The sequence below is a fragment of the Anser cygnoides genome, chromosome 1 (genome assembly GCF_040182565.1).
Source record: "Anser cygnoides isolate HZ-2024a breed goose chromosome 1, Taihu_goose_T2T_genome, whole genome shotgun sequence".
NCBI classification, from domain to species: domain Eukaryota; kingdom Metazoa; phylum Chordata; class Aves; order Anseriformes; family Anatidae; genus Anser; species Anser cygnoides.
In genome coordinates, this window is record NC_089873.1 from 116062712 (window position 1) to 117207008 (window position 1144297).

Consider the following 1144297-nt stretch of genomic DNA (forward strand, 5'->3'; position numbering starts at 1 on the left):
TTTAAAGAGGATATTAAAAAAAACTTGTTTCAAACTGAAGTAGAAAAAAATAGGTGTCCTCATTAGATACAGACAGAATACCTTAACTGCATTTCCTCTTTTGTATATAGGGGATACATTTAGATAAGACAATTCCTTCAGGAAGAGAAAAAATTGCTTTTTATATACCAGGTATCTTTTCTACATAAAATTGCTCCTGAAGAGAGTCTCCCATCCCCTGCAGAAGAAATATACATGTTTGTATTGATGAATTAGAAAGTACCAAAAATGAATTCAGAAGTAAAAATTGAGCAGAATTTATTCTACTTTTAAGGGAAAACTACAATTCCAACATGTCCTCTACAGAAGAAACAGGAGTTTAAAAAAGTGCAGTCTGTGTTGTAAGTGTCCTCTTTAGATATAGATATTATTGTGATTTTCGTTGGTTGTCAGCAACTTCTTCAAACTCTTCGTGCTTTCAGATACATCCTAGGAAAAGGAAGAGATGATCAGCATTAGCTACGTTAATGACAAAAGCAAACCAAACAAAAAAAAAACCCAAGCCCTCACTGTCACCCATGCCAATTTTCAATACCATGAATAACAGTTTGGTTAACATGTTAACTGTAAGCAAAGCTCATGTCTTCTGAATGAAGGTATCCAGAAAACTGCTAAAGGCTCCAAAGGAATTTGCAATTTAACAATGCAATGGGATTCCTCAATTTGCGTTCCCCCTCCCTCGTACAGTGGAGGGCCTGCATTTCTGTTGTTTTCCTCCAAAGCTTAAACATTTACACGCTAGTCTGGTAGACTTACTTAGCAGACCTGTAACTCCAATTCCTGCACTTAAAGCTGAAGTACTTCAGTACCTATAAACCTCTTCTGTCACTGAAATAGAAGTCCAAGTGGCAAAACTGAGGAATGGATTTTGAATCAACTATACTTCAATTAAAAACACTTCAGAAAGCAGCAAGACATCTGCTTTAGTAGGCAGAACGCCACGATTTCGGAGCTGTTTGGTTAGTGCAAAACTGCAAAATCATCTTTATGGATTCAGTCTTGTAAGTCTAGTAAAAAGCTGTAGGTTAAAAATTTCTTAAGCAGCTTTTGTGTATCACAAAAGGCAGTTAGATACAGAGCGAAAACAGAACTATCTTCCATATGCACGTAGAATGTCAGAAAAAGATACATATACTGAGACATTTTGGACACTTCCAAAGGAAGCTGTAGCTTGAATAATCACAAGAAATTACTCCTTGATATACCAATACCACTGCAAGAGCCTGAAAAGTTGCAGCGAGTACTATTCCAGAAATCACTTCCTACATTAAGGAATTCTGTCAGTAAAGCCTGCACCTTTCTGCACAGTACACACGCTCACTCTTACTGGTGGGTCACATCACCAGCCAAATACAAGAAATGACAGACTGAACAAGACAGACCAAATCTCCCATTAATTTTGCAATATGAGATCTTACCTTGACTAAATTCTTCAGGGTCTCAGAAGAAAGCAGAGGCTTGAACGCTTCAATTGTAACCGTGTCCAGTTTGATGACATCAGTGTAACACTGATACAATACTGCAGGAATCTGCCATACTTGACAGTAACTCAGAACTAAATACAAGTGAAAAGAAAACGCGTATTACATTCAGCAGCGAAGAAGCCTTACTTCTAAGTATAAAATCACACTTGATCTTGCCAGAACTTTAAAAGCATGAAAATTTATAAATCAACTACTCAGGATCCTGACTGCTAGAGAAGCCATCCCTCATTCCCCAGTTACACAAGAAAATAAACTAACAAAAAGCAGTAAAATGCAGTTCATCTTTCTTTCTGGTAAATACCTTCACTGGAAATCACGTATTATTAGTAAACAAAAGTAATAGGAGTTTCTGTTAAAACAAAATCAAAGTGCAAATGAGATAAATTTTCTTTTTCTAGAAAAAACATCTGCTTTTAGCTCTTGCAATGCAAATTTTTCCTCGTGATGCTTCCATTAATTTGGTCCTCCATAATGAGTACACAATAGAACTAAATTTAACTTTTTCATGAGGTCAATCAGTAGTATCGAGGAACCTATTTTAACTTTAGAAAGGAGAAAGGAGTTTATAAACCTCAAATTGGACACTACCAGAGGGAAATAACTTACCAGAACATGTTTATTTCACAAGAAACTAAAATACTCCAGAAAACAATATACAGTACACTTCGCATAGTTATGCTGAATAATTTGCTAGTACTGATGTCACGCACATAAGTGGTAAAAGGCATTGCGTGTGTTTTTTAGATCTGTCCTTATTTTATGAGGCAACAAAAGATGTTGAATAGTTAAGAATAAACTTTCAAAAAGATAACTTGCTAGACACTTCATATAATTAACTAAAAATTCTAATTGCAATGGGATGCTCTTCAAAAAAATTTATATATTGCTACCAGCAGCACAATAAATGAGATTGCAAAATACCAGCAGCAGGCAGATCTCGCACTATGTTTGGTTGTTCCAGCAGTGGGCAGCAGACCTGCTCTTTGAATTCTTTCGTCTTTAAGGCTTTCAGAAATGGAGATGGAAGTGTTAAAGTGGATTCCTGAGTTTTATAATCAGCTACAGGACACGTTGAAAGAATGGTTACTTGCAAGCCTTCCTTTCGTATATGGCCAAAAACCTGAAAAAAAATGTTAATACATCAGCCAAATTTATCTGCTCACAGTAACGGTGTAAAAACACAAAGACAAATTTCATTTTCAGTTTAGGTAGCAAACAGCTGCCTTCTGCTCCAGACACTCTCCTCTCCAGGATCGTGCTCAGCAATGAAACCAAGGGGAGTTGGCAGGAGGGCTGCCGCTGCTCAGAGACAGGCTGGGCATTGGTTGGCTGGTGGTGAGCAACTCTGTTGTGTACCACGTGCTTTGTATAGTGTTTTTGTTATTTTTTTTCCTGTTTCTCTCCCCCCCCATCCTATTTGTATCCCATCCTATATGTATCCCCTTTCTTATTAAATTGACCTTATCTGAAGCCATGAGTTCTTGCACTTTTTAACTTTCACTTCCATCCTGCTGCAGAAGAATAAAGGGTGTGAGGAAATGGCTGTATAGCGTTTTGCTGTCTGCCAGATTAAACCACAATGGTTTATTTTGTTGGAAGCACCAGCTAGTACACATTTCTGCAAAACTTCACTTTCTGCGTTCTTACTTCGTCTGTGATCGCTTACTGAGAAAGCACAAGAATGAAAAGATCTGATTCATGCAGACTGTGAGGATGCACAGTTAATGAGAATTTACACAGCATACAGAACAGGCCCATAACTCACACTGAAAGCAAAAGCACAACACTTCAGCTGTATGTTTAAAACTAACAATAACCATAACTTCTAAAAATACACAGTAACATTGGCTCGGTAAAAACTGTTAATTCTTCTGTTCAAAACCACCTATGTTTGTAATAATACATATGCAAACAGCTGCAAAAAACAGCAGCGGAGAAGACAATGAAGCTACAATAATCTTTCTTTTCTTATACCAATTTAAATGAAGGGGAATATAGCAAAACAAAAACGTTTAAGGTCCTAAGGTTTCTAAACTTTGAAGTCAATCACTGACTGCCAAAAGTGAATTAAACTTTTCAGCAAGCCACGGAACAACAAAAAGCTCGTTTTCCACAAACCTCTGCCTGAAATCTCTAAATCACTCAACGAAGTTACCCCAGCTTTTCGTCCTCTTTGCCCTCCCACAATCTCTCTGGCTGTCTCACAGCGGCAGCCTCCTACAGCTCTACCCTGCTCCCAAGGTAATCCTTCTCTGGTGCCAGCTGCCCCAGCTGGCAGGCTGGACAAAGCAGGCACCGCTTAGCTTGGCCTGAGGCCTTGGCAGACACGCTGCTCTGATCTCACACCACAGACCTGCACAACTTCGGCATGATGTAATGGCTTTCGAATCAAAATGCTTGCTCATCGGATCAGTACAGATTCAAAGGAAGGCAGATTAGCAAACAAGCAGCAATACAAAATAAGTCCTTCTTGCCTGAGGCTAAGATGTGACCCAAATTCACACAGAAAATCAACAGCCAGAAAATTCCCCCTGGTTTTATGTTATTAAAATCAATGTGGTGTTGTCTGGGGCGATCTGAACAACCAGCAGCATTCGTGTACTTGAGTTTGTGTACGTGGGGCAGCCCACATAGCAAACAATATATGACAAGAATGGGATAGATACTGCTTTGGAGGCAGCTTCCTTTAGAGTTCCACCTTGTGAACGAAACAGATCACACCCATCAGTAAGGACACTTTCTACCATGAGTTTCACAACATGTTTATCTGGGAACTGTACACATTGTTATTTTTTAGGGAAGAATTCTCCCACAGCTGCAATACAGTTGAAACAAGCCATGGAAAGAGATCGGAAAACAGAAAAGGAACAAAATTGGAACTCTCTAAAAGATGTAACTGCACAGTGAGTTACAGCAGATATAACTGGCAGCACTAAAAAATTAAATCAAAGGATTTGCGAACAGATTTGTTCATTTGTTGAGTACTCAGGAAAGAAAGCCACAGTAGAAAGTTACTTACAATACTGTTGTGTTTAGAAGAGTAGAGAGAAAAGAAGCAAATGCAGTAACTTAAAGACCCCCCAGTCCTAAGATTTCATTGCTCTATAAATTGTTTTGACAATCATACCTTTTCAAGCCACTGGAACTGTTGATCCTCAGCAACATAGCAACTACACTGACACAACAAAACCTGAAGGGAAAAAAAAAAGGTTGTGTGAGCAAATGGTTTAAAGAACATAACAGCTCATGATCGCATATAAAGGTGGTACGACTGCAGCTGACAACTTGTTAAATATTCTTGGGCTTCTTCACCTTTATTTCAACATGAGCTTTTCATTCATAACTGGTATTAAAACATTCAGCCATGCAACGCATCATCTTTGTACTGAACTTCCTCGGACAGAACTTCAGGTGATCTCAGCGAGTGTAACAACCCTTCAAACCTTCTGTGAGTTTAATCCAAATACAGCACCATAATCCTTTGTGCTCAGTTTGCTCCTGGCAGGGTGGGGGTTGCAAGGTGGCTGCTCGCTTTTTCAGAAAGCTAAAATGCAGAAGAATTCACGCATAAGTCACTTACTGTTGGATCTGATATTAATCGATAGAACAGGCAGAAAGAATCTGTTGGGAGGACGTTTGTTGTATTGGATGTTCGACACCATTCATTCCACAGTTTCACAGCTCCAACTACTTCCCAACACGTAGAATCCAGAATAAAAGACGACAGGAAAGCTGCAAAATAAATTCTGTTAATTTATAAAGAATAAAATCTCTGTTCTACAAATAAGTAGCTGAACTAGCTGTATTTCTTTACAACCTCCTCAAATTAAAATGTAATAATAGCGTATTTATTGACCACATCTAGCAAAGATCAAGAACATGAGTAATCTCATTGTACCAAGACTTAAGATAAAGAGCAGTTCTAGATATAGGTAGAGATCCCTAACATCAAAAACATGTACTACTAGGAACTGCATTGCTACAATCAACTTTGATTCTGTTAGCATACAGTAAGAACAAATGCTACTAAATATTTAATGCTATTAATTGTTAAGTATTAAATATTACTAAATATTATTAAATGCTACTCTAACACTTTTTTTGACATTTACCAGATTTCTCAGACAAAACAAACACTGAGCCAGCAAGGCAAAACTATTAGGCTGTCTCTAGGAAGCAGACACATGAGTACCCAAGGCTTTGTGACGAAAGAGATACTAAATCAAAAGATCATAAATCAAATTAGTTCCTGTTAAACATATGGCAGGTCTAAAATATATCTTTATTTTTAAAGGAAAAACCTGAACGACAAATGTATTGAAAACTTAAAAAGAAAACTACAAAAAACTTTATATCTACAGGAAAAGAGCTACTCAGAAGCTCAAGACCATGGTGTGGGGAGGAAGGGGGAAGGGAGAGGTTACCTTAAGACTCTGGACCTAATGAGTAAATAGCCACCTCAAACAGGACATTATGAACAATCGTAGAATTAAAAGGTAAAAAAAAGGACTGATCAAGAAAAAAAAGATGTGCAAAACGATCATTGTTCATTAGTAAAGAAAGAAGGTGAGGAAGAACTAAAGTCAGAAGTATTCACATTTAAGCTAGACTTTGCCAAGGATGTTAAAAAAAATGAAATGGACTTTACAGGAGGACATGGAAAATTTCCAAAATTCGGACAATAAAACCTCAGATATATTCTTATACTCACGTAGGAAGAGTTAATGCACATCCAAAAACTTTAAAAGAAAGTGGTGAGTGAAAGAACATTTGCAATTCTAAGAACGCTAACCAAAATATTTGGTCAGTTCTAAACGATCTGAGGACAGCAGGGATGAAGGCAAGTTCATGTAACTCCAGGCCATCTCATGTGTATATTGAAGTATGGACAGAAACGTTACAGCTTACTGACATGCAGTTTTATAATGTTGATAGTCACCTAACTTGTAAACACCAGACTGCACTGAGCAACCTGTCATCACTGGAAGGAAACTTCCAAATTAACAAACTATCCAGACACCAGACACAAATCAGTTGAAAGATAAAGGGCGCTGTCCCCATTAAGGTCCAGAGAGAAAACAATCTCTGCTTTCTCCCTCTTTACTGAGAAGAGATTGTTTTTCCACGTAAGCTGCTGGAACAAGAACCGTGCTTTATAGGCACAGCCTAACTTCGGCTTTCTCTGGACAGCTCAGCAGCCTCGGGGTTAAACCTGTGCTTCCTAAATGACGGGCTGGACACCCGTGAGGGCTGCAGCACGCAGAGAAAACACCTTCCCCAACTCCTCGCTTTGCGAAGCTCGCACCACACGCCACCCCGTGAGGACCGACCGGCCGGCTTCCCGGCGCGCACCGCCTACCTGCGGCGTTGTGTCCCACGGCGACGACGAACCTGGAGCAGGGCAGGGGCTCCGGGGCGACTCCCGGCGCGGCTTCTCCCGCGGGCAGCGCCCAGCGCACGGCCACCTCCCTGCGACACAGCCGGAGGGGCCCTGCAGCAGCCCGGACACCGCCGCCGCGGACCCCCCCCTTCCTCCCCGCCCAGCCTCCCCTCGCCGCTACCTCTTCTCCTCCACCCTCCTGCGGATCTCCCGGTCCTCGGGCGTCTCCTCCAGGGCCTCCCCCGCCGCCTCCTCCTCGTCGTCGTCCACGCCGGCCCGGGACGGCGCCGCCACCACCTCCCCGAAGAACGTCGCCATGGCCGCCCGCCCCCGGCCTCTCCCCCTCAAGGCCCCGCGCATGCGCGCCGCGCCCGCAGGGCTCCCCTCAGCGCCACCGAGCGGGCGCCCGTTACGGCCGTTAGGGCCGTTACCGCCGTTAGGGCCGTTACCCGCCTCAGCCGCCCCCCCCCCCCACCCGCACACCCCCTCAGCCCGTTACCAAGGAGGGGGGGGGAGTGGAGGTGCCGGGCGTTCGCAAATAATACAGTGAGGTTAGGGTTGAGACGTATAGCTTTACTTTGGTCCGCGTCTACATGTACAGCGCAAGTCTTCGGGACTAAGAGTGATTTCGCCTAACGCTTTTGGCCTGCGCTTTTAGTATTGCCCGCTGTTGGTGCTGTTAGCCTAGTCAGGTCCTGCTTTAAAAAGCAAAAAACAAAAAAAACACCCAAAACACAGAAAACCGGCATCACACATTAAGCAGCTTTAAATAAAAGATACTACTTTTTTTTTTTTTCAGGTCTACTTAAATCACTTTACTTCCCTGAGTACAGCTAGACCAAATAATAAATAGTGTTGAATGATTGCGGTCACCAGGAAGAGGGCAAGGGGGGCTTCTCTGCAAGACTCAGGAGACCCAGTTCTCAGAGTAACCGTGCCCCATTTACAAATAAATAAATAAATACATCCAAACTCATAGGGGGTGAAAGAGCAACAAAAATCCCTTTACCATTTAATCGTCTCCCCTCCTCCTGGCTCCGCAATCTGGATATAAAAACAAGAAATACAAAACAGTATTTGCTTTGCTTACAAAAGAAAGTGTTACGACCCCTAAGCTAGTAATTTCCTCTTGGATAGACAAATACAGAGGCCAGAATCTGCTCTCAGTGGTCTGGGATCATCACGAACATACAGTGCATGAGTGCAGTATGACAGAGAATACAACATCTGAATGGCAAGAAAGAAAACCTTCTTTTTAAATCTAAGGCTGAATTATAAGTACAAACCTAGCAGCCCAATTTTAGCTGTTTGAACTTAATAAAAATTGTGATGATCACTTATAAAAGCTCTTATATCAGTTTTTACCCCTATATTGGAAGTTATATTTCATAGAACGTTACTTATAAGCAGCTGCTAAACAAAGTACTCAATTTATGGATAACACAAAAATACCAGTTGACTTGTTCTTTTTAACAGAGATGCTGATAAGAGATAAAACACACAAAGCCACTTTGAAGAGTCAGGTTTCATCACTAAACACAACTGTGTTCATATTTTATAAACCAACTTAAAGATTTCAAATAAACATGTACGTTGAATGTACAAAATTCTGCTATTATATTAAAGACTATGCACTAAATAAAGAAAATTCCTGGGGCAAGAATGACATAAACTAGGTTAATCTTGGACTTCATACAGAAGTTTTAAGGAAAAAAAATAGTACTTCTCTATACCGAGATGACATTCTAGATCCAAAATGCTGTGATGGTCAATGCACCTTTTGGCACAATGTCAGCACCACTGCTGGAGACGTGGTTCTCACTAACTGCTGGTAGGCAGCACTTGGTCCTTTTTCCATTACTTCACTGCCATTTGCATAAGCACTTGTTAATAAGTCTGATTATAAAGCTGCACTAACATTTTTTTTTTCCCCAAAGCCCTTCCAGATACTATCACCTGTCCAAGCTGCTAGAAAACTAACTCACAAGCTTGCTAGTTCAGTTAAAACGAGCTAAGCTAGGACAGATCTAACACTACCGTATCCCCTATTGAACAAGGAGATCAGGAACTGCATACATCAGCTGTGTGAGAAACTGAACCAGCAGAGGAGAGGCAGGAAAACCTATAGCAGAGTGGGACAGGAGCTGAGATTGCCAAGCACCTCGTGTTGGATTGAAGGCAGTGACCTGGTGGCTTCAGCCAGCACAGCTCCACGAAAAAACAAGGGAAGAATTTAGAGGTGCTACACATTCCCGTTTGATACACAGGCCAACCAAGAATTTATACATTTTTTCCCTGGAGAAATTTTCTCTGATCTCCTATGCAATAATTATTTCTTGACAACAGGAGCCACCTCAAGCATTTCAAAAATCGGTAGATATACTTCAACAGTCCAAACTGATATGTTTAATCAATGCAAAAATCTAACATTAAAGCACTTAGAAGTTTAAATATGGAAGAACAACAGAGATATAGCAAAAAGGTCTGGAATGTAAGAATCCTGCACCTCAAACTTTTCACGCATAAAAAAAACAGAACAAGTGTTTTGTTGGTTTTTCTATTTTATAAAGAAAACACACAAAAACCCTTAGGCCCAAGAGTTCACCTGCATTTCATATTCTTAAGTTTAGTTTACAGGATAGAAGTCACATTAATGATAGTACTACCTGTCAGCATAAACTCTCTTCACCAGCACCAATATGCCTTTTTAAATGGCAAATACACTTTTTCACTGGTAACTGGTCCTAGTTGTATGTTTTCAATTACGAACGTACAGAACATTTAGCATCTGTACTAATACAAGCTGTAATGTTGTTACCATAGTGACTGCTCATTACGCTTTTGATGCAACACTAGCATCCACCGGATTTTTATAGTGTACATTATTATTTATAAGCCTGTTAATATTGTATATGATTTCATACAGCATTAGAGATGTTTGAAATCTGTTCTTGAATGTTGTATGACCTAGGTAGTATTCCATTGCAGCACCCATAACAATAATACTCAACATACTGCTATTAACCTGTTGCGCAGTGTTTTAACTTCGTTTTTTTTAAACTCTTGTTATATGTAATAAAATACCAGTAAAGACAAAAAAATTGCCCCTATAATGAGGCACATTTTGGCATCTGTGCTAAATGCTGCTACATGGGCAGGCAAGTGCAAGTCAAAATATGAAAAGGAGAAAGTCATGATCTAATCACATTCATAACTTTTTCATAGAAAAATATAAATATATTCCCTGAAATGTAGGACAAGGAAGAGCCAGCATCCGTCGTGAGTTCTAGTGCTATTACCATAATAAAAAAAAAAAAAAAGTGGGCTGGCTTTTCCTCTTAAGGTTACGTTTCACGAACTACGTCACCTAAACCTCTGTCATCGTCGTCGTCATCGTCACAATCGTCGTATCTCACAGTCCGTCTACCCCTATTTCGAGTTCTTATCTTAGAACGCCGATTAGCTCTTCTATATTTGGTGTAATCCAAATCTTCAGAGTCATTTTCTTGATTAGGTTTCCAACGTTTCCTTCGCTGGGGTCTTCTGGAAGGCTTAGATAAATTGGAAGTTTCTTTTCTAATGACGTCTGTTTTTCTTTTTCTCTTTTTTGTTTCTGTGGCATCACTGTAGATACTGTTATCAGTTCCAGAGTCTGAATCAGAAGAACAATTGAAACTGGCTTTTGAGCTTCCTGCAGTCTCAGGTGTTTCCATGTTCTCCGATACTGAGCTTTTTTCATCTTTCTTCCCCCCCGTTTCAGATTCTGGTGTTTCTTTTAAGTCATTTGATAATTTTGATCTTTTGAAGCGAGCTCTAGACTTTCTTTTTGGTACTTGTCTCATATTTTTAGTTTCACGTTTACCTAACTCAGAATCCACCTCCTCCTCAGAGTTGCTCATATGATGGTTGTGAGCTGAAGTTGACTGACCAGAAGTTCTCCAGTTTCTCCCGTTTTCTACCTTGTGGTTTGTGGAATCCTCCCCTGAAGAGTGGCATGCGTTTTTAAGAGCTGCAGCACGGACAGTTCTATGCGTCTGCTTGTTGTTACCATCATTCTGCTTCTGAGTCACTTCTACCTCCACCTCAGATTCCGTTTTTTCATTTTCAGACTCGCTAATATATTTTCTCTTAGGAGCAGATGATTCAGGGCAAGAAAGCTTTTTTCTGCCAGAACACTGTTCTTTCTCATTTTCAGACATTAAGCTAACATCTACCTCCGAGCTGCTGATTGGTTTCTTCCTGGATGCTGCAGATACACCGCCATGAAGCTGCCTCCTGTTCTTTTTCACTGTGTAAACACTTTCTGAGCTTGATAACTCTTCCTTTGTATCACTCATTATCTTTATCTTATTAGCTGCCAGAGTGGCACACCTTCGTGGATTTTTTTTCTCCATCACATTAGACAGCTTTGTATGTTTCTTGTAGTTAATGATACATGTCCGGCTCCTGAGCACTTTTCCGCTTTGTCCAGTCTTCTCAGACGTTGATTCTACAAAAAAGATTGAAAAATGCCTTTTAATAACTTACATTCCTGCAACAGCTAGTTCATTAAGCACAAACACTCCCATGTTTAATGAAATACACAAAAGCATTTTTTGATTTCAACTGTTATGTGGAATTTACCTTAAGCCTTTATTAAAAATACAGCCACCGAGTCCCGAGCATATATTTAACTCTCAGGATTAGTCTTTTGCTTTGAGATGATGAAAGGGTTTTAAATTAACATTCTTTAGCATCCCTCTAGAAATTAGCTTACAAATTACCTAGCTTAGCAAACACCTGCTTTCACACTACTAATACTTCCATCATTAAAGCTGTAATTTTCATACCAAAATTACTTTTTAAAATGAATTATTACACTTTTTAGACTCTCTGTTCAAAAAAGAGATTATTATTTCATGCAGATACAAGCCCTGGATAGATTTCACAATTTTAAGCGCTTTCACATACAGAGAAAGCACTTAAACCGTTCAGTTCCTTAGAGACTGAAACTGCAAGATTACTTCTAACAGGGAATCTTCCAATCAGTATTTTTATTTTTAATACAACACTTGCTTCTTAAGCTGGGCTTTAAAACAGATATTTGATCAGTAAATACCATGAATGATGCTACTAAAATAAATGCTTTAGACATTTTGCATTCTAATGAAAACAGAATTGTTGATAAGATACTGCCAAAAATTAACACCAGAAGTTCTTAAAATAGATTTGCATAGATTTGATTTTTTTAAAAATCGCTGTTTTGGTGGAAGTGTCTTTTGCAAAGTTCACTTTCCTCAGAATTGATGCCTATCTCCTATTTCTTTGGAGCCATTACTGATTTTTTCACCAAGATGGGTAAACATGGGAACCACAAAATCATCTACATTATATTACATGACATTATTTCCTGATAACAGAATGAACAGCCAATTTTGTTCTAGCTCGGTCTCATTGCTTTTCATGATTCTCTACCTGTACTCTGCAAACAGAGGGAAAAATCACAGCAGCTCCTGTGTATTCCTTTGCAGAAAGGTAGGCAACTAAACATTTTTTCAAGCAAACATTTAGGGAAGAGGAGGTTTTACAGGGAATGCTCTAATTTCACAGCAGATGAAAAAAGCTCGTCTTGCTAATGCTGTTCAACTGTTGGAATGAGTGGCCCAACGTCTTTTGAGAATGATGGCTCCTCAGGCACTGGAACACCGGCCCGAGACAAACCTGAGCAAGGTTCAGTTCCTTGCTCCTGGCCAGCTTACTGTGTTTAGCACTGGCGAGGCATTTGGTCTTTTTATTCCCCAATATATCACTTGTCAAGCTAGGATAGGGCAACATTTTCCCTAAATTCTGTCAAGGATACATGCAATGAAGATGTATTCTAAGAGACTGGGAAATTATTTAAGTTAAAAAAGAAGTAATAGGACAAATCCAATATGTCCAACTTGAATGCCGATATTAAAAATCTGTTCAGATGCCAAACCTGGTCTTTATGTGAAGGTAGACCCTCTTATTTACTGCTCACATACAGTATTCCTCTTTCAGTATTTCCAAAAGTTAATTCATTTACTGCCTGTTTTAATAGCTTCCAGAAATTACACATGGGTGTTACTATTATTTGTACTGTGTGATTTTATGGCCAAAATATAGCACGCTGCTGAATACTGCATAAAAGCTGAATTAATCCACATGAAAGTGAAGAGCTGAAACTTAAATTATACACTGTCTTCCAATACTATCACGTAGACAAATAGCTGCTGCCCATAGCAGTTACTATATGAAGTAAGGCTGAACAGGCAGATGCAAGACATTTAATGTGGTAAGTTATACCTGAAACAGGAAAAGTATTGTAAATACTTGTAACAGTATATCATAACATACTAGTGGCACACACGTTACTGGTTCAAATTGATCATTTTGACCAGTTCTTAAGTGTGGATGAAATTGCGTAACCCAACCTTAGGGTTAAGATCCTATATAAGATCCCTATAACTGCTTTGACACACTCCCATTCTAGAAGTGCAATACAGAAAGGTGCAAAGGACAGCATTCAGCATTAAGGTTGAGCAAAACTTAATCCGCTTTGGCCACCTGAAGAAATGACTGTTTAAAAACTTAGATATCGTCTGGAAATATCCCAATAGAATCAGCTTTAAAAGAAAAAACTGCACACAAACTTTTTAGCCATTTTTCCACATAGAGAGGTGTTTATAGGTTCATTCTTTTAAAACAAAACAACTTTACCATAACAGATTATGCGTATTTTCAAAGTTTCAGCAGCTCATTCATAAAACCAAATGCAAGACTAAAGGATAGAGCAGCATTGCAATCTACTTGGGAGAGGAGTCCAGCCTTTCTGCAACACACTACAAGAATATTAAACCTATACTTTGTACACAAATTGGCAGTAAAATAGTGGAAAGCTCTTCCCCCTCCCCATTCTTTTTCTTTTAAATTAAAGCTTCTTACTAGAATTAAAATCCGCTCTGGAATAACTTCAACATCCCCCCACGCCACAGTACTAAAAGAAACAAGCTCGCATCAGCTTAATGAAACTTTAAAACAAATATCCAGAATTAAATGCTGCAAACAGATTGCATGGGCAGGAAGAGGGAGGATCAAATAAAAAACTCCATTTATCACATGAACTGGGAGAGCATTTACAAGAAAGGCACCACGATACGAAGGCCTTGTCCATCAAGTTTACTACTGTGACAAGGAAGGCTGGTGTTCGTGCTACCAGACTCCAAACCTGGTAGTGTGGGCTGCAGCACTGGGCAGAAATATCCAGCCACCCCTTGAGTCATATACAGTCATATATTCAAATAAATGTATTATATACATACGTAAGTATTTAAATAAAAGCATGCATGTACTCCAGCAGCACCTAATGAATAACTTTCACAGGTACAAACAGGTTTAGCTTCTTATTTACAAGCAACTATCAGCCTCTCCAGAGAGAGGAACACACACACCAGTTTGGCAAACCACAGTAAACTAGGCTGTGCTAGCAGCATGCCTGTTGTACCTGTTATCTGTTAAGGATTAAAATGGGCATCTGCTAATATAAAAATAGTTATTTGACCACCTGTGGTAATATCCCAAAATAAGGATGAGATAAACGGAAATGGAGAATAAATGTGGTTTAGTGTAGATATCCAAGTCTATGTATCAGTTCACACAAAGGACAACAGTTCAACAACACCACGCAGGGAACATCTCCCAAAGTAAAGTAAATGCCCAGAAGTTGCTTGTCAGGAACTCTGTACAGACAATGACACGTTCCCCTTTCACATGAGAGGTCTTCACTTCAGCCCTTTGTCTTTAACCATCCTGATTCTGCACATATTGGAAACAATGGTGTGTGTTTTTTTTTTTCTTTTCCCCCCTAAGCAAACAGTTCACTGAGCCCTCTTCTCAAATAACCATTCTTACTTAACAGTGAGACCCAAACAATGCAAGTATTCATTACCGTATTTCATCCTTATTTAAAGAACATATTTCATGGCCTCGTAGAAGTTTAATGATACTTGCTCTTGCCCCATATTTATCTCACATATAAGAATTTTCTAACTTTAGATGGGGCCTCTTCATTTAATGTACGAGTTTTAAAAGGGCTTCACCTTAAAAATGTTGTTGAAAATGACAAAAGAATAGTCTACTGCATGTGCACCGCACCATTTGGAAGGTTCGACATGGCAGAGAAGTTAAACATTTCTGTAGAAAATAAGACTGCTCTATAAAAAAATGCAAAAATATTAAAGTAAAAAGTATGTCATTTATGCACTAATTCTTATAAAAGCCATTAGTAGTTTTATTATGATCATGTAACAGATGCAGCTCATTAACTACTAATACATCCTTGACAGTGGCACCAGTTACAGACTGAAAATAATGCTGAATGTGTTTTTATGATTGGCAGTTTTACCTAATAGATGAACATTGACTACTAATGAAGCTAAAGGATAAAGTAGAAAGAAAGCATTCGTCATCCAAAGGAACAGGATATTCACTCTAACCTGAAAACTGATGGAAGAGGAAATCATCGAGGAAGTTTAAGAAAATAATAATGTGAGTAAGAGGAGTTCTGCTCCAAGTTATAGCTAGAAAACAATATAACATCACACCCCCAGCCGTAAATGGTACAATACAAGAGAAGCTACAATTTAACCGGAGTGTTAAAAAGCTGGCAGGAAAAAAAAATAAATCACATTTTCAGCAAGCTTTAACCACTCCAATAAAAACAGTTAAGACACCCATGTTACATTCAAAGGACAACCTAAAGAGACCAAAACCCTGCAGTTCACACGCTGGCTACTCAGTGTGGCAGTTTCTACGTATTTCATGGAGAAACGTTTACATTAAAAACATGTGTAATGAAAGATTTGTAAGTTGACCAGTGCTAATTTCCCCTTAGAAATGCTGTGTTGGACAAATTTGGTACGGAAAATGTTACTGACTACCCACTTTTAAAAAATACAAATCTCCACTACATGAAGTATTTGAACAGAAATACCTTCTCTCTTTGCCATATTAAAAATCTCTTCAACCTCAAAGTAAGGATGCACGTTTAAAAAAACTAGTTAGAACAGTGTCTTATGCTTCAGTTAGTTACAACATTGCAAAGACACCTATAAACCCATGAAACTAGAGAAAGCAAGGAACAGAAGAGTCACCCCCGTATTTGGTAACAGAACCCCATCCACACGCTCTCCAAAAAAACCCACCCAAACCTCAAATACTCCTAATCTTAAATGGGGGAGAAGCCAGACAAGCATCAGAACATTACCATCACAGCATCAAAACATCTCTACCTTGAAAAGGAGACTACGCATCACTGACAATAAATTCCAAAAGGCAAATTAAGTTAGAAATTCCAGTATATGCCATGGAAGTAAAAAAAAATAATAATTAAAACATCTATCAATTTTATTTTGAAAGATTACAAAGGTACTTCAGATGAAAAAAATGTCTGTACATCTGCTTTCACACGGAAGTTTGCCAACAGAAAAGGCAACAATCTAAATAAAGAACTACTATCTTGAGTTTGTGGGTGAAGTAACAGAACTACAACTCAGATTTTCATTACTGAAATTCTCCAAACAAGCAGCAGGCTGATGAAAGAGAGTGAACTTTTCTTTTTGAGATTTTCTGGTGCCTTGACCTACATGCGATAGCAATATTCTGAAGGTTGCTGTGAACGTGACTTTAGTTTTGAGCCAACACCCTGAAAGCCAGTGGTTCTTTATCTGTCAACACACACACAGTAATGCTACTTCAACACAGGAATTTTAGCATCAGTTAATATATACTGCTACATAGGTAAGGAAGTGCAGATTAAATATGAAAACAACAATCATTATTTAATGACAACTTTTTCCACAGAAAAATGTATTCCCTGTATTGCTCGAGAACTGCCAGAACCCCTCATGAATTCTAAATACCAAAAAACTGTCACCACAGAACTGTAATACTTTTCTCTCAGTGCTGTTTGGTAACTCCCCAGTTCTCCTGTCAGGATCACCGTACCTTATAATTCACCCTCCCTGATATCTAGTTCAGATTTTAGAACAGCGAGAAAGACTGTTACACTGTACAGTTCAAATCCCCCCAGTCATTACCCATTTTAATCCGACTTCGTTTCCTCCCAGTCACCATTAGAATCAGACACACTAGCTTTAGTAATTTTACCTTTTCTGAAGATTTTTGTTTTTCCTTTCCTTCTCCTCTTTCTTGTTTTTGTAGAAGTGTCGCAATAATTACTGTTATTGGAATTTGCTTCAGATTCTGTATCAGAAGAGTCATTGTAACTGGTACCAGGTCCAGATTTTGAATTCCCTGCAATTCTAGATGGCACCAAGGTCTCCGAAATATAACTTCTTCCATTCTCTCTGCCTTCCACTTCAGATTCTGCTGTGTCCTCTAAGTCACTCAAGACTTTTGCTTTCTTTAAGGGAGCAACAATATGCAGACTAGTCATTTTTTTGTCATTCCACCTATCTGATTCAGAATCCACTTCATCCTCAGAGTTGCTCACTGCAAGCTTATGTGCAGACGTTGACTCATCAGCTTTTTGACTGCTCCCATCCTCTGAATTATGGCTTTTGGAATCATCTTCTGAAGAGTCTTGCGTGGGACTTCTCACTTTGGGAGACGCAGAATGGAGTGTCCCACGTAAATGTCTGTGGCCATTGCTTTGCCAGGTTTTCTGTTTCACCTGCATGTCTATCTCAGAATCTGAACTTCCATTTTCAGATTCACTAACAAATTTCCTTCGTGGAGCAGATGAACCAGGAAGAGAAAGATTTTTCCTCTTGGTAAGCTGCTCTTCATTTTCTTTTTCACTTTCAGACTTCACACCTACGTCATCCTCAGACCCCTCCAGTAACATTCGCCTGGCTGCAGCTGAGGCATTTCGGTGAGGCAGTTTCCTGTTTTTGCACCCAATACCAATACTTTCTGAGCTTGAAACCTCTTCTTCCACATCACTCATTAGCCTTAACTTATTAGCAGCCACAGTAGCACTTCTGCGTGGAATTTTTCTGTGTCTACCAGTACTATTACTCAGAGGCTCAGATGTCACCACTGAAGTATTTTCAGAATCACTTCCATATAACCTTTTCCTGACAGTTTTTCTTGTATTCCCATTCTCCTGCAGAAGTGTTCCTGTAAAGTAGAGAAGGGATTAAAATCTTAAAAGAGTAGAAGCTTCTTAAGCCTTGTCAAACCTGGAACAGATTCAACCTACAGACATGACAAATGCAATACACCCCTAGTAGTAGTTACATGGTTTTGTTCTCCGGCAAGAAAAAAAATGTCAAATTTTGGATTCATTCTAGCTCTGTGAAAACTAGAACTGCTTTATGAACTACTGCTTTTACTTTAAGATATAAAAAGTTGCAAGACATATCCTCTCAGCAGGCTCTTGGCTTCTGCCCTCCTACCCTAAGTACTGAAAGGGATCCTCTGAAAAGTTCAGAAAGTAGTATTTTGAGAGCAACAGAACTAGTACTAATCAAACAATGCCACATATACAACAATTAAAAAAAATACTGATTACATTTAGTTTTATACATACACACCTGGATTACTGGCCATTCGGAAGAAGACTGCTTGAATCTTACCTGTTTGTTTTCTTTGAGCAGCTCGATTCCTAGTTATTCTACAGTTGATGTTCTTTCTCCTACATACACCATTGTGTAGTGGAGGTGACACAAGAGCAACAGAGCTTTCTTTGCTCTCTTCCGAGCTACTTGTAGAGGATGAAGATGAAGAGGATGTAGATGAAGAAGCTAAAGAACCTTCTATTTCACTTTCTGTTAAAAAAAATAAAAAAATTGTCAATCAGAATTCTAACCATGCAGTTAGCTTGCAGTTAAGGGCTACATTTTGCTCATCCAGGAAATCTTCAAGTTTCCTCACAGTATTATCTTACAGTACACTGGTTATCATGCTGTAATGTCTTGCACATATGAAATTGCTAGTTCTACGAAATATACCACTCCACATTTATGAGATTTCTGGTGATAAGTTTCTTTGAGCTGCATTTAAGTTTCAAGTAAAATAGCAGAGCTGCTCCCAAATAGCAGACTTAAGAGAAGAGCATGTTAAAAAATCCTGAATCATCTGATAAATCCCTTCTTTTGCCAGGACTTGCATCCTTGTTCTTTGAAAGGAGATGAAGTTTTGCCAAGGTAAAGTGTAGGGGGGGAAAAAAAAGAGACAGGAAACATTTTATGACTCCAGAAACTTTTGCCATTTGCTAATTTTGGATTTTAATTTTTGTGTGACATGCATGGGTGTATAACCTGTATTTTAGATCACATACAACGCATTTTCCTCTCAGATAAGAGGCATCCATTCCCCACAACAATTTTCCTAGAAGATCCACTTGAAGAAATTCTATTACTGTATTTGGTAAGAGTTAAGAACATCAAGTAATCATGCAGTTTGTATGTCAGCTTATGCTTATCATTAGTCTTACTCAATTCAGCTTTTCTGTGAATTCCCACACAAGGCCGTAGAAAAGTACACTTGACTGCAAAATGGATATATAACCAAGACAACCCTGCCTCCATGTAAATTATGCTAGTAATAAATTTCTGCTTAGGAGCAGGATTTATCATTAACAAAATTAAGCTAATTGCATTCTATGTTAAAGAATGTTAAAGCAGAGCATTCTTTAGTACACAGAACTTTTTATAATATCCACAGATATAAACAAGCATTAGTAGATAATTCACAGATAAGACAGATGAAAATCCTCATCTGAAACAGATCTTTCAAACATTTCTTACCTGATGACAATGCAGAACAGTTTGTTAGTGTTGTAGATCTAGCTTTTCCATTCCTTTCAAAAGATGCCAGGCATACAGAATCAGAGGATTCACCAGAGGAACTATGGTTGTAATTGCTAGCATTTGTTTTATGGCTTGCAACACAGGCTGCTCTGCTTGAGGTAGGTTGACTAAAAGCATCTTCCTGCTCAGATTCAATTTTTGCCTGAGACTTTAATGGTTTCTGCTTCACATTTCTGCTGAAAGGGGAAAGAAGTAAAAGCAACATGGGTTGTAAACTATGAAAAAATATCGGCAATTAAGTATTTCAAAAATTATGTTCTCTGAAAGCTTAATTAACCATATACCATATGATTTTACATTTATGGAATGGTAGTTAGGTTTGTGAGCTAACATGGTATGGGACAATTTTGACAAGGATAAGCATTAACTACTTTCATTAAAATAACAGTCTACAGTCCTAGCAAAGTTCCACACGAAGAAACTTTCTATCTCTAATCAAAACCAAAAAAGGTAACACTGAATACCTTTTAGGTCTATGTCCTCTTATTGTTTACCAAGATATTGCAACAACAGCCTCAACTTCTGGTGAATTCAGTCTCTTGTTAATTGCACATAAGCCTCAAAGCACAAATTAACATTATTCCATGATAAACTGAGTTCTAAAGACATGAAGGCAGCACATTTTTCAAAGTCTACAGTCTAAAATAAAATGCACATTTGGAGAAGAACTCACTGATTTGATCCTTTCTTTAAATGCATGCTATATGTAATCCTGACATCATTTTTGACTAAAGTAAAACAATAGTGATCTAGATGGGATTATTCCTATCCCTTCACTATCAGACAAAAAAGCTGGACAGCAGCAGAAAAGTATACGCTCAGTTCCAACAATTTAGCATGTTTAGTTTTTGTATTTTATCTCACTTCACCCCATATACAAATTAACAACAAGAGTTAATCATGTCAACCAACAGTGGTGTCAAGCGTGTGTTTTCCTTCAAAAGAGGAGATGCATACTAAATTAGCAACAGAATGCCACAGTAAGTTAAAATCCACAGGACTACCTTTCTTCTGCTCATAGTAAAATAACTGCAATACATGCAGCAAGTTTTGCTAATTATTACAGTCAGATTAAACACTGATTTTCCTCACTTAAGTATTTAAAACAAAGCAAACAAAACAAAGCCACCCCTATTCTATTTTTCAGTCCTTCCACTGTTCCATGGGCAGTTTACATTACAACAGAACTTTTTAAGCATGCCTGCCCTACTGAAAAAGGATTCTAAAAATTCTCACCAAAATTAGCTAACCACTTAATAAAACAATTGTTCTCTTCTTGTATGTCAGTGAATATGAATATTAGTCAGCTGTGATAAGCCTCCACATCTTCATAATTTTGTTACCTGAGCATTTTGGTAGGTTGCTGCATCGAGCTTTGATTCTGAAGTCTTCTAGTATACCTCTGGTTTCTTCTTAGTTTTTCATTCTGTTTTTGACCGTTTTTGAAATCTGAAACAATTCTTCTTATTTTCTCTTCAAATAATGCTGACAATCTCAAGGTCATACTGTAAATCTAGGCAAGAAAGTGGCTTATATTAACAACCAAAATTTTCATGCAAGACTAGCATTTCTAAAATGTAAAAATGTACAGAAAAAAGATAGAAAAAGTCTGGCACATGATGGACTGTAGCACTAGATAAACAAGACATGCCATGCACAAACTAATGTTTAATATAATTTATTGCACTTCTCACCTATATCTAATCAACCAGAAACTTTATTCAAAATATTGATAAGGAAGCTAATTCCAAAATAATACTTAATTGCATTAAAAAAAAAAATATTAACAGGTACCTTTGACTTTTTGTTTGGAGTATAAGACTTGGCATTACTAAATATTAGTCTTATATCTTTGCACAGTTCCATTGGAGTGTCATAATTTCCAGCTTCCAGAGTTTCTTTCACTGTACCAAAGTCCATTGGAGTGTCTATAATATGTCTGTAATCCTAGATAAAACATGAAAAGAAATAGTTCAAGAAGTTAGAGGAAAAACACTTTTGAATTTTACTCCTAGAATTTAAGAGGAGCTCAGATTATCTTAACCATCAGCGCTCAAGACACAGACACGTACCACAGCAGAGAACTAAGCTGTTGCAGAAACTACTTGACTTAAAGTCTCTATGTTACCCCCTATAAAACCTCGCTTATTTTCAGTGTCACCTTCAGAATTTATTAAAGATCACTGTTTAATACAATGCCATGTGCTTGTACATGCAGCTTTGCTGTTTTGTTTCTCCTGATTTACCTCAGTATCTACCGACTGACAATACCATGCAGGTTGACCTTTTTATCGGTAATCAAAACGGGAAAGAAGATTCACTGCAGACTTAATTTACTCATTTCATTGATGCATTTTACAATGAGAAACTGATCTGGCTTTAAAAAAATTATAATAATTAAGAAAGCACTATAACACTGTTATGTAACTTCTTCTCCACTGTAAATGAGTTTTAGAGAACCCCCAACATGTTCTTAAAACCTGACGTGAAACCCAAACTCAAGATGTGAAGCCACAGGAAAACAGCCGCATGCTTATGCTTGTTAAAAAGTTTTTTTTCCCCCCTTAAGTTTCTTTTTCTTTTGGTCTAAATGCCCAATAAAGGGCTTGAAACCACTACTGTAGCAAAGAATAGCAAATTTTACAGAAGAGAGAAATGAAATTCTGATATCAGATAAATTGCTGAAGAAAGTACACCATGAGGCTGCAGAAGGCCTTCAACAACAAAATATTTTATTGATATGGAAGAGGAGCCATTAGAGCACAAAGATGTTCTGAGATGCATTTTAAACAGAATTTAAAAGAATATGCATACCAGATTGGACAGAATCCATACTTCAGAGGTATATATGAACCAATGCCTACATTCTACCTAAATGTGAAGCTTCAAAGTGGGGACAGATTCCTAAAAACATACAGTGAGCTGAAGAGCAGAAAAAATAATAATGGCAGCAGTGAAAACAGGAAAACTAGAAAGTCATGGGACTACAAATAACAAGTTCATGTTTGCAGTCCATTTTTTTGTTTTTAATTTTACCGTCAGAGTTAATAATTAAAGGCAAAACAAAGAACTCATTTAATATATCACGACATTTGTAGACATTATACTGCTGCTCTACAATTGTTTTGTGCTGTCTGCTGTCTCAATACTTTGATGGATCTTACCTTGATGCAGTCAAGCATCAATGGTTGGAAACTGAAACCCTAAAGAGAAAAAATAGCTCCAAGAGAAATGTGGAGATCTTATTATGACACCAAATGCTAAAAGAAAGAAACAAATTAACCTTGTAAGATATAAATAATTATAAGAACAACTTACAGGATATTGATCCAAATCAACTGGCTGCCTAAAAGGTTCAGAATCTTCACACTGGAAAATTAAGTTCACGAGTTCCATACACTGCTTTTTCCAACAGTTTTCATCATAGCCGTTTTTAATGCCTTTTCCTTTTTTCCCCCGTCCCTTGAAAAAAAAAGTCAAAAAACATTACTGAAACCCAGCCTGAAAAACTAAACCTAATAGTCTTTCTGGAATTATTTTGGTATTAAGAAATGTGCTTCCAAAAATACTGTTTTGTAACAAAACTTTGCAACTCTACTACTAGAAGATTTTTTTACTGATGTTTATTAATAACACTAACAAATCACACAACTTTTTTGAATTTGTTTTTAAATACTAAATAAAGCACACAAAAAGATACCTCCTGATTTCTTCCAAATTATTCTTAAGAGATCTGAATAATATCTATCGCTCAAAATACTTTTTCCTCACATCTCAGCTGAATAATGCTTTTACTTCAGTAGCATACATATAATTGAAACCTGTTAAACTGAACAGTATTGGTATCAAATTTGTAAGTACAGAAGCATTAAAATAACAATGAACTATTTAGGCAAAGTGTATAATTCCTTTTTATTCCTTTTTATCATCAAAAAAATCTGTTCTATCTATGACTATTAAAAAACAAAACATCACTCCCATAGAATTTCAACAGTCTGCTAACCAATCCCACCAGACCTGAATTGGGTATATATGGTAAAGATTAGCCAACTCACTCTTCTCCTCCTATATGACGTTCTCGGACGACATTTTTCATCATCCTGCATAAAATAAAATTAGTTATGAAACAATAGGCAATGTTTGCTCAAAGCAACATTGAATTTTACACCACAGTTAAAACAGACTTTTATTCTAATTTCTCTCAATGAAACAGAACATGAGTGTATCAAAAACTACAGCACAGTGATTGAAAAACTAGGAAAGTAAGATCCTAAAGATGTCCCACCACTGAAGACTCTTCACTCCAACTCTTGACCTTAATACAAAGGAAAAACCACCATAAGAAGTTGCAAGTTCTCTTTTCGATAAGAATTGAGAAGACATCCACTAGCTTTGAATCTCAATGACTAAAGACCATCAGTAATTCAATTAACATATAATAGAAGTCAAAGAACTCTTTGAATTTTGCTTGTCCTGAGTTTAGGATGAAGAAATCTTTGTGATCAATTTACTTCTGATAAAAGAAGAACATTACAATACGAAAGTAATAAGATAATGCTGAAGTAGAGCGACTGCTCAATGTAATTTCTTCCCTAAATATTACCCTGAAAGAGAATGCTGCCACTTTGTGGTTTTCAGAAGTCTAGCTGCTGAATTAGAAACCAAAATGCGTAAAAGACATTCAGATTAGGTAGTTTGGGGTATATTGTTAATAAATGTAAGATATTGTAGACAACATGCACTGTTATGCAGTGAATGCTACCTCTCAGATTTAAGATAAATATACTTCATTATATTCTCAATGAGGCATGCAAAACTGATGCATGATCATAGCTGGGTATACAAAGAAACTGCAGTGTATGTTACTGCAAAGCACCACTGCAGTAGTCATAACTTGCCAACTTTTAGCATTTACCACTGCATGCCAATTTTACCCTTAGCAATAACCAATTATGCGTATAATTAAAAATATAATGAAAGATATACATTCATACACTCCTGAAATATTACATTACTGCATATTAATATGCTTCAGAAATGTATCACTCACAAAACATCGAAGTATTGTTCTATTTGATGGCAAATAGTCACAGTAGAAAATGCATGTTTGTTGTACTTCTGAACAAGTATTGACAACTCAAATGTTTTCATTAAAGCATCTCCCCATATCACTTCTCACATTCCTAGTATATTAAATGTTTGTATTAGCTACATAAGTAGTTAAGTACATGCAAGGATCTTTATTAAAAAAGGACAATTTTGTGCACTTTAGTACTTTTAGTAATTTTAGTACTACAAATACTTGAAGATGGGCGTTATTTTCTTACCACTGCTAATGCATTATTGCAGTTATTCACAAGAAAAGCTTACCAGATCATCGTCATCAAGACAATCTTGCTCATCATCTGTTGTGCTACATAGTTCAAAAATGTTTGTACAGTCTTGATCACTGTAATGCAATTAGGTCTGTTACTGGAATAGCAAAAACATACCTATCACTTCCTAGATTAAATCCAGACATGACCAAAAGCTACATATAAACTTAAAGACAGTAACAAAGAATTAACTGAAATATAAACTCACAAGGTGATTATAGTAATCTTTGTACTATAAATACCAGTGAATGCTACTATGAGAAAAAGTCAAAATGTCTCTTTGCGGAACATTTCAGTATTTTCCCCAGTTAAAATAATACTCAAGAAGAATTATACAACTGTCCTGCAGTGCATGGAAGAAGAGTAGGAAATCAAAGGAAGCAGGATTTTCAAAGGGATCTTAGATGTTCATGCTCCCCCACAGTTTAAGATCGCAAACATTCAAGCACTATTTAAATTAAAAAGCCACTCACTTGATAAATTTTAAGAGTTGTGTAGTGATCTTTTTTGCAGCTCTAGCAATAGCACTCCCAGGTTCATTGAAGGTCCTGGCATTGCTTTCAATGTATCTTACTTCCCAAACCAATGCAGAGATTCTCCTTAAAATTAAAAATAAAAATGCACCTTTAAACTAAGCTGAAAAACTGTGAAGTTATTCTCTTAGTAATTATATGTCTGTTATATATATATATATATCCTAGTTCAATGTCCTTTGTTTTAATTGAAGTTTTATTACACTAGACTCAAACTTCTCGTTCACATGGAAAACTGAAGTGTATTCACATATACACAAGCACACACAATTCAAGATAGTGAAATCAACATTGGACACCTTTGTTAACTCATTTTCCAACTAATTACGGATAATTCATCTTCAGAAAGGTTGCAAAATTCTAACAGTCTTCGATTTCATTCCTAAAATTCTGTTAATACAACTAGCCCAGTAAAGCACTGGCTTTTGATACCACTGAATTATGAAATACCACTGAAATAATTTAACTAGTGAGGAATTCCTTGGGTCTTTAAAAATCCATGCATTTTTATAAAGCTTATATTTGACCCTATTCAAAATGGGAAGAAAAACAGAAGTAGTATTTAACCACTACTTTAATTTACAACATTTGTTCTGGAAACATCTAACAGCAGTTGCCTGTGGAACTGTCCTCTCAAATGGAACACAAGTTGTGTAGTACACTAATAATTCTTAAGAACAAATAAACACAAGACACAAGCAATTAAAAAAGCAGTGAGAAAAGGCCTGACCTAAATACATTTTTATATACACCTATTATGATCTTTTCTGTCTCCCCTCAAATACTTTCCTTTGAGACCAACTGATCAGTCATGAAGTAGTTGTCCTCTGTAAGATACACTTGTAGAAACTGCTACAAGCTAACACTATGGAAGTGAGCTAGCACAACTGTATAGCTTTTCTATCATTTCAGTTTCCAATTCCTTGTAATTTTGAAGCCATAATACCCCAGATTTGCAGCTCTTCATCTAAAAAATTTCAAACCATTTCCCAAGTCATTATTTCAGGCTCGCTGAGGAGAAAAACAACCATAAATATCTTTTCATTTTATTTACAGACACTCTGAATGCAAGTCCAGATAAGGAACACCCTTTAATTTCTATTATCAAAATTGATAAGCTGCACATCCAACAAATCAGAACTTTATCAACTCCACACTGAAGCTTCTTCCCCCCTTTCTTTGTGGTGTTTCTATCATTTAAAGTATTGGTGGTAATATTTAACATTTCACCTCTGTGTTTAGACTTGTTTCTGCAAGTACTAAGTGTCTAAGAGCTGAACCCTCTTCAAGTTCAAACTAAGTACAGCACCTCAAAACTTGAATGAAATTGAAAAAAATAAGACAATCATTGAAGTATTTACTCATTTCAAATCGCAAATTTCACAAAAAAAATGTCAATGTTCATTGTAACTCTGAAAATAGTATCAATATAGGCTGAAATCAATTTCCTTGAGAAATAAGAAACTTAATAAAATGTACATTAATGTTGCTACAGAGTACTAGTAATGCTGAATTCAGGTACTGGACTGCTGGTTTTCAAAATGTTTATTAAAGGAAAAAGAAAAGTTTAGATCTTCTCACAAGGTACAAACCTAAGACCATATTCCCCCTTGTTTCCGCTGCTAGTACTTACCTGTAAAATCGGTTAGCCAGTCTTGTTCGAATAGTGTTCAGGTCTGTTGGGTAAGCAATCACTGTACAGTACTTGGGATATGTACACAGGTCAACTGGACCAGCAAAAGCTGCTGAAATGTCTGTTAAGAAACAATAAGATTAACTGAACTATTTTGAAGCTTGTATGCATACAAAAATTGAGTCAGACATTCAATTGCTATGCATAATTATCCTTGATAAAACCAATGATGTACAAAAACAAATCTGAGCACAGAGACAGTGAGAGGATTGCACATAGAAATGTGTAAACATTTACAGTACTTTATTATAGGACATTTTTAAAGGATGCCATGTATATTCTGCAGACCTGTTTATAAATTTAATGCGAGGAGAAAACTCCCTAAAGCTTGGAGGACATGCTTACCGAGAGTCAGAAGCTGATCAATACCACTGATAATCCGTTCACAAGCTTCATCACGAGACCGCATCCCCCACTCCCCTTCTTGGGGTTTGTATAGTAGCTTCTCCATTTCTTCAAAAGTCACGGAAACACTAGCTCCTAATTCTTCAGGCTGGTCAACTGAAGAGTAACAGCAAATAGGAAAAAGTGTGAGCAGGGAGAACATGAAACAAGACAAACTGTTAAATATTCATGATCATATAAGTATTTAACAAGAATAACCAAGAAAAAATATCTTGCCTTAAGTGAAGTTTGACACTAATAGCATGGGGAAAAGGAAATACACAAAGAAAATACAACAACGATATCCCTTATTCTCCTTTTGTGCAGTTCTGAATTTCCTGAAGACTTTTTACTCTCTTGATTTAATTACTAGCCTGAAAAGAAGACTTCAACTCTGAGTTAATCACACACTTTTGTTTTAAAATGCATGCCCCAGACTTCACAGTATCATAACTTAGTTTAATGAGTCCATTTGTGCCCTCAACCATTAAACATGTGCAAGATAGGCAATACACTGTGTGATGTCCTTCCCAGAATTACTGTGACCTTTAGGGCATTTTTAAAAAATGTGTGCTTTGAATATGGCAGATCAATTGAATTTCAAAGCAAAAATTACTAGTATACATGTAAAGCTGTGATGGATGGTTCCACAGAAAGTCACGCTTCCAAAGATTAATGCAACCCAGCTAATGCAGAATGACTGAGTAGATAAGGTTTTACCTCTGGGTATCTTTCCCCTCAATTCCACAGACTGTTTTTAGTACATCTTCAGTCTCAGTTTCTGTACTTTATTTTTGAAAAACCAAGTTCCTCATTTTGTTTAAGCACATAAAAAGGAACAAGATCATGAAGGCTCCTGATCAGACACAGTAAGTCCTTCAGTCCATCTTTGTACTGATTAGGACAACTGGAATAGCAGATTAAATTCAGCAGTCTAAAGCATATAGGCTTACAGCTAGAAACTAACAGTAGGAGCTTCTATTAGCATCTGAGAGTCTGTCCATTAAAATGAAAGCAAGAAAGATGATAGGGTACTTGCTAGCATTATGAAGACTGCAATCCACAAATAGGTTACAAATTCTAAAACATTTCCACTCCAACTGTTGTAGAGACCAAAACAAAACAAAAAGATCTAAACAAGTTTACCGGGGATCTTCTAAATTTATGAAAAGGACTGTTTTTTCCTTTGGCTGAACATGTATTAATAACCCAAAGTCTTTTCTAGTTCTTTGTTCATTACTGCATTGACAGAGCCCTAACAACATTTGTTATCCATTCAATACCAAAGATGAGGCAGGTCTTCAAAAAACAAATGGATAAATAACAAAAAGGCACTAGGAAAAGCTGAAGAGAGGGAGGTGACTCACTTGTATTCCTTCTAACTCATCTTTGAGCTGAAACACTTCTGCAATCAGACTTCCTGAAGACAACACTAATAGAAAGCAGCAAGTAATTCTTCTACGCTTACACTTGTATCAAGAAGAACTCTACATCGTACGTGGTACTCCACTGCATAAGCGCTCAAGAGGGACATTCTCCTGCAGGAGTAACATCTAAAGGAGAATGACAGACTAAAACAAATCTCTGTCCTACTCAAGAAGCATGGGAAGATCACTGCTTTGTGTTTTTTTGCAGCACCCCGGTACATGTGAAAGAAGACTTGTCATAATTTGTAGCACATTATATACATAGGGTGACCATATGGTCCACTCTTCAGGAGTAAATGGGTCATAGACAGCTGAACCCTCCGAAGGAGGGTTACAGTGCTCACTGCACAGATCGGTAGTACAGACTACAGACAGTCCACACCAGTAACAGTTTAGTAAGCAGGCTGCTGAAAACTGAGTTTTCATATGCATATTTATCCTGATCTTGACAATGTTGTGCCTGCCAAGACAAGGGTTGGACATCTCATACTGTATCTCGATAATCATGAGACAGAATTTATGCCTGCAGGTTAAAAAAAGGTAATAAATTAAAGTTGTGACCTGCTAGTCAATCCAACTTCAGTGTTGCTCTTGTCCCACACATTTATCTTAGTAAACTGAATAAAGAAAATTTTGAGAGAAGAGTGGCAAATGTAAGATGCAATTTCAATTCAATTTGTAAGTCATTCAATTGAAGAAGGAACAAAAAGCAAAGGAGAAGGGGTGTAACCTGTTTTATATTATATTACTAATATAATAATGCTTTCTAGGAAAGCATAAAACTTTTCCGTAAGAGCCTTATTTCCCTACTAAATCAAAGAAAGAAGTTGCAATTTGCCTCTGATACAGCCAGTAAATGACAATGTACATACATACTACTACCCAGATCTAGATAAGTGTCTGTAGGATGTCTCTGTCATTACATTGTCACTGTAGCAATTTCAGAAATTCTGGTTCCTTGATATCAAACTTAAGTGGTTAGGAACACTACATTTTATATTTCAAACCACAGAGGGAGAACATCATTAATACTCTCATAAAAAGCAACTTAAACCACTGTATAGAATATTCAGAAGAAATTGATGCTGTTTGTCCTGTTAGCAAAACATAAATATTCTGACCAGTTCGCACGTAAGGCTTGTTATAGAGCTTCTGACAATCATATATGGTAAGCATTAACCAGATCATGATGAATAAGAAGAAAACAGAGCTTTATGTTTGAAGGAGACGGATGTTGGTGATGATAAAATGGAGTGTTTCAATTAAATTTCTGGGGAAAAGAGAACACAATCCTGCTGACTCCTTGTTTTATATAAACTGAAATGTATAAAAATTTTAATTCCATATTTTGAATCCAGACTTGCGGCATTCCTCATCACAAGATGCAACTGAAGCAGCCAGCTCATACTTCAAACATTGGATGGTCAGGTGGCTACTGAGAACATCAAAATGTGTGCAACATAATGGTACTTTATTTATATATGTATATATATATATGTATATATAAAAATGTATATATATAAATATCATAAGCCTTAATATAATAATATCATATATAAATAATTATCATAAACCTTTCTGGCATTTGGGAAACAAGCTAACTCCTGGCAAAGGTGATTAGGAAAATGAATAAATATCCTGTTGACAGCTTATTCAATGATTACTCTCTCAGTATTTCACAAACTTTCCTCCCTTCTCCAAGCTCTTATCATTATCAAGAAGCATTGGAAAACTGAATTGAGTAAGATAAACTAGGAATCCAGCAATTTCATTTAGAATTAATTTGGGTTTGACCAGTAAACCTTGCAAACCGCTGTTTTTAAAGTAACAGTTAACATTTGCTGACTGGAAATTATTTCATATATATTCTTTCCTCCTCCTCCCTCCTATACTGTACCATATTATAGCTAACTATTTTTTTGTTACTTGGGACATTTGCAAAACTTGGCTTTTAGAAATATCAGGCTTTATTGTATTTCAACTATTTCCTTCAAAACTACTTAGGAAGATGGAAAGTTTCAGGGGAAAAAAATAGAGATATATTCAAGATATTTCACCAAACCTGAAGTGAGACTATCTTAATGAGCATTCTTGACTAAAGGCACATAAAAAACCTGCTGATGTTCTTGACATTTCAAAGATAACTACTGCAATACCAGTTCCACCTGTTACATAGATATGCAAAATGGATACTGTACTCAGATGATTCAGTGGCAAGAGTTGCAAAAAAGGTAAGAATCATCTAAGGTCCACTACCCGCATATAACGAAGGGTCTGGAAAGAGAGAGAAGCATATAATTAAGTGAATTTCTACCTACCATTCTCAGATATTGGTTCCATGTCCCACGGACTAAGCTTTTCAACTTCACCGTTGTCCCATCTGATTCACCAAGTTAAAAAAAAAAACAACATACAAGTTAACATTACCTTAAGTTAGAAGTATTTCCTCTGAGCATATTTAATGAAATTCTCCATCACTGCTATTTTTAGGCATTAATAAAAATAAACTGTATGAGTGTATATAAAAAAGCATTAGTTAGTAACCAATTGTGACATAAAAAGGAAAACCTCTTCATAATGAATTTCCAACTAAAATTGTACTCCTGATTTTGGCTTTGCACAACTTATCCAATATAAAAAATCGGTATTACAAATGCTATATCAAGAAGTGTCAGAAAAAATAAGCCATACACTTGGAAAAAAATGAGAACATCAAGCAGAAGACATCAAGAAAACAAAAGGGGAACAGACTTTTTTTCCCAACCACAACAGTAGTTGTGTAAGTCTGTGGAATGTTTCAGAGAAAGGAAGAATAAGAATTGAGGTATCGGGCGTATTAATATTTCATTATCTAAGGCATATCACATTAAGACAAAGAAGAATAAAACGTAGAAACTAAAGTTAAGAAACAGGAAGCAAAAGCAGAGCTAATATTCACAGAGCAACTGCATATTCACTCCGATATTTAACTATTACAGCATTAACATAATAGTAGTCTCCCCAAATCACAGAACATTCAGGCAGATTTTTACATGCTTTTATCAACATCAAAGTTACCAATGAATTTTAGTATTTCAAACATAAGAAATAGAAGAAATGGCCTACTGGATCAGTTCAGTGCCCTGTAGGTCCAGCTACACCAGTAATCTGTCTTCCAAAGTATTAGTCTGAAGCCAGTCTGATCCAGGTACAAGTGCATTCTACTCATACATTCAATATTCACTATCACTGCGTTCCTCTAGGCATGTTATTGAATACATTCCACGTTATTTCCTTTAGTATCTATTTTTTGTCTAATACCTTTACCAGCCTGCTAACACTGCCTGTTTCTGTCAATGAGTACCTCAACACTTCCTTCCTCAGCTGTAGCTACTACAAAGAAAAAAGTCACAAGCATAAACAAGACTACTATTCCCTCAGATGTCCTATCTAACATACCTGCGCTGAAAATTACGTGGAACTTTTTTTAACTAGTCATTCATTTTTATTGGGTCTTTGTTAGTCATTTCTTATAGCATTTTGTTTGTCTTCCTTGAAATGACTTGCATCTTCTAGAGACTTGGGTAGTTCACTACTCACGCCCTACAACATGCTTACGAGGACTCTGGGTAAAGCTGGTCCCAGCTCTGATTTGTGCAGGAGCCCATTACCATTGCTCTAGCCTTAAACATGATTGTTAAGAACCGTTCTTTTGCTCCCTATCATTTAACCAGTTTTCAACACACAAAAACATTTGCTCCAATGCCATATCATCTTAGTTTCTTTAACATCTCTTGGAGAGAAATCCTGCCAAAGGCTTCTCTTAAAACAAACAGAAACCAACAAAAAAATGAACACACAAATACTATGCAATAAAGTTGATAAAGTAAGTATATGCTTACTAAAAAGTCACAGAGTTGCAAAAGGGCCAGAGGCAGAACCTCCCTATAGAGATGCAATGCTAACTCTCTCCTACATCTGGGTTTAACCATACGCTCAATGGTATTATTATCATACATATTATGTATATTATATGCATATACCAGAAACTGCAGTCAAATACATCAGTCTACAGTTCACTGATTTCCCACCAGACCCTTTTCTGCTGGCAGGAGCTACAATCTGCTTGCATACCAGTGCATGATCCAACGGTAGCATAGGTTGCAACTTTGCCAGGAGTTTCAAATTAGAGTTCTTCACATGCCTGATTACATGCCACCTACTTTTGATGACTTAATACATCTAATTTAGTATTGGTCTAATACTTCTTGCATATTTATTTCAAACACAAACTGAAAATTTAGATGATAATCTTCATAATATTTATTAACTAAAAACTCTGCTCATGCAAGAAAACCTCTCTACTATTTTGGACAGTCCATTGATTCAGGAAAACTTTGCTGCATCTACATTCAGCCTGTTTGATTATTTATGAATTAAGAGACTTCTGAAAGCTTGTCTACTGAGTTCTAATCTCAATTAATTCACAATACCTCAAAAGTTATTGTCATAAATAAATTTATACACTACTTCATAATATTTTATGAAAGACCCATTCAGTTCCGCTTAAGCACCATTCATCCAGACAACACAACTTACATAATACCCAGAGCTACTTCTATATAAATACCTATTTTTATGGGGCAAATAAAACAAAACGTTCAATTTATACAACTTCTGTCTATTTATTAACTATTCTACAGTGGTGATGATAATTTGAGATGATGCCTATGTGTGATGACCTGGTTACTGAGAAGACTGACTTTAATCTATTCAGAAGAATAAATCAGGAGTAAGCAATTTGAAGGTATGTGTCAAGTACTCCCTTTCATCTCATTCAAATGAGGTTTCCAACATTCCTTGTCATTGACTGTTCTGAAACCATCTTTTGAAGGTTGTTTTTGGTATGAAATAAAAAGCACTTCTATTGTAATAAAGCTCTGACTCAGAAGCAGTGAACAACTGCAGATGCCCAAAATCTGCTGGATTATCAAAATTACGCCAGTTTAGGAAGCACCTTAACCCAAATCCTGCATGACAAAGACAGACAACTGATTGCAGTTTTTCCAAGACAGAGTTGCCTCCCCCCCACACACACTTTAAATAGATGTAAAATGAAGTGAATTAAAAAATTTCTTTGCATCCAATTTTAAAAGCCTGTGAATGCAAATTAGGAAGCCACTGTTACTGAACCAGATGCAGATACTTTGACAAACAAGACATGAGGTTCTCTAATAAAGGATCATGTTTACAAAAAGAGCCAAGAATCCAGCCAAGTTACTAAATCTATCTACACCTGCAAAACACTCCAGACATTTTCATACAGTGTTTACCTATACAAATGTTAGAAATCTTTTCTAGACAAGTTGTTTGAGAGTCACATTCTTGACAGAAGTACCACAAATTTAGGAAGAGCTCTCTTTTGAGAATGATCTTTAAACACCACCGAATTCCTTAACTATTAAATTTTTAAGCCAACTTCAAAGCAGCTCTGGACTGTGCTCTGTTAAAAGCTAGTGCATTGAAAATACTGAAATATCCTTCAGCACTCAAAGAAGAAAGGAGTCTAGGAAGTTGGCTATAGGCTCTTTTTCATAACTAAAAATGTTATTTTGAACTGGCCAAAAAAGAAACCAAAAACTCATCTGAACTTACTTATAAGGAACAACTGTAATAATATAACAAAACACGTGAAAGGTTTACTGCATGTTCCCCACTGCAACATATCAAAGGGTTTGAGCTATCTTGTAACAGGTAAAAATCCTCTGAGTTCAGATACCAGAATGAAAAGTATTACTACTACCTTTTATTTCAGAGTACTATTTTTTGTTTTTATTTTTTAATTATTTTGGAGTACTTTTCTGTACTGGGGCCTAGTAGGGAGTCATTTTTCAGCACATGCCTACGTCCAAGTATCTTGCTACCAGTTTGAATCTGATGTTCTGGCGTTTCCTGTTCAAGCAGGTTTTTATCCCTACTCTAATATCCCCGTATTTGCCATATTTTGAACAATGCATTTGACACCATATGCCTTCACCTATGCAGTATTATCTCTTGACACGCAGACTGGTCAAATGGATTTCTCTGTCAGACAGTAGCAGGGGGCTACTTTACCTGCAAGTTCTCCTGCTAAATACAACCCAAAGAGGAAAACGCAGGAGAAACCACAAGCCGAATCTGCATAATAGCAAATATGATGGAATACCAATAGGCAGTGAAAGGACAAGTTCTGTCTTCATATTCATTTAGCAAGCATGAGGATAGAGCAACACTTAGAAACATCCTTTACACGAGGCTCAAATGATGGCTTGAAATAAAGTTACAGTTATACTTGTTCTTGTAGACTCAGTGCTAATAGTTCACATAATACACGAAAGACAAAAGTGGGAGAACTTGAAGTGTAAGAATCATGATGTTAATAACAGGAAAGATTCAACATGCCCCATCCAAAACCAATTATCAATGAAGAATAATAATTTATATACATTGGAAATTGCATGGTTTGCTTCATGGAAGATATTCAGCAGTAGTTGTTACAGATCATTTGCAGTTGTGAGAGGTCAATAACTTATTCTATCCTGTTATTCTTCATTTAAAAAGTTGCTTCAAATTATTACAAATTCACATTATGCCAGATTAGCAACTTTAAGGCATTCAGAAGTGATAATATGGCCAGTAAAATCATTAAACAACTTTCATATTCTTATACCAATAGTCTAGCTACATAAAAGGCAATCCACACTACTAATATCAGAAGTCTAAAACCCTTTTATACTTACTTTACACTGTAACACTGAAAATGACTATCTGGATATTGAGGCTGATACGGTTCTTGACCCAGCACTGTTCCAAACCACCATGCATCATCAATAATGGATCGGAACCTGTCAGCTAGAACAACACCAACAAAAAAGTCTGATCCTGTATTCTATTAACAAGAGTTACTTAAATACACTTCTTCTGTTCGTAATTAAAACCTTTTTAACAATGTATTTCAGTTTAAAGTCCTAAAAATACTGATACTCAGTAAAGATGAGACAACCTATTATGCCAAAAAATGTTACGTTAAAACTGCTTGCTACTTAACTACAAAACAAGAAAAGACAACACTAGAACCTCACTTTATGTTTTAAAGACTTCATCTTAGATCTGTGGTAACCCCTCCAAAATACTTAGTACTGGCACTAGTAGTTTCGTAGTTCAAAAAGGCAGAAGAAACTTACATAACAGAAAACCCTTTGAAATTACAAGCAAATAACTAGCATATCCAGTAATTAGACAAGGATATTTTTATTTATTTCAGAGTTCTTTTGTCAAACATTCAGAGAACAAACGGACTTACAGGCTTGCCAGTTCCTTTGCCGTGCTTCATCATAGAACTGACGTAATATAAGGAAGTCGATAACATCTGGCATATCATGGTATCTAGGTTAAAAAGAAATTGCTTTCAGATGTGTACCTTGGGGTTTTAGGAAGAAGCTTTAAGAAATATTTTTGAATACTTTTCAGGAAAATAAAGATGCACATACTTGATGGAGAATGATTTGTCTGTATGTTTTCCAGTGGCATGATCTATAAAGGCAAGCTTGAGGCAACACAACGTGGGAGGACCAACCTCGTATCTAATTCCAACAATTTTTACCAACTCCTGATCCTACAGGCAAGAATGAACAGTTTCAGAACGTATTACCCTTTGGTCTATGCACAGAACTATTAACTTAATAATAGTTTAACCAAACACATGATTTGTACCCACATCCAAAATGGCAAAAATATTGACACAATTTTTGAGATTAATGAAACACGCCTATCAGACTCAGAAATATTAGAACAACTATTTATAGTCAGGCTTCCCACGTGTAACTTCAAAGCTATTCTAATAATTGAAGACAATTCTCCCTCTTGCTTTCATAGGAAAGCATTATAAGGCAAATGGCATAACCTCAGAAATTAATATTTTGAAACAAATTTAACACAACACTTTTCATTCACAGACTACTAGTACTGAACTCACAACATCTTCAATGCAGACCTACCCTAAGGACTACTTTTCTCCAAGGCTCCTTGTGGGGATTCAGTTCATAAATGTTATTTCTTCTAACTGCTTCAATGTAAGCTTCATGTCCTTGTCGAAAATATATTACCTTAAAACAAACACAACAACACAACAAAACAATAGTAAATGTTTCTCCATATTTAGTAACAATAGTAATATGTAAGTAGCATAGGAGATTTTAATAAATATTCTTACTTCATCACCCATCTGAGGGACAAATGGCGATCTCCGAAGAGCTGTGTCTGTTATCCAAACTGGAGGATGCCAGTCATATGACAGTTCCGAGTTTACTGGTTCTGATGGAGCATTAGCCTTCACATTTAAGAGACAGCAAAGTTAGACATGAAACCTTGCTGACAGGACATGAAAAACAACAATTTGGCAGATAAAAGTTTACGTTATGAAAGACAGATGTACATTTCTGAAACTTGTTATTAAAATTCCTTCAAGGCTTTCCTCAAATTGTAACTGTATTTGTAGTACTCACACCACGTAGAAGATTTGAGTGAGCAAGATAACTATTTTGTAGCTCTCCAGAGAATCAAAGCCTTATAATTTAGATGGCATTCTTGGTGCCCAAAAAAAAATCTTATCAAGCTGCAAGAAACTATCTGAAGATGGAAAATTATGAGAGAGATCACAAAGTCATTTCAAAGGCCTTGTATACTTACATACTTGACAATATACATCTTTAATTCATTCAGTTCTGGGGGCAGATAAGTTACTTCTGCCCACCCAGAGCATCTTAAAATAGAGCTATAACCAGATTCTTTTGAAGCAGCATTAGCCTAATATCAGAAGCAACAGCGTAATTAAATAAACCAAGTACTTATTCAGTAAATATTAATATTAAAACAGTTGCAAATAATTTAGAGAAATATCTTGAAGAAAGTGAAATGATTGAGAGAAAATGGCCAAAAATAATTGTTTCAAATTGAAAAATAGAACAACTATTTAACTTAAAAACTTAAGGAACTTGAAAAAAAAGTAATTTTTGTAGTTCACAAAAAATAAAAATTCAACTCAATCAGTAAGTATCCTGGATTTTGAACGTTATCAGATTAATCAAGAGCACACTATTTAGTGATAACTTTCTTGTCTAATGGCAAAAGCCATTACTTCACAAGTTTCCAGTGATAAAGTCTAAAACCTAACAGAAATCTATTAAAAAGATAGAAGAAATCAGTTGTATACCCCCTCCTGCTTTTTTGGTCTGGGCTTTTTTCTCCTTTTTCTTCTTCTTCTCTTTGGAGGAGATGATTTCTCTGCTGACACTTCATCTTCTGAAGTACTGCAGTATCTGATAGCTTTCCGTCGAGAAGTCCGTACAGGAGGTTGCAGGTTAATCCCTGCATCAGCGATCCAGTCAGAGTACCTGCTTGAAGAATCACTGACAACAGTGGACAGGATCAGGGAAGAATACAAACGCAGAATTGAGTTGTCAACACTTTAGAACACTAAGTTCTCTCTGACAAATATCTGCCAATACAGATTATTTTAGAATGTAATATCAGAAGAATTATCAAATTTCTTTGAACTTTTTAAAATTATTTGATATTTTGCTTAATTTTCTGTGAAAACAGAAATTTAAGGCATGTTTTCCACAGCAAAGTCACCCAGTAAATTCTAAAATTATAAATTTATTCAAGAAAGTTGTGCATTGACAGTTTCGGGGACTAGTTAAAAGCCATGCCTACAGAAACATTAAAGCCAAGAGTTACTCAAATTTTTCAAAGACAGTTCAGTTATACAAATCTCACAGGTTCACATTTGTGTTTACCAGTGTTTTTTAATCCTACTACTACACAGTTCTAGAAAGAATATTTAGAAAGCCATATTAAAACCATTAAAAATGCATCTGCTACTTCAGTTCTAAATAAAATTATAACCTGAAACAAACAGAAAAAGTTTGGTTTTGATGAATATTTTCAACCAACCATTTTCTTAAGCACAAGCAACTGACTGTTGCTAGGTTCTTCAAAAACAAAAAATAAAACCAAAATCCCACAGCATTAGAAACATGCTAGTTCATCGCCATTTGCCTTGCCATCTAGCAAGAAAATCCAGCAAGTGAAAGGATTAGAAATTACATTAATAGACAGAGGTGTTTGTGCAAAACAGAAGACTAAATAACGACAACAGCGACACTGCAATATTGTAACCTAGAAGTATTACATATGAATCACACTAGAACTTCATACAACTTTGACTTGACAAAATTCATGTGAAATTTGTGACAGTAAAAGTTAGAATTTGTTTGCTTTTACCTAGAGCTATTAGTGTTGCTTTTCTTGTCACTTCTCCATTCTTCCTCTTCATCAGATGAGCCAGAGCCCTCACTTTCTTCAGCTTCCTGAATTTAAAAATACACATCTGAGTCAAACAAAACTTTCTCACAGCACGTTTTAGTGGTTAAACATAAAACAAGTTCTCCATTCATGTTTGCCTATTATCAGGTTAGGAAGAAATCTAGTAAAAAAGAGCTGTTAATACGGAAACAAAAGTACTTCCTTCTTGTAACTTACTCTACTTCAACTTAACCTATTAACCTCAAGACTGCACTATTAATCACTAACTTCTATACATCCACTCCTTTTATTAGCCAAGAGTGGATCTACCTGCTGTAGCCTGTCTTCACAAAGCAATGCTTTCATCCCCCTACCATATGATAGGCCTATTTTTTTTTTTTTTTTACTAATCTAAGTTCACACTGTTTATCAGAATGAACTAGATTGTGATTTTGATTGTTTTGAATTGCAGACTGACGCTGCCACCAGGTCATGTAAAACATACAATAAGATCTAACTCCCTAGAATGCAAAGGAAGAATTTAACAATTGCAACAGGAACAAGTCAAGGAAAGCTGTTATGTCTCCCATCCAAACACAGCCTGGGTATATTCTGTTACAGGAGAAACATTTGTATATTTTTCTTTAATTCAGGTGTTTTTTTTCTCATTTTAGTATTAACTGATTGGTTATTTTCATGCATACATTTAAATGCAAAACTAAGTAGTCCAGATATAGTAAAATATATGACAACATAAGCAATATCCTGACTGTTGTTAAACATCTACATTAACTTCACGTTTAAATAGTTTCCATAACTGAAGTGACTAAATATAATGCATTGCTCATGTCTCCAGCTGTATACTGTCAAGAAAAAAAAAAAGATCTGACTTGCAACTTCAAGTTCAATACTGTTTGAACTAGTCCAACATGATAGTTTGTTCAGTTTGTCAGAGTAACTGAGTCAACAGTTTCCCCCATAAAACCAATGCTGTTCATACAGCATATAGGATCTTTTATCCTACAAATAGCAGGATTTAAAAAGCAACCCTTTTTCCTACATTTACCAAAGCTCATTTTTGTATCATTCATTTTCTTTTTTTTGTTTGTTTGGTTTTGTTTGTTTGTTTGTTTGTTTTTTAATAGACATTATTTTCACAACGTAAGAGATTTCAAAAATTGATTTCTCTGCCATAAGAAACTTGTATAATAATCATGTTACAAATTGGAAAACTAAAAGCACAGAAGACTGGATGTCAGAAGTTCTAACATCACTTCAAATATTCTTAAGTGTATGTAGTATTTACATGACAGTGCATACTGCTCACTTACTTGTTTGCAGTTTGAGTGCTTAGAATTTGTCAGGTGCCAGAAGTCTCCTGTCAACTCCCCTTCCACCAACTTCCCAAATTAAATAAATTTAATGAAAAGTTCAAGTTTCCCTTAACGTTATTTTTTTTGTTTGTTTGTTTTTAAACACACTGGAGTTCTTCATTAAGAGGCCAAGAAAAGAGTCTTTTTCCAAATAAAAACATCTTTCTTACAGCATTACCTTATCTCCTGAATGACCCCGCTTCATTCACCATTCTCCGCCACAACAGAGACTAGCAAAAAAAATCTGTCCTTGTCAACTCCTTCCCTCTTTTCCAGTTTGAGACTATTTACTTGTGTGCAAGGCAAAACAACTGCAGTGCAAACAGCCATAGCACTCATTTACAGCATCTGATACCATAACAGTCAAAACCTCCTGTTATTCACAGCAAAGCTGTGCTTCATCCCTTAAACTCTGAGCCAGGACTCAGCCAATATAAACAGACTCTGCAGAAGAATTCCTAGACCATAAAAACTCTTTAAATTTAAAACTTTGCAGTTTTAGGTATGCACACAAATTTAGAAGGTTTTCACAACGAAAAAGAAAAAAATCTAAAATCCCAATCTCAGCTTAAGCCAACCTCAGCACTGTACACTGGGTTTTTTTGCATTGGTCTGTAGATTTGACTTAGAAGGTTCTCAGCAAAAATGGTTTAGTCATTTCTGAAGTAACATGAAAGATTATCACTATTAAGGCAACAAAGAACTAGGTTCGAGAAATATTACAGTTTACATTAACAATAATGTTGCTTACAGAAATTATTTCCCTAAAATAAGAGGAGGTTTTGTTACTACTTTGTCTTAAGAGAAAAATGACATTTTTATGAAACCTCACTTATTAAGAAACTTGAGTTCACAATACAGAAGTTAAAATAGAACTTACCTGCTCCATCAAACCAAGGCAGTCCTCTCTCTCCTCATCAGAGGAATCAAGTTGTTCAATGTTATTCCGTGTTCGGTAATTTGGATATTTCCGTCTATGCAGTCTACGCTTAGACTGTATTAATGAAGACTCGGAGTCACTCTAATTTATGTAGAAAGTACAAAAAAAGTTACACAAAAATATATACTTGGCAAACATCTTACGGGGGTCAAAGGGTGTATAAAAAGCACTGATTAACATAAAAACTAAAATGGCCTCATTGCATCACAGCCTTATCACATCACAATTCTTTTTCACAAGAAATAATTTTACTGTAAGCCATTTGTTTTAAATTCCCAGCTCCCAATTTAAGATTTGACAGCTGTTCTAAGAAATTGCTCTTTCTAGACTACTGCAAGCAATAGATCAATTCACATCACTTGACAAATATCAAGAATCAAGATCAGAAATCCTCAACTCCTCCCAACTACGGGAATCATGCAGTACAGTTCTTGTATCAAGCTGTTCTGTACTGCAAGACACAATGAATCAGGCCACAACCTTATAAAGCCAGGCCAGTAACCAATTTTTCCTTCTTACTGATCTCTTCCAAAAAATAGAAAATGAAAAAATTGTTCAAAGTAGGGCAACTCTGATAAAAATTAACCATACACAAAACATTGTAAACTAAAGTAAAACTGCATAGAGCATCACAATATAGCCTATAATTCTTCTTCAAACATAGGATCTTGAACACTCTCGCTTGCATGTCAATGCTTTAGCGTGGACCTGCACAACTGGAAGCAAACCTCGACCTGCAATGAGTGGAAGATGATTCACCAGGAACCTTTGAAGACTATACCTTCAGGAAGTGTCTGCTTTCATTTTTTTAAGAGCATGATTTGTCCTAATCCCATGCAGAACACCTGTTTTCCTAAAAGATGCTGCATACCTTTTCGAATGACTGGAATGACTTCCTTTTCTTCTCTGCCGCATAAAGATCTCTCTCTTCTTCCCCTTTTGCAGTTCGATATTCTTCCTGCTTCCTACAAGGATGGCAAGAAAATCTAATTCTTTATCTCTTTTAACAATATTGAACTTAAGCAGTCCATTTTCTTAAAAAAGAGCTATATAAAAAGCCCTAACACCTAATTCCATTACATTAATTCCAGACATTAATTATTGTTCAAGTGCCTAAGACATAACACAAGTCCTCTCACTTCCAGATAGGGTAAAGAAGTTGGATATTAAAAAAAAAAATCTTCCTCACAAATATCAGAATATAATTAACTTCTGCAACCCCATTTTGAATCTATATTCTTCCCTTTGTAATCTTTCTACCTCCAAGTATTCAACACTGGGAAGGCTTTTTAAAAACTTCAGCGTTGTTGGAACACGTGGTTGTATCATTAAGAAGAATTGTTTACATATCAATATTATTTCTCCTTTTTCACAGATGTGGACTGATAGTACTTTTGAAATCAATCTAACTTCTTTTCCATTGAAGAACCTGTGCTGTTCTGAATTTCACAGTACACCTCTTGGCTTTAGCATATCAAGTGTGCAATGTTGCTTCTGGTCATAACACATTGTGCTTTTCTGAGACTTAGCAATGGCAATCTCTCCAAACTCTTCCACGTATATAAATTTAACCTACACCCCTTTCTTCTGAAAAAAGCATCTTGGATATCTGTCCTTTGAGATGACTCGAAATATTGAAATGTTGGCGAATCACTCTTTAATAAACTAATTTTCCATTCTTTTTGAATGGACTTCACAGTTAAGAGCTTTAAACACAGCTGTCCATTAAATTATTTTAATTCATACCATATGCCTACTTCAATTTAGTTAATAACACTAGATTTAAAAATAATAGCATGATACATTCTCTCTAGTCATGTCAGCAGCTTAGTCAGCTGTCTACAGACCTGAGTAAGCTTGGTGGTATTTCTGGTACAACAACTCTTCGTCTCCAAGCCTGAAGGTCTCGCTCAGTAGCCATCTGGCTTCGTGGAGCATTTTGATGCATCTGACGCACACCTTCAACTTGCCCACTACGGCGCAGACCGATATTGGGAGGAGACTGGATGTCCAGACTTGGTCTTCTAAAAACTAAAATGCACAAGCAAAAACATTTCTTCTAGACTACGCAGAATGGGAACCTTAGTTTTTATCTCTAGTAAGAACAAACAACACTTTTTTTTTTTTTTTTTTACCTCCATGATCCTAGAGCATAGGGATCATATTTAGGAAGTTATCTGTCTTGTAGAACATGCAGTGACAGTACACATATGCTTTTTAAATGGTTGTTTCTACTACTACTTTAAAACAAGTGAAAGTAAGCATAATGTGACAGGTGTTTTTCTGAACTATTTCAGGCAGTGACGTTCAAATAAGCAATCTTCCTGTAGTTGACCGTATGTAATTAAAAGTACGTGGACACGCATCATTAAGTTTCCAGTTTAAATTTGCAAAGATGGAAGAAGAGACCCCAGTTTGAATAATAGTAAAATACTGGTTCTCTTTTAAAGTTTTCAGAATAAATGTAGTTCCTGTAAATGACATCTGCATACTCTACGCATATTGCTAAAAGCACAGCACTCTACAATAAATATAATTAATGTTTTTTGAAAGGAACAGTGAAAGGCTTTGTTTTGCAATTTAATCACAGCATTAACGGTGTTTTAGAGAAGAAAAAACATCTTAACCAGATATCACCGTTAAGAGAAAGTTGGTCACCAAAACAATGTCCAAGTTAAAGTCCTTTGGAAATAGAACAGAATAATTCAGTTGGAAGGGGCCTACAAAGATCATCAAGTGTAACTGCCTGAGCACCTCCGGGCTACCCAGAAGTTAAAGTATATGAATGAAGGTACTGTCCAAACATCTCTCAAACACTGAGAAGCATGGAGCAACCACCACCACCCTAGGCAGCCTGTTCCAGTGTTTGACCACACTCACAGTAGAGAAATGTTTCCTAACGTTCATCCTGAGCCTCCCCTGGTGCAGCTTAGTGCTGTCACCACGTGCCCTACTGTTGGTTCCCAGGGAGCCGAAGTAAGCACCTCCCTCTCTGCTTCCCCCCTCAGGGAGCTGCCGAGAGCAACGAGGTCACCTCTCAGCCTCCTTTCCCCCAGACTGGACAACCTGTGTCCTCAGCCTCTCCCCACAGGAGATGCCTTCAAGCCCTTCTAACAACTTTTCTGCACTCCTCAGGACACATTCAAGTATCTTAACATCCTTTTTATATTGTGGAGCCCTGAGCTACACACAATATCCAAGGTGAAGCCACACCAACATTAAATACAGGAGGAGGATCATCTCATGACTTACCTGTCCAGAAAACTCTAGTGGATTTTATAATCCATTTCACACAGTAATACAAATGGAGATAAAACAAGCAGCTAAGAACATATCAGCAAGTACTAACCTCTTCTAGGCGTTCCTTCATTCTGTGGGCCACCTGAAGCAGCTTCTTGATCTGCTCCAATTCTTTGATCTTGTTGTAGCTGTAATTGTCTAATCATGCCATCAAGAATGCTGGGCTCCATGCCTTGTTCATCCTGATCAACCGTCTGTTGGCCTATAACTTGTTCAACCACTTCTCCATCACCTTTCAAGTGTAACAGAATGACAAAATGAATGGGTTACCTGACTGATGATGGCAAATGATTTAATCTTTGTTCACATCACAGTGAGACACGTTCTGCAACTAAACACAACAAAAACAACTCTGGAAATGATTCAACTTACTTATTCTCAAATGAGACATTTATGGAGCCTAAAACTCAAACACAGTTTATGCATGCCAGCTCCAGGAGGAAAAAAAAAAAAAAGACATTCAGTTGAGCTCCTTTTTTTTTTTGGTTGTTTAAAGTAGTATTCACTTTGGGATCCTTCAGCATCCCTAGTGAACAAAAATACACGTGATAGTTGTAAACGTGCAAGAAAAACACCGTATTTATATCACGTGTCATATCTACTTTCTTCCCACGCAGAATTACTGCAGCACGGCTAAGTTTTGGATGTACATCTTTAGCAAGAACGTTCTTACTTGTTGCTACATATCCAAGTTGAGGAATCAAATGTTCATCTGCACAATTCTCTCTTCCTGGCACCAATCTTTGATATCTTGTTGGATGAGGGTTTCCATCCACATCTACTAAGAAGGGAGGGGGCATGAGATGAGGAGCCTGTTGAGTCTGCTCATCTAGGACATAATTGTTAGAGTCTCGAATAAGTGGCCGATAGTCAGTGTGGAAGAACATCTGATCAGGAATCTAGAAAGAAATGAAGAGTTTATGTTGTCAGTTGGAAAGAAAAAAAAAGAGGTGTGCTAGAGAACATAAAAGAACAAGTGACACTAACTGAAATATCTAAAGCCACCTTAAAAGGTAAAAGGGTAAGTTCTGAACTAGAAGAGTTATGCATCACTACTATAACCTGTGTGTTGCAGTACTCTCATTTTTGATAATGCAAACGCTTTTAGAAAACAATAAACTGCAGTAACTTTAAACGGCACTTAAAACCTCTACACTTTAAACTCAAAATATTTTACATCCCATTCTAATTTTTTCCACGCAATTAAGAAAGCTTCCTTGATTTCTGTGCAAGGAAATCATCATCTCAAGTTCAACGTAAGTTCTCAAAGTAAAGTTCTTTCTTAATCATGCAACGTCCACCAGAAAAGTTTTCTGCAACTGAACAGTCTGTTAAGTCCATGCAGCTGAAGGAAAACAGTTACACAAGTATTAGATCATAGTCAGAATCTTTGCTCCCAGAGATGATGAGCAAGATGAAGAGAGTAAGTTTCAATTTCAGCTAAGAATGTAAAACAAGAAAAAAAATCTTTAAAATGACAAACATAGAATTACCATTGCAACTTTAAAAAAATTGAGGGGGAAGTGAAGAAAAGCATAGGCCAGAACTGCACTTTTGAGAGCTATTTCAAGAGAACAGAAACACATGTTGATACATTCAAAAAAGCAAAGCATTCGATCCTATATACATTTTCCTAGTATTTCAAAGTCAGCAGTGTTGGCTGCATATTTACTTTTGCTTAGACTGCTACAGTGAATTTGGGTTTGAGTAATAAAAGGTCTAAAGAACTGCAAGTTCTAATAATGAAAACAAAACAGCACATTATTCTTAACATAGAAACATTCTGCTTTTTGTTAATTTGGTAGGAGTGCGGTAAACTTTGTGATACATTCCAGCCTTCAAACATTAACCTATTTTGAGAAATCAGAAATAACAGTAATATGTTCTCAAACAATTAACATGCAAATTAGGTGGCTGGGAGATGAATAGATTTATTTCAGGAAAAGTTTACTAACTACTCCCCAGAGGAATGTTATGACACTGGTTGTTTCTGCCGTGCCAGGACCATATATATAAGAGAACTCACAGGCATCAAGAAACATGTTATATTTAGATCCACTACACATATAAAACTCTTTTTTTACATGCGATGTTTTAGAGGAATTAACATAACTAATCTAATTTCAGTTAGAAGCTTAAATAAACAGTTCTAATAAAAAGCTGAACTTACCTTTTCATAAGGCCTGCTACAGCCAAAACCAAATATCAACAGATGCCCATGAGAATCTGTACATGCAAAATGTTGCCCATCTGGTGAAAATTTACAGTCAAAAACAGCACCGTGTCCTTGGCCTTCAATCTAGATTGAAGGAAAAAAACTCAAGACGATTTTATCAAATTTTTTGAGCAAACAATAATGCAGCATCAAAAGTTAGTTATTCTATCAAAAGCAGCCAAGCACTTCTCAGATACCTCCATTAAAGCACAGATAATGCTCTGTCACTTCAGTTTATTTCGCCTCCCTGATATATTAAGTTCTGAATTATACAATTTTAAAAGGTGGGCACTAAAGGGTATGGAAAACCTACTGTTTAAAAAAAAATAATCTTTTTGAGGCTTTTTAGCTGTTAGTATACTACTGAAGAGTAAATTGTAGCTAATATAAACTGATTGTTAAATCACTTTGAAGAAAAGTACAGGGAATCTTAAAGCTTAAGAAAAAAATCCCTTCCTATTGACAGTAACCAGAAAAAAAGATTAAAAAAATTAATATGAACACTGGATCATACTGAAGCCTCGGAGACGATAACCTACTTATAAGCGTTAATCATAAAGCTGTTAAATATAGTGAATATCACAGGAGCTCTCCAAAAGCACTAAGGTTTATGGTAATAACATTATCATTTTTAGAACAGTTGAGGATACCAATACTTGTCTGTATGACTCCTGAAATGATGGTCTGAAACAGGACCCTTTCAGTCTTTTCCCTGAATCCACCTCATCTCCATTATCAACAGTTACTATGAATGAGGCGCAAAATGATCTCTAGGTCAGCAGTAACAAGGAATGGAAAAGTCCCAGTGTTAACTATCTGCAGCACTCACAGATTGGGAAGTGCTGAAGAACAGGTAAAATCAGAATAGCTGAGACCTCAACTATGATGAAAGCAGTATCTTACTTTGCTCCCTCATGCCTCACATTCTTCCCACCTGACTATAAATTCTCACAATTCATCTTCCTTGACTCAGAAGCTTATCAGAGCACCCTGACCTGACTCAACTCAGAAGCCCTAGAGTAAAGAGGTAGTAGTACAAGAAAGAGGGAAATACTTTTCTAGATTAGTGAACTGACTCAGCTTACTAAATGGTCCAGTGATAGGCATCTTATTCAAGGTAGAAACTGGAAGTTGGGAGCAGACAATGGAGGCTACATCAACCTCCTTTTCTGCCACATTACACTATTAAAACTGGCTTTTGTTTACACTGCACATGTAGTTACAGTAGCCACGGAATTCAAAGGTAAAAGTTCTACAAACAAACTGAACTGAATTTTTGCTGGTGTTGCTTTCTGTTTGATTGTTTTCTAAAAAGGTCCAGCAGGTATGCCTGTTGATGACAATTAATTCTCTAACAAGTAACTGAACACAATGCTGTGCGCTGAGAAAAAGTGGAGTTAAAAAAATGTCTTACCATGTTAAAATAATGCTTTGTTTTTGTGCCTTTTGTAATGTCCCATATGAAGATGTTGCCGTCGTGACCTGCAGACAACATTATCCTGGAATCAAAAGGATGGGTCTCCAAGACAAATACTTCATCCGCATGCCCCTAAAATTCAAAATTGCAAGTCACATGCAAACAAAAGGACAAATCCAAATCAACAGGATATTTACAGTAGAGCCTAAAACACTGTACTATCCCCCCCTCACGCTCAGCCTTTTTGAAAGTGAGATCCCTACAAGCTGCCTCCAAAAAATATATGGATTTTTAGAAACTTCACAGCAATTCCACACTATCTGGATCGCTACCTGTATGATTAGAGTAGCATACAGAAAGCAGGGCAGAACTTCTGGCAGCCAGAAACTTATTATCATTTGAAATTTAATCATTTCTTAGATTCAAACGAACTCTGGAAATATGGAGCTTCTACCAAATCAACGTGAATTACTAAAAATAGGCAAGGCTTTTTATTTGTTTGCTTGGTTTTTTTACTCATTTTAATGGAGAGGCAAGTTCAACAAAGTACCTAGGGAAGTCTTGTTCAAAAGCAGGAGAGAGCAGTTAGTTTTGGTTAAAAAAAATAGCTCCAAGAAACACTACGCTTGCCTTACCATTCATATAGAGCTTTCAAGACAAATCAGACCTAATAATGAACTCAGCATGCACATGCCATTCTAAGTATGGAAAGACCATCTACTCCAAAAAGCAAGTAAAATTACATACCACCAAATCATGAAGCAATTGCCCTGTAGAGGAATTCCAAACTTTGAGCAGATGATTATTTACAGCCGTAACAACATAGTTATCATTTTGGTTCCAAGCTATCATGGTTACTTTTGGCTTCATAAATTTGTCCTCTTCTGAACATGTGTCACTATTTTAAAGAGTTACACAGGTATGAGATATTTTTATTAGCCTATCTCAATCTCAAGCTAGAGAAAAATAACCTATTTTTCAGTGTTAACAATCAGGCAAACTATTATTTCCTTATTTTTCTCACCAAACCACATGTATAGGATACCAGGCAGTTCCTCTCAGCATCTTAATTACCTGAAGGAATAGGCTGTCTTTAAAACATACTTTCACACAGAATATTTACATTCCGCATCAACTAAGTAGCCCACCTTACAAAGACTCTCTCAATCATACACAACTATAATTTTACCTACTATGCCAGGAAGATGCCAGTCAAGTCTCAAATACTAATAACTCTATTTCTACCAAAACCACTTACATTTATCCCCCAATCACCTAGTAAAACCTAGGTATCCACCCCCCCAATCTAATCACCTCCAAATTAGTCTCTACAAAAGGTGACTGAGCTTTCATCCACCCTTCAGGTTTATTCAGTGCTGTGTAATATCCCGATCTTCATCTGTAAGGATACTATTCAAACTGCGTGCCACCAGCATACTTCATTAATATGCTTTTTAAAACTGCAAACAGTCAATGAAAATAGTTGGCAAGATCAGTCCTTGATGAAATCCACCTATTATCTTTCATCACCTCTCCTAGAAAAAGCTTATCAAATATATTATTTTTATAAGTTTAATAAGTTCCTCCTCTGATACCATATCAGATGTCTGGCTGAAGGCCAGCTACAGAAAAGTCCTACTGCATTTTCTGTTAACTTTTTGCCTTAACAAATGCAGGCCTGTAATTAATCTGGTTCAGTGTACATTTGAAAGCTATACATTTGAATGCATATTTTTATGCAAGCATAGACAATAATTTAACAAGTTACTACAACACTGAACAGACGTTTCACCCTCCAGAGACCACACCACCCGATCATAACACTGTTAAGTTCTAATTTGTAAGTGTGCTTCATAGTTCTCCAAACCTTCTGACCTCACACAACAGATTAAAACAAGGCAACACTTCACCTACCCTGGTAATCGATCAGACATATCCAACAAAATACTCCTCCATTCTGCTTGTTCAAAACGCCAGATCCGAGCTGTTCCATCTCTACTGCCACTTATGAACCTTGAAGAAGTATTAAAAGATAGTTAAAAGATTTTGTTTTAAAGTATTTTCAGAGGTACACGATGCTACAACTTAAAATATCACAACGAAACACCGGTAAAAGTCGTATCTTCGATTTATGCATGAGAGCTCTTTACAGTTACCTGTTATTAGGTTTCTTTCCAGAAGCCCAGGAAAGCCCCCCAGGGCTCAGCACTGGGATGGATTCAATGCAATATGTTTGTCAAAGATCTGGATGAGGGGATCAAGTGCTCCCTCAGTAACTCTGCAGACAACACCAAGTTAGACAGGAGTGTCGATCTGCTCGAGGATAGCAAGGTTCTGCAGAGGGAGCTGGATAGGCTGGATGACGGGCTGAGGCCAATTGTATGAGGTTCAATAAGGCCAAGTGCCAGGTCCTGCACTTGGAGCGCAACAACCCCATGCAATGCTACAGGCTGAGGAAATAGAGGCTGGAAAGCTGCCCAGTGGAAAGGGACCTGGGGGTGCTGGTCAATAGCTGGCTGAACACGAGCCAGTGGTATGCTCAGGTGGCCAAGAAGGCCAACAGCATCCTGGCCTGTATCAGAAATAGCACGGCCAGCAGGACCAGGGAAGTGATTGTTCTCTGTACTCAGCTCTGGTGAGGCTGCACCTTGAATATTGCTTCACTTGGGGGCCCCCCACTACAAGAAGGACATCGAGGTGCTGGAGTATGTCCAGAGAAGGGCAATGAAGCTGGTGAAGGGTCCAGACAGCAAGTCTTATGAAGAGCAGCTGAGGGAGCTGGGGCTGTTTAGTCTGGAGAAAATGAGGCTCAGGAGAGACCTTACTCTGATCTACAACTACCTCAAAGGAGGTTGTAGCGGGGTGGGGGTCAGTCTCTACTCCCAAGCAAGAAGGGACAGGACAAAGGGAAATGGCCTCAAGTTGCACCAGGGGAGGTTTAGACTGGCACAACGTAAAGGGTTGTGAAGCATTGGAACAGGCTGCCCAGGGAGCAGTGGAGTCATCTTCCCTGGAGATCTTTAAAAGACTTGTAGATGTGGTGCTTAGGGACATGGTTTAGTGGTAGACTTGGCAGTGCTAGGTTAACAGCTGGACTTGATGATATCTGAGGTCTTTTCCAAGCTGATGATTCTGTGATTCTAAAGAGTTTTTCTGAAGTTGAACAACTTGTCAAAACACTCCAAATAGAGAAGCAACTTCCAAAGCTAAACTCAATTCACAACTTTATCCTCAACTCCTTCTCAATTACAATTCTCTAAGCATGTATTTTAAGTAAACTGTTCTGAAACTGCAAAGTATCAGATGCTGATGTAGAGGAAAGGACAGGTCAGCATAACAAAAGCTGAGATGTTCACCCATAGCTGTGCACAGAAGAGAAGACCACTAGGGGTTTTCTCTGAGATATTGAGGTGGAAACCACAGTTCAGGTTTCCATTTCATCAACTGCTGAACTATCAATATAGAAGAATGGAAGTTCCTGAAAAGAGGAACCAAAAAAAACCCAAATCTATCAGACATACAAATCACCTCCCTAGTCCATGACTTATAATCCTGAGAAAGACCTCCCACAGAAAAAGTCTGTGTCCTGGGTATATCATGACTATGTTCTAATTAGCTAGAATTCACTTTAGTAGTATTTTAAAATCCTAAACATATTCCATAGAAAGAGTCACCACGAAAAAGTGCAACAGGGGTGGTGTCCTCAAAGCTGATCCATGCAAGTGAGAGGGATCAGTGCAACACAATGGTACCAAAGGTGAGTAATTACAGAAAACCACACTCAAAATGAAGCCACAAAAACTTATTCTTTTTACAACTTCTAAGCTGAATACTGACTGTTAGCCTTCTTAGTCATAGATGCTTGGCTTTCAGAAAGAGAAAGGACACAAAAATATAGCTGCAACTGATGGTTGCAAATGGAAGTCTGCCCTGAAGGCTAAAATCCCTATTTTAATTTCTGATAGGCCAATGAGAGATCAATTAAGACATTACTCTGAATTTAAAGTATGGATGAAGATTTACAAATGGAATTTACACAACTACTTTTTTTTTATCCCCCAGATGAGCTGTAAAATTGTTGAATTCATTTCCATAAAGAATAATAGTAAGCTAGAAAAAAAAAAGAGCATTAAAACTTATTTTAGACAATTTGCATTGCATTTTCATTGCTTCATATCTTGATCCAATACTTGTTGAAACCAAAAGGGAAGGAGAAGGAAAAGGAGGTTTATGAAGCCACAAATGCATCAGATATGTTAAGAAGTGGCAATATTCCTCCAGATAAGTACAAATTCAACTAGTCCGAAGAGACTGTCTAAAAAAGATCAATAGAAAGCTGAGGTGCACAGCTGCAACTTAACTATACTCTCCTGAATTAGTCCAAGCCTGACCTTTAAATTCAAATAAAATAAAAACACATTATTAATTCCAAAGCAATGTATTGTCTGTTTACATTTGAGTATATTTAACATACCTATCACCACTGTTAGAAAACTGAATGCTGTCAACTTTGTCCTGTAAGAAAAACAGTTTGTTAGAAATTATAAACATGAAATATGGTTTTGACAAATCTAAGATTAGGAAAATCTGAAATGATGAAAAATGCATACTGTACAACTTCTAACAGTTTTACTACAGCTTGAGCCAAGCCAAAAGACTTACAAGAACTCACTAATCATTAATGCTATATTTAAAATGCAAGCTTTACAAAAACATTTCTTTTAAATGTGACGTATAGACAGATTAAATAACTGTCCTTTAATAACTTGGCAGCTAGTTAACTTGCATTTGAACATATACTTCTAGTCCTAAACCAATTATAATCTAGAGAAACCCGTTGCCCCCTCTCCTACTTACATATTCCTCAAAGAAATATAAGATTGTATTTATTTTATCAAAATAAAAACAACAGGAAAAGCAAATACCACATTCAAATTAGTTTATCTTACAGAGCTGAAAGTCTTCTCTACAGACAGAATGTGCATTGATCAAATCTTATCACTATAACAAATGGTTAAACTCAGATTTGGTATTAGAAAAAACATATTAAAGCAAATAAAATAAGGGGAGTATTTGAAAAGCTGCCTTTGAAAGAGATTTTAGAGTTCAACTAAATCTAAATTCCCTGTATTAAAGCTAAAACTATGTGGAAAAAAATTAACTGTCTTAACTGATGTTCTATCACAAAGAACATCTAAACAGCACAAAATTCTAAGGAGATTTTAAATCATGTGTTAAAAATATACCTGGCAGAAAAGCTGCCTTCTCATATGAAATATAGAATCATCTTACCAAGCTACACTGGCCTACGAGCAGAGCAATACAAATAGGTGTAAATGACATTATCCAGCAACCTAAGAACCGTATTAATGATTAATTTTACATTCTTATGTTCACATTCAAAAATGACAATGGGGAGCAAGATTGAAATACATTAACAGTGACAGCTGTAAGAAACAAAGTTAAATGCTCAAGTTAAGTGAAAAAAATCCAAGCATAAAATTATACAAATGTAAGGACCCAAGTCCTATTCATGGGAAAATTCACTGTACTAACTGCATAAAAGACACATTAAAAAATATTCCTTAAAGATTCTTTGAGCATCAAGTACTGGAAAAAAAAAAAAAAAAAAAGAAAAAGTGACTCAAACTTCATCATGTGAATGCAAGCCAAGTTTCCCTTAGATTCTTTAGAAGGCAGAATCTGCTAGACTAGGCTACAGAAAAAAAAGTAATGGTTCTGGAAAACTCCAGAACCTCAATTCCCAATTAAAGATTTAACACAAAAGGTGTCAAATCATAAATAACTGCATAATGAAATTCATATTCTCAGTATATATACTTCCTGTATACATCATATACTATGTGGCTAGGCACGCTCACATCATAAAGGGAAACAACTGAGCAAGCCACATGCTTTAAAATCGGAGATCCCTGACACCCTTTAAAATGGTCAAGTCACATTGAGATAACTGGCTGAAATATATGCAAGTTCTAAAAATACTTTCAATAAAAACATTGTTAAACATTCACTAACAACATTAATTTGCAACTTTAATACTGCTTTAAGTGACTAACCAGTAGATTTAAAAAAATCTTACTTACAGCATGACTCTCCAATTCAGCTATTTTCTCAGGTGTTTCGGAGCCAAAAAAATACATCCTTATAACATGGTCAGTACTGCCAGTTGCTAAAAACATGCCACCTGTGAAAAAATAATCAAGCCACCATGTAAGAAATTAAAACAGATCACATTTCTCAAATCCTTAGTTCAAATAACTAAAAACTTCCACTGACATCCAGATGTGGAGTGAAATCCCCCCTCTCAGCCTAGAAAGCCTTCTCAGACACTGTAAAAACAAACAGTCATGCTCAATGTTACAAATATTTGTAAATATGTAACTAGGGGAATGCTGAAACATCTACCACCACTGCTTGTGCACACGGGTGTTAGATTATAAGGAATATAGCTAGTCATCATCAGAATTATCTATATGATTCTTTCCCTGTAGCATGTGTGTTATTTGTGGCCTAAGAATCGCTTCACAACTGTGTGGAATTACAGGTACACCAGGATAAGCAGACCAGTGCTTAACTGTGGTACAAAAATATTATCATCTGCTTCTTGGCTCCTGCAAGTCTTGTCCAAAACATTTTGTTGTGAAGAGCTGACAAGCTACACTTCGAGTTGCATTTTATTTCTTTTCCCAAGTTCCTTCTGACATTCATGCTGCCTGGTACAAGCAAACATTCCCACAAAAGTCACCCACGTGATTAGAATGAAAGGAGACTTTCAAGGCCAGGACTGAAGCACTTTTAGAGATACATTTATGAATTCTTAAGTAAGAAGGGATCTTTATGACAATCCTTGCATACAACTGGCACAGAATCAGGAGTCAAATATAAAAATCCAGCAAAGACACGCAAAGAGTAAACAAGCATCAGGTTGACTTTTCCTTCAACAAACCACCAATGGCAGTTCGAAAATAGCATTACTTAGTTCCACAGTCCTTCACCGTCAGCTAAGGCAAGACAATTACGTCCCAGGCTAACAATACACCTATATACAAATACAAAGTACACGGTGCCTGTTCTTATATATTTTAAAGCTGTCACCAGAAGAGTATTATAGTATGTGCTCATGGAGGAAGAGAAGTCACAGTGCTAAATTCAATCTGCGCATGACTTACCTACGCTGAACGAAGAACAAAGCATCTGAACTCCTGGTCTAGGCTTCTCTGTGAATTTCACTGGCCGATTGCTACAAAAGAAAGAGTTGCTTGAAACAGGACATGTCACACAACTTGGCTTTTCACATAATTTCAGAACATAAGAGTGTGTTTCTTTGAACATCTACATGACAGGTACTTCTTAAACATCTGGGCATCTTGTGCAGGAGGATGAGCAAAAAGGTTTACTTTTCAAAATTCCTGTACAACACAAATGGTATTTGAAGCCCACACACCCAGCAGCTTATGACTCTTCCTGCAAAATGTTGTTACCTAGCAAATATAAGATGACATGCCAAAGAGCATGTATTCTCTCTCATCCTTTGATTTGTATGATTTATCCCCTCCAAAACATATCCACGAGGTACCGAACTCGTGCTTTTGCATTACAAATCACCAGTGGTACTTCAAATAAGGCCCACTAGGTTTTGTTACTGCAGAACACCAGGCAAATTCATAACATTTTACAGAAGTAAATACAAGTTTTGCAATACTGCACAATGTGATTTAAAAGACTGGTTTCCTGTTCTGCCAGTCATGTGCATACTCTTCCAGTTGACATGGCCATAATCTCACAAAGCAGCTACTAAGAACAACATTAAGCAGAAAATCCAGCAAACTCAATTAATTTTCCCAGACAACAGAATAACAAGTTTGTAAAGAACATAATTAGTGATCATGCTTTAAAGTAATCATGTCATAGATTATTCCCACAACGTTTTTTTAATCACACAAACAAATTTTTGAGCTAGTTAAGCCAAAGTACATTTGCCAAAGCACCCAACTTATTTTAATCGAAGTACGGCATAAGAGGATGTCATCAGCAACCCAGTTACATACTTGAATTTCATGGAATCTGTATCCCATTGCCAAAAGCAAACAGTTCCATCTGCACCCGTAGAGACCATGTAACGCATGGAGCCTTTTACCATTGGACTAAACTGAAGGGGGAAAAAAGCAGAAGTCAGAACCATACAAAACCAGATATTTTAGAACTTTTCAGGATCTTTAAAAAATGCTAATGTGAAATATTGCATTATTATTAACTAAAACTGTTGAGATAAAGTTTTAACTAAAGCAGTTGTTGATAACTGACAATTTTTTAATGTTTCAAAAGTAACACCTCCTATACTCTAAAAATAAGTTTGTGTCGCATGTTCCAATTATTGCATTATATAACAATTCTCTTGCTGCTTTGTTTTGGAAGTTTTAACTAACCACAAGCACTCACTAAAAATTTTTGTCAGAGAAGTAACAAGCAGACAGAGCACTGGAAAAAAATGAAAGCAGATTTCACTAGATAGGCTTTCTTTTTAAATACTATAATTAAACACAGCCTAAGTTATGAGATAGCCTGAGTATGCGTAACCAAGCACATACGACTTCATAGGAAGCCCTCATACACGCTTAAGACAGTTTTATTGCTGTGCACAAAGCCACCCTTTCAGAAAACTTTACATGACAAGTTGATTAAATTGTTCATCAATTACTACTACCACTGCAATCAGCCATATAAATCTATTTCAATTATAGCCTTACTGAGAACTATTAAGAAAAAAAACAGCATACTACAATAAAAGAAACAAGTGCTTTGCGAGAAACAAAGAAAAAAATAACAATGAATACAGCAGAAACTGCAAATATTAAGATTGCTCTTGAAGGCAGCATTTTTTTTTTTTTGAGAAAACTGTGAAGTTGTATATATTTTTAATTGAACTGCAAAAGCTGGCAGGTAACCCCTCTTCAGCCTTCCATGTAAGCCTGTTCGTCTTGAGAAACACAGCAAATCTGGATAATGAGCTGCTGGTTTACCTGATAAATAAGGAATTACAAAGCCCTAAACGAGACTGAGTCCAAAGGGCCACCTTTGGACTGGCACAAGTATCAAAACGCTTTCAAATTTAAATATGCAACATAAAATAATAGAATCACTGAAGTTGGAAAATGCCTTCAAGATCAAGTCCAACCATCAACCTGACCTACTGAGTCCCACCAAAAAATGATGTTCCTCTTCGCCACATGTCTCTTCAATACCCCCAGGGATGGTAGCTTCACCACTCCCCTGGGCAGCCTGTTCCAATACTTCACAACCCTTTCTGAGAAGAAATGTCTCCTTGTTTCCAATCTAAACCTCCCCTGGCACAATCTGAGGCCATTTCCTCTTCTCCTATCACTTGTTGCTTGGGAGAAGAGACTGACCCCCACCCTGCTACAGCCTCCTTTCAGATAGCTGCAGAGAGCAATGAGGTCTCTCCTCAGCCTCCTCTCCTCCAGATGAAACAGCCTCAGTTCCCTCAGCCACTCCTCAGAACTTATTGTTTTCTAACATATTACACTAGACATCTTTGCACTTTTGAAATTACATAGTTTTGACAGTAAGACAAATATCCAATCACCGAAGTTGTAAGAATGACCTACTGGACCAGAACAGCCACCCACATAAACCAGCACACCACATCTCCAGGAACTGACACCAGGAGGGCGCAGTGTCACCCAGAACGTCACCCAATGTCACTCCAGTTCCAACAACTCAAACAGTACAGGTAGAATGTTTGGTGGTTGCCTGGGAACAACTCTCTTAAAGTATTTTAACAAACTGGCTTTACATGTCTTTCAACATCAATGTAGTTCATCTATGAAATTATAAAGTTTAACTTCAGGGGGATTCAGCACTACCATCTTCTATTCAGTGTCTCTAAGTGAGGATAGATTCCTGTCTTTACATTAACTATTCAGGAACTTCACGGAAGCAAGGAACCTATTTTTAAATAGGTTGGTTTCTCTTGTGGTTTTAATTTTTGGCATCAATATTTAAATGTTCAGAAATAATATACACGGTAACACCAAAATAATTTTAGTCGTGTAAAAACCACAGAGACATATGCAGTGAAATTTATTTGCCATTCACATGCCAACTGTCACGGCAAACAGAACATCAGTTCCTTGCATTAGGACGTGAAAAAGTAAGATAGAACAATTGGTGAACTACTTCTTAACCCAGTAACAGCAACCACAAAGTACTTTTCTCCACAAACTGAACATGAGGCACTAATTTTCCTCTCAAAGAAGTAATGACACAAGGACAGATGGCAGTATTCATGTATGGCTTTCATGTAAGTGTGTTTCCCAATATAAGTAAGCAACCAAGAAAAGTGGTTATTTCCCTACCAATATGATAGCTAGCTAATCTTAGGGCATCCCACCAACCTAAATCCTACTACCACACCTGACTCTAAAGTCAGGTGCAAAAATCCCAGCCCCCTCCCCCAAATGACTTCACGTTTTCTACAATTTAAATACCTTCAAACCTTCCATACCATGCTGTCAAGCGAAACTTATCTTTGAGTCTCGCGACCTAGCTGCTTCTTATAACCTATCCACATTTTAAGAGTTTCTACCTGCTGAAGCACAAATAACTAGGTTACATGTATAGTCCTCAAGGCCAAGAGGACTTTTTAAGATTTAAGCCATGCACAAGAGTTTTCTAAAAACCTCTCTAGTCACCCAGTGGTCTGGCTGTCCTCACAGTACATTGGCACGCTGGTGCTGGGTAGAAGTGCCAAATGAACAGTAAGACAGGAGGAAAATAACTAAGCAAAACCCCAGAACACCCAAGGTGTATATTCAGTCAGAGCCAAAAACTTCACATTCAATATTAACAAAACAAAGTACTAAATTCTGCTTATGGACTCCTCTTGCACTTCTGTAAATTTACCACTCGCTGATTTGTATGCAAGTACTGATTTTTACTTAGAGAATCTGCAGTACTTACTAAAAGAAATAAAGTTAGCACTAGGCCAAGTTGCATATTTTTTTATTATTGCATACACCGTTTATTTTACAAGCCTGAAGCTTTATTTTCAAATGTTCATTTTTAGTATCCATTTTGTTCTACATTAAGAAAACAAGCATTGTTTGTTCAATACAACCTCTAATACTGCACAAAGTATCCAACAATCAGAAAATGTAAGCATTAATGCAAAACATACCTGTAATGAGGTAATGGACCCTGTGTGTCCGTGGAGGACAGCAACTGGTGCACAAGTCCTCAGACACCACACTCTGATCATTTTATCACAGCTTCCAGCTGCAATCATAGTGTTCTCATAATTGACAGCCATATCAGAAATCTCTGCTGAATGTCCACGTAATGTGGCAAATAACCTGCCATTATGAGTTGACCAGATCTTTACCAGACAGTCATCTGAACCCTAGAAAGAAATATTTATTATGCTCAGCAAGGAGTTTAAAAGACATTCAGGGTGTTTAGGTGTTCTTTAAAGAACCTGTGCTTTTTCAGAGCTTGGTAAAATTACAAGTCTGTTTAAAATTCTGTATACTAATTAAACTGACAAAAATAATGTCATATGACCCACACTAAGAAATAAAATTTTAATTATGGTTCAAGATTACAGATCTATGCCATATAAAGCAAAAAGTTTGGGCTAAATTTGAGGAGATTCCTTACAGTAATGGCAAGGACCAAAAAAAGGACTGTAAAACAAATTTCTCTTCTACCACTTTATGAAGAACATGAAAAATGCTGAACACACAACTACATCACCGAAGAAAGCTCCTGCATCAGTATCTGGTCAGGTGCTGACATGAAGTACAGCTATTTCTTAGATGCTTCTGACCTTTTACTTTACCAAATTGTCACACTTGAGCACTGAGATGGAGCTCATCAGCTCTACTTTAACAGCATTGATATCCACTCCGAGGAGTTTTAGCATAGCCTGCATTTCAAAGTACTTTTCCTAGCATCCAACTATGATTATTTTCAGATTCGGATTTATTTCAACTCACAGTAAATATTCTATGTCCAGTCCTATCGAATGCAACACAATACACAGCAGAAAGATGGCCAAGAATCCGTCTGTGCATCTTTACGTGCTGATACATACTTCCTGGAAACGAAGTACTGAACTTTGCATATCCAGTTAATTGCTTTGCTCGATATACTTCCACTAGAACACAAAGAAATCAAAGAATTAACATGTTAACGTGTAAAACAAGTCTACTCTAAAACATCATTATTTACCTTCATTAATACATTACTTAAGGATTTACTAAGAGTGACTTTCATATTTCACAAAGTCAGGGTTGTTGTTTTTTTGAATTTCCAATTTTTTTATCTGTATAAGCAAGACAGTACTTTAAACTTACTTGAATCCAAACTTCTGCCTCTAAATATGAAGTTCTAAATGTTATCTTTATTTTCCCTTGGCTTTCTATATGTTAAATCGTACGACAGCCCTTCCATCCAAAGGTGAATGATTCACAAATACATACTTGTTGGTTTAACTACTTAATACACAGGCTTTATTAAAAGAGACAGACCTCACCTAGAGGCTACTATCTCACAAGTGCTGTGGGCAGGCCTTTGTACCCATACCTAACTCCACTGAAGGCATACAAAGTTCTCCAGATAAGCCTCCAGATCCAGCTGAGGTGCAATTTTCAGTGTCATAGCAAGACCTGTATCAAGATACACCTCATAAGCGCATATCAACAGAGATGGGTGTTGAACAAGGCTTACCGAGATTTGGTGGTGTGCCATAGTTTACAGGAACTTCAGGAGGTCTTCCTCTATGAAGAGCAGCAAATGCAGAGCCCTTCCAAACAGTGTTCCTGCAGTCTTTAAAATCAAGTGGAAGTTTGTCACAAGCACATGTTAAAAATGCTGTTCAACTGCGGCTTCAAAACATGGTAGTGAATACACCTGTAGACGGTCTTATACGTAGTATTGAAATAACTTAAAAAAAAAAATCAGAAGACTGAAAGCCCCCAAACTTTTGATGAACAGTACAGCACCAGAGAAAGGGAGAGAAAAATTGATATAATAACGAAAGGGAAGGGGGGGGGGGGGGGGGGGGGGGTGGGACAGGGAACAAGCTTAGAACTACTTCTGAATGGTGATGCCGCTGCAATTCACATAGCACAAAACTAACTTTTCATCTGAAATTTTCATACTCATTTTCAGAACAAAGTATTTAAGACAAAAAAACAAGCAAAATATACAGCACGTTTATTAATACAAAATTATCAGACTAGATGATCTCAAGAGCTCCCTTCCAATCTTGCAATTCTGTGATTCTTAACTTTACCACAAAGTCATTTTGACTGACTCATGTTGAAATAACTGCAATCCCAACTCTAAGGATAAAACAGTCACCGCATCAGTGTACGTCCTTTAAAGCAGTTAGGACAGATAACTGAAAAACAACTGCATCCAGTAGACCAGTCCCACAACGTAGTATCTAGCTACCCAACAAAACTTTCTACAAACACATGAACACGCCCCTCTCTCCCAAAATGTTCAAAGAGGGAAATTTTAAGCCAAAATCTATTCTGTAAATATCAAATAAACCACATGCTTTTGTATTGCCAACCATTCCTTTAAATTATGGACATGGACTTTCTTTCTGCATACGTACAGAATTTGCATGTACTAATTTTGATGCCATTTGCATTAACCAAGAAAACTTTCAGAAAACTGGTTTTACTGCCTCAGATTTGCACTGAACACAGTACAACAGCAACCACAATCAAAAACCACAGGGGCCAGCGCACTACTCAGAATGCTGGGGGAGGGGAGAGAAGTAGCACCTGTCCCCTGATGGTTCACTATATTGCGCTAACACTGAAAACTGGCAACATTCAGCCCTCAGAGTAACAGTAACTGTCGCGATACAAGTTAAAACTTCCTTTTCACAACAATCAGCATTTAGTTACTCTATTAAGACATAAATCACTGCTGTTTTGGTTCCTTAAGCACAATGCAGGAGTAGCGTGGGTTGCTTTGGTGAAAGCTCACTGCCTTTAAATAATCCAAAAATCTTTACCAGATACTTATGAAAATGTACCATACCCATTTCAAATAATAAACAAACCATACCTTTTGCTGTACGTAACAAGGACTGTCTCCCTGCACCAAGCAAGGAATTCACTCTCGAAATGCTGGGTGGTATCTCTTTATCCAGTATCGGGCCAATACGCTTGCAAATTTGTAATAAATGGTCTGGAGCCACATGTTTGTTGGATAGCACCTGACAGAAATTAAAGTTTTAAACATGTATATGGTACATCCAGAACAGATTAATCTAAAAGTATCAATATTCACATAAATATTTAAACAATGTTTAATATACCCAAAATCAGATTACAAAAAAGCAATTCTGTAAAACTCTCATCTACTGAGCTAAGCAAGTGCTCTTCAGGAATGGGAGAGCTGTAGTAAAAACACCTTCAGTAAAATTACCTACTGCACATCAGTATTTTACTATGGAAAGGCCGCAATATTCATGCATATGGTGTCCATTTCTGTGGTACCCTACAAAGGTTGTCTTTGCCTAACTCACCCAATTATTTTTTTATTAATAAAAATCAGGCACTCGTAACTCTGCATCGTGGAAAATTTTGTTGTAATCAAGCATGAGAATTCATGCAACTAGTACTTCAGCACACAGTACTTGTTCAGTAAAGTGCAGTCTAGTAGGTTTGAGTACAGTATAGTTTCCTTGAAGAACCAGTACTACACAATATAAGACTGACATGCTTCCTTAAACCAAGTGGATCAAAACAATCACCTGTCGAGTCGGGGAGATCCCATGTTATTTACAACTAGCAGTCTAAAAAAATACTTCCCCACATACACTCAGATGCCTCAGTCAAGAACAGATGTGTGGTTTGGGGTTCCCCCACCTGCCCCGGAGGTCAGTCAGAAGAACTCCTAAACTAGCGATGAAGTCAATCACAGTAATGCAGAAGTTAAATGCACAGAGTTTCTACAGACTTGAGTAAACCAAACCAAGAGGATGATAAATTTAAACTAGCGGCAGGTCTGAATCAGCAGGTACAAACATACCCATGGTCACTGTACTCTGTGATCGGGCCACACAAGAACCAGCCAGAGCCAGAAGCCGTGCTGCTGCTCCAGCAGCGAGGCAATTCCCTGACATTGAAGAGAGGCAAAGGGCCACAACAACATCGACATGCGGCCTCTTGCCCATGTTGTTGAAAACACAGGCAGGACTAGCTCATGATGCTACTCCCTCAGCCTCGTGACTGAACATAAATGAGAAACGTCTTGATAAGGCTGATCCCACAATCAGAAGGGCAGGAAAAAAAATACCGTGCGCTGCCAAGTAAGATCTGCTCAACGAAAAGTTGCCCAAACATAAACAGAGTATTGAGAGCAATATGATTTAAGCCACAACCCAACGTGCTTTAAGAATAAAAATCCAAGATAATGTACAAAGTTTGCGGGATTATCGGATGTATTCTTTGGGGAGTGGCTGGTAACACCAGTGAAACAGTTAACATTACTACACAGCCAAACATACTGAAGTAAATCAGCTCAACAAATGGTTACGGTTGATTATGAGAACAAATTTAGTTGGTAAGACTACAAAAATGCACTTTTTCGTCATTTCTTTCTAAATTTTGCCTCTTCAACTGGCACAGAGTAGTACCAGCCAAGATATTCAGGACAGAACGCTCAGCATAATCTATGTCAAGTATTATAAACCGTTCTGCTTGCACGCCATCATCGGGAATCACTTACAGAAGCATGCTTACCAAACCTAGCATCTTTTTAAAAGTAGCTTTACTCAGATTTTGGAAAGATGGTTATTTTAAACTCTTGCTCCAGTTCCATGATGAACAAAAAGGAAAAGAAATAATCGTACCACTTGATTGTTATCTATCTGCAGTCAATGCAAATTCAGAGTGAGACAGGCAGGACAAAAGGTTCCCAAAGCCCCTCAAAAGCAGAATCTAAAAGCTTCAGAAGATGAATTTTGAGTATTCTGAAATACAACTATCCTGCATACGTACTTCTTGTAAATTGTACGTGGAAAAGAGGTAGAAGTGGCACACATTAAAGAATTCATTTGAGAACTTTATATGCATGAACACAGAAAACTCCTGAAGTCCCAGAAGAACCGGGGTCAAAAAACAAACAACCAAACAAAAAACAGACAAAGCCCTTTTAAACTCAATGCTACTTTCATGTCTGCTAAATTCAAGTCAGAGCTTGAAAGTATTCCTGTTTAGCAAGACTTGGCCTTTTAGTGACTTAAAGCATTAATTTAAGACCTCATCTGCTCAACTGACCACACTGACAACTAAAAGAAATGGAATCCAGTTTATCATTTTAAGCAGCAGTTAAATAATTAAGAAAACGTTATAAACAAAATATCATTCTTTCTCTATACAAGCACTACCCGGAAGTGTTCAAGAAGTACACCCGAGGGACAAGGAGGGGATCTAACTGTAACAGTACACAAGCTGACAGGTAAGGGTCAAGTCCATTAACCTGGGTGGGGGTGGGGGGTGAATAAACATTTGTCTAAAGAAAACACGACCAAGAACAATAAACCAGCACAGAACTACAGCGGCCAGGCACCACCAGGCCATCACTTCACAAGGTTCAAACTGCCAAATACATTCTGCAGTTTAAGAAGCAGTAAAACAAAACGCCAAGATAAAAGCAGCTTTCCATTCTGAAACAGGATGGAAGAAAACATTTGGTGCAAACAATATCGGCGGCAGAAGGCATTCAAGTACACGCCATTGAGAGGTCACTCGTATCTTTGTAATGTTTAGAAACAAAGCTATGACCAGTGAGTGGCCAGAGAAAGAGCGCACACTCGTAGGAACCACAACTGCCAAGCCTTGATTTCTGAACAGCGATTTCATTTCCTAATCTGTTGAAGGGGACCGATGAAGGAAGCCAAGCAGAAAATAAATACCGTCAAATCAAAACGTGCTTGACAAACTTGCTCGCGAAACTCTGAAATGAAACCGTGCTCCAGATTGGCTCCTGCCCGTCTGTAGGCAGCGGCATGTACCAATGCACAACGCCAAGCTCCACCTCTGCTATGTAAACAATATCCTCAATTTAAACCACCACTTGTGTTTTTGTTAGTCTAATGTAAAGACATCAAACGCCTTTCCCAACAGGGACTCCAGTGCCTTAACAGAACAGGAATGAATCTGCAAGTTAAAGCTTTGGGCCTAGCTTTAAAGGTTAAAACGTCTTAACATCAGCGTTACCATCATAATTAAAAGGGCTTTTTAAAGAAAAAAAAGTCTCACCAATTCTTCGTAACTTCTGTAATGCTCATTTCCTTCCCAATCCAACCGTTTAGGAAGTAACTAAACAGAGAAGGAAAAAGATAAGTAAGCTAGAGGGGAAGGAGGGAAGAGATCACATCCACAACAATGTGTGTGGAGAGGGGTAAAAAGTTGGGACGTGGGAGCGGAAGAAACTTGAGTGACTTAAGAAGCTTTCTACTACAGCGAGAGGGGTGAGACCGGCGGGGATTCCACACAGACCTGGTGCTGCTCCAGCTCCTGCACCAGCACCTGCGGAGACACGGGAAACAGAAGAGGAAAAAAAAAAAAAGAAAAAGAGAAAACAAGGCATCAGCGGGGACGGGAGGCCGGGGGCTGGGGCTTGTCAGGCGGCCGCCGAGGGGCCGGGGGATGGGGGTACCGGCCGCTCACACCTCCCCTGCAATCCTCTCCGCAGCAGCCACCGAACGGCCGAGGGCTCCGAGCGAGCGTGTGCGCCCAGGTGAGCGAGCGGCGCCCCGGTACTCACCTCCAGCGCTCTCCTGCAGGGCCCGGTGGTCAGGAACCGAGCTATGAGGAAGTAGAGCTCTGCGGGAGAGACGGGGACAGAGAGAGAGACACGGGGTGGGGGGGGTGGGGGGGGTGAGGCTGAGCGGCGGCGGCGGCAGCGGGAAGATGGCGGCAGGGAGCGGCGCCGGCTCCCGCCGCGCCCCGCCGGCGTTACCTGATTCAATGAGCGGCACGGACGCGCCGCCGGAGCTGGAGGAAGGCGAGGGCTCGGCCATGGCTCTCTTCGCTTCCTTCCTTCCCTCCCTCCCTCCTGCGGGCGGCCGGGCTCAGGCGGCGGCAGGCGCGGGCCGGGCCCGGCTCAGCAGAGCCCTGTCAGCGCCCCCTCCCCCCTCCTCTGCTCTCCCCCGCCCCCCTCGCTCGCGCTCCCCCCCCCCGCCTAGCGCCTAGCGCAGCCTCAGCGCCGCCGCCGCCGCCTGCGCCGGGCGGAGGGGAAAAGTAGTCCCCGCTCCCGGTGAGGGTGGTTGGCCGGGAAGGAAGGGGGTCGGCGGGGACGGAGCGCGTCGCCGCGGTGAGACGTGCGGCGGCGGAGCGGGAGGGGAGAGCGGGACGGCGCGGCGGGGGGGAACGAGAGGGCCGGGCGCGGAAGGATCACGGCCGCGGCTTTGCGCTGCGGCTCGGCGGGCGGGGCCGTTCTGTCAGGAGCGGGAGGGGCCACGGCGCGCGCCGGGGCCGTTACGGCCGTTGGGGCGCTGCGCTCGCGCGGCCGGCAGCCGGCGGCCCGTCAGCCCCTCGTCCCCTGAGGGCCGCCCGCACCGCTGAGCAGGGTTACCGCAGGGCTGAGGGGTGCTTGGCGCTGGAGGAGGAACGGCGGCAGGGCGCTGCCGCGGGGAGCACGTTCTGGAGATCAAATAACCTCGTGGAAACTGGGTTTGCTCTCTAGATGTTGAAGTGGCGTGTTACGTGCAGATCTTCATTAACCGTCACTCCATTCTTCAGTCACACAGAGCAAACGTACCTGCTGTCGCAACAGGAAGGAATGCTACTTCCAAAGTACAGCCCTGGAAAGTGTTGTCAGACCTATTTACGTACCTCCCAGTCCAATTCTCCACACGCAGGACTGAGATCTCGTGCCAACACACACAACTCCTCACTCTCCCAGTAGCTGAAGTGTTGGGTTTTGCTGTAACATGCTGACATTTCAAACCATGTGGAGAAGGGCCATAGTAGCTACTGCTTATATCACCTTACTTTTCATGGGGTGTGACTGCCTAGCTTGAAATTTCTTTCAGCTTAAGTGGACTGCTTATGATGACTAACAGTGCTTCTTTGAGAGCTATCGTTTTTCTCCCCCTCTTCTCCCAAGTCTGCACCACCAGCAGCTCCCTTCGCAGGTAAAGCTAAGAGAAGCCTTTCAGGCCTGAGCTTGTGCTGCTCCGAACAGATGTAAGGTTTCCGTGTTCCTGACACAACTACTCTTGTTCCTTTCCTTCTTTCAGTGAGGAATTTCTGTCCTGTGAAAGGCAGGCTGCCCCCGATTTACCTGACAGCTGAGTCCTTTCACTTCCACGATAAAATGAGAAATAACTTTGTCCCCAAGAGTAAATATTAGGGAACAATTACGATTAATATATGTTAGAGACATGCTGGAAGTCAGCAGGATCTCGACATTAGAGACTCAAACCACATGAGAAGTAGGCATTCAATAAGAAGGTAAAAGAGGTTATTTCAGGATACTCACTTGCAAGTTTATTAGTCATTTAACTGTTTTTGACTTGGTAAAAACACAAAGAAAGCAAATAGGCCAAATAAGCAGCCATTGCACCCTACTACTAAATTAAACTAACAAATAAGATAATGGAAGGCATGGGAGGTGTTGTAGAAAGAGTGGCATAAACTTAGTTCAAGCCTTTTAAAATACCACAGGATTTGAAGTCAAAACCAGGTGTGTTCTGCTAGAAACACACCTGTGTCAGGATTGGACCAGCAGCACTTTGTGGTCCAGTGTTGGAAGACATCCTCTGTATAAGGCAAGGAAAAACTAATCTTTTCATAAATAGGTAAGAAGTAAAAAGGGTAAAATGCTTTATTACATGAAAGCATGTGAGAAATTACTCAGATGAAAGTATTCTTTGAGAAAATAAGTCAGAGGTGAAACTTGGGTATCTTTTTAGAACTATTAGAAGTTGAAGACAGCACCAAAAATGAAGAGGACGCAGATACTGTACTTGTAGGTGTTAAGAGCATAAACATCAAAGTGAAAAAAAGAAGAAACAAAGACAAAAACGTTACTTTTTGACCTTGACTCCCCCCAGGAGAAGGTTGACAGCTGACTGGCATCACGCTGATAGGATAAAGCTCTACTACTACGCACAGCTGCAATACAGCAAAAATTAAGTGGTGGTGGGGGGGGGAACAACTGCACTCTGGGGGAGCTAAAGTGATACTGTCATAGGTTCTCCCAGTCATAGGTTTCATTTTTTAAGATAAAGTAACATATACTTTATATGTCCCCTTCTGATGAAAGGCTGTAAATATATACGTTTTTTAATACAGTGAGCGAGAATCAGGACAGTTTTGTACTGCATGAATGAGCTCTCAGCATGGTTACATTTTACTTTTGTTTGAAACCATGCTCCGTCAGCTTGCAACCCTATATAGCAGGCACAGCTGCTCACAGCATGGTTAGCTTACCTAAACAGATCATCAGCATGAGAACAGTCTTCTTGCTCCTCCCTTGCTGCTCCTGCCCGCACTGTTTCCCTGCTTTTCATCTACGGGTTCCACTGCTTGACCCCAGCTAGCTAGCCAGGGAAGTTCACAGCCTAGCTTCATTTCTCTCATGAACAGGGAAATCGAAAAAACATTGGGTGTCTTAAAGTCACAAGTCAACTTTCCCCAAAAGTTGATTGGGGAAATTCCAATGCAGTTCCAATACATTCCAAAAGAAGTTCCAATACAACAGGTAACACTCAAGAGGATTGCTTTTACACATCTTCCCCAGAGCACTGTTTCCACACAAGCGCACGTGCCATCTCTTAGATGCCAGACAAGAAGATCCGATGCTGTTTTTTTTAAAAGCAGAAGCAGCACCACTACACTATCAACTTTCCATCTAAGTTTCCATCCATTTTATCAACTTTCCAACTAAGTCCACTCAAGACTGCAACTACGGTTTTCTACTTGCTGCTCACTGCCTGCGTTACCACCCATCTCTTGGAAAAGTATGGGTTTTACCAACGTTAAGAATACAGTTAGGAATCAAAACCAGGAAGGTATTTATTTATTCATTGTTTTCCAACAGAAACACAACGTGTTCAATGACTACACCACTTATACTGTGAGTTCTCATAGTCAATGCAGGAGCTACAGAAACGTCCTTTCTTAATCAAGATTTATTTGGCTTTTGTTTGGTGATCACAGACACTACAAACAATTTTACAATTGTTTTTATTCACATAGGGTTTTTTAATCTAAAAACTATAGGTTTTTTTCTAAGCCTATTTCAAATATTTTTCATCTGATCATTGTAGACAAGCTGTCCTTTAAAATAGGATGTGAAGTACCAGCTGCCATTAAGTCTACCAATCAGAAACTTTTACCTATTCAGCATTTAAAGTAAAAATTTCCAATCTTTCACACCACAATTACAAAGTTGTTGAGAAAAATCAAGCTGTACCTACCAAAAATAACTTTGTCACAGATATACATCACTCAGCAAGAAATCCAACACTAGGGAGCAGTTTATTAGGTAAGCAATTCTACTGATGGTACAACCATAGATAAATAACTACCATGTTAAGACATCCTCAACATATCGTTACGAACTCTGAAGTCCAACCTGTGTTATGCTTCATTCAATAGGATAAAAAAATTGTCCCTCAATCTATGGAACGTGAAGCCTCATCAAGACTTCAAGAAGCCCCCTCCTTTATGGAACATTCCAGTAATTTCTGGTTTCATAGAAAACAGACAACCAGTACATGATTTTACCACTTAAAAAAAAGCATTTACACTTATCTAAATATGTAAAAAAATGGGTTGGGTTGGGATTCTCTCCTTTTTAAAAATGTGTTTTCTACAACTACTAAAAAACTTGCATTTACAAAATAGTTGATAAAAATATTCCTCTGAATTGTACAAGAAGAAAAGTATAAGGACCACCAATCGAAGACTTGGTACCAGATGTTAGTCAGACTTAGCTTCTTTCTCTACAGCTGCATCAGATGCTTGGGTCTGCAAGGGAGAAAACAAAACACTTTAACGCGAAAAATTTCTAAGCAATGAAGTCTTTTAGTTCATAGCATTTTTAACGTGCAATTGAGTTAACTTGACATACAGAACAACCATGCCTTGTTTCTACACACCATGCTTTGTAGTCTTAATTAATCGGTGCCATGATCTGCTTACTTCTCTTGGACAACAACCTACTAAAACCAAGCTTTCTTGAAAGGCCTTTTATCTCCTCAGATGCATCAGTATGGATTTCAGAATGTTGATATTGTTACTACTCAATATGTGCTGAAAAGGATTTTTTTTTTAAACCCAAGTCTATTTCAATAATTACTGCCTTTATGAAAGAAAGAATTGTTTAAGTTAAAATCCTTGTATAAAATTGTGCTTAGAAAAAACAGATGCATTTTATGCACCCAAGTGCAGCACTGAACATTTTCAAATCTTAGTACATTTTGAGGCAAGCAAGATTTAGGGACTCAGTACTGCACTGAACTAAACATCACTTTGTAAAAATACACTGAATGTAGCAGAGCTACATCATTTTTAAGTCAAGCTTCTATATATTGTACTTCAGAACAAGTTCATACAAACTTAATTGATTACAACTGTAACCCCATTTGGATTGGAAAACTCACTGCTTTTGCAGCATACTTTAAAAAAAGGAATGTAACATTATTATCAACATAAAAACTATGCTTAATTTAACTATTCCAAAGCTTTGCAGCACCAACAGAAGATATTTAATCACACTACAACCGAAGCAGGAACCCTAACACCAGCTGTCTTCAGTGCCACCTGGGGGAAGGCTTTGGAAGGATGAAGGACAGTAGCCATTTTTACCCCATGGGCATCACGCTCTTTTTACCATAAGAATTCACTGTCTGTCCAGGAGACTGTGAATTAACAACAGCTTCACTGATTGTATTGGTTGATAACAGTAGTATCTAATGTCAAACAGGACAGACTGCCTTGTCTAGGCTTGGGTATTATATTAGTTCAGTGATTTTGACTGGGGTGACCAACATAAGACAAACATGAAGATGTGCCCCAAAAATCATCATTCATTTCTTAGGTTTATGTCATCTTTACACCAGAGTATTAAACAGATGAGTAACATCACCAAATTTCGATTTGTTATTACTGACATGCCACGTGCACAAATTGAAGGCCTGAATTATGCAATGGTGATAGACAACGAGAGCCATATACAAACTCCAGCCTACCAATGAATTGCTACTTAGAGCACTTTTTTATGAACATCACACCATAAGCTTGCAAATGAAAAAACATTACCCCAAGTAAGTTGTCCTGCATGCTCAAATATCATCCTGTACCTTCCTTGCCCACAAAACCCCACCATCTACCTAAGAAACAAATACACTTTTCCCCTACTTGAAAATACATGTGCACACTGAAAAAAAGAAAATTTAATACACAAACCAGACAGGAAGAATAAATCACATTTAAATTTAAACCAAATCCAAAAACTCAACTAACTGAAGCAAGCAAGGCAGTCAACACTGCAGAAACCTCAGAGTAATTCTAAGCCTACATGAAAACCTGCTTTATCCAATTGTTAACAGCTGCCATAGGAGGCACTGCTGCTCCCTACAAATCTCATCCTGAATTTAAAAACAAGTGATGCCCATCTTCCAGAAAAGGAGTAGCGTGAAGGATGTTTTAAGTTAAATGATCACTAACTCCAAACAGAGAACCACAGCCATTTTAGCAAGGTATTACAATCAAGACTAACTTGGCACGTTCCTCAACAACTATGAGTACTTCTTGCAACTTTCTCTACCATCCCTGCATCAGCCTTTCCCTTCTTCTGGCTGGCAAAACAGCTTCTTGGTGAAGGACATTACTTTAGTAAAATTCTCACCTTTTTCCATAATTTCAAGGACTTACCACATCACTGCAACTCTTTTTGGGGCAACTAGAATTTACCTGGCTTATCTACTAGTGTTTTGATAACCTTTATCTTTCTTTGCACAGAAATAGAATCTAGTAAAAGAACTGCATGTGTTTCTGACAGATGTTTAGGTAACTAGTACAGTAAGTTATCCAGCTGTTTTAGAATAAAGAATACAGACAACTTTACCTCCTCACTTTTCGTTTCCCCATTTTCTGCAGGCAAGTTGTCCTTTGTCTGTTCTTGGTTTGTCTCTTCAGTCTGTTTTCCTTTAGGCCCCTTTTTCCCCTTTGACTGAGCTTTCTTGTCCTCAGACTTATCCTACAATTAAATCAATTTTCAGTAAGTTCATATAACCTACAAGGTAAACTTTGAAAACAATTAAACAAAAACAAGATGGACTTGCCAAACAGCAAGAGCTGCTACCAACAACCAGTGAGCTAATACATAGTTGAATTGCCAAAAAAGCCTCTTCCAAACTACATACAGACAATCCCTATTTCGTGTAGTCAGTACAATGAGAGAATCAAATCAGGACAAAATAAACCTCTCCTGTTCTCTTCCATCCCTCGACCCTGAACAGCACACATTATGACAATGTTAGGCTCACAGAATCTAAAACCACCACATTATACAGTAAATAAAAGCACTGCCCAGAGTGGTACAAACCCATCCGAAAAAGCCTATCAGAAAGAAAAGTGGTAGTACTTAATTCTAGCAGCAAGGCAGAACAATTTGTTGTATGTGCTCTAAGTTCTTGCGGCAGAACTAAAAAAACCAAACCAGCAGTGAAGTCCTTCCACTTTGTGTATCACATCCTCTCTACCTGGCGTCACTGTTGTTAAACAGACTGGAGAAAAGTATTTGCTCAGAGCTATTTTTGTATAAACCTGTAACATATCCTCCCAGATACTCCTTACAGCAACCAAATGCTACAAAGTTTGCCTGTCCCCCAGCTGATCCTCAAAATATTTATGTCAATGAAGATTGACATAGGAGCACTGTTTTTAACACCACCTGTCAAACATTAGCGTCACAATTTAATGACGCTAACAAAAGTCTTCCGTAAATGACAAACTAACACTTTTTCTGGGCAGGCTCAATTTGAATAAGTGACAAGAGAATGTAATGCATTTATTTATACTTCTAAGCTGAAGACTACTACACTGATCTCCCTTAAGGTGCATCTAATCTCATTAAAAATACTGCATGCACTCAATGGAAGGATATTCTTCAACTTATGGCCTAATTTATTGTCTCTGACCTAAAATTCACTCTGAGAAAAAGAGTTTTCACTTTTGTTCATTCCATGTACTGTAGAAACACGCAGTTCTGATTAGAGACCACTGGGTCACATGTATTCCATACTTTGTGAGGAACACTTGGAGCGAAAACAACAAAAAAGCATCAGGCTACTGGGCTACTTTACACAGCTTTTTACTAGCCGTTTAAATACATTTCCTATTCTATACGAATGCATATGCAAAATATTGTCTTCATCATACAATCTTGCCAAATGATTTTAACTACTGAGCAAAAGTTTTAAATGTTTTACACTGCTGGACACAAACATGCAGTAAGATATGCACATATACAGAGGGCATGATGTAAAAAACAAACAAAAAACACTGTAGCATCTTCTATCCACTAACTACACTGTCAGTGTCCACAGAACTTCAGAAAGGCTTTTGTACTGTTTTTAGAAAATGATTTATTAATTTTAAAATCCCCCAGAGCACAGAGACGAATTAAAATACACTGAAGGAAAAAAAAACACCTCAGTAGAAGTAATAAATGCTCAGACTCAGTATTACAAAACCAGATAACAATCTCACAACACGCAGACCTCTGTGTTTCAATTTTCAAAATAGCAGTCTCCAACTAGTGGCATCAGCAATTAGATGCACTGCTGAGAAAAACACTTGAAAAAAGGAACTGAAAATCTGAAAGCTTTCAGAAACCTTTAGGCTGTAAACTCAGAGAATGGGGGTACACCAATATTCAACCCATTGGAATGAAGGTGTAGTACTGATCAGTTGAGGACTATAGAAGGGAAGACATCAGAAGGCCCAAAAAGCAGAATTCTGTACTAGTGTCTCTGAAACACTATAAGCCATACATTTGACAACAAAGTTAAACCAAACCCCCTTATAATCACAAACGAACACACAAAAATGCATACACCAACATGCCAATAGATACAGAGCCTCTTTATTTCTTTGAAAATAAGATTTTACACCTCAACTATTGAACTGCTCAGGCTATACTTAAAATTTGGATGATTATACTAAACCACAACACACACAGACACAAAGCTTGACTACATGAATAGAAGCGTGGATCTTTTTCAACAGCTTGTGTAAGTACTTCAAATAATGTTTTCCTGCTGTAAGACACTGCTTTAATTTGAAAGCATATTCTATCCCCTTCTGTTAGGCAGCAACAAAATCCAATTCTGTGCACAGCTGTCACGATCAGCACCAAAATATCACCTAACAACCAACAAAGCAGCGCCTGTGTTTCTTCGCAATACTTTTGATTACTTTGCAATTATTTTGAGTGCTTTACAAGGGCCTAACCAGGCAGGGTGGAACAAAACTCTCTAGTACACCTGCAGGTCCCAGTACAAGCATGCCAAACCTATCCTTTAGCTGAAAGGAGCACTCCCACAGGGAACGGGAGAAGATGAATAAAAACGTTCAGACACCGGGCATCCGTGCTTCGAGGCGGGAGGTCCCCAGGCGCCTGCACAGCCAACCGAACCGCCACCTCCCCTCCCTCCCCTCTTCCTCACTCTCTCACCTTTGCCGCCAGCTTTTTGGGTTTCGGCTCCGCTTTGGCAGGAGCGGGTTTCTGAGGAGACACAACGAGTCAGGGCCCGGCCGCGAGAAGCCGTCAGCCCTCCCCTAGCCCCGTCAGGGGCCGCCTCCCACCTCGCACCCCTACTCACAGCAGACAGCCGCGCCGATCGCCTCTTCGGCTACAGGGAGAGAAGGACAAAGACCCGGCGGCGTCAGGGCCGGCACCGGGACCACCCCCCTTACCCCCCCCCCCCCCAATGACTTACCTCCTCAGCGGCCTCCCCTCCCGCGGCGCTCACCTGCCAACACAAACACCGCGCGTCAGGGGCGCGGGGGCGGGGCGCAGCGCCACGAGACACCGCCCCCCGACACCGCCCCCCTTACACCCCCTCTCGCCCCCCTTACATCCCCCACCCCCCCCCCCGCCCCTTCCCGCCGCTGCCTTCGGAGCAGAACCTTCCAGACGCCGCCATTGGGTGCTGTTGAGGGGAACGGGCGGGGTCGCTCCGCTCCTCCCTTAGCCGCCCCTCCGCGCCCCGCTGCCCCCTCCCCAGCGGCCCCGCTGCCCCCCCCCCGGCCCCTTTCTCCCCCCCCCCCATGGCTTCACCTTTCTCTTCGGCATGGCTCCAGCCGCGGCCCTGCGGCGCCCGCTCCCTCCCTCCCTCGTTCCCTTCCCCGCTGCGCGCCGGGTGCCTCACGGCGAGCCGCTGCGGCCGCCCGCCCGCCAGCCGCGCCGCGCAGGGAAGCCGCCCCCCCCCATCCCAGCAGCGCCAGCGGCGCCGCAACAGGATCCAGCCGGATTGGAGGCGGGGGGGGGGGGGAAGGAAGGAGAAGGGGGGCGCCCCGCTCCCCGCCCTGCCCGCCGGGCTGACCCGGCCCTCCCGCGGGGCGCCCCTCAGCGCCTCCCGTCGTGTGCGCGAGTGTGTGAGGGGAGGGCGGAGCGGCGTGCTGATTGGCCGGCGGCCGTCACGTGGCCGCGACAAGCCGTTCGCCCCCTCGCGCAGGCGCCGTTGGGGTTTTGGCGGAGGGAGGGGAGTGGGTGTGCGCGCGGCATGGCGGAGAGCGGCGCGTGGCTGCTGGTGCTGAGCGCCGTGCTGGGCTGCAGCGCGCTCAAGGTCCTGCTGCCCTCCTGCTCCTCCGCCGTGAGTGACGTCACCGCCCCGCCCCGCCCCGCCGGCCCATAGCCGCCGGCCGCCATTTCGTTACTGAGGGGGGGCTGGGGAGGGGGCGGCCTGGGAGAGGGGGGGCCTGGGAGGGGGGGAGGGTGAGGAGTCCCGAGGTGTTCCTGTGAGGTGTGGGTGCCGAATAAAGCTGCGTGTGACAAACAAGTGCCCTTCTGCTCGCTCACGTCAATAAATCGGTGTTAGGTGGATCATTGCATGCTGTCGGATTATGGATAAGAGTCCTTTAAAGCATAAATTACTGGTGTCCTTTTGGGAATCAACTTGGTGTTACCATCCATCAGTAGTAAAAACCTCGACTTTCTCCAGCGGTTGGTGACAAAGTAATGCTCTCGTTGACTGCGCTACTGATAACACAACTTTTAGGAAAAATGGGTAACTGTGTTGAGAAAGCTGGGAGCATTTCCTAAGTAACCGGAGGGGAAGAGATGTTATGTCCCTTGTGTTTTTCTTCCCAAGATAAAAGAGGTCATGAACCAACCTCATGAAATTAAAGTGGAGAAGTTTCTTTTCTTTAAAAAAAAAAAGAAAGAGAGATGCTTGATAACATGATGCATAATTGCATTTCTACACTTCTACTACTGGAAATTAATTTAAGAAAAAAAAGGTAGAAAAATGTTATGAGAAGATTGCATTTACACGCATGGCTAACATGTAGATATAGCAAGTGCACATTCATGTTTCCGCTTTTGAGACAGCGGTGAGATGCTGCACTAGAAGGATCACAGCTCCGGTTCAGTCCTTGTGCTTCCAAGAGCCCAGGCTGTAATCTGTAATCGAGAGGAGTGATTCCCGGGTTCTGAGCCTTATGTTATTGGTGAGGTCTGAACTGGGCTCCTGTGAATAAAATTTGGCCACGTTAATCAGTTAAGACTCTTGCTGCAGCTCCTGAATCTGGAAATGGGAACAATGAGTGTAAGAGGTATCGATGGAGCTGGGGAGATGAAAAGGACTGCTTCCCTGGTCCTCCTTCTGCAAGTCTGTGATCCAAGAAGTGCAAGATGAGAATTGCAAGAGGGAAGACAGCACGTTGGCTCAGGATGCAGGGACAGGGTCCTGCGCAGTTCAAAAGGTTTCAGAAGGCAGCATCACTGAGAGTGGGGAGATGAAGGTAGAAACAGAGACAGAAAAGGCAGTTAACCACAGTTACAAAAGTTGAAAATCGCTGCTTTATGGGAACAGTTTCCTTTGACCCTTTTTGGTTTGTTTCTTAGCTGAGAGAGTATGATTTTTTGACTCTTAGAACATGTTACACTTGTGAAGGTTTTCATATGTATTGGTAAAAGGGTCTTGTTTTATGGGGGCTTTTGAGTATGTAAAAGGGAGATAATGCGTTTATACATATTGAAATCAGCAGAATTCTGGATAAATAAGTGGTATTATTTCTTTACTTTTTAGATATCCAGGTTGTTACAAAAGGATGCAGAGCAGGAATCCCAAATGAGAGCTGAAATCCAGAACATGAAGCAAGAACTCTCAACCATTAGTATGATGGATGAGTTTGCTAGATATGCCCGTCTGGAAAGAAAGATCAACAAGATGACTGACAAGCTTAAAACTCATGGTAGAGTGCAATGTTTACTCCCTTTTCTACTTCCTGAAAAAAAAAAAAAAATTTACAAGCATGTTTTCATTTTTTAGTATATTTCTCTTTCAACTCTCCACCTCCCCTTATCCATCTCCAGTGTTCCCCCCCCCCCTTTTTTTTTTAACCTTAAGTAGTGCATGGCTCTGTATACACTGGTAAGGGAGTAATTTAAATACAAATTTTTTCTTACAAGGATTTTTTTCATCTTTCTCAGTAATGCTTATTTCTGAATCATATTTTGAACACTTTGGCAAAGTCCTTTGCCATTAACAAAAGTAGTGTAGTAAGGCTGCATATATTCATTGCAAAAGGATGAATTGCTTGGTTGGGGCTGTTTGGTTGCTGTGCTACAAAATTCTGGAGAGAAAGTGTTGATCTGTAAGGTAACCAGACGAGATCTTAGCTGTCATTTTGCAATCCCGTTTGACCAAATGCAGTGGCTTTTATGATAAAGCTGTACTGGTGTGTCTCCACTGGGATGATCCATTATGTGATGGCAGAAAGTACACGTAAACCTTTTGCACCAGGGCTTTTGTTCTTGGCTTTGTCCAAACTCACTAACTGAACTTAATAAGATAGGAGAATGCTTGCTTTGTCTGCCTCTTCAGTGGAGAATGCCGGGATGTTTATATGCTTCTTGCTGAGGGAAAGGACGGTCTTTACAACTGGCAGTTTTGGATTGTTCTCAGTAGCATTATTCTTTACCAGTAATTTCAATTAAACTAGATTTGAGGAGTATACTTAGCAGCCAACAACATTGTTCAAGAAAACTTCAGGGCACCGTTATGTTTGAAGACGTGCTGTCTTCACTGGGCTTCTCTATGCTGGTCTGGGTTCTGCCACAGAAGACAAGCAGGCATGAGACTTTCGGATATTGAATCTGGCCAAGACTCATTCAGTGCAGGAATAGTCTTCTTGTGAATAGTCTTTAACTGTGTTCCTGAATGAAATAAGGCAACAAGTGCATCTGCTAAAACCACCATTCTCCCGTTTTGTGAAAGGGGAAAACTTGTATTATGCTCCATCTAAAGAAGGGTCTTAAATTAGACAAGACAGTGACTACTCTCATTTGGGAGCAGCATTCTTTATTATATGTGACATTTCTCTGTCTAGGATTTCAGTGTTTTGCAACTTTTCATGGTATCATTAACAAAAAACTCGTGTGTGATATGGACCTAGCACTTCCTTACTTTCACTGTACCTATGAGTCATTTCAAAAGAGATTTTTAAACAGGTATGTGATGTTTAACAGTAACGTGATGGGATGTTTAAACAGGTATGTGATGTTTAACAGTAATGTCCTGATTTGAATACTGTAATATTAATAATTTACTAGTTTTATGTAAGTATAATTTACTATTATACATAATGCAGAGTAATATTTTTTCTTTCAACAGTGAAAGCACGAACTGCCCAATTAGCCAAAATAAAGTGGGTTATAAATATTGTATTCTACATCTTACAAGTAAGTAAATATTTTATTATGAATACAAGCTACTTAACTAAATCCTTGGTAGTGTTACAAATCTCTTCTGCATTTACTGGCTGTATGGTTCTGTGTCAGTAGTTCAGGTCTTTGGCATCCCAATGACACAATTCATACCAAACAGAAACAGTTTCTTGGATGTAGAAAGGAGAGATGCTGCTGATATGCTCTGGTAGTTGTGGATGAAAAAAGTTTGGGGTTTTCTTGAAGCTCTGTTTTTCCAGTTTTGTGATGACAAAATAGGAGTTTGTCATAGCTCTTTTATCACTGTTGTTTTGTTTGTTTCATTTATATGTAGTGTTAGACACAGGAAAGTTCTGATACGTGTATATGTATATTTTGCTTATAGTTTTGAAAACATAAAATGTGCTTCAGCTGTGGACGCAAATCTCCTTTTACAGCTGCCACAGCGCCTCATCAGATTATCTTTGTAGTTCAGACTTGATGCCAAAGAATTGTCTAATAAGGAGAAGAGTGCTTAACCTGAAAATGTATTTTGGGTAACGTGAAAGCCAGTTGGATTCCTAGCAGACAAGGATTAGGGCTAAAAACAGTCATCAGAATATAACAATTTGTATTACTATTTTTATCTATGCTAGATTTGACCCAAGGTCTCACAAGAAAGCAGTAGTTTTCAGTGTTGTACTGCTACCTCTTAGTATTGTGTGTAAAGTTAAGGTCATACCCAGTTCAAAACGTTTTGAATTTGCTCAAGGACGATATAAAATATCAGAGAAGCTATATTCTTTCATTAGAATTGGAGATTTACTGATTCAAAATAGCGGTGGAAATCTACTTTGATGTTTTGATTGCTTTGATTGTTACCCAAGCTAATACGAATCTCCACTCTAGGCTGCCCTGATGATCTCTCTCATTTGGAAATACTACTCTGAGCCAGTTACAGTGCTTCCAAGCAAATGGCTCGCTCCACTGGAGCGCTTGGTAGCCTTTCCTACTGGGGTGGCAGGTAAGGACATTTTATGGGGTATTTTACAGTGGAAAACATATTTCCCAAGCCCGTATGGATGCCAAGAATGTAATGATAAGGAGCACCCATGGACTTAAAACACTGCTTCTGTACATTTCATAATAGCAATGTGGCAAGCTTGAGACATTCTTTGCCATGTGTTCGGCTCTTGTTTAACTCACAATGAAATGGGATATCGGTCTTTTTCATCTCTTCTCGAACAGAGCAGCTTTATCTTAATATGGAATACACCCTTGAGAAGACTTCAGAAATATGTTATGTCAGGAATCCACTGAATTAGCAAAATTGGGTTTAGAAATGGGCAAATACTTCATAGGTCTGGATCACTTACATGCGTTTCTTATAAACTCCAGAGGTTTCATAGCGGTGGGACCCTAGAATGATTGAGGTTTGCTCTCTGGTTGGCACTTTGTCTCCTCTGTTCCAACCCTTTTTCTCATTGCGTTTTTATTGCATTTTTACTTAATTAAATCATTCTCTTTTGGTCAGTTTGATGGGTTAATGATCAGAAGAATATTATGAATTGTAGATGCTGGTTTCTGAGTGAAACGTATGCTGGCTGTATGCCAACAGGATAAATAGGCAGAATGACAGGACAGTGTAGTAGGGAAATCTACCATGAAGCTAAAATGCTGCTCATGAATCATCGAATTAGGCTTTTAAGATCCAGCTGCCTTAGAATGAATTCCATATTACATCGTTGTTGTACCATCTTTAATAGCTGTCTAAGGAGTCGTTTGTATCCAGCATGCTGGATACTGCACAAGATGAGTCTGCTTCTGTGCAGGGTAGAGGAACAGTCCTTGGAAAATACTTATTTAGGTAGACAAGGGTGTCAACCTTGATGCTGCCTTCAAATCTCCTTTTTTCTCCCGGCTGATAATCACAGTATGACTCCGTGTAGTCTGTGACACAGATACACTGCGTGTTACGGTTAGGGTGCACCCTCTGTGCCGTCACACCGATAACAATTTCTACACTGCTCGTTTGAATGACAGCACTCTGTACAACAGAAGTGAGAGGGGTCTGGGGCAGCAGTGAAAGTCTCAGTAGGGGTTTTATGTAGCTCTGGGGGGAGCAAGGGCAAAGGACAGAAGTATGGACTTAAGACTCTTTAAAAATACTGATGTAAGTTTCTGAGAAAATTTACTTTTTTACTTCTCTAAAGTTTCTGAATTTAGGTTCCAAAGCGTTCTGTTATTTGCCATGCCTTTGATTTCAGTGACTTATACATTTTTTCTTAGGTACATAGTGAATGTTTTTAGAAGTTGTAGGTTGTATATACCACACTTTGGCTCACATTCGTGTTATTTGGTGCTCTTCTGCCCCGACAGTCTTCAGGCTCTCTCAGAACCACCGTGGGGTTAACTGCTGTCCCGCGTACCTAGACAGAAAGATGTTCTGTTCCTGTTGACCTGATAACTCTGTGTTTCATTTTTGACACTACAGGGTGGTTTTCAGAAGCTGGCATGCTTCAGGGTTATTGATGCAATAACTTCAGTCGTGTTTTGTATCTCTTTCAGGTGGTGTTGGAATTACCTGTTGGCTTGTGGTTTGTAATAAAGTTGTCGCTATCATGCTTCATCCCTTTCAGCTGAAGAAGTCCCAGTAATTCATGGAGTCCTAAAATACGTTTTCATTATTGCTGTTTAAAAAAAAAAAAAAGTTTGTCTTTCATGACAGACCAGCTCTGAGATATCTTTTGTTAACTTCAGTCAGGTATCAGTCAGTATTCCTTTTGATTTATCTTTCCTTAGTTTGTTTTTCAGTTTTGTAATCAGCAATGTTCAAAGAATGGCATTGCTATTTATAAAACCTCATTTTGACAAGTATGAACATTTATGGTTATGCCATGAATCAGACTTGCCATGGCATATTCACCAAGGTCTAGAAGTGTTTGATTTTTATAACTGTTAAGGTGGAAATGCACTGGCACTAGGAATTATTTTTGGAGCTTTGTTCGTTCTGTGCTGTATAATATGGCAGTTTCACCCAAAGGTGGGTTTATACTTGGTGATGTGGTTCTAGGTAGAAGTAGGTGATTTGGTTGGCTTAGAGCAAAACAGAATTTATTTCCTCCTTGTTGTTGGTTTCTTTTTTTTTTTTTTAAGTCTAGAATTGGGGTATTCTCAGACTGTCTTAGAAAATATTACTGATATATATGCAGAATCAACCTTTTATCTCTTAAGTGACTTTCTCAGTTGACAACTACAGAACAGCTGGCTACTTTTCCCTCACAGAATTTTAAAATTCATTGAACACTTGAATTTCTTCCTACTTTTATTGATAACTGACCTTTTGTTCCTTGACATTTCTTCTGCTTCCCAAGCGGAGTGAATATCAGTGATAGTGCTTCCTTCCATGTTTTGGGAAGAAAGGTCTGGCCAATCTTCTCAAGCTCCACATTAAGAAAGTAAAAGACAGCGCTGTTCCTGCATTCCTAGGAACTACATTCCCAGGGTTTCGGCACATATTAATGACAGTCTGGGACAGTCCAAAACAGCTATGTAAATGTAAAGAGGCAAATGAGTGATTTAACTACCTCAAGTAGTAACAGAATGGTAGCGAGCAGAAGGAGGAGGGAAAAGAATTTTCTGTTTTGTAGTAAATGCTTCTTGCTGTATATAGGTAAACAGCCACATCATTTTGAATATAAAGGAGAACAAAATTCTTCCTGGTACCACGTCTGTAGAACAGGGACGAAGCTGTGCTACCTCCTGTGCTGCAGTGCTGCCCACAACTCTGCCCTTGGTGTTCCGCAAGACAAAGCAGTGGTTTTATAAAGCTCTTCTGCGCCTCCCTTTTCTGATGCGAGCCTGAACAAAACTCTCGATGGGCACCCTTCCCTCTTCTGCGGGGCTTTGGGATTCTGGTTCAGCTTCCCACTCTGTACAGCGTTGTGTTATTCCAGGTCCTTTGCCTTCCTGCAGGAAGGCATTAGGGCCCCTCCATAATTAGCATTGTATTTAGAAATTAATTCAGAAGGTCATGATACATTTTCTGTGTCTGTGTATATGTACATGAATTTTTTTTCTTAAATGTTAATTAGATTTTTTTTTTAGATTAAGGATTACATTTAGCCAACAGAAAACTGGATGCATTAAATATCAACAAGAACAAAATGTCAGGATTCAGTCTGTTATGTATAATGGTGTTTTTATTCATGAAATAAAGCTGTTCAGTCCATCTCAGGTTTTCTAATCAATGCTTTTTTAATGTTACAGTTTTCCTAAACAAAGCAAAACACAAATACAACCCACCTATATTTTTGCCTAAGGAGGTACTGTTGGAATCCACAGATTTTTTTTTTAAAGTATTCAGAACAGATTTTTCTAACTGTGACATTGAGGTATTTCTGACTCTAAAGATGTGAGTAATGATATTTCCACTTAGCTTGTTAGAGAGTTTAACACAGTGAAGTCAAGAAAAGCAGTATCCTTTCAAATCTTCTGAATGGTGTTTGCTCTGTATCCACACTTAGCATGAGGTAATCAAATACACAGTTTGGTGGCAGCTCTAGTCAAACATTTGAGTAAAGGCAGAGAGGCTTTTTGTGATTTAGACAATACAAACAGGATTGTTGCTGTGCTTGTTTACTCTTGACTTTGGTGGCAGCAAGAAAGGCATTATGGAAGTATTAATAGTACGTAATGCAGTCAGAAGAGTGTTTCTCTTTTAAATCATTTTTTAAATCTGTCCACTGCATAGCTCAAGTACTACTTGAAAAACTTCAAAATTGAAGAAAAGTATGCTTCAAGTAGGTTTGGATCAAAATATCTTAATGGCCTTTAAAAGCTTTCGTGGTGTATTTTTTTTCCTTTATGTAAAATTCAGTAAAAAGAAATACACATTTTTTTCCTAGCTTACATTTTAGCAAACGTCTCGTGAATTACTATGAGGAACAAGACATAATCCTCCTACCCTCACTTACATAACCTTGAACACAAGATTTTTAAAGGCTTTTTGAGAATTGGATATGCCTGACTTCTCCAAAACAATACTTTACTCTTGCACATTCATCTTTGGATGTCAGCTGTGGAAGTTACCAGGCAAACTGCTTTGATAAGTTCGAACAGCGGAAAAGAACGAAGCTTTAGAGCTTCATAATGCTAGTGAAAACAATGTAATAGCAAATTATTATGTGTGAATTCTGGAAGCTAGTTCAGGAGTGAAGAAAATAAAAAAATATTTTCTTTTAGTGCGCTGTTGGTACTAATCCAATAAAGAACCTTCTGAAAGCAGACTGCTTGCTTGCTGCAGCTAGCTAACAAATAGTCAACTTCAAACTGCAGAGAAAACACACACAAAAAAATGAAATTTCCCAAAAAGGACCTACTTGGACACCTCTTGATAACAGGTAAACATGTCATATTTGGTAAGGCACTCCTAGTTGCGAAGGTGCATACACATGCACAAAAAACAGAATAATGTTCTGCTGTGACAACTGATTTGCCTGTCATTTTGGAAGAATCATGGAAAGAAATTCTAAAAAGTTATAAGATTTAATATGTGTTTTATGATGTTAGAAACATTGTTTCATTAGGTTTAAAAGATTTAAAGTGCTGTATATTTTAAAAGGAAAGATAAGTTGATATACTTACTGAATATCAAAATAATTATTTGTGTATTCTTAGGACGTTATTCATGATTTCATTGGTGTTAGACACTACATTGTAAAGTAGTGGTGGTGGTTTAAAATTTGGCTTGTGTAGTCATGCATCCCTTCACTGCTTTCTCTCCACTCCTCTCATGCTTGAACTTGAATGGTTGTCTTTTCAAACACAGCTTGGCCCAAAGAGCTCTTCCATAAGACTCTTTTTCCTCTCAGTGAATGTCTTGTAAGCACAGCCTTCTGCTTCAGCTGAACTGTCCCTCTGCCTTGTTTTTATGGCTTTACCAAAAGATGGTTCATACAGCGCAAACGAATTTTTCACTTTGGATTCAACTCCTTCACTGCAGTCCTGACATGCGTGTCTGTGGTTGCAGTGACTGCACTTCCTGGGTTTTGTACCTGATGCAGGAATCCCATGGTGCAAATTTTCAGCAGCTTCTGAGAACATGTATTGTTTTTTCAGCCTAGTGGGTGATTTGTTTTTTGGACCTGGAGTTACAAATTTACTCCCTGCCTTCCCACTGTTACTTAGTTGTTCATCTAGCTTTTTTTCTTTTTCATATTCTTCCACTGCATCTTGCTCTTGACTGTTCTCTTTTACACTGTCAGTTAGAGGAGTTCGTTCAGTTTTTATCATCTTTTTCAGTTCCTCTTTAAGGAAGTCTCTCTTTCTTTCTTCTTGTTTCATAAATTCCAGACAAGTGTGTTCCTCTGTCAGTGGTTTGTCTTCCTCTAAATATTCTGAAATGGAATATTGTGGTTTTTAGAAATGTTCTTAAATTGGCTAGGATCATAAACTGTCATGAAGCATTAATGAGAGCACATTTTACTTTGTTATTTCATTTCTTAAGTTGTTATTGATGGCTCTTCAGCCTTGAGGGTTCTGACAGTGCTATTTCCTAATACATATAACAGGATGGAGCAAGATTTAAGCAAGATCATTTTCATTGACCTTTTCCATGACACTTAAATGAATTAGCATGCAAATATAATCCGTATTGAATATGTTGCAGTTTCTTAAAGGCTAAATATAGTAGCAATATAGTTGTGTACAAAGTGTCACGGAAACTATATGAGATCTAAACTCTACTTGTCATTTTATTACTATAAAATGGAATTTAAATATAGGTATGGTTTTCTTTCCCTTAGTCGACAACATGCTTCTTGCAGAGAGCAGAATATACTGCAGTTCTCTAACATATAACTGAGTTGGATCCACTTTTTAATGGAAAAGGTATGTGTCTACTGAATGCCTATAAAATGCATTTCTCTGCTATAGGGGACAATTTGTAATAGCTCTGTGCTTTGGAGAGACTCAGAGTACCTCCAGAATGAGACAGAGTCCAAGTTTAAAAGAGAAGTAGGTAGTTGCAATACTGAAAATAACTAAATAAGACTTCAATAAGTCAGTCAAATACTGGCAGTGGGAGAAAGCCAGAGGAGAGACTGGCAAATGGGAGTTAGGAGAGAGTTTTGCAGGCAGAATCAAAAGACCTGAGTTTTCTGTCAGTTTTAACAGGGGATTTGAAATACATAGGGTGACTTTGGCTGTCTGTTTGGGTTCACGGGTGGGCTCTGGAAAGGCTTCAAGCTGAGGAGACGGAATACAATGTACAGGAGTTAAAGCTTTCCAGGTTACTAGCTCTGTTACTGACTGATCTAGTAAGTGACCTCACCAACCTGTTAGTCCTCTGTAAATGTGTGGCCTTCTGGTCACATAATGTCTACCATTTGCGAAGAATTGAGCATGACGGCACTCAGATCTTGGTTGTATATAAAACCCTCACTATAAAAATATGTATAAAAATCTATTTACTGTGATCACTGCAATGAGGAGATACTCCCAGCCCTTGAAGAACTTTTCTTTTCCTTTCTTAGCAATTGATCCTGAGACAGAATTATCTGTTGACATTCACTATGATGAAGATTCACAACCAACAATTTGAGATCAGTATTTGATTATTGGGGAATTAACAGGCAACCATTAACTAAAGTATATTTTTACAGATGAAGCACTGAATTTTTACTAACACCATCAGGAACTGCTTTTAGAAGTACAGCAGTATAACGATGCCTTATACTGTGGAGCTCATCTGCTGTCAGTGTAGCACGACCAGCAGCTGGGTGTCAGCAACTCAAAATACTGCTTTGTAGAGCTAGTTACTGACACTCAGGTGCCAGCTAACGGGCTCTCAGACCCGTGTAACTTACCAACATCAGCAGGTCATTCAACTTCTGAAAAGATCAAAGGCATTTCTGAGGAAAATGTTAAAATGTACCTCCATGCATTCTATTGAATGGTTCTGGCTTTGGTGTTTTCTTGGCTGATTGCTTCTTGGTTTTCTGTTGTGCATCTGTGTAAGCTTCATTTGCTTTAGCTTTTTGGTTCTTATCTTCTGAAGGCTTTTTCACCTACAATTGACAATTAAAGGTAAAATACTGGGGAAATAACTTTAGTGACTTTTTAAAGAATACAATCAGTGCAATACTTATAAAAAGACTGATATTTTCTGTTAAGTTCTTTGTATCACAACTTTTGTCCTAGGTATTTTCTGTAATAATTATATTCATACAAAATGCACATCATGAAAAGATAAGATGACTGATAGGTCTGTTACCAAAACTGAGGAAGAACATACAATTTAGTTGAGAGTTTAAGCAAGGGATTGGATCCAGATCTTTCATACCTCCGATAGCAGAATTGGACTTTTTTCTGTTTCCTGGGTTTGGTGCTGTGGCAGCAGCAGTGATCTAAAACTCTGTTTATCTACTTGCACTGATGTGTTTCTGCTGAGACCTATTGAAAAAAGGCAATCATTAGAAATACAGCAGTTTCTGGAATTACATAATTGGTAAAAATAAAATATATGTTTGATGACTAATAATATTGGTATGTGATCTAGGATTTAAGCATCGTTTTGCTGCATGTCTTAAATGCCCTTTAATAAGGGAATTCTTTCTTACGAATCTGGCTGAAATTGGAACCCACATATAGTAAGAGTTAGGTTTTATTAGTTAACACCTGATGTTAATGAGAAGTTTGCAGTTTTAAGTGTACGTCAGTAAATTAAAATCCCACAATGTATCCCACGTTTTGAATATATATCCTTGTATTTATTGCTATGCAAGAGTGCAAACAATGAAAACAAGGAAATAACTAACATAGCTAGTGCACTCTTAGCTGAGTTTGAGGCACAAATGTTGTGGCTTTCCTTTCCAAGGATGTAGTAAAGTTTCATTATCTAAGTTTTCTTGGAATTTTTATTAGAGATTTTGAATTCAGCTACCTAGAAATCCGAGCATTTTCATCAGTACATCAGTGCACTGTAAATATACTTACATTTTAGATCTACAAAGACATCATGATCAGATAGGACACGTGAAGTCAAGACAAATGTGTCTATAGCCTTAAGACCATATTGGCTTAATTTGTGTGGTAACATCCTAATGTAGATTTAACAGGTCTGGGAAAGGGCCTCAACTTTCAGGCTCCTACATTCAGATCTTACAGAGTATAACAAGCACGCTTGCTTTCATGCCTTCCGACTTGGTTACTCACCTTGCTCAAAGTTAAGCATTTCTATAAGGCTTTGTAGAACCAAACTTTGGGGGCAATACTTCACACTACCTGAAATATCACTGCTATTTGAAAAGGGATTCCAAGGGAGTGATTGAATGCTCCGTTCAAAGAAATACCTGAATGGAGATAGGACAGGATGACAAGGGCAAGGCCAGTATATTGTTCTTTGATTGTATTTTTAGAATAATTTGACATGAGTACAATAGCTAAGAAAGTTGCTAGCACAGGAGCAAGACTGTGATCTTACCTACATCAACATTCAACCTTACTCCCAGTTTTGATATCTGAAATCAGAAGAAGAGTATCCACAAAATGATGATCTTCACATGTTTGTAGTTTGGTGGTAATAAGGATGTTGATAACTAATTTGAGAATAACTTCTGAAATAATGGCACTGATGATGTGGAGGGGAACTGTTTTCTTTTTTGAACCAGTAAGTTTCTTCAGAAGCCTTTTCAACAGGAATCAACAGAACATTCCTCAGATCCAGAACTAGGGGGAGCTGTACCTCTAGATGAGCTGGTGTGACCTTCCAGCAACTGATCAACGTTTGTTCTCACGGACAGCAAACAACGTTAACTAATTTGCTCAAAAGAACAATTTTATTTATGTATATAGAGCTTTCTGATACCCTAAGCCTACCTTCAGTTCTTCATATGGAGTATTAAAAACTGCAGCCCCACAGTTTTTTTTCTTTCCTGCTAAGTAAAAATTTTTACAAACGCAGAAAGGAAAATAACAACTTTAAGAGGTAGCTCTTTCCACATCTGCAAGAGGAAAATTCAGGCCAACAGTGAAAAGGAAAAACAATTCTCAGTAATTCCAGTTCTGGGTTTCTAAATCATCTGTTTCCATTAACTGGCAAAGAATGAAGCACTTACTGGGCAAAAATAACGTAACACCAGACAACTTTGCTGAGAACCTATTCACATTGCAAAATATCAGGTCTCTGTTCAGCTAAGCTAACTTAAGTAGTAATCAATGATTTAATAGTGTAATTTAAATAACAATATTGTAAACGTCCACATATGAGTAAAGTTAAAAAAAAAAAACCACCACAGAGGGTGATGTGATGCAACTGATGTTGGAATTCAGTGCTTCACAAAATAAACTTGTCTGACTTGGAATGAGAAGTAGGAATTTCTTTCTAAATCTTAAAACTTGAATTACCAACTTTATCCCTGTAGTTCACTTATCACTAATGCACAGTAATGGATTTGCAAAAACAATATATTAGGAAAGAAATAAGCATCTGACTACAGTAAGACTTCATACTGATATCATATTTCTAAGAATTCTGGGGGCATGTGCAATATTTCCAGAATTTGTTTGCTACCAAGTAAAATTTAAGTGCTCTTGTGTACCCATGCGAAGAAAGTTCCAACTTCTCCTTTAATATAGAAGCAGGAATATCTAGTATTTTAAAGAGGTGCTTAACGCAGGAAACTCCATGTTCAAATCATTATCCAAAAGTAAAGGGTATTAGGGTGGCTGTGCAGAAAGCTCTCCCACAGAATAGTGACACGATGTTTACAGTCTGGAGTAGGAGACAAAATGTTATTTTCAATGTGGGGAAAGTACTTGAAATTTGTTATTTCCTGTATAAAACACATTTATTAGTAAGTGCTAGATACTACATCTAAAGCATATGTCAATTATTAGAAATGTATAAGTGTTTCAAGAAAACTATCTGCTTCAACATTTTTGTCCCTGAAGAATACAGTGCGCATATGGGCAACAAAGCAGGTTTTGGATTGTATGATTTGTGATTGTTTTCAGCTGCTGTTCCCTCAGGTCAAGGGGTCAGATTCACTTGTCCGAACATAGGTGCTATTTGAGACGCCCTAGAGTATCCAAGGTATCCACATAAGGCTGGCCAACATTACCCAGGAGTGATGGGACACCCGTGTCCTTCTGGAACAGCTACAGGGCCAGGCAATGTGCTGGGACATCTCAAATGCCACTAGATACCCATAATTAGGCAACTGAATCCCACAGAAGGTACCTACTCTGGAAATGGTTGATAGACAAGATTGCGTATGGTAAATAATTCTCTCCAATACCTGTCTGAGTATCAATATGAAGAAAATACTGTTTAATAAAGACTTTTCTTCCTGTTGATAGAATTAACTTTCTATTATTTTATTCCGTCTTCCTACACTATTCTAAATAACATCGATTTTGTCGATGGAATTAATTGAGAGGGTATCCAATTACTGGGTTATTATAATCTCTGGTTGCCCATTTGAATTTACTTACACTAAATAACCAAAAGACTACTAAGGATAAACACTCGTTTCTCTCAGATATGCTGACAGCATAACCATCAGACTAGCCTTTAAACTTTCTAAACCTTGTATCTGAAAACAACTCCTTTCCTTGCATCTCAACAAAACGAGAGTCGCAGAGGCTTCAATAATGGGCATTGAAGTCTCTCTGCTATTTATAAGCTACAGGGTTTAAGAATTTTAAAAATGAGTGAACAGCTTTTAAAGACCCAACTAAATTCATTATTTTTGGTAATATAAGGGCACTTTGAAAGTCTGTACTAACACTAGCAACTTGCTACAGGAGGATTGATTGGTCATGAGGTGCTTTGATTTAGTGAGGCATGTTGTAGGAATTTTAACTCTAGATGACCACTTCTGGCCAAATCAAAATGAACAGCCTGAACAAAAACTAGTCTTCAAAAGCTATGTGGAGTGATAGCTTCATGCTCTTAAAAACAAACTGGCAAATGTCTCTTGATGCAAATAGACACTTAAAATAGCAACACTACTTCACTGTCACTGTTAGAATACTAAACCTGTGTGTATCCTAAAGGTTACTCATGATGAAAATTGGGTTAAGTATTAAAAACAGGTCATGTATTTGTATTTATAGAATAAATGAGCAAAAAACAAGCACTTCTGTCCAAAGTGTATGTACGAGAATATTTTTAGCCTATATAAAAGTACCATATTGGCTTTTATTTTGGCATACCTATCCCAGTTATAAAATAATACTAAGTTTCACATAACTAAGGAAAACGATTATACTCTTACTTTTTTCATGAGGTACTGAATCACCTCTGTCCTTTGGGATTTTAGGCATCCGATTTGCATAGATATTTTTTACATAAAGTTGCCGATCCTTTTCCTAAGAAGAAATTAATACTATTAAGTTTCTAGTATGCATTGAGAATTACTTTTTACCAAACTAATTTTCCTATGCTGGGAGAAAACTGACATCAATTTTGCTTTGTGCCAGATCATTTGGTGACTTTGTCATTTAATTAAACATGGATCAATCATTTTCTTTCATAAGCCAAATCAAAATTCTCCATTTTTAAGGCTAAGAGCACATCTTAGCCTTATAACACAATATTCGGAAGATGGAGCCTTCTGTAACATGACATAAACTTCAGAGGCACACTTTTAAAAATTATTTTGCAAGAGTCCTGCTTCCATACTGAAATCTATCTTAAAAAAGATTTCAGTAACATTCTCACTAATCAATTCTTAGTGTGCAAAAGGCCCTGCGTTTAATTTGGACATATAGACTGATCTGAAAGAGAATTGTGTGTCTGGACACCCTGAATGGTCTGAATAAGCCAGCTGCGCAAAACTACAAATGTGTGAGTATAAACTCCGTTCTGGCACAGAAATAAGGTTAATAAGCATGATTGTTCTTTGTGGTAAAACAATAGAAGGCTTGGGGAATCTAAACAACATTAAGAGAACTGAACATGCACAGAAAACTGTGGAAAACACATGAAGTAGAAATATTTAGAGAAGTCTTAAGGTGTGAACTATACTTTAAAATAATTTGCATTCTCGAACAGTTTTACATTAGTGTTCCTGGGACTGTAGTTATTCCCATCTCCCACATTTCCACACGTAGAACAGACTCTGTGGCAGGGAATTAGCACATGCTGTTCAGGGCACATTGGCACACTAGGTACGGCACTGTATGTCTTCCTCTCCCAGCAGTTCACTGGTTGCCCAGGTGCGACCCAGGGATATTTGTTCTACTGTACGTTTAGTTTACAACTGTTACAGTATGTGCTGAACTTGACATATTTCTCCCCAAAACACTTGTGTAAAGAACGAGCTGGAATTTGAAACAAACTCTTGAAATATTTACATAAGACTTTTTGTTAAACTGTAGTTTTCCAGATCGCAATATTTGGCTTATTTTGATTGCAAGGTATTTCTGTAAAGGAGCTCATAAAAAGTTATTAGATGGATATATTGGCCTACATTTATCCAAACGGTAACAGGTTGCTGGGGGTTGTGTGTTCAAATTGTGATACATTAGTCTGTTCCAATTAGCTACTGAACTACTTTTAACTTTTGACAAATAGACCCCACAACAATCTCCTTGTATTCTGACTTTTTTTTTTTTTTGGTAGACTGTAGACTCAAACAGGAAACAAAAACTCCGTTAGTAAATAATAAATGAGGCAAAAAGAATAGATAAAATTAAAGACTTGAATCTTCCTGCAGCAGCAGAAACCTCTTTAGAATCTGGAATACCTTAATTTTTTGGTGAAGAGTGCTAATTTCCATTTGCAAGTTCTTTGTAATTATCCCAGCTTCAACAGCTTTTTTACTCTCCTCTGCCAGCTGACGACTAAAGGTGCCATTGTTCAACTTCAGCTGCTTTTCTACGCTCTTAAAAAAATTACATATTTTACAATATGGATATACTCAGCATGACCATTTAAAAAAACCAATTCTTACCAGATCTAGAAAATAAGCACACTAATATAATGAAAAGTAAGCTTCTAATTATTGTAAACAGTGAATGACATTAAGGAGCATCTCAAAATTTACTTTAAAAATGAGCAAAAACTGGTTTAAAATCTCATTGTATTAAACAAAAAAATAGATATTTGGCATTCAAACATAAAAATTAAGCCTGTACATGAATTAATGAAAATGATAACTTCTGAGACATTTTAAGACATTTCTGTTCACACTGAGATGTATTAACTATGGCAGCATAAGGAGGTGTAAATGAAGAGTAGCTACTTTACTGAGCACTTTATCACCAGAACCCAGTGCCATGCACTGAAGTGATAGTTACTAAAATTGTAGGGTGGGAACCCAATCCTGCAAGCTTTTTATAGCTTCTCACTGGGACTTCTGTAAATAGAAAGTTTTCAAAACAGTGTCTGAATTCAGCTGTTTATATTTTCTTTCATGTAATAAAAGTATTTCAGACCTAGCTGTTCAAATGGTTGATTACCTGGCTCTTTGTTTAATTCTATGAATAATGTACCCAATAGAAAATAGAAATTAATTCCCGGAGGACAATGGAAATTTCACTCTTCTAATTTTGTAGTGAAGAGTGTCTTCTTGTGAAAGGTTCGTTAAGACTAAAGATGCATGAAATAAAAAAGACAAAATGAATTAACTCCTCTTAAACTCCGACCTGGCTTCTACTGCAGTTGCATAATAAATCAGCCGTAGAACCAACCCTAAAAGCTGCGACTCCGGACTGCTGCCTCATGCAGCAGCTGCCGTCCAGCCAACTGCAGAGAGCAACATTAATTAGTGAACTGGGGATGTAGTTAAGCCCATGCTGCCCACAAACACTGCTTTAAAGGCAAAGTGCACGTTCCAGGTTAGGCAGCTTCGGCTGTACAGGTAGCTCAGCAGCGGGCAGGTGTGCTCTGCCTGTCACGTTAACCCCAGGTTTCACCTGGGTGAATCAGGGCTCGCCGAGGTCCACACCATTGCAGCTAGACTGCCCAAGCAAGGCTGGGTAACTCCATGCTGCTGGCAGAGAGCAGAGCAGCAAATTTGGGATTAAAACAAAAATAATTTGAGGTTCTCTACCTTCGGCAAATTGGCATTGCCTGCTCTACTGAAGATCACCTGCTCTATTGAAGATTGCTCTCCAGCTACATGCTATGCTTCTCACCTAACAGGGGCAAGACAGAAAACTTAAGTCTTAAAAATTGTTATTGCCGGATTTAATTCAGTCACTCATTACTGACAGATTTTAAAATATTGGAAGGGGGTCCTACTTCCTTTTTTAGTACCTTATACTCTGGATTAAAAAGAATGCTCAGTGTTAAAGGACTGTATCAAAATCATCAATGTGACAAGAAGCAGCCAAAACATTTCCACTGCTCATGTACAGAAACCTCTCCTGTTATACTTCTACAAATACAAACATATGCACATATTACCTGTATTCTCTTATTATTCTCATCCATTTTTTCTGTAAGGGCTGATAATCTGTGATAAAGTTCCTCTCTTTCTCCAAGAGCCTCATCTTCTGAAAGCATATGCAAGGCCTGCAAAGCATCTTTAGTTTTTAGCAGCTCTGCTTCAACTTTTCTAAGCTTCATGGATGTGCTTCTTTCTTCCTTCTGAGACATCCTCAGATGTTTCCTTAAAGCTCTCACCTCACTGTAATGCCTTGCTAAAAGATGGGGCAAAATGCTTTCTGAATTTTCATATCCACCTATGGCCTTCAAGTGCCGCCACTGAAGCTGTTTCAACACCTGGTTTTCTAAGTTTGATGCTCTTAATTTCTGTTGTAAATCAAATATTTCATTCTTCAGCTCTTTGATTTTGTGAAGTCTTGCTGATAATATTCGCTGGGCCACTGTATTTTTTTTCTGGGAAATCATATTATTCTGCAGGCTTAAAAATGAAGGATTCTGATGTGGTTTCTTCTTAGCTGGCAATTTTTTTCCCCCTGCATTCAGACCAAAGTAAACTGACATTGATATATAGCAATCATCTGAGACAGCAAAATCACTGTACTTCTTTACTGCCCACATAAGCTCCTATACTACTCATCCAGGCTACTTACACGTGGTACATTTGACAAAATGCCCAAAATCTATACTAAGACACCAATGTTCAAATATTTCATAGATAACTCCATTACAGATTTTATACCTGTGTGTGTATGCATTTATGTGGCTGTACTGGGCTAGAGCTAGCTAAGTTCCCTCCTTTCATTCTCAGAAGCCATTTTCATTTAAGAAATGCCATTAATAGCATGGCATCATGCTCACTTTCCTTTAATAAGGGTAACTAAGTAGGTGTCATCTTCTGGGGCAAACACTAATAAAACTCTGTGAATAATTTAGTGAAGTATGCTTATAAAGTACACAGTACTCCAGTATCAACAGAAAGTTTCTCCTTCTCTGTAAATATTCACTTAACTAATGTATTCATCATTTGGGGATTGATGAACCAAATGCATCCCATCTAGAAAGATTCCTACAAGCTTCAAGAGCGGGACCTGTGACTTGAATAAGGATGTGATATAAGAAAAATAACAGTAATCTGCAGGTCTGCAAGAACTCAGAAACACGACGTGGTTAAATTTCTCTGCAGCTATGACTTCTAACCAGCATTCTAGAACTTTTAAGTCAGCTTCAAATTGAATTAGGTTTTTAACCCTTACATGCTTGTAAGCATAGAACAATTACGCAGTTGTGTATGCTGCTTCTATACAGTAATTTAAAAAAATCTTTATTGCCTTGCTTTCTAAGTGTATCACTGTCATTTGCCTTTCTGTCTGGCCAACATTCTAAGTGAATTATTTTCATTTTCCTTTCCTGAAATCTAATTAGAATTTGAAAATAGTCAAGGCTGTAAATCTCTGTGTGTTCTTCTTTTTCAGGGACATACTCAGTTTCACTATAGTTCTCAAGACATTCCAAGCTGTATTTTGCTGAAGTTTATAATAATAATTTATAGATCAAATAACATTTTAAGTATAAACCACACAAGGTCCTAACCCCAAAAATGAACAATTGAAAAGGACAGATTTTTTTCAGAACTTCTGTTGAATTCAAGGGGTTTCTGCACACAAACTATTTAGGGGAGCAGGCCCTGACTAGAACGCCCTGTGGCAGAAGGGAAGCAACATCAAAGGCATGGCAGGAAAAGGCAAAGTAGGACATTGCCTCTGGCAGCAGAAAGCCACAGCCTCACTCCTTCCGTGACCGCAGCTAGAACAGTGGAAAGCTGTGGAAGGAGTGTTACCTAGGAAGACAGAGGTGAGTGGGACAGTGGCTTCTTTTGGGGGAAAGGTTCTTCCTGCAGCAGCACTTATTCCTATCTTTCCGCTTCCCTGCTGGGGACAGCCAGAACAGCCTTCCTGGTCTCTGCAGCTTCTGTCCAGCTCTGGCACTCCCCTTCCTAGGATGTCTCTTGCCTTGGACCTGACACTGATACCTGATTTTTAAGGCAGGAAGCTAAAAAAAAGTATTGAAAGTGGTCAGCTATATAATTTGGATACAATAAGTAGGCAGATGATAATGGAGTTGGAATGGCAGGAGAGACTGTGATAGGGGCAGGGCGGTTTATTTTTTCACTTGGGCTTTAAATGAATTAAGAAGGATTACCATGGAGATTCAAGTAAGCAGAGAAGAAATTATAGCAGTGACCTAAGGTCAGCGATGTTTAAGACCTTCTGCAGCGAGGAAAATTAACAGGTGCTGTGAAAAAAAACCTCATCAGTTGTAAAAAACAAAGCAAATATGCAATTATCATGCCTGCATGTTCTCTGCAATATGATTCCACTGCAGAAAGACTACAATAAGACCACAAATATGGTCATGCAAATATTTGTAAAATGAGAACAACCATTACAGTACTATCTTATTTTTCCAGAATATAATGACAGGATGTGAATCAAACTGGAGAATACCTTCCTGAAAAAAAATGATGAAAATGCTGTGAAATCTATACAGGTCATACAGGACAAAAAATGTGGGTTATAAGCATCTTCTTGGGAAATTGACCATACCAAGTAACCATGAACAAACAAAAATAATCACTTAAAATATCCAACACAGCAGTTAGCCAATAATAATATTTCTGCTAAAAAGATTTTAAAAACTGGTTATTTTTTTGGTCCTCTAGTTTGATGCCTGTCTGACTTGACACCAGCACATAACTTACATAATAGAAAGATAATCAGTGTTTCTTCTCTCCTTTTTGGTAGATCTAGATGAAGTTTCAAAGCTTAACAGGAAAAAGGTCAACGGTTTGACAGTCATTCTTTGACCTTGTATGGTGGGATTTAGGAAAGCATAGGTCTAGAAATGAAAATACACAGGACAGATTCTTCACTGTTAACATGTACATAGAGGTAATATATTTGTGCTCTGTGGTCATTCAGTTAAAGCATAAATTTAATTTTTACATAATATACTATGATTAAGCTGGCCAAAACATGGTGTTTTGTGTCAAAAACAACACATTTGTGCAGAAATGTCAATTTTGAGTAACCTTCCTCAGGAAAGGCTTTTTCAGATTCGTCATCTTATGAATGGTCAAAACCAGAGCAATTGGAATATTTGCAGGAAAGCTGTTTTAAAAATGAGGAATATAGACTATAGAGGTGTTCTTGCATCTCAGCTGATTATCCTGCCTCTTGGATCACTGAACTTTGTGGAATAACATGATAAGGAATCCCTACCTCTTTTTCTCCCCTTCCCAGTGTTTGAAACATGATTTATTATTTTTATTCACTGTCAGAATGTTTCCCTTGCCTTTCTAATTACTGAAAAAATGCCAAAAAGGGGGAGCAGCCATATTTCTCAAGACAGTTTAATTTGCCTACTAACAGAAAACAAATTACCATTTTGGGAGAAGTTATGCTGTCCTTTTTTCTTCTTTTTCTTTTTTTCATCCTTCAGTGTTTTCTTCTTTTCATCTTTCGGTGTTTTCTTTTCTTCAGTTCCTGATAGTTCTAAACAATCACTGCTTCCAGCTGTTTCAGAGCAAGTCATTGACAAAGCCCTCTGAATAGTTAGCGTGAGGATTTTTGCTTCTGTATTCTCCACTGCGTCGCATACAATCATTACCTCTGCTACAGCTCCTGCTTCTGATACTTCTGTGCTTTAGGGAGCCATATGTCCCTGACTTCTCTGCCACATACTGACTTCCTATGACTTAGTATCTTCTTGCACTAAAATGGGGAGGAAACAATCATCCAAGTTCATCACTGTGTTGAGGTAGAAGTCTTAAAAATTAACCTCTATAACCTATTAGGAATCATAACGTTTGTGAGTTGTTTACACTTAAATAATACTAAACAGTATGCAACTAAATTAAGCAGTGCTAAGAAACACTAATCCATTAAAATAATTCTGTAGTCTGTAGGAAGCAGCAGGTTTATTTACAGAAAGAACTGCAATATGAGATTCGATAATTTTTATCTCAGAATTTACTGTAATACTGGCATAGGTTTTCTGAAGGTTTAAGAGAAGGTTTTCTAAAGGTTTATTACTGTTCAAATGTAATCAGATAGCATAGTTTGTTTCCAGTAACGTACGCATTTTCTCCATGATTAGCATTATTTAAAAGAAGTGCAATTGTATTTATGTTCAATGTCTAAAAAGTGCTTTACAATATTAAAAAAATAATTGTTTCTTAAGTGTCTAGATGCCGGATATTGACAGTATTCTTATATTATTTTTAGCTTTCCATTCATATTATAAAAATATCATTTAGTCATATTTTTCAATACTTAGATCACAAATCAGATCACAAAATAAAGTTATGCATTAAAATAGGAAAAAATCTTAACCGGCCCAGTAACCCTGTAAGCAGAGGATGTAGCAGCACATAAAGCTTTACAACAGAGTATTTTATGACTGAAATAAAAGTCTTTTTGAACTCTCGTGTGTTATTTTATCTATTTTCAAACAAAATCAATCAATCAAATAAAAAAACTTCCCAATGTAATCAAAGTATCTCTGCACAATTTCAGAAGAACCAGTATGGAAAACTCTACTGTTGCTTAACGAGGCAATTTATTCACACTCTAACTACACTTAGTACATTTATTTGCTTTTGAAAATGCTGTAAGAAATTTGATGACATATCTAGGCACTCACATAACTCTGAAAATACCACTTGTAATGCACTGTTGCTGTCAAAGATGTGGAGATCTTATTTTGTCTATGTTCTAAGTAGTATTGCTGCTTCCTTTGGAACTGTCTTTTTTCAATAGTCAATTTTCAAATAAAATGATTTTTCCTAATTAATTTTTTTAAAGAGAACATAATTTGCATAAAATATAAAATGCTAACATTTTCTGTTTCTTTGTAAATATGTTATACCTCAATTTATTTTGCTTACTGAGTCTACTGGAGCATAGAAGAGATCAGTTTGGCAACATTATTTAAACACTGTAGTTCTGTTAAAAAAAATATTTCCTGGGATACACTTCAGTCTCTTTCTTAATATGACACAAAGACCACCCAGACCATAGTTTTACAAATGCAGAATTCTACCCACTGGTATAATAAGGTGTATATTTTGGGGGGATTTAGGAGGGAATATCAATTACGTAAAAAAAATTTGAGGAGAGCTTAAAATGATATTCTAGTTCAGGTAAATTTTAACAAGTGGCTTCATCTTAAAAAAAAAAAAAGGGGGGGGTAATGTTTATAGTACATTCTAACTACTTGGTTGACATTTTTGCTTTGTGGTAGCATTTTAATTAAATTAAATTTCTTAAGGGGAAGAGGTGAATCTCCTAGCTCCCCCCTCTGCCCCCCCCCCCCAAATAAAAAAGAAAAAAAAAGTGTAATTTAGGATTGAACAAAATATTTTAGGTCAAATCAACACAATTTCCTTACTCTTCATTCCCTTATACAAACTATTCCTCGTTATGGAAGATTAGGCAGTGCCCACGGTCCTGCTAAATTTGAGCCGCTGCCAGAAGCCCTGGCTGATGGGAACTCATATTTTGAGGATTAGACAAAGGACAGCCTGGTACACAGATTTGTAGTTCTGTTTCAGATTGATTTGGCACTGTCAACACTTTCTGGCCAAATTGTGTTTAAATCAAATAAGCTTAAATTAAACTTGAAATTACTGCTTTAATTTGATTTGATGAGAAGCGTGGGTCGAAACTCGCTATCCGACTTCAAAAAGCAGACATTGGGAAGTAAATAAAACAGAAAAGAAGAAGCCAAGAGGCCACCTGCTGACCACCACCCTCCGTCCAGCCCCACCGCCCGGCCCCTCACACCCCTCCTGCCGCCATTACCGGCCTCTTCTGCCCACGGGGCGCCGCCGTTGCCATGGGGACCGGCGGCGGCCGCAGGGCACCCTGGGACTGGTAGTCTCAGGCGGCTCCGCCATTTTCTCTCGCCCCCGCCCCGTGCAATGTCCCCAGATGAATCCCCCTTCCCCGGCCCCCGCACATACGTGAACCCCACTGATGGGGGTACTGCCCCCACTTTTAGGGCAGATGCTCCACATTGGCCGCTGGGAGGTCCAGTGTGCGTCCCGAAACAGCACAAGGCCTTACGTGGAGGGGCGAGGCTAACGGGGGAAAAAGGGAGATCCGAGGGGGAAAATCGCCTAGAAATGAAAGCAGCCATGCTGCGAATCGTGCTCTAAAATCCTTACCTGTAAAGATTTCTGGGGACAGAGGCCTTGGGCCGTATCCTGTTTTCTCCCCATCTGTTTCAGGAGGGGTTTTGGGTGCGAAGGACAGGAGAGTGGCATTTACCAGTTCTGTCCCAGCTCTGACCATGTGGTGGTGCAAATATTTAGCACTTTAAGTATTAATTATTAATATTGCAATATTTGCAACAGTTCATCAGTACACTTTGAAGCAAATGACCTCACCGTCCTTTCTTGCTAACTCTTCAGGGCATTACTATCCAAATTAACTAATTTGGAAACAGTATGTTCCCAATCGCTCATCATTTTCATTCAATTTACTAGAGTGTACTTACATACAAATTTTCCTGAGAAACAGTCACATATAATAACGCCTGGCAAAAATTTTATGTTTTCAGACTAAGTTGTTTATCTTCCTTTGCAGGTAAATACTCTGTGAAAATACCCGATTCTAACTGGCTTTTCTTTTTGCTGGACCTCCTGTTGCCTCTTAAAAGAAGAAAAAATGACAGATGGTGAGCTACAGTAAACACCGCAAACTATCCATAGCATTATTTTTAGTTTTCACTAAGGTTTCTCAGGATTCCTGTTCAATATAAGAAATACCACATTTGCTGCATTTTCAGCTTCATATAATGGTTCAAACATGAAAAAAAAAAACAAAACAACAACAACAAAAAATCTTAGTTTCAAGGGTAGCACTGCTAACTATTGTGTTTTCAGCCCTAATCAACCTTAAAAAGGAATTTCTATTTAAAGGATTTTTAGGATTGAACACTGCAATGTTCAATCTTAATAATTAGTCCTGCATGAACACTTTTTGAAACCTAGAATTTTCATCTCTGACACCAGGTCAGCTTGCTGAACTCAATATCATGGTGCTCGTTTACAGCAAAACCGAACTTGGCCCTTAATACTTGAAAGTTGTCTGTTAACGTTTAACATTCTCAAAATAACTTTCATGCTCAGAGACCTTCTTAAGCAAATATGTGCAGGCAGACACTGAATTGTGTCCATCTCTGGGACAGAAGGCAACAACCAGATGGAAAAAAGAGCATCCTGCATACCACAGCAGAACGGAATATTTTTTACCAAGAGTTCTGGACCTCTTCTTGTGCCTTGGGAGTTTTCACTGATGATGCAAAAAGAAGGAAAAAAAAAATCCAGTAATAGAGACTGGATACATACAATCGACAAAATCACCCTCCTCAGTATCACGAAATATAGTGACATACTCATTTCAGATAAGCGCCTGAGCCCTGCCGTTTGGATCATGATCTGAGTTCTTTACAGCTGAGAGCGTTTGTTACAGAGGCTTATTTCAATATGATCTCTACTAGAATTACCTCTGATCCTATGCTCCCCCTACTCTCTCTCCTCCCCTCCCCTTTTTAACGTGAAATTTGTATCTACTACTCTGAAATCTCTTTGTTGTTGTCAGGGAGAGGGCACAAGCCCTTTTATGCAGGAGGTGGCTGTGACAACACCGATGCAACTTTAAACGTTACCCTACGGCTCTGTGATCCTGTTCCCTGTTCCCAGTCCCTTCTCCCTTGTCCCTTCCCCCTCTCCCGAACATTTCTGCAGCCTGCCTCATTGGTGCAGGACTCTCCTTTGCCTTTTACGGGCTGCCATCCTGTCAATCTAATGCAATAAGGCCAGGGGCAGGTGCAAACCTCTTGCTATGGCTCCTCTTACTAACCAATCCTTTACTGGCCCCTCATCCCAAAATACCTACGAGACAACTGAGTGGGAAAACCCGGGACCCCCAGGGAGAGAGAGAGGCCAAAGCTGGTGGATTGCTGTGGGGTGCACCCATTTAGGATCCGGGTTAGCCCAGGAGCTGCCGAAGGCTGGGATTCCTCTCGGGACTTTGTTGACTTGTGGATAGCAGGCGTGCTCTGCTGATTCCTTTTCATCACTGTCAAAATGGTGATCAAAGTCTTTGTAGCCACATCTTCGGGGTCTACAGCGGTAGGTGTCTCATTTAACATACGTCTCTTTCTGGCTCAGGTTGGTAAATTAGCCTAGAAGATCCCAGGACAGCCTGAGTATGCATGTAAGAGAAAAACACCAATTTTCTTCTGGACTGTATTTAACACTTTATTCTTGAAAGCAACTCAAAATGTAGAGAATTCGTGTTAATGCAGGCTTGCTTGCATGCTATATTTTACTATAGGTATAACACTTCCATATGAATTATTTGCCAGTTAATAGATTTAATTCTGAAGGAAAGGAAAGGAAAGGAAAGGAAAGGAAAGGAAAGGAAAGGAAAGGAAAGGAAAGGAAAGGAAAGGAAAGGAAAGGAAAGGAAAGGAAAGGAAAGGAAAGGAAAGGAAAGGAAAGGAAAGGAAAGGAAAGGAAAGGAAAGGAAAGGAAAGGAAAGGAAAGGAAAGGAAAGGAAAGGAAAGGAAAGGAAAGGAAAGGAAAGGAAAGGAAAGGAAAGGAAAGGAAAGGAAAGGAAAGGAAAGGAAGAGAAAGGAAAAAGAAAGGGAAAGGGAAGGAAAGGGAAGGAAAGAAAGAAAGAAAGAAAGAAAGAAAGAAAGAAAGAAAGAAAGAAAGAAAGAAAGAAAGAAAGAGAAAGAAAAAGAAAGAAAGAAAGAAAAAGAAAAAAGCAATATATATTCCCTGAAGAAGGAAAAAGTGGATATTGTATTTGCACAAATACCGAGGTAGATTGTTTACAGTAGAAATGAATCTATTTATTTTTAAAAGAGACTTTAGGACACTGCACCTGCTGAAGGGGAACTGTGTCTAGTAAAGAACCTGCAGTCAAAGTAAGCTGAATGAAGTTATGCAGATAAAAATGTCTTCCCATCCTCCTCCCTTTCCCTAGCCCCCTTTTTTTTATATGTATATAATGCCTCTTGAAATGGTGTACTGATGATTTTTAGTATTGAGCTCTACTGCTGTATCTGTCAGTATAGTGTATCAGCTGAAGGAAAGGGCATGTGAATAGTAGAGAGATTGGAGGTCTGTGGGAGGTGGAAACCGGGAAAGGACTGTTTCCTTTTATATCCAGTTCCCATATGAGCTCAGATTGCAGCTTTCCTTTGGCGGTCATTCATTCCCAGTGACATGGCTAAACAAATTGGCTGGTGCTTGCACATAGCTTAACTACATCTCTGTTTCTCTGACACCAGCTCCATGTCTTTAAGAAGCTTCCAGAGTTGAACAGTTCCAAAAACACCCCCTGTTCACAGGGCTACCATCTCTAGAAAATGAAATGGGAAACATTCACTAAAATTCAAACTGGAACACAGCTAAGGCAAGTTTGCAGTTCCCTCATCAGCTTTTTTTTTTTTTTTTTCTTTTTTTCTTTTTTTCTTTTCCTTTGCCAGCCTATCTGTAAGCCTGACACTGAATTTACTATTGACATTTTCCCATTCCTTTTTTGCTCAAACAATGTTGTAAATTGCCACACATTGTGCATTGGCAGTCTTTTCTCTCTTGTTTGGTCTCCCGTTTTGGTTTCCTTTGGTTGACCAAACAAGATCCTTACCTGCCTCCTTTGCCAGTCATCCATTTCTGGGGAAAAGCTGTGACCGTGACTGGAATCCCACTGCAGACATCCTGGATGTGTGTCTTGTGGCCATCGCCTTGGTTCTCCTTCAAGACTGATGCTGTGCAACGAAGGCATGGATTGTTGCCATTGCAGCTACAGAAGTGGGGCTGTAGTTCAGCAAGTCAGTTTTTTGAGTGCTTCGATTAAACACCGGCATTTAGGAGATCGCTTATGCAATTAAAACTAAGTATATTTAGCACTAGCCAAACCCAAATCTTTCCTACGCCGTACATGTTTCTTGTATCTCCCTCCCAGCGAGCAGCTATAGCTAGCTCCTTTCCTTTTGGACTGCAATGAAGGGCTGTGTATGCTACGCTGTGCAACATGCAAGCTTTCTCTGGTCATTTTGAGTTGTTAAGCATTGCTACTGTAGTTTATTACTGCAGAGAAAGATAACTAATGTCAGTGAACTGTAATAGGTCTTAAGCTTATCAATGCCAATCTCTACTATATGTTAGCAGCCTACAAAAGCTGTCAGTGGGATCCTAGACACATACTGGAAGGAAGAGTATGGCATCTTTACATGGTAATGTGCCTCTATATTTCCTTCTTCCTTGTGCAGTGGGTGTATGTATGGCTATAATAATATGAGTAGGTAGCATGTGTTCAGCTTATTGATACATAACTGCAATTCCAAGTAAACACCATGTTCAGCTGAAGAAGTTTTCCACATTTACTGATGAAATAGATGGAAGGTATCCTTTCAATGAACCTTTAATGAGTTTTGATATATATAAAATAAAACTCACTCCTGCAAGGAGCCAACCCAAACCCTAATATATCACTAAAATCCTATTAAAAACAAATTTTCTATTGGCCTTGTACAGCTTCTCCCTGAGAAGTATGAATTTCATTCCTGTGGAGCTTAAATTGTAAGACTAAATTGTCCTAGTATCACTGATGCTCTCTTCATTGTGGCTGATCTCCATCAAATACATGTTGTTCATTTTGAATTTCAAAATATGATGGGCCTGTATCAGCAGAGTATCATTGGTAAAGAATGAAAATCTTTTCTATTTTATGTACTGTACAATTGCACTACTAATTGCAACTGGTTATCACATTATTAAGTACTTTTCCAAAGTGAATATAGTGAACCCAGTAACATTCTTGTGCTCTGGATAAGTTGCTTGAACGATGTAATTCGGTGTTGCTCTAGAGCAAACCTGAGGTCTGTACTTTCCCTCTCAATGATTCAGAAATGTATTTTAAATAACTTTCACTTTATTATCTTTGTTTGCCAAACATAGCTGATACTGAGCTATGCATTAAGACAAGCAGAAGTGGAGACACTCATAGCCTAAAAGGGTACTAAATGGTTGTCTTGAAATGTCTTTAGTAAAAACTAAAATAATTTTGGTACTAGCTGCAGAGGTGTTTAGAAATGGGTAATGTCCTGTAAGGTTCTAGTCTACCATAAACCATGAGAGAATTGGGTCTTACACAGAGGATGTCTTCCAAAGTCTTGCTTACTGCTGCTCATGGTTAGGACACCTCTAAAATCCCTTTTTATTCTCAGTGTTTCTGCAGTCATTTTGTAAACTTGCCCATGTTCAAATCTGCAGGTCTCAGTTTTCGTGTAATCCATTCACATCAGAAAGATTGAGCAAAACACAGACTAATGAGACTAACACCTCACTAAATAAAGAGCCATAGCAGAAGTTAGAATCTAATAAATAAGAACAGTGATCAAGAACAGGTTGTCTCTGTCTCAGAACGGAGAGCTGGGGCAGCTCTGCCTGCTGGCATTAATGTCCCTGCTGCGGTAAGCTGTTGACTAGATAACATTTGCTTCTGCCATGGGCAGCTGGTCAACGGGAATGATCTGAATTGCAACAATATAGAAGATAATAGCCAATTATGCATTAGGTGAAATTAATATTAGCTGTAGCTCTTACACTCTAGCTAGGTAATATTTATTTAAAACAGTTCTTTCTTAATGTAAAGGACTATCAGCCATGGGGGAATTTAAGCTCTGTTGAAAGCCAGAATGGCATTGATGAAATAGTATCATGCTCACCACTACTTTCCAGGGAATCTATGTCCAAGTTATCTGAATTCTCCCCATGCCATCAGACACAAGTGAGGGCACAAACAAGCTCCTGCAATCTCATCCATTCTGGGAAAACCTTTGCATGTCCTCTGTGTTGTTTCATCCTGGAAGATTTCCCTCTCTGAGTGCTGCTTGCTGGAGACCCTTTCAGCTGCCAAGCAACCTAGCGCCAGCCATGGCTTTATGGTTTCATGCTTAATGTATGTCCCAGAAACTAAATCTTTTTCGCTGCTTAAGCCCTAGTAATTGTTAAGACACAGCTCATCTTCTGCATGGTTTATTATTATCGTCATCATGAAAAACATCTTGCCTTATCTTTATTCTGCATAATTACATATAACTGTTTATTTTTCCTCAGCATTCATTTTTCTGGTGCTGTCTGAGCCTCTTGGGTATTATGAACTTCAAACTGAAGAAAAATTGTTTATCCAGTTTTAATGCTACAAGTTATAGCTGCAGCCATAAGCAAGGGAGCTCAGACTCAGTGGTTCCATTTACCTTATCTCCTCAGTGACGTTATCTGTCCAGGCACTAGCTATTCCAGGAGCCGTATCTCCTTCAGTGCCTGTGTCCAAAGAGACAAGCTGATGCTGAAATTGCAGCTGACAGCACTTGAAAGGACTGGCTTTCAGAGCATGTGGTAGCACTCTTAGTACTGGTTCAGGCAGATTTTTTTAACTATTTATGCAAACATTATCCTGCCACCTCCTCCAATGAAGTGGGCATGTGCATTCCTCAGGCAATTCTTTCTGCCATCTGAATGTGTTTGACAAATAATTGTGCGGCTAAATGGCCATTAGGAAAATGACTTCTGTTTAAAAAGTGAAAATAAGAATATATGTGAGATCTGTCAGCTGTGTGGCTTGTGAACACATTAGAGTAGTATTTCCATTCAAAGTGATTTGCTTTTTCTAGCTCACAGTAAGCCTCTCCTGCTGTCTTAAAAATGTACAGCATTCTATGTGTGTTATTTTTTGCAAGCAAACGTAGCTGTATGGATAGATATTTCCTCACTTAAACAAGAACAAGAAATTGTATCCTTAATAATAAGAATGAAAATTAACTCCTCCAATATAACAGGCTATCATTCTACTTCTTCAGCTTTTCAGGTTTATTAGATTACAGAAATACATAATCCATGGGTTATTTCTCATCTCATTGCATGTCTCAGACTGATTTACACTGGTCTGGTGTCACTTTAAATTTAGGTGTTCGTATTTCTGATTTGTGGAAGACCTGGTTTCAAGTCATAGGAGCAGTTATATGTAAAAACTACATGGATACATCATGCTGGCTACCATCTCTATATGACACTAGCAGGCTGCATGGAGTAGCATAACTGGGAGGAGAAGAGAGTCATCTCTGGATTGTGCTAGGTAGTAATGTGGTTGTGTGTGACCAAAGAGAAAGGTGAGAAAGATTGTACAGATCAGTTAAACAGCGCTTGCTTAGAATACAAACAGAACGTTGCTGTCTATAATGTGGGACATATTCAAGTACAGGAATTAAGCTGTACTGGATTTCTGTTGACTTTATTTAATTATGCCTAGCATTTAAGAACAGGGACAGAAAAACAAATGTGGCTCAGTGAAATCTAAATGTCACATGCAAAGAGTAAGAAAAAAGTGTGTATGGTATATTGGGGAGAGTATGTACATATGTAGGCAGGATTAGTTTAGCTGTTTGTACGTGGCACTCAGATCTGGTTCAGAGTAGGAGGCTTCCTGCTGAGTTTCTTTTCAAAGATGGAGGTACCACTGCTTCCAGGGAGGAAAGAAAGAAGGTGAGGGAAAGAGAAGTAGTGGCAGTGGTCTGGGTGCTGAGAAGCAATGTTGAATCTCGGTTTCAAAAGTGTGGGGGCTCCTGGAGCACTGGATCAAACTTGACATACTTGTATCAGCTCTGCTTGTAATAATAATCACTTTTGGAAAACATACTGCAATTTTATGAAGCAATTCTGTTTTCTTCTCTTTCCTAACCAGATCAAAAAGAAACAGCAAGAAGTAGTGGGATTTTTAGAGGCCAATAAGATTGACTTTCAGCAAATGGACATAGCAGGTGATGAGGACAACAGGAAATGGATGAGAGAGAATGTCCCAGGTGAAAAAAAGCCTCAAAATGGAATTCCTCTCCCTCCACAGATCTTCAATGAGGAGCGGTACTGTGGGGTAAGAAGCTGTTTGGAAATTTAATGCCTTCAGAGGCACTAAATGTCTTCTTACACAGAAAGTCACTCTTTTCCATTAGTTGGAAGTGTCCAATTTAAGATTCAGTTTGAAAGAACAATTGTTAGAAAGTGTTTTTAGGCACAGAAAGGAAATTAAAGACAAAAATATTCCTTTTTAAGACAAAAATACGGTTGGAGGGAAAACTGACTAGAGAAACTCTGCTTAATAGGCTGTGTGTATTATCCCCCCCCGACCCAGAGCCTGTGCAGGACCCAGAGCCCACTGCAAGGTGTGGAGTTTGCTGCCTGTGAGGAGCTCTGTGTTTTTCCTCTCACATTCTCCTACCTCCTGCTGTGTAGCTCACTCACAAGTTGGCCTGCTGTTGGCTCACTGCCTACACTCTCACTTCAGCTCCTGAAGACCAAAGGCAGTACTGGCTAGGTGATACTATGGCTTCTTTACACAATATCACAGGATAACCAAATGTAGACTGTAAAAACAGCTCAACTGCGTTTGGAGTAGTAAGTGCTCAGTTGTGTGGTTTAACAGTACTGACTTATTCAAGACTAGCTGTATGGCACTTCCCTTTTCAAACTTTCAGTTAATTTTGCATGCTGTGTGTTGGTCTTTTGTCTGTTTGACACGGAGCCATCTGGGGTGCTGGGATGTCTGAGACACCAGAGGCCATGAACAGGCATCTTTCTTTTCCGCTATGTTATAAATATAAATAAATAGGAAATGCATTTGACTGGAATAACTCTAATATGTGGTTTGAGTTATTGAAATTATATTGCTTATTCAATAAATCCAACTCTTCGTAACAGAAATTTTAACACATTTTCATATATACTTGTAACAGGTTATTCTCTTGAAAAAGGTCAGATCAGTGGCACATAATACTGCAAAAACATTAATATTAGGACTTGGAATCAAAGCAGATATCAGAGACAGTTTTTTGCTCATAGTCTGTATGGAAACAGACTGGAAAGTACTCTAATATGATCTCTGAAATGAACTTGCAAAGTACTATGAAACGCAGCTCACATAGTGAGTCCAGTTTTAGGTTACTCAACAAATCCACTGTGAACTACTGTGAAGGTTGTTTTGGGAGAGAAGGGATTTACATGCCACTACGTTTTCAGAATTAACTTAAGTGCTTTGAGAGAAAGAGTTGCTACTATGAGTAAAGAGTACAATAATTTCCTCATTTTATCATAGCAATCTTAAAAGAGAACTTGGTAGGTTAGAGTTCATGTAATTTCAACATCTAATCGGTACCAATAAAATGTATCACTTGATATATCTTACTCTGAGTTTCGTGGCAGCCAATGTTGCCATAAATATTTCTGAGATTCCCTAGAGAGGTTACTTAGTGAATTAAAGAGTTATTGCCTTGCAGAGCATTGCAGCCAGTCAGCCTTGTCAGTAAATGATAAATATACAATTTTTACTCCATGTGTAAAGCTATTTCAGGAAGCCAAATAATCTGCATCTTAAAATAAAGCTCTGTTAAAGAAGAGTCCTTTGCAAAAACACCCCACATTGGAAAGGTGTCTAGAAAGCAATTGTAGGTACTGTTTTAAAACTAAATCAAATTTATAATTAGTTTGAAAGTCTCCAGAGTTCTCATGTGGCCAGCTCTCAAAGCTCATAGCTAGTGATCCCAGTGGGTGCATAACGAAGATTCATTTTTTGCATAGTATCTCAGCACACTTTCCAAATAAATGATGTAAGGATATCAATACATGATCCTTACCCTTCTACACGGGAGGAGGTGCCTTCAGGGAGCTGCACAGTGTGTGCGAAGTGGGATTAGGTGGGCTGCTTGAGAACAAGGCAGGTGGCTGGCAGACTGCTGCAAAATTCCTCAGACATGCACGATGTCTTCCACAGTATATCTACAGCACAAAGCTGGGGATTTGCATTCTACTTCCCTGCAGAGCCTTTGCAGACCCAACAGACCAATCATTCTGAAATCAAGGACTGTTTCACCCTGTTTGAGGTTTATATAAGGTATATACCTTAACTCTTCCCCTGTGTCCCAATTCCTTTGTCATTGGCCACTTTAGGAAAAACAGCATTGAGGATAAAGAAGATCAGTCTAGGTCACGGACTCCAGTTCTGTGTCCTGAATTCATGAAAGTCCCTTTAAAATATGTTGTCCTTGTTACAACAGTCTTCAGAGATCTCAGCTTCATCAGGAAACCTTAGAATTTCTAGTCTGGATATATGCAGCAAATTTATACACATTTTCTTGTATGACAAGGTTGCCCTTTAGCATAAGAAGTTCACATCCAGTGTATTTATAACTGGAGATTATATCTTCTTTTAATCTTATTTTTGCAGTGTTAAACAAGTCAAGCTCTTTACGCCATTTTTATACCTTTTTTTTTTTCTTAAGTCTTTTTTTTTTCTTCTTCCTACTAAATTTTTAATTCCCAAATAGTCTTTATTATTATTATTATTATTTTTAAGGTTAGAACTTGTTACATTTCATTTCTGCTCATTCTTCGTTCTGAGATCTGCCCTTTCCCTCACTTCCTTTCTAACTGATCGTCCTATATGTTTTGTTCCCATTCACATATTTAAGCCTATAACATATACATATAAGCAACATCTTGGTCTGGGGGCAATGGGGATATGAAAATTCAGGATAAAAGGTTTCTTTCCTCACCCAAAGAAAGAGAGATTTTGAGAGAGACACGACAACCTCCAAACACTTTAAAGGCTGAGCCTGTAGCAGAGAGGAATTTGTTATTGGTCTGAATTAAGTAGTGAGCGTGCTATGAGGAGGTTGGACTAGATGGTCTCCTGAGGTTTCTCCCATCTGAATTACCATGTGGGTCTAGGATTTTGTAAAATATGTTCTGTTCCATACCCACTAGAGACAGAAAAGATGTAATGGGCAAAAAATAAAGCAAACGAAGTTTAAATCAGGCACCAAAAAAAAGAAAAAGAAAAAAGAAAAAAAAAAGTAATGTTATCTAGTAACCACTTGAAGAAGCAGATTAGAAACATTCGTTTTCTATGCCTGGCTATACCACCAGTCTCAAGTATCCATTCTAATCCATCAGTGTTGGCAATTAAATTCTTATCTGATCTTTTTCTTAAGCTGCTTCTTCGCTCATGTCTAGACAGACGTCTGCATCTGTGTCACTTTCTAAATATACTGAACACTGTTGCTCTTGTCTAAATTTCGCTTAAAAAAAAAGGAAAATAGGAAAGAAATGTAAAGTAATCTGATCTTCTCTGTAAACAGAAATCTATGATTTTCTCCTTGAACTTAAATCTATAGACTAGCTTACATTGCATATCTTATAGCAAACAAACAAACAAAAAACAACAACACACAACTGTTTTTTAGGTAAGACTTTTATTTCATGCCTTGCATAACTGCTAAAGTCAAATATGGAGAAATCATAGGAACCTTTGGAGGTCTGTGGTCCACCCTCCTGCTCAATTCAGGGGTAGCTGTAAAGTTGTAGAGTGTGTTGCTTGGGGATTTGGCTGTCTGAGTTCCCAAATGCGCCAAGGATGGCGTTTCCACACCGTCTCTGTGCACTCTGATCTGGGGCTGTACCACTCACTCTGGGAAGAGCTTTCCACTAATGTCCAACTGCAGTTTACTGTTTTGCTGTCTGGCATTTCTACAGTGGCCATATAAAGGATGATATGTAGATTGTATGTGTGCTCATTTCGTAATTTTGTTTTGTTTTGTTTTTATTTTTATTTTTTGGGGGGCAAAATATATGTTTTGCTGTATTTTTCAAAGACTCATTCCAAAGACAGATGACACCCCCACCCTCTGCATATACAATTTATGTGTTCTTATACAGATGTAATATTATTGCTTACCTGAAATAAACCGTTGCTGCTTTTTTTTTTTTTTTCTTACTGCCTTCCTTGGGAGCAGTTATCTTCAGTGGTTCAGTGAGTGGTGATTTGAACGAGTCACCATTAAGAAAGCAAGAGTGCAAATGTACAACACAAAAACTGTTCCACAATCACTGTAATCCTGCTTTTACTTGATTTACCTTACAATTTACACATACCTTACAATTACCACATTTACTCTTTCATATTGTGCACTGCCTCTTGCCAAGGAGTACTTGATATGCTGGAAGATTGTATCCTTCATTGATAAGGGGTTCGTGTGGTCATTCGCACGTCTTGCTTGTGACCTCAGGTCTTGTTATCTACAAGGCTACGTGCCTCTGGAGATTTTTTGTGCATTTGCAGTCTGCTGCTTTTGCTCTGGGGGAGAGCTAACAACATAAAATATCAAGTCCACTTCATGGCCATTCCTTGTTACAGTCTTCTCCTTATTTCCCACCTATTGATACGCTGCGCCATAGTTTGCTCGGTCTGTTTGATGAGTGTGTGGTATGCAGAAGGACACAAAGGTTTCATGTGTTTGTATGGCTTGTCAAAGGCCTGTGTCAAATTCCAGCCTTTCGAATTGCAGAAAATCTTCATGCTCTTGTTTGCTGTAGCACTCTAAAATGTATGGGTCTTCAGACACTTAAGGCAGACTTGGATTAAATAAGAAGGGGAACCCCACAGCAACATGAAAGCAGCAAAGAGGTGGTTTGAGGAATGAATGACCCAGAGCAGCAACAGGTATTCTGCCTGGTCAGGGCAAAAAGTGTTCTGGGGCTTCTCCCAGATGGGGCAGTTCCCACTGCCTGTAGCCAGGTCTGTGTGAAAACCAAGCTGTCCCTCCGATAAATCAGTGAAATGGGCTGTCATTTAACCTGGCTGTTAAGCTATGTTGCCTCTTCCAAACTGGACTGAAATGTCATTGATTCCAGTCTTGTTGGTGTTAGAGTGGCTTCTAAATCATTTGCTGCAGCCCTTCCCTAGGATAGCCTTCGCCAGTCATTTATGGAAATACCAAAACAGCCCAATAAAACAACTCGGGTCCTAAGTCAGCTTTACAAACAAGTCTCAATGATGAGTCATCACCTTCTTATTTACAGGGTTCTATTTTTGGAGTTATTTGGGATGAGAGGAAAGATGATAAAGTGGTCATGGCAGTAGTCTAGGACTCAGCAGATGTATTCAGTCCCCTGTCCGATACAGAGCTGCCTTGTGATCGTGGGCCAGCTACTTATGACCAGAGTTACTGTTAACTTCTTGCACACGTGTTGACTTTTACCTGCCTGAGATGTGAGTTGTGAACTCCCCAGCAACACGCTAGTGATAGCAGAGTTTCCTTACTTGATAGGAAGGTTGTACGGATGAATACAGGAAAGACCAAGTGAGTTCTAGATGGTAGGATAGGAGCCATCCATTCCATCTTTTCAGTTAGTTTTCATTTTTCAGCACTGAAGAGAAAATGGACATTTTTGATACTGACTTAGCTCTTCAGCTCACATATGGACAAGACATTTTGGCTGGTACATATATGTCAGAGGGAACAACAAAACCCTTTGCTAAGTTTGTCTGAAAAGATACTGCATTTTCTGATTAGAGTGCCTTTCTTTAAAATAGTTTTCTCATTGCCCTTTCACTTGTGCCATTATGTTGACTGTTCCCTTTTCTTTGTCATAAAGCTGTCTAAGGTTTTGAGGGCCTATTTTGTGTTCTTGCAGCAAGGTTTATTTTAACATTTAAATGGGAATAGCTTTGCTTTGGTGTGTATAGCTGAGGCACATTAAAATGAGACGCTTGATTTTATCTGATTCTGACATAGATGTGATATAATTAAAGTGTAAGTCTCTGGAGAGATTTGCCCATTTGTTCATTTTGCCAGCCAGGATGAAGCTCCCTTTATCTGAATATTCTTCCTGGGGCTTAGATAATGCAGGCACTGCTACAAATGCATAGTCATTCTCATCAATATAAGAAAGATGTGCCTGTACTAGTCTCTTCCTCCTGTGCTTTTTGTTTTATTGTTGTTACCAATTCTCTGTTGTTTGTTTGTTCCATTTTTAGGACTTTGAATCCTTTTTCTCTGCTAAAGAAGAAAATATTATTTATTCATTCCTGGGTCTTGCTCCTCCTCCAGGCACAAAGGTAGGCACTGCTGTCCTTCCACGGGAGACATATATTTTATTTTCGTAAAAGATGAAGAGAAGCAATGACTCAGCATGTCAAATAAGGGACGGTGACAAGCATTACATTAGACGCTGGTGCATCAAAGTGTTCTTAAGGGAAAAAAAAATATTACTGGTTCAGTACTAAAAAAATACTTTTCTCTTCCCTTCTTTCACTAAAAGCTTGTGACCATGCCTCCAGCTGATGATTTTCTCTTTTCTTTTTCCCCTCTCCTCTCCTCTCCTCTCTCTCTCTCCTCTCCTCTCCTCTCCTCTCCTCTCCTCTCCTCTCCTCTCCTCTCCTCTCCTCTCCTCTCCTCTCCTCTCCTCTCCTCTCCTCTCCTCTCCTCTCCTCTCCTCTCCTCTCCTCTCCTCTCCTCTCCTCTCCTCTCCTCTCCTCTCCTCTCCTCTCCTCTCCTCTCCTCTCCTCTCCTCTCCTCTCCTCTCCTCTCCTCTCCTCTCCTCTCCTCTCCTCTCCTCTCCTCCTCTCCTCTCCTCTCCTCTCCTCTCCCACAAAACAGTATTTTATCATGTTCAGCTTTTAAATGATGCAGAATTTCCAAATGAAATTTATAGATTGTGCTACTTACATGAAGCATTCACTTCTCCCTGACTGCATCAATCTGAGCAAACCAAGTCTGTACACCAGCAGAGGGGCCGAGGTGCTGGACCCATTCCATCCTGAATGGGTGCACAAAGACTGGCACTATAGGGTTCCCTCCCTCTGCCTTGAGATAAGTTAGGGTCCTACCTAGGGCCTCACAAACTCTCTTTGGCAAGTCTACCCCTTTTTCTTCATCCACTATGTTTTGAAAATGTTCTGATATATTTCTGGCAAAAGAATTAGATTTATTTTTCTTTTTCATTTACAGAAAGCAATATTTTGTCTCTCACAAAGGCTTTTCCTAGGTAGAAGCTTTGTAACTGGGAGTCTCTATTATAGCTCTCTTATCTCAAGATCATGCTAGATCATAATCAAATGTTACCATCTTTAATACGGGTGATTCAACAAACAGAAGGAATCAAGAGAGTGATGAGTCAGTGACAGCAGAGGACCTGCAGTGTTGTGGTGACCTGGCTGAAGAACTGCCCCGGAGCATGGGTTCTGCTTTCTGGTCTAACTCTGCTGCCAACTGTGTAGCAACTCTGAGTAAAATGCCATTGTAAATGCCTCTGTTCTTCCTCTTCTATAAAAGCAGAGAGAAAAAACAAGCCTTTTCTTAGTGCTTTGAGAACTACAGATGAAGAGATACACAGGGGAGAGAGACAGTTGCTATAAATGTTGCCTTTGACACTGAGTCCCAGTGTGATAAGGAACTAGTGATTTAAACCTTCTGCTTTAGCTGTCCCATCACCCACTAAGGGAAATAAAAAGTACTTGCCTACCTCACAAGGGTCTTCTGAGATTTCATTTAATTAACATCCACAAAGCCATGCAAGGCTTAAAGGACTCCAGGTATTGCATATAATAATCATTATAAAAGATATGCGAAGAATCAATGAGATAAAGAAAATTGCATTTTTCTGTCTTCCCACTTCATACATTATCTGCTCCTTCATGCAAGGTTCTGTTAGATAGCAGGTCTTGAAGCAAAGTAGCGATTTTTTAGAATTCACTCATTCCAAGATGTCAGCTAAGGCTGTTACAGTTTCTACTTCATGACAACTTTGTAAATGTTGAAAACAATATGTTCAGTAACTTCTTCTGGGCAGATAACTGTTAGTGCTTTTGGTAGAAAACAAGCACGGTTCATACTGATTAATGGCTGCATTGGTTTGGTGATTGTTTCAGTCCAGAAAGGGGAAATAAGTGACAGTGCTTTTAAAAAATCTTTGTAAAGAGTGAAAGTATGCATCCATCCTTTTGGAATCTGTTACTGAATTTGAGAAAGACATATAAAATCTTTTAGCATTTATTTCAGAAGTGTTTCTTAGCATCTTCACTGCATGACAGTCTGGCTGTGCTTTGTCATACAGATAACCTTGCTGCACTGCTTCTGCTTTCCTTTCATTAGGCTGTCAATTCAGCCCTAGCATGAAGTACAATGGGTGGCTCGTGACATTGCTTTTCAGCGGCATGAATCTAGGATAATAAGTCAGGTGTGAAAGAAATGCTAATGATGACACATATGAGAGGGTTTCCTACTAATTCCTTCATAATCAACCTTCCTCCCTCCCTTCCCTTCCTTCCTTCCTTCCTTCCTTCCTTCCTTCCTTCCTTCCTTCCTTCCTTCCTTCCTTCCTTCCTTCCTTCCTTCCTTCCTTCCTTCCTTCCTTCCTTCTTTTTCTTCTTTTCTTTTCTTTTCTTTTCCTTTTCCTTTTCTTTTCTTCCTTCTTTTCTTTTCCTTTTCTTTCTTACTTTTCTTTTTTTTTCTTCTCTGGAATATGGTGATAATTTAAAACTATAAAGCATGGAAACGCCATAAAACAGCCAGTGAGCATTTGCTTTATAGGTGTTAATACTTCATGGAGTCATTGTAAAGATTAATATGAAGCTGATATGCCTTTTATATTGACTACTCTTGCCTCAGAAGATTCTCTTTCCTTTTCCATTTTTTGACTCATGTTGCTCCAGCAGTAAAAAACCTCTTTAATGACCATGTTGTTTCACAGCACAGCCCACTGGGAACTCGACCAAAGGCTGTTCTGAACTCCATTTCTAGAGCAAGCAGAGAAACTTTTTTGCTACTCCCTCAACAAACTCTAACTTCCCAACAAAATAGTTGGAGTTAAATTCCTTGCTGTGTCAGCCTGCTGAGTGCAAAATATGTTTCAATTTTGCAAATTCTCTTTCTTGTAGCCTCCATGTCTCTCTGAATTAGGTGGCTACAACTTGTCACCAGATAATCATCCAGTGTTTACACTGAACTGTTACTGCTAGGTGTTGCAGCTCTGATGGTGCCAGAGCCTAATGTGCAGGCTTACAGCCTGAGTCTGATATGTCTGAAACACATCAAGACTGTCACCAAGGTGCAGATTGACAGTAAGACACATGTAAAGATTCTTTGAATACACAGGTACATAAAAAAGATCCTTCTCAAATCTGCAGCACGTTCAAATTGGTCTTCACGCACTTATTTAAATATTCTTTTACTTAAGAAAAAGCTTTAATTATTTCACTAGGAAACTGCAAATCAACAACAAAGTTAACCAGGCTGGTTAGCAAACAGTCTGCAGGGCAGCTGCTTAAGAGGCATCTACTACTCCCTACAGTCATGTCCTGACCTATGCTAGATAAAGGGTCTTGGTAAGGTACCACTGTGCAAGTAATGACTTCATGCTGATCTGTGTTCCCAGTTCCAATACAAGGAAGTGTTTTGATGCATGAATGGCACATGAAAACTTCTGCAGATCTCAGTGGAAAGGATGATGCTCTAATTGCTAAGTATTTGCGTAGTCCACTGTGGGAGTTGGGCAAAGATCTTCAAACTTCTTTTCCTATAAACCAAACATATTACTATCATTTTCACAAAGAGTGCCATGTGGCCATAAAACACAGTGACCCTACCAGGAATCAGTGCATGTTTTTGGTACTTCTGAAAGAGTCAATTAGCTCACACAGTTCTCTCTCCCCTGTTGCCTCGCCATCACACTGGTTACCATATTTTCTAAAGCATCATTTAACAGGAATGATAACACAGTTTTAAATCACAGAATATCCCGAGTTGGAAGGGACCCACAGGAAGATCAAGTTGAATTCCTGGCTTCACGCAGGACCACCCAAAAATCAGACCCTATGTCTGAGGGCATTGTCTAAACACTTCTTGAACTCTGGCAGGCTCAGTGCTGTGATCACTGCCCTGGGGAGCTTGTCCCAGTGCCCAACCACCCTATGCCTAAAAGAAGAAGCTGGCAGGGTGTTTGTGCTATAAGTTTTTTAGTCTATTAATATGAAATAACTTCCCACTTGAAGGAATACATGGACTTAAATACCTCTATTGTAATTTTTAAACATCTTTCAAGGCAGGCTGGCACTTATGCCAGACCCAAAGATCACTTGAGTTAGTGATAAATTTCTGAAGGATCCCATTTAATCTTGGATTAAGGGCATGAACAGATAATGATGTGCTAACATGTAAACATATATACAGTTGAGCTATAATCAATGTACTTTTTATGTCTAGGGTCATGCATGTCATTCTCAGCTGCCCCCAAAGCTTTCTTTTTGAAACCTTCGTCATGTTTACGAGCCTGAGACTGTTCTCAATGTTCTTGAAAATGCTCTGAAATATTGTTAATATATAAAAAGCCCATTAAAAGCAATGGCTACACTATTTTATTTATTTATTTAATTAATTAATTTATTTTTGGTAAGATGACAAACAGCATGCTGTATTATTACACCTTTGAGTATCTTAACAAGGTTTGAATGCAGGCAATTAATTGCTTTTTATTTTCAGGGAACAACAGTTTTTTTGACAATTGTATTAACCAAAACGCAATACTGCTTCCATTTCCCTGAACTCCAGAGAGCGGGTAGCTTGTACAGAGATCATTTACGTTTGCGGCTGTTCTGTGAACTCAAAGAAGCTGCTTTACTCAGACTGAAGGTCTTGTTTCAAATCTTGCATAAACTTAAATCCTTAATCTTAGTATTCTTAATCTTAATACCTAAAATCTTGATATCCCAAAACCGATAGATACTTGAGATTTAGTCTTTTAGTTCAAGAAGACTTCTAGTAAGACTGCTTTGGATTACCAATTTACAGTATGTGTATTTTATTTACAGGAAAAGTAACTGGTCAGCCAATCTTAATGAAAGGGAGTTCATTTTACATTAATAAAAAAATAAATAAATTTTGTATTGCTCTGAAGAGGTAGTATGATAATGGTATTCCAAATGCCACAGTTCTCCATATAATTAATGAGAACAATGTGTGTGCATGCGTGTGCGTGTCCTTGCTAACAAAAAACTGCTTCTAGAGTTCAGATCTCTCAGCCATCACTTTTATTTGCCTTATGTTCTGAGTGAGTATATGATTCATCTGAGGTAGTTTTACACAATAGGTACATTTGAATTAGAATGCCATCTTCACTCTTTATGTGTTTTGTGTATCTGCCAAAAATATTGACTGCAGGGATTTTGCAATGAAATGTTAAGATACATGCTGAAAATAGATTTCTAACCAATTCAGTTTTCACGAATACTAACCTTTTTGTTTTAGGAATTGCTACAAAGAAAGGATCTGCAAGGATGTTATAGTTTTCTTACAGAAACAATGTATAAACACAGCATTGGACAAGAGAATTTCAATATCTTATGTGTTGCTACATATCTTAATCTTCAAATATTTTGTTATCTTTTGGGGGAAAGTAAAAGATAAATTAAGCCAAACAGTTGTCTCTGTGGATCTGTTTTTCATAACAGTGCCACCAGCATCAGAGTGCAGTGAGCCCACAGTTTTATGTACGTTTCAGATGAGACAGCATTGGCAGAAAAAGTAGTCTTTGGTCCTTCCTCTGTCCTCCTTCTCCTGCTTACTCATCGCTGGCCCCAGGCATCATCCACGTGCTGGCAAAAACATTCATGTGGCTGTGTAATGGAGGGAACAAATTGTGTGAGGTGCTGGAGAAGCTTTTCTTTCTAAAGCTTTAATCTTGATCAGTCTCCCACTACAATTCACCTTGCAGCCCCGCAGAGGTTTTTGCTGACGGTGGGTAAGGGACAGGGCAGTACTGGGAAGGGCTGCTGGGAGAGCCTGGCAGCTTCTGCGGTGCTGGCTGCTGGTAGTTTACTTGCTGCTGTTCCCAAGGGAGAGGCATGGCAGCCTCTGTGCCCACTCTCTTTTCATTACAGGCTTCTTACAGATGAAATATGTTTTCCCTGATTCAGGAAAAAAATGACAAAAAGAGCATCAAATCTTACAGACAATGAAGTTTTGGGAAGAAAACACATCTGCAGGATTATTTTGTCTATTTTCACTCTATCGTGATACCTGCTTCCAAACATTCCTGACCTCCTTTCTATCATTTTAATCCCAGCTCAGCAGAGCATCTGAGCAGGAGGACATGTCTTGTATTGCACTCCAGATTTTGGGGATAAAGATGTCAGAGTCAGAATTCACTTGAATCTGCACTGGGGCTAAAAGCCAGGTAGATGCACTAGTGTCATGCTTCCACAAGCTAAGTACAGTGGCTGGGGAAATCGTACATGATCATACACAATAAGGACACCAGAGGAGGACCTGTGAAGCTTAAAGGCCAGGGGATCATGACCAGTGGATTTTGTGTAACACTAGGGACAGAGATGAAATTATTGAAAAAAATAAAAAAAAAAGAAAAAAGAAACCCCCAAAGCAATTGGGTGAATGAGTTGTAAGGGTTTGGTCACAGGGATGAGAAAGGAGCTTCTCTTCTGTTCAGGGATGTGCTGCTCTGCCCATAGTGTGTAGGACTTCATATGGCACAGGACAGGATCTCTGAACCCAATTTTCTGTCGCTGGAGGAAACCACACCAGGTAACACTTCTCAGAAGTGGTCAAATTCCCTTTTAATGAATGAAGTCGATTGCCTCCACTTCTCTACTAGAAACCTCTTCCAGTTTTACACTGCTGATGGTTAGAATTTTTATTTACAGCTGGTTTTACTCATTTTGCGTCTACCTCAGTGCTCTTCTTTATCCTATCCCTCCCTGATATTATTCTGATATATTTTTAGAGAGCCATCACGTCCTCTCACTGCATTGCATTCAATAGATTAAAGTAGTAAAGTTGTTTTTTGTCACCCTTTCATAAGACAGGCTCTCCACTCCTTCAGATATTTCTGTGACCCCCCCCTGCACCTGTTCCAGGCTAAATCTCTTTCTTGAGCCTGGATGACTGGAATGGTACAGAGTGATCCAGAGGAGGTTTCACTTTTGCTTCATACAATGGCATTAGTATTTGCTTTCAGCTCCAGCAGATATAATTCACCTCATGCATCTGAGGATCGTGTTTATTACTGCTTTCACTGTTGCATCATGTTTGTGGCTCAGTTATTCTGTCATTACTTAAATCCATCTATCTTTTTCTTATTTCATGATCATCAGCTAACAAGGTCCCAAAATACATTATAAACATCTGTTTCTAATATCTGTCCCAGGACTACCTCTCCCAAATAATGTGACTTTGCACTTAATGCTATTGCAGTTCATCCTATTTCGATTATTCCACTCAAGGCCACACAGGTCTCCTTTTATCTGACACAGTGTGTAATGCAGTGTGACCTTTCACAGCTACTTCGCCTGGGCAGGACTTGAAAGGAAGAGTTTTCTGGAAGCTGCTTGGTCATGCTGCTGCTGAATAAATAGATATGATAGATTGGTGTGTGAATTGAGGGATAGTTACCTAATGGTTTTAAAAAAAAAAAAAAGACTATTAAGAGACTGTGCATGAAATCCTTTATTACATCTGCTTTTCTGTAGCCTCCTGGTGAAGTTTAATTGGAGTGCATGCTGGTGAAAAAGCTTTTTTCCTCTGAAGCCATCAGGGTGAGCATCCAATTCTATTAAACTTTCTACAGAAAAGTTAGGGGATCTGCTATGCTCTGAAAAGGAAGAGGTGCTTCAGTTCTTGTTTTCTGTATACAAACCCCAGGCCTTTACCAACAAAGCAACATGCCAACACGCTTCTTTCAAAGGAAAATGTCTGAAAGGGTCGATTTTGATTTGACTGCTGAAGTAAAATTAGAAAAACACCTCCCCAGACCATGAAGTCAAGAGTTGTATGGAAAGGAGTTGTTGTTTATGTGTCCTGAGGTTAATAATGACTTCTTCTTTGCTGCCAGGAAACTGAAAAGTCTGATACCACTAATGAAGCTGTGGCACACACGGAAGACAGTGCAAATGAAGGGACTCATGAAGAGTCTCAGTCTGCTCAGTCACCATCAGAAGATCAACAGGTAATTTTTCCTTTTTCACTTTGTGATTTGAGGATTTCACCTGTGCTAAGCTCAAGAAACAAAACCCCACAGGCCCTCCTAATACATCTTAGGGTGGGAAGACTGATTGCAGAGTGCTCCTGCTTGTCTTTTGGATGCATTTTCTTTGACATCATGGTGATACTAAACAGGTGAAACTCCAGGGAACCCTGCTCTGAATCATGGATAACAATTGTCTTTCTTTAGCAGTTTCCTTTTGCTACTTGCTATCGTATGCCACTTGCCACTTGCTATCATACGCTTTTTTTTTTTTTTAACGCTCACTTGGATCTCAACTCTCATTATGGAGAATAATTTAGAACTAGACATCTGAGTCCTATCCATGTGGAAAAATTGGCTGCTGTCAATGACCAGCATCTGCAGTGCTCGTAAATCTATTTGTTAATGTTTGCTGTCAGGTACCAGCATTGACCACTGCCACAGCAAGCCGTATCTGACAGTGTCTTCTCTAGTCCACGCAGGAGCCCCTGCAGAAATGGAGACCACTGTTATCCTTCCTGCATGCCTTATGGTATGATATCAAAGTCAAACAGGCGGATCTCAAACTGCAGTGCAAGAGGTTCTTGGAAGAAATCGTCTGAGTTCCTTCGACTTTCTAAAATAATAGCTGCAAAACGTAACATTTACGTTCCCCTGCAGTTAGCTGACATCAGTAAAGTAGTTATGGTTAAAAGCATAGATGGATCGTGTGAAAAGGGGCAATTCTCTTGTGTAGTCTTCTTCCTCAGTGGGATGTTTGTGTCACTGGCCAGGGTCTAGACAAAGTAGAGACTAAGCAGAAATGGGCCCTGTGTCTGGAGATAGGAATCCTGATACTTTATTTCTCCTGCTGCTGTGCTAGTTTGGCATTTAAGGATGGCTTTGGTTTGATCTTGCAGTATCAGGTGACTCTCTTCCCAAAGAGGCAAGCCTACTGCTGAATCAAGCACTTACACATCTTTTTTTTTTTTTTTTTTTGTGGTTTCAAATCAGACAGTCCTTGTGGAATATCAGTAACAAATGCATCATCTCTCACTAATTTATTTATGTATTTATTTATTTTTTACATCAGTTGCAATGTTTTTCCAGAGTAAGTACCTCAGTCTTTACAAATTTCCCCATTCCCATTTTTAACAATGACTGAACCATTAGGTTGGAAATGCACCCTTTTGCACAGCCTCATGCAAGTCTGAGGCACTGGAAGTCCCATTTAACATTCCAAAGTTGATCCTACATGATGATGAAAAGAGACACAGTCCTCAGTGGGAACTGAAATTTCTGCTTAAATTGTATCTAAGCACTTTTCATGTCTCTATAAATTCAGCCAACACATGAATGCCATCGAATACCTTTTTCTCTTAAGAGAAATGCCAGCTTTTAAGAGAAACCCAGCATAAAACAGTAGTGCATCCCCTGGCTGGATTAGATTACTTGCCGTTCTGGCTGGCAGTCTACTCTAATGTTTTTCAAATGAGGACAAACTGCTGGAACACATCTGCAAATATGTCAAGCAGCTACGTATGAGCAGTTTTGTGATGGCAATGCAATGCCGCTTCTATACAACAAGCACCTTGCTCCGTTTCTCACTGAACAGGTAGGAGCTGTAAGTGGAAAACATATTGCCCTTTAGTTTTGCAGGGAGGGGAGTGGCAGAGGAGTGAACACCAGGCAAGAGGGTGCATTTGAACTGATATTTCTGTTGTTATGAAGACATAAAACACGATTAGTCTTACAAATCCTCCTCTTTCACCTGCATGGTCTTGGCAATGTTGAAATGTTCTTACACGGTCTTACGTAAGGGGGAGGAAAAGCCTTCCTGAAATCGCCTGGCTCTGATACCCGCCTTCATTTTGCCAGAGGTGCACTAGCTCCTAGGGAAACTAAAAAACACTTTTTCTGTTCCTGTCCCAGTCATTGTCAGAGAGGGTACTCACAACTGCAGGCCACGAGGTATTAGTAGCTCATGCCAAGGATGAACAAAGAAACATCTTTCATCCTGTTCTACCGCCCACTTCCCATGTCACATAGGACAAATCACTTCAGTGACGTGGCATCTGTCTGCCTTGCCACAGTTCATCGTAATTAGCACTTCTGTATGGATGGCATGAATCATTCTTTAGAAATTCTGGTATTTTCATTCACTACGGTGAGCATGCAAAGGACTAGTTTAGAAGAGAAGAATAACTTTGAGGTAACTACGGTGGGATGAATTCTGTCTTTTGTGTCTGACTCTCATTTTTTCCCCTGCGATAGAGAGCTAGAATAACATTTCCTTACCTGGCCAGGGTTTTATGAAGGCAAATACATTTAAAGATCATGAGACTGCCGTTGGAGTATCTCCATTGGATGTTGGTCCCTAAAGGACACATGAGGTATCAATGCAGTATTTTTAGTATTTCCCTCTCCTCTCATTGTGCAGCCCAGCACGTCTTGTTTGACCACTTGACCACACTGAATAGATGTTTTCTGTTTGCTCTACCCACCCATGTTTTATTTATTTATTTATTTTCCTTCTGGCTTATTAAAAGTTGGTTTCTGTGTATCAGGTTCTGAAAGGATGGCCTTTTTATCAGTGGCCCATGGTGTTTTGCAGCCACACACTTTCGTCTTTTGAACTGTAGTCATGTCCTATTTGGAATGTCAACTTATTTTCACAGACTCTCAGATCAAATTGAGGCAATGTAAATAAACATCACAATTTTATGTTCTGCTACTGAATTAAAATATATTGATGTGAAATTATTTGTGGCATTTTGGCCTCATTTAGCACTCTGTTTCAAGCAAGGTTAAAAACGACTCTCCTGTGTAGGCGTGTAACCCAGCCTGCTTTTCTCCAGTGACTCTGCAAGAGAATTGCAAGTGCTATGGAAAAATTCTAGAAGACTCTTGGCAATGTAAAGGTATCTCAGTCTTCTCAGTCTTTGCCAATGAACATATGACAGATGACAAAATTTACTGTGGCTCTCTCAATTGTGGAGCCGCACGGAGGTCCCAGGTTTCAGAAGGCTTCTCCAAAGCCTCAGTGGCAGGGCTGGTAACTGGTGGCCAGTGTGGGTCCATGTGGAGGCTGCACCCCTCCCCTGCTGCTTCTGCTGCCCTTGCTGGGAGAAGCAGGAGTTCAGAAGCCCCATCTCTGTCTCAGGCAGGTAGGACTCTGGGGAAGACAGCGAGAGACCCTAATCCTCTGGAAAACAAATTTCTTCCATCAGAAGCTGCTTCCTGGAAGCAGAAGGAATAAGTGCACAGTGCAACAGGTTGTTCTTCACGCACCTCATGTTAGACCTGCCAGCAGCTTTTCAGACGGCCTAGGATTCAGGAGCTCCAGCTCCTCATTCAAATGTGTGTCCAGGAAAGCCCAGAGCAGATGTTGAAATAGAAAGTCCCTTACACAGGGACTGTAGTAAAGGACAGGAACAGCTCTCAGTCTGTGTTGCCAAGGGACGGGTGCACTTGGATTTCTTTTGATTATAATTTCTTTCTCACTTTAAACCTGTTGCATTCTTTCCTTCCCTAATCACTTCATCAAGCTTATCCTTCTTAATAATTAGGACATCCCCCTAATCTTTTTTTTTTTTTTTTCATTCCTAATCCCGCAGAGATGGAGAAGGTTGAGGAACCAATTTGCTTGGATATAGTGCCCCTTTCCCCTACTTTGTTTGTCCTTTCATTTTTGAGTTTTTGGAGGAAAAGGCTGTGACCTTCTATGCACTTATTTTTCATTATTTTTACTATATGATTTTAACTTTAGTTTTTAGCTTGGGGGGGGGTAGAATCTTTTTTAAAGTGGTGTCCCAGTTAAATCAGTTTGTGGTACAGATTAGGCTCACTTCAGGGCAGAATTATTTTAGAAACATGTTCAAAAATCATATTAAAATGCAAGTCTGTATCCTGTCTCCACAATTCCCCAGGCCATATATAAACCCTGGCACTGCAGCTCGCTTCCTTATCTCAACTCATTCTGTGTAAAGTTGTAACAACTGCTGACACCTCCTGCATGGTGCCGCTGCATTTGCCCTTTCTCTTCGAATTTTTGTGAAAGATTAGCTCTTCTCTCCAGCAGTCGGCTTGGTATCTAACATCAAATATTATTCACTGTACATTTATATTTTCTCTCTTTTATCCCTCTTCTCTTCACCACTTTGTCTCGATCTACAGTCAAAAGCCAGTCTGTAGTATTCCTTATTCCTCAGTACTGTTGAGCCAAGGCATCTGTTCCAGCCTACAACAGTTAACAGCATTGCAAGCCAGATCCTGAGAGACAATATATAACACAGATAGATCTCTGTATAATTCTGATTTAACTTTGATTTTGAAGACCAGCTAATTACCACCACCACCACCCCCCCATGAAAAAGCAAACAAAACTCAAGCTCTAATGCTTTGCTTGCAAATGACGCAGATTTAACTGGAAGTAATTGAGAAAAAGGGAGCTGTGTCTTAAGATTTTATGTCCCCTTTACAAAGTAAATGCTTAGCTTAACTGTGCTTTGTGAGCTAATCTGGAGGACTTTATCCCAAAATAAATCCACTGAATTCCATGTAATTTCCGAAATTCCCTGTGTTTTGCCTGTATGACCTTTGAGGTTTTCTTTTTGATCTATCTTTTAAACATTTTCTTTTGTATCTTTCACTCAGGAAAACAAGGAAGAAGATGCAGCAACAGGGGTATAGTATATTCTTTGGACATTTTGCTTTCAGTATTTGTTTGTGTGCGCTTCATTCCTTTCCAGTCTCATCAACGCTCAAAAGTTAGCAAATTCTTATTCATGAAATTGAATATACCAGTTATATATTCTGATAGAGAAAATTATTGGTCATAACATAGTCATACTTGGTACCAAAAATAGGTCATTAATTGTTAAAAGCTGTATATTGAAGAGAAGTTTTCTTTCATGGATTCTTTAATAAAATTCACCAAGGGCTCACAAGACAGCTAGGTCTTTGGAAATCTCTAAATGACACCATGCTGATTACAGTGTTATGCTGACAGTTTAGGCAGTTCTGCCTACAAAGGGTATATATTCCTTGCCAGAGTTTGTAAGGCCCAGGTGCAAATCCTTATATGCTTTTCTGCTTTGCCCAGCATTGTGAGTTTATGCCTTGAATATTTCTTCAGTCTTCTCAGTAAAGCTAATTATTACTTTAGGCGGTTTTCCACTACAAGCTTGCAATTAGTGAAAGGGCACATTTAATCTTCCCACTTCCAAATGGCAATACATGCATATATACGTGGGTATACATACAGATGCCTCCTGTCAGAGTTGTGAATTGTGGGCCTGGAAGCTGAAATGGAGCTCCTGAGCTCATGGGCAGAGCGTGGAGGTTTCTGGTGGTGAGGCAGGTGAGGGCTCTGAAGGCTTGGTAGTGCACCCTGACACCACTACCTCATGCTTCAAGCAAGAAAAATGCCTAGATCCTTTTGTAAAGGGTAATTGAATTCTGAATTAAAGTTGTTCATATTTTAAAAATGTTGCTTGTCTTTGGGTTTCCCAAGCTCCATTTCAAAAACAGTGAAAAAAAAAAATCAAAGACAATTTTTCTGAGGAAAGACTCAGAAAGATAAAATATTTCACTGGAAGGAGAACTTTGGCTGACCTGTGTGGAAGTTCATATTCCATTTCTGGTTTTGTAAGGAAGATCCCCTAGTGCAATAGTTTTCTCTAAAAACATCTACTCAAAACAGGATTCTGATTACAACAGTTCCATTCTCAAGCACATGTTTAAACAGGTTTTTACTTCAGTGACTCAGATATGATTCTCATACAGAAAACCTAAGTTCTGTGCTTATACACTACCAGAAATCTGACTGAAAACTATTTATGAAATCTTTAATTAGTTGATTGCTCCGGGAGGAATTTCCCTTAGTTTTTGTAATCAAGATAGTAGATGTAAGTATGACACTTTTGAGATAAAACTGTTTATATTGCAGAGGGAGTGCCTTTAGGCAAGAGTTTGCCAGAAGAGAAGGAACAGAGAAGACTACAGTGCAATTTTTTTTTTTTCAGAGTAGGACTATACTTTAAAGCTTCATTTGCTAGCTACTAAAAAACAGTAAACACAGACATAACATCTCTGTTATACAAATGCTACCATTCAGATGACTGTTCATTTAGTTTACTGAAGGAAAGAAGGAAAGGGCTATTGCCTCTAACTTGTACCTTTTCTTCTTTATAAAACAAAGAGAAAAAAAGTACTTTAGAAACAGAAATAAAGCCTTGTTTTTTGTCTCCAAATAATTTTTGGGTTATTTGGGAGTTTAGTTCCTGTGCCATGAATCTTTATTTGTTTACTCCAAGAAAACATCTAATTCCAAATACATTAAACTCTTTGCCATATTTACATATATTTCATATTATCATTTTAATCCTAACCATCTATTTACAACTGAACTATGAACTGTGTTCTAACCTATCTCAGAAAAGGATTCTTATATTCCTTTTCTTGCCTATTAACTGCACAAGGCTAGAACTGTGGCACGTTAAGAATAAAGACTCCATACATCACACTACTGTTCTATTTTTTAAGCTTTATTAAGATTGATTTTGCTAGAAACATAGCAGTTGCAAAGGCAGAGCTCTGCATTTCAAGACTGTTTATTTTCCTTTAATTCCTAATTGTTCAACTACAACTCTTTTCTGTTTAAAAAAAAAAAAAAAAGGAAGAAGAAAAGCAAGAAGAAGAAAAGCAAGAAGAAGGAGAAGAAAAGGAAGAGGTGGAGGAGCAAGAAGAGTCTTAGTACACTTCCTTATGACACATTCTTTCTTGAACAGGTTTTCAGGTAACTATTAAGATTTCCAGCACAGTTTCTAAATCTTCTAAAAGAAACATCAACTTGAAAATTTTGTGTATGTTGTTATATGCAATGCCTGCAATACAAGAATGGAAAGAAATTACCAAAACCATACATATGCCCTAGTCGTCCAACTGGCAGGCCAAATGTACACTTTTCTGCTTATTCATTGCAGCTTCTCTTTTACCTCAGGTAAGAATTCATCTCTCTCCTCTTTCTAATTTCACTGACACTTTTAAGAGCTTCATGTTTCAAAAGAAGTGCTCCCTCAGATGTAATTGAACTTGGTCAACATGCTCAAAAAACATTAATGGGGAAGGGTGAAGAACCTGACCAGAAGTATGACACACTATAATCTATTAACTATGATTGCTTAGAAACTGGGCCAAAAGTGAGTTTGAGTTTAAAAACTCAAAACAGGAAGCATCTGGGAGGCACAATTTGTACCCATACAGATGTACAAGCATCCAGCACAGCTCGTTTTGTCAGAACAGGTTTTAATCTTCAGATTTCCTTCTTCCTTCTACTATCTCATCTCCTGTGCACAGAAATAAAGATCAAACAATCTCTTATTAGGGAAAAAAAATTCATCTACAAGAAAGTTGGAATTTCCAGCAGATTTTCCTCTGGGTGGTGGGACACCCTCCTGACTGCAGACACAAGGTGTTATAAGCTTTTTCTAGAACTGGTGGGTTTCCCAGCTAACTCTGTTTCTGAGTTAACTGCCATAGGTTTCAGCAAATGTGCTGACACTGATGTGAGACCTAGTGCCTCAACAGGACAGAAAAGGTCAGCTCTTCCACACTGCCTCTCCCAGATCTGGGCCTGTTTCATGGAAATTAATTCAGCCTAATGCTGTCCAGTGTTCAGATATGTCAAGTCACAGAAGGAATGCTAAACTCTGCTCTACTTTTCCTTATTTTTGTTCAGGAAGCACAAACTGGAGCAGCCCTGCCAAAGAAAAAATCGCCCTCTCAAGCAAACTGTCACTACCTTTCACACCTGTGTACATGTGAACATATAAATATGTAGCAGCAAAGATGCCACCCTGTCCTACCTGCGGCCTTTATATATATATTTGGTATTACAATTGCTTGTTAAAATGGGTCTTCTTATATCTGACTGATGATATTTCAGTTGATTGTTATATGTTGGAATAGAATTGTCCTTGTCATATTTTAGATTGTAAGCTCCTCAGGGCAAGAACCATGTCTTTCTCCATGTTTATGTACTGCCAAACACACTGCTGCCACTCAGCAGATAACTGCACTCACACAAGTGATGTTGTATTCAGAGAAAATGAAATTCAGCACTGAAAACTACAAAGAGGCTTCCTGCATGCAACCTATGTGAGTCACTTCTTCCCCAACTGACTTTTGAAAATGATTAAGATTTCCATTGTACAGAAGTTTAAATAAACATTTTCTGTCACAACTATTCTCTGTCTGTAAAAAGTATTAATTTAATCCTAGAAAGCTCCACCAGCATCTGTAAAATTACGTTTTCTCCATCATTAGAGTTTTAGTTTATACAGTTTTTCGCCTCGCCTCATGTTCCTGCTAATGTTTCTGGTGCTGTGTATACATTTACCTGAGTCCCAAAGGATGTACAAAATACATGAGCATGCTCCTTTCTCAGCAGAGAGGCAGAAACAGATCAGGCACGATCAGAAGCTCATACAAAACAAGAAAAGAAAATAAGGTACTTTCTTCCGCTCTTACCTGGTTGAACCAGGATTAACATATTTATTTAGGACATGGAGAGCACAGGTGTTTATCCTATCTTTGTTTATGAAGGCATCAGCAGCCCAGCTGCAGAAGACCCTAGCCACAAAGATACATGATCTTCTTTGTAGGAAAGAGATGTCCCAGCCTTGTCACTTTTCATGGATAGATCTGTATTCACTGGGTCGGAGAGGCAGAGAAAATTAATTCAGATTTGTGTTCTAACTGTTAGGTAGAAGTTCACCAAGCAGGATGGAGCTTGGATTTCATCCCCTTGTCCAATTACTTGCTAGGAGATTTATAATAACTGCTTACAGGGGAAGTGAGAGGATAAAAAGTACTTATTGCCCAAGTAGCCCATAGCTACATACCCAAAGGAACCGTAACTTTGTGTTTAACTCTGATCCAGAAGAGGCCGGCTTTTTGAACAGAAATTTCCAGTGCTGTGTGTGAGCACTTTAAAAATAACACAACAAATTAGGTAGAAGAAAAAAATGGGGAGGCTTCCTGAACTGCTTGAGCGGGTCCATTTGTTTGTTCAGGATACATCTGAAGTCTGCAGAGCGCTGGGAGGGGAAAGATGGGTAAGCAGTTCTCTGCCCACGCTGTTCTTATGCTTGTAGGTGATGCGGAGCTCAGAGCTGCCAGCTGCAGCGAGGGAAGGACCTTGGAGCCCTCACTGACAGCTCACCAAAATCATCAGCTCAACCTGCAGCAGCAGCCAAGACCCAGCAAAACGCTGGATGCCATCAGGAGACAGCATGACTCTGTTGTCATCTAAAGCCTTGCTGAGTTGACATCTTGAGCATTTTGTGCTGTCTGGGCTCTGCGTTTCGGGGAAGATGTGGTGATATAAGTGGGACAAAGAAAACAACAAAACATCTCGAGAGAATGGAGCAGCTGCTCCACGAGGAGACTAAAAAGACTCTTATATTTTGAGAGGAAGCCAAGGCATTTAGAAAATCATAAAGGCACTGAATAAGATGAATGCAGAACTGCTAGTCAAAAAATACTGCAACACTGTAAAGAAAATCAGTATACACAGCTAGGATGCACAATGAAATTAGAAGATCAGTGTGCGAGACACAAAAGAGAGGGCTTTTTTAGACTGTGGGTAGTGGACTTTTGCAATTTGCTGTCACAGGAAGTTATGGAGACACCTGGAAATACAGAGTCACCCTGGAAATGAGATAAACCCAACACAGTGAGCTTGTGCTGTGTGACAACCTGCACATTTGCAGTAGCCTTGTTGCATCCCGGGCTGCAGAGCTTCGTGCGGCTGATGTCCCCGTAGGCTCTGCCTTCCCCCTGCTGTGGTGCAGAGCCAAGAGCCCCAGCGTACCCAGTCCATCGGGCAGACGCGGCAGCTTAGGTCGTGAAACAAAACGACCACACCTCACATATACAGGTATTACTTTTTAAGGCAGAAATATGGCAACCATCTTCTTGAGAGCGCATAATCTGGCAAGGCCCTCAGGGAATGTGAGGAATGCTAAGCCTCACCTACAGACGCAGTGCACTGACCCAGTCCTAGGATACTCTCAGTGCCTAGGGAGAAAGCCAGCGGTGCACAGCCGTACCTACCAAACAGACCCTCGGGGCTTTCCTTGGGATAACACTTTTTAGCATTTGCTGATCGCCTTTTCTGCCAGACGAAAGGAGGTTGTGAGTATGCAAAGGATAAACTCACTGAAAGCCAGCTGCTGCTCTGCAGGAGTGCCCTGTGATTTTAGCCCTAATGCTACTTCTGCTTGCGTAAGCTTAACACTTTCTGCAGTCGTTTGGTGCAACTAGGAAAAGCATTAAGTCTTTTCTGACTCCACTTTTCTAACAGCAAAAATACGAGAGCTAATGAATTAGATGCAATAGAAAACATACTGTCTGCATTATTCTATCATTTATTTTTTACTGGGAGAAAAAAAAAAACAGCTGGGTAGCAGGGACTGCCTGACACTGCATCTCACTGTGGATGCAAAATCATTTCTGGTGAACCATGGTTAAACACAAAACAGCATGCTGCTTTTGGTGACACTTTGGTATGTAGAGTATTTTCCTCAGGGATTGATGCTAGAAACGTCTAGTATACTGAAACAAGCTAGCATTAGAAAGGTTTCAAGCTGTGCTTCCTACAGACCCATGCATGACATGGGGTGGTGGCTGTTTGCACTTTAAATTAATTGATTGCCAAATTTAACAGACTAATGAAATACGAAAGAAATGACAAGTATCATCATGAAGCACCTGGGCAGACAGGGCTATTCAGTGGCTTGTTTTCCATGAAAATGAGTATTAGGGGCTTCAATCTGTTGCTAGCAATATTGGGGGTTGAATTACAGGTCCAGAAGGCAACCTCTGCCATGTTTTCTCTTGCATGAGAGCACTTCGGAGACACCAAATCTTGTAAGAGGTTTTCTTCTGAGAAAACTCTAAGGGAAATTTATTTCAGAGAAACAAAACTACTCGGTAGTTTTGGCAACACTGTGCTAGCCTTCAGAGTGTGTTTCTGGATGCATTTCCAGCCCCCTTATCTGTTCACCTGCCTTCCATCTAATAAGACTTGCTAATAGTCTTCTGTGTACTGCGAGAATATCGGTGTTAAAGGAGATAAGCTATTTATCGGCATCCTTTGACAACTTCAGAAAGATGGAGATACACTTGACAAACAATCTGGGAAGCTGAAAATTTGACAGAGTAATTTGTTCAGAAGACAGATTGAAAGTTTATGGTTTGATGTCAAATATCTTGAAGAATGAGGACCGTTCCTGCAGTCACACAGTCATTGCCATGCACACAGCAAACAGGGAAACATCAACACTCAGCTGAGACTCTCATCCTTAATGAGTTACTGTCTCCTTCTTGCTCATGGGAAAACAAGTTGCAGAGGTTGGATGATGTGCTTCATGCCACAGGTCAAGGGTACTGGAGTCCAAATTAGATGTGGACTACCTGGTGTGTATCCCCCTGCTTCACAACATATAGCACCCATGGTTTGAAGTAGGAGGGAGCTGTGCAATCCTTACCTCAGAGGGACTACGGATGAATCTGAGAACACCGGAACCTGCATTATGGTGACCACAGCTTCACTGAGGAAAAGTATCCTTCACTTTCAGGATGCTTTGCAAGGAATAAAGTTGTCATGACAGTAAACAAGTTTAAGAGAAGCTGAGTTTTGATACCAGCCTGTCCAAAAACATTTTGGACCACAGACTGTCCAATTAACTTCCTTACACTTTACCTTCCCTATGAAAGCAAAAAAATTCTTGTTACAGAAAATTTATGGGCATAAAATCAAAGTATCAATACGTCAATCAGAAGATGGAATTATAACTGCATCTTCTTTCGTTGATAAGCTTTTATGTGTCTGAGTTGTCCACTCCACATTAGAAAATACTCACTTCTACTTTTTTTTCAGTACAGTGATACCTGACAGCTATCAAAACCACCTTCTCCTCCACATTGTATCTTCAATGCTTGCCATCACCTAACTCTACACAGCCTGCAGAATAAATGGTCAACCAAATGGTCATCGGGTGCTGCTGCGCTGGTGGCAGGGGGCGGCTCTTGGTGCTGTGCTGACTTCCAGGATGGCATCCTTGATGATTGTTGTTTTCCTGTCAATGCCAATTTCCAGCCTTCTGGGGAAGTTTTTGATTTCTTTTTGACTTTGAAACTTGATGATGTTTCAGCAGAAACCCCCCAGCATCCGCGTGGGCTCAGAAGGGCAAGGCAGAGGCAGAGGTGAGCGCAGAGCAGAGCAACTGAGGGGCACCTGCTGCTGCTGGCCTTAGCTTTTGGAGCCACACCACCCTGACAAAATTAGCATCCTAGGCAGCACAAGGCACACCAGTGGCTTTCTTTCTTGCTGCCCAGCCTGTACTTCCTTCTCCCACTGTGGGGATAGGTTTTTTTTTTTTCATTTTTGTTTTTAATTTTAGCAAAAATGAGTCACCCACACAATAAGCTCCAAAGAAACAAACAAAACAGAGGACACATCGTCTTCCAGCATCCTCTTTAGCATCCCTCTGGCCAGGGAGACCCCACAGCAGCAGCCCCAGCTCAGAAGCATCCTCTGGTTATCCTATGTGTGTGGTTGCTAGCAGTCGAGGATGGAGCACGGATTATCAGAGTCTTTTTGGCTTCCCGTGTGCTCTAGTACTTTTCCATAAGGGTTGCAAGATCTCTGGATTTTAATGATGCAGCATGCTGTGTTAATGCTGGCTGCAGGCAACTTAAACGGGTCTGGTACCAGTGTCTATGTGCTCCTAATCAGATTTTGATGAAAGCTAGAGGCAGTGATAGAAAATGATATCCAACCTCTGGCCAGCCTGGGGCTGGTTTCAGAGAAGCAGCCGGTACATCCCATCATGGATGCCTGCAGCAGCTGGAAGAAACGGCTCCAGCAGGACTGTGGGGGCCTGAACAGCCAAAATCTGCTGCCCTGGGGGCTGAACAGGATGGGGACGAGGCAGAGAGGATCTGCAGGGATGGGTTTTGGGAACCACGCTTAGCTGATGGCCTGGCACAGGATGAAGTGCTGATGAAGTTCAGCACTGGCGAGAAGCTGGGAGGTGTTGTGTGGAGGAGAACAGGGCAATGGGCCAGGCCAGCAGGCCCTGAAGGATACAAACGAGGTAAAATTTGACAGTATGGAGAACCAGCATCACACGCTTTGGGGATAAATAAGATTTTCTGCTACAAGCTGGGTGCTTGTCCTGCTGGGGCTGGTCTGGGAGGAGAGGGGCTGCACATGCGTGTGGCACGGGTTCATCTGGGAGCCAGGAGGAGCTGTAACGTGATGCAGTGGTGGCAAGGAGGAATGTGATGAGTGGATGTGTTCAGGAGCTATTTTCAGAAGCGCAGGGTATTACATACCAAGTAATGTTGCATAAGGCTGCAGCGGCACCTTGTTTGGGTATGGGGTGGTGTTTGATCCTCTGGTCCAAAAGGATGAATTCACACTGGGCGATCTGGAAAAAGCTGTTCCAGATACCTGGGGCTTGCGCGGCCCAGTTTACCATAGGAGGCAACAGGGCCGTGGTTGGTTCAGTCCAGCAAAATGGTGGGTGTTGAGAGTTGCTGTGTGATTGGTGACAGAGGAAGGATGAAGCTGGAGAAGGAACTTGATGCAGAGAAAGGGGAATATGAATGTTCAGCAGATGCACCTGGTGCATCATGCATTGCACGTCATGGGGAACTGCATGAGAGATAAAGCAAGGAGAAGGTATGGCTGACTGTACAACAGCACATACCCAACACATAAGATGGGCCGCCTGACGTGCTGAAAAACAGGGTCTCAGCATGAATATTTCCAAAATCTGGAAATGTCTCTCACCTGAAGAGAGGAAGCAGATGGAGAGACACAAGCATGGGGAATGAGAGGCCTCCTTTACACTGCTACATGGCTTTTCTGTGCAGTGAGAGGGCCAATACTTTGCAGGACTTTGTGAGGTGGCTGGGAATTTCCCTTAAGCAGCTGTCTGCTGTTAGCAGCTGGGGTTTCACGGGTGGAAATCTGCCTGTGGTGCTACCATCATGTCAGAGGTGGCTCCAGAGAGTGAGCTCAGGCAGTGCAATATATGTGGTAATGCACTAGCGGTATGTTTTTTCCCCCGTAGAGATCTCAGCCTGACTGTTGCTATTCCTAATGTCAGCACCACCATCTTCCCCCAAGTGACTCATGCAGAAACCACAGGTATCTCGGTGCATGATGTCTTGAAGGCGCATGTTGAAGCCTCGTCAAGGCTGTTTGAACAGCTCGAGGGCCTGGCAGACACTTGATCCCTGTCAGCCTCAGCAGGTGGGCTTCAGAAATGCCCAGGGTGATAATCCCCGTTGAGGCGACGAGCCTCTTTGGGTTACAGAGGGACCCGTCCGGCGGTCGCCGCGGGGTCTGCCGGCGCTGCAGGAGCTGGCAGCCAGCTTTATCGCCGTGGCTGGGGTGAAGGTCAGCCGCTTTCAGAGGACGGCGCCTCGGCCTGCCCTTCGTGCTCCCAAATTAGAGGTGAGGCCTGGGGCAGGCTCCCCGTGTTGGGGCAGGGCATAGCATGGGAGGCCAGGCAGCGGCTCCTGCCGTGGGATGGGGGCTGCAGTGCGGCAGCCGCTGCCCCCTAAGAGCCAGCTCCTGGCGCCTGCTGTGCCATGGCAGAAGTGGTATGGAGCAGGAAAGGAGCATTTGATCCTGCACCATCAATGACAGACCAGTCGCTTGCCTCCGAAGCTGTTGGTCTGGCCCCTCTTGCTGTATCCTGAACCTACAAGTCCTCGGGGCTGGCTTGAGCCATTGTCTTGCTTGCCTTGATTTTGTGGCTGATGGTAACGAAAACTTACTGCCCAATGTGGGAATTGTTTTTGGTGCTGAGGGAAACAAGGAAGAAGAAAGATGCTTGCTGTTTTCTACAGGGTAGCAATGGAGGGTGCAATGGCTGTCTTGCAAAGTGGGGAGGGAAGTGATAGATGATGCTAAGAAAGTCACTTCATATTAATGTGCTGTGCTCTAAGTGCATTGCAGAGGGTGTGCGTTAACCTTCAAGATATAGCAGAGAAGTGCAGTGTGTACCTATTTAAAGTTTCTGAGCTATCTATGTTCAGCCATTAAAAATCTTCTTAGACATCTGAGAACATGCATCAGTTTTTTATTTTTATTTTTTGCCCCAAGTGTCTTTTCCTATCGTAACCAGTAGCATGGCTTCATGACTTCCTCCAGGACCACAAGTGCAACACCACGCACTGATGAGTTTGGAGGAGGCTGAAGGCAGTATAGGCATTGGCACGTTTCTGAGCCCAAGGACCAAGGGGGAAAACATGAGCTGGACGTGCAGAATTACCCAGAAACATTTAAATAGCCTTAGCAGAAGGTGCCTGCATCTTTGGGAGATGTGGGTGTCTGGATGTCCTTGGCAAGCAGAGCCGGGAGCCAAAGCCTGGCTGTGCTGCCCTCGCTGGGCTGTGTGTATGGGACTGCTGCAAAAACCCCGTGGTGTTAATTGATGGAGTAAGATGTTAGGGGATATGCTTTGTGGTTGTTAACATGGGGACTGCTTCCAGATAAAAAGCTTTTTTCTTTCTTAATTACAACTCCATTTCCTGAATCCCGTTCAACAGGAAGGAGCATGGAGTGGATTAAGTGGGCAGGAGGAAAAAAGGCCAGGTACATTTATTGCTCCTCTGCGTTTCATGGCATGGTGCTAAAGATTAACAAGCTCCAAACTGGCAAGTGAGGAATCAGAAATAACACAACAGTACTCAACTGGATACCGCGTGCACTCCTGAGATACCCATGTCTAACAGCTAGCTGTAGGAGGGTCAAGGGGAACAAGGGCTAAAGCCAAACCACCAGTCACGAGCACCCTGGAGGCAAACAGACCTGCGCTCCCCAGCTGCCCTTATGCTGAGAAGAGCTGAGGGTGCAGAGGCATGGAGCAGGAGGAGCGGGGCTTTTTGGTGTCATGTCTGAGCTGCCTGCTTGGACAGGGTAAAGAAGAGAGCAGGGTCTGCTCCTGGTCTCACTGACCGCTTGCTTTACGGAGAAACTCCTAAATGAGCTCATGGTGCCCCTTGTAAAGGCAAGTGCTGTAAGCACCAGCCCAGCATATAACAATGAGGGAAGTCTCTGCCCCAAGGAGACGTGCCCTAGGAGGAAGGAGAGTTTCTCTGCTGTGTGAAGGACAGACTGAGTGCACCACTGCCCTCCGTTTGTGTCTGTCAAGCAAAAAAAGAAGAAAAGTTGGAAGCTGTTGATGTAGGAGATTTAAGGCATGAGTTAGATACCTGGAAATCAGATGGAAGATGGACACCAATCAATCTAGCAATAGTTACCCTCGTTCATCCGGGAAAAAAAAATGGAGAAGAACCTGTACAGTTTCTTAAGTATAATATCTAAATCTCTGTGAATGTTACCTCTCTGAGGCAACAGAAAGGGTCAGAGTGCAGCAGAGCTGACCTGTAAACAAGTGGATGAGAGAGAGCAGTGCTGATTAACAGGGTTTCCCTGAAAAAAAGTAGGTGAAAGTTTGCATTTGATTTCAGAGGCTTATGTGGCAAGGCTTTATACATCCATTACAGGTTTTTAAGGAAACAAGTGTTCGCTGAATGGCCCTTTTTTCTTCGGGGAAAAACATGTTTCACTTCTTGAAATTCTGTTTTAAACCAAGTGGGAACATTTCAAAAAGGAATGATGTCAAAAATGATTTCATTTGTGTTGAGCTTTCAGGATAACTTTTTTCCTGAATTTTAAATCTCGTTAAAAGTAATATTGGGCTGGATTTCCTTTGAGTCCTGTCCACTGCTGTGTCTGACAGCAAGTTAGCTTAGTGCATTCAGCTGGATTTGCAGCATTTTGCTGCAGAAAAATAGTGTAGGAGCCACTTCTGCTGGTGCTGCAGTACCCCGGTGCTTTTTTTAAAGAAACCCTTGGCTTAGACCAAAACCACCTGCTGGGGTGCACTTGATCCATTAGGGCAAACACATAACAAAGCACCTGATTTCTCAGTCAGCTTTAAACTCATTGAACAACATCACACACTGGGGCTGGCTATACATAGCACCTGCTGGGATGGGCAATTGCCCAGGAGGTAGGCTCACCCTGCCTCTGGGCTGTCCCTGTGGGCTGCTGTTTTTTTAAATGTGAAAGCTTTGGTATACTTGGTTTTGATCCAAATGAACAGAAACTTTCCTGTTGACAGCCTTCGTTTTGAGCCAGATCAAAACTATGCTCTTTGGATACATTCCCCTTGGCATTTCCTCTCTTGCTGGCCCAGCAGAGAAACAGGCTGATAATAAATAAATAAGTAAGAAACTGCATTAAACGCAGTAGCTCAGAGGGATCCATTTGTCAGAGACACAACTGAAGGGTTGGCTTTCTGGCACTGCAGCCAAGCTCCATCCAAGACTTCATCCCAAGCCACGTACCCGATAATGGTGCTCGGATCAATCAGCACTGAGAAAATGCTTGCAGGCAGATGGGTCAGAGGGGAAGGAGTGGAGGCCATGCCAAACCTGCTTCTCAATCATTTTTTCCTCAGGATCACACCTCTGCCCGGTGGGACGGGGACGTCTGGATGCCTACCTGGGCAACCTGCTCTGGGGAACCTGCTTTGGCAGGGGGGTTGGACCCGGTGATCTCTTGAGGTCCCTTCCAACCCCTACAATTCTGTGATTCTGTGATTCCCCGGGGACCTGGCATCCTGGTCTCTCTGTTTCTTATCATCTTCTGGATGCTCACAAGGCTATGGCAGAAGGAGAACGCCTTCCTGATCAGGATGGGACCAGAAGGCAGGCAGTGGATGCACAGAAGGCCGGGTGGCGGAGCCACAACCTCTGGTGCAGAACAAAAGCAAACCCTCCACATCTGCCCCGGGTCAGGCAGTGGGCTTGGGAGCAGAAATCTCTTCCTGAAAGGAAATCATGGAGCAATGCACGCACTTTTTGGGTTTGCAGCCATTCTGGCCCAGTCGCCTGTAGCTGATCAGGACAGGGTTTTAGTGTCTTTGTTTTGTAGGTTTTTTTTCTATTTTTTTTTTTCTTTTCTTTACATTCACTTTGGAGAAAAGCCTACAGAAACAAATAAATAAAAAAGCTCCACATACCTCCCATTAATTACACAGTGAGCAAGGGTGAAAAAAATGCCTTTCCTTATTCCTGTCAGTTGAAGCCCTGGAGCATGTGTTTGATTATCACCACTGTTGTAAAGCAGTGCTTAGCACCTGCTGCAAGACAGCCATGAGGAAGGACTCTTTTGGGGGACTCAGAGGGTCACAGGCTGCTGAAGCAGTGGGGCACCCCTGGCTGTGTCTCTGGAAAGAGCCCACAAGAGAGTAGCAGAAGCACAGTGTAGGAGGTTACAGTTAATGGGTCATAGAATCAGAGAATCACAGAATGGTTTGGGCCAGAAGGGACCTTAAAGCCCACCTGGTTCCACCCCCTGCCATGGGCAGAGACACCTCCCACCAGACCGGGCTGCCCAAAGCCCCATCCAGCCTGGCCTTGAACACCTCCAGGGATGGGGCACCCACAGCTTCTCTGGGCAGCCTGTGCCAATGCCTCACCACCCTTTGAGCAAAGAATTTCCTCCTAAACTCTAATCTAAATCTCCCCTCTGTCAGTTTAAACCATTACCTCTTGTCCTACCATGAGGAAGCCGCAGGAGCCCAAACCTCCACACCACAGCCAGGATCCCATGGCCAGGGGTTGGAACCAGATGATCTTTAAGGTCCCTTCCAACCCAAGCCATTTCATGATCCCGCAGCCTCCCATGCTGTGTAGACACCCACCAGGTGTAGCCCTCATCTTGACCTGTCTACCATGGAAGAAGATTGTGGGGAAAATATTGGGCAGCTTATTAATAAGAAAATCAAAAGGCAGCTTCATTGCAGCCTACACTCTCCTTCTGAGTGAGTGTTGCTGTACATGGTGAAGGACCAAGCTCCAGACCTCAGCTGGAGATGCTCTTTGGCTCTCAGAAGGTCTTTGTGCTTTGCAGGAAGGATTAGACAGCAAGAGTTTCACTTAGCTAGCAAAAAAATTTTAGCAATGTATACCAAGAGAAATCAGAACATTTTACTTTTCTACATCTGAATGCAGTTCTCTTCACATATCACTAGCAGGCTTTCTTACGAATAATGGGTAGAAGCTGGTATTAGGCACTCAAACAAAATTAATGCTAAGAACACTATCTACATTGTGAAGGTAAATTAGAGAAACCTTTAAATCAGTATTGGTTTATTTGAGCATTTATTGCCTTTTCTCAGTAAGTGACTTGTCCTTTTATCGATTACCTTAGCTCCTGTATGCAAAATAAGGTGTGAACTGCTGTGGGGCAACTTAAGATTTTTCCCTCTGAATGAAATTCCTATGGGAAATTATTTGTCAGAGTTTTGCATCTGACTGTTCAGTCTTTGGCACTTTCATAAATGGCTTCTTGTTATGTTGTGGTGTGCTACGGCTGAGGTTCACGGGCCTGGGCTCAATCTGCTCTGTAAAAAATGTATGAAGAAACTGCATGAGTATAACACTTAGGGTCATAGTGTGCACATGTTTTTCAAATGGGATGCTTGCTTTCCATAAGCCCCCTTTAAGATGCACTTAAAACATTTTCATTCACATGCAGTGGGCCCATAGTGTATCTGCTGCAGCACTGACCCGAGCCTGGCCAAGGGAGCATAGAGTCCCCTCCCTCCCTGTCCCCATCCCTGTCCTTGTCCCCATGCCACCACAGGAGCAGCTGTGCCCAGCAGAAATTAATGAAATGGGGATATAAAAACAAGTGATGTCCTCTGTATTCCCGCATTCACCAGGCAATGTTTCGACAAGCAGATCCTGGAGTGAAAATACTTTGTATTTTCAGGTTTGCCTGCAGACAGCCCCAAGCCCCGAGCTGCTGACTCCCTCGGGCACCGTGGAAGAGCGGGGCAGGGCGTGCAGGAGGCAGGGCAGGAGCAGGCCAGCAGAGGAGGGATGGCCCCGTGCCCGCGGGCGGCTGCGGGCAGCGATGCGTGGCACAGGCCGCACAGGTAGGCGTCAGGTATTTAAGGCCTTGTTTGGACAAGTTGTGGTGAGACTTCTAGTATTTTGGTATGGTTAAGTGAGCACGACTCCCACCTTCATTTATCAGGGATGCCATTATGTAGATGAAGGTACACATATAGCGAGGTAACTGGCGTGCCTAGCTCACTGACAGAGCTTGCTCTGTCTGTCAGAGGAGCAGTTCTGCATCACTGGACTTACAATACTATAAATATGAGGGTAGAAGCCATTTGGCTACTATACAAATCGGTTTTATTGGTACCGCTGCTCCTTGCATGAGGTTAAACTGCACTGCTATTAATGTCATTATGACAAACTTTGCCCCGAAACTTCCAACAGCGGTCCTCCTCCTGACTGAAAAAAGTCTGCACATAGATTCAGTGTAGAAAAATGCTGAAAAGTTCAACTTGAAAATTGGATTTCATGTTGCATAAAGTGAATAACCTTGAAACTCCCAGTGCATCCAGTACCTCTTGCTGGTACACAGCCCGCAAACCACTCACCCTCTTCAGCTGCAAGCACTGCTCTGCCTTCACCCATCTTATCAGCACATGCATTCAGAATAGCCCAAGGACATAGCTCCTATTCACTTTTTCATAATGTTAAAAAAAAAAACCAAAGCAACTACAAAACAACACCACAGCAAATCAAAGCTAATCCCCCACCAAACAACGGCACCTTCTGATGGGTGACTGCAGTTTGACCTTCCCTCTGCCTGCCTTGTGCCGCAGCGAGCTGCGGAAATATTGCCTGTCACTTTTTAAGGGCCCTTCCAAACCAAATCACTTATCCGAGGAGATGACAACACAGAGCCACCAGTGCAATCAGTGCTTCAAGCTCCAGTGTCCTGCTGGAAGGAGAAAGGAGCTATGGGGAGTGCTGGGGGAGAGGGGCTTGGGGACAAATCTGGTTTGGAAGGCAGAAACTTTCCTTTTCCAAGCCCTCTGTGAGCCCCTCTGTGAGCTCCTCAGCCAGCTGAGCAGCATCCATGTTTTCTTTCCTTTTTTTTTTTTTTTTTTTTTTTAATTTGATCTAGCCTCTTTTGATGACTAAGGGAACAGGAAGATTATAGTTTAAGTATATAATTTTCATTTGATGTGACAGGTTAAAGCTATGTGCTTTTTGAGAAGGCTGAGGATTATTTTAGTTCAACTACAATGCTGATTTGGGCCCTGACTCACTCTTTGAGAACCGATTTCATGTAGACATATGTTGACTTAAATTGAAATATAGGCATATGTTTACATTACTCTGCTTAAATGCTTTCCCGGCGTAGGGGTGGCCCTACACACCAAGTACAGTGTTGAATCAGAGGTGGGGTTTGCCTCATTTTCCCAGCACCAAGGCTATGTTTCTCTGAGTTCCCCTTTATGCCTCACCTCCCCAAAAGACGCCAGCCTCTCAGCCTGCCGTGAACAGGAGCCCTTCAGCGTGTGACCCTTCCCGGGGCTGTGCGTGCCCCATCGGAGCAGTGCTGTCTGCAGCAGGTTTGGAAGTGGTTCCCAACCTATCCTCTTGTATTTCCCCTGCAAAGGAGAAGAAGGAAACGGCGTTTTGTGCATCTCCTACGTGACGTCTATCTATCTATACCCTTGGAGCGGAGGGGGAGGAGGAAGGGAGCTGCCAGCAGCCCGTGGTGATTGATTCGTCCCTTGTTCTTATGCTGCACTGGAGCAACCCATTTCAAAACCTGACAGTGACTAATCAAAGGGAATATTTCTTGCTGGAAGTTCAAACTCCCTGAGTTGTTAGTGGGAAGGCAGCTGTTAAATGGGCCTCTTTACCCATAACGTCGATCTGGAAGCGTTCGATCCTGCTCGAGCTTGCAGCCCCAAAGAAAGAAATGTATTTGCCTGAAGCCATTTGCTTCAGTAGCTGTTGTCAAGTGAAACTTTCACCCACTGATTGCAGCCACGGGGGTCGATGTGCATCAGTGGAGGTAAAAATCCTGCGCGTCTCTCTTTTCTGCCGAGGTCCCGGAGGCGGTCCTGGGGCAGATATGGGGTGCTCTTTGCTCCTCCTTGCCCTCCTCACCAGGTTGCCGTGGCTCATAAAGGGAAACCCCATGGCTCAGAGGGTGCCTGGGTGCAAGATTTCCCTCGGGCTGTGAACACCGAGGCAGCCTTGCTCTTAACCCAGAGCACGGTGCCCAACTTTCCCAGCGCTGCAGAGGGCTAGCCCCGCTCCGGCAGAATTTGCGGCTCCGTTAGCAGGGCCGGCATCACCACGGGGGGTCTTTGCCTCCCTCCCCCCCCCAGATAAATGCGGAATAACCCCATTTGTGGACAGTTGCTAACTTTCCTTCCCCTGCCGATCCCACTGCAGTGGCATCGCGAGGCTGTTACCTACGGGTGGGAGGGAGAGAGGAAGGGAGGGAGGGAGAGGGAGGAGGAGGAGGAGGATAGAGGGAGGGAAAGAGAGACAGGCAGAGAGCTCGGGTTTCCACCGCCGCAGCGGTGCCTTCCCCGTCTCACCCCACAGCCCACGAGGGGCCGGAGGTGGCCACGCAGCAGCCGCCGTGGGGTCGCTGGGCGGCGCGGGGAGGAGAGCGGAGCGCAGGCAGCGCCTTGCGACCGCCGTGGGAGCCCACTCGCCGCAGCTCCGCGCAGCATGGCCCTGAGAGCCGGAGGATGCTCGTGAGGGAAGGAGGTGCGGATCTCCAAGCGCAGGTACGATCGTGATCACGCGTGGGGCCTCCGCTCGCCCGCCAGCCTTCCCCCGCGAGAGCGGGGTAAGACGAGGCAGCAGGTGCCGTCACGCTTGCCGGGGAGCCGGTGGCGAGGCTTGCTCCGAAGAGCGGCGTCGAAGTCCAGAGCCCACTACCTGTGAAATCCCGAGCTGAGCCCTGTGCGACCCCAAAGTGGTGGGGAGTTCGTCCCAGGGCTCAGGGCTGCAGCTTCCCTCCTGGGGTAAAAGGGGCAGGAGGTGCACTGCACTCCTTGGCAGGAGAGGCACGCTGATCTGACAGGAGGCAGGTAGCAATCACCGCTCTCGTTTGCCGGAGCGTTTAGGGTAGGTTTTAATATCGAGGAGTGCTTTGGCCGCACCTGAACCTTCCCCCCAGCTACAGAACAGGTTCTGTTTGGGCAGATGAGGTGCGATGTTTTTCTCGCTGTCCCGTGTGTTTGCTGAGACCTTGGAGAAAATGCTTTAAAAGATTCGCGAGGTACAGGTAAATAATTAAATTGGGCTGCCTCTGTTCTGGGTGGGACTATATGGTGGAGGAAAGCATATGGTGGTGGGAGCTATAGGATAGGAAATATATGATGCCCGGGAACATCCTCCTAAAGTACTGGTTTGCCTCCTTAGTAGGCACGTAATGCAAAGACTTAGTTAAACTGTTATATGGATAGGGGAAAAATTAAACTTCAAACGCTGATAAAGAAATGGTGCCAAGAGGCAGCATGAAAGGAAAGGGCAGAGAAAGGCAGAAGGGCTCACCTACTCCGTGCAAGTGCTGCCCCAGGTTAAAATAGAAAATAAAAACACATCTAAAGGGTAACATCCTGCAAAGTCCTCATTCTACAGTGGCACTGGCTGGGCTGAGAAGCACTCTGTCTGTAAAAGATTTGAGTGACGTTACAATGTCTTTATTGGTAATTTTTCTTGGTTCAGACATTTTCTGTACAGTGTGCATAGCTATTTCTTCTCCGCATTGTTCTTCCTTCTTCCTTCACGTATCTTGAGATTGCTTCTGAGGGAGAAGAGCAGGACCCTCATCCTGTCTCAAATATCATTTTCAGGTTTGTTTTTCAATTTCACTGAGATGAGAAATCCAACTTGTAGCGCTACTTGTAAATGAGGGTGCAATACGTAATTAGTTTTGGGGGACACAAACTCATAAGTATGATTTTTGAAGCACAGTGCTCCCACAGATCAGTGAACCAGGCTTTTGGAGTCACAGCACTGAAATCAAGAGCTGAAGGAAGAATTGTTGTCATTGATTTATTTCATTATGAAGGCAAGAGAGTGGCTGTGAGTTGTACCTTACTCCTGTTCAGCACAATGAACCACACTGGCTCATGCTAGGGAAGGCTGCTCTGGTGCATCCAGCTGCAGACAGCCACTAAGCTTTGGCGTGATCAGAAGTTTGGTACGTAGCAAGTGAAAACAGTAATTGTACTACACCCATTGATTCACAAGGTAATAATAAAAAAGGAAGAGAGCGCATTGGCATTGAAGAGAAATCCAGAAAGGGACATTTGGCATGGAGGCTGTGAGGGGAGGACGGAGACAGAAAGTTTTCAGACCAAACTTTTGGATGAAATGACTACCAAGAAGGGTAAAGGTCCATCTGTGAGGGCGAGGAGGCTGCGCCCAGAGGCGCCACCATCTTCTCCATCTGCGAGGCAGGACGCCTCTCTGCTGGTTGCCTGCCAGCTCTCCATTGATCGCCCGCATTCAGTAAAACCATCCCAATATGCTCCTAAAAATGAGGAAAAGTGACAGCTCTGGGTGCTGGGCTGCAGTGGCTGCCCCTGCGCTGACAGCCTGAGCTTTGCGCAGGGAGCTTCTGCCACAGCCTCTGCTGCCCTGCTGTCCTCCTGCCTCCTGAGAAAGGACTTTGGCCCCATTAACTGCCCAAACTGGTATTTTGGTGGGCTTTTTTCAGAGCCAGGATGTCATCAAGAGGATTTCGTAGGAAGCTTGGAAAAGCAAAATTGTATTTAAAACAGAAGTTAGTTTTCCTACTTGGCTAAGTTCCCTGGAAGTGCATTTCTTTTTGACTCTTCAGGTGCAGCATTCCTTTCCTGTGGTGTTACGGGAGCAGCTCCACCTCCTGCCAAACTTTTTGCTGGTTTTGAGAGCAACGGTGTGTTTTGGTCTGAGGATGCTCTTTGGCTTTTCCCAATGAGTGTTACGAGCACGTGGTCATGGCTGTGTCAATGAGGTCAGCGTGCATCAAGAGCATGCAATTCTTGGTGAACTTTTTAACAAGGAGAAAGATGCAGCCTCTGATGCAGAAGGCCCAAAGCTCTGTGAAAACATGCTCGCCCTGGTCTGTATTCTCCTGTAGGTATTGGCCACCAGGGTACTAAGGTGTGCACCTCTGGCCTGGGCCATTTCAGGAATGGAAATCTGCACAGGTGGTGCTGCTGTGTCTGAACTGGGAGGACTGTGTCTGGCGGATGGGAGCCATGAACCTTTGTTCTCTCCTCACGCCCCTCTTGCTTGTGAATGCTGTGTGGCAAAATGTTTGTGTGCCTGGATGATGCACCTGAGAGAGCTGCCATGCTAAGGCTGTGCTTATATGCATGTGCTCGCTCCTTTGCCTACCGGTGCTGTAGTTCACCTCTAGTATATTACCTTGGGTACTATGGGAAACATCATTCAGAGAAGGAATTGGCATAAACTGCTCCCTGAAGAGGTAAGAAGCGAGAAGGAGCTGCAGCAGGTCAGGCAGCTATTCTAAAACTGTCTGTGCTATAGCACAGGCATAGGAGATCTAGGGCAAGCAGGTGAAACCTTCAGAGGCTTTTCCTCCATTACTGAATTTTAAAAAGTTTTATACTTACAAGTCTCTCTCTCTTTTTTTCTTCTTCTTCTTTTTTTTTTTTTTGGTCATGTTCTTTCTTCGATTTTTAGGAAAAAAGTTTCTCTACTTATTACAACTGTAACAGTGTTTAGGCTATATTGATCATGATGCTTCAAAATACAGCTGTATGCATATATCTGAATGCAGATCCTATACGCATAGAATTTCCTTGGGATGAGTATTATTCTAGAATTTAACGCATCTCTCGAATCTGTTTTTTACCCTAGAACTACTTAATTTTTCAAAGATGGACTTGTTTCTACTCTTCATTTTTTAAAGACAAAAAATGTTTTTTATTCCTCGTAAGATCCAAAGTAGTAAATAAAACAAGCGCAATCTTCTACGAAGGCAATTCAAGTTGCTGGTACATTTACATGGTCAATAGGCCAAATGTGCATTAGCAGCATAATGACGGTGAACAAGCCAGGCAGCACAGTAGGATTTGCAAATTGGTGACAATAACGCTCCTTCTCCATCCGTCATGTAGCTGCTCACTTGTGGCATAGGAGGACTCTTTGGATAGGCAAGGTTAGGGAAGTCTGTAACTCTGTGTAGGACTGGTAGCACAAGCACCCTGGGTTGACGTGTGATCCTGCAGCACAGAAAGGGTTTTCGGCTGCCCGGCTCTCTCCTTCCACCTGCCCCTCAGGCTATTTAACCTGCAGTGCCACCTGCCCCACAAGGAAGAGTCTTCTTTAAATGTTTTTCCATTTAAAAATAGTAGGAAAAGCATTCCTTGTGAGGGACCAGAGTCCACAAGTCTTGTTCATGTGGCTTCTATCTTGTCCTGGTGGCAATCCCATTATGGTTACTACCGGTAGAATAAAATACTATTGTTTGTGAAAACGAAGAGAAAAACAAAACACAAACCAAACCGAAACAAAACAAAACAACACCAGGATTTGGCTGTAAATAAAGTGTCTAACAACTCCATGTTTCAGTGACAGAAACTGGCTTGTATGAAGCACAAGTACAATGTCTTGCATAGATTTGCTGATGGACTGACGAAGGGAGAAAATTCTGATATTGAAGGTTGATGACAAGTAGTAGGGAGAAAAAGGCTTCCTGTGATCTGACAGAAAGACCAGAAGACGGCTTTCCCCTGTCCTTCGCCCTTTTTGGTTTTCCATCTTCCTTGCCAGCCAATCTTGACTTTCAGTTTGGGTGAGGATGTTAATGTATGCTGCCGTGCGTAGTTCCTTCTGAAGTGAAAAGAGATGTTTTAAAGCATCGTGGAGGACACATTTAGCCACACTGCCTCAGCTGCTACCTGCGTTCAGTTGGAGGTGGCACCACGGCCTAGATCGGCCACCATGGGTGGTGGCCCCGTGGGATGTGGGCACCAAGAACATTCTTGGACAGGGGTCAGCCGGTGCTTCGAGGGGGCAAGGCAGAGTTGTGTGTCCCTGGGCATTGCTTTATTTCAGATACAGGTCAGATGGGTTGGCCGGCCCTAGCTTCTGAGCTTGGCCTAATGAGGGAACCCAGCTGCCCATCAAAGGAACAATTTTTCCTCCCCTTGAAATGTTAGCCTAGCCACTGCCTCGCCAGGGACCTTGACTTTGGGAGCTCAGAGCTGGCCCCCGCTCTTCTAAAATGCTTGTGTTTAGGAAAAAAATAAATGTTTCCTGCTGTACTTGACATTTTCTAATTATCTATGCACATTTAATCTCTCTGTGTGTCCTGCTGAGCTTCTGAGAAAGCAATTTAAAGACTTTGTCCCAGTGAAAATCAAAATTTAGCAGGTATTAGTAGTGCTTACACCAGGATACACGCTACTTTTGCTTATTAGGAAAGGCAAATTGGCATTCCTCTGCTGGCTTTAGCTGTGCCCGAGGTTCCAACTCCCATTTGCATGTTTCAATGGCAGACAGGCTTTTTTTTCAAGGGTCTGCCCTGTAGCAGCCACGTGCTTCTCTCTTGTACAAGGTGGTGACTGCTGCTGACGGTCAGAAGTGCTTGGGTTGGCTTGTGCTTTGGGTCCTTCACGGCCACTGCCTGCAACCTCAGTGCAAAGCCAATGGTGATCACCCACTGCACTCAGTAGTATGAGAGCAGCAGCTTTGCCCCAGAAAAATTTAGCAACCTTCAGTTCTTTAAATTGGTATTTTGAATCTTTTTCTCATGGGGACTCTAGACCTACTTACCTCCTCTGCCGCCAGCCAGATGGCTTTCCCTGACCCATATGGCACGTAGCCCTGATCTCCTGGTGCTGTTTAGATAATTATACTGATTAACAGACCTAAAGGGGGTGATGGATTAATTTTGATGGAATAACTAGGCTCAGTCAAATGAGTTAACATGGCCCATTCATGGCAGAACACAAAGGAATTTATCAAGGGTCAGTGTTGTAGCAGACACCCTAGAAAATTTGCTCAGCATGGCAAACTTCCACCACGCTTGGGAAACCTCCTGGGACAGCAGAGATGCATTTTTCCCTTTCTCCTCCTTTGCTGAGAGAAATGAAATTCAGGGAGGTTTTATCTTGGTGAGTGCCAGCGAGCTCCAAGTTGCTGTTTTGCTGCTTTCCAGATCACTCTGAGACTTAGGCTGGAAGTGGCTCCTGGTTCTCCAGCAAAGAGCTGCCACTTCAGGCCCCCGGGGATCTTCCCAAGCCGAACTGCAAATACTCCCAATACCTAATGAGTTCAGCTGCTTGCAAGGCAGAGGGCAGCAGCTCAGCTGTCTGGGATCGCAGACCTACATTACCTTCTCCTTTCCTTCCTTTGCTCATTTTAGGTGTGTGCCAGGACAGTGCCCAGATGCAGGCTGCCGTAGCTCTGGTCCCAGGCTTTAGCACAAACCTGGCTGGATCTACCGGAGCCGTATCGCACCCTGCCAGGCTGGGTGAACAAACCCCTCTCTAGGACATGAAGCAGGTAATTTTTTAGCAACGCGCTACATAAAAATATTTTGCAGTTGCAACAATAGGAGATGGAAAAAGCCTTGAGATAATTACAAACTGCAATTTCTGACTCAGATCAGAGAGAAAACTCAAATAGACCTTAATGCAAAAGGATTTTCTGTAAAGCCTAAAAGATTTATTTTGATGCTAGGGTGCTCTTCAAAATAACCTATGGAAAAGAGACTGTTTGCTAATAAGTCTCCATTGTTTTCTAGACCACCTTCTGTAGACTTATTGTTCACTTCACATTAACATTTCCGGGACTCTTCCATAAAGATAGCTGCTCACCGGCTGGAAATCTTGAATCACAGGCTGTATTATTTGTCAGATGCAGACAAAGGAGAAAAAATACAGTGGAAGTCAAATTTAATTTAGCAACCACGTGTCTTGTCACACCTAACCCATGCTGTAGAACAATATGCTTTAGGCTGGATGACTGCTAAATGCACTCGTGGCCATATTGTGCTGTTTAAACACGACAGAAGCCAGTGTTTTCCACCCATCCTTCATATAATAGCAATTTTCCCAGGAAATGAGGGAGACGGAGCATCTGCTTCACCCATTAAGCTAACCCTGCTGTTTACAGGTAGGATGAGGGTGAGATGGGGGCTCAGGAGCCAATGCTGGTAGGATTTAATTCCCTGATAAGACATTTTATATGGTCCCTTGAATCTTCCTACCTCTGCGAGAGGGAAGGAGAGAAGAAGCACCTGGTCTGGGGCTTGTGGGGGTCTGCGGGGCTGGGGGCAGTGGCATGTTGCTGCAGCCAGGGTGAGCGCCCGGACCAGGGCTCAGCATGGGATGCAGACGGGTCGGGAGGCAGTGAAAGGTGAGCCCCCAGCCTATGAATGCCTGAGGTGCTGCTCATACCTCTGAGGGATGATGTAGAAATTTCATTTGAGAAAAAAATAATAAATAAATAGTTCACAGTTCCACAGTTCATAAGTCTATATTTGCTTTTGGTGATTAAACCTATGACAAAAGCCAGCATTTCCCAGCTCTCAGAAGAGACTTTGCTCCAGGAAGTCAATATTTCTTATCAGAGGCCACTGCCCCACTGGCAGTAGGCAGGGACCTGCTGTGATACTGCATGTTTATGTTACATGACTTTCAAAGTTTACAACTACCTTTTACAATTAACATAAATATGCAAGCACTTGCATAGCCCGCACATCTATAGGCAGTATGCTTCTTCATCTGCAGACTGAAAAGGAGGATGGATACTTGCCAGGATACCTGCCAGGATGTGTGCTGGGGACTGCTCTGCCAGACACCCACCCCAGGGGATTTTTGCCTTTTTTTTTTTTTTTTTTGCAGATGTGTTACCAGTGACCAAACCCAGAAGAGATGTGAGAGGTAGCTGCAGTCAAGCCATCATCAGTCTGATTCTGCTGAGATCAGGTAAAATGAGCGTGGTGTGTTATGGTTGCTTGCTTTTGAGGATTTCCGAAGAAGTTTTAATGGGCTTCCACTGAAGGAAGGGCTTATCTGAAGGGCTTCTGTTTGCACATGTCCTGGAAGTCCTGCTACAGAGCAATGGCAGACCCTTGAACAGCCTCATGAGAGGCAGTGACAGGAGCAGACCCCTTCTGCAGTTCTGTTGGCATTCTCAGAACATCATAATATATATATATATATATAATGTATATATATACATATATACACACATATATGCATATGTATATATACATATATACAGACATATGCATATATATATATGCATTTCCTTCTATCTACACTCTCACACAATTTTAGATGTGCATTTAGTTAAACCAACTTTTGAGTTAATCCCAAGTAAGCTATATATACATGAAAAAAAAAATCAGATTTGAGGAATATTCAATTTAAATACAATATTTTCAATACAAGTGGCAGAAGAAACGTGAAATTTGTTTGCATTTTCAAAAATGATTAGTGAATCATTACAGAAATACATTTCACTATGGGAGGAGTATCAGGATCCAGGACTCCAGTTCTGCTCATTTCATGCTTTTGTGGATACCTATCAAAATTAATGGGACTATTCTTACAGGTAAGGTGAGCTGGACTTGGTCTCAGGCACACCTGGCTGGACTTTAAAATATATTTACGCCTGTAATGAAAAACCTGTTCATTGCATGGAAAGGGAATAAGCTGTGTCTGGATTTGAGCAATTTGAGGGCACTAGAGTGGCTTGGGGGAGTCCAGGCAGAACTGTCCTACTCAGAAGGCAGAGATCAAGTTTCCCTGAAATCTGCATCTCTGAGGCTTGTCAGCTCCTTTTTTTTGTGTGTTTTTGGATGTAAGGCCAGATCAAATTCGTTGTTAGGGAGGGGGGGAAGAGGAAGGGAAAGCTTTTCCCCCAGTGAGAATTCCTGGTGTTCTGAAACAGGAGCTGGTGGGGTCAGGGACTGCGGAGCTCAGGCATCAGGCTTTTCTCAACAGGTTAATTTATGGAGGTATGTAATCCTTTTTGGCACTGTGGCCTTTTTGGCTTTACTTCCATTGTTTTTGTCTCTCTTAAGATTTGTACTAGGTTTGTAACCAGTTACGCAGCACGTTAATCTGTTACAATGATGACCGAATGAGTGTTGTTGTTGTTGATGGGACCGCTTTCACCTAAAAGCATAGGAGTGTACAGACTACCCCCTTTTCCCCTCAGCATGCCCTAGTGAGTCACCTGAATTCTGCAAAAGGGGAAAAATCCCAGCAATCTGACCCACTGCTTTTTTTTTTTTTTCCAAGCAGCTGACCCAATGTCAAATAAACGGCTCATGGCCCTTCCAGCAGCAAGACCGGGAGCAGTCTCCGGGTTGGTGCAAGAGTCCCACAGGATGCGAAGAAAATGAAGACGGGAGGAACCTGGTTAGGTCTGCTAATGGGCCAGGGCTTGCTGGCTTCAAGAACCAGACATTTTTCCAGTGAATGGATAAATATGGTATTTAAAAAAGCTATTACTGTTATTCTCTCTCATCTGGCATGAGCACATATCTGCCTCTTCCCCACTGTCTGGCTTGTGAGACAGGTCTGAAGCGTTGGTCAGGGTGGCCTGGTGTTGGTGAGCCCTCTTGTGTGGGTTTGTGAGGATATACCGGCTTGGGGCCAGGTTCAGGGAAGCACAGGTGCAAATTTGATTGCCAGCAGAATGCCTTGTAGGGACGATCCTCAGAGAAAAAGTGTGTAGGTGAGTGCCCTGAAAAAGGTAGCTTTTAATTAGAGATGACCTGGCTTTAAATCCCTACACAGGGAGTTCTGTATACAGCACTGAAAGGAACCAGATATTTTTTAATATGCCATTCCTTCTTGTTTCTTTCAGATGGATTTCACAAAACTCAAGATTCTTGTTTGCCTTGTAGGGCTTAGTTGTGCCAGCTTCTGGTTTTCTTACATGAATTTGACCAAACTCTGTATATTCTGTGAAAAAAACCAGAATTTCTTACTACCTACACAGACTTTTAGGAGAATCCAAGGAAGCTTCTTGCAGCTCCCAGATATAGATTGCCATAAGAACCCACCTTTTCTCGTCCTGCTTGTGGCATCCTCATACCAGCACAGCAATGCCAGGATGGCCATCCGGCAAACCTGGGGGAAGGAGAGAATGGTGGCCAGCAAACGCCTTGTGACATATTTCCTCCTGGGAACCACTGTGAATCTCACACAGCAGGCTGACATCACTGATGAAAGCCAAAAATACAAAGACATTATTCAAAAGGACTTTATAGACACATACTACAACCTGACTTTGAAGACCATGATGGGAATTGAGTGGATTCACAAGTTTTGTAACCAGTCCAGCTTTGTGATGAAAACCGACACAGATGTGTTTGTCAATGTTTTTTACCTCACTGAGCTGCTTCTAAGGAAAAATAGGACCACAAGGTTCTTCACAGGCTTTTTAAAACTGCACGAGTACCCCATAAGGGACAGAGGGAGTAAGTGGTATGTGAGCATAGAAGAATATCCAGGAAAGACCTACCCACCGTTTTGTTCAGGGACTGGCTATGTTTTATCCACTGATGTTGCTAGTCAGATCTATAATGTTTCAGAGAGCATTTTGTTCATCAAACTGGAGGATGTATTCATAGGACTGTGCCTTGACAAATTAAACATTCAGCTGGAGGAGCTTCATTCAGAGCAGACATTTTTTCCAGAAAAGATTACATTCTCTGTTTCTCGCTTTAAGAAAATAGTGATGTGCCATAAAGTAAAACCATCTGAACAGCTGAGCTACTGGAATCACTTAGTGACAGAAGAACACAGAGGAGTGCTCTAGCACATTCCCTGATTGAATTAACAAGCTGAAATGCTCCGAATTTACAGGGCTGCTCTTAACTCCAGCAAAACTCCCAGTTAATTCTAGACCCATCATGTTAAAGACAATTTTCATGGTTATTTTAATCTCCATTTTTGCCTCAGAACACTGTAACCTCTTTCTCTCCTATTCACTCCCATATCTTTCCATCCCTTCTCTACATAAGCAATTATTAATATTTTTTTTTTTCTAAGAGATGCAGGCACACAAAACTGTCCTCTCCATGGATCAACTCTCCAAATCTTGCTGCTACAGGACTGGGAACATATCTACGGTGAAAAAAAAAAATCAAGGTTCCTTCATTCAGAGAAAAAAATTGCACTACCTTCCCTGTCTCCCTTGATAGATTACTGTATTTGCACTCATCTGTGCAGGCATTTAAGAAAAGGTGATTGCTGCTGTCAGGGCATTCCCCTCCTGGCATAGGGAACCACAGCTCTGCAGTTGTGCCTTTGCAGTGAGCTCTGCGAAGGCAAAACTGCGTAGTGGCACAGATACTTCCTTCAATCTACACATATATTTTTTTTCAGAGATGGAAGAATTTTCCCATGCAGCACTCCTGGGATAACCCTAGGTATTGCAGACCATCTTGTGAACATGTAAGACTACACATGAAATGCGTGACATGAAATGTGCATTTGTTTCCCTGTACATGCCACCCATTTGAAATGATCATATGGTAGAGATGGATCCATATCACAGAATCACAGACCGGTTGAGGTTGGAAAGGTCCTCTGGAGGTCATCTGCTCAAACAGGGCCACCTAGTTCCAGTTGCCCAGGACCACTTGGGTTTTGAGTAACTTCAAGGAGGAGACCCCACAGCTCTCTGGGCAGCCTGTGTCAGGGCTCCTCATCCACACAGCACAGAAGGGCTGCCTGGCGTTCAGAAGGAGGCTCCTGGGCTCCACTTTGTGCCCACTGCCTCTGGTCCTGGTGCTGGGCACCACTGAGAAGTGCCTGGCTCCGTCCTCTTTGCACCCTCCCTTCAGGTATTTATGGACATTGATGAGATCCCCCTGAGCCTTCCCTTCTCCAGGCTGAACAGCCCCAGCTCTCTCAGCCTCTCCTCACAGGAGAGGTGCTCCTGCCCCTTCATCATCTTGGTGACCCTTCACTGGACTCTCCCAGATGTCCATGAGGAGTGTCTTTGCAGACTGTCCAGGTCTCTCTATTGCAATAGACCCAGGAGATGCCATTTACATTTATGCCTCGCTTTGATTGATTGAAAGCTACTGTAAATGGTTTATCAAGGCTAAACTAGATTCCTTAAAGTGAACTAAATAATATATCTGAGATAGATGTTTTCCCTGTGAGGAACTGGGTGTGTATGGTGGAAAAGACAGCAGGATTTTTCTTTTATAAACAAGACCTAGTAGGAGAATATGGCCAAGTAATCATTCAGGCTAGGAAGCTCATTTCTTATTTCATTACCAACTAAACACTCAGGAAATCACTGGGATGTCTGTAGGTTTCATAGGTAAGGAATTGAGTCCTCACAGCAGATGCAGGGAAAACACATTTGGGCAGGGAGGCAGGAGTTCATAAATTCATGAGTTATTCAATACTCTTATTTCATTTGATCCACGCAAAGAAAAGGTCAGTTTTACCAGCAAAGAAAGATTGAATGCCTGTGGAGTGCATGAAATATATTTTCCAGAGAGCAGCAAGAGTGGGGCTTCTCCCTAGGAGAAGTGAGCTGGGATCTGAGCAGATCCCTGCCATGGCTGGCAGGGTTCAGCCCTACACAGCCATGTGAGGGAGCAGAACCGCCAGACCCAACCAAGAGTCCAGATCGTAATGGTCGTGAGTTTGGTCCTGAGATCAACGGTGGGCCATAGCGATGACAGGTGGGGTCAGGATTAGGACCGGTGAGGGGAAGCAGGGTCAGACACGGCCCTGGGATGGCAGAGCAGAACCCTCCCTACAGAGCGGTGAGGTTGTGCTCCGCAAAACGCCCCATGGTCCCAATCCCCACGTTACCCTGGCCCAGACAGGCAGTGCTGGGCTCTCCTTCTGCCTGAGCCTCGTGGTTTCCTCACGGTGAAAGCCAGGAGGGGTGGGAAGTGCACTTCTGGCTCTGAGGGCTCCTGGCCACATTTGGCCTTCTTGGAAGCAATGTGGTTGGCAGGTGAACACCACCCACGCTTCCAGCCAGGGCAAGGATCACGCAAATAAAGTTAGGTGTCTAACTTGTTATTTAGGATGAGTGAAGAAGCAAGAACTGCCAGCCTTTCTGAGTCTTTTTTGAGGGGCTCACAAGGGAAGATCCAGCGATGAAGAGAGCAAGGAGTGGTATAGGTATTCTGGTCTTTCAAGGTTTTCTATGACACTCTTTCAAATACAGAAATTCTAACACAGAATACTTTTATTACTTTAGCTTTATTTATTTTTATTGTTTCAGTTCTTTTTATTCATCTCAGTGACCATTGTCCAAGTGTCCTTTTTCACTTGCTTGTGGGTAAATATTTTCAGCAGAAATATGTCCCATCCTGAAAAATATTTAATAAGAGAGTTATATTTATATAGAGAATATAATGTAGAGAATAGAATATACATTATATTATTTATTTTCTTCTGATGTAAAGTAAACTGAGTCCACAGATTATGATGAAAGAAATACAGGAAAGACTTTTATTTTTTTTTGATTGAAGAATAATCTCTATTTTAAGTTTCCCATTCAGAAAATAGCCATGCACATGGTGTTTACAGGGACATGGCTAACCAGGTGGTTGGGTGGGTGGCAAAGGAGGTGTTTGCCTTCCCCTAGCACATAACCTGTGCCAACGAGTGGGGAGTCCAGCTCCAGGCTGAATGGCATCTCCCTGCCTCCCCTACTAACTTTGCAGGTGTATCTGGCCTTGGACTCAAAGCTCTGCTGTAGCACATCTACTTGTGCTGCTGCCTTCAATACGTGCAAAGGGTCGGACTGGACAAGCCTAGCAACAGCATTTAAATCGCTATTCTTTCCATGTAAACAGCAGAAAAGTCTTTTTGCCATTCGTTGTCATTGTACCTAAGGTGCAAGCTGGCAATTGTACTGCTTGAATTACTTCATTTGGCTCTGGGGTCCCCAGCACAAGGACGTGGGCCTGTTGGAGTGGGTCCAGTGGAGGGCCACGAGGATGCTCAGAGGGCTGGAGCACCTCTCCTGTGAAGACAGGCTGAGGGAGCTGGGGTTGTTCAGCCTGGAGAAAAGAAGGCCCTACAGCGGCCTTCCAGTACCTAAAGGGGGCCTGCAGGACAGCTTGGGAGGGACTCTGTGTCAGGGAGTGCAGTGACAGGACAAGACAATGGCTTTAAACTAAAAGCGGGGAGATTTAGATTAGATATAAGGGGGAAATTCTTCACTATGAGGGTGGTGAGGCACTGGGACAGGCTGCGCAGAGAAGCTGTGGATGCCTCATCCCTGGAGGTGTTCAAGGTCAGGGTAGATGGGGCTTTGGGCAACCTGGTCTGGTGGGAAGTGTCCCTGCCCATGGCAGGGGGTTGGAACTGGATGATCTTTAAGGTTCTTTCCAACCCAAACCTGTGATTCTGTGATTCTGTTATTTTATTTTATGGAAAAATACTGATCATAAAGGAAAGTTTTCTGGCCTCTCCTAGCTCCCACTCCTGTGGGGCAGGAGGGGCTGTGAGCTGGGACAGCACAGTGCAGCCTGGTGCTCACACTGGCCTCTTCTGGTACACAGAGAAATAATCCTTCAGTCCCTGGTGGGTCTCTCCTCCCTTTACACACCACGACATGTGCTTCACTTCCACCTCTGGGCCTGGCGCCAGCCTTACCCCAGATGGCAGGGCCAGTCCAGTCAATGTGTGTGGGCAGAACAGCCCTTTGTTTACATACAGATGAGTTTACTTTTTCACCTTCACTAGGTGTTGAGATCCAAGAGGTATGGTGGCACCTGGCTCCTGGGACGGTGCCGCTGCTGGTCTTCTGTCAGGCTGAGTTGGTGGCCATGGGTGAAGTCTCCTTTCTGGAGACATTTTGTGTTGTTTACTGAAGGATGGCTGTTCTTGAATAGCATTAAAATATGTCTTACCCTAGCAGTTTGTGGCCTTGTACCATCACGGAAATGTTGCCCTTGACAGACAGGTTCAGCTAGCCTTATAGACTATGGGTTTAATTTTAGTTAGGAGTGTTCCTGCTTACCTGAATATAGCTACTATGAGGGAAGATGATTCTAGTCTCTGTTAATCACATTTGCAGATGCTAACCCTGTATTTTTGGGCTAAATTCATAGCTGCTGTGCCACTGCTAATAAGGTCCTCAGGCCTGTTTTTGCCCCATTCTGGATGCTGTTTCCTGGGAGCATATTTGAAATTTCTAGCAACCTGTGCAAGATGACTACTTATTACTGCATTTCAAATATTTTGTCCCCACTGAATATATGTTGTTAAGCATTTAACGTCCTGCCTAACTGAAACATTTGGCCTACCACCACTAAATCTCCAATAAAAAGCAAATGAGTACAGGCTGAAATGTTACGGATTCAGGTAGTTTTTTCCTCTCCTTTTTACAAATTGGCTTCCCAAGTGAACGCTTTAGGTTGCTGCACATTATTTTCCTCAACCTATGATTTTCTGTGTGCTCACATAAATTAGAATTTGATTTCATAAATCTACCAGTTCAATAGACTACTTTGAATTAGAACATAGTAAATGAATAATTAATTATTCAAAATATAAGATTATACTGCTGTAAAAGGTGATTTAAGAGAAGTAGCTGATTGCATGTAAGGCAAATTTATTTACTGAAACAAAGCCACAAAGATAGTCAGTTTTCATGTATCAGCTAAATAAAATGAGTTTTTGCTGCTTCAGCCACATATCATAACTTTTAACACAATCAAAACTGTTCAGTGGCCTTTTGCCAAAATATGTGTATTTTCCTATGATAGACGACCAGAAAAAGAGTGGAAATATAACTAGGATGATAAATAAAATACTGCAGTGTACATACACTTATCTTTCTAAATTTTTTTATAGACTGATAAGAGAACGTAGACAAATTCTTGGAAGCTTATGTGCATTATCCTAACATTTTTATGCTGCTTGGGTCAGTAGATCATTAAATCAATTTTTTATGAATAGCTTTGGAAAGTTACTCTGAAAAGTTACTTAAGTGCTTCTCGTTTAGTAATAAGACATGTAGAAATCAACAGAGTTTATAGTGTCTTAGAGCTGGTTAAGTGCACTTCAGCATAATGTATTTCTTCCAATGCAAGATCGGTTTTTGAATACAGAAAAATGAATATACTTTTCACAATCCTAACTCATCAACTAACTTATTCTTAATTTAGGTTAAGATTTTCAAAAATGTCCATGAAGGATTTGATCACATACCTTGTCTGATTCAGCATTGCTGAAGAGGTATCACCCTTCCAAGATATTTTGAGAATACGGGGTAGATTTTTGCAATCAAACATTTGCCTTATGTAAAAGCTGAGTGGAACACAAGGGCTAACCACTTATAATGGATCTGGCAGAGACATTGCTCTTCTCGGATTTGTGCAAGATACTGTGTAATGTTTATATAAAACACAATGTTTGCATTATTTGCATAGAACCTGAGAATGTTGAGCTAACTATTCAATGTATAATATTTTAGTAAAATATTTTGTTACCATAGATTTGTGTGTTCACTTCTTTTTCAGTTGTGAATGTATTGACATTTTGGGATGAAGTCAAGTCAGGAGGTTTGCTCTTTTTCCAATTAAAATTGACTTTCTTCTCTTCTCTGAAACACTTATTTTTCACATCCTAAAATAAGAGTTGTTGGTTCCTCTTCCTAAGGCAAGTGCATAATTCCCATGAAAGACAAAGTGACCAAGAATGGGAATGTTTTCTCAAGTATTAAGCATGCAGTCCTGCCACATGACACTCTTGTCATTAACAATCTGCACATGGTACACCTTTAAGTCAAAGGCAGCTTAAAACAGAATCTTATAAACAGGCTGTGATCTGAAATACAGAGTAGTTTTGTTTGTTTTTGCTTGTTTGTTTTCAAAAATGACAAGAACATCAAGTACGAGATTATTAAAACCATAACAAAGGTAGCAATAAATAAATAAATAAATACAGTTTTAACCACAGTTTATACCATTTTGAAGATCCAGATCCAGAAACAACACAATCCTGAAACTGTGTTGCCTGTGTCACAGCAGCCAGTAGTGTTTGACTGTGCTTGACTGGCATGCTTCTTCGGATCAGGAAGAACAGCTCTGCCCCCCTATCACTTACAAGGGAAGTGTCAAATAACTTAAGCTAGTCAGATTGCCTGCCAAACACAAGCAGTTATGAACTAGGAACTGCAACTAGAAAAGTTCTCCCTCACTATCTGTATCTTTTGATTTATCTTTTTTTTTTTTTTTCCCTTGTTTAACTTTCTGGAATGTTTTGCCTTTTTTTTTTTTTTTTTTTTGTAGGTGGCCTTAACTTTTTTAGTTCATTCCAACAATAAATTTCCCAAGTATTTACAGATAGTATCGCACTACATAGAGGGAAAGCATCTCAGTCACAAGACAGAGATATGCAGGACATATGAGAGCCAATCTGAAAAAAACAGATCTGTATTTTGAACATGTTCTGACGGAGAAAATAAAGATTTTTTTTTTTCAAAGTCTAATAATACAGTGGTCTAAGGCTATCCTTTTAAAAAAATTACTCAAGTACATTTTCACTGAAAAATGTAATTGGACAATTTCTCTTCTTCAGAAATGCCCTTGTTTTTGCCTTATGTTTCAGAAAATCAAAAGCTCATTATTTCTGTGGAAAAAAAAATATCCAAGTCCCCTCTTTGGATTTCTCCAGCTGAACCACTTACATGATAGCCCTTGTGTCTGGCTTCTGACCTAACCTGGCCTTGCTTCCTTTGTGGCTTTGGGTGCAGGGACAGAGGCACACGCAGTCAGTTTCCTGTTCTTCCGTCACCAAAAACACTTAGAAATCACAGCCGCCCTTACACTTAAAAAACATCAGCGTACAGCTGTAGGCACAGAATGTCATAAATTAGTTATGTGGTGTGATTTACACCTCCAGCTTGTAGATCTTCCAGGCAGCTATATTCCCTTCATGTTTAATTTAATTGTTATTGCTGGAACAGTGGTTGTAAGTAAATGTTTGACTCCAGTACATAAAGAGACCTGCAGCTTTTACACGTGCTTCTGCTAGCAAAGGTGCAACGAGGGAATTAAAGAGGGAGCAAAGCCAGGAGGCAGGAGCGGGAGTGAGCTGCGGTGTGCATGAGCCATGCAGCTTGCTCCTGCTGGGGAGAGGAGGCAGCCGAGGAGCAGCACTTGGTGCTGGCATGAAGAGCTCTGTGCCCAGGGTGAGGATGTACAAAGGCACCAAGGCTGGGCTCACCTGGGCCCCCAGCCCATTTTGGGGGTCCCGACCCCTCATGCTGAGGCCAGGTCCTGCATGCATTGCACGTTTATCTTGAGGGGCAGAAGGGTTGCTGCTGGAGACCAATGTAGCTGAGCAGTACTGCCTTCTGTAGAAAATAGTCCATGAAATAGGTGAGAAGAGGGACTGGAAACTTTAGCCTAAAAACACATAAATCTTTACGATATTCTTGAGATCTTTCCATACTCATCAGTTCCCTAAGCTTCTGGGGAATCTTATTTTACATATGAGTGTTGCAAAAGTAATGGCTAAATATCAAAGTAAGTTTTACTGCTCCCATATAAGAGAAAGCCAAAATATAGCAGTGAACACAAGCATAAAGAGAAGCTGAATATCTGAAGCAACCTCTGCTGGGGACTGAGGTTTTCTTACTGCGAAAGGGCAGCTTTCAAATACAGACTCTCTATCACAAGTGCAGTGCATAGGAGACATATTTCAAAGTAAAAAACAAAACCACCACCACCAACAACCACAACAAAACACAAAACCAAACCTGCCTTTTATACATTGTGATCTTGACTGAATGCCCAAAAGGCATTCAGTTAACTGCTGTAAGATGCCAGTCATAAGGATGTATTTCATGAAAATGCAAAAAGGACAGAGCTCTTCCTGTACAGTGTCTACTTTTACGGTGATAATCTGCTCTCTCATCTTTGCAGTGTCAGCTTGGATCATGCCTGTAGGTCACTTAGGGAATATTCATTAATATTCTATTTTAAGAAGAGTAAGCATTAATGTTTCTCATAACCGTCAACCTTGCAAAAATACCAGCAAAGAAAGAAAAAGGGTATAATTTCATACCCCATGGTAGTTTTCCTGGCACTATCAGGGATGTCCAGGGGAATTTGGAACCCTGGAAATAGTGCTTATGAATGCATATCACTGATGAGGCTTGTGCACTGTTCATGTGATGCGTGGAGTTGCACTGACTTATTGACAGGTATTGAGAGCGCCAGGTTTAAGGGAGCTCTGGGTAGAGCTGTACTTTACCCAAACTCATTAAAGACTCTTATTATGCATATAAAACTCAGAAGGGAGTCTAAAATCATGACCCTAAGCAATAACGAAGAATGTAATAGTGATTATAATGAGTGTACAGAATGATGTTTACATTTTCTTGGCATGCTACCGTGCATTGAGAAGTTCCTTAGAATAAAGTGAATGATAACCAAAGCAATTAAGCTAACGGTTTGGACCGGAGACAAAACATTTCTAAAGCTGAAGAAAATGTTGCTAGGGTAACTGATATATTAGAGTGCACTAAAAATTTCCTTCTCAGATTTACATTCCTCCTAACAGCACCAAAGCTGCATCTTCTTTCATCCTGTGATTAACTTTCTTACTTACTTACTTATTGTTGCCTGGACTCCATGCTGAATGTTTTCAATATGTTTCCTAAATTATGACATTTTCGTTTTAACAGCTACAACTCATCACCAATTTCAGTACTGGAGAGGAGCAATATACCTGCCAAAGGGGAAGCGAGGAATGATTTTCAGAAGGAATCCTGTCCAGGAAAATACTGGAAGAAAATACTGCAGATGCGCAGGCTTATTAAGGTCAAATAAAAACTGCAAGGATATTAATTCATATAAAGTGTTTAATCATGTGGCCTCCTGTGTGTGAAAATCTGGGAAAAGATTATTTTTAAAGCTCTCCTCATAAAGGGTCCAAGGCAATTCTTCACTGAGTTATGGCTTTATAATAAACTCTAAAGAAAAAAAATCTAAATGAAAAAAATCAGATGAGCTATATTAGTATGATGAGGACTTACTGAGGCCTAGAATTATGGTAACATCACTTTATGAATCTTTAGGTCAAGACAAAAATGACCTGCCTTCCTAGGCAGATAGGACAAGGAGAAGGAGGTAGGACAGGGTGCAACAGCCCACTTCCTCAGACCAATGGGAAGCATCTTCTGTTGGTGGGATTGGTCTCATCTAACTTTTGCAGTCTAAAACAGCATATCCAGTCCAATCCAGTCTTTCAAATTATTCCGTAGTCAAAATAATCTGGAAAATCTCACCAAGTGTGATTTATTTCAGGTTGGAAATTTCTTCTCAGAAAGAGCAGTCAGGCATTGGGACAGGTTGCCAGGGAGATGGAGGAGTCCCTGACCCTGGGGGTGTTTAAGGAAAGGTTGGACGTGGTGCTTAGGGACATGGTTTAGTGGGTGATAGTGGTGGTACAGGGATGGTTGGACCAGATGATCTTGGAGGTCTTTTCCAACCTTAATGATTCTGTGATTCTGTGCTTCTTTATCTTACCTGCCTTAGAACCCTCTTTCAGGATAGGAGAAGTATCAGCTGGTAGTGGTTTTCTATCTTTAGTGACTACAGAAAAACATCCATGATAAATAGTTTAGGATAGACAGGTCTTAGCTGGCTAGCAGCAGTTAAGGGGTGTCCTGCATGCTGTGTACTGTTACTGGTATTCATGAGGATTGTAGCTCCTCTGGAAGTGTCCACACAGCCACACTTTGTAGCACATCAGCTGTTCAAAGGTGGTGTCACAGGAAACAGCCCTGTCTTTCAGACAGTTAATTTATCTGTCCAGTAATTCTCTTTTGTTCACTCACAAAAACATCTTTTACAAATTGACATTTTATTTAAAATGTGAGTTTTTCCTCCAGTGCATCTGGGTTCTGATTAAGGAGAATAGTGAAACAAAGCTTAAAGCGATTATTAGTCTTCAATATATTAACAGATGAATTAAAAAAATATATTTAAAACTAAAGCTTGTGAGAGCAGGAGGGCGGGATCTGTATGTCTCACTTAGACTGCTGTAGCTAACTAACACAAACAAAAACTGTTATGAATGAGAAACACCTTACAGAGGGCAAAATATTTTATCAAACAGTAGAAAAAATATGAGTAAGAGCATAGAGAAAGAAACAAAAATGTGGCAGAATTGGAAAAGTCATGTCTTAGCATCACTTTGTCCTGAGCAGCTACTAGACAGAAGGGTCATGTAGGTATCAAGGTAAGAGACAGCTAATTCAATTCCTAGGTCAGCTTGTCTCCTACCCCAGCCTTTTCCAAAGGTTTCACTTCTCCTATTCTTCACTAGAGAAAAGAACATGTATTTCTTAATATACAGCTATTTCTCAAAATCTTTATAATGTTCAAACCACTTTTCAAGCCAATTTCCATAGGAAAATGGAGAATTTTATTCCTGCTTTTAGCACTGATGCTAAGTCAGCTTTAGTGTTGTGTTTGTAAGTGCCTCTTCCTTATTTCAGTGCTCCCATTCTCTGATCATACTTTCTTTGATAAGTATGATCAGACTTTAAGATCATAAGTATGATCATACTTTCTTTGATAAGTATGAAGCTTTGATAAGCTTCTTTCTAAATAAGCTAATGTACAACATGGAAGTGCAGGGACTGGTGATTTCCCGCACTGTGTTCTTGCTTATTAGAAGTAACTTACAAATGAAAGGAGTCTAACTGCTTTTCAATTCCCATCACGACAATTTGTCCAATTCTCCTGTGAGGAAAAAAAAATACACTTATGGCCACAGTAACAATGACAGAAGCCTTCACTAGGCAACTCTTTAAAAGTCCATTTCACTCAGAGTGTGGCTTGGCACAGCAGGCTGTATAGACATATGTTCCAGACTAACACAGCCCAGAACAAAAAAATTCTGAGGGTTGCTCCAGCAGCTTACACATTTGAGTAGCTGTAGAAGAAATGATATGGTGTATGAAAAAGACTTTGGAAAGGTTGGAAAAAATGGGCAAAAATCCTCCTACTCACAGGCAGAAGAAAAAGGGAGAATTGGAAAGAAGTGTCTAGAGAAACTGGAGTGGGAGGAAGGAATCTGCATGGTACACAGGCTGATGATTCACAAAATGATTTTCCATTTGCATCAGGCTGGCAAACTTAGGACTTGATCTTTCAAACACTCATGAGTATGGGTAATCTTGTATGTGTACCTTGTTCTTGGTGGCTGGGGATTTGTACCCTTTACCATGCTGCGTAATGTCTTATCCCACGCACATACTAACCAATGCCAATGGCTGCATTCATCATGATATGACGGTTCATTAGAAAAGTCAAAGTAAAGAAGGAACTAACAAGGGCAGTGAAAAATAATAATAAAATACTAATACATGTGTTGGTTGCCTAAGCAGCCCCAGGGAAAACAAAGGACATTTGAACCCAGTCACTGTGCACCAGATGCACCCAGGAGGATTTCAGCTGATGAGATCAAGCCAGACAGTGCGTGGGTGGAGGTGACAGGTGCTTTTCTGATGACTCCCACTCGGGTCAGATCCAGAACCAGACATGGTGGATGCTCTAGGCCACAGTGCACCCAGTTCCTGCTGTGGGCTTCAACTAATCCTATCTACATCGAGGGGGTGAGAATGATATGCCTGTAACCGAGGCCAGCAGGCTGTGTGAGGGGACAGCAAAACCAGTGAGGTACTGAACAGATGAAGCCTTATCTTCTGCATAGATGGAGGTGCCCCAGCAGAACTGTGAACGTGGAATGTCGAGCTAAAAACCACTTTCCCTGAGCATGCTGGTGGTCTATTGTGCAGTAGTCATCAGGTAATTTTTTCATGAGGTGGGAAATGTGAGTCTTCAGACCACTTTGACCTGAAGAACTCCAAAATCAGAAGGAACCCAGCCTTCCAGGAGAGTGCCTCACCAAGGTACATCTGGGCCTTTGGAAGCAAAAACCTCCTCCCAGACCAGTGGTGCCCCCTGTACGTGACATCTGAGCCTGTTTGGAGAAATCTGGCAATGCTCAGAGTCCTGCGGGCAGTTCCTCCCACTCCCCGTACTCCACTTCTTCCAGAATGGCTGCCAATGTATCTTCACCTCCTCTGTGCTGGCCCTAGTGGCATGAGTACTAAAGCTCATATAATAAGTCCAGACTGACTCAGAGTCTGCCTACAGATACAGATTTATATGTGTTGCATCCACCAGTCTGCCTGGTTTGAGAAGAACGATGGACCCTGATGCAGATACATGCCCAAGCTCCATGGACATGTTTCCAACATGGTCTGGCCAAATTTAGGTGCTCAGGCACGTCATCTGGTAGGTACTAACATATAAAGCATTCATAGACTGGGGACCACTGCTCAACTCGTCCTGTCAAAGATGGGCCAGAGCATAGCAAATACCAGTTTGCTCATTTGTGGCTGTTTTCCAAGGCCCGATCAATCAGAAACCCTCCCTTTAGAAAAAGGAGAAGGGGGAATGCTGTGTTTGAAAATTCCCTCCAATACTTAGGCATGAAGTAGTGTTTTGGTTTTTTTTTTTTCTTTTCCTTAAAACTTCTGTATGAAGCCCAAGATTAACCTAGTTTATGTCATTCTTGCCCCAGGAATTTTCTTTATTTAGTGCATAGTCTTTAATATAATAGCAGAATTTTGTACATTCAACGTACATGTTTATTTGAAATCTTTAAGTTGGTTTATAAAATATGAACACAGTTGTGTTTAGTGATGAAACCTGACTCTTCAAAGTGGCTTTGTGTGTTTTATCTCTTATCAGCATCTTTGTTAAAAAGAACAAGTCAACTGGTATTTTTGTGTTACCCATAAATTGAGTACTTCGTTTAGCAGCTGCTTATGAGTAATGTTCTATGAAAAATAACTTCCAATATAGGGGTAAAAACTGGTATAAGAGCTTTTATAAGTGATCATCACAATTTTTGTTAAGTTCTATTTGTAAATATGACAAACCATGTACTAGGTCATGTTCAGAGATGAGCTGCCAGCAAGTTCTTAGAAACTATTATGCTCCTTACTAGACACATCTGGAAATCAGTGTATGTCTTCGTGTCCCTCAGTTCAAGTAGGGCATGGAAAACCTGGAGAGGGTCCGGTGACAGGAGGTCAAGTGGTCAGGAATCTAGAGCACAGCACTGGTGAAGAGATGCTGAGGGGGTAGAGCTTTAGTCTGGCAGAGGAGAGGTTAAAGGGTGATCTAATAGCAGCTTAAATCTACCTGAAGATCAATTACAAAGATGACAGCCAATCTCTTCTTGGTAGTGCCAAATGATAGTTTTGTACAAGTTCTAAAAGCAGCTATTATCCTTTCTGAAGCTTTTTTACAAAGAGTTATCTTTATTAATCTAAACTGAAAATCCAGTCAATCCATTTTAACCTTCTGCACTTTTCCCACTTGAGCAACTAGAGATGGAAACTGTTTATTAGATGTTTCCCTTTTTCTTACTATAGTTCTGTTTGGATGGAAATCAAAGTATTCATAGAAAGTATCTCAAGAAAACTGTTATGAAATTAGGGCTTTTGGTTGAACAAGAGTGCAATATTTTAGACTTGATAAAAGAGACATGTTTGGAAAAGCAAAGATGCAAAATGAAAAAAAGTATAATTGCTCAGAAAGTCCCAGTAGGTTTGCTCTTTGTTTGTTAACAAGTCAGGGTGATAGTTTTTCTAATAAGGTGAATTTTCTGAAATTTAATTTTGGAAATTGATCAAAATTCCCCAAACAGAATGTTTTGTTTCCCTTTGCTGAAGTGAATCTTTTCTTTTTGAGTCAGCATGGCATTAATTTCTACTTGCTAGAACTGTTACTGTGCTTAGTAGGAAATACAGTTCAGGAAAATCATATGTCCCTTCTTTACGATTTAAGCTTCCCGGCAGAGGGAAGTACCAGTATCTCCTGATGTGTCACATTCATTCAACTTACTGGCCAATGTTGGTGTAACATGAAGGATGCAGTTCAGCTCTCAGAGGAAGAAGACTGCAGCAGTTGCAAGAGCGTCTCTCACAAGGCAGCACTGCAGCTTTGATGAACAGAAATGACTATGGATGTAGCAGAAAAAAGGTTTGGTTTAACCCTGCAAAGTAAATCAAAATATTTTAGAATCAAATAAAAATACATGAATGAACATTTTCTTGACATAGTGTAAAAAAATCCACAAAATAAAAACTGGGAGGCAAGGAAGATAAAAAACGAAAACCCAAATCACTTGGGGACTGTTTTCTCCACTAGAAGATGGGAAAACAGTCTAGTTTTCTCACCACCTGCTTATAAACTTGTACTTCACAGGAAGGGCCCATTTCGCCAGGTCCCTGAGGGCACTCCCTCAGCAGCCCCCCACTGCCAAGGACCCCATCTCAGCCCTTGGGGCCATCATTCCCTGCCCCAGCAATGCTGCAGGCTGGCCCTGGCCCTGGCCCAGTCCCCTTGGTGCCATGTCGTGGGTCTTGTCTCCAGCTCTGTCCCCAGCCCCACCTCTCAGACGGGACCCCATGCTTCTGCTCCCTGCCACGTTGCATGCAGCACTATGATGGTGGCACTAGCTCCATCCCGGGCACACAGCACCGGTGCACACTCTCCTGCCTACAGAATGTGATAAGTAAATGTCACCGAGTCCGTCACTGCGCCCTGTGCAGGCAGCCCAGCAGCCCTCTCCCGAGACATCAGGTGTCGTCGCCAATCCAGCTTTTCAGGTCGGGACGGTCCGCAGCTTTCTGCTGCCAGCCTGCCATCAGCATGACGCCCTTCCTCCTGCAGGGCCGGTTAAATATTAACACCACAATATGCATATTGGGGCGGGTGGGAGGAGGCTGGTGGGGGGAAGACACAACCCTTTCCTTATCTACCGAAAGGACAATGTCACACCGAAGCCCAAGCCCAGCGGCAGAGCGGGGAGAGGTCGGCACTCCTGGCCAGAGGTGGCGGCGGCTAGGCCGGGGCCTGGGGAAGGATTCCTCCAGGAGAAAAGGTGAGGGCTTGCCCAGGGCTGGGAGCGTGGCTTTGAATGCTGGCGGTCTGTAAAGGAAAGTGGGCGGAAAAACTCTTTTTGGCATTCAGGGGAGGTGATCCAGAGGCACTGCGCTGTCTTGGCAGAGGGAGTGGCTGGGAAACACAGCTTAACCCTGTCCCCGGCTCCTTCCTCAGTTGGGCTGGCGGTGGGACGTCGGCTGCCAAGTGTTTAGGCAGATACTGTCCCCTTCCTCTGGTGTGGGTGCGGGATAGGCTCAGGTCAGGGCAAGGCCAGCGATACCGATCACCAGTGCACCTGTGGACCAGGAAAAGATCACGACCGGAGATAAAAAAAAGTGGCTGGGGCTAGCCCCAGGCATTTAATTTACCATGAGGCAAAATACTCTGCTTCAGAATATTTTCCCTCTGTGGGGATGAGATCGTTTTTCTTTGAAAGTCCATTTCGAAATGTACAAGGTAAAACTGAAAGCTAGGTTTCCCTTCTTTTCCCTGGTCATTTTATGTCACCCCAAGTTATTTACTGATCTTGGCCTGAATTGTACGGAAGGTCCTAGCACATTTGTTTTCCTCCATAACAATTTGCTCTGCTGAGTTTATATGGGTGCAACTGAGTTTATAAGTGGGATTACGAGCCACGGCTGCTGGCTTTAGGGATATGCTGGCTCCCGGGGTGCTCTCTGGACATGCAGATCCTCCCTGGGTTGGTGACTTCCTAGAAAAGGACACGACACCGTCTTTTGGACTTGCTTCCTGGTGTTTTGCTTGGGCTGTTTCAGTTAACACCACAGATAATACTAACACTGAAATGCCACCAGCTAGCGTGTGTACGTGCGGAAGGCTAGGGCAGTGAGAGAGAAGGGAAAAGCCCCTGCAGGTCTCACACCCTGACCCTCCCCTCAGCTGCCTGCACCGGGCTCCTCGGCACACAACCCTGCAGGTGAGCGTGTAGCCAAGGAAACACACAGGCTTTCAAAATACCTCAGGAAAACCCAAAGCAACCTGCAAACTAACCCCCTTCCCAACCTACAGATGAAGAAATCAGCACACAGGCTCGGTTTAGAACGTTGATTAATTCACAGGGCTGCCCTTTTAGATTTGTGGGGCAAACTGAAAGCTGGCAAAACGGGGAAAAACAAAGCAAACTGCCAGCCGGTCACGTCACAGCTGCCTCGCTCAGCTCAGCCAGACCCCTGTGTCCAAAGCACAGATTAGTGAACTGAGCTCTTGTGGTTTGTCCCTTGGCGCAGTTTTGGTTTAAGCAAGAAGGCGATTAAATGTACACTTTTGACAGCAAACTCACAGTCTCTGTGGTGACACTAATATTTATGCACTGCCACAATGAACACTTCTGAAATCAAAACCGCTTTCCTGACAAGACGTTTGAGCTGACCACAAAACCGCAGCCTCCGGCCTGCATCCCTTTCACGAAGGAAAGCTTGAATTTCCCAGCTGAGAAGTTTGTAAACCAAGCAGCTCAGTCAAACTGCCTCCCACATATTTTGAGGGGGAGGAGAGTAGTATCACAGAAGTGAATCAGAAAAGCTGGAAAAACAGAAAATGCAGAATTAAGGTGATGGCTCCCACCCAAGCTCTGTATCTTATCTCTGTCCACTGTGGAAAGCTGATGGTGTTTTGTTTTGGGGAGTAAGAGCATAGTTTTTGAATCCTAGTTTTGGAGTAAAACATACAGAAAAGCAATACAATATTTTTGGGGGTGTAGGGATGCATCGGGATGTATTTCTACTTCCCACCCCAGAGGCTGCCTGGCACAGAAGGCATTCCTTCGCGCCTGTTTCCCAGGTGGGAAACAGCCCCTCCATCCACAGGTCTGCTCCTCTGCAGCCCCAGGGGAGGCTGTGGCCCTGTGCAGTTGCTCTGCGTGACAGTAAGTGATGGAGCACAGGGTTCATTAGCCTGCCAGGACACCGCCGCCGGCACAGGCAGGGCACCCACCACACACACGCAATTGCAGGCAACTAAGAGAATTATTTTCCCCGGCTGCTCCTGATTAACTTTAATGATGCAGATGGGGCTACCCTGACACAGTCAATCCTGAAGCAGTAGCATTGTAATAGCCAGGATGGACTGGGCCCAAGGTCTTTCTATGCTGAAGAAAGGTCTGTGTGTTGAAAGCTCATCTACTTCTTTTCCAACAGTTTTTCTGAGAAAAGATACTGTTTTTCTCAGACCAACTGTTCTACTACTGTTTTTCTCCCCTTGTTTGTAATACAGGTCACATAAAGTCACGTTTTGTCAGAGGACACAAAACAGCAGCTGATTTCCAAATTCCTTGACAAGTTCTGTCCTTGAGCTTCTTCTCAAGCATGCAATGACCACTGGTGGCTTTCTGCCTTAGGGACCAGGAGAGAATGCTCCAATGGGGAGGTTCCAGAAATTCACTTTACTTCTTTTCATCGTATCTGCCTCGCTAACAGGTAGGACACGTTCATAACCCTTGAAGTGAGCCACCGTGGACTAAATGTGTGAACTAATTTTAAAGCTATGTAAATGGCAGTTACTGGCAATATCAGATTAAACAGTAAGTCCCAGAGGGGGATTATTCAAAGTGTTTCAAGTGGATAAGTTTGCATTTGAAGTCTGAATGTTTTAATGGCTTAGATTATAGTATGTATGAATTGGGTTTCAGTATACAGGACTGAGCAGTGGGTGGGGTGGGGAGGCTGCCTTCTCACTTCCAATGAGCTGGGATGTCCCCACTCATTTCTCCTTCTCCTTAGCTCATCCTTCTCTTGTCCGTTCAGGACTGCTCTTGAGGGGGTGTCTGCAAAGAACTCAATATCAGCAGCTGATTTTGCTTCTAGAAAGACATGTAAATTATAATTTTCCTATTTGGCCTCCAATTTACATTTCATTTGCCTGAATCTCATACTGAATTCAGATAAAAGGTATCCTGGTGGCAGAGCTTTAAAGAAAATGTGAATATAAAGTGACTAGTTGGGTAATGGAGACAAGGCTGATTTGTTTCCTGTAGTCTGGCTGGGGTTTTAAGAGGCTCTGAAAGGAGAGAGCTGCAGTGGGATGAGAGGGAAGGTATAACTGGTGAAAGGAAACACTATGCAGCAGTATACGGTGAGTTCTCTGAGCAGAGTGGTGTTCCCAGTGGAGTTGCACTGGGATGTGTGATATTCAACAAACTCTTAAACAACCCCAGGAAGAGGAGTATGAACTGTGAGGTGGCAGACTTTGCAGGTGGTGCGGAATTACTTGGGACAGCCAAGTGCAAAAAGAGACTATGGGGATTTGTCAGAAAATGTCACAATGCCAAGTGAGTAAGTAATAAAGGAGGAGAAAATATTCAGTTCAAAGCATCACTTAACTGAAGATGTATAGTGGGGGAAAAGAATAGACATCTTTGGAAAGAGAGAGCAAATTACTGAAAAAGAGAAAATTTCACCACTTAGTGTTTTCAACAGGGGAAATACAATGACATTAGAAAAATCCACAGAAAGCTTTTATCTCAAATACTGGATGTTGTGTTAGCCCTTCCATTTCAAAGTGGATATACTAGATCTGAGAAAGGAGTAAAGTGTGACAGAGGTGATCAAAAGGATAAGAAGAGGATTCATTAAACTGGATTATTTTTCTGCTTGTGAAGAAAGAAATAGTAAAGATATTTTAAAATAATTATATGGAGGTGAATAGTGGAGTGGCTACTCACGATTTCTCTAACAAAAAGAACTAATGGAAGGCAGTAAAATGACTAGAAAGTAGATTTAAGGCAAACCAAAGAATGTTCTTTTCCTCACAGAATGTCATCAAGTTGTGAAGCTCACGGTCACTGGATATGGGTGATACCAAATTACAAAGAGGCTGAACAAAATGAAATAATTATCATGGAAGGTAGATCCATATGTGCCGATGCAGTTGTTGGCTTGGGCAGTTCCTAAATCTTGTAATTTTGGATGTTGAGTAATTATTGCAAGGAAGCCTCAATTTTGTTCTCTTTTGCCACAGTGGGGTAGCAGGCATTGCCCACACTGCGCCGTGCAGCCGTGGGATCACACCCCAAAGCTGGGAGAAAAAGTGTATTGTGGGGAGAGAAAATGCTATTCTTGGAAGAAATGTTGCTGCTCTTGTGATTTGAGGAGGTGTAAGGCCACGTGATGTGGCTAGGCTGCAGAGATAGCTGCATGGCACAGCTGGTTTGAGCATCACCCTGGCTGGCACCACATGCTATTCATCATCAGTAGCACTGCAGATCGCAGGGTTGATGTGCAGTGCAGGGTCCCAGCTTGCCGTCAGGATGCTGGAGGTGCTCCCAGCACAGGGACCTTCACGACTGGAGACAAGAGACTGTGCAGGAGGAGGAGTAATCCAGGGAGAGGTTGCATTAGGCATCTACCAAATAGTGACTGAGAGAAGAGATTGGGAAGACACTCTTGGGGGCTATGGAGAGGTTTGTGTGGGTGGCAAAATGTGTCACTGAGTACCAATAGACCAGTGTTACTTGACAGAAACATCCTATATAAATATTTTAAAGCCTTGTTAACATCAAAAAAACAAGCTAGTCCTTCTCTTCAGGCTTTGACAAGCTCTAACCTATTTTGGTTTTCAAAAAGTTCGGCTTTGGGGCTGTTGGTTTGTGAAGTAGACTTGAGATGTGCTGAAGAAAAGTCTTACCAAATCCAAAACAATTTATTGCAGAGCTGTTGCTGGAGCAGTGGGCAAGCTGGGAGGTAGGGGAGGCAGAAAGCAAGGTGTGATGAGCAGGAGACTAAAGAAAGAGTGAAAATAAAAAGGAATTTAAAACAGACTGGAAGTAAAAAATGTAGAAAAGCAAATAAACAGCAGAGAGAGAAGGGAAAGAGACTAGATACAAAAACTGAAGGATAAAAGGCAGGGTTTATGGGAGGTTGATAAGGGAGAGAGGGGGAGAAAATTTTGGAGTATGATAATGAGGCTAAAAAAAGGGAGTCATTATGGCAAAAGGATAAACCCATCCTGTCCTTTGCTGTGTTGCATCCAAATAGACCACTTATAAAAGGAGGACAAACTGACTCAGCAGAGAAGAGGGAAGGAAGAGAAAGGAGCCATGTCTCAGTGCCCTTGTTACTGAAACCTTCATCATGAAAAAGTGGTTCTTTGGAGTTAGTTCAGGTGGGGAAGGAAAAATGTTGGTGACAAAGGGCAAGGGTGGTTCTTCAGGAAATGACATTCCCTCGGTGCAGGCATCACCTGCCACAGCCCCGAAAGCTGAACAATGCACTTCTGTTTCTTCAAAACCCACAACGATGTGACAGTGAATTCATGCAACAGGAAGGAATAAGCAGTTCATACAGGTATTGATGTACATTCAGCCTGCTGTTGGGAAGGACTGAGCAACAAACACTTGGCACTTAAACTTTTACCATTGGTGGCCCCATTCTAAGGGTATAGTGATGTGCCTCAAAGAAGGTGTCCCAACAGAGCTCTGTGTTTCAAAATTCAAGGGGTAATGCAGTATCACAAAGACTGTTTGAAATTTCCCTACTGCAAAGACATCAGTGTTGTTATTTGTCTGGGTGGGATATTTTACTGGTTGCGTGTGGGAAAGCAGATGTTAAACCAGCTGTTAAGAGCTGAACACATAATTCCTGTAAAGTGCGAAGGCAATCTAGCCTGAGGCCTTAATTTGTCTGAAAGCAACCATCTGCGAGATATTTTTTAAGCAGTATGCAAATGAAACCAGTGCTGAAATTTTCTCCCTAGTGCAGGAAGCAAAGCCCAGCAAAAGGACTTAGAGCACTGATTTAAAGCACTGGTAACTGTGTTCAGATCACATTTCTGTCGTGAATGTCCTCTTTGACCTTACAGAAGTTACTTTATCAGTGTTTGTATATGGGTTGGACAGTGGAACCCACTATTGGTTTGGGACTTGGCATGCTATTGCAAGATAAAAATTTAAAGCAAAAAGATAAAGAGACAAGGTTATAATTACAAAAAATGTTTTGGCAACAGGTGGAGAAGGCTCATAAAGCTCCATTTTGGTTGTGCTGGGGCTTTACTGAGATCCAAATGAAGGCAAAGTTGAGCTACTTTCCATTTCTTGATTCTCTTGCCACCCATAGGATCCCCATCCAGGGCTTATGGATCTGTTCTCTAGCTCAGGAAAGTCATTGGAAAGCTGTATGTTGCTCCAGCAGGCCTGGTTGGTGGAAAAAAATGTAGATCCCACCATACCTATGGACTGATAAAAAATGATTATATTAGATAAATGAAGGAGTAACTCATACCTACCTGCTATAGTGTCCTGACTGCCTGAACAAGACAAAAGCAGTATCAGCCATACTTTTTTTTTAGAGCAGATGATCCCTCACTGTTCATGTTTAGGGATAAATTTCAAGACTATAGTGGAACTCACAGACGTGATCTCATAGCAAATGATTAATTAACAGCTAACAGAGTACTGAAAGTCATTTATTCAGAGCCATGCCAAACCATTATACTCCTTAAGAAAGAAAAGTGTTTACACAGGCTAAGAAATAAAATACAAATGCACAGATACCAACTTGCATTAAGGGGGGCAGTGTGAATAAGTACTGCAGCTCCTGCTTCGTGAGCAACTAAATTCATTTTAGTGTTAATTCTAAGGGTGTTTGTGGACAGCTGAGTCTATCATCATGGTAGCTGTTTATGTCTACTTCAACCAAACGGGAAGAATTCAAACAAAGTGTGAGAGTCAAAAAGCTCAGTACATCAACTTGTAGGCACCATAGATGTACAGGGAGCAGTATTGTAAAGGCTGGTTACAGTATCCGTCCAAAAATATATATATAACTCAAAGATGAATTTGAGCTTAGAACTGTGTCTCAAGCCCAGTAATATCAGTTATGAACAGAAATGGTGGCAAAAAATATCAAGGAAAGGGGGCGTATTACGTGATGTATGGTCTCACTGGAGTGCACTTTCTCAGTGCACTTTCGAAAGAGAACTGGTAGCTCTGCAAATGATGCCATCCACAGACGTGAGCAATCACTAACATTCAGAGTGACAAAGAGAAGAGAGACAAAATGGCTTTTAAGCATTTTGTTGGGTTAACTGTTTATAAAGCAATGTATTAATGTATGTGTATAGATTTGACTGCTGAGTTAGTCTTCAAGCTGTATCATGATTTAAAGCATTTCGGTTCACCTTTACATGACTGACGAGAGCTTTGAGTAAATGTTACTGGAAAAAAAGAACCATCTAAGTCAAACATTTAACGTATCTTATCTGGCTTTATTAACTATCAGTAGAAGTGAAGTTTGCTTTTTATTTAATGTTTTATTGCTCACATACAGATATACTTTGGAGAATGAGGTGCTTGACAGAGGTAACATAACCCAGGAATGTGCAAAATTTTTGTGAAGGTTTTTGTAAACAGGAGAGAACTTGGAGTCAACCATACACTGGTCCAGGGAGAGCTAGGTTTGTGTAAACCTGCAAAACAAAGAATGAAAAGACTCTTGTCTGTAAACACATGCGGTGGGTGGGAGGAAAGAGAGGAGCTATTTATATTAAAGAACGATTCTTGGCACGAAGCTGGGTAGATATAAACTCCCAAGGATTAAGTGAGAGCTGGGAATTAGAAATTAATGTGCACATTGGAGCAATGAGATTATGGGCCATATGTGTTGGGTGCATGCTCCAAGGTTCTGTTTGCAACATCGTAACTGAGACTGGGCTCTGGTAGCATTTATGCAAGCATTAAACATCTCTTTTGTGTGAAACAACACAGCATATTCTCCCCTTATCGTGGGAGTTAATGACCAAATGAAAAATTACTTTTTCAGTAATTTGTGAATTAATCCATTAATAATTAAACTACCTAAAATGAACTAAACCCAGGTTGAATGAAATCTTTAAAACCACTTCATTGCCCTGACTTAGCAAGGGAGTAACAGCCATTTCACTCTCCCTTTCTCCTGGAAAATAGCTGAACACTTAGGCTCAGGCTGAATTTGCAGACAGGGGTTTTAGTTACACTGCTGTGGACTGTAGTGTCTAATTGCTGTAACTGTGCAGAACTACAGCTTGAATCATTAGGAGTAATGCTGGCAGTCCTGGTGCTTCTGCGGGATGAATGTTTGCCAGTAAGTGATGTAAAACTTACTGGTGAGTTAGGTCTCACTGGCAGGTCTGCAGGGAGCTCATGAAATCTCTGTCCTAGGAGACATTCAGCATTTTTGACTCCTTGAAAGCCATTGATATTACCTCTGCTTTTGCTCTACTGCACCTGGACATAGCATGTTCTGGAGAACCTAGCCAAAACCCAAAGGGAGTCACAAAGTACAAAGACCCAGAGAAGCAGGCTCTTAATTTCATCCAGTGCTGCTCACTCTTAATCTTTGAAGGTTTGTGCCTCAGAGTATATAATGTTATCTCCTTGACAAATATTTAAAGATTTGCCCACTTTCCCTGGGTATTTCAGGGACTGAAGTTGCAGCTGCCATTTTGGAAAGAGGCTTAATCCTTTACTTTCTGCTTAGTAGAACTGCATGCTTCTGCCTTCCCACGCACACGGGATCCACCACCTGCCTGGGCAACAGCTGCACCTTCGCTTCCTCTGAGGGCAATGAGAGGCCCTGGGTCTGCTGACAAGGAGGAGAAAACAAAATGCCTTGATTAGAAATAAGCTTTCATTTCTGAAAGATAGTATCTAAAATTCATGGTACCTTTTAAGGAGAAAAACTCATGAATTCAAGCAGCTCCGGTTAGCAGAAAGCCTGGGATGGTGGGAAGCAATGTATGGGGTGCATGCAAGAGAAATGAGCGAAGAGGCAGGCAAATAGGGGAAAGAGTATGGAAGGAGGCAAAAATTAGTGGCAATAAGAGGTTTGGAGAAAGGACTGGCTACATACTCCTTTATTCATTCAGCATCTAAAGAACTCATGTATTTTCTTATCTAAAAGTGGATTTTTTTTCCTTCAGCAAAATGGTAATTCTGCTCTTTAGTGATCTGCTGAAGAGAGAAAAGTAGGTGATTTCAGAATAGGAGGAGAGACAAAAAGTCACATGCATCTTTAAAGAAAAGCATTTAATCTAAGACACAGCTGAAAGATATCTCCTTTTCTGTTAAAAAGGTTTCAGGTTAAATTTTAAAAAAATCCTTGTAAACCTATACTTCTAGGGTTCTAGGTTTAGGGGTCCATTAAAACAACATAGCATTTGATCACTGCTTATGGCTGTGTGGTTAACATTCCTAAGTCACAATTTCAATTCACCATTAATGACTTCAACTATTTACTGCTGGCCATTATAGAAAATGAGATAAGAATCTTCTTCTGAAAGCATCATGTACTGTTGGCTGTCAGAGGGGAAGTGGTGGCTCAGTTGAGTCAACAGCCTTTTCCAATATGTAACAAAGTGCTCAATACCCCAGTGCCTCCAATTAAAAATACAATTTCAACCAGGGCTCCTGGCTTTTGAGCCTTAAATTGCTGGAAGTAAAAATTAAGTCAGATGTCTTTGTTGGTATTTATGTATTTACAGGTTGTGTGATTTTTTTTTCCTTCCTTCCAGGTCTTGGCTTTTGTTATTCTATTGTAAATGGCCCTACTAATGCAACAGTCCTTGCTGGTTCAGAAGCCCGGTTTAATTGCACTGTTATGAAAGGATGGGTCATTCTCATTTGGTTGTTCAAGGCAAATCCTGTCCTCACTGTCATTAGTTCTCAAGGACCTATTGAAACATCAGGCCGCTTCACCTCTCAAAATTATACCAATAATGATGAATTTACCTCAGAGCTGATCATCCACAACACCCAGCTAAATGACTCTGGAAAAATTGAATGCAGCATCCAGCAAGCTGGTGAGAGCAGCTTTGCCTTTCTTTCTGTTCAAGGTGCGTATAACTGCCAATAGAAAGCTATTTTATTGTACCACACTTAAAGATATTCTCTGACGGATTGCCCAAATTATCTCTGTCAAGGAGTACATGCCCTCATTCACCATCATTTGTCTTCTTTCTTCTTTATCTTAATTTTACTGTCAAAGCAGGTTTCAGAGTCACATTCAAAGTGCCATTAACAAAGGTTTGAACTGTCCTGTCTTTTTTCCTATTATATCTCTTATTCTTTATTGGATTTCATTAAAGTGCCTGGAGGCTGTAGCAGGCCCACCAGCAGTCAGTCAAAAAGAATCTTTTGGCTAGAAACAGTATGGATTACTTCCCTCCACACATGCACGTCTTTGTGCATGAACCTTTACTGTCTTTTGGACAGATCTCCCTCCTGCTTTCTAACTGAGGGATCAGTCTGTGTGCCACTTATTTGAGTTTGATTTAATGGTGTGTAGAAATAAATCCTTTGAGACACAAAGCAATGCTCTTCATGTGATTGCTGCTGTGAGCTACGATTTCCAAGGAACAAAAAGATCCTGCATATCAAGTCCCTGTGTATGAGACCTCTTCCTCCTCTCTGAAGCTTTAGTGGTGACACAGTGCAGGCTGTAAAGCAGAATCTAACCATCAGACACCATCCGTTTGTCAAAGAGGTGCTTAGTGCAGTGAGAACATCTCATCGTCTGTCTGTAAACTTTTCCCAAGAAAACCCAAGAGCTTACTTAAAACTTACAGAGAAACATTGTTATTTCATTATGTTGTCCTTCAGCTATAAATATAAAAGGATGCCTAAAAAGTGTAATTTTCTGCTTTTTATTGAAAAGATATTGAAAGCTGAGACTCGTGCTGTAGACACACTGGACAACATGTCTATGAAGTTGCAATATCTGCATGTTTATATCATGCATATGGTATATCTGTGTTAATAATGACTGTTTTTAAATTCATATCTCAAGATATAGCTAATTTTGGGTAGCAAGGTAAGATTTAAGACTGTCAGCAGGAAAGCAATGCAGATAACTATTCTGAAGGAACAAAACATCTTTTCCCTCCCACAGTTAATGGATCTTTATTCATCAAAAATAGCACCTTAACAGTTAAAGAGAATGAAACACTTGAAATTGTTTGTGAAGCCTTAGGATGGGCTCCAGCTCCAGACATTACTTGGATGACAAATGACTCTCTGATTGATAAGTCGAGGTATGTTACCCAGCAAAGTCAAGGATCTAATGACCTCCACAATGCCTTGAGCGTCCTGACTTTGACTCCAACAGACACTGAGATTTTGACTTGTTTAGCTGATATAGAAGCACTCCCTAGACCTCAGAATGCAACTATAACTGTTTTCTTTGTCAACTCTACTCTAGGTAAGTGAATGTTTGTTGTACTTTGCCTATACTATTTTCTCAGAACTGTGCATTATGCTTTGTATTGTTTTGAAAAGTATTTTATTTGCGAATTAAATACTGTGAGATATGCAAAGGTGATAGAATTAGGACTTGATAGTCACAGCCTGACACATAGGTACAGTTCATTTCACCTCTGTGAAAGGACTGGTACAAGTCTAATGAGCCACAAAGTCCACTTAGACCAAAGAGCCATTGTGCCTGCATTCCTTTATCTGTCATGTTCTTTTTTACATCCTAGAGGAAAGTAAAAATTGTACTACAGCAATATACATGGAATTCTTTGGGCAACGCATTGGTTGCTTCTTATTGCCTTTTATTTAAGGAAATTCAGTGTCTAAGCCAAGCATGAATGTTGAGCAGATCTTTCAAGAACCGCTCGCAAGACTTTGATAACCCTAAGCATTGTTACTAGTGTTGTCAACATATATATATATTTTCATAATACCACAAATCTTTAATTTAATACATTCACAGGTTAGTCGGTAGGTTCATTAGGAAGTTCATCAGTAAAAGGGTGCTTTTATCTGATTTGCTCTGCTAATGTAGAGCAAAGCAATGACTATGATTAAAGATCTGCTTCATGATCTAACTGAATCCTCTGAAAAATATTTTTCTTTTCCAAACCATAACAAAGTAAGAGCAAGTAAGAGAAAGTCTCTCTCTGTGGGTTGACAATGTTTAATGCAGATGAGGGAGACAATACCAGATCATCCTTAAGAGCATTTATCTGTTGGGACTGGCCAAGTGTCTCAACTGTAAGGGAGAAGACTCTCAAGACAAACTGAACTTGAAGGACTAATCACGTGGCAGGGAGCTGAGGTTACTGGGCATAAGTACACTGCCACCGATGGTGACATAGTCCACCCTATGGTGACATCCTTTAAATTAGCCTTTAAATTAGCCTTAGCGTGTGGTATGGGAAATGCACGGGATGTGTAGGGTTTGCAGTGAGTCTATACAACCCCAGCTGCCTGCTGTGTGGAGTTGGGCCTAGAATCTACATTTCTTTTTATGATGTGGTAAGCATCATGAGCTTCTATAATCACATTGACAGCTTCTCTTGATGAACTGATTCATTTTCTGCAATGGGTGAATGTGACACATACAAAGACATTCTCATAGTGGATTGATGAGGGGTATGCTATAGAAGTTTTTACATACAAACAACTGAGGAGGCTGAGTAACTGTGCCTTTTATTTTATGGATGAGTCAATATTAGAGTCTTTCCAGAAGTACTTGCTTTGTAAAGCAGTTGAAAAAGGTCATTTCACCATTCTTAATATGACTATTTTGTAGTCAGATTGCTCGTAATTACTGACTAAGCAAAATAGAACTATCCTGAGGAAATTAATAAATTCCCCTGCCTACTTGTTTGTGAAGTACTGAGGTATCCACCCTCAGTTTCCATAGCTACTCATTGTAAATCAGAAGAGGAGAAAAACAGATGTCATGAAGCACAATTAGTGTATAATTAGTGATTGTATAGGACCATCATTCATTGCTCTTTGGAAAAATCATTTTGCAGCATCAGACACTCAAAATTTGTCAGCAGTTGAGAATATGAAGTCTTCAGATTATTAGAATGAAATAAAGACATGACATTTATGGCAGAAGAAAATTTCTAATGTATGTCACATATGAAATCTCAGGGCTTGTCTGACTTTTCATATGCAGACTCAACCTCAGCTAGATGGTGTCAGGAACGAAGATTAGCTTTAAAAATTTAAGAAATCCTTCCCCAAAACTGTTGTTTTATCAGTTTCAGTTGCTCCTCCTCCAGAGGTACCTCACTCACAGCAGAGTTTTGCTGGGCCCCAGATTTGCAAACTTCTATGGAGTTATCCCAGCAGATGTATTCACAGAGCCATTATTGGAAAATGAGGTCCTCAGTAGAGTCCCTTAGCTGGTCCCAAGCTCTTTGAGGCTTCAGTGTTGACTGCATGCGTTCTTTGTACTGCAGAAGGTGAATGTAGGGAATCCACCAGGAGCCTGATCTTCCTCTGCTTTTTATCTTAGCCAGAAAACTCCAAAGTGTCCAACAAGTGATATCCAGTTTTGTCCAGTCTCTCCTTTCTCCTTGGTCACCAGCACGTGCCTGGGAAAATTCCCATTTCTGCAGATACTTTGCCCAAGTAAATTCTTAGGTTGCTTTAGGAGGAACCAGGTGTCAGAACAGCAGCTGAGAATGGGCCCCATGGAATGAGGAGGTGGCTTTGTACACACCAAACACCTAACGTAATGTGGTGTGGATTTACTCCTACTTTCACGTTGAGCTGGCAGCTCCTGTGTTCATACCTGCTGGTCCCAGCCCCAGTTTCTTTCTGGATCCTTACCAAAACTGGGAAGAAGCTGCAATGCTGAAGAGCCAGAAGTGTTTGTGTTGCATTTTTTTTAGCTCTGTAGAGCCTCTTTGGACATGTAACCTGAACCTGACAGGGTGGAAAATACCTTGGTCTGACAGCCAGCTTGGACATATGGGCCTGTGTAGGTGTGTTTAGCTCCACCCTTCATGCAGATGTTAAATTTACCTCTATATTTAAACAGCTATGTGTTTCATATCTTAGCCATCTTGAAACCCTGTGGCATGTTTTATGGAATGAATTAGGATAATATATATGTGTATTTGTTGTGGTACTTCTGGATAAAAATATAATGAACAAGTTTCTCATCAATTGTAATCACAACTGTTTACAGCCTACTGATTTAACTACTAGTCTGCAGGTTAGTGAGTGCTTGTTTTCTCTAATTGTCAGAAGAAATTCAAAACATGCTGATTGTGCATTATGATTAAAGAAGACTGGAACAAATTGCTTAATCATAATGACCTGAGCTTTGGATAACTCAGACTCCTAACAAAGGTCCAAGCTTCATAGGAGGCTCTGCTCCTGTATCTTTGTCGTCTGAAGCCTCCAAACCTCAAGCAAACCAGGCAAATTTGTAGATAGAATGGATTTGCTTCTTTATTCCTTACCATAAGTAAAGCAGTGGGTACCCTGGGTCACGCATCAGGGGAACAGCTCTGACACTGTGCAGCTACCAGCCATCTACATGGCTGCGGTACCTTTCCCAGAGGCTGCCAGCTAAATATAACCATGCAGTTGTTAACTGTGACCTCTAATGAGGATGTGACAATCATGAGCCCAGTGTGACAGAAGGGGTATTGTTGAGTTTGGATGTGTTTCACACCCGTAATTTGGATTGAAATGTTTCTCTAAACAACTGTCAAAATGATTTGGTGGCTGCTTTTCAAAGGGTAGACAAATTAGATGTAGTTCTGAAATACCTGGTCAAAACCAAAGGGCAGGATGATGTGGCAGGGAGAACTGACACCTTCCTTATGCATCCAGCTGTGTAAGAAACGTGGGGTATTTTTAAAGTTCTGTGATGTGGGAGCTCTCTTAGGAAACCTGCTCATAGCAACCAGGTTCACCAGGATGTTGAATTATCTTGAAATCACCTCATTTAGCACTGTAGTTTACAGCAAAGACAAAGGAATAATTTAATGTTGTTAAAATGCCAGTAGTGAAGATGGGCTAGTAGCTGCAGTATCCCAAACTGTGCTACTCTTTACAGTTTTTGGTCGTCACTGCTCTTTAAGTGAAGACCAAACAGATGAACTACAAAGTATGTCCCAAAATCAAACACCTGCTTAAATTAGTGGGAGAAATTCCAAGGTGGGATTCATCAGAAAGTCATATTTACAGGCTAGAGATCTCCACCTGTACCAGGTACCTGAGACCGTTACTGTGGTCAGTGGGGAAAAATGGACACTTCTTCAGAGCTGACCATCTTATCCAGAGGGACAAATACACATTTGGCCAGGTGAATTGTAACCCAAAATACCTATTTTCTCTCCAGTGACAAATGTAGTTAGGCAAGATGCTTAATATCTTCAGTATAGATATCTAAATTGGATCTTGACCCCTATCCCCAGCCCAAAAGGTCTCCAAAGGATGATGGGAGACTCAGCATATCTGCAAAATAAAACTTTGGGTGGAATATTACAGCTGTATATTCTTCTGAAAAAAAAAAAAAGCTGTCGGAGAAGTTACCATTGCAATAAAGAAATTTCTTTTGGAAACATTTTGAGTGCTTGGCCACCGCCCATAAATAGAGACCAGCATCAGGAAAACACAGCCTCCTTGCTAAATAGACAAGAAGCAGTTAATAGGTTCTCACAGAAAAGTTAAAAAATATTTTGAAAACAATGTTTTGAGACTCTGATAAAACAATATTTATCCATTCTGATGAAACAATATTTATCCATTTAATTTAACAGAAAATGGTTACAGTGAAGACAGCATAAGCACATGGGTTATTGTACTTGCAGTCGTGTTTTCAGTTGTTGGTTTTATTCTCCTGGTCATTATTATTGTGGTTGTCGTACGCTGCTGCTGCCTGAAGAAAGGTAAGTGGACCTTCACAATTGGCCTATACATTAAAAAGTATCTTGAATTAGGTATAAATCTACTACTTGTGACAGTCCTTGTGTAGTGCAAAGACCTGTAAGCAGAAATGCAAGCAGACCGATCGTGCTTTTAACCAAGACCTCCTTAAGATGCTCCTTACTCTCACCTTGCTCCTTCTCCTATAACTCGGTCCCAAAGTAGTCTGTGGTACAGTTTTGCTACCCACGTTAACGAGAAGGGCATTTCAGGAGCACGTTAACTTCCAATGACGTATAGTTCCTGTGCCGAGGTTCTCTGTTTAAACTTATCTTCAGGGCTGTGATCCTGATTTCCAATTAATTTGTGAGCTGTTCTGCAGGACTATTGCACAGTCCTGGAAATAAGGAGGAGAGATGCTCCCGTGGTAGCTGGAGCACAGTGCACTCTCGGAGAGGAGCTCTCCAGTAGGTCGCGTTTTATTTTCTAGCATTTTAAATACATTTTTCTTTCCCCCCCCCAGGATCCACGTACGAAAGCGAAGCAAGGTAAGCTGAATAAGGTGGGAACAGCAGGCTGCCTGCCGCCGGGTCCCGGGCGTTTGCCGGCACGTCCACAGGAGGTCACTGTGAGCCCAGCAGCGGGGCCCGGGGCTCCGCGGCACATTGGCAGGCAAATAAATTAATAAAATAAAACAAAACATAACAAAACAAAATAAATAAGATAAAGTAAAACAAAACTAAACAAAATAAAATAAAAATAAACAAAACAAAATAAAAAATGTAATAAGCTGCCCTGCCGGTGAGTGTTGACGCTTAATCAAGTGATTACCAGGCGCGCTTGAATACCAAGCTGTTGGTACGGCATTGCACAGAGTTGGAAAATGTTAAAAATCGTGAGCTGATGAGTTTAAATATTAAGGTCCTATCCTTCAGCGGTAGTGCAGCTCTAACAGCAATGTCAGTGGGCTTACCGGAGTTATTTTTCTAAGCTGCTAGGGAGCGGTGTAAATTCATGCACAGCTTGAGCTTGCGGGGCGTTTATCTCCCTGTCTCTTAATGAGTTTACAAAACGTTACGACACCTTGCCTCTCAATTTGGTAATACCTAGCTTCATTAACGGCCTCTTGTGGGGAAATTTTGTGAAGGTCTGTTGGCAGATTTCCATTTATACACTATTTTTGGACATGAAATAAAATAAAAACAATACTGTTTTCTCCTGAGGAAACAATGCTAATCATACCATGCCATGCCAGTAAGCTTCCATGTGACTTCTTAGTTTATGATGCTTAATCGATCATTTTACCAAGTGCAGCTATATAAACAGGGCAGGACTACATCAGCAGGGAACGGGAGGTCAAAAGCAAGCGCAACTTACATATTGGTTTTGGTACGAATACGACGCTACAAAGCCTTTTTGCCTCAATTCTGACCTGGTTGTGCCAAAAGCCCTTTGCAAGGGTCAACCCTGCTACGACAAAATCAATTGTACATTCAGGGAGGCATTTACCCAGTCGCAGGGACTGCTATGGCCAGGTCCGTGCCCTCCCTGGGTCCCTGCCTTGCCAGTGCTGCCCCCGGAGGGTCTGCACACTGCCTTCTTACAGGCAACATGAACAGGCCCAGAGGAGGGCTTAGCATTACTTTTTCCCTATGTCTTTGAATGTGGTCTAGAGCAAATATCGTTATATCCTCATGAAAAAAATCTTAGTACAGTAAAGCTCCTATTTTCCCATTAACTTGAATCATGAGTTATCATTCCAGCTTTGTAAAAGTTGCTTCCAGCCTGAGAGTTAAGCAAAAGCTAAAGCACATACTTAAGCACTGGGATGAGTCCAGGCTTTATGGATTAGCTGGGACAAGTCAGTGTTGACAGTTGCGCAAAGGCTTAGTGTTTTTTTTTTTTTTTTTTTATTTTCTTGGGGGAACCTACCGGCAGTAAAAAGAATTATGACTGTCCAGACTGTGGAAGCTATGTTGAGGTAGTAGTGAAGAAATAGTGAGACCAAAGATATATTGTTTTAATTCCTACAACATTTGTTTTTAGCTTGGCTGGTTATTTTTCTGTACCTCCCACAGTTTTTTGTAACTGATTTTGGCTTAGCTACAATGCTGGATTTGTTGAGACCTAAGGATCAGATAAAATAGACTGAAAACCATCTTGTGGAGGTAGTACTTCTAAACAATTGCTATCTCCTATCAACCATGACAGATTTCTTAGTGGTATTTAACACGTTTATCTCCTAAAAAAAGCAACCATGTAGTCACAACTGGCTACTCAGACTTCCGTGTGCATCAGAAATACTCATCTGAAGCTCTACAGACCTGTAAAGTGATTCTTACTGAACATAAATAAGTTGATGCAACAGTTTCCACAAGTACAGCTAACCGAGAATATTTCCCTCTTTCCCTACAAGTCCCTGGATCATCATAGTCCTGCCATCAGTTTATGCTGGCCACGCTATAAAGCTAGGCAAAGATGGACCTGGGATTATCCCAGAGGGGAATCTGTGGTTAGAACAAATGAATAGTAGCGTTTTTCCTAGCATAAGTTTTGAGTAAAAATGCCCTCTTTTCTCAGCGTGTAGCTCTGCAGGTCACCTCTGCAAGTTCAGAGATGTGTAACTTTAACCAAAGTTCTATCAACTTCCCTGTGACTATGTTCACGTGCACAGTAAATTAGCTCTGGGGTGTACAGGTGAATCACCTGGGAGCCAAACCGTGTTGATGTGAGCTGGCATGCTTTGTTATTGCAGTTGGGTGGGTTCAGTCAAAAATGATGACTCGCTGTAGGTGACTTGATTGGTGTTCCCTTGTTGGGCCACTGACTATCCGGTCACTCAGAGATAAAAATTAATTTCCTACAAAGCCTGTGATCTGGAACAGAGTCTTCACTCTGAGAAGATTGCCCACTCTATTTTCCTTCTTGCTGGTAAAGCAGCTGATGGAAACTTTCTATCGAGAACTTCATAAGTAGTATTTATATAGGACAAGATTTGCAGTAGCTAAATATTTGTAAGGCCCAGATGTATTTTGCAGCTATTTTTTTAGAAGTAGGACATATAATATTTTCTCTGTTGCCTACTACCCAGGAGTTCTCATATGATAATGAAGTTCTAATGACAGTATTTTTTTTTCTAGGAAAATTTCAACTACAAAGAAAACAGATGGCCGTGCAGAAAAAAGGCAAAGGAATGGTAGCGAAAATGAGGGATACATTCCAGAGGAACCACAGCACACAGAACGAATCCCTGGTGAGTGAATTACATATTGTCAAGCTGTTTCTCAACACGGGCACACACATTTGGATAACGCATCATGTAATTAAATAACAAGATTCCACAACTACTTGTGAAGGACGTGTTCTCATAAAATTTTGGATCACTAGAGTACAGTCGTTCAAAAGTATTGAGAAAACATTCAAGTTCTTTGGAGCTGAATTTAGTTGTAATTATGTTTTGGTTTGTTTTTAATGACTTTGTTCTTCCAAATACTTTTGAGGGCTAGTACTGGACTACCATGATTGTTGATTTAGGCAACATTTTGCACATGGGACTGAAAAACAAACAAACAAAAAAAAAAACAAAAAAAAGCAACAAAACACAAACCAAACAAACAAAAAAGGAATTAAAAAAGAAAAAAAGAAGAAAGAAAATGAAAAAAAAATAATCCATGGGAAACACAAGAGACATGACAATTGACATTTTGAAGAAGTTCTTTTCATTTGGTTAGCTCCTGGGACTTGTGCTACATCCCTGACTACAGCTGAATCTCTGAAGGTTTTAATGCTAGTTCATTATTATTTTTTTTTGATTTTTTTGTTAATAGCTTTTTCCTGCCCATGCAACTGAAAAATAATAATATTTTTGTTAATTAATTCAATCAGTTATTGGAAGGTCCGTCTGTGCAACATTATTGTCCGAAGTATTCCCTTTGGTAATGATATTTCAGGATAGCATATCACTATCCTCACCTTACTTCCAGAGAGTGTTTCCATATTCTTGGGGAATGATATAGCCATGGGTAAGAGAATGCATCCCTTTGTTGTGCTGAGTAGCATAATGTGTTGTCTCCAGCAGTTATACCATAACAAGACACATAACAGAGGAAGGAGGTCTTTATACATGTCTTTCCTTCCACTCCTTTCCCCTGTCTCTAGCCCAAGTAATTCCATGAAAAAGAGAAGCAATGAAGCCCGGTTTCCAGTCTCACCTGTTGACATGAAAGACTGAATATGTCAAAATTTCTGAGACTGTCCAATAAGTTCAAATGCTATTGAGTTACTGAAGTGGGTGGAGATTCACATCCACGGTGAGCATAAGCAGATATTGTTAATTTCCTTAAGAAACCAGGCTTGCAATTACATTTTATGGCAATGGTTCTTACGAATTTTATTCATCTGTGGTCTCTATAGAATAGTTGCTGCACAGTGACTGCAGAGCCATGACTGGGTAGAACATACAGACAGCTAGAGAGGCAGGGATTGGAAGAAGTCTTATTTTCAAATGGCTTATGTTTTCCACATGAAAACAGTTGAGCAACCATTCTTTACAGTCCTTTTCCTCACATTGCTGACTTCATTAATAAAAATATGCTAGTGAATTACGATTTTCCTGATAAATTAAGGCATTATAAATTCTAGTCCTTAAGCACAAAGCCTCTTCAAAAGCAAATGTAAATCTCCACCAAATCTTTACCCACCACTTGCATTTAGAACTGCATTATTATCAAAACGTTTAATCAAACACTTAATGGCATAAAATTATTGTGCAGAGTCTATAATCCAGGCATATACCCTTATCTCTCTAACAAATAAATTGTGAAGAAATAAGTACAGTGGAAAGATTTCAAGAGCATGTGGTATTGTAAAATGTAGCAGGTTCAAAAAATAAAAGGAAAACTAAGATAAACCCAGACAAATTGATTCTGCTGGCTTCTAGATAGGCTTCTTTCATATTCATTAACTAGTGTTTGGCTGACAGTATTAAAGCATATTTAGCTGTATTCCTGAATGGCTTGTGGTTCATACTATAGTGGATACTGAATAACAGTAATTTTGTATATTCTTATTACAGGAATTGTCTCTCCTCCTCCAATGTCTACAAAGTTCATTGTCCGTGATGCAGATTTACAAACCAGTTCTGTACTAAAGGTAATTGTAATGCTGATACCTTGATTTTTTTTTCCACACAGTGCGTATTGTACTTTAACCAAACATAGATTTTGGGTGGATGTAGATGTTTAAAACTCAATTACAGCTGTAATTGGATAAGTGGAATGATCCCTTAAGCATTCCTGAATCTTCTGTTTATAATGATGCATGCCTTGTGTTTTAGTCTTGCATTTAGATTGATTTATTAGTAGGTGGGAGGAGGGGGAGAAACAGACACCCCAGGTATTTGGAAGAAATGTCTAATAATGCTTTAGCCACCATCTGGTCTCCCCAGATCCCTGTTACATCTTTCTCCCTACCTCCTAGGCTAAAGATACAGAGTCACAGACTGCTCCTCCTCAGTCTGTCTGCTTTTTCATTTCCACTGCTGCTCATATTTTTCTTCCTCCAAATGTCAGGGAGGCCTTTCTCCCAGCACAGTGGGTAGCCCTGACTAGGACAGACTTGCCATAGGAAAAGGCAGTTGTCTTCTCATCATTCCAAGGATTAAAAAATCACCTTCTCTCTCACCAGTCCACTTGATACCACTAATTAAATCTTCCAGCCTCACCAGACAGAATAACTCTGGCTCAGCTTTTGAGATTTCACCTCTGCATACATTAATGTGGAGGTTTGCTTTGCTCCAGGTGTGTAATAATGCTGGACAGCTGTTACACATGTACTGCTGCAAAAGTAGATGTCTGCAATGTTTTTTTTTTCCCCCAGTCACCAGGCTGGACAAGGCGTGGATATGAGATGGAAGCACAGTTGAGTGTGGAGCTTGATGTTCCTTTATAAACAAAATCCAGTGCAGATGCAGTCGATAAATGTGCTTTTTCTCTGGATAATTTAAAGATTGCATTTTCCAATTGCACTTCCACACTGCAGAAGTTTCTTCAGTCAGGAACTTTGCACCCATCTAAGAGACCTTTGGTATCTCAGCAGAAAATGGTGGAAGGGGAAGCAAGGAGCTAACACCCAGTCCTCATGTGTTTTCCCCTTTCCACAAGGCTAAAAGCATAAAGAAGCAGGGTTCAGTTTTTATTCCTCTACTTCTTTCATCCTCATCTGCCCCTATTCTGAAGCATGGTGCTAGGCTCTCAGCTTCTTGCACAACAGCAACATGGATCTTAATTTATGCCATACATTTGTAAAATAGATTTAATATCTTCATGATGCTTTTTTTTTTTTTTTTGCCAATATTCTCTTGGGAAAGTAGCAGTGATGTGGTACCAAGTTCACCATTCAACACAACGATAACTCGTTTATTTTTGAAGATATGTTTCAACATGTGCAATGCAGAAATCTGTCTTGAGATGACATTGCATATAAATCATAGCAGAGTATGTCTAGTTCTTGCAGCACACAATGAAATTTAGGAAGTACTCAATCGATGATTAAAGCAATGATCACAATAATCACAGTAAAAATAATAGGAATGATAATGATGTATCTGTAGCTGGTAGTTATTATGTTTGACATTAATTACTTGTTAAACAAAATATTATTAATGTGAAGCTGAAAAGCATGCACAACACAGCTGAGGGTTGAAACATGAAACTGAAACACAAAGGTGCAGCCCTCTATGTCAGATGCTAGGTGGGATGGCCTAGGAGGTCCTTTGCAGCCCAGTATCTAGGGAAACTTTGAAATCCATCAGAGGGACACAGCATAGAGTTGAACCATTTCTGTTAAACCACTTGTCCCTGGGCAATGTTTGGTAGTAGTCTGCTAAGGTGGCTTCTAGTTGCTTTGGTAACTGCATGCAGATTTTTGAAAGATACCGAGAGATAATTTGCAGGTGAAAATTATTTATATGTTTTTTTAATATGTTGAAAGAATATTTAGCAATCTAAAAATGGCTTGTGAACACAAACTATTTCTCAGTGTGAAAAGGCTTCTCAGAATTTTGTGATGGCACCATCTTGTACATACAGGAGCTGATAAAGGAAATGCAAATATTGTCTGACGAATATTTACCTAAAACTGTGGATTTACAGTCCATGATTTAGGTTTACAGGATTATATAGAAACATAGTGAAACATTTCCCAGGCAAAATACAGTGTTTTTGTCTTTTACATTCATAACCTTCCCTGATAAATGCAAAAGCTCTCTTTTCTGACAAAGAGGTGAGTTACTGGATGCGTTTTAATAAAGTTCAGTCACCACTGTAGCCAATATATTGCACAATAAACATTGTGGTGCTCCTTCATTATAACACATTTCTCGTCTAGCAGCAGAAATCAGGTGGCAAGCCATTTAACTGTTTGCTGATAAGTTGTGTCTCTTTGTTCCCTTTCCCTATATGGATACTGGAAAAATTCACAAAGGATTTTTTGGGAATTTTTTTTTTTTTGATTTTTTAATGAGAAATGGATGGAGAACCAGGACAAAGAGGGGTTGCTCAGACAATTTTCTGCAGTCAAGGAGGTTTTATAGGGGTAGACTCCAGCAAGCTACCATTCTCTTTCCTGGGTAATCAGGAAAAATGAGCAAACATCTGTGTGGTGCTTCCATGGGGGTCAATAAGAAGTGAAGAACCCAGGTTCTCCCTCAGGAGCAGTGTGGGGAGGGAACAAGGAGCCCAGCTACTGATGGGAAGAGTCACGGAGACCGAAGACCTAAATCTTTGTCTCTCCCTCTCTGGAAGGTGAAGTTAAGATTTTTGTATCTGGCTTCCTTGAAACCTTAGGGGATCAGGATTCACCACAGCAACAAGGCCAGAAAATAGGGCCAAATGGGCAAAATTTGAATGGAATTCAGAATTAAAATTAGAAGAAACTCATGGATGTGGGGACAAGATGGAAAACAGGGCAATCATGGTGAATGAAGATTTTTCGACTTAGTATTTTGAATGGGCAAGGGCAAACATACTTGCTACACAGTACGTTTCCCCCACCACCAGGAGAAAACTAGATGGAAAGTTTCAGCTTGTATAAGCTCCACCAGCACAGACTGGAGGCATTAGAAATCTCCCTGGGTCTCTGAGGGTATCAGCTTTAAATTTGATACCTTCTGTTCCATATGTAAAAGGATCCAGTTTTAAATGATTTGAGAGATTAATGGGGACTCAGTATCAAAGATTTTGCTTCCTCAGAAGTCCTTGCCCATTGACCCAACCTGGTACAAAGCCTGAAACAACTGCTGGGTCTCACAGTAAAAGGTGACAACAGAAATTCATGTAGGTGTAGGCCAATCAAACTCATTGAGTCAGAAACTAAAGCAAAATGTTCACAGAAGATAAATGTTGTCCAGTAATTGCACTGATAAATTCACAACATGAACAAAAGATCTGGCAAGTCATCTCAGGGAAAAGTAATGCGTAAGTGAAGGAGAAGGGGAAAAAAAAAAAGAAAAGAAAAAAAAAAGATGTGCTAGACATTAAAAAAATGAGGAATATCGAACTAAATTATTGAGCTGAGGAAAAAATTACCAGCCACTAGAAGAGGAGGCCAGGAGCACCAGTCAGGGGTGCTGGAAGGTCCTCTTTTTGATTACATTAGCCAAGAAAAGGTCAAATGGAGAGCAGAGTTACCGGCTGCTGCTTAATTGCATATTTTGTTACCGTCAGCAATGGCAGGAGAGCAATCCTTGCTCCCAGTACCAGGGCTGAGCTGCAGGCCAAGTGCCCAGGGGGCTGTTTCATACTCCCTGACCCACTACAGAGAGCTCCTTCCAAAACCCAAGTGCAGTGTGGGGCATCCTTCAGTCCGGCTCCGGCAGATTTTGGGGTAGCCCCATGACCAGCTTAGCCTGAGCAAGGGCCATAGGGCCACCTCAGAGGAATGGTGATGTTGCAAGTCCCACTGCTAGAAAAGGAGCTCTAGGGACTCAGGATCTTGCAGGACTGGACAGTCTCATACACAATAATCATAATTAGTCCATTTAATATGCCATAAATGTCTATGATAAATCAGACCATTTTGTTAAAGGGAGTGCTCGTTTACAGTGGGACAGCCTCACCCCTGCTGTAATTCAGCTGACTTCAGCAGAGCTACCCAAGGCTTGGATTGACCACCACAGCCACACTCTTCAGTCCAGACTGAGTCACTGTTAATGGGGACGGATCTATTTTTCTCCTTAACTACTCCAAATGACACTCTATAAACTGCAAATATTATGTAGTTGTGGTTGTGGTTGTGGTTTTATACCGAGGAGGTAATGAGTGATGGAGTGTAGCTACATTTATTGCGTTGTATATAACTGCTCTGACTTCGTGGATTGTTTGAGAAGAAAAATTAAGCCATCAAAATCAAATTAAAAGACCAATAAAACAGAAATATAAACCAATGACAGCAAATAATTTTACCCTTCCTGGTGAAATGTACTATAGAGTATGTCATGTTATGACATTCATTGGTCAGCATACCTTGATTAAGAGAGTAATAAATATTGATGATACAGATGTGGAAAGGCAGGTGCAGCTTGAAGACTGAAGTATAATTTTTCCCAAGTGTCTGTGGCAGAAGGGGAGGGGTGAAGCTCCATGGGTGGGAACAAATGACAAAGAAGTAAGAAGGAATTGCCAGTTTGTGTGTCTGTTGATGGACAGGGAAATGCGCTGAGTGTACTGAGAGCTGACAGGATGGAACTGGTTTGCTATTTGAAGCAATGGTGTATCTAAAATATTTTGAGGGTATCCAGAGTTTTTGGGTGGGTGTTTTCCTGTAAATGAAGTGAATTTAGAAAGAGAATTAAAAACTGAGGGAAGGGGGAAAAATAACCTTCAGAAAGCTGTGCCTCCATGATTTTTTGTTCTAGCAGTTAGCAGAATGTGTGATGCATGCAGACACATTTGGAAGTACTCCTACCACATTAATTTCAGCAATTTGTTCTAATGCAGTTAGACTTGGATTTTTTTGGCTGGCTAATAGCAGGCAAAGCCTTCAGCTTGTCACATATTTCCACAGCGTCAGTGTCTGAGGAGCTGCCATCTGTCAAATCAATTTAGAGATCAGAGCCCTGTTTCATAATGCCAGATGTGTGTTCATCATTCATATGACTGATGTCATATGGGTTGCACAAATGACTACAACATGCTTGCAGTAGCAGAAGTCCTTTCTTCATTGACTGAGGAACAGTATCCAAGACATCACCAAAGGATTCAACCCTGCAATCAGCTGATACGCACACTCATTTTGCCCTCTGATTCACCCATGTATTGCTGGAAGAGCTGAAAGAGATGGAAAGATCTGGGCATCTATTTCCCCAACCAAACCACCAAACTATGCAACACTTTTCCCAGTGTAATAGTTCCTTTATACTAATCCCTATAAAAAGGCAGCCAGGGCAGAATGACAGTCAACAGGCAGGTTTTGAAATGAATCAGAAAATGAAGTTTAGGTCAGTGAACCAGCAGCCCCAATTTCAGCAGAGTTATACGTAATTAACTGCAACCTCAGTAAGGCTATGCTACTTCAGAGAAAGCTGCACAGAAAATGGGACAGTAGCCATCATGAACTGATTGGAATTCATGAAATTCTTCATTAATTGATATCACAGCACAGTGAGAATAAAATGTAAGTAACACAGAGCATTTGCTCTAAAGCAGGTAACAATGGAAGATGGAGCAGGGCAGAGAGGAACTTGGTCCATTGTGGGCACAGTCCCCAGCCCAGCAGCAAATTTGCTGCTCGGTTCCTTCTTTGGTGGAGAGGAGAAGTGGCACGACAAGGTAGGGACTGGAAGGCTCAGCTTTGCAGATGAGATTTTTAAGGCAAAAGAGGAATACAGGGGTTACATTTTCCCAAGTGCTATCAGATAGGGAAGAATAGTGCAGTTTAGACCCAGCTGGTGCAAGTCCTCAGCCTGCCTCCTTTTCATAAGCACACACAAAACAGCATCTTCTGTAGTATGGCCTCCTAGTGGCCATAAACACTGCCTCTTTCATTGGCATTATCTGATGGCCTTCCTGGTTAGTGTCTTTTTCTTCCCTCTGTAAATCTGGGTGCAAGAATATTTTTGTACAACAAGTTCTTGGAAGTGTTCCCACCCCCATATTTTGTGAAATATAGGATTCAAATAATTACCTATGCCAGGAATTTTCAGAGACAGCGTTCAGTGAGACGTTCTTGGACTCCCTCTGCAATTTTCCAGTTATTCTGTATGCGAACTAGTTCAGTATACTTTATACTCAAAGGACAATGTAGAGTATCTGGGAATGCTTGCTTTCCACAAATATAGCACTAGCCTTCAGCTTTTTCCAGCTGTTCTTTTTTCGTTGTTCTACTCTACTTGTTAATTTTTCTGAAGGAGCGGTGGCAGAGAGCATCTCGAAACCTCTGCCCTAGTGAGAATGCCAGCCTTAACAGACCTGTCACTGAAGGACCAGGAAATGCCAAATAACTGTTCTGCAATAAACAGAGCAAATCGCATCATATATTAATCTCCCGGGTAACACAGACCAGAGGAAACTTCTCATGTGCTCTGGAAATGAATGAGTGATGTCTCTGTTGAGCACCACTAAGGTCTTTGGGCTATCGCTGAACTATAAGAAATTAAGAGCAGCAGAGAGATCTTGGAAAAGGTCTTTTGAGCAGAGACAGACAATCCTGTTACTTCCCAGAGCACCGCTCCTCTCTGCTGAAATAAACAGTAAAGGAGGGTAAATTTGGAAAACAGCAGCATGTTCTTGCAACAAAAAAAAGAGGGGGGAGGGCAGCGAACAGAGTTGTGTTTAGAACAGAAGGCATCTGTCTTATGAAATGTTTCTAGGATAGTTATATTTATCCCATGGTTTTCCTTGAGGTGCTGGGACTCATTAAATACCAGAGAAATGTTGTCCACATTAGTTATCTAACATTTTCCTCTATGGCTTATTCAATAATGTAGAGGTACCAAATACATTATTAATGATGTTTCATGCTGGAAGAACACCAAGGCAATACAGGCTGTACATGATTAATGATTGAGAAACAAACTATATGAAGTTTGGTCAATAGTTGGGAACCAGCGTAGGCTTGATAAAAATTTCGGCTGGGAAGAAAAGCGAAATTTCCATTAATGCCCAAGGGACTGAGACCAGGTGGGAAAATGCAAGGAACAGTAGCCAGCAGCAGAAGCATGTAAGTAACTGGGACTGGAAATCCACAGCATTGATTTCGAATGAGGACAGCGTTTTCAAAACTGCCGAGCTGATCTCACTGGGGTCAGCTTGAAAACACTGCCGTTGGTGGAAGCAGAATGATGCTAGTCATGGGAACTTTAAAAAAGCCAGCCTTGGATAAACATGGAGATGTTGAGAATGTTCTTTCAGGTGCATGAAATATTGGCATGGTTATTGTTGCAATTTCCAGTGTATTAGGAAAGCAATGTCAGATGTTGAGCTTTTATTACAGCTTATGGGTTAGTTTCTTTAAGAAACCTGGAGGGGAAATGCCCAACACCACCTTCTGCTTGGAATAATAAAGACTGCAGAGCACACAAGTTCTTAGATAGCATAAGACCAATTAATGAATTCCCAAAACTGCCACTGGTGCGTTGCACGTGAGAGTTATATAAGTATTTTTTTTTTTTGGTTTTGTTCTGCCGTTCCTCCTTTTCTTTGTATTTAGATGTTGAGTGGGTTGCTGATGATAGATTTAATTTTGTCATAATGCTTTGGGGTGAGGGGTGGCAGGTAACCTCCTGAGGACCCTTGTGGGACTGCTTTTCTAGGATTTATTTTAGTTCTATAACTGCTTTTATTCTGTCCTAGGGGCAACCTCAAAGACGTAATGATCATCCAGTCAGCCCAAAGAAAATTAGAAACGTGACACATGTTTAGAATGGACTTCTGGAAATTCCTCTGTCAGCTGCATTTTATACATTTGGATGGCTTCCTGTGACCAAGAAAGGTCACCACCAGTTCTCTCAATTTATAGATTATTTTTGTGTTTATTTATCATGTAATGAAATAAAATTGCAACCTCTGCAATGTAGCATATGATAGCTCAGCAAAATAATGGACACAAATGGCAGCCTTAAATTCAGAGACAATGAGTTTGATGGGACTCTACAACAACAAGAATCTGGTTTGGAACTCGAAGGAATCACCAAAACTCCTATCAGACAGAAATATCAGGTTATCTACAGCAAGTTCAAGGACTGGAACTGTTAGTGATTGATTAGCTCAGAAGAATACTGGTTAATAAACTATCTATTGCTTTTTTAAAATTTACATACAGCTGATCATCTCAACCTCATAGATCAACCGCATTTTTCAGTTCCTGTTCTGTAATAAAACCAAGGGAAGTTTTCATCAGGGCTGTTTCAAAATTTCTAACAAAAATATCTGTGGATCAGAAGTGATTTTTTTTTAATAAATGAATACATTCTTTTGTTAAAGGTATTTGTCTTAAAAATGTTGTTCCAGTGTTAATTAAAAAGCAATTACCCATATGCCAAAAATCCTGTTTTGACTGAAAGGCAAAAATCTTGAGCTGAAAAATATGGATCTGAAAATCCTGATTTTTAAGAGTTGCTGCTTAATGCTTTATGTCTCTGTTCTACTTGTGGGCTGAGTTTGGCAGCCAAATGATGTGGGTCGCAACAAAGGGTGGCTGTTCCCAATCTAAAAACGATGGTTTCATTAAAAAAATGCTTAAACATATCAGTTTTTATTTTATTTTATTTTTTTTTAACGCAAAGACAAACTTCTTTCAGAAAAACAAGTTCTTTTCCAGTGTGCTCATCCTTCTACCCACTCAAGGCATTCTGAATTATTCAGCGTTTTGCATGCTAATCTTTTGTATGAACCAATGCAGGTGCTCTTTGAATGCCAAAAGAAGTTGCTGCATCTCAGTGATAATCTGTGTAATGAAAATAAGATATTTGAAACCTAATCTCAGGGAAAAAAAATTGTTATTTTGCATGTTTAGCAGTTAAGATCTCATTAAATTGTGACGGATTTTGCACTGCTAGTCACATTTTCATTCAGTCTGTCAGAACAAGCACTGGGACTAATTCATCATCTGCCATGTGCAATTGTATCAAAAGCTCTTTCAGATTCTGTCCATCTCCACTGTTTCTGTCTTGTTTGGTTAAGGAGGAGCTTTGAAATGTATTCCCTTTGAATGTAATTGTACCAAAAACATGTTATGTAAATAACTATAGTGTTTTACAGAGAAAATATAAGTAATTTACACTGTGAAATGTGTCTTTTTTTTTTTTTTTTTTTTTTCTGAAATAACCATGCATTGAGAGAAAGCTCTGTCATATTCTGGTACGAGTATTGGTATTGCTGACAACTCCTAGTTGCTCTTGCAGCTCAATGTAGCCTAAAAAAACAACAAAAATCCGCTTTATTACAGAAATACCCATTGCACAAGACAGACGGGCCAAGGGTAACACCAGCCTGTGACCTGGGGGTAAAAGCCATAGACCTTTGGCTTTCTGTGCACATGCATGGTTAGCAAGCCTCCTCTCATCAGAAGAGTAACTGTGCAGTACAGAAATGAAAACTGGATGGAAGCAGTTGTTTTCCTCCAGAAAGTGTTCATTCATTAGAATGCATTTTGAAAAGGAATCAAAATAGAGTGTGTTGCTTATCTCAGAGTCCTTGTTTTCAGGCTTAGCTTTGATATTGTTTGGTGCCACATTAACGTAGCCAACCTTGAACTGAAGACAATTTTTTCTCCATTTAATCTGTATCCTTCCACATTAGTCAAAAAATGGTTGCGTTGAGGACAGCAGCAAGAGGACACATGCTGTGAGCCAAAAGAGGGACTCCTGTGTCAATACCATGGTGCCGTCCATGCTGGCGAGTCCTCATGGAGACCTCCACGCTGTGCTACCTGGTACTTGCGGCTCCTTGGAGGACACCAGCAGTGCTTCCTGAATCATTTCTTTGGCTGTGGTTGGGCCAAAGCACCTCCCAGCACTGCTGTCGAATGAACGAGCCGATGTCAGATCCCTCATCTGGGAATTGTGTGGGAGACCCTTCCCAGCCGACAGCTCCGAGCTGTCACAGTCAGATGTCCAGGGCCCTCCAGCAGTGCACCTTGCTCCAGAGTGCCACTTTTGCCCTGGGGACCACTTGCCAGCAGATGATTGCCAGTGGATAACACATGGCATCTACAGGAACTACACCTCACTGACTGCACACCTCGATGACTATGGCAAGTGGGTGGTTTTTTTTTTTTTTTTTTCACCTATAGGTACAACAACCATGGAAACATGCCTGATAAACAGAGTCTGGAGCAGTTTTCCTTCCTGCGAGCTACAAGAAAGCATCCCACACAGCTATGGTATACTCTTAACAGAATTAGCATGAGGTTAAAAATTCTTATAGTGTCCTTGAAATTTATAGTTGGAAGGTTCCAGCATTTGTATGCTTCCAGATTTGTTTTCCTCAGGCATGCTATACAGCCTGTATATCATCTCCAGTACTAGCTGTTAGTTATGTTTGCAAATAGAGCTCTACAAACAACAATACATAAAATACAGAGACAATTTTTAGCACTCGGGGAATATAAAATATGCAGGCACTTTCAGAAGACAGAGTAGGCTAAAAATATTGAATTTCAGGCACTTTATGGAGACACCAATCTTTTGAACACATGCATCTAGATTTATAATTATGACTTGGGGGACATTTTAGTAATCTAGAAGTACCTAGTCTTTTACTGCTCACAGACTGTGTGCACAGTTTGATCGTATACAACCCTTCCACGTTCCCTTACAAAATGTTCTGATTTGAATTCCACTTGTGTGTACAATGAAAAAACACATCAGAGACATCCAGCATTTCATTCTGCAGCAAGGTTTCCTAAAGTTGTCCCTCCGGTTTTATATTTCACAGAGAATTCAGGCTACCTGAAGAGAAAGCCACTTAAAAATAACACTGGCTCCATGTGAAGGTTTCTTTTTACAATGAAAAAGCACCTCGTGTGGGGTGAGCACAATCAACAGATGCACTCTTAGGAAAGGGTATGCACAATATTGACCAAACACTTGGTTTCTTACTGGTCTGATTGAACAGAGCTACTATTTTTGATATTTGTTTGGCAGTATATATAATATGCGCTGTTGCAAACTTACAATAGACCACTCTCAGTCAAGTACCTGGGCATCCCAGGTGGGTACTCCTTGCTTACCAGCCAACGAGCCTGGCTATCTCTTTCCTCACAAGGATGGACATCATCAGGAAGGACACAGTTTCTTACAAGCTCCCCTGAAACCAGACTATGGTCCCCTCAAAGTGTTGCAGATAACTCATCTTATTCCCCTGCCCATCCCAAGTGGGGCCCACCTCGTAACTCTCCCTCCCCAAATTTCTCTAAATCCCACACCTGCGTTCCCAGAAATACAATAAAATTAATCCAGTGGCCTCATGGTGCCTGTGTAAGTAAAACTAAGCAATCTGTATGCTCCAGAATGGTCTCTCATGGCCAACCTGTAACTGAAAGATTACCCAGGCTGCCAATAGGGGAACGCTTCCCACAAAACATCTTTGGTATTTTAGTGCTCTTTTTCAGATCAGTCTCCAAAAGTCTGTGCAACAGAAGAGGCTGAGCAGAGAAATTCGTAGAGCCCCTTGACACGAAGGCGCACGCTCCCAGTAGATGTGACTGTCATGATTATACTCTCCTCCTACTCACCACGATCCGCTCTTGTTCCCCAGGCTGTGAACTAGCTGTCTCTTCCCCCCCTAGGTGATAAGTAGCTTTCTTTAACTTTCTAAACTTTCTCTGTCTCTCACTTTCCTCCCTCTTTACCATCCTTTTTTTTTTTTTTTTTCCTCCACAGCTACTGAATACCTTTTCTTTAAACAAAGGGCTAATTGATACATATCTAATTAACATCTGAGCATTTGTTCTCAGCTTGTATTTAGCTTCGCAAATTGCTGCTTCTATTTCAGACCTAAGGAAGGGCTTGCATGTCAGAAAGCTTGTCTAGTATTTTCAGCGATGCCAGCTGATCCAATAAAACACACAACCTCTTCCTGCACGCTCTGTCCTGCCTATGCACAGATGCTGATGCCCGCGTATTTCAGTCATTGCACCCACTGGGATGTCAGGAGGACACTATGCAAATTTAAACTGACCTTCCTAAATTGCTGTCGGGAAAAAGTGGAGAGGTAACTGAGGGGATTTCCACCGTGACAGTAAAAGGCAGCCAGTCACTGATTTCTTAAATTCACCAAGGTGATGGAGAAGGCAGGGAGCATAAAAAAACTTGAGCTGGCTTCCCACATACTCAGCCCCTCCAATCCCAAGATATTTAGATTAATCAAGGTAACCGATTAGATTAACCAGATGTAACCAATTAGAGAAAGAAGATGGTAAAATTAACCCAACATGGAAGCAAAAGCTTGTCAATAAAGAGGAAATAAAACAACATGTTATTGGTGGCGTGACGACAAGGAGGTGCAGGTTGCTAACAACTCCTTTACATGATCCTAGAAATCGCTGATGGTTTATACTAGATTAGCACAGCTATTTATTTAAACAAGCATGGATATTTGCTGGCTAAAAGGCTATACAATAGGTTATTCCTTCTCAGCTCAGAGTGAATTTCAGTGTTCTCTCTCATATCAGAACTCATGTCACACAGATGCTATTTATGCTGCTTATTTGCTACTGTGGTATGATCACTCCCTCAAATGAGGGCTTACACTAAGTGCTTTTTCTCAAATAACGTTCCAGCAAAACGCTCTGTTTGTTTTTGTTTTGGGGAAAGAATGCCAAAATCCAGGGAAAACAATATTGAGATGTTTTGACTCGAGAAGCCAGCCAGAGCCATCTTTGCTCTGCCCCCATCTCATTAGCTTCTCGGCACAAAACGCCCAGGGGCTGCTCTGACCTCGGATCGGCTCAGCTGTGCTATCGATCCCCTTCATCCCAGTGACGTCCCAGCTGGATACGGCTGCTGTGGTCTCAGCTCCACCGGCTTGGGCCACGTGCTCCCACTCCCCGGGTCCCTCTGCTGCACACACCAGTGTTGCTACCACTCATTTTAGACCTAGTGTGCAAGGGCAAAGGGAGACTTGGGAGTCAGACCTCCTGCCCCGCGGCTGGCAGGCTCTCAGAGATAGTGTCAGGCTGCATTTTTCTTTCCCAGGTCAGCAGGGATTCCCAAGGGGCGTTGAGCTGCCAGGTGTTGGGGCAGCTTCATATCGCTCTTCAGAGACACGGGGCGTCATTTAGATGTTTCCCGACTGTCCTTCCAAACAACAAGCAATGGATTTCCCTTGATGAGGCAACACATCTACTTGGTTTTACCACAAAGCTATACAATTTGATAAAAGAGCCCCATGCCCCCACGGGTTTGTCTCAGCACTTCTCTTGCATGTTGCAGTGTTGATGCTGAAGCCAGTAACCACCATGAAGATGGCTAGTAGACAGCAAGAGTGGCGGGGCAGCAGCTTCTGCTGGAAAATTAGCCTGATGGATTCTCCAAGCTGGGCAGCCGCCTGCTTCATCACACAGCATGGGAGCACAAATAGTCTGCCACGTGCTCATGGAGGGAAGGATGAGACAAGCCATTTGTCTTTATTAATCTGTGCTCTCTGAGCAACCTGTGTGTATCAGTGCAGCCCCTCACTCCTGTCACGCCGGGGTGCTGCCCTTAAACAGATGTCTGATGAAAATTGCTCATGTCCAGAAATCTCTCCCGTGCAATGCTCTCCTGCTGAGCAGCTATGGCTGTCACCTCTGAGTGACCCACATGTGAACTGTGCCACTGCAAATGTTTCATTTCCCTCAAGAAAGGTTTCCTCTTTCTTCTTGTTTGCAGATGTTTCTTCTCTCCCCCTCTGCCCTCAGTTTGCTGTCACCTCTCCTGGCGCCATGTGTTTAACCAGGAGCCCCGGGCCTGCTCAGCTGGCTGTGAAGCACTGCAGGAGCCACACGGCACCCTGGAAATACCAAGAAAGGACATCTATATTTCTTTACCCTCAGTGGCCAGACTGCGGACAAGTTTTGCCCTGCATTGCAGATGCTCCTCAATTACTGCAATGAACCCCGTCACCAATAATTAATGAAGACTTTCTAATGCATGTTGGGAAGATCATCCAACAAACTCGGGGAGGTTTCCTTTCATCTCTTGCTACACTCAGCAGCTTCACAGCTAATAAGTTACAAAGCCTTAGCTTCCTTAATTTCAACAGCTAATTCCTTTTAACAGAGCAGAGGTAGACACAATTAAAGCCAGACGATTATGAAGCCGGTGATGTTGCCCTGAAATGGAAGCTGTAAGAAGAGCCACGAGCTACGGTTACTGACAGCGCATGACTAAAGTCACTCTGCTCCTAGTTGTTAATTTTGCTGTTGGCTAAGATTTGCTTAGCAGACACCTATGTCCTTTGTGCCCTTTGTAGCTGCTTAATGGCCAAAGCTGACAGTGGGCAAGCGAGTGACAGCGCACGCCGCCTCGTATTTTCTGTATGTTTAGTCTTCCAGGGGAGCACTGCTCCCAGACATGCTCATGCGTCATTGACCATCTTAACTCGAAACACCAACTCAATAGCCTATAATTGCAACTATTTGCATGCAAGTGCTAGACTGTAGCTACGCTATTTTTTTTCCTACTGTAGATGCACAGTGCAGAGTATTCAGCTCGCACTGCCTGAGCTGATGTTATGCTGGAGACCGCATAGGTAAGAGTTCATTGAACTCGCTTTGCTCCTGTTGCCGTGTTTTCTGCTTCACAAAATGTTGTCAAATGAATAAAATTGCTAGCACAGGGTTGCTGGCTTTTTTCCTGTGAAGGAGAAAGAGGACTTTATGAAGGCGTAGTGATCTTACAAAAAGGTCAATTGGCATAATCAACAATTTAAGGTTACATCTATTATCATGCTTTCAATTTCATTACCCCAATTAATGATTCCTCCCTCTGGGTTAGAACTGGCATTTCAGTGCACAGAGCACAGCGATTCTCATCAGTCAGGTACATTTTTGAATGTACTTTATGGCCAAGATAATTTATAATATGAAAACTCAAAAGGACATAATGGTTACTTTGTTCTCTAGGCATCAGTCATGCACTTCCGTGAATTAGAAATGCATAAACTGGAACAAGGGGAATAAACATCTAATATGGAAATGGGCCCGACTTGGGATGTTTACGTACTTGCCCATCTTTTTGCATTATATTAACTGAAACAAATAAGAAACATTCTGCCCAAGCTTTTAGTGACAGTCCAAAATAGTTCCCCCTCTTTTGCAGCACGGAGGGAGGAAAGTGAGCAAGGAAGGGGAGGGAAAAGCACATTTCAGCAGCAGAAAGCAGAAAGAAGCTGACTGTCATGTCTTTGCTGTTGCAAATCAAACCTCGTTCATTTGAAACCATTTTGTTCAGACACTACACCGAAGATCCTCTGGAGTGACTGGGCCAAGATACCGGTGTGTTCTGCTAACAACTCTCCCAAGAGTCAGTCATGCAGGACTTGCTTTCTAGCTTTATACTAATCATAATTGCCTTTTCCCATTGAACCCCATATATTGCTGATATGCTGTCCATAGGGCAGTGATAGCATTTTCTCACTGCTTTCTAATACAGAATTTAAATGTGGTCTGAGCAGATAAGTAGCAAACTGTTTATGGATGCAGAACAGAGAGCTCAATTAACCATCCTGCTTAATGAGGCACTAGTGGGTATCACCCAAGAGCTCCAGGATATGTATAAAGTATGCTTTCACCTGCCTCTCACTCCTTGTCCTGATCAGTGCCTCGCCACGCTGAGCTCTCAGGAATGAACAACAACAAAAACCCCATTGGGAAGTGAGGCTTCAGGATTCATTAAAGACACTGAGTCAAACCACAGGCTAGGCAGGAGCAGCAGAGTTTTCTCACCGCACCCAGGACTGATATTTGGCAGCCTTTGCCCTCAGGGCCTGGGCTGGGAGGTTTCCTGTCTCCCATACAGCTCGGGCATGGGTCAAAGCCCTAGATGTGCTGTGGCCTCCAGGGATACACTGAGGGGCACTTCTATGAAACCCTTTGAAACAAGAAGCAAGGTAGGTTTCTGCTCACCAAAATGGCAACGCCCTCTGTAAAAGCAGTTAGCAAGTTTTTGGCCTTCCCTGGATAAGAGATATGTTATTTAATATCTTTCCTCAATATCAGGTGAGCTGTACAGTTGCATAATGTCATTAAAGTTTCAGCTTCTGAAGCTTCAAATACAAACAGATGATAAACTAAATATTTAAGAGAACCTGGGTTTAGATTTCACTGACCTTCAGAAACTCCTAGTAATTTCTATAAACTGATCTACTAATTATTCATAAAAACAAAATGCCTGAAAAGAATGTAAATACAGGACTATTACTGAATTTTACAGCTGGGAAAAGAGTTAGTCTGCATGTTAGTACCCTGCCACTCTGCCAAGTCCACTGAAGAACCTAAACTGCTTCTAATTGTCTTAAAACAACTTATTATTATTATTATTGCCTGGTAATATAGGATGTAGGGGGCACTGGGCTTTTGTTTTTGTCAAATCATAGTGTCCCAGGGTTAATGCCAGACCCTTCTATACTTCATCGCACTACAGCCGCCCAGGGACGAACTACAGGAGAACGCATTAAATCTAAGGGTGCTTTTTTTCCTAGTGCTAAGTAACACGAGGCAGCTATTTTTAATTTCTGTGCAGCAGCAAGTGTTGAACAAGCTACATGTGACCTAGCTTGCATTTTTATGAGGGAGGATAAGAAACAAAGTTTGTAGAAACTGCACAGTGCCAGTTACCCAGACCATGAGTCTGGAATTGGCGGATCCCATGACTTGGCCTTCTTCTCACCCTCTCCCATTGCCATTTGTAGAAGTTTTTCATCTTTTTGGGGAAGGGTTTCTGTCTGGCTCCTAAGGGAACAGCCACAATAGCTGAGAAAAAAGCTTGAGTGCTTTTTTTTCCCTCAGCCAACTAGAAAGTTAAAGGAGGGGGAGAGAGAGCAAAAGAGAGATGCTCTGCTGGGACACAAATCGAGGCGATCACTGGTGTCCTGAAATTCCTGGAGGGAAACTTGTCCTCTCATGGTCTGTGGAGAGATCCCCAAGGGCTCAGCCCTCCAAGCTTGCCATTGTTCTTTCTTCTGTGCTTTGGAAATGCTGCCGAGGGAAACTCTGTGCTGAATAAAATGGCACTGTGGTGAGTCAGGACAGAGAACCACGTCTCTTTTGTGTTCACGGATCTATTTTAGAGTTATGTTGACCTTTACAAGAACCTCTACTTAATAACACCTCAATTAGAGATACTGGGTCAGAGAGAGAGCGCTTTCTAGCAGGTGTGGAAGGTAGACAAGGCCCTCCGAAAAGTCATCAGCCATTCAATTGAAATGTCACCACTAGCCCATAGGAAATGGCTGAACAAGGCATTATTATTGATAACAGGGACATTATAGAAGAAAGATGAAGGAAACAGATCTAAGCATTTATTCTCTTTTAAAAGTGAGATGCTTTTGCTGAGAAGTCATTCATTCCCATTAGTTTGCTGTTAGTTCCTTTATTTCCATCTCTATTTTAACATTTCTAAGGAAAACTAAACCAAACCCAAATAATTTCATTTAAAAAGACTGTCAAATGAGCCACATCTGCTCGTCTGGTTACTCATACTGGTAGCTCATCAGAGCTACTCATCTGGTTAGGTCTTTAGATGCTGAACACGCATAGCTGTTTTCTTCTCTCAGATTTTGTCTTCTTTCCCTTCCCTCCCTCATACTCCTCTCAGCAAACTAACCATTGCCATAAGGAGAGATTTAACTCAGTGACACGGAATGGGCTACGTTAAAGTGCTTGTTTTTGTATCTCTGAGTATGCCCGTTCTAAATGGATATTTCTAGAAGCCAGTGCAATTTATCTTGGTCTGTTGTCGCACTTCACGGCTCAGAAATCAAAAACTGATCCTACTTTTTCTTTGACCAGCTCCCTTTCCGAATGGTAACTAAATATTCTTACTTTGATAAGTGGAACAGATCCTATTTCATGAATAAGCTGAAGGTACGAAATAGGCCTAAGAGAGACCTCTTGGATAATCGAGTCCGTATTAGTTGTGGATCCCTGGAGGTGTTCAAGGCCAGGCTGGATGGGGCTTTGAGCAGCCTGGTTTGGTGGGAGGTGTCCCTGCCCATGGCAGGGGCTGGAACCAGGTGGTCCTTAAGGTCCCTTCCAACCCAAACCATGCTATGAAATTATCCAGCTTCCTACCTCCAGCCAACCTCTTATACAATGGTAATTTTAACTAGCTCCATTTCTAAACCAGGTGCATAAGGGTAAAAAGGCACCAGAAGCTGAAGCTGAGAACTCCAAAACTTCAGATATCTATAAATATACCAGAAAAGATACTAGGCAACAGAGACAAGTCTTTCTTCTTTTTATTGACCTTTTTTTTTGTGTGAGCCCTAACATAGTAAGCTTTTCCCTATCCATCTAACTATTTGCTCTTGATTCATGCCCTAAGCTGGAGCATCCTGCACAGCAGAGGCAGGCTCCTGCCCTCTGAGACCATGAAGAACCCCAATTTGTGTTTGTATGAGGTAAGAGCAGAGCTGGAATACATTTGCACTGGGATCTTCATTTTGGCAGCCACCAATTATGGATCGCTTGACCTGATGACTTTAAATTCCTTTTACTGGAATATGTTATGTATAATTACTATCAATACAGCACTAAAATGTTTCTAGGGCAAGTGGAAAGAAAGGGTTTGGATGTCTTGATTTTTTTGTTTTATTTTATTTTATTTTATTTTATTTTATTTTATTTTATTTTATTTTATTTTATTTTATTTTATCCTGTAAAATGTCTCACAAAACTTGGGAGTGCTGTGACACAAAGATCAGAGGTTGTTTTGAAGCTTTTGCTCTGTCTAAAGATGAAAAGCAAACAGCACAGAAACCTTTCTGAACCTCAGCACTACGCTGCGATAGAGAACAAGAAGAAGGAATCCAGTGGATCCAGCAGTTACTGTAGCAGTGCTGTGTGGTGCACAATGGAGAGGGTCGTACAGCACTAGCACCACCTTTCATTTTTTGGTCAAACCAGCTTTCTGTAGTTGGGGTGGGAGAGAAGACTCCGATCCCTGAGCACTGGTTACCTTTGCAATGTACCTCAGCTCTTCTGAAGCTGGGAGCCTTCTAGATCCATCCTCTGAGCAGAACAGGGATTTAGCGAGTACACAGAGGGGAAAAGGCTCCCTGAACCCTGGCTCCTGTGCAACAGCCCAGGACCAATGAGACCCTCCTAGATGTCTTATCTCACCTTGACATTTGCTGTGTAAATTCATATGTGTACATATATATGGAACGCCTAATGCTCTCAGCTTGTATTGCAACAAAATCCTTCATTTTTGTAAGACACTACTGAGAATTTTAGGGGGACCAATTCAATTTTTTTCTTTGCTTGTTTAATCTAAAGGGCACAGAAAACACCAAGAGTTTGCCCTTAACCTTAATTTCTCCAAAGTCACTGAAGTAAGGGAAGGAGGTATGCTTTAAACTTCCTTCTCTCTCCACACTGCAAACTGTAATTGTTGTGGATCTTTTTAATCACATTAATTTCTTTGTCTGTATAGAGATTGAAAATTGTTAACTGATAATTAATATGTCTTTTTACCATTTAATTAAAAAGTTAACTGCCATGGGTAAGTGCCAAGTAACACCTGAATACTATACATTTTCGTATCCTTTCTCCTCTGCAAATCAAAAGCCAATAAAAGAGTCAAAAACCCACAGCATACTTCAGGCTTTGAAAGGTTTTGGGAATTTGACTTAAACTGAAAGAGTGGCTTTCTTTACACCAAAGTTCAGGACACTTCTAGGAATTACATCCCTCAAAATTCTTTGTCCAGACTGGAGAATTGACACTTATATTTGGGTATTGCTTTTTTTTTTTTTTTTTTTTTAGGATAGAAGATGACTCATACTGTACAGTAAGTCATGTCATGCAAATCTCTGGAGAAAAGACTCAATTTTTCAAGATTATGTTTGAAATTATACTTGTGACACCAACAGCGGTAAGATTTTGTTGGAACCATTGACTCATTGCTCTTGCATGGGAACAAAGGCTAGATTGTAACAAAGGCCCTAAGGCCCAGATCTTCAAAGGTATTTTGTTCCTCAACTACCCACAGCCATTAGCTTCTTAATTAAAAGGTAAAAAGGCATACTAATGGGAGCTAAGCCTGTGGAAAGTGCTTTTATTCTACATTTGCAATTTTTTAGTTGGGCAAATTAGCTGATATGTATGAACGACCAGTCACGCGGTCTAGGGCTATGCTTGTTAAATCTATTGCTATCAAGGAGCAGACCAAAGCCAATAATTACAGCATGTTCTTTGTAATAAGGTCATGTTCCAGATCCCCTTCTGTTTTCCAGTATTCAAATGCATGTCTTTCTGAAACAAGACCTTCCCATTTGAAATCAGCATCCCTGATTTCAGCTGCAACACAGATTTCCTTTTCTGAAAGTTTGTGTAAAGTTGTTCTACCCATCTCTTGAAAAATTCATAAAACGAAAAAGAGAAAGAGGCACTAGTTTCACTTCAGTGTACCAATCTCAAGCACTTGGAAACTTCAGTTTCTGCAGTCACAATCAAAATTCAAATCTATTTTAGCACCAGAGGAATATGGAACACCTTTCAAGGCACAGTCATATTTCTTTTTTTCTGGGGGGGTGGGGGATGATTTGATTTGAATCAAATTTTGACTGAAAAATAGAGCAGCCTAAGAAGTTATCTTCCCCTGTGTTTTCTATTACTGTTTCTTCTGGAGTGATCCTGCAGCTAGCCATACTTCTAATAAAGCCACCCCACTTCCTAGGCACCTCCAGTGGTGGGGTTTGAAGTGAAGCAAGACTGTGCAGCCACATGTCATTGCCACAGACAAAGACTGAGCGTACAATTACTTGTTTTGTTACATATATGGAATATATGGTTCTCCAAGCAGGCCTCATTCACACTTGCAGAGAAGAGCCGTCTTCAGTCTTCTTGCACAGGTGAAACTCCTGGGAAGTCTGTGAGCATTTCTGCTTCAGAAGCCAGCTCAGATGCTCTTCTCTGTGTTAATTCGTTCAGGTAAGTGGGAGTGAGAGGCAGTAAAATTGTAGTCATATGCCAGCAGACAAGATTGAATGCATAGCAGGTGCAGACATGATGAACAAGAAGGTGGTATTTTAATAGTCAATTTTCAGAATATAACGGCTCTGGAAAATAGAATAGCTTAGAACATTTTCTCTATTTAGAAGTGTCACTACTTGGCAGTGCACTTTAGTAAAAGCTGAGCTTTGGGGCACCTTTAAGGTAAAGCATTGCCAGAGGCTAGAAAGGCTGTCAGCGAAGCCTGAAAACTTAAAAAACTCAAAACTAAAACCTGGTGCCATCAGATAGCATAAATGACAGAACACAAATGAAAAAGAATATTAGAGGTATCTTTATTCTAAGAAAATTCAACTTGCTGCTGCATTTAAAGGTTGGACTAGATGATCGTAGAAGTCTTTTCCAGCCTACATGATTCCATAATTCTATGCTTTCCAGAGCAAGAGATATGTCAAACTAAGCTGGCTCATAAACGAACAAGTCAGAACTCAGGTCGCACCTGGGATAGGGTGGATCTGTGCGTCTGTGTGTGTGGATGTCCAAGAGCTGTGAAGTTCAGTAGTGCCACTCTAAGAACAAGGAGAGGCACATTGTGTTTCAACCCCCAGTTTATACCTAGATTGCTTTGGTTGGCTGTGGAAGTTTTCTCCAGGGTATGAAAAGTAAATCCAGGAGGCAGGAACGAGACGTTCAGAGAGAGAGAGAACAGGAGCACAGCTGGTGCATCACATACTGGGACTGCACGCTGCAGTACATGCAAGCTGTCCCCAAAGCAGGGAGCTAGCACGTGGAGGACATTGCCATCCCCCTCAGCATCACTGCTGTGGAAGAAGACTGCTGTATTTGCAAAGAGCAAGCTCGGCACCTGGCTATGAACTGCAATTTAACACAGCGCCCTGAGAAGCGAGGGGCTGCCACCCTCCTCCACGTCTCCCACTAGATAATCTAGGCAGCTCATTCCTCAAAATGCCAGCTCATATCGACTCATGCCCTGAACTGGGACCTCTGGGCTTTCCTGGGTGCAGCTCAGTGTGCTCTGCAGAGTGCCCCTCTTGAAGCCTGGAAACTCCTCAACGCGGGTCAGAAAATAAAAACATTGTATGTTCCCACGCTGAATCTGGTGGGAAGTGCCTTCCCTGGTAGCACACTTCTCTGCGCACAGCGGAGTACAGCCTGAATTGTAACTCTGGGCTTTTCTGCTTGAATCTGACATATTTGTTTCGATGATGGAGAGACCAGCTCTCGGACAGAAATTAAATTTTTATGTCATATCTCACCAGCACACGTTACACATGCAGTTACAAAATGAACACAGACTACCTGCAACCCAGCTGGCTAACTGGCAACCACCGCGGCCAGTGGCTGTACCCAAGGAGGACATGTGGTGGCCTGTGTTTATGACCCACCTCATCATCCTGCTACTCCTTGGTGTGATTTTGTGGGATCGGATGAGCAAATATATGGAGGGGAAAGAAATGGATTCTGTTTGGGCATGATACAAAAGGAGGCTGTGCCATGCTCCTGGCATTTTTTTTTTCCTCCACTGAGGTAAGCAGCAAGAGGATTTCAGATCCAGCTTTATTCTTCTGCAACTAAACGGGCTCCCAGCAGTGTCAGTGGAAGCTGAAAAGATTTTCTCTCAGCTGTCTGTATCACCTACCATGTGTTTGTGAGCTCTTTGGTCAGAAGTAACCCTTTAAGAATTTTTTGTTCGCATTGTGCCTTGTACCCATAAGCTCACAGACCAACAGCACTCTAGTCAGAATACAAGTACTAATGCAATATGCCAATGATTACTTTTCACTGGAAAACGTTGTCACATAATACAAAGCTGCTTCAGGGGCTGAACTTCGTCATTTTTACTTTGTGTCCTGACACCGTACTGACACTCCTGAAGCTGCAGAACAAACTGCTACCCATGCAATGAGCTCTTACCGTGCTTATTGCCCACTTGGTCCACTTGCTACAAGACCTGGGACAATTAATGTCAGTTTTGTAAAATGCCAGATGCCAGTGAAGGTCCTGGTGAAATTAATATAATAAAAGAAGACTGAAGATGGTATTTTAAATAGGGTCTTCCCCCCCCCCCCCCCCCACATTTGCTACAGCCAGTAACCTGGGACAGCCTAAAAAAAAATTTAAAAAAAAAGAAAGAAAAAAAAGGGACCCTGCAGCATTGTGATCTCCAGTTATAAATGGCAGGATTTATCCATGCATTTGGTGAGGCGATTCTTCTCCAAACACTTCATGTTGTGAACCGTTTCTTTTAAAGAATAGGAATAGCTGCAAACACATCACGGGCTCAAGTTAAAGAAGATCAAATGAGAAACTACACAAACTGCAAATGCGCCACTGTGTTTAACAGGGCAAAAGAAAGCTCTCGACCTGGTGCTGGATCGATGCTGCAGAGATTGACGTAGTTCTGCTTCCCTGCAAGACTGGGATCCCAGGTAACCTCACTGAAAATCAAGACGGTGACAGCCCTGACGGCTGCCTGAGGTTAGGAATCGACTCTGTGACTGAGAAGAGCTACGGTGGCTTTTACCTTGCTGGGAAATAGTAAGTTTATCCAGAGTATGGATAAAGCACCATTTAGCATTTAATTCCTGCCCAGAAGTCAGGGCGGCAAGTTTCTGGGTTGGTACAAGATGACATTTATCAGTTCAAGCAAATGGATGTAGAAAGGCTTCCGTGTTCTCCGTCCTCCACATGAAGGCTAAACTGCACCCCTGAGCCTCTGCAGGTAGCGTGGTGAGAGGCAAGGGCGGCTTCCAGAAAGGCCTCATCACATTTCTTCTGCTGCCTTCACCAAGGCTGGCCCTGGACATGGGTCGTGTAAAAAACCCTGGGCGTGCAAAGGTTGGCAATCCTGGGCTCTCCAAAATGCTGCTTTAACTTTTTTTTTCATCGATTTGAGAGAAATTTGAGGGAGTTGAGTGCATTCCCAGAGCAAATTGAATCTATATTTCTTCACAGATACATGAGTCAGAGCATCTGAGATGTGTATTGCCAAATATAGTAATTGTGCTCCATCAAAAGATGGATACAGGAGTGGAACCGCATAATTTCCAAAGTTTTAATTATTTTTTTCTGAGAAAATTATTGAAAGCACTCTTTTCCATCTTCTTTGGCAAGCAGCCCAATGAAGTAACAGTGAAGGTTTTGAGAGCCATGGCAGCGGGGCTCGCACCATGGCTGACCCAGCTCAGCTGTAAGAGAGGACAAAGCCGGGTGACAAGAGCAGGGCCCTGAAACTTTCCCCACTTCGCCTCTGACAGCACTTCACGTTTTCAGAGCGCTCCGCCACACGGGCTGGGGAGCTCACCCCTCGCCTCCCCCTGCGCCTGGCAGGCACAAAGCCAGCAGCCCCAGCTTCGAGACCCGTTTTGAGGACGGCGAGCAAACCGCCCCAGCCCCAGCCCCAGCCCCAGCCCCAGTCCCCCCTCTCCACCCGCCGCCATTTTGTCCCGGCCTCCCCGCCGCCACCAGGGGGCGCCGCGGCCCCTCGAAATGGCGGCCGGGGGGGCGACGGCGGTGAGGGGGGCGCAGGGGGGCTCGGCGCGGGGCGCGGCGCTCATTGGCTGGGGCCGGGCGGGCCGGGCGCGCGGCGCCGCTTCTTAAAGGGCGACGCGGGGCGGCGGGCGCGCGGCGCGGTGCGGGGCGGGTGCTGCCGGCGGGGCGCGGGCGAGATGAGCGAGGTGGGTGAGCGGCCGGCGGGGGGCCGGGTGTGGGGCACGTCTGCCTGGGGGGGGCTGAAATTCACAGCGTCTTTTAAAGCTTCTTCTAATGAACCTCCACAGGTGTCCGTGCGCCTTCAAGGCACGAACCGGTGCAATGCTTCATGCTGTGAAGGAGCATGTGCACCGCCGGGCGATAACTTAACAAAAAAAACCATACTTTAAAGATGTATTTATGGCTTTGCACAGGGACAGGGTGTGTAATGAGTTGTGTGGGCTCACGGAGGAAAAATGCCCTGCTTGTAGTTGATGCAAACTTTGTAAATATTGTCCTGGGGAGGGTTATAATTAAGGGGAAAAAGTGCAAACAGTGCCAAGCATGAAAGGATCGCTGTGTGCTTGTAAATAAATAAGCTGAGAAATATATATATATTTTTTCTGTGGAAGCATTCTTGGGACAAACTAGTATTTTTTTCTTAAAAGTGTGTTCAGGCAGGATGGCTAGTGACAGTCAGTGGATCAAGTGCCTGGTGGAGGCAGCTAGCAGAATCCCAAATTCTCTAGTGCACCTTTTTGGGGGATCAGGAGAGAGATCTACAATTACACCTTATCCAGCACCCTATTCCTAGGGGCTAGCTGCGGTCATAGAAGACCTGCTGCTGCTTTAACAAATGGATGTTCCTTTCTTAGCAACCTGCAAAAAGCAATGCCAAGTAAGTTCAGGCTGTAGTTACTGTGCAGATGTTACACTTGGTGTATTTTTAGGTAAGCGACTTGAAGAGTAAACCTGAGGCAGATGGAGAGCAGTGTAGCAGCATGGTCTCTGGCTAAGAGATTTGTGAGGAGCAGCTTACCTTTTGGTTTGCAGGTCAGGCTAAATGCCGAACACGGAGGAAATCCTCACTGTGCTTTTCTGGTGCTCGCAGAGATCAGACAGTCCAGGTGTAATGCAGCATGCTGTCCGTGACCTCTCCTTGCTCCTGCCTGCATTTGAGTCAGCTGGATAGAGTTCATGCAGTAGGCTTTTAATGTAACTATACTTCTGCCACTCACATTGGCTACTGCTTCAAGATAGCATTTTGGGGGAAAGAAATTCTGAAGAGGAATGGTAGGGTGATGCTGCTGTGCTTACTGCAACTGTGCAAGGCACTGTTAGGTTATAGTCCTGTGCCCGGCTGTATTTGCTCAGTAATTACCCCTTGATAGTTTGAATTATAAGGCTCGCTTTGTGTGCGGTAAGTCCCAATAAACATCAAGATCAGTACTAATACCAGCACAGGGGTTCTCTATTCGTAATGTGTTTCCCAGTGCCTAACAGAATAGCATTCCCAGCACACCTCCAGAGCCAGAAATGATGTCTCTCTGGTGCAGCACTAAGCCCTATACAGATGACACTTAAGAGTGCAGTCAGTGTCTTCGGTCCTATCGTCACTGTCATTCAACAGATAACATTAGAGTGTTTATTGCCCACAGCTCCAGTGAAGAAAAGCTTCCTTGCTGTTACCTGCCTGCCAGCTGTTACTCAAAAGACCATTCTGTTTCCGACGGGCAGGGGAAAGCAACTGGACCCGTCCAAACCACTTCAGTGTGAAAGACTGCTTAAATACAGAGGCAAAAAAAGATCAGCAGAAAGCAAGCTCCTTAGACATCTGTTTGCTGTATTTTGATGGGGGTTTTGGTGGATTTTGCTTGTGATGCTGTAACTGAAAAATATTTTGATTTTTCTCTGTTCTAATCTGCCAGAAAATCTGAGGACAGTGATTAAAAAGGGCTCCTGTAGAGCCATGGAAAGATTACTTGAAAGTGGTGCTGAGATGGTGAGAAGGTTCTTGCTTATGTTAATAATTGTTAGGATTTGAGTGGAACTTAAAATGCGGTTGTAGAAGCCTCTGAAGGGAGCTTTCAGGTCCCTTGGAAGTTACTTGCTGAGACTTTGCATGGATTCTTATTTTACTGCCTCCAGCTAAACTAACTTATTTCCTGTTTGTTTACGGTGATTACCAGTCTCCTGATGGAGAAAGCTGAAGAGAAAGCAGCTGTTAATCTGACTATAGTACTTTATTTTTTAGCAGCTAACACCTTTCAGAACAGATAAAGAATTTTCTTCTGCAGAAAAAAAAAAACAAAACAAAACACTTTCACTTCATCTGCAGTTTGTCTGAATGTTTAAGATTCTCTGACTGCTGGGCTAAGCTCTTGCACTGTAAATAGTTACAGGGAAGCTGAGGTATAAGGGCTTACCTAGTAGTATTGTGCAAGTGTCCAAACAAATTTAGTACTAGATGCATCTTGGTTTGAGCTGGGGACGGTTCACTTAGCTGCATGGGAGCTTCTCAAACTTCATTAAGTATTGAAATGCATTTTTAGGTGTTGAAGTAACTTGGAAAATCTGTCCTCAAATAACTGAGGAGCCTTTTTTCTAGGTCTGTAGGTGTTTTCCTTCATCTTTAATGAGCCTAGAGAGAACGGCAATGCTGTAAAATGTCAGCTACTGTCAGTGAGCATCTAGGAGACAGGTGCAGCACTTCCATTGAAGATCTCTGGTCACCTAGGGTGAACTGGGGGAAGTGATCTTGGGTACTGGGTTCATAGAAGAATGCCAAATAACTACTCACAACCACCAGTGAGCCTCTGTACTCAACAGTGGCATAAGCTTGATTCACCTCAATGAATCCTGTCATCTTGTCAGAGACTTAACTGATGCTCTGGGTATGATGCCTGGTCATGGTGAGAGTGCCTCTCACAAGAAGTATTTTTACAACTTCACACAAACACTTTTACAACATTCATTGCCACACCTGCCCCCTGTGTTGAATGACTCTGGCTTTTGGAGTCAGATCTGGACTTGGGAAGGAGCACATGCAAGTGATAGGGTATTGACAACCCTGGATGCTGTTCCCGTGGTTCAGGGATGAAGCACATGTGTAATGAGACTGCCTTGTTGGATGAATTTGTTTCCTTTTGTTATTAGTGTTTCCTAACAATTGAAGAGTTAGAGTGGTATTTTTGGGGCAGGGGTGGAGTTCAGCTTCAATGTGTAATCTGTGTGCCTAGCTTCAGGAGACCCATTCAGGAAAAATACCTAATCAACACGTGCCCCAGGCTCCTGTGGCTTAGGGGAAGAACATGCCTTGGAAAAGCCTTACACAACCTGACTGACGTGCTCTACTGATTGCCAGGGTGCTGATGTACCCACCTAAGGCAGGGTTTGAAACAGCAACTCTGTATGCCTGGGGAGCAGTCTAGCTAGCAGAGAGCAGCAAGAATATTCCATCTCGTCTTCTGCAGCAGATGCCAAGCAATGGGGCACGTATAATTCACTGGGCACATGTAATTCATAAGTCACCAGAAGAGAGCTATTGGGGTCTCACTCTGTAGAGTGCTTAGGTCTCTTAGCTGGGGACTTGACCTGTGCGTAAATGCTTTTTTTGTCACACTTTGAATACAGACAACCCCAGCTTGTGCATCTCCCTTGGTGTGCAGCAAGCTTCATGTTGTCTTACATTCCTTCTGGGCTCTTCAATTCTGCACCACCTGCTGTGTTGTGCCCACCTCCTAAAGGATTACAAAGGGGTTGTGTGTGGTTGTGTGACGTGCGATGGGGATGTGCAGGGTATTTCTGGCTCATCAGCTGTCAGTTCAGATCTCATGGGATGTGCCTAATGGCTCACATCTGCAGCCCGAAGCACTTACTTGGTGTGTTCTGGTGCTCAGATCACCTTCAGGTAGGTACCCAGGCAGTCTAATTGGCAAAGATGGAGGCATCACTGGAAACGTGGTGTGCCATTACACAGGGGTCAAAGACTTCTCAGAAATCTGAGCTTCACCCACCTTTGGGGTGGGAGGAGACACTTGCCACCAAGGCAGTCTCTCTGTCTGTCTTCAAAACTGGTGGTGTGGGCATGCCCCCAGCTTGGCAAAGCAACATAAGGTGTCTGCTTCCTTCCAGGTTGAGGGAGAACCTGGAGGATGTTTCCATCCCTCCAGACAAGTACTCTCGCCAAGAGGCTGTTACAGAAGGAGAGGAATGTGGCCAAGAATGAAATGCTAGGCAGACGTGGAGGTTTCTGCCTGGAACTGTAGCTGGATCAGGTGGTTAAGTGGGAAAACTGTGTCGCCTTCATGGATTGCTCTCCTGAATGTGGCTTAATATATTCCTGAAACAGAGGAAAACTTGTGGGGTCTTGGGTTATGGGACCAGATACGTTTAAACACTGAAGTGAGGATTTTAACACCAATCCTGGATAGCAGTAAATCAAAAAACTGGTGTTTGTAGGGGGGACAAGATGCAATGTTAGTTCAAAGCAGCTATTTTCCTCTGAGGTGCTTGCAGTCCTGGGGGGTGTCCGAGCAAGCCAGACTTCTATGGTATGTGCGGGAAGATGACACCCTTCTGTATGCATTTTTTTTCAGATACTGTGGAGACCCCCAGCTGTTAAACTGCCAGCTTTGCTGAGGGTATAACCACAGCAGTTCTGAAGTACAGCAAGAGCATGGCAGGGTTGAGGAGGAAACTGCAGCTGTTGTAGGATGGGGGTGGGATAAGGAAGGCGCATGAACATCAGTTTTTAATTTTAGCTCAAATCTATTTATTAGCTGGGTGGTAAATTGCAGCTCAGAAGAGGAGGAAGAAGGGAGAACAATAAGTTTTTATCTGTCACTTTGCCCACTCCTTCCATCAGAGTGGATTCAGTGGGATAAGGCATTTTCTAAAATAGCACTTAGAAATGAGGTTGGAAGTTAATCTCCTTAATTTGGTGAAGCTGGCAGATGCACTCTTTAGAAAGAATCATGTTAGTATTCTTGCAATGTGTGTAATGCCAACAGATTAAAACAATGCTCTAATAAAGGACAGTTAGCTTTGGAAGTATGCTTCAGATCATATTTCCTTGTAAGAGTAACTTAAAAACTGCTGCACTTGTAGAATGGGAAAGCTCCATCCAGCACTTCAGCATGAAGATTAATAGAATATTGTTCCAGGCTGCAAAAGCATATTACTTTCTAGTCAGATGTCCCTAAATCTAATATATTGGATAGCTTACAAGAATCATCTTCCAACAGTTTCTGCGCTGGATCAAGCTCACGATGACCCATGTCATATGGTAGTAGGCCACCACTGTTCCTGCTGAAGTTAACTGCTATCAAAGCTTTCTGGATATTTCATTATTGACTTTAATAAAATATTTCATTTCCAGGCCAATGTTTGCTATTGTCTGCCTTGCCTTTTTTTTTTTCTTAGGGATGACTTGGAAGATGTCTCAGTGTTTACAGGTTTTTCTCTATAACTGCACTACAAAAGAACTTGTAATAGAGTGGCTAGACCTAGACACAGGGTATGTAAATCATGAGACACCCACTTCTTGGCTGAAGAGGACTGGGAGAAGGCTGTGTGCATCATAGGAAAGCGATGCCTTCCTTCATCCTGTCAGTTGCAACAGAGCCTTAAAATCGCAGAGCCGTGTAGCACTTAAAAGGATCCTACACCTTGCAGAGAGTAATGATGATGAGTAACAGTCTCGTTTTTCTAAGAAAAGGTGTTCCGTGTTTTTCTCAGTTGTTTGGACACTGGTTTAACAAAAATAGACATGCTAAATAAACAGAAACCAGGTAAAATAACCAACATCCTTCTTCCCTTCTACTTTTAATAGTGACAATTATTCATTATTTCTCTTACGGAAACAGATGCAAGAGAGATCATATAGTCTACTTGTCTCTTGTTAGGAAAATGAATGGCAATCTTCATGGAGTAAGCTCAGAGTAAGCAACTATAGAAGAGCTGCGATTGCAAAACTTGTTTTTAATGACAGGATTTGGGGGGCTCACAATTCATCCCCACTCCAGCCTAGTCTTGGGTCAGTCTCCAGATGGGGAAGCTGTGCAAGTGTCACCTAGGCCAAGTTCAGCTGGTGCTTTCTCATCTGCTCTGTTCATATCCCGTGGCATACAGCCTCATTTATGCGCCAACATGGAACTTGGAGGAAGAAGCACAACTTTAGTCAGAAGTGAAAATTGTCTGCCTACATGCCTTGAAAGCTAGTTAGAGCTGAATTGTCTTTCCTCTTGAAAAGTATTGTTTTACAGACACTGAGCGTTCCTACGTTACCACCTTAGTATGCAGTGCATGAAACGTGACCCTGAGCAGAGGTGTAGCTGATACTGTGAGTACAGCAACAGCAGGCAGAATGATGGTAGGGATCTTTTGTTAAAGCTGAAAGTAAAAAAACAAAGGGTGAGGAAATGCTGTTAAAAGGTGGTGCCCTCCTGACTTCAGAGATTCCCAGATTAGAGACAGCAAACTGGTGAGGAGGGTTGTGCTAGGTCATCAGGTGGGAGAGCTGCAGATTCTCTCTTGTGGGGAGGGTGCTAGCTATGGCAAAGCATGTGCAAGCAATTGTATATTTAGTGTCACAAACAGGGTCTTGGTGTCCAAGTGCCTGGTGGAGAGGAGTGCAAGCTGCTTTGTCACCAGCCTTATTTGCTGCTCTTTGGCTGGCTGGTTTGATTCTAGCGGCACTGTGGAGCCAGCTGCCCGATAGTGCCAGCAGGACCAGGAAAATGCAGTAGCAGAACCAGATAAACAGGAAACAAATGTTCAGGCTATAACGGCCTAAACTCAAAGGCTGTATGCTGCTGTGCACTTGAGCAGGGGAAGGTTATGTGTAGGATCACCACGCAACACGGCTGTCCTAAAAATGGAGAAGAGCAAAGATCTGCAGGGATCCTGGCTAGTTGTATGCTGATGTAGATGCATTCGTAGCGATTTTAGGTGCCTTCTGTCATCACCAGAAAAGGTGCAGTTCAGAAATGCCCAAGTAAACGCTGACCAGACCTATCCATGGAAATAGGACAACTCTCAGTGCAGTGTTGTGCTTAAGTTTGTTAATCTTGCCAACAGTTAGTAGGCTCTTCCCAAGTGAATTGGTGAGACAGCTGAAATGCTCCTGTTAAGTCAGCATATCTAGCAGGAACTGGTAGGTTTGTGTATGAGAAGCAGCGTTTGATAGAAAGTGCTTTAGTTTTGTAGGGGATGGAAGAGTAGTTTGAGGGAAAATAGGGACTTGTACAGCTTCAAAACCCCTGGAGAGAGCACTGGAAAGCAGACAGTACCTGCTGCTAGTGCTTGGGGATGCTTTTCATCTGCATCTACCCCCTGAGACATCCAAATTAAGTTTTCCAAGACAGCAGATATCATGACCGTTAATCTGCTTTGACGGTGCTTTGTTCTCTACAAATCTAACACTAGAGGGATTACCAAGCGCTGAGATTGTAGTTGGTGGCATTCTGACTACAGAAGATAAATTTCAAGGAAAAGAGTATCGAGATCATGGTAACTCCCAAATTGGTGCAAGTGTATTTTGGGTATAAAGTAGATGACAGAAAGCTGAATAGATCTGAAGGCATCTCTTGATTCTTCGAGGATTTTTGTGAGATTGGACTTTTTCCTAATAACACGCAAGATATGAAGGAAGACCAGTGATTTGTGAGGATCTTTTTATAGTTACGGTAATACTTTCCCACAAAAAGTTTGCCATTAGTGGATTAGTGTTTCCAAGCCAGAGGTATTCAGCTGATTCATGTCTGACCAGACCTACTACCCACATCCTGCTTTACATGCACATCTCTACAAAGAAGTGGTGTGTGTTTCAGCAAAGCCCCCAGTAGGCTCTAGGGTGAAGTTGTGCTGAAGAGAGGAAAGAGTGCCCTCTTCTACTAGAGGGTGGGGGAGCTGGGGTTTGGATGTGCAAGGTAGGCTTATCTTTAGAAGCGACTCACCACTAAATCAGACAAGGTGAGAGTAGACGTCAGGAGGTAGCTGCAATGCTATCTTGTGTGGGAGAGAGGCTGGCCTGAGATAAGCCAAAATGTGTAACACCTAGCTAAATATGAAAACGTGACAGTGCTCAAGTCCAAGTTTCGGGTGGAGCAGTAGCGGACAGGTACAGAGACAGAAAAATAATTCTTATAAAGATCACAAGCATGCCTTTCATCTGATTTCTCATGCTTTTTATCCTCTAGTTCTAATGGTATAAGTAATGAGATTACTGCTGTCTCTACCTTCCCGCTGCAGAAAATATGCTTCTCTTTTAAATCCCAATGATTAAACTATTTTTAGTTTAAGACACTGAATATTCTGCATACTGAATTTTTAAGCAGAATTTCAACACTAGTTGAAATACCCTGTACAATGTCTTTTATTGGAGCTTGAGATACTGTGTGATGTTCAGGAAAGAAATCTGAGCAACACTGAAAGCCAATTCCTTGAATTCCTAACATGTATTAGTGAAATGTGAGGTGAAGGGAGATAGAAGATGGAAACTGCTACAAATTAGGCTAGGCAGACAGCTTTCTGGAAATGGTGGAAAAATAAAACACGAAGCTTCATAGCTACTTCATACATATCACTACTCCACTCAGATCTGACAGATAACTCAGCAACAGAAAAGAGAGCAAGCACATTGTTGGCTTGGCACACTTTTGAAACACATGTGCCAGCACACGTGTGCTGCAGTTTAAGCAGGTCAGCCAAATGCCTAAGGCAGGCCAACTTCATGCCAATTTTAATTGTCCAGTCAGACGTGGCTAGCTATCACTTCAGCTCATTTCCCAAGCTATGGGACAGCGCTGGCATCCAAGCCAAGCCAAAGGAAGCTCTCACGTAAGGTTGCAGGAGTGTTTGCAGTGATTTCTGAGTGCTGCCTTGTATTCCTGGCTTTGGCTAAAAGCTTGGTGTGCTTGGTGGACATCCTGGAGCTCGGCTTGTGACACAGACCTGCAAATGCAAAAGAATAGTTAGCTAAGGATCTAGCATTAATGGTGTGAATTGCAATACATATATATATATATCTTGCAAATCTGAATCCTAACTGTCTTTTGTGGTCATGTCATGTAAGACTTAAATTAATAGATGTTTTTGTCAGACTGCAGTGTGTCAGACAGCACAAAGCTGGATCTAAATGAGTGTTGTAATCTGCTTTCTGCGTGAAACTTCTCTAAGGAATGTATTTTCTATCTAGTCACAGGATGGGTCTGTTAGGATATTAACAAAATGAATGCATGGCTTTATTTCCTGGAGGAGCACTTTGAAGTCCTCTTTTTAATGTCTTTGCATGATGGGTTGTCATGTCTATGTGTTAGTAAGGTGAATATGTCTAGTTGGGTAACATTGTTCTTCCACTTCATATGCAAGGCACAAAGTGCAGAAGGGACCTTAGTACATAATGGGAGACTGATGATGGAGTGACAGATAACTATTTGGAGTGCAGAAAATGCAAATTTTCGTTGAACTTGCATTGGAAGTCACAGTACTGTAGAGGGGGAGTGTTTGAAACAATGCGGTGGGGAAGCTTTTGGTGAATCTGTTTGGCCAGATTTGAAAAGGTGGATTTGAGCCAGCAATGTGCACTTGCAGCCCAGAAAGCCAACTGTATACTGGGCTGCATCAAAAGCAGCGTGGCCAGCAGGGCCAAAGAGCAGTGGCCAGCCCCTCTGCTCTGCTCTTCTGAGACCCCACCTGGAGCAGGTGGGTACATTTGGGGCCCCAGCACAAGAAGGACATGGACCTGTTGGAGCAAGTCCATAGGAGGGCCATGAGGATGCTCAGAGGGCTGGAGCACCTCTCCTATGAAGCCACGCTGAGGGAGCTGGGGTTGTTCAGCCTGGAGAAGAGGAGGCTCCAAGGAGACCTTAGAGCGGCCTTCCAGTACCTAAAGGGGGCCTGCAGGAAAGCTGGGGAGGGACTCTTTGTCGGGGAGTGCAGTGATAAGACAAGGGGTAATGGCTTTAAACTAGAAGAGGGTAGGTTTGCATTAGATATTAGGAAGAAATTCTTCACTCAGAGAGAGGGAGGTGAGGCACTGGCACAGGTTGCCCAGAGAAGCTGTGGATGCCCCATCCCTGGAGGTGCTCAAGGCCAGGCTGGATGGGGCTTTGGGCAGCCTGCTCTGGTGGGAGGTGTCCCTGCCCATGGCAGGAGGGCTGGAACTAGACAATCTTTAAGGTCCCTTCCTGCCCAAATCATCCTGTGGTTGTGTGATTTCCCCTGGACTCATTCCAAGGGTAGGGCACTACAGGAACTGGAGAACGTTTAGTCCTAGAGCGGATGAACTTGGTGAGTCTGTGCTAGGTCCAGGGAGCTTGGGAACTACCTACAGCTACACTGAAAATTGCTTTCTTAATTTCTCTGCTGCTATTAATAATGAAGCTGATAGTAGCATCAATTTCACTGAGCAGATGCAGGGTCATGGGAACTTCTGATATGTGGAAATCCCGATTTTCCAGCCAGCTCTTGGACAGAGCTGGTGATCTAGCTTTTTTTCTGCTTTCTGTGGATGAACACGTATGATTGCTGTCCCTGACGCTTGGCAATCAAAGTGACCTTGTGCATCACCCTGTTCATTCTCCTTCTTAGTGTGGTGGGTTTATTTCTAATCGCTTGGCTGCTGTTTAGACCCGCGGTGCCAAGGCAGCTTTGTTCTGAGCTGTGTCACACTCGGGACAAAGCAGCTCCCCCAAAGTCTCAGCGGGCTGGTTTCAATACGGGTTTCAACAATGCGGGACAAATCCTCCATCGAGCGCGGCCCAATTTCAAGGCTGCTTCAGCTGCCAATTCAGGGCTCCCCGTGCAGGGATCCCCTGGTGGCACGGGGCCAAAGATAACAGGTCTGCGTCATCTCTCTGTGCAGCTGGCCCCTGGGCAGGGTGCGCTGCCAAGGCTGCTGCGTGCTCTCCGTCCGTGTCCAGTGATTCCCCCGCTGCTGGAACAGCCTGGCAAGGAGCTGCTGTCGTAGCTGCAAATGGCTCTGGGGATGCTTGTGGTAGCTGCCTGTGACCACGCAGGCTGCCCAGGGGGGTAAAGTGATGCATAAACGTCCGTGCTGCTTCCTCTTGCTGTCGTCTTGAAAAATCAGAAGGCTTTGCCTTATGGCGGGGGCAGAAAGTTGCTTTGTATGGCAACTGGAAACTGCCGTAATTAATACCTTTTCAAAACCCAGCTGGCCAGTTCTAGCAGGCTGTAATAACATCTGTAATAAGACTGTAGTAACATCTGTTTACCTCTGAAATATATAGGAAAAAGGAAAGAGAACAAATTTGGTTTGAACTGTACAGCTGGAAATGAAAAAAGCCAACAGCAAAAAGACCAGAACTTCTGCAGACTGGGAAGACGCACACGCAGTCTGTTTTAATAATGTTAAAGTCGATATGATCAGATATGAAGCAATTTGTCAGCGCAGACTTTTGCCATTAATAACCAAGCTGTCCCTTGAAGACAGCCTCTAACTCAATTACAGCTGGGCTTGTATCTCAGTGAATTAAATTACCCTGAATTTCAGAAGGGTTTGGAAGAATGAAATATAAAGTAAATACTTGTTAAAAAAAAAAAAAAAAAAAAAACAACACATCCATAATCAGTTATATCATGCCTGAGCAAGGAGCCTGACCCCTTAATTGGTTTAGGGCACTCTTCCTATCCAGGGATGCTAATATTAAAGGGTACCCAGGATCCCTTCTGAATCCAAACACTTGATCCCCGAGGTTCTGAATTGCTCCTAATCAAGTGCCACAGTCAGCTGCCATTATCTGTCTGCTCTGCCTGCACAGACGGCTGAGGCTTACAGCTGAGGCATGCTATTTGAACACGACTAGACTGCCTCTGTCTGTGAGCTGTTTTGGTTCTGCCTGGCTGCATGGACGCAGCCCTTCAGGTACTTGTGTTGCTCTATGTTTTGTTCCACTGCCAGGTGGAGATTTCTAGGAGGTGATGCAACATCACAGGGAGATGCAGATCCGTGTTGAGCTGACCAGTGATTGAATTTTGAGGGATCTATGCAGCAAACAAAATATTTCACATCAGGAACATTAAAATAATTTAAAATTTAAAAATTTTAATGACTCCAAACCATTTTTTGATTAGAACACCATGGCTTCCAAATCCTTTTTATCAATAATTTTTGATTCATCTACAGTCCAGCTCTTTAGGAGGAACCCAGCTCAGAATAAAAGTAACTGCCCAAATCCTTGTGGGATGTAAAGAGTTGCTTTCCCAGCAGTGCTGGAACAGATCTCCCAGAGGGGGGTTTGGATTCTCTGCCCTTGGAGGCTTGCAGGACTTGGCTTGGCATAGAACTGCAGTGTTCCCCTTGGGGTGTTTGTGGGGCCAGGGACTAAGAGAGGTACCTTCCAGCCCTGCTTACAAGACTGAAATTCTGCTGTCTTCCAGCTGTACTCCCTCATTTTTGAGCTAGGGCTATTACATCTTTGTTCCCCTGTGGCCAGCAGCCTAAGATTATAGTGGTTCCCACTGTGCTTTAAAGAAACAGAGAAAAAAAGGTTTCTCAAACGTTTCAAAGCAAGGTATGGTTTAGTACTCAGAAGGAAGCACTGACCTGCTCAGATTTTCGGTTCCCAGAGCCAAATTGTGGTGCTTTCTCCCCACGTTGCAGGCTGTTGCCTGTTCTGTTGGACTGAAACAGCTGTGGGTGGGAGATGTCAATTACATTACTGAAGTGATCGAAAGAGACAATTAAGCTCTATATTTATTTATTTATTTCAGCTGGACCATTTCGATGATTGTTTTCAGCACAGCTCTGCAGAAATCTTACTTTTCACTGCAATAATCGTAGTGCTGCTATTTTCTATATGACCTTGCAAACAATTGTGTCCAGACAAATGAGGCCTTGGGGATGGAGAGGTGTGGCTGGATTGGGCCAGACGGGGAAGTGGGAGTTCTCAAGGCTGGTTTCCTGCCACAAACAGCCCTTTTATAGGACTGCGGTACCAAATCTGATGCTACCAGTAGATAAGAAATAATAGGAGGAAAAAAGAAATAAAAGGAGAGACCACCTTAAAAACCTCAGTCATTTTTCATTTATACCACTCAGCTTAATCAATCTATTTTTATATAATTGAAATACTCCTCTTGGGTCACCTTGATGTTTCCTCTTTATCAATTTGCAGGGTAATTAGGATATGGGCTGTATCAGCCTTGTCCAAATGAGAGCTGAGGTAATTTTTTGGCAATTGGTGTTTGAAGGCTTATTCCACAGTTAATTTTATTCTGTTTACCCGTTGCTTAACAAAACCTAACATGAAGTTTAGAGATTTCGCAGTACTGCAGTGAGGTTCCAGCTCTTACTAAAGCAAGTAATGCTGCTGAAGTAAAGACAAGTACTTGTCCACGTGTGAGTTACCCCTGTAAATAAGCCTTGCAGGATCAAGCCCTGTGTTTCCTGCAGAACAGATGAGGGATTACTTCTCATGGCTGGCATGGTAATTAACAGGATTTGGAAAATACATTCTTGCAGCTGCTTTCAAAATTAACTTCAAAGATTCCATTAATCCCTTCCTCCAAAAAAAAAAAAAGTGATTACAATGTCTTTGGAGAAATATCTGCTGAATAATGTTTTAATTCAAGATATGCTAATAACCTAAATATTAAGCAAGCTACCGTTTTTGCTAATGATGTTGATTACGTTTGGTGTTGGTGTAAATACTCTGTTTAGAACATTATATTGAATTTGAATACAAAATCAGCAGGTTCTCACTGTGTTGATTTATAAATTGCAGCGCAGCGTTGGTGAAAGTGGGGCACAGGGAAAGTTCCCCTCCGTGCTATTAGGATCTATAAATACAGCACTGTAAGTGGGTTCCTGCATCCCAGGCAGTGATGCTCTGCCCGCCTTCTCTAGCTGCCTCCCTCTTTGCCCTGGAAGCGTGCTGGGTGCTCCTGCTCTGCTGTCCACGTACGCTTAGAAGTGCCTTTTCTGAGGGCTTTTCTCAAGCCAAAAAAACATCTCTCCGGCCCGAATTTTCGGTTCCCATTGCTTTTCTGTGCCTGGCTGTCAGTCCAGTGGTTCAAGAGGGGGGCCAGGACCTCCACCAGCATGCCTCCCTGTGCTGTCCCACGGGAGCTCTGGGTTCACCCGACATAGGCAGTGCTTAAACAACCTGCATGGCCTCCTTCCTGGGGAAATGCGGCACCCCGTGCCTCTCTAGTTATCCACAGCTGTGTTATTAATTTCTGAGGAGTACCTTCTTTGCTAGGATGTCAGTGTGCATGTGTGTGCATGTGTGTGCCCCCGTCAGTGACTCCAGAAGTTACAGAAAATCATTACTGCTCAAATGTTAATTTTTAGCTGCTGCAGCTTGAATCACGTCACTTCATCTCAGCCCACTTGTGGGGTTTTAATTTATAAAAAAAGCTATAGGAGATCCTTAATAAAATTGAGGACAATCAAGAGCTAGTCAAGTACAACACTGCTTGACCCATGAAGACAATTACAGAAATAGTCAGGGTGCCAGGGATCATTTAATTTTGACAGCCGGTATTGAAAGATGGATTCTGGCACTGCTGCTCTGGCAATATTACACTGCCCTGGCAACACACGAGCCAGAAAGCAGCCCGTAGAGAATTCCCATTGTGTAAAGGGACACGTGGAGAAAGTGCCAAGTGGGTTTCTACTCTTGCACAAAGAGCTGAGATCCTAGGGTGAGAGCAGCCAGGAAAAAGTGGTATTCTCCAGAAAGTCACTTCTACCAGAAACTGTTGGTCATAAAAAGGAGTGGACTGCTCTGTACTGAAGCCTGTGTTGATAAATGCTTTTCCTTTCTGTCAAGTGCACAAAAGATGATCTGTGATTTCTTGCAAAGATGTGTAAGAAGTCATCAGACTCACCCCTCATTCAGACAAAATATTGGCTGGATGTTCTGTGCTTGGTGCTGTTACCTTAAATGTGGGCTTTGAAGGACGCTTTCATCTCATAAATATTCAGTACAAGGTCTGCAGTGGGGAAAAAAAAGTGGGAGAAACTTCTTAGGGTCTCAAATAGACAAGTGAGGAGAGTTTACTTCTAGTGCAGTTTTCATAATGATATTCAAGCTTCTCTGGGATTCTTCAATTCTGCTTGTAAGTGTTTTTCGGTGACTGGCTGTTACGGATGTGAATGAACCTGTATTGCCACAGCGGTTTGTTTGGGATTTACCACCTGGCTATACCACAGACTAGTTTTGGAGACCTACAGTTGGAGAGAATGAGTGTGACAGTAGAGGTTGTGCATGGCTCTCCAGTAATACACCTCGTATTGCTCACCCAGTTGCTCAGCTTTATGCTCTTTTATATATAACACCTCCCCTCTCCTTAAAAAAAAAAAAAAAAAAAATGTGTCGCTGCAATTTGGGCCCCATTATTAAGAGGCGAGGTATTCTCTGGGAACTTTGGTAAACAGAAATCTTTCTGTCACAGAACCATCTTTTTTCCTATTCTCAACTTTTTAACTTAAGCATAGTAGTATCCTTTGTCCTTATTAGCAATGATTTACTGAGATATGGTTAAGAGTGGCAAAGAGTGATGTTTTTCACACCTAAATGTGCAAATGCTGAGTGCTATAGTTTCAAGCCAATATATGATCCTAAAAAGGTTGTTGAACACAACAAACCAGAAATGTCCAGTAAATAACAATGTAACCTAATTAGTTATATGAATTCCAAATACTGCAGAGTGTATCTCTACATGTTCCAGGTCGTAGCTGCTTGATTCTTGCCCATACTTAAATTCCGGGTCTTCATCTAGTTTCTGACATACAGTAGTTCTTTGCAAGAGCTTGAAAGAACTTTGTTTTCCTTCGTTCCCGGATGAAGTCCACACCAATTGTAATAATTCAAGGTACTGTACAGGAAATATTTAGTTCTGAAAAACAGCAGGTATCAATTGCTGTTACCTCATTCTGCTGAAGACTAGGAAAATTACAAGCTGTACTTACATGGAAAACATGGAAAGTCCTTAAGCAGGTACTTAACATGACATTTTTATTTTTAGAAAGGTTACAAACTTTATAAATTTTCTATAGTGTGTTTTTCAATACTTTTTTTCATTCTGATGCTAAAGCAGCTGAACTCATTGATTAAAGCAGAAGGCTATGAGAAAAGACACTGACGAAATAGTTAGGATACAATTTATACTTTTTACAGAGGATTCTGTACAGAGAACAGATGGTAGTGGTGGTAGTACGGATTAAATTCTTCCTTGCTGGCTGACCCCTGACAGACGTTTTTGTGCTGTATTGTACTAACATGTACTTCCTTCTGTCACACACCTAATGACTTTTGTGTTAGAGATGGACATGGTAGCAAAATGAGGCTTAAAAGCTTAGGATATCCACAGATTTCACTGCTGTCCCTTTAGTCAATGAGAACAGAACATCCTAATAACATATTTCATATGTCAGTGAAATTAATTATTTTTATCCTGAGTCAAGGCTACACCGGCCATTTCTGATATTAACTTTACAAAACCTTTCCACTGTTTTTAGTCTTTTAATTTTACCCTTGTGTGCTCTTTTTACTTCGATGCAGAAATAAAATACGTCTAAAAATCTGCAGCCACCGCTTTGCTGGGATACAGCATGCTATACCTTATCATCCCTGCACTCTGACGAAAAAGTAGAATAATGTTATTACTGTAAAGCCCCATTTGTCAGGGCTTTCTGGCAGTTTCACCTCCCTGATCTTGGGCTTTCTGAAGCTCATCAAAAAACAAACAGTCCTTCTCCCCCAGGAAACTTAGTAATCAACACCTGGATTCAATCCTTAATGCTGAGGTGCTATAGCCTAACTGAAAAGGTCAAGAAATTTCAAGACGAGAAGGGAATGTTATAAGATAAAAAGCAAAAATTAGGCTGGGGAGTACAGGATGGGTTAGAAGAATGAATCAAAAACCCTACTGCAGTAATTTAACTTTCTTACTGAAACGTCCTCCTGGCTGAAAACTCCATGTTGACCTTAGTTTGTACACCTAGGGGACTAATTTGTGTAGTTGTTATACAACATTATCTAGCTGTTGTGCATAGCAATGAGAATTTATCAGGAAAGTAACGCTGTTCTTCTCTTGCCGTGGCTTTTGGCATATGGTGGGAGCCCTTCTTCCTTCCTTTTCTGACAAACTGGGAGTGACTTTGATTCTGGAGACATTTTTAACGATGTGCCTTTGATGTTCTGCAAAACCGCTGAGTTAAAAATTAATATAGCCCCAAGCAGTCATAAACTATGTTTCCTCCTACGCAACACAGCAACAAAATTGTTTATCCCGTTTTAGTGGATAATCATGATGTTTTTGCCCTCATGTTCATTTTAGCTCTGATGTTTCTTTTTTCATACCTAATGGACAGTTTCTTCAGTGTTTCTGTCCTAGTGCTTGCCTTAGAGGATCTAGAAAATTTTAGAAGCTTTGAATGAGGGAAGCTGGCTACAAGTTATAGAAAACAGAAGAATTAGACTGCTTTTAGCTTTTAAAATACGGTCTGCAACTTGGAGATTGCCTGTTCAAAAACAAAACCAGAAATACAGAACAAAAACCAAAACAAAACAGAAATAAATATTGTTTTTCTTGTATTTCAGTGTTTTTAATTTGATCTCTCGTGTCTAAGGACAATATCAGTTATACCAGCTTTTGAAGGGTTTTCAGCCATTGCTTCTTGAAAATACCCCCAGCAACTCCTCCTGGTGTTCAGTCCTCCTGTGCTTTGGATGACATTAAAAAGCTAAGCCTTGTTTTGCAGCCTGTGGTGGCATCAAGAAAGGTGATGAAAAGAGCAAGAGGCTCCAGGTGCTAATAATATCAGCATCTTGAAATTGTTTTTTAAAAACAGGTTCACTGAATGTACTGAAATAAAAGGCTAAAGGCTTTACAGGTGGATGACCATGCCGTATATGGCTTTTTCATAACAGTTGCAATGTCTTGTTAACAAGAAACTGATTCTTGCTTTCAAATCCGTTGCACTCTTTGGAAAACAGTACAGTGCTTATAGATAGAAATAAATATGTATGTGGCAGAGAAGGAAAGGCTTTCAGAAGCTCGTTCAACAGACTTTCAGGCATCATTCTCCGTATGTCCAGTGGCCTCCAAACAAAGGGCTGTAGTGTGCTTAGACTGATTTCAAACTTACAAAACAATATTGACCTTATGCATGGAAAAAATCTTTATCGACTGAAGCTGAGATTTCATTTGTTTTCTTTATGAGAACTTTCCCCGCTCCCAGAGGGGAAATCCTGAGACACAAAATGCGTGCATCCGTATTCCAGCACTCCATAACAGCAGACCAACCCTGACAGGTATAGCCTAGGGAGGAAAGAGAAGCCTTCATAACAGCTAAGCAGCACAGCCTGAAACACTCAGGAGGACAGACAACCTGGAAAAAAGCATTTCAAAATAAATTTAAAAAAAGCAATATAGTTACCATTTTTTAGATAGTAAAGATCAGTTATATTATTTTTTAGGAAGTCTTGGTAAATTCGCATGATGAAATCTGGGTTGAGATATGGATTGGAACTGAAATATTGGAATATTAATCAAACTTTAAATAAAAGCATAAATGTTAACGTCTTTAGCAAAATTGTTTTCTGGATCGATTTATTGACTTCTGGCTGTTCTTAATTTATACTTTTATAAAAATAAAATATTTATCCCTTTAGGATCCCATTCTTTGGCATTATTGGCCAAGTTTTCTCTGCTGTCTTAGGCTCTAGGGCTCCAGGAAGAAACAAAAATATATTTCCATTGCACGGGGAGACAGTAGCTGTGATGATGGACTCAGAGTTGTTTTCTGGAGCGATTCTGTCTCATTGCACAGAGTGTGAGATAAAAGGCAAAGGCAGTGGATCAGAGACATGCACTGGAGTCTGCTGCAGAGAGGAAGATGAGAAACCCCACCATGGGCATGTGGATGCACGATAGACCATATGTAGCTCTTTTCAAACCCCTCAGGAGGATAGCAAGAACTTCTTTCTCCTTCTGGCTTTCTTAATAAGAGCTAAGAGTGGACATGAAGGTTTTGTACTTATGCCCTGATTAGCTCCGTATACACAGAATACCCTGAAAATTCAGCCTCTGTGAGAGATGAAGGACAGAAACCAGATCAGTAGAGGAGGTTTTAACCAGCTATTCTAGAGTAAAAACTGAAGGATAAGTATGCCTGTATGATTTTTCGTAGCAGAACTAATATGACTGTCCATATTTTGACACAAACCGTTTGGTTTGCAGTGCAGCTGCGGTTGTTAACTTCCCTGATACATGAAGATGTGCTGCCTCTGAATGCAGCTGGATTTATTCCCTGTGAATTTAATATTCCCGTTTTTTCACATGGGCAGCCCTAGAGGATGGATTCTTTAATCCGTTTCTGTAATACACCGAAGTATGAATAATTTTGCATAAGAAATGCAAATTTTACCATACTAGTTTGCTAAAGTACCTTAATTCTACCTGCGAGATGCTGTCTCTGGGGGATGCAGCATAATTTCCATTGAGTAGCCATTCCTAAGCTAGTAAATTACAGAAGTGTAACCACACCAATACAGTTTTGCCACTGTGAATGCCACTGTTCGGGGCTGCGCTGGTATTTGCCACATGTCACTTAGTAAAGAGACATCACAGTTTGCTTCATGGAAAGTCTTGGGGCTGTTCCTTAGACTTGGTGAACTTAAGTGGGAAGTTCCATCTCTGCTTGTGGACAAAAAGGGAAATGCAAGTCTTCTGACCAAGGTCCGATCAAAAGAAACATGGGAATGGAGGCACAGCAGAGACCTGAGGGAATGTCCTACTGCAGTTCATACCCTTGCATTTGACTACACAAACCCCGTCGTTAACAGGTGCTAATTGAGTACTATTCCATGCATGGTTATACAGCTGTGCCGAGGTGGTACCAAGGATTTCTGTTCTGGCTGGTAGTTTTTCAAAGCAGCATTACATGAGGGTGAGTGACTATCCAAAGTACTGAAGAAAAATCAGGCTGTAACTGCTAGTAATTCCAAGGGGAAAATGCACTTCCAAGTTTGTTCTAACCACTTCTTTTTTTTTTTCCTCCTCTACCAGAGACAAGGAACTGGAGCTACAAATGGAAAAGACAAGACATCTGGTGAGAACGGTAAGGGTAGGCTATATTTCTTGATGGAGAGTATTGAGCCAAAATGAGTCAAAATCTGGTTTTACTATAATGACAGATGTCAGACAGCATCAGCCTTGTTTTTTCTGTTATCTCTTGCATGTGTTTGAAAAACTAGAAGGACTTAATGGGATCTTGTCCTTTGTATATTCAAGTCATGTATTTAAGAAGAGACTTGATTGTGAGCTTGTACTATGGTAAACCAAAGGACTCTGTATAAGAGAGTGCAGATGCAAAGGAGGCTAGAAGAAAACACTGTTTGGTGTGTGAGAAAAGAACACAAGAGATTAGGTTCAATACTATGAGCAGTTGCTCTGTGGATGGGGAAGGTGAGCAGAAGTAAACTAATTATGAGGACTTACATAGTTTTTGTGGTCTCATTCATGCCACCTAATTTTGGGCCCATAACTGAGCTACCAAGGTTAGAAGCCACTTGCACAGGCTCATTTGAGAGTTGATAGAGAGAGGCAATGGATGGAGCTGCTCACAGGGAGGGAACATATGGCAAATAGGCTCCTAACTTCAGCATTCCATGTAGTTGGGTGAATCCAGATGTGTGCTCTGCTGTTATAAGAGGTGTTTTGTTGCTTTTTTTGACCTCTAACAAAGGGGCAGGTAGGGATCAATTTCTGCCCCATAAATGACACAATCAATTCTAATTGGATTTTATTTTTATTTTTTCTAAGAAAGAAGAAAATCAAACAATTTTCAGTAGAAACAATTGTTATTTAGTTGAGAACTAATCTTATTTCCTATAGGAGGCAGAAACACTTTACATACAAATGATCACTTGATTAAAATCCAATTACCATCAGAAACATTTTTCAAAGGAAAACATTTTGATCAGCTTTAATTATAGACTCAGCCGAATATGATGCAACATTAGTTTGTAGACATTCATGAACAGGATGAGGATTGAGCTATATAAATATTCTGTTTGCTTCTGTTTGATCATCCAGTTCTAATCAAGAGAAAATATGTTCTGGTAGTCTGTCTTCTCTAGTGAAAAGCAGGAAAAATGTAAGTCTCTTTTCTGAAGAGCCAAGGGTTTTCTGAGATGAGATTTCTGAGCAGTTGTTTTGGATATGCACTTTGGCCTTTGTGTTGGTCTGAACAGAATCTTTGGGCCCTCTGAGGCAACGCATCCTAAAACATCAGCAGTCTTCTTTATGCTTAGTTTTCCTACTACAGAGAGGTGACTTTCCCATAAGGGTTGTTTGCATAACGCTACCGTAAATGAAATCAGTCAACGATGTTCCCAATATGATAAAATACAAATTAAAGACTGGAAAAAAGAAATAAATATTTTGGCTTGTTATAGTGTCTTGAATTAGTGGGAACAAATGTACCCTGACAACAAAGCCATTTGCATCCTGAAGTTAACAGGAAAGGAAAGCAGCAAAATTATGCCAGCCATTTGGGCAGCATGGAAAGCATGTTTTTCTCTTACTGTTAGAGCACATTATGAACTGAGCTCATTTACTTTGAATTTCTTTACAAATAAAATCGTCCTGTTGTCAAATTTAGCTAAGATTTACTGACCCTGCAGCCTTTTAGAGGCAAGTTCTTTTTTTTTTTTTTTTTTTTTTTATTTTTTCTTAAGGGGAATTTTGACTGAGAAAGAGCTGCATTATTAATTCAGAAATATATGATTCTAGTTAGTTGTAGCATAGTTTTATGTATAGTATAGACAAGCAGATGCACGCTGAATCTTGGACAAATAGATGTCTATTATTTTTTATAATGAAGTTATAACCAAAAAAACCCTGTCACCTACTTAAAATAAAGGAGCAACAGGGGAGATGGAACAGAGTCCTCTGTCCTCCTAAATCCTTATGCTTGCATGAAAATGAAGCAGAATCAGAACTTTCAACCTGAGGTTGGATTATATATCAAAGAAGCAGAAAATGTATAGCTCTTTGTACTTATTAGCTGTGTGTAGTTAGAACTCAAGCAGAAGTGATTTATTCCTTTGGAAATTGTGATGTGCTATAAACCTACTTGCACAATATAAATCCTCCATAACCTGTTTTTTGGCCAGAAGTCTGTGATATGTTCATGTCTTAAATTTCTATTGTGGTCATTATTATCAGGCACTTCTGATGGTCATTTCCCTATTAAAATGAAACTTTCCCTCTTGTTGAAAAGGGGGAGAGGGGAGGGAGGAAGAAACCAAATGCCCTTCGATTTTAGTCTAAAATAAGGAGTCATGCTATGAAACTGTTTGCAAAGTTGAAGTGGTCTGGTCACTGTCCTTGCTTTTGATTACACATTCAGGAAAAGCTGCTGAAAGCTAACCCTAACAACGAATAATGATGCTCAGTTGTTTTTAGGGTTGTTGATTCACACAGTGGAGACGCTGTTTGTGGAAAATTAATTTGGGGCCATCTCTAGGCTGAGTCAAAACTGGAGAAAATAAAACCAATGACCACTACAATCAGTACCCTTCCTCTTTGAAGGCGCGTATGGCATTGCTGTCACTGCAAAGTGTTTAGGGAAACTAAGTCTGTGGAGACTTCTTTTATAGTAGTGGAAGGTTTGGTAGGCATCTATGAATGCATGCTCTTGTTTGACCTTTGTTAGGGAGCAACACTATATCCTTAGTCATATTTACTTCGTATGACCAAAGCAGTGGCCTCTCTTAGTCTTGCTTCCAGCAGAGGTGTTTGTCACACACAAAATGCAGGCACAGTCCCAACTTCTACTGAATTGACACTGCCTTGTTTCGGTATCCTTGCTTGTTGACTTAGGGGAATGTGCAGTGGGAAAGACTGAGCTTCAGAAAAGCCAGTATCGTGTGGAGCAGTAATATGCCACAGTATATGTAAGAGTTTGTGATTACAGGAGAAGAAAATCTGTGCATGAACTGTACTGGTTATGTTGATGAATGGAATGTACCTGTACTATATGGGACCTTCATTCATCAGCAGTATTTTCCTTCAGCTGCCTTCCTGAATTCTCTTCCAGACTGCAAGGTGGTAGCATCCCTCTTCTCTTGCAGAACACTGGGCATTAGCAGACTTCCACTGTATTTTGGATAGTATACACTAGTGTATCTTCCCGTTTTTATGCAGCAACAATCCAGTAGTTCTTGAAGATATATCTGGATTATAACTACTGAATAATCACTTGGGATGAAGCAAGTTTCACTGACACTGAAGGTTAACAGCAAAATTCTCAATGACTTTTGTCTGTCCTGACCTTTTAAACAAGTTGTAGTTTGTCCTCTTACAGGTTTATGATCAAGACAAGATGATGATTCATTTCTTCCTAAGGAGGAACAACTATTGCATTACAGCGTGCTATCGTGGTACATCCGTGGTTTGGAAAAGGCTAGTGAAGTCAGTGGAAAATCTCCTGACAACTTCAGTGGGCACTGTACAATGCTGAGTAGCTTTTCCATCCAGTAAAGTACTATATTGCTCTAAGGAAAGTGTATATAATCTCATTCTGTTGTCAGAGTGGAAAGAACAAAAATACTATTAGGAGTAAATTATATAAACTAGCTTTCCTGGGCAAGAGCTAGTTGAAGGACTATTCTTACAAAAACACCACCCTAGTAGATCGTAATTAGCAGTAATAGTTTGCATATGGAAGCACCTATATGAAAACTTGTACATAGGAGCTATATAAGTATAGCTACCATAAACCTCACAGGGTCTTGAAGGACCTTAGTCTATCTGAAAGCTAGGTCATATTGTTAGTATGTGCCATTATGAACTTGGAATCTCTATTACATAATGCTGTTCTCTACGGTCAAAAATCCAAAGGGAACCAAGTAGCACTATCCCCGCATGCCCCTTCTGTTACAAATCTGGCTTAGTCCAACAGAATCTGCATAGGATAAGATGCTGTAATTTCTTTTTTGCTTACCTAGCTTGACTAATCTGGCCCATCATGTTTGCAAATGCATTTTAAACGAAAACAAGATGGTTCTACCTTCCTGTTCTTACCGCCTTGGCAATGTCACACTGTTTCTTTGTAAGTTAACATCTGTCACTTCTCATTTTGTTTTGCATTCTCCTTCATTTATCCTATGTAACTTGCAAGCTGGTATCATGCACTCTACTTTTAACAGTGTAGCACATCTAGCAGGGTAATGGCTGCATCAGAGCCAATTATTTTTGTCTTCAAATTTAGAATCACCCCTTTTCCTATTAGTAGATTTCTTCTGAAACTACATAAGGCACGTGGTTATTAGCTGATATTTGTGAATCATTTTCTCAGAATATTTCTCACAATATTAGATTCAGCAATATGAATATTTGCAATAAAAAATATGTTTTTTGACATGATGAATTCTAAAACTTTCTGGGTCTAAATGAAAATGAAAGGTTTTGCATTAAGTTGCATGTCATGGTGGAGTAGGCCTATGCAGTAAAGACAAGATGGTCAGTTGTACCCCAAAATCTGAAGCCATTCTTTTCAGTTTCTACTCTGTTCTCAAGCATTTGTCCTGTGAGTACATGATCTTGGCCTTGGGTGATCAGAAAACTATAAAGGAATAAACTCTGGATTTCTTCCTCTCCCTAGGGTATACCATGGGTTGGCTCTGTGTAAGAGTTTACTTTATGAACTCCGTTGTTTCTTTATCCTTCTCCTTTACATCTAAAATGGAGGCCTCTGAACTCACTTAAATCTGAATGCTTCTAGAAAACATGTACAGTAACTGTAAAGAATTGTGTGTGTTGGGGTAGAGATATCTCATTAGTAAGCTCTTCTGCTTGTGCATCTTGCAGGGCAGTCAACTGTGCATTCACCAACTTCATCTATTCAAGGAATTCGGGAAATTCTGCACTTTGTGCACAGTGCATGTAGAGGAGTAAAGAAACTTGATAGGTCCAGCAGAGTAAATAATTATCTTCATAGTTATTTATGTGGAGTGCTTATATCAACAGAGCTTTAATTCCTGGCCAGAGCCCAGGATCATTATTGTAGTATGCTTTAATATAAATATTTGTTTAAGAACTCAAAATCAATTTTCCACTAATATTCTCGGATGACCATTTAAAAATATACTGGTTTTGGGAACAGCCCTATGAATGAACTTGTGGAAAAAAGGAAGGGAACACATGAGGCTAATTTGTATAAATATTAAAATGTGCTCATGGAACATGGTTTGCTATATCCACCCAGGTCTAGAGGTCACATTCTTTAGTCACAGGGAAGGACAGTGACTGAGCTGTAGCATTGCAATGCCTTGTGTATTTTGTTTTTCCCACAGAGTATGACTCTTGTGGCAAAAGACAAAATAGGTCTTGCAAGGAACTGCTCAGTTTACAACAAACAAAAACAAACCCCCACCACTACCACCACCACTACCAACAAAACCTTTCCAGAGTGCTTTTCTCTCTCTTTGATACTTCACCCCCCATAGCCCTAACCAGAAGTTACGAAGGGTAGCACTGTATGGAACTAATACTAAATTTTCCTGGATACTATATTGAGTATTGGGAGGAAATGGCCTTGTCCTCTTAACTCTCTTCTCTATGGTACTCCGCTAAAATACTTTTGTCCTTTGAAAGCAGTGCTTCACAGAATATGATCTCCCTGCGAGCAATCCTGTCCCCCTCCCCTATTTCTTTCCATCTATGCCCTGAGCCAAATTTTGTCCTATCTTATAAAACCCACCTGGTTCCAGTGGGGATTTAGGAAGTGTGAGAGGAGAATTATTTGCTGTACCTCAGCCCCCGTCTCTTAAAATAGGAAGTCTGTGTCTCAGCAACATTCCTCGATGTATATGCAACCATCAAATAATGTAACACCTTCACAGAGCCTAAATACAAAAGTGTATGAACCCTTTGCATAGTTACGTAAGTTGTATTTCATCATGTACAGATCGCTCAGGCTCAGATGAAGGTGTAAAAATCCTGTGTGAACTCAGTGCCATGATCCATAGCTGAGGGCGTTTCAGATGAGTACTGGCAGAAAAAAGTTAAGTAGTTCTAGATGAATCCCCTCTCAAAGGCATAGCTACACATGGCAGAAACACCACAGGCAGCCTTATCCACTGAATTTCAGGCAATTTCCTGGGGATAGCCACACATAAAGTGTAGCCAGAACTAAGCCTATTATGTCCCAGGTCCTCTCCTGGCCCGTGTCTCCTCCTTTGCCCAGACTCGTCTGTGTATCCAGGAGTCCAGTCATCTCCTCAGGCAGCTGATGTATCTCAGCTAAAGACAGATTTAGCTTTTCATAACAAGGCTCTCAGATAGTTCACAGATCTTCCCTAGAGAAGATGCTGAAAGGAAAAGAGGGGAATTATACATGAACTTCATTTCCTCTCCTAGGTGAATTTCCATTTCTTGAGGCCAGGGATTAGTATAAGTTCTCTCCAGAGTAATGCTGTGTGCTTATTTATCTGGAGCAGTGTTAACAAGGACGGTTCACAAAAAAAATTCATATCAGCAACTTCTGATGGTTTTCTAGCAACAAAAGCTTCAAAACAACAACTTTTTATGTGTTTTTGATAAACTAAACACCTTCCATACTGAAACTTCACCTACCCCCACGTCTGCATACACACATTTGGCCATCTGGTCTCCTGGGAAGAATTGTCTGCTGGAATTCAAAGTAATGAATATACCTGACTGAAACTGAAATAGTACTTGTGAGAGACTAGATACTATTCTCATTCTTCTGTTGTCTGACATATCTGGTGTCACACTGTGTATTACTGCTGCACTTCAACCGGTAAGCAGGAGCTTTCGTTTTTAAATGTTTCTTAAAGCATCTTAAAGCACCTTGTTAAAAGTCTCAGCAATTGACAGAGCCAGCTGTGCTGATGCAGTCTGGCCAATGTCCTGTCTTTGGACTTCCCTGGTAGTTTTCGTTTTGTGTATCATTTATAACCACTCATGACTACCAAATAAGTCCATCTCCTGACACAAAGAATATGGCATTATGCACAAGCACGTCTGCATGTATGTTGATACATAATGGTAGTTATGCAGCTTCTTTCTGCCATGTTGTTTGTTTTTTAGAGATTTTTTTCCTTATATTTTTGTATTTTTTTTCTCCTAGAAGAATTGCACTGAAGAGGAAAAGAATGGTTTCTTTTGAAATGAAAGAGTACCAGGAAAGCAAATTAAATGCAGAAGTTCCCTAGGGAAGAAAAAAAAAAAAACAAACCAGCACAACCATATAAGAACTATTTCAGTTTTTTAAGCTCTTTTAAAAGACTGAAAAATATGAAATGATTTCAAAATAGATTTCTCCCTTTTTTCCCTTAGAGGCCCCTTCAGTCCCCAGCTAGCTGGCACCTTTGAGATGGAAAAACCCTCACGCTTAACACTCCTGCCACAAGTGAATCTGTGTAGGTACTTATATGGTCCTCACCACCATAGTAACTGAGTGCCTTCCAAGTATTTAAAAATAGAGATAACAATAACAATTTCTGCCTCGGTCCATCTCTTTCTTTCCAGCTTGTTACAAGAATAACTTGATTAATTTATGGGATCTTTGTTGTGCACACAGTGCCTACATACAAACCGGGAGACTTGCGTGTGTGCCTGCTTACATGTGATGTTCTCAAACTAAGTACACTCAAAAATACAGCTGCATTTCTGAAATGTGAAGTATACACATGTACATAAGCATATACTTATGGTCACTAATACAGTCTGGTCCTTTACACAGCATTTGCAGTAGGTAGAAATCAGTAGAGATGCAGCCATCCTGCAGCACTAAGGTTGGAAGTAGCCCAAGGAAATAAACATGAATTATGCTCACTGGTGACTTAGTTTCAATAGTTACTAGAGGATCTTGTTTCTATTGTGTTAGTTGTTGTGCACATACTCCAAGAAAGCTTATATAATGTCAGGTAAGCCAAGTTGGGTGAGGACACGGAGGAACAGTGAAATTGTCTGAAAGAAGGGAGCCCTGACAGCATTGTGTAAGTCCCAGACCCAAGCCTCTTCAACATACTAAAAGGGTCTTGGTATGTTCCTGTGTCCTCTGGTTTTGAAATATTTGCACTAAGTGTGCCCTTGTCTTCTCGTACATTCAGGGTTTGGACTTTCTGACTTCCAGTTTCCTCCCTTAGCTGGTGGCCACCACTTTCCTATTTGGTAAAATTTTGTCTCAGTTCCTTTGTCATTGCCATGATGACAATGTGAGTTGGATCCAACAGCATTTAGGACCTCAGGCACACAGGGGGTGTCTAATTCTTGCATTTTGGTGGGCATTTGAGCACCTGAAAGGTGGTAGGAGCTCTAATCCTTTCTGAGAAGCTGGTGTGTAAAGATCAGGATAGGGCACTAAGGGGAAAAAAAATCCCACAAAACAACGGTTGTAAATTAAGAAAAAAATACTACAAAACCTTTGGTGATGCTGGTGGTTTTTGCCTTTTAGATGACTCATAAATATGCTGGAGTTCCTGTCAAGTGTTAATGAGGAAAGTCAGAACTGAAATTATGCCTTTGACAAGTGCCATAGTTCTTTTGGAAATCAGTCTGTAATTATCAGTGCTCTGTCTGACTATGCACCAGGGAGAACGAGACCTCTTTCCATGACTGGCACGTAGCTGACATGCACTGGCTTGCTTCCACAAATGAGTACTCATCTAAAACCATGCTGTCATCAATACTCTTAAAAGAGGAACATTTAGTTCTGCTTTGCTGCTGATAGGAACCCAAATGAAGGACAGAGGTCAAGGTTGTTCCTAGATAACCCTAGGAAAACCAATAACGTTATCTCTGAAATGAATCTATCCGTACATCACCAAGGATGGTTTGGTGTAGTATCAGTGTTAGAGTCAATGGCATATGAAAGCTGGCATATTTACACTGGAAGTCCATGGAGCTAGGCTGATGCAAGTTACAGATCTTTCTCTCTGTGTTCCCAGACTCTAACAAGAGGTGATTAAAAGGCCACAAGAGGTGGATGTAGCTCAGCAGCATGACTTTTTAATTAAGAGGAAGCAAAAAATGAAAGAGGAGCACAATCAATGCACAACAGAGGTTACCAGAATTTACTGTTATGGAAACATCACTTTTCTTTTTGACTACAAATTATCTGCCTTACTTCCTATGATAGATTTTTGGTTTGTTCTGTTGTTTTTCTTTTCCAGAAGACTTGGTTTTGCAAATGAAATGAAAATGCTTTTCCACTTATGAGTTCCTTGCATATGACTAGTTCAGTAAAGTATTAATCATTTTCTTCTGAAGGTTTTTAAGATTTTAATTTATAGCACACGGCTTTCTTAATACACTTAACTTGATGCTCCAAAATTAGCTTGCAATTTGGTATTATCAGGCTCCCTTATGCAAGCAGGCACTAGAATGTAGAACAGCAGGAGTGTTACAGGCATGATTAAAGTTTGGTCCTTAGCTGAACTAGTTACCAGAACAAAGTAGTTAAGGCTACAGAAGTGAATTTGACACTACAGTGTGAACCAGTGCAACACTGCACCTCCAATCCTGGCACTCAGAGTGGATTTCAGGACGTTATATAAAATGCCCAGGAATGCAAGAGAATTTTTTCAGCCCATTATATCTAGGGTTTCTGTGCTGAATAAGAGCCATTAGAATCAATTAACAGTAAACTCTTTTCCTCTCTAGAAGTTAGGGGTTGAATTCCTCTTGCCTGGCTGTAAACATGTATGTATGAGAGACCTAAAGCTCCAGTTACTGACATCAGAGAGAAACAGATTCTTCTGTGACATGACACTATTTGAATGAGCTTCTCTGGAGAGCTGGGTGTTCAGAGATCCTAATCTTGTTTAGGTATAAAATGGCTTCTGACTTGCTCAGCCCTGTCAAGGCTGAAGAATCTGTGGATAATACTACAGAGCCTGTGTGTCTCTGGAATTAAGTGGATGCTAACCAGGGTTTTTCAGAACGTCAGTTTTGGACATGGGCATTTAATTTCTCCTCAATCCTACCTCAAGCAATTCATCCTTATTTAGATCTTAGCTGATCTTAGCTTCTTCATGCAAGCTCTTCCAGACATTTTCTGTATGGAAATCTGGATGTGAAAACATAAAAATATTTCCTGGCTTGAGATCTTTTGTTAGCTAAGATACTGGATCTGAAAGCATTTGCTTTGGTCAAGCGCACTTGGTTCATTTTTCCCCAGTCTGCACAGCGTTAGGAATAGGAAGGACTGAGAAAAATACATATTTCCAAGGAGGAATTTTCAAGAAAAGAAAAAACTTAAATAGCACCAGATACGGAAAAGTCATTTCAAGAGTTGCAGTGGAAAATAGGGCAGGGTGCTCTGGCAGCTCGTGGGAGATGGTGCGGGTAGTCCAGGGACTGGAACTGAGCTCTCAGCACTTCTGGGGTCTCGCAGTAACATTATTTAACAGCAGCTGATGAATGAGCACTCTAACTGCATTTTGAGTATATCATCTTTCATTCTAATTTATACCAAAGAAAACGGGAGACTGCTGGTTGACTCTAGGTAGGGAAAGCATTAATTATTTGTTAGGTATTAGTGAAACACTGGCACTCCACAGCGACCAATTTACCAGCTCCTCTAAAAGCTGCCAATAAAGAATGGACATGTACAAATGTATTCATTAGTGGAAACTAATTAAAATCCAGGCTAATAGCCAGAAAAACAATACATTATTGTAGGATTTTGGAATTCATTATGTGTCTGTACTAATCTAACAGTAACTATCCTGGCTCCACAGTTTCTAATCTTAGTTACAGATCTCATGATGATGGCCAGACCAACAGCTAAGAAGAGTTAGCCTTTTGCATTGCTAATGACCTTTTTACTCCAAGTCATTTCTGCTTACATAGATATTTCAGAAGCTCTCCTTCCTGAGAATATATTGCAACAATTGTCTCTTTGAGACACAAAGTGTAGGACAGAGTCCCTTGTCTGAGCATCTTTAGTTTGATTGCACAGTGATGGTGCATTAACTTCTGATACACTTTGACTTTTATCTCTGTAGGTTACAGCTTAGGTTAGCCTTGATCAGCTCTTTACTTGTGTATTTTTGAGGGCTTGTCCTGTTCATTGTGCCTGCTTGATACACGTGCTGATTTCTTCAGCTACGTAAATGATTTTTACTAATAATATTCTATTTCAGTGTTGATAGTATAATTTAATTCTCATTAAGATTGGCAGAACCTTCCATTATTATTTTTCTGACTTCATCAATTTAGAGATTTTAAATATATACTTCAGACGAAAGGGTGCTTAGATGTGAAGAGGATACTGTTCCTTTCCTCCCTCACCCCTCCATCCTTTCCTCCACACGCTGCAGCATCAGCCTTGTTTTAGTGACAGTCCATAAGCTGCTAATTGCATCGTGTCACTCCCATGGGGAGGGAGGCAGAGTGGAGAGGAAGGGGCACTCTCACAAATATTGCAATTACACCAGGGCCTCACCCCATTTCAGGGTGAGGGCGTAGGGCCAGGCAGTACCGACCCTGAGTATTGCACCCAACACTGCCCTGTCTGTACAGTATCACCACAGAGTGCATGAGACATGTCTCAGATTAAATTAAAAACGTCAAAACTCAAACCAAATGATAGAGGTTCTGAAACTGATACTTACCATTAAGTTCAGGTAAAGAGATGTTTGCTTTAAGGCTTTGGGGCAGATGTCCCTGTAGCCACTGCAGAGAGATTCTGGCTGTTTTTAAGACAGGAAGCAAAAATTAATTATGGAGAAATTTTTCAGTTGGATTCTCTGGTTTATGGCAGATGTGGTACAACTAAACAGAAGGGTAGGAGGGGAGAGATTAATATAGCTTGAAGATATGCTTACTCTTCTGGCCTTGGATTTCACCGAGTGAACACTCGGGATGATGTAGAGTATCAGGTGTGGTACCTTTGAGAAAAGATGCTGATGTTGAAGTGCACATGTAATAGCAGAGCTTCAGTTATGTCTGGGCTCCGTCTTGGGGTATGAAGGGGATGCACGTACCCCCCATACTGGTTTACACAGCACAGATGAGAACCAGATATCCCCTTGCCCCCTCACCCCAGATAACGAGGGAAAGAAATCTAGACAGAGCCTGAGGCAGCTGGATTCAAGGCTGTTTGGCATCCTGAAGCAGCTACCTCCTGGTCTAGCAGCCAGCAGGCTAATTATTAGCAGACAGTGCAGAGCACAGGTGTAGTATGATCTCATCTAATGATTTTGTTCATAAAGCAGACAGCAGGATTTTTCACTAGCAGAAATTTCTTGGTGACCTTTACAATGGATCTATTCATAACTAAACCCTGAATATCTCTTGTGAGGTCTGCCTTTGGGTGCCAAAGATGTGTTGTGCTACTTAGCAGAAGTTGAAAAAAAAACACCACATTCCTGGCTTCTCTTATTCAAGAGGGTAGGAAGGCAGATGGAAGATGTGTGGTTTGGGACCTCTTTATCAGTGGGTGACAGATGCTGTCAGTGGAGGGCACAGACACAGGCTTTGCCAATCAGTCATGAGTCATTCTATCAATAAGCACCACTTTATCTCATCTGAGACAAACTTAAGCCCTTGGCTTAAGTTCCTTTCTCTATTGAATTCAGGAGAAAGAAATAGCTCTGCTAGACTCCAGTGCAAAGAGCTCTGGAGATTAAGGATCCATAAACAGCACTGCCAGCACACTGGCAGACAAGCCCAGTGGGACCAGGTGCGTGACTTGGAGCTCCTCTGCCCACATGCAGGAGGTCTGATGCGCCTAGCCTGCAATGACTATGGGACCTCTTTCAAGCCCTATGCTAGAGAAAAGCATCATAACTGTCTTTGAAGTATTTATGGTTTTCGAATAAGGGACCACATAAATAAAAAGCAAGAGACTGAGTCATAAGATGGAGTCCTCTGGGGTCTTTCAGCTAAAAGCCATCCCGTTACAGCAGAGTCTCAAAAAGAAACTAATTTTTAGCTATTCTCTCCATACCTGACATGCCACAGGCAGGCCTTGTGAGCAATGCAATCTAGAGGCTGTTCTCAGATGCAACAACATTACTATAGAATTTTGGTGTTTATTCATCCCTTTTAGATTATTGCTGCTAACGTTAGCATTTTCTTTATTGCATGGTGGACTGGCTGAAGTCCAGAGTAAGTTTGAATTAGAAAACTTATTTTTTTTTTCTTTTTGTCTTTTTCTTCTCACAGCAGAAAGTGCTACACACAAAAATCAGTGAAGTCAGTTACATTAAGGGATACTAGTGTTTCTGTGTAGTTTCTCCTCTATACATGTTTGTGTGAACTTCTAATTCCCAGTGCATTTGGTCCTAAGTTTCAGGTTTTTAATGAACCTAAATGCAAGCACAACCAAAGCTGCCATTATTTTTGGAGTGGGCACGATGCATTATCACTAAGAAGCGATTATTTTCCTCTCCAAAGTATAAATAGATCCAAATTTACTTGAAACTTGGTATGGAAAGATGGTGTAACTACCATAAATATGACTTCACACAACTCTTAGGAAATCACAGTAATTCCTAAGCCTGTAAGTAGTTTTCTCCAGGATTAAGTAGTACCATGCAGCATATTTAAGGGCATATATCTTGACTGAACTTTCAGAATAGAAACTAGCATCTAATTAACCTGAGCTGAAATAGACTGCAGCTGGGTCTGTTCTGCTGTGTTTGTGAGGTTTCTGGCCTAGAAGCGTGAGGCCGGGTACTGCTTCCACCATTGTTCATCACAACTTAACATTTCAGTGTAATTGCTGAGTTAGTGAGTGATCTGGCTAGAGCTGTCAGCCTCCTCTTCGAGTGTCAATTTACAACAACCTTTTGTTGTTGTAAATGATGCTGCCTGGATGTGACAAAACAGTTGTTATGCTTGACCAAGCATGCCAAAAAACAAAACAAAGAAAAACAATGTAGAATTTCAGTTCAGTCAGTCCAAGGAAAGCAAAGGTGTTTTGTTTCCCCCTTGGGGAAGCGGCTTGCTTCAGAGGAAAGTCAGATCAATTTGGAAAAACAAAAATGTTCTACTAGTCAGAAGAGGTTGCGTAGATTGAGGTAGGCAACAGAAAGCAGGATCAGATCCTGGGTTGGTGCAGATTGCCACAGATGTGCTGGCTTCAGTGATTCCTGCTGGTTTACACGAGGTCCTAGAGGCTTTCACCATCCTGAAGCTTTTTACCAGTCGTTGTCTTGTGTAAGCAGATAGCTTTCTGCCAGTATGTCCCCTTATTCTCACAGGGAACATGAGTGTGCCCATGAGAGTGGGGTGAAGCCCCCGATGCAGTGGGATGTCCTGGTATGATTCCCAGCTACTGGTCCTACTGCTAGGCAGACCATGCTGCTGTGATGGGTCAAGTTAGTTATTCCTTACTTTATTCCCATCTCCATAAAAGCTGAAGTTTCCCTTTCATCTTTTATGCAAGCTGTTTCTTTTCTGGCATACTTTCTTACTGTCTCCCTGTGAGAGGGAGACTGTATTTCTGTCTCATTCCTCATTCTTTTCTCCTCGCCAGGGAATTTCTTGTCTACAGCACAGCTAGGTCAAGTGCTACTTCTTCCTCTAACTGCCTAATTTTCCCTCCCCTTATTTTGCCAGGCAAACTTCCTGTTTGGGTCTGTGATGAGGAACATAGATTCATCAGAAGAGGGTAATTGACCAATGCTCTAATTTGGAGTCGCGGTCGATCCTCACCTGAAGCCTGTTATTTCTCTTCACTCTCACAAAACATTTACTGTTTCCTAAACTAGATTTAAGCAGGACCCAGGTGGGTAGACAGGAAAGAAATATCTGGAAGAAGAGCATCACATTTAAGGAAGAGGCAAAGCAGTCTTTAAAAGTGGAAGATCAGAAACAAGAACACTTTCAATTGTCCTCTCTTTTCTTCCTTGTCAGCTTGGGAAGGAGGGAAAGAAGGAGTAAACACTTGGTTTCCTGAGGAAAAGAGAAAAAAATATTTAATTTGTCTTCTTTACACTCAGGTCTGAAATTCAAGCAGTGTAGAAAGTAGAAAATGAGGTGGTTTTAGATAGAGCAATGGGGACTAGTTCTGTGATGTGCTATATACTGCATATACTGCATTCTGCATATGCCAACACTTGAGGTGTCAGTCAGTGACTTATGTCCTAGCCTAAATTCGTTATTGCACTGGCCCAGCTTGTGTTCTCTAATGCAGAGGAAAGGCATGAAATTTCTAGTCATTCTTCTAGATGTTGACATTGTAAGCTTATGGGCCTTGTAATCCTCAGAAACAGGGGAAGTAAAAATACATTCATACAGGTTAGAAAAATCTGGGCTCGAGTGATGATCTGTGGTTGGTCAACTGTGTGTGTCAGCTAAGATGCTGGTTTTGATTGGTTTTATTGACAATCTGACATGTCTGTAAATCCAAGCAGAACTCAAAAAGTATTTGTCAAAGCTTATATTCATACAAGGGAAAGTGATTTGTATACAAGTTTCAAATAAGCAGCAGAGTTAAGTGCTAGAGTAATCCTCAAACACAAAATGTATAAGGGAGAGCTTTGATTAACTTTCGCCTTCTGTGTAATCATTCTAAGTTGCAAACTATTTTCTATTTTTTTCTGAGGTTAAAACTTCACGGAATCATTGGCAATTCTCAAAAAAAAAAAGCACAAGAATATTCACGTTCCATTTTTGGCACATATAAAGATTTTCCAGCTTTCTGTAACTTTTATCTTTACTTCATTTAATTTACAACATTTTACTCACTTTATATACCCTTATTTTGTTTATTATTTTCTGGACTGGTGGCAAGGTCTATTCATAGAACTGCTGAACTCTGCTGGTTAAAAGCTCCCTTTTCAGTTGTATATAGCCTTGCCAAAATTTTGCTAAAATTTGTCATGTTGATTGCTTGCCTCAAGCAGAATTATTTTGGACGGGTTCAGCAAAGTCATTCCAGTTGTTTCCAGAAATGAGGCTTGAACAAAATGCTAGAATGTCTACCAATTAAAAACAATTTCTGGTGGCCTTTTTTTTGGATTGTTCTGAGCCCTTGTCGTTTTGAACAGAAACTTAAGATTTACCATCTGGGATGTGACTTTTCTATCTTCAAATGTTGCCAAGTTATAAATGCTTGGAAAGACGAGCCTTGCGTTTGATGAAGCAGTTAATTTTTTTTAATGAAAACTCAACATTACTGAGCCAAATACTACACATCAAGACAACTAAACCATTGCTGTCTTTGCAGGGCTTGAGAAAATTGCAGTTTAATTGCTGCTGCTTGCTTCTGTAAGCTAGACTTTGGCCAGGAACTGCAACTGAGAGCATGGTGTTCCCAAGACACCACGGTTGCTTAGGAGGAAACGTACCTTCTTCCTTGAATCCAGAGAAGACAGAAGATAGAGCAGGAAGGTCAAAGGATGTATTGATGATGGAGTTCAGTAAGTCTTGTCAGGAAATTACAGCCCCAGAATATTAGGGAGGGATTGGTACTTGTGAATGGAAACTTGGACTGGGAGGGAGGAATATGGAATGGGATGAGAGAATTGGAGGAGACCAACAGCCAGCTGGTGTGGGAAGGGGCCAGGATGGAGTTCTGAGGTTAGGGCATGCCCTAGTACAGTTGTGGGGATTAAGACTAACCAGATAAAGAAAAAGCATTATTGAGATCTACTGGGAACCATAATGAGGATCTAGGCTGGGGAAGATATGGGGCTAGGCCTGAGTTATACAAGAGGTAGAACAAAAAGGGCCACCACATCTGAAGACATCAATAAGTGAGGAAATCTCTGTCTCTGATGCCCATACCCTTCATCGTCTCATTGTTCCTTTCCTGTTAGCCACATGAAAACCAGTGGCAAAACACGCAAGTCATCCCATTTGCTGCTGACTCAAGTAGAGGACAACAAACTACTGCTGCTGTCAGCTACTTCATTAAAACAAGAGGTCCGTGGGGTGGATCTAACAGTTCCAAGCAGTCATGCTGACGAGCCACGTGGGTGTCCATATGTTGCAGCAGAATATATATATATTTTCTTTAAATCTAGGAAACACATGCTCCTAAGACTATAAAGGTTGCAAAGTCAAGAATTTCAAACAGAATTTTCCGGAATTAAAGTCATCTATGCAAAATTAACTGAATTAATTGCACAGTAGTTTGTCGTTTACTAACTTTTTTGTGCTCAACTTTATAACCTTAATATTCTTTCAGGATAACTTTATGTGTGCAATAAACACACAACTTAAGCAGGAGGGAAACTTTAATTCCCTGGCCTCAGTTAGATTTTCATGTCAATTAGACTATCTGGCACTGGGTTTAATAACTGTCTAATTGCAATTGCAGCACTTGGTTAAATCAATGCCCACCCTTCCTGATAAAATTGTTTTTAAATAGCAGTTGTTAAAAGGCGTCAGGTGAAAACTTAGTGAGGTGAAAAGAAAGGTAGACAGAATGGGAAGCCTTCTTGTTGTCCAATCTCACTTTAGTAAACTTTTTTGTGTTTTCTTTTTAATTTAAAACATTTTGTATTAAAAAGCAAACCCCTCCATCACCTTCTGAGTTGCAGGGAGACCATGAATCCACAAGGATATAAAACATTTAGTATAAATTTATAGCAAAGAATTTCTTTTTGAACCTTGCTGAGGTTTATTGTGCTGGCACTTCCCAGTTCATTGTCTGGATGTTGGTTTTTTGCTGTTGATGTTGTTTGTTTTTTGTGTTTGTTTGTTTTAATTATGCTTGAGATATGCGATCATGCCTCCCTCCAATATGTAAATATTTTTATTAAAAAACAAATGAAAATCAAAGTCCCCCCTCGAATGAATGAACATGTGCAGTGGCCACCTGCTGAAATCTGTGCACAGCTTAATGCCCTTTCCCTGTCTTGCTGCGGCTGCAGTTCCTTTCAGCACAAGGCAGAGATCTATATGCAGAGGGGACGAAAGCAGTCACGGACAGGTCGCGGTTGTTGTCTCAGTCTCCTATTCCTCCACTTTGAGGCCATGTATACATACTCTGTAAAGATGAATGGGGCTACGCTAAGGGTACTCTGGTAGGGTGGTCGTGCTTTAACCCTTTTAGCTGGGACTGCCAGGCAAAAGGAGGTGCTGCTGGATGAGGATGGGAAGGAGAAAAGGGAGGACAGTCCCTCCTGGAGAAGGAGGCAGGGAATACTCCAGGTGACAGAAGTCTTTAGCTGCAGCTCTGAGGGCAGGGAAATAGCTTTGATTGTGGGCCAGTGTAGTACTTCATAGCCACTGCTTTATTGGCAGCTCAGGAATGCACTGTGCTTTAGGCACGTACAACCTTTCCTTGTGTCCTCGGTGTACTGCGTTGGTTTGTTAAGTGGACCATCTGTCAGGAAAATGAGAACATTTTACCCTCCCTGCTCCACAGTCTACTGATATATATAAAATGCTACAAATACGGGCTTACCTTCTCCTTTCACAGGGACTTTATTGGAAAATCATGCTTGCTTCTACCAACATAAAAAAAAAAGTTGGTATGATTACAATAAGCCCACTGCAACCTAGCCTTAACGATCTACACATTAGTTAGATGCTTGTCAGAACATATAGCTATGTTCTAATGGGAGAAAAAAAAACTCTACCCTTTGTCTGAAATAGCATCAAGCTCAAAAAAGGATGTTGCTGAGTCGGAGCCTGGGACCTCAAAGGTTTGGAGTTTTACTTTTTTTTATGGGATGGTCAAAGGAAAAAAAAAAAGTAGAAGCAGGGTTTGAAGTACTGTCTCGTGCCTTTGGTGCCCGACCTTGCTCATTAATCTCTGCTACTTTGAAAAAGCTTGGAAAATTACATTACCCTATACCATCAGTCCTCACTCAATAAATACAGTCACTAAAGTCAGGAATGAGAACTCCCACAGAGCTTTGGTATTGACTTGTTAGAATTCCAGGCTTCAGCCTTGCCGTACAGGAACTGTCTATAAGTAATGAGCAAGCTGCTGAGAAGGACAGTTTGCCCTTCTTGATTTGTTCCCCACTCTTTCAGAGAATCTATTCATTGCCATTTTTTACTCCCTTATGCCTAACAGTATTGTCCTATGTGCCAGTAAGGCCTTTTCTATTAGTCTATGAAAAGAAATCTGGAAGAACAGAGCTATGTTCTGTCTCAGAGATAACAGTCATGTTATTAGCCTTAGCATCAGTTTCTACAGTAGGAAACAAACAAAAATAAAAACAAAACAAAAGAATGTAAAAAACAACAATGATGTATGATATTTGTCTATTTCTTCCATTAAGGAGTGATGAAGGATTAATTTGTGTTATTTGACATTTAAAGAGCATAAATGTATCCTTCCCCTGTAAAATCCAAATTCTCAATTGAGTGCTCATCAGCTAGGGTTTCAGTGCAGAAGCCGTGCCTCCTTCTCACCCACAGATGCTGCATGGGACTGAGGAGGAAAGGAGAGAAGATTTGTGTTGGGGAACTGCACAGGGAGGTGGTCCCTACGGTTTTGTGTGTTCTCAATGCAGATAACTTCATGTCAGTGAGGGCCTGCCTTGGCTCAGATCAGCAATGAGAAGCGCTGCTAGCAATACCTTTAAGAAGGTACTTGTCTTCCTCAGCACATCTGACTCACCCATTTTATTTCTTCTCCTTTATGTGGTCTCATCCCTGCAATCAAGCGATGGCTGCCTTTGACACGTGCTAGGTGTAACAAAGTTCCTTGTGAGCATCTCCACTCTTCAGGAGAATGGCAGCAGCCATCACTTGGCTCATTAGCTAAATAGCAGAGCAGAGATTTGGTGTTTGCAGAAACTTGCAAATTCAATTATAGTTCTCACAGTAACTGTCATTTGTCTGCTTGTTCGTATGAAGTATTCAATATTGCTTGTCATGGTGTTAACTGTAATCCCTTATTAGGGAAATATAAGGAGTCTTAATGATGTACACTTAAAAAAAAGGCTTCTGTGCATGAAATAGTCTCTCCCTAGCACAAAGAAACACATGCATGCAAAAAAAAATAAAAATCCACTCTTCTTGAAATTAATGGAAATGATGGCAGGAGGTGCTGATACAGTTTTTTTTCTCTGTTCAACTATTTATCTGTAAAAAGAGGAATGTATGCAGACTGTTCAGTCAGCTCCTGAGGGATCATGAGAGGATCCAGATCAGTTGCATGACTGGCAGCTTCACTGGCAATCTCAGCGGAGGGAACAAATGCTTATTTTGACCCTCTGTTGAAGGTGAGCTGTTCTCTGCTCACTGTCAGTGGGATGGAAGCACACAGATGGAGCAGTATGAGAAGGCTTGCAGTACTTCTCTTTATTTTGTCTTCCTTCCTGAAGCAAATAAGGTTTCTTAGCTGCTACAGTTTCAGCATAGTACTGTTCATTAAGGTCTAAATAATTTATTTGATGAGAAGGAATTTCGTGTGAAATAGCAGGTAAGTTTGTCCATATGAATTTTGACAGTTGATGTACCTCTCAAAGTCAGGGAATGTGATCCGTTTGATTAAGTATCAATATCTACATTGGAGCTCATCACCATGAGCTCCCTTTACAGCCGATAGAGAACTAGATAACATAGGAAGAGGATTTGAGGGTGAGATCGATGCTATCCTAAAATGGATGCCTAAAGTAGGTCAGATGAATTGCACCCTCTGAGTGCCTGTTTTCTCCAGTGGGCAGTAGGTTTCTTTCTAAAGCAAGCTGCTGTTGAGCTCTGATGTAAACAACTACAAGTTAGGTTAGGCACATTCTGCTCAGGAATCGGAGAGAGCTTTTAATCTAGAATCCATTTTGTAAATGTTTGGCCTAATGAGTTTCTGCATGATGTGTAACAAGGCTTTCCAAGTGGCTGCTGGTCAAGACAGCCTGCAGTACGTTGACAACACCCTCCAGCATATAATTCCTTCTCATCCTCTTTCAGAGCCATATTGCCACAAGATCTCCATTTTTCTCCCCCTTATGTCTATTTCAGTGCTATCATATATTCTCCTGAGGTGCCTCTCTCTTCTTTAGAAAGTCAAGCAAACCAGCCTGCAGGGGAAATAAACATATAATGCAGCTTTCTGTGTTCAGTGGAGACATAGTAAACTCAAAGTAATGATTCTGTTCAGATAACAGCCCAAGCAAAAGAAAACAGTGGAAATTTCCTAGAACTCTCCTGCTACAGAATTGCTTTTTTTTATGGTGGAAAACTACATCTGGGTAGCAGCTTTCAGGAGCCAGAGGAACTTAAATTCTGTACCTTTAGTGAGAGAGTTTCTTTACATGGCACATTCAGCAAAAGACTACTTCTGGCCGAACTGCATCAATCCAGCACCGTACTGGTTGTGCTTGTGGATGCTGGAAGAGAAGTTACAAAGCCACCTGCTGCAGGAGTGTGTAAGGTCTACTGGTGTGTGACGGAAGTCAGCACAAGCCTGAGTCTCTTGATAAATTCACGTCTATCAGAGTATGCTGGTCTTTACTCAGACTGTGACCTTAGAGTTGCTCTAGACTAGAGTTTATATCCATCACATCTCTGGGGCTCTACTGATAGCATGTGTTTGGTTTATGGAGGGATGACAAACTCTTTTGCTAAATACACTCCTAAAAGAATCTCTTAGAAGCAAGACTGTTCAACTCTGTGAGCTGGATCAGGTACTAAACGACAATTTAGTTGTCTCTAAAGAACACCAAATACTTCCCAGGGCATTTTTAACTTTACGATATCCACTTGTACCTGCAAGACTTTGAGAATGGCCCAGGCACCCCCAAGCTGCCATGTAATGCAAGACGTTAAAAAACACTGTACATACTTGTATTAAAGCAGTGGCTTTTTCATGGTGAGGCTGTGTCAAAGTAATTATCCTATTACCAACACAGAATAGTGCCTGTATTTGTGCAAATTAAAGTCACAATGTTTGGACATAATTCATTTCTTTTGCATTTAATCTCTGCAGTAAAGTAAATGCTTCTTACAGCTAATCTTATTTATAAGGCATTTCTAGATACCATGTGATAAGACACAGAAGATACAAAGGTACTGAAATGACTCCTTTACTTAAGTGTATAATGTTGAATGGCAAAGCTCAGAGTTCCTACACCTTACACTGCCCATTGCTGAGTAAGCAGTTAAATACTTCATAATTAAAATACGACAATGAATTTTACAAGAGGAGAATCTCTTCTCACTGTGACTTTCCAAGCTCTCATGTAACAGTTTTTGTAAAAGTTACTGTGAAAACTTAAAATAGAGCTCTCATTAGTTGCTAACAGAGCTCTGCTGGTATACAATGATGCCTGGAAATTGCCCTCATTTTACACTTGGAAGATGAGCAGGGCAAAATCACTCTCTTCCTTTTCCTTCATTTTGTGCGTGAAGAGAAACACCTTCTGACTCCATAGCATGGTTCTTTTGATTGACTCCCCTCCTTCTTCTGATTGACAGGTTTTCTTCTGTAACCTATGCCATCTTCCCCAGCTTGTCTTACTTTGTCAGTGCATGAATTTGAGCCCCCTTTTTGCTACTTCTGTGTGGCATATTGTGAACACTGCCATTTCTGTGAGCTTATTCCCTAGCTAAACTGCAAAGAGAGAAGGATTAAAAAAAAAGAAAAAAACATTCCTGGAAAGTGCTGCCGTTATGCAATGCAAGGGAGGCAGTGTCACGTTTGAGGATGAACACCCCTCTTTTGCATTTTCCTTGCAAGGGCTCTCAGTTACCGTCGGTCTTCATGCAATTAATAGCATGTGCCAACTCATTTTGAATCAGTTCCCAAGTGGTCTAGAGCTACAAAGCCTTTTGAAGTGCTGGAGGCAACATCTCTATTAGAAAATAAAATGGGCTAGAGCCTTTTCACTGATGCCAAGTGGCGCAGCACGGCTCGTATCAACAGGGCTAGACCTGTGGCCCTGGGTAGTGTGCTGGGGTAGCCACAGCCTGGGTGGCAGCCTTGAGGAGGTTCTCCAGCCTTTGTTTTAAACATTTGCAGCTGAGGACGCTTTGAGGAAGGTCACAGTGCTGAGGGGTGGCGGAGGGGGGAGGAATTTATCATTCTGCAGTTGTAAGTGCCTACTACATTAGGGCTCCTATCTAGGACTTGGAGTGCCTGAATGCTACCATAATAGGGAAGTTGCTGATCATATATTAATCAAGCGGTTGACTAGCGAGGCAAGAGGGCGGTTTGCTTCACACGCTGCTGAAATGCAGCTCTTTCCACAGCAAAGCTGTTTAAAGACACAGTGTTGACTGAGGATGGGAGAATTGGAAATAGCACAGGACATTAAAACCACATCATGACGATTCACTTTTAAAACCTGACTGGGACGGGACACTGGGAGTCACATTCAAGCAGAAACTCCCGTAAATTTGGGATGAATTTGTGAGGAGGATCGTGGCACTTTTTCCTTAAGGATGGGACTCGGGGCATCCCTGCTGGTGGGGCATCATTCTGCAGCGAGACAGGGTCATGGCTGTGCCATCACTTGGTCCCCAGCACCACTTCATTTTCGCTCCCAGAGATTCCCATTGGATTTGGCAGTCAGTCTAGCACTCCTCAGATGCAGATTTAGCTATTAGAGAGAGCTAATGAGATTATGCAGCTAAAATGGACATTTTAATTTGCACTGTTCCTAGCCAAACTTCCACAAAGTTTCATTTCCCCGTAAGAATGTGAATTACGGCTTATATTTTCATAGCCAGAATACCTTCTAGATCCCCATTAACACTTACATACCTATTTATGCATCAGTTATGCAGTTGTAAGCCATTTTCAAAGTCTGTAAATGCTACGTAAATTATTTTGGAGATGAGGAATGATTGTTTAAGTAATATTAGCATTTAAGGAAAAACAGTATTTGCTTCCATATTAACTGTTGAGCAAAATCAATTTATCTGTAGTTTGCTATGAATTACTTGAAAATACAATTTTTGTAAATTGAATTTTATTACTGTTCCTTTCTGTTTCATTATATTTTACCCCAATATGCGTAATTTTGCTCTACTTCATTTATCTTATGTCAGAAATAATATTTCTGCTTTGCCACATTATTAGAGCTAGGAAAGAAGGATTAATCAGACACTTCAGAAGCCTCATGCTGAAATAACATTCTAAATTTATAGAAGACAACCACTATTTTATACAGCAAAACTAATTTTTCGAACTTGAGATAACAACAATGTATTACAAAAGTAAAGGTCAATTTGAAGAAGAAAGGATTATGATTTTCTAATGAAGTCATCTTCTTGATACCAAATTGTAATTTACGGTGTAATAGAAGGATGTTAATTCTTCTCTAGCTTGCTTTGAGTGACATTAAGGGGCTGGTCGGTGTGGTTCAGATAAAAATAGCTGTTACATTTAATTTGATCCCTAATGATAACCTTTATTTTTCTTCATAGTGTGCTTTTGAAGTCCCAGGAGCCTGCTGAGCTCCAAGGTTTGCTCTTTGGTTGCAGAGATGATTGCTGTGTGGACACTGCACTTCTCCAGTACCTACCATCTTCAAATAACTGACTGTGAAAAATGAACACCTTTGTATAAACTCATAACCTCCCTCACTGTTGAGTGCCTGTTTACTGATACAGAACAGAAAGCCTTTGCCTTTGGAAGGTGGCCCTTGAATATCTGAGTTCATTACGAAGTGAAGAAACAGGAATGAATGTAGTGATGCCTTCCGTGTCACAAAATGCATACCTCACCCTGAGGCATTTTTAATGAGTAAGAAGGAAAATTAAGATGTTATTCCAAAGCTAATTTATGTCCTTAAGAAATGTTGTAGCTGAACATTTGAGTTGGATTATCTATTTGAGGCAGTCGGTGATACATGGTTGTGCAGACACGGATAGGAAGGGGAAGAAGGCAGAGTTGCGTAGTGTCATGGTCACTGCTCAGAGGACTGAAGGGATTGTGCTTCTTGTGGCTGAGGAGGCGATGGGGCCACAGAGCTCATGTGGAAGCAGTTGCACAGAGGCCTGGTACTGTGTTGGCGTTATTGCTAGCATGTTGGTAAAGCAATTAATCACAAGAAACATTGACTTTAAACTGCTCCATCAGTCTAGGAAAGTTAGACCAAAATTTCGTAGCTTTGTGTCATGACATCAGCAGCATGCATGTGAAATTTGTAATCACCAAGTGGTTTGTACCTAGGTATTAGCTCAGGAGGCAGGCTGAGCTGACTGAAAGACCAATAACATCCTGATCTTGGTTCAGTAAGGTAGTTCTAGGTGACAGGAATTGAATAATACCAGCAATATCATGGAGGTCTGTCCCTCAACATGCATAGGTACTGTGCTAATAAACTTCCATCAGCCCACTGTGCTGTAACAGGCTCTTTGCATAAGCAAACCCCTTTGAATCATCCCATCATTGGAGGGTTGCTGAGGCAAAGCCCTCACAGCAGCCTGCCTCAACAGTTGCAAGCTGTTTACACTAGGCTAGCGAGGACGTAGGACCGGTACAATGCTGAAGGATCTGAGAGATGTTTGTTCCTGTTATCACAGAGAGCAACAAGCTGTAGCGGCTGAGCTGATGATCTCAGAGAGGCCTCGATTTGACATTTTATTCAACAAAAGGAGAAGTTAAGATATAAATCAATAAAAGGAGGCAATAGCAGATTAAGGCTCTCTTCCGCATGCCAGTACTACCTTCCTTTCTTCTTCTGGGCTCGGGCAACATCCACTCCCCCAGTGTTCCCATCTGTTCAGATGCTCTGTGAAGTGAGAGCCTGCCTGGGAGCAGCCGGGTGACCAAAGCAAAGGCTCAGAGCCAACTGCTGCGTAATTTGGCCCTGGCAACTGACTGGAGAGGTTTCGTTGTTGAGAAGTAGGCTGTCTCCTTTAATCAGCCATAAGGTCAGTTTTGGTGTTACTTTTCCTCGTCTTGCAGGGAAGGAAAAGACTAGGTTGAGTCCCCTAGCTCTCCCTCCTTTTTGTCCCTCTAAGAGAAGACAAGACCCTGTCTTTCTCTTCCTCACCTCTCAGTTGAATATGGAGGGGAGAGAATGACCACATCAGCTCTTGGCTTTCAAACTGGCAGTTACGTGGACTAAAACATGGCTGTCCATACACCTAAGCACCCGTGTTTTCTGTAGCTGGCTGGTGGCTTTGTGCAGTCCTGTTGGAAAAAAAAATGACTCTTCCCATCACATAAAAATAATGCTCCACATGAATGTCAATATCCGTGAGATTCCTGCCCATTTTGGTCCTCTTTAATTAGGGACTGCTCTGCCTCATTGGGCAGCCTGGTGTAATAGCTTGGGATCAGGGTGGCATAAAGACTGTCACAGCTTGAACAATCTTTTGAACAGTGGGAGGTAATGATCCTGCCTAAGGCAAAATACTGCTTCCAGCATGTTAAGGGGCATTGTGATTCTGTCCCACATTTCATTTAGTCTTTTTCCAAATGCTGCAGTTTACCCCCTGAAAAATGAAGTGTTTTTATGAGTATATTCCACCTCCAGCATAGTCCCGTAATTCCTATTGGATGTGGGCCGGGTGAGCAGGGGCGGAGGATAGCACTTAAGATGTGAAATGCCACTTAGAGACTCCAGCCCATGCAATTTTTCATGCTGAATATTTTTCCAGGCAGTGACAAACAATCTTTATTTCATCTGGAGGGTGGAGAAATTCTGAGTATAAAAAGTGAGTCCTCTTTTCCCCCAAATCCAGCCAACCAGCTTTCATCCATCAATGAACACTTCTAGGAAACATTAATCTCTTACCCCTTTATTCAAAGGTCACAAAAGACTTCTTCAGGCTTTTGGCACGTAAGGAATAAGCCGTGTTTTCTTTTTCCAGTGTTGTCATAGTTCGTTTTTCTTTATAGTAAAAAAGTAAGTGAAAGAAATAGCTGAAGGCATACTTGTGAATAATTACACTTGCACCACATTTCTCCAGAGTTTGCTGGGTATATTTGAACATGTAAGATTTGATCGTTTTCCTTGTTATAGGCAGTTTCATTATCCATCCAATGTTTGCAATGGATTATGAGGCACTGTGGCAGATTACAGAGAGAGCTTTCTAATGTTTCATCTAGAAATGGAGTTAAAATAGATCTTTTTCAATTTCAACGCTGTGAAATGAGCTTTCAGGGTATTAGATTTGGAAAACAGCTAATTAGATGCAGTTTCAGGCTCTCCTGCTGGGACGACTATTGCATATACAGAAGTAAAATTTGGACCGTGCAAGTTGTCTCAGTCTGTAGTCCTACAAAGTAGTATGCTGGCGCACGGGTACTCATTACGATGGTGGGGCTCGTCAAGAAGTTCATGTTGCACTCCTTGGAGTTCATTCCACCGGAGCTCAGATTTGCCTGACATGGCACATGGCCAGAGTTATCCTACAATAAATATATGATTTTGAAAAACTCAGCAGATGATAGACTTTTCTTATGACCACCCTGTGACAAGGGCTGAGACTGTTCTTTTCACCTCCACTGTTGGTGGTGATCAGAACCCATATGGGACACGTTGTATAAAGGACTCCCTGTTTCTTACAAACTAGTCTCTACCAGTTTGTCATGGCCCGTTCATAAGAAAAGTGGAAGTCACTATCTAGAAGAGGGAATTTGGACCAAGTCTGAAGAAATCTTCCATGGAAAGCCTTGAAATACCTAAGTGTGGTGAGAAAGGTTAGGATTTTTTTTTTTTTAATTATGCTAATGAAACCAAGTCCCCTTAGTAAGTGGAAGGTGCAGGCTAGTGCTTATCAACCCTTTTTAATTTCTGAACCCCTCAAAATCATGACTACCTTGTGAATTGAAGGCTACTGAATACAGTCTTGTTCATCCTACTTTCCTCATGTGGGCCTGTGAAAGAAGACCAGAGATCCTTTGATATCCAAGTGGAATTTGCATCTAAGTAGAAAATTATCGTTTTCCTAATTTTTTGTTTTCCACCTAAATGGAAAAATCTACACCTAAATTAGTCTAGAAAGTGTGGTTATCAACAAAAGTGTGTATGTGTGACAGGGAGGGGAGGGAATTCAGATCTACCTTTATGGCTTTGTAAAGGTAGCTTAGATAAAGGTGGCTTGTTATCAAACAATTGTTGGCCCAAACTGGTACAAATGAAAAACAACAACAACAACAACAAAAAATAAGTCCAACTGTAAACTCTGTGCAAGAGCTTGCCTATACTCTGGCCTGCTGAGGGTGAAAATTGTCTGGGTTTGCAGATCACTTCCAAGCTAATGATCCCTTATGAAAGAAAAGCTAACAATGAGAGATGGTGTATGAAAGAGGGACATTTGTATGGGCTTGCATTCAATTCTCTGCATAAATTCCATGATTTGAACATTCAAACTTAGCAGCCTGCATGTTTGAAATTTATGAGCGCTACTGATGGGTAAAGCTAGTGTGACATAAGTGCATGTATAGTAAAAAGGGTACAAAAAGGCTTTGTCACTCCTACTGGTGAAGTGAGGTCATCTATAATCTGTTCAAGTCCCATGTACAGGCAGGGTTTTTGTTGTAATTAAGTGGGTCAATTCTTAACTCCTGCTTTTATCTCTGACCATCCAGTAAAGCAGAAGCAGTGGAGTTAGTGGGGAGTGATATATTTTGAATCATTAGGCTACTTTTAGTAAAGCAACTCAAGCTAAAAGCTAAAATCTTTTTCCCGTAGCATAGACAAAGTCAAAGAAGGTACACCGCTTCATTCTCTTCCCAGATTGACAGTCCATCTGTTAAAGTGTCTGTGTTTTGACAGTCATCAATAGAAACTGTTTCGGGGAGAACTGCAAGACAATCCACTCCCACCATTTACGGAATACCCCATCTAGCTATTTTCATTTTAACACGGGACTTAAAACTCTTTAAACAAATATGTCTGTGTATTTCTCTATAAATTCACTTACATTCTCTATATATTCAAATGTGGATATACACATATATGCCTATAGAAAGATAAGGATGGACATAGGGAGAAAGAAAACAGGTATGTCATATTCATTATGTCTAGATGATATACACGTTGTATTATAATGTACATTATGCACATGTGTGATAATTTTATATATATATATTTATATTTTTTTCATACCATCTGTAAGCAAGCAATGAAAATCTTAATTAGCCATATAATTGTCTCGAATAGTGTTTATTTTTTAATCTATAAGTCTAAATCATGGTTGAAAACAAAGGGTCCTAACATTCCTATTTATTAATTGGAAGAACAGAGATACAGAAAGAATTTGTAAGGATTTGGGGTTTTGATTTCAACAAGAATGAGCCCAGAAATAAAAGGCAGTAAAATAGATCTTCAGGTATGACGAATTATTGTAGCACAGTTAATTTTAATGCAATAATGATGATTCTGATCAGGCAAAGATTATCTCATTAAAAATTAAATTATAGAGAAATTAAAGGATTAAATTCTAGAGAAAAATAATAATAAATGCCCTTTTTTGAGTCTCTAAGATCTTAAGGTAAGATTGCTGAGTCACTACTGCAACATACTGCCAAGACTAGGCTGTTATAGGACATGAGTTGTACAAGCCAGATTTCAAGTGGTATGAAACCAGTTGTGTCTACTCATCCATCCATCCAGCTTTCCCTATTGACATTTCTAAGTGACAGGAATTTATATACTGAAAAACTTAAATTGATGCATAAACTCCACTTTTGTTTTCCACTGTTGAGACTGACTACTGTGTCTAGTGAGCTAGGGATTAACCTAAAGATCAAAATGTTACAGCAGAAATGAAAATCATGAAGCAAAGAGATAAGTCTCATCAATTTCAAAGCTGATTAAATGATTTTTTCATTGCTAGTATATATTTTTTTGATAAAATGTATCAAGAATATTTCTCTGTAAGTGATACTCTTCAGAATAAAACTAAGTTAGTAGGCCCCTATTAATGGCAGAGAGATTTTGACATATGGAAAAATAAAACAGTTTTTATTATCTTATTGCTGATATCACGATGTGGCTACTGTTAGAGCTGATCGTGCTATTGATATTTTTTACTCAAAAATTTCAAATGAAAAGTCTATATTTGCATGTTCTGACTGCAGATTCTTAGTTTTTCACAGCAGGATTTTAAAGTACTTTTTTTGATTTCTTTCCATATAAAATGTTGTGATTACTTATCTTAGTTCCCTTCAACCCACAAATACCAAATCAAAATAACCCCCCAAAATACCAACTAAATGTTACTATGTCATTGTGAAAATACTGCTTCCTTTTAAAATGTAATTTAAAAAATAATCTTGGTTTCTGTAGTTGCATACACAGCAATGTGGAGGAGATGGTATCTAGCAATAGGAAAATTTTCACAAAGCATGTTGCTGTGTTATCGATATCAGTTTAGGCACTGGTACAGACGTTTCTGTTTCTTTAAGAAGCCACTTTAAGTTTCAGTTTATATCATGCCTTTAATATGAGAGTTCTTTTTCCTCCTTGGTTGTGTCAACAGCTTGCAAGCACAAGGAATTCATTTCTGAATAAGGTGATAATTTTATTTCTGTACTTAAGGTGGTTGTGTTGCGTGAACACTTACACAAACCATAGAGATTCCTGGATTTAATTGCTATGGAAGTTTGTTTTAATATTAGTATGATTCCTTTTCTTCCATAAAGTCTTAGTTTTGATAACTACACTTTCCTTTATACCTTGTAATCAAAGTTACGATAAGCTCTCAAGCTATTCTTCCTCTCCAGACTTTCTCTTTCTTGTTCTGTTTTCACCTTTCTTCTTAAATGTTCTTTTAGATAAAACAAAATACTGAGCAAACATATCTTTTACATTAACATAGCTGCATTTATTTGGTTATAGAAGGAAGAGCAAGGAATACTGCAAGACGCATGCTAACATCATGCAGTGTTACTAGTGGAAAATGTTACCTGTTTTCTAGTGAGAGGGAGAAAAAGAGTAGGGAATAAGTTTCATTTTAATTATACACTTGAAAGTGTTTCTCTTGATTTACATTAACAGTGCTTGGGGGTGGGCATCCCTGAGGTATTAATGTCAAGAATAAAAAAGGAAAATGGTTTAAAATAAGTGAATTGCCACACCTGTTTAAAGTGGAGCTGTCTGCAGACTCTTAGCATGACGTTCACTGCAGGTCTGGCATACAACAATTATATAAGTGAACTCAACAAACAACTTCATAGAGAAGAGAGAAACGCAGTGGTATGATGAGGTTGGTGGAGTGAATATGTGTTCTTGCCTTGCTAGTCCAGGTAGATTAGGGTTATCTCTGCAATGAGGGCAGGAGTTTTCCCACAGCTGCACTTTTAACACATAGGTGGATGAAAAAAATTCAGCAAAGTCAGCTGGGCTGTCCATTTGGAGATTGAATGCAATCGAACAAGACGCTGAGGACTGGGAATAAAAGAAGGCAAGGAGCCAAGGATCAAGGCTAAAAGGCAATAACAGAGCCTGGAGAGAAGTGAAGGGGAGCAGCACAGTGGCAGAAAGAGAGATTGAACATAAATGATTTAGAGGGGAAGAGCGTTACGTGCTGAAAGGGATGAGGCAGGAAACAAGTGAAAAGGATGGAAATTAGCCTTAGGAAGTAATCTCTCTTCCTCTAACACCGGAGATGGAATAGGAATAGGGTCTTTATTGGTAATGTAGAATATTTTAATGTGCTTTTGTTCTGAAGTAAAGATGGGGAAGTGAGTAACTTCTGCCTGCTAGAGGCACAGAAGGGTCCCTCAGCCCCCCACTGTTAATTAGCCGGGCAGAGAAGGACTTCCTCAGATGTCAGGGTGATGCTCGGTAACTGCTGAGCAGAGCACTGCTTGGATGTCACTCCTCAGTGCCTAACTATAAACAGGCAGTCAGAGACGCTGCTATTTGGGGGAGAGAGGAGGATTTGATAAGCTATGTTTGCCGAAACTGGTCCTAGCGTTTTTCTGAATATACTCCCCGTCATCATGTCTATGTTTGTGAAGGAGAGAGGGACAGGGTTTTTCACATGCGCTGTCCAGTGATTATTTCTATTTGAAAAATATATTGATGTTTTGTTTTGCTTTCCTTGGGCAGATGGACAGAAGAAGGTTCAAGAAGAATTTGACATAGACATGGACGCACCAGAGACAGAGCGGGCGGCCGTGGCGATACAGTCCCAGTTCAGGAAATTCCAGAAGAAAAAAGCGGGGTCCCAGTCCTAGTAGCTACCTCACAGCTTAAATCAAAGTAATCCTGAAATGATTTATCAAGAAAATCAGAAATAACACAAAGATGCATGTACAGAAATGATCAATATTTAAAACCCCATTGGCAGATAACAAACCATGAGCTTGTGTGTGACTTCATCCCAGGTGTTTCACACCCATTATACTCTGTAACTCACCATTTTACTTGATGTTGTAATAAAAAGTTAGGGTGAAGTAATTAAAGTGTCTGCCTTCATCTGTCTTTTCACATTAATCCAGCAAGCACGGTGTTACAGATGAACCCGGCCCAGATGCCTATTTTCCTCTTCACTTAAAGCTTGGAGACATAACAGCACCGTATGTTACAAGGCTTTTGCTGAGGGACGAGAGCACGTGCCTCAGCTGTGCTTACCTCATTTGGAGAATTCCTGCTGCCAGCCAAATGTGACACTAAAATTACTTTCCTGTAATGAGCTTAAAGTAAAAAGTTGCAGACAGAAGCTGGCACGAAGAGAAGAGGTGTGGGAAACCATAAGCTTTTATTTTTGTCTTGCAATTATGTCAATAACGTGGCTTAAGTGAGGAAATTGTCATTTTCCTCCCTCTTTGGATGATGATGTTCAAATTGCCCAGCTTGGATGCGCATTGACTTATGGAGAAAAAAAATAAGCAAAATACAAAAAGCAAAATCCAATTCCAGAAAGCTTTGGAAGGCTTTTTTTTTTTTTTTTTTTTTTTAACACTATTAGTAAAAATACAAACTGCTCCTCTAAACTGTTTTTGATGCAGCTGTTTACCCTCTACATACTCAGTAATTATTTCTATGCTATCTCTGTCTTTTCATATTATTTTCAGTATTTGATGAGTAAATCATAAGACTCCCTGTCTCTATCTGTGCTATTTGTAATTTAAAGTGATTTTGTATGAGCCCCTTACTCTATCACTATGTTAGCCCAGTTTCTGATTAATAGAAAACAGCCACAACAATTTCAATTTTCTCCCTGCTGCAAAAGAGCAACAGACCAATTCCAGACTGAACCTATGTAAGGATCTTGCCTGGCTTCAGACGTGATCAGGAATTAGCTGCCTATATAGTGCACAGGGAAGGTTCAGAAAAGATTTTAAAAGTAGCTTGTACTCAGAAAAGGGAGCTATTTAGATGGAGCAACTTGGGCATGCACTGCACAGATACGTCAAAAATCCCATCCTCGGCTTCATCAGCAGGCTTAGGGGTTCCAATAGGCATCTTCATCCCTGGGGAAATCAGAGACAGACATGTTTTCTAAAGGACTGGAGGTTATAGCAGTTCTTCAAGATAGCAGCATGAGCCTCACCTCTAGGCTGGTGGAGGCAGGCATACTGGCTGAGCAGTGGCAGCCTGCCTACCCTTAACTGAACAGCCTGAAGTTGAGATTGCTTCAAGTGTGAGAGGTTTAGGTATCATTCCCAGCTGTCTAGAGGCATTCATTTCCTCCTCTCCCACCTCCCACAGGCATATTCTGATCACCAGGACAGATCGTCAGGCCTCTCATATAAATTGGAAGCTACCAGTAAGGGGTGGGCATAGAGGGAAAGGAAATATCTCATGCTGGTGGCGATCGCTTCCTATGAGAACCCCCCATAGCAGCGATACTGACAAGGTGCAGAGCTGTGAGTGAAAGCCAGACTGCAAGATTGCGGAGGGAAGGCCCTCAGATTTACACAGGTTAAGGCACTTACGGTGCTGGGCAACAATTTAGTGAGAAGTCAAAATGTGATGGTCAGTGTTAGGAACTCTGGTACCGTGCTGGGTAGGGGCTCCCCTCAGAAATACTGGGCAGAGGAAGCCTGATGGATCCTGTGAGCAGTGCAGAAGGAATATGCAGAGAGAGCATGTGAGGTATTTAATACACACAGCAAAATGGGGCAGGAATGGACAGGACTTTTAAAATCTTTGTTCAGGGATAAGACCCTAAGTGCTGCCCAGACCCTGCCTTAGGCACCTCTGTCTGTCAGACCCTGGCCATATGCCTGACTCACTGCACAACACCTGTGAAGTCAGCATTCTCCAAGCTGCAACTGAGTGCTGCCACTCCAGGAGCATATTTTAGCATCGCTGTTGCTCTGCATTTATGAATTTCACAAATAAATCTCTAACAACACTGCTGCTGTGCTCTAAGTGTAGTTTCTGGAGGCTACAGATTCTCCACTTACCTTTCACAGACTGCTCACCATCTAATAATCACCTCAGTGTAATAATTTAAAAATTGTAATGGGTTTGGATTGTGTTGGTGCCATTTTGTTTAAATGAACATATGTCTGTAATAAAGGACTACATTTGCGTTCTGCATTATGTCATGTGAAATAGCATGAGCTCTGTAATGGCTACTTAATTGAATAAAAAGTATGGGTAAGCACTAGGCTTTTATATTTGATCTGACATTCCTTGGACTTAAATTTCCTACACAACAGGAATAATCATATGGCTGGGACACAATGAAAACAATTACATTACTGAAGCACAGCAACAAGGGCTGTTAGTAAAGGAATTATGGCTCTTTCAGCAGCAGGGCTATTCTTTAATGTGAAGTTCAGAGCACATCTTACAAATACAGTCTTAATATACAGTGAAACATAATGAGGAAATAGTCAACTGGCATGATATTCATATTAATTGTGGCTGCCCTTGCCAGACAATTCCCTTTTTATAAAATGTTTGCATCATAGATTCAGCTCATCTTTCCAAAAGAGGAGAGCTTTCTTGCTCCCAAGTCTTGCTTTTCATCCTTTGTGCATATTGAAGGTGGCAGTTTTTAATTTCCTTTCTTGTCACTAAATCATACTTTTCAAAGACCTCTCAGGGTGTTACTGAGGTGAGGAAAGGAGTTCAATTCAACCAGGAGCTCCACTAAGATGGGAAAAAGAGGACATTTACACATTCCAGGCATTAATTTGGGTCTTTAACGACCAAACACTCAACAAGCTCTCTATTTAACTGGCACTACATAGATGGCAGTAACCAAGTCATGAAAAGCAAGATTTAAATTAGGTGGATATCTTCGCTGAAATCCCATGAGTTCCTCTAGGTAACATGAAGGATTATTCAGAGCAGTATGTGTTACAGAAAACAGGGTTATCACTCCCACCACGTACACCTACATCCTCCCCAGACACATCTGCTTCTGCTCCAAATTACCTATCAGATTGTCCCAAAAGAGAATAACCTATGGTTGAATGATCAGAACAATTGCCTGAGCATTAGAAATCCTTTGTTCACATTGTTGCCTGGACCATGAAAATAGCCTGTAGAGCTAAACAGCAAAGGAGACTATTAGAAGGAAAGAAACACTATCAGAAAGAACAAGAATGCCCAAATGAGGGGAAAGGGAAAAAAAAAAAAAGCAAAAATTGTGATTTCTAACAAATTAAATGCAGAAAGGGAAGCCTGCAGCTTGCTGAACGTAGAGTTATAAATGAAACTTTCTTCAAGCCCTCCTCAAACTGGTAGCCTACAGAAGGACTGTGGGGATGCAGGCAAGCTGAGGTCTCGCAGAAAGTAGAAATTAATCTTGCATTAACGCTCACAGCAGAGGTTCCCACAACAGGGGTCTTTTTTATAATGCATCAACCTGAGGAATTCATTGTCAAACTGAAAAGTCAGTAGGAGAGAGTTTGGAGTAAACTGACAAAATGAATAATAACAGATTGCTGGGACTGGGTGGGATCCATCCACATCTTCTATAGGAACTCAGATACACAGAAGCTGTCTTGTTTAACCCTTCACACTGATCTCAATTCTAGGGGAATGAGCAGTGGCAAATAGATTTTAAGAAGGGTTCTAGGAGGATTTGTGGATTTATGAAGACTGTCTTTATTAGGTGGTTCTACAGAAGCTATGGTGTGCCATCATACAACCATAATAGAGCAACACTGGCCTGAGAGCAGTTGTAATTCACAAATCTTTTGGTGGTTGCTGATGGAGTAAACAGAGAGGTGGCTGATGACAACCCAGGTGCATCTGGATTTTCAAAAAGTTTAGAAAAGGTCTTTTAAAGAAATTAGGGAGTCTTGAAACAATTGATAAGGTCCTCTTGCAGTGAAATAACTGGTTAAGGAACAGGCGGCAAAAGGGTTCGATGGTATGCCCAGCTCTCTCAGGAGTGGGGTTTTGCCACTGGAACTCCAACAGCATGGGTTGTGCAATATCCTTACAAATCCCCTGAAAAAAAAGGGATGAAAAGCAAGGTGACAAATTGTGTTATCAATCCTTTCTACATGAAAAATCCCATTCCTCACTTCCTAGTTTTACAGAAGGCTTGCTGAGAGGACCCATGAGGAAAGAAAGATCACATCAGACCATTAGCCCAGCCTGTCCCTGCCCACCCCAGGGCTCTCCCACCTGCCCAGGACCCAAGATCACGCAAAGCCCCAGGGCCGTCTGCCTCTGCCCAAGTGAGGTTGCAGCAGGATTAATGCTCCAGCTCCCCACAGCCCTGCCCTGCCCGGCCCGGCCATGGGCCTTCGGCCCACCAGAAGGTCACAGGACCTATATAAATAAGTGGCCTTCACCTCCCCTTCCTTGCTGCTGCACCCTCAGTCACCCAAGCTGCATGCAGTGTGGATCAAAGCAAGCCTCGGCCAGCCTCTGTGTCTGCATTGCGGGGCAGAGACACTCCGGGAAGAGGGCAACCCATCTGAGTTGTGGGTGCTCTGTCTTGTGCCCCAGTGATTGCAAAGATCACCCCAAGCAGGTCCAGGGAGCGTGTGATGAGTTCCCTGATGGGTTCCCTGTGGGGCAGCGTTTCCGCCAGGCCTGCCTATTGGAGTGGATGTCAGCACAGCTGAGTAATCTGCTTCAGCCAAGGAGCAATACTTCAGCTCGTACAATGGCCTGCTTGAAATTGTTCCAAAGACCAATAGCCACGTGCAGCCGTGCCAATATGTCAGAGAAACCATTTACAGGAGTATGAAATGGAGAGGGAAGGGAGGCAGGGAATTGTTGGAGAAAAAGAGGAGTGCATTTGGGAAAGGATTGATAAGAGAGGTCTGCTGAAACTCCCTGACTTATCTGAAGGTGATTTTTATTCAGCTCAGGTAATTTTTTTTTTTGGTTGTTTGATTGTTTCATTTGAGTCTGCAAGCTGCTCTCTGCCAGCTTCTCCCCAGTGTGCCACACACTCTGTCGCAGCCATGCCATTGGGCTTAGCGCTGACTGCAGACCTGCAGTGGCAAGGCAACAGTCTGGGAACCCTCAAAATCAAGAATCTTGGGGGCGGTTCACTGAATAGATGTTGTTTCCATGTCCATGTTACACATCCCCTGCTCCCAAAACGCAGCACCAGAACAGTGCGCAGTCTCTCGTAATGAGCCCTTGCATTTGGGTTGTTTCAGGACTACAAAGAAACAAGGGCTCTTCGAAGCAAAGCTGGCTGCTGCCAGAAGGTATGTATGTACTCCAGTGAATCTTACCTGCCACGTAGTGTTTCCCAAACACTGGTCCCATTGGATCCAGAGGAAAAATGCAGCATAGTGGAGGCATTCCCAAGCAAGAATGGAAGCCATCCCTACAGCTGTGGTCCCTGCTCATCTACCTCAGAAGACCAGCTGGAGTGTGTCACAGTTTCTCGGTCACAAAAAACAAAGTTTGAGGAATATGTGTGGAGGAGGGAGGAAGTGGTACTCAACCAGGCTGTATAATGGCCCACTTCTGGGACATGGCTGTGGTGCACATCTCACCCCAGGTGGTGGTGTTCTCATTTAGACAGAACCGGAGGCCTCTGCATCTGAGTGGTATCTTAGGTGCCTTCTGCTACCCTCAGTTATTACCTGCCAGCTCCCATTTTAGACCTGGCAGCTGACTGTGGAAACTTCCAAAACAAAGTCACGGCGGTTCAGCTGAATCACCTCTGAAGGCCACTTGGGCTAGGTTGCTTAAAATGTCCGTAAAACCCACGAGCTAGCAGATGCCTTGCAGCATGGAGAAGCTTGCTAAGGTGTGTCCTGAAAGTCAGTGGTTTGTTGTGAGGCTAAAAGAGATGCTCAGACTCCAGTGTCATCTCAGTGCCATAACAGTATGGCAAAGCAGTCATGGCTTTGTATACGTTATTGACCATTTACTACTGACTGGTTTTGACCTGATCTGAAATCTTTTAAATGTGAAAATCATTATTTTCTTGCAATACTAAGAGAGATGACAAACTGCAGGCTTAACCTGAATAAATGATTGTTTTTTTCTATATCAGCTTTAAGGTACACACTATACACATAAGCAAAGCATGATGGGGAAAAAAAGGAGTGTGTTCTTGCTATGGTTACATTAATATTTAGATGTCTATCCCCTCTAAATACTCAAATGCAAATATCCTTCCCCATCTGAAATCGACAGAATTGACTTGTGCTGGTTTATATGATCAAGGCAATCTTCACAGTGAAAATATCTAGGAAATTACCCTAAAAAGAGTACCCATGCCACTTCTAGTCCATTATAGTCTAGTCATGAATGGGTTATTTAGCCCAACTCCTAAATTGTGACAGCGCTTTTTTTTTTTTTTTTCTTTTTTAATTATCCCTGAACTCTCCCTGACAGATGGTCTCCTGCCTTTTAGTATCTCTAGTGATGGTGAGTCTAAAACCTTCCTTGGCAGCTTGTTCCATGGCTGAACTTTTCTAAAAGCTATAAAGTTTGTTTGTATTTAACCTAAACCTTCCCTCCTGCCATTTCATTTGTTCCAGACCACCTATACTGAGTTTCCCTAACCTTATCTTGTAGATCTTCTTTTCCAAACCTTTTCATCATTTTTGTTATTCTCCTTTGAACTGCCAATTTATCTGTGTGTCTGAAATGAAATGTAGCCATCCAAATTAAACTTAACTAGTGTCGAGCACAGTAGAATAATCATCTTGACTGTTTTATAAGTGACAATCCCCTTACCACAAATTTACATCTTTTGGTATTTTCCGTGACAACATTGTTTTGTTGGCTTATAGTCTAAACATAATTTCCCAGGAATCTGGAGCCTCTCTGAGCTCTCTGTCTAGTCAGGATTTTTCCTTTCTTTATACAAATATATTTTTTAAAAGAGACTATACTGATTGTAAAACACCTTTCTTAACTTTATAGTCCCACTGCACCTCTGCAATACTGGGATGATACAGAAATCCATGTAAATGTCTTTATCTTCAATTCTTTGGCCTGCAAAATAGGCTGGAATTGTAACTGGTTCAGACTTTTTTATGCTTTCCCCTCCCCCATTATTAAATCATTACAATCAGGTGCAGGCTTCAGTGATCTCCAAATCAACCTTTATTTTTTGGAAGCTCAGGAAAGGTTTTAATGAATTCCTATTTTATTCTCACAAGCTAGTTTTTCTATACTTATGATGTTTAATTATTTGACAAGAAAAGTCTGAATAAGCATATCTAAATATAGCCCTTGAAATAAGCCTGAGAACTCTTGCCCCTTCTCAGTGCGTTGTGATTTAATGTTCTTTCACAAAGGCCAAGCTGATACTATTACTCACATTCAGTAGTAGTTTCCACCATAAATATTCCCACTGAAGTCTTCAGGACTAATGTGACACAGAGAGAGGGTGCTTGAGGGGATGACACATTGGCTTCATCAAGAGCACAAAGTATAGTGACTTTCTGAACTTACTTTGCAGCTTTTGGCAAAATGATGTCACTGTTTATTGTTGTTGTGTTTTTTTTTTCTCTTTTTTTCTTTTCAACCATTGCCATTTTTACTTGGGAGCCACATCCACATTTAAAGTAATGAAAAATATATATATATAAAAAAAAACCTTCACAGTATAGTGGCAATAATGAAACATCATGATAATAATAATAATTACAGCACAGGACAGACCAGCAGAACACTGTGGTATTTCTCCCAAATGCATTAAAATGGCTCAAACCATGCACACAAGCCACAATGAAATATTTATGTGTGTGGCATGGCTGTACCTTTAATCCTCCTCCTGGTGTGGCCAAGCTCAGTTGTCTTGATGGCATAAAATAGTTTGCTTTTGTCACCAAGGACCTTGGTGGTCCTCAAGAGCACTTGCTGGCAACAAGCCAGACATGGGAAATGTGCTTGGTCCTCACTTAAATGCCATATGGAGGTACATGCGTCACCTTTGTAGGAATATGGCATTGGGTTTTGTTTTATCTTGGATAATCAGATAATTCATCCCAAAAATTTCATCACAAAGATTTTTGTCCCAAAAATTCATCACAAAACTCATTCCAGTCCTGCACAGCCTTGACGCAGCGCTAGCTTGGAGGGTAATTTGGTAGCTGATGGGAGCATACATCTGTCTCCCTGGCTAGAATTAGGCTAACCCAAACAGGCAAACCTCATTGGCAAAACACCAGGCAGCTCAAAAATAAGCACCACCGCTAGACCTTTTGGTTGGGCAGCCACAAGGCTGTGGATTCAACACATTTCCTTTAAGTCCAGAGTGGACCCAACAGCAATCACTGCTTCTTGGGCTACGGCGTCTGGGGAAGAGGAAGAAGTGGACACTCTGTTGGGAGACACCAGCAAAGCATGGTGAGCAAAGGGCTTTGCTATAGTGGAAAGTGAGCTCCTGTGGGAAAGGTGGAAGGGGCATATATAACGACAGTGCGTTAAGGAGGAGGTGGAAGGTGTAGGTAGAGAATTACAGCAGAAAAGGTGGGTGGAGGGGGAACAATGGCAGGGAAAGGAGGTGGTTGCCTGACAAAGAGCTGGAGTATTTCATTCCCCACTCACTCTTTTTCTCATATGATGAATTACTTAGATATTTCCCATTCAGTTATGTAAAACTAAACAATGCAGTGTTGTCTTTAGGGGATACCTGGGCAACGTCACAAGTGCTGAGGCATTGCAATGTGTTCAAGTTATGCAAGACAATTGGCAGGCTTTAGGGATCACAGCTGTGCTGTGTGAATTTTGTCTTAGAGTTAAAAATAAAAATCTCAGTGTTTGATCAGACATCTTGCAGTTTGCCCTCTAAACTTTCCTCTGACATATGGTACCTACAGTCTCTGGAGAATCTGTGAAACATCTCTTGGATCTGGGATTTAAAAAGTGAATTGGAAGGCATTGTATTTAGAGAAATTAAAATCATTGTTTAAGAGGGAAAGGCAATTTTTTTCCCCACTAGAATTCTTCTGCTGTCAGTATTCCCCTGACCATAGAGGCTTTTTCTTTATAATGGATAAGTTAAGGCAATCAATAGTTTTTATCTAGTAAATGAAAAGGGATAAAATACAATTTGGAAGTAGGTAAACAGAGAAGTCATTTTCTACTCTGCATTAGCTCACATCTCAATGGACATTAGACCTGTGTTTATTGAAAGATGGGTTATTGCCTGGGACACTGGGATTTTAATAGAATGGAACACAAAGTCCAGTTTATTGACATCTACTGCATAGCAAAAAGATGGATGATTAACTCCTCTTTTTCTGCTTTTCCAGTGTCACTGTGTGGATGCTTACAAGGAAAAAACATGCATTAAGTATCATATTCTATATACTTTTACACAAAAGAAGTAAATTGTCTTTTCCTAGTTAAAGAGATGCTTTTTCATTAATTTATTTTTCTCTTGGTATTACAGAGGTACCTACATTTGCTCCATTCTTACAATTGTACGTGAGTTAGTGCCCCTCTTCTGAACTGAAAGTCCCTTATCCCAATTCTGTGCTGTGCTTTGCAATTGAAATCCTGCAAGCTTTGTATTCAATAAGACTAATTTAAATGAGTAATTTTCAATAGTATTTATAGTTTATATCTGCCAAAGCTTCAAGGTTAGGGCTGGCAACAAAGAAAAAAGAAAGAGAATAAAAGAGTAACGGAAATCCTGAAGGCATCCAGTGAGAAGGCAAATTCTCTTTTTGCCTGCACAGAAGCAGATTTTGATGAAACAAACACAAAATGCTGAACATCCCTTTTTTCATCTGCACAGCATTCCTTCAGTGCCAACGCACAGTTAGAGCTCTAGCTCAAACGTAGCATAAATGTGCAGCTGGTACACAGGAAAACAGGAGAACAGCCCTGTGTGCACCAGCGTGACTTACACTTAGACTATGTCTGCCCTTGAGTTTTAGTTGCATCGTTTGCCACCATGCTGCACAAGCAGCCCAGTGGCATGAAGCAGGGGGCTGGGCTGCACAAGGGGACTGCAGCACAAGGGAGTATGTGCAGGCACATAAAGGTGAGGCATAACCTTGGAGCTGGATCTGCTTCCATGCAGCTGGTACTGAGAGTTATCACCTCAAAATTCGTCACTCCATGTACTGAATATCCCCTAAAACTCAGAGTACCCACAGCCCCTTCTTGCCCTCATGCTCGCAGGCATGGGTGGGCAGCCCATGTGCAGATGTGTCCCACCAGCCAGGGTTCCTCAGCCTCCCTAGGGTGGCAGCTTTGGTGAGGTGTATCGTGTTCCTGAATGATAACAAAACAGGCCACAAAGTGTGCGTGTGTGGGGAACAGATTGCTTCATTCAAATGCATATTCATCAGAAAACCTTGAAGACATAACACAATGCCCTTTGCAATTCCTGTCACTGCCGAGCAGCAGCCTGCTTGCCAGTTCTGGAGAGTCCTTCTGACTCTCTGCCTTGGAAATAGCTGACAATGCACAGGTGACAGATTTAATGCTTGCAAAATGCCACTGAAAAATGTTTTTTACCTCAAAATACAAAACCACATGGCCAACGGAGATGCATTTACACAGAAATATGATTTCTCAGCTATTGCGAAACTTTCAGGGAGTGCCTGAACTATTGTGGCATGAACAGTCATGCATTTGTGTTGCGTTTTCTCTGTACTAGCAACCAGATTTCATTCCCTCTAGATTTTCCTGCTGTTTCTTGCTAAAACACTCTCAGATGAATAGCTTTTCTGTTGATACACTACCGATAACGCTTGATTGGGTTGCTGGAGTCAACATTATTATTTTTAGAAAATAGGCCAAGGACTCTGATGCAAATCAGTGTTAGAAGTTTACTTTTGTTTGCATGCTTTAGGCTACGCTATTCCCTCTTACGAATCCATTTTCATATGGTGTCAGCAGTGGTATTCATTAGGTGAGATGATTAGTCTAGGTCAGTTAGCTCCCTTCTCTTGCCTCTTCTCAGACAGAAAATAACCTGTTGATTTCTACCTGCTGTTTTCGTTTAGTATTTAAGAATACTTGCATCAGTGACCCTATCAAGCTAAATATTATTCTGAATGTTATTTTCCAGTTTGATAATATGTGAAAAAGCAGGGGTTTTTGTCTGTTTTCTTCTTACAGCATCAGTCAGATTAAAACAAAAGCAAGACTTGTCAAACTTATGTAAAGCTAGATAGCAATTCAGACTGGTTTTTTTTCTTTTTTTTCTTTTTTTTTTTTTCCCCTCTTTGTGTGTGTGTGTGTCTCATTATATTTACTGTAGTCTCGGGATTAAATTCACAAAAGCAAGTACCACTTGAAGGCATTGACACTTATGCACTTTAATCTCCTGTGTGCTTTTGAAAATCTTTCACAGACTGGGTAAATGTGCTATATTCAGCTGCAACAATTTCATGTTGGATGAGGATTCTGCCAACCAGGGTGAACAGCACCTCTCTTCATAGTGCCTTTCAGTGTTATTAGCAAGCTCTCACCTAGAACAAAATCAATCTGACTTAATTTGCGCCAGCTTCCAGTTGTTAGCCATCCATTTATAAACATAGCTGCAGTGCCATCTGATTGCTTTCTTGATACATCTGTTGCATTGAAAATGAAAACAGACAATTTTTCTCTTGTTATGTATCTGTTTCTGCTAGCAGTTGTGTAAGATTTACCTGCAAGGAAACGTCTGAGAAAGAACTAGTATTGTAGAACAGGTATTTTCCTCACTACTCTTTGAATTAATCTCAGGTCTGCTCCTTGCCATGAAAGCTCCCAGCTTGTGAGGCCAGGCAGAGCTTGATCAAAGCATTTGTAGCACGGGTCAGTGGATCCTATCTAGGACAAGATGCCCGGCTCCAGAAATCATCCAGTCACAGACAGAACCCTGATTCTGCAGTTTGTGCAGATTCAAAGAAATCTTGAAAATGTGCACTGAGCACAACCAGAGCAGTACTGCCTGTAGTTCCTGGCAGGTGCAAATGGCATTGCTGAGGTACAGCTACTAAGCACATCATTCTGGGATTGCAAAGTGCAAGATGGATGCGAGGCAAGTGCATTCATCGGGGAAGAGTACAACAGCCTGGTAATCCTCATGCCTGTAAATGTGCTCCTCTCATCTCCTTGCTGCTGTCTCTGTTCTATTAGAAATGGCTCTGACAGTACTGATGAGTAAAGAGCTCTAAGCCTGCTGTGGTAAGCCATGCATTGGCCATCACCTTCCGTGTAGATACCCCCAATTCATTCTGTCCATTATTTATTTATTTATTTATTTTAAATTTTCATTGCCTATCTGGAAATTAGCCTGCTTCAGATTCCTCTTTTTTGATATTTCACATAATATGGTAGTAATGGAATGGGACTTCCAAAAATAATATATATATATTAGCAAGCTCTCTCTGTCTATATATATGTACATATATATATACACACATATCTACATATATATATATTGCAAGGAAGCTTTCAAGAAGATCAGATAGGCCTGTGTGTGTGTGGTCAGGGGGTGAGATGGTCCCTCACAACCAGTCCTTTTTTCCCGTAGAGGAGAGGGCTCTTATGTGCTGCTGCTGTTGTACTGTGACAGCTGAAACACAGGGTGCCAAAAGGCGCCCTGTGCTACCACCTCCCTTGATTGACCGCATCCATCCCCAAGGCTGAGCTTGGCTGAGGAACGTGTACTTCTGGGCTTCTGCAGTTGAATGGGACACATCTGTTTGGTCCAGCCGAGCTTCAATGTGGCAGTCTGGGGGGATACAACCTTTTCCTGGCACTGAAATTCCTGTTCCTGGGGGGCAAACCAAGCTGACCCATTGCCTATTGAGGTCCTGACACACATTTCTGTGGCTGCAGTAATCTTTCTTCCAACACAACCTTGAAAGTATCCAGCCTCTTTCTCCAGCGAGAAACTCACCTTGGTTTGGTCCTTTAGAAAGAGCTCCTGCCTGAGGTAGTGAAGAGTTTATCCCATTTCCAGACAGAGCTGATCCAATTCACTACTCCTTCATTATTTATATATCACCTACATTTACTTCAGGAGTGCTTATGTTAGACATGCTTATGTGACACCAAATGTAAATAGTTAATAAACTAGAAAGTCACAGTTAATGGAGACTTGGAAATCCATCTAATAAATCCCTCAGCAACAGAAGCCAGGTGCTGAAGACAGACTGCTTCCAAACCAGTTTTCACGTAAATTGGAAAAAATGAGGGAAAAGAGAATGGTACTAAAGGCATCACTTTTAGTGAGAAGAGGCTGTTATATAACCCAGGAATTTTATGACTTCATTTCATAGCATTTTAGGGACCTTTGCTCTAAAGTCAAATATCAGTAGGAAACCTTCAGTGGGAAATGGATAATTCTCACAGATTATTTTTTCCTCTGGCCTGAAAAGGAGGAAAGAAAAGGAGCTCATTGCTACAGCCCAACACTGCTTCTGTGACCAAATACTTGAGAGAAATCTGTTCCACACCTACATACAATCAAACAAATTAATTGATCTAAGAGAGATTTCTTTTTAAATACCCTTTTCAGGAAAATAGCCGTATTCCCACTCAATGCAACACGAGCTGCTTTGCATCATTCAGCTGAAGTTTCAGAAAAGTGTAGTGCTTCTTGCCTTGGTAACAGCTGTATTGCTAAAATAAGACGCTAGTCCTGGTCTCTGGGTTTAAAAATTCTTTTTTCTTTTTTATTTCCCCCCCTGCAGTTTACAGTGTCACGTAAAGGCATTATTTGTCCTGGAAAAAATGCGTATCACTTAGAGGAGCCACCTTTTCAAATTTTGTCAACGAGCTGATGGATGACTGTCTTTGGATTTCAGTAATGGAACAATTGAACCAGATGGGATTTCTTCTGGGTGCTGGGCTCTAGCCATCACCTTTTGTCTTGAAACTGTTACATTTAGTGAAGTCAGATTGAGGAGAAAGCCAGGGAGAAAACCTTTCCTTAGCTGTGGCATTTAACTTCAGGCCTTTCAGGGCTGTCTAGTTAAGGTCACTAACTAAATTGTCAGTTAGAGAACAAATTATCTTTAGCTCTCTTTTGTGGACAAGTGGCCAGTTTGAAAACATGCTGGATATGAGATATTTAGGTACGAGGTGAGTTTCTGGCTATCATATGCAGCTGCTGCGTTTAGCTATATCTATTGTCCATATAGGTGCAAACATGTACATTTTAAAAACTCTGAAAGACAAAAGCATTTAGATTTGATGTTTTGATGCCCACAAAACCTGCATTTCATGTAATAGCTCTAATAATTCCTCCCGCGCAGTTCAGTTCTTTCAAAAGTGCATGCGTGACCTTTAAAAGAAATTACTCTTTTAAGAACCCTCCTGAGTGGGTTATTTCTGCTTTACAAATGAATCTGAGCTCAAGGTCCAGGGGAAGCTAATGGGAAGCATATTCACCAGGCAGTCGTTTTCTCTAATTGAATTCCTGGAGAGGAATAGTGAGAGGAACTGGTGGCTGATCTGTTTGCCTTGGTGTCTGACTAAAGAGAAATGAGTGACAGAGGTCTTTGGTAAGACAGCTCCTGCCTTTCCTGGGTGAAAGTAAGGGACAACATGAAAAATAAGGGATCGTTTAGAGAAGTATGTTTCCCTTAGCATCCTGGGGTGTTTTTCTCCTGAATTTTTCTATGACTGCGACATGTAAAATTCAGCTATTATAAACTTCAATTTCTTGTTTTAAAATATTATGCAAGTTCAATAGAATCATAATACATGTTGTATTTCATAATCATTTGAAACTTCTTTGCATGTGTGAGTGAGACATAAGCCTTACAGGATTTAATGTTTAGCATATTTCTGCAATCTGGCAAGGTCGCCTTTCTGCTAATATATTTGAGTTAGGAATTTACACGATAAATGCCATTACTATTAAGCATGAGAGTTAAGCTAGAATTTTGAAAAATAAAAGTGTTTAAAAATAGAACAGGACCGTTTCTAATACTGGGCTACTGACAACCTCCCCCCCCCCGCCCCACATTTTACTTAATATTTCAGTTCACGTTATACATTGTACAAACACAAGTCAATCAGAAGTTTCCCTCTTTTGCTCGTCTAGTTTCCAAAGTCACATTTTCTCTTTCTCCAGAAAATGTAGTTCATTCAGTGAATAAAAATTTTCCTCTCAGAAATCAGAATTTGAATTCAATTACTTAAGAACAAATGTGCAGCTGTGAATTCAATAATTTTGCATTTTATTTAAGAGGAGTTATTTTTATGAGCAAGTAATCTGTCATCTGTTCTTTGTTGTAATTTACTCTTAAGTTAATATGTTTTGTAAAACCTCAGCAGATGCAGGATGAGATTGTTCTAATTTTGTCATAGTTTCTCAGAGATTTTGTATTAAAAAGCTGTGCTCATCTTTCTCCATCTCACCATCTTCAGGAGACTTAAGAATTACAATTTAGCAAATATAAATTAATATAGGAAAGTAATTTTTAATATCTCCAGAATATTTCAGGTTTCTTTATGCTTTCCTGTGCAGAGCTGAGTATTCTCAAAAATTCCCCGTGGCCGAGGCTGACATGAACAGTCTGCTGCTAGGTACGGAAATGTGACCAAACCCTCCTGTCCTATAGGCTTTAAAGATCAAATGATGTCTTAGTGAGAGCATGGTTTGCTACTGCTGCAGTGTATGTGCTAAGGTTGAAAGTAGATTGGTTTCTTCCAAAGTTAACTTCAGTGTTACCAGCTGCACATCATGATACACTGTCAAACAGTTTTAAGGGCAGTTTTATGGTAGCATACTGTTTATATTTACAAACATTGCTAATGATTGACCTCAGTCTTGGAAATAATTATGCAGACATGTTTCCTTTCAGCTAATTGCATACCAAGAGATAAAGCTCAGAAACATTTTGATATTGCTTTAGCTTGAGTGGCCACAGAAAAACAAATACCACTCTTTTCAAATAAATCTTAACTTACTTCTTCAGCTGAAAAAGGCGCTAATACATTGCTGATAATGCATGAAATGTGCTTGTTATCAAGATCTGTCTTTGTACAGGGTGAAAAATCCTGGAAAACAACCTTCTGTCCTCGTCAAATTATTGATAAGAGTGAGCACAGAATATTCCATGCTATGTTTTTATGCTCTAAGCAGTCATATTATCTTCTGTATTTCCACATTTCCAAACAAGAAAAAGAGTTTTTAAACTGTTGTTCTCACAGAGTATACTTCTCACAGGCCACACATATACAGATAAACTCCTCTGCAGTTGCCTTGTGATCTGCCACTGTAGTTCGGTACCATGTCAAGGAACTGGAAATGTCTTACACTGAAGCTGTCCTCAGCCACGTGGCCATTCTCTCCTCAGCCATGCAACATCATTTATGTACTCAGTGCAAAAAGTGCAATGCCTTTTCTTCTTTTTGAAGGTGCAGTTTGCCTCACTGATGGATCATTACTACTGCGTTACTTTTACACACACAGTGCACAAAAGGTTGTAATTTGAACGACTGACATAAATCAAACCTAGCCTCACACCTAGCCTCAATGGTCTTGCTGACTATTCTGCTTCATTCGTGTGTTGGGCTAACGAAAGGCTCCAGATGCTTTGCCACATATAGCCAGTATTTATTGCCTGGAAAAAAATCATGGGATAAACTGATCATCAAACTCTAAGCTATGGTAAAATAGCAGAGCAAACCTAGCCCAGCCTGCCAGAGTAAAGCTAGCATGTATTTAGGTAATCTGCAACATTCTGGAACAGAATTATTATTATTTATTTATTTATTTTATTTATTTATTTAGAGTTGTGGTTCTTGTTGTGACTGAAGACAAATTACATAGATGACAAAAACTGAAGACCCTTTGGTGGTAAAGGTGCACACATGTAAACTTTTCTATGATACTACATTAGGATTTGCTCTCAAAGAGATGGTCTGGGAGAAATGAAGCTGTGTGTGGCACCCAGCTCAGATGCTCAGGAGGTGGTGGTGGCTCTCACCTTGCTCTCTGGTTTGTCCCAGACCCTCTCTGGCAGGTTTTCAGGTTTTCTATCTGCATCATCCAAGGGAATCCCCATTCAGGAGTTTTTGGATGGCAATTGTCACCTGCTTCCTGCCGTGCTTGGTCCCAAAGGAACCTGCTTCCCTCTCAAGGAGACCCAGCTTTTGGCATACAGTGTTGTCACTGCATATGGTGCTCCTGGGAAGAATTCAGGTTTTAAAAGTGTCTTTTTTTTTTTTTTTTTTTTGTCTTTTAGGAGCTTCTTTTGACTAGTAGTTTCCCACCTTGGAATTTTTTTGTTTGTCTAACATGCAGCCCACAGGCAATAGGGTGCCATAAAATTCACATCCACTGTTACCTGCTCCCTTCTGCTAGAGGATTTCTTGTCAGAGGCAAACTTAGTCCCCATTCACTTGAAATCAAATTTAGGGAAGGAAGTCTGCCTCAGCCTGGGCAGAAGGCCACTCCCTTCCTTAACTCTAGTGAGGGACTCCTATAAACAATTGCTGAGGGAGCACATAATTCACCTCTTTAAACAACTCCATTTTGAGACTTTATCCCAACACAATACTTCTTCAGTCCCAATACTTGAAACAATTCATATTTCTGAAAAGAAAAATAAAAAATAAAACAATAACTGAATACAGTTTGGACCACCAAAAAGGTAAGAATTTTTTCTTTTGCTCCCTGTCCTGTTCCCTTAGCAGACCCCATCTCAGCCCAGTTTCTGGCACCGTTTTGTTCTACCACTGTGTTCCTCCATCAGTTGTGCCTGCTGCCTGGCTCACTGTCCCTTTCTGTTCGACTACTTGATAAAGCCATGGTGTTAACTGCTGTGCAAAATCACACTTCTTGCCATGATGGATCATTTCTAGAAGAGCCACTTTAAATCAGCTCCAAATAGTCTTCAGCAGGCAGGGCTGCTGAGTGCTCAGCTCTTCTGACAGTATGACCATTTAACTCCCTGCCTGTCTGTGGCTCTAGGAAAATAGCTGGAGGCAGCAGTTAAAAATCATGCTGTATTTTATATTTGCAGCTTCAGGTACTTAAAAGCATTTTTGCATCCAGCAGTGGTGAAAAGAGTAGGATGGCATGAGAAAATGTAGGTACCTCTTCTGAATTTCCCCAGAAATCTGAACAGATATCCTCTCATTCTCTTTACGGCTTGTGTTTCACATCATCTGTCTGTTGAAGGGTGACTGGAGGGAAAAACCTTTAATCACAGCCCGTGCTGGCTAGTTTTCAATCAGCAATCCTCAGTCACTCCAATCAGTAACTAGGAGGGAGCGCTGCTATGGCCACCGCTATTGAACTGCTTGCTCCATCAGCTCAGTGGGAAGCATGGTTTCTTTGGGGTCCATCCTCCATTTTACCTTTCCTTGCTTTCCTTCTCTCCTTTAACCCTCTCTTGGAGAGCAAGATACATTATGACCACGGTCAAGATACTCCAAAACCCATCAAAAAGGCTGAGTGCTGATGCCTGATGAGACGCAGAAATCAGCCTTCAGTGATCAGACCCTTCTGTCTGCATAAGCAGGAAACTTTTCACGAATCAAGTCTATTTATTGCCTGAGCTAGCTAAAGGCCATGAAATGCTAATGTTAATGCTACAGGCACATTACTGCCTCTTTAATTTATTTCAGCTAACTTCTGTTGATGGCATTTGGGTAAGCTAAACTGCCAGTTGAACTGGATTTGTTGTGCAGTTCGACGTAAAAACCGTGCTGGAAATAGAGCTGCATTCAGAGGCATCTAATTAGGAAAACATCATGATAGTCAATGCAAATGCTTTCCAAGGCACTGCATCTGTGCACCATGCATCAATTGCACATTGAGATTGCAATATCCATTTTCCAAGTCATAAAAGCCATATAATGAGACAAAGGCTGCACTTTCAGCCTGCCTGTGTGAAAGAAGAACAAACCTCAGGTGCTGGTGCTTAAGCCCCTGTGAGTAAATTTACTCAGTGAAATAAAATACAAAAGAAGAAGGAAAATTTGTGGGGCAGGATATAACAGATATCTGTGCAATGCTTATTTGTTGAGTCATGGTTCAGAGAAGCCCACCCCTATAGCATTAGGCTGCATACATACTCTGTTTGATATGCGAGTTATCAGCCCAAACAGCTCATTTTTGCAGCCCCCACCATAGAACTACTCTGAGCATTATGACCTGTGCATCCCTCGGTCTCTTGTTGAAATGTGTGTTTACGTATTAAAGTACAAATATGCATGTGTATATATACACACATATCTGAATATACACATAAACACACCTATGTGTGTATACATACCCCCCAAAAGTTCTCTTTCCTGAACTGTGTATGGAAATCAAAGGCTTGGGGCTCAATTTCTCCAGAGAGCAAAAATAAGCCTGAAAATGAATCAGATTCTCCATCAGTTACATTAGCACAGTCTTTCTCATAACTTCATGATGCACTTTTTTTTTTTCTTTCCTTTTTTCCTTTATTGACTTCACTTTGGAGAAAAGTGGAAGCATTTGCTTCATTGAGCATGCTTCCAGATGTGTGATCAGCGTTCTTGTGATCAGACCTTCGAGACTGGCTGGAAGTTATATGTGAATTAGGAACTTTTCTAGACGTGGTGTAGCCTGAGCATGTTAGCAGTATGAGGGAGAGTCTCTCCTATATAAAAAGTTACTTAGTGCATAATATACTTTTTCATTGTCTTTCTGCAATACATTACTGAAGGGAATAAACTTTCTACAAAAGACGAAAAAGCTGTTAGGAACATCATTAACCATTAAAAGCCTTATTGGAAAACAAAGAAACAAGAACAACAAAAACATTTAGAGGAGTTTTTCTTACATATGCTAAAGCTGATAGGTACTGACATACAATAAAAATGAACTAGTCTGTCTTGCAGTGTATTAAAGTACTGGGTTTTAGATAAAATAGCCCCCCAAAAATAAATAAAAAATCAGTAACTGATAAAATAGAAGTGTTAATATTCTTACAGATAGAACAGTATCTCTTGAAGAGGTTTTCTTGTTTTTTTCTTAAAAGCATTAAAGATATTTTGAAAGCATCAGAAGTGCTGTGTTTTTCCTGCACTTCCAAAGTGGTGTAAAAACCCTTAAGATCTGTGCAAGCTCTATTGCTCCTAAAAAGAAAAAAAAAAGAAAGCTTGTTTCCAGTGACTAAACCTGACTAAAAATAACTAGTCCATCAAGCTGAAAAGAACAAGCAATTTTATGCAAGTTCATTTGGGGATTTGATTCTTCTTTTGAAAATGATAAAGAACAGCAATCCTGAAAATCGAGGCAGAAAATTAGTTTGATCTCATGGTTCTGTTTCATTGCTCTCCTTCAAGGCATAAGGGACTGCCCCTTTTCTTAAAGTATGTATATCATTTCTGGCCTCTCACATCCATAAAAAAAACTACTTTGCAGGAAGAACTTATTCAACAAGTCAGCCCTGATCTATTTGTAGAACAAAGGGGTCTTTAATGGCTCTCAGTCTTATGTGAATATTCATGATAATTTGCATTTTTCCATTTAGGAAATAATTGTGTGGTAACCAACCACTTCGATTAGCTGCAAAATGCAGTTCTTTCAGAAAAATAGTTTACACTGATTCTGGACCAAGTTGAGGAAACTGCTATGTCTGTTAGGGAAATTAAAAACACCATATGTTTTCATCTACCTGTCCTGGCATTACTATATAAAGCATACAATTTATAGCTGTAGTGCTTTCCAAGGATCATCCTGTTTATAAATATTAAAAAATCTGACTGGTCATCATTCTTTAGAAATGAACATAAAAAAGAAGTAGTCACTGCAGATCCCAATACTTAATGTTATACAAAATACTATTAAGATATGAGGAAAAATTAGGAAGAAAAAGAAAAATGAAGAATTTAAGCAGGTACTTGGTCTTCTAACTCAGCTGGTCTGAGGTGTCTTCATGAAAGTCTGAGCTGGTCTTCATGAAAACTCAGTACCTTTTTCATGATTAGACTTACTGAAGACACAGCCCACATTAAACAAGGATTCAGCAAGTCACAGATGCTTGGTTACAGAGGTGTACATATGGATGTGCCCACCAAACACCCTCCTTTACTCTCTCCTGAGATACTTCCAAAACGAACTAACCAGTAATGCAGTGTTTCTGAGTTCTGGAGCTACAGAGGTCAGCCCAATGCCGCCACTGACTGGGACAGTTTCCCAGAAACAGTTTTTGGACTGTCCCACTGGAAATAAAAAAATAAAAATAAAAATAAGGTTTAACAAATGTTTATGGTAGTAGTTTTAGAGGTATCTATTATTTGCTGTCATATAAGTTAAAGAACACAAGAAGAGAGGGAAACGAACAAGGAAACCTAAAACGTTTCTATATCGTTATCCATTTACTAAAACACTTAGGAGTGTGTAACTAACTGTGGTAGTAACCCATACATTGATATCTGAGACACATTCCAAAAACTACTGGCCACACTGAATTAATGGTTGCTTTGCCATGGAGACAGAGCTTCGCAGGCTGGTCTTTATGTGCATCCGCATTTTGCCTGATGATCTGGGACTCGTGGTTACAAAAAAAACAGAGGTTAAAAGCCCTGCTGACAAAACTAATAGGGCTGTGAGAAATTGAACTGAGCAGCATTGCACAGAGGAACGACTGGAGAAAATAAAAATCCTACTAGAAGAACTGGGAGAATGGATGCAAGGTTTGCAGGAAGGGTGTGTTGTCGTTTGCTGTCTTTCTTTGATACCTTCTCATAGTTTCATCTACTGCCTTTATAGCTTGCTTTTTTAAAAAACCGACAGTAAAAACTCTGCATTATTGAATCCATTTCTCCTGAAACCTCTGAAGAGTGGCCAGTCTATGTGCGTGATGTTTTCCAGCTGCTGTCTCCAAGCCCCAGGGCAGTCCACAGCAGCTCCCTCCAAGGCAGACGGTGCAGCACTGACCCATTGAGGCATTATCCCAGGGCAGGAGAGGGGCAAAGGAGAGGGCGAACCACCTCTCCTGGCTCCCGAGTCCAGAGATGATCTACAACGGCTGGCTATATGCACAACCCTATATTGTCATGTGTGTCTATTTTAACACATGTAGAGAACACATACATGATCCCAGATGTAAGCCCCTACGCACCACAGACATTGGTGTATCACAGAGCTGTCAGAGCACTTTTTTCTTTATTAAACCGCTTAAAACGAAACTAAACCATTTTATTTGTTTTTCACCAGGAGCTCCCATGTAACTATTTTCCTTCTCCAGAGGTCATTTTTCTTTGTATTAGGTTTCCTCTAACAAATTTTTGTGCTTACAAACTCCCATTTTTTGTCCACTAAATGTCTAGTAGGACATTTAGAGAAGTCAATAAGATTTGGGAAAGCACTTTGACCTGTCTACTTTAGCCAGATCGCAGTGATGTTGAATGAGCTCCTTTTAATAATTCATTCCTGCAAAATCTGGTTTAGATAACTCTCTTAGCTAGTTCTTACAGAAGAAAAAAGGCTTTTGGCTTCTGTGCTTCATCTTGCAGAGCTGATAAATTGCTCCCAGGCTGCTGTCCAGATGCTCCTCAAAACTGGACTGCCAGGAAAAATGCCCCACATCTTCTTTCTGACATCCAAAGTACAATATCTCTGTGCCTTGTGTCAGCAGCCCTGATACAGGCAGTGATAAATTGAAAAGATAATTGCCTATGCATCTTCCCATCGTAAAGACAAGGAAAGCTTTTCATCTGCTGATTGACAGGTTTAACTAAGCCTTCTCTGCTCAGTCACCACAGGTACCAGCACATCTCAGGGCACACCGTGGTCACTGAACAGAGGAGCTGTGTTATGCATTGTGGTGTTTGGGATCACACCAGGACAAACAGATTTTGCAAGGGGTGAATGGAAAATATTTGGTTTTGCTGATTTCAGCAAGTAAAACATGAAAAATAACCCAAACACAAGCCAGAAAAATAACAGTGCTTTTCCACAGACACACAATGAGCGCTGTTCAATGGGCACAACACCAAAAAGAGGGAGAGCGGTTTAATTGGCAATATAAATCAATATAATGCCATCTGTTGGAAAAGAAGTGGTCTTCGTTTTATCTAGCTGGGGGTATGGAGGTAGCATGGGTTCATGTTGTGTGGCAGCTTTCCCGGGGGCCAGGGAAGGGAGGCAGGGAGGTCTCTCTGCAGGAGCTCTTTGGTGAAAGGGCTGGCTTGCAGAAGTCATTGCTTCTCTGCAGGTTAACTCCAGGATGGGAAATGTGTAATGGCAATTAAAAAAAAATATCATAAAGCATGGAGTGTTTATGGAGTCAATTCGGATTAGTCTCATGGGATATTCTCTTATGGTATACGTTCAAATGGTTTTAAAAGCTTTACGTAACATCCTTATTTTTATAGTCATACTGCTCTTCTATTTGTCAGACAGGAGCTGTTTTCTTGCCATCTGAAAGATGCTGTTTGGGTTGACTGGGGTCAAATTCAGCATTTGGAAGCACTTATGACCAGCCACATGAACACTAGTCAGGGCTCAGAGGTAGCCAAGAAGAGAAAACATGGGACTTCAGTAAACAATTATTTGGATTACACTTTGGCTTCAATTTGTAAGCTGCACCAGCAGAAAAAGAGAAATGGAAATGTCGCAAAAGATTGTGACCTTTAATATGTATGTGCTTTTATAAAAAGGAAAAAAAGAAAAAAAGAAAAAAAAAGAAAAACCATGAAAAAAAAAAGCACTGAAAAAAACTTGCTATGTATATACCAGCCTGCAGCAGTGTTCTTAGCCTTCAGTGAAATTATTTCACTATTGCAGCCTGACTGCCCTGCAGTGGTACCCAACCTTGGGAGCCAGGACATGCAGGGCAGCCGTCAGTCACTGCTCCCAGTGCTGGACCCCAGAGGCACCAGGGGGTGCCACCAGCAGGAGGTTTGCACCACTGCCCTCACCACCATCTCTGGAGCATGGTACACAGGATCCATAAGGACAGTTTTGTCTTTGCAAATGTAAAGTGTTTTGGCTTTGTGTGTAAAAGAAGTATCTGTGTTTGTCCTTTTGAATCTTCTTTTAAGAGGATTGCCAAACTGCTTAAAAGGATTAATGCTCTGCCCGAAGTGATCAGATGTGGCCAATACTCTTAGTTTATGATAATCCTGGCATGTTTCCTGTATGCGTGGAAATGCTCTTCTGTGAACAGAGTGTTGGAATAAAGGTGTCTCGGAGTAAAAACTCACTGACCTTTTGGACATATTCTGCAAACATGAGAAATTAACCACATATGAGATATAAAGCCTGTAGAAACCATGTGGTAAATACTGTAGTAGAAAAAGAAAGATAAATAACAGCATTTTCTAGAAGTATAGGAAAAAATTGAATTGCTTACAGATCAGTCAATCTTTCCTCCATAGAAACATAATTTAAGTATTTATTTAAAACATATATTTGCATGTATGTATATTTTGATTCAGTAGGTATTTTCAAACACTCTGGAGTGTTCTGGGATGTAATTGACATCCTTAATTGTAAACCTGCAAAGGATTTCATTTTTTATTTTTTTGAAATTAAAATTGACACTTCTTCAGGCAGAGTGTATTTAGGTTTGGGCCCAAGAGTACCCTGCTGGTTATAAACATCAGATATAAAAGTTATCTGAAAGTCATTAGAATACCATAGATGCTCTTTTCAGACAAGGTCATTGGTTAGCAAAACATCAGAATGTTTCTGCACATCAGTAAGAACTACATTGAAAAGCCACCCGTATGAAGCTGGGAAATGCCAGAATTAGATAACCCCACAGTACTGATGACACTTACTCTCCTGTGATTAAATGCATTATGACAAAGGTTTCAACTTCATGAGCCTATATTCCCCCCTTCCCCAGCCCACTCCTGGGAAAATTACTGGGAAATTACTTCTTATTTTCATTTATAATACCCATATTTTATGTAAAATTTACCACTCAGCAGCTGAGCTGAACATAAGACTATTCATTGGTTCCCTGGAGGTTTTATGATTTTCATTTCCTTTCACGGATGCTGTCACCAATGTCCAAGCACTCCCCCAAAATTTTGGAGTTTCTCTGCATGAGACCATGGTGAGATGAAGTAGCAATCACCTGCACCCTTTATCACAGGAAATTACACTATAGGGAGGTGGAGGCCAAACTTTCAACTGATTTTTGAGAGCCTACATATGACCAGATTTGGAGAACCTAAAGCTGGAGGGTTCTTGCTGGCCCCCTGCAAGGTGCACCACTGAGGAACCAGAGAAAAGGGATTTCTTTTCCAGATGTGGAAGTATTTGTTTCTTTCCCAATGTTCAGGAAAGAAAACAACCAGTGTTTTGTTATTAACGATAAAGATGAATGCTGCTTCTTGTGGCCCCAGTGCTCTGTGTGCAATTCTGCTCCCCAGGAAATCACAGAATAATTTTGACTTTGGGGATTATCCCTCCCTTACTCAGAGCAGGGCCAATGCAGATACTTTGGGGTTTGCCCACTCAAATTTGGAGTACCTCCAAGGATGGAAACCCCACAACCTCACTGGGCAATCTGCCACCAAGCTTGGTGGAGCAGAACCAAGCCCTGCATGAAAACCTTGAGTGACCTTGAAGAAAGCATTTGATCCCTGCAGCCTTTGCTTCCTCGTAGGTATGGTGGGGGGGGGGTGGATAAAGCATTCAGGCTTCAGAGGCATTTAGTTACACTCCTGACATGTGCTGTAGACATACCAATGAAATGCTATACCAGCAGCATTCCCTCTGTAAGATATACAGCTCCTGATGCCTCATTACTAGAAATGTTGCTGTGCCCTATTCAGAGGGGAGACTCCCAACTTCTTGGTGGGAATAAGATTAAATGAAAAGCTCAGAGACATCTGACCTTAATATTTTGTCATCTTTGAGGCTATGTCATGTCCCCATCAGAGCCACAATAATATTTGACACTGCCTCTGTTGCTAAATGCTGAAGTTTTCAATTTTGATTAAAGCTGCAAAAGGAAGAACTGTGCTGTCAAGCGTCATCTTGACACAGACATCATCTGCACATAACATGTCTACATGGCAATTCCTGATGAATTTAAAATTGTGGCAATTTTTTGCCAAGGTGTTAGCTCAGTCTCTGTCATTTTTCATCTCTGAGTGGATTACTTGCATTCATGATTACAAGCTTCTCTGCCTGCTTCTCTTATCCTAATCCCCCAAATCCCAAGGACTTCACTGACTGTAAAAATACAGAAGATTTTGGCTCGTCAGACCTGAATGTGTATTTTACTGTGGCTATGCAGACATTGGAGATGAGTTTCTCTTATTGAACCATGCAAGGAACAAGCCAATACATTGCAAGGTAAATGGGCAAAGCTTACTCTTTTCTAACGTGACCTAGACTAATGTTCTTTGCTTCCTTAGTGAGCTCTAAAGACTGCTTCAGAGCTCATGAGCTGGAAATTGTTTCATTTACACCCAAGGGGATGTGCAAAAAGCTGTGCTTTTTGTTAGTGTTTGGAAGTTGCCCCAGGGGTACACCCTGCTTTCCATGTACCTTGAGCTCCTTGATAAGTTCAAACCCGTCACACCAGCTGGTTGCTCTGCTGGTTCATCTTCCTGACCAGCTGAGCAATCGGTCACTTACAGGACAAAATTTCCAGCTTCTTTCAGGCCCAGTGCACACAGCTACGTGTGTCCTATGTAGGAACCCAAACTGAAGGGCTGGGAAACATGTTTTAAACTTGGGCTCAGTATCAGCCAATTTCATCAAGGCTGCTGAGCCCCAGCCTTTGTATGCTCCCTTCTTCAGGAAGTGCAGCATGGATAGAGCAGATAATCATTGGATGTGGCCAAAAATGTTCTTTAGGTAATGGCAGAGTGTTGGAAACACTGTCTTTTCCCTCTCAGGGCAGAGAAGGGAAATGTGCACCTTGCCAGGAGAACAGAAATTCTGAAACTTGCCTTCTGTTATTTTATAAGAAAAAAAAATCCAAATGTTTCCTTTCTATTTCCAGCCTGTTGTGGCTGTAGAGGGTGGCGTGGGCTGCTTCTTGTCAATTGAGGGAAGATGCCAAGATCACCCAAAGTGGGGGGATTTGCCCTGGTGTTGGGAAGAGCCTCTTGAAGCTCCTACCTAAAAGGTGAATCCCTACAAACCTCGCTAGACACTAAATCCAGGACAAAAATGGCTACTAAAAGGCGGATGCCCTGGAATGCCAGCCCCAATTCAGCCAGTGGTTTGTTGGCCTCAGAGCCTCAGACTCAGGTCACTCTTGTATCTGGAGCCAGCTGAGCCAACTGGCAGGAGACCAGGCTGCTTTTATGGTGGATGTTACTGAAAATGAGGGACTGTCACGGAAAGTTGGGATCCACTGAGTGGTCTTTTCCAGTGAGAGCCCAAATCATCCAAGTATGCTGAAACAAGACTATTGAGAGTAATCCTGATTAGTAGCAGTGGTTCACAGCCTGTAAAGGGGGATTATGGGCTTGCTGCATTTTTGAGGCTGATGCACTTTCTAGCACCCAGACCCCATCCAGTCCTTATCCATCTTCTAGTCCCAGTCAGAGTAAGTCACACCCTGTCCCCTGGTGCCACCCCTGGTGACAGCTGGCTCTGTGATGCCAGATGGACCAGAAATGACCACTAGCCCTCCCGCTGCCCGCACTCCCCCTGTTTGGGCCATCCCAGTCCTGCATTGCTGTGCTGCGGCCTGGGCAGAGCCAGGAGCGGCCTAAACCCAGACCTGACCCGCATGCCGCGAGCCACCCACACAAGCAATGCCCACTCCTACTAGGTTTGCTACAGCTGCTAAATCCATATTTTTTCTCTAGTAAACACTGCTCTGGAATAAGCTTCGCCCCCTCCTTCAGGTTTTGTCTGGGCTCTCTTTGCAGTGATGGGGAGGGTGCAGGGTTATTTTTAACAGCGCCTCGTCAGCTCCGTGCCGCTTGGTGCTGAGGTTCGTGGCTGCTCCACCCGAGGTGATGCTGCTTATGAATACCTGAAAGGGTTCACCTTCAAGGATGACGATTTAATTGCAAGTGCAAAGAGCTATGGCCAAACGCATCAGAGACTAATGGACGAGCTTTTCTGCTCAGTGGAGAGTAGCCTGCCAATGCAGCCACTCATTCTTTCAGGTGTAAGATGAAACACAACTGAAACTGTTGCCATTTAAAATGAAAAAAAAGAATAAAAAAATCTTATTAGAGCCCAGGAGAGGATACCAGAATAAAATAAATGGCTTTTGGTGCTTCATGTGTTTATATGTAGGTTCAGGTGCGATTATGTACTCTGCCACCAATTTTAATTAAGCTTTCCCTTTGCTCCTGACCTTGAGGGCTTAAATGTAATTTGTTCTATAGGTAAGACAGTGGTATGAGCTCAGTGTTTTAAAGTTCAAGTTGATTTAGGTTACATTTAATTTAAATTTCCTCACAGAAGCATATAATTTTTACTGTTACTAATGCTGGAGCAATTACATAGAGGTGAAGCAGCTAGCACAGAGCAGAGCCTTGCAGCCCTTGAATGCTTTCCTTCACAAGCAGAAGTGTCCCTGCCTGACACTTGTGTGATAGCATTACTCACAGCCAACAGAGTCCCAGTAAGCTCCCAGTTTGCTGTGGGTCCCTGGCTGCCCAGATAGACAGGAGGTGACAGTCGAACAATGGTCACCAGTATGGTGGTGTGCAAAGGCATGGGTGGGCTCCAGCACCCATGGGTGGGAGCTGTGGCACGAGAGGGGCTTGGAGATGCTGGAGTTGCTGCCAGACGGTGGAGATGAAAGGAAGGAGAAGACTTTCACCAGGATGCAGAGGCAGCTGCATCACGCTTCTGCAACCTTGGAAGCCTCTGAAAATCAAGGGCAGGACAGGAGGAGGGGGGTGGCTGCAAGAGGGTGGGAGGAGAGAGGATTTCCAAGCCCTGCATCAGCAAGGCTCTAGCTGAAGGATGATCTGTCACAACACACATTTCAATGCGCGCTTTGTATTTCCAAGCCCCCAGACGCAATGCTGCTTTCCCTCCCTACTCCCCAAAAGTCGTAGTTTGGGCAACATTCCCAAATGATGTTACAGCTTTGATGACACATTTCCTTAATGCCTGAATTTGTCTGGGTTTTTCACTTTGTTTTACTGTTGTGTTGTGGATTTCTCTATTCTTCCACCATCAGGTGATGTCCCTTTGTGACACACCTATCTTATTTGCTTTCAATTAAGTAAAAATAGTCCAAAGGTTTGAACTATGTTTCTTTTTCTTTATATCTTCTGACTGACACTCAGATAATGGAAACTTGTCAATTTCAAACTAAAGCCTCTAACTTCCACAATTTATCTCAATATAAAATTCCATATGGAGTATGTTTCCATAATCTAAGAAATCAGTTCTGACATTAGTCTTATACAGGTGAGGGTAGTGATCATTTTCTTTCAAGCTCAGTCCCAGAGATTTCAAAATCTTATATATGTAGGTACTTCCCATTTATATATGTATATATATATGTATGTACATATATATATATAGGCTAGAAATATTGTTTGTTTCTAATCCAGCAATGCCAGAACAAACACCTGGTGCATTCTTCCTCCTGAAAACTGTAAAAAACAAATCCCACAGAGACAAGCATGCATTTTAAGCTGAACTATGCCCACTGGACAGAAAGCTACCACGTCTTGTTGCAGCTGTGTCTGACCATCTCCAGACCTGAAGGCTATCTGGAAAGTTTACAGACCCCTGTTGATCAGTGTAGGGGATGAATCATCCCTCACATTTGGGAGGCTTAGGAAAGCCCAGAGAAATTTTATAGTGGAAAGTACTCTCTTTTCCCTTCTGTGGCCTCACAGTTGGCCATGAGAGCCCATTAAGCAGCTGCTAAGACCTAAAATAACCTGACTAACACTAAAACTATGAAGGGCTGTTCAAACTGTATGTTTATTTTGCTTTTTACTTTTTATTTTTTTTTTTAAACAGAGCTCCCCTTCATTGCTTCCCTCACTAATATTCTTGGCTCCATTTATTTTAAAGCTTGAGTATTTGGGCTAGCATTTTAGGCAGGTGAGCATCCAGGTGAACATCTATGAGCAGCTTTGCTCCAGCCAGCTGAGCACCTCTGGTTCTCACCAGAAGCAGCCGCTCTGCTGGTGCCAGCAGGGAGCTGTGCCTGATGCTTGCCCCGCAGCCCTCCACCACCCCTGGGAAGAAGCACGGTGTCTGCATACCCTGCCATGGCTCTCGCCTGAAGGAAGCCATGTACCTTGGCTTTTCAGCCCAGCCAGGAAAACAATGCACAGGAGTTTGCCTTTCCAGCTGCAACCTTTATCCCACTTGCTTGCTGTTTGTGCCTTCAGAAACAAAACAAAACAAAGCAAGGAAAAAAAAGCAAACACAAAACAACCGAAAATCTACAGCATACATATCTGGCTGTCCAGGAAAAAGGCATGTTTGGGAGTCCAAGTTTGAAGATACTTACCCCCAATTATTTAAACCAAGAAACCAGGGACAGGCTTATTTCCATTCACCCAGCTGTGAACAAGGGCTGGGCGTCATCCCGCAGCTTCCTGGGAAAGTATGAAACCTGCTTGCACAAAGCTCCTCTGTGTTCTCCACTTGTCCCAGGTAGTACCCAGGGTTGGACTTGTTTTTCTGTGGTATTTGATACTACTGGGTACCAATGATACCTCACTTTGCTCATAACTCCTAGCTACTCTTAGTTACAGTAACCCGGCTATGGATCTCACCTGGTTAAAAAAATAAGCAACCAAAGAACAAACTTTTAAATGTACAAAACTGTCTTTGGTTGGGAACAGAAATGCAAACTCCTACCTAAAAACAAGGAGAGGGAAAAACTGTATTGGGTTTAATGTAATTGTGTTAATCAGACAATTTAAGTGAAACAGTAATGGAATAAAGAAGGATAAAAGGGATCTTAGAAAAGGGAGGAGTGAGGGAGTTGCTAACTCATTTGAGACAAAAAGGGAGAGTTAATTACTATCTGTGAATCATTAAAGGGTTAGCTGAGGTTGGGGCATGGGGAAAAGTATAATGTGAAAAAGAATCAGGCTCTCTAAGGAGGTGTGATTTTTAGTAATCAGAAGACGTGGAAGAATTTTAGCTCTTAAATTCATCTTTTAAAGTAGTTTGCAAGTCTCCTGTCTCCCTCAGGACTGGGGGGGGGGGGGGGGGGGGGGGGGGGCGGTGTCACAGATTTGTGCAAGATGTGCTTCCCTTGATAACTAGATGTTCTGGTACTTTAGGGCTTGTCTTTTTAGATCTTATGCTGATGCCATCATGCCATCCCCCCCCCCCCCACTTTTTTTTTTTTTGGCGGGGGTGGGGGGGAGAGGGGGGTTGTTTTGTTTTTTTACACTTCCACGAATATTTTCCAAGACGGCATTTGGTACGATGGGGGTAAAATCCACATGCTGTCATGCAGATGTATAGGATCCATGGATTTTGATTGTTGTGTTACAGGCAAGTGTTTAAGAGTGCTGGCAGAGATGCATCAGCACATTTTCTCTTACCTTGTTCCTATCAACCAATGCATCCTGCAGAGTGGACTGCTCCCAGCTGTATTGATCTGAGCAAAGAGATTACTCCTTCCTCCAAACCTTGACTAGATGAGAGCGGGACAGGCATTTATTTACAGCTTCTCTTACATGTTTAACTAGCTCTGCAGCTCCAGTGCTGTTTTGAAAATTAAAAGCCATTAAAGCTCCAAAGTCAAGGGGACTGTGTGTTTGTTCAACCCATTTTAACCAGCTAGGGGTCTGCCATCAAATTGTTTGAAAATGGGGGCCCAAAGGAGCCTTCACTGCCTAAGGAGGATGAATAATACCAAGCATCTTGTACAGAAATGAGGAGGAAGCCTTGTTAAGTTGGCACACTCCAGGTTGTCAACCAAATGTAAATGCGGGGGATATTGGAACATTTCCACAATCAGCAGTCACCAGGAGTTTAAAAGGTGCTTGTTTCCTCTCCCCAACTCACGCTCCTTCTCATCTGTCACTGAAGGCATTTTTGGCAGGGAGTGCTGCCGCAGCCCTGTGCCACTCAGCTGGCGTCCTGGCATCCCTGGGCTTGAGGGCAGCAAACAGCCACCAGAACAAAAGGATCCAGCCTCAGTTTTGCCCAAGAGCTTCTCACCTTCCTTCAGAGGACATGAGAAGGAAGCTGGAATGGAAGATGAAGAAGATTCTTCATCTGAAGAATGGAAGATGAAGAAGATTCGGGCAGAAGCCGCAAAATCGTCAGCGCTTGTTCTTGTGGGGGACTTCAACTTCCCAGACATATCCTGGAAGCACAACACAGCCCAGAGAAAGCAGTCTAGGAGGTTTCTGGAGAGCGTGGAAGATAGCTTCCTGACACAGCTGGTTAGAGAGCCTACCAGGGGAGGTGCACCGCTAGACCTTCTGTTCACAAACAGTGATGGACTGGTGGGAGATGTGGTGGTCGGGAGCTGTCTTGGGCAGAGTGACCACAAAATGGTAGAGTTCGCTATTCTTGGCGAAGTCAGGAAGGGGACCAGTAAAACCGCTGTCTTGGACTTCCGGAGGGCTGACTTTGAGCTGTTCAGGACACTGGTTGGCAGAGTCCCTTGGGAGGTGGTTCTGAAGGGCAGAGGAGTCCAGGAAGGCTGGGCACTCCTCAAGAAGGAAATCTTAATGGCTCAGGAGCAGTCTGTCCTCACGTGCCCAAAGACGAACCGGCGTGGATGAAGACCGGCCTGGCTGAACAGAGAGTTGTGGCTCGAGCTTAGGAGAAAAAAGAGGGTTTATAATCTTTGGAAAAGAGGGCGGGCCACTCAGGAGGACTATAAGGATGTTGTGAGGCTGTGCAGGGACAAAATTAGAAAGGCCAAAGCTCATCTGGAGCTCAATCTGGCTACTGCCATTAAAGATAACAAAAAATGTTTTTACAAATACATCAACACAAAAAGGAGGACTAAGGAGAATCTCCATCCTTTACTGGATGCGGGGGGGAACTTAGTTACAAAAGATGAGGAAAAGGCTGAGGTGCTCAATGCTTTCTTTGCCTCAGTCTTTAGTGGCAAGACCGGTTGTTCTCTGGATACCCGGTACCCTGAGCTGGTGGAAGGGGATGGGGAGCAGGATGTGGCCCTCACTATCCACGAGGAAATGGTTGGTGACCTGCTACAACACTTGGATGTACGCAAGTCAATGGGGCCGGATGGGATCCACCCAAGGGTACTGAGCGAACTGGCGGAGGAGCTGGCCAAGCCGCTTTCCATCATTTATCGGCAGTCCTGGCTATCAGGGGAGGTCCCAGTCGATTGGCGGCTAGCAAACGTGATGCCCATCTACAAGAAGGTTCGGAGGGTAGACCCGGGGAACTATAGGCCTGTTAGTTTGACCTCAGTGCCAGGGAAGCTCATGGAGCAGATTATCTTGAGTGTCATCACGCGGCACTTACAGGGCAACCAGGCGATCAGGCCCAGTCAGCATGGGTTTATGAAAGGCAGGTCCTGCTTGACGAACCTGATCTCCTTCTATGACCAAGTGACGCGCTTGGTGGATGAGGGGAAGGCTGTGGATGTGGTCTACCTTGACTGCAGTAAGGCTTTTGACACCATTTCCCACAACATTCTCCTCAAGAAACTGGCTGCTCGGGGCTTGGACTGGCGTATGCTTTGTTGGGTTAAAAACTGGCTGGATGGCCGGGCCCAAAGAGTTGTGGTGAATGGAGCCAAATCCAGTTGGAGGCCGGTTACTAGTGGAGTCTCCCAGGGCTCAGTGCTGGGGCCGGTCCTCTTTAATATCTTTATCGATGACCTGGATGAGGGGATCGAGTGCACCCTCAGTAAGTTTGCAGATGACACCAAGTTAGGTGCGTGTGTCGATCTGCTCGAGGGTAGGAAGGCTCTGCAGGAGGATCTGGATAGGCTGGACCGATGGGCTGAGGCCAACTGCATGGAGTTCAACAAGGCCAAGTGCCGGGTCCTGCATCTGGGGCGTAACAACCCCAAGCAGCGCTACAGGCTGGGAGATGAGTGGTTGGAAAGCTGCCTGGCAGAGAAGGACCTGGGAGTACTGGTTGATAGTCGGCTGAATATGAGCCAGCAGTGTGCTCAGGTGGCCAAGAAGGCCAACAGCATCCTGGCCTGCATAAGAAGCAGTGTGGCCAGCAGGTCTAGGGAAGTGATTGTCCCCCTGTACTCGGCTCTGGTGAGGCCGCACCTCGAGTACTGTGTTCAATTTTGGGCCCCTCGCTACAAGAAGGACATGGAGGTGCTTGAGAGAGTCCAGAGAAGGGTGACAAAGTTGGTGAGGGGTCTGGAGAACAAGTTTTACGAGAAGCGGCTGAGGGAGCTGGGGTTGTTTAGCCTGGAGAAGAGGAGGCTCATGGGAGACCTCATCGCTCTCTACAGTTACCTTAAAGGAGGCTGTAGAGAGGTGGGGGTTGGTCTCTCCTACGTGCCTGGTGACAGGACGAGGGGGAATGGGCTAAAGTTGCGCCAGGGGAGGTTTAGGTTGGATGTTAGGAAGAACTTCTTTACTGAAAGGGTTGTTAGGCATTGGAATGGGCTGCCCAGGGAGGTGGTTGAGTCGCCATCCCTGGAGGTCTTAGACGTTTAGATGTAGCCCTTAGTGATATGGTTTAGTGTAGGACTTGTTAGTGTTAGGACAGAGGTTGGACTAGATGATCTTAGAGGTCTCTTCCAACCTAGACGATTCTGTGATTCTGTGATATGAAAATGGCCTGAGCACAAAGTCCTGAACACTACTGATAAAATACACTTTTATATGTAAGTGCAGTAGTGATGTCTCAGCCAGCTAAAGCTGCGCACACTGGAAAGACTCTTGTGGGAGTCAGAAGTAATTGGATTGCCTGAAAGTCAGATCTCCAATAAAAAATTATCTTTCTATGTAGTTTTTCAAGGGGAAACAGTAAAATAAATTTCTCTCTGTATGCTTAAATTAGGTTCTTATCAAGAAAATATTTCACCATGAAATAAAATAAATCATCAAAGCTAGTAAATAACCTTTTTTGAACACTTTTTTTTTTTTTTTTTTCATTCTGTGTGGAAATACTTCATGGGCAAACCTTAATTCTTTATTATTCTTAGTATACATAGGCAAAAGGTTGATTATATTTTTTGTTGTTTTTTGTTTGTTTTAAAATTTGCTTTATCACCATATCAGTCAAATAACTGGACTAGATGGGAAATACTTCCTTATTTGAGTGAGATCTCAGCAGTTCTTGGTAGGTCTGTAAGAATTACATACCTTAAAGACATCTTCATTTGGCTTCTTCTGTAGGACTTGCCAGAAATTTAGCACTTAGGCTTAACAGAACTAAGGACGCAAATGCAACTTGATTCATTTCAAGACACTTAAGTACTTTGCTAAGTTAGTGCCATTATAACAACATAATTGCATTAATAATAGTAATGAAACAATTATACATAACTGCATTTTTCTATTTTAAAACAACCTGAACTGAGCATAGTGCAGAAATGTTTGAATTAGCAGTGCCCACACTGTCAGCAACCAGGGAAACTGCATGATTTTCCCAGTGTGCTGAAGCTAACTGGGTTTTATTCCTTTCAGACCCCATTTAATATTTCCAGATAATGCTGAACAGTGTGTTCATACGGGCACTAATTTGGGATGCTCCACACCATATTCTCTTGATCAGGGCACAAAAAGGTAGCCAGAACACACACAAAGAGGCACTTAGCAAGACAGGTCAAACGTTGTGTTAAAATGAGTATTCAATCATTTATACTTCTTATAAAACAAGCAGGATTACTTCTCATATAATCAAAAGATGCAATAAAGTAATATGAGCTGGCAGCTCCCCTGTAAAAAGATTTTTTTTCCTCCAAAAAAAGCCATGTTGGTCTTCAAACTAGAATAACTTTTTCCTCCCTTTTCTCCTATTATGGGAAAAGCTGCATTTTTTTCCCCAATCCTTACGTAAGCAACTCATTTGTGTGAGCACAGCTCCCAAATGGAGCCTCCCAGAGATCCATCCCCAGGGAGTAAGTAAAGTAACGTCAACACATTTCTTCTGATCCAAAATATACTGAAGCGAAATGAAAGCCTCCTGGTTTCAGATGAAGGGAGTGCAGGGTCTAGGTTAGTTTGATGGGGAAGAGGCTACATTTGTGCTGTTCTGGCTCTCTGCCCCTGGGTAGCAAAAATGCTGTGGGAGAGTGAACCCCATTTTTATTTTATATAGATTTTTGGAAGGCATGACCCCACTTGCCTTTGCTGACCAAGGTACAAGAATACAGTGTTCAGAGGACAGTACTAAAATGGTTATTATGTTTAGGGAAAGCCAAGTACAGCAGAAGTCAATGGAAGCAGACGTCACAAATAAAGGCAGAAGACCCTTTTATTTCGCATAGACAAAATGCAAAGAGTGTCTCATTAAATTAATATTTAAAAAAAAAATCAGTCCCCTCACTCCACTGACATCACTCATCCTAATTAACAACAAAAAAAAAAGAACAATCAAGGACCCATTTTCTAATTAAAAAAAAAAAAGTGCAAAACATGACAAAAGACTTTTTGTTTTCCCATGTTCCTGTTAAATTCACAAATAGGGTGATTTTTTAAAGTGATTTTTTTTTCCCTTTTTAATCTTGTCTGATGGAACTTCCAGTTAAAATGTTTCAGTTAAGTCTCCATGCACTTCGTAGAAAATCAGTAAAAACACAAACGTTTGTGAAGATCAGAAAACTGGACTCTTTTACCCAAAAATTCAGATGTCCAGTCAGATGAAGCTCACACTCAGACAGAAAAAAAGCAAGAGAGTCTTTGCACTGTCTGTCGCTCATATTATTTTTTTTTTTGTCAAATATTTTGGCAATCTTCTTCTTTAATTATAAATATTGGAATTCAATAAAAAAAAGGTAGCTTTCATTGGATTTTTTTTCAGTGTAAATATTTACAGCCACTGTCCAGCCATGCTCTTTTTGTTATACCAGGGTGTAAGATTTTGCGTAGGGGTTGTTTCCTTTCAAGTGGCCCCGGGAGTCCAGCAGGGATTCTTGGGAGCTGCTCATTTTCGCTGCCTGTCCTAGCTCAGCTCCTTCTCGCTGAGGTAACGTTGCCACAGCACCAGGTTGCCATGACTGGACGTCTCTCGTGGAGGATGCCTCCATGGGGATCGGCTCCAGGACAGTGGGGCGCTTCAAGGTTCGGCTTTTCTGTGGCTCCAAGCAGGCTTGCCCCAAACCCAGGTCTCTGCTCGCGCCCTGCACGCCACGGTTCAACAAAAAGTCCATCCGGAGGTACGGTGGCAAATGCACGAGATCACCTGCAGAGGCAAAAGAGAAAAACACCACCTTACGTATGGTCCATGCACTGGCTGGGGGATTCAGATGGATGCATTTGGCCACCCCAGTGAAGGATCTGTAATCAACCCAGCTGCAGCATTTACAACTCATGTATCATCTCTCATCTGTTTACTATGCTGTGACCTTGCAGAGTCAAGTGTAATGGGTCAAGGAGCTCCTGTGGGCAGATCCCTAGGAGTTTGTTGTTCATATTTGCTATCATAATGGGATGATTATAGTAAGAAGCACAATATCTTTTACATGCACTCATAGCATGAAGAAGGTAAACCGAAAAGAACAGCAAGTTTTTTCTCAAATTCCTTAAACACAAGGTCTTGGTTCTCATTTCTCAAAACTTGGACAACGTGGAGTCTTGGTAGATTTCTATGTTTTATTTTCTGTTTAGAATGGAAACTTCCACAATTAATGACCCCAATCCAAAGTAAAATGCCTGACTCATTTAAAAGGGATGCAAGGATGTTAAGGCTATAGATTTAGAGATATTTTCAAATAAAACAGAAAAGCATTTTTGTCATAACATTTTCCTGCCATCCATCATCATTGTGTTTAAGCCACCAATGATTTTCTACCACTAACAGTCCTATGGCCAGCAATATGCTGTTTTTTTATTTTTATTTTTATTTTTATTTTTTTTTTTTTGGCAATGAAATGCACTGGAGCTGGCACTCTGGCTCTTGTTTCACCCTTCTTCCTTTCTGTTTTGTATTGTCAGTACATATTCTGGTGCGAGCATGAGAAATAGGTAATACATGCAAGAAGAAGCCTTCTCAGGACCCCTTATTTATTATTTCCCCTGATTTGTGAGCATTTCTATTTGGGTTTGATGATGGCTCATACCAGATGATTTGCCTTTGCTAAGCTGTTGAGTTCCAATAGATGCCTTGGACCTGCTGTCAGGAATAAGCCACTAGTTAGCATTACCACCCCTGTATCTGCACATCTATTAGAACTGTTACAGAAATCAGTTTGACTTATTTATTCTAGCCCTGCCTGTTAGGTATTCATAAAATTGCTTCAAGGAAATGAGGGGCAATCAAGCACATAATGAAATGCATTTCTAAAAATATTTGATGGTGTAACCTCACATATTTACAAAAAAGAAAAAAAAAAGCACTGTTACAGGCACAGTCAGGAACAGCATTTTCACTTCTTTACAGGCTTCTGCTGCAGGTATATAGATTCCTTCTTATGGCTGATATAAAAACCAGAGCCTTAACCACAGATGGGATGCATCCTGAATGTTTAAAGTAGAAGATTCTTGGACCTATCACTCCTGTGTCTACATGAGCTATTTACAGCTCGAGAAACTAAGGCTGACCTGTGCCAGTGGCATAAACAGTAGACCAGGAAAGCACTTCTTCATAATAAAACAGCCTATAAAAATTTCATTTTTCCTAACCAAGCTAAAAGCTCTCCAGTGCTCTAAAATAAAACAGGTCCTTTACTGCAATTCTTACCTGGAAGACTAATAGCATCTGCTCTACCCATGATTTCAGGTCATGGACCAGGAATTGCTGAGGAGCTACATTTGGGCAGAATCACTGTTTATTCCTATAGAAATCCCCCAGGCACTGTCTGACACCATATGCTTTATTCTAGTTGCACCTCCAACACGGATGCACAGCGCAGGGTATTTAACCCCCACAGTGCACATCTCAAGGTTAGGCTGACAACGGCAACATTTACGTAAGGTTGAGAGGGAGGGGGAGGCTTGTGCTCATAATCACACCGATTACTGCTTGAAAAATGGATTGTGGTAGCGTTAATTGGTTTTGCTCATTTACCTTATTTTCCTATAGCACATTCCACGCCAAACACATTAGGCGCATGGGGGCCAGTTCAGCTGAGACAGCAACGTGCCTGCTGCTGGGGTGAAGTACATCAGGACACAGACACACAAATTGGCAGGCACAGGGAGGTGCCCACTTGCTCTGCTTCACTACAGGCATCAAATTGAGCAGCTGTAGAGCTTGCTGCAATGACCACTCCCTGCAGGCTGCAGGGAGAAGACCCTGAGGCTGTATCTTTTGTAGCATCCTAAATAAGGAGCCTTACAGCAGCCACAGTGGTGGGCAGAGACAAGCACCTCCAGAGTGTAGGAGAGGGTGGTTGTGTCCCCATCTCTGCTTGAAAATGAAGGCAATGAGGGTCTTTGTTTGGCTGCCTCAGGCACGGGATTGCTCAGAGAGATATTGCCTCTGAGATGGCAGTGGTTTTGTTAGGCAGGAAAATCTTACAACTAACTATAATACCAAAGTATTATCTTCTCTCTTATCAGGGGAAACAAGGAGTGTTTAGAAACTGTTGGGGCCAGAAAGTAGGGTTTCTCTTGTGATCCTGTATATAATCCCCCATCAAAACACAGCAGTCCCTTTTGCCTAGCAGGTGAGGACCAGCTTTCTGTGCTGCACCTCCATCCCTGCTTCTCACAGCGATGGGCATTTTCCTGAAGATCTCTGCCATCCTGACACCCTCTGAGGCAGGCTGCACTCCTCTCACCTGGCATGTCCAATGGCACAATGCACATGGCTCCACTAAGACCGGCCAGGCCACCTCATGCACATTACCCCTTACTTTTATGCCTTGCAGTCAACTTTTTGTGAAGGAGCCAGTGCAGAGCAGCATCCGGAGCGTGGCTCATTGGCAGCCTCTAGCTGTCCCCTCAGTCAGACGTTCCCGTATCTTAACACATCCCCATCTCTTGAGAGCAATGGGTGTGCACGGACTATAAAAAGGATGTGTTGAACCTTACAGATATGAAGGTTGGTTTTCAAGCTGCTGTCTAGACATTTCTCACATGTAGTTAAGAGCTTCGGGCTATGTTAAAAAAAAAAATAAAATCCCCCTCCATAAATTTACACAGGAAGGCGTAGTCAATAATCTGTGTAAAAAATATGCAGTCACTTTACTGTGATTTTTTAAATGACTGGGGGCAAAGTTTCAACAGGACTATAGTAGCGAGAAACTAGAAGACGTAACTCCTTCTCCAGACCTAGATACGCAGTGCACAATCTCTGGCATCACTTAAACAGTGCACTAATAATTTGATTAGGATGTACATATTTATGTACATTTATGTAAAAAGTGCCAGTCCTACTTATAATCATCAAGAAGTATCTTTCCCTCCAACTACTTCCAAAATAAAACAAACATTTAAATTTACTGGGGAAAAAAAAAAAAAAAAGAGAATGTAACTTTTTGCTAGGATTGAAACGGTATCATAGTATGAAAGAAAGTCTTTGATTTATAAGGACTAACATGTTTCTGACTTAAAAACATAGCCCTTGAAATATAACCACAAAGCTTCACTTTTGGCATTCCTTCATCAATTCTGAAGGTGTTTTAAAGAAGATTAAAAGCCTCTTACCATATCTATATATGGAGTTATACCGTATCTATCTATATGGAGATCTATCTTACCATATCTATCTATATGGAGTTACTTGGAAAGATTTTGGTTCTCATTCTTCTGGACACAACCGTATAGATATTTTTTTGATTTCTTACTAGTCAGCTGAACAAAATTTTTTTTATTTTTTTTTTCAGGCAAAGCATTATGAAGTTTCAGGATGGTTCACTGCCTTTGATGCTCTAATTACCTCTTCTCAGTGGTGTGTGTGCCTTATTAGTAATGAAAGCAAACCTTTCAAGTGCATGAGCACTACAAATGAGCGTGTTTAATAATTCATGCATTTTGGCTTAATTAGTACAAAAATCATTCAAAAACATAATTTTATGATTTTTTTTAAAGGAAAATTTGCTGTATTTAGAAAAATAGAGTTTGTATAAAAATAATAAGCATCCAGTCAAATCCGAATGTGGCAATTTAAGCCAGAGCAACCCCGGACTTTTTTTTTCCTTTTTTTTTTTTTTTTTCAAGTGGCCAACTCTCTAATGAATTACTTAGTATAGTACATTTAAGAAAATGATACCTTCAATAAATATTTGCAAACAAATGCTAAAAATCACTTGCCATATTTACCAGAAACAATGCAATTTACAAAAAATGGAGTATTTTCTGAGTTAATGCATCATTGAGAAAAAAATTATATACTTTTATTTCAGTGCAGCCAAGGTGATACAAAAAGTTTTAAAAAACAGTATCTATTTTTCTTCTGGAAGTCAGCACCATGTACGGGAGGGTGTGGGATGAATTTCACAGCCTACATGAAGGAAAACATACCACTGCCTATCTTTTCTGGGATTTTATTCAAGGAAGCTATCTTGTTTGCAGAACTAAACCAAACTGGGATGCACTCTTTTCTCCCTGAAGATTCACTCTTTCAAATGCTAGAAAGCTTGCATGTGTTTTTGCTTTCATCTGCTCCAGAAAATCTAACAATCTGTGCTATATTCAATACAGAGATTATCACAGACTGTAAAAAAGATACTCTTACCAAGTAGTCACGTGATAGCTATATGCATTTGCTGATGAATCATAACTTCTACTAAAGCAAAAGCAATTTTCCTTCACAAAGCTCCAGAACAGATCCCCTCAACTGCCTGATGAGTTTCAAGGTCTGATTGCCATGTGAAAGAAATTCCACATTGCTTGCAGTATTATTTCAGAAAAGTTTATAATGTAGGATCAGTGACTCTGACAGGATATTTTCGTTAACAAAGGTAAGAATAAGACGGGGTGAATAGGGCACTCACATGACTTGCTGGAATAAGGGATTGTGTACAAAAAGCTCTTGAAGATGTCCCTGGCATGATCTCACAGGATCAGTGATCATGCCAGAACTGAATCTATACAGCCCCATCAGCACGGGTAAAGTGCCTCGCTAATGCAGTTATTTTGATTTTGGAGGCTTTCTGCCATTTGGAGTGCTATGGGGGCGGCACTTTGCAAAGTGCCACTGTGCTCAGCATCGCCTGCCTTGCCCTGTGTTTGAAGGGGAAGCGCTGGTGGGATATTGTGTTCTCATGCAAAAGGAAGCGAAGGAGACAGAGCTGCTGACAGCTAGCTTTAAGTTCAGTTTCAAGCTGATTAAAAAGTTTAGCGGGGCTTTCCAGCTCTCTAGCACAGTAAATAAATCAGTGAAATCTTTGCTAATACTCACAGGCTGGTTGCTGATACTCACAGGCTGTTTTTCAGAAGATTGCCATAGGAAAAGTGAATACTGGAAATGAAGAAAGGGTGGAAAGTTTGCAAGGCCAAGGTGAGAGGCTTGACTGAAAAAAAAAAAAAGAGCACAAGCAGTGCTCGGAGTCTTTGCCACTTCAAAACCTGGCACACTGTTAAAAGCTAGCAGGCAGAGCTTTCTTAGAGAGCTGTAGCTTGAGCTGCAGCTGGGCTGATAGCAGCAACAACATTTCTCACAACTGCTGCTGTCAGCATGTGGAGCAGGCTCGTGCTCCCTCTCCTCCGTCTCCAGTCAGTGTGTCCGCTCCCAGCACCTGCTGAGCTTCGTGGTGCCTGCCTTGGCTCAGCATCCACTCGAAGGATGAGGTGGATGCTTGCTGGAAGCTTGGAGGATAATTTTTTTTTTTCCCTCCTTCAATGTCTGTTCAGTGTGGAGCCACTTTCCAAATGCTCTTTATTTAATAATTATTATTTTCTCAGAAATGTTGCAGCAAAATGAAACAAATGAACAATCAAAAAGTTCAGAGGGATGCTTTAAGCAACACAGCTCCCCTCTCTGAAGCCAGTATTGATCTGTACTGGAAATGGAGGTGACGTTATCTGGCAGATGAAATAAAATCATGTCTTTACCCTGTTCAGGTTTGTGATCACATTTAGGAAACAGCCACAATACTTTAGGAAAACATGCTGATCTTCCCATTTCTAGACTGAGAAGTTGGAATCCCTTAACACACTTCTGAGTCTGTCATTTATATCTGGCAAGTTTCCCTTTTCTTTCTCCGTGAAGACTGCACACTCATTTGAAGACCTTAATTAAATGCTGCACATTGCAATCTGCTAAAACTGGCATTGTCATAAAAGCATTAACAATACCAGTTAAGTTTCACACACAAAAATAAAATCAACTGTTGCTGTTGACTACAGTCATTGCACTTACCTCATGTGAAACACCAGAATATCAGGAAAACTGTAATTCAGGAGCCAAATTTTCTGCCATTATAATTCAGAGTAGCTGTATTGATTTCAGCAAGACTATAAATTGATTTATACTTACTGGAGATTAGGTTTAAGTGACTGAAAATGATAATTCAACCTAATGTGGATCTTTTTTTTTTTTTTAATAAGATGATTCATTTTGTTATTTAGATTTAAGCCTTCTAATTCCAAGAAAAAGTCCTTAATCAATGTGTCTTAAAGCAAAAGCATGGCTGTTACAGTTTAACTGAGCTCACACATCTGTAATATATCAGCATAACATACTGTTCATCTGTCTAACTGGATGCCAGGAGACCTGACTATGAGATTGTTACCTAGTCTTGAAATGCCTAATGAAACAGGAACCGAAGCACTACATTTTGCTTTGTGCTCGTACAAGCAGAACTTTGGTCTCACGTATGCGGCTGCACTTGTAAAAATCTGTCAGGATGCTCGGTACCTTTCAGAAGTAACTTTACTGTTTAAGGCAAACTGCCTTATTTTTAGAGGACTCCCGACTGCTGAGCTGGGGATATAAGGACGTAAGAAGTGATTAACTCCAGGGGCCAGATGACCTATGGAGATACCTTGTGGATGTTCAGTCTCACAGGGCAAGTGCACCTGCAGAACTGGAGCCTTTCTGCTTCAATTTAATGCAATGTCTAAGTTAAAAAAAAACTTGTAAAATGGACCTCACCATGTAAATCAATATACTCTCTGAAACAGAAAGTTAGAAAAAATTGTCAATAAATAATGAAATGGTGATAGAAAAGCAAAGTATGGGAGCTCTCTGTTCCCATCTTTGTCTTGTCACGCAAGCTGCTTCATGCATTTTTTAAGGATGCTCTGAGACAGCCCTCTCCTGTCTGCTGGTTAAGCTAGGGGAGTGGTGCTGCAGCCCTCGCTCAGGTGCCTGTAGTTAGAAACACTGGAGTTTCAAGATGAGTTTGCTGATCCTTCTGCAGTGACCAGAAACTGTTTAATTATGCATCACTTCATCTAGGGTTAAATTGATTGTGGCTCCATGGAAAGGGGCTTCCATCACAGGTTTATTCCTGGGATATCTTGGGAACCCAGGCTAGAGAGGTGAGAAATTCGAACCATACTTATGGTTCACTGAAGTCAGTGGGAGCCACTCTGTTGACCTCAACAGGCTTTGCACCATGCCCATGACTTTACGGCTAAACCTGACCTCACCTGTGGTGGGAGGCATAAGGCTCCAGTAATAGTTGCGGGGAGGTCAGGCTGCAACAAGGAAACCAATATCAGCCCTGCCCTGCTGCTCTGATGAAGATGTCTTCACGGATGGATTGCTGTAGCTTGGCCTCCTCAGGTCCATCAGTTTGAATCATCTGAGTGCTGCTGACAAAGTGCAGCATTGCATATTTTTTAATTAATCCACTGGGGCAAGAGCTCCACCTTTCACATTTAAATTAAGGATGCTGGCATGAAAAGGTAAACAATACTGAAATATGCCTATGTGTACATATAGCTATGCTTTAAAAATAAGCGTAAAAGGAGCTTTTACGTGGATAGCAAAGACTATCACTACAGCCAAATTAGGAATGTATTGTTATTTTTTCTTTTCTCTAGTTACACCAGTTCTCAAATTACTTTCAATAGTCTATTAGATCTCTTCTAAATCTAAAACTACAGTAATATCTTGTGGCACAGGATAAACTAGGAGAGCCCTCTGGGTGAAGTAATTAAAAGCAAAAACACCTGTAAATAACCACAAGGACCTTAAAGCAAGGCTGGAACAGCTCTTGTCTGTATCAGAGCAATTGCTTCTGGTTACCTTGGGCGGATTGAGAGGCCTCACAGAAATCATACACACTGCCTCAACAATATAAAGATGAAATGCTTTGACATTTTCAAAATTAAAATGCTGTGAGCAGGCCAAATCTATTTTCTTTTTTAAAGTGAGATTTTTTCCATAGGCGTGGTTAATCTTCAAATCAAAACAATAAATAAATTAAATGTCAGCAAGAAAATATAATCGTGTTGTCAGACACTCCCGGTAAAGTTCCCGAGGAAGAGGTACCAGTTGTTTATCTCCTTTAACAAATAAATAAATAAAAATCTTCCTAACACCGATATCACTGATTCATAGACAACAGTTGTAAAAATAATTCAAATTACTTTTGTTGTCAGTGAATTGAGTTTAGCTTTCAGACTTTTTGTTTGCTACCTAAAATGGAATTTTCATATCATAATTGTACAGAGAGTTTGTAACTGAACAGCTGCCCTATTTAAACTCATGATTCACACTGATAGTTTCCCTTTTTGATCTCATAGTGTTTTAGCTTCTGATCTGATCCTGTTTATGTTCCGTTTTATTGTGCTGCCAAGGTTAAAAAACTTGCAGTGTGAACCTTCCTCTACAAGTCCACCAGAAGCAAGGCAATGATTGCAAGTATGTGTTCATGTCAAATTAAATGCAGAATTAAATGGGTTTCATCTCTGCAGAACATTCAGCTTTACACAGCAGAAGGAGAAAAAGCTCCTGATAGCTTCTGCAGAAATAAAAGCTGAGAGAGGATAAAGGCAATTTACTCTCATCACTAAAGTGCCATTTCTATGATAAGAAACAAATAGCACAGTCTTTTTTTTGTGACATATTCCTAGTTTTCCAACAGCATAAGAGGAAATAAAAAGAAAGTGTTCCAGGTACAAGAGAATCTAATATGATAACATTAGAAATGCTCACCTAGGGGTGTAATTTCAGCATATATCACGTATGTGTAAGTAATTATACATACAAGTTAACATGCATGTTAAAAGTATTTGCTACAGTTAGAAACATAGGCACGGAATTTTATTTTCCCCACTTAACAACAGTTCTGCCTATCTTATTGTTTTGCCACCTGCCTGTTTTGATTTGTCTCCTTATGTAGTTTTCTCAGAGCTGGACATTGGTCTCCGGTTGTGGAGCCATGTTGATGATTTCTTCATTCTATATATACACTATATATGGTATATGCATATGCATTTATCTCTCTCTCTATATATATTCCATTGCATTTGAAACCAGACAGTGCAAGTATGGAACTAAAAAAGAAAACAACCCACATGTTATAATTTCCTACTTTGCTGCAGGATTCCTGAACAAAAAATGTCAAATATAGATCCCCCCATATCTTCAAGAAATTCAGTTTTGGATCTATGAACTGCTGAACTGTACAACTCCATTTTCAGTCAATGCAGAATAACATAACATACATGGGAAAAGGAGGCAAAAAGTAAACTGGAGGCCTTAAGTCAAGGGCCCCAGCTATTAGTGAATCTCCCGTGGCAGAATTTGTATCGGATTCAGTTACTGCTGCAGCTTACAGAGTGCTGACAGCAACTTCTCCATAGAAAGCATGTCTCTAAATAGATTCCATCACTACGTTGCACTTGTCTTCATGGAGTGGAAGAGCAAAATAACTCCTTCACCCTTCAATTCATTGATCAGTGGAAAAGAGTTCACATCTTTTTATCTCAGGTTACAGGGCTGACATTGGAAATATACAGTGCTTTCTATTAACGTGTACTTCATATTTTCCTTATTGTGCTAAGCAGCTTATTTTTAGCTGTAGTGACTGAATACTGGAAAAGAAGATTTGCATCCTGAACATAAATTTTACCTTCCTCTTGGTTGTTTATAACTACATTTATGCACTGCAGGTGAGGTCCAGCCTCTATTTCAACGGCCACTTGTAAACAATTATTTAGTAAAGTGTTTTCATTCTGTAGCTTAAGAATTGTCTGTAAGCTAAGGTTTTGCCATTCAAGTCGGCAGAATGAGTTAAAGCAGCTAGAAATTTGTAAATTGGGTCAACAATGCTAACTGAGGTATCTTAAACACTGAAAGGATTTCAGTATTTGTGTCTTTTCTAGAAAACGTGCAGGAGCCTTAGGGTGAAACTCACTCTACCTGACTTAGATGCCCAGCTGAAGAAACCCAGACCAAAGTGTCCACCTCTCCCTTCCCACTGGCTGCATAAAGGGAGAGCTCACACGGTGGTACCCCTTCAAGAATTGGGCCTCTCTGGGTAACAGCTGGCCTGCACTGCTCAATAGTTTCACCTGTAGACATCACTGAAGGTGCTGATGCCCACACTTGCTTACTGAGAACTTGTCTGGGAGCAGGCCTGTCCTCTGGCTGCTGCAAGAAGGCAGTGGCTGCCTGCCAGATCTCCTCTGGGAAGGAGAGGCTGAGCAGGAGCGCTGGCAGACAGAGGATGGAGCTCTATCCTCAGGCATTAGCCAACAACCCAACGGCGGCAAGAAGAAAATGCTTCCCTTCGAGTATCAGCTTAGCAAACCGGTGCTTCTGCTTTGTAGGGACCCAGGAAAGCACTTAGCTTTCCTATCGAGCGATGTAGTTTTCTTGCCATCTTCATGGCTGTGGAATCAGTTTCAGGAAAATCTTTTTTTTCAGAGTTTGTCTGTCTGCACCTGCGTTTTTTCCTCCACCCACATGCAGGTTTCTTTATAAACTGATTCCTTTCAGCAGCTGAAAGCCTGTAGAGAAGGTTCTGGGATATAAAACCTTGGGGTCCTTTAAATAGATTCAAAAATATCTTAGTCTGATACACCCAGTGAAAGATATCTGTTCTCTAAAAGTGTATCTGAGATGCTGTTAGTCATTCAGAGTTTATCAATTAATAGGATATCCAAAGAGGAAGGGAAGAGGGATTGCCAAAATGAGATTGTTCCTTTTTTTTTTTTTTTTTTTTTAACAACGTTATGTAGAAAAAATTCTGTCTGGTTCATCAAGTCAGGCTAATCCTTAAGGATAATATCATAAAATCAGAGTATTTTCAGTGACAATTAACATCAGAAAAAAAAAATATAAAAATCTGCGGGTCTGAGTTTTGCAGCAGCACTGCTAAAGGAAGCCTTCTGCAAATTGCAAGAGACCTGATGAAATTTTCTAGATATTTCCTATTCAAGCACTGGTCATCTATTATTTCTTCTAAGTATGAATTCCATTGCCGGAGGATGCAAGCAAATGATCTGTCCACAAAAAAAAGGATATAGATAGCACTTCGAAAGCATGGAAATATCAAAAGATCGCCCAGTTAATAAGCCCAATAATTTAGTAGAGAAGGAAGGAAAAAAAAAAAAAAAGGCTTCTTCGCTGAAACTATTACCAAGATTTAAAATTATAATAACAGAAATCTATTTTTAATAAACTCTGCTACTGCAATGTTTACTGCAGTTAAAAATAACTGTTCTGGTAACTCAATTTGTGGTTAATATTTTTGAAACTGAAAAGAAAAACAATATTGGAAATCTTTTTCAACCTCTGCAATTATCTTCCACCTTTTTACATTACAGACTTTTTGATGGCACAGTGGGAGGTAGGAAAAGTGTATATTTCTTTCTAATTTCTGTCCAACCTAGTTTCTGAATGAAATATTTGAATGACAGCTTTGGAGCATGAAGGACTGACTCATTTGTCAACCTCTCAGGTAAACTTGGGGTAGCAATTGTTGAAACCTCTCAATATTAATATGACAGTGTGCCTCAGTCTTGATCTGAAAGGCCCTAGTATATTGTTGAGATAATTGCCCAGTGTGCAAATTCCTTGAGAACCTGATCTTGCTAATGATAATTCTAGTGACAACTGTGGTGAACAATGCAACGTAAACTATGTTGATACCATTTTTATATCATGAAGAGTATTAACAGTGAACATATGTTAGGATTTCAAAAAACACTTTTCTAAAGGGTCTGATTTATCCCTTGTGTTTAAAGTACTGCTGTGCTATCTCTACTGCTCCAATTTTCTCTTATAATGTGCCTCCTGGGACACATTACCACTCCAATGGCTTACTGAGCAATGTCACCATCTCCAGTGTGTCAGCCCCATGACCTGGGCAGATCAGGTCTGCCAGCTCTGGGAAGCCCAGAAAAACTTGTGTGAAAAATCTGCATCTATCTTTTCAGTTTTTAGAAACTATGCCAAAGCTGTTGTTAGACAGCAAGGCTAGTTTGATTGGTGGTTTAACATGTGAGATTCACAGTTATTATAAAGGAAAAATAACAATGTTATTGTTGATGCTGAAGAAAAACCTACAAATAATCTCATCTCTTTTCAAAGATCTGTCTATGAAATTGTAAAGATCAGAAAGAAAGGATGCCTAAGACATGCTTTCAAACACTGAATGTGAGAATTCATAAAAATTTTACTTTCATGCTCCATTTCTGGTAGTTATAACTTTTCAGAAGTTTAAGAAAAGTGTAACTCCCAATTATTTATTTGTTTGTTTAGATTGGAGAAAAATTAATAACGCTGTCTCTATATACTTGAAAGTTTTGGTCTGGTCTCAAGACAATGATGCAGAAAACATCTACAGCTGCTTCTACAGACAGATAGAAGTAACCTCTATCATATCTAAGAAAGTCGAATGATATTCAAGGATCACTTCCTCCAAGCTCAAGAGAGGTTTCTCAAAGAGCAGGAAGTCAGGCAAAAATGCTGGGAGGCCTGCATGGATGAACGAGAGCTCCTGGCAAAACTCAGAAGAAAAAAATGAGTATACAGAGGGTGGAAACAGAGACAGGTAACTTGGGGGAAATGCTGAGGTACTGTCCAAGCATCCAGAAATGAGGTTAGGAAAGTGAAAGCCCATTTAGAGCTGAGTCTGGTTAGGGATTTCAAAAGCATCAAGAAGGGTTTCTATAAGTACATAGGTGATAAAAGGAAGACCAGGGAAAATGTGAGCCCACTACTGCATGGAGCCAGAGATCTTGTGAAAAAGGACAGGGAAAAGGCTGAGGTACTGAATGCCTTCCTTAATCGGTTTTTAGCAAAATCCATCTTCAGGAATCCCAGGCCCCAGAGATCAGGGGGAAATGCTGAAGTAAAGAATATGCACTCTTGGTGGAAGAGGATGGGGTCAGGAAATGCTTAAACAAACTGGACATACATGAACAGATGAGCCTTAATGGGGTACACCCACAAATTTGCAGATGACACAAAATTGCGAGGAGTGGATGATAAACAAGAGGCTAGTGTTGCCGTCTTGAGGGACCCAGACAGGCTGGAGAAATGGGATGAATTTCAAGAAGTATAACACGGGAAAGTGCAAAGTCCTTTGCCTGGGGCGGAACAACCCTATGTTCTAGAACATGTTAGGAGCCACTTAGCTAAAAACAAAAATAGGTTTGCAGAAAATGCCCTGGGGTTCTCAGTGGACACCAAATTGGAGATGAAGCAGAAATGTACCGTTACAGCAAGAAGGCCAACAGTATCCTGGAATGCAGGAGGAGTGCAGCCAGAAGGTCAAGGGAAATGATCCTTCCTTTGCAGCACTGCTGGAGTTCTGGGCTCCCTGCTACAAGACAGACATGGACATTCTGGACAGAGTCCAGCTAAGGACCACTGAAGATGGATGAGGGACAGTGGCATCTCTCCTATGAGGAAAAGTTGAGACAGATGGGACTGTTTAGTGTAGACATGAGAATGATCAGGGAGGAATTTCCTATGTATAAAAACACCTCAAGGGAGGGTGCAATGAAGACAGAGACAGGCTCTTTTCAGTGGTGTCCAGTGCCAGGACAAGAGGCAATGGGCAAAAAGTGGAACACAGGAGGCACTGACCGAACACTAGAAAACATGTCCTTACTGTGCAGGTGATAGAACACTGGCACAGGTTGTCCAGAGAGGCTGTGGCGTCTCCTTCATTGCAGATCTTCAAAAGCTGTTTGGGCATGGTCCTGAGCAAGTGGCTCTAGGTGGCCCTGTTTGGGCATGGTCCTGAGCAAGTGGCTCTAGGTGGCCCTGTTTAAGCATGGGATTGGACCAGGTGACCTTCAGAGCTCTCTTCCAGCCAGAACCATTTTGTGATTTTGTGATGCATTAACTTCAGCTGATATGTAGGGACATGTACTACAGCACAATAGGCTTGGCAGTCTGAGTTATAAAAGAATAACCATGCCAAATATTTAGATCATTCTGAAGTCATGGTGCATATCTCAGATTTAGTATGACAAAATTGCTTCATTGCCATATTTGCTAGTTACTGCATCATTAGGCATGATTACTCTGTTTTTCTTTATAAGTATAGTATTATTTTTTCATGGCATAATCCATGCTTTTTTTGCCTCTAATGTCTGAGCTGACTTCATGAAACTGATTCTTGTTTCCATAAACCAAACATCAAGAAAAAGCAGCAGAAATCCAGGAGAAGTCAGAAGCAGTTCTGACTGCTAATCTGAGTGCATATCTGCGGTATCAACTAACTAGAAGGGAAAAGGTCTGTAAGACTTACATTGAGCTAGAATATGAGGCAGCCAACTATTACACATTACTAATTGCAGAAATAGAGTAGTGCATACTGTGAAGAAGTTCGGAAAAGACAGTTGTAATTCATAGTTATAGTGCTGGAAATGATCAATTACTAAGCTTTCCTGGACATTTGATGAGCCATCAAATTTAATTCAAGGTGATGGAGCGAACGAAGACACAAAAGTTTTGATTCAATTTCTGAATGAAAATGGTGGGGAAGTTGGGAACATCAAACCAGGCTGATGTCAACCCCTGGAATATAAGCCATTGAATCTTGATGACCATCACCACCCCCACCCACCCCCTTTTTCCCCCCCTGCAAACCAAGAACATTCAAGCTCCCTTCTCCTTATAATTAATCTCAACATGGAGTGACCTGAGGTTTCTAATACTGCTGGATAAAGCAGATTGTTGGATGATCAGGCTTGACCAAATAGGCACAGAACTGTCCTGTGAAATGTTGAGCAAAAGCAAGAAAGGAAACAGTGACATGAGCTAGGATGCCTTCAGAACCTCACAGGAAGGTTTTCTGAAACCAAACCTCAAATTGTAACTTTTTGCTTGCTCACCCCAAACACTTATGGTAGCAACAAGGTAAGAAACAGGTGCTGTTACAGCTGAAAAAGTCTTTAGAAATCAACTCCATCATTACCTTTCTTGAGTAAAGTTGTATCTTTACTATTGGCTAGTTTTAAAATGACCTGTTTACCAAACTAATTTTTTGTTACTGTCTTTCTGAGACAGAATAGTTGGAGATTATTTTGCAAAACAAATACTCTTTATTGCAGAACTCTAAACCTTTATTGCAACCATGAAAGTTGCTGCAGGTAGAATTACAAGAAGTTTTAAAAGTGAGGTAAGAAATTAGGAAAGGGAAGGCATAATTTATTTAAAGTGACATTGTTCAAGAAAGAGAGAGAGTTGGGTAAGAAGAAAAGCAAGCACTATCAAAATAGGTAAAAGTTATCTTGAAATAAAAAACTGACTTCAAGGAAAAATAAAGATGGGCTAAAGGAGCATAGTCAGTGTTTAATTTCAGATGTTATCTGCTTTATCTGTTTTATGTCTCTCTCTCTCTCTTTTTTTTTTTTTTTTTTTTTATTTCTTGTCCCTGTTCCCGAATGTACAGGTTACTTTGATCAGTTATGTTTGAATTATGAAGAACTTCTGCAGAATTTCTGAAGTGGTGGGTGAAAGAATAAAGATGCCCTGTAAGTCCTTCCTGACTGATTTTGAACACTAAACATATTGGTCTGTCTGCTACTACTGACAATTCTCTTTGCCAATATGTTTTGTTCAAAGCCCCTCATAAAGTATCCTTTAATAATTTATCATTCAACAATTATGGGCCAATATTTAAGGTGTTCCACTGGAACATTACATTTATTGTCAAGATATCGAAACTAATTATTCAGTTCACAGAATATTTCATTTTCTTACTGCAAGGTAAAGCTTAATGCCAGTCATGAATAGCAGGTACAAATTAAAATTCAAACCATTTAACAGACAGAGTAAAGATGACTAGAAGTGTGTAGATTGCTAGAGGATCTTTGATGATATTCCAACACCAGAAGCTTTTAACTTAAGCCCGGGTACTAAATTTTAGTGCAGTATGCCCCTAAGAAAATCATCTTTATGTGAATAATTAGAATATTTCCAAATACTAAATATAGATAAATAATGTATATGGAACATGAAAGGAAGAGAGTAAACTATTTGTTAAAGAAATTATGAAAATGTTTTTTGACTGACTGGAAAGAGAGGACTGCAATTTTGACCTAGCTGTGAATGCAGATGCTTCCCTTCAGCAGAACAAGTACAAATATTTATCTTTTTTTTTTTTTTTTTAGCTAGGAGTGAAAGTTATTTCTATCTTTATCTATTTTTACAGCTTCTGGGTATGTGGTTCTACTCTGTGACTACAGAGAAATCAGTCGTTTCTCTCACTATATTATTTCCTACTTATTTTCCCTCTTATCTATTTGTATGATACAGTAATTTCCTGCCTTGTCTATTATAACTTCCTATCTTCTGCTTGGTTTTGTTCTTCCCATGTTCTACTTTTAGCCTTCTCTTTTGAAATCTTTTATGCCTTTTTTTTTTTTTTTCCTTCCGATGTCAGGTCCTACTTTTGAATGACCTTCCTAATACCATTGGCTATCTTCATTCCTCTGTCCCCAGAACAACTGCTTCATTTTATAGTGTATACTAAGCAAAAGTCTACTGATTACTTTCTTTGTGTATAAGTATCTCCATCCACAGTCGCAAATGTATATACAAAATAAAAATAAAATAAGAGAAAATACAATACGATACAATAAACCATGTTTTCAGTAAGCACACAAATATTATTTCATCTTTTTCCCATTTGAATCTTTCTCTACAATGTCACGTCATGTATTCTCTAAGAAAGATTGACAAAGATTTTGCAATATACTTGATATCAGAATATCACAAATAATCTACCTATGCTATTGTAAATTAGGGTATCACTAAAAATAGTATTCTTCTTGAACTAGAAATTTGATTGAGACCAGTAGATGGATGTCCCTAAGATACCTTCAGTCAGTTTGAAGTTGGAGTAGGGTTTAAATTTGTCTGAAGGTATAAAATACCATATCCCCTGAGCTATTGCATTGTCTTCATTTTCTTTGCTTTTATTTTCCCTCCTTTAGATAATCCTGACTTGATATTTGGAGATGTCAAAGAGAGAGTATAACAGCTGAACAACATCACCAAAAGGATATTACATTTTCTCCAAGCTACAAGGCAGAAGGGATAGTACATCTTCTACAATCTGTCTTCATGAAGTGTTCTGATAGCAAATTTTGCCCTCATGCAGAAATTATTGCTGTAAGACATGTTTTATTAGTGGGTGGTTGGAGTTGGAGATGGGCATATGAACCCCCATATGGTCTTTTTTAGCCCAGAAGGGTTTATTGCCTGATGGCTGCAGCTGTAGAGGAATGGATTTATTGGCCTAGATTGTGCCTTTCTGCTCCTAAATTTCCAGATTCCTTCTTTATCTGTATATGGGAGAATATACTCACTTAAATTTTATATTATCTGGGATAAAAAGCAATTATCTCTGTAAGTAATTACATGATATATTGCGCACCTTCTTTCTTCCTTGTGATATAACCTGTCCTGTTAACCAGTCTAGGCACGGGGTGAAATGCTTACCCCCAAGGACCAAAATGTTACCTCTAATGTCTCACCTGGCCGATGTGCCTTTGGAACTGCCATGTTCATCACTCGCCCTCCATCCTGAGGTTTGGGGGGGGATGCAGTAAACCTGCAAATCCCCGACTCTGACGGCGTGCTTGAGGTCAGACTGTCTGTGTAGTCATTAGTCCCTGCCGTGAGCTGCTCTGACGACGTGTCTGATATGAAGCATTCAGTAATGGTGAACTTGGCATGTCTCAGCTGCTCTTCCATTTTTGCATGCTCATATGCTCTTGCTAGCTCTTCATATGTTGAGGAGGCACTTTCTGTGGAGACCATGCTGCTTCTTGCTCGATCTAACCACCCAAAAGATAAACAGTGGGAGAAAGAAAATGTCTGTACAATACCTTCTGGAAGAAGACAGAAAAGCATGACAGTGTTTCTTAATAAAATGCAGAAGCCTTGAAATTATCATGGTGATTTGAATAAATCTGCTTTGCTTTAAATGTCTCTACAATTTTAAGTTTAGTCAGTTGCTTGATAATTAGAGATAATCTAAAGTGAAGTCTTATTCTGCTAGCAGCATTATGTGGCTTAACATTAACTTCATAGTTTAGAAAAAATAACCTTTAATGCATGGAAAAGGTTTCTTTTCTTTTCTTTCCTTTTTTTTTTTTTTTTCAAAAAATAATTTCTCTGAAAGTTAAATGCTTTAAAAATGTTAGAAGCCCACAGAACAGATTTAGTAAAAACAGGAATAGTTTCTTAACATTCTCCTTTCAATGAATCTCACAGATATTTCTGAGAGGTGACTTCTGAGTGGAAAAGTGTTTTTTTTTTTTTTGTATCTGTTTCATCCTTTTTTTTAATCTTTTTTTTTTCTTTTTATGTTTTGAGAAATCCCTGAGAACAAAGGTCAAATATAAAGGCAGTGACTGATACACTTATGTTTGGTCTAGATGCCAACTGAAATATTAACTCATTTCATATAGAACAAATGGTCTTAAGAAAGCAATATTGTTTAGTAGCTACCAGTCTGCAGTGATTCAAGAGCTCTTTTAAATGCTGCTGAAGTTAATGGGGGCTTCATATTTGACTCATGGGCTATTGTGACCTAGAAGCTGTTGTTTCTGCTGATGATTTTCTAAGAACTTCAATATTTTTAAACAAGCACTGTTACTGAAGATGTAAATGGCAACTGATACACTAAAAACATTCTGGAAACACAACACTGGTTTCTGCACAGTTAAGGAGTCAAATCACTGGTCAGTTGCACCCATTGCACTTTTACTTCAATAGGCTGGAAGAGCATAGGTCTTTCAAAAGTTCCTTAGGAAGGAGTCATGTTTCCTTATAAGATCCGTACAATTCCAGACATTATTGGCGATGTTCCATAAGCAGGCTTAATGTAATAGCTAATTCATAAAAATGGGACTTCTATGGCAGCCAGAAGCAACTATGTTGTTATTGCAAACCTTTATCTTTTTTATTGTATGCTAGGATCCTTGCACCAGTTTTCATGGAATGAAAAGAACACTTTGTAAATAGGTCCATACATTATTTAAAATGACAAGTGATTCAACAATATGCTGTAACTTGCTTAAGATTTTGAGCTGGACAGAACTTAAGACTTTTAGTTTTTTTTTTTTTTTTTTTTTTCCCCTCCCCACTCGTCTCACTCTCCCAGAAACATCATTCTCTTTCTCCATTTGATTTGTAAATCAGACCAAAACAATGTCTTTCAATTTATTTATTTATTTTTTTCATCAACTGGAAGCTACTGGAAGGCTGCTGTTTGCCAGCGGCTTGAAGCAGTGTCTATAAACACTGATGGTCATGTAGAGCTCTCAGTTTGGTCCATGAAGATCAAGACTTGCAGTTTCTCATATCCCATGTCCTGGGGTGACTATTCCAGGAAGGATCTGCTTGAACGCCTACTTTAGACTAGCTAAAAGTTCAGGGTGAATGTGAAATTTAGTTTCATCATAATTTTTCTAGTGACATCTAGTTAGAACATTTTTAATTATTTAGAGCTATGAATGGCTGCAATGCATTTCTACTGAGCTTAAAAAGTACTACCTTTTAAACCCGGAATAATTTCTATATGAAATGCTAAATTCTGCCAAATATCAACTGCATCAATAAGATTCAGAAATCTCAACACCATATTGGAAAAGGGATCAAAGGCTCTAAGGGGTGCTGATTGATGCTCACCTGAACATGAGCTGGCAGTGTGCCCAGGTGGCCAAGAAGGCCAATGGCATCCTGGCTTGTATCAGGAATGGTGTAGCCAGCAGGAACAGGGAGGTGATCGTCCCCCTGTACTCTGCTCTGGTGAGGCCACACCGCAAGTACTGTGTCCAGCTTTAGGCCCCTCAGTACAAGAGGGACATCGAGGCCCTGGAGCATGTCCAGAGAAAGGCTATGAAGCTGGTGAAGGGCCTGGAACCCATGTCCTATGAGGAGCAGCTGAGGGAACTGGGGTTGTTTAGTCTGGAGAAGAGGAGGCTCAGGGGAGACCTTATTGCTCTCTTCAGCTACCTGAAAGGAAGGTGTGGGGATTTGGGGGGTCGGCCTCTTCTCACAGGTAACTACTGATAGGACTAGAGGGAATGGCCTCAAGTTGTGCCAGGGGAGGTTTAGGTTGGAAATGAAGAGACATTTCTTCTCAGAAAGAGCAGTCAGGTGTTGGAATGGGTTGCCCAGGGAAGTGGTGGTGTAGCCATCCCTGGGGGTGTTCAAGGAAAGGTTGGACGTGGTCCTTAGGGACATGGTTTAGTGGTTGACATTGGTAGTAGAGGGATGGTTGGACCAGATGATCTTGGAGGTCTTTCCCAACCTTAATGATTCTATGATTCTATTATTAGTTCAACTGATTCTTGAACACATTATTTGGCTACATCTACTGTGATGTTTATTTGGAAATTTTAAACATCTGAAGCATTTAGATTACACTGATTCTATACTTTCCCCAGAAATGAAAATGCATAATACAGCTACGTTTTGCCACAAGAAATCCTTTCTTGAGCACGGTCTACACATTACTATCAATTACATAAATCACTGTGTGTTCAAGGGCAGGCACAGAGTAGGAAAGTAGCCATGCTAAAATATACATTATGAAGTATGCTTACAAAATTGCATGTAGTTTGTCAATTAAACCAGACAGCAAATTAAATTCCCTACCTTTTGCCATACTCACTGGAAAATAACCTTGGGAGATGAAATATTAGAACATGTGCAACCACACCTGAAATCAGGAATGTCTATAATAAGAGTTTCTGAGATAACATCTGATATTCATATTTATATCTGTATAGGTGTTAGAACAAATCCTTAAAACCTCATGATCCTTCTACCTGAAAAAATCAGGAAGAAGTTCATTAACTGGCTAGAGGTATCTGTTGAATGGCGTTACCTTGTGAAGACAACATACAGGTCTGCAAGTTTAAGAGAATGAATTATGAAAAGATGAGCATTTCAACCTATAAATTACACGTTGCAAGGGAAGTCAGATGCCTGTTCTTACAGAGAGAATAAAAGCATTCATATTAGTTCTCATGGTGAAAGGTGAGTTACACCTACTGCTCTTTCTCTAAAGGACACACCTGCCTCACACAACCCATGCTTTTCCTTCCAAATCAGAACAGAAGATAGGCAATTTCTTCTGAGGAAGCCATTGTATGCCCAGTTTCATTTCTGTCAGGCATACCTTGAAAGCTATTTTATCTTTCTTCAAGTGTAACCTTTATTAGATTTGCTTCGTGACTACTCTTCTGCTTAGTCATTTACTCATTTATTCACCATATTTTTTTGTCACTTGTTCAGTGGAGGGCAGAAGGAGAAAGCTTTATCTTTCTGTTACAATTGGGTTTATAATGTGAAGACATCAAGGAGAGATGAAGACTGCAGGCAGAATATGTATTCAGTGTCTCCCCACTTACCATCTAGAGGAAAAAAGCCTACGTTGTTTCTGAGGAAAATCAGAGCTAACTGCTACTATATTCAGTGCTATGAATGGATTTTGGTTTGGACTCAAATTACAGACATTCCCGTCTCTCTCTCTCTCTCTTTTTTTTTTTTTTCCTGCTTAGAATATCCCTACAAACACAGTACATTACTGGAAAAAGGAAAAAAAAAACAAACAAAAAACAAAAAAAAACACCTTACCTCAGTGTAGCTCAAACCTTAAAACATTTCCACCTTTGACCAAGATATACTGTAGGTTGCTAATACTGCCCCTTCCTGGTCAATGACATTTCATGCAGCAAATTCTTCTACTTCTTCCTTCAGACACAGGAAATATAGAGTTTTGGCTACCAGAAGAATACCATCTCTTTCAAAGGACTCCAGTATGCATGTGTCATGAGAAAGTAAGGGCACAGTATTTGTTATCATTGGAATTATATGCATTTATGGCAACTATTATAAATATCCTACTGAAAAAACACCCTGGCCAGGAATAAATAGCAGCACCTAAGCATCAAACAAAGTATATTGAGGACCAAGAAGGTTAATCCAGCTACTGCCGACCCAGTTTTGCTGAGCAGCCCTGCAGAGAGACCTGTACCTGTGTCCTGTGAGGGGCTGACACTGTAGCTGTCGCTTTCCTTGTCCACGGATCCTGCTGGCCTGGGGGTGGGAAGCCTCCAGTCTGTGGTGAGGGTATGAGCTGATATGGTGGGGTGAGGTCTGTTGAGGGTCCACTGACTAGCATAGCGGTTGCGAGCTGTGGGTCCGGTTTTGGCACTCCTCCTTGTGGTAGGATCTGTGATGGATAACAGAGTGTCTTTGCCATTAGGCTCTTGAATAGACAAGGAAACAAGCCCTGTCAGGAGGGACTGGCCACTCATTTTGGTTAAAAAAGAACACAAAACATTCTTTGGGGGAAAAAAAAAAGGGTAAAAGCACATTCTTTAAATACCCTCTTTCTAATAAAAATGGAGCAGCTGAAGAACTGAGCCAGCCTCCCATTGACATGTTCATTAATCCGACACAACCAGTTCTTCAGCAGCAAAGCCACTCTAAGATGTGAAACAGCATGTGGCAAACAGACCTGGTCAGGGATTTCACACCACATCTCAAGTGAATTCTCAGGTAAATTATCCGTGTACGTGCCCTCAGAAACCCCCCAAAACAGGCACTTGCTCTCAGTTTGTAAAAATATGTGCTTAGAACTGTGGTGGCATAGTTTTCTATTCCAGCCATTTCACTAATACTTTTATCATATTATGCTGTTAATCAGCTACAGAGTTTTTTTTTTTTTAATAAATAGTCAGGATGTATGATATAGCATATATTAGATCCCTCAGAGTTTCAATAGTGACAGGCTTTTAAAGATCTGACTGTTTAAAAAAACAGTAAATAAAATTTCTTAAACTTTAAAAATCATTTGTTACTTGTTTAAGTATTTTACTTTTACAACATTTTACTTTTTATTGCCCTAGAGAAAATCTGGTGACCAACTGAGTGAAAATGAACTATTGACAAAAAACATCTTCTATGATTTTGTTAAAAATAATTCTTCTGTAAAAGTGAGGCTGGTACACCCTAACAAAGCAAGTGGAATAGAAAAAAAACCACCATTATTTGGCAAACAGAAAGTGACTAAATCAGCACTGAAAGATTTCTTTTTGAAGCTTCTGAAAGGCTATTACTAACAATAGAGAGAAAAGGTATTAGAAATGAAAAATTCAAATGTATTCAAATGATCTTTGGCATTCAAATGGTGAAGTCATCAGTCTTTGAGGTAACAGACTTCAGCAGAAGCAATTTAAAGAAAAAAAAAAAAAAAAAAACAATACCCAGATAATGACTCTGAGCATTGCTTCTCCTAAGCATTCCCAGTAAGAATATGTATCCTGTTGCTTCTAACCAAGTAATTTATTTGCAAACACCAGCTATAGTCTGTTCCTTCTCATATTTCATATATTCCCCCCCCCAGCAGTGGAAAAATATGAGCTGCCATTGATAATTGATCCTGCTGGTCATGCAACACATAACAGCCTCACACAGATAACACCCAAAAGCACACTTGGTACAAAGCGCCCAGTACAGACTGTCTGTGTAAACCACCCAATTGTACTGGCTGTGGAAAGTTGTCATGGGGCTGCTGCATGGCCAGAAGTGAGCCTTGTACCTGCTTCAAGGAAAGTCATGAAGGGACTGTCAGAGGGAGAGTGCTCATGGGAAAACACAGGGCACAGCGCTGGGACCGTTTGGTCTGGAGCAGAGAAGGCTTGGTGGGCAGGGATGCTCTGATGCTCTGACTCACCAGGCCTTCACTCACAATTTGGATGAGGGTAGGAGAGCCTGCTGCCAGCATGCAGGAGGTCGGTGCTAGTCCTGCTGAACATGTGCTGAGCAATAGCGCTGCACCAGCTGTGCTGCGCCTGTGTAAGGGATTTTGTAGCAGGGACTCGGCAAGGTCCACTGCCTACGTGGTGGAAAACAGCACGCCTCTGGTGCTCCAGCTGTTAAGACAGCCCTGCTGTCACATGCTGGAACACAGGAGCAGAATGCTGAGGTGAGCAGCAAAAAGGTTCATGAAACAAAAGGGTTCATAAATACAAAAGAATTAGATGGCAACTTAGAAAGGGCTCTAATGGGAAATTCGGCATTCACTGTGTATGCTCAGACCAGTACCTCTGCAACCTCTGAGCCACGTGTCCTGCACAAGCAGCTTTACAAAATCTCACAGCCCAGCTTCTCTCAAAGCTACAATAGTGTCTTAAATCCAGAGAAGGCTACCTAAAAGTGTTCGACCCAGCTCTGTGCACTGCTGCAATCAGATCTTTACTAAATAACAAATGTGTTGGTGGATTTCTATTTCCAAAGCAAGGCTGGACACAGATCACACTCTTACATACAACTTAAATCCCAGCCCAATCTGAGGGAAGTCTCTCAATGACTCCAGTGGCCTGAAGCACGTAACTGTACACATAAAAAAGGGAGTAGGAGTGGAAGAGGCTGGTGCTATAGACTACTGTGGTGTGGGACAGGTAGGTAATTTTAGGGTGGTACCTCTTTCCTTATAAAACATAGAGTTTGAAAACAATTGAGAGTACGTTGGTTGCTCAGATAAACTTGACCTACTCACATGCTAAAAAGATGGATGATTTTTTTCCGCTCTTACCAGACAGGCTAGCCAGCATACACATGAACCAAAGGAGGGAGAAAAAAGTGCTACCAGAAGGAAAACAAATGTTTTACCTTGAGTCTTCTCATTCAAACGACATGACTCTCCATAGATGAAAAAGGGATTCCAAATGACCGTACTAATCTAGTCCTCAAGAAATAATGAACCATAACTTATAGATCTCAGAGCTAGAAAATCAGCAAGGTCAGGACTACAACAGCTATAATTAATAAAGAGTGGGGTGGTAATGAAAATTAAATGAAGATTTTTCAAATAATCTGCATTCTAGGTGATTCACAACAGAAATATCAGCATTTATCTTCACCAAACTCACCAAGTAAACAAATTCTAAAACTGTCAGGGGATGAAAATAATCCAAGAGATTTTAGAGATTGCATACAGCTAGTGAATGTATTCCTTCAATCTAGTAAATTCCATTTACATAGATATGGAATACATTCTTGAGAGAAATTAAGAAGGATAGATTGCAGAAGCATATTCATTTATTTTAGTTTTTAATCACTGTAACTCAACATGAAGATGTCTGGGAAAAGTAATTTACCATAATAACTAAAAGTGGAAATACATCTTTTTCAGAAAAGCAATAATGAGAAATGTATTTCTTCCCTGACGGAGATGTAAGGACGGAAGACATTTTGAAATACAGTACAGATTGATCACTGAGAAAAAAATGCATTAGACATTAAAAGCCATTAAGCTAATTTACTCAATAAATTCTAGAAATTAAAAACTAGCATGAATTTGGTTTAATGAAAGCCAAATACTTCAAATTACACCTACATTTCAGATACATATGCAATTTTTACCATATTGAATTACTAAATGCAATTGTACAAGAAATGTTCTCTGCTGACCTAAATAGATTTCTCTCAACTTTCAGATTAAAGAAAACAGACAAACAAACAAACAAACAAAAAACCCAACACATAAGGATACAAACGCAGGAGCACCACATTCATTTTCTTACACCTTTCTCCTCTCCAGATAACAAATCCTCCTATACTCTTACTTGTTCCTGGCCGGGCATCAGAAACATCCACCAGTGGTCCTGTAGCCTGTGACACAGACTGGTAATGTACTGTGTGGGTGACAGTCAGTGACTTCTGTTTAGACGTCTCTCCAAAGTCAGCATCAGTTAGTAGAACTGTTGATCTGTCATCTGCAAGCAAAAATACTCATCAAATATTGAATAACGAAATTTATTTTTGTCTTCGTAACAGTTTTAAAATAAGTTCCCACATTAGTTTTCATCTGGGCTTCACCAAAGACAATGCAGTTTCCATTTCTGTGCAGGGCTGGAGATGGTTTTGAAGTGTGCACAGCAGCCTGGGAGCCTCTGGCTTTAACTGCAAATTTCACAAAAAAATAAGGAATAAGTGTAATTTTCCTGTTTTTATTTGGGATTTCACCTTGGAGTTGTGCAACTGAGACAGGCCATTAAGCATCCTTCCAAAAATTCTGTTGTGTGTAAATATTTTTGGCCATAATTCTTTCTTCTCCATCTTTTGTATGCTGCCCTGTTTCCTCTTCATTTTCAGAGAACTCAGCTGATCCCTTCAACAACATATTATTATTATTATTATTTTTATTAGCATAATTAGTAATGTCCTCAGTGTAATTACCCATGTCTTCCCCAAAGGAGGTCTTCAGGTAATATCACTAACTAGCCCTCTACTAGTCATCTTTTTTTTTTTTTTTTCCACAGACAGAATTAAGGCCATGACCCAAGACTTGTCTTAGGGTTCTGCTTAAATTTAAGCACCTCAGTACCCTACTAAAGACAATGGAAACACTCCTGCAGGGCAATTAAGCACCCTTAAGTCCAGCAAAAGCTGTTCTGCAAGCTAAGGACTAAGCCCTACCAGCTCTCTCCGCACCAAAGAGTCCTTCCTACAACAAACTTCACTACTGTAGGTCTGAAAGAGGAGCTCTGGAGAGCTTTATACAAGTCATGAAAGTTGTAACATGAAGCTGGACCTTTGGAAGGACTGGAAAAAAGGTTGAGCACTGACCTTTGCTGCTGTACAGTTCTGCTGTCTATTGCCTCCCAAGGGCTAAGCTATGTTCACCAAATTTCTGTACAGACCTTGCAGCCTGCAGAAAGCTAGTGCTATACAGATTATTTTTTTCCCCCAGTTGTGAACACCTTATTGTATTTCTTTCACTTTAAAGAGGAATCTGGTCTACTTGACTGTGGAAGGATTAACAGTGATAAATCTTCCACTGAATTTGTATTTGCAGAACAATTATGTGCATGCTATCAGATTTTCTTTTGCATTCTTTTCAGTCTTTTTATCTATTCTTGCTATGCTATATAGCTTTATAATGCATTTCTGAGGGTACTGGCAGCAACAGGGCTTCTATCCATTTACTGATGAGCAGAGGGTGATCCACTTCTTCTAAATATTCCTTTTTTTTATTTATTTTTAATCTTGACAAGACACTGTTAATGTGAACAGTGCACAAAAATATAACTAGCATTTTTTACCCAAAGAAGGCCATAAATAGAATGAGCATTATGAAACCAAATTATTCTATCTCTGGCAAAAGATGAGCTCTTATTCAGGTTGGGAATAAAGCCTCTTGGCAGTAAACTATGTCAAAGCCTGCCAAAGTGACTACTTATTCTGAATGCTTTGTGTAGAGCTGTCTATTTCCAAGGCACTGATCGCACTGCTATAGTTAAGGTACTAATGATATTTCCACTATAACCCCCTATTGCTCAGCAATTGTAACTCAAAAGTAAAAGCTGTCTTTAGGATGAAACTTGGCACAAAAGACTGCATCAAAGTGGCGAACTTTGGGAAGCTCAAATTTAAAAAAAAAAATAAAAAGTATGTTTTTCAGGTGAAGTGTAAGTCTCCTCTTCAAATCCACTGCACTGTGAAATGGCACCCCACTATGCCAGACCCTATCACGTGTGACAAGGTGTGGGATTAAAGCAGCTTGTTCCTCCCCAGTATGGGCATGGACAGGAGATGCTGCTCCTGGTTTGTGGAGCCTTCTCCAGCTATGCAGTCCCTGAGGTGCTACTACATTCTCATCCATCAAAGACTTTTTCTACATAGATTTTGACCCCAAAAGTTAGAAGTCCAACAAGGTCAGTCATTCTGGAGTGTCTTTCCACAGTCTGTACCCACAGAGTCATGAAATCAGGTTATATTTCTATTCTGTTGAGACTTCAGACATCTTGTGTTTTGATTATTTGAAAAAGGCAAACAAATCTGTTTACATGACACTTCAGCTATGTGCCAGCCACACAAGAAATACTGTTTTCTGATGTGTGAAATATTCTAGATTTGAATTTTGCATAAACAAAAGTTGAAACAGATCAATATGTTGATCATGTAACTTGATAAGAAAAAATGGATACAATGTGCAACATGTAAGTTTTAGAAGATGTCTGTTTGAAATCCTTGAATACTAGTTTTGTAGTTTCAGAATTTCATTTTCATTTTCCTTATACGTAATGCCAATGATCCAACTGTTTAGTCAAAGTCAATTGAGAAATCAAAACGAAAATCATTAAACTGCCAGTCTTCATTTTCTCCAAGCTTCTCTTTCCACTAGTTTTATTTTCCTAATGTTCTGAATTATTTTAAATATTATACTGAGACTACTGAAAGCAGAAACTGATTTAAAGGGCAGGAAAAAGGGGAGATTTAAATTAGAGGTTAGGAGGAAATTATTCTCTTGGAAGGATGTGAGGCACTGGAACAGGTTGCCCAGAGAAGCTGTGGGTTCCCCATCCCTGGAGGTGTTCAAGACCAGGTTGGATGGGGCTTTGAGCAACCTGATCTAGTGGGTGGCATCCCTGCCTATGGCAGGGAGTTGGAACTAGATGATCTTTAAGGTCCTTTCCAACCCGAGCCATTCTATTATATGAAAAGAAACAGTTAATTTCTCAAATGTGACAAATTACTCTGCAGCTCTTCCTTCTTGATGCATGCAGTCAGAGGAAAGGTGTGAGGTAAAGGATGTCCACCAGAAGTGCTTGTTTTATTAACTGGTGAAAACAAACCCAACAATAATTTACCAATGGTCTCCATCGTGTCCCTCTCCTCAATCAGAAGCTGTGCTCTGGGAATGTCTATGTGCATCCTCAGCGTTTGCTGCTGCTTATTAAGTGTATCTGATGTCCGGGTATTCTTGCTGGAAACAAAAGAGAGGCAAACACAGTAAGATTCAGCCTAACTGAAAAGATACTTGCAAACTTGCTAACTATAAGTCTGCCCAGCTCGAACTAAAAATAATAGAACAAATCAGCAAAATACTCATACATTTTATATTCCCCTCTTCAGAACAAGCACTTGGTATTATTTTATTGCATGCGGCAAGGCATTTAGATGAATGCACAGTGTCGAGGGTTTGGTCTATTATTTTTCAGCAGGGATCTTTTGAAAATTTCATATAGTTTTCTACAAGTGTTGTCATATAAGGAAATTAATAAAAAGTTTTTAAGATTGACCTTTTCTTTCATTCCTTATGAATGTAAGTAAAGAAATATGTAGCTGATCAAACAGGTTGGTAGGAAAATGTCTTGTAGTAATTTCTAATTATTTCTAAACTTTCCATTATTTTTCCTCAGATAAATTCCAAATGTCACTAGAATTGATAAATGAAAAAGCAAACAAATGACTAGAGATTTAATTAGTACTAACAAATTGCACAAAATAAATAAAGGTTTTAGGTCCATTGATGCTGCAAGAGTAAAATTGCAAATCTTGTTTGCATTCATGGATTATTTCTAATTGATTGATGCGATATTCTAAAAAAGAATCTAAAACAATTACTCTATCATCATGCAAATTGAAACAATTTCATTTTGAAGTTTGTGTACCAGAAAATGACTTCTTAAATGAACTGTCTACCAAAAGCAAATGAAAATGGATAGTAAAATTGAGTGCTACAACCATTTCCAGTACAGAACTTGCACCAAGGAATCTTCAGACTGCACTAAAAACACAGGAACTTTTTACCTTTTCAGATGTAATTACTCCGTTGAGAAGAAGAAATATTTGCAAATACTTGTTTAGGTAAGATGGCTGAGAAAAATTAAGACAAATGACCTATTGGTGTGATTCAAGTTCTCACATATTAAAGGACTTTAAAATTCAGTAGAGGGTCATTTTCTGGTGCAAAGTAACTGTAAATCACTCACTTTAATTCTCCTTGGGCAAAGAATTATTGTTATTAATGGAATCTTCAGAGGACTATTAAGCTGCATGATGATAAACTCACTCCTTTCCTAAATGAGGACCACTATGTAGGAGTTTAATGCCACTTTGATGCATGCCGGATGAGATGACATTTCTAGCAATTTGCCTTAACTTCCTGCTGTTTCCATGCCAGCAGGACATAACTATTCTAGGTTTGGGGGTTCCCTTACATCTTTTTTATGAGGAATTTCCTTGTCACTCAGTTGTCAGAAATTCTGACACAAATCCAGGACTAAGATCTTCAAGGCACACAGGTACACACCTCTGATTCTCACCTTCTGTTTTACCCTCCTCTTGTGGTCCCCAGCATGATCACTATCTATCCATCTCACAAACTTTAATGTCTCTGTCTTTCAGAGGTCAGGCAGTACTATTGCTCTGATAGTACAGATGGATAGCTGAAATGCATTCAGACAGCCTACAACTGGTGCATCATTTAATCATTCTGAAAGCAAAATATCAAGAGAGCTACACAGGGCTGCCAGACTTGTCTCCATATGTAATCAGTGGAGAATAGTAGTCACAGTGTCTTATTAACCACATAAATTTTCAAAGACATTTAGGATTCTCAAATGCAGATAAATTCCACAATGACGTTCTCAAAGTCTCTGCAAAATCTCTGCATGGATTAGATGCCACTATCCTATTGGTTTCCACTCAAGCTGCTGAAATGTTCTGAGAATTGGAGACTAATATATTATCTGTATGCCAAATATGCATGAATAGATGCCCTTGAAAAGTCAGGCCACACTGGGCTTGTCCAAGATCACACAACAAACCTGTGATCAAACAGAAAACTGAATTTGTGAGATCCAATTTCAAATAAAAATCAATAATTCAATACTTATTAGATACATTCAGATACATATACAACACATGCAATACAAAATCAAGTCCAGTAAATGAATCCTTGCACCCTTCACCTGCTCACCAGAGTTTTAGGAGGCAAAGTGATCAAATCACACATCTTCCTCAGAGAATGCAGAATACAGAATGCTCTAACCCCGGCATCGTGGTTAGAGCTAGAAGCTCTTCTGCAGTACACTCTGTATTCCTACTATTGCAAAGTATTGAACAGTACAGAAAGAATTGTTTGCACCACAAAGGGCAGAAGGGCAGTTCCACAGCTTTGTAGCTGTACTGTTCACCTGCCCAGAGGGAACTCTGAATTTATTCTTGGCTCCAGGGAGAGTTTAGTGCAAAATGTGTGGAAAGTCCTTCAAGTCAGAACTGAAACCTAAGACTTTTTATGTTCAGGAAGATTCCCTACTACTAATCTTGAGTTATGCCTCATCTTGTGTGATCTCTCTCCTCTTTCTTACTGGTCTAATTAATTCTCTATGCAACAGCACTGTGGCATGGAGTGTCCAAACACAGAACAGGCAATTGGCAGTGCCAAGAAGGTTGCTGCTAATTAGCATGTAACCTCTTTCTGGCTCAATGAATTTTAAATTATTTTCTGCAGACCACAATAACTCAACTGTCAGCTTAAAAAAACTGAAGTGCCAACAGCAATTATGTGCCTCTAGGACTTGGCAGTGAGGCAGAGATTTTTAGTATTGCAATTTTTGAAGTTTGGTGCCCAAGTATTTTCTAACCTAGCAAAATTCAGGCATCCAAGTATTATAATGGCCTGGTGGATGAGGAGCCCAACAATTAATTCTTTAAAGGGAGGAAACACATCTACCTGTATTTTCATTCATCTACAGATACAAAATTTCAAAACTTAAACATGTGCTATGTGTCTATTCTTTACCTGTCAGACCTGGAAATGATTTGTGTGTAATATAGCTCATTCTCTCCAATTCATTGAACCTCTGAGCTCCAAATTGTTAGAGACTAGGAGCCTGTCTGGGGAACGAGTCAGTATGTATTTGCTGCATTGCTTTCCTCTACCCAAGTGTCTGCTTTGGGCCACTATTATAGACAAATACTTGGCTACACCTGTGCCTTTGGGTCTGATTGAGCAGAGCTTTTATGTACAGTCTGTGGATAAACAAGCCCTTCTCCAGAGCCAGTACAGTGCATGATGCATTTTGAAAGAGCGCAAGTGCACATAGTTATAAGAATATTTCCTCTTTAAATATTCTTCCTAGATATGTAATAAAAAAATACTTATCTGAGTGACTGAAAATGTCCGTATGCACAGCAGAGTGTTAGATCAAGCTAGTTTTGTAAAGGGATAAAATATATCACTCTGTAAAGTTATTCTGGGTGCTTGCTGCAAATCAAGAGTCAAGCCACCTCAGTGTTTCCTGATGTCTAAGCTGGTAGTTGTAAAAACATACCAGAAACTAAACTTTGTAAATAATCTGCCAGTCAAGGGGATTTTCAGGGAGAAAATATTCCTTACCCTGTGTTCAAAATTAGAAAGCTCAGCCAATTGCTACACCAATTCACAGTGAACAACTACAAAGAAGATGGCTGGATCTGCTTTCACCCCAAAAAAGATCAAAAAGCTGTGATTGTACAGCAGCAGAGATTTTTATTTGCTAGTTTAAAGTATCAGCAACAAGTTGTGCAGCTCCTGTTAAACTGCTAACTGCTGGGGCTTACCCTGCTCCCCAGGTATTTGACTTAAACAGCCAAAGCTGGCAACTTTCAAAGCAAAGACTCAAGCTCCATTCTTAATCCGCTTTACACACACTTATAAAAATCTCCTCAAACAGGAAGATACACAAAGCTCTCTCCATCCCTCACACCTTCTTAGCAAGGAGGGAATCTTCTTCTCTGCTTTATATCCCATACTCAAGTGGCAAGGCACAACCAATGGCCACCCTTTTTCTTGATATTTGTAACACAGCAGATTTTGGTGAAATCTAAAATATATAAAATATCAGAAGCTTTATAATATGTTACTATTGTTTTGGAAAGGGTCGTTTATCCTTTGATTATTAACATGCTACATCTTCAGGAGCATATAGTGTTGGTGGGTGGCTCAGGTTTTTGGTTGGGGGTATTTCATAGCTGTTTCAGAAGTAACTGAGTGTGTACCATGTGGAAAGTTCATCAAAATAGCATCACTTTGAGAGTTCCAAGTTGAGAGGCTTCTCCATATGTAGGACCTTAAAGTCCTGCCTTATTAGTCATTTGCCTTTGTTCACACTTTAAGTATAAAATATGACTATTTAATAAAAACAAGATTTTTTTCAAATAAATGAATGGGAGAAAATGAAAGGAGAAGCAAAAAGAAACAGTGGCAGACAATTACGTAGAAAAGCAGCTCTCAACTAAAGGCTAGGAAGGGATCCAACTGCTGTCTGAGTGTATCAGGCGCAGAGAGCAAAAAATCTTTAAACTTAAGGTTAGCATTGGCAGAGGGAAAAATGGACCATTTATGCTGGCAGTTTGATAATTTTCTAAGCATCAGAGGAGTGAGGCTCTGAAATTGCCATGCAGAGGTGGTGATAAGACCAATGGAGTTAAGCAGGGTTAAGGCAGAGGTTTACTAGTTTTGCAGAGGTATTATGTGTGGTTGTCCATGGGACCGAATATCTTCATTCAGAAGTTGCATACTGAAGTCCATGCTGGGTTTCTTTAGGGAACAGGCATACTGCATATGCTAATCTGTGCCTTTTTTTTTGTGTCATGAAAAATGTGTCGCAGCATATCTCCTTGAAATTGCTTAAACCTGCAATTTGCTGCTAGCAGGGGTTTCTAAGTTGCAAAAAAGAATAAAGTGACCTGAACTGCATGACCAGTTTTGTTAAAATCAATGGGACTATTCAGGTGTATTTGGAGACTGATGTCATAGAGCTGAGTTCACATTAAAACCATCTGTCACCATGTCTTGGGTAAGTGTATTCTTATAGTAGCAGGTGAAGCTTATCATAGGTGAGGAAGTTTAGAGTATGCTTCATTTGATAAAATATCCATGACATTCTCAAATTTGTTCCTTAAAAATAAAAAAGATTTTCTAGCAAACAAAAGCTCACTTGAACTTAGAAATATTCCCTTGTTGATCTCATTTTCAAATATATGCAGCAGATTTAAAGTCCAACATTTTCCCCAGATAAAACAATAAACACTGTAGATATGAAATTTCCATCTCTGAAGGAATTTAGATGCCACAATAGTCATTCTGTTGCAATTCCACAACTGAATTAGATTTCTGGGTGCTGAACTGATGGAACAGAACTGAAAAATAATAAATGGATTTTCCTGCTCTTATACACCTGAGGGTATAAGCAGCTACATAAATATAACTGTAGTATTACATAAATAAAACTATAAAGTTTAGAGATATTCACATCCAGGCACTTACTGCCTTCAAACCCATGATCTCAAAAGGGCAATTTCTTTGGTACATATTATGCAAATGTTTTTCTGAATAGGAAAAATGTCCAAATTAACCCACATGTATTCTATAATTTAATCCACTAATACAAGAGACGGCAAATTTTACTATTGTGTTCTGTTACAGGACTGACCACAAACTGTCTGTTTTCTCGTATTTCTAGCCATCAGTGTATCCTAGTTTTTAACAGAGTCAAATGGTGTGTTTTGAGAAAGGCTTTAGGAATAGAAGACTCCTTTTGTCCCTATAATAATTTTTAAGTATGATGCCATAGCTGACAATTAATTTTCAATTTAAGAAGATTGAATTTATTCTTACCTCATAAGCATTTCAGCCAAACTCTTTGCATCTAGAAGAAAACAGAAAAGATGTCAGGAGTTGCTATCTGTTTGTATCACAAATGAAAATTTTTGTGATAGATGGATTATTAGGAAGTGATTTGAATCAGCCATATGTAAGACTACTGTCAATTCTCAGATCAGTAATGAAGACAAAATAGTGTCCAAAAGTTCCTACTTTTGTTGGAACTGCATTTCACTACATTAGATCTTTCTGCCCCAAAGAGCCCTGTTTAGTTCCTCAGTAGCACTGAAAATGCTTAGAGATGTACAACAACTGTTGGATTTGAAGAAAAGGGAGCATGGAATAAAATAGACTTTAACTGGAAACAACTACAGACACTCTTTAGAAATGCAGATATTTTAACAACCAGCAGGGTTCTCTGTTCCTTCATGCCATAGTTAGCAAGCAAGAGGGTGAGGAAGGAAGAAAGGGCAAGAGGACAGAAATGCTGACATCCATCTCTGGGCAGGAGCTGAAGCTGATCTGGACGAGCAATTGCCAGCCTGCCATTTTCAAACCCAACCTGACTGCATGGAGGAGGTGCAAGGGAGGTCTCCAAGGAGAGATTGGTTGCTCTCAGGTATGAATGCTTTGCAACTAGCAATAATTCAAAACTTCTGGGTCTTCAGAGGGCTGTCTGTATGCAAAACAGGAGGTAGCTGATTCCCACTTGGATCAGCCCTGCAAAATGAGGTGCTGCTGATGGAGAAATATTTCCATTATCATTGCTGCTATTATTAACATAAAACCCTTTGGGGATATCATTATTATGGTAAACACCAGATCAAAGTACACAGCTGAAGGTTGGTTCACCCAGTGTTCTTCAGGTAGCTTCCTGTGAAACTTTATAAACATACAATAATGATTTCTGTGGTATTATTCGGCAAAAAGACAGCTACACTTTGTTCTCCTACAGTTTGCCACTAAACAAACTCACTTGAAAATGCTGAGTTCAGAGTCCCTAAATAACAATATCACAGAGCAACAAAGCAGCCTTTTGTGCAACCAAGTAAAGCAAATCCGAGAAGAAAACAATTCAAGTTCCAAGTCTTCAAGGAACTCTCCTGTTAGGTGAAACTTTAAATTCCTCCTCTTATCTCCTGCTTGTAAATCTACCTGCATCTTCTAAGACATTTACTGAATTTGTCTTTGTTTTCTCCCTCTCACTTCTGAAACCCTTTTTATTCCTTAATCACCTCTTGGGTCTCCTACACCTATTGCAATTTCTTTGTCTGTGATCCTATTAAATTTCCTGCCTTTAAAATTCAGAGGATGCAGGCAGAAACAAGCCATCAACTTAATGCATCACTCTGGTTACATTTATATTTGTTTTTAAAAGGGATAAACAAAGTGCTCTTTTTATTTTTAACAAAACATCTTCCACCAACTTTCTGCATTCGGTTTCTCTGACACTGTGCCAGCTTGCCTGTCTTAGACTTCATTCTTCACAATTACTGTTGCAGCTGAAATTCTGTGCTTCTTCTAGGTCTGCTTGTTCCACTCCTTTATTTTTAATTTTCCCCTCATTCATTTTCAGCACAAAGAATGGAAGATTCCTGCTGAAGGGAAGGACTCTGTCTGAGATGTCTGATCTTATTCAAACAGCACTACATTTAGGCATATAGACTTTCTGTTTTTTTTGCTATGGGATAGATTTTGCTGTGAACGCTCCTGTAAGTGCTTCTTCATAGTACAATACCACAAGGACAACATCTTTATGTCATAAGGCAAAGTACCAGTATGCTGCTGCTCCAAATGACACCAGAGATAGTTTTCGTACTGACTTCTAAGGACCTCGAAAGGGATTTAGATCTTTTGAAGAATAGAAGGGAAAAAAAGAAAAAGAAAAAAAGAAAAAAAAATCTGATTCCAAGTCTATTTTATTTTATTTATTTTATTTTATTTTAAACAAGCTTTATGATGCTTCCTGTTTCCTGTTGTTGTAGCAGCACTGGGATCATGTAGGGCCTTGACGCACACATTCTCCCTCTGGCACACCCAGTAATGGTGATTTAATATACAAATATTTCTTTCACTCAGAGAGTGGATTTGTAAAGTAATGACTGCATCCTTGACTGAAGACTGTGGATATTTGTGCAAGTAGTGCACAACTCAAGGAAAATGAAAGGAATAGACTTGAAGATTGACTGACCTATTTCAGTTCCTTTCTAGATTAGTTTCCCAGGATTAAATAACAATATTCATGGGATTTTTGTTTGTTTGTTTTTGTTTCAACCATAAATGTTTTAAAAATGCTAGGAACCCAGAGTTTTGAAGTGTGTAATTCAGTCCCTTGACTGTATTGACTAGATTGTCAGAGCGCCTTGGATGACCAGCTCAGATGAGTATGCTCGGTTTGGTGAAACACACTGGAGGAACTGAACACAGGTATGTTCACTCTTGTGCCTTTTCCCTAGCATTGAAACAACTTCCCTCATATATTCTCAGATGCTGCACAGCTGTGTTCCATGCTGCATCTGGGAAAGATGTTATGTTTTCACCATTAAACATGTGGCTCATATTCAAATGCACATTTACATATGCTCTTGATCAAGGAGATGCAAAGGATCAAATCGTCTGTGCATCTTCAATCAAAAATAGCACGAGACTTCACACAAGATCATGTTACATATCAAAAACTGAATGAAATAGTAGTGCAGAAAATAAAATAATAAAGTCATCAGGGTTTAACAGATGAAGAAAGTTGTTGCAATGGACAGCAGTATTAGTAAAGATAATGGTGGCTCTACTGGACACACCGTTTGGTGTAGGACTGGACCAAAACAAATGTCCCAAGAAGATAAGGGATCTTATGTATTTGTCAAAGGAAAACCACAAACCCTAAAGCTACTGAATATGATAACAATGTGTCCAAAACATCAGCTACAGAAGAAATGTCTTTTTCACCAGATAATGGGTATAGACTGCAGACTACTGTGCTGTATATTTCCTACATGACACATTTCATCAGTAAATTGAGAAAGCTTCATAAAAGGAATCAATATCCCAGCCAGCGGCTTGTCTCCTAGCTTTTGGGTAGGGAAAACAGGGTTCAGAGAGGCTATGGATGACTGACTGAAGGTGACAATCTCCCGTCCCAGCCAAGCATCACCCTAAGTGAAAAAGTCAAACTTCTCTCAGTGGTTTTGTCACGTGACTGCACAAACAAGGATATACTCAGCAGCAGCCCTCACTTTCATTTGCTTCTTTAAAATACTTAACACATTTGGCTTGCCACTTGGGAAATCAGGGTCCATGATACAGTTTTAAATAGCATGGTGCTGCTTTTGAACTACCATGCTGCACTGACACTTTCTGCTTGGGTTAAGGTGAGCTGAGTTTGAAAACAAAGGGAAAACTATTTCAGTGGTAGTGGAGCTAGGTTAATAGTAGAGAGAAAGTGGTAAGTCATCGCGTTTCTCTGCTCTAATGTGTGCTTACCTACTGAATCACTGCATGAATTCTAGCACTCAATTGACCTTCTTGTGCCTTGACCTGTGGAACTACTAAATTGGACAAAAACTCAGGGTTTTGCTGTAAAGTACATTTTCCTTCTAAACAGAGTACTGCTGGAAAAATAAAATCATACTATGTATGGCACAGGAGGAAGACAAGGGTTTACGCATTCCTATGTGCTAAAACAAGCAGTAAAATGATTAAGAATGGAAAGACTACTGCTTTAATGCCATATTTACCGCACAAACTGGAACCAGGACCCTATCTGTCTGTAAGCATAAATCTAAATGTTTGCATGAAGAATATACTGCAAATAAATCTGCAATTCCCACTCGTCTTTGTCAAGCAGGTTTGAAGAGAACACATCTCCTAGAGCAACAAAAGCAAGAATTATGCAATTTGTTACTTGCACAAAATTGCTTAGAGGGTCCAACAGCGGAAAATATTATTTCTGATGTAGACTGAAAGAAAGTAGCTAGTGGGTTTAGAATCATGATTTAGGAAAAAGGTGTCCTGAGTCTCAAGAAACCCCACTAGATAATATATATCATATCAAGTGATAATGACAGGATATTTTCCATTTTCCATTCAAAATGAATTCAGAAGAAAGTTGAACACAGCAACTACTACAGAAGAACATTTTTTATTTAGGAGATCAGGAAAACTTGCAAGCAGGAGTTTTCTGGAGAACTTACTAAGGAGTTCTCTGGAACAGCAATGCTGATTGTCACTAAGAATTTTAGAACATGAAATATTCTCCAGAAGAGCAGAAATGGCTAACATTAGGTCAGTCTTCAAAAAGAATGAACAACAGAAAAATCTGAATTACTGTCAATCTGATCTTGGCAATGAGCAAAGGGGATGGAAAAAATGGTATGAGTCTTGATGAAATGAATGAAAGGAGATTGACTACAAGTCTATATTCATTGACCTTAATTATTGAATCAGCCACGTCAAGCTAAGTATTCTGATGAAAATAAAATTCACTGAGAATTGTTGATGTTGAAAAAACCTCTCACTGAGATAGGATTAGGTAAATTCTAAATATTATATTTAAATTCCTTTAGAACAAAGTTTTTGTACTTCAAAACATTTTACTAAGAAAGGAGCAATAATGCAAAAAATTAACATGGCAAACATCATATATGATTTCCAACATATAAATTGATACATATCAAAATACAATTTTAAACAAAGATTTTTTATCTTCATGCACCATGGAACATTACACTGTTGGTAGTTTTCTCAGTGGTCTGGAAGTAAATAAGATAATATCTAATAAAAGTTTGAAAATGACATAAGAATTAGGTAGCTAAAATATAATAAAAGTCACCAATCTGGATCATCAGGTAGGCTGATCACAAGCTAATAATTTATCTATATTTATATTATATGACCACATGGTTACATATATCAAGAATACAATTCTTAGCTGTACAATGGAGAATGTTATCCTATTGCACTGTAATTAGAGAATTATCAGATGATCTCAGTGGATAAAAAATTAAAGGCAAACTCTTAGTGTAATGTTGCAGCCAAAAAGCTGATTCTCACAGGTATGGAGAAAAGAATAAAAAGGACAAGAAGAAAGATTTTTTGTCTCTATATCTGGTGCTGATGTGTGTGTTGTTGGAATACTAAATTAATTCCTAACATACACAGATGAGGAAAGGTACTGGAAGATTACAAGGGGACCAGAGAAAAGCCTTGAAAGGAATGAATGATGGGATAATTACAGAGAAAGATTCAAGAAGATCCATCTGTTCAGTTTACCAATTAAAGTATTAAAGAATTACTTGATCACTACCGTATAAAAAGAATATCCTCAAAGACCAAAAATATGATACAAAAGAGAACTTCAGTCACTGCATGACAGACACAAGTATAATGGGACTAAATGGTTTTGAGGTTGAGTTGTAGCTTGACAAATTCAGATGAGAAGCGAGATGTAACTTTTACAGAAATTGTAGTTAAATACTGATGACCATCAAAAGGAGTGATGATTTCTTTGTCACTGGCTATGTTTAAATGAAGATATTTTTTGAGATTCCTATATTTTGAGAGAAAATAATTCAGATAAATCTTACATTGTAGAAAAGCCACATTGGCTGGTAATCATCAGCCTTCCTTAAGCGATTGTAACTCAAGAATCTAAGAAAAACTAGATGTTCACAGCCATGATTTCCTGGAGCAAGACTGCTCAAAATATCCTGCTCATTACTGGATGGAATTACACAATATTTCTCAGAAGATAAGATAATAACATTTTCTTCACCACTCCACCACTTTTTTGATGAAGAAAATATTTCTCAGAGGTAAATGACTTAAAAAATTTCAAATGAGAAAGTTATTATACAACAACCTAAAGAATCAAAAGGCCCTAATTTCAAGAGCTCTGTCTGAACTATAAGGCTAGTGTCCTCTTTGATCTAGGAATTTGCCATGCCTAAGGGCCCTTTATCTCTGTCTTCATTGCAAAAAAAATATCCAAAATATCATTCCAAGAGAAAAATGAGACCCAAAAGAGACAAGAACAGATGCAAAGGTGAGATACATAAGGTTGGCCCTGATTTTAATATCATAAACATATTTTGGTTAAAATACAAATAACTAAGCATTTTGGTCATTCTTAGAAATCCTTAGATTCGTGTTTGTGGATGATAAATCATGTTGCTTTTTATTCAGTATGTGATTTGAAAGGTATTTTTCAAATTATTTCAGTGTAATGTTTACTATCGTGTGCTACTGCAAAGCCCACAAGGCCAAGTGCAGAAGTTTCAGAGTGCAAGGGTCAAAAACCTCGTTGGGACTCAGCTGGAGCTGCTTACTAGAAGCCCAATACAGCTAAATGAATTCATAAATCTAAGACTTATTCACATAGGAAACATGAATTTGAATAAAGATTAGAGAAAAGGACTTTCAGCTACAATGAATTGTGAGTGAACAGTGAAAAGTTGTTTTAAGAGTTCTGTTATAATACATCATAAGGAAAACAATATGGTAACAAATCTGAGAATATCTGGATGTGTTTTCTAGCCTAACATCTGGCTACATTAATTGCATAATTCTGGAATCACTTAACGTCTGCTAGAAAACTGAAACCCTTCCATCTCCAGAACATCTGATTTTAGTCTTTTTTTTTTTTTAAAAAAAAAAAAAGATTTTATGTTATTGAGACTATTCACAAGATAAAGAAAAAAAAAAGAAAGAAAAAAAAAACACAACAAAAATCCCCAAACACCAGTACTTGAGAATTATTTTCCTTTCCCTCATGCAAAATAATGGTTAACAGTGGTTATATGGTTCATTGTTCGACTAGACTACAAAATGATGAAAGAAGGAATTTCTGTAAAAAACACATATGTTTTACCTGCTACATGTTATAGGAAAATTATACCAATTGGGGATTGAACCATTTGGTCACATGCAGCCCCACTTGTACTTCTGGGTTTGGAGAGTGTGTATATGTAAGAATAAGTGCCACAGCTCTCAACTTACCTCGCAGCCTCTTCAGTCTCTGCTCCCTCCTCCTCCTTCGCACAATCAGCAGCATCACAAAAAGCAGCAAGACCCCAACCAAGATACAGGAAATGGTCACCAGCATCTTTAACCCTTCGTTGGTTGCCAGCCCTTCCTCACTTTGCACAACTGACTTAATGAGTGGAGGGATTGTACCTGGAAACAGTGTCATGATATTAGATGCCTATTAATGAAGACAAAAGATTGAGTTCTCAGGAAATATGGCATATCATATGCTTCAACCACATGCAAAACATAAAGAAGGATTTCTCATGTTCAGGATGGATGCTATGTTTGTATGTATAATGGCTATGCATGCATAATCAGTCACACTGGTAACAAGCCACTGACAGCAGGGACTCAAATTATTAGAAATTGAGAAGAGGCATAAAGAGGTGTATACATCAACAATGTCATGGCTTTTTTTTTTTCCCCAAAAAAATATGGAAAAGAAGTCTGTGTTCATTACACAATCATGTACTACAATTAATTTTAAGTACTTTAAATCATTCCAAAGTTCTAAGACATCTCAGAATTGCTACCTATATTAATCTTTACTATGGAAAAGTAGCATGGCTACAACAGATTTATGCTCTGCTTGGCTTTTCTTTGTAAGGGACATATATGACAACACACATTTTGTGCTACACGCATCACATGAATCTTCTACATTCTTTTATCATGTCTTAGGGGTTCAGCAGTGTTATTGATCTTAGATTCAGATAGCCAACCTGATGCTAATTCTCTAAAGAGAGTCTGACATTATACTTATCAGTAAAACAGGAGAGTAACGCTGGATAAAAATGAGCAAATTTTGAGAGTGAAATGAAGGAAATGAATCTGCAAAGCACTCACATTGGCAGGCAGCTCACTTTTTCATTCTGGGACATATTTGCATTTTGAATATACCTGGCTTCCTGGTGATATGTAATACCTGAACTTTTCTATTCTTTTTTTCTTTACTTCTAAAGGACGTGAGAAGAATACAGCATTTTCTTTGGAAAACTATTTAGGTATGGAAAGCTTCTCACTCATTTCCTGATTACAATTAAACTGCTACATGCAACTACAAATGAGGCTATAAAATGCAGATTTGTTTGAAATGGGTACAAATACGCAAGTATTGTGAACTGTGATGACTGTCGATGAAAGCTATTCAATTTTAACCAGCTACTGAAACATAAAATTGGCTACTTACTTGCTAAAAGTAAGGAAGATGAGAAAGAAAAACAGGCACATTTTTTACATTTTAATTGCTGAATTGTGTGATATAGTTATATCTCATTACGTACCACAGAGTATCACAGAAACAAAAGAAAAAAAAAAAGTGAAAAAAGATATGATGCAGTACAATGCAAGGGTGATAACCACAGTGGAAATGTGAATCTGTAGGCATGTTTTGTTTGTTTGTTTGTTTATAAGAGCTGTTTGAGTTGTATATAAAAAGAATAGTTCTCTTAAGGGATGGAGATAAACAAAAAAGCTACAACCCAAAGCTATATTAAGTACTTCAGAAAAAAAAAATCTTACAGTTGTATTCTGAATATTTTTCTAATTTTATATTGCATTTCTTTCCCATAATTTTCTATAATTTTGTAATTTTCCATTGCTTGGAATAAATACACAGCAGGATTTTTTCTTCTTGTCTTAACCGACTGAAGGCAAAGAAAGTGATTAGACGGAGAAATGGAAAGGCCTGTGAATTCTTGAAGGAAATACTAATAACTGTCTCTAGATCCTGCTGAATACTAAAGGGACGAACTTTACACTGAATTAGAGTGACACAGATGACTGGCTAAAGACTGTTGCGTTCAATATTGCCTGAAATTATGTCTTGATCTCCCTAATACTTTGATTCAAGTGGCTTCAATTTCAGTTAAACTGTAAGTTTACGTATCCTCCACATTATCCATGTGTGGATATTCACCAATGGAATTAAAAATTGCCATAACCTAAATCTGCTATCCATTGAGAAAATACCATTTCAACATTTGTTGCAATCCTAGGTTGTGGCTAGAAGTAAAAAAGTGAAAGGTTTTCCCAGAGTAAAGTCCCAGACAAACTGGAAATATTTATTTATTTATTTATTTTAAATTTCAGGTCAATTCATCATTGTCTTTTGTTAGCCTGCTTTACTGGTGCTTCATAGGAGTTGAAATCTGAATGTCTCTGACCCAATTTTCCCCTATGTCCTTCCAGCATCTCCCATTGCACCTTGTGACTTTAGGACTGTGAAGTGTTTTCCTGTGTCCTAAGTGTTCTTCATGGTAGGAAGTCTCCTGGTGGGCTAAAATCAATTAACAGAGTTTAGAGCTCCTACCAAGCTGATCTGATTTAATGTCAGGGCTACTGAGCAGCTGATCTCTGAGCCAGGAAGCTCCTTTTCAGTGCTACACACTACAGCTGCACATTGCTAAAAATATCTCCTTAAGCGTTGAGTGCAAATGTTCTGAAAAACAAGGGGCAGGGAGGTCACAATATCCTGCAAGCTGAAAGTGGTTAGCTGAAATATCTATGAACAGAAAGCAAAGACCTGCACATAGACCTATCATTAACCTTTTGACACGATTCATCGTGAAGGGATTTCAGGTGAATTATACTTAGCCATGATATTTCTCAGGAGCTCTAGTGCAGATCAGCTATTGAAGTTCAGACAAATTGACTGAAAGAAGATGTAACTCAAGGACTTCTACAAATTTGGCAAAGGCTTTAGCTTAAGACAACTAATGCTCCTAACACATTTGCAGCATTTTGTATCCTAGAACATTCATAGGAGTATTATCAGAACTTCAAAGACCCATCCTTGTATCTGCTTTACCCTAAGGGCAGTTGTGACCCCTAGAAGCTGGAAGAAGCTAGTCTCATATCACAAAAGGAATCAATGGTAGAGGTAGTATTAGTACTCAAAAGCAAGAGCTGGCCAGAAAGTTTCCACTGGCATGTTTTTTGTGAAAGAAAAAAAAAAATCACTGTCTATGAAAGCAAAAAGATTCTGCAGGAATTATTGTTAGAACATGTTGATTTCTTGGCAGACACTATTTTCCAGGTCTGAAGCACCTTTAAGCCTACACAGTTTATCACTGAATGAATGAATGAGAAGCTGGGACTCTGTAGGGACATATTTTGTTTTCGAAGCACTGAAAAAGCTCTTCCATAAAACCCTTTATGTGGGAATACACCAGTTTCAGTTTCCCTAATGATAATAAGAATGATCTTATCATTTTAGTTCTGCAACAAATATAACAAATTCAGAAAACTTGAGAACTGAAATCCACTTGTCTAGTCATGTCTTCCCCTCTCAATGTTGTGGCTATTATTTGAGATCATATTGCCTCTCTGAGGCACAATAAAGTCCTGGCAAGGCATGCTTGACAAATAAAACCATCAATGCCATAAATGAAAAATTTTCAAGCTGACCAAAAGCAGTGGCCCAGGAAATTTAATGCTGCAACCATTTTTATTGTTTCATTTTCTCACTTTTAAAGATGCCATACAGTAACACAGAATCAAAATGGCATGTAGGTCACAGTAAGTGAAAACAAGCTATGTAGACAAAAATCAGAGTCTGACAACATTTCAAATCAGGTCATTGTAAGAATGTTTGATTGCAGTGTTATCAGTGGGAGTTTGAGGTTCCAGAATTGCGTTTGCAGATCATCCCATTTTAAGATATGTCTTAAGACTGTCCCAGCCATATACATGTAACAATAATTGTGAATATATTTAAAAAAAAAATAACTGAAAGTTATGGCACCAGTAGAAAGAAATTGGAAAGGAAAGAAGATAAGCTAAGTAAAATGGAAATAAGTTAGCCCATAATATTTGAACAAGTTTTTGACATTTACTGCTTAATAAAACAGGTTCTAAGTCTACCCGGCAAGATCTGTCAGCATTTGTATAAGAAGTACTTGGATCTTCTTTTTCTATAGGCCTCAAGAGTTGAGAAAAAAATTTCTCTTAATTTTTTTTTTTTGGAGTTTCTGAAAGAATGTGAGGGCCCTGTGGCAGCTTATCAAAATGATACATGCCCTCATGTTTTCACTGTGGTGAGTGTTATTCGTGAAAGGACAGCTACAAGAGCATGTGTTAGTTGTCTGCAAGAACTGTTAGTTAGCAGGTACACAGAGTGTGGTAGCATTAGAAGATGGGTAAGGTGCAGAGGTTTAAGCCCTGACAGATCCATAGCCTACACTTCTGGCTGGGAATGGGCCTTGTTGCCTGCTCTTCCCTGAACCATAGCAGGGGATTCTCCTGGAAAGCGCTGGTTTGTGTGGGCCAGCTCTGTGGCAGGGAGATGTGTTAACAATACAGAATCATGAATGGTTAGCAATTTGGTGCTGTAGCTGGGCAATTATCTGTTCTTGTTTGAACTTGCTCACTAGTCCTGTTGTTTAATTTAACAGTACAGATGTAGCAAAGTGATTGCATAATGCAGCACAATATCTCTGGCGACATGACAACGTATTACACTGAATGTCTCCAGAAAAGCTCTGGCAATTCACACTAGAACAATTCAAGAGATCGCCATCTGGAGCCATCTGTACTGCTGTTTTGCCAGAAATACCGCCATTCCCCACTACAGAGTCAGCAGAAGCACACATGTGCCACCATCACTTTCAATAAATACAGCAGGATATGAGCTGAAGTGACTGACAAATTGGCGTGTTTGCTCTCACCCTCTTGTTCTGGCTTATGCAAGAGTGGGCAGTAACCCCTGGCAAAAAAGGCAGGATGCAACGATTCCTCCATCCCCTGTGCCCTGCTGCTGAGCATGATAGAGCCATCTGTCACACCCATTAGTTTCACTCTTCCCTGTCTGTAAATAGGGATAATAGCACTGCCATCGCTTTGCCCTTGGAGGATGTTGTCCGGCGGCTTTCCCAGAAGACAAGCTAGTTAGCTGCTCCGTTGTGTCACGTAATAGGTTTTCAGCTGTGTCACAAGGACATTGCATGGAATGGCAATGAGGCAAGTCACCACAATAAATTGCTGCAGGAACCAATTGTATGGAAGACAAAAATCTCGTGGAAGAGATGCATGAAATACTAGCAAGTGCTTCTGTGAGCACTGGAAGTAATGACACCTGGTGTCTTATGGTTATGTGTCTTATGGTCGATTGACTTTGGTGCTGGATATCTTCCTCAGTGAGGACAAATAAACAATTCCTCTTTTCTGCCTGGCAGCCTAGTGTCATGAAATCTATAGGCATTTTACATCTTTGAGACAGTTATCCCTCTTACAGCACAGCTAAGCAGATTTAAAAAGGATTTTGTGTGAAAAAAAAAAGGAAGGAAGGAAGGAAGGAAGGAAGGAAGGAAGGAAGGAAGGAAGGAAGGAAGGAAGGAAGGAAGGAAGGAAGGAAGGAAGGAAGGAAGGAAGGAAGGAAGGAAACAGACAGAGAGACATAAGCAAAAGCATCAGACAAGAAGTCAGAATAAAAACAGTACCTTGGACACGTAACTAAAAAGATATACTTACTGCCATCATAATTAAGCGTTGCAAATTTGGCTTGTTTCTCTGCACAGCCAGCACTGTTGCATACTCTCATTTGCAGTTCGTACCAGGTTGCCTCCTGGAGGTCATACAGTATGTAGGACTTTGACAGGGATGTCCGCTGAGCAGTTGTCCAGACTGTCGTCCCAAATGGCCGGTACTCCAGGGTGAAGGAGGTGATGGGGCAGCCACCATCATTCCAGCCTATCAGGTTCAGCCTCACTCTTGTGGTATTGATACTAGCAAAGAGTTCTTGTTCCTTTGAAAACTGTGGCTCTGGACGCAATGATATATTTCAAGTGAAACTCTTGAGTATTACAGATATAGGGCTCTCAAAAATATAATATTAAAATATATTATTTCTGGTACAGTCCTAGCTGTACCAGACTCAATATCTATATATTTTACTCCTTCCCTGCTACCTCCTTCCCCGCTACCTCCTTCCCTGCAACCCCTTGCCTTCTTAAAGGTTTCTTCACACTATGTGCCAGACTCAAAAACCTAGATTTTCAAATCCATATGTGAAAAATATCCATATGCCTCTGTATGGACCTGATTTGTCAGTTTGCATATATTGGCAAGAGTCAGCTTGTGAATCTAGGGCAGAAACTTCATATCATTAAATGCCCCTGTTTACTGCCTTGCAAAAAAAAAGAAAAGAAATTGTGTGCTTTCCTTTTTTTTTTTTTCTGAGTATACAGAGGTTTTTCATTTGCAGAAAATGTCAATTTTGAGGAAAATGCAACAATATATATATATTTGAAATATTGATATGTTGGCATTGCACATGTATTTGAAAATAATATATACTTTGAGTTTTTTATTTATGAGTTGTTTCCATTCAGAAAAGGGTTGGCAGGTTGACATTTCTACATACTGGTCTTGCTTTGGGATCTAATATTGTTTCAGATGATATATAAATTAAAGTTTTTTGACAATTCTATGTAATAGGTGTATACTGACGGTTAAAGTGGCACTTTAGAACTGAAATAATAACAGTAGGTGGACAAAACAGGTCATCAGCAAATGTTATTTACATCAGAGATTATTGTAGAGTACTTAAAAGTATTATTCTGCTAACTGCTTAGCAGAAAAAAATATTTTTACTTTTGGAAGCTACAACTAATCTAATAAAAATTATCTATAATGTGCTGTTTCATCCCATGCCATACCAGCATCTTATCCTATGAGGCCTTTTTTATTTTTGTCTTTCTTGATGATGTTCCAAAATATATACTCACTTCTACAGGAATCTAAAAGAAATTGGTGATTCCTGTTGTGGATTATGAATTATTTTAGTTGGCTTTGTTAATAGCTTTAGATAGAGATGCTTCTACAGCATTCACGTGAACAAGAATGACTTTAATATTCTAAATCACACAATACTTTTTTCAGTCTGTAAATGTAACACAGGTATGTATGTCAAATCCCAGAGAAATTCAAAAGGCTGAGAAATCTGCTTTCTCATGAACTACTTGCACGTTACCTGTAGCATGCATAAACCTCTCCCCATTTCAGTCAAAGAAATCTAGAACATCCATCATCTTGTTCTCTACATGTCACTTTCTTTAAAGTCAGTGAGTGGATCATTCTCCCTGGCCACCAACATACTCAGTATGTACGAAGTGATCTGCTGCCTCTCCTGAGCTTCAGCAAGTCATAGCAGTTACATCTACTGCATACCAGGTCTTCCTTATGCCACTGAGTGTCAAATAAAATTTCCCACTTTGCTGTGACACTCTAGAGATTTGCAACAGCGCAGGTGTGATAAATAGTATATAGGACAGACATACCTATCACTGTAAACTAACTTTATTATGAAACAACTCTCAAATCAGAGTACTTATAACCAGTGTGAAGAGATGCAAGGTGGGGCGATCTTCAAGGCATTATGCAAAGCTACTCCACTCGGCGGACTTACTACATCTTTAACTGGGTGTATGCCAAATCTGTTCATAATTGCAAGACATTTTCATGTAGAACTACACTCAGCAACTAGGACCATGGGACCCACTGCTCAGTTACTTGAAAACTCCACAGATTTATCTGTTTTGCCTTGCAGAACTTTACGCAAACTTCTACTTTATTTTTGGCACCTATTCTGTTCAAAGGGTGTTTGTTACTTGCATAGCTCCTGCAATACCAGCTCAGAGCAGAAATAAGACATTGGCTCCACTTGCACTATATATAAACGTATGCTCCTCTTCCTTCAGCACTCAGACAAATAACATCCTGATTTTTACATCAGTACAGGAAGCAATTTCCTCTTGGAAAATGTTATAGCCTGTGATAACAGCGATACTGACTTCCAAAGTATCTACCAACCCATTTTTGAATGAAATTATTAATGATATAAGGAAAAAATATCAGCTGATACACACTTTGAGTCTCACAGAGACAGCCGTTTCTGTCATAACATGGACAAAATGGACAGAATTGGAAATGTTTCCAAAGCCAATATTAAAATATCCAAACCCATCATCTAATCAAACCAAGATCTACAGCACAATGCAAAAGCTTTAGGTGGGCAAAGGGGGATGCAAATTAACATACCTTTTCCAAGCGTTTTGGCCTCAATGATCTCACTGATGCGTCCTGGCCCCACTCCATTCTGTGCAGTTAGAGTAAACTTGTACCAAGTGCCACATTTCAATGTTTCTAAGCGGTAGGACCTCTCACTAGGGCTAATGGGAAAACTGCCCCACTGCTCACTGTTATCTTCTGAGTACTGCAAAATATAACCTGCAGACAAGGCACAAATGGCAATGATAAACCTGACATGAATCACAAATTCTGAAGATAATATGACAAATAATTTTAAAGACCTCATGAAGCTAGATAAGTCCTGTGCACAGGGAGACATACAGCTCTCCCCTGACTAAAAGACATCAAGCAATACACACATTGCCTACCCTTACAACAGCTTAAATATCATTTTAATGATAGCTTCAAAGGGAAAAGAAAGGGATAGACATTTCTAAATACCCTTCAATCAGCAATAAAGACCAGATGATAAACCTGGACCCTCAATAATGAATGGTTAGAGATTACATGTCTAGAAAATCAGAGAGTGTAACTGTCATAACAGATGAGGATACACTAGAAGAAAGTGATTAAATCTGTGATTAAACCACCACAAAGAGAAACTGCAATTTGCTGAAAGCTGTTATTGCTATGATGGTGCACATTAAAAACTGACAGCAATACAGATTACTTTGTTTTTCTTTATTCTTTTTCTTTTTTTTTTTTTTTTTTGAGCCAATCATAATTATATACTAATCCTATCAACATATGACAATTTAGGAAGAAGTTGCAATTAACCTGGATTATATTACCTCGGATAGAACTGCCACCATTGTCTCCAGGTATCCAGGAAAGAGTGATGGAGGAAGATGTAGTTTTGGACACAGTAAGTCTTGGCTGGTCTGGTGGAACTGGATGGGGAATAGTTAAAAATAGAAAATAGATTCAAATTATTAGATGTGATCTTAATCCCACCTAACAGTCATTTATCAAATAACTGTTTTGAGTTGCAAAAAAATGCAAATTATTTCTGTCAAAGTGTCTGTTTGGCTGACATCCTTGGTTAAGACAAGAGCAGACAGGCTCTCATTTTTTATGTTTAAATTTTTACACAGTTTTGTCTTTCAGTTCTTAACCCTTGATTTTCTTTGAATTTTGAGTATATGTCCTGTCAGACCTCTTTCTACATGCCATACGAGCTACCCAAATATTTTTTTTTCCATTATTTTTCATATCTGTTTTAGGAAGAAGCTGAATTCTTAGTGGCAGGGAACAGATGTCCATTTGCAAATGATGTCCCACCCACTCATGAATGCGTTTGAAAGCTATTATGGTAAAAATGAAAAGAGAAGTGCTTAACAAAAGTTTCTGCAAGCGTAACTGGGAGGCTGAACAAACCCCGAAATACTTCAATTCTGTTTCTCCCTATAAACATTACGGTTGTGTCCAAACTATGAGACCTAAGAATGTCATGGTTCTCAGAATCTGCTTCTGAAAGAGCACAGGGATAAGATCTTGTCTCCCATCCTCTACCCAGTGTCCAGTTTCCTTTGGAGGAAAATCCATCATGAAGGTAAGGAGGCATGTCGTACCCCAATAAGGCACCCAACCTAGGGAGAACCGAAATTCCTCCAATTGCATCAAGATTAGTGGCTGGGTTTGCAGAGCTCAATGCTCAGTAGCAGAAAGTGGAAAAGTACCCACCTTTCTTTCCACCTTTATAGAGCTGTCAAGAGTCTGGCATATAAAATGTGTCCACTGAGCCAATATGGTAACATCTAAGTTATAGCCTGGCAAGATGATTTTTGACTTCTTCCAGAATCATTTAGCTAGTCCTGTTGTACTAGTGGGGTAGCCAGAACCATGGCACAAAAACATCAAGGCCATATAGGATAATGTTTGTTAAAAAAGAGAAGATTGACAGATGAAATCTAAAGAGCTAGTCAAATTAGTAAAAAGATCCTGAAGGGTAAATATTTACTGACACTTTACAAAAGAGCTTTACATCTACAATTCTAGATTCAGAAATAGAAAGCAGGGGAAAAGGAGTTCCTGTTTCAAATTCTTTGTATTGCTCTGCTCATGCACAGTGACACTCTATCTGTCTCATCTTATGGGTTGTTTTCTTAAGTGTTCCAGATATCTCCAAGGTTCTTGGAAAGGTAATCAACATTGAGTTTTGCTGCCTCAAGATCAAGGAGAGAGGCATGGACTGTGCCTGTAATGGGAAGAGGATCCAAGAAGCAGGGGCAGGACTGGGTCAGAAAGTTAGGGAAAAGAGACACCAGGGCAGCCTCTGGTCACGGCCATTGCAAGAGTGGGAAGGGGTGGTGGTGTTCTTGCTTATTCTGGCATGAACTACCTTTCCCCTGCCATGGTTACTGCTTGACAGACCCTGTCCCATGTGCAAAGCAGCCCAGAGTCACAAATGCTCTGTCACGTCCAGCAGTCTGCTGCCAGAGGACATTCCCTACTTTGCCTGTGTTTAAGGGGTAGCTCTACCAGCAGAGTAGTAAAACTCCAAGAAACACTCCCTGCTTCAGTTCAAGTGGAGGCTGTTGGTTTACCACTAAGGCCTAGTTCACAGAGAAGTTGTATTGTACTGCCCTTACAGGCTTAAATAATGCTGAAGAAAACAAAAAAGACACTTTATATTCTAAATGAAAATTTCCTACATTAGATGGATTATTCTGACTGACTTTGCTTATTCCATGGAGAGAGACTGCACACACTACCCTGTGGAAGATTTATTGTAAAACCTTTCATCATAGTTTCACCCTACCTACAAAAGATGATGGTCCCACTTATTAAATGCCAGTCCTGCTCTGCCCCTGAGGGAAGTAATGTTGATTTCCTTTTAGTTACTGCTGTTCAATAACAGCAAGGATATGCAATTATGAAAGTACTTAGTGAAATATAAATTTACGATTTCCATTTGACAGTGTTTCTCTCCCTGCTTCCTGTTGTGGTCATGCTTCAAACATTGCAAAAAAACATCATTAGGCTCACTTGGATTGGAGCTAAGTTAATATAAACTGTGGCATTTGTTTCAAGGCTTAGTGGACTGGTCTAAGCAGAGAGAGTTGCATTGTGGTTGAGACAATCTATTTCTGTGCTCTCATATGTCTGCACTAGAAACTTAGTTTGCATATCCAGGGAATGGAGAGTGACTGGCTGCAGTGTGGTAGACATTCCTAACTCAGTGGTTTGCTTCCCCCTAGTATGACAGTTTGCAGCCAATTAAAGCACATTTATCTTCTGAGCATTTGTTCAAATTTTGTTTTGGTGTGAGAGAGCAAGATCATCTCCTGAGTAGTGAATTCTTGATATGCAAATTCATATACTCTTTTTGACATTACTGTTAATGTGTACTCCTGTATTGTCATTACTTTTCACTTATCAACAATGTTAGGAAAAATTTCTTTACTTCAGGAAAAAATTCTGTACAATGATGGTGGTAAAACACTGGAACAGGTTTCCTAGAGACGTGGTTGATGCCACATGTCTGCCAGCATTGAAGAGGCAATTGGATAATGATGTCCTCATTATTATGGTTAGCTGTGAAATGGTCAGGCAGTTGGACTAGAGGATCTTTAAAGGTCTGTTCCAACTGAACTATTCTATTCTATTCCAATAAATGCATTATATACATTTCAACATGCATATGGAAATTAGTTGGCAGTATGTGCTAGTTGACCTTATCCTGACATTTCATTTTAAATGTTTCTTCATATTTTTCATCAGCAAAATTCTGCTCTTGCATAATGAAGTTTTTGTTCCCAGTGTCAGTAGAGAGGCAAACTTCTGCTGATAGCTTCTTAAGAGCTAAAGAAAAGATTTCTTCTCTTTCCGAATATTGCAATATTTAAATAAATACATGTACTTTTTATTGGAAGAAGGCATAAGGTCATACCTTCTTGGAAAATAACAAGAAAATAACTGGATGCAAACAGTTGTCAATCCAACATCCAAATCTTACATGCAGAGTTAACTGCAAGTGTGTTAAATGTTCAATCAAAAGCAAAATATATACCATATAAGAAAATACTGACATCTGAGTCAAAATGACATGCATTATACTTTCTTCACTAATCTGGAAGAATAAAATTTTTATTAATGTAGATTAGTACTAATATTTTACATATACCTGCAAACGCACATACCTGTGTATTACCAACACATAGCAGTTAACAGTTGTGATAACAGTTATGAGATACATTCTTACCTTGTACCTGCAAATTCAAAATTATTTCATCTGATCCCCAGTTGTTACTGGCGACACAGCTGTAGTATCCAGAGTCTTCTGCTTTCACAGTACGGATGACAAAGCTGCCATTGCTAAAGATGCTTCTTCGTCCATCAATCATCACTAGACTGGGTGTCCCGTTACTACCTCACAGGAAAAAAAATGCATACATTAAAGAAGTTACAATCAAAATTACTCAGAATTGGACTTTTCTGAACTAAGAATAGAAAGAAACAAAGAAAATTGGGGCGGAGATGGGGTGAGGGGAGGTCCTCCTTTATAAAAATAACAAAGGAGTACTTTCTGCTGGGAAACACCTGCCATTCACTTAAAGAACACACATATCCTGGTCCCCGTTCGAGTGAAAATGAGAACTCACTTCGTCCTTAACTATCTGCCCTTTCATAAATTGTAAAAATAAAAAACTGTTCCTGGCTACAAAGTACATCATTATAAAAAAAAGGTTATGTATGTGTATCAATCCAAAAGATGGTATCAGAGCACTGCAGTATCACTGCTTACACAGTGCTTGGATGAAAATTATTGTCCGTGTGTGTTTCCATGTGTGACTCTGTCAAACTGTGAAACTACAGATCAAAACAAAATAAGGGAAAACAAGAAATGTGTAAGGCACATGTTTATACACTGTTCATACACTCCACAGTGACTGAAATGCATCAAACATTTTCTTTCTCAGATTGAAATGCTACTGTGGCCCTAAAGTTAAAAGAGAAAGGTCACCAAGATTTAACATTTTGATTTAACCTTTGCCCCTTCTTCATAACTTTTCCTCTCTTTTCGATACCTTCTAATCACCACAGCCAATTACTTTTAGTTCAAGGAATTTTTGAACTCCTCTACTGTGACTGCATGCAGTCCCTGCAAATGAGCCTTTTCTTATCTTCTGATCCTTCTCTGTCATGAAGGATCACTAGCATCGCCATCTTCAGGATTTGAGGCAAATGGACTTTATTTGAGTAATACATTTAGTTGCTGGTTACCTATCCTTCATCCACTTCACTGTTGGAGCTGGGTCTCCAACAGCTTTGCAAGGGAGGACAATGTCCTTCATCCAGGGAGTTGTCACCGTGCCGCTGAAAGTCAAAATCCTGGCAGGAGCTGAGCAAGAGAGAGTGAGGAAGACTGAAATGAGGTGCTTATTCATACAGTCATTTGAAGGGAAACACACACACACAGAACTAAACCTTGAAACATGAACCAATCTCTTTCAAAGCCATGCTTTTAGGTAACTTACTCCACTTAATTCATAACAACAGCTACTTACTTAAGAACAAATGCTGCAGTTTTAGTATCTGGAAGACAAATAACTAGCAGAGAAATGAAAAGGAAGACTGGAAGAGTCCTTGTGGAACAAAAGAGTAAAATTAGTTATTGATCATCTTTACTGATCTTTATCTGTTTTGTAGTAAATATTATGGATGAAAATTATGTGAAATGGGTGCTTCTCTCCAAAATTCCAGCAGAAAGGGTCTGCAATTGACAGGTGTCTTACAAAAGCTAAATTACTGATACATGACGTTTGTTATAATAAGTCTTGGCTTCATTTAAACTATGAGAAAACCAATGCTTATATTCCTGAGGAGAAAGTTGCATGTACTCTCAATTTCTCTGTCAGGTTTAGGTTACTGGGATTAGTTCTTAATTACTAAGCTATGCTTTCATTAGCTCAGGAGCTATCTTTTAACTTGTCTCTTCTATAAAACAGGTAATTTCTGAAAAGCTCTTTTCATGTCTCAGTTATAATTCTGTGATCATCATTTTTCTTGTTATCTCTTTCTTTTTTTTTTTTTCCTTTTTCTTTTTTTGGGTGATTCTGGTTACCTACAATAAACATACTTCTCTCAACTCTTTGTGGAAATGGACCATATCAAGCTCTTCACAAGTACCCTTTGCTGTCTGTTGTCCAAACTGGTCCTTATTCTTGAAAAACAGATTTTTCACCATGGATGAGATGATTTATGTGATCATGCAGTCCAGTATATTTTATCTCTAGCAACAGGGTGGTGTTGGTCAACATCTGAGACTAAACCTCTTTTTTCCAACGGTAATTACACTGTTTAATGGGATGGCATAAGTGTGATTCCACCGAATATATTCAAACTGTGTTGGTAGTTTTTTTCCAGGTCAGTTAAAGGCAGGATGGTTTGTTGTCACTGCTTTGGTCAGGGAGTGGAGCCAGAAAGGAGTGTTCGTCACTTTTTTGCAATGACAAATTGGAGCCATTCTGGCAGCTGAGAATTACCAGAAATTAACAGGACTGATTTTAGGACAGCTTATAGTCCATAATAGTTCCAAAATACTGGATTGAATACACAGAGAAGCTTTTAGGTGCCTTAGAAAAGTTCATTCGAGTGTGTAGATATATCCTCAGAGTAATATAAATGATCATACTGTGTGTTTAAATAAACAAACGAACAAAAGTTTGGGTCTATTAAGTTTGTATTAGAACCCAAAAGACAACCCCAAATTAATATTTCTGTATATTATCTGTCAGGTATTTCTGTAGAGGCTAAGCTATACAAGAACACTGACTTCAAATGTGGAGATAAGAGTGGCTTCTTTTTGGAAAATGTTCTACAAAAGAACTCATGAAAAATGTAGAGATAATTATGTATTTTCAGCTTATGACCTCAAGACTGAAGGAGTTCAAGACATGTCAACTGAAGTTTCTCTTTCCTGTTTTCTGAGAAAGCACAGATTCTAACAAAGTGCCTGGAAATATTATTTTCTTTTTTATTCATTGAGAAAGCTCAATTTATTTTAATGCTAAGTTCTAGTGATAATTTATATTTTAAATATATTGCCCAATTCCCCTATTGGCTCCAGAATTCAAACCTATTTTTTTTCTTTCAACATGACATTTTCCCATGAACTTTAAGAGGGATAGGCTTGTTACAACAGTTAAAGAATTAAGCAAAATAAACCTCCATATATTAACATGTTAGTACACCTCAAAGAGTCTATGTGAAGTCCACAAACATGAACAGACACTTACATCAGTTCTATTCATGTCACCTTTCAGGTCAGCTAAATATATAAACAAAGTATCATTCCTGTAGTTTCAGTGTATAATATACATAAACACTGAAGATGTGTTAAGTTTCATTCTGATTTATTACTCAAAAATTACCTTTGATAGAAATTGACTTTTCAGACTTTAAACATACATTTCAAAGACACATACTGAATACAGATACTTGAAATATTTAATAATACTTTTAATCTTGATCTTCTTCAATCATGCACATTGATCAGACCTTGCATTTAATAATCCTTTTTGCACCAGTTGGAAAAATTGCTAGCTAGCATCAAATATAACTGTGATGTTTCAACTCAATGGGTTTTTATCCTCTACTAACGAAATTAAAAAAAAATAATCTTACGTAATGGAAAAAACCTTTTGGAGTGAAGGGAAATTACTTCAGTGGACTGCAGTGGGATTTGAGATATTCATAAAAAGAAATGATTTCATAGATTATACGACCAGTTTGGACAGTGTAGTCTATGTTCTCTTCAAGCCTTGTGGAAGATTAAGCTTTCCAAGAGATTTTTCTTTGGTCACAATTTTAATTGAAAACATAAGAAATAGCTTTTTAAAAGATTTAGTATAACGGAAAAAGTCCAGGTTAGGTATTGGTACGATGCTACTTTACCAACTACCAAATACTGGCACGTCCACTCCTGGCATTACAGGAGCTGAGCAGACCTGGCTCCCTCCTGGCTGCTCTGATGGTTAGCCTCTGAGGAGGGTGTTGCTGCTTGTGCTGCCTCAAGGAGGTGATACACTTGAATAATGCTAAGGCAATGGTTGGTCATTAAGTCTAATGAAACAGACTTGCTTTCCACTGTGGCACTCCTAAGGACATATCTTCTAGAAAAGATTTACAAAGGCCTATACTGCCACAAGCCATGGGCTAATTAGCTACTGAAACTGAAAAATACTCATTCTACCCAGAGACTGCATACGTGATACAAAATGTTGATGCCACTAAAATTAGTGTTACAAGGCTCATTTTTCTTCAGTGATGGCAGGTTTTTGTTGCAGGAGATGTCTAATGGCACTCATGCAATCTTTAAAAAGCAGCAGGAGATGCTGTCAGCTATGACTGTCTACAAAACACATCTGTAAGCATCTGGACTGCTGCTAGTAGCTCTAGTGCATTCTGAACAATAGTGGTCAAAAACTCAAATTCCTGTTCCATGCAGGCATTCCCTCTGCAACATGAAATCTGAAATCTCATTTAAAATGAGATATTAATCCTGTTGTCCCTATCTTCTCCACCTCTCCGATGTTTCTCAAAATATTCAGCTATTTCTAACTGCTGCCAGTTACATTAGAACAAAGCATGTATAATGCAGGAATCCTGCTGAAGCCTTCAGCATGACTTGGCACCATTATTACCAAACTTTTTCTTGATATTCATTTATTTTTAGTAGTTATTTTAACAGTGAATACTTCATTAAGTCATAGGTTTGGTACTAGATCTCCAGAGCACATTTCTGTTGTAGTTCTGATTTTCAATATCCCGTGTGTTTCATTGTATTGTGATGTGCGAAAGTAATACAAACTTCACAGCAGCGTAGGACAGTGGTAGGATTGCAGATCATAACTCAGAAGTGCACATTACAAAAGCATAGAGGATTATTTTTGTGAAAATACCCACAGCTTCTTATGCATTATCTATTTCTTTCATGCACTGAGTGCTTTTAACGAGGTGGTAAAACAACATGAAAATTCTTAACTTCAATTTTCTTTATAGCTTAACTTCTAATAATGTTCTGAGACTGCTAACAGGTGCACAAACAATAGAAAACTAGTAACAAAATAAATGCCTAGTGAAATTCATCTGACAGTAATAGGTTTGGAATGTTAAGATGTATTCATGAGGTTGAAATACCTTGAGTCTCATAGATCTCTCCCTTTTGAGCCAAGAGAACTTTATGTAGCATATAGGCAATTCAGCTGTAGGCCTTGCCTCGTTGCTATCAAAGCTACCCAAATACCTACTAACTACCCACCAGCCTGACCTTGGATGGCATGGCATTGGATTAGGACCATGTCTGTTCATATTTATTGCAAATTATCCAGTCATTAATTGAAGATAAAGAGGTACCTTCACTGAAGAATGCGCTTTCTCATGCTAATGAGGTTTTCTCTGTGTTTAATTGTTTAAATTATGAATCCTATTACCTACTCTAACTATCATGGAAGAAGTGGCCATAACTTCTTTGCAAGATGTAATAATTTTTTTCCCCTTCCTGTAGAGAACACAATCAGATTTTAAAGGCATAGGGGAACGAGAATTATGGCAGTTCACTGCAGCTTAATCCAAACAAAAGAGCAATTGGTTAATACCATGGGTTAGGAGTCTCTTTCACTTACTTTCTCAAAGAATATAGTATGTACTCCTGTATGCTGAATTGTTAAAGAAACAGACTGATAAGGTGCATATAGTATCATGTCAGCCCTGTATGCAGTTTAGAAACATTAAATACACAAAGCAACATAGACCGGGAGAAAAATCTGTTAAACATTAATGCTCAGGTGGTCTACAAGAACAGGAGAAACTTAACATTAAAGTCAGAGATTTCTTCCAAAAGGATCAGATTGTTATACACCTAGTTCTGTCATCGTCATGTTGCTGGGAAATGCCATTCTCAATCAATCATGATCAGAAAACAATAAGAACAAAGTGCATGCAAGGTTTTCTGTTTTTAAATATATTTGATAGGCTAAAAACAACTTTCAAGTCAACAATGAAGCATAATTTGGGGGGACATGACCTGCTTACATGGAGACTGAACTTTGATCTCTGTGGTTACTTTTCATTTGTTGGGGTTGTATTTGCTTATTCTTGACAGTTAATTACAGAGAATAACAATCTGTTCTGAGACACTAAAGGAAAAAATGTTAACTTGAATTAAGCTTTCATTTAAATTGGACTAGTCCTTTCACATCAACCCCCTATCTAGACATTCTCATTGTTCTCAGAGGGGTTCTTAAGGAGGTGATAATTAAGTTGGCATAATTCAATTCCAAGTTAACTCTCATTAGTTGTCATGATGGTATCATTATTTGGACAGTTACTGTGAAATAAGTGGAGAAAGAAGGAAGCAAACAACTTCAGAATACTGGTCAGTCAAATGTTCATGCACTGCGGACTTACCCATCCTCGTATTGCATCCCTTTGCACTTCTTTTGAAAAAATTAGTTTATAACTGCTTCTAAAACTGTGATGTGTTACTTGTTTCAGATGTGCTGGGGGGAGAAAGATCTTCAAGGCTATTAACTCTGCCCATCCTTCTTTATGTGTGTGTGTCCACTGTCCTCATCGCTGATCACCACTTCTCCCAACTATCTAAAAGGCCCAGTGATGCATTCATACAGGAAATCTTGTCCATGATATAATAATTTCTAACCTGGCTATATCTAAAGTTCATAAAATCACAACATATCAGTATTCCTAGTGCCCATCACAACTTCCACAAACAGATTACAGAATCACAGAATCATCTAGGTTGGAAGAGATCTCCAAGATCACCTAGTCCAACCTCTGACCTAACACTAACAAGTCCTCCACTAAACCATATCACTAAGCTCTACATCTAAACGTCTCTTAAAGACCTCCAGGGATGGTGACTCAACCACTTCCCTGGGCAGCCCATTCCAATGCCTAACAACCCTTTCAGTAAAGAAGTTTTTCCTAATATCCGATCTAAACCTCCCCTGGCACAACTTTAGCCCATTCCCCCTCGTCCTGTCACCAGGCACGTGGGAGAATAGACCAATCCCCACCTTGCTACAGCCTCCTTTAAGGTCCCTATAGAGAGCAATAACGTCGCCCCTGAGCCTCCTCTTCTCCAGGCTGAACAACCCCAGCTCCCTCAGCCGCTTCTCGTAAAACTTGTTCTCCAGACCCCTCACCAGCTTTGTCACCCTTCTCTAGACTCTCTCGAGCACCTCCATGTCCTTCTTGTAGCGAGGGGCCCAAAACTGAACACAGTACTCGAGGTGCGGCCTCACCAGAGCCGAGTACAGGGGGACAATCACTTCCCTAGACCTGCTGGCCACACTGTTTCTGATACAAGCCAGAATGCTGTTGGCCTTCTTGGCCACCTGGGCACACTGCTGGCTCATATTCAGCGGACTATCAACCAGTACTCCCAGATCCTTCTCTGCCAGACAGCTTTGCAACCACTCATCTCCCAGCCTGTAGCGCTGCTTGGGGTTGTTGTGCCCCAAGTGCAGGACCCGACACTTGGCCTTGTTGAATTTCATATGGGTTATTCATCACTTTTTTCAGTCCAAAGTGCATAGTTGTAAGAGAGGTTTTTCCTCTAGCATCATCCAAATTTTATATCGGAGTATCGCTATTAGTTCTAACCTTGACTGGATGCATTCTATTGTCCTTCAAAATAAAGTCCCGTCCATACTGACTTGTCTATATTGAAGTAAATACTTGCTTTTCCTTAAGGTACCCTTGTCTTTTCATACAAGCAGACATTGAAACCTTTGCCCTGCTTCCCTGAGATGTTTTTCCAATGTTCCTCATCCACCTTTTAAAATTTCAGCTTTGGTGTCACCAAAGTTCAAAATGCTGTGTGCAATTGTCCTACAAGGAATTCTACAATGGGAAAGCTTCGGACTTTTCATAGCCTTTCAGGTCACTCTATTAACACTGTATAGCTACTAAGAGAAAAGATTTTCTGAAAGAATGTGCAGAAACTGCCTGATATCAAAAGAAGCTGAAAGTAAAAGGAACTTGTCAGTTGGCAAAAGCAACCTGCCAGCAATAGGAAGCAAGCATTTGCCTGTTTCTTCCAATTTACACTATTTTACCTTGCTAGACCCTCCCAATATTGCCACCAATAAATCTTCGATGGTGTTCTACAGTAGAAACACAGTAGTTCATACAACTTTCTTACAGTCATGTTGAAAAATATCCATCTCATATGGTAAAAACTTTGGCCTAGAACAGTGGCAAAGAGGACGTGAGTTCCCATCACAAGCCTGAGGAACTCTGTTTTTAACTTCTATGTATTGGTAACTATTTTTTTGTGTTAAAATAGTACCCTCCAAACACCATCACTGGCATCCATGACAATAGCTCTGATAGTTAATTTACCGTCATCAAATTGGTTAGCTACCAGCTGAGTAGGTAGGAACAGCAAGCCTCCCTATGGTGATAGCATATGCTCTTCCATGCAGAAAATGCTTTCATGTTGGTGGCATTTTGCTGAAGTTCTGTAATGCTTTTTAAAGAAGTATCTGTCTTTGTAAAGCACTAGACACTTTACATTATTACATCATTAGCAATATGACTGAAGCATAGCAGGCTTTTAAAACTCTAAAGTCAATCAAATACATCTACTTTTGCAACTCTAGGGACCTGTGCACTACATGGTTCATATTGTCAAATGCTCTCATATTACCAATTCGAATGGAAAAAATAGAAAATCAGGCTGAATACTCCATGGAAAGACTGACTCTGATGGAACTCTTCTCACCTTCTTATATAAAACGTTACGTTTCTATTTCCAAACTAAGGACCAATAGTGTTGTGAGCATCATGTCTCACAGAACAGGTAATGAAGAATACATGGGCCCAAGTAATATATTTTTTTAGAACAACTAATACAGCTGGAAAAAATATGCAAGATTTGAGGCACATCACATTCAGATTTGAAATAGAAGCAGCAAACTTAATATATATAAAAAAGAAACAAATTACAAAATAAATGCAAATTGAGAACTATTGTTCAGAGTTTAGATATACTAATCAGACCGCTTAGCACTGAAGGTAGTGGAGTACCTGTGGAGTACACAAGAGATATTAGTAAAGAGAGGAATTATAAAGAAGTTATCTTGTGTGACAAAAAAAAAAAAAAAAAAAAAAAGAGGCACATTCGGAAAGGGAGATCATCTGCAAACTCTCTGTACCCAACAAAAGAAGATAAAAATTGCTCAAAAAAAACCCTACGTATTTCCTTCTATGGTGGGTGGGTTGAATTACCCCCTAGAGGAGCACATCATTCTTTCTCTCTCTGCTGACTACTGCAAAAGCTTGGGTAATTAGCTGAGAGTTGTCACCTAACTTTTGGAGAGAACTGAAGTTGCTACTGACAAATCCCATACTTAGTAAGCAATGAGACCTAAATAAACCACATGCCAATTATAACAGTAATTAACATTGTAAAGTTCTGAATTGCTTAAAAAGTGCCATCATCATACCTTTTGCTAGTGGTTCTACAGTGATGATCTCGCTGCTGTTGCCTCTTCCTGCAGCAGTCACTGCTACCACCCAGACGCTGTACTGGCGATTCCGACTCAGGTTGGGGATTCTGTAGGAAAATGAGTCGGGAGAGGCTTCAAACTCGCTGATTACCTGTTATGGGAGAGACAAATATTTCCAAACTAAAATAAATGGCATTTGGAAAGGTCTGCTAAGCTGAGTGCTACAAAGCCTGTTACTTCAGGGTAATTGGAATGACTGTCAATTGCTCCACATAGATGGTGGATGGCAATAAACAGAGCGGACACAGTAACTCATTGCAATCTATTTATATTCAGTGAATTTGGGCCTATATTTTGTTTACAAATTATTTTTATTTAGCTTAGGTTTTTTATGTGTCTGTTTATTTTTACAGGGTTGGATAAGCAATTTAAGTGAAAGTATTTGAAAAATTTGTACCATGAATTGTTCTGACAAACCAGTTTTGGTTTAGACTAAACAACAGAGGATTCAGCACTGCATCTGCTATGAAAACTGGAGTTTACAACTCCATAGGTCACCTAGAATCTTTGTGCTGGTGCACCTTATCCCTGGGTTCGGTGGCTTATTCCCTTAGTAATGGAGTGAATCAAGAAATAATACTCTGTTCTGTAACAGACTATTCAAACTTCCCATGAGTCTAGTTTTGTTTTATCCCAAAATTACTTTCATTCAAAGATTCCTAGGTGAAGGTCATCTCCACTATTTGGCTGCATTAGCAGTGAAGAAGCGCAAGCACTGGAGGAAATGCCAGTTGAGACTGGAGAATATAGATTTATATTTTTGTGCATCGTGGCATATAGTCCAAAAGAAGCTCTACTCCTTGGTGGAGGAGAAGGGAAACCTCATCATGCCTGAGCAGTATTACAGTATTCAGTGCAGCCATTTTCATTTCTAACATGAGCTTTGTGATTCTTGTATGTAAAAACGGATAGGTCACCAACCATTAGAAGGAATAATAAAGGCTCACTTTCCTATGCCATATTAAGCATGACAATAGCTAACTAACATCAGGCTAAAAATAATTAGAATGTTAATGACGTAGAAAAGAAGCTTTCACTGTGAATCTGCATTAAAAATAATGTGTCGATGTAATCTAAACTTGATTCAGACTGACAGAAGGTGAGCAAGGAAACTCTTTGATATACAAATATCTGCTGCTGGTAAAGGCCAATTTCAGCTGATTAGCATTTCAAAAGGTAGTTTGAGCTGAAAGCATTGGAATATATAGTTGACTTTTCAAAGTGAATTCCAAATAAATAAGTGATTTTTTTCGAGGTGTCTTTAAATAACTCTTCAGTGTGAACTGGCAGCCAGTTTCAGCTACTTAATGTGTCACTGTGTTTCTCTGTTCTTGATCTGGCATCTCCTATGGCTAGGGGAGGGTGGGATTCATCTCATCTCCTGAAATCTACAGTGAAGACATGTAGGTCTATGCCAGTCTAAACCTCGACTCCTGTTAGAGACAGTACAAAGAAACATGCGCATCTAAGGCAAGGTTCTTCTGGCCTATTTGGGACACATACACTGCAGTGGGATGAATCATGCCTTAGACATACCTATTTTTCCCCATCATCTCTAGAAGTGTTGCTCAACATTCAACTCTAGAGCGAGCTCATAACTAGCTCAAGGATAGTTGTCCTGAAGACATCTGTCCTGGTTCCAGTTAGGACAGAGTTAAGTAGCTCATAGTAGCTGGTAGGGTGCTATGTTTTGGATTAGGATGAGAAGAGCGCTGATAACATGCTGATGTTTTAATTGTTGCAGAGCAGTGTTTACACCAGGCCAAGGACTTTTCGGCTTCTTGCTCTGTCCTGCCAGCGAGCAGGCTGGGGGTGCAGCAGGAGCTGGGAGGGGACAGACCCAGGACAGCTGACCCAAACTGGCCAAAGGGGTATTCCATACCATCTGACGTCATGCTAAACAATATATAGGGGTGGCTGGCCGGGGTGGGGGGCCGGCTGCTCGGGAATAGGCTGGGCATCGGTCAGCGGGTGGTGAGCAATTGCATTGTGCATCACTTGTTTTCTTACACATTATTATTGTTAATACTATTACCATTATCACTATTATTATTATTATTGTTATTATTATTTTCCTGTCTTAATAAACTGTCTTTATCTCAACTCACAGGCTTCACTTTCCCGTTTCTCTCCCCCATCCCAGAGAGGGAGGGGGGAGGGTGAGCGAACGGCTGTGTGGTGTTTAGCTGCCAGCCGGGTTAAACCACAACAACATCTTAATTTGAGTAAGATGGAAAACACTCCATCAGGTTAATGTGCTTATTTACTAAAATACTTACCTCCCTGGCTTTTATACAAATGTGTGTTTCTATTTGATAACTGTCCACAGCATAATTTGATAACAGTCCACAAACTGTTTCCTCTATAAACTTTTCTGGGGAGACTGGTTTGCTCCAGCTCACAGTTATCTACACTCAGCACAAGCACAATAGGAACCTCACTATACTTTCTAGACAATCTCATTGCTACTGTCAAAATGCCAAGTCAGTTTGTCCCATTTAGCAAGCTTTTGCCTGGGTTTCCACTTCTGATATGAAGAGGTCAGTGCAGGGAGACACTTCTATTATTATGTGAAATATTACAGCAGGTTTTGAGAGCCATCTGTCTTGACATTTACATGAGAATATTGGACAAATGCCTGTGGCTTGACAGGCTGGATCTTTGTGAGGTCATACATAAAAATTAATGTATTGATCAATGCACAGGAAGCTGAATTTTAATATTCATGAAGCAGCATTTCCTAGGGTTAATTTGAAAGTCAAACAGGCTAGGCTGTCTCTGGTACTTAGGTTCCACTCATTAATGCAGCCATCTAGCACAAGCTACTTCCAAAACACCTAATGAGATGGAACGTGAATATAGTATTTAAGAACAGAAAACCATTACAGAACTCTGTATTGCTAAAATTTAATTCCAGCAAGCATCATTCCAGTTAAAGTTACACTGTGTTTTCCTAGACTCCTATGACTTTTGAAAGGGACATATGGCTGCCTTTGGAAGCTAGTCCTAATTCTGCAGATCTCCCGCTTGAAATGCCTTACTGTTCAGCTCCCCTCTGCCATGGCAGAAGCTAAGCCAGTCAGACAGACAAGAACCTTGTATAAAATTGCTAAACACAACTTGGGGAGTGGAGATTTTATGTTTGGGACAAAGAGAGAATCTAAGTAGAAAAGGAAAACCTCAGCCTTGGAGCTACAACACTGTCACTAAGCTCTCCTGCTCTCAGGGCTGACGTAAGAGAGAAAACTGAAAAAAAACCAACCATCCAAAATTCCCATTTGCAGTGTGGTCAGCTGTGAGAGAAGGCAAAACAGTCTCAAAGCAGAGAAGCTCTCTCTCCCTGGGGCTCCAAAGGCAGAAGAATCACAGAATTAGTTTCTCTATTGTCTTTTTAAATGCCTTGTCTTTAATTCCTTTCCTCCTCCTACAGAGAATCGGCTTCATTAATACATTTGCAATTGTAGTCCTTTCAAATATAAATTCAATTATTCATTAAATTAATTTAAAAAAACAATTCTGGAAAATATATCTTCACTAGATTTGTGATTCTTATTTTCTTAAAAGAAACTGCTATAGCAAAAGATTTTGGTTTCTAACTGGTTAACATACACCTTCTGTTTCCTCAGCTAACATTCTCTGTTAAACACTTGGGGATGCTCCAGTGACAAAGAATCAATTTTACTTGTAACTTTTACTTGTCATTTCAATTAGACTAACATGCTAGAGACTTTCATTACACAAGAAGAAGAAAAGGAGCTTTGTCAGCAAAGAGAAGATTAAACAACTGAAATAAGAAAAGGAATTAAAGGAATGTCACCTTGTCACATACTGGTCTTTCCATGTGCCAGTATGAAACATTTACTGTTATGTTATCCCAAAAGCAGTAACATGTTTGCTCAAGGGATTTTTTTTTCAACTGCCTATTTTTATTTTTTAAATTTAGTTTATAGATGATGGGCTAATTTTTCTCCCATCTTCATCTCTCTGTCTAAGAAGCACAGACAGGGACAAAACACTAAAAAAGTCAGCGAGGGCTGCGCATAGTAACATGAAATCAAAGCCCTTTACGAGAGTGCAGTCAATCTACTTCTCAAACAAGGCAACAGCAAGAGATCCTGAGGAACAGCCACTGCAGGTAGTATTGTTTTCTTCTGATGCAACTTCAGCTGAACTGGTATGCATTGCTTTGTATGCTTTGAAATAGTATGCCATCTCCTGGCAAATAAATAGAAGATGTGCATAAACTCAGAACCCTTAGACTGTTTTTTACTTGTTTGCTTGATTATTGTATTTTCTAACACAAACTGGAAAAAAATCAAAAGGGTGAATTCAAAAATTATGTTTTTAACAGTACTCAAGCAAGCACGGAATTTCCCAAGCAGGGAATTAAGGTAACAAGTATCATTTACTCTGTACTGGAAGATTACATGAGTCAAAGCCTGTCTGTACCTTGCCTACAACTGCATATACACAATTTCTGATCTAAGGTAGGCACACTGAAGATCTATATGTTCTTGTTCTCTGCAAGTTGTGAGGAAACACGGAGGTGAACTGAGAAAGCCATATGGAGACTTTTGCAACAAGAGTGAAAAGCAGGAAAGGCAGATTTGCAGTGTGTTCTGTGAAGTATGAGAACATATGAGTTATTTACCTTTATGCTGGCTGCCCGATCGTGAAAATTAAAAATATATATTCGTACTACATAGAGAGTAGCATGTGTGCTTTCACTAAGAATTTGAGTATAAAATATGACTATAGAATCATGGCAGGAAGGACCTTAAGAGTTCACCCAAGTCTATCCTCCTTCTCTAAGCCAGGTTCAACTATAGCTGCACAATTTCAGAAGAATGTTTGTCCAACATGATTTTGAAGACTTACAGTAAGTGGAGATTCTGCAACTCCCTAAGCTGCATGAGCTATTCCACTGCTTAAGTAATCTTATTATTAGAAAGCATTCCTAAAGTCTACCTTGAGTTTCCTGCTGCAGTTTAAGCTCATATCTTATTTTTCCAGTTTACAAGGAACACACAGAATAGATTCTAACCTTCATATTTCCACCAGTCTTTAATCTGCATGAAGATTTATCATTCCTTTCCTCATCAGTACCCTTATCTGTGTGACTTAATAACCCCAGTGCTTTCAACTTTTCCAAGAAATCACATCTTTGCTAATAATATATGCTGTAGTGCTGTATATTGTGCTGTAGTGTGTATATAGTGCTGTATATTCTTGTAGTGAGGGGCCCAAAACTGAACACAGTACTCGAGGTGCGGCCTCACCAGAGCCGAGTACAGGGGCACAATCACTTCCCTAGACCTGCTGGCCACACTGCTTCTTATGCAGGCCAGGATGCTGTTGGCCTTCTTGGCCACCTGGCCACACTGCTGGCTCATATTCAGCCGACTATCAACCAATACTCCCAGGTCCTTCTCTGCCAGGCAGCTTTCTAACCACTCATCTCCCAGCCTGTAGCTCTGCTTGGGGTTGTTGCGCCCCAGGTGCAGGACCCGGCACTTGGCCTTGTTGAACTTCATGCAGTTGGCCTCAGCCCATCGGTCCAGCCTATCCAGATCCTCCTGCAGAGCCTTCCTACCCTCGAGCAGATCGACACATGCACCTAACTTGGTGTCGTCTGCAAACTTACTGAGGGTGCACTCGATCCCCTCATCCAGATCATCGATAAAGATATTAAAGAGAACTGACCCCAGTACTGAGCCCTGGGGGACGCCACTAGTAACCGGCCTCCAACTGGAATTGACCCCATTCACCACAACTCTTTGGGCCCGGCTATCCAGCCAGTTTTTAACCCAACAAAGCATATGCCAATCCAAGCCACGAGCAGCCAGTTTCTTGAGGAGAATGCTGTGGGAAATGGTGTCAAAAGCCTTACTGACATCAAGGTAGACCACATCCACAGCCTTCCCCTCATCCACTAAGCGTGTCACTTGGTCATAGAAGGAGGTCAGATTTGTCAAGCAGGACCTGCCTTTCATAAACCCATGCTGACTGGGCCTGATCGCCTGGTTACCCTGTAAGTGCCATGTGATGACACTCAAGATAATCTGCTCCATGAGCTTCCCTGGCACTGAGGTCAAACTAACAAGCCATTAGTTCCCCGGGTCTACCCTCCGAACCTTCTTGTAGATGGGCATCACGTTTGCTAGCCGCCAGTTGACTGGGACCTCCCCTGATAGCCAGGACTGCTGATAAATGATGGAGAGCAGCTTGGCCAGCTCCTCCGCCAGTTCGCTCAGTACTCTCGGGTGGATCCCATCCGGCCCCATCAACTTGCATACATCCAAGTGTTGTAGCAGGTCACCAACCATTTCCTCATGGATAGTGAGGGCCACATCCTGCTCCCCATCCCCTTCCACCAGCTCAGAGTACTGGGTATCCGGAGAAAAACTGGTTTTGCCGCTAAAGACTGAGGCAAAGAAGGCATTAAGCACCTCAGCCTTTTCCTCATCTTTTGTAACTGTTTCCCCCCGCATCCAGCAAAGGATGGAGATTCTCCTTAGTCCTCCTTTTTGGTGTTGATGTGTTTGTAAAAACATTTTTTGTTATCTTTAATGGCAGTAGCCAGATTGAGCTCCAGATGAGCTTTGGCCTTTCTAATTTTGTCCCTGCACAGCCTCGCAACATCCTTATAGTCCTCTTGAGTAGCCCGCCCTCTTTTCCAAAGATTATAAACCCTCTTTTTTCTCCTAAGCTCGAGCCACAACTCTCTGCTCAGCCAGGCCGGTCTTCTTCCACGCCGGTTCGTCTTTGGGCACGTGAGGACAGACTGCTCCTGAGCCATTAAGATTTCCTTCTTGAAGAGTGCCAAGCCTTCCTGGACTCCTCTGCCCTTCAGAACCACCTCCCAAGGGACTCTGCCAACCAGTGTCCTGAACAGCTCAAAGTCAGCCCTCCGGAAGTCCAAGACAGCAGTTTTACTGGTCCCCTTCCTGACTTCGCCAAGAATAGAGAACTCTACCATTTTGTGGTCACTCTGCCCAAGACAGCTCCCGACCACCACATCTCCCACCAGTCCATCACTGTTTGTGAACAGAAGGTCCAGCGGTGCACCTCCCCTGGTAGGCTCTCTAACCAGCTGCATCAGGAAGCTATCTTCCATGCTCTCCAGAAACCTCCTAGACTGCTTTCTCTGGGCTGTGTTGTGCTTCCAGGATATGTCTGGGAAGTTGAAGTTCCCCATGAGAACAAGCGTTGACGATTTCACAACTTCTGCCAGCTGCCTGTAGAACTCCTCATCTGTCTCCTCATCCTGGTTTGGCGGTCTGTAACAGACCCCCACCAGGATGCTTGCCTTGTTGGCCTTCCCTCTGATCCTAACCCATAGGGACTCAACCTTATCATTCTCAGCCTCAAGTTCCACAACATCAAAACACTCTCTAATATAGAGAGTCACACCACCACCCCTTCTGTGCTGCCTGTCCTTTCTGAAGACCCTATAGCCAGACATTGCAGCACTCCAGTCATGAGAGTGGTCCCACCACGTTTCCGTGATGGCAACCAAGTCATAGCCTGCCTGCTGCACGATGGCTTCCAGCTCCTCTTGTTTGTTACCCATGCTGCATGCATTAGTGTAGATGCACTTCAGCTGGGCCATTGCCTTCTCCCCCGGCCTTGCCATTGTTCCCCCTGGCACAGCTCCAACAAGCCTTATTTCAGCCCCGTCCCCCTTCTTACCTAGTTTAAAGCCCTCTCAATGAGCCTTGCCAGCTCCTGGGCTAGGATCTGTTTTCCCCTTAGAGATAGGGACCCGTCTGCGGCCATCAGGCCGGGTGCCGAGTAAAGCGCCCCATGGTCAAAAAAAACAAAATTTCTGTGTTGGCACCAGCCTCTGAGCCACGTGTTAATCAGGCGGGCTTTCTGTGTCCTCTCTGTACCCCTTCCTGCCACTGCAGGGATAGACAAAAACACCACCTGTATACAAAATATACAAAATATACAAAATAAAAATATACAAAATAACCTCAAAATCCTCCTGTGAAGAATGTAGCCACTTGCTCTCTGCCTACTACCTCTGTAATTGGTTCTTCATAGTACCCATTTTCATGTACTTTTACCTCCACTAAATTTTATCTATTTTTCTTCCCAGACCAATTTCCCCATTTATCAAGATCATTCTGAATTCTAGTTTTGTCTCCAATGTACTTGCAATCCACCCCAGTCTTGTATCTCCTGCATATTTAATAGACACACTATTTCGTTATCTGGGTCACTACCAAAACCACTGAACAAAAGTGGACTCAAGAAAGATAAATATGCTGCTCTTTCCTGTGCACAATAAGGAACCCCTGGTTTCATTGCCTCCTACAGTGATCAGTTTTATACCTATCCTGAGCTGTCTCTGAAACTGTGTTTGCATGTTTATTGTTTCAATAAACATGCTTCTGGTGGGCTTATCTTCATTGCTAAATGCGGAGAACCAGGGAGAATGTTGATGACCTCAAACCCAACGGTCCACTCTGCTTTTAAATTAGAACTCTGGCTCATTTTTGGACTACTTTAAACAGCTCTCTTCAAAACAAATCTGCTTTAAAGGGGCTAGTACTAAGCAGTGTGGACAGTTGTCAGTCAATGTCACTTATTCCTGGGGCCAGGAGCTGCTCCTTGGCTCGTATTTATTCAACACTATAGATGCGGCCTACAATGAACATGGAAACACATCTGTAATAAAAGTAAGCTTTTAGTTCTATAAGGTTGAAACAGAGATCTACATCTTTTTGCACAACTCCATCAGAGAATTGTCTACCCTGTTGTACCTCAGACCTTTGTTGCACCTGGAAACAATACTTTAGAATTTATTTGACCGATGAGTTATTGGTAATGGGGGCTACAATAAGTAATTTTTACCCCAAAGTGAATTGGTTAACATGAAATCAGTACTTTACTGTGTTTACAAAGATTGAGTTACTATGTCTCTGAGACAGACCTGTGAGTATGCTCTCTCACTGAATTCCCTAAAGAAGTAGAACTCTGCCTACAAACTTTTTCCCGGGGTTATGGACAACTATTTTTCTTCAAATCTGCTGTTTTTTGCCTTGCTTCCTTTCACAGTTAGGCAGACTGTCAGAGCTGCCAACAACAGCCAATCCACATTTTCAGTGAAAACGGACATCACTTTAGTTATATAATGTTTTCTAATCAGGTCTTGGTATTTTGGCTCATGTTTTGACATACGACATGTTTCTCACTCAGTGCTATTGAAGCTAACTGTTGTAAGCTGTGCACAAAACAGAATGAATCTTCTGTGTAAACTTTTTTCCCTGTTCTTCAGTTCTGAACTGAAATGTTGGAAAGTGCAGGACAGAGATTTCAGAAACAGCTGAGGTGGCTCCCTGCCTTCCCACCTGCAGGAAAGACTTGTGAATCCATTTCCAGAAACTAGGCCCAGGAGACAGCCCACTGCCTAGACCTCCAGGTAGCTCATGTAGCCAAGAAGTCTGTTGCTTGGGAGCCACAGATACATACCATCTGCTCGTCCTTTTGCAGAACCCACAGGGGCCAGAATGCCCATCCATATTCCTGGGCTCATGATCAGGGAAGCAGTTATGTGGTGTCACACGCAAGTAACCACAGGAAGGTCATGAGACCTCCTCTAGGCTGACAGTAGCTCTACTGCCTGCTCTGGTGGCCCCAAGAAGTCACCAGGTTTGTTCAGAGCATTTCAGTCAAATCACAAATTGTGTGACCCCCTCTAGTCTCGAGTCTTCTGCTGCCTGTACAATACAGAATGGGACAAAACCATACCTGCTGAAATAATCTGCAACTGACGCCAAGGACTTATTGTTAGACTATACTGATATATGTGTATGGGAGACTAGGTACTGAGACAAAACCAGAGTTTTATGAAAAAATCAATATCAAATTTGTTTTAGTAGGGCTTTGCAAGGAGACCTTTTAAAAATTGCATCAAACAGCACAGCAGCAGAATTAATTTATACTCTGTCACATCTCTCTTGAGATCTGCTCCATGACAAAAATAAGATAGGCAAAAAACGTAAAGTTGGCAAAGCAATTAAAAGAATGAATGTGCTATATTTGGGAGCTGGTAACAAAGCTGTGACCTAACTATGAAAAAGCTGTAAACACTATGTGTGGTATATTAAAAAGGGCATATTTTAGATACCATTCTAAATATGTTTTTTTTTTTTTTAAATAACCCCCCAAATTATAGACTAGTTCTATACTATATAAAGAATGAGAATTAATAAACATAAATACCTTCATGCTGTGAAAAGTACTGTACAGGCACAGTGATAAATACTGCTGGTAGCACATAAATCAATGAGCAGGTATTTTAAATTCAACCTCACAGACTCTGCTGACTCTAAATAAGCTTCCATTCACCAGTAACTATATCTACTAAGTCCTCTCTTGACAGTTACTTTTCCCTCTCTTTTAAGAGACTTTCAGCATACTTTTAACCACAAAGTCTCCACAGAATAACAACAAATCACTTCCTGCTTATAACTGCTTTTGTACTGCTCTCCATGAGTTTTATTCAAGTCTTTAGGACCAGAAAGAAGCCGTGGGTCAGAGAGTATGATACAACACCACTACACATTGAGTAAGAATTTGGGCAGTTGCCAGGCAAAAGCAAGACAAAAACTGTGTCAGAAAAAAAAATAAAAATGTATAGAATGTCTTCTACGACTACAGGACTCTCCTCAAGGAATGAGAGCTATTAAGCAGGGATGAAGTATACCTGGCAAAGTGTGGAAAGTACATCTTTGCAAACAAGCTTGCTAACTTAGTGAAGGGGACTTCAAAGTAGGTGTGCTTGAGGAGGGTTACCATAACAGAGAAGTAAGAGTACAAGGCACAAAGCAGATAGGACATGCTTCTGACCTTTCTCCTCTAAGAGCTGCATGGCTTAGGACCATTTCATATATTTGTATTCTACTGCATGTAGCTCTAGAGAATACACAATTAGAAGTCTGTGCATAATTGCAGAGCTACAACCTCACTGAGATTGTGGTTACTTGGTAGGATAGCACTCATGATTGGTGTGCTGCAATGGAGGGATGCAGACTCTTCAGGAACGACGTCTGGGAATGTGTGAAGGACATCTTGCTTGCTGTGTAAAGGAGTGTCATGAATACATGGAATGTTGTCTTGGGGGCAGGATCAGAGGACAGACCAGTAATGGTGATATTATAGTAGGTGTCTGCTACAGATGAGGCAGATCAGGCCTTCTTTAAGCAGCTGAAGAAAGCCCCACAAGCACATGGCTTGGCACTTGTAAGTGACTAACCATAGTGGAAACTGCTGGATGGGTAATATGATTGGAAGCAAGCAACCCAGGAGATTTCTAGAGCATTATAAGACCATTTCTTTTTGCAGGTGATCTGTAAACTGGCTAGTGGATATACTCTGTTGGACCTGTTGCTACAAACAAGGAAGAACTGGTTGAAAATGTGAAGGTTTATGACAGCGTTGGCTGAGGTGATGAGGAGGATAGAGTTTAAGGCCCTCAGAGAAATGATCTCATGGGAAACTGTCCTGGAGGGTAAAGGGGCTCAGGACAGCTGGCTGGTCTTTAAGGACAATCTCCTCAGAATGCAAGAATGGTCTTCTGTAACATATGAGAAGTTGAGAAAGTTTGGCAGAAGGACATAGATCCCAACTGAGCTCAACACAAAAATGAATGACGCAGAAGGTGAAAAAAGGGACAGGCTACTTGGGAGGAAGACAAACACACTGTATTTGTAGGGATAACATTAGAAAAGCAAAAGCTCAGATGGAGATGAAATTACCAAGGCAGATGAAGGGCAACAAAAAAGGTTTCTTTAAGTAATTAAGCAGCATGTGAAAGTCTAGGAGGAGTTTAGATGCACTGCTCAGTGAGGCAGGGGAACTAATGAAAAGGAATTTGAAAAAAGGTTGAGGTAGTCAATTTTTTTTCCCCCTCTGTTTTAACTGGTAAAGTTTACACTCAGATCTCCAGATCACTGAATCTCCTCAAACAGTATGTGGGAGTGAAGCTGTACTTACAGTAGAGGGAGAGTGAGTTAGGGAGCATTTAAGAATCACTTAATTAGACATACACCCCATTTGGTGCTATGGGTTTCTGTATCTGAAGGTGATGAAAGAGGTGGCTAATGCCATTGTGAGGCTAATGTTGGTTGTATTTGAAAGGCCATGGCAATCAGAGGAAGCTTCTGAAGACTGGGAAAAGGTAAATGCCGTGTTCATCTTCAAGAAGTGCAAGAAAAAGTATCCAGATAACTACAGGCTGGTCAGCCTAGTCTCAATGACCCGATAAAGTTATTGAGCAAATCCCACTGGAATCCATTTTTAAACACATGAAGGAGGGGAAGGAACAACTGATCTGGATTTACCAAGGGCAAACCACACCTAACCAACCTGATTGCATTCTATGACAAGGTGAATTGCACTGTGGACAAGGGGCAGTGGATGTTGTGTACCCTGGCTTTAGCAAGGTCTTTGACCAAGTCTCCTGTAGCCTCCTTGTCACCAGACTGGTGAAATACCAGCTGGAGTAGCGGACAATAAAGCTGAATGGAAAATTGTCCGCACTCTTGGGATCAGTAGTACGAAGTTCAGGTGCAGGACAGTAATTAGTAGCATCCCTCAGGGATTGTTTTTTGGGACCAATACTGTTTAATGTTTTCATTAGTGACAGAATAGAGTACACTCTCAGCAAGTAAGTGAATGGCCCAAAACTGGGGGGAATATTTTATATGCTGGAGAACAGGGCTGTTGTTCAGAGCAACCTAGACAGGCTGATCAGAGACTCATGAAGTTCAGAAAGATCAAATACAAAGGCCTAAATCTTGGATGGAATAACTCCATGAACCAGCACTACGTGGTGGCCAAATGTCCAAGAGGCAGCTCTGCAGACAAACAGGCCTGGTGTTAGCAGCTCTTCATTCCTAATGGTATAGGCCAGCTGACCCAGGGAGGTGATTCTTCCCCTCCACTCTGCACTTGTGAGACTGCATCTAAGTACTGTGTCTAGTCTTGGGCTCTCCAGGAAAAAAAAAGACATGTACGTACTGGAGCAAGTACAGAACAGGGTTGCCAGGGGATAGTCAGGAGGCTGGAGCACAGGACATATATACCAGGACAGGCTGAGCCATCAGGGTCTGTCACCCTTAAGAAGACAAGGCTCAGAAGAGACTGTATTGCTGCCTACACATACTTGATCAGATGACACACAGAAGACGGAGCCATGCTCTTCACGAAGCTGCAGGGTGGGAAACATTTTCGACGTGGGAAATGGCTTGAGCAATCTGATGTAATTAAACTCACTTTGAGAAGGGTGTTGGACTAGGTCAAATCCAGAAGTACCTTCTGATCTAAATTATCCTATTATTCCATGAAAGATTAAAAATCGCAGTCCTGTTCCATGCAAGATACATATATATTAACTGAAACCAAACACCAACAGAGATAACGCGCAACTCTCTGAGAAAAAGAAACACATTAGAATGCCACCAAGATGTCTCCTCAGTTATACAGTGGGAAAGACTCCAGTAAAACAAGTATGGCATTTTAGGCCATTGGCAGAATTGTATGTCTTTCACAACAGAACGCTTTCTATGCACAGTTGTCTAAACAAGTTCTGCTTTTAGCTTTCACTACCAGGAAATCAGAAAGTGATAGAGAGGTCATCCTATTCCATATCTTAATATGAGTGGAATGAAGACAAGAACAAACTGACAGTATCCTGAAAAGGAAAATCACTGAGAAGGAAAGCAGTCTCCCTTTATTGTCTTTTTATAGCACAGTTCTACTTACATGACTCCTTTCCATTAATCTCTAGGCATCACACAGAGGTAGCAGAAGACCGATGCACAGTTTAAAGACCTGCTTCATTGGAACCACCAGGACAAGCCCATTTAAAGGGTTTGATCCTGTGAGTGAACAGCTGATGAATGAATCACTGCTTGTCTAACAAAACCCTCCCTTCCCCCAAAAAAGTAAAACCCCAACCACAAATCAACGAGAGCACTTTTCTAATCAAGGGAGCAAAATAGATTTTAAAGTGTATTTCTGACTGAGTGATGCCATAGTGTTTGTTGACACTCTAATTATATAGCTGATCTATATTTACTCGTGTCTTAACCTCTCCCTGCTTTCTGTATCTGTTGCAATGTTTCCCAGCCCTTCCTGCAGCAGTGAACCTTTTTTCTCCTACCTTGAGCACATGCCAGGTTTCTTTCCATGTTGCTTTTTAACTGTCCCGAGATTGCAATTTTCCAGGCTGAGAAAGAGAAATCTAACTCAATTAGCACTGAGGGCTAGCTGACAGCTTGTATGTAAATACATCAGTACTCGTAGCTCTGTATTTTTTCTGTATTTGTAGAATAAAAAAGAGAAAGTTATATTTAATAATGCCTATATAATAATATAGGCAACACATATAAACAGGGTAATATTGGATCCTTGCTTACCATTTATCTTTCCTACATAATAGACTGCAGTGGAGAATAATTTTTATTTTTCCACACATTAATCATTCTTGCTTCTTGAACCATCCCAGGCAGATATTGTCCTTGAGATTCAAAATAGTTAAACAGGGGCAGCAAAAGTCTTATTAGCTTCTACCCTTGCAAAGCAAACTGAACTGTGCAAGAGACAGCAAATCTTTGTCTTAGAGTATCTCAAGGTCATGTGAGGGTTGTACTTTGTAGTAAAAATGTGCACAATATGACCAACAGAGATAATTTGTTTTCCTTATGGTGACAAATACCAGAGGAACATTTTTATGTAAAGGAACTTTGTCCATCTTGTTAGCCAAAGAACATTGTCTGAAATGTACTGTACTGACTTGTTCTCAGTAGCCACATAATGTTTGTAAAATTTAATCTGCAAAGATGATAACTTCCCCATAAGTTTTCATTTACCATTGCTCTTTTCTCTTTCACTTCACCGGTGCTGCTTTCTATTTAAATGGCAGATATTTAGCAAAGTTATCTTGCTACTAAGGCTTTGACTGAGGGAAGAAGTCTGTTCAGGAATTTTATACGGCTCTATGCCTCCAACTACAACATTTAAAATCTATGGTGGCAGGAGAATTGATAAGGAAATAGGCCTTCTGTTTATTCCCCTCCCCAACTTAATTTGAGGCCATTTTCTCTGTCATCTGCTTGTCTCTATGAACAGTGAATACAAGAACTTCAAGAACTTCCATGGGATACATAGACCACACTTGCACAGGAGTGCTGGCATGTAAGCACCTCTGCAGCAGACTTGTTCCACTGTAAAACTAGCTCATAAACTAACTCTACTAAAATATTTTTTTTATTTAACAATCCTTTTATGGACAAAAGATAACAAAGCATTTTGTTAGAAATAAAACTGTGGGTGGGGGTTTCTGTGTTAAATGTGTCCTGCGGTCTGGCATTTAGAGAAAAGTGCAACCTGGCATCTGAAAACAGATAACTGAGTATGATTACTGCATTGCTCATGACACAGGACTGATACAGACCAGCTCTGTAAAGCCTCCCTTAATGCTGATCTGTGAAACACTACTAAGAAATAGTACAGGGACTGTCTTCACAGATATAAATGCGCGCACATACACACACACCCCTTCAAGCACACAGGGAGCAGTAGGATAGCTATATAAGTATATACCAGTAATTAATAATAACCACAAACATCTCCAAGTGCTTCTACTGTGGGCTATGGAATACAATGACAACCTCTCATCACCCTTTAATGAACATCACAAAAATATACAAGTAGAATTCAGTACAGGTCAAGCAAAAAAGGTAAGTGTTCCTGTCATCATCTATCACATTTTTTTCTGAGGTACTCCAAAGTGTACCCATACAATAAGTAGTCATGAAAAGGTAGTTCTATAGATGAAAGAGCAGCAAATTGGAGAGCAAATGTGAAGGTAGAAAGTTTATCTTTCTGATGATGTAAATATACTGGGGAAAAAAAAAAAAAAAAAAAAAGAAACATTGCAGCTTTCTGTGTGGTTAAGTAGCTAAAGAGCCAGCAGCACCATCTGGCGTTCCTTCCAACCACTGGTGAAGCATTTACTTTCCACTCTGATGAGAGCCCTAAAAGCAAGGTCCAGTTCTGTAAAACGTGACCTCTTTAACTGACTGCACGCCATAGAAATGTATGAGCCATGATAGAAAAATCTCTGGTCAGTTTGCACTTTAACTGTACAGTCAAGACATTTTGGTTTGCACGGTTACAATTATTAAATTAATAGCGTTAAGAATAAGCACTCCCAAATCATAAATAAAGCAATGATCTCCAGTCCTGAGCTTCATAAATGACCAATAAATCCTGTTTACATCAGAATGTATGAGTTTGAGCTCACGTGGTTTTCGTTCCATCCCTCCTTGAGTACTTGCAGAATTAGTTCACTTGGTAGAAGAGTGGGCTGGGTGAGACTGTGTCTGCCTCCAAGGTGCCATGCAGACGTACCTCAGGCCTTCTACTGTCTCAGCAAGCTTTGGAAACAATCCTGAGGCACAACTGGAAGTTTCCAGTCAAACTCTTACTAGCTGTGGAACAATACCTTTATTGTTTATTAAACTAAGATTGCATTTTGCAACTTGCATCAAACTACATTTGATGAGAAGCCCTACTTAAAAGCTAAATCAAAACCTTGGATAAAACCTAAATACATTCTTTGTCAAAGCATATTAAAATAAATATGCATTGCTATTTAAAAAGAACAGTTGACCCTTGTGTTTAATGATAGCTAGTCTTTTGTGATTCAGAGAAAGAGATGCCTGATAATCGATTCAATTTTTCTCATCACATTCTCAGAAAGTAATAGTGTGTAAACCTAGAATGAGCAAATACTCCTGCCACAAATAAGCTTATTCACAAGCAAATATGTTTGTTCATAAGTCATTATGCTCCTTCACACATGAATACCCGGGCCAAAAAGGTAGGAAACTAAGATGAAAACACTAATCCAATTCAGCAATTAGGAGCTTAAATACATGTTTTCAGATACAACAGAGCTCTACAAAGCTTGCAGCTGATCCTGTGTAGGAAACATTTTGTAAGTCAGCACTCTGCAATATCTTTTAAGTACTGTAAAAGTTTGATAGGTGGGAAAAAATAAACCAACTTCTCAGCCCCAGAATCCCCCTTTACTCTTAGAGGAAACAACAACAACAAACAAAACAAAACAAAACAAGCACCACCAAACTCAACAAAAACAAATAGCAAGAAAGTAAGTGACAAAGAAAATATCAAGCACTGAACATCTGCAAATACAGTTTTAGCTCTGCAAATCTGTGCAGCCTTTCTGTGGCTGTGCTGTGGGACTTACCGTGGGATAGGGGTGTGAGCAGAATACGGTGTATTTCCGGATGATGCCATTGAGCTTGAGGGGAGGGAGCCAGGACACAAAGACAGTGGAGGCTGAAGATGCAGCTGCTTTGACACCAGCAGGAGGACCTGGAACTGGAGGAAAAAGCTGTGTTAGAGAGGGCCGGAGAAGTATGCTGCTTTGGTAACCCTGCCCCTCTGGACTGAGGGGGACACCCTGCACTAAGAAGCAGCCTCCACACTGCCCATACCGGAGGAGAGGGTTTGAAGGGTTATTCCCCTATCTGTAGGAGGAGAAAGCCTCTCCTTTAGAAGGAGGGGAAAGCCTCTGCTTCAGAGGGCCCCAAAGAAGAAGCTGCCACTGACAGTTAAACTTCTGTGTAGCATCATCCCCATCCTGCATACATGAAACTGTATCAGCTGTGGCCAGTGAAAATCGCCAAACAACATAATACTGTAAACGTTAGCTCAATTTTGAAGGAATGACTCATGCCAAATGATTATATGCTGTATAAATAATAGGCATGTGAACAGCTTAATGGCTATACACAGTAGAGCTGTGAATTTAATGAAGTGGAGAGCAAACGAGCTGTAGTCCTGTGCAATTAGCACTGCCTGATGTGACCCAGGTACACCCAGTAGCATAATGTGAGAGCAGCCATATGGCCTCACAGTCTCCTTCCCCTAGCCTTGCCCTCAACAGCTCAGACCTGTATCTAACACTGCAGTATGTGAGCACATATTTATTTTGCTATTAGTAGTAGCTATCTTTATAAGTTATTGAAAACTGACAGAAAGAAAAAACAGTTCTCTGAAACTGGAAAATACTTAAACTAGGAAATGTTAAATTCTTGGTACATAATCCTAACTCTTTGCACACTTGCACTTTGAGAAGGACTTTAAATTCATGAGCATATATTATTTTTCAAGCTTATGTTATGCTGTATAATATTCTCTAACTTTGCAGTTGCTCCTGTATGTGAACAAAATTCCTGCATGCTAGAATACCCATGAAGTTACACATACATATAAGCTTATACTTAAACCAAATAGGAAGGGTAAAATAAAGTTTCCCAGAAAAAAAAAAATCTGAACAAGAGAATATTTTAAAATAGATTTACAATCATAACAATTTGGAAGATATTTTAGTATTGCATGTGCGGAATATTTATGGTAAAGTATTAAAATAGGTATGTTGCATGGAAATTATTACATGTGGTATTAAAGACAAAATGAAACATTTTGATGGATTCTCTTCTCTGCAGACATTTTGGGTCATAAGGAATTTCATATTTTTGTTAAATTTCAAATAAAACAAGCAGAACATTAGAATTTCCAGTAAAATAAAAATTCCAGAGCTTGATCAACTTTCTCTACACTAACTGAGAACATTGATTGTGTACTACAGATAGACAAAACATTGTCCAGCAAGCTCATCTTTATAGGTGGTCCTTAATCTTTGTTCTACCTCATTTAAATAAATAGATATTACACTGGTACAAAAATTTGCTTATAAAGAGAAGTCAGACTGTCTGGGACCTAACTTTGCTTAGCTATGTAGCTAACTATTTCAGACTGTAAAAATCATATAACGAAACCTTCAATTTTATGTCTGTACAGGTACTAGTAGAAGATGCAAGAAAACTGATGGATAAGCACCAGTCAGTGCAACGTTTCTGAATATGCATTTTCTATTTATAATGTGTTGAAACAGCTAATAAGGCATCAAGTGAGAATGTCATGATTATAGTTGCATGCAAACCCAGCCCCTTGCTGCAAAGGGGCTAATTCAGTTAGCAGTTCTATACAATGCAGAGTAAATATTGATGCTTGACAGCATTCAACTTGTTATTTATACCCAGTTCATTAGAAATGCTATTTGCTCCTGCTGCTGAAGAGTGAAAGCTAGCTCTCCAGGGTAATTACTTAACCCTCTGGAGGATTCCTTTACGGTTAGTAATGTTTTCTGGAAATCACTGCAAATAGACGTATGAGGTTAAAGTAATTTATTGTTAAATTAGGGTGTGATCTATAGGGACAGGTTCTGATGGTAATTGGTCGTGGATGTCAGCTGTTGAGGGATTAACTCAGTATTCATCTAGCATTTTCCAGTCAATGGACACATGTGGAAGATATTACTTGTCATTGGACAGTATTTCTGTTTGGTATACAGACTAGCAGAAAGGGAGGCTAGAAAGAATTCAAGAAGCCATATAGTGAAATTTCTGAACCTTTTCTAATCTGAGGACCCTTTCCACCTTTTTGGTGCAGGGACTGGAACTGGGTAACAGTTTTGGCAGTGCTGCCGAAATTATTCCAAATATTCCTTTATTACTCTTCTTTTTGTTGCAGTACCTTTGTTTGCTATGTTGCACATGTGGAAATGAAAGCATGTGAGGAAGCATTTATATTTCATTGGCAAGAATTCTGCAGGCTTTCATTTGATGTCTTACAGACCACCTCTGTCCTCAGTCCAGAGGATAAAGTCATTGTTCATCGTCATTCCCTTGACCTAAACAAGACTATTATGAGCTAACGCAGCACTGGCTGAAACATTTGTTACTAAACATGGTTTCCTTTCAAATCTGAAGAAGTTGTGCTGGGGGAATGTGGTGCCTACCTTTCCTTGGTGAGAAAAAAAACATATTTCTATGCTAACAAAACATTTTCTCTCATTGCACCCTGTAGCTTTGCTCAGCCATACTGAGACCTCGGTAGTAAGAGACCTGGGCTGTCTCACTGAGCTCCACACAGGTCTTTGTTTAGAATACTAATTCCCATAGATCGCAGAAAAGACAAGCTAAATGTGTTCTATACAAGATTCTTTTTCCTTTTGTCACCAGGGGTAAAACAGTGATAAGAAGCTGGAGAAAAAACGGGGCTGAGCACTGAGAACTGCTTTTAGCTGACTTTTCCTTCTTCCAGAGCAGATTTGGCAAATTTAAAATCAAAGATTTTAAATTCTCATTCTCCAGCTAACAAGGCTTTGAGAGACATAGAAATAGCATACAGCTTTCATGTGGAGGAGAACACTTTGTATTCTTGACACTGCAACTGAAATGCAAATGCAGAGAAAAGCAATTATACAACTAGTCCAGGGAACAGTGTATTTAGATGTGTGGGATAATGGGGAGGAGCTCCAGGAACTTTCTCATTCCCCTTTTCATAAGCAGTGAGATTATCACCATTTTTCTTCACAGTACTGCACAGCAGGGAGGCAACTGCACTAAATGCTCTGCTTTTAAGAGTGATATCACCAATATATCAGAAAACCAAACCCTGCACCTTAAAAGGTTTTGTACCACACAAGACCATCCTATGCAATGTTACATTTATGAAAAACAAAACAAAATAAAATCCAGACCTTTTCCAGTAGTGTCTATGTTTGTATAAATATTCCACCTGCAATTTATATATATAGTAGCTAAAATACGTTCACAGATGCTGTCCATCCCTCATTCCCTCTAAACTGGCTTCTATTAATTAGACCATTCCCACCAAATTCTGCCAGTTGACAAGGGGATCACTTATTGTTTTGTACTTTCTTTTGTTAGTCAATAAGATAAAGTCAGAGATCTCTGAAAATAAAACAGATAGATATGATATGCAATCTCTGAAAAGAAACTGATGTAAAAAGGAAACATGCATCCTCCTGCATCACATAAACCTCTACCAGGCAGTAAATCAAAAGCAGCTGTGCCAGGAAAAATTGCCAACTGCAGGAAGTTTTCCTTGGGATGGGGCTCTGGAGGCCATGTCCTCCACTACTCCCTTCCGTACAAAATCAGAAGTGCTCCTGCCAGCCAAGCTGTTGGCTGATGTGTCCAGCTTGTATGGGAAACAAATTCATTCGCTCAAATACAGTTTCACAATACTTCATTCGCAGTGCAGAACCAGAGGGAATTTGTCACACCCATCACTACCAAGTGGGGTAGTTTTTGAGACCATACTTTGAACACTGAGAGGAAGAGAATTTGAAGAACTATTTCAATTTTCAATGATTTAGAAAAAAAGTCCTCAGATGAAGAAGAGAACCAGCTTATTAGAAACTCTGTGCAAAGTGACAAAACCAAAATCAGTTCTTAAAAGTTGGACATTTCCACTTCACTTATTTTTCTGCCAAAAGGGACTTTTAGAAAAGCAGTTTCTTCCTCAGAAGGCTAATGGGGATAAAAAAAAAAAAAAAAAAAAGCCCAAATATGATCACATTTAGAAGAAAGCTCCTTTCCTACTATTTGCTGCAACTATTCCCATTTTGTAAGCAGATCAGCAGTGGTGTCTGACCTCTGGTGTCTAAAATCAGTATCAAATGTTATATAAAATCGAAGCATTAAATTAATTTTACCCAGGCTGACTGCTTTACTCCCCGGGACATGCTTATTTTGCCACATTGGAGATTTTGGGCCTGCTAAAGAAATTTTGGGCTGATGTCTCTAAGCCGAACACCAGCAGGGAAGTAACAGGAGGCTATGATCTGCCTTTCAACAGTGGCAAGGGAACATGCTGCACCATCGATTTTACAATGAAAAGTTTCCCCTAATATAAAGGAAATGAAAAAAGGAAAAGAAATCAATGGTGTGAGATGGCCTCATAGTAATAATGATGCAGAGGGCTTGGAAACTACCCAAAAATGTCTCAGATTAACAAAATTTTATTAGAGGAGGGTGGAATATCTTGTGTCATACTTTTAACTAGAAGAGGTCTGGGAGCAGAACTACAAGGTTTCCATATCTAAGTTATGTTAAGATTTCAGTTACTTATATTCCTCATGATGAGAGGCTACTGAAAACTAATTTTAGAGCAGGATCTTTTAGGTCTACTGAAATTAGGCCTATGGAATAATCCTCCACAGGAGCCTCTTTTTTTCACAGAATATTACAGAAGAAATGCCTGCTCTTCCTGAGGACTGAGGCACCTGTTAGATGCATATACTTTGGCAATTTGAATGCTCTTTTCCCAGTTAACTTCCATAGCCTAAAGGATATTTAGATGTGGGATTTGGGCTTGACCTTATTTTTAATGGCAGCCCTTTATACATTTTTCATACTGGACCTTTATTGCTCTTAAAAAATTGTGAAGCTGAAGCAAAACATGAAATCATTGCACTTTCTGGCAACACCTTTCAGTTTACTTTTTCTGGACAAAAGATTTGATGAGTGGAACCACTGTGAGGCATCACAAAATATCTGAAAAGGTTAGTCACACTGCCTCAGGGTGAATTACTGCTGAACTACTGGCTTCGTTGCCAGAAGGATTAAAAATGAGAGATGAGCTGTTGCACAGCAGCCAGACACAGGCAGGGACTATGTGCCTCCCAGATCTCAGGGCCTGTCTGATCTCAGAAAGAGAGAGAGCAAAAGAGCCACCTGGAATTAGGGAGAAGCAAACTATGCAGAAGAGGATTAAGAAAAATGAAAAAAAAAAGCGGGGGGGGGGGGCTTCAGAAATGGTGTTTCAGAACTGTTTTGAACTGGTGACAGATCAGTGCAGATGGAATGGTGTATGTGACAGGGAGAGGGAGCAATGGACACAGAAACACTTCCAATAAGAAATACTGTTATAAAGCAGGTAGTTTTCCATTGGCATCCCTGGCCAGAAGGGCAGAGGGAAGTACCCAACCACTTTGCAGCAAAGGAGATTGCATTATGGTGCATCCCCAACTGATACAGAATATTTAGGAGGCTATGGAGTCCCCAGCACTGCAAGCTTTAGAGAAAAGTTTAGTAAACATCAGCAATGACTGCAATATATCTGATCCTCTTTAGAGCAAGTGGATGGTCTTGGTCACGTGTCAGGAAACTTTCAGGAGCATTACAACATTCATCTGTTGTCCCAGGTAAGAGACAGAGGTGCTGCAGGCTCCACTTCTGCCATCTGTTCAATCCCAGAAGCCAAAGGAACCTCACACAGAGACAAAGTGTTGTCTGCACCCAGGCAAGTTTTGGTAGCACCACATTTTTAACTTGAGAGGAACCAGTGCACGGCCTTCACAGATAGACCTTATGACTTGCTTTGCATATGTGTCATAGTGTTGACCCAGGAGTTGTCTCTGCGGTTGGGTTTTTTGAGGATTTCAGGAAATACGTTATCCCAGCATTGGATTGGCTGGCCGATTTGACATAAGGCAGCAGGACCATCAGGCCAATTTAACACATAAAGACACAGGCTGCAATGTTGCTCAAAGGTGTAGAAAAGCAAGCACATTCTTGCTGACTGCAGGGAGGCTCTAACATGGTTTGTGTCTCCCTGAGAACAGCCTGCCCCTGAGCTTCTGGAGCAGTGTGGGGCAATCCCCATGTTTGCCTATGGCTTAAGTTCCAGTCCCAAGGCTCTGGGGTGAGAGCTTTTGTATTCGGAGAACATTTAGGGAAAAGTTGCCTGCTGGGATCTGCTGAAGAAATAGAAAAAAAAAAAAAGTAACTTGAAAATGCAGCAGGTGATTGTACAATTCTCCATATTTTATCTTTTTTTTTTTTTTTAATTATTTTTTAGATTTTTCTTTGGGATAACACCATCTACCTCCAATCGTCATGTGTTTCAAGGACACCTGAAACAAGACTCCTGTGCACCAAGTTAGTTAAAGGACTTTAGGGTGGGCTCCAGGTTTAAGATACACAAGTCTATGGCTGATCATTTGATGTCCTTTGCAGTTTCAGACTAGCTGCAGTATCTCAACACAGCTTTATACAGAGCCATTACTACAAGTTGGTTCAGGATCTCAGTGATACCTACATCTAGTGAGTGCTGGAAGTAGACACACATTAACCAACATTGTTATATACCTAAATTTCCTCACATTTCTCAGCTATAAGACATTGACTGACTGTTTTTGCTGTTAATACAACTTTGATCAAAGTAGTGGAAATTATTAAGTACATGAAAATAGAACAAGGAGCAAATAAGTAATGTGATAATGTGAGAAAAACGTTTAGAAGTTCAATTTTGATTTGCATTAAACCCCCTGGATACAACTACATCTACAGCTTTCCAATGAATGTAAATTTTAGAATGAATCCCTTAATACTTAATTGGAAAAAAATCATAACATTCACCAAGTCAGTTAATCACTGAATTTACTCCCTTAGGCACTTTTGTAGATCTTATTAAAAGCAATTTATAAAAAAAAAAAGTAAAATATATTTTTATGTTCATGAATGACCAGTAAACTGGATGAGTAACAATGAAAAATCTATTGACTAATTTCCTTGAAAAAAATGTTGTAATTGGAGAATTTTCCAATCTGATATTAGTGAAGTAACTTCATTGCTAGGACTGTGTGAATGTTTATTTCTGCCAAGAAATTCTTATGTAATAGGACCCAGATTTTCTAAAGTTTTTACTGAAGTATTTGGGCATTCTCATGTTTTTTTTGTTTGTTTGTTTGGTTTTGTTTGTTTGTTTTCTTCTTCTTCCAGGCATTTAATTGGGCTAGGGAGAAAACACAACCTGAATTTGAAATTCTGGTTCTTGAGAAATAGCTTAGTATGTAGCATCCCACTGAGGCAACCTGAACTGATTTCCATATTTCCATAGCTAAAGTTATAGGAAAGAGCTTATGAAACTTTTTTTTTTTCCCAGTAAGAATTTCATAAATTTTCAACATTCGTTTCTATGCTCTTGTCTATGAAGAATGGCAGAAGATTTTACTTTTGAAAGAAGAGGTGTTTGGAGGAAATTTTTGTTATACTGAAGAAAGTCTTAGATGTATATTAGTTATACAAGAAAGTCCCAGAATAGTCTTTCCACTTTCCCCATTTTCAATCATTTTGAATAAATCAACTCAAAAACTCTCAAAATTCTCATATAAAATCCTGAAGTATTTCAAGACAAAAATAGAGACAAACCTGTTCACATCATTAGAATTATCTACAAACTTCTAGCTAACCTGAACTGGAGTCTTGGAAACACTGTGATTGTTTTAAAAGTTGTGGGTGCAGACTGCTCTCTGCACACTCCCAACTCAAAACCTTCAGACAGAAATATCACTCTGGCTGTTTCTATAGAATATTTGCACTATTTTGAAAGCCTGAGGCATACAAGCATCTTGTGGAAGTGGGAATGGAAAATGTTTTACTCCTTACCATCTTCTTTAGTGCGGGTGAAAATTTGTTCACTTCTCACTCCATCTCCAGCTCGTGTGAAAGCCAACACCTGTATGCTGTAGTTGGTATATTTTTCCAGACCATCAAGCTCCAGTGATGGCTGTGTGGTGGTGACATTCTTTATTTCTCCTAGCTCTGTAGAATAAAAAGGAATTTGAATTATTTGCTAGGTCAGTCTTTTCCCAGCTATTGGTACCTACTGTAAAAATCTTGAGGATTGAAAATCATATCAGAGAAGTAATGTTTCATTTTTACAAAATAGCAATGAATTATAATCAATTAAAATAAATTCCTTTGTGTTCTGACTTCTTACAGTTCAAAGAAGATCCAGTTTTCAGTTTCAAAATGTTTCAAATTTTAAAAATACAGATAATAGAACTGAACATTTCCACAAATTATAAGATTTTTTTTATAAAGAACAGATAACAAGAAGAGATTATTATAAATTAAATGTTACTGAATTATTATATATTAAATTGCATATGTTAAATTATTATATATTAAAATATTATATATTATCTAATGCAAAAAATGAGAAAGCTATTTTCATAGTGTTTCCATTTTTAAGAAATGACTTTTCTTATACGAAACAACAAACAAAAAAAGCCTCTGTTTCAAAATATGTATCAAGTACTTCTGCAAAGCACTTGATGGCAGTAATACCAGCTAACAATAGATTTAAGCACAGTAAAACCAGATTTATTTGCAGAAAGATGATGCACTTCATATGATTTGTTTTTGCAACAGGCTAAGAACTACAACCCATACAGCAAAAAAGCTTGGAACATATTTCAGGCAGAAAATAAAGCTGAAAAAAACATTGCATGAACATCATCTTTCTTCATCATGTTGTAAGACGTCACGTAGGAGCTTAGATGTGCACTGATATTATTCACATAAGATCTGTTCCAAATACTGCAGGCATCACTGAAAAAGTGAGTTTTATATCAGTCATGTCTACATTGTTTGCACGCTTCTAATATATTTTTTATCTTTATGTTTAAATATACAAAGGAATCTAGTGGATTATTCCCAAATATTTTCGACTCTGGCATTACCAGCAGTAACAAAAGGCCTCGGGGTAATTTTTCCAATCCAGGTTACCTTTGCCATACCAACAGAGGCCAGAATTTACAGGACAATTGTATATTACAGTAAACTATGATCCTGATTGATGCATACAAAAGAAGGGAGACAGCTCATTGCCCTAGAACTGTGAAAATTCAGCAGGGCAAAAAAGAATAAAGGCGTGTGCATCTCAAACCTACTACTTCTTAATATACAAGAAAGGACCACATATAGAATTATCATAATGTGATAAATGGCAGATATGGCAGATTATTAAGGTATCTCGGATATCCTTTGGTCATTTCCCTCATTCTCAGATCAGAACTCTATTTCCCTAGGAATTTTGCTGATAGTACAAAATATAAGCACAACAGGAGAGGCTAATATGAAAATAACAAGCCTTTTCCCAAAATCTTTTCTTCTTTTTTTTTTTTTTTTCCTTCTTCTTTTACCCTCACTGCAGAGATTAAATACATTCTGGAAAAAAAAAAAAAAAAAAGCAATAACCAATTGCCAACTAGCTACTCAAAAAAAGCTAAAATACAATACAGGATTAGGTAAGTGTGTTCTAGCTTTCTATCGTCATTCTTTAGGAAAGACTTTCTGAGCTATGTAACTGATGAAATTTGCTTGAGTCATTTTGGGTACTTTGGCGGGTCTATGGACTGTTGCAACCTCATGGTGGAAGCCTTCCTCAAAGACCTCTCTAGTCAGCTTTGCAATGTCCCCTACCATGTTAAAGCTCTACAGAAGATGGCTTCCTTCATGGGTATATGAAGCTTTCTCTAAACCAAAGAGAAAAATAAGTACAATGCCTTCACAACAGAGAATAAGTGATACAAATGCTATATATGACTTGTTACTCGGTGACAGTTTGAATTCTCTTACCTCCATCCAAGAGATTGGCCCAGTAGATAACTCTGAATCCTTGCAGAATCCCATTCAGTGTTTCTTTTGCCAGTGTTGACCAAGAAATAGAAATTGTTTCTGGTGATGTTGCAGTGGCTTGCACATTCCCTGGAGGACAACTGGGCACTGGAATAAGATATTCATCATTTTTAATTTGATGAACACAACTCAATGTTTACCACATTCATGTACGCCTTTTAGTAGAAATCTATATAAAAGAGCACTCTTCACTGTTATCAGCAGAATCCCCTTCAGCTACACTTTGAATTTGCATTGCTATCCTTCCACCCATTATTTAACTAGCAGTTACACATGGTTAAAAATGCAAGGCCTTTATTCTTGCTACAATCCCCATGTTTCTGCAAGTACAGCTGATTTTCCTGGAATTACTTTTGATGTACTCTTTCCCACTAGCTGACTAGTCTTTTAATGGTTTCTTTGTCATGTCTGTTGAAATGGGTCCTAAAGCTGAAATATGCAGAATATATTCTGTAAACTATTTAAACTTATTTTTGGAATTTTGTGTCCATATTGCCATCTTTCTGAACAATTCTAATCTCCTAAAATCAGTGCAGGGGAAAAGTGGCCAATTCTAGAAAAAAATACCATGAAAAATGTTCATAAAATACTTTCACTGACATTTAGAAAAAGTGGAAAAAGTCAGTGAAACATAAGGCATTTCCTGTTGGTCATTTAGCATCAGAGCAATAACTGCAGTATTAGTTTTTGGTGCTTATAGCTCATTTTTAATTTTGAGAGTGACCTGAAACTGAATGAGGACATTAAAAAAAAAAAAAAAGCAAAAAAAAGACACCAATAAAAGTAAATATGCATGCCAGATTCTGAAGGAAATTCAGATTCTAGCAAAAAATACTACATGCCATAATACAAAATATATGTATGTGTGTGTATACTGTCTTCCGATATCTTGTGGTGATCTGTCTGGGCTTGGAAATGTTCAGAGTAAATGGAAAACTCCAGCTTTCCATGAAGTATATGCCTCAAAATCTATAGCTGTCAAGAACAGATGTGTGCTGCTCCATTTCCCACATGTAAAAAGACAGATTCCTAGACGGCACTTAATTCATTACACTGACATTAACATACAGTAGCTGAAAACCTCACCTACACTATCTTTTAGGATTATGTAGAGTTTTCTTTTATACTCCTCTAAAATATTGTGTCTCTTTTTGGATAAAGTATCATTCTCTTTTTCCACTAGAGGACTCCCTCTCATTGTTTGAGGAGTGAATTTTACATAGTTTGAAAAAAAAAAACCAAACACAAAACAAACAAATAAACAAACAAAAAAAACCACTGAATTGTTCCTTAGATTAGACAGTTTGCATTTTGTCTGAAATGATGATTTTTCTCTCATTAGTTTGGATATCCTTGAAAAAAACACATATCTCTTCTTAGGTTGACAAGATGTAATACAAGAGCTCCTGTTTTCACAGCAGACTAATTTGAAAACAAAGCCAACAAAATTAACAGTATCACTTTAACTTTCTGAGTTATACTTCTTAGTATCTCAAAGTGCACTTTGAAGCTACAATGAGGTCACAAAATTTGCAAATATGAAAACGTCAGAGCAATAAGCTTCTTAATGAAAGCTAGTCAATATTATCCACACTGTGATATAATCCATCAATACATTCTGCATCACTTGCAATGACAATTGTACATGCTCATTGGCTAACCTCTTCCCATCCAGCTGTCTTCTGTGTCTAACATCTATGAAGTCTGGTCTTCTGCTATCCACTCTACAATAATCACTAATCAAACAGCAAATGTAACAAGGGAAAAAGAAATAAAGAAAGCATGTGACCCACAATAGCTGTTTATCAAGGACCTACCATCCTCAAGAGTCGTGGTGATGATTTCCTGAGAAGAAGGTCCTATTCCAGCCCGGTTACAGGCCTGGACTACCATGCCATATTGGGTGAATTTTTTCAGGTTATTCAGTGTATAAACTTCACTGTCCCCTGTGGTATCAATACTGATGATGTTAAACTGGAAATTGCCTCCTGCACTGTACTCCCGATAACCTATCTGGTATCCACGGATAATTCCATTTTGCAAGTGCTTCTTTGGAGCCTAAAAAGGATATGAAAAATTACATGTTAAATATCTATTGCCAAAGTCAAGTTGTCTCCCTTGAAAATTTTGAAATACGCACAAAGTCAGCTATTATTTTATCACTGAATGCAAGTCTATTTCTAGGTAACAATTCAAAAATCTTCTCTGAATATGACACAGAAACATTTTACAATGATATATAAATATGAATGTAGGATGTTTTCATACTGCATTCCTATGTTAAAAGAAAGACTATTAAATGGTTCATACACAGAAAAATCTGATAAGAAAATATTTTTTAGTTATAATTTAAATTTATAATATTTTGTTCTTCTATCAGATGAATCAATCAAAGTTGAGTTGATAAGGGTATATTTGCATTACAAGCATACAATTCGCAACTAATTCTGATTTTGTCAGAAGCCACTACCACTCACTTGCTAAGTCTTTAGTAAGGCATTTATAGATCTGTTGAAGGCAGTCATGTAAGTTTATTCAACTAGAAGTATTAGGAGATTTTTATGCTGTGCTTTGAAATATGCTTCTGTTCATTCAGTGTGTAGTGTGCAAAGATGATTAGATAATGAGTGCTGAAGGCAATAATGAATTGGAAAGCTGGGATTTGCATAATGAATAGCTATGAAAACAAGGTGTACAATATCTGGCTTTCAAGAATATGGACAGTACACATTTTTTGACCATAATTATGTACTGTAGTTCTCAGGCGAAGTATAAGATTCCCTGTACCTCCACTAGTGGAAATAATTTCTGCAGTAAAAAATGTAGTCTACAGTAAAATAAGGACTGGCAACTCAGGAAGAAAGACCATTATTGACAGAAATACGTTTTGATTCCGTTTAAACAGTAGCGGAGTACTTTCAATATGTGATTATGTTCTTGTCTGATATTCTAATGGATATTAGGTGTAATTAGAAAAAAACAATTTAAGTCACAGTTTATAATCCATGGACAAAAAGCTCTTCCAAATCCTTCAGCCTTCTTTCAAATTCTCACCAGATGCCCATGAGCTTATCTGTTCCACTGACCCATAAAAAAGGTCTTTGTGATGCATCTTATCGAAGAGAAGCATTAGATGAGTTCAACTGGCACAGACAGAATTTTCTCTTGTTACTATATCCAGCTAAATCTGCTGAGGAACACTTTCTCAAGAAGAATATCCTTTTCTGCCACAGGACCTGTCTATTTCAGCACATTTACTCTCTGCTGGAACAAAGTCTCACTGGAGCTAATAAAACCAGCATAGAATTTGCCTTTCATCCTCTACCAACAAATCATTGCTCTGCAAAAATCACCCTCTCCATATACAAAAGATATCACTGGATGGATCTGACTCACTGTATTATCCTTTAAGATGATTTATTTTCTTTCTTCCTTCTGCCTTCAGAAACAGAAGCAAAACTTGAAGCAAGAATAATATTTCCACTGTTATTTCAGTTTTTCTGGTACTGATAAGCTCTCTACAAACATGGTGCATTCTGCTCAGGTGTAGGTGACCAAATTAGGATTTAGCATGCAGATTCAGGGCTTGAACTCCTTGTAAGGCACATTGCAAGGATTAGAATTATTTTTGTAATCTAATAGAATATTTTTTTCTTGTTTGAATACTTCTATGTTTTGTCAAAAAATTCTTTAGAAAGTTGTCACTACTGATGAGGAGAGGCAAAAAGGCCGAATTAAACTAATCTATAAACATTTCACACTGGCTAAAAGAAAGAGCTTGGACAAAGTAGCAGACAACTCAAACATTATTGTTAGAGGAATGAGAGCTTTCAGACCATGTTGCAGGTCTCTTTTTTAAATGCATTAAAGTCTGGAGGCACCGGTTTAATTATTACAGGACATCACTTCTCTCCATCAGTGTTAGATTCCACCATAATTTGGCAAATCCTCTACAGTCTGCATGGAATTTCTTGACTGAAATGTTAACATGAGCACTGCTGCAGGTGCAAATCTCAAGGTCTAAAGAATCTCAGAGTTAAAGGCTGCAAATGGAACTTTCCCAGGTACTGCCACAGGAGACTTTTGATCAAAAGCCTTTGCTGCAAACACACACTGCACATTGAGCTCACAAAGAACACATGTAAAATACATACATACACCAGATAATGCAGTTAACTTATTGTTTAGTGAGTGGTATACGCTACCTACTGACACATCCAGCACACATTAAGATACTGGATGTACAACACTATATACCATAAGGCATGGACTGCGTACAAAGAGAAGTGAGTGTATACCTTTTACATACTGGAATACAGAACTATATAGCACATATACACATATCATACTGTAAAGCAGATGAAACATAATGGTAAGTCATAAATCATAAATTTACTATGCATTGAAATGTTCTAGAGCAGAATAGCTTTTTCACTGAGAATTCTGTAATTATATACTTTCTTATTTTTTAATTGGAATAAGATGGTGAATTTGCCATTTTTTATGAAACATTTTTGTAATTTTTTTTAGATCAGGGGATTCTTTTTTCTTTAAGTAAAATATAGACATTTTGTTTTATTTTTCTTTTTCCACTTTCAAACATTATACAATAAAAAACAAGCTCTGAGTCACTCCAGAACAAAGCAGTGAAATATTCTGCTCCACAAAATTTCAAATGTTCCCTGTTAGCACTATCTAAATGCTTCATTTTGGACTGACTTTTTGCACAAATAAATCACATTTGATGTATATACCTCCTTGTTTATAGGTCCATTTTCAGTAGAAAATTCATTTGTCCATTAAAAGGTGTTCATGGGAAAAAATATTGTTAACCTTGCCAGTGGTTGTAGAATGTTATGAAAAAGTTTCAGTCCATGATCTTACTTCTTATCTCATAAAATGCAATATTTGTAAAATAAGGTACCAATGACTTCTGCAAAGTATGACAAAGTAATTGTGTGCATGCATAAACGAGAGAAGAAATATTTCACATGCCTAAATTTAATGGTTTCTTTTACTTTATAAAGTGCCATAAGAAAAAATAACAAAAATTTTCATTCTCTTTCCTAAATGAGAATTCCTGTTTAATTCTCATTCTCACTGCATTATTACAGACAACCAAAAGTGCTGAGTGTTAAAAAGTCAGTCTGTTACCCAACATCTTACGTGGACACATAGACATGGAATAGCGTCGAACAGTTTAGTTGGAAGGGACCTGCAAATATCATCTAATCTAACTGCTTGACCACTTGTACGGGGCATCAACAACCTCTCTAGGAAGCCTGCCCAAGTGTTTGACCACCCTCAGGGTAAGAAATCTTTCCTAACAAACATCCTGTCTGAACCTCCCCTGGCACAGCTTTGCACTGTTCCCTTGTGTTCTATCATTGGTTACCAGGGAGAAGGGATTAAATAGAACATAGACCTATGAAACTTTGTTTAACTAGGATTTTCTAAAAAGGGTGCTAAAATAAACTTTAAATGAAGATTAATGATGGCAGCAAGCTGCAGAAATAGTACTTAATACAAGATAAAATATAATTGATATGTTGTTCTCTCCTCTTGCTGTAACACTGTATTTAAATTAGGTTTTTCAACTTTAAACATAACTATGGTTCTGAACACAATCCCTTTTCTATAATGTCTTCATATGTTTCTATGGCAAAAGCTCCACATGCTTCTGAAAAAAAAAATATATATATGACCAGGCTATTACTGGATGTTTTTTTCCCTCCATGACAAAACAGCATTGATTTCATGGGAATATTTCTTTACTCTCAAGTACTTGGTGTTGCACAATGCAACAAGTGCCTTCAGCAGTCCTACTCCTCTCTGTACTGCATAATGGGGACCTACCCAAAAGCCAGGATTCAGCATGGGACAGAACTACAGGATGTCTTGTGGTACCTTGTTGAGTATTGGACTAAAAGTGATCTTTTACAGACTCACAGAATTGTAGGGGTTGGAAGGGACCTCGAAAGATCATCGGGTCCAACCCCCCTGCCAAAGCAGGTTCCTTGGAGCAGGCTGCCCAGGTAGGCATCCAGACGGGCCTTGAATATCTCCAGAGAAGGAGATATTCTGCCTAGGCTAGAACTGTAAAATTTCAAGGAAAGTGAATGGCTCACTCCCGGCTTGGGATTTCTTAATTAGGGGACAGCTGCTACAAATTGTCATTCACAAAATAACTTGTCCAGTAAAGGTGGGACTAAGTGAGCACTAAACCCTCAGGAAGGTAGCTGTGACTTCAACTTTATCTGCAAAGGAACTTCCAGGTCAAGGAAAATAATTAGGTTTGGACTGCATCCAACACCACACCTGCCATCAGATAAAGCAATGATTGTAAATTAAGGCAAATAGTTTCAAGCTCAGCATTCAGGCTCTTGAAAGTACAAAGATCACAATGAGCAGAATTTCAGTGAAATGCCAATGTTGCCTCCTGCTGTTGATCTCTCACAAGGAGACCTCTTAAGTTTCTGCTGCTTGCAAAACAGCACATCACAGGGTCTTGTGGCATGATGGGACCATAAGCTATTGCTGGCTAGAGGATATGCTACCAAGATAAGCTCACTGCCAAAGCTCCTCTTGTGTTGCATGACCACATATCAGACACCGCTGGTTAATAAATTTAAAGATCTGCCATCTTGCCCATTTGGCAGATGTAGAGACACCATGGTGCTGTAAATGCATAGCCTTGGCTGTGAAGGAAAAATAAGGCAGACAGCAGTTTTGTGCAAACACAAATTTAACATTTAACATGGGTTGGGTCTCTGGGAATAAGACACTGGAGACCGGGTGTACAGTCTGGCAGTGCTGCCTGCAGCAAACACCAAATGTCTGGCCAGAGTCTGCACAGTACATGGTACCAGGTTCACCTGGGGTGTGTTCTCGAAGCACGGACCTGCCTTCCTGGTCTTAATATGTGCTGCAGGGTTACCAGCTGGCATTTCCAAGGTCACAAGTAGCTCACAACCTGAGCTCACTACAGCCGTGAAAATCCCTCTCTGTACTCAGCTCATGAGACAGGCTGGGACAATGGAGTATATATTCAATACATAGCTCATTTCTGTGATTATTTTGCTATAGCAGATACTGATCATCACTTGACAAGCATTCACAAAACAAACTAGTTCCAAACATGATCCTGAGAATTGTTTACACAAAAGCACAACTCCAGTTGTTCTTTTCATATGCTTCTGCTCTACAGACAACACCTAGAAATCAGGGCACTAGGTTGTAGCTGATATAGCCTGGAAGTACAAAATTGAATCATATTTTAGGCAGTGTTATAAAAATATATATGGAAATTTTAATTGTCCTGTGGCTGTCCACACATGTCTGCATCTAGAAAATGTAATGGTGCATCTTCAGAATCACAAAGGGCAGCTATAAACCCCAGCAGTAAAGCAATGGTGCCTATCTTCTGTTGTTGCTTTTGAAAATTTTCCCCAAAGTGAACTTTAAAAAAACAAACAAAGCCTTTCAATCTGCCTACCCACATGTCCATAAGAGAAAGGGGAAAGATTAAAACAAGTTCATGCATAGAGTCTTGGATGTTATAGTTGGCTAGATCTGATTGCAGTTACATTTCTCAAGTGCTTTAAAAAGCAACAACCCATTAAGCATTTATTTTGGTTGCTGAGAATCACTGTACACTATGCATTACTTTAATATTTACTTCCTTTTCTCTACTTACTATGTTGAACTTAAATCATTGCTTCATGTATGTCTTTCATAAGTACATTACTGTGTTTCACTTCACCCACCAAGTAACCCTGTGGTTAGAGACCACAAGCCTTTGGTTTTCTGCAATCCATCTAATGAAAACCAGTTTTGATGTAATTTGAAAATGTGGAAGAGATCCAAGAATCAGCATCATATTTGTGTCCTGTGCATAAGATGTCTGATAAAGTCTACTTTTTTTTGAGCTTAGTATTGAAATGTCTCATGGAGATAGAATTTTTAATGCACTGTTTTAAAAACATCATTGAACTATTTGAAAAATCCTGTCAGATAAGGTTCCTCTGTATGAGCTGAACATCTCAGCAGTTATAAGTCCACCTGCACCGTGCAGAGATCATGCACAAAACCAATTCAAACATAGCTGAAATACCTCTGATATCATCCTGAAAGCATTTAAAACATTATGTGGTTGTCAGAACACTGATCAAAATTTAGAGAAGATGAACTGAATCACAAGACATGTGAGAACTTTTTAATAATAACAGTTGCTGGTATTTTTAAATTAGTTTCTCTGATTCATCAATTTTCACGGACTATATTGAGACACTATATTGCTCTTTCTGTGCAAATATGATGTCAGTACGGCTCTCTCCCAAAGTCCATTGCAATAGAAAAAAAGAATCCCATTAGCTCCAATGGTCTGAGGAAAATTTGCCCAAAACCACACTGGAATTCTGCAAGTGCTCATTTTCCATGCATATAGCCTTACCTCTGAAACCAGAAGTAGGAGATGTAATTCTCATTGGTAGAGGCAAGAGTCTGCTGCTCTTGCTCTCTACTGGAATGTACTTTCTTTAAAAAATGCACCAGTCTTAATGACAAATACTGTAAGATTTGCTGGTAAAAATATCTGCAAGGTCTCCCCAAAATAAAATAATTCTGATCCACAGTTATAATATGTATCTCAATGGATACTCTCTGAATACACAAAAATATTGTCAGAGCTTTTATTCTTGGCTGTGTGTATTTACCTTCCAGGTGACTCTAATGCTTTGTGAAGATACAGGCTCAAGCTGAACATCCTGAGGTGGACCATCGGGAGCTGGAAAGAAAGAAAAGAGATACACCAAATCTGTCCTCACAGAACTCAGAATTCTGCACTTCATATGCTATGCTACCATATTAACATACCAGCATCACAAAGACCTGGACAGTGACACTATCATACGATAAACTGAAGACACTACTTTGATCAAAGAAATCCAGAGCCTAGCATCTTACTTATTTAGGTATCATCTCTGATCAACAGTGAAATACAACAAACACCAAAATGTAGCAACCTGCAAATGAAATAAGAGTGAATTATAATGACTTTTCTCTCTTAGTGATATGCTCACAATGGTGTTTCTGTTTTGTAAATAGGGAAGATGTATTTTCGTGAGTCAGAGCCGTGGAAGTGATAGCAAAGTAGCAGAACCCATTTAAAGGCGGGTAAGACTGGACCTCCTCAGCCAGCCTTCATCATGCTGCACTTTTCAGAGGGCCTCCCTTTGTTTGCTGGAGACTGAGCACATACAGCCAGATATAAAATGTTTTATACATGAAAACCTGCACACTTTATAATCCTTCTCTGCCACCCTCCCCTTGACCAATGTAGGTATCCCAGCCTGGGAATCAGACAAAAAATAACTATCAGGTGGAAGAAGCGTGCTACAGCCCATGTTAAGTAAGGTGGAGTTTCATCTACTATTGATATGCTGCCAAGGCTGTGCGTGATGACTTAAATACAAATGAGAAAAGAAGGCCCTGAGTCTAGAGGCACCTGCTTGTCAGCTGGACAGCTACAAATCAGATCAAGAATCGACTGGGACTGAACGGAGAGGTATGAAGTAAATTGCTTGCTCAGCGAGGTAAATCATTGCAAAAGGAAGATCTGAAGAAAGAAATGAAATAATCTCAAGCTGTTCCACGAGAGTTCCCTAGATGCAGAATGTGGCCTCAGTATAAAGTTAAATTAAGCTTAATAGCATGACAAGGGAAGTAAAGCAATAAAAAGGGTGAGATGGGGCTGTTAGAGGTGGAGCAGCAGTAAATGACAGCTGTAGTGAAAGGAACCAGAACATTTAACTGATGAAAGCAGGAAGGCCCAGAATACAGCCTATAATATGTTTAAGTTATTAAATATGCCCTATTCTTTGCTGTTCTTGACTGTCCTTCATAGGGAAAAATTTCAAAGGTCGAAAAAACTTTATTTCCATTCTCCTTGCGTTCATGTACAGGAAGGAGAGGAGAAAAAGTCCACTGCAAAAATGAGGTCTCTATGATTTTTTTTGAATCCCGTCCTTGATTCTGTCCCCCCTGCTTACTAACATGAATGCCATTTCTCTGGGAAGATTACAATGTAGTGGAATCTGAAAAAGCATTTGATCCTAAAAATGGAATTTAAAATGTACTCCTTAAAGTCTTGCCTTTTCCTTGAAAGACCCCAAATGTTTTTACAGACTTGGATAGTTAATTGTTCCCAGCATCCATGGTGAAATGTTAATGTTGTTAAATAAAAGGTCATTTATTTTATGCCTTTAATGACATAGAGATTTTGTGACAAAGGCATAACCCAGAAATCTCAGCTTTCTCTATTGATTTCAGTATTAAACAACTGCTATAAAGTCCCTTTTTTTTTTTTTTTCCCTGACAAGCATTAGTGAAAGAGTGTACTTGCAGTGCATTTTCCAACACAGGACCAAATTGGGGTTGTACAGAGAGAAAGGTATGGTCTGTAAGCTTTGAAATCATGGCTAGCTGCATGGAAGTATGAAACTAAGTGCTTGACTGTCCATGTGCCACAGAGACCTTTTATAACTTTCTTTCTAATAGCTAGTGCTGGGTCACTTAGTTTACAGTAATATGTGATATGTAACCCACACCCTTGCCAATGGCCTGGCTTGAGTTGTTCAGTTTTTATATTGCCTTTCTTGTACCTTTATTTTGCTCCCTTCTTATTAGCTTTTCCCTTATTCCCTTCACCCATGTTGTTTTCCATTTGCTATTGTAAAAACAGAGGACTGAAGTAAACAGTGATCAAAAAATGATAGTCCTGTGCATTGCACACCGCCTGAAATCAAAATCCAGGAGGCAAACATCACATACTTTGCCTAGGCCTGACCTCCCCTCTTCCAATCATTCCCTAAGTAGATCAGTGACTTCTGAATACAGTTCCACACCGCTGGTCTCTCCAAATAGATGGTGCTTTTAAAGACAGCAACAAAAAGATCAATCATTTTGAAACTTGTTTACAAAGAACTAAATAAAATGTTATAATAAGGTTCCATTCTATTCATGGGGAAGCTTTTAAAAATTATTTTATTTATTGATTTATTTCGGGTCAGCTGCTGATCCTGACAACTTAATTATCAGTCAGAAAAAACTCAGCAAGTAAGAAATATTCTAAGCATGAGCGAACAACTGAGAATGAGAGAGTAGATCCAAGAACCAACACTCTACTTGGATGTTTATGGACAAGGAAAGATGGGCATTTTGGAGATATAGATGATGCCAGATGGAAGAAGGGATAATCTGTTTTCTACAGGGATTTCACGTTTTCATTGAATAAAATAAGAGAAAAACATGACCAAATGAGAAATATTTTGCAAACTGTTCACCACGAATAAATCTGTTCGCTGAAAGCTCATAAAAATGTGAATGTTCTTCACAACTTTCCTTCCACTAGGATGAAAAACAACACCTGGTGAAGAAAGAAATGCATCTCACGTTGTCTCCTGTTTACTCAGCGTTGCACTGTGAGCCCTTGCATCCTATTCTTATTCAAAAAGTCCCTTGGAACCAAAAACATGTTCTCCTCACAAGGGGTATATTTTCACTGTGGTAGTTTCACCCACGGTGAAAATGAGTGGGAATTATACAATTGTACTCATATGAACTGAACTGAAAATCCATCACCAAGTGCTTAAAGTCTAGACCAACATGAACCTTGAAAAAGAAATAGGGTTTTCACTGCCAGGACAGTCATCCAGATATCTGCATTATGGTTTTCCTTTCAAAATCTCCAAAGAGGAGAGCATTTCTGACTTCAGACAAAATAGCAGAAAAACTAAAATTAGCAAGATAAAAAGGTGTTTTCAAAAGCAAATAATCAACTTCCTGTCTGATCAAGTTTTTTCAGGGTAACTTTACCCAGTTTCAGTGGGCTAAGGGTGTTGAACCTACTTTGCTACTTTTAAAAGTGCACCTTTGCATGTTAAGTATAATTGCAATATGTATCTGGCAGAAGTATTTACAGCCATTCAACTTTTTCATTCCTAACTGCTTCAAGAGAGCTGTAGCACTTTTCTCCCATACGTCTTCACCAGTGTCACACGTAACATGCAGGACTTGTGATGTGAGAGCATGCATGAGGCATAGCCCTGAGAAATAAATGTAAGACAGCACTGGAAGACAGCAATTAGAGCACACAAAAGAGAGGCTCCAGACATTAAAGTGAAAATGCAGGCACAGCTCTCTTGCTACAGAAACATGTAATAATATAGAAGAATACATGGAAACAAAGAACAGGAGGATGACCCTAATTAATGACAGCCAACTGACTTATACAGTAATTAGAAAACTAGATGGTGAGTGGGCTGGGGGATGGAATAGACAAAGGAATTTTGCATTCCTGAAGACTAAATGTTCTCAAATGAGGATAACTTAAAATAGTTACCTATACTAATACCTCAGCATCTAAAGAAAGCCACAAGATCCACAGGGGCTGAACCATACATAGAAATATAATGCTGGTTGTGATGCCTAACTGCAGATACATGTGTGCATTTTCCAGTAACCAAAGTTGAAAATTTGGAGCATAATATCTTCTTTGACCACTAGATGCCACTGAACTGCTTTAATTACAGGTCTGCATGATGAAGTTACAAAAGTCACAGTGTTTCATGGGAAAAAAATCAGTATTTCTTTTGATGTAGCTGCAGCAACAGAGGCAGAATTTCAAGTAAAGACTCCTCACGTCAGAGAACAATAATTCCCAGCACGATTTAGATGCTATGGAACCAGAGTGTACCTGCTTCATCAGTTGTGATGGTGAGCTCATTGCTGGCCTCACTCTTGCCGATGCGGTTCTTGGCATACATGCGAATGTTGTAAGTTGAGGAAGGGTGGAGGTCAATGATAGTGGCTTGGTTTAGCTGAGGGGAAACATCTTTGGTTCTCTGAACAGAATCCCAAGAGTCTATTTAATAAGAGATTAAAACAAAACAGACATATAAAATATGATGTTAATGTTACCAACACAAGTCTGCATTTAAACCATCTAGTGCAGCAGGATTCTGCCCTTGTAGAATTAACCCAGATAATACCTGGAGCTATATACAAAAAACAAGCGATCACATTCCTTCATGGCTCGCCCAACTGCTCCAAGTATAGCACTGTAAAGAATAAGATCTCAGCCCAGGGGACATCAACAAGTCTGAGGGAATAGGTGATCCTCTGCCTTTTTGAGGGTGGTGAGAGCAGCAAAGATTCTCCAGCTTTGTTTCTGTGTGTACACACAGTTTATTTATTTATTTATTTATTAGTACTGTTACAGTGGAACAACTGTGAAAAAGATGGGAGCTGCTGCCCCAGAGGAGTCTGATTCAGCGTGGAAGTTGGTTATGCTCACAAAAGGTGGGGAAGGGGAATTCATAAATAAGAATGAAGAGTTCTTGGATTAGCAGAGATCAAGCAGAAAGTTTTGTTCCAAACTCCAGGAACTCAGACCACAGTTAGCACAAGCTTGGAGTACCTTACTGGCTTAGACATGGGACTCAGCACCCTCCAGTACTGATGTTATTGCCCTAACTCATGTTAGGATACAAGACTTAGCTGTTTGCATACATCTGTAAAAAAAAAAAAAAAAGAAAGAAAAAAAAAGAAAGGAGCACATTGCTATTAATCATAATTACTATTCCTCTCTGTTATGTTTTTAATAAATTCTCCACACATATAATAGAAAAAAAAAGGATTGAAATTGGCTAAATACAGCAACCCCTCAATTTCATCTATGCAGTTAGTTTCTGCAAACAGAATCACAGAATCTATCTGTTTAAAGCATCTTGATATCTCTTTTGAGCTGCCATCCACCATGTTTTTTCTTACAGCAGCCAATGTTTCTCTTTCAACCTCTGCAGCATCCTAAGGGGGATGTTGCTGTGAGCTCTACAGTAGTGTTTTACAGTATGGGTCACTGTAGGCAGAATCACAGAAAGCTCAGCAGATGAGAAAGACTAGTTTAAAAATAGAAAGTTTACTCAGATACAGAATATTTGCACACACTGTGTAAATTCTTTATGTGTAGCTTGCTAGAAAGTACACAAGTTGTCACAATGACATCTGCAGCTTCACTGGTTACAAAGCCTTTTTTGCTTGTCTATGTGGCTTAATTTACCCAGAAAACACTTAGGAATTAGCCATTTATGTGCTAACCAAATGCACTTGGATTTATTTTTCCTTGGTAACTGAGATTGCCAAAACTTCCTGTGTAGGATACCTTCAGAAGCTCTAAAAGAGTTACCCACAGGCAGTACCACCTGCTTTCAGTTGGTTTTCTTAAACTCTACAAAATTTCTTAAACATGCTAATAGACAAGTGTTGTCAATGTCCTACATTATGGTTCATAATACCTGATACTCTGCTTTAAAATATGTCACTTACTAAGTGCCATAGTAACCATTTGCTCACATATGAAGCTCTTCAAAGCCAAATGCTTCACAGAATGGTATGAAACCCCCACAATGTACCAAAACGAGAAGATTTCAGACACTGTGGGTTAAGAATTACCCAGAAATGAAAGGCTCACTACAGATATGAACTTTACATCTCTGTATAAGCTAGAAAACAGGAGAACTTGTAGGGGGGTGACGAGGTTGATCTAGGGTGTAGTGAAGCCCACTTGCTCTCCTCAGCTCTGAAGAGAGTCCTTGACCTGGCTGGTGTATGTCATGGTAACAAGGGGTCTGCATTAGAGGCCATGAAAAGATCTGGGGACCTTTGAATCCGATGCACAAAACTGCAATACCAGGATCTGTACTAAACTGCAGCAGTGGTAATAACCTTGGTTATTTCTGTATCCCTGGGAAATGTTGACCAGCAGTTACATTCTGTTGTGTCAGACATTCTGCAAGCAAAGAAGGAGGCTCTGTTTAAGTGTACCATGCCAACAGGAAAAGAATTGTAAAGAAAAGACATTTGGCTTGGAGAATGTGTTAAATTTCCCTTGATGTGGATGATATTTTCTTTTAATATTGCCCATATATTATTAAATTGCTTAAGTTTTCAAGCATTTGTTTGAAATACTGACCTCTGAGTGGTAAAACTCTGTAGTATATATTAACTGCAGAAATCAAATAAATGGATTTGAAAATTCCTGTGATTCTTAGTAGATTAAATAATGGCATACCATGGAGAAAGAGAGATGAAAACTCAGTCTTCTGTACTTATAAATGTAGGCTTCCAATGTTTATTTATAACTAAGGTTTGAACTTCAGGACTATATTTTGACAGGTGTATCCCCTTTTTGAAGAGGAAAGCAAATGAACAAAAGCAATCACCCCAACTGAGTAAGTGCAGAAAAAAATTAATCAATTTGTTTCCAAAATTGCTTTCACTTGAAAAACAGTTTAAAAGGTGTTAATCAGAAAAAAAAAATAAGCGTTAATTCATTTTGTTTCTGACAAATCCTAAAAATATTTTCTTGCTTACAGGTGTTAAGTATTTGTTCAATGACATATTGGGACTGACTGTTGGCTCCTTTTATTGCCATTCCAGAGTGGTTTAAAATCTACTCCCCTAGAAGATAGAAAAAGCACAGAAAACAAGTAGCAATAGGCTAACAACAGCAAAAAGTTAAAGTTAAGCATGGAAATTTTAATGTGATTTTTATTCCACTCATGAAATGTGACATCCAGGCACTTCTCAGTGTTATATAAAATGCACATTGACACAATGATTTATGAAACATTTATGATTTTATGAAAACCAACAGCTTCTCACTCATTCCTAAAATAAAGGCTGAAGCTTTGGGATTGCTCTACAGAAGACAATTAGGCCTATGTGCTCTTCGGTTCTAATTTCAGTGAAATGATTGCCTCTTCCCACGCCCGGGTGAGGAACTATCTGTCTTTGACTGCGGTGCCATCTAGTGACACGGTCCAACACCGCAGCCAGCTGAGGCTGCCTGCTCAACACCCTGCTTCCCTGGCAGGTTTTGGGGGAAAAAGCCTCAGTTCTGCAAAAGCATCTGCATCCTGAAGAAGCAGGGGTTTACCTAAGGATGCAGAAAACACCCACCTACCTGTTTCTACCTTCAAAACATTTTGTACACCTCAGATAGAAAGGCCTGATGGCTACACATCAGTGGTTTCAATGAAGGACCAGGTCTGAGTGCCACAGGTACATTTCTATACAGACAGACATTGTATCTAAATACTGAAATGGCCTGAAATGCTGAGCTCCCACTATTCATACTGCTCTTGCACTGCAACTAGACCACAAAACAAACAAACAAGCAAATAAAAAAAACGTGGAATATGCAACTTCACACTCTTAGAGGGTACCCAATGTGTCTTTTTTGTCTGATGGCATGGCAAGGGTTGTCGGGATACATGAGGGCAGTACCATATAGCAGAGTTCGTGCGTGATAAGTGGTCATCTGAACAGTCTCTGAAACTGAGAGGTTTTGCAGTTTTCCTTGAGAAGTCTATGTTATGCATCCCACTGCAGACCCATTTTTGAGTCCCCAGGATAAGTAAAACAGATGGAAAATTTAGCATTAGACTCAGCTTTGAAATCTGCTTTTAGTTTTAGTATATCACCTTACGTATGCAAACCACCTGCTGGAGTCAACTAATTATAGCAGAATTAAACCTTTTGATGAAGGGAGAAACAGTAAAAGAAAAATACTTGGACATCTTGGTTGTGAAGAAAGACTGGGAAAAAGAAACACCATGCAACTAAGCGAGAAATGTTTTCCAGCATTTACAGAGAGTTTAAGACACAGCTGTTGTCACAGCCAGGCAGAAGCCATCTCCAAGAACATTGTTCTGGAGAGCTTTCTTGGCTGTCTGAGCAAGGAACACCATAGGTTGCAGAATAAAAGTTTCACCATCCTCCTAGTGACTTTGTAGTCATTGAGGCATATCTGTAAGCCACCCTTGCCTTTGTGGCAGGAACATTTTCCCTTTGTTTTCTCAAAGAGAGAAAAGTAGTCCTAGCTGCTCAGTGCAGAGGACTATGCTGCACCATCCATTCATCCTCCAGTTTCTCACAGAGCCAGTGCCTCCCAGTCTTGCTCATCATGTCTCAAGTTATAACACCAAGAATCTGACTTGTTGAGAATAACGGTCATGGACAAACAACAGCAAAGTGAACGAAAAAGGCTAAAAAAATTACCATAGGCCACAACAGAGTAATGCTCTTTAAATTGGATTTTGAAATTGTTCATCTTCATTGTTCATCTTCTTGATGATATAATTATGAAAAAAAATGTGTGCAACAATTCAGAAAAACTGATCCTAGTTTCTCCAAACATTTATCCCCAGATTAAAAACCAACAAACAAACAAACAAGGAAACACTTCTGTTGTTTGTAGTGAGAGAATCTGCTCTTTTCAGGATATAACCTCAAGTATTTACCTTGATACCCAGGTAAATAAGTATTTCTCCTACACTGGTTCTGCCACCCCCCATTTTTTTCTTTCTTTCAAATTTTAAACCTCTGTTACTATGTTTTGTCCTGATATTTTCATCCAATCTGATGAGGCTTCCTTTGCTGTCTTGCTATTGATTTGTCATGTCATATTACGGAGACATAATTTTGCAATGCAAGTTCACAGTGATCACCTCTTAATTTTTGCCTGCATTCAGTCTTGTCACTTGATGACATTGAACTAAATCTAACAAAGATATTTTAGAGCTCTGAAGTCAGAAGGGACTTTGTCCAGTCCTCCAAAAGGAAAGCAGCTAAATCTTCCTAGCTATGGGTTATGCTGAGTTATACTGTTCCTTCAGAAATACAACTGATGTTTTAGGGTCAAAAAGGAGCCTATCAGGCCAAAATGACTTTCAAAAACTGTTCTGGAACAAGTGGATGGCGGAAAAGAAAGAAAAAGAAACAAAGAGTAAAAATCCAGGAACTTTTAGGTATATATGTCCCTTGAAGGCATCCTTGCCTAGTCTGTATCTCCAAACCTGTGATTCCTGACCACAGCCTCAGTGGGGAGTTTCTACATGAAGCCTCTCAGTTGTCATGTTCACCTGTGCTTTATCAATTTCATTTACAAAGCCATGAGAAAATGGTGACTGATAATTTAACACTCTTGAAAATATTTTGTCCAGTAATACAAGTATCACAATACTTCTGCCTAACAAAGTAAAGCACAAAGGAAAAACACAATATATGAGAAATGAAGGATAGTAAAGATGGTTAGAAGGATATTTTTAGTTGGCGAATTTTAGAGTTTTATGAACAAGTACATTTTTACACCTCAGAACTAAAAGGAGAAGACTATAAAAATACTATAGTTGCTTTCATAAACTGAGTATAAACAATCTCACACAAAACATTCCTACGTCACCTTACAAATAGTGCAATAAACTCCAACATAAGGCAGTATAATACAATTTCTCAGTGTCTTTTTAATCATACTTAAAATATGAAAATGTTGTTCTATTTCAATTTTCTTTCTATTCCCTTCTCAAAACATGACTCAAGGACAGTGCCTATCAATGTTCTTAATTTAAAGCATGATCTTACATCACAAACATAGTTCCAACACAGCTTGAATGGTGTTAGATTTCAAAAGACAGTGAACACTTTTAGGGGCTTAAGAAAAAAAACTATTTTTAAAACACCTACCAGAACCGGAATATTTTCCTGATTTAGGAGGTTGTATTTATTTTTTCACATTCATCTCACTCATCTTATTAAATGTTCATTGATATGACTCTATGGTGACCTAGCAGAAAGGTCTCTGCTTGCATTAGCCTGCCAGTATGTCCTGCTGGTCTTATCCTTCAAAGTATTTCCAGTACATTACTGAAAACTCAGCATGGTGCTTCACAAAACTACCACACAGCTTTCTTCACCCATAAATTATAATAACTACACAATTTCACTGCTAAATTTCCAGGTAAGGTGCCATGTACTCATATATAGATAGAAAAATGAAAATCAGCACTACAGGAGAAGCTAATTGTAAAGGCAGGTATTTTTCTATAGGGAAAAACAGAAAATGAAATGAAAAAAAAAATCCAAATGGAAAAAAGATTGGGGACTGTATCAGGGACCAAAAATCAGCTAGAAAAAGCACTGTTACCAACTACTACTTACACAGAATTTTTCCCCCTTACTTGTATGTAGCTTTCTCAGGTAAATGGAAAATGCAGCAATTCTTACACATAATGTCCTTACCTCAGAAAAAGACAACAAATGAAGATAAATCATACTGTGAAAGATTAAATAAATCTTGGTAAAATTTCCCATCAGGAACTTTCAATTTTTGAATTATCTTTTATAATACAAATTCAATGACGAATGGCTTGAAGAAAGTTAAGTGACAGGGATTTCTTCGAGGGAAGATTATTTCTTACCGGACTTATTCTTGCATTCAATATCATAGCCAGTGATAGGGCTGTTTCCATCAAATCCCATGGTCCATCTGAGGGCAATACTGCGTGCTCTCACCTCTCTGATTTCTATCTCAGGAGGGTCAGGGGGCTCTGAGTAAACACAAATGCTCAGTTTTAGTCAGAAGAAAGCCCACACCCAAAACAAGATAACACTAATGAGCGTGGCACTCACATGGCTTACTGGTAATAAACTTTCATGTCATTTTCTCCAGTCACTCATTAGTACCCTGAGCCAGTTAATCACCCACAGAAGAATACTCAACAGAGGAAGCAAAAGTCACTTTTCAGCTAAGACCCACAGATATAACATTGAATACTAACTTCTGTTTAACCATCTAATATGCTACATACAGTTACACTTCCTTAAAAGCACTCCAGATTGGACTATTAATTCTGGGAAAGACGTTTGCCTTGAACATGACATTTCAATTATACTCTACAGTTTTTACATTGAAGGTGATGGTAGAAATATGAATGCTAAACTTGAAAGTTCTAAATTTGGTGAGGAAAGGGAGTAAGAATCTGAGTATGTTTAAAAGCCTTAACTACACTAAAGCCTCTTTCTACCTCTACAGAATTAAGAAAGTAAATAAATAGCATTTGTATCCAAACTAATGTCTTTTTAAATTGTAAAGGCAGTTTAATTGAGCTCTGGTGTTGCCGTGAACTTTTTCCCAAACTCCATCTGAATTTCTTGACAGGCTGCTTTAGGAATTGGACTTCATGACCCTTGTGAGTCCCTTCCAACTTGGGGTATTCTATGATTCTGTGATTCTATGATTAGGCATTCAGTGAAATCTGCAGGTACGTGAACTAAAGAATGGGGAGAAAGAAATCTGCAAGTCCTGGAAATTTGCTGTGTGCATACTCAAAGGCACATAGGCACAGGAACAAGTATCATAGAAAAATGAGGAGTGGCCAGTGGCCAAGTCATGCCTCTGCTCTGCATCTCCAAGACTGTCACCTCAACCATTCCAGAATTTGCTGCTGTCTGCCTGAGTGAGACCCTGTGGGAGGGGAACCCCAGCCTCAGGCAACGTAGATTCCTGGAGCTTTCATTGTACAAACTGATTACAATTTATTTTGACTGATTAAACTTGAAATATTTTGTTCGTAGACACACATTGGGTTTAACATTTTTTTTTTAGAAATAAAATCAGATTGTTTTTGCTTTATTTGTGTTTTAAGCACATTCATTCTTTAAAAACAAATGCAACCCTCTCTCCCTTCTCCCTAATGTAAACCCCTTATATCCACTGTTCCTACTGAAGATATTAGTTTTAAGTATTTTTAGTAGATTGTCAGCTAGTGTATTTAAGAAAAAACCACTCTCCTTATTAATTTGTACAGATCTAGAAAGACTCTGGAGCTTATCCTTTGTTTTGATTTAATTTGCAAGGCTGGAAAATGAGAGACTGAGCATCTTAATGCAGCTCCTCATTTCTTTGACAATGAGGAATACATTTAATTAGGAACCAGAGCCTCCCTCCCCCAACAGATTTCTGAGCATGGCATACACTTACTGTACTACAATAGCTGTGTTTTTTTCCTTATGTTGTCCTCTTCCTACCTTGCACAGTGAGCTGAATTATTCCGCGATCCTCCCCATAAGAATTGATGGCATGGCAGGAAAAGAAGCCAGAATCTTCACGTACAGTTGGCAAAATCTATAGGTGGTTTGAAAAGAAGTGATTGATTGAACAGCACGCAGAGAAAATAAACCAACAGCTTTTCTGTATGGTGCAAGAAAAATTGTACAAACTGTTTTACTTGACAGTAGTAAACAGATATTGCATGTTATACACATATATACATATGCACAGTAAAGGATCCAAAATACTGAAACTTATCAAAACTAGCAACACCTGGATTGAGGAAGCAGGCTATCAGCTCTACATGTGTAGTCAGGAGTTGGAGAAACACCTATTCCTGTAGCTTCTCATCAGGAGCCTTGTTCCGAGTCGCTCATAAGTTTGCCAAGTATTTAACAGTTGGCTAAAATTTGCCATACAAAATGGTGCCTTCTGCTGCCTCCAAAATTTTCCAGATAGTTCTGAAAATAACTCAAGTCACTGAAGTCTGTGTGGAGGAAATAAAGGTTCAAATACTGCTGGTGAACCGTGTAGTATTCTGCATGATGCCTCATAATAAAATTTGGGTGGTCTTTCCTTTCAATTTTCTATTTTATAACATAGACAATTATATATTTTCTTTACATACATGATCATAATGATATTTTTCTACAGGACCACTGCTTCATTCAAAGTACGAGAGGGAGAGGATTTTATAAATGAGCACATATTCCAAATGACATTTTCTTCTCATTGTTCAGTGTGCTCTTCACACTTTATTTACTGCACACAGTTCAAACTGTGCCCTGAAGACAGACGTATTCATTCTCTCATAGCATTTTCTGTGACATTCACCTATGCAATTCCCATTGCAGGAACATGAGTGAATTTATTTTCATAAACCCTGACATCATGAAAAGCATTACCACCATTTTGTATGGGGAATTAAGGAACCAGACATATGATAATGTTTGTGGCTGCTTGACAAGTTGCCACATATTAGCTCATCCATGGTAACTCCATGTGCTCTTTACTCCTTGGTGAAGCCAAGGTAATATGAGTGCAACTCTTATTCACCACTGGTTAAGATAAATGGATTTATTTCCCACTCACTACAAGGATATTGAAGAGTTACCATCTGAGATGTGGTAACTTGCCAATCTGTGTTAAGTTGCACATGTGGCTGAGCTTTAAGATAGAAGAACAAAAGTTTTCAGAGCCCAATTTGATACATCTAGGGCCTTCTTTTCCCCCCTCGGAGTCCTTAGCAATAAATAGCATTTCATGTGTTCATAACAGCTTCCTTTGAGTTAAGCTGCAGCTATGAGGGCTTAGTACTTCTGCAAATCAGACCCCAAGGGCTCAAGGCAAGTACCTAGAAAACAAAGAACACACAATTATTGGCCACCTGTGAAAAGTTTGGTTTCAATGATCAGCCTTGCATCACACAGTGTCTTTCATTACTTAACCCTAATTCAACTCCAGAGAAAATCCAAGTCATGCCTGACTGAGGCAGGGGTCCTGCAGAAAAAATAAAAGCTGAGTATACAACTAAGGATCACATCATCATACACACACAAAAGCACTCAATTAAAGGCTTCAAAGACAACCTTAATCCCAATGTTTTCTAGTTTGAGGGCATTTTGTCTCTCAGAAGTCAAAAGTTTTGTATGTAAAATAGATATGGATGTAGAATGCCACTACTGTATACAACAGCTTCAGAAGGGAATTCTCCAAGCAGGTCTCCAGCCTTCAAAAAATAAACATTGTTGTGCATCCAGGCACTATCTTTTTAAAGCCAATAAGATGAATGAGGGCAGAAAAGTCTAAATGTCTATTCTGTACTTGAATATTATTCAAAACACAAATGTACTAATATATACAAATTCACACATCCTTCCTCAATGACAAAGTTCCCTCAATGAAAGCAAAACCAAACTTTCGCTGGATATCATCCAACAAAATTTTTGGCTAGTGAAGAAAGAGATATACCTTAAGACTTACAACAGAATATAGGTAGAATCAGAGGAGAGCTGGAGAATTATTTCCCTGAGCCCAATAAATATATTTTTAGGAATGTGACTGAAAAATGGAAAATGAATATTTTTGAATTAAAATATATATTTAAAAATATTTTAGATTTCCTAAAGTACATGTAAAAATATAAAGGTATGGACTGGAAACTTGCTTGTGTTGGAAAAGTTCAAACTTGAGTGGAAAAAGTTTTATACTGAGGTTAATATCATAACCCTATCCATTATAGGTGACACCAGAACAGCATGAATTTCCTTTGCTTCCATGACCTTGGGATGGCCTTAAGTTCCCAAAACAACAGTGCTACTCATGTAGCCTCTCAATCTAACCCATGTCAGCTACTTAGAAGTTAGTGGAGCCCCACATACTGATTTATCAGCCAAGATGGCACTGTTGCCGCATCACCAGAGAGCTGCCTGTCAGAGAAGGAGAAGTGAAGATGAAGATTATGCCCTGTTGCTATGTGGCTTGGTGACTTCTGCTACTGTATATAAGTGCCAAATACTACTGGCAGCAGTAGCTATACTACTTACTACATGTGCTTTTTCCTTCTATTTTATTTTGAATCTGATGACTAACCTTACTTTGTAAAATTGTCCATGTATGGCTCACAAGCCCCACAGAGTAAAAGGAAGGGAGAAAAAATATTTTTAAATGACTGTATTTTTATATCAGAATAGCTTAACGACTTTGGTCAAGTTAAACCTGACACCCATCACATCTAATGGTCAGATATTCACTCAACGCTTATCAGCAGTGTACTGAAAATTGAGCCATGTTGCCCCATGAAGGACAGGACAAGGCATGAGCCATGTTGCTCCTGAGACAGAAAGGATGGAGGGGCTGTGAGTCAGCCTTGCTCTCTTGTTGCCTCTGTAGCATAAGGTCATGAAGATGGTGACTGATTTTTCTGGGAGATGGGACATCGACATTTCCTCTACTTCCTCTTGGTGGCAACAGTAGTCAGCCTAGCTCTCCAGGTCTGTGCCACAGATGGAGCAAGTGGTGGGGCTTTGGCCTTCTAGGAAGAAATAGCTGTGCATCCCTATCAAAATCAAAATCAAACCAAGCAACAATCTCATACATGTAAATGAGTCATGGGTCACTTTATTTTCTTACCTGCAGAGTAGAGATCACTTCATCTCCAACTTCTTTGGTGGAAACAAGATAACGGGACATTTCAGGGTTAATTATTCGGTCCTCTTTCTCCCAGCGGACTATGATGGGTTTCTCTCCATGTGCCGTGCAGCTCATCTCCTTCTTTTGACCTTGTGTTGCAAGGGTGGTGTTTGGATAGGAAGTTATCATAGCTGGAACTAAAAACAGACAGAGCAACAAAGACAGTTCTTCAGTGAGGTAACTACTCTGACCGGGAAGGTTGACCATCCAGTCTGTGTCTCATTCAGTTTGTCCATATTTGAACAGATGGCCGAAAATGCATGAAAGGATTTTACTTTCAATTTTATGTGAGAAAATCTTAAAAGAGAAGATGAGCCTCAAAGGGAACTTAACAGAGAAGAGCAAAGACTGGACAGTGTGTCTATAGAGACAGAAGATGCACATCCAAATGAAACTTGGCTCCATTTATTTTTCTGCCCATAGGAAAATTTGTACCATAACTACAATATGCACAGCACATAAAAGTACTGTAAGTAACAAACACTCAGAAATTGGACCAATAAAGAACTGATAGAAATTTCTTATACCTTCTGGTGAACATTTTACTATACGTTTATCACAAATATGCACAAAGTTAACAGAAAGTACATTTACCTGTTTTATTTACTGACAGATATATGCTCTATCCTTGTACATTACAGTAATGGCCTATCAAAATGAGAGCTCCATTAAGCCAGAAGATGTACAAAATGAAAAGAGCAGCTCTGTACCAAAGGGCTTATAGTACATGTATGTGCTGAAGACATAGTTAAACTGTACTCAACTGCAGGTATAATTAAATATATAAATAAACCTATCTTGAAAATAAACCTATCTTGATTTGCATTTAATATATTTGAAAGTTATTTGCAGAATTTGCAGAACAGTTGGGATACAATCATCAACTTCATTAATTATTCAGGACTCTAAAATTTCTTAAAGTTGAAAAAATACTTTCTTTCTCATGAGAATTGACATAAAATCTAAGTATTTTTTACATTTTGGAAGGATAATTCATTTTCTGAAACAGGATGGTCGCTTTTATGTCCTCACTAGTCAGTCTTTTTCTTACCATATGATTTGTCCACTGATGAATAGCATCTGGGCATTTGTGAATACAAGAAATAAAAGTCTGTAAGTCTCTCTTATAGTTATGACAACTTACCTGCTTGGGAAAAGCTGGAAAGCCCTGGATAGCACACAGAACTGCTCTCCCCTGAAAGTATCAGTCCACTCCTTTCAACTTACATAAAGTGGCAATAAAGAATCACTTCACTAAGCTCTTATACTCCAGGGCTGACTCCTGAAATAGTCCTATTCTCATTTTTATGCATGAACACTTGCCCCTTCTTATCAGTACAATTCACTTATTCCATCTTAACTTCCCTGGGTCTCAATTTTAAGAAGATGACATTGGCACTGAACCTGGTTTGAGGCCTTCCTAATTCTTTCTCCTGTATAGATTATATCTATTACTATCAGACAGAAAAAAAAAATACATAAATTTAAAAAAGTCTTATTGAAATGAATTACTATAATTGCTGTTTTGAAATGCTAATGTTTGGTGGCATGACCTTTTCACATGTCAGAGCTATTGATGCTTGGATATGACAATATGTCAGGATGCAGCCCATTCTGTACAAAGGACTCCTGAACCAATAAACCAATTTTAAAATGATCAAGGCCGTGGAGTGTGGGTGAGAATTACGAATGGGATCTAATTACAGGAAGAATCCTTAGAACGATCTTGTGTGAGACATATGGCTCTTTAAGCAGTGATATACATTAGTGACAATGTATGTCATTTGACTATTTTGTTATTAGATTCCAATTATTTTTGTCAAAGAGAAGCACTCAAAGAGAAGAAATGATGAATAATCAAAATTGAAAATTAGGACGTGACTGATATCGTCTTCTAGAGAACAGAAAAATCTTCAGTTTTACTTAGAGTCTTTCCAGGCACTGATACCCCCAAGGAGGTTATTTTCAAAAGGTCATTTTTTCAGGCCATCAAAGTTTTGTGTCTGAACAAAGAAACTACGAGGCCTGCAGAGTTGTAGGCTTGTGGGCCCCGTATGCACAAGTATGTGCACTTGAACATATCTGCCCTTTTCCACAATACTTAAAATAGACCCATACATCCCTTTATGCAGTAAGAGAACCAATTCAGATGAGTGGCAGGTTATTAAAGAGTTCACACTGACATCATTAGTTTGTGTCACCCCCTTGCTTTCTTCCATAATTTTCCAAGACTCCCACACATCCCTTCCTTCTTCATTTGAAGAATTTCTGCACATCTTCCTCATTTCCCCTCAGTGAAACACACTCCACTCCCCTTCACCTCTTTCTGTCTTCTTCTTACTGCAACCTCCTCACGTTCTCACATGCTCCCTAACCCCCTACAGCAACATTTTCTTTCTCCAGTCTCATTTTACTTCCCTAATGAAATCCTTCCAACCTCCCAAATGCCCTAATTATTTTCTCTACAACTGCAATCTTCTTTCCCATCAGTATCTCCTACTTATCTCCTGTTTCAAATATCTTGTTCTCCCGTGATAGAGGGACCATGTGTTTGGCCCACCCTGGAGCTGAGGGGTGGCATGTGCCTCCCCACAAGGTACATGAGCACTCGGGGTGTCCATGCATCCGGGCAAGAGGGCTCAGCATTTGGAGCAGGTGAGCCTTGCACTGGCAGGTCTACCTTCTTCCTGCTTCTCAGGCACTATGCCCCCACAGAAAATGAGAAGATGATTGGATCTGAATTTTAATCCCATGGACCTCCATGAGTCTGTCTCACAGACTACTGGTCCACATTCGGCTCTCCTGAACAAGTGTCTATCAAAAGTCCCCTGATGTCCCACAGTACCAAAGAAAACACCATGACCATCTTGCTTCCTTTTTTAAAAACAGATGCTGTCTTATGAAGCTTATTTTTTTCCAACAAACTTTCTTAATAAGAATGGCATAAAAACGTGTAAAAAAAGATAACTTTATTCTTCAGATACAGCCTTAACCATACTTATCTTTTCCTTCCTCTCACATAATCTTCCACACTGATTCTTTATTGCCATAGCAATGCCTCACAGCTAAATATTTCTCCTTCCTCCAAAGCTGATTTTTTACTTTTCACATTTATCTCCAATGATCCTAAACCATAAGCTCTTCTTTTTATCTTCCTCGTTGTCAAAAGATTTCTGGTAACAAAGCCATGTTCCCAAAGATATTTTAGGCAATGTATATCTTCATCCTCAAACTATCTTTAATCAGATTATTGATGCAAATAACTTGAGTTGAATATGCTGCTTCTTTTCTGAAAAAAAATATTCTAAAAAAAATGTAAAAAAACAAACTGAGTATATATTTTATATATAAATGTGATATTGTCCTAGGATGCCTTAGTTAAGCATTGGAATGGGTTGCCCAGGGAGATGGTGGAGTCACCGTCCCTGGGGGTGTTTAAGTAAAGGTTGGACGTGGTTAGAGATATGGTTTAGTGGGTGACATTGGTGGTAGCGGGATGGTTGGGCCAGATATCTTGGAGGTCTTTTCCAACCTTAACGATTCTGTGATTCTATGATTCTATGCATCTAAGCAGATGCAATTGGAAGTATATCGATATGATTCACATGCCATAATTTGTCCCTGTGGGACAAATTAATCCAAGTCTATTTCCTCTGGGGTTCTCCCCATCATTCTCTGAAGCATGCCATGTGGCTCTGGACAATGTTAAAGCTGGTCTATTGGACCAAATAGAAGCTATAGTTTATAGATTATGGTGATTTCAATTTCAATGTCAGTGGCATTAATCTAGGAGATTTCTCTGTTTAATGTTGGGCTTCCATTTGGAAAGCTGATTTGTTTACTCCTTTTTCCAGGTCAATTCATTATCTTACCCTTCTTCATGCCAATCCTGTAGGGAATAACCTCATTACTTTATACTATTAACAACTTCATCATTAAAAATTGAAATGAATACATCAGCAGTAGAAATTACTCGTAATAATCATGGAACTGGTCAAGATGAAATAAGAAAATTTTGTTCAATTCTTAAAAAAAATCAAATTTGGACCTTTCCTGAGATTCAGTAAAAATTACTTAATTTGACTTTCTATTCTCTGCTACTGCTTAATGTTCTGTCAGAAACTGAATGCAACTAAAAATGAAAACATTTAATTATCTTGATAAGACTTTTAATTTGTAATTAAACACTAAATATCATGGCGGAACCCTAAATGATTCTAAGACTGACTGAAGTTCTCAATACATTTAAGAACTAAACTAACTAAACTAAACTAAACTAAACTATCTATAGACTCCAAATGGCAATTTTTCTGGCAACTTAGTGGTGGTTAGGAGAGGAATACAACAAAGTCAACAACAAAATCAGTGGGAGATGCCATATGACACTGTACAATGTGTTTTGAGCTGTTTTAAAAGTTGGAGTGCTGCTCACATCCAAACATTAATGAAAATTAAAATTGCTCTTGAGAAAGAATAGAAAAGATGCAGCAGAAAAACAAATTTCATGACTTAATGACATGTACATAACTCAATGCAGTGAGAATTTGAGTGTGCTTGATAACAGACATGTCCTGGCTGCTGTCAGTGATACAACTCCTGGCACATCACCATGTCTCATCATGTCTCCACTTTTGGTCTTAAGATCTCTTCCCTGACATTGTAAATACCAAGTAACTTGATTTCTTTACTGGAGCATGCATGAAGAGGCCAGTTTGGAGTCTGCCTGCACCCATCCAGGAAGCAGCTATGCCAACAGCTCCACGAAGTGGGAAATATCTGCCATCACAGTGGGATTCATCTTGCAAGCATCTTGGTAGTCATCATAGACTTCCTCAATGGAAAGATTTTCACAGTGGTGTTCATCAAACCAGATAAACTGTGCCCTCAAAAGCCTTTTCTTTACACTGATCCTTCAAGTACCTGCAATGCCTTGCTCAGTTGCAGAGAAATGCACAACAATACTCTAATAAGCATGGTGATGAACCACATCTGGTTTTCTTGTACAACTTCTAGAACAAAGTACCATGGCCCTGTGATGTGCTTTAACAACCCTAGGTAAAAATAACATCAAAAATGAGAATAGGGACTTGGGTAAGAGCAAACTGCACTAAAGTTGGATTATATTGAAAAAATAATAATAATTTTAATTCTAATTTAACATTTAAGCCAAATTTAGCATATCCTCTCATGTTGGTCTACCACAGCGAGAATATTTTTCTCTCCATGACAGATGATATTTTCCATCACACACAATAAACTCTGTCTTTCTCAATCCGCTTTTGCTCAGGCAAAGAAAGCTCATACAAAAAAATGACTTTTAAGAGGGACAAGCTATCACAGTATAATTACTTGATTTCTACTTATTACCATATTTTCAAATTTAGTAGACTTCTACAACTCAATTAGTGAGTTACTGAAATTCTTCTCTTTAATTCAGCTTTCCCTTTCTGTTGTGACATTCTTGCTTACTTAAGCAGCATTTCTCCAGAATTCAAATGGTGCAATGAGCCTAGCAGTGAATTTTAAATCGATGGGACTCCTCAATGGGACTTGGCAAAACTATGACCTCTGTAGCAGGTGAAAATATTGCTCTTAACCCTCATCCTCAAGAGATATGTAAGACTAGAAATCAAAGAATACTGCATGCCTCAAAAGGTGAAAAAAGTATGTTAAAACAAAAGTAAGCATCCTGTTTTTATGAATAGAAATTATTTTCACAAAAACGATGGTTGTATAATTATTCCCTCCTGTTTTTCTTTAACTTCTGTTTTCCTTAGTAGAATAATGAAAATGAGCAAAGCGAATAATTAAAATTATTTTCTATAAATATTCAGTAAATTTGAAAATGAACTTCATGTTTGTGATCCAGTTGTGCTCTTTATTGTGAACCTTCTCAGAGACATATTCTTTTAGGATAAATATTTTAAAAATTCAATCTCATATATTTAAATATTTCATGAAGGTGAATTCTGAATGCATATTTTATTATATTGCTTTGAATAGGTAATGATTCTTTTTTTTTTTTTTTTTTCCGTTGGTGTAAGCAATGCAACTCTCAAATAGAAACATTACTTACATAAGTCACCTAGTCACTAACTAATCAATATGGTATAAATTCCAAATTGAAAAAGCAAATCCTTTGAAATTAATTACTGCTGAGGTTTCAGACTAGGGGAAATGATTTCAAATGCATAAACCTGAGAATTTTGAGGAGAGAAGCAAAAACTTGATGAATTAATGTGACAGGCTAAATTATATATTCAGTGTTAGTTTCAGTAATCTACAGCATATACAAAATAAATCCAGATGAGTGTATTCCTGATATTTTTGTTAATAAAGCAAAACAAATCATATGACTCTCAACCTGCCCTAAAAGGAGGGCTACTGACTTTCCATTAGTAACTGTTACATAAACAGATTTCTGGAGAATAAGCAAGAGCTTCATTAGCAGTCCTATTAGCATAACAATTTTCTGAAAGAACAGTATGAAACACAGTACTGTCATGGAAAAAGATCCTGTGCACAGCAGAAATTGCAACTTTATATTTAGTGAAGAGTGACATCCATGAGAATGATGACATATAAATAATAGAGGGAAAGTAAACACAGACATGATCAGCCCATGTCCCAGCAACCTAAGTTTGCATTACAAATCCTGTATCAAAACATGGAACTCAGTGATACGTAAAAACTTCATTATTAGGACATTAGAACATCTCTGCAAGGTAATCTTTGAAAAAAAAATCTAAAGACATATATCACAAGGTAGGAATGAATAAGGATTCTGTTCACTCTAAGATATGATTTCAGCTAGGTATTCCACTGATATAAATTAAGTTACTTTGATTATAAGTATTATTCAAACATGTGTTTCCAAGCTAGAACAGGCCTTGTTTGATGCTAAGCTTTAATAAGAATGACAATGATGTCTTGAAAACTTGGCAGTTTCACCAGCGCCTCATGATCTGATTGAATATGTCAGGCTAAAGGCTGCGAACGTTTAGGGTTCATACCTTATTCACTCAGAAGCAGTTTCAGGTCACATTATAGGAAAAGAAGTTGATTTATTTTGCATGACAACTATGAATTTTAACCAAAAGACACATTAATAAAATAAAAAAGGTCTTTTCTCTCAAATTGCAGAGGTATTTTTTCCCTCTTCCTGAGGTCTTTCCATGCATTAGCATTATGTTTGTATAGTGCAAACTGCTGTCTTCAGATGATACACAGCAGCTTCTTATATTTTTTGGTCTTTCCTTTGACTTTGACATGGTACTGAAATGAATGACTTTCTTTTGCATTGTCATGCAGCTTCAATTGCCATTTTGTCTAACTGCACTTCCTAATAACCAAGAGAAAGAAAATGGGAAATGATAAGCTGACAGCTTTGTTCCCTGCAGTCAGTTATAGTAAAAGCCTGTGGAAATTTATGACAAATTATGGTAACCCACATGAGGCACTGGAAAATCAGTATTCTCAGAGCTTGTCTAATTGTCAAGAAAAATAAGTGATCAAAGATCTATTAAAATATAAATATATTAACATATATTTGTGATTTATGAAAATTTAGACCATCTTCTTTCACAATAAATTAATGGATGGTGTTATTCTTATCATCACTACTGTTGAAAAGTATAGATGTTTAAAAATTTGTATTAGAAACATGTATCCATTAAGTATAAATTTCTTTTGGGTCACTTTCTATTCCAGATCAATTGCCATGTTTCTTCTCCCTGTATAAAAGTCAGTTTGCAATGAGCAGGACTGTTATAGTTAAAACCAGCAGTATATAATTTTACATATCTTGTCCTATGCTTTGATCTTAAATTGAATTTAATCTGCCATCAAGACAGCATGAAGTTTTAATGCTATATTAGAGGTTTAATGTTATCATAATTGTAAAGTACAGTGCTCTAATTTTTTGAGACTTACTGAACACAAATCAGTAAAAGCACAGACTGCAGAATCACATGGTAGGACTCATTTTCTTAGAACTTGTTATTCTTTAAACTTTCTGTAAGTGCTTTTTAATTAAAAAAAAAAATACACTTGTGTCTTTTGTTTTTGTTTTTGTTATTGTTTTTTCATTAAAAACAACCAAACAGTTTACGGTTCTGGTGGTGGGGGGGTTTTTTGTTTGTTTTTGTTTTTTTTTAAACCAGAAAATCACTGGAAAACATAAACTCCGATCAGGCTGTATTTTATGACCCAACTATTCCCATGGGTTTTTTAGATTTTGGAGGCTGTAAAATGACATGTGTAAATGTCCCTCACAGAGGAAGAGAAGCAAGCGCTAATTGAGGTATTGACAGGTTTAGATGAAGCAGAAACACGCTAAGAAACTCTGGCTACAACAAAAATGAGTATTGGTGAGTAGTGCATTCTGGGACATTAATGGTTTTCACTCACTGTTCATTCATGCAAGTAAGTATACTTTTAAGCACAGTGACTTGGCTCTGTAACAGCACAGTTATGAGCTAAAAAACCATGAAATATTATCTGCTGATGTATAAGAAAGAGTTCTGGTAGAACCAGTCTTGCCTAACCTTTCAGATGAATTATATTTTTATTGTCTGGATAGCTGCAAATAGCTCAGTAGCATCTGAAACTCTGATGATCGGGACAAAACTCAAAGATATTAAAATCAGCAAGGTACAACTCTCTCTGTATTAATGTAGGCATTTGCTATATAAATAAATTAACATACAGAATATAAATAAATATACATATGTATTCTGCATATTAATGCTAACAAGGGTGTTATGACATTGTATATATACACAAAAGTATTCCCATACATGTGGAAGTAGAGTATGCTCATAGAACCAGGCATTCATATCAACCTGATTTCAGGTGGCTATTTAGGATGTCAACAAATGCTGCTATCTCAGGAAAGATAGGAAAGGAGGTTCAGCTGGGGAGAATAAGAAACTAATAAAAAGCTCTGAAGACATTTATTTTAATGGACATCAATCTGGTTTCTCCAATCAAAATTCTAACATTTGGCCCTGTCACAGAGACTGTCTGGGAATGGCCTGACTGTCTATGGAATATTAGCTCTACTTGTTGCTGAAAAACAACAAACTTGATTCCTAATCTACTCTATCTTTTGTTTTCCAGCATTAGGTCTGTTTTCTACTTTGGCTGCTCAGCATGCCAGAATTTTTTACAAGGAAAAATAGATCTCTTCAGCTGATCAGTAAAAGGAGACAATTTTTAGAAGAGAGGGGAACCATCTTAAAAGCCACATGGTGTAAGAAAAGCTGATAGACTACTTGTGTGTTTAACAACATTTTTTTAAAATACTTGTTATGGAAGAAGAGAATTGCTAGTATTGAAAAACTAAGACAGCTTAGACAAACACAATGTTTATAAAGTAAAGATATTCAGAATACTTCTGCGAGTTATATGTACCCATAAATAAGCAGCAGTTCTTAACAGCAGAAAATCAGAAATGAAAAATCTCATTTGTTACGATTAACTCTAAAATTAGGACCCGGCTTGGGAAATTTTTGTGCTTTTTACATTAATTACTAATATGTCTTTGCAGTGTTTTGTCTACTCTAAAGGCTAGGTCTTTCCACTGAGGATTTTGAGACTATTACACTGAACAATTATTAAAGCTCCCAGACAAAAGCAGCAGCTGACAATTTGGCTTCAGTACCCAAATGCCTAAGGCCAGAGGAAATAGGCCTTAATTTGAACCAGGGCTATAGTTATTTGGGCTTATCTAGGGGAACCAATATGCTCATCCAGCTGTGAACCAAGAGAACAGGTGCAAATGAGTTTTAAAGCCAAATTTTACACTGCTGTTCCCAGTATTCACAGTGTCCAGCAATATGACTAGGGTACTCCTATATAACTGGGGTCAAGGCGTGTGTGTGTCTCTGCTTACATGCATGTGCATGCATGTGTGACTGACACAGGAAAAAAATGTTTTTTCATGCAGTCACATAAGGAGAGTTATTCTGATTACTTGGAAAAGAAAAAGCAACCCTGTTTACGTCTTTCACTTGACCTTCAGCAGTCTTGAGCATTTCTCGTTTAAAAAAAAATATATATAAAAAATCTATTTATCTGGAGATGGTGTTTACCCTTTGGCCAAGGAAAGACATAATAAATACCAGTGTTTCAGGCAGGAGTAAATTATAGCCATCTATCTCATGAGCAAAGCATGTTGCATGGGGGCTGCAGGTCACTTTCCTCTACAATACCTTCCTGCATCACAAATTTTGCAAGGAGTTCAAGAGACTTGGTTAATTTTTTTTTCCTTTAAATTGTCTTTCTAGTGAATAGGAATTCACACTCCCTCTTGCACATGCAGAATGAACACTCAAAAACAGAAGCCAAAATGGTAGTGGTAGTAATTCAACTACTGGCAAAGGAAGAAAGAAGTCATGCTGCTAAACATAGTTTCACATTTTGAATGCAACAGACATTGAATATAATCAATGAAGCAGCTAGTTACAGGGTCAACATGAAAACATTCTCTCTCTCTCTCTCTCTCTCTTTTTAACCAGCTCCTCATTCCGCTTTTACTACCATCTTCCTGAGGGGGATTCATAGTCAGCTATGGCTATTCTGCTGCATCAGATCCTGGTTTCCAGGCATTGATTTACACATGAAATCTACCAGTGGGGAGCCAATGGGTGGACTTTTCTAAATATTTTTGAGCCTTTTACTTAATTTTCTTTATAAATATATAATTTTTTTTTTCTGTCAACAAACATGTTTGAACATATACACAGAAATGAAGTAATGTTTAGCAAGTCATAACTATCATTTCCCTATGACATGGAAATATTCTGTTTATTTTATTCATAAACAAATGCAACAGTCATCAGCTGCTGTGCAAGCTTCCCTTCTTGTTAAACTGTGTTATGAAACTGGATTCAGAGCACCAACCACTTGTTCAATAGTAAGGCCACTTCATTGACCATGAATACAGACAGCTTTCAAATACTAAGAGGCAAAAGGCACTGCTTTCCATTTGCAGCTTCAGCTGTTGAATAGCTCCAAGGCTATTCAACTCCTTGCATGACCTGACTGATAAGACACTTGACCAATGGCTTAACCACTTAGATAAACCTTTTTTTCTATTTGTGCAAACTCTATAGTAAGCAATAGATAGAGTTATTTATCTTATAAAGATGGTGACATAAGCACAGAAATGGTAAAATTTGTTTTATAACTGTGTACTGCTTCTTCACCTACTCCAGAATCTTTTGCCAAATGAGACCTCCTAGTTAGTGGTGATACAAAATCGTGAAATCTGGAGGAATAAAAATATATATTCCAGTTCCGAACTTGTCCAAAAATCAGATGAATATGCTTACAAAAATCTTCAAAATGCATTTTTTTCTGAAAATTTGTGAAAATTCTCATATTTTTTTTTCCCAGCCAAACAATACTAGTACAATAGCTCAAATTCCTAAAATCTAAAGATAAAATCACTCTAAGGCACATGGATTCCCTGGTGGTCAGCTAGGAATACATCCTTGATTAATTCATAGAATCATAGAATATCAAAGTTGGAAGGGACTCACAAGGATCATCAAGTCCAACTCCTGGATCCCCAAAGGATCACCCAAAAAATCAGACAATGTGTCTGAGAGCACTGTGCAAAGGCTTTTTGAACTCTGGCAGGAGTGGTGCCGTGGCTACTTCCCTGGGGAGCATGTTCCAGTGCTTTACCACACTCTTGGTGAAGAACCTTTTCCTGATACCCATTCATTCCGTGAGGAAATAAAAAAAATAGTTTTGTCAAGTAAAATATAAATAAAATTTCTCTTTTCTACCATGAAGTAGAGTTTTCACTATTTTCTAGTCAGCTTCTGCTTTCCACATGGATGAATGCTTCTAGACTTCTTGTTAAGAACAGACTGCCTGATTGATGGGTAGGATACAATCTCACATTGTATAGCCATACTGCTACTCCTCTGCAAATAACTTTTCTAACCCAGCTTTTATTTTTTTTTCTTTTTTCTTTTTTTCTTTTTAAACTACTTGTAAAATAACGAAAAAAAAAAAGATTTATCAGATTACCTAAAATCCTGTCAAAAACGTTCTGAGATTTTATCTTGAGAAGCACTTGCACTTTTCTGCTCTCTGTTAGTTGATAGACAATCTGGCTGTTCTTTGAAATTTGACAGAAAAATCCCTTATTAGAGTTATACCTTTGTCCTATAGTATTTCACCAAGATTTCAGAATTGAAAGATGTCGAAAAATAACATATCTTTTTCACTTGCTTTACTAGTAAGAGAAATTAAAATAATAACAATATCAGAATGACATCAAACTATTAACTGAATATGAATGTTCTAAAAATGCAGGGGCTGTCACTGTCAAAGCAGCTGCAACTGCAACTTTCGACTGAGACAAAAGCATAGATTCCTGTATCATCTTTCCTTTACCTACACAAGGAAAAGGTTATTGAAAGCAGAGTGTTCCCCCCACACCTTTTTCTTTCTTTTTTTTTCTCTTTTTCTTTCTTTCTTTTTCTTTCTTTCTTTCTTTCTTTCTTTTTCTTTCTTTCTTTCTTTCTTTCTTTCTTTCTTTCTTTCTTTCTTTCTTTCTTTCTTTTTTTCTTTTCTTTTCTTTTCTTTTCTTTTCTTTTCTTTTCTTTTCTTTTCTTTTCTTTTCTTTTCTTTTCTTTTCTTTTCTTTTCTTTTCTTTTCTTTTCTTTTCTTTTCTTTTCTTTTCTTTTCTTTTCTTTTCTTTTCTTTTCTTTTCTTTTCTTTTCTTTTCTTTTCTTTTCTTTTCTTTTTTTCTTCTTTCTCTTCCCTCCTTCCCTCCCTCCCTCCCTCCTTTCTTCCTTCCTCCCTTCCTCCCTTCCTTCCTTCCTTCCCTCCCTCCTTCCTTCCTGCCTTCCTTCCTTCCTTCTTTCTCTCTCTCTCTCTCTCTTCCTCTTTCCCCTTCTAGTAAGTAGATTGATGATCACATGAGATGCCTTCAGGACATCTTGTGGGCAACAGTTTCCGTCAATTCCCAGGAAAGAGAAAGGAGGAGTATACAACTAGGCTGCTTTGACTACTTCTCCAGATCAAACAATTGGCTCAAAGAGTTTGCTTCATCTTCTGCTAGTATTTAGTCCTGCAACTTGAATAAGTACTTTAACAGTACTTTATTTTGAAGATTCAGGCTCTAGTGGTGGCAGATTTTAAAAATATGTAAGAGTTAAGGTAGAAAGAGAAATTCGGATTCATCTTATACGGAGTAGAAAAGAAATTTATTTTCCATGTCAAGTTCACGCACTTACAATTTCAATAAACAGAAGAACTGAAACTTCCAGTCTCCTTTGTTGCGGTCGTGTTTGTTGATACATACTTTAATTACACAAATATTGTTTTCCCACAGGACACAATCACCTTCAATAAAGGGGATTACATAGTGCTCAGGGTTATGCAGTTAGTGAATGATGCTACTTCTCCTATTCCTGCATTATTTTTAGTTATGCACCTGGCTAGAAAATAGTAAATGCATGGAAAACTGCAAGAAAGAAGACTCGTCTTTCAGTTAGGCTTGATGAATGCCATGTAGGATACTTTCATTTTACTCCATTTTCTGCATCAAAATTCCAGTTTCCTAGAAGGTGACCTCCCACATGCTTTGACAGATGTTGATACATTCCTTCCTTTATTTCTAGATGCTCAAGTTGTTTTGCAAAATTGCTTAACATTCCTGAATGCAACTGAAGTCTTCCTAACAATATGCCCTGATTATCTAGAAAGCAAATAATTTCTAATAATATTTCTTTTAACATGTGGCATATGTTTGCTCTCTTTTGAGGTGGTTACACAAGTAGAAAATAAAAGATCCAAACATATTTAACAAAGTTTTCCAAGGACAACTCAAAAACTTTTTAAAGTTGTGTGGTTCCTGAAATGTTTTTGTATTTACGTTGTGTACGTGACTCGGTTGTTCTGTATGAGTGATATCAACCAAGAGACAGAAAGCCCAGAACTAGTCTTACAATGAAGAGCTCATTAGGGAGCTGAACTCCAGTGAACTGTGGAGGAAAAAAAAAAGAAAAAAAGAAAAAAAAGAAAAAAAGCATGCAGTCATATCTGCAGTGCCAAAGAAAGTAAAAGCCTTCTCAGCCATGTGTCAGTTAAATACATTTTTAATGTGGCTGCTAACAAATAATAATCCTTTGATTTTTCTTTCCAAAAGCTTGCAAAGTTGCTGGCAGCTCCAGCAACTCTTCTAGTTTCTATTGTCAGCTCTGGCAGTCTCATAAATCTCACCACTCTCTTACATCTCTCTATCCAGAGCTCATGTTACCTGCCTCAGAATTTGCCAGAATAAATCCCTATAATATCACACAGTTTCTTTCCCCAAAATTCTAACCTCCTTTCTGAGCAGGCTGTTGTTGTGTTTTTAATTAGATAGTGTCCTTTGTAGAGAAAGGGAGTTTGAGGCAAAAAGGTGAAAAAAGGGGTCACTGATAATTTATTGCACGTACCAGAGCTGAGCTAGCTGGTAACTGCAAGACTGTAAAACTGAAAAATTAGTTTTGTAGAAGATTTGGTACTCCAATTCATTGGAAGATTTGGTACTCCAATTCAGGTAAAAACAGAGAGGAATATGAACCCTTATCTTAATCTTATTGAAACCTTTGAGGAAATGCACAAAAAGGTCATCTGTCAAGAATTACCATGTCATTACTCCTGGTAAAGAAAAATACATAATTCAAGAGCAGCCTGTGAGACAGTTTTCTCTTTCTGTTTAGGGATCAACTAGTATCACAGAGCACAAAGATGTAAACTAAACCATTGCTTTAGAGACCAGTCTTTCAACTTTAAATTTTCTGAATTATTTGCGTGTCAGCCATCTTGGACTTGATTCAGGGAGACTGGTTCACTCATATTCATATTTCATACAGAATAGCACCAGTATCAGGAGCACATGCTTTGTGAAGCCCAGTGTATAGAGAAAGCAAATGGAGAGCCAAATCCTTCTACACTGTTACTGACAGCTAATTACTGCCTGACTACTGCAGTACTATTGCTATCAGCAGCGCATCTAAAGGTACAGTCTTGTGGATTAAAAAAAAGCACAGCTCTGGAAGATGATGATATGAACAGCTTTTCTACCAAGCTGTTTGTCAATGGGTCCCATATATAACCCTACAGAGAAGGCAGTGTTAGAGAAAGACTGCTCCTGGGAGCCCTGTAACAAGAATCCTGCGCAGCATGGGGGAAATCCCTCTACTTTTCTGTGCCTGGCAAACCCATAAGTCTTGGCAATTTTGCACAGATGGAGAATAATTATTTTTCTCAGTTCTGTAAAAGAAAAACAGGAAAACAAAAAACATACAGATTAATCAATTTTTACTTTTATAGTTCAGAGGGAAAACTTCGAAAGACAGCAACACTGCCAAAATATACAAGTAAAAAAAAAAAAAAAGGAGGATTTCAGTCATTCTTAATGCACTGGGCTGAGCAGATGCAAAAACAGTATGTGTATATGATCACCAGGCTGTCATCCAGGAATTTCTTGCACCTGCTTTCAGACCTCTGCAAGAGAAGATCGTGGGGTCACAGTATAGAGAGGGATGTAAGCACCACCATCGTGTAATTCATCCTAAGACAACTTTTTCAAATAGGATGAAGCTTGACTAGATATAGGAAGAGCCTAATGGCTAGCTGAGATTAGACTGAAGCACAGCTAATTTTACTAACTCTGGATATACTGTCCATAGACTAGATCCTGGAGGAGCCAGTTTCCTCACTCGCGCCACATCAGTGTTTCTGGGAGCTTCCTGGCCAAGAGTGATGTGAATGCCCACTCCAGCACTTTCTCTCAAATCCAGAGTGCAGAGACTGCTAAGAGAGAGGCAGAGACATCTTACTAGCTTTGGAAAAATGCTTTGTGTCCAGTAGGACTGAAGTTGTGCTGAAGCTGATCAGCCTGCTGGAGATAATCCCATGCACTGCAGAAACACTAATGTATCTCAAAAACCTTACGCTTTCAGAAGAATGTAGATAAATGCTGTGGGACCCATGCTGGGTCCACTGACTCTGATAATATGAACAGCTCTGTGCCTGTGACTATCAAAAGTAAAAACCATGTGCCAACCACAGGTTTGAAAAGGTTGCTGCACCAGGACGTCTTTGCAGCAGTGTGAGATTGCTGATATTTTTAGACAATGGTAGGCTGCTTGGGTGAAACTCTGATCCTGCAGAAGTCCAGAGGAGTTCTGTAACTGACTTTTCCTTTGCCAGGATTTAATTTGCTGGAATATGAGTTATACTGAAAACTTCTATTATCTTATTATTCAGTACTTATACACGCTAAAAGAGATGTGCTAAACGAGACCTAATCTATAGAATATTTAAAAAAAAAAAAATTAATTCCTTTCTATGTTTATAAAGTCAAGGAAAAAAAAATCTGAAGCTGCTTAATATTGCCCATTATTATGCATATCCTCGATTCATGACTAATGTACTTTAATTCAGTCAGAGGGTATGCTTTAAACAATTCACTGCTGCATTATGTGCTTCACTTAGTATGTTCAGGATTTTGTTTGTTCCCTTCAGTATCCCACACCGAAGATACTAATGAAAAATTTAGTCATGATGGCATTGTTTATGACATACATATCTGTGACACATGATAATTTCACAACCATTTCAAGACACCATGTGGTTTCTTTTGACATTTTGTGACAGGCTGTGTTATCAAGCACAATTGTTTGCACAGGAAACAACTGTGACATGTGGTCCTTGGGATATTATGTTATCTTCTGATAATGATGTCATTAACATGTGTATACTATAATTAATGACTACAAGAGCGATTCATTTGAGTAAGGCTTATGAATCAATTTCATGTAAAAAAGGAAAGAAAACCTGTAATTATTAGGGCTCAGATCCTGAAAGCTACTAACTTGCAACCTGCTACAGCTACACTGGGTGACCCATTAATTGAGGCATATTAACTAAGAAGCATTTAGTTCTCAGTTACATTATAGAAGCTTGGATTAGAATCCAAGATTTATTAGAATAGATTGTTCTTGTAGAGATCAATGAGAGGAACAGGAACCTAGCAGTGCTCCAAAACCCTTTTCCAACTTATCTCCTACCAGTGGTAGCCAGAAAACAATTACATTTCATCAGCCTAACTTAAAGAAGCTGAAGACATGTAGATAGCAGACCCACTGGAGTGGGTCTTTCTCCCATAGTCCACAAGACAGAAAAACACATTCTTGTCTGCATGCTGCATAGAAAGTGGACTATCTTAAAGGCAGTCGCAGACACATAAAGCTCTCTTATATAAGCTTAATTGTTTCTGTCTCTCACTGTTGTAATGGACATCCTCTTGACCAGGTAATTTTTTTTTGCCATCATATTTTTGGCTTATATATACATGACTGTTTGATGTCCTCATGTTAGTCATACCATGGGCTTAGAATAATGTCTGTTGTGGTTTCATTATAAACTTAATCCCGCTTTTCACCACTTACAGCTTATAAAAACAAATATATTTATATCCCAAAATTTGTTTTCAAGCCCAATGTTTCACTCCACTCCCATAAGGCTAGCAAAATTTCTCAGACGCTTTTTAACTTGATTTTTTAGAAGGCTGTGTTTGGGCATAAAGTGAATTTTCACAGGGATATTTGCATTCAGAAGGAGCCACACAAGAATAGTTGGTAGTGAACAAAACTGCCAACTTGCCACAGTCCTAGGCCTCAAGAAAACTGCCTATGTTGTGTCAAAAGAGACTGGAATGAGACCAGGTCCCTGTTAAGACATCTGAAAATATGCTGTTTGCAGAAGCTACAGCCAATGAAGGCTGGATCAAGCTGAATTCTCCAAACAGATGAAAACCTATAGCATCTCCACTTAGTTAGAGAGGCACAGATACAGAAGGAAAGCTGGTTCCATGTGTGTCTTGCTGGCCACCCTTCCATTTCTGTTTGAAAGATGAACCTCCAAAACATCCTCGAGTGAATGAACAGTGACTTTTCAGTCACGCCAGCCACAGGGCTGGGAGAGGAGAGGAGGGAGACAGAACCACAAACAGAGCCACTCCCTGCCTATCCTGGTAGCCCCCAAAGCACACATTTTGAACTGGATTCAATAATGCACGAGGCATTAGACAGGTTTTTCCAGAACAAAGGCAGTTGCTTATGTTCATGCAAAACCAAACCAATGAACCTTTTTTTTTCAAGAGATACCACTACCTTCCAGAAATAATCTTGAATATTTCTTGAAATAGCAGAAATAATCTTGAATATGGACAAGATCTAAGGAACTTAATGAGAATTGGAGAAGACAGCATATATTGGTATATGTGTATAAACACCTAAACACACAGTTTATTTGTAACATCTGAGGAACCATCTATCAGTAAAGCTGTGGTAACTGCCCAGGTCCACATGACTATCCTACAGCAAATGGGAGGAAATTCAGCCTCTTTCTCTTTAATTGTTGAGTAATTACCTTGCATCACACCCATGTTAGGCAGGCATGGATAGCTACCACAGCTTAGTGGAGGCCAAGCCATCAGCTTATTGGTGCTCACTTGACTGTACATCTGAGTTCCCCCTTCTAGAAGAGGGGTTCACTCTGCTACTGTACCTCATCAAATAAATAACTAGCTAGCAATGGTTAAAAGCAGATTGCAACAGAAGAAGGAGCCCTAGTCATTCCGAGTCAAGCTAAATAGTGGGGACTGCCAAACTGTTACTCCTCACCAGGTTGTTCTCTCCTTTCTCAGTTATCTGAATACCTCTTTAATTGCTCTGGGAGGTCTCTACATCCACGCTAAAGGCTCTAAAACCAGAAAGGGAGCTAACTAGCTCTGCACAATGAGTTATGCAGCTGGGAATGCCTAAACAAAGTCAATCCTGAAAGGCAAGGAATGCTATAAGTAATTGAACCCCAGAACTCTTTGTTCACATCAGTCTATCCACGGCCTAGTTCATTGAAATATGTCTGGGAACACATAAAAATGTTACATGGAGCCAGCAAAAATCCCGAGGGCAGCCTGGATTGCTTTGCACTCCTGCAATGATCTTCCTCAACATTTAAGTATGTGCCCACTTTCCTTAAAAGCTAGGAACTTCATTTAACTATTATTTAAATCTTAGAGATGAGCATTTAGCAAACGGTAATTGGATTTTCAACAACAATATGCAACCACTTATGAAAAGTCTGTTCTTCCTTATTTCAGCTTGGCAAGTCACCACTTCAAATCTGATAGCAGATTTTCCTTGCTAAAAGTATGGGTTTATGCCTCTAAGTGCATGGCAAAGTGCCAGCTTGTACCAGAAGAAAATGCTACAGATATGCTGCATTGCAAAGTTAGACAAAAATAGCAGAGCACTGCTTTCTTATGGAGCACTTACAGTAATAGGCACTCATTTAAAAAGACAGTTTTGAGATAAGACCACAGAAGTTAAATCCTGCTGCATTACTGTGTATGTACATGTATGCAATTACCAAAATCAATGATTAGTAATTAAAAGTCAGGAAAAAATAGTCATCTAATAGATGCTCTTTTTAATCTCTGAAGGCATGCAACAGAATGTACTTATGTAAGACCTCTGTTGAGGTATTCTTTTTTGAAGGAAGGGGGAAAAGAATTATTTTTGAGAAAGCAGTCTCCCATTTCATGATCACAACTTTATATCAGCTAATCTTCAGAAAATACATTTGATATGAAATTTATTTTATTTTATTTTATTTTTTTTTTTTTGAGGAGAGAGATGGAAGTAAGAGGAGAATGGGAGGCATCAGTTAGTAGAAACAAATTCAGCTTAGGTCAGTGGTGATATGATTTAGGAATGTATTTTAGCTGATACAAGAAAATGTCAGAATGGGAAACTGGAACTGAGAGAACTTGTGGTGCTGACTGAAAGCAAGACTATTGATGTCAGTTGGTGTATTTATTACCAAAGACTAACAATATTTGCTGAAGATTGATTACACATACCTACGAGTATGCATATGATATATACATACAGGATTTTCCTTAAAAGCTTAAGTTAAATTTTAAAACACCACCAACAAAACCCAAACCTCAAACCAACTCCTAGAAACATATGCTTAAATTCCTAGTCTTCCGCTTTGCTAAGCATCCTTCAGCATCTCTGATGAAATGAAAAAACATTGTATGCACATCATTTTTATAAATCAGGGCTCTACTTTCAGAATGAAGACATGGCTTTAACAACATAATATTAAGGATGCATCTTTGGGTGAATGCATAGGGAATACATCATAAAAGGGAATAAATTTAATGTAAAAAAAATTAATAACAGTGCCACATATGAAAGAATTATTCTTTTTAATAAAGGCAAGATTTCCATCATAGCTCTAAATCTTTTTTGCTGCTAAAAACCTAGATATGTGATTTTATTTTGTTGTAATAATTTGAAATCAGTCACTTTCATCAGATCAACCACAGACCAATCATTTTATGTGTCTTTGAAACCTGTATTACAGTTAAGTAAATAGAATAAGAAGTACATTCAGAAAATTGCTATAATACCTGATCATGTCTAGATTTTTGTTGTTGTTCCTTTTTACATTCTTTATTTTGGTGAGAATCAAATAACATATTTATGCAGGTGTCCACATATTCATGCATATTCCTAGATCACCTGAGAACACATCTGCTTGCACAATGCAGTATGCCATGGTGAAGCTTCGCAGCAACCACAGCTAAAACAATTTCACCATGGCAAGCCCATGGACCTACTTGTGCCTGCACACACTGCTCTGTTTTAATGTTCTGATAAAGGTGGACCGTGGCGAACTTTCATAAACATCTAAATGCTTAACGGATACCGTTACTTACTCTTTTGCAAAGTCAGAAGGAGGCTTTGCATATTTCAAAACAAGACAAGAACTTTAATGGAAAATACTAATCCGCCAGTCAAGAACTATAGTTGGAAGTATAACATTTATTCTCTCATTGAAAAATCATTTCCGTTTTCTTAATTTGATTGTGTGCTCACCTACATCCATACAGTTACGTGACACAGCTTTCCTGGAGTCTACTATGAATTTACCAGATGGAAGTTAAGCATTGAATAAATGATGCTAGAGAAGGTAAAATGAATTTCATAAAGATGTACATAGTGCCTGGACAACACAATTCCTACATGATCAAATATTCTAACTCAATATGGAAAGGAAAAAGAAAAATGGATGTAAGATTAATTATTCTGTAGCCTGATGGAAACAGTTAAAAAAAATATATGGATTTGGTTAGATTAACTATAAGTAATTAGGACAACAGTAAGAGCTCATTCATTCATTAGCTCCTGGTTTGTTAGACCTAATCGATTCATTTCATAACCCTGCAGGATCCTAATAAGATTTATCTAAAAATGGAGCCATGCTTCTTCAGTTACCCATACTGTGGAGATACTCAGAAATCAATCAATTGATGTGGCCGTAAGTGGACACTTTTTTTTTTTTTCCCCACAAAGAACATAAAAGCAACTGATTAAGAAATGTTCAAGCATCACATATCAAAAAAATAACTGAAAGAACAACGTGGAGGGGAGCTCATGTGCTGATGCAGAGGTTGAATCTTAATGGCTAGGAACACAGTTCAGGGGGAAGAAAACCTGTTTTGCACAAGGCAAATACATTTAGACTGCTGAAAGAAAATCTACATTTACAAATCCTTCATTCTGATTGTACCTGACATGCACAGCAGGAATGAGTATAAAAAACAATGCCTTAAATTCTTTTGTACACAGCATCTTCAGCTTGTAGACAGCTTTTCTTCTTACCTTGCATTTTCTGTTCCTTTTGCATGCCTCCCAGATGTAAATTTTGTTTTTATGTTGATTATCACGGAATCTGTACACAGTATTTATACTGTGTACCATGGCAGGATTTTCACAGAGGACTATGAACAGAGCTACCATGCAAGACTTTTTGGGGAAAAAAAAAAGGAAAAAAAAAAAAGAAACTATTTTTCAAGCAAACAGTACTACAGAAAATGACACTTTCTTTATATTTGAAGACAAAATTGCTTCCTTTAAGAAAAGCTTAAAATTGCACCGATAGAAGCAGTTGCATAAGATTGTCTTCAGGTAATAGCGACATTTGATATAATATTTAAAAAGAAATAAACTCTTCTTATAAAAAGCATTAAATATTTGCATATAAACTACTTTTTTTTTCTTTTTTCTCTTTTTTTTTTTTCTGTTGCTGCAAGAGAATTATACAGCAAAATGTATGTAACTGATTTGGGGTCTCTGTCACTTGATATTCAAATACAGTTTATACCTACTTATTTTTAAGCTACTGCAATTTTTTTTGTTATTGTTGTTATAACTCAATGTTTCTTTCTTTCCTTGTTTTATGTAAATGTTAATTTTACATCAAATTAAACCTATGAATTAATAATCAGCTATGGAAGAAAGATACTTTAGTACACATACTAATAAAAGAACAAATTCCCAGTCATTGCTGGGGAACAGAAAAAAAACATTTTAATGACCCTAAATCCCAAATAAATTAATTTAAGAAGAGTTATGATGCAGCTTCTATGATGGCATTCAGTAATCAAAACTAGTCAATAACCTTTTGAAACAGGTCTTGTGCTGAAAAAGACTGTGGTTAGCTCATTCAAAGTGCAGAATAACCCTTGGTATATAAGAAGAAATATTATGATTTAAGACACCATCCACACTTTTTACTGCTCAAATAGCATTTTGTGAATCCTAGACTCACAGAAGATGATTAATGCAAAACTGTGACGTGGATAGTTGGAAGGGTGAATGTGGAATGGTGGTGACCGTGAGGTCACTCATTCAAATGGATTAAGAAAAAAGAATAGTCTTTTATGAAAAAAAAAAATCAGCAAAGTCTGACATGCAACTGGCTGCTACACTCTTTCTGTGCCTTGATGAACTCTGCACATTGTTAAGGTGTGGGTTAGCTGGGGGGGATGTACAGCCCATGGGAAGAAGCCTTTCCTTGACAAAGCATGGCAAACAACAGTCAGGCTGGAACAGGCCAAGGGAAGAAAAAGAGAAGAATTACATTACCTTTTACAGGTTGCCTGTTCAAAGTCTGTAAGGAGGTGACGCATAAATATATTGTGGCAGATACCATTCTGTTTTCATTCATTTCTCGTTATGTGTAGAATTTTGGCTTCCCTTTTTTCAGATAAACTTTGAAAGAGAATGTGATCAAAATCATACTGAAGTTAGTCTGAGTGAAAAGAGACTCACGCTGTTGCAAAAAAATAAATTGGTTAGATGAGGATGGACAGAAGAAAGAAAAGAAAAGGAAAAATGAAGATCCTGTCCTCTTTGAACCTGAGGTTTTGTCCTACTGGAACATGGCTACAACTTTTTAAATGAGATGTACCTTAAAGTTAGTATGCCAGACACAGAAAAAAGAGATGTGGGGAAAAAGGTAGGGACAGGGTGGATGAAGGGGAAGCGAAAGGGATAAGAAACACAGTACTATAAAAGCTAACTCTTCTGAAGTGGAAATAGTCATGTGTAGAGCACATACCTGCTAAATTAATTTACATCCCACTATTGCTTTACAATGCACTCTTGACTGAAGTTTATTTAATCTTTATTAATAAAATAGGCCCAAGTCCTGATGACATTGCAAATATAAAAATAAGCAACAATACATCATGCCTGCACTTCCTCTACAAGAAGTCAACATTAAACCCAGCAAACACATTGCATACCACTCCACCTCCCCCCTGTAATTTAAACTAATGTATTCACAGAATCATCTGTATTTTAAAATGTTACTCAGGAAAATTATTTGGCTGAATACAAACAAAAACATGAAAATCCGGGGAGCCATATACACCATAAACATTAAATGCTTCTTAAGGTAAACATTCAAGAAAAATGACTGCACACCTTTATATGTGCTGAATTTGAAATCCATTTGACTCTATATAAACCAGTGAACATCACTACTGAATTACAGACATGGTTAGTTTTTAGTCATTACCACGTGGATTATAGGAAAAAAAAAAAAAAAAGAAATAACCTCTCAGAACAGTGTCCTAACATTATTTGTATTAAGACGCACTTTTATATAGCTGACTTTGAGATTTAGAACCACTCCAAAATTTGCATAGCTTACTATTCTAAGAAAACAAGAGGAAAAAGAAAAAAAAAAAAAAAGAATCTTTTTCTGAGGATGTTCTATCTGTTCTATCAAACTAGAAGGAAAAGTAAACTAAACTCTAAACTCTGAGCCTGATACATGAGTAATGAGTAACTCAAAAATGAGTAATATTCAGCGGCATGTATTTTCCTTAAAAATTTACTGGGACGTTGCATTCCAGAAGTGTCTTTATTCACATTTCATGTGAAGGTAAACCTAAATCCGAATAGTTATTTTTTAAGTTCTCTTTCAAGAAAACAACCTTTCGAATTATCAGTAAGAATAAATTCCAGAGTATTTCTTCTCAGACAAGACAGCTTCAAGATTACCAGAATATTATATTTTAGCACAGTGTAGTTTACAGTACACTGAAACATTTGGGCTTACTTCCTTGATGAATTCATTATTGTGAATGGATTATTTATCTAGCTTGTATCAACCACTGCAAGACCAGCATCTCAAGTGGAGAAGAAGAGTAGAGCAGGCAATATTCTGAGGTGTTGTTTCAGCAGTGTTCAAGTACATAAAAACCATAATCCTTGATCTGGAATAAATTCTGCTCAGAAACCTACTGACAACAGCTGGCTAAACCTGAACACCAAATTCATTACAAGAGACATGTAAATTCTTCTCTGAATAAACTAGTAATTTAAGAGAAAATTAAGAGAAAAGAGATATTGAGATTGAGAAGGGAGGACACGCTGTAAAAATGTGTGTTTAAGTATTGGTGATGTTCTCAGTAACTTAAATAAAACAGCAGCTAGAGTACACACACTGTGAATCCTATTGCCTACGAGGCTTTCTAAGAACAGTGAAGATGTGAAGGTTTTCAAAAGATAAGATCACCACAGCTTTAAACTCATCATTTTTTCAAGAAAGCCTTAATATTCTGTATCCGCTATGTATCCACTTCAATAGAAAGAGAACTTCTGAAAATAACCCCCACCCATGTGTCATTTTGAATGTTGATATTTAGGCAACATGACACTGAGAGATGGAAAAAAATCTCAAAAAAAATCAATTAATATGATATTCTTGATACAAATACAAAAAGATACAGCGGGTCCTATGTGCACTTTCTAGCTAGCTAGCTAGAGATAAATTCTTATTTCACCTTCCTGCCAGAAACATTGCTGTGCAGCCAGCCTCCCAGACAAGAAAAAAGACTGCTATATTCTTTTTCTCCTTGCACCCTACAAGATTATCTTTTTTTTAAAGAGAGAGAGAGAGAAGTCCTTACCTCCTTTTCTTAAATGAGAGTATTGCAAAGATTTGCATACAAAAGCACTTGAGTATTTGTACTGCAGTGCATCTGACAATTATCTTACAAGAGAAAGCATTCGTTTTAGCCAATTGCCACAGGCTTGGCATTACTGAGAGAAGTAGAAAGCATTTGAATTTACAGAAAAAAAGGGATATTCCAGCTTTCTACCAGCTACCTTGAACATACTTCACGTTTAATTTCACCCTGTTGCCACAGGCACTGTGTTGTTATGACAGCTGATCTGCCATTGAATAGCTGTAAAGGAAAATCAACAAAGGATCGCTTCAGCGATTTTCAGTGCAATTTATTGGAGCTTGTATCTTGCGGCTGCTGCCGCCTGTTGGGGTAATGACACATGATGGGTGATTAAAGTGCAAGTCCTTAAATCAAAGCTGTGCCAATGGTCTGAAGAGGCAGAAAACAGTATTCAGACCTTGTTCATTTCTTCTAGTGGAAGGACCTCATTAGGAAAAAATGGGCTCTTTTACTAACAAGAGAAAGTACTCGTGTCTAGGGAGAATTTACATGTTTCCAAGATTTACTGTAGCTTTCTTACAGCTTCTTTTAAGCCGTGCATTTAATGAAAATAAATAAGTAATTAAAACAGGGAGAGAGTATTGAAATCCACTGAGCTATAGAACTGAGCTATACTCTAGTTTGCTCACATCATCACCATTGGACACAGATTTTGCCTTTGTCTGCCAAAACTAGGTGGTGAAAGATACAGCTGCCTGTGATGAGGTTAAAGACAAAGATATGTAAGGGTAGCCAGCTGGCCAACTCATAAGAAAAGACACTTTGGGATATAGGAGTACTTTTGGCCAAATTTGTGCACTGGACAAAAATTCACTTTACCTGAGGTAGATGCAAAATAGGTTTGAAGAAGATAATAAATAAAAAGCTCTTTGTTCAAAGATAGGAGAATGTCAGTAGAAAAATAGTAAAACAGAGCACACAATCAGACTAGGGGACTTTGTTTTGTTTTGCCTCAGAAAATACTATTTATAGACCATGGAACTATGAAAAATGGAGCAGAGATAGATTACAAAATATCAGAATAGCTGGGCTCAAGGGAATTTGTAACAGTATGATTGTTGTTCTCCCTATAAACATTTTTTGAAGGTGTTAGGGAGGGTGATTTTTATTATTGTGTACAACGTATTGCAGATAATCCATCTTTGCAAATGCTCAACAAGTAATGCCACCCTTACCAGCATCTTGTGGAATATATGCATTTTTGATGAGAAATTCAACATAGACAAAAGGCTATTATCTCTATATAAATGCTATTATTTTCTCACAGAAATAAAAATAGCAATCAGGCAGATCTCAACATTCCTATATTCTCGATAAGGAATTATATTCCCAAAGATTAAGATGAGTATTTAGAGGCCCCCTGGTGAGCAGAACACAGCGAATTCTCCATCACATCACACTGGCATTACTGCAGGTGTTACAGCAAAGCAAACTCATTTGAATGGCCACACGGGAAGTGCACCTTTATCTTGCGCAGATCAAGTTCATGGAGGAAGCCAGGCATAGACTCCTAGACATTTTAACAAACAAATGCTGCAGTGCTGCAGCAATATGGTGGAACAATTGTTAGACAGCAGTTGAAGAAACATCTTCACTAGATTTAGAATCTCCCTTCATAAGTGTATTTTGGGATTGTGTTTATAACTACTATTTTATTTCTTTTGCAGTTAAAGCTAGTTTTGCAATCAGGGTTCCTTTGTTCCATGAGTTGTCTGAGGATGAAGAGAAACAGCTCTTGACTGGACAAGAGGCATCAAAGGAGGCAGAAGCAGCAGAAGTGTTAAATTGCCACAGACAAGACTCAAGGCAGCTGCGGGAACAGGGTACTAAACTTCTTTTTACACTCTGACCAGGCTCCCTTTCCCAAACAAAGAGATAAGAGAACAAAATATAAAAGATTTAAAAAAAAATATTTATTTATTTATTTATTAATGTTTAAATGGTGAAACTTAACATTAAAAGTATTAGCTGGGATTAATATGCTCCTGCTGGAGGGAAGTGTGGGTCTGATTGGAGCTTACAGCTTTAGGCTGACGTATTAAACACATAATGCAAATAGCTAAGAAGCATACTTGAGAGGAAAGTTAATGAAACAATCCTGTTTTGTTGGCAGACGGTTTCTTGGAGATGTTTTGGTGATCAGATTAAAATTTCTCAGTCTCCATATGAACACTGAAATAAGTGATGGATTTAGGAAAGGGCAGGGCTAACATGAGTGCCCCCCAACAGATTATTTGTATAGGATCATACATACCTTACAGAAAGCTTGCTTTCCAATGGGGATTTATTTATTTATTTATTTTGCAATACTGTTCTATCATGTTATATATAGCTCCTAAAGCAGAATTAGGAAGTGTGAGGTTTATTCAGATGAAAGCAAGAAGGCAGCCCATTTTAAGCAGAAATCTCTTCCCTTGTGAGTCCCAGGCAACCTTTAAATAATTTTAGTTCTTTCCTTCATGTTAAAGGCTCATTATCTTTTATAGAAATTCTTTAGAAGTCTTCTCATCCCAAGCACCAGGAGTCATTTCTCAAGATAGCACTAGATCCCTTATTCCAGATCTCTCTCATAATTTTGTAATATTGTATTAGTGAATAACTATTCAGAATCACTTATCCTTGGTTCCAAAGAAAATAAAAACTCACTGATCACAGTTTTTATGTGCATTTGTTAAAAAGAAAGGGGGAAGGATAATAACCACTGAATGAAGATTCTCTGCTTTCACAGTTGCCATTCTAGCCCTGTGGTTTCTGATTCAGCATTGACTCTGGCAGCTCTTTCTTTACACATTTCTTTTACTATTCCTGAATCCTCTTTCTTTTCCTCTCAACTTTTTTTTTTTTTCTTTCCACTCCCTCCTCATACAATCTCCCTTCAACCAAAAAGTTGGATCTTCTTCTCTAAGGTAAAGGCATCACATGGCAAACTCTGAGACACTAAATAAATGTGTATCTGGAGCTACCAACATTTCCTTCATACCTTGAAGAATCTTATTATGCAAGCTAAGTCGGTTTAAAGAAGCTTGAGCCGTCTTTACACTGAGAAAAAAAATCCTTTCTGTTTACAAACAGGTGACACAGGAAATGCTGGAAGACTAAAACATCCACTCTCATTTAAGAGAAGACTAGTCATAAGAACTATGGAAGGCAGAAATTTATCCAGCAATGTTACTGAGAGAGTAGCTGGAAACTTTCATTAAATTTAGAGGAAAAGAATCACCTGCACGTAAGTGTTTTTAAGTTCACAGTGATGTTATCAATAATTAACATCTGTATAAATGATGTGTCACTGGTACAAGGGAGAGTTAAGAAGAAGAGCAGGACGTTGTCAAGGGACTGTAAACTTCTTTCTCAGGTGATTTGAACTGCTTCTCGTGAACAACCTACATACAGACTGAAGGAAAGTAAGAAGACAATTTTCACAAGGAAGATATATTGATGCTAATCTTTATTTACATTTTGGAAGGCTGTTTCTTATCAATGTTTTCACCAGGTCTGATCATCTTCTGCAACTGAATAGAGGAGGTATTTAGGGTGACCTTGTGAAGCAGGGTAGCACAGTATGCAGGACCAATTAATTAAGAATACTGTGAATTCATGAAGGAAGCCTGAGGCTTTGGACTAGTAATAGGGTTATTACCAAGGATTAGGGTCCAGAAACTGTTTTTTGGGGGAAGGGGAAAAGGAGACAGAATAACCACGGAGAAAATGAAAACAATAAACAAGATACAGTACCAGGGAGAGTAAAGGCAGGTACAGACCCTCACTTTGGAGTTACTTCGTCTGATTAGGTGCAAGTATTTTATGCCACAATCATGCTACCAGACCTGGGGATCCAGCTATACATGAAGTCCATCATGGCACACTCCCTTAAAGTCATTCCCGAAAGCAGCTTGTTCTTAATGTGTACTTGATTAAAGCTAAAGCCATGCCTTTTCTATGCAAGCACCAACACACTAACAGCATTTGCTTTAATAGCCATGCTGGGAGCAGTGCATGTGTTAGTGTGGATGTATAAGGATGTACAGACGTGCTTGCCTGCTATCTTAGAGCCAGAGGGGTTTTCATTAGATTCAAACAGCAACTGACTCTCCAGGGAAGCTCCTGCTCTTACTTGATAAGGGATGCTCTTTTATCATACATGAAACTGCATGCAGTGATCAGACAGGCAGTGTGCATAGTTGCCAACCAGAGGAAAGCTGTTTTTCTTTAGCATATTACAGCAGTGCATTGCTACTACAGTTGAAGATTGGACCAGAAATGTTTTGTTATGAAAGCCACAGAAGCTGGTGCTACTGATCCCCAGAAGAAATATGCAATTAATGTACTTACTTGAGAGATTTAGGATATCATGTTATTTTTAGGAAAAGAGAGCCAGTATGGTGAATGAGAATGGACAAGACATTTGAAGTACTGGGCTTGCAAATCTAATAAGGTTGACACTCTTGCTTTCAAAGAATTTAGTTATGTATTCTCTGACTTTGCAACAAATGAACACCCTTAAAACCAAACATTAGTGGTCTAAAATATAGCTGTCCATTGGAGAACAGGTTGGATTTTCCTTTCTTCGATAAAATAATGTCTTTTTATTTTCCCACTTATTATTCAACTGTACCTCAGAAAAGTTAAACACATTTTTGAAATGAGGTGTTAACCCTTTACATCTTTAAATCTCCTTTTCTCTCTCTGCTAAGCAATGTTTTTTATCAATCACATAGACTTTTCAGATGCTACCATATGCAGTTGAGTACAACATTAAATTAAAAATAACAAAAAAAAGTCTAAACTAAGGATGCAGTAGTCAAGCCTTTTTCACTCAGTGGTAATATCTGGATCACAGAGAAGTGTTTTAGTTCTTACTTTTAACAGTGAGGTACATGGACTTGCTGACGTCTGCTCCCACATCATTGCTGACCTTGCAGAGGTAGTATCCACTGTCTTCTTCCAAAACATGTTTAATCAGCAAGGAACCATTTGTGAGAAGCTGGATACGACCGTTCAGTGCAATTGGCTGGAACTGAGGAACTCCGGCACCTAAATCAGGACCGACACAAAAGTAGGTTAGTTAGGAAGAAAAGTGTTTCTCTCCCTCTTTTTTTTTTTTTTTTTTTTTTTTTTTAAGGCAGAAACTATAGCTTCCTGTTCTTAGAGGCTCAGTTCAATTAAAATACAAATGGTTCTGGCACCACTGGAACAAATGGAGTACTTCTTTGCCAAAACCAAATTCATTATATGGAAAGAAGAAAGGCTTTTGGAATATAATGGCAGGAATAATTTCCCATGTTAAAGGTAAGGGGACAAAAAAGGCAGAAAGCAGGAGCAGAAGGAAGGGGAAGAGAGAAAATGAAGAAGATTTTCAGACAGCTCATGGGTAAAAAGGCACATTTGTTGTACATTTAGCGGCTGATAAATTATTGACAATTACAGCTGAACAGTCATACAAGTATGCATCCCTTATGCATACACCAGATGAATTTCTTATGACTAAGAGGGATGTTTGTTGTAGTAAATATGGAATACTCAAGGGACCTCTAGGACCTTGTTTGCTAAACTCTGGGTAACGTATAAAAACACGTCAGTGACTGTGTTGCTCTTTTCCTCCTACAGCTGACTGACTGATGACACAAAATCCCTGTTCCAGCATGTCTGGAGCCAATATTCATTCAGACTGATTAAAAAAAAAAAAGACAAAGTAATAAAGAAATTAATCAGACATGAATTTCCATGTTTGGTAATAACATAATAATGGAAAGTCCATAAAAACACAGGAAGCCAAAGATTTCTGTATTAACTTTGGTATTAAGAAAGAAAATCTTAAGACTGAAACAACCTTTCAAAACCCATCAGATGTGTACACTTTTAGACACACACTCAAACTCTTCAAGATATGGAACTGTGGAAGAAGGGCCAGCTGGTTGGACACAGCCACGAGGAACTGGCCCATGTACGTTTTCTCTCATGCCTTCACCAATGACTACTTTACAAGTTTATGGACCACCATGTCTTTGTCCTTTCCTAGAGAAGTTTCCTCCCACCTCTGCATGTTTCTTCTTAAATAAGAACCAGAAAAGAGAAATATAGAGAATGGCTACTTCATCTTTTAATATTGTAGGTGAGTGCACTGTTCCCTTCCACCATGGAGAACAAGCTAAGAATTACACATTTAGCAGAGTTATTGGATATACTGTCTGATGACTCTTGAATTTCTGTTGGAGAGTTGGTCATAATCAAAGAGGAAAGGTCCAAATCCCAAACCTAGCTGGTTTTATTGGACCTACTTTGCCTTGGAAACAAGACATTGGTGATTTAAGGAAGGGAATTAGATACTGCCATATTGCCTGCACTGCTGTGCCATCCAGAGGTCTGCCACAAATTCAGGTTCTCACAGCATCAGGAACCGTCTCAGGGTATATTAAGATACAATTCTTGTAACAAGGGCTTTGCAACCTACTTTATCAGCAGAAGAGAGGATTTGGGGGGAAAATCATAAGGTAGCCTTCTTCAATGTAATTCTTTTATGCAACCTTCTGCAAACTAAGTTGATATCTGTCAGGATTAAGTACTATGTACAATAGGCTGAGTCAGACCAGGAGGAAATACAATGAGGAAATATTTTGGGGAATGATTTAATACAAAATAGCAAGCTATAAAAACCCATGAATACAACATCAAGAATATTAAAAAAGACTGGACATGCGTAGTTAAAATTCTTCTATTCCTAGACGAGTTTGCTTTGGGGACTTAACAGTTACACTGAAGGTTCCCAAGGCTGATACTGTGAACTTAGAAATGTAAAATGGATAATACTTTCACAAAAATCAGTTGCCATTGTTGATTTTTTCAACTGTTTTAGTCATATACTTATCCTTCCTTGTGTTTTTTTTTTTTTTTTTTTTTTTTTAATAAGCCATTTTTTCCTGTCACTTAGCTGGAAGGCACATTTATGCTTCACTAATTCTACCTGTCTGCAATGTATTGCTCAAGCAGATAGATGTATCCACTCACTTTTTATGTTTCTTCACATTAAAAGTTCTGAGAAAAATTTGGTGCTCATAGAAGGGAAAGGGCTGTTAGTCCTGAGGATAAACACACCTGGGCAACATTTTGCATAAGAATTTGCACAGGCTTCTAATTCTTCACACATACCTCTTCTGCTATTACAGCTGAAATATGTCCTGAGTAATGACAGCAACTGCATGCATGTACCTGGAAGAGCTCATGAATCATGAATAACAGAATTGCAGAATGGCTGAGGTTGGTAGGAAGCTCTGGAGGTCACCTGCTCCAACCCCCTGCTTAAGCAGGGTGACCCAGAGCAGGTTACCCAGGACCATGCCCAGGTGGCTTTTGAAGATCTCCAAGGAAGAGATTCCACAACATCCCTGGGCAAACTCTGCCAGTGCTCTGTCAACTGCACAGTAAAAAAAAGTATTTTCTGACATTCAGACAGGGCCTCTGGTGTTTCAGTTTGTACCCATCACCTTTTTAAGTCTGATGGACTTAAAACATTCTTGATGATTATGGTGTGTCTGTATTGATCTCCGTTCTTATTCTTTAGAAACTGCAAGTTTGTTATCTATCTATCCCAACGTACAAAAAAATGAACTCTCTTTTTCCATTCTTCACCAACACAATAGGCCAATGACACTAACTTGCCTGCAGGTGTCCAGATGTCCTTTGTGCTTTATTGTGGTACGTACAAATGAACTATGAACTGATTGTTTTACTCCTGCTGGCCTCACTTTGGCAATTACTTCAGAATTTCATATAAACCCAGCTCATAAAGTAATTATATAAAGGGTCTCTTTAAGACAAAAAGTACCACATAGCCTACAGATTTGTACAGCACTTGAATTGAACCTGGTATTGAAATTGCTATCATGCTTTAGGAAAATAAAGGCTTCTGCAAAAATACTGACCTTTACAGCCAGAGTTATTTTGGCCAAAAACTTAAACTGCAATTTGATGGCTATGACTACATCAAGTATCTTCTAAAACTTTCTCTGACTTAAATACTTCAGAGCTGTTAATCAAAAACATTAAAAATAGTTCCTTGGTGGTAGAGTATCACTAAAATCAAACCACTGTCCTGTTCTCTTTTATTAAAATGGGCTGCTTATCTCTTCATAGTTAATTACAACTCCACTAGCTTGACGTGGCTTCCTTTTTCAACATACAAACAAAATAAAACAGAATTGCTTCTTTGTGACCTATATTCTTAATTAAAAACCCACAATCAATGGGATTTGGAGAGCTGCATCCTTCTTTCCATGACACGGAAAGTATGAATAAAAGTAAGAATAGGTTTTAATGTGAACATTTCTCTTCCTCAAAATATTTCTTCAAATATAATTTAGACTTACATCATACGGAAACAAAAATTTACATGGAGCATGAAATAAGTATTTCTTCTCAACGACACCTAATTTTATGCTTGTAAGTATATCATCTGATGTACATATACATTAGAGAATTAACTCATGTACACTGGATATGGAGTTTGGAGAGTTTGTTTTCTTGTTAAAACCAACTAGAAGGCAACGGGCAAAAGGAAGAAATCTAACAGGCAGCAAATTTTAATTAAAAGGCAGTCAATTTCCTATGGTTACTTAGGGTCAAGTGGGGCCAGTTCTAATGCTCTGTTACATGAGAAGAAAATGTTAAATCATTATGTAAAGCGCATACTGAATTACTGCTTATGCTAATGCTACCTGACCTTTCTTCTTTGCTAAAAAGATATGATTGGCCATGTTATCATGGATTTTGAAGGGAAAAAAAAAAAGTCAGCCAAATGCTTCCAGTGAACCTTGTTCTAAGGTTGTTTCAATTAAAACAGTATCTCTTTTCTTTCAGCTGTCCACTCCATTGCTCTCCCATTGAGGCCATAGCTAACACATGCACATCCACAGCTCAAGGAAGTCTCTAAGGCAGACCAAAAAGTCCATTTAGGTCAGTCTTGCATCTGTGACAGTTGCCAGTATGATGTGCTTGGGGAAATGATAGAACAGTATAAACATAACTGATACTTCCCTTATTGCACCCTGCTAGCTTTTGACTACATGAACTTTAAACCACTAGCTTAGTGATAAGTAAGCTGTTGCTAAATCAGAATTAATTTGTCCCCAGTGATCACAGGAGGAATCCTACCTTTTGAGTACTTCCAGACAATGGTAGGAACAGGATAACCCTCTGCAGAGCAGTTGAGAATTACAGCTTTTCCATATATCCCATCTTGGTCGCTTGGTTGAACCACAAACCTAGGGGGCACTGTAGGAGGAAGCAAAAGATGCAGTGAGAATTTATGCAAAATTTAAAAACAGCTTTTTGATGATCTGGTGACATAGTAAAGTAAGTTTTATGCAATTGTTTACTTACTGTGCAAAACTATGCATTTCTGGCCAAGGAATACAAAAGTAGTGATCTTGTTAGGGTACAAAAATAAGTTAATAAAAATCTCTGTAGAAGAGATTACAAAATGGACTAAGAGATAAACCTAACTGTCATGGTCAGAAAAGAAATGGTTGTTTACAAAGGGAGAGGTCTGACAGATGTCAAACAACTGAAGTTTTCTTCCTTTTTTTTTTTTTTTTATAACAATTAACTGGTAGGTTTTAGAAAAAGAAGAAATAAAATATATATCCTAAATAATCTTAAATATATAAAATCAATCAGATCATTTCATATTCAAATGAGGGTGTTTGGACTATAAATTCTGATAGGACTTGTCTTTCCAAGACCAGCCATAGGAAGGTTCAACACGTTTTGTTTGCATGATGTTGAAGAGAAAGTTTTACTAGAAATAGACGTATGTCAAAGTATACATATTATTAGACTTATTCTAGGGGAGCGTAAAACCAGTGTGAGTCTTCCAGCCATAGTCAAGTACATATATATCTATACATATATAAAAACACAAGCTGCTCATCTCAAGGAAAAGCTGTACATTTTCTAAATACAGTCACTCAGCAAGAAAACAACTGGTGACAATGCTAGACCTACCTACAGTTTACCACAGAGGATAGATACAAAATGTCATTTGTCAATAAAACCTGAAGATTTGTCGAAAGTTTGAATGAAGAGCTGAAAAGTGAAGAATGTTCAAAGAACCACCAAAGTTATTAAAAAACAAGGGTGTTTAATGGTTTTATCAAAAAGTCAGTTAAAGTCAGAGATTTTCATTGACCTGCTGTTCTTTGGTTCAGAGATGAACATGTAAATACCCCCAAAAAAGTCAATTATTTGTGTTATTATTCCATAAATTCTTCCTTTTATGGTTTCTTAGAGGACTGCATAGAAAATGTAGTCAGGTGACTGAGCCTGACAGAGATATTTTTGTCTCAAACTGAGTATAGTAACACACTGAGATCTAATGCAATAAGGAGAAATTCTAATAGTTCATTCCTTGAACTAAGTGTAAGGGCCACTGCAGCATGTGCACATGGAGACACACATATGGTCATGGTTTCACAGCTTCCCAGGTCCAGCCAGGGCTGTTTGTCTGAAAGCTGGGTGCAGGAGGACAGAAAGCCAAGACATCCCTCCTTGCTTTAGCGTGACACATCTTCCCAAATCCCCATCAGGCCCCATCATCTGCCTCCCCAGAGGTGCCAGAGATAATAAAGGAAGCAAAGGAGAGGGCTATAATGTGGGAAAGTGTAAGGCAGTGTAGAAAGGGATCATCAGTGCAGTGACTATTTGTTCGGGGCCCTGAAACTGCTTGTAAAGGCCATGAGTACAGTACTGTTTATACATCAGAAAAAAGTGTATGGCAGAAACACAGCAGAATCACCAATAAATTACTTTTAAAAAATATTTTATTATAAACACTCTCATAATTAAAGCAAATAGCACATCCCATTACACCAGACAGTCCCAAGTCTTCCCTAATGAGAAACTTGATCTGTCAATGTTGGGTATGGCAGAGGAGTGCCAAAATTTGGAGGTATCTAAAGACATTCTCCAGGTGCAGAGAACCTTTCTCAAAATGGCTTGAGCCTTCTTCCCTGTATCTCCATAATGCACTGCTCCTCTCAAATTTTCTCTTTCCACCTTCAGAGCTACAAGTGATTTTTAAAAGATGAAAACTTTCTTCCAGAGAGGAAACAATCCCTTTAACTGGACTTTTTACTCATTGAATCCTAGAGCTATAGTAAAAGCTGCTTTTTGCCTAAATATGCACAAAGAAGGTCCACTTACTTTAAAAAACATGGCAACAAGAAACAGAAGGAATCAACAGTAACAGATGCAAGAGCCACATTTGTACTAGGAAAGATCTTCTCCTTCTGTAATGGAAACCTTTGCTTCATTTATTGATGTCAAACATTTCAGCTTTTCGAACAGCTGCCACCATGACAAGCAGAAATCATATGTTGTGTTAATTCATGATTGGTAAGCACCAAACATGAAACCCCAACAGCAGCAGCCCTGGGCAAGCACCTACCCTGTTCTCATTAGAAACTCATAGAAAACATTCACTTCAGTGGCTCAGTTCTCACTGTTCTGTTCATTTTATCACCAAACACAAAGGAGTTCCAAGTACTTATTTTCCAAAGCAGGCTAAAAGTATAATTAGTTGTACAAATATGTTTGATTTTATACTACTCAGCACAGTGGCATCAGCTTGTTTCACCTGGAGAACTGTAAATAAATTTATATTTGCAGCTCATGAAAAATCAATTACAAGCTGCTTATCCATAAAGAGAATAAAATATAAATATTAAAGGAGGAAAAAAACCCACTGATTAAAAGATATTATGTAAATAAATATATTGTAGTTTAAGGTGTATGGAGAAACTACTTATGTTCACAGAAATCCATCTGTATGTTTATAGAAGTCCAACATTATGATAAACATGGCACATGCATCTAGGCCTGTATGCTGACTCTAGCAAAGGGCATGCTATTTGGGGAGGGGATGTGAGGAATATTCTGTAGCCCATTCCCTTTGCAGTCCCTCAGTATTCACAGCTTCTGTCTAAGGAACACCAGAAGGCCCATACCTGTTCACTATACATTTAAAGACCTTTGTTTTGCCCTATCATCTTTTAAATCTGCTGATAAATATTACTTTCACAACCTCTTCAAATGGAATGTTACAGAAATGTTACAGGTGAAAATATTCACACAAAAGTATTCACACAACAGGAGAAGTCACACACTTCCTTGTGTGATTCTCATATCCAATACCAGGGGACCTGATGAAGGACAGTTCCGTGGTCTTCTTATCCATTACCTTCTTGATTTGGCAGACCTAGTTACCCATCATTGCATCACCTAGGAGTGAATAGAAGCGTGCAGTATTCCCATAGGCAGAAAGTAACTGAAGTGGAATTTTAGCCAGCGGATAATGGGTCAATTCAAGGACTTAAGGGTATTCAGAAATTAAAATTCAAGTTTACTCATCTGAGATTATTCAAAAGAAAGATGGGTATCATCTATATATTGTTCATCTATATATTGTTGTATATATCATCTATATATTGTTAATGTAACTATTAGGGTTTTACTTCACAAGATGACTTTAAAAGCTGTGCCTCCTCTGAAACTGAAAGACACTACTTTTTACCCATCTCCTCTATCCCTAAATATTTGATTTAGTTGTATCAGTCTTAAAGGTGAATGATTACAACTGATGTTGTGGGGTGACTGATAATTACTGGACTCCTCTACTGCTGAAAAGTGTGACGAGTATAATATTTTTTAAATTCTCACTTGCATTTTTTAAACATCTTTGGTTTATTCCCTTCTTATTTTAAAAACATTTTCTTTGTATTGCCTTATTTCCTCTGGATGACACTGGGAAGAAATATTTTTTTTTTCAGGGAACAATTTCATTATTGTCTTAAATGGGTAGGCACATGAAGAAAGCTCTGAAGAAGCTAAGCAAGATTGCGTACTATAGAATAAAGGCAAGCAGCCATTAAAATACTATTTGCATGAAAGTTATCTCTTTCAATAATGTATTTGTCTAACCACTTTTGCCATATACAGAGAAGAATGGATAGATGTCAAGGATAAATGTTTTTTGAACATTTCTGTCATTTCTGTGGCAATGCATCTTTCCACGTCTTTAACAAACTCATGGACTGTAGGCATTCTTGATGTGTTGCACCTTGAATGATGACAAGCTCTGAATTAGGCTTTTCATCATATTAATTTCATTATATTTTGGTGTATTCCCAGTGTATTTATATTCACTTAAAAAACATAAGATTTAGCTCTGATATTCTTGGTATTATCAACCCTAATAGTTACTTTCAATGCAGAATTTGATAATCAGAATGGTAACTGTGGAAATTGAATTTTGCCTTATAAGTTCCAGAACCAGGCACACGATTAAAAATCAGACTGTTTCCTTATAGCGCCCTATGTACAGAGTAGGTTTCAACCTTGGCAAAAAACATACCCTTATCTCATAACAGCACCAACATTTGCATTCAGTGAAACTTCCTTGACAATCCAAACAGCCTTCCTTTAGGACTACTTAGAAAAGTGCCAACTGCTGTTTTGATTTTGAGGACATGAACCCTTAACACTTAGTTTTGTGATTGCAAGTAGAAATTAGAAATAATGCAACAGCAAAACAAAATTATGTATTCAATGACTTTTTGATTATTTCTGTATTGCTGTCTAGGTAAAACCACGGGATTTTTCTTCATATAGAAGCGATTAAGAAACAAACAGAGGAGTATTTTTCTTTGTATTTTTCTTTCCTATTGGTAGTCTCTTTCTTAATTTTTTTCAAACGAATAACTTCAGTGCTATGTGCTAGCATATTTTGGAAGATGATGGAGTTAACTACTTGAAATAGATTTTGATACTTAGATTTAAATTATAAAGGTACATTCAGCATTTCATTATCTTTGAGGAATTCATTAACCCTTAAAGAAGACTTAGTAAGAACTTATCCAAGTTCATTTGTCTAATGTGTTTAAGTAGAGTTAAAGCAGAAAAGAAAGCGATTAGTTTTCTTCCTCTCTAGTCATAAATGTGTGAGCCTCCTCTGCCCATTTATAAATGAAATATTCTGAAATAGCTCACAAATATGACTGAAGAGTTCTGCTTTTATTATCACCTTTGTTTCAGCAGCACAGTCCCCTGAGTCCATAAAGAGGGCATTTAAAATTGCTTTAACTGTGAGTTTCTCTCATTTAATGCAGCCCACGGATCTGTGACGAGAAATGAGCTGTTGAATTGTTTAGTGTAAGAGCAGTAAGTTGACAGATGCAAACTATTTAATGGCTGAACTCAAAGGACCTAAAAAAGGTATTTTCCATCAATATTATGACTAACAGACTCAAGATCTTACACAGGGAAAACAAAGAATGAGATAAATCAGAATAGGATGTTGAAGATAACAGGAATGTTATATTGTCATTTTAAAGGCAGGAAAATGTTTAAATTGTCTCCTTGTGTGAAACAATCCTGATAAGATGAGAAAATATGAGTTGGTATCTTAAGAAGATACTGCTTACCAATGTCCTTGCTGCTCACTTGGACTTTACAATCTAGTAATATAAATTAATTTAGGAGTGCCTGTCGACATTCCCTAATTTAATTTTGCTTTATGTAAATCCCAGAATTCTTTCTGACTGTGCTTCATGGCAGAGACCAGGTGGCAAACTCACACACATTTTCCTGGACTTCCAATCTCTGGAGGTACTTCAGGCTCCCAAGTACAGAGATGAGTACGTTACACTCAAGTGCAATCCTGAAGGCCCTTAACATGAGCTTCTGCAGTGGGCTACTGGAGTAAGTTAAGAAATAATCTATGACATTTGCCTAGAACACAATGTTTCATTTTTACATGGAATATTTGTACTTTACATTTAGATCATACTGTCAAAATGATGGAAGAAATTTAATCAGCCAAAGCAACCATTGATGTATTAATGAATGAGATCATTAAACACTGTACTTTAGCAAAGATGAACAGTTATTAAATTTGGTCATTGGACCTAAGGGGTCGATTTAGCTGGTTTAGTAAAACCATTTGCTATGCAGTTTGAGGAAAAAGATGTACTTTTGCAAAATGAGACAGTGCCTAGTGGTTTTGTGTTGATCAGGTTTGTCTCATGAGAACATTAGATAGGAAGTGAACCATTCAACAATAATTTTCAGAGCTACAGTGTAAACACCAGCAAAGAAAGTAAATGAGTTTTGACACTAGCTGCAGCCATGAATCTTTCCCCTTTGTTTTTCCATCAGACTGCATTTGCTGCATCATACCACCTCCAAGCACCAGAAAGCAGGCTGATACTCACTTCCTATATAGAAGATTCAAGGCTCAGGGACTGCTCATTGGGTACTTAACTATATAACAAAATTTGATATTCCTGGCAAGCACAAAATGAAAACACATTTACACTTAATGTACTAAATGCATTAAGGGGGGTTATTAGGTATTTAAAGACCTTATCTCAATTTTAACTTATGATGTGTTCACTAACAAGAATTTTAAAATCGTGATTTATGCACCCACTGCTATCATTGAATTCTCTGTTCTTGCAGCATCTGATACATCATAATACATTTATGAACTTCTTCTACTTGGCTATCAATTAAAATATTTTTCACCTCTTTCTATTATTATTTCATTCTCATTTTAGGAAACCCTTTAGAAATGAATAACATGATAAACTGTATACATATTTTTAATCACTCTTTAGAAGACAGGCATAATGAGTAAAGCCTTAATTAATTCTGCATGATGTGTAAGTATTTAACAGGGAAGATATTTTCCTAATTTCCATGAGTGCCTTTTATGACAGAATCCTATTCTTTCCTTTTTGTTAATAGCATGCCTAGCAAACCAGGAGTGCAGAAATAAATAAAATAATCAAATTAAGGATTTATGAGTTTTTGAGAAACCCTTCTAACTTGCAAACTTTTAAAAATGAATTTCCAGAAGAATTGCAGGTTGGGATCCTGTGCAATGCAAGATGATGAGAATGAAAGCTCTGTTTTCACTCACCTGGGCTGCCTATCTGCACTCTCTGGATGCAGTAAAGAGAGTAGACTTCTCCCAAAGGCTAATTCATGAGCTTTTACAAGACATTCCCTAAATATAAGAACTAATTGTGAGAAACAAAGTTGTGTTTTTGCAGTAGAGAATTACTTTTCTGTATTCCAAGGTAGTCGTGTAGTCATAATAAGGAGAAATGCTAAGTAGATAAGTGGACAGTAGAAGGTCTCACTGTTCCAAAATAAGGTAGAAGCTTGAGAAAAACAGGATGAGTGGTGTGAGATCAGTAAAACAAAGGTCACAAGTTCTCAAAACTTAAGAAAGGAGAAATTAAAGGTTGAAAAAAAAGAGAAATTGTACATATAGGGTATAGAGCAGCATCGAGTAGCTTGTGAACCTGTAGTACTCAGCCAGTGAGGAAACAGGGAAGGTGATCAGGGGTCGGGTAATAGGGAATAAAAGGTTATGATTTGTTTACTAAAATGCGCTCCTGATTGACTGGACGCCCGCCATTGCAATCGCGAATAAAATAGCTTCACAGAAGATCCTGTCTGAAGAAAATTATTTGAGATTTTTATAAAGCCTTATTTTAGGTGGATTTTTATCTCATGGTTGAGTATAGACTGTAGTTGGAGCATTTCTTGTGTTTGCAGCGGAGCTCACCCGAGCTTGCCATTCTCTGGAGCTCACTAATATCTGGCATCTAGTATTACACTGCACCACACTTAGTAAAGGTGTTTCTAATAATTTCATTAAGTTTTTAGGCTTTCAGATCCACTGGAGGTATTTTCTCCTCTTCAGATTTGTCTGAAATCAGACGATAAGTTGTGGAGGGGAGAAGTACTGGCAGATTTATGCCCAGAGAATGTGGCTAAGTTTCATTTCCAGCTCCTCACTAAGAAACCTGTGACAGAGATCCAAGATTGCCCTGAAAGCTTCTTACCCAGGGTTGTACAGCTGCTCAACAACTTTCTACCCTCACTTTATTTCTCTCTGCAGGCGTCTTCCATCTACTAGGTGATACTCTACAAGGAAGCTCTGTAGAAGCTGGTCATCCTCCTCTGATATTTAAGGCAGGGAAAATCCAGCCTTGATTGCCAGGTATTTTTAGGACTTCTCATCATTGTTTGCTTGCTTTTACTCAGCACAGAATAACAGGAATGGCAGTGAAGGTACACCGTACAGTGTCCACATATTTTAAGAGACCGGTTCTTGTTTATCTTTTGCCATTTTATACTTCTAGCAAAACAGTAGTTCATCTTACATATGAAAAATATTTGTAGGAAGAATCTATTTAGAAAAATAAAAAATCTATTTAGCTGACTTAAAAAATAACAGAAAAATATGAATGCTAAACAACAGGGCATACATATGATCTAACAGATAAAATATCAGGGGAAAAAAATCTCAGGTTACAAACCCGAAGAATTTATGTGGTTGTATGCATTCTGCAAAAGTTTGGGTATTCACTAGTGGTTAAAATGTAACAACAAGCAGTTGGCCTGGGCTTCTCCATTCATCTTAGAAATGGATTGGATTTGGATACTTCCAAGTCTCTCCACGTACCGTAAAATGATATGGGCTCCCACATATATTTGAAATATATTTAGTATTCATCATTTTTAAATCTATTTCTAAAAAGAAAACAATGACTGGAACTTTGTGGTGAACAGTCATATTTCTCTCTACTTTCTTCTCTCATTCATTGTCTACTTGCATATCAAAAACCACATAAATAAGATACTCCCTGAACACATCCCCTGACCAAAAAAAAAAAAAAAGAAAAAGACAAAAACACAATGAAGTGTAAATCATACTGCTGAAAAATCATCACACAGCATGGATTAGAAACAAGAAGAATGTAAGCACCATTTCTTCTCCCTTTATTTAGAGAAAAACTGCACAGTGGATTTAGAAAAATATTATATTTCAGTTATACAGCACTCACGAACAGACGAGGATGGATTGGAAAGCTTGGAGAAGAAACAGCAGAAAATCAAGTAGTTATTAAAATGTTTATAGGTCAGGTTGGACGGAGACTAGTAGTGACCACAAATAACCCTCTAATTGCTGTCTTCTGACCTATGTGGAATGAGACAGCAGAAGCAGTTCAATATGAGGGAAAGAGGTCAGTCCAGACTTTTGGCAGAAAATTCAGGTCAGATATCGTATTATATTTCCCCCTTCTCCTCTGAGTGAGAATTATTATCTCAGATGCATAAGCAAAAGTGATTAAGCCATTACCATTTAAATTGAGAGAGAGAGAGAAGAGAAGGTCTTAAGGGAGGCTGCCACAGAGCACTAGCTGGGGCAGAAAGATATGTAAGAGGGGAAAAATTAAATAGCCCTCATAACCTCTTAAAAATGGCAGTACCAGGACTCCAGAAAGCTCCTCCAAGCCTCTGGGCAAAACAGAGTGAAAAGCTACCTTCTATCACATAGGATGTCTTTTAGGTACAAGCACTGAACCCATGTCATCTTACAAAAAGACGTGCAATTATAGTGACACGTGGGGAGGACAGAGGTATCAGTGTCAATGATGTGAAAGGAGTTTGAAAGCAAAACTTCTCACTACTTGGACAGGGAAGGAAAGCTAAGTTAATACCAGATAAATGCAGGGGGAGAGCAAGACAGTGAGAGGCAGTTGTGTCTGGGGAGCAGAGGTCAGGCCAAGCAAGGGCTCGCTAGAAGAAGACAACAGGAGGCACTTCAGGCAAGGCAGGGAGAGCAGGGCTGCTGTTATGGGAAGGCAGGACTTGCCCCAATCAGTGGGGTGCAGAGCAGAAATCCTAACATGGGATCTCTTGAGCTGTTATAGCCTTGTGGTTCTTGGTAAGGAAAATAGGACAGACAGTGTTTCCAGAGAGCTAGTTTTCAGTGCTACAACCTATCCTACCTATGGTAGAATAATCTTAGATTAGAAACCCATACCGAGTTGCTAGAATGATTCTTTCGCACAATTTCAAGCAGTGAGTATGGTTACTGCATATCACATACTATCTCAGCTGTTATTAAATGGGCATTTCTATGTAGAGCAGACATAGCCAGTGCACTGTCTGTTATGATAGGAGGTTGTGAACTTTCCTTTCTCCAGAAAAAGAGGAGAGGAAATTCTTGTGCTGTTTGAATGATAACTAGGGTTAAAAACCAACAGAACAGCACAGGAAAAGAATAATCAAATGCATGTAGTTAATTAAACTACTTCATTTAAGAATTACTAGACAGATGGAAAGACCAACAGACAACTGTACTGAATAATACTTTTAAAAGGTTAAAAGCAGTTAAACTAAAAACAACAACAACAACAAACTGTTCAAGTATTATTCATACCAAAACTTGTGAAAAAGCAATGTACCCATTTGCAGCTGAGTTTTGGGAACATAACATAAGAAAAAGTAAGCATATAAATTCTGTAAGTATAAACTAAGTCCATTAGGGACTCAGACAACGGGAAGTATTGACTTAAAAAAAAAAAAAAAAGCTGCTTAACATTTTAAGCTTCAAATGAATTTCTGAGGGGGAAAAAAGGCCTGGAAAAGATGGCAAAAAAAAAAAAAAAGTCCTAAGTGCTTGTAAGAATTATCTTGGTAAAACTCATAAGATGTAGTGTTCTTCAACACAAATAACCAGGGTTATTTGCAGTATTACTTTATGCGCCCTCTTGCTATCAATAGTTTGGTAGCAAGAAAGAAATGGTGAAGAGTATAATAGCCTTATTTTATTTATTTATTTTTTTAACAAAGTGCTTTGAAAAACTTTCAAAAAGAAAAAGAAGCAATTTGTTTATTCTGAAGCTTTGCACAGTAAGTCTGAAAGTGTATCACAAGGTGTAGTCTCTAGGGAGCTTGGCTAAGGTGTGACTTTAAAGGTGTAAGATATTGGAGGTGAGGTATCTTTCTAAAATGTCTTTTCCACGTAAAATATTTCTTTACTGAAATTCTATATTAACATTTATTTCAAGGCAAAATGATATGAAGTCAGCATGATCAAAGGGACCATGCTAACTGAGTAACAAACAAATAAGAAAAAGAACAGCAACACACCAACAAAGGAGAGTCTTTTTCCCATGAAGTCAACATCAATGTTTTGCTTTTTTACTGATGTAATGTTATAGGAGAGGCTGTTGTAAATCAAAAACGGGGTTAATCAGACCAGAAAAATAACAGAGAGGAATTTGATACCATTACAAACTCTTGAACCCAATGAGTTGGTTTGCGCGTCAAAATTTTTCAGAATGTCATTACTGTGGGCCCCCTATCTACCCTGTACACTTCAGAGTTGTTGATTAGTTTCAGGACTCACTACTTCTAGATAGAAAAGCCTTATGAGTTTCTATGCTTCACTGCTCTGTGTGCTCTCTATTATGAGGAGAGGATTACCGTATTTTCCTCTGTTTTATAATTCCTATCAAACAGATGTCACTACGAAATACTGATGAAATCCACTTAATTGGTGCCCTTCAAGCTATTTACATCTACTTACCTCTCACAATTAATTGGCTTTGGTGCTCCACAGCTGCTGCATCATTTCTGGCTATACAGGTGTAATTCCCATTGTGCATCAGCGAAAGATTAGAGATCCTTAAGGAGCTGGTGAAGTCGATGTTGTCAATAGTCACCCCAAGGCTGGCTGGGATGGGTCTGCCGTCCTTCTGCCAGGTGATGGTGATGGGCAGATCTCCAGAGACCACCACACAGGGAATGAAGACCCGCTGTCCAATGGAGAACCTTGGGAACTCAAAAGGCTGAATAAAAGGTGGAACTGAAACAAAACAGAAAAGAGGAGCTATTGCAGGTATGGTCCCATGCCTGAAAATAGCATAACTGAACAGATACTTAGCATGTGAGACGCTGAATATGTAATAACAATATCTTTGATAGTCATAAAAAAAGTACATCTTTTGCAAATGCCTTTCTGAAATTGGTTTTCTTTTTCTTGGCCAGATGCATTAAGCAGAGATGACAAGCACTGAAATCCCTGGCTTCTACAGACACCAGAAACTGCTGGCAGGTTCCTGCGAGAGTAATCAGCCCCTCTCCAAAAAATTCCACTTCCAGCTCATGACTCGCCAGATTTTTCACCAGTGTTATTGCCTGGATAGTCCAGAAAGATCTAATCAGCTTTCAGGATTTGGTGTGAGGACCTTGTTTAGGATCATACAATAAACCTGGAAGAAGCTCCAGCTTTGTCTCTGAGACATAATGAAAGGGAGTGTAAGCTTCTATAACTCTTCTTAGATTTTTTTTCAAAATGTTTCAAGGCACAGTTTTCACTAAGACTGTGTGGAGTTGTGCAGTGAAAGGTACATACAGTATTTGTAGGTCAGAACTTCAGTAAAAGATGATTTCTAAACAGAGGGCCAGTACAAGACATAAAATCTCAAGCTGGAATTTAATTCCTGCTAAGCATATTTTGCTTGAATTTATTTCTGCTTTATTATTCTGTGGATGGAAAAAACAAACAAACAAAAAAGACACCAACACACAAAAGAAACAAACAAAAAAAAAAAACAAGAAAAAACACAAACAAAAGCACTTTTTTGAATTATAGGGAAGAATTTCACTTTTAAGGAAATATTTTGTTCTCAGGTACTGTAAATAAAAACAAAGGAAATAATGGTTTGGATTCAGTAAACAAAACAGGAAGTAATAGGGGGGTCTTACTTTCTGCCAGCTTGGGTTGAAACATTTGCCCCAAATCAGGCAGATTGGAAATCAAATACCTACCCAGCTGAAGAAATTTGAACCTTCTCCCAGTCTCAGGGGAGCACTCTAACAACCAGAGCATTGGTCTAAAATGGGTTTCTGTCAGCCACTCCTAAGAAGACTATAAAACCAACTTTGCAGTCAATACTCAAATACTCACTTATCAAAAGAGAAGACTCTTAGAGGTTATGTACCTTAGATATAGGAGTGCATTTGCCTGTTCTTGCCTGAGAGATTACTTATACATAGTCTGAACTACATTTGAACATCTTTAACAGGAACGATCAAAGGACACCCACAGCAGAACATTTATACTGCTCTATATCAGTTAGCTTCAGAAGAAAATGGAGCTGCTGGATTTATCTATTTGTGTTTCTTTTGTCCTTTCACCCTTTAGCAAAACTAAAGCTGTATTTTCACGGAAAATGAAGTAGAAAAGGAGAAAAGCTCTTCAAAACATTTGCAAGGTATGCCAGCCCATTGACTTTCTTAGCAGCACTTTTACTCCTCCGCCAGTCTCCTTCTTCTGGGATACAGGGACAGGTACTTCTGACCATTACATTGTGGCTGCTCTTCCATTAGGAGTAAGAACGATTATTATTAAGGAAGTGATACCAAACTCCCCGAAGGACAAAAACGTTATTCAATGGCTTATACAAGTGTACATAAGCATCACGGTGCAAGAGGGAGATAAATAAGATGATAAATCTGCTGTTTTTGGCTTAGACATGTTACAATTTAATGAGGAGAAGTTACAGCCATGCTCGTCTGTCACAGAGAGGTGACATCAGGCCTCAGGTACACTAATGCAGAGTGTAACATCTTCTTACAGGTTTTCCATTACCTTTTTCTTTTTCTCTTGGGACCTAGTGTTACACAGTGAGACAAAATGTCTGCCTGCCTCTTCTATTTGTCTTGGTGTGCCTTACACAATGATTGAGATTTGGTTTCCTTGTGCATCAACAGAAAATGACCAAATTTCTCTCAGTATTTTTGACACACATTTTACAATGTAAGTGGGAATGAGAAATTTTAAGTATGAGACTGTCAGGAGGTTTTGATAAAACCTTTCCCCTTGATGAGTGCTGCTATCTGCTAAATGCCAAACAGACCCTCTACACTGACTGTGTTGGCCAGCACATTTCTGCTCAAACCCTTCTCATATGTATCGTTACCAAAAGATACACTAAAATTCAGGACAAAGTAGTAAATTGCTTCTGTATTTTCTGCTGAGCATGTAATAGATTTGAACTGATCTTTCACAGACAAAATATATCAGGAGTCAGACAACATATTGCTCAAGGATTATTCAATGCATCCTCACCCTTCATCTCCCTGATGAAAAAAAAAAATAGGAGCAAGATCATTAGGTCACGTTAAAATAAAGTATTCCTCACAAAATAATAATTTGCAAAGCTGCATTTACCAACTCTAAAATTTAAGCAGCAGCCTGCAGAGCATTTCAGAAATTGGGTAAAATATTTACAGATAGTACATTTTACCTCTGCTTAGGGTTTTAAGATATAGAGGAAACCAACATTTATTTCTGCTTCATAACATATAATGTATATTCAACCTGCAGCATCTTGCAGTCCTGACAAGGACCTTGTTTTGAAAATCAGTGAGTAACGTAAAATCAGTACTTAAAAAAAGTAGATAGTCTAAGGATAACTTCAACGTTTGCAATAATGTTTTTAAAGCTACAATATTTATCAGTTGGGGCTGGTAAAAGGAGTTTCTGATGTCCTAACACAGCAGATAAATTATCTTCCTGCTAGTTTGCAGAAGGCAAAAATCACCAAAAATCACTTATTAAAAGCTTAGGAATAGAATAAAACACAGACAAAGTCAGGAAAATCACTTCTGAAATACAAGGTTTGCCTTGTATATATTTCTGAAGTAAAACGCTAACATATACTCCTAACAGAAGAGACTATTCTGCTTGATTAACAATCACGTTTTGAGATTTTTTGGAAAATAAAGCATTATCATTGACAAACAGCGCTTTAAAAAAAAAAAAAAGAGAGAGGGAAGTATACAACTTTAAATCTGAGAGAAAAGTTCCCATATGGTAGATGTATTTAAAATGTGTTTTAAATACTTTAAAGTGTATTGAAGTATTTTTCTTACTCTATGCATAGATTCTGTTTGACCATATTTCTGAGCTTGTATTTGTTTTTGTTCAGTAAATTGTGCTATTATATATAACATGTTACATATTAACTACATAGAGAGAAGGTTGTGTGTGCATGTGTATATGGAAGAGAAGCTTCCTCCTTTACTCACAACAAGCAAAAGAGTGAAAATTGCTTCTCCATGCAATGAAGTACAATGACTTGGGAATACTTTATTGATGAGTGCTTGAATTAAGTGTCTATTTAAGAAGAGGATCATGGGCCAGACTCATTAGTGCTAATGCAGGAAAATTTAAATTATGTTTTTGTGACCTAGCAAGGTCTTCTCTACCTCTGGGAGATTACTTTAAAGGAGAGCTTCCATGCTGCTCTCCATTAGCAAAGGAACATCCTTAATTTCTTGCCCTCTGTTCCAGGGGAATTATGTTGGAAGGATCTGCTGAGTTGATTCACTAAAACAGAGTATCCTGCAGATACCCTGTCTCCTGTAGCAGCCTTGTGAAAACAGTGTTGCTCTCCTGCAGCAGTAAAATAGTAAGATAAAAGTCATTCTCTTGTTTATCATTAGAAAGTGCTCCCTAATGGATTTTCCTGTAACAACACTGTTGAAGGAGCTGTGCTCACACTATGAAGTACCCTTCGCAATGAGTACACAGAACACAGGTCCATTGGCTGATGCAAAGTAATAGCCACCAAACTATATAACCCTCTAAAGCAACTATGTGAATGCAGATTTCATGCACTGGGATTGCAAGAATCAAAACTGTTTTGTCTTTGCACAGAATCTAGCCACAGTCTAGTCATATTTAAGTTTTATCAGCCTTCACTTGTTTCTCCTAAGCACCGCCATCCCTTGTGGGTGACAGCTGAGCAATTGCACACAGCTACTGAAGCACTGCATTTTTCTGCTTCTCTCTTTTATGTATTGAGTCTATCAGTAGGACACATCATTCACCAAACTGTTGATAGCATTTACCAATCTGAGCTAAATATGCTGCTCTCTTGTTGAGTGCTAGTGGATCCTGTCTTGAAAAGGGGGAATACCATTATATTATTAGGCCTTTTTAACTGTATGCATTGAAAAAAACCAAACTAGTCTCCATAATGCCTCTGCTGTTGCACAACATTTCCATACACTTGTAGGCTCATTAGTTACCAGAATTAACCCATTATTCAAAGGTTTTCAAAATCTTACCACTACAGAATGTGGCTGAGGAAATGTTGTGGTGCACCTTTCCAAGCCTCAGCCCCCACTCCCCCTTCCTGCAATAAAACACTGGTAGTGACAGGCTCCCCCCTGCTCCTCCAAAATAAGAGAGGAATTAAAATGTTGCATAGAAGCCAAGAGTGCTTCTATGTCAGTTTTCATCCATCTATCAAACCACCTCTTTCAGCCTCCATTGTGAGGGTAAGGAAGCATGCCCTTATCATAGAAACCACCCTGAAAATCTAGGATGGGGAGAAGCTCAGTTCCTTGCCCAAGGGGATGCATTTGCTTATGTTTTTTTAAAGAGAAAACTTTCCTGATGTAAAGATAAGTTAACAGCTGTGAGAGCATATTAACAGAAAAGCTGTTATCTTCATTGTTAAAGTGCCATGTGATAAAAGGCCCCTCTTGTAGGTTGTACATCCAGAAGCACTTACCCGGTACATTACTTTTTGTATGCTTTTGGAACCTGGTTCTGAGCTATTGCCCTTGTTTAGCCCCTACGTGATCTAAAGTGATCTCTGTCCTCAGGTAATACTGTGAAAAGTTGAACCCAACTAAATCACAAGATCCAAAAGTTCCAGATTTAGATGAGAAAGGACTTCAACAGAAGGACCGCTTGCTCTGAAAATTATTCCTGTAAGTAGTTTGACTGGTTTCACACTAGCTTCCTCTTCATCGCTATTCCATGACTGTACATAAGCAGCTGATTTTGTAGCTTTCTGCCCTTCTGTTACGTCAGTGTTGATGTCCTCCATTTCACTCCCCACACACACCCTTCCCCACCATCTCCTGCTATGTACTATACACTGACTTGAAGTTAAGGTAGCATATTCCGTACCTGCTCTACCGTGTGCATGCACACTCATGCTTTTTACTTACTTACTATGTACTTACTATATGGATTTACATATACTGCTAATAGCACAAACTAACTTGACAAAACAGTCATTAACATTTTAAGAACAATTCTAACAAATATATATAAAAGTATTTCAAATATAATTGAATGCAAAAATGCAAGAACATGCTTTCTTCCAAACCCAAACTAAACAAAGCTGCATTGTAAGAGAGGAGTGCTAGCTTTTGAAAGACCCAAGTGTAAATATACAGATCTTCTTGAACTGCTATTCAAGTATTAAGACTCATTTCATATTTTTTTTACCTAAAAATGACTATTAAGTGGATTTCTGCAGGATCATTTGCACAACTGGACATCCATTCTCATCACACGGACCTTTTGTGATTCCTGCATATGCCAACTCCAGTGACTTCAGGAGATCTGAATATTTCTTCCTGAAGGAGTTGGAACAAGCTTGGAGGGATCCAAAAAAATATTGCATGGGAGAGTGAGAGAAAGAAATGCAGGACCTGTTATAGTGAAAGAAGTTTCTGAAGGACATCAAAGCCAGAAGTTTATTCTCATTCAAACTATTGGAAATTTTCAGTCAAAAGTACATATGAGAAGTTATGTCCTGCATATATGCAGGAAACAGAATTCACACATGCTGTAATCCACACTATAGATTGAAAGGAGCATAAATAAATTAGCAAACTGTTTGACAACAGCATGAACCATGGTCCAAAGAACACTTGAAAGATCCTCCCCTCAAAGGTTTTTCCATTCTTTGTCTGCCAGACTATGCCTGTCCATCTCACTGTCCAGAATAGCCCTCCCTGAACTGATCTGCAATGCAAATCCATCAACAATCTATCTCTATATAATTATATATAAATTACATGTATAATATATATATATATCTAATATTATAATATGTATTATATAAATATTATCCTGGTTTCAGCTAGAATAGAGTTGATTTTTCTCATAGTAGCTGGTATGGTGCTGTGTATGGGGTTTAGGATGAGAATAATGTAGATAACATCCTGATTTTTTAATCGTTGTTGAGCAGTGCTTACACTAACTCAAGGACTTTTCAGCTTCTTCTACAGCTGAAGATTGTACATCACTTACTTCATACATATTATTACTATAATCATTATTATTATTATTTCTCTTCCTTTTCTGTCCTATTAAACCATTTTTATTTCAACCTGCAATCTTTTACTTTTTTATTTTTTCCCAACTCCCTTCCCCGTCCCACTGGGGGAGGTGGGGGGGGAGAGGCAGCTGGAGCAAACGGCTGCATGGTGCTTAGCTGCCTGCTGGGTTGAACCACCACAAATATATAATTTTGTATATTAGAAAAGGCTGAATCCTTCCCAGGAGCGATGAGGAGGATCTATTCAAACAGTTGGAACATGGAGTTTTTCAGGAACAGCCCCTGTTCAGTTTGCATGTTTTCTAAAATGAAACACAGATTCACAGATTCACAGATTTCTCTAGGTTGGAAGAGACCTCAAGATCATCGAGTCCAACCTCCGACCTAACACTAAGTACTCCACTAAACCATATCCCTAAGCTCTACATCTAAACGTCTTTTAAAGACCTCCAGGGATGGTGACTCCACCACCTCCCTGGGCAGCCCGTTCCAATGCTTAATAACCCTTTCGGTAAAGAAGTACTTCCTAACATCCAACCTAAAACTCCCCTGTCGCAACTTTAGCCCATTCCCCCTCGTCCTGTCACTAGGCACGTGGGAGAATAGACCAACCCCCACCTCTCTACAGCCTCCTTTCAGGTAACTGTAGAGAGCGATGAGGTCGCCCCTGAGCCTCCTCTTCTCCAGGCTGAACAAGCCCAGCTCCCTCAGCCGCTCCTCGTAAGACTTGTTCTCCAGACCCCTCACCAGCTTGGTCGCCCTTCTCTGGACTCGCTCGAGCACGTCCATGTCCTTCCTGTAGCGAGGGGCCCAAAACTGAACACAGTACTCGAGGTGCGGCCTCACCAGAGCCGAGTACAGGGGCACAATCACTTCCCTCGACCTGCTGGCCACACTGCTTCTTATACAGGCCAGGATGCCGTTGGCCTTCTTGGCCACCTGAGCACACTGCTGGCTCATATTCAGCCGACTATCCACCAATACTCCCAGGTCCTTCTCGGCCAGGCAGCTTTCCAGCCACTCATCTCCCAGCCTGTAGCTCTGCTTGGGGTTGTTGCAGCCCAGGTGCAGGACCCGGCACTTGGCCTTGTTGAACTTCATGCAGTTGACCTCAGCCCATCGCTCCAGCCTATCCAGATCCTCCTGCAGAGCCTTCCTGCCCTCGAGCAGATCGACACACGCACTTAGCTTGGTGTCATCTGCAAACTTACTGAGGGTGCACTGGACGCCCTCATCCAGATCATCGATAAAGATATTAAAGAGGACCGGCCCCAGTACCGAGCCCTGGGGGACTCCACTAGTGACCGGCCTCCAACCAGATTTGACTCCATTCACCACAACTCTCTGGGCCCGGCCATCCAGCCAGTTTCTAACCCAGCGAAGCGTACGCCAGTCCAAGCCCCGAGCAGCCAGTTTCTTGAGGAGAATGTTGTGGGGAACGGTGTCAAAAGCCTTACTGAGGTCAAGGTAGACCACGTCCACAGCCTTTCCCTCATCCACCAAGCGCGTCACTTGGTCATAGAAGGAGATCAGGTTCGTCAAGCAGGACCTGCCTTTCATAAACCCATGCTGACTGGGCCTGATCGCCTGCTTGCCCTGCAAGTGCCGCGTGATGACCCTCAAGATAATCTGCTCCATGAGCTTCCCCGGCACTGAGGTCAAACTGACAGGCCGAAACAGACTGGTACAATTATTTTATGCAGTTCACAACAGGTGAAGTGCTATCACTTCAGCACCAGGTAATGAGAAGCCTTCTAAATCAATGGGATATATAAGCTTTACCAGATCAGAAACAGCACTTTTGGACACCACTTTTTTTTTTTTTTGGATGCTGCACCCGTCCTCTCAGGGGCTTCTTTTTCAATTAATTTCTGTCTGAGAAGTGTGAATAGCAGCAGGCTGTTTACATGAGAAGTGTGTCCCATGAGACTGATGAAAAGAAAATCATCACTTAATACTGATAGCTTCTACTGTAGCGGAGAAAACTGTTACTATAAATTTCATAATAAAAAAAAAAATGGAGATAATGACACTCCTGCTTTTAAAATGCTTCCAGATCCACTAAAATGCTGCAGAAGAGATATTGCTAATATTATTTTACCACCTTGCCAATTGAAGGGTTGTTTTTCAGTGCAAATATGAAAGTTACAGATGGGGTGGGTAATATAAGCTTTTATTTTTTTGCCAACACTTCCCATTGTAAGACTACTTTCAATTGCTTGCTGTTTGACTTTTGTTTGGATAGTAATTTTCCAGGCCAGGTGTCTGCCTCAGGCTCACTCATTTCAGCTGGAAAGTTGCAGCTACAACTGTTTGGCCACTTCCAAGAATAAGGGAAGAGGGTGGAAAAACAGGGATGATATTTTGATCCTACCATAAAAGCAAAAAATAAAAAGCCATTATGAGAATTTGAGCAGTCCAACTTGCCCCATGGCTTTCAACCTCAGCAGGTGACAGCACTATCACAGATGTTCTTGCTGTTCCTATGAAAAGTCATCAAAAGGGTGCCCAAATTTTGTAGTCTGAGCACAAACAGTTGTATAAATAGACAAACAGCAGTTATTACATCCTCAGAAGTGATTTTCCAGTAATGAACAGCTAAGAGCTTCCATCATTGACTCTGAACACATCCTAGAACTACCCTCAGTGGCTAAGTTAGTTACAGCCACATGCACAGGTATAGTCTGGTGAGACCTCAGAAATCAAGGCAAACAGAATTCCCTCTCTAGTGCTTGTACAGCTGCCCATACTAGGCCCAGGAAGCATGGACAAGAAAGTAATCTGAATGCACAGAGAAAGAGAGGAAACCTGGGGGCCCAGATGAGTGTTGGAAATCAGTCTCTGTTGCTGGGCATGCAGACAGCAGCAATGAGAGATGGAGCAGAAACTCAAAATGGTGCCCAGGACAATAAAAGGGAATTGCAGAACTGGATTTAAGAGCAGTGGGAGAAAGTCAGAAGTCAGAATCAGGCTTACAGTGGGATTTCAGGTGATGGAGGCTGCTAAAGAGTAGTTGGGAAAACAGCTGGGGATGTGAGACCGAAACAAGAAAATAGTGGGGTGGGATACAGCACTGACAGAGGGTGAAGACCCACATGAAGGAGAGACAGATTGAAAAACAGTGGAAATGGAGAAAATGAAGACTGGCAGAAAGTTTGGAGTGTAAATGGAGACTGGGAGGATGGCTGGGAATTCTGAGGGGAAGACTAGCTCTGAGTCATGAGAACAAGGCCCCAGGAAAATAAAGACGGAGGTGTGAAAGACATGGAGTGTAGACAGGACTAGGGCAAGAATGAGCAGGAGAAGATGGAGGAGAACAGGTCATACTTAGGAGGAATGAACACAAAAGTCTACCTCTTCTACAAAATATTCTTCTCTATCTGTCATCCTGTAATAGTCCTCTTCTGCCAGCAGAAGCATAAGAATCTCACAGGCAAACCACTAGAGCTGGGTGACATAAGGACTAAGAAACTAGTGCTGCTAGGAATAATTCTGTTCTTGGCAAGGACCTGCACAGTGTCCTTAACAAGGTTAATCTTGATGATTACTTCTGAGGATGTCATAAATGCTGTTTCCATTTTGCAGGAGGGGAAGAAGAGGGCACTTAGTTTACAACAAAAGCTAGAAGGAAATTGCATTTAACACAGGCCAGAACAAAACATGTTGAAAGATTATTACAGTTGAAAATGAAAGCACTCAAAAGGTATAAAAATATCAGAAATTAAGTATGCAAGTATAGCCATAGCCTCCCCATTACGTACGGATTACAGCGTGGGTAGATTTCATGGCTGTTGTCAGAACTCAGAACTGGCCAATTCATTTGTCTAAATGAAAAAAAGAAATTGCCAAGATGGCTTGATTTCCAAAAAGCTCCGTTAGGACTCAGGAATGGTTCCAACAGTGCTGTGTCTGCCAAACAGAAACCTGCTTATTTTCCTGCCAGCTTATCCACTCAGCTTCCAGCAGCCAGCTTACAAGGCTGCTAGCTTCCAAGATCCAGATTCTGGGGCTTAGACAATGGACAGGCAAGGGGCTTGGGGTGGGAGGGCTGGCATGCCACATCTCTCTGGGCCAGCCATTTGGAGTCCGCAGACCACTTGGGAAAGTGGCTCTGTGGACATGGGTACCAGCTCTTCCTAAAAACGTGGCAACTGATTTAATGTACTGTCTAATTGATTCTTCTAATGAGTAACACAAAGAAGTAGCTGGCTCAGTGCTGAATAACACATAGATGCCCAGCTCAAAGATTCTGGCTTCTTGACAGCCTCCCAGGTGCAGAGCAAGGCTCTGTAAATCCCACTCTTAGGTTCTCTGGCAGTCAGGATTTCATTCTGAAGTTAGTGCCAAGAAACTTTCTGTTCTGAGATCTTACAGTGATTTGCAAAGAATGTCCTCAAGATTTTGCTTTCATTTAGATATTTATAAATCTCAAAATACCGTACAGAATGGACAGCCCTCTTGTATTTAATTACATGCTCATGCTGTTGCATATCTTTGTTTGGACGGTGCTTTTGACAAATCCTCATTCAAGACAGAATAAGGATGCCTCATGTACTGGAGAATTTGGTAAGTAGGCAGTAAATGAGGCAGAGGTTTGCAGACACGAATGGCCAGTTGTATGTGTAATAGATATAAGCACTACCCTGTAGAGCCAAAATCTGAATCCACCTTTGCAACAGATCTCTCAGATGGTGCTAATTAAATGACTTAAATCTATCTTTCCCATCAGGTTGCCAAGCTGTATAATGGAATGTATTAAAGACAAAGAACTCTTATTTTGATGAAAGCAGTGCATTGAACATATAAACTCTATATAACATCATGTAAACTGGGGGAAAAAAAAATCAAGCTGTAGGCATCTGAAAGTGAATATACAAAAAATTGTGGATAGTTTTAAGTTTTGTCTATGCCTCAGCTGCCATTTGCCAAAGAGGTCCTTATCAACTTCTTTGGGGGTTTTGAAAAAACTTGTTTCTGAAACATTCTGATATCACAGAGATTATCACCTCAGAAAAACTCATGAGGAAATTTGTAATTATATCTTAAGAATGGAACATGGAGGAAACCAGATACCAAATAGCCCATTAAGTACCACCTATTTTGAATAAACCCTCAGATGACTGGTTTGGGGTCACTCAGGAAGCTTGCAGCAGAAATGAGAACAACCCAAAGGACCCATGGTGTTGTGCATGGGCAATAATCCTCCTTCTGTTTCTCTGAAGAAGAAATAAGTAGAGTGATAATATGAGAAGCTGAACTAAAGATAATGATATCATATACCTTGAAAAAGTCCAGGGCATGTTGAAATGCCTAAGACACTTTTTCTGTAGCCAGCTTTGGCTGCCCAACTGCCCAAGCTGAATGGATAGACTGATGGATTGTTCTGTCTGGCTACATTCATTCTGATCATCACTTGAAGAAATGTATCATTTAGAAGGTAGCATTCCTCACCAGATTTACCCTAGTAAGCTTTCAGTGCAATAGCAACACAGTTATTAATTTGGCATTCATTTCTTCAGCTGCTTCAATAGATCTGCAATATTATTTTGATGTCAAGCAAAGTACCACAAATGTGAAAAGAAATGGTGACATTAGCTTTTTATGACACAGGATGTGACCAGTGATCCTGTTGGTTTCAGGTACATGAGTTACCACACCTTTCAGAGAACAAATTGCTAGTGTTTTAAGGCTAATCCCCTAACCTCTTGAAATAAATAGCAATTACTTCACTCGAATCTGAAAGCAAGAATGGGCTAAACAAACCAAACAGAAAGAAAATAAAAGATCAGGTATCTGTAACAAAGTAATTTTAGCTATGTCCTCTATTTCTGAGTTCCCAAGGACTTCAAGAATGGTAAAATTATATTTCAATTCTTCCTACAGGCTCACGTGAAGCTCATTGTTTAGTGGCCCCATTGCTCAAAACAAGGTGTTACTACAATCAGGTTCTGTATCTTCTGTGTCCTTGTGAATAGGTCTGAACATCACCAAGATCAGAATAGCCTGAACAAATGTTAAAAAAAAAACAAACAAACTGTTCTTGTCTATTGCTGAAGTCTTTCAGGTCCATCTGAACATCCTCGTTTGGGACTATTTGAATAGATTTTAAGCATCTTGTTAGAATTTCAAGTCAAATTTGTTTATAGTGCTAACTTTCTACAGCAGACACTGAAAGGCTTGCTTAATAACAATAAAGAAAGGTGAATGCTTGTAGTTCCTGTCTCTGCTTATTAGTAGAAAGACATGCTTTAAAATTCTCATCTTATTTGTTAAAAGCTAGAAAGCCACCAGCTAATGAAAATGTGGACTTGGCCATCCAGCAGAGAAAGAGTCACCAGTGAAATTTAGGTGACAAAACATTCATCTACTGTAGTGAAAACTGCTCATAGAAAATGTATTTCTGTAAGGCTTCCTGTTGGAAAGCAAGGGGAATATACCCCACAAACTGAATAAAGGAGGGTAAAAATTGAGACAGAACAAGACAGTGTCTGATTATTATCTGTCATCATGTAAAATAAAAATAAAAATTTCAGATTTTTGTTTAAGAGTTCATTATCTAACTGACAGGAGAATCCTATGTGTGCAGTTCTGTCTTTCTATAAACCACAAAAGCTATTAGCTCCACTGTAGTTTTCCAAGTCAATCTTACCTTTTACTGTCACGTGAACACTCTGGCTGGTGGACAGCTGGGGCTGAACGAGGACATTGCATGTGTATTCACCCTCATCTACTTCCTTCTGCACATCTGAAAGCTTCAGTGTCCCGTTGTTCTCAAATGCCACTTGGCGATGGTTAAAGGGTAGCAGGTTAGAGTTCTTGTACCACTTGATGGAGTAATATGGGTAGCCAATTACACGGCAGTGGATGTAGGTGTCCCGTCCTGCTATTGCTGTGATGTTTTTCATTGGTCGAATACTTGCTGGCCCTGGAATTGTAAAAATGAACTCTTGAAAACAATTTAAATGTGCATTTGCTTGTGGAAACAGGCGTATATATTTCTGAATATACCAATGTTGTTAACATTTACAAATGCAGCTTACACAACACTTCTTAGTATTTGACAGTTTTTGCTTTTAAGAGCCACTTAAGCAGTTTCCCTAATCTTTATATGCTCTAGTTTTAACTCACCCTGCAGCTTACATACCAATTACGTGGAGATACATATTTGCATTATCCAACACTCGTCTGATAAAATCTTTGCTGCATTACAAATTAAAAGGCAGAGGATGATTTAATTAATGTGAAATACTAACACCGATACAAAGCAAAAACCCTGTTACACATGAGAATGCTGACAAAGTTAGCATTTATTTTGACGTATATAAAGTATAATACCATGAGGATGGGTATTATGCCATGTAGAGCTGGAAATGCAAGCTAAAGTACTGTGTACATGAATAATTACAATGAATGTTGGACAAGTAAAGGAGGAAAGAAAAAGAAAAAAATCATGCACAGTAGGACTAAAGTAAAGAAACTGTGAACTAATAAAAATGGCTATAGGAAAGATAGACTATAGAACACAAGCCAAAAGAGATCTTCCAACATTTAACCATATCATACACTTTCTAGATGGGGCTAGAAAGGTGGGGTTGGGAAAAAAAAAAAGAGGGGGGGAGGGAGGAACAGGAGAGGGAAAACAGTCAGTTGGTTTTGGCATTCCAAGACTCATTTCAACACATGCAACAATCTTCTTCTCAACTACAATGAGTTATGTGTGTTTTTTTGAGGAGCTGATTTGACAAGCACCTCTTACGTTTATTCGAGCCTGGTACAGGACGACTCCAGCAGAGTTGTTGGCAATACAGCGATAAACTCCACCATCTCGGACCTGAGTGTTAGAGATATTCAGGTAACTGACCACGTTCCCTTCAGAGGTGATAATCTGGCTGATACGATGACTGCCATCCTTCACAATGGGATCTTCGTCCAGTGTCCAAGTGATGGTAGGCAGGGGGGTCCCCTTCACATTGCACATAAGAGAGACAGGCTCTCCTGGACTCACCACTTTCTCACTGAAGGCAGAAATGATTTTGGGAGTTCCATCTGCCAAGGGAAAGAAAAGCAAGAGATGAGTACTTACATGCTGTAAATCCGTTCCCTCTATCCTGAAGCCTAATCACATAAACCAAGATCTTTTTAGAAGAGATGTAAATAACTGTATTCCAGGATGTAACTCTAATCACTACAGGACAGAAACAAATTTTGGTAGATTACTTAAGTAATACTTTTCTAACTGCAGGTGTCTTTGTCATCTTCTAAGAACACTTGTATGGACCCCACTGAAGGAAAAGCACTTGAATAGATGGACCAGGGCTCTGCACAGCTATATGAACTGCCAGATTCTTGCAGAGAGGTGTCAGTCATAGACAATTCATCACTAACAACATGCAGCAAAGCCTTAACATGCTTGGAATTTTACCTCTTCTGGTACATTTCAGGTCCTTTAAAAGTTAAGGATGAACCCTGCTGACAAGAGTCGGGCATAACTTGTATAGGCTAATTTCACACAGCTGTGTCAATTCAGTTTAGTCCTGACCCACAATACCCCATTTAGAGAAGTATTATGTTAAGCTTCTCCTGAATACAGATTGCCAGTAATAGTAGTGATGCTATTTTCTTTCTCTGGTCATATTGTGCTACAGATAAATATCGCTCTGTGATGAGAGCATTCAAATACTTTCTTGTGTGGTCCATGTCACAATTCACTCAGCCTCTGCCAGGTAAATGAATAAAGAGAATGGATGGATACACAGACTTTGAGATTTTAAGTAGGAAGCAGGATTATATAATCACCTCAGCAGAGAGCTTGGAGGTGTAACATTTAGGAATGCTGACACTCTGCTATTAGTTAGGAAGTTCTTTCTGAGATCATGTAATGCATGGTTGTTCTCCTTTGAAAATTATACTTTCAAAGCTGTGTCTAGAAGGGATTTCATTGTAATTGGGAGCAAAAGTGCAAAAGGCCATGTATCAAGATCATTAGGCAGAACACTGGAAACAAGCCAGTCAGAAGTTTGGACAACAATGCTGTAGGCTACTGTCTGGTTTTAAAGAACCAAGTGGCAAGTAAACTAACTTCAGTGTTCCTACAGTGTTAGCACCTGCAAGAAACAACAGGAAAAGGCTACTCATTACCTAGAGAAAGGAAAAAGTCACTCGAAAACTCACCTTGTTCATGAGGCTTTTTAAACACAACAATTTCAGTTTCACACAGGACAAAGGATGTCAGGACAGGACTTACAAGCCTCACCCTCTGTGTGATGTGCTATTTGTGTGTGCTATGTGTTGTCTCCTCACATACACTTTGCTATATGCTACCCATACATTTGGGGGGCTTGAACCATAATGATACCCCTGGAAATCACAATTCTTATATAGAAATTTCAGTGCAACATCACCCAGGAAACTGAGGGAACTGGCATGATGTATACAAAGCCCTCCCCCCAAAACATGCTGAATCACAGTGAAATTAACAATAGCGCAGAAATATTCCTTTGCTTGCCACATAGTGAAAATCATAAAACACAGACACTCTCAGACTGCTGAAAGAACTCGGCATACAAAAAGGTACATTTAATTTTGTTTGATTTCATAATTTTCTCTTCTTTCCTCCTCTCCATTTTATTTCTGTCCCATCAATTGTGTGACAAAGTTCTAATTTATTTATTTATTTTCATCTCTGACTCTCTTCCTTTCCTTTACTGTATATTAGATACTGTCATTCCTCAGAAAACAAAGCAGCAGCAATAGGGGGAAAAAAAGCTTTTTACCCTGAAAGGAAACTGACACTGGACCAATAAACCTTTGAGTGTGCACACTATGTACCTCTGCTACCCCTCCCTCTCCCTCCCCCCACCCTCCACCTTTTTTTTTTTTTTAATTCAAGTGACAGGCTTTTTTTTTTTTTTGAGATGAAAGCAGACATTATTTTCCCAGCGAGACGCAAGTGTCTTTGAAATCTTTCCTGCTGTTGCTCTCTGATAACCTGCACTCTCTCGACATCATGATAGATTATCAATATGCTCTTTAGGCTTTCTTGTCACAGGAGATGGTTGCCGAGGTAACTCAGCTCAGGCAGGTAATCTCTTCTTTTTCTATAAAGACTCTAAAAATAGTGTCCATGCCACAACTGCACTACAGCCTCATTAGAAAACTGGCTCTGTACAAATTGATTACTTTCCTCACTTGTTTATCATGTGGAGCATTGTGTCAGTAACTTAATATGATCTCCAGGTCTTTAGCCAATATGTCCAACCAGAAAAGGAGATGTTCATCTCTCTCTTCCTGCCTAGAAGGAGATGTTTGGAGCTGAACAGAGAACTCTTATCTCGTGTTCTGCTGAAAAGCTAGTGTACAAAATCAGCACCATCCCCCAAAGAGAAAGACTGGAAAGACTGTTCAAAAGAAGTATTTTTATCAAACTGACACTTTCTGTTCATTTTTCTTCAGGATGAGGAGGCACAATAAACTCTGCTGACAGCTCGTAGGTAACTATTTCTCTTGTTTAGGGTCTCCTGTCCCTCACTTTACAACAGTGACACCAAAGACAATCATATACAATATGGAGACCAGAATCACTAAACAGGTTGTGACTCACCTTCTAGTACCACCTGAACATAATCTTGAGCAGACATCTTGTCCTTACGCACAAAGCACTGGTATGCTCCACCATCACTCTTAGCCATGCCATCCATAATAAGGTTCTCCCGGTTGACCCCAGTGATCCGGACATTGTTGCCAGGGTTGATGATTTCACCATTACGGTACCAGGAGAGCTCCTGGTCCTCAGTTCCTGTCACACTGCAGGACAAGGACACTTGGCTACCAACACTGCTTTTTACTTTCCGTGGGCTGATTGTGGCTTTTAGTGGTTCTGAAGATTTAAATCAAAATAAGGGGAGGGAAAGGGAAATAACATTAAGTATACATGTACATTTATGTGTGAGTAACATTAACTCTCACGTAAGAAGAACAAAAATCAAATCCATGCCCTTCTGAGAAAAACAAAACAAAACACTACAACAACAACAAAACAATGGATTATTTTTTTTGCTTGAAAAAAACATTTTCATCCATGACACAAAACATAAGTGAAAACCTACTTAACATATGGTAGAATTCCCTAGATTATGCCTAAATGAATGGTAGGAACAGATGTACTAGTAATACCATTTACTGGGGGCTTATCAATAGCACTACACATGTTTTTGGAGGGTAGGACACTATTTCAGATTAGTTCAGTGCGGACTTCAAACTGGTGCATTAGGTGTAATCCTGAAGCTCATCTTCTGTTTTCATTTCCTCCAAAGTCACATAGTTCACATTATCTGATGTGAACAACTGTAGTAAATGCCAAGGACCAGGAGATTTTGTTTTTAAGACTGGAAGATCCACACTAAAATGTTACCAGAAGTGTAGCTATAAAGATCTGTGGAATCTGTCCATACCCAAGTGCTTCTTTGTGTGGGATCATTAAATTTTCCACTTTGATGTGGGAGGAGTACAGTGTTTTCAAGTCATCCTTAAGAAGCTGTAGGACATAAGTAGAAATTTTATATGGCAGCAAACAAAAGGAATGAATGGTGTTAAAGAAAAATCATAAATGTAAATGCAAGGAAAACAATCTTTATCCTGCCAATAGTTACTGGCATTAATGAATGCAGATCTGATCTCATGTTTTGTATATTTAGGTTTGACTTCCTTATAAAGATGAGGGACTTGTTTGAAGTGTACATTTATAATAGATTCTGGTGTATGTTCAATACTGCCTTTAAAAATAAGAATGAAATATATAACACATTTCCTTCTTCACTTGTGGATAATCAATGCTGATATCATCTCTGATACTAAACACATACTATTCTATTTTTTTAGCCAGCTTACGTACATACATACACATATATATACTCACACATATATAAAAAATTCCTCAACTAACTCATTCACTTTACAGAAAAATTTGTAACATGCAAGTTAGAATAAATCTTTAGTGCTTCTCCAATATGTACTGCCAAAAATTACAGGCCAGTTGGGAACAGAGGCCTGGAAAAAAAAACACATGTGGGTCCATGGTCCCCATCATTCCAGATCCCATACATTTATGTAATAGACTTTTCCTCCAAAATGATCCAGATCAGTAGTTAATCTGTGATCACATGCATGTTACAAGTCACTGAATATCCTATGTTTTTTAAAGAAAAGGCCACAAAGCCTCCAAACTGTCAACAACCAATTAAACAAAGTAGGTATGCTGAAGAGTACTACCACCACCTTAAAGCCAAGATGAGTCAAGAAAGTGAACCATATCCTCCATTATAGAGAAGAGTAACACTTTTTCCCCAACTTTTTCTTCCTGCCAACACTATCCATTAGATATCTACCCATTGATAACTGCTAATGGTCTGGCTGACCATTGAGTCCATAAGTAAAACATATCACTAGGGTGTGAGGATGCATTCAGTATCACTAACAACACTGTTACGTCATGTTTCTGGACATTTTGGCTTAGTGTCACACATGGCAAACTGAATTAAACTAATTTTTATGCATATATGTAACAGCAAAGATCCTTCGTTATAATACATAAATTACTGATCTGTTTTATTTTGCCTAAATCCACTATGTGTAATTAGTGGTAAAGACATTTTAATGGCCTGAACTATTCACAAACTTGTCCCTTTTCAGTTTGCTAGTTGTGCTGTACAGGTGGAAATGTTAGTTCACAAAGCATTATTTCTATTTCAGGAAATAATTTCTTTTTAACAATAGAAGAATAACACTTTTCCAGTGCAGTGTTTCTGAGTAATAATTATCTTTGCTAGAATTTGTGAAACATTCAGAATATTCACACATGAATACTCAACTGAGAGGAGGTATGAGTATTCAATATTACTGAACAGCATGAGTCATGGCAACAAGAGTTTGGCAGCTTTATTCATGAGAACATTTGCAATTTCTTTTTAAGCATCCAATTGAAGCTTCTAAATTACATATCCTCTGTGTGATAAATTATATAGCTACATTATAAATTGCATCTGTTTGCACTTATGATAGCTCAATTGTCCAACTAACTCATCTCCACAGAGCCTACTTTCTGATGTTGCACAACTTTGAGAAGTTAAAACATTGCTAAGGTAAAGTAACACAACAGAAGGTTCAGTAAGGCATAGCAACATCTTCCCACATGCAAATGCCCAAGCAGGAGGCAGTCCAAGAGCTTCACTCAGGCAAGGACTTACGTTTTACATATAGTCGCCCTATCATCTCAGCAGTACCATAGTTGTTCCACACCTCGCAGACGTAGTTGCCTGAGTCTGAGGGACGCGTGTTCTCTATCAGCAAACCTGTAACTGTCTGCCGAAACCTGCTGTCAGGCTCCCAGGGAACATTGTCCTTCAGCCAACGATACTTTGGTGTGGGGTGCCCTGATGCTTTGCAAGGCAGCTCCACTCGCTGTCCTGCCATGGCTTTACGGTGGTCAAACCCATCTAGAATAGATGGAGCTGAATTCGCTGGATCTGAAAGAACAAATAGTGGTTTTCAATGGGAGTATTACAATTATTACATTCACTAAGCAATATATCAATATTTATTCTCCTGCCTTTCTGACTCACTAGCCCAGTGTTTTATGTACTGCAGTTAGCTACGGTGCCCCAGCCATCAGCCTGTAATATCTTAGTGGTGGTGGCTGAGATCAAACAGCATGTGCTACTGAAACATCTCATGTCTACTTGGAAACTCTCCCATTGGACTTTTTCCAGATGGCAACCACTTCCCTGGTCATCCTTCATGTCCCCTATCAGAAGAATAGAGAGCCAAAAATATGTTGCCTGACCAATTATGACAGTTATCCCTCCACTACTCTATTAGAACAAAGCCAAAACACTCTCCATGCTTCTCAGTGATCCAAAGGCTTTGAATTAAAGGAGCAATATATTCCTTTGTCAGGAAAGAAATGGGCAAAGACATGGGAATTTCTATCTGTAGTCTAACTGACAGACCAGCCTTTTTTTTTTTTTCTGTAAAAAGAGCTTAAGGTGACAAGAACAATTTACAACTTAATACTCCAACTTTCTGTGCACAGCTTACTGAGAAAAGCAGCTCTCATATAAACATGCTTGTTTAATACTGGTATGTATTTATACATCTCACAGAAGTCTGGTAGAGTACTTTCACAAAATGTGTATGTCCCCCATCAAAAATAGTACTCTATTTGTGACGCCAGCTCTTTTAATTTGAAAACTCTTGGAAAAAGAGGCTGACATGGTTTACAGCTCTGAGCAGCATGATGGAAGCTTGTCTTGGATCTAGCGTGACAGAAATACCGAACAATACATCAACAATTATTCATTAAAGAATTTGCTTATCGCATGAACATATTTTGATAGGATTTTTGTCTCACAGAGAAACTCCACATGCTGATCAACTCTTCTGGCTCCTGTCTGACATGTTGATGTCCTTTGGATATATCTACATAGCAGTTCTCTAGGTGTAGGTGTGATTACAACAACGTTGACGTTTTCTAGTGGTCTTTGACTTAGCTAGTTCAGGTACTGCTCACAACAGCTGCAGCAGGTTCCTGTCAGAAGCAGGAGAGATTAAATGAGCAGTCCATGCTGAATCCAAGTGATAGTGTAATCCCTACCTGAGTTAGTTAAGTTTAAAAATAATTTAGCTATATTTTCATGAGCTGTAGCCACACCTGGCAAAATACATGTACTGTATTAGGTATAATCACTATGCATGTTAAACTATCAGTCCAGAAACTAAAATTGTGATGGTAAACAAATGGGCTAATTAAATTTTGTATGAATACCTAAATGAAACTCCAAATGCCAAATTCAATTAAAGATAACCACATTTTTTTCTCCTTCTCTGTGGGTACCAGCAGAAATTTGAACCACTGAAGGTAAAAACACATTCAGTTTACAGCAATTTACTTGTCAGTCTCATCAGAAACAAGTCAGCCAGTAGTTAAACAGATGATTTTGTATACATTGGTAGCCACTGGGTCCATACTTGGCATCGAGGAGTTTATTTTTTAGCTTGCCATGCTGTTTATGTCTGGCTTAGTGAGAGCACACTCTGCCAGGATGTTATTGGAAATGCCAATGTCAATTTGACTAATTGATTATTCTTCTCCTTTTCTCCCCTTTGGGGTCATCAGGCATCTATGTTTTCTGTGCACAGATTCCTCTGTTTAGCCTGAGGAATTAACTCCATGAAAATGTAAGCATGCGAGGGATTACAGCTCTGGCTGCTAGAAAGATTACGTCTACATGAAAACAGTTTCTTCAGTTGAAAATAACAATTAAATAATGAAAAAGTAGAAGTGACTTTTAGAGTTATTGCCTGTGCAATCCTACTTAAAAGCTCCCAGTAACATCACATTTTCTTCATATGTTTTTAACTTCAAAAGGCTTTGTGGAGGATATATGTGGTCCCATTTACAATCCTGTAAGTACAAAAATACAAAGTACTATTTGGACTTGAAACAAGACAGGGGAATACCAGGGAAGGAACTAAGGTATGGAAAAGATGTGACTAATAAATACCACGTGTTGAAAAACCCAATTTTGCTGTAGAGAACCACACATGCTTCAATGCTAGGCTCAGGGAAATTTTGAAACCACCTTAGATAACAAACTGACGGTGAAAACAAAGCAGCCATTGCCTCAGCAGAAGTCAGGGAGCAGGAAGGCAGGCAGGCTGCCCCCAGGAGGTGGATAGGATGTCAGTAGCCACGGTGGGAAGCATGACCCCTCTCTTTAACTGTTGTGTCTCACCCTTCAAGAAAAGCCCACCTGTTCCCAGGTCGTCTGTCCCAGGTCAAAGCCACTTCCCCTTTTTCCTTCTTGAACTGAGCCTGAGCAGGAATAACCCTACCTGAATCCCCATCTGCAGAACAACTGAACTGAGATTTGCTTATGTACTTGAGAAACCTTGAACTGGTTCTTATAGAGGAGATATTTCAAATTTATTGCATTCTGTTCTTATATATTGAAATGGATGGTAAAAACATCTCTTTGCGATGTCCCTGGACCAGACTTCTAGTTTGAACTCCTACATACAGTACATCTAACCAACTAAATAGAAAGAAAAAAGCACAAAAGAAACCCCAGTGTTCATATGCAATCACCTCCAATGAGGCAAACAATAAAGTAAAATACCCCAATTACAATATGTAATATGGAGTATTTTGAGTTATTATTTTACTGTGCTTCAGCAGTCAGCAGCAAATGACTTCTGGCAAGGACAACAGGGAAAAAAATGAGACAAAATACTGTTGTACATACTAAAACATTCACCTTTGGATCTTCTTTGAAGGACAGAGCAAGAAATTCATTACACTTTCAATATCATGTGGTCTTTGTATTTATTTATTTATTTTTCTTGAGGGTCGGGGGTGAAAAAAGTTAAAGACTTTAGGAGCTGGAACTCATGGCTTGACAAAATTATTTTTTGAAATGTACACTATAATGGGCATCATAGAAATATTCTTTACCACATTATTGGTCTTGGGTATAGTTTTATTTTGAAAAGTCACATGATTTGAAAGCAATGTTCCTACTGCAAATGAAATTTAGAACTCTGCTTCAATTATAGGCATACTAATTATTCACCTTTGTATTTTCTCTCATGTACACATTACCTTCCTCACTCTTTCAAACAATAAAGAAACTTAATTATTTAAAATATGACCAAGAGAACATAATCAATATCCATGACAATTTTTTTCATCCTCAATTAAGCTAAGAATATTTATGGCTGTAAAAGGCAGGCAAAAATGTAGGTCTCATGCAAGTAGACCTTTCACGACTATGTTCATGGATTCTCTGATCTCAGCTCTTGAAGGACTCACTATTTTAAAACATAATATATTTCTCTAAAGAATAATGAAAGAAGAAAAGTAGCATGAGAAGTATTAAGAGACAAACTGCACATAATTGCTGCACTTGTTCAGTAGATTAACGGGACTGGAAATCAGAGCCCTGTATAGATCTAAAAGAGAACAATTAATCCCACAGAATACAAAAAAAGCCATCTATAATACACAGGTAAACTTCCTATTTTGATTTGGTCTGTGGAAGAGGAATAGAAGAGGGAAGTCCGGACAGGGCACATTTTTTAGAGTGCATGTTATGAAAGATGAGCAAGACAGAGCTTTCAGTTTTACCCTTTTGTTCAGTGAAATAACTACAAATTTGCCTGTGGTAACCAAGATACAAGCTTGATTTTATTTATGTTACCACTGGCTCAGCCTTAGCATGATTTCATACGGAAGCAGACCATATTATGGAGCCAGATAGAAGGATAGGACCCTGCCTATCCTTATAAGACCAAAGCAGATAGATTATTGTGCAGGAAAAATATTTTTTCATCTGTCTGGAAAAAGCAGAGGCAAGAGTTTTACCCACAGGAGAAAGATATCAAAGGAAGAAACTCCTGGATCTGACTGGTAAGTGATTCTTGAACTTGAACAATGACACTATTTTTAGCATTAGCATATTTAAGTACTGATTTGTGTGTTCAAAGGGCTCCCATATCTTTCAGCAATGATCATATTGGAGGAGGGTAGGAAGTATACTACTAATGCAAGACCTTGTGCCCACTTCTGTCTCCCTTATTGCTCTCAAACAGAGGATAGAGAGTTAAGACTTAATCACTAGGTGCTGTGTTCGTTTTGTTTGTTTGTTTTTGTTTTCCTGATAAAAAGAGCAAAATACAAGAGGACAAGGTTAAAAGGAGAATGTTCACACTGTTAGATTATGAAGGTCACTATACCCTGATGGATCTGTAAGGTTATTTGGCAACTTAATAACAGTGAAAAGGAAAAAGCTCTGTGGGCATTCAGTGGGATGGTGGACATGTCTTCAGTAAGGTAAAGACACAGGGAGAGAGAGGAGAAAGCCTATTGTCAGCTAACTATGGATTCAGGAATACAACTGTAGATTTGCACACATGCAAACATATGGTGCAGTTACAGGCACCCAGCAGGGAGAGGAAGGGGAGATGGAAAATGGCTATTCTTATATAGAGGTATTTAGGAGAGAGCTGCAAACCCAGGCCTAGCATCTGCTCTTCCTTCTCACCTCACCTTACCCACAACTGGCACCTCTCACTGAGATAAAATGGGGGAATTAGAGCAATACCATATTGACCACCCCATGTGTTTAGTCAGGTGGGGGGACCCTGGCAATCCTTCACACACACAACAATCAGTAGATAATTAGCAAATTGAAAGAAAAATGAAAATACCCTACCTATCTTCTAATTTTCCTACCTGCTGCACAAGGCCATTTGCCCAGGGTCTAAGCTTTGCCCATGTACAGCCACCTGCTAGCCCTCCAGTCTACCTGCAGCACCCTTAGTGGCCTCAGCCAGGTCACATTCCCTTTCTGGCTAGAGATCCCTGCTGGAAGTAGGAGAAAACACTGCTTACCCTGGGGAAGGAGCATTTGAAATGAAAGAGGAAAGTTGAAATGCACCTCAGCTGACCTGAAGCTCCTGCAGTGGAAATACCTACAGCTGAGCTAAATACCCTGAGCTCCTGCTGTGGTTAAAGAAAAATAGGCACCGTAGGGCAATTCATCTCACCCCAATAGAAGCAGCTGAAGTAGGCCAGATGCACTACTCTGTAAAGTGTCTATGGCTCCCCTTTGATTTCAAAGGGGAAGCTAGGGTAACTAGATACTTTCACTGTGAATGTCTACTTTAACATCCACAGTCCTTTTACAAAGCATGCTAAAAATCACTGTACTAAATGTCAGTGACACGCCGTGTACCCTACCGATTCTCTGGAAATATCTACTAGTAGCAGTAAAATCAAAAAAAATATTTAAAAAAAAAAGCGGATTTTAAAGTAGGGAGCTGCAATAAGCTCACTTCTACCTTCCATTTGACAGACAACTTGGTTGTTGGTGCATATTAATACAAGATCAAGATCCTGCCATATCAGTTCAGCATACTAGAGAGAGGCATATATAGTATTTATTTCAACACACTATATATATATATATATATAAAAGGGAGCACCTGATACAAAAAGTCTTGCACTGTTGCTTTGTCGTGTTTCTCCAGTGTATCTGTGCCTTGTGATACATCGGTAGTTGTACAGTCCGTCTTCATTCTGTACATCTAAAATATACAAGGCTCCCGTGGATGTGATGAGAAATCTAGGTCCTGAAAGACACAAGAATTTGCAGTGTTTAAAATACCTGCAGGTTGTTAATGTGTTCTGCTTGCTCACACTGGGCGATGGAGGATGCAGGCTGAAGGGTCCTGAAGGTTTTGTTGCCAGAGTCTAGAGGCTGCAAATTATAAGTCTACTACGTGCTCTCTGCAAATGCATATAAAGATATTAACACATGTATTTCTTATTGAAAATGTAAGGATCTGTAAGACAAATGTGAGGAATGAAAGAAAGAAAGGTGTCGTGGTCTACATCACAATCACAAAACAATATCCAAGAGGTATCTGAAATAAAATATAAGGTAAAGAATTTAATCTAGTATAACTTAACATCATAGAGTGATACGGTCATTCACTAGCAGAGTTGTGCACACTAGCAGAGTTGTGCATACAAACCTCTATCTGTGTATTATAAAAAATGTCTCCCAAATTAAGCGAGAGAATACACAAAGAAGAAACACATTATGATCTAATATTCAGTAATATGCGGTAAGAAATATTTCCTTTTCTTCGGAACTGTATTTGAGCAATGACTTTTTAATAATTAAGTGTAGTCAAGGTGCTTGCTCAAAAATGAGTCAGTGGGAAAGCAATCCAGCAGAGAAAAGACAGAAAGGAAATGGTATTATTACCAAAGGCAATCTCCTTTAAATCACAATCTAAAAGAAGTGAAAAAAAAAAAAAAATACAACCATTTAATAGCACTGGACAAGACTGACCCTTAGAACAGAGAATATTGAATAACACAACCTCAGCTCACCTCTCTCATCCTTGTATGCATACTGAATTATAAAATAACCATGCTACTTGTCTTGGCAGCCCTGTTCTCCTGAAAGTCAAGGCATAAACATGGAAGCAGTCAGGTCACACCTTCAGAAAAGCTTATGCCATATTGTACATACTCTTCTAAAGTACCTGTTTTATTCTAACAGCATGTGCCATTAATAATAAATATATTAACAAAATAAATCCACAGCATGGAGACACAGAAGATGCTGAGCTACTCCCAGCTGTCAAGGGGGAGAGCTGGGCAAGGGAAGACCCAAGGGAAGATGTATGACTGGGAGGCAAGTGTGCTTTCCTCAGCCATGAGCTATCAGTGACACTGTACAACACTATATTCCAACCTAGTGGGGGGTTCCCTCTGATACAAAGGCCATATTGATGTCATATGCCCCTGAAAATGCAAGTGCTTATATATGGAAATCTTATGTTTCAAATACAGTTGAGCAGAGCAGGAAAAGCACCTGAGTAGGTAATATTTCACAATTTCACAGCCAGGTATGTATGGCATTGTAAAGGCTACATGAGAAAAGCAAAGCTATCGTGCATCTTATATTTCAATATGTTTAGTTGTAATGTTTGGATGAAACAATATACACAGTTAATAAAAATATGTTAAACTGATAAAATATGTTTTACCTAGCTTTTCAATTACTAGTTATTACAAGTTATTTATTCGCTAGTCTGCAAAATAGCTTGGCTTGACCAAACAAGCTGAGTGCATTTTCTACAAATATCTGGCAACTAACAGCTATGAGCAACCAGAAAACATCTGATCTGCAAGTATTCTGGCAACCAGCTAGTACATCTCTTAACAGTCATAGGGCTGTTCCTTACATCCTGTCATATGTACAGCACAGTTTGAAAGCCACAGCTGAGGAGAATTCTTCCTCCTTTTAGGGAGGCAGATTTATGTCAGTTCACAAAGAGGTTGTACTTTCTGATGGCCAGAGGATAAAATTTTTTTTCTGGTTGATTTTCACACTACAACTCCTAGATACAGTGTCCTGTATTTCTTCCTTTCCTCTTCACAGTCCCCATTATGCAGACATAATCAATCAGCCCATTCCACCCTATCTCCTCATAACATAGGTGCTCAACATCTGTACCCTTAAACCAGGTTTACATTCATCCGTAATTCTAGGTGAGAAAGGATGTTCAGAATTTTGTTGTGAAAACCCTGGGCTGTTTGACTCCTGCGTCATGCAGATTTTGCACAACTGAAATATTCATAAAGCAAATCTACCTTTGCCAAGAAATATGTTACAAGGGCTAAAGGTAATTAAGGCACAATTGTCTCCCTTAGTCTTTAGGCAGCATGAAATGATAGCTTCGGGAGAAAGGAATCACATTTAAGGATTTTACTTGGGGTTAATGGTGGGTATGTGGCAGAGGCAATCTCTTGCTTCCGTTTCCAGCTGTGTGAGCATTATGCAGCTCTGTATTTCAGATAGCACAGCCACTTCAGATGTGTGTTTGCCCACAGCAATGCAACTCGGCTGGCAGGGCTGATGGGCCGCTGATTAGGGACTGTACACACCATACAGACCTGTCCTCTGGAGCCCGATCAAGAATCAGATCAGGCTTTCCAAACTAGGATGTAACTCCATTATCAAACAGTACAGGGGTGGATGTCAGTGGAGAAGCTGCTCAACTGCTGTAACATCAGAGGACCAGGACCATAAGTGAGATAAGAAGGGGCTAACAGGATGGCTGTGACCCTTCTGGCCCCTCCAGTAAACCTTCAAAGGCTGTTCATTTAGGTCAAGCAACTGGAAACTAAACAGTTGATGGGCAGAAATGTGCTCATTGTACAATGGCTTCATGTAGGTTTCTTTTCCTGGGCTCCAATTTTAGCTTTGCTAAATATACATAATTCTAGTTCTACAAAAATTTGCACTGTTGGAGACCATTAGTAGGCACAAGTATAAAACTGTACAAATTTGTGTAAAAAGCTTAGAAATTAATTGCATTCTCTGTTTTCCTAAAGCTTGCAAAAATTTGAGGTATGTTATATACAAGCCATCGCTAATAATTAAATTTGTTTCTCTTAGGATAAGCTTGAAGTAGCTGTCACAGAGGATGAAATTCATAGCTTTCCTTAAACCTGCCAAAAGCCCACCTCCTCACTGTCTCAACACTGCACCCATTATTCTCACTAATACTTACACTGGAATCAAAACTGGGGAAACATAAGGAATGGCTACTGCCAGGCTGAAGACTCTTTATAGATTTGTGGGCTGTTTCCAGATCCCGTAGTACTGCCTCATACTTTCAGGTGAAGCCTTCCTTCTTCAGTCCTGGCAGCAAGTTTCCTCAGGTGCAGTTTTACATCTCTGTCAAGCAGAGCTGGTACACTTATTAAAAGCCTGCCACTTATTAAAAGAGGCTTGTGGAAGCTATACAGAGCCAAGAAATTGTTCAGTGTTATCTTGCTATGTTTTCTAGAGAAGTTATGAATGTACTTGAGCTATCTAACACTGCTTAGATCATCTTCCTGTTCGAAATTACTCAGGCAATTGTATAATAAAACCTTCATTTAATGCATTATCTAGAGAATTTGCCTCTCCCTCTTTAAATATAACTAAAAATAAATAGTTATTGCCACACATCAGATGTTATCCCACAATATACATTTCTCACCAACACATTATATATAATTGCAGGGCTAACGCTTTTCCTTTTCTTCCTTCTTCTTAATATATTTTGCATACTTATGTAATGCTTTAATAACCAATTCCACCTTCTACTGTAAAAACGCAAGACAGAAAAGATGACAGAAAAATAAAAGGGGAAATGCATGTAATTTCTGTCATCTTCTAAATGGAGAGCATTTTCATTAAAACTGACAGGCTGTCAATGGTGACAAACCTGAAGTGTTGAGCTCTCGGTGTTCTGTACTTCAAAAAGTGTTTAGAAATGCACTGGGATAGGGATCGACTAGTTTTTATTACCCTGTTGATCTAGGGGAGTGTTCTGTTCTTGAGGCACATTTAATTTAATTGCTCTCACTTTGCTGTAACAAAGTCTAATTTTTTTGACTCATCTACTTAATATAGCAAATAAGTGTTTTTTTTTTTTTTTTTTATGGAACATCCTTTCAGATAAGCTGAAGCTTTCTGTTTGTTTGGCTGTTAGCAGTCTTCAAGGGAGGAAGACAGAGAAGCCTCCTTCACAACAATTAAAAAGAAGAGTGTCAAAATATATCTCATAATTCCCATTTATTATTCTGAAGTGTTTTTATTAATGCCTTGAAAACTTGATTATAATAATTTCATAATCTGATTTTCAGAGATGTTGAAAGCTTACATCTTTTTTCGTTTTCAGTGCTTGGAGGCTTTGAAGACCTGGCCCAATATCTTTAGTATGTCTTTCATTTAAAGAATTCAAAGGACATTAGCAACCCTTACTACCTTGGTGAAGTAGGCAAGCATAGTAACATATTATTATTTAAAATTTAAAAGTTTTACAAATAAGCTTACTGAGATATGTAGATCGATGTAAACAAGTCAGTGGAAAAACGTAAACGGAACCCATCATTCTTTCTTCAGGGCTTCATCTGTCACTGATACATAACTTTGTCTTGCAGAGACTGAAAAAATATATAGATCCAAGGACTAGAAAGAACTATTAGAGTCATTTATTCTCACCTTTCATGCTTCACCCATTAATTCCTGCATCAAGTCCATATCTGGAAGTTAAGCTACAGCTTTTTAAAAAGACATTAGTCATGATTAAAGACTTCCTATAGTGGAGAGCATTTGATACCCCTGGGTAAATTATTCCAGTGGTTAATTATTCTCACTTTTGAAAGTTAGAGTATTGTTTGTGGTCTATCTGGCTTTGACCCCAGCTATCAAATCTTACTGTGCCTTCATTAAAGATTTCCTCTGCAGTCAGAAATCTTCTGTTTAAGTAATTACGGAATGTGAAGAAATTACCTCTTAAACCACATATCTCCTTAATTAGTTATATAGATTGAACTTCCTAACTCATTTACTGTGAATAATTCATATCTTGAAATATTCCTGCAGTTTTTGCCCAACACCTTAACAAGTTTTTGAAATTCTTTTTAAAGTTTGGATCATGCAGATAGTTTCATTAACAGTTCTGGTAATAGTGAATGCAAAATGTCACCTCTCTCTTTTATAGAAATATTCCATGCATTTATGCATCCAGAAATTGCACTAGTTCTCTTACCAATGATAACTTACTTTGGTTATTGATAAAAAATTCTGGTATCCTTTTCGGACTTACAGGACAGATTTCCCCCATTCTATAGATTGAACCTACTGTCTTTCTTGACACGAGCACTGTCTGTATGAAAAGCTACATATTCATACACGACATCTTTATCACACAATCCAATCTCCCTACGTAACTCACCGAACCATAAGATTATTTGCCATCATACAAACACTTGGTCCATTTGTATACTTCATCAACGTGTTTCCTTAACTAAACTTCATTCCTTAACTGAAACTTTATGTTTTTATTTGAGCTGTTATCAAAATCTTTGTTTTGAAAGTACATATTTTGAACTAGTAAGACCCTGAAGAGAAGAAAGAGGGAAAAGCAGAAGGAAACTGGGTCATACTTAGTCTTGACCAACCTCAACCAAGGGGCCAAAATCCCGTGACATTTTAGAAGCATACCCCTAAATTTACCATCTGCTGACTAGTATTCTGAATAACCTAGTGACTTCATTAAAGTTTAGCTGCATTGGTAAATCATGTATTCATTTCTTTAAGTGAGAAGAGGTCACATTAACAATTATGAAATTGCTCTTATGTAAGGTTTTAATGCCTTCCATTAAACTGTATGATATCAGAGATTAAAATAAAATTTTACAGGTCTTAGTAATAAGTTAAAATAATTCTGTTTAGGTTTCCTATATGAAATTGTTCTCATGTATAATTCATAAGAAAACGTGAACACTTTCCTGTAGAATTACTGTAAAATATTCTTGTATTAAAATGAGAATATTTTAAAACTGTAACATTAATTATTCTTGTATAATGCCTTTTTTTTTCCCTCAGCACGCTGTTAGTCTTTAAATAGGGGCCATGTTATCCTCAAGATGTTTTTAAAAATCATATTTGATTTTCACTTTGTTGGAAACACATCTTATGGCATTATGTTATTGCAGCCTAAATTGGGTTGATAGAAATTAAGGGAACAGATGGCTGCTCTAATCGTGTGCCAAATGATAATATAGAACAAATAAACTTTTATCAGCTGTACTTGTCACCTCTGCTGGATAGAACTGCTTCTGCTAGCAAGTTTCTAGCATGACCTGTGCATGCAAGGGGAGAAACCTCCCTGCAGAGCCAAAGCAAAGTGTAACCTATAACTCAGTTTTATAGTACTGCTACAACATCATTCTCAAAGCAAAGCAATCTGCTGCTTTGGGCATGGAAAATGTGCTAGAAGCAGCCATGCTGAAACTGTACGCTGAAGTCACAGTCCTGCCAGTGCATTTGATACACAAACCAATGATTAGATGATGAAAGAGAGGAATGTGGGGAAGGAGAGAGGTAAGGATTTCACTTTTCCAAGCACCGCTCATATATATATAATGTTCTCAACCTACAAGAGATGCCTGGGATGTTGCTCACAGTAGGTGGTACAGATGGTCAAAACATGGCTACACTCTGCTCAGCACAGCCTTCCCCTCTGTGGATGTAGCCAAGCTTACAGGCCTCACTATCAGATCTTACAGAGGATAAACTGATTTTTTCTGGTCCCTTGTTTTCCTTCAGCACTGGGGTCTATATATTGCCCCTTTGGAGTGCATTGACCACTGCTGCTCTCCCTGTCAGGGACACAACCCACAGCTTACTTCCAGGAGAGCAGGCAAGGGAAATCATAGCATTGCCCTGCAGCCCAGGGACAATTATCTTCCTTAATCAATTACACTGAAATTAGCCCTCCCTTGTGTTACCACCTCCACCGTTCAGGCATACCTGCTGAATCAAATACTTATTTGCACTACATTGCCTGGTTCTTGACTCTCACAGATTTGAATTTAGGTAACTGGAGAAGCCACCATGAGCATGACTCACTTTCTGGGTGAAAAATTCAGTGACAAATTTTCTCAAGTACTACCAGAGGGAGATGTTACTCCTGAGGAATTAAGGTCTTTGATCTTCCCATTTTTTCCCGAGACAAGGAAAGAAATAGGCATAAAAGCCATGAGAAGTGGCAAAAGAGGCTGCTGGTACATGTGAGCTGTTGTTCCAAACTCCTCAGAGTTCTCTGAAATACATCTGTATCACTAGACTGAGCTTGTAGGTCTGGAGAGTTCTTCAGTTCCACAGCTATAAGCAACCCTTTTCATCCTTTTTTTTTTTTTTCTCCTAGAATTAAATTTGAGAATTTATAAAAGAAGCCAGCAGCCTCACATGAGGTGTTTTTTTCTCTTTTATCTGGACACATAATCTGTTCTGAGTTCAATAAAAAGTAACTGAGGTTCTCTCTCCACAAAAAAGTTGAGGATGTTCATGAATGTTTTCAACACTATGACTGACATGGTTCTAATTGTAACATAGACAAAAACTTTCCAAAAACTTTCCAAAATTTGTATAGAACTCATAGCTCAAAAAATAATATATATATATACATTTTTCTTACACCATCACTCTTTAACTCCTTTTACCCTCCTCACCTCCTCTACCTCAGTCAGGTCTCCCCTCGGGAAACTTCTGTTGTGTTGGCAGCTCAGTCTACGTTGGGGATGCAAATAAATCAGTTACTGATCAGTCACCCTGCCCCTCTGCCAGCAGAGGTCAGAGCTGCTCAAAGTCTAGGCTGTCCATCATCATCACCATCCTTCTACACCAGCATGAGACAAAAGGAGAAAGGTCATGAAATATTTTCTATCGAATCATTGAAGGTATAAAAACTAAAAGAGATAAATATTTAACATACAAGAATTATTATTATTTTGGCACCTATAATTCTCAGTAATATTAGGGACCAACATTCTCTCTGCATCTCTCCAAAGAAAATAGATTTAGTCAAATCTAGATACTGTGGTGTTTACTTCTCTATTCCAAGATGTTTCACTGTCTCTTGTACTTTAGGTTGTACTATAGCTATAGTTTCCAGATTTCCCTTAAAGTTTTGCATACAACATTACTACACTAAGACAACAAACCTGCCTAATTCTTGCATACAGAACCATAAGGTGCATAAAATTAAAATAGAGAGAAAGAGAAAGTAAAAAGAAAGCAAAGAAAGCAAGTAAGCAAGAAACAAAAAGAGTGAGGGATGGAGGGAGGAGAGGAAAATAGGAAAATAAAGCTCCAGTTTTGAATTTATAAACTGAGCTGATATAGATAATCTGCTGACTCAGTTACAGTATTGCCATAGGAACAAGGGTTGTGGTACCATGCTGGATTCAAATTCAGACAAGATGAGGCCTGAACACAATACTCAAAAATTAAACAGGTTCTGAAAGCCATTGGCATCTCTATTCCTGGTTTTAGCTCCTTTAAATTTAACAGTAATATGAGTACATTTGTGTTTCTGTAACCACAGAACAAGGAAAGAAATACGAGCATTAGTGCTATTATAATGCACAGCTCTATTATTTTCTGAATAAATTTTGATACTATGATAATGGCCATTCTTAAAACCAGATTGTTGGACGGATTACAAACTTCAGACCATAGAGAGGATCATTTTATTGCTCTCTCCATGTTTCTGAGACTGCAAAAATATATTTCATGCCAATTGACAGTATCAATTCCACTTATATTATGTATACAGTATTGAAGTTTTATAAAGGAGAAATAAACATAATCTTTTCTTTTAAGCATAAACAGTTGCAGGAGCTGTATATTTGTGTACACAATGTTATGTTAATTGTTACTACTTTATGATTAAATGGCACAAACGTGACTGATCACATAACGTTTGTGTTTAATTGTTTACCATCTTAATCTTTTATGAATATATTAGGCATGAGCAGCTAGAGTTCTCTACCCACTGTTGTTAACTGTCAGTCCTCCAGGACTTTAAATAAAACTGCCATAATCTTTAATAACACAGTTTAGGTGATTTGGGTCCTTGCACATATTGCTGTAGAAGCTGCTTTCCTTATTTCATCTAGAAAGAAAGCAGATAATTTTAAATCACTAGCTAGCTTTAAGGGCTCTGATTAAAGAGGATTCATCTCTGTCCATGATATATAGAGTTGTCTGGAGGATTAAAATTTCTTCTCTCAGGCTTTTGCTGGTGCATCCCAGATAAATAAATGGCCTACAGCTGACCAGTAGCTTAGCACAGATAAACTTGCACTTTACTCTCCGCAACATCCAGAAACAAAACCCATCTCTCCTTCTAGCCGCATGTATATTTAAACACAAGGAAGACCTTACTTGTTAAGTAAAGGGAGAACCTCCATCTCCTCCAGCATGAACAGCAGTTGGTTTATGTCACCATCATCAAGTGTGCACCTTAATAGTTTATAGCTTCAAAATCATTGCATATGCAGAATACGTACTGTTATAGACAATATGATCAGAATAAATCACAGCCTTGCATACACAGAATTACAAGTGCCACCAGCAGCAGAATTATTTTAACAAACTGCAAATAATCAATATTATGCTACATTAATTATAGCAGCTGCAGCTCTGTGGCCCCACATGTTTAACCACATTTATTCTGCAAGTAACTATGAAGGTAATGAAGGATCTCAACCTGAAAGAACATTTTTATGAGAAACAGTTTAATGAGAAACAGTACCAACTTCCCTTCATGAAAAACTCCGTTCAGAAATTCACAATTCATCTGAACATTGGGAATATTTATTTAAGGTGAATACAATAACTAACAAAGCCTCATATGGTACATTCTAGAGTATTTTTTTCACCTAATGTCTTATTTTGAAAGTGTAAAATTAGGGAAACTTAAACAGGTTAATTTGGTTTTAGGGTAATGACTTGGGAAAGAGTTATTTTCTTTCTTGCTCAATTTGATAAAGGAAACTTACGGTGTCTTTTGGATAAAAAATATTCAAAATATACACTGTAGGAGACCCTCAGTGGAATTCCCTCTGGAGACTCCTGGCCAGTTCCCTGGGGACAGCAGTCCAGTATTCAATGAGTAATTTTTAAAGGGTAGAAAAAAAACAATTAATGATATACATTTCTGTCTTTCTAAACATGATGATAATGTTGTCTATAGAGCTGCTTTTCAACAGCTCTTTGAAAAAATAATAATTATTATTTTTAAATCCCCTACCAATAGCTGCTTGCTACTTTTCCTCTTGGAACTTGTCCTCTCTCATGCACACTGATTTTGACTCTAAACATACTGAGCCACGGCATATGATAGGAACCTGATTCTGTAACAGGTTTACCCTGTCAGACAACATAGGTAAGGTACAGATATCCATTTCATTTATGTTTTTAACTTCTTTCAACTCGTAGTACACTTAACATGCTTGCATTTTTAAAACAGCCTCCTGTCACGCTAGTCTCATCTTTTAGGACTTGCCATACGTTTTCCTCAGTATAGAATGATACAGAATAGTTGTTGGGTCCCTGGTGAAGCAGTGTTTTAAACAGGAGAGATACAGCATCAGGATCACAGTAATAGGAGCAGAAACGTGTAAAAACTATTCCATATTGTATTCTGAAACAAAAGGACTCATGCTGACTCTAATCCAATGAAATTACCATGTAAAGAAATATTAGAAAATTAGCGACTAATTATTATACAAGATAAGCCACACATATAATCAGCTTTGAAAAAAGAAAAAAAAGACCACCAATTTTATATCAAAATAAATGCAAATAATTCCTGCAGAATTTGATTCCAGGTTGCACTGAATCAGTATATGGGCATTTAGCATGCATGCATACCTCATTCTTGTGGATTACAAATTTTTATGAATTCTTAGAATATTATATATATTATATTCTTAGAATATTATATTATATATTATATATAATATATATTATATATAATATATTATAATTTATATCTTAGAATATTATATTTATTTATGAACTGTTCTGGAAATCAGGACTTGGAAGCCTTTCCGGGTGTCAGAAACATTATGCAAATATGCTCATGCACATTTCTCAGGTAATTTTCATCATTTGCATATTTTTTAATTGATTGGAAAATTGAAGCACAGTAAAACTACTTGGTATGCCCAATGTTATCTTGTGTGTTTGTGGCAGATCTGGGAATCCTGTATCCCAGTCCTGGGCTTTGAGCATAAAAGCATCCTTTCTTACTTCTCATTTTACATGCAATGCCTGAAGACTGGCCAGATACTATTCAGCCCTTTGTGTACATACATAATAAGGACACAGTTTGAATATGTAAAACTCTATGTTTGAGCTAAATATTACTACTATTCTACTATTTCGGTTGTCATAGAATTTACAAGCCCACTGTACTGTTTTTGTTTGCATTGTTTTTCATTCTATATAAAGACATGAAAATAAATTAATTTGAAAATATAGCCTTTTGCCAGACTACTGTTTCAGGCAAACCTCTCTTAAACCTTCTTCTGATCTTCCTGAGTTTCCAAAACATTTGTTCTTATGAAACTGATTTTTGAAGAATAGCATTGCATTAAAAAAAGAAAAAAAGAAAAAAAAAAGAAAAAGATAAATATCAAAGCAGACAGACAAGTATTGTCTGGATCCTAAGCAGTCTTCTTGAGCAGTCATTCTCTTTCTTTAACTTCACATGCCATTAAAGAACATGTTGAGTCAGACTGGCTTTGCTTGTCAGCATCATATATTAGTACAGATGGCCTTGACCATGTTAATAACATTTATCCATGAAGATTTATATGACTGACATTTCTCACATTCCCAGAACATGTAAGCATCAGAAAAGTTGCCTAAACAAGACTGACTTGACAGAAATGCCTGCAAATGTACATGTTCAGTCAGTCCAAGATGTGCTGAATCTAAATTGCATCCTTTGTACTCATGGTCAGTGTAGCACAACTGGTGGAGCACACACATAATAAGGCAGACACATCGATGACCAGCTGCAGATGACTACGTCTATAACAACTAAGGCCAAATGCACCCATGTAATCTGCTTTTAAAAGATTAGTTCACGTGGATTAAATGCATCTTTACATAGGTGCATTCATATAGGTACATTATGAAACCTGTGAAGTACATATCTGTCATTTAAGACATCAGAACAGAGCTTAAAAGGGATTTAAAGTGATGCATCTGTGATTTGTTCTTACTTGTGCACAGTGATTTAAACACATAAGGTCTAAAAGTATTCTTTTGGACAAAGGCATATAATGTAGGGACGTTTGATTTGCGTCAATGCACTTCTTTTTATTGAGAAAACACACTGCAGTTTTGGGGACTTGACATTTTAAATGATCATTTGAAAAATGTTAGTGTCCCTGAGATAAGAACATTTTAAAATAATTATCCTTGTTTTTCAAACCCAGACAACAAAATCATAATGATGAAAAAGCTCTGAACTAAAATTATTTTTCTTCTTTTTTCTTGATATTCAACTGTAATCTGGGTATAGTCTTTCATGCAGCCAGTGGCTTAGGGATGTGAGCAGCCATAAATGAATCTTATAAAAAGAAAATTAATGTAGCAAAATCTGACAGCTGCATGGCATTTATTCTAAGCAAATTCTGCATTGGTTCAATCTTTTGAGCAACTGTTATCTGGGTCAGCATTATTACTTTCATAGTTCACAGTTTTTATCTCCCAGGAGAAAGTCAATTTTTCTTCACTCAAATTCTCCTAGGCAGAACCCCAAGAGTTTGTATCACTGACCCTAGATTTGCATTCTACATCACATCCACAGTCGAGACATGGTATCCCCTCCCTAGAGCATTTTCATTAAGAAGGTGTAACATATATGCAATCCCTGTAAATTGAGCTTTGTTGACTTACATTCTTTCTGGAGCAAAGGGGCCACTGCAAAAAGCACAGCACCTTGCAGAATAAAGAACGCAGCAGACGATAGGAGAAAAATTAAATAAATAATATCCAAAAGATCCAAAAGTCAATATACTGTGCTTCATTTCTTTTTTGTTTCTGACAAGAGCGCTGGCCCGAGAGCCTAGTAAGTAGCAGTTCAATAATAATGATTTAAGGCTGGTCTTCAATAGAGACTCAACAGCTGTCAGCTTTTCTGTTCAAATTGACAAGAGCACAAAGAAAGCCTTGAATAATTAATTGTAAGCAGTTTGATGGGATCTGATTGTGACCGACCTGTTACATTGACTTCCTTTGACCTAATCTTTCAAAATGAGGTATTAAAGCTGAAACTGTTCTACACTCTTCCTATTACCTGTCTAGCTCTTCTTCTGAGGCATACCTGCAGACTATCCCCATGAGATAATAGGTACTGAAGGAGAGATGATTTTACTTGGGTGACTTGGATTCTGTTCTGTAGGCCTACCTAGTCTTTATAAAAACTACTTTTAAATTCTAGTATGCAAATGCAGACATCTAAAAACGGTCAGGGAGAGACCGTTACCAAAAGTAACAGCTATTCACTAATGAATATCTTCCTGCCTTGAAAAACCACTCAATAAAAGGCTACTCTTTCTCATTTAATTTCTGAGATACTTTTTAGCTAAGATTTCCAAGAGTCATTTTCAATTTAAATAGAAAATGCAAATACCTGAACATTCATGGGCAAGTTGTGTGGTTAACCCAATTTCAAACATCATCTGCACTTATTTTTTTTTAGGGAGATAATATATTAAAGTGGAAGCCTTCAACATAGTAAAGTCTTTAACTCAGATGATGCTTTCTTAAAACCCAGGCTTCTCTCTCTCTTTTTATTCAGACAAAACTGCACTGAATTTTATTGTGTACAGGAAGGCTGACCAATAGAAGATTGCATATTATAAAGCTTGTTTTATAGTTTGTCTTCTGAACAACAGACAATGCTTACGTGAAATACAATGTGATTTTTTTTTTCAGGACCATCCTGATGATCTCACTGCACTGTAGTCCCAACTTAATGCTGTATTGTGCATACAGAACAGAATTGAAATAGTCTCCAGTGCTTAATGCTTAAAAAACAAACAAAAAACCCTTGTCTCTTTTTAATATATAACTTATGCTTAAGGCCAATACTGAATCTTAAAAAGACAGTGAGTTCTGAACAAGAAATTGGAATATCTTGAAATAGGACATACCTTTATTAAGATGATAAAATTTTAAATGATATTAATTCTTCCTCACATTTAAAATAATATTCTATAGAGATGCATCACCTATTTCTTTCAATAGTGTGCCCTATGGTACATATTAAATATATTGGGGGGAAAAAAATCCAAAATTTTAAAGAGTAATATTTCTGTAGACTATAACCTCTGTTAAATATTTATACATTAATAAGAGTATGTATTTAAGAAAATATCACATATATGCATGTGTGCACATGAATGTCTTCACACAGGTGATAAATAATAGAAGGTCCCTCTTTATGGTAAATTATAGATGAGATGTATAATACATGACTTAGAGTTAACAACGGGAAAAGTCATTGGCACACAAGAAGCTGTGGGGAAGAACTCAGTGAAGTCCCAGTGTCTGCTGGAGAGAGATGGCATACAAATAAAATGTTAAGTTCAAAATAATAGATCTGAAGATTTCATAATTGTGCACCTTTCTGTGCTCCATTTATGGAAGCATTTACTATGAAAACAACTTGAAAAATGTGAAAATTAAATCTCACTTCACTGAAATAATGTTGAAAATTTGGCAGGATTCAGGGAAGAGCTAAAAGAGTGAATCAAAACTGGAAGCCCAACTTTATAGTGGTAGCTTTAAGATGGTAAGTTAGGAGACTTAGGGAAGACTTGAGACTGCAAAAAGTTCTTTTATTTTAAGAGGTCAAGATATAACCGCATACACTGTCAAAGAGTGGAAACTAATTCAGAATAGATAGAAAATGTAAAATTAAAGTATCAGGACAGTCATAACAAATTCCACAATTAATTACAAAGTGATAGGTGATAAAGGAATTCTAGGATAAATTCCAGGCATAAATGTGGAAGGTGAAAATAGTTTAAAAGGTTGTCGAGAAGAAAGCAGAACATTTGTCTTTCCCATGAGAATTTGCAGACGTGTAGGAATTAGGCACTTCAATGTGGCAGAACTGAAGTCTACTACCACTGAAACTGCTCCTATTACCTTCCTCTGAGCAGCCCCATCCCTTCATTTGTGTTCCTAGAAGACAAGTGGGGACCACAGATTTGCAGGGATTTATTTCCTTCAGTGGGACACTTCTGCAAGTGGTTCCAGCTAATAATTCAAGGACACATGCTTTTGGTTTTTCATGTGACTTAATCAAAATTTCTCAATGAAATTACCCCTCTGCACATTGCCATACATGTCTCTCCCCTTCTGCACTAAAAATCTTCTGAGTAAATAAACTCCCAGGACTCATGAGCAACCATTTCTCTAACTTTATTATTACTTCTGAGTTCCTGACCAGAGTGAATGTATTGCATTCACAGAAGAAAATCAGAATATCCTATACTAAAATAATGAGGCAGGGACTTGAAAGAAGCAATACCTTTCCAGAAAAGAACAGAGAAAATATTAAAAATGTATACAGTGGGAACTTCACTCACACAGAACAAGAATTGGTCTCACTAGTTACTGATAGCTTTATCCAAGCATAATGTGGGCCAACGATAAAAGAAATGTCTTCTGAGACTTGGAGGGTCAGAGATGAGGAAATTATGTTAATTTTAGATCCACATCTTCATGATCTTCCTTCTAACTTCTGTAGTTCCTGGTTGCAGCCTGGATTAGGACAGTATCTATGCTATGAAATTAGCAGAGATACTTGCGATCTAATCATCCTTTCAGAATTAACAAAGCATGAATTTTCTTCTTTTTTTTTTTTCAATTTAAAAATGTTAACATAAAAGCCATATCTTGCTCAGAAGCCAAACTGATATTTTTCACATTGGTTCCTAATTTTAAGATTAAACAGGTAAGGAGGTTTTGTAGACGAAGAGAAGCAGTAATACCGTTGTGGTAGGTGTAGGTAAGAGCTCATGTAGAATATCATCTGTAATTCAGGTTGATTTTGTTCACAAAGAACATCTCAAACAAGAATAACAGAAACAATTACATAGTGCTTAAGCAAAAAGAGAACCTATTATTTTAGAAGGAATTTTAATAATTTGGTTTATGTACACCACTAAGTAAAAGTCAGTAATAAATGTGTCAATAGTGTTACAGTAAAATAATAAAATAAGTATCACTGGGGGTATATACACCAGGGAAAGAGAGAGAAAAGAATTATTGAATTTAAAGAGCATTACTGGAATGAGATTTAATGGCTTTGAATTAGCCATGAATAAAACTTAAGTCTAGACATTTGGAGATTAGATAAAGATCTGAAGATGAAAAGAAAGCCTTCCAAACAAAGAAGTAGGGAAAACTTCCTTGTTTCATGATGGAGCCTGAGGAGGAGATGGAAATGATTATCTAACATGATCTGGAAATTCAGAAATGAATGCTTGTGAAGTAAAGCTTTGGGCTTTCAATTCAAGAAAACTGGCACTTTTTAATACTTCTCAGCATGTTTTTTTTTTTTTTTTTTTTTATATCCTGTGATTCAGATCTGCTGATCATTATCAGCAGAGTGGGTCCTCTGCAGCACAATGAAGGGATACTTGGCAGAAAACAATATTCTAAGTGGAAAGGCTTAGAAAAACACGAAGTGCTTAGTTAGCATATGTTGTCTGAATGCTCAGGATTACAGATAGTCTCCTAATTTGGGATCAATAAAGAATTATGATACCAACTAGACTGGCAAGGTCTACTGTTGTGTTTTTGTTGTTGTTGTTGTTGTTGTTGTTGTTTTTGGTTTTTTTTTGTAAACTTTTCTCTACATTACTTAGAAGCTGTTTTTTTGTTTGCTTGTTTTTTATATAACAGAACTGTTCTGCCACGGGAAGGTTATAGGACATCACTCTTTCATCCTTTCTCGTGTATCATACTTTTTTTTTTTTAAACATATATATAATTTTAGATTCTGTGTGCCAACTGTTAAGACAGGGAGTGCTTTTTTGTCTTTTTTTTGGGGGGCGGGGAGGGGAGGAGAGGGAGGAGAGATTAAGAATAGATATTCTGTGAACTCCTCAGTATTATGTATTTATGCTTGTGGAACTGAACCTGATGACCCAGGTCATTCTTTTCCTAAATTCTAACGGCAGAGACAGTTGTTCTTTGCTTTTACTTCCCCACTTCAACTGAATTTCTGACCATGGATGGTTTCACAGCTGGGAATAAAGGAAAAGACCAATTTTTGTTTTCTTTTTCTCCCTTTTTTGTTTCTTTCCAGTTCTGCACAAGGGGTTACAAGGACAAAACCATTTTGGACTGATGGATCTTAGTTGAGAAGCTTCACTTTCTAACAGAAAATGTCTCATTGTCTATCTTGACACAATTCTCGCATTTATTTGCAGTAAGTTAACGATGAAGAAGACAGAAAACAGAAAATCAATCCATCTAGTATTGCCTGCAAATATGTAAAAGACCTTCAAATGATTGTTATGTTTTGAGATGTATGTACAAGGAGATAGATTATAATGAGTATCACTATTCATGCACTACATCATACTTCACAAAACTACATCGTTTATCAAGGCCACCAAGTGCACAATGAAAATCTTTGTTTTCTCTTCAAATTTACTATTTGGATAATATGGATATGTTTGCCAGAGTGTCACTGTAGCCACTAGAAGGTTTCAGATGGACAAGTATTCTGCTTACTGTTCTTACCACAGTTGTCTTGATTTAGAGACAGCTTTAAGGAGCAGTTTGAATAAAGAATTACTAACTTACACGTGTGTAAAGGAGACTAAGAGACAGGTCTGTCCTTGAAAAGTTGTAACAAATAGATAAGTATAACAGTTTGGCCTCCAAACTCTTCAAAAGATTGAAATCTGGAGTATAATATTGCCAATTTTATATCTACCAATAACAGCATTAAAAAAAAAAAAAAACACCAAGAAGCTAACACAAGTTTTTGGACTTTGAAGATCTAAGTCACATAAAATGGATATACTCAAATTTGATGGGTTTGTTGTTGTAAGGGAGTACGAAGAAGCATAGAAAATGAAAGAAAATAATTTACTATTTATTTTGTGTTGCAGGGTGGGAGGGAAATAATGGTAGAGTGGACAAGTAGGGAAGCAGATAGATTCCCAGGAGATGTTAATAATAAGGTGTAAGCCAGTTAAAGTATTTTGTGGTACAATGGTGCAAGAGCTACTTAAAGTAGTTGAACATCTGCCTGTAGGGTAACAAGGAGTAATGTGGTGAACAGTTATTTGTGCAAGTTTGATCCACAAGAACACTCTAAGAGTCCTTCCTTCTCTGATTAATGCACTCTCTCTATAAAATATCTTGCCAGGAAACAGTACCCAAACTACTGACTGATATCAATTGTCACATGCTCATGACTGTAAGACTCACGCTTCAGGTTATTAAGAAACAAAATAATAATAAAAACCAAACCCAGCATTATTTAAAACAACCAGTTTTACCACCAGAGAAAGTTATCACACATTTCCAGACTATTCACCACCATTCTATTATCAACTAGACAAGATCATTAAGTCAAACCATCAACTTGACCTACTGACTCCTATCAATAAACCATGACCCATAGTGCCATATCCACATGTCTCTTAAATACTTCCAGGGTTGGGGACTCTACCTTGGGCAACTTGTTCAATTACTTGACAGCCCTCTCCATGGAGAGACTCTTCCTAACATCCAGCCTAAACATCCCTTTGTGCAATTTGAGATCACTAATGAAACAAAGTTACAGTGTATGCATCCTATCAGCAACACATAAACATGAGCCTAAGGAAAATATGAGTATAAACAGAAAAAAAACCAGTCTTCTTCCAGTCTTCTTGCAGAGCTGCAGAGACATAGAGCATGTGTAGAAAAAGAAAGTAAAATGTCATATATATCCAGTTAAACCAGTAACACAAAGTGTTGTCGTGGGTAAACTTGAAGTTTCCTAAGGGATTCTTGGACAACACTGGTAGTTTTTGTCTTTCACCCAAAAATATTTGCAATCAGTTCCCCTAAAACTGAAATCTATGGTGGAACTGAGCTTTACAGTTCAGCTTTTGAGAAATAGGCAATCAATTGCGAGACTTTACATTCCCACAACTGGGAAGGGGCAACCCTGGCTATGCATACAGACTGGGAGACAAGACTCTGGAGAGCACCCTGCAGAGAGGGATCTGGGGGTTTTGGTTGGTAGCAAGCTGAATATGAGTGAGCAACGTGCCCTGGCAGCCAGGAGGGCCAACTGTATCCTTGGGTGCATCAAGCACAGCATTGCTAGTCAGTTGAGAGAAGGGATTGTCCTGCTCTACTCCGCACTGGTGCGGCCTCACCTTGAGTACTGTGTGCAGTTCTGGGCACCACAGTACAAAAAGGATGTGAAACTATTGGACAGTGTCCAGAGAAGGGCTACTAAAGATGGTGAAGGGCCTAAAGGGGAAGATGTATGAGGAGCAGCTGAGATCACTTGGCCTGTTCAGCCTGGAAAAGAGGAGGCTGACGGGAGGCCTCATCATGGTCAACGGCTTCCTTGAGAGGGGGAGTGGAGGGGCAGGCGCCAATCTATCCTCTTTAGTGACCAGCGATAGGACCTGAGGGAACGGTGTCAATCTGCAACAGGGGAGTCATCTACCTTGTTAAATGGCAACACTCCAACATGCTAACCACCGCTACTTGGAAAATTTTTACCTTTTCCACATCAGAAATGAAATTATTACATACTGTATATAGTACCATAGTTTCTTTGTGGTGAGAGCATTACAGTACTGTTTCCCAAAGCATTTCCTACAGGTAATATCCACAAGTATCTCTAATAATGCTCTAGGCAACAGGGAATTTAGAAAGCTAAAAATAAGACTGTAAGAGCATAGCATGTTAGGAAATAGTCATAATACATACAAGTAAGTTGATCTCCTGTTGATCATTATGCCTTCTAAAAATCTTTTGAGTATTATAAGTAATCATGAAATGGAGGAATTCAAAAATCATTACTATTTTAAATATACATGAATTCTAATAGAGAAGTCACTGACTTAGTTAGTATTAGGTTTTCAGATATTCCAATAAGTTTTGCTCAGAATCTAAGTGAATGAGAAGAGAGAAAAAGCTCTTCCCAGGTCCCGTTATGGAATAGAGAGGGTGTGGATCCCACTTCTAAGGGACTATGGCCATCCATTAGGTCTACTACTTGCCAACAGAAGAGAAGGACATGAAAAATTTTGGAAAGAACATCTAATTAAGACAGGATGCTTCTCAGCGTCCTCTTGCAGGGTAACACTGCTTTAATTAGGTCTTTCTTAATATTACACTAATAAACAGAAAATGAATCCTCAAAGAATTCATAAGTAGCATACAAATCTCAAGGGAAAATTACAATTATTACTTGTCTGTATAAAGCTTATTCCTTTAATCTCTTTTCTGTCTTTTCTGTCTTTTTTTTTTTTTTTAATTTTCCTTAAAGATACTGTGATTATCTTGACTAAGTCTGCAGTTCTGTGCTTCCTTTAGTTTTGTTTTTCTCTTTGCTTCTAACTTACTGAGAGGTGGGGAAAGATATTGGCATCTACAAAGTGATTGACTGTGCAGCCTGATCATTTGCTAAGCATTATTAAAAGCTCCCTGAAATCACTCCAGTGCATTGCCCTTTACAAGCCATCAGCCATCAATTCAGACCGTCAAATGCGATTACCAGCACTCGTCCTGAAGCCACTTCCAAGCCATTAGTCTGATCGAAAAGCTGTGTCTTTTTTTCCCAAGTGCATGTAAATCCACCATACCAGTGTTTTTGTGTTTATGTGGTGAGTCATTACACTTTTGAATAGCATTTATGGTGTTAAATCTCCAAGACAAGACAGAATCTGTTAACTTTTCAAAAATCACCTTTAAGGAAACATTTTTAAAGATATGCTCACATGTACATCTCTCTTCTATGCACATCTATTAAATATGTATTTCAAATGTCCATTTTCTGCTAGTATGTGCAAAAGAGATTATCTGGCAGTTGCTTAGAAAAGTTCAGTTAGACAGGAACCAAACTGCTACCAGTATCTATCAAACAACCTGTTGTTGTAGAGTATATTGTGACTGCTTTTGCACTTTTGTCTGACCAGGCATGGATGAGATCTCAAACAACATTCACCTAGAGCAATATGAAATATTTTGTAGAGAAGCAGTAAATGCTTTTTATTTATCATATATTTATTCTGCGAAATCAAACTCTGCATGTGTATAATTTTCTACACAGAGTTAAAATTGAACCTGAAAGTTGAATCTTCTTCCATCACTGCCTTTGCTTCAAGCACACACAAAATTACAAATATAAACAGTTCATACAGGAACTCTGAGAGGTACTGAATTGAGACAGTCAGGACTAGCCACCAATAGCGAATTACTATATCTATGCTCCTCCCTTCTCACAGTTCTTTTGCAGGGCAGATCAGTGAACTCTATTCTTCAAAAAATATATTGCATCTAATCACATCTAATCAATCTAATCACAAAATTCATACTTTTTCACCTGTACACACATTTGCCACCTTGATAGAGTTCATATTTCTTCATCACCATGTAGTAAATATGAGTGATGAACAAAGATGATGTACTCATGGTCCAGACTCAAAAAGATGATCCTTGGGATACTTTGATATGTTGTCTAGATACTGATGTCTGAATACATGAATTTGAAGAGCAGAGTGTGATAATTACCATGGAAAATGATTAAGTCCTTCACTTCTAAAGCATGGATTTAGGTGCCTTACTTGGCTACCCAGACTTGCAAATGCCACTGGAGGACTCTCCTGTATGCACTGAGACCCATTCACAAAGTGGAAGGTGTTGGGGGGAAGAGGAACAAGACAAACAACCCCCAGTTGCTTAGTTTCGTCTTGACTGAAAAAGTAGGAAACAGAACTAGGAACAGGAAATGAATATTCTTATATAAATTCATCTCTCAGTCCAGTTACTGTCTCCTCCTATTGTACAATTGAACAAATGACCAACTTATCATTTCTGTGGGAAATGTCTTTCATGTAGTTTTCCATTCTATAACTGGAACATAATATGCCAAGTTTGTTTATCTTCACCTGATTGAGAAACCAGAACAAATCCTCAAAAAATGAAGAGGTCCTGTAGCAACAACAGCAGTAAAAATCATTATAAATGCAAGATAGCAAGATAGATGGGTAACTAGAAGACGCACCATTCCCCACAAATAATTTATAACAAATCATTTATTTATCCAATTTCACTGTTTTTTCCCCCTGCTCACAATGTGTTAGCAAGATGCCACAGTCCTAGAATTTACTTTTCACTTGAAATTATTCATGATTTTTCCCTTTAAAGATAAAAAGGTTTCTCTCCTCCTTTCTTTTTCAAAAAGGTTTTATCAGGTTTGAAAATGATGTAGAATTAGATTTAAACTAAACAATTTCATTTGTCTAGACAACTTTAGAGTGCTGAAAACTTATCTAGATCTTAATTTTATGGCGTAATTATTCTTAACTGCAATTTTCTTTTGCTTCCCCAAGCAATATACTTCAGTAGTCTTACATAAGTACTTAACATTTATTTCACTGTGAGTTTAAGCAAGTCAAACATGTAAATAACACATATCTTTAAGGCATGCCAAAAATATTGATCACTGGGCATCTTCTATATTTGTCTTTCAATTTAGATTTCTTTCTTTGTTGCCCTTCTCTCATTTCAGTAGTTTGCACTTTGCCACAGACCACATCCTATGCACCTGTGTGCAGAATGGGTCACTTACAGAGGAACAATGAGCAAGCTCTTTGCATTCATGTAAAGGCATAGAATCACAGAGTGGCTTGGGTTGGAAGGGATCGCAAAGATCATCTAGTTCCAACACCCCTGCCATAGGCAAGGAAGCCACCTGCTAAATCAGGTTGCTCAGGGCCTCATCTAACCTGGTGGTCTTAAACATCTCCAGGGATGGGGCATCCACAAGCTCTCTGGGCAACTTGTTCCAGTGCCTCATCATCCTCTGAGTGAAGAATTTCCTCCTAACCTCTAATCCAAATCTCCCCTCTTTTAGGTTAAAACCATTCCCCCTTGTCCTGTCAAGGCTTCCCTTGGGCTGCCTGTGCTCTAGCTTGGGGGCCACCAGCAGAACTTTCTTTCAGCGTGCACAGAGATGTGAGATGCACCCACAGCTTTTAACAACACAGATGGAAGTAATCTCACTCAAATGCAAAGCTGAAAATCAGAGACACAATTTTCCTCATTACTGAGGCCTTTTGAATCCATTTTTACCAGAAACTTCTCTTCTTTACCAAATTTCTATTCAACTGAGAATAACAACTGCTTCCACACGTAAACTGTTCCTTGCACAACGGAATGCCTCCAAGAAATCCAGTAGCAAGGTACCTTGCATTCAGGTCTAGAGCATAAACATTTTCCTAAAATGCGAAGCACGAATAACAAGCACAAATAGTTTTGGGTATCATTTCAAAGGGCAGTGGGCATTAACCATGGAGAATGCAGTTCAGCATTGCTATTCTGACTTTGGGGCATAGTGTCATATTTGAGCTGCGTATCCCATATGTCTGAATCACGCAGCAGACCTATTTCACTGCTGCTGGCTGCAGAGAGTCATGTTTCACCAGCCATGCATTGGCAACTTTCTTCAGCTGCTTAGCGTTAGTACCTAACTTACACGTTAGTAGCTACAACACCTGAATTAAGCACTAGCATAAGGCAATATGAATATCAAATCCAGACTTAAAATATTTAAGAGCTCACTTATTTAAACACATCCCTTTGTGTGAGCAGTTATCATAGCTATTCAGTGGCACTGAGCACAAAACAAGCAATGCAGAGGCTGAAACAAAAGAATGGAACTCTCAAAGATTATTCTGAGGGCTACACAGCAAAAAAATGACAAGGGATGAGGAACTTTAGCAAGCAATTAACAAATACTTCTGAAGCAGTGTTAAAAGTAGTTGCAATATTAATAATTCTAGTTCCCAAACAATATAATATTATTCATCATGTCTGTAGCACAAAATAATATACTTAACATTTTGACTTTCTTTCAGTATTAGAATATATATTAAAAGACACATAAAACTCGTAATGCATTGCAGTATATATAAAGGGCATAAAACCATACATATCAGTCACCTTGTAAATACAAATAACAGACAGCATATTCAAAATGTTTTCTTATGCAGTTCCTCAATATTTTACAAAACATATATTTACCAAACATAACGTATTTTCCTCAGAAATGCTGCTCATAATGAGAATGGGCACAAAGCACATGCTAAAATCAACACGTGACCAAAGGGAAACAGAATAGGGAAAACCACAGGTCTTCTGAATTTTTGCAGTCCTCCATAGCTTTGTCGGTTATTAGGTAACAAAATGATACAGGTTTATAAATAAAGTAACCATCGCTACAATGTTTAAAGTACACAAGGACCACATTTTTGTAGCTGGTGCCCAAAATCACTTATTTCTGTCATCAAAAGACTGTCAGGTAACGATTGATTTAAAGATCCTGAAAACCAGAATCAAAGAAGTATAGAATGACTCAGCCTTCTTGCTTTTACCTACTTCTACCAAAAAACACTTTTGTATGCCAAGTAATCTGAATTATTTCCGGAGACTAAACATTTCAGAAGAAATACACAGTCTTAGTACTGCAAATAGTTAAGTAGAAAAATATTAGAAATGTGGAACTGTAAGAATTTCAGATGCTTAGTATTTTAATTAGAGAAAGTTATGTGGTCTTTTGTTTGTTTTGTTTTGTTTGTTTGTTTGCGAATATTCTTGGAGCAATTGTACTGGTAGGAAGACAGAAGTATTGAACATGGCACAACTAGACACTCAATTTCACTATCAATAGGAAAACAAATGAGTTAATTACTACATTTTGCAAAAGACTCAAGGTAGTATTTATACTGTTTTAATAGCAATGCTATATTTCCATCCATGTAAGAATTTATGACGAAATGAAAAAATTTGCTATTTCAGTGCTTAACAGCCAGAATGATCTTCCTGTGTTTTTTAAAACTGAAAGCTATAGCACTTAGCTTACAATAGTTCTAAACTTTACATCCTTTCTGCCATCTGATTAGATGTTGGGTGATATTTTTCCTCCATGGTGAGTCTTCAAACTACTAGTATAATTCTGAAATGTCATTAGAACTAAATTTTCTTTTATACAGATGGATTTTTACCACAGGCACCTCAAACTATGCTGAGAATACACAGTATGTGATGCTGCTTTACACTTCAAGGTCCTAAACAAACTTCTTTTCCAAGGAAAGACCACTGGGGGTGAGGGGAAGATGATAATCACAGGCACTTGAATATCACCTTGATTTGGAGTCAATGCAACCAGGCCATGTATCTGAGCTCAGAAACACTCTCATCACAGAGTTTAAACGTAATCAGAGAGAAATCACCTTTTTATTTTTCAAAAGCCAACACAATACAGATAGCTGAATTCCAGAAATAAGGTACAATAAAATAGTCCCTGTGTGAGTCACAAACAGGAAAAGCAACCTTACGTGTATGCCTGTGCACACCTGTGAGGTCTTTGTGCCATTCAGTTGAGATGTCTGTATAAAAACACTACTTAAACATTTCAATTCTACATAATCTCAATAAATCATTTACCTTTCAAAATTTTTTGACATCTTAAAAAATGTCTAAGCCCAACTTCAATGCTACCACTAAAAGACAGAAGAATTTGAGATATTTAAGGTACATAAAATCTAAGTGAAAGAGTCCTATAGTGGAGTCCACCAATGCATGGAGACAGTAGTATTCAGCACATAGTTACCTAAAAAATGAAATGACTGGGAAACAAGTTTCATGAACCTTCCAGCAGCACAGATGCAGAAATGGGAAAGCATTTTACTGTGAATATGTATGGTCCTCTAAAGTGAAAATACAGGGAGCCTGGGAATTACCTCAGGACAAGAGTAAGACGTCTCTCTACAGCTTTGTTGTAGTGTAAAAGTGGCTCTGGCTGTTATGTTTCGGGAAAGGTCTTAAACAACCAAAGTAAGTGTAAGATCTCAGATTTCAACTGAAGATCAAATGCAATACAAGGAACCAGCTGGTCAGTACTGTTAAAAGGAAGGCAATTCTGGGCATGTACATAAAGAAATGTGAATGTTTGTGGAGCTACATGGGTGAAAACTTAGGGATCATGCACACATAATGTAAATAGAGAATCAATTGAGAACATTTTTCTACTTTTATTTTAGTCATCAAAATGCCTGTGGAAAGTTGTACCACAGTTTTGTGGGATTTTATTTTTATTTGTTTAAGACCTTGACAAAAATGCAATTTTGTGACTTCAAATATATGCATATAAATTGCATATTCTGTATTTCAGGGAAATCAGAGTTGTATTTCAGAGATGGTTCTGAAACATCAACCAACTAAATCTCAGGTTACCATTCCCACAGTCCATCTGCATGGTAAATTGCTTATTAAAGAAAGTATTATCTATACTCTAAGATAGCTGAACTTCCACTCCCTTTGAACCAGTAGTTGTGTAATTTTGCTAAGTCTGGGTATGAAGTTTTGCTGAACGATTAAGGATTTTAGATTAGACTCAACACTATGTGAACACAGCAGGTAGTTGGCTTATATATATATATATGTATATATATAAGCTCTACTGCATGCAGCTCAAAGCACAGAAAAAGCAAACTCTGGACTACATCCATGTCAGTTTAAAGTTTAGGTATATATGTATATATATCTCCTAAAGCTAAGGCAGATATATATATATATATAAACAGCATATTTGCCTAAACTGGAATGTGTGTGTGTGTATATATATATATATAGGTAAATTACAAGCCTACGCTCTCCATATATAGAGTATATATAAGCTCATTCTCCAGCCCTGACATCTTTTTTGCCCTAGCTAAGCTCCCTCTTTTCTTCAGTCTGAATTCTACCACAGGGAGGACTTTGGGATTCTTGCATTTAAAATTAAGTTACCCACTATGTTGTGAGATAGTCTAAAGAGGGTTCCCTTATTAAACTATTTATACTATTTTAGTGTCCAGAGCCGCATAACTTCCTTTTTCACACAATGTTTTTGCATAGGTTCAGACCATATTCCCATGATGAAAACATGTCCTCCATGCATGTACAAGTCTATACAAAATTGCATCCACTTAAATGTAACATTGTACACACTGCATTCCCTGTAATCTCTTTCATAATTCTATCTGACATAACTAGTGTTCTTAAGCTGATGCATTTCTGATTAATGAGGCATTTGTTCTGTATCAGGTAGCAATTTCAGAATAGTCTACTTCCAATGAGTTATGAATATGACTTGATTATTACCATTTGACCTACTCTTGTGTTGAGATGATTTGTGGCTGTATTTTCCCAGAGGACCGACCAAATGTCATTGCCTTGAAATACCACTGTTATGTTCCAGTAATTAAGTGAAGATTAAAAAAATGCATGGCAGGCATGGAATATGTGCATGATAGTCAGGAATCTGAAATCATTGTACACTTACAAGAGAATTTCCTTAACATGAAAGAAAGCAAGTGACAAAAATTCTGCAACTGCTACTCTAATACAAAATACAGCTGCTCCAATCTTCCAGACATTTGAAAATATCTTAAGTTCTCTCCTTTATTGCATTTACATCAGCCTAATGCAGAATGCACTGAAACCACGGGGATTCTGGTTCCTGACTTCAGTGAGCTTTAAATATGGCATATAGATAATCCTATGACATCACACAACTAATTTGTAATAAAAAAAAAAAAAGACTTGAATTCAAAACTTAACTCATGGCCTATCTTAACCTACTTGTTTTGTGAGTATTAAAGTGATAGAGAAAAGTAATAAGAGAAATGACTAAGTTTTAAAAGAAGTGTTTATTTTCTGGAAATGATAAAGCTCAAAGGCAGATGAAAAAAGAACTGACACTGGAGGATGAAGTTTTTAGAGAAAATGAGAAAATTCTAATGCAAAAGCCTACAAAATAGTCTCTTATTTGTGAATTGATTATAATATATTGCTAGAAACAGATTCTGGACAGATTATGATTCTATACACATAGAAGATTTTCAAAATTAAACACAAATCACATTATAATAGCAAGTGTAAATCTTTAAAATTTCATTTTTATAAATAACTACACCATAGTTACACCATAGAGAAAATCCATATTTTCTCACAATATCTGAACTCTTAAAATGTACCTCATATGACTTATTTGGTAGGAAAGCAGAGAGATGACATTGGTAGGATTACATTTTTTGCATTATTTATTCTTTTTTTATTATTATTATTCATATTTAAGGAACTTAGCATATTATTTGTGTTTGTTTTGAGTTTTTTTTTAGTTTTGAAGCAATCTCTGAATTATTCACACATTCAAAGACTGAATGTAAGTTTATAAATCTAATTCCAAACTCTTTTTATAATTTTTAAGTTTTCAAATATATGTATTTTATATAACAAATTAGAATTCAGTCTAGCTAAGAAGACTTGAAGAAAGCTACGAAATGATTAAAACCCAATATAAATTGTAAAAGGTAAGATGATTTTAGTTTCACTTTAGCCTCTAAATGGCAAACAGATGCAGATATTTATCATCCTCAGACCAACTTTGCAATTGTTCCAAACTGTAACTTTACTAAAAGGAATCTGAAAAATGTTGAAATGTGTAAAAATGTATTTACCTATATCGAGGAGTTGTTTCATCATCTCACTTTTCTTGCTAGCTGTAACCTGACCTAGTTAGTAATCACGATTTTATATTTACCTTCATTACATTTATGATTTCCTGTTTTTTTGATGTTACTATTATATAACAATAGAATTACTGTTACTATCCCTTAAACATATTTAGAAGTATATAACCTTGAAGAGCACAGAAAAAGAAGTCTTGCATGATTTTGTCATTTAATGAGAAGACCAAACAATAATATTAATAGTAACCTTGCCATTTTATTAAAATATCAAATATATTATCATAACGTTGTGAAAAATAATAGCTGCACAAATGTTTTCATAGGAGATCTATAAAAGAGAAGTACTACTCCTTGCAGAAACAATAACAGAAATGAAGGACAGTCTTCTTTAAAATTCTGTTTGCTTTGTGAGTATCTGTGTAACTCAGCACACTTTGTTCATACTCATCTTTTTCAAAAGAGTACCTGAATTTGAGTGCTAACATGGATGCTCCTTTAAACTGGTAATTTAAATTGAAAAGTATGCGGAGGAAAATTTGTCTGTGACAAGAGGGTCCTATCTGTGAATGGAGCTTCTTGATGTCCTACAGATTTTGTCTTCACTGCTTAAGACTTTCCACTGCTTTTGCAGACTGGAGAGAGCACTGGTAGAAAAAAAAAAAAAATGTGCACATGACCTGCAGGTCAATGGCAGAGACTAGCATGCATCCACTGGATTACCAGTCTAAATTCCCCCCCGCCCCACAGTTTATTTTCTGTATTTATTTCACTCCTCTTGTATTAAGTCTCTTGTTAAACCTGGAAAATGAAGTAGTGCAATGAGAGGATAACTGCAGCACATGCTCTCCACTAAATGCAGTTAACTTAACCTAAAATAAGGCTATTTTCCACAAAATTGTAGACAAGTACTTTTTCTTTTCATAGCAAGGACCGAGCAGTTTCATATGCATTTAACAGTTCTGCTTCAACTGTTCTGAAGGTCTGACTTCTTTTTTTTCATACGTATTAAAATATGAAAATCAGATGCAGGCTGTAACCAATTACCTGTGCTCTCCATAACCTAAGTGCACTGCCACAGTTTCTGGACAGGGAGTGTGTCCCAGGGGCAACCAAGACTACCACCCAAAGTAGGGAACCTGGGGAAGCTCTGAGCTTCAGCACGAGACAAGGCCGTGAGTAAAGAGCGCTGTCATTTAATAAGGTCTGTTCTCAGTAATTACAGCGACACAATTTGATCAGTGAGGACTAAGTATCTTCATCTGAAAGGGATCGGATGAAATTAGTGCTGATGTAATAAGTGCCATTTGTCACTATTAGCCAGAGAGGTGTTGACAGGCCCCTGCCGCTGTCACGGTAACGCTGCAGCGCTGTTTCTCCTGATCTGGGTTGAAATTCCAGGAAGTCGCTGAACTCGAGGAGGTGCCACCACAGTCACCCAGTTCACAGAATCATAGAATGGAATCGTAGAATGGCTTGGGTCTAAAGGACCTCAAAGATCATCTAGTTCCAGCTCCCCTGATATAGGCAGGGATGTCACCCACTAAATCAGGTTGCCCAGGGCCTCATCTAACCTGGTATTGAACACTCCCAGGGGATGGGGCATCCACAGCCTCTCTGGGCAACTCATTCCAGTGACTTACCACCAAAGTTGTGCTCTTTCCCAGCATGAGTCACTCAGGACCATCTAATGCTACCAGTGCTGGTATTCCTGGCTATCAGCCATCTCGAGGCTGCATCCTCAGGGATGCACCCTCTGGACAATGATGTCTCTGGCATTTGTTGGCATAAGAGCCTTTCATGTGACTGGAACCAGATAGAAGACCACTTTCCACCAGGCAGACCCGCAAAGGAAACTTTCATCTTCAGCACAGGCACGTATCTCTCCAAAAGAGAAATTCTGATTCCATGTAGTGAGATTATTCATATATAAGTTACATACTGTTACAACATCTTCCACTGGCACTTTCCAGGACATGAAATGAAAAGGAAAGAGCTGCTCCTAACAGAGTAAAATATTCAGTGTGAAATACTGCATGACAGAAAAAGAAATTCCCTTGATCAGATACTCATTATCAATGCAAGTAGCCAAAATGCGATCTTAATTACTATCAGTAGGTGGAAGTTTCTTGGATGTTAAATTACCTGCAGCAATTACAAACTACTGAGTAACCTGTTTACAGCTTCCTGAAATTATCATCACCTAATTTGGCAATCTGCCATATTTTTATTTCATTAAAAACTTAATGTACCATAACATAATAGCAATAATAAAGCTGTCAAGGGCCACTCTTCACGATTTACTTAGATATCATCTGTTTATTATTTCTCAAAAACAACAACCAAGCAGAAAGAAAATGTGGAGACTAACAGGTCATCTGAGGAATGAAGAATATGAAGAGCTCCCTCATTCTGCTCATTCCAAATTTGTATCCATCCCATTTGTCTCACAGTCAAAATTATGCACAGAAAATACCTAATAACCTGGCTTTGAAGAACTTAAATGCTTGCTACAATACAATGCATTAAGATAAGATCAAACATAACTTGCCAGAACCAAGTAATAATTACTGGTGTCTTGCACTATATATAACATTAACGATGCCAATGAATTCTATCATGATTTTCAAGCTGTCATTTGGAAGAACTACTTCTTCTGTCAGGATACCTTTACAATTAAATATTGAAGCATCTGAATAAATTGGAGTAGCTGGAACTAACGCAAAATTGAAAAATAAGTGACTATCACAAAACCCAAAGTTACTAGATGACTGGTTAATCCCTCCAATTAGAACCCCCCAGCATTAGCCAAAATGGAGGAAGGTAGTAGGCTGTGCTCTCAGCAGGCACTGTTTGCTTAGAGGTTTCATCATTCACGTGGAGTGTAGGTCTAAAACCATGAGTATTTAAGTGTCGTCTATAAAACCAACTGTTCCCTTTCCAGCAGAAGTGTTGATTTGCTTCTACATGTACCTGCTCAAGTACTGATATGCACCAAGTCTGCTTAAGTTTTGATGCATATGAAGTGCTAAGAGATGCAGGTTTTTGTAAGCAACAATTGTGTATTGCTAGATATAGGCAGAACAACAGTATCAACAGTAGTACTAGGTATGAGTAGAAAGACAACATTGGTGGAGCTGAGCCCCTAGAAAAAAAGTACGCTGGTGCTTCTGGATTTAATGCACTAATCTCTCGTGCATTGCTGACAAATGCTGAAGTAGTGTAGCACATATTTATATTAAAAATAGGCTTACTGAGTAACACATTAGGCAGTATACTTTGCCAACTTGGGATTTTGTTTGTTTCTTGCTTAGTTATCAAGAAAAGTGATAAAATGCCTTTACATTATATTTTTGTGCATCACTAAGTTATTGAAATCACAATGACAGAGCATTTTATTTACAAAATATTCAACGACAACTTCACAAGTGGGGCAAATAAACCAAGACATGATGTATTAAGTTCTCAAGTAGTGAGGGATAAATTAACACCATGTTTCACTACTGACAGAGAGCTAAAAGAAACAGTAGTTGGTATTGTTTAGGTAATTCACAGTTTTAATCTCGAGTTTTCAAGTAAGGGAAAAACTGCTGGATATACTCACATACACACAGTATGTCTCTGAGCTTTAGATTAATGCATCAAATAGAAGACAATCAACATATATATGCACTAAAGAAATCTGAAGGGAACCTGCAGTAAAATAAAACCCTTGCAGGAAAAAAAAAAAAAAAAGCCCTTTTTATTAAAACAATTCTGCTCGTACCATTTCTCCCCTGGTATGGGCATTAACCATAAGTGTGATTTACAATGAACATTTCTTCTGGTTACAAGCACTTCATAGCTACACTAGTACACATTTCTATGGGTAAGCAAGCAGAGTAGTACATTTTCCTCACTTTCAAGCTAGGAACAACTGCTTATCCTACAGCACCTTTAACAGGGAATATCTAAAAAATGAAAAGCAAATATTAAACTGACATTCAAATTTGTATCCAAGTATATCCTGTGAAATAACAATAATTTACAACAGTTACACCAAAATCTCCACACTATTTCACATACTCTATCAGATCCATATCAGTCATTATTGGAATACATGTACAGGTTTTCCCATTTTTTCTCCAGGTGCAATCTGAGAGTGCAAAGGCGGGGGGAAAAGTTGTTATTCTCCATCTGAAGCACCTCACAGAGACTACACAACTAGCAGAAGGGGAATCAAAACTTAAATTCTACACCCGAACTGGGGAACAAAATCTGAAATTTAAAGTTCATGTTTTATGCCATGCTAACTTGCAGACTAAAATGAGGGTACAAGGGACTTTATCTTATTCCATCTTCTGCTTATATAGACCTTCTGTGGTCAATCTGATACTGTGCCTACAAAAAACATCTTTATCTGGTCTCTACACCTGGTAAAATGACCTCCTGGTTACTATGAATGTGTCTACACTGCTCTGTATCCTACCTTGTAAGTGAACTTATGCAGATGTTGGAAAGAAGCAAAAGAAGTATGAAAAATTATGCCAGTCCAAATGCCAGGCTCAGAAGGCTATACCGTTTCCAGTACATGGACTAGCTCATTCAACCCCTTATATTACTGAATTGGACAATGTAGACGTAGCTTTACAAGCTATGCTATTGGCAACATTACTAGTGGCAGATCATCTAGTGAGCTGGCACTGGAGTGCCTGTATTCTTCATGTGTCGATCACAATGTCCGTAAAAATTTTTAAAAGAAGAAGATTTACTAGCTATGTGGGAAGGCAAACAGGCCTGCTGATACCTGGGTACCATCAGATATGGTATGACAATTGCTACCTCAACCTTAGTTTTTCTCCTTCTTATTTGTTATGGCAATGATGTCAATGAATTACTGGACTCCTGGATGAGTTTTCACCACAACACTTCTTCGAGATTTTTTTTTTTAAGTAATCTTCAGCTAACATTCTTTAACCAATTATTTGTAAGCAACTTATTAAAAATGCACTTTGAGACAGTTCAGGAATGATTACATCATCCCATCCTTCATGCTGCTATCATTAAAGCCCAAAATTTCTGAAAAGACTTAAAAAAAACAAAAGAACCACGAAAGGACATCAACACTTCTGAACATGCTTTGGTGATAATTTCAGCTTTTACAAAGGCTTAATTTAATCTGAAACTTGTACTTAAAGGGAAAAAGCTCAAAATAGTATCTGCTCACAGCACAGCAGATGGTCCAGACAATAAAAAAGACAGAATTATTTGAGGAACGTGAATTGCTCACTGATGCAGACGGAGACAGTTAGGAACTGTGCAGTGAAAAATAGTATTTTACTGGAATAGACTGTTTTGTAAAACAAATGTTGAAAGCTTGATATGGATTAATGTACCCAATGTAGACTCAGATACATATTCTATAGATATCTTATTACAGGATGAGAGAAAAAACTTTAACTTGTAGTTTTTCTAGGCATAAAAATGTTTCTTACCAAGATCTATTCCAAATGATGTTTAATGTAGTCATGGAAAGGGAAAAACAATCATGAAGAACAACTTAGATCTAATTGGAAAACCATAGCTAAATATTCAAGTTATCTGATCTGTTTATTTTTATTTTTTTGCATACAGAGCTATAGTCCATGCCCATAAACCATTTAGTATGTCTCCTTGAGATTGAAACATTTAAATAACAGCTTAATTTGGGATAGCTGTAGAGTTTACTTATTTAATAATTATATAATCTCTGTTTCTCAACTTACCCTATTTCCAGCTCTTTCCATTAGCTTCATTAGTAATTTCTTTTGTACATTTACCATATTTTCTTGCAGTTAAAATGAAGAAAAAGTCTCATTTAACCTGAAATGCCTTTTGTTTATTATAGCTTATTTTCATTCAGTTCATGCAACAGTTCTTTAAAGATTATTCAGAAGAAGATGGAAGTTGAAGGAACTTTGTCTTGTAACACACTCTGGCTTCTGCTCTAGCAAACACATCAAACAATTCCTTTCAGAGGCCAAGGAACTACCATACAGACCTCTTTTTTTGTCCACACTGATTTCTCTTGAAAAGCTTTTTTCAGAACTTTGCATCTGATGATGCCTGCCAGCTTTCTTCCCATTTCCAGGCTAGATGTATTTGGTATAAATTAATGTTTTCCTTTAGCTTAACATCTCCCTGACACTATCACATTGCTCTGTTTAGAGAAGGCAATAGCATTTCCCCCTTCCCTGCCATATTTATTGTAATAAATTAAACCATCCCCGCTCTTAACCTTATGTCCTAATAAAATGTTTTTTGTCCCTATGTCATGTCAGTGGGCCTTCTCTACACTTATTCCAATTTGAATTGATCTCTGTTGATTGAGCAAAAATTCCAAATTAAATTGTACATTGATTCACATAACAATACTAAAGCTTCCATATCTCTTTTGGAAATACAACCTCTACCAAGTACTCTCTGTGCTTTGGATGGTGTTCTACTGACTTTCTGAATGTCTAGCAGACTAGGCTATCTGTCACAGATAAATAAACCCTGTGCACATGCAGGGCAACCCAGTCTATCTCTGTAGTCAATAGGATACATCCTAATAAGTTATCAATGGCTCTATGATACAAAGCTAATCTGGAGGTTCATGATAAATCTGGGGTACACTTGAGGCACATCAGCACAACAGCTGCAGAAGGTAGAAACAAATCAGCTGCCCAAGATGTGAAAACTAGGCACAATGAACTGGACATTACCTCTTTTTGTTCAACAAGGATAACATCCGCCTTTTTCATAGTCTCACCAAAAGTGGTTGCTTATAGTTACTTTGCAATCTGCTTGTACATTGACGCTGTATTAGTAAGTTCCTCATATTTTCAGCCAACAAGAAAATAAAAATAGGATAAAATTCTCATGTAAATGATTTTGCTCTTTTTTTTTTTTCCTACCACATTTCATCCATCTCTTTTCTCTGTAAGCTACTGTCTCATCTTCATCCTGTTTTTCCTGTATCCATTTCAGTATGGATAATGCCTCCTAACTTTATATTATGAGCAAGTAACTAAATTTTTTTCAGGCAATAGTTGTCTTTATAAGCAAAACTAATTTTGTAAGGAACATACCAGAGCAAAATTACAGGAGAAGAAATTGATACACAGAAATATACAATAGCTGATTTAAGAGAGAAGGAATAAAAGGTTAGAACAAAGATTTCTGGAGTTAAGAAAAATATATTGTTACTTGAAGATTACTCCCTATGGCCTTGTTTCATCAGAAGCCTAGAAATTGTCTTCACTCCTCCACTGTAATGACTGCCTGGTATTCACTGGAGAGCATGTTTTACACCTTCTGTAAGGCCGAAGCCTGTGACAGAAATCACCACTGTCCATGATTTCAAAGGAAACTTCAGCATTCGCTGTCTCCATAGCTTTGACTAGCAGTTAAACACTCACAATAATTCTTGCTGTTAATGAGAAAGCAATCACCAGGACAAGGAATTTCAGTGTTTCCACATTAACAGTTACCATTACATGCTAATCACATTTTAATTGCCAACCAGTTGCTACCAAAAAAGAACAGGCTACAAAAGCAGAAAATAAAATTGATGGGGCAGAAGTTTCAGTTTATTACTTCTTTCATGTTTAATTTCTGTTACTTACTGTCTGACCAGCATCTGTGTGAAATATAACATTATGTTAGAGGGCTCAGAGCCCTTGGGTCAGGTAATTCCATAAAAATGAGTCTGAGAAATATTTCACTTTCCAGTGAGTCTAGGCTGAAACTGTAGATTTTCATGCCATCAATCAGCTTTAGGGTGGGTTCAAAAACTTGTCACCCCTATTGCTCTCAGTTTAAGCCACCCAAAGTTTTCTGTGTCCAACCTGTGCTTGTTATTTCAATTATCCTGCCAACTTAATGCCCATGCATATCTTCCAGATCTGTCAGCATGGTGAAGCAGAGACTTTTAAACCGTGGCAAAGTACAAGGGTAATGCAGCCATGTAATGCAGCCATGTAATTACCAGGTGGTAAGATAGGGACCAGAAGCTCAGTACTCTGTGCTTTGGAAAACCTGACAAACCTGCCCAGGTAATCCTACAGGGGAAAGAAGTTCTCAGGAAAACAGAGCAAAACAAAAGCCAACCCAGTAATCCAAACAGGAACAGCTTGGTAAGAGGGAATCCCAATCAATACGTTTCTCTACCTTAGTGTTGATGGCTCTCCTTTTAATCCCTAATTTTGCATTTTATTTTTTTTTTGTATGCTTCTAATATGGTTTCCTACAACAGGAGAGACATTTTCTAAGGCCCACAGCTTTTGTCAATATTGATCGAAAGACCTCACTCCCACTAACACTATGATTTCAAAGTTAAACAGTTCTCAGATCTAACTGGTACAGTGCTTAATAGTGCTAAAAATCACTTTCATCTATATTAGATGGTGGAAAGACAGCAGTTGAGCTATGAACTTTTTGCTTTGTTTCTAGGCTACCTACAGTGTTTTAAAATTCAGCATCGTAGAAAAAGCAAAAATAAGTCAAAAGGAAAAATTCTAAAATTGAAGTTATCTTGATATAAAAGCACATTCTATAACATACTATTGTCTAAAACCATCAGCTCCTACAGGCTAACTAGCAACTGTAGTTAGTTGTTCTTAAATAATGGCTTTAAGAAGCACAGATAGAGCACCTTTGCCTTGTAACCTTTCCCTGGCAATTGTCAGCAAATGGACATCTCACTAATTAGGTGGGGTTTGAGTGCAAGTTTTCTAGCTTCTACAGAAGAAATAGGAATTTAACCCTTACCAGCAATGGATACAGTATGACCAAACAACAATACCACAGAAATCAATTTGTTACATATATGACTAAGAGGGAAATGGTTATAAGGAGTTAAGCCAGACACGAGGAGAGGATGTTCCCTTCATCTTTCATTGACAGGATGTTGTTTGCAAAACAAAGCCTCATACTTGTATTTACATGTTAAATTTGTATGACATTACCAGATTCAGTGGTGCTGGAAGACGACATAACCAATTATCTCTGACTTACATTTTAAAAATAACCTTTTCTTAATTTCACTTGCAAGCTGTCCATCCCCCTCTGATTCTTACTGGCATCTGGTGGTACAGATTTTTGTTGTTGTTGTTGGAAATACAGATTCTTTGCTGGTCAGAACAGGAATTTCCTAGTATAAATGCAGTCTCTGGACTGTAGAGGGTTAAGAGAATTGGAGTTAGGCCTGAGTTTATAGGTCTGATGGTGTCACTAGGCAACAAGTAACCTGCTGCAGCCAGCTCTTTTCAACCTCCTTGCTTCCTAATGAAGCCTGGTCTGCAATTGCTTTAGAGACAACAATAAAACAGTGTTTATTCTCTCTTCTTCTCACTCCCACCAAAAAATAATATAAAACAACACCCCACCACCACCATCACCCCAAGACCCAAGGGTGATGCTGCAGCTGCAGGTACACCAGGCTGAAAGCAGGAGTTAAAAGTGGTAGCTTCTGTGTGGTGAGGGTGACTGGAGCTCCTATGTTTTATACATGTTTCAAGAGCTAAGTCCAGGAAAAGGTCTGTAGCTATACGTCCAGGAGAAAATATAAAGATAGAAAAAAGGAGAACAAAAAAATTAAAGGAAGGAAAAAAAGAAAATGTCACGACTATTTTGAGCTTGTAACTACATCATAGTGCTTTTCCAAAGACCCATTAAAGTACAATCCAAAGTTGTTCACATCCATTTAAATTGAAAATTTAGTCATGTTGTTTCTGTGGCTTGGCTGATTGTGTCTTATATTCTTACCTGTTCTAAAGGATTACAACACGAGTCTGATTTAAACAGCTAATTCTGTAATGTTGTCTCGTAGACACTATTATTTCCCCTCACACAGGAATATTAAACATATTCTGATGAACTAATGCAAACCTCTTCATTGGTTCTTTTGAAAAACATTTAACTACACAAAATCTCTTATAAAAATAAAAGAATGACCTTTAAATTCCACAGAAATATTGTAGAATTTGAATACAATGCAGTGAAAATATATCAGTGCTATGCAATCATCAAGTCATACTTTGTTTTCTGCACTGAAACAGAACAGTATCACATATGCTTTTAATTTGTACGGTCCAAGAGATTACATGTTCTAGCACTCGATACTTCTTGCTCTTTATTATAAATCTTAATTCTGTTATCTTAAATACCACACCCTATACACCCCTAATTTTTTTGACAAGCTAAGACATCTATTTTACTAGAAGTGAGGTCCTTGTACATTAGGTAAGCTTAGTATCTCACCAATAGGTTAAAAATATGAACATATTGCACAAGATTGTCAGAACAACAGCCCTGCATAGTTATGAATACACACAACATGACCTGTGCCCTGCTACTTTGCAATTGCAGCACATTTTCCCCAGAGGTAAGATTCAGACACACTAAAGCTAATTTGACACTTCATGTCAGCAACGTAAAACTAGTGACTCTGTTGTCCTGGCTAAGATACAACATGTTTCTCTCTCTCTCCCTCATTTTTTTTTTTTTTTAAACAATGCATATTATGGATTTAATTAATATAGCCTCTCTCAAAATAGAGATTGAAAGCTGTTTCCATTGCAGTATTGATTCTGCACACTATTCAGTATTTCTTTGCATTTGTGAGTAAGCTCAGCACTGCTGGGCCTTTACTGCAAGTAGGTTTTTGTTTCTGAAGACAATATGCCTAATTTCCTCCTTTGAAATAACTTTTTAGTCAGTCTGCTTTCATGCCCACTGTCTTTCAGGTTTAAAGCCCTCCCTTTTTATTGGGGATGTTTAGTCTAGACAAGAGAAGGCTCCAGGGAAACCTTATAGCAGCTTTCCAGTACTTAAAGGGGGCCTACAAGTGAGATGGGGACACAGACTTCATTAGCGAGTATAGTGATAGGACAAGGGCTAATGGCTTTCAGCTGAAAGAGGGTAGATTTTGGTTAGATATAAGGAAGAAACTCTCTATAAGGGTGGTGAGACACTGGAACAGGTTGCCCAGAGAGGCTATGTGTGCCTGATCCCTGGAAGTGTTTAAGGCCAGGTTGGATGGGGCTTTGAGCAACCTGATCTGGTGGGAGGTGTCCCAGAGTTGGAAGGTAGCATTTAAGCTTTCTTCCAACTCTAACCATTCTGTGATTATGCTGGACAAGCAGCAAGTTCTTAATCTTCATCTGCTCCAGACCCTCTGCAGCCTAGAAAAGCCAGAACTGAGATAACATAGGAGTAAGGATGCTGCTACTATACATGGAGCTGAAATGAATTTCAGCAACAAAGAAATGTATTCGCAGTTTGGTGATCTCTGTTTACAGCCAGAAAACAAGTAATCAGGTTCACAGAGAAAGAATAGTTACTAGCTGAGTAATGAAGAGGTTACACACAGCTCTCTAATCTCTTCTTAAGATGAAGGGAAAGCAGCAAGCTAAATAAGTAGGTTCTAGGTCATTCATCCATCTAGCAATCTTGGTTAACTCCCTTAGTGCCACATAAAAACAAGTGAAATCAAACCTTTTCTTAGAGATGCAGCTTGTAGCCACAACAGTTTGCCTCATGCAGGAGGCAGGCCAGATCAGCAGAAAGCCTCTTCAGTGACTGACAAGAAATTTATGCCCAAGGAGAGCGTATCATAAAAACACAATACAGTTACAATATCATAAATTCGAAGTGATAAAGCTGTGCTTCACCAACGAAAGGTATCAGCCTCCCATGCACCCACAATGGATGGAAAAGTACTTGCTCTAGCAGGGGCCAAGGGGACCACTGTGCTTCACTCTTATCTGGTTCACTCCCATTTGGGCGTCTGGTTCAGGCAGCCATAAGGAAACCACAGAATTAGCCTCAGAGTACGGAAATTACAGTCAAAATAACATCACCATGTCAACAGCTAAGTCCTCCACGAGGAGGAGAGATCAAAGCCCTCACATCTAATATACTGACTATACACGTTATGCAAAAACTGGCCCAGTTTGATGAAAGAACTAAGCTTCTCAGACAGAGTTCATAGCTTATGTGCAAATCTCTTACTGAGCACAGGCACTTGCATAGCAAATGTTGCAGGTGGTTAAAAAATTACTACCATCCTCTTTTGCAACAAGACACCTATGACTGTTCTGATCCCAGGACTGACAGCTTACCAGGTACATGCTCCTTTCCCTTTCCCACTTCAGCACTAGCTCTGAATGCTGATGAGACGTGTCACCCCAAGTAGTTAACTCAAGTACTTCAGATTCTCTTAGGACCTGATCCATAAACATTCAGGGACCAGTCAATCCTGTTACCTGAAGCAGTGCCAGGTGCTTTGTTGGTGCTGCTTGGATCATAAAAAAACTACACACATGCACACAAATACAACCCTTGTGCAGGTGGTGGGGAGGAACAAAACCAAGACCACAGCTTTTAACATAACAGGGATTAAGGAAAGGTATTTACTGTCAAAATGCAACATCTCTTGCTTGCTTCTCAGAAGCATACAGTAATTAAGGAAAACAGCAACTTAAATGTATTTTGTTTTATCTGCAACATTGAAAGCTTCAATTTTCTTTTGAAGGGGAAACATTGAAGGGGGAACAATGAATTTCTTTCCAGTAGGGAGAAAATTGTTCTGTGATTATAATGACATCATGCTGCCTTTCATGGACTGCAGCAAGTCTAAGAACTTAAGGAAGAGGAAGGGCACATGAAATACTGTACAGCATTTCAGTTGTAAAAAAACAAACAAACAAAAAAAAAAACTTATACATATGTATATTCCAGAAATAAGGAGTAAAATTATTTATTTCTTTATTTGAACCTGAGTCAACTCCCTTTCCATTAGCCAAAACACTTGTAAGATTTGGGACTGGCAGAAATAAGTGATTTTTAATTCTATTTTCTTCAGTAAAGTAGCAATAAGCCAGAACAAGAAGATGGATCTAAATACCTTTGGAAGGAAATCAAGATCACAATAATGCTCAAAATCTGCAGTGCAATTTCATCACCATGTTTTTTGCAACATTACATACAGAAAAAAGCTTATTTGTTTACAGCACATTATGTTATAATGAGAACTTTTTTCATGTCACTTGTAGAATTAAAATACTGAAGTGAAAAAGCATAAATTTGTTCCCAGCAATCTGAGTTTGTTTCATAAAAAATTATAATTCTTATACTCAACTATGTTCCACAGTTGCGTAAGTGAACAACCATCAAGCCCTGTTTAGATTTTCGGGTCTTTGGGACCAGGACCATAATATTCATATATTTTGGGTCCCATTTAGTCTCAGTGCAAAAGAGTGGCCATTCTTAATCTATAGTGAAAAGTAACTGTTGGGTGTTGCCAAGCATCATGATGGGTCAGGCAGGGAGACCTCTTGCAGAGGAACTGCACCTACTCCTGCTACTTCCTCCCCTGCTGCAGCAAGGCCTCTCTGAGGTCATCTTCCCCTTCCTTCTACCACTAGTCACTTCTTATGATTCAGGTCCCTCATCTTTAGAGCAGCGTAATTCAGTTGTGTCTGCTTTACCGAGATGCCTAAAGCTTCCTCCAAGCTAAGCCAATACACAAAGGAGGTACTGCTTTGAGCTCTTTTTCCTGGGAGTCTAGCAACCTTGTTGTCATTCTCAAATGTGAAGCACAAAACTCCCTTACAAAAGACTGCAGCAAAGCCTCAACCACCAAGGAATTGCTGGATATCATTACTCAAAACAACAGGGCAGAAAGCAGTGCACTGCTTCTTTGCACATCACTGTTATTTGGAAAATGTTTTTCTTACAGAGAAATGGAAGAGAACACATGTATCTCATGAAACTCTGCTCATACAGTACTGAAAAGGTTGCTTTCATGTTTGAAGTTTTAACACTTGAAAGAAAAAGTTTTGTCAGGTAGTGGTCAATATATCCTATCACTTGTGGCTGAAGGAAAATAGTTCTACGGAGACATCCCCAGAACATGGTAGAGTTATTTTTGATCCAAACAAGATTTTACAAGACTCATAATGCAAAGACATACTATATTGCTTTATTTTGATATCTATCACAGGTTTTACAAGTGCACATATTGTCCTAGTAAGAATCTCAGATATACTGTAAGACACTACCTGAGACGACCTTCGTTTTCTAGGTTCTCCTTGCCCAAACTCAGAAATCTGCCAGGGAAAAATCTGAGCTTTATAGATTGCAATGCTAATACATCAGTGTAATTTTCAAACAATGAGGGAAGCTGGGGAGTAGTCACTGATAACATCCTAGCAGCAGTTTACACCTCTTTGTATTTAGAAGCCTTTCACATTTCTATGAATTGCAGCTGAGGTGGTATCCCCACTGGGAGAGTGCAACAACCCCTCAAATCACCAAGAAATGAACAGTTTAGATGTGACAGATGAGATACAGCACAATCCAGAAGAAGACTATGATTAACAAAATTCGGAGAGCTGGCATCACATTTTTCCCACCCAGATCACCTACAAGAAGGAAGCTCCACCTCCAGCAGCCACATGAGAACACATGCTGTACATTCAGCAGCCCCACAGAAGTAAACCACAGAATGTTCTGGGTTGCCAGGGACCTCTGGAGGTTTTCTGGTGCAGCCTCCACTCAAGCAGGGCCACCTAGAGCATGTTGCCCATAACCACATCCAGAGTTGTAAAGTACAGTGTCCTGAAGTAGCTGAAGTTTAGATGACCACATTAAAACTGAACTGGAAAGCAAACTCAGACCCTTCTCACCAGGCACAGATGTGAGGACACCATTAAGGCTACATCTGTAACTGGTTCTTTTAAGAGCAGCCCAGGCTATGATCGAACCCTGAAGTTGCAAATGTAACTTACAGTGCTATCTTGCTTCTGCATGAAAGGGTGTAAATACCTTTTCATATATTGCTTCTGGTTGCCATGGCTGTTGCGGTTGTCATCTGTAGGTTTGTGCCCAGTACACCCAGCCAGCAAGCGCGCAGAGTAGGAATACACACAAATGTCTTTTAATTAAATAATTCAGTTACATAATTCTACAATATCAGGTACTTGGCAATCTTTTGCAAAACAAGCACCCATCTGATTTGAATCACTGTTGTTTATACACGGCTAACTTATAATACTCTTCCTCTGGCTACTAACTGATTGGTTGTTTTAGCTTGTTTTAGCTGTCTAACTTATCTCTATTGAGCATGTACATTACAGAAGATGGGAGGCACCAAATTTCCATACTTTTGCATTTTTATGGGTGTGTTTTTTAATACGTTAACAACCCTTAGTGAGGAAAAGGTTGCCATTGGTCAGTCTGGAATCTTCCTTCAGCTGTTTTCCTCCTTGTTTTCTAGTTTTCATCCCTTGCTTCTGCTAGCTCAAGGCTGAGTTTCCCTGTTTTCTTCATGGTTTCCTTGTTTTCTTCAGCTTAAGACGACAAGGTTGTCTGATGTACTGCTTTGTTTGGTCGTCTTCAGCATCACCCTCACTTAGATGTCACAATTATTATATGCTGTTGACTCCCAAGTGTGGCAAATTTTTACTTAATTAATGTTGTTGGAAACATAAGATTTATTTAGTACCTGCTGTGAGGACCTGATGAGAATAAATCAGGAGAGGCATTTTTTGAAAATGTGAACTTGTTACAGGCACTAATGTAAATACACCTTAAAAACTAGTATTTCTGCAATCTGTCCCACAGATATACAGATTCAGAGCATGACCATCTGCAAAGGGTGTGATAAAAAATTCCTGGAACGGTTTCTTGATGGTCCTGACAGGCATGAAATTCCATAATAAACCATTGAAAACGTACCCGTGCACACTCAAACTATTAAATTCTACTAGTTTTTCTGTTCACTGTTGCCAGCAAAGAAAGAAAGAAAAAAAAAATCAAGATATTCCTGGCAGTCACTATCACCAGCCTTTTCTCATCTGCAGCTCAGACTTCTGTGTCCAATGGACTGAGTTCAGTCAGTCCATGGAGATCTGTCTTCTCGATCTCAGCACATCTATTCTTGAAACTAATTTATTAAAAGCAGATCCAACCATCTTTTGGGACTTCTTGCTGAACCATGTACTGTCAAATAATTCCAATTTGGTGCGAAGTTTTAAAAACATGATGGCTTTTCTGTTTTCCCAGAGTGTACCACTGATTTCAAAACAAGACAGAATCTATACCAGATATTTATATATATATATTTAACACAGATATTAAAGGAAAAACAAAAAGAACAAGGTATGTGTTTTAAAAACTGTGTCTAGCAGAGCTTAATTCAAATAAGACCAAATGCTAAACTCGTAAAACTACTCAAATTCACTATATTTCTGAGATTTTCATTGTAAATCACCATATCAAAGTTCAAATTCCAATCAAGAACATTAAACTTGTTCCTTTTAAAGCCTGGAAATTATTTGCTACGCATGTAAAGGGTTCTTTTTGGTGTTTTTTAAAGCTCCTACAGTCAGTTTGCTATAATTACAGGATGAATAAGGATAAACATGTAGGAAGGCACCCCTCCTTGCAAATCAGCTGGAAGCCAGTTGTTATGATTTAAAAAACATTTCCATGCTTCTGCTCTGGCAATGTTTAAGCATTTGTAATCATCCTAAAATGTTATGTGGTAAGGCAAGTGATAGCAGATACAAGGAACAGAGAGTGACAATTTCAATCAAAGAACTAGTGAAAAGAAAATGGCCTGACTGCAAACTTAGGAGAGATCCTTGGAAATATTTCATCTTATCCACTGTCAGCTATGGCTATAGCTTAGTCATTGTAACTTGGCAGATGAAAAAACATATACCCTTTTCCTCCCTTCTCAAATGAAAAAAAAAAGGATAAAAAGTAATAATAAAATAAATTTCCCAATACTATTTTGAACATAAACCAATGCTGTGTACTATTAATATATTAACCTAATATTTAACTTCATAATTCTTTTTTTTTTTTCTAGTCGTACACCCTATTCATATTAACAACTGCTAGGCTCCAATTATTGTTCTCCTCTAGCATCAAGATGATATGAGCCTGACTTCCAAGGGATTTAATTAACATATAAATCATCAGAAAGTTTTCCAAACAAAGAGAACACAAAACAAGTAGACTAAGGCGAAAAATAAATGGCATGTTAGCTTTATTTTATTTATGTATTTATTTATTTTCCCCACGACTGGATCAGTCATGACCACTCAGATACAGAGACCATGTCTACCTCCTCTGACAGCCTGGTTAAGCAGTAGTCACCACCCAGATATTTCCTGCTCTCTGTGTTTCTCCTCTGTTGCCTCTGAGTGATCCATGCCTACAAAAAGGTAAAATCAGCTTGTCCTGCCTGATTATGTAATAACAGTTGGGATGAGATTCATTTTACTGCTTTTACTCAATCCCAGAGGAATGAGTTTGCTCTGTCTCCACCTTAAGAGAACATAACACACAGACTCAAGGAAGGGTTTCTACAACTACATAATCATTTAAGCCATGTAAGAAACACAAACTTGAACTCTTCCAGAAAAAAAGGATGAAGATCCAGATTTTCAATATAGAGTTTCTGCTGCTAATCTAGGTAACCTGAGAATGTGGCATTTCAGGCTTTAAGGGAGTAAAAGAAGAAAAGGATGCTATAGTTGACAATTTCTTACATGAGCAGCAAAGGCAATGAAACCAAGTTTCTTATTTGTATGGCAGAGCTGGATTCTCTGTTGTGTGATAGAGTATGAACATTGAAGCTCTTCCCACCATTAGAGTATTCACAGCAACAATCTCCCATTCAGATCCTTGTGAACCTTAAAATAGTTGAACTCTGAGTCCCACTCAGTAAGAATATAGGTCATGTCTTCTGCCTCTGTACTTCAACAGAACTTGTAGGGCTGTATAGCATCTCTGGGGTCGTCTGTGTTCATTCAAACAGCAGAACCTATTGGTCAGCAGGTTCAAAAGCTTCTGGGGCTGGAAGGGGGAGCTAGGAGGATACGGGCACAAGTGGAAATAGGAGAAACAAGATCGTGTAAGTTGTCTTTTCTTCAGAAACCTATCTTTAAAAGTATTCTTTAGTTTTGGACATGGGCTGTGCTGAGTTTTCACCTTGATGAGAGAAATTAACTTCACAGTCCAAGTTCAGAAAACAGTAACAAACTGTATTAAGTATGCAATCTCTGCTGTACCTGTTTATACCCAGGCATGTGACAACATAAGTAAAATATGCACCTGTGCACAAATTATTAACTACATTTATACTAATTAAAGAATTGGTCATAAATGTGCTATAATAATCATAGATAAAAATGACCATCTGCCTGTTACAATTAGAACTGGAAAAATATGTGATAACTTTATTCATTTTAACTGTGTTCCACTGCATATTTGCAATGAGGTGAATAATATGAAAACTCAAGTAACCAATTAAAAATCTTCTTCTTGCTATAATTTTACTCCCAGTGTTTTAAATCAAACAACAAAAAGATCAGAAAAATCTGCAAAAAATAAAATTCTTGTAATCTGTGTGTCTATAATCTATTTGAAGCTGAGTTCTACAATTTATGATAAAATTAGACATACTACCTGTCTGTGTAAATGGATCTGTTATTTGCACAATCCTTGTCTTTCTGTATTCTCAGTCACCAGCTGTAAACTGGAGCTAGAATTGGGCATTCTCATTTAGGTTGCATTTGTTAGATTTACAACGATGTCTGCATAAAGAATCTGCCTGACATTCCAAACCAGCTCTGACATTTCAAGTTTTTTCTTGTCACCTAATGTTAAAGCACCACACTGCTTTCCCATTTTATTTCCATTTTATGTTTTTTCTTAAAAAAAATAAAAAATTATAACACACAAGTTGCTCTGCTATGTGACCTTTCTTGTTATAGTGGCTACTGAATCATCAAGCAATGAATATACTATACCTTCTTCTTCTTTAGGATGAAAGCACTTTTGAGAAGGTGAAGGGGAAATATTAGAAAAGCTTGGCTCTGTCCTGTCATATTGTCTTAGTGTGACATGAAATTCTGTGACGTGTGACATTAAAAAAGGTCACTTTGACAACCTGACTACTAGCATGCCAGCATATTTCCTCACTACTGCTGGCAAATGAATGGCAAATTATATGATGTCTGCAGCTAACATTAAAAATATTTTCTTCTTTTTCTACTTTATGAAGATTTATGACTTTATGGAGCTTTATAACATTATGGAGCTTCTCAATTCTCTCCACTTTTGTCATTTCTTTCTTGTAGAATTTTCTTAGTTGCAATGAGGTTTGTTTTGTTTATTTTTAAAGGTGTTATTTAATGTGTGAATGGTTACATTATTCCTTCTTACTACATCAGATAGAAAAAGGAGCAGAATGGCATTTTTAGTACTGTTTCAAATTCAAAATAGGAAGGAGTCCATGAGAGATGTCAAACAGCCCCAAATCTTTCCTTTGAACATTGATCAGCATTTTTGTAGATCAGCTGGGAACCTCCAGCATCATTGAATCTGAAATGACAGAAGCTCTAATTGATACCACAGCAGACAACTCCCCCTGTATTAAAGTTTTAGCTGTTAAAAAAGAACATCATTCTTAAAGGCTGATGTGATTGTTCCTAACCTACATCTAAAACCCATGGCATAGGTGGGGCAGGGAATAAACCTGATGAAGCTTTGCCAGAGACCAAAAATAAACTCTATTTCTCTTGATTTTCCTTGTACTTATCATGACAGCTATCCGGGTCACTGTAGTATGTTCTGTCAGCTTTTTTAAATTTAAGCATTGTTCTCATGGCTATATTACTCATCTGTTCTATTATAATTCATATTGTTGGGTTGCTGGGGTTTTGAAATGGTTACGCAGTCTTCCAAGTGCATATTTAAAAGATAACGGGGCGGGGTGTGTGTGTGTGTGTGTGTGAAGTGTTTTGTTCTTCCCCTATACACAAAACAAAACAGAAATACTGAATTTGGTGAAATGAGAGTTTGCAATTTAATATACTGAGAGAGGGACTGGTTTCTGTCAATACTTTGAAAATGGAAATGAAAAAAGAATAAACAACTAATAATTTCCTCCTTTTTCCCATTTTTTTTCTTTTTTTCTTTCTTTTTTTAGCTAATCAGTGGAAAATATCACAGGTGTTTTGTAAACATGATGGATCACTAAGCTAGGCAGAGTTTACCAATCTGAAATACTGATGTATAGATTGTGTCGGTTTACTGAGTTCATTAATGATGTGGGATTCCAGGTGTTGACCTATTGGAACTTTTCTTAAGAGCTTGGTTGATCTTGCTCAAATTTGTCTGCTTAAATTGCATAGATTTCTTGGAAGATACCACTCTTTACAGTAGTTAAAACTTATGGCTCTAAAGCTTTAGGCAAATGTTTTTTACACACAGAGAAAAAATTCTAACTTTTAGCAGAGGCTATAATACTGTATTGTCTAACCTCACACGATTTAAGACTTTTCAGGGGGAGGAAGTTTCAAAAAAATGATATGGAACAGTAAATCTTTTGTAGTAAAGGAGAATGGATGAGGGTTGTTTTGTTGTTGTTTGCATGTCATGCAACTGGGATTTGAATCGTTTTCATTACATCATTTCATACATTCATTTTTGGAATTTATATTTCTTTGGTCTTGAAAAACATAATTTATCTTTCTTACAACTAACAAGAGTGCTGCTGGGAGAAATCTTTTCCTTGTCTGCTGCTTTGACCGTATCACCTTTCTCTTTTCATTCCTCCACTGACTTCCCCTTTATCGGTCATATCAATCAAAAGTTTTTTGTCATTTCCATGTAGGTGCTTGATTTCTCACCGTATGCTCTTCATCACCATGGACAGGTGATTTTGGTATGCACTTGCCCTGAGATGTCAACTCCCTGCACCTCCCTGCACCTGGAAGCAGTCCTCAACCATCTCCAAACACCAACTTCCTTCTGACATTCTCCTAAGACTCTTCTCTGGAAGAAGTTGCCCATAGAAACTTAACAGCTTCTGCTACAGACTGCACCTACCATGTTGACAGTCTCACTGCTTCATTGTTTCCCCCATTTATCTGAAACCATCTGCTTTGTGTTTGTACTGAGCTTCAGAGAAGTAAGATTTTAAGGAGACGTAATATCTTTCATTAGATCAACTGAAGCAAATGGAAGAAACACACAAACATTTGGGTACTTTGAGGTTTTTTTTTTCTGTTTTTTTTTGATCTATAGAAAAACACCAATTTTTCTCTTTACAAATCTCACCTCTCTTATACCCTTAAAGAGAGACAGATGAAACACCACCACCATAACAGTATAGGAGTATAGACCAAATGATTATTCCTTTAGGTTGCAAATTCCACGCAGCCAACAAAAATAAGTGTTCATGTCTGGAAAAAACAGTGAACTTGCTTCTGAGGAAAAAGTATTTTGGGGGTAAGAGCTTAATAAATCAATGGCTACTTTTATACATTATTATCTATAGATTCTATTTATAGAATCATAGAATATCCTGCGTTGGAAGGAACCCTGAAGGACAATTGAGTCCAACTCCTGGATCCACACAGGACCACCCAAATATCAGATCACTTCTCATACATCTTGCCCTCTAGACCCTTTGCCATCTTCATAGTCCTCTTTTGATGCTCTCTGCTAGTTTTATGTCCTTCTTATACTGTGGTATCCCAAACTGCACACAGTAGTCAAGGTGAGGCTGCACCAGTGCAGAGCAGAGCAGGCCAGTCCCTTCCGTTGACCAGCTGGCAGTGCTGTGCCTGATGCACTGCAGGCCTGTCTGGCCCTCCTGGCTGTCAGGGCACACTGCTGGCTCATGTTCAATTTGCCATCAGCCCCACTTTCTGTGGGGCTGCTCTCCAGCCTCTCATCCCCCAGCCCGTATGTATAACCAACACTGCCCCATCCCAGGTGCAGAATCCAGAACTTTCTCTTGTTAAATTTCATGTGGTTGGTGATTGCCCAGCCCTCTAACTTGTTAAGATCTCTTAGCAAAGCCTTGAATCCCTCAATGAATTCAACAGCTTCCCCCAGTTCAGTGTCATACAGAAGAGAGTGGAAGCTGGTTTCCACTGAGGGTAGGAGGTGAATCCCCTCCCTGCCTACCTCACATTTCCAGGTGCCCATTACAATAGGTATAAGGCTTTGGAACCTGATGAACAAGCAAAGAGTGATGTGGACAAAGGTCTGTCTAAGTTGGAGGGGTCACCTACGGCCAGTCAGCCTACCCCCCGTATCACCGATGGTGCTCAAAGTCACACACTACCTTCAGTTTCCGAATAAAATTAACGTTATTAGATAGGTTAAACTTGAACCCTGCAATAGGACACTACTGTAATAGTTTATCCACAAAGGGGGTCAGGGTACTTTCAGCAGTTTTGGTGTTCACATCTTAGGCTTCACATTACTGCTGATCCAAGTAAAGATTTGAGCATGGGACAGGACTAGTGACTGCAGGGGAATTTCCTTCAAAGTTAAGGAGTTGCCAGCAAAATATTTTTACAGCCAAGAATCAATTCACAGTGACATGCCAAATGTACTATCTTAGGAGATGTGTGAGTTATCAAAGGGTTGACAAATAAGGAGATCAAACAGCTCAGATGACATCAGTAGATAACTGAAATTAATATTGTAGCCATGGCTCACTACTTGCTCCTTGGGACTGGAAGTCAGTCAGAATATGCAATTGCTAGACAGTTACTGTACAAAACGAAAAATACCTTTTATATTTTTAATTTTTCTCATAATGCCACCCATTTCTCAGTATCCTAATGGAGTCTATGCCAGTCTTCCTTATTTACTACCTACAAGATGTGTTGCTTCAGAACCATAAATTAACACTTTGTTACTTTAATAGTACTATTGTCATTTTTCCCCCATCGGAAAAAAAAAGTGCTTCTTAAGTATACCCACAGATGGCGTGCAAGAGGAGAGAGAAACCAAAAGTTCTTCCTGCACAAGGGGAAATAAAAGCACAGATTATCAAGCAGGAAAGCTGTTTCTAACACTTTGCATAGTAGGTTCTGGGTTGCTATTTTATTTCATTCTTTGAAGACAGGCACTGGCAATAAAATAACATCACACTTGCATAACTGGCATTTTAATTTTGCCATGAACTTTACTAGAAGCTCATACAACCCCAAAGGATGCAGGGTCAGGCTGAACAATAATTCTGTCCAGCTTTCATGCCACAAACAAATCTTAAAGCTGTGCAAAAGCTGAATATCAGATATAAGGGTGAGTGAAAGTTGTGTAATATTTGACATGCTCAAAATCAAAGTATCACATTTTTTTAAATTGTTATTTTTTTTCCAGAGATTTAAAACTAAGAAAAATAGTGATGCTCAGCTACCATTTTAGCCACTTAATATAGTGATTTCACTGCATCCTTGTGTTCAGAAAGCAAGCTCAGCAAAAAGTTTGTACTGAGGTTATCTCCTAGAATGGACCTGAAAGAATTAAGGCAAATGGCTATGCAAACCCCGAAAGGAAGAAACTTACTGAATTCCAAAATCTGTTCTTCATGTTTATATTCAGCTCAATGCACTGGTGCATTTTTTTTTAATTCCTTAGAATTTCACCAAGTCAAATCATAATTGTTAACATAACTGCCTAAAGCCTTTTAGGTGTAAATCAGTAAGCAATGAAGTGAGGTGGAAAAGTAGCTTCCCTCTGACAGATGTGTTCTTGAAAATGAGGTGATAATAGGTAAAATGGTATTAAGAAGACTAATGACATACAATAACAAGCCTGTCTAATTGTGATGATTTAATTAAAGCAGAGCTGCTGTGATGCTGATGTAATTATTAAAAGAATATCTTGCTTTGTGTCAGATCAAGCAGCTATTTCAATATAATGTAATCTAGATCTTTAAAAAGGTCTAGATCCTAACAAATCATAAAAGTATTTTAATCTATTTAATTATTTTGAATTGAAAGTATATCAACAGAGTTGGGAAAAAAAATGATTTCTGAGATGCTGCAGAAGCACATTATATAGTAAGTCCGGCCATTTTGCAACACACAGTGTCTGCAATTTGTATAAAAAATGTGTAAATGATAAAAATGCTGGATGAGTGATAAACTGCAAAACACACAACATCTTAGTATAAGCTTGGGTGGCTTGTGACAGACAGCTCTAAAGGTGCTCTGAGTTCTTTCATACTGAATTATATTTGCAACTGCACCATTTGGTGGCAAAACTGTGGCAAACGGGGCAACCCTGGCTATACGTACAGACTGGGCAACGAGACGCTGGAGAGCAGACCCGCAGAGAGGGATCTGGGGGTTGTGGTTGACAGCAAGTTGATTATGAGCCAAAAGTGTGCCCTGGCAGCCAGGAGGGCCAACCGTATCCTGGCATTCATCAAGCACGGCATTGCTAGTCATTCGAGGGAAGTGATTGTCCCACTCTACTCTGCGCTAGTGCGGCCTCACCTCGAGTACTGTGTGCAGTTCTGGGCACCACAGTACAAAAAGGACATTAAACTGTTGGAGAGGGTCCAGAGGAGGGCAATGAAGATGGTAAAGGGCCTAGAGGGAAAGACGTATGAGGAGCGGCTGAGGTCACTGGGCCTGTTCAGCCTGGAGAAGAGGAGGCTGAGGGGGGACCTCATCGCGGCCTACAACTTCCTCGCGAGGGGGAGTGGAGAGGCAGGTGACCTATTCTCCGTTATCACCAGTGATAGGACCTGCTGGAACGGTGTTAAGCTGAGGCAGGGGAAGTTTAGGCTGGACATCAGGAAGAGGTTGTTCACCGAGAGGGTGGTCGCACACTGGAACAGGCTCCCCAGTGAAGTAGTCACTGCACCAAGCCTGTCTGAATTTAAGAAGAGATTGGACTGCGCACTTAGTCACATGGTCTAAACTTTTGGGCAGACCTGTGCGGTGCCAGGAGTTGGACTTGATGATCCTTATGGGTCCCTTCCAACTCGGGATATTCTATGATTCTATGATTCTATGATTTGCAAATAGCACCAGATGCTATTTGGCATTAGCAAATATGTATTAAGCATTTGCACCGTCACAGAAAAGCCGCATACTACCTTAGGTTAGTAATTCAGAGCAGGAGTCCAGCTTGTCTGATCTAGATACTGAAATAGCTGGTAAGAATTCATAGAATCATTTATGTTGGAAAAGACCTCTAAGAGCATCTACTCCAACCTTTAACCTAGTAATGCCAAGTCCACCATTTAACCATGTCACTAAGCTCCCCATCTACACATTTTTTTAAGACTTCCAGGGAAGGTGACTCCACCACTTCCCTGAGCAGCCTATTCCAATGCCCCACAACCATTTCAGTGAAGAAATTTTTCCTAATCTCCAACCTAAACCTCCACTGTCGCAACTTAAGGCCATTTCCTCTTGTCTTATCACTTGGTGCTTGGAAGAAGCATTCCCTCAGCTGTTCCTCATAAGAATTGTTCTCTAAACCCTCCACCAGCTTCACTGCCCTTCTTAGGACATGCCTGAGCACCTTGATGTCCTTCTTGTAGTGAGAGGCACCAAACTGAACACAGTACTCAAGGTGCGGCCTCACCACAGCCGAATACAGAGGGACAATCACTTACCTAGTCCTGCTGGCCACACTGCTTCTGATACAAGCCAGGATGCTAGGTCCAGAGGAGGGCCACAAAGATGATAAGAGGCTGTAGCACCTGTCCTATGAACACAGGCTGACAGAGCTAGGGATGTTCAGCCTGGAGAAGAGAAGGCTCCAGGGAGACCTTATTGCAATCTTTCAGCACTTAGAGGGGACTTATAAAAAAGAGGGAGAGTGACTTTTCACAAAGGCAGATAGTGATAGGACAAGGGGGAATGGGAACTAAAAGAAGGGAGATTTGGAGTAGATGTTACAAGAAAGTTCTTCACTCAGAAGGTGGTGAGGCCCTGGAACAGGTTGCCCAGAGAAGTTGTGGATGCCCCATCCCTGGAGGTGTTCAAGGCCAGGCTGGATGGGGCTTTGGGCAACCTGGTCTGGTGGGTGGCGTCCCTGCCCATGGCAGGGGGGTTGGAACTAGATGATCTTTAAGGTCCCTTCCAACCCAAGCCATTCTGTGATTTTGTGATTCTATTATTTTATGATTCTCTTTTCAATATCCGTTTATTCCTTGGTCTCCACTTCAATAACTGAGATGGTCAAGCAACTCAGTCAGCATCTGTCTTTAGAAAGTGTTAAAATGTACAAGATCTACTTGCTCTAATATGATTCAAGTTCTTCAATGACCCCTTCCTTTCCCTCCACTGATTCCTTATTCATGTGGAGGAAATTTTTGCATCCTGTCTAACCCCATCAATACCTTATGCCATGGTGGATTTTGACTGCCAGTTAAATCTAGGTTCAAGATTTTTCTTGAAAACAGACTCACCAGTTATACAGCAATATACAGCAATGATGCAGACAGTGTGAGTTCTGCATGCCTCTGCAGTAGGAGAGCCCAAGTGTACCTGTTACAGACCTAGAGGTCCAAAAATCTCGTGGCATCTGGACAGATCAGTGGTAGAAAAGCAAGCATACTACAGCTCAGCTGAACACATAGTATACTCTGTATACTAATCTTAAAAATTAATCCACCTTACGGTTGCTCTACAGTTGGACTGGCATCCAACAATTTGGGGAGAAAGCAGAATCAAGAGGTACAGCTGCACCCACACTCCTGTCTACCACTCACTTATATCACAGGAGTATCTGCTCCATCTGCTTTGCCATATTGCCTTGTAGTGGCCCAAAAGCTTTAAGGACAAAGAGTGGCTTTATAAAAGCATCTCAGATAGACTGATTTAAAATATCCCAACTGCAACTACTTAAGAGGTAATATAAATTCTATTATTGTTTAATTTAAATTAAGCAGAATTTCCCAGTGGAGAGAAAGCTTCTTTTCCCTTGTCTCTGTACAGAGCAATAAGAAAAATTAACAGCAGATGGTACGTTATCTATAAGGCATTTGGATAGTCATTCAAAATTTTTTAATCTTTCCACATGCGATTTTCATTCTTTTTCCTTCCAGTCACAGATATATCTACAGGGAGAAAAATATCTTTCCTAGCTATTTCATCTAAAAGACAGAAATGAATATCTAACTGTAGTCCTTAATGTTAAAGAAGGTTTGGTTCAAATTTAACCCTGTGAATACCATCATATTTGTAGCCAAGGAGGGAAATGGACAAAAATGACATTTTATATGGCCAGAGAAATCAGCTAGAAGTGGTTATAGGCTTGAGGTGGTAGCCTGCAGGCAGTGGGATTCATACGTCCTAACCACCAGATTTGCCACCCCATCAAGCTACTTTGATGAATTCTGTTTTCTCTGGTTTATATTAATTGATCTAACAAATTAGAAAGAACACCCGTCTAAGGTTTCCTCCATTTTCAGCTTGTCAAACATTGTTCTGCCTTCACACACTGTTCTGCAGACATACTCTCCTCACACCTTCAGCACTTTATGCAGGGTCTGTACACCCAAATTTATTTTAGCACTGTATTATGCTAAGACATCTTGTTTTCAGCATCAACATCGGTAATGACAGTTTCAAGTAGATCATGATTTAAAGGCTGATCTTAGCATAAAAATGTTGCAAAAATTAAGCTCGTGAGTTTCATAAAAATAATGTAGAGTTTTCTTTATCATTACAGAATTAGTTTTCAGCAGCTGAATTAAATAAAAATCACAAAAAGATGTCTATAAATGCTCATTTTACAAGAATTTTGCTCTTGCACTGCTCATCACATTTTAAACATGTACATTCTAAAGCTGAATGAAGTATCAATCTATTCTTCCCCCAAATCTTTCTTAACCTTGCTTTCCTCCTTTTTTGCTCACTTGTTCTTAATTCTAAAAACAGAACTGAGAGGCTTTACTCTCAGTACATTCACTTATTTCAAAGCCCTTTTCAATTATTCCTAACTTGTTGATGCACTTGTTCATTCCTAACTAGTCATGAAACAAACAAACAAAAAACACTCTTTGTTATGGCGTTTAATCTCTAGTGATGTCCATACTTGTTCCATTCCTACTGTGCCATGTTAAATGCCACCACAATTGATCATATTTTCTAGTTTGTGGAATGAACAAAAGATTACAAGCTGACAGTGGCAAAGGACTTCCTGTAAGAAATTAGCTTGATATGTCCTAATTCAAGCAGGACTGAAAACTGTTGAGTGTCAGCCAGAATTTCCATGTTGTGAAATTTTGAAAGGCTAAACAACATGGGCTGAGGACAGTTCCTGGCTGTTCTGCCAATGGTATGAAGTGGGGTATCAAAGACTTGCTCTATCAACTGCCCTAGGATATTTGACATAGGTGGAATATTAGAGGCCAAAAAAAAATAAATAAAAAGTAACTGTTTGCCTGGTCTATAGATGTGCTGATGAAAAAAAAAATATACTCTGTAGTTTTAACCAAATATTGATTTCTTATACTCTAAGTATTTCTTTGCTGATCAGAGCCTGAATCTATTTGCTTTCCAGACCAAAAGTGTGGTTAAAAATATTGAACATTATCAAAATTCCCAGAAGACACCATTGGTAAACTTCAAAGCCATAAGAGGCTTGTGGACTCACAGAGACCTTAAAACACATTTGACAGCAGGGGACATCACAGAATCCAGGACATTACTTTAATTCACAGATTCACAGATTCACAGATTTCTCTAGGTTGGAAGAGACCTCAAGATCATCGAGTCCAACCTCCGACCTAACACTAAGTACTCCACTAAACCATATCCCTAAGCTCTACATCTAAACGTCTTTTAAAGACCTCCAGGGATGGTGACTCCACCACCTCCCTGGGCAGCCCGTTCCAATGCTTAATAACCCTTTCGGTAAAGAAGTACTTCCTAACATCCAACCTAAAACTCCCCTGTCGCAACTTTAGCCCATTCCCCCTCGTCCTGTCACTAGGCACGTGGGAGAATAGACCAACCCCCACCTCTCTACAGCCTCCTTTCAGGTAACTGTAGAGAGCGATGAGGTCGCCCCTGAGCCTCCTCTTCTCCAGGCTGAACAAGCCCAGCTCCCTCAGCCGCTCCTCGTAAGACTTGTTCTCCAGACCCCTCACAAGCTTGGTCGCCCTTCTCTGGACTCGCTCGAGCACGTCCATGTCCTTCCTGTAGCGAGGGGCCCAAAACTGAACACAGTACTCGAGGTGCGGCCTCACCAGAGCCGAGTACAGGGGCACAATCACTTCCCTCGACCTGCTGGCCACACTGCTTCTTATACAGGCCAGGATGCCGTTGGCCCTCTTGGCCACCTGAGCACACTGCTGGCTCATATTCAGCCGACTATCCACCAATACTCCCAGGTCCTTCTCGGCCAGGCAGCTTTCCAGCCACTCATCTCCCAGCCTGTAGCTCTGCTTGGGGTTGTTGCAGCCCAGGTGCAGGACCCGGCACTTGGCCTTGTTGAACTTCATGCAGTTGACCTCAGCCCATCGCTCCAGCCTATCCAGATCCTCCTGCAGAGCCTTCCTGCCCTCGAGCAGATCGACACACGCACTTAGCTTGGTGTCATCTGCAAACTTACTGAGGGTGCACTGGACGCCCTCATCCAGATCATCAATAAAGATATTAAAGAGGACCGGCCCCAGTACCGAGCCCTGGGGGACTCCACTAGTGACCGGCCTCCAACCAGATTTGACTCCATTCACCACAACTCTCTGGGCCCGGCCATCCAGCCAGTTTCTAACCCAGCGAAGCGTACGCCAGTCCAAGCCCCGAGCAGCCAGTTTCTTGAGGAGAATGTTGTGGGGAACGGTGTCAAAAGCCTTACTGCAGTCAAGGTAGACCACGTCCACAGCCTTTCCCTCATCCACCAAGCGTGTCACTTGGTCATAGAAGGAGATCAGGTTCGTCAAGCAGGACCTGCCTTTCATAAACCCATGCTGACTGGGCCTGATCACCTGCTTTCCCTGCAAGTGCCGCGTGATGACCCTCAAGATAATCTGCTCCATGAGCTTCCCCGGCACTGAGGTCAAACTGACAGGCCTATAGTTCCCCGGGTCTGCCCTCCGGCCCTTCTTATAGATGGGCGTCACATTGGCTAGCCGCCAGTCAACCGGGACCTCCCCCGATAGCCAGGACTGCCGATAAATGATGGAAAGTGGCTCGGCCAGCTCCTCCGCCAGTTCTCTCAGTACCCTTGGGTGGATCCCATCCGGCCCCATCGACTTGCGCACATCCAAGCTCCGTAGCAGGTCGCCAACCATTTCCTCATGGATAGCGAAGGCCACATCCTGCTCCCCATCCCCTTCCACCAGCTCAGGGCACTGGGTGTCCGGAGAACAGCCGGTATTGCCGCTAAAGACTGAGGCAAAGGCGGCATTAAGCACCTCAGCCTTTTCCTCATCCTTAGTAACTAGGTTTCCCCTCGCATCCAGTAAAGGATGGAGATTCTCCCTAGTCCTCCGTTTTGCGTTGATGTATTTGTAAAAGGATTTTTTGTTGTCTTTAACGGCAGTAGCCAGATTGAGCTCCAGATGAGCTTTGGCCTTTAAATGAGAGGTATATGCTTTTTAGTCCCTGAGTTGAGGAGGACAGTCAGTCATAACTCAATTAAGAAAAAGGAAAAGAGGGAACTCTTAGAAAACTTCTGGGTGTACTTCTCTTGCATTGGCAAAAGGAAGATGTCTTAAAATAAAACATAACAAAACAGAAAAAAAACACAACTCACTCTCCTTCCAGGTAAAATAACAATGCAATTTAAAATTTCGGGAAGAAATCAAAATGAAAACATAACTTTCTGTTCCAGAACACAGGGGAAAAAAAAAAAAAAAAAAAAGTTCAGTTCCTACCACTTTATCTCCCTGTTCCAAATGTAATTAGTTGTGTTTTAACTTATCAAGGAAAAGAAAGGAAGGAATCATTTCCATACAATACCTAAAGAGAAAGAACACCTATGTAAGATAGATGCATGATAAAATAACTCTTATGATTATTGTCAATTTAAATAGTGTCTCTATACAAATATAAACATCTTGTCTATCTCGGGCAACCACTCAGGCAAACACCTCACATAGAAAATGGAAAGACAGAATCAGGGACACGGAGAGATGGAAATAAATCTGGACATGGAAAAATAAATGAAAGATGCAAAATAAGTTAGTGGAGAAATTGAAGTTGTTTATTATTATGTGAAGTAAACCCTTTGGTTTTACCAAAGAATAACTTGCCCAAACACAACTTGTATGTTGTGTGATACCTACTTTGTTCCACTGAATTCCCCATCTGTAAAACAGGTGATACAAACAAAATGTGCTTGTACTGCCAATGACTTCTATAGGCAAGGTAAAAATAAGTCCCCATTGAAATCATCCGTTCAGCCAAAATCTTACTATTTCTCAGTATCCAGACGTAGCTAAGCTAATGGCCTGATCCTGCAAATCTTTCTGTGGATGAGCATCTACACTCACTACAAGATTTCTCATCACTAAGTAACAGTCTGTTTCATAGTGTGACAAGCAACTGTTAAGGAACAAGTAAGCAAATGGTACCTTGGGGCAATATTACTATGGTAGCAGACCATTCTATCCTACTCTTTTGTATTACTTGCAAGCTCTTCAGTCTTAGTGAACTGACTGGGATTTAACCTGAAGGGTGCCCCACTCCACAAGGCAAGACCAGAGGGATCTTGTGTATAAGCAATGTTACAGCATGCTCAAAATGCAATGGAGAAATCTCTGCATGTGTTCACAGCTCTCAGTTGTCATGTGGCCAATTGACAGCAAAATTCAAATGTAGATTCCTGTGAAACTTATGGGTGGCCCACATCCTAGCAAATGCTGGGTGCTGTTTAACTGGGCCATGTGAGAAGTGATTCGTTAAACTGCTGTCTGCAGTACACTGGCCTTTTACTTCCATGTAGTGCAAATTATTTGGGTGGGTTTTCCCTCTTCCAGCCCTGTGGTGAATCATCTCTTTTATTCACAAGTCATTGCTAAGGTAAAATGTATTGCTTGCAGAGTTTATCAGTAAATTAAACTTTAAACCAATCTTGATTCCAGGGATATATTATTCACTTCTGCATTTAAAGGAATACAGGCATGACAGAGAATCCAAATATAAATATGTATTTCTAGAGACATCAGACACATTAAAGGGTTTATACAAGGTCTAATGTTCTTCCAACATATATATATATATATATATATATATTTATGACAACATTATACTCTAATGAATTAAATCTGATTAATGCAAGGAAAATAATTTATTGCCAAGTAACAGCTGCTCTTAGAATTCAAGAAATTTAAAGTCTATCTTTAAGAGGTGAAATTATTTTTTGAATTACTTTAAAGAGTCCTATGTCCTAGACTCATGTCTATTCTCATTGCTTCCACTGGAGCCTTTCCAGATTCTCCACAGCTGTATTCCAGCTGTGTCCTCACTACGAGCAGACAGAGGATAACTTTGTTCATTCTGTTGTCCATGATTTTCCCAATATAGCTCAGTATTTGGTTTTCTTTATTCACAGTGGAAGATGAGTTTGGGGTTCAAGGTGTTTCTGTTACAAAAGAATTTGTACCATGATGTCCATTTTAGAAAGTATTCCACAGTTAAAAAATTATTATTATTATTATTAGTATTATTATTATAATAATAATATAATATAATAATATAATATATATAATATAATATAATATAATATAATATAATATAATATAATATAATATAATAATATAATATAATATAATATAATTAGTATTATTATTATTATCATTAATTATTGGAGATGATTTAGATACATAATCATTGATAATAGTAGTGCCACTCTGGCACAGAGCCACCATTGTGTACCATAAGTGCTACAACAGACCCTGTCCAAACACTTATCGAAGAAGATTCTCCAGAAAAGAATGTGCTCAAACTTCAAGATTCTGCTCCATAGTATTAATCTTTCATTCTAAATGATTTTGGACATGGTACAGCCAACGTGAAACCATAAAAAACTGCAGTAATTTCTACATCTGGAAAATTAACTTAGCAACTTAGTCATTTGGTATTCGTTGCTATATATAAAACAGTTGTGTTGCACTTCCATGCTATTAACTTTTTCTTTCTTTCTCATAATGTCCTACATGAACCTCCCAGTGTGCAACTTGTGACCCTTTTCTCTGAGGGGGTAGTTTTTCTCTGTTATCTTTGTGACTGCCTTTCAAACAGTAGGTTAGCTCACCCCTTAAGTTCTGACATTTATCCAGATGAGGTTTAATGAGCACTGAACAGAGGGGAATAGCCACTTCCCACAATCTGTTGGCTGCCACTGTTCATACTTCCCAGGGTACAGTTGGTCCTCTTTGTTGCCAGGGCATGCTGTGGCCTCGTGTCCAGATTGTTGCCAATCACCACCGTCAGGGCCTTTCCCACAGAGCTGGTATTCAGCTCGGCAGTCCACAGCCTGTGTGCTGCCAGGACTTTGGTCCATCCTAGGGACAGGACTTTGCATTTCTCCTTGTTGAATTTCATGAGGTTCCTGCTGTCCCATCCCTGAAGCCTGCCTGAAGTCTGGCAACCCAGCTCTTGCATATATTGACCCCAGTTCAGTGTCATTTGCAGACAGGATGAGAGTGCATTTCATTGCTTCTTCTAGGTCATTAATAAAGATTTTAAACAGTACAGGTCCCAACACAGACTCCTCTGATACTCCACTTTTTATCAGAATTCAGTTAAAATACAAACAATCAATTAAGATCCTCTGAGCCCAGTCATCCAACTTGTTGCAATCCATGCAGTTGTGCATGCATCCACACCACAAAATCCTGACTTGGATACAAGATTTTTTTTCTCAGACATTGTTGAAAACCTTCCTAAAGTTGAAGGTAAATGACATCCACCACACTACCCTTACTCACAAAGCCAGCCATTTTATCTCAGAAGGCAATAAAGTTGGCCAGGAAATATACACACCTGGTCAATCTATACTGGCCGTTCTCAGTCAACTTCTCCTTGTGCCCAGCTATACATTCTAAGAGGAATCTCTGATTTTTCATCATTTAATGAAATTAGACCCTATAACATTATCTTTAACATAAGCTCTTTCCTCTTAGATGCTTTTTCCTCTTAGATGCAAAGTTTATAACGTCAATTCACTGGACATTCATACTACTAAGACTCCAATGATTTCAGTGAGGTTGCTTTTCATTTATGAAAGTTTCCAATAACAGAGTAGTGCAGCAGTGGACAAGGGTGCCCAAGAAGGTTATGAAATCCCAAAATTCAATTGTAAGCAATTTACAGATTTATTCATCTGGAAAAAAAAATAATAAATCCTTAGGTTTATTTGTGTTAAGGACAATAAAAATAATTTCAGTTTCCTGTAAGTCTGTAAGATTCCCATTTATGGCATAGAAAGTCAGCATTTAAGAATCAATTTTCAGAAAAGTAATTTGCAATTACAATTCATCCCCATATTGCCATACAAGATTGTGCTTGGGAAGACAAATAGAACAGAATAAGCTATAAATTCCCTTCCTTGTTATAAATGATCAGGATCCTGCAAAGACATTATGCCTGGTATGTAAAACATGGTCTTTCACTAGTGAATTTAAGTAAGTTTGGTTTAATAAAAAGCAAACTGAAAGAGTCTTTGTGTACACAGAATTCCTGCTGCAAGAGAGAAAATGGCCAGGATGGCAAAAGGAGATGTCTAACATAATTTCTTAAGAAGTATTCTGATAATCTTGATTCCTCACTGTATGAGAAGTAAGCCACATGAAGAGAAGTATATTTCACACGTTTCTGTCTGTCCTCTCCTTTTTCCTTGCCCAAATGAAGAGAAATCAAACATGTCACATGAACAAATGTGAACACATGTGAACACAAAATGTGAACACATTCACAAAAAATAATTGTAGCCTCTAGAACCAAGGCAAAAAGTAATTATAGCCTAAATTTTTATATTGAGGTAGTTGTTTTGTATGACCTGTTGCTAACAATGATTCTGTTCATGTTTTGTTCATTTTTTTCCTCAAAATATTTTGTTGCTCCATTATGATTTTTTTTTTGGTTCAACAAAATTGTCAAAAATATTATTTTATAAATAGTAAAATTATTTTCTAAATATTGCAGCCTGCAGCATGATAAAAATAATGTAACATTTTGTACTGATGGATTTTAAATTTATTTTGTACTGTATTATTTATTATTAGTGTTCCATTCCTAACTTCATCTCACCATTTTGAAAGTTCTGTTCACCTAAAAAGAAAATAACAATTCTTTTCTGTAATTTATGCACTTAGACCCTGTACTGTCAGCTTTAGCATAAATTTTTGCTTTTAGATAATGAAACCAATATTTACAGTACCAGTTCTCTAGTAATTTGTACTGCTACTACTACACTGACTGCAGGGAAGTCATTACTGATTTACAGAAGTGTCCGTGTGGAATGGGACAACACAGAGTACAACAGTGCAGAACTCACAAGAAATGGTATTTGAACATAACACATTCTGGGTTTTGAAGTTTGCAGGTTTACTTCTCAAGTTAAGACTTTTCAGTGGCTGCTGATCAATCACTGAGCAGGAGTGTCCTCATCATTAATATGAATAAACATCACTTAATTATTTAGATTGAAATAGAGCACTAGATCAACTCTACAACACTTTGTTTATTCAGTGTTATAAAGTTAATCATTAGTATAGCAGCTTATCTCACAGCTACCACTGAAGTAGGAATCCTGAAATGTTGTTTTATCCCTTCCTTAAGTGACAATTGAAGCTGAACAACTCCTATCCCCTTCCTTAGTAAAAGGATATTCTGGCAATGATCCTTTAAAGGAAGACTCTCTCACATTTGTGTACATCAGTTCAGCAAGAACTTTCCTTTGGACAAACACTACAAATGGTTTCCCAAACAGATTTCAAAAACATGAGCATATTTAAAGGTGTTTTGAACAGGGGTTAGAGAGAGAGATTTCAATATCCTACCTCTAGTGGGTTTACACGGCAAGGTTTTGGTAGCAGGGGGCCATAGGGGTGGTTACTGTGAGAAGAATCTAGAAGCTGCCCCATGTTAGGTAAGGGCTCCACTGCTGACCAGAGCTGAGCCAATACGCGATGTTGTTTGTGCCTCTGTGAGAGCATATTTAAGACGGGGAAAAAAAATAAATAAATGCTGCACCTCACAGCAGCTGGGAGAGTGAGAAGAGTGAGGAACAGCCTTGCAGCCACCAAGGTCAGTGAAGAAGGAGGGGGAGAGGTGCTCCAGGTGCTGGAGCAGAAGTCCCCTGCTGCCTATGGTGAGGACCATGGTGAAGCAGCCTGTCCCTCTGCAGCCCATGGGTCCCACGGTCGAGCAGGGTTCCACACTGCCGCCCATGGAGGAGACCACGGTGGAGCAGGTGGACCTGCACCAATGGAGGCTGCAGCCTGTGGATGACCCCCGCTGGAGCAGATTCCGGGCCCGACCTGCAGCCTGTGGAGAGGAGCCCATGCAGGAGCATGAGGTCTGGGGGGAGCTGCTGCCTGTGGGGGACCCAGGTTGGAGCAATTTGCTCCTGAGGAATGGACCCTGTGGAAAAGACCCATATGGGAGCAGTTCTTGAAGAGCTGCTGCCTGTGGAAAGCCCACGCCGGATCAGTTCAGCAAGGACTGCATCCCGTGGGAGGGACCCCACAGCACAGGGGGTGAAAGTGACTGAGAAGGAGCGGCGCAGAAGTAGTGCTATAGACTGACCATACTCCCCGTTCCCCCATTCCCCTGCATCGCTCGGGGGGAGGAGGTGGAAGAGGGTGGATGGGGGGGAAGGTGCTTTTGGTTTCTTTGTTTCTCACTTCTCTAGTTTGTTAGTAATAGACAATAAATCCTACTATCTCCCTATGCTAAGTCTGTTTCGCCTGTCACGATAATTGTTGAGTGATCTCACCATCCTTATTTCAATCCTTGAGCCCTTTGCATCATATTTTCTTCCCCCTTTCCTTTGAGGAGGGGGAGTGAGAGAGCGGTTGTGGTGGAGCTCAGCCGCCCACCCGAGTAAAACCACCACACTACCTAAAACAATTATTTTTTTTCCTAGTAGTAAAAGGAAAGCAAGAACCCCTTCCATATATGTATAACACATTTTTGTCACTGATTAAACCATTTGACTTACCTATCTCTTCCAAATACCATTTGAGGACCAAACTGTTGTACAATTTTAATTTGAGTGAAACTTAAACAAGGGAGCTTTGCTACCTGTGTCAAGTGAACCAGGCTTTCATCATTTAAAAATACAGTTAAATTATAAGCTGAAGAAAAATTAAAAGAATACAAAAGGCTGCAGAACTTCAAGCCACACAGGGTGCCAGGAGGCTTTAAGCCCCTAGGTTTTCATATACCTGCAGATGCATCAAGTGACACAAGAGCTACGCCCTTTAAGTCTCCATGTATCATTCTTTCTCACCCACTGCCTTTAGACACCAGTAACATTTTTATTTTTTTTATTTTTTGACTATGTCCAGCACAATTGCACTGTAGCAGCTTTTTTGGAGGGGGAAAAAAAAAAAAAAAAGCTCACATTTACTTTTGTAAATTTTAAAAATATAAGAAAACAGCAAAATGCTATCTATAACAGCATAGCCCCTAGGAGATATCCCTAGCAGATATCCATTATCATCTATGATAACCATTATCATTCATGTTGTAAAAATATATACATAGCCTGTTACAGAATCTCCTTCAGAGAATTTGCAATTTAAAGGGGAAAGACAGAGAGGGAAAAGACAAAACTGAGTTACAACGAAGACAACTTGTCCAAGGTCATAGTAGAGCTGTCTAATCACTTTGTTGACACAACAAAGCCAATATTGGCAGCACTACCAAAAGTTTCCATATTTTCTAAACCTTGGCATACAGCTCTATTCATGGGACCATGCAATTCATTGAAATTAGCAACATAGGGTTAATCATTGAAATAAGGTGGTCAGGAAGTCACCTGCACTTTAAGTATTACTCCAGTCTGGCAAATTACCAAACAAACAGGAAAAACAGTGAGCAGCTTGATGTTAAAATATCGAACAACAGTATTAACCTTCTCAGTATTCAGATTTACAAGTGAATTTCACACAGTAAGAAGAGTATCTTGGAGTTGTTGCCAACATTAATAAAGTCTCATTAATGGTCTTCTCTTTCCTAATTACACCTCCATTCATAACAGCTCTGAAGAATGGTGCAAAAAAATGAAAAGGGCGAAAATAAAGGAGAAATAGTAGGAGTACATCTACCCCAAATAGCTAATGGTCAGAAAAACAAAACACATAAAACATTTCACTATACTGCAAGGAAGCTGATAGCAATTGCAACATGAAAACAAGCTGCAGGAATGTGTAAAATGGTTTATTGTTCTATTATTGTAATCATCAAAGGAGAGATTCAGAGCCCTGAACAAACCAGTTTCAGAGGGAATATAATTTCTGGCAAAATACTATAGCAAAACCAGGTTGAAATAACCACAATATTATAATACAAAATTAAGGACAATTAAACAGAGCGGAGGAGCAGGAAATCCTTTGTTACAGCAATAAAAAAGTTACTTCAGAATAATTGCTTGTACCATATTCTACTAGTTATCTAAGGAAGAAGATGGAAATGTGGCTTATAAAACATAATTTGTTCCTTAAAATCTATATAAGTAACAGGAAACTCCATTGTCAGCTCTGTGATTTTAGATAACACCATGCAACACACACATGAGAAGCACTAACAGATTGAGAAACTGGAAGATAATTTTATCTGCTGTCCAGAAAAAAATACTGCAAGCATAAAAATTTATGTTTATAGCAGCAACAATAGCTTTAAGTATAGACTTTTCTGTTGCAGATCAAAAGAATGAGCAGGGAGGGAAAACCTTTCATTTTGTGCAAGGTAGTAGAAAAGACTCATGTGCGTGTGCTGATTTAAGATGATGAATCCAAGCTCTTAATAAAAGGAGTAGCCTGTCTGATACAATTTATTTCCGATAAATGTTGTATAAGCTTTGGAATAACCAAATCATAAATATTATGAAACTTCAGTTTCTGAAGTTTCAGTTTCTGAAGTTTCAGCTTCAACTGTCCCATCTCTCTATCTGAATTAAAGTCTACCACATGTCTTTTCTGTATACATCACTTTAGAAGAGGAATGAAAGAGAATCTATGGTCATAATTACTTGCATTTCTTTAGGCTTCTGAAAGTTCAGTTTAGGCCAACTGTTGTACATGATTTTCAGAATGAATCAGAACTCAAAAGTATGCTTTCACATTAAAAGTTACAGTTGTAAATCATAGCTTACCCAGAAGCTCTAGTCTATAGTAGTTATTTTCTAAAGATACGTTCTTTTTCACTGGGAGAACAGCAGTCCTAAATGAAGAAATCTGAGTACCCTGACAGTGCAATGCAGATGTAAAGCTAACCATTTCAATAACGTATTAAAGTGTTGGAATATTAATAATGAAAAGCAGTTCTAAAGACTTTATGCAGAGCATATATGAATAAAAATCAAGGCCAGCAATTAATAAGACAGAGCTGACAGTCTTACGTGCCTCCTGCCAAAAATAATGTCTATTTTGACACTTACTCTTTCACCATAACACAGGAAATATCATGTTTTGAGTTTAGGTGGTTATTCTCCCCTTAGGAACCATGGTCTGGTACTAGGACACTCTTCATTCATTGGCCCTTATACTTTATATGGCTGGTCATTACTTTATTGCTGACACCCCTAAAACATGCCTGACAAGGGAACCATCCCATAGCTCCTATTGTTTAAGTCCATTGCATGTGAAAACTGCATGTCTTTGTTTCCTCGCCTTCATTTTCCCTTTATCACCAACATTTGCCATCTTTCTTATCTCTCAGAGGACATGACTTCAGATGGGTGCGAGTAGGTCCAAGCCCATCTGCCCATCATGTTTTCATCAGGCCATAGCAAAAACTAGATGGTGGCCAAAAATTTCTTACACAATTATGTGTCATCTTCACAGTACTAAATACTTAGTGAAGTATATTTGTTAAGGTCTTAAGCATCACTTATAAGGAAATATTGATTTTTCTTAATTCTATGATCATATGTAAAAAATAGATCTTCCAAACAGGAATAAGATCACCCATTTTCTCTTTAGCCTCTTGCTCAATCAGACTAATGACTGGTTTGCACAGCTCCCTACTGCTGTGTACTGTCTTGATTATTTCAGCGACTTCTTCATAATAACCAAAACTTCTTTCCTTACCAGTGTAGTGGATAATTGTTTTCTTTTGCCTAGATTAATTATTTTACATATTCCTATACCACACTGCATTTACCATATGTTGACCCAGCTACCTAAATGATCCAAATCCTCTTCAATCTGGTTGCAGTTTCTCATTATTTGCTTTAAGTTCCATTTCAGTAAAACCCATAGGCCATGAGGGCTTATTTTCTATTCTACATCCATTTATTAGTAGATCTTAAGACTGCAAATCCCACAACCAATCTAGGGGTAAGATCCACAGAAGAAAATTCTGAATTAGATGCATTGGACAATTATTTCTTCAAATTACATGAAAGATGATACCAGCCAATGTATATGAATCATCTGGCTTGCTTTCAGTTCAGGTCCAAATATTCATTCGTATCTCCAGCATATTGTATTCCTCACTTCTAAGGATTTCAGTGATTTTGAAGAAGTTTGAAGCTATCATTGCAACTATAAAGCCTTCGCTTCTCAGTTTTACTAGGTTTGTCTAAGACTAACTAACTATTAGAAAGAAGGCCAGCACGCAAGTGACTGCTTATGTCCTAAGGCACTCCTGACAACGAGTTGCTTCACTCATATACTGCAAGGATTAAACATTTCATTTCCTACACTTGTAAGAGAGTTTCTAAAGTATATTATACGTTTCATATAAGAATGGCTGTGATAGCAGCTCAATATGCTACAGTAAAACTTCAGTAAGCAGTAGTGGCTTTGAATTTTACTAAAGAAGATATTAATATAGTTTCTTTCTGAGAAGGATTGGGATGGATGAGGGTTTCTAAGAGACAATAAAAAGTGTTTTGTCACTGTGAGTTTTAAGTAAGTGGGAGAAATCAGAAGGGAATGGTATTTGCACTGAGGGAGTTAAAAGGCTGGAGGGTTTTTAGGGTGAGGGACTTGGAGTTTGCTCTAATTGCCTGCTTATTCCTTCATTATGGTTGAAGGGTTCTGGTAATTCACCATTATTAAATATTCAAGGACTGGTCCAGAGGAAGCATTCTTTGGGGATTGCTCTCATCACTTCAGTGCCAGTTGAAAATCCTGCTTTGTGCCTGTTCATGTGTGCAAATAAAGCTCTGCTTTTCCCTTTTATTGACTTCCTTTACTAAAAAGGCTTCAAGCATTGTGGTAATGTGAGATTATTTAACAAATTAATGCTTGTGAATCTTTCATGGAACTTTCTTCATATTTCAAAAGCAGTGTGTTTACATTTTGGAAGCAGATTTTTCCTCCCACTTGGTAGAGCCTTTATGTCTTCACTTCCTCCACTCTCTCCATGCTAATAGTCTCCCCAGCCTGCACTTTCCTCACCTACATATCTCTTAGCATGAAAAAGGTCATGCTCTTGCTTCTTTGTCAAGGTGGACCGATATAAAAGATACAGCCATAAATTACACAGTAGCTACAAGTGACTTGACTAACAAATTGTCAGTTACATTGAGGAAATATTGCATTATTGGAAAGCTTCCATCAACACCAGGACCCTGTCTTACTAGGGAGTATTAATACATAGAGTGATGGAGCATCCTTTCTCCCAGAGTCTTCAGAACAGAGAGGCACAAAATACCTGATTCTACTTTGTAGGGACAAACAGGATCTAGGAAAAATCTGAGAATGCTCAGCCTATGCACTAGAAGCTCGTAGTACTAGAAACTGGCATAAAGGTTAGTCTCACTTCTAAGTAAGGATTTAGTTGACTTCTGAGGTCTGTATGGGAGTAATGGTTCAAGTCCTTAAATGGTGCAGAAAGATCACAACTGCTGTATGTAGAAATGGATTGTCACTAGCAATCACCTTCTAAGAAGGCTTGAGAGCCACCCTTGGAAATTTCTATGACATGATGGTCTCACGTTTGCCCTTCAACATGCAGGTCTATATATAACTGTTCACTTTAGTCCAACAGTTACTAAGGAGCATACAAAATATATTAAAATTCAAATATTATGGCTTGCTACATAGAAAATAATAGATAAGCATAGATAAGCGATATCTTTTTTTTTTTTTTTTTTTCTTTTCTCAGCAGATCCTTGTGTATGATCCCAGTCATATCAAACTTAATTTGGCAGGAAAAAACTGTAGTTGTGTTGGATTTTGTTCTGGTTAACCTTGGAGAGTCAACAAAGCTATGGCAAATGTCCTGGATTGTGTTGAGGTTTGTTCTTCAAAAATTACATTTATTTTATTTTTCAAATGAAGACAAATTCTGCTTTCATTTACATATTCATAAGCTAAGGCACAATCTGACAAAAATGAAGTTCTGAAACCTTGTGTTGATCATGACCAAGCAAACAAGAAGCCCTTAAAAACCTGATGACAAAATTCAAACCATAGAATCAGTATTACAAGAGGTAACATATAATTCTGAGGATTACTCACTCCCTTTATTTAAGGTTTGAAAACTTTTGATGTTAGGGAAATTTTCTATGTTGTTGTTACAACTATACTAGATTTGACACTTTTTATTAGAATCTCTCGTAGAAATGGGGAAAACTTAAGATTTTTTCTCCAATCTTAATAAAATAAACATGACTCTTTCTTCCTTGAACCACTCAATAAGAAAATTTTCTGAACTTGATACAATTACCAAAAAAAGCAATTTAGTCAGACTCAAGTTCTTTGTGAATTTGGCTGAAATTCACCAAATATTTTCAACTAAGTAAAAAATAAAAAATAATAAAAAAAAAGATCTGAGTGCTGATTTTCATAAAACTGTGTTTTAGTGGTTTAAGCACTTCAATACACAGATGATCAATTTCTTCTCTGACTGAAGAAGCTTGAAATACATAACCTCCCTCCTTGGAGAATATACTGACTAGCAGTCTGTAAGCACTTTTGTTTGTTTGTTTGTTTGTTTTTTCAGTTTGCATAACTGATTAAATGAAGGTTAACTGATTAAATTCTTTCATATCTGCAATAAACATCCTATCCATCGTTACTTTTTTTTCCTTAAGGTTGATCTTTCTTCAGACTAATCTTAAAATATTAAGGTAGTCACTGAGGCAGAGAGGAGGAAAGAGAAGGAAAGATTCCCTGGTCTGATAGTTTGAAAAAAAAATTTAGGAGGATTTCAGGATTCCAGAATTTGCACTACTAAGCATTAACTTATTTCCCCAAAGTGAAAGTGAGAGACTGAGACCGTGCTTTAGCTTGATCTGAACGTAAATATCCTACAGCTTCGTGACTGTGTTGTTCCTTGTGAATGGGCAGACAATAAGGGTTGGATTACTTTCTGACTGGAAAGGATCTAGACCTATGTCTCTTATATCTTTTTATCCAACTGCTTAAGGGGCACCATTTTCAGCAGTTTTGCAAAAATCTTACTTTTCATTAAAAAAGACAGAATTTTTATTTAAAAAAAAAAATTAAAAAAGAGAGAGAGAGAAAGAAAGAAAAAAGAAAAAGGCCAGACAAATTGGGTCAGATCATCCAGTCTTAGATAGCAAGTAACAGTAGATAGCCTAATAAGGACTAAGAACAGGGCAATCATACCAATATTTCAACAGAATATTTTCCCATTTTCTAGCAGCCTGTAATATGGGGACCTTCTGAGCTTCTGATGGCATCTTTGTATTTAATAGTCCCTGATGAGATGTTTCCTGCCATGGAATTATCCGACCACTTTTCAAATCCATGTGAATTTGTAGTGTCTTTGACATCATTTGCAATAAGTTTCTCAGCTTAATTATGTGAGGTGTGAGGAAGTACATCCCACTGCTCGTTCAAATCTACCACCAGATAATGTAATCTGAAGGCTTGTTCTTGAAGCAGGAAGGAGTACAGAGAAATAGGACAATCATTTACTACCCCATCTTCCATGACATCTGGGATTTTATGATCTTCTGTCATATGCTCTCCAGCTATCTTTTCCCAGACTGAAGTCTTCCTCTATATGATCGCTCTATGTGCACAAGTGGATCCATACAAACCTACTCTGTTACCTTCATCTGAATCTGTTCTGATTCTACTTCTTGAGGTGGAAGAGAATCAAGTTGCTCATTGCATTTAGGTACAGCATGGGTTGATGTGCACATACACCATGAATGTACACAATAACATAGTAATGGTTGTTTTGAAGTCTTCTCTTTTCTCAATTCCTAAAATATAGTTTGTCTTTGACCTGAAAGAATGCTGAGCTGAGAACCACTAAGGTTCTGACAACTCAACCACCTCAAGGTCTTACAACTGAATGTTAATGGCTACATGGCTACACATACATACACATATTTATATTACTAAGCTTTGCCTGTTGCTTTGTCACACAATTACTTAACTTCTAATAATCGGTCCTCACCTATCTCTTAGCCAGAAAAACTTCAGCTCATTCTTCACACACCTTCAAACTTTTGCTGGTGACTTCCTAATGGAAGTTTCTTAAAACAGTGTTCTATCTTTTAAACAGGTTTTTATACCAACAGTGTGGTGGTGGTTTGATTTGGTTTTCTAGGTGCTTGTGAATGTCTAGTGCTAGCAATTCACTACCATTCATTTTCTCTATTCATTCCATAGACCTCTTTGGCAACTGATCTATTTTCTCTATATTTTTTTTTTCTTTTGTTAGTCTTATCTTCTCTTAGCAGCCCTTTTGTACATTCCAAATCTATTGGGTCTCTGCATACTCTGGCAGAATTCCTGCTTCTCTTGTGTCTGAAAGTAGATTTTCAAGTTGCTCTTAAAACTCTTTTTAGCCTGACATGTTATGTTTCTACACAATAAATTCAGCTAGTGGTAATTTCCTATTCTTCTGTTTTGTACATAAGAGTAGATTTCTGAAGGATGACTTATTTAATCCTCCCCTGCTCCCTTGTTTAAAAATGGAAGCTTCTGATAGTCTTTCTAAAGCCTTTTTAATAGATGATATTGTCTCCAATAGTTTATCTTTCAGCAGTTATGACACCTGTAAAGATTTAAGCTGTCCTTTCTAGTTTACCTTTTTAAGGCTCTTCCTCATTTTTCTTGGGGTTTCTTTTTTGCTTGCACATAGAAAGTGAACATTGGCATCTATCACTCCTGCAAGAATGGTATTATAGGCATAACCAAGGGCCGCACAGTTCACCTTGAGAGAGAAGTGATTCAGTGTTTTGACAGAGTTTTGAACAGTGTTTGTGAACTCTTCAGGCCCGAGGTAAGTCTGGCTTATCTTCTGTGCTTCCTTACATGAATTAGTTGTTTGTGGGAATGTAGGCAGCAGGGAAGCCTTGCTGTTTCTGTCCAGGCCTGAGATTTCAATCTGTGGCACCTGTTGTTTCACTTACTTTTGTGACATGAGTTAACTCTAAGCTTTTTAACATACATACTAACATGATTTATTTTGTAATACCATGCTTCAAAGGGTAGAGGAAAGGCAATGTCTTGCTTTCATCTGTCTGGTACATTCGTATTGGCCCAACAGATCATTTTCTGAGTTTCATTTCAATGGGGAGTGGACGGAGATTTAAAAAAAATATATTAGAGCTACATCATAGATTTTTTTTACTCTTCCATTTTCAAGTTTGAAGACAAGAAAAAAGACAACTATTACCCAGACCTAATTTCAGCAGTTTTCACAGAAGAAACACTAAAAATTTTCCTTGTTTCAGTGTTTTTCCAGTTGACCACTATTTATCGCTTTAAGTTAAATTTCAATATATTTATGTCTGTATTTAACAGCTTAGAAAATATAAATTAAAAGTTAATTACACTGAAATATGAGAAGAAATATAATTATGAGAAGAAATATAATTATCTCAATGTTAATAGTTTCAAGGCAACATATTTCAATACTTGAGTTAAAGTGTGTTGTTATCAAGATCTGCATTAGATTGTATGGCTTATGCTATCCATAAGGGCAAACAAGATTATCATTTATTTCTTCTGCCTTTAGTATTTCTGAAAATATATAGTCACCTGACATATCATAATATCTGATTGTTTTTTATTTTTCTTTTATTTTTTTCCCTGAAGTCTTACATCAGAACATCAGTAAGTGAAACACTACAGCTAATTATTTTGACTCAATCTACCTCTGCTTTACTGCAAGCACACCAGCCTTGGCTGGGACTAACTTTGACAGGTAAATTCCAGTTACTTTAGTTATCAAACATTCTGAATTACCAAAGGAAAGCTATTAACAAATTTATGATATGAAAATACTGTGTCTTGTCACTACTATGCAATAATGAGAATAAGCAAATAAGCAAGTGTGTATTTTCTCACTGAGCTGCCATGTCTTCAGTCTTACCCACCTAGGTCTTGATACCTAGTGTGTCACATACCTACAGGAACTATGTAATTAAAATTTGAAAACTTTTCAAAAGCAAGTACCAATTCAGTTTATAACCCTGTGATGTTCTGTTCTTTCACAAATGGCATTTGGAGGTTAATATGTGAAAGCTGTAGGATGAGGAACCAAATCTAGTTGAACCTCTTCTCCTTTACTTACCACTGTAATGTCTGAAGCAATTCAAAACTTGACACATCACAATTCAAATAAAAACAATGTCAGCAATGTTCCCTAGCGACTTTTGTCCAGATAGAGTGCAGTACCTCCATATTTGCCTAGGTTTAAATATCATAGAATCGTAGAATCATAGAATGGTTTGGGTTGGAAGGGACATTAAAGATCATCTAGTTCCAATCCCCTTGCCATGGGCAGGGATACCTCCCACCAGACCAGGTTGCTCAGAGCCCCATCCAGCCTGGCCTTGAACACTTCCAGGGATCGCTTCTCTGGGCAACCTGTTCCAGTGCCTCACCACTCTCATAGTAAATTTCTTCCTTATACCTAATCTAAATCTATCCTCTTTTAGTTTAAAACCATTACTCCTTGTCCTATCACTACAGTCCCTGACAGAGTCCCTCTCCAGCTTTCCTATAGGCCCCCTTTAAGTTACTGGAAGTTTGCTATAAGGACTGCTGAACAACCTAGAGAAGAGAAGGCTCTGATAGAGAGTATAGTAGAGTATAAGAGAGATAGTAGATAGTGTCTAGTCTACCTAGTGTCTATCTAGGAATAGTCTGTCTGCCTTTCACTGACCCTCAAACCTCCTAAATTTTAATTTCCAAAAGGTGTCTCTTTCATCGAGCTACAAACTCAAAGGATTTTTATATTACAGGAGAACCTTTTCTCTGTCATGACTACAATGAATGGAACAGCAACAAGTTGTATCTGTATGCACAGGAGCCCTCCAAATATTGTTACTAGTGATAGAGCTGATATGGTGATAACCCTGGCTGAATATTTTTATATCATCTGCCTGCTCCAGGAAAACATTTGGAAAGAAGCCACAGTTTTCCTGTTCTCATTATTGCAAAAACACACTTTTAGAGTGATAATCATTGGTGATAAATGCAGATTTGAGTACATAACACCAGTGATTGAATCACTCAGAATTCTCTTTGAAATGATCTTCTTCTCAAAAGAAGAAATATGTAATCTTTGAATAAAGAATTATTACTTCCCTGGCACTATATTTCTTACCTTTAAAACTAGGTTTTGGGTAGAATCAGTAATTCAAATACCCTAGGAATCTTTGAAAATGTTAAATTTCAATTAACATTCTCACATTGCATTGTGGAGATTTCATTTCTGGTGTAAAGCGATATGGGAACAAAAGTTAGATTTTTGAAAGTTGATTAATGTTACAGCACTTTACACCTTTGGGCTGAAAGAAGTGGTAGCTGTTTCCAAGATCTTTTAAGGAATTTCACACTAAATTCTTTGCAATCTTTAGAAACAAGGGACTTAACCTTAATTGCTTTCCCATCATTTTGAAAATGTGGTAGTCTTTCTGATGGTGAAATCTACATTTTTTTTTTTTTTTAAATGGCACTTTAATTCACAGCTATAAAATCTAACTATAATGGCATTCTCCTGGTTGAATTTTCTCCATTTCATGCCCACTTATATTAATCACAGTAGCCTATGCTGATAAGAAAACAGACTAGAAATGGTGGTCAGAGAGTAACGTTCAGTTTTTAATACTCCAATTAAACTATTCCATGGGACTTCCACTTGCAAAACAATATCATTTGAAGTCTTCCCAGGAACAGTGACAAAAAATGCTTCTAATTTAAAAAATAAAAAAAAATCCCTGTAAGTGCAGTTTGCAGTTTCTCAGTGGCTAATAAGAAACATATTTTGGTCTCACACTTTATTGATAATTATTAAATAAATATATTTTTGCAATTAATGAGCATGGACAAATAAAAAACTTTTGGCTTCAATTTCATTCATGTGTACAGTGACATAAGATCACATTAATAGTGATGAGTGGTCTCTTACAGAGCATGGAAACAAACACATTCAACAGACCTGTGCTGCTGCAAAGCATCTTTACAGACTACTGGAGAAACATTCATTACAGTGTACTAAACTCATGGTTTATTAATACGTAACCAATGTATAGAATTGCTCTGTTAATCTTAAAGACTAATGACTACTGTCAAAGCTTTGTTCCAGACTTATCTCTATGCCCAGCACTTGTGTACTGAGACAATAGCAATGCTGTATTTGGTCTTGAGTAAAGGTTAAAAAAATATATGAATATTCCAAGGAATTAAAGATGCTCAGTTTAGGCAGCTGTTCTAATTTTCCAGGAGCTGGTAATGTAGCTTTCTCTAATGAGTCAATGTAAGTACCAAACACCAGCACTAACCTATAAGTTCTCAACCTGCAGAAAAACAGATTAATGATACTATGTGACTGGGGGCTTTTTATCAGTTTCTTTAAGGCAAGAGATAAAAAGGTCAAAGGTTAAGAAAGATTGAGCTGTAATTAACTTTTAAATTGTTCTGTAGAGAACTTAGCTTAATGGTCATGCGCATATTCTTGGACTTTGTATTTTTTTCTTCAGCTTGATGCCTGGTCAGATCAGATTAATGTGCACCTAAAGTGATGGCTTTGCAAAACAGCAAAAAAAAAAAAAAAGAAAAAGGAAAGTCTTGCAGACTGTGCTTGAATTTTTGTGACCTTGATACCTACTTGCACGTGTCTGGTTTAGTGTCTATGAGGGAAGTGAATGTCATAGTTCAGGATGGAATGGGCAAACACCAAAATGGGCTACTTGGAAAGCACACTCACTTAGATCCCTAAGCTCTCTTGTAGCACACTGGGGCTTCAGAGAACTGAAAGCTTCAGTAAACAGTAAGTTTCCAAGTCTACAACTCCAACATTGCTTCTTACTGTGCAAAGTTAGCATACTCTTGTAGATTGTTATCTAACAGCACAAATTTTAATGTGATGTATGTGTCCACATCACGTGAACCTGTTGACCCATCCTGTTACCTAAGCACTCAGGAGATTTGTGGGACTAGGTCCAAGAAAGGCAGACTATTTTCTTTTAGCAAATCACGGATTAATGAGATATGCATTTTATAATAGAAAGTGGCCTTTTCACTTTCCCTGCAGTAAAAAAGAACAGAAAAATATAATTTCCAAAGAATTACGATTTCATTCTGTTGTGAAAATGTTGACTATATTTGGAAGTGCATTAAATAGAAACAACATTTAATCAATAATGAAAAAGTAAAAAGTAAAAATTATTCCTATAAAGACAAAATATTTCTGCAATTACTTTTTCAACACTTCCAAAACTGACTGCTTTCCAGTAATGGTGAATGCTCTAGTTCAATGTGTTCTGCCTCACCTTTCATATGACCAGTTTTCTACGTTTAAATTAAACTATGCCCTTAATTGTTTTGGCGAATGTGTGTCATTATCGTGAGTTTGCTACAATTATTTATAAGATTTCATATGATAAATGTGGCATATAAATTTCACAAAAAAATAGGCTATCCCTGGAAAAATTATTGAACTTAGGATAAATAATAATCAAAATTAAACGTTTTCTGAGAGGAAATGAGAGGGTTGGTAGAGAATGGATAAAAGAACAAACAGCAGGTATTTGGTGATCTTAAGACCAACATACTTAAATTTGGCTTTAGGGTTTTTTAAGGCTAACATACTTAAATTTGCTGCTTCATTTTATTTCCTAAGTTAATAACACCTTTGCTAAGGGAGCAGAATATTTAGGAGTAGCATAAGCAATCTGTAGACAATTCTTCTTCATGGAACAGGATCCTATGCTTGTATTTGTCCATCTATCTATTCTGTGTTTAGTTTCTCATTACCTGGCATAAAATTATATTTTCATGTATTGCTAAATATACCTCATTACCCAGCCGTTAAGTCTCATTTGTATTCCATGAATATTTTTATATGTTTGAAGTTACCATGATTTGAGATATTTATTTTCTTGTCTTTATTTGGTGGAGATGGAACAGCATAATGGCAGGGAAACAAGGAGAGAAAAATGGTTTTGAAAATTTGAGTTTTAAGGGTTAGAGAAATTCAGATAGACATTCTGCCTCAAAGAGGATGGAATCTGTAGCCTGGGTAGGGTGGATGAGGTTATAGCCTTTAAGCCATGCTGTGTAGGAAGATCCACAAGAAAATCTAGGTCAGTCTCTCACTAAAGACTGCAAAATGCTCAGTAGTAGTGGCAATCTATATTTGGTACTTATGTGAGAGAGAGACAGGAGAAGATCCTCACTTGACCCCAAGGACAGCACCAGACAAGAGTCAGTGTTGGGAGAAAATAGGGTAGGTGCCAGGGTAGCTGTAGGGGCTAAATCTCCGTTAGACTCCCCACTTCCAGGCAATCCAGATGTGAACTCCCTCCAACTGGTTTCATTTATTTCCCATTACTGGTAAATATAATTTTTTTATGCATTTTAATGTCTGCAGTTGTCTACTATTTTGAATTGCTTAAATATTTATAGAGAAAATTAATCATTTCCAGAACGATCCATAGATTTCCCCTGTTTTTGTGTACGGCAAGGATCTCTTTCTTTTCCAGAGTGTATAAAATGTGGCCTGTGGTGCTGTTTTCTATTTGTACCCATTCTGTCTTTGCCTTTTCAATGCATCACCAACAGATTTCTGCTCTTTGCTTTTAATACATTTATTTACCGTACAGTTTCACTCAATGCTATTAATTTATCAAGCTTCTCTCCTCCTATTATACTGCCAGTCATCTCCAGTTGCACCAATCTTCAAATCTCCATGTAAACTCTCAAGAATGAGAGGAAACAGGAGAACTGTAAAGGTTCAGTCCATGGTGAGAAATATGTTCCTCTGCCCGATGTCTCTGAGAGGCTACCTCTCAAAATCAGTAAAGGGAATCTGGGAACACTGGCCTTAGCGCAAAAAGCCAGCCTTCATCCATACCACAATAAGTCCTATAAAAGATTTAAGAAGTTGGCATCTTAATCTCTTTTGGTGAGATAGGATAACTTGTTACATGACTTCTTTCATAATTCCATAGCCGTCAGTCCTTACCCCACAGCCCCACGTCGTTGGGTATGCTTTGTTCAACCTAACCTTCTGGCACAGCCTGCTCTCTAGAGGACACATGGACTTTTCAAAATATACTTATCTGAACAGTGCACAACATAGCATCAAGGTTTTTTTGAGATACATATTCTGCCAGAATGCTATCACAATTAAGTTGTCGCAGATTAAATTAATAACTCTGCTTAATTAGTTAGACATCACTACAAGCAGGATTTGCTGGTTATTGACCTATCACTGCCAAAGACAGCTGGAGAGTATATCTGAGGTAGTTTCAAATGAGTAAACATGGAGCATCATGCTGCTAGATTGCTCCTAGCTCTATCAAAAATAGTTCAAAAGACAGCTTCCAAAGGTGGTACCTTTACGCTGCACTGAGGTTTGTAACATTGATATGTGAATCTGTGTGATGAAGTACTATCAACATTTCTCATTTACTAGATGCAGTAGAAGAGGTGGATAAAACACAGGAGTGTCGGCTAAGAAGACGTACAGGGGAATATCCAGGCATTAGTATGTTGAAGTGAGAATCAAGAGCTCAATTTCTGACTCTCTAAGGTCACTCTTTTACCTTTCCTCTCTCTATGCCTCAATTCCACATCTGTCAGAGAGTATGACAACTCCCCTTCTAGTTCTCAGAGAATTGGATGGCTAAATACCAGTACTCAATCAAAATAAAATAAAATAAAATACAGTAAGGTTTCTCAAATGTTATTGAATAAGTAGGATCTTAAAGGTATCTATGTCGAACAGCAAAGACACAGGCTAGAAAATATGAAGATTCTGGTTTTGCAGAAACTAGAAATGGAGGTTGTAACCTTTCTAAGCACCCTGAAGAATTCAAGTTACATTTGCTTAATGAAAGAGATAGCACTACTTTACTTGACAAGGATGTTTTCAGTCAGAATGACAAGAGATGTAGCAAATTTTCTTTCCTAATGAAAATGAGATGAGTGAATAGCCCTACTGTTTTTGCTTTTTTTTTTTCTTGTGTGTTTTAACAGTGTATTACCAAAATGTGAACTGCTTTGTCCGACTTTCTTCTGTATTTACAGGTACCATTAAAAGCAGCCATGTTGCACTGATGTGCCTTCTAATGGCCTGTGGTAACATCTAATGGTGTGAACAAGATGGGAAATACCTGATATTCCTTTAAATGACAGGAAGGCAGTGCATTACAGGTCATGGAAGTAACACACACTGCCATCAGTAAGGATGCCCTGGAAATGTTTATGCCTTCTTCACATATTATTCTCACATGCCGTGTTTGTAGATTTGATAAAAGCTAATCATCCTTGCCTAATGTGAAGACTACTCCAGGAATATCTGTGTGGATTGCCCACTAGGTGTCATACTAGGAGGCCTGTGCTTAATGCACCCTTGTGAGTCAGCTTGTGTTCAGATAAAACACGTATCATACACCCTCCATAAGACAGGTCATAAATACATTAAAAAAAAAAAAAAAAAAAAGGTCCTTGTATACATCAGCTTTTAAAATAAAATAAGCACAGTAACACTCCTGGATGCATTACCAACCCATATGTGAGAAGGGTTTCAGAAGCAGTAACTCCCAAAGGAATACATTAACTTAAAGATCTTCCCAGAGAATCTGATTATGTTTAGATAGCAATATTACTACATTGCATCTTAAAAATATCAAAGTAGGATTCCTACTATTGATTATGTTATAGAAAAAAAGTTTTAAAATAAACAAATAGGCCATAAGTGAAAGAAACAATTACTTATGAAATATGACATTATAAAAACACCAAACATTATCAAAAATTAGTAAGCACTTCAACAGATAAGGTGAAAAGCACAACAGTGAATACATTACTATACTAAAAGCTACTTGTAGTGGTTTAAATACACTGTACAATACTGTATATACACCACATCAGCAGTGGTGAATACATAAAAATAACAGGATATAATTATTATGCATCTGTGTAAGCAATCTTTTCTTCTACAGCTGAAAAAAATTTCAGAGCTTGAATGTAGCCTTTTAACTACCTGAACTTGTTCATATTTGGCATGCTTAGAGTTTACCATGGCATTTTGGAGTGATGTATAAATCTGCTAGCACATACAGAGAGGTTTTAAAATGCTAATATCCCAAATAACTTTCTATGTGGACCTAAAACTGACTTATATCCAAATCTAACTCATTTGACTGGCTGACCATTTACCTCCCAAAGCAGTAACCCTACAGTAAACTCAATATGCAGGCAGGTCTGCAGAACCTTGGAGCTAAATGAAGGCAAAATCTTTCAAGAAAATACTGTAATTAATTTAATTTTTTTTGCTTTACAAGTTTAAGTTAAAAAGATTTTAACAACTAACCTTACGGAATCCTTTTATCTCTGCCTAAGTTTAAGTGGTGAAATGACCATTTTTTCTCTAGCAAGAGCTGGGTGCATTCACTTTCCCAAAACTACCATTAAAAGAATATCACCCTATGTCCTTCTTGAGGATGGCATATTTGCAGAGTTTTCAACAAATCAGCACAGGATTGTCTGTCTCAACTTCAATTAAGTTAATTAGGTGTAATTACAGGTCTAAACATTACCTATGCACTTGATGGAAAAAAAAAAAAACAACTTTTTTTTTCCTTACTGCCTCATATTGAATACTCTTATGAAGCACTCATACAACACCTGTTTCCCATTAAAATCTGCTCAAGACAGGTAACAGTGATACCAATTTTAGTATCTTATGGTAATATCTAATTACTGATAGTACTTTATCATGAAATGGTTATGAAAGTAATAATTCTGTCTCTCAGAAAGTGCCACTAGAAAGTCCGACTAAGAAAAAATGATTTACTTCCATTAGAATTCATTTTAAATAACTGCCTAGTTTCATCACTGTAACTTCAAAAATGCTAATTAATTCTGCATCAGAATGTATGTAATTATAGTAGTTTTCTGCTGGAAAACAAATTACCTGGTGCCCTTGGGGTGAACTAGACAGAAGATATTTCATATTCCTTTCAACAGCATAAATATTTTACTTTTCAGGCCATGAAAATAATGTGCCAACCATAAACATTCCTTTTTCCTCTCAAATGTTTAGAGAGGCTGTTTTCTTCCTCTTAGCAAGAAGACACTGAACGAGTTGACAGTCTGCTTGCCAGTCAGTTTAATCTCACTCTCTCTGTGGGTTTGTGGAAAAATTGTGGCATGCCAAGTTATTTTTGGCCAAATGTTGCAGTATAAAGAGCCTTCAGGAGCTTTCATTCACTGACTGGACTAACTGGCAGCTGTTGTACCTGCAGAATGTGAATTGATGTTGCCATGGAAATAAAATAACTTTCTCTGTTCTGTCTTTGCATATTTGGATTTGCTCTAGTACAAAAGTCAGATTAGGAAGAATCTTCGCAAACTAAATGAAAGAGAAGAAGCCCTTTCTGAGAGAAATCCAAAATTATATGCATTAGCAATCAGTCTCAGATAATGATCACTTGTGAGCAAACCACCTGAGCTTCTCTACTTATATGGGAAGAAGGTGAAAAATAAAAATCCACATTTCATCCTTTTTTTTTTCCTGTTGTTGACAAAAACATATTTTCTATATATTTTCCATTACATACAGATCAAATTTCGCAAAAAAAAAAAAAAAAAGTGCCTCTTTCAAAAGACACTGGGGACAGTTCTGTTTCCTTTAGTGCAAACTGTGTTATAAGAAATATAATAAAAATACATAAGTTTTACAAATTAAAGGAATTTACACTTTTGCAAATAATCCAGAGCCACAAAACCATGCAAAAGACAGAACCTCCAGCTGCATGAGAACAGTAGCCCGAGAAGGAAAATTTATGTGCCTCAAGATTACACAGTTCTATGGGAGACCTCCCCACCCCAGACTGGCTCCATCTTTAAAAAAAAGTCTGAGAGACTTTTCCTTACAGTCATAAAATTATCATCATTTCATCAGACAACATGTTAACCTTGGACTCTTCAAATCATCTAAATATGAAGTCACTTAAAGTGTTGCAAATCATATTTCTGCTGGGGGAGGATTTCAGAAAGAGGATGTATTATTGACATTGTCACTAATGTTTATTTTCTGTACGAATCTAAAGAGTTCAGCAAAAAGCAAAGGTGCTATAAACCTAAGAATTTACCTCAGTTTGACAAAAAGTCGAGAGCCCACCATGTCTGCAGGATACTATAGACTACAATGAGAAGATAAAAAAATGCATGGATTAAGTTCAAGTGACTTATGCACTAAGAGGAATACGGTCCATGCACAGCTGTGCGGAGACAGGGCGTGGTGGTAGGAGACAAATCCACAACAGGTTGGGATTTTCATCTAAACAGATTAGATGCACAAGTCTCACCAGAAGCCAGTAGGTCTTGCACGCTTCATATAAAACTGAAGAACTGATAAGCATTTTGTGGCAAAGAAATATTATTTATTTACTTATTTATTTATTTTTCTGAATGCAGTTGTTTGTTTGTTTGTTTTTCTGACTGCAGTTGAGATCCCACTGTTTTCCTATTGTGGATATTTTATCTCCCACTCAAATCTCAGAGGGGAGGCAAGATCTTCCGATATGCTGGCTGTCAGCACTTTAACAGCTACAAGCTGATCAAGGAAGGAAAATGAAGCTTTTTTGTGTTGCTGAAATACTCTTTCAGGGTTTAGAAAGATAAATTCAAACACTGTTGCCCCTCCAGCTCTTCGCATTTTCTTCACTTTTCCTCATTTAGTTCTACATCTACTTTAATAAATATTTAACTACATGTACCAGCACTTCCCATTTACTCTCTCCTTAGCTTAAAGATTAATGTAGATATCTGAAGAAACAGCTTAAAAACAAGGAAAAAATAATTTTGTTTATATGTGCATTTAGACACAATGATGTTTACCTGATTTGCTTAACAGGATAGAAGATTTCACAACTGTGTATTAGCCTAAGAGCCAGAAAATATTAAAGGAAACACATGGAAAGGATATTTCTTTGTGAAAACTTTTTATTGCCTCATTTATGATTTTGATTGTCACCACTGGCATCAACAGCAAAACTACTGCCATCTCCAGCATGATCTGAATTTCATTCCTGTTTTGGTTTTATTTTATATATTTCTTATTTTTTTAACCCATAAATGAAACATACTTTCTGAGTTCCATAATTTTCTTTTATATCTTTGTTGCAAAGGATGAAATCACAGTCCAATATACAAATGAGGCTTAAATTCTCTATCAGACACGTCAAGGACAAAGAAAGTGCTATACCCACATGGACTCTAGACACAAAGCACCACTGCAGTGTACCTAGGCATAGACGATGTGTCTATAACCTGTCTAGCTGGGGTTCTGGTACCCATGAACATCTGGGAGAACATTTAGACCCTACCTGAGATCTGCTATCCTTATGAATGAAGCTCTAAACTTAGTCACCTGTCACTTGAGTAAGACAGACTGAAGTCAGTCCTAGTATGCCTCTAATTTAAAAGAAATTTGGCTTATTTATTGAGCTGAAGGTATGTCTGCCTGGAAGATATACACAGGTACATGCAAGAGCTATTATCAACCTCAGTTTTATTTTCAAATCTATTCAAGTTCTCTGCATATCTCATTAGTCAAAGGCAATGATTCTAAAGCCATTATAGTGTTATTTATTTATTTATTATTATTATTTTTTATTTAATAACAGAAATAAGAGGTTTTGCTTTCTGAAGAGGTCGGGGGCATATTTGTGACTCACTGATGATCAGATTCCCCAGAATCCTGGGCCATTTCAGCACGCTATGTATAACAAAATATTGCATTTATCAGAGCTATGTAATATTCAGATTCTTTCAGGTCTTCACAGCAGCCATAGGATCTCAGGTTTATTTGTTGACAAGATTCCCCAGCTGCACATAAATGTTTTTGCTTTTGCTCTAGAATTGTGACTTGTAAACCTGAGCTGACATTCACCAATACCCCTTATTGCTTTCAACTGATTCAAGGACAAAATATTCTTATGGTAAATTCATCACTCTCAGTGGACTTCCATGGTGATGGACTTGAATACAATCTACTGGATTTAATATGATTTTAACATGAAAGAGTAGCAAATAGCAAGTTATCTCTAAAAGAAAACTGTATTTCAAATTTCCTACTCGTATTTAATGAGTTCTAGCACTGTATTTTAAAATGGCACTATATTTAGGCTGTGGTATTGCATCTATAAATATAATGTAGTGCCAATAAATATTTCTCTGTTGACATGCAATGCAGAATTCTTGCTACATCCATACATCAACACACTTTTTGTCAGCCTATCAGTCCGACTGACTAGAAGCTAATACATCTGCTTCTGCTTGCATTTTTAAACTTAGAAAAGTCTAGTTTGGACTTTGCTTATTCTGATGGAAATCTCTGGATCTTCCTGAAAACTTTCACTTGTTTTTTTTTTTTTTTGGTCTCTAAAGTGTCCATTAACCACTGATATTTAATAAATACAAATTAAACAGGCTCCATTTAAGCCTTTTTTAATTTGTTCTTCTCAGGTTAACAACTCCCCTTCTCCTTCTCCCACACCACTCTTAATTGTCCCGCAGTCAGCTATCAGGTTACATCAAATGCTTGAAGTCTTGTGAAAAGAACAAGAATTATCTCGGATTAGAGCAAACCAAGTTTCAAATCTTCCTCATACATCATGGAGAAAATGAGGAGAGGGGAAGTAAAAAGAACATAAGCCTCTATTTTTTATCTCCTTAAAATACTTTTAAAAATTACTGTCATGTTTTGACCAGTTACATACGAAGGTAGGTCTACAGAAGCACACTGTAACTGTAATGAAGAACAGTTGCTCCTACAGCTGTGGGCACATGCAGGCACCTGCATGTTCTGCAAATGCAACTGCAGCATGCACAAACCTCCCTTGAGAAACCCAAAGACACAGCAACACAGCAAACAATCTTGTCATTTCAAGGACCCTCCTCAAATGTAACTCATTTTCATATCTTTCATCTAATAATTAATATCAAATAATCCCTTGCCTACCCTCATGGGGATAACTCTTCAATACCATATAGTATTTCCACTATTGTCTCACTAACAGTAAATGCAGTCTAGCAAAATAAACAATGTTGAATGATAATATCTTGCAAATTAGTCACTTGTGCTTAAAAAAAATAAAAAGAAGTTAAATTCCTGAATTTTTCAGAAAAATGTGTAAATGTCAATGCTGCAGATTGATTTCTTGATTGCTCTTCTCCCCACAGCATTTCTTCCTTTAGTATACCATGCAGCACTGAAACGGTTATCCTATTTTAACTTAGGAAAGCTGCTTAAAAAATCTCAAACCAAATATCTAACACTGTTCTACAGACATGATTCAAAGCCAGAGTAGTCAATAAAAAGCCACTGCTGTAAAAAATAGTCTCCTCTCTTTTGCATATCAGTGCACTTTACTGTCCAAGAAGGAATCCCAATATAGAAAATTAAAAAGCAATCATGCTGCTGAGACTAGACCAGATTCCCAACCATACTCTTTTAAGTTTTTTTTTTTTGTGTGTCTGTGTGCAGGTTTTGTAGATGAAATGCCAAAAGCAGAGAATCTGATTGCAGTGACCTCATTATTGCTATAAAGATCCTTCAGCGGACAGTAAATGTGATGAAGTACTAAATAATTGATTATTTCACAAACTTAATGCTGAGTGCTTTTCACGCATCAGTACAACATACTATTTTATAGGTATTGGTGTGTCAGCAAAACTCTGAACCACTCACCTACAGTTCTGGCTGAGTAGAAAAACAGAGAAGTGGGAGGCAAAGGCAGTTCTCTTGAAAGCTGAAAAGCATGGTTTGCCACCAGCTTCTTCAAAATTGAACTGCAGTAAAGTTTTTACCTAGCTCTTTACACTTAATGAGCAAACTTCTGATATTAGTATTGCTGAGGAGATGTTATTTTTTTATGGCAATAAAGCAGCAAAATTTCATATGCTTGGTAGCTTTTAATGGAAATTTTCACAGCAGGTAGAAATCTTACTCCACCCCCACACAGCATATTGCTCTGTGGCAACTGCTATTAATCCCAGCCATGGGCTGTGATGCAATTTATCTTAAATTTCTTCTTCTCTGTGGACCTTGTAGCTTGGCAGACAAATAAAGGTCAACAAAGGTGACCAAAATGTTAGGGAATAGGACAGAAAGATTCCAAACTAGGAACTTAGGGATAAAAAAGCTACATTTAGTAAGCCCTTCTTAGAGATGTGTGCAGTACATGAATGATACTGACATACTGGAAGGAGCCCTGTGGAGGTCATGGTGCTAGAGAACATCACACATAAAGAGAAGCTAAGAGAAGTGGGCACATGCAGCTCGGAGAAGAGAGGGTGATTGCTGTATGGACCTCCCTGATCACAGAATACACAGAAGCTCAAACTAGAGTTCTTTGGAGGTACACAGAGAAAGGACAAGGGGAAAAGAACATGAGTTGGAACACTAGAAATTCTTATTAGAAATCAGGGATTATTTTGTTTTTTTGTTTGTTTGTTTGTTTAGAGTTTATGGGACCTCAGTTCTCAGAGCTATCCAAGATTTGACTAGTCATGATCCTGAGAAACGTGATCTGATTATACCCATTTTGAGCAGGTCATTGGGTTGGATTAACTTCTGGATGACTCCTTCGATATAAAAATTATGATGGTATAAGACATGATAAGGAGAATACTTCACATCTCTAACCTAATTTCCAAACCAATATAAAATATTGCCCATTCAAAATATATGCACTGGGGAAAAAACAAAACAAAATAGAACAAAACAATAAATAAAATAAAATAAAATAAAATAAAATAAAATAAAATAAAATAAAATAAAACAATCATACTACAACAACAAGACCTGTGGTTCAAAGTTGAAAGCTTTAAAGCTCTTGTGAACATGAGCATTCCCAGTAGGGACTGAAAAAAAAATCTATCTTGAGGGCTTAAAATAAATGAACAAAAATTCAAATAAAATCTGAATAGGAAAATAGGGAATAAATAAATAATTTACTAGGCTGGATTTTTCCCCTCTCCTCAGTCATGTCTACTCATACCAGATCTAAGAGAAATGTTCCCCTTCTTTGGAATAAGCTTAATTTTTTCCTAAAATGATATCACATCTGGAAGTCACTTAGGAGCAAGCTTGACATTCTGAAACCATATGCATTCATGAGTGAAAGAGAAATAAATAATATTGACAACCAAACTGTGAATAATTATTACCATCTTTGGAGATTGTGATCTATGTTCATACTAGGCAGAAGGATGTGCTGGGTCTGGCTGGGATGGAGTTAACTTTCCCCACAGCAACCCATACAGTGCTGTGCTCTGCACTTGTAGCTAGAACAGCAGTGATATTGCACTGTTTTGTTTATTGTTGAGCAATGCTAGCATGGCATCAAGCCTTTCTCCAAACCCTGCCCATCCCCATTCTCTCCTGCCCCCCAAGGCTGAGGGTGTCCAAGAGGTGTGGAGGGGACATCACCAGGGCAACTGACTTAAGCCAAAGGCATATTCAATACTGTATGATGTCACGCTCAGCAATAAAAGCTGGGAAAAGGGAAGGAGAAGGGGAGGCTTTCGTTATGAAAGTGTCTGTCCTCCCAAACAATCACTATGCATATTGAGGCTCTGGTTCCCAAGATGTGGCTTTAGCCACAATACTTGTTGATGGGAAGTAGAGAATAATTGTTTTCTCCCTCTCTTTGCTTCTGTACAACCTTTTTTTTTTTTCCTTTTTTTTTTTTTCCCTCTTTCTTTTCCCTTTAATTAAATTATCCTTATCTCAACCCATGAGCCTTTTTCTTTCCCATCATACTTTTTCCCTCACAATCTCCCTTTGAGGAGGGGGAGTGAGAGAGAGGTTGTGGTGGAGTTCAGCTGTCCATCAGGACGAAACCAGTAGAAGGAGAACATGTTTTGTTTCTTATATTTAACTGTTCCCAATTTTTGTTGATTCTGGCAAGGTTTCACCCGAGAGATTTAATATGACTCTTAATAAACTGAAGGTTGTATATAAGGATCTATAGCAAAAATCATTGTTTTGGGCTCCCATTAAAAGATAACATGTAAAACAGAAATCAGAGATAAACTGGGTGCATGAGGACATCCATTTAGAGTCCTCTAATAAAAATCATCTTAGAGGTCTAGGCACAGAACTCAATCTTGGTGCAAATTAATTATCAAAGTTCACACAATATATTTACTGATACCAATCATTTGCATTTTTAATGCTCCCTCCTGTCTTGTTTCTTTGACTGTTCTTAGCTTGAAATCCTTATTTATATAATAAGACTGAATGGCCCCAAATGGTGGTTACTCCGACAACTAAAGAAAATGAGAACACTGTGACATCAGCAACGTCTCCCTTTTTTCTGCACCATAATACATGGTTCTCCCATATTCTTTCCATAAACTCTGAAGTAGTAGATAATCCCAAGAAAAATGCTTGTGTATATTAATCAGGAAAGCAAGAAAATAGTCTTTTTTTTTTTTTCTGTGCTTTCTACATGTCCTAACTAATATAAAAAAAAAAAAAAAAGCAGCAGTAACAAAAATAAACAAAAAATGGTTTAGATGGTTTTAGGATGTTGAAACACAGCAATAAATTCTCTACAGATACAAAAAATTCATTATGGGAAAAAAAAAAAAAACATATTTCACTGTAAAGTTACTCACTTCCGGATTGCCACTTACAATTATCTATTTGTCATTTTCGTCACAGACAATAAACATTTGGTATTCTATACTTGAACCAAAATATAGATATCTGCAGTCAGTAGAACTCAACGGCAAAGGCCTCCAGTATTCAACCTTTACTGAGTGTTCTGTAATCTGAGGGCAAACAGAGCTGTTCCTGTGACTGCTCCTCCTTGGGAGCACAGTGTCAGTAGGTCAGACAGAGAGACTGCATCTTCTTGATTTTCCTCCCTGCTTCCATCCTGACAATAGGGAAGTGAAGGCAAAAACAGCTGACATGGATACATGAAAAAGAGAACTATGCCTAGCAGGTGGATCATGTAAAGGGCATGGGCAAAAAGAAAAAGGTCAAAAAGCAGCTAAATCAGAAAGGAAACGAGTGGAAAAGGTCTGTAACCAGTCCAGAAAGGTCTTTCTCAGAACTTGAAGGTATCTTGGGTTTCCTCTCTGAAATCGTCGGTACAGAGAATTTTTTTAAAATATTCGTCTGTTTTCTGAACCCCTATAAAGAAAAAAACATTTTTGCTGCCACCACTTCCCACATGAGTTCTTGAAGCAGAATGTTGTTGTGCAGCTAGATGGTGTCCAAAACCCAGCTGATAACTCACGAGACTGAAAGTGGTGAATATGATAAAGATGTCACTTAATTTTTTTTTATTTATTTATTTTTGTGTAGGAAAATGCATGTAAAAATGTATTTTGAAATTTTATTTGTGTTATAAAAGCAAGCAGGCTACCAGAAGTTGGGCAATGCCAGAGATTAAGTAGCTGGCATGGTCTGGTTCTTTCCCTTTTTCTCATGTCCCCAGGTTCTCCATCACCATTAAATGCTGCTGCACTTATATGCTGCCTTTGCCTTAAGCAATTTCTTTCTCATTGCACAGCAGAAATGGCACCTGCAGCTCTAGGCAAGAGTGCAGACAGATATGACTGGTTCTAGGAAGCAATAGATGAAAAGGAGCAGGGCATGTATCTCTTGGAAGGATGATTGCCAAATTTGTAGGCAGGCCAGACACAACCAAAAAGCAAAAGCCTGGGGAAATCTGTAACAAATTTGGAGTAATGCCTTATGACCTTATCTGACATGTCTAACAAGCTGCAGGGAAACACCAGAGAGTGCTGTCTGTAGGGTGTGTCGTTGCAGAGGCTTAGTGTGGTTGAGTCTTATTCAGTGCAAATAGAAGGTTCTCAATTCTTTTCTTAACAGCAAGGATCTAACAAGCTCTGTGGAGCATAACATCTACTGCAAAGGGCAAGCTTTGCAGATTACAGCTGAGCCAATTCTGAACAGACTTTCATTAAGACATCAGAAGGATCCTCTCTGATTTCAGGATTATCTCCCTGCCTGTGCTACGAACATGAAGAAATCCCAAATATTCTAAACACCTAAACACACTTAGGTCTTTGTATACATGACACAAGTTAGGTTACCTTGCTACCCACTCCAACAGACTGTTATCAGTTCAGATCACAAATTCCAGCAATACTACTAAACAAGCAAGTAACTGAACTGCATACTTGGTTGCATTTCCAGGAAATCACTGGGTATCATATTTCACAGAGAAATAAATGCTCTGCACTACTCAGTATTATACGTTTCCTTCCATCACCCCCTATTCTCTGTAACATGTTATTGTGCACTTGGAAGAAGCTGGCTTGTGGATCTAGACAATGTGTGTCTCATTTCCATGTTAAAAAAGAAAAAAAAGACATTCATGTTTTCTTTCTTTAATATTAATTGCACTGATTCATATGATAGTGGTATCCACGCTTTGTACTTGATTCCACTGTAAGTAGTGGAAGTCTATTTAAAAAAGCCCTGAGATAAGCAAACAGTGCCAATGTAAAAAATGAAAAAACTGCAAATAATATCCTAGCTAGAGGAAAAGGTTGGTGGGAGTTTTTTGGTTTTTGTTTTTTTTTTTTTATTTCAGTGCAACTGTTTTTCAATCTATTACAGTAATTGTTGATAGTAATGGTTATTTTTATATATTCTGCTTCTTGTCAATGTGAAACGTAAAATAGGTTAACTCATATCTTTATGAAGAAATCCTGAATATTAGATAAAGCCAATAACTTTGTTATTATTAAGAATAATAATAGGTATTTTCAATTAGAAGAAATAACAAAATTTGATTTTTTTTTCCAGAAACATATTTCATTTTCTTTTATTTTATATAAGAATTTATGTATATGCATACTGTAACTATCTAGAACTTTTATTTGATTTCACTGAAAACTCGGGTGATATCTGGCAAAGTTTTAGAAAATCAGGAATTGATAAATATACTTAACTGAGATTATATACAACATTTTGCTATTGCAACAGAATCTTTAATGTCCTTAAAAGATTTTTTTTATTCCTCTCCTCTCATACGCTTTATTAGTTAAGTCAAAAGATTTTTTTTTTATTCCTCTCCACTCATACCCTTTATTAGTTAAGTCTGCTGCTTAAGTGCTCTGTATTTGTTGGCATTTCATTTTATCTTGAGGTGATTCGAAGAGGAGTCTGAAATACTTATTTCCATGCTTTTAAATAATCAATATTTACAATTTATTCAATCTTTTTGAAGACCAAAAGATATCTGTGCCTTCCAGTTGACTGTATTGGCAAATGCTCTGAACGTCACCTACTTTATTCTGAATGAGGCAGAGCAATGATTCTGTAAAAGAAGCTATGAAAACTTAACAGGAAAATTCCTTATCCCACTCAAAAATGTAGCTGAAAACTAATCCGATTAATGCAATACTTCAACAGGCCTTTGGAATGCTGAAGACCATATTGCCAGTGAACATTTATTCTACATTATTGCTGCAGATACTGAAACTCCATTACCATGTAATCTGTAGAAATGCCAAAAGCAAACTGTATCTAAAATTGACACTATTTAGGGACAAGGTCAAAACTTCATCTCTCTCAAGCTTAGGTGGTCCACAGGGCTACTGTAATTAGGGTATAACAATATTTGGGATTGTTCATACGTGAAAAGGGTTTTTTTTCGTTTGTTTGTTTGTGGTTTTTTTTCAAATCAGGGCTTAAAGTAAGTTCTGTAAATCTTGGAAGAGCTGCAAATGTGAGGAATACAATCAGAAAAAAAAAAAATCCATCAACCCACAAAGATAGCTGAAAAAAAAGCATATATGGCTTCATTATTGCAATACCCTCCCAGGACTAAACAGGCTTATGTGTGTAGTACAGCAGGATTTTAAACAAGTTGGGAAGTCAGAAGTGTTGGAAGTAAATTGTATTTGCTGTATGCAAAAAAAAGAAACCAAGTAAAATCTACAAACAAAAATGCTGACGTCTGATACTTAGAAGACGAAGAAATCTCTTTACTTCCTAAAGTTTCAAGGTTCTCATTATTTACTACCTTTTAATCAAGTGTGAACAGATCTAGGAAGTGAAAAGACATTCAGATACCTGTCCTTTTTGTTTCTTTGACTTTTCATTGCTGGATGTCATAATTCTGATTGCAGAGAATCCCCAGCCCCCACCCCACCCCACCCCATGGAAAAAAAAAAAAATACCCGGTATATATAAGGTATTACAAATCATATAGTGTCTTTGAGAACCAGATTTTCAATTGCACGTGCCTACACTGGGCATATAAAATGTTTTCACACTCTGATTTGACAGGAAAACTTCAGACACCTGTTTGAAAATATGATCCCAGCTAAGAGTTAGGTGGAAAGCTGGCACTGCAATCTGACAGTAGGGATTGTTTTTTAGTTACTACACCACTAATATGCTCTGATGCAAAGCTGCTGCTCTGAAAGGTAATGGTCCAAAGCCTATTCAGCTCAATGGGAGACTTTTCAATGACTTCATTAGATTTTGGATTGGGCTCAAAAGGCTTAATTTAAAGGTCTTTCATGACAGAATTTCACTCCAGTGACAGCACTATCCCAAATTTTGCTGCTTCCTAAAGCAACAAACCAATCTTAATTTAAGCATCTCAGTTAACTGCTACAAATTTCAACTCCAGAATATAGAGATTGTCCCACCTGACAAATGCTGATTATTATGTTATCCTCATCCACAAATAAAAGATCTATATATATAAAGGCAAAAAAGTTCTTTCACACAGATTATTGAGTCACAGTGAGTATATTTCATATGGGAAATATTTTATATATAATTCAATATGTGAACAGTTATTCACACAACCACAGAATCACAGAATGGCTGAGAATGGAAGGGACCTCTGAAGATCATCTAGTCCAACCCCTCTTGCTGAGCAGGATCACCTAGAGCACGTTGTGCAGGATGGCATCCAGGTGGGTTTTAAATATCTCTGGAGAAGCAGACTTCACAGCCTCTCTGGGCAACCTGTGCCAGTGCTCTGTCACCTTCACAGTAAAGAAGTGCCCTCTCATATTCAGCCGGAATCTCCTGTGCTTCAGTTTGTGCCTGTTGCCTCTCATCCTGTCGCTGGGCACAACTGAAAAGAGACTGGCTCCATCCTCTCGACATCCTCCCATCAGATACTTATACACATTGATGAGGTCTCCCCTCAGTCTTCTCTTTTCCAGGCTAAGCAGGCCCAGCTCTCTCAGCTTGTCCTAGTATAACAGGTGCTCCAGGCCTCTTATCATCTTCGTAACCCTCTGGACTCGCACCAGTAGCTCCATGTCCCTCTGGTGCTGGGGAGCCCAGAACTGGACACAGTACTCCAGGTGTGGCCTCACCAGGGCTGAGTAGAGGGGGAGGATCACCTCCCTTGACCTGCTGGCAACACTCTTCCGAATGCACCCCAGGATACCATTGGCCTTCTTGGCCACAAGGGCACACTGCTGACTCATGGTCAGTCTGCTGTCCACCAGGACTCCCAGGTCCCTCTCTGCAGAGCTGCTCTCCAGCAGGACACCCCCCAGCCTGTACTGGTGCTTAGGGTTATTCCTCCCTAGGTGCAGGACCCTGCACTTGCCCTTGTTGAACTTCATGAGCTTTCTCTTAGCCCAACCCTCCAGCCTGTTGAAGTCATAAATCACAGCACAGCCCTTTAGGGTATCAATATCAATTAGAATTGGATATCCAGCTCCCAATGTATCACACAGCTGATATATACATATTTCATTTGAAAAAGGTTAAATCTATCAAAAAGTAACTTAGTTTTGACAGTGAGCAAAATACAGCATTTCCAACTCATCAGAAATTGCACCTGTAAATGTATAGAGGCTAAAAGTTGGTACTTCAATGTTCTTCATTGAACAGGTGTTCATTGAAAAGGGCTTCAGATTCTGAAATATGTATCTTTAGAATCCCAATCAAAATGAAAAAAATCCAATTTCCCAAACTTTTATTTATTTATTTATTTATTTATTTTTGAATGACACTAAACTCTTGTTTTCAATCAGGGGAAAAAAAAAAAAAGCATAGGTTATACGGCACTTGAGGGTTGGATCACTGTTCTCACCTACAGGTCAGCTCCTTGAAGATTTACACTTCCCAGGGGTAATGAAGCTTTCCTCCTAGCAAGGCCCACAGGTTGCCTTGTGGGATCTGAAATTTGAGAGCTGAATGGCATTATTATTTCCTGTGCAGAGCTTTCTCATACAGCTGTATCTGCTGTAAACCATACAGTATCAGTCAATTCACTATACCAAACAGCTGACCAAAATAAATCTTTGCTGTCTTCTGAGAAATATGTTTTTTCAATAAGTCTGGCCTATGGGGAGGCATCCAAACTGTAACTTCAATAAGGCAGTACAGAACAAGGGAACGTGCTTCTGGGTTTTGCTTACCTGGTTTGAAAAAGAATATTTCTGGGAAAATAATAGAATTTAACTGGAAATTATGTAAGTGGAACCAGCCTCAAAGGGAAATCTGCATACAGAAAACTGAGGGGGGAAAACCCTGAGATTTGCTGACAAGCTGTATCCATGATTTAGCCCAGCAGTTAGGGCCAAAACCATAGCTCTAGGCTGTGGCAGAGCATGCCATGCAGCTGAGAAATGCAAAAATGAGAGAAAGCTCATCTCTATATTTCCTTTCCTTGGGCCAGTTTGCCAGTGTAAGTTAGATTGTTCTCTGATGACAGATGGCTATAACCTCTGGGGGGGCCAAGAACCCTAACCAAAAGCTCATGAAAGTCCACATGAGGTTTTGCACTGATTATGTGCTATCAGTTGTTTTGGTTTGGGCAGTTAAATTCTGGAGAGGGATGGAGGGTGAAAGAATTGGAAAGTAGCTTGAAACAATTCCAGGTTGTAGAGCTGCCTTCTCTAATAGAAATGCAAATTTTCTCTGTCTCCCAAAATCTGGACTTGAAATGAGCTCTAATAGTTTAGAATAATTACAGAAAACAATGAAAGAGGAAGAAGGCCAAAGGAGAACGCATGAATGCATGTATTTCTAGAGATTAATAATTGCCATTCTCTAGCCAAGTCCAGACCTACAGATGAATTGAACCTAAAATAAGTCTAAGTCTGATATCTTACTAAGTTTTTTTTTGTTTTATTTTGTTTTTGATGTGTGTATGTGTTCTACATCCTGTTCAGCTTAATTCTAGCAGTTTTCAATGCAAATTAAAAACAGGAAAAAATAATGGTTTGAGGTAGCAGAAGTAGACTGACTAGATTTGGGACATACCTGTCGTGAAACAGAAACAGTCACGAGAAAGGTTTCTGTGAGTAGGATTCATGTTAAATGCCTAGTCAATCAATTCTGAAGGCTGTAGTAATTTTAGTGCTTCAGTTTCCAAGACTTTATATTCAATGGCTACACTTGTAATCTAACACCAGCACAGTCACATCTGGCGATGCTGACTGGCCAAAATCAACATCCACACAGAAATCCCAAATATCCCTCTAAAGAAAATAGTTACAGTGATTCATAGAAAGTATAGCAAAAACACCACTGCAGATTGGCAGGTAGGAAATACCTACAGCAATATTTGGATCAATTAGTTCTCATGAGTCCCTTTGCAACTGTACACCAGCTGTAGTATTCAGGCCAATAACCAGAAGATGTTAAGAGGAATTGTCTTAAAACACTTTAAAAAAAAAAAGATAATACATCATTTCAAGATTTTAACATGTGTATAACAAAAGCAGTAGCTCAACAGAATGCTCAGTGTAAGCCTAATAAAAGGAAATCTGATGTTAAACACTCAGAACCACACTGATATCATTCATATTTGCTTTTTAATATCATACAGTCATGTAAACAAAGCATGTTCTCAGTCAAGTATAGAAGCATGTTGAAAATAAAAGTACATCTGATTTCCTAACAAATTAGAAGAATAAGGAGATCCTTTAGGAAAAAAAAAATCAACAAAAAAGAAACCTTGCAGTCACTCTTAGATGTCAAATACCATTAAGTACAACTTTGTCTGTTGCTAGAGAAGATAAAAGCTGTATTTAAAAGCCTTGCCAAAAATGTCCTTTTCAGTACTAATTAGCATCAATAGTCAAAGCCGCTAGAGCAAAAGAAGAACAGAGAGAGGGAGGACAAGAGAAATAAGTACCATCACTGACACTAACAGGATTTTTTAAGCTTTGTCTCATGATACATTAAAGAATATTTTTCTTTTAATATGAAATCCTAAACTTACAAGTACTATGAGTACTATATGCCCTTCTCAATCTGTTCTAAAATCAAGTCTAATAGTATGCAAAGAAAAACCACATGCAGAAACTACCTCTTCCTAGAGTTATTCCATACAAGAAATTAGTAATTTTATAGGGTAAAATGAAGCAGAAACCTCCTTGTCATGTTTGAAAACACCTTTGGTTCTTAATTCAGGAATATTCAGCCAATGCCCCAGATCATAGGGAAAAGACTAAAGTACAATTAGACATCCTTCAAATAAAATTAGCGCATACTACGGTGTGGCTTTTGTCTTCAGTTTTTTTTACATTCACATGAATTTTATAGTTTCACTAAGCAGGGAATCTTACTCTTGCAGTAATCCCATTTATTGGGAATTATAGTGGATGTACTTTTGTTTCTTTGCTTGCTCCAGATTAGACTGTGCAAAACAGACCCATGTTAATAAAGTAAAGTATCATACGTCAAGAGATATGTGTATTTCTGATGTTTTGGTGTGGAAAGCTCTCTGTCAGGTCTGTTCTACAATGTTGCTAAAATAAACTTGATATTATGGGATATATTGAGAGGGTGTTTGGGCACTGGAACAGGCTCCCCAGGGCAGTGATCATGACATCGAGCCTGCCAGAGTTCAAGAAGCATTTGGACAATGCCCTCAGATATATGGTCTGATTTCTGGGTGGTCCTGTGCGGATTCAGGAGTTGGACTCAGTGATGCTCGTTGGTCCCTTTTAACTCAGGATATTCTATGATTTTATGATTCTATGATTCTAGTTTATCTTTTGGGAGAGCTGGTGAGCTGGTGACCGGATTATGCTCTTGTCTTTCTTTCTCTGCTACCTCTAATGCACCTGGCACAGCTTTAAAAAAAAAAAAAAAAAAAATCACTCACATCATCATCACCTGCATTTTGTTTTCATTCCCTTCCACTGTTTAGTTTTTCTCAAAAAGATATGGAGCCTGATTAACTTCTCATTCACACAGAGTTAATTCTGGAGCAACTGTGGAATCATTGCCTTTCTCAGGATATAATAAGACATGAGAATTCCTATATTTCATAATTTTGCTAACTCAAAATGCGGGTCAGAGCCTAAAAACTGATTAGCCCCTTGAGCTTTTCATGTCTCTTCTTGTCAAAAGTGGCATGACAGGGGAGGAAGAATAAACAAGCTTCCCCACTCACGCTCAGCAAACAGGCAGCCTGGGGCATTGAAACCCTCTATGCATAGGCTAGAAACAGCACTGGTATAATAGCTACACCAGCTTTCCAAATTTAAACTGTTGTTATATTTCAGTCCCATTTACAAGGGGATCCTCTTTCATATTCCTTTCAGACTGACCTAATGTCCCAAGATCTCTGAATTGTTGCTAAATGCTTGAACCAGCCTTCCCAAAGATGAAAGCTTAGTTTGTCCTCAGCTTCTTGGCAGTATTTGGATTTGTTACTGGAATGGTCATCGAGAGTATGACCCATGCAGTATATCTGTGGTATAGACATGCTGTCCTAATCAACAGGACCTCTAGCTAAGTGATCATTTAGACAGCTCACCTAACGCTGCACAGATGGAAATGATTTTACTCACTATCAGTCTTGTAGGAGAATCAGTGAGTTAATGGTGAATGTCCCCATATATCACTGTTAAACTACTGAATATACTTTGTTTGGTATTAAGTGCATGGATGTTCACACAAAGAAACGTGCTTTTGCTTGGATTCTGAAACAGGATCTTCAAAACGTCCAAGGGACTGTTTTGAGGGAATGACCTTCAGTTCACATGGTGCAATAAAGCCAATCTCTTTCCATGCAACAAAAACTAGAAGCAACCAACTTCAGCATTTCCACAGCAGAGAACCACAGTGATTGCTCTTGATGCACAGCATGTCAACAGGCACAAGTTTGCTAGAAAGAATCCAAGATAATTTAGGGTCTAGGCTGAGTCATCTAGCAGGCCACCATTTGGATAGATTAGGTCTATATTAAAATATGCAAAATATCAGACATTATTGTTTCAAAGGGCACATTTCAGAATATCTGACAATCATCTGTAAATATCTCCATGGCTTCAAAAGCTAATTTTTAGAATATCCACCAACATATCTTCTGTAAAATGAAGACTTAAGAGAGGACAAGGAGGAATGGTTTTAAACTAAAAGAGGGGAGATTTAGATTAGAGGTTTGAAGGAAATTCTTCACGCAGAGAGTAGAGCACTGGAACAGGTTGCCCAGAGAGGTTGTGGATGCCCCATCCCTGGAGGTGTTCAAGACCAGGTTAGATGAGGTCCTGAGCAACCTGGAACCTAGTGGGTGGCATCCCTGCCTATGGCAGGGGTGTTGGAACTAGATGATCTTTGAGGTCCCTTCCAACCCAAACCATTCTATGATTCTATGAAGACAGCCTTGCATTTTACTGCAGCACTACATCCAGTTTCAAAGAAAAACAAAACAACCTAAAAGTGAAGACATCCCTGCATGTTTTTCAGTTCTGAAATGTAGGTAGAACACTTATCTAGGATACTGAAATGTCACATTAAAATATGTTTCTGAAGAGCTCAGTGTGTACTTGTATGCATATATTATACATACTAATTACATCTTCCACTCAACATCAGATATGAAAATCAAAATGCTAAGACGGAAAATTAGGGTTATTTTGTTAAGACAGAAAAAGCAATTTCTGTCTCAAAACAACAACAACAAAAAAATTGCCATTTGAACTAAGGTTTACAGGATTCTTTATTTCATTTATTTTAAGTAATTGAGTTCTGCAACTGGTATGACAGGAAATTGTATTATTGCTTGTTATTCATTTTCTTTTCATTATTAATATCATTCTATCGGGTGCCCCCTCCCTGCCCCAGGAGACAAAGCTATGAGGAATTCAAACTGCTGCTAAGCAAAGTGAATGCCCCCATCCAGACCTCCACAGAAATCAAGCTGGCTGTGATTCCTCTATGGGAACTGGAGCATCAGCATGCTGAAGGTTATTCTGCATAAGCAAGTCCAACCCACATGGGATGAGGAGGACATGAAGGTCAGCACAGAATGCCCAGTTCTTCCTCTCTACCTGTGTTTTGCTTCACGTCTAAAGTTTGGAATCAGAAGGGTCAGATACAACAAAAGAGGAAGGAATAGGAAGGCAACACGAGATTTTAATTTCCAGCATGTTTTGTGCAGTCTCAGAAATGCCTTTTGACAGCACCTCATGTGTTGAAGAGGAATTCTTCAATGTGCAATCAGCAAGGGGGTCTCTGTAGACGCAGGTTGGCATATGGTATCTCAAATTTCTCAGTGACAAGTGGCATGTTAGCAGAGCAACAGAGTAGCAGGGAAAAAGACGTTTTGCTAATCACTCCCTGTTGCCCACACCCTCAGGCAGAATCATATTGCTTTATGCAGATGAGCTCATAACAGTTTCTTCAATTTAGCTTTTATATAAAAAAGTGCCAGCTCCTAACGCTATGTCAACAGGCACCCGAGGGCCTTCCACTTTACATTGCAAGTGTATTACTATTTAAAGATGAGCTTTTAGCTTAACATCATTGCTTGCCTTCAGAGTTTAATTACCGCCCTCCCCATGAGGCCCAATGAGCCATCCACTCCTCCCACGGGAGTTCTGCTTGGCAATGATCTTTAACTAAATAAGTAAATGCCAAATAAGCACTTCTTAAAGATGCAGTGTCTTGTTTTCTGCCCGGCTTTGAAGCTTGCAGAAGCCAGGCTCTAATTTGCATTTCACTGGCAGCAAGCCATGTTGAATGTAGAGATCTCTGTTATAGATCTCATCTCTGATGTGAACTAGAAAGGGGATTTAAAAGAAGAAAAACTTTTTTTCCTTTGTTTTTTTCTTGTGTTCAATTATCCTACATCATTACCTATAGGCAGACATAAACCACTGAAACAAGAGCTTCTTGTACCCAGTTATGCTGTCTGTGTCTTACACAGCTACAGCACTCTAGTCAGCCTGTATTGGTTGCAATAGTCCTCCAAAACACCTTCCCATATTTCTTTCCACCACATCCATCTGTAATATGATAGTATTATGGAACAATTCATTCCCTTGAAATAAATACCCAAGACTGAAAACAGGAGTCAGGCTAGAGAACCTTAATACTGTAAAAAGTCAAGCTACTGGGCAAGACACAAAGGCTAACAGACTCAGTTGTGACCATAGAAAGTTAAACTGGCTTTTCTTTTGAGGAAGGAGATAACGAAAATTGGCATAACCAGTTATTCCTGAGACACAGCAGTATGGTGAAGCAGCTATAGACAGAAAAGATGATCAGCTTTCCTAGTTCTTGGACTGCTTTACAAAAAAAAAAAAAAAAAAAAAAAAAGAGAGAGATTAATGAACCATAACTTAGGACCCAACAGCTAGCCTTGCAAGGGCTAGTCACTCAGCAAAGAACCAGGAAGGATATATAACACTGCAAAACAGCGAAGAGCTGTGAAGGAGACATAAGGCATGCACTCCTTTCACCATCTATACCTCAAAGCAGTATACACAGATGTAGCTAAGCTGGAAAGGAACACGCCATGGGATCTGTTTCACCTTACTTCTGTTCTAATGGGAACATAACAGACTTTTGAGACATCCTAAGTGAATAGCAATTGCAACACTTCATTATTTCATAAGGCTCAGCCATTGGCTGTGGTATCTACTGTACTGTTCAGCAAATTTTGCAGAAGATACTGTGAATGCCTCTCTAGTTATTTGTACCTGGCTTCAGAAAGAAAACTCAGGCTCCAAAGTCAGAGTGGAATTACAGAAGGATCACTCTGAACTTAAAATGAAACTTTTCAGCACATAATTGTATAAAAACAAAACGAGCCTTTTTATAACAGTTGCAAGAAAGCATTTTCTTTTGCTATGTTACAGGATATAAAATCTCTAATTGTAATATTCTAGATGAAACTAAACATCTTCCATTTAAAATAGAGAAGGGGAAATACTGTTTTGTTTGTGCTTCAGGTTGGAAAAACAGCCAAACTTCCAAGCAAAAGGAGTTCACAAAAAATTCACCTTTTTCAGAAGAAAATAGAAAGCTGCAGTTTCTTGCAAGCTCCCTATGAATTATGGATGTGTGGTTATTATAGTAGCAAGCCTCTGGCAACATTTTGCTATAAAGCTAATTTTCCTCTTTTTGATTTTCTACTATTTATATTTATAAGGAAAGCTACTGAGAATCAAAACACAGGAATATCCTTAAAATAGTTACCGGCTCTCTGAAGATGTAAACTGCAGCTGAATGAAATGGGTTCTTCCTCATCTTTAAGCTTTTATTTTTATATTCTGCTCCTCATCAGAGCACCTGAATGCTTTACACACATGACCATTCCATCCTTTTAAAACATTAACTCCCGTGAAAACTAAGCACACATATCTTCACCTATCAACTCCTGTTCACATTGCAGGGTTTGTTTAGTCACTGTGGCAAAATGAAGCCAGACAGGATTTTTTTTTTTTCCTGAGACAAAACCAGTGACGACAATTTCACTGCAAGAACATGGCTACCTACATGCAGGTTTAACTCTAATTCACTATTCTCAAAACAAACAAACAAACAAAGAAAATATAGAAATATACAGGAATAAGGTCCAAACACACATTCTGCCCATTCATTTGAGAAGATACTTCACTGGCTCAAACACATTTGGAGAATTGTATAATGATGGGTATTCTGCTGCCAGTACACTTTTTTGAACAGGATAGTTAATACTGACAAAAATAGCTAGGTATACAGGTCAGCCACTGCTTCTGTCCTCCACAGCATGCAGCTTTTAGATACTGAATCCCAGAAGAAAAAAAAAAAAAAAAGAAAAAAAAAAAAGCCTGCAGTGCCACTACTGCAAGGGAGCAAGGTGAGAGTGAAAGGCTGAAACAATGCTGGAAAGTGAGGAGTAAATAAATGCTCAGGATCTGCTTACAGGGACAAAAGTGAGAGAGAGGATTGCTGCAATGATTATGAAGGGAAAGGTGACTTTCTTCGCTGTGCATATGCTTGTCCCTGGAGGTAAGGGCAGGAACCCTGCAGCTAGCAGAAACACCCAAAACAATGTGGAAACCAGCAAGAGACCTTGAGCCAGCCAGCCTGGAAGGACAGTGAAGAAGAGAGAGGCTGCCACAACACGACTGCTACTGTGGAGCAGCAGTGAAAACTTCCATATTTTCTGGACTTGAAGCACCTGCCAGTATGGAAAGCTTCCAGGAGAGGTCAGGGAGCAGGAGTTTTCCAGCACAGCTTGTCCAAAATGGTCTTGGCTGGGTTGTTGTCTCCTTGTGGACTATCCTGTGCTGACTCCTTCCTTAAGCAACTCCCTGCTCCCTCATCCAGAAGCAGTCAAAGAACTAATTTGGTCTCATATGTTATTAAATCACTAATTTTAAAGCATTTAGAATGGCCTCAACAAGATTCCTTGTATTCTAATGCTACAAGTTAATTAAAATGATTTTTTTTACAGAAAAAATTACAGAAGATGGCCCTTAATGTCTCCACCAAAAGGCAAGCATGTGTGTTCAGCAAAAGTATGTTTGAAGCACGAGAACAAATTCAGTATCAGCTTCTGCCACCTTAGATATTTTATCCCTCCTCACACGATACCTAAAAGGCCCAAGCAAAATACCACTTGAAGAAAGTTGCATTGAACACGTGTGTAATGTGTGTGTGATATCTTACTAGTACAACAACATTGACATGCTTCCTGCTGACACAAAAGCTCTCATCTTGTCAAAAGCTGCAGAAAACTTAGGGGTCAACACTGAAGTTGTGACTGACACTGTACAGCTGCTGCAAAATACAGACCCATCAGTCAGAAATCACACAGAGGCGATTACTTATATATGTTTTAAAATGATATGTCATGATCTTTTATCAACTTAAAATGTCTATATTATGGACTCATGGCAATGGTGTTATTTGAAACCTAGAAACCGATACGGTGTCCCCATAAAATTTTGAATCAATGGAAGTATTGCACAGCCTTAAAACTTATACTTTTGCCCATGTCTATGTTTTAAGAAGAGAAAGGCAGAATTTCCTGAAAAGATGTTAGCAAGTGAATCATTCTGGGAGTCTTCAGCTATTTCCTCCACATTAAATAACTGTTCTGAAGAGCTTCTCATGCATCTCAGTTTCTTCACTGTGGTATTGCATCTGCAAAATCAAACCTCCCTTGATGGTAGAAGACCCTTCTTGCACAGCTACATGAAGCAGAAAGTTGTGCCACAATGTGCCACCGGCTGAAGAGCTGGACACTGTTACACGGACTGCTTACAGATTTATTCCTCCACTAAAGAAGACGATCTTTAAGGTCCCTTCCAACCCAAGTCATTCCATGATTCTAAACATAATCATGGTATTTTACATACATACTGTAATCACTGAAATATGTCAACTATCTGTAAACGGGCATTAAAGTTCAGGTAAAAACAGATTTCTTATGTTTCAGACATAGATTACTGTTAAAATCCAACCCGGAAATTGAAGCAATCCTAAGCATCTTTGTTTATCAGCATTACAGCTCCAAACCATCTGTACTTAATTGTTAGACAACAAATTGTCTAAAAACCAGGGAGGATTAAGAGGACAAAGCTTCTTATGGAGGGTTTATATTAGAGAAACTTAAAGGCTGGTAAGATCACAGTACGTCTTGAACAGTTGTTTTATTTCAGTCAAGTCCCTAGGTTTACCTTCTTTTAAAATGGAAATACATACAGCATGTTGATCATCACCACAGCATCAGTAAGAGCTTTACCAGGGTCTTAAAATTTGATGAGAAATCCACTGCTAGCTTAGGAGCTTGCTGACATTTACTCCTAAAGTTCATGCTGGGCTCCAACTGCTGACCTCCAGTGCTCCACTGACTCACAGAACTGAAGAAACTGGGACAGTAAAGGAGGATGGGAGGCATTCTGCATACTATGCTTCATGTTCAGTAAAACAAATAATTTCATTTTACAAGGAACAGAGATTTGGTTATAGCTAGGTGGAAGGGGAGAAAAGCAGACATTTGTCACCAAATGCACTACCCAAGTACAGATTCTTCGGCATGAATGATATTATGTTGATTTGCTCCTGATGAATACCTGCAATATACTGAGCAGCTCCAAAGATTTTTCACGTGTCATGCCTATTCAGCTATACTTGCATTCTTTTTAATTTATTCTATTTACTAGCTATGCTTTGTTTCAATCACTGTATAGGAAGTAATATTATGCAATTAAATAACAATTCACATGAGATGAATAACTAATAACTACCAGTCAAAGTCAGCAGTTTGCCTACTTGCTAACTACAGTACTCATCATTAAAACATCACTTGGTATATCTTCCAAGTAAATCTATTTCTGCAGAGGAGAAAAATTTGCACTACTGCCAACAGTAACTTCCTTTGGGGGCTCTTTCCTCATATCTTTAAGCTCCTCCCTCTTTTAATTCTTTTATTCTGTTATATCTCTGTTTTTCTCTTTGCAAGCTCTGCCTTTTTCTGTTTCAGATTCAGCTACCCAACTGCCCACAGTATATATCATCCCTGTTGCTGCTTATTTTCTCCATCCATTCTTGAATATTTTGTGTAAAGGTTTTCACAAAATGGAAATGCTGTAAAAGACATGCTGTAAATGCTGTAAAACTGAAAAAGAGTGCAGGAAATGCACTACAGCAATCATGAGCTTTACAGAATCTTCCAGAGTTGTTTCAAACAGAACATTATTTTGGAAATATATATATATTCAGATAAAATAAAAATATATACATATTTTTTTTTTTTTAAAAAAAAAGGAAATTCAAGCATTCTATAAAACACACCAAAACACACCAAAAACTCAGACAAAGCTTTAAGTGACATGCCTCCTGGGATCTCTTACACAGTAAATGAAATGAATTTGCTTTAAATATAACTCGTAAAATATTTAAAGATGAATAAGATGTTACAGCTAAATAATCTACTACTTAAAATAAAGATGCACTTTAAAAAAGTATAATGGTAAATAATTGTTTGTTTGGCATACAGACTACTCTAAACAGTTTTCAGATCTTACCAAGCCTGCATACTGTTGGCTGAATTCAAATTACAAGTTTGTTTTCAAAATACTTTCTTTTCTGTGTTGTTACTTTTAACCCAAAATGTCAAATGTCATATATGAGGGACAGTGAGCAACAACACCTCTAAATTTTCTCATCAGTTAAGATACATGTTTAAGATTCCTTGGTTTGAGATTCACACTAACGGTAGACAATGTCTTTTTTTTTTTTTTAAAAAAAAAAAAAAGCCTCCAAACAAAAGGCTTCCTCCCCCTCCAACCCACCCCCCCCACCCCCATCTTCAAGGATTTTCATTGCCAGCTTCTGTTAACATTTGTATTATTTTAGGTACGTGCTTTTCAATAAACTGGAAATAGTTTCAAAAATATAGAAAAAAAAGGAAAAAGAGCTGTTTTCAAAGCAAAAGCTTTAAAAAACTCTACAACTTAAACTTAAATTTTAATACAAAAAAAATACTTCTGGTTTGAAAAGGTGACAAAAAAAGAAGATTTAAAGTGATCCAGTTTCATTTATAGTAGCAAAACTTTTCTGCATACTGAAATGAAGATCATTTGTGAATTAGGGACCTGATTCAGCACTCTTCTTAAGCATATTGCCTTATCGGCTTACCCAACATATAGACCAAACTAAAATTTTAGACCACATTCTAAAAGCTAAAGAATCAATGTGAAAATATACAAAGCAGCACATTATCAAGTTAGAATGTCTTTGGCCTCTTAACCTCTTTGTCTCCAAGGAGGTTGTTTAGTTTGAATATTTTGTGCTAATTTATATGTATACACATGCCAAACTGTAGTGAGAAGTCACATTTTTAAGGCAAATTTTTTATAAATCTATTAAAAAAGTGCATTATGTCCATACCTTCTGGGAAAGACTGAGTTTTGTGAATGGGGCAATTCAGTAGAATCATAGCAATTTTTAAAATGACTGAAATCCTGAATTTCTAATTCCATACTTTTAAACGAGATGCTGTTCCGCAATAAATATAGAAGATGAAAATTACATGCTTATAAGTATTTTCAAGAAACATGAGAATTTTTTTTTCTTTAGAGAAAAAAAGAAAAAAGAAAGAAAAGAAACCACCTTCTAATGCTCTGTAGGACATTTCTCACAGTAGTTCATTTCATTTTTCATGCCTCTTATACATTACTACAGAAGGAAACAGTGAGTACTAAAAAGTAATTTTTATTCAGTATTTCTTCAGTGCTAATTTCTAGTTCTACTGTATACCTCTAACTAACTGACCTTCAGTAATGTATTTTAGTTAGGCAAGGAAGGTCTTGTCAAAATGAAGGACAGTTTCACCTATTTCTTAATATAATTATTTAACCACTTTCCCGCATTTCATTTTCACTTGGAATTATGAGAAAGACTGCTTATATGATTTAGATTTTTAAAAAGTTATATGTCTGTTTAATAAAACACAACTAACAAACATATTTATAGCTGATATAAACCCAAATAATTTCAGCAACTTCACTCTTGTCCATATGTTAAGGCATGTTCTACATCAATCATACCAGCCAATGTTATATTTCCCATACATGCATACCACACTTCCATCAATGAAACTGTTACAACACATAAGGGGAAAAAAAATGCAGAAAGAAAAGAAAAGAAAAAACGGTGAGAGCCACAATGCCAAACAAAGCTTGGCTTCCAGCTCCTTACTGCTGAGGTTCACTTGGCCTTGTTTCTCAGCCCCTGAGGAAAAGCAATTAAAATATCAGTAAATATGAGTAAATGTGGATCCTGCATGAATTCCTGTACTCATTTTACTCAAAATGAAAAATATGATTTTCTGTGAAAATCAAGGAAGTTCCAATTTTTCTTGATTACCTAAAGAGGGATCTTGTCTAGTCATGAACTCCAAGAATAACTGATAACTTACAGCTTCTAAAATTTCTCCAGGATTCAGTGTAGATGATAGCCACTAGTGACTATTTTCATTTATGTGAATATTTTCATTGCTTCTATAGCAATTACTCCAGGTCTTCTATAGATCTTTAAAAATTCAGATAATTATTTGCTTATCATCAAAGACTGAGGAATAAAACAGACAGGAAAATAAAAATCTTTCTGAAAAAAAAAAAAAAGTCAGAAAAAAAAAAGACCAAAATATTTCCATTCATTGAAGGTACTCAAAATGAAAGAGTCTGAACCCGAGCTCAAACTTTCCATCAGAAGAAAAAAAACTAAGCTAACTGAAATATTAAGACTTGTCAAAGCATGGTAGTGAAGGCCTTGCTCAGTGTGCATTAGAGCTGCATGGCTAGAGTTTTCTGTGAGAGAAACAGTTCGGGGCTTTCCATGCCTCCTGTTTCCCTTCCAAGAAGGACCTGCAGTCAGGATGCATCTCACAGGATGAGCCATGCTGATTCATATCTATAGGTTTTTCTCCTGCCTTATAAAAGACGCTGTCCATAAAGGAAAGCCGATCCACAAAGATGGCACTAGGCTGCTAACGGGGAACTTTGAAAGGGTTAACCTATTACAGTTAAATCTTATAATAACTAAATATTGTCATAATCTTATAATCTTCATAATTACTAAGTATGCCAGTGGGATCCTGTTCTGTTTACTGCTATACAGAGACACAAAGACATCCAAGGTCACAAAATGACTGATCTTGCAGATCTACGTAGATAAAAACACTATTTAAGCATGGAAAGCCAACAGAACAGAAGCAGAAAAATCTCACAAGACTGTGAAGAATGAGACAAACAGCACAGAATTTTTTATGATAGTTAAAAATATTAACTAACAATGAAGGTTTTGCAGATATTGCTTAAGAATGGTGTAATAACTAGGATATTTATTTAATAATTAGTATTCTTATATTGTATTCTTTCTAACCCTACTGCTAAGGTTCTGGAAATCAATGCAATGAAGCAATTAAATTGATCTTTAAAAAAATAAAAGATGAGTAATGTCCTTCAGTGGCTAGAAATCAGAAGCTATCCGAAGCTATCCTGGAATAGCACCCCAAAAAGAAAGAAAAACAAAAAGCAAAACAACAACAAAAACACATGCACATCAGAAACACAGCCCATCTTTTTAACAAGTATTAATAACAATTCTGATTACATGGTTGTATCACTGTTTCAATACAAACACCACCCACCAGACGAGATTAGCTCCTAATCGGAGTTTATGGTCCCTAAATACTAGCTGGGATTATTTCATTAGTCCTGACTCATTTTCTGTTACCACCTCTGCCCTCACAGGAAAAAAATAAAAGGTTTCAGACTTATACAAGTCATCATTATTACCTGACTGGCTTAAAACAGCGCAATCAATTTAGGCATAAAATCATCAGCCTGGAGGAAGCTAGAGCCTGGACATAACACACCTGTCCTCTGCTCTCTAAATTGGCTCCCTGCTGGATATCATGTCAGGTAGAAGAGTTCAGTCTGAGTTTCAAGTTGCTTAATGATTGGCAGCTGGGATCCCTAAAAGACTGCCAAAAGCTTGAGGACTGCCTTTGACTACTCTGAAATCCTGGCACTAAGGAGAATCAGAGGCATGCATGCTCTTGTTGAGTGAAGTTTTACTAGCATTTTGTCAGACACTCAAAAGCTGCAGTGCACACAATGTTAATAAAGATTTCAAGTTATTGTAAAATGTTGGCATTAACCACTCTATCAAATCAGAAGTCACCTTTTAATTTCATTCATTTCTGTTTTCCCAGTAGTACCTATTTTGATGAGTCCTCCCTCCATTTTTAAGGAATATTTTATGCTTAGGTTACTTTCTCCTTAATTTAGTGACTGATACCATTGTCCATCAATTCTCATTTCCCCAAAGTGTTACTCTTCCTCAAAACTCTGTTGCTTTCCTTGGCTGTCCATTCTGGTCTTACTTCAGATCTTGTTCTCTCTCTTTTCTGTTTTTCCCCAAACATCTTCTATTCCTTTATAACTAATCTACCACCACTCATTTTCCTCCATGTTCCTGAATTTTCTTTGACAACACTAAATTCCTTTCCCCCCATACAAACACACTCACAGTTCTGCTCCCAGTAATTCTTTCTCTGTAGATTGTTCTCCCTGACCCTGTCATAGCTGTCAATCAAATTATATCATATTCTCTGAATATGCCTATTCTGTGAGCAGGGTACCAGTGCTGAACTATTCTCAGCGGGTGCTTTCTACTGAGATGATACAGAGGGATATTTGTTCTTTCAAATTTCTTGCTATCGACCCACTGCAGAAAGCATGTGGACAAAGGGATAGTTAATTTCTCTGTCCAAAATGAAAGAAGAGACATCCTACTTAACTGGCCTAATCAGTACTGTGGTGTGGTAGGGCACACACAGAACGATAGAAAGTTCAATTTGCTTACTCTGACAGCAATCCAAGGGCAACAAAATGATGATTACCGGACCTGGGCTAACTGAATATGAAGAGAGCAGACCAGCTGGCTGAAATTCCTGGGAAAGATCGCCCTATCATGACCAGTCTAGGACCACAGCACAGACTTCAAAAACACCAGACAAGTTTTTCAAAGACAGACCAAAGTCTTCCAACTACATTCTTCCAGTATGAAATCACATGAGAGAACCACCTCATAAACACACAAATCTAGAGTGAGATTCACCTTGTACAACCAGGCAGTCTGAGATGATTGGGTGGGCACCCTCTAATCAATAGAGAGAGCAAGAGCTTTCCAAAGGGGTTTGTTCCAAGACAGGTGCCTTAGACTGAGGTGAAATAACTTACCAACTTCTATAATTCCTTAGAAAGAGGAGACCAAGATGGCTTGTTTGGCTTGGATCAATGGATAAAATGGACCCTTGTCTTGACAAGGTCTTCCTGCTTGGAATCAGTTCCTTCTTTGAAACACAACTCCTGTATATCAAGCAGCCCTACCTTCCAATATTTCCAAGTGAAGCAAAAAGTAGTTAACTAGGGTAGAAAAATATATGGCCAAATGCATTAAAAACACTTATATGCTGTTTGGATGCAATAAAACTTCAGACAAGGACAATGAGGGCATTCCTAGGCTCAACTTAAACTGTGGAGAATCCTATAAGACAATGAACTTCTAGGGAGACTCAGTCCTATCTGTCTGTGTTTTAACTGCATCCTCAAAAAACATCGTGTTCTCAGTCAGAGCAATGCAGCTTTATGGAATCTGAACTGACACATTAGTTAGAAAACTGATTTAGAGGTGGTCATAACTGCTCCAGGAAATTAGTTTCTGTGTTGCAATAAACCAGGTTTATTGAGTAGTTGTCTAGTAATCAGTTTGCAGTATGTTTATTATTATTTGCTATCACCTGACTTCACTCTCCATTATGTAGTAGTTGACAAATGAACAAGATTGGCAGAAGACTTTTATTTTTCTTTCTCTCTTTTCTTTTAAATATTTTTTACAACTCCAGAAGCATTGCATTTTCATGCACACATGCATTTATTTATGTACATATGCTAACACAATTTTATGTTTTATTTCAGAAGACTTCAGAGAAGAGGACAAGACTCATGTAAGCTAATTCTGCTTTGGTTTAACTGTTCTAGGCAGCTCTTCTCTGTTAGTTCTGATGCCTACAGTTGTTTGTTTCATAACTTATCACGTGAGTGCCTGCTGGAAGTGTTCTTGGCTTCAAGTAAAGGAACGTCCTTCATCAGGGACAACAAGATGGGGTTGGTAAGAATTTATGAGCCAATGGCTAGATGTGACTGCTGGATAGAAATCATTTTTATTATGTGCATAAAATGATGTTTGGATTAAAGGACAACTACATTTCTCAAGATGACAACAAATCCAACACCTTAGACAAGAGAATAATGCCTGCAGTTTGGTGTTTGCTTTTAGTGGCTTTTATGGAGATTTTCTCTTTTACTTACCCAAGAATATAAGGACTAACGGATACACAATGGATGTTTAGTTTTTATGTTTCATAAAAGGGCAAATTTGACAGAAAATATTTTCTGTAAAATAAACTCTGAAACCTACTTAGATACTGAAGAAAAGACTTTAAAACAACTCTAAAGAGACATGAGCCAAGGATGTTTTCTTGACGACTTTCTTCAATCACATTTCTGAGACTAATCAAAGTGGTCTCAAAGGTGTTGTTATTACAGACTTTAATAAAGGTAGATGATTTTTTCTACTGAAGCTTATGCTGCCTCTAGCAATTAATGGACATTGTTGTGCCTTAAGAGTATTGCTTGAGACATCAGAACCTGATCTATCAATCCAAAGATATCCTGCTATTTTAACTCTTTAAATTTTTATAAATATTTCTTTATGAACAACTTTAGTTTCAGAGTTTTTCCTGTAATTATTTGATAATAATATCATGAAGAATAGAGTAAAATATTTTTTAAAAGTTCATATCACAAAATATCTTTTGCAAAGAGAAGGAATTCAGGGAGATTTTCAGGAAAACAAAAAACTTGCCCAGCAGTACAGTAGAAACAGAAGATGACTTGGAAGCTGTAAATGTTGACACTGCCTCCCTCCCACACATATCAAACTCCACTTCCTTATTACAGTTCCTCTGTTGATAGATCCAATTTAGGAGATCCTTCTTATCAGAAGGATTTATATTCTCCCTACCATATCCATGATGAGTTCTACTATCATGTCCCAAAGTAAAGTAAAACCCTAACAAGGCTTTATTATTGTTTAAAATTAAAACTTTTCATAGTCAGTCTCATCATACAAAGCATATCACACAACAGAGCTGTCGATGTCCTCCTGCAAAGTGAGAGGAGTGATCAGCTGAGTGAAGTATACTAACCTAGAAGTACAGCTGTAGATATTTCAACAGGTCAATTTACTATTCAGATCTTAGCAATCACACAAGAGAAAGCACTGTGTGATCTCCTGTGGAGGGGACAAGCAACAAATCACTTGGGAAGAGTGGGGAGAAGGATGACTTGGAAGTTCCTATACCAGATCTGCTATTAGAGGATTAGTAACTACATGGAAATAGAGAATAAGGACTGCGATGAGCAGAGATGGTTTACTTCAGAAGGCAGAACCATCAGTGCTCAACTCCTACATGCTTAATCTCACTGCAGGGTGGTTCCACTGCAGTCTGCTACAATGTACAGCCTTGCTGCACTGAAATAAACCAGCTGAGACAATGCTGCAGTGGGGCAGAAAACACAGAGACCGAAGTAGACATCTAGAGCTAGAACTTCCTTGCTGGTCAGCCAGGGCCCTCAACTTCAACGTTACCTTCTGTGTTTTGTTCAGCAGATATGATGGCAAGATTAGCATTTGATTAGCTAAAGTCATCTGGAGCTTCTCTGTTCTTGCTTTATTACCAGCTTTGGCTGAGCAGCCTTTCACCATGTAGCCCATAATCTCCTTTTCATAAAGTACCCCCCCTATTCAGAAGAAATTATTTGTGTCAGGTGGAATCTGACTCAGGGCAAACTTGAAGTGGAGCTTAAAACTAAATATTTACTGAGGACAAGAATAATAAAGTGGAGATGTATTATGCGAAATTTAGATTGGCTGCAATTGTTTCATAATCCTAACATGAGTGCTTTCTTTCCACATATGTTTTTCACCCTTCTCTGAACAGCTGAAGAACCATATAAAAGGAAATTTTCTGCACAAGAAAAATCACTATTTTTTGCTCAAAGTGTCCATCTGAAAAATAACATTCTGTGCTTAAAAAAGAACTAGGAGCATCAGGAAGAAAAACAAAATGCCATATTTCTAGAGGTATTAAGATATCAAATATACAGCAAAGTAAGACAGAGTTAGGTATTTATGAAAATATCACTATGCTCAAGGCACCTCCTCACCTACACAAATCACTCCGACAGTCTCAGTGGTGCTAAGGCTTCACTTGAGAACACTGTCTATATGAATTGCACAATCCTCCTGTTGCAAGAGTATCTACTTCGTGTTTTAGGGTAAACCCAAAGGTCATGATATGACGAAGAAGTATCTGATGGCATTTTTTAAGCATATGGAGGACTTCCTTGTCTTCTCACTGTAGCTCTTTAAATTGTGAATAGTTCCAACGAAAGAGATAGAATTAGTCCAGTGTAAAAAGAAATGTGCTAGGGAGAACAAAATTATGCCAGCTGGTCTTTGCCTTATGTTATCCTGCTATTAGACCTACAGTAGTGATGTTTATTACTAAGTAGTAGTTATTTCCCCAAACCAAAAATTCATATGATAATTATTTAGTAGTATTCTTTGAAGAGATTTTCTGCTAATTCTATTTAGACATAGTCAAGAACATGATTGCTTTTTTTTCAGCTCTAATAAAAAAAAAAAAAAGACCACAATTTATTTTCTTTCATTTTTTGCCATAATTATATTTTAGTATAGTAAGATTCCTCATCATAGATAATTTGGTACCTCTGTTCTAATAGGAGTTTTTTTTTTTTCCTTGCTACTGCTGTTTCCCTCCTAGACTTTATTTCCCAGAAATTTAGATATTGTTTAACTGCTTGTCCCTTAACCCGGCACTGTTATTTCTGTCTGATTAAATGAGGCTGTAGATGAGTTATTATACATTTCCGTCCTTCCCCCAATCAATAACACCTCACATTAAATGGTTTAGACAAGCAGCTTTCTGTAGACTTACAGGAAAACTTTTCTTGAAAGTTCTGAAGAAATCATTTGATAGGATTTCTGAATCTCCTGCACATCTTCATTTTCCTCTCTACAGCAGATATTTTACTTTGGAAATACACAGGAGAGCACAGTAAAATGGCATATGGTGAGAATATGTATAACACTGGATTTATATGCAGCACTGATTTTCGGCAGGCAGCACAAAGGAAACTGATCAAATCTGACCAGGAAGCTAACACTGTACTAGAACTCATCAGAGGTGCAAAATTTCAGTTAAACTAATGGATTTGCTATTCAAGACAGAAAATAACCCACTCACTCACTGTAAGGATCTACTGATTTAGATCAAGTTCAAGCTGATAAGTTAGCATAAGGTATATTGAGAGGCCATTTAAGCACAAGTTCAGTTTTGGTCACTACCAAGTGGTAAAGGGGTAACACTAAATCAGTAAGAACAGAACTATGTATTAGAAAAAAAAGGTCAACAACTTCACTTGAGTCCATTCAGATGATAGAAAAGGATGATAAAACTTTCTCTCTAATTCCTGGAAAATTTATCGAAATAAATCTGACTGTTTAAATCCATGACAATTCAATGACTTTTCAAAAAATTCCATTAAGATTTTTTTTTTAAGTAAAATTGCACAATTCTCTAAAAACTGTTCAGTTACTAATCCTATAACTTCTCCCACAGTTTTCTATTTGTATGAAATATCTTGTTGCCTTTGCATCTTCCCTGTTTATTGTTCAAGCTATTCATATCTCATCTTAGGGCTCTCACTACCTGGAAAACCTTGAAAATTTGCTAACAAAAATAATTTATGCAGCTTATTTCCAGTTGACACATACATAGAAACACAAGTCTTAACAAGAATAATACCCGGGATTCACTTGTCAAGAATAGTAACCATGTGCTGAAGTACCTATCTGCTCTCCCACATTAAAAATATAAAAACAAAACCAAAAACAAACAAAACCAACAAAAACATGGAAGTAACTAAACTAATTTACTCATTTTTTTAATTAACTTCAGATCATGCCAAACTGCATCTCATAAAAAAAAAAAAAAAAAAAGAGGTCTAAGAGGTCTAGGCATGCATATGTCCATTACTCCTGTGAGAATATGAGATGTCAAATTCTTATTTAAATCCCTCAACATTAATTTGTTCAATGAGTGTATCAAAAATATTAATAAAACAGGATTTCTGTGAAGCAAACATGCTTTAATTCTACATTTATAGCTTTATTTATCATTAAATAGCTCTCGGCATTTCTACCATTTTATAAGCATTGTTCAATCTACCTCTGCTCAACTTGAGTGGTATGCAATAATCCTACATTATTTGTCTAATTTACAATGGGAAGCTTTATAGAAAATATAACACAAAGAAAACCATAAAGTTACTATGCACCTAGTAATAACAACGCTGCAAACATGATTTTTTCCTCCTACTTATTTGACTACTGGGGCACAGTTTTGATTCTCTCACTTTATGGTATACTAGTAATGCTGTAGATTATGTCAAAGCAAGGATTTGGGAATGCATTCCTGCAAAGACATTTGATTATCTAACCTTTGCTAGCAAGTGGAGAAGAGAATAACAATGTGTCAATACCATTAAGCAGAGATATTGTCTTCTTCAGTTTTACATAACCTTAGACCAAAATGTTTGCTATGCTTCATTCATTCTTGTACGTTTTCCATACTACAGGTGAAAATACTTCCTGAAGTGCCTCATTAGCTTAAACGTCTAAAACATTACCATTTTACCTCTTTCATTTATTAGTGAAACTATTTACAGTTTAGTTTCTATTTTTCATTTGGCATGCTTGTGCATATAATGTGACTAATTTTTATTCTGTAAGACATACTTCCATATTTACTGGTTTCTAAAATATGATTTTTCCTTAACTTTTTTTCTTTTTTTCCTTTTGAGCTTTTTCCTACCAGTATAAATCATTCATCTTCATCCTGTTTTTCCCACATAGGACTTTAAAGCCATCCATTTCTGTTTTGTTTTTACCACATTTCTTTCTTTCTTGTCTGCATTATCCTTTGATTTCACAACAGCACTTTTTAAAGTTACTTTATTGCTCCCCCTTCTGTAAGTTTTTCTTTTGTAGTAATACCAATGATTAAACTGTAGAATGCTCAAGGTTGCTGTAACATTTTCTTTCTTTCCATTACATCACATAATGCTCCCTATACTCATTCATTTCTTCCTATTCAAGTTCTTGAAATCTTGTACTATGCTTCTCTGATACTGTACGCAGTCTATCTTAGAACACTGCATTTTATAAATTTAGGACTATTGTAATTAAAATTTTACATTCCTAACCAGATCTTGCATTAATAATTTGCATATCCAAGATGGTTACTGTCTCTCCTGTTTGGTTTATGATTGTAACTCTTTTCTAAGCCTAAAGAAAGAAGTGTCTGGTTTCCCACATTTAACTAATCCTGCATGGATCCATGCACTGTAAATCCCATTTATAAGGTTCTCTATGGTTCCCACCTACGTATACCTAATCTGAGCACTTTAAAATTGACTTTACTTTTAAATCTGTAGAAATAATAAGTTTTTAATATCAACATATAAAAGAATCATTCAGGTTGGAAAAGACCTCAAAGATCATCTAGTCAAACCTTTATCCTGATAATAAAGTCTACCACTAAACCGTGCTACTAAGTTCTGAATCTACACATTTCTTGAAGACCTCCAGGGACAGTGACTCAACCATTTCCCTGGGCAGCCTATTCTAATGTCGCACAACCTTTTCTGTAAAAAAAATTCTCCAAATATCTAACCTTTCCCAACATTTTGACTCATATCTCTTTCCATTTTTTTCCCCTGTCACTAGTTAGGCTTGAGGTGATTTTTTTTTCAAAAGGCATTTAAAGAAAAAAGATGATAGTAGCAGAGGATACCTCAGATAGGAGGGGACCTCACAAAGTCTGTAGTCCAACCCCATGCTCAAAGCAAGGTCAGCTCTGAAACAAAAACCATGTTGCTCCAGTCAGGTCTTGAAAACCTCCAAGGACAGAGATGGCACAACCTCTCTGGGCAACCTGCCCAGCTGTCCTGATGGGAAAAGACGTCTTCCTCACAATCACCCTGAAGATCTTATTTCTTGTTGTCCCTCATCCTCTTGCCATGGACCTAAGAGTGGCTCCTAGGTCTCCCCTACTGTTGCAGTCTCCTGTCCAGCTTGCCACTCAGCTTGCCAACCAACTCTCCCCCAAGGCCTTTCCCACAGAGTTGCTCCCCAGCCAGGCAGGCCCCAGCCTATGCCCTGCCAGGGAATTGCTCCATCCCAGGGGCAGGGGAAGGAAAGTGGTCTCATGAGGATGGAAATCAGAAAGCACAACTCCTGCTTGTCAGAGGTTAGTAGAATTGTACATACCTTGTGCATATAGATGAAGCAGCAAATCTGACGTTTGCACTCTCCACACACCCCCTCTTATTTATTATAGGTTTCAATCAAAAACATACAAACAAACAAACAAAAAATAATGCACAAACGATCAAAAAGCAAAGCAGCAGTGTGTTGATTTTTGAGTTTGCAGCTTTCATTCTTAAAGAAAAAGCCAGGGACAGATGAGATCCCTAAATATGGCATCTTTAGGATTTGCCATTGAGCTCCAGTCCCATGCTGAGACAGACTGAAGCTCACTAATCATGGTGTTTTCCAGCCAAGAATAGCACTGTTATCAGCCACATGCAGGCTTTGACCCTCAAAGGCTGCCTATTGTGCATCAGGCCAGCATCATCTTGGGCCGCCAGCAAGGACAATAGATTGACCTGCTCAGCCTTTGCAAATTGAAGCTCCCTGAAAAAATACACAGGTTTAATACACAGCTAGCTGAGAAGAAAAAAAAAAAAAGGCGAGAAAAAAAAACAAAGCAAAACCATCAGGAATCTTCAACTGTCACTGGCAGAAGCAGATAACTGCAACAAATCTGATCTAGAGGGCAAAGAATAGCATTTCAGGACAGAAGAACTGAATGTATTTAACCAATTAAGAATGCTACAGTTTTAGATCACATATTTTATCTTCAAACAAGTGGAGAGATGAGACAATAAACTGTAGAAACATTTCAGTGAAACAGAGGTACTGCAATGAATATGCAGTAAACGCAAAAGTAAGAGAAAACCTGAATCAGAAAGAGAGGAAGAAATAGAGATGCAGTTCTATATTTTTAAAGCTTAAAAAAAAAAAAAATTAAGTAGTGATAAGAAGCAAGTTTACTTTGAACAAGGACATTTTCCTAATATAGTATGGCTTTCTGAAATGTGCTATGTTCTAACTGCTAACTAGGTTAAGGATTAGTAACACTAAGAAAACAAAATCTCAACACCAAAAGTGAATGTTTTCCAGTGTGTTATATAGTCTGTTCATGTTGGGTTTGCAGGAAGGGACCTGTTTATACTTTTGTAACAACACATGAAAAACATTAATGGCAATTATACACATACAGAGTGCAGACTATACAAAAAACATAAGATAAGAGCACTAATTTAATTTCTACCCAGCAGGAGTTTCAAAGGCACATCTCTCCCTGTTCTTTTATATTTAAAGATATATTGCATTATGCTGACAAACTGGTATTTAAGTCTTATTAAATTAATTAGTAAAAAAAAAAAAAAGTTGCATAGAGGTGAATTTATCCCTGAACAAGGAAAACTATACCTAAATTCTGTGATAACTTGTTCAGTGCCTCCTCAAATACAAACTTCTGCACTTTCTAAGCTTTGAAAATTGGAGAACTCAACCAAAAGTTCTTAGCCAAAAAAATACATATAGAGAGGACTAGTCCATGAGTTGCAAACATAGGGACATTAACGATTATCAATGCTTAATAAATGATAGCAAATACCATTTGGCTTTAAATTGTTCATTTCCGTATATTTAAAATGATCTGACAGATCATTGCAGTTGGAGAGGAAACTTTCTGGCGTCAGACATAAATACAATTTCTTTATCATCTTTTCTTACACTAGCCACAGAAGATAATCTTGGCTAATTAAAGCAAGATCCTCAAAAGATATATAAATATAAATATATACATATCTTTTCTCCAGTTGAAACTGCACACCCCAAAGGCTTCAAGATAATAGAAGGAAATATGCCCAATACCACAGCCCAAAACATTTATTCATTTAAAAAACAGTGGAAGTCAAAATTCACAGCCATTTCCAGACCCCTTTGTATGATGGAGTTGTTGACTTTGGAAATATTGGAAATCATGTCATGCCAAAAATGCAGCCAGACCTGTGATTTTGCATGCAAACTATCCTTTCTAAAACTCATGCAAAGCTTTTGCAGTTAACAGAAAAAAATCTCTCCTCAGTAACAGTGCTAATGTTGCAAAATCAGTTTGCAAAAGGTGAAATAATTTAATTTCAGCAACATTATACATTGCAGATTTCAACTTATACAGCACGTTATTGCTCATTCATTCACATAGAAAAAAAAATATTTAGTGTAGAACTTGAAATCCAATTCACTATTCTACCATAAACATGTACACACACACACACACACACACAAAGTCACAGTTCAGATAGTTATGTTTCACACTGATAATTACCAGATTCTTTATACGAGAGGTTATTATCATGCATTTATCTTCCTTTCTGGGAGTCATCTAGGTAATTACCTTAGAAAGTAGTCACTGTGGTTTCAGAATACAAAGAGGATCAATTTTTGACAGGTCACCATTGGAGACAATTAAAAGCGGCTGCTTCTGGCAGTTAGGGTTACACTGATATGATGGTTTAGTGCAAACTATACAATCAATCTGTAATGCAAATATCTTTTGAGGACTGAATTAATGTTTGATTGAATGAACTCATATTTTACAAGTTAGAGCAAGCAAAGTACTTAGAGTTATCAGACAAATATTAATTAAAATAATGACAAGGACATGAGTACAAAAGGTGCGCAATTTGAAGCAGTGGGTGACGTGATTGTCTTCTGTTTACAGAGAATTTTTCTGTGCCACACATAGTAGATGGTAGCAGACAGAAGAGACAATGGTACAGAGCAGCGTGCAGCCTGGTCCCCAGCAGGCACAGCTCTGGTCCAACACAGAGGTGAAGGCTTTGCAGCTGCAGAGGCATGGCCCATACTCCCTCTGGCAAACCTGAGATAAGCTTAAAGACTAAAGCAAAGCTGGGCTCACAGATCTACTAGGCTGTAGGCTCCAGCTGCCAATCCTAGGTTCATATCTTTGTGTTTACCACACTACAAAATTCAGGGAAGTGAATAGAAAATCAGGTTCAAGATATAGTAATAAAAAAAAGTACCAACATGAAAACTGAGAGCTAACATGAGCTGAAAACAATTCATTCTACTTCAGACAAAGTAGTCAAAAAAGTAACATAGTATTGCCGAAACTGATCTGCTACCACACCAAACTCTCGGTACTGCCAGTTAGCAGGATGCCTAAATTATTACCTGGCCTCAAATTCTTTAGCTCAAAGTAGTGTGTGGCACAATCTAGGATACTGGCATATAAGGTTTCAACTTGTATTTCACAAACATGCCTCAAATATAAAATCTGACAAGCTGGCAACAATTTAGAACAGGGATCTCAAGGTCTAGATCACGACACTGAAGTGCCGCTTCTGAGAACTGAAATCTTTCAACTAGACACATTGAAAACAAGATGCTAAATGATGAAACTTAAAAATAAAAGATGAACATTTAATGTAGTGACTGAAGCATAACAAGTTTGTGTTCTCCGAAGAGAAGCTTGCAGATGTCATTTCTGAATGCAGTTAGAGCTGCAGGAGCTAAACATCACAAACATGTAGCTGTGATGGCAAAAGCCTACTTCATATCAAACTACCTCAAGAAGAAAAAATCTTTTGTCACAGACTTTTTTGGGCATGCTAATTTAAACAGCAAAATAACTTTTCATCTGGCTCGACCTGCATCTCTCTTGTAGGGAGTATGTGATGGAATTACTAGGTCCACATGAAGATTTTACATGGTCCTTGAAGGTCCATGGGTTCAAACCCCAGACAGAGGTAATTGTACCCAGTTACTTGGATGATGTGATCAAGAGAATGTGTTACACACAACACACAAGACCAGGATGTACCTCACTGTAGTGAGAGCCAGAAGTTGGACCACGTGCCCTTTGAGCTAAGCTTCCCCCACTCTAGGCACTTCTCTAGGATCCTCACAGTAAGTATCACTGAGCACCTGCAGACCTTTGAGTTGCTCAGAGTCTGGCTCAGCTGTGCCTGATCTCTCACAGAATGGAAGGAGTTAGGGAACAACTCATAGAAAACACACACTACCTTCACTAATGTTTCGATTTTTCTAAGACAGATGAAATGAGTAAATAATCGGATATGGTCTAGATCCCTCAAACTTCTGATGTTGGAATGCATTCACTTTTAATCCAAGTTATATCACCTAACCTTAATAAAGGCTTCATGTTTTGAGGCAGGAGACTGCAACGATTTAGGCAGAACTGGATATAGACATGTTAATCTGTTGTCTGTATCAGGTATATTTGGATGCACCTGTAATCTGAGCCCTTTCTCCTCTAGGAGGAAAAGATGAAAGAAGAAGTCTTACTCAGATTTCAACAATCTCATATAGATCTCTGCACAAAGTTAACTGGTTCTAGCATTTTATGCTATATCATGTATTCTGTTTGCCCAAAGTGAGGTGGACAAAGTCAATAATATGTTTTCACATTATCGCTAAAGCAACTGGTGCATGAAGTATCCAACAAGAGGCATAAGAGATCTTGATAAAAAAAAAAAAAAACAGCATCACAAACACCCCTTCTTATTTCTTACTGCTGTTTCTCATCAAAGCCTCAATCCTCAAATCTCTGAGGGGGAGTAGATTAGATACAAAAGAAGGAAAGGAAACCATATTTGAAGAAAAGTTCATCTTCATATACAATATCCGAAAACTTATTTCCATCAGGTACCACAGCAAATTTGAGATGGGTATGTGGTGGCAATGGCAACTCAGTGGAAATACATTGGTATCAGTAAATGTTATTGCACATGTAGTTTGGATAAAATATAGGTATATTAGAGATATACCAAGTGCAGTTTAGATAAATTAAACTATTGAATTTCTACATCAGCAATTCACCAATGATCATCCTTACTGACAGCCTTGGAAGATGGACTTCTTTAAGTGTAGATGTGGAGAGTAGAAAGTGATCTTTCTTTCTCATGCCTACAGGTGTTTGCTTATACTTGATTTCATGAGACGTGCAGAGAGATTTAAGTCCTCTGCTTCTTGCATTGTCCTTGGCCTGAGACTAACAGCAAGTGCCTGCAGTCAGTGTTCCAGCAACCCAGCAAGAAATTAATTTTATCATAAAATGGAGGGGAGGGTGGAGAGAAAACAAAAACCCTGAAACCCAGACTCAGTAATACGAAAAAATAATACGGATATACAAGGTGCATTATTCACTTGTTAGCCACTGCTATAACTCAAGCAAGATATTGATAGGCATGACTGGAATGGAAAAATAAAATAACATTTGTTCTTATTGTGATTCCAAAGAATCTGTCAACATAAAAAGCTGTTAAATATTTAGTACCACCAGAATCAAAATTCCTTAAGACTTTCAAACTTTCAGTTTTACATTTATGTTAGAAAGAAAGAAAGAAAGAAAGAAAGAAAGAAAGAAAGAAAGAAAGAAAGAAAGAAAGAAAGAAAGAAAAAGAAAGAGAAAGAAAAGAGAAAGAAAGAAAGAAAGAAAGAAAGAAAGAAAGAAAGAAAGAAAGAAAGAAAGAAAGAAAGAAAGAAAGAAAAAGAAAGAAAAAGAAAGAGAGAGGAAGGAAAAAGAGGAAGAAAGAAAGAAAGAAAGAGAGAGGAAGGAAAAAGAGGAAGAAAGAAAGAAAGAAAAAGAAAGAAAATAATGATTTAAAAATTATTTAGTGGTTTGCATTCCAGAGGGAAACATTGAAAATTGTGTGTTTTACTGTGTGAAAATGCTACTGTATCATACAGGGTTAATAATAACAGCCCTCACAGATTAGCAAAACTTTCATCCAGAAAGCCCTTTTTGTGCAGTTTTTGTGAGAGTCACATTGTATTTTTATATGCAGTATATGACCACCTGCTCTGAGCACTAGCAATTTTTCAGAGCTGTATTTATTTTTAGGCTATTTGCAAATGTTGGCTGTCCAACCCCGAAAGCAAAAGCATCACTTCAGTCAGATTCCCTTCTATGTATACATTATAGAAGTCTTCAAGTCACAGCATATTTTAAAATCCTCCGTTCATCCAATGATTCAGTGCTTAAGGGGTCTCTCATACAGACACTACTGTATGTTTCGTTTAAATTCTAGTGCAGTCATCTAGGCCAAGAATCTCAGCTTTGGGATTCTTTGCCCGTCACCTTCAATATGCGTTACTATGGGTACTGGAAAGCCTATTACTGTACACAGAGAAGAGCCACAAGAAAGAAAAGGCACGTAGATTTGTAGCACCACCACCAACAACAAAAAACATAGCAAAGGGGAAGAAAATTCACAGCCACCAGTAGGATATAATTTTGTATGATATCTTTCTCTCGAGAGAAGCTGAAAATCTTTATGCAGTTAGAAGAAAAGAAAAATTGAAAGAGAGATAGCAGCATTTCCTACCCCACAGTGTCATATAGAACATATATTACACATTGTGTCTTTCCTATACTTTTCACCTCTGCTGCAATATTATGGGAAGTAAATATTACTCACATAAGAACAGCACTCTGTCAACAAGTCTTTTTTACCACTGAAATAATCAATGAAGAAACAGCAATCTGCCCTGCAGCCTTCCACACTCTCTAACATCTACAATAAGATTTCTACATGTTGGCAGTCAATACAGTTCAATTAATGTTTAATTCATGCTTTCTTCCTGAAGCAAGATGAAAAGACAGAACATTTATCAATAGCACAGCTATAGCAAAAACAAACACTTTTTGTTCCAGTATTACCATATTTTTTAGATGCAAGGCACTGTAGCTGAGAAAAGCCAAAATGTCATCTGTCATTTATTTTCCAGAGCTGTATTATGTTCTGCAGATGATTAAATAAAATGTTAGTGTAAAAATATATGGGGAAAGGAATTCTTCAGCCAATGCAGCAGCCAAACTGAAGCAGAATGTAACCATTTTTGTTCTTTTCAGTGGAGATATTCTGGAAACTAAACAAAACCCCATCAAATTTAAGTGCGTATCAGCTAAAAACTCAGTCTCACTAAAAAGCTTTTTTTTTCTTTTTCCTGTCCTGCTTATTTCTGATTCTCAGCTAGATCACAGGTCATTGAATTTAATGCTGACTGCTCCTAAGAGGCTGGCAAAGAACTCCCTGCTGAACTGCCATGATCCCCTTCTCGACAGCAAGCATCTGTCTTGCTGGAGATACAGAGTGTTTTATCTCTGTGGCAGGCTTGATTCAAACATCGAAGGCTCTAAAAATATGAGTTTAAATCTAATTTGTGTCTACGGTCCACCTAATCACCCAGCAGGCTCCAGTAAATGCTTTTTCATTGTTTCCTTTTTAGCTTCCTCTGCTTAACTGGCAGACACAGTTATTCACAGTGCAGTTGTGCATTAACCTCTTGGACCCCAATGTGAATCTGAGTCATTCACCAGGAAAGATTGGTGAAGAGAGAGTGCCAAACTACCAGGGGTATCTTATATAATGAACATCTTCAATAATATGATCAGTTGTGAAAGTTTAGAACAAAATATATTTCTGCCCATTATTTTGAAAGTTCTCATATGAAAATGTTGGAGATTTCAAAGAGGCAGAATAAAAAATGTTTTGTATGTGGTGCTGGACCCGCAGGAATAAGGGAAGGAGGACAGGCAACATTTTGACATACTTCACAGAGTACCAGGAAAGTTACATGAAGGTCATCATTTTGTACCGAAGATGTAGTCTACAGCACATGTCAAGAGACTGAAATGCCACTGTTCAAAGGTTGATTAAAGCAGTATCATGTGAAGTTTTGCTTGCTTTTCAATGTCCTGGAAAGAAAATGGTTTTATAGCAGCATAACAGCACCATTTCTGTGCTGAGGTACACAATAAGCACAGGCATCAGCATGCTAAATTTTCATACCAGGGTTTGGAAACCCCACCAGAGATGCAGACATCAACAAACACATTGGTCTCTTTCACCTCATCCTGAAGACATATCTAAATTTGGGCACATCTCCTGAAAATTTATTAATGAAATGCTTAGAGTACTGATCTGGAACAACAAGTATCTAATACATTAAGCAGGATATTCTGGATGGGACTAATGAAAACATTGGAAGGTCTAGAAAACAAAACACAGGATGAAAGACTGAAGGAAAGGATGTTGTTTAGTCTAAATAAGAAAATACTTTGAAAGAGTAAAAGGCAGTCTTCAAACACAGTAAATGTGTAAAGGGCAGGTAGAAAGAAGATTTTGCTTCAACCGCCATAAGCTTGACAAAGTTGACTTAGGTTCTGTTCAGGAGAATAGAATCAGAAATTTGAGCAAGAGCAGGGTGTATGTGGGAAAGAACAGGTGACCTGAAGGTCTGACCTTCAGTTTAGCAAAACATTGGCTCAGCATCTCTCAGAAATGGCATAGACTTTATGGTGTTCCTACCCTCAGGCACAGAGATGGGCCAGGTGATCTGTCAAGATCCCTTCCAAACTATGCTGATTGTAGGATTACACAAACCTTGAGCAAGAACAGATGGCATCCAGCATAAACCTCCATAGATGACATCCATAGTGTACATCCTACCCAGTGGGACCCCTGGATGATGAAGCACTTGAAGTAGGCAAAAGAATACAGCACTGAGTTTGTTGCCTGGATAATTAAAACAAATCTATCAATAAAATGGGAAAACATTCAGGGAAATAACTATGTGTAAAGATCATGAGTACACTGATCACACATGACTAACTGACCGCAGGCCAGTCACATTTCTAGCAGGCCTGTTCCCTACGGATGACCATGTGTCAGCCTTTGACATCCAAAAGGATGAACTTGGCATTTCAAGCCACATGTTCAGGGACACAGATATAGCACTTGCCTGGTCCTCACTGTCCATACCCCACCAGGGAGTTTGGGAGCCAACAGCTATAAAGACTAAGTGCGATATATGCACTAACCAGGGTGAATGAGATCACGGCCAAATATGTTTTAAAAATGAATCCCATTCCAGGAAAAATGCTAGAAAGGTAATACACAGTTATTGTTTTTGTTTTTACAACAGCACATGTATGTAAGGGTAACAATGCCTAGAAGACCACTATCTCCTCATCAAACAGCATGGGACATTTCTCGCCCAGAGGGGAAAGACCAGCCAGACTCAAGCAACAAAATCTTATGGAAAAGACTGTCTAGGCAGCTGCAAAACTGAGAGCTCAATAAGGCAGTAAATGATACTTCTCCACATCAGGTGATGGATTTTGATTCTTTCACTTTTATCAGATTATGCTGAGTACATAAGAAAATAAAAGCAGAAAGGATGTTTCTTGTCTCATAAGCACAGTTCAGATAAGGATAAGAAGGAAAGTTGTGCTTCCCTTTCAAAAGGCAATGGAGTGAGGAGGTATTGTTATTCAGCTGCCAAGAGCTCTCTCCCTTATGTATAGACATCAGTGTTTTCTCTGAGATATTGTCTGATATCTTAATTGGAGGCTACCTTTCACATATGCCCATGGAGAAATGAGGCACTGATTCACTTTCTTGCAAGGAGAAACACTGCCATAGGCCCTAGCAGAGCTGATAGTTGCTGGAAGGGGGTGCCACAGCATTAATGCACACAGCCTCATACACTGGTGGGCTGTGCTTCAAACGGTTCCCTTTATGCTGTCCTGGATTATTATGGTGTGAAAATTAGCCCCTGCTCCAAGGGAAGTACAGTGCAATTTCCATCCCTGGGGATTTCCCAGAGCAGAAGGACTTGCAAAAGCTGAAGGAGTCAAACCTGACAAAGCACTGAGAGAATAAATCAAACCGAAAAGAATCCCACTGAACTGTGAGCAGGTAAGCACTTCCAATAACTCCCTCATAAAGCTTCATGTGGAAAAAAGGCAGAGTCCTGTACTCATCTACTGTGAAAGTGGTCACTGCAGCTTCCTTGTTTGTTTGTTTTATGTTCTATTTATGTTCCTAAAATGATCCAGCCCTATTTATGGCAAAATTTGGCCTAACTCTGAACTTGGTTTCTTCAACTTACTGTTTTACCCCAGCATTTCAACTTTGCTTTTTTGCACTCTGTTCTATGAAGACACTAAGAAATTTAATAACAGATTTTTTACAGCACTAGCTGAGCTCATCTGTACAGGAAATGTTCATTGAAAATTAGACAGGCGTAGGGGGAAAAGAAGCCATATTTTGATATTGATTTAGATATTTTGTCTACCTCTGTCCTGGTCTCTGATTATCTAACTTAAAAAGTGCTGGTCACCATGTAATATCAGTCAACTGAAGTTATTCTTGTTTGCAAACATCTGACTTATAGAAACACTGTGAGGTCCTAATCGAGAGGAAGGCCCCCATAATAAATGACATTTCCACCCTGGTAGGTATCTCTACAAGCAAGAGCGCATTTAAACCAGTAGTGTTAGCAAGAGATTAAAATAAATTGAAATTCTGATAAATACTCGAGTGCTTTATCTGTAGTTCTGTACTTATATCTATAAGTATCCATCATTTTGCCATATCACTTCTCTTTAATTTGATTAATTACTAAATTTGAAGTAGTTATTCTTGTCTCTCTGTCTATCTACTTTTTTCCCCAAAGGTATAAAAAGACATTAGTAATTGCTGCAGATGAAGAATAAGGTTTTTATAGATGAAATGTTTGCTAAAGAAAACATTATGAAAAAAAAAAAAAGCAGGTTTATTTCATTTCTGATAGAACAAAATAATGCTGTTCACCTTTAATCTTAACTAACCAAGTGGCTGTTTAGACACCTGCAAGGTAAAATGCTTTATCCCTTCATACAGAAAGGATTTTGACATTTAGCTCACCAATTCAGCTAATGTTTAATTCATTTTCTTGTCTTCTAGCTAGATTAAAAGAAAGAACATTTGTCAACAGGACGGAGGCAGCAAAAATCCAGCTTTGCACTCCAATCCTAATTTACAAGAGTACCAAGTTCCAATTTCTTGATAAAAGATGTCTTGGAAGAGAGGCCAAAGTTGAGATTGCAAACCATAAAGGAGGTACGGGGACACAGATATCACTGATGATAAATCCTTTAGGCAAAGTCAAATTTATGATCTAGTTAAAATGGAATATCCTGGCATCTAATGTCATCACAGCACTAATGGGATATATCTGTTGCAACTAAATGTTTTCTTCCATAAAATACATTACTTTCTTTATTTCCTGTTTCTCAGCTTGCCTCTAGTTTTATGCTAGGCAAAGAGCACTAACAGAGCATGGTACAGGTGAGTGTTGTTGTTTTTTTTTTTCCTAAGTGCTCTGCAGAGTTGTTGCACTCAGTATCACTATAAAATAGCACCAGTATGAAGTACCAGAAAGAACACTACTGACAAAAGTATGCAGACTTGTACGTTCTGCCAAGATTTAAAGAGAAACTGGGAGAGTAGAGGAAAACGTGTTTTATTTTTCAGGCATTTTATTTGTCGGTTGGGTGTGTTTGGTTTTTTTTTCTCCGAGCCATAAGAAAGGTAGTTTTTAATCATAGCCAGGTGTCACAGAACGAGGCACACAGAACAATGTGTATGTGAAAGGTAGACACTGTCAGTGGGACCACAATTCCCACCTTTCCTAATTGGACATCCCCCTTCTACCAAAATGGAAAATATATGGTATATGCCCGTTTTAAGACCTATGACTTTTGTTATAATAATTCAGACTTCTGACAGAACCGTAAGAAGCTGAGAATCCCCAGATTCTGGTTTATTCCTCATATATCTACCCTTTCCAAAAATACATTGATTTTTATAGGTATGACAAGCTGGTTCAATTCATCTCTCTGTGAAGCAATCTTTTATATCTGTACATGAATACTAGAAGATATTTTGAGCACACCAGAAAGGGTAACAAATGCAAACTGCTGTAGGCTCACATATCTGGCAGGATGACATCTAGAAAACTGTAGAACTGCTGCAATTCCTACAATATAATGACACTGCATCAGATAATATACTACCTGATGGAAACTGCTAAAAAACATATGAAGTATAAGGAGAGGGAAAGCAAATGTGTGCAGGAATAAATATGTCTACTAACCTTCTATTTGTCTTTCTCTATTCACCCCCATTCCCTCCCCCAGCTATTTTGATTTTAGTGTAATAGAGTTTTGTTGATATTACAGCATGAAAATGAAAGGAGGGAAGAGAATTAACCCTAAGAGGAAAGAGAAACCTTTGCAGTTTTCATTTATTTCTAGTTCTTCAAACTAATCCATTTACAAGTCAATCTTATCCTCTTATCCCTGCCCCCGCAAAAAAAAAAAAAAAAAAAAAAAAAAAAAAAGGCTCTTTATTGAAATGTTCCAGGGGAGAAAAAATAAAAAAAAAAAACAAAAGCCTAAAAGCCTCATGTTGAATGGTCTCTATAGACAGAATAATTCAAATGTAGAGTTTTTTCTCTCTCTGTATCCCTTACAGATCAGTCACTGCTTGGCATGTGCACACCATTCATTTCCAAAACCATCTTCTGATTCAATCAAACACTCCAAACATCTGAGCATTAAAAAAAAAAATAATAGTAATAATGAACACACACACACAAAAAAAAAAAAAACCACAATCCACTTAAGTTCAACCCCTAATAGAAGTAAGGAAGATAAATAAAGGAGTTCTTTTAAGTCTCTGAACTAGGCATCTGTGCCTCCTGCTCTATGCTTTCCAAAAATCAGGCATAAACAAAAAAATGTATATTCTGACTCCCCACTTGCAGAATTTGCAGCTGAATCTTTCCCTTACAGCAGTACTGCTTCTATGGTTTCATTATTTAATACTTTTCTAGCCTATGAACACAGCTTTAAAAATGAAACCTGAATATAAACTCGTGCAGTACCATTTCTAAGCCTGTAGCAGAATTTAAAAAAAAAAAAAAAAAGCCGCATCATTACAGATAATACAAATAAATAATAATGAAATTATAAAATCCATGAGTTAACATGTATCTTAGTCTTTGTATCACAGGTTTGTCTCTCATTAATATGAGTAGCCATATGAGTATTCATTCATTTCAGTGAGGTGCTGGATTTAAGCAGCAAAGATGATGGTGAAGTGCAAGCTTTGTTAAAAGCATGATAGCCTGTTTTCACAAAAGCAGGTCCTCTCCATTCATCCAAAGCCCTAAATTCCCTATCTCCAGATTTCTTTCATGGTTTAATAGGAGTCAGCTCCGCATCCTCAACAGACAACAATCATTAGAGTGTTGAGACTTGAAATCATGAAATCATAATGCAAAGATTGGAACCGAACATACAGGGCACCTCATGGGATTGTGTGCAAGATGCTGCTGTTCACTTTCCTACGCTATTCCCATGCACCATCCATTTAATTCAAGGTAAAATAAACTGCTGACAAAATTCCACAGCTGGAAACCACACAATACTGACATTTTTATGCAAGCCTTAGGTCCAGCTCACTCCCAAGATTACTATGTGCCAGAGAAACTGCTTTGTCTCCTGTCAGGATGCAAAGGCATTAAAAACAATGGCTAATGGGGCTGATATTCCACTGCCATCCAAGCAGGTCTTCATTGCAGCAAGGGCAGTTTCTGCCAGCTCTTCAAAACTAGGCCTTTTTCTGCCAACTTCATTAGGCTTTTTTTTCACAGTGCACCATTCCCCTGCTTACCATCAGCTTCTCCTGTAATGAAATGCCCACCAGAATATTGGCTCATCACAGAACATTAAGAGTATCTGTATGCTGAATCTCACAGTATTGCCGATTGTTCTGAAAAGTTCTAAACATCAGGAGGGCTTTGTGATCATTCAAAGAGGCTTTCTTGTTCACTTCAGTTTTTAGTTCTTTCTTTTTCTCATTCAGGAGGGTAAGGTTAAAAAAAAAAAAAAGGTAAAGTAAATAAATAAATAAATAAGTTTAAAAAAAAGGCAATAAATAAACTGGAGCAGACAAGGCTGAGCATCCAACTCATTTAGTAGGGCCCACTAATGCTCTAAAATGTTGGTAAACAGTGATTAACTTTTCTGCCTATGCTCAATTCTTTTCTTGTATTTCGTAAGCACCAGCCTTGTGCCATTTTGAGTGATAGTCCTTTTTGTCTCTTTTTCCTTCCAATCTAATACCTGTCACAACCATCACACAACTGAAAGCCTACTCATAGGCATAGTTAACCCACTGATCCATGGAAAAGCAGAATCAGGAGCTTGCAGTAGTGTTTGCTTACTGAAACCTGTATTTGCTTATAGCTTGCCTCTAAAAAACTATGTTTGCATACATTTTGAATCTTTTACTTGTTTTATTTTTTGATGAAGAAAGCAGTGAAATACATGCTCGGCTAAGGTAATAGGTTAACAACATCTAAATTTTAAGTCTCGCATTATAAAATATCTCTGGATATTTCAAAGGGTGAGAGGAACAACTCAAAAGCATATCAAATTAAACATCTTTGAGTCCTCAGGGATAGAGTCAGAGGGGGGAGGGAAAAAATGTCAACTAATTTCTCCAGTCAGTACTGCCTGAAGATGCAGGTTAGGAAGCAGGCCTTCTGTGGAGAACAGAGATCCTTTTGTTAAAATGCTCTTCCCCTCATATTCATCTCCCTCTCTTTCTTAGTGCTCTTCATCATCATTTCCTCTATTTTTATAATAAGCTTAATGTGTGGTTTTTTAAATGAAGTTCTCTGAAATATTCATTCAAATGTTTCTCAATAAAGATCCTGAACAGCAACCTTAATTAAGAAAAGCTCTCATTTTACCCTTTTTTTTTTTTTCAAATAAACTACTGGTTTCCACTGATAACTAATTAAAATTAAATTTTAAAAATAAAAGCAATGGAGGCATCAAAATCTATCAATAATTAATTAAGGAATTAAATTGATCAGTTAGGTGTACCATGCATGACAGCACAGGTGTCCTCTGTTGATAATTTGTCACACACTGATACCTTACATCACGTGTTGGAAGGTCTGAAGGTTGAATACATGGGTTTCGCTCCCAATTATGGGTCTGCAGGAAAGCTACAGGCTATAGATTGGCTGGTTGTTAATTAATTGGCAAAATGTAATTTCTGACTCTTCCCACCTTTGTACTGGATGACCTTCCCTTTCACCTCCCTCTTTGGAAAATAAAATTGGTTCCCCTGGCAATTGACATTGTTCACCTTCTCTAGGTTCTTGCCATCAACTTGATATACTGTTTTCTGTTATGGTATGACCATCATCCATGACTTTCATGATAGAAAGAAATAATAACACTACTGTCTTTTTGTTGTTGTTTTGTTTTGTGTTTGCTTTTTTTTTTTTTCCAGACACAGAATGCAGTAAAATTTTCAGATTTTTTCATCTGCTGTAAACTGCATTACTCTCTGCATCAACACCAGTTTCACACCCTACCAAGCCAATCCTTCCTAGGAGTGCTCCAATACAAAGCTACATCTCTCTTCTTGCCTTCTCCAAGGCAAACCCTCCAGGCTTACAATTAACATGTTGGGAATGAAGGTATTAGAGAGCCCCATCTTTGTGGAGAGAAGCATTAAGAACTAGGAAAAGGCAAAAAACAGGTGAAGTGAACACCTGTTTATGACTGCTCTGCCTGCCCACAGCAGCTTGCAGTATTTCTCTGGCTTAACACAGCAGTGGAGCACACGCAGACACTTGCTGCAGCCCAGAGACTCTGAACCGGTCACATTGGGAACCATAGTCATGGTGGTGGCAGTGAGCAGAAGAGACAGGAGGAAGGGAGGGCAAGAACTGCAGGAGTTCGGGGTAGTCCTTACAGGGAAGCTTCAGAGGTTGCATTTCTGATTATTCCAATTGTGATTTTGGACCTGTGCCGTGTGATGAGTCAGTGTTTGTCACTAGCAGGGTTCTGTAATGGGGAAATCTACAGCGGTATGACAGCCTGTCACCACCAGCAAAGTAAGATGGCACTGCGGAGTTAATAAGCCAGGGAGACTGTAAACACAAAGAAAACAGAAAAAAAGCAGAATAAGGAGGAACAAGAAGCAATAAACAGCAAAATACAGAGGATATCATGCACACAAATAATGTTTCTGCACAAGGAGCTGTATGTTCACTTTTAAGCTTTACATCCCTATATTCTAGGAAAGCAGCTTTAAATTGCTCTCAGCCAGCCAAAAACTTAAGCATATTTACATGCACAGTCCAATTGAAGATGCACACACACACACCTTGTAAAGAAAGTCAGTTCTAAAGCAGAAAGCTCCAGAAAAAAAAAAACTGAGTCAATAATTACACTGCTATGGATAAGAGAAGACAGATTCCATGGTGGGTCATGCGGCAGGACCTTGCTATAAGGGCATCAATGCAGGAGGGAAACAAGGAGGCAGACTTTGGTAGGGTGTGGAAATATGGCCCCATCCTGACAACCTGTATTCTCTTTGGCCACTTGCTCTGTTGAGCTGGGCATCCCTGATGCAAATCACATACAGAAGGTGATTTGGACCACATCAATGTGCTGCCAACACCCAGGGCTGATCCCAGCTTGGGGGCCCAGCTGCACATGTGTGCTGCTTCCTTAGAAAGCACAGGTCTTCAGAGCCTTCCTCGGGTCTCCCAGAAGCACAGTGAATATCACATGCTGTGCCCGTTATTTTTCTGTCACGTTCCTGTTTGGTCTTTGCACAGAACTAGAAAAATGTGGGGAAAAAAATAGTACAACATGGCAAATACTGGAAAGAGAACTGTCTGAAATTTCAGGCATCAGTTGTTCATTTTTTTCAGCACTATGTGTCTATTTAAGGGTTCAAAGACAATAAAAAAGCATCTATTGTAAGAGTAAATCGTAATGCACCATTTGACCCTTAGCAAAGAGATACAGTTTGAATGTTTAGACTATGTGCTCTTGATTTTCTACTGGTTCCTCAACAACTATCACACAGATACAGCATTTCATCCCTCCCTTTTTTCCCCAAACTTGGCTTTTAACTGAGCAACCTCTTTACTTCTTACTTAGACTCCCTTCACAGCTCGATCCTTTCTAATTTTGGACATATCCAAGTTCTAGGGATGTCTAGAAAAAAAAAAAAAAGGTCTATTAAGTCATCAAAAGCCCTCAGCATACTTAAGATTCATTTACAGCATGAAAAGAGCAAAGCACCTTCCTGGTACTTGCCAATTGCATAATATTTCGGCCAACTATATTAAATTGTGCCAGAAAGAAAATTCCGAAGTGTGCATTATGTTCATTTCCAAACCCTGTTAATTATCACTTAAATGAACACTGATCTTAGACCTAAAGCATGTGTGAGAAGGTATTTTTTTCATTGGCAAAATAAAAAAATTGAAATGTGCAAACCATTTATAACAACAGAAAATATCATGGAATATATGACTTAGAAGGGACCCACAAGGGTCATCGAGTCCATCTACTGAGACCCCAAAGGACCCCTCCCCCCCCCCCCCCCCCCCCCCCCCCCCCAAAAAAAAAAAATCAGATCTTGTGTCTGAGAGTGTTGTCCAAATGTTTCTTGAACTCCAGCAGCCTCGATGCCTTGGAAGAGAAGACTTCCATCACAACATTGTATACAACACACATTCACTTCGTGGTCAGTGAAGGTTTATTTTCTGTTTGTACTTGTTTATGTTCTTGTCAGTATGACTTGGATCATGAAATATAATTCAGGCCAAACTATCCATCAAACATGAAATATAATATTCTGCATTGCCAGTACTGTTTAACATGCATGAACAAGCAATATGAAAAATGATTAACCTATCCAGTAGCAGCTGTATTTAACCTGCTATGCCACTGCTAAATTCACTAACTCTGAGTGCTTGGTCAGTGGAATTATGAGAGGCACAAATCCAGGTACTCATATCCTCATAACCTACAGGCATACAGCTATTTCTAAAAATAAAGAAAGAAAAGCAGGGAAGGGGCTTATCACTCTTAGCAGAGCTGCAACAGTTTTTAATAAATCTAGATGCACATCAGAAATAACTAGAAGATGGTGCACTTCACTAGCCACTAACAACTTTGTTGCCTGCAAATCAATTATTATCTCAGAATGCTTTTACAAAAATAAAATCTCATACCCAGATGTGACATACACTAATGTAGAGGTTACAGTTTGCAATGGGAAAGTAGCCTGGCAAGCCCCCAAAGCACGTGCCATGAAAACAAATTGTTACTACCAGAAGAGACAGGCGGGCCTGCCTGTTAGAACAGGTAGTTAAATGGGACAGCGACTCTCTGCTCTGTGTTAGACCTAATACTGCAGAAAGTTTGCTCCCCACAGCATCCTGTGCATTATAAAAAGCAGCTTCTAAAAACCACAGCTGGACAAGTCTGTCCTACTTTCTTCAAGCAAAATGATCTCTTAAGAGTATTTTAGGTCAGCAGAAGAAGCAAAACACGGTATTAAATTGATGCCACCCACATTGTGCTGCTTCCTCACCTACTGTTTCAAAATAAAACACCAGAGTATAGAACTCATGAATAGGCACGGAGTCAGGCGTGGCACAGAGAAGGTTTTACTGACATACTGAAATGAATACAGGGCACTATATAGTCATTCTTCTGTCATTAGGCAGATTAAAGCATAAGAAGAGTTAGATACCATGGCAGATCCAAAAATAAGCTCACTAAGTTAAACAGAGTTATGGTTTCTGACTGTGGACTGCATTTCATGTGGCCAGCTAACTGCCAGTCTGATAAGATTTCCCAGCTTTCCTGAAGGTTAAACTGACAGGAAATACTTCCCTGACTCTCTTAAAACAGAAACATTCAGACTCTAGCAGGCTATACCACCTCTGTCTTTCTGCATCAGTGAGTCCAGAAAAGCTCCAAAGAGATTTCTGATTTTTGTGTCTTATTTGTAAGAGGTGGGCAGAGGAGTGCACAAGCTGCCTTTATTCATTTCTGCTGCAGTTTCCTTTGACATACAATTTGTTCCATACCATTGCTAACTTCATCTCCTTGTTCCCTGCTCATGGAGCTCCAGAATGTTTAGGATGTCCCATGTACCTGAATGAGCAAGGCAAGCTTATGCAACGTTTTCTGTACAGACAGCTCCTCTTCCCATGCAAGATAAGTGCATGGGAAGATGCTGCTCATCCCAATTCTGCTCCTTTTGCTACTTCTCCCTAGCTATCAACATTCTTGCTGTAGTTACTCTACAGACATAGCAGAACATTTTTATCAGCATCTGGTCATCTAATCAGAACTTACTTTTATTTATTTATTAAAAAAATACACCAACATAGCCTACATTTCCTGCAACTCAGCACCAGCTGATGTTTGTCCTTTACTCACCCATTACAATGCCTGTTCATAGAATACACAGTACTTCAAAGGAACCTTTTTAACCTGAATAGGAGAACAGCCCTCACACACACACCTTAATTTTGCCTACTAGAAGATACTTGGTTTAGCGTGAAGTTAATTTGCATACCGATAGATCTCTTCCCCTTCCAGTCATAATATAAGAACTCAACCGATTGCTAAAAGAATTCATCATACATCAAACCTGATTTTGTTTGATGCATTCAGCCACCTACTGTTGTTAATGCATTTTCCAGCATACACACTGCTTCATATGAAAATATTTATGCTAACACTCAATTCAATTAATTTTTTCCTCAAAGTTGAAAAAAAAATAAATGGAGATGTATTCTCCTCTTCAAAAGAATCAACATTTTCAAGTTGCAGAAAACAAGAATTCAAGAACTTCAAGTTATGGAAAAGGAAATTGAAGAACTATTCCATTTCTTCGATACTTAAGTCAGCTAGTTTTACACTGAAGTTGCGAAGTTAACCAGTCATTTCTTTCTTTATCTTTTGTTAATGTCTACTCAATATAAGGAAAAGCACATAGCTCCTCAAAATTTACCATAGAATCAGACCAAGAGAAAGATATTAAAAGATGTGAGGAGTACATAGGTCATATAGCAAGGCAGGAAACCCATATCATTCTCTCTTACATAGATAACAATCAGAATACAAAGCCAGAAAGAATTATGTGTAAGTGCATGATGTTTATATGCCATATAGTCCAGTCTCATAGCCAACAAGCCACTGCCATTACTTTTCTGATGAAAGAAAAGAGGAAAATTATACGCATAAAATGATTTATTTCACTTTTTACAGAGTTATGTTTTCATATTAGTGACACTTTACAGGTTAATTTGCAAACACCATTTTCTTCTCTCTCAAAGTACTTCCTGTGCTTGGTGGTTATTATTTACATGCTGTTTTTACAGTACTGTCAAAGTTTGTCATTTAACTACTTGCAGTTCTTCAATCTCCCCATTACTATCTGATGATCTCTTGGCACTAGCCATGCTTTAATATAAAGGTGCATTAAATTACATTACTTTTCATTTAAAGGCTACTTGCAATGGGTACCTTTTCAAAAAGATGCCTATGGATATGATGTAGGAGTCTTCGCACTTTGCAATTCTAAATATGTATATGTGTTTTATCATATAATCATAGAACCATAGAATGGTTTGGATCGGAAGGGACCTTAAAGATCATCTGGTTCCAAGCCCCCTGCCATGGGCAGGGCAGGGCAGGGCAGGGAAGGGAACCCCAAATAAAATAGGAGAAGAATAATATGTTGAGGATGCTGCTATTCCATTTTCACTGATCCTTCAAGGTACTAATCACAGGGACTACTATCCTCCTACAAAGCTTCTGAGACTGTTCTGACACATAAACCAGCATTGAGAACTTTGTTTACTCAGATATGTTTCCACTGATTGCAGAACATGGGAAGAGAACTGGCAACGATACAACGTGCTCTTTCCAATTTTGTCTCCCTACTGGTGCTTTCATTAAAGCTGAACCTGCAAGCTGAGAATATCATCCATGCTAGTAGTGCTCAGAGGGTCATCAGATTTGTTTTCACTGACTCACTGATTGATTTTATTTCTCTCATTTCTGGGTCTGTGAATTCATACATGTGGCTATTTTCCAGGCAAGTGTTAACTGTAGCAAAGCATTGACTATTAAGCCAGTGCACTTCAGCTTGGAAAATAATAATAATAATAATAATAAAAAAGCAGAATTCAGTACAGAGGCTTTGTCATTCACATGTGTGTGTACACATGCACATGCGCTCAACTTCCAAAATATTACCTTGATTGAGAAAAAAATCCTTTAAAGACGTAAAGGTTTAGGAAGTACAGAACATCTCAATGTAATACCAACAGGTTTCTGACCTTGAGCTCTATTGCTCATTTTCAGCAAATGTTTCCTATGAGTTTAAAGGCAGAAGTGTACTAATTATGCAGTACGGATGGATTAATTATGGACTAATTATGCAGTATGGATGAAAAAAAATGTAAAAATTGAGTTTAAAATGCTATTGTCCTAGAATTTTATGTATTCATCAATTCAACGTCCTCCCCAACAGTCTCTATGGGATAATGAAATTTTATCAGATTCTGTGAGTTAGTTTTTTGTTTGTTTCTTTTAGCATTTCCTTGGGGACCTTTTTAACATGTTAAGTGAGGTATTTCAGCTTCACCATTTGCCAAAAGCCAGGAATTTAGGCAAGACCTCATATGCCTTAAAACAGTAATCAGAGGTATAATTGAAGCCTTTTGTTAAGTTCCTTTTTGCAGTTAAGAAAGAACAACATCACTGCTCACTGCTCTACTGGATACTCAATTCTGCACTTTACAGAAAAGGTACATTTTGCCTTTTTGCTTTAGTGTTGATTTCAAGAAGACCTACTTCAGATGGAAAAAAAATTGCAGACAGAAAAAATATTTGAGCTGGTATAAGACAGGTATTAACAGTGCTTTGCAATGAAAGAACATTCTAAACTGACTGTAGATAATTCCTCTGAGTCATCAGGTTGTTCTCCTGACCCTAAGACATATTTGTTAAGACTTCCATTATTTCTCATGTTCTTATTTGGCAAGGAAAGGCTCCATGAAGAAATAAACCAAGAGCAATACTGAACAAACACAAATATTCTATTTGCCTGTCTGTGAACTGGTATAGGCATCTCTGTCAAAATGCCATAGACTGTAAATTTTACAGCACCAGACTGATATACCTACAGATCTTCATCACTGAGGTGCTTCAGACAAGTGGAACAAACAGCCCTCTTTCAGGTAGCATGAGCAGCTGAGCACACTGTGCTCCTGCAGGATTCAAATGTTGGGTTTGCATCACATGTTACATATCAGGGGAAAGGAGAGTCCAGCTGCATGTGGCAAAGTTGCCTTTAGAAAAGCAAATCACACATTCCCTTCAACAATACAATCTCACCACTTTCATTAGGAAAATCAACTACCAGTTGGACACAAAGAGGTCAGAGCTTATTACATCTATACTCATAAATACGACAGGGCAAGGCCTCATGCTTTTAGCCTCTCAGTCAAATTCATTATTGAATCCATTCTACATAAACCTTGCTGTCCTCCAGTCCTTGCAGCATGACTTTTGTATGGCTGAACTTTCCTTTTCCACCATGCTCTTTTCCCATTTCAAATGAACATGACATAATGTGAAGCCTGTCTGCTGCTCATCACAGCAGTATTTTTAAAACCGTGGGGAAGAGCTGCATGGTATTCATCTTTGTGGAGTCTGAGTGTAAACTGGCAGGATTATCACTGCTGCTGTCTTGCCCCTACTGCTCACTTGGCAAGGGGATCTAGTGCATGGTCTCCTCTCGGCACTGTGGGCCACAGTGTCTGGCTAGCACTGGTGAAAATCATGCCCAAGAGCACACTAACAGGTAGGAAGGCTTTGCACAATCAGCACTGGACAGTCTGGTACTCCAGCTCACTCCCTAGTCCTGTTTTATTTAGCAGTACAGATGTGGCCAGTGAGCCTTATCTAACAACCATTTATGTTAGCTGCAAATCATTCTGTTCACTTTAACAAACTGGAAAAAGGCCAGGTGGAGTAAGCAATATTGTCACCCTTGTTTTAAGAAAGAGATTAATCCATATAAGAGCATTTTGCAACAACATTATCAACACCTCATCCCTCCTGTCACACAGCACAGATATTTTGCCTCAGTGATTTCTGCTTTCTCTTCAGCACCCTGCAGCTGTCCTAAACATATTTTAGAAGACTACCCAAGGAGTGGACTGAAAGACGAAAGGATGAAGAAATGACCACAACACTTTGCAGCATGTTCCCATGGTTATATCACCTAAATCTACAATAGAACTACCCTAAAAAAATAACAAAGGAGAACGTTGTAACAAGCCTGGAGTTTCCAGATTTGATTGTAGTTTCATGAAATTAGCAGAGTTTTTCCCTGAGTATACACTTATATCACAGTAAAACCATTCTTGAAAACTAAACATTGTATTTGAAAAAGATCTTGCTCTTTAACTTACTCACAGCAAGGCGCATTTTCAGCATGTCAGATTATTTCTGAGCTTTTTTCTGGGCTCTAATTTTCTATATCCTTTTTAGCATAGAGATTGAGTGAGGTGCAATTCAGCCATAACCTCACCGGTGCTGCCTGCAGACGACTGCTGTTTGACATACCCTAGGAACAATTCAAGAACAACAACAATTCCTTCTGTCACAGGTGTGCAATAGGAAAGCACTCTTAACAGAGATCCAAAAAACCTTCTACTTGCAGAAGAAATCAGTAGAGAGACCTACAAATTCTGAGAATGACAGCAAAGTCCCCAGTTAAACTACCACTGTGCACTTGGTGTCAGTTGATTCCCCATCTCCTCCTGAGCACTCAGAGCTTTGTAACCTTTGTGGTCCAGACCTTTTTAGGGCTGAGGCATACTGCTGCTTGTGCTACCTTCTTGCTTCTTAATAGTCATCACACATCAGTCAGAAGAGCTAACTTTTTCCTCACTCCCTCCTTCTTTTTGTCGGTTAACATATACACTTGAAACTCTGTTTAGCATTCACACTGTTATTTCCAAGCCACAGCACACACTCATAATCATTCCTTGGTGTTTGTAAACTGCTCAGATATATTACAATGTTCAGTTGTCAGAATAAAAATTACAGTAGCTTTATCAAGAACAAGATAACATGGCCTTATCCCATCTCAAATTCCAATGGGAAATGAACAGTATTTCCTTCATAGTTCAAACAGCAAAGAGAATAAACAAGATGATGAAGTAGCAGTAATGTAAAATCTAAAAATAAATAATAATAAAGAACTAGATCATGAGCACTGTTTGGCCATTCATTATACATTGGTTGAGTTGATTTCTAAAGCTAACGGATCCCTCTGCTTTTAAGTACTAGTTCAAAAACTTCCTCCCTGTGTGGATATCACACAGTGCATACAACAGAGAGAGACAGATTATCTCTTGGGTCATTATTTTGACCTCAGGGTCAGAAATTTCCCCTTACACTCCTGACACACCTCTAGCAAGAAAAGCAACTGTATATATGGAAAAGTAACGCTGGGAATATTACACGTATTTAGAAATATATTAATATATTTTCATATGCTCAATGAGGCATAGCAACTAAGAGCAGAGCTTGCAACATGGGTCCAAAGTGCTGTACAGACCACTAAGCTTTCAAAGGACACAATGATCTAAAAAAAAACGCAAGTAAATGAGACTGAGAGATGATCAAAGGGTAAAAACATAATTTATAAAAGTGATGTTTCAGTGTCTGAAAGGTGAAAGATTACAAAAAGATCTACTGCTCAAAAATTGATATGTATACTGTGCATTTTTTAAAAGTACATTTATCAGATATATAGATTTCTAATATACTATCACAGTTTAATAAAAACAGCCATGCAAATAGTTATTAAAACTGAAAATTGGATTTTTGCTGTTGTTGGTTTATTATTTTGTCTTTTTTTTTTTTTTTTTGGAGTGTGTGTGTGACTACTAACCTAGAAACTATCTTGACCAAAGATGGCTAGTAATACACTAGGTTAGATTAGTCCATTTGTTGAATAGTTGCCTTCTCCATGTATGTCAAGTTCACTTTCTGCTAATCACTGACCAAACTGCGGTAAATGATGGCATGTTATCCTGCCACTTCACTAAGCAGGCACATCAGAACATCTTTCTATAGATGCATGTTATAAGAGAGGGATTGATTTCTCACTTGGGCTAGTTGTTAAAAAAAAAAAAAAAAAAGAAGTATTCACTAGCCCAAAAGATAAATCTTAAGTATTTGTAAATGTTTTGAAATACAATTCCTGAGATCAATAAGTTATATCCTATCAAATGAAGAAAAACACTACCACTTAAAAAGCTGCCACAAGTCCAGAAATAAAAAATCCTCCCTTAGAAACTATAGCAATTTTCTTCATTCTGTCTATACATCTAAATCTAGTTAAAAAAAGGAGCAGCCTAGAAGAAAATATAGAAGAATATAGAAGAAAATATAGAAGAAAATAAAAAAGGGGACAGAAACTGGCAATATTTTTCTGCTTTAGTGAATAATACTAACTTGATAACACCAAAATGCTCTGGGATTGCATTCATTAGGCTATATTTTCCTGAAATGAAAGGACAAATAACAAATACCCAGTTTTATCATTGGAAAAAAAAAAAAAAAGTCATTATTAATCTAAAAAAAAAATTAAGATTTTAAAAATTAAAGAAACAAAACAACCCAATCCTGTATTGCCTGGTATATCTTTTCAAGAATTGAAAACAATATTCTATTTTCCAATTGGCTTAATTTCAATTTTGCCAATGAACTAAAATGAGAGCTCATTAAACGGTGCTTTTTTAGGATGACTATTCATCTCTTCCAAGGTCAGATACCTACAATTCACAGAATACAACTGGATAGTGGAAAGATTTGCTGGCCATGCTTCAAGTGGAAAGTTGGATCATAAGACCTCCAAAGGTCCCTTACAACCTTAACAATTCTGTGATTCTCTGAATAAAACTCCTGTCTCTTCAGAAATTGTCCCTAGCTATCATAGCTGGACATATGGCATCAATTACCATAATACTCCCGTTCTATGCAATTTTTAATGTATTTATTCTCACAATCTTTTTGAGAGGTAAGAAAGTCTATTATCTCAGTTTTATAGATAGAGGACTCTAATGTAAATGGTTCCAGTTAAATATTTTTATTCTATTCTGCTTGCTCAAGGTTCCTTTAATACTGCATATATATGGATATTTATGCATTAAATAATAAAAACAGCCTTAAGTCCTTCTAGATGACGTCATTTGTGTAGTTTCAGATCTGATAACTTCAATAATTTCACAACACTAGAAAGATCCAGTATTCACATTTTGATTTAACCACTTGAACACTCTTCAAACTCATGCTAAGACAACAGCTTCTGACTTGATATCCTACCCTCAACCCTGCGAAAGCCAGCCACTCAAATAAGTAGCACAGCCATTTGAATGGCCTGTGTTAAATACCCAGTCAATGTTTAGATAATATTTAATAGAACTCACACAGGTAAAAGAGCTGGGTGCTAACATTATCAACACATTGTTATGAGACACAGGTTAGCAGCTCTACTCAGATAGAGAAGAGGAAGAGACAAGCTCTGTAATGAGTGTCATCTGGGGATTCAAAGGTGAATTGCAACAGAGTAATTAACACAATTCCTTAAGATTTCAATTCACAAGGCTCATCTATATAATTCAAGGATGGCTCCTCATCTTTGTGATCCAAAAGAATACTAGTAGGTTGTTTAGTAAACCAAACCAATAAAAAACAAAAGGAAAGAAAAAAAAAAGAAGAAAAAAAATAAAAGAAGAAGAAAAAGAAACAAAACAAACAAAAAAACAAGAGACTATATTTTAAAACTTCATCAAACACAAATTTTGGTCCACACTTCACTCTATGATTCAATGCAATAACCTGCTTACTTATTGTCTAAACTAGGGACCTATAAACAAGGAGGAGTTCAGACAATGATGTTAAGCTCTGTGATCCAAGAGATATCCACAGCCAACAAATCTCATGAAATCTAACTACAGATATTTTGCATAGTTCTAGAAATTTATATGAAGAGGCATAGGTTTCATCTTTGACATTCACAATGTATTGAACTTATAGTGCTAATATATCATAAAAACAACAAAGTGAAAATGGTAAATGTGGATAGGTTAGCAGGAAACAATATCTGCATTGAGCCTGGTATAAACTCAGTAATATTTTGTTATGCATACTTGCTGAAATCTTAATTACATCCCCTTACTCAGTTTATATGCCTGGGAGTGATATTCTTTTGCTTTAGTGTATGCTGTTCCCTTTGTGGCAGATTGTTTTAAAAATACTGTAAAGGAGACACTCAGCGTGCAGTTAAGACTCTTTCTATCAAAGGTTGAACAACAGAGTTCTCCACAGAAAGGGTTCACTCCATTTCGTGTTCAATCTCCTGAGCAGTGTGAATTTATTAACCACTTTGAAGTGGTAAAAATGTGATGTGTGTGTGTGTGTGTGTACAGATGATCCAAACAGTATAAAAACCAGCCAGGAAATCAATAAAGCAGCTTTTTAACAAATGCATTTCCAACCGATCAAAAGAATAGCCTAACGGCTACATACGGCTGATCTAACACTCATTACATTATCATTTCAAGGAAACATCTTTTGCAACTGAAAGGTGAAGTCTTTCCATAATGAGCTCCTTCTGAGTCAGCAACGAGAGCCTTTTTTATAATGCTGAGACAAAATAAATATGTGACAAACACCAGGGAGGAATTATTCTCTGCAAACAAATGTTTTTCTGCATGTAAGAGCTCTTGCTTCAGACTGGAATCCAGTTAAAAGCAAGGAAACATAGAGAGAAGGGGGCCTCTAATGTAGGACCTTTTCATTAAGAGAGGAAAAATGTAGCTCATCAGTGGTTGCCTCTGAGGGACAGGTAAGAGGCTGGGGGCAGGGGGGGAATGTATTCTGTCTGGCATTAGCAGATTCAAATATATGCTGAAGGCAGAACAGGATCTGAGCTGGCCCTGGAGAAGTTCTCTGATGTTTTTCACAGGTCTCACCATTGGAGGAATGTTTCCCTCACTAATGGTATCAAAGCTGAATGCCTTTTGCAAATGAAGAAGTTAAACCCCAAATAAACGACTTTATTTAGATTTTCAGAAACAAATAAAAGATGCAGATCACATCCTCAGACAGCATAAATTACCAAAGGTCTGCCAAGCCACAGATTACAGAAACTGATGTATTGGCCCTAACGGTACAAGTGGGTCTTTTTTGTTGTTTTTTGTGTGCTGCTTCATCTAGAATAACTGGTAGGAAAGTGAGAAGCAGAAGTGGTTATTTCTGTAGCAGGAATTTAGTTGCTTGACCCAGAAATAACTGACAGCAATGATAGATTAGGACACAGGACACACACCATCCTTTTTCTCCCTTCCCTTATCAAAGAATTCTCTTACAAATAAAACCGTGTCCTAAAAATTACTGCCGAGGAAACAAGCAGCTACTACAAATAACCAAAACGCACTACACATTTTCTATGAATTTAATTTTTTTTTTCTTTTAAGTAAAAGGTAGTGGCTTGGGGTCACCCCATAGATCATTCTGAAGCAGCAAGGAAATTCAATATCCTCAAAATGTCTTTGGATTACATAAACAAATAGAAGGAAAGTACTGGCTCAAAAAGTATCACTGTCTCTATCCCATCAGTTAAAATCACCTATAGGCACTTCCTAAATCTATGCAATCAGGATAACCGTGTGCATCTTGAAGCAAGAGTGCAGTATCGGAGAAAAAATATTTCTTCCACAGCATTCATTAAAGGGAGAACTGATAAAGCAAGTTATTGATGTAAGGCCAGGCAGGCTAAAGCTGAGACTCCTCTGTTTTCCTCAGTGCCTGACTTGTCTGGAGTAATGTAGTTTGCCATATAAATCTTGTTGGCACTAGTGCACAAGAGGGTTCCCACAGGGACCAGAAAGAGAATCAGAAATTCTTGTCCCATTATCTGCTCTCACAGTGCTTCAAGGAGAGTCAGGCGATCTCTTCTTCATGCAGTAATCTCAACCCCTCAGAACTAAACACTAATGTAGAATTCATCTCCTCTAATGTTACAGCTTCACTGTTAATGTCTATGTCTGAAGCTCTTAAGTCCAGGCTTTCTTTATAGCAAATGGATAAAAACAGATGCTTTTAGGGCATGATTTCTCTGACCAGACATAAATGTGTTCCTCAAGAAAAGATGAATCTCTCCCTAGAAATGTCTGTTACTCTTATCTCTTAATAAGAACATAAGATGACTTACTCCGAGGTAGCATTCACATCATAGATGTTTATATGTGATGAGTTAAATTCACCCTGACAGTCCAAAGAAGTATCCTTCTTTGCAGATTGCTGTTTTTCTGGTGACGACATCTGCAAACCAGCTCCTGCAGTTCTCTATGGAATCCAACAACTTCAAAAGGAAAAGAAAGTAGCACCATTCTTATGGAATTAATAAATTTTCTCTCCTTTGCCTCTCTGCAAATTGCTTTTGCTTCATGTGACGTGTGTGGGTTTGCACAGATGCACACATCTCTACCAAACTTCCTACCAACTTCCAACAGGAATTGGATACCATTCTTCTCAGAAAGAGCAGTCAGGCATTGGAATGGGTTGCCCAGGGAAGTGGTGGAGTCGCCGTCCCTGGGGGTGTTCAAGGAAAGTTTGGTCCTGGTGCTTAGGGACATGGCTTAGTGGGTGACATTGGTAGTAGGGTGATGGTTGGACCAGATGATCTTGAAAGTATTTTCCAACCTTAAGGATTTTCCAACCTTAATGATTCTATGACTTTCATGCTTTTGTTGACATGGCAAAAATATGGGCTTATTTCTTTTTCTCATCAGCCCTGTTAAATCCTTCTTACACACTCCTTTTCCTTTTTAATATTGTTACCTATCCTATCAGCCTTCAGTTGCCTTAAAGGGTTTTCAGAGGATGCTGGAGGAAGAAAGCAGTAACCCAGTGTAAAAACATTGAGAAAGGCAGAGGAAGTAGAACAGAGTGACAATTTTATGCTGTTGCTGTCCCTATAGAACAAGAAGGTATTTCTCCTAGATGTCTGGAACATTTCTGCTGTTTTAACCATCTGAATACTCTAAAATAAAACAAAGAGACCAAGTGAATTGTTGGAAGTTTCCTCCCATTCACAACAGAAAACTAATTTTTGGGATATAAATTGTGCATGAGATTTGCTGTGGATGACAATGAATAGAGGAAGATTCGTTGGCCACTTGATGGTGGCTGTTTTTGCGTGTATGTGGTGGGTTTTTTTTGTTTGTTTGTTTGCAAAATAGAAGCATTGCTTATATTGTCACAAGGCAAAAACCTTTTACTTCTAATATTCACAGGCAAAGCAGCTATCATTAAAGTGATGCAGTTTCCTTCCCTACTTTATTTCTGCATGTTCTTCCCACACTTTGTTTCTTTTTCAAAGTTGTTGATAGAGGAATACATCCTCATTCCTAAACCCAGTTCAGATTATTCTAAATACAGTTATGTATCACTACCGAAAATTGGGATTTAACTGCTATAGCCTGCATAGCCTGTAAATTTCCCATAAAGCTGATGGCATTTAAACTATTCTTCTTGCTTGCAATATGAGCTGCTGAAGTAGGTTTGGTTTTTTTTCATTGTCACATTTCATACTCCTAATTGTTGCATTCATATTACTCTACAAATAGCACTGTACCTTTTAATATTTTATAATTTATAGCATGGTCCTGCAACAGCTAAATATCTGTTGGATTTTTATTCTCAACCTGTCATCAGTGCATTTGAATACACTTCAACAGGAATATTTGCTCTTTCATTTTCTGCTGTAGATGGTAGCTAATACTAAAATGTTAATAACAGAGTGAAATGACCAAAATCTTTATTTGACCCCCTAAATCCACTCTTCCCAAAAGTATAGCTAATTTATATGATAATTAAAAGGAAATGGGAAAATATCAAGTTTCCCTGAAAGATTCTCTGAGGTGAAAATATTGGCTAATACAATTTTTGCAAGGACTGAAACCATAGGAAGTCTACTTTAATATATTTTGTTTAGATTCCAATAGTGCTTTCTGTGCTTTTAGTAACCTAAAATTTACGAATATGTTAAAATTTCAATGTACAGCAATAACTCTTATGATAGTAAAGAAATTCTCAATATACAGATTAAGCTATATGATTTGAAGGGTAAGACAAGCCAGTAATAAACACTGACTTGCTTCTAAATAAAAATATAAGAGCAGTATGAAAGAAATAGATCATTAATAAAGAACACTGTGTTCTCAGCCTGGCTTTTCTCCTGTTTTTTGCAACTTGGACATTTTTTTGTTATTATTTATTTGATGGTATAAATCAATATACACACAGTGAGTCTGGCTTCTTCCCTTCCAGTCCAGTTTCAACACCGAAACTTCCTGAGCACATCTGCTGTTGACAAACACTAAGGCAAGTAAAACAAACACAACTGAAAGGTCTGAGCTGCTGTTGCTGCTGCTGCTGCTGCTAAGAGTATTTGCTCTTCCCTCACTATCACCTGCCATCTCACTTTATGCAGATGGCATCCCAGCTGCTATGTGACCATCCAAAAAAGGTCAGTTTACACAGAGCTCAACAGGTGACATTTTATCAGCACAGTGGAAAGTACACCTTCTCCACCAGCTGTAAAATAAGGACCCTCAAATTGGTTCAATATGAACTGCACATTGAACACTTTCTGTAACCTCTTTGTGTCAAGTCAATATAAACTTTCCAGGCTACCAAGTTTTCTGTGCTATCTGGCATTTTCATCCTATAATCCTTTTCCATTTATTATTTTAATAAAATTCTAAATTTATATAAATATAAATAATACTATTTAAACTGCACTTTAGAAGTATTTATTCACATATGGCTTGCATGTACCCTCTCTGTGATCTGTATTTTATTATCCCATATGTGGTTGGCACTGGCAGCTGGGGGGCAAATTCATTACATCTACTGCTTAATGGTACAACATACTGATCAATATATGAGCAAAATCACTTCAGTTAGAGGGTGTAGAGGAGAAGAGGGAAATGGTCAAATTTTCCTTCTCTGTTTTCAGGATATGCTCACAAGTGTATTTCAGTCTTTCTGATACATTGAGGGACTTCACAGCAGAGCTCTGGCACAAGCCCTCCTCAAAGATGAACACCAGAATACAGCCCAATTTTGGGGCATATCTTGACTTTGATTCCTTCACAGAGAAATTCAGAAAGAAGCCTGAACCCTGGGGAGCTCAGTGAGTGTCGGTCAGCAGCTCCTCCAAGGATGCTGAGCTCCTTCCTGAGTGGCTCTCAGCTCAGAAAGGGAAGATGTCCTGTCCCCTCAAGCAAGGTTCACCTGGTGATACTAGATGAAACTACGGGTGACCTGCTGGGAATGCAGGCAGACCATCCCTCTTGGCCTAACAAGATTTATATAACAGAGGATGGTGAGGCACTGGAACAGGTTACCCACAGAGGTTATGGATGCCCCATCTCTGGAGGTGTTCAGGTTAGATGAGACCCTGAGCAACCTGATCTAGTGGATGGCCTCCATGCCTATGGCAGGGGTGTTGGAACTAGATGACCTATGAGGTCCCTTCCAAGCCAGGCAATTCTATGACATTATGATTCTGTGAACAGTGTATGATGGTTTTCTTTCTTTTTTGAGGGGTATCAGTGAAACTACCCCAGGGAAATCACACCACTCTGAGCATGTTTCTCAGGTATTGCAAACCGAAGGAAAGCTTGTTCCACTGCTATTTGCACTTGGGGTAACTAAAAAAAACTAATATGAGGAAATGTACACTGAGATAGTTTCTTTATTTTGCAGTGTTGGCAGAATCTCAGACCAACATTAAAATGAATACAGATTCTGAAGGATAAGAAGAACACCCTCTTTCATGTATTCTCAGTTCCAAGTTTGCAACTCAGAAAGATAAGGCACTTCTGTCTTCATATAATCCCTTCCTATTTTAGGTGTTTTCCATTAAAATAAATTTTTAAAACTGGATGTAATGCTGGGATGGAAATGGTACCTCAAAATACCATTTTGTCTTAATGTATGAACTTTGCTCTTCACTATAATAATTTGCTATTTTACCTAGCAAAATTAAAAAAAAAAAAAAAAGGCCCTAAAGGTGTTTCTAGCTACAACCCACAGTTAATCAGAATAAATAATGAATATTAGTGTATTTTCAACAATAAGACATGTCTAGAGATTTAGAGAAATAGATTATAAGCAAGAAACATTGCAATTCACAAATATTTTAAAGAGTTTGCTAGGAAATAACATTTTCTTCTCCCTTTACTTAGTAGTTAAAGCAGTTAATAAAGGTTAATATTTACATAGTGTATATATTTCATAATTCTTTGCATTGCTCTGAAATAAAATGAATGCTCCAAATTTGTGCAAATGTGATTCGAACAGAGAAAATATTAATAGAGGCTTCATCTACAACAAATGAACCATTTCTTCCATGAAATGTTAAAATTTAGAAGGATACCTTCAGAAGCCAACAATAAAAATAATGTTCCCAGAATCAAAGCTACTTAGGCTTGTTCTCATATAACACTGTAAAAAGTGAATACCAACAAATATATGAAGGTCAAAATGTTTCCAAGTTGTTCCAAACCAAGCTTTCATTTGTGCTTCAGTGGAGTTGCTCCCACCCACACCTGCTCATCCCCTTCTCCCATACAAATCTCAAGTCATATGATTTAAAGAAGGTAAATACATGGCCCACAAAATTTCTAAGTGAGTTTGTACAAGTAAACTCCATCTCCTGAGTATAGATATATAAGTGCTTCTTAAATGGATGCACGAGTGTGAGAAAGTTCAATCTTGTGTACACAAACAGACCATTTTTTCACTCTTATTTCATTAATATTCATTATTTACCTGAACAACCAACGTAACACACCTCTGAAGCTGATGATGCCTAAAGCTGCAGTCATCATTGCTCTTTTGCATTATATATATTATGAAGCTCATCTAACAGTATCTTTTCCCCTCAGATGTGCAGCTGCTAGAGCAAGACCCCTGCAATCGAGTAAAGTAAATAAGCCATCTGAAGTGTCAGCTGTATCTTTGCTGGCTTCTGCCAACCATTGGAAGCCTCTGGTATCCTCTTAGGTACTACAGGTTTATTGCAGTTAGCTGGTTAGAATTCAGACACTGACACTTATCTTCCATAATTTCATAGTTACCATGCAACTACCAGCCAGTATTCCTGCTATATCCCCATAACTCTGCTTCTTGAGGTGAAAGTATCAGATGTTTTCAAACATGGATCCATCACTTGGAGAACTTTTGAGCAGAATGATTTACCACCTCATCACATCGCAAGGGGAGGAACATTTGTCAGAGCTCTTCCCATGAGGAGGAGGAGAAAGATGGCAACATCCTGTGCCTATGACAGAATAACTGCATAACATGCACAGATCAGGCGGGGTTATATTTTCAGGTGATTCTCACCACCAGTTAGGCTGGACCAACAGCCACAAAGAATATTTTATTGTCAACAGAATGGTTCACATCTGCCATATGAGAGATCTATTATTTTCTCAACTATGTTCAAATGGCCTACCTATGGACATATATTTCAAATGCAAGTAGCAATGTACTATGGTGGAAGAAGGCCGAATATTTACCTTATATTCAAAACATTTACCTAAAACAAATTATTTCCTTTGATTAAAATAAAGCAAAAATAAGCCTAAGCACTCATCTTCTCTTTCCTCTCTCCAACTTGCTTATCAATATACGGTCAGATAGAAATTACTAATTTTGTCATGCTGATTTTGACCATTATCAAAAAAAAAAAAAAGAAAGAAAGAAAGACCAAGAGGCAGACTTTCAGAAGGATTCTGTTCTGCAATAAAAAATAAAATAAAATAATAATAATAAATAAAAAAAACAGTAAGCACAGAAGACAGTAAAAAGATGCTTATTACACAACTGTTTTAAAACCTCTGACACAACAGTACAGCATAATGGCCCAGCACTATTTGTTTTATTCTTTTGCTCTGAGTCCCTGCTGGGCCTACATTAATTTTGCTGGAAGCTACTCCTTAGATTATATGCTTTACATAGCATTTGCTTCAGCTACTTATCTGCAGCAATCCAGCTCAGAGTTTTCCTGGATTTTATGACAGCACTCCTTCAGTTTAACTGCTCCCTATTTTTCTATGAGCAGTTAATAACAGTACTGCTTGTTCTGTTATTGGGTAATCAAAAACTTAATAGCAATCATCCTATAATGGCAATTCTGTGGCATTACTTTAGTCAACTTCTTCTGTCCGAAGTTGTTCTTACGAATATTACTCCTTTTTTAATCTTTTTAATTAAGCATATTTGCTTTTCCCAGAATAGTCTCAAGCACTCTCAGACTGGCGTTATGGAGGTTACCATTGTAAAGCTTCTTCTGGACACAGTTAATTTAGCATTTGCAAATTTCCCATTGCAGACAAGATAAATAGGAGACTTTACATCAGTGTTTCTAAAAAGTTGTAACTAATTGCATCGCAGGGTCCAATCAGAACCATAGAGTGATCTCCTCTATATAGTAAGTAAATGCTCCTGGACCTACAACTTAATTCAAACAAACGCTAATGAAGCCCACTGACACAAGACCTTTCTCCACATATGATACAGGCACACAGTTCTACCTCCCCTGGGATTTCCTACAGAAACTCTAAAATATATATTTTATTCTGGTTTTGAAACGCCACAGTTCGCAAATGATCAGCTCAGCACCAAGACAGGAATGCCTGGGACTGCTGGGGTGCCAGAGGGCACTGTAGCATCACCATTCATAGGAGAGGTTTCAGATCCCCACAGCAGTCAATGATTTTTCCACTGCCAGATCTCAGCTTATGCAAGGAGCCACCTCCATGCTCAAAAACCAGCACCAGCACCACACTGAGGGTAGGAGGCTTTCCAGTGCCCCAACCCTCAGAAATCAGTGACAATAAAACAAAGCAGGAGGACAGCAAGTATCTGCAGGGTACAAGGAATTGGCAACTTAAGGTCCCCCACAAGACAGCGCGGGCACCATGCAGCCCCTTTGGTATTCAGAGGCCATCAACTTCATCAGGCTTGAGTGAAACAAAGGTGAGCAACCAAGGTGAGCCCAGTACAAGTAAAGCATTAGGCTAACTTTTCAAAAAACAACTTAATACCTTAAAGTAAACGTAAAGTCTGTCCACCCTGCTCTTGATGTTCTTTCCATTATAAAATCGAGGAATGAAGCTGTCACACATCTGCAGGCAACTCAAATTCACTCCAAATAAGGGAAGAGTTCCAGATAAGTGCAGCATACATGAAAATCACTTCAAGGGTGCATCTAAACATCAAAATCTCTGCTAATCAGCCCACTAAAAATGTAAATCAGTTCTATCACTGCAGAAATCCTTGAAAGGCAGCAATGGTTATTCTCTTCTATCACTTTTGTCTTGCTTAGAAACACACATGGTGTGTTTGATGTTCAGCAAATCACTGCATCATGGTATGAATTATATCTTTTTTCTGCTTTGTGAATTAAGCAATTGAAGCACCTAGTCAACACAGAGATGATTTGCTTCCAAGCCTTACTCAAGATATGTTCACGTCACTATTAGCAAAAGCAGAGAACAGTTGTTTAGCATTACTCTGTAATGACACAATTTTTAAAATGGCATGTCTTGGAGACTTGGAGAAAACAAGAGACTTGAAGGAAAATGTTTCTGTGTTGTTCATTTTCACCACGTGGGCAATATTAAACCAGCAGAAGCTGAATCAAACATGTTTTAATTCTTGACTAAAAACTGATGCATTTTTTTTTAATACAATTTATTGTTAAAGATGCAGAAAAGATGAAAATATTTACTATCGCTCATAAAAGTGAAGTTGAATTAAAAAATGAAGGCTCCAATGCAGAAAGACATTTAAACATGTACATAGTGGTCTGCAGTTGCTAGGACTGAATACCTTAATCAAATTCCATGTCTTGAATAGACAGTGCTTTTTTTTCTGCTGAAAACCTATGAGTATTCTGTGTAGACAGAGATAACACAGATCCCGCTGCATATCTGACAGCTTTCTTTGCCATTTACAAATTGCATTTAATGATGTGAAAAGTGGTGTGTAATATCTGTAAGAATGTAAGATTTTAAGGGTTTGCTTAGTACTTCCATTATCTTGATTAGGGTTCTGTGATAAGCATCTTTTAAAAATCTTATTTCCTTCTGGTTTTTCCTTTGTAGCTTCATTGCTCTCACTTATTCTGAATTCAATTGCATGCATCATCTTTCTGCCACAGCCTTCTACTTTATTCAAGTAATTTTGAATGTTATTGTCCCCTTGCTAACCCCAGATGCGTACTTTCTGATTTCACTGCCTTGTTGGATATGCTTTTTCCTAGGTCATTGTTGCATAAGGACAGATTCACTGCAGGAATAAAATGGGCACATTCTAACTCTTCCAGAATTTATAAAAATAATAAATAAATAAATAAATAATTGGTCCATTGTCTACAGCCAAGTGCAAAAATAAAATTAAATTAAGAGGTATATTTCTATTGATAGTCTCTAAGGATAGGTTTGGTCCTGCTTTCTTAAACCCCCTTGCTAGGGAGTAGTCTCTGCTGCTGTTGGAATGAGGTAACGCACAGCCATATATCATTGTGTACCACACTCCTGAGAAATTGTGAAATCACACAAGACCTTGTGAGCTTATGAGCTTGCCTTTGAAGCATCCTGACAAGAGTAGACATATGCAGATTGCAGTACTCATAGTGACTGAAAACACAGAGTTTTTTGGCACAAAAGTTATTTTAGTAACATTGTCAGCGGAGCCTCTGTAAGAACCTTGTGTCCTGGAAAGGGACGTGGCTGTGTGGTGTTTAGCTGCTTGATGGGTTAAACCACAGTAAAGCTTTTCCTGCAACGTGCACCAGGAATAGGATAACTGTTTCACATTTGGACAGGAGCACTTATGTTAGCACAACTACCCCTTTTCATGGCATTTTTCTCACCTTAAGAAAAGGGGGGGAAACAGAGATATCATTTCCAAATTACTGGCAAAATATCCCCACTCCTGAATCCTACTTCACAATTATAAAATAAATCCTTATTCCTATCTTTGAATTTTGTTGGCATCTCAAATATAAACATTTGCTCCAGAAGGCAGGATCCATGGCAATGATTCACACCAGTGAACTGCTGTAGCGACTTGGGTGGCGAAGAAGGAGGACACGTGTCAACTCACCTCAACTGGTGGAAACACACTGAGACTTCTGAAAGACGGCAAATAATTCATCCAACAAGGTATCATACATGAGGACCTCAAACAAGTATTCAGGTCATGAGGACACATACTAGTGGCCATGCCCAGGACTCTGAGGCATGAATGGCAATCCTTAGCAGAAGAAACAACAAGAAAGGGGGGGTAAGGGAGAGAGGTGGAAAGAAAAAGAGGATGGGTGGGAAGAGAAATTGTCACAGGGAACAATCTCAGAAACTCTCAGGCTGCAATACATGTCTGTGGGTATTTAAATTGCCACAGATGAACAGTGAGGTAGGTCTGCATCACCTTCAGAAAGCAAACACTTGGCATCTACTTAAATATCTAAATGGTTAGTGTGTGATCTTATTTTAGTAAATGAGACATTAAAATATGTTGAAGATATATGGAAATTCCAACATAACTCTCTGGGATTAAACAGTCAGAACAGAGATTCAGTTGCTGTATAGCATGGACAAGATTTTCAGCTGTTCTCCCACTTGAGAGCAGTGAGCACTGACCCTTTGGAGAAAATGTGACCAGTTGCTTGGGGTCGAGGTAGGTGCTCTTCAGTGCCAAGATCCTCTGGGAAATCTAGTCTAGAGGGCTTAGTTTTCTAGGGAGGAGTACTACATACTTTAGTTGCTTTGTGAAACTGAGTTTTCTGAAAGTGGAAACATTCAAAAGAAAAGCAAAATTAAAAGTCACCTACACATCTACCGATGCCAAAGTCATATGCCCTGAAAACCCCTCTTTACTGATGCCTCTGTTACAATTGTGCACAGGCTCAGACAGAGGAGAAAAACGATGTTTCTAAGTCACACACAACTTTCTGAAAGTGGTTTACATTACAAGCAAGTCAGCAGCTGAGATGAGGATGACCTTTTGACTATAACTACAGCTTCCCTCACACATAATTTCTCCAGAGCCATATTTTTCTGCTTTATCTTAGCAGATGATACTATTCTCCTGCCAAAATTACTCTAAAATTCCTTTTATCTATTTTCTAGCTGTTATGTGCCTAATAATTATAATGTAAATGTGCTTTCATATCTATTGGGCAATTCTTGTTTTTTCTCTATTCATAATAAATTACTCATATTAAATTACAAACAGGAGCCTAAGGCTGTAGATTTGATAGCCAGAGGCTATTAAAAACTTTCAACCTCATGTCTGACAACTGGGGAATTAAACAAACATCCTCACATATGTTACAGTTACAATAAAACTGATAGTTATCTTCTATTATAAAGGATGTTAACAATCCTTCAAAATTATTTTTCTTAAAATTTCATGTAGATGCACAACTATTTTTATAGCTTTTACTACCATTTTCAATGCTGTATGGTTTGTGACACCTTTTCAAAAACCTGAAATTAACTTTTTATTTGTAAATTTGTTTTACTTTAAAATAAAAATGGCCAAGAAATATCCACTTTCTTTAAATTTCTCACTCTTCCTCAATGTTCAATAGTGCTGAAAATACTGTTCTAGATATGTTCAAGGTTTCCCTCATGGCAGATGATATCATCTAAAATTTTAAGTTTTATTTTTATTTTTTCATACCAGTTTATTTATGTGATCGTGAATCACTTCAAGTTAAAACAAAAATAACCACATTTAAAATGGTCTTAAGCACCAGACAAGCCAACTGTCATAAAAACGCTTCATAAATGCAACTTAGGCAGACAAAGCTAGAGCCTATGAACAGATTAACCTTGGCAAATCAAGTTGGTGAAAGAAAGCCTACATTGTAGATCCTGAAAGCGAGGCCTACTCCTCCAATGGAGATGAATTAGGTAATTATTTCACGCTTCCAAGTACTTTCTTTGCACTGCCTGACCTACTCCTTTGTGCACAAACACACAGTGCCATTTATGCCAGGTCTGTGCATTCAGCTCTAGCTATCCCTTTAGCTGTCCAAAGCCTCGGCATAGCTGCTGCAGAGTCAAGAGATATGAAATTCATTTAATTTGTGAAAGTAGGGCGGTTCGAAAGTAGCTCTATTCTGATGGCAAATGATATTTTATGAATAGCTAAATCAGCTTTAGCCACTTGTAGCAGTCCTTAAAACAATGAATAAAGAGCTGCTGTATTTGCAACAGAGATGATTAAAAATATCTAATAGAAAACTTTATTCTAATATTCAAGGGAATATACATGTACAATGCCACAACATAATATACAAACGCACTATGTTTTAATGCAGAAGTGTTCTGCAGAAAGATGTTCAGAATATTTTCTCCATTTATCCATTATGCAGTCTTATCAGTGCACCAGAAAATGTGTTTGAACTCCTTTCTGTTAAAGAAACAGCTATGTTACATAAGTTTTGATTTTTTATTGGATATTTACACTGCTATACTGGACAATTATACTGTAAATATCAGATGTTTACATTGCAAGCACAAAAATACAATCTAAAATTGAATATTTTTTTTCATTTTCTGGTAGAACAACAGACTTTTGACCCAAAACTACACAAGGATCTTGCTATTTCAGAGAAAAATATCCACCTTTCCTCTGTGACTTAATTTTCATCTTAATTTCTAGGAGGAGGGAGGGGAAAAATAAAGGAAAAAAAATATTTTTGAGATAGTTGACAAAAATAAAGACCTTTACACACCCAGTCCTTATTGTATGAAAGCAGTTTAACTGTAGTGAAGATTACATATCTGTATAATGCTCACATTGTCCCCTCTTCCCTGAAATTCTGCAGAGAAAGGGGTATTCTCTTCTTTGCAAAACATCACAAACAGTTCAACAAACAGAAAAAGGTCATATATACTGAGTTGAAAAGAACATTTGGAAGTACAGGACCTATGCTAAAATAAATTGCAGTGAGCTAATTTTGCAGGAAAAACAAACAAACAAACAAACAAAAAACTTTCCCTGTTGTTCTGCATGAGGAGAATGAACTTACAGCATTTAAAATAGGAGCTATTATTCTGAAATAAAATGTTCCTAAAATGAATATAAAGCAGTTTAAATCTTTTAGACCAAGAGAGAAAAATCAAATGCATATGGTCAGAAGGAAAAGTATTTTTCCCTAAATATTTCCCTAATAGATTATTCCAAACATGTTAAGCTGCTTTCAAGAAATCTAGGTGACTCTAGAAAGATTATGCAAATAATTATTTCATTTCAGCTCTTTTTTTGGTGAAGTATCTCCACCATTTTTAAAGTAGCAAAGTCCCAGCAGCCCCTATCTCTACTACACAGCTGGCAAGCATATCTAAAGGATTATGCATAATATGCATGAGACCATGAAAAAAATACATTTATTCAGAACTGAAAAGCAGGAGGAAATCTTCAGTTCTCTAGCCACAGAGCAAAAATGCTTAAATAAATTTTTATTGTTCTTCCATCCTTTTCCTCAAATCCCAACCTCTCACTATGTGCACTTCTGGTCCCATGACAAGGTTAAACCATCACCAGAACCACCCTGCTCTCTGCCAAAGCAGTGCATCCTTAAAAAGGGTTGGGTTTGTTTCTTTTTTGTTGTTATTGGTTGGTTGGTTTGGGGTGTTTTTGTTTTGTTTTGTTTTGGTGTGATTCCTGGATGCTTTTGTTTCTTAAAACCAGATGAATGTACGGAACCTTTCCCCTCCTCCTCTTTAGTTAAACATTTGTCACTGACATTTGCGAGAGTTACACAGGCACACCAAGGCAAAGCTGCTGTGCATTCACATCTGCCAGTATCAAAGACAACCGTTTTTCTCCTCAGACATCTTCCTGGGCAAGCAAATGTGCAAATGCTTTCTAAAGTCTGAAGCTACAGCTAAAGCAAAAACAAAATTGTGTTTTTGTTGTTGTTTTTGTTGTTGTTGACTGCTTATCCCAGGTAATTAGTACTTCACACAGTTCATCATTCTTTTTAAATCTAAGATAACCCCTTAAATATAGTGCCCAAATTCTAACTTTTTTTAATGCATAATTTCTCTTCAATATTTTTTTATTGACCTAATTCTTCAATGAATGTGAACGTGGGTGGTACATCCCTTCTTCTCCTTTCTTTAGAAACGGATGGCCTGTATTGGAAGATCTGGACTAAAAACTATGAAACAAACCTTTTATGGAGGCACAACGGCTAGTTGTATTTTCTTCATAGTTTATACCATTTGGATTCCACCCAGAGTTTCCTCACATCTTGTTCACCAGAAATAACACTAGCTAGAGAAAAGTGAGTTTTTATTTTATTTTATGGGCAAATTAAAACAGAAGGTTTTAAACTGAGTGGTTCACCTGCAGCCAAAAATCAGGCCAAGACAATAGGAAGCCTTCACACCTACTAAGCTTCTGCGAGGGTTTTTGCCACTGCTCCAACTAGGATATAACCACCATTGAAGCAGGCTAGGGGCATCTCAACTACTCTGTAGATATGGGTAATCCACACAGAGGTACTGCTGATAGGACTAAGTGCTGTGATTTTGGAGTGGGAGATTTTACCACCTAAACCATACCAACACAGTGCTCACCCAGAAAAATGAATTCTGTCCTGTTATACTTTTTTCCAATTTTTCTAGCATTTCATTTCATGACTTGCATCTGTGGCTTCATCCTGCTTCTAAACACCAACACCTTAGCATGTAGCTAAGGGTTTCCTATGAGAACCTACCACACCAGTTTTTCAATCTTTTCCCATTTGTGAACCCATAAATATCCGCCGGTAGAAGTGTGGATCCCATGCTGTGAAGTTCAGTCTACAGGCCGTTACGTCTGCCTTGCTTTGGTGCCACGCTAAGATCCCTTTGAGTTGTGATCCCAGAAACTGCTAGGTTGACAGCTCTGTTGTTCAGCTTCCTTAATCTTCTTTCTATCACCATTCTGTATTTTTTACCATTGTTTTTAAGAGCCAAAATCCCGTGCAATAACATCTCCAGGCTTTTGCAAATGAGCAAAATCCGGTCTGTTTTCTGTCCTTCACCTCTTATACTGAACCACACTCAAACAAGGTAAGTTAACCCTCATGGACTTCAGAGCCCCTGTGGCGAGATGCCATCTGAAACCTGATGGACAAAAGGTGGCCAGGACTGTGTGACCACAGATCTGCCACCTCAGGCACACCCTGGTTCTAAATGACTTAGCCTTCCCAGGGCAAATAAAGACAGCTCAGCTATCTTAGTGCAGACTGAAACATAAGACATACCGTCATCTGACCCACTTTGAAATAATCAGATAAAGAAAAAGAAGCACAAAGTAAGGCAAGTACTACTAACTCGTGGCTACCATATTTTTGCTTCCTCATTGGAATTACTTCCCTTGACCTACCATAAATTTCAGAGCATTTAATCTTCTCTAAATTAGAAATTAAAATGTAGACTTGAAAAAATAGGAAAAAAAGGAGTGGTGATAATTCCACTGAGAGACAAATCTTCAGCTGATATACCTAGATGCTGATTTCTGTCAGCCAAGGATCTGACCAGCAAGGCCAATATTGAAAAGATGCTTTTACCAGAGGGGTTAATTCAGACAACTCTTTTAAAATGCAAATTTTCTGCTTTTTGCTTTTCTTGATTTCAGCACAGCAAAGCAGGGGCTGTAATTAGAGAATGGGTAGTCGGCACTGTTCACCAGTTGTGCGTAAGCTTTAAACTAATAACTCAGCAATTAGAAGAAAAATGAGCAGTAATTACACACATTTTACTCACTGCTAGACAGATGGAACATTTTCTGCTCGTTATTGGCAAACTGTCAGTGCGTTTATTTCATTTTTAGTGTTTACTGTTTGTTGTAGTTTGATTAGGAATAATTACAGGCTAGGAAAAATATGAAAGAAATGAACAGCCTTTTTATTTTTATGCTTTTAAAGGAATACAGCAATTTCTTCCCCCAGCTTCTCCAAGATGAACATACCTTCTTTTAAAATCAGGCTGCATCTTACAGAGCTTGGTGAGAAAGAGGGGTGAGATGCCACAAGAAAGGCCACCCTTCCCTAGAAAGTCTGTCTCAAACGCTGTTCGGCTCACAGGCAGCTTCCCTTGTGGGCACTGCTCCATATTGCTAAGCTATCGCACAAATTGGTTTATATTTATTGCAGCTACTAGGCTTTAGTCAAAAGCAGCATCTGAGCCAGATCAGAGCCTACAGGGTGGGAGCTGCAGAGAACCATCAGTGCTGTTAGCCCAGTTAAGCAGGCATGGAAAACAGAAGAGGCTGCAGGCAAGACCTTCTTTATGCAAAGATGCTGGAGTATTCTTCCCAATCCCCTCCCATCTAAACCTGGATATTTTAGTCTTTATGTTGCACAAATCTTCCCTTACTCCCAATCTTTGGGGATAGCATTGGGAAGTGGGTTGGGTAAGGGTCACCTGTGGGTGGACTGAGTTGTAGAGTAAGGTATCCAGAGTAAAAACTATGCACTTCGAGAGATTTATACATATTGTTATCCATCCGTTGCCAATTATCAACCTGCTATTTTAATTCCATTTGGAAAAAAAAAAAAAAAAAAAAAAAGATTTTCTAGGACCTTAACAAAAACAGAAAAACAGACTGAAGTATTCAAGTCACAGCTTGCTCATTTTCCCAAAGTCCCAGCTGCAGAGCAGGGCTAAGTTGCATCACTGAGACTGACCTGTACCAGTCTCCCAGATATTTCTAATATAATATATTTCTAATATATATATTTCTAATATATTTCTAATATATATATATTTAATAAAGTTGTGAATAGAGAAAAAAATAAATAAATACAAGTGTTTATATCAATATATCCTTCTGACATTATAGACTTAACACATCTTGTAACAAGGTGCTAGGCAGCATGAAATAGATCAAGCCTGCTTTGCCCCAGGAATGCAATCAGTGATTTAATATGTCTGAAGGCCAAGGTCCAAACAACCATTTATGTGAAGATGTCCTCTGTTTTCCTTTAACTCTTTCCAGCACAATTTCTTTCATCAACCCTCTAACCATCCCTCCCTTCTTCCAACTTCTTTTTTTAATTATTTTTTCCCAAATAATGAGTCAAAGCAACAAACCTGAAAAACAGACTGATGAATTTCCCAGCAGTTAACATAAGATTTGAATGTTGGGGATAAGGCGTATCAGTAACTGATTTAAGTTTACTGGTAATGACACGTATAACCCTACAGCAGTTGAAAGAACTTAGGATACTATCAAAGTCCTAAGAAAATATGAACAAGTCCCATCATAAAATATGGCTGCTTACCTTAAAAGAAGCAGCAGCAGATAATCTCCCATTTCTTTTAGAAGTATAATGTCTCAGAAAAAACTTCCTCTCTTTATGGCAGCATCTTTAAAGTAACAAATTTTCAGTATTGCTAGTAAATCAAGTATTAACCATGTGCCATGGACAGCATTATAGTTGGACGGTTCTCCTACTGCCAGTCTTTTTGTCTGATACAAAGCTGCTAAGCACTGTTTCTACCACTCCCTTTCACAATTCATAGACAGTGGTTTTCACAGCAACTGAAAAGGGGAAGGTTTTTCTATCATGCCATAGAAGTAAAGAGAACATGAATAAACTCAAGAACATGTAGCATCACTTGCATTGCATGAAGCAGCTTTTACAAGGCCTGAAATACATGGTAACCGTGAGACAGGCTTCCCCTGAAAAAGTGAGATTAGCTTTGACTGTAGGTGATATTTTAATCTTTTATCTTCCGAGTATCCATTAGTTACATCCTCTAGTCTTTTCCCAGAGCAATATGTACTAGGTGCTTCGTAGTATTTCCTTCTTCCATACTGACCTCTTAAAGACCAGAGCCTCTAAAAACCCTAGAAGAGATGGTAAAGAGGAAAAAAAAAATTCAACATCACAAGATTTGGATGAAAATTATGAGGCTGTGCATATTAGGAGGCTTGAAACAGCCATGAATGGTCTTGATGGAGGAGTTCCAAAAGTTTCTTGTAGGCTGCAGTATCAGAAGTTAATATGTATGAAGTAGACATAAGGAGAAGAACGGTAGCTGTGAAAGTCACAGACAAAGATCCTTACTGTTACTTTCAAGCTAGGCTTGAAAGCCAAGGCTATGAATGCATTTAGTGTAGAGGAGCTGTGGGTAGATGGAATGTGTCAGGTTGCCAGGTGTATCTTCCAGCTTCTCCTGACAGGGAAGGAGAACAACTCCAGAACTGCACCCTGTGCAGCCATGCAGTAATGGGCAAGCAGAGCCATTACTACTGCAGCAAGACAGAGCTATAGTTTTCTGCAGCTGGAGAAAATAACAAAATAGTAATAAAAAAGAAACAAAGCATTAAAAGTGGCTGAAGAAGCAAAGCCTGTGCAGTAATAGAAGGCTGCAACAATTTAGCAAGATCATAACTGCAAGGTGCTGGCACCTTCGTGTATTTAGGTATGTGTATGTGGCTATTAAGGAAATTTCTAAACAAAGAGAAGAAGGGTGAGAATCAAGGTTATATTTATTAATAGGATAGAAAGCTATTTTAATCAGGTGGTGAACTGAAATCTAACTGTCCCTTGTTTCTTAAGGTGGAACATCTGTACCAGTGGAGCTGAGACACTAAATCAAGTCAAGCTTCTGCCCAGCAAACAGCAACAGGAATTTGTCCTTGCAATATTATTCACTACCTGAACACTTGGGAGCACCCTTCAGCCAGCCACAAGGTATAGCAACAAGGTCAGAGAGCTGTATTTTTTTAAACTATATTCATAATAACTGCAAGATATATTTCACTTCAGCCATGCTTTAAATGGAATAAAATAAATATGCTAGTAGTTTCACTTTTCTCATTTTCAACAAAAATCTGGGGGGGGGGGGGAAGCATTTTCCTTATTGTCACAGAAGAAAAGGAATTTCTGTCTAGTTGTAAAACCGTACTCTTAACGATATTTAATTACACACGCTTAATTACACTTGGCACTCTCCATCTTTGGCTCCTAAGGATTTTCCTAGTCAAATGATTAATGTGCATATAAGTGTGGAAAATTTCAAAGCTAGGGTTTTTAGAGTTACTTAACCTTGGTACTGATGTATAGCAATTTGAAGCATCTGTACATCTATACCTGGACTTCATTTCTTTTTGTACTGTATCACTACATTAGTACAACTGCTTGCTGATAACTCAATATCTATTAACAAAGTGGTAAAAAGATCTCTGATTACTTTTGAGTTCTTTGACATCTGCCTTGTTTTGTTGTTGTTGTTTGTTTATTTTGTTTCCCTAATTAAGGTTTTAGACAAGGTCTTCAAGCTGAAGCACAGATTTGAGATGCCGTTCATTAGATCTACACAGGAATAGTTTAATATCTCGGCTCCACAATATAGAAAAGATGTTAAGGTATTTGAAAGCATCCAGAAGAGGGCAACAAAGCTGCTATAGGAGCTGGAAGGCATGTCTTATGAGGATAGGGGAGGACACTCGGGTTGTTTAGTCTGCAGAAAAGGAAGCTGAGATGTGACCTCATTGCTTTCTGCAACTTCCTGAGGAGAAGAGGAAACAAGATACATGGAAATGTCACAAAACAGTGCCAGGGGAGGTTCGGGGGAGTTTCAGACTGGACATTAAGAAAAATTTCTTTACTGTGACAGTGGTATAATAGTGGGAGAGGCTATCTGTGCAGGTGTTTGATGTCTCATGCCTGTCAGTGTTCTAGACATGTTTGGATAATGCCCTCAGTAATATACTTTAACCTTTGGTTATCCATGAAGTGGTCAGACAGTTGGACTGGATAATTTATGAAGGTCACTTCCAACTGAACTGTTCTACTCTAATCAAAATAACACTCTACTCAATAAACCTCAAGTAAGTATGACAAACTTGTTAGATGGGATAACCCAAAAGCATCTCTTCTGTGTGCATTTTTGATTATAACACTCTATTTCTATTCTGCTCTTGTATGTTTTAGTTTTTCAAAGGAAGATGCCCAGAGGATCAGAACTGTTCCATCATTGCTTCCACAGAAGTCTGCATCATTAATTACATGCTAAACAACACTTGAATAGTATTCTTGAATGGCTTTCAGAACAACTTTAAGAATATTCCACTTTTGTCCAAGAGGAGAAATTTTAATTGTAGAAGCCCATAAGGAAAAAACGGAGATATGACGGTGGGAATGACAAACTCCCAACGTTCAGGGTCGCCTGAACGTGTGCAGGATTTGCTGCTCCACCTGGATTCATACAAGTCCATGGGTCCGGATGGAATTCATCCCAGGGTGCTTAAAGAGCTGGCTGACATCATCGCGGGACATCTCTCAATTATTTTTCAATGATCTTGGGAATCTGGAGAGGTCCCATTGGACTGGAAGCTGGCAAATGTTGTGCCAATTTTCAAGAAGGGTAAGAAAGAAGACCCTAGCAATTACGGGCCTGTCAGTCTCACGTCAGTGCCTGGTAAAATTATGGAGAGGATGATCCTTGAAGTTATTGAAGCGCACCTGGGGGACAATGCAGTCATTGGTCCCAGTCAACATGGGTTCATGAGAGGTAGGTCCTGCCTAACAAATTTGATTTCTTTTTATGATAAGATCACCCATCTAGTCGATCAAGGGAAACCAGCTGATGTGATCTTTTTGGACTTCAGCAAAGCTTTTGACACGGTTTCCCATAGGATCCTACTGGACAAAATGTCCAGCATACAGCTAAACAAAAACATCATACGATGGGTGAGCAATTGGTTGACAGGCAGGGCTCAAAGCGTTGTAGTAAATGGGGCCACATCTGGCTGGTGGATGGTCACTAGTGGGGTCCCTCAAGGCTCCATTTTAGGGCCAGTCCTCTTCAATATTTTTATAAATGATTTGGATGTAGGACTAGAAGGTGTTTCAAGCAAATTTGCCGACAAAACCAAACTTGGAGGAGTTGTGGACTCGGATGAGGGTGGAAAGGCCTTGCGGAGAGATCTGGACAGATTGGAGAGCTGGGCAGTCACCAACCGCATGAAGTTTAACAAAAGCAAGTGCCGGGTCCTGCACCTGGGACGGAGCAACCCTGGCTATACGTACAGACTGGGCAACGAGACGCTGGAGAGCAGACCCGCAGAGAGGGATCTGGGGGTTGTGGTTGATAGCAAGTTGAATATGAGCCAGCAGTGTGCCCTGGCAGCCAGGAGGGCCAACCGTATCCTGGGGTGCATCAAGCACGGCATTGCTAGTCGGTCGAGGGAAGTGATTGTCCCGCTCTACTCTGCGCTGGTGCAGCCTCACCTCGAGTACTGTGTGCAGTTCTGGGCACCACAGTACAAAAAGGACATTAAACTGTTGGAGAGGGTCCGGAGGAGGGTGACGAAGATGGTGAAGGGCCTAGAGGGGAAGACATATGAGGAGCGGCTGAGGTCACTGGGCCTGTTCAGCCTGGAGAAGAGGAGGCTGAGGGGAGACCTCATCGCAGTCTACAACTTCCTCGCGAGGGGGAGTGGAGACGCAGGTACCTATTCTCCGTTATCACCAGTGATAGGACCCACGGGAACGGTGTTAAGCTGAGGCAGGGGAAGTTTAAACTAGACATCAGGAAGAGGTTCTTCACCGAGAGGGTGGTCGCACACTGGAACAGGCTCCCCAGTGAAGGAGTCACTGCACCAAGCCTGTCTGAATTTAAGAAGAGATTGGTCTTTGCACTTAGTCACATGGCCTAAACTTTTGGGCAGACCTGTGCAGTGCCAGCAGTTGGACTTGATGATCCTTATGGGTCCCTTCCAACTCGGGATATTCTATGATTCTATGATTTGGTGGTGGTGGTGGTGATGGTGGTGTTTTAAACGTAGAACTGGCAGGATGGGAAAATGTATGTATATAATACAAAGGCATCAATATGACCATCTTAGAAAAAGAACTTATACAGTAACAGCAATGTGCCATGTAAAAGGAAGTTAAAGTTTGCTTTTAGAGTATGAATCTCATTCAAGTTGCATGAGATTTGTGCTGCTCAATTCCTGCACCTGAGTTGCATGTGATAAAACTTAATTTATATTCTAGTGCTGGGGCTCACCAAATAACACACTATGTTTTTATAAAGATAACTTTATGTATCTTTTGAAGTAAAAGGGTACCATATCTTTTTTTTTTTTTAATACTTCTATCCCATGTAATGCATGCAGCAGAAGTCAGGGAATCCCACTGGCTAGGGAAAAAAAAAAAAAAAAAAGAAAGGCACCATAATCTGTTTGATGAATAAACCATCTGGGAAATAAGCAGCCACCGTCTGGTTCCTTTACAAGAATTTCAACAATGTATCTCAGCTTACAAAAATGAAAAAAGCTCACTTTTACTACAGAAGTTATACACACACATTTTATAGTCTCACCACTACAAGCTGTGCTACAAGTCAAACAACTGTTGAGAAAACAAAATGATTCTGTGGCAAATGGACTGCAAGTTATGGTGCACAAATTGAACTTTCAGATTGTTATGCAAAGTTTGTTTTTTTTTTTAAGAGCATGAATACTAAAACCAAAGCTAATGCGCTGATAAAGTATGAATTGAAATATACAATCAAAAACTTTGCTTGCAGTACAATAAAATTCTTTGCTATATCTAATGAAAACTTGTTTAGAGACCATTTTAGATTAACTTTCTTTACCTTTTCCGATTGGACTATTTATAAAGATACAGCATCCATAAAGCCTAAATTGAGCCAACCTAATGCAAATGGTGAAATGTGACTGGTCATCTCAATTCTGAATATGTAACAAAATGTTTAAATGACATGAAAATACGAATGAATTTCAGTTTGTTATGGGACAAAATAATAGGACCAGAGAAAACAGGAGATCACCAACCAAGTAACATGTACAAATAATTGTTATTTCCAGGGAAGCAGAGCACAGTTAAATCTTCCTTTACTCTTCTAAGCAAAACTCACATGGACTCACCACAAGTATTTACGAACTGGTTTTTGCTGACTGAGCCAGAACACTAACTTCTTTGCTGAGCAAACTAAACAAATTGTTCCTCCAATATTAAAGCATATATTCCCCTTCCTTGGTTCTGACTCAGCTGTGAGGGAAATATCTTTTCCAGTGACTGAAAAGATAGATGACCAATGTAATTTCACTGCCAACTTCTCTTCTTTCAAAGACTGATCCAAGGTAACGCTATTAAAGCTTTGTTTTATTAATGTTCTGTGACAACTTTCCTTATTAAACACTATCCATGAAGACTGTCCTGAGGGTATTCAAGTTAAAGGGTATTTGTTTTCCTCTTAAAATTAAAATGAAGTGAATGAGAGGAAAAACATTCCTTAGTTACTTACACATACACTATATGAAGGCAGTTATTAAAAATTGTGGGAAATCCAGAAAGTTCAAGTTCAACACTCCCTCATGGCTTTCCTGTGTGCCAAGATGCCTCTGGCTGCTGGGATTCACTAACCCTCATCCCATGCATGCAGCCAAGCTGTGGTTTTCTCCACTCTTCACAGTGGGGTTTCCTACCCTAAGACCCAATTCCTTAGTCTCAGACCTGCACTGGCCTCTTGGCACTACCCACCGCTACTGTCCCTGCTCTGCATTATGTCCTGCATAAATGCTTCTGCTGCTGTGTGCTGACTCTATTTAAGGATATGAGTAGTCTGAGAAAAAGACATGGTTGGTTGGTTTGTTACATATTCAGGTATTTGGGGTACACCAGTCAGATAAAATGAGCTACCTTACCAAGACATGTTGCTGGCATGTGCAGGAGGCAGCAGGGGGGAATATGCAGAGCAGTCAGAGACCAGTTTTTTGTTTGTTTTTTCTTAGCTACACCATTTTTAATACCCCCACCAAATTAAGGCAAAGGAATGAGGAACATTTTTGTCGTTTTAGTTAGTTTTTAAATTACTAACAACCCAAATGAGTAGAAATCCTTCTTGAAGAAGTTCCTATTCTCAAAGCTGTGACTGATGCCCTGGTATGACTTACTGGTTGAAGAGACTGTCATTCTGTTATATTTGTTTCTTCCATTTTATGCTAAGGGATTGCAGGAAACAAAGATATTCCCTCTTGGAATATGTACATGGTTGCAAGGAGTGATACAACGAGCTATTTGGTTTTGCCTTACAACTAAATATGTCAGTTACTGCTAGTCTTAACTTTCAAACTCTGACGATCATCCCAAATAGAAGCTGTAACCGATATATTTCAACATGTGGTAAGAAGATGGTTTGTAAAGGATTTCAATAGTTTTGAGCTCAGACTGTGTTGCTCATCTCTGCACTGGTCTATACCTATTGTATGTAAAAGGAGTGTTTTTTCTGGAAGCTGAAGTGGAAAGACAGTTGAGACCAATCTTGCTTGGCACTATAGATGGATATATCACCTTTTTTTATAGAAACCAACTTATTTCAGCCAAAGTGTGTATGAGAATGAGGGTCACTGTTAGCAAAGAGAGTTTCCAGCACTCAAGAGTAAGTATCCTTGCAAACCAATTACAGTGTTTAAGCAAGAAAAATAGGATGGTATTATGTCTCCCCTGAAGTCAAAGGACATTTACAACTAGCCACTAACCCCACCTTCAGAAATAAAAGGCACTCACCTGCCCTAGTAAGCTGATAGATCTTTTTTTCCCTCATACCTCCTCACATATTTTTTCTCTTACGCTACATAGAGAAACCTCAGAGTTTGACTGTTCCCTTGGACCCTTCCTCCCTTCAGCACTGCCCATTGCAGACCTTCACTCCAGTTGAAGGAAGAGCAGGAGGGGATACTTCTTACTCCTTACACCTCCTTGCTGTCTGACCAGTCACACTGAGTCCAGGGTAATTACTTAGCACAGCCCCATCAGCTGGCTTCAGATATTTTATTAAGAGGAACCAAAGGCTTCTTGCCAGCCTGTAATACAGCTTCTTTAGAAGATGCATATTAGAAATGCACAGAGAAAAAAAGTGAAGTGAGAAGGAAAATGAACCAAAAGAACAAGTTTTACAGTGACTACCACAGGGGAAGGGTAGCAAAGGAAAGCTGTCTTTTTAACTACAATATTTTTTTAATATCAAAAGGGAGTCTGGTAGAGGTGACAAACGTAAAACATGTTCTTCAAGTATAACCATTTAATTGCCTCTCTTTTATAAAGAATTAATCTGCTTGCTTCCCTTGTCTTTTAACATTTTCTTCCATTTTTATCTTCCACCTAGAGCTTTGGTAATGATGAAGAACATAGAGGTTCTAAAAATGTCCGAAGAAATTCGTATTTCTTTTATGGCCTGCAAAAATTAGTACATAGGTAAATTTTGCAACAGGTACAGGTAGTACTAATAGGCATCACACAAGAGGAACAGGGAGGAGAAAACATTACTTGAAAGAGAGAGTTTTACCAGCAAGACTGGATGAAGGTGAAAGTTAAATTGAAGAGCTGCTGCCTTGCCAATTCACTCTTGTAATAACTGTTCTAAAACAGACACCAGTATAACAGCTAATATAAAGTTATTGATGTTACTAATCGTACTTTGTCATATATTGCACCATTGTTCTGCCAGGTTCCTGAAGAAATTTCTGACAAATACAGTACTTACATTTCCCAGCCAGCTAGTAGCATTTTAATATGCCATTCTCTGGAAGAAATGTCAAAAATCTAAGGTATTTTCAAAAACTTGCTTCATTATAAACTAGTCCACTGTCACACACAAGAAGCTTTTCATTCCCCTGTCTGTTTTCAGAAAAGAAAATGAAATAATTAGATATAGGAAATGTAGAACAGAGTCATTTTTCATTCCACTTGTTAGTAGCTACCACTTGCATGACAGGAACAACCAGAGAGATCAGACATGATGGTGGCCAACATTTTCAGGAACATTATCATATTTTGCACCTAGTGATACAAGCTGGCACCCAGCAAGATTTCCAAAATAGCTGAAGGGGTGTTAGCTACTTGTGTCCAATTTATTTAACTACCTATCTAAAGGTCATAAAGAAGACCAGTGGGAAAGATGGGAACTGAGCTCGGATCATCTGAGTTGCTCTGAACCAGATGATGACACTTTCCCCATGATCAGCATTTCACACTACTCACTGCTATAAAATATTACATATTAAAGGTTGCTTTTTTTGTTGTTGTTGTTTTGGTGGTAGTGGTGGTTTTTTGTTTGGAAGGAGGGAGGGAGGGAGGGATTATAAGCAGAAGCGTGCTTAGATAAAGAAAAACAACTAGCTACTTTTGTCCTGGAGAACAAAAAGCAACCTGAGCAGAGAGCTTTCCAGCAGGATGAAATAAATTAAGGTCCTTTGTGAAAGGTGAGGCACCTATTCCAGGAAAAGATGAATAAGGTTTCTGCTGACTCACTTGCTGCCTATCAAGACTCAATTATGAGCCCTGTCTCAGAAAAACAATAATTATTATTATTATCATCAGATGTTCTTTCATGGAGATTTTTCATGAAGATATATATATATTTGGCTCATTTGCTCTTCAAGGTTAAAACAGAATAATTGTGGGTAAAGATATAACTTCTCTGGGAAGTACAAACAGAATTTCAGTTACACTTTCTGTGCAAAAGGTTTGGAAGACAAAGTCCGAGTCATGCTCAAATTAAGATTTAATCTTTCACTTCATGGCATCCTCTTCTAAGTTAGAGTGTATTAGAAATGTTCACAGCCATAGGGTTCCAAAGGCTTGTTACCAAAAGTCATCCATACAAGTACCTAACCACTGACTAATTGCCACAGGAGAGCTTGTTTGTGGGGGAAGGAGAAGGAGGAAAATTCTTCTACATGGGTTATGTTGCTTGCAATTAATATAGGAAGGCTGTAGTGAAAATATATATATGTGACACTAAAATTTGGTTTAAATCTCAGACCAGATTTAAAGCAGATTAAGGAAGTGAGGTATCATACCCTTTTTAGGCCATAACAGAAAAAATGAAAGCAAGGTGGTATTCTTAAATCAGCAAAGCCACACAGAAGTTATTTATTTGATATCACTGAATTACTTACATTGTTCTCTGTCTAACATGGGCACATTAATGTCTTACCTGGTAAACATGGTATGTCTGGGCATAAGCCACTGCCATATTAATTAGTAGGGATAAATACAAATAGGTTCATGAAGAAACATAACGATAGCCAAGCTAAAGAAAACCCATTTTAAAGGGCAAAGTGTATTTTATATTTTACACAGTGCTGTGGATAAGTAGAAAGGGTAATATTAAACATGTTGAACTAAGAAAGTATTCTTTGCTTCAAAGGCAATGGGTTCCTGGTAAATTGAACAGAGACTAGATTAACAGAGACTAGATTACATAGCTGGGGACTCAGCTGAGTAGTCCATAGATTTGGAAAAATTGTCTTTCTTTTGATTATTGATGTACATGGCTGATTTAATAAAAAGACTCTGGATGATGCATAGAATTGGAGCCTCCATGTACTCCCTATTCAGTACAGAATAAATCAGCTTTCAAACGTGATTCATATGGAAAGAGTTGAGTAAGACAGACAAGGTTAACTGTGGGAAAAAAAGGGCCAACTATCAGGTAAATAATGTATACTGACTGAACTGATGGTAGAAAATAAGAGTGTTGTGGATTTATGGATGAATTTATATGAGTATTTGTCAGTGAGAGTGAATCTGGTTGACTTCCCAGAAATACCAAAGTACAAATAGGCGATCTGTTAAACTATTCTGCTAATATTAATATCTCATCAGGGATGATTATTTCTGATACCATTATCCTATGCACTGCAAAAGGAAAAACAGAAAGGAGCAAGTACCACGTATGCATACATAGGGAGAGCCAAGCCCCTTCCTCCAACAAGGCATGGTCCAAAATTTTATGTGATAAAATCAACCCATTATGCACTCTCATGACATATCTTCCCAAGAGTCCCAAGTCATGTCCTTCAGCCAGTGCACCTTATTCTCTTCCTACTGCACACTGACACTGCATCACTCCAAAGAAGGCCCCTAGCTCCAGGACCATCCTTCCCACATCTTCCTTACATTTCTCAGAGAAAAGACTCCCTCCCACCCATTTTCCTTGGTATCTTTCATCCCTTGCCATCATTAAATTATCTCAACACCAGTACCACAATGGCAGCAGAGAAGGGAAGGCACAGACTGATCATTAGTCCACGTTTCAGTGGCCTGTGAGCCATTGCCCCCACTCCTGCCCAGCCCATTGTGTTTGGCATAATACCGTTCTTTCTGACACCAATGACAATCTTCACTGTCTCGAATGACAAACAGCCAGCCTTATGAAGCTGTTTGTGTTAACAACTCGGCAAACATCAGTTTTCTCTAGAAGGTGGTAGCCATTTTTTCCATCATAAAGTCCAAGAAAACAGTGGTGTAATCAAAGCACCTATAAATACCAAAAAAATTTTATCTCTCTGGCCAATGCTACATCTTCAAGAAGTTGCATTTTGTTCAGGCAGTTGTTTTTAGACACATATTTTCAAGACCCTTGTCAGACCTTTTCTATTAATATATCTCATCATGAACATCATAAAACATCAGATGCAGTTACGGTTCTAGTGGTGGCCATCTGAAGAGCAGAAAACGTTGTCATTTAAGCCTATCAATTAAATGTTACTGAACCCCCACTGGCACGTGAACTTTCAGCTTAGACTTTATATTTAAGCTATTATATTTAAGCTATTATATTATATCTGCAGGCAATTCAGGAAAAAAAAAAAAGTTTAAATCACTTCAGAGATTTGTTAGGGTTGTAACCAGATTATAGAAGTTATTCAATATCAAATTCCATTGCAATGTGTTGAGAACATGGCAGAGTGGAAGTACGGTCATGAATAAATTGAAAGGAAAACTACTTGTTGCCTGATCAGAGTTACTGCAAAACATCTATGAAAGCTATATAGTCCTGTCCACGTAGATTTCAAATACGTTTGGAAAACTCCACAAGAACATCTCCTTTTAGTCTGAGAGTTACTCTTTACCAGTCTAAGCCTTATTTTTGAAAAGCTAAGCTGTCTCCAAGCTGTTCCAAACCTGCTCATTCAAACTCTTCCATTCTGATGGATACTTAGGTCTATGTGATATTAAACTTTGCCCCCTTCCATCCAAGGAAGAAGGAAAACAACATCATTCATGGACCCAAGGTGTCTCGTTCACATACCAAGTCTTGTAATAGAACTCTGCACATTTACATGCTGAATTTAATAAGTATCAGGAAATCAGGAACATTCTAGACCTAAACTACCTGGGTGGCCTAGAATTTTAGCATGAACAACAAAATCCTTTGAAATAAATGTTAGAATTTGTATACTGTAGCAATCACTTTTAAGCTCACTTGCCTATTCTTTTGGGGGTGAAATGTCTGCTTTCTTTAGGCCTTCACAAACCCACACATACACACACACAAAAAAAAAAAAAGCAATACCAGCAACATATGGAAAATATCTTCACTAAGCTGCAGATTGATAAACTAACTCAGCAGGCATGAGGTCAGACTGTCAGACCAACATTTTTTATTTATTTTTATTTTCACTGCTATTCTGAACTTTATACACAACTACTAACCATCTAAACTACTTAGATCAAACATGGGCCACTGTGTCATATTCTCATCCTATTGGTCACCTGCAACCAAAACCAACACTTTATGTATTTACGTATGAACAGAGTATATATCACTCATTCCATATGGCTGAAGAATTCTAACTGGAAACCTTGCCACCTTATAAACCACAGAAAATCACTTGATCATACCCAAACAAGAAATTGGAAGTCTTAACGTTTCCTCATTTTATTTTAATTACTTTTGTTTTCACTGTTTCACAGGCTGAAGTCTATGCATCCCATTTATCTCTTAGCAACACCACCAGTCTCTTCAGCTCCCCAGCCAACTTGACACCACTGCATTTCCATCTTTTTTTCCACAAGATTTCTAGACACTCCCTGGTGTGCATTGAGCAAAAAGCTATTGTCACTTACCCCTATCAGTCACAGGGCTGTCAAACAAGCTGGAGCTGCATTTTATTTCATTTTATTTTAAATACCTCCTCAAGCTGACAAGATTGAACTAAATTGCATTATTATGTACTTCAGTGCAAAAAGATGGCCTGAACAATTCCTACAGTTTCCTATACACACTTTTTCAGAGAACAGGACAGTTTATTTTTATAGTATCTCTACCATCAATTGGCTGTATCTTTCTTCTGGCACGATCGCTTCAGGAAAGCTAATTGTGATATTAAATGTAATCTTTTTGCCTGTCTGTCCTCAGGGGAAAAGAAAAGTTAGGAATGAAGCATGGGATTACAATCAAGCCTGACACATGTACAGAGCATGACCTTCTCTGAGCTCACTGATATTGCGGCTACCCAAAACAAGGAGAGATGGCAAAGTTAAAATGCAAACAAACATTAAGAAACATGCTTGATGTATGACCCCACGTGAGAAAAGGAAAATTTTCTTACTTTTGTTTGTTTGTTTTCTGAAGAGAACAAAATTATTACTTTCCCAAGAAGACACAGTAAATTAAATGCAGGTCTGTAGAACATTGTATTCTGTAACATTCTGCACAGTTCATTCTGTGTTCTGACTTAAATGTAGCAATTATTGTCTGAAAAGGATATTTTCAGAAATAAGCAGCACTTCTGAAATCCAGTTTGGAATTTACCTTGAGAGGAGCTTAATGAGTTGAACAGTCGCAGCTCCACCCCTCCAGAGCACCAGTTCATATCAGAAAAAAAATACTGTTTTTAATATAGCGTGACATATTGGACAATCTCTTCTCTACAGAGCTTTTTTTACAGATGACATGGATAATATATCAAAATCAGTCCTTGAGAAGTTGCTCATTCTAGGACAGAAATAAGGCTATTATTTTGAAATTACGTTTTTGCACAATTTATGCCTCTTGCCATGCTTGGCCAGTGAACAAACAAATGGTTACACAGAAGCAAATATTCTCACTCATGGAGGAAGGTGGGAAGACTGGAGAGAAGGAGGGGGAGGGGAAAAAGGAATGTCTTACAGCAAACAACATGCACAGAAGCGAATATACTAATTGATGGGAGAGTGATTCAGCTTTTTTTTTTCTTCAGTGTACACTTCTATATTAAACTGACGCTGCATTTTAAGTTTTTTAACAATATCTTTCCTATTGCATGACAAAATGGTTTTCATGTTCAGTACCCTGGACAGCACACTATTATTTCTTTATTTATTCTTTTTTAAGAGAGACTTCTTTTTTAACTGATCTGAAATAATCATCAGTCTCAATATAGCTCATATTTTTACCCTGGTGATCCAAGCTCATAATTTCTTGTTGTGCTAGAGCACATCTTTCTGCAAGTCATTACACCTTGATATAAATGCTAAGTTTTAAAGGACTGTTTTCATTGTTAAAACTTTGCATTTATTTTCACTCACATTGTTAACTAGCTTCAGCCTTTGCATTTTATCCTCACAGACCTTCTAGCTATTGGTATTACTCACCATCTCTGAATAAATAATTTCTATCTAGATAATCAATAAGAAGCTGAAGAGGAAACTCCTTCAGTTTCTCCTTTTGGGGCAGTTTTTCAGAACCCAAATCATTTACTAAACTCTCTCAAAGAGTTCACCATCCAGAATATGAAATTCAGCTGCATTTGTCACTGAATCTAAATACCAAATATTATCATCTTCTCTCTACTTAGTATTCACTTTTTCTCATGGCAGCTTAATTGTTTCACCACACTAGTGCAGGCCAAATTACACGCACACACCATCCCAAAGCACCTTCCTCAAGTAAGACCCCATTCCAGCCCATATGCACATTCTTTGCTTCTAACATGACTTCTGTTCTGTTATGTTAAAACAGCCAAAGTGTTCAAAGAAGCCTATTTTATTGAGAAAAACGTAGTTGTTAAGCATAATTTGGATCACCACTCTTAATCCTTTCTCTAAATGTTTGTTAGGTGGCTAGTAGCATTGGCAAGTCTTCAACAGCTTCCATTCATTGGGCTATCCTAAGACACAGAGTAGGAAACAGACATCTGAACTCTTCCCCTCCCTTCTTGACTCTTACAGTTGTTTTCACAGCCTCGTGTTCAGTTATCTTAAAACAGCCAAATGATGGAGAAATATTGCCATGCTCCAACCCTAGTTTGGAGCCAATGCTGACTTTCTTCTAGGTCACTCTTGTGCACAATATGTCCTATATTATCAAGTGCCACCCTGTCTGAACAAGATTTCCTGCCTTCACTGCCTAGCATGTAGGCTCTCAAGATGAGATACTTTTTAGCAAGAATTATTTCATGTTTCCTTCCAGGTGATAAATATATTGACAGACACTGAGCCAAGAAGAGACTCACGGTACTTATTACTTTTGAAGCATATTATGTGGCCTGGGGTGGTTTTTCAAAACTATTTTAGAAAGTTCTGTGTAGTTTCTGTCTGCTGATAAATGTTTTAATCACTTTTGTGACAGTAAGTTAATTACTTAATGTTACAGTCCATTATCACAGTACTTCTTGTCTAGCATATTTTTGAATCTTAAAACAATTTTAAAAGAAAGAGTGAGATCAGGTTTTCTGACAAGACCTAGTTTTATAAAATTGAAAATTATGTTGCCATCTTTCAGGGATTTTTTTTTTCCTCCAAATCCCAGATCAGCCTTTCTGTGATTCTGAATGGAATTGGTGCTTGGCTAATACATTTTGAAATAGCATGAAATTAATGTTCTGTACTATATTTTGAGGGAATAAGTAAATCTGATTAGCATGAGACCTCCCTATCATACACCAAAATTGCATACTGATGAAAGCTAAAACTATATGTGGAATATAAACCAGATGAAAGTTATAAAACTGATCTGCAAGTTATTCTGAAACATATATAATTATCTCTTAACAAGTTATATCAATACTTTGAGTCAGAAATATTATTGGAAAAAAAAAATAAAAAGGAGGCAAGAGGGTGGGAAAGATTCCTTATTTATTATGCTAGATAACTCTAGAAGTTTAAAGACAATTTCTGAAGGTCATGTTTTGAAGTCACTAATTCTACATGGAAAAGCAGAATAAAAATTTCTACAATTCCATCATCATATATACAACATCCTTTTTAAAAATTGTGTGTAGGTATGTACACTTTTTAAAAATGTAACTGTTCCTTTTTTTTAATGTTATACAGTATTTTCAGCCTATTTCTCAATGCTTTTCTTCTTTATTGTTATATTTTCCTTTGAAGTTTTTAAAATTTTGTAGAAGGAAAATACTTTTTGTTGTTTTGTTTTTCCTATGACAACTTGATACCATGCATGCTTTTGCTTGAGATTTAATTCACTCCTGCGCAGAGGATAAATTTATGCTCCACATATTCAGAAATGTCCCAGGAAGTATATTTTGAGTTTTCCAATATAATCCCTACTTGCACGATACTGCTGCCTAAAAGCTAGCTGAGAATGGCATCACTTGCACTGCGTGGTGTAGACATGTAATTAAAGCCAGTACCTGCTGTGAAAATCTTACGCTGTTTTACAAATAAATAAATAAGGAAATAGAGAAAGAACATGAGGTGGAACCTGCTCAAAGGCAAAAAGATATAAAGGGCCCCAGTCCAAGTCAACCATACAGAAAGTCAGAAATAGTCCTATAAATTCAATCAGGGCTCAAAACTTAGAGTCCATGGCTTTGTTCAGTAGACTACACTATCTATTTTTATAGGCTTTATTAAATTCCAAACTCTTTCTAAAGTTGTAAGTAAAATGATTTTCAGATATTGGTCAACCCTTTCCTCCCTTTTCCCACCCCACTGTCTGCTAAACAACTATTGCAGTCTATGTAGGCTTAAAAAATAAAAAACAAAAATTAGCCAGTACGTACTCTGCATTTCTTGAGAATTTTGATGGTGTTACAATTTAGTGAAAGTGACATGATAATGGGTTACAGTGAGATGAGAAAATCTTACTGCTAAACCTAACTGTAGGACACCATGGGAATACTACATGAATCTTCATATTCATGAAGCTTAATTATAGCAAAATAGCCAATCTGTAAAATACAGCTACATTCAAGTACTGATTTCAAGACTAAAACATGAAGAAAGAGAAAATGTTTCCCAAGAGATGCCTCTAAGAGATGTGCAGAGACACGAATGTAAGCAAAAAAAAAAAAAAAAAAAGATCAACAGGTATTATACATGGAAGAAATAGAGCAGAAGCCAAGGAAAAAATTAACATACCTTTGGGAATTAAGAGAGTTTTTAAAGAAAAATTATGGTAGCAGAGGTCTACAGCAACTGTAAGGTATGTTATCTGGCTATCAAAACAAACAAACAAGGTAAAGCACTGTTGTGCTTTAGAACCAGCAGGCAGCTCAGCACCACACAGCTACTTGATCACTATCCCCAGGTGGGATAAGAGAGAGTTAAAAGTGTGAAAACTCATGGATTGAAATAAAGATGGTTTTCTAGGTAAAGCAAAAGCTGTGCATGCAAGCAACGCAAAACAAGGAATTAATTCACTATTTTGCATCGGCAGGTAGGCTCATCTCGTGTAACAGTTCCTTGGTAAGACAAACACCATCACTTTGAACACCCCCCTTCTTCCTCCTTCTTTACCCCAGCTTTTATTGCTGAGGATGACGCCACATAGTATGGGACATCTTCTTGTCAGTCTGGGCCAGCTGCCCTGGCTGTGTCCCCTCCAGCTTCTGGTGCACCCCCAGCCTCTTTGTTGGCACGGCAGCATGAGAAGCAGAAAAGCCTTTGGCTCAGTGTAAGCACTGCTTTGCAACAGCTAAAAACATTGGTGTATTATCACTGCTATTCCCATCAAAAATCCACAACATAGGATTATGTGAGCCTTTATGAAGAAAAGTAACACTGTCCTAGCCAAAAACAATGACAAGCACAAAACAGAAAGATTGCAAAGCATTAGGGGTCAAAGAACACGTTTCTTTGCCAAGAATAATAGTAAATGGGCCCAAGCTACTCTCAAGTCAAATTTACTAAAATGGTGGTCAAGCAGGGCACATTATGTCATTCCTGGAGATTCATCCTTTTTTTGCTATTGCTTCAGAGGCTGCCAATGTTAAGACATGAGACAGAAATTAATGTGAAAGGGAATTGTATGAAAGTCCTGGGTTGGCTGCGTCATCTCAGCCTGAGGACAGAATGATTAAACCAGGTGTGTAGCTCATTGCCAGTATATAGGGTACAGAAGGGTGGGAGCAGAATGAGTATTCCTCTCATTTGCCTCTGAAGACCTTGGAAACAGAGGTGACAAGGCGTAGGTTGGAGACTTGCGTGGGGAAGGAGTAACGCAAAGCCATATTGAGTTTGCACTGTGATTAGGAAGGGCAGGAAGTTTAGTCCAGGATCTAGGCACTGGATCTATGTAAACAACATAGTGAAACAAAGTTGAGACATAAATGTCAACATGAGCCAAACCTTTCAGCTAAAGGTGGCCAAATACTCATGGTATTGAAGAGTACTTGAATATCTACACTCAACCCATGAAAATTTCAATGGATAAAGACAGATGATAACAAAATATCCTGAAGAGCAGTTGCAGGAAGAATTTTGGGAAGGCAGACGTGATACCTCTTCCTTTGACCCAAAGCTGGACAACGTCCTTGGAGGATGATAAGAAATAATATTACCCTGTAGCACCCTCTCCCTTTCAGATGGACCAGAACATTATCACTATACAAGTAATTTCAAGGGAATGTCACAAATGTCACTTGGTGAGGATGTACAGTTATATGCAAGGGATCGCTACTGGTCCAAAAGGTTCAGGCTCAATTTCTCCACAGGGAAAGGGAAAGTCTTGTCTAATTCTAACTGCATGAATCATACTTTACTTGACAGTAAATGTTTTTCAGAAGTAAATTTCTAAATAATCTTTTCAAGGCTCTTCTGATCCTAGAAAGGGACAGGGACTGTAAGATTTGAATCTGCACTGCATTAGACTGTAGTTAACAAACTGAATTTGGTGTTCCTCTATGGAACTATTTCCACCTTACTTGTTTTGAAGTTTGCAGCTCTTCACCCACCTTCCCAAGCAAATCCTTCAGGCAGGTTAACTTAAAAGTAATTGTCTTCCCCAAAACTAAGATATATTTAGAGGTAGTTTTCTATTCCTATGAATACCACTCAAACCTTCTTATTTAGAATGTATCTAATACTCTATTCCTTACATTATTATAGATTAGGCAATTTCAGAAAACAATTACATATAAGATCACATCTTTCAATGAGGAAAAAAAAAAAAAAAGGCCAACACATCAGAGGAAAAACTTGCAAGAACTAGCCATAAATCCTATAATTTCAGAAGAGACTGGCACTCTGTCCAGTAAGATTTAGCTGTTGACAAGGTATCTCTGAAGTGCATCCTTATGGTCTCCCATTTCAACATCAACAGGAACAAGAAAGTGGAAGGTTAGTGCTGGGGGAAAAAAATAAAAATAAAAAAAAAAAAAGGAAAAAGAAAAGGCAGAGGAAAGCAGGTCTTTCCCTGAGGATAATGTTTTCTCTAATTTAAAATACAAAACATATACCACGTTATCAGTAATTCTTAAAATATAACAGTAGTGATATATGGGAGAAAATAATATGTGTCGTCTTAGAGTTAGCGCTAGCAGGAGTAGAAGAATGGTTCCACAGTCAAAAAGAAGAAACTCGATCTCAGCATTGACCTGTTTAGTAAACCTTGCTTTCTACTGTGAGCAATGACTTTTTTTCTAATGAAACACAACTCCTTTTAGCCTTCCTACACACATACCAAATAAATAAATAAAAAATAATAAAAAAGTACCTCCTAGATGAAGACAGATTTTGTTGCACAAAGATCTGAAGAACTGCCTTCACTAAAATTTCAGAGATTTAAAAGCTCAAAGGTGTTCCTATATTTCTTAGTTTATATTTGCACTTAGTAGTAAACATAAGGCCAGAGTGATAGTTGTTTTAATGAATTCATGATTTTTTATCTTTTCATGAATATTTCTGAAGATATATAATTTCAATGCAGGAACAATGCTCAGAGAAGTCTGTCAAATTTAAGTCTGTAAGCACATTCCTTAATGTCTGTACCTGTATACCATTGTCACTGTCTCTATCAAAGCAAACAGAATTGATAAAATTTGACATCCGCACTTCATTTGGCATCCACACTTCATTTTAAAAAGAGATTTTCAAGATGTCTTAAGGCCATCTGCATTATTAACCTTTGCATATCTATTACACAGTGGTGATCATACCACAGTAGTCTACTTAACTCACATTGGTATAATTTTAAGCATAAAGATAAGAATTTCTTAAGTCAGAAATGAGAGATCAAATAACTGCCTACAATTACAGCAGTGAAGCAGGAGATTTTATAAAGCAAAGAAAATACTGAATTTTGTGAAGGCGATTTTTTTATTTTTTACTTTTTATTTTTTTAAAGGTTGAATGCACTAAAATGCCCACCCTCTGTCCATCCACTCTGTGTGGGAGCACATACTTTAGAATTAGTTAATTACTTGTGACTACATGTCACCTGCCATTTTAGCAAACTACAAAGTCAGTGCTCTCTCCATCTGGAGACCTTTTCATTCCAAAGCTAATCAAATGCATAGTTTGCAGTCATGAGAATTTACTTCTTACTGTCTCGCTGCAGATACTTTCTCTAATGCCTTCTCCCCTTGCATTAAACTCAACCTTCTCCGATCAGCATCCTGCAACACCCCTCATGCAAAGCTGAGGGCTAGTACTCCTGCTTTTTCTCCTTACTAGATACCTTCAAGTCAAATACCACGATCATCTTGCAGGAGCACTGTCCTCTTTTGGGCTCTGCAATTCCTTTTTGCCCTCATCCCTTCTTCCATACATCCTTCAGAGATTCCTCCTCAGACTGAAGAACATAGAGGTTCATCCAAAAGTCTCCTTTTGGTGATCATTCACTCTTCTTCTTGAAACTTCACAGAATCACAGAATTGTCTAGGTTGGAAGAGACCTCCAAGATCACCTAGTCCAACCTCAGCCCTAACACTAACAAGTCCTACACTAAACCATATCACTAAGGGCTACATCTAAACGTCTTTTAAAGACCTCCAGGGATGGTGACTCAACCACCTTCCTGGGCAGTCCATTCCAGTGCCTAACAACCCTTTCAGTAAAGAAGTTCTTCCTAATATCCAACCTAAACCTCCCCTGGCGCAACTTTAGCCCATTCCCCCTCGTCCTGTCACCAGGCACATGGGAGAATAGACCAACCCCCACCTCGCTACAGCCTCCTTTAAGGTACCTATAGAGAGCGATGAGGTCTCCCGTGGGCCTCCTCTTCTCGAGGCTAAACAACCCCAGCTCCCTCAGCTGCTCCTCATAAGACTTGTTCTCCAGACCCCTCACCAGCTTCGTTGCCCTTCTCTGGACTCTCTCGAGCACCTCCATGTCCTTCTTGTAGCGAGGGGCCCAAAACTGAACACAGTACTCGAGGTGCGGCCTCACCAGAGCCGAGTACAGGGGGCTTAAACTGCAAACACAATGTTTGAACTGCTCATTTAATGCAAGAGGCAACAGATGCAACACACTGCAATCTGCAGTCAGACCTAGCTAATAGGCTCATCTACCCCGCACCATAGAGACAGGGATTATAGTACTTTCTTTGTTTGGTGTTTGCATGGTTCCCAAGCCAAATAGATACTGTTTTTTGACCAGAGCAACACACTAATCAGTAGTGACAGACACCCTATACATTTCAGTAACCAGAGCGATTTTTTTGGAAGAGATTCTCCTGAAGTTTCAAAATTAGCAAAGTTTTCTAAGATATTACTTATAAGGTGACTCATTTTGATTTCATCTCTATGTGAATATTTTGCACAGGACTCAAAAAATCACATGAAGAAACACCAGGATGATAGAACTATGGTCTGTGTATCCAAACTAACAAAGTGATAGTACCAAGTCTTTGGAAAAACAAATCTGGATAATACAGGCTATTTTTGCAGATGAAAAAGATAAGGTCAAATCTTTGTGGACATCTATCACTCAGTGTGGAATTAGAATGGATTGTAGGGCTTTTAAGTAGAAGTTCTTTGCACCTACCCATGCAGAGGTTAGGAGAGAAGTTTGCATTTTTACTTTGAACATTTTCGTAAAGCTTTTTAAGATCCTCTGGGACAGAAGATACCACAGGAGAAATGCTGCTACTAATACACCTTCATCTGTATTTCTCTCACTTCCTTCTTTTAATTCCTCCTTTCCCCATTCCCCTTCTTAGTCCATTTTTAAACGTACCTTTCTTTCACTCCTGTTCCTTATATCTCTGCAAAGCTAGAGAAAAAATATATTGTAAAGTATAACGGTATCTCAAACAAGAATCTAATTTCTAACTACACAACAAAGATTATTTAAGAGTTCAAGGTTAGTGTATAATTAGAATGGGCCTTAGAAACAGGTTATCATTCCTCATAAGACAGTTACTTTGTAATCAGATGCTGAACTGTGGTTAAAAGTGGTTAAAATAAATAATAAAAAGCCATGCTCGGCTTACAAAGTTAACATCATGTTTATGGAAAGGTTGGATGTGGCGCTTAGGGACATGGTTTAGTGGGTGATATTGGTGGTAGGGGTATGGCTGGACCAGATGATCTTGGAGGTCTTTTCCAACCTTTATGATTTTATGATCATCCTGTGCTGGAGCATACTGAGAGCTCACCTGTTTTGGCTGGGAAGTGATTTGTTGCCCTCTCTCATGATCATGTTAATTGGTTCGTCATGCGTTTACACAAAAAAGCTAATCCTTGCTTTGAGGAAAGGCCATCCTTCCTACCCAATATCTGTCTAAGTGTCCCATTGTCACAGAGTACTGCCCTCAGAGGCAATAGGCTTTGGCATGCTAAGCATATACCTGCACAGACAAGAGACTTCTAAGGTTTAGGGATCTTTTAGGGCCCTGGAGGTTCCAGCTTTTTACTTCCATTATAGCTGTGCATTTGCAACAATATAACAGTACAACTTAAATATGAAGTACCTCTAAGCTTTTTATATTTATTGTAAGCACATTAGATACTGCTATCTTCAAGTTCATAGAAGAGTCGCTAGATATTATTACCTTGCAAACAATTTTTGATGAAATAAGAAAACAAGCCTGAAAAAAAATTTGCCCTTAGAAATTAGATATTTTTAGTTTATTCAGAAACTCTCCATTTCTAACATCCAACCCAATGACTTTCCTAAATTGACCTGGAGCTTGCAAATTTCTAAGCAGAAGGTGGAATTTTGTTTGTAAGTCATTTAATTTAATTCTTGATCTGTTACTTAGGCCTAAACTTTATATACTTTGTATGAGCTCTCCAAAGGCATACCTTTATCTTTGTGTTTTCCACTTTTTTTTCTAGCTGGAGGAGGTTTTATCTTCATTTTTTTATAAACACATCAAGGTTTTAAAAAGTCCTCCAACACCACATACTAACAACCTGTATTCCACTGTTTTCCACTGTATTCCACACCACCTGTATTCCACTATTTAATTCTGCACCAGCTTTTTATAGTTCAATAGCATCTTAGTCAATACAAAAGCTGTACTTACAGCAGCTTAAACATGTAAGTGAAAAAAAAAAAAAAGTGAACTACATACATTTCAAAACACATCAAACTGAAAACAAAATAAATGAAAACCATGCTTCTTTCACAAAATATGAGTCAGAAAAACTATTACTTCATAATGTACATGGAACAGTAATGATTTTGGATGCTTCCAATACCTATTTTCTCACCTTCAAGATCTTATTTCTGTAACTTTAGACACTGGAAAAAAGAAAGCCCAGCTTCTCAAGCAACACCTACTATTGAAATGTTAATCTTTATTTAAATATAGAACAAATAATAACATTTGCATTTAAACTGCAGCAATTAAGCTCTGAAGGGCCAGAAATTAAGTTACTTATCTTCTGCAGGGATTTTATAAATCCCTGCACCACAGCAAATAAGTACTGAATTAAAAAAAAAAAAAAAAAAAAAAACTGACTTGCTCTCATCTTTGCTTATTATAATTTTTGCATCTGCAAAATAGGACAGCACAATATAATTATAAAACTGTTCCCACAGCAGAAAGTGCTAGGTGCTCGGTATAGTAGAAATGAAAATTATGAAGGATTCCATCAGTGCTATACAAATTGGAAAAAAAAATGTAAAAATAGAGGCAGGCAGACATCTATCTAAAGAACTTGCCCTCTAGTGCACAGAAACCAAACCAAGATGTATGTTTCAAAAAAGAATTAGGTTTGAAATCGGTCTGAGCTTGTGGAAGACATTTGCTGATAGCAGTTTTGGGAAGAACAGAAGAAAAAAGTTGAATTCTGAAGAATGTAATAGACAGTTAGATATTCTCTGTCTTAAATAACAAAATCAAACAATTGTTTTCAAATTTATTCCTTTGTAGTTTATTGCTTTAGCTAAAAATACACTTATAGGTCAAACAAAGGTTTTGCTTCAACGTGAATGACATATTTTGTGTTATTCACGGGAAGCATTCTATCTTTTCTGTCCCATACACAGAGGAAAAAAATTGGAAAAAAATGTATTTTTGATTCATATCTTGTTTTGGTTTTGTTTTCCAAAAAAGTATGTTATTTAGTTTAGTAGCCAAACAGAACAGAAATTCAATTATTCACGCCATTGCAATAAAAACCCTAGTTACAGATTCATTTTATCTATTACTAAAGTATCAGATCAGTCATTGCCATACTCAGTTCTATTAAATGCACAAGTACAAACTTGTATTTGCCATTTCCACCAAGATATAGGCAGACAGAAAACAAATTTTACCTGAAATAAATGAGTTATCTGTCAACACGGAGACCTGCAGAAATGTTTCTGTCATGAACAGAACTGGCTTGGCATTGAAGATTTTAGATTCAACTGAAAATTTTCTTCAATGTGTGCAGACATGCTTTTACACTAAAAATTCATAAGAAAATCTCTTAAAACTAATGATATCCATTTCTGATTCAACCTTCCATAAAACTGAACACAACCAATTTTATACATTGCCATACCCTTGCCTCAATTATTAACGGCCCAGAGTGGAACTATGTTCAAGGCAGTGACTCACAAACATCACGTACTTGACACTAGCTCCAGCTGTACATCACCATGTAGGAAAAGTTTCTACTTGATTTTAGTAATGTCAATCAGTATCCACTGACCCATGTTGAAATTTAGAGGAGCACTTCCAATATATTTAAGCCTAAATAAAATGTTTTTATCTTTTAGGATATTTTTGGAACATTAACCAAAAAAAAAAAAAAAAAAAAGGAATTTCTCAAGTAAAGAATCCTCTGTAATTTAAAGCAAGAAAAATATTTAAAAATAATGTTCTAACCTTCTTAATGTTCAAATTATTTTAATATAATCTTTTGGGATGTATTACATGATCATCTATTTAAGTAGTGTTCACAAGCAGTGAACACAGCAAATGCAACTAGAAATAATTTTGGGGAAAACCTCACAAGAAGCCAACAACTTCAGCTCCTGTATTTTGAGAAAACAGTCTCTCCTCTCCTTCCTCCCCCTCCCAAAAGAGAGAGATGTCAAACTTGAATATCTGTTGCTCTAGGCAATAGACTGATGGATGGTATAACCAGATGTCCTTTGCTTATCATTAGATGAGACACACATTTCTCTAATCTCCACACAGAAATATGCTCCCAATCTTGCTGCTTTGTTTGAAAGAAAATTCAAAGATAACCGTGTTATATGGAGCCCTCATCTACCTTTATATGTGTTCTGTCTGCATAATAAAAGCAGTATCTCCCTTTTAAATATGCATACACAAGAGAGATTTTCCATTTTTAGGAAACTGCTTGGAAGGCACAACCTTCTGCTTACAAGCTGATCATGCTAGTGACAGTAAACCACAGCCACAAGGCAATAATCCATTTACAAAGGGTAGCATAAAGATCATATAGTCCCCATTCATATTCTGCTGCAGTCACCCACTGCTGAACCATCTCTCCAAAAAGACGTTTTTCAGCAAAGAGGAGCAGGAGCAATTAATAGGAATGCTATTCATCTCTCTCTCCTCTGCCTTCCCTTTACCTATATACACACAAGCATAGGTCACAGCCCCATGGCACTCAATCTTTAGTACGGAACGCTAGGTAATTTTTCTCAAGGCCTGCACAGCAGAGAGCAATACAACAGCTCCCTTCCCAAAGGGCAGACCGTTGCTGAGCTCAGAGATGCAGCAGCATGCTGCGTTTGCTCCTTAAAGGCAGGACAAAGAAATACAGGATTGCCAGAGGAACTACAGAAGATAATACTTATGAGACTTTGGAGAGAATAAAATGTCCATAGCAATTTCTTTCGTGGTCTAGACCATCCATGATCCAGACCATCCCGTCATACAAGAGCACCTGGAGTGGTCACTTTTATGTTACATTACAAAAAGCAAAAATTTGCATTGCACATACCTGGTGCTAGACATACTGGTGAAGTGAAGGCTGTTGTGAACACCCCCCAAGACTCTCCCGTGCAGTGGGAAAATGGAGAGAGTGGCCAAGGACATTTAGCCCCTTTTGGCAGTCTCTGCCCTAGGCAACTGTCTCATTTGCTGAAGCTTAGAGACTGACTTGTCTACATCAGTATTCTGCAGCGAACAATAATACAAGACCCTGTGCTTAACCGCAGGAAAAGAATACTGCTGGAAATATTTTCGTTACACAAGAAGATTATTGAGAAACTTTGCAAAATGAGGTCACTATTCATTTCCACACTGATCAATAGCCACAGTTTTAAAACAAATGGAAGTTTTATAATGCATCTTTTTGATGAAATTAAAAACAAAAACAAAAAAAAATTCATGACTTCTATTCAGGAAAAAATATATGATATTTTCATTAAGGAGACTACACAGAGTTCATCAAGGTTATATTAGCATGACATTGCACCAGTTCAGTACCGCTTCAGGTACTGTCATGTGTCACTGCAATGTTCAGTACACATAATCTATTGTTCTTGTCTGCCCTCTTTTTCCCCCTTGTATGAAACTAATGCAAATTTTCCTTACAACGTGAAGTCTGGTTGTGCACAAACTACAATACAGCATATTCTGTAAAAAGGCATGCACACATTTGTAGAAGAGGAAGTGGTAGTAGCAGTTCTAAACCTGGGTGATTCAGCCTTTCCAACACAAAACGATTATGGAGGTCAAGTGTATCCTTTCCTTTTAAAATAGAAATTATCCATCCTTTGAGGCAAAAGAAAAGAAGTATGCCTTTGCATAAAATAGGCCCTCTACAAAAGCTGCTTTGGTTCTTAATAGGAAAGTCAGCTAGCATATTGTGTAACAGCTACAACATTTTTCCAAACTTTCATCATTTCAGTTTTTTTTAACTATCATTTTTCAGAACAAGTCATATTTTTTGAAACGTATAATAATTGAACAGATAACAGAGCAGTCAATGGTGACAGTCCAATGAAAAGAGGATCCCATTAAAGAGCAGCTTGCTCTTCAAAACATCCACAGATAGCAGAATATCTAGCTGCTTTACATCAGCAGCCTTGAATATGCTTTTTCAGTGACCTCTGACACATACTAAGGTACTTACTTTCCATTGTTTTCAGAGTCATAATCAGCTCTGTCAACAGGTGTTATAGTGCTTTTTATGATCTTGTCTAGTCACAACATTTTTGGAAAATAGGTGTGAAATCAAGGCAATTATATCTTCTAGATCAGAAACAATTAGATAAAAATGTCAAGTTCCCTAACTGACATCAGCAAAGTTTCTTTAAAAGCTTTACCAAACAATGGTAATACGAAACCTACAGTTAAAGCAACTACAGTGTCATTTGTGACTTCCCATGTGCAAGCACTGGCAGCATTACTTGAGGAATAACCTGCCTACCATTCAGTTCAGGCCCACATCGCTGAACTTGTCTTTCTCTTTTTCCTACTCCACATCTAAGAGAGCAGCTCAGCAGAAAGAGATCTAGGGGTGCTGCTTGAAAGCAGGATCAACACGAGCCAGTACCGTCGCCTGTCAATGAGATGACAAACCGCATTTTGATGCATTTAAGACAGCATAGCTAGCCAGCCAGCCAAAAGAGGTGATTCTCCCACTATGTTTAGCATTGGTGTGGCATCACCTTGAATATTGTGTGCAGCTCTGGGCTCCACAATACAGAAAGGTCATTAAGGTCCTTGAATGTGTCCAGAGAAGGGCAACTAATTTGGTAAAAGGGCTGGAAGGCATGTCATGTGAGGAGAGGCTGACACTTGGCAATGCTTGAGCTGTCCAGTCTGGAGAAGAAGAGACCAAGAAGTGACCTCATTGCTCTCTGCAACTTTCTGAAGAGGGAAAGTGGAGAGGGAGGCATTAGCCTCTGCTCCCTGGTCACCAATGACAGGACGCATGGGAACAGCACAAACCTGTGCCAGGGGAGGTTCAGGTTAGATGTCAGGAAAAATTTCTTTCCTGTGAGGGTGGTTGATATTTGTTAGACTGTAAGTTACTCTTTTATATCTTATTTTAAAATAATATTTTTCTAGATCATTTCTGAAATTATAAGCGTTAAAACAAATAAGTGTGTGAGGAAAAGCTTCTTGCCAAAAGTCCAATTTCAAATACTTTAAATGGCTTTAAGTTTCTCTGCCAGTCTACTAAACCTTAGTAAAAAAGGCCTTTGGCTACAGACAAAAGGAGCTATCAGAAACCAGTGCTTATTCATCTTTAGAGAGTACAGTGCTGAGAAAATCTCTCTCAAAGAGTGCAAGATTCTTCCACAATGTTCACAAATCCTTGAAATTTAGTTTGACGTTATTCATGTAAAATAAATAAAAGGCAAAAAATAGCATATCCTCTTTACTTTTCCTTAATTTGCCTGCCTTTTAGGTTTAGTTTTAGGTTAGAAATTCGGAGGCATTTCTTCTCAGAAAGTAGTCAGGCATTGGAATGGGTTGTCAAGGGAAGTGGTGGAGTCACCATCCCTGGGGGTGTTCAAGGAAAGGTTGGATTTGGTGCTTAGGGACATGGTTTAGTGGGTGACATTGGTAGTAGGGTGATGGTTGGACTAGATGATCTTGAAAGTCTTTTCCAACCTTAATGATTCAATAACTCTATTCAGAGCAAAGTCTCAAAAAGTCAAAATCGAAGGAGTCAAACAGAAAACACCAACTTACCATGAGAAACATTGTGAAAATGTGGCCTGAAGTTTGCCCAGTGTGGGGCCAAGAAGATGCTGAAGTACAGAACTTTAAATCTAGCGAAAGCTTTGAGACAGATCAGATATTTATCCCATGCTCATGTAGCGTCTGTTTTTATATATGCAGAATAGAGATAGCGCTTACTGAATTACTACTTACTGCACAGGAAGAGATTTATATATGAAAAGTGTAAAGCCTTATGTGAGAGATAAATATTGTTAATCGTTCACTGCTGTACAGCAATATTTAGGTTCCCCTAATTCCTAGACATAATTATCTGTTTTTTTTCCCATTGTTTCCAAAGTGTATCCTCAAAGACAAGAGTAAAGAATGAGAATGCTGATTTGCTTCACTATGACATTTTAATATCCTTTGAGCCACTGAAGGATACTTGTGATTTATCATAACAGCATTTCCATGTTTCTGCCAATTCAACGGTTTATACATCCAAGGACTATTCTGCACTGTTGTCCAAGAGAGAGGGGGAAAGGGGCTGACTGCTTTTTGTCTTTCTTAAGTGTTCTAAAGTAACTTTACAGTCACCCTTTTAATTACAGAAAATCAAAAAAAGAGGCTTGCTTATTATTAGAAAAACTGAGTCATGCCCACTGCTATTACATGAGAACCCATGCACAAAGGCATCTGAGACTGCTCATGCAACACTCATGCAGCATGAGAGTTTGTTATACTGGATCAGTTATACATACCAGTTATATATACCAGTTATACTGGATCTTGACAAGGGCCCAAGAAAAACAGACGTGGAAACTAACATCGGTGAATATATCTAACAGGGCTGATCTACCCTACCACTTAGGCAGAAGAACATCTACATTTTGACTAACACAGGCCACTTGAGGGCCATGATAGCTGCTGCTTATTTTGAGCTACAGCTGCTACATTTCAGGACTCTTCAGCCAATAGGCCCTTCTATCGTTAACACTGGCAAATATCTTCACTAAAATTTACTCCACTGCTTTGCTCTCCATATTATAAAGGCATTTCCCAAAGTTTAGACAGATGTTCAGAGATGCAAGCTTCAGCTGAACCCGCCAGCAAGAAAGCAATGAAAATGTTTCTTCAAAACAATTTACTTGGTATCTACAAATGTGACTCCATCTAACACTGGAATAAGAAAAAGTTATAAAACTTGATAGTGGGAAGGAAGCAGCCAACTGCAACAGATGCTGAACCATGTACAGCTCTGCTCCCCTTTTCCACCCCTGCCCGGTATTGTTGTAGGAGCTCAGGAAAGGCTCTGTCACAGCTGAGCACTCCTCCAAGGGTGGTTCACCCTTCTGAAAGACGCAGTATAAATGCTATGTTACCATCCATAAATTATCCCCATATTCAAGTTTAACATCCCTCCAAGGTGGCACCATCCAAGGTGACAAATCTGAATGCAAATCCTATAATTTGTCATGTTCTAGGCCTACAAAGCAGAGCCTAAACATCTTGAGGGCATGCTCTTTGCTGTCACCTCAGCCCCTACCTGCAAGAACCAAAATTTGCCCAACTAAAGATAAACCAGAAAATAATCCATCACAAGGCCCAAGTCCTAGGTACTCCTTGTGCCTATATAAGGCTATTCAGTTTCTTCTTTGGAGCCTGACATTTCCAAGGGCCAAACCTCCAGATGCCAGGAGGCAGCTGAAGACACCTTTTGGAGAAAAAATGGACAAACTTCTGTGTCCTCTCTGAAGGATTTGGGAGTGTTATGCTTGAAGAAGTGCACAGAGGAGCAATAATTGGAAACTGCTTTATAGGCCACCGTGATGGTTATTGGTTTACAGTGATCAACAGATAGGGCTTCACATGAGTGTCTGGCATATTTCTTAATGTTGAACCCCTTTCCCCATAAGTGCAAATGATGATTTTCAATGCCTGCTAATGAATAGCAGTAATAGTGTTATCAACTATCTCCGAGTGATAGGGGTCATAATGACTAAAGGAAGATCAAACCAAAATACTTTATCAATTTAAGCCCTATTGATGAAACTTGATGATTCAACAGAACAACAAGAAATAAAGCTCTGAATCAGCTTTTTTAAGTGCATAGTACAGCTCATTATTCAACTGCTTGAGTCTATGCTGTTTAAGTATTTTAGGGGATGTACTAGTTTCAGCATTTTTTAAACTGAATTTTATTATTTTTGAAGTGTTTAAATAGAGGTATGCTGGTCACTTTGGATGAAATTTTGCCAAAAAAATAGAACAGAAACTCATGTTTAGTTCCTTCTTTTCCTTCACATACTTGATTGGAGATTACACCCTAATCCCTTTGCCTAAGATTTGTAAAATAGATGTAGAAGTCAAAGATTTCCCAAATAATTAAACCCAAAAAGCACAAACTGACACATAAAACAATAGAATAGGGCTGCCAGAGATCAGTAAAGGAAATAACTCACAGAAAGCTCTGCTCAGCCCCTATCCAGTGTTGTTCCCCAACGTAGCTGTCTATCTCCCAGCCACAACACAACCAGATAGAGAGATAACTGTTGATTTTGTCCCAACTTCTCCATTCAACTTTCAGTTACTGAATGCAACAGAATATGTATACTGTTTTTTTTCTCCTCATCCTTCTTCCTTTACAAATCCTCACGTCCTATTTGCAGACATCATGCAATTTCTTAAAATGTCCTTAGTTTGGAGGGGTAAGGAAGTGGAGGAGACGCCACTAAAATGTCTGTTTAAATTCACACTTTTATGCTAGCAAAAAAAGTGTAAGGCTTTGTGGAAGAGGGGAGAAATAGGAGGTGGGGATTATATATATATATATATATATGAAAACATGAAATGTTAATCATGAAAATTCTCAAAGTTTTTCAACCAAAAAAAACCCTTGTCTGCCTCAATTCTAAGATCCTCCAGGCCACAGCAGTCATGTTTTGACCTCTCCCTCTTGTTTTAGAAAGAGGAAGAAACATTCTCTCCTGGGAACAGATGGATACATTTGGACTAAGTGTGAGAGGCAGCTGGTTATGCTGAGACCTGGCCTAATTGCTTTCTCCTCAGTCTCTTCCTAGTCTTTCTAGGGCAACATTATATAAAGCTAAGAAGATACCTGTTGCAGTGCGAGAAGGGAAAGGAGCCTTATTTTTGCTTGCAGACTGTTGGTTTTGATCTCTCCTACACATTTTACTACTGTTCTATTCTAATCTGTATCTATTCCTTGTTCTTAAAAACAAGCAAACAAATATACACTTCCCAAATCAGAATAAATATAAACCACTTTTCCTTCCTCTGCTCTTCTAGTTTCCCTCTCCTTTCAATTCACATAGTATACATTCCTACAGCCAGTCTTTCCTAAACTGTTTTGCAGTTCCCATCCTTATTGACTTTAAAGGCCATAAATGTACAGTGGCCTAATAGATCATTCATAGTTCAAACTGAAATCATGTGAAGTCAAGCTTCAAACCAGAATTTATTTTTTATGGCCATCTGTGAACTCCAGAAGACAAGAATTCTGAACAGAAGCATTAAAAGTATTCTGAACAACAGTCAAGCAGGCAAAGAGATACCTGTTAGAGTATTAGAGATGGAAGAGTTTAAATTATCCTCTAGATTGGCATCTTGACATGACACAACACATCAACAAAGTGCTTCTAAATCCAGTAGCCAAGCTGCCCAGACACAGGATCATATATTGCAATGCTCCTCATTAATATGCTGGATTGAATCCAGTACTGACTTGCCCCTGCAATGTGTCTGAGGTTAAAAATGCCTGTGTACTTAGCTTAATAGGTTCCCATTAGGGAAATGCAAAAATAGCATTGATTTTATTTAAGAAAAGCAGCTGAGATAAATGGTGCAGTTTAGTGGTTACACACAAAATTTTTCTGAGTTCTGGCAATTTTGTTTCAAAGAAAGTAATCTACATGAATGTTATGGAGTCTGTTAGCATCCATGTTTTACTTAAATTAATCCAAAATATTCAATACTCCTTTTCCAAAGCAGAAATTCATAAAAAAAAAAAAAAAAAAAAAGTGAAAAATAAGCAGCACATCAAAAACAAACAAACAAAACAAAATGATCAAAAAAAAAAGTAACACTGCTATAATTGATAACAAAACAAAGCAATCAAACAAAAATCATGGGAATTTTTTGTCCTGAGATTCTTTTTTCTTCTATAAAAATTATGTGAAGAGGAAGGAAGGAAGGAAGGAAAATCTTCTTTAAGACAGGAAAGAGGAAGATATTTCTGATTCTAAATGCAAATAATTTTCATTGATTAAAACTGCACAGAGTTTAAATATACATACATTTGACAAATGTATGGTTCAATGGACAAATTATGGTCCAATGTTCCTGTGGTTTCCTTACAACAACTTATCCTTAGGTATCAAATGTAATAAGAACATAAATCTAAATGAAAATGACACAACAAAGGGAAATTCATTGTCTTTCAGCTGACTACTTTTCTAAGCAATGCTTTCCAAACCCACCTCTCCCACTGAGCTTCATCTTCCAGGTCCTCACACAGGCTGCTCCAGTCCAAGGTAATAAGAGCTCCATAAATCTGAAGCACTGAGGACATGTGGTACTGGATTTATTCATGGGAATATAAGATATTGCCACCAAAGTACCACATGTTCCTAAAAAACGCCTTCACACTTAATCCGTACCTTTTGCTGTTACAGCGCTTGGGAAGAAACAGAAAGCATGGGCCCAAGTAAAGAACTTTGCTTAGGAGAGCCTGCCCAAGCTTTCACGACAGCCTCCATGAGTAACAGGAAATCTTGAAGCTTCTTTGGTTTTTAATTTCCCTTTATGTAAAATGAGGCTTAGAAATTGAATTAACTTAAAGGGATTTTGAATTTCTCATAAGGGAAGAGATTCCAAAGCAGGCAGAAATACAAGCTTTTCTGATTTTCTACAGGCCTTGTGATATCTAATTTTTTTAACACTTAAAAAAAAAAAAAGAGAGATGCAAAGTACTATCAACAAACAAAGCTCATGCAACAAAGAAACAAAGACTACATGTGAAAGAGAAAGAAACCAAAATCTAGTAAATAACTTCTTAAATCCCTTCTGAAAATGCATACAGAAACTCACAAAGTCTTTTTTGGGAATTGACATTTAGAGGGGCTTAGAGGGATTCTCTTTTTCTCACTCATTCTATAAAAGTGCTGTGGCACAGCATACAGTATCCAAACACTTCCTATTTATAGGTACACTTTTGCTTTCCATCGCTAAAATTGCCTTTTTTTTTTTTTGCAAGTAACAAACATCCACTTTGAAAAGAACAGTTTTGATTCTCTTGCTCTAAGTGCTTTTCCGAGAAAATCCATGTTTTGTTTTCAGCAAAAAAAGATTTCAAGATATTCAGTATATTTATGCATTCAAAAAACATTTATGTGAGTAAAAAGAATTACATTAATCCCCTTATTTCACTGGATTCTTCCACAAGGCGTATGCATTTAAATACAATAGAATATATTGAGAGGGGCTGTTTTTTCCCAATATTTTTTTTCCTGACCTGTCCACTCACGTCAGCAGTTGCTGAGTTATTTTGTTATAATTTAGAACAAATTGCAAAATATTTCAGAAAAATACAATAAGATCTCAAAATATTTTAAATTATATTGTGCATAAATACAAAGATTGTTACACTTGCTGGGACAATTGCACTGAAATTTCACTGAAACAATCTACAGAAGTGATTTGCTTTCAGAACACAGTAACTATAATCAATATTTCTTCATATGGAATATTTCTGTTTAGTTGTATCCTTAAAAACAAAATAAAACAAAAAAACTGCATCTTATTTCATACATTTAAGAGATCAGTTTTACTGACAATATAGCTATATATTTCCAGAAGTGAATTTCAGCATTTCAGTTCATGCCTTTTTTTCTTCTTTTACATGTTAGAAATATTCTCTAATTTTAAATAAATGTTTTTCTCCTCCATGTTGTGTAAAAAACTGTAATAGATCAGAAGAGAAAATGGAGTACCCTCAGTCCTCAGTACAGACAAAACATTCTTACATGCTCAAAACAAATGCAAGTCCAAAAAGCAGAGAGAAATATTTTTCCATCATTATCACCCAGTTAGTGCCTGTAGGATCACCTGATCGCTTGCAGAAAAAAAAAAAAGGCAAAAAAAAAGAAAAATATATAGATATATATCTATTCCAGGAGAAAATATGTTACTTTTCTATGGGTTATGTCTCTTTAAAGTAAAATGTCTGTTTATTAGACAATAATATTTAACTAGATGCAGTTGGGGAGGACGTTTTACAAAGGAAGGGCATTAAAAATTCCTCTGTCCCCCAAAAAATTATAATCTGTCTCTTTCTTAGTTCAAAAATTAAAAAATCAGATCCACAGCTGTACTCAAATGTATTTTCTGAGTGTGTCAGGAATTTGGTGCTCTCTTTTAATGGAGAACGTGGAAAAACATTTAGGAAAAAAAAAAACTAGGCATGAAATTGGAGGGAAAAAAAAAAAAAAAGAACGCTGTATGTCAGCTCTGTTTTCCCTGCAGGAATATATAATCCCTGCACAGAGCTGCCCTGACCTTCCAGAAGTAGCAGGGTAATTGTTCTTGGGGATTTTATGAATATCACAATCTATTTGAAAAGAAAGCTATGGATAAAAGAGGAAAATGAATTTGAATTTGCAGTGAAAGTGAGCATCCAGTACTAGGCTATTCCCCAGATGGAAGAGAGACAGACTTGATCCCTGGGCAGACAGCCAAGAAGATATCCTTGTGGTGGTGCACGACCAAGTTCTGCAGCTGGAGATTTTGGCTGTGCACAGAGGAGGGACAGGAGAGCATTGTCTTTAGAGCAGGTAAGGATTTAAAGACACTGGAGCATTAATTTCACCAGCCTTCCTCACTACCAGACCCAGAAGCAGGGCAGCAGTAAAATGAAGTTTTGCATGGGGAAGCTATATTAGAAGAGTCCCTCCAGGACACCACAATGAAGGATAAAATCTTCATAGAAAGAGAGAATGAAACCCAAGCTTAGAGCTGAAGCCACAAAGATATACCAAGAGGATGCACCTCCTAATTCATAATACCTTACAGTCCTCCCCAGCACGTCCCTGGTGTCAGGTTGCTCCCTCCTGAGCTGCTTTTAGTTCTTCATGATTGCATCCAGCTGTGGCCCAGCTTCAGAGATCAGGGTTTGAAATGTTCTGTTTTGGTAATGATGTCTATTGGCCACGGCTCCCTGTGAGACAGAGGTGCCTAGCCCTAGGATGAGGGACCTGGCCCATGGGTTTAGGCCCATCTCGGTCAGGACTCAGCCACCACCATGCTGCTGCAGAAGGGCTCAAGGAGGATGGCCACTCACCTGAGACATCAGAAGCATGGGCATGAATTTTTAACTCCTCTGTTCACTGAAGCAGCAGTTGTTTTTGGTCTACTTCACTGCACAAGATGTGCAATCTTAGTTTTATGTGGAGGTGAAATTCCTGTATTAATTCATATTGAGTGCACACAAAAGTCAGAGAGAAAAGTGGCAGTGAAGAGAGAGAACAGTAAGGGCTTTTTGTAATCCATACTGAATTAGTCACTTTAAAATGAGTGGTGAGTATTCCATGATGGTATCAGAATAAAGACAGGACCACTCCGATGGAGGTAGAGGGGAGAAAACTTTCACAGGTGTAAAAAAAAAAAAAAAAGAAAAGGATACAATAAGGCAGGAGAGTATAGTTGCCATAGATATATACCTGCTTCCTTCATTCCATGCACCCATAATTCTCTCTGGCAGCTGCATGATTAATTCAAAGATTTATTGATTTTTTTTTCTTGCTCAATCCTGCTGACCTGCTTTTGTTGACAGGTCTGTGCAGATCACACTCCTTCACCAGCTGAAAGCATGGCATCACGTTGGTCTCCGTGGCCTGCAGTAAACATTTTGACTCATTCAACATAAACAGTGTTTGAATGCATGGTAAAAACATGGAGAGTTTATTTCAAACCAAAAAAACATGAACTAGCAAACTGAGAGACTATTTTTTTTGCCATGAAAAACAATACCTAATAGCAATTTCAGTGCAATTTTGTTGGGGAAAAAGAATATCTAAGCAGTTCAATCTCTCTTCTTCTGTATTCTGACTTTTGTAAGAAATTCACTAGCTTTAAGTTTTCTAGAAAACCAAAGAAATTTTGGTACAGCCACTGCTTACTTCAAAAAATATTTAGCCTTTGGATCCACCACCTTGCTGCATCAGAGCAGAGCATGTTCCACACAGCCTGAGCTCACCTATCAGATCACAGACAGTAAAAATTCACTTGATTCTAACTAAAATATTTCCTGGTCTTCATCATAAACTTTGTCTGAAGAGAAAACATACATACTGGTATTAAAATATGCCTCTACAATTTAACAACCCAGGTGAAACAGCAGAGATGGAACGCTGATGTCACTTTCAGATATAAATTTGCTCTCATTGGGGAAGACAAACCAAATGAGCATCTGCATGGCTATCTACAGCTCTAAAAATTTGCAGGCTTATCCACAGTGAAAACATCATACTGTACAACGATATTTTACTGGAAATCAGTTAGCTGGTACAAGTGTCTATTTTTGTTTCTTACAGATGTCACTTGTTAGGAGTCTCCTTGATGCATTAAAAACAACAATAATACAGATCAGTATCATAGGCTGTATGGTATAATGCGTCCTGGGCAGTAAGGCATGCACTCATTAAAATGAATCTCATGCATCGATTTTGTCCCCTCACATCGAAACTGTCAGAGCTCATTGGCTGTTTGCTCAGGTTAGATAGGATTTTGTTGGGAAACCCCAACCGTACAGCACTTAATTTGGTCATCTATTTATCTGTTACCATTCAAGGTGACAAGATCACAAGCTACTAGCAAAGCAGATTATAAAGAAGAAAACAATGCTATGACCACTACTAAATAAAATAAAATAAAAAAGCATATATATAAGCATATATATCACCCACATATATTACTGTTCCTTGCCCATTGCTGTGAAGTTTGATAGCACTAGGTCTTGCTGTCTAAATATCACACAAAAAAAATCCTGCATATCAGACCAAGTTGATACGTATATTGCTTCAAATATTCAGGAAAATTGTGTAAACCAAAACCTGCCTTAAGAGTTGTAAACAAAGAATAAAGGCAAAACAGAAAATTGTTGAGTGAACCCCTATGAAGGTTAGCAGTCAGTCTGCTCCGATTTCACCTTTAATAAAGATTTGGTAAACACCACATTAATTAAAGTGCAGCCCATATTTATTTAAAGGTTTTAGAAACCCCAAAGAGAATTAATATTTCAGGAACTGAGGCTAGAAAAGTCTGGCCAGATGATAAAATGGGATTCACCCCATTAAAATGAATGAAACTTTAAGTACATTTGGAGGTAAGATCATACAACAGATAGTTCCAGTGAGAGACTAACTGTGCCACTGAATTCAACCGTGCTGAAAGAAACCTCTTCATGACTGGCAACATCAATAACAAGGCGGTAAAACAGAACAGTTAGGGCATTACATGTAATAATGTTTTGCATGGTCCAACAGACTCTTAGGCCTGTAGAGATCCATGATAGGTATCTATATATGTGGGTGTATACACATAGACACACTCATGGATATGGATGGAGAGAGAGATAGAAATGTATATCAAGAAACCATATCCAAATATTTGAAGCCCTAACAAAGAAAGCAGAGTTAAAACCTCCCCTCTCACCCTCTCTTTTCAATTAATTCACAAGAGCACAAGATGTAATTCTGAAGGGGGCCTGAATCCAATCAAGATTTCATGCTTCATAACTGAGTAAGCAGAGAAAAAAAAAATAGACGGTTGAGAAAAAATAGAGAAAGAGGATTGAGGGGGTGTTGGATGTATTTTATTTTTTTATTTGTTTTTAAAGTGAATAGAAGGACAGGATACCTCCAACTGATGGAAGTAGAGGGCCATCCAAAACAGACAAAAAAAAGATTACAACATACTTGTCCCCCTAGACACGCTTTGTTACTGAAATGCCAGTAATACTGTTACTAATTGCAAAACCTACTAGTATTAAATAGGTTGGCTGGAGTGAGACAAAACAAATTTCAGCTTTCAGCAATTTAGGCAATAAGATACCACATTGAGGTACTGTTTTCTCCTCAGTCTCTCACAAATAGCCACTGATGTTCTATACCCTCAGAGCAGCCACGACATCCAGTCATGCCAAAGAAGATCCGCAAGTTCCTTCTCTGAGGACAACAGTGTCTCTGACATTAACAATTCAATTTCACATGTATGCTTCCCTGTGCCAGTAAAATGCACACTCCTTTGCCTACAGTCTTATCACCTACCTTCTTCTGTGCTATCAAAATACTAGTCTATGACATGTGAGTCAGATGCTGTCCGTCTTCATCCCTCCAAGCCACTCTGAACATCTACCTCCCACAAAGCCATGGAACCCCTTGCATCCAATCCTATTTATCCCTCTGACCTAATTTTAGAATGACTAGTCTGATCAAAATACTCCAGCGTAATATCTCAGGAAGCAATGGACCATATGCTGCAGAGTAGCTAGAAGAAAGGTCCTCCAATGAAGAGCTGAGGCACATTGCCTTACAACCCTGGTATACAGTGAGTCAAAGCAAAGCATTAAAATGTTTGCACAACCAGGAAGTGCTAAGTTTTTACTGTCTCCACTTTCTAGGATTCTGAAATAGTCTAATCTTAAAAGAATGGTACTCTTAGGAAAAATGAAGGTAACGAGACATTTCTTAAATAATGTAGCAAATGACTTTTTCCAAGGTCCCATAGGAAATCAGCTTTGTTGAAAGAGAAAGTGAGGAAGCTGCATATTGTCTTTAGGGATGGGTATGTGCACTTTACACTTCTTCAAGAAGCTTAAAAAACACATTACTGCAAGAGCAAAACTACTGTCTGACCTGAGCATTGCTGAAAACTACACACATTATCTTTCCAGGGAGTCAAGGATGTTCAGTAGGTGTAGGAGTCTGACTGCTTAATTTTCTGCCCTATCACAATTTTGAATAGCAGGTTTAAATCCCATTGCCATCTTTCTGATAGAAGGTAGTTTACGCTCAGAACTTTTTTGTTTTATATACATTGCCAAAGTGTAAAAAATCACACTTCATCCAACTGCACCTGGACCGAGAAAAAAGCTTGCATCTAAAAGCAGTCAGTGGCATACATTGAGTGTCTGCTGAATGCTTGTTGTTTGGCAACCATGTTTAAGCCCTGACATCAAACCAAAACAAGAAAGATCACATCTCATCTCTACTAGGCACAGCCTCAATCAAATGGCTGGACTTAACCAGTGTGATCATCAGCAATAATCTAATTCTGAGCACGGGTCTCTGCACACAGGACCACTCTCTATAAAGAGATTTTTTTTTCCCCTCTATGTACAAACCTCATGGCTGAAAAAAAAAAAAAAAAAAGTGATCACTCTATGTAAACAGAATCAGTGTTGTAATTTCCAAACCCCAGCATAAACAAAACTGCAGTGCTGCATTTCAGATGCCGCCACGTGATAACTACTGGCAAACATACACTGCTTGCTGTCAACCGCAGCAGTTCGGAAAAGCCCTCTGTGCGGAAAGAGATCCAACAGCCTCTGAGCCTTTTAAAGACAAGACTTGAGGAATGGTGTGTAAATAAATAATGTAATTCATTACATCAAATGTAGGTCATTGTACATCAGTGACACTTCTCAAACTGTGGTCCACTGTGTCTAATTTCTGGCCCAAGTAAAGTGTGCTGTCTGAAAGGCTCATCGGCTGTCATCTGCATGTCAGTCAAAGCCCTTCAGGGAGCTGTGTTCCATTCATGCTTACACACCTTTCATTCGAGCTGCTATTCTTTCTGGACAAATTTAAATATGCCATTGTGCACAGTTGTTATTATCTGTCTCTCTTCTTTTCTGCCTTTTTAAAGCAGTCGCATTCTATCTATATCGGACAGATTCTCGCAAGGTATGTCATTAGACAGGAAAATAGGAATTCAGAAAGGTCAGGGCATGAACCTATTCATGATCCTGCTCATGGCACTAAGGTATTCAGATACTTGGAAAATGCCTCATAGTTATCAGCACCAGGATAGGAGGCATCCATAAAGAAAATACAGTATGTAGTCAGAGACCAAAATTTAATCTTCAGCCTTTCTCTTTGTTTCCATCTGTTCTTCATTCTCCTCTTTTCTGTCTCTTTGCTGATCCTTTCTACTGACCTTTATTTTTAATAATCCCTGTCTTCTTTCCCCTACAACCACACCCATCCTTTGCTCTCTCTGGGGCTAATTAACACATGAACGGACTCTGCTCTTTGCTTTCACCCACACAGAGTAGAATCAGCAGTTATTATGTCTTTGCCTTCCCCTCTAGTCCAGCTTCACTACTTTGTGTGTGAAGAACAAATACAAGCCAAGCACTAGTCTCCCACCTGCCTCGCAGTTGCTCAACAGCAGCAGGAGCACAGTCTGCACCCATGACACATTTCTACACTATCATTCCTCGTTTTTACAGCTGTAGCCTGCAAAAACGTACTTCATTGCATCCTTTGGTCCTGCAGGGCCTATGCTGTTTTCAATGGTTACAAGGTCAACACAAAGCTGATTCCAGAAGTCTCTTTCTGTGGGAATAGTTTGTAAAGGAGAGCAATGAGAAGGAAAGGAAACTTGACCTTTAAGCAAGCTGTATGCAGCTATCAGTCATACAATGTTAGAGGATTATTTAAGCTTTTATGTTTAGTATCATCTAATGAAAATGCATAAGAGCTGGTGACTGATGCAAATACAAGGCAGAAAACTGCACATCATTACACTATTTATAATTCATATGAATTTCAGACTCAGTTTCAAGTCAACTGACAATATACAACTCTTCAGACAAGAAGCATCTTCTTGAAAAAATATTCTGAAGATACAGCTGCAGAGCTTTGTACAGTGACAACATGCACTTTGCACATCCACAAAGACTTCTCAAAATTGCTGTTGGTCCTTCTATTTTGCCAGCATTTTAGAGATTGCTAGGCATGACACGCACCACTGGAAAGTCTGATTCCTTTTTCTAGGAGACGCAGATGGGCAAATTAGATATATTTCATGCATTTGTAGTGGACTTATAACTGCAAAGGTCTGTTGCTGTTCTTATCTGTGTCTATCGTGAGAGCGTGCAATACAGCTGTGTCTAGCAGAGATGGCTGAATATTTCATCTAACAAATACTATTCAAAATGGATCTTTCTAGTATGAAAATATTTCTGTGTATTGTTGGGAGTTGAGGTTTTGCATTTTTTTCCCAGAATAGATTCATCTGAAAATGTTTTTTAGCCTCAGATTGACTGTCATATTGCAAGACAAAAGGAAGGATCAAAACCTCAACTATCTGGCTGTTTCTCTGGCAGATGCAAAACTTTTTAGTCCACAGCTGTTCTTTTGTGTGGAAAATTCATGGAATTCAATATTACTAGCTTCAGAAGTAGGCACCTTTTATTGAACAAGGAGCCTGACCTATCTGGTCACTCCTTGGAAATGCTGTAGCAATATGTCTTAGTAAGTTTCAACCCCCAATTACTTTACAGTAACCTGAAGGCATGACATACAATTGCAACCAGGAAACAGAAGATGTTTTTGCCCAGATATTTATTACATACTTTGATTACTGTGGACTTCACTGTGCTCTCTTCTGATAACTAAGAATTACAGAACAAAAGCAGATATACCCATATGTCCAGTTCTGCAACAGGGAGGGGGAAAAAAAAAAGGACTCTTAATCAAAGGATATGCATCTAAAAATGCTCTTTGCAAAAGGTAGATCTTTTTAACAGTAGAGAAGTAAAAACTTTCCTTTTTTTTTTCTTTAAAATGTTCAATTTGCATAGAAAGACGAATGATATCTAAAACAGTAAATAACAGCTGAAAGAAAAGATTCTGTTTCAAAAGTATCTTTCCCACAAATTTTTCTACCCTAGCAGTCAGAATGGGGCTACAAATATTCAGGTATATGAAATATTTTCTCTAAATTATACTTGGAAGTATTGCATTGGGACTAAGACCTTTCAGAAGAAAAGTTTCTCTGTTAAACCACTCAGATAAGGAGCTTCCCCACTGGGAAATAAATAAAAAACAAACAAAAAACATGCTGATAATGATTGTATAAGCATGCATATGAAAATGGCTCAATAGCTGTGTTACATCTTGCATCTTATTCATCAGCACTGACATTCTGAGAAGACATGCTTGATCAATATCTACCATTTGAGTTCATGGCCAGATTATTGCAAAATTGATTACGAGTAAAACTCAAGGCAATTTTATTTTTATTTTTTAATAAAACACTTGGGCTCTGGTTTTTAAATGCTGTCACTATTAAGCTGCATTTAAAGAGTGTAAGTGGTAAACAAACAAATCTTACAGTCATTTTGGTTAAACTGGAGCAATGTTTTCCTGTCTCACTTTTGCCCTTGCACAACAGATAGCATCAACCTGTAATCTAACCTGGGATTTCATCTCTAAAACTAAATCTTTTATGTGATGTGATCCAATATGTTAAACAGATATTTTTAATATCATTGGTTTTAATGAATTTTATTTTATCCTTATTTAGATTTCTAACTGTCAAAGTAAGGGATGGTGAGATAATTAGAAACTGTTTTTAAGTGTTGAAAATTGTAATAGATTTTTAATGATTGTAGCCTAGTCAACCAGAATCAGAAATGTCAGTCTATGTAGTTAAACGTTCTAATGCACTTTTATCCCCCAGAAGTCTGAAGGATAAAATCAAGATAGACTAACCAGAATGAAATTATCTTAACAAAGCAGTCATGATGGTCTGCAGAAATGTCACACTTTCTTCCCTAAAGTAGTGGTTACAGAGACCTGTGTGCCCTACTCCTTATTCCTGAAGAGAAAATATTCATGTTTTCTTGTAATATAAAATGAATAGACATTAAAAAAAATCTTAAAGTAGTTAACTATGTAGGTATTCATATTCTTTCTGTCAATCAATTCTCTTACGGACAGATGTGTATGAACCATCTATCAGCCTATTTTAAGATAAAGCAAAGGAGACACATCCATCCACTGTTGGATTAGATAACCTTAATCACAGTTCTGTATTTTTATAAGCAGAATAATAGACAGCTCATTACTATATTCACTACAACCTTATTATATTGGTTGAGTTGTTCCACTGGTGAGTCCTACAGTCCAGATATTAAAAACCTGTTTGTGGAGACACGTTCATGTCTGTTGCCCAGTGATGAAAATAACATGCCAGACCAAAAAGGAACGTAACAATGTAGATTTACCAAGCTTAAACAACATGGCAGTAATATAGGACAACTGATCATGAATTATCTTGCACTTACATAGCTACCAAATCTTTAGAGAGCTATTTGGAATATTAAAAAACAACCAAAAAATGCTTATGTAAGAAATCAATAAACTACCAAGAGAAATAAATACTAGAACATGAGTCATATAAAAACATAAATATTTCCATCAATGTCACTTTTGCCAGAAAGGAAATATTATTAATTTGCTGAGAAGTGAAAAAACATTTCCCCACATTGTAGGATCATAAACACAAACACACTCTTAAACATCCTCTGTAGCAACATTTAACTTAAACTATTTTTCCTGTTCTCCACTACCCTGGAACAATATATTTCAAATTCCTGCACATGTAAATCATTTGTATGTATACCAACAGAAGCACCATGTGTAATATATAATTTAGATATGTAACATACTAAAAATATTTTTAATGTATATATACAGTCTTTTATTAATTTCTTTAAATGTTTATGCTTTAAAATGCTGGATATTCCCTGCTTGAAATCCCTGTACTTCCTAAGCAATACCTCAAATTGGCAGTAAATAGATTAATACATATAACTTTTAGAATAGATTGTTTCACTTCAATGTGTTTGGCTTACAGCCCAGTTTGCAATGTGCCTAAGACCCCAGTGTTACCTATGAAGATACTTGAGATAAAAATGTCATGAAAGTATGAATACCGATTACATACCACATTTAAACATAAACAAACTTTAGACTCAGAATTTCTTTAATCAACATTACTACTGAAAAACATTTACAACTAAACATGTTTTATGACAATAAAATTTATTTGGCATGTAGTGGGGGTTCCTTATCAAAGTTAAAACATAAACCTATTGCTACAGTACCAGGAAGCTGATTTTATGTCTGGCATAAAAACAAAAAACATGTTAGTTCCCCCTCAAGCATGCTAGAACAAGTAGGGCTGTCTAAAACCTTCATGTCACACACAATCATAAGGATGCAGCAACACTAATGTGAAATATGTTACTGCAAAGATGACACACCATTCAGCTATAATTGATTCAAAGCAAACATTAGGCATTTTTGGAAGAGAGAAAAAAAAAAAAAAACAGCAACCACAGCTGCCATTGCCAAGTGGCAAAGAAAGCCATAAAAGCCTACCTGAGACAAGCGAGACTGTGTCTTTCTCCCATGAGACAACAGTGATGTATGCCTCCACAGAGGAGGGGATAATGCACTTGAACACTGCTACATTGCCTCTCATGGCTTTCTGGTCCTCCACACGGACTGTATAGGGTTCCCGTAAAACTGAAAACAGAAGTACATGTTTCGTTAAAGAAATCATAATCACACATCCTTCCTAATTCTTAGGTTAGGATCACAAAGTTCTTCCAGGAAGGTTATTCAGGTGATTTTTTTTTTATCTGATTAAATTATAGTTATATTGCGAGGCTGACTGCAAATTAATTAAAAAAAAAAAAAGCCAGATCTTTGCATTTACTCAAAATTTGCACTTCACCATGTTTCTGTGTTCCTTCCCTACCTAATTCTGGGAGCAAGGAGAAAGAATTTTCCAAGAACTGTGTATTTATATGGGCAAATTGTGTTAAGTCTTCAGCTGCTTGTCTCGTTTCTCATGCCACCTTTTCCATCACAAATTGTTTTCTGCTCTATCAAAAGGTATAAATTACATGCAACTACTGTGGGTGAATAAGGCAGCCAAAGTGTAGAAGAGAAGGACGGTGTTGTTGAGGATTTTGAAGAACTGAAGGAGAAAATCAATGCTAGCGTGTAGTGGGTTTATGTGGCAAGGTTTTGGTAGCAGTGGGCTGCAGGGGTGGTGGCCTCTGTGAGAAGAACCCAGAAGCTGCCCCATGTCAGGTAAGGGGCTTGCTGCTGGCCAGAGCCGAGCAAATAAGCGATGTTGTTTGCGCCTTTGTGAGAGCATATTTGGGGGGGGGGGGGGGGGGGGGGGGGTGTTAAAAAAAAAAAAAAAAACTGTGGCACAACAGCAGCTGGGAGAGAGGAGTGAGAAGCAGCCATGCAGACCCCAAGGTCACTGACAGCAAGTGCGGAAGTGCTTCAGGTGCTGGAGCAGCAGTTCCCCTGCAGCCTGTGGAGAGGCCCCTGGTGGAGCAGGCTGTCCCCCTGCAGCCCATGGGTCCCACACGGAGCAGATCTCCACGCTGCAGCCCGTGGAGGAGCCCACGTGGAGCAGGTGGATGTGGCCTGGAGGAGGCTGCGGCCCATGGAGAGCCCCCGCAGGAGCAGGCCCCGGGCCAGAGCTGCAGCCCGTGGAGAGGAGCCCACGCAGGAGCAGGGGGTCTGGGGGGAGCTGCCGCCCGTGGGGGACCCGTGCTGGAGCAGTTTGCTCCTGGGGGATGGATGGACCCCGTGGCACGGAGCCGTGTGGGAGCAGTGCTTGAAGAGCTGCTGCCTGTGGGAAGCCCATGCAGGATCAGTTTGGGAAGGACGGCATCCTGTGGGAGGGACTCCACATTGGAGCAGGGGAAAAGAGTGGCTGAGAAGGAGAAGTGGAGACGAAGTGCTATAAAACTGATTGCAGGCCCTATTCCCCTGTGTCACTCAGGGGGAGAAGGTGGAAGAGGGTGGATGGGGTGAAGGTGTTTTTGGTTACTTTCCTTTGTTTCTCACTTCTCTAGCTTGTTAGTAATAGGCAATAAATCATACTATATCTCCCTATGCTGAGTCTGTTTTGCCCGTCACAATAATTGTTGAGTGATCTCCCTGTCCGTATCTCAAACATTGAACCCTTTGCATCATATTTTCTCCCCCTTTCCCTTTGAGGAAGGGGAGTGAGAGAGCGGTTGTGGTGGAGCTCAGCTTCCCACGTGAGTAAAACTACCACAAAGTGACAGCCAGAGAAAAAGCAAAGTGTTTCAGAGACACAGAGAAATGATAGCAGGTAAGGTAAGAAATGCATTCAATTGACCAAAGAAATGCATTCAATTGACCAGCACTGAAGGAAATAAGTCAGTGATAAGAAAACAGAAATTGTGTTTGGGAGTTGTTTTAAATAAGAAAGTTAAGAGCACTGAGATCCAGGATGTGACTACCAAATGGAAGAACTAAATAATTAGCCAAAGAGAAAAAAGAACAGGACAAATTCTTAGCACCAAACTAGTATTGCTGGAATGAGATGAAATTTCACTGAGTAGAAGAATGGAAAGTAGGAAAACTGACACTGAAACAATGCAACAAAGAAGGAAGGGTGAAAATCCTTCAAGTAACAGCAGAGAAGAAGATAGAGCAGAGAAGAAACAGGTGTTATATACTGCAAGTAGCAGTGAGTGGGTAAGACAAGAAGGACAAGCAGTAATGTAGCATCTCCACAGTATCATAAGGTGAAGGTGCAAGAAAAGAAATCACTGCAGCCAACATAAATATGTATCTTGAGGTAGTGGTGAAGTGAGAGTTTCAGTGAAAATAGGGGTAAACGTATTGTAAAATGACGTGTCTGAGGCATGTATGTGTCTGAAGGTAAGAATTATTTCCAAGAACAATCCCAGTGCAGCAATGCAACCAAGTCAGCAATGCTGAACAGTGGTACTTCTTGCCCGTATACCGTGCCCACAAACATACACTGAGCTCTACCCATTACATTCTAGACTGAAGAGCCAGTAAGTGCTTTGCACTTTTTGTGCATGTATTTCTATACACCAGAAGCACTGGAATTTTTAAAGGTCACTTCTACTCAGTGTCTTTAAAGAAAAAAAAAAACCAAACAAACAAACAAAAAAAAGCGTACTGAAGTGTAACTGTATTTTTCACAAATGCAAACAGTAGCAAGTTTTCAGGTTCAGTGCCACCACTGTGAAAAGGAAGACCAGAATTCGCCATCCCTATCTCAACCCTAAACAAGACTGTAGCAATATAGCAGTTAGGAACCGTAGCCAAAAGTAAATAAATTTAATGATAAATTAAATATTGTTTTTAAAAAAGTCAAAATAAATCCATCTTCTGTGATAAGATAGACTACTCATTAAAAAAAAAAGTCAACAATTTCTTTTTAATCAAAAAGATAATTTTTTTTAACCCTATTATAAACACACCTTTGATAAACACACATTTGCTGAACTGATAATATTGTAAGTACCTTTAATGCAATGAATTTACAACTGTGGTTGCCCTGTGATGAAGCAGTCCCCCTAATCTTTTTCTACACTGGAGGGAATGTTCCAGAGAACATAGGTCATATTTATGAGGCTGACTTTTGACTAATGCTCATGCTCCATCATTTACAGACAAGTTTGTTGTGTTTTTTGTTGTTTGTTTGTTTGTTTGTTTTTAACAGCAATATCCTAACACACTGCTAAAGGTGTGGTTTTTTTCCAAAACTGCTGGCCATTTTGAAAATCTTCCATATTATTTTAAAGCTGACTGCCCAGTTGATCATTTTAGTAAGCAAACACAGAAACCACCTGTAGGGCACAAAAGCTGGAAAGAGGTTTATTATTCACTTCTTTGTTTGAGAAGTTTACATTATTGGGATTTCAGAGGCTCCTCAGTTATTTCCAGACCACAGTTTGCAAGCTCCCATGGATGTTTTGCTGATTGTTTTGAAAATCCCAATTCCCAGAGACATGAATGTATATGAGAACTTCAGTCTTTGCTAAAATAAATAAATAAATAAATAGGTCCCTGCCATTATTGCACAGAAAAGCTTGAAGGTAAAATGGAGGTAAACGCCTTTATTCCCTTGTCAGACTGGTCTGGAGGAGAGCTGAGTTTGTTTTTTTTAGCTATGGGTTTACCTCTTTGGAGTGTTTGTTTGTTTATTTTCTGTTTTGTTTGGTTTGGGGGGAGGGGAGGGAGTGGGGTGCATCATATGCAAAAAACACTAATATAATCATCAGCAAGTTTGAACGCTTATCTCTACTACCACTTGAACAGAAATGTGACTGAAAGTAACACAAAACCAAATGAAGTTTATCATTCCATCTTTGAGCTCCACAGGGTTTACCATCTGAACATAAAATACATTTACCGTTACGCATAGGAGACTTTCTCAAAAACTGTATATTCCTTTCTCTGGAGATTACGCAAGTCTACAAGACTCACTAATAGATATTGTCTCCTGTCAGGCACAACAACAGCGGTCCATAAGAAGGAAGAAGACTTGTATAACTCATTACCCAAGCCTCATATTATCTGTATAAATAATGGACCAAGTGTAAGAGGCTAAAAAGGAGAGGAAAGGGTGTTAAAAAAAGGCATTTCTGACTTGGCTAAAACAGTTGTTAGTTTATTGTACATATTTCAAAGCCTTTTTTCATGCCCTACTTCCATTTGAGAGGTTTTTCCTCTAAAGCAGGATAGGGAGACTTCTTTTGGAGTTCCATGGATAAATGGGTCAATGCTGAGCAATGGACACAGCCACATCCTGTTATCTAAATCCTATGCTTTTATAGCTAAATGAGTATTAGTTCAGAGCCTTAGCTAACAAAGTTGTGAGTTTTAGCATTCTTTATAACATCTCACTTGTTTATCTGAAAAATAGAAAAATTGGAAACGATGCCCCAAAAATACAAAACTGGAATGTATTAACAAATCCACAAAGGACAGCCAATATTATGTTCTTTCTAAATATAAGTCTGACAGATGTCATGTCCAAAAATTCATTAAACAAAATACAAAAGTACAAAAAACAGAAACAAGCTCACCTTCTAATTGACTATAAACTACTAATCTGTGAATGTTAGCTTATTTTTAAGAAGAGCAGAATAAATTCTCTTACTTACAGACAAGAAGTGAAAGTCTACTTGGTAACTCTTCGCAGTTTTCCCTACAAAAATCCTGTGAAGGCATATCTCCAAATAAAAGATACTTCTCTTCTAAGAAAAGACTATCACAGCTCCACCAAAAAAAAAAAAAAAGGCTATGAGGATTTGCATTAGGCAAAGGTCAGCTTCCAGACTAGCTTTTCTTTGTTTCTTCGAATATTTTAATTAGCTGAAGTGGGCAGACAAAACCTTCAAAAAGTATGCAATCATATGATTATGCATTGTAACAAAAAGCTTGATTTTGATCCCTCTTTAATTCTCTACTGGTTGACCCAGTCTGCACACACTAAGAAGGGATGTGATTAGGCAAGCATTTCACTTTTTTTTCCAACTGTTATACAAAATCCAAAGACCAAGTCCTTCTCTCTCACAGCTTTTTAATGAGTAAGCATGGTCTGAATAATTACTTCATTATTGGTTCATTTTTCTGTTTACTTGTCCAGAAGCTCAACTGATTATTATCTTTGGAAAACTAACTTTTCACCATCAAAATAAAATCAAATCTTGAAGACAGAAGAATATACTATCTCACTTAACATTCTGAGACTTTCAAAGGTTACCATTTTAGCCCATCTCCTTTGATGCACGACTACTGGCTACTCATTGCCTGAAACACCCAAATTTCCTCCCACCTTGATCCCATTTGAGCCACATAAAAGACTGTACTTACCGGCCTTAATGTGAACATCCTGACTTCTGATTTTCCCTGAAGGATTTTCAGCTGTGCAATAGTAAGTGTTATCATGGATTAAGTTATTAAAGCTTGAAGGAGGGAAGGGGAAAATTTGGAGAGTGCCATTGGGGTGGACGTGGCGGATCCCTGGGACATCGTAGATCTCCTCGCCCGTTGCTAGATACCATCTGAGCGTCACAGGGGGGATCCCTGCTGCTGGACAGGGTACCAATGTCCCTGTGGTGCTAGCAAACACTACCTCTTGCAGAGATGCATTGACAAAATATAGACTGGCGTGTAGATCTTCACTGAAAACTGCAAGACAAAAGGGGAAAAAAAAAAGACCTTGAAAATCTAATAAATTTCAATTACACAAAACAACTTCACTGTTATTTGTCACAACATCAAATGTAAACTTTTATGATGTTAGGGAAGTTAAACAAAATATTTGGATCCTAATGCAATGGTAATAAAACCTTTCTCATTTTAGGAGAAAATATCACTGAATTAAACCCAATAAGTGGTTTGGATACAAAAATGAAATGGGAAAATTCCTACTTTGTACTGTGAACTGAAATAAATCTGATCGTTTTTGCATTTGCTGATGCAGCATTTTTTGTAACACCAGTAAAAATCTAGTAGTTGTCTGTTTCCATGAAATTTCTAATATCAAATTCCTGCCTGAAGCATGGGCTGCTTCTGTTAGCACTTACAAATTTATTTTTACAGTCCTTCCATGGCAAAATGATTTATGAAGTAAATCATGGAGGACTAAGCAAACAATGAAAAATCCCTGTAAATCCTAAATAGCAATATATACCTATATTTAATACAGATACAACTTAATAGATACATTACATAATTGCCCAGGTCTTTCTAACAAAGACTTAAAAACTTAAGTACAAAGCACGCTTATTGTAATGGTGGTTCTGCCATCTGTGTGACTGTAGTCCCCCTCCCAATCATGAACAGCAGTTTCTGTCACACTGAAACGCGTCAGTATTGGTCAGAACACAGGATTAACCCTCTTTCTTTTGAACACTTCATCCATAGGATATTCAACTATTACCCAGATGGTCTGAAAGCTTAAAACAGCTTGAAGGTGCCCTGACATTTCATCTGAAATACCTTTCTACTGCTCTTCTGCTTGAGAGCAAATAGCATAAGACAAGATTATTTTTCAGTAAAAAGAGATGTTACCAATAATACCACCCTATAGTACATTTGTATATACAGCTCACCACAAAAATCTACCAATTTTGCTCAAAAAAAAATATGCATATTTCACAATGTCTTGAATACAGAAGATTTTGACATGATTTTCCCGTGCAGGTCAAGTGAGAAGTAAGTTTTTGAAAATGTGATTATAAGTCGTCAGGCCCAAGTAAGCATCAACAAGACTGATTTCAGGGCTAACCTTCATTTACACAAGATGGGTGCTATTGTTCTCCAGAAATAACTAGCAATCCCAACATGAAGCCATGAAGCACTTTGTCTACCTCTGCTACTTAGTTTTGTAATAGCTTGGAACAAAAAATGGACTATTTTCTCTTTCTCTCTCCAGGCAGTTTGAGGGAAGGAGACATAAGGTGGGAAGAGATTCTTTTCTAAATGTCATCTTGGTATTGACTGTCAGCAGAGTCCATCTCAAAAGATGCTGGGATTGGCTCTGGGAGTCCCTAAAGAGAGAGAAGTAGGAGAGACTCTCCTAAAGCAATAGGGAAAGATATCTCACATGCAGAAGACAGCCAAATAAAACGACATCACATAACAAGATGAAAGGCACTTGGAGATTTAGAAAGAACAAATTTCAAGCACTGGAGCCAACAAGTCCCTGCATACAGATGAGATAGGTGCTAGTTCAGAATAAGTCCTTTGCAAGAAGTTGGCTCAGCTCTAGCAGAAACTTGTGTTTCAGGAAAGCAAAAAGACACATAATAAGACTAAGCACAAGAGGAAGCACAGCTGAATAAGATGGTGCCACTTTTACATAATACATTTCTAATTATAGTTGTACTTTGAAGCAGAGAACGGTATTGTTGGTAACATAATAGAGAACTAAAAAAATAAAATCTGGCATTGTTCATCTGCTCTACAAGCTATTCTCTACAAATACAAGGGAAATAATCAATAGGGCATTTTAATTTTCATTGGCCAAGAAGGTGTTCACATAGAGGTAATAAATACAGTTCACATTGGCCAAATTTTATGTTAAACTGCTTCTCAACAAACATTCAGATAAAACAGCGGACTTGCTGGCGAAGAAAAGAGGTGAATACCAAATTGCAAATGCCATAAAAATTGAGAATATCAGGAACTATGTTTGACACTTTTACAGAATCTAACTTTCTAATCAAAATGCAGCACAGCCAAACTAGGGATTCATACTAGCAGCACATAACAATGAATTTTTCCGGCTGCTTTGTATCCCCTGTAGAAGCTTTCACTACTTTTGACAAACTTTCCATCCATCAACCAGCATAATAGCGTTTCATTTTAAAGAAGCATCTGGTACACATTCATTTTAATGGCAGACAAACACACAAAGATACAAGGAAAATAACTATGGTGCTGTAATATACACACACATACACAATGCTGACAATCCAGATGCATTTTGTAGTGGAAAACCATGCATAAGCTACTTGGATACAATCAACAACAAAAATGGGATTTCAGAGTCTTTTATTAAAAAGATATTTATCTGCAATTTTCCATAGGAAGAAAGAGATTAGCTAAATAACAGAACAAGTGATACATCAAAACCTAATTGAAACCGAGACAAGTCAAAGACGATATGTAATTATACGAATTATATGTTACTTAATGGTAAAATGCAATCCAGTTAAACACTGTATTTTACAGTAAACAGCAGCAAACTCAGACTAAAAGTTACAAGGGAGAGAGGTAGGGAAATTTGATTAAAGTTAGAGCTATAAAAGAGTGAACAGAAATAGTGATGAACCAAAACAAAGGTAAGAACAGAAGGAGGAAAAAAATATTAGACTCATACTACCTAAATATGAAAACAAGGTTTTTAAAGTGTTTTATCTCCAGAACAATGGCTAAAATGACAAGTGCCCAAGCAAACAGGCATAGGCCTTCCCCAAAAGCTAGCTCTGCAGGAACGGACCCCATGACACCTCTAAGCTGGACTTCAAATGAGCAGCAGTGGCATCTGATTACACTTGGCGTGGACAAAGAAACATCAGCACTTTGGAACATATGACATCAGTATCAGTTAGCAGTCCAAGGGAAAGAAAGTCAAAGATTCCTCTGGGGAAAAAATAAATAAATATATATATATATATATATTACTGAAACCAATAAAACTTGAGGGAAACAGGAGGAAGCTTGCATCTCAGAACTCATTGGATACCCCAACCCCGAAATGACAAACACAACCTACACCTGTATACATTATTTTCAGGGCAATGAAGTGAAGGTCTTTCTCCTTATCCATGTGGTTAGAGGAGCACAAAGATTTTATCAGATCGATAGACACAGGACAGGAGACATTTCTTGAATCTTAGGCTAAATAGATACCATAATCTTATTCATACAACAAGAATAGGAAGGAAAGATGTATTTTTTGCAAGTTCAGTCAAAATTTCTTAGACTCAACTACCTGAAGTGATAAAGAGAACTGACAAAGTATAATAGCCAAGGAAATTTCTCTTCCTTTTCAGGAGAGACAGCGCTGCCATGTTCTGCTTAGCAAAGTGCTGAACATGTCAACAGGATACAAATTCTCTTTTAGCACTTGAGAAGTCTCCTGTCAAGTAAGCTGGCTTATTTCAAGACAAGCTGGTCGGTGGGGCTGCAAGTCGATCACACTCAGCAACAGAAAATATGACTGAGTGTTGTGCAGCCAGTTAGTCTGGGTAGACATAACCAGACTGGACAGACATAGAGACTGGACTAGCTTTTTTAGTTTGTGCAGAGGTTAACCTTACTCTTATCTGGTAATGTCATTCCTTCCTTAGGTCTCCAGGACACTGCGATCCTACATATACATATGCTGTCAACGCAAAGGTCTTACATAAGAGCCTAGCAAATAACACCTCTGGTATTTCTGCCTACAAGGGTGTCATTTGCCTGGGCTTCATTATATGTTGCACAAGACAAAATAGGCTGAAAATGTTTCTTCATAATTCTTTTTAGTGGATTGAAAGAAGTGTCACCAAGACACCAGAGAGAAGACACTGCATAAACTACCACACTGAGTCAGGCTTGGGCTTGGTCTGCGTAGGATCTCACATCCTGGAGGGATCTGCACCAGCTGCAACACAGATGAAAGATGACATGCAAAAGCAAACTGTGAAACTGTCAGTCCAAGGGAGATCATGTCTTCCCTTCCTTCACCATTCTTTATGTCCTCTCCATACTATATTACATTGAAGAATCCTTACTATATTGACTCCAAAAGTGAAAACGTTCTCAGAGTTTGGATGTAGAATAAAGAAATTATATATATACGACTGGGTGCCAGAACATACTAGAGCAGCTTAGTGTTGTATATTTCCTTTTCATCATATTCTTTTTCTCTAGTTTTCTTTCTCCAGTTTTAGTAAGTTCAGATAACATTTTTGATTTTTACAGCTAGCTATTTGTTCAAATTCTCCAACACCCTTCTTTCTATATGCTATATTAACCTCTTAAAGCCCCAGTTATCTTTACATGAAAGAACTGAGGTACCTTTGGGTGACAGACAACTCAACATATTCAAAAATATTAGGAAAATATCTCTTAACAATTATTTGATACTTATATTATTTTTCCTGTCCTATTCATAAACTGAATACTATTCCCACAATGCTTATTCAAGGGGAAAGTTTGGTTCTGAATGAATAGCAACTGAAAAACAAAGGAAAAATTATCTCTCCTTATCTTTTTGATTAATCAAATTCAACATGAAATATAGATAAAAGATATGAATCAAAGTGAAAGGCTGAAGCAAAGAGAGCACTGAGATTATTTAAAAAAAATAAAAATCAAAGTAGAAAAGATAAATTATATAATTAAGCAGATGACCGCTCTTCTGCACTACAGCAGGTTTAAGGCAACAGCCTTACCAGTCTTACAACAGAGCATCAAGTTTGCCACAGCCCTGGACATTAATATTTCCTTTCCTTTTCTCCTCAGTGATGGGACTGATGGATTGGGAAACAATGAAGTATTTTCTTTAGATCTAGTAGGTCATAGAAAGTCTCGCCTTAGAATTTAAGAATTTCTCACTGCTAAATACCAGCAAAGTAAATGCAGGAAATTTGGAGGCAAACCCACAAAATATAATAAAAGTATAAACATAAAAATGGACAGTACAGAATAAAGTCTAAACTTCACCTCTGTTGGAAATTAGAACATCCCTTTTTTAGTAAGTTTCTTTACAGCACAGACACTTGTAGTTTGCAGATGGAATAGTGGGTGCCTGGAACTACTTTGTACCATCATGGGACAACATACTCCGGTAAAAATTGACAGCTGGGAATTCTGCTGCTGGCATACTGTCACACACATATATGGCAGGTACAAAACAGGATGAGTTGACTGGACAGGTGACCAGGAACACAGGTAGTCTCAACAACACATCAATCTTCGATCAAAGTTTAAGGAAAAAATAAAAAATAAAATCTATCAGCAGCCAGTGTGCCTTCTGGAGTATACCATTTCCTGAGATACCTCAGGCATCATACCTAGGTTAGGAGAGTAGCTGTCCTGAGCCTCCTTCACAGCTAACATAGAATGACAAACACAGTCTAAAAACACTCCAGACCCCACTTTAGTGGGGTAAATCATGCACTTGACCTGGTCCTTCATCTCCACCATTTAAAGAGAGATTAAGGTAACTCCACATCTTTCCTGAATACCTCAATTATCTAGACAAGGCTTGCACAGCTGCCCCAATACTTTTAGATTCTGGATGGATGTTTGTTGTCTACAGTTACAGGTCCTTCTACAGCAAGTCCAGCCTGTCTGGCACACGCGTTACTCTAAAAGCGTTGCATCCTTCACCATTCGTCACACCAGCAACTGCCCAGTACATGTCTAGGCTGAAGAAAGTTTAAAACAAGGATCCCATATCTCCTGAGAGCTGGTATAAATGAGCCAGTTCCTTTTTCACTAGCCTGAACCCAGAGAAGGAGACAGACAAGAAAACATCATCTTGAGCATAATCTTTCAAAAATATGTGGCTATTAGGCAGAGTTTAACGTAGCTTTGAATACCTTTGCATCTAGTTTTCTTTAAAGCTAAGGAAAAAGCGTACACATCTGAAGGACAATATTCCACTTGTCATTAGTAAAATATGCATTTGCCTTTTAGGGTTTGAACTTCTCTGGGAAATTTTGGGACCCAAATATAACAAAACAATTGAGAAATTTAAAGAACAGAACTTAAGCACCATATTAAAATCCTCCTTGTCATAGGAAAATAAAAAAATGATACTTCACTGTTAAGGGCAAATATTCTTTAAGACAGTTTAAATAAATTAATGTAAGAAAAAGCAATCAGAAAAGCCCAAAACATTTGAAATAAAACGTCTGGATACCTCTAAACAATAAATTATGTATAAGGATACTGAATTATAGGATCATATCATAGGTTAATTACCCTCTCAACATCCAAACAATACAGTGTACTAGATAATCTTTTTCACATAAACACACACAGAGAAATAATAAATGAGACATTGCAGAGTGCATTGGTGTGCCTTTCAAACTAGTAGAAGAAGTATTACAAATACAATCACAAATATGAAGATTATTTCGTGCAGAGCAGAGCCACAGACAGTCTGGATGAGTGGCAGGGTGCCGTGCTAGTGAACTATGTCATTAAAATCACAGAATCATTAGGGTTAGAAAAGACCTCCAAGATCATCTGGTCCAACCATAACCAATGTCACCCACTAACCTATGTCCCTAAGCACCACGTCCAACCTTTTCTTGAACATCCCCAGGGATGGTGACTCCACCACTTCCTTGGGCAACCCATTCCAATGCCTGACTGCTCTTTCTGAGAAGAAATGTCTCCTCATTTCCAACCTGAACCTGAACCCTGGCACAACTTGAGGCCATTCCCTCTAGTCCTATCACTAGTTACGTGTGAGAAGAGGCCAACACCCAGCTCCCCATAGCTTCCTTTCAGGTAGTTGTAGAGAGCAATGACGTCTCCCCTGAGCCTCCTCCTCTCCAGACTAATCAAACCCAGTTCCGTCAGCCGCTCCTCACAGGACTTGTGCTCCAGGCCCTTCACCAGCTTCATAGCCCTTCTCTGGACACGCTCCAGGGCCTTGATGTCCTTCTTGTAGTGAGGGGCCCAAAGCTGGACACAGTACTCAAGGTGCGGCCTCACCAGAGCAGAGCACAGGGGCACGATCACCTCCCTGGTCCTGCTGGCTACACTATTCCTGATACAAGCCAGGATGCTGTTGGCCTTCTTGGCCACCTGGGCACACTGCCGGCTCACATTCAGGTGGACATCGATCAGCACCCCCAGGTCCTTTTCTTTTGTACAGATTTCGAGTCACTCTCCCCCAAGCCTGTAGTGCTGCATAGGGTTGTTGTGGTCAAAGTGCGGGACCCAGCACTTAGCCATGTTAAACCTTACCCCCTTGGCATCTGCCCATCAACCCATCCTGACCAGGTCCCTCTGCAGGGCCTTCCTACCCTCCGGCAGATCGACACTGCCCCACAACTTGGTGTCATCTGCAAACTTACTGAGGGTGCACCCAATTCCCCCATCCAAATAGTCAATAAAGATATTAAAGATATTAACCAGTCACTACTGGTGACTGGTTGCCAGCTGGATTTCACTCCATCTATCACTGCTCTCTGGGCCCGGCCATCCAGCCAGCTTTTAACCCAGCAAAGAGTGTACCTGTCCAAGCCATGGGCTGCCAGTTTCTCCAGTAGAATACTATGGGAGACCGTGTCAAAGGCCTTGCTGAAGTCTAGGTAGACTACATCTTTATTCAGGATGAAATTTTTTCAAGATGCCTTACTATGTTACTATTGCTGAGACTTTCTGAGAGAGAGAGGGGGGGAGAGAGAGAGAGAGAGAGAGAGACTCTTATTTAAAATTAAAAAAAAAAAAAAGAAGAACTGGACACCTACAAACAATAGCATTGCTAACAGTGCACAATTATCAAGTAACAGGCTATGCAAAGTAACCTAGAGAAATTACTTCAGCTATTGTGAAAAGATCAGAGTGATGGGGAATTACAATAATCCATCTGTGATCATGTCTCCCTCTAGGGGTTTTATCTAATGACTAAATTATAAGGTTGCTAAATATTATAGATTTTATTACAGCAAGAGTAAAATGAGTGACCTTTTTCAATTTTGGCTTAGATTTTTACTCCTGACAGGAATTTCATATACCTCTGTAAATCAGGAAGGATTGAATATTCCTGACAATTTGAGGACAGAGAGGTAAATCAGAGCTCATGCAGGGAATAAGATACAGGTGAAGGCAAGACAGCTATCTTCCAGACCAAGGAACAGCAAAACAGCACTAGATAAAAAAGCTCTGACCAGGCTATGAAATATGTATAACTAAAAGGAACTAAAAGAATAAAGAAAACAGAAGACAACGCTAAAGAAAAGATGAGAAAGAATGATGAAAGAATCATGAAAAAATGAGAGAAAGATTAGATCAACACAAAATGGCCTGAATAGGGAAAACAAAATAAAGTCAAATGTACAAACTTTGAGATTTGAGATTACAAGTATAATTAACAAAGAGATGACTCTATTACATTACTACACTATTATAAGTGGATACGAAAGCACCAATTAAACACCACCACATACAACAGTTGTAAATCAAGTCAACAATGGAATCAAAGGAAAAGTATATTTATCTGCTATCAGCCAGTTTGACCTCTTTGATCAATGCCACTTTCTTGTAAACTGCTGAGAAAGCCTGAATTTATTTATATATTTATTGTCTGCAGTTGTCATCTCCTACAGAAATGAATATAACTTTTGTGCTCCGCACTGGTCAGATCACAGGTGTTCATGAGAACAATTGGCAGAAAAAACTTTTCTTCCCCCCTTCCCTTCCTCCACAGCCCCCCCCCAAAAAAAAAATAAATCCTGCTAACAACTGCTTAAGCATCCCTTGCTCAAGCAAAACAAGTTTTTACAATACTTCTTATTGAGGCCTCCTAAACTGTGAACAAGCAGAAGCAAGAAGAACCTTGTTCACCAATTTTTCAATTAGAAAATGCTAATTTGTCCAAATGAGGGCTGTGCATGGGTGACCTGCTAGTAGTCCACAACAGGCCACCCTGCTAGGCTTGCAATGAGCCCTAGCACCTGAAGGAGCCTTGATCAGAACAAGGCAAAGAAAGAGACACAGTGCACCTCAGACCGGTGCTTTGAAACCTGAAACCTCTGTATTTGACTAAAATGCTCCTTCCTTTCTCTTTGTGGTGTCTATCAAAGACTCTGACGAAGCAAAATGAACATTCATTATACAAAATGAATCCTGATCACTCCCTGCTGGGCATTTATCCCAGACTTGACGTCCAGAGCATAGTGGCAGAGAGTGTCCCAGAAGATGGGCTATGTTTGTAAACAAACAGTGAGTTATTCACTAACTTCACTCAGCCAGTTTCAGTAGTTATTACAAAGACCTAGGTTACCATGGTTAAAAAAAAAAAAAGTTTGAAAGCATATGAAAGCGTATCACGGGTGTTTGACTTTTTGCTGTTCATCTGATCACATAAATTGTTACAATTGTTACTGCAGTATGATGCAATGGAAATAAAATGAAAAGGATATAGTCCAAAGCAAGTACAGATGAGCTGGTTAGTTTTTCTACTGCTTAAATGTATATGATTATGTAATTGGTATCATTCAGGAAGCCAAAATTCTTTCCACAGTATGTAATCTCTAAATGAAGAACTGCTTCCTATGTAGTGTGTGTAATTGCAGCCAGTATTTTTAGGACTAAACACTACAAAATTACATGTCCAAAAGCAACAAAAAATTGACTATGCTTTTTCAAATTGCTACTCTGATTCAATATGCTAGTGCTCAACCTTTTATTCCAAAAGGGTATTCATTTGAATCAGTTTCAAAATCAGAACCACTAATGAAGATAATTAAGTATGCAATTGTTTTTGCGTACAAAAAAAAAATCACTACAGGAAAAAGCACACAGCGTTACATTATCATTCTCACAGGACAGCAGCCTCCATTAAATCAAAGCAATCTTCCACAATTAAAAGAAAAGGTCCTCAGGTCAAACCATAAAAAGAAGTGGAACTCATAAATGAGATACATCTCTGGAAAGGGGAGAAGTATGGGTTTTAGCAGAGTGTACTGTAGAGACCTGAGCATACAGGCTAATGCTCAAATGCAATGGAAACAAGTCATGGGAGCCTTTAATCAGCTAAAAAGGAATAACCTACCTGTCATTTAATGCTTACTTTTAATTGTGTGTTCAATAATGAATATCTACCCTTTCATTCAACCTATGTGGGATAGGTGTTCCAGTGCTTACTAGATTAAGATGTGTAGGTAAGATTATTTTCCCTTATTTGAGACAGAAAAAAAAAAAAAAAAAAAAAAAGAGAGAAATTAAGGAAAAGGCAAATAAATAGTTGTCAGCTTAGGGACAAACAAACATGCATTGTTGCTTCTTGAAAAGTCCATTCACAACCTTCACTCCACTTACTTTCTCATAAAGGACACATTGTGAGATCATCAAAAGCAACAATACAGAAATGAGATAAGAGCCTCAGATTTACCTTTTCTCCCTCTCTCTCAAAAAAAAAATATTTTTTTATATACATATATATGTATTTGAGCCGTACAAATATAGTTTTCAGTCTGGGGCTTGTCTGAAAACACTGCAGCAGACCTAATATTTTCTTATAGTATACTGCTAGCCACCTGCATCACATCCTAATAGGATAAGAGAGTTTTACAACTAAAAAACAGCAAAGGCTAGCATACTTCTCATTGGATCTGTGTAAGAAAGAATCAATTTTTTAAAATAAATAAATAAATAAATCTCTTCCACACAAAGACGGAAGTAAAATAAAAATTTGCAGGGGAAGCAAATGATGTAGAAGATGTCCCGCAGATAGATATGGGTGTATATTTTAGACAAGAGCAGTCAACTACAGTATGAGTCCCACAGTCTATTAACTTTTCTGTCATCTTTCTCACATCCCATATGAATGTTCTAACACTTATGCAAGAGCCTGCAAGGTTTTACATCTGGATTCAGAAAACAGTTGGGATGCTCTTCTGGGATGGTCTCTGCTCTGATTTTTCATGTAGGTGACCTTCACTTCATGTGGGTAAGGTCTACAGCAAGACAGAAGCCCTCACTAGAAATGATTACCACAAGTTCAGCAGAGCCCTGCATCTACAAATTAAAACTGATCTTTGTCATCACACCAGGACACTGACTCTAGTAAAATTTTCTGTAAATTTATAGCAGGGTTGAGCACGTACCACTCAAAGGTCTATCCCATTGTTACAATACGATAAGCTTAAAGTTTTGATCAGCAAAAGCTATCAGAGGACACAAAGCAGAGGATGAAAGCTGAGGGAAAGGTCCTGATGTACATTGTTCCTCCATATTCAGACACTTGAAGGGAAAGTATGTTCTCCTTGGAGGAACTGAACATTTGGGAAAAAAAATATTGTCCCAAAAGAAAGATAAGAATGGAGGTCTAGGGTTAGGTTGGGTCTGCACAGTTCTTCACTCAGACACCTTCAGAGAGCTCATATAGTAAATACAAGCATGGGCATCTGAAACACATGCTGACAAGTATCAACATATGAAGTACAAGATTTTACCACAAGAAGTCACACAGAAACATTGTTAAATACTTCAGCATTAAAAAATGCAGAAAGAATTAGGTCAAAGCTTTGGTAGCAAACCATTTCCAACATAGACACTGTGCTGCTCAGAACAGTTTCTTCCCTAGAAGAAAACACAAAATCTGCCCACCAGGTCATGGGGATAAGCAGAGCATGAGCATAGCAAGAGCAACCCCTGCTGTACTGCCCCAAAAACAGAGTTGTTCCAGACACCATTAAACAGTATTAGTACTGTGCTTTACTGTATTTCCTAGTCAGGAAATATTGAACAAAACCTGTAGTCTTAGTGGTCCCAAGTCACCATCATCACCTACTAGCATATCAGACAAAATGTAATACCAGTGTGGTGAATCCTTTGCATCACACATCATATAGTATTGTGGCTTAAGAGAATTTCCATTCAGGAAGCATGAGTTTACTGCTTCCCACCCCTTCTCTGTGATTCTTCCCCTTTCCACTAGTTCTTTATTCCAAAAGTCTGCAGAAGCAGAACAGGTCAATTTTCATTCCTGAAAATGCAGGAATGGAAGAAGTTCCTGGGTCAGAGGCAAGACATATTATGTCATAATGGCAATACCATTATGGATGACTCTGGAGGGATCAAACCCCTGGTTCTAGAAAAGGCTGTCTTGAGCAAACCTTTGCTTGGTCTAGAAACCCCTCCAAGAGCACAGCCGCTTGCCATTTGGATTTTCTGGGCTGCTGTGCATTTTCAAACCACTGTAGAACATGCAGCACATCTTAAACGCTTTGCTACACTAATGCTACTTCACAACTGTGCTAGATTTTTTCACCCAGGGGGACAAGAGCTCAATTTGACTGTATTTTTTCTGACAGTTTGCCCATCATATCAGACTGTGCTGGCTTGGGCTGAGTCACGGCAACATCCCAGTTGAAGAACAAGAGCAGCCTTTCCCACACACCATGTGCAGCACTGGCAGAGGAACTTGGAGTGAAGGGGGCACAGCTGCCCTTCTTGCTTGAGGGATGGCTCTCAAGTAATGCAGAGTTCAAATAAAGGGGAGAGGAAAAAAAATAGTAAAACAAAACAAAACGATCCCACCACTTAACAATTACTTCTGGTCAACATAAGCAGCCAGTAAGTGTAAGCAGATAGCTTCACTTCTGCAAAGAGAACTCAAGTTGTATACAATACTGAATATTTTAATAATCAAACTGCTGAAAGGTGCCTGAAGTGATTTGGCTCTAGTAAGCATCAAAACAAAACCAGTAATTATGTAGGCATTAAGTAGCTAAAACACTACAACACAACTAGGCATAATGAAGAAAAGAAGTCTCATTAGCATTTAGTTATTGCTCACATTTTTCCTATACTGCTTCTGAGATCATCATGATGTACTAATTTTTGTTTAGATCTCACTAAATAAAAAGAAAGCATAATGTACTGGTTTTCATAGCTACTGCTATGGAAGATTAGGGTTGTGACAAATTACTCTAATCTTAATAACAAAAACATCAAAAACAAAATTAGACATTCACTGTACCTGTCACTTGAGAGGAAAAAAAAGAAAAAAGGCAGATCTGAAACAAATATTCAGCATTTAATTTGTCTTCTTAAAAAGACAAACTATAACTTCTGCAATGTTCTCTATCTGAACAGCTGCAGGCTATTGCTCTCTTTTCCATGGGCTTAATATATAATTCATACAATAAAGAACATACAGAAAATATTAGTATTTCAAAATACACACAATCTATTTCCAAGGACATCAGTACATTTGTTCTTCTTGATGACAGTTAAAAGTTTCAGAGGTTTGGTTTTGCTAGAGAAAGAAGGGTTTTAAGATGAAAAAAATAAACATATCTAAAATAAAATGACAACACCTCACAATTTTTCCATAAAACCTAAAACTGAGGACAGGTACTGCCACACAAAAATAACTTCTCGAAGAGTAGTTTAACATTATGAATGATCCCAAGATAACATTCAGAGTTTGGAAGTGGCAAGTTTAACATGCTAATTAGTTGAGAAAAAGAAGAAATGTATATGAAAACACTGAACAGACAGTATATGGACATTTTAGATATTCTTGACAAAATTCAAGAACGTTTTGCCTTAAAAGCTTCTTTGCTTACCTGGAAAACAAAAACAGAATACATGAAACACTGGGCTGCAACTCAGCAATCTCTATTTCAGTACCCCATCAGATTTCCAGTGTCACTACAAGGTAGTCACAAGCCTCAAAATCCCAGCAACTGCAAAACCTAGCTTTACTGAATTCCAGTGAAGTTTGAGCATTTAAATACCAGCGACAATTTGTGTCTGTGTCTGTGTCTTCTAGCCATTCAAATGTTAATTATTTATTACAACATTTATTTAATGTTATTTATACAAACAACAAAGTATCACTTTCTGACACACGGCCAATGAGGGAAAAAAGGTCCTACATCCTCATGGCAGCAAATGTCCTAGTGTTTCTTTTTGTGCATGTGTGTGTGTTTTGTTTGTTTGGTTGTTGTTGTTGGGTTTGGTTGTGGTTTTTTTTGTTTGTTGTATTTTTTTTTACATTAGACAAAATAATATTCACCATAGCTGAATATATATATGGTATATATATATGGTATATAATGGTATCATCTTCACATTGTGGCATTTCTCTTCTCCAACTATACACTTTAAGAGAGTTAGTCTAAAGGAGCATTTTGATAAACGTATCCGAAAGGATAGTAAATAGTATCAGTGGCCTTCAGTGGGACTGGCCTATATGAAATATTTTTTTAAGACTTATACGATTGAATTAACAGCACTATGTACTTTTCTTACACGGTTGTAACTTGAGTCTAAACAAATCTGTTCCTTTCCAGCTTCCCTGGAAGAATTATTTATGAAGACCATGCCTTAAGAATACCTGCACAAAATAATTGTATTAAATTAGTTTTGGCAATAGGATGACAATGTCCTACATAAAGGATAGGGAAAGGAATTATTAGATCCTTAAATCTTTCTAAAAAAAATGTATAACAGTAAAACAAGATGTTATCATAGAATCACAGAATAGTTTGGGTTAGAAGGGACCTTAAAGACCATCCACTTCTACCCCCCTGCCACAGGCAAGGACACCTTCCACCAGACCAGGTTGCCCAAAGCGCAATCCAGCCTGGCCTTGAACACTTCCAGGGATGGGGCATCCTCAACTTCTCTGGGCAACCTGGTCCAGCACCTCACTGCTCTCATAGTAAATAATTTCTAATGAATATCGATCTAAATCTACCCTTCCTTCATTTTAAACCATTACTCCTTGTCCTATCACTACACTCCCTGACAGAGTCCCTCTCCTGCTTTCTTGTAGGCCCCCATTAGGTACTGGAAGTTCGCTATGAGGTCTCCCTGTGGCCTTCTCTTCTGCAGGCTGAACAACTCCCTCAGCCTGTCTTTGCAGGAGAAGTGCTCCAGCCCCTTGATCATCTTTGTGGCCTTCCTCTGTACTCATTCTAATACATCTGTGTGCTGGGGCCTCAGAGCTGAATTCAGTACTCTAGCTGGAGTCTCACAAAAGGAGACTAGAGAGGAAGAATCACCTCCCTCAACCCGCTGGGCATGCTTCTTTTGATATATCCCAGAATACAGGGGGCTTTCTGGGCTGCACGTGCACATTGCTGGCTCATGTTCAGCTTCTCATCAACCAGCATCCCCAAGTCTTTCTCCTCAGGGCTGCTCTCAATTCATTCTCCACTCAGCCTGTGTTTGTGCTTGGGATTGCCCCAGCCCAGATGCAGGACCTTGCACTTGGCCTTGTAGAACCTCATGAAGTTAGCACAAGCCCACTCTTGAGCCTGTCCAGGTCCCTCTGGATAGCATCCCTTCTCTCCAGCATGTTAAGCGCACCACATGTCTTGGTGTCATTGGCAAACTTGCTAAGGGTGCACTCAATCCCAGTGTCCATGTCACCACCAAAGAGGTTAAACAGCACTGGTCCCAGTATTGACCCCTGAGGAACACCACTCATTACTGGCTCAATGTCCATGTGGAGATCATTAACTGCAACTCTTTATGTTACCATCCAGCCAATTCCTGACCCACTGAGTGGTCCATCTTTCAAATCTATGATTCTCCAATTTATAGACAAGGATCTCATGTGGAACAGTGTCAAATGCCTTGCACAGGTACAGGTAGATGACATCAGTTGCTCTTCCTCCATCCATCAATGCTGTAACCCCATTGCAGAAGGCCAACAGATTTGTCAGGCATGATCTGCCCTTAGTGAAACCATGTTGGCTGTAACCAATCGCTTCTTTAATTTCCACGTGTCTTACTCTTTCCAGAAGGATCTGCTCCATGATCTTGCTATACAAGTGAGACTGACTGGCCAGTAGTTCCCCAGGTCTACCTTTTTTCCCTTTTATCTTTTAGGGGGGAGTGGAGGGTTGTTTTTCCCCTCTTTCAGTCTAGTTGGAACTCCCCCAGACTGACACAACTTCTCAAATATGATGGATAGTGGCTTAGCAACTACATCTGCCAGTTCCTTCAGGACCTATTGATGTACCTCATCAGGTCCTGTGCAGCTTCAGGTTCCTTAGCTGGTCTCAGATATGGTCTCCTACAGGTGGTCAGTTCATCATTCTCCCAGTTCCTGACTTTGCCTTCTAGGACCTGGGCTATTTAGCTAGAGCTCTTACCAGTGAAGACTGAATTAAAAATGTCATTGAGTACCTCAGCCATCTCCACATCCCAGGTGACCAGGTCTCCTGATTCCTTCAGGAGAGGGCCCACATTTTTCCTAGTCTTCCTTTAATCACTGATGTACCTAGAGAAGCCTTTCTTGTTGCCCTTGACACCCCTGGACAAATTTAATTCTAACAGGGCTTTGGCTTTCCTAACCTGATCCCTGGCTGCTTGGATAATGCTTCTGTATTCCACCCAGGCTATCTGTCCTTGCTTCCACTCTCTGTAAGCCTCCTTTATCTGTTTGAGTTCAGCCAGGAGCTCCTTGTTCATCCACGCAGGCCTCCTAGCATTTTTGCCTGATTTCCTCTTTCTTAGGATGCATCGCTCCGCAGTTTGGAGATTTTCAAATATTAACCAGCTTTCTTGGGCCCCTCTTCCCTCCAAGACCATGTCCTATGGTACTCTACCGAGTAGATCCCTGAAGAGGCTAAAGTCTTCTCTCCCAAATTCCAGGGCAGACTGGACTAGTCCCTCCTCACTGCCCTCGGTATCCTAAACTGCACCATTTCATGGTCAATGCAGCCAAGTCTTTAAGCTTCACAATCCCCACCAGACCCTCCTTGTTGGTGAGAACAAGGTCCAGCACAGCACCTCTCCTGGTTAGCTCCTCTATCACTTGGAGAAGGAAGTTATCATCAGTACATTTCAGGAACACTTTGAATTGCTTATGCTTTGCTGTCTTGTCCCTCCAACAGATATCAGGATGGTTGAAGTCCCCCATGAAGACCAGGGCTTGTGAACACGAAGTTGCTTCTGTCTGTAGAAGACCTCAACTGTTTGGTCTTCCTGGTCAGGTTCCCTTTAGTAGACCCCCACTATAATGTCCCCTGTCCCTGCCCTCCCTTTAGTCCTGACCCCCAAGCTCTCTGTCAGCTCCTCGCCTATCCCCAGGCAGAGCTCCACGCACTCAAGCTGCCCATTGGCATAGAGGGCGATTGATGCCCCCTCCTCATCTCCTCTGCCTGTCCTTCCTAAAGAGCCTGTATCCTTCCATTCCAACACTCCAGTTACGGGAGCCATCCCAGCACAACTCCCTAATGCCAGTGACGTCATAGCCTTGTGGGCGCGCATATTTATTCTCCATGTATTGGCATAGAGACGTGGAATTTGGGCCTCTGGTGAATTTGACTTACTGTCTCGAGTGGCTGCCACGGCCCTTTCTCCAGGTTCTGGGCATTTATCACTGACATTGGTGTCAAACTAGAAGGAGTGGGATGGATTGAGGTTCCTCTCCCTTGGCAATTCTAGTTGAAAGCCCTCTTCACCAGCTTATCAAGCCTATGACCAAAGATCCTCTTCTCTTTCTCTGACAAGTGGACCCATCAGCCCCCAGCAGACCAGCATTCTCAAAGCAAATCCCATGGTCTGATCAGCTGAACCCCTGGTTATGGCACCAGTTCTGAAACCATCTGTTGATTTTCCAGATTTGACTGGCCCTTTCAATCCCCTTTCCTTTGACTGGCAGGACTCATGAAAAAAATACCCGTGCCCCTGAGTTGTTTACTGCTGCTCCCAGGGTTCTGTAATCCCTCCTGGTACTCCTCAGACTGCTCCTGGCTGTATCACTGGTGTCCACGTGAAACAGCAGCAGTGGATAAGCAGATAATAGTCTTTGGGCTGTACAAGGCTTGGCTGTCTCTTGGTTACATCCCAACCTTCTGTCTACCCCTCATCCAACCTCCAACAGTGGCTAATACAGAATACTTAGGAAACAGTCTCTCATACTTTCCTAGTGGTAACAGCTAATTTGAAGTCCAGTATAACACAACTACTTTTTCTGTTGGCAGTGTTCAACACTCACTTTACTCCCCATTATACTCCCCAATGATATCTCTCATGGGGAACAACACTTGCATACTGTTGGGTTATCCTAAATACTATTTTAATCAGAAGACCTTTTCACTTTATGATTTATGACCTTCTTCAGTTCATTTATGCATATGTTGAAAAACCCATAACCCAGATGTTTCCTGACAGTGATTTCTCTACAGCATGAAAATCATGTTTGTTTCCTGTTTGTTTTCTAGGCTATCATTTATCTTCATGAGGATCTCTCTTATCCTGTGGCATCTTTCTTTCATACTATTTCACATGACACTTTGATGAACCCTTCTTAAAGATCTGATTATGTTATACTGACTGCATTTTTGCATCCTTTTTTCTTGCATTCTCCTTTTTCATCCACTTTGGTTCCCTAAAAACTCTATCGAACTTCTTTCCCCAGTATATTGCATTTACCTATGTGCTCTAATAACTTTGTTCTTTCTCAAGTAGACATAACAAAGACCTGCCAGGCTATAATTCTCCACCATAATCCTTTAAATCAACAAAAATCCCTGACATTAAATACCCAAATAAAAATAGCAAATCTAAGTCAATATAAGCAAAAGGTTACAGAAGTCACTATTTCTCCATGTAATTGCATATCTATTTTTATTTACAACTCTTGAAGGATTCTCATCCATGGCTGAGTTTCTTCTAAAAGTTCTTCCACTTGCACTGCAGTTTTGGATCATTCCTGAGAATTACCTTTCAAAGAAAATGAGGATGGCAAAGAGTTTACCTCACTCCCCGCTTTGAGGCATACAGTGCACAGAATTATTAGGGATTTTCTAGTTCAGCTGTGCAGCAAGATCAAGTACACTTGTCCTGACAATGGACTGAAAAGCTGCTCCTGTGAAACCTCTCTGTGCAGGCAGCTTAGGTCTTGAGAATTGCCAGTGCAGACAGATCATGGAATTCATGTCCAGTTTTGTACCTTCTGCACACTTTATATGGGACCAGAGACCAATGACCCAACCTTAAAACATCTCTGCTGCTGAGAGTGTCACAGAAAAGTCGAAGAGGTCACCATAGAGAACTCATGTGGCTTCTCTGCAAAAACTCTATCTCCCTGATGAAGCAGCAAAGGAAATGTCATTCTCACCAGCTCTTTCATGTCTTAAGCAAGCTGCTTCTCAAAATCTGGTTTTATCATGAACAGGCATTTCATGAGGTAAGGTTTAATAATTTTTTGTTTCCATGTTGGGACACAACACACATTTTGAAGATTGCTTTTAATGTACTCTTCTGCTTAAACACATTCAGTCCAGTGCAGTATGCATGAAAGAGTACATTTAATGTGTGGCCCTTTTAGAAGTTTTAAAAATTATTTGAAATCAAGTTCCTAATACTGATTTCTTAAGGACTGAATTGCTTTGGCACAGTTGAACATTTTTAAATATTTGCTTAATTTGGTAATTTTCTACTTTGTTCTTCACTGTTTTTCACCTTGACTTTACCACTATTTGCTGAAGATTGAAGGACAGAACATGGATGTCCTTTGGGATTTCAGCCCCGCAAGACAAGTCTTTGCTAATGATGTGTTCTTCCACACTCATTGACTTCCTCCATCCTTAATTTTCAAATCATCTCAGTTTCCTTGTCTTGTTCTGGTTTGTGTCACCTTTCCAACTTACCTTTACGGATTTCCCTTTCCTCTCATAAATCTTGCTCCTTCCTTCCAGTATTATTTTTCAGCATTATACTGAGTCTAGGCAAATGATACAACGGCTTTCAAGAAAAGGCTAGTAGAGATGCCCTACTGTCTAGCTCTTTATTAAAACAGTCTACTTCTAGCAAGTCTTTTCTTATTATTTCCTGTGTTGCTGGTAGTTGTTAAATCATTACAGCTCCAGTTCCTACATCTTATGCCAGGCCAGGACAAAAGCTGTGAGGATGCACTGTCTCTGGAAGCTCCCAACCATAACAATGTACTTTTCTCCCATCAGCTTCATGGACTGCATTCAAATCAGTGTGACCATGTTAACCTTAACAAGCTGCAAATACACCTTTTCATTCATCAACCACATTAAATCATAATATTTAAGGCTTAATAAAATGCCTGTATTTGGCAAAATAGCTTCTCCCACACACACTCCTGTTTCTAATCAGTGCTAATTAAGTATCTGCATCATATAAATTGACAGCAATGTAGAATCTGAAGCAGAGTTTAAAGTGTAAATAATGATGAGATAAAAGATCTTTTGAGCAAAATCAAAGCATCAAGTAGTCATTATGTGTAATCACTATCACAATTTAATGACACTTTGTGCTGGAACAGGAATATGAACAGGAATTAAATTGTCTAATTTATTTTATTTATTTATTTAAACTTATATTCATCACAACTTATATTTATCTCTTTAAAGTTGCTGTATCTGTAAATAACAAGATTAAGATAGAAAGATAGTAGTCTGCTTTCCCATCACACAAATGAATCCACATCTAATATATGTGTGTAACCACAGGTGGATGCAACAGAGTACACACAAACACTATTTGGAGATAATGGGAAATATCTTATGGAATAACAAGACTTCTTTGCTCCCACAGACTTGATAAGCATGACATGCTTGCCAGAAAACAGTAACTCCTGAAAGTGTGTTCAATTGTAGGTATACGAAGGTTACGTTACATGCAGAGGAAAAGCAAATCATAGCAGAACAGAGGAAAAAAATTCTAGCTGCTTTTGAACTTCATGTATATTTGGAAATACTTTTATTTTATGCCCAGTTCAAAGCATTATTAATAAAGGAAATAATTTTGTCCAGCATAGTGGTGTTAGCTGGCACTAGGTTTGCAATAGTCAGAAAATTCATTGAGTGGAATGGGCTTCTGGATAACCAGCCATGACTAGCATTTCCCATGGGATCAAGTCCTGAAAGTGGCATTATTAATATCAGTACATAACTAATCAGTACAGCATTGAGAAACCAGCATGAGAGGAAAAGGTAAGTAAAAGAGAAGACCAGGAACCCAAATGACTGAAAATACTGGCTTCCTAGCTGTCATTTCACCCAAAATACTACGTGAAGGGGAAGCTTCTCATACTGCCAGAACACAAAGAGAACAACAACAAAAAAACACTTTAACTATGTACAGCAGTGATAATGGAGTTTAAATTCATCATTTTAATATTGCTTCTTATATGGAGACAGAGAGACACCAAGGGCAGAACATTCAGAGAGAAAGGTCTTTTTTTTTTTTTAATCCACCAACTATTATTTGAAACCTTATCACTGTTCTGTCATATCAAAGTCCAGATACAGGATAATACCACAGTTATCCCTAGAGACTGTTTGCATGCACAAATACAGAGCTCATAATGTACGAAGAGTACAGGGGTCAGTCACTTCAACTTTGAGGGTTAAATCAGAGAATCTTATTTCATCTTTCTCCTTCTCCCCTTTTTTCACCCAGTATTTTCAAAAATTTCTTCTTTCCCAAGTATCTGTAAGTGGAGGGGAAGGAGAGATGGGAATTTCCCTTTCTTCCACTAAAAGCATGCCTCCCAAAATAGAAAGACGGTATCTTTATTCCACCACTTTGGGAATGGTAATGTGAAATGTGGGAATGTAGTATCTGGCATGAATGGTTATGATCATCTTAAACCATTCCTTTCCATGAATTGAAAACATTAATAAGATCATCTGACTGGTAAATTACAAAAGGAAGAAATAATAATATTCTCCTTTAGTGACAGAGTTGTTAAGGAAAGAGTTTATATAGATATATGTGGATATACGCACACAAATAGTTAAACTTTCTCATCAAAATGTCTGCAATTTTTCACTTTGCTGTATCACCTTTAAAGGTGTACACATCAAACAGCTGGTACACTAAAACAGGCAAATTAATGGCCAAATGTACAGTGCTTGGTACTATAAGAATTATTTTGCTAGATCAAACTAATAGCCCACCTGCAGTACTTCATGGCTGGAAATGACAGTGCAAGAGCCCACAGACACACACGTACATTACAATCACTCCCCTGCAAAGGCCATCACCCTATTTTCTTCTCTGTATTTGGGCTACAGCACAACTAAAACTTTCTATTCCCTTCATTATTTGCTTGCACAACAACTTGGAATATTGTGGCTGCCTATAGAGAATTGCACTCTCTGGTTGTTGGTTCTCTGGTTCCCAGACTTGAAAAAAATAACTAAATAATAACTAAATAAATAATAAATAAAATAAATAAAATAAATAAAATAAAATAACTAAAAATAATAAATAAATAAAAATAAAAGCCACCCAATCGCAACACCTATCCCACTCCCAATATAATTCACATCCAATTTTTTCCAATTGAAAACACTCAACTAAACATTCCTAGATATATGCCAAACACTATAGTATATAATCAGGTAGTTTAACACTCTTTTCAGCAAATTTCTGAACGTGCTGGTTTGTTTTTATTGTTCCATAGTGAAATGAATACTTGGCTTAAGCTTGTACCTATATTTAATGGCTTGTTTTTATTCCCCCATTGATCTGTTGTCATCTTTAATCTTTAATCAAGATGACAAAAAAAAACACTAGGTAAGCTTCAAGTACTGCACATTTAATTACATGAAGGACTCGGTTGCGAGGAAGGGAAGACATTGACCTTTGTATCAGTTTTCATGAGCTTAGGTGTCCTTTTTAGCCTCCCAGAACATTAACCCTGAGAGTGGGGAAATAAAGCAACTCTACATTTGGATCAAATAAAACATCACCCTTGGGAACAGTCTTTCTTTCATGTGATTTTCTTTAGAATTCTCTTATCTAATATAAAATTGAACAAATATTTGAGAATATAGGCAACTATGGAAGGGCAGAACAATGGCAGCAAGCAGGCATTTCTTGTGTCTCTAGTCACCGATTTACCCACACAGCAACAGCCCCATTCTTGACAAAACCAAACACACACACAAATACAGGAACAGTTTTTCAGATTATGTAAAGCAACAACAAAACAATAAGATATACATCTGTGGTATGATACGTAGAAACCTGATGCTTTCATGATTCAGAGGATAATATGACAGTTTCCATAGGGATTTCAACAGGATCTTAAATTCTGTATTTCTTATCCTTAGGAAGGTTGGAAATAATTTAATTTGTTTCTTCCAGATTCTAGCCCTTGGGATCTTTATTCTGTACATATATATCTCACTAATAAACAAATGTGATTGATCTAGTGGGAAAAAGGCAAGCATATCATGCTACACTGATCGCAAGCACTACACCAAACTGAGCATCTTAAGTGAGTGATGTTAAGAGCATAATTACTTTCTCTTAAATACACATACACAAAATATCAGGTGATTGTCAGAACTACTTTTGGGACAATATGCGAGCCCCACTTTGCAGTTTCCAGCAACGTCTCCTCAGATGTTGTCATGAGTATCTTCATCCAAAATGTTATCCTGCAGAATGGATCCCAGGTGTAAGAAACTAAAGGTGGTCAGATAAACAATAGCCTAGCTTATCCTGGGAGACCTGAGTAAACAGGAAAAGCCCTCTAAGTGATCCATATTTTGATGATCTGAAGCACAGTTTTGCACTATGTAGAAATTATCAATGATATGGTTGATATGGATGAAACTTGGGTTTATCCTGATAGCAAGCACAGGTAACATTCATGAAAGAAATCAAGGGTATACATAAGTGGCTCACATGGATTTCAGAATATTAATAAATCAGCAGATTGTGCAAATTCACTCTGCCAATACTAAAATTTTACACAGACTTTCTGCAAAGCACATGTTACCTTTCAATAGAATGGTAGGATGATTCATTAACCATGTAATGGACAAGAATATATTTGACGTTAAACTGAGTGCAAAAGAAGAGGAATATATGAAAGTCTTCATCTGGAGACTCAGGTGGTTTGCTATAGACCTTATTATTAAAGAAAACATATCTTTACAGACCAATTTATTACAACATCATATTTATTAAAATTGCAACTGCATGTTTTAATCATATAAGAGGTGGCTCAGATATCATGTCTTTCTGCAATAGACACCAGGAAGTTCCTAGGCAAGAAGCAGTCTGAGAGCAACCATCTAAATGGGAAAAATAAACTCACAAGTAATCTTATTTTCAGGTCTACATAAAAATTCTACAACTGGTGTAAAGGAGGGGAATGAAGGCAGATGAGCAAGAAATATAAGATTTGCTTGAAGATTTACAGAAAAAGCTGAGGTAGCAGCCAACCTCACTATGGGCACTGCCCAGTCTGACAAACACGCAGCAGTAGTCATGCAGAAGGTTGAAGTGTAACTCCCCTCTCCCTAGATCAAGGCTACATCAGTCTTTGCAAAGCGCAGAAGTAACTGTTTACCTAGCTGCAGTCACACTGCTTCAACCACAGCTCTACACAGGCCCGCACAAAACTCACTTTAAGAAAAAAGTAACAGCCGAAATTTTGCTGCAGTGCAACCATACCTGTAGAACACTTTGATGCTTAAGTACGCTTGGCTACTTGGAGCTCCACACTGATGTGGTTGCTCTGCTACCACTGAGCCACCCTGCTCCCAAGTAAGCAATTGTAAAGATCACTTTGCAACAGCCAACTTCAGGGGTACCATTGCTTCAAAGAGCTCAGCCACTGGTGGCCACTCTTCTGGAACCACCCTTTTGGCAGCAACTCACCAAAGATCTGTCTTGCTGAGGTGAAAGGAAACATTGATTCTCATTCCACATCAAGAAAAACATTTTGCCTATATTCACAACTGAGGTGCTGCAGGTGAATTAATATAAAAACTTCTTACAAATTTTGATTACTAAGTTCTTTATTTGTTCTTTTTTTTTTTTTTAATCAGTATTTAATCTTAAAAGCTAGACCGAGATTTTCACTGTAAAGTAATTAGGTATTTTTAACAAATGTATTATGCAAATGCTATCACAGGTAACGGTGCAGTACAGAGAAAGCTCAAAAACAGGTGCAGAAAAGTAAAAACAAAGACAAACATAGCAAGAGAGGCAGAAAACAAATATCTTGCACACTAAAAAAATGACATTACATCCCAGCCAGCTTGCATCCTCACAAACACTAGCCTAGCATTTTAGTCAGCAGGACTCTTCCAAAAGCACTCTTTAATTTGAGTTAGAGACATACACATATACGTGAATAAAGGGTAGTGATAGAGGTAAGGAAATGTTCCAAATGACTTCAGTAGAAAAGCATAGATTTTGATCACTCAATAAAACAATATTAAGGACTATATTTCTCTATACATTCCGCAGGCATAATCCAGGACCTCCCTCAGGAGCTCCACACATACACAGGATGGACTCCTTGTGTCCTGTGCAAAAACCTTCTGGGGCTGGGGTTGTGGGAGCTGCACCTTCTCATCGGCATAACACCAGGTCACATGAGGGGCACCTGTGTCACACTTGTGATGCCAGTATGTCCTTCAGACTTGCATTTTAGGGGAAATTTCCCATACAAACTCATCATGAGAAAACTTCTCACCATCTTATGTTTTTACTCAAATTTAAAGACCTGAGATCTCCATCGAACAGTTGCAAATAATTTTTTATTTTTGATTTTTTAAGAAGGTGAGACATTTCTTTCTTTCCTTTCTTTATACTGGTCAGTTTTCCCTATTCATATGTAGGCTTAGTTCCTTTTCTCAATCTTATTTTCTGTTTTGGGGATCTTCCTAGTCAGATGAGCCATCTCAGACAACAGCTACCAAATCTAACAAGTAAGGCCTGTAACAAATAGACATGCAATAGGGTACCTTCTGAAATAAATTTCCTTAATTTTGAAAGAGCCTAGATTGGTATCCACCCAATATATCATAAATTAAAAACAAGGATTATCAGGAGATTTGTCCTCTATCCCTTCAGAAACGAAGATAAATTTTGTATTTTCACCCTATTCTTTATTTTTGACAATTTTTTCAGCCAGCCTTTCATCTTACGAAAAAATCGATCTTTCTGTTCTGTATCTGCTAAATTCTCAATCCCCAATATTTTATGGTTATGAAATGAGGAGGCTATATACTGTGGAAAGAGTTTTTTTTTTTTTCTTTTTCACTTCTTTCAATGTTCTATTGTTCTTAACTCCTAAGAAAAGACAATCCACTTCATCTTCTCTGTGCTATGTGTTTCTTACATCTTTCATCTCAGTCATGACGCCTCTTCAACTAAGAACTGTAATCATATTATTGTCTCTCCCCATCACTTGGAAGTGTCCTTTCATTTGCAATCATTTGTATAGTGTCTCTGGACTTCTTTTAGAGATGGGGGTGAACAAAACTCATTGTTAGATAAATCCAGGGCTCAGTGAAGTCAAGTGGGAGTTCTGCAATTTATTTCACTAGTGCTAGGATATCATTCAGTATTTACAGTCTCACTTCTTCTTTCCATTTATTTTCCACACCTTTCTGAATACGTTAGCATGCTATTTGCTCTTCTGACAGCATCCAACAGCAAGCCTTCCTTCTGCTGTCAACCTCCATTTGGTCCCTTTTGCTTGCAGCACTATCCCTTCCTTGTCCACACCTCACATTTCTCTACTTGGATGCTAGTTCATGATCCTAAAGTGGAAATTATTTCCTCCCACCCCCTTATTTTTTCTCCATTTCTGTCCTCTCAACACCTGTAAACTGCTTAGAGGGTCCCTGAGTAAAGGAGAACAGGCAAGCACTCTTGTACAAAACACACTAAATATGGCCAGCAATCCCATCTAGTTCTCTTTGTAGAGAGCCCTGCCTTCTCCAAGAGCTACCAGAAGGACACCCAATCCCCAGAAGAACAGTTTGACTCCTCTTTCATTGTTCCATTATCCCCCAAGCTGCACTAACTTATCAGTATTAGGGAAAAAACGAAGACCTGTGTGCTACAGCAGGTACCAACTCCAGGCATAAGCACGTCTGCCAGTTTCCCAGAATGACAGGGAGAGCAAACGTATAGCATTAAGTGGGAGACAGAGACACATGCTCTGTTTTGTGGCATGGCTCCCTTGACCACTGATTTACCCAGCCTTACCAGCTTGCCTGCTCTTGCACTGCCCTTATGGAGCTCACAATAGGGCCAGGTGAGTTCCCATACATCCCACATCCACCTGTACTTGTCTGTCACAGCTCCAACCCACCTATGGCTGGCAGAAGAGGTAACACTGGTAGTGGGATGTGCTAACAGGGAAAGAAGAGAAAGTGTAAAAGAAGAACTGAGGTTAACTCTACTCTCGTTTGGCTTTTACCTTACATTAGCAAGGTGGATTACAGTGAGCCCAAGCTCTGACAAGAAGTACATCACAGCTGCCCATCAGAGGGTAGGGAGGTCACCCAGGCAGTCCAATATAAGCCACTTAGGGATGTCAGAAAGACAGTGATGCAAAAGTGAATCTGAATGCCTGAAGATGAAGGACTTTAAACATTTGAGTTTTGCATACACTTCCAAACATTCTCAAGGTTCCTCTATGGATCATATGAGATGCTGCAACACAAACACTGGTAGCTGAAACCTAGGCAAGAGCACTCCATAAAAGGAGAGTTGTCTGTACATATACAAAGAGGAAGTAGGTAAAGAAGTGAAAGTCAAGTGTCTTTAAATACACTTTAAACATCAATATAATGTAAATGCAGCATTGTCTGCTTGATGCATTCAAGATTCAGGCCTCAGAAGCTCAGATTCTTTTATGTTTTTAAGATCGAGAGTCAACACAAACTAACACATACAAAAGAATTGTTACTTTTAAATTCTTCAGAAAAACTCTTCAGGTATTTCTTCAGAAAAAGAGTTTTGTTTTCATTTTGTGGGTTGTTTTTTTTTTTTTTAAAGCATTTTTACAAATGGATCATTCTTTAAGAATGTGTACTGTCTACATGGAACATGCAGCTCAGTTTGTACATAGCCAATACTTAAATGCCTTGTTATTGTTGGCTTCTCTTTCTAAATATACACAAACACACTTCTTTTTCCCGGTCTTCATATTTCATGGATGTGACTTCCTCAGGCCTATTTGGCATAATGAGGAGAAAATGCCTTGAAACCAAATGAGGGGAAGAAAATAATAAGGCTACACACATTATGCTTTTACTAACTTTAACAGCAATTAGCTAAAAAAATGATCTGCCTAGGAAGGGAGTTGAGGGAATGTCATTAGAGGCGTTAAGAATATGATCAACACAATACTTGAGGGAACAATAGAAGATTGGGGGAAAACAAAAGGAAAAAACATACACACACAAAAAATGCACTTCTTACTCTAATTATAGGACAGACCAAATGACCCAGGTGGTGGAGAACAGAACCTAGGCCCAAAACCTAAAAATATAAAGCAACGATTTTAACTAGTCAAAAAAAATACAAAGCCAAAAAACAGTGACTGATTTTTAAAACACTAAAGCTCACCTGGTGTCGAAGGCAGGAATCAGTAGCTACTTTTTTTTTTAAACACCCTTAATATATTTTCTAGTTGTTCATCTTCTAGAAGTATGCTTTTCGTGCACTGTACTTCAAGTAACTCCACTTAAATAATAAGGTCTTCAAACTGACCTTGTAAAAGTCTTCCTTTAGAAATGCACAGATAGAAATGAACTTTAAAGGTCAACCTTACAGGGGAGAAAAGATATCTGTTCTCCAAGCTGCAACTCATATGTGCAGGCAAGGGGTGATTGTTCCTTGTAACAGAGAACTATGACATGGAGGCAGGGTGATTTTCATTTTAGTTAATGAAACGTAAACTAAAATTCAACACTAAACCTACTAATAGACTCTTTATCCCTTTGCCAAAACAGACTTTCCTAGACAGCCTATTGGAATTTTGCTTTTCAGCCAAATCAGTCATTCTAAACTCACATGCAGAGCTGCTGGGGACTTGATGAGAGTGACAAATGCACCTTCTTTCCCAAGGCCTGCACGCCTACACAGCATTACTCGAGAAGTGACCTAGAACAGTGTCTTTTCCCAACTTTTCTGTGGCCAAAAGGGATCATGTTCACAGACCAGTACTAATAGAGGGGGATAAAGTTTGCAGAGCAAATACACAGCTTTCCTCCTGCTGGCCACAGACTTTGCACACAGGAGAGGTACAGGTGCTTTTCCTTGCTCAGTGGCACACCCAGGAGTGGGATCCCCACCAGCACAGAGGGTGCCGATGCAGTGGATGGGGAGATAGAGGACCACCTCCATTCTTTCCCCTTCTAGCACCACATCCGTCCTACTCTCAAATGTCATTGGCCCAATTGAGGAGAAAAATAATTAGTCTCACTCTACTTCCTGCTAATTACGAAGTATATAATCTGCCAAACGATGTACACACTCATGTTGGCTGTGGCCTGCTGCCTCCCCCTGCTATCACAGACATCCTCACTCTGAGGCAGGCAGCGAATGGCTCACCAGTGACAGCTGGCAAACCAGCCTCTGGGAATAAAACATTTTAGCACTTCATAAATTTCTAACAAGGTTTCAAATTGCTTCAGTTTCCCTCCTCTCAGCTCTATCAGCCTAGCAAAGGACTTGGGGAGGGGGAAGGGGGGGAGGTGAACACTAATTAAATCTGCAACAGAAAAGTACAACTAGTAAGATAGTTCATTATTTTTAATAAGTAGCAATTAGACCACAAATCCAAGGAAAGCTGAATTCTTCCTGCAATCCATTGGCAGCATGGGAAATCCAAAACATTCATCTGCCTCATCTTTTTTAACATACGAACAAGTAAAGCTCTTTAAAGTACAGCTGCATGACATGCTTAAACTTAATGGAAGGTGATGCCCAATGTGCTTAAAACTTGAAGGGAACATGCAGCATGGTTGGTGTTAATGTCAAGGTTTTATATCACTATTCACATAACAAGTGGTTTCCAAATTCCTCCATGAAGCTGCCATCAAGATAAAAAGCTGAATTATCATTATTGTTATTGATCAGTCAACACACTACATTACAATGAATCTGACATCCTGCCCATAAGAATATAGCTAGGATAAAAGTAATCGGATGCAAATAGCTATTGATCGTATTTATAGCCCTCTACCTCACAGGTGTAAGCTAGCAACTCCTTTCATTATGAATATAAAGTACTGAGGAACTGATTTAGATGCCAAATGCTGCAGAAAATCTAATTTTTGTGCATTTGATAATAGAGAAATGCTGTAAAAGATTTTACATGGAAAATAGGTTTATGGTAAAGAGACAAAAAGGAATATCTACAAAAAAAAGTGTTTAATAGGAAATGAACATCACAGTAAAATATTACTGCCACATTATTAGATCCATACTTCTCATTTGGACAAAATTGACCCTTAGTACATGCAACCTCATTTTACTATCGGTGGAAAGAAAAAGCCAGTATCTGTGAGCAGATTGATTTGTTTTCATTATATTTATTTTTCCAGTGTGAGAATGGCACTCCTTTCAACTTCAAAGGGAAAAAAGAACAAAAGGGGCATAAAGGTATCAAGTCTGAGCTGTGCTACACACAGTAGTATCCCAGTAAAGTACAAAATCCTGCAGGAGGAAACTGAAGGAAAAGAAGAAAAAGAAAACAACCCAAACCCCAAAATGAACATACAGCAGAGCAGATGTTTACATTTTGGAAGAGGAAGAATTGGAAGAATTTGCCATCAGGACCACCACTTGCTGTGTCCTCTTCTCATCAGAATCTCTAAATACAGATGTCTCTCCAGAGAAAGTAATTTGTCTGAAAATACTTAGTTTTAAAACAAAGTTTAATGCCTACAGGAAAAGGTATGATATCATATCTCTAGGCATCTTCATTGGAAAAGTCTGAGGTACTGAATGTCATCTTTACCTCCGTCTTTACTAGCAAAACCAGCCTTGAGGAATCTCAGGTCCCAGAGATCAGGGGAAAGTCTAGAGCAAGAAAGGTGTGCCCTTGCTGGAAGAGGACTGGGTCAGGGAATGCCTAAGCAAAGCAAACATACATAAATCCATGGACCCTGATGGGATGCTTATATGAGTGCTCTTCAAAGTGGCTGTAAGGCCATTCTTGATAATCTTTGAAAGGTCATTGTAACTGGGAGAGGTGACTAAGGACTAGAGGAAAACAAATGTCATTCTTATCTTCAAAAAGGCCAAGAACAATGACCCAGGGAACTACAGACTGGTCAGCTTCACCTCCATTACCAGGAAGATGATGAAGCAGCTAATCCCAGAGACCATTTCCAGGTACATGAAGAACATGAAAGTCATCATGAATAGTCTGCATGGATTGACCAAGGGGAAGTCATGCCTGACCAACTTGATAACCTTCTACAATGGAGTGACTAGCTTCGTAGATGATAGATCAAGCAGCGGATATTGCTGTCTAAACTGTCAAGAGCCTTTACAACAAAGTGCCATAACCATTTTGGGGGAAGCAGAGAGTGGTGGAAGGATTCACTAGTTCAGGTTGAGTATTGAGTTGACTGGGAAAAAAAAGGGATGAAGATAGGAAAATATTTTAAAGCACTGAAATAATGTTATGTTTTATCTAAATTGCTGAAAGACTTATTTCAACATTTCCTAAACACAACAGTGGCCATTTCATAGCAATGTTATTCACTATTTAAGATAATAATATTATTATTTTAACCTGAGAAATTAAACACAAGTTTTCACTTCTCTTCCTGTACCTCATATGTTTAGGCCGTTAGACCCCAAGTTTAAGATGACATTCAAATTAAATGACATTTTTATGTTTAATCTCTAAATTAGTTTCACCTCCTCTTTCTTATTTCGGTTCAACCACAAAGACAAACTTTTCTTCCCCATTGCAGAAATTTCATTGACTATGATACAAAGAACTCATAATTCACCCAATTTTATTCTATTATTTCTTCATCAGAAATGGATACAAGCAGGAGGGATGCTAGCAAGAGAGGATACAAAAAAGGTGAAAGAAATTAGAAGAAGGAAGGGAGGCAGGAAAAGAAGAGGATGAAAAATTAGTGTGTGCAAAGGGAAAATAAGTGACAATGAAAAAAGGGCTAGGGAATAACTATCACAAAAGTCTGTAAAACATTTCTATCAGATTCTAATTCTAAAAGATATCAGAATTCCAGACTTAGGCCAGTTGAACTAAATCCAAAAACTTAATGTTACGCTGCCTTTCTCAAGCATGGACCTAAGAGTCCTCAGAAAGACACCTTCTGAAAAAACAAGACCTCCGCCAAGTACAACCTTGCAGCTTTGCTGTGAAAATGAAGGACAAATATATTCTAATCTCACTTTTGTGCTTTAAGATCTTACCAAAGAAGAGCCTGTTCAAACAATTAACATGGAGACATTCAACACCAAGTTGTGATAGAGGCAAAGCTGCTTCACTGCGCATTTTCTAGCTGTAGGATTTCAAGAAAAGGAGACACTAGTTTTTTCAGCCTTTATACTGAAAGCAGAGGTCAGCAAAATTCAAGCAATAAACAACATGCATTTACAAAGCAAACACACAAAAAAAAACAGAATCATTACTATTGGGATAGTGCACCAAACAGGTTACTAAACTGCTAATCATCTGAATTCCTTAAATCAAGGCTGGCTGTTTATGTAAGTTCAGCCACTAACAAATAAGCCTTAGCTGTATGGAAGAGAAAAAAAAGTATCGAGGAAAATAATATTTAAAAAATTTTAGGAGACTTGGAACAGCTCAGGAAAGAAGTCTTCTGTGTTATTAAATAATGGAAGGTGAAATAATTTTAAAAACGATCCTTTCCTTTCCTCAAATGAGGGTATAAAGGAAAATAGATAATTTTTATTTATTTACTTATTTATTTATTGCTTGTGAGTAAAAAGTCATACAGGACATTTTGATTTCTGATTATTTTCTGTTAAAGATGGCACAATGGAACCTTCCAACTAAATTCTGTAGTCATGAGTTCATATGCACTCATTTTTGCTGCACTTCTAAAATAAGTGATATAAATACTACAACGCAACTTTAATGAATATGTTATTTAATTGCAACTATGTCCAAGAGTACATGCTACACTCATTGTTATAGCTTGCATTGCCACCTCTTTATACTAAAATGATCAGGGATACAAATTGGTAACATTTATTTTTCGGCCTACAGATTTTCTGTTTTTAAAAGAGATTTTGCTTTAGAGAATTTATCCTCTTCCAGGAAGAAGTCTATTTTTTCAATTAAGAAGTCAGTAGAGACAAGTTGGCACCAGCCATAGATCACCTTTACCTCAGTTGTCCTATTGCTAAATAAGGTCACAATAAACTATTTCTGGGTCATTCCAAAGCTTTCTATTTATCTTGGAACACATGCTGCTTCTAATCCCTGGTCTTATTATAGACAACACCACACACGTAGGCTTAAGTAACCTGCATTACATAATATTGGCCTAATAATTTCCTACAGAAGCACCAAGGAAACACACCCATTAAGAATGAGCAATACACATCATCAGCGCAAATTAAATAACAGGAAAAATGTGTAATGGCAATATTGTGTGAGTTACACACAGAACAAAAATATAATTGTGTCACTCTTGCCTAATTTTCCCAGGACAAGCAGCAATCTTCTCCAGTGCAAGTACCATAAGCACAATGATGACTCAAATCTGGCAGGACTCCCACAGCAAGTTTGACTTTCACTTTTGATGGGCAGCAAGACTGAACAGATTAATGGGTCCACCTATGGGGTGGCCTGATCACTGGTGTTGCCTGCTTTGCTCACCTCTCCCATGGTGGTGTATGACATTGCTGTGTGGCTGGCATTGGTGCAAGGCTTGAGCCAGGGACATTTGGTGCTGTGCACAAAAACTCGCAGCTCAGCTCTACCACTTACTAGCCAGCCACTAAGTCTTGAACACACATGCCGAGTGCAGCAGAACTGTATCACCTGACCCCATAGCCTCACAAAGCAGAGGTTATGGGAAAAAAGGAGGGTTGAAAGGCACCCTTCAGATAGCCCAGATGTCTAGTGCATTGGCTGACAGGCAAGTAAGAGCAGGATGCTGTGGGACAGTGCCGCATGGATTAGTACTGTAGCGTTATTTTTACAAATATAAATTGAACTGTTCGCCCAGATGGAAAGATATTAGTGGAGGACAGCAGCACATCTGGGGCCAGAGCATAACAGTAACATACTAGAAATGTCAGCCTGAGCTCAGTTATTGCACCTACACAGCAGAAGCAAAATCAAGGTACCTCATTCTCACGTTGTGTGACACCAGTTGCTTTGCTGGTCCTGGCAAATTCACATTCATTTTTTCCCTGGGTGTTTTGCCTTTCATGTGCCCTGCCCCGACAGGAACTCATCTTCACTGCATAATATTGTGTTCCATCTGGTTTTTATTGCCTATAATAATCTTTTAATTCCTTGACCTTTCCTTAACCCAAATTTTCCAGATCCCAAATCTAATTTCTTACAAATCATTAGCTTAACAAATCAAAGTGCATTCCCATCAAAAATACTAACATCTTGCTGTTAGCTGTTAAAAAACTAGCAAACCCCTTTTCAGCATGTAGATTCAGGCAATGATCTAACATCCGTAGATTCTTGCAAAGTTTGGCCAAGCTATATTAAAAAATGAGACAAAATTTTTCATCCAATTCACTAAATAAAATGCAAAAGCTTTCATCTCGTACTAGCATCACCTACAAATTACTGGAATGAGTATGCAATGGAGTATATTTTCATCAAGCTGAGTCCTCTTACAGGCACTCCCCTTCTAAGGGGCATACATGCCTTTCGCAAAAGGATAGGGACCAAGAATGTTTAAGCTCAGATGAGCCATTTGTACCTTCCATAAATCTACATACCTAGGGCTTTCACAATCCCATCAAATATTAATAAATGCTTTTAGGTTACTCCAAGTGCAGAGAAAGATTTAGGAGTATAAAACTACTAAAAGATGTTCATTTTCAAAGCTTTCATTCCAAATCTTTTATTCCGCATGAATTCCTGCCACTGGGAGGGACTCAGGACTGGAATGCTATGTGCCTATCTAAAAGAGAAAAAATGGACAGACTTAATAATATACGCTTGATTTGTGCCTTCAAACTCCACAGGCAATCCCAGCAAAGTACAGGCCAATGGATGAACAGGACAGATGTACAGTGAAAGAAACGTTGATTACAATAGAGAAGGGCACATATATAGGTCACATACAATCTCAGATACCATCAGAAATATTCACATAGAAGAAGCATCTAGTCATTATTCAGATTATATACAGTTAGTAGAGTTGATAGATACATTACTATTATTTATAAAAATATTACTGTAATGTTATTGCATTATGAAAGTGAAATCCGTGTTATGAAACAAGTATATGTTATGCTTAACAACCTAGTAGGGAATCTTAAGCATGCCCATTGCTTTGAATGGCACAGTTTCACTAACCTTTGAATAACAGAATTAACAGCAAAATTTATCAAAAATTTACCTTTATTTTAATGCAGGATGTGGATGTAAATTGCCTAAGCTACAAAACACCTGAAAAAATATACATATATCTTAAGAATACAAAAGGTTTTAATGTTCATTTAAGCAGAACCTACACATTTTTTCTTGATGTTAATGCTTAGTGCTAGCGATGCTTTAGGATACCATATTTTACCCTGATGAATACATATATTAAGGATAGATTTTAAGGGAGATATTAACATAACATTTAATGCTATTTTAAAACCAAAGTTGAGACACAGGAGAATGGCGAAGGATGGGGGCATGTTTCCAAGATGTAAAATGATCTTAACAGGACAGCTTTGAGTGATAATCTTATGACATGGTTTTAAGACAAAATTTTATGTTTTCATGAACATTTCCACAGACTTCTACAGCATCTATGCCCTTTACAGGATGCAAGGAGAAGGCAGACAGAGGCTGTCATAGGTTCTCTCCGTGCACAACAAATGGTCGTATCAGAGACTGTACAACTACAAAATGGTAGAGGGCTGATAAGGGAACTAAAGCAGCTGTAAAACTGGCAATATTTCAGGCTAAAAATCAACTACTACCTTAATGCACAGTGATGAACTCTTTATGTGATTAGAATATCAGATGACACAGTAATATAGACAAATTTTCCACCCTATTTCCTGAGGTTATATTTTCATTCCTGCACTGAAAAGGTGAGCCCAAATCCAGGTTAAGGGTTGAAATCATTGTAAGGGCACTGACAGATACCTTTGTAAACACAAGTTGTATATTTACATACCACTAAATGAAATAAGCCCTTTACCTTGCATTTTGAAACAATGATTTTAAGAGATATTGTTATAAACACAAGCAAAAGATTTGTTTATTTTAAAAGGTGGGATTAAAACAATTTTCTCTGCTTTCTTATCAATGAATTTTCATGTATATTTCAATATCACATGTAAAAACAAAAACATTAGTTATCTAAAGGTGCTGGGTAAATCCTACAGAGAATTAAAATAAAATGCTTAATAGTTCACTCTTTATTATGATTTTTTTGGAAGAAAATGCATCTAATTTTGATCAACTATGATGGTATTTGATTTGTAATGCACAGAAGTCATTAGAGAGTTTTAAATACTGTCCTCCTCCAAGCATATTTACATCAGAGATGCACACTGAAAAAGTCGGAGGGATGTTTAAGGTCAAGTACAATATAAGTAAAGAAACAAAGTTAACTGTGAAGATATTTGGGATGAAAATTAGAATGTTTTAAAGCCAAAATAAAGCAAATTCTCCCAATACAACTAAGAGGGACAAACAACCCAACAAGTACATTTTAGAGGTAGATTACGCGATGATGCTATGATTGCCTGCTGTCACAGGGGGCTGGAGCTGAAGAAACAGGAATTCTCTCCAGTCTCTTGTTCTCACAAATATTATACAAGAATATGACAAAAATATACAAGTTACAAGCAAAGCAACCACATAGATAATAGCCAATTTACTTCTATATTTAATTCAAACTAATGGGACCTTATTAAAATTCACTGAGCCCAAGGAGGAAACATTTGGAGGTAGGGACATAGTCTATATAACTGTGTACTAAGTAAGCTGGATTCAGACAAACATTTCACTACCAGAAACATGAAAACATGAGTATGCCGACGTACTTCCCTGGAGGAAAACAAATTAAAAAGCAAAAGGAAACAGACAATGAATACATCTCAGCTACAAGATCCCAAAAGGTACATAGGGTCTGGCCTATGGTGAGCTTTTTTTCTGAATATGCACTAGCATGCAAGCAATATGCTGTGATCTCCTAGGCTGCAGCTAGAACCTACACAACCACTTTCCGTAAATACACCTAACATAAAACAACTTCACATCAAAGCTGTGAACAAAACTAATCAAGAGGCATTAGGCACTCAGTTCACTGCCTATGGAAGAGCCGCAAACCAGGAGAGCAAAAATGGCCTCCCAAAGCATTTATGGTGCTGTAGGGCCTGGGGTCAAGGACAGAAGGACTAAATTACTGACCTTAGGTAATATTAGCAGATAAGCATCTATTTTTCAGTGGAGCATGGAGCAGGAGTCTTGGCCACAATTAGTGTTTTTTTGTGTTTTTTTTTTTTCTTTTTTTTTTTTTTTCCGTGCAATAATACTGTTTACCTTCCTATTAGCAGTCAACTCCCCAGTTTGTTCCAGCAGCTCTTGTGGACACAACCACCACAGAGAACATCCACCTGTCATCCTTTTGGGAAAAGTCCAGTGTGGTACAACTTTACCGTGGTACTCTGAGGTCATCTTACCTCTCTATAAAGAAATCATTGTTTTAAGACAACACGTCACGGAGATGGAAGCTACATCAGCAATTAAGAGCTCACTTATAAACTTTAACAAAGGTCTCCAATACCCTCAAGCATTCAGGGTTTTCTTTACATAACGCTTGACCTACACTAAACAGATAAGGTGAAAAAATAAAAAGGTGAATTTTTTTTTTAGTATTTTTTTTTTTCTAAACATCTGAGATCTTTACATCATTCAACATATTCTTATAACTATCCCCAGCTTTCCAATTGTTTTAGTTTGGTCAAATCTTCATCCATTTTTATTTCATACATTCCATTTAGTGTTTTCTACAGAAAAGATTTTGACTTACACTACTCAGCTTGTACACTTTCCTCAGAGCAACTTTTTTTCCTTTGATAAAAAAATGATTTTGTATCCTATATTGGTTATTCTTCAATAAAGACTTCCTTCTCCTTTATTTGTACTCACTAAAATAAAATAAAACCCCTTTCCATCATGCAATCAAAAGAATTATTGTATGAGGAGGAAACTAGTCCCCAGACAGTTTATCACATAATAAAAACAGCATCATGGTGCAGCCTGTCGATACACAGGCCCTTGATAAGTCAGCCTGAAGTGGCACTGCCTCTCAAGAGATGCTTTTGCAGCTTCTCATGCACTAGCTACTAATAGGGGCTAATATGATTGTTAAAGGGCATTAAAACAGCTGTTGAACTAGATAAACATACAGGATAACTTACAACAAGTGACATTTGTTTTATCACCCATAAAATAAAATATTTGTAGCATTAATATGTCTATAATGTGAGTCTATAATATAGCCTTGGGAAAATGCTGGAATCTCAGACCTCCAAGTAACAAAATAAGCCCTTGGAATTAAAAGCCTCAATAGATCATATAAGAGCTGAAGAAAGTCTAACAGCAAAGAGCATTTATTCTTTAGCACTTCTCCTCCAGTACACCTTTAGCCTCAATTTAATTCTAAAACTTTGCTCCCCATCCCCATTAGCTGTCTGATTCTTCTATAAGCTGAAATATAGGCTTTCCAGATCTGCACAAAAATGTTCTTTGAATAAGGAAGGGGGAAAAAAAATTTACAATGCTTTTCCATCAAATGCTTCATCAGAAATGCATACTCATGAGCTCTTCTCAGGAAATTCAGAACAGAAAAAGGGAGAAGAGCCTTACCAAATCATTAAACATAGATGTGCACATCTGGCCTGTTGAGCATCATGATTTCCATGTACCAAGAGACAGCACTAGACTTAATTCAAACAAACTGGAATATTTAAAAAAATATGAAGTTTTTTGTCTCTAAGAGTTATAGGAAATTGATCATAAAATAATTTTAAATAATACTGGAATTCCTTAATACACATAATCCAATCTCAGCGTTTTATATGATCATACAGGACTGAAACAATTGTTGAGGTTTTCATTTTTCCTTGCTAAGCAACCATGACCAGAAAGTGACGAGTACCTGGTCTGGTGAAACATCTGCAGAAGCATTGAATGTGAATGTAAAAGGTTGACTTGGAACATCAGTGACTGTAGTTAGTGTAAGACCTCTAGAGATAAGGAAAATTTTGCAACCTCTGATTGATTTCAACACCTGAGAGCAGGATGGAAAGTTTCATAAGTAGCTATATTGTTCTTTGTAGGTTTCAGTTAAATTCATGTTAAGACACCAAAATCCAAGAGTCCATCTCCCATCATAGCCTATCAACTATCCAAATTCTCTCTCCAAAGCATGCAGGGAGAGACGTATCTGACCATGACCACTTCAAGGTGGAAAAGAAACAGAAATGGGGAAAGAACTCAGTTGACTAAAGATCAACATCTAGAGTTCTGTTCTACAAGACACCAACACAGAGCTGGACCTGCAGGAGGACACACCCCTTCCAAGACAGCTGATTGTGGAATATGACACAGAACTCAGAGGGATACTAACCAACTAGGCTTGGGCAACCGAGTCTCCAACTTGAGGTTAACCTCAGGATGTGCTGAGTAGCTCCCTGCTCCCCATTGGTTATAATGGCTAGCTTTCAACAGACTAAATCAGAGCTTGCCACCTTTCTAATTAGCAAGCAGATAGTCATTTATAGACAGGCAACTAAATGTCTTACCTTGATCTCAAATTAACTCACCCCTTCCTTACTGCAGGCTTTATTTAATCAAGCCACTGTATCACCAAATGGCATGCAGAACATTTTACCTAACTTTTAAAATATGTGATATTAAATATAAAGTTATGGGTGAGGACAGTAAAACATCTGTCTGTCAGCCACTCGATAGAGAACTCCATAAAAAGAAATGCTCAAACCCTGTAGAAATAAACAAAAAATTACGGCTATTTCAAAGGTGCTACAAAATTCACCTGAAGAATATGGATTTATGTTAATTACTCGCCCCCTTTAAGACAGTTGTATAAATAACACCATCTTGCTTTGCTACATATCATAGGTATGCATGCCTTCCTGTTCAGTAACAGTCATAAGATGCTGCTGCTCTGTTTCTATTTCTGCCAACTTTGGTCTCCTCTTTGATTTTACCCTTCCTATTCCCTTCTTTTTCCTAATAATTATTCCCATAATTAGTATATGCTACCTCACACAGCACCTTTTTGAGATTTCTGATGATCTGACTCCTGCCTGATTCATATAATTTCCTAGTCCTATTTTTGTTTTTCAGCTTCTGCCCAGCCACAGAACAGTATTTGTACTGCACATTAAATCTTTCTTCTGTGTAACCTTTAAAATCTGCAAATCTCTCAATCTAATTTGCCAGTCATTTTTAGTATAATGTATAAACATTTTCTTTCTTCTAGAAACTGTCTATGCTGTGCCAATACCTTCTAAAAAAGTGCTAATGGTGGTGTAGAGTACACGCAAAAGGGGGAAGATCCGCTGAACACTTTGTACATTAGCCTAATATCCTTGGAATTTTAAATGCATTAGAAGTGGGACATGGCAGGGCATCAAACTTCTGTGAGTACTTCTCAGCAGGTTGATGTTAGCCTAAATAAAACACCCACCCTAAACTTAGGTTTGGCATTATTCCAAATGAGTTCTAATAAAACCTTTGCTTCTCACCACATTCAATATTTCTCACTTGCAACTGTCCACAGATGTAAGCATACGTATTTTGTGTATAGTGTAGTGATAGATCCAAGCAAACAGGGATATTACACAGCAGAAACTAAAAAAAAAAAAAAAAAAAAAAACAAGAAACTACTGAAAGGAAAAGCAGTAATTTGAAGCAATTAGACCATGTTTTGTGCTTGAGAAGAGAGTCATCGCCAAACAGATACAGACATACCTGTTTAAACTTGAGGAAAATAAACAGTAAGACAAAAACAAAGATCTATACAGAAATAAACATAGTCCTAGCTGTAGCGTCCTTCAAATTATTAAAAGCCATAAGAAGTAGAGGGGGAAAAAAACCAGCATTGGAGATATCAGTATCATAAACATTTTTTACAGCTATAGCCAACAGATGTTTTTCAAGACCCAAAGATCTTCCAGCACAGACAAGTGAGCTCAGGTATGTTTGGGTATTAAGGACGGTACACAAGCTGATGTCACCAAGGAGATGGGACACAAGCCCTCTAGATCTACTCTCTCATACTTAATCTGTGTTGTTCATTCTGCATTCATCACCATTGAGTCCAACATAAATACTTTCACAAGATCAGAAATGAATGGGGGAAAAAAAAAAAAACTCATCAGTAATACCAAGGAGCCAGTTAGGGTCAGAGCACAGGAATGAATCATCCTTCATTACTCTTGAGGAAATGGGATATTATAATTAATGGAAAAGACTGCATCTATTTCATGCATATAACATGAATGCTATGGAAAACAAGACATTTTTGACAAATTGGACATCACACATAACATGCTTATTAATTCATAAATTAAACATACATTCTGTTACCCTATCAGAGGAAATTTTGCTTGTTTTTGTCTCTCAGGAATCTTTTTTTTCCCCCCTTTTTTTATCACCATAGTTGTTAAAAAAAAAAATCACACATTTTTGAAGGAAAATTGTAAAGGACTTCACATCCATCTTGAACCATCATGCCTCTCTGCATTTCAGATTGAGTTGAAATTTCTAATTGAAATGATTTTTCTTGAGTTAAACTATAAAGGAGAAATAAGTGATACATTTAAATTATTTATTCATCTTATTTATAATAAATTAGGTTTTTCTCTGTGCACAGTCAGGCTATAGTGGAGTGTTTGATTTTTAAGACCTTCTCTATCATCAGGCAACAATGGATGACTGCTTTTCTCACGTGACTCGTTTTAGTTTGCTCTAGAGATTCAGACAACTCCCATTCGCATCTCGGTCGATTTTAATGTATTAACCCACTTAAGGCACAACTGACAGCTAGAATTGCACGTGAGAGAGGGAGAGAGACATCAGGCAGGGCTATGTGCTAGACTGCACGCGTACGCGCTGATCTACATGTAGAGGTGAGGAGAGCAAAGTTGGGATCAACCCTGGTTGAGCACAAGTCTTTCCCCCTCATCTCTGCTGCAGGACAAGAAAAGAAAATTATGCCCAATGTACAGTCCCACAGTCACTTCTGGATTTGAGCAATTTCTTCACCTGAAGAGCAAGAATAAAGAAAAGAGGAGGAACTGCCTAAAATAGTTCGGGAAACAGGAACTTTTGAAGAAAATTGGAAAAAACTTCTAGACTGTTCTCTCAAGACAGTGCTCAAGGTTGGCTCCAGACACTCTGAGAAGCAGCAAAACCTCCCTGCATAGCACAAAAGGGCCTCAAGCAGGGGTGTGGGGAGCTGCTCCTCACAGGTGCTTGGACAAGGCTGCACCAATGTTTCAGCACAGCCTGACCACCAGCTGTCACGTGTTGTCCTAACATGTTTGTCCAAGCTGCAAGGAAATGGGAAGAAGGGGTTTTTGTGTTTGGTTTTTTTTTTTTTTGCATGGTAGGATTCAGAGTGTAAGTAGTAGAAATAAGATCTTAATCTCAACAAGGCCATTTCTAAAATAAATAAATAAATAAATTTTAAAAGGTTTCTGGTTTTACCTTTTGCCCCCAGTTATGAATAATAGCTTTAAAATCCTAAGTTCAAAAATACTGAGTATTTTTACATTTAAAAACATGAGACAAGCTTTGTCACCTAGTCTCAGGGGTCAGAAACATCCCCCTTGTTAAACAAAGACTTATGATAATAATCACACAATGACTTTTTCAAGAAAAGGGAAAAGTATAAAGATGTGCAATAACATCCAAGACTGGTTAAAAAGTTTTTTTGTAAGGAACAAATAAGAGGTCCTGCATTTGTGGAACAAGACAAACACTTCAACAAACTAAAAAACAAGCAAACAAAATCTTTGGACTGGATAATTTTCACAATTTTTTTTTTTTTTAAATAAAAGCTTTAAAGAACAGCTTAGAAATTATTAAGCTTCAATTTATCCCAAGGCATCTAATAAGAGTACAACAAAGGCCACAGTTGTGTACAAATCACTAAGCTCAGGATGTGAAGCTTCAGAAAAACGGCAAACAGTACAAATAAGGTAAGATCTTGGCATGCAGTAGAACCCTAGTTTTCATATAGAAATATTTTAAGATTTCCAAACATTTATACCATGCTTGAACCAGAAAGATTTTAATGTGAAGAATAATACAAATGAGCGTTAAAATCTGCACTACTGAATTTCAGAAATTCAGTGAATTTCTGAAAATTCATTCAGAAATGAATAAATAGGGGAGAAAAACTCAGAGTTTTATGGTAAGTATTAAAAAGAAACAAAGTTATATTTTACAGAAGCTAGAGAGCTGTAAATCTTAGGAAATACCAACTTTTCCAAACAATAGTTGATACTTGGTTGCTTTGATGTCTTAAAAGTCCCCTTCTCACGGTGTGTGAATGGGGGTGAAGTGGTACAGGGCAGGGAAACTGTGCAGGTCCCAAAGAGCTTACCACGCTGGCGCCTGCCCTTTCCCCTCTACACCAGGAAGCAAACTACACATGCTACTGCTCTGAGGAAGTAAAACCACCTGCCATGTAGAACTAATGCAAAATTAATACATGAGGTGTGATGGAAAGTGCAATGCCCTCTGCTGCAAGCACATAGTTGAGGGCTAGGCTGGTGTACTGCCTGTACAGCCCCAGCCAGGAAACATAACTGGTGCACAGCAGGATGGTTGTGCCACTAAGAGGAAGGACAGAGAGGGATGGAGCTCTTTCATCAGCCCAGCAGAGAGGAAAATGCAGCACACCTGTGCACTTCCCATGCCCCAGAGCTGCAGGGAGATCTGTCCCACGGCCCCCAACAGCACACTGAGCTCTGGAGGACAGTGCTTTGCCTGGGAAGCAGGAAACGCAGGGTTCAGCCCAGTGGGCTCAGCTCCACATCCACCCTGCTGGCAGTCAGCCTCAAAGGACTCTGGCAGTGCAAATCCAGCAAACAGCTGCAATAACCTGAACACTCCCTACACCATCCCTGCAATCCCTTCACATTACTCTCTCGTGTGAAAAAGCCATTCCTTTTTAACCTGCTGGATTCTAGCACTAGCCAAGCACACACACCGCTTCTGCATTTACTCCGTGAGACAACACATGCCCAGTGTACACACCCTTCTTCCAAGACCTCTGTGGCTCCAGGAGCTGAGCTAATGGGGAGTATTTCACAGCAAACCTCCTGCAGCTTCCTCTCTCACTGTCTGCCATCTCCCCACCACAGCTGCAGCTCACCAGCATACCGGAGCTTGTACAAGTGCTCTCCGTGGGGCTTCATGGCTCCCCAGCACCAGGAGTCACTGGGTCCCCATGAGGTTTGAAGCCCTTACTGTCACTACCTACAAAGATTTGCTGCACTGTTATCTCATACACAGAGAAAATACAAACCTCACCCCTCCCCAAAACACAGAGAGAAAAAGCCTAATCATATACCTATTACCACCAGCTACCACCAGAGTAGCTCCCAAACAAATCCTATGAGCAGAGTGAATCAATCAAGTATTGGGATGCTAACGGATAACAGCCAAGCCAAGTAAAATATGACAGACAATGACAACAGGTCACTTCAGATTTGGGGCCCTGTCTTTTCTCTGTAGGGTGTTTTATGGTCTGCTAGCTCAGAATTTTTAGTAACCACAAAAACATGAGCTCTCCATGGGACAGGAGCAAATCTGAATTCAAGATGAATGATGTACCATACTGTCATATCTGAAATGCGGAAATAATTCTTCTTAAAAAAATAAATACAATTTTTCAGCCTATGCAAAGCTGTTATATTACACTGTTTATTTCTAATGTGGAAATTGTACAGAATTATGTGCAGCTATTCCCCTTAGGGGGGGCTCTATTTCACCTTTTGATGTAATCTCATTTGATGTTTCCCTCACCATATTAGAAATGTTTTCAAAGCAGACAATCTCCTATTGAATATCATCTTAAAAAAAAAAAAAGGCTTGTTATGGTTGTTGCTTTATTTAGGTCAAAAATAGTTTTACAGATTCTCATGTAAATAAGGCTTGAAGCAAACAGCCCATAGGGATTCCCATGACCCCAGGTACTATAATGTTTTAATTCGGTTGGTTACACAAATCCTACTTTTTCAAAAACAAATTTTGTTTTTGTTTGTTAGAAGCACAAACTTCCTTGTTCCATAGCCTAAGGGCTTCTTTTGCTTGTTTGTTTAGTTAAAAAGCTGTGGTTTTGGCAGCATGCCTGGTGAGGGTGTACAGTGCTGGAGAGATTTCATGTGCTCTCCTATCATTTGCAGGTATTTTTATTGTTACAGATTTAAAGGTTTGATTCTGAATCAACATTCAAACAGCACCTGCAGAAGCCCCCCCGAAATGTTAAAAAGCACCCCATTTGGGTGGAGGTGTTATAATTATGCTTCGCTCTTTCAGTAGCTCCCTGGCAAGTAGCCCTATAGAATAGGTTAAGGTTTCATATTGACTTGTACATGATACTTTTAATCTTATCAGTTACAGAGAACAACTCAACGTGATCAGCCACTCGCGGCTGGACTGCATAAAAAAATAAAAAATAATGTAAAAAGAAATGATGGAGGACAGGATTGAGAAAAATGAAAAGCAGGTAGAGTCTTGTGATATTGGTACCTAACTTTACTTTATACCACATTACACTTCTCATCTTTTAAAAGAAGACATTTTCAAACAGAAATGGACAAAACTAATAACTGAACAGCTATAAAATACTTGACGATCTCTTGTACAACACCTTTCAGTGTCCAAATAAACAGAGGCATCTCTGAAACCCAGAAAACACCCAAGCAAAACATGCACTAACAGCTGAAACAAGATAATGAAGTGCCCAACACTAATGCTAGCCCAGTGGATTGCTGTTGCACTCCTGCTGAATTTTATGAGGAATGATGAAGTAGATAATAGCAATAATTAACAGAACAGTGTAAATCATATCAGAAAGAAGAATTTAAATCTTTTATAACAGAGCTAAAACATTATTTCATCTGGAGAGCTGTCTTTTTTTAAAAAAGGCTTGAATATGACATTCTGGAATTTAGTCACTGTGTCTGAAATACCACCTCAGACTCTTACAGAGACATATCTCTCATTCAAAAATTAAGAGAGATCTTCCCTTCAGTAAGGGGAACAGAGGCAGGGGTGGAAGTCAATGTTCATTTTGTCAGAAGAGAAAGACATCATCATGAATAACTTTTTGTTTATGGAAGAAAATCTGCAGAACACAATCCAGAACTATTAAGACATGAAAGCTCCTGCAGAAGGGAAGGCACAGCACCCCCTTTGTCCAGATACTTTCAGTAAAGAAGTTTAAAGGAATTTTTTTTTTTTTAAATAATTAGATTATACACTTGACAAGCAGTCCAAGTACATACAGATGGGCCCACAACTGGCAGTTTTTAAGTCTTCTCACTGATTTTTAAGTGCTGCAAAAAAAAGATATCCTTCATACTAGCTCAGCTACTGCTGCTATAAGGAAAGTGTTGGGGAACACAGGAGGGAAACATCCCCACCAGAATTCAGTTTCTCTTAAAATCCTACCCCAAGAAATTCACATGCAAAATATCACATACACTCCAATCAGTCTTTTGCCTTCTTCAAAGCTCAAATCTTCATTGTCTTAAAGACCATCAACATCACTTAATGCAAATCTGTGAAGTTTCCTTTGGAGAGAAGATATCTTTGCAAGCACGTATAATGCAACCACTTAGGCTTCCTAAATTGCCCTGTTCTAGATTAACTAGATTTAAAAAAAAAAGTTACTTGGTAAAAAGAGGTTTTCTTTTGTTTTGTTTGTTGTTGTTTTAAATCACTAGAGGCAACTTTACATTTGTCCCACTATTTAATATGCCCCCAACAGAAGCACACAACAAACAAAGGCTGTGTGAAGATCACAACTAAGGGTGCAGAGTAGCAAGTTTCCATTGCATAGAAATAACTTCTAGTTACTTCTTTCAAAGACTAACTCTTATTAAACTGATAGCATACTATAGGCCCCAGAAGAACCTTCCATCCCTCATCCATCCTGCCATTTTGACATGATAGTGCCTTTACAAATTGTATAATGTATGTTTAATACGTTAAACTACATAGATGTATAAAACAAGGCATATTCTTTCACTGATAAACGTATTTAGCTCGTCAACACTAACAGGAGCTCCAGAAAACAATTATAGAATATATATAATTTGCATTAGCCAACAGAAGAGAACTTCTGTTTCAAAAGGTACAGTTTAGTTTTACCCTTTCTTCCTCTTCTTTCTGCAGCCACCTACATAAAACATTTTGTCACATTTTGAGACTAGGAAGATGCAAAGTATTTTTACTGGCATAAACTTAAGCATTTCCAAAATGCACAAAATTATTTAGATGCATCCATTTTAATCCCAGACAGATGAAAATTTGCCCTTGGAAGGACAATAGGAACTATATTTTAAAGAATAAAAAGCTAGATTTATGGGAAGCATGTATGCACCTGAAAATAAAGCTTTAAATAACAATTGTCAACTCAAATATGATTACGTTTACAACAGCTGACAAACTAGTAAAATTCATCAGTAATGGATAAAATTGCCCAGCCATTGCATACAATTCGGAACACCTCAAGATTTCTATGCAAGTAAATAACAAATGAAGATTAGCTTTTTGTTGTCTGTTTGTTTGGGGAGAAAGCATTCCAGCAAGAAAGAGATTCAGAAATCTCCAAATATTGATTTCTCTTCTACCTTGTCACATTCATCTGCAAAAGTGGTGCATCCAGACATTTTATACTCCGAAAGACAGCTTTCTCCCCTTTATTTCCTCATGTTAAAAATTCTTTGCTTAACTTGGCAAACTGGAGGCGATCATATACGTTTGGCAAAGGTACTTGTTTTCCATTCCCCAAAGTCTTTTGTCTTTTTAATTTACATCTTAACATAGCTCCACAGTTTATTCATCAGAAGTCACTGTGCTCATAAGCTGTTGCTACTTGATTAATGATATTTCCCCCTACACACACATTAACTGCATAGGTGTTAAGTCACAAAGGGGGTTAACCTAACTAAAAAACGCGTGCAAAGGAAAATCTAGCTTCTGTAAAGAGTTTATAAACCTCAATAAATGGCACTGGCTTCAGACTTGACAGACCACCAAGCGCAAGTCAACCATGAATTCTCTCATTGTCAAATTTAATAGAATCTCAGCAATGAGAGAATCATCATTCTGTGCTGCAAATATTCAAAGTCACAGCCTGCTGCTCATTTCTTAATTATGTAAAAACCTATTTAGTGCTTATGCTCAGTATACCATTTTCATCTGATGAAAACTTTTAGGAAGTATTCTTAAAATGGAGAATACTCATTTGAGAGCTAATAACAACTGTAAACATTATTTTGCAGATGCCACATTTTCTAATTAAAATCAAAAAGTGCCAAAAATTCTCCAAATGATTTTCCTTTTTCTCTTTCTATATTTTAGGGCAAGTTCTGTGAACATTTTTTTTTCACAAAACGAATAGAAAATGGATAGTTTTTCTTCCATCCTCACTTCTAGTCACATGCTTCTATGTTGTGTTCAGTACAGGAAGATTCTGAAACAGAGCCATTTATAATAAAACAAGGTAAAAAGACTCACTGGAACAAGAACCTAACTGGTTGAAAAATAAAACAAATAAATAAACAAACATACAGAAAAATGTGTAAGCAACCTATGAAAAAAATCATTTCACCATAATACTTCAAAAAAAAAAAAAGGGAATGAGTCTTGATAGGTCATTTAATCTTTGGCTACTAGGTGCAGCTCTCTCCTTTGCCAAACTGAGCATCACACATAAGCAGTAGCTTCAACTGCAATTTCCCTATCAGTATTCAGTCTAAATGGTATGGATTTTATTCTAGCATACATTTCTACTAAGCCTTATAGCAACAAGAGAGATCAACCAGTACTAGAAATGTGTTGTGCCTCATTATGCATTTTAACTCTTTTCTTCTTTTCTTTTTTTGATACACATAGAAAAAATATCCTGTGTAGGCTTACTCTTATTTAGGTGTATTATACAAAACTATGGCATTTTTACAGAGCCATGATACCATAAACTATTTCTAAAGACAAACAGCGTAGCTCTCTGTAAAGCAATTTACTACAACTTCAATACTCCCACAGAAGCTGACTGAAAGAAGACCGAGTTCAATAGGACTGAAAGCAAACCAACAATGCACATGTGCTGAACGTGCTCAAATTTGAGTAAGCAGCACAGCAACACCTCCTAGTTGTCCTTTCTTCTCAGATCTCCTTACAGCCTAATAAAACATGTTGAAACAGCAGGGGCACAGTGAAGTGGGAACAATCCTCCTGTAAATTGGCACAACTTTTTCACAGTATTGGCATTTCCTTTGGTTCCGTCAGTAGAGCCTGACAACAACAGGGATTTCAATTTTGCACAGGACACATTCAAAAACCTCAGGCTAAGGAAGTATGTCCAAAGATGTTCAAAGGTAACAACCACCACCACTGTTAGAAGGAAAGATGGCAAGGAATCCCTTTCTGTGACAGCAGGCAATGCAGATTTTATTATTAGCCAGAAACTTCACAATCATATTGCTGTATTTGCATTCAAAGAAAGGTTTTGAGAAGAAAGTACAGATATGCCTGACCATGCTGGCTACTAATAAACCTCAAGACAAAGTGTAGGTGCATTTAAATGTGTTCTTTTGTTGTTAGAAGGGAAGGGGGTGGCGGGGAGAAGAAAAAACAACAGGACACATTGCAGAATGGGGAGACGGGAAAAGGAAAAGGAAGAGAAATAAGGAGAATAATTCTCTTCAGAAACTTCTACAAGGAAGAGGAAAACATGGGCAGCCCAGTTTTCTCTTTTCTTAGGTCAAGCTAGTACCATTCAATTGCTTCTCCCTCAAGAACTGAGGGGCTGCAAGACTTGGCCAGGACAACTGATGCCTCTCAGAATTAAAGAGAAACTGTAGTTGGCTGGATTTCACAGCTGTATTATTAGCCTAGCCTTGCTAGCTCTGTCGATTTCTCTTCATCCCATAAATCCCATAAATTTTTTCACATACTTCACTACTGTGAAGATCATTGGCCACAGGATCCCTCTTCCCACCTGCAGGAATGAAGGATGAACTCCCACTTTAGAAAGGAGCAGAGCAGGTTCTGCTTGGCATCTTACAAGTAATTCAGGCTTTGTGCTCTCTTTTTGGATCTCAGAAAATATCCTTTGTAAAAAATGTTTTCTTTCCTCCTTCTCTTATGTTTGTGCTCTTCCACAGTAAAGGAAGGTCACCTGTGTGGGTACAACCACCAGGCTAGGTCAAGTCACATCCATTTTAGCTAAACATAGCATGCCCATCCAACTTGACCAGGAGACAGTTTACCATGTCAGCAGTAACAGCCCATCCTAGGAAACGTGGATTTTTAGAACAATCTGAACTGCAATGCGTCTTTTGGCAGGACACTGGTTTTTAACATCAAGGAAATGGTGCAAGAGGGACTAGAAGAAACATAGCCATTAAAATTTTGTTGCTGTTTTCTTTTTTCTTCAACTATGTTCCTATATCCTCTTTGAAAATCTCTCTGATAAACTGTGGCATAAGAACATTAAGGGATGGGAAGATGCAGACAGAAAGGGAAGCAGAGCAAGAGAGTCAAAGAAAAAAACAAAAACATTTCTTCATCCTGTTGCTTACTGTATAATCTCCATTCCTATTTTCTTTTCATCTATCCGAGTATGTAGGAGTTGCAAAGAGAAGACTGTAATCACAGTTTAAGCAAGGATCTTTTGCAAGTCCTAGGACACTTCAAGACAAAGAAAAGTTAGGACAGAAGAAGCAGCTGCACATGTAGGGAACTTCAATAGGAAAAAAAAAGAAGAAATCCTGTGTGGAGAGTGTAGAGAAGTTATGTGGATGAAGGGTTCAAAGGCTTGCATTGGGCAAAATAAATGGGGATGGAAAGAAAGTACCTCATGACCCAAGAGTGAAGTGGAAGTTGCCAAGAACTCAACGCATAAGCTGACATGACAGAGGCTCTTCTAAACATCCCAAACACTGAATAGAACTCTCAATGGTTGAAAATACATCTGTAAGATGCATTATAGGATATATAAGATAATAGGATCTTAGAGTTGGCTTTTTCTTGCTATCCCAGCATAGGTGAAACATGATACAAAGACATGCAGGTCTTGCTGTTGAGCATGAGCTTTGACTCAGTGCCCTCCCTGGCAATGAAAAGGAGGGACTACATGATGAACATTTCTTTCTATATCATTACAGAAGGTTAGCCAGAGCTACTGGGAGAAAGCAAGAGGTAAGATTTTATGTCCAACATCTACTGCAGAGTAACAACATTGAAACACAAAACCAAATATATTATTACTGTCTTATTAAATTGGGTGGGGAGGCATTAGTTATCTTTCTGTAACCACAAAGATAAAAAGAAATTCTAGGAATACTGAATATAATAATAAAATAAAAAAGTAACAACCCAAATTTGCTTTCATGTCTCATGGCAGAGCCCCACATTGCACCCCCAGCTTCAGCCTGGAGGCAGATTTCTATTCCCAGCTGTGGAGTGTGTGGCACCACTGCCACAGGCAGAGCTACAGCCCTTCCTCACATACCAGTATGCAGCTTCACAGCTCAGGCTTGGGCAGTGAAGGTGACACCATCCTCCTACAAACATAATGCATTCCTCAGCAGCAGTCTATGCAGCACCAAAGCAGCCTTTATAAAACAGCATACATACATAGAGAGGACTTTTTTATTCCCCTTTTGGAGAAAAAAAGGCAAAAAAAAAAGCAACAACTACCAGCCAATTAATTCTGCGTATACAGGGGGCCAGAGGAGGGTGGATTTGAGATTTTCCTGATAAGTATCTCAGGGACAAATGCAGTTGCCAACTGTCTGTGGGTCACTGAGCAATATCTTCTGTAAGGTCCATGATGACACTGAAATTTCATTTCCCCAACCCTCAAATATGAAATATTGTATTCTACTTGCCTTCTGGGGAAGTACAGTTTTTTTTTTTTTTTTCCTCTCACAAATCCACTGCCTGCTGTGACTCCTTAAATATCTATTCAGACAAACCAGCCTTCCTCTCTCTCCCTCAATCTCTACAGGATGCAGCCCAGGCAATCCCTGTGACTATTAAAAAATAGGCTTTATTAAAGAAAAGAATGCACGGTTCTCCCTTTTCTCCTCCTCTATCTCTGCAACACCTAAATATCAGATTGTTTTCAAGGGAAAAGTCACCATTTATTTGGGGCAGGGGGTGAGTGGGGAGCAGGAAAGAAGAAAAAGCAGCTCTAGCACTGAATCTATTGTATCCAATCTGCTCTTTAATCAGTCCCACCACCACTATATTTTCAGTAGTATGCATGCCTGGGTGGGGGAAAAGCAAGTTAAAGAAAGCAAATTCTGAGCCTCAGCAGTAATTTGCAGGTGGTTTCAATGGAAGCATGGTCAAATTTAAAGACAGCAGCACCCACGCTCCATCGTTTTTACTTTTCAACAAATGGGTTTGTTATCCAGTTTACCAGGAAAGCACCATCGGAAAAACCTTGCCTTGATGACTACCTGGCAGCTAATTACTAGCATGCTTCCAAGTGCCTTTTTAAGTTTGCTTATCCTTTGGTTTCATATTACAGCAGTGCTGAAATTCCTTGGAAACAGAATATGACATCATAAGAAGGTTTTGCAGCAGCTCTCACTGTATGTCCATTTATATTAGTCTCATCATCCATAACAAGTGTTTAAAAAGCAGAAAAACAACCATGATGCATAATGCATTGTGTCATGATGCATAATAATTAAAACCCCTCCCCCGGCTCTTGAGGTTTAAAATCTTTCCAAGTAAGCATTTCAGCATAAAGGCTTTGACAAAAACACCATTTAGGGACTTTCAAATTTACAACTATGCAATTTGTCATCATTTATATTAGAAAGAAGGCTTAAAATAAAAACAACAATGAAAAGAAGATAATACAATGCAATTCTGCACTTGATGAATCTGCTGTTTACTAAAAATCCTTATGCCTGGCAGACAGAAAAGTTATTAACCTGCCAAATCACAGATGGAATTGGAGTATTTTTTTCTTTAAAATTCTTTAAGCAGAACAATATTGAGTATCCCATGTTCAAGTATTAGCAAAGGTTACTTGCCTTTGGAATATTGATTAGCACAACCCTTGTGGGAATTATTTCACTTTTCCAAAGCAAATTAAAGATCTGAAAAGCAATTCTCAACTTAACTTCAAATGCAGTTATTTAAAAATGGATGATTAACGCAATTACTGCCTGGCGCAGAGAGCACGTCTTTCCAGAGGCAGCCAGAGGAATTCACAGTTAATGCTGAAATCAGATTATCTTGAAAGAGCTCCCTTGATCCAGGGAAGAAAAAATAAAATTGATACCTGGGAGCTTATTTCTCACCTGAATAACACATATTTCCTTCTACTATGAACTGTAGTGCAGTCGGATGTGCATGTAGCTGGAGCGTTCCAGGTTTTTCAGACTAAGGTACACAGGGGTAACTTATTTACTTCCATCCTTATGACATGGATGGAAGTAGATTCACCTCCAAGGTTTCCAAAGTGCCTGCTGAACAATGCTATATTGCTTAGAATAAAAATTTCTGTGGGTTGTTTTCTTTAGTAATGATTAACCCCACAATAAACTCTTTTTTCTTTCAAATTTCCATTTACCAACTACCAGCATGGTGTACCCATTTCATGTTCCTGACCATGTTCATGCTAACATCCTTAGAAGCAGAACACCTTTATCAACCAGTGAGGTACCAGCACCCATAGAAACCAAGCAAATTCCTTGACATCACATCTGAAAATATGCAGCAAAGCAGGGGATTTGAGCTTAGGTCTTCTAAGCTGTAATGCCTAGCCACCATAACACTGTTCTTCTACCTACTATGGAGCCATTAAGATCAAATACACTTTCAAAATCAATGCAGAAATATTTCCACTGAAACTATGTCAACTGCTACTCGGTTTTAAAACACTAACACATACCTGTGCTAAAATAAGGATTCGATTACACATTTCAGAGGTAATTATTTTAGTCACATTTTTTCCTATTTCAGGTTCAAAAATGTACCACTTTTAAATCTTTACTAGATAGCATAAGTGATAATGAGCTGTAAATCCACAGAACTAAAATGTTGCTGGGAGCACTACTTATGACTTGTCAATCAGTACGTCTAAAAGTATATCACTAGTCTATGAAGTTTATAGACTATATATACACATGTAGACTATGTATATTTCTTCAGTCACATAAGTTAGACTACAGGCCATGAACATAAAATTGGAAAACCCTGAATGCTTTTCCTTTAATAGTTTTACAAAATGTTCATACTATGCCTTTAAAAAAAAAATGACCACATAGGATAACTTAACACTCGCTTTTCTTTTCTTTTTTGAATGAAGAGAAGGGCAGGCTGGCAATGGAAGCCCTTTGTCAGTAGTACCTCATGCAGTGCTTCATATTCCAATCAATATCTTAATTAATTGGGCAACTGTGTACTAGCAAATGCAATTGTTAACTAGACCCCAAAACAAGGGAATACAGTCAAGAACAAGCAATTACTTGCTATGTGTACTAGAAAATATAGGACTTTTTGTAATATCAAATACCTCTAATAATGTTTAGTATTTCAGAAGATATGAAGAAGCTATATAATGTTGCTCAATCTTGTTTCCTATGTCCTGGAGCACCATACCTCTTTTATGATATGAAATAAACAACGTATTTCCCAGTCTAGGCAGAGGAATTTTGGTTTAGGAGAGCTAAGCAGTGAAAATTCATACACAAAGAGGACCTAGAAAGCATTTCTTGCTGCCTTGATTGCTTAATAATAATAATAATGCACACGTAGAGGTTTCCTTGCACAAGCACTAATGCATGTCCTTTAGATGTTAATATTAGCTATAGCATCATCCAGAAATGAGTCTTGATTTTGCCCCAGTACTTTGAGTTCATTAATTGTGGCTATAACAATCTTATCCTGGAATAAATCCCAAAAGATCAAATAGACACATAAGAATCATCACAACCAACTGCTCATATCCAGCACATACAAAGCAACTGTGTCATTCCCGAATGGACAGCATGGAGGAGAACAGGCCAAATAGACTCTTCTAGGAGCAGATTCCTCATGGTTCAGATCAAACTGGGTAGGGCTTAAAGGCTAATACTGTGACTTTTAGTCAGACCTAATAAATTGGCTAGGGTCTCAATAATAAGAGGATTAAAATTGTTTGGGTACACTGGCAAGGAAACAGAACTCAAGTAAGAGGCATATTTTCAGTATTTTGCTAATGCATCACTGCTGACATGATGTGTCCCTTGAGAGCTTCAGTTGCGAAAGGACACATTTTCTCATACATTTGCACATTGCAATCATGTACCACAGCACAACAAATTAAACACCACTTTCCTAGGACCTTCACATTTGTTATGACCTATCATTATCAAAAGTCAAAACGGATTTGTAAAAATACATGTGTTCGTTTTGAAATTGCATGCCAGGTTTTGTTTCTGAGGTTTAACAAAATTTTTTTTTCCTATGATATTTTTTCAAATAAGTTTATTCACTAGAGTTGCCAGTAAGATACAACTGGTCCCAGATGTAAGATTTCGGGCTAATAAAGTTAAATCACTCCAATTCTCTTTTCTGTGGAAATTTCATTGATCTGATCTGTGATCTCTTTCTTTGCCAGAAAGCATTTTTCTGAATATTCTTTCTAACCATTCTCCCCACACATACACACACCAACCTGATGAAAGCACAGGCAGAACATGAAAGAAATATTGACTTTGTGGAATCACATTTATTTTGATTAAGTTAGTTTTTCCAAGAGGGAATAAAAGTAAGTCACTCTAGGTGTTTGAATCCAAGCTTCTCTCTGGCAGGCTAAAGTAAAAATTCTTATTCAATTTTAATCAACTCTGAGGTTGGATTTTCTTTGAATATTTACTTTTCTGGTGTGACTGGAGGAGGACAGAAAAGGGAATGACTGGAGGAAAATAAAGTGTAGGTGAATTGCTCTCCTTACTTTCAAATCAATGTGTGGCAACTGACAAGTGCTATGAGATGATGCCAGAGAAAATCCAGGGCAGGAGAGGTGAAGCCACCAGGAGGAGGGTAGACTTCTCTCCTGAGGTGCAAGCTATTACGGTACTAGTTATTGCTAATGTCAGAGGTAAAGACAAAAAGCAAGAAAATTAAAATTTCTGCACCCTACAGCAAAGAAAATCTTCCCCATGTGGACAAGTGTATAGTGTTTAAGTACGTACAGTTCACAGAGTTTAAGTTTATATAGTAGCTAAGTAGAACTGATTCACTAATTCCTCCTCGAAAATACAGCACATGGGTTATCCAGTGTGTTGTACCCCCCCCCGCCCCACTTCCCCAGTGAGTTTTATTATGGACTCATGGACCCAACTCAGACTTTTCAGAAGGCTTTTTTTTTTTTCTTAAAGGAAAAATCAGTTTTGTGCCATGGAACCATTTTCTCATTTTAGTACCTCCCTGTCCCTCTCTCTCTCTCAATATGCACAGAATAGTTGTTGCAAACAAGAGAGAACAGAGCCACCTGCATGGCAAGTGAATTTTCAAGACAGTTGGATAGGACAGGACTCTAAATGCACATACTTCTTGCAGACTAGATATTTGCAGGAGTTGAAGGCTGGAGGAAAATGGAAAAGCAAAAAGCCTGTGAAGTCTTAAGTAGTAGTAGTGACATTTTCTCTGGCAGAAAAAAAAATAAATAAAAATACTTGGAATAAATCAATCAAGCTTTTAAAAAGGTAACACCCCAAGACTAAGTTTTAAAAGTTAGGGCCAAAACCGTATGAGAAAGTAGCTGTAGGCTTTGCTAGGTTCTGATAAGTTTCTGACCCACTTCTTTCCCTCTGCAAGAGAGGTGGTCAGCCATACAACTCCAGCGTGGACCAGCGATGCCTGTAATGTGAGAAATCCTGCCTGTAAACTGTTTTAGGGATGAAGAGAGTGCAAGTTACTTTTTCTTCTAGGTTGGGTCCTCAAAACAGCTTGCTGTGGGGTGGAATCCAAAAGGCAGCAGCCCACATCATGCTGTTCTCAGGCCTACAAATGGCCCATTTAAACTCTGGTCATGCCAACATTCACTAAGCCTGCCTGAAGTTGCACCTTGCACATGCTTGCAAATAAAAACAAGATAAGGAGAATTGATTACATTTTCCTTAAGCTTACTATGTACTTCAGCATGCAACACAGGAGCAGCAATTTCTGAAAAGAAATTATAAGTTCTGAGCGGTCAATAGTGCAAACAAGATACACAGGTGGGCTAGAAACTGGGACAAGGATACCCAGGGTGATGGTCTCTCTCCCCAGCACTAGCACAGGCTTCAAGTGCCATGACAGGGAGGGAGCTGCTCCCTCTTGCAGACTTGCTCTTTTTCTCCTTCACCCTTCCAGGTGCAACAGTGCACAGCCCTGACCACCAGACCACAACACTGGCAACTATGAAGAGCAACCTAATCTGAAGACACCAAGCTGATATAAGCTTTAAATCACCACACTCAACTTTAATCAAATAAACCAGCCGACCGCAAATACATTGAGAAAGTGAAAAGGTGAGGGAGAATAGTTGGGAGAGTGAAAGAGGAAGGTTTACATCCATTAAAAGTGGTTGAGGAAGTGTGACTATTTCCCAGAAAGGACAATGTGTGTGTCAGGCAACACCAACTGTCTTACAAATCTGCTAGTACTACAGGCTGTTTCAGAGGATCTATCCCTGCAACAAAGTACAGACACAGTCAGTGCCATGTTTAAAAAGGAAAAGAAAGTTCATCAAGTTTCTGTGCAAGACTTAGGACCACTGAGGTCAGAACTACTTGTCCCTCAGGACAGACCATCTTCACACTCCCTCTTTATTTGTAACTATTTGAAGGTAGGAAGCCAGACTAACTACACTCCAGATACTTTTGAAGCAAAGTTTAACATGCTTAGGAAGAGATTGTATGCCTAAAATAGCAACAGCTAAACCTAAGGACCTTGGAAGTGTCATCCTATCCACTGTTACCATTTTTTTTTTAATCACAGGACAACATGACTTAAGCAGTGGATACCATTAACAAAAAAATGACTTGTATTTTTGTATACTGTAGGTTAGAGAAGTTGCCTCTTCCTCCTTATTTTAGGTTTGCTTCTCCAATGCAAATCAGTACTGACCTCTACTGCTAGATTATCAGCATGTGTATTTACCGGGGAAAAGACTGCTCAATAACACAGAGATAGCATTTTCAAAAGGGCATGCATACTGCACAACATGATTTTCTCAACATCTAGAAGTCAGAAGAGCTAAGGATATTTATATTCAGCCAAAAGACTGCTTAGCAGGTGGGTATAGAAGTTGTTCCCACCACACAGATAAGGAAGTGAGATACAGACTTAAGAAGAAATAGTTGGGAACACCTCATCCTCCACAGACATATTGCTAGTTTCCTACTTGTATACTCCTACTTACCCTACTCTAAGATCACCATGATGAAGATCACCATCTGTCTGCTATGGAAGACCACACAAAGGATATTTTCCATTAAGAAAAAGGAGCAGGCATACAGTTAGTTTACATGGAAAATCTAGAGCGCTTCCCACACAGCTTAGCTTATTCTGCAGTAACGTCCTCAGGTCACAAGCTTAAGTAGCTTACCCAAGGCTAGGCAGAGTCTGAGGACCTGTCCACATGGGGAAACTCAGGAAATGAATCTGAAATTAAACTTTAAAAAAGAATGAGCTAAGCACCATCCTAAGCTAGCACTTTCATTTAGAATTAGAGCCTTAATTCAGCTTAGCCTAATTCTTTCAGTTCTAAAATGGGGATGTTGACACAAGCCTGCTTCCAGACCTGTTTATCTGAATCAGTTGAAGGCATTACTGCCTCCAGCTACTCATCACTGCTTTCCAGATGGAGGTTTCTACCCCACACAGTTATGACAGCAGAGTGATTCATGTGAGTGGTCCTGCTTACAGACAACTATATCAGCTGCAATTTAAAACAGGAGGTTTGCATTAATCTTAGCCTGTTATTAAAAGAGATCAGAAGGCACTCAAAAAAAAAAAAAAACACACCATTCAAAGGGTAACTTGTAGGGGCTATAACCTCTCCTTGCCAGGCAGAAGTAGGCATCCAAAGGTTGCAGCTCCTTAAGTCTGCACAGATGTTTACAGAATGAACATCTGCCCACAATCTTGTTGGAGGGTGTATGCAAGTGGGACAATTGCCCAGGATGGACACCTGACTAACTAAGGCAAAACCATACATCAGTGAGCCAAGGGTGAGAGAGACCCACAGGCTAGGGCCCCGGCAAAGGATGAGGCTGAATTCATCGACAAGGCATAGACTATAAGCTTGATGAGATCTCAATATTCAATTACTGCTACATGGCTGTGCTTTAAAGTATGAAGGTGCTTGTGGCCTCTGTGACCTTAATTATGGAGACTTATTTACCCCATGTTGTTTTATGGCTGGTAATAGATTGTAACATGCCAGTCACCTCACAGGTAAAATTGCTTCCTAGACAGTCCGAAAGAAGTGAAATAAGATGTTATAGGAGCTCTATGAGTCTCTGACAGCTTTTAAGGTAAACAAAGAGAAGGAGAGAGAAGAGAAAACATCCTTTACATTCCTATTCCCTTGCTCTACCTTCCCACACCTGGGGTACAGCAAAGCCAAATCCCCCTAGACAAGGTCTTGGCAACCCTATTTTCAATCTGTCTCACACTTCCCCTGAGGAAAACTGAGGAGAGAAAGGGAGGGAGGAAGGTTGCTATATGTTGGGGTTATTTATTTTTTGCACTGTAGAATGGAAACAAACCAGATGATTTAAATTTAGCATTCTTTTCTGAACTCAGGCCACTCATTACTATCCAGCAGTCTCTGACAGAGGAAGCAATGGATGTTCAGAGAGAATACCCTACATCTGGAAAAATGGAGAAGTGATTTAACACATCCAATTATGTAATAACTATTTACATTTAATATTTAAACCCTAAGTACCTCCTTTTTATGATTTTTTTTTTTAACTCTCCAATCTGTGTAACTTAGTCACATTAAATAACCTAAAAATGCAGGACCCCAAAGACAAAGAAAGCAATGCTGCAGCTAAACATTCATCTCACAGTGGCACCAAGGTTATAAATTCTGTGTCCTGCTTTCTACACTCCTACTGGAGATTATCTCATACAGATGACATGCAGAAATAAACCTGGATGAAAAGGGATGGGAAAGTAAGTAAATGGAGGAAAAACATCCTTCTGCTCCCCCCCCCCCCCCATCACACACACCAATACATTCTGCAAAGAAGAGCCTTCTTGACCAAAATAAATTTCAGCTTTGAAAAGGGGGGAATTATTAAGGGAAAGCACAACTCATAATGGGAACAGATAGAAGACTTAGCCATATCACTGTTTTTGCCTTGGTAAATCGTGAATGGAACATGAGGGGTGTGTATTAAAAGAAAAACATATTTGATCCTTCCCCCCCCCCTTTTTTTTTTATAATCCCTAGAAATAATTGGTTCATATAAGGGGAACATACATATTTCTGGTTCTGTTCAGTACAGTAGGAAACAAAAAGCCCATTTCTCTGCTTCCTAACGTCAAAGGGAACTATAGTGTTTTTAAAATAGAAAACCCATTAGGTACGGAAAAAGGCAAGAGCTTCATATCAAGCTGCAAACAGGAACGTTTAAGCACAAGGCATTCAGGCGATGGAAATGCATTCAGAGCGTTTAGCGCACAGGATTAATCGAATTATAATTTAATCATCTGATCAAACACTAATTAGCATAATCACTTGAGGGGAAAAGCTACTAGAGGAACAGACGAAGAAACACCTTGGGCACCCAGCACATTTTAATGACGCAAGATCATACACAGATTTATTTTTTTTTCCATAATGAAACACAACGGAGATGGAGGTTCACAGTGCTGAAGAAGCAGTTTAAATACTCTAGTCCTGCACCACACACAGTTCTCCAGCATGGAAGATGTTGAAGCTGGGTCTACAAACTATATCTTATTCAGATACAAGGAAGAGCTCTAAAACCCCAGAAACAATCCACTACCCTGCTTTGCCAGATGAAGACTTGAGCATGAGCACACACTTTAGCCCACAGTGTTTCCATTATAATCCTTCCTTGCTGTCTCCCCCAAGAGTCTCCCACATGAATGTTTAACTATAGATCACTTAGACGACCTTCAGGGATATAGCAAAGTATTAGCATCCTTTTACAAACTGCATTTAAAGTAATTAGTCTAAATCAGCACTACTGGGTTTTTCAGCTTAGAGCTGAGGGGGAGAATAGGAAAGGAAGACATATTAAGAGAGTTATTCTGCCTAACATTGTCTAGATTTTCTGGTAAAATCACATCACTTCTCTAAAACAGAAACCTGGGTAGATGAGAAAATCTTTCCAATGCATACCCAAACAATCAAACAACACTTGTGTCTGGAGAGTGGGCAGGAAAAGATATGTACGGACAGAAGGAAGCCTGGAAGATAGTGTGGGAAGGTGGAAGGGGAGAAGCAGAATGCCAGGTGGAGAGGATCGTAGGAATCATCTTTTGTTTGAATGTTTATGTAAAATAAAGTAATTTATTCTTAAAAATAACTATTTATCTTTTCAAATTGATTATTCTTCCAGACACTAAAAATATTTAAGTGATGAACTGCAACATTCATAGGTAAAATTGGACTTGGAAAAAAGTTTTCTACAATATTATATAAGGAATCAAAATGATGAGCTGCTTACCTACATTTTAAAGATGCCAGATCACATAGGATCAATTGTGAACTAATTTAAGTTGATTATATCCCTCTTACAGAGCTATACTAATAATCCTTTAGCCTTCTAAGAATGACTGCACATTAATAAAATAATGTAACCAATTACCACATAAGGCCAGTATGCCCTAGGCTTTCTGCATACTGGGCACTATATGCAATTGGTGCAAGCAGCCTGGAGACTCTCACGAGTGTAGCGTGCAGCTTTCCACTGCAGCTGACATTTCCAAAAAGCAGCCCAGCAGCAAAGAGCTGTGTCAACAGTATATCACTTTAAGGCACTGTCACACTTTTAATAAGAAACGTGACTGATAGATGAATTAATAAAAGGAAATAAATTAGTTTCTGACTAGCATAAAGGTAGAACCACCATCCGGCAAACATTCCCAGCTCAAAGAGGGAGGTCATATACCAGCATATATGGAGTCCATTTAATTAAAAAGCAAAAGTAATTTTATTAAAAAGTAAAAAAGTTATGTTATTTTAAAATATCTTAAGTTGTTTTACTATCTAGCTTGTTTCTTTCTAAGCCATGACTTCAAAGACAGGAGATTCCGCATCATTTCACACACACAAAAAAAAAGCGATACAGTGAAGTGATGGGGGAGCAACATAGAGCTGGTAATGCTACTTAAGACTGCACCATGGTCAGAAATAGTATGGGACACAAGAAAACCACCACCATCCATTTTGGGGACATGGTTTAGAGGTGGACTTGCAGTGTTTGGTGGATAGCTGGACTTGATCTTAAAGGTCTTTTCCAACCTAAACAATTCTATAATCTCCCTAAACCTCTCTTTTCTTACTGCCCTCTAAGAGTGCAAAAGGCCTGATCCAAATGATAGCATCCCCTGATGGTATCAGTAGTATAGCTCCCTGTTTCATCCACTTTCTGATGTCATGAGAGCACCAACATTGTGCCATGTCCTAATTTTTTCATTTTTGATGAGCTAGCTATTTAATACGTACTACTTACTTTAAACAGAACTCTCTGAGCACAAGGCCCAATTCACTGGCCTTTGGAAATACCAGAGCTAAGGTACTCAGCCAGCCATAATCCCCTCCTCTAATGAATGTCCACACTAGGGACTGAGATTGGTAGAGATGATGTAAGGAACAAGAGTAACAGCATTATATAGTGGTCAAACATTTTTGTTTTTTTGTCTTTGAACACGGCTGAGACAAAAACACATTTAACTCATCAAAAAAAATCTCAGAATTTCTCAAAATTAAGTAGCAGTCAGACCACTATTATGGAGCTGAGGAAAATATATATTTTTAAACTCATTAACTCCCTTTGTAATTACCAAAAAATCAGCATTCTTCTCTTCTATAGAAACATATTCTGAGATGTGGTAGGAAGATTGTAATTGCTTTTATCCACTAGGGACTAACTTTTGAATATAATAAATATGCACTGAACTGCTATAGCTATGGTTTCTTCAGATGGGTATTTCTTTTCCTCTGCGTCACCTTTGCATTCACCTCTAGCTGAAACCTTCACACAGGCCTCTACCTCTGTCACCACGCAGAGCTCACAGGACCCAGCGCCCAGGAAGGGCCTGAGGAGCAGGGCCGGGTGTTCGGGCGCATGCTCCAAGCAGCCCCCCTTGCACCAAACCTGCCAGTTGTAGCTTCCAAAAGCAGAACAACAAATCACGGCTGCCAGTGTGTTTCTGTGAAAGCCTGACAGCTCAGCCTCTTTTTCTGAGGATTAATTATCTCCCTCCTGCCCAATAAAGGAGCTCAGTTTCTTTGTCCTTTGCTCAGACAGGGGACTCACACATCCTACCTTACAGCCGTACTGACATTCACAGGACTGCTTTCTGTCCTTGATCCCCCTTCACTTGCACAAATCCATTTGTTGTTTCAGTGGACAAACTTCTAGGGACAAGAAATACTTTTGCTACCCAAATAAATACAAACAACTATAAGAATAAGGTGGAGATAAAAGTGTTGTAGGCCTCAAATTAAGCCTATATCACAGTTGAAACAACATGAGCAGACACAAATGACAGAAAAGGCTGAATACGGGTAGGTGAAGGATAAGAACACTCAGGGGTTTGAGCTCTCCCTTTACAAGGCACAGAGGACCCACGCGGAACACCAGCTTGCTCCCTGGCACAGACCAGCAGCAGTATGTGGTTACAGGAACCAGCAATGGGGAGTCCTTGGGTTCCCTACCCATGGTTCCTGTCTGCAAAGGAACAGGTTCAGCCTTGCCTTCCCCACTGCAAACTGTGAAGCACAGAGACTTTAGAGCCTCCTGCCGTAATGTATACGAGCTCAGACTTGGCCTCTGGACACTGTCCTTCTGCTGTCCCACAGGGCTTCAGGCTCTGAGCACCTTACCTCTTCTCATCATACACCTTGCAATGCTGTCTAGATCTCTACACAGTTTGAAGCTCTCCCTTCTCCTTCCCTCATCTTACCCACCAAAAAAACTCTTCATATCCCCTTCCTTCCCTTCTCCCCCAAGCATCAATTTATGTACTTTTTAACACACACAAAAAGCCAAGAACAAAAAGCTCCATCCTCATCTGATATCACGACCAAACAGGGCAAGCATCTCCCATGACTCAGGTCCCATAGTGAGTTGAGCCTTACTCTCTGTGCTTTCCATTCACCCTTGCAATGATAAAAAGCTGCTTTCTAGAACCCCCTATGCAACAAGGTTGTAAAAAAACATTGCCAAGATGAAAGAGAAACCTTTGAGTCATACAACAGACCTAGAAAGAAATGAAAGGTACAAAAGGAAGCTTCCTGAATATGTACAGCTGAAAGCATGAACTAGTATAAAGCAGATCATTACTCTAGTATACTAGGATTCATGTTATTATGCCAAAAAGCTCTACAGACATATTGAGGCAACAGGGACTTCAGTGAGAGTCTCCCAAATTAACTACCTATCATGACATAGTGATGCCTGGCTTCATGCCTTTCAACAGTTGCAACCCAACTCTCCACCTCTCTTTTCTGGAATACACGAACACCAGTATATTTTGATACTACCCCACAGCAAACCACCTAATGGGAAGAGAAGTGTAGAGCCAGCTGGAGATGTAGGACCTTCTGGATGGTGAACCACACTAGGCTTTCCTGTTTAAATTAAGTTCTGCTTAGAGTCTGGTCTGCTCGAATGACACTTTTTCCACTAAGATCCTCCTCAAGGGACATCAGAATCAGCTTTTCTTAACAAAAAGGATTTTGTCGAGGACTGCCCCTGTCCTTAGATCAAGGCAGAAAGTGGTCTAACAGCATGTCACGCACTCACCTCTTCATTTTCAAGAGACTGACTTTATGCATTCAGGGTGTGATTCCTGAGTCAGGGCCAAAATCCCAAATAACAGCCCCAGAGAAAACCCCAGGGAATTCCTTTATGCTTTCAGTTTTAGAAAGTAATACAGTTTATAAAAATAATAAATAAAGACTTCTGATGGACAAAGCAATCATGCAAGCAAAAACCAGAGCTTGCATTTTATACATCTCATTCCTATGGTCTGGAAAAAAAGCAAATGATCAACCAGCATTTCAGTGCACTCAAATCCTACCATGCAATTCATCCAGTCCAGCACACACTGTAGCAACAACATCTGGGTTCCTCCAAGGCTGTACATTTCAATACCCCACCTAGTCTTCTCTGTCAGGTTAAACAGAATCTGTGTGTCAAAGACTTACATTTGGTATTTTAACTCCATACTACTAAGCCTCCAGGAGACTGAACTACGTGTTATAATGAAGATACCTCTAAAGAGCAGAACTGAAAATATGCAAGCAGTTTTAAACCCGTTCTTTCAAGACAACTTTCAGCAAATTCTTTAATTCTGCAGCACCAATAAAGTGAGACCATGAAGGGCTGCCATTCAAAAATGATGGAGACAAACACCCTTAATGTGCAGGTTTAGCATAAGCCACTTCTTGGCAAAACCACATGTAAAGATTTCATGCCAACAGATATTTATATGGACAGAGCTGCCCTATGATCTTATCTACAGAATCACTGCGAGTAGATTACATAGATAAACGACTATTTGAAGCCACAGTGCAATGTAATTATATTCCAGTTGTATTGAAAGATTCCTGGTCCTTTCAGAAATTATGTTTCTGATATTCTTAAGATATTGGAGGGCTCCTCAAAACTTTCTCCAAAAATTACTTTAGATGACAGGAGGTTACTAAAGATAATTTTTAGCCTAATACAAACAGAAATCTAAAGCCATAAATCTTCTGCATAGGATTACCATGTGATTAATTAGAAGAAAATAGCATCAGTACACTCAGACAGCAGAACAAGTGCCAGGTATTCCATACACAGTAGCTTTTAAGCAATTGCAAACTATGTATAAATATAGATATTGGTATCAGAAGGAACTGTATTCTCAGCACACAAGATTTAGAGATACAGGAGCAGAACAGTTGTCTTCAGCTCTACAGAGGCCTGCATATTAAGGCTTTGAATATTAATCAGTCCAACAGTTTCTCAGGTGGTGCAATTCCATTTCCTTGCGTGTGCCCTTGCATCTGCCACACTGACGTGCACCCGTGGGCTATTTTCAGATGAGTTCTCAGGCCACGCTGTGGCCCATGCCCCTGTGCTCGTGTAGGCTCTGTCCTTCTGGAAGCTTCAGCAGAGGCACATCAGCAATGCAGCTCGGGTCGCCAGGCTGCTCCCTCCCTCAATTACCAGGGAGCTCCAGGGAGGCTGGTGTTTAGTATGGAGGTGACTCTCTTTCTCAGAGTCTTTGCATTTAAAAATGTCTTTCTATAAATAGGATCGCCGGCTCACTCTTAAACCTTACTCCCTGCCTTCTAAGTAAAAATAGCTTAAACAGGGATGCTGGGAAGACTTGTTAATCTCTGTCACCCTTTCTGTCCATCCATTTGCCCTTCTTTCTTTCATCTGGGTACATCATAATATCTGTTGCCCACTTCACTACGATAAATGCCCACTGATAAACCTCAGTTTTTCTTTCTGATAAGTAATCCAATACTCTAACAGAAAAAAAAAATACTTGAGATAATAAAAATGTGAATAGCAATATAAAAAGAAAAGCAATGGCAATTGAAGACCACAGTACATGAGGAATCTGTGGCTTATTCTTAAAGAGGTTCTCTTCAGTGCTCCAAAACATTGTGCTGCAATAGGTTCTTATAAAATCTCTCTCATTTTATGTTACTTCATTTTTGAAAATATCAGTTGTTTGATGAAATGCATTTAAGAGAAAGACAAAGATTGAGAAGATGGAGTTTCTTTTGTATAATAAAGTTGTTTGAAATTTTAATTTCATTGATTTCAAAACAGGTTAAAAGAAAGGAAGTGCTGTTTAAAATGGATTGTGAAATATCTCAAGCTATATTATGAAACAAGTGATTTAATGGCATACACCTACACATTCACCTTGAAATAATTGAGTATTCTGATCTACAGACCTGTATTGCTTCAATTGATTTTTTTAGTACTTTTAGTTTCAGCAACTCAAAAGAAATAATTTAAAAAAAAATCAAATAATTGTACCTTAGAATAATTAAGTTGAATGTAACGTTTTTTTCTTCCTTCTCCAGTCCTTAAAGTGAAAGTTGGAATTAGTGCATTCCCCAATGGAAATCTGAAAGATCCCTAGACTGACAGACCAAGATACGGCATGTTCCAATTAAAATTAAAGTCTAAATGAGTAATACATTTGAAGACGCCTCAATTCAACACGTTAACTAGAGTAAACTTTAAGGGGAAAGAGCGCTATCCGTTTTACTCCTCAGTTCATTACCCACAACCTCCCTCCTCCCCCCCCCCAAGATGTTCGGTTTCATATCTTTTTGCTTGTTATCTTTTCAATGTTTATTGAATAGGTAAAGGAGATTATTTTCACTCCCCAGTCACCACTGCCCCTGAGAAAACGGCATATTCATGAAGACACTCATCCAGGCAGAGAGACAAAATCTGAGGTCCAACCTGAGCACAGCTGCTGCTGCAATCAGAGCCTTGCACAGCTCATGTGCTAAAGGAACTTTACGGATGAGCTGCTCATTAAAATCCACAAGATTTTCCCAAATAATCTCATTTAATGGCATATTACATGACAAAAGTTTACTCAAGAACAAACAAAACTGAAACCAACTCAAACATCTCTGGATGCAGCATCACTGAGGAGACGCCCCTGAAATCAGCAAGAAAGAGGAACAGCACAGAGCTGCAAGCTACTTCGCAGGGTTTATGGTTTTGTTTTTATCATTTGCGGAAATCAACCTAACTTTAAACTGTTCCCAAAACGACCTTCATTGTCACACACATCTGTTACTCAGCCCTTGTGGAAAGAAAATGCAGTGTCCACTAGTCAAAAAGTTTAGTGACCACTTATTATTAAAAAAAAAAAAAAAAAGGCAAAATGCCTCCTTCGGGTACTGTGCGTTTCCACTGCTTGTCAGAAATGCCGCCAGACTCGTGTGGTTTGCTGCCCACTAGTGTCGTGTGGCACCAGCTCAGCCGTGCCAGCAGCATCCCGCACCGAGCCCCCCTAGGGCCTGGGGTCATCCCTCCTGAGCACAACACAGGGTGAAGGCTTTCTTTTGAAATGGGAATAGAGATCTCCAGTGTGCTGTGATAGCTAAGAAGTCCAAGATTTCTCTATTAGGCACTGGGTGATGAATTAATAGCTATTTGTATCTGATAAGTAACACTAGATAAGAAACACCATCAGCTGTACTGTGCTTTCCACAAACATACAGTCAGCTCAATGCTTCCTGCATGTGCAGTGACACTAAAAGGATTTGGTTATGCAGTTCCACATAAGCTATACACATACTACAGTGTTTCTACAAAGATTTTAGAGATGATTTGTTCTCTTCCTTAAATGCTTTCGCCCAGCAGCGAGTCACCATTTTCTTTGGAGAGCATCACTGGCACCACCAGCACTCTTGATGCTGCTCCTCCTCCAGCCTAACCCCTGCTCTCAGCTCAGTGTGCTGCTCTTCTCAGTATTCTGGTGCGCTACTAAAACCCATGCTTGTAGACACGGGGGGGAAAGGGACGTGTGTGTACTCTAGACTTACAGGTTCAAATGGGAAGTCATATTAACGGGAATTTATTTTTAGTGTCAACTGTACTGCATCGTGTGTCTCCTGATGCTCTGTTCATTTCAGCAGAACTCTGGACACCAGGCACATAAGAAATGCAGCCAGAAAGCAGACTGCAAATCAGTTCAGCATATCTATACCACGGATTAAATGCTACTGGATTATATTAATTTCTGAAAAGAGCACCCCTAATTCTGAACAAACTTTATCACACAAATTACAATAGCCAGGATTTTGAAGGAGGTTGTTCTCTTTTCTGTGTCTCCCCTCCCTGCAATCAGCAAAATGCCCCCTTACTGATTATGACCAGGCTATAACAGACTTTTTTCATCAGCACAGTTAAATATACATGCTTCTACATGGAATACTTCGGTATAGTAACACAGAAGGCAGTACAGGTACAGTAATCTTGAAGATAATTTCAAGTATTGCTCAGGATTGTAACTGAGCATGACTCAGGTTTTCACAGTGGTGAATGCAGCTGCATAGCTCCCACTGATGTCTGTATAGTCCCGTGCACTTATTAAGGTTGAAATGCATTTACTAGGGCTGCAGTACATTTGTGGTTAACAGTACCTGTTACCCGTATTTTTAAGAAACTCCCAGCACTGAGAGTTTAAAGCCTTTATAAATTCAAAGAACTTTAACAGGGTATTTGGGAAGGTTTTGTTTCACGTTTCAGAAATACTAATTGGATGTAACAGCATGTCAGTATTTTATTGTCCCCAGAAGGAAGCTGTTTTACAAACACAAAGCCTACCCAGTGGCACCACTCATATCTAATTTGACAAAACGTATTTGTGCTGAGTGACTGCAGAGAAATATGGGGGGCAATCTCGCTATTGTTATTCAGATAATTTCCATTATGTTCAGTAGAAATTAAGCCCAAGATGACAACTACAGGGTTAAAAAATGAATTAACACTTTACGGGTTTAAGCTATCTACACCCTTTACCACCCCCCCCCCAAAAAAAAAAGAAAAAAATGTTACAGAATATAAATATGAACAATCTTACACATTTTAAGGTTCAAATTAGAATGAGATGTAACAGTTGAAAACCACTCATACATGTACATGTTTTTTAAGTTAATGTACTACAGTTCCATAAGGAGTTCAGAAAAAGCAATGGCAAAAGCTAAATAAGCTTCAGCGTCTCCCCCCACCTCAAGATATAGTCATAGAAGAACACTACCTCTCACACAATGGAATTAGATATAGTTATAGATAGAATAATGAAAATAAATGTATACGTGATATTTCTATTTATATATGCAGTCATTTCCTTCAAAAAGATACATATCTGATATGACAGTGCATTAAAATCTAACGTCCTTTAAAAATATTATTCTCTGACTCTTGGCTCTGATACAATAGTCTCAAATAAAACTGAACAACTTCGGTTTTATTATTAGTACCACTGAATATGAAGATAGGTGTCAGTTCCAAAATTTTCCTTTTAAAAGGTCCTAAATGCATACCAATTTTGACATCAGGTATGATGTCAAAAATAAAAACACTTAAGTTTGCAAAGAGTCATTGAAGCATCCATTAAGTATTTCTACAATGCTTTTATCTTAAAATACCAGCATACATAAAATATTTTATTTTAGTAACCTGGACGCACAAGTGCATAAACGTTGCTGCATGACAGTACAGAATCTATGCAGATGCATGTGTCACTTACATTTTACACTATTAAAAACAAAAACATTTGGAATACAATTTCCTGTTTGACTGTGGTCCAAAAACACATGGATACTGAAAGTGAAATTGCTACTGACTTCACAGATAAAGGAGTAAATTAAAGCAATTTCCATATTATTTCAACCTCGTAAAGTAAAAATTATTCGGTTCCTTCAAAATCCTTTGGGGTAGAATGGAACTACCTAACTTGGAGCATATGTAGCATCAGTACAGCAGACAAAAATATATATCTTCTTTTTTAAAAATATAAGATTTCTGTATAGAAAGAGAGTTCCTTTCTATGCAAATCTAGGATTAACTGAACAGCGCTGGTAAAAAAAGAAAAAAGATACTTTCAGACTGATTCTGTCTCATTGATAGCGAATATCTCCTTCCAAGAGATCTGCCTGAATAGAACAGAGAAAGGCACAGTGCTGCCTGACACAAATAAATAAATAAATAAATAAATAAGCAAGCAAGCTTTTAATGTTAAAACTTGTTGCAGTTGTCTTACTGCTAGACAAAATGAAAAAATGTAAAGTTTAAGGTTTGGAGATTTTCAATCATTTTGCATTCTGCGGTACTTGGAACATGAAAACATCTCAAGATAGCCCCAAACACATGCTTAAGATTCACCTCCTGATTTATGACCTATCCACCTAGTTGCACTGGACTGGCCATGCCTGTCAATGCATTTTCTCATCCAGCATATACTTAAGCAGATGTGAAGACACACTCATCCAGCATTCATCCCTCATCCTCTGGTAGAGGTTCAATTATTTGTATCTTCCAGGAAAGCCTTACGCTCTGCCCTCTGCTTCTCTCCCATTCATTCAATGCAAGAATCATTTTCCCACTCTACCTGCTTTGCCTATTTTGGAAATTGCGTGTTTAATCTTTCTGTTTTAACTGTCAGGATGTAATGTATTACAGGCAACACTACATTCTCAAATCCGAGAAGCAGGCGATGTAGTGGAATAGCTAGAATCACACACCACAGCAGAATTTGTTTTCCATCCTTAAAACTGCACTGATAATATACATCTTAATAAAAGTTATGCAATTTAAACTGGTTTTTACATGACTCTTTTCAATCACATATACCAAGTGCTCCAAAATACCCCCATCCACTACTTAAAATAATAATATTCGAGGAGCTACACAAAAAAAAAAAAAGTCAAAGAGTTTGCAGAATGAAGAGAAAAAACAGAATAGGTTTACCCTTATTACATCTCCACTCTAATTTCTCCTTCCTAACTTTATAATCGACTGTCTCGAACATTTTTGGATGATGTAATGCTTATCCGTGCATATTTTTACATAAGTGACTGAGGGGGGGGATAAAAAAGCAAACTACCGGGGAGCAGGTAGATTTTTAGTGAAATGATGGAGAGGAAATAATCTGAAAGTATCTGAAAAAAATAATAAGGAAATAAAAAAATAAGAAAAGAAAAAAAAATGAAATTGTTAGGTGAAAGCGCGGGGCGATTAAGAAGCAAAGGTAAAAGCAGGAAAGGTCTCAGCGCGAAAGCTGGGGATGAAAGCCTTTCAGACAGCCTCCGCGCACTCAGCCGGGCTCAGGCGGCACTTAGCAAAAATTCCGCACTCGGGCGGCTCGGGAGGCGAGGGAAAGCGCCTCCATCCCCAGCCCTGCCGGCCCCGTCTTCCCCCGCCCGGCGGGGACCGGCGGCTCCCGGGGCGCCTTCGCCCTTCTCCCGGCGGCCGCGTCCGGCACAAAGGGCGCCGCGGCGACCCTCGCCCCTCTCCCGGCAAGCCGAGGGGACCCCCCCAGCCCCGCGCCGCGCTCACCGTGCGAGATGCTGTGGAGCAAGGCGACGGCCAACATCCACATGCCCCCGCCGCTGCCCCTCGCCCGCCGCGCCCACGGCCGGGCCGGAGCCGCCAGGCAGCGCGCACCGGGTCCGGCCGCCTGGGCCGGGGGCTGCTGGCAGCCTGCGGGGCCGCCGGTCCGCGCAGCGAGCGCTCAGCCCCGCCTGCAGCCCCGCGGCTCCGCCGACGCTCGCCTGCCGGCTCTCGGGCGGGGGAAGAGGCGGCCGGCGGCGGGGGCGGGCGGCGGGGGCGCGGCGCCCAGGTGCGTCCTCGGCGCGGGGAGACGCCCGCGGGGCCGCGCCGGCAGGGCCACAGGTGAGGAGCGGGGCCTCCGGCGCCGGCACCCGAGCATCCCCGGCCCAGGCGGCCGGCCCGCAGCCCGCAGCCCCCAGCGCCGAGACCCCAGCCCCGGCCAGCCGGCTCCTCACGCAGCGCCCGGCGGCCCGGCGGCAGGCGGGCACATCTCCTCTCCTCGCCTCTCCCCTCCTCTCCTCTCTCTCTCCTCTCCCCACTCCCCTTCTCTCCTCTCCCCTCCTCGCCTCTCGGATCGCGCCGGTCCCGCTGCTCGGCCCCCTGCCTCCCGCAGTCTTAAAGCAGCGCCGAGTCTCCGCGGTGGAAAAAAAAACCCAAGACCAATAGAAGGACGCAGAGGAATAGCCTGCCTTTCAATAGTTGGCTGAACTGCGGCCGTTTGGCATCAGCTGAGTTGTATATGACTAATGTGTTGACAAGTCGTGGGGGGGGACCGGAGGAGGGGGCCCTGCTGGAAGGTCACAGCCCAGGCAGGCGAGCACGTCCAAGAACTGACTAGGAGTCTTTGCACAACTGCAGGGGGGGGAAAAAACTTCTGCCTTTCCCAGTACTTACACAGCCCTAGATATAGTTTGGCCTTTCATGTGGTTCTTTTTTTCCTGTGGTAACAAATTCCTCCCCCCGGTAGAGAAAGAATAAATTACAGTCTCTCTAACTAAAAGCAATTTCTGCATCTTTTCTTTCTTTCATGATGTGAAGGTTGGTCTAAAAAGGCAAAAAAAAAAGTGAAAAAATATTAAAGGAAGACAGCTAAAAAAATCAATACTGTGAAATACATAACAGCATTAGGGCTACTCTGAGTTTAAGCTATAAAATGAAAAGCAAACACAATAAAACTATACAGACTCTCAACCTGCAAAATCCCCATGTGGTGCCAAGCAGGATCACTTCACATTTGGGGGTCTTCCTATGACATTATTAATTTAAAAAAAAAAAAAAAAAAGTTATATAGAGGCAGAGATGGCCTCAGCCTTGTTTCACCACAATGAAACTCAAGAAAGGATGACCCCTCTCTAAAGACAGTGGGATGAACCTAAGCAAAAAGCTCAGCAAGACAGCCAGACAGGAAGGAGAATCTGTCTGGAGATGTTTCTAGAGACATACAGAACTGACCAAAATGTGCTTGCAAAGCTTTGTATAAGGCCCTTCACTCTAATTCTTGAGAAAACCAAAGTCACAACTGAAACACGGTGAATTCCATCACAGACGTGCCGTGCATCGCATTTTGGCTGGGATATCAGCCAGAAGACACCGAAGCCCTGAAGTGAAAGTAGGAGAGATGAAACTAACGCTGGGCAAGGACAAGCTGCTCATGGTTGCCCTTAAGGCTAAGATGTATCCAGGGAAGTCATTCAGTGCAAAGGAATATCTGATGCTATTAAAATGAATAAAAGAAAAGAAAGAAAGAAATACAAACATCTTCAGGGAAGAAAGAGGAAGTTTGCTTTTAGTGGGAGGGAAGTTCTGTTAAAAATGACAATTATTTTATCTCTTTGCTTTGAAGAGAGCTAGTGACTAGCAGAAATGCATAATTGTTCATCTGAGAGTATTTTGGAGAAGCTCATGCCAGATCTATTCACGCAGCTCTTTCAGAACTGCTTTGTTTTCCATTTTGAAGCCCAACATACTTTGGGTTTAAGAGAAACAATGCTGTACCACACAGAATAAACATACCATCTTCTTTTACCTTTCTACCTCCTTTACTCATCTACATAACTCTGGAAGCCCTTGACAAGTTTCAGTTTCATGTAAAGAAATCTCAAGCGAATTTCTGTAAGTTTCAGTGCATTTCAAGCAACAACAGCATCAAACTAGAAGAGTCTCATTTGTTCTTCTGCAACTCTTAACGGCAAGGGAGAAACTTTCAATAGGTATATAACTTTTTTAACCATCAGCCAGCCAACTACTCAGTATATTCAGACATAGCTCCGAGCTGGGTTTAAGGAAGACAGGACACACTGTGGCATGAAAGCAGGGTTCACTGGCTCTGCTGCTCAGGGAATAAGTTGACTGAAACCAAAATTAAACAATCTGTCAAAGTGGAGAAACAAGACTATATGATAACTTGTACATTTTAGAGTACATGAAAATCGGTCAGAATGCTATCGTTCAAGCCTGAAAAATCAAGCATGACCAGGCTTCAACAGCAAACAAGGCTACTTAAGATCATCAGCCAAGGAGAACCCTGTTTTGTGGTTTTCCATTTGGTTAAAACAAAGTGTTCTAGATTAAGTGGATGGAAATTATAGAATTCTTCCTAAAACAAACTCAAGCATTTTCCAGCAAGAGAGCTGAATTTGAAATTGCACATAATTTTATCTTTTCTGGAAAATAATAATAATAAACCCTGTGCAACTATTACTGTAGCTGTGATTAATGATCCAAAAGCTTGCACTGGGCTTAAAATTAAGTTCTTAAACAGGATTTAGATCTTGTACTGGTTGACTGTAACAAGCTGATCATCCTTACTCTCTAGCTTTCTGCAGCTATCACGCAGACTCTATGAGTAAGATCTCTTGAAATTAACAGATACGGCAACAGTATACACCAGCTGACAATCACCCTAAGTGTAACTCAAACAATTAACAGTCCAGATTACAATATACTGCAGAAAGCACAAGCAAAAGACTCCTATATTAGGACCTCAACAAAACCCCAAAACATTTGAGCCATCTGATTCAATGGAGCATTGAGAACACCAGCATACTTTCTGACAGCCCTAGATGCAGACATTCAAGATATTCTGTGTCCTGAGCCACCAACATAAAGTACATAGAGAAATACCACTAGCACAATCAGACTGACAATGATCAGCCCAGCCTTCTACCTTTCAGTTGAGCAAACCTGGAAAGGGCTAAATGGCAAAATCTGTAAATGCAATGTGTGTACATCATGCTCTCATATTTTGAGAGAGGACACACAAGAAATGACCCCTCTGGTCCAAAAAGCGAAGAGAAAGCATGGTGTGAGAGAGTGTTCTCAACAGCCAGAAGACCTGGGGGGAGGGGCTGGGGGATAAAATTGAGCATACGTGAAACATGAATCTAGGTGACTGATCAGTCCAGTTTCTGGAAAAGATGATACCTTGGCTCACTCCTCCCTCAGTTTCTAAGTCATTCTGTGTATCTTTATTAAAGAGCCCTTTCCCTGACTGTAGTCTTCTTGAATACGTTCTTTCAGCATAGTTAACAGAAACAAAAATGTCAGTCACCTAGTTTGTAGACTAGATGAAGATAACTGATGGGGGCTATCATCCAAGTAAACCAACTGTAGCTATAAATTTAGTTACAATTTTCATTTTAATAATATCTGGTTTTAGTTCTACTGAGGAGGGAGTTATAGTCCCAGTTAGCTTAAAAACAAAACAAACAAACCAAAAAAAAAAAAAAGCAGAAGCATATCACCCCAAGAGAGCACCAGTAAAGAAAAAAAGCCTGGAACATTTCAGTAAGTAATTATTTTTTTCCCCTTTTAATAAAACCATGTAAAGAGGAGTTATGTAAAGAACTTGTGAATATCTAGATAAAATAAATACTAGTCCAAAGTATTCAGACCCGAGCCTTCTTTCTAAATCAAATCTATTTTAAAGCTGAATATAACACATTTGAATGACTCTTCACAAAATTTTGTGGAAGTCCAGACCTTTGCCACTGTAGCCATAATGAAGTAAGATGCATTCTAAGAGTGATAAAGGGGCCAAGGGTTAGGAATGGAAGAGAAGCAGGAGTGGGAAAGCTTTTCAGTAGTTTCTATCAGTCTGGAAGTGGGAGAATCAAAAGCCTCGTGAGAACAGGTTTTCCTCACAAGACTTCAAGCTCGATTTGATACTGGAAAGATTCAGATAAATGTTGAATGCTTGTCAAAACCAATAGCTAAACCTTCTGATATTCACTGGCTACCAAGCTTAATGCTTATATTTATAAGCTCACAGTAAGCCATTTTTATCAGAACAAGCCGCAAAAATTAAATATTTTCCATTAGATTTTTAAGAATTTAAAAGCAATTTCTAGTTCTGTAGGTACTATTATGAAGATACTAGTTGAAATGCTGTTCATTGGTATGAATACTGGGAATACTCAAGATGGACAAAGAAATCTAAACACTCGCATACAATTATTTTTAAGAGCATCTATACTACTGACATCTATCTTGTCCACCTCCCAGAATATAAGGCAATAAGTACAATTTGCTTCCTAAGCTTTGTGAGAAACCATTAACTATTCTAAACTGATAATGTGCAAAAACAGTGTTATCTGGCAAAAAATGCCCTTTCTCACCTGATCTGCCTTTACAATATGCATACAATCAACCGTTCACTCTTGATATACAGCAGCTTGCAAAACCGTATAGATGACTTATTAGACTGTTTCTGCCTACCAAGCTTAAAAGCACAAAATGGATATTTTTTCCCTTCCCTCTTTACTGCTGCAGCTCTCGCTCTTAGGGTTGCAGCAACATCTGGAAGACACGAGCAAGCTAGCCTACCTTCTGAGGTGGTTCTGTGAGCACAGAATCAGTGGGAAGAGAAAGAATTTCCTCTGGATGAATACCTAAGTGGATTCTCAAATGTCTATTATTTTCCAATGCGTTCAAGAACTTAGAGTGTGATTACTTTCTCTTCTCTGCCCAGGTGAATGTTACTTATACACACATAAATGCAATGATTTAACTTTTTTTTTTTTTTTTTTTTACACTCATCTACCAAATTGAAACTGGCCAGTATGTTCGAACATTATCATAGGGAAGCAGGAGAGAAGCTGACAGAGGCTTTTCTTAGAAAAACATAGTAGAGTAAGTCACAGAAAAATCCAATCCAGTCTGTGGGTAGGATTTTAAAAGTGTGTGACTGATGTTTTCTTGAGGAAAATACCAGATTTTCTTCTTTAAAACAACATCAAAACATAGGGCTATTATTATCATTTGCATGTGTGCCTGCAGACTTCTTTTTGCTTTGCACCTTGCAAACAAACAAAAAGGTAAGATTCTTGCCTATTTACAGGATTAGCAGTCAACTAAAAGAAAAACATTCTCTTCCAGAAGGAAAAGGCCAGAAAAAATATATATATTATTTTCATATCTTCATACGGACAAGTTTGCTCCTATGATAGAAAAGAAGAGCGGTGGGAGGGATTAGGGGCACATAAAATAGCTAAAGATAAAAGCTGTGAACACAGCATATATCAGAAGACAATTGGGTAAAAAACTGGGCTTGCAGAAGGGCAGAAAGGTTTCTCTTGGTACTAATTGGTTCTCATAAGGGAAAGTAGTATAACATGACATACAAGCATTGTGGCACTGCAGATATCCATTTAAAAGTCTCCAAATAAAGATGAACTAAATCCTTTGTGTGTCTGATGTATGTATAAAGACAAGACATTAAAGACCACAGCACAAAATGATTTTAATGCCAAGATATGATGGAGTGAATTACATATATTGAAATCATAGGCAGAGCTATGCCATACAGTATATATCATAATATTATAGCATGAAATGGCTGAGTCAAGAGTGCTATTTCACCTTCAAATCTGGTTTTTGATTATTTGGATTAAGAGTCTGAGCCTTTTTTGAGAGGCATATGACTACTCTGGGTTTGAATATGGGCATGTATGTATACAGGGCTGCTTCTTATTAAAAAAGAATGGGGGGAAGGAAATATGAAGAAGTATTGCAGCTTCTATGAGGCCTTTTTTTTTAAATGAATAAATTAATTTTTGTTTCAGAGTTCTGCAGATTTTTTTTTTTAATAATTCTTACAGTGCAATTCATTAAGCACTGTAATTATGTGAAAAGAAGGTTGCACCTGGTCCTGAGCCAAATACTGCTTGCTCTCTGTTACCTGCCCAGGATGCCAGTGGCTTGCACAGAATAGCAACCACATAAACAAAAGAAGAATTGAATTATTGGGAGCCAATACCCCCCTGGCCAGAGTCAGTACGCAGAAGGAAACAGGAAGAGCAAAGCTCGCCATGCTTCAGAAAATGCAGTGTCCTCTAGACTCTCATCTTCCTCCTTGCGCAGCTCCTACCTATTTCAGAGTGCTGAAGAAGAGGCAATCTCTCTGCCTGCAGACTGCTGGGAGCACATACGGTCACACCTCTTCCCAACCCCAGTACAGCCGTGGGGGCTGAGGGGGGGGAGAAGAAATGTAGAGCAGCTGTGGAGCAAGGAGGCAGGGTTGCCAAGCAACAGCCTACCGGGGAGGGTGTTAAAACGAGGAAAGGAAACAGATATAAATTGCATTTGCTCGTGTGGGGCAATGGTAGCCCTTCCATCTGCTCTTCTTCCTGCTTCCATTGAGTTATTGGTGTGCATTTCATGGGAGGGGTTGGCCACAAGCGTTTCTTGTGTCATGAGCTCCAGTCTGCTCCTCGAGAAGGTTGTATCAGGGACAGCCTGTGAGGAATGCTTTCTTTGCCAACTTGTTGTCATGGATAACATCGCAAGAACAAAAGCAGACTGTCATAGGTTCTCCAGATGGTCTGCCCCAAGAGTCAGGAGCACGAGCTAAAATCAAACTTTCCCCATTCACACATCTGTGCTGGCAATGTTCATTCCGGTACACCATCATTTGTCTTAGCGGGAAAGATGAACAATGTATGGGGGAATTTTTTTTTATTATTTATTTCCCTTCACACCATATAGACTTTCCCAGTGACAAGCAGAGCTCAGCCTCTGAAGATCTTTCTGCTTCTTATTTCCATAAAAAAATTCTTGTTCCCATTTTGTGACAAAGACTGTTCTGTGAGGTCATAAACACTTGACAGCATGGCATTGGAGGAGGTCTTCACAAACCACCAGGTGGAAGGTATTTTGGTGAGGAAAGACAAAATTGGAGAGGGGATGGAAAATACAAAAATAAAAACCCACTGACAGCTCACCAGAACAGACCACATATAGCAGAGAGACTTTCACAGAGGCTGACCTTATAGATCCCAACTGTCTCTCAACACAGATGACCTACTGCTGAACCAGCTGTTCACAGTTGGGCACATTACAGCTCTCACTTCTGGAAAGGGACCCCAGGTGCAAAGCATCTGCCTCTCCCCTGGTGCAACTGGTTGTTTGCAGGTGTGGTCACCAGAACTAATTGGGAAACCTCTTTTGTTAACTTTTTTGCACTTTCACACATTATATACTCTATCACAGACCACCAGGAGACTATGTGCTTGCACACCACTTTAGAAAATGCACTGTGAAGTCAAAATTATTTGTAATAACCTATCATTGTTTGCTTTTACAGACAAAAGAAACAAATCTATAGAGGTAACAGCATTTGTTTTTTACCTTTGAATACTGAACATAAGTTTCACTAATGAAAAATGTTTCCAGATAAGCAGATGATGTGTACTTTCTTCATATCTTTCACGTCATGAAGTAATCCATAGAAACTCAAAATTATAGAGCAGACCTCTCTTGTTCATGCTCTCGCTTTCTGCCAGAGATCTTGGTCCCTGTTAGCAGTCAAAAGGGAGAAGTATGTACATTTAAAGTTATTTCTCTCAACTTACTGTGGTTTTCCAAAATAGAACAGAAATTGCACACCTGAAGTCCTTGTTTCTCTCTTTTCATTGACTATATAAAGAAGCTAAAATGACTCACACCATTAACACCTTAAATTAAGGCAAGCTTACCAATGACCATAGCAGAAAAGCATTGCCAAGTTTTGAAGCAACAGTAAGTCCACAGGCAGAATCTGAAGGAGGCTAATGGAGATCTTGTCTTTTTGGCAGAAAATTCTTATACAAGAGCAGAAAAATACTTGTCTGAGAATCTGGCTAACAAGTGGAAATTGATATACTGGTTGGAGCTGGAAAGTGACTGCAAGTAATTCACGGGAGAAGTTGGGTAGGGCACCACTATGAAGGACATCGACAACAGAGGAAAGCAACATCTGACAGATGCAATGGTGTATCTTGTCTACTGAAGGGTTTCCACAGTAAAATAAAAATCTAGGTAAATATGAGTGACAGCAGTATTCTGGACTGGTGTCAGAGAAGAAAAAAGACACCATTATCGCATCATCACTGGCAACACCACATCTGGAGTACTGTGTACCAGACCTGGGCTCCCCAGTCTAAGAAAGACATGGATGTAGCAGAGAGTACTGTAGTGAAGGGTTACAAAGTTGGTTAAGGGATTTGCCAAACAAGAAAGTCCACTGGTGGTGGTCTAACACTGGAGCAGGTTGCCCAGAGAAGCCGTGAAGTCTCCATCCTTGGAGACATTGAAAGCCTGACAGGACGTATTCCCGTGCAACCAGCCATAGTATCTACCTCTGCTTTGGGCAGGGGGGATGGACAATATTTCTCAGAGTCCCTCTCAGATTCTGTGGCAAAACAGTTGGCTTTGTTCTCCACAGAGAAGCTGATTCAGGTCCAGCTGACATTGGTGCTGTGGTACTTTTGCTCAGCTTTCCTTGGGTAGTTTTATTTTGATTAAGTACACCCACTTGTCAACAATGGTCTCTTCACCACCACTACTTATTTTTAGATAATGGTGGCTTCTTTAGAAATCCTACATTTACTAACAGTTACCACAGTTGGGTCTTTCCTCTGAGTTTAAGTGTTTATAAAGTGACTGCTACTAAGTAATCACTGTAAATATCATCTTTACAGGATACAAAAGGGAAAAGGAAAGAGAGCATGACCACCTTGCCTGGAAAAGACTGCAGTTTAGAGGAGTGGGAAGTAGCTGAAAATGCTTTTTCTCCCACTGCTCTGGAACACTTTTTCCAAAACTACTAAGAAATAACAAATAAAAAGATCCCCACCTAGCATCCTGGGATACAGGAACAGCACACAGGACACAGTCATATGGTGGGGAGGACTCAGTTGTTTGGCAGAAGGCATAGAGCAGCGATGTTTGCTTCTACATCTCCTGTTTTGCAGAGCAAATAAGGATGCCCATTTTCTTACATGATGGTTTATACATGGTTATCACATCCTCATCACTTCATCTCTTTCTTTAACATACTATTTTCTCTCTCTCCCCACCTCAGATTCCTCTCATACAGAATACCTTCCTGCTTCTGTTGTATAAACCTTGATCCTGTCTGTTTCTAATAACTCTTTCTGTGAAATGATAGGACTAGAACACGATGGGCTTTAAGCATTTTTTAGCTCAACATTAATCTAGAAGTCCTAAAAAGGTACACCTGTCTTGCGTAACATCTCCTGCCTTTCTTACACAGCAATGTTGAGAGAATTACTTTGTACTATTTTGGTCTACATATCTTTGCCTGAAAGCTTAGATTTAAAAAAAAAGGGGGGGGGGGGGGAGGGGCATAAAAAAAGAACAACAACAACCAAAGTTATACTTAGTTGGCTATAAGTCAATAAACGGATTGAGAAGATTTTCTACCAAAATAGCACTATTTAAAAAAAAAAAAATGAAGAAAAGATGCTGAGGAAGGAAAATAATCCTAAGAAGCAAGGTATACATCAATACTCCATATAATATAAGTATTTTATTTCATTCAAGTGAATATTGTATTGTTTTCCTGGTCTGTGAATCACCACCTACTTACGTTGCTAAGCTGTTTCAAGGCTGATTCACTAAACTTCACTAATTTTTATGGTTAGATGTAAGTTAAGGGCTGATCAGAGAGTTAATTGACATAACATCTTTTCCAAAATCACAGAATTCAGTACACTTGAAACATCCTGCTGTATAAGCTAAAAATTTCAACTACTGTTCCTTGACTAGTTAATTCAAATTACAGTAGGAAAATAAACATGTGAAAATAAGAAAACAGCAGCAATATGAACTTCTCTTTCCATACGAAGTTCAGGCTTTTTGTCAGTTGAGAACTCAAAGAATTAGCATGTTAACATTTGTCATTAATTCAAGTTCTGTTTTTCAAATAATTTTAAATTCACATGCTGAGGTCTTCATCAGGTATCTTCAGCACTGTAAGTACAGGTTTTCATTTCTGAACTCAGATCATAAACCTCTGCACTCACCATGGTTTCCAGAAGTGATCAGCAGCTGTTTCAGGTCATGACTGATGGTCACTGGCAAAGCTTTGTGGGAAAATGGCAAAATGCCTACATGTATACATCCAGCTGAAGGGTTACAAACCTTTCACATAAGGAAGGAACAGATTCACCCAAACAAGCTTTACAAGACACTGGGGGAGGGAGGGATATAGCATTTGTCTTCAATAGTTAATGTTAAAAGAGGACTTCTCAAGGAGTGGATGCTTCTAAATCATGTAACAGAAATTTCCTCTATGACTCGGAAATTTGCCCTAATCATTTCTTTTACCAAACATACTTCTGTAAAGGCAGCAGATATTTTTAAAAACCCATTTCTAAATCCGGTGTGTCGGAAGACGTATTTATATAAGGATTCCGAGGAAACTGTTAGATGCAACCCACCAGAAATAACCCTCGCAGCTCTTACACACAGCCTTCTAAAAGCACACGAGAGCACAAACCGCGTTAAGCGCGGACCTCCCGACCACCACCCGCGTTAGTTTCCCTTCCCAGGCAGACGACCGGCGGCACGGAGTTGGCTGCCGGTTCAGAAGAACCAAAATGATAACCTGCCAAAACGAGAGGGGGCGGTCGGCTCCTCCGTGCCTCCCCCGGGAAAGGTCAGCCTGCCGCCGGCACGACCGCGGGGGACCCCGGGGGACCCTCGCCCCTCTCCCCGCGGCGGGGAACCGAAGCGAAGGGGACCGGCGGCGCGCTCACCGTGCGAGATGCTGTGGAGCAAGGCGACGGCCAACATCCACATGCCCCCGCCGGAGCCGCCAGGCAGCGCGCACCGGGTCCGGCCGCCTGGGCCGGGGGCTGCTGGCAGCCTGCGGGACCGCCGGTCCGCGCAGCGAGCGCTCGGCCCCGCCTGCAGCCCTCCGCGGTCTTAAAGCGGGAGAGAAAGCCCGGAGAGCAAAAGAAACGCCGCCCAGGTGCGCTGTAACAGGTAAATTTGTTCGCGGCGCCGGCTGCGTGCGCACAAAGTGCATGCTTCGTCGTCGTCGAAGCGTTCTAGATGACATGCTGGAGGGGCCGCTGGGGAAAAGTATTAGATTGGGTTGTTCGTAGGACAGTGCTTACCCGTTTTTAAGGACGTTTGATCAGTCATACAAAATTTTATTTTCAAAGGAAGGATCCCGAATATTGACCTTCTTCACTTGCAATATCCTTGCTGAGTCATAAATCTTTCAGTGAATGGAATAGCTTGATTTCCCACTTATATGTGAGTAAATGAGTGAGTGTGTTAGAGCTCTCCAGAATGTAATATTTTCTCCTAGACAGGTGACAGCACTAGTTTGGCTTGTGACCTGGACCACAGATCCTAGACACAGGTCCTGCAGACAGTTAGCTCCTTATCCACCTGGGAGAAATGAAACTTCTCTTTAGGCATTCACACAGCTGAGCAGCAAGTTAAGGTAAAAGAATATTAAAAGTGGTTTTCCCTAGAACAGAATGGTAGTCACACTGGCAGAAAAACAGGAACAGGCCTTTAAGATGGGCTCACAGGTGAAATGGGGATAGGTCTTGGGAACATCCTGATCCTGAAGAGGCTGTATGGAAGAATACCTGAAGTGGTTATATGTGCAGCTGAACAACACACTGTGATACAGGCATAATACTCAACAGGAAGAACAACAAAAAAAAGAAGGAAGATGTACCACCTGGAAGAAAAAAAAAAAAAAAAAAGACAAGACAGTAGATGTAAAGTTGCTGAAGCATTTGAAGTATGAAATTAGTTATTGTTTAACTTTTGGACTGGCAAGATATCTACAGACTTGACTAAATGATTTATACATATATATACATGATTTATACGTATTCACTATATATGTAATAGGCATAACTGTCAGGATTTGGGTAGCAGGGGGCTGCAGGATGCCCTGTGTGGGAGAAGGCCAGGAGTGCCCTGTGCAGACCACAGCTGGGTCCAGCATCGCTCACCAGTAATGCAGCAAGAGCAGCATCTGGCACCAGGAAGGTTTAAAAAAGGGTGGTAGCCACTGGAGCAGGGCACACACACACAAAAAGAGATGCACGAGGTTGCACAAAAGGAGACACAAGAGGAGGTCTGTCTGTGAAGGGACTGTGGCTGGTGGGTAAATCACACTAGGAAAGGGGCACCCCCTGGGGGTCTGGAGCCCACAGAGGAATCCAGAGAGGTGTCTGGAGTGAAGATGAGCCTTGGGAAGGAGAGGAAAGATGTTTCCCTAAGTATTTGTTTAATTAATTGTCTTCTTTGTTTCCCAATACCCAAACCAGTAATTAAAAGTTTATGTTCATTGACAATAAAATTAAGTGGAATTCCCTGAGTTGAGACCACTTGTGACAATGTATTAGTAGCCCTGCAAACAAATATAACTCTTGAAAATACCTGCTAAAGGATTGTTGGAAAAAGAAGAAAGGGAAAAAAATCAAATTTCAAATTAAGGCCAACTGCAAAAATACTGAATTAATTATTTGTAAGATTCTAAACATGGACTTGACTTCCTTTTGCTTCTTACCTAAATGAAGTATATGGAAACAACAGCAAGTCTTCTACAGAACAGTACTATTTTCTCTATTATAGGATGGATAGCAGGAATCCTCTATCCAGAAACATCTTTCCTTGGAATTTTATATATAATTTCCTTAAGAAGTAATGATCAATAGCAAGACAAATACTCTCCTCTTGATTTGAATCTATCAAAACAGCTTGGTAAACCAGCAGAGGAGAAAAATATCAGATAGTCTTGCTATTGGTTCTTAAATTAAACACTTCAGCTGTTGATTTCCTAAACCTGTAGCTTGGAGGTTATACTGTAAACGTTGTCATGAAAATAAGTAGTGAATGTCTAGGAATGTATTTTAATGCTAAAACATGAAGATCGAGAACACTGTTTAATGCTTTGCTCCCACCATTTTTCTTGGGGGATGCTAAATGCTTTTTTGGGGATGCTAAATGCACCTAATGCTCCTTGGTGGTGCACAGTCTCAGTCTGCAATGAGTGCTATTGAAAGCCTTATGTTGATTAACACTGAAATATACAGAATCCAGTTGCCCAGGAAGTGTTCTGGACTTCCCCAGGGTGGATAGATGATAGCTGTATCTCTGTTACAAAGAGATGTGATCCAGACTCTTCCTCATGACTTCCCTTATCTGCTTCTATTGCCCCTCACAACTATGTCTCAACACTGGACAATCTTTCATGCCTTTGTCTTCCACAGCATCAATGAGAGTTCAAACTTTGTAGTTAATGCCTGTATCAAAGAAGAACTGAAACACAGGGCAGTCAAGGGCTAACCCATTAAGGGACACAGGTATTGAACTCATCAGCATTGCAAAAGTCATATTTTAAGTGAACTGATATATATCAGAACTCGTAACCCTGTATAGTATCCAGCATCCTGGTACTGTAGAAGAATTAGGCACTGCAGAATTAGGTTCAAAGAAAATAAGTGGAGAGGCACCTCAAGTGATGGGAAGCACCTAAGAGAGAAAGGCCCGCTGCCAAAGAGCTGGGCAATGGTCACTGAGTGCTGACACTACATCAGTCCTCTCTCAGGAGAAGCAGAAATGGAGACAATTGACTTCTGTACTTGCTCTACACCCAACAGTTGGCAGAGACTTGGGTTCTCTGTCAAATATTAAAGAAAACCTTGAAGCTAGTTACCCTATCTTTTTCACAGTAGTTCACTTGCCTAGGAGACTTAAATCCTGCTCCTATTTTTTCCCAAAGTAGTATTCTTCCATACCCTCTTCACATAGCAAGGGTAAGGGCTATTTAAAAATTATCATATAGCGCCATTGTAACTTTGTCTTCCCTGAGGGAAAAGAGTTGGAATCCTTTTCCAAATCAAGCAGGGAACATGGATCTCCCACTTTCAAGGCTAGCGCTCTCGGCATTTGGGTACAGGGTGGTATAGGTGGTCAAGAGGAAGGACAATTCCTCTACTCTGTTCTGATACTTCAGTAGGCGTAAGTGCAGCAGACCACCGCCTGCCAAGAAGCAAGTCACAGCTTTCACGTCACTAGCACCCTTGAGACCTGAGCATCTTCATGCATGTTCTAGGGCAAGAAAAGCCAGGAGTTGAATGTAGGCATATCTAACCCCACAGTAGCACTCTGCTGATATTTTTTGTTTGTTTATTGTTTGTTGTTTGTTTGTGGGTTTTTTGAATAACACAATAGAACAAGATACACCACAACCTGAGAATTTATAGACTTCCATTCCCTGTGATTTTCTAAACATATTTTTCAGTTTTAATTCATGAAAGCATATTCTGAGTTTGTTTTCAAGTCCTTCTATTATCTGCCTAGCTTTTTTTTTTTTTTTTTCTGAAAAGTACCCGAGTCATTACAAATGCAAGTATAACTATATATATCTCTCTAATACCATATATATTGTTATGGAGATAGTTCTAAGAGATAACATTATGAAGGATCTTATGAAAGATCTTATCTTCATGTGAAAGCTATTTTAATACCTTACTGAAGGTAACTGGGGATCAGTTTTGCCCTCTGTAATTACCTAAAATTACCTCAACTTTCTCTTCAGGCTGGATGAACATCATGTAATACTGTTATCTTAATTATTCGTGGTTCTGAATATACATATGTTAAAAGAACAAAATGTGAGGAATAGGGAAGAGGGGAAAAAAGAAGACAATAGAGAAGGATGGATACTCCATACCCAGCTAACTCTCTCCCATTGACTGTATATAATACAGTATATTTTAGTTGCCTATTTACAATTATTCCCCAGGATCCTATCTCACAGACACATGTCAGAGTTCCTAGATTTGGGTCCTCTTCAGAAGGAAAGGAATATCGGAAACCTATGGCCAGCTGTAACAAAAGCTAGTTCAGTAAGTTAACAAGTCCCTTTCCATCACCAAATTAACATTTTTTTCACAGCAACCATGTTCATGTGCAAGGCTGTCATCTTTCCCCCTCTTTCCGTAGCATCTGGGTTTAGTTAAATGTGAGCGTGTGGCCAGGCTCTCCTCACGTCGCCAGCTGAAGTTCCAAACAGCTTTCACATTGAGCCCTGTCACCCCACATTCAGAGAAAAAAATAGTTGCAGAGATAATAAAACACAATCTTGTCAACAGCTTCTAACTAAACATGCGAAAGGAGCAGGTGTAATTTTAGAAAGACCTGAGTTATAGATCTGAACAGCAAGTGGCAGGTGCACATTCTCAATTAGGGATCCTGATGTAATTTCTGCCAAATCTTCCAGTTGTTTTCCTCAGTCTTCATCTGGCAGAGAATTAGCAAGCTGGCATTTATCCAAGCCCCAGCCTCACTTAGGCTCTAACCAAGTTGCTCATTCGAAGTATCAGAACTGGATTAGATGAGCACCAAAGCTAGGTGTTGTAAGTAAGCTTAAGGTAGCACTGCCTGTCCTCAGTACCTCAGCTGCTTTAGCTGCACATTAAATGCAGGAGGAGGTGAGGGGTCACTTCAGACTTGTGAATTCTTATGAAGAAGAGCCTCAGGGCAGGTGAGCAACTGTGCAGTAGCAGTCTCTGAGATGCCAAAAAGCAGCAATGTGATTTTTGCTGGCATTTCTTAAATAAATAATAATAATAATAATAAAGGCCACATCAGCTATACCAAGCTGGGCCAAGAAGTCTAAAAAAAAAAAAAAAGTGAAGCAAAAAATCTCCACTGTCATCTCTATCTGATCACTGTTGATATACATAGCTCAGTTTCAGGCTTTACCCAAGCCTGAAACCAGAATGACCGGTGTCTTTGGCAGTGGAATCACTGACATGCAAAGGTTGTCTTAGACCAGGCACCATTAGCTGTTCTGTCACAAGGAACAACAGCTCAGGTTCTATTACTGCTATAAACTGAAGTGCAGAGTTGGCTCTCTGAACATGTCCCGGCTCCATTTTCCTTTATCATCTCAAGGAACTCCTCAGGTTAGTAAAGCTGTGTCTTACCACTGTTCATTGGTGGAAAAGAGAAAGAAAGACTCAAAACAGAGCAAGACTTCATAGAATCATAGAATCATAGAATATCCCGAGTTGGAAGGGACCATCTTCATCGCCCTCCTCTGGACACTTTTTGGGCAGAAGACAGCTTCTTGAGCAAATGTTTAAACAAATGTTTCCTTAAAATAAAATAAAAATGAAGAAGAAAAAAAAAAAGCACCTCATTCTCCTGAAATAAAACACTACCCATATCGACTAAGAAAGCGTATCTGTATCTGTATTTACAGTGATTCTCAGCAACTGGGAACAGTAGGTGGCACAAATAAGGAAACAGCATGACTAAACTTCTAATTTGGTTTGACATGGCAATAACCCTACATATATCTGCTTCCTCTTCAGAGGGACAAAGCTCAAGACAGTACTGCATGTGGGGAGCCCTTCATTGGGATCAGTTGTTTCACATCTTCTGGATTTGAGATGAAAAAATTCAACATGTGAAGATTCCACTGAATGGTAGCTCAATAATAAATTGAGTCTGCCTTTATCATCATTACCTTTATACAGTGGTACTGTTAGTGTGGAAAGTTTTTCAGGGGAATGCGAAGTATTTTGGACTACTCAAGAGAACGTGTTTCTCCATGGACAAATTGCTACTGGGCTTCTGTTTCAATTTCATCTGCATTCGCTGTGCTGGTAGCACCTTGTAGGTAAGTGAGCTCACTTTTCCATGTTCAAGTGGCCTCAGGAGAAGCAAACTGTTCAGCAGACAGGCATCTCATGCTGACTAGCAAACATTCAAAGAGTTCAAAGGCACGCATTTACGTATTACAGACACAAACCGCAAAGGAAAACAGTGCCATGGATCAACCTCAGATTAATATTCTGTTTAGTTGACTGGCCAAAACATTGCTGGCAGGATGCCAGTTAGAATCATAGCTAACTTATAATAGCTATTGCTTGACCTCTTTGTAATGCTTTATTGTGCCTAAGCATGTCCAGGCAGGTACGTACCTATTGACACACCATTACCTTCTGTCACCCCATGATGGATGTGATTGCCTCTTATTTGGTTCCAGTGGTGTAACTGATACTGCAATTTCACCCACTGTGTACCACACAGAGACATGTTTGAGCAGCTGAACCCTACCACAATGCTATTTACAAACAAGGGAAAGGGATCTAACTACGACATAAAAACACTTAAGTTAGATGTGTGGATCTAAAGCCCTTAGGATGTTTTGGAAGTAGTAGCCCTCAAATACACGTTTCATGTCTCCAGACCTCAGTGACTCCATCTGCAGAGTTGGAGGAGAAAAAAGTTTCATTCTTTGCAAAGCATTGGAGCTCTTCTGATAGAAAGGACATGGGGATCTGGGACACAGCACAATCTGACACACTGAAGAGAGGAATGAAGGAAGGAAGCCTGCTGAAATCAGGTGATTTGCTCAGGCAGGCAAATCTTGGTAATGAAAGTGCCAAGAACATGCTTGTCTTTCAGCTCTGAAGAACTGAAGTTCTGAAGAACTGAAACTCAGGAAAAGGTTTCTCGGCGGATTTATAGCCTTCAGTTCTGAGAAGCAGTGAAGATGAAGGCCACAATCTGGAATTTTGTAGAACAACATAAAACTCAATGTGCAAAAGACAGCAATTTCATGAAGGCTCACCTGAGGAAGTGGAACCTGTCCCTCAAGAGGTACTGACACAGGCTTGTTTATCTACCCCTCTAAGCACATCGTGGGTTTCTTTGCCTCTACCTTATCTGAGGTGGAAATAAAGCAACAAGCAGATATATGCATGACACAAACTTGAAATACACATAGAAAGAGAACTAGCGGCACATAACAGATATTATTCGTGCCAAACCAGCACTGACTCCAACAACAGCCATAGCCACAAGGATACAACTCAAGAAGGCTTTCTGTTGTGCAAGAACTATACAGAAATGGAAGTCTTGGCCTGTAATATATGCCCAAAAAATACTTATTAAGTACATAAAAGCAGTGACTTTAGACATCCCAAGGCAGTTTCCTTACTGCTTTTTTTTTTTTTTTTAATGTTATTTGTTATATTGGCCTCCTCAGTAAAGAACTAATGTAAGGTCCCTTTCCCTGACCTAATTAGGCAAAAGTAGGTCTTCACATCTTCTGCTTTTACATGACTCAGATTTCTTGGTGTCCTGTTAAGACCCACAGTAGCAACATTGTTTTAAAGCACCATCCAAGACTGAAATTTGCCTCAGCAAATAACATCCCTGGGGAGGGTCAGCTATTTCTTTCTTCTGTTGCCTGATTGGAACAAACCAGATTATTAACCCTCGCAGAATTACTGATTTTACTAATTTACCAACTCTGCCACTGCAGTATGTGTTTGTTGCTCCAGGTAGAAAGTAATACCTTAAAAATGTATTGGTTAATAAATCAACATCACATTTTAATATTAATCGTCCCTTTGAAACTGATTCTCGCCAAGTATCACAGTTAGTGGTTGCTTTGCTAACATGTTAATGGGTCATTAACTAAAACCAGTCATTAGCTGCTGCTGTTACAGTTTCCATAAGGATTTATTAAGGCAACTTCATGTATTATTAAAAAGAAAGTTTGTGGTTTTAACGTTCTGAAACTTTGTCTCCCTCAGGCTTCCACTGATATTGCTTCAAAGGCAGAAACATTTGCCAAACACATAAGTGTGTCGCTCAGTTCTATCCTTTAAAATAAAATTTCTTGCTCTTAACGTTCCATTTTCCCACCTTTTTTTTTTTTGAGAATAAAGTGGCTCTGTATTAAAAAAAAAAAAAAAAGGATGTGTGAAAGTACCCTTATTAAAAAAATGATAATAAAAATAAAAAAAGAATATCTTTTGTTTTTATAGCTATTAAAGCACAAGGAGGTGCGCCTAGCATACCAAAAAAGATCAATTTATAAAGCTAGACCTATGACTGTAATTAACACCACTAAGAGGAAACTTTTCCTTACACAAGTTAATAAACTGTGAATCTCATTGCCACTAGAAGTCACTAAGGCAAAGATCATATCAAGATTCACCATAGAGTTCAAACTTTATATGGATCTCAGGAATCCTAAACCTTATAACTCTGATAATTGAAGATAGTCTTAAATGATAGAGCATGAGGCTTAGAATTACCTTAATGACTTCCTGAGGTAATTAATTCCAAAGTCTAAATAAAATCTGTAGTTGTTAGTAGTCATAGTGACATATTTGGGGGGAAAGTTTTGTATTTGCACCTTATACGGTTCTTGCACCTTTTTCACCTTAACATCAATGGAGCAGACAAAGCTAAGGTCAACCCAGTATGAGAAGACTTGCACTCCATTACACTCCTATGTTTTCCTGACTTCATCTCTTTTTTTTCTTTTTTTTCTTTTCTTTTTTTTTTTAGTGTAGAGATATCTAAAAGCAAGTTTCATACTTATACTTCATCACATTCTTACTGTCCTACCAATAATTTAAAATATGCCCCCGCCCCCCACTAATAACAGTAATATACACCCAATAACAAACAGTTTCCAAGCTGTGACATGAGGCAAATGAAGACATTTCCCATCCATCCTGTAAAATCTGACACAAGTCCACAACCAGCTCTGTGCTATCTTATTCCACATCCTTGGGCACAAGTCCTTTGATTTAACCAGGCTCCCATTCAAAGTTGCAAAGGTGTGGTAAAGAAAGGGGAAGGATGAGAGTCTGTCTCACCTGTGTGCACTGCAAGAGCTCAACTTTTGGGGCTACAGCTAACTTTTCAAAGAATGTCACTGTAAGATACCACTGTGGGATAATGTTTTATGTTGGACAGTGCATAAGCACAGGTTCTTGGCACCAAGAGGTATTGAACACTCAGTTTCCTTCAAAAATATGCATCTGAAAATTATACTGCCATGAAAATTGGCAGATTTTATTCACAGGGAGTTTATGTGAACCCAAACAAATCAAGCCATCAAACCACAGTAATTTACATTGCTGCAAAAAATAAAACTGACTTACAGACTGCTGAAGATTTGTAACCTGGTACTAAATGGTTCAAATTAAATCCTGTATTGTTATCTGTGGATAAGCTGATATTATTTATGAACGCCATTTTTTCTCCAAATGGCCTGGATTTATTTCATCTCTGCAAGGCAATGCTATAGAGATTCATCTAAGAGTATTGCAGATAATAGTGATAATGTCTTAATTTATACCTCTTGGGAAAAAACAGAGAAACACCAGGCTTGTGAATGATATCTGATGATAAAACTTCATAGCTTCCCATTTTTGAGAAATCATCTGTGAAACATTCTTGTATATTACAAAAAAAACTTCAGAACTATCCCTTAAGCACCTTTTCCCACTGAGGTTCCTATAACTGAATACTGATTCATAGAAAGCCTGGTTTGATGCCTGAATAATTACAACATCTATAGCAAGAACTGTACTGCTTTTATTTTAATTAATTAATTTATTTATTTATTATTAGCAACTGCTAGTTAACTGAACAACTGGTTGATCTCAAACTGTACTGTACCTTTGTAAATCAAGAATTCATTTACAACAAGGAAGTGCAAGTATTGAGTATACAACTGCTAAATGAACATGCAAATGCTTTTACATAAGCTAATGTCTTCTGAGTGACAAAAAACACAGGCTTCTAGATCCAAGTGAATCTTGTAAATTAGAAAGGCTCATACTTTGTTAGAAGAGAAAACCTTGTAGCTTTGCAGGACACATAGATTACTTGCTGTGAGTAAAGAACAAAGGTGTCTAAATGCTAAAAAAATCCAGAACAAATGGACTTAAAACCACTTTTAACAAAGACAAAGTTTACCATCTAAACTGTTATGGAAATAAAACATTTACTTCTGAATGGCATTTGACAATGTGAAATGATGTCTCACATAGAAGGCAGACAAATATGCCAAGATTCACAACCTAAAATAACCTTTAGGTGAATATTTCAATATGATGTTCCACCTAAGACAGGTCACAGAAGCCCACTTTGTTTACAACTGTTCATAACTCTCTAGTTCAAGAAAAAAAAAAATCCTTTCTATTTCAAGTAAGAAACCTGAATATGAAGCCATCTTTTCACTTCTAGTCAGCAAACCAAACTCTTTTTTTTGTTTTCTCCAGGCCTTGATCATCCTTATATCCATTTCCATATCATCTACCTGTACGCTTATTCACAATCTCTCCTGTCTATGGAAGGAAAAACATCCTGCAAGACTTATGAAAACCATTCTTTGTTCTTAGGTCCTTTCTCTGCCACTATACCCTGATGATGTCATGATAATATTTTATTAGTTAAGACAGAGATCATAGAATCACAGAATCACAGAATGGCTCGGGTTGGAAGGGACCTCAAAGACCGTCTACTTCCAACGCCCCTGCCATGGGCAGGGACACCTCCCACCAGACCAGGTTGCCCAAAGCCCCATCCAGCCTGGCCTTGAACGCCTCCAGGGATGGGGCACCCACAGCTTCTCTGGGCAGCCTGCGCCAGTGCCTCACCACCCTCAAAGTAAAGAATTTCCTCCTTATATCTAATCTAAACCTACCCTCTTCAAGTTTAAAGCCATTACCCCTTGTCCTATAACTGCACCTCCTGACAAAGAGCCCTTCCCCAGCTTTTCTGTAGGCCTCCTTTAGGTACTTTAGGAAGACCGCTATAAGGTCTCCTTGGATCCTTCTATTCTCCAGGCTGAACAACCCCAACTTCCCCAGCCTGTCTTTGCAGGAGAAGTGCTACAGCCCCTTGATCATCTTCATGGCCTTCCTCTGGACTTGTTCTAATGTGTCCACATCCTTCTTGTGCTGGGGACCCCAGAACTGAATGCAGTGCTCCAGGTGGGGTCTCACAAGAGCAGAGTAGAGATGCAGAATCACCTCCCTTGACCTGCTGGGCATGCTTCTTTTGATGCAGCCTAGGATACTGTTGGCTTCCTGGGTTGCAAGCATACATTGCTGGTTCATGTCAAGCTTCTCGTCAACCAACATCCCCAGGTCCTTCTTGTCAGATGGTAACTTTTTCTGTAACTTTCACTGAATTCTTTTCTAAGTATTTCCTTGTGCTTCCAAAACACCCTAATCCACTTTTTTTCTTGTGCCTACCAGCCCTACTGTGTTGTGTGCTCCCTACACAGATAATATATTTTCCTTAGTTTTCTCTAATAAGGCAAGTACAATATCTACCTGATTCTTAATTAAGCTCAAAAGATACAATAAACAATTACAAGCCTGCAGGAACTTACCTATATAGATGTGGCTTTTCAATTATTTTGGTAATGATAAAAGAAAATGAGAATGAGTGACTAATGGATTAATGGGAAAAACTTCTACTGCTAGCTCCTCTTTCGCAATGAAAGGGCATTTAGCAGTTTTTGTATAGGTAAGAGTCTATCCCCTCCTCTGCTGCCTTTTTTTTTTTTTTTTAAATGGCAATTTCAGACCCCAGTGTATGTTGGAAGAATAACTACCAGCATCTGGACATTTTCATGAGATCCTTACATTGACTTTAGTGCATTGCACATGTGCAGTGAGTTTAATTTAGCCCAGAACCACTAATCCAAGTATATGGGAACAATTCTTCACTACTTTATGTCTTGTATAGGTCATTTTCTCCAAAGTAATGTGCATAGTGACCATTTTGTCTCACTCTGCAGAGAGGCTGGGAGTGGAAGAGAAGGAGACAAAACACAGTTCTTAAGCACTATGGTTCAGTAACCATCTCTCTCAGCAATTAATTTTAAAGGAGTAAAAAGAAAGTATTAGGAAAATTCATAAGGGTAAATCATAGCATACTTATTTATCATTCAGATTCACTACTAGTTGATAAAATCAGAACACTAAATTATGTGCATCCATATTCCAAAGATTAAAAAAAAAAGAATTGTGTCTTCTTAGACAATGAAGATGTTAGCATGGATACGTGGATATTCTGCTTTTATTCACCGTCTGGACTGTATTAGCACCTATAGTACTCAATTATAATCAACAGCTCAATACCATTGTAACCAACAATCCCTTCCTTAATTTATTATCAACCTAGAGAGGCCCACTTGCATGGCCTGATGCAGACAGCTCTGTGTTAATCCTGCCCGTCCTCTGAGTTGGCCAGGTATGAGTCAGCCCCAGTCCAAAAGCCATAAAGCCACATTAATGAGGCACCAAGAGAGAGGTCTTATCACCATGGGCTAATTACTGCACTAACAAGGCCAGGCTCTGATTCACATCCGGCAAGCTTTGAGGCTGGATACAGTTAGGCCTGCCTGTGTCAGAGGAGAAGCATGAGAAAAAATATTAATGCGAGGAGGCTTAATCAAGGTGTTTTGTTGGAATTGTTTGTTTTTTTTAATAGAAAAAAAAATCATAATAAAAATGAAAAATTCACAGAGATCATTCACTTATGACAAAATTGAGGAGAGTTTTCGGTTCTAGGAAGAGCACTGTCAGCAGGTACAGGGAGGTGATGTTTGCCATCTGCCGACTACTGGTTGAGACACATCTGGGTACTAGTTCTGGGCTCTCCAGTACAAGAGAGACATGGGCACACTAGAAGAAATCCAGCAAAGGACTAAAAAGATGATTAATGGACTGGAGCATTTGACATATGAGGAAAGAAACAGCTGGGACTGTTTAGCCTGGAGAAGAGAAGACTCGGGGAGGATCTTATCAAATACCTGGTATGAGGAGTGAAAAAGATGGAGACATTCTTCTCATTGCTGCCCAGTGAGAGGACAAGAGGAAATGGGCATAGGCTGAAATATATTAAATTCCTATACCATTTATTTATTTATTTATTACTGTAGGGGTGACAAACACTGGGAATATGTTTCCCAGAGAGTCTGTGGGCTCTTCATCCTCAGATATATTCAGAACCCACCTGGACACAACTATAGTTGACCTTGCTTTGAACAGATGGACTGGACTAGAAAACTTTGAAAGGTCCCTTCCAATCTTAATGATTTTCTGATTTTGTAATTCTGTAATTTCTTCTAAATAAAAACTCCTTTCCTAAACTAAGAATCTTTTAAGGAGAAATTTTAGTCTGGAGAGAAACAATCAACATCAGAATATTCATTCCAGGCTAAGACAGAGGTGAGGTTGATATCATTAGGTGCGATTTCTCTCTCTCTTTGCTATACAAAGAAGGCTCAGCCAGCTCCCACTTCAATATCCAAAATTAGAAGAGATGAATCCCAGCCTCCTTCACCAATCATAATCAACACCCAAATTGGTGTTGAGGTGAAACACAAAGCAATTAAAGACGTGTTTTGTGGCGCAATGCAGCGCAATACATCCAGAGCTAAATAATTGGAGAAACACCATGCTCACAAGATAACATTGCTTCTGGCACCCAAGCTAATGCTGTGCTCTGTGAAATGCTCTGTGACAGGGCTTTTTTCAAGTGGCTATGCTCTGAGTGGTTTGCTTAGGTTTGTCACAGGCCAAGAACTAATTTCTATTCTATGCAGTCCCACAACAGAAGCAAGAACAGAAGATTGTTACTTCTTCCTGTGTGCAAAGACTTAATGATATATAACTGTGAGGTATGAAATGCTCATTGGCAACAAAACTTAACTCCAGATATGCAGTTCAAGCCTTTTTTTAAGGCACTGTATTTCTGAAAAGGTGGGAAATGGATCACCAGAGAGTTCACCTCACAAGACTTAACAACAAAATCCTAACTTGAGTGCTAGTGGAAAATAGACAATCACGTTATCCTCCAGCATGAGGAATCACACAGAGCAAAATCCGCAGCGGTTAGAACACAGTAATACGGCTACTCATGCTTGCATAATCATATTAAACATTTTCATTCATTTCTGCTTGTTAAAGTAATATGATGACTTCCTCTAGTTTCAAACATGGCAATGAAAGGAAGCTTTACTTTCCTCAGCCTGCTGTGCAGCTTTAGTGCCAAAGGCAACAGCTTTTTAATCCAAAGCAAGAGTTTCAAGATGAAATACATTTACCAGCACAGGGGAAAAAAAAAAGAAAAAGAAATGAAAAAGGGAAATGGGCCCTTCTCACCTGCCCATGTATAACCATGTGAGCTAAATTAAAAACATACATTGTCAGCTGGAAACTCATTTGCGTGAAGAACCGTTGGCAGGTTTTGACAGTGTACAGTAGAGCAGCATTACATAGCTGTGCGTCTTTCCCTTCCTCTTGGCTGCTCAGTAGTACAGAAGTGAGAGCTGAGGAGCAATTTCACTGCAAGACCAAGACAGCTTTTATGAAGGTGAGTCACAGGATTCAAAGGACAGTGTGTAAAGGAGAGTCTGCTTTGGAGTCCATTTATAACACAGAGCGGGACAGAACCAGAAGCCTGTGGTTCTCCCTCAGGGATTTGCTACACAATGAAGGAGATGCCAATTTTGAAATCCAGAGATTGAAATGTAGCAATCATGAAAGTGCAGACACCTTCTCCTCTAGTCCACTCAATCCCCTGAAATTTTAATTGACAGAAAAGAGTAACATCAATTTGTTCCCCGCTGCTGCCAGCTTTACATAGAGCATGCAGTTATGTGTTAGGAGTGCTAAAGAATTAAAAGAAAGTGAACTGAGAATGATCTGTGCGGTGTAGTTCAGTACAAACAGAATTAAAGAGAGTTTTACCCAGTGACATTAAAGCAAGCAGAACTACAGCCTGAATAATAGGGCTTTATGTCTTACTCCCTTACTATCAAAAAAAACAATATTTTAAAAAGCTTGAGCCATAATTACAGATTTTAATTCATCTGATCAGCTCAGTCTCACTGGCGACACAACAATTTCTGTCTGTCTCTCCTCACCACTGTGGCAACATCTATGTCCGTCTGTTATGAGAGTCTCTTGAGCAAGCAGAACTTACTGTTTTCAGAGAATAAAAGGCAGCTGGGCTCTTCTCTCACAAAACACCTCTACATATTACTAGTTAGTCAAAGAAACAGGTAGTGTTCACCTTTCTGAAATGAAACTACCAAAATGAGAAAGGTCTGTTTATCACTTTGGAAAGATTACATTTTCTGATACCTTCAGGGGGCCTTCAGGAATGGGGAGTTAAGCAGAATCCAGGACTGATTGTTCTTATAACTTCTGGTGCAAATCCTGCATGTGTTTCTAGTTCCATTCAACTTTAAAAGTTTTTTCCTTTCAAAATTTTTTTTTCTTTTTTTTTTTTTTTTCAGTTTCCCAGAATAATGAAACAAGAGCAAACATTAGCTGCTTATTTTCCTGGAAGTATTTTTAGAAATACACTGAATGAATATTAACTCATTTTTTCAGTATTTCAGTTAATTGCTCTCCCCTTGCACGTGCCATGCAGACTGCCAATTTGAATTGTGTACTGCTGACTATTTATAAGTCATTATCAGTCCAATAAAGCAAGCAGAAGAAACTCATAATTGTAGAGGATATTTTGTGAATAGGTAGGAATGCTCAGATTTGTTGACAATTATTTAAAGAGGTGATTTATTGATGATCATTTAAGGATGTGATTTTTTTCCCAGTGAAGTTTTTCTTTCATTCCTTCCCTAAAAAAAAAAAAAAAAAAAAAAAAAAACAGCCTTTGTCTCAAAAGTTATACTGAGCTAGTCTCTGGGAGGTACTGCTAGCTCTTGTAGTTCTTAGCTATTTAGTTTAAGGTTTAAGTGAACATTTGATTAGAAGCTACAATTTCTGTGAGTAAGGACTGAGTGGGGAAATAATCATGTTGAAACCAGTAGTGACTGATGGAAGTAGAACATCTTCTAATAAGTGACCTGAGTTGATTTTTTTATTATTATTTATTTGGTTTTTTTGGCAATGGCTTCCTTAAATTTGTGTGGAAATTTATTTATTTATTTATTTATTTGTTGTATTTTAGGGAATAGGAATATACAATCTCTCAGGCCTTTATGCCCTCCCAGGTTTTGGAAAACAAAATTTACACAATTATTATCATATCTATTAAAGGATTTAATATGTCCACACACTGAAAAGTTATGCTGAAATATTCACATCTCAAAAACAAATATCTCACCTACATTTTGCTCAACAAATTAATAATCTATACATCATTTGCAAAGCACTTTGGGAGAGCTACAGATGGGTTTTCGTGTAAGATGCAGGTATTATAAATTACTAGCATTGACAATCCTGTTTAAAGAAGTTGTTTGTATAATAGGGAGGTGAACAGAGTAAACACATTCATTCGGGTCACCAAAATAGGAACTTTTCATTGTTTAGGAACTGGCACAATTACATATTTCTCTATTAGTTCCTGGGTAAACTTCTTTTTCCATCCCTTCTGTCACATCATCCATCCTACATAGTAAAGTACACCTAGATCAAAGCTGATAGCTGGAAGCCATTCTTTTCATAACAATGTGCAGAATAACTGCAAAATAACTGCAAATTTCTATGGAAAGAACAGCAACATATCCTTGCACTTCTCTTCCATAAGTTTCCTTCCCCCACCATTTCTCACATCTTCCTCACAACATAATAAGATGCTTGTATAAATTGCCAACATGAATTTGGAGCGGATGGAGAATATTATTCTCAGACATGCAAAATACTCTGGAGATGCTCAGAACAGTTTAGCATAAGTATAGCACTGATATTAGTGAGAAGAAAGCTAAGTTATGTCTTGCAGCTGCAACTATTAGTTGACTGCTTGTGCAATTAATTACTTTCCAGAAAATTCAAGCCAGTATTTGTGACAGGAATATTTATTGGTAATCACTCAGTAAGAAAGCAGCCATCCACAACTGACCTACACACAAACATCTAGTCTCCAAAACGCCTGGCTGGGTTTTTTTGTGATGTCGTGTCAAAGAAGACAAAACCGAACAAGCTAAATTCAAGAACATATACTATAGCAAGCAGACAAAAGAAAACAGTATCTTTGTATCTTCGTGGAATAACACTCTCTCTCTCTTTCCATTTTTACAAACATTAAAATCAGTACACCAACATATACTTAACTGTGAGGCTATTTGTATCTCTGTCTTTTCTCCCCTAATGCTTTTCTCCCCTCTTACATTCTCTTTATCTGTGTGCTTAACTCAGATGAGTAAGATTGTACATGTAGAGACTTAAAGGATCTGGGGCCTCAGATTTCAGATGTTCATAGGCAAAATACAGGAATTAGATATGTGCCAATGAGAGAACAAGACACCGTTGCTTCAGTCTAGAGGGATCAGACCATGGTTTTATTTCAGTGGGGTTACAGCAGAGAAGAGAAGGCAGCAGTATATTTTTACAGCTAGTCTAAAAAGTTGATTCAAACTAACATGGATTTGGATCAACAAACCTAAACTAAAAATGCTTGGTATTTTTATGATCTTTTCTATCCATAAGTGAAAATCACATGTAAACAGCAGATCAGTGGAATGTGCGGTCACAGGTCAAGGACCACCGACTAGATCAGCTTCAAGGACTTGTATCTTCAGTTGATGAACAATACCCTCAAAATGAGGTCTATGACAGCTCCATGTTTGTTCTAACTTCACAACACATGGCATATACTGATGAGTGTTTTCATATATCAACTAAACAAAAAGCTTGCTCTGAGAGCTGAGATAAACTGGAGCTCGAATCCCAGAATACCCACCATTTGCACTACAGTTCCTACTTAGACCCACCCTTAGCTGGAAAATCCGTACACATCTCTCTATTGGAGGAGACATTCAAAGTACAACCACACTGATATTTGGAATTAATCCTGCAGCCAGCTCTAGTGAAAAGAGCTATCCCTTTTTCATCAGATCTGAGGTAGATGGTGGGATTAAGGTGTAAGATTAAGGTTTATCCTACCCATCAAAGCAAGTATTGATAAACATGGTGTTTTTCATCTCAATGTATATTACATCTCCTTCCTCAGACAGTAGGGTATCTGAGGAGCCGTTGAATAGAAGCCAAAAGTGTTTGCCCTGACACGTGTAGCTTTTGGTTCCTGCAAGGGGTCAAAACAACCACAATATTTCTGCAGCTGTGGAGACTAAATGAGAGGCACTGTACTAAAGTATGAACTAAAAACTCCAGCTGAATATGAGATTGGACTCACAGCTTCTGTGGTCAGACACAAAGGAAGGACTGTATCACTAACTGATCTGTGAACAACAGAAACCTACTTCCACAAGTGACAGTGGTGCTAGCTATGTTACAATCTGTCTGCAGTTCTTGGAACATCACTGTGGTGGTTTTACCGTGCTAGGCAGCTGAACACCACAACCGCTCTCTCCCTCCCCCTCCTTAGATGAGGAGGGGAAGAAGTAAAGGAAAGAACAATTCACGGGTTGAGATAAGGATGATTTAATTAAAGGAAAAAAAATAATTAAGGAAAGATTATTATTAATTAAACAATTTAACTAAACAATTTAACTAAACAATTAACAATTTAACTAAAGGGGAAAAAGGAAAGGGGAAAAGGGAGGGGGAAAGGGAAAACTAAGCGAAACAAGCAAAGGCTATGTGGAAGTGCAGAGGAAAGAAATTACTCTCTACTTCCCACAAATGAGCGATGCTTGACCACGTCCTTGAAGCAGGGCCTCAACGCACGTAGCCGGTGTTTGGGAGGAGGACAGACGTTTTCACAACAAGAGCCCACCCCTCCCCTCTTCCTCCTTTTTCCACCTTTTATTGCTGAGTGTGACATCATATGGTATGGAATATCCCTTTGGTTGGTTTAGGTCAGCTGCCCTGGTGATGTTTCTTTTCTCACATCTTTGCCCACCCCCAGGGGAATTAGGGAGAGTCCTGATGCTGTGCCAGCACTGCTCAGCAGCAGACACAACACTGGTGTGATACCACTGCTGTTTTAGCTACGAGTGCAGAGCACAGCACTGTATGGGCTGCTGCAGGGAAAGTTAACATCCCAGCCCGACCCAGTACAATCACTCATTTCACTGATTTTATGGATTCCAAAGGAAACAGTGAAGCCCAGATCTGAGTCTCCAATTGAAACAGTCAAAAACCTCAAGAATATTTCCCCCATTGAACAGGAAATCACAGTTATTATGAATGTCTTGTTTTAATCTGTCCTGAATTCCTCACAGTAAAAGTGAATTAGGTTGGATATTTTCTTTTTGGTCAGCTTTCCATGAGTGTGAGTGGCTGATCAGAAGGTCTTCATGGAAGGCTATAGTAAGTCTGCCAAGAGCAGAAGCAGTTCAAGATCAGGATTTAAGCTTAGGAAGACTGTACATGCGTATTGGCATCACATCAGTTAAAATACGCTGTGTTTTAAAAACAATGATCTGTTGCAATGGCACACAGACAGTAATCTTATTATTGTGGTAAAAGAAACAGTACATACAAATACAAGTCAAAAAATCTGAATCTTGCCCCAGTCTCCAAACATATTCAGATTTGGGATTAAAGTTTGGGCCAGCTGTAAACTCCAGCTCTAAAATTGTGGTGTAGCTGTTTATTCTAATCAAAACTTTTATATTTTTTCTTTTTCTTAATAAATAAATATATTTTCAAGAAAGAATAACTATTTCTACTTTAGTACATTGTAAAAATGGAAGCTTACAGAAGTTTTAGTATCTTGAAATCTTGAACATGTTTTTATTGGGACAGGACAGGCTAATTGACTCATAAACCTATTCTGTTGTTTACTCCTCCTTCTAAAATTGTGTCTTTTCATATTGCTTCCTTCTTTTTTTTTCCTTTTTTTTTTTTTCCACTTATTAACAATGGACATGCACAAACTAAAATACTGCACTAAGAATATTTGAGATTCATTAATTACACTATCTGAAATGAGGCAGAGAATTTTTCATTGCTGATCTAAGGAAAAAAAATGAAGATGCAGAGATTTGCTAAGTGTTTATGCAATGAGCTCTGAAATTCCCAGTGAATGTGGAAATTAGTTCACAGTTACTCGTTAGTTTACACGTCCATCTTGATAACATCTGAAAAACTCAATTTTAGTAGCTTAGACATGAAAATAATTGAAATTTTTCTTATTTTCACCAGTTTCCCACCGGAGTTCAAGAGTCTGTCTTGATTAGAAATCTGTGAAGTGATGGCAAGCAGAAGATAAAACCAATATTGTTTACTGCAATAGTTTGTTTGGTAGCTGCTTTACAACTTTATAGTATTTTTTTTCTTTATTTTCTGAATTTTATAGAAAAAAATAGTCAAAAGCATTTTCAGCAATGCTTTTGATTTCTTTGGTCACAATTTCAGTGGAAGAAATACAACATCCAAAAGAAAGTACTAACACAAGATCAGAAAGATGTGCATCTTTACAAAATAAAAGCAAAGTTATGTTTTCCTGAACGGGAAAAGTCTAACGCTTCTTCAAGGAATGACAAGGATAAATGCCTAGAGACAGTGTTATATATTTATACTGAGTATACCAAGGAAGAATATTTAATAACAGAGATAGAAATAGTCATTCTCTTTGTGATAGAAAGACTACACAACCTCTCTTCTGTTGCCTGATATGCAAACCTCAAATACACACTATACACACCAGACAGAAAGGAAACAAGAAAACCCCTAGATTGGCCGTCTGTGACAACAACCAAACATGACAAAGAAAGAGAAAAATGACAAACTCTGAAAAAATAGTCGGTTAATTAATTTTAATCACATTTCTTGCAAGAGCGTTTTCTAGGATTCAGACGAAGTGAACACTAAAACATGTTTTGAAATTTAGCAGCCACACAACCCAAAATTGTCACAGGTCAAGTTGTCTACACTCTTCACTGTGGCAAGATACATTTCCAACAGAATTCCCCAGGCAGTCTACTGATTTTACTTTAAACTTCTGTAAATCCAGATGACTCCGTGAGGAACTATGTTAATGGAATCACTCTGGCATAAACCTGCAGTAACTCAGAGGAGGCTCAGACTCAGGAGATGAAAGGTTATGTGTGAAAAACACTGGGTAATGGGCAGCACTACTCATACGGCAATATAAAGATTTTGTAAATTCACTGTAAAGAGTTTGTATCAAAGCTCACCAATCTATAGTTGAGAGAATCTTTGTTTGCTGTTGTTGATAAGCATACTTTTAACATCCAAATAATTCATATGCAGGTCTTATTTCTGAAATAATAGTATGTTTATTATTTTCTCAGTGCTTAACAAAGTCCAGCAATTACAGGCTTCATTAAACAACATGCAGACAATTAAAACAAGTTAAGTAAATGATGGAAGAAGTAAAAGAAAAATATTTGATAGTAAAATACCACATTTTCACAGTAATTTTACGACCACACACTTATGTAAAATTGTTGATAGCAGTATTATAATAAAATATTTATGTCCTTTGCTCTGAATAAAATGGCAATCTTTCTATCTGGCTACTGCTCAATATGAAACACAACAACAAAATACATATAAATCTATTAGCAAGCTAGCACAGAAAGGTATCTCTACTCTGTCTTGAGACTTTGTGTGCCTTATTAAAGGATAATTTGTTTCTATCCTTGGACCCTGAATGCTATATTTATTATTCAGAGTATTCATTTATGTTCTTAATTTCTTTAAATCAAATTTTACAATGCTAGCAAACCCTGAACTTTCACTACATCCTATGAAATGACTGTCCTTAAGGATTTGAAATCTCATTAATATTACATCATAATATTTTTACTATGTGTTCTAGAAAGTGATTTCTTATGGATCTTAGAACATATATTAGAAGTAGGCCAGAAATTTAGTTTATCTTAAATATATCAGACTTGATCATCGGTGTTTTGCCTCTAATGATGGAGAATGACTTCCTTGAGTAGTGTGCTTTATATCCCAATTAGCTTATTTGTCATTGCCAAGGCAACTCTAATATTAGCAACATCCAAATCATTGAATTTACCATCTTTGTTATTTTGTTAATCCTGAAACATTCTCAAAAAGCCACACAGGGTCAAGTTATGTCAAAACAACATCTAAGGAAAGAAGCTCTTGTACATCACAGCTCCATTTATATGCTCAAGAGATTCCTGAAGGTCAACTGCAAAGCTCTGACAAACAAGCACTCTTGAGATGCCAAGACAGTAAGGAGGCTGTATGAGTTGTCTTAAAACTGTACATTAATATACTTTTAGTGCTTTTGAAATCTTCTAGCCATACTTCTCAGGAGACAGAATCTCTCTAGCTAGATATTAAAACAGACAGTGTGAACCCCCTTGCATTTGTACACCAGTTTCCTGCAGAGAGCCATAAAGCAGACCTAGTGATGTTGATATTTTGGCAAATATCAATATTCTAAAAGTACATAGGTGATAACCTAGGACAAAGTAGTGGATTAAATCCTGCTTCCAGTGAGGATTCTGGAAACATCCCATTTACTTCATGGACAACAAAGTTTGGCCAAATCTGAGGGTGACTGGAAACTGCACCCTGAAGTCTGTAAATGGCCTGAACATCTCTGACTTTCAATTAGAGTGATCACTTTTTACAATAAACTGTTTGAAAAATCAATATATTTTCTGTTTATCTGCCCTCATCTTAAGAGGGTTTCATCTTTCTCCTCAGAGGTGATAACTTCATTAACTTCATACTTAACCCTTCAAGCAGCTGAGGAAATACTATGAAATACAGCAAGAATTCTGAGGCTTAGGGAAGAGAAAGAAGTACAGACCTTGACAATACACTGTTCTGGACAACAAGTGACCAGCAATATTTAATTCTACACATCTTTGTTTAAGGATCTAAAATTAAAAAAAAAAAAAAAAAACTCTGAGAAATACACACGAAAATCTAAATTCATACATATACACACAAATCTTGCCAAAATAAATAAATAAGACCAAACCGACACCATATTTTGAGAAATAAAAAGGACACAGGAAGACAGGATCTTGTTCTTGACCACAAAGCTGAAAGGAGAGCCGACTTCAACATTTATAAAAAAGAAAAAAAAAAAAAAAGGGGGGGAGACAGGATTTAGTAGCCACAAAGTATCAGGGCTTACTAGCTAGGCACAGTCTTTCCTGTATTTTCCCCATGGCTTTTGTCTGGTTTTGCAGGTGACCTCTCTGTCACCTCAGACCACCCAATGTCACTCACAGAAGACTTTTTCTCTTCATTCCATCTCTGATATTTGGCTGTTATCACTTACATGATATTCATACCAGGGGAAGTATGACATTCCCCTGATGGATTTCCATATTGCAATAAATCATAATGCATTTGCATTATCAAAATTCAAACAAGATTGTTCACCTAGCCCAAAAGACCTCCCCCCCCCTTTTTTTTTTTCAGGAGACTGAGGTTGCTGGGTCCAGCATAATGATGTATTGCAAGCTGTTCCACAAGCAGAGTTTTTCTGATTAATATATTGCGTGCAACAATACACAGCAAGTAAGTCACCTTGGGTCTGCCTTCATTGGGGTTATTAACTGTGTCAGAATACGTCAGCCAAAATGATCGTAATTTCTCCTATGGATTGGATATAGCTGCATGTTCTGATCTGGCTGAGTAGAGATTTAAAAGTTGCCTCCTTAAGGCTTCAAAAGGCAAAAGAATTCACATTTGAGCTTTACAGCAAATTTCTCCTTCCTAAGCATGTCGTGATTCAGAGCCTCCTTTCCATTTGTCTTCTCCTTGCAGATTGGGTAAGAAACTTCAACAGCCAGTCGCTCCAAGGGGACTTCCAAATAAGAGCATCCTCAGAAATTACCCTGCATACATATGCTCTGTTCTCTGATGACAGACCAGCTCCAAAAAGGACCTTGGTTCAAGCTGTCGATCCAATACCACCAAATCTTTGTTCACTGTAAGTAGCTTGCAGTGGAAATCTGACATTCAACTGGAATAATATGGATTTCCCCCCTTCTCAGTAGTGTGAACTACATAGCTACATGGGAACTGAATGAACTTTATTTAAAAAAGGAACATTTGTGTGTTGTTGTTTTTTCATGGGGAATCCCATAACTTCAATTTATTTTTTCCACATTCAACAAAGGAATGGGAAAGAGAAAGAGAAATTGCCCTGCAGCTCAATATTAGGAAATATATTTTGTTGAGGTTGATCTACATGTAATAAAAATAAGACATTAGGATGCTAAACAATATTTAAGATCAAAGCTTTTTCTCTCATGGCCTCTTCTTGTGAGATCAATAGGACATGCTTTGAACAAATGGTGATAGTGTTAGGAAAGGAACCTGTTTAGTTTTTACTCCAGATTTGAAAATTATTATAATAGTCTCTACCTTTGTTTCAGAGGTTTTCAACGAGCAAGGAAACCAACTCATAAGAACACCACTCATCATCTCTAATTATGACCTTGTTACCACTTTTAGGCTGTTTAATTTTCTAGAGTCTCAAGCCTTTACATCAAGACATCCAAGCCCTACTGATAACCTAACGAATTACACTAAGCTACATAACATGCTTGGTCCACAACACAATGTTCAAAATGATTTACAAAACTTCCCATTAGTTCTTTCTGCTCTTAGCACAGTTAAGAATTAAAAAGTCATCTTACAGAATGGAGAATCATACAAAATTCCTTGCAGTTGTATTTAACTACAGGCCAGTTAAAAGGGTTATAACTATTTCAGATTCCGGATATGTGTAAGATATATCAGTTCAGCAGGAATTAGGGTTTTTGATAAAGTAAGAACTAATATATATATATATCATTATGAAAGATAGCATATGCTTTTAATAAAATATAGAAGGACTTTCTTTTATCCTCTTTGTGAGATTTCAGAATAGTCGCAGCATGGTCTATGTTATTCTTTAGTCTTCAGATAACAGGAAGGACTACATGATAAGAGCAGCTCTCTGGACCGAACCGAAAGTCTGTTTTTTGTTGTTGTTGTTTGTTTTTGTTTTTTTTCTTCTTCCGCAGAGTTGTATCTAGGAAAGTAGCCACTTCCTAGCAGCAGATGGAGAAAAGCAAGCCACACATGAAGCCAGGACTCCCCGTACACCACACCTTATTCCTAACAATCTGTAGCTGAAAGGCTTCCTGCACTAGGGGCTTTTCTTGGACCCTTCCTTTGCACCAAGATACAGCAGTTCAGTGAAAGCCCTGATGAATGACAAGGTTTTCTGAGCCCCGGCTCTAGATTATCTATCAGATAGTGAGAAATAGGTTCTGAAAGAGTCTCCTATGAGATTTGTGTGATTTGGATTCCAGAAACGTGTCTCAGACTGCTCTTATTGCCACCCTCATGGTGTACTTTTTCAGTGCAAGGCCACATCCCGAAGCAGACCACTCTTCTTGACTGTCTGAAAAACAATTCTAAGACATCTAACCTGTAACTCCTCTCAGAGAATTTTAGAAAGGTTTTCTACCTAATCAATTCATTTCAAAAATTTGTGACAAGGTTTAATTCTGCACTAACCCAAGATTTTCTCTTGTATACTGGTTTAATGTCTCAGAACATCTCCATTCATAATGGATCAGATCTCTCTTGGTCTCTCTTCCTTCCATAAGATTTAAAAAGGGAACATGCCATTGCATTTGAAGCAGTCATACAGATACAGTTATGAAGCTTACTCACTAATCATGAGGTCAAGGCTACAGTGGAGAGCATAAAAGAGGTGTAAAATAACAAAATAACTCAAATTAGCCTGTAAGAACTGCTTATCTTCAGGGGAAAAAAAAAAGAAATAAAAAAAAAAAGAGAGAGAGAGAGAGTTGCTAAATATTCCTTCTGAAATATAGGCAAAAAGACTTAGAAATGTGCAGTCCTAGAGTTTTTCAGGTCCATCTCTTTTTATTTTCTCAGGAACTAACAGCTAATAAGCCAGCAAGAACTTCAACAGTTAATGAGCGTTAGTGACAACGAATGACCCACAGGCAATCATTTCCTACATCTGTTTCTTACCTTTCTGATGCAACTTCCCCACCACAAACCCCCTCCTTGCACAGAACTGATGGTTGTCCTCTACTCGTTATCATTGTCACGTAACTAAATTTTACTCTCAGTTCTCAAGCTGTTCAAAAATAACAGGTAAAAGACCAAATTTTGCTTGCAATGGGACACACCTGCTTTCTTGGGGATTTGTATCCACCTTGTACATCTAAATCTTATCACAATCATACCAATTCTGAGAAATAATTCATATCTGCCTAGTCAGAAGGAACTTGGACTTCTGAGGTGGCATAAGATCTATTATATAAGTAATATAGGGAAATAGCAGAGATGTAGTTTGTGCTAGACTGTGAAACAACAGTAATAACTACGGGGATTTTCTTTTAGGTTCTGATTTTAGCTTTTGTCTTTCCAAGCACTTAACAAACAACAAATGACGTAAGGAAGGTAAAAAACTGAGAACTGCCATGACACTAAAGAATACTCTAGAAGAGTACCTTAGATGGCAGTCTGGCTTTTATGGCCAGCCTCAACTGTAACTGAAAAGCATAAAGAACTCTGCATTGCCAGAAGAGAGGCAGCATTGTGGTTTAGCCCCAGAAGGCAGCTCAGCACCACACAGCTGCTCACTCACTCTCCCCAGGTGGGACTGTGGAGAGACTCAGAAAGGTGAAAGAGCCAGAAGTCATGGGTTGAGATAAAGACAGTTCAATATGGAAAGCAAAAGCTGTGCACACAAGCAAAGCAAAACAAGGAATTTGTTCACTACTTTCCATCAGCAGTCGGGTGTTCAGCAACATCCAGAAAAGCAGGGCTCATCGTATATAATGATCTCTTGGGAAGACAAACACCATCACTCTGAACATCCCCCTTTCCTCCTTCTTTCCCCCAGTTTTATTGCTGCGTATGACACCATGTGGTGTGGGACATCCCTTTGGTCAGCCTGGGCCACCTGTCCTGGCTGCATCCCCCCCCCAACTCCTGGTGCACCCCCAGCCTCCTCACTGGCAGGGCAGCACGAGGAGCTAAAAAGTCCTTGGCTCTGTGTAAGCACAGCTCTGTAAAAACTAAAACATTGGCATGTTATCACCATTATTTTCATCAAAAATCCAAAACACAGCACAATACTAGCTACTAGGAAGAAAATTAACTCTGTCCCAACTGAAACCAGGGCAGGCATCACCAAAGGGAAACTGCATAATCAAGATACAAGTGAAGGCTTGGTCATGCACTGAAGAGAATAAGTTAATCAACAAGGTGACTGTGACTTTAAATTTTCCAAATCTTAATCTCTTAAGTAAATTCTCTGCTTTGATAGATAAGATGAATTTGGCAAGTTTTAAAGCCAGATAGGATCAGAGCTTAAACTAAAAACTAGGAATCACAAAAAATATTGCTAAACCAGTTTCATAAAACTGCAGGGAGTTTCCTCAAGTCAAATAGGTAATACCAAAACTTTGGGCTTCTGTTCACAAAAAGAAATTCAGGATGCCTTGATTTCTTTGTCTGCAGAGTTATAAACTGAGCTCCTCGCTCAATTTCCGTGAAGAGCCCATTAGAGATAATGTCCTTTCATCTAGGGGAAAGGCTGTTCGTCATGAATCCTTTTCTTTTTTGGAAGATACTAAATCTTGTGATATGTAAATATTGTGATATGATTCTCACAGCATCCTAGAAAATGCATTACAGAGAAACGTTTGTTTAGTTGCACCAAGGAAACAACAAAAATATTTTATAAAGTTCAATAATTATATATATTACTGAAGAGCATCAGCAGGTTTATCAAGTTGATTAATGTTGATTGAGGTTTCATAGAGTAAAAGACATTTACAGTCTTGAGTCGGGTTAATCTACAGAATACCCCTGGATTAAATTCCAGTTTATTTTCAGATTTATCTTATTGTTTCCTCTTCTCTGTAATCAAAACAAATTTCATAAGCATCTGTAGATAATGACCTGTATCTTTCTGTTGCTCTTCCCAGTCTTGGGTCAGATAAGCCTCATAAGTGTTATTTATGATATTCTGTGCTGTTATTTTATGGCCTTTTGCATATTATTGTTGTATGTGACAGGATGATTATATATAATTGATAGTTAGTTTCATATTGCACAGAAAGAGCTTGATAGGCAACTCATATCCCAAACCATTTTTATTTGTCGGGGTATATATTTTAAGCCATCTCAACCAGGTACTCTTTTGAAATACACAATGCATGTCTCTTCAAATCTGTGCTTTAACTGATTTATCATGGAAATATTTTTTTAACAAAGGATATATCACATGTGGCAAAGCAGATTAATTTCCTCAGATACTATTTTCTACTGTAGCATGAAGGAAAAAAGCATGAGATATCCATCTCCCTATATATCCCTATATATAGAATTACTATGATCTTGGGACCCAGTATTTTCTGCATAAAAATATTGACAGCACAATGCACACATTTCTTCAAGAAATTTGATTTTGAGCTAGGATCAAACTAGGGGCATTTAAACTAAAGGTTTCATGCCTTCACTGGGGATCCCAAGACCAGTTCCTGACATACTGCTGAACTCTTCTTAAAACTAATCTGAAAATATGTTTAACGGAGAGAATCAAGGTATTGAAAACAAGCTAAAGACCTCCCTTTATGACTGCAGATCTGCCATGTGAATATTTATCACTGTTTCCAAGTCAGGTAATTGAGAAGAAGTAGTCTCTGCTAAACCAAACCAAAATTTTCAGCCTACTTTCATCCCGCTTCAACCTCAGGCACCTGCTTGAAGTGTCTAAGTCAGGAGAATATTTGCCTTAGGCTCCTGCTAAAGCCAATGATGAGTTATAGGATAAATTGCCATCTGGAAGTGCCTATCTGTCTTTGACAATCTTTGACAATCAAGGATATCTAAACTCCTAACTCTTTATCTTCAACATAGTTAAGCGTCTTATGTTAGTTGGGAGGAATCCATACTTTCAGTCATAAAGAAAAAGTGCAAAGAAAGAAATGTCAGCGTCTGATTCATCCACCTTCTCCCCACTGTGCAGATCAATCCTTAATTATACTATCTGCTTGAGAACAATTTCAAATCTTATCCTCAGGGCAACGTTCTTGAAAATAAAAATGCACTTCTTTGAGAGGAATAACAAAAAAAAAAAAAAGTCATGATCCTATATACTTCATAGATAATTAACAGTTATGATTGATACAATTTAAAACACAAACATAGCAGGTTATATCTCTGCTGTTTTCAATAATGGCTAATTATTTTTAATAAAAAACATGGAATCCACAGACATTTTAATACACTTTGCTAGTTTCTCTGTGTTCTATTTCTGAGAATTATGAAAAAATTCACTGTACAGGTTTTTCTGCAGTCGGCCCCCTAATAAGGGAGTTCACATTCCTTTAAGCTTCAGAAACAATTAATGTTTTGCAGCATTTGGACATGTAAAGCAGTGCAGTCTTACTATTGAAAAGCAGATTCATGTGTGTTACTCAGCAACTTCTCAATCCTTAGAGAAACCCAGTGTTCCTCTAACATATATCAGATGGAAGCAATTAACAGTATGCTGAACTAATGTGATAGGGGCCAAGCCCAAATCTAACACTGTCCCTCATAGGACAAGCAAAAGAGCAAGAGACTGAGAGTACTGCAGAGCTCACAGCAGGGGAAATGGGTTGGATTCTCATCTTTCCTATGTTAGGTGACTCCACTTAATATCAACATAAAATAAAGATGAGGGTCATAGACAGAGAAGCCATGTTTACTCACAGCCTGAAAATAAAGTCAGCCCAAATATGGAGAGAGGAAAAAGAATTATCTTCTATAATGCTACTGAATATGGGAATAAATGCCATAGATACAGTTATGTAGAGCAATGACTATCAAACGACTGTGCTTGTGAGCTGTCCTTCCAGACATTGCTTCTTTCTGAGAGTCCTTTAAATTTAAGAGACATCTGTGATTCTGCTGGTAAGGTCATAATTGCTCAGTCCCAGGCTCTCAAAATATAATATTTTACAATGATAAATTATTAGCTTCCCAGCCACAAATGTGTAATAATAAAACAGTCTGATTTGGTAGGATGCCTTGTTTATGCCTTTTTCTCTTTCATTCTAAATTAGTTTGCATTAGAACATATAACAGCTGTATTTGTCAGACATGGGGAATGCAAGTGAACCTGTTAGCTAGGCTCTTGCACAGTCCCTGGACAATAGCCAGGGGACACTTCAGTAAAACCTTCTGCAGTTGGTGGGATAACTGTCTCCTTGCCTCAGGGAACCTCAGCATTAAAGTTATTAAATAAAACAGCCGGCCTGGCAGTTGGCTATGAGAAGCAATTTATACCATTGTAAATGGATTAGCAAAATGTAATTTCTTTTAACGTTTCCGTTTCAATTATTTCAAATAGATGTGCAGTTATAAATGTTAAGGAATTGTTCAAATGTTTCTCACTATGGAAAAAGTAAATATAGGTTAGAGGACTCCCAGGTGAATTTCCTATGTTTTCCTGTTTTCTGTTATGCTAAGGCTTTCTGTGTACTGCTGTAAAAGTTGCCATTTGGAGACCAGGAGAAAAAATATTTGCGGTCCTGATGAAACAGGTTATTATACTAATCAGGAAAGTATAGACTTGAAATGTCTTGAGGACCAGAGGAAAGCCTATGGCTGTTCTTATCCTACATTCTCAGCTGGTATATTTTGACATCAAGAGCCTGCAGCAGTGCATGAGATACCAGGAAAGAGACTATGCCGCATATCTGTTTGTGTGAGAAACAGGGGGAATCTCTCTTGAAAGTGTGCCTCTGTGGATTTTCTCTGAGAAGGGTTAATTAATAAACATAGCTAGAAGCTCAGAAACTATCAAACTCTCTTGCAGTGATTTCAGCAATATCTCACCTGATCTCTCCTTTTTTTTTTTTTTTTTTTTGGTAAGATGTTGCAATTAAGCAGTAAGATATAACAAGAAATATGACTACTGGCATGGGATAATCACGTCCTTGGGGTGTGATCAAGAATCAAGAACAGATGAGTGCTTCTAATCCCCCATGGGTGCGATTACCTCATGATAGCCATATCCACTGAGAAACTACATTGCTACTGTGAATTGTTCACTTTTATATTCAAATACATTATCCAGGCAAGTGACCGTGATCGCCTCAAACTGCCATTTTGTGTCAGACTGCTTAGAAGCAGGATGCAGCATAGTTGTAGCCAGCTCCCTCGATGCTCTGCAAACGCCACTCACCAGAGCAGAGAAAAGCCCACCAGAAATACTGCTGGGTGTGCAAACCTCCTGCTTTCAAAAAAATAAAAAGCTCTCCACAGCAGCCACGGTCACAAGCCAAATTAAAGTTGCCGTAGACTTTAAAAGAGGGGGTGGTGAGGGGCAAAAGTAGGGCAGCAAGAAACTGCGGACAAGACTAGCTCAATAGAAATCAGCCGTGCAGAAGCCTGAGGGCTAAGATGGCAGTCATCATCGATTCAAGGGGAGGGAGATGTCAAGGACAGGGAATGTCAAGCAGGAACAACAATAAGGCATCATAAGAGTGCTTAGCAGTGCCAAGTCTTCCAAAAACAGAACAAATAAAGCTACCCGCCTGTTGTGATTGGTCTATTTGCTGCTTGATATCACAAGAAAAATGTATAAAGAAAAAAAAATGATACATTTAAAATGTACATCTGTCCTCTCCCTCCCTCCTACACAAAACTAATTAAAAATATTCTCTCTCTGTCTTCCTCTCACACCCCCACCCCCATCGGCATCATGTTGAAATAGTCTTTGCAAACAAAGTTAGATACAAGCAAATGCTCTATGTGGAACCAATAATGTCAATGTATAGATAAGCAGCAGCAACACATTGGCCCTGAAAGAATAATCAAATGCTAAAGGAAGAGCTTTAAAAACACAAACAGACTCCAATTTTCTGCAATCTGCAACATTGTCTACAATATGAATGTTTTCCTGAAGCATTAACACCTGCCTTTGCAGGTGACAGAATTTTATGGCACAAAATGTATTTATCCAATAAGTTTTTACACATACTTTACTGCAGCTTCTCACATAGGTGACAAAATGAATTATGTTCTTGCTGATGCTCACACACCAAACATGCTGATATTTTCAGGTGACTGTACACTTGCATGTTTACACACACAGCAGCTTGAAGGCACATTGAAAACCAGGTCGCCCCACAATATCTGTTAGGTGGGACCACTGAACCTATTGATGTATAAATGATAGCACTACAGGAAAAGGAAAAAAAAAAAAAAGGAAAAAAGAAAGAAAAAAAAAGAAAGATGTTGAATGAATTGTAAATACAGTCAATGATTTCAAAATTCGATTTTGTTTCATATTAAACAATTCTGAAATTACTTCTAAGAGAGAAATAAGCCTTAGCACTTGGGCCACTGACCTGTGCTAGAATCGTGTCAGCCCTAAAACTTTCTGACCACAGAGGGAATAATGAATACGGGACTGTGAAAAATGCTGGACTTCCAGGCATGGCTGTGAAGAGGAGCCCAAAGCCCCACATGTGCTTATTTCATAGAGCTATGGAGCATCGTAGAAAACTAACATGATTTCAAAATCTGCTTTGGCTTACTGCATCATCTCTGAAACCAAACTACCTTTGTTTGACTGCAGCTTCAGTGGAGAAACCTTCCATTATTTGCAACTCAATTAAGGGAGTTGAAATGTCTCTTCTATTGCAGCCCTAAAGGTATATAGCAAGTTCATGAGGTATACAGCAATGTCCTTAGGCAGAAAAAAAAAAAAAAAAAAAAAAAAACCATAATAAAGTTATATATTTATGATATACAAGTCTTTTTTTCTTCTTTTCAACTTTTGACATATCGTAATGCATGACCCTTGTAACTGAGAGAAATCCACTCTTTAGCAGAAGAGCTCATTTTTGACCTTTCTAAAAATAAAAATTCTGTTTCACAGTAAACATGGCATGATATTCACCAAAAATTTGCACTTACCTAGGATCTGTGTGACATGAATTCTCCTCATTCATGGCACAGGAGTGAATTTCACTGTAATGAACTGAACCCAAGGCAAAACCCACTTTTTTTTTTCTTTTTTTTCCACTTCTGGCCCTACCATGCATCTGATTTTCTATGTGTCCAGGAAAAGGAAGATATTTCTTTCTGAATAAGATTAGTTTGTTCAGCAGGTCATCTAAAATATATTTCCTGTTTTCCACCTACATAATGAAGTATTATCCCCATTGACCACAGTCTTCCAATTTGAAGGGGGAAAAAAATGAGGATAGAAAAGTGAAATGCAGGGGAAGACTTTATCATGTTGCTTATTTTAAGCTTTGGCCATTTAAATAGCTATTGCCAGAAATTAGTTTAAGTACTTGCTGGCTGAAACTGGACAGATTTAGCAAGCAACCCAGACATATTTCTCAGTGGCTGTTGGCCTCCTTCTGCAGCAGAGACAGACTCTGCTGATCAAACTTCCACAGTTTTGAAGAATGGCATTATCAATAAAAACAAAGGCAAATCAGAAGCCACAGCTGGTTCTTCACCTTTCAATTAATACTTTGGGGGATATTTATGCCTGAAGCATGTCCTCATAGAAATAAAGAGAGATGCAGAGGCAAGGGACACAGCTGGAAATGGCTGTGGTGGTCGGATAAGCAGCCATGGTTACAAAGGAACATGGCAAAAGGAAAGCTGAGTCACAGGTCGCAGATTTTAAGCACCAGTTGGCTGAGACAACCTCAGCCTGTGTAACCACTTGAGCTTTGTCTCTGTAAGGAAGACAGAGGCTGAGTGTCAGCAGAAGTCAGGTACTCCCCATGGGGTTTGTCAGGGCAGGACCTGGCTGCCAAGCTCTGCCTGTCCGGGTGCATGTGCAGCCCTCTTGCTTCCTTCCAGCCTGGAAAGCTGCCAAGTCAGACTTTTGGTGGGTCGTGCTCTCGGCTTCAGCAGAGCACTATGCACCCTCGCTGCCCCCTCATTGCACAGGGAGCTGAAGGGGTCCACTCTGAGCACCATCAGCACACCTAGTTCCAGCAGCATCTATTACTTTCTCATCCCAGCTCTGGTTCTCCATCTGCCTAGCTATTCATTTACCTTGTTAAAACTCAGCAAGTAAAAGCTCTGTGGGGCTGGCTTGTCTGGAGGCTGTTTGTCTTTTCAATACAGCTGCAGACAGCCATCTGTAAAGTTTCAATATTTGCTCTGAATGAAACATCTCTCAGCTAGAACTCCGACCCACGCAGTATTGCTGGTGCAGACAAGATGTACCCCGTAAACCAAAAAAAAAAAAAATCTGTTGGGACAGTGGTGCCCCTAGCAGCACAGGTGAGAATTGCTTTTACTTGGCCTAATTATAGGTACCTATGCCTCACCTTTGTTACTATTAACGTCTGTTCTTACTGTCTACTTTAAACTGTCACCATAAACTTATCTAGAGATAGATCATTTATTATGAGAGATACTGGACATCTTTATTAACTGTTGTGTGAATTTTACATATGAAGAAAGATAGCATAGCTGTGGGCAGAGGGGATTTTTAATTGTATTAAATGATTTTAAGAAACATGAGAATTCAGTTGATCTTCCCTATCTCAAAACAGGATCACTGTTAATATCTTATTACTTACTTACATATGGTAGTCCAATTTGTTCTTATGGAAAAACAAAATATGTTCTCCATTGATGGGCGTGCTGCAATTTTTGTAGCCATTTTGTTTGTGTGTGTGTCATGAAATAGGCCAACACAAACGTTCCTTGTGAAAATGTTAACTTGCTGTTTCTTACCTTCTCCAGAGTGGAGAAGTAACTCATGCTTTACCTGCTTATATGGCTGGCATACAGTTTCCTTCTCCTTAGCCTCAAACAACTCTAGTGTCACCTTTTCAAGGCACAGAGCAGGAATAATACAAGCCTCAGCAAATACCACTGAAGAATCTCTATGTTTCCTGGAAGAGTAATATAAGACAATTTTCTGTTTTCACCTTTAGGTTCAAATCTGCAAATCCATAAACTATAGAATCAAATACAACAGCAAACCCTAATCTCTTCAACCATGACCAGCAGCAAAAGTTTACATTTTCTGTGAAAACGCACAAGAAACTAGAGTCTGCCACACAGTTATATGGAAAGGGTAATGGCTTTCATTTTTAAACCCAGGCATTATCTAACATAGCTATCCAGAGAGGAAAGTCTATCGCTTCTGCTACCAAGTCACAGAGGAAAATATATTTAACCTCACGTTAACTAAAAGCAACTGAAACTGTTCTGTTGGTTAGGTTTCCAAAGCCTCTTTTTTCTCACATAGCAGTTTAAAGCATTGGATTGGAAAGAAGAATTTTAGTTGTTTAGTTACATAATACAATTATTTTCTGTTTTATATATGCATCGTAAAAGCTACATTTACCATACTATTAACATTAGTGCTTGAAGACATCTTTCATTCAGATACGCTGAGATTGTTACACAGATCTCACAGAGTTAAAAGCCATCATCTTGCTGAGTTTAAAAGTTCTCCGTTCCAGCATCTTATTCTTCCATATCAAAGACCCAATACTTTTTAAACTCTAGGCATTCTCTTTAGTAACGAGGTTGTGCTACATCAATTTGGCTTCAGTTTGATGCCTCACTGAGGCACAGCCTGGCTGAAATATGGATGCCAACCATCTATTGGGATAACTAAGTAAAAAATCAGCTGCTCTCAGGCTGTAACTGAGAAAGAGCACTACCCCATAAGTAAGAATGAATTTATTTTTATGAATTGATAGAAATATAAGTTGCTGTGTATATAATAAAAGTTACCATCAATTCAAGGGGTATTTAGACTAATCTGGCAGCAAGGCACTTACTCACTATACTTTCAAGAACACAATGATTTCATGAACTGATTTAATAGCAAAACAAACATTCACTCCTGAGAGGAAAAGAAAACCAAACTAAACTAAAATTAATGGAGATTGGTCCCAGTGGATTTTTTTTTTTATCCCTTGATGCTGTCTCATAGCCTTCAAATGTTCTTGTGTTCCATGCAAATGAGCTGCTTCCGAAATCCAACTCTTTCAAGTATGTTGCAAGCACTACTGTCTATGTCATTTTACTGTAAACACATTTTCGTTGCATAGCAATGTTTCTTTTATAAAATGGGTAAATATGCAAAGTGTTTCTGTAACTATTTGTCAGAAAATCAAACAGATTTTTTGTCTATCTTTGGGCCCCTTTTATGTTCACCCTCTGTGAACATATGCAACAAGATCTCTCCTAGCACAAACACTTGCAGGAATCAAGGAATCAAGTTGAAAGCTCTTTTTATATCAGCATATAAAAAAATAAAAATAAAAAATAAAAAAGAGAATAAGAGTATATTTTATCATGTAATGGAGTAGAAACACCTCAAAGTGACCAGTTCTTACAGTTCCTGATTTTGCAGGAAGCTGTAAAATTTTGTTGACCCTCATGCTGGTACTATTCAACAATATAAAGATCTTAGGAAGAAATGTGAGAAATGGAAGCCAAAGTCCTTGTTAATATGTCAGTAACCAGATGTCAATGAAACTATCTCCTAGTTTCCTTGGAATCATTCCAGATGCAATATGTGAAAAATGAGCAACTGCTTAAATCATAGCACAAGCAAAACTAATATGCTCCAGAGAGAAGACAGGCATGCCAAAGGACTTACCTCCTCTGCAGCATCCACTGTTACTGAGAGCACTTGTTCCAAGATCAATTGATTTATAGGTTCAAAGACTCATTGTATTTCCTGCACTGATATAAGTTCTCTAGTTTCCTGAGCCAGTGATAAGCCACAGGCTGTAGTGGGCACACACCTCAATAACTATTTCACCAGGCTAATTTAAACCAAAAATGCCCTGGGGTAAGTTGGCATTTTATTGTAAGTATAGGATGGAATCCCATCTGGAAGCAGCTTTGCTGAAAGCCCATGAATTAAGCTCAGTCTGCTTGCATCATGTTTCATCGCTTCATGTTCTTGTGATATCTCCATGTGTCAGCCTACCAAATGCCCAGGACACAGAATAGGTATGGCCTATGAGGACATTGGAACAATAACTCTCAAGAGCTGTGAAGCTGCTATGAAACAGTCTCCTGTGATGACACCGGAACAAAAGCTTTTGAGGGATATGAAATTTTTCAGCTATATAAGCAAACAACTGGATCTGCATCATGCGCAGAATTGCACACACCACTGTCCTTTTCACATTTAAATTTATTACATTTGTTTGATTATTTTGTTCTTCTTGCAATCTAAGCTAAAGCCCTTAGACTTCAGTGGATCTTATTTTCTAGGAGAAAAATATATTGTTGTTAGCAAATAGTCCCTTTAAAATGTTCCAGAAGACAGTAAAAGAAAGGACAGTCCTTTATTCTTCCACTTTTCTTCCCATGACTTAATTTCAGCTTTGGCTATTTAGGTGGCTGTGTTGCTGCATTAATCTGATAAGATATAATGGAACAAAGATTCAACCATAATTATTCTTAAAGCACAACTTCAACAGCATCTTTTCAAGACTTGTATAAAGAACGCTTTGATTCAAGCTTCTATGTATCCAAATGAATGGGACCTTTTATGACGAGTGCTTACAAATGCACCCAGGAAGCTGCAAATGATGTGACTGGCCGCAGGCATGCCTCCAGGCTGCTAGGAATTACTAAAACAAACAGTCATTCTACTTTATTTGGGGGAAAGTTTTTCCATTTATGAACAAATAACCAGTCTGCCACTTTCCCTGTCATTCCCTTGCACGTGCAAGGAAGTGCAGTTTCCATGGAAGGTCGCAGGTTTTGAGATTAGTGTGGTAAATACTCAAGTATTTTTTGTTCCACTGTCACACAGTCACAGAGGCACAAATGTTTTTTGTATTAAGAGACTAGCCAACAATTCTAATTCTCAACCTACAAGAACTATACATTCACGCAAAGCTCCATGTCTTAATATTGCTAGAAGTCCTGTAAGTTGTATACAGGCATTCTTACCAATTTTACAATAACACATGATTAAGCAGAGGATACAAACTTAGAGCATGAAGACATCTTCTTATGGACAAACGGAGTCTCATTTTTATATCTAGGTCCACTCCCAGTCTTGCCATAAGTAGATACCTGCCATTTAAGAAGAGGAATTAAGAGCACTAGTTGTGAGAAATTACATCGCTCCCTGGTGTGCCTTTGGCCATAGAAAGCTATATGATTCTGCCTCAGCAAGGTGGGCCCATTAAACTCCAGCAAGCATTGATCTTCTAGGTGAAGTGATGAATATAGATCTCAGCAAGAACAGTTTACTACAAAATATGTGAATGTTTATAAAGATGAGGAGCTAAAACTGAGAATTTAAATTAGGAACTACTATTACCAGCATAAATAAGAACTTTGTTACAGATATTTTCAAAGTTATCTAGGGTAATGCCAAGATTAAGTAGAATACTCATTTTTATGGTGAATTTAAAAGTTTTTCTTTGAAACTAAAATTAGCTCATGGAATGAAGGCTTTCCACATTTAAGTCATAGTGGGACACACATCCACAAATGAAAGTTAGGTATAAACTTAAAATAAAAGGTAGAACTTAAGCAAGTATGGAATACTATCAGAGGTAAGTTTTCCCATATATATAAAAAAAAAATCCCCTAATGCTACCTCGATCATGATATAGTGTAATTAGCAATATTAAATTAGATTTTAAAATATTAACAGGAAAAGAAGAGTAAAGCATAAAAAGCTTTATTTTTCTGAAAGTTAGATACCACCTAATGGATGGGTAGATAATATGTAGAGTCACTTACCCAACCTAAATGGTGGAGTCATTACCCAGAATAAAACTGTGTTCTGGGTAACAATGAATTGTGTTCATTGTTAAATTTAAAGAAAATTAAACAGTACCAAGTAAAAGTAAAAACAGTGGAAAAGCCTAAGGCCTGTTTATTGATCACAGAATCATAGAATCGTAGAATGGCTCGGGTTGGAAGGGACCTTAAAGACCATCCAGTTCCAACCCCCCTGCTAGGGGCAGGGACACCACCCATGAGATCAGATTGCCCAAAGCTCCATCCAGCCTGGTCCTGAATACTTCCAGGGATGGGGCATCCACAGCTTCTCTAGGCATCCTGTTCAGTGCTTCACCACCCTCTGAGTGAAGAATTTCCTCCTAACCTCTAATGTACATCTCCCCTCTTTTAGTTTAATACCATTCCTCCTCGTCCTGTCATCTGATTGAGCAAAAAGTCACTCTCCGTCTCTTTTATAAGCCCCTTTTAAGTACTGAAAAGCTGCAATGCGGTCTCCCCAGAGCCTTCTCTTCTCCAGGCTAAACATCCCCAACTCTCTCAGCCTTTCTTCATAGGAGAGATGCTCCAGCCCTCTGAGCATCTTTGTGGCCCTCCTCTGGCCCCACTCTAACAGACCCACATCCTGCTTGTGCCGGGACTCCTTTTGCAGCACTCCAAGTGCGGACTCACAAATGCAGAGCAGAGGGGCACAGTCCCCTCCCTCCACCTGCTGCCCACCCCTCTGTTGATGCAGCCCAGGATGCAGTTGGCCTTCTGGGTTGCAAGCACACACTGCTTGCTCTTGTTGAGCTTTTTGTCCACCAGAACCCCCAAGTCCTTCTCCGCAGGGCTGCTCCCAATGACTTCCTCTCCCAGCCTGTGCTCATGTCTGGGATTGCCCCGTCCCAGGTACAGCACCTTGTACTTGGACTTGTTGAACCTCATGCAGTTCACATGGGCCCACATGATTGATACATCTGGATGGAGTTCCAATCAATTTTAAAAGTTGTCCAGAATCAGATGGATATACCTGATTTCATCACAGAATGATCAAAATGTACTGTGAGTTGAATTTGCCTGAACTGATGATGTATTTGAAATGTTACCTAATATAAATGAGAGTGTTTAGTCCTTTGATGCTTTTTTCCTAAGGAAGAGATACTTCCTTTAAAACCTTTAAGACAAGAACTATTTAGAACTATGAGTAACAGAATTAGGACTTTGGAGCTTTCCTAATAATCAAACATACCAACATATACTGACAACCATATGAAAAAATGCAAGGACAGATAAGAGAGGGACTACTGCAATTTAGTCTAAAGGACAGAGAAAAGAAGAAATCGATATTTATTTCTAAAAGACTCCATTGGGAATTTCTCAGCTTCAAAGGAAGTCAAAACCTATCCTTGAAGAGTGAAAAAATTGCTTTTCTAGAATAGCAACCTGACTGGAATCCAAATCATTTTTCTACAGATTCAGACTCATGCCAGGCTCTGATTTTAGGGGTATCCAAAATCAATAGCCCTACCATGTCTCCACAGATCTCTGCGAAGGATTCTTATTCCATATAGTATCTGAGAAGGTTATGACAGAAGCAAAAAAAGAAAAGTGACTACTCTGTAGCAATCTTCAGATTTTTAAATCTTTCTCTTGAAAACAATAATCAGACTGGATTATAGGATTTACATCTGATATCTGAGGCAAATTTGCCTTGGTAACTAATCGCCTCTGTTCACATAGGGAGTGCTGCAACTATAAGAAGATATGGTTTGCATTCTGTCTTTTAATCTGAATTTAATCATAACCTAATTTAATAAGTTACCTTGTTCACAGTTCCTATTCTTGCTAAAGTGCAATGAGGTCATAATTTTTGCAGTGCATTTGCCTGACAACAGTATGCTGTGTATGGACCTTACAGCAATATGTACCGTGTCATATCTTTCTGAGTTTATTATCTTAAGGTTACCTTTCATTCTAAAGGTCACAGAATTGCCAGGGCACTAGAGGTGTCCTGGCAATTAGCCATACTAAAGCCATACCCATGCTACTGTCATAGGACTATGTCATTAGCCATACTAAAACTAATTGCCAATTTGAATACAGCAAAGGATTTACTAGTACTATCAGCACCGTTATTTTAAAGTTCAATTTAGCTCATTCTCAGCCCCTCTCGTCCTGTATGTGTGTATCAAGTTAACATATGCAAAAGAGAAAACTAGCACTCTCCCTTTTACAATAGGTATCATCTGTGTGTATGAGGGGCAAAAGAAGGAGAATTTTCCTACAATTCTTAGGTTTGCTTACACCTTCATGCCTGTGTTATATAGAATGTAGAAATCCATTTCTACTCTTTTTCAATGTGTCCTGCGTTTCTGTTTAGGGAAGCCTTTCAATGTGTGCAAATACCATGTTCTTTTAAATTCTGCTGCATTTCCATTCTGGGTCTGTAATTAAAATAGATAGTGATTACTCTAACTAAATACCAAAGCTCAGAGTTTTTTTGTTGTTTGTTTTGTTTTTGTGTTTTTTTTTCTTTTTTGTACTTTAAATTGGTCACTATTTATTCATTTTTTTTGCCATATGTGTTTCGCATTTGACAATATTTTCAGAAGGCATCTCTTATCTACAATATAAAATAAGTGATGCAAATACCTCACTGCACTTAAGGTAAACAATTCTTCACGTTAATTACTTTCAACTTTTTCCTTTTATAGTACTTAACAGGAATGATTTTTTTAAACTTTCAGTATTTTTAACACTAACCCTCTTATATTGGAGCTCATCTAGCCATTTTGACGTTCATACAACACAGAGTTATTGTAACTCGACCTTGAAAAATATTCTATCTTCTCTAAAATTATGCACATAAGGATGCCTTCATGACTCTAAGCAGCAACTGGCAAATGACTGTGAGAGTTCTTTCTAAATCCCATACTTTGATTTAGTAACACCATTTCTTAACAGAATCTCTTTATTAATTTAACCATATTGTCCTATCCAATTTACTTAATTTTGTATTTTTTCTTCATTTTAAAGCATTTTTGATACTACCTAGACAATAATATTGTTTGAGGAAGGTTTTCTTCACTAAATAATCATATACTATTGAATTATCCCTTTATGTCTGATTACTAAACTATGTTAATAATGATCTACTATTATCTTACAACTGTGGAATGATAATATCCTTTGAAGTTTTCTGTGTTGTAATAGGTTGCATAATGCCATGATGACACCTTATTTCTTGTTGAAGACATTGGTTTCTAAATAACTCATTATTTCTTCTACTAATTCATTACCAATTATTGCAGTGCCCAAGAGTCATAGACCAGAATGCTCTGCACTATATGAATATTGAACAAACAATAGCTTTTCTTTCATGTAGAAAGGGAGTTACTGTTAAAACTAGTGACAGACATATTTTAATAATATGTATGCTTTTGCTCATTTACCTTTCATTTTATGAAGCGCTGCTATTCATCTGTATATTTTAGAAGTTATTTTAGAAGTTGATGAAGTTATTATTTTTATTTAATTAGATTAAAATATAATAAAGATTCTTAATAGAAAAATAACAATGAAATAAAAATTGCTTTATTTCAAAGTGTAGTTCCTTTTTTTTTTTTTTTTCTATTTTGGCAACCTCATTTAATACCTGAAATGGGATAGAAATTGAGTATTCATCTCATGAACACCATTTATCAATAATTCCATATATTTGTTTATAAATTAGGCTTGTGAGAAACAAGTGTTTAATCCTATTCTACAATTAATCTTGATGATACGACTTGTTCTCTTTTCTTTCTGCCATAATTAATGTAAAAATAACTAACTACTAAGTAGCACTTTGATAAAATATGCTCCTCCCATTTTTTTCCAATTTATGGAGAGAACACCAAATCACATGCCCCTGTAAGGTTATCCAACCAGAGTCTCAGGCTTTATGACTGGTAGGCTTTCCATCACCATAGGTCCCTACAAAATCCTGTTCTACAGACAGGAGAAGACAAACTTGAGAAGAGCCTGTAGTGCCCAGGTATCATCACATCACTTTAAAGTCTAAATGCAAAACTGTGCGGTTTTGTGCATGTTTTCCTCAGCAAAGGACCCTGTAGTTACAGATGAAGAACAGTGAAATCACAGAGGTTCCAGAATGCAAGGCTTGATAGAGCATCAAGATGCCATCCTTTGTCTTCTGGTCCCAAGCCAGCATATTCATAACACTCCTGGCAAATATCTGAAGGAGTTATCATTATTTTTAATTCTCAGGGACAGGGAAAATAAACTTCAGGTAGCAGCAAAGAACTACATATGTTTAGCTCATGGGGAAAGAGCAGCAGTGACACACAGATTTTAAGATATATATATGCATGTATATATATCAAAGCCATTTGAAATAGCAAGGCAGAGATTAAGTAGATTTCATGAAAAAGACTAAATGGGATCAAGAAAATTCAGATTTTATGCGAGGCCTTGCGTTGGAAGAAAAGATCATTCTGATGCATTTTGTGTTGTTTAGTATTTTTTTTCTGCTTTAATTGATCCTGTGGTGTTTTGCATTTCACAGACATGCTATTGCTCCTTTGACACAGCAAGTCGTTGACCATATGCTTGACAGGATGGGGTAGTACTCACAAGAAATCTTGCCTACTGATAAAACTGCTGTTGACAGATTTAGAAGTTTTGTTGTTGTTTTTCTCTAGAGAGTGATTCTGTACAACTGCACAGAGAGTTGCATGTTTATTGTCTTGCAGTTGCTTTCAGATGCAGCCCACTTTTGGTTTACACAGAGATTTGTTCTGACTGTCACCCAGCAAATTCTGAGAGCCAAGTTTGTGGATTCTAGCATGGGCATCACACCAATAAATCTGGCAACCAAAATTTGTTATAAGGAAAACCAGCTGAAGTGTAAAAGTCTCTTTGGACATTATTTGAAGAGGAGATTCCACAAGCAGAATTCAGTTCATAATTCCTCACATAATAGGTAAGTGAGACTAGAAACCTGCTGTATTGCCTGTATTCCCTCCACAGCATTAGAAGAAATGGAAAGTAATTCAGAAAATATTGTCATAAAATTTAGTAGATCATATTCAGAAGGGAAAAAACAGAGATGGGAGGTGGGGGAGAGGATAATGAATCACGCATGAGTAATAACACTTTCAAGTGAAGGGAAAAGCAGTTATATAACAGAGAAAAAATACAAACAATAAAACCTGTACCAAATATTCATGTGCAATGTTTTCTATTTTTCTTTTTACTTGAATATTTGGGAACTGAGAAAAGTAATTAAGAAACTATGGAAGTGTACTTGTCAAAATTCAATAAGAAACATTTTCTTACCATATACTTGGTTTGATGAAAATCTTAGAGATGCTCACCCCCAAGGAAGCTGGTGCTATACACATTGCATATTCTCAGTGATTAAAGCTTTGGGGAGTTCCTCTAGGGCTTTGAATCACAGGAATTTGACCCATCAACACAAGGCTGTGGCATGTTGTAGAGAATAAGTTGTCTTTTCCCAGTAGATTTTGCTTTACTTATTAAAAAGAACTGCTTATAATCATTGTCTTATGAAACTCCTGAACTTATCTTATAACCCAACAATGGAAGTAAGTCAACACAGCCATGTAAGGTGGGGAGCGAGGGCTGTCCTTTAAGCACAGATGCTAGGCAGAGAGCATTTTGATGATGCAGGCAGACATCGCTTCCCCATTGAGCCCCAAAACGGGGAACATGAACTCACTACAGCATGCCACTTCCAGAAGCATGCTCTCTCCATGCTAACCAAATCTAAACAAATCTCTGTGCGTAGGCAAAGCTCATGCATACATTCTGGGCCAGAATATTGGAAAGGTCACGGGCTGTGGAGAGCAGCCAGTCAACCTCGTGGCACTTTAGTGCTTTGGGTAAGTTCTAATATGCAAGTCCCCGAGGACTTAACCTGCTGCGCTGGTTGGAGGCCCCCTACTTTAAAAGAATATTGTTCTTTCAGCATTGCTTGTATTCAGAGAAGCCCAATTACTGATCTCTTTCCCTGTATTTGCTGTAGCAACTCTTAGATAACATATAAGAAACAAAAGACATGTTGTTTTACCAGGATTTTTAAGAAGATATTCATTGCTATACTTTAGTTGAGATCTGTGAAGAAACACATGCAGCATATTTTGAGAATGTGCTATGCCAGGTTACCCTAAGTCACAGTGTGTTTAAACAACCACTTTATTCTACCATCTGGTACGTGATAGGTTTCTGATAAATACATGCCTGCGCTTTGACTGTGGGATGCATACAAGTATGTTGACTGGATTTTTCCAAGATGTTTGTCTAAGTCTCAGACAAACAATTTTGGCAATGTGCAGGAGCCTTCTGCGGGCGCAACAGTAATCCTTCCCTTTAATTCCCACCCACCACCAGCTTCCATCCCCCCAGGGTGAGCTCAGACTATTTCTGTAAGTCAAAGAGGTGACTGCAGCTCAGACAAATGTACCCAAGTACAAGACTGGATCTATGTATAGACAAAGCCAGCATTTGCCTAAGGCAGCTGACTACTAAGCATCCCTGAGTCCCTGCTTCGGAGAAATAGAGGAGAGAGAGTGACTGACCTTTGAGCAACAGATTGTAGTAACCCTCCAGGTTCGACCAGCCACATCCTCTGTCACTGCTCTCCCCACCCACTTACATTTGCCCTTCCTCTGCTGCAGAAGGCTTTGCCCCTGCCCTGTCCCCAGCCCACCCTCCTCATACAACACTGACAGCTCAAGTGAGCAAAAGCTGCCGAGGGAGGAAGAGGAGGAGAAGGAAAATACTGCAGAAGGGTGAGGGGGCTTCTTGCAAGGGTACACAGGTGCATGGTTACCTGAGGCAGGAGGAAGGAGCTCCAGCACCATAAAAGAAACAGCCATAGGTAAAGAAGCGGGGGGGGTGGTTCTTCCAGGAAATGACAAACTGAGGGACAGGAAAGAGAGAAATAGTCCTGCTGCACCCACACAGCCCTCCAAAGGCTGCACTAGACCCTACAACCCCCATGGGCCTCTCCCAGGGCCACAGAAACTCCAGGAACCCCTCCAGCTCTCCTGCTTTTATCTGCAGCTCCTAAAGCTGTGCAGCTTTTCTGTCCTTCCTCACCCAGTTCTCCTCAGTGGTTCAGCTCAGCCCTCCTCCACTCCTTACTATCTTCAGAGTTGATCACTGGCTCCTTGAGGATGACCTCATTCAGCTTTGCCAGCACCACTGAAAAGCCTTGAGGTGGCTCCAAGCTTGTTTTATTTTCCATAGAGTGTGGCAATGTAGCTGCAGCAACATGCTGCTCAGTGCAGGCTGCAAAAGCTGCCCAAATACCTGGTAAGTGCTCAGAATTTTAAGCTGCAAAGCGATGGAGCTGAGAGGTCAGCTGTGCAATACCAAACCTAGGCTCACTTGTTTAAACAGATTATTCCTCAAGGTGCAGTCACGTGCTGTGGACAGCAGGCCTGGTACATTTATGTCGAGTAACTAAGGACCTTTCTGGCCGGTGATGGTATCATTAGATAACACTTTAGAGAATGTGTTATTGAGAAAAATCTATGTAATGCAGAACAGATCAGACAACTGGGATCTGATCCAAACTTTACCACTTTTTTCTTTGTTCCCACTTAAACTTCAGATCCAAAGAATTTGTCTTCTAAACCCTACTCTATATTTCAGTCTCTTGGAATTTGAAGCTTCTTAAAAACATAACCTCTTAATACTTCATCACTTTTGTGGTTGACAAGCATATTAGATAATATATGATAGGAACAACACAACCCTGCTGCTCTCTACTTTTTGGAGAAATTGCTGTACCAGATCAGGCCTGTGTCACATCTTGTCAGACACATCACCAGTGTCAGCCATTGTCTGACAGGACTTTGAAGCGCAAGCAATAAATACCCTTATGACCAAGATGAAAGTTAATTTGTGTTCCCACTTAATTAGTTCTTAATTTATATCCTGAAGTGCAAGGGTTGAGCTCTCATAAAACTGTGTCCTTTAGAAAATAAGTGTTTCCATTTTTCATACTCTACTGCAGTTGTTTTCACTGCTATCAGCGAGTTGTTTTAATAATATCCTGTAGCAATAAGTTCCATAATTTTTTTCTGTGCTGAATAATATATGGAAAAAGAGCCTGATAGGAGTTTTGCAAGCTGTTACTTACTTGGCATTCTGTATCTACCCAGTGCATGAGTGTATAAGAAAGTAAACAAGCGTACAATCCATTTCCTCTATCAGACTTTCTCCTATAGACTCATCTCTTACACACCTATCATGTTTCCTGTTGCACAGCCTAGGAATTAGCTACTTCTGCCTTGTTTAATCTTACATTTCAAGCAACTCTCTGCATACCACTAATCATTTTTGTTGTCACTTCAGGGTTTTTCTTACTTCTTCATCCTGGTTGAGGTGAGACAAGTAAAACTGAGCAGTACTTCAGGTTAGTACATTGCACTAGTCATTATTATGCACCTAACACTGCTATCTGACCTTGGCAGAGCATTATGTTGTTCAGATTTGTACCGCTGTCATTTCCTTAAGTATTTGCAGTTATTTGTGAACACAAAACCATGGAGTTGTTCTCTCCATTGCATGCTGCCTTGCTTTGCTGAAGAGAACATCTTGAACTCTTCACATACGTTGACTCATTATGACTGATGAAGAAGTATGTGACATTCCACTTGCAGTTCCCCGGCATAAACAGTTTAAACATAATAAGAGCTCCCATCTGCCTTGCTCCCCCAAAACTGAAAACAAAATGAAGAACCGAAGTCATTCACATTTTCATTCAGAGAATAACATGAAAAAGCAAGAACATGCACATTTTCAAGTAGGTATCAATGCTGAAGTTACATTACTATTACTGCAAACAAAAGCAAAATTCTTACTAGCTTCGGAGAAGAAAATACATTATGGGGACTTGTTGTTGATACAATTTTATGTCTATCTGGAGAAATTTTGACCACAGGCTGGCTTAGGTTAGAGGCTTCTACACTGCATATTGTTATCTGGCGGTGCAAACTGAAATTTATCTGAAGTGAAAAGATGGGGTTTGCTATTTCTCAGCACAACATGGCTGTAACAGGAACATAATAATCTCTGGGGCAGGAATCTATTCTTGACCTGATTTTCTTCTGTAATTAATGAATAGTGTAACAGAGTTCACTGAAAGTCTCACTAGGACTGCTGTGCATAGGAACATTTTCATAGGTACCCCACTGTATCAGAATAAACTGTAATTTTTCTATTTCCTGTAGCTACTTCCAGACAGTGAATGCCACCCAGGACTTTAGTTACCAGGAATGAAAAAGTAATTTATGTCCAAAGCAACAGGGAAAAAAAGTCTATAAAAGCGAACTTGAAAAAATACCATTTTATGGTGATACTTTTTTCAAAAAAAAAGCTTCCAAAACCCAGCTGAGATTTAAGTCATGTAAGTCCAAAGTACTTTGAGAGCTTTGATGGAAAAGATTTAAAGTATTATTTAAAATCAAATTCAACCTCTATACAGTTCTATGGGAATTTGACCTATTATATTTCATATTATTACCACTACTTCATAGGTCAGGGACATTTCTAAGTTATAATGACTAGTAACTTTATGTGCTCTCACTTAAATTATTGAATTTGTTGTTGTTGTTTTTAAAAACTCATCACTAAATAAAATATCAACATGAATTAAATAATGTTTTTCTTTGGTGAAAATCCTACCCTCAAAGAATAAATAGATACGAATTTTGAACACTGACTTTATCTGCACAAAGCCGTCAGCATAGAAATGGAGGCTATTGAGAAATAGCCTTATGCAACTGAGAAGTTGAAATAGTTCTTTAGCAATGGAGCATTGGAGCTGTGTTAGCAGAGTACTTGCTCCAGTCTATTCAGCCTTGTTGAGAAAGACAAGCTAACCCGAACAGGGGAACACTCTTATCTCCATCTCATCATGTCAGAAGGTATATTAGAACAGCTATGTGGGACCAGATCAAAGTACATGCGGAGTGAAAGGTCTTTCACTCAAAGTGGTGAGTGAACCTCATTTTCCAGTGGTGTTATGGGAAGAGAAAACAGCACTCCTGCCCTGTTATACTGCCCTAACAACACAAGCAGATCCTCAGCCACAGCTGCATCTGGACTTCTTACTCAGTGGCCGTTGGTGAAGGTGTCTCCATGAATTTGCTGAATCCTGGTTTTAATCCAATTATGTTTTTTCAGCCCAGTTATATTTCTATATCCACAACATCTTGTGACAATGAGATCTACAGCTTCAACTAAATGCTAAGTGAAAATCTTTATTTATGTCTTAAATATGCTATCTAATCACCTTGTTTTAGTGTTATAAGAAACAGCAAAAGTAACTCCCTGTTCAAATTGTTCACAACATTTGTGGGTTTTTAGCCCTTGTTGGTGCTTCTGTCTTTGCAAAGATGAAGCATGGTGTACTTCATCTCTTCCGACTCAGTTGGAAAGCTATGCTATATCCCTGGACATTTTTCTTTCCCTTCTCCATGCCTTTTTTGTTCACTGACGTTTCTGAGGTAGTATGACCAAAATTGTAAAGTGTTCAGAATATACATACACCAGGGAGTTTGGCACAGACATGAGGTTTTCCTCTCCAGTTTTCGTCCTTTCCTTTTTTCTAATTCAACTTGCTTTTTTGAATGCTATAGACAATGAGATGACACTTTCAGAGGATTATTCTCAATGGCCTCCCTAGGGACTCTTTTTTATCAGCTAATTTAGAGTCTATCATTATGTTCCTATACTTTAAATTATTAGATATGTTGGGTACAATTTTACTCAGTCTACCAATTAGAGCAATAAGCTACCACTTTCACTAGTTTTCCACTGAATTTTTAGTGATGCCAGGCAGCACCCATGGCCCATATATCAAGTGACTACCTTACATAAAGAGAGCATCCAGTTTACTAACACATCTTAAGACGTATACAATTTTCTCTTACAGTCTTAATTTTGCACCTTGTGTATGTTTCAGCTTAGTTTTAGGTAAGTTGTTTTTCAATAGCAAGATTTCCAGAATAAATTATATCATGTCTTCCCAGATACTTTCTGTATATGTTATCTATATTTTTCCACTACCTCATATCCATTCACCTGTTCACTAGCTGTACCGTGTATGCAGTCTATCATTTAGGTTTGAACTTACTGTTCTTCACAAAAAGGTATAAAACAGTATGCACATGTAACACACATGAAATTAATCCTTATTTTAATAAACAGATGCATTATTTTGTGTGAAATGGAAATCTCTTGTATAAATAGCCTGTTGTGACAGACTGTTGCATAATTCATTAAAAATATATTCATTTATGCTTTTAGATATTTATGGAAACCTTTTTTTTAAAAAAATTAATCCTTTCAATACAATCATCAAACCCTATAAAATGTTCTTCTAACCACTGGGTCTTACTGAGAAGAGAAATGTAAAGCTGTTGAATTACTCTGTTTCAAAAGCCAGAAAGATCTAAAAGGGTTTAGGAAAATGATTGAGGGGCAACCAGCAAGAAACAATTCAAAAATAAAAATAAAAAAATAGAAAACACTATAACTTTTTTTTGTATGATTTGCCTGGGAAAATCTCTATCCTGGCAATAGCAAGTGGTTTTGAAGTGGCATGTTTAGCTTTGGTGAATCAAGACTGGAGAGTACCAAGATCAGGCCAAGTCTAAATAGAAGAGGAGATTTTTGGTGAGGGAAAGGAAGGGTTGTTTCTGTTTGATTTAGCTAATAAATATTGAAAATGCATGTTTTTTTTCAAGGGATACGTGCTTGACAAGCCAAACTCATAAGTCACTTCAGAAAACAAAAACTCTTGGCTTATTTAAAGAAGACAGATGCAGAGTATTGTGTCTACCATGCTGTATCAGTGCCTACAAACCCTAACAGAAAGCTGTAGCTTTAGCTGAACTTTTTCAAGAGCAGTTTGCTGCAGATGCCTTGCATGGGAAATTGCATCCCAGTGATTAATGTGTGGCAGCGTGCAACATAAAACCGTGTGCCAGTCTGGCAACTCCATTTGCAACGTCCAGAGACACCTCTACTGAGGGCTATGCCACCTACCCGCACGTGCGCCAGTAAAGCAGCTTTAAGGGAGAGGTTCTGAGATGGGTGAAACCTTGCTGATGGGAGGCTGACAGGGGTAGCCCTGATGGGAGGAAGGCAGCATGGTCAAGAGACACCGTTACCATGGTAACACTGCCTGGGAAAGACAAAAGAGGAAACCTGTGATTAAACAGGAACGGCTGAAATAGGGAGGAAAACAGGACTACCAACCCTATGCCAGCTCAACGACGGTGTGTGCTCTGACAGACTGACACGCACTCATCACGTCAAATGAGTAAAGCTGTCAGTCACTCTGTCAAGTGATGATTTCTCTTGGCTGTCTGGTCAAATGCCGAGTGCTCCTAAGGAGCCATGGACTGAAACTGAGTTTGGGGTGTTGGGATAAAGTCTTCAAATCTTTTTGTGTCAGCATCTTGTACCCCAAGGAAGAGGGACAACATGTCACAAAATAGCTTGAATATTTAAATAGACTCAGATGGGTCTCAGAAACCTTTCACAAGCCCCCAGTATCAAAGTAACTTCTAGTGAAAATAAGTATGCTAAATGATATATATATGTATATCCATTGCACCTATATGAGACAAACATGAACAGAACAGTCACTAACTCATATGCATTGTTTCCTATCTGCTTACAGTAAAAGCAATTGGAGGTTGAGTAAACCCGACTTAACAACTCCAAGGCACAACAGCAATTGCCAGGGTTTGCTTTGTGAATGGATTGAGGCAGAAGAACTCCCTTAAAATCACCCACTTGACTTAATAGAAATTCAGAAGACTTGCAGACCAGTGCAAATTACCTTGACAACACTGAATCATCTGTACAGAAACTCAAAACTAGCATTAGTCTGGTGTCCAGGACAGCTGGTAGATATATATATATATATATACACACAATAGAAACTGACCTAAATTACACCAATTTGCAGACCAATATTCCCCTGTCAAATGATCATATAAAGGTACTGAAAGCCACTCAGCCCATGTACTCCCTTCTAGGGGAGTTTTCACTGTCTATATACTGCTTCCAGCCAGAAGAGAAACCCAATTTCCTTGCACAGAGAAAACACTCCAATGCAATTAGTTCTCAAGACACTCCAGAGTAGTACAGGCTCCTGTATCATTACTTTCTACTAAAATCACAAATAAAGGTATCTAAAAGAAAACAGAAAAAGAGGAGAAAGAAGAGTTATATATCTATATAATTACATATAGCTCCCATGGCTGTTTATCTTTTGAACTTTTTACGATACATTTTCACAACATTGTTGAAAAGAATGGAAAATAACAGCCTCCTTTTATAGTGTGGAATTGATACATGGTAAGATTAAATGAATTACTGAAGATCACTCAGGAAATCCACACTGGAACAAAAACTTAAATTTCTCATGTTCCTATTCTGCACCTGAGGAAAAGGTTAGTGTTCCCTTAGGCACAGGTACTCTGCAGCACTGCAATATACATGGGGAAAATAAGGCTGCAGCAAGCACAGAGCATTACACAGAGAATGGGTTGATTTTTTGTGTTGGTTTTGTTTTGTGTTTCTCCCAGTGCTCTTTCAGAAAGTAAAATAAGTTATTCAAGCTCTGCTTTTCCATAATCTCAAGGGTTCTTGCTGTGCGGATAAGCCATCGATTTTTGTTCTCAGTCTGTTACAGTCACATACATGCAGTAAAAGTAATTTCCTCGGGACTAATATCATTTGTTCTCCAGGGCTTTTCCTTATGAAAACTGAATTTTGAAGAATCCTTTTGTAACCTTTGCTATTAAGGTTATAGGAGATTGAGATCCATTTGTGAGATGAGCAAGGCATAAAATCTTGCTCCTGCAAAAAAAAATCCTAACAAAGTCCTTTATGTAAGGGAAAGGGTGAAGCTTTTTCAATGTGGTAAAATTTCAAACTGAACCTAAAAAATCGGGTAACATACTTTCCCCTCTTGGTTTGGCCATCCATGGCATTGAAAATTCTTTTTAATTTCACTTTGGTTTTCACTCTAAGGTCATTAAAATTCAGGTTTAAGAAAACATGACTTTTCCCCTCTTAGAACAGTATTAAATGGTTCATTGTTGTATTCTAAATCAGAGACAAAATGGTCTTACAAATAAATCTCTTGTTATACTGGAACTTGATGAAATAGTACACAGGAATATGAGTAAGCCTTAAACTTAGGAAAACTGGACTGAAACTTTACTGCAATCATATACAAAATATATTTGTGTATTCAGACTATGGGCATTTGTCCATCTTAGCTAAAAGGGTATTAGAAACACTTAGTGAGGGCAGTTTCTCCCAACAGACAATTCTATCCCAAACAAACTACATTGCTTGGGCTGTGTTCCTGAGGAAGAGCTGATGGCTACAGTCTGCTGTTCTCAGATTTAATAAGAAAGCCTACACAATCCTGAGCAAAAAGGCACCACACTCTTTCCTCTTCTGTGTCTGTAAAGTTTTAATACATCAGAAAGGAAAGTCTTGGGTAGGACATCTGACCTTGCTGGGTATTGATATCCTACTTGTCAACTTAGCATCATCAGTGGCGAGAGGTTTTCCTCATTAAGGCACCCTGGTCATTACAGTGTGCAACAACACTGTGATGTGACTACAAGGCAAAAAAATCAGATGCCTGCCAACTGTTAAGTGGTGGACCTTTCTTTGCAGCTGGGCAGCTACAGTACATCCATATTGCTGTCGTCAGTTGAAGTGAACTTCTGAACAGCAAGGCCTGGGGCGTAATGTAAGAGGGAGTAAAGGACAGCTGGTGGAAGTGCTGGTGTGTAACCATAGGATGATGAGATACCTTTATTTAGAGGTGGTTAAAAGCAAGATTTCCTCAAAAAATTGCTTTCAGTTCCTGTTGAGAAAATAATAACCACCAGAACAGAATCAGAAATTAGTACATTACTATTCTCTGAAATGTGACTGTTTAAAAACAAAACAAAAAAAATGTCCATGCATGAAAATACCCCTGAGAACACCCATCCACCCCCAACTTTTCATGCAACATCTCATTATACCCCAGATGGACAGGCCTGAAAGTGGTGTCATGGAACTCAAGGATAACAACCCCACTGTATTTCCTGAGCGAGGGTGGGATTAGTAGTCATATCTTTGGGTGGCAGGTCCCCTCCCAAAACCAGGTGTCCCCAGAAAACAGGTTGGCCTCTGTTGGTTTGATACAGGATTCCATGCACCCTATGATACCTTATACCATGTTACTGACACATCCTCTAGACACTTCCAAGCACAGGAACTCTATGGAAATAACATTTGTTCATTTGTTATGCCACTTTGTGTCCGTGAAGTGTTTAAGACATAGGAAGACAGCTCAAGAACCCTGCTTTGTGCAACATCTGAACCCCAAGTTTGATAGCCACTTCCACTACACCTACATGGTTCCTAACATCATGGAAAGTAGAGAGAGGCAGGAGATGGGAGGCATTGCTATAGCTATTTGTGGGCTCCACTGTGTGAAAAACAAGATCAGTATGTGACCAGGGACATCCTCTGAATAATTTTTATCTACTTTGTAGGAGAATGAATGTCCTATCCAAACTGCTTGCACATTCATCCAGCAGGACCAAGAACATCAGAAGAGAAAGTACAGTACATTGTGAAACAGTTCTTTTTCCATAGGGAGCAAAGCACATTCCCAAATTATATTGGTAACAATAAACCTCTGAAATAATACAGTACATCTCTCTCCAGTGAACAGCATCATTCTGTATTCTTTAGAGCTGGGTGGAATAAAACTGAACAGAACAAAGGTTTCAAGTTTCCCTTTTTGATACTCTCAGACCTGAGCAAAAATAATTAATTTCTCCACCTCCACAAAGGATTTTGGCAGTTTTGCCATCAGTGGAACACAATAATTGTCAGTAAAAAGACAGCCACAGAGAAACTAATATGCAAGAAACCAAGCAGCATGTATGAGGACACCTCCTCTTATTCATTTCAGATCCACTTGGGGACAGGAAACTCTTTTGCTTTACTTTTGAAAGTAATGCTCAGCATGAGTCTTAACTCTTATTCGTTGCAGAAAAGGGTTTCTGAGGGTGTGAACACGCTCCTTTTGTATGCAGTATGAATTACAGACCAGCTCCTGTTGTTCTACATCTGGGTTAGAAAGCTTCAGGGCTTCCTAGTCTGGGTATTGCCTCTTTTTAGCATACAGGAAGAGACAAGAAATGATCCTCCGTGGTTGCAATGCTCCAGGCAACCTGCCAAAGGTGGTTCTGTCAAGATATAATTAACTCAGGCCCTAGGTTTACCAGAAGGTTGTGGAGATTGTTAAAGCCCCCACTCTCCCACCTCTACAATGCTGCTTGTGATTTGGAGAGCTGTGTGATGCAACCAGGAAGAAGGCTGGTAATGCAGCAATGGGGATAATGAAGTTTTCCCAGTGCTTTCCATTCTAAACCCCTTGCTTTTTGCTGCCTTTGATGCTACTGAACTGTGATGACCAGGCTACAGGCTTCAAAAAGCATATTTCTCTGACGATGATCCTATTGAGAGGTTTCAGCTAAAGTATTTCAAGCATTTCTCAACAAACTGTAACTCACCAGCTAGGGGAAAAAAAGAAAAAAAAAGAAAAAAGGAAGAAAGAAAAGAAATGGGAAAAAAGAAAAAGTAACCATTTTCTTTACAGATTCTAAGTATTCTTCTACTGAAAACCAGGAACCTGAAATATGATGGTGCAGTAGAGAGAGGTGGACGTGCACTAGGCCCAGTGATGTGCTGTTGGGTTGGCTAGGGATTAACCTCAACAGAAAACGGTATATTTCAATTCATTAATGCAGAATGACCTGTTCTGTGCTACATTTGGGCAACTAACAGATGTGAGCTGAGCCTGCCTCCTACTTCTCTTTGCAGGGTCTCAATGCCAAGCAGAATAAATGCTTACATTGCCACTGTAAGGATGGAGGTGCTGAACAGGATTTCCTCCTAGCTAGCTACTACTGAGATATCACCACTAGGAAAAGAAGACAGGGAGACTATTCTGTTCTCAAAAGTTTACTTGGCTGCAGCCTCAGAGGCTGAAGGAAAGGGAAACATGCTACATTCATTATCAGGGAAAAAGCCTCTCAGAAAAAAAAAAAAAAAGGAGAGTGGGGATAAAGAAATAGGCAGAAATAGCAATGGCAAGGAGCAGTTAGGGAGGAAGGAGTGGGGAAAGGAAAAAGAGTGCAAGGTGCTGTTTACAAGTCTTGAAAGTGATAGCCAGTACAGCACATTTGCTGCCAGAGACCTGGAGATCAGTCCTGCTCTTTGTTGTCCACTCGATACCAATGGCAAAGGGTGTCTTCAGGCCCATAGCTAGTGGAAACAACAGCTATGCATAGCTGCTTGTGACCCTCCACTGAAAGAAGACCACACCACTGATGGTAGAGCCCAGTCCTACAGCCAGTGTGCTTATACATGGGAAGAGCAGAGCAGATCAAAGACAAGGACAGGAGAGGGTGGAAATATAATTTTGTAATATATATATTTTTTAATTCTAAACATTGTTCAAAAATACAATTAGCAAATTCCACTGCAACCAGTCAGACTGGAAAGACCTTCACCCCTTTCCAAGGACTCTGCTTCTTACATATGCTGAAGGGTACAGCCTTCCTCTGGAAAAATTAGTATGCAGTCGCGTAATTAAGGATTGTGTCAATACACATGGAGAGGGGAATCGTTTAAAATATGTACCAGTAGATCTTATAATTTTTCTAACATTTGGGGGATGTGGTTTTCTTATATATATACACATGCATGTGTACATATTTCTTATTATAAATATATATACACATATTTTATGTGTGTGTGTTTTTGTGTGTGAGCCCTGTCACAGCCATCAGAAAAATAAAAACTGTAAGAAATGGTTCTGCTCCTTAGGCTCTGTGACAATTCTGTTTCCATCAGTGGTTAGCCTCTTTGCAAGGGGACCTGTTTCTGTCCTGGTTTTGCCACCAGATATTAGGATTCTCCGTAGAACACATCTCGTGCTCACTCAGCAAATCCCTTCATTTTTTCTCTGGGAAACTGCTCGTAGGTACTCCATCACTCTGACATTTTTCAGCCAGGATAATGATGGAGCAAACAAGCACAGTAGCTGACTCAGGAGGAAGGTATAAGACTGCAAAGTGGCTGAGCACAGAAACTACTGTTTATTTATTTATTTATTAATTTTAAAAGCCACACGGTAGAACATTTTCTGTCTTATAAACAACCACCTTTTCCAAGATTAGAAATTACCTCAACACTGACCAACAGATAGCGTCAAAATCAACCAAAGTGTACAGCAGTAACTGAAATGATGGCAGCAAAGATAGCAGCAAATAAATATTTCGAAGGTAGGTGAGATGGCTAGGAGCTAGCAGTAACTGAAGGATCAGGCATGCTTGACGCTCAGTAGACAAGAAGTAGAGGGTTACATAGAATTTGGGAAAAGCTTCTCCTTTACATACTTGTGTGTATTCAGGAAACTTCCTGAGCCAGTAAACAATTAAATATAAAAGCAATAGACCTAGAGCAAAATATCATAATGGTTGGATGAATACATCATCTTTTTTTTATCTTATTAACAATTTCATTTTACAAAGTGACACATAGCTTTATATAGGAATAATTTTTTTCTTCTTACTCTGATGTATATCTGTCATAACTTGAATACAAGCTTGCTGTGCCATTTTAGGAATGGAAATAAAGTCACAGTGTTCACCAAGTCATCCTACTTCAGATTTTCTACAGGGTTATATTCTCCCCTCTGTTTCACAAAGCTTGCCAACTTTCAAACCAAGTCATTACTTTTACTTGGAAACTGATACTTTTCTCATCACATTGATAGTTTTACTTTCTTTAGAATACAGAGACTGGTGTGATTTATATTACGTGACTGCAAGTAATAAATTATCATATTAAGATCTAGCATAGTTTATGGCATTTTGGTGTACTTCTCAGTTCACATGCTCCTTCATATTATTTTCTTGTAGCTGCCATGCTGTTTCTTAGTCACTGTCTAAGAAATCTAAAAAGTACCTTTTAGTAACCTCAATACACCTCTCAATTACACCAGTGCAACTTTAGCAGTTTGGCACTACAGAGTAAGAGAAAGGAAACAATTATAGTGCTACAGCTAATGCAACTCTACAAGGCAAAATTTTCAGAATCACTTCTACAGTTAATCCAAATTAGTTTTTGTGTAAGTAAAGTTTTAAGTGGTCCCCAAAGAGACAAAGAATTAAAAATTTGAATTCACAGCATGTCAGATAAATCATTCACTTTGGGTATGGAAGAGCAAGCCAAGCCATTTCTCCAGCAACATATAATCACAACTATAATGGATCAAAGCAAACATTGACTCTCAATGTCCTAAAGCAACAGAAAGTTTTATATTTACATGTTACTGTGGACAGGAATCTGACCAGCTCTCTGTATTAGCAGACATTACAGAGTCCTGCATAACAAACAACTCCCCAGAGCCATGGAGTAATGGAAGTGAAAGGGGACCTCAGGAGGTACCTGGTCAAACCACTACCATCCCAAGGCAGGTCCAAAAGCAGTGTCAGATCAGGTTGCTCAGGATCTGGTCCAGCTAAATGTCAAATCTTATAAATGTTACATTGCACTATTCAAGATAGTAGATTACTCTGCTGTCCTAAAGTCCACTGCCTCCAGTGCCAGCTTTCAGCGTAAGTGCTATACTAGGAAGGCCCCATTTTGGCACAGAAGGCAACAGCTTGAACTGGACTTGAAATCTGGGCCACAGTGCTGGCCTTCATTTACCAAAGTATCACATCACAAAAGGTTTTTTTTGTTTGTTTGTTTGTTGTTTTTTTTCTTCCCAAGGACTTCACCATAGGAAACTATGATTTGAGGAAAAAAAATCTGAGAGACACCTCAAAGTTCCTCACATGCTGGTGATTAAAACATATCAGAGAATGTAAGCTCGGCTAAGGTCAAAATCAAAGCTACTGTTAACTGCAATTAATCACTGAGAGACCCTTTCATCTCAATTCTACTCCTGCTGATAAAAAAAGGCAAAATTTTTGCTGACTTCGGTGACCCAGCATCAGACCTTTCAAAAGAAACTGGGGTGAAGGGGCAAGGGAGTTTTCTTCCACCACATCTCTAAACTCACTTTTAATTTCATATTGGAGCAACTTTTTATGGCCAAAATATAAGAACCTGAAAAATAAGGTTTTTAATGGAATTGCTGACAGACTGTTAAGTAGAGTGCCACAAACAGCACTGCTGTAATGATTAGTTGAACAGGCTGATTACACTGGGCTTGTCTGCTCTCAGCATTGGCAAAAACTCATTTGATTTTCAATACAGCAACCCTCTTGAATCAATATTTTGTATTACGTATTCCATTTGAAGTACTTGTATAAAGAGTACAATATTATTTTACCTTAATATTTTATTTTTAGAGCTCTGGTACCATAGTCAGGTACATTTTATGTAGGTTTGGCATACAGTCTAACAATAGCTAGAATTACCTGTTTGCACTAGTTAGATCTGCAGGCAGATTTATGTATGTGTACGTAGGCATATGCGAGAATGCACATCTCTATAATTGCAGTTCCTGATATTTATCTGATATATGACCTATGATTTTGTGTGCCATTTCCTACTGGATGCGTATCCAGTGACATCTTAAAGCAGACTAATTTTTAGGATGCACCGAGAGTTGTTCATAGAGGAATGCAGACAGAGAGATACTGAAGCTCGGTAGTCATTTTTTAAAGGTTAGGTCATATCGTAGATCTCTCTCAGTATCTTTCTCTCTCATTGTTCATCTTCCCGTGTCCACTAATTAGTCTGCATGGAAGACAGACATACAAAGCTGATATGTGCTTAATCTTCTCAGATTTAAATAAGCTCCTTTTCATCAGCATCCCCATGACCCATGCAGCCCTATCTATTATTCCACCCAGGTGTCATAGAAATAGAAATGGCCATGGCAGTTGCGGGGCTTGGGGGGTTCTCTTCGTCACAAAGCAGCTCTACTTTACTTCCTTCTTAAATAAATTACTTATACCAGTCAAAGTATACTGGCTAAAGAATTTTGCAGAAAGAGATATGGGGGTGCTGCTTGACAGCAGGCTCACCATGAGTCAGCAGTGTGCATTGGCAGTCAAGATGGAAAACCACATTTTGGGATGCATTAAACACAGCAGAGTCAGCCAGTCAAAAGAGGTGATTCTCTCACTATATTTAGCATTGGTGCTGCCTCACCTTGAATACTGTGTGCAGTTCTGGGCCCCACAATATAAAAAGGACATTAAGATACCTGAAAGACTCCAGAGGAGGGCAACAAAGCTGGTAAAGGGCTGTCCTATGAGAAGAGGCTGAGGACACTCGGGCTGTCTTCTCTGGAGAAGAGGCTCAGAGACAAACTTGTTGCTCTCTAAAACTTTCTGAGGTGGGGAAGTGGAGAGGGAAGCGCTGGTCTTTGTTCCCTAGTCACCACTGGCAGGACAGGCACAAAGCTGTACCAGGGGAGATTCAGAGTGGACATTAGGAAAAGTGTCTCTATTGTGAGGGTGGTCTAATACTGGAAAGAGGCTGCCTAGAGAGGTGGTTGATGCCCATGCCTGTCACTGTTCATGGGACGTTTAGACAATGCCCTCAATAATATGTTTTAACTTTTGGTTAGCACTGAAGTGGTCAGGCAGGTGGACTAGTCGATCTTTGAAGGTCCCTTCCAGCTCTCTCTCTCCTCTCCTCTCCTCTCCTCTCCTCTCCTCTCCTCTCTCTCTCCTCTCCTCTCCTCTCCTCTCCTCTCCTCTCCTCTCCTCTCCTCTCCTCTCCTCTCCTCTCCTCTCCTCTCCTCTCCTCTCCTCTCCTCTCCTCTCCTCTCCTCTCCTCTCCTCTCCTCTCCTCTCCTCTCCTCTCCTCTCCTCTCCTCTCCTCTCCTCTCCTCTCCTCTCCTCTCCTCTCCTCTCCTCTCCTCTCCTCTCCTCCCCTCCCCTCCCCTCCCCTCCCCTCCCCTCCCCTCATTACACAGAGAAAAAGCCTTTCAGAAACAAATCCCTCTTCTGTGTAGGTACGTTGTATTTCCTTTTCATCCCTAAATCCTTTCATCCACCTGTTCACTGTGTCAGAGAACTAATTTCACACATTCCCAGTTTCCTCTCCAATAAGCAGGTGTGTCACAGGATCATGGAACCAGCTTTAGGGTTACCAAAGCAGTTATCTACCTCTTAGGTCTCACTCTGCTGTAGGCTCACCCACCGAGCTGTTTTTTCTCTCTGCCATGTTATATGGCTTCTTTCTCCCATCCTCAGAGCTCAGACCAGCAGTCCTGAAGGTGCTGTGCAGAACTCTTCTCTTCATCCTTTTCCTCCCATGGTCTTCCTCTTCCACCATCACAAAGAGATGCAGGCCAAGGCAAGGGGTTACAGAGCTAGAAGGTGGCTGTGCCCCTGGGCCAGCATATGAGGACTTGCCTTCAAAATGAGCCCTTGCCATAAACGATGGTCCCTTCAGCACTCTATCATCTGTACTTCCCACTGCCAGGGGACAAGCCATGTCCTATCGGGTGACCTCATGCAGTAATTGCCCCGGGTGACCGGAGGGACCTTCAACCTGTGGCCAGAAAGCAGCTGAAGGATCCAAAATAATATGGTGACTCCAGTACTAGAAACACCTCTGAGCAAAGCGTAGCCCAAGCAGGTGTGGTTTTGGGATAAGTACCTGATTAAGGCTACCTGGACCTTGAAAGGCTTCCATGGATTCACAAGTCCACAACTGGCACCACAGTCTGGCTGAGATTTGCACAAGCATAATGGACCTGAGTCTGCGCATAAATGACATCTGTCTGATATTTGCCAAGCAGGGAGGCAAACCCTCTCATTCTTGGTTTTTGTATGTTTCTTTCTTTCTCTCTTTCTTTGATTTCCTTTTCAAACCACTGACCATTTGTTTTGGCACTGTGTAAAACAGCCAGGACTGCTGAGTTCACTGCTGTCATAGCAGTTTTTGGTGACAACATTAAATTCCAGGGCTGTGAATCTGTTTTCAAGAAGAAACATTTCAGTTAGGGCCTTCTCACTCTAATATATAAGAATTTTTATTTTGAGGAAACAGTATTAAATTTGTGAATATCACCCCGGAGTGCAGTATCTAAATACCTTATTTGCAAGAAATTCTTTGGTTGAGTAAAACCCTGAATTCAGTGGGAGTTTACCACTGATTTCAGTAGGGGAGGATTTTAATGTTTTTATCTCCTGGGAAGAAGAAAAAAAGAAAAATCCAAGAACATAAGCCACTGAAATAGTCATTGCCTAAAAACACTAAGTAAAAAGAAAAAAAAAAAAAAAGCTTGGCAAAAATCAAACAAAATTTCTTCATTACCAAAGGGACCGAAAATTATTAAAGCAAATTCTCATGCATGCTCATTTACACTGGGATCAGCTTACAGTTTTCTCCAGGCAGTGATTAACAAACTGCAGTCCTCCTCCATTCTCCATTGCTGTTGATAAACAAATGATAGTGTAAGAGGACGTAGAAAAATGCAGAGCAGTGAGAACAATAATAAGGGATACCTCTTACCAACAAAGAACTAGATTCAGGATCGCATGGAAGCATATGCATAGAAACCTTTTTGACTTCCATGGCTTGTCACCATGTTTAAAGCACATGCTGAACTGTGATCCCTGGATGGAGACAGTTTCCTAAATCAGGACCAAAAGGATTTTCAAAATATCCCTTTCAATAGTAATCAACTGGCTTCAGGCTTTTTACAGCTGTATGTCAAAGCAAACGGTTCTGGGGTTTCATGAAATTTCTTTCATTGCCGTGAGATATGACTGGAAAAGAGGGTAAATAACTCTGAAATGTTGCCGGGTGACAATCTGAAAGTCCCAAAGGACCACTGAAATCTCTGATCTGCTACAAAATGTGAAGCTTTAATGGATCAAGAGTTTTAAATACAATAGGCAGATGTTTCCTAAGTAATGCGTTTAAAAATACACTCATCTGTTACAGAAGTTCCCATTCCTTAGTACTGAAAGGGAGTATGTCAAGACCTTCAGAAACTCCAAGAAAAAGCCCATTTTTCCCAGATGCTTCTTAAGTCTGAGTAAGGGAACCTGTAACACTGTTGCTTCACTTAAGCAAAATGAAGTACCTGGAAAGCAGCATGAAGCACGGCTCCTCAGACACCAAAATACGATGGAGAGCTCATCTCCAGTTAGGAAGACCTGCAGGGAATCTCTGACTGCTGACGTTATAGACTGGACTGGAAGAAAGACACGGAGTCCTGGGTATGAGAGGAGCCTACCAGCTGCCCTTGGGAATCAGCTCAGGAGCTTACCAGGTCAGAATCATAGAAACCAACCTGCTAATTGGCAGCTTTTTCTGTTCGGGATTTCTCTTAGACAGACTTTTATAATTATTATTCACGAGTAACAAAATCTTGTTGGCAATCAGTAGGTGACCCAGCCTATAGCTATAATTTAGCAGTGGAACAGGCACCCAGGTTTCCTGGTATATGTGACATGTCAATGAGTACGGTAAAAATGAATTTTTACTTTTTTTTTTTTTTTTTTTTAATCAATGAGCAGTGAGCACACTTGGGAGGATTTTTACAATCCTCTCAGCACTGGCCTGGGAATTTTTCATATCTCAGGCAATTCAGAGGTTTGTTTTACTGCTTTCTATGTCATTATATCAGGAGCACTCTGCTACCTGACCTTGACAGCACATCTCAGAGCCAGGATGGTAGCTGCAAGTCAATATCCAGAAATCCACTCAGGCAGGTACAGTTCTCCCGCACCTGGAAGAAACCATCTTAGCTTTTTAAAAGTGAGATGTCCCAAAAGTAGGAACCAATGGGAAATTCAACACCCTTGTGGAAAACAAACTTTGCCATGAGGCAGCGCAGCCTGGCCAGAGGTCCCAGATGCTGTCAGACCTGGGAAGAAGGGGGCTAAGCTTTCAGTGAGGCTTCAGGTCATAGGCCTGAGTGTATTCCATGCTCAGAAGGGAGTTGTTCTAAGTATAGCTTTGTCTGACATGGGTTAAAAACCCAGAAAAACTCTAGATTAATAATTATTGTAACTGAAATTACCCACTCATTCCAATTACACAGTGGTCTACTGATGATTTAAACATACTACATCATTTTCAACAAGGATGAGCTAGAAAAATAGAGGCAAATATTTCTTTTCAGGACAAGAATAATTATTTTAAGCAATTGCAAGGGAAGAGAAGACTGTCTGCTCTGTGATGATTACGTTATATGACTAAACCAAAGGGAACACTGAGGAATGAGGATGGATGGACCCCAATAATCTCCCCTGATCCCTGACCCAACCTGGCTTGAGCCATCTCAGGAGAGCTGTCAGTCCCATGGTCTCAGGGGTGACATACATGAAGATGAGTCAACAGGAGAGGCACTCCCAATCACCTTTCAGCACAATACACAGTGGGTATGGGGCCCATTATGCAACATGGGAAGAGCACTGTGGGATTGCCTAAGACTTCAATGGGAAGTTTAAGGGAGAAACTAAAGGAGGGGAAAGGGAAGGTTCAGTGAGGTTTGGGGGGGAATAACAATGGGAAAACAGACGGATAAGGGAATAAAACAGCTGATCATGTGAAAACAGGATACGGATCAGTACACCTGCCTGGACATGCTCTGCACCCGATCACTGCTCTCTCTTCTGTCTTCTCATCAAACTGCTTCTGATTATTTTCCTGCATGAAGGGCTCTCTTTTCTACGTGCATGTTTGCATGTGGATCTATGTGCTAGCAAGTAGAGTCAGACCATGGTCACAGGGGCCTGTGTGTCTGAGGTAGCAGCAGCTGGGGAGACCAGAGAGTGTGCATATTGTGTGGGTTTATGTGTAGAAGCATGTAATCACTAGTAAACATCAAGCTGGCAGAGTGAGATAAGAGTCCACAGTTTTCTCCCCATATCTAGGTTGCTTCCAAAGGTATAATCTCCCCAGAGAACTGCCACTTCCTGCAGTGCCCAGATGCTACTGCAACTGCACAAATATGGGAAACAGAAAGACTAAGTGATGATGTGGCTGTCTTGTTGAGGGATGTCTGAGCCCAGAGGTCTCAGGGGCAGTAGGGCTATGCGGGCTGAACTTCACATTCCTCATAGGGGAGTTGGAGCATCTCTCACAGAGTAGGGTGGCGAAAACTCAGTAGAAAACTATTGATCATTGCTTCGTGGAAATAGCCTGAAAAGGAAATTCTCCAGTTGAATTTTCCTTTATTTTAATGCATTTATTATTTGCAGGTGTCTTGTAAATAGTTCTCCAGAGGGACATAAGAATATATGAACAGATACACCGGGTAAGACCAAAGGCTCATTTAGCACAGTAACCTGGCTTCAGTATTCATCAGTGCTGAAGCATACAGTGTGCAGAAAAAGTAAAGTATATGCAACCAAAGCATACAGAGAGCCTTTTCTGGCACAGCCCATGTCCTTTAATGAACTATGCTTCAGGAAGTATCCCTGTCTTTTCCTTATCAATGAAACCTGGTTAAAAATTATGAGTTCAAAAAATAATCTGTGTATTCATTTTATATTCAGATTTCTTTGGCCTTTGGTGGGTTCAGTGCCAGAGACCTAAAAGCACTAATAGTCCTCCATGTCCCTGACCTGTCTGACCCAGGACGCCCACCCCTGCCCATGGGCCTGCCTCCTGTATTGGCCTCAGCCCTACACTATGACAGCTCATCTCCTGGATGGACCCCTCAGACAGACATCGTAGCCTGTCCCTCCCTCTGCCTCTGGTCCTGTCCCCTGGATGAACCCCTTGGGCCCAGAGCATGGCCTTGTCTCCAGCCGTTGATCCTGGCTCTGTCTCCTTCAGTTCATGATTGGACCTCCTAGATGGATGCTGGCCCTGGCTCACACCTTTGCCCTGTCGGTGGCTGGAATGGACCCTGTTAACCCTCAGGTCCGGCCACCACGCTCAGACCCTGCAGGACAGTGCCTGTCGGTGAGGGCACCACCAGTGCCAGGTCACTTCTGTGGCCAGCTTCCTGGCCCTTAGGCTTTTGCTTCTCCCTGAGTTTCAGACATCTGAGCTTGTCTGCACACTCCTTGTAGCAAGCAACTTTCTTTACAACAGAAAGAAACCTAAGATTCTTATGTGACTTTGGGAAAAAATACCAGTTCTCAAGGCTTTAGATAAAACCTTAAGAGATAGCAGTAACCTTGCAAAGAAATCATTTGGTTCTATAGATTATGCAACGGGTAATTCTCAGAAATGTTAGGACAGTAAATCAATAGTAAACTCTGAGAGATATATTCTCAACTCATTATGTAGTGCTTTAGTTCTTAAATTCGTATTAATTTGAAGGACAGCCATCCAGGTCTAGTTCCATGCAGTGAGTTGAAGATAAGTTGACAAAATGTGCATTTTTCTCCTAGTTAGAAAGATTATTCAAAAGCCCTTATAGACATTCTAAATAAATACAGAACAGCAAAATCTTTTGTAATCCTTTCAGTTCTATTTTCACATGATTGTCAGAGTTGAGACAGGAAAATAAGATGAAATGTCATAAATTTGTCAATATACGATGGGTAATTAGAATCCTCGCATGCCCTCCTTACCACAACTCCACAAATGGGCACAGTAGAGCATAACTAAACTGCCTTAGCTCTGAGAATTGTGATCAAAAAATTATCCTAGAGAGACTACACCACAGGTCACCTCATGATTGCACACCAGGTTCGAGGCCAAGCTTCTCTCTGCCTCGTTCACAGTACTTAAAGGCAACAGTCCCAGCTCTGTCCATGTGCTATCACTGGTTGAAGGTGACAAGAGAGAGAAGATGGAAAAGGTATGTCCCTTCTCTTCCTGTGCACTGGTTTTGTTCTCTCCTCAAACTGTTTGGGCTTAGAGTGAAAAATATGAGGTTTGTTTGATTTATGTTGGAAAAAGCATTTTGATTTAAAAAAAAAAAAAAGAATCAGAAAGTAACCTACCACCTAACCACCACCTACCATGCTTGCTGAGAAAAGAGGAAAGGGAACCCATGACACAACAGTGCCACAAGAATATTCTGAATACAGCCAGGAGAGACATGCGAGTAGCTTAAATGCAAAATTAAAATTAACAAGTTGCATACTGAGCCCTGGATTGCATGGGACCAGACTACTGCTTGCATGGTGTTATGCAACAAATTTGTTGTGGCTTAGGCAAAGGTTGTCTTGTTGGGGACACATCTTTACACAAATGACCAAAACTGAGCACAGAAAGTTGTTTAAGCTAGTTCTTTGTGTGACATCCAAACAACGAATGCACACAAGTATCCCAGCCCTGCTTCCTGCCCAGCCTTCGCAGGTAAAGTCTGCCTCCATCACCAGCCCAAACACAAACAGCAGAAAGCCCCATGTGCCAGCAACTTACTCAGAGCTAATACATTTCTGAAGTTACCTTGATTTGGCACAGCTCCTTTGAGTTCAAGAAATGTATAAAACCCCATAGCAGACTACGGTATCTGCACTGTGCTGGAGTAGAGAGTATTTGCTCACAAAATCACATTAACAGTCATGGAACCGGAGCACTTAATTCCCCATACACAGCTTTGAAAACACAGCTTTAAAACAGCCCTTGGTGGAAGATGGGGGTGGAGAAGGAAAGGCTTAGCCTGAGGAATGGCTTAAATTAAAATTTGTGAGCTTCTCTTAAAGCTGCCTGACTTTAACATGAATATAGGTCTTCCCCATCTCCTACAGCTCACAGCAATTCAAGCCATCACACATACAGTGTCATTGTCCTTAAAGCAGGGAGAAATCCTCATCTTGCCACATCAGGAGGAAACAGAGACGGTTACTGGAGGAAGGAGCTGATGTCTGTTTACCCAGAGGGGCTAGTAGGCTTGAGCCTGCAGAAAATTTTGCAGTTTTTCTTTATGCATTTTTAATCAATTCTAAGCTACTTACAAATATGTGCAATTACTTTCTGCACTTCGCTTTGTAATAAGATTTAATGACTGTTCTGTAATCCTCTTGGAGAGTACTGATAATCAAACACTATGATTTAAATTTTAGATTTAACAGAGCAGTTTTCTATGAAATGAGAAGTATATTTTTCATCTTTTATCTTTTTAATGGAAGTTAAATTTTCATTTTTTATTATACAGAGTTAAAAAATAAAAGGCAGTATTGGGTTGGGGATTTTTGTTTGTTTGTTTGTTTTTGAATATTTTTTTTCTAATGGATGCCAGAAACACCACAGACCTTGCTTATTTTGTTGGAATTTTCTCTTTCTATGAAAATGTTTTATCTCCTACAAATTTATGGTCCTATTTTCAGTGTGCTTGGGCATCTCCTAGAGTTGATGAGTTATAAAATTATGTAAACTTTCCATACAGAGAGATCCAAGATGTGAAATAACCATTTCTGTATATCAGTGTACCTTTGAAAAGAAAATTTTCTCATAAAATTTGTTAGCTCTTTATAAAGTGAATTTACTGCTTGTGGAAAGCATGGGCCAGTGTGATGGCAGTAAGTCAGGCTGTGAATCCACCAAACCGACAAAGCTTCCTTTTCTCATTAGAAAATGCAGGACACCTAAAACAAGACAAAAAGCCCAAGGGCCACAGACTGAGCAGCGTGGGGTCAGGAGAGACTTAAGGGGAGGAGACACATTACTGAACATATCCATCAAAGCTGCAGTGAATAACTGCAGGCAGTCAGGGATACTGCCCAGTGACAATACTGCCTTCAGCTTCTGGGTTGATTTCAAACCATCAGCTGCTGGCTCTGGCCCCACCTACGCCTTCCTTTTCACTACACTGAACCAATAATGCAGGACCAGCAGCAGCAGAGAATTACATCTTGCTACCTGCCCCAGTCAGCTCCAGCCCCTCTAGCAGGTGAAGCAGCTCCTTTGCAATACATACAGAATTATCCCTCCATCAGGTGGGACAATTTCCAAGGTCACCTTCAATGCCAAGATAGGTGATAAGAGGACATAGAGCCAGTAGGCACTAGTTGTGTCTTGCAGAGTCCCAGTAGGATCAGCTTGACTGTAATATGGCTCCAGAAGGTCAGGACCTCAACCTCTCTGTCTCTTCTGCAGGGCTCAGCTTGACTTGTCCTGCTGAGGTAAGAATCAGAACTTTATTTTCAAATAAATAAAATACTTAAAAAGTAAATTATTTGTATTTATTTTCCTGCTGTAAAAACTATCCCTTTTTGTCAGAGAAAGTATGTCCTGAACATGATAAGGCATCACAGTTATCTAAACTACTTTTCTTCATGTATAAAGTGAATGCTTTTCATAGGTAGCATAAACATTTCAAGTTCACAACAAACTTGTTGTGTGTGACTGTTGAGTGACTCGTGCCAGCAGGTGACTTCTGATCTGAGACAGGACAGGAGTAATGGATGTACCTTCCCAGGCAGTACAGGGAAGGAATTTAAAGCAAGGGAAGTTCTTCAGCAGAAACTTTATGAACAGTGAAGCTTTAGGAGAAACCCTAGCCTGATTTAATATTTGATTATCTGAGTAATAAGTAAGTCAGTGAAAATTCTTAAAGTTTGGTAGCTGTGCATTATTTAGAGATTATTTATATGTATACCAGTGAGAATTTTGTGGAAGGTTTTTAAGTGTAAAAAATCTGAGTGACCTATTTTAATGGGTGGCATAAGCCTGCCAGAAGAATCAATGCAGAGTATTGTTAACGCAAACTTTACAGACAAAAATATCCAGAGAAAGCAAATGTTTCATACCTCTCTCTGACACAGGTTACTGACATTTCAGCTTTGATACATCATCACAGACAGGTCTTACCATGTTCATGAAAAAGCTGAGAGAGTCAGCCTAGGTTTCCTAGCAAATCAGGAACAAGCAGTCTTAACACTAATCTACTTATAGTAGGAAAAACATTAGAGTTAATACAATAAATCTCTTGTGTTAACTGAGTGACTTTCTTTAAGCTCATGGACACGAGCTTAAAGAATGATCACCCCTGTGCTCCTAGCAGCAAAGATCGCCAGCTTCGAGCCATCCAGCATTGAGAAAGGAGTCCACCATACTGCTGTCTCTCCCATTTCCTTTCACATCTCCATTTCCACTCTCCAACCAGCTAGTCTAAAGGACTAGGACATATGAACCTTATAGAAAAAATAAAATAAAGAGAGGACAGGAGAAGACTACTATAAAGAGGGCTGAAAGGGAATGAAAAGTTCATCAAATCCATTTCCTTGTGCCAATGCTTGATTAGTTCAATCTCTATATTGCTGGCTGGCATCTGTTTGACCTTGTATATCTTGATGCTCCTTCCCAGTAAAGATAATGATTTTCCCTTTCCTATGCTTTTTATTACATAGCGTATAAACTCTCTGGACTCCTCGTGCATGTTCATAAAGTGAACAATATCCCAGAAGGATACTGATTTAAACCTTTGGGTGTTACAGCAATAATAATGGGTAATATTTTAACTAGAGTAGTTTGCATTACTTCAATAACTCATGGTAGTGATAAAACTAACATATGTCACTATCATCAAATGACAAGACCTTTGCTCTTTATTGTAAAAGATGTTTTACATCTCCTCATTGTTGGGCTGCCTTGTGATTTCGATGCCCATGGGCAGGGAAAGAGGGTCCCAAGTGAGTCTGGTCAGAGCCATTCAGCTCTGTTAGTGCTGCCAGGGCCCTGATGTCTACCCTTGAAAGAAGCAACCAATTCATATAGTGAAAGAATGTGGTCTGCCTTGAACATTTATACCACACCTTCTCAGATGTGTTTGTGTAACACAAAGGCTTTAAAATCAGTTATATTTTATCTGCATTATTTCTGCATAAGAAAAAAAAAAACATATAAAGCAATATAAACTGGAAAAATGTGAATGTGAACATGCATTGTCCTTCAGATGGGATACGCTCATTATCAGGTGAAACGCATTGTAGGAATATCTGATTTCAATTTTTGTATTGAGTAGAGCTATTAAGAAAGCTACTTTATCTGTAATTTGATAGAAAGTACAGACACAGCAGGCTTCCAGTATCTGAGTTAGTTTTGAACTACTTTGTCCAGTGTACCTCTCTTTAATTTAAAGCTAAAAACAAATGTAAGGGAAGATTAAGAAATAGAAAAGTAATACTACACAGCCAAGCAGACAGTTTGATTGGATCTGTTGCAGTTATGCAAGCAGAAGAAAGTGAGTCCTTAGACACTTGGTTGTTTCTTCAAAAATAACATAATGATTTGATACGTTTGTTCCATTTGAATATGTGGGATGCTTACTAGCACTGTATTTGATTAGGATTGAAGCCCAATTGTATTTACAAGAATGAGATAGCATGGATATTTTGATACAGTGGTAAGTGTTGGTATATATATGAAAATATATATATATGTAAATTGTACTCTAGTGTCTTAACAATGCATAAAAGTGGCTTAAAATACAGATAGGTGAACTGGGTAAAACAAGGTATAGACAAGACTCATTCAGGATGACTCCTTGAGTTTTTCATCCAGGTGACACTTATGGAGGCAATGTCACCCTGCCAGACCAGCTCAGACTGATCTGTAGTATATGCAACACTGATATTTGCTATTTGCCATTGTGAGTACAAGGCAGAAAACAACTGATTTTGTCCAGTTCATGCATGTTGACATGGTTCCATTTTTGTGACAATCACAGAGAAATATCCAATGGAGTGTAGAGGTCAAGGGCAAAGGGTGAAAGGGCAAAAGGTCTTGGGTGATGGGTGAGAAGCAAGATGAAAGGGAGATATTGAGGGGGATCTATGAAGTTTTCCAAGGACTGTGTCTGCCATTTTCTGTCTTCCACCTCTAATGAAATTTCTCTGCCTCTCTCCATGAACACCTCAGAGCACTTCAGCCCAGAGATGCCCAAACAGCTTGCACTACTGCTTCCTTGCCACATCTGAGCCCAGGAGACAGGGGACAAAGGATAAGGAGGAGAGCAGTCCAGATTCAGGATTCCCTTCACCCACTGGTCCTCGTATCGAATACTAGGCAAGGATGTCCACCTTGTGTTTTTCTTTTCCTATGCTCTCAGCATTAGCAGTATGAAATGATAGGAGGGCTGCAGAACAGGGCCAGGCACTCATTTCTCCCAGAAAACACCTACTTTGATAATTTGTCAGCACATGGAGATACCTCCTGCCTCTGTCTTCTGTCCAGCCATAGGGAGATAAAGAAACAGCTCTGATTTTAGCAATAATATTATCTCTGACCCCCTGCTTACATAAAGCTGTTACTTTCTGTAATAATTCTAGTGTGAGAACTTAGAAATAAACACAGGTGGCAAATGGTGATGGAGCCCTATCTCAGGCCCATCTGGTGGCCACTGCCTTTGACCTTGACTTTGTTCCCATCACTGACAAACATTTAGGTATCTCTTTGAATGAACAGGATTGAGGTAAAATTACTTTCCTCCCCCTCTGCCCTGACATTTTATAGGTGCGTGTGTGTATGTGTGTGTACGCAGTCACATATATATGATACTCTTTACAAAAGAAAACACAGCAGTGATTATTAAGAAGGGGTAAAGGTTGCAGGAATTTAAATTATTGCCTGCTTCACATTTTGCTGAGTTCCTATATCACTCTGAGGTACATTTAATTACCTTAGTATATATTCAGAAAGAACTTTTATATTTTTTTCACTTAGTGAACAAAACTTATTTTTAAAAATGTAAAGAGTATTAATGAGAACATTGAGTGAGATACTTCCTGTGTATTCTGAGAAAGTTATGAAAAGGAACAAAACAAAGCCTGTGGTGCCTGAATGGGGTAGGGGATGATGGAGGCTTTTTGTGTTTGCAGAAGTAAACACTAAATAGAATCCATAGTCACTGGATATATAATAGGGAAATAGTGGAATTGCGAACTATTAGGGGAGCTAGAAATTTCTGGTGGGTAGGCACAGCATCTCAAAATGAAGTTCTCTATGAAAACAATTATCAGCTTGAATTTTCAGTGTTCAATACACAGAGTAGCTGTTTTGCAGTCTACTGTGCAAAAAGTGAAAGCTGATGATCCGTACCATCACTGAATTGCAAATAGGAGGGTTGTTACAAAGATAGAAAAAGCTGTCACTTAAAATAATATCTTCAGCCTAAATCATGTTTGTTTTTTTGTTTTTTTGTGGTTGTTTTTTGTTTTGTTTTGTTTATTTCACCCCAATAAAATTGTAAGGAATTCAAACCTATCCCTGAGAGGGACTGGGCAATAGACAGAAATGTTCACCAGAAGATAGAAAATGTTCTGGGTTTTTATTATATCAAACTTTTGGATCTCAGAGTAATCCTGAAAATACCTGCCATTTCAATTAGCTATAGTGATTAAATCATTGAATGAATGCATCAGACGGAATATGCTTAAAGTTTAAAGCAGTGGTAGAGGTGCTAGGAGGTTAAGTATTGAAAACTCAAGTATTTCAAAACAAGATATAAATAATATCAAAAATTAAGCAGCATCATAATCCCACCAAGAGTTAAAATACTGACACGAACAAAACGCTGATGGCATGACAATGAAGCAAAGGAGACATCATCATCGGGTCGAGAGGAGGGCCACAAAGATGATCAAGGGGCAGGAGCACCTCTCCTATGTAGAAAGGCTGAGAGAGCTGGGACTACTCAGCCTATAGAAGAGAAGGCTCTGGGGAGACCGCATCGCAACCCTTCAGTACTTGAAGGAGACTTATAAGAAAGATGGGGAGCAACTCTTTGCTCAATCAGATAATGACAGGATGAGGTAGAATGGTTTTAAACTAAAAGAGGGGAGATTTAGATTAGATATGAGGAAATTCTTCACTCAGAGGGTGGTGAGGCAGTGGCACAGGATGCCTAGAGAGGTTGCAGATGCCTAGAGAGGTTGCGGATGCCCCATCCCTGGAGGTGCTCAAGGCCAGGCTGGATGGGGCTTTGGGCAACCTGGTCTGGTGGGAGGTGTCCCTTCCCATGGCAGGGGGGTTGGAACCAGATGGTCTTTGAGCTCCCTTCCAACCCGAGCCATTCTATAATTTTATGATTCACTGTAATCAAAATACAGCCACCATAGTAATTAAGGCTCTTGGAACACTATTTCCCAAAAACTACTGTCCTCAAGACCGGCTGATTGAAGGAAGAAGTAATGCATCAGTTTTTTGATACATATTGGTAATCTCAGGAAAACTGTTGATATCTGCATCCAAATACCAGAAGCATTTTGAGAAAATTCTACTTAGCTTCTTAGACACACCAAAATGAGTCCATTAATCTTTTTTAAGCACTTTCATACTGGTCAGATTGGAATTTCAACCTAGACAATCTACTGAAACCGCAAAGGGCACATGCAAAAAAAAAAAAAAAAAGTGAGTCCCAATGAGAGTTAGTAAATTAACTGTTACGTTTCACTTACAGATCACATTTGAAATTTTATATTTTATGTATGAATATCGTACAGAGTCAATCGTACAGACTCTGTTCTAAGTTTCCCTTAAAGTCGTCCCAAGTATCTCTACCTTCACTTTTACAGCATTTGTTTCCCTAGAACTAAGATTTTAAGAAATCATGGCAGGCATAAGTTTCTCTAATATGTTATCTACATATTCCTCATGATACCACCTAAATCAAGCAAATCAGTTTTATTGTGGACCAGATCACCTAGTTCTTTTGGTGAAAAAAATCCTTTGGTTTCATCAGCAGTTATTCATATAAAGAAATTACAGAACGAAGGCCTGATCAGCAGCAGTTGTTAAAGAGCAAACTCTGTCACCATATGGCTTTCTTTCATCAGCTTGCATTTTTTCCTACTACAGCATGAGGCCATTTCCCAAATGGGGCTTGAGGACAGGAAGGTATAGGAATCTGAAAGGCACTGCAAGAGTGCAGTATTTCCAAAGTTTGCACCTACTCATGTCTATTCCTGCTTCAGGAAAGGCACCAGCAGGGTTTTGCCAGGCTGTTCTTCACCGTGTGGATTTGTAACCTCCTCTTGGACCTCCTGACATTATCAGAAACAGATCATGAGGCAGTGCTGTTTTAAAAAAAAAAAAAAAAAGAAAATCCCTGTTTTATTCTGCATCAAACCATGACATTGCTGTCTGGCATTTCAGGTTTTCTGCATGTAGAATAATTTTATACAAAAGGGAGAAATACATTTTACTCTACCCCTGGCTATTTTTTAACAACATCTTAAGTATTGTAGCTTCATACTTATTACCTTTGTCATTTATTCTTTCATTTCTAGCCACTCAGAAGGCTGGCCAGAGGAAAAAATACTTTCTGTATTCTGATAATATTTTAGTGTTTTTGTTTTTATGTTTTTTGTTTGTTTTTCATAAAATCTTTGTACATGTCTTTGTATGGAGACCACTAGTTTTATAGCCATGTACAACTGCTACTCCACAAAACAACAAAACCAGGATTCGTTGATAACAGGAGAACCATGTACCAGGAAATGGAGATACAGAGAGAGATGGGAATGGGAAGGATTTGGGACAGAAACTGAGAGTTTTAAACTGAGAAGAAGACTTCTAGATAGCTGTGTCTGTGAGACAGGTTGATCAGGGGAGGGATAGGAGAGTAGACTTCCAAAAATAGAGGAAGATAAGGGGATGAAGGGGATCGCTCACACAGGCTAGCTAACAAAAGAAAAGAAAGGATGGACCAAGAGCAGGAAAGCACAGAGTACAATACTAGGAAAAGTTGTAGTTTTTTGTAGTAAGAGGTGAGCCCCTTAAATCTTTAATGAAAGCAACATGACTGACCTGTTTGTTCATGCAACTCTCCTTCTATACTTCGAGTATTCTCTCAGGAATCAGCAAGAATATGGAAACCAGCAGAAATGACAGACAGCTGACCCAGAAAAAAAAAGACTTTTCAGATTTATTATGCAACATACTGTATCCAAAACAAAGACTTAATTAAAAATCTGCTCATGATCTTTTTGTAGAATCACTAAAAGACACACACCTCAAAAATTTTAGGAAGAACTGCAATAGACTGTGTTCAGATATCAAAAGGTGCTTCAGATTTTCTGACTGCAGAGGGCATTTGAGTCCAATGTAGGAGGGACTACAGTCACCAAGCACTCTGCTTTCAGACATGCCATTAGACATTTTACCAATGCTTTAGTGAAGAAATCTGATCAATAGAGTGTATTACCCACAGAACAATGGAGAAGCCACATTTTGCTTGCTAACAGCGTAATTTCCCAGGAGCTATTGACAGTACTAACATCTCTGCCGATGCAGACAGAGGACATAGTTGGTAAGGCCACCTGTTCCCTCAGCCCATGCGTGATGTGCAGGACTGACGCCACCCTGAGCATGGCAGCCTGCACTCCCCAAGGCAGAGAAGACCTGAGCCAGAATCACAGGCACAGACACACCTTCAATGGTCCAAAGGATCATGGTTTTTCTCTCCTGAGACAGTTCATTCAAGATTAGCCCATGGGTGCACACATACATTATAGGAAATAAATAAATAAATAAATAAGGAAAGGGGGGGAAAAAAAAAAAGCCTTAAAGAGCAGCAGTAGGTTCCATATTCGCTTGCTAGGTTTTCTCTCCAGAACTGCAGACATATCCCACAAAATACAGAAGCAGATGAAAGAAATAACAGATTTAGAGACTGACATTCCATCAAGGCATCCTGGTGACAAACAAGAATAAAATGTTTATTGTTTGAGTAGCTGCTCAAACCTAAAGGAAAACATACGATACAAATCTTGTCTTCTGGTGTTCACAAAACATCAGAGTTTTTTCAGATCTGTGCCATGGGAACACATTTTCCTTTGCTTAAAAGGGTGGCTTTTCTCTACTGCCAGGTACCATCACCTTCTCAGTCTTTCAGTCTTCTGCTGACCCCCTGCCAACCTGCCCTATATTGCAGAGAGCCATATTCTTCTGATTCTCCTTTTCTGGTAGCACTCCAACAGTGTCTCTTCATTTGGCTTCTCTGTTATTCTCCCTGGACAAAAACTCGTAGAAAAAGGATAGCTGCCATCTATGGAGATGTGTGTGGACCTCAGCAGCAAGGAAATAAACACACCTTTCCTGAATACTCCAATCCAAAGACACGCTGGTACAAAGTTCATCTTTCAAGAGCCTTTTCTCAGAAATGTGTTGTATGCACTTTGTAGGGATTTCTAGCACAAGCATCCTCTACCTTAGGTATTATGATAGAACAGTCAAACACCCCAATGGCTTTCCTTGTCCTCATTTTCCACCTTAATCTCAGGTACTGTTTGGGGTGCAGTTAGTGTCACCTAGAATTTCTCCCTTGCCTGACTTGTTTAGATCAAGGAGTCATTCTGGCCTGCAGCAAACTTTCTCTGACTTTGTGCAGTGTTTTCACTATGGAAACTCCCTTTTTTAGTCTCCTCTTACTCTTTGTTGTTTTAAACATTAGCAACCCTTAGATTCCCTGATCTTGCTGAGGAAGTCCCATCAAGAGAAAGATGCTTAGAAAATTGGTTTCACATTGGAAGGAACCTTACATGTGAAATGGAGCCATTCATTTTCCCTGAGGTGGGAGAGATGTGACACCAAGCCTCACTTCATAATTCACTGAGGATAAATACAGCATTTTCCTGTCTACTCTCAATTTTTTCACTTTCAATATCTGCGTAGCATCAATGTGAGGTGGATGTTATTGCTTATGTCTGGCCTTTCACACGAATTCTTTTTAGCTTTAAAAATGTATTGACTTTGACTCACTTTTGAGGAAGGAGGAAAGGGTTGAGAGAATGGATGATCTGTTTGATCTTAACCATTTCATACAGGACTGGTTACAGTCCCTCACAGAAAGCAGTCAGGGGGATGATCTTGCAGTACTCACCTGCAGAAACTTAACTGACATGGCACAGCTTGAAGAAATGTTTTGTCAGCTTATGCTCCTTGTTGCAGCAGTGTTTGGCATAAGTGATGGATGAATGTAATAACTACCACTATTTCTTTTTACTACCATGTCATTAATGTGTTGCTTCTTACTGTTAATGGCAAAGAAATAAAATATGCACTAAACTTTATAATGTAATACTTCAGTGTCATAAAGGCTCTTTCTGTGTGAGTGGGTTCTATAGCTACCTTGTAAGTTTGAATGGGAAAAGAATGTTGCAAGAAAACACCACGCCAAAAAGAAGACATGCTGAGAATGTAATAAGTGAAAGTTCCCCAAGAACTGAGAAGCCCTGGAGATTAACAGTCCTGCTGAACCTGCAAGAACTGATAAATCTAGGACCAAGAGTTGGCTGCATTTATGCAACGTCGAGTGCACACATGAGCATCAAACAGTGGCTTGGGTAAGTCAGACCACATCCAAGAAAGTGGCAACTGCTGTATGCAAAGACTGCAAGATTACGTATATGCCTGTTGAAAGAAAGGACCCTCTAAAGGACTTCCCCAAAAAGCTCTGCAGAAGCCACCAGGGCAACAGTATAACCCTCTGCTTCTGAGTAAAAGGTTGAGGTTGGCTTCAAAGATGCTGCTCCAACTGGGAGCTGTGTGATAAGTGACCGTGTGAGTGAGTTGTTAGAGTGAATGTGCTGTGTGAACAGTCATTTGCCATTAATAGTAACAGCTTGTTTTTATCGCTAAAAACAGCTTAATGAATAAAAAGCATTTTAAATAATATTGGCTGTGATTTGTGTCTCGCCCATCTCCCTTCCCTATCAGGAAAAAAAAAAAAAAAAGAGGAATTTACAGCATAAGAATGGTGGACATTTAATTTCAGTTGCTGAAAAACTTCACATAAACAATAATCAGTGAGAAAAGGATTTTTTTGTTGTTGTACTGAAATCTGTTGGAGGAACAAGGGAGCTTTATGTAAGGGTGGTATGATAACTGGAAGCCATTTGAAGAGGGGACTGGAAAAAGATGAAGAAGCAGCAGAAAGATTGTACTTCCTAACTAAAGACAAATGGTGCCTGTGGTTTCTGTCCTAGGTGTGTTCTTGCTTCCCTGGGTGCATTCACAACTACACACAGTGTGGTCACAATTTGAGATGCTTGTAGAAAAATTTGCTTATTGGAATATTGAACCCACCAGTTTATGATGTTTTTCCTAAAGACATCAGAGCTATTGGGTAATGGAAAGAAACTGAAAAATAATAATAATTAAAAAAAAAAAAAAGAGCCCACTTCAACAGTATATCTTACTTCTTCAGTGTAGCTTCCTGAGACTCAGAAAATAAATATTTCTTTTCCAGCATCCTCACAATCCTTCCCTATTGTGTCCCATATACCACTGTGTTGTGTTGCCATTTATAGCCCACTGTATTCTTTCTTTCCACATAGGAAAGCTCAATGCATGGAAAGGCCTCCTGGCACCACAGCTCACTCCATGTGTAGCAGCTGGAAAGCTCAAAGGGCTGGAGCAGTGAACATTAACAAGGAACTAGACAGAATGAGAGACACAACTATGGTTACTTCTTGAAAGACGAAATGCATCAGGATGTTTTTTTACAGCAGAAAAATGATCAAAAACACATGACAGCTTCTGCTTACAGGTATTCTGTGTCATGTCACCCTTCTCTGTATGAAGTGCCTTCATTCCGCAGAAATCGTTCTGTCTGGTAAAGATTAAAAGAGAGGATTTAGAATATAAAGCTCAGAGAATGTGTGCATACCATCCTGTCCTGTCCCATCCCTCTCTGATCATCCAAAAAGAAAACTCCCAGGCTGCAATCTTTGCAACGTTTGCTGCATTGCATTCTTCAGCCCTTGGTTTCCTGTGGTTTTAGTCCATTGGTGTAATATGGGAGGACAGTAGGTTTGCTTCTCCCCTTTCAAGTTCCAATTTTGATTCATAAGATATTTTATGAGGCTGAGAGGAAGGTTATCTCAATTCCTCCAAAATAAACATCCAGCAAATAAATTTTCTCTCTTTATCCCCCCATTCTTGCATAATGCTGAAAAAGCATAAGGAAGATAAAAAAATCTACACATGTCCATAGTTCCACTCATACCCCAAAGGAATGCCAAAAGTCCCTGAGAACACAGTTAAAAAAATCCTTTGTTTCTCACTGACAATGGAACCAAAAGGTCATGTACTCATATTCACTTCTGAGCTGTGAGTCCCTGCCTTTCTGACAGCTCCTGTAGCTGCACTGGGAGCTGCAGTGTAAGCCAAGATATGATCAGTTCAATATTCCCTGACTTCCCTGTCAGTGGGTACAGTCACCCCAGAACGGATGGATGGCTTCATCCAGAATGGCTCATTGTTAATACAGCTCCAACTGGAGAGCTTTGGAGCAAGACAAGACATGGAAGTCATGTGCATACGACCTGCATCTGGTCCCCAGTATCTCAGATAAGGGGGCTCTGTACACCTTCACCTATGGATGACAGAGAAAGCCTCATATTCTCCCAGATACTCTTTCACATCTATATGACTGCCCTTCATGTAGACTTTCCTCTATTTATGAATTTATCCTCACTCCTGTCCTCAAATATATTTAGTTCCTTTATAAGGAATAATCAAAGGTCTCCTGTTATTGTGCATGCCCAGAAAACTAGGCTAAAAAAATTTGAAGAAAAACTGCAAAATGCCATCTAGAGAAGAATCAGATAACCTCAGTGGAGGGGCCTTTTTAGGATTAAACATGAAAAGGTATACGGTAATGCAGAATCCACTGCATTATCTATACTACATTAAATTCAGTTTATTTTATCCTGTTGTATATCATCAGTGTTCTGCACACTGCAGTTTTCTTCAGAAAGCGCAGAGCTACACGTTCAAAGCTGAAAGTGAAGGAGAGAAAACTGGAGCTTTTCACATTCAAAGTAAAGCATATAGGAGACCCTTGGGAAAGTCCATGGCAATGATTTAGGATTAAGACAAAACCATACTAACCAGACTCTTCTGCTAAATTGATTAGCAGTGAAATTAGCTACATCAGCCTTTCCCAACTTCAGGTTTCAAATTGACCCAAAAGATTAATTTGGGCATTTCATACATCTCAGAGCTATTGCTGCTCTGATTGCTGCCTACAGGAGCTGTCACCACACTGGTCAGGCATTGCTCGTGCTACTTTTTTTAAACTCTCTGTGCAGTCACAGGGGCTAGAAATACTGGTCTTGATTCAGCCATCCAGACCTAGACAAAATAGATGGTAAAAAATGCCTCTTGCTCATCTTGGGGGAGTGGAGGGGGGGGGGGGGGGGGGGGGAGAAGGGGGGGAGCTTCTGGCGACAGAGGGAATGTTTCATAACTTCACAGGAGCCAACTGCTCCCGACAGCTGGGATTTCCTGCCCTGCCACTCATTTCAGCAATGACTCACTGTGGACTGTGTGCTGCTGAATACGGCCCCTGAATGATGAAGTGACTCCTTTTCCCTCTCCCAGAAAGGACCATTGTCCAGCAAAAAATGTACTCAGCTGCACAGCCAGGGATGAAGCCAATGCTAACATTTCAATTTGCACATACTCTTCCTCAACAAAGTGCTACCCACCCATTTGAAGCTCAGATCTCCCAGGCTGTTATTTTCAAGGTTATGACTACAGACTAACAGTAATAACCATATTTATTTATGAGTGTTTATGATGATATTAAACACGTCCTCACAAAATCTGTGACCACTGGAGGTGTGCTCGCTGAGCATAGCAAGTAAAATGCCTGAACTGACGTGGATCAATACAAGTTTATCATAGCAAGCATTGACACAAAGACAAAAGGCCTCATGCAAGCACATCAAACATAGCAGCAGAGAGTTCAGGCAGTGGTTTCCAGAGATTCTTAGTGGCCTGCTAATGAGACACCAATTAACTCTTTGGAGCTTCGTTGGGCTGACACCCACCACGAGCTGATGAAGCCAGGCAGGACACTGGAAATGTAAAGGCACATTCAGAGCCAGCTCACAGCTCGAGGAGGGAACCCTGCGTTCCTTGACTTGGTGTGAAAGCTCTGGCCTCCACTGCTAACAGCCGCAGTCACAGCACTTGGTGTACACCGATAAGAAACCAGCAAAACTTATCTCAGAGCAGATGAGATGCCATCAGGAATGATCAGATTTCCATGTAAATTCTCTAGTGACCCTCACTTCTGACGTCAGAAGAGCAGCAGTGACTAATTTTGGACAGTGACTCGGTGTACCTGTTCTGTGCAGCACTTTTTTGCTGTGGGTGATGAAGGCAAACATGTCTTCTTCTGTGTTCTTTTGCATTTAACGGGATGCACAAATGCCCCAGGTATTTAAGGGGACAATGCTGTTACCTCCATGCTGCGACTCTGTTCTCCAGTGATAATGTCCATGCCCTAACCCACATCAGTCAGAACCGTGAGCTTTTTCTGCCTTTCCAGATCACAATGCTAATACCATTCATGTCTTATGAAATATCTACTACAAAACGTTCATCATCTTTTGAAGAATCCCGTGCTCTTTTTTGGAGAAAGACAACTCAGATAATTCCTCAGCCCAGGTATTCCCTACAGCAGCACTTTGCTCACATTGCTGAATCAAAGAGTCTTCTAATGCAAAACAGCTCTGGGTTGCAGATTAGCTTCACAAGAAACATCACATGAGCTTGGAGCTCAGGACAGTAATCATGACGTTTGAATAAAAAACATATTTTACAATATTGTTCAAACATAATAAGTACCTCAGGCAAAAATTTCAAATCTGTCAACTGACTAAAAAAAGATATCCCATTAGAGGCGTCTGAAAATGTTACCCCTGTCATTAATGCACCTTAGGAACAGCAATGGTTTCTCAGACTCTGAGCCACAGAAAATGCAGCCACAAGCAGCATCTACATTCATCACTACCCTGTACACAGATTAACATCATCCATTCCCCTCCCACCTTGGCAACTTTAAAGGTGCTCTCCAGGAAATTCAAGAAAATAGAAAGCAATTCCTATCTCTTACATAGGACACAATACCAAAAACCTCTGGCAGCAATAGAGCAAGAAGATTAGTAAAGCTTTATTAAAAGGAAAACTGTGAGAAAATATTAGCTGCACTCCTGCTACTTCTGTTTTGTGTAGATATGTGTCCAGTTCAGCTGGAGTAATTTTAAAGAGAAACTAGCATACCTTAAAGTTGTAGAAAAACATCTATTAAAATTGTAGAAGATTAAAAAGCTGGCATTGGCAGACGAAGCTCATGTTGAGGCAGGCACATGCCTCCATCTTCGCTGTCATCCATCAGCACAGCTCCTCTGTGTTGCTCAGCACCTGCAGCAATTTGGTCCTTGATGTCAGGCTGAAATGTCTGGACAGCTGTCACTGGGGATGGTGGCACTACATCTTGGTTACTTTTGAAGTGGTGAATGGAGGAAGCCACTATTAACTGCCACAAGAATTATCAATCTTGCCTCTAAATTGCTCAGCTTAGCTCTCTTGCAATCACACTGTCAGCAGTGGTACAGATAGGAGAGAAGACTATAATCTGTTATTATGAATTTTAATGTAATGCTTTATATTTATACCCAAGCTATATTCGATAAAACTGAAATGAATTTCTAATACTGTAAGTATTATTTGCTATTTTCTATTCTGTTTGCCATTTCATTCAGATTTTCTTTAATAATGTATTTTTATAGGCCCGTACCTCTGCAAGTCTCATCTGCCAGCTCCGCTCCTCTGCTAACAGGAGCGATGCCTCACAAAGCCCTGTGATTTGAAGTGACCTTGGGACTACCCTTTTCCCTGGCAAAAATCACAGCATTAGCTGCAAGCAGCCTTGAATTTCTTGGCTTTTGCTAGCTTATCTAGGTTTGTCCTGACACACGTTTTTGATGTTTAATTCCTTTTGTATTTGGCCACCTCTTTAAGCTAGAAGGGAAGCAAAGTACTTCTTCCCAAACACCAGCCAGAAGCATCAACAACCACCTGCACACCTCCAGGAAGCCTCTCAGCCCCAAACCTCCCCATCAGTGTGACCGTCACCTCATCAGCACAGCTGTCACGTACCTCTCATCCCCGTGACGGTGCACAGATGAGGATGCTAAAGGTTGCAAAGAGAGGCAAGTTTCTTGAAAGCACCCTGCTGATGATTCCCCGCCTCATGACTGGCATGCTGATGATACCTCCTGTCAAGTGTCATTTCCCTGCCTTCCTCCCCAGGCAGGTACCCTTCTCGCTCCTAGGACAGAGGATCTCAGAAAAGAAGAGCAACAGACCCTCCATGCTGTCATCTTGCTACCTTTCTGGGACTCGCTACTTCAATTAAACCCTGGAATTGCTCCTCCTGTTTTTGTCTCGCATCCCTCCCCCTGTGCCCATGCTCTTTCCCACCCTCTCACATCTCCTCTTTCCTCATTTTACAGTGGCAGAGCTGCATGCTAGTGGGGGACAGCTTCTTCCCACCCTGGATGCTTCACTGCTACCATCCTTGAGTCCAAGGCCCTGCTCAGCTCAAACAGGGAGTAAAGAGGCTTTTGACCAGGTAGGCCTTGCTTTACCAGCTTTGCTATATCACCTAGCACTGCTTAACATGTGCCCTTAATAGTCAAACATTAAGTTAGCTTTTCCAAATAGCATATGGACAAATTCTTGTTCAGGTTTGTACTGCATCCACAGAACAACCAAACTCTTTCCTTCAAGAAAAATACACTTAATTCGGCCTACTGCATCAACAGAGTCTATTCATTTACCAAAGGACTGGAGAAGAGGACACCAAAATAAATTACCAAAATATGGTTTGACAAGGTATAAATTAATGTATTTTTAGTAGTGACACAGCAAGCAGCTTAACCTCTCTGGCTTGTCCTCACACAGCACTGTGTGCATGTAAGTACTTTTAAAGCTAAATGAGTATACAGAGAACTTTCTGAAACATTTCTGAAGTTGGTCTCAGGGCACTGGAAACATCGGTGTCAAGGCATAATTCACTGTCCACCACCACAACAAAACAAATACCACAGATAAAGCAAAATATGTTTGTGATTCTACAAAATATGGAAATAATGCACATGGAATATGGAAATCTTCCTAGCCATCTGGAATCTAAGTATTTGCCATGAATATTAGATCCTGCAGCAATGAAGCTAGCTAGCATTTTGCTGCTGATTTCAATGAGGTCAGGAATCACATGCAGCCACAAGTGCTTGGAAGTGGAAGCACAGCACTAAAGAGGCGGAAGAGCTCACTCCCAGTACTCGTGAGGTTAGGGGTGCACAGCTGGCTAGGTAATTTTATTTCTACATGTGCTAGGTAGTAGGGGCGGGGAGGGAGAACAAAAAAGCGATCTTTAAACTCAGTGTTCCTCACTGATTACTTTATATAATGCCAAAACTCCTACCAGAAAATTGTTATGTTATTTAAAATATATGCTTCAGCAAGCGAGAACAAAAGTTGAAAGTTTGGAACTCACTACTTAAAGAATATTACTTTGTACCTTGTTATGCAAAAAAAAAAAAAAAACTGCATTTCATGCAAAACAGAACAAAATCTCTTCACTATGCATCATGCAGGCAGCACAAGCAGGTGCATTGCTCCCTTGTGCTGATCTGCCAGCTGGTATGGCCTGCATGTAACAAAGAATGTGGGTGTTACTAAACCATTAGTGTAGGCTCAAATCTCACAGAATGCAAAACTTTTCTCGTGAGGCAGGTGGCTTTTCTCCAGAACTCCTCTGATTCATCCAGAGCTTCACAAAACATCTCAAAAGTTCCCTCCTCATACCCTGAACTTCTAGACCAGCTGTTGCTCTTCTAAGGCTACATGGATAGTAACTGCAGCCTCTAATTAGCATGGGGAAACAAAGCAGTTGAAAAACCTAAAGCAGAGTATACCTGCACCTTCCAAGTCTCTTACCAGGTGGGAAGGTGGCAACATGAAATACGGGTATGTTCTCAGTACAGTCCAGTTTTGACATTCACTGAAGGATTCAGCTGCAAGAGAGAGTGGAGATCATTTAGCCACTATGCTCCTCACTACCTCACCAGGAAAATGCATGCCTCCTCTAGGGCCTTCATCACATCTACCAGCTCTTGGCTGCTGTTTTGAATACCCTAGAGAGTCTCAAATGTCATTACCTGCCTGTGCTTATGTGACACAATCACAATCTCTGATTCAATCCTTGATTGGAGATGGCCACAAACGAAATCTTTCTTCTAGGTCCTTTTGGTAATTTCTCAACCAAAAGGAAATCTACATCACAAAATGAGAAGCACGGGATTTCTTCGAAGGCTGTCTACACCCCAAAAATAAATAAATAAATAAATAAAATAAGAACCACCATAGATAATTTTACACTCTTAAGTCATTTTATTAAGCAGCTTAAGTGTTTACAATGAAGGAATATTATAGTGACATAAAGACAGGTGAGTACTCAAAAATCGTTATAAAGTCTTTTCAATGTTTGTGCATCATACAGTCTTTTCAATACATGTGCAGGTGGTAGATGTATGGTAGAAGGCACACCATCTCCAAATACACACTGTAGCATGGAGAATACAGCCCCACAACAGTCTGTACTTGTGCTCCAGGGAACCTTCCCCTGGTAGAGCTCAATAGTCAGCGTGATTATAAAGGTATGGGAGAAGAATCTGTGGGAGGGAGTCAAACACAGCAGAGAGAAGCATGAGGCACACTGAAAGGAGGAATTCAAGCACGTGCAGTGAGCGTGAAGGTGATAGAGAAAGACACCGTCTCCATGCAACCTCTCTGTAAGCAGCTGCAGGCAGGCAGACCTGGTGATCCTGCAAAGTGCCACTGCAGTCAATACGCTCAGCATAAATCCTAGGGTACCTTCCTCCCCAGGCAGCCTACAGGTGATGAGAATGCCTGCCTCTGCAAAGCAAGAGCGAGGGAGGGGTGAGAAATGCAAAGACAGAGACAGAGACAGGTGAGGTTTCAGTAAGACAAGGTGTTTGCAATAGATACAGCAGGTAGAAAAGCACTGCTGGCAGAATTCCGGTACTGGAGAAATGTAGCCCAAGTTTAGGGAAAAGAATAAGACAATTTTGTATTGCTGTGGTCAGCCTGACTCGGAGGGAGGGAAAGATCTGGGAAACTGCATCTTGCAGGGGAGAATCAAAGCACAGGATAAGCAGTTAAGCCACACAGAAAGAGAGAAAGGGTCAAATATTAGATGTGGGTGTGAGGGGAGAGGAACAGCATGAATGCTTGTAAAGAGTTGTAATAATCAAAACATTGGCAGGGCCTTAACTACGCAGCCCTGCTGGGTGCCCACATAATACAGCTGATTTTAATTGCTGACGTGTGCATTTTATGTCATTTGCCTGATTCACAGCCCTTTTATGACCATTCCATTTGACCACAAATCAGCAGACAGTCATAAAGCATCAAGCAAATGACCTCCTCCCCAATAAGGCTATATTATTTTCATTCATACTCAATATCAATAAATTGCATTTTTAGAAGGCATTTTAGAAGACCTCTTAGAAGGCCTTCGAAGGCCTGTTTCAGGAACCTTCGAAGGCCTCTGTTAGGAGCCTACGAAAGCCTCTGTTAGGAGCCCTTTTAGAAGGCCTGTTTTAGAAGCCTTCAAAGGCCTGTTAGAAATGTGAGAAAAATCTCAATAATTTTCTTCAGACAGGATCTTCTGTGAAGCTATTTTATTCGCGATTGCAATGGCGGGTGTCCTGCAAGCAGGAGCGCACAGTGAAAGTTTATCATAACCTTATATTCCCTATTACCCGACACCTGATTTCTTCCATTTCCTCATTGGCTGAGTACTACAGGTTCACAACCTACTCAACGCACTTCTATACCATATAAGTACAATTTTATTTGACCAACCGTTAATTTCTCCTTTTCCTTGTTTTTTTCCTTCTTCTCTCATGACTAGAGGGCCCATGATTTTTTTTATTTTTTTTTTTACTGATTTTGTACTGCTCATCCTGTTTTTCTTAGCTATCCTTCTTATTTCGTCACAGTGGGACCTTCCCCTTATCTGCTTAACATACTCCCCACTGCTATGCTGCACAATCACTTTTGAACATGCAGTTAGTGGAATTTTCTACTGCAAAAACAACTTCTATTGCAAAAACACAACTTTGTTTCTCCCAATTCTCCCCCCCCCTTCTTTTCTTACTCCTAATGTTTTTGCACCTCTCCACATACCCCACTCTTGAGTTTTGTCAGCATTAAGGCACAATATTATGCTTTGGATGTCACAGGGGATGACATATACAATGCCATTATTATTATAATATCAACAAATAGTTGTCTGAGCCAGTTCCATTCAGGTAACCATGAAGTTAGTTTCTCACAAATGTTTCTAAATCCCCAGGAACTGTCATCTTGAGACACTCTATGTAGGATTTTTTTTTTCCCCCAAATATTTTTGAGATCAGTCAAATTCATCCCATTTGATCAACATATATACAGCAACTAGCATTAATTACAGTGCACACTCCTCCTTGTGAGGTTAGTAATAGTCTAATACCATTCGATTCTGGAGTACTAATTTTGCAAACTTGTTACCTCCTTTTATAGTGTCTGGACTGCATCCAGAGTGTTATTTTCTAGTTCTTCAGTTATAGCTGAGATATTTACAATAGCTTTTTCTAATTCATTCATCCCTAACCAAGGTAAAAAACACCTTGCAAAACTGTGAAATGGCCTGTTTCTTTTTACTAAAGGATTATCTGGAGTCTGCTTAATTCTGTGTGTGGTCTCAAAGGGGCTTTGGCTTTGTGGGTCTTCAATAATAGTTACATTTGAAATTATTGCCCCCAGGGTGCAAGCTCCCTTCCATCCTAGGGGCAACACCTTCCTGGCTTGATGGCCACATAACCAGTACCACCCCTTGCCATTTGGGACAGACCATCCGGTTACAGGATTCTCATGTTGTATCTGGTGTGTGTTATGTATATTAGCACTCCCGTAGCCACCGTATTCGATACAGTATGGGTTATTGCTTACTTTGTGGATAATATTTCCATACCCAGGGTCAGTACTATTGCCCCCTGAGTTTCTATCAGTGTTGTTTAAAAGGCATCTTTGATAACACGCTATATTGTAGCCAGGATTATGTGTAGAGAGCTCAACTTCAAAATCTATTACTTCCTGGGACCGAGTACGATCCGATGTTTTTAGAAATCTAGAAAATCCAGACACAGTTGCTGCTGGAATAGCAATCAGAGCCAAGGCCTGTTCAGTCTTTCTAGGCACCTGGGTGCAAATTCAAAAATTATTTTGAGATAGAACTCGATAGATGTTCTGGATTAATTGGAAATGCTGATTTTTCCCTCCATTCTATCATTAATCCACTGAGAACAGATATTTCTAAGATAATCTTAAAATACATCATTTCTATATATACATATACCCCTACAATAATTAAGAAATTATAATTAAGAAAGAAAATAAAAATCACAAACTAATAAGGGTTCTTGTGGTGGGGATTAAATACTCCCTACCCCCACACTCCTTTTTCTCCCACTTCCAGGGAGTGTTCCCTGTAAACACTCTAATTCTGTGTAATTCAGTTCCTGTTACTCATTAATTCATTAAGAATTTTTCTAAGGAGAAGTTAAAGGTTTACAATATTAAGTTTTAACAATTTTAACTTTAAAAGTCTTTGTTAATGCAGTCTCTCTTGTATCAAGGTTAACTGATCCTTTTACCTGGGCATAATGAGCCCACCCTTTCTTGGCCGCTCTTACTGTCATCTCAATAGTCAGAAGCCCTTGGAACAGTCTGTCCCACTCAGTTTGCAGTTTCGATTCTCTTCATGTTCGCATCAGAACCCCATCTCCTGCTCGAAATGGATGGATCAGGGCTTCCAATGGTGGGGTTTGAGCTAATGATCCACAGGTCCTGAGGGATGACAAAGCGGACGACAGCCCGAGTATATAGTTCTTAAGAAGAGCATCTTTTGTCTCAAATTGAGGTAATTTATTCCCTTTGTCCAGATACAGCAATCTAAATAATATTTTATATGGTGAAAATCCCACATCTTTTCTTGGTACAGTTTGAATTTGTAGAAGTACCAAAGGTAAGCACTCTGTTTAGGGACGCCGAGTTTCCAGAACTTAGTCAATTGCTTCTTTACTGTCTGATCTGCTCCACCCTTCCAGAAGAGGAAGGATGCCAAGGAGTGTGAAATTTCCACTTAATTCCTAGAGTCCACATTAGTCCTTGCAGTACTTCTGACATAAAGTGATTTCCTTGATCAGAGACAATATTTTCAACAAATCCATACCTGGGAATTATTTCATAGAATCATAGAATATCCCGAGTTGGAAGGGACCCATAAGGATCATCAAGTCCAACTCCTGGCACCGCACAGGTCTGCCCAAAAGTTTAGACCATGTGACTAAGTGCGCAGTCCAATCGCTTCTTAAATTCAGACAGGCTTGGTGCAGTGACTCCTTCACTGGGGAGCCTGTTCCAGTGTGCGACCACCCTCTCGGTGAAGAACCTCTTCCTGATGTCCAGCCTAAACTTCCCCTGCCTCAGCTTAACACCGTTCCAGCAGGTCCTATCACTGGTGATAACAGAGAATAGGTCACCTGCCTCTCCACTCGCCCTTGCAAGGAAGTTGTAGAGCGCGATGATGTCCCCCCTCAGCCTCCTCTTCTTCAGGCTGAACAGGCTCAGTGACCTCAGCCACTCCTCATATGTCTTCCCCTCTAGGCCCTTCACCATCTTCGTTGCCCTCCTCTGGACACTCTCCAACAGTTTAATGTCCTTTTTGTACTGTGGTGCCCAGAACTGCACACAGTACTCGAGGTGAGGCCGCACCAGCGCAGAGTAGAGCGGGACAGTCACTTCCCTCGAATGACTAGCAATGCCGTGCTTGATGCACCCCAGGATACGGTTGGCCCTCCTGGCTGCCAGGGCACACTGCTGGCTCATATTCAGCTTGCTATCAACCACAATGCCCTGATCCCTCTCTGCGGGGCTGCTCTCCAGCATCTCGTCTCCCAGTCTGTACATATAGCCAGGGTTGCTCCGTCCCAGGTGCAGGACCTGGCACTTGCTCTTGTTGAACTTCATGCAGTTGGTGATTGCCCAGCTCTCCAATCTGTCCAGATCTCTCTGCAAGGCCTTTCCACCCTCATCTGAGTCCACAACTCCTACAAGTTTGGTTTTGTCGGCAAATTTGCTCGAAACACCTTCTAGTCCTACATCCAAATCATTTATAAAAATATTGAAGAGGACTGGCCCTAAAATGGAGCCTTGAGGGACCCCACTAGTGACCATCCACCAGCCAGATGTGGTCCCATTTACCACAATTATTTGTGGTTTTATTACCACATATGGAACCACATGTGGTTCTATTACCACATATTATTTGTTCTAGAATTACTTTAGTTACTATGTTTGACGTAGCAGATACTGAAGGGAAAGCTTCCACCCACCCTGACAAATGATTGACCAAGACTAATAAGTATTTAAATCTACCTACTCTAAGGAATTCTGTAAAATCTACCTGTACATTTTGTAAGTGTTGAATTCCTGGTTCTCAACCCATTTTGGGCTGACTGCAGATAATTTTCCTATTTACCTTTTGACATACTACACAATTCTTGCTTGCTTGGTCAGCCAGAGTATATATATTTCTACACATACATATTTCCATAGCACAGCATCACACATTGCTTGAATTCCCCAATGACTCTCTTGGTGTAAAACAGTTAATATTTGCCTCATTATTACTTTATTCAGCATTTCTCTCCCATCAGGGAGTATCTATTTTCCTTTGGACTTCGTGACTCCTAATTCCTTAAAAACCTCTTTCTCTTAAAACTTTTTGCTCTTTTTAGTTTTGGGTAGGGGTAGCTCAACAATTCCCTGAATCCTCTCTGGATTTATCCTTCGTTCCCCCTCAGACAATACATCCCCTAAATACTTGACTTCTCTTTCTATGAATTTTAAGTTATTTTCCAATACTTTTAAGCCCTGTTTTCCCAGAAAGTTGAATAGCTTTTTAGTGGCTTCCTTCACAACTGTTTTCTCTCGTCCTGACAATAAAAGTTCATCCAAATATTGTAGCAGTAACACCTCCTCCAAAGGTTGGAATTGCTCAGAAATTTGTTCTAGAACTTGCCCAAATAAATTTGGTGGCCCTGTAAATCCCTGAGGTAGAATTGTCCATCTGTATTTTTGCTTCTGCCCCATTTCAAGGTCTTTCCACTCAAAAGCAAATATATCTTTGCTCTCAGGGTCTGAGAGCACCCCATTAATAACACTGCTATTCCAGTCTAACAATTTACTATTTGAATGCCCAATTTCATTATCAAATCCTTTCCTACCAAGTTAGTCCAGGCCTTGGGTACATACAATAATTGCCCAATGATAATCCTATCCTTAGTCTCAGCTTGGTATCCCCAAAAAGTAACACTGTTATCCCAGTCTCTTCTACCCCCATCACATTTAGGGTTTCATTAGTTAATTTAAGCTCTGATACTTCACAGGCCAGCAATGACCTACTTGCCCTAGTGTATTGGGTTTACGTGGCAAGGTTCTGATAGCAGGGAGGCTGCAGTGGTAGCCCCTGCGAGAAGAATCCAGCAGCTGCCCTGTGGCAGATAAGGGCCAGTTTCAGCCGGCTCCAAAGGGGCCCACCACTGCCCAGAGCCAAGCCATGAGCAATGCAGTTTGTGCCTCTGTGAGAGCACATCCAAGAAAAGGAAAAAAAAAAAATCTGCTGCAGAACAGCAGCTGGAAGAGTGAGGAGTGAGAAACCTCCCTGCAGACACTAAGGTCAGTGCAGAAGGAGGGGGAGAAGGCACTCCAGGTGCCAGAGCTAAAACACCCCCGCAGCCCACAGAGAAGCCCGTGGTGGAGCAGGCTGACTCCCCCCACACAGCCCATGGTGTACCACAGCAGAGCACATCTCCATGCTGCAGCCCATGGAGAGGAGCCCATGCAGGAGCAGGTGATTGGAGGGGGGAGGTCCCCTGGGTGTCCCAAGCCAGACCAACCTGTTCCTGAGGAATAGACCCCGCAGCACAGACCCACACCTGGAGCAGCTCCCAAAGAGCCACTGCCTGTGGAAAAACCCACACAGGACCAGCCCAGGAAGGTCGGCACACCGTGGGAGGGACCCCACACCAGAGCAGGGGAGAGGGCAACTGTGAAGGAGCAGTGGAAACTAAGCACCACGGATTGACCACGGCCCCAACTCCCGGTCCCCCATCGCCACTCAAGACAGGGAAGATGTGGAAGAGAGTGGATGGGGGAAGGAACCCCCAGGTTGTTTCTTTATTTCTCACCACTCCAGCCCGTAGGCAATAGGTAATAAATTTTATTAATCTTCCTATGCTAAGTCTGTTTTGCCCACGACAATAATTGTAGAGTGATCCCCATATCCTTATCTCAACCACTGAGGTACACTTTTTCACTTATCAGAGAGCTGGCTTTCTGAGAAGCCCCAACTCCCCTATTCTGAATTTATAACAGCAATCTCTCCTCCTTCTTCCACTCCGGATACTCCTATTTGAAATGGCCGGCCTGGCCACACTTAAAAAACATCTTCTCAAAGTCTGCCCCTGCTAGGATTAAGGTTACTATACAGGTAGCTTTCCCTGCCTGCTATTCCTTCGTCTCTCTTCCTCTCCTTTCCAGCCTGGGCCCGACTCCTCCTGAAAGTCCCTCTATCTCCAATCCTCTGCCTCATTACCCAGTACACTGTGAATACCATTAGTTTCAATCTCTGCTTTTTCTTCTCATATCCTTTCCTCGCATACACCTTCATACTACCTACATTGTTCACTCCATTCTCCCACCTTCTGGAACTTTTTCTGTGCATCTGGCCAGCCTTTAATCACAAAATGAACTTTCAAGAGCCCTTGGGCTACTGGGTCCTCAGGATTCATCCCTGAGTACTTTCTCATTCTGACCCCAAGTCTCACACATGATTTCTGTGTTGTGGATTGTTATTATGTTCTTTCCCATTCTTACATAGCTGCCTACCGAATCATTCCCCTCCTAAACATTCTTCTCCAGTGAATAACATACTCAAGATTAACATTCCCCCCCAGGAATACAGTTTAGGCCTTAGAAATGGATGCTCCTCAAGCTCTGCCCAAGGAAGCCATCAAAAACCCCTTTGCTCAAGGAGGCGGAGTTGCCCTTTATGTGAGAGAGCAATTAAAATGTACTCAGCTCCACCTGAGGGAGGCTGAAGAACGATTGGAGAGCTTGTGGGTGAGAATTAAGAGGCAAGCTGGTATGGGTGGCACTGTTGTGGGGGTGTGATACAGGTTACCAGATCAGGTGGAGGAGGTTGATGAGGCCTTCTACAAGCAGCTGGAAGTAGCCTCGTGATCTGGAATGCTGGTTCTCATGGGGGACTTCAATCATCCGGACATCTGTTGAGTAAGCAAGTCAGCCAGGCACGCACAGTCCAAATGGTTCCTATAATGTGTTGAAGATAATTTTCTGACACAAGTGGTGAAGGAGACAACGAGGTGGGGGGTGCTGCTTCTTCTTTACCTTGTTCTTATCAACAGGGATGGGCTTGTTAGGGATGTAAAGGTTGGGGGCAGCTTGGGATGCAGCAATCATGAGATGGTGGAGTTCAAGATGGAACTTGGTGGAAGAAGTAAGGCAAAAAGCAGCATTGCTACCCTGGACTTTCAGAGAGCCAACTTCGACCTCTTCCGGGACCTACTTGGGAATTTCTCACGGGCTAGTTTGCTAGAAGGCAAGGGTGCTTGTGAGAGCTGGGCAACATTTAAACAGCACTTCTTCCAAGCACAGGATCGGTGCACCCCAAAGAGTAGGAAATTGGGGAAGGAGGGCAGGAGACCTGCGTGGATGAGCAAGGAGCTCATCAACAAGATCAAAAGGAAGAGGAAGGTCTAGGAAATGTGGAAAAAGGGCTTGTCCCCTTGGGAGGAGTATAGAAGTGTTGCCAGGGCCTGCAGGGATGTGACGAGGAAGGCTAAAGCCCACCTGGGGATGAAGCTGGCAAAGTAGAGGAGAAGGGAGGAGAAAGCGTCTGGGAAATGGAGAGCTCTCGTCTGGTTGAGGAGGGAGTGGTTCAGGAGCGTCTGAGTGGGATCAACACACACAAATCCATGGGTCCTGATGGGATGCATCTACGTGTGCTGAGCAAGCTGGCAGAGGTGATTGCCGAACAGCTCTCTATCATCTTTAACAGGTCTTGGAGAACAGGATAAGTGCCTGAAGAACGGAGGATAGCCAATGTCACTCCAGTCTTCAAAAAGGGCAAGAAGGAGGATCTGGGAAACCACAGGCCAGTCAGTCTCACCTCTGTCCCTGAAAAGGTGTTGGAACAGCTTATTCTGGGTGTCTTCTCCAAGCAATTGGAAGAGAAGAAGGTTATGAGTAGTAGTCAGCATAGATTCACCAAGGGGAAATCATGCTCAGCCAACCTCATTGCCTTCTATGATGACATCACCAGCTGGGTAGATGGGGGGAGAACAGTGGATGTTGTCTACCTTGATTTAGCAAGGCTTTTGATACTGTCTCCCACAACATCCTACTAACAAAGCTGAGAAACTGTGGGATAGACGAGTGGACAGTAAGGTGGGTTGAGAACTGGCTGACTGGCCGAGCTCAGAGAGTGGTGATCAGCAGCGCAGAGTCCGGTTGGAGACCTTTGACAAGCGGTGTTCCCCAGGGGTCAGTGCTGGGTCCGGTCTTGTTCAACATCTTCATCGACGATCTTGATGAAGGAACGGTGTCCACCCTCAGCAAGTATACTGATGATACGAAGCTGGGAGGAGTGGCTGACATGCCAGAAGGCTGTGCTGCCATTCAGCGAGACCTGGACAGGCTGGAGACCTGGGCAGGAAGAAACCAAATGAGGTTTAACAAGAGCAAGTCTTGCACCTGGGAAGGAACAACTGCACGTATCAGTACAGGCTGGGAGATGACCTGCTGGAGAGGAGCTCTCTGGAGAAGGACCTGGGGGTCCTGGTGGACGACAGGTTGACCATGAGCCAGCAGTGTGACCTAGCCAAGAAGGCCAATGGCATCCTGGCATGTATAAAAAGGAGCATGGCCAGCAGGTCAAGGGAGGTGATCCTCCCCCTCTACTCTGCCTTGGTCAGGCCTCACCTGGAGTACTGTGTTCAGTCCTGAGCTCCCCGGTACAGAAAAGACAGGGTTCTCCTGGAAAGAGTCCAGCGGAGGGCCACAAAGATGATACAGGGCCTGGAGCATCTTTCCTATGAGGAAAGGCTGAGAGACCTGGGCCTGTTCAGCCTTGAGAAAAGAAGACTGAGGGGAGATCTTATCAATATTTATAAATACCTGAAGTGTGGGAGACAAAGGGATATGGCCAACCTCTTTTCAGTGGTTTGTGGGGATAGGACAAGGGGCAATGGCCACAAAATGGATCACAGGAAGTTCCGCACCAATATGCGAAAGAACTTCATGGTGAGGGTAACAGAGCACTGGAACAGGCTGCCCAGGGAGGTTGTGGAGTCTCCTTCTCTGAAGATATTCAAGACCCATCTGGATGCCTACCTGTGCAATTTGGTATCAAACTTAGGGCCAGTTCTCTTCAATGTTTTTATAAATGATTTGGATGTAGGACTAGAAGGTGTTTCGAGCAAATTTGCCGACAAAACCAAACTTGGAGGAGTTGTGGACTCAGATGAGGGTGGAAAGGCCTTGCGGAGAGATCTGGACAGATTGGAGAGCTGGGCAATCACCAACTGCATGAAGTTCAACAAGAGCAAGTGCCAGGTCCTGCACCTGGGACGGAGCAACCCTGGCTATACGTACAGACTGGGAGACGAGATGCTGGAGAGCAGCCCCGCAGAGAGGGATCTGGGGGTTGTGGTTGACAGCAAGTTGAATATGAGCCAGCAGTGTGCCCTGGCAGCCAGGAGGGCCAACCGTATCCTGAGGTGCATCAAGCATGGCATTGCTAGTCACGCGCTGGAACAGGCTCCCCAGGGACGTAGTCATGGTACCAAACCTGTTGGAGTTTAAGAAACATTTGGACTGTGCTCTTAGTCATATGATCTGAATTTTTGGATAGACCTGTGTGGAGCCAGGGGTTGGACTCAATGATCCTTATGTGTCCCTTCCAACTCAGGATATTCTATGATTCTAATATTTAGATTTTAATTGAGATGGATGGATAGGCTTAAGGGCAGCAGCAAGATGGGGCACAGAGAACCTGATATGAAATAAACAGGTTGACAGAACATAAAGGCAGGGAGCAAGAGACAGATGAATAGTCAGGGAGGTGCCTGCCACCAAGGTAGGCAGATATCATCTGGAGGCATACTGCTTGGGAAGGGCTGACAGATGACAAAACTGTCAGGAAACAGAGAAATATGAGAATGAAATAGGAAAAGGTCCAAAGAGACTGAAAAGAAAAATAATTTTATAAACAAATCCCATTATTTCACATTCCCCTTTCCTCTACGCCACCACTCTGCTCCCTCCCACTTCCCATTTTCAAGTAGCACAGTATAAAAGGTTTCATTTCAGGACTATCATGCTTCATATTTTCAGATGTAACATTGTTATCTGGAGGTCTACCAGCGGATGCATATTGCTTCTCTCCCACCTGCTGTTCATTTCATAAACTGCAATCAGTACACAGTCAGTCAACACCTCTCTTGTTTATTATGTGGTACAGCAGGGGATTTCATTAGACCTGGATTGTACAGGACCAAATTCCACACATCCCAAGTTGTGCTAGTGGGTAAAGAAGGAGTCTGTGCAGCACAGGCACCCCATTTGGTCCACAGATCTCAGAGACTGGTTTCTTTCCCATGCATATACCTTAGAATTGCATTACCTTGAATTCCTTTGCATTGCCTTGAATTACTGCTCCTGTTCTCATTGATTCACTCATTGTTTGTGCATGCTCATCCAAGAAGTTAGTACAGAGACCAAAATAAGAATCCATTTCTGTAGAACAGTAACAAAGGACTACTGCATTGTTAGATAGTTATCATATCTGTAGTATGACACAGGAAGTAGTTATTTGCTCTTGTCAAAGAGGAGATATCTCATGCCCGGACTAGAACTGCTTTGGATACAGGGCCAACTCTGCAAGGCCACCTACCGCTGATATCAGCTAATGCTTTCAGCTAATCCTAGAAGCATCCACAACTTCATTGGCATGTGCATGGCTACATTCCTTGGACTTTTACTTCTAAAAGTCTTGCAAACATCATCTTTCATGAATTTGTTCCACAGATCTTTCTATACAGTCAATGCAAAAATGGAGGTCTGGCAAGACATGAGCTAGCTACCCCTATGTTAATCTGGAATATCCTGCATACACAGAGTGTACATGCATGATATAGGTCATGACATGTACCTAGCCTTCTGGAAAACATCAGTTTGTGTGCATGCCTAGAATGAAAAAAAAGACATGTCAATGCTCTCCAAAAGTCCCAATGAAGTGTATAGATTACACAGTCATATTGGGCTTTCATAGCTATCTGAAGGTATGATAGCCTCTATTGAAAGGCTCAACATACCATACCAGTATACAGAACATGTGCAGATATATTGACCCCTCTTTGAAGAAGAGGGCACTGCTAACTGGAAATTCAAGACAAAGTTAGAAATTCCTTGTTATTTGCCTGTGTATAATTTCCGAACAACAAAGACTGTGTCTCTAGGATCTAAGAGAATGGCTGTTTTCACAGACTGGTTAATGTTTCTGTAACACCTCCTCGCTTGGACCACTGGTCAAGCTTCATTCTTCATGGGAGGATTAGACAAATATAATCTTGTGCCTATCTTAGAAATAGGAACTTTTACTGGTTTTATATTTCACTTCCTGCAAATATAAAATTATGACTTCAGCTGTAAGGTGGCCCACTCACATCTCCACTGGTGATTCATACTGTCTTTCCACACAAATGTACTAAGTTAATGTGCTTGTCAGTGACAGCTCTAAGTGACCACACTCCCCAAAGTCAGAAATAAAGTTTAAGACATATCCTTCAAGCAATTGTAGCTAGCAAATAGCATATGACCCACTAGCAATGTCTATGTTGCACTCTTTTCTCACGGATTAAAGATAAAAGAGTTTCAGTTCCCTGACATTTAGTTCAGATCTGAACTGGGAATCTGAATGAATACTGATATAAAGGATTCAGTAAAGCTTCATATGATTTGATTTCAATCTTTTATTTTTTTTAAAGAATTACATTCAAAATGTTGCATTGCTCAACTAAACCCTTAAAAAAAAAAAAAAAAAGGAACAAAAGAGACCCATGAAACTTTAATTCTGTCTAGCTCCTTACTCATGCATAACTTCTATCATGCAATCATATACTTTGATCTTTATGGGTAAGCATTGCATATCTTCCTTGGGTAGCATGAAATGTCTCATTGAAAGCTGTATCAAACTACCCAGTTAGTGCTTTAGCAAAGACAACGTACTTCTGACCAGACGACACCTTTGCATGATGGGGAGTCAAATAATGTGGAACAGTTGTACCACACATGAGAAAGAAGAGTGAGGACTGATATAAAAATGGAAAGAGTCAGACATAGATGAGGAGGTAACACCTTTTGCATTTTTTCACGAGAAAGCTGTTACTTCAGACAGGACAGTGGACATTATCAGGATGTTCATCTGAGGTCATGGGCCTCCATTCCCTTTCCCACTGAGGATTTGAAAAAGAACATCCAGGAAGTGAACCTGTTTACACAGAATAAGATACTTTCACTGACAACATTGCATTTAGATGAACTTCTAGAAGACAGTGAACATGTTATTTTGAGAATCCTGCCTTCTGTTGCCAAAGCATTCCAGACAAACCTCAGAGATGAAGATAACAGCCACGCAAAACACCTGAAGAGTTTGTATGAAGTGCTAAAAACTAATTTGTAGCACCCAGGATTTTGCAACCTGGTCACCCTGTGACAGCTTGCACTCTCCAAGAGTTTGTGCGCATAAACAGCCTCCCTGAGCCTACCCAGCACTGAAGGTCATGTCTGCAGAACAGCAGGTTGTTGCTACCTGTGAAGGCAAGGAGTAGCTCTCCTTGGAAAAAATATATAATAATACAGTGAAAAAGAATCTACCTGCCCTACGCATGGGGCTGGCCACACTGCTTCCCAGGTAAGTATAGAAAATTTGTGAGGAACTGACCTGCAAAGCTGGAGCCTGTCCTGTGGTTAATGCTCTGCAAATCCGTTTCACAGAACAGGATACAGACCCCATTCAGGGAAGACACATGGACGAATGGTAAGGGTCTGAGGTGAGAATGCAAAGGCTTCCTGACAGTGAGGACAAATCAGGTCAAAGTCAGAAAGCTGGTTCCTTATCTCCTTTCATGTAGACTTTTTCAGCAAAACAGAGAAGGCCAAACAGACTTAAATGTGCCTGGATAAGGAGAAGATCAGAAGGGAAAGGAAAGGCTTTTGAATTTGAGATTTTTTACCCATTTTATCTGTTTCAGAGGGCTGGACTCTGAAGATCTGGCCTCTTGGCTGCCAAAATTCTGAATAATTTGGGCATGAGGACTTTGTAGAAAGATGCTCACCAAGACAAAAATCTTTCCCTCCATATTCATTCATCCTTACCCTGGCTGAGGAGACAATTTTATTTTTAAAAGAAAAATATTTTCATGAAATAGGATCAGTAGGCTTTTAAAAGCCAGTTTTTCCTTCCCTGCAGTACTTATTATCACTGCAAGCAATGGCGATACCTGGGGTGATCAAAACCAAAAGAAGCAAGAGCAGTTCACATAAAAGGTCCCCCTCCCAAAGAGAAATGGGCTGCACATCTCTACAAAGCCCCCAGAGCCCAGCACAGTGCTCAGCACACATCCCAGCTCTACAGAGCTATCCCAGCCCAACAAGACTGTAACAATGACCAGGCCCTGAGCAACCTCAGATCCATGCACCTGAGTGGTCACTGAAATAGTTTCTAGGACCACAGCCAGTCTCCTGCAGTCTTCTTCTCTCTGAACCAGTGTGAAAGAAACCTTCACCCAAGAGCACATCTCCAAGAGTGGCTCTGTATGAGCCAGGTACAGAAGTTACTCGTGTGAAATGCTCTAAGGAATTAGGTACAGGATGCTATGTGGTAGAACCCATGCTTCAGAGGGCCAAAAGTGTGAACAATTTCTGAGTCAAACAGATGAAAATCAGACATTGATTGGTTACATCTGCATCAGACTGCCACTTTTTGAGCTAGATAACAAGTCGTTCTCTTGCTGTAACACAGTACTTACTGTATTCAGGAGGAGGCTCTGACAGTGAAGACAGAGATGCCATCTCTACGGCTTACTGACTTTTTAATATTTCATATGCATGAATGGAACTGGTTTATCTTCCATTGACATTACCCTCCAGGTGACTAGGAGGAGACAGCACACAAAACAAGGTGGCAGATACATGTTGCCATTCCTGGTAGGAGTGAGTTACTACTGCTACTCGCTATCTGCGTGATAAACAAGTGCCAGCAGCCCCAGCCAGCACCCACATCTAACTTTACTGACTGATCTATGCCTGTAATATTGCATGGTATTTATGAAATGAATGAAATACAGTTATAGGTGCATACCACAACAGTTCTAAACTTATTTTTCTTGAGCATGCCCACAAGGGTTGCTATTACAGATAAGGTCTTCTGCGGCAATCATTTTTTGCAAACTCATAGTGCCTTTCAGGAACAAATCCAGAGCAATTTTCCATTTTTGAGAGCTAGAGAAATCTGCAGCCAGTGAGACGCTGAGAGCTGCTAGTCCAGAACCTGGAAATGCTGCCAATAGCTAGAGCAGGAAATGTGAATTTGCAAATGACAGATACATTCATATCATCCTTTTCGTACAGCACCGTATTTCATCCTGAACACAAAAGAAATGGGATCTCCAGGTCAGGGCAATAGCTGAAGGTACTGGAGGTAAGAAGCAGAGCTAAAAAGCTTCACAGGTGGGCTTCTGCTGCAAAGGACATGTGGAACTGTCTTTGAAAACAGTGTGAAGAAAATATGAATCACTTTTGTCACTCAAAAACAGTTAACTAGATGAAGAAAATGAAGGAAGGAGCTAGAAGTTAGGTTTCCCCACCCTCTTTACTTTTATTTTCCTATCCTCTTAAGGATTTATTTTTTTTGAACTTTCAGAAAGTGAACGTATGTTTTTATGTTAAGGATGTAAAAGGGCTCTCCGTTTCCCTCAATTCATTTTCAGTACCTGGAAGGTTTTGCACACAGACCTAGCTAATTTGCCATGTGCTCCCAGAGCACATGGCTCCCTGCTTTGTGAAACATTTCAGTATGGAGGAACTTGCTCCTTCTCATTTCCCTCATATACACCAGAGAAAGGAACTTCTCCCTAGAGATGCCAGATCCCCTGGCATGTTACTAAGATAGTTGACTGATGGGTGCCAAAGCCATTTGTTGTACGTAAGTGAAGTAACCAGGTACAACTGTTCATAAGACCTGGTTGCAGTGCTGCTCATTTTAGTGTCAGGCATAAGAAACCTACATAGGGAATGTTCAGGGGCATGAGTTGAGGGTGATTAAAGTTCAAATGAAAACCTTTCAGAGACTTTATCAATTTCAGAAAGTTGGAATAACAGTAAAGAAAATTAATGGCAGATGGTTAATATTTTGCCATGTAATATAATGTTAACCACTGAGAAAAAGTAAATCAAAACTAAACATATATTAAAGTCATTCCCTGCAGCAATCTCAGAGAAACACAGAAAACAGTGTTTAAGACTTAGAAAGCCTTTACATGTATTAACAGTTTGGAGAACACACTTACGAATGTGTCTGTGTGCTTTGGGGTGGGGAGAATGAGCAATGAAAATCACATTCTCGATCTTCCCTTTCACCAGCAATAGAAAACCCTTATTTTCTGGTCTGTAATCTTTCCAAAAACAAGAAAACAGAACTATGCAAAATTATGCTGAGAGACAGAGCATCTCTTTCTCCAGAGAGCACATATATCATGAGGGTATGTATATATCATAATTTTCTTTCACTCTCTCACTGCCCTCATTGCAGTGATAGCAAATTTATCATCAGGAACTTGCATAAACCTTCATTAGTGTGTTGCCAGAAATGCAAGAGGACGTGAACTGTTGTTGTTGTTGTTGTTGTTTTGTTTTGTTTTGTTTTGTTTTAATCAAGCTGTCTACAAAGGCTTCTCATAACTGGATAACAACATCTGTATACTTTTCTGCTATCACAAGGCTGAGTCAACTGTTGTTGATATCAGGATATCATACAAAGAACAGTAATGATGTGCTAGACGTGAAGTTTGTTTCCACAATGATTGAAATAATGAGGTAAAATAAAACATATATTAGGACGAGAACCTTTCTGCAGTCTTCCACTCCAACTTTGCTCTCCCCATCTTACTCTCAGTTGTAAACCTTGCTCATACAGAGAAGTCTTGATATTTATTTCTTGACTTATCTACCAACAGTAATGCTGATTACAAGGTTAATATTTGAATTTATAATAAAAAGAGGGTGGGTAAGATTTAAGGGGTTAGTATAACTCCAGGAGGATGCCACTTATATTTCCACATTAACAGCAGGAGTCAGCATAAATATGCTCCCAGGCACCCTCCAGCAGTGAAAATCTAAATTCAACCAGAACCACTTGTGCTTTTCTGACATGTAGTTCCTAATGGAAGTTCTAATTCACAGTATGATCAATTCCTATTAAAAGTGGGTTAACCAAACCCAGGAAAAATAGCTTCATTTTAAGCACCAGGCAAACACAATAATTCTCTATTTACTCTCAAGCCTCAAGACTGTAAGTTTCTAAACAATAGCTACTCTAAGAGCTGAAAACATAGCAGAAATATTCTTGAATTATCAGAATGTGGTTCCAAAGAAGTGCTTTCCAGATTGGAAATGATGGTACATTCCACTTACAGTTGTGAGACAAGTTAATTAGACAGATACAGTAAACTACATAGTAATTTCAAAGTAACTCCACTGGAAATGATGGTAATTACATAGGCATTGAAGTAAAAAGGTCCAAAATAGAAAAACAGAGCTCAAATGTCTATGTGCGTGTAGATACTTTAAGCTCTGCTTCACTTTTTCCCTCATAACAGTTCAAAATAGTGAGTAGCTACCTATCCTGTATGCATGTTTCTTGGCAATTCATGGCTCAATTTGAAGTATTGTATCATTTTGCGAGACTGTCTGAAAGCAGTCATATGCCTAAGGGCTTTACTGGACTGGAGCTATGGCATTTGACAAAGTGCATGACTAAGCCCCTGGCCATTTCACCTCCACTGTATGATACCACTCCATTAAACTTCATTTCTGGTGAGAGGACAGAAGCACAGCCAAAAGGGAAAAGAGAAAAAGAAAAAAAAAATACAGAAATATCTCATGTGTGAGGTGTTTTCTTACTCAGAATGCCATGCTAAGTTTAGAGTATGCTTTGCTTTGGGTCTTAAGCCAAAACACTTGGCTTCTAGTCCCTGCCTTTACTTATGCCAACATAATGTCTATTATCTTCACTGCAGTTAACCCTGGCAAAAAAGACATGAGAATGAAGCCCTAGAGCTTTACTTTTTTCTAAAGAAACACATCTGTATGCTTGAAAATAAATGAAAGTATATACAGAAATGCTGGCAAGCCCTTTTTGAACACTAAAACTTGCTTTTGCCGGAGTGGAGAAAAGAGGGTTATTGATATCCAGAGCACAGACACACAACCTCTCTCATTTAGGACTGAAAGGGCTTCACCAAGGCACAGCAGTGGGATTGTGAAGTTAGTGAGTGTCGCTTGCCCCAGCCCATGGCCAACACCATCTTTTGCAGGAAATGACAAGGTAAAGGTGAAAGGCCCGGTGGCAAAGACTAGGATTGCCCCTTCATAATGGTGGTTTCCATGAGAAGCCATGTGGTGCTTGAAGCAAAATATTTCTTAAAGCCCCCTGAGGAAAGTGGTAGTGAAGAGTAGATGGAGACTATTCCAGCCTTTGAGGACAATGGAAAAGCTTCAAGGAGTGGCATGCAGTGACCTAGATGTGCCATATGAGGAGGTGTCATACAGCTTGATTCCTCACATGCAGTCAGGTAGAAGCTGTGGGAAAAGACTAAATCTTTCAAATACTCAACCATATATTTCTCCTCCCTCCATTAAGATTTCATTGTGTGACTCAAGAAATATGTCATTTTAAAACCTTAGAGGATAAATTGTCAAAGTGCATTGTCCTTCAAAGACTTCCTTTGGTTCCTCATTTAAATCTTTGAAATGCTTTGTGAGTTATCTTTTCACATTCACTCTGATTTTAATATTGTTGAGATGAATGTGCCTTCCCTCTTGTGAGTTAAGCACTTAAAACATCCTAGACAAACAAAATGAATCGTGAAAAGCACAATTGTTCCTTATGGCCTTCTATATGCAGAGCAGGTCCAAGTCTCACAGACCCTTCAGACTTGCATCTCCTCCTTCTGGTGATTACAGCTTAACACCATACTGATGATAAAAGGTAAATGAGTTCCTGCAGCAGAATAAGTATCAAGTCTACAAAGCTTTTGTGAATGTGGATGCTGCTCTTACCATTATGGGCAATTAGAGCGCTTTGAAAGTGTGTTGCCTGACTTTCTGTTGCTTGGTAACTGGTGCACCTAATTCTTTCTCTAAGAGGTCACAGAAATGTCAGAAAATCCATTTTGTTGGGTGGGAGGGGGGGAGACGAATGCCCCCAGCAGAACAGCAGCACATAGATTTGTTAAAAGAACTTCATGTCTTCCATTAGCAGATAGAAAATAGTATTATTATTTGCCTAGCACTATAAAGCTGTACTATTTCCAAGCAGTGCCAACTCTATAACATTCTTGTTGTGCCAAAGAGCTTAGGAACTGCAAACACACTGATGAAATTTGGCATGATACAGGTCAATATAATTCATGGATACACTGACAAATAGTCTTTATCGGCCTGATGCTGAGCCTGTTGGAGTCAATGGAAAAGCACACTAAAATGGCTATGGTTCAGTAAAACAAGTTTTAAGGAGTTTCTGAGACTGGAAGCTTTGCAAACATTGACTGGCACAGGGAAAAAATATGAACTTTGAAGCAAGCTAATGAGACAGGAGATAAAATTCTCTCTAAAGAGAACCAAGTTGCAGTCTCTGCAGCCCCTGAAGTGCTTTTGCTGAGGGAGAACAAATTAAGTGATATCTGAAAGGGAAGAGCTTGGCTATTTTTACCTGCATTTTAGGGAACAGGACTTTGGAAGTATATCTCATCTTCAGCAAACTCCCAGATCTTTCTACTTTAAGACAGGTTCAGTAATACACACTCCATATTATATACTATTCCCCACAAATGGGTACTGTCAAAAAAACCTACTTCACTATAACATGAGCAGGGTACTCCGGTTTGCAAAACGCAGTTTAGATTAAATGAATGTCCCTGAGATCAAATGAATGCGTTTCAACAGGGACGCAATATGCGGGTGCTTACCGTTGGCCATCAATAATTTCTTGCAGAGCTGGAGTCTTCTCAGTGTTGTTACTGTAAGCGTTCTGCAAGAATTTGCAATCATTTTCTAAAGGTGTCTTTAGAAGGGGCAGACAACACATTCTGTCTTTAAGAAACCAGGTCCATGCTATCAGAAAAATAAAGCATACTTCCTTGCTGAAACAGCCTGCACCGTTCAAGAAATAGCACACCTATGTGATGTTCAGACCCCTCATGGGACAATCTCAAGGTTGTGGGCAGCACAAAAAAGCAAGGGTCTGTGTCACAGCCTGGCTTTAGCCACAAAGTCTCTACACAACACAAAATAAATCAAGATCAGGTCAGCACCTAGTGAAGGCAGACATATTGATGGAAACCTAGAACTTCATTTTTAATGAGTTGGTAGAGTAGGACAAATTTGATTTTTCCTTATGATCTTCCACTGAATAGAATTCTTTAAGTTAGAATTACCAAAATAATGTGATTCTGTAATGCAAATCACTAATATCATTAAAATAAAATATATTTAAAAAAAATTTAAAAAATCACAGATCACTAAAAGAAGCAGACCTTTAAAGTAAAGGGAAGACAAAAATGCAATCCAGCTACAATAACACCATTTGCTCTTTAAACACATGTATGCATTTTAATCACCACTTTTTCTTCAATGGTTCAAGGAAACTGCATCAAATCATATCCTTTGAATGCTATTGTGTGTTTACATAAAGGGAGAGTTCATGTGAGTCAAGAAATCTCATCAGTGAGGATTTCAAGCATAACTAAAATAAAGCAGTGGAACATGCCAGTCCAAAAAACACATCTTCATAGAATCATAGAATGGTTTGGGTTGGAAGGGACCTTAAAGATCTTGACAAAGCCCAGCAAAACTTTGCAAAGATGCCTATACCATTATTTTGGTCCACAGACTAACAAGGTTCCTGAATAACTTTAACACATAATTAAATTTCAGTGTGCTAAGTGTCAATGTTTCTTCTGACATGATTTTACAAGGACACAATAGAAGGTGGAAAAACGTATTATACAGCATACTTGATAAATGTATACTCACAGAAAAACTCCTGAAATATTTTTGAGGGAATCAAAATTTGGTGGAATTTAGGTTGGTTGAAGATTTGGGGAAAAATAGACCTACAGAGACAAGAGGAGTCCATTGGTGAATAACCAGGAAAACAAGAAAACAATAATGTTACAGCAAAATAAGTAAGTTTTTCAGTATTAAATGTGGATGCAAATTTAACATCTTCTGAGAATGAGCTTTGCCAGCTGCATGGAGACCTGTGTGGGTAATGCAAGTGCTGTCTCTTGCCTTCCTACCTCTTCCTGTGGATGGTTCAAAAGTCCTACAAGGTTTATAAATGTAGTAAAATGATACTAAAGGACCACTGGCATTTAGGCAGCACAAAAGCTGCAGACAGACACATCCACACACCCACACATGTTAAGTAAATTAACTGTCATCTTCAAGTTCAATGCCTTCATTTCTCTATTCCACATACTTTCTCAACAGAACCAGCAAACAATTCAAGCAAGTTACTCAACATGCATATGCCTGTCTGGCCAGGGCTTCGAGTTCCTGTTTTTGAAGGGTCTGATATTTACCTTGAATGGAGGATGTAGGACATTTAGCTAAGGTGGAGTAGCTTTCCTGATATGCCCCTCACTAAAGCAGTAAGGCACATATCTGAGCTCCCTGTATACTGTCTTTTTTCGGTTTCAGCCCCATGAAACTCCCTAGGTGGACTGTCAAATGTTGAGATGCATGTGGTTGTGCAGGTCTTCTGTAGAGAAGCGAAGACTATGTTCACCTGGAGAAAGAGGGATGGGCAGGAAAATAGTTCAGTGGTCTGAACAGGCAGAAGCACATTGCCACAGTGAACATTCAGGAAGAAAAAGGATCACAAGAAAGCCTTTAAGGATCACAATAAAGCCTTTACAACACATGGATTAAGCAAGCCTCTTCTTCCTTAGCAGAAGCTGAATATCCCAACAGAACTGCTATCAGAGCTCCCTCTTCTGCATGAGCTGTTGGAGTATTTTGGTTCACGCCCAAGTCCCAGAAAACAGCCAGAATATTGCCTTGCTGAGCAAGTACAGTACTCTCTCAGCAGCATCTCCAATGGGACATACATGGGGCAAAGTCCACGAATGTTCTGCAGTTGTGCCCAACACACGTTTTCACACTTTGGTGAAAAGTCACTTGCAGAGGAAGCTTCTGAGGCAAGCACCACTGTGACTCTTTACTGCCATGTTGCTTGCCTCTGCAGTATCATTTCTTGCTCCATACAGCATCCAATTCTTCTCTTCCAGTCCCTTCTTAAAGCTCAGTGTGTTGTATCAGCTCTTATGTACCCATTTGCATAGATGTAATTACAAAGGACGTTGATAACACTGCTTTGCAGTAAGACAAAGCATACTGTGCCATCTTGATGACTGTTCAACCACTGGCCTTCTGCCCCTTCCCTAGCACTTGCCTTCACCATACCACAGCTGCTACTTCTTGCTCTCCTGTAAATGCACATACATCTGAACAGTCCTGCTGGAAATTCTACAGTCCAATCTTGTGAAAAGGGAAAGACACATCATGGTCTCCTTCACAGGTACATTTGATGCCTTAACCACAAAACTTGAGGGCAGATTGCATTAGCAGCCTCCAGAGGCAGCCACATCCAAGCTTTCTGCCCAGCTTACTGATGCTAGAGCCCATTTTCCCCAAATGCTTGGTTCTCTCGGTAAAAATTCATCTCCATTTCTACTCCACAGAAATACACATAGAATTACACAGAGGAAAGGAAGACCACAAGGTACAATTGTTCATTTGGGAAAAAAAAAAGGAATGGAGACCTTCTGATCATGCCGTAACACACAGACCACACGAGGCCTAAGTAAATGCACTCCCAGGTCCAAACACAAGGACTTCAGTGATTTCAGAAAGAAATTAAATGAAATCTTATGTACAGAGCAGGAACAGGGAGAGAAGCAGATATACCGTGAGTTACAATGAGATTTCTCTAGCGTATTATTCTTTTTAAGTGGAAACATGTGGTGTAAGATTAAGCAGCATCTTTTTAATCTCCGATTGTCCAGCTCCCCCTGCTGTAATTACATATTGGGCACAAATGGCAACAGATGTTCAGTGTCTAAGCTAAGAATTATATACTTACTCAATAACCTAGCAATTCAAAAAACTGATTGGGAGGCTTGAATTTAAATTTACATGGAGTGACAAATGAAAGAGTTCCTAGACACAGGTGAGGCACAGAGAATATTAATGTAAACCTGAAAATGTACCCTTAATGGAAGGAGACAAACAGACTCTGGATACCAGTTAGAGTGTTTTTAATTACAGCAATTTCTTCGTGAATTATTTTAACCCATCCTCCTTATAAAGCTGAGTCTCCATTGTTATTTTTTACATAACCTAATCAAATCTCTGCAGCCCTGTGTATACAGCTAGATAGAAGGTTCTACCTAATCGTTTCATTATACATCCAGTGGGCAGTCTAATTTCCCTGTATTAAACCTAATAAGAGCAGATACATCAGTATGTATTTTATCTTGTTTATTTTCCTTGAGATACATGATCTAATGACATAAAAGATTTTTGCCTGATTTGCTGAAAAAATTTAAACAAATAGTTACTACATCCTCTAAATGGATTTGAATTTAGCCCAAAGTGTTCCTTGAATTACCACATTACTAAGAAAGAAGATGCTTTAAATTGGAGTAATTGCCTTACCCAACATAGACATAAATAAATCTCCCCTAAAATATTGGGGCATTCAGCTCAGAGAGGAAAGGCAATTCTAAGGTGCCTTGGGCACATGAACTTCCACAGACTGTATCACGCTACAACCAGTATGGGCCTCTCTGACTTCCTAAAACAGCACACTTGCTCCATTTTCTCCCAAACACACAACCATTTGCGCACACACTTTGGGTAGCCTATACCAGTTTAAAACCCATAATCTAATTCCTCCCACTGTAGTGGCTCAGACACAAATGCAGATTTGGATGTTCTGAACGCTTGGAGGGTGCATATGTGCACAAACAACAGTGTTTCTGAGTATGACATAAATTCCTTTACTCCTATGCACACCACAACTGAGAGCAGATACTTGTTTACCCAAACATTTTCTGACAGATAACTGGAAACACTTTTAAGTCCATTAGTTCCACTGAACATTACTGAAAATGTTGTCTTTTAAAGTGCATTTTATTATATATGATTTAATTTTTCTTGCAAGATCACAGGCTGGGATGCAAACCAATCTACTATTTGCTGCCAGATGGTATGTTGGAAGGGTATAAACTTATTTAACACAGAGCGCTATGTGGCATGAGAACGCTGTTCTTACACTTCTAAACAGTCGTTCTTCTTTGAATGGTTTAGCTTTACAGTAGTCTTCCAGTAAGCTCATAAGCTTTTCCCATTTTAGCTAAAGCTTTGTGAAGTTGCTACATAAATACCACAGAACCTTTGGTGAAATTGTTAGCGATAACTATTTCCCCCCGCCCTATATTTACCAGTTGCAGATTGGCCGACCCAGGCATTCAGCTCATGTCCACAGAGCCAGAAGAGACCACCTTTGCCAGGTGTTAAAGCAGCTGAGAAAGTGATTCGCAAACTCAAATGCACATGTGTTCTGATAAAGGAAGAAACCCCTGCAAAAACCCACTGTGCCTGCAGCAGGTCCCCACGAAGACAGGGCACAATTTGAAGTTCATGCCCCACCAGTCTGCAGCCTTGGTTCGTCATGGGAAAGAGCTGGCGATGTCCTCAACAGCATCAGACACTCCAGAAACACGACCTATGTGTTTTGCCTGAATTATGAGAACGCAGAGGGCATTCTTCAAAAATACTTTGGGTAGCATGCTGATGGACACATACTGTGTCGGTAGGCAGGTTTACATGCATAGCCATAATGTTGATGGACAGAATAGTGTTCAGTTTGCAGTGGCAGCTTCTGTGTAGCCATCCTGCATGGCTACCCTGTGCATTTCAATTTTCTACATAAATGCTTTGGAAAAGGAGATGGAAAACCTCTCTCTCTTTCCAACGCAACATACAGTCTGCACCCACTGCTAAAAATTGTATCAGTATCAATCTCCTCAGCATCACAAACACACCCACATGCGTCTGAATCCTGAAATGCTTATTTTGCAAAGAGTGTGCCAAAAGATTTACTTACTCTTTAGAACTGTTTAATAATGTTGTGGGGATCAAAGGAGCAAGCATTTTCATGACAAAAGGAATTTGTACTCCAGGCTCTACAGCACAGACAGTGATTAGTGAGTCATACAGAAGAAAGTGTCTCTCTTTTCTCTTTTAAATAGCTGTTGTAGCATTTACCTAAACATTACAGTGCTGAATCAGTAGTTTCTCAAGTCTTCACAGTGACTGCCTGAACTACACACCTTTACCTGGTACTCTCCCGGTGCTCTCTCCTCACCTGCAAAATGTGTTCAGCACAGTTAGGTGGCTGCTAGCAGACAGCCAGACATAAATATGCATGCAGGATTACCTGGAGGGGTTACAGAGCAACAGCTATATCTGAATGAGATTTAAAAACACCAATTCTGAAAAGTATATTTATTCACAAACAAACAAGAACAAAAGGATTAAAAAGCATCTCACTGTGAAGCTCAGCTAACCCAAAACAACATTTGAATTTTACTAGTTAATCTCTCAAAAAAAAAAAAAAAAAAAAAAAACCTATCTCCTAGAACTGAAGCATTTACTCTCACTGTGATACAACCTCAGCCCTCGAGCACTCACCCCTCCTCCTTTTGACTTCTGGTTTGGTTTAAGCTCTACTCTACTCCTCACATACTACAGCCCCCACCCTGCTGCCTGCCTTCCTTCACAGCTCTATTCCTCTCTCCCCAGTAGTGGTTGTTGCTGAAGATAAGCCTTCCTCTGCCCTCATTGCTCTCTCTGCCTCTTTCTCTGGGTAGTGCCCCTTCAATATTGCTTCCTTCATCATATTCATGCTGCCCATCATATCCATCCCATAGTCACAGTGGTTTACAACTGGAAACTGGGAGAGGGCAAGGGAGAACAGGATTTTCTGTTTTAATTGCCGGGGGTGGGAAAAAGAGTTGTTTTGTGGGTGCTGTGGACACATTCTGACACCTGAAAACTTTTAGGAGAGTTGGTTTTTTTACATTCCATGTTCTCCCTCCCTCTTTGCTAAGCAAGAAAAGCTTTCAGTTTTGAAAAAAAGGCTTTGCGAAGAAGAGTCTCCTTTCTTGTGTAGTTCTAGGGAAAACCTACAACCTCTTGAAGGAAATGAAAAACTGTATGAAAGCAAGCAGTTTTCTCCCAAAAGTCATTTATGAAGAAAAATATTAAAACCCCCCAAAATTACTACCTAAACTGTGATCACATTTTATTTTTGATATGCGAAGTCTTCTTTTCCCCTGTCACTATGTATTTCTTCTCTTTCATTACCAATTCCCTTCATTCCCTTCAAGCAGTTCATTAGAAATCTCCCTTTCTGTTGGTTTTCCTCAGTGTGTCTCAACAGGGAGGACCTTCAGGCATCATATCTGACACTGTAGTGACAGCGGCCCCAGTGGGTGGCATATCCCACAGCCTCTTCTCCATCATGTGGCTTAATTCCCTCCTGTATGGCAACCCCTGACCCAACTGAAAAAGCAACTGAGACTTCTGTCTACTTTTGTGCTTGTCTTTCTTATTTTCCTCCTCCACAGAGCAGAGGATGTATGTTTTGCTGCAGGGCATGGTCTCAGCTCCACCACTGCCTTCTCCCGCCTGCCTATGGTCCTGCTTTGCGGCCCAGATGGCTTCCCAAGGTTGGGGGCAGGAGCAGCTGCTCACCTGTGTGCCAGCGGCATGGGAGAGCTCGGTGCGTGCTTCTGCTGCCAGACACAGTGCTGTGTGAGCAGAAGCTCTGTTACCAGGAACTCTGAAAAACACTTAGGGTCCCAGATTGCAGGAAAAAAACACTGTTCGGAAGAAAAACGTTACTGGAGCGGGAGCTTTATACATGACTCATGGGCAGCACGACACCTGAAATATTTCTGTGATGCATTTTCTTCAAAGAACAGTGTGAGGATTTCAAGAGAACATGTCAATGTACCCACAGTATTTTCGTACAGCTCCCTGAATAGATACTGGTAAATGTATCTGAAGGAAAGATTGTAAAGCTGCACTGAACTCCTGTGTTAATGCACACAAGAACTTGGTATCTTTTCTTGCCTGGTTTGCCTAGTGCTAGGAGAAAATACATGTATTTGTTATATAACCATTAAGAAAAATACCTTAATACCCTGACAAAGGTTATATCAGAGAAGCTAACTTGTGATGCCTAGCTATAAAAATCATTTTCCAAAAAGCGGAAAATTCAGACTAAAACTGAAAGCCTAGGCAGAGTAAGGAGAAAAGTCTGCAATACAGTCAGTCAGATCAGGGTGGAAGATTGGCATAGATAGCAGATAGCTCAACTGGAACTGAGGCTTGGCTTTATAAGAAAACAAAGTTCTTTTGTCTAATGAGTGTAGAGGTGCACACAGCTAAGGCCAGGACAGCTTGTAGGATGACACATGCCTGGGGAGATAGATGTCTTCCCTTTAGCTGAGCCACAGAGGGAAATTCTGGGTTGGGAGAGGGAAGTGGCTTCAAGGTGTAAGACAAAAAAAATAAAAAAAATAAAAATAAAAAACATTGCCATCCAAGTTCCCTGATTCTAAAAGAGAAATTCAGAATCAGTCCATAAAATTCATGTTCCTGATTTCATGGCTAAGCTCCTAAGCAGAAATGCTCTGGGAGGTGCTGAGTACCTGCAAAAGTTATTTATGTCAACAACAGCTGCAAATATTTGGTATCTTTGAAATTTTATGTAGCCACCTTTTGACAGATTAAACTGTCTAATACTTTAATGCAATTTTTGCTATCTTGACTAATATTTGAGATCCTCAACTTGCTCTCTGATAAGGTAAATTCTGCAGACCTCACATGGTTCATCGGCTCTAACTTGTCACCACTCTTTTGTTAAAGTGTTGACACCCGAACAGATGGTATTCCCAGAGTGATCTCGCTAATAATCAGAAGTACTGCCCCCTGCCTCCTTTTTCATTGCTATTTAGCTATGCTGCTGCACTGGAGCTCATGCTTGATTGATTACCTGCTACTGCCTCCGCCTCCTGTGCAGATCTGCTGCTTCCGAAACACACTGCTTCGTCTGATAAGTGAGCCCTCCTTTCTTTGTCCCTGGATGGATGCCCTGGCATGTCACATTAGTAAAATGCATGTTGTTCAGATGAACCCACCTCCTCAAGAGATCGAGGCGAGCCTGTACCACTAACAGGCTAACTTCCCCTTCCTGTTTATTTATTTCTGTCATCACCTGGGGTTTATTGTGATTAGCTCCGAAGATACTAAATAGCACTGAACCAAGAACAGATTCCTGGAGAAACCTTATATTAACACCCTCATTACCCGCATTGCTCTCATGGTCCATTAGCAAGGCTGATTTTAACCCACCTTACTGCTCCCTTTGTAACTTACTTAATTTTTCTTCTATCAAAGGGGCAGGCCGGAGCCATTCAGAAACCTCTGAGAAATCAGAGCAAATCCTGCCAACAATAACTCCTTGCTTCATTAAAAACTATGAAGTTGGAGAATGATTAATCTACCTGGAATTAATGTTGACCGATTTCGTCATACAACCGTAGTTTAATTTTTGCCCCACCCCAGTGAGGACAAAAGGTTTTCTGGGAGTTTTCTTAGAAACAATGTCAAATGAACCTGTTTAAACTTTCTGGGCTTATACCAATTATAATTTCTAAAAATTAGCATATCACTATCTTCTTCAAGTAGTTTGCAACTTTCTTGTTAAAAGTCAAGAGGAAATTTTCATCCAAAGCCTCAGCCATTTCTTGTAACACCTTTGAATGAGTGTCATCCAATCCTGAAGAACTTAAAATGTTATTCCTTAGTAGCTGCTGTTTAATTCCTGGGGGGAAAGCAAGCTGTTAGAATGTAAGCGAATCACTGCATCTTTCTAAATACACACAGGTTTTTTTTTAATGCTTTTGCCATTTTTTAAATTAGGATGAGAACTCTCTCATTCTTGCCTACTGGGTGAGAAAAGGGGTAGTGGGAAAAAGAATTCCCTACTTCTCAAGCTCTTTCAAAAATTGAAATGCACTGATTGTCCTTTAACTCTTTCAAGGGACCAACACTTGTTCCAAAAGGAACATGCCCTTACACTCCCCACACAACTTTTCCATAGCGTATGAAACTACCAAGCACTTGATCTGCATCTCATAATAGATTCTAGCTGATATCTACAGCACTTACATAAAATCTCTTGCTGATTTGGTGTCTCAGGTATCTGTGATCTTGTAAAACACTACACGAAAGTCTTTCCCTCCATGCTTTACTTACCCAACCATTTCCTTATACAGAAAGGCTAAAAACAAGCAACACCAACAAAGCAAAAAAACATCGTATTTTTCATCTGCCTTCCTTCTCTCTTTATGAACATTGGCATTTTTCTTCACACAAGTAGGTTATGAAAAGCTGTCCTCCTTAAATCCCTGCCCCAAACCAATCTTTATTTCCTTCTCTGCCCACTTCTCCAGTCTGTACCCTTTCCACTCTTAGTTCTATTTACCCAAATGCCATATGGGTTGTTGTGTTTTGTTGTTGTTGGTTTTTGTTGTAGTTGTTTTTTCTTTTTTTCCCTCTGATAACCATTTTACAAGAAGAAAATGCTATATTTAATGACAACTAAACCCTCCTGGTTTGGCCTCTTTGCTCTGACACTGGTTAACATCAACTGTGTCAGAGGCAGATATTGGTTAGCTGGCTGCCCAAGAAGATTCTGTCTGATTTCTAATGCTTAGGTTTTGTTATAATCTCCATCTTTTCTCCCTTCTCCTTTTCCAGAATCATATTTTTAAAGCACACTTCAGTACAACTATAGGCAGGATAATGAGAGTAAAATCCAATCACCTGTTTTTCACAGGGATCAACAGTGAATCTTCTGAGCCAAGACTTTGACAGAAATAGGCAGTTTCTGTAATGGAACTGTGAATCAAAACATATCCCATTGATAGTGGAAAGAATTATTATTGAGCTACCATCCTATAAACTGGAAATGTATTTTTGAACTACTGCTTTTAGTATATATTACTTCATATTCGCCATACTTTAAGTATATAGCATCCCTTGGTTACGAAAGACGATTCATTATTGCTTTGTGAAATTTTAGTGCTTACTGCTACTGTAACACTTACCATATGCAACCTTAAAACTTCTTAAATGTGTTATTTTAAATGTATACAGTATGAATAGGATGCATTATATAGATAATGCAATATGCATAAAGAATATCAAACATGAATGATACACAGTGATAACATATCATTTTCCTAACACATTCCTATATATTCATGCCAGCCTTTCTGACAGGTCTGCAAATGGAAGGGCCATGCATACTAAATACTGGAAATTTTCTAATTAATGCCGGCGGAAGATGTGAAACCAGGTTAATTGTTCTAAATGCAGCAGAAAATTAACTATAGTATATTGTGAGAATGAACAAAAAAATGCAAGCAAATTTTTGAAAAACAAACCTCCCCAGGCCTCAAGAAATGATAGGACAGATCCAGGAGAAGAAGGAGTCACACAGCTGAAATGGGGCCACCATGACCCTGGCCAAGGGCTGCCTTGCTTGCTAGAAGGCTGCTGACAATGTCAGAACTACTATACAGAGCTGCAACTGTCTTGTGGGGCACCCAGCAGCTGCAGTAGTTTTTAGCTTTTTCTGGTTAGCCATGTTGTTTTCCTTCATGTCTCAAGTCCTAGAGGCAAGAGACTATATCAGTACCTCAACTTACTTGTTTTTTTTCAAATGATTTCTAGCCTCCAAGTTTGCAGAGAAGTGCCTAACAAATGTGCTGTGAATAATTCAGAAGCTAGAAGGCAAATGCAAACAATTTTTAACTTATTTTTCCAAGTCTTACACATTACTCTTCTATGCCTATTTTAGCCTGACTCATCTTGACTAAAAGCTTGGCAATAGCAAAGGTTGCCAGTGACTCTAAACAACACCCAAGTGAGAAACTGGTAGGCTGGCAGAGGTAATGAGGTTTGATGATAAAAAAATAAATCTCTCAGTTTACCAGCAAAGTCATGTATCTAGTAGCCCCACCACTTGAACCCCAGGCATGCTGGATGGCATGGCATGAAGTGGAGGAGCACAGCGTAAGGAGGAGAACCTGCTGGAGAGAGCCCATGCACTGAGCATCACGCTGCCATGACAACTCACCCGCTGCAGCCCCAGGGAGCATGCTACTGAAACCTGCAGTTCAGCACACAAGAAATGATTGAAGCTATAATTTATTCTTCACTCTGGCCTCTTTAGCAAAGCTGCTAAGCGCCTAGCCAATTGTTTGCAGGATCAGAAGCAAAAGTGAAATTAAATTTTTCAGTGGCCTAAAACTACACTATAGGGAGAAATTTTTAAAGGGGAAAAAAATTATTTTATCTCTTGGTTATCAGAGCCTATTCTAAAGCATTCCTCTTAAGGTGCCATTCGTAATATTTGACTAACTAGCCATCTGTGACACAAATGTGTTTTCAGGTTGTGCACCTTATTTTAGGGGCTCGTCATGCATCTGTTACAGCATAAAAATGGTAGAACATTAATGCTGGCAGTCCTCTGAGCACAAAGGAGACCTTTTGTTTGCTAGCAGCTGATGAAGTTGCCTACAGGTGAGATAAACAGTATGAGAAGCCATCTGTATACTAACTACCTATTTGAATTAAAACATGCACATCGATAACTTCTCGGACAAAAAGAAATGTATGTTTAATGTCTGCCTATCATCTTTCCAGTACACCCCCAGAAATCAGCTTACCTGCCATAACATTTTATCTGCCCGAGTAGTGAGTCAAGGCAAGCCTCAACATTCCCCAAATCCAGGGTTACGCAGTGGCTCCCTCCCAGAATCAGAGGAACTGTGATGCTACAGTGAAAGTAAGTCAGTACACAGTGACCCCAAAAAGCTGAAAAACATTGGAGTTAGTGGTAATTACCATGGCCTTTAAAGATGGCTAGAAACATACACCCAGCAACAGGGATAAGGACAGGACTATTAGTAGCCTGGACTTAGACTAGTCTGAGTCAGTCATGAAAATCCACTCTCAGAAAAATCATCGATTGCAGAAGACTTTAGGTAATTCACAGGATCACAGGAGGGGTGAGGTGGGAAGGGACCTCTGGAGCCCATCTGCTCCAACCCCTGCTCAACAGGGCCACCCAGAGCAGGCTGCCCAGGGCCATGCCCAGGAGGCTTTTGGAGATCCCCAAGGAGGAGACCCCACAGCAATCTGGGCAGCCTGTGTCAGTACACAGTTTCCCACACAGTGTTTCCTGGTATTCAGAGTTCCTCTGTGTTCCAGTTTGTGCCCAGTGCCTCTTGTGCTTGTGCTGGGCACAACTGAAAAGAGCCTGGCTCTGTCCTCTCTGCATCCTCCCTTCAGGTATTTGTGGGCATTGATGAGCTCCTTTCCTGAGCCTCCTCTTCTGCAGGCTGAACTTTCCCAGCTCTCTCAGCCTTTCCTCACAGGAGAGGTGCTCCAGTGCCTTGATTATTTTCCTTTTCCTGTTCATTTTAAAGCCCTAGAGCTTCACAGATAAGAGGCTGTATATCTTCAGAATTAAAGTTTGGTACAGAAGATCCTTTATGCTGAACAGGTAAGCCCAGAAGATTCACATGCTTGAAAGGTCTGCAGCAGTGAATGGTCTGAGCCTCAGATGCTTGCTCCACTGTGGCTGATGAGAAGTGATCATACCTGGCCAACGGAACCTCTCTTGTACCACAGACTTGTATGATTTTGAAGAAAGTCCCTCATGCCAGGCTGTAAGACTGCTGTTTCTGTAACTACACTGGTGAGGAGGCACTGAAAATTGGCTTGTGACTGTGACCAAAACCACCAAGGTTGTCACAATTAAACTGGCATGGTGTGGGTTTTTTGGAAATATAAAAATATAGGCTTCAGAAAGGAAGGAAAGGTGGGGGTGAGGGTACACTATAGGAGGAGATGTGTAGTTCTGATGGCAAAATCTATCTCCATAGCAGCCCTGTGTTGGTAGGAAATGGCTGCACATGCTTCTAAGCATAATTTCAGTATTATGAATATAAAAAGGAAGTGCATTGGTGGCTCTTTCTGTACAGTCCAGTGAAGCTCAATTGGTGTTCCACACATTTCCAAAGCAAAAATAAAGTTTCTTTCCTGCTTCATGTACAGGCCCAGTGGCTGCACTGGCCTGTGACCCACTACTCAGTTGTGAATTGAGGGAGTCTTCAGCAGGGCTCCGTACCTGGAGCGTCACTAGCAAATGCCCAGGACTGGTGCATTTGCTCTTTCATGGCTCTTTTGTGAGCCAATATGAACCCTGAGGACTGTTAAACATTTTTTTTAAGGATGGTAAGAGAAGAGATCTGAAGGACTCACTCCTGGCATTGACCAGGACTTTTTCACCCAGTGTCTCATTTTGCCTGAGCTGAATGAGCACTTGCTTACCCCACTGTGTTCTGGCAGGGAGGGCAGTGATGGGGCAACACGTCCTGCTCAGGCAAGGGTAGGAGGTCGCACACATATGCAGGCAGACTTACAGTGCTGCACCAGTAATCGGACAGAAATTAAACGGTCTCAAGAAACCTAACCCTATGGCAAAAACTTCTTTAAAGACAAATAAAGACTTAAAGTGTGTGGAAGAGTGTGATCAATTAGCATTTTTTTGCCTTGTGGATTTGTTTTAGTTTTGCATTTGTAATTACTTAAATCAGTGTTCTTCTCAACAGACATAATTCACAGGCCTTTAATGCCATGCCTTTCAAAACAAACATGAGTCACAGCCCCTAGGTAAACTTCCTGGGCTGGCAGTGAATATCATTATTGTGTGACAGAGTGCAGCAAGCTGTTTGCCAGATTACTCAAGCCCCTAAAGCTAGCAAAATGCATTGCCATTTATTTATTATGCTCATGATAATTACAATTATCATCACTGCAGTGCCAATCTGTTTGCTGCAGAATGAAGGCCTCTTCATGATGTCTCCAAGGATTTGATGTTAGGCCTGAGTAGTTAGCCAAATTATGGGGCCTTGCAGGACTTTTTTTTTTCTTTTTTTTTCTGTAGGAATGAGAATTGACTAAGAGCAGCACACTCCTGTTCATTCAAGCAATGCACAAAATGCCAGGAACCCCCTGCCACAAACCTCTCGTTCTGCACAAAGCACTACCTCAGTCTTTGTTTTAGGAGCCAACCATCTTCCAAGACACTATCCAAGCACAGCTCCCAGCTCAATGGCAAGTGCACTGAACTTAAAAATTGATACATATTTCCATTTCCTCACAACTGTGTCTTTCCATATATATAAGAATCCGTAGAAATTACGTAATGTCTGAGTATATGTACAAAGTAAACACGAATCTGTCTCTGCCTTTATTTCAAGCCAGTTTCTCAGTGCGTCTTGGCACTATGAAGGAGGAGTCAGAACATACTGAGACATTAGGCCAGGGAGAGCAGCAAAACCCAGATTGTGAGCAGAGGGGGTGGGAACACGGAGTGTAGGCAGGTGAGAAATGTGAGATCATTTATCCAACCCTGCAGCAGTCTAAAAGAATACTTAGCCTCATATGGTGCTTTAAATCTTCAAAATCCTCAACGAACATTAGTCAAACTAATGAAATTAGTCATCTGAGGTCATATTCTTCTTTCTATTCTCATTTTAAAGGAATTTTTCCTAGATGATTGTGATGAGTCACATTAATTCCAAACTATACAAATGAGTTCTCTTAACTTACCTTGGATTTCCCTTCAAAACTCTTCTGGCAAACTATCTCTAGGTTATCTAAGCATTGGTTCCTTGAAGGCTCTTGACATGATCAAACAGTATGTTTCCTGGTAACACATGTTACAATGTTAGGTGACATTTGTCGAACAAGATAAGACTGCATCCTTGGGACCTACTCTAGCTAACTGGGTTTAGAGTGTTGTCGTGTTAATGTACCTTCACTTTACTGGTGCTCAAATATGCTCAGTACAAGTGCATTAATCTTTGTCTTTCATTTTCATATACAAGGAGATACTGAATTAAAATAAGCTTCTCTGCTCATCTCAGTGGGATATGCAGATGATTGTCATTACAGTAAAATTATTGCAGATTACCACATTGAACCTTGGCAGTTCAAATATGGATCTAAAGCTGAACTACAAACTGAAGTCAGCTCTTGGATTGTATTATTGTATTAGTGTTAGTCATTTGTTGTTAGTCATTTGCGTTGTCTTAATTAGGAACCACTGGACAGTAAGATATGTGGTATAAATGGCACATCTGGTCTCTCTTTGGATGCAGAGCACTAGCAAAGGTCTATCTCTGCAGAAGAGTAGACTAAACCACAGGTTACCCTACCTCAAAACTTATCAAAGAACTTTTTCAAAGGCATTTGTTATTGTTCTGCAGTGAGAGGGAAAATGAGGGGAGAAAAGCAAGTCTTTAACATTCACCTAGTCAAATTTCCCAAAATAATGAATGCTAAAAGTTCTCAGAAACTGACACTTATTGCATGGCAGTAATTTTGGCAAAATATCAAGAGCTGAAACTGTTTATCTTTCATTTTGCTACTGTGCATAATAGACCAATTTAGATATATCATGAGCTGCTCACCGATGTCAAACATAAGATGGAGGAACAGAGTAGATGGAAATTTAATCATATTGCCAAGGACAGATATAAAAGAATAGCATAAGCACATAAGGAGACAGCAATGAGCAGGAGACACAGAGGGTAACAAGAATCATTCCATAAATACATTAATAGTAAGAGAGAGGCTAAAAAAAAAAAAAAAAAAAAAAAAGCTTTGTTCACTATAAACATGGAAAGTGTTACTCTGCTATTTAACAGGAAGGTAAAGTGACTGACAGATGATGCTGAAAAGACCACAGTGGTTACTGCTCTTTTTGCATTGAGTCTTCCCTACAAACATGTACCCTGTAAAGTATCCTGTTACTGTTATTAACAAAAGGACATAATAAAAGAGAGAGCAGAGAGAACAAAGCATCCTTCCCTTATGAAAGAAAGATAGTAATTGTCTTGGCCTGAGGAGCTTTATCCTAGGGTTTCTACAGAACTCTCACAAGCAATCTCAGAAGCCTTAGCAATCATCTTTGAGGACAAGGGAAGACAGGTGAGGTGGTAGTAGAAGGCTGTAATGGGGCATAACTGTGCACATCATTAAAAAGGAAAAACAGAAAAAAACAGGGAAGTGCTGACTGGTCTTTGTAAATACAAGCCCTGTAAATAGTCTGGGATAAAAGAACGTATTTGTAAGCTTCCAAAAGCTTTTCATTTCAAACCAATACAATTTCTATCTATAAAAGGGTAAGGGGTCTTATGAATATAGGATAGGCAGAAGATGTCCTCTGCTGTAACTTTAATAAGATTTTTGGTATGGTCTGACATACCATTTACATAACCAATCTGTAAAACCTAGTCTAGAAAGAACCATCCACATATGCTTACCCTAGATTCAGTCCTGTTCAGTGCTTTCATTAATAACTATGACTACGGAATAAGGCTAGAGGATCCACAGAGGAATAGAACGCAAAATTATGTTTACAAACTAAAAAAATGAGAAAAAAGAATAAAGTTCAACAGGTACAACAACAATATTCTACACTCAACAGACTGTACAAATACAGAATGGGGAGAAACAGGTTAGGTAACAGCTCTGCAAGAAAGGATGCAGGTGTTACAGTCAATGACAAGCTGAGCATGAGTCAGCAGCGTCACATTGTTGTGAAAATAGCAAGTGTCACACTGAGATACAGAAACAGAAGTAAGGGTTTTGAGACATGAATCGATCCCTCTGTTCTGCTCAGTACTGGCAAAAACACAGCCAGCATGCTGCTTCTAGGCTGGGGCACTGCTCTCCAGGGAGGTGTGGACTGGAGAAGAATCCAAAGGGGAAGAAACTCTCAGAAGAAGTAGGATGTTCAGCTTAAAGGGAAGAGTAAAGAAATACAGGTTAATTATCTTCAAATAAATAGAAGGCTGTCACAGAGAGGAAGGGAATAATCTGTTCTTCATGGAAATAGTAGATAGGAGAGAAGGTTAAGTTGCAGCAGGAAAGAGGAGGATTAAACAGTAGGGAAACATATTTTGCTGAAAAGCCTAGCAAAGCGGAGATGTAGATTTCCTGGTGAGGCTGCCTCTCCATCACTAGAGATCTAGTTATAGGTTAGAAAAACATCTGTCAGAAATCACATAGGTCTACCTGATCTTCTTTAGAGGAATGGACTTGATTACCTTCGGATGTTCCTTCCAGCTCTATGGCTACCCTTCAGCTGACACCTATGTCATTTTTTGATGATCACAGCAAATGAACCTTAATCTTAACGAGTGCTTTTGCTCCTACAGTCACACTGGCTAGTGTACATTACTTCCCACCTCACTATCAATGTGTATTGTGAATAAAAAGATATTCTGTAACTTGTTACAGTTCTCTCTTCTAAGTAAGCAACAAAGTTATTTTTAATTATAAGCCTTTTTATACCACTTCGTCCATTTTTGGCAAAATTATACCTTGTGCTTAAGTAGTTATTTCAGAAAATGTACACATACTCCTTTCTTAAACAATAAATATTTATTCTGTTTAAAATGCATTCAAAAAAAAGTAATATTTTACTAGTACTTTCAGTCCTTTTAAGGAACACCACAAAGATCAAAATGTAATACTCTATAATTTTAATAGGAAAAAGACACAACCAAAAAAATCCAGTATCATTTCATTCCAAACAAGGATTTATCTGTAAGCAACCTAAATAAACTGAACTAGAAAACCAAGTTACTTTACATCATGTGCAAGTTCTCTCACAATGCTGACTCTCCTGTTCCTGTGGAAAAGCTATGAATTGAATTCTGCTCCAGCAAACATTTATAATACAACTGCTATAATCAATACTTTCTTAGTGCCTTCCCTCAGGGATGCTCAAATAACTGATCAAAAACTGATGCTGTTCTCGTTTTACCAAAGGAAAAATAGCAGCACCCATGACTTCATCAAAGGTTGGAAGTGACTTCTCAAGGTCAAACAGGAAATCACTGCCAAAGTTGGGAAATTTGCCATTTGGCCCCTACACTTCTTTATGGGTCTGGCTCTAACACTGCAGTTGTGAGAAGAATAAATATGCCAGATTTTTTTCTACATAACGTAGATGCCAAATGTCCAGTTATAGGCTGAGTACCCTTTTGTGCTTAACTATAGAAACATAATGAGCACTCCTATCTTTGTTTGTTTGTTTTCAGAAAACACTGTACTGTGTTAACCATTGATGTTTTATTGTCATTGATTTAGTAGCTGCCAGAGAGCTGCAGCAGGAGATAAATTGCTGTTATTTTAGCCTACAAAAGGTCTTATGCCTCTGTCAGCAAACACTTTGGTTCCTTCAAATAAATAAGTAATCTGAAAGAAATACACAAGCTGGAGAAATCTTTTAGAAAAAGAAAGAAAAAAATATTGCTACATTGGATATTTATTGGCATATGCTCCTATCACAGAATCATTAAGGTTGGAAAAGACCTCCAAGATCATGTGGTCCAACCATCACCCTACCACCAATATCACCCACCAAACCATGTCCCTAAGCACCAGGTCCAACCTTTCCTTGAACACCCCAGGGACGGTGACTTCACCACCTCCCTGGGCAGCCCATTCCAAGGCCCGCACTCTTTCCGAGAAGACATGTCTCCTAATTTCTAACCTAAACCTCCCCTGGCACAACTTGAGGCTATTCCCTCTAGTCAATCTCACTTCAGTGCCAGGTAAAACTATGGAGAAAATTATTCTAGGAGTTACTGAAAAACACCTGAAGGACAATGCCATCATCAGTCATAAACAACACAGATTCAGGAGGGGAAAGTCCTGCTTAATGAACTTAATTTCCTTTTACAACAAGGTTACCCATATAGTTGACCAAGAGTTGATGGAATTTGCTCATGTCCAAGAGCTTCAAGGACCTTCACACAAACTTAGAGGAAGGGATGGGACAATGGGAACCCAACAGGGAGCTGTAGATACAAGGTGTTACAGCAAGGGCTGTTACTGGGCATCAGTAATTGACTGCAATGTGCAAGAGTTTTGACACAGGAGTTGCAGTTGCCCAAGGACTGACTTCAAGCATGAGCCAAGTAGAAATTCAGATGCCTGGGTGACATCAGAATGAGGTGTGTTGTCAGTCTCTGGAATGCATGGTCACAGCTACTGTTTGCATATGGACAGACACCTGAATGATGCCCCACTGGGAATGCTTGTACTGGCATGACTGGCAGGATTTGGGTAGCGGGGGACTGCAGGGTGGCCTGTGTGGGAGGAGGCCATGAACTGCCCAGGGCTAATCACAGCCAGGTCCAGACAGCTCTGAAACAGATGAAAGCACCCTATACACCAAAATTTTAACCAGTCAGAGAAGCGGATGGCACATGTGCTTAGACATAAGAAATGGTGGCAAGTGGCAGGAGATACAAGAGGACACACCAAAGGAGACCTGTGAAAAGAAAAGTAAAAAGACGGATTTGGAGAAATGGCAGAGGCGGGGTACATGGAAGAGGTTGCTGGGGACACAGCTGGGGAAACACTGATAGAAGGATGCACTACATGTCAGAGGAAGTTTATCCCTGAGGGATGCCAGCACATGGGTAACCCAAACTGGGGCAGGGACACCCTGGAGAGACTGTGTCTATGGGTGAGCCGTGCTGGGACAGAGACATCCCAAAGGAACTATGGCTGTGGGAGACCCGTCACAAGGCAGGGACACCTCTGAAGCAAAAATCATGCCAGAGCATCCCTGAAAGAAATGCAGCTCATGGAAGATCCCTCCCTAGAACAGAAAGAAGCAGGCAGCAGTAGAGGAAAAGATCAGGAAGCAAAGATTAGAAGGGAAAAAGTAAAATAAAATAAAATCATAAAATAAAATAAAATAAAATAAAATAAAATAAAATAAAATAAATAAAGTAAAATAAAATCATAAAGTAAAGTAAAGTAAAGTAAAGTAAAGTAAAGTAAAATAAAATAAAATAAAATAAAATAAAATAAAATAAATAAGAAGGAAGGAAGGAAGGAAGGAAGGAAGGAAGGAAGGAAGGAAGGAAGGAAGGAAGGAAGGAAGGAAGGAAGGAAGGAAGGAAGGAAGGAAGGAAGGAAAAAAAAAAAAAAGAAAATTACACAGTGATCCCACCTCCTGCTGCCCATTGCCTCCCCAGTGGAGTTGGTAGGGACTTAATGTAACACACAGGAACAAGGGAAGTGGAGACAGAAGAGAGGAAGAGAGGTGCTGGAGTGATGATGATCCTGGGGAGAGGGAGGAAAGGTGTTTCTCTAAGTGTTTGTTTAATTGTTTTCCTGCTTTTTCTCAATGTCTAAATCAGTAATTAATGGCTTATGTTAAATGGTTGTGGTTTTGAGTTGTGCTCAAAACAACACGTACTTACATTCCTGTTCCTGTACCTTCAAAGAAGAAAAAACTTACCAGCACTGGGAATATCCACAGAGCATAACCATGCACAGAGTAGGAGAGTGTTATCAGTGCTTCATGAGGCATCAACTTTACACAGTTAGTATTTAGCCAAAAGCTAAGGACTTGGCCAACATACTTCAATTATCTAATTTGTAAGGCTATGTTTCATATATGTTTTAGATTGATTTAATTAGTGTTAATTAACATATCTTTATGTATTATGAGAGACAGCAGATACCCATAAAGATTTTTATATTGAGCCATATGGCAGCCTGCAATAGACTAGCCAAAAAAAGTATAATGAGGCATATAAAAAAGTCTGCTGCACAACAGTCCTCAGTAATTTTGAAAAATGAATTTCAGAGTTTGCACAATACAAGCAATGCCATGCTGTTCGTGCCTTACCGAGTCTGTCTATGGGAGCTGGACCAAGCTCCAGTTAGGACTATGGAAGATGTAGACTCTGTAATAACAAGGCTGATCTGAAGAGAATCCATCCCCATCTCTGGAACTTTGTTTCCCCACAAAGGAGAGTAGATGGAAATGTTTCTTTTAAGGTCAGGAAGACTCTAGATGGAAGATACGTCCTGAACTCTTCCCCAGGAAGGAGATAGGCATTTCTCTCTCTTAGTCTTTTTTGCTGGCACCACAAAGGTTTTGCATATTTTGTATGAAAGTTTTTCAACTTGCTACGAGGAGCTGGGGAGTGTGTGGGTTTGTAGTGTGCAGAATGAATATTCCCTGGGTTTTCCTGGACTAAACGCCTAGTAGCCAATTGTCTGAGACGGTGGGACCTGGGTGAGTTTCTGCCTGGTCCTCTCCAACCCTACTTTGCAAAAACAGGGGCAAACAGAGTTTGATGTGAAAGAGGTGACCAATCACTGCCTCCAGCCATGATCACTCCCCTGTCACAGGACAAGGAAGAGCCGCAGGCATGAAGCTGTGGGAAAAAAAAAGAAGCTGGAGAACAGCGGACATATATTTCAAGACAGCTTGTGAGGATTGGAAGGGGAGCAATAAAATCCCTTTATCTCTCACAGTAAATGTCCACCTACCAAACCCAGGCACAATCACCTCTGGACAGGAATCCTCTTGTGCAGGAAAAAAATGGTCTGTTAATTTGAATAGTACCTTCCTTTTGTTGCCTTTCTGTCACCCATGCAGGCAGGATTCTGGAGCCTTCACTGCCAAGAATGAGACACGGTGGATGAGAAACAAAAAAAAACGATTCCACAAGAAGACTCCTTATTTCTTTCTCCTGGTGTTCAAAGCAGCACAGTTTCCACACAGAATGAACAGCTTTCACATAGCCACAGCTTTTCTTTTCAGATTATTTTAAGGCCAGTTTCAGAGATGAGGCGGGGGGGATAGTTTTGGAATACCACAGAAAAAAAAAACGGAAAGCACTGTAAGGACAAAATGTTCCAATTAACTGTCATTACTGGTCTAGAAATATGAACTTCAAGAGGGGGTGCTGGAGAGAGGAAGAATCAGCATTGTGGGGTTTTGTTTTTTTTATTTTGGCCACAGAAAAGTATGATGGAAAATAGTATGACCAAAAAAAAAAAAAAAAAGATACTCATAAACAAATGCAATCTTCTTCCTGCCAGCTGCCGTAAGTACTGAACACCCCTACACTCCAAACTCTGCCCAGAGCTCAAAATCAGGGACTCAACCTGGTATTTTGGCTTCCTGGGTGAGTGCCAACACCATCAGAGTAAGGACTATTCTTTATAGACTTTGTTATCCTGGGCCTGAAGAGACAAATGTGCCTTACAAGACTGCCATGACTAATAAATTCTGGCATAAGAGCTTTGCAGAGCTGAAGTACTTGTTCCTGGCCTAGTGCCTCTTTTTATCTATATCATACTGACATCTGGTGGGAATGGGCATGAATCGACCTGTTTGAGAGGCTTGGACTCTTCCTGCTTTAGTGTAATGGAAGACAAGAATATATCCTGAAATGTGACCAGAAAGTGAAAATTGTTCAAAAGTGAAAATTATTCTCAGTTAGACTTCTCTTTAACAACCAAAGGACTTTTAAATGTAGCTTATTTGGAGAAATTCATGAAAAATTCTTTATCAATTTCCTATTTGTATGTTTCTTTTTTGTTTCTTTTTTTTTTTCCTGATAAAATAGGCATAGCTAAAATGAATATACATAAGTGACACATGATGTGTGGTTATTACTCAAATAAATTTTTTCATTATGGTTACTACTTCCTTTTATAAGGAATCAATGCCAAAACGAACACTTTTCCACATAGAAGTTGATGCTCCCATCTTTTCGAAATCTAAGACTGGAAATAAACAGCTTGTTGGTTTGTTCATGTATGTAAAGACAATTAAATTTCTGTACAGATAAACAGTGTTCTTCTTTCAGATAGCATTCAAAAATAGAACCACAAAAATTCACAGTACTTTTAAGTGTTCTCTTCTGAAAGAGAAAGCATTCAAGTCACAAGGGTAAGATTATACTGCAGGCGTCTGAGCTCTTCATCAGCTGCACTGGTTATCTCATTTACATGTCTCAGGACAATGTTGTTCAATGTGAAACATAATTAGTGGTCAGGAAGACCAGAACTTAGAGAAGTCAAAGTTCCAAGGGAGACGAGAGCTCTTTAGATTTATGGAGCAAATTCCTGTGCAGGAATGTCCTAATGGCAGGATACAATCCTCTTAATACACAACATTACAATAACTATTTTGAACTAAAAGTTCTTGTGTTTAAGGTATTTGACAGTAGAATGTCCACTTTCAGCATCACAGACATTTCACCAGGTAGAGTGAATTGCCAATAGCAGACCACAACAGGTACATCAGGTTCTTCTGTTGATCCAACACCAGTAACATTTCTAGTTTTGCTAGACCTCTGAGGACTCATTAGCCTCAAAAGAAAAATGAAAGCTCGTCCCTCTTCTAAACAAAGAGTGCACATGAACTGTTATTCCACACGGTTGCTACTAGGTCTGATACCATTGCTGGCCTGGCACTTCTATGAGTGAGACAATCTAAATGGTCCATCTTCTTGTCTCTTGCTACAACTGCATTTTCATGAGGTTCTGTATCAACAAATTAACACCTCATGGGGATAAACAAAATATTTCTCTGCATGTAACAGCATATAACAAAATACTAGTTGTAAATATTCCAAGTAGTACAAAAATGAAATCTTACCTCATACACTCAACATTATTATCATCAAAGGAAAAGTACTACTCTGCGTAGTTTCATGGTTTGAATGAGACACTGAGATGGGAGACTTGATACATCAGCATGCAAGGAGTCTATATTTCCTACACCATTTTTCACTGAGATTGCTTTAAAATGCAAAGTCCTTTATAACCTTCATCATTTGTCATTTCACTGACTATAACAGCTATCTTTCACTTTGTTCTCAGATCTGATTCACTCAGTAATATAAATATCTGTAAACTGTGCATCACACACGACTAGTAACCCCTTGAAATTTCATCAGCATACTTGTCACAAGCATGCAAAGACTGTCAGACTGAGGAACCCTCTCTCATAGATCACAGAGTTACCCCTCAACACTTTCAAACCCAGTCCGCAGCAGCTTTCAGCTGCCCTAGCCATACAATTTATGATCGTTCTCAACGCCAACCCTCCTCACTTGAAATGCTTTGTGAGCTATGCAAGTAGTTAATAATTTATTAGTTTCTCCTCCTGGTCAAGAATGAAGTTGCATATTTTGCAAAACAATATTTCTTTCTGTCCCAAGCTGTTCTCTAAAAATAGTTAATAAAATTGTTCAAGGCTGAAGCTGGAGATAAGTCTTGTTTATTTTTTAGTCGTAATGGCTCTACAAAGTAATGTTATGTCTTTATGTGTTGGCCCCAAACAGATCTCTAAATATTACCCTTTCAACTTTAAGAAAGACCTGGTGACATCTGTCTTCTCACAGCAGATAATTTGTAAGGCCAAGCAAGCATGTGGTCTGGGCTGTCATGAACCACTGTCAACCAAATGAATATCTCCCTGGACCAGTAGTCCCTCTGGTCAGATGGCTGCACTGCCCCAGGTGATTAGAGGTTACACCAGGACTCCTTTCCTGGAGCTTCAAGAAAACCAAAGTCCACCAGCCTATATTTCTTTCTCTGTAATAGTTACTGCCATCCAATCATTACTTAGGTAACCCACTTGGACTTTTCTCTTAGTACATTTTTTGACTTATGTAAGAGCACAGCCAACAATATATTTTAAATATATTAAACATACTTTAGCTTTTAGACATCCGGAAGTCCTTTCTGCTAAGAAAGGTTAAGGTTTAGGCCAGCACAAGTGTATTGGGCACATGTGCTAAGGTTTTGGTAGTCTGGGGAGGTCTGCAGGGGTGGCCTCTGTGAGAAGAGTCATGGGGCTGCCCCATGCTGGACACAGCCAGTTCTGGGCATCTCCAAAATGGACCCACTGCAGGTCACAGCTGAGTTTCTCAGCAACACTGGTGGCACCTGTGTGATAACATATTTAAGAAAGTGTAAAAAACACTGCACAAGAGCTGTGAGTGAGAGAAACAGCCCTGCAGACACGAAGGTCAGTGAAGAAGGAGGGGGAGGAGGTGCTCCAGGCACCAGAGCAGAGATTCCCCCACAGCACATGGAGAAGACCATGGTGAAACAGGCTGTCCCCTGCAGCCCATGAAGGACCATGTCAGAGCAGATATCCATGCTGAATCCCATGGAGAGGAGCCCACACTGGAACAGAAGTTCTTGTGGGAACCGCCACCCGTGGGGGACCTGTGCTGGAGCAATTTGCTCTTGAAGGATACACCCTGTGGTACAGACCCATATTGGAGCAGCCCTTGAGGAACTGCAGTTTGTGGGAACCCCACATAGGATCTTTTTGTGAAGGACAGCATCCTGTGGGAGGGATCCCTTTCTGGAGCAGGGGAAAAGTGTGAGGAGAAATGTGACCACGTGTTATGAACAGAGCACAGCCCCCCTTCCCATCCCCCCTAAATTACTCAGGGCCAGGAGGAGGTAAAAGAGTCAAGACTGCACATCAAGGACTGACGTTTAGCCTGGGAAGAATGAATGAGGCGGAGAAGGTGTTTTTAGTCTGTTTGGGGTTTTTGTTTGTTTTTCTCACTATCCTACTCTATTTTTAATTGGCAATAAATTTAATTAATCTTCCCAGGGTCAAGTCTGTTTTGTCTGTGAAGATAACTGGTGAAAAATCTTCCTGTACTCATCTCAACCCATAAGCTTTTTCATCTTATTTTCTTCCCCTGCCTTGCTGAGGATGGGGAGTGAGAGAGCAACATGGTGGGCACCTGGCAGACAGCAAAGGTTAACCCACGACAACGTGCAGAATGAAATACTATTTATAACGTTACTTTAATGCATTACTGGAGAAATCCTTGGGATGTAAAAAGACTAGAGTCTGTTATATACTCTGTCCTCTCTAACTGGACTTACAAGAGGTCAGTAATTTCAGCCAAGGGATCTCAAATATTTCCATATGATGCTAATCTCGAGTCACTTCTGAGACTAGTTTTAAATGACTTAAACAATTCTGCTATTTCCCTTGAAGTCTTGCAATGAAAGGCTTCCCCATTATCTCTCCTACACTTTCCTCTTCATTTCATACTGTTATATCTAATTACACAACAATTCTTTTCCTAGCCTAATATTTATGTTTTTTAAAAACATGTTAGAAGTATTTTTAGACAAGACAATACAAAGCCATGTTTCTCTGGTAAACTCAGAAGAAATGCAGCATAAAATTTCACTTCCCGTGACTTTAGACATGAGATAAAAGTCCATGGGAGAAAAAATAAGGCTGAATAAAGAAACTGCGCACCACTCCCAGCTCAATGAAATCAGAGGATGAGACTCCAGCTGTCTTGCTCTTTGGAATTCTGTCCTATGGCCCAAGTAAGAAACAGACATCAATCTCATTTCTTGTGCCCTCTGCTTTTATTATTTTTATTTTATTTTATTTTATTTTATTTTATTTTATTTTATTTTATTTATTTATTTATTTATTTTTCTGGAGAGCACCTTGTTCAGCACTTAGAATCATAGAAAGATTCAGATTACTTGGGACTTCTGATCCAACCTCCTGCTCAGAGCATGGCCACCTTCACAGTTAGATAGGGTTGCTCCGGGCCTCATTCAGGAGAGTTTTGAAAATCTTCAGGGACAGAAATAGCACGTGTTCCAGTGCTGAATGAACCACTCAATCATGGGATACTCCTTCCCAATTACAGTATTTCTTTCATGGCTAAAGAATCATGAGATCAGTGGTGAGTCTGCATGTAATTTATTAATCAAACAACACACATCGTGCTTCAAGTATGACATTCATAGTCCAAACTACCCAGTTTGACCAGTGGTCAGCTTATTTTTAGTCTGTCCCCTGCAGTTTGGTGAAACTTGAGAAATTCCAAGTAAACAAACCACAAAACACCCCTTCAAGGCCATATTTTGGAGTCCCTCAACAGTCAACAGGTGGCAATTCCTTCAAACTCTCCCTGACTCCAGGATCATTCATCTAGTCGAAGAGTTTCAAGACAATGTTACAGAAGAGAGATTAAAATAAAAAGTTTTGTCTGTGAAGGATGACAGTCATTTTTAATACCGTCATTCCCTTTCCTGGTTGCCTGCAGATCTCAGCAGTCCCCTAGATTACAACCTCTAGATGACATAAATATTTTAACAAAAACAGAAACTTGGAACACTTCGCCTTTCTAAATATTCAGTGCCTATATCACCAGAATGTTAAACAGTAAGCAGAGAGACAGCAGTGACACTTGGCCTAAGGCTGGCACAGCCAAGTGATGTTTAAGAATGCCTCTTTGAATTCTGAAGCACTCTTATGTTCTTTTCTGTTCATGTACCCCTGCTTTGAAGTTCATAAACATTCCAATGAATAGTTTTTGATTCATGTGAATGCTTGAAAAATATATATTCTCTCCAAAATGCCTGCACATAATCAAGTTTTTCAATGCAGTGGCACAAATATTTACTATTCAGCATTCTACTTAAAAAATCTGTGCTTCAGCCTAGGAAAATCTATGTAGCCATGCAACCACACATATATCACAGAGGGTAAATAGTCAAACTGAATAGATTGCACATGTAAATTGAAAATTGTTCATCTATTTGAGACACAGAATAGATTTTCAGAATCCAGATACAGTTTATAAACAGTTCCTGAACAGCAAAAAAACTACATTCCACCTGAATGATTTGTTAGTTCCTTAATATTTCTGAGTTTTAATAATAAAAAGTAATCAGTATTTTCACCTCTTGAAGCATTACTCCCTATTAGGTTTTATTTAAAGGCATGAAAACTACCAGATATTTAAGGACTTTTTTTGTTTGCTTTTTTTTTTTTGTTTGTGTTTTTGTTTTTGTTTTGTTTTGTTTTGTTTTTCATTTGTATTGATGATAATAAAAATGTGAGTCTGCTTCATTTCTCACATGCAGATGTGATAGTTTGGTGCTTCAAATCATCACAGCATTGCCTTGGAGAAAATACCCCACTCCACTAATTGCCTCACATAGGACCTGCTGGAGATTTATTTAGTTATGAAAGTTTTAATTATTAAAGAGATTGAAGTGTTTTGCAATCTTCACAAAATAGCCTTACTTAGAAAAAAAGTTGTGATTCAAGGTCCAGCATTTACCAAAATTACTACACTTCAGATAGTCCCAAGAAAAAAATGAAATCCATAGTGCACCTCACTGTTAGTACTGTTGACTGAAGGTACTGTGACTGAAAGCAGTCTTTGTGAGATTAATTCTGCATATTAAACTTATGCTTTGAAACACTGGGTATATCCCCAACTATATTTTTAGCCTGGATACAAACCTTACCTTTTGATGTTGTGGAAGGGCAGAAAGAGCATAAGGCAACATGAAGCTTTATACAAAGCTCATTTTCCACCAGGAAAAGCTAACACAATGGCCTTTTGTTGGCATTTCTCCTGATTCCTGCTGGAGGAGGGTGCATTGAGATAATGCTGGCAGGTAGATGCAAAGCAAAGCAGGTAACTATATCTTCCCCAAAACTGCTTGGATTTATGGCAGGCGTTTAGTGGATGCTTGCCAGGCTTTGAGCTCAGAAAGTGCATGGTCTGGTGTGGCTTCCCCAGTGTGTCCTCAGCCCAGCCATTCCTACACTAAGAGGAAATGAGCCCTTCATCTCTGTTGCCTGCAACAGGTTGCTGTTACACAAAGCACTTGTGGTTTGACTTGTTTGTTATGAATTCACTGCCTTCCTTTCTCATAAAGAAACCTCTTGATCTTTGAAGTGGGAAAGAGTTTCAAAAAAAAAAAAAAAAAAAACTTGTTTTTTTGAATCTAAACTCTTTACCAAGTTACATAAGCACTCTGTTTAAAGTTCCCATTATGCAAAAGCATGCCTTTGTCTTGCAGTTGTGGTCCACCTTCATTAAATTCTTCTGATCTCTCAGATAATTTGATTATCTCTTATTTAAAATGACAGAAGAGTGCCCCGGTCTATTCTTGTTCAGATCACTACCTACTACTAGAACTATAAAAAAGGTGGATGTAAGTCACACACAGTTATATTGCCCTCATCCTGGTGGGAACACAAAAGCCCTTAACAGAGCAAATGTCCTGGAGATGAAGGAGTCTGACACTCTCACATTACTTCTGTGCAGCTCCCTCCAAAGTACTCTGAGGACGACATTGTGTCACAGTTTAACAAATTACCATGCATCAGCTGAGCTATGGTCACTATCAGTATTACCATGCTCTGAAACCATATAAAACCTCAAGGAAAGCATTTAAAACAGATGCACATTCTTTTGAGTTTCCTACAATTACAGAGCATGATTGTTTCATCAAAATGAAGCTTGACTAAGAAATTTTCGACAGACATTTTCAGACAGAATGTGCTGCACCTCAGCTAAGGCATAATTTTGAGTAATAAGAACAGGCCCGATCGGCTGCAAAGCAAAACTGTTTTTTTCTTAAATCAGTATCAGCAATTGACACTAAAAACCCTCTGAGAACATCCCAACAGTACATGCACAGACAGTGTGTACTTCAGTGTACACACGCAGAGACAGACAATGCAAAAAGTAGCAATGTATTCAATGCTTAATTTTTACCTTAGTCTTCAAAGTTAAAGTCTTGTCTAATTCCTCTGTGCTTATCACAGAGGCTGGGAAGGAGAAGTATAGCCAGCGATGGGAGGGTAACTGATTACAGGTTTGTGGTGGTTTTACTTGGGTGGGCAGTCAAGCTCCACGTCGGCCACTCTCTCACTCCCCCTCCTCAAGGGGAAAGGGTGAGAAAATGCGATGCAAAGCGCTCAAGGGTTGAGATAAGGACAGGGAGATTGCTCAACAATTAATGGGCAAATCACACTCATAGTAGGGAGATAATAACATTTATTGCGTATTATTACTAACACCTTCACATCCATCCACCCTCTTCCACCTCCTCCCCCTGAGCAGTGCAGAGGAAATGGAAGTGGGGGCTGCAGTCAGTCCCTGACACTTCATCTCTGCTGCTCCTTCAAGTTCACTCCCTGCCCCTGCTCCCCATGGGGTCCCTCCCACGGGATGCCGTCCTTCCCGAACTGAGCCTGCGGGGGCTGCCCACAGGCAGCAGCTCTTCCAGCACTGCTCCCACAGCTCCGTACCACAGGGTCCATCCCCCCCAGGAGCAAACTGCTCCAGCACGGGTCCCCCACGGGTGGGCAGCTCCCCCCAGACCCCCTGCTCCTGCGTGGGCTCCTCTCCACGGGCTGCAGCTCCGGCCCGGGGCCTGCTCCTGCGGGGGCTCTCCATGGGCCGCAGCCTCCTCCAGGCCACATCCACCTGCTCCACGTGGGCTCCTCCACGGGCTGCAGCGTGGAGATCTGCTCCGTGTGGGACCCGTGGGCTGCAGGGGGACAGCCTGCTCCACCAGGGGCCTCTCCACAGGCCGCAGGGGAACTGCTGCTGCCTGCCTGGAGCACCTCCTGCCCTCCTGCTACATTGACCTTGGCATCTGCAAGGCTGTTTCTCATTCCTCTCTCTCCCAGCTGCTGTTAAGCAGCATCTTTATTTTATTTTATTTTATTTTATTTTATTTTATTTTATTTTATTTTATTTTATTTTATTTTATTTTATTTTATTTTATTTTATTTTATTTTATTTTATTCCTTTCTTAAATATGCTCTCACAGAGGCACAAACATTGCTTATTGTCTCGGCTCTGGCCAGCAGCGGGGCCCTTATCTAACATGGGGCAGCTTCTGGATTCTTCTCACAGAAACCACCATCATAGGCCCCCACTACCAAAACCTTGCCATGTAAACCCACTATAAGACTATACAGAAAAACTAATCCAGATCTGCAAGATTTGCCCAAGGATGCTGCAAGTGCTGGCTGATGTGATAGCAAGGCCCCTGCCTACCATCTGTACAAAATCGTGATAATCAGGGAAGGTGACCTGACTACAGGAGAAAGACTATCATAAGGCCAGTCTCAAGAAGAGAAAGCAGCAGGGCACGAGGCACTACAGGCCCATTGGCTTCACCTCAGCTCAGGAAGAGACACATAAACCACCTCCTGAATTCCATTCCTAAGCACATGAAGGGCAAAAAAGGTACAAAGGGACACCCAGTGAGCAATTTCACAGACCTATCACCCTGCCTGACCAACCTCACTGCCCTCTATGACAAGATGACTGGCTACTGGGATGGGCAGAGAGCAGGGTCTGTAGCACACCTTCACTTCAGTCAGGCTTTTGACACCATCACCCACAGGATTCCCATTTTTGTCATGCTGGACAAACAGACCACTGGGCTATGCCACTGCACCCAAAAGAGCAGAGATCAATGACTCAGTGTCAGGCAGAGTGCCCCAGGGGTCATCAGTGGAGGGAAAATGGTTTAACATCTCCATCAAGAACCCACCTGAAGGACAGACTTCACTCTCAGGCACTGCATTAAGGAGCATATTTGGCATGCTGAATGGCACAACTTAAATCCAAGGCAACCCTGAAGAAGGGGAATATTGGGCCAACAGGAACCTCATGCTATTCAACAAGGAGAAGGACAAAGTTTTGCCGCTCAGGTGAAAAAACCCCATGTATCACCACAAGCTGGGAAGCAACTGTCAGTTGCTTCCAAGGGACTCTTCAGTTGCTTCCGAAGGACTTCAGGTGATGGTGGACACCAGGTTGAAGAAGAGACAGCAGTGTACTCACACTGTGCATACAGCAAACTACAACAGGTCACACTTGGAGGGCTGTGGACAACATGCCCAAGCAAGTTTATTATACTCGTCTGGTCAGCACTGGTGAGAGCACACCTGGAATACTGTGGCCAGCTGTGGGTACCCAATTCAACAGGGACAGAGGGAATCAGGAGAGGGACTGGCAGAGGGCTACCAAATAGGTCAGGGACCTCAAGCACAGGTCCTGTGAGGAGAGGTTGCGGGGAGCTGGGCTTGTTTTGTAAACGAGGCTAAAAGGAGAATTCATAGCAGCTTACACTGACTTGAAAAACAGTTACAGAGGTAACACACACAGAGAAAAAATCTCAATGGAGTCAGGAAATAACAAAAGAGGTAACATCTACGTATTACATTTTGTGAAGTTCAGGTTGAACATATAGGACAGCATTGCACACCATGAAAACATGCTGCTCAGAGAGACCATGGATTTTCCATCCTCGGAGGTTTACAGAAGGAACCAGCTGGAGAGAACCCCAGTTGACCTGACCTAGTGTCAGGAATAGTCTGATTTTAAGTGTGAGGCTGTTCTCCATGACCTCTAGTGATCCCATCCAGTCAGATTTTTCTATGACTCTATGATATTGAAATGATTGTGTCCCTATGTACATAGGAATGCTCATTCAGATATATTTCAGCAGAGCAAAATATCAGGGGATAGGAGGAGAGAAGACAAAGGGACCCAGCAGTCTCCGAGTTTAGATGATAACGAGCAGATGGTGCTTGGAATCATAGGTTGGACTCAGGTGCCTAAAATCCTCATAAGGACTTCATGGCTTTTGAGTATGTCTGTTAGGAAAAATACGAATCCACTGCTTATACCACAGAATGCCACTTTGTGACTTTTGCCCAGAGAGGTACGCAGGCACCCTGAAGCAAACATTGCCTTGCTTTTGCAGTTAGGTGGGAAGCATGTGCAAGTCTCTTCCCTCCTGTCTCCTAATCTCAAACTAGCCTGACTAGACTAGCTGCCAATTCTTATGATAATAATATGTTAATATGTTAATAATGTTAATAAGACAGTCCAGCAGCAAGTCTGCCTGAATACTCTTTTGGGATATGGAAGAAACTACAAACAGGTTGTTCTCCTGAAGAACATTTCCTTCCAGAGATATTTTGGGAGTGTAGACTATATGACGCTGCAGTACAGGAGACAGAAAAAGGCCCAAGAGTTGTGTCCAGCATGTATACATCTTTCAAGGGACCACAGGACAGATGTTCTCCAGACCAGCAAACACACCTGGCTCAGCGTATCAAGACACACACATACTGGCCGAGGTCCAAAAGCACTATAGCTGTGTTCTACAATTTGACATTCAAACTAAAGAATTCCCCTACATGGGCTAAACTACTCCTGCAATTAGATAGTCTCCTGAGGTGTCAGAGAAGCAGCAATAAATTAGCTGCCAGAGCCTCTGAACTAGGCCCACTGTTTAAACAACATATTGAAAGTGGCCTCAGGCTAGTCTCGCCTTCAAGGCTAATGAGCATCATGATACCCTGCTGAGAAATCTCCTCACCAATCCTCATTACTTGACTCCCTTATCTGCGTTTTTCTCCTCTCAGCAAAAAGTGCAGGATTCTTCAGGCTCCCCTTACCCTAAGCATATCCTGTCCCTTTCCACGAAGCTTTGTCATTATTTTCCCTTGTTCTATGCTGGTTCTTATAAGCCAAATCAAATGATCAAATGCTTGGTCTAAATCCCCACAGCTGTGCATCACTGAATTGCACAGTGGAGCCAGCCATTCCTTCAGGTCTCTAAAGAGCTAGCATGCCCTATTGCAGGTCTCCAAGCTTGACATCTCTGAACTACAGGCGTAAGCCCACTCAAGATTTACAGCTAAGCGTATTATAAGAGATCTTTATCTTCTCAGGCATGCAAGCACATGAAACAGTTTCTCATAACTCCTTTCCAGTTTCCTCAGTTTGCACATGACTCTGCCTCTCCCCTGATAATCATATCATGTAAACCCAGCTCCTTCAGTGATTTTTGTATGGAAATACTCTTCTCCCCCACTGTTTCTCTTATTACAAAGGCCTATCAAAAGAAGTGATCCTTCTACATCTCTTCACCTCTGGTCGGAATAAGAACTATTTCCACCGAGTACTTTCAAATTCTGAATATGATGGCAAATGACAAATCACTTGTCCTCCAAATCATGAGCATGGATTTTAAAATCCTAACATAATTAAAAAATAAAAAAAATAAAATAAAAATAAAAATAAAAAGCCCTCGTATAGCAACCACATTCTGGTTTATGAACCTTTCAGACATATTCACATCACATGTTCTTTCCTCTAGAAATGTTAAGGATAGAAGCAAGCTTTATTTCTTTATTTATTTATTTAATGAAATAAGAGACACCAAAAGAACCCGTCTGCAGGATCTGGGTGCTGCAGACACACAATAAATAACAAAAGGCTCAAGATAAAATCAGGACCCTAAACAGTATGGTGTATCCCTAAACCAGATGTATTTTACTTTGACTTTCACAGTTGGGTTCTGCCTCTAGGCTTCCAGCTTTAGAGCACACTTGTGGCCTTTTCATTGCTCTGCATGGTTCAGATGGAAATCTGTGACAGTTTGTATTTGGCCCATGGGATGAAAAGGCATAGGATATAAAAAGACAAGAAAATTTCTGCAGCCCAAGATGTTGCTTTTAGCTGGGCCTTGTACACCCTTCAAAGTTTTCCTCTCGCTCTCCTTCCACTGTTGGATTGCACTTCCACTGCAGTATTTTTTCAGGCACTACAGGAGATGCTTGTGAGTTCTTGTATCTTTGGTCCCTTTCAAAAGAAGTCTCCTGATATTTTTGTCTTTCTGGGAAATATAATCCTAAAATTATTCTTTTTCTACTTATAATCAGGGTAACGGTGAACCTGGAAATAAAAAGCCTATACACTTATTAATGGTTTCTAGTATGACTCGTGGAGGAGGATTATAAAAACAACAACACAGAAACATCATGCAAGCTCAATACCTTCCAGGGCTGTATAGTTACTAAAGAAAACAAGCATTGATGATATATGAGAGACAGTATGCTGGGGATTAAGTAGAAGAACATAGAAATTCCTTTTGAAAAGAGATTTAAATTGTGGAAACAAATGAGAAGTGAAAGGAGTAATGAAAAACATCCAAAGGACAAAATGAGAAAAGCATGATGTAGAAATGTCAAGGAATGAGAAAACTCTGCTAAAATGAAACATTTGAATTGGCAGGTGGTAAGGGAGCTGAGAAGAATAAACAGAACAGCCACAATAAGAAGGTAAAAATATTAGGCTAACAATAGGTAGTCTTCAGAAAAGATGGGAACAATGAGGAATGGTGAAAAGTGAAAAATCAGTCTGATCTGCATAAGCTTTAAGAGACTGCAAAGAGTATGTAGTGAAATGAAAAAATAGGCATAGATGATATGGTTGATGTTGAGGTGCAAAACGAGAGAAACATGGAGGAGCTTATCCACTGAACCAAAATTAAGAAACTTGGTGACTGTGCTTAAAAATATACATGCCTGTTTTGACAGTGTGGGAGAGAAGGGTCTAGGGCAGAACACCACTTGTTTTTAAAAAGGTATTTTCTTGGCAATAACAACCAAAATGACACAAATGTTGCTACTGAGAAAAGAAAGATGAATAGTGAGAATCAGAGGGGAAGAAACGAATTTCTGTTTTTGTTATCTTTAAAGCAGTTGTATCTCTCCAAGAGGAAGATAAGGGAGGTAGAAACAGAATTATTGATGAGAATGTGAGCAGACAAGAAAGAAGAAAGTTACCTAGGTGCTATGAGCATTCCAATATCACTGGCCAAGTGCAAAAGTGCTGCTGATAGGGTAAATGTAAAGATAACATACAGACTGAAAACAATACCCTGGCCAACCTTCTAAGAGAAGCACCTCAAAACAGTTAAAAACTCAAGAAAATTCAGTCAGTGAGGTGGGAAGAAAGGTGAGCTACAAACCCTACAAACCCAATACCATGATAATGAAGAAGAAGGAAATTACCCAGTGTTAAACACAGCTCAGGAGAGTTGATTCCTGTGCAAAGCAAGAATGTGTGGTAGTAGAATGACACAGAGCAAGAGCATTAAAGAGCTTCAAGGGCTCATCCCTTAGTGCTTAAGGACTATCGTTAAGGTTACATTTTTCTCCTGTGGAATTTCTTTCTAACTTAGCACATTCCTAGCTTGGTCGCTTGCTTACACTGATTTGTGTCTGGGGTATCTCTTCCCAGACAGGCAAAGCAGTCATATGGCAGAGGGAAGGAGCAACATCTAAAGTTCATAGAATACCACCACCACTCATCTCTGCTACAATAAGTATACCGTCACTGCCCACTCAGGAAATGAGAAGTTTAACCTTCAGCTGTAGCCCAAACAGCTCTAGGGGAGACTTCAAAAACAGCAAAATGAAAATGTTAAATGACTACAGCCAAAATAAGTCACAGGGCAAGAATGAGAACAAGGACTAAAGACTCTTCTAGTCTGCTGTCCACAGAATAGAAAGAAAGATGCTTTAGAAAGTAATCTTCTTGCATCTCAAAAAAAAAAAAAAAAAGTTGATCCTAGCTTACACAGTAGGAAACCATTTTAAGTTTACAAAGAAATATAGAGAAAGAACAACCAGAAATAATAAGGAAGAGAAGGCACTGATAAATTCTCTGTGTGACTGAAAAAAAAAAAAAGTGTAAGACAAAAACACTGATCAAATGAACCTCAGAGAGTTAAAGTAACATGAGTTATATACTTGTACATATCTTAGAAGAATAATCCCTGTAGGTGAAGGAAAACATGTGCATTACATGTACCTTGATTAGTTTCAGCAGCAACTGTTTTTGCTGCAGTTTTAAACAAATAAGGCATTGTTTGTTTCTGTCTTAAAATGGCCTGTAGATCTACTGGAAAACGTTCAGCAATCACCAGTGCTAACTTCAAAAGTGGTTGCTCTTTAGTCATTACTGAATTCCAGTACAGCACCACTTGCAAGAGTCAAAACTATACTGAACAGACATTTCACTCCAATCCCACATTTTCACTGACTCAGGCCTCTCTAGGGGAAAAAAATGGACAGAATCATTTCATGTTCCTAAGTACAAAGGGAGCTTTATTTTTTTCCCCCATTAGGCTTGAGAATTATTCTTTGGACTACAGGGTTTGCAAAGACAGCATATGCATACAGATAAACATGTGCATGTGTATACCAGAACTACTTTAAAAGAAGAGAACGTGAAAAAGAAGAGAACAAAATGAAGAACATGAGGAACATGAAGACAAGCACTACATCAAAGTGAGAATTAAGACCAGAATAGCTTTCTCTCGTGCTTTCTCCCTGCTTAGTAATTATTATTTAGCATCTTAATCACATTCAGTTGTGTTTTTTTGTTTGTTTGTTTTTTGGTTTTTTTTGCAGGACCTCATGGGGGAGAATATACAGCAGTCTGACTGTCCCCCAAATCTACATGTTTCTGTAGCAAACAGCAGAGAGAACATTCCTCAAAACAGGTGATGGGATTCTTCAGCGAGCAAAGAACAGTACTGGTCTCCCCTTCTATTTCCTTTCCTGCTGAAGGAGACCCTTCAGTACTGGTCTCCTCTTCTACTTCCCTTCTTCTCCCCTTCATGCTTCCCTCTTTGAAAAAATGGTGTTGTAAGTTTAAAATACGTCTGTTGGCCTGCGTGAGCTGCATTTCCTCAGCAGATTATCCCTGATCTCACTGCCCTTGGCAGCATTAGAGCGGTCACATTTTTACACGGCTGAACTAGTTGAACAATTTCTTCGAAGTATGAAATAAAAACATTCTTTCCTTCAAAGCATCCATGCATGCTTTCTTCTTTATTCTGTTTGTTCAGTTTTTCTTTTTAAGTCAATAAACACTTTATACCTTGTATTCATTGCAAGAAAAACAAATTATACTCCATTCCTAGTATCTGCATTCCGTTTATAGCATCAGCTGCTGAAAATTAAGTATTTCACATGTCAAGGTTTAATTGCAATCCCTAAATGATGTTCTCCGCAGCAAAAGTTCTAACTGTATTTGGCAGGAATGGAGTAGGAAGTGACATCTCTGATTTTCTTCTGCCAAGCCTCAAAGAGTTGCTGTGTCCTCCTTTCTGGTTCCCTGGAGAGAGCCAGTACAGTAAACACCAACTTCCTAGGTACTACATGTAGCAGCAGCAGCCACATTTGCAAAGGTCACCTAGCAGAAGGCATTCCTGCCAACTTTCTTACAAATTCAAGTGGTAATCATGAACTATATAATGCAGAGTCTGCTTATAGTTAGTAGAGTGAACCTAAACCGCATGTTACGGCTCTCATTTGTTATACCCATAAAGGGTATAAGAGATGGATAGGGTACTGTGAACATAAAGTAACCTAAAACACACCCAGTCCCTTCGTACAGTCAAAACACGGAACTTCGGCCTTTCTGAGACCCCGGAAAGATGAGACAGCCATTTTTCAATGTTTTTTTCTCTTTGAAACATGTATTCTCATACAAGTCCAATAAAGGAGATTACCTTCAACACTGAGTCAACTTTCATTTCATATTTTTTTGTTTCCTAGACAGACTAATAGGATTATCGGTACTATATCCCGAAATTCATATTCAAAAGCAATAGCAGCCAAACCTTTGCCATGGAGACCAGAGTACTGTGAAGGTGTTGGTTTTTTTTAGTATTTTTTTTTTATGTGTGGTTCTTCAGAAGGCATTAAAATGCAGTCAATAAACTCATCCAGCAGAGAGAGACTATGAAGGAAAAAGCAATGACATGCCTGTAAGAATCCAGAAGGTCTACTTGTTCTGAAAAAAGAAAAAGGAGAAAAAAAAAAAGAAAAAAAAAAGATTCCCTTATGGGAATTCTTAATTAGTTAACAAACTAATACATCTGAGGCATGTTGAATTTGTGCAGTCATATTCTCATTGGGTAAGAAGAGTTTTAAAGTTACCATGGCTTCTTTAGCTCTGTGCTGATAGCCTGCTCCTGCTGCTCCCACATATGCACCCCTTCTTCGCCTCCAAGTCATGCTACTGTACATGTCCCTTTCTCTTTGCACTTTCAGCGCTCTCCTCTTCACAGCCCTGCACCTGCCAAACCAAGCCCTGCTCCATTACACTGTGGAAGCTGTCTTCTCTTGCATTCTCCTCAGAGTTGTATAGTCATTTCTGCAATCTCCATTACTACATCCAGCAGTGCAGCACCAAAGAGCAGTAACTCCAAAGAAAGTCTTACTGAGCCCCAGGTGAGGACCAAACAGCGCTCCTGAGCCTGAAGATGAAGACCAACAGAGATGGAACACGTTCAGTGTAAAAGTAGTCCTTGGAAGAAATAAGCTGCTAGGCGGGTTGCTGCTGTGCACGTGTAAAATGAGGTTTGGGGGGGATAATAACTAGACAAGGTTCAGATTTTTTTTTAAGTAAACAATGGAAGACATATACCTCATAGACAGGCAACTTTTTTTTTTCCTAGTACCCAGGCATTCCAGATCTGCTCCTCACAAAATAATAATAATAATAATAATAATAATCATCATCATCATCATCATCATCGCCCACTGGACTGTTTTTCTTTAAGCTGCAGAGCACAGTATTTTTCTCCAGCGCATTTCTCAGGAAGGCCAGAAACAAACTTGCACAAAACAGTACAAGTCTCTGGCAGACGTGCAGCCTGAAAAAGTTCATCCTCTAAGATTAGCAAAGCTATAAGCTTCTCTAACTTGCCTTGCATTATCAACCAGAAGTCATGCAACCAGCTCCAAGTAATATGCATTTTTAATATCCATCATAAGCAGTAGTATAAACTATTATGGATGAAAGAAAAATTGAAGTAAAATGGCCAGATCTTGCCCTTATCAGCAACAAATCAGCCTGGTTTATCTCAATGGGCTCTAAAGTAATAAATGAGGGAAGAATCACCTGAAGTTTTTTCAGCTGTTTTCAGACTTCTGCCTCTTGGCTGTCTGCCTGTGAGAGTTTGAGTCTCTGAAACAGCCTCCCTGATGCATTGTTTCCTGAAAACAAAGAATACAAAAAGGCAAGCATAATTATTCTCATTGTTGGGTACTTGAAACAAACGGCAGGAGACATAAATAATGAGAAGACCTATAAGCCTGTATCTGATGAGGAATAATGAATTTTTGTAAAGATGGAGAAAAATTGAAGTGCAAAGGCATGTAACATTTTACACATTAATAATGTAATCACACTTTCTAAGATCATGGATCTTTTTTTTTTTTTAAGTGGGATCATAGTGTTTTGCCTTAGGACATACTTTATCTGGATCATTTCATCTACTATCATTACCAGGTGACTGTAGGATAACAGTCCTTTTACTGATTGACTTGTTTAACCTTAAAGTACCCAAACTGTTTTTTAGCTCTATCCTATAGGAAGACCAACACTCGCTGCTAAAAACAGTTCATTATTGGTTTTCAAAAGTATGTGTGAGTTTTAAGTAGCATTTGGGGCTTATCATTAGCAGTAACACTCAAAAGGCTAAATATACCCTGGAACATCATGAACTAGCATTACAGTCACTATTGGATTTGGTTCTGTAAAACACAATTCCATTTCACCTTTCTCTAGCCCCAGTAAAGCATTTCAGGGGTCTCCAGAGGCTCAGAAGGATAACAATAAAACCTTATTTTGCCAAGATGATAGCTGCAAACCTCTCTCAGATGCACTGGGTTTTCCCTCTGGCTTAGATGCCAAGAATATTTCAGCGCTTGTAGACTACTTCACTAGTAACATATTCATTTTTCATGCACATGTTCATCTTTATGTGCCTTCACAGAAGAAATTCAATCTTTCTAAGAATTTTGGGAAAAAAAGAGCTCAAGTTTTAGGTTATTTTTTCATCAGAAAGAAATGGATCACAGAATAGATTATTTAGATCCAGGTCACTGGGAGCAGTGTAATAGTTTTTTTTGTTTTTTTTTTTTTTTCCAGTGGGATGAATACTTTACCCATATCCCTGCTACTATTTTGGACCAAAAAAGGGGCAAATTTTATAAATAAAGGATCATTTCAACACTAGAAAGCCAAAAATAAAAAATAAAGAGCTCATTATCAGATTGCAAATAATCATTTAACAAAACAAAACAAAAAAAGATTTTAAAAATCTTTAATTAATCCTTCTAACTACAGACAGCTAGATCGTCATTCCAAATTTTTTCATCTAAGTGTCAATCAGACACTTGGCCTGAAGTCTGTGGTTCACATTCAGCCTTCAGCATTTCAGATTTTATTTACTACCTCAGTATATCTAAACTAGAAGCCAGTAATTTATTGGTCCAGGAGGATGGGAAAGGAAGGAAGCTCCATGTCCAACCAGCAGCCACTGAGTTATGGAATATAAGTTAAAGAAACTGCAGCTCTTTATAGATTATGGCCAAACATACTTGCTGCATCCAGTCTTCAGGGACTGGATGCATCACGATCAACTTCATGATCAACATCAGGTTGATAAGGAACGGTGGACAAGGAAAAAAAAAAAAAAAGCAAGTTATAAAGACAGGCTACAGGAACTGATTTCGCCATCCACAAGATCATTTAGTGCTTGAACTTTTCAGCATGAATTTCTTAAGCAGAATACCACAAAGAAAACAAAGACAGACAGCAAATTCCCAGCTTTGAGTTGGCCGTGTGGACAATGTGATTCATTATAAGATTCCTCAGTGTCTCCAAAGGACGGACATAGATACAGACACACAGCTCCATTAAATGACAAGGTTATTTACAAACAGATCCTGGCTGCAGCTTCTAAGGGGGGTGCAGCCAGGAACATGCCTGTAACCTCCTTTGTTGAACATCTGGTACACAGATGGACTGGAACAAAACTTTACTCCGTGCATTTACCTCCCAAAAGTGACTAATGCCCAGCCTTTCAGAAGGATTCTATATCCCATCTCCTCCATTTGCCAGTAAACACTGTCGAGGCCTAAGCACTTCTGAAAAATCTTGACCAAGATTACTAGTTTCCTGAACGTCCACTAACTATCACGTCTTTCTACTCTTACTATTAACAATAAATGAATAGTTTATCAATTCTGGGCAAGGAGATTGCAGCCCCACATGATTGTGAAAGTATCTGAGAAATCTCAGCAGTATGTCCCAGCTCTGAATATGGTGTTTTTAAAGTGCTGTTATAGTTCACTGCATGTTTAATTTTTCATAGTTTATAAATTTATAACTATTGCCTATTTGTGGTGTAGGAAGGTCTGGAATCAGAAGGTCGATATCGGATCATTTTAAGGTCTAACCCACAAATGATTTCTTCCATGGTGCCAGCTAGAGAATAGAGTTGAGGATGCCTGCAGAGCTTTCTGAGGAAAAAAAAAAAAAAAAAAACACTGTTCTGAGAGTGGTCAATGCATTCAACCAGAATTCTGCAGTCTGCCTCAGACATGGGGCAGAAACTCAAACACCCACTCTCCCAGTTAGCAAAGAGCTACGTCAGGCCCACAGTTTACAAGAGTTAAACCACAGGTGATACAAGAAGTACGAATCATAGTACCAAATTTACTGATGGTATTTTTGTATCAGGAGGTCCAAGACCCTAATCTTGACCTCTGCTCTGTGCTGCCATCTGAACCTATAGTGCCTGGGCCAGCTGCACTTTGAGGCACTTCAACCTGCAGCTGTAGTTCTGCCTCCCCTTCCTTTGCTCCTACCCCTTTCCACAAAGGAGGGGTAGTGCCATCTATGCATACCCTCTGCTCTAGTGGTGTGACAAGCAGAAATCAAGCTCATTTTCACATCTCCTTTGGTCAGTGGCACATCACTTTTCCCCTGACAAAGGGATGAGCTGGGGCAGAGAAGAGTGTATGAAGGCTTGAGGGCTCAGGGGAGAAAGAAAATGTTTTGGGGTGTGGAGGTTTCAATAGGAGAAAGGGCCTCATGCTCCAAATGGAGATGAGCTCACAACCTGAGAAGTCGTGCTTGGGTAAAGGACCTTGCTCCACGGAAGATGTGGAATAGGGACCTCAGCACCCAACCGGGTGACAGCCTCTACCACAAAACAATGCCTTTGGATAATTCCTGAGTTCAGTTCAGCCAGTCTCCAGTACTGGCAGCAGCAACTAAGAATTATGTTTTGCTTGTTTTTAATGGAGCTTTGACAGCAGACAGTTGGATCTTCAACATCCTGTATCATTCAGCTGTAGCCAAATGGATATATAATCATTCAGAAACCTATCTGCATAGACAGTGGTCAAAGACAACTACCTTACCAAGATATTCTACCCACAGCAAAGAGATAAAGGACACTAAACATTTGCACCTACATACCCAACCATGTATTCTTCAGCCATAAAATAAATTTTGGACAAGTTCTACGCACTGTGCATATGCTCAGTCCTTAAACAAGACCCCAGACTGTCCACGCCCTCACTTTGGCACAGGAGATGCTACTAGAGCCTTAGGAGCATCACTGGAATAGCTCTCCTGAGTGACACATATCTCACCCCACAAGGCAGACGGTTTGTTCAATGCCTTGGAAGATGTTCTGCCTTGGCAGACGTGCAACAGAGCCAAACCGTGTGGTCTCTGCTGCCACTTGATTGTTTACTGCTCTGTCACTTGCCAGCAGTATTTCCCTGGACTAGGCCCAAAGTATGAAAAGGCTGATGCAAGAAGACCGCAAACAGAGAAGACCATTTCCCAGTGAGGTGCAAGAAGAACAAAATCTCCCCTCTCTTAATGCTCTTGCAGTTTTCAAATTAACTGTTTGTACACTGCAGATCCAGCTGGGTTTCTTTCCATATAGGTGTGCAATTAGCAGTAAAGAGCAGTCTTCTTAAAACTGAAGTATTGATTATACTAACAGTAGGAACATGGAAAGTAGACAAAGCAATTTTAGAATAGAAGTCTTTGTGTTCATCTTGCCTTATCATTGTATAATGATAGCATAGGTCAGCCTCACTTCTTCAGACGCACAGCTGAGAACCACTTCAGTCTAAGCAGTCCCCTAATAGCTTCCCTTTTTGGAAAGAGAGGATCTCTTTTTAGTCATCCAGAGTTCCTCTGTTCCTATTAGCTCCAGCACTTCCTCTGCATCTTCAGCCTTCTTCAGTCCTGTTTTCCCAACAGCCCTTATTTAGTATCTCCATATAGCAACTGTCCCTCAGACTTAGTTAACATACCTCATCCATAACACACAACAGTTACATGTTTATGACACACTGTACTCTGTAAATACTGGTGGAAGGTTATGTTATAGAGATGTACGTCAATTCACTTTCAAGTGGCTCAGGGTTTTAAGTACCATAATACCAGCAAAGTAAATGGTTTCAGAGGTTGGACTAGGTGATCTTGGAGGTCTCTTCCAACCCAGATTATTCTATGATTCTGTGGTTCCGTAAATGAATGCAAACTTGGATCAAAGTCAAGATACACCTGCAAATTTACATGTGAAATAATGAATTTTTAAAGAGACCTATTCTCACAGGCTGATATTTAAAGGTTTTTAAAAGCTATTTACTCAAAGATACATATTTGGAATAACAAAAATACAGAAAGAAAAAAATATAGATTCTTCAAAAATTCTATAAAATAAGGAGTCCAGACACTCCTTTATTTGTATCTATTTCCAACATTTCATTTATTTGGTGTATGTGGCACACAAACAAATAAACGTGCACATTGAACGTAACTGCATTGCATACAGATGATTTCCTCTCTATGGAACATTGTGTACAGTTATGTTCCGCTCTCTGGGAGTAGTTTATAATGTCTTCTCCAAAAGCAGTTGTTTGCATTGCTCTTACAAGGCCCCCTCCTGCCATTGTTCATAAGCGCGCTAGGTCTACTCACCTGCGCACAGTACAGTCTAAGCCTCATCAGATTCTTAGGTAAATAAAGGAGAGATGAGGGCAGACAGAAACCGCACAACTCGCTTTTGTACAAACACGGGCCCAGCTGTGATGATGTGATTGGAAGGATGGAAAGGTTACGCATACACCTCATGCAGCAGCTCTCTGATATACATGTGCTGTAAGACTTACCTACGTCTGCAGAAAACAGGACACGGGGAACTTTTAACAAACAGTCCGACAAAAAGACAAGTTTTTGCTTGAACACTTAAAGGCTATGCTGTATCTCCTATACTTCGGGAACTATACACTTCCTCTGACAGGGATTGCTTTGCCCAGAAGTATGGTAATGTATCTTAGCAACAGTGGCGGGGGGAAGGCTTACTGTACTGTAAAAGAATTCAAACAAAATGTATATAGCTGCTGACTGTTATAAATATATCCCTTCCACTCTGAGGGGGTGTTCAATTATACTCCTGGTTTCTTCCCACATTTCCTTTCTCAGAGGGGCGGGGGCATTTCTCCACCTCTCAGCTCACCCACGAAGATCCCTAACCACTTGAAATCCCCTTCAGCCTCAGCTCTGACCACGCAGGCCTTGCATCATAACCTGTCGCTATCCCAGCCGCATCAGAAAAAGCCATTACTGTAGCACCCTGGAGATAACCTCTTCTGAGCCCAGCTGCCGCTCCCCCAGGTGTTCAGCTGCCATCCCTCCAGAGCAGCACTTCCCAGCTCTTCTGTCCTGAGCAGGTGGGACTACGCAGAGCAGGACTGCAATATTTAACCTTCCTACTTGTCAGGCAAGCAGAAAGCTTCCTGCGGCCAGGGAGGTGCAGAGTTTGCACAATTGAGCCTTTCAGTAAGACACATTGTTTCCCACAAGTAAAACAGAGCAACCTTTATCTATGCCCTCTACTCAAGTTCTCTGTCAGGGCAATCCCACTGCTCGCTTCCCACCTTCATCACTGTAAGGCTGAGAGCCTGACAGAGCATTTCTCCTCCCTATGGAGAGCTCTGAGGTGGACGTCGGGGACTGCATCACCTTGTGCTGAAATACCCCAGAAGCACTGGAATGATCTAAGGGATGAGTTACAATGCGAGGAGAGGGGTTCCAGAAATTGAATGACACGTCAGGGTATAGAAAATGTCAGTGAGAAAAGTGAAGGCACCCGTTTTTCCTTCAGAAAGAGCGGGTGTGTTCCAACTGCTTTGCAAGGAGTACCCTCTGCAAGCACCTCTGGCACTAGCTACGAATAACAGCCTCACCAGAGTGCCCTGCCAGCAAAGAGCTTGCTCAGTCTTCCTGGGGGAGAGCACCGGCACGTCCATGGGAAACTTCATTCAAGTTCACTGAAACGCTTGGAAACCCTAAGGAGGACTCTTCCTTCGCAGGGAGGGAGGGATCCCTCGCTATTAGGAGAGAGATCTCAACTTGGAGCAGCTTTACACCTAAGGAGAGAACAGGCAGTTGCCTAGGGAGTGCCTAGGACACCAAAGTACCTGGGCAAAGATGGCCAAGCCTTCCCATCCCCCGAAAGGCCGCACTGGCCTGCCGCTATTAATTCCGCGCATGATGAAGGCATTTAAAGCCTCGCAGTCGGTCTTTCTGATAAGCAGGCGTCTGTCGTGCCGGGTTTTATGGCAACGCGCCGTTAATACAGGAGATGAATTTCCACACAGGCACATGGACACACGGACGCACGGACACCGCCAGCCCACAGCGCGGATCCCCGGGGGCCCGGATCCCCCGCCGTCCCCCCCGGGGCTGTCGGAAACTTTCCGCCCCGGGGCCGAGCCTCCAAGTTTCTCAGCCTCCGCCTCCCCTCCGGCGGAGGCCGGGCGGCCTGAGCGAGCAGCACAACTTCCCCGGCCGGGAGAAAGGCGAGGAGGAGCTCGGCGCCGAGGGGAGGGGGGAGATGGAGCCGGGGCGTGGGGAAGCCGCTCCCGCCTTCCTCCTCCTCCTCCTCCTCCTCCTCCTCCTCCTGCTGGCTGCTCCAGCCCGGCAGCCAGGCGGCCGCTGCCTCCCTGCCGAGCCCCGCCGCAGCCGGGACGTGCCTCCGGGATGGGGGCGCCGCCGGCCGCCCCCAGCCTCCTGCTGCTGCTGGCCGGCGCCGCGGGGCTGTGCCGGGCTTTCTTCTTGCTGCCGCTCCGCGTGTCCCAGCCGGCCGCCCCCCGGGGGTCGCCGCCCGCCCCGGTGCCGCTGCGGCCGGGGAGCGGCGGGGGCCGGCAGCGGGATGCGCCGGGAGAGCCGGGAGGCTTGGCCTTGGCCTCGGAGCCCGGGGGCAGCATCAACTTTTTGGCCATGGTGGACAACCTGCAGGGGGACTCCGGCCGCGGGTACTACCTGGAGATGCTCATCGGGACCCCGCCGCAGGCGGTAGGAGCGGGCCGGGAGGGAGGGCGATATTTTGGAGGGGGGGGGGAGGATATTTTGGGGGGGGGGAGTCGCATCTCAGCGGCTGGGCTCTGCCGCCCTCCCCCGTGCCTGCCCAAACGCAACTTTCTGTCTCCGTGCAGTGCCGGGCGGGACGCAACTTCTGCTGCTGAACCCCGGGGGACCCCCCCCAAGGATGGGGACCCCCCCCCCCCTTAGGACGGGGACCCCGTCCCCCCATTGAAAAGCGTCGCGATCGCGGCTTAGAGTAACCCATCCGCGCGGGTGTGTTTCTATTTTCTGTTAAAGCCGCGCCTGGGCGCTCCGGAGTGGTGGTGGGGGGCGGGGGGGGTGGTGCTCGCAGTGCCCTCCCCCGGCGAGAATCGCTCCGAATCCTCCGCTGGAGCTGAGCAGCGGGCAGGCAGCGCCAGCCCTTGAGGGGGGGGGTGAGAAGTTTCCCCGAGCCTCCCCCGCCGAGTCACGGGGCGGCCGAGACGGCTGCTCGGGCTCCTCAGCTGAGCCGAGCTCGTTTCCTGCCAGCCCTCGGGGCTTTTCGCCTCCCTGCCTCGGTGCCTGCTTCTCGCAGGCCGAGCCCCGGCCTCGGCCCTGCACGCAGGGATCCTCCTCCTCCTCCTGCCCGGGCTGCTGGCGAAGAGCTACAGGAATGCCGAAACGCCTAGCCAACGGAGAGCGTGCGGCTGTTACGTGTTTGCGATTCTGTGGGATCTTTACTTTTTTATTTATTTATTTTTACACCTGGACGTAAGAGGGTTGGTCAGATTGTTGCTCCGTGCCATCAGGCTCAACACCTGTATTTAAAAAGGGTTGCGTTGTTGTACGGTCAATAAATGTAGTTAAGAAGAAGCCGACCCCCATCCGATGTATCAAAGCGTGGCCCGATAGCCACAGAGGCTGTGAAATAATTTTTCCCTCTGTGTTACAGGCTGCGTGTGTGGTGAGCTCTGTTAGCGTGGCATCGTGTGGTCTTCATTACTCAGGGGAACATTCAATATTGGTTTCTGCCAGAATCCAGATACCAGGTTTGATTGGGCTAATAATCCAATTCAGTCTGTCTTAGATTAAAAAAAAACAATTTTTGGAAGAAAAAGTGAATGTAAAGGATGTCATCTCCTTACACGTCTATGGGGATTCTGAAAGTGAAAGAAATGGAAAAGGAAAAATATGACAGGCACTTGATAATGTAACTGGATGTCTGCCCTCAGTGCACCTTGAGACTTCACTTAACAGCTAGGATTACTTGGATTACACATGATGTAAGGTTTCAGTTAAACTTGTCTCCCTGATTTTTCATCTGAAAAACAGCTCTGAATCCAGTTGCAAAGCTTTTACTATTTCGAACTGAGTTCTTTCAAAATTAATTATTTAAAAGATTGCTACTGGTGGTTAGCATATACAAAGTTTTATTCACAGGACTAGGCCCACCAAGGTTGTAAATGTAAGCAAATAAGGGTATAAATGCACTTGGGTTTCCAAAAAGTCAGACCCCAGTGCGTAGCAACTCAGTAGAGGGGTGTTAAAATTTATTAGCTGCTTTGGATAGGAATTTGTTATCTTCTTCCCTGCCTGAAACTGGAAGACTTTAGGACCACAAATGCGCTTGCTGCTTTTCTGCTCTACAACAAATAGCGTAGAGCTGCAAAGCTGCTACAGGCAGGTTCCACTTGCGTCCTTCACAGTGCTCTCACTAAAAGCAAATATCTTGGCCCTGCTAAGTGCTGGGATCGCATTAAACTCCTTGGGCAAGCAGTCACTGGAGTCAGAGTGGGGCATGATCAGGTAGGAAAGGGATGTTTCTTGTTAAATGTTACTCCCATCCTGACTTCGCCACCCATCAGAAACTGCAGTGTATGGTGATGCTTGGACACCTCCCTTCTCCCCTGCAGCCCTCTGGCGTGGGACTTTTCCCCCAGGCTGACTCTTTCTCACCCAGTCCCCTCCCAGGACCGCTGAGCGCACGTACAGGGCAAGGCACCGCTGCCCTGACACTTTGCCTCGGGTGAGAAGGAATCCTGCCAGTGAGGAAGTTATGGAGAAACTGGAGCAGAAAGGTGGGGAGCAGAGCTGCTGCTCCGCACAGCGTCTTGGCGAGGGGGTGAGCGAATGCAGGCAAGGCAGCAGCGGACCGAGACCAAATAGCGGGTTGTGAAAAAAGGCATAAGATTTAATGTTGTGGTTACAAGACTGCTGGTGCCTGGTAACTTTGCAAGTGTGCATTTAGTGCTGAAAGCCTGCTGTGCCGGTATGGGGATAAACATTTGTTTCATGGGGGACTTTAGCACTGCTGAACTTGTATTACTGCTCAATTGCATTTGTAGAAATTTCCCTTTTTTAATTTCTGTTCTTGGAAGGAAGCTACTATGAAAGAACTTCTCTTTTCAGGTCATTTAAGACATGCAATTTGGCTTTCGTTCCAGTGCTGGTTTGTCATACAGCAGATAAACACAGTACAGAGCTGAGCTTCACAATGGCAGTTCTGAAATAATTGCTCTGCCAATATAAAAATAGAGTAGTTGTGTGAAGTCAGATTTTTTCTTTTTTTCCAAGGGAGGAAATTTGAGTGCAGTCAGTCCAGTTTTGCAAAGTGTTTGCAGCCGAAGTATTTCTGACCGTTTCCAGTTTTACGATACAGTATCCTAATAATAGATCTCCAGACTAGCTACCGTATCGGAGTCAGCTGTCACTAAATCTCCCCAGCTAATTCTCGTTAATTCACATACAGTTCTACTTAGGAATTATGTGAAAGCTGAAAAAGGAAAAAGTTTTGTATTGTATTGAAGAGTGTGATATATTTGTCTCTTTCTTCAGGGATGTATTGTGTCCTACTTCTGATGGATTACATGCTTTACACCTGTCTGCATAGGTGCGCTTTCTCCAATGCCAGATTTAAATATGAGGTGGCAAGGGTCCAATATGAATTGTGTGCATGGCTCTTTTTATTTCTTTAAATAATCTGATGGAATACCTTTGCTCTATCTTTTATTGTTTTGCCTGCCCTGAGAAGCCCTGTGAGGAAGAGAATCAAAGATCATTTAGGGTTTTTTCCACTTTCTTCACCACAGTTCTGTTCATATTAATTTTGCTTCTCTTACAAGCTTTTGACGAATGGAATAGTCAAACTCTTAAGGCACCCTGTGTTCTTCACAGCTTCCTTGAAGTCCATCTGGACAGCATTAAATCTTAGCAAAGAAACTACTGTTGTCTCATCTTGCCACTTATGTTAGTCTTGATTATATGAAGTAGAGGTAAACCTGCCTGTCTCATTGTATTTCCAAACTGCACATTTGGTGAAATCATGTAAATAATGTATGTGCAACATCATTGCAAAGGGAGGCTCAGCATGCACCTCCTGAGAGCTCAGAGTCCTGTAGCTGTGATTTGGTTAGTGGGTACTGAAACCACAACAGGATCTGATTTATGCTCTGAACGCACAGGTCCTTTCTGAAATTTAAATCTTTCATTCTATGCATGAGGAGGTTTTGTTTATTGTTCTTCCTTATGGCAGTTTGTTCTGTGCAGGGGGTGAGCATAAACCTCTCCTGTAAACTTGCTCTGAAGTTTGCAGGTTAACGTGAGTGTTGGGTCTAGCAGGTTAATGTGAGTGTTGCTGCAAAACACAAACTTCAATTTCCATGTAATTGGTGAGAGGTTACGTTTCCTTCAGTTTATTCCAGCTATTAGAGAAAAGAAGGATATGTATTAAACACCTTAAGTGTGTCATGGACTCTTAAAATTTATAGCCTGATATTTTGAAGGTGATGAACATGCACATTAGCAAGTTCTGAATATGCAGCCATTCTTTCTTAATTGTTAATAGCTCTTATTTCATGAGAGTTGTAAGGAATGAACAGTGTGAGGAAAAAATCAGCTACTTTTGTAATTTTATCACTTCACTGGTCTTACTATAATAGGTGGTAAGGGCCTGATTTCTGGAGCTGTGTCATTACCTGAGAAGCTGAGCTCCATTGTCTTAATTTTGTTGAAAAGAATTTACCCTCTTTTTAGATACAAGGAGAAATTTTGAAAATGTTATCCTCCTGGGTTCAAATGCCAGAAGGCAAGCTCCAACTCAAATCTGTGTATTTTTTTTTGTCCTTTTTTTTGTTTTGTTTTGTTTTTAATAGTTACATGGGCCTTTTGTGTTTATTTTTGAGCTTTTTATAGAAGCTGAAAAAAGGAAAGCTTGAGGAGCAAAGACAAGTACTGGGGCATATTGGACTATTTTGAGGTGGCAGCCTCAAAATCCCTTCAGATCCCTCTAATGGAAGTACTATGGAAATGTAGTTGGGTAGGGTTTGTTGCTGCTGTTGGATAAGTACTATGGATAAATTGGGTAGGTTTTTCTTTTGTTGTTGTTTTTTGGGGTTTTGGTTTTTTTTGATTGCTGTTGGATCCCAGCAAAATAAAAGGACAAGGACCTGAAAGTTATAGGAGACAGGACTAATACTGTGGTGTAATGTGGTGAGGCATAATATATTTTTGGCCAAAGACAAAGTAAACAAACATACCAGTTTTAGGTTGACAAAAGTGTCCCTGCCTTTACAGATCAACATTCTGGCACCCCCTTCGTACAAAACCAGTCCTTGCAAATGGCCTGCATGGAAGCAGTGGAACCTGTACTATAAAAAAAGTCCAAACCATGAGTATAGCACGGTTAGTGTTTTGTAGCAAGGCTTTGCCTGTGTGTGTTTTTGAGAGGGTTGTAATGGACTGCGATGTCTATGTGCAGTGACACTGGAGGGAGGAGGCTCATCACGGCCGTTCCTCAGGACGTGCTCCTCTCCCAGCACAAGTAGGTTCGATTAGAGCTCCACTAGTTTCTCCCAGGATTGCTTCTTCTAAGGCACTCACTTACCTTCAGAGCAACGCTGGAAGCTCTTATCCGTGGTCACTGGTCATAGCAACCATGCCAGTGGTTCCTGGTGGGTCGTGGCAGAAGGTCTGTTGTGAAGATCAGGGAAGAGGCAGGAGGTGGCAGGTTCATGCTTTTACTGCTCCATGGATTTCATCCCCTGCTAAGGCAAAAACATCAGTTAAATTGGAAAGGGAAAACTAGCCAGTGGGCAAATAACAATGTTGCCTACTATGCAGGAGTGAATCAGCTGGGATTTAGAGTAGGAGTGAGATGAAAACAAGGCAGTGAAGAAAAGAAAGCCCACGTGGAATTCCCATATGTTTGGGATTATCAAGGAAGGAAATTATTTATTTATTTATTTATTTTTAAGCTCTGACCAGAGGCCAGTGAGCTCTAGGGACAGTCTTTGGCAAGACCTGTTTAAAAATTACTACATTTTGTAGTGGTCTTTCTTTTTGTGAAGTGTACTTGTGACTTTGAGCCTGTGCAGACACATTAACTGTTACATTTTGTCTCCACGTTTTTTATCTTTGAAATTTTCTCACTTATTGTAGGTGAAGTGAGTGACCTGAAATTTTATCTGGTCATTGTCAAGTGCAACTACCTTTGAAAAATGAAGCTGAGACAGTTACATAGCCCTGTACATGTGCATCTCCAGTGTGAATCAAACGTACCACTCTCCCATTTCTTACTTGCGATAAAATATAGATTTAATCATAATTTATGTAAATAAGTAAAGGAACTTGTTGCTCCTGTTTCTGACCAGATTAGGATTTGAAATCGTCTTCAAAGTAAATGAGGTAGCATTCAGCTGCCCCAGAAAAAGGAAATGCTTTTTCCTGCCATTGATGGGATTGTCATGCATCTTGCTGCTTTTCAGCCTCATTTTGCTATGTAAATCTGAGCTTCTGAAGCAAATGGTGTACCCGTTCTACAGATACTAGGCTGCTGTTAAAATAAAAAAGTTTCACATTTCAATTTGTATCTGTTGGCTCAGTGCCCTTCAAAGCACTTAAATAGCCCAGGACTGGAATAGATTTTATTTGCAGTATTTTGCACATGAGTTCCCTTAGTTTTAAAATATCATGTTAGCTGACTATCTGTCTTCTTTTCTCTGCATATGTCTACATCACAGTCAAAAAAAATTGGCCAGCTGGACCTCTCACTACTACTGCTTTACAGGGCTGCGGCAGGGGAAAGATGTTCTGGATCTTGGTTACTATTTTGTAAGAGTCCTTCTCGACTAGGTAAAGTCTGTGGGGTACAGTGGAGAGGAAATCAGAGGAAAATAAATGAGCTGGAAAAATCTTATACAAGTAAAAATTAGAATTCACGGGATATGATTAATGTGTCATAATTAAAAGGCTCTTTTGAAGAGAATCTGTGAAGACAGTAATTGCACTCTGCAATCCTTGTTCCACTCACCACTGCTTACTAATAATTTTAAATTGTGAAAAGTAAATTATTTGTGGATTTTTGTCATCTTCGCTCAGCTTGTGTGTACTAAAATTAGTTGATTTTATTTAGCTTTATGGTTGGTTTATTTTTGTACTTACTAGCAAAAAACTGCTGTTAAGCTAGGCTGCATGTGTTTAGGGAAAATGTTTGTCCAGTTTTAATTTAAAAGAGGAAAGGTATTAATGCTACAGGAATACTCGGGAAGCTCCTATTTAAAGACATGAATCAATTCCTAGGGATCTCAAAGTGCTTGGTAGCATGGCTTTTTCCCATTATTTTTTCTGTTTGTTTGTTTTAGGAAAAAAGACAACTGGGGAGCTAAGAGTAACCTTTGCACTCGAGGGCCAGACCATAAGCCTTCTCTCATTAAAGGCCAGCTCCTGCCATTTGACAGGGAAAAAGCAATCGGACCATTTTGGCAGCTCGCCCTCGGGTGATTCCTTCTGATATTTGTCTGTGGATCTGCCGATGCGAGCGGAGGGGGCCTGCTGCACCAGTGAGGCCTGCGCACGGCCTCACAGCGGGGCCAGGTGAGGGGATTTTCTCCCCGGCCCAGGCTCTTCCAGTTTCTCGCTTCACTGCCATAGGAGTCTGCAGGCCGGAGAAGATCGGCCATCTGAGGCTTTTATAGTACTGGAAGGGTTACCTACAAAGCTGTTATATGGAAGGGTGGGTACTGCTCCCCACCCCCCCCCCCCCCCGACATTTTAAATAGTATTAGGGAAGAAAGTGGAAGTTTCAACTGCAGATCTGTTTTTCTAAATTACAAATTTGACTGCAAAATCTTGAGACAAATTTTTTTTTTTTTCCTTTTACTGTTTTCTACATAATTAGAAACATAACTTCAAAAATTCCACTGTAATCAACCAACTAATACAGAAACTTTGACTGTCAGTGTTTGCAGCATAAGAAATTGATAGTTGAAACGTCTTTTCAAGACAGAGCATGCTGTACCGGTTTGGAAGGGCTTCAGGGAAGTGTTATCATGCTGCCTAAACATGATACGGAAAACCCTGTGCTTTCCTCCACTGTGCTGGCTGGTAGGCGTCTGCCACAGGTGAGAGGGAAGTGAGGCCTGTCAGAAACTGATTCATCAATGATATTTTCCTGTGAATAAAGAGATTTTTATTTATTATTTCATTCGTTTTTCTTCTCTGTGACTCTCAGGTTGCAAATAAGAGACAGAGGAGTCCAAAGGTGGTCACACTTTCAAGAAGTCTGAGACATGCTGTAGCAAGAAAACATCTGATGCAGTCACACTGCTTCAGTTTATCTGTCACAGAATAATCTTCTCATTTCTTCGCGGATGCAAAGTCCTTCAGGGAATAGCACTATCATTTCACACAATCCGATATGCCAGATTTTTGCATTTGGACTGGTGAGATAAATAATGTATGAAAAAAAATCTTAAAAGTTCTCAGCAGCTGTAGTCATGAATGCTGGCGCATGTTACATGTTCCAGCTAAAGTTAAGTTTCGCTGGCTTTCTCCTTATTGTTTGGTTTAGAGTTGTCTCGGCAAGTGCCCAAATACCAGTGATATTATCTGCACATTTTTATTAAGGTTTGGAAACTTTCTTAATGGTGGGTGTGCCCTGCAGCATTTGCCATTGCCAATAGCCAGACTTTTAGAACTCCACTGGCCTGAGCTTCAGCATGGGCAGCAGTGTGACTGCATGCTGCAAGACTTTAGGAAAGCCCTTCCAGGTAGTATGTGAAGTGTAAGAACCTTGGGCTGCTGTAGATCCTGAGAAACCATCATCAGACAGTGTTTTTTAGATCCTGGCTGAAGCAGAGGGTAGTTTACTTCTACATACAGACTGATATTTGGAGGAAAGAGTAGCAGGAACCTCTCCTCTACATGAAGCAGCCTCTGTAAACCCAAGAGAATAAAAAAGTCTTTTAACTTCCTGCCCTACAAACTCAACCTGTTATCTGAAAATAAAGCTGTGTTCCTGCACGCTTCTGTGTTCTCCTGTGTAATAAAGATTTTTATAGTGGAACTTAGTTAACAGTTGTAATGATGTATGAGCCACAGGCGAAGCTAGTTCATTTCCCAGAGCTGCTGCCTCCACAGTATTAGCCAGGGTAAAGAGAGTAAAGTGTGCATGTTTGAGAAAGAGAGAGAAAAATAAATGAGTCCAAGAGCATGGGGAGTAGCATGGTGTTTTGTTTTGTTTTTGCAATAAGAAATCATATCTTATTTCACGTGAAAATCAAATCTGCCTTTTAAATTGCCCTGCCAATTTTTAAGTAAAAATGTTAGGATAAATGTGAATAAAAAAAGATTGTACCTATTTTTAATAAATCAAACACACTATTGTGACACAGCATAGCAGCTTGTTTGTTTGTTTGTTTCCCAATCAAATAGCTATTCCTGGTGTTATGGATCTGAAAGCTGCTTTCTCTGTGTGCCTTTGAATTCCAATGTATGATTCCAAGAAATGCCAATGATGGCAATCAAATTCTACTCTTTGGTAATACCCTAAATAGGTCAGGTGGAATGGGGAGCAGAAGCCTTCTGTCTGTTGCATTCCCTGTATTAATTACAAGGGAAGTTAAAACACACGAGTTGCATCACCTTGTTTGTGCTCGGAGACCTGGGGCTGCCTGTACATTCCCATGGCTGCTCAAGACAGCACGGAGCAGCGGGCAGCTGTTTGACCCAACACCTTTCCCCAGAGATGTGGCACAGCTTTTCTAGCAGTGAATGCAATCTGAATAGCCAAATTACAATCGTGCTTGACATAGCTGGACCTGGTCTTTTTTCTGATCTCTTCCCTCCCTTTCTCCTCCTTCCTGCAGCAGCTGATCCAGTCGTGTCCCTTACTATCCACATGGCAGCTACCCAGTAGGTGTGCAAAAGTATGTGATGGTGGCTGTTTTGGGGCAGAAGGGGAGGAATGGAGGTTGGAGCTGCTCTGGCACATGGGGATGAGATAGTTCAAGGGAGGCTGAAGATGTATAAATGCAGGGACCAGTCTCTTCTGCTCCCTAGGTGGAAACACCCCTATACTGCCATGTAAAATACTATAGAAGCTATCCTATGTTAATCAAAATATAACAGTGCTGCAACTCCTGTCCTGAAGAACAAGTTGTGGCATTTTTATAGCAGAGGTCATGACTTGAAATATGAGGAGCTGCATAGTTGGTTTTCCAAGGAAGGTGCTGATGTATTTACCTCCCTGTGTCCAACAATCCTGGCTAATCCAGGAATGCCAATGTGTGACCGTGGGCTAGTCTGTGGTTTTCTGGCCTCCAGGAGGGAGAGGCTGCTCTCGCAGCCACAAACTCCACTTCAGCAGTGAGGTGGGCATTCTTATGTAGTCATTTCCATTGATTTTCATGTTTTAGGAAGGTTTGTTTCACCATTGGGGTGTATAGATGGAGAAAATCCAATAAAAATTATGCTTATCTACTTTGGTTTCGTTACGATGTTTTGAGAGTATGGATGGAAAATACCGTATAAACATTCAATGTCTTGTTTTAAGAAGAGCACTGAAAAATACAAGCGAGATCTTCCTGAAACCAGTCATTACGTGCAACTGGAAGGATGTTACAATGAGCAGCAGCCCTACAGTGTGGGTACGGCACCTGGATGAGGACAGCCTGCCTGGGGAGAGCAGCTCAGCGTGATGTGTCAGGATTGTCCTTCCTTCACCTTTCCTTCTTGTAGCTCTCCAGGCTTTGAAAAACCTTCACTAACAAACACCCGTCTCCACAACTAACATCTTGACAGGGAGGAAAAAACCTGAACACAGTCGTGTAGCTGCTGGAGTGAGCTGACAGGGGGAGGAGAGGGAAAAGGGCCTGGCATTTGAGATCAGGCCAAGCATGCAGCATTCTTAAAACACTGATTTTTTTTCACTGCTATCCTGCAAATGTCTTTTTCTCCTTACCTGTCTCCAAAATGTAGCCTTTTTCAAAGTTCATCTTTGCCTTCAAAAACTCCTTAAATATTGTGGGAGCAGCTTTGGCGCTTAGTTTCACATCGCTGGTGCGCTATGAAAGGCAGGGCTTTATTTAAATTTGAGATTGAAATTCAGATCTTTGGTGTGAGGGAGACCTTTAAATGGATGAGGGAGTACAGGACCGAGACTGAGGCTCTCCTGAGAGGCTTCTGCCAGCACTGCCCACCGCTGAAATGTAAGGGTACCATGGTGTATTTGACAAAAGGGAGATTTAAAAAAAATACAGCAGCACTTGTGAGGATAGAGATACCTCCTAACCTCTCACTCACTGTAGTGTTAAGAAGGGATTTCATAAGCTTTGTTGAAGCTTGAAATGTGGCCTTTGATTAGTTATATCATTTCCAACTGGCACAGTAAACAAGGGTAGTGACTCACGGTGTAGAAGCTTGTACAGCATGAGGAAGGTCATAAAATTAGTGGGGTCAAGCCTTCTTCAGTTTATTTGGTGTAGTGTGGTTCTGTGTAAATGCACAGAACTCTTTCAATCTTACAGACACTGCAGCTGGAGGGGTGTTTTTTTATTTTTTTATTTTTTTTTAACACAGGGTAGGACTTCTGAAGCTAGGTAGAAAAAAAGGACTAAAAATGCAAGGTGTTTTTCACACAGCAGTTTCTCTGATTCTAATGAACAATAGAGGTAAAGAAAAGGGTGAACTGACAAAATAAATTGGAAGCTAATTTTGGAGAGCAAAAGCCTCAGAAAATTGAAATTCTAAACTGTATGCAGCTTCTAACTATAATAATTCACTGCATATAATACATTAATGTAGGCTTACTGATTTAATTTCCTTTAAAAAAAAAAACACAAAGCACAAAGCCCTGCTTGGATATCATATTTTGAAAGGTATTATATTGGTATGATGAGTCCCTTTCTCCTGTTTTTTGTTTGTTTGTTTTTTTTTAAGAAAAAGAATACCTTCTGAAATTGTTTGGCATAGTACTGTATTTTTAGAAGAATTATGCCCTAAGAAATACTGGTAAACAGAACAGACATAGCAGACACTTAACCTAAGACACTTGAGGTGGATGTGTTGTTTATTTTATTTTATTTTTTTTTTCCAGTAAGATGGTTGTAAGTTTTACAGAGAAAGTTTAGCTTCGGGTCAACTGAAACAATTTGACAGTGTTTTCTTTTACTTAAGGAATGAAGTGTGGTTAAGCACGTGGGTACAAGTGCGTAGAGGATTACTGAGGAGGAGCTGGCTGGGGACAGTGAAACCCTTTATGGCTGGCGGGTGTTCCTGTATTGTGAAACACAGCTGTGCGCTCCTTCCCCCATCTCCATCACTCTGCTATTTACCGGGGAGCTATAAACTGCCCTTTTCCCCAAGTCCACCTACAGCACACACAGCTCCATGAACTAGTTATTTGGGTGGCCATCGCTCCAAGGAGCTCAAAATCTTGCCCAGGAGGTCTCCTCTACCTTGGCTGTGTTTGGTGGTTTCAAAGCAAGAACAGGGTTCAGGCTGAGAGGGTGACTGTGAAATCTGTCATGGCATTCACAAGCGTATCTCCAAGAGTCAGGCTGGTGGTAGAGAGAGGCCGCAGGCATTTCTCCTAATGTGTGTTGTTTTAATGTGTGTTGTTTTTTTGTTTGTTTGTTTGCTTTCTTGCTTGCTTGTTTTTTTAGCTGTTGGATTTATAAATTAATAGCTGTCTCTCCAACTCCTTGACCACTTTGGTCACTGGGGAAGGAGGAGTGAGCTCTGGATGAGATGCTTTCTAATTCAGATGTTGCACAGAGATTAGACGTAGTCCATCTGAGTGAGCACTGAGATTCCTTGCGAGCCTTGCAGTTAGATGGGAGAGTTGGTCCCAGTGGTGTTCAGCCTGTCTCCCTTGTCTCTCAGTGCTGTACTGTAATTAGTGGAAAATTGATGGATTTCCATCTACTAACAGGTGGAAACTTGCTTTTGGTTTAATCAGGGTTTTGTGTATACTTATGTGTAAATGCCTGATGTTTTCTGCTTTCATTCTTAAATATCAGGGTGTGTTTGTGGGTTTTTTTTTAATCTTCCATTTACGTAAGCACATAGTAATCTTTGAATTCACAAACATGCTTACTATAAATATAGAAAAAATATACTTTTTCCTCACTGAAATTTGTGAGCACATTGGTGTCTTACTGCTGTTAGTAAGAGCTAGCTGTCTCTTACTTCACTTTAAAAGTTCATGCATTGCTGGCTAAAATGGGAAAGGCTGGTGAAGAGACAATGAGCTTATGTGTAACCATACGTCTGTCAAAAGATTATCACAGTTTTCCACAATCTTGCAAACTAGTCTGAGCTTACCAATGTCTATTTACAGATTTTTGTAGACTGCTAGATGATTGTTATTAATGAACTTTCTCTAACAAGTCCAGATTTTCCTTAAAACACAATGTCTAGAACAGGGCATGCCTTCAGTTGGGGCATAAATGTTTAAGGTGAGTGAGGGGGTTGCTTCACACACTTAAATTCTTTGTCAGCTATTGGGTGTCCAAGTCAGTGATATGGGAGGGGGACTTATATCCAGGAAAAAAAAAAAAAAAAAAAAAACGAGAAAAATAAGGTTAATCTTTTCTGAAAAGGCAGTAAGACAAAATAGCTACGATTCACACAGCTCTAAGATAAACAAGTAATAGCTCATGTTCAACAGCGAAGCATGTTCATATAGCATGAATAGGATGGATGTGTTGTATGATAAATCTAGACACAGCAAATAAATTTCAGCTTGAAAAATAAGATACCACATGAGACAGCATGTGCAGCTAGAATGTTAATGTTTAGGAAAGTGAAGGAACTGGTGAAAAGGAGAGTGCAGAAATGAAGAATAGATATTTTGCTTTTTTACTAGGATTGATTGGGTGACTTTTTTTTTTTTTTTTGGTCTTTAAACCATAATAGCCTTCCCTTATTGTCAAAATGATAATATATATAAAGCACTTCCTGTAATATTTCTCTTCAAAATGACTATTCATCAGTCCCAGAGTCAGACGCTCATATTTCAACTCACAATTTAGTTTAGCAAGTTTATACTTCAGAGCAATCAGTCATCTTTAGCATTTGTGTTTTTAATACAAATCTCATCTACAGAAACACACAGTGCTCTTAAGCAGGGAAAGATTGGCTAATCCTGATAGTACGTTTCATCTTCTGACAAAGAAAGAGATTATTGCTTTTCAGAGAGAAAAAAATAATGGTGTTTTTCCCAGTCCAGCAGTTCAGTTCAGACCATGAAAAGACTGAGGGCAGAAGAAGACTCTCTGTCTTCTGTTAGCCCAATGCGGGTGTGACAGTGCCCAGTGACAGATGAGTGTTTCAGGGGCTTGGTGGAGGAGACTGAAGGTAAGGGTAGTATAAATAGGGTATAAATAGGTATAAATCTAGTGCACCCCTGAAGAGCCTCCATTTACAATTTGTTCTTCAGTTTACTACATAACGTAGTATAACTTTATATACCACGCTTTCTCTGACAAACATCCTGCAATTGCCAGAGAAGGAATAATCTTTAGTAACTTGCTTGACTTTCTGGTTTGGCCAAGATTTCGAGCTGCAATAGATCACCTTCCCCTGTGTCCTAAGCATGACGTTGCAGTGAAACGCGGGCACCACCTGCTTAGCAAACTGCATTAGAAAATCATTAATCTTTGTTCCATTTTTTTATTTGTACTGCCTCTCATATCTCATCTGAATAGTTAAACCTTTCTTATGAAAACAGGAGGATTTCTGGGGGGGTGGTATCAAAGAATTTGTCTGTTGTCTCCTGTGAAGTGACACCCCCTACCCCTCTCAAGGCACCACATGGAAATTCTCCTCCCGGATCCAGTGTAATGTGGGCTTCCCGCTTCCTCCTCCTCCTCAAAGGTGAAGTGTGTTATGGTCCAAGCTGCAGGGAGTTGCTTGGCTCTGGGTACGGTGTTTTTCCAACAACACCAGTGGCCGGGCTGTCAGTCAGACAGCAGAGTTGTTTTCTGGATTCCTCTGCTCAGCACTGGTGAGACCACACCTGTAGTACTGGGTCCAGTCCTGGGCCCCCCAGTAGCAGAGAGAGAGACAGGCTGGAGAGAGTCCAACGGAGGGTCGCCAAGATGATGAAGGGGCAGGAGCACCTCTCCTGTGAGGAGAGGATGAAAGAGCTGGGGCTGTTCAGCCTGGAGAAGATAAGGCTCAGGGGGATCTCATCAATGTCCATAAATACCTGAAGGGAGGGTGCAAAGAGGATGGTTTCAGTGGTGCCCAGCACCAGGACCAGAGGCAGTGGGCACAAAGTGGAGCCCAGGAGGCTCCCTCTGAGCCCCAGGCAGCCCTTCTGTGCTGTGTGGGGGAGGAGCCCTGGCACAGGCTGCCCAGAGAGCTGTGGGGTCTCCTCCTTGGGGATCTCCAAAAGCCGCCTGGGCACGGCCCTGGGCAGCCTGCTCTGGGTGGCCCTGCTTGGGCAGGGATTGGGGTAGGTGGCCTCCAGGGGTCCTTTCCCACCTCACACATCCTGTGATCCTGTGAAGTGCTGCAGAGTAACAAGGACTGGGCTGCTCCAGTCCAGGGACTGCTCTTGAGACTGCTAAAATCAGAGAATCCTGTCCCTGCTCCAGTGTTCAGCAGCAGGGCAAACTTACCCCTTTTTTGTTTCAGTCTTGCCTGTGCAGCAAAATATACATCATTCTACAAGCAGAAGTGTTTTCATCATTGAGGATTTTTCAGTCTACGTGCAGCTTTGCAGGCCCCTACATCTAGACATGCTTCCAAAGGTTCCCCTAACTCATGTTTTAATTAGATTTTATTTCCATATCTTAAAAAGAAGAGATGAAGAATCTGCATTAAACGTTGGTCTTCTGAATTAGTTTACTAGAAAGTAGACTGTAAATGCTAATTCTAGATAATACTGAAAGTAGTGTACAGTAACTCTGCTTAAAAAGGTGCTTTATATTATAACATTATTAATTTGTAGAAACAAATTGCTGAAATAATCTGACTGACAGTCTGTGCCAATAATAACACATAATAACTGTGGGCAAACACTGCATATAGTTGCTAGAGTGTTTTCTGTTTTGCATGATGGTTGTAAGCAATTCTTGCCAGATGGGCTGATAATGTAATTAGGAATCGTTGTGTTAAATGAGGCAATTTTTAAATTGGCAACTAATTTTCCTATCTATTAACCGGCTTAAAAAAGAAGAGCTGTTACCCAAATGATTTCTAGCTGCTAATCCCTAACAAGAAACGTAGCACTTCTTTGCACTTTTTTTGAAAGCACCATCTAGCAAATTATTTCCTGTAGGGTCTAATATGTATGGGACAAAATAATAAAGGGAGTTAAGAAATGTTGCAAGTTATGAGGTTTTTAGATGGAGTGGACTTGTGCTAAGCCAGTACATCATGATATGTGGTAGCAGCTCATGAGCCAGTAATGGGATGCTTCCTATTTATAGTCTCTAAATGTGGAAAAAAAAAAAACACATTTTTACTTTGTGATGGTTCACTGTGTTGCATACTCCATCAAGCAGAGTAGGACTATAAGCCCTATTTTAAGCGTGTGTGTGGGAGAAATCAAGAAAGCACAGCAGGACAAGATTTTGAACGGCATATGAATGTTACTAGCGTAGAACAGTCGCACTTTACTGGGGAAGGGAGAGAGGGGGATAGAAAGGGAGGGCATTGGGTCAAGTTAAAATCCCAGGGAAGGCACGTTCATTTGTAGTTTTCATTGTGATCACTTACGCATCCAGCTTCATTTGACCTGCCGGCTTACCTGGTGGAAGCTATCAGTTGCCTAACATCAAGATTTTGACTGAGCCCCAGAGTAAACATACAACTGAATGAGATTCATTATTTACGGGTCTAACTCTGCAGGTCTTATTCTGTTCTTTATTCCCCCATGCATCAGCTGAAGCAGGGATGAAGATCCAAATGCATTTTTGCAGTCTGGTTCCTTTTGTTCAGTGATGAATCTTCATTGCTTGACCTAAAAGAATCAGGCCCATTAACTTGAAAAACTATAGTGGATTTTTCCACAGGCCCCTCTTTTAATGGGGATGAAGATTATCACTGTCTCAGTGTGGGTTACCCAGGGAATTACATCAAAACAACAGCGCAACAGGGCTGCATGCAAGCCCCGGGATTCCACACCTGGCAAAGTCTGTGTGTGCTAAGCCACACAGGGAGCTGCTTCAAAGAAACACATTATGCACTTGCAGCCTGTGGGATTGGTTTTGTATGTTTTTATGAACATTACAAAAAACTTCTGACCTCAGACTAAAACAGGAAAGAGAAACTTCGCCGAGTCTGAGTACGGTGTAGGTCAGAACAGAGGTAAGGTTTGTCCCTGCTAGAGGACAAGGAAGTCACTTTCTGAATACATGGTGCATTTTGCAAACTGCACATTACTGCTCACTGATGCAGTTAAAGTAGGGATAGATAACGCCTAGTGTTGATGACGTTGCATTGACATCACTTGTGGTAAGAGAGAGGGCAGGTACCTGAACCACAGACAGAAGAAGCTTTGTTGAGTGAAAAAAAGATCATAGATCAATAGAAAAATTTTACTGATATCAAAATACAACAATATTCAGCAGTGGAAAGAATAAAAAAATTAAAGACATAGTAGTAAGTTAAATTATTGAAGCAGGAGAGTATACAGTAAGTGCTATTTGATGCTGATGCTAAATCAAATACTGGAAAGCTTGAGGGATCCTTGAAGTATTGACAATGTATTTGACTACCAGATGAAATGAATCATTACAACTGTTTTATTTTTTCAGTGTCTCCACCAGTTGGAGTAGAAAACAACATATAAGATGCATGGCCCAAGGAGACTTCTGCTTCTCTGTCAACGCATTTCAATGTTCACAACTTTCAGTAAACAGCTTTTGATTTGAGCACAACTTAATGGCATACAGATAGGGTGCCAGATTTCCTCTGTAACTTTGTCATGGCTGAGGTGGTTGTTACCATCATGGTCACTCTATACCCAGGAATCTTTTTTAACCTCTCATTAATAACCATACTATTTCTGTTCAGGAAATGCATCCAGCAAAATAATCTCCCAGTATGGTATGAGATGCAGGTTTCACATGCTACAGCTGTGGTAAAAGTGACCTTTGGGGGGGGGAAAGGGCTTTTATATCTGCTGTATAGATCTGAAATTGAACTTGGAAATGACCAAAAAAAAAAAAACAAACAAAAAAACAAACATGTAGGCTTTCCTTTTGGGCCTCACAGTGTGAAAGGAAAGGAGTCTTTCGACTAGCACATGATCAGTCAGCAGCCTTTGGGCAATTTCTCCTTCATGGTCTCATTCAGATGTGCCTCTCTGATCTTGGCTTTTGCCAAACCTGACTTTTCTGACAAAACACGTCGATCGCTAAATAATCAGCTCTAAGTGACAGGACACGATTCTTTGGAGGTGGCTGTCATAAATCCAGTGGACCTGCTTTGCCAGTGAGGAGAGCAATGGTTCATGGTCTCTGGTGCTTTGCCAGGAGGCTGTTGAAGAGGATGCTACCACCACTGCTGGCTCTCCCTCAACATCAGTAACTTCCTGCTACAGAAAGGTGAAGGTACAGAGAAGTATGACCCCTCTCCAGCTCAACGCGTTGAGGTGGCGTTGAGCGGGTGGTGAAGTGCGGCGGCTGGGGAACGAGCGTGTTGCGCGTTCACCTCCATCTCCTGGGGACTGGGCAGGGCTGACCTCTGGAGACGGGGCAGGGCAGGCAGCCCTGAACCACGAGGCCTCCAGCTGCCGCCCCGTGACTTACCAGAGCTGGTCTGGAAGCTGCCCAGCAGCCCAGTTAAACTGGCAGAGAATTGGCACAGAATAAAGTAGGCTCCGGCAGTGACAACATGAAAGTGGATCTTAATGAGACGTGGAGGCACTAAAGAAAATTCAGACCCAAAGGGCGACAGGCAGAGAAAGAGCGCCCAGTCAGTTATACCCACCCCAAAATGATCTGCTGATCACTGGCGCTATTGTGAGGGCCACAATAAATCTGTGTCTACCCTGGCCGCCTGCATCTCATTATGCGCAAACATGCAGATCGGGAATGTCAGCCTCAATAGCGATCTGTCGTGTGAGCGTGGCCGCGGCCGAGTGGGCTGGGACCTGCGTGGTTAGCTGCCTTTGTGTTTTCCCCTTTTTTTGGAGGGGGGAGATACCAGTTTTCTTTTGGAAATGTTGATTTGCTCCATCCTGTGGGCAGTAAACTTGCCCTTTTCTTCAGCGATTTCTGAATTCTGTGATAGTAACATTTTATTCAAGGTGTGGGGGTAAAATATCTTTTATATATGTCATAGTTAGTGGTTGGGCTTTTTTTTATTATTATTATTATTATTTTATTTCCCCAGTCCTCCTCCATGTACAGTATCATACATACTACTGAAGTTAGGGTAACACCTACATCTATTTATCCAGTTGATGTATAGTGCCCATTACTCAAACATCACAGACTGCCTTGGAAATGCTAATTAATTTAAGCCCTGCAGCACTCCTTGGAGGCAACTTTTGTTGGTCCTGATAGATGCACACATTGTAGCTGCTCTTTGTTATTTATTTTTAATACGATTTCTTTCCAAGAGAGGGAAAAAAAGAGAGGGAAAAAAGAAAAAAAAAGAAAAAAAAAAAGAACAGTTCTTACTTTGTTAGGTGTTTGACAGAATGTTAGATTTTAATCTCGGTGAAACAAAGTAGGAAGCAAACTTTGGATTTTATTGCAAGTCATGTCTCAGAGGTTCTTACTTTCTTTTAAAGCCTCAGCTCCTAGAGCCAGGTGAACTTGGATATGTCCTTTTCTTTTTAAAAGTCTGTCTAGCTTGTCTGTTTGCAAAATAAATTTTAATGTATTGTTTTCACTTAATCTAAAATCTGAGATGCATTGAGGCAAGTAAATAACTTGACTGAAGTTGTGGTTTTGTTTATGTTTAGTCTTAAAATTTTTTCATGATTAGGATTGGGAATACCAATGACAGAGTTCGTGCAGTTCAAAAGAGAGTCCCACAGATTACTAGTTGCTTTTGTGGCTTTTTTTGTTTGTTTTTTTGTTGTTTTTTTAGAGGTCCTCAGTCCCATATTATATTTACTAGGTAAAATAGGGGCAACCTTCTTCCTCCCCCTCCATGAGCAAACCAAAAATGTTTTTAAACATCAGCTCACACTTTTTTTTTTGCTTGTGCTCAGTCTATATCTATTAAAAAGAATTCAGCGTATCTTCTCCAAGTGCTTTATCCTCCTTTGTCTTTACACTCCTTTCTGAACTCGATTCTGTTTCTCCATTTCCTTTGTCAACTTAAGCTCATTTCCCCCATCTTTCTCTCTTACAATCCAGCAAATTGAAAAGGACAATCACCCTTTTCTAGTATCTGCTCCTCCCATCTCTTTTCAAGTAGCTGTCTGATAAGACAGATTACTATGTTTTTTGCAACTGTAGGTAAGGAACCTGATCTGATTTGCAGTACAGCCACATGGGTACTAGTACTTGTGCCAAGAAGCCATGGGAAACATCCAGCCAAGAGCAGGAAAAAAGCGTGACCACCACTTTTGGTAGTGACTGACTTAAATTATCATTTAATGACACTCCCAAGCTGTAGTTTCAACGTCGCTGAAAGAGGTGATCCTGCATCTCAGCTCATTCCCATGCTGTGACCTGCTTTGTGCTAGCACAAGCGTTCATACAACTGTGGTGAACCTGACTGGTCACCTGAGCCAAATGGGGAAAGGGAAGGACCCATTTTTTTCTGTGTGGTTTTGTTAGGCAATTTTGGCCTCAGTCATCCTCCCAATTAATTGAACAAGTGGTCCCCCTCTTAGGCTGCCTTCCAATCAGTGCTTTTCACTGTGTCTATAAGTCTGCCATCTTCCTGTTCCCAGGCAGTGAAGACTGTGGTAGGTTGCCACCGCTCAGAAGGAGTTGCACCTTCTCCCAGTGCTTTCTAAGCTTCATGTTTCTGCTTCGTGTTTCTGCTTCTTTCTGCTCGGACTGGCACTCAGCCCTCTACCTAGAAACCTCATCAGCCCTAAGGCAAGCAGTGCTTTAAAGAGGGCAAAAACCAGCATGTGTCCCTGACAAGGCAGGTTGCTGATACACAAGGACTGGGCCAAAAAGGAATTTGAGATGGTCACGAATTCATCTGCTGAATAAATATGGGTTTGGCGGATATTCCCCTTCCGTGACCATGGCTATTTTAAAGCATTTCATTATAATCAGCTGGGGCTAGAGGGGCCACAGCAGCATGTCTTTCCCAAAAGTGACATTTTGCATTTATTTTTCAGGACAACTGTCATCTTCATTTTTAAACTAAAGGTAGCTTAGACAAAAAAACTTTAATGATTTTTTTTGTTTGTTTAGTTGAATATGAAAAACACCTCTCCTTTCTTCTGTTTCGGCAGTTAAATATTCTGGTTGACACTGGAAGCAGTAATTTTGCTGTAGCAGGTGTGCCTGATCCTGATGTCACCTCCTACTTCAATACAGAGCTGTAAGTACCTGTTCTGCACGCCTCGGTGGGATAGGATGTCTTTGAGATTCTGACTCCTCCATGCCATAGAGGATGATCAGGCAGTTCATGGGGCTTCTCTGACATCCCATGACAGTGGGGTGTTTGCTGCCTGAACCAGAAGGTTGGCTCTTCCTGATGCAGAGGCCAGACTGACACTACAAACGGTCTCACTGATAACAGCAAGACTGAGATCTGAGCCCAATACTGATTAGAGCTGGGGAAAAAAGAAGAAGATCACAGGGTAAAAATCATTTCTAAAATCACACCAACTTCAGCCAATTTCTTATCCGAATAGTCTTGGAAGGAATTAGAAATGGGAATTAGAAATAGGAATTAGAAATTTTCCTTTTCTTAAAACAAAACAAAACAAAACAACCAACCAAACAAACAAAAAAATGGTAATTGTATCTGCTACTTAACATTTCATCCAACACAAAACTTGATTAGTCAAAAACTAATTTGTTATTTAGTTTGGGCAAGGACCTCAGTCAGTCAGTGGTTGGGACAGACCCTCTGCTGAACTGGGTTGTTTATAAGATACAACTTGGAGATTTTGGTGCCCGTTATGCACAAAATTTGCTGTTTAGCAAGAGCTGACATTAGTCACAGCCAAGCACAGCTTTGTCTGAATCACTTTTCCTCCTTTCTTCCTTCCCTTCTGCCCGTCTCTAGTTTAAATTATTTAGGTAAATTTCTACAAAACAGTGTCTATCTTTAGCTGAAGAATATGGTTCAAGTTGCTTAGAGGACAGGGAGGCAGGAGAACATCACCTCTTCTTGTATTTTAACATGGGGTATTGTTTTCTTCCAATAAGATGCACTGGTAATGGAGGCAAAGTCAGTATTTCCATGCTGACTAGTACAATAGCCTTACCTCCTGTCACATATTCAGCTGTTAATGGAGATACTTCACATTGGTCTGAAAAGTCCAGAATTTGCACCTGAGAGCTATTTCTGCACTAGTGCAGAATTTTGCTTGCCAGCTGTCCCCTTCCATAGGTAGTGGCTACAATTATAAGGAAACTTATAAGTCAAGAATTAAAAGCACAAGTATTTCCTTCGCACTTTTCTCTTCAGTGATGTTACTTTGGAAGGGCAAGGCCTCTCATAAGAACCACACACTGTTACAAAAAGTAACAGCAACAGGCACTCTGTGTTGAGAAAGGCTGTGAAATCACTTGAAGGTTACAGCCTCTTATCAGTGTTCTCTGTGTACATTGTGTTTTCAGAACTTTGGTACAAAATTAATAATGAAACCTTGAAAATTAGTCCCTGCAGAGTTAAGGGTGCTTTATCAAATGATTCAAACTCAAGTAATAATAGAAGAGAGCAATTGCAATAGCAGTTCCTGGTTTGGTTTGGATTGATGGAGAACGGGAATATGTTCAGAATAAAGTGCAGGTATTAGCATGCTTGAACCTGGCTACATCATGCTTTTTTCATTTCAAATAGTTTAAGCATAAATATCATCTGGGGGGCATCTTGGCCCTATTGAAATCAGTGAGACATTTAAATGCTGTTTGGAAGAAAATTCTGTAGGTCACCTAGTACTGGTGCTGGGCTGTCATTAGATTGGATCAGCCATGGCTGAGTCCAGCCAAGTCTTGTAAGCCTCTGAGGGTGGAGAATCCATGAACTCTGGGCAGTGTGTTTCAGTGGTGGGCCACGCTCTCCAGGGGAGGAAATTACTACCTAATATCCAAACTGAACCTCAAAAAATGTTACTCAAAGGGTGATATCCCTTGCATGATTGTTTGAAAATGAAGGTTGTCTGTGTCATTTTAGTAGCTGTCTTTCAAGTCAGTGTAAGCTGCTATGAATTCTCCTTTTAGCCTCATTTACAAAACAGGCCCAGGTCCCTGCAACCTCTCCTCACAGCTCCTGTGTTTGAGGTCCCTGGCCTATTTGGTAGCCCTCTGCCAGTCCCTCTTCTGTTTCTCTCTGTCCCAGTTGAACTGGGTTCCTACAGCTAGCCACAGTATTCCAGGTGTGGAATGCCAGCTATGTTCCTTAATGCAGTGCCTGAGAGTGCCATGATATGTCTGTGAAATTGCTTGCTGAGTGTCCCTTTGTACTTTTTTGCCCTTCATGTGCTTAGGAATGGATTGCAGGAGGTGGTTTCTGTGGCTCTTCCTGAGCTGAGGTGAAGCCAATGGGCCCATAGTGCCTTGGGCCCTGCTGCTTTCTCTTCTTGAGACTGGCCTTATGACAGTCTTTTCCCTGTAGTCACAATTTTGCACAGATGGTAGGTGGGGGCCTTGCTATCACATCAGCCAGATCTGAAAAATGACCTAGGAGTGACCTTTACCTGTGTGTAAGTGAAACAAATAGTCTATGTGCACTTTTGTTCCATGATATCTCGGTCACTTTAAAATTAAATAAAGACGTCACCTCTCATCTGGTAATTATTCCTGCAGCTTTTCCCTTTATCATTAAGAAGTGCTTCCATATCAAAGTCATAAACTGCAAATTGAAGACAAGGGGAGTGAAGGGTTAGTAATTTGTTAAGTTAATAAAACTACTGGGACTGAGTTAGATGTGTGCTTATTAGAATATTAATATTGTGTTGGAGAAACACAGTGATGGGTTTGAATTTCCTGATTGCCAAGATCTTAGTTTAATTTTATTCAAATTATCAAAATATAAAGTTAAATGTGTGATTATTTTGGGGCTGAAATTTGGAGGGTATGTAGAAATGTTGTTGTCTTTGTTTTAGAGTCTCTAAGAACATGGCATGTGTGTTTTTCAGGACAACCCTCCTTGAGCAGTTTTGGAACTAATTTGTTAAATCATGTTATGTGTCACATTTTGATATTATATAATTGCATTATTCAATTATCTGGTGTTTTATGTACAAAATAAATAGAGCTATTCTCATGAACTCTTTCATGACTGGTTTTTGAGTGGCTCTTACAAAATTCTGCTGTGAAAAGTTCTGAGTCTGCTGTGATGATCATGTTTTATAAGTCACCAAGTTATGTAAGTTTTTGGGCAACAGCCTGATTTGTCCTCCTAAACTGGAAAAAGCAGTCACAGTATTTATTTCTCATGCTGTTCAAAATAATAAGTAGGTTTTGTTGAATATGCTTCTTATGATAGAAGAGCTACTTAAATTTATAAAGGGATTTTCACACTTGAAACTAAATCAGTGTTGGCGTGGTATGTGAAAGAGTGACATACTCAGGCTGTCAGTATTCAGCAGTAGTATCTAGTAATAGTATCCAGTCTTATTTCAGTGTGAGTATTGCTGCCTCACGGTATGAAGTTTCAAGAGCAAACTACTCGAGAGATGATCATTTGATGAGGTAGGGGGGGTAAGAAAATCATGAGCAATAAATTGAGATAATACAATAAAGTACATACCATTTAACAAAACAAAGCTTCTGCTTTGTAGCATGATCCTGTACGTTTGGTTGTGTACGCTGTAAGTTTTATGGTTTGGGGTAAATTATAAACTTGTTCCAGAACCCCTACAAATTAGATGGGACTTGTTGGTTAAAAAACAGTAATTTAGGTTGTTAAATATTCTTTAGACAACTAGGTTGGTTGTTGGGTTTTCACTTGCTTTGCCTTAAAGTCATTGGCCCTAAATCACTTGTTTTGTGCCATGTATCGCTAGAGAGGGGATCAAAATTTCTGTTCAGATTTTTCGGTCCTTTGCTTCTTTCCATCCATTCTTTTCCATTGCTGTCTGTAGAGGTGTTGATGGGTGCTTAGGAAAAAGTGAATGGGTAAACAAGAAAACCTGAAGTCCTGGTTTATTGCAGACTGGCAATGGGAGAGCATGGAATGAAGAAGGAGTTGCATGTCTGGTGAGGTCAGTGTTAAGCAGGGCTTTCTGCCTAGTGGTTTTGCTGTTGCCTTGTTGAGCATCCTTCAAATATAGAATGACATGAGAAATAATATTTTGGCTATGTTTCATCCAGTGATATAAGCTGGAAATGACGAGCAACTCTGCACGAGGAAATCAACTCCTTGCTAGTTTTCTCAGATAAGGCTGGAGAGCTATTCAAGGTCTGAGAACCATTTTTCTGTTTGCTGCTTTGGAAAGAAGACGATAACTGCTAAGGAGAGGGAGAAGGAAGTGGTGGTACCACAGCACTATCATCTAATAGACCTTTTTCCTTTCCTCTGGCAAAGGTACACTCTGTCCTACTGGAAGAGTTGAATTTTTTATATTTGTATCATAGCCAAAATGGTTTGTTTGGAATTTCTTATGTCGTGTGTTTGTCTCAAAACACTCTGCCTGTAAATTAAAACAACTCTCTCGTTTTGACCTCTAAAGATGTTCCCTTCTTTTGGAGCAGTGAGATGGAAAAACATGGGCTGATTACAGTCAATAAGATGGAGCAGGAAATGTTTTTGCAGAACAGAATATAATTACTGCCACAAGGACTGCATGAGATCCCTCCCTAGGACAGTAGGGATTTTGCTCCTTGAAGTACATAATAAGGCCTCCTCTCCAATATGACATTTGTGTGCTTTACAAGTGAGATGAGCATCCTCATACCCATTTCTACAGGTAGGGAGGCACAGAGGAAGTGACTTGTCCTGCCTTTCCACAGAAACGTTCACCAGCAATACATGATCCCAGTCTTTCTGTATCCTGTTCCAGAGTGCAATCATGAGGGATTCTTCTTGCCTCCTACCTGAGGGAAGAAGACTTATGTGCTCCTACTGTTGCTGGTCATATGTACAGTCTGTATTTGCAGATGTTCTCCTGGTACTCACCTTTCTCTCCAGTTTTAGATGATTCCTCTTCAGTTGCACAGCCATACACTTTTCTACATGAACAGCCCTGTATTTTCCCTTCCTTTTTCTATTCCTTTGGTTTCTTTTATGTCACTAGTTGTTTGGACTCTTTTTTTGATTTATAAAATGTACTTCTGGTATCACAGTGGTGCTCTGAAGACCATGACTGAGCAGAGATGTCCCTTTGTCTAAATGTCGCAGAAATGCAAAATTACATATAAAGTTAAAACAGCAGTAACAGTGACCAGATACAGGCAGTAAGTACCGGAATCTCAGGCACATTTGTGCATTTTGATGTGTAATCAGCATGGCCTATTGCCTGATTTATTTCTGCTAACTTGGATGTTACAAGCCACTGGGTCCTGAAGACCCTTGAAGGGCTAGGCATTGGGAGTATCAAGAACTAGTTGGGTTTAGAGCCTGGCCTCTTATTCCTTCTCCCCTCTCCCTTAGATAGGAAGAGAATCACTTGCATGGTCCATATGGTCAAATCGCTCCACAAGATGAGATGTGTGCTCAAACAGGTCAGGAGTCGTCCATGTAGCCATCTGAAGAGTGTTCCCCATAGTAGGCAAAATCAAACCAGCTTTCTTCTGGCTAGCTCAGGTAGGGGTGGCTGTGAAGCTATCTGTGGAAGAGCTGGCTCTGAGTCGGCTCTTGTCAGCAAGCTCCCATCTCCTGCACTCCGGCCACAGACTTCACAGCTTCACGGCTGCTTCTGTCAGAGCAGCTGCTAGATTAAAGCTGGGTGGATAAAGCTGTCTGCACTTGATAAATCACCTGCACTTTCTATTGTGTTACACACATGTACTTTTTTAAAATTTACTTTTAAAAAGTCTGTCAAGCTAAAAGTCTGTTCAGATGAAGCAAGCATGGTCATTTGTCTCTCTAGGAGAAACTGCATGCCAAAGAATGGGACCAAAATAGATTGTAAGGGATCTAGGACTTCTGTGACTCTATGGTAGTGATGCAGATGGAAGGTGATGGCTGTGTTTATACTATAGAATTTTAAAATGAAAAATCTCATGGTGTTTTCTATAATGCTTTTGTTAAGCCTTCTAAACAGGATTCTTTTTCTTTGCTCCTTTGCTTTTACTATCTTTGTCTAGAAGGAACTCCTTCCTTTCCTCCTATAAGTTAGTGAATCATTTGGTAGTTATATCCAAATCCACTTACTTCCTTATAGGCAGGCCAGACTGCAGATTTAGACAACCTGTGTCTTGCTGCTGTTGCTCACCGTAATATTCTATTTTACCCAAAATGGAATTTTAATACTATTAATGAGGTAGTAGTCTACAGCTATTCAGTTAGCTTGGCATTTCAATATTGGGTTTGAATTGAGAAGCCTTTCATTTCCTAGCACCACTTAATATGTTCCATCCCTAGTTAAAGAGTATTGCTCCTATTGTGATGGACCAGTCTGAGTCAGGGACACATTGCACTGGATGGCATAATATCTTAGATTAAAAACAAAAACAAAAAAACACATTGTGAAAAACTGAGTCATTGATGGCTTCAGGATAAAAACAGGAGCTCAAGGTTTTTTATTATTATTATTATCACATGGTACTGCTTTTACAATATGACCCTGTTCTGTAAGGATATGCGATCAACTTTGCAGACTTCACTATTTTTCCTCTCTGGGAAAAAATAATATTGGATGGTATTTTGTTGTCTTGCATTGTAAATAAACAGCTCATGCATAAGTATATCTTATCCTTTTAAAGGTCAAGTACATACAAATCTCAAGGGATCGATGTCACAGTTAAGTACAGTCAAGGAAGCTGGACTGGAGTGCTGGGTACAGATGTCATTACTATCCCTAAAGGAATTGATGGCAGCTACACCATCAATATTGCAACCATTCTTGAATCGGAGAATTTCTTCTTACCAGGGGTTCAATGGCATGGGATTCTTGGTCTTGCCTATGACACCTTAGCCAAGGTAAATTATCCTTTCTCCTGCTTTTATCTTTCGCAATGATGATAAATAGAAATCTAAATATTAAAGTAAAGAGGGTAGGTGATCTGTCAGCACAAAGTTCCTCCCTTCCAACCACTCATTCCTAAGGATCTTTTGCATTTGTTAAATTCCAGAGAGAACAAATTGGGTTGTGATGGTACCGCAGTCCCATATGAGGATTTAGTCTTTTCTGGTGATAAAGGCTTCAATTTTAGCTCATCTGGAATGAATAAGCTTTTACAGAGCTTGTAGTACCAAAGGATGGGAGTAAAGGTTATAAGGCTTCTGGTATGTGTGTGGAAAGCATTTATTAGGGCTCTAATTATGTCCTTCAAGACTTGTCAATGGACTGATGAACTTTCTTGGCAAAGCTCTTGGCAGCTTGTTCTAAGACATTCTCCATTCATCAAGTAAAGTTTGAGACGGAGGGCATATGTGAGTAATTTCAGAACAAATATTAGCTACCTTGTTTTTATGAACATAAAACCAAACACATCCTGTTCTTATGGACGTAAGAAATTCAGGTAGAAATTTAAATTAGAACCTAAAAATTATAGACTAAAATTTGTAAGCTTATAATCTAAAACTGAAAACGTGATTGTAATGCTACATAGTCATAGCTTCCAACCTACACAGAACTGTCTGAGAAATTCACAAAACGAGATGTATCCATTTAGAACAAATGATTCAATACTGTCTGCCAACTCTGGAATTAAAAAGCTTTATTCAAGAGCTGTGTGATCATTGTATTGACTTCTGCCTTAGTTGCTGTCATGCGCTGTCAACAGACAGACAGGGAGAAACTGCTTCTCAGACTCTGCTTTGGGCAAATAGTGCATTCAGGGTATTTATTTTTCCCTTCTTCCAAATACTTAAATGTTAGCTTCTGAGGCTGCTCTATGCTCTGTGTAGTAAGAGCACTTGGCACCTTGCAAACTAACCAGTGGCCCAGCCTCTCATCAGATGTACCCACACAGAAATCTGAATTACAGTGAAATTGCAATACTCCAATAAATGCAAAGGTAGGCATGGTATACAGTGTAGGAAATAACCTGTTAGCCAGTAACCAGTTGAACTTAGACAGAAAGTTCTTTAAAATAAAGAAGAGGAAATAAGAGCATTGGATTCAAGGTTCATTAGAATTAAACTGTGTTTAAAAACCAAGCATGGGAGGTGGGAAGGGCATGTCATATTTGACTCTTCTGATAATCCAAAGCGTCTTCCAAGCAGAAAGTACCGTTGAGAGTTTCTGCCTGAAAACTAAAACTAGTATTTGAATTTGAAAACTGCAGTTCAAAAATACTCTCATGCTTTAGGGATTTCTATGACAATGGTCAAGAGTAAAAATGCCTTAAAGAATAACAGAAGAGAAATGACAGGTGTTGTTTTTCTAATGACTTATTATATAGGATTTTCATCATTTGGTTGTCAGAAATTCAATTTACTTGCTAAAAGTAGTCTTATTTGAATGACTTGCTCATTTCTGCAAGGAAACTTTATAATGAATACTTCTGCAATTTTTTTAATTTTTTTGTTTTTCTCTTCACCTTCAAGCCTTCAAGTTCTGTGGAGACGTTCTTTGATTCCCTTGTGAGGCAGGCAAAAATCCCCAACATTTTCTCCTTGCAGATGTGTGGTGCTGGACTGCCTGTTTCTGGAAGTGGTACCAACGGAGGTAGTCTTGTGGGTATCTGTCAATCTGAGAGGGAAGATGTATCTTTGTTAAACTCTCTCCCTCTTTTCTATGACTATCTTATTTCTTCCAAATTTAGTAGTTAAATATATGAAATGTTTTACATTTTTTTAAGGCAAAGTTAAGCATTTAGGCAAAATTTAAAGTGTCTGTTTTCATTCCCCATTCTTTTTTTCTCTCTCAAGTTTGAGTAAACTTCGGCATTTGGAGTTTTGTTTCAATAAAGAAAAAATAAATTTCATGGTGCACCTCCTTACCTATTGTGTTTCCCTTGCCCAGCTACTAAGCTTGTTCAAATTTATCAAAATGCATAGTACTTTTTCATGTGATGTGAAAAGGGGGAGAGGAATCAAGGCTCTTTGTCTTTTTTTGTAGACAACACAGGAAAGGAAAAAACTGAGGACAAGATCTTTCTCTTGTTATTAATCAGGGAAGTCTTTCCACCCATTTTAGTGGTTCCAGGAATTGGCTATTATTTATGTGAGATCATTATTTGGAATAACTCTTCATGACTTATGCTGAAATAAACATATCAGCAAAGGAATTAATCACTAATAGTTATTTTGCTGTAAATTCACATACTGTTGTAAATGTTAATACATTTGAGATAGATGAAGCCCAAGAGAGAACTTTCTTATGTTAGTTCAGTTCAAAGTTTGATGGTCTGGTATGCTCCCAGAGAGCTTCAATGAAAGTCCTGATAGAAGCTAATTGTGATAGCCACAACATGATGGTCACATTTCATTTTGCCTGTGCATATGAAAAATGGAATGTTGATAAGCAGCATTAAGGCTGTTTTGACCTGATAAAGTGAATTTATGATGTGCAGGTTTTCAATTCTGTCCTGGTTTCATACATTGCCTAACTCAAACCACCAAAGATATGGTTTTGATTTGAAACACTAGAGCTTTCATGAGAAAATCTGTGTGAGTTTGTAGAAGATGCTGGAAATTTGGCCCAGCATTGGAACAGTGGTTTACTGAAGCAACATCTTCTTAATTTCTAGTTGTTTCAAACTGTTCTATGATTGGTAAAGAATTTGTTAGCAAAATCCACAGAAATTGTGCTAAATTAAGATTTTGATGTGCTATCACAATGAAATGTTCCCATTTTTACCTGTACTTGCCCCAGAACTAAACATCCAAGATTTTAAAACATGTGAATTCTTTTCTCTTTTCCCTCAGGTTCTAGGTGGCATTGAACCAAGTCTCTACAGGGGTGATATATGGTACACACCTATCAAAGAGGAGTGGTATTATCAGGTTGAAATTCTCAAGCTGGAGGTTGGAGGACAGAATCTGGAACTGGACTGCAGAGAGGTATTTGCAATAGATTGTTTCTGTCCATATAAAACACAGGTTTATTTAAGAAAAGCACCTAATTGATCATTTTTGTCCTTGCAGGCAGATGTATATTTCAGTCTCCTCTTAGAATAAAGTCTGTATAGTAACTTTGAAAAGAAATGAACAAGCCATGTGAAATATAATGTATACATGCTAAAATTGCTTCAGAGGACTTCAGAGTTGTGAATAGTATTTTCAGTAAACTAGGGACCAATCTATGATCATTAAGTGAACAATCCACTGAAAATATAGCTGCTGCAGTTTGCTCAGCCCCTTGACTAGTTTCAGTTGTATCTAAACACTGAAGGTTGTGCATTGATTCAAGGAGACGACAGTCTTTAAACAACTACAGGCTTCCTGTTATGCAGTAAAATCAAATCAAAGCATTTAAAAACAGTTCTGGTCAAACAAAGAAAAGGGAAGATTTTGGAATGAGCCCTGTGGAGGTATCTAAGCACATAATTCATTATGGTGGTTGGCTTCCCATGGAAGCTTCCGAAAACATCTCGTCCCATGCTTCCTTTTTATCTTTGTACCCCCAACAGATATCGGGATGGTTGAAGTCCCCCATGAAGACCAGGGCTTATGAATGTGAGACTGCTCCTATCTGTCTGTAGAGGGCCTCATCCACTTGTTCTTCCTGGTCAGGTGCCCTGTAGTAGACCCCCACTATAATGTCCCCTGTCCCTGCCCTCCCTTTAATCCTGACCCCCAAGCCCTCTGTCAGCTCCTCTCCCATCCCCAGGCAGAGCTCCATGCACTCCAGCTGCTCATTGGCATGGAGGGCGACTGATGCCCCCTCCTCATCTCCCCTGCCTGTCCTTCCTAAAGAGCCTGTATCCTTCCATTACACTCCAGTCATGGGAGCCATCCCACCATGTCTCAGTGATGCCATATATTCATTGCCCTGCAGACACATGCACCTCCCTTACTCGTTTTGTTTATTGCCCATACTGCGTGCATTGATGTATAGGCACTTACAAGGGGCACTGCAGCATGTTTAGTTCCTAGAAAGTATTTTGGGGTTTCTCCATAATGCTGCCTTGTAGGCATTTACTTGTTAGCCTGCAAGTGCTGGAGGTGACCCCTCTCAAGCCCCCTATCATCGATTTTGTGATCCCTCCCGATTATATCACTCCATGCCCGTTGTTCAGCAGCCCTGTGCATCACTTACTCCTTCATGGGGCTACTGGTTACCCTCTCCCACCTTCTTAGCTTAAAGCCGTCCTAACAAGGCTAGCCATCCTACTAGCAAAAATGTCTTTTCTCCACTAGAGTGTATCCTGTCCCTCCCAAGCAGACACTGATCCTCAAACAAGGTCCCATGGTCATAGAACCCCAAACCCATATTTTGCTCACTTCAGCCTTACCAGTTATTTTTCCTCATGTATATGTTTCCTGTTCATATTAGGAATAATGTTTTGCTGTCACTGAATCATTTTAATAAGACTGTGTTGGTGGAATTTTTGCTCCAAAGTTGTTTTGTTTTTCTGGATATGTATATGCGTGTGTTTCATTTGTTTCTTGCTGTTGCTTGTTGCTATTTGTGTTCTATAATTTTCATGCCCTGTTTTCATTAGACATCTTAATTTTATCTTGTGCTGGTTCTCTTAGTTGGAAATAAGTGGAATATGATCATTCTAAAGTTTTAATAGTTCTTACAAATTAAGTGAAATTAATGATAAAAAACTTACACATGCATAAATATAATTACATACAAAATATGGAATTCATATTTCCATATAAAATATTTTAAATTGATCATATCACCTCCAACTTAATAAGCAGACCAAGGTCTATTTAAATGCCTCTCTATTATATTGTTAGGAATGCAGAACTGCTGGGTTTCTAACATAAATATGTTTGCTTTTCTTTCCTACTTTAAAAAACAATCAACATATTTTGAAGAGGAGTCCTTGTGCTGATGGTTTAATACATGCTGTTTCCAAAAAACAACTCACTTAAAAATGTATCAGGGTTATGAAAATTTCCTGTTATTGTCACTCTTTCTAAGCTATGGTTTTTTCACCTTGGATGTATTAACATAGTATGCACATCACTGGTACAAAAAGCATCATTCCTTTCTTGATTTAAGGATATTTCCCAGCAGAAGTTTAGGGGAAGAGTAGTAAATTAAGGCTAGTATGATGAAAAGTTAGCTAGTTAAGGGCTTGCCACGGATGCATAATTCTTTTTGTGGGGTGATGAACTATGTGCCCTGTCTTCTCCTAATTGTTTTCTAGGAAATGGAACATTTTTGTAACAGTCACCAGAGACTACTCTTTTCCTGGCAAGGAAAAAACAGTCCCCTGCACTTCAGATCTGGGGATAGGGCCAGAATAACACTGCAGCTTTGGCCAGGACCCTGGCAGAGCAGGGCCTAGGAAGCACAAAGCTGCCACTGGTGCACACTGCCTAGGGTGCTCTGTTAAATATTAACCAGCAAGACTGAGAAGGCGAGAAGTTACTGCACACTGAAAGTACACTGTACACAGCATGGAAATCTATAAGTCAGGAGTTTTGCATGGTTTTTTGGTTTTTTTTTATGTTAGTGGTTGGCTCTTTTTGGCTGTGCTTTTTTCCTGAGGTGGTGATCTTGGTGATTGCATATTTGTATTGTAAATATGTTAAAATGGATTCCACAATGCCATAATATTTCTCTCCCCTCGTCAGAAATGTTTCTGAGTGTGGGATAAACGGCAGGTGGTGCATATCAGTGCTTTTCCTGTTTGCTTTTCTTTCAGTGCTGCTTGGCAGCCTATAACACCTCTTCTTTCAAAAAGAAAGTCAGCCAGTTTTTGTGGGTTTTTTTTATCACTGCACTGAAGATAGTGCGTGTGACTTGATAATATCTAAACCAATGTATTTTGAATTCACTTTCTCTTTGACCTCTTCCTAAAAACTTTATGCTGTCTGTTTGCTTTTGTATTTTGATTATGCCATAAACATGTAATTGTTTGGTTATATTGATCCTGCTGCCTAACCTGGTAACAAAAGTAGTTAATACAAATAGCTAACACTGCTGCTTGCCTTTTCTTTTTACAATTAATTAATTAAGTTTTTTAAGGGTCCATAAAACAATATGTACCTCTTAAAATATTTATTCTTTGTTTTTAGTGTATCTGAGGTTTGATGAAGTATCTCAGGCTGAGGATTCGGGTTTTAATAATGAAGAGACTTTATATGAGGCGTGTTTTTTGTGCAGACTTTGGAGCAGCAGGATTGAAATTTTCCAGTTTCTTTGTAGTTGCTTTTGCCTGTGTTTTCATGGTTTTCCAAAGAGACAAGATGTACTCTTGAGCTAGAACCAAACCTGACATGTAATGAGGACTTATGTTCCCTGACTATTCTCAAGGTAGAAACACTAGTTATTAAAAACAAGCTGCTGTATTATGTTTAAATTAGAGTGAGTTGTTTTCATTATAGCTGAAACCACGATTCAGGGCATAGACATGCATGTAAGCCACATCAGTGTGCTTACCCTGTGCCTGAACTAACCATGAGAGTGCTTTGTGCCCAAGGCATATGAGAGGTAAAGTGGACTAGTGTACATCTCTGAGAGAGGCTGTGCTATACTTCTTTCTAGAACACTTTGGCCACTTGCAACAGCTGTGGTGACATGCAGTAATTTCTTGAGCAATGCAGATAAACTCAGTCTTGTGTCTAGTCTGTCCTTATGTTGTTTTTGCTCTCAAACTTCATATGAATCCAAGCTATCAACTCAAGAGAGCTGCTGAAAAGTATGACGTACAGTTTTGTGAAGACAGCTGCCAAAAAGGAACAGCTTTGTAATCGCTATGAAACAGTTTAATCTGCATTACATTAACTACAGTGTGTAATTTATCTCCTTTTTCCCCTTTCCTAGTATAATGCTGATAAAGCAATAGTAGACAGTGGGACCACCCTCCTCCGTCTGCCCCAGAAAGTCTTCAGCGCTGTTGTGCAAGCAATAGCTCGCACATCCCTGGTAAGCTAGTGTCATTAACACTGCTTGAAATGTTAATTTCCTATTAAGTGATCGCGTGATCTTTGAAAGGAGTGTCATCTTTGCTATCTGCCAGGTAAGTCAGGAGGTCTCTGACTTGAGAGGAGCAGAACCTTTCCTGGTGTACTCCTATTATTAAATAAAAAATGATGGATGGTCTTTGATGGAGGCAGAAGAGGGAAAGGGAGGTGAGAAGAAGTCCAAGTATAGGCAAGAGGTGCATGCATGTACAAAAATGCATCAGAAATAGTGTGGAGACTGAGTATTTTGCTCTAAGCATTTCAGAAATACGGATGTAATTCTTGTCTTTCCAATTCAGAGTATTAAGAGTACAAAAATCAGTCCTTTCATTCAAAACACAGTGTTTATAAAGTAAAAGAACCTGCTACTGCAAGCAGTTATCTTCCAAATATAAAGCTTATAGTTGTATAGAATGGATGTCATTCATAAAGATTGTTCATATCAAAAAAGCTGCTTTTGAACTTCATTATTTATGTTTAAAAGTATCTTTCTTTGGAAATAGAGTGAGCTTTAGAAGTAGGGCAGGGGCATGGTGGATTTCTTTCAGCGTAGAGTAACTGGAGCAGTGTTTTCTGGTTAACAAAAGCAAGCTATTCATAAATTTTGTTTGAATACGATTAGCAGCATTGAGAAGGTTAAAGCTGAAGAATAAATCCCAGATATTTCAATGTCAGCAAGTTTCATATTTTTATCCTGGCTTCAGGAATGGACAGTGGTAGGATGGGCAAATCACGGGAAATGCAGTAAGCAGGCTGTTGGCCAGTTGACCAAAAGGCAGCGTATTTGCCTGTATGCTGATAGATCAAGACTGAGACCTTTTGCCTGACTGAGAGCAGAGATTTGGCCTGAGGAGTTCTTCACTGCCAATACATGTCCAATATCTGAAATAAATATATGAATTATCTTATGTAACTTAATGCCCCTGATTGAAAAGTTCTACTCTTTTCAAAGCACTTAAATATTGACTGAAACAATTGCAGCCAAGGGGTGGAGAATGGAAAGACTACCCCAGAGCTCTTGTAATATGGGTACAGCATCCTCCTGTGAAGTGATCACAGTGGTCTAGATTCCTCCCCAATGTTGGTCAGGAGGGCATTTGACCAAGAGCCTTCCACATGCCAACTAAATAGTCAACTGATCAATAAAATATTAGAAGGGAACGACTCGCTTCACCTCATGATTTTTATTCATCTTATTAAAAATTCATTCTCTTCTAGGGTTTCTTGTTAGTCTCAAGGACCTTGTTGTACTCCTTTCCCTCTACACACACCAGAAGTTATTTTCACAGCTCTAAACAAAGGAGATAGTCTATTAAATAAGAAAATAATTACAAGATGTAAGGATTAGTTTCTGGCATTGTAAGAGCAATGGTAGCAAAATGGGTACTTTCAGCAGCTATACCATGGCATCACAAATGCACTCTTAGTGCCCTGTGCTTCTGGCAGGCTATGTATCACTGAAACGTAAAATCATCTGCTGTAGTCAGACATACTGCTCTGACCATAGGTGAACCAGGTTAACAAGTTCCTGCTGCTAGCTGCTTCTTACAAGCTTCCCAGCAAGACATTATTGCCCCCTCAGGTATACTGGCATAACTGCACATGTAGTGTTCCTTTATTCAGCTCCATTAAAAAAAAAAAAAAAAAGTCTGTGGGCTTTATGCTCTTTGATGGTGTAGATTGCTTTTTTAAACCCCACTTGATTGGACTGAAGTCTTTTAGGGGGCAGCTATAGATACAGTTTGATGATGGCAGGTATGAAGGGTAGAGGTGAGCCACTGAGGAGTGGCAGCTACTACACCTCACTGAGCTGAAGTTAGAACAGCATGTCTTCTCACAGCGTCGAAGTAATGCTAAGTTGTTAAGCTGGAGAAGGGAAGGCTCAAGTACACTTAAAATCTTTATTTTAATAACCTTTTGGGTATCATAAAGCCAAATCCCTCTCAATGCATTTGTTCAGCATACATAAGTAAGGCAAAGAAACGCCTTGTAATAAGCAGTCTTACTGGGAAATCAAAGTAGGTGCTTAAAATAGAGCACTTGATAGATTTTGTCTGTCTGGTCTGGGTGCTACCTGGGAGCTCTTCTCGCATCACAAGCTTTGTTTTCCAATAGGAAATGGAAAGAGAGGATAACTACATTTTTAGCAGGTCTGACCTTGGACTCAGCCATGATGGGTAGAGCATTTCTGTCCCATGCCAAGAGACTTACTGAAGCGTGCACTGAGAGTTAAGTGTAAAAACAGGCTGTTTGTGGCTGTAAGTCTCATTCTGTGTTTATATGAGTGTATACATGTTGGCCCAAGAAGCACCTGGAAGTATAAGGTCTCTAATACAGCCTTGACAAATATTTATTTCATTGGCAAGTATGTGGGGGTGTGTGAGCACTTGTCACTTGTAAAATGCCATATAACTAATGTATGAGCCGCTGTTTGCAAAACAATCAATATCACAGGTAATTACAAATGAGGAGGTTAGAAAGACTGGATTCCGTCTTTCTTCTGCACCTGAACTGCTTTGGCTCTACAATGTCGGAACAAGATACTGTCTTGTATGTTGCTTCACAGGGGAGTCAGAGCCAAGCCAGCACGAAGCATTGCATGCAAATAATGAAGTGTTTTCCTCTGATCTGGCAGCACATCAACTTTGTGTGTTTTAGGGAGCGTGCACTTCAGGCAAGATTTCTGTCTTAGGGGAAGAAGCTCTGTAGGGGTTTAATGTGTTCACTTTGTTAGTGTCATGGATACATTAAGAAACACTGTTAATCAACCTTATTTCAAAAGCATGTCAAGTTATACTGGTAGTTAGTGGAAGGGCAGCAAGAGAAACAGAGGGATGTGTTTCTTTTTGTTGACCAACAGACCTTGATTCCTTTGGATGCTAGGGGATTTTGGCTTCTCCCTTGGTTTCAAAACCCTGAAGTTCATAGAATCACAGAATATCTGAGTTGGAAGTGTCCCACAAGGATCATTAAGTCCAGCTCCTGGATCCCCAAAGACCACCCAAAAATCAGACCATATGTCTGAGAGCCTTGTCCAAATGCTTCTTGAACTCCAGCAGCTCGGTGCTGTGACCACTGCCCTGGGGAGCCTGTCCCAGTGCCCGACCACCCTCTGGGTGCAGACCCTTTCCCTAACACCCAGCCTGACCCTCCCCTGTCCCAGCCCCATGCCGTTCCCTCGGGCCCTGTCACTGTCCCCAGAGAGCAGAGCTCAGCGCCTGCCCCTCCGCTCCCCTCGTGAGGGAGCTGCAGGCCGCCATGAGGCCTCCCCTCGGCCTGCTCTGCTCGGGGCTGAGCAAACCAAGGGCCCTCAGCCGCTCCTCACACATCGTGCCCTCCAGACCTTCCACCATCTTTGTAGCCCTCCTTTGACAGCTTTATATCTTTAAGTTAAGTTGACTACAAAACAATGTGTGGGAGGATGGAAGCAACTCATTAAACATTCATGTAGTTTGTATTTCGCTTTATGTTTTTAAAAACTATCTGCTTCTTTAAATTGTTGGTGTTGGGGCAGAGCTATCAAAATCTATTAAAATGTATGTAATCTGTATGCATCATTTTTTCATAGGTACAAGAATTCTCTTCTGGTTTCTGGACTGGTACGCAGCTTGCATGCTGGGATAAAACGGAAAGACCCTGGTCCTTATTTCCCAAACTCTCCATTTACATGAGGGATGAAAACTCCAGCAGGTCATTTCGCATCTCTATCCTGCCACAGGTCTCAGCTTTCTTCGTTTATTCAGTTATACGCTTATTCTTACTATTGTAACGCATATGCTCTTAAAAAGTAGAAGCTATTTTTAGCAGTAATAGAAAATTAATTTATTGCATGTGAGGGAATTTAATGATTTTTTTAAATCAATATTTAAATAGGAAAAATTACAAAGAAACTTGTGTATTAGAAGAGACTCAATACCTAAAGCCAAAAAAGAAAAACAGAGTTTCCTTGAGTGCAGTCCATGTAGCTGGAAATGAATTTTTCAAATTGTCAGGAAAAATATGCAAGTTTTGTTTTGTTTTCTTGAGCATTAGCCGCATTAGGTATCGATACAGAGTGTCGCTACTCATTTTGATCTTCTCATTTTGGGGGAAGCAAATTGATTTGTTTTTCGTGGCATTCTGAGTTGGAGCACTTCTCCTGAAAATGACACTCTTGGCAAGGAGCCTGTGTGATCTCTTCACCAGTTCATATTACTTGGTTGGTTTATCTTTTATTAATATTCCATACCAGCTTTTAGAATGTAATGTTGTGCCACTTTCATTTTGTTCTCTGGCTTTTTTTTCCCCCTATATAGATTGCAATACAGCCTCGTATCCTCTAACATTACTAATACAATCTATTACCTCAGGGGATGGTCAGGAGCAAAGGGGAGAATGAGCCTTTTAAGTACATTTTAACTTGAAATATAGTAAATCCTCACAATAAGCTTTTTCTGTATTGATCATGTAGCATGTCAATCTTTCATCTTCCCTGAGGATACAAGGGGTAAAATGTGACTTGAATTTATGAATCTGGAGACATCAAGATGACACTGAAGAGAATGCTCTCTGAGTCAATTGTATCCTGATAATTTTTTTTAATAATAGTTTTTTTTCTCTAATTCAAGTTTACACTCCAAGTTCTTTCTTACTTGTCCTCCCCTTATGGAACATACAATAAAAAATGGTTTCTGTGAATTTGCTGATGCTCTTCATGTATTGAATGATTATGTTCAAATTTAAACTTAGACTCCCAAGAGTATTACCTCTTACCTGCATGTAAGCGCTTTGACTAAATTTAAATTATATACAGAAGTCTGTTTGATCCTATTAATTCTTGATTACCAGTGGAGTTTGAGTGCTTGACTGTAAAAATCAAAAGGTCTGTCATCTTCTAAGTACTGTGTGGTGTTGCTTCTTACACTTTTTTTTTTTTTAATAGCTTTATATTCAACCCATCCTTGGAATAGGAGAGAACTTGCAGTGCTACCGATTTGGGATCTCTTCATCTGCGAATGCCCTGGTTATTGGTGCTACAGTCATGGAAGGCTTCTATGTAATATTTGACAGAGCTCAGAGGAGAGTGGGCTTTGCAGTGAGTCCATGTGCAGGTAAGAGAAATACTGTTCAGGACTGGTGAGTGAGGAAACACCTGCTACTCTCAAAAAAACATCTTTGTCCCTTACATGATGGGAGACAGCGTGGTTACCAATGAAGTGTGAGGGTTATATTTTTGAGCAATCCCATGGTGTTCAGATTTCACGGGGAGAAAAAAAAAAGATTGTATTGCACACAACAGTCTTTTGGTGTGAAGTAAATCATCATCAACTTTGGATATATATCTTAGCTGCATTCTTCCCACTGAGAGAGGATATTCTTTCTCAGTCTGTCTGTGTGTGCAGTTTCCCCAATACAGTTGGGGAAAGAGAGCCCTTATTTTTAATTCAGCTTTATTTATGTAGTCTTGTTCTAATTTGCAGATAAATGGATTCTTAACTAATTTTTGCATTGTGCAGTGAAGTACTTTACTCACATTTTTCTCCAAATTGTGCCTTTTCAGCCCTTCAGAAATACTCACGGCAAAGATGAAAATGGGACTCAAATTAAGACTTGTGATGTTTGTCTTAGTTCTAAACAAATAGTTTTCTTGGTGTAAATAGAAAATCATTAATGTTTTCATTAGCTGCTGAGGAAATGTGAAGAAAAGCACTGATAATTTTAAGATGATTTCACAGTGCTGGTTAACTTTCTTGCTTTTTCATGATTCATCTTATCTCACTAAGGGTAGCTAAAGACAAATACAAGTTTTGATGTATCCTCCCTTTTCTGATTAGACATTGCATTGGCACCACAAGAACATACAAACTGCAGAGGAGGGAAAGGCTGCATACCCATATGGAAGTCCCTATCCCAAACAGAAGTGGTCTATGCCCAGAAAAACATTGTAGCATCTATTACCTGCTTGAGAAAAGGAGCATGACTGATCGTGCTACTTTACTCCCCAGTAGTTATGATAGAGAAGGTAAGGGCAGTAAGTACCTGAGTGCTTAATGCAACTAGGTAATTGAGGGGTAAAAAAGACAAACACTAGCTAGTTTGGGTTGTAGCTCTAGGGCATTCTAAAAGCCTTTTTTTTTTTTTCTTTTTAATCTATCCATTGTTAATGGGTTCAAAATTGTTGTCTTTGAGCTTGCTAAGCAAAAAAAAAAAAAAATCCGGACATAGATGCAGGTTGCTTAATGAAGACCTCTATGAGAGATCCTGCAGTGATGAAAGACATTTTGAATGCATCTGGAAGGAGGGTGTAACTAGACAAATACTACAGACCAGGTTTTCCTGCCTGTCACTCTTCTGTTTGCTTCCTGACTGCATTTTTAGCAAGCCTACAGCTGCCTCCTGTTCCTGTCATGCTGCAGCCATTAATGGAGAGGAGAAGGGGCATTTTGACACAGCATACTGACTGACACCAGGTCGGCAGGGCACTTTAGCCTGCTGGTGCTGATAAGAAATGCTTTGAGAGCATGTCTGTGTTGAGAAAAAGAGTCAGGGAACCATAATAGTACCTTAATGTTAATATTGCTACACAGAAACATGGAGTTTGGCCACTGCATGTAGATCTGCCAACCTCTTCTAGAACAGAAGAACTGAGCTTTCTGACTAGAAATCTGAATTCACATGAGCTTGGACACATGATGATCCCTGGCTGGTGTTAGATTGCATTTAATTATTGTTTCTTTGTCCATGTTTCATGCATACGTCTAACCTAACATCATGGGAACTTAGCTTCTTGAGGAATCAGGTGATACAAACCACTGACTGAGACAAGATAAACCGATTTGTCAGACTTTATTCACATGGGGCAGATGACATTTTGCTGGATGTGCCAGTTATTCTGAATTCACTTCTTCACAGCTTGTGGTTTCCATATTTAACATTACTTTCATCAGAAAACCACAACTGTGAGTGGTTGTGCGCTGACTGGCGAGCAGTCAGTGCAGTGTGAGGGATTAAGCTGCCTAACTGGCTTCCTGCGGAGGCCAGCCGTGTCCTCCATAGCAACTATATTAATGTAATTTGTTTGGATCTTTTTAGTCTGTTAGTGGGCATAAATTAAATGGAATTACTGGCGGCATAAATCATCAAAACTAGAGAAATATAAAGGACTTTTTTGGTGGGGCTGTGCTTCTTTGTATTCACTTGTACTTTCTTGTTTACAATAGTATGTTAACAATAAAGTTAAGCCTATCTTTTTGTAAGGTATTAAACAGGTATAGGCTGAATTTAAAAATGGCAAAAACAGAAAATAAGGCTAAAGCCCTTAACTTCATTGAACTCCAAGTTTCTGTTGAGACTTGGTTTGAGATGAGAAATTATTTACTCTTCAGTTCTCCTTCCTTTGTTTTCATTCTCCAGAATGTACCCCCCCACCCAAAAAAAAAAAAAAAATGGTGAAGAGAGTTAGTTAGAAAGCAGTGGGAGACTAATCCATTTTGGCAGGAAAATTTGCTTTTTCCTCAATTAGGTGAAGCCCGGTAACATTTATTCCGCCTGTTAATTATTTTGAATCATTTCAAGTTGTCTGTTGTTAATTTCAGAGATACTCTAGTATTTAAAGGATGACTAGGAAAGGTTTGAGGTCAGGCCCGTTCTTGAGACCAGATGTTCAGATCACCTAGTTAAGTGATGCAACCTAATGGTACTTCAGCATCGAGTAGGACTACACCCCTTGTTATTTTTGTAGTAAATGAGAAAATCACAGAAGCAAGGCTTGAGTGTTTGAAGGGAAGAAATGCACCAAGCACTGCAATCATAAGTGACTTCTACACTAAACTGTGACAAGGCAGAATGCACCCTCGGCAATTTTTTGAGCCCTAAACTTGGAAGAACAGCTGTCATGGTGAATAACAGAGCTTCAAGCCATAAAGGTCATAGTAACATGGAGGACTGAGCAGCTGAAACCAGGTTCAGTGAAAAGAACGGTGGAGTTTTGCATCGTGACAAGAGAACCATCTTGCATGAGAACCGTGTGGGAAGGGGCCAGCTGAAGAGCAGCCCTGCAGAAAGAGAGCTGGGAGTTATGATGGGCACCAAGTTGAATGCAAGCCAAGGGTGAATGCAAGTGAAACCATGTAACAAAGGGCAACATCCACCAGTTAGATTCAGAGGTTTGAGCTCAACGTTAGGAAATCCTTCTTCACAAGGAGAGAAGTACAGCACTAAAACAGGAAACAGATTGCCCAGAGAGATCATGGGTTCTCTGTCCTCGGGGTTATACAATCGGCTGGTCATAGCTGCAGCTGACTTGATCAAGTGATAGTAACAGTCTTGCTCTGTATAGGAGGCTGGACGATGTGACCTCCAAAGGTCCCTTCCAGGCAGCATTCTACTGTTCCATGCTATACTCAATCTAACTTTAGGTTTGCTTCCTTTCCAAAACATCCAAGGTAGTGAGAAAGAGCGTTTGACCTTTTCAACTTTGAGTTCTACACAGATGTTATAAAATAGCATTTTTCCAGAGGTTCCATTTTTGTCCTGTAATCATCAATAATGTAGAATATCCCATTGTTTTCAAGGTCAAGAAATTACTGTAAGTAGCTAGAACCAAGTATTCTAAAAAAGAAAATGCCAAAATATCCTATCATCTAATGTGTAATAGGTTAAGTATGGGACTTGGTTTATATTAAGGGTTTGTTTGAACAATTTAGGCAAATTTCCCCCTTTTTATTTCCTTTCAAGTTCCCTGGGGGTAGAAGAGGGTGAAGGAAAAGTTTTCTTTTTGGAGGGAAGAAAGCGAAGGCTATGCTGCTATCAAGCATTCTCAAAATGTAATTTACAATGTCAGCCACTACGGCAACAAGTTTGTATTGCCTTTTTTAACAGCAGTAGTTATTGTACTCAAGCTAAATAACGAGTAATTAGGGACTGTTTATTTTGAAAGCTATCTACAAGGTGGAAAATTGTGCTGCCTTTTCTTTTTTTCTTCTTCAAATACTGAATTCCTAAATAGTAATAATTATGCCTTGCATTTCATATCAGTATTATATGTGGCTTAGTTTGGTTTTCCTGAAGGACTTAATAGAGACAGAGGAAATGGTGGGGGGCCGACAGGGAGTGAAATGTCTCCACAAAATAATTGCATGGCAGACAAAATGTAATACTGGGAGTACGAACGGAACAGATTTCAGTTTTGTTTCTGCCACAGGCCTTCTAGGCAGTCTTTTGCAACTCTATCCATTCCTGTGCAGTTCCCTCACCATATCTGTGCAACAGCAGTGCCTTGGCAAAGACATGTTGATGATACAGGGTACACAGGCCACTTTATTTCAATCTGATGAGTTGAGATATACATGTTTGGTACTCACCAATGTCAGGATGCTTCTGGGTGCAACCTTAGGTTTCACCCAGCACACTCTAACAGCGCCATGCCACTAAAGAAGACTTTCCACACCTGCTGCTGGAGAAAGGGTTGGTTCAGTGAGTGATCCCACAGACAATTCCTGGCTTTGGCGTTACTTTGTTATGACAGGTGTGTTTTCCATCAAATCAGTGAGCTGCTCTGACTGTCCTTGCAACCCACCCATCACTAACATCAACACAAAAGAGGCAGTGACGGCAAGCAGGACTGCCCCCTTCAGCAACACCCTACCATTAAGTTGAATTAAGTCTAATGAGACTTAAACCTTTATATAATATGAGGTCATGGGAGGGCAGGGACTGAATACCAAATCTCTCCATTTCCTTCCAAAGGGTATTTTATGCCAATCTCTTTAAATGTGCTTCCAGGAAACTTGTTGAAGCTCTGTGTAAATATCAGATGCTGTTTACAGTAGGCAGGGTCACTTATGATTTCGCATGAGCGTGCGTGTGTGTAAAATGAACAAGAAACGAAGCAGGAAGCTTAAAACTGAGGACTTTATAAGAAATACACAAATGTGTCTTGGAGTATCTGACTAGAAAAGTGAATACAACCATTTGGAAAATTTTCTAAAATGCACAGACTAACTGTGTGCTCCTGGTCCCCCTAAGCAAGCTAAAAGACGCGCGTCCTTCCCCAGCCACAGACCTGCAAGTATGAAATGCTCCGAATATTTTGTTGCCGTAGGCAACTCCCTTGCTCTGCCTTTACAATACATGTAGCCCTGTCCACAACTCAGGGGAACTTTGCTGTGCTTGCCATGGTTACTGTGACAACCATGGGCAGCATAACCTTTTTCAGCAAATACTGATTTAACAAGTACTGGCTTGTGATGGTAATGAAACAAGTCACACAGCCTGTGATGTTACCAAGATGGATGGCTGTTCAAAAACAGCTTCCAAGGCACCCCTTCATGCTTCTTGATTTAACTTTGTCTCATCCATTTTTGAGTTGCTTGGTTAGCTTCTCCCTGCCTGTTTACAGCACTGCTCCTTCATGTCTCAGCTCCTCACTAGTGATATTGAGCATCCCCTCCAACATTCCCCTTTCCTCTGCATCTGTCACTGAGCCATCCCTGCTTTACCTCCCCTTCCTTCTAAATTTTCATCTCAGCAGTACCACTCATAAGGCTAATGTTGCTGGTTTCTGCCCAGTGCCTTGTGCTTAGGATATGGCCCTCTAAGGTATCTGTGAAGCTAATGAACCTGCATGCTGCTCCCTAAGACCTTGGGAAGTAGCTAACACAGAAGATCTAAGAATCCTCTGAGGTGCTCTTCCACTTGTTGCAAATGCCAGAAACAACAAAAGCTCTCCATACCCTGAACTACCCCAGTGTACTGATACTGTTGGATTTTTAAGCTTCATTAAGTTGATGCTTCTGAAAGCTTAGTTCAGAAAGAAAAGGTGATCCAGTGGCTGGGTCTTTTAAGTTGGGCCGTGGGACACCTGAGTTAAATTTCTGCTCTCTCATTGACAGCCTATGTAGATGTGGAAGTATTATGGTCTCCATATGCCTCAGATTTCCATTTTATAAACATGGAGTACTAGCATTTTTTTGCAATAAGAAATAGATTAAAAATAAGTATGCTGAGATGCATGATGATGTAAGGAGAGAGGTATATAGTTATTTAGGCTAGATCTGCTGTTGTTTGCTTTTAAATGGTGTCCCACAGACTTAATGTTTCTCATTTTGTAATTTCTCAGAAGTCGATGGCTCTCCAGTGTCTGAGATTGAAGGTCCCTTCACAACAGCAGATGTTGCAAGCAACTGTGTTTCTGTCATTTCTTTCCATGAACCAGTGTTGTGGATTGCCTCCTATGCTCTCATGAGCCTGTGTGGGATTATCCTCCTTGCACTGATCATCCTGCTGCTTATTCCACCACGTTGTCAGCATCGCTACACTGACAACGACGTGGTCAATGATGAGTCCTCCTTAGTGCGCCACCGATGGAAATGAGAACCTCGATTGTGAAACCTGGGACTTCAGCAGAATGAAGAATAAAGTACTTCACCAACAGGAAGAAGCCAACGCCTCAGTCCTTTTTACATCCATTACAAATTGCTGTGGAAATCCCTCCAAATATCATAACTTTTAAAGCTTTATTTTCTAACACTGATTCTGAACCAAAGCACTGTTAACCACCTCATAAGTGCTACGGTACTGGATTTGCTACTGCAGTACAAAGAGCCTTTATACTCTCAATAGTACCTTCTTTTTCTAAAAAAAAGAGAAAGAAAAAAACACGATAATGTTCTTCCACTATCTGAACAAAATTGTCCATCCTTCTTTCACAAAAAAGGAGCTGTTAGTATTTGCTAACTAATCAAGCCCTGACTGTAAAAAAAAGAGAAAAAAAAAATAACCTTTCTTACTAATCATATTAAATGAATACTGCTTTGTGTTTACATCAATTCATTTTGAAGCTGTGCTTACGGTGCGGGCAAAAGAGAAAGGTCAGACATATGCAGCAGTAAAGCAAATGAGGTCAAGAAGAAATGGCAGTTTGGGTTTTCATTCCTCAGAATTACTGCTGCCACTTGAGAGGGTCACCATTCCTGAGTGTCATTGCAAAATAGCTTGAGGAGGTAAAAACTGGGAAACAAACTTGTTCAGCCTTAGTGTAAAACAAGACTACCTCTCTTAATTTTACAAGGATGCTACCACTGGTAAGCATGTGACTTAGAACTGGTCTTTAAACACAGGATGTCCAGATATAACTCCTGTGCTTGTAAGTAGTTGATTTTATAGAAATCAATTCTTCATCACTTTCCACTTCGCTGCACAAAAAAACCTTTCAGTTTTCCCCCTAATGTGGGGGTTTGGGTGTTTGTTTGTTTGTTTGTTTGTTTGTTTTAATTCAGGATGAGTGATATTTAGTAAAGGCTGGATTGCAAATGTATAGACATTATAATCCTAAGGTCCACGTTCTGTCATCTCTTTTCCTATTTCTAGTGAATGTGTAACGGAAAGGAAACAACAAAATGAGAAAGACAACCAATATTTTTGCTGAGCTCAGCAACATACAAGTTCAAGTGTCTTCATAGACAGACTGTGAAGTGAAAGTCTTAATGCTGGCTTGTCTTTAAACATGAGCAACGGTGGGAGGCTTTTTGTCTAGCTCCAGTGGTGTGTCAGTCAAATGAAAAGTCTATGTACTGACTGACTGACTGAAAACACATGTGGTGAGACTGGAAAATATGAAGGGAAAGAGAAGGAACGAACGTATTTGCCAGACCTCCATTGTGCAAGCATAGATTTTAATGCAGAAGTCAGAACATGGCATTTTCTTTGCAGACAGAACAACTTTTTGTGTATCTAGTCAGTGAGCACTGCACCTCCATCATTTTTCTAGCGCACTTGCATAGTGGGTTCAAAAGATAAACAATGCAAGGTTGAGGAGTCCAGTGACAACTACTAGTTATCTCTCTGAAAAATAACTGAAAAAAAATCCTTTGCATTTCAATTGCACAGCAGTTTACAAATCTGTGTGGGTAACAAGAAAAAAAAGAAAAGAAAAGAAAAAAAAAAAAAAAAAGGAAGCTTAGCTCAGAATCTCCCAATCCCTTGCCTAGAAATTTTTCTGCCTGTAATCCCTTCATGCAGCTTTCTGATTCACACTGCCTCTGTTTCTGACTCTGCAGGGAATAAGCAAAGATTTCTTTTTTTCAGGAATGATGCTTTTACAGAAGTACAAGTACTGTGTGTGAAAATAAAGCACTGCTGTTTTTTAAACTAATGGAAGTTCATAACTGGAAGTGCCTGTGTTTTCCTTTTCTTTTTAATTCCTGCACATTCAGACTGCTTGGCTGCATAAAGTGTAATGATTCATGTTTTGATCTAACACCTGAAAATGGTTTTTTTTCGGAATTAGGAGTTGGAAGTAGGAGGAAATTTTGAGTTTGCCTCCTTCTTCCCCCTCCTCTTAGTTTGTAAGGGGAGAAAAGCAATTAATTAAAAGGAATGTAAGAAACAACAGAGTTTAGGTGTTTTCTCCCTAGCATATCTTCCATATGACTCTTTCGTAATGTCTTACAATTAGAATTTGTAGTACATTTTATAAAAATAAGTCATTCCTTTGGGTTTTTCTTAAAGCAATAGACTTTGCTCTGAAAAGAGTGATGTTTCCAGTTCTGATTTGGTTCCACGTCATCCTCCTGCATTGGGTTCGATACATAGCAAACCATTTCAAAGTTATATTCCTTCTTTTACAGGACAGTAATACAAGTAATGCGTTTGTAACCTGTTCCAAACAGAAACACATCATGCATGTTTGGATTGATAGAGTGGTAAACAATGAGCCCTTTCAGTTCATAAAGTAGTAGCAGTTGTATGTATTAGGTTCTTCTCTTTCCCTACCCTCTCTTACTTCATTACACAAGGAGTTTTACAAAGGAATTTATTGGGAAAGGTTCCAGGTGTGCTTTCTGATGATAAGCTAGATATCTTCTGAGTTGTTTAACAAAGTCTTCTTAGTGTAGAGGATTTCACATAAAGGCCTTTCAGTTTTACCCTTCTGTTTCGAATATCATTGGTCAAGACATTTTAATAGAAATACTTGAATTATATGAGCAATAATCAAGTAGCATAAATGAAACAGTAATATATATTTGAGTTTTCATGGCATACCTCGCCCCTAAAATTTGGATTATAGTAAAAATGCTGTTAGTGACATCTGCTCTCAGCACAAAATTCATCTCGGCTTGTAAATTGATACTTACACTGGCAGATATTCAGGTGAGTATTGCTTTGTTGCTCTGGCAACAAGAAGAGCAATAGAAGCCCTTGAGGGTTCATTTTTAGCCTGCGGCACATTAAGAAAAATAATGCTCTTGAGCATTTTTCTACGAAAGAATAAATGCAATGATAGACTACGGTGTTACCAAGTGTGTCTCACCAGTGATCTTTTTCCCCAATATATTTTTTTAAAGTAGACTTCCATGAGGTGTTTTATACTCTTGCTAACTAACTTCAGAGATCAGATTAAACCATACCTAGAGGCAAACAAAAAACGAAAAACCACCAAAGCCAAAAAGCAACCCTTTGGGTAAGGATAGTGCTATAAAAAATTCTCTATTTATTATGGAAGACAGGATACTCCAAATCACAGCACTCCAAATCATTCCTTGTATACATATCAATATTTGTTGCAGAACCAGCATTCTCCTAATGTGAATGGAGTATCATGTAACATGAAAATGTCAGAAAGCCATGTTTCATTGGATGCAGCCTTTTAGATAATTGGTACGATCAGTTCAGTCATTAGGGATTTGAAGATGCGTGATTTGAGTTAAAATAGTTAAACCTGAGTTCAGGCATGGGAATATGTTAGTTATATCCCAATGCCTTCACAGGTTTTAGAAATCTTATCATAGCCTTTTTGGCTTAGTTTAAGAGCTGAAGAAAACATATGAAGAATTTTTATAAGCTTTTTTTTTTTTTCAGTTTCAGTAAAAGGAGTTGAAGGGGATTGTTCTGGTTAAGGTGAAAGAGCTTGCACTTAGGATTTGTATGTTGGACCAACTTAAATACAATGTATTAAGGCAGGGTGCCATTCCAGTTCTCAGCTTTGATGTTATGCATGTTAATCAGTTGTAACCACAGACCTATTGTTTTTGTATCTCTTGTTAACCTATCAATTGTTTAACACTTAACTCTTCATCAGCTGAAATCAAACGACGGGTATTCTACCCCCTGACTTGTTGTCTCTATGAATTAGGAAGGATGACTCATTTGTATACTAACCTTTCTGATAGCCTCTTAACATGGTGCTTTTTCAAGGAGAGTTGTTCTTAAATTGTCCAATAATCCCGAACAATTGTGCTGTTGAAATGTTCTTTGATTTCTATAGAAGTTCTGAACAGCAAGGTTGGTTGGTTGTCATATTCTGACCTCTGACATGAGCCTCACATACACGAGTAGTAGTGCCTCATCATATAGAGTGAACTATTGACAGTACAATGACCTATTGACGTAAAAGTAAAGGAAATTAAAGAAAGAGGAATAAGTAAGTTACTCATAGCTTCACTTAATAAAAATTAAGAGCATAATTGATTGATCCTTTTAAGAAACATCTGTACAATTTAGCAAGATATTAGTTGCTGTCAAACTTGACTCTGATTGAAAAATTGTTCATTTCTGGCTGCTGAAATCCCTTCTGCTGTTCAGAAAAGGGAAGACAGATGGTAATGGGATAAGAGCAATCTTCCAAGCCAGTCAGATCTTCTGTCTTTTGGAGCCTAATTAGACTTTAGACCAGGCTTGTGAATAATCTAGAGTCTTATTAATGGCTCCTCAGGAACATTTCCTGAAATCTAGTTGTTGGCTGCAGCCAAACCCCTGGATGGGGTCAATCTGTACTGCAAAAGCCACCATTAAGACTTGCACTAACTGACAGAGAGACCAAGGTGAGCTGAGGCTGGCTGATTGTGTGAAATGAGGAGATGCTAAATTATTGAGTCTTCTCCCAGACTTCCAGATCAAGGCTGAGGATGGTTGGTAGAGTTCTGTTGACTCCAACTTCTAGACCTCTTTCACTTCTCACTTGGACATATTTAGCTGCTGGTCTTCCTTGCTGGTCCTGTACTTTTTGGCCCCAGATTGCTATCCCTTTCTCAGTACTGGAAAGCACTTGGTGTGGCACACTCTTTCCCTCCTGGACTTATTTTCCAGCATACAGAACTGAGATCTGTAGCTGCATAACACGGGGCAGACCTCCAGGGAATATGCCCTGGAAACCACTGGTGTGTACCTGTGTTTCTTCCTTGTTCTCTGCCCGTACGAAATACAGGGGTGGAGGGAGAACCACAAGGAGCAGTGAGTCAGCACCATTCTTTCAGCAGGTGATGGCCCCCTCATTGAAGGCCTGTCTGGTTTTGTCTCCCCGCCAACTATAATGACTTTTGGTTCTTCTTTCTGAATGAGAAACTTCTGCTTTTTCAAGTTGAACAATTCAGCCTTACTCCTATTTTACGGTGATCTGTAGTTAAGCAAAATACTTGAATAAACTACATAGTTTGTAACCATTACATTCTTCTTTGAAGGATACCTTCCCTCACAGAAATACGTCAAACCTGTAAACGGTATGTTTATTCCTGTTTTGTTAGAGGCAAGTCATGTAACTAAATGTTTAAATCGCTGTATTTGCAATATAGCTGTCCTCTGGAAAATTCTGGAAAAAAAAAAAAAAAAACAGATTCAAGCAAGTCAAGTTGAAGTGGTACTGAAAAGACAAATAACAATTTCTTGACAGCACCAAGGCATGGATTACTGCAATATGTCCTGAAAAAATTGCTTCACTAGCCAATACTCTGTGTGTGTATAAAACTACATAGGGTGGAATGTTTAAATAAGATTTATCTGAAACAGGCAGTTCACATTTTTTATTGAAAATTTTATATGGAGATACAGAAATCTTTTAAGACTAACACTATGGTCAACTGTTATTTGATGGTTCTTCAGGAAGTGTGGAAAGGTTTTCGCCTTTAAGGAATGATTCCATCCAGTAGGGGCATTTCCTCATCTGTTTTTTTTGTTTGTTCGTTTGTTTGTTTTTTGTAACAGATGCTATGTAACATGGAATGAAAGAAAAATAGGGTCAGTACTTTGAAAAAAGCGCTACAGTCTTTTTTTTTAATTCAGTGTTCAGGTGATGTTAGGTTGTCTATCCCAATTACTGCCAAGCCTCATTACTGAATTTTCCAGAAGTTGGTATTTTGTACTTTCAGGTCTTGCCATTTTCAGATAAATACTACGTAAAAATCAAATTTTCTGCTGCTTAAAATAAATGATTAATTCTTTCAAACCATTCAGCGTGTCTTTTTAAATCCTGTTAAGATGAACTTCAAGGCCAATAAATCATATCCATCCAAATTCTTCCTAGTACTTTGAGACTTTCAATGCTAACTTCTGGCTTTAGCTCTGAAAAGAAAGCAGAACTGCTGAACGTTGAAGGGAGGGGAGGAGGCAGGCATGTTTAGCTCCAAAGTGATTTTTTCCTGCTTACACTCAGATAACTCGATACATTCTTTCTTCAACCGTTTGTCAGTGCATTTCCATATTGGACAAAAATATCATGCATAGGCAACAATTAACTCGAGAAAATAAAGCTTCTGATCATCTGGAATTGATTGAAGTATTTTGGACTGCTGCCTAAGCTCCAGAACAAGAAGGCATCCAAACTGAATGTCCCTGTCACGGGACAGCCTTAGACTACGTCGATTTCATACCTTTGGAGAGCAAGTAGGGTAGTTATGTGCGCTGCGTTTTGTACCCCGGGAGGTGGCGCACGAGTGTTGTTTTTCAAATGCAAGTTTCGAGTCCTTGAGTAGCAATTCTGTTGGCTTTGGTTGAATTCTATTAAACGTACTTTTTTTTTTTTTTCCTAAATATCCGACCTAAAAAAGGTCCTTAACATCCTGATCATTTAGAATTAACCGTCTTCCCTCACCCTAAAAGACTTATTTTAGAAACCTATTATTTTTACGCCCTGAGTCTTTTCTTTAATGGTAGTAAGCTATATGCATGTTGATATATCAAGGGGACTGGTCAAGCACAACAGGTTAGTACAAATTGTTTAATGTGGTGTTTTTATTTCACAGATTGGAAAGCTGGTTTTGCTTATTACTGTCGTAACCATCAGTGAAGCCCACCTACCATTACACAGCTCTGTTCACAGGATCACTAGATGTTTTCAATTCTTTCTTATGCTTAAACTTCTCCTGTGTGTCTGAAATTACAAGAACCCTTTGTGCTTCAGGCTTTTTGAATCCAAAACTGTAAAACTGTCTATTCTGACACATATTAATAACTATCAGTCATTCACACTTCTCTTGCTTTTTTTCTCCATTAAAGGTGGCCCATCTAGACCTTTTAAGTTTGTTTTCAAGAAGACAGTAAGAATTTATTGCAAGAACAGGGTTTTTTGATCACCACAGTGCAATATAGACAAGTACGTGCTGAATTGTTTACAATTCAAGTACTCAATCTAATTTTTCAGGACATGTAATTCTAATATGTAATTCAACAATTCATGTAAATGGATGTTTAAACTGTAAACATTAACTATTCTCGTTCCATCACATCTCTTTGCTTGTCCATTTCTATCAAAATTCATTCATTATTATCTGCATGGCTGTTACTCTGATACCATTAATAGGACATTGACCTATAGCAATCATGGTAGTGATGACATTCAGTATTATATAATAATTAACATAATACAATTCAACTCATGGGCTATTCTCGCCCAGTATTACATCCCCTTGAGGTACACACCGGACCTCCCCATTATTTTGCCTTACCCGCCAAGTGCATCCAGGTCCCTGAGAAAAAGCAATCCCACAAACGGATTTGCCTTTTCCTGAGGCAGGAGTAGCCCAGACTGTCTTACCCAGCATGTTTATTACGTGCACTACAGGAACTTTATCCCCTTCTACAGTACATAAGAGGTTTGATTGGGCAGGTCCAGGTCGGTTGGCAGATCCCCTAGTATTGACTAACCAGGTGGCTTTTGCCAAATGCACATCCCAATTTTTGAATGTCCCACCAACCATTGCTTTCAGTGTAGTCTTTAACAGTCCATTGTATTGCCCAACTTTCCCAGAGGCTGGTGCATGATAGGGGATGTGATATACCCACTCAATACCATGTTCTTTGGCCCAAGTATCTATAAGGCTGTTTCAGAAATGAGGCCCATTGTCTGACTCAATTCTTTCTGGGGTGCCATGTCGCCACAGGACTTGCTTTTCAAGGCCCAGGATAGTGTTCTGGGCGGTGGCATGGGGCACAGGATATGTTTCCAGCCATCCAGTGGTTGCTTCCACCATTGTAAGTACATGGCACTTGCCGTTGTGGGTTTGAGGGAGTGTGATGTAATCAATCTGCCAGGCCTCTCCATATTTATATTTCAGCCATCGTCCTCCACACCAAAGAGGCTTTGACCATTTGGCTTGCTTGATTGCAGCACATGTTTCACAATCATGAATAACCTGTGCTATAGTGTCCATGGTCAGGTCCACCCCTTGATCATGAGCCCATCTGTATGTTACATCTCTACCTTGATGGCCTGAGGTGTGATGGGCCCATCGAGCTATAAATAATTCACCCTTATGTTGCCAGTCCAGGTCCACCTGAGCCACTTCAATCTTAGCAGCCTGATCCATCTTCTGGTTGTTCTGATGTTCTTCAGTAGCCCGATTCTTGGCACATGAGCATCTACATGGCGTACCTTTACAACCAGGTTCTCTACCCAGGCAGCAATATCTTGCCACAATGCAGCAGCCCAAATGAGTCTACCCCTGCGCTGCCAGTTGTTCTGCTTCCATTGCTGTAACCACACCACAGGGCATTTACTACCATCCATGAATCAGTATAGAGATAGATAACTGGCCACTTTTCTCGTTCAGCAATATCTAAAGCCATCTGGATGGCTTTCACTTCTGCAAACTGACTCGATTCACAATCTTCCTCAGCATCTTCTGCAACTCATCATGTAGGACTCCATACAGTAGCCTTCCATGCTCTTCTTCAACCCTCAGCAACCCCAAAACAGAAGGATCTTCCAAGAGAAAGGGGAAGGTAGACAACTGTATAATGTCCTCCGTATCTAAGGCAGCTATGCCAAAAGCCCACCAGAACCCTTTTGGGTCTTTGAAATATCCTCTTCTGAGATGCTCTAAGCCAAGGATGCATGGAGCATCGAATTTCATGCAGTGAAAACAGCATTTCTTTTATGAACAGCACATTATCATAATTTCCACTTAGTGAAAGTAATGATAATGCCCCCAGTATCTATCCAAATCTGTTTCTACTTACCACAAGGCAAAATTTGAACTCACATTAAGGCACCCTTTTCACACAGCCTGTTGTTCAGTCTTAACAAATACTTAAGAACATTCTTCAAAGTCAGGCTTACCTGTATGCACTTGAGTTTCTAAGGTTGTGGGGGTTTTTTTGTTTGTTTGTTTCTTTTTGTTTGTTTGTTTGCTTTTAAGAGTTGTTCCTTCACCTCCTCTTCAGATACAAGGACATGCGTCTCTTTCAAGCTCCTTCATTAGTAAACAAACCAGGATAGATTAAAGCTTCTTTCTTCAGGTCAGTAAGATAACTGATTTCAGTGAGAATTCAGGCCCTACCAACTGAAGTTTCTTCTGTATGATGTTTCTTCTGCATAGGATAATTTCATTTCCATTTTGAAGACTTACAAGGATGTAGGAACAAAAGCAAAGGCATAAAACAGTACCTGAGGTATTTCACCTAAATTTTATTATTTTGCAACTCCTTCAGGTGCCCACAAGGAATTATGCCCACCCCCACCCCCCCCCCCCCCCAAAAAAAAAAAAAAAAAAACCAGACATTGAGCATAGAGGTATAATCTCAGTTCACACCAGAAGACATTCTTTTCACTGAAGTACAGTTAAGCCCCACAAAGTGCCAAAAAAACTGCCAAAAAAGTAATGTATTTACAAGTTAGTTTTATATGTTGGCTTTATTTACTTGTCTGGTCTTGCATTCAGGGCTTGATCTATATGGAGGGGACCATGTAGAAAAAAAAAAAAGTTGTTAAAATAAAAAAGTAATTTTTTTTAGGACATTTTAACGAATACATAATATTTAGTAGTAACCAGACTACAAATGAAAGGGAAGATGAATTGACTATTGACTAAAATTTGACTATTTATGGTTGAAAAGAATTTCTGGTCAATAACCCTGGCTGAAAAAAGTTCTGGATTAAGGCAGTGTGATATAACACATAACACTAGGAATATTTTGAAGGAACTTTAAAAGTCAGGTTGCCACAGAGTACCTAATTCCTAAAGAAGGCATCTTACGTGGAGGAAGTTTTCTGGTACACAGCATATCCTAAGCCACGGCTGGGATCTCAAGCTGTCGTCTCAGCATGACTGGCTCATAAACTTGGAAGTATGCAAAAAAAGGTTAAACAATGCATTCCACAATTTTTAGCCCTAATGTCTAATCTGTGGTGGTTTGCAAATGAGTTTTCCAACTGGCAAGATTACATTCAAGTAGTTTTGTGGCAATGCAATCTATTTCTGGAAGTTGTCTTGCCCTTTTATACATCTACAACCTCCTCCGTTCATCGAGAGGCGACATTATGAAGTCTGAAGTTACAAATCTCTTATGCAAAATATGAGCCCCACAAAGTAAATGGAGTTCTTCATCTTGGAGGGGGTACATTTGAATGCAAAACTCATCTTAAGGACAGAAGCAAGATATTAAGCTCTTTATGTAAATACGAACATGAGTTTTTGTGCCTGGAACACAATTCAACAGAGCAGTCAACCATTTCTTGAGCTTTGACGATGCTGAAATGGACCCTCGGTTAAAAAGAACCAGTTCCCAGCCTGTCCCTAAAAATAGTTGCTTAGGGTTAAAATCTGAGTTTCCTTTCTGTTACGTGAAGATCCAAAGAGACTCAACCTCCCTTCTCAGTTGAGTTCGGTGCTGCCTAGTCTTAAGATTTTTCAGTACTCAGTAGCGGACCCCAGCCTCTCGGTTTTTGAGAGGGATTGCACTCCCCTTAAATAAGATGGGAATCCCATTTTTCTGTCTCAAGGGGGAATGGTGTAAGGCACTTAGAAATCATATTGCAGATTGTGGTGGTTGTCAATTGCCAAGTAAATTAGGCTGTGCAAGTACCTTCTCCTTTTTCATCTTCCCTTTCATTTGTAGTCTGGTTACTACTAAATATTACTTAGTTGGTGAAAAGTCCTACAAAGACATTACTTTTTAATTTTAACAACTTTTTTTTTTTTTTTTTTCTAAGGCTGCTGGTAGCTGACAAGGTAGAAGGATATGCTTTTCTCTTTCATTCTTGTGAAGTCAGAGGCAGTGCCAATTTAAACTGTGACTGAGGCTCTGCAATGATGCAAGTCTATCTTACTAGTACAAATTCCGTGATGCTACCTGAGTTTACATTAATTAACTTTCAAGGATTCAACCAATTTAAAGCTTTGGGGCAATGACAATTATTTGAAAACATTCCGACAGGTTTATTTTCTTCATTTACATTTGTTTGCTCTCTCCATTTCATTCAAAGCACACAGGACTGGTTTGCTTCTCTCTTCTCTGGAAATTTGCTAGGAACCATTGCTAGAATCAGAATCCTGATCTAAGAGTATGATGAAAAACGTTGCGCTCCAAGTTGGAAATGGGAGAGGAAAATGTTCATGTATACATACGAATTGTACTCAAACAGCTGATTACAGCTTTTCTTACACCTTAACAGATGCTTACACCTTTTAAGAGAAAACTCTGAACCTGAGAAGCAACAGGTAGTTTCTACATTTTCCCTTGGGGATAGTGTACTCTTCTGTATTTTGCTTCTCTACAAAGAGTTCAAAATGTTTTGAAGTTATTTTGTCAGTCATACAACCAAACACCCTTGCACGGCATTACATGTTCCCCCCCAGATAGATCAAGCCCTGAATGCAAGATCAGACAAGTAAATAATGCCAACATGTAAAACTAACTTGTAAATACATTACTTTTTGGCAGGTTTTTTGGCACTTTGCGGAGCTTAACTGTACTTCAGTGAGAAGAATGTCTTCTGGTGTGAACTGAAATTATACCTCTATGCTCAATGTCTCTTTTTTTTTTTTTTTTTGGGGGGGGGGGGGGCATAATTCCTTGTGGGCACCTGAAGGAGTTGCAAAATAATAAAATTCAGGTGAAGGAAAAGTTCCTTCTCGTTGTTGTTGTTGTTTTTGTTTTCTTTTCCATACAGTCTCAAAATGAAGGTCACATTTTCTGGCCCTTGGCAGAGTGTAAGCATGCTGGAACATTTCAGGTTACATAGATCATATTTGTCTGAAATGATAATATCATACCTATAGTCTGCTGCAGGCTCAAAAGTAGCCTATGCCTCAGGTATTATTTTATGCCTTTGCTTTTGTTCCTACATCCTTGTAAGTCTTCAAAATGGAAATGAAATTATCCCATGCAGAAGAAACACCATACAGAAGAAACTTCAGTTGGTAGGGACTGAATTCTCACTGAAACCAAAGGCGGGTATAGAATCATAGAATAGCCCGAGTTGGAAGGGTCCCATAAGGATCATCGAGTCCAATTCCTGGCACCACACAGGTCTACCCAAAAATTCAGACTGTGTGGCTAAGTGCACAGTCCAAACACCTCTTAAACTCCAACAGGCTTGGTGCAGGGACAACTTCCCTGGGGAGCCTGTTCCAGTGTGCGACAACCCTCTCAGTGAAGAACCTCTTCCTGATGTCTAGCCTGAACCTCTCCTGCCGCAGCTTGACACCATTCCCGCGGGTCCTATCACTGGTGACTAAAGAGAATAGATCGGCGCATTCCCCTCCACTCCCCCTCGTGAGGAAGCTGTAGACCACGATGAGGTCTCCCCTCAGCCTCCTCTTTTCCAGGCTGAACAGGCCAAGTGACCTCAGCCGCTCCTCATACGTCTTCCCCTCTAGGCCCTTCACCATCTTACTGACTTGAAGAAAGAGGCTTTAATCTACCCTGGTTTGTTTACTAATGAAGGAGCGTGAAAGAGACGCATGTCCTTGTATGTGAAGAGGAGGTGAAGAAACAGCTAGTGGAAGGAACACAGAAATCAGTTGCGCCAGACTAATATGTGGTTGCAGCTGAGCTTGGAGACTGCAGCCATCTTCAAACTTCCAGATCTAGAGGAACACTTTGGCTGCAGCCTAAAAACCATGTGTACATAACCTCCCCCAAGCCAGCCAATCTTCTTCCCATGACCTGCCAGGAAACAGCAATGTAGGCATGTAACCAAATGAAAGCCCAAGCTTTCAGCCCAGTCCTTGACCTGAATAGTGAGTGAGGATCCGGATCCTGGCATTGATACGTGATAGTTTATATGCAGCCAAAGTAAATACTGTAGTCAGAGGTCACGGGGCTAGATTTTGAAAAGTCCTACATAAAGAAAAGATCTCAGAAAAGCAAATTTAAATAACATTAATGTCAAGAAAAGTAATTCTGACTGCTATATTCTTTATCTGTCGGGACTAGACAGATGAAAATCTGTGATAACAATTTTGCCTTTAAGGCCGTCATCATTTTCTTTCTTTAATTTATTTATATTTATTTTTTTGCAACACGCTCTACACTAATTTCCCTCACAGAATGACTAACAGAAACATGACCCTTGTGCACCCTTTGTAGTTAATTCATTAGGTCAACTCTAACCACTAAGCCCCTTGCCAGGTTATTTCTATTAGTGATAAGGAGCAATTGACTTTAAAAGACTGAAGCCAGGTAGATGAGCCTATTCCACAAGGTCTCTTGGCTCCACCGTTGTTAAGTGAAATCTGCCAGGTGTGGATCATCTGACCTTTGCTATATAGGAAGCATGAGGACTTGGGGGGAATTGCCTTCCCAAGGGAGTCTGAGGCTCGGGTTATCTGGGGGGTTGGTGGTGTTTTTCCTGCTATTGTGGTGAAGTGGACTCAGTGTTCCCCAGTAGGCTGCTTTTTCTTTATGTTTTCTAACATCTCTGTGGAATAGTTTTAGAGACTCCATGAGCTAGTTACATTGGTGGTGCCTTCTCAGTACAGTAATACCCTGGTGGAGCTACTTCACTGTGAAGTAGTTTGGAAGTGACTCAAGTTCAGAAGCTGGCAGGTAAGTGTTTCTGGGTTCTACAGTTGTTTAATGTTGAGGAGTTTGAGTGCTTCCTTCACCTTGTCTGTTTTCCGTGAAATTACTTACATGGATTCTAAGCTCCCTTCCCAGCCCTAAAAAAAAAAAAAAAAAAAAGGACAATAACAAAAAACCAAGCTCAGAAGCTCAAGTGCATACAGGTAAGTCTGACTTTGAAGAATGTTCTTAAGTATTTGTTAAGACTGAACAACAGGCTGTGTGAAAAGGGTGCCTTAATGTGAGTTCAAATTTTGCCTTGTGGTAAGCAGAAACAGATTTGGATAGATATTGGGGGCATTATCATTACTTTCACTAAGTGGAGATTATAATAATGTGCTGTTCATAAAAGAAATGCTGTTTTCACAATATGCAAGTCAAAAGCCTTTAAACTACCAGAAGTTATAGCTTCAAGGAGATAACTTTAAAGAAAGAAATTATTGCTGGACATCTTCCCCTGATCCCTCTATAGATTGGCTCCCTGAAGAAAAAGCATGAAAGGTGTAATTGTTAATAGTTTCTGAGGCAGGGTCGGGGTAGATGTTTTTTCCCACTTGTTCACTCTCCCTTTCTTCTCCACCAAGAGAGTAAGGGTGGCTTTCCAAAACTTGAACTATCCTTGGGATGTTCAGACCAGCATGTTCTTATTGTTATGTCTCCTGAATGCACTTCAGGTTTTGTCTAAGAGTGTCTACAACTACTTAAGAGTGTCACCAGCGATCTGTCCTGAGGCAGGATAGTTATGAGTGGCAGGGAGAGTTGGAGGAACTGAAGGCATGTATCTTCTTGACTTGAAGAAAGAGGCTTTAATCTATTTTACTGTTGTGGTTTAACCCAGCCATCAGCTAGGAACCACATAGCTGTTCGCTCACCCTTCCCCTGTCTCTCTCTGGCATGGGGAAGAGAAAAAGGAAAAGGAAGTCTGTAGGTTTGGATAGAGACAGTTTATTAAGACAGAAAAAGAATAATAATGATAATAGTACTACTACTACTACTAACCATGTGTATGAAACAAGTGATGCACAATGCAGTTGCTCCGTACCTGCTGACCGATGCCCAGCTGATGCCGAGCCCCCCACCCCAGCTAGCTACCCCTATGTATTGTTTAGCATGACGTCAGATGGTATGGAATACCCCTTTGGCCAGTTTGGGTCAGCTGTCCTGGGTCTGTCCCCTCCCAGCTCCTGCTGCACCCCCAGCCTGCCTGCTGGTGGGACAGAGCGAGAAGCTGAAAAGTCCTTGGCTTAGTGTAAGCACTGCTCTGCAACAATTAAAACATCAGCATGTTATCAGCACTCTTCTTGTCCTAATCCAAAACATAGCACCCTACCAGCTACTAGGAGGAAAATTAACTCTATCCTAGCTGAAACCAGGACAGTTTGCAACAAGACAGTAAGAATTTATTGCAAGAACAGGGCTTTTCAATCACCACAGTGCAATATAGACAAGTATGCGCTGAATTGTTTGCAATTCAAGTACTCAATCTAATTTTTCAGGACATGTAATTCTGATGGATGTTTAAACTGTAAACACTAACTATTCTTCATTTTTCTACACCAAAACAGTAAAAGGCTTGTATTTTTTTTCTTCTAGAGGCTTAAAAGTAACTAATGCCTAGACCTTAACTCATTTGTGTTTTTTTGTTTGTTTTTCAGGAAATTCAATAGCATTTATTAAGAAATGTGGGTGACCTTAAAGAGTCTGAGAATCTGCACTGACAGTTTATGCATAAATATTAGCATATTTAATTTTTACAGTTGGCAGGTAAAATAAACTACTTTTTATGAATAAAACAGGTATTGTGGTTCTTCAGCTTCTTTATTTTTATGCACCCACCACAGTTCTGAAGTATTCTGTATGAGAATATTACTTTTTTATATTACAAAGCACCCTGGGGCTTGAGACTTTTATCCATGGAGTACATGACTTACCACTGGTCATACAATAAATTTATTGCAAAGTTAAATTAGCCCAAGTCCTAGTTAATTTTTCTTGCTTTAAATTTTATTAAATTCTGGTTTTACAGCAGAATTCTTCATTTGGCTGCCACCAGTAAGTGTAACATTTTGGGTTTAAAGATACACTTTTTTATTTAGTGGCTAGAAATACCCTTGATAATAGTCTCAATCATTTAGTAAAAGACACAATTTTCTGATAGGCCATCTTACAGAATGACAGTTCCTCCAAAAATAATTGCATCTTTTATTTGGAAGACTAACCCAGAACAGTGTGGTCCTTAACTTTTCTTGCCCTCTCATAACTCCTGTTCCTTTTTGCTCTATGCTTCTCATTTCTTAAGTTTATTTGTCCTATGCTACCACTTTAATTATTTGCATGCCTAGCTTTTAATGGATATTACTTTTCATTTTCAAGCTCCAGTATGTTTGACAGTAACCAGCAGTAATTGATTCTTTAGATTTTACCTTCCCTTTATAGGATACTATAATACCCCATTCACAGATGGGACAAGAAATGCCTCTTCCCCATCTGGACTGGAAACATCTGTAGTTCTTGCAAGTATCATGGGAGGAAGGCAGAAGTCCCAGTCTGGCTGACGTCCTGATGTGCCCTCCTGTAGGATTTTCTTCCTCTGACTAAACTAAACGTCATTTCTGTGCATCATCAGAGGCAGTGGGAATGAAGCTTAAGGGAAACTAAGGCAGACAATTCTAAGGGTAAATACTAATATACATTGTAGTTTGCACAATTTTAAGAATAAAATTACTAGCTCCCTTGTTTGGATTTTTGCCCCACTGGAGGTCTTTAGCTTGGTTTACTGAAAAAGTCTGAGTGGCTACTTCAGTCCTTAAAGACATCTTTGTGTGCTGTAATTTCCTCATATCAATGTCAGGGTTGACAGATGTTACTGAGGCTCAGTGCCCACACAGGCCTGTAAACATCCATTAACCAAATCCTGCTGGAAACTGGAATAGTTAAAATCAGAACAGCAAGTCCATGGTGTAGGGCTCCAGGTGGGCAATGGCTTTATCTTGTGTCATCTGCTCTAGACTAGAAAACATGCATTGACAGCACTGTGCTGTAGTTTCATACTCCTTAATCTGGCCTGTAGGGCTGGGGAGTGGGAGAGAAGTGGGGCTGCTGTTCTACAACGTTAGTCCAAGAGGTGCTCAGTTTTTTCACAAGGTGATGGGAGCCAGGCATTGACCAGGTTGCCTCACTGGTAAGGAAACATGTCCAGGCAAGGGCCTACGACGCCTTGCCCACAGCACCAGCACAGCTCATAGCAGAAAAAGGTGAATGAAAGGCTTGGTCCAGTGGCCATGATAGGTGCCAATGGTTGGGCTTGCATCTGGAATGGCGAGTGGGTCCTAATGGGATCCTGCTCTGAAGTTTTGGCCAGTGCACAGCTACCATCTGCTGGAACACCAGACAGACCTAAGGCATTGCCAAGAAAAACCTCTTACTTGTGTCTTGTTTTCCAGGTTGGGTTCAACTAAGACTTAAAAATCATAGAATCATAAAATATCCCAAGTAGGAGTGTACCCACAAGGATCACTGAGTCTAACTCTGGGATCCACCCTCGATCACCTAAAAATCAGGCCCTGTGTCTGAGAGTGTTGTCCAAATGCTTCTTGAACTCCAGCAGGCTTGCTGCTGTGACCACTGCCCTGGGGAGCCTGTTCCAGTGCCCAACCACCCTCTTCAGAATATCCACTCTGAACCTCTGAGAGAGGGAGTTAGGGGAATCTTATCAAGTAGAGATAGAGTGCTGACGGCATGAAACTAGGATCCTACTTAGTGTCTTTACTAACTATGGTGCTTGTGCAAATTAATTAATGCAACAAGCCTTGGGCCCCTTTACCAAGGTCAGTCTCTTATTAAGAGTGTGAGCCTATCTTAAGAAACTGGTAGAAACTGGTCCTGTGGATGGACAAGATCCAAGAAGCAACTGAGTCTGCGCAGAGACAAGAGGTCAACTGGCGGTGACAAGGAAGAGTCATCAATCTTCATCCCCACGACCCCCGAAGACCACCACCAGAATACACTGCGCAAGTGCAGATGGGAGGAGTTTATAGAAATGATTCCTTGGAACTAATTTTAATATGAAGGGGGGACAGGTTATGAATATGTATAGGTGTATTGTGAAACTTCATGCATATGTAACTCTTTGCTGCATATAACCATGGCAAGTTGCCGCGTCAGGTGCGCACGACTTTGGTGGGACTACCCCCTGTGCTGCCCAGAGCTGAATAAACATACCTACTTTACAATCTTACTGATTGTGGAGTCTGTTTTCCGCAAGTCACCTCCCCTGTCCCAGCTCCATGCCATTCACTTGGCTCCTGTCACTGTCCCCAGAGAGCAAAGTTCAGCACCTGCCCCTCCGCTCCCCTCAAGAGGAAGGTGCAGGCTGCCATGAGGCCTCCCCTCATTCTCCTCTTCTCCAGGATGAACAAACCAAGGGACTTCAGCTGCTCCTCATACATCTGTGGTGGTTTTACCCTGCTACAGCTGAATTTCACCAAAACGGCTTTCTCACTCCCCTTCCTCAAAGGAAAAAGGGGAGAAAATATGATGGAAAGGGCTCAAGAGTTGAGATAAAGATAGGGAAATCACTCAACCATTATCATCACAGGCAAAAGAGACTCAGCATAGGGAGATCAGTATAATTTCATGCCTATCACTAGCAGACTAGAGCAGTGAGAAATTAAAAGCACACTAAAAACACCTTCCATCCATCCACCGTCTTTTACATCCTCCCCCCAAGCAGTGCAGGGGATCCGGGAATGGTGGCTGGGGTCAGTCCCTGATGCTTCATCTCCACCACTCCCTCATGGTCACTCTGCCCCTGCTCCACGCGGGGTCCCTCCCACGGGATGCCGTCCTTCCCAAACTGAGCCTGCGGGGTCTGCCCACAGGCAGCAGCTCTTCCAGCACTGCTCCCACACGGCTCCGTACCACGGGGTCCATCCATCCCCAGGAGCAAACTGCTCCAGCACGGGTCCCCCACGGGCGGGTGGCAGCTCCCCCCAGACCCCCTGCTCCTGCGTGGGCTCCTCTCCACGGGCTGCAGCTCCGGCCCGGGGCCTGCTCCTGCGGGGGCTCCCCATGGGCCCTGGCTCGGCTCTGGCCAGTAGCAGGTCCCTTTTGGAGCTGGTTCTTCTCTGACATGGGGCAGCTGCTGGGCACTGCTCACAGAGGCCACCCCTGCAGCCCCCCTGCTACCAAGCCCTTGCTACATAAACCCAATGCACCATCTTGCCCTCTAGACCCTTCACCAAAATTAACTGTTTTACTTTGAGATTTGGGGCATAACAGCTTCTCAGATAGACTGCTGGATGGCATGAGCCTTGCTTCGGACCCTGCAGGTAAGTTGTTTTCATTCTGCAGAAAATAACTTTTAGCACTCTCTCTCATGCAGCTGTATGAGCATGTTAGGGGCATTAGCTTTTCTGGATAAGAGCCATGGTTGTACTCTACAAGCTCAAAACGCAGTTTGCTTCACCGATGAATCCTCCTTCCCCTACTCGCATGTGCCCTCAACAGCGGCCTTAGCCATTACCAGTGTCTGGCCTTTCATCGCCCCTGCCAAGGAGGTAAGGGGAGACCTCCATGTCTCCCAGTCCTCCCCGACACCAGCTAACGGAGCAGTCGAGCAGGGCTTCGCGGCTCCCCGGCCGCACACCGCCCCGTGGCCTCGCAGCTCCCTCGGAAAATGGAGGCTGCAGCTCCTTCCCTGCCCGGCAGCGCTTCGGGGCTGAGGCAGCCCTAAGCTCAAGGCAGCGGCGCAGTCCGAGCAAGCCTCCTGCTTTCTTTCCGGGGAGAAGAAATCGCCCAGGGCTGCGGGGTACGGGGCGGTGCGGACAGGTGGCCGCTCCCCTTCCCGAGCCGCCGCCCTGCTGGCTGCCCGGCCAGTGCCCGGCCCCAGAGGAAGAGAAGGCGAAGGAGGAGGAGCTGCTGCGCGGGACGGCGGCGGGCAGGGGACAGGCAACCCCGTCCCGAATAATGTGGCAGAGCCGGCAAAGTGAGTAGCGGCCCGGCGGCGGCTCGCCCTGCCGGGGGAGGAGCGGGCGCGGGGGCCGCCGGCGCCTTGTCCCGCCTTGCGCCCTCCCCAGGTGGGTCCTGAGGCAGCCCCAGCCCCCTGCGGCCGCGGGCAGGGGCGGGATGGTCGCCCTCGGCTGGGCCGGTGGCTCTGAGGACGGCGAGGGTCTGGGTGGCCACTTGGTCCCGGCCCTGGTTGGGGGCCGGTGCCTGACCTCGCAGCTGGGAGACCTCGGGGTGCCCCTGCGCCGAGGAAGGGGGGATAGGTTTCTCCTCCATTTCTCTTTCCTTCCTCCTCAAAGTTTGTGGGGTTTTGGGTGTGGAGGGTGAGTAAATGGCCCTGCGTAACCCACCGCCCACATGGTGCGCCCCTCGTTTTCCCTCAGCACCCAGCTTCCCCCGGGTTTCAGTCACCTGAATTGCAAGCCCCTGGCCAGCACTACAGCAAATCCACACCAAGACTCGTAGGTCAGAATAATTGAGGCGATTTTTTCCCCCTTTTAAAATTCTGGCTTGTAGAGGCAGGTATGTATTAGTGAGGTGTGGCAGAGTGAACATTTGAAGTCAGCTAAACAGAAAGAAATATATTGCACTTAAATTGCTGCCAAGGTACAAGCAAGCAACTGATGGAGAAAGGAAAGTGGGAGCTGCCGGAAAGTGGGATGACTAATCTTTCCCCGTGCTTTCCCACGTGCCCTTCCTCACCGCCATCTGGATTGCCCATGCCTTTTCATCCACTGGGTACCCTCTGCCCTTTCATCTATCAGACACTATGTACGTGCGCGTGTATATCCCCGAGTGGCTGATCCTTCTCCTTGAACGGATGGCAGGAAGAAAACCTGTGTCACCTGTTACTGCTGACAACATGCCTCTCTGTGACATGTGATTCCCATACTGGTCTTTCTTTCTGAGTGTAATACTGGTGAGGATCCACAACCTCAGAAATGAGCACTAGCGCAGTCTTGCTTTTGTGAATGTAGACCTAACTTTGCACTTTGTAACTTCTAAGTGCTGTGTATAGCAAGTCTTACAATTTCTTAAATACATTGTTTGACCTTGTCATTTAGCTGCTATAGTGTAGGTTTTTATGCATGTCTCTGTGGGTACTCAGTAAAGAAAATGTATGTGCAGGATACACAACCTCGGTGAATGTAAGTGTTCCAGGTGGACCCAATAGATTCCTTCAGTGCAGTCCCTTACTGGCTTCTGAATCCAAGAAAACAAAACCAGAAGTTCATTGGCAATATTTTACAGCAGTTTTGTGAACTGAATACAAACTGTGCTGGAGAGTTGATAAATGTATCAACCATCCTGCTATCTGTTGTGGATGCAAGACAGCGGGACGTAAGCAATCCAGGGGGCTTCTGGAGTGTGTTGACAACTTCCTTCTCCAAGTGACAGAGGAGCCAACAAGGCAAGGTGTTACGCTGGACCTCATTCTCACCAAGAAGGAGGGGCTTGTGGAGAATGTTAATTTCAAGGGCAGCCTTGGCTGCAGTGACCATGAAATGGTGGAGTGCAAGATCCTTAAGGCATTGAGGAGGGCATGCAACAAGCTTACTGCGCTGGATTTCAGGAGTGCGGACTTTGGCCTCTTTGGGGATCTGCTTGGTAGAGTACCACTGGATAAAGTTCTGGAGGGAAACAGCTTAATATTGGAGGATTACCTCTTCCAAACTGAGGAGCGATGCATCCCAACAAAGAGGAAGTCAGGCAGAAATACCAGGAGGCCCACATGAATGAACAAGGAGCTCCTGGCCAAGCTCAAACACAAAAAGGAAGCCTACAGACGATGGAAGCAAGGACAAGTAATATGGGAGGAATACAGAGAAGTTGTCCAAGCAGGCAGGGATCAAGTGAGGAAAGCTAAAGCCCTGATAGAATTAAGTCTGACGGGGGACAAGAGGGGCAGCGAGAAATGCTTCTGTAAGTGAGGCAGGGATAAAAGGAAGACTAGGGAAAATGTCAGCCCTCTCCTGAAAGAAACGGGAGACCTGGTACCCGAGATACAGAGAAGGCTGAGGTACTCAACGATTTTTTTGCAAGTACTCTAGAAGCCGCACAGGCCAAGTCACAGAAGGCAGAGGCAAGGACAGGGAGAATGAAGAACTACCCACTGAAGAAGATTGGGTTCAAGACCATCTAAGGGACCTGAAGCTGCATAGGTCCATAGGACCTGATGAGATGCATCCATGGGTCCTGAGGGAACTGGCAGATGAAGTTGCTAAGACAGTCTATCATATTCAAGAAGTTGTGGCAGTCCGGTGGAGTTCCCGCTGACCGGAAGAAGGGAAACATAACCCCCATTTTCAAAAAGGGTGAAAAGGAAGACCCAGGGAACTACAGACCAGTCAGTCTCACCTCTGTGCCCAGCAAGATCATGGAGCTAATCCTCCTGGAAACTATGCTAAGACACATGGAAAATAAAGAGATGACTGGCAACAGCCAGCATGTCATTACTAAGGGCAAATCATGCCTGAGAAACTGGGTGGCCATCTATGATGGGGTTACAGCATTGATGGATAGAGGAAGGCCAACTGACATCATCTACCTGTACTTGTGCAAAGCATTTGATACTGTCCCCCATGATATCCTTGTCTCTAAATTGGAGAGACATAGATTTGATGGATGGACCACTTGGTGGGTAAGGAATTGGCTGGATGGTCACACTCAAACAGAGCTGCAGTCAATGACTCAATGTCCAGGTGGAGACCAGTGACAAGTAGTGTTCTTCAGGGGTCACTGTTGAGACCAGCACTGTTTAACATCTTTGTCTGTGACATGGACAGTGAAATTCAGAGCAGCAAGTTTGACGATGCCACTAAGCTGTGCGGTGCAGTCGACATGCTGGAGGGAAGGGATGCCATCCAGAGGGACCTGAGCAGGCTCAAGAGGTGGGCTTGTGCAAACCTCATGGAGTTCAACAAGGCCAAGTGCAAGGTCCTACATCTGGGCTGGGTCAGTCCCAAGCACAAATACAAGCTGGGTGTGAGAGCAGGAGAACGACCTGGGAGTGTTGTTGAATGAAAAACTGAACTTGAACCGGCAATGTGTGCTTGCAGCCCAGAAAGACAACCATATCCTGGGCTGCATCAAAAGAAGCGTGGCCAGCAGACCAAGGGAGGTGATTGTACCCCTCTGCTCTGGGTCTCCCTCTGAGACCCCACCTGGAGTGCTGCATTCAACATGAGAAGGATGTGGACCTGTTGGAGCAAGTCCAGAGGAGGGGGCTGGAGCGTCTCTCCTGTGAACACAGGCTGGGAGAGTTGGGGTTGTTCAGCCTGGAGATGAGAAGGCTCCAGGGAGACATTATAGCAACCTGCCAGTATGTACAGGGGATCTACAGGAAAGCTGGGGAGGGACTTTTTACAAGAGCATGTAATGATAGGACAAGGAACAATGGCTTTAAACTAAAAGAGGGTAGGTTTAGATTAGATGTAAGGAAGAAGTTTTTCACTGTGAGGGTGGTGAGGTGCTGGAACAGGTTGCCCAGAGAAGCTGTGGATGCCCCATCCCTGGATGTGTTCGAGGCCAGGCTGGATGGGACTTTGGGCAACCTGGTCTGGTGGGAGGTGTCCCTGCCCACTGGAGGGGGGTGGAACTGGATGGTCTTTAAGGTCCCTTCCACTCCAAACCATTCCTTAAGGTAACTCCTGATCCAACCATTCTGTGATTCTATGATCTACATTCTATTCTTCCCCTTTGAGATTCAAGGACAGAAGTACCACAGTTTTACCTCAGTTGTTAATGATGACTGTGTCAGAGAGAAATTGTTACTTCTAGTATAAAGAACATGGAGTTTTTGTGACTCTTCCTAGTAATGTTCAGTGTTAACTTTACCAATTAGTATTTTTTGTAGAGTTTTGTTTTTCATGTGTGTTTTTTTTTTTTTTTTTTTAGGTACAATACAGGAATAATGTCATATAAAATACAGTATAAGGAATAGCTAAAGAGTTCAAATCCTTGCAGAACAATAGATTTCTTTATGGGGATTATAAACTGAACTTGAGGCAGTAATTTCTACTCATACGAAAAGAAGTCAAACTTCCTTCTGACATGAATAAACAGAAGCAGAGCCTCCAGAACGTGTGTATTGGACCAGGTATCTCTTCTGCAGTAAAGTATGCAGACCAATTAGGCAGTCAACGGGAAGTTGGTAAGACCTGCAGAACAAGACTTAAGGAGAACAAGTGAACAACTTGGCTTTATTCTAGAGAGGGCAAAAACAGGGAAGGGGCAGAAATCATAAAATTTATAGAGGGCTGTTCCAGGAAGGAAAGGAATGTCCTCTTAAGTGTGAGCTATTATAAGGAAGATTATGGCTAGGCAATATATACTAGTAGGTTGGCAAAGTGAACATCCTGGATATTCTTGGACTGTGGTTTTATTAAACTAGAGGTTTGGGACTGCAAAACTCAGAATTTTCAACTTTCAGTTTAATGGACCATTATGTTCCAGGACATGTAAAGATCAGGAAGTATCTCACAACCTCAAAACCTTAGTGTTTCTCAATCCCGGTGACCTGATGATGCAGTTGTTCTTGTCAGCCTTCTGATGTGATGGGTTGGCTCCCGGCTCCTCTGTTGCTGACTTTACTCTCCTTGCCCTAATGGAGGAGAAAGGGCAGGTGGGCAAGCCTGGGTTACAGAAGCAGTGAAAACAAGAGCCTGTTCTGCAAAATGCTGCCATCCGGTAGGACCTGGACAGGCTGGAGAAATGGGCTGACAGGAAACTCATGAAGTTCAACAAGGGAAAGTGCAGAGTCCTACACCTGGGGAGGAACAACCCCAGGCAAGACATGCTGGGTGACACCCAGCTGGAAAGCAGCTCTGCAGAGAAGGACCTAGGAGTCCTGATGGACACCAGGTCGGACATGAGTTAGCATGTGCCCTTGGTGCTAAAAGGGATAATGGTATTCTTGGTTGCATTAGGCAGATTCACGTCAGCAGGTGAGTGGGAGGTGATCCTTCCCTCTACTCAGCATTGGTGAGGCCACACCTGGAGTGCTGGGTCCAGTTCTGGGGCCCCAGTACAAGAGAGCTATGGGCAGACTGGAGAGAGTTCAACGAGGGGCCACCGAGATGATGAAGGCACTGGAGCACCTCTCCTGTGAGGAGAGGCTGAGAGAGCTGGGGCTGTTCAGCCTGGAGAAGGGAAGGCTCAGGGGGATCTCATCAATGTCCATAAATACCTGAAGGGAGGGAGCAAAGAGGACGGAGCCAGGCCCTTTTCAGTGGTGCCCAGCACCAGGACCAGAGGCAGTGGGCACAAAGTGGAGCCCAGGAGGCTCTCTCTGAGCACCAGGCAGCCCTTCCGTGCTGTGCGGGTGAGGAGGCCTGGCACAGGCTGCCCAGGGAGCTGTGGGGGGCTCCTCCTTGGGGATCTCCAAAAGCCGCCTGGGGACGGCTCTGGGCAGCCTGCGCTGGGTGGCCCTGCTTGGGCAGGGCTTGGAGCAGGTGGCCTCCAGGGGTCCTTCCCACCTCAGCCATCCTGTGATGCTGCATGTCTATAAAATGATCCCTGACTCTGAGGCAGTGTTACATCAGCACCCTATGCCCACATTCCCCGACAAAGTGCCGCACAGAAACTCACCAACATGGCGTTTGTTCAAGGGGTGCGTTTGTTCAGCCTTTGCTCAGGCAGAAGCTCCTGAAGGAACCAACTCTCGAAGAGTATGGGTGGTTGCTGCCCGGGTGATCAGGCAGCACAAGCCTCCTCCCCACAGCCTCTTGAGCTGCAGGCTCCACAAAGTGTGGTTTTGCTGTGGAGGAAATGTGCAGGAGCAGCTCCCGCTGCCTATTGTTCAGTGTCTTCTCCGTGTCCAGTGTGCTCAGCCCTGCGGCACTGGTGCCCAGCGACTTGGCCAGGCAGGTTCCCCGGTTCTCCACCTGTCCCCCGGTGTGAGCACACCAAGGCCCATCAGCAGTGTCTCTCACTTGGTCTCCATTGAGCTGGAGCTGCAAAGGGGAAATTCTGGGCCCCTGTGAATTACCATCTGGGCAGTGCCAGTCAGTGTGAGGGGAAAGCAGGGTGAAAATTAATGATTGCGCTGGCTACAACACTGTAGTCATCACTGGCTGAAGCTCTGTTCGTCCGGAGGAGAAAGTTGCCTGTCTTGGCAGTGGACTGCTGCACAGGGCTTTCCCTCTCCTTTTCTCTCCTGCATCCTTCCCTCTTTTTCACTCTGGGAGCAGGCTGGCTGGGAGCCCAGGGACAAGACCAGCTCCTCAGATACCCTCTTGTTGCCTAAAAGGAAGCGGCTGAGGCATTTCTTTGCAGGCTGCAGCAAGGTGCCGCAGGAGATCATCCATCTGCAGCAGGAAATCCCTCCTGCGCCAGGCTTGACAGGGCTCTGTGGTCATCAGGAGGTGCCTCACAATTGTCTTCAAGGCATGGGGGGAAGAAGCCTTCACCTGTCAGTATACAGGCTTGGGTCTGCAGATTTTTGAGGTGGAAGCTGTGGTGCCTGGCTGTGAGCCTGAGAACTTAATCTCTGCAAGAGCACTGCTCTCCAGCCCCACAGTGCTGCTGGTGAAGAAGGCTTCCTGAGCCTGCTTGATGCTCAGGAAGCTGTCTGAGTCATCTAGATCCAGATCCCATGTGTCATCAGTCATCGCTGTCTTCTACCGCGGGGGGTGAAGGGAACTCCCTGCTTGGTCAGTGTAGGTGTTTAAACCCTTCTTGTAGTGTCTGCCTATTGCACAAAACCGGCAGTAAATGCATACTACCTGTATAGTTGTGTGTGGTATCTGGTACTTACTTTTCAGAGTCAAATTCTGCTAGGACTGAGTTGAACTTCATGTTTCTTTGCAGCATTATGGTCGTGGATTGAGGGGATTGGGGGGGCATTCTCGTTGACAATCGAGTTTTAGAAATGAAATGGGTTGTCAGAGATGGGAATGCAACAAACTCTCTATTGCTGCATCTCCAAAGGCCATTTTTGCAGCAATGCCGGAGGAAACACGTTATTTTGTGTGTTGCTGTGAGTACATCTCTATGTCTTTGCGGTTTTCTCTTTTTTCTTGGCAGATATTGTGAAATTATCAGGGCTTCTGTTGGCATCACTGTTGGCTTGGTACATGGGATACTTATTCGCTGGTCTTTTATCCGAAGACTCAATGTCAACACCTATCACTTATCTTCAAGACATTGGAAAGAAACCAGTGTTGAAGGGTATATAGTTGTATTTCCTTTTTTTTTTTCTTTTACCTAACATTCAGTGTTAAATGACAAATGGCTTTTTAGCTAGTATGCTATTGTAAGAATGAGATGGCTGTGTAAAGTTAATTAATTTGTGCAAGTCTGAACTTCCTTAGACACAATCTTTGATGAAACGTAACGTCAGCCTATATTTACCAGTATGCAAATACAAATAATTGGCTAGTAATATAACAATGCTTTATTTGTTTGTTTGCATGTAAGCACAAATCATGTGCAAAGCTGCAGCTGCAGCTTTGGTTCTATCACATGTATTTTAGAGTTACGGTAACTAACCAGACTGTGACGTAGTTCTCATTTTTCTTCCTCTGATCTGACTGCGTGGTTTAATTTGTACATTTTTCTCGTTGTGTGACTATGTTCTTGTATGAAAAAGATTTTAAGTTAGAATTATAACTATTTACTTGAAGCTATCTGTAGGAATGCTTCATCCTTCTAGCCCTCGTTTACCGTTAAATGAAACAACAGAATAATTAGTATGGTCTGATTTGAATCAAGAGTATATGGGACCTTTTTTATCAAAATAAGCTTGCTTTTGGTCCCAACAGCTGTTTGAAAGCCAACAACAACCTAAAGCCAGGCAAATCTGTGATGATGTTGCCAGGATACTGGAAAACTGGCAGGATTGGCCTCCATACATATAGTTTGAGATTAGTATGTTGACATTAAGTGGTTCTTTCCACGTAGAAATTTTTTATGTAGCATTCAAGAAAACATTTTCTTATGTTTGTCATTGTAGCTCCAGTTCCCAAAAGGCAAAAATGTGATCACTGGTCTCCCTGCTTACCTGGGAACTACGCCTATCGGGTTCGTAGTGGCGGTGGCAGAGAAAATCTGGCTAAAATCTGTTTTGAGGATGAGCTGTAAGTACCAGCCTGACTTTAAATATAAGCAAGTGCTTTGTAGTATGAAGAAAGGTGTTCCATTTTGGTACGCTATCAGCAAGTAGGCTCCTACCAAGGGAAAGAAAAGGTTTCTTTGGTAAAAATATATGCAAAAAAAAAGGCCACTGTTGTATCTTCCCTTTTCAGTGCTAGTAAGTATGCAGTAGACTCTAAGGAGCATATGAGTTCTCCCCTTCTGTTCCAATTTTGAATTATTGTTTCTTCATCTGTTTGAGGTTTCACTTTTTATGGTATTTTACGTGCAGCATGCCTCATGGGGTCCATCTTAAATACAACATCTCTGCTTCCTTCATTCAAATGGTCTTTGCGGTGATGATTCAAACCAAGACAATCCATCTCCATGGAACTCTGGCCTAAAACAAAAGCTCAAAAAATGGTGATATGAGGACTAAAGATAATTTGGAGATAGTTAGCTTGAATATATACTTCTAAACTATTTTTTTTTAAGTTGTCTTAAATTTTTCTCTACTTCTTGTGCGTTCTACTTTTTTGAATAGAACATTGTTGTCACATGGGTGACAGCAGCAATACTGTTTTCACTGAAGGGTGTGTTTTCCACTCGTGGACCCTGTAATTTCTATGTAGTATACTTCCCCTTGCCCTGTCTCCTAGGTGTTCGTATGGCTTTCTTTTATTAGCTCTGACTGACTCATAATTTTTTATTGCTAAGTAGTAGTAATATTAGTGCTTGGGAGACATGCCCTCTGAGTCATTTTAGCATAGATAGAAATAATTCCAAATTGTTGATGTTTTACTGGTGATAAATGTCAGAATATATCTGACGCTATTTAGATCTTTTTTTCTTTCCTTTTTAAATACTTAAATCTCAGGTTATTTTCTTTGTTCCTCTATATAAGCTGCATTCAGCTGTTCATTTCAACTATGATTTTTAATTTTTGTTGTTCAGGATAGACAGCTTAAAACTTGTTGAATGGTCACCATCTTCTGAAAGTTGGTTTCATTCTTAGTTTTTTCAAACTGGACAAATAGACTTACTTTAAAACCCTGAAGTGATTTTTCTTATTGATATAGTGCACACAGACTACTACCACCAAAAACAAACAAACAAACAAAAAACAACATTTTGTTATGTTTTCTTCCTACTAAAGCAGACAAAGAAAAAATAGAAAAAGATCTTTCTTGATCTGTCTCATTTTGCAAGACTCATGCATCTTTGAAGGAAATTAACTGGTATAATATGCAAGATTTTTAAGCCATAGCTCTTCTTTACTACAAACTCTTGAATTAAATAACTGAAGAAAACAAGAACACCAAAAAGTGACTTAGCATTGGTGAATCTGACTTTGGATCAGAGCCTCTGTAAGGATGAATTCTACTGATACTATCTTTATTTCAATTCCAGGATTATAAGTGAAGAGAAGGGTAATGTTGGAAGAGGTATAAACATTGCCATTGTGAATTGTAAGTAAGAGAAAAAATGTTAGAGACATAGCTTTATAATGGAATAAATTTAAAACGTTGGGATTTTTTTAGTAGGTAGTATGGAAGAAAAGGAAAACAATTGCAAACTTGATTTGTGTTAAATATAAGAAAAATTACTGCTTGAGAAGTAGTCTTCTGGATAAACAAAAGAAACGTTCATAATCAATATAAGAAAATAACAAATGTGTATACAGAAGTGGTGTATGTGTATTTTGTCAGAAAAAAATTACTGCTTCTAAGTAACGTAGCAAAATATCTGTGACCTCCAGCAGTAACACTCAATTTCCAGGTTCAGTCCTTGGTTTAAAGCATATCTACTGCTCTGCTGATGGGGCAAACCATGACCGAGAATTGCAGTTCTGCTGCAAGGTACAAATTCCTTTTCCAGACTTGGTCAGTAGACGGAAAGAGAAATTCAAGGCTTAATTAAAATCAAACTGCCATTATATGTCTTTGCTCATAGGAGGAGCTGCTGGATAGCAGAAGCTGTAGTTTGTTCCAGATTTGGATGAACCATTTTAATTTAGATGAATGGGTATGGTGATGAAGCTGGGACTACAAAGTGTGATTTATTTTTTCCAGTTAACTACTACATGTTTTCTCGTTTCCAGTGAGGAATCTTAAAAGCTTTACTGGTTATAATAGGTAAATAGTTAACAGTGAGTTTTCAGCATAGAGCCGTATATGCCTTTGCATCCATCTTGAATGAGGAAGAGGAAGTTCTATATCAAATTTTACACATTTTAAAAGACTGAACAGCCACTTCCTTCATCACATACATAGTCGTTTTAGCTACCCCTCCGTCTCCCTCTGCAGGTAAATCTGTCCGGTGTCTCAAAGTAATTTGTAGTGAAACATATTTTCTGCATGTCCTCTAATTAGATCAGTCAAGTTAATGACTGTGTCCAATAAATGTCCTGTAGCATCCACATTCATATTTTATTTCATAATTTCTCTTTCTTTTCTGAATGAATGTGCTCTTTTGTAAGAAGGAAGACAGAGCTATTAAGCCCAAGTTACAAACACAGAAAGAGAAAAAGAGTTGTGTGGACCTCCACTGTCCGTACTATAGTCCTTCCCTTTCCCTATCCCTGTCCCTTTCCCGGGTGATCTCCACTTAGAAGAAGCCCAGTTCTAGAATTTTGTTTTACTAATGACAGATTTTACCACCTTCTTCCCTCATCAGTGTGATAAACCTGACATTTAGAGTCCTATGATTGGAAGAATTTTCCTCCATGATTTTACCATGTGTGGATCAAAGATAAGCTAGAAAGAAATCAGGAACTGCTGGATCTTATGATAAAAAATAAGTTGACTGTATAATAAATAGAAAAAAACCTCTCACATAGCGGGGGTATAGGATAACCAAAGTAAATTAGTTCAGTTAGCATGGATTTAGAAATTTGAAAAGTATTTCCAATTGTACATGTCTTCCGAAAACAAAGATAACCATTTCAACAGCAGCATAACCAACTATGAATATTGACCATAATGTTTTGGAATGACTAATTGTTTGCATGCCCAAATTTTGTTATGATAATGATGTCTATGTGTTGAGTTTCTGTCCACTGAGATTCAAATAGAATGAAAGCCTGCACATCTGAATCACGGCACCGAATAGGCCCATTCACATACACCCAGGCTTAGCCAGTTTTCTGATGTATGGCTGTGACCTAGTGTTGTATGTGTGTATATATAAAACCATGGAAGTGCACAATAAACTGAATACCTTCCTTAAAATAAAAAGTAATAAAAATGTTTTAATCATTAATGATGATTCAGATTCAGTCTGCAAGTGACTTGCTTTAGTTGAAAGGAGAATGCATTTATTTCCAGTGTGATTTTCTTTGACAATTTGCAGGTCTGTGCTGTAATAGAAATGATTTGTGAAGATTTTCTTTTCAGCTGACTGCTGCCACAGGCAGAGACTATACAAAACAAAATATTCTCCCCAGATCTTAAACTTACATTATTCTATATTCCTTCCAATTTAAAATTCAAACAAAGGAAAACTCAGAACCACAATAATACTGAAAATTGGGGATGCCTTGCTTTAGCTGAAACTGCTGCGTATGCTGACTAAATGTAATCATTTTTGCTCATATTTCCTTTTTTTTAATTACAGATAAAACAGGAAAAATGATATCAGCAAAATTTTTTGACATGTGGGAAGGAGGTAGGAAAAAGTGCAGTAGAGCTTTTGTTAATGTTTTAGTGTTAAGTAAAGACATTAAATATGTTAAGTAAAGACTGTGACTGGGGTGTTGCGATAGATGGTTACAGGCTCTTCAGGAGGGACAGGCAGGGTAGGCGAGGTGGTGGGGTGGCGATGTATGTGAAGCAGGGGCTGGACTGTGTGGAACTTCAGGTCGGAGATGGCAAAGTTGAGAGCCTCTGGGTAAGGATCAAGGGACGAACGAATAAAGGGGATGTCGTTGTGGGAGTCTATTACAGACCGCCTGGCCAGGACGATAGCGCCGATAAATTATTCTTTACAGAACTAAGAGAGGCCTCGAGATTAACTCCCCTTGTCCTTATGGGGGACTTCAACTTGCCAGACGTTAACTGGGAGTGCCACACGGCTGACACGAGCAAGTCCAGGAGGTTCATGAAGCACCTAGATGATAACTTCTTGGTGCAGGTGCTAACGGAGCCAACTAGGAAAGGTGCCCTCCTAGACCTGTTGCTAGAAAACAGAGAGGGTCTGGTGGGAGATGTGGTGATTGGTGGCCGCCTTGGTCAAAGCGACCATGAAGTGGTTGAGTTCAAAATTTACGGTGACAGAAAGAAAAGTGCCACCAAAACCTCATCCCTAGATATGGGGAAAGCGGACTTCAGGCTGCTCAGGGAACTAGTCAGCAAGGTCCCCTGGGAAACTGCTCTTGAAGGCCTCGATGTCCACCAGTGCTGGTCATTCTTTAAACGATGCCTCCTAGAAGCACAAGATCAAGCAATTCCTAAATATCGCAAGTCAGGCAGGCGGGGCAGGAGGCCGGCGTGGCTGACCAGGAACATTCTAATGGAGATTAGGCGGAAACAGAGAGTGTTTCGCTACTGGAAGGAGGGCCAGGTGTCATGGAAAGAATACAGGGATGCCGTTCGTGTTTGTAGGCAGAAAATTCGTGTGGCCAAAGCACACCTAGAGTTGAAGCTGGCTGTGTCTGTGAGAGAAAATAAAAAGGGCTTTTTCAGATATGTGAATGGAAAAAGGAGAACTAAAGAATACATAGGGCCGCTCCTTGATAGGGAAGGTCTCCTCACAGACAATGACATAGGCAAAGCAGAGACGCTTAACGCCTTCTTCGCCTCTGTCTTCAATGCCGATGATGGGCTTCGGGACCCAGGGTGCCCTGAGCTAGAGGACTGGGACGGTGGGGATGACAAACTCCCAACCGACCCTGAACGTGTGCGGGATTTGCTACTCCACCTGGATCCCTACAAGTCCATGGGTCCGGATGGGATTCATCCCCGGGTGCTGAAAGAGCTGGCGGACGTCATCGCGGAACCTCTCTCAATTATTTTTCAACGATCCTGGGAATTTGGAGAGGTCCTGGTAGACTGGAAGCTGGCAAATGTTGTGCCGATTTACAAGAAGGGTCAGAAAGAAGACCCTAGCAATTACAGGCCTGTCAGTCTCACGTCAGTGCCTGGTAAAATCATGGAGAAGATGGTTCTCGAACTTATTGAGGCTCACCGGGGGGCAAAGCAGTCATTGGTCCCAGCCAGCATGGGTTTGTGAAGGGCAGGTCCTGCCTAACTAATCTGATTTTCTTTTATGATAAGATCACCCGTATGATGGACCAAGGGAAACCAGCTGATGTGATTTTTTTGGACTTCAGCAAGGCTTTTGACACGGTTTCCCATAGGATCCTACTGGACAAAATGTCCACCATACAGCTAAATAAAAACATCATACGATGGGTGAGCAATTGGCTAACGGGCAGGGCCCAAAGGGTTACGGTAAATGGGGCTGCGTCAGGCTGGCGGGCGGTCACCAGTGGGGTCCCTCAAGGCTCCATTTTAGGGCCGGTACTTTTCAATATTTTTATAAACGATCTGGATGTAGGAATAGAACGTATTTTGAGCAAGTTTGCTGATGACACCAAACTTGGAGGAGTTGTTGACTCGAATGAGGGTGGAAAGGCCTTGCAGAGGGATCTGGATAGGTTGGAGAGCTGGGCGATCACCAACCGCATGAAGTTCAATAAGAGCAAGTGCCGGGTCCTGCACCTGGGACGGGGAAACCCTGGCTGCACGTACAGACTGGGCGATGAGACGCTAGAGAGCAGCCTAGAAGAGAGGGATCTGGGGGTCGTGGTTGACAGCAAGTTGAATATGAGCCAGCAGTGTGCCCTGGCGGCCAGGAGGGCCAACCGTGTCCTGGGGTGCATCAAGCACGGCATCGCTAGTAGGTCAAGGGAGGTGATTGTCCCGCTCTACTCTGCGCTGGTGCGGCCTCACCTCGAGTACTGTGTGCAGTTCTGGGCACCACAGTATAAAAAGGACATGAAACTGTTGGAGAGTGTACAGAGGAGGGCTACGAAGATGGTGAAAGGCCTGGAGGGGAAGACGTACGAGGAACGGCTGAGGTCACTGGGCCTGTTCAGCCTGGAGAAGAGGAGGCTGAGGGGAGACCTCATCACAGTCTACAACTTCCTCGTAAGGGGGTGTCGAGAGGCAGGAGACCTTTTCTCCATTAACACCAGTGACAGGACCCGCGGGAACGGGGTTAAGCTGAGGCAGGGGAAATTTAGGCTCGACATCAGGAGGGGGTTCTTCACAGAGAGGGTGGTTGCACACTGGAACAGGCTCCCCAGGGAAGTGGTCACTGCACCGAGCCTGTCTGAATTTAAGAAGAGATTGGACTGTGCACTTAGTCACATGGTCTGAACTTTTGGGTAGACCTGTGCGGTATCAAGAGTTGGACTTGATGATCCTTAAGGGTCCCTTCCAACTCAGGATATTCTATGATTCTATGATTCTATGATTTATCCTGCTCTTTAAATGACTGTGTCATTGCAAGGGATCAGCTAGAAGCTAACAGCTGTTGTTTTTGTTAGAATATGCTGTGGCCAGGTCTTCTGACAACAAATTTTGCCTGAAAAACTGCATTTCTCCTGTTGGTTGAGTTAGTTAATGTTTATTGTAGTTAATTGTCCTTTTTTTTTTCTCTCCGTTTTTTCAGTCTGGTAAGGATAGCACTTGTCCAGGATGTGGTATCTCAGTCTGCAATCTCAGTCACCATTTTCTGATACGTTTTGTTCTATTCTGGTTGTAAAATCATCATAGAAAATATGCTAGTCTGTCTCTTAATATCCTTCAATGTATCTAGAAAGATCTACTTTAAGAATAGCTTTTAATACATTTTCCAGACTTTGAATGATACCAATTTCCTTACATGCTAGTAAGGAGAAACAGAATGCTGTGAGGCACTGGCAGTTGATTCTTTGACCACTTAAGAATGCTTATGGCCATACATGCATGAATAGAAATCACACTGGGTCTAATCATGGGGCTACAGTTTTATATACAGTACGTAGACTGCCACGTCTCCAGTGTTCCTGTTACACAAGATGTTTATTTTCTGTAGAAAATAATGTATGCCTAGCAATTACCAAACCAATAAATAGCTTAGTGCTGCAAATAAGCAGCCCCTCTTAATGAAAACGGGCATACAATGGAGTGTGTTACTTAGCTCTACAGTTAGCACAGTAGTTAGCACATAAAAATAAAGGCACAGAATATAAGTGACTTCTGCTGGACTATTCCATGTTTTGCCTGCTTTTGTTATCTTATATGAGGTAAACATGAGAAACCATCTATACATTTGTGTATAAATGTTTTCTTTTTCAGAGGTTCAGAAGTGTCTTTACTGGGAACTGTAGATCTACCTTTGCTCTCCTAGTCTTCAGTGAGAGCTAGCAGCTTTCTCCATCTTTCAGAATTAGACAGGCCCTCTGCCTGCAGATAGAATAATTGCCTAATTAGGTCTCATTTTGAATAGACAAGTCCAAAAAGTGAAGAGAAATTGAAAGCAATAGAAAGTAGGTGGAATGTGTTGTGTGTGTATGTAAGGGAGAAATGAATAATCAGCTGTGTAATTAACTCAACAGAGCACTCAGCGGAGATGGCGACTTTCATCAAAAATGCACCACAAGGGTCCCTGCTTTTGATGGTGACTCATGACGATGGAAGCACCCGGTAAGCAAACTATTCATGACAGGCTGAGAGATAGAGCAGCACATAGTCTGACAATCACTGTCTTAAAATGGTGTAAAGGAATGATTTATTTCATCATGTAGTCAGGGTTGTTCTCTCATTGCTTCTCTTTTGGTTTTGATTTCATATGCATTCAGTGCTTGCACATGTCATGTATGTTGATGCTCCCAAAGATGGAAGGAGTGTGTTAAACTTGCTTAAAAACAACGATTATTCTCATAAAGGGCCATGCTATTACCTCTGGGTCACAACCTTCTATTAAGAAGGTATCTACAATTCTAATTAGAATGTATGCAGTTAGCATTCCTTTTTACATCTTAACCTGATTCTTCAAGTCCTTTCAAATTGTATGTTATTTTGTTCTGAAGTGATGATATCATAATTAAACAGGAACAATCTTAATCATTTGGCTGATAAACATTTGATGCCCTTGTCCATATTTAAAAAGGGATGAAATATCAAACAGTATTTGAGACACATTTACTTCCATTGTGGTGTTACAAACAGTTATTAACATCAGGAAAGCAGAGAAGAGGAGGAAAAGATGATTTTGTTCTGTAAGTTTAATGGCATGCTACTAGGACAGCGCTCAGGAAGTTTTAAACTTCTTATTATTGCTTTTGCTGACATACTAACATAAACCATGAAGCCACTGTGTTCTTTTTCAGGTTGTTTCATGTCATGTATTTTTAATACTTTTTTTCACTAAAATTTCCTAGGTTAAAAAGTGATGCCAAAACATTGATAGAAGCCCTGGGAAGTAAAGAAATACAGAATATGAAGTTCAGGTCAAGCTGGGCTTTTATAGCTGCCAAAGGCTTCAAGCTGCCAGATGATATCCAAACAGAAAAGGTCAGGTTAATTTTATTTTCACTTTGTATTTGTCTGTATATCAGGTATAACCTTCAGGTGCAGATTTCGTGGAGTATCTGTCTTAACTGTAGTCTGCTCAGTAAGCCTCAGTTGTACAAAGGAAGTTCTCTAATGTGTCATCATTCTTTGCTTTGAATCTGGGCCACGTACACTACTGACTTCTACCACTCCAGCATTAAATCATGTTGAGACTTTTTTTTTCCTGTAGACTAATTTCAGAAGTGACCAGTGATTCTAGATAGTCTCAGTTTTGGAATGTCCAATCTGAGATGCTGTATAGAATCTTGCATTTTCTTCTGAAAGGACAAATTCCAAGGGCTTCCTAAAAATCATGACTGCTTTTGCATCAAAACTGGGCTGTCTCAAATTGGCCATGCAAGAACAGCAATCCTTGCATTGAAAAACTTTTTTGAATAACTTGTCCTCAGGCTTCAGGAAGTCTAAAAGTACCATTTTTATATCAGATTTGTGTTTACATCTGTGACCTTGTCGTATTTGTTTTCTATAAGCCCATAAGTGCTTATCTGTATGACAGGGAGGCAGATAGAAATGAGGTTTAACAAACTAATTTGTAAATGATAAGCCAAGTATCAATGATGATGATTATGATGATTATTGTTATTATTTTAAAACAGATAAACCACTCTGACAATAAGAAGAACAGATACAGTGGCTGGCCAGCTGAAATTGTGATAGAAGGCTGTATCCCAAGAAACTTGATCTGAACAAATGCCTCATTAATAAAGATACTTCTATACTTTTATATGTATGACTAGTAGGCTGCATCCAGAACCCAGTAAGCATCTGAACAGCAGCTGTAAAATAAGTCATAGATACAGTTTTCACCTTTGCTTTCAACTGTGAGGTTTTTGTCTAATCTGAAAACAAATAGATATTTTGATGACAAGTGGAAATAAAATACTCTGTTTTGGTATTATAGTGCTCAGGCAGTTTTCAAATACCAGGATTGTTGAAAGTGATTGGCACATTGTCCTTAATAATTTGTTGGTTATTTGTTTTCAATACATGTTTTCTTTTGGTTCCCTTTAAAAACTAACATAAAATAGAATTTCATATAACTGGTAATATAAAATCACTAGCAATAAAACAAGTTATTTTGATGTTAATTTATTAGTAGCGTTGCTTCTCTTCAGAAGAAGTAAGGAGAGAGCTGTTATGTTTGTTGAGCTGTTTTTGGTAATGTTAATGACATAGTATAACGTTAACATGTAAAGATAAGTTACTTGAATTATTTTAGTAAACATAAGCTGCAAATTTACTTGGTTCGTTTTATTTTCCCTTCCTGTATGTTTAACTTAATTTAAAAGTTTGTACTGACTTCATGCAAGCTTAAGTGTTATTCATGCAAACTGGAATGAAACACATATATGAAAGGAAACTGTAGGATCAATTTATTCAATGTTCCTTTTTCTGAAGTAAATGAAGTATGTCTGGACTGTTCTTAACTGGTGTTTGTCCCACCTGTTGTTCAGAAGCATCCCGTAAAGCAGATGCCAAGTTGCTTCTTGTAGCATTTCACTGTTTTCAACTGTTGAAGTTGCTTTCTGTAGCATTTCACTGTTTACAGCTATTTCCTGAACATACAGAATTAACATAAATGGGCCAAGCCAATTGCACAGAGAATAACTTGACACCATTCTCTTTATGCCAGTCTCATCCTCTCATTCCTGGACCGAATCTACCAGGTGCGTTTTAATCTTTCTTTACATTCTTCTCATCATTGAAATGTTCATTTAGCAGCAACTTTCTTAACATGCTGTGCTTCAAATGGGCCACGGCAGCCTTCACAGCTCTGTACTATAGTCCTGCACTCTAGACTTTGGGCAGGAGAAGATCTGAAGTGGCGACCTGAGGAGGTGGCGACCTGAGGAGGTGGCTGCCAACAGCCAGAGATTGTCTGCTCTTGCTTTCTGTGTTGCCTGGTTAAAGCCCTCGCAGCAGTGCTCCCTATCTCTACCCTTGTCATAGCTGCCACTACTCACTGCTGTGTTCCCAGCAGCTTACTGGTAGCAGTTCCCCCTGCAGTCCCTAAGCTTAGTGATATGGTTTAGTGGAGGACTTGTTAGTGTTAGGTCAGAGGTTGGACTAGGTGATCTTGGAGGTCTCTTCCAACCTAGATGATTGTGTGTGCTTCTTTGTAAAGCTAGATTTTCTGCTGCCAGTTTAAGAACTGCTCCATAGCCCAGGGACGCAGCCAAAGAAAGCAGCTAAATTAGTTTAACACAACTTGACTTTGGCAGACTCACAATGGGGTTGTTCCTTATCACATTGCTACTGATTAGTCAGTAAAAAAATGAGTACTTAAATGGCTGTTTCAATATTTTTATACATTTAAATTATTCTTCTTTTGTTCTTTTGCTTGTTCATCCTACAAATTTCATAGGTCAAAGGCCTCATTTTGGTATTTTACATATCTAGCAGTAAATGTACTGTTTGCAACTAACTGTTGTGCCACATCCTAAATTTGGAAGCATTCTTGAAACCTAGATATTTGGATGAAAAACCCAAGATCTTCCAGCAGTTGCAGGCTAGTTATCAGTTAAGAAAAGTTCTCTGCATCTGTTTCTTAGATTTTACTGAGAGAAAGGAGAGATATCATATGCATCTACTTTGCATGCGAGACTTGCAGCTTTCTGGAGCTCTAGAGATATTTCAGAGCTTATTCCTTAGGAGATTCAAAGCAGTAGGCTGCAGGTGCTCTGTATATGCTTCCTAGGGATGTTATAACATGGCAGATAAATTATATCTCACCTGTGCTTCTGATAAGTGATCTAACCAATTTTACTTCAGCACTCATGTCAGACAAATCTGTGCTAATACATATGGCTTGTGTATGTTCATTTTCTTGAGTGTACACCTTCACATGATCAGTAATTTGTTCAGGAAGTGTTCATGTTACTGGCTGAACAGTTACATCATAACTATTCCTTTACATCATAATCACCCTTTGTTACATGCCTGATATAATGTAATTACAGTAATAATGGTAGGTGAGCCTCAGGATGCCGAGCTCTGAGACAGTCGTGGGACTCTGCAGTTTGACAGTGATTGCCTTCTACTCTAGCCCACAATTAAGTCAGTTACAATTAAATTTTACATCAATGTCTGTTTAGCAATTGTCACAAAGTGTACTGCTGCTACCCTTTGGAGATAAAAAGCAAAATACCAAATACAACCAAAGCTCTGCCATCACCAAGCCTCAACAGCATCTTGCTTTACTGCTCCTCTGATTGCTTACAAGCCTTAACGCCCCCAAAGAAATCCCCTCTTAATGTCATGATAAGGATGTTCCCCTGTTGCCCAAACAACCTTTCTTTGTTAGAAGGCCCTGGACATTTGGTTTTGCACATCCACCCACTAGACAACTGCTCTGATGTACCTAAGAACAGGGACACCAGTTACAAGCACAGTCTTTTGCATTATTAGCACTCTGCCCATCGAATCTGGATCACACAGGTACTGCTTGTCTGGGGAATGTGTCAAGACATGTTTTGCCCAGCTGGCAATACAATTAGTTTCTATTAACTGTGTATCTTCTAATTTCTTAGCTATTTAGGTAGAAACACCTGCAGTGCATATAAGCTACCACTGATTTACAGAGCAAGAGCCGTTTCAGGCAGCGTGTACCTTGCCTAACAATTCCAAAGGAAGCTTTTAGTGCCTTTGTTTGTACTGAGAGGGGTTGGTTTCTTTGCCCATCCCTATGGGGCAAGTTCACAGTGCTCCGTTCTTTACAAATGGACAACAGGAGGAGGTGCATCCTGGCAGTTTGAATCAAAGCTGACTACCAGAGTGCTCTTCACAACACGTCCCTGCAAAATGCTCCATCGGCTTTTCACTTTCTCAGAGATGCAGTTGAGTCACCTAGACAAAGACAGGTAATACTGTGCAGTGCTGAGGAGCTGTTGGCTTTGTTTTCCTTCACTCCTGCCCCAATGCTTACATATGGTAGGTGGAGGAGCCTCGACAGCTTTGATACCTCTCCGATCTCAATAAATCACAGAGAAGTGATCACTTGAGTAAAACGATGTCACTTTTTCAATCACTTTTCAGAACAATCTTACAATCAAAGCAATCTTGCAGAGAACTGGTTTGAAAATGGGATTTCATTTTGCACACAACGAGCACATTTAAAAGAACTGCCTTCTAAATTAGAGTGAAAAGCACTTTCAGGGAACAGTAATTCTGAAAAAGTGACCTGGGGAAATGTTAAATAGCTTTGGATTTCAACATGATGACAAAAATCAGGAAAATATTTAGTTTTATTTGAAGGTGAGGCAATAGGGCATAGGATCCCTTGTGCAGATCTCTTTACCGTCTCTGTCACACACTGTGGACCACAAGCAAACTTCAGCAGTGGACAGCACTGTTGAATTCAGGTAACATCATTGACCACAAGCAGCAGGTAGGAAGCAAGTTGCTGCACTCCTCTCAGTCAGGTAACTGCTGTGGTCTTCATCATGCTTCATGAAATAATACTCAGGGTGGTTAGTAAAGGAAGGGTGTCACCACCAACAAACAGGATTAAAGCCTTCAGAGGAACCAGACTTTTTCTAAGCCATAGTACACACGTAGAATGGGAAAACGTGAGCTTTAGGCAGTAGTCCTTACTGCTCGGGGATGGGTTTATGTATTTGAAAGCAAAACGGCACAGCAGGTGGCAGCAGTGCCGTTCCAGATCCCGTCTCTGTGGGGTCCCCAGAGCTGTCACACCGAATAGATGCCTGCTGCCACCTGGCCGTGCTCCTGCAGCTGGGAAGGGAGCCAGCAGCTCTGCCTGCAGCGTGCCTGATCCCCCCCTGTGCTTTGCCGGCAGCAGGCTCCCATTTCAAGCATCTCCACAGGCAGCAGCCTGTTGGTCGGCATTCCTCACTGGAAGCGTCCAAACAGGCCCTTCGTATACCCTGGGCATTTAGATAGACTTCTGGACGGAAACAGTTAGAAAAAGTAGCTGCCATCCCCACTTTTCCCTCCAGTGTAAACATGACAGAAGCAATCCTGTAAAGAATGGAGTGCCAGGACAGAAGCCCTTTTTATCTTTCTGTTTAAGAAAATGAAAAGTGTTTCAGGGTCCTGACGTGCCTCTTAAAAATCCCTGATGGATCTTGCAATCCGGCTTGATGGCAGTAATCAAATAATAGGTAACACTTTCAGTTTCTCAGTGGTAACTGTTGCTTTAGGTTCTTTGTATAATGCTATCCATTGCCAACTGGGAAGTTTCCAGAATATTTAAAAGAAAAATGAGGTAAAAATAAAGAAGTAATTCAGTGAAAGATGCCCTTTCATTGGCAGGCTGTGCTTAAAGCAAAACTCGTGCTGACTGCAATCCACTCAGACGAGCAAAGAGGAGCCGATGCTTTTACTTATGCATGGTGGGAAGCAGTACATGAGTGCCGTATCTCTGATCTCTTCTTAGCTGCCAGTGGATTGCTGAAGGATGACTTGAATTCGGGGGATTAAGATGGGTGTTTTTAATACTGTCTGAGTGACAGCAAGTTGACTTCTCTGCTGCAGTTGCTTTTTCTTTGTTTGTTTGTTTGTTTGGTGTGATTTTGTGCCCCCCCCATCCCCGGAGATATTGAACAGCACAGGAAATGTAGAGTCAAATACAAACTTCACACTACGAGCTCTAACGTGATTATCTCCCTGTTCCGAAGACAAGAGCATAGAGATAAATGCTTTAGGCTTGCCCTGTCTCCAATGCATGTCTTGTTAAAAATAAATATTTTTAGTAGCTATCTTTCAGCCAAAAGCACTATGCATTTCAGCCATGTACTTATGAAAAAAAAAATCTAATGAAGTTATACTTTCTATAGCTGCTTTCTATCTCTTGGACATTTACTACCAGAGAGTTTTCAGGAATGAGACTGAACTTCTACCTTCTCCCCAAGGCCAGAAGGTCTGTGACAACTTGTACCCAGAAAAGAGGAACTGAGTCCTGATATAAGCCTTTCCAAAGGGTTATACATGCTTTGAAGTCACATCTGACTCTTAAGTTCCAGTCTTCCTCCCATTCTCGCTCATTGAACATTATTGTGCTACACGATCAGATTTTACTCTCTGCAAGAACTGAAAGTGACAGAATTAGACCTTGAGTATCTGGTCTTGCTTCACTCATGCCAGTCCCAATCCACAGTAGCTGATTTGGGAACACACACCACTCCCACCCCACAGCTGGGAGCAGGATATAGCTATTCACCCCAGTAGCTGAAGCTAGGACTGCACTCGCTCCAGTAGCTGACACCACAGGCACCCATACCCACAGTCTGACCAGCTTTACTTTACACACAACTAGCCCTTTCATACCCTTTTCTACCTGTTCCCCATAACACATTTTGTTCCTCCTTCTCCCCTTGCATACCCCCTATGGGTTTGCTGAGCTCTGCAATTTCTGCACCCTCCGAGGGTGGGCTTCTTGGTTCACAATCTTATCGGTTGCAAGGTTCATCCTTCCTGGAAGTGGTACTTGTAGCTTGTTAGCCCACCAATTAGCGTGGCTGGGTGGTTTGTTTCTTGTGATTGTCTTCCAGCTTAGAAATCCTCCATCAGGTGACCGTGCTGGAATAAACATTCCTACATTGTCACATGCTCTCATAAATGAGTGTGACTGACCAGATTTGGTTGCATCACTGCCTCCCTTTTGTTATTATCCCTTCTTGCCTTGAAAAGGACCCTTGACCAGATACCCTTAAAGGAGCAGGGACTCTCCTTCTATGTACCCTTACTCCTTCCACAAGAAACCTTCTACCCTAAGGAAAAGTCACTTCAGCAGTAAATTGTATTGACGACTCTACCAGGAACCCCTGCTGAATTTCCTTGAGAAGACTGTCTGGAAACACTGAGGAAAAATCCTATGAAAGAAATACACTATGTAGAGCATGGAGTCAGGGTAGCAGAGCAGCTGGAAGAAGCTCAGACATTTTGGGATGAAGGGAGGTACTGGGGTTTGGCAAGAAGAAGTTAGGTGAGAAAACGGAGACCTTACCATCTGGCTTGGATCACAAGACCTGGGTTCAGGTGTCATTGGACTGATGTTCTCCTGCAGACAGAAGAACTTGCAGGTAAATCTACCAGTTGGAGCCTGTTCTCAGGTAGGACTGAGTGGGTAACAAGGGTCAGGATTTCCAAAAGCAGAGGCAAAAAAAAAAAAAAAAATATAAGGCATTTGAGGAAATAGGCCCATCTGCAAAACTGCAGGCTAGCTTCTTTAACCAGCTCAAGCACGGTTTTCATTAGCCATGGCCAACATTCACACAAATTGCAGAAAAGCTCCATGGCTTATCACAAATGATCTAGACCAGGAGTTTCTTGAGAGATGTTTTATTCTTCCCTTCAAAATCTTCCTAATATTGATGGTCTCTTTCCACTCATAAAGAAGATTGTGGGATTGCTCTTTGTTTTCCATATAGTTATTGTATTTCAGTCTGTGACTTGTCACCATGGTCCTGAAGCTGCTCCAGCTCAACTGCTGCCAAAGCCAGTTTCAAGCCAGCTCCTGAACTTCCACACCTGCTTTCTGGCATTGCAGCGCAGCAAAACTCCTAGCCATAGCACACAGCACCCCACCCTGTCAATAGCTCAACAGTTTGCTGAAGCCTTAATCAGCCCTTGAGATGCATGGCTCTCAAAACCAAAGCAAATAACAGGCACTCCTCTTGATAATTTTTGGAATTTTTGGTAAGCATTGTTCTAACAATAAGTAATCCTTCCTAGTTTCAATTGCTTGTCGATCATACTTTTAGTCCCTTTCTCTTGTTCTCTTTTTATGCCTATAACTCTTCTTTGTCATGAAAGAAAGAAGGAAGGAAAGAAAGATACCAACCCTACTATAACTCCATCCGAAAAATCCTGTAAACATCCAGAAGCACTGCTGCCCCAGCTGGTACAAATTTTAGCCCTGATTACCATCTGCTGCAGGAAATAGTATGGGCAAGATGGAGCTATTTGCTGAGGTATTTTTGTTTGTCCTAAGATTTATTGCTTTTTTTCACACAGCTCTTTAAATGTTTTATTGCTTGCTGATGAGCACAGTAAGTATTTTTTTCCAGGTTACTGGCAAATAATTGGATTTTTAACAAAAATCAGAGGTAGCAAACAGGAATGTGTTCCTTAGCTGCTCCCTGTTGCTGTGTGCCTTGCCAACACAAATGTGCAGCTAAAAGCCTTGGGTGCTAGAGGGGGCAACAGGTCAGAGGAATTGCAAAGGAATCTAGGCATGGTGCTAAAATAGAAATGTGTCTGCAAAGATGGTGTTCATGTAGGTACAGCCTGGGGCTTGGGGTGTTACTGCAAGTAGGTGAAATTAAACATCTCCATGTGTGTTGTTTGCTGAGCTCAAACAATGCTGCATAGCAGAGCATATGGGAAGGCCTGAATAAGATATTGCTGGAAACTGACCATTGCTTTATTGGTATTGTTGTAGTTGTAAAAGTATATGATGCTTTTGGAGAGTGAAAGTGTAGTTTCATAACACAAATACAATGAGACTGCAGCTGTTCTGGCATAGGAAAACGTGTTTCTGGAGGAGAGGGTCTAAGGCTATGTCCTGGTTTTGGCTGGGAGAGAGTTAATTTTCTTCCTAGTAGCTGGTAAGGTGCTGTTCTGTGTATTTGGAATGAGAATAATGCTAATAACGCACCAGTGTTGTCGCTGAGAGGTGCTTGCACAGAGCCAAGGACTCTTCAGCTTCTCGCACTGCCTTGCCAGCAAGGAGGCAGGGAATGCACTAGGAACTGGGGGGGGAGGGGGGAGACACAGCCAGGACAGCTGGCCCAAACTGGCCAAGGGCATGTCCCCCACCATGTGGCATCATGCTCAGCAATGAAACTGGGGGGAGTTGGCTGGGGGGCTGCCGTCACTCGGGGACTGGCTGGACATCATTTAGCCAGTGGTGAGCAGTTGCATTGTGCATCAGTTTTGGTCTATATCAGTTTTGGTCTATTCTCCCACGTGCCTAGTGACAGGACGAGGGGGAATGGGCTAAAGTTGCGACAGGGGAGTTTTAGGTTGGATGTTAGGAAGTACTTCTTTACCGAAAGGGTTATTAAGCATTGGAACGGGCTGCCCAGGGAGGTGGTGGAGTCACCATCCCTGGAGGTCTTTAAAAGACGTTTAGATGTAGAGCTTAGGGATATGGTTTAGTGGAGTACTTAGTGTTAGGTCGGAGGTTGGACTCGATGATCTTGAGGTCTCTTCCAACCTAGAGAAATCTGTGAATCTGTGAATCAGTTGCTACTTCCTTTGCTTACTCTTTTTGCCTTTTTTTTCTCCTTTTCTTTCCTTATTTTTCCTTATTAAACTGTCTTTATCTCAATCCGTAATTTCTTGCACTTTTCAATTTACTCCCCCATCCCACTGTGTGTGTGTATGAGGTGGGGGGGGGGGGGGAGGTCAAATGCTGTTCAGCTGTCTCGTGGGATAAACAACAGCAGGCTAACACAAATTTCTTTTGCTCCCCACAAATGTAGAAGATGAAGGATACTCCAACATGCTGTAATCACGTAGCTTTTTAGTTGGTATTGTCATTAATACCCACAGGCTGTAAACTTTATGCTGCATTTGTGAGGCCTCAGCACTGGGGTTTGTCAGATCCGTTCTATCTGAAATTTCTATGGTCTGCCTGTAGACTGTCTATTTGGTTAAGCGATGACAACAGTTTCTGTAATTGATCAGGTATCTATATCTAGTTTGTTTTAATCTTGTTTATTTTTGCATGGTACAATCATGGTTTTATACAAAAAGCAGTAACAAACAGTAGAATATGATATCTGCAACTCCAAAACAGCAATGCAGTGTAGAGAAATACAAACAGCAGAGGACTCAAGAAGCAAAGAAATGGACTGTGACATCAAGGAGTGCAGGTGCAGGATGGTAAGAGATGGGATATGGGCTTGGCACTGGAAACCCCAACTCACTAATAGTCAGTTAAAAAAATAACACAAACTTTCAGAGCTGGAGCTGGACATAACTGGCTGTAGGTGAAGTAAAGAGAACAAGGAAATGCTATTTCACATGTGTAAATGGTACCGTATATTGTAAATTCAGATGTAACTTGGAGCTACGTACCAATGAAGAAAGAGAAAGGTGTAAATATGTGCTAGTGAGCACAGAGATGACCCTAAGTAGAAGGAGGAAGAGAGGGAGGAAAAGAGAAAAATGAGAGAAGGATGAAGCCATCAGCATGGACGTCATATTCTACCCCACCCCTGGTGAATGACTCACTGTACTGACAACTCACTGTAATATCCCAACACCAGCATGATTTATTAGCAGTCTAGACTTTTCCTCACTCCTCCCCCAAATGCACAGTATGGGTGGGGTGGTGTGTATCCATTTCTGCCCAAGTTCTTATGTTCGTTCTGCAAGGATCACCAGCATGGTCACAGGTTTTCCAGTATTTTTAAGTGTGTGAATCATATAGAAACAGCAAATGGGCTTACAGGGCTTTGCATGCAACTACATCTTCAGCAAGGCCTGGACAGGCTGGAGAGTTGGGCAGAGAGGAACCTGATGAGGTTCAACAAGAGCAAACGTAGAGTCTTGCACCTGGGCAGGAATAACTGCGGGCTGACCCGCTAGAAAGCAGCTCTGAGAAGGAGCTGGGTGGACAACAGGTTGTCCATGAGCCAGCAGTGTGCCCTAGCCAAGAAGGCCAATGGCATCCTGGGCTGCATGAAAAGGAGTGTGGCCAGCAGGTCAATGGAGGTGATCCTCCCCCTCTACTCTGCCTTGGTCAGGCCTCACCTGGAGTACTGTGTCCAGTTCTGGGGTCCCCAGTTCAAAAAAGACAGGGAACTCCTGGGAAGAGTCCAGCAGAGAGCCACAAAGATGATACGGGGCCTGGAGCATCTTCCCTATGAGGAAAGGCTGAGAGACCTGGGTCTGTTGAGCCTGGAGAAGAGACACTGAGAGGGGATCTGATCAACATTTATAAATATCTAAAGTGCGGGAGGCAAATGGATGGGGCCAGGCTCTTTTCAGTGGTGTGCAGCGACAGGACAAAGGGCAATGGCCAAAAACTGGATCACAGGGAGTTCCACGCAAACATGTTGTAAGAACTTCTTCACGGTGAGGGTGACAGAGCACTGGAACAGGCTGCTCAGAGAGGTTGCAGAGTCTCCTTCTCTGGAGATATTCAAGACCAGCCTGGACACTTTCCTGCTCAACCTACTGTAGGGAATGTGCTTTTAGCAGGGGGGGTGGACTCAGTGATCTCCAGGTGTCCCTTGCAACCCCTATGGCTTGGTATGCTGACTCATCTACCCTACATTTGTGTGAAGAATGACTTGATTGCCTCAGGGTTTTTTCTAAGGAGCAATCTGGAAGCAATGTTGTGGAAAATGAGCTCCAGTGAGCATGAGACAGAGAAGCACAGGGAGGAGAGAGGAGGCTGCTCCCGAAATGACGTGGCCACTACTTGCCCAGAGCTCTGCTTTGCATAAAAGCATCACTGCCTATCAGGGGAGCCAGGATCCAGGCTCACTCTGTCACACCCCTGCACACAAATTACAGGGCTTTCCTCCAATAGTGGCAGCATCTTAGTCATGCTGCAAGGAAAAAAGCAAACTCCCTCACTTCGTCTTTCAACAGTAGTCAAAGGGAAAGGCAATGAGAAATGTCTGAGAAGTTAAAGAGAGCAGAGAAAGAAAAAGTGCAGAGTGAGCCCTAAAATCAGAGCCTCCTGGGGCTGCAAACCCAAGCCCTGGTTCAGAAGAGAATTCTTCTGCACAATCCTAACTAAAGTCTCCTTGTTCCCAGAATAACACCCCGGCCTGCTGAGTTAAGTTGTTTCCCTACATTCAGACGTGATGGCACACAGCAGTCTCTCTCAGTGCGAACCTTACAGCCTTCATTTGTGCTCTGTGCAGTCTTCTTGGGAAACAAACCATGGCTTTGTTCAGTGCCTTTCAAGAAACCGCCCCCGCTCACAGAAGAGCTCTGCAAACATCGGGATGCTTTGACTTTTACTCGTATAAATATACCAGCTTCCCAGCCAGAGCCCCATCGTCTCTCTGGGTTCAGCATCTGTGGCTGATCTCCCACTCACTCCCGCTCACTGCCCTGGCATCTGCGACCCAGGGGACCTTATTTCATTGGATATTCATTATCTGTTAAAAAGCAACTTCTGCAACCAGCCATTAAATCCTGGCCTAGAGACAGGATCCCCACTGCCAGTACTCAGTGCATCTACAGGGGCATTTACTCAGCAAGTTAAAGCTAGAACAGGAAATAACTTCTTGCTGAACTTGTTTCTGTAGCTGACGTGTTCAATGCAAAGCCTCATGCAGAAGGAATAGGAAGTAGGCATTCTCTTCCCATTTAAAGCCGCGTGACTCCTCATAAGTCTTTGCTATTGAAGGCATCAGTGGTAATTAGCTTGCAGTTGGCCAGTATCAAACACCAAGGAATCTAGTATTTATTGTTGAGACTGTTTTCTCCTGCCATGGAGGATCAGGCTTTTAACCCCTTCACTTAAAACACAGCGTTCTTTGTTATCACATATAGGAACGTACAAATATGTTACAGCCAGGCATGCCAGCTTTACAGCAGATAGCTCAGTCTGACAGGCAGGGCTGGGGAGCAGAGTCACCCAAGGGCTGGCACAGCTGGTGGTCCTGCTCAGGTGGACCTGGGTTCTCCTGTCCCTGGGACCACAGAGCCCATCTGTTTTTCATCATGGTTCTCCAGCTCACCTAGGCCATGCCTGCCTCCCTTGGCATGCACCAACAGGGGCAGATCTGTGGGTCAAAATACTCTTTGCACAGTCCATGGGAAGGAGGAGGAGGTTGCTTCAGATGATCTTGTTTGCTCTCAAGGACCATGTACCTGCAAGTGGCTGTGGTATATGAGGTACAGTCTCGGAGCACATCTGCTGGCTTTCTCTTGCTCCAAAGCAATCCAGAAAGGATGCTCCAAGTCTCCTCTGTGACATGAGGCAAAATGCAATAGCTGGGGACAACCCTGAAATTTGCTTCAAAAGCATGTAATGGAGATGAAGTAAAATGCACCCTTATACAAAACTGTGCTGCCTCCACAAGCCACATTACTGCAAGAAACTTAGGGTGAAAGGCCGAAAAAATGAATTCTTATCGTCTCTAGGAAAAGCAATACAAGCAAGGCTTTTAGCATTGAGCTTTTGTCCGTTTCCAGTCCATGCAATTGCTGGGAAAGCCAGGTCCTCTTCTACTCTGAGGGGTCTCCAGCTGTTGATGATTTCAATGCACGGCCAGGTTATCTTCTCTCATTCACCTCCCTAGATAGGTCAAATCTGCCATGGGGTGATATCTTCTACTTCTTCAATGCCAAATAACCTTGCTCTGGAACACCGCACTTACTGAATAACCGGAGGTACTTTGTCAAAGAAGTGAAGGAAAAATTCCCTGCTGCTTCCTGTTATGTGGACCAAAGTGTGGCCCACTCAAAGTGTGAGCACTCCTTTTCCACATATTTCTTACAGAGCACATCAGCGGGGAAGCACCACCTCCCTCAGCTGCCAAGGCTGGATTTACCTGCATTAGGGATGCAGTAAAATTGAGGAAATGGAGGCTTCCTCACTCTGCTCAGCAGAGGGTAGGAGAAACCTGGAGAAGCAGAGATGATGTGCTTCACCCTCTAGTCTCTCCTGGGCATTGTGGCATAATGAAGTGGGGCCATCTCCTCTCTCAAAACAAGGTTACAGAAGTGTCTGCCCTTTCTCTTCCAGGACATGTGCCTTGACCAGCAGCTCTACCCTCTGTTAATAGCCTCCTGCTTGGATGGGACACTAAGTTGCCCATGGTGGGCAACACAGCAAGATGATTTGCCAGCAAATGGCTCTTATTTAGGAGGTACAGTGACATAGCTGCTCTCTTCACTGGCTTTCCCTACAGCTGCTGCTCACAGGCTTAAACATTGTGTGATTCAGCAAGGATCAGTGCATACTTTTACAGTATGTCCCATTTTTCTCTTCATCAAAATTATTTCCAAACATACTCTATACAGCTGAGATTTGAATGAAATTCAGTTTAATCTATTTTTATACATCCTTTATTGTGTTGTCTTAATCCGTAGAATTGTACTGCCAGTGGGACATGCTGGTATAAGTCATTACATAAACATAAAACCTGTTTTCAATGCATTATTTCCCAGTGGGTTTTCCAGTGGGTTAAAGATGTTATTACGCTGATTCACGAGAAAATAGGAGAACCTAAATCTCTACAATAGGAGAAAGGAGAACCCTGGCCTGTACCTGCAAAGCAAGCTGCAGAATCCTTCTGGTGCTGCTCAGAGCTCCTCTCTGAAACATACAGAGGATTGAACAAAACCCTTTAACCAAGACAACCCCATCGGCAATGCTCAAAATTAATAAGCCAGTTGGTGCATGTGGGAGCCCATTCCCTTGCAGGTCTGTCTCCTGCATACCTAAGGGCATGATGACCAGTGCCAGAAGGAGGCCAGGACCGGCCGCAGCCCTGATAGTGGTGACCAGCGGGTGGGACAGGGAGGGACAGGGAGGGAGGAAGATGGGCTGGCTCTGAAAGTGCAACAGTGCCATTTCTGGTCAGTCTAGCCTGCAGGGGACATTAGGGCAGTTTGAGAATCACTTTAAAAAAAAAAATGGAATCGAGAGTGGCTGATAAAGACAGCAGTCAGAAACGGAGGAAGTGAGAAATAGCAGAGAAAGCTGATTTTGCCTAACAGCTCAGAACCCATAAAACATCAAAAATGGGGGCAGGAGGGTGAAGACAGCAGAAGAGGGAGCATCCTGACCCAATAACCCTGAGAAACAGTGCAGAAGCACTGGAGACTTCACCTGCCCTGCAGTGGTGCGCAGCCCCGAGAAGTGCCTGGCAGCAGTGGCTCAGCCCTGCCAGCCTGACCGGGCCGGAGGGGCTGGCATGGAGGTGCCAAAAGCACACACACACACACACAGCCGTCCTGCTGTTTGTACAAATTGGGGTGCTGGGTAGCAGCAAGAAATCAATTTCTTTGATTTTTTTCCCCACCCCAGTAAACAACAAATTCCTCCCCTGATCCTTTTCCTTACACACCAGCCAACTCTCTTCCTGATGTTTTGCAGAGACCAGAAACAAAACTCCCTGTTTTCCCCTGCAGTGGGACCAGTGGGCAAATGGCAGAGGAGCCAAGCAATATTGTTGGTGAGCAACAGAGGTGCAGAGTGGCCGCTTTGATGAGCCAGCCTTTTGGGCGGAAGCAAGGGGCTGTTGCTTGCCGGCACAGGGGAAAGGCACAGGATGAGGAGGCAGTTTCATTTCTGGCCTCTACAAAGCACCGGGAAGAAAGTTGGCTCTGGTATAAAAAGGAAAAAGACATCACGTTCCTATTTCCAAAGCTGTCAGGAGGGAGCACCAGTTTCGTTTCTCCCAACTGTTGTCACAGTGTGTAGGTGGAGCCTGTACATAGAAAAGCACCCAAAGCAATTGAGAACAGTTCTGTTTCACCTTGCTGCCAGACAGACACTGTGAGGTACAACTTTACCTTCTTTTAAAAATAACCACGTGATTTTTAATTGTTGTCTTTATTGCTTTAACAGTTGGTGAGAAGGCTGCATAAGAATCTAAAGTAAGTGTGATTAAAAATTAGGTTGTCGGGAGAGGAATTTGTTGGTTTCTGGGGTGGGGAAAAATTAATGAAATTAGTAGTTCTGCCAACCTATAGTCATATTATAAAAAGCACAGGTTAAAACAAAAAATACTCGGTTTGGCTTAACTCTCTTTAAAAGAAGACAACTGAAAGATGGCATTTAAATTGGAATACACTCCTTAAAATATGTAATGTGGGGAGGCAGTGCTCAGTAGCATGGTCTAGCCAGCGGTTTGTGTGTATAGCATTGTGAGCATTTCATTGTTTTCTTGTTTTCTGAGAAGACAGAATTAAAAAACACACAACCCAAAGGGCTGTGCAGATAGCACATCTATCCTGTGGTCAGGCAGAAGTCTGTGCGCTCCTCTGGCAGGACACAAACTGGATAAATTTTGCTTCAGAAGAGAGGAGGGAGGTTGCAGGCTCAGCACCGCGGTTTGCATTTTGGATTCAGTGATGGGTTTTGTGACTTCTTCTGGAGATGTAGAGCCAGGACTGTCAGAGGAAAGTGAAGCAACTCGTCTCCAGGCTGGCAATTTGTGCCGCCCTCACTGGGTCATCCTGCCCAAAAGAGCTTCCTGTGGTGCAGGAGGACCTTGCTGGCACGAAAGCAGGCAAACGCTTTAAGTTTGAGGAAACCAGTATCGTACCAATGCCATGGCAGTTTTGGTGTCAACAGGGTGTTGTTTGACTTGTGCAATCGTTACGTGTCCTTCAGGTGCCAGGTTTTGCCTGTTGACTCTGGCCAGCTTCAGAAGGGTGCTTTAACCATTGCAGCTGTTTAGCTCCTGGCTCTCTTATGTATGTGGTCAGAAACAGCCCTTGCACTAAAACATTTCAAAGTTGTCACTGTGTTTTCAGAGTCCCTAGTATTCCCAGGTGCCACAAGTTTATCTTCCAGGAGCCTTCTTTTTCTTTTGTTTCCTGGTGGTCTCACTTCACCACTTCTGCATCTCATCCTAGTCACTATAAAGCTTGCTGCATAGCCACTGTCTGAAGGAACTACATCCATGTCTGTGAGGCCACATGCTAATAGTAGTACAAGAACAGCTCTCAACTCAGCACAATGAATATAAATAACAATGTAAAAGTGATGGACAATTGTTCCTGGGTAATATTTATGTTAAAACCAAAACGTGTAGAATACGTTCATTCCACTGAATTGAAAGGAGGGTGGAGAATGAGAGAGAGGGGCGCTAGAAGGGATTACTGTCAGAAACAGTATCATCAGTACTTTATTTTCCATGGCAATAGATAAACACAAAAGAATCTGGTTGCCTATGTGGGAATAAAAATGTTGTTTTTTCAGAGTTACACTGTTTAAAGGTAAGGAATGGGGTATTGAGATATGCTTGCAGTGATAAGAAAACTTAGCATGCGACCTTGTAAAATGCAGACAACCAGACTCCTTAGAAAAATTAGGTGAAAATCATGGTGTTAAGTCAAGTCAGGTAAGTGAAGAAACATTACCACTTCAAACAGTAAAAAAAGTCAAAAGAAATTTGAAATTTAACAGGCCAGCAACTGAAGGCCATGCATCGTCTGTGAACCTGGATTGCCCACTCAGTGGGGAAACAGGGGAGGGTCCTGGCATCAAAAAGTATATAAATTGTGTTTTGGAACCAGTAGGTGCGCTCCTGCTTGTGGGACGCCCGCCACTGCAATCGCGAATAAATTACTACTTCACTGAGATCCTCGCCTGAGCCTAGGTTATTGGCTACGGAGTGTTTCTCACACCTGTGAATGGGGAATGTTGGTTGCAGATAAGGCTCTGAGTCATCATTCAAGGAAAAAAAATCTTAAAATTCATTAATAGATCAAGTTCATAGTGAAACGAGAGTGAAAGGGAAAGTGTGGAAAAAGGTGAGGAAACTGAGAAATGAATACCTATATGGAAATGAAAGTAGTTCTGTTGTCTTTTATTGTTGATAAAAAAAATCAAGCTTTTTCCTCATAGACATTTATTTTGTATGTTGATTAAAGGAGACAGGAATATTTAAAAATGTACTGTTTTATTAAAAAGAGACTGAATAGCAATTAAGGAAGTAATTTGTTTGTTTTTAAACTTTTTATGCATTGGAAAAATAGCTTATGTTGTGTCTAATCTTCCTGTTTTGACGTCTGCTAAAAAGACAAAACCTGTATGCTTAATTCAACTAAAAACATCAAAGAACAGGAGTTATTTCAAGAAAAAAAAAATGAGTTTTTTATCATTCATAATTTCAAAAATTCATCATTTTCCCAAATGTTCAGTATAAGCAGATTTTGGGAAAGACAGGGAGGTTAAAAAAGTAGTTTAAAAAAAATAATGCTTTTTTGTTTGTTTGTTCTGTTTGTTTCTTTAAATCATTCTCTCTGGAAATCACTTTCGCTGGAATATGCCTCATCCCTGGCATTCATTTTCCCTGGAATATGGGAATATGCTCCCAGTTTCTTCAGTCAATAGTAGACTGTTCCCAGTCGGCAGAGACAAAGCACCAGGGACTGACCCCAGCCCCAATTCCCTGTTCCCCTGCACTGCCTGGGGGGAGGACGTAAAAGAGGGTGGACGGATGGAAGGTGGTTTTGGTTTGCTTTTAGTTTCTCACTGCTCTAGTCTGATAGTGATAGGCAGTAAGTTATACTGATCTCCCTATGCTGAGTCTGTTTTGCCCGTGACAGTAGTTGGTGAGTGATTTCCCTGTCCTTGTTTCAACCCATGAGGTTTTTTCCATTGTGTTTTCTCCCCCGTTTTCTTGAGGAGACTGAGAGAGGATGTTGTGGAGTTTAGCTAGCCATAAGTGTGAAACCACCACCTCCCCCCCCCAAAAAAAACAAATAATAATAATAATATTCTTGTTTATCCTGTAACAACTTTTTTTTTTAAAAAAAAAAAAAAAAAAAGAAAGAAAAATGGCCTAAGTGAGGTAGGGAGAAGTGTTTCAACTCCGGAGATCAATTTTAGTGATTTGAAAAGAATTCTGCCACTTAATCTCTGCTACGGGTTTGAACCAGTAGGTAAATGCAATGCTTTGATTTTCTGTGCTGTGGTTTCTGTTGCAAGTTGGAGTGACTCAGTGCCCCATGTTTGATTTTAGAAGCTGTACAGAAGAGTGGTTGGAGCTGATAAGAATCACTACTCAGCGTAACACAGACAAGCCACATAGCAAGCCAGAAGACCAGTGGAACATGTACCACAGAAGTCCCAAGTTCAAAGCAGTGGCCAAAAGACACAGTCCAATCCTGATGAAAGATGGTTTTCCGTCACTTTCTTTACCAGTATGTGTAGATGCTTCTGGAGTGCCGCTGCCACCAGATTTGGATGATCAAATAGATTTTCCTGTGACAGAGCAGACTACCAGAGAGTCTCAACAGGAGCAGAAGGTGTCCATGAAGCTGCACGAAGGAGAACAGGACATGGTAAGGCAAGCAGCAGGGAACAGCACAGATCTTCTCATGCTCGCCCCTGCGCTCCACTTTGTGCTCCAAATGAATTCTTCTGTTCCTTCAGGCACTTGTTCGGCCTAAGCAGTGGAGAACTTCAGAGATCAAGGCCAAGCACTCATTTGTGTAGCTGGGAAGGTGTGTGCCTACCATTAATCGGAAGGCATAAATAGTGCAGTTGTGGTAAAAAGCATGGCAGAGTCATAGCAGCCAATTTAATGTGTGAGATACATCTGTTTCATTAGGAACAATTAGCAAGCGTTAAATGGGAATCCTGAAATCTGAGATACTCTTTATTTGAGGCTCTGCAACCTTCAACAGAAATATAAAGTAATATTAAAAATAATCTGTTGTATATATAACACTGGAAAATATTTTTTAAGTCTTTTTTTTTTTTTTTTAATTAATGGGGTTCCTTGAGAATGGCTGGGATTTACTAGCCAGCAAACACTGTAATGAAGATAATGGGGAAGGGTTAACAATAGGGTTTTTTAATTCCTGCAGCTAGGGACGTGTATCCCCTTTCTTATCTTGAAAGAAAAATCTGCTTTCTGATTACATCTGACAGATATTTTCAGAGGTGGCTTTCTTATAAAAAAAAGTGATGGTGGTGGCCCATTAGGGTCTGTAAAATACTGATATTCTCAAAATTGCATTTCTGGAGATGGCCAACTGGAATATGGTGAGAGGAATTGAGAGAAGGCACCAGGATGATCTTTATACCCTTAAATAGACATCTTTAACCGGCTGGTGGACCACCTGGGTAAAGGGTTGGAAATTACTCAGTGTGGTTTCATGAAAATGAAGAGCATGTGTATAATACCTTGCAGTTAGTATTTAATAATAATAATAGTAGTAATAGTAATAATAGTAATAGTAATAACAATAATTCATTTAAAATAAATCACTAATTCATTCCATATCTTCACCTGAAATGAAGCAAAAGGAGAAGAGATATCATGAGATTTTAGCCACCTACTAAGAACACCATAGCAGAATGATTTGGTGCTTGCTCAACAACTAAACCTCCAAACTTCAAAACAAAGATTCTATAATCTTCTCTGTACTAAATTGTTTTATTACTGTGACCAGTCTGTATTTGCATATATATCCTTCAATACATCTGTAGATGGGTGGAAGAAAATGTCAGTTATTAAAAAAAAAAAAAAAAAAAGCACATTTAATGTTGAGATCTCCTTTCACTTTTCACCTTTCAGGACAGCTTACAACATTTTTTATTTTTACCAAGGTTATTTCAGTCACTGAGCCAACCTCAACTGATTTAGCTATATTTACAGACATCCATTTATAGCATGGAGGTGCAAGGATGCATGGTGATACAAAGTACAGCCAGAAGATAGTACATAAGGTCTACTAGAGAATGATGAACTGGAAAAGGTGCCAAGAAGGATGTTGGGGTTTTATTTATTTTGTTTTGTGGAAATAGTTTATTTTAAAATTATAGAAAATTCATAAGATCATTGTAAGTTTAACTCCAGCAGGCAGCAGAACACACCTTGTACAATCAGTATGAGGAAAAGATCCGGCCTTGCATTGATCTCATTGACAGCCTGAGAGCACTTGGAATAGAAAAAGACCTGTCATTGCCTGCAATTGCAGTGATTGGAGACCAAAGCTCTGGGAAAAGCTCCATCCTAGAAGCCCTGTCTGGTGTTTCTCTTCCTAGGGGCAACGGTAAGAAATCACCTTCTCAGGGTCTCACCTGAATTTCACTCTGATGAGGTGAAAGGTTTTTTGTTGGTGGTGGTTTTTCCTAGTATCTGGGAGTAGATAACACCATGACTGAGGCTATATCTGAATGATGAGACTCCAGGGGCTTTCTCAGCTCTGGTTTCCAGTTGAAGAAATGGATGTGAAGGTGGGGCACTGTAGTGTTACCCAAAGAGGTTGCATGGTTTGGGTGGTCAAGGAAGCAGGAATAAGAAGCATGTAGTGTAGCATACTTGTGTCCAGGTCGGGAGCCCGCAGCACAAGAAGGATGTAGATCTGTTAGAGGAGGGCCACAAAGATGATTAAGGATCTGGAGCACCTCTCCTATGAAGAAAGGCTGGGAGAGCTGGGGATGTTCAACCTAAAGAAGAGAAGGCTCTGGGGGACCTCATTGCAGCTTTTCAGTACTTAAAGGGGTCTTATAAAAAGGATGGAGAAGGACTCTTTACTTGGGAAGATAATGATAGGACAAGGGGGGAAGGTTTTACACTAAAAGAGGGGAAATTTAAAGTGGAGGTTAGGAGGAAATTCTTCACTCAGAGGGGTGGTGAGACACTGGAGCAAGTTGCCCAGAGAGGTTGTGGATGCCCCATCCCTGGAGGTGTTCAAGACTTCACGAGACCCTTGGCAACCTGATCTAGTGGGTGGCATCCTGCCTATGGCAGGTGATTTGGAACCAGATGATCTTTGTGGTCCCTTCCAGCCCAAGCCATTCTATGATTCTATGATACTTGCCTGAAAATGTAGACAGGCTGAAAGGCAGCAGCATCAGCTAACCATGTGCATTTTCCAGCAAAGAGTGACTAGTTTTGAAATTTGCCTCTGTTTTTTGTTTGTTTGTTTGTTGGACCAAGATTTTCCTGAAGAAAAGATCTTTTTCTTACAAAGATCTTTGCTTATTAGCATACGGATATCAGAGAAGATAATTGGAAGAGTTCATTTGCAGCTCAGGAAGATTCACTTTCCAGCTTCATATGTGTGTGTGCATCTACGTGCATGTATATACACACACATGGGTTCTGCGAGTCCTGTATTGGCTGGCAATACCTGAGCACATCTAGGCTTTCAGGGTGGACTTGAGGAAAAGGTTTTATTTCATAAGATGTAGGTGCAGCGTCAAAACAGGTCGTGCAGAGAGGAACAAATCTCCATCCTTGTAGTTTGCAAGGCAAGACTTGGCTGGCCAAGCCATGTTTGACATCACATAGTGCTGGTGACACCAAGCAGGAAGTCAGATGAGTGTCCTTTGGCCATGTCCCTTGAAACTTTTCGGTACATCTCTCTGAAATATTAGGCAATGCTGTGCGCACACACACTTTCTGTCTCTCATGTATGACAACTGCTAACGGCATTACCTCTGTCTTTGGCATCACTATAGGTATTGTTACTCGATGTCCCCTGGAACTTAAACTGAAAAAAATACCCACTTCACAGCAATGGAAAGGGAAAATTTCTTACCGCAATATCAGTATAGAGCTGCAGCATGCATCGGAGGTGGAGAGTGCAATAAGTGATGGTGAGTTGTAGCATATTGCCCTGATCTGACTTGCTCAATCTCCTTTGAAGCCTTGCTCCCTGTTTCCTAGGCTGAGCTGAAGTCTGTGGACTAACACAGGGATCATAGCTGCTAAGAGCTGAATTCAAAGCAGAAGAAGGTGGGGTAGTGCAATATAGGCCAAGGAAGTTGTGCTACTTATTGCTTCAGTGATGAAGATGATCCATGATGTCTGATAAAAGCTCAGGCCATGTCCTCACATAGCTGCCATTTGCCCAGTTTGGGGAGTGTGTCTGTCAAGCTTGAAACATGAGAAACCCTAAATGGTTTGTGTTATCACCTCAAAAACTTGAAGAATGCTTGTGGTGTCTGTGTCTGGAAATCCAATGATTTTGGAGAAAGTTAAAAGATGACAGAGTGGAGGGCATACAGAGCTTCCATCAGTTAGTGTGACTACAGCCTCAGGTGCTGCCTTTCCCATGTCACATCTTTACTTTTATTCTATTTCCTGTGGTAAAAGAAAACACTTTCCTTACCTAAAGGGTAGTAAGCTCTTGCCCTAAGTGTGAGAGTGAGATTGTTCGTATTTCCTTAAATAGGACAGCTCCACAATGTTGTTATTCACTGCAATGTTTCATTAGTTTTTCAATATGTTATTTGGAGATTTTCAATATGTCCTTCAAAAACTGCAAGGTAAAGTGGTATGATTTGAACAAGCTAATTACAGAGCTGAAAATCTTTAATGAGCATGGTCACAGTGTCTCCCTGCTCCTCAGTGCTGCTCACAGTCCATCATTGCTTTATAAGATCTGGGACAAAATGCCTGGCCTCTCAACCTCACTATCAATGTGTGAAGAATATAGAATAATACCTATTGATCTTTTAAGGCAACCAAGGATTAATGTCTACAAAGTATCTTGATGTTGAGGAATAATTTCCGCAACTGAATAATACCTTATCCTATCACTTTTGTTATTGATTATTTATGTGTATTTTGTCTTCGTATGTTGCAGTCCACAAGCATATGCTCTGTGAAATACTGCAGTTCCCATTCCAAAAGGACTCCACATAGTCCATAATAATTTCCTTGGATCTTTGCAGAAATAGATTTACATTCATGGCTGCATCTAAAAAAAAAAAATAATCATGCCTAAAATAACTAGTTGCCTAGGTGGTAGTACATACTTTCTGAGGCCATCATATTCTCACTTCATCTTCACTGCGATGCATCATTTGAAGCCTGTATTCATTGCTTTGCTCTTTTCCCCTTGCAGCCCAGGATGTTGTGGCTGGTACAAAGCGCAACATTAGTGGAGAACTTATTTCCCTAGAAATCTATTCCCCGGATGTCCCAGACCTGACACTAATTGATCTTCCTGGAATTGCCAGAGTGGCTGTGAGGAATCAGCCACAAGACATTGGAGAACAGGTAAAATACAGTCTCTTATGCCAACCTATGGAAAGACTCACTTTTGTAACCTACCTTACATGCAGGTCTCTGCTGCAGGACATTGCAATAATTGTGCTGGGCTTCTGAACTAGAATGATAGCTATGCTAGCAAGCAGCCAGGCCTGGTTTTCAGCAAAGCAGTGCTAATATGAACAGCAATGACCAGGATCCACCCCAGGTGCCTGCCAGGGCAGCACAGAACATCCCAGCTACACAGACCTAGGCAGGCAGTCTCTGAACACAGCGCTGCCTCTGTGCCCCTGGGCTAGACTGCAGGCTGGAGGATAGATGCATCCCAAGAGGGTTGTGTCTTCCCAGTGCTGGGGAAATACTTGGTGAATGTGTCTGAGTTCTCCTATGTTATTCCAGAGCAAGAAGGCAGATCAGCCCTCTTACTGGCTTGGTGTACTGTCATTCCTTGCTTACAACACACATCAGAAGGGTACTCGTGCTCATTGTTCTCATTGCCTACCAGATCAGAAGAGACCCTTTCTGAAGTATAAAGAATATGCATTAACGTGGAGGATATCTCTATGCTTCCCCTGGCGGCTTTTTGAGGAAATGCTGGGGAACACAAAACTCCAGGAGACGGGGTCAGCTGTGAGGGTGTTGTGCAGGAGCTGACTATGTTGTTTCTCCTAAAATACCTTTACGCAGGAATTTGGAATAAAAGTAGAACAAATTAAACTAGACATATCGACATTAAAAGTGAGACGTGGTTGAATAGTCTGGTCTTCTTTCTCTGGGAAAGTGTAATTTCATTTTACAATTAGACAGTAACCTTTCTACTGTATTCAGAAGAAAGCGGCAGGTTTGATGTGGCACTGCCCCATTGTACCCAGCTGCCTGCATGCTTCAGACATATAGCACTTACATGTCTGTGCTATAGCACTTCATCATGTCAGAAATTGGGATGAATGGGGATTAGAGAAGAGAGACACCTTTCCCAAAACTCAGAATAAAGAGTTAAATTGCTTCAGTATAAGCTCAGTAGAGCTGTGTGTGCCTTTTAAAATACAACACAAACTCTGAGAAACTCATTTGCTTTGGCATTGAAACATAGAAACGATACCAACTAGATGTCATGAGAGATGGTTTTTCACAAATCATCCACAGAAAGGTAAGCCAAAGATATTTTCTCTCCTTTCAGAGATACAAATTTCATGTCAGCATAATGACTTCCTTTCATTCTATGAGTGTGTAACTAGTCATCACAACTCGTTTTTCTTATGTCAGATTATTTATGAAATATCATTAGTACTTCCTTATTGAAAGATGATATGTATGAGTTTAAATTTTACATAGTATGAGGGGTTAAATTTTCCCTAGTTTACATATTTTTTTCAGGACAGGTCTAACAATAATCTGCTCTCATTCACATTAGATGTTTTTATTTATCTTTACGTAGGAAAACAGGCTGCATTCTTCTCTTGACACATTTCCATGTTATCCTTTAGTATTTAATAGCATCCTCAGTGTATGTGACATTTCGTGTCATCAGACAGTGAGGTGGCTTGTATTGCTAGAAATGTTCATATCCTACATGCAAGCATTTTATTTCACTGAACTTCATTACTACTGTATTACATTTCAGATCAAAATGCTAATTAAAAAAATTATTAGCAGCAAAGAGACAATCAATTTGGTAGTGGTGCCATGTAATGTGGATATTGCAACAACAGAAGCACTAAAAATGGCTCAAGAGGTGGACCCTAAGGGAGAAAGGACACTTGGTAAGATATTTTTTTAAGCTGCAAGTATGAATCTTTTACTTCCATGAAGGTCAAATGTTTTGCACTGCACACCAGAACTACAAAGTTCTAGTTCAAAGCTTGTAGGAGGCAAATAAATAAATAAATAAATAATGCCTACATAAACTGTTTACAAAGCTGGAGTAGTTCTAAAAATACCTCAGTAGAGAGGTATTCCCACTGGCATTCCCACTGCGAATAATTGGAAATTGACAATCTCAGAGGTACTTGCGAGAAAACCTTGCTGCTCCCTGTTAAAAAGGTTTGCAAGGCAATAGGCGTGGTGGGAACCCTACTATAGAGCAAGTTTTACAGTGCAAGGTCCAGGAGCTGAGAGCTTTCTAGAAGAGAAAATGAAACGAAGAGCAGCTGCTTTGTAAAATGCTGCGGGGAACGTTTCCACTCTGACAGCTAGATGTCCTACTGCACCTCTTCCACTGTCAACTTCTGCACCTGACTAACTCTCTTTGGGTAACTTCACAGGGATCCTCACAAAACCTGATCTGGTGGACATAGGAACTGAAGAGTCCATCATTAGCATAGTACAAAATGAGGTCATCCCCCTTAGAAAAGGCTACATGATTGTGAAGTGTCGTGGGCAACGGGACATCCACAACAAACTGACCTTGGCTTCTGCCATCCAGCAGGAGAGACAATTCTTCAAGACTCACAAATACTTCAGGTACTTCTCATATAAAGGACCTAACCCAAAGCATATTAAAGTCACTTCAAAGCTTCCTGTTGACATGTTGAAATTTAAATTAAACTTAAAACCAGAAATGAATTATATTCACTATTTCTCATTGTCCATGTAGTATTCCTTTCTAGTAAGCCAGAATAATTTTACATGGCAAATACTCTTTTAAAATATATTTTTGTTGCGAGTTTGATTTGTAACTCTCCTTGACTCTGACTTCATGAGAGGAAGTTTGGCTGGGAAGTTGCCAAGCAGTAAAGGACCTGGGGGTATTGGTCAACAGCCGGCTGAATATGAGCCAGCAGTGTGCTCATGTGGCCAAGAAGGCCAACAGCATCCTGGCCTGTACCAGAAATAGCATGGCCAGCAGGACCAGGGAGGTGATTGTCCCCTTGTACTTGGTTCTGGTGAGGCCACACCTCGAGTACTGTGTTCAGTTTGGGGCGCCTCATTACAGGAAGGACATCGAGGTGCTGGTACACAACCAGAGAAGGGCAACAAAGCTGGTGAAGGGATGAGAATGCAATTGTTACGAGAAGAGACAGAGGGAACTGGAGTTGGTTAGTTATGAGAAGAGGAGGCTGAGGGGAGACCTCATTGCTCTCCACAACTACTGAAGAGAGGTCGCAGCAAGGAGGCTGTGTATTTTGTGAACTTTTCCCAGGTGACAAGTGAAAGGACGCGAGGAAATGACCTCAAATTGTGCCAGGGGATGTTTAGGTTGGATATCAGAAAGAATATCTTCACAGAGAGGTTGGCTGCCCAGGGAAGTGTAGAAGCCCCCATCCTGGAGATATTTAAGAAATGTGTGGATGTGGCACTAAGGAGCATGGTTTGGTGATGGGACTCAGTAGACAGGTTGATGGTCGGACTTGATGATCTTGAAGGTCTATTCCAACCCAGATGACTATGATTCTAAGTGCAATTAGCCTCATGAGATCAGAATAGTCCCAAAGAAGCCAAGTTAAGCATCTGAGCACAACCAGTTAAGCACTGAAGTATTTCTGTTCACTGGAAAACACCACAAAATTCAGTATGATAAAAGATAATGCTTGTGCTGATGTTTCCCCAGAAAACGACTCAGCAGCAAATCAATCATTACATGAAGAACAGGTAAAAAGGGTTTTGAACCAGCATACTTCCCACATGAAGAAGTAACAGCAGTACAATAATCTGTTGTTAGAAATGGCCATTTTTAAATTCTTCTCTGTTTCCTTTGGCTCCATTAGCTGCAGTGGCTGTCAAGCAAGTCTTGCAGAAAAGATGTGGAGTCCACAGAGCCCTTTGCTGCTGCTGCATCTGACCTGGCACTCCCCTGAGGGCTTTTTTTTTTTTTTTACTCAGTGTGTGCAGCAGAACATCAGTGCTGCCTCCTTACCCTGTAAACAGGCTCTGTCCCAAACCTCCTTTTCCCCCTTTTTTGCAGCATTCTTCTGGATCAAAACAAGGCTACTATTCCTCATCTGGCAATGAAGCTCACAAATGAACTTGTGGCACATATTATTGTAAGTAACAGAGGTGTCATACTAAGCTATGTGTACCAGTTACTATCTAAAAATACGTCCAACCTTTCCCCCTTTCTTTATATGCATAGATAAGACTTAACTGTCCTTCAATATGGCAATCTGAGAGCAAATTGAGATGAGAGTTAGAGGCAAGGAAAACCATGGTGTGTCCTCAGATTTGCCTTTAACCAAAGGAATGGCAATAGGCAACTCATTTCACCTGTTTGTGTATTATAACCCCTGCCTTTTAAATGGCAGTCATGATACTTTTTTTTGTCTGTAAAGTGTTGATAGGTTGAGCAACAAGTTACTATCAGCTTTCTAAAACACAGTAATTTCTATCAAGTGAAAATGTCTTCAAAACCTCAATTAAGATCTAATTATTTTATGATACTAGTAAACTAATATATTATTTTATTATTTTATAGAAATATATCCAAAATAATATAAGTTGCTCCATGAAGGGAAATGCTAAAATACAGGAATCATCTAAACTCAGCCCTGAAGGAGAAAAAAAATCTGTATTTATGTAAACTTACATTAAAAAAGCAATCAAACAGACCTGTCCAGCCATGTATTTGTCAGGAACAGAAGGATCAGCACATTCCCATCACAGGCTGCCAGGAGACACTTTTTGGCTCACTGTATGTGAAACCTAGACTGCAGTTCCTGTGCAGTGAGGTCCACCCTGGTATCTCAGGTAGCCCCTGAGATATATAAGGCCACATTTGCACTGTGGTGCTATCCCACCATTACTCTTGGGATGCAGGTGACATGGAGCTCTTTGACTCTCGAGAGCAGCAAAGGTCATGTGCAGGCCTAGGTCACTCCTGCAGCTATTTTGTTTTCCTTCCCAAACCAGATGTGTTCAGCCTACCTAAGAGTCCTTCTTTCCTGTCTACCCTCCAGAAAACTTTGCCTACAATCGAGAACCAAATACGTGAGGTGCTGCAAAAATCAGTGCAGGAACTACAAAAGTACAGACGAGGCACACCCACAATAGAAACAGAAAAGCTGGCTTTCCTCACAGATGTAAGTATCAATATTGATTTAGTTACAGAGTAGAGCAGACCTTTTTAAAGATAGCAAAGCAACAGGATGGACAAGAGAGCTTCTTGGATCTGTCACTGCGAGGTTTTGAGAGTTACCTAGGCAGACCTCTGGCAGGAATACATCATACCTGCAAAAATTTTGGACTACAGGACTTCATGTTCCTATCTAGCAATTTCTTTCCCCTCATTATGTGACAAAAGAACTCAACAACAAACTGTTTGATCGGTCAAAATCAAGCATCTCAGAGAAAGAAAATCTACACTCTTGTCTGCCCAGCTCCCTGAAACTCTCTGAAGAGTTTCCATTGTTTACAGCACTCATAAGAATAAATGCCTTCCTGATATCAATATGGTTTGCAAGTCCATCTGACTGTCTCCTCTCAGGGAGCTCATCTGTTGCAATAAGCTTTTGGTTGGCCAGCAGAGAGGCTTGCTCAGGCTCAACAGCCTTCAAAGGCTGGTCCATTACAATTTAGTAAATGGTTCTAAGAATTCACAGGGAAAAAAAAAATAATAATAATTAAAAAAAAAAAAAAAAGAGCTAAGAGCATAAAAATTGTAAGGAAGGAATATTTTCAATGAATCCTATCTCATCATCACAATAGCATATTTACCTAACAAATATAAGTTAGTCTGAAGAAATGAAACTTTAGTAAATTGTTTTTGTTTTGTTTATTGTTTTGTTTTGTTTTTAAATTCATTACAGTTGATCAAACTATTTAATCAAGATGTCTCTCGAGTGATACGTGGAGAGGAACACTTGCTTGGAAATGAAAACAGACTTTTTGCAAAACTCCGCAAAGAATTTCAAACATGGGGAATAATTCTCATGGAAAATGCTGCCAAGGGTAAGTATAGGAAACCATCATTTACACCTTATTTGAGAGAAGCTAGGAGCATTTATCTGCTGTTATGCCAGGCAAGTTATGCTTTGATTCTTAGGAACAGAGACCCAGCTTGTGTAAACTGCTGTCTTTACAGAGATTCTGAGCCTCTCTTTTCTCAGCAGAGCAATAAAAGCAAGACTGTGGACCCTGGCAGAGAATTGGGTGCTGATTCTCTGAACCATTCTTCTCAATAACAGCAAAACCAACAATAATAATATTTATACTATGTAATGAATTGGTTTTGTTGGTATTGTTGTTGGTATTATTCACGTTTTGTAATTTTAGTCTTTTTTGCTGTGGTTTAGTTTTGAACTCAGCAGTGACTGGTACTGGCCAATATTGTGAGGGTAGCAGTTCCAGGAAGAACAGGTATTTCTGAGCCCTCTCACTTCTGAATTGCTTTCTGTCTGCTGGATGCTTGATCCAGTGGGTGAGATGGCTCATTCACTGAGCACTGAGAGCCAGCTCCATTCTGCAGTAACCATGTTGCTTGAAAGATGGGCTCAGTAGCTGTTATTCGCACGAGCATTTTCAAAGACAAGAAAGAGACTTTCTTTAAGAAATTTAAGAGAATTTCTTTAATCAGAAATTTATGCAGTGACTTAGTAGTAAAGCAATGTTATCTTAATATTACAGTTCAAAAAAGCATACCCAGTAAAATGTGGAAATATGAAGACCAGTACCGCGGACGGGAGTTTCCAGGCTTTATCAACTACAGGACATTTGAGGACATTATAAAAGAGCACATCCTAGACCTAGAGGAGCCAGCTATTGTGATACTGAACAACGTGATCCGTATGTCTTACAGGCCACATGAGGCCATCACATGGGTGACGCTGGTGTGCCTGATAATTTTTTTTTCCAGGATAAGCTGAAATGAATCTCATTCAACCTGTGGGATTGCTCCTTGTCTAGAGCTGAGACCTCAAATCTCTGCACATGCTCTTCAGAATTTGTTAACACACTTCCCAGTGGCTGGGAATGGGGAGTTAGTTAACTATAATAGATAACACTGTAATGAAGTGGTGCAGTGGAAGTACCTGGTGCCAGCCAAGCTGGTTGGTATTCCCAGGTGCAGGGAGTGGCATGCACAAAACCCAAACCAAGATCCCAGCTTCTTTGCCAGTTCTTTGCGTGTTATATAAATTAAACAGCGACTGCTGGGAGTGGGGGAAAGGGATTAAAGTATCCAGTAAAAAACACCAAAGGAAAAAGTATGTCACAGTTCCCATGTTTGCCTTAGAAGGCAGCTTTGGCACCTGTGCCAGACTCAGTGCTTCCCTGGGGAGGCCACTCTGGGATGTGCTTACATGGCCAAGTGATAGCCCACCTGGTCAAACACAGCTGCAAGTACATAAATTGCTTTATCAAAGAAATCTCAGCAATATTCAATTTCTGACAAGATAAGTGGTTACAGGAGGTCTTTAATGGCTCATGCTCTTCAACCTAGAAATCTAAATTCCCATTTGTCTGTATTAGTTATAAGGGCATACTGCAGGAAGCAAGCAGTTTTCCCAAGCCTCGTATTGACAATAGCTTTAAAAACTTATTTGCTTACCTGACTTTATTTTGTCTGTCTGTTCTTCCCTTAGGACTGGTTGAAGAGAAATTTCTGGAGCTCACTAACAAGCATTTTGCTAATTTTCAAAATTTAAATAGAGCTGCTCAGGTGAGGAACTAGCTATAACCTGAGGTGGGGGTTGGTTTATTCTCCCACATGCCTGGTGACAGGACGAGGGGGAATGGGCTAAAGTTGCGCCAGGGGAGGTTTAGGTTGGATATTAGGAAGAACTTCTTTACCGAAAGGGTTGTTAGGCATTGGAATGGGCTGCCCAGGGAAGTGGTTGAGTCACCATCCCTGGAGGTCTTTAAGAGACGTTTAGATGTAGAGCTCAGTGATATGGTTTAGCGGAGGACTTGATAGTGTTTGGTCAGAGGTTGGACTAGGTGATCTTGGAGGTCTCTTCCAACCTAGATGATTCTGTGATTCTGTGATAATTCAAGAGCAAAATAGAATGTAATTTGTAAACACACCCATGCTTATGGTACCTATCCCGTTGTTTTACCTTTATGCAACCATGCAATTTCATGACAGTCTATGATTTGTATAAAGTAAGTAAGAAATTGAAAATGAGCACATGTTTGTAATGACACTAATGAAAGTGCATTTTGCCTTTCTGTACAACTTTGACAAGATCTAAAATATACATCCATTCTGGTCACATTCTTGATGCACACAACACTGTGCAAAGAAAACTTGGTGTGGCTGCCTTGAAAAGTCTATCATTAATTTCAGTTTTAAATTCTGCAATGATTTCTAAGCATGTGGGTAGTCTCTGAGCACTGAGGGGTGCTTTTTGCTTTCTGAAAGGCAAGCCAGAGTGTTAGCCAGGGCAGGCTCCTCACCTTTGACAAAAAGGAGCAGTGGCAGACAAGCCAAAAATCATTTAACCATGAAAGCCAGTATACTCCTATTCACAGTTTGGAGGCTTCCAGGTTTTGGGGTGGAGTTAAATGACATTGATGTCCTCGAAGACCTTTTCTGTGAAAGAGCTTTGAGGAAGAGGTGAGAAGCATTGCAGGCCAGCCAGAAAGCAGAGCCCACTCACATGGCACAATGCTTAAAGGGAAACTCAAAGGCAAATGTGAGTGAAACAGGTGGTTTGCTATGTGACTTGCATGACCAAATCCTACCAAAGTCCCAGGTCAACCAGACAGCAAGCAAATAAGCTATTACAGCCAATCACAGAGGTGTTTTGGGTGAATCTTTAGGCACAGCACCATCAGAGAAATGAAGGAGGAGGTGTTGGTAGACTGGAAAAAAAAAAAAAAAAGACTTTATTCTGATGCAGGGATGCTAAGGTAGCATTTTAGGAGACCTTAAGGATGACTGAGGGGAATTTGTTGCCCCTGCAGAGAGCAAGGAGGTAGACAAGGTTGGTTTGCTGACAACAGATAGAAAACAGCAGTTTTTGAGAACAGTGGGAGGGAAAATGGATTTCACTTCAGTGCCTGCTATCATGGCTTACTGCAAGAGGGAGAAGCAATTGAAATGCATGCAAAAGCATCCAAAAGGCATGCAAAAAAAAGAGGGCAGGCTGAACTGATTTCTGGCATTTGCTGCTTGTTCCCACCAATCTTGGGATTTTCTCTCAGGGTCCAAGCACCAGGGTATGACTGAACCCCCTCCTGTTTAATGGATGGACCAAATGCTACCTGCTCCTGCTCTTTCTGCAGTGGCAGAGGAACCTGTAGCTAGAGCATTACTGCATGCACCAAGAGCCAGCCTGGGATTAGCCAGCATTGCAGTGAGGTGTGGAATACCACGTCCTCCTCACCTTGCCCCAAGAACACTGCTAAGCATCTCTGAACTCTTTTTTTTTTTTTTTTTTTTTTTCCCTAGACCAGAATTGATGTCATTAGAGATATACAAGCAATGAATGCTGAAAATCACATCCGGAACCAGTTTAAAATGGAGAGAATCGTATACTGCCAGGATAACATTTACTTGGATGATTTAAACTCCACCAAGGCAGAAATACTCGGCAAAGACAGCGGGAAGGAGATCAGTTTTGGATCTGTTTCAAATCAGAATGCCATCTTCATCCAGGAAATGATTTCTCACACGAAGGCCTATTTTACTGTGAGTTTACAGCCTACAAGCCAGCACAGCAATGCTCTCTGCCTGGTTTTCCTATGGGGACAAGTGCTGGGGGGATGGAAGGACTGTTACTTACCTGGTTTAGGGGAGAGGAGAAGATGGGGAAGAGCCCTTAGCCCTGTAATGAAAAGTTATTGATACTCAGATGATGGCAAGCCTCGTACTCCAGTAAAGGAGCTTTGATCATGCAATCTGCTACCTCCAGAAAGTGGCTGCTGTGGCTTCCAGTCGGGTACTAACTCATGGGGCAGGAGGAGTGGTAATCAGATGTTTGGTTAAAATGAATTTGGCTCTATATAGAGATCAGCTGAATACAACACATTGCAGATAGCTCAGCAGAAGTTAGGTGAAGACAAACGGGATGCTTTAATAAAGGAACATTTCAGAGCAAGAGAGCAAAGAGAACGCATAGTATCAGAAGGTGCTTTTGGTCTCTGTTTCATAGAACTCCCTCAGAAAGCACCAATTAAATATTAATAATGCAGTAACTTAGGTAGTGGTTCACCTTGAATTTCAATAGCAAGGTTTTGACAAATTCCTACAATTAAACGTTCAGGCTACTCTTCCAGATTTTCATACTGAGAGGGAGAGAAAGCCATCAGTTTTAATGGAGCAAGAGGTAAAGGCAGAATTGCATAAGCTTCTTCCCTCCAGCCCCACAATACCCTCTGCTATACCACAAAGTCTTGAGTTGTACATTTTTGTAAATGCCCTAAGCAGCCTTTTCAACAATAACCAATGGGTGCCAGGGCATCACATGTCCATGCAACTTATGAGAGGCCAAATATATGAGACGAAATGAGGTGAAAGCTCTTAAGTGTCTATGGCCTTCACAAAGAGCAAGCATGAACCCATGTCACCTATGGCAGGTCTGCCAGAGTTCTGGGTAGAGCTCTGCTGCAGAAAAGCACACATTTTTAAAGTATCTACACCCCCCAACAATAGTCAGCGGTGCCTGGAGGATACATAGGCTTAGTAAGTTTCTTGCTGACTCAGCTGAACTGCTCCTTATTACTAGATCTCTGCAAACTAGTAAGAGAAACTAAATATCTATTCGTCAGTATTTTTCAGCATAAGCATGATCCCATCCTTGTAAATCAAAGATTTGCAGCTGCCGAGCTCCAAAGATATCTGAAAGCAGAAAAACCTTAGACTTTCATGGAGATGGTGCCCTAAACCCTTTAAGGCCTCCAAATCAAATGTGCCTCTGCCTGGTCTTCTTACTGGTGTTTTCAAGCCACATGCCACAAAAAGAAAGGCAGATCTGTCATTTGTGGCCAGCCAGTCACCCTTACATGCTCCCCTGCCAACAGGAGGACTGGGTTCAGTTCCCTCCCAGCCTCCGAGAGGTTTTGCACCTCCCATCACCCAAGAGCACCAGCTAAGCCCCCATGGCCTGAGGACATCTCTATGGAAAGGGCCTCACAATCTCTTCTAGGACAATCTGTTTCCATTTGCATAGATAAACCAGGCCAGAGAGTTGTTCAGGTTATGTAGAAAATTCTTATAGTTTTTTTTTTTACAATAGATGTAATGTACTTGCAGCCCAGTCTCACTGTTGCTGAAGATGCTTTCCCTTAAGGCTAAAGTTTACTCCAAACCTGTCATACTCAAAGGACAATCACATTGAAACCCCATCTAAATATAGAAATTTTCTACCTTTTGGGGGGAACAAAAGAAGCACAATTTAATTTCCAGTACCATAACAGATTGGCGGTGTTCAGAGAACACGTTTGATACCAGAAATTGTTGACAAGTTTTATTCGTGGCTATGTCCTAGCATAAATCTTAAAAATGATAGCTGATAGAGCTAAGTAGGGAATGAAATACCTTGGCTTTAGTTCACAGGGAAAAAAAAAAAAGAACAGCTGATATTCCCATAAATTTTAACTTTTAGATTTTTAGGCATGAAAGAGACTAACAGGAAACATTTTTTAGTTCCTAGAAGCACTCACTTCTTGAACAGTAACTCAATAAACTCAATATAATGTTTTAAAACGTGCTGTCACTTATTAGATTACCTATACCCCCCCCCCCCTTTTTTTCTCTTTTTGGGAGACAAATCTTGTAACTTCTTTTTTTTCCTCCTTGCAGGGAGCAAGTAAACGCCTCTCCAATCAGATTCCTCTGATCATCCTGTCTGCTGTCCTTCATGACTTTGGAGACAACTTGCAGACCTCAATGTTGCATCTTTTGCAAGAAAGGGAACAATTAAACATTTTACTTCAAGAGGACAGTGAAGCTGCTAGAATTAGGAATTACCTCAGTGGCCGAGTTAATCGTCTCAGCAAAGCCTACCAGTGCCTGAAGACCTTTAGCTGTCTGTAGATTTCTTCACTTTTCAGACATTTTTCTACTTTTGTTTTCTAGCATTACTGATGTAAAATCCTCTAAAATATAACATCAGCACTGACCTTTACTGCCAGTTTCTCAAATTTTCAAGAGTGGTCAATTCTGTCTTATTTTCCATAGTCACACAAACACCTACTCTTGTTTAAAATGCTCCATTAGGAGAGATGTGGTTAAACGAATGTTATCCCATTTCTAAATGTTCATTTTATAAACTTTGCCTACTGTGCATCATTGAAATATTTTTTAAAGAAAAGCTTGAGCTCCAAGTTCGGTGGGTCTGGTGTTTTATTTGCTGGTGTTGTTACACTTACTGCCCATCCCTAGTGTTCCTCTGCTTCGCTCTGTGTTTGTGCTGGTTGTTGTATTTCCTGCCCTTGCCTGAAAGATGCCTGTGCAAGGTGTCATCACTGTTAAATCTCATCCCAGCAGGTAGAGATGGTGCTCACAGTGAGTATGAAACAGTTCCAGCCTAAAGGGAAATAAAGTTAACTACATCTGATAAGTATATCCCCAGGATGATGTTAGGTGTGCTGCTCCTTTTTCAGATCTCTGAGTTGTAGAGAAACCGTCAACGCTCCTTTCTTTTGGATGCCTGGCGCCATGGCTGAAATTTTGGGTCCAATGGAGGATTCACTGGACAGCTGGATTTGGATGTCCATAACGGATTAAACCACCCAGGACACTGAACATTGGAAGGATGTCTCAGCATGGGGGTTGGTACCTGTCATCTTACCCTCCAAAGGGTGAGGAAAACCTTTCCAAAAGCTGTCTTTCGTTTCATGGAAGCCAGTACAAAATGTAACGCTGCACTGTATTTGTGATATCTTTCACCTGGAGGATTTATTTTGTGGGCAATGCTGTGCTACTGGCTGCATAGAGCTAAAAAACACGTGCCTATGACAGTTTGTCATGAAAGGATTTTCAAGATGGTTATAAGCGAAGCCTTCTCTTCACAACACTGCAGCAGCGGATGGCTGACTTTTGCAGCACAGCACTCAGTGGAGCATACAGCTTTTACAACCCTGTTCAGCACTATTGACAGTTTTCCACATTTGCTACTGTAGACTTGCAATACTGCAGTCCACGAGCCATATAACGGCCTGATACCAAAACAATGAACATACTTAATTTCTGTTTTGCACGCACTTCAAATTCAATGACTAATTCATGGTATCCCCCAAGGCACACTTGACACTAGTGCCATTGAAAACACCCTGCAGCACCTTGAGAAAAGAGGCAGGTGCACATTGCTTCAGGCTGCATGAGATGCAATAACAAAACAGGGTGCAAGTGCCTCAACCCACTGCCTTCAGGCTAAGCTTCCTTTTACCTCGGTTTCACCAGTCTGAGTGATTTCATCAGACCCAGCCACCGAAGACATCCAGCACTCCTGGACATCCAGCTCTTCTCCTGGATTTCTCTAAGGACCTGAAATACTGGAGTTAAAGAAATCTCTTGGATCACCCTCTTACATGTTTTTGTCTTGTTTCTTTTTTTCTTAAATCAGATTCTCAGAGGATTTCAGACACTGGAAGCAATTGCTGAATTCAAAACATTCCAGACAGAAAACACTACAAAGGAAATTTATTTGTAAAAAAAAATATATTTATTTGGCGCAGTGTTTTCATGCAAGATAATTGCATTTCAGTACCAAAAGAGAAAACAAGACTAATAGAGTCATTTCATTCAAAAAAAAATTTATCCTTCTTAACAAATGTGACTTGTTATGGCTTTTTGATCCTGTGTACTGGCTGTAAATTATTTTCAAAATCCTAGTCGAGGTGGCACTGTGATATTAACTGTCTTTTGCTAAAAACATCATACAGGTACCTAAAGGAGAGCTCTAAGGAATTAAAAGCCAAATTTAATAAATGAGGTAGTTCATCTGGTTAGGCAGAAACATGGGGTTGTATTTCTTCTCACAGAACATCCAGCCTCTGGACATGCACTGCAGCCAGAGGTCCGCTGCCTGCAGCACAGCCTCACGGTCAGGACAGGACAGGACAGACCAGACGTCAGCTTTCACAGCAGGGAGAGTTCAAGATTCATCACGATGTGCTCAGCCAGGGACCCCTGTCAGGATGGTTAACTCCCTGCTTCCCGCTGCAGCTCCAAAGCATCCTTCTCCTTGGCCTACATCAAGTGACGGCAGGTCCTGCTCCTTCCAGATTCAGAGCAGTTTAAGGCAGAAGAGCACTTTTAATTACTGAGACAGCCAGACTGATCTCTCTTAGAACAGTTTGACTTGAATGACGGCAGTCAAGGTCCTGAGGATTAACTACCTGAATATACAGTATTTTTTTCCTGTGTCTCTACCGTAGTGCATGAAGACTTCCCTTCATATATACCAAAAAACATTCAATTCTTCTTAAATTGCCAACCAGCAGCTCAGAGATTCAGTGTTCACATTACTTAACATTTAATTTAAAACACTACTAAACCTTCTCAGTATCCTGCTACAAAAATCTTACGCTAAATTGTGATCAAAATTGCCATTACAAACCTGTACTTGATTATCAAGTGAAAGTACTCAACTAAAAAAAAAGACATCTTAGAAAGCAGCTGGCAGAACAACTTTCTGCCAGGCACCATATCAAGAAGAAAGGTGCTCATTGTGATAATCCTTCACTGATTAAAATCGGTCACTGTAGCCAGTACAGAACCGAGTGTGCAATCCTCCATGTTATTTTTAAAAAGAAAATTCAAGGAGAAAAATCATTTGTAAAAGTGAATAAATATCCCATGGCTTCATTTTTTCTTGTTCTCAGAAACATTGATCATCAACAAGGACAGACAGCGTTGTCATCTGTTTGCCTGTTTAAAACAAAAAACAAAAGTTTCTAGTTGTGCTAACAGACCATCTTATCCATTATTTGGATGCTTCTCAATGGAATAGCTTTATCAGACAACTCACAGGATATGAATAATTAAATTTAAAGTTTCAGGATTTGGGGCATTTAAAAATATTAAAGACCAAAATATCTTACCTGCATATTTTTATAAATCCAGTCTGTAAACACAGTCATATTCCCATAAACTCCAGGTCTATTGGGAGTAGCACAGCCAGTTCCCCAGCTGGTATCTCCAACCAACCACCACACGGAGTTTTTATTTGTTACCAGAGGACCTCCGCTGTCACCCTGCACAAAACATATCCATACTATCAGTGACCTGGCCATCAGGAAAGACACAAAATATGATCCATTTCATTTCAGGACTACAGGTTAGGTTTCAAAAAAGCTAAAGACCATTTCAAGAGAACAACTAAAACAAAATGCTATGGCAATTACAGTATTGAATGATAACTGTTTGCCATAGGAATGAAAATTGTTTGCCCAAAGCACTAGATGAGATAGACTTTATTGACTTTCTTGTTCACAAGTGTAATGCTAGGGTATTGTAGTGATTACGAAGAGCTTCTTTTTCAAGCACACAATCACAAAACATCGTCAAAGCATTAATAAGGGCCACCTCACCCTCTTGGCATATATAACGACTTCAGGCACTTGTTACCATTCAGGACACCACAAAATGAACTGGAAACCCAACCAAAGTGTTAGTCATAAAAATATATAATTGTAGGATCTGTTTTTAATTAATAGATGACAAAATTCCTACTAAGAAGATGAAAAATAATCAGCCAGATTATTATTAAGTGTTTATTAGGAATAATTACCTGACAGGAATCAATTCCTCCTTCTAGATATCCAGCACAGACCATTGTAGGCAAAATCATGCCATTATAGATATAGATAGAGTTACATCTAGAATGTTCTATTAAAGGTACCATAACATAATTCAAGTTAGTTGATGTTTTACCTAAAATTGAAACATGCACATAAACACACACACAAAGACAAGATTAGAACAAGCGTCAAGTCACACTGCTATTACAAGTCCCAGCAGCTAGCACTGTTCAGGGTGAAATAAACCCACTAGAAACTTTAGCATGGACTCTTAAGACATATGGTCCATCATGCAGAATACTTTGACATTAAAACTCCCTTCCCAGAGGTCAGCAAGTTACTCTGCATTGCTGTCAGTGTACCCTAAGGCAAGAGAACAAGGACCTGCTCACCACAACCCAGAATCAACTGCATAAGACACAGGGCTGTTAAAGGCCCATGAGCAAAGGAAGGGGTGAGAAGGTCCCCTGTTTCGCAGTCCAGAACAAGGGGGCAGCAATACCCAAATTCCGAGTCCATTTTCCCCACAACAGCCCCCCCACACCTACCACAGACCAGGACCTTCTGCACTGAAAGAAAGCTTGCTTCCCTTTTCCTTCTCACTTCTTATACATTTACCTAGCCAGAAGAGAACCGGCTCTGTAGAAGACCCATATATCCCAGAGCCACGCTTACCTCCTTGGTACTCTGCTCCCCATCCAGATATCCAGCACTCTTGATTGGGCTGGAACATCATTCCTGGATTAGGCAGACAAACTGGCTGTATAGTATCTACAAAAAAAAAAAGCAAAAAAAACACAGTGACAGTCTGCAATCCCAGATGTACCAGCTATAATGCAAAACAAATGCATATGAAACTTCTCAGCATGACCATCACTTGCTTTAAATATATACACACAGTTTTTTCTACTTTCCTTAAGGATAATGCAATACCGTGCAACACAAGCAGCAGTAGAAATTTCAGCAGTGGCCCTTTCCCAGAGGGCTACCTACTGCATCCTGACCTCAAAGTGAGGAACAAACACAGTTAATGGTTCTAGCTCAATTCATCAACAATTAACACCAGTCCTCTTGATCAGTAAAGGAGGACAAAGAAGAGAACAAAGACTTCTAACAGCTAGCTTCATTCTGTTTACAAAACCCTGCTGACAATTATCAATGCAAGCAGGATTCAGTACCTGTATACAAGAAGTATGAAATGCAGAAGAAAAAGAGACAAACTTTCTTGGTAAAAGCAACCTCCCTACACCCAGCAGAAGATGAGCCCTACAGATTACCTCTATCAGTTTTAAACTGATGCACTGAAATATACAGGACCTGTACATAAAGCACCTATACACATATAGGACCTATATACTTAAAGCACTTAGAAGATTAAATAATGCTTTGTCTTCTCATTTATCCTGATTGCTTACAAAGAATACGCATCTGCTTTTAAGAAAAGCCCCTTTCAGCTTTATGCGTTTAAAAAAAAAATGTTAGCAACCTACTAACGTGAGGTGTTATGTTCCTCCATCTGAGCAGGAACTTCTTAGAACAAGGTTTTTGTTTCTTTGGACTTTGTGGGTGTGGGATGGGTGGGGGTGGTGTGTGTTCCCCCCCCATCCCAGTAGTTATTTGATATAACTTGGTTTACCACTTAGTCAGTTGCTCCACCCTTACTCCCTGAGACTGCACATACAGGAGTGATAACACTTAAACACCTTACAGTACTCTGCAGTAAATGTACATTACTGACCATGGAGAAAAGTGAACAAGCTTAAACCTAGTCCAAACTCTCTTACCTGGTACTAGATGTAAATAAACCCTACTTAGGAAATCAAAAGGCACTTGAAGGTGTCTCTACCCACATTTTGTGTTTTTCCCATGAGTAAATATCTGCAAGGAGGATTTCTTCATTAACTTCAGAAGTTTTAGATGTGTTCATTGCCATTGGATTTTTTTCCTTAAGAAGAACAGAATACATACCAGTAAAACTCAACGGTGTCTCTAACTTCATAAGGGCAACATCATTGTCTTTAGTGTCCGTATCATAACCTGGATGGGAAATTATTTGTTGCACTCTATATCCAGCTCTTAAACTAATGACACTCTGGCTCACAATCCCAGCATAAACTCTCCAGACATATGGGTCAGAAAGTTGTCTACAGAAAAAAAAAAAAAAAAGGTCAGAAGGTTTGCTTCCCTGGTAGGGAGTTCAGCTTACAAACTTCAAAGAATTGTCTTTAGCATCCATGACCAAGAACGTACATGAATTTGACTACTACTTCTGAAGATAATTTAGGAAGTAACTCATGCCTTCTCTGTTTTTGGCCAGCCTCCCCTCATCAGTCACCTAACAGCATGATTTTTACTGATGTTAACGCAAAAGTATTAACATGCCCCCCTCCAAAAAAAATGAGAAATCCTTGTCCAGATACCTGTGTCTCATACACATCAAAAAAAGGTGAAATGAACAAATAGCATAAAAGGGAGCTAATTTAATCTAAAAAAATCTTGTAGTCAGTTTTTCTGAAAGACAAAGTACAAGATACCTAACTTTGTGAAAGCTTGACTCTAGTTTCATAAATATAAAAAAAATATTTCAAATAGGTTAAGAATTATTGTCTATCCCCTTAGTCACTCAGCACAGCAAATTATAGGTTGAGACTGCAACACTGAAGCCTCTTTTTTGATTTCAGTTGCTGAGTGATCAAGCTGTTATTTCTAAAGTCTCACATGTCAGTGTTATCACTTGTGCACTATCCAAAGCACAGAAGGACAACAGAAGCCAGAATTAGTAAAAAACATGATCTAGTGAAGGAATTTCATTATCTTGAAAATGTTATTAGGCTGTTCAGTTGGGTTGTGTGTTTTTGTTTTGGTGGTGTTTGTTGCCTTTTTTTTTTTTTTTTAATTTCTAAGCATATGGTCTAGATGTAATTTAAGTAGTTACTGTGCTCCAGTACAATTTACAAATGCTCAGTAGAAAGCTTTCCACAACTGCTAAAATTCCCTCCCTCAGAATTGTCAAAAAAAATATCCTGAAAGCATGTATTATCTTTAACCCAACTACACTTTGGTTGCCCTTCCTAAAATGTTGCATATTACAGAGCCCACACCTGAAAACAGAGGCGGGGGATAAGATCTTCACATAAAACTAAACACTTGCATTCCTTTCTCAAGGTGAAGGACAAAGTTATTTTTCTCTGGCTGCGTTTCAAACTGTGAACCAGCCAACCAACCGTTAAAATGTTTTTGCTTACTGGATTTTCCTCCAATAGAAGAGGAAACATTCTGCCAGAGAACACCCTTAACTGCCCTTTAAGATTGGGCTTCCATGTTAAAAAGGGACAAAGCTTTTCTTTTTCTTTTCTTCTGTTGATGCCTACAATGCCTACATAAAGCGTTCCTTGGATAGGTATAAATCTAACAGTTAATACTGACTTGGGCTTTACTACTTGACCGTGTAGCATGAAGATATGAGGAAATAAAGGGTACAGACATGTTTGAACTGAACATATCTACAGTTTTGTAATATTGGACATTTTGGGGGCAAAGTGTAATGCCTTTGTGACAGCACTGTGTTGTCTGGCATCAGTTTGGTGCCTTGAATTTGCCTTTTAAGTTGAGTGGGCATCCGTGCCCAGCACCTCCGTCCAATTTAATTTCCCCCTTCAACAAGCAAAACAAGTCTGATTTCTACAGGAAGAAAATCCCATCTGCAGCTTCCAAAACTTCCCTTAACACTTTAAGTCTATATAGCTAAAATACCACATCCAATGCCTGCATTTGACTCTGTTTTAAAGCAGAAAGCTGCAAGATCTGTTCTGCCCCCCCTGCCAACCAGAAGCAAGGAAGACCACCCACAGGCAGACCCGCGCGGCACTCACCCCTCCACGCAGTGAGCCGCCGTCACCAGCCACTCGCGGGTGATGATGGAGCCCCCGCAGACGTGGGTGCCCTGCACGTGGAGGCTGAGCTGCCACGGCCACTGCCCCAGTGCCGCCGTGCTGCCGCCCACGATCCTGTTCATGATGGCCGTGCTTTTGGTGGGCAGGCCGCACTCTGGGGAGTCAGGCACACACAGACAGACGTTAGAGAGAGATGGTCTTAAAGGTGGTTTCTTCAGCCCAGGCTTCGCTGTGGCACAGCGGAGAGGGGAGAGCAGACTCTGCTGGTGGTTGATCCCACATCCCAGCCATCGCCCTACAATGCTCACTCACAGGATCAAGCCGGGCTGAGCCTCACGCGACCCAGGCACCCTTCACATTGCAAACACTGCCCTGCCTTGCCGGTAGCTGTTGCCCTCAGTTCATCACTTCAGAAGTGAACCATAAGAGGGTGGTTCACTGAATGCTCTAAATGCTGCCGTTCGAGTATCTTTAATGAGCCACATAAACACACAACATTGTGTTGTGCAACGGAACAGGCAACACCCAGGAGTCACCTCACCACAGTTATTACAGTGAGGAACGGTGTCCACCTGATGGCCACGTCAGTGACTGCGCTACAGGCTTCCCACCACAGCAGCATAGCAATGGATACAGAGCACACAACGTGCAAGCCATTTAAAGGAACTGGAGGCAACAGAGAGAGCAACTGGGGACCTAATATCCCCCTCGTCTCCTCTTCAATCCTGCTCCTTAAAATGTGAAACTTGGGAGGCATGGTTTTTTAATGTGTAGATGAAATAACAGCAATTATTTACGTGGATTCAAAAAGATTTACTGCCACAGCATTCAAAGGTGTGAACATGCAAAGGTCTGGAAAACAAGGACACTTACTTATGCAGCGTAGAGAAACCACATTTCCTGATGCACAGACATTGCTGCAATAGAAATAAAAAAAAGAAAACAGGCTTTTAGGCATCCAGCAAGGCAAATGGTGGGCAAAGCTCACCCTCCAGCTGCTTCCTACCCGTTCCAGCTATGTGCCCTGCCTTCACACTCATCTTCCTGGTGAGGCTTCCCTCCTTTCTTCACTCTCTCCAGCTACCCTACCAACACCCATCTGGCCTCCACCATTTCTTGCATTCACCAAAACTGTCATGTGGAAGACCGCAGACTCCAGTAGAGGTAGGCAGCACAAAAGGCTTGTAAGCCTATTGAGGAGCAAGATAAAGAACAGCATAAGATAAAGTTGAGATGATTTACAAAGCAGTCGTAGAAGAATTTGAACAACAAGGGAGCCATGGAAACTTTGCAGGTACAGCAGTCTACAGGTAAGGAAACGAGAGGCTTCAGAGTTGTTTAAGGCATCGTAGACAAGGCAACCTTCTGTACAGCATGGGAGCAGGATGGGACACCTACGTTTTTTGAAAAGGAGTGGAAGGATGGAAAAGTGACAGATGTGCTTTTAAATAGAGGTAAAGCAGTTGCTGCAAGCAGATTTAAAAGGAAGCCTCTTTCCCTCAACAATCCCCACAGAAAGAAGTGCTTGCATTATGCTGTAGGCAGAAGCTATGTGTCCCACAACAGCTAAAGGTACCCCTCATAAAAGGAAATTAGTTTGTATTAAGATACCTGTAATGTAGCCTTTTATACAAGTCTGTATTCCCAGCACTTGTGTTCACCTTCATAAAGCTTTTAAAGTTGACTTCAGCTGCTACTCCTTGACTATAGTAATATGTATCTCTGTGAAACAGAAAGACTCTGTTAAGAAACCCAGCAGTTTCAGTTTTCAAACAAGTGAAAATAAATAGTGCCAAGCCAGAGCTTCTGACATGAACAACACTAATATATATATATATTACATTAAGCACAGAACCCAATGGAGCAGTACAATGCCAGACAAACAGATTTCTTTAAACATTCATCAATCTCAGTTTCCCATCAGACAGTTACTAGATTAAAATATTTTTATCTAGTATGTGTATGTACATGGTAGGAATCTTCAGCCTTATGAAACAGGACATAACGAAGAGATGCCGTTGCTGGTACACTTACACAGCATAGCAAAGTTCAGGTCCAATAGGATGTAACAGCCACATTCTGTGGGACATCTGCAGGGGTAGTAAGTGCTGCTGCTCTGCAGGGCTTTCCGGCTGAGGACCAGCCTTGTATAGTAGCTGCTGGGCTGTCTTACTGATTGGAAACTACTTCAGGCATTGCTGGTTCGGAGACCTTAATTCTGAGTGGGGTGTATGCAAGTTCTTCCTGGACAATAAATTCACTGCCTTACCCCACCCACACCAGAAGACAGCATTTGCCAACCACATCAAAGAGAGGCAACACGGAGTTGTTGAAGAATTGTGGAAGAATTTACGCTAGTGTTTACACAGGGAGAACATGGACAGCATTCCGGCCACAAACATTTATGCTGCTCTTCACACCAGCATCTGTTATGTGTGTCCTCAGGAGACTGCCAGCTGCTTTTTACTTCACATATGTATTCTTAAAAACTGCAAGAGGAAAATTTTAACCACTCTATGCATTTTCAAAGACTGATAAAGGTTAGACTTACACATTATAGCCCATATCTTTACACGCAATCTTTCCAAAATCATCAGTCCAGTCATCTTGACAAACAGGATACCAGTCTTTGCTGACAGGTGAATAAACTTCAAGGATGAAGTTTGGTCCAAAAAGTCTAACTGCCAGAAAAGAAAAAAAAAAAAATAGTAAGAAGAACACCACACATGCTATACTACTTCTTTCTCTACTTAAAGCTATTAAATACCCGTTATATTTGCTTGCATCTATAAACCAGTGTTAATTTAATGCTGCCATCTACTCAAATTCTAGTTAAATACCAAGTAGACAGAAATATAACAGTGATTTAATTCCTTTATGCAAGGGAATTTAAAATAACTACCAGTTTAAAAGGCAAGTGTGCAATATAGTGTTCATCTTGTCATTTCAGTTTTTATTCTCAAGTTTTTTTCATATTCCACCACTGCAGAAGACTGAAATACCCAATCATCTTTATCATCTACCTACACAACCGTGTATTATGTATAAATAAAATATAAACTGTTATAATATATAATATCTTAAATACACCAAAAAGACAAGCGCCTGTAGACAAAGAATGTAACAAGGAGCAATTAGCTCTGACATTCCATGCCCCACTATGTACTTATTTTCAGAAGAATTCAATATAAAATAGTTCAAATGAAAGAGCAGACTGAACAAGCTTCTTCAAAAACACATTATTCAACCAAACGGAGAGGAACAGCTTTAGAGCATATGCTAGTAAACACTAACACTGCATGAAGCATGTACAGAAGAAGAGTTCCCAAACAGACAATGAGCACAACACAGGTGTTAGAATCAAGATGCCACACTTTTGGAATGGGTGAATTGATGCCATTTCCACTTTACGTTTTCAGCTCTGCACCAAAACTCCTCTTAACATCTTTTGAGTTGGAAACACTAATCAGACTAAGCTCTCTTACACAAAGCAGTTACAAAGTTGAAAATAAAGTACTGGGAGAAGAAGGAATGTGAAATATCTGGAAAAAGACTTACACTATCACCTGAAGTTCTACTAAGAAGTCAATTATGACTGTTCATTCCAGAACCAATGTTATATTCAGGTTTGCACAAACTAGACTTAAATTAGAAGGTAATATTTTAAAGCTTATTCTAAATCAAGCCAGCTTGACTTTTAGGCATTGGAAGGGGTTGCCCAGGGAGGTGGTACAGTCACAGTCCCCAGGGGTGCTTAAGGAAAGGTTGGACGTGGTGCTTAGGAACACGGTTCAGTGGGTGACATTGGTGGTGGTGGGGGGGGGGGGGGGTTGGACCAGCTGATCTTGGAAGTTTTTACCAACCTTAATTATTGTATGACCCGCTGAGCCAGTCATTTTGTTCCAGCTGTGCAATTGGACTGAAAACAGACTGAAGATCTGAATATAGGATTTGAAGCACTCAAACTTCCTAAAGCATTATGGAGATATAACTGAGCCTAAGCCGGCCCTATGGTAACTTAGGCAAGCTTTAGACAAGGGGATTTGCTCAAGAATGCTTGCAGCTGGCTAAAAGTCCCCTGCCTTGACCACCAGCACTCACCACAACGGTTTTCATCCTCCCCATTTGGGCAGTTGATCACTCCGTCACACCAGTCTGAGGGAGACACGCACACTCCCGAAGACCCACACTCTATTAACGATCCGAGGCAACGATTCTGCACTGTAAGGAGAAAGCCGCACAGTCATTAGACTGAACATCAGTTCAGCCTCAGGCAACCACTGCCAACTCTCACCTTAAGGAGCATGCCAGTTTGACGGAGTAAAGCATCGGAAAGCTTAAACTCAGAGATAGGAAGAAACCTAGCCTGACACAACAAGATTTATTGCTATCTGTCCTTTACATCGCTTGTCAAATTCAGTCATAGATGCAGCTGACTGGATTTTGTCTATTGTCTCCCTCAAATAAACAAACACCATTAAGTTGTCTAAAAGGAATTAACTTCACACTGATAAAGCATAGCATTTATAATCAGAAAAGGAGGAAGAAAGAAATTACTCTAATTACATCCTGTTGCTTTCAGTCCTGTTTAAAACAAGACTACGTTCACTCTGTATAAATCACAGTTAAAAAAACAACCACCCTAAGAACACAAAAGTGTCATCTAATAGCTTTAAATGAACTACCTTCTCTCTTCCCTTTCCTTTCCTGCACAGAACATATCACTTGTGTTCCAGCTTACGGTGGTTACTTGGACTGGGCTCACACAATTTTAACACACTTTCAAATCAAAGCCATCACAGAAACAAACAAACATGCATGAATTACTTCTGCTCTGAAAGAGATCCCATTTTACCACAATAAAATACATCTTAATCATTTATACTCTGCCAGTTAAGCTACACAAATTTACTTCAGTCTCCTTCCTACCCTTGAATTTAAGTCAAGTTACAACAGAGTTTCATGTCAGAGACAATATACAGTAGTCATTTCCCTAATGAAACGTACTGTAGGACCAGTTGTCCACAGACAGACACATGCCAGGTATCCACCAACGCAAAAAACCCTTGTAAAACATCAAAGTGCTCTGCAGCAAAGCTACTGCAATGTACACTTGTACTACACCAGCTTTTCCCAGACAGTTTGTAGCTTTCCAGAAAAGCCAACTGAATAAGGTGCTCCAGGAGTCAAAAAGGTGATGACATCACTTGATGTCAAAAACATATTTACTTGACAAATGGAAAAGAAAGCAATAGCAACATTGTTTACTTAAAAATAATTTTAAGAAGCGCATAGTTGTGGTTTATTTTTACAAGCAACATCAGTTTCTCTCTTATGAGATAAAGTCTTTCCTGTCCTTAATTCAGCATAAAAAGATAAAAAAATGCATGCTTCTAACCATACAAGTTTACTACTTCCTTTCTTTCAGAACAATACAAAACAAAAAAGTAATTCTTACCAAAATACCAAATGAAGAAAGCACCAACTGCACAACAAATGACTATTAAAATGGATATTATAATTATTATGGTTTTCTTTACACCTGAAACGGAAACAAGGACAAAAAGAGAAATTAGGTTTACAAATAAGGTAATTTCCAACATGGAGACCAGCATTATGTGTATTTCCTTGAAATTAAAACTAGATGGTGTTTGTCCATCAGACTTTCTCCATTCCAACACCCTTCCTTCACTGCAGATGCAGTTACACCTGCATCCCACCCATCACTTCTTCATCCACAAGGAGGAAGCAGGCTTTTGCATATTCCTTCAACACAGGAATGTGAAGGGAAGACCCCCTTACTCTGGAGGACATTAAGCCTGAAACTGGAAGAAATCCCGACAAATCTTACCTGATGAACAAGTCCTCCCAGATGAAGGGGCTACTGGACTAGTTGACTGGTAGGTTGAAACTCTTGGGACATAGGTTGGCACTGATGGAGCATTTGTAGAGAAGTACGGTGGATATGGGTTAGCACCTGCTGGTGGCCTGGCAAAATAGTTTTCTGGCTGAAAGCCACCGTTTTCATAGTATGGTGGTGGGCCCTAAATGATAACATTACAGGAAAGGAAACAAAAAAAAGGCAAGACTGCAATTAAGACAAAGTAAATTTAAGATACCATTTCCATACAGAACCCTAATAAGTAATTCTGCTACTGCAGGAATCCACCACACGTGCTCATACATACCAGTGACTCCAATTTACATGGAGAGAGATTTACAGCACATGCCTAATTCCTTATACTTTGAATAATAAAAATAACAGAGTGATGCCCAAAGGCATATTAAGAGATCAGTTTCCTGGTCCAAAGTAACTCAATCTAAAAAAGATTTTTGAACCCAGCCCACCAGGTGGCTGCACCAACTATTTCACTGGAACATCTGACAGCGAACAAATAAGCAGCACGGACTGTTTTAGGCAATACCATCACCAAAAGAAATGCTGGCAACTAACAGCCTTTGTGTACTCAGCTGTCCATGTCTAAGAAAAATGCTTACTTACCATTCTGTCCTATGGGAAGACCTAGTACACCTGAGCTACTTCTGAAACACATTGGCCTAACAACAGGTTGTGGAATACTTACCTTGCGAGAGATTTAAGAATTAATCAGAAACCATGCCAATCTCTCTCGAACAATCTTTGAAAGCATAAATCTCTCCTAGAGGTATCTGAGCACTTGAAATCCTAGTTAATCCAAGCCTCTTACACCTGTCCCACAGTATATCTTTCCCATTATGCAAAAAACATAAGAAATACTTATATCCACATTTTAAAAGACTTACTAACCAGTACATAACTCAATAGTCTGTTACTTGTAAAGAAATAAAACCCCATTAAAAAAGAAATAAAGAAGCATTTTGTTTACTTACTACAGTAGAGGTCATCTTTCCTTTGTCAGTAGTACTGAAACAACCCAAGTGTTTGGAAGTAAAGCGTGAACCTACAAAAAACAGGAAACGATCATAACCAAAAGCTTTATCCACCTCTCTTGTTTTTCCTTTGAAAAAATGCCAAATCGAGAGAAAAAAATAGGGAAGTATTTCAAGACAGGGTATAAATTAAGGTACAGCCTGAAATCAGATCTCAATAGCCTCTCAATACAACCTTGAGCATTATACAGTGGCCACTATTCATCAACACGAGCGCCTAGCAAACCGAGAGGACTGAGGCAGTGCTCACCCTCGCTGACAGGAGGAGCATTGTAGGGCACCCTGGCAGCAACCCACCCGCTGTCAGCGCTAGGCACGGTTCCTCCTGCCTCTCTCAACACTTACTCATGTATCACTGAAGTTTATGACATGGAAACAAGACGACGAACAACGCATAAGGAAATACAAATGCCACCAACTCATTTAATAATGCTACAGATGGTAGCCCTGCAAACCACACCATTTTCACTCCACTGTGTTGCAAACAGTTTTCTTCTTGGTTATACTTCGTGGCCACCACACCAAAAAGAGGGGAAAGAAGGATTGCAGTGAAACAGCATGCCACACCAATACAAATCTTACTGAAACAGAGTAAAACAAAGGAGCTGCATCCAAAGTTTCAGGCATATAGCAGTTTATTTTGAAGTTAAACATTAACATTAGGTAAAACCAAAGATTAGCAGAAACACAAGAAATGCACAATGTTTGCTGTCGCCTTTCTAACAGGTGGCTATACACAGCCACAAGCGATCATTTTAATAAATAATTTAATCTACAGAGACCTCTCATAGTATTACCCTACTTGAGAAAAAGCACGGGAAGTGCCTCAGTCACACGCTGAGCAACACAGTTCTCCATCTTCCAGAACAAGCCCTGCACACCGGCACAATGCCACCACCCCTGTTGCAAGCCACTACTATATAGAGCAGCTGCACTAAGACACAGCATAATTTAGCCTAAAGCAGAAGGTTGTTTTAGAGCCTGCACCTAGGTGTCACCTCACCCAGAACTGAATTTCAAATGTCTTTGAAGCAGATGTCAACTGCAGCTTAGCACCCAGAACATGCCAATACTTCATGACAGTTTAGGAAGGCTGATCATGGTATTCGCCTATTTGTGCTACCAAAAAGAAAAATAAATAAATAAAATAACACACAGTTGAACTCTTACTTGCATGGCAGACAAGAGAAAACAAGCCCTACTCCTACTTACAGTAAGTCCATCAAGACTGGTGACTAAGTCTGCAGGACTTCTCTTTTATGTTGCATCCATTCTTAGTCAGTTCTTCATTGTAGAGCTGGGAAATGCAGTTCTGCCTAAACTCAGAGGACAAGTAACACTTCACAGGAAGATATGTTGTTACTTGTTCTCTGAAAAGGAAGGAAAAAAAGGTACAGAAGTTTAATGATAACAGATGGAAGGAAGAATACTAGGCGATTCTGAGGTAAGCCAGGCATGACAAACAAACAAACAAACAAGAAAAAAGAATATTTTCTACATTTCAATTTGAAATTCTTTACAAGCTGGCAGATGACACGCTTCCTCACTATTTCTCTTTAATTAACTACAGAAAAAAATAAATCGCTGTTGCTTAACTCGCTGTTAACCACCTCTCCCATTTCAGTCCTTGTTAAACTACTTCCCATCCAACTTCTAATTAATAAGAGATTTTCCATTACCACACCACAAAACGTAGGTAAGACATAGGTACATACACATTTCAATTAAATTATTTGCCATGGTATTAAAAAGAGATTAAACCAAAAACACTAGACTTCCATTAGATTGCACGTTTCAAATACAAAAAAGTGATGGCTAGCATCCAATAATGATACAATTTTCTTGAACATACATCACTGAGACACTTCAAGATGTTTTACAGGCAAATCAAGGATACTGCAGCAAATTCACGGATAAGCAAGCTGGGCCATGGAAAAACAAACTGACCTGCCAAATAGTCCCCATTCCAAGAGCGACAGAACTGGAAGGCATGGGACTGCCTTATCTCAGGCCAATAGTTTAGGCTCACACATCTGACAGATTTAAATACATCCCACATAAAAGTAGTGTAAACCCACATCGATAAGAAAAGAGTTTAGTGGGAACACGGAATTACCCTTCCCTTCCCCCACCAGTCATTTCCCCAAATACGTGCCAAGTTATAATGGCACATTACCGGGTACATCTGAAGAAACCTCAAACGTTCTTTAAAATGAGATAGCAGAGTTAAAGAGTACTGGGATCCCTAGGCAAGAACACAAGGATGGAGGTCATCCCTGCAGCAGGCTTGAAAGAACAAGACAATGTCCAGGGGGCAAAGCCTTGCAGATCGGCTTGCCATGCAACACCTTACAGCATTGAGAAAACTATAGCCAATGAACGAAAGAGAATCATCATTCATATGCTGTCAAGCCCTTGAATTTCAAACCCTTCAGTTTACTCCAATATTGAGCAGAACAAGCACTTGGCCCTTCAGCATTCCAGAAGTTCCAAAAATCAAGTTTGCTTTTTTTTTTTTCCACAACTCTGAAAGCAAAGAAATAATGCTATAATTTCACAGAATCACAGAATTGTAGGGGTTGGAAGGGACCTCAAGAGATCATCAGGTCCAAGCCCCCTGCCAAAGCAGGTTCCCTAGAGCAGGTTGCCCAGGTAGGCTTCCAGACGGGCCTTGAATATCTCCAGAGAAGGAGACTCCACAGCCTCCCCGGGCAGCCTGTTCCAGTGCTCCATCACGCTTACCATGAGGAAGTTCTTTCGCATGTTGGTGCAGAACTTCCTGTGCTCCAGTTTGTGACCATTGCCCTTTGTCCTGTCACCACAAACCACTGAAAATAGGCTGGCCAAATCCCTCTGTCTCCCACACTTCAGGTATTTATAAATATTGATAAGATCTCCCCTCAGTCTTCTCTTCCCAAGGCTGAACAGACCCAGGTCTCTTAGTCTTTCCTCATAAGGGAGATGCTCCAGGCCCTGTATCATCTTTGTTGCCCTCCGCTGGACTCTTTCCAGGAGATCCCTGTCTTTTTTTGTACCGGGGAGTCCAGAACTGGACACAGTGCTCCAGGTGACTGGAGTCCCTGACCAGGGCAGAGTAGAGGGGGAGGATCACCTCCCTTGACCTGCTGGCCACGCTCCTTTTAATGCACGCCAGGATGCCATTGGCCCTCTTGGCCACCAGGGCACGCTGCTGGCTCGTGGCCAACCTGTCATCCACGAGGACCCCCAGGTCCTTCTCCACAGAGCTCCTCTCCAGCAGGTCATCCCCCAGCCTGTACTGATAAATGCGGTTGTTCCTTCCCAGGTGCAGGACTCTACACTTGCTCTTGTTAAACCTCGTTTGGTTTCTTCCTGCCCAGATCTCCAGGTCTCACTGAATGGCAGCACAGCCTTCTGGCGTGTCGGCCACTCCTCCCAGCTTTGTGTCATCTGCGTATTTGCTGAGGGTGGACCCTATTCTCTCATCAAGGTCGCCAATGAAGATGGCTGTCATTAGAAATGTTCAACATATTTAGAGTACAAAATATACAGCCATCATCACAAGAAGGTTGTAGATCTGTTAGAGCAGGTCCAGAGGAGGCCTACAAAGATGATCAAGGGGCTGGAGCACCTCTCCTACATAGAAAGGCTGAGAGAGCTGGGAATGTTCAACCTACAGAAGACAAGGCTCTGGGGGAATCTCATTGCCACCTTTCAGTACTTGAAGGGGACTTATAGGGGAGACTTAGATTAGATGTTAGGAGGAAATTCTTCACTCAGAGGGAGGTGAAACACTGAAACAGGTTGTCCAGAAAGGTTGTGGATGCTCCATTCCTGGAGGTGTTCAAGGCTAGTCTGGACGAGGCCCCAGGCAACATGATCTAGTGGGTGCCATCCCTGCCTATGGCAGGACGAGGGTGGAAGTAGATTGTCTATGAGGTCCCTTCCAACCCAAGCCATTCCATTCTATGAAACACTGCCTCACAGCAGACAGCTATTACTTAAAATATCTTAGCTCCTTCTTACATGTGTCTAAGGAGTGTTTTAAGTACAGTTCTGTCACAGTTTATTAGACTTAAAAAACATACATTTTTTTCCAAAAAAGTTGTCAGAATGGAAGAAAATTGAAAAGATTAGATTCACCCAAGACAAATTAAATCCAACACTTTTTGGTGGGAAAAAAAAAAAAGAAAAAAGTTTTCAATGAATTCCTACAAATCAATCCTGTATATTAAAAAAAAAAAATGGCAATTTGATAGGTCTCTACCTCATTTGATAACTTGCTACTTAACTGGATATAGACTCCCTAGAACATGAGTTCCCCAAAGGCTTGTCTTCCTCCTCCCTACCACTGTCCCATGGACAAGAAAAGCACTGAGCAGAGTTGTGCTGCTCAGCGGTAGGTGCTTCTCACCGCCCCACCCTCCTAAGCCCCTCACCTTGCTACTGCCAGGTGAAGGTAAGCCTCTGCTTTCGCCTCCTTGCAGCAGCAACAGGTCACGGCTCCTTTATACCGCGTGTGTCCTTCAATAACCAGGAGCCAACGTCCCATAAAGACGAATAAAAAAATTACAAGGGAAAAACAAACAGGAGACAGAGTCCCATTTTTGTTCATAAAAACCAGACTTTTACCCTAGGCTTTTACCCTAGTTTCTCCACGCAAGAAATAAACATGTTACTTCCTTATTACACACCATGTTGTAACTGCTAATTACGAGCAGTACCATGGTTCTGGAGGTGCAGAACTCTGCACGTACTACCAGCTACCTTAGTTCCCACAGCCTTTTCCATAGAGATAGCTATATATTGTGTCCAGGTGACACATGTAAGTCAACAAGATGGAATAGTTACCTTCAACCATACTAATATAACACTGTAAATTCAGTCAATTGGCTAATGATGCCAGGATTATATTGCCAACAGTCTACTTCCCATATTTCTTTATTATTTCAGTATGTATTTTGTTCCATTTCCTTAAACAGAAATACTATCATAGAGCTTAGCTAAACAGCTAATAAAGACCATCAACTGAATAAATAAATAAGTAAAAAACAGACCAGATCCTGATAACTATACCTATGTAAAAGCAAACACGTGCAAACAAGAAAGAAGAAAAAAAAGAACTGTTAAAAACCAAATGCATAAAGACAAGTTCAGCTTCTAAGAAGAGGAAGCATAAAAGTATCCAAACAATCTACATAAGCAGTGACTAACACCAATTCATATCCAAAAATATCCATTCTTATTATCCAGATAAAGAAATACAGCATACTCATTAAAATGTTAATGGAGTGCAAAGCTCAATCTTAATACAGAATAAACCAACAAATTATGGCTTTTCTTGATGATGCTACAAAGGAAGTATGCTTTTATTTGTTTACATCCAACTCTTTTATGTTATCCAAGAAACTTCAGTAGCTACAGGTAGACAATTGTGATAGTAAGGGGTGGGGAGCAAATGAGCAAAGAGGTGATTCCAAATTTACTTGCATAATCTTTTCACACAATGGGCAATTCTTGCTTTTACTGCCTGGACAACAGAAAAAGAAACATGGTCAAGGTCCCTGTTTAACAAGCAGCACTAAAAATATCATGAATTACAAATAAACTATAAAAAGGTTTAAAATCCATTTATTTTTGAAAGAGGAAAGGAATTAAATAAGAATGTTCAAATAATTTCATCAACAAGATTTCCTCAATACATCTGGAAGTAGTACTGGATATTTTTACTGCAATGATAAAAAAAAAGTAATTTACTCCTTTGGGGTGAAATCTAACCTCTGGATGGGTCAAAACCAAATCAACAAGAACCTGAATGTCTAAAGTAATTGAAATTGAGTTATTTCAGTGTCCTCGCTTTTCAGCTAACCTTCTCAATAAGGGTAAGCTCTGCTCAATGTGCCCAAGCGGTAATATTAAGTGTTGGTTTGTTCAGCCCAGAGCAGAGCAGGCCGAGGGGAGGCCTCATGGTGGCCTGCAGCTCCCTCACGAGGGGAGCGGAGGGGCAGGCGCTGAGCTCTGCTCTCTGGGGACAGCGACAGGACCCGAGGGAATGGCATGGGGCTGGGACAGGGGAGGGTCAGGCTGGGGGTTAGGGAAAGGGTCTGCACCCAGAGGGTGGTCGGGCACTGGGACAGGCTCCCCAGGGCAGTGGTCATGGCCCTGAGCCTGTCAGAGTTCAAGAAGCATTTGGACAAGGCTCTCAGACACACGGTCTGGTTTTAGGGTGGTCCTGTGTGGAGCCAGGAGTTGGACTCGATGATTCTTGTGGGTCCCTTCCAACTCGGATATTCTGTGATTCTGTCTTGCAGAGAACTATACACGACTGTGCAAATATTTACAAGAAAGTCAGTTTGCCACAATAGAGCCTCAGCATTCCTAGGTCTCCTAAGAAATAGTTTTGGAGCTCTTCCAGATTAGCTCCTAAAACATCATTAAACTATAGAACCACTTATCAACAGGTGGTAAAAAAAAAAAAAGCACCTCTTGATAAGCTCTACCAGAAACTCAAATAAAGTCCACAATACAACAGCATTCTCGAGGCCAGCAAACCAAGATTCATACTACTTTCACAGGCAAAAAAAAAAGCATTAAAAAGTTCTACGCGTACCAGTCTCATTTTAAACGGTTGTAGGATACTGTATTCGTAATATGAGTAATGCTCTATTTGTTTTCCCTGAAAACAAATGTTACCATGAAACTGCCTATCACAAGTAAATGAGATGCTTATATATGGGGGGGGGGGGGGGGGAAGATCACGTGCAAGCAATTAGGAAAGGTGGAGTGGGAAAGGAGGCAGAGAAGGCATTGCCTAGCTGAGTGGATGATGAGTGGCAGAAGAGTTATAGCCCTACTAAAACCTGTTTCCAAGACAGAGAGGGCAAGAGTTCAAGAGAATCATATTTGCAGGTATGGTGGGAGTTGGATCTATCCATTGGTACAGATGCAGTTATTGCCCATGGCACCCAGCACCTCATACACAGATCACTGGATTGCTAAAGGATGCTCTAACTGCCAGCCTGGCATTTCGATGCTTTCTTTCCCTATATTACACCCCTGGTTCTGCCTCTGCCCATTTCCCCTATAGCAGAAGCAAACAACCTCAGCTTCACGTAGCAAAATTCAAGTCTCGGGTTGCAGCAGTGAGAGCCTCTGGCTGCTTCTTGGCAGGGGGGAAGCTCTCAAGAACACCTGTTTACCACATCCGAGTTGCAAACAAATGAGCTTGCAGACAGTTATCACTTAGCGGGAGGCACCCACCCCACAGAAAAATAAATAAAAACTAGCAATGTTAATAAATCTGGCTTATTTAGGTATTTGTCTAGGTCAGCTGTTTTCAACCTGTGAGCACCACCTCCTGAGGAGCTATAAACCACTTTCAAGGGGTCTATGGCAGATAAGGAAGAAAAGCAAGCTGACCAGCAGGAGGTTTGAATCCAACCCACGGGGTGAACCCTCATTGCCAGGGACTGGTTTAGGGATCCACGCATCAAAGACACAGGACAAGTACTAACGCAGCGGCAGACCCTGCACTGAGGCAGACTGCACACAGCAGGGGAAGGGCCCGCACCTCCAGGAGTGGCATCTCCAAGGGAAATATTCCGACCAGCAACCCAGAATGCTGCTTCAGTCTGTTTTTCCTAGAATACCATTTCGTCCTAGGCTGGACTACCACGACAGATTTGCTCTAGATCCACTGCCCTACGTAAACTTTTGATGTCCCACACAGCATCAGTCTCGTTCCTCACCTAGCGCTGCCCCACCTAACACAAGTCAGCCTTCAGAGGGCAAGCTGCTCCCTCCGGCTCTTTCTAAAGCGCTGAAGGTGTAATTTAACTCAGGGCAAACAGGGATACTCGGGACAACGGCGCAGTGTGAAAGCAGCCTCTCAAATTCACTGACCTACACGTAGCCCTGCAAACCTGCAGTGAAACTCTAGGTGCCAGTAAGGTGTGATCACCAAGAAAGCTGCCCAAAGCAGCGTGCAGAGGGAAGGTTTATTCCAACCCTCAAAGTCTTGGCCTGGAAGTTTTGATAAGATGGATCGTGCTGGAAGGCACTCTGCTCTATCAACAACGTTGCTCTTCCAAAATGCTACTCAACAAACCGTGTCACCTGTAGCCGCGAATCAGCGCTTTTGCAAGAAACCAAACGGTGGTGACACAGCGAGGAGGTCCCAGAATTAGGTGCTGGTTTGGTTTAACCTCCATGGGAACAGCCACAGCCTCCACGACCTCGAAGGAGCTGCCCCATCTCACAGCATCTCTCTTCCCTTCATCACGATGGCAAGAATAGATAACATTCACCTCGAGAAGCACCAGTTGGGGCGCCTTCAGGGTGCACAGAGCTCTCTGCAGCTTGGCCCCAGCACCCCAAAAGACCACGTTACCGGCTTCCAGGTCCCACCTCGCCTCACCCACCGCTGCAGGGACGGCCTTGGGGAAGGGGGCAAGCAGCTGGACCGGGGGTGGGGGACACGGCCTCCATGCTGCCGCCGGGGTCCCTCGGCGCCCCCAAAAGCCAAGCCTCGGTTAAACGCCAGCAAACGCAGGGGGAGGGGGGCGGCCGGGACTGGGCGGCGAAGCGAGGGTCAGGCGGCAGCCCCCCGGCCCCGGAGGCGCCGAGGCCCGGCCGGGCATGGCAGGGGGGAGCCCCCGCTTACCTGGGGCCGCCCCCGCTGCGGCGGAGCAGAAGCGGAGCGGATCCGGAGCGGGACGCGGCGCCGACCGGGAGCAGCGGCGGTGGCGGCCAGGGAGGAGCCGGGGCGGGGGGAGAGGAGGGAAGGGGCCGGGCACCTCATCCACCTGCGGGCACCTGCCCCCGCCAAGGCCGGGCAGCGGCAGAGGGGAGCCGGGGTTTTCCCTTCCCCCAGCACCTCCTCTTCCTCCTCTTCCTCCTGCGCCCGTCTGCAAAACAAACGCGCCGCAGGGAAGCGAGCAGCGAGAGACACCGGCCCCCAAGCCGGGGGGGTTGAGACGGAGTTTTTTGAAGCTCAGTAATCAGCACTCATTAGTCGTCTGCTTCTCAAAGCGCCGTATGCAAATAAGGAGCCTCAGCGCTTCCCTAAACCGAGCTGATAGCGAGTGCTCGTAAAATAATAAGGCCAGGGAAATTACTTCTTTTTTTCTTTTGCCGTTGAGGTCTGTTTAAGAAAGTGGCACTCTGAAAAGATTACTGCTGTCAGTAGTCTTATAAGACTCTAGTGATTTGGGGTAACTCACCTGTAAAGCAGATCTACAAAGGAATAAGGTTGTTCTCTGCCAAAACAGCTCACAAGTTCGATAAAAATTCTCTTACATCCAAAAGCCTCAGAGTATGACTGGGTAAGTTCATAGGTGCATGGAGAACTTCCACTCGCTTTAATAACAGCTCCAAATTAGCTGCAGCATCGTTGCATGCTGTGCTTAGCACCTCTGCAGTGAGACTCCAGATAAGGGAAAGTACCGAAGCAAGGCATGATGAGTGTTTGGGCTTTGTTTATATTTTCCAACACACATTAAGAAATCACATCCAGGGCACCAAGAAGCCAGAATCATACCTTCAGTATTTTTCCAGCTCTATGTATTTATTCAAAGACATTATGAACTTACCATTCTGATCTTTTAGTACTAATACGTGGGAAGCATTTGCTGAAACATCTTCAAACTTTTACTCAGACATTCCAGCTGGACCTTTTTGTGGGGCTATTTCTGCTCATGTTCTCCCAAAAGGAGTTGGTGAAATTCAGTAATTTTCCACTGTGGATTTAGTTGCAGGAACTGGTCTTGAATTTCTCCTGAAGCAAAATGTAAGATTGTCCCAAGTCATGCCTACAGTATTTCTCTGAAGTTTTCACCTTTTTGGCTTGTCCTTGTCTTTAATCTGCCAATCTTGTCTTTAAATCCGCCAGTGGCCTTCAGAGCTTAAAGACACTTTACTTTTGAAGCAGGGTGCCTGGTCATGAGGTTTCCTGATAAGCTTCCTTGCCAGGACAGAGGGAGATGGCCCTGCAAACTGCCACATCATCATGGCCACAAAAGAGAGATGCCACATGACCATCAACGAGAGCTGTGCTGCTCTACAGGCAGAATCTGAAAGAGCCTCCACCTTCAAAATTCACTTTTTCTTTGATGATCATTTGGAGGCTCCTGTACTGGCGGTGTGTTCCATTCCTCTCTCAAGACAGCTCCCTCAGTTATTAGGATGCCTAACAATTTAGGTTTCTAAAGGCAAATTTTCTGTGCTTAAGATCCCCCTTTGGATTTGTCCAAATACCTAGCACAACGGCTACAGGTAAGGAGAAAGGGAGATGTAAAATACCTAGGAAAGTCCCTCTGTATATTGATGTTGTCCATATGTAGCCACTTCTAATGTCTTACATCAGTTCAGGAGTTATAAACAAAAGTGAGCAGGAGGACAGGGTAGCAGGGAACGGATAAGTATGCTCTGCTGAGGAGAAGCTTTAGATGGGTAATCACGTGGCTTTGTGAACCAAGAAATAATACCAGATCTGCCATGGCAGGGATTCAGCGCGGCCCCATTACAATTAATGGCGCTCTGCTTAGTTACAGACTTGAAGACCTGGGCACCCGCCAGCAGTCCGTTGATTAACACTGTTAACACCTTTTCTTCTCGGAGCAAAGTCAGGCAGAACGGCTGAGCTGGTCAGGGAAAAGTGCATTCCCTCATTTCCCCAATCCTTCTCCTTCTTGCTTCAGGCTGGGAGGTTGGGTTTCTGGCTCACTGAAGGGTTGACATTTCGGTTCTCTATCGTAGTAAAAGCCTCTTTTTTTTTTTTTTTTTTTTAACTGGGTTAATGTTCTGCAAGCTTAACTCAGTTTGCTAACAAAGGTCAAACGGACACGAGCTGGAGCGGCGGAGGTGGAGGTGGGGAGGGGGACACTGCCTCCTCTTGGCAGCAGAAGTTGAAAGGTCTGTTCAGCTTGTCTTTTCTAGCCGAGGACTAGTTGTGGTCCTGTAAGCTCTTACAAAATATTTGTGCGTATATGGCTTTTAATTATTCAAGCTGGCTTTCGCAGCACAGGATGCCAAGCGTTCGTTTTAGTAATGCAGTACAAGCCGCCTTCGACAGGGCAGGGCTGGGTTTGGTGTTTCAGGGCCACTGCATGCTTGCGGAGGGGTCCTGCTCTCCAGGGGCTCTCTCTTGTCCAGCAGCCCAGACCTCCAGGTGTCCGAGGACTCAGACGTCATCCAGCCTGCTGCTGCTTGTCTCCATGCTCGCTCCAAACACCTTTTTCTCACTTAATAGTTTAAGCGCTCAGTGAACCGCTTCCTCCTCCATATTTATGAATGTGCATTTATGAATGTGAGGGGCAGGGGAGGGTGCTTTCTTTTGTTTTTACAGGCTCGGATGTTGATGCTTCTGTATACTTGTGCTAAGCATCTGAATGTCAGCATGTAAATGAACTGATCTTAAGTGTCTGGCATCACCTACCATCCCACCACAGGAAAACTTCATCATTCTTTGCTTCCCACTTCTACTCTATTGTTTAAGGCAGGTCTGCCCACCCTTTAATCATAACTTGTACTGTTCCTGCAGCCCTCCATCAACACAGTTCATTTCCTACTCTGTTAATACCCAACGTATAATTTGCTCCATTGTCTTTCTTTCTTACGTCTGATTTTTTGCATGTGTTTCTATTGTCCAATAAAAAACTCAGGGTGTGGGAGATAAAGTTTCTCTAAAACAAAGCTACAGAATACTTCCTTAAAGCATGTCAGGATGAGCTTGCCTTTGCCACTTTGAGACCACAGCACAGGACTGTTTTACCCCACCAAGAGAACCAGAATTAAAGGCATCTCCAGGCAAATTTGGTGCCAAAGCCCCGAGCTTTACAAAACCATTCAGATGACAAACTGGCTAATCCAACTCAACACTGCCTTCACCCAGCTTTAAGCACTGGGAATCTCATTATGCCCTACTGGCATTTCTTCATCAACCATGAGAAACAGCTCTGTTCGGCACTGCCTGAGAGATGCTGCAGTTATGCATTCATCTGCAAAACTACATCAATAACCTCTCAAAATTTGGAAATGTAGTCATTTAATAAGTAAGCTAAAACTAAACGTATGTTGACTTTGGAAGTGCATTTGCATCTGCTGGTATTATCAAGAATACACACACACATAAACTTACCTGCTTCAGGTCCAGTTGGAAATCAAAATAAATGGGCAGACATATCCAAAAATCATTTCTTATTCTAACTGTTGAACGCCTGTGAAACAAAAGGTAGTCTTTTGTTAGCATATTAACTAAAGATGCTGAAAAATACACAACTACTGAAACCAATTACCTGTTATCTGGGACCAGGAGAGGGTAACACACACTTGCAGATTAGAAAGGTGTGGCCCTGGGAACATTCTCACTTCTTTCCCAACCATTCAGGAAGTCCTTCTGGAGTTTCAAGCCCTACACAGAAAAAACATGAAAAAACAGAAAATTACCTAGGTTTTTCTTGATTCTTTCTCACTTCCCCTACAGAAACAAAGAAAGTCTTAGAGTTATGAAATTCTTTGCTTTCTCCCAGAGGGAAGAAACTGTCAGGGATAATAAGTGACCTTAACTTGCCTTCAACTGCATGGAGTTTCAATGTGTTTCTTGTCTGTTATTGTAAAACAAGAAAATAAAATATCAAATACTGTTCTTTGTGTGATTTTTCTGGGTGTACCATGCAAATGCGGCTGCATTTTCCTCCATCAGAACGGGATCTGACCTATGAATTTGGCTTGCTATCCACATTCAAATAGCGATTGTCTTGTGGCACAGAAATTGAATGACAACTTTAATTTATTGTATGACTTTTTCTGATTCTTTGGACTTTTTTTCACTGATCTGGTTGTTAGCTTTGTGTTGCACCTGTAACACAAAGCAGCCATAAATCCAATGTCCTCAGCCAGTTAAACCAGGTTTATAGTTACTCTTGTGCCAGCAAACAGGCCTGAAGCAACTAAATGCATCAGTGAATATGAGTTTCGATGCAGACTGATCTCACCGTTCTTATAAAAATAGAGATTACACAAATACATTGTGAGATGCATTTTAAAATATTTAATAGGAATTTGCGAAAGGAAAGTGACTCAATACTTATTAGTATTTTAGTAGAAATTAGAATCAGATGTACTAGTTTTGCTGACAAATACAGAAAAATGCTGACAGGGAAAATAAAAAGACAAACCACATTTTTTTTATTTATTTTTTGTAATTAGAAACTATACATTATGTTTTTAATCTAAATATAACCTTGGAGAAAATTACTATCAATTTAGAGGAGCCAGATTTTCTCAACTGATCATTTAATGATATTTTGTTTTGAAAGCATTGAGTGTTCCTCATAACATCTTATATCAAGAAATAACTAATTTTTTAAAGATCCAGGAAGACCACTGTTCCACTGAGTTTAATTTCTTTTATAATAATTCTAGGCAGAAGAAAAAAAAAAAAAGGAATTAGATGAGCTGAATTTTCTGAATACCTGCATGAGATAACCAGAGATAAATTGTATCCAAAAAGAATTGCCTTTTGTTTGTCTGAATAATTAGACTTAGGGTTTTCTTCACTTTCAATCCTACTTCTGCTCCAAATTTGCTGCATAGCTTTGGTTGACTTGTCCGTATCTGCCTTCATTTCTTCCTCTGTAAAAGGGAATTAAAGGTATGCATTATCAGGAGCACTGTAGCTATTTTCACATTTAACCAAATATTTGTAAAAGTGCTCAGAGACTTGTTGATTAGACTGCAACAAAAGGGTAAAAATAAAATGTCCTCTTTATATTTACCTGCAGCTAAGCAAGCTTTTATGGTCTGTTCCCGCATCAGGTAGAAGTACTTGATTTTTATCAACAATTGAACATTGTTTTAATTCCATGATAAACTGGGGAGATGAAGTCAGAAAACTGTAAATCATGGATTGGTCACAAACAAAATAACTGACCCAGCTCACTGGATCAGGCATGCTATAGGCAAGTGAAAATGCAGTTCAACTTCATATGCTTATATTCTTCAGCAAGCCAAATTTTGGGGGGAAAAACATATTTAATTGCAATTATGAGAAAGTAATATTTACATATGCAAATGTAAGATTTTGGTTTCTGTTTGTGTAAATCTGAACCAGTATTCCTAGTAAAGGGATTTTTGCCATTCCTTGAGTTTCAGGAAGTTGTGCTTTCCATGAAAGCATCTAGATGTTTTTCCATGAGTTTTTACAGGATAACTTTATGGTCATGACTAAAGACTTACAACAACATTTTACAGTTCATTTAAAAAAAAAAAAAAAAAAAAAAAGAAGTGCCTCAGTGAAGCCCTGTTTGCAATATGGGTATATATTGGAGTAGAGAAAAAATTGTGTTTTTGAAATTTTCTGAATCAGTAGTTACTATTCCACACCTCTGTATAAACATTATTAGTAAAAGAATATCATACATTCAGCTGTCTTACCACTTGCTACATTTTCCTCTTTAATGACTAGAATATGTTTAGATTTCTTTGTCTTACTTCATCGTTCTTGGTTTAGGTCTGACTCTCTTCATTGGTTTATTCTTGTTCAGTTGCTGCATTAATTCCTTCAGAAAGAATTCTGTTTGCTTGTCTGCTACCTATGTAAAAAAGTCTTGTGTTTAAAAGTGCAAAAGAAACCAAGCCAAATACTTCTTATCTTTAGAGAAGGCGGCATGAGGAAGCAGATCTTTTCTAATGAATAATGGGAACCACAGCATTACTATTTTATTCTAAGAGGTGAAAGATTTATACTTGATTCTACCTTTACTTAATTGCCAACACTTCATCATTAAGCAAGCATGTTTTTGAACAGGAAATTCCTATGCTGATTTAACCACTTACTTATCAAACTTCGTCTTTCTAGTTTTACAACTCCTTTGGTATCAAATCCCAAACACATCAAAATATATCAAAGCCTCATATGAAGCTAGAAGAAGCTAACTGGAAGTGTTTGCTTTCTGTGGAATTGGTTGGACATAGGTCATCAACCACTCTATAGCCACCAGGTAAATAATTTTCAGAAAGTAATTTGAACTCATCTTGGGAAAGGAGTACAGGCTGGTTAATACAAGTTTTTACTGGTGATGGACCTCTTTTCCCAAATATTTCTGTGGTAACAGCAACAGTACTCATAAAACAAATACCAAACAAATACCAGCTAGGGCTGGCATCTTCACTGTTGATTTATTTAAAACATTTCAAGTTATAGGTACCGTGAAACACATTTAGACATTCCTGCATGGAGCCAAGAGTTGGACTCGATGATCCCCTCGATGGGTCCCTTCCAACTCGGGATACTCTGTGATTCTACGAACATTGCATGTACTCTGCAGAAAACAACATTATTGGGTAAGAAAACAGTGTTTCCACAAACATCCAAAGCTAACAAAGCCCATGCTTTAAGTGGTAACTTTGTACCACTGTTGCTAATTATGACTTTGGAAAAGTGGGGCTGATAAAGTCTCTTCACAAAATCCTGATCATCTTCTTGACTGTCTGTGCATGCTTTGAGGAGAAAATAGAATAGATAGCATAGATGGAATCCATATAAGAGAAGTAGATTCACTGAGAGTTAATTTTATTAATATGTTGTGTCTGTTCTCAGATTTTTTTCCACCTTTTCTGTTATCCACAGAGAAGCTAGGGAAGCAAAAGGCATGACAAAATAAGTTACTCAGTACGTTTCCCAAGAAAAGTCCTGCCTGGGACAACTTTCCATGTTCCCAAGCTTTGTTCTACCATTTTGCTTTTTCTCTTATGTTACACTAAATTTCTCTTTCTTCCAATCTTGTTCTATTATTCAAACAAATACTTTCCACCTTTCTATATTGGTAGGCAGATTCTACTTTCCACATGATTCTGTTCACCTCTCTCTAATAGTGCTGATCTCTTGCTGCTGCTTTCCTAAAGCTTGTGTTGCTATTGACTGCACAGCTAGAAAACTGTTTAGAGATATGGGAACGTCAGTACCCAGGACTGCATGGAATATTACAAGAATGTTACTTGAGGAGTAAAAAGGTTTTCTGTGAGACAAGATGCCTCCTGTATGTGGACTGCATTAATATTGCCACTTTTTTGCTGTTACATTGCCAACTAATACCACAGATGGCAAGCATGCACCAACTGGGTTGTAATTGTACTGGGGGTTTGTATTTCCATTTCGTGTTAAGTCTGTTTCTATAAAACTATCCTCCCTTATTCAGATTTTGTGGGAGGCACATTGCAAATATCTATAAATAATTTAGGTGAACATTTACTCATTTTCATTTATTTTACTCTTTTATTAATGTCTCTGTTTTTGTTTAACTTCTCCCCATGTCTATGTACATGTTTCAGCTGTTAGCATTACCTATACAGGAGCTGAAAGCATTATCTTATTCTCTCTCTTTCTGTTGTTTCATCTTCCAGACGAAGCAATCCCATGCCCTGTTTCCAGGGAACTCAGTTCTACTGAACTACTCTGCCACAATAAAGAGGATTTTCACACCTTTGAACAGAGCATGAATATTGCCAGATGCCAATTGCACAAAAACATGGAGTTAAACCTTCCTTAAACTGCCTGCGTGGAGGCGGGAGAGAGAGTTATGACTGCGGGCTGCAGTTCATGGGTGTTCAAGAAGAGCTCTGTGCATTTGTGTCCTGCCACTTGCTGTGCTCTCCAGGCTTGTTCCTGGGGAGACCAGCTTGTCAGGAGAGCATGAGTGCAGAAGCTAGGAGGGTCAATCGGTAACCAGTTGAAGGTTCAAACCTGGGGGACTGATTCAAAGGGTTGTGGATTGGGGCAGCCCTATAATCTCTCCAAACAAGTAGGAACAACCAAGGTTGAACACCTGACCACAGCACAGGTCATATATGTTGGCAACCTTTAGGAGAGCTAGACAATATGTAGTGTTTTTTAATATTTTTAGTGCCTTAAACTTCCTAAGGTTTATAAATACAAAAGAATCCCCTCAAAATTATGTTATTCTGCTCTTGTTTGTGTGTCTTGATACCACTGAGATTTGTTAGGAAAGCCTAGTCAGTGGACAATCTTTTAACATTGTACTGCATTTAAAACAAGAACTGTGGGATTCCACCCAGAAAACATGATTTTTCTCATATCCTTGCATAAATTAGAGATGAAACTCACAGAAAAGTTTACCCTGTGATTGTTGGGAACCGTGAGATGAATTTAGGGCAATGAATCCACAAAATAGAAAAAAAAAAATCCACAAAAAAATCGACTTTTAGCAGCGCGTAGCATGAACCAGAAGGGTAGGTATGGAGCTAGTGATTGAGGAGAGTTCCTGTATTTCAGCAAGACACCACTTGTTTGAACCCCATCTGAGGAGACTTGCAATTTGTGTCTTAGATATGAAGCAGGTGACAAATTAATCCAGATGACCATTAGTCATTTCATTCAGCACAAACCCGCTGACTGTCAGACATTCAGAGTTAGTCAGTTACCAGAAGACTTCAAAGAGACCACTGCACCCTATGTACCCAGAATCTCTTGACTGTGTGGATTTTCAGTGCAACCCTGTGTTGAAATATGAGTGCGCTGATCCAAAAATTGTAGCGGTATATGATGGGGCTAGAAAACCTACAAGAGCCCAGTAAGAACAGGAAACAATATCAAAATAGGCTGCCTGGGCTAAGCCATGCCACCGGGCCACGCCATGCCACTGGGCCGGATGCTGGGCCTGCAGTATGGATAGCACAGGTCCAGCAGGGTGCCCAGGCTCAGCCCAGGCTGCAGAAGGCAGCTGCAAAATGGACCTTAGAGAGGGCATTGTTTCCTCCCTCTTTTTGGCTGCTCTCCTGAGAGTTGCTGGTGGAGCTGACCTTAACCCAGTCCCCTGCACAGGGAATGGACTGAGAGAACAGCCGGCTGATATTGGTGCTGGAGTAGGGCACAGGCTGCAGTAGCCTTATGATAAGCACTGGAAAGATGGACCTCTAACGTTTCTGTGCTGTTGGACCACACCATCATGATCAGCAGCATTTTCAAGCAGTCAGACAGAAGGACATTTGAGCTGCACTGCCTCAGATGAACTGGGATGCTAAACACAGCACAGGAAGGCGGTTGAGGGTTATCCAGAGGCAAATGTCTTACTCCTGGGAGAGGGACAATCCTGTCCTAATAGTCTCAAGGACAATAGGGTTCTTTGCTCAGACTCCTATCTAGATGGGTCAACCAGGCTGCCTGTCAGGCTCTGAATGGGTGCCAGAACTGGCTTTGACTGCACTGAGATTTCACATTTTTGCATGTGAATAGAGAAATCCAGTACCAGTGTTTCTGCATGGAAGCACTTCATCATCCTCAAAGGGCTGCAAGAAGGACCAGCAATAATCTTTTACCAACTTATTCAGATACTGCCTTCTGGAGGTAGAAAGTAGGCTAGCAAAAATGCTTTCAGTTGGCTGGGGTTAGCTTGCTTTACCTGTGAAGGAGGGGCAATGCCAAGTCCCTGGAAGAGGTAATCACAGAAATCAGCCTTTACAGCCAGGAAGGACTTGTGGTACAAGCCCAGTAAGACAGGATTGCATATCTGTCCATCTGTATACTCAGACTATCTTGATACGTCCAGGTGCAGGCTGTCCAGAGGTAAGTGGAAGATGTGACCTATATCCAGCAGGCTGAGGATGGAGGGCTTAGTCCGCTCCTACTGGGGCAGACCAGCCCCATATGGAGTATGCTGCTGTGAATGCATTATATGCTGAAATGTGGCTAGGCAGTACATAGGTTAATGGTGCAAGTGTTTATTAATGGTGCAGTGTCTCTTGCTCACAGCAACCCCGCAAAGCTCTGAGCAGGTCAGATGTACACCCCCAAATCGGTCTCTCCCTCCTAGGAGCAACAGTTCTCTGTTTTCAGCCAGGACATTTTCATATCCTGTTGTCCTGGGGGCATTCAGCGTCCTAATGCAGAAGGTTAACAGTCCTGTGAAATGCCCCTGAAACTGGCTGTCCATTTTTGTAGATGCCATTATGCTCAGAGCTGCATACCCAAAGCTAAAACCACAAAGGGAAAGACAGTTAGACTGTCATGCCTGTTATGGGGTAACATCCCTAACACTGGCATCTTCTTCAGGGTGCTCTTGGAAGTGAGAGATGTCCTGATTGCCCTCCCATCACCCGAGTAAAAGGAAAGGGAGCAGAAAAAGAAAAGTCTGAAGAAAAAATTCTGTGTACCTCTCTCACAGGTGCCTAAAAGATTGAACTTTCCTTAACAGCAGGAGCTGTAGACACATGCTTGGACACATGCTCGCAGGTTGGTTTAAACCCAGAAGGAAGAAATCTCTTCAGTGGAACTTTCTGAAAAAGGTAGCTGTGATGCACAATGGATGAGAATCTCGGCCAGCCTCACAGTGAACGTGTTACATAGCGTGAAATACCTCTCGTGGCTGTGATCTGCAGGCCTCCAGAACAGCAGAGTCAGGTGGCAAGTTGCTGATCTGTAGAACAAAGATGAAGGTTGAGGAACCTTGCTTTCTCCTCTCCTCTCCTCTCCTCTCCTCTCCTCTCCTCTCCTCTCCTCTCCTCTCCTCTCCTCTCCTCTCCTCTCCTCCTCTCCTCTCCTCTCCTCTCCTCTCCTCTCCTCTCCTCTCCTCTCCTCTCCTCTCCTCTCCTCTCCTCTCCTCTCCTCTCCTCTCCTCTCCTCTCCTCTCCTCTCCTCTCCTCTCCTCTCCTCTCCTCTCCTCTCCTCTCCTCTCCTCTCCTCTCCTCTCCTCTCCTCTCCTCTCCTCTCCTCTCCTCTCCTCTCCTCTCCTCTCCTCTCCTCTCCTCTCCTCTCCTTTCCCTCTCTCTTTTTCCTTCCATTCAATTCTCCATAATAACATTGAAGTTTTTTTAGGTTACTGTCTCCAAATTGCACAATTCAGAAGCTACCTTCTAAGTGTAGGTAGCCACTGAAGGAACTGGAAGGAACACTGTTCCAGAGAGTGCTCTGAATACACCTTTGGTTATGTGTAAGACTATGATCTTCACAGCCTCTTATAAACAGCACATACTGTTCTCCTGCCAGTATTTCTTTCCCCCAGGAGTACAGCTGTTACAAATTACCTTGAGTTGAAGCTATTTTCTAGTGGGATTCTGGATCAAAAACTTGATTTTCCTGCCTGGCTTTTGCATAAAACTCACAAAAGTCTCGTGACTGAGCCAACCAGGAACTGTCTAACATCCGCAAATACAGGATCAATGGGGACTTTTGACAGAACTATAAAACACATGCTGAAAGAAAGATACACAGCAGCACAATGTATACTAACTGCTGCTAAGGGAGGTGAGGCACTGGCACAAGCTGCCCAGAGAAGCTGTGGGTGCCCCATCCCTGGAGGCGCTCAAGGCCAGGCTGGATGGGGCCTTGGGCAGCCTGGTCTGGTGGGAGGTGTCCCTGACCATGGCACGGGGGTGGAATGCTGGTCTTTAAGGCCCCTTCCAACACAAACCTTTCTATGACTCTTTGATTCTATGATTCATATCCTCCTAGGAAGTACCACAGGCCTTGATGGGATTTCTGCCCCCAGTGTCTGCTAGGAATGTTTGCCCGTAAGAATAATTGACCTATACAAGCGATTTCTTTTCAACACGCCAAAATGTATTCAGATCTATTCTGTCTTATGTTCAAATGCTGGTGGGTGGTTATGACAGATCTGTAAAAAGCCTAATGTAGCCACTGCAAGTGCTGTGGAAGAGTCAGCTAGACTTTAAGGCTGAAATCAAAAACTCTTCCCTACCCTCCCTCAAGTCTTGTGATCCATGCAGACAGATTACTTATGTCATCTCATAGGTGAGCATAAAAGAACCTTGCCAAATACCTAATGTGACCTACTAAAACCTGTCCTGGAAAAAGAAACAGAGAGAACTACAGATCTCTGCCAAATCAAGATAGTTCTCCTGCCTGGTGCAGACAGAGCAGCCACTGTACTTCTGTGGTACCTTTGCTGATATTTCTGTTATCACATCCAGAAAATCTCTGAGCTAAGGTAAGATGTAGACCATGAAGCCCTGAGGCTTTCTGACAAGTATTTTCAGACTTAGCTATGTTCAGTCTGAGGATGAGTGCAGAGCTGGCATCCCTATGCATCCTTGGTCTTCACCATCTTCAAGATTGTAAATACCACATCCCAGTTTGATATTTACTCAGGCCTGTCTTAAGAAGATATCAAAATGCTTATGGAAGGTCAGAGGCATAATGATCTCTGTCTTTATGAAAAAATACTGGGAAATTCTTCTCACAGTTGCTGTTTGCTGTGCGTAGGTCTACAACTAAGTCTGGGATCAAGGTATCTCATCCTTGTTCTTAGTATTTCTCTACCTATTTAAGTGATGTGATCATCTAGGGCAGTGTGAGTCCTAACCAGCTCCTGATGGTTGTTCTGTATTCACTGCAAACAAGGGCTTCAACCTGCTCAAGCGTGATACTAGCCAATGTCCAAGTTCTCCTGAAGGGACAATCAAGCACAGCCTGCTGTTTCTCAAAGTGGTTGCCTTATTTCAAAGCCCAGTTCCTCAGGATAAAGAGGCAGGTGTGTTCCTCTTTTTCCTTGTGGGCAATTATAGATGGTCCATCTTGTGCTGTGCTACCTTCCATGGCTGCAGTGACGGGCTCCATGAAGGATGCCACTACAAAAAAAAAAAAAAAAAAAGAAGAAGAAAAAAAAAATCTTTCAGAATCCTGAAGGAAAAATTCTGTGCTTCTCCATACAAGAATAATCCTGACTGGAGGGAAAAAAAAAAAAAAAGTGCTTTGGAAGAGAGAATCTGCCATTCTGGAAGAAGACCATCCAGAACGACCCCCAAGTCCACAATGAGGACTGAATATAAGAGGGAAGTAGCTCAGACCTGTAAGTGAATCTTTAAACATACACAGCTGTATCTAAAGGTGTTGGGACTAGATCCGGAAGACATACCTGAGTGCTACCATCCTTGCTAAGGTAGTAACCATTTCTGCTGTTGCTGACCTGAAATGACCCTGAAGACTCACTGGCTCTGATCTCAGCTCACAGTAGACTACTTGCACCTGTGACCAGCACCAGCAACCTGCTCCCCCACATCCCACCCTACAGCAGAGCAGCAACAGCTTCCTATAAGAAGCAGTTGGAGTGGTCTTGGAGAAGACCCCTGCCCTTCAGAGCTTGGAGTGTTCTTCTATTCCCACAGTCTCTTCAAACTGCTCCATTAGGGCCTGCTCGGAGGACAGACTTTGTCCTGGGTTGCTGAATAAAAAGGATGTTTTCTTTTCAAGGAAGATCCTCGCTCTGTGACACTGCCCGCATCAAATGTGCCCTCTGCTTGGCTTTGTCCCAGATCATTTGAACTCAAAGCAACATGAAAGGGTGAAACTAGGGAACAGGAGTCCCGACAGGATGGTTTGAGAGATGGAAGATAGAGAGTTCACTGCAAAAAGTCTTCCACATTCTCCAGAGACCGACTGATGGACAGATACCCTCTTGGGCAGGCAGACTGGCTCTGTCAGCCTTAAAGGGCAGGTAGCTGGAACAGGCTTTTCACATGAGGAGTGCATCAGCTGCAGAAAAAAAATAAAGGGGGGGGGGGGGGGGAATGTAGTAACAACCCTCATCTGACAAACATTTAGTAGAGTATTGCATAAAGCTGTCTGCTACAAGATGACTTGAAAGACTTGTTTCAATAGTGCTGTGTGGGAAACAAACAGAAAGACAGCTATTTTGTGTCACAAGACACATTTTTTTTCTTTTTTCCTTTTTTTTTTTTCCTCCTGTGTGTTAGCAAGTCTAAAGCTAGTATGTGCTCCAGAAGCTAGTGCATGTCTTACCCATTCTGCTAAACATAAGTCAGGGTTGCTGGAAACAGTTTTGTACAGCTTTTCTGCAGACAACTTCACCTGAAGTGTGAGATGCTAGGACAACATGTACCACTCATGCCTGTGTGTGTTTTTGGTTTGGAGGTTTTTAGGTGTCACACATCCCTTAGGAGGAACTAGAGGAATGCTGAGATCTAGTGCTGCGTTTCACACACCATGGTAGACCAAATCCTGCTCATCCACCACAGCTGACTGTCTGTTACCTAAGTTGAAATGATACACGCATAAATATTTACCCCTAAAACATATTGCACCATAAGTAGTGTTCACTTCTTCCTAGATGAAACTACAGCAGACATGCCTACGCTTTCCTGTGGAAGCCCCTGGCAGAGGAGCAGAGCGCATCTGTAGCTGTTCTCTTTCTGCAGACTGAGGCAGAAGAGGAAAAGGTTTGAGCTAAATATATGCTTCCTGGCCTGGGCCCACAGGCTGTCCTGTGACCGGCCCCATAGGTAATCTCAGCATCAAGGCTCAGGTCCAGCAGTTCTTCCAAGCCACTGAAAAACACTGGCGTGAAGAGCTATGTACAGCTAGTGGACTGAAACTTTCCCTGGAGTATTAGAAAGTTAAAAATGTTTACAAAGTATTGGGGTTTTTGGTTTGTTTGTTTTTAAGAAAAGATAGGAATTTCTACATGCTTTGGGACCTGAAGATCCATGCAAGCAGGTGGACTGAAAAGGGGTGACATTTAAATCAAGAACTTCCTGGGTTGGGATGTGTACTAATATACTGTAATAGGCAGTAGCTGCAAGCTACAGCTGTTCCTTCACCCAAGGATCTGACCTGATTTGCTGTTGTAAACCAACTTCCTGCACCCTCCTCCCTTCTTTCTCTGCCCATCCCAGCTGTTTTCTTTAAAAAAAGAGGCTTCCCTACTCATGCCTTCTGTTTGTAAGCTTCTGCTTTCTTCCCTCTTTTTTTTTTCTTGAAGAAATCTACCATGAGAACTGAGGCTTTGGTGATTATTTATTAATTTATTTGGTTCATTTTCCCCCTCCTACAAGGGCAAAAGGGAGTTTGTCTTCAGATGACTTGAGGTTTCTGCTGAGGTAGATGCTGGCAAGGTACATAAAGAGAAATACTATGGCTTGTCAAAATGTTAATGTCGGTAAGTAAAAAGTAAAATGAAAAAAAAAAAACAACAATTAAAAAAATCCTTAAAAATCCAGCTTCTCACAGACTGTGCTGCAATCACAAAAAGTAATACTTTGAAAAAAAAATTGCAATAGCCATCTCCTTCAAAGTCCAGTTTATTTCGTCGTCATACACCAAGTAAGGTACTGTACCCCATTTTTAAAGGAACACAATGTACCTTCATCCTTAGCAAGGAAGGCTGACCTCACAGAGCCCAGCATGGATGCATGGTTTATATCCACCTGTTTCCTGCTGCAGCTAATCTGATGGAACATCTCGCTTAAAAGCACAAGGCTGAGATTGCAAAGCAGCAGTTTTGCCCTTGATTGCAACACAGGTGAAGTACAGTTAATACCTGTGACGTGGCTCTGGCTATCAGCTGTAAGAACTGAAATTTCCCAAAGCAAACAGGCCGTGAGCCGAGGGCCCCTTGCTGGGGGCACTGCCCCGGGGTGTGTTGGATGCGGCCAGCCCTTGCTGCAGGGCAAGCTGTTTCTGTGGTGGGTGGGGAATGCAGAGGGCAATAAAGCGAGCCTGGAGACACCTCTGCTTTCTAACCCCCGTGCATTTTTTCCCCCAGTGTAGATAAGATCCCAGACATTCCTGTGACTGGAGCTGCTGACCTATTGGGCATTGTACTGTCACGGTGCTGCTCCACGCTACGTTAAGCTATGTGTATGTGGAAGACAGAAACTGTGTGGCCGCTGTACTTCTTGTTACGAACATAAGCAAAAACCCAAAGAGTGCTCAAACCAAAATCTTTGCTGAAGGCACAAAGAATGACTGTGCGAGGGCATGATTCAAAGAGGAGCTGTGCATTTAAGGAGTTGGTTTAAAGATCTTTTTTTTGTGGATGGGAGGTGTTTGTGTATGTAAAGAAGCTTAATTAAAACCAGGAAAAAAAGTCAAGCTATTTATGAAATCTAGGTATTCTTCAAAAAAAAAAAAAAAGTTGGAATCAGCTGTTATGTGGAAAAAATATAATTTGTTAAATTAAGAACTTCTGTTTCATTAATCCTTTCCCACCTCCCCTTGTTTTCTGGCCAAAATTATTAAAATTGATTCAACTCTAAGAAATAGGATTTTCAGGAAATCACATTTTTCCCTGTAATCCAAAACATAGTCAGGCAGTTGGGAGACAATCTTTTTGATAGAATTTAAATCGCTCATAAAAACTGAAATAAAAAACATGGGATTTTCTCTGTTTTTTTTTTTTTCTGTCTAAAATTTATTTTTTGATCGACCAAATTGTCAATAGCAAGATTTACCTCAGGTGAAAAAGGTTTTAGAAAAGGACTCAATGGGAGTAGAAACCAAAAAGTTATTTAAAAAAAAAAAAAGTGAAGAGATATGTTTTTGTTAAATTTGGAAAAGAAAAAATGAGAGAGAAGGTTTGCATGTTTGACTCCTACATAGGTAAATAAATAGATACATAGACAGATGTATGCCTTTGAAGAACAAAAGTATGTGGGTTTAGTGAAATATTTGATGCTATTCTAGTTGTCCAATATTACCCAGTGAAAGAGCTTTCCTGCATAAAGGTGAAATATATATATATGCATAGTTCTACTGCGTATCTGGTTAAAGGTTGCATTCCACTAAAGTAAATTGAAAAGATTAAAGTAATTGGTTTTGCCTCCACCTAACTCCTGACAATAAATAGACATTTATGATCACAGTAACATCAAAAGGTGTGGATTTTCTTATTCATTACTTAGATTTACTTTCATTGTTATACACACCACTTATTGTTATTTGAAAATGTAACTGTATGTATAGAGAACAGTGTATATTACCATTCCTGTTGTTGTAGTTTCTTTGTTTTGGCCATAAGCCCTTATACTATCAAGCAATATTTTTAATAAGATTAATACATTTACATTTTAAAGGCATGCACTTACTATTACATAGGTAAACTGAATGAATCAAAAGAGACAGAATAATCACAATTCTAGGCAATATTGGAAGGAGAGCTTGGTTTAGTTTATGGGTGTGTGAGAGAACAGTGAAATGGGATTGGGGGATATCAGTGGAGACGGGGATGGCTTGTCCCACCTAAAAATCAGATTATGAGTTGCCACCCACTTGGATTTTTCCCCATGAAACTTAGTCAAATCCGTTAGTCACGTCATTAACTCCAAGTAAGAGAGAAGTGGTATAACCACACAGTATTCTTTTTTGTTTAAAAGGGAGAATGAGGAAAATCTCCTTTGTTAACCTCATGCATTCTGTGCTGAAAAACACAGACTGCTATGCCTTGTCCCTTTGCTATATAGTAACATGCAACTCGTAAAGACTTACCAGATTGGATGGCACTACAAGCTTTTAAAAACACATATCTAATAATACTGATGTATCCAGCTAAATGTAGTAAATTCATATTGGTAGGAACTGGATGAAATTAACCCCAGGTGTAACCATTTAAAGGCAGTGCAATTATGCAAGGATTCAGTTGGATCATGACAGACATACATTTCTTTCAGTCCCTCACAATTACACTAGCTCAACATAGATCCAAGGGAATATATGGATGTTGCTTTAATAAAATTTCAAGGAATTGTAAAGTCAAAGGTGGTTTCAGGACAAATCAGGGGAAGATGATATTAAGAGTCTTAGAAAAAAATTAAGACATAAGCTAGAAATAACAGAAAATTAATTAACATGAAATTAATGTGGGATGTAATCAAAAATGGAATGGAAAAATCAGAAAACTTCTTCACATTAAAATTAATTTAGGATGAAAAAGGTCTATTGACTGGATGAACCTGCAGTGGGATGTCTGTGTAAAACAGTCTAAAGCTCTAAATATTTGTATAGTGCTCCCAATTCAAAGAGAGAGCAGGGAGGTGCTATCTGGGAGGTGTACAGGGGCACTGCTTGAGCACACAGGGGTGGGGTTGGGAAAACCAAAGCTCAGTTGGAGGTGAACCTAGCAAGGGATGTGAAGGGCAACAAGAGAGGTTTCTGCAAGTACATCCACAGAAGAATGAGAGCTAAGAAGAATGCAGGCCTGCTGTTCAGTGAGGCTGGCGACAGTGACTAAGGATAAAAAAGGCTGACGTACTCCGTGCCCTTTTTGCCTTGTTTATCACTGATAAGGTTTGCCGTCAGGCCTTTGAGGTGCCTGAGCCTCCTGGCAGAGTCTGTGGGAGTGCAACCATACCCACAGTTGAGGCAAATGGAGTTAGTGAGAGCTTCAGCTGATTAGCCATAGACAAGTCCATGGAAACAGATGGGAGGCATCCAGGGGTGCTAGGGGACCTAGCTGATGTCACTGCAAAGCCACTCTCTGTTGTTGGTCATGGTGGAGGTTCCCAGTGACTGGAAAAATGCAAATATCACACCCATCCTCAAAAAGGGCAAGAAGGAGGATCTGCTGAGCTAGAGGCTGGTCAGCCCTGCCTCAGTCCCTGGGAAACTGATAGAGTGAATCCTCTTATAAGACATTTCCAAGCACAGGAAGGACAAGAAGTTGATTGGGAATATGGATTTACCAAGGGCAAATTGTGCCCTTCCAGCCTGAATGTTTTCTGTGGTGATATGACTGGCTTTGTGGATGAAGAGTGAGAAGTGGGTGTTGTATTCCGAGACTTAAGTAAAATTGTTTTCTTCAATAGCTTTATTGCAAAACTGATGAGATATGGACAGGATATGTGGATGGCAAGGCACGTGGGAAATTATCTGTGCTGCTAGGCTCAGAGGGTTGTTTGTAATCAGTCGGTGGTACAAAGTCCAACTGGTGACCAGTTACTAGCAGTGTTCCTCAGGGACCAATACTAGCACCAATTCAGTTTTATGCCTTTATTAATAACCTAAGAAGTGGGATTAAAGGGCACTGGAAGTTTCTACTGGGAGAGCAGTTGATACGCTGGAGGGCAGGGCTTTCCCTATAGGCCAACCCTATTGAGAGGGACCTTGGCAAGGGTTTAGCTAGCCACTCAGCTCTCCTAAGGCCACATCTTGAGTGCTGTGAGCAGTCCGGGACTCCCCTGTACAAGAAAGACATGGACTTATAGAAGCAAGTCTGGCACAGGACCATCAAGATGGTTGGGGCCAGGAGCACAAGGACACGTACAAGGGGAGACAGAGTGAGCTGGGACTGTTCAGACTGGACAAGAGGCAGCTCAAGAGGAATATTATCACTGTCTGGAGTGACCTAATGGGAGATTGCAGAGAAGATGAAGCCAGGCCTTCCTCAGAAGTGCCGAGTGACAGAACAAGGTTGAAACATGGGAAAACCTGATTAAATACTACGAAAAAACTATCACCTTGAGACTGGTCATACCCTGAAGGAGGGGTCCAAAGAGGCTGTGGGATCCCCATCCCTGGAGGTACTGAAAACTCAATGGCACAAGCCCTGAGCAGCCTGAGCTAATGGGCCCTGTTATGAATACTCAACAACCTCCTTTTTAACCTCAATTATTCTGTGATCCTACAGCTTCTCCTACATTCTGGGATGTCTGAATATTGTCTCAGTTTTAGTTCTTACATAGCGAAAAGAGGACAAATGTGAAATGATTCTAAGAAGAATGAAAAGACCACCAAAGGCTTGCACAGGAGTCATTTGCATAGCTGGTGCAAGGACATATCTGGGGAGTGAAATAAGAGGAAGAAAAGGTAGCCTGAGTTTCAGGTGGAATATCAGGTCTATTTCTCCACATTTCCTTTATTTATTGTTTTTTAGGATCCAAGCAAATCTTGCTTTAGCATACAGTCTCCCAGAACTTTGTCTTCTGTTCAGTTTTTTTTTTTTTTGGTCCAAATTAATGTAATGAAGAAGGTAATGCACCTAGCAGCCTACTTTGGGCTCAAAGTTAAACCACAAAAAGTATTTAGAGTAGAATTATTCTCTGTATAATCTTACACCCGCAATACAGTCATTTTTTTGGGAAGTTCCATGTTAGAGCATGTAATTTCAAGACCAGTCATAAAGAAGGGAATATATTTTTCCCATCCGTCTGTTTTTCTAAGGAATTGTCATAACAAGATAAAGGATATTAGCAGTTGAACATAAAGCTGAAAGTTCTGAGTTGAAGGTGCCCTTTGGTGCCTCATAAAGCCAAAACTTTGAATAGTAATATTACCTTTGGGCTGTTGAGCTACTACAGTGTTATTATTTTATAATCATATAATTAGTAGTTGCACAACTCTGTTCCGCTCTGGCATGCAGCCAATAGACTGTGCCCATCACGTGCTAGGCTGTGGCACTCACAGAGTTCAAGTTACACAGAACAGATTTTACATACAATAAGCATTTTAAACAAAGGGCTCATGGAAATAGTTACCAAAAGGAGATAATGCATTCAAGTGGACTGCAGAAATATAAGCGGAAAACATGAGGCTGTATATCTGGAGACATCCCTAGGCATCTCTGTGCGTGCCAACGTACTCCTTCATAGGGGTACAGGGTAGGACCTGAGCTTTCTTTTCTCCTTACCACTTGTCTTCATTTTCAGAGGAAACAAGGAAAAGGGTGTAGGTATAACTGGACTCTTCTGGATCCTGCAAGAATCAAAGGAAACACTGGCTCCAAGGGTGAAGATGTCCCTAAGGCAGACCACCTTCATACATATGGAATAATCTAATCACCATCCTGGCGTAGGGAAGTCACCTTCCAGTCACAGCCACAAATCTGATGAGAGGGGGATTGAAGTCTTTTTCCTTGTCCATGTCCCAGCTCACGTTTCCCAACCTGTGGCCCATCTCACTTATGGCACCTCCGCAACTGGGCATGACCAAAGGCTCCAAGTAACACACCCGAGAAGAACCAGAGCAGCTGGGAGCTGACAGGGGGCTGGAGAGGCTTCACTGAATTTGGGTACTTGGCTCTACAAGGAGACTTGAACTTGTTTTTTCTTGACTTCCTTCTCTCAGATGTTAAATGTCAGTAGACAGTAGCAGCCTGCTCAGTTTTGTGAGAATAAACACAAGTACACCACTCAGACACCAAGATGGGGAAGACAGATTATATTTTATACAAATAAATAACAACTAGGTCTTCTAGCAAAGGAGAGGAAAAAGAGAGAGTGAAGAAATTTGGCTTCGTTTGGCCTGACAGCGTACACGGCCATCACTATGTGCATGTTACACAAACCTGTGCTATGCTCTTTGCACAGCCCCAACACGGCCAATCTGCCAACAAGCAGTCACTGAGCAGCAGGGTGTACATCAGCACCTCTCATCCAGAAATGCTCTACAGGCAATGCTCTGTCTCAAGAGAATGGAATATCCATCAAGTATTGTTTTCCCCTGTCTTCCAATCTAAATTAACGTGTGGGAGAATGGGTAAAAACAGCTTAGTGACATCTTGTTATAATTTAGCACGTGTATTTGTACTGTTGGCAGCAGCCTTTTTGGATCTGCTCCATTTTTCTCCCGTTCCTTCTGCAATGTTCAATGTTCTGGTCACAACTGGGAGAACAAGTGGCATGGTTAACCATGTTTGAACCAGAATAATGAGTAAAACCTGCTGTCTCAAACAACAGGTTACCTATAAAAATAACTGCCGATATTAAATACAATAATACATAAATATTAAAGGGGGAAAAAAAAAAGCTATAGAGTTTCATAATACCATTCTTTTCCTCAGTCCTGCCCAGATGAGTGTGGAGCCATATCCCTGCATTTTGGAGACATAACCGTGTTGGGACCTAAGTTTTCCCTCTTCCTGTGACTTTGGAGAGCTCCTACAGCTGAGGGAAGCACCTGGATTCTCCCCTTCGTTAATGGTTAATGGAATTAAATCCCAGATGAAGTGATAAATCCTGCTTCCTCTTTCAACCTATACAGCCTTTTCTCTCCCCCTTCTCCCCCTTCCCAGTAGCAGTAATCAGAGAAGACAGTTAATTGGGGATTTACATTTCTTCACTGCCCCACTTCCCCTGCCCTTCCCACACATCACCTTGCACCTGCATTTGAGATTTCTCCAGATTTGAACAAAAGGAAGGGTCTTCACTGAGAACAATGGGGGTGCTGTGCGTATAAATAACAGCACGTCAAGTCGTGGTGTTTCTGTTGCTGGTTTTGTGCTTTTTCTGGCTGTAGGCTTAGTTTGCCTGGCATTCTGAGTGAATAGGATTGGATTTTAGGAAGGAGAATCCCACCTTTTGGTTCAGAAAAGCTGAGAGAAACTTCTACGTGACAAATCAGTCTAATTTCCTTCTGTGACTGGGGAACAGGCTTTGTGGAGAGAAGGTAGAGAGAGATAGACAGACAGACAGGGGTAGGACTTGATTCCAGATACAGATGTCTAAATTTAGGTTGCTGCCGTCTAGACGACCTTATGTGAGCAAAGTTTCTACATTAGCATGAGATGAATTGCCCTCCACCCACTGTTGCTTGTATAGTGGAGTCGTAGTCAGTAACACGAGCTTAAGATACCTGCATTTGGGGCTGATTCTCGCTTTTTGGCATTTTACCCTAGCCTGAGTAATGGTTTTGAATTCAGTTTTGAATTATACAATTTTCTTATTTTCTTCATTTTTAAAGATAACATTCTATTTTAGGGTTACAGAGACAGAGATAGAGCATTGGTTTTCGGTGACAGATTCATTTCATATTTGCATAATAATTTCTTTGATTACGTTTCTGTAAGTAAGCTAGTGAAATATTTTGATCTTGATAAAACTACCACAGCAGGCAGGATTGAAAACTGGCTTGGACAGCCATTCCTTGAGAGCAGTTTTCAGTGGTTTGCTGCCAAAAAGGGTGGCAAATTCTGTAGAAAAGTCTTCTACGGCTATAAGACGTCAAAAGCTGAGCACCAGTCATCCATGTCATGATTTTGTGAAAAAGATAAACATGGCCTGGAAGTATAAAGGAGAGGATTGTCTCAAATGGGGGAAGGAATCCTTCCTCCCTGCTTTAGCGTTGATGAAGCTGGAGATTTGGGCTCAGCATATCAGGAACTGATCTAGCACTTTTAAAGAAAGCCTAGAGAAGAGCAGTGAGAAAGACCAGTAGTGTAACCTCCCTCCTATGACTTTCAAGTAAATAGTACATAATTTAGTATTTTTTAACCTAAAGCAGATGAAGTCAAGGGGGAATGTGAATTCTGCAAGTGCACAGAAGATGGAAGGCATGTTCTCCACACCAATACATTTACATAATACAGCATGAATTTTAGGACAGCATGTTTAAAATGTATATGAGCATGTCACATTTTTTGTGACATCATGTCACAGTAGAACAGGAGTAGACAGTCTAATCTGATTTTACACACACCAGTTATTGGAAGCTAAGTAACCTCACCAGGCAAACATCTGATAAGAATGATCTAAGTACAGCTGATGCTGATTTGGGACAAGAGCCTGGTTTCTCAGGTGCAAAAGCAATTTCACAGGCAGTGTCACTGAATTTCTTTGAGGTAATTTCTGGGGAAGTTATGATTTCTAGCAACCACTTCTGAATTATGTCTATGTATGTATTTTCAGCATGACTTTACAGTTTCGCATCTGAAACGGGTTCATTTTTATTTGTCTGGTGTATACATCCTGAGAGTAACCTGCAGACTAAAGAGGATTCAAGCAACAATTGGTCCCCTGAAAGCACACAAACTAAATAAATGTTTATAAACCCCAAATGATGTCACTATAGTAGGTGAATGACAACAGAACAATGGGCACGGCTACACTCCTTTAAGCTGCAGCAATGTTCCCTAGCAACTACCAAGGAGCAGCCTTCGGAGGTATCGTGAGTGCCAACAGGCCATTATCTGACAAATGATTGAGAAATGATCTTAATCCTGTATTTCACAGAGGAGATATTGTAAATCAATTGCCTGTTTGTAATTTACAGATACCACTTTCTCTCTTTGGGTAAACTATTAGGTAAGAATTCCTCTGGGTAATAATTATGTTATTTCATTTTTTATTTGTGTTAGTATTAATCATATACATTTTATAATTTAAGGTATTTGAGTTCCAGGGGAATAGCATTAGGTAGCTGCTATGCTGTAAGAAAAAGCACACTGAGATGAAGTTTAACGTTAATCTAAAACTGATCTAATGGCTTCTAAAAACTCAAGCACCAGTTGCTTCCTTGGCTTGGGACTGCCTTTTGAAGCACATGGTTAGGCATAAGGCAATATGTAGGAAGAAGAAGAGCAAGGGCTTTATCTAAGAGGCCCAGCTATTTATCAAATCAGCTAATCATACCATACCAACCTAATTAATAATTATTGGTGCAAGGAATGCCATGGAATAGGCTACATAGATACCAAATGCTCCCAATAGTTGATGGAAAGCCATTCTCTACCCTTCTGTTTTGCCTGACCACAACAAGGAGCAGTTACCTCATTTTCACTGTACTCTCTGCCACTCAGCTACTCTATAAACCTGGGCAAGTCTCTTTACTATTTTGTAACACAAAGTTTTTCCTGCCCTACACTTAATTACATTGTAGGAGGTTGTGAAGCGCTCCGTGGACACATCTGGAAGTAGACAAGCAAAATATCCCCAACTTTCAACATCCAGCTCCACAGAGAATTGCCTAAATCAGCTGCTTCTCTGAAAACCTGTGACTCATCAAGACATTTAGCAGTGATTTCGGTCAGTTACTGAAATGAGCTTCAGGCCCTGTGTACACAGGTGCGTGAAGATTCAGACTAAGGCCTCCTCTCCAGCCTACGGTGAAGCCCCAACATACAGCCTCAGCCTGCACACCTCCAGTCATCTACGTGATCCTTCTTCAGCCATGGCCCCTGCTAATCCGGCCCGTAGTCTGTTGCATGAAATGCTAGCTGCATGTGAGCATTCTCCTTATTTTGTATTCCAGTTACCTATTATTTTGGGGAAGAGTTCTTGGTATTTTTTCATTATTTGTGTAACTGGGAGATACTGAATAATCAAGCTGGCAGAACTAAAGATCCACATGAATCAAACTGGGAAAGAATAATGTTCCCCACACAATTAGTCACAACTTTTATATAACCACTATTGGGAATTCCGCAGCTGCTTCTCAGCTTACTGCACTGAAAATGAACTCTATCTAAACGGGCTTTTTCAAAAAGAAATGCTCCTGGATATGTACATAACTTTACTTCTGCCCTGGCAAACACTGCTTTCAGTTAGTTTTGACAAAGGGGCTTTCCATTGACCTACTCCGTCTCCTCCCCAAGTAAGCTCATGAAATATTTGTTAGATTTATCATATGCTAGAGACTGGCATCTGCTTTTATCCTGAGACAGGAATTGTCATCCTTGCCATTTGTCACATTGTCACAAAGAAAGAAATTGTCATTCTGTGGTAGGTCAAAGGATTTGTGGCAACTTGTTTGGGAGAAGTAAGAGAAAGGGGCTAGAGAGTAAGATAAAAGAGTGATATATGCACAAAGTAACTCTAATGCACAGGGGTCAAATCATTCTAACTTAAAATTTCAGGACTAAAAAGAAGTGCAGAAATCTTGGGCTGCAGCAACATGTTGCCTTTGGCAGGCAAGTTCTGGTTGAGGATTATTTTCCTGTCCTTGGCTACTCTCTCCCCCACCACAGCACTTGCTGCCTCTGGAGAAATGTCACTGTGGCCCTGCTGTAAACAAGATCTCTGAAGTGATTTAACATGAATCCCTCACTTTTTTTTTTTTTAGTTCCCTTTTTTTTTTTTTTTTTTTTTTTTTTGATTTATATCTTTTCAGCCTAGATCATTTTAGAATGCAATCCTGATGCATAACTAATTGTACTGGGAGGACAAGCAGTGACATGGGGAACTGGGAACCAACATGTTTTGTAACACTGCCCTCATCTGACTAAAATCTGTTTTTTTGATGTCTTAAACTGTAGAGTACACTTTGCCTCAGAATTAAATAACTCATCTCCCATGTATTGCAATTCCACAAGAATTGCAGGGTGAGTAGGAGAGAATGGGGAATTGGAAACTAAGAGATGTGAAACATTAGAGATGGTAGAGGGAGGCAGAAAAGCAAGTAACATTTTTTTTTTTTTCTGAAGGCCAGGAGAAATGCTCAAGGGGAACAAAGCTATGTATAAGGTGGTTGTGTGGAGGAGCAGCAGGTGAATCAAAAGGGAGACGCAATAAAGGAGACAGGAACTGGAAAAAGATATGTACACATAATAGGGTGGCTGTGAAGCAATGCAGAGAACGTGGAAGACTAGAACAAGAAACTGCAATGATTTCATCTTGACAAGGTCTGGAACAGAGGAATTAAGCCATTGCCCACAGCTGGGCTTCACAAACAAGGGTGCTGTTTGACCTATCAGTACTGAAAGGTTGCAGACCTTGCAGACTTTATCAAGCATAACTGACCCTATACTTTAGATAGAAAAGAATCAAACTTCTGTAAGTAAAGTCTTATTGACTGGTGTGGTTATTTGCAGTCTGTTATTTTGGGTTCATAACCTCTCATCATGTCTCTTGTTTCGGACAGTGTTTCAGATTGTCTGGAAGAATCCATAGCTCTCCTACTTTGGGTTTTTTTAGAAGCAACAGGACAGCTTGTGGTGCCATGTCACAGCAGTTGCTTGCCACAGAAACCTCCTGGCTGCTCTTTTCTCTTTCTGCACAAGCTGTCACATTAATTGTTGCACCATGAGAGATCCTTCACAGCAGCAGTGGGGACCAGGACAAATTTTATCTCCACGTGCTAATTTGGACAACCATGAAAGCTGTCTTGACTTGTTACCCCGCAGCAAAAGACCCACCCTGGTCACTGCAGAAGAACTAAATTACCATGCAGCAACAACCCCCTGCTCAAGCTTGTGGCCCACCCTAAAAAGCAGCTGAAAGCCTTCTCTTGTGCAGAGCCAGACCTCTACAGCTCTATCACATGGGAAAGTTGCCTGCAGCTGTCATTTTTACGAGTTTTCCAGATGCTTTGCAGGTCCTTTTCAATGCCTGCAGGATCAGTGTAAGGTGAGCAAGTTTCAGTGAGTTCCTCTGCTGCTGTCTCTGACCGTGCACGCCACAGTTTTACAAGAGGCTATGCGCCTCTTTGGCCCACTGGATGACTACAGCTCCCCTTTAGCAACATCAGAGGCCTCATCTCGGAGGGTTAGCCCACGAGATAACAGGTGGGCATGAAAGCAGGGTACGGCAATTCCCTTTCTCGCTCCTTTGCTCCTGGATTTTGCCTTTTCACCGCGAACCTGCCCCGGCACTCTCTGCTTTCAAAACAAAAGCGTGAGCGAAAGGAATGAGGCTGGCAGGAGGAGAAGGAAAACAGTCGATTTTTTAGCTCTGGGGGTACCCCTTCCCTTGTGTGCTCCCTCGCCACCGGTGCCAGGGAGCCCCCCAGACCCGAGAAGACCCCGGCCTGCCCCTGAGGGGCGGCCCTGCCCGGCGCAGCGCGGCCGCTAGGGGGCGCCGCCGCCCCGGCGGTGGGGCGGGAGCAGGGCCCGGGGCCGGGCCTGGTGCCGTCCCCATGGAGCCCGGCGCTCGTCCAGGGCCCCAGCGACCAAAAGCGTCGTCGTCGTGAACGGAAATCCGATCCCCTTCGGGATAATCTTTTATTAAATTAAAAGAAGAACTACTCTTTTGACACAGAGCTGGAGATTCACCTAAATTTTGAGCGGTGCTTGGTGCAGATCCTGAGCTTCAAGAAGAGTCCCTTTGCCCTTGCCTAGATTTCAGGGCTGCCCAAGGGCATTGCAGAGCTCGCACAGTGTCTGTCACGCGGAGTGTGAGGGAGACATTTCAGCAAACTCTGGCTTCCAGGCGCACACAGCTTTCCAGGGGCTCCAGTGCTATCGGGTCAGGGCAGTCCCATTGGGGCGAGTGGAGCAAACAATGGTCCGGACTCTGGCTTCTGTCATGGGCTTTTTTTTTTTCTTTTTTTTTTTTTTGCTTAAAACTGCATAGATTGGAGAAGAAAACAAACAAACAAACAAAAAAAAAAGTTGCATCAAGGATTGTGGGAATGTGGACGTCGCATGCTTTCCACATACCTTTGTCATTAAATGTCTGGCATTCACCTATTAGTATGTGGCTGCTTAACGAGGAAATGGAATACTGAAAGCACACCTTCCCCCCTCCAAATAAATGCAACGCTGCAATTTTAATTGCACCTCAGTCAGGAAGCTCTTGGATGAGAATTCGCCTTGACCAAGTCTCCCTTTGAGAGCCTAATTCTGATCAGATCATCTTTGTCTTTGTTCTCTCCTGTTTTGTGCAATGGAGTCATGCATTGCATTGCACTGCTACAGAGCTGAAGGGCTCATGTCATATGGTATTTTTCAAATGTGCCACTTCAGTGGATGTTGTTAAATAAATACATAAATAAATAAAATTCCAAACTCCTTAGTGGCCACTTTGCTATGTCTAGACCAGTCTGCAGCCTTACTCTCTCCACCTAGTCCTGTTTGTCCACTTTCTCACCTGGGATATCACTGCCTGAATTCTTGGCTGCAAACTGCAAGTCCTCTCTGGCCAGGTATGTTTTTGCAGTGTTCATTTATATCGTGCCTTTTGTAATGGTGTTCTCACCTGAAGAAGTGCCCTTCCAGGGTAGCAATAAATTCTTTGAAAGACTCCATCAGAGGAGGTAATTGGAGCGATGCATTTTGTGTGAGATCTTGCATGGCTGTAATGAAGCAAAGACACGTGCAAGGAACTGGTGATATTTAAGCATTTTGCTAGCAAAGACACTAGCTGTCTTGTAGGAACAGGAAAGCTATTGTTGAACTGAATCCTTCTGTCTTCCTCTGGTGCCAGTACTTCACAAAGCACGCATTTTGTGTCTTCAATGCTATTCAGCTTAGCAAAAGGCACAGTCTGGGACCAGTCAGAGAACATAATTAAAGAACACTCAGCTTCCATCCCTCATATAAAGGTCATGTATTTGTATTTCAGTTAAGTCAGCCTGCAGTTTTTGTAAAGTGTCTGATGTTCTCTTAGTGCTGTGTAAACAATAGCAAAACCAAAACAGAATTAAATTTCAATTAATCTGAGACATTCATAACAGGGATTAGAACAATAAACAAGTTTTATAATTATCCTTCCTCCTTGCATATTAGATTTTGACCTCTTTATACTAATCTGATTTTATTTGTCATCTTAACTGTAAAATTCAGTGTTAATAGTCCCAGACAGTCAAAACTGACTCAAGCTTCATTCTTCAGCCCTATTCCTTCCAGGTGGGAAAAAGAAAGTAAAAGTTATTAAAAAAAATAATGATAATAATGATAATAACTTTAGAATAAAGTTTGGTTTCTTGTTTCTAAACAGGAAGATTTTTTTGTTTGTTTGTTTCTATTTTTTAACCTTTAGATTTTTTTTTTCCTTTTCAAACTTTTTCTTAGCATTTCTGAGGTCTGGAAACATTTTTTTGAAATGAAACTTGAGATTCCTGCATAATTGGTTGCCTTTGGGAACTGAGATTTTAATTAAAAAAGAAAAAAAAAAAAGTGGGACAGTTGTGATAAAATCATAAGAATTGGCAACACATTTAAATTTCTAAGCCAGGTAGGGAAGCATTGCGAAGGAGAAGAAAACAGCCTCACTGTCAGGAGACTTTCCCGATGATGAAACCCTGTGGGATTATGGCATGGCTGGCCACCGTGCCTGCAGGGCACAGAGGGGCGATTATAGGTCACCTGTACCCACTGCAAGTGCAGGAAAGTGAGATCTTAGCCAAAAAGACTGCCTTGTATCATGGCCTTTATTAGGATAATCCTCTCTTCCCAGCAGCTCCTTATTTGTTGATAACCTTGCCTTATCACGGTACACATCTGAAGTGCATGCACATTTGGGGGCAAGGGTAGTGCTGGCAGTGACTCTGCCCCGTGCCAAGCAGCTGCCTAGAGAGAATCCAAGAGGCTCAGGGCAAAAGTCGAGCCTGAGTGTTTATTGGGCTGTATAGTTTACACAGTGATTCATGGCTTGCTCAGAACAAGGGACAGGGCAAAGCCTTGCTACCTTTCCCAGGGAACCCCAGCACCTAACACCAAGAGTGGCAGAGAAGCCCTAATCTTCCGAGGGAGAGGGATAGTAAAAGTTCCTCTATCAGAGATAGTTTAGATAACACCGAACAAAGTCTTAGAGAGCCATTGGCTATACTGCATCTGAAAGGGAGATAACCGAGCAGATGTCTGGGTTTGCACTGTAGTATAATTACAGGTAAGCTTTAAAGTCATTGGGAATCAGCTGACTGTGTTCTGGGAAGCTGTGAAGTAAAGCAGTGGTATGTTGCTGCTGTGACTGTTTCAGCACAAAAGCACACATCTCATGAACAGGCATGTCTCGCCCGAGAAGCAGCATTGTGCTAGCGTTCACAGTGCTCAGCAGTGTTGAGAGGTTTTAATTCATGCTCTCATGAGCTCATCTTCCCTCTGCTTTTCCTACCAAAGTTGTGAATTTCATAGCTTATTATTCTAAATGGATGACCAGAGAGTGTTGTTTTCCTAACACAAACTGCTCGCTCAGGAACGTGATATGACTCTCTCAATAGGAATTGAAAAATTGGGGTAACAATGGAGCCTGTATCTTGCTCTTATCGGTACCCGATAATGGAAATTCATTCAGTAAGACAGTGCCAAACACAGCGTGGGTAGAAAGGAAATCTGTTTCAGAAAGGCTGACCTAGCACCTAAGTGAATGGAAAATGCGTCATCCTTCAGCTCCCCGAAGGAGCCGAGCCGTGTCCTTATCTAGCGCTTGCCTTGTATTCGGGGACATGACCCTGCTTTTTAGCCATAGGGCTTCAGCGAACAAGCCATTATGGTGCCTCATCCATTCTCCTCATTCTCTTCCTCACACTGCTGTGCTCCTGATGGCCCTTGTACCCTCCGTGTACTCAGCACTTACTTAACTCAAAATAAAGGCAGTTTGGTTTCACACAATGAGAAAGTAAAAGTACTGTCTTGTAGCAGTGAATTCTCCTGCACGTTGGGGTGAATTCACACAGATGGAGACTGAACAGTGGGCCAGCTATCAGTTTCCCTTGGTTTTCATACTAGGAAGAGATCCTGAATTATCCTGGTTTTTCCACTGTGAATTCTGTCATTAGAGTATATTAGAGCTGCTTCTTCCACCCTGGCTGCTCTGACCCATCAGGCTGGTGCTTGCTTCTCCTGGGGGCTGCTGGCTTTGCATTGCCATGGGAGAGAAAGGAGGAGAAATCACCTTCCCCAGTCTGTCTACTCATAAACCGAAGTGTGTTTCAGGCTAAGGTTTGATTGGGAGGGGTGGGAAGAAGTCCTCCTGTCTCTATTTGCCTCTATTTTACTTTGAAGCCATCAAACATCTTTGTTGCCTGGCTTCACCTGCCTCTCAAACATGGGAACCAGCAGGGAGAATATGATGAAACAGGTATTTAAGGCAATTAAGGGGCAGGCTGGAGCACAGGCTGAGTTATCAATCATTGCGTGATCTATCTGGTGAGGTGAAAGAACGGTGTGGGTACTCAGAGCACATCCATCAGGTATTGAAGAGGGGGTGTTTGGGGATTTTTTTTTTAATTAAATCTGCAGTGAAGTAGATAAAGTTTGTTAGTTTAGCTGCTCATTTCTGATGGTTTCAGATAATACTTTAAATCAATACTCTCAAGGAGCTGAGAACAGGCAATCGTTTTTTCCAGAACACTGATGTAATAAAAGCTCAGCTTCAGGACTAAAGCAGAAGAGGGCCTAAGAGTCCTGAGGTGACACACAGCATTTAGCTTTGGCTTTTTAAAAAAACATCTCACAAAACTGCGGTAAAACAAAACAAAAATGCTCATCTCAAAGACGTCCGAAGGTGCTTCAGCCCACAAAAAAGTTCTGTTGAGGATCATATTGCATCCTAAAATGCTTTCATCTTGTCATTCCTGCCACAGAAAACAGAAACTGTGGATGGATTTTTACAGTATCCTCTTTAAAATCTCACCAAACTGTATCTGCATCAATAACCTATTTGAGCGCAATATGTTAGTGATTCAACCATAAAAGTCTTATTCAAGTATCTATTTTATTTGTTTTACTGTCAACAGAATAATAGTCTAGCCATTAAAAATGGATAAAAAAATTAAAGTTCTGCCTACCCACAACTTTAATTACTGGTTCCCATCCTGCGTTTTGCTAGTTTGAGGCGATGGGCCCCTTCTAACCAGTAGTGCTGATGAGCTTGCTAGTCCTGCTTGACTCTGCTGATGGGCTTAGGTCCATAAAACACTTTCAAAATATCACAGTGGCCTGTTGACCTAGGTGAGAAAAACCATTCTCATCGAAGTGGAAAGAAAATGAAAATGAAAACGAAACAGCGTGTGATGGGATGTCCAAGCTTAGCAAACATTTGGGAAAACACTCTGGGATTTTTCTATAGCATCAGTAACTGAGTTAAAGAAAAAAAAAAAAAGTATGTTTTGGGGGGTTTGTTTGTTTGCTTTAGAGGGGATAATGGTGGTAATATTTCTATATTTCATAAATCAGTCTCTGGCAGAAATGAGGGTTGTTTTTTTTTTTTTTTTTTTTTTTTTTTTTTTTTTGTGGTGTTGGTGTCTAAGCAAAACCCCACTAGGTGTCCTCAGTCAGTAATTTGACCTGAGAAGTTGCAGTTTCCCATAGGAGAGTTGTAGTCCTGAGGTGTGGGAAACAAAGCCGGAGCACCCTGTTGCGGTTTGGAAGGCTGCGGGCTTCCTCCTCCTCCTCCACATGTCCGTGGAACAGCCCTGAAAGTCGGTTCTGGCCCCGAGAGCATACCTGTGTCAAAAGCAAAGCACTCATCACTGTTTCCATGCTACAATGAGACATCTTTAAATGTATGAGAGTAAACATGTCCTCTGAATACATTTTGACATACCCTGTTTAATGCATTGTCTGCCTGCGAGCACATGGATCGCTCTGTGCATCTTAAAAGCCAGAAGAAGGATTAGCTTTGAAGTATTTCATGTTTGGAACATAAGCAGCTCTGTTCTGTCCTAGGAACTGGAACAATCCAGGAACTTCAGTATTTGTCAGGATTATTGTGAAAATATCCAAGCACAAGCGCATACAGCCAAATTCTACCTGAACTTGCAAACCTGTGGAGTCTACGAAGCTTGTCTGGAAACCAGAAGACTTTCCTCTGAGTCTTTTGGGACTTTTTTTGCTGTAAGGTGGGTTAGGAACACCCCAAGCACTGCTTTCCTACTGCTTTCTCAGGTCTCCCCCTTTGCTTTGCTGGAGGTTGGGTGTCACATCTCTGTCATCTGCCATGAAAAGCTGAGCTGAGGGTTTACTTCTGCTGTTGGGCAGCAGCCCAAGTGTGCCTCTGCTTCACCAAACTAGCTTCATCCTCTTTGTTGCCTTTTGGGTTCTGTTGATAGCAGAGGTTCAACATTTCCGTAGAAAACAAAGATTTTTGAAATCTTTCAGTAAGAAAATTAGCATGTTGGAAAGGGCTGTGGTTTAAAGTGTCCAAAAAACATATTTAGCCTTACAAAAAAAATAATAAATTAACAAAAAAACAGAGAAAAACAAAAATCCCACTGGTTGCTTTCTGTGTAGCTCCAGCAGGCTTGTGATAGTGTTTTGTAAAGTCTTTAAAAGCAGCCAAAATCTGGGCTGAATCTCTGTGAGGGGTACGGTGACCTCGTGACAGCTTGGAACTGCACATACGTGCTCAGTGTTGTCTCTGGCCTGCTACACATTGATGCCATTGATTGTTTTGGATTTTAGGTTTTAAGGGGAAAAAAGAAGGCAAAATTATTAGAAGATGATCAAGTCACAAAACCTCTAGGTATCTATCCCAGTGCTGTATTTGTTTTTTAATACTGTATACTGATTGTGAATCATAACAGGAAACAATCTGATTTGAATGTTTCATTAAGCTTTTTAATAGGCCTGAGCAACAGCTCTCCATTTTTGCCGTTTCAAAATCCTGAAAACATTCTGCACTTTTAGAAGAAAATTTTTCTTCATGAACAGGCTGCTCCTCAAAATACGTATTAGCAGAAAAGAGATTATTAAGCAAGCTAAAGGCTCACGAGACTTGCAAATTGACAACTTGAGAGGAGAAAGTTCCCCGTATAGCCACAGGGCAAACAAAGCCCGGGCAGAAGAAATACAGGCCCTGACAAAGTGCTGCAACGTTGGCCCCGGGTTGCTCCGTTTCCGGCTTGGTTGATCTCCTGGCCTCCTCTCCTGAAGGCTGGAGCTGCCTCTCTGTCTCCTTGTTTCGAGTCCTTCAGGGCACGTCTGTTGCCCCGAAGCCTCCTCTGGGCAATCTTTTCCCTCTTCCAAGCGCTGAGGTTCTTAATGCAGCTCTGGAGCAGCCAGCAGCTCCGGTGCCTTGGTGCTTATCGTGCCTTGAAATGTGAGGTCGGCCCTCCCCTGAGCAGTCCCATGGATTCACTGAAGGATATCAGCCCGTCCGTGGGGGCATCAAAGAGGGGAGCTCGACCCTTTCGGCAAGGAAGACCTCCTGTCCTAAAAGGCACGAATCGGCATGACTCATCGTAGCTTTTGAGTGGCGTGCTTCCTGATCCAACACATCTTCCAGTGCCTTTCTCATCTCGTTCTGCTCTTAGTCATAAAGTTTTATAAGCGCTTTTCTTCCTGGCCTTTTTACCCTAGCTCAACGCTGTTAAGCAGCCCTTTGTTCCCTTTAGTCATCCACCCACAGCTTTCCCAGTTTTATTAGAGTCAAAATGAATGTTCCCACTTCTCTAGGCCATTCGGTACTTATTGATTCACCCAACTGCTAATCAGCCTTTTCTTATTCCCAGTGTGGGACTGTGAATTAGCTGGAATTTAAATAGAATCCTGCAGATTAGGATGTCTGCAGAAGCAGATCTCCTTTTGTATGGCACAGGAGATAAGCTCTAGGTTTCCAAATTCTCCAACAATCTTTCCAGCATGATTAGCACTCTAGGGAGTGTTCCTGTTATCCAGAAAGGCTTTAATTGTGCCCTTGGGGTGTTGCGAGATGCTGGGAGGGGAGCCGACTGTTAGGGAAAAGATAAATCATTTATCACATTTCTGGATGTTTTGAAAGTCCCCGGCAAGCATCAGGTTGGAGCAGAAAGCTCGGCAGTGACTGCTGCTGGGAGGCAGGCGGCCCTGCCTCGGCCCACAGCTGACGGCACTGCCAGAGGAGGCTGGCACGTCACCCACCTCCTCCTCTGCCCAGGCACTCGCCCCTTGGGAAGACAAGGTGGCATCTGCTGTGGTCGTGCTCCCTCAGTCACAATGCTGGCCGTCTGGGGGTCCCAGCTCCGAGACCCTTCTGTGGCCTTGTGGGCAGTAGATCTACATGTAGCCTCGTCGTAGGAATGTCTCGCTCAAAGGTCAGGTCTTTGTTTTGTCTCTCCCTGTAGAAGAATCCCTGCTGTCAAGAAGAAGCTTGCATAGAAAGAGCAAGGATATAAATTCTCCCTACTCTTTAATTATTATTATTTTTTTGTTGTTTGTTTGTTTTAATGGTTTCTTCACAAGCTAGCCCTTTAGGTTGCTACTGCTTCTGATTTGCCTGACTCTACTCTCTTCCTCTCTCCATCCATGCCCTGGCCCTCCCACTTCCATCTTTTTGTCCTCCCGTCCCCCGACTTTGCATTTCCCTCCTTGCACAGTTTTCTACCTCTTCTTGATCTGTACATCTGCCACAGCCTTTGCTTAACCTACTGAAAGGATCATCTGTTGAAGAACTAATGCTGACATTGAACTGTCATCGCTGCTACTCCGCCGTGCTGAGGTTGCTGCGAGATGGCCAAGAGAGGTCTGGTTGCTGAGTCACTGTTTGGAGAGCTCTGCGAGCTCGGGCCTGTGGGACTATCTCTGCTTCGTTCTTTTTTTGGCAGACCTCACCTGCAACAATGAGGGCTAGAGCTGTGTCCATTAAAAAACAATAAAAACAAAAGCAACCCTCCAACAGACACTTAGCATCTAGATTTGTAAGGAGACCGAACGAGGCTTACAAACAGCATGCTCTGCTGCCTTTCTGTCTTCCTGCCCAAGTTTGGTGGAGCTTCTCTTCAGCTGTCGTGAAGAGCAGACTGGATCTACAGCACTGAGGCTGTTAGTTAGACGTCCAACCAAGTCCTAATATCCTCGTAAAGGATCTAGGTTTCCATAAAGTTTGGGATTGCTTGTATGCAGGGGTGATTTTAGAGGACCAGTAGCAGATTTAGATATGCAAAGTGGGGAGCATGTGCAAGAAGCTGATTGTGCTTCTTTTGAGGATATTACCAATGTAGTCTTTAAATTATTTAAGCAAACAGTGCACTTGAGTCAACCGCTGTGGGAGTCAGCAGCAAGATCAGGTTCTGCAAAGACAAACATGATGGTTAAATAATACCAGATGTTGTATGTGACCAATAGGCTTCTCGTAAAAAGAGAGAGCGGAAAGTGGGCCAGATGTGTGTTAGGTAAGCAGAGGAGGAGGTGACTGCCCACAGGCTGACTCCTAGTTGCCCTCTCTTGCCTTCCCTCTGCACACCTCAAAAGTCAAGGTGTCCTCTGCCCTGCTGCCTGCCATGGGGTGGGTGGAGGAGGAAGGAAGGAGAGCAAGAGCTTCAAATTCTGGTAGCAGCGAGTTGCTGAGCCCTGATGTGAGCTCCTGCCTTGGAGCAGGACAGGGAGCACGAGCACGAGTAGCTCTGGGGCAGAGCAGAGGCAGCGGTCACCCTGCAGTGGTGGCAGGGAGGGAGCTGAGACAAGTCTGGGCCATGACCCTGAGCTGAACAGCAAGCCCAGAAAAAGTCCATGACAAAATCCTGTCTGAGGAGAAGAGGAGGAAAAGAGAGACATGGGAAGGCAGCAGTGTGGGGAGCAAAGGCAAAAAGTAAAGGAGCAAAGATCGGTTAGAAACATTTCTGAATTGATTTCTTGAGTTAAAGAAACAATAGAAAACATCTTCACAAACACTGATAATTTTTAGTTTGAAAGAATCTGAAATAGACTGTATTTTCCCCTTGAAGCTTTTTTACCTTGATTTGAAACTGTATTATTTGAAATACCTTCATTAAAGAAATCATTTTCCAAATACCAGGTTTCTTGATGGGGAGTCAAGGAGGAACAGGACAATTATTTCAAAAAACTCTTTCCTGGGAAAAAAAAAAAAAGCCCTGCTTTTATATATTTATAGATGTATTACATATATTATACATGTATATACGCATATATATGTATATATGTATATGTATTAATATGTATACACATATTAAAATCTGTCAGAAGAAGAAGCCTAGGTCACTTGCATGAAATACACAGATTTTAAAAATGGTATCTTTCAACACAGAAATCTAATTAATAGACATACTTTTTCTTACTAAATGAAGCAATCCTCTCTAGGGCTGCTATGCCAGTTGTACGCTTGAGTTGAGAGTTCAAGTATTTGTAGACAAATCACTAATGGGGTGCTGAAAGAAATGACCTATTGTTCCTCATGACAAAAGGATGGCTTTGTAATGAATGTCTGTCCCAAAGCCATAAGGTAGAACCTGATATAGGCCAATTTGCATGGTAATGATGATACATTATTGATTCAAACAGAAGTATTTCATCCAGTTACAGTGTAGACCTCTCCCATAATATCTTCTTGTGCAAGTGCATTGAAATCTGTGTTGACATTGAGTGTGTCTGGCTGTGTCACTATGTTTCCAAACAAGCCACTCCTCTCGCCATTGTTTCTTAAACCTCTCTCCAGAGAAATTTATTAACTTCAGTACTAATCCACAATGACAAAAAATATATATATTTATATATGTGTGTGTATATATATATATAAATGTAAACCCAAGAAATCAGTAGTATAGCACTTTTCAACTAGTAAAGGAAGGAAATGCTTTTGTGGGGTGTGGTTGTAGGAGATTATTTCCCTATATTCTACTTTTTTTTTTTCTTCTTCTTGATGAAATTTCTCCAGGAGAGACTATTCACAATAAGCAGATGCAGCAACTGATGAGTGTCTCAACTTAATTTCAGGATTGAATTGCCCTTGTGAGACTTTTATCGCCACATCTGTTTTTCTGCCCTAAACATTAATACTTCTGGAAGGCAACTTGTCTGTTGACACATTGTCTTCCTGCTTCCCAGACAAAGTACTCATCCACACTTGAAATACTTGAGATTTTTCAGGGGAGGGGAAACTAATTTTTTATTTATGTTTGATTATCAGTGGTACTGAATTGTATAAAAGAGTGAAATCAAGAGAGATGTTCATATAAGCACAGGTTTGTTGTCAGCACAGGAATGTCTTGAAAAAGTACAGAGGTCAGCACTTAGGGTAGGTGACTATTCTGTATCTCTGCAGATACGAGCATATAATTAGGTATTTATAGATAAATAAGATGGAATTCCTCTCTGGAGGTTTAATTACTTTTATGGTGAATACAAAACTATAGAAAGCAAGCAAGCAAGAAAGAAAGGAAAGAAAGAAAGAAAGAAAAAGGTCCATAAATGCTTCAGATTAGAGCCTTTCATTTGATGCCACCGGATTTTCAGGTGTCCACTAGGAACTGAATTTAGGGCAATTTGTGTCCTTTTTTCTTCTAGAACCAAGCTTCTATGTTGAAAAACATCTCCAGTGATGAAATACTATATGGCTTATGTAAGTAAAAAATAATAATAATCACAAAAATATAACTATTCTAAGGAGTTCAGCTCAGCAGAAAACAATGAGGGAACCATACTACTGAATTTCTGTACTGTATGATGGGTCCACATCTTAGAAATGATCTGTTAAGCTGTCCAGAAAAACCTGAAACTGGACAAAACAAACAAGCCAATAAATTAATATTAATAATAATAATATAAGTAGATTCTGAGGCTGGAGTAATTTTTCATCCAAAATTATTTTGGTCAGAAAATGCAAGCTTCTGTGTCTTTTATATTACTCACCAAAATGGCTAAGACCTTTTTTGTGGAACTGTGCACGTACACTTGTTGCCACCTGTATCTAGTCTCTGAAGCAGTCAAACAATGACAAAATCCAAGTGAGTAATGGCATTTTTTTCCCCTAAGAGTTTATGTATGCAAGGATTTATATATCCTGTTGTAATGTGACTGAGTTACCATGTGTGGTAGCTTCAGAAATAGAAGCAGTGTGAACTTCCTTACCAGTCAAGGAACTGGTCTACACACTTATTCAGTAAAATGCCAGATTACAGAGCAAGTTCAGTAAGACCAATGGTGATGCCAAAGCTTACTCCTGATGAGACCAGAGTGGTGTCAGTCACCCCACATGCAAGCTAGATAGGAAATTTGGCCTCTGCTCAAACTGAGCAAGACTCTTAAGTTGAAACTGTTGGGTTGGTCATTTTGGAAGCCTGAATTCCTCCCTGTCTTGGAAAGGAATCCCTCGTGTGTTACACTCCAGCCTGGAGTGTAATCAATTCAATCTCTGTTTCTTTCTTTATTTGAACACGCTGCTACTGTTGCCAGTTAAACAGCAAAATGAGGTCAAAAACCACATTTGGAACAGAAATGCTTGTGTTGGTTTAAGGGCAAACTGCCTTTCTGCAGCAGCATTCTGCCCTTGGTGGCAGAGAGGTCATGTCCGTGCACTTTGGCTCTCTTGGTCCCAAATGTCTGCCCCTAACCCTAGGCTCTGAGCTATCCCAGCAGGTCAGTGCTGGCCAGGTCAAGGTAATGGTATGTTGTCTGCATAACAGCCTTGCTTTTGGCTGGCCATGCAGCACAAGGGTTACAAACAGTTCAGCAGGTAGCAGCATCCTAAATTGCTGCTATTAAATTTGGTGTTGCGTGCTTGACCTATGCCCTTAAAAGCTTTTCTGGAACCGGTCTCATTTGTTAAGCCAGCAACTAGAGCTTTGCAATTTCTAAGTTTGTTTTAGTAAACTGATCTTATCTGAAGATCAAAATAGATTTTGAGGGTGCCAAATGCTGTACTCTGCTTGCACTTGTCAGAGCTGATGAAGGTTTCAGGTCGAACATCGCGTTGGGCTCAGCCGTTCCTCGTGTTCCTGTCAGCTTTGGCGAGGCTGTGAGAGGGAGGCGAACCCTCCCGTCCTGCATCATGATCTGACTTCTTGTTTGGTTGTCTGCAGTACACACTGCACTCCAATCTCTGGTTCGATCTGTTGTTATCACAAAAGGTTATGTTTCAGAAAGCCAATATTTAGTTTGGCACACGTGGCATTTTTCTTTTCTGTATCTTACTATTAAATCCCTGACGGAGAGCGTGTTGCTGGATAATGACACACAGATGTCCTCCTTTGGATTTAGGTAATTAAATTGCAGGTGCTGCTAGAGGAATCCTTTCTTCTCTCTATCCAAAGTAATAATAGGCATCTTGTAAAACTTGTCACGTACTTTTATTCTTTCAGCCTCAAACAGAATGAGTTCTGCAGTAACGTTTGGTGGCAGACATCTGCGGGGCTGAGAGTTTTATTTTTCACCTTTATTACTGGTGGTTCAGAGATGCTGAAACACCTTACAACACGTGAGGAGCATTGCACAGCAACTCCAGCGTGTGCTCAGAGGGGCTGGAGAGATGTGGCCAGGAAAGCAGGCTCGGGAGGGCAGCCATCACAGCCAGGTGTGCCTCAGGCCTCACAGATGCTTGGCGGGGAGGGGACTTGGGAGTCCTGGAGCAGGCCCAGATGGGAGACACACTGCTTCTTAGGGATTTCTTCCCGAGTATGGTGGTGGCGGACAGGAGGCATTAAACCACAAACAAGACAAGGTGTCTGCCAATCTGCAGCTTGGGGCGTGAGAGCTGAGTGGAGAGGTGCTTCATGGCCTATGCTGTGTGTGGTGGGTGGTGTCTGCCTATGCACAGAGCTGCTGTTGGGGTAAGCAGGCAGCATTTGGGTGCTTTTCTTTCCCCACAGACCCCAGCTGTCCCCACAGCCTTCAGAAAAGGCAGCACAGGGTCATATCTTTGCACTGTGGCACAGATGGGCCTGTGTCCGGTTTGTCCACAAGGATGGTGGAAATGCTCCTGCACCATACCGTCACCCAAAAAAGAGTTGAACTTTCCCTTCCACCATCCCTGCAGCACGGCCAAAGCCCACGGCCAGCTGTGAGCACGGGGTTTGGTAGCTCCGCGATCCTTCATTGTGTGCTTGTAGCCACGCTGTAGTGTGGAGCAAGGCCCCCCAGGCATTTCCTACATGCATCACAGATGCAATTAAATACAGGGGGGTGTAGGACAAAATAGGCTTGTCTGTTGCTGTTTTGTCAAAATGCAACCAGGACAAATGCAAACTAATTATAAATCTAGACAACTCCCATGTAAAACGCAGCGGTGTGTCATGCGTGTGCCAACACACAGAGCCATTAGTCAGTTGTTGTTCAGGCAAAATTCCCACTGAGTAAGGTCAGAGTAATCACCTCAGGATCTGGCCCTCCTGCCTTCCCCTCCAGCTGCTGTAATGCTCTCTGTGTGATGAGCACAAGGTCCTTTCTGATCTCCGCCAGGTGCGTGTCCCGTACCCAGCGCCGTGCTGAGTCAAGGCCAGGCTTGGCACGGCACCTGGATGTTGCCCATCCTCTCCAGGAGGAGACAAAACCTCCTGGGCTGCCGCATGCTGTCCCCCCGCAGATCCCTCCATTGCTGCATCATGTTGCCAAAATCACCACAGCTGTCTATCAGAGGCCGAGCACCTTCATTATCTCCCCGTCTTCCCCTGGCCATGCCCTCAGCCCACTCTCCCTACTGCTATCTGGTGCACAAGCCCACCCGGCCTTCACATGCTTGCTCAGCCCATGGCCTCCCGCCGCAGCTTCCTGGAGGCAGGGCCACCTCTTTGGGCAGGCCTGGGGCCCACGTATGCCCTCAGGGCCAGTCATGGTAAATTCACCGTACTCTTGAATGCTTTTCTCCGTGTGAGGAGATGCCTCTCTCCCGCCCACAACCCCTCTCTCCAGCTCAAGGCACCCCTCTGCTTCTAATCTGCAGGGATGTACAAAGCCCTTCTTGCGCCTTTCCCCAAGTCAGTGCTGCTCCTGAGCCTTGCAGGGCTCTCCGGAGGTCCCTGAGGTTGTTCTGGCTCCCTTATTGTGGAACAGCTCTCAGGATTTGAACTGGACACCGCTAGGCATGGGGTGAGGTTGCCCCCATGCCGTGCTGCGTTCCCACTCCTCTATTTTGGGTGTTCCCTGTATCCCTCTCCCCATCTCTTTTGTCTCCCTGCAGGGAGGGATTGCATACGTAACTTAAATACCAGGGTCTGTCACTATCCTCCCAGTGCTCCCCACTCACCCGCCCCGTAACATGTACCTCCCTCCTGGGGCTTGCATGCTTGCCCCACACCAGCTCCCCTCTGCCCTCCTTCCTCTCCGCGCTCCACCCAGCTTTATCTTACAGACAGAAGGAGAGATATGACACAAAGCTGTGTTCAGACCTTACTTCACTCAGCTGGTGATCTCTCTCCAATTAACTTATATGGAAGCTAGCACAGCAAGAAGGAGGGGAAGTTTTAGGAGGGCTTGAGAGAAAATGTCATGCTGTGTGGCAATAGCAGAGGGGAAAAAAAAAAAAAAAAGATTTTATTTACAGCAAAAGCAGGTTGCAAGATGGACTTGTAGGCCAGTTAGCAGGAATTTAATGATAAAAACATAAAGTGTGCGAATCTGGGCCTTGATTCTTCTGCATTACGATGCTGTGAACCCAAGCGGGTGCAGGGCAGGCATAAGTCCTTTTCTGGCTCCTCTTCACTGAAGAGATTACCTTTGGAAAAGAGTGGGGCGTGTATGGGAATGGCAATATCTTGTCCACAAGGGCTTATTCACAGGCAGGACAGTGCCCACTGACTTCACTTTCATAAGCTCAATGCAAGGTTTTCTATTTGCATGCCCCTGGCTTGATGGAGATGTACTTTTTGACATGGCACAACAGCAACGCTTTGACGGGAAACATCTCCATTTATGCTTATGTGGGTTTTATGTATGGCTGCTGGGAAGGAAAAGGTCTGTCCTTTAGAAGAGCGTTATTAAGGGAAACCAGTTATTAACGAGTATATATGGAAAGGGTGGAGTTCACCATTACCCCACCTATTTCAGCATCTCATATCTGTCTCAGGAGTGCATCATGGTGATATCAGCCTTTATTAATATAAAACTCAGTATTACGCATTCAAGGTTACGCCACAGGTAGCTAATTCAGTGGGTCTCTGACACTGCAGCCTATCTGATTAAAGTGGAAGTGGATGAGGTAGTGGAGCGATCAATGGCAGCAAATTAAGCTGTAGGTGTCAAGGAGCTTTTGGTGTTATGGTGTAAACTTTACGAGATATTCAAGGATTGAAACCTGTGAGACTGTGTGATCTGATTAGCCGAGGTTTATCCCGGGATTTGTCGGGACGTAGCAATTTAGGGATGCAGAGAAGAAAACGCCCAATGGCCAATTCTCCCTGTGGGAAAGTGAGAAATTAATTGGTTTTGATACATGCCACAAGGTTTTTCTGTGTGTTTTTTGAAAGGATTCCGTCCAGTCTAAGAAATAAGCCGTTGTGGAAAGACGCATTAAATTAAACCCTTTTCCAAGAAAGAATGGGTTACAGACTTTTTCCTGTCTCTTTGAAGAAAAGTATCTTTATCTGGTTCCTGACTTCATTACAGGTCTTATCACAGAACTTAATCAGGGGAAGCACATTTTCAGTGGTGGAAGAATTAGTACTTCTGTTCTGAACTCCAACGTTGCCACTTAAATACTGTGTGAGCACAAGAAGTCCATATTCCTTGCAAAACAAAACTCAGTTATTCATCATGAGAATTATCCAAAGCCTTCCATTTTGATAGTATCGACATCTTATGCTCTACAGTTATACAAGTTCAAATATTTTAGTAGTGAGAACGTAATAAAAAAAAAAATCACTATATCAGTACAAAATATTTTCTCATTCCATTTTGTCAATGTGAAAACTTGTCTGATCACTTTTTCTCTTGAAAACATATCAAATATTTTCTACAAAACATCTTGATTCCATTAAAATTGGATTTATTTATTTATTTTTCTCAAAATAAAAAACTCTTCCCTCATGTATTTTGATCATTTTGTTTAACACATGAGTGTCCAGTATTTCAGATCCTGCAAGGCTCAGGGTGACTTTGGGTGAACTTAAGGGACTGAGCACTCTTACGAATGAGTCCCACAGTATTTACCCGGCAATGAGAAAAGCAAGTGTAATTACCTTGACCTTTATCATTTTCTCTTAGCTGTCTTGCTGATAACCGGTCGTGCTGAGGACTGGTCACGCACATTCGATGACAAATCAGCATGTTTGTGTCTGTGCGTCCGTGTATCTGTCTGCGTGCACGCATGCACGCCAGGCTGCCCACCAGCACCACTCCAGCACTGCATCGCAGAAAGAGGGGGACTCGGCTGCTCGTGGTGAGGCAGTTTGTGCTGCTGTTATTATGCATTTCTGAAGCAGTTCCAGCATGGATCAGGACTCCTCTTCCTCCCTAATTCTCCTCCACTCTGTCGGTGGGCTCATGGCATGCTCTTTGCTTGGGGCTGCGCTTGGTGGGAGGAAGGGTTTTGTCACCTGCCAGCCGGTTACAGGCCACTGGATGCAGCACATCCTTCCCCTATGCATCTGTAGGGAAAAGCGGATAATGTGGAGGATGTGCCCAACCAATATGTGAACAAAGAAGAGACGTCAAGGTGTCTTTTAAGGCAAAAGATGAGATTAAAAAAAATATGTATTTCTAAATGACAGGGAGAAAGTGATATAAGGGATAGAAATAATTGGGTACGGCTTGAGGAGTGAAAAATGCCCCAGATGTAGGTTCTTTCCCGTGTGTCAATATTTAACTAGGTGAAATTTTATGAAGGGGTTATCTTGGGATCAGTACTTGCCATTCGAATAATGCCTTTGACCTATTTACATGGCAAGCTTATTACTCAGTGTCTAAATAAAAATTCTGATGATAAGTAAATGATGCTGTACCCAGGTGAACTGTACGGGAAACGTGCAGGTTATTAGCAAACTCATTTTTCAGCTCAGAAGGTATTTGAGTGAAAGCTGAGCATGGGCTTCCTACTGTACACATCAAGTATTGGTTTTCTCCCTTAAGGAATGTATTTTCCAGTCTTCTCACCTCTCTTACTTCCCTTTCTGACAGCATTGCACCTCCTACCATGCTTCCATGTGCCACGTCTCCTGTGGCCAGGAAACTCACTGTTCTCCTCCAGATCATCACTAGGAAAGGGAGAATGAAAGTATGGAGGAGAATGGGAGGAGCTGGGCTTTACATTTTTTTGCAGTGGGTTTGGGGGCAGATGTTTTATGGACTAAACTTTTTAATTATTTCAAAATTAATATTCATGTCAACATGGGTTTCACTAAAAGGAAACGGTCATTCCTGTTTTCGTTTTTAATTGGCGTTTTTAATCTATCCTCCTTTGTGTATTGGCAAAGAGAAGCATTTTCACTTTGATGCTTCCTCCCGCTTTTCAACTCTTTTCCTTTCATTTACAACATTTGATCATCCAGTTTGCTTAATTGAGGTTTTTCAAGACAGAAAGATTTGGCATATGTATCAAAACATGCTAGTCAAATGAATAAAAATAAGGACGGGCTATAAAAATGGGCTGCACACCCCTTATGGCCCTGCTCCCCCATGCCCAGCACCTCCCACCCCACAGCACCAGGTTTCTTCAGTTTGCTGAGCTCGGCCTCCCCGTGGCACCCAGCGAACCCAAACCAAGCATCAGCCTGCGTGGAGCTGGGAAGCAGGGGTCCCAGAGCGTCCTTGGGGATAAAGCGGGGGGAAATGGAGACTGGGGAAGGCTCAAAAGAGGGGATGGGGAATTGAGGCGTGACTTCAGAGAGCTCCAGGCTGTGCCTGGTGAAGTCGTCAGCATCTTGTGGTGGAGGTTTCCCTCTGCTGCGTTAGAGAGTCAGCTTTTGGATCAGCATTGTGGTTGCTGTGGTTGTGGTAGAGGGAGAAGCTCCCCAGCTTGGGAGGGGAATGGCAGGAGAGGAGGGGACACCACGCTGGTGTGAGTGCAGGCAACACGTTGCAAAATGGTGGTTGTGTCATCCTGCCAGAGGGGATGTGACCAAGAGAAGAATGATAAAATATGAAGGAATAAATTAACTCGCAGGAGCCCGCGTGCCCTGGCAAGACAGCAGCCTGTGGATGTAGCAGGGAGAAGTTGTGGCTGCCAGCCTTCAGCCCCACTTTGCAGGGGCAGATTGCGTGAAACACAGATTTAGAAGCCTAGGATTTCACTTCTGACTTCTCCTAGAGGAGAAACTTCAGAGCCAGTCCGGCTCTTTTCTTCCCCTCTTGACACCCTAGAAAGGTAAAGTAACCAGACGAGGTTGAAGGTGTCCAACACCTCTCCTGATGCAATGGGGTAAAATAAAAACTTGCAAACCCTGCCTGCATGCAAGGAGGATTGCTGGTGCCATGCCAGGGCAAACAAACTGCTGCCGGTACCTGAGCTGCATCTGCTGCACTGCCAGCCGAGGGACATCGCCAGTGGCACTCTTTTAGCCTGTGGCATGGGCAAAACCTTTGGGGCTCCTGTCTCAGCAGTGAGCAGTGCTGAGCCAGTCGCTGTCGATGCAGGTAGGTTTCCCAGCCATCTCCCAGGGAAATGGGAGTTGTGTAACAGCACAGGTAGGAAGTCTTGCTGGGGCGAGAAGGAAACGAGAGATGTAATGGGATAGGAGAAGCTTATGCAAGGGAAGAGCCTGTGGGAGGAAAAACGGTGACAGACAGATGTCTCTGCTGGTTGGGACCAGACCACCCACCTGAATTATTTTATCTTTTGATCTGCTCATGGTTCGTGGCCTTTGACCTGAGGTGGATTCCTGTTCTCTGTTCACATCTCTGTCCTCTCCCATCCAGCAGGTCCCTGCACCATCACGAACAGCTACTGGAGATGTCAGACCTGGTCCTCAAAAGAAGACAGCTGGGCTCAATTTGCCCTGGAGATTTAGTGCAAACATGTCACATACACACCTGACTGGATGTTGGGTGGCAGCTGAGGCTGTGAACAAACTGTGAACTGCACCTCTTGAGTTGCAAACAAGCACCCATGTGGTCGTGCATGCAACCCCCCCCCCAGTTATAAAAGGGGAAAATAAGGACATATGATAGGAGGGGCTGTGACAGGCCCCTACGGTATGGGAGGGGGTGGATGTGCGTCTTTTAAGGCAGCTGTCGCATCTCTCTGAGGGATGGGGTCTTGCAGCAAACAGACATCTGGCTTTCCCAAAACCAGGTGCTGTTGGAGAAGCAGCCGGGCTGCCAGGTTCCTCCAACATGCTGTAAACAGCTCGCCTCAGAAATGGAAGGCAGCAAAACGTGGACATTTCAGTATGTAACCTGGCGAATAGAAACTGATTTGACAATCCGAAGGTGGCAGCTAACCGAGTGATCACAAAGTAGTACAGGTCACCGTGATAAGAATCACGGGTTTCAAGAAAGGCACGAGGACGGCCAGTTGTTTCCTGGGATGAGTCTAAAGGGCAAAGGATGACTTGCAGTAAGACACAGTAACCAAAACACACCGATATACCTTTCTGATGTAGCAGCCAGCTGGAAAGCTTTGTCTGAAATGCCCTGGAGAGGAGCTCGGTGCAGACAGGCGCGCTTCCGCTCCAGGACGTGGTGCGAACTCAAACGCTGGGAATAGTCCCTCAGCACCAGCAGAGCAGAAGGATCTGCTTGTGAACAAAACACGAAGGATGTCCAGCTGCAGCTGCAATGCAGTCGTGGCCTTCAGGAAGAACGGCCAAGGGCTAAGCAGGCTTGTGCTCCTGTATTAGATCTCCGTGTTTGTTGTGCTTTGGGATTACGGCACGTTGTATCTCAAGTGGTTTGCATCCACAGGAATGTGAAGAGCATTAAACCCAAGATTAGGATGACTGATAGAGCGCTGTTTGTTTTCTAACCCTGTTACAAATAGTACTCTCCTTTGTAGAGCAGTCTGCATTATAAATAAAAGTCACCTGATGTTTGAGTCTGCTTGGAAACCTGTGTAGTGTAGCCAAAACTTCACGGTGCCCCTGAACAGTGCTGGCAAGTTGGCCTTTGTGCAGTCTGGGCACATGAGGGAGTGCTCATTTTTTCCTATAATAATATTAAAGATAACAATGAAAACTGGGATACTTGAATGAAATCTCACATATTTGGCCAAGTCCTCTGGTTCGGTTGCTCTTTTGCTGTTTTGTGGCCATTTTGCATCCTCAGTACATTCTGTTAGCTAGTGCTAGTGGTTCGTTTTACTGTTACAAAGCTAGATCATGAAGAGAAATATGCAACATGTCCAGCTTTTCCTGTTCAGGGAGTCATTTTTTCCATGACGTCTAATCTTTTTCTTCTGCTGAACTGTCAGTAAAGCCAGACCACTTAGGCTTGGCATTTAGCCCACATCCACCTACATATTTTTCTTACCAGCAAACAAACTAATTAAATGCCTTTATCATATGAGGCATTCCTTTCTCTCAGGTAGTTACTGATTAAAAAAATAAATAGAACTTCTCACTATTTTGAGAAAACAAGAGATGAGTCAGAGCGTTCACAGCCTGGTTTATTATTAAATAAGAAACCAGGATCAAAAATAAGCAGGGTGGAAAAAATGTTACTGCCATTGTGTTATGTTTGTGGCCAGTGAAGAGAGTCTGTTCTCACTCCGGTGAGCATTCCCAATATCTATTAACATTCAGGAGCATTGTATTTGCACGTGAAGGTGGGCAGGGGTACATAAAAGAGCCCGTGTACCTCTTGTGTGAAGAATTACTGAAATAAAATATTAATTTATAAACTGTAGTCCGTATTGTTTCATGTTAGGCATGGGCTTCAATATAATTTCTAACGATGCTAACCTGAAGCAGAAAAACAATCATTCGGAGCTGAGGGGGGTTCTGTAAATGTAAGCAGAGGAATATGCAAAAATAACCTTGCTAACTGAAGCTTCACCTTCTTTTTAACTTTAATCATAGTAAGGCTATAAATTGAATGAACCAGAAATGGAAAAATCCAAAGAGATCATCCAGACCAACACCAGCTGTGGCAGGGAGGGAGGTAAAAAGCCTGGCTGGGTGCTGGGAAACTGGCTGGGAGCATGGGGACTTATGCTCAGATGGCTCCATGTGCCAGGGCTGAGGAGCAAAGGTGCTGCTGGAGAGCCCCGTGAAGGCTGCGGGGTTTGCTGGTGTTGACCCTGGGCTAAGCCCTATGGACATCCTGGGGCTGCTGTCTGAGCACTAACCACAGCACCCCAACCAGCCCAAGGCACCAGCCAGGCACCGAGGGCTGAACAGATTGGTAAGCTCTTGTCAGGGCAGCACCCACTGTAATGCTCCAGGCTTCAGAGAAAACAACAAGAAAGAGGTCTTCAGTCCCTGCTGTCTCTTTGCCTAAAATTAAGCCCAATTCTAGGCTTGTCCATGTTTGCCTGGAGAACAATTTGTGCCCCAAGTCAAACCAGGAGACGCTTGCTGCTATTACCGGTAGCCTTCACTCCACCTTGGGAGGTGTTGCAAAATGTGTAAATCAGCATAGCTCTTCAGCCCTTGGTTTTCTTAATCAGGGCTTCAACTCCAGCCTTTGAAGCAGGCTTTACTCACAACAGACCTATTAAGTTATTTGCTTCTGCTATTGTATAACCAGGAGATCCACATATGCCCCACAGTTACACAGAAGCCATCCAGGCTTTCTGACACCAGTATTTATGCAAATTTGCAGGATTTATCATTTGGCTTACAGCTTGGGCCAGAGTGCCAACCCTATATTTAAAAACTACTCTGCCATGGAATAGCAACCCAGCAAACTCTCCCTGTCCCAGAAAAAAAAAAAAAAAAAAAAAAAAAAAAAAGCCAGAGCTAGTGGCTTCCAGTGGCACCATCTCTAATCCTAGCCTCCAAGCTTTGAATGATTCAGCAGCAGCAGCAGCAGTCTGAGATCTTCCATGCATGGTTTTGATCCCTAATCCTGCCCAATCCTCCCTCTTTGATATGTAATAGAAGGCTGCTGGCAGCTGTGGTGAGTGTCTGCTGCTCGCCCAGGGGTGGTGAGGAGACACCAGATGCTGGAGCTGAGGTATGTTACCATCGGGCAGAGGAGAGCCAGCATGGCCTAAAAAAGTAGATTTGCTGCTGGAGCTGGGAAGGCCCCAAGGGTGGAGCTGATGGTGAGTTTGCCAGATAGTGCTCGCTGCGATGGTGAGAAGGGCTGAATAACCCCGACAGTGTGACACCATCTCCCAGCCTGCCTTCCCACTTGGCCAATTACAGGAAAACAGGCTCTTCCAACCCAAGCATTAAGTGTGTGCCCATAGACACATATGTAGGAGTGCCTACCTTATCCCAAAATAGTCCAAAAGTAATTTTCTCCTTTTAATGCCAGCTCTCCTCCTACTTATCTGAGCTTTGTGAATTACTTGGGCTCTTCAGACCCTGATGTTCCTAAGCCTGGCCCTCATCTTAGCACAATACCTCCAGGAGCTTGTCTTTATGAAAAAAAAAGAACACAACACAATTAAGCCCTTGAGGATGCTACACAAGCTCATATCCCAGGCCCTCAATTTCATATGGTAATACAGGAAACTTCTTGGCTCCTGTTGAACGAAGTCCTGGTCTTGCCTTGAGCTTTCTGGGGCACTTCCACTGGCTTTAGGCGTTGATTAGTGCTGATGCCATGTGGGTGGGTGTTCGTGGCTCCTATGTCTGGTGGACTGTATGGAAAGGGAAAGGTCTGAAGAACTGCCTGGGTCGATATGTTGTATATGCCTGCAAGGCTAAACAAGCAAAAGTGAGGGTGGTGTCCTGGGGGAAGGCATTGGCCTTTGATTTGTTCAGGTGTGTTTTGAAAAAGCATGGCAGAAGGCATGATGTTTAACGTTTGGCTTAGCATGGGCTGAAGGGCTCTTGGGCTTTGTTACTGTTCTGCTGGGTCCTGATGGATGTAAAAGTGGGATGGCTATCATATGAGTGAAAGAGTCCTCATTCATTTTATACCAGCTCAGGGTCTGTAAACAAGGATATCTAGCCAATGTTCAGGGTTAGGGCTCAAGCTGGTTTGCAAAAAGCTGCAATTTCTGCTTGGTTCTTGTAGTCCAGGTAAGACTAGCATCACCTGCAGCGAAAGGGTCATGATTTATTTAGGCTTATCTTAGGATTGCTGGACTAGAGAGTTAAGAGCAGAAGCTGAATTTTGATATAATTTAAGCATCTCCAAAGCCTGTCTGGCTAAGATAAGGGTTGCATCCTGGGGAGGTAAAGTGGCTTTGATTTGCTCAGAAGTGGGATGTGTTTTTCTGTAAGGGTGAAATGAGAGCTGGTGCCTCCTGGCTTGAATTCAGCGTTGATCATTCTGGGCCATATTCAACTCATTGAACAGGCACTATGGTTTGCACCTAGTATACAGAAAAAAAAATGCATAAAGTGGAAGGGCTTGTGCTGTAGGCTCAAGACAAGGGGTAGGACAGGTGTTAGGTCTCAGAAAAGCAGAAGCTATAATAATTGTGAAGAGTATGTATGTGTGGCAAGCCTAGCTGGTCACTGAATGTGAAACTGGAGCCAAGAATGGTGAACAGAATTTCTTTGTCTAGGGCAAATGGAAATAGCTATGTGTTAATGGGAAGGCTGGCTGTTACTTGTCCCTACTACTACCACTGTCCTGAATTCACCTAGGAGATGTTGCTCGGGTTATTTCTTTTGATCCTATGGTTCTTAACCCTAAGTCTAGATTTATCAGATTAGCCTAAAACAAAACACAGTCTGATAACCCCTGCTGGTTCCCTTATCTTTAGGCTGTGTTCAGTTCTAAATTTCTTCAAACCCATCTGTACCAAATGGCCATCCAATTTACTCCTTTAGTCATGAGGTTCTCTACACCCAGGAGTCCTCAGCCAATTTCAGAGTTACCTAGAGCCCCTCAAAAACCTGTCCCAAAGCCCCAGAGCATCATAGGACCATCTGTCAGGGCAATCCTGCTGCCCTAAGGCCCAACTCCAACACAGGAGACCACCTCAGTGAAGCACTGCTGGCTCAAGGGTTGATGACCCATTCACCCCTATAGACAGCAGGACTAGACTCAGTCTAGATCTTTGGTCCTTGCTTTTAATACTGCAGTAGACCTGGCTCTTCAGTTCCTTCTGTCCTTGTCCATAGGCAAAACCCCAGCCCTAATGTTAGCCCAGTAGGCTGGTCAGTTCAGCCCAACCCAAGCTATTAGACGATTAGTTTTGACAGCAGTCTCTCACAAAGGGTGCTCGCTCTAGGAGGACCCATCAGATGAGATACTTGGCTCTGCCACCACCGCAGTCCTCCTCTTTCCTCAAGAGTCGCTACAGCAAGCAGTCATGAGCACAATTCTCCAGCTCCTGGACCAAACCCCTCTGATAACTCTGGTGATACCCTGAGGCATGCCACAGGATCTTCTTACTTTTGGCCCTTTCTGGAGCTGTTTTAACAACAAAGCGTAGGCAGCCTTGGAGCGATTTGGCTCTCCCTAGTTTGGCCACCCCAATTCTCAGGGGTTCATCTGAGCAGTCTGCACTCCCTCTCTGGTCAGCACAGGTCACTTGATTCACAGAGAGACACAAGTTGATGTGGGAGGAATAAACACACTGGGGTTTCCTCTTTTTCTTTCCACCGACTGTTCAGGGAGTTTTTGCATGCCTGAGGCCTACTGGAGGCCTGGAGTTGGGCGTGTTGCATCCCACTGGGCCGTGAAAATTTATACGTAATGGATAATCTAAACTACTGGGATGACTAGCCCCATTCTCCATGTTTTATTCCTCTCTGACTTGGCAATGTATTTCCAGCATTTGCAGGCATGTTCTTTTGGTTCTTTGTTGGTGCTCTCAATAACTAATAAGCACATTACCCACTGTGGTCTGCATGCAGCCCCTGCACTGTGATCTGGGATGTGCAGGAGAGGAGCCAGCGCAGCAGCGGGTGCCTGGTCCTGCTGCAAGGGGGCCATAAGCACTCGGTGATGCTTAGCCACTTGGTGCCATGGATTTCAGCTTGGAGGAGCCGGGCCGCTGCTGTGCTTAGGCCATCAGCCAAGCCCTTCCCCGGGCACCATGTTTGGATACCTGCCACCTCTGGAAAAATGCCTGACACCGCGTGTCCGTGTTCATCCAGCACATGCTGAGCAGGAGGGGGTGGTAAGAGGAGGCCACGGGGAGATGCAGCAGTCAGAGGAAAAATCAAACAAACCCACAGTCTCCTTTTTGGTAAGAGCTGTCAGAAAAACACCTGGTGGAGGGCTGATTTCAGCTGTTACCTGATAGCAGCTTGATATCACGGTGCCATCTCGGGTGGGGTCTTCGCAGCGAACAACTTTGCTACAAGAACATTAAAGCTGTAACAGCTGGCTCAGACAAGGCAAGTAAAAGGAAATAAAAGAGGAGGATAAGAAAGTAATTGTCATAATTAGGCAGGAGGAGAAAATTGAATAGACTGTGTTGGGGGGGAGCAGAGGCAGCAAAGTGCTGCTGGGCTACCTGCTGCAGGTGTTGAGCTGTAATGGCAAACATTCAGAAAAATTAAGAGTTGTGTAATTAATACCCTATGAATAATGCAAATAGGTGCCCTCACAGGTAGTTGAATAACTGATTTTTATTACAGGGATGCTGCATAATGCCACAATGTGCTGCTCTTTTCCAGCTGCCTTCTTGATTTCTGCCTCCTCCTCCATGTTTCTCTTTCAGGAGTTGTTGGTGCTTTTTTTTTTGTTGTTGGTTTTTTTGTTTTTTCCCATTGAATCAGTAAGTTACCAGCAGTTTGTCCTATTTCACTGCTTCTAGAGACAGATCCTTAAAAACGTGACCCAGCCAAGACAGGAGGAATTGAATGAAGGATCTCTGAGGGCCTTCATCATAAGAGAGAGAGAAGAAAAGAAGGTCCCTGCAGAGGAGGGAGGAAAAAATCTGCAGTGACTGGGCCAAGTGTCACGTAGACTGAGGTGCAGGGGTTGCTGCTGGCAGCTTCACTCCTGGAAACCTCTGGACCAGCTTCTCCAGAGGAGCAGACACCCATAGCCTCCAGCCTCCAGAAGCACTCAGTACAGCCCTGCAGGATACAAAGAAAACACCTGCAACGGGGGCTGAAGCACATGGCCCATCCTTTATTTTTCTTTTTATTTTTTTTTCCCCCTATGAGTCACTGAGGCTTCACCCTTCAACTCTGGATGTCTTCAGTCACTGACAGCTCAAAGGGCAGGCCCAAGGAGAGGAGCAGGAGGTGAAGACAGCAAGCCTGAAGCACCCTTCCGGAGCAGCTGGCACACCTAAGGGAAAGAAGTGGAGGAGGTTGGGCTGCTGGTGTTTGCGGTGGCTGTAGGTACACCTACACACCGGGAGGGACAGCTGGGTCACACCGGGGTGACAGCACAGCTGGCAAGCGTTGGCATCTAGGAGTTGTCTTGAAGGCCTGCTGGGTCAAGGTTGCGGTCAAGAATGGGGCCAGAATAAGATGGGATGGGAACGTTTGTAGCCTGATGGCCTTTTAAGACAAAGGATCAGCCTCTAGTGCAACTTGGACATAAAGCAGGCTCTGGCTTGGAGTAGCCATTCCCTGGAGAGCCTCCTAACTTCCTATTTGTGTATATGTTAGAGAACATCTCAGCTGGATGTGAGCATTCCTGGTGAGGAACACGGACAGCTTCCTGGCCCGCATTCTTCCAATGGCTTGAACGGAGGATGGGATGCCAAATAGACCGAGTTTAATCCATAGTTAAAGGATTATTTCTTCTTGGCTCCTCAACAGTCACACAATCAGTGGAAATCCGGTGGCCGTACGTGTGTCACGATGTAGCATTACCAGCCTCATTACACACCAGCCCTGTCACAACCCAGGCGCCGCAGCCATGCTCTGCGTTTGGTGCCTGCAGCCTCACGGCGCTGCAGCCAAACACCTTTGGGGCAAAACAGGAGGGGAACGGGGCCGGCTCTTCGGGAGGGTCACTGACAAGTTAGAAGAGGTGTTGGGGGTGCAAACCCCAAACCACTTGGCTCCTGGCAGCCGAGAAAGCACCACACTGCCTGTCCCTGCTCACCATCAGCAGAGCAGCCCCGGGCCCTGACGTCTTGCAAGACCCGGCCCGCGCCTTTCCTCAAAACAGGCCCAGCCAGAAAACAAGCTTCCCGCAGCGCCAGCGTGCACCGGCTCGCTTGCTGCTTGCTTGCTGCTCTCCCCAGGTTGGTTCCTCTCCGTGACTGGTGGAGGAGCGCCCGTATCTGATGGAAGACAGCGATTACAGCCATGCGGGAGGCCTTCGAGGAAGACATCCTCCTCCAGCAAGGCCGCAGGGTGCAGCCCTGGCCGACGGCATGCCCCTTTGCATCTCAGTCCCCTGTCAATTTTGTTAATCTGAAATATATTTAGGGCTTAGAAGCCATTAGGAAAAGAATCAGAGCTCGGAGAAACAGCAGTAGGGCATGGGGAGGCTTGGTGTGTTGCTGCTTGTAGAAGGGGTCTAGGGCCACAAGCAGCTAGATGCTCCCTGTATGTATGCATGGGCATTGAAATATGTAATAAATAAATGTACTTCATAAATAGCTTTTCTATGGACCAAAGACTTCCTATTACTGTAAAAGTCAGACCAATCACACATCAGCAAAGCAAGTTACTGAAAAGCATGTTGAAGAAGGCAGGTGGGGGATAGGGGAGGGAATGCAAGGATGTGAGATTCAAAAACTGATAAGCTGCTGCCAGCCCTTCGCCCAGCTCCTCCAGCTTTTGTGTTGGTGGGACTCCAGAACTGCACCCTTATGCACCATTTTGGAGCCAGGTCCTTGCTGCTGAGGCTGCTGTGTTTGGACTTGGGTGATTTGGATGGGGTGGGATTGGAGCAGTTGTGGATGGGTGGCATCATAGAGGAAACCATGAGAGTTTGTGTCCTGTAGCTCAGGTGCCTGCTGGAGAGAAGGAAAACATGACTTACTCTGCTACAACCAGAAATGGAAGCAGAAGCCAAAGGCAGTATGCCTGTAAACTGGTCAAATAGATACTTCGGTGCATTTATATCTATCTATCTATATATACAATATACATATATCTATATGTGTACACACAATAAATGGCAACTCTTAAGAACAGTGTAGGATTCTGGAAATCTTTATATATTTATTATAAGTAATGCAAACACTGTGGTAAGTTACTGCAGTGTGGAAGGTGTTTTCCCTCTGGGCCTTTTATTTCCCAGCTGCTCAGAGCAAGATTATTTTTGGACTCTTCCTTCGGTTTCAACACTGAGGCAAAACACTGAATTTGGTGAATGCTGCTCTGATCCAGCTTGCATTCACTGGGCTGGGAGTTCCTAAACAGGAACAACTGAACCAGTGCTTGTGGCTGCACAAATGGATGTTTCCTCCTCTTGTTTTTGCAGCTGGGATTTGATTACTTTCTGACAGCAGCAGCACCTCGAGGGACTGGATTGCAGGGCTGTGGCTGCATTGTGATGTGTCTGACTCGGCAGCCTGGAGGGATACACCCCAAGGCAGCTTTTGGCCATCTGGATGCTCTGATAGACCACAGGGAGCTGGGATAGAGTAGCTAAAGGGGAGAGCTGCAGAGTGACGTGTTACAGAGTGGCTGGCGGGCTTAGGTTAGCAAAGCATCACACGAACTTCAGTGCATTGCTGCTGTCTCCCTTCTCTTTTTGGAGCCTGTTTCTGAAAGCAAAGAATTGCAGCCCTGTCTGTAAGGGGCTTGGACCGGGGTGAGTTTGCTAGATGTGGTGGTCTGAGAGCTCCCTGCCTTGAAAAGCATCTAATTTTCACCAATGAAATAAGAAGTGAATGTAGCATTTGTGAATGTGTGTGCAAACGCATGCATGCCCACGTGTGTGAAGACAGAGCATGGGCACGTGTGCGCCCGCATGGCTGCGTGTGTGGGTAGGGAAGTGCGCGTGCCTGTGTAGGTAGGTACACATGCACACACACCGGGCCGTCCCTGTGATCAAAGTGAAGAAACAGCCGCATTAAAAAGCAGGAATAGCTTCAGATCACATCCTTATTGCCTCTGGTCTCTCACCTCGCCCAGCCTCACCCTGCCCCACGTCCCTGCTAATTGTTTGCAAACTGCAGCAGGGACGCAGCGGCAGCCGGGGCTGGTGCGTGCTCACTACGGGGCTGAGCGGGTCGGATCTTCCTCTGGGAAGCTGTAACGCATTGTGGTGACACCTGTGTGCATGTGCGACACGTCTCCTGGGGAGCTGTCGAGCAAAGGGCAGGGGAGGGTGGGAGAGCAGCCGAGGGAGTGCCCTGCCTGCGGGCTGGTGGCATGCACGAGGGCCCTGTGTGGCACACCTTGGCCCACGGTTCTGGGGCTTTTACACAGAAACAACAAGCTTTTAAGCCCTGTGGGGGTATTTTGGGGTGCCTTTGTGCTTGCACGGGACTGTTGGCTAGAAGGAGGCTGCATGGTGCCACAGAGCATCACCCCTATCACCCATGGTGGAGAAAGGAGGAGAGGAGATGGCGTCTGAAGAAGCCGTCCCCACCATCTGCAGCAGACAGGCCAGGCAGAAAGCCCTCTTGCTGTCACTGGTCTGGGAGGGTGTTTTTTGCTGCTCTTCTCTCTTTACCCAATACTGGCAGAGCCAAAGATGGAAGGGCTAAGGGCAAGGGGAGAACTAGGGTCGTGCTGTCAGTGGTTTGAGTCAGAACCTGGTGGAGCTGTGCTGCCTTTCCTTAACAAACCACCATCCAACTACAGCCCTGGGTCGAGTGGAAAGAGAAGCCCCAGCTGCTCATCGGCACTGGGTGTCCCTTTGCTGTTCTGCTCCCCCCAGCCACGGTTACTGCTATAGCAGTGGCTGTGCTGTGCAGCTTCCTCCTCCCTTCCCTCCAGACAACTCTCTGCAGGCTGCCTTGTGTGGAAAAAAACAGGCACTTTGACATGGGGAGAGAGCCAGGCACCTCCTGCGTGTCCTAGAGGTCCTGCCCCAGCTGGAAGTGGAGGGAGAATGGTCCAGGGCTGCTTCGGGCTGAGGGATGCTGCTGTCCTCAAGAATCAGAACTGAGTGGGAAGATACAGGGGAATAAAAGCTTTTGTACTTTGGGGAGCTGGTGGTCAAGGCTAAGTTACTCTCAAGGCATCAAGCATCTTTTTCAAGCTGGCATGGACTATCCTACTGATTACATTAATATGCATACATATATATTTAAAGGAAGACACTAGAGATTTCTGTGAGCCCCTGAAACTGGCAGAGGGAATACAGGTTAGACTGAAGTCAGCCTTTATATTCACCCTACATGAACTACTAGACTTCAATTCGCAAATGTCCAAACCACATTGTACATATACTTTTACATATAGCTACTCTGATAAAAGTCCCCAGTGTCCATTATCACTGTGGCCTGCTTAATCTCCTACAACGCCCTTAGCCAAGCATCTCTGCAAAAAGCAAGATGATGCTGGGACAAAGCCAGCCCCACCAGTGGTTTTAAAACACACAGCAAACATCAGGAATGGCAGTACTGGACTTGGCATGCATAGTCTGTTTGTGGACTGAGGAAAGCGATCCTATTTAAAAAGATTAAGAGGAAATGTGTTGGACCTGGCCCTTTTGAGGCAGAGTCAGGGCATGAGCTCAGGTGAAAACTGTTTTTGCCAGGATTTCCTCTGATCCAACGAAGTGACAGAGACTGGTGTCACTCAGTCGGCAAGGTCCTCTCTCGTGCCATGCTGTGAGTCTGCAGCCCCATTTTCATCCTGTCGCGGCCAGGGGTTGCTCTCTGCAGCCATCTTGCACTGCCTCTTGCTTTTCCACAGGGCAGACTGCGTTCAGAGGATGCTCTGTCATGACAGCTACAGGTCACTGACACTTGCCTCCACTTGGCTGGCCAATGCCCCCTCTCCAGGAAGATGCAGGGGCAAAACCTTTGGGGCAGCGCCTGCAAATGGACCCTTGCCCATTTGCCCTCCAGGGAAGAGTGCGGGGTGTCTTTCCCCTTGTCATTGCTATAGGTTTAGTATCTATTTTGTGCCTTTGCATGTTTCTTCTCAAGCCTCCCAAAGCCATTTCTGTGCAGGTCACAAGTTGCTCTTTGTTAGCTTTTAAATGGTCTTTGCTCTACATAATTGCAATGGAAAGCCCGAAACTCTCTCCCACAGCATTTCAAAAACAAAAGGCAAATAAGGTGGCGGCGGCGGCAGCGATTTCAACCCTCAATTTTTTTCTTAAGTGCCTAGTGTGCGGTCCCCTACAAGATCTTGATGTCCCTGATGGGGTGACGGTGGCAGCAAAGGTGCTGCTGGCCGGACCAGGATCGATAGGCAGGCTTCGTGCCAGCAGCCTCCCTGCTGCAGCCTCCCCACCTCAGCCTCCCTGCCACAGCTTCCCTGATGAAGCAGAGCTGTGGAGCCACCTCCCCGTGCCGCTTGTAGTCTGCCCTGCAACAGCTGCCCCGTGTCTGGCTGCCAGCATCCCGTGACGCCGAGCCGCGGCGTTATCGAGGCCGCCCAACATGTCGGGATCTGCCCTCTGCTCCCTCCTCTGTTGAAACAGCTTCCTGCGCCGCTGCCCTCGGTTTAATCAGCAGGAGCTTTAGGTTGGGAGTCTTTCCCCGGCTTGGGTCCCTGGAGATGTTATTTGGTATTTGGCTGCAGCCTGGGGCTGGAAGCACGTCCTGAAAGCGGGGAGAGCGTGGCGGCCACACAGCCTCCTGCACTACCCAGCCTCTGCTGCAAAAGCAGTCGAAGGCTTCATGCAGAGACCTGGGCGCACGTGTGAGCGGTTCTGGCCAAAGAGCAGGACGGGCTGAGTGCTGCTGACATCTT

At 40.0% G+C, this 1144297-nt stretch overlaps 14 protein-coding genes and 2 long non-coding RNA genes across 40 annotated transcripts; 10 read left to right on the plus strand and 6 right to left on the minus strand.

Annotated features, from left to right (window-relative positions):
• Nucleotides 1-280: 280 nt before the first annotated feature.
• Nucleotides 281-7294, minus strand: PSMG1 (proteasome assembly chaperone 1). Its single transcript, XM_048071402.2, has 7 exons — nt 7085-7294; nt 6883-6992; nt 5104-5255; nt 4651-4713; nt 2445-2643; nt 1458-1594; nt 281-468 (listed from the first exon to the last, which is right to left on the minus strand). The coding sequence occupies exons 1-7, from the start codon at nt 7261-7263 to the stop codon at nt 394-396; spliced, it is 915 nt and encodes a 304-aa protein (XP_047927359.2). The 5' UTR covers nt 7264-7294; the 3' UTR covers nt 281-393.
• A 161-nt stretch (nt 7295-7455) lies between these two features.
• On the minus strand, nt 7456-66946 carry BRWD1 (bromodomain and WD repeat domain containing 1). Of its 4 annotated transcripts, none has more exons than XM_066978892.1 (41): nt 66753-66943; nt 66558-66616; nt 66290-66319; nt 66050-66109; nt 62847-62997; nt 61488-61586; nt 60755-60915; nt 59938-60159; nt 56789-56889; nt 55910-55980; nt 54824-54924; nt 53194-53234; nt 50634-50732; nt 49467-49617; nt 48717-48851; nt 47258-47386; nt 45761-45986; nt 45137-45319; nt 43635-43818; nt 42659-42752; nt 41728-41868; nt 39454-39539; nt 38381-38576; nt 37382-37498; nt 37167-37274; nt 36660-36784; nt 36473-36555; nt 35910-36021; nt 31470-31531; nt 27686-27841; nt 27281-27401; nt 25588-25713; nt 25110-25188; nt 23795-23839; nt 23058-23201; nt 21534-21686; nt 21083-21252; nt 19677-19912; nt 18504-18695; nt 17071-18045; nt 7456-11392 (listed from the first exon to the last, which is right to left on the minus strand). In XM_066978892.1, the coding sequence occupies exons 1-41, from the start codon at nt 66811-66813 to the stop codon at nt 10248-10250; spliced, it is 6930 nt and encodes a 2309-aa protein (XP_066834993.1). In that variant the 5' UTR covers nt 66814-66943; the 3' UTR covers nt 7456-10247. The 4 variants fall into 4 exon arrangements, 3 of the variants coding, with proteins under 3 accessions (XP_066834993.1, XP_066834991.1, XP_066835002.1); XM_066978890.1 differs by having other exon boundaries at nt 19677-19915; XR_010825514.1 differs by lacking the exons at nt 7456-11392; nt 17071-18045; nt 18504-18695; nt 19677-19912; nt 21083-21252 and having other exon boundaries at nt 21546-21686; nt 25110-25211; nt 66753-66946.
• Nucleotides 66947-69789: 2843 nt separating this feature from the next.
• Nucleotides 69790-76328, minus strand: HMGN1 (high mobility group nucleosome binding domain 1). Its single transcript, XM_048071467.2, has 6 exons — nt 76092-76328; nt 75751-75783; nt 75634-75663; nt 75486-75536; nt 72873-73004; nt 69790-70771 (listed from the first exon to the last, which is right to left on the minus strand). The coding sequence occupies exons 1-6, from the start codon at nt 76104-76106 to the stop codon at nt 70724-70726; spliced, it is 309 nt and encodes a 102-aa protein (XP_047927424.1). The 5' UTR covers nt 76107-76328; the 3' UTR covers nt 69790-70723.
• A 136-nt stretch (nt 76329-76464) lies between these two features.
• GET1 (guided entry of tail-anchored proteins factor 1) lies at nt 76465-83918 on the plus strand. The gene is made up of 5 exons (XM_048071466.2): nt 76465-76626; nt 78064-78229; nt 79651-79718; nt 80592-80706; nt 82251-83918. Exons 1-5 carry the CDS (start codon nt 76537-76539, stop codon nt 82337-82339), a joined length of 528 nt encoding a protein of 175 aa, XP_047927423.2. The 5' UTR covers nt 76465-76536; the 3' UTR covers nt 82340-83918.
• On the minus strand, nt 83865-101425 carry LCA5L (lebercilin LCA5 like). 9 transcript variants are annotated; one of them, XM_066978935.1, is made up of 9 exons: nt 100944-100993; nt 98749-98852; nt 98523-98654; nt 95101-95615; nt 93437-93574; nt 91964-92057; nt 88027-88136; nt 87619-87751; nt 83865-86080 (listed from the first exon to the last, which is right to left on the minus strand). In XM_066978935.1, the coding sequence occupies exons 4-9, from the start codon at nt 95545-95547 to the stop codon at nt 85503-85505; spliced, it is 1500 nt and encodes a 499-aa protein (XP_066835036.1). In that variant the 5' UTR covers nt 95548-95615; nt 98523-98654; nt 98749-98852; nt 100944-100993; the 3' UTR covers nt 83865-85502. The 9 variants fall into 9 exon arrangements, with proteins under 9 accessions (XP_066835036.1, XP_066835041.1, XP_013036781.3 ...); XM_066978940.1 differs by lacking the exon at nt 100944-100993 and adding an exon at nt 100878-100907; XM_013181327.3 differs by lacking the exon at nt 100944-100993 and adding an exon at nt 97841-97977 and having other exon boundaries at nt 98749-98886.
• A 1616-nt stretch (nt 101426-103041) lies between these two features.
• On the plus strand, nt 103042-131252 carry SH3BGR (SH3 domain binding glutamate rich protein). The gene is made up of 7 exons (XM_013181331.3): nt 103042-103279; nt 108906-109091; nt 115029-115109; nt 122894-123007; nt 127661-127690; nt 129684-129803; nt 130746-131252. Exons 1-6 carry the CDS (start codon nt 103235-103237, stop codon nt 129759-129761), a joined length of 534 nt encoding a protein of 177 aa, XP_013036785.1. The 5' UTR covers nt 103042-103234; the 3' UTR covers nt 129762-129803; nt 130746-131252.
• A 13839-nt stretch (nt 131253-145091) lies between these two features.
• Nucleotides 145092-161928, plus strand: B3GALT5 (beta-1,3-galactosyltransferase 5). 2 transcript variants are annotated; one of them, XM_048071501.2, is made up of 5 exons: nt 145092-145728; nt 151335-151474; nt 152818-152901; nt 154228-154417; nt 154796-161928. In XM_048071501.2, the coding sequence occupies exons 4-5, from the start codon at nt 154325-154327 to the stop codon at nt 155750-155752; spliced, it is 1050 nt and encodes a 349-aa protein (XP_047927458.1). In that variant the 5' UTR covers nt 145092-145728; nt 151335-151474; nt 152818-152901; nt 154228-154324; the 3' UTR covers nt 155753-161928. The 2 variants fall into 2 exon arrangements, with proteins under 2 accessions (XP_047927458.1, XP_047927459.1); XM_048071502.2 differs by lacking the exon at nt 151335-151474.
• An 8837-nt stretch (nt 161929-170765) lies between these two features.
• On the plus strand, nt 170766-200292 carry IGSF5 (immunoglobulin superfamily member 5). Of its 4 annotated transcripts, none has more exons than XM_066979007.1 (9): nt 170766-170907; nt 173142-173344; nt 180411-180698; nt 181787-182095; nt 186417-186545; nt 187046-187070; nt 189663-189775; nt 191597-191673; nt 199371-200292. In XM_066979007.1, the coding sequence occupies exons 2-9, from the start codon at nt 173287-173289 to the stop codon at nt 199437-199439; spliced, it is 1068 nt and encodes a 355-aa protein (XP_066835108.1). In that variant the 5' UTR covers nt 170766-170907; nt 173142-173286; the 3' UTR covers nt 199440-200292. The 4 variants fall into 4 exon arrangements, with proteins under 4 accessions (XP_066835108.1, XP_066835111.1, XP_047927449.2 ...); XM_013181243.3 differs by having other exon boundaries at nt 170767-170907; nt 180411-180731; XM_066979010.1 differs by lacking the exon at nt 187046-187070 and having other exon boundaries at nt 180411-180731.
• A 15975-nt stretch (nt 200293-216267) lies between these two features.
• On the plus strand, nt 216268-270584 carry PCP4 (Purkinje cell protein 4). Its single transcript, XM_066979029.1, has 3 exons — nt 216268-216374; nt 236212-236263; nt 268056-270584. Exons 1-3 carry the CDS (start codon nt 216366-216368, stop codon nt 268181-268183), a joined length of 189 nt encoding a protein of 62 aa, XP_066835130.1. The 5' UTR covers nt 216268-216365; the 3' UTR covers nt 268184-270584.
• Nucleotides 270585-304530: 33946 nt separating this feature from the next.
• On the minus strand, nt 304531-779939 carry DSCAM (DS cell adhesion molecule). 3 transcript variants are annotated; one of them, XM_048071347.2, is made up of 33 exons: nt 779457-779931; nt 706575-706892; nt 701262-701408; nt 491617-491763; nt 485820-486098; nt 483179-483454; nt 480328-480624; nt 479228-479503; nt 466011-466289; nt 454712-454831; nt 450425-450598; nt 420085-420281; nt 416931-417027; nt 415322-415450; nt 408757-408924; nt 404717-404787; nt 397820-398060; nt 395943-396089; nt 393966-394121; nt 385886-386019; nt 368533-368686; nt 360281-360398; nt 359259-359422; nt 355846-355944; nt 355064-355252; nt 352496-352786; nt 346997-347173; nt 340019-340049; nt 334221-334336; nt 331194-331343; nt 327596-327793; nt 323079-323381; nt 304531-305475 (listed from the first exon to the last, which is right to left on the minus strand). In XM_048071347.2, the coding sequence occupies exons 1-33, from the start codon at nt 779497-779499 to the stop codon at nt 305135-305137; spliced, it is 6027 nt and encodes a 2008-aa protein (XP_047927304.1). In that variant the 5' UTR covers nt 779500-779931; the 3' UTR covers nt 304531-305134. The 3 variants fall into 3 exon arrangements, 1 of the variants encoding a protein (XP_047927304.1); XR_007165989.2 differs by lacking the exons at nt 304531-305475; nt 323079-323381 and adding an exon at nt 330238-330351 and having other exon boundaries at nt 327655-327793; nt 331121-331343; nt 779457-779939; XR_007165990.2 differs by lacking the exons at nt 304531-305475; nt 323079-323381 and adding an exon at nt 330238-330313 and having other exon boundaries at nt 327655-327793; nt 779457-779938.
• Nucleotides 779940-786308: 6369 nt separating this feature from the next.
• LOC106036068 (uncharacterized) lies at nt 786309-788996 on the plus strand. Of its 2 annotated transcripts, none has more exons than XR_010825551.1 (4): nt 786309-786605; nt 787033-787055; nt 787523-787745; nt 788408-788996. It is a non-coding gene; the product is annotated as an uncharacterized lncRNA (long non-coding RNA). The 2 variants fall into 2 exon arrangements; XR_010825552.1 differs by having other exon boundaries at nt 786309-786597.
• Nucleotides 788997-942642: 153646 nt separating this feature from the next.
• BACE2 (beta-secretase 2) lies at nt 942643-995182 on the plus strand. 2 transcript variants are annotated; one of them, XM_048071458.2, is made up of 9 exons: nt 942643-943464; nt 964118-964206; nt 970707-970923; nt 972496-972624; nt 973819-973953; nt 977843-977944; nt 981551-981700; nt 982904-983072; nt 989081-995182. In XM_048071458.2, the coding sequence occupies exons 1-9, from the start codon at nt 942658-942660 to the stop codon at nt 989332-989334; spliced, it is 2052 nt and encodes a 683-aa protein (XP_047927415.2). In that variant the 5' UTR covers nt 942643-942657; the 3' UTR covers nt 989335-995182. The 2 variants fall into 2 exon arrangements, with proteins under 2 accessions (XP_047927415.2, XP_047927416.2); XM_048071459.2 differs by lacking the exon at nt 964118-964206 and having other exon boundaries at nt 942737-943464.
• Nucleotides 995183-1008740: 13558 nt separating this feature from the next.
• Nucleotides 1008741-1026957, plus strand: FAM3B (FAM3 metabolism regulating signaling molecule B). Of its 2 annotated transcripts, none has more exons than XM_048071563.2 (8): nt 1008741-1009003; nt 1016050-1016193; nt 1016978-1017101; nt 1018507-1018565; nt 1020712-1020762; nt 1024700-1024787; nt 1025525-1025657; nt 1026314-1026957. In XM_048071563.2, the coding sequence occupies exons 1-8, from the start codon at nt 1008985-1008987 to the stop codon at nt 1026401-1026403; spliced, it is 708 nt and encodes a 235-aa protein (XP_047927520.1). In that variant the 5' UTR covers nt 1008741-1008984; the 3' UTR covers nt 1026404-1026957. The 2 variants fall into 2 exon arrangements, with proteins under 2 accessions (XP_047927520.1, XP_047927521.1); XM_048071564.2 differs by having other exon boundaries at nt 1008937-1009094.
• A 14079-nt stretch (nt 1026958-1041036) lies between these two features.
• Nucleotides 1041037-1061790, plus strand: LOC106036132 (interferon-induced GTP-binding protein Mx). 3 transcript variants are annotated; one of them, XM_048071481.2, is made up of 14 exons: nt 1041037-1041164; nt 1044359-1044680; nt 1046204-1046399; nt 1047814-1047951; nt 1049205-1049359; nt 1050975-1051113; nt 1051615-1051813; nt 1053255-1053333; nt 1054243-1054365; nt 1055092-1055233; nt 1055909-1056067; nt 1056865-1056941; nt 1058676-1058915; nt 1061028-1061790. In XM_048071481.2, the coding sequence occupies exons 2-14, from the start codon at nt 1044450-1044452 to the stop codon at nt 1061259-1061261; spliced, it is 2112 nt and encodes a 703-aa protein (XP_047927438.2). In that variant the 5' UTR covers nt 1041037-1041164; nt 1044359-1044449; the 3' UTR covers nt 1061262-1061790. The 3 variants fall into 3 exon arrangements, with proteins under 3 accessions (XP_047927438.2, XP_013036839.3, XP_047927439.2); XM_013181385.3 differs by having other exon boundaries at nt 1041118-1041260; XM_048071482.2 differs by having other exon boundaries at nt 1041118-1041260; nt 1046207-1046399.
• A 1062-nt stretch (nt 1061791-1062852) lies between these two features.
• TMPRSS2 (transmembrane serine protease 2) lies at nt 1062853-1084728 on the minus strand. Its single transcript, XM_048071483.2, has 15 exons — nt 1084436-1084728; nt 1077007-1077164; nt 1075735-1075805; nt 1074716-1074908; nt 1074323-1074406; nt 1072966-1073085; nt 1071416-1071545; nt 1070476-1070586; nt 1069738-1069781; nt 1068844-1069018; nt 1066940-1067115; nt 1065647-1065742; nt 1064962-1065104; nt 1064273-1064425; nt 1062853-1064099 (listed from the first exon to the last, which is right to left on the minus strand). The coding sequence occupies exons 3-15, from the start codon at nt 1075747-1075749 to the stop codon at nt 1064088-1064090; spliced, it is 1452 nt and encodes a 483-aa protein (XP_047927440.1). The 5' UTR covers nt 1075750-1075805; nt 1077007-1077164; nt 1084436-1084728; the 3' UTR covers nt 1062853-1064087.
• Nucleotides 1084729-1108197: 23469 nt separating this feature from the next.
• LOC106036037 (uncharacterized) lies at nt 1108198-1111062 on the plus strand. Of its 3 annotated transcripts, XR_010825569.1 has the most exons (4): nt 1108198-1108412; nt 1108523-1108554; nt 1109129-1109471; nt 1110672-1111062. It is a non-coding gene; the product is annotated as an uncharacterized lncRNA (long non-coding RNA). The 3 variants fall into 3 exon arrangements; XR_010825570.1 differs by lacking the exon at nt 1108523-1108554 and having other exon boundaries at nt 1108200-1108412; XR_010825568.1 differs by lacking the exon at nt 1108198-1108412 and having other exon boundaries at nt 1108421-1108554.
• Nucleotides 1111063-1144297: the final 33235 nt, after the last annotated feature.

Excerpts from the sequence above, each read along its gene's own strand:
- PSMG1 (XM_048071402.2), bottom strand. The coding sequence starts at position 7,263 with ATGCGCGGGGCCTTGAGGGGGAGAGGCCGGGGGCGGGCGGCCATGGCG. Across the intron at positions 1,595-2,444 it reads GCGAGATCTGCCTGCTGCTG|TTCTGAGTTACTGTCAAGTA; the intron begins GTATTTTGCAAT and ends ACTTGTATTTAG. Across the intron at positions 469-1,457 it reads CCCTGAAGAATTTAGTCAAG|GATGTATCTGAAAGCACGAA; the intron begins GTAAGATCTCAT and ends TCCTTTTCCTAG.
- BRWD1 (XM_066978890.1), bottom strand. The coding sequence starts at position 66,813 with ATGGCCGAGCCCTCGCCTTCCTCCAGCTCCGGCGGCGCGTCCGTGCCG. Across the intron at positions 55,981-56,788 it reads ACAGATTCCATGAAATTCAA|CAATCGGCCAGTGAAATTCA; the intron begins GTATGTAACTGG and ends TTTCTTTTGTAG. Across the intron at positions 31,532-35,909 it reads TTTCAGTGTTACAGTGTAAA|ATGGGACAACGGTGAAGTTG; the intron begins GTAAGTATAAAA and ends TTGGTGAATCAG.
- HMGN1 (XM_048071467.2), bottom strand. Across the intron at positions 75,664-75,750 it reads GAGGGGAGGCCGCTGAGGAG|CCGAAGAGGCGATCGGCGCG; the intron begins GTAAGTCATTGG and ends CTCTCCCTGTAG. Across the intron at positions 75,537-75,633 it reads GATCGGCGCGGCTGTCTGCT|AAACCCGCTCCTGCCAAAGC; the intron begins GTGAGTAGGGGT and ends GTGTCTCCTCAG.
- GET1 (XM_048071466.2), top strand. The coding sequence starts at position 76,537 with ATGGCGGAGAGCGGCGCGTGGCTGCTGGTGCTGAGCGCCGTGCTGGGC. Across the intron at positions 78,230-79,650 it reads TGACAAGCTTAAAACTCATG|TGAAAGCACGAACTGCCCAA; the intron begins GTAGAGTGCAAT and ends TTCTTTCAACAG. Across the intron at positions 80,707-82,250 it reads CTTTCCTACTGGGGTGGCAG|GTGGTGTTGGAATTACCTGT; the intron begins GTAAGGACATTT and ends TATCTCTTTCAG.
- LCA5L (XM_066978910.1), bottom strand. The coding sequence starts at position 98,745 with ATGATTGTATGCGACGCAGTGGAGAATACAGAAGCAAAAATCCTCACG. Across the intron at positions 93,575-95,100 it reads AGAATAATAAGAGAATACAG|AGCGTAGAAAAGCAGCTGAA; the intron begins GTAATATGTGCA and ends AATTTTTTTAAG. Across the intron at positions 92,058-93,436 it reads CTCTTCACCAAAAAATTAAG|GAAAAGGATCGGCAACTTTA; the intron begins GTATTCCAGATT and ends ATTTCTTCTTAG.
- SH3BGR (XM_013181331.3), top strand. The coding sequence starts at position 103,235 with ATGGTGATCAAAGTCTTTGTAGCCACATCTTCGGGGTCTACAGCG. Across the intron at positions 109,092-115,028 it reads ATGAGGAGCGGTACTGTGGG|GACTTTGAATCCTTTTTCTC; the intron begins GTAAGAAGCTGT and ends TTCCATTTTTAG. Across the intron at positions 127,691-129,683 it reads AAGAAGATGCAGCAACAGGG|GAAGAAGAAAAGCAAGAAGA; the intron begins GTATAGTATATT and ends AAAAAAAAAAAG.
- B3GALT5 (XM_048071501.2), top strand. The coding sequence starts at position 154,325 with ATGAAGACGGGAGGAACCTGGTTAGGTCTGCTAATGGGCCAGGGCTTG. Across the intron at positions 154,418-154,795 it reads CCAGTGAATGGATAAATATG|ATGGATTTCACAAAACTCAA; the intron begins GTATTTAAAAAA and ends TGTTTCTTTCAG.
- IGSF5 (XM_013181243.3), top strand. The coding sequence starts at position 173,287 with ATGGGGAGGTTCCAGAAATTCACTTTACTTCTTTTCATCGTATCTGCC. Across the intron at positions 180,732-181,786 it reads TGCCTTTCTTTCTGTTCAAG|TTAATGGATCTTTATTCATC; the intron begins GTGCGTATAACT and ends TCCCTCCCACAG. Across the intron at positions 187,071-189,662 it reads ACGTACGAAAGCGAAGCAAG|GAAAATTTCAACTACAAAGA; the intron begins GTAAGCTGAATA and ends TTTTTTTTCTAG.
- PCP4 (XM_066979029.1), top strand. Across the intron at positions 236,264-268,055 it reads CAAGACATCTGGTGAGAACG|ATGGACAGAAGAAGGTTCAA; the intron begins GTAAGGGTAGGC and ends TTCCTTGGGCAG.
- DSCAM (XM_048071347.2), bottom strand. The coding sequence starts at position 779,499 with ATGTGGATGTTGGCCGTCGCCTTGCTCCACAGCATCTCGCACG. Across the intron at positions 327,794-331,193 it reads TGATGCCCGGCCAGGAACAA|ATCCTACCACAAGGAGGAGT; the intron begins GTAAGAGTATAG and ends TATCCATCACAG. Across the intron at positions 323,382-327,595 it reads CAGCCCCTCACAGGACACAG|ATCGAGCAAGAAGCAGCATG; the intron begins GTACAGGTCTCT and ends TTGGGTGGTTAG.
- BACE2 (XM_048071458.2), top strand. The coding sequence starts at position 942,658 with ATGATGAAGGCATTTAAAGCCTCGCAGTCGGTCTTTCTGATAAGCAGG. Across the intron at positions 972,625-973,818 it reads GTACCAACGGAGGTAGTCTT|GTTCTAGGTGGCATTGAACC; the intron begins GTGGGTATCTGT and ends CTTTTCCCTCAG. Across the intron at positions 983,073-989,080 it reads TGCAGTGAGTCCATGTGCAG|AAGTCGATGGCTCTCCAGTG; the intron begins GTAAGAGAAATA and ends GTAATTTCTCAG.
- FAM3B (XM_048071563.2), top strand. Across the intron at positions 1,017,102-1,018,506 it reads ATCTGTTTTGAGGATGAGCT|GATTATAAGTGAAGAGAAGG; the intron begins GTAAGTACCAGC and ends TTTCAATTCCAG. Across the intron at positions 1,018,566-1,020,711 it reads AAACATTGCCATTGTGAATT|ATAAAACAGGAAAAATGATA; the intron begins GTAAGTAAGAGA and ends TTTTAATTACAG.
- LOC106036132 (XM_048071481.2), top strand. The coding sequence starts at position 1,044,450 with ATGTACCACAGAAGTCCCAAGTTCAAAGCAGTGGCCAAAAGACACAGT. Across the intron at positions 1,047,952-1,049,204 it reads GGAGAGTGCAATAAGTGATG|CCCAGGATGTTGTGGCTGGT; the intron begins GTGAGTTGTAGC and ends TTCCCCTTGCAG. Across the intron at positions 1,053,334-1,054,242 it reads AACTTGTGGCACATATTATT|AAAACTTTGCCTACAATCGA; the intron begins GTAAGTAACAGA and ends TCTACCCTCCAG.
- TMPRSS2 (XM_048071483.2), bottom strand. Across the intron at positions 1,074,407-1,074,715 it reads TGGGAGGACTTGTTCATCAG|GTGTAAAGAAAACCATAATA; the intron begins GTAAGATTTGTC and ends TTTCCGTTTCAG. Across the intron at positions 1,065,743-1,066,939 it reads GACACCGTTGAGTTTTACTG|ATACTATACAGCCAGTTTGT; the intron begins GTATGTATTCTG and ends TTTTTTTTGTAG.